This window comes from Aethalodelphis obliquidens, unplaced genomic scaffold (genome assembly GCF_003676395.1).
Source record: "Aethalodelphis obliquidens isolate GAN/ISIS:26980383/991018 unplaced genomic scaffold, ASM367639v1 scaffold2, whole genome shotgun sequence".
NCBI lineage: Eukaryota > Metazoa > Chordata > Mammalia > Artiodactyla > Delphinidae > Aethalodelphis > Aethalodelphis obliquidens.
The window spans coordinates 68444926-69598358 of record NW_020837946.1 but is presented as its reverse complement, the minus strand read 5'-3'; the positions used below and the strand labels follow the sequence as shown (position 1 = coordinate 69598358).

Genomic DNA, 1153433 nt, shown 5'->3' with positions numbered 1-1153433 from the left:
TATAACTGTGCCTGGTACAGAGTGATAAATAACATTATTATTGTTTCAGACTCTAGGGTCTTTCACAGTATCTCTTTTTCTGAGAAACCACCTTTCAAGTTGCTGTTTTCCAGTCTTCCCTCCCTCCCTATCTTTCCTCCTTCTTTCCATAAGCATTTATTGAGTATTTTCTATGCTCTAGGCATTGGATATGAAGGGAAGAAAATTTCCTTTCCCTTGTTTGTTAGGTTGAACAATTTGCTGGTCTAGAAGTCCTCTTGTTTTGAGTTGTTCAGCCATTCCAGAATGAATGAGGCAGGGGTATTGGAATCTTTGATACCCTCAGTTCTTCCTGTCTTTCAAGTTTTGAGCACTTTCTGCTCTTGGCTAGGTTTTATCTTACATCCACCTAATTTACTCCCCTATTAACTTTGCTTTCAGATAATAATCAAGGTCACAAAATTAACTCTATCTGCAAGCATTTCTACAGTCTGGTCCAACCTAATTTCTCTTTCTTAGTTTTGCAAAAATTATCTGTTTATTTCTCTTGAGGTCTCCACACCTCTGCTGACATAGTTCATTTTACTTGAATATAGCGTTTCCTGTAGTCAGAAAATTACATTATCAAGATCCCAGATCAAACCTCACTCTTCCATAAAGCCTTCTCAGATCGCTTTCAGTGTAATTTGTCTTCCTTCCATAAGAGCCTGTTGCTGAGTATCCTTTGGATGCGGGAATCATTTTAATAGTTCTTTGTATGCTTCCTCCCAGCATTTGATACTGAACAGGTACAATAATAATAAATCTTCAGTAAATATCAGTTGATTTCATTTGTTGACACAGGGACAGTTTCTTTGTATTACATATCTTAGTGTTAAGTATAATGTAAATTTAAAAATTGTTTGAAAATAATTGAACTATGTTAAATTTTTTCATAGCAATTCAGAGTTTAGGGAATTTTTAGCTTTTAGGTTATAACCATAATGATAGGTACGGGGCGGGTATGTAGATAGATTAGTATGATCTTTGATCTCAAGGTACTTGCAACTCAGAAAGGGGGAAAAAGCATTCAATCAAGGCAGAAGGAAACAAATTCTTAAGAAGTGGTATTGTGTTTTGCTGGTGTGGGGAAAGGACTATTTAATTTTGATTAGGAGAATGTTTTATCAAGAAAGTTGAACTGAGCTTTGACTCCTGAAAGGAATTTGTTGGAGAATGGGGGTGTGGGCAAACTGTCATGATAGGAAGGTAGGGTACTTGGTGGGATGTGCTGAGAGGTGAGTCTGTTGATGTAGTTGGGAATCAGTTCATTAAGGTCTTGATGGCTTTTTAGAAGTGAAATAGCATGGGCCAAACTGTTTAAGCACGACAGCCCTGGCAGACTCTCTAGAGTTAAATGAGATTTGAATGATTTGAAAAGGGAATTTCAACTTTATTGTAAGAATTTTTCTGCTTTATGCATTTTTAGAAACTTGAGAAGTATCCGAAGAGTGTCTTTCAAAATTTAATGTTGTAAAAAAGCCCGATGTTTCTAATGAGAAATGAAGTAACAAATATCCAACCCCCTTTTTGTTTCAAATTAGAGACTGCAGTCTTTCTGATTAACTGAGTTTTTCCTTTGCCTTATTGATTTTCTGCAACATCTTTTACTTGAGGGGTGTTAGAAATGTGTTAGAAATATGAAAACATTTTATGCTTTTTGTGTATAGATTTTTGTTCTTTCAAGATAAACAAGCAGTTCACAATTTAGAAAAATGAATTGTGGCATTAACAATTGAGGTTATCAGGCATTAACCTCAGGATACAAATTATTGATCTAATTCTCAGTCACTATTAAATCTCAATGCTAAATTATACCAAAGTGCATATCTAATTTTACCCTTCTTTAAGTATAAAGAATGATATAAAGGGATTTCTGACTTTTTTCACTTAATTGTAGTTATTTTGGTTACTTTAAAAATTTGTGTTCAGAGGTACAAGGTAAAAGAAAAACATCTTGGAATGGTGCAGCTCCAGAAATGAGGACAGTTATTTTAGGTCATCAAAAAAAGGGCAAACCACTCTGGAGTTTTCTGAGTCTCAGACCAATGCTTATATCGTCTGGGTATGTTCATGTAGTGTTATCTCATTGGGAAACTGCCTTGGGAAGGGAGCTGAGGAATGAATTGTACACTAACTGATACACTAAACTATCCAGCTAACACTCTTGAAGCAATGGAATAACTAAGAATGGAATTAGCAACATGGAATTAGCCACAGCATTCTTGGATGGATGTTGAAAGCGTCTGAGTATCTGGACTCTTTCCATAACTCACTGTGTGACCCTGAGATTTCAGTTTCCTGACTTTAAAATAAAGCACACCATGCATTGCCTTGATTTCAGTTGGTAATGGATTTATCTTGAGTGTCAGTTTCATCAGGTAAAGGTATTCTTTGAAATGTTTGATAGAAATAACCTAGTGAAATAATCATCACTGTTTCCAATGTTGGTAGTTACTTTAAAAAAGAGAAATTAATATTAATTCTGAATAAACTGCTGGAGTTGGGGGGGGGGAGGAGAAGAAGAACTATTTTTTCAAAATTATCTAAAAGATGCAACCTGGTAAGCTTTTTCCTAAGAGCAATGAGTATGATTTACTTTGACAAACAGATTACACAAATAACACAACCTTTGCTTCTATATTTCATTAAAATGACACATAAAAGTTTTTAAAAAGTTGCCTTGAAACATGAGAACCTTGGGTATAAAGTATTTAGATAGTAATGCACTTTTTGTTAATGAAGATTAGTTCATTGTTCCAGACATATTTGAAAAAATAGAATCTATATTTAAAAGTAGATACATTTCAGCAAGATGTTCACACTTATTATCAGCTGAAATGGTTAAAAAACATTAAATGGATAAATATTTATTAAATGTTTCCTAAGAAGGCAGTGGGGTGTACTGAAATGATGTGGAATGTGGCATTAAGCAGGTTTGAATCTGAAATCCGGATCTAATATTCTTGTGTGTGAGACTAGGAAAATATCTTGACCTCTCCGAACCTTAGTGCTCTTTTAAAAAAAATTTTTTTTTATTTGAAGGATGGTTGATTTACAATGTTGTATTAATTTCTGCTGTACAGCAAAGTGATTCAGTTATACACATATATACATTCTTTTTTATATTCTTTTCCATTATGATTTGTCACAGGATATTGAATATAGTTCCCTGTGCTATACAGTAGGACCTTATTGTTTATCCATTCTATATATACTAGTTTGCATCTACTAACCCCAAACTCCCACTCCATCCCTCCCCCACCTCCTCCCTCTTGGCAACCACAACTCTGTTCTCTATGTCTGTGAGTCTGTTTCTGTTTCGTAGATAAGTTCATTTGCGTCATATTTTAGATTTGACATATAAGTGATAGCATATGGTATTTGTCTTTCTCTTTGTGACTTAGTTCACTTAGTATGATAATCTCTAGGCCCATCCATGCCACTGTAAATGGCCTTATTTCATTCTTTTTTATGGCTGAGTAGTATTCGTTTATATATATATATGTACCACATCTTCTTTATCCATTCATCTGTCGATGGGCATTTAGGTTGCTTCCATGTCTTGGCTATTGTAAACAGTGCTGCAATGAACATTGGGGTGCATGTATCTTTTCAAATTATGGTTCTCTCTGGATATATGCACAGGAGTGGGATTGCTGGATCATATAGCAACTCTGTTTTTAGTTTTTTGAGGAACCTCCATACTGTTCTCCATAGTGGCTACACCAACTTACATTCCTACCAACAGTGTAGGAGAGTTCCCTTTTCTCCACACCCTTCCAACATTTATTATTTGTAGACTTTTCATGATGGCCATTTTGACTGGTGTGATGTGGTATCTCATTGTAGTTTTGATTTGCATTTCTCTAATAATTAGCAATGTTGAGCATCTTTTCAGGTGCCCATTGGCCATCTTATGTCTCTTTTGGAGAAATGTCTATCTAGGTCTTCTGCCCATTTTTCCATTGGGTTAGTTTTTTTGTTGTTGAGTTGTTTGTATATTTTGGAAATTAAGCCCTTGTTGGTCACATCATTTGCAAATATTTCCTCCCATTCCATAGGTTGTCTTTTTGTTTTGTTTATGGTTTCTTTTGCTGTGCAGAAGCTTTTAAGTTTGATTAGGTCCCATTTGTTTATTTTTGCTTTTATTTCTTTTGCCTTGGGAGACTGACTTAAGAAAACGTTGGTACAATTTCTGTCAGAGAATGTTTTGCCTATGTTCTCTTCCAGAAGTTTAATGGTGTCATGTTTTATGTTTAAGTCTTTAGGCCATTTTGAGTTTATTTTTGTGTATGGTTCTAACTTCATTGATTCACATGCATCTGTCCAAGTTTCCCAACACCACTTACTGAAGAGAATTTTTCCCATTGTATATTCTTGCCTCCTTTGTTGAAGATTAATGGACCATAGGTGTGTGGGTTTATTTCTGGGCTCTCTTTTCTGTTCCATTGCTCCTTACAGTCTGTCTCTATGCCAATACCATGCTGTTTTGATTACTGTAGCTTTGTAGTACTGTCTGAAGTCTGGAAAGGTTATGCCTCCTGCTTTTGAACCTTAGTATTGTTACCTGTAAAATGGGATAAAAATTCTTCACAAAATTGTAAGAATTATGAATAGCACATTTAAAGTGCCTAGTACCTGGTAGGTACTAAATGAGTGATGTATTATAGCAGATATTTAATAGATGTTAACTACTATAAATATTTCTTCTACAAATATGTAAATAGTTTTGTTGAGCATGTACTTGACACAAGCTACTGTATTATGTCCTGGGGATATAGCAGTGAACAAGACAAAAATGCCTCCTGCTATTAAAGAGTCTACATTCTAGTGAGACAGACAGACATAAAGAGCTGGGTTTTTTTTGTTAAGTTAACTCAAACATTAAAAAAAATATATTAGAAACCAGACACCTTCAAGCATAACATTTCTCAAAGTGGGCAAGCATCTAGTGCTTGTTTTTCCTTCCAAGTTATAGCAGCTTAATGGGACTTTTAATAAAAAGTTCTTACACAGCAGACCTATCCCATTTCAATAATCTTAAGAAAATAAAATCCATTTCAAGATTAGAATTGTGAAGTTGCAATCGAACCAGCTTACTGTAGCTGTAATTAACTTTGTGTGACAGTGGCCTGTAAGGCCAGAGCCTGTATTACGTGATGAGGGATAACTCCCACTTGGCCACTGACTTAATTGTGCCCTTGAGGCCTTCTTGAAACCTCATGAGTTTCCTCTCATTCTATTTTTGTATTTGATTGCCCTTAACATATGCTAAAGATGACCTTCATCATGGTGAATATCTTTCTGACAGAGGGAGGATAGACCTGAGGCCTACTCACACAGTGTCTGCCCAGCTTAGAGGGCTCTGAATGTCAGCACAAACAGGGCACCCAAGGGTTCAGAGGACCCATGTCTTGCTCTGGTAGCTTTTTTCAAATAATAATTTTTCTAAAAATCAAAAACTCAGCTTCATTGCAGTTTTTTTATTTTGGAAGATAGTTATAGGATTTAAAAGGTTAAGATGTAAAAGTAAAGAAACTATAATATATGCCATACTTGTTAGCTATGTAACTTTAGGCAAGGCTCTTAAGCTCTTTGACTTTCCCTTTTCCTCATCTATAAAATAAAATGACTTGCCTAAATCTTTTCTAAGTGCTTTCCTAACTCCCAAAGAATTCTATACTTTTATAATTCCATGGACTCTTTTTTTCTTATATTTTACATTTCTACATTTTGTCTATTTAAAATAAAATAGTTATTTTTTGCTCCAATTCACATTTACCAAAAAATCATGAAAAATGTGTAAAGCATAAGCTCTTTATTTAAAAATTTGATTTCAAAATAAACACCATATATCTTGGCTTTGCTCTTCTATGGCTATTTTTAAAATTCTTCTGTCACAAGTATTTGAATCCCTCAATGAAATAATGTATCTTTTCTTTTGGGTTTTTATTCAAAATTAGAATTCTGTTTTTGAATTTAAGCAGGCTGGGAAAACACCCTCTATGCTAAACCTCTAGACTAGAACCTGAGGGCCAGAGAACATGGATTCGTTTCAAGGGTTCCATGAATCACTTGAAGTTGTAGGCACAACACTTTGTGGAAGTGCCTTATAAGTGTATGTGAGCAGAAAGCTGTCACCAGATTATCAAAAGAGCCCATAATTCCCCCAAATTTAAGAACTACTTACTGCTTCTACTGCTCTACTCTACTGCTTTGCAGGTAGACCAGCAAAAAGGCGTTATTTTGAGAGAGGGAGGCCTTTTTACTCATCTTCACCAATCTCATTTTCTATCTTGTCTCTCTTTCTCTGTGTATTTTAAAATGTTAACTTTAGACAGATTCATCTTTCCTTATAAACTGACTTCCTTTAGGCCCAACTGAATTTCTTTGAGGACGCAGTCTGGATGATTAGCTTAGATAATGAATCTGAGGGAGTTAGGAAGTGAGTGAATATGAGGTGGGAATACAGCATTGCATTCAAGCTCTGGATACCTCCATAGAGGTGGAGAAAGTGCTTTACCTACTTAAAAACTAGCTCATTTTTGCTTTTTATAGAGAGGAAGTACCATACACATGAAGCCAGATGCTCATCAGTTCCCCTCAGATGTGACCATTTGTATTTATTAATGCCAAAATAAGGGATTCTACAGATATTTAAAATTTTTATTGAATTATAATTTACACAGGATAAAATGCCTAAATCTTAGGCAAGTGAATGTTTGCACATACATACACCTGTGTAACCACCACTCTGATGAAGAGACGCAACTTTTTCAACACCTGAGAATGATCCCTCATGCCCCTTTTCAGTCAGTTCCCTCTCTTACTCAGAGGTAACCATTATTCCAATGTCTATCACCATGGATTAATTTTTCCTGTTCTTTAGCTTCACATGCATTGAAATCATACAGTATGAACTCTTTAGTGTCTGACTTCTTTTGATTATCATTATGTCTGTGAGCTTCATCCATGAACTTGCATGAAGTAATATTTCACTCTTTTTTTAGTGTAGCATTCCATTACATGAATATATACATATATCAATTTATTTTTTACCCATTTTACTATTGATGGATATTGGATTACTTCAATTTTTAGCTATTTTGAATAAAATGGATATAAACATTCTTACATATTTCTTTTTTATAGGCACATGAACTTCTTTCTCCTGGGTATGTAACTATGGGTAAAATTGCTGGGTATGCATACAAAGTGATTTCACATTTCTACTGGTTACGTATGAGAGTTCTAGTTGCTCCACATACTTGCTAGTTCTTGGTATTGTCAGTCTTATGTTTTAGCCATTCTGGAGACTGTTCAGTGACATAGTTCATGCCCAGGGAGGAATTTAAGACTTCTGTGTCTTTTATTTTGTTTTTTAGTTCAACAAATACATATTTATTTCAAGCTTATTGTGTTCACAGTGCTCAAATGTATTTAGTCCAAGCTCATAGTCTAAAGTCACATTTTGCTTAATGGAGCATATAATAATTTATTCATTAAATATTTAGTAATACTTGTTAAGCACTTAGTAGTGTGCTTAGTGCTGAGAAGGATACAAAAAGTAAAAGTAGAAGCCTAGTGCTTGCCCTTAATCACTGTACCGTCTGTGTAGGGAGATAAAAACAATGCATATAAAATGGGAAATCCAAAATGAAATGATGGCATGTAAGTGCTAAGTTGTGTGCGATAGACTGTAAGTAGTATGGGAAGAAGGAATTGACATTGGTGTTCTTTAGGTAACCTCTATAAGCTCACTTCTTTCTCAATTGCCCATATTGAATCAATCACTAAATGCTATCAATTCTGTTTTCTAAATATCTGAAATCTCTTTGCTTCTTTTACTGCAACTTCAGGTCTACATTTTTGATTTGTTTGTTTGTGTGAGTGGTCTCTCTGCCTTCATTTTGAACCCCCTTTTATCCGTATACCCATCAGAATGTTCTTCCTAAAAGCTAGGTCTCATCACTTGAAGTCACTCTTAACTTAACATTCTTCAATTGTTTCCTGTTGTTTTTTGGGCAAAATCAAAACTCTTTACTGTGTTACCTAAGACTTTATCATACTGTAGCCCTGGCCAGTATTTCTAGCCTCATATCTTGCCACCTCTTACAGATATACATATAATTTTCCGTATACCCTGAATTTCTTCCATTTTTCTGAATCTACTATGATATTTCATGCTTTTGCATGTGGTATTTTCCTTTGTGTTTCTCTTCCTTAAAAACTTGGATGAAGGTTTACTTCTTCTAGGAAGCCATTTTTGATTGACCATTTATATCTGGTTTAAATGCTCCTTCTCTGTGCTCCATGTATTCAGAACTCTGTGTGTTCTGCTCGCAGAGTATTGTAATTGTTGGTTCATTTATTCAGTTTCTCTACTAGACTGTGACCTTCTTGAGGGCAAGGCTGCTGTCATTCATACTTAATAGGCAGTCAGTAAATATGTAGATTGGCTGGAATTTTAGCCACTTACTATATAGGATTTTTATAGATGAACAGGATGGGATAAAATATTTTTGAGAGGTGGAACATATAGGAAAGATGGAGGTGGGAATTAACATTGTGTGTATGGGAAATAGGAGAAATAAGTGGAGAGGTGTATGGAAGAGTAGCCTCTACTGGACTAGAATGGATAGTTTATGTTGAGGAATAGAGGAATAGAGACTGAAAAGGTGGGATGAAGTCAGATTATGGAGGCCCTTGAGAGTCTGATAAAGAGGTTTATGCTTGATATGGATAGCAAGAGGAAGTCATTATAGGTTTTTGAATGGGGAATAATGTGATGAAAACAAGTTTTAAGGAATATTATTTTAATAGAAATCTGCAGAATGAACTTTAGAGGAGAGATTAGAGCCAGTGAGATCAAATATAAGGTTTTCAAGGTAAGTTAGGTGAGACGATGAGAATTTAGGTAACAGTAATGGCCCTGTGGATACAGAGGAAGAGATAGATACAAGTAACATTTTAAAGGAGATATTGATATGACTTAGCAATAGACTGGGACATAACTTCATTTCTCTTTAACTCTTTTCAGTTTAGTAAGAGGTCGGGAGTATTGGATTACCCTGTTTTACTTGAATATCAAATTGCAGCACTTTCCCTGCTTCATCTTGTGTGAAGTTGATGCCGCTTACTTCAGATCCTCATTATCGTTTACTATCCACCCAAATCCATTTATGTTCTCTCTCATAGAGAACATAATGGACTCACAATCTAAAAGTTAAAGACTTAATCATCGAATGGCATGAATCCACCTAGAATCAGAGGCTCACAGAATTCTGAAACCAGAAAGGACTGTACAGTTAATATTCATTTTGGAGGTGAGAATCTGAGGCCAGAAATATTACCTGACTTATCTGGTGTAACACAGCTAGTTACTTCTAAATAGTCCAATAAGCTTTTAATTATATCATAATGTATTTTCTAACCCTTAAATTCTTTGTTCCAAAACATGATTAGCTCTTTCTTAGATCAAAAATGTAATCGCTTTACTCCTTTATTCATGTACTAACTGAACAAGCTCCTCACCTTTACCAGGATCCCTGTCTTCAGGAACTACTTTACTCCATTAAACACCTTCTTACTACATATGACTGCTTGTTTGGTCTCTAGGACATTTATAGCTATTTTAATACACTCCTTACTAATATACTAAGCTTTCCTCACATTTTTAATCTTTTGATATCACTGTGGATATTTCTTTCTCTTCTCAACTTTTGTGTTTCTGCTCCTAGAATGCAAAACTAGTTTAGGAAACAAAGAAAAAGACTCATGCAATTATGCTGAGATGAACCACTACAATTTCAGGCTGTTGCTTCTTAATATTGTCGTACCTATCCCTATCTCTACTATGAGCTGATGTTTCTATTTTTCTCTACTTTTTATTAAAGTATAATATACATATAGAAAAATGTGCTTTTGCTTTAGACTTTTGAGAAAATAAAGGCCTTCAGGAGCAATCAGACTTGTCCTCTTTTCTTCTTGACCTTAACATGATGCTTTGTCCTTACTTTGTCCATTTTCCTAAAGTGTGTTTTTAAAAAGCGAGTCCCACCAAATACTTTGTGGAATTCAGAATTCCATGTCAAATATATTTTGAAAATACCCATTTTATATCTCTTTCTTGAATTCAACAGACTCAATAGCAAAGTCTCTAAAAAATCTAATAGTAAAGACAGTGTCATAATTTCATCTAATCCAGTGTTTTTCACTGGATTTATTTTTGTTCTAACATTCATTAATATCCTTCAGTACTAACGTACCATAAAAGGAGTGAATATAGATGATGTTTTTAGACTTCTATACTTGTAAGAACGGTAAGAGGAAACTTGAATGGGAGGACAGATGAATTCAGTTTTCAGTTTTTAAGACTGATAAACATATATGTGGAAATTTACAGGACTTAAGTTCAGTGAGATGCTGTTTTGTTTATCTAATTCTATATGACAAACCACCCCCAAATTTAAAAATCAATCATTTTATTTGCTCATGATCCTGCAGTCTGGACTGGGCTCATATTGATGAGCTGTTCTTGAGGCTTCTCATCTAGAGTTGGCTAGGAGCTGGGCTCAGCTAAGAGTCTGGGTGGCTGGGATTTTTCTCCTGTCCCCATGTAGTCTTAGGACCTCTCCTAATGGTGTCTTCTATAGGGTAGACAGACTTTTTACATGGCAGTTTATGGTTCCCAACAATGCAAAAGTGGAAGCTGCCAGGCTTCCTGAAGGCATTGGCTCAGAATTGGCACAACGTAGTTTATTCTGCATTTTATTGTTTAAAGCAAGTCACAGGCCTAGCTCAGCTTCAAGGTGAGGATTACGGAAGGATGTAGATACAGAGTGGCATGGCTGGGGGCCACCACACAACAGATTACCACAGATGCCAGGTAGCAAATAGAATAGAAAGTAGGTCCATTTGAGAAAAAGGTTTTAAAATTTCCCATCTAGTTGTGTTTCTCACACTAGAACATTGAGGCAACGATTGTATTTGGTTTACTATTGTATTCCTAGCTGTTTGCACAGTGTGAAGTACTTATAAGGAATTCAATAAAATTTTGTTTAATAAATGAATATGTATGAGGAGAAGAGCAGAGGGTTAAGTACTGAAAATATAGAAATGATTCACAGAGTGGGATATATAGGAAGCAGAGAATCCGCCAAAGGGACAGTTTCAAGGGAAAGGATGGTGGATGATAGTGTTCACTGTAGAAGTCAAGGAGAATTAAGGTAGAGAAAAGCCTATAAGCTTTTATTAGCATTCCTTGAAGCAGCAAGTATCATTCCTATTCTGTCTTCCTTTGTCGGTTGGTTGAAATGTTTTTAGAGACTTCTCAAATTTTTAAATCTCTAGTTTAACTAAATTTCATGCTTTTAGGCACTTTAAAGTGTAATGACCCCAGTGAATTTGTATTAAGATAATTAGACTGAAAGAGGAATAATGCTTGATAAGTAACCAAAACATTTTTTTAAATGTTATCATTTTGTAAAATCTTTTTTTTTTTTTTTTTTTTGCTTTACGTGGGCCTCTCACTGTTGTGGCCTCTCCCGCTGCGGAGCACAGGCTCCGGACGCGCAGGCTCAGCGGCCATGGCTCACGGGCCCAGCCGCTCCGCGGCATGTGGGATCTTCCCGGACCGGGGCACGAACCCGTGTCCCTTGCATCGGCAGGCGGACTCTCAACCACTGCGCCACCAGGGAAGCCCTAAAATCTTTAATAATGTGTAGGAAACATAAAAACTCGTAAGATTAGAAAAAGCAATAAACTCTAGAGTTACAATCAGAAGTAGAAATCACATTTAATTTTATTTTGTGGTAAAGTATATATAAGACAAAATTTACCATTTTAACCCTTTTGAATGTACAATTCAGTGGCATTAAGTACATTCACATTGCTGTGCAACCATTATCACTATCCATCTCCAGAACTTTTCTATCACCTCATTCTGAAATTCTGTAGCCATTAAATATGAACTCCCCATTTTTCCCTCTCCCCCTCACAATTCCTGGTAATCATTATTCTACTTTCTTTCTCTATAAATTTGACTACTCTAGATTCCTCATATAAGTGGAATCATACAACATTTCCCCCTTTGTATTTGACTTATTTGACTTAGCATAATGTTTTCAAGGTTCACCTATGTTGAAACATGTATCAGAATTTCATTCCTTTATAAGGCTGAATAATATTCCATTGCATGTATATATTACAGTTTGTTTATCCATTTGCTTGTCAGTAGACATTTGGATTGTTTCCACCTTTTGGTTATTGCGACTGTTTTTTTCTTTTTCTGCATGAGAATAGTAATTTTGCGTTTTTCTTTCCTTGAAGTCTATTTGAATTATCCATATTCCCTTTTTTAGTTCTGCTCACTCAGGAAATTTTCTGGAAAAGTACCCTGGAGAGAACAGTGAAAGACATATTCCAACTGTAGATAGAAAACAGGGCCATACTTCTCTCATGGTTGGAGAAGGGCTTTAACAAGAAGATGATGATTATGTGTGGCGATAGGGTTTTTATAAAAAGAAAGGAAAATAATTTTGCCACTTAGGTAGCTGTGTGATCTTGGATAACATATTTGATCTGTCTGAGCCTTGGTTTCTTCAACTGTAAAATATGGGAATAATATTCATCTCACAGGTTTGTTGCAGGAATTAAATGAAAGTACGTGGCTCATACGAGATTAGTAAATTGAATGAAGTTTCTGCATGGAATTTTTGTTGTTGTTCTGGCATCATGAATGGTGGATTTCACAAACATAAGCCAAATACCTGGGATGATATCACTTAAAATGTGGATTTGTTGCATAATCATTCAGGGGCTGGAGAAAGTGTAGTGAGAAATGGGTAATCATCTTCCAGAGATGCTGATACTGAGGTCCAAAAAGAGACCAGTTAAGGAGTCACATGGTATACATGTTAAGATGCTGTGGGAAGAGAAGATAAGCAACAGGTTTGCATATGGGCCCCATCCCATAGAGAAGCATAAGGGCAGACAGCCTAATTGCAGCTATTGACCTACAGTTGAGTAGCTTATCACCTGGGATACTTAATTTTGCTAGACCCAGGGTGGTTACCAGCAGGGATTTATTTATTCAGTTATGGTTAATGATTCTTCCAAGCAACAGTAGGTAGGTCAGCTAAAAACTAATAATAGCTACCACTTATTGAGTGTTTACTATGTTCTGGACCTTATGTTAAGTGCATTACCTGTGTCATCTCATATAATCCTCACAACATTCTGTGACGTATCTACCATCGCCAATTCCATTTTATAGATGAAGAATCTGAGATTTACAGAGATTAACTAATTTGTCCAAGATTGTATACTAATAAGTGGGAAAGTTGGAATTTGAGCTCAAGCATTTTGTCTTAACTGAGCTTTTAACTACTGCACAAAAATGAATTTTCCCCTTTCTTTTTATATCCTGATAACTATCAACCAAAGTTATTTGACTTAATACCAATTACATTTACACAGAATTTATCTAGAAGATTCTCAATTACTAAGTTATAAAAGAAATAGGAAAGTTAAAATGAGAAAACAATCAGTACTTTACTTAATGTTAATTTTTAACTTCCTACATTTCTACAAAGAGAGTCACTATACATCAAAATGATTCAAGGGCAAAGATGTTGCAGTTAAGCCTGGAGAGGATGTTATGAAGTCACTAAATATGGTCTTTTTCAAGTAATACTTTTATTATTAAGAAGTTCCCTTCTCTGGAAATTGTACCAGAGCAAAGGCCTAATCTTTCATTACATTCACCTGATAAGTATTTATTAAACATCTACCGGAAATTATGTACTTTCCATAAAGCCTTTAAATATAAAGGTTTAGGTTTGCAATATTAAGAAAGGAGTCTTGGGCTTCCCTGGTGGTGCAGTGGTTGAGAGTCCGCCTGCCGATGCAGGGGACACGGGTTCGTGCCCCGGTCCGGGAGGGTCTCACCATGCCGCGGAGCCGCTGAGCCGCTGAGCCGTTGAGCCTGCGCGCCCAGAGCCTGTGCTCCGCAACGGGAGAGGCTACAACAATGAGAGGCCCACGTACCGCAAAAAAAAAAAAAAAAAAAAAAAAGAAAGGAGTCTTGCCTTCATGGAAGTGGTAGTCTGGTGGTGGGAATGGACTAACAAGTACTATAATGAAGTATTGATATAAGCTCCTGGGGGCAGAGAAGTTAGCCCTCAACAAGGAGGTGGAGAAAAGAAAGCTAGAGGAGAGACAATCAAGTGGAAGCTGAGTTGCCTAAAAGTTCAAGGGGAAATTATTAAAAAGAAAAAATAAAACTAAAAACCAAGTGACAAAGTTGGAAAAAGATTTCCAGCATATGTGATACAAAATATGTGATATTTTTAGTATATAAACCACTTTTATAAACAATTTAAAAATCAAACCCCTTAGACAGGGTTTTGAGAGAGGAAGTTAACAAAGCACATTGTCAGTGTCCTTGTGGAAGAATAAAGAGAACAAGAAATTCTCAAAAGAATTACAAATGACCTGAATAGTAATAGGAATGGCAGAATTGAGATCTATTTTTTCAAATATCAACTTATTAAAAATAAAAAGATTGATAATAGCCAGTGTTGATGAGGCAAGGATAAGGGAAAGGGTACTACCATTCTCTTACAGACACAGATTAAATAGTTTCATGCTTCTTAGAGGATCCTTGGGCACCATGTATTGGGAGCATTAATTTCTTCTGTCAGAGAAATTTTACTTCCAGTAATTCCTTTAAAGGAAATAAATAATCAGAATTCTGAGCAAAATTGTGTGTAGGAGCTATATTGCAACATCGTTTACACCAGCAAAATAATTGGAAATCATGTTGGTTAATTGATTAGGTTTGTCTTTGTGACAGATTGATATCCTGCCATTAGCATTGGATTGTAGACTTTTAAAGAAAATAACAAAAAACATGCATAATGAATTCCTAAGTTAAAAAAGGTATATATATATATATATGTATATTTTGATTCTTTGTGTGAATTTAAATATTGGAGGAACATACATCAAAATGTTTGCAGTGGCTCTCTCAATGTGTTAAAACTGCAGGTAGGTTTTTCTTCTTTGTGCTCTTTTTTTCCCCCATGTTTTCTGTAATAAACAAGTATATTTTAGTAATTAAGAAAAAATAAATGGACATAATTTAAAAACAATATCTTGGATTTGTAAATTAGAATGATCATATAAGTCAATTTAGTTAGTGTCAGTTCAGTTATGTAATTAAGTAAATTATAATTTAAAAGTTTAATATAGCTTCTCCTAATTTCACTGATTTTTCTCTCTAATCTATACTTTTTCCAAAGAAAATGTCTTGTAGACATTCGTTAAGCAATGTCTTCATGTTAAGAGACACAGTAAGCTATGTTCATCTTTCTCCCAAAGCAGTTGTTCTTTATTGCTCATAAAAATAACAGTATAATTATATTTCGTTCAGTTATCAAAGTAAAAGTTCTTAATTATAGTAAGAAAATCACTTATAAACGAAGTTTCAAAAAATTTTGTTTTTAAAGTAAGCACTAAATAGTGTTACCAAGGAAAAGCTCTCCATTCTCTATCTTACCTAAAAATAGGAGAGAAGAGGGCTTCCCTGGTGGCGCAGTGGTTGAGAGTCCGCCTGCCGATGCAGGGGACGCGGGTTCGTGCCCCGGTCCGGGAGGATCCCACATGCCGCGGAGCGGCTGGGCCCGTGAGCCGTGGTCGCTGAGCGTGCACGTCCGGAGCCTGTTGCTCCGCAACGGGAGAGGCCACAACAGTGAGAGAACCGCGTACCGCCAAAAAAAAAAAAAAAAAAATTAAATAAAAAAATTTTAAAAAAATAAAAATAGAAGAGTCATCTGCTTTAGAAAGCTTAGGTGTAATCTTTACTGAGGGAGAATCATTTGACTTAATGACCTCTTGCTATTGCGTATAATTTTGTAATTTTATAGTCTTTAAGAAAGAATATTTTCTTCTTTTTTGTATATAGAATAATGAAAAGTATATCCTAGAATAATGATTATAAAGTTACTGAACCAAATAGAGTCTCTATATCTCTTGTGTAAAGTCTGAAATGCATTAGTACTCACTGAGGTTGGGTAGTTAAGACCACAATTGTTACATTATTTCACTCATTATTTCTACAAATTTATTAGGTAAAAACTTTTACAATCAAAGCTATAGTTTGAAAATTGTGCTTTGGAACTATTTCTTTCATGTTAAGGAATATTTTTTTTTTTTTATTAAAGGGTAGGAACTGACACCTTTTTTGGCACTTTTATGTTCTTTAGTCTTCCACTCACAGCTAAATAATAACTTGTATTCACAATGTTGTTAATGTAATTTAGTGGTTGGCTTCATTATTCAAGAAGGAATAAAGGGAAAATTATGAAAGTAAGTAGAGTGCTACCAGAGATTATTGATTTTCTAGTAATTAATATTTAGAATCATAGTCTTTTAAGAGCAAGATCTTTACAGATGTTATAATAAATTTTTTATTAATGCTTCTGGGCTCCAAAGCTTTCTGCTAGTTAAATCAACACTTTGGTGGGCAAGTCAACTATGCAGTAAGTACAGCAGGCTCTTGGCAAAATTGTGAAGTAAAGAAAACACCTCTTTGGACCTTTCACCTCTTCTTTTGGAGCATTTCTATTCAGATTCTTTAGATTCTTTTTGGCTTGCTCTGCCCTGCGTACTCCCATATTCTCAGACTACTGAAAACGTTCTCATTCTCCGAAGAAAGTAGTGGATTCATGACATATACTAATCTTCAAAATGAATTAAAAGTTCCATCTCAGTAACATAATTTCTTTTTTTTTAAAGTGTGCAAGTCATTGGTTTTTAGTATATTCTCAGAGTTGTAATACTATCACCACAATCAAATTTAGAACATCTTTATCACCTGAAAAAGAAACTCGCCTTGGTAGTCACTTCCCATTTCCCCCAAACCCACCTACTTTTTGTCTACTCTGTTTGCCTGTTGTGGACATTTCACATAGATGGAATCATGCAATATATGGCCCTTTGTGTCTGGTTTCTCTCAGTGTGTTTTCAAGGTTCATCCATGTTGTAGCATGTGTCAGTATTTCACTTTTTATTGCTAAATAATATTCCATTACATGGATATACACCATATTTTATTTACCCATTCATTAGTTGGTAAAAAATTGAGTTGTTGCCATTTTTTGGCTGTTATGACTGATGCTATGAATATTGGTTTATGAGTTTTTCTATAGATCTATGTTTTCACTTCCTTTGGGAGTAGAACTGCTTGGCCATATGGTAGCTCTGTGTCTAACCTTTTGAGAAAATGCCAGACTGTTTTCCAAAGTGACTGCACCATTTTACATTACCACCAGCAGTGTATGAGGGTTCCAATTTCTCCACATCTTTGCCAATATTTGTTATTATCTATCTTTTACCTGTAGCCATTCTAGTGGGTGTGAAGTGGTATCTCATTGTGGTTTTGATTTGCATTTCCCTGTTGACTAATGATGTCGAGCAACTTTTCAGGTCTAAGTAACATAATTTCTTAATCCAGTAAAATATGGAATGACAGCTGATGCTGAGAATTTCAGATACTGCTGGCATTTTTCCTGTGTCTTAAATCCCAGTGTGTGAGCCTGCCCAATCCATCTTGGTCTGTTCCCAAATCAACTCATACAGAACCTTGCTTCTTTGTGTCCTTTCATACTATGGCAGGTGCTATTTGTGTACTAAAAGGTCTGGAGTCAGCACCATAGAATGTATTTTCTTATGCTGGAATTTGAAAGAGATGATGATCACATTAATGTAGATGTTAATTTTATTTCTGTGTGAATATACACTATATATACATGTGTGTATAGAGAGAGACTATATAAAATATCTTTTACGTTGTACTTTATTACCTGCAATCAGATATTATACAATGAGATAATAATATAAACTTGCATGGTACATTGAGAAAATAAAAAGTACATTTATGCATATTTAGCCCAATAGTTTATTGCCTTAAAAAAAGAAAGTTTAGAATTTAATTTAAACAATTAGAGACTACGTTTGTACAGATATATAATTAATCTTGTCATCAAGAAAAAATATTACCATGCACTTATTATACACTCAATTCTGTGACTTTAAATAATCATAAAATATGTTTCCTGCCCTAAGGAGGTTTATAATCTCATTGAGGAGATAGCCTTTTCTTCTTTGGTTCAGCAAACATTTATTGAATGTTTATATATATAATTAAAAATCCTTCCTCTGAGGAGTTTACAGGCTAAGGAGATAAAACATGCACATGAATTTTATGAAACAAGTCTTTGAATGGTAAACTGGCATAATAGACATTCAAATAAAATGTTATGGATTTGGGAGGCCACATGCATAAAAAGGAAGATGTCAATGTAAAGTAACATAGTCTAAATGCTAAATGAGTGAGGTTCATAACACAGAGTTTTAAAGGAAAGAGTAGTCACCTAGGTACAGGTAGTTGAAGAAAATTTCACTTATGAGGTAAGACTTAAATTCTCCTTAAAAAAACAAAAAATCCTAAGTAGAGCCTGTGGGGAGAACAGTCCAGAAGGACTTACAAACATGTGGTTCCATTCACTGGAATTCAATCCTTTGCCTTTTCATAAGTTAGCATTTTTCCAAGGCTTTAAAAAATTTTATGTTGGTATGTAGAAATATAAAATTATATTATTATGCAAATAAAAATATATAAGAATAATGAAATATTGTGGTACATTTTCCTGTGGGCTGAAATTTTAAATGTTGAATATATGTGACCCATTTCATTGTGGGAAAATATTCCTTGTCTGCATTATGGTAGAATTTTGCTCCAGCTTGTTGCACCCAAATTATTTGAATACAAGGTAGTGAGTGCCTTATGAGAATTAAACCTTAGAGCCAACACATCATGCATAAAGATATGAAACATTGCTTTAAAGGGACCAAATGACTCCCAAACCTAAAAAAGCTTATTAAAAGCAATTTAAGTATTAACATTACTAAAAACTATTCAATCAGAAGGAAGAATAGTCTGCAGCTAGTAGAACATGGACAAAAGAAGGTCACTGTGGCAAATTCTGATAGTGCCCATGAAGTCAGGGTAGGGAACTGAGTTCTTGACCTATCTTACACCACGAAAGACCTATCTAGATATAGATGGGATGTGTTTAAACAATCAAACAATCAATCTAAGTCATCCAGATTTGATGCTACTCACTAAAATACCTTTTAATTACAATTTGACTTTCCATGGTGATGTACTGGAGAGAGTACCTCTGCAGTCATATACTCTAAACTAATAAATCTTGGTAAACAAACAATATTGTATTTCTTAGAGTGCAAGTTTAAGAGAATTTCTCAAAACTTGACACAGTTGATAACATAATGCTAATCTTTGAGGACTATTAAGAGACTGCTGGCTTTTCTGGGTGACAGCCCCCCCTTTTTTTATTACTCATTTTACTTACATCCTCCATGTATCTAGGACATGTGTGACTTTGAAACACATCATTTATTAAATATGTCCTGGTATCATGGCATCTTAGTGTAAATAAACAAATAAAAATTGTGGGATTGGGGTAACAAGTAGTTTGAGTTTAGAGATTAACCATGAAAAACCTTTGAAGGGTTCAGACCCCTCGACTGCCAGAAAACTTGTATGTACAACTCATATGTTTGCACTATTCTTATCTGTGCACAGTTTTTTCCCACCCAAATATACCTCAAATTGCCTAAGGTCAGAGACCATATTTTACCTCTTATAGACTTCATAGTGTTAAAGCGTCATACCATAAAATGAATGAAATTCAGAAACTACAGCAGGTTGTTAAAAAAATAGAGCCTTCTATTTTTATGTGTACTTTTTTTTATAGAAAGGAATTTATAATAGAAGGAAAAGAAAAAAGCCATGGTAAGTACAAATGCTTTAACGAAAAAATATTGAGGCATAACACATTATTTTGTTTGTGGCTGTGGCCAGAATAATTCAGATTTTTGTTTGATTTATGTTCGGTGAGAGAAGTATGTTTGATAGGAGTTTGCTAGTTCACCTAATTAATTTAAAATAGAGTTAAAAATGTTCTTAACCCAATTTAGAACTTGAGAGGTAACCATCAGTCAACATAAAACAAATTTGCAGAATTTCTCTTCAGAAGGAATATCAACATTTCCTTCTGCAAGTATTTTATGCTTCTAATACAGGTAATTATTTTAGTTTAAAACTACTGCTGGAGGTAGATAATATTGAGATAGATTATTTTAAAAATCTTTGTATGTCAACATTGAATAAATGTTTCTATCTCTGTGTCCTGTAGTCAAAATCATTGCAGCCTTTAGATTAGATTTCAATAATCCATTGAATTCTCCATGTATCTTTACACAAAAAGGATTGAATGTGAAACTGTAACTAAGTAAAAATATTTGTGAATATGAATATGATGTAGCAATTACTTTTTGTTCTTAAAATAATAACAGTAAGATAGCTTGAGTTCAATAAAATGGAGACTGAATAAATATTATAACTTTCGAATACAGAGAAATTAAGAATCCTAGGGTCAATTGAGAAGTGATTGTTTTTCTTACTTTTTTCTGTCCTGTAAAACAGACTGAAATTGATTTTTAGCACACTTATTATCAACATACATTTTGAATATTATTTACAAAATGACTTTTGTTGCTGATGTTTCATTTATACATCTTCGTTTGCTCTTATATACCCAATAGTGGTTGTTCTTGGAGGAAAAGAGATAAGAATAGTGTTGGTGATTCTTAGATTTCATTTTCTTGATGTCTTGTATCTAGTTTCATTTTCATCCTTTAGGAGGTGTGATTTTGGAGACAAGTCTTCCTTGGCCATCCCCTCAATCTAAAATCCCAGTAATGATAACTGTTAGCAATTTAATGTGCTTCCTTGAAGCAATTTAATGTGCTTCCTTGAAGACTTTTACCTACACATTTATAACTGTATTTCACAAAACATTTGTTTACATTTAGAGCTTTTCCAAGCTTTTTTTGCTATTATAAATATTGATATTTTGGATATTAACTCATCAGTCATATCATTTGCAAATATTTTTTCCCATTCAGTAGGTTGTCTTTTTGTTTTGTTGATGGTTTCCTTTGCTGTGCAAAAGCTTTTAAGTTTAATTAGGTCCCATTTGTTTATTTTTGCTTTTATTTCCTTTGCTTTGGGAGACAGATCCAAAAAAATATTGCTACAATTTGTGTAAAAGAGTGTTCTGCCTGTGTTTTCTTCTAGGAGTTTTATGGTTTCTGATCTTACATTTAATCCATTTTGAGTTTATTTTTGTATATGGTGTTAGAGAATGGTCTAGTTTCATTCTTCTACAAGTAGCTGTCCAGTTTTCCCAGCACCACTTATTGAAGAGACTGTCTCTTCTCCAGTGTATAGTCTTGCCTCCTTTGTCATAGCTTAATTGACCATAAGTTTATTTCAAGTCTCTCTATTCTGTTCCATTGATCTATGTGTCTGTTTTTGTGTCAGTACCATGCTGTTTTGATTACTGTAGCTTTGTAGTATGGTCTGAAGCCAGAGACTGTGATTCCTCCTGCTCTGTTCATCTTTCTCAAGATTGTTTTGGCTATTTGTGGTCTTTTGTGTTTCCATACAAATTTTAAGATTATTTGTTCTAATTCTGTGAAAACTGGCATTGATATTTTGATAGGGATTGCATTGAATCTGTAGATTGCCTTGGGTAGTCTGGCCATTTTAACAATATTAATTCTTCCAATCCAAGAACATGGCATATCTTTCCGTCTGTTTGTGTCTTCTTCCATTTCTTTCATCAGTGTCTTATAGTTTTCCAAGTACAGGTCTTTTACCTCCTTAGGTATCTTATTCTTTTTGATGTGCTGGTAAATGGGATTTTTTCCTTAATTTCTCTTTCTGATAGTTCATTTTTAGTGTATTGAAATCCAACAGACTTCTGTATATTCATTTTGTATCCTGCAACCTTACGGAATTCATTGATGAGCTATAGATCTTCTTAATAGATGAATTCCTGCATTCTACAACTATAACACTAAAGAGAATAAGAATTCAACAGAACAAACATTTTGTGACAGCAAATATATTTGCCACCTGACATTAATCATACTTGCCTTATTTGAGTCATCTTTGAAACTGCTCTTCTATTTGCCACCTGACATTAATCATACTTGCCTTATTTGAGTCATCTTTGAAACTGCTCTTCTATTTGCCATAAGAGTACTGGTTTTGAAACAACTGTCCCAGAACAGAAAGGTATATTTTAAGTAGCCTGAAAAGTGACAATTGGATTTCATTTTTTCACTAATCCCATAAATATTTTCAAGTACATATTAAGTTCAGGGAACTATATTAAGTGCAATATGAAAATGATCATACATAGATTTTTGTCTTAAGGAACTTAATAATTGAGAATGAGAGATAACATAAGACCATATTATAACTCTAAAAGAAAGCACAGCTATTTCAGAGAAGCCAGAAAGGGTAACTGAGGATTAAAGAGCTGTGAGAGAGCAAGGTAAGATTAAAGTCTTGTGGTCAGGGAAGGATTCATGGAAATGTGTTATGTTAACCTTCGATGAATAGATAGGATCTAGACCTGTGGAGATGAGGGAGAAAAGCATGCATTCTAACAACAACAGGTGTTAAGCATTTATTACGTTCTGGTAGGCACTGTGTGAATTAAGCACTTTATATTTTTAAACCATCTAATCCTCCAGGAACACTATGTAGATAGGTACTGTTACTATCTCTACTAATAGGGAAACTGAGGCCCATAGATATTTTATAACTTGTAAAATGGTCTGCAGTAATAAATGGCAGCACCAAGATCTGAACCACGATCAACATGTATTAGGATGAGCAAAACTAGAGGTCTAAAGTACAGAATAATTATTGGGAATGGTGAGCTATTGAGTTTAGGTGCAGTATCAGACAACTCAAGGAGGGTACTGTTAATAACATTGGAAAGGTATGTCAAGTCAGTCCATGGAGGTCATCAAGTGCTAGACTAGAATATTTGTAGAGAGTTTCTGACTAGGTAGTGACACAGTAGTTTCCGATAAGTTGAAAATAATAAAGAAAAAATGGTTGCTGGATTTGGTGTCTAGCTGATCGTTAATATATCAACCACATTTATTCAGTGGTTACATTATGCCAGGATTGTGAGGCAAATGATGCCAAAGTTGAGAATAATGAGGGCAGAGATGGCCATTGCATATGGCAAGGAGAAAGAACTGGTCATCTTCCCTTATGTACTTTCCCCCTGTCTTTAGCTTATCAACTTTTTTTTTTTTTTTTTCGGTACGCGGGCCTCTCACTGTTGTGGCCTCTCCCGTTGTGGAGCACAGGCTCTGGACGCGGAGGCTCAGCGGCCATGGCTCACGGGCCCAGCCGCTCCGCGACATGTGGGATCTTCCCGGACCGGGGCACGAACCCGTGTCCCCTGCATCGGCAGGCGGACTCTCAACCACTGCGCCATCAGGGAAGCCCTAGCTTATCAACTTTTAAAATGATCTGTTGATTCTTCTCTTCACTGAACCAATAAACAATAATAATTATTATTATTATTTATTGAGCTTATATATTAGTAGACTGTGCTGATTGCCCTGTGTATATTCTCTTATTTAACCTTCAGGAAAATTTTATGAGATAGATAACATTTATTAAGTGTATTTTACAGATGAAGAAACTGAGGTTAGGACCTTAAGCAACTTGCATATGGTCACTAACTGGTGAATCTAAGATTTAATCAATGTTTGTCTGACTCTAAAACCACTATAGTATAAAGGTTGTGTTATATGCCTGAATTTTTTTTTTTAACATATTCTGCTTAACTAGATCTGAAGGGTCTACATTGCCATCCTCAGATCTTTAAAACTCTACTCAATCATTTATGTACTGCTGGTTGTTTCATAATCTTATTTTACACAGTTGTTTTTTCTTTTTCATTTTTTCGTACTATAACAAGCCTATAACTATAACTATATCTTTCCTGGAATGACAATAGCAAATATTTATTCAGTGATTCCTCTGTGCCAGGCACTGCTTTAACTTGCTTCATATGTATTAATTATATTTAATCCTTACAACAACCCTAGTAGGATTATCATCATTTTACCTATAAGGAAGATCCCAAGGTTATAGAACTAGGATCTGAACTCCACAGCTTCGCCTCCGTAGCCTGTGCTTTTAGCTATAAACCTGTAGGTCCTTTTGACAAATACAGTCTGTTTTGAGGTATTTTTTTTCAGTCTTTTTATTTTGCTGTAAATAAATAAATCGTATTTATTTTTAATCTGTGACCCAGTCTACATTAGAATCAAAAAGGACAAACATGTTTTCAATTTTTCATAATCATCCCTTTAAATACAGTTTTAGTACTCTCAAAATTGCATTTTAATTATAGCTAAATCTATCAGAAAATTCCACACAAAAGATCATTATTTTATTGATATTTTTAATGGCAAAAGCTTTCAAAGATCAAACACACTGTGCGTTTTTAATTGTTTTTCCACCATTTACTTGGCACTGGAATGAATGGTGCTTGGAGAAAATAAACTTACACACACACCATTTTTTTTACACGTGGTATTTTGGGAGGCTTAGTGGCCCTCCTGAGTGGTTCCTTGGTTGAAGTTATATCTGCTATTTGCAAGATTTCCTAAGAGTAAAAACTCTGTCTTTCTGTTTGTATGTTTGTGTGTTTCATATTTTGTATGAGTAAAATAGCATCATGCTGAGTGATGGATTTCCCCTCTGTAGATTGATTTATTCCACACATGTCGCAGAGAAAAAAAAAGACTAAGTTCACATTTATAATTACGTTTGTTTTAAATTAGTCTTTGCCACCGTTTATTAACTTCTATTCAAAAGGTTGTTGTTTTGTTTTACAGTCCTAGGTATATTCCCTAAGGAACAGTGTTTTATCCTTATCCATAAGCATAGAAAGAGGAAAGTTTATTTTTTCTAGGTTTTTGTTGTTGTTGTTAGAAAACTTATAAAGATAACTATTTAGTTTAATTAGTTTAATTTAAGCCTTTGTCTTAATGTATTCTTAGTTTTCCTTTATTTTCATATTAACTTATTGAGACTACTATCGTACATAAAGTCTGTGTGATAATACCTGGTTCTGGCAAGACAGTGAGAAAAGAGGGCTTTTCTTTTGGAGAATGTAAATGGATATAGCTTTTCTGTAGGGTAATTTGGCAACTCTTATGTAAAAGCTCAAAAATGTGCATACTTTTTGATCCAGTAAGTCTATTTATTGGAGTTTATCCTAAGGAAATAGACAGTGTATGTAAGGCTACATGCACAAATATATCATTACACTATTATTTATAGTATTGAAAAATGGAAAAAACTGAAATCTCTAAGAGTAGGGGATTGGATAAACAAAGTGTGGTACCTCTATTTGATAGAGTACCATTAAACATTATTATAGAAAAGTTAATGGCTCAGGGAAATGTTCATAATATAATATTAGGTAGAGATGGATAGTTTAAGATAGTTTTTAATTGTTTATTAACCAAGAACTGGAAGCAAAATATCAATAATATCTGTACTAATTCTCAGTGCTTCCCATTGTCCTGCTGTTCGTAAAAATCAATTTAGATTATACCACAATGACGAGTTAAGACAAATAGTAACACAAAGTCATTCCACATAAATTCTTTCATTTTTTAAATTAACATTGAAACTGGTGTAAGAGCTAATTTGCCAGAAATAGTATATACCAGTGTGAGCCCAATATAAGTAGTGTTAAAACAAACACATGCCTAAATAGTTAATGACATAAAATTATTTTTTTAAGTATAGATAGCCTAATAGAAGTAGATTTGAATATTTTCATTAAATTGGAGTAGAAATATGGGTAAAACGTTAGAAAGACTAAAATTTGAGACGTAATTTTTAGTGGAAAGAAACACATGGGAACAGGAGTATGTGTTCAATTATTAAAACAGTACTCAGAAACTATTTCCTATTTTATAGAAAACCATGAACTCTGCAGGTATACATTTGTAAGATAAGTTATATTGGGGGCCATCTTTTTAAATTCATATTTTGTCTGCTTTTTTCCGTGTATATTTTACATAGCTGAGGTTGTACTACATAAATATATTGGTATTTTTGTTTTTCATTTAATATTCTATTACAATACACATTTTTCTTTGTCATTAACATCTTTCATTCAATGTTTACAAATGCATTCCATTTTTGTTGTCTCATAATTTAATTAACCTTTCTCTTATTATTTCCATTTTTTCCCTTCTAATAATGTAGCACCAAACATCTTTGTGCATAAACCTCAATCTGCCTTATTTCCTTTGTACAGATTCTCCAAACTGGAAATACTAGAAAGGCTTGAATATTTTTAAGAATCTTAATACATTTTGCCAAATTACTTTCAAAGGTGAACTGCTTTACACTTTTTAAAGCAGTATTATATAAAACAGAGTAGATTACTTAGGTTTTCAGAGGTATTCTCTGAAATAAGTTGTTCTTTGGGGAAGGGGGTGGGATCCGAGCCACAGGAGCAGCCGCAGCATGCTGCCCATCCGTGCCTTGGGCGCCTGCAGAGTCGCGTGTGTTTGCTTCGTGCTAATGAGCATGATGTAGAGGATGCTGCCCTGCCACTGGTGGTCCTTGCCCACCATGGCCCTACAAGCCTGTAGCCTGGCTCTGTCTGAAATAAGTTTTTTAATTATATAAGTTTTATTGGTATAGCATTATAATTTGGCATCTGTATACACTACAAAGTGATCACCACCACAAGTCTGGTTACCATCCATCACCATACACCCCCTTCATCTGTTTTGCCCACTCCACCAACCCTTTTCACCCTGGTAACCACTAATCTGTTCTATAGATCTATGAGTTTGATTTTTTGTTTTATTTTATTTGTTTGTTTTGTCTTTCACATATGAGTGAAATCATACAATATTTATCTTTCTGTGTCTTATTTCACTTAGCATAATACCCTCTAGGTTCATCCATGTTGTTGCAAATGATAGGATTTCATCATTTTTTCATGGCTGAGTAGTATTCCATTGTGTATATATACCACATATTCTTTATTCATTCATCCATTGATGGACACTTAGGTTGCTTCCATATCTTGGCTATTGTAAATAATGTTGCAATGAGCAGAGGCGTGCATATATCTTTTCAAATTAGTATTTTCATGTTTTTCACTTAAATACCCAGAAGTGGAATAGCTGGGTCAAGTGATAGTTCTAGTCTTGATTTTTTTGAGAAATCTCCATACTGTTTTACGTAGTGGCTGCAGCAATTTACAGTTCCACCAATAGTGTAAGAGGGTTTCCATTTCTCCACATCCTGTCCAACATTTTTCACTTCTTGTCTTTTTGGTAATAGCCATTCTAACAGGTGTGAGGTGATATCTCATTGTGGTTTGGTTTGCATTTCCCTAATAATGATGTGATACTGAAAATGTTTTCAGTGCTTGTTGGTCATCTGTATGTCTTCTTTGGAAAAATGTCTGTTCAGCTACTCAGCCCATTTTCAAATCAGGTTACTTATTTTCTTTTGTTGTTGATGAGTTGTATGAGGAGTTCTTTATATATTTCAGATATTAACTTATCAGATATATGATTTGCAATTATCTTCTTTCATTCAGTAGGTTGCTTTTCATTTTGTTGATGGTTTCCTTCACTGTGTAGAAGGTTTTTAGTTTGATATAGTCCCATTTGTTTATGTTTGCTTTTGTTTCCCTTGCCTTTGGAGTCAAATCCACAAAAACATTGCTAAGACTTATGTCCATAAGATTACAGCCTAAGTTTTCCTCTAGGAATTTTATGGTTTCAGTTCTTACATTCAAGTCTTTAATTCATTTTGAGTTAATTTTTGTGTATGGTGTCAGATAGTGGTCTAACTTCATTCTTTTGCTTGTGGCTGGCCAGTTTTACCAGCACCATTTATTGAGGAGATTATAGTTTCTACATTGTATGTCCTTTGCTTTTAATCATAAATTAATTGTACATATATGTGTGAGATTTCTATTCTGTTCCGTTGATCTGTGTGTCTATTTCTGTGCCATTACCCATACTGTTTTTGGGGTTTTTTTTAAACATCTTTATTGGAGTATAATTGCTTTACAATTGTGTTAGTTTCTGCTTTATGACAAAGTGAATCAGCTATACATATACATATATCCCCATATCTCTTCCCTCTTGCATCTACCTCCCTCTCACCCTCCCTATCCCACCTCTCTAGGTGGTCACAAAGCACCGAGATGATCTCCCTGTGCTATGTGGCTGCTTCCCACTAGCTATCAGTTTTACATTTGGTAGTGTATATATGTCCATGCCACTCTCTCACTTTGTCCCAGCTTACCCTTCCCTCTCCCTGCGTCGTCAAGTCCATTCTCTAGTAGGTCTGCATCTTTATTCCCGCCCTGGCCCTAGGTTCTTCATGACTATTTTTTTTTCTTTTTAGATTCCATATATATGTGTTAGCGTATGGTATTTGTTTTTCTCCTTCTGACTTACTTCACTCTTATGACAGACTCTAGTGTCCATCTACCTCACTACAAATAACTCAATTTCATTTCTTTTTATGGTTTGATTTGGTTTACTAGTATTTTGTTAAGGTTTTTTGCATCTGTGTTCATCAAGGATATTGGACTGTAGTTTTCCTTTTTTGTTGTGTTATTATCTGGTTTTGGTATCAGGGTAATTCTGGTTTCACAAAATGTGTTTGTAAAGTTTCCTTCCTCTTCAGTTTTTTGGAAGAGCTTGGGAAGTAGAAGTATTAAATCTTTGAATGTTTTGTGGGATTCTCCAGTGAAGCCCTCTGGTCCTGGACTTGTGTTGTTGGGGAGATTTTTGATTACCATTTAAGTTTCCTTATTAGTAATTTGTCTATTCATGTATTTGTTTCTTCATGATTCAGTCTTGGAAGATTGTATGTTTCTAGGAATTTATTAATTTCTTCTAGGGTATCCAACTTATTGGTGTATAATTGTTCATAAAAGTTTCTTATGATCCTTTGTATTTCTGTAGTATCAATTATAAGTTCTCTTCTTTCATTTCTGACTTTATTTATGAAAGTCCTCTACTTCTTTCTCAGTTAGTTAGCTAAAGATTTGTTAATTTTGTTTATCTTTTCAAAGAAACAGCTCTTAGTTTCATTGATTTTGTAAAAAAAAATTTAACTATAGTTGATTTACAATATGGTGTTAGTTTCAGATATACAGCTTCAGATTCTTTTCCCTTTGATCTTTTCTATTCTTTTGTCTCCATTTCATTTATTTACCCTCTGATCTTTGTGTGAGTGTATGTGTCCTTTTTAAAATTATTTATTTATTTATTTAAATTTTTATTTTTATATAATTTTTAAAGGTTACGTTCCACTTACAGTTATTACCAAATATTGGCTGTATGCTCCGTGTTGTACAATACATCCTTAAGCCTATCTTACACCCAATAGTTTATACCTCCACTCCACTACTCTATTGTCCCTCCCACTGGTCATAACTAGTTTGTTCTCTATATCTGTGAGTCAGCTTCTTTTTTGTTAAAATTTATATGGAAACACAAAAGAACCTGAAGAGCTGAAACAATCTTGAGAAAGAAGAACAGAGCTGGAGGAATCATGATCCCTGAATTCAGACTATACTACAAAGCTATAGTAATCAAAACAGTATGGTACTGGCACAAACCAGACACAGATGAATGAAACAGGATAGAGAGCCCAGAAATAAACCCACACACTTATGGTCAGTTAATCTACAGCAAAAGAGGCAGGAATATAGAATGGAGAAAAGACAGTCTCTTCAATAAATGTTGTTAGGAAAACTGGACAGATACATGTAAAGAAGGAAATTAGAACATTCTAACACCATATACAAAAATCAACTTAAAATAGATTAAATACCAAAATCTAAGACCAGATATTATAAAACTCGTGGAGGAAAACACAGGCGGAACACAACATAAATCACAGCAATATTTTTTTGGATCCGCCTTCTAAAGTAAAGGAAACAAAAGCAAAAATAAACAAATGGGACCTAATTAAACTTAAAAACTTTTCACAACAGAGGAAAACATAGACAAAATGAAAAGACAACCTACTGAATGGGAGAATATATTTATGAATGATATGACTGATAATGGGTTTAATATCCAACATATATAAACAGCTCATACAGCTCAACATCAAAGAAACAAACAACCTAATTAGATAATGGGCAGAAGAACTGAATAGATATTTTTCCAAAGAGGAAATGCAGATGGCCAAAAGTCACATTAAAAGATGCTCAACATTGCTAATTATCAGGGAAATGCAAATCAAAACCATGAGGTTTCACCTCATGCCTGTTAGAATGGCTATCATCAAAAAGAACACAGATAACAAATGTTGGTGAGGTTGTGGAGAAAGGAAACTCTCCTAAATTGTTGGCTGGAATGTAAATTGGTGCAGACACTGGGGAAAACAATATGGAGGTTTCTCAAAAAACTAAAAATAGAACTAACATATGACCCAGCAATTCCACTCCTGGGTAGATATACAAAACAAAAACAAAAACAAAAAAAACACTAATTGGAAAAGATACATGTACCCCAACGTTCATAGCAGCATTATATTTTTTTATTTATTTTATTTTTACATCTTTATTGGAGTATAATTGGTTTACAATGGTGTGTTAGTTTCTGCTTTATAACAAAGTGAATCAGTTATACATGTACATATGTTCCCATATCTCTTCCCTCTTGTGTCTCCCTCCCTCCCACCCTCCCTATCCCACCCCTCTAGGTGGTCACAAAGCACCAAGCTGATCTCCCTGTGCTATGCAGCTGCTTCCCACTAGCTATCTATTTTACATTTGGTAGTGTATATATGTCCATGCCACTCTCTCACTTTGTCACGGCTTATGCTTGCCCCTCCCCATATCCTCAAGTCCATTCTCTAGTAGGTCTGTGTCTTTATTCCTGTCTTACCCCTAGGTTCTTCATGACATATTTTTTTCTTAAATTCCATATATATGTGTTAGTACACAGTATATACTTCACTCTGTATGACAGACTCTAGGTCCATCCACCTCATTACAAATAGCTCAATTTCGTTTCTTTTTATGGCTGAGTAATATCCCATTGTATATATGTGCCACATCTTCTTTATCCATTCATCTGATGATGGACACTTAGGTTGTTTCCATCTTCTGGCTATTGTAAATAGAGCTGCAATGAACATTTTGGTACATGACTCTTTTTGAATTATGGTTTTCTCAGGGTATATGCCCAGTAGTGGGATTGCTGGGTCATATGGTAGTTCTATTTGTAGTTTTTTAAGGAACCTCCTTACTGTTCTCCATAGTGGCTGTACCAATTCACATTCCCACCAGCAGTGCAAGAGTATTCCCTTTACTCCACACCCTCTCCAGCATTTATTGTTTCTAGGTTTTTTGATGATGGCCATTCTGACTAGTGTGAGGTGATATCTCATTGTAGTTTTGATTTGCATTTCTCTAATGATTAATGATGTTGAGTATTCTTTCATGTGTTTGTTGGGAGTCTGTATAACTTCTTTGGAGAAATGTCTATTTAGGTCTTCTGCCCATTTTTGGTTTGGGTTGTTTGTTTTTTTGTTATTGAGTTGCATGAGCTGCTTATAAATTTTGCAGATTAATCCTTTGTCAGTTGCTTCATTTGCAAATATTTTCTCCCATTCTGAGGGTTGTCTTTTGGTATTGTTTATGGTTTCCTTTGCTGTGCAGAAGCTTTGAAGTTTCATTAGGTCCCATGTGTTTAGTTTTGTTTTTATTTCCATTTCTCTAGGAGGTGGGGCAAAAAGGATCTTGCTGTGATTTATGTCAGAGTGTTCTGCCTATGTTTTCCTCTAACAGTTTGATACCTTCTGGCCTTTAATGTTTAATGTATCATTTAAAGCTTGTGTTTCCTTATTTATTTTCATTTTGTTATGTTTATTTTTTATTTATTATTATTATTTTTTAACATCTTTATTGGGGTATAATTGCTTTACAATGGTGTGTTAGTTTCTGCTTTATAACAAAGTGAATCAGTTATACATATACACATGTTCCCATATCTCTTCCCTCTTGCGTCTCCGTCCCTCCCACCCTCCCTATCCCACCCCTCTAGGTGGTCACAAAGCACCGAGCTGATATCCCTGTGCTATGCAGCTGCTTCCTACTAGCTATCTACCTTACGTTTGTTAGTGTATATGTGTCCATGCCTCTCTCTCGCTTTGTCACAGCTCACCCTTCCCCCTCCCCATATCCTCAAGTCCGTTCTCCAGTAGGTCTGTGTCTTTATTCCTGTCTTACCCCTAGGTTCTTCATGACATTTTTGCCCTTAAATTCCATATATATATATGTGTTAGCATACGGTATTTGTCTTTCTCTTTCTGACTTACTTCACTCTGTATGACAGACTCTAGATCTATCCACCTCATTACAAATAGCTCAATTTCGTTTCTTTTTATGGCTGAGTAATATTCCATTGTATATATGTGCCACATCTTCTTTATTTATTTTGATTTTGGATAATCTGTCCATTGGTGAAAGTGGGGTGTTAAAGTCCCCTACTATGAATGTGTTACTGTCAATTTCCCCTTTTATTGCTGTTAGTATTTGCCTTATGTATTGAGTTGCTCCTATATTGGGTGCATAAATATTTACAATTGTTATATCTTCTTCTTGGATCGATCCCTTTATCATTATGTAGTGTCCTTCTTTGTCTCTTCTAATAGTCTTTATTTTAAAGTCTATTTTGTCTGATATGAGAATTGCTACTTCAGCTTTCTTTTGGTTTCCATTTGCATGGAATATCTTTTTCCATCCCCTTACTTTCAGTCTGTATGTGTCTCTAGGTCTGAAGTAGGTCTCTTGTAGACAGCATATATATGGGTCTTGATTTTGTATCCATTCATCCAATCTGTATCTTTTGGTGGGAGCATTTAGTCCATTTACATTTAAGGTAATTATCGATATGTATGTTCCTATTCCCATTTTCTTAATTGTTTTGGGTTCGTTATTGTAGGTGTTTTCCTTCTCTTGTGTTTCTTGCCTAGAGAAGTTCCTTTAGCAGTTATTGTAAAGCTGGTTTGGTGGTGCTGAACTCTCTCAGCTTTTGCTTGTCTGTAAAGGTTTTAATTTCTCCATCAAATCTGAATGAGATCCTTGCTGGGTAGAGTAATCTTGGTTGCAGGTTTTTCTCCTTCATCACTTTAAATATGTCCTGCCAGCCCCTTCTGGCTTGCAGAATTTCTGCTGAAAGATCAGCTGTTAACCTTATGGGGATTCCCTTGTGTGTTATTTGTTGTTTTTCCCTTGCTGCTTTTAATATGTTTTCTTTGTATTTAATTTTTGACAGTTTGATTAATATGTGTCTTGGCGTATTTCTCCTTGGATTTATCCTGTATGGGACTCTCTGTGCTTCCTGGACTTGATTAACTATCTCCTTTCCCATATTAAGGAAGTTTTCAACTATAACCTCTTCAAACATCTTGTCAGTCCCTTTCTTTTCCTCTTCTTCTTCTGGAACCCCTATAATTCGAATGTTGGTGCCTTAATGTTGTCCCAGAGGTCTCTGAGACTGTCCTCAGTTCTTTTCATTCTTTTTTCTTTATTCTGCTCTGCAGTAGTTATTTCCACTATTTTATCTTCCAGGTCACTTATCCATTCTTCTGCCTCAGTTATTCTGCTATTGATCCCATCTAGAGTATTTTTAATTTCATTTATTGTGTTTTTCATCATTGCTTGTTTCATCTTTAGTTCTTCTAGGTCCTTGTTAAATGTTTCTTGCATTTTGTCTATTCTATTTCCAAGATTTTGGATCATCTTTACTATCATTATTCTGAATTCTTTTTCAGGTAGACTGCCTATTTCCTCTTCATTTGTTAGGTCTGGTGGGTTTTTATCTTGCTCCTTCATCTGCTGTGTGTTTTTCTGTCTTCTCATTTTGCTTATCTTACTGTGTTTGGGGTCTCCTTTTTGCAGGCTGCAGGTTCATAGTTCCCGTTGTGTAGGCTTTCTGGTGAAGGGGACTAGTGCCTGTGTTCTGGTGGATGAGGCTGAATCTTGTCTTTCTGGTGGGCAGGTCCATGTCTGGTGGTGTGTTTTGGGGTGTCTGTGGGCTTATTATGATTTTAGGCAGCCTTTCTGCTAATGGGTGGGGTTGTGTCCCTGTCTTGCTAGTTGCTTGGCCTAGGGTGTCCAGCATTGTAGCTTGCTGGTCATTGAGTGAAGCTGGGTGTTGGTGTTGAGATGGAGATCTCTGGGAGATTTTCGCCGTTTGATATTATGTGGAGCTGGGAGGTCTCTTGTGGACCAGTGTCCTGAAGTTGGCTCTCCCACCTCAGAGGCACAACACTGACTACTGGCTGCAGCACCAAGAGCCTTTCATCCACACGGCTCAGAATAAAAGGGAGAAAAAGTAGAAAGAAAGAAAGAAAGAAAGAAAGAAAGAAAGAAAGAAAGAAAGAAAGAAAGAAAGAAAGAAAGAAAGAAAGAAGCGAGGGAGGGAGGGATGGAGGGAGGGAGGGAGGAGGGAAGAAGGAAGGAAAGAAAGAAAGAAAGATAAAATAAAATAAAGATAAAATAAATTTATTAAAATAAAAAATAATTATTAAAAAAAAATTTTTTTAAATAAAAATAAAAATAAAAATGGACGGATAGAACCCTAGGACAAATGGTGGAAGCAAAGCTATACAGACAAAATCTCACACAGAAGCATACACATACACACTCACAAAAAGAGGAAAAGGGGGAAAAACTCATAAATCTTGCTCTCAAAGTCCACCTCCTCAATTTGGGCTGATTCGTTGTCTATTCATGTATTCCACAGATGCAGGGTACATCAAGTTGATTGTGGAGCTTTAATCCACTGCATCTGAGGCTGCTGGGAGGGATTTCCCTTTCTCTTCTTTGTTCTCACAGCTCCCGGGTTTCAGCTTTGGATTTGGCCCCGCCTCTGCGTGTAGGTCGCCGGAGGGCGTCTGTTCTTCGCTCAGACAGGACGGGGTTAAAGGAGCAGCTGCTTCGAGGACTCTGGCTCACTCAGGCCGCGGGGAGGGAGGAGTACGGAGTGCAGGGCTAGCCTGCGGTGGCAGAGGCCGGCGTGACGTTGCACCAGCCTGAGGCGCGCTGTGCGTTCTCCCGGGGAAGTTGTCCCTGGATCCCGGGACCCTGGCAGTGGCGGGTTGCACAGGATCCCCAGAAGTGGGGTGTGGATAGTGACCTGTGCTCACACACAGGCTTCTTGGTGGCAGCAGCAGCAGCCTTGGCGTCTCATGCCTGTCTCTGGGGTCTGCGCTTTTAGCCGCGGCTTGCGCCTGTCTCTGGAGCTCCTTTAAGCAGCACTCTTAATCCCCTCTCCTCGCTCACCAGGAAACAAAGAGGGAAGAAAAAGTCTCTTGCCTCTTCGGCACATCCAGACTTTTCCCCCGGACTCCCTCCCAGCTAGCCGTGGTACACTAAACCCCTGCAGGCTGTGTTCACGCCGCCAACCCCAGTCCTCTCCCTGTGCTCTGACGGAAGCCCGAGCCTCAGCTCCCAGCCCCGCCCTCCCCAGCGGGTGAGCAGACAAGCCTCTCCGGCTGGTTAGTGCTGGTTGGCACCAATCCTCTGTGCGGGAATCTCCCTTCTTTGCCCTCCGCATGCCTGTTGCTGTGCTCTCCTCCGCGGCTCCGAAGCTTTCCACCTCCGCCACCCACAGTCTCTGTCTGCGAAGGGGCTTCCTAGTGTGTGGAAACCTTTCCTCCTTCACAGTTCCCTCCTACTGGTGCAGGTCCTGGCCCTATTCTTTTGTCTCTGTTTATTCTTTTTTCTTTTGCCCTACCCAGGTACCTGGGGACTTTCTTGCCTTTTGGGAGGTCTGAGGTCTTTTGCCTGCATTCAGTAGGTGTTCTGTAGGAGTTGTTCCACGTGTAGATGTACTTCTGGTGTATCTGTGGGGAGGAAGGTGATCTCCGCGTCTTACTCTTCCGCCATCGTCCCCAATCTCCACATTATTTATAATAGCCAAGACATGGAAGCAACGTAAGTGTCCATCAGCAGATGAATGGATAAAGAAGATGTATATACGCACAATGGAATACTGCTCAGCCATGAAAAAGAATGAAATTTTGCCATTTGTAGCACCATGGATAGACTTGGAAGGCATTATGCTAAGTGAAACAAGTCAGACAGAGAAGGACAAATACTGTGTGATATCACTTATATGTGGAAACTAAAATATACAACAAACTAGTGAATATAACAAAAATAGAAGCAGACCTCTCCTCTGATCTTTATTATTTCCTTCTTTCTACTAATTTTGGGCTTCATTTGTTGTTTTTCTATTTCCCTTAGGTGTACTTAGATTGTTTATTGGGGATTTTTCTTGTTTTTTTGAGGAAGGCCTATATTGCTATGAACTTCCCTCTTAGAACCACTTTTGCTGCATCCCATAGATTTTGGTATGTCATATTTCTGTTTTCATTTGTCTGTAGGTATTTTTTGATTTCTCCTTTGATTTCTTTGATGACCCAGTGGTTGTTCAGTGGGATGTAATCTAATCTCTATGTAATTTAATCTCCATGTTTTTGTGGGTTTTCCCATTTTTTTCTTTATGATTGATTTCTAGTTTCATACCATTGTGGTCAGAGAAGATGCTTGATATGATTTCAGTCTTCTTGAATTTATTGAGACTTATTTTGTGACCTAATATGTGATCTATCCTGGAGAATAATTCATGTGCACTTGAGAAGAATGTGTTTTGTGCTGCTTTTGGATAGAAAGTCTATTAAGTCTGTTTGGTCTAATGTGTTATTTAAGTCCAATATTTCCTTATTGATTTTCTACCCAGATGACCTATCTATTGATGTAAGTAAGATGTTAGAATTCCCTATTATTATTGTATTGCTTTAAATTTCTCCCTTAAAGTCTGCTAATATTTGCTTTATGTATCTTGGTGCTCCTCCATTGGGTGCATGTATACTTATAAGTGTTATATCTTCTTGCTGGATTGACCCTTTATCATTATGTAATGCTTTTCTTGTCTTTTATTTTTCTGTTTTAAAGTGTATTTTGTCTGATATGAGGATAGCTACTTCAGCTTTCTTTTCATTTCCATTTGCATGAAATATCTTTTTCCATTCCTTCACTTTCAGTCTCTGTTTCTCCTTTCTTCTGAAGTGAGTCTCTTGTAGGCAGTATATAGGTGAATTTTGTTTTTTTATATTCAGCCACTCTATGTGGTGAAGTTTGATTGATGAATTTAATCTATTTACACTTAAAGTAATTATTAATAGGTATGTACTTATTGCCATTTTGTTATTTGTTTTCTGGTTGTTTTGTAGTTCCTCTCTGTTTCCTACTTCTCTTTTTCTTGTCCCTTGTGTTTTGGTGGTTTTCTTTAGTGCTATGTTTAGATTCCTTTTGCAATTTCTTTTGTGTATTTACTATAGGCTTTTCTTTGGTTACTGGGAGGTTCACATATAACATCTTATGTAAATAGTGACCTCTTTTAAGTTGGTAGTAACTTAAATTTGAACACATTCCAAAGCTTTATCTTTTTACTTACTCCTCCACTCAATATTTTATACATTTTTTTTGTTTTGTTTTTTGCGGTACATGGGCCTCTCACTGTTGTGGCCTCTCCCATTGCAAAGCACAGACGCATAGGCTCAGCGGCCATGGCTCACGGGCCCAGCCGCTCCGTGGCACGTAGGATCTTCCTGGACCGGGGCACGAACCCGTGTCCCCTGCATCAGCAGGCGGACTCTCAACCACTGCGCCACCAGGAAGCCCAATATTTTATACTCTTGATGACACATTTTACATCTTTTTTTAATGCATCCTTTGACTAATTATTGTAATTTTAGTTAATTTTAATACTTTTGCCTTTTAACCTTCATACTTGCTTTATACTTGACTCATCCACCACCTTTATTATATATTTACTTTTTCCAGTGGGATTTTTACTTTTATATGTTCTCTTATTATTAATTAATGTAATGCCATTTCTTTTCAGCTTAAAGAAGTCTTTTTTACCATTTCTTATAGAGCTGGTTTAGTGCTGATGAACTCCTTTAGCTTTTGGTTATCGGGAAAATTCTTGGTGTCTCCTTCAATTCTGAATGATAACCTTGCTGGTAGAAATTCTTGTTTGGAAATTCTTTGTTGTGCAGGTGCTGTGGCTACTTCTGCAACAAGGCTTGTGGGCAAGGCTTGTCTCCAGACCGGCTATGGGGCCTGGCCATGTGATATAAGTTATCTTTAAATAAATATGAAAAAAGAATGCTTTATGATAAAAACTTTAATAAACAACTTTTGATTCTTATGGATATTTTTCAGAAATATTTACTATGTTTTTCAATCTAACAAAAACATGAAACTGTTAAAATGAAAGTTATTTAATTACTGAAGAAAAAATATATTATTACAAAGACAATTAAAAGACATAGTGATTTATTAATTTTTCATTAAAAAAATTTTTTGGAGTATAGTTGATTTACAATATTGTGTTAGTTTCAGGTGTACAGAAAAGTGAATCAGTGATACACATACATATATCCATCCTTTTGTAGATTCCTTTGCCATATAGGCCATTACAGAGTACTGAGTAGAGCTTCCTGTGCTATACAGTAGGTCCTTATTAGTTATATATATTTTATACATAGTAGTGTGTATATGTCAATCCCAATATCCCAATTTATCTCTTCCCCACCCCCCACCTTACCCCCTGGCCACCATAAGTTTGGTTTCTACATCTGTAACTCTATTTCTGTTTTGTAGATAAGTTCATTTGTACCCTTTTTAAATTCATTTATTTATTTTTTTTATTGGAGTAGAGTTGCTTTACAATGTTGTGTTAGTTTCTGCTGTGCAGCAAAGTGAATCAGTTATATGTATACATATATCCACTCTTTTTTAGGTTTCTTTCCCAATTAGGTCACCACAAAGCACTGAGTAGAGTTCTCTGTGAGTACCCTTTTTTTAGATTCCACTTGTAGGTGATATCATATATTTGTCTTTCTCTGTCTGACTTACTTCACTCAGTGACATAGTGATTTATATTGGGGAAAACCTTGAAACTAGGAGACAAGAATTTTGAATTCTGGCCTTGGCTCTGCTACTAGCTGGTCTTCGATAAATCATTTAACTTCTCTAAATTTCAGTTACCTCATCTGTAAAATGAGGACATTGGATTGCATAGTCCCTGAGACATAAAAAGTAGGAGCTAAATATGTGATAATTATTATAAAGCTCTTACTGTTTTTAAGATGCTGATCCTTTATTATTCAGGATGGTCTGATGTTCAGCAAATAATTGAATAGACAAAGTTTTTAAATTTATTTGACCCTTTTAGTTATTTCCTCATTCAAACCAAGGGGTTCTTTTGCTGTATTCTGGTTGTTCTTCATTGCTTTTAATCAAACCTTTGTTAGATAGACTTGTTAGGGAAAATGTAGAGGCATTGTGCCTTCCTCTTATGAGAGTACCTTAATAACATTGCTATGTGTAAGCATACTGTATGAATAAATATTTATTTTCATAGAGCAATAATTTTCTAAAAAATAGGTGTCTATTAGTTTTAACTGGTTAGCCCAGGTTAAATTACTATTAATTGTTTTTTATATATATATATATATATATATATTTTTTTTTTTTTTTTTTTTGCGGTACGTGGGCTTCTCACTGTTGTGGCCTCTCCCGTTGCGGAGCACAGGCTCCGAACGTGCAGGCTCAGCGGCTATGGCTCACGGGCCTAGCTGCTCCGCGGCATGTGGGATCTTCCCAGACCGGGACACGAACCTGTGTCCCCTGCATCGGCAGGCGGACTCTCAACCACTGCACCACCAGGGAAGCCCTAATTGTTATATTTAACATATGTTAATCCATTACTTGATTAATGAATTATAAATGAATTTTTTTTTGGTTTAAGTTGATTTTATCAACTAAATGGTAGAGAGATTAAGAGCTTCTTTGTATTCTGGTTTTCATTTTCATATTCTTATTGCAAAGATCAATTAAATGTGTTGGCAAGAAAACACTGAAGAAAACTAGATTGTATATACTAATTAATAATGTCCTGTAACTGATGTAAACAAAGTTTATATCAGTGTTATGACACAATATATGAAAGAAAAGTACAATTTTTAGTTTATTTCTCATTTATTCATTTATAATAACTTTGCTCAAAGTTAAGCACATTATAAGAGGACAAAGAATGAATGTCAGATGGGTCTTCCTTCTCACAATTTTCTGGCTATTTTATAAAAACTAAACATATACACGTGAAATGGATTAATGACAATGCAACGGAGCATGTGATGGAAGTATATTGATTCGTCAAAATGAAATCTATAATAATTTAGGAGGTTATGAATAAACATTGACCCTGACATTTCTCTTTACCTCATTTCTTACATTTAGTCCCCAAATCCCATTCCTTCTAACTAAAAAGTATATCTGGTGTCTATCCATTTCCCTTCATTCCTACCGCCACCACTTTTGTTCAGGCCATCATTATCTCCTACCCCAAATTATATAACTTGTCTCTCTCCAGTTTTATTTTACTTCATTGATTCTCTACCATAGCCAGAATAATCTTAAACTACAAGAATGATTGTGTTGATAGATTACCATTCCCCTGAAGATTAAGTCCATACTCTTTAAATAGCTTCTGAAGAGTCCTGTGATTAGACCTTGGCTTACCCTTTTAGCCTCGTCTCTTCCCTGTGTCCTACTTAAACTTTATGGTCGAACCATGCTGTATTTAGCATTAGTTGAATATGATCTCCTCAGGATCTTCTCAGTTTTAACAGTACTTCCTTAGGAAGATCTTTTCTGATCCCTAGATTAGGGTCAGATGCCCTGCTATCACTCTTATATCACCTCTTAATTTTCTGTCATAGCAAAACATACTTGTTCAATTATCTGCTTTTGTGATGGCATATCTTATGTTGTCACAGATTTTCTAGCACAGTATCTGACACATAGAAGATGTTTAATATTTTCTACATGAAGAAATAAATATAGAAAGGGAGATAGATGTTAAGATAGCTCTTAAAGAATGAGTACCTATTTTGTTTACAAAAAGAGAGTAAATATTGCATATATAAATCATATTTGCCTACATATGATTTTCCATTCAGGTCTGTCATTGTATACATACAGCCAAAATACCAAACCCTTTGAACATGTGCAGTTAGAGGCAATAATTTCTCTAAGAGCATAATGTGGATCAGGCTACTAAATAAGACTAATTTCTTTCTACAAATAAAAATTGGATATATTTAAGGTATAATAATTTTCCCTAGATTTATTGAGATATAATTGACATATAACATTGTGTAAGTTTAAGGTGTACAACATGTTAATTTGATACACTTATATATTGCAAAATAATTACCACCATCGTGTAACTTTTAAGTATATAATACAATATTATTAACTATAATCACTATCCTGTTTAGATCTCTAGAACTTACTCATCTTATAACTGGAAGTTTGTACTTTTGACCAACATCTCCCTTATGCCCCTACCCCTCAGCCTCTTAAAGAAACCCAATTTTTAAGACCCATTTTGACTAGTCTCCATGATAATACAAATTATGCTCATATGCTCATCAAATGTTGTGAGTGGAAATTTATACTGGTTTGTAATTAGTCTACACTTACCTGAAACATTTTCTGTATAGCACTTTAGCTATCATTAAATTTCATTTAGTTTATATCACAGGTATATAAATAAAGCATTCATAGGTATATAAAGAAAATATCCATTAATTCAGGCTATACATAATGTGAAGAGTGTTTTAGGGTAGTATATTGTACTTGGTATCCCAATTTTGCATTCAATTAAATATATTATAATTTTAGTTTTATTTCTAAAACATAATCTTTTATCACATGGTAAAGAGAAAGTATTTACATTTATAATTTTAGAGGATATTGGTTTTCTATTATCAGATTACTTTATTAATCTTTAAATTCCTTGATTCTACTCTTTTGTGGAAAAGAAAGCATTACAAGAACCCTGATGAACACAAATAAGATGCAATGAAAAATCACAATAAAAATGCCAATAATATAGGTTTAATTCCTAGATTTAGATTTGACCATGCAGTTTTGGAATTTGATAATAGTATGTTGTCTTTTACATATTAGACTCTGTAGGAGATATTATACCTTTTATAATAGTGTAAAAGCTATTTTGATTTGAAGCATGTTGTTCTGAAGAATATGAAATATAAATGAAGTTCATGAGAAGTGAATATGCATTTACCTATTTATCTATCTACTGTTATACACAATTATCAAAGATTGCCAGAATAAAAACGCATCATTTTTAGGGACTTCCACTTTTGATGGGTTGGATGAGTGACGATACACATGGTTTGGAGGGAAGAGTCCTTTTTTAGAGTATAATTTTGCTTGTTAAATCATTAAAGCTTAGTTATATATGGAGAAAACTGCCTAATAACTATGAACTAACATGTTAACATGGCATTTGCAACAGATACATTAGACAATTAAATAGAATGTTGCTTATTTTTAAAGGAATGACAAAAAAATCAAACTTTCCTTGACATGTGAAATCTTTATATTATCAGAAGTGGGAAATCTGAAAGACGTGGTTCATTCTCTGTTTGGATGATGCAGAATTGCTCTAAGCAGTAAGCTTACTGTTTTCAGACAGCATTAGCAGCTTCAGCAAATACAACTGTGTCATCCTCCCTTAATACGCAGTGTTTGTAACTGCAAAGGGGAGATGATAAATAGCATATGAGATCTGATATCTTCATGATGACTTAAACAGATACTGATGGGCAGATCTGCTGTTTGATGTTTTCTTCACTAGCCTTGAAGATGCTGAGACATAGAGATGGCTGTGATTATCTTTTGTAAGACAGGAAATGCAATCTTTAGGGGTCTCTGGAAATAGAAAGGTTATGCAGTCTGGAACCTGTGAGCCTTTTCAATCTCTAAGTCATCAGGTATGACGTCATGAATTATGATTATACCATTAGATTGTAGAGTTATTGCTTTTTCTAGCTCTTAGTCATTTACAACATATTAATCAATGTAATTGTTTATTATTAGATTTTCCTTAGGATATTTGAACAAGTAATATTTATAGTACTAGACACCAATTAAACAATATGAATTTTAGAAATGTGTGTGTGTTTAAGTTTGTGTTTACTGTAGCTTTTTATGGGGAAGTGGGAGGTAAGGAAATAGATTCTTTGTATGTGATTAAGGGCAAGGTTTTGGGCTCTACAGATTTTTCCAGATTAAACCTGAATACAGTCAAATTGCATCTTTTATTTCAAATGATGAAAATAGCATAAATTATTCAAACTTATAAGGATACACCATAGCTAGCTGCTTGTATATAGTGACATATTAAAATTTTTTATCTGGGATTACTTAAGCATAGAAATAGATGTTGCTACCATTGTACTGTGCAACCACACAGCAACCCAAGTGTGATGAGCAGAATCATGTTTATCAGCATCTGAGCTGTTTTCCTGAAATTTGTATTTCAGTATCTAAACTGTTTTAGAAGGCATTACTTTTAATCATTTCTCAGATCTATTGAAATAATTATGCTCTTTGTCCTCTTAATGTAGAGATCTTCTAAGGTATTGCTTATAGATTAAAGTAGATGATAAATCTGTTTTTTGTTTTGGTTTGTTTTTTTACACAAATCTGGTGACATATAAGCCTGTTTAATGTTTTTGACCCAGAGATATTCTACATTTGTTTACTTTCATTTTCACAATGAAAAGACTTGACTACATTAAACATGTTAACTACAAAGAGTAAAAAATCATCACAGCAAAGAATTTGGATTTATATATCTATTTTATGCTGAAACTCTGCTATTTATTTTAAACCATTTTTCCCTATCACGTTTAGTTTTGTTTGTTATAGCATGTCCTCAGAATTACATGCTTGGGTAAGAAACTGTGCCTCTGTTTGACATTCAGATTTTGAAGGAAATTTATTGTATTTTTTTATGTTATAATATTTCTGCCTCAGTATTAGGGGACTTGGCAGATTCTTGACAAGGCATTCCATATTAAACGAGCAAAAAGAGAGAAAATGTTGCAGCATTTCTCAGCAGAAAGATAGTTTTGTCTTCGTGATTCCATAGCTTGACTAGAAGTTAATGGCTCATCAGGGTAAAGTGATGTATTAAATATGAATATATTTATCAAAAGACTGAAGTGGAAGTCTGAAACAGTGATTTGATTCAGTTAAGGGGTCAGTTTCTCCTTTTTAATTAAAAGCACACTAAAAATTATACCTACTGATATTGGCTATAATTTATATGTTATTCAGGCTACTTAGTCAGCTTAGATTCTTATTAGCAGGGAAGACTGCCATATTCTTAAGCTTGATTAGTTTTGGAATGATTTGAATATACCTTTTAGTTGCTACAAAACCTGTTTAATCTGTTAGAATTTATTTCCAGTATTTGCATGTATTAGTCACTATGAGTACATTCTGTTTCTTGGCATTGCTTTGGGATTCCTCTAGGTATTGGTTTCACAACATTCTGCTAGATTTTTCACTGTATTTGTGACCTTTCAAGAGAACCAAACCATAAAAATTCTTAGTTACCTTCTTCAGTGGCACTTAAATGAGGATATCTCAATAATTCTGTAAGGTGAAAAAAATTACTGTCTTAGAGTTATTTCTTTTACAAAGTGGAGAAAAATTTCTCCCTGTTGCTATGTCAAAATATATAACATTAAAAAGTTAAGATTGATTAAAATGTCACAGACATTTAATGTAATGTCAACCTTTTTCCTGTGCAGCAAGATGATCTTGACCTTTTGAATGGTGAAATTGATTGTACATCTGCTCAGTAACAATTGGTCATCTTCTTTTTGCAATGGTTGCCTCTATCTGTACCATTTTATACATGCGTTTCATTATATATTGTAGAGGTCTCTGAAGGTAAGCTGTCTGTAAACAACTATTTGAGTAATTTGAGTAATTGTGAAATATGATCATTTGCACAATACTGTATTTGGTGTGAGGAGAATACAGAAAAGAAAGAGTTGTTTCCTGCTTTCAAGATTATGAGAAAATGTACATAATGAGCTATGTTCACAGTTTGAATTGACTTTTCAGAAGTGGTATGCTACAGTCAGTTTTAATTTAATTTATAAATTGGTGAATCTTAGGATGAGTTAGGTATAATTCTTTTTATCCTCACGGAAATCTCTTGATATTAGAGAAATAAAAGATTGGGTCGAACTGTATAATCAAGCATTTTGTAATTTTGATAACTGCATTAACTTCTTTTATAACACATTAATTCTTTTATTAGGGCATTATAAACTGTGAATAAATAAAATAACATTGTACATTTTATAAGCCATAGTTTTCAATTTGAGAGTGAAGGGAGATCTAACCCATTGGCAGGAGGCAGAAGCAGGGACCCCAAGAATCAGCTCAAAACAGGGATGTGACCAATCCAGTATAATTCCAGGCTAGGCGTAGGTCATTATGTATTATGGAAGGGGGTTTTGATTTAGTAGGGAGTAAACTTTGGAAATAAGGAGTAACAAGCTTGGAGTGTTTAATGCTAGGTAGGTCATTTATGGAGTACTTTGAATAAACTGGGGAGGATAGGATTCACCTTAGGCTCTGAGGAAGAAGACTGGGAGGAGCTAGTAGGGAAGTAGACCTTAACCAGCTGGCTGTTAGACATCCAAGCGCTACTCTCTTCTCTTTCGTATCAGTGTGCTGGCTGAAAGTAGCAGGGAGGTGGGTAGAGCAGATGCAGAAACCTTGTTTCCCTAGAATCCTAGACTGGCGCATGCTGCTCAGTAGTGCCTGTTTTCTTGGATTAGAGCAATAGAAAATTGATTTACAAATTCTTCTGGTTTGTATAGTATGTTAGTTAAGCATCCAGACTTCCATGTTCACTAGGTTCAAATCTTAGCTACACCGCTTACCAGCTGTATGATCATGGGCAAGTTATTGAACCTTTCTGGGTGTCAGTTTCCTCAGATGTGATATAGGGATAGTAATGGTGCCTACCTCAAAGAGTTGTGAAGATCAAGCAAGTTAATGTATATAAAGTACCTCTAAGAGCACTGGTATATACTAAGCACATTACTGCCAACATTATTTATTGGCAGACATTATTTTGTACACTCTTAGAGCTAGGATGGGCTATTGGTAATGGTTGTCATGAATCTAATTTTGATCTCTCTTCTTCACTCTTCTTATCAAGTAAGAAATTCAGTCAAAAACACATGGTACACTGAAATAAAGATGGTTATAAAAATGCAAACAAGAAAAACATGCTACATCTGCCTAAATTCTAACATTGACTGACTATAAGAATTGTGACTTGATGAAAAATTTTGTTTAAAGTTTTTTTGCACCTGCTTACTAGCCTGATTTAAACTTCTATTAAGATCCTATGTGTATAGATCCTTTGCTTCCCTCTATTTTACCAACTACTTCATTAGAGGAAAATTACTGGGTCTTTGGGAAAACTTAACGGCAATGTCAGGTCTTCTTTAGTAACAGTTGGAGATTAAAATTAAGGAGTAAAATCAAGGTTTAAATAAAATAAACAAGTTATATAGCTTAGGTTTAATGATCTATTTTTTAAATCATAAAAAATGTCTTTGACAGAAACTTCACTGAAAATTATACTCAGCTTGTTTTAGTAATTTAAAAAATTATTATTTATTTATTTATTTATTTATTTATTTATTTATTTATTTATTTATGGCTGTGTTGGGTCTTCATTGCTGCACGCGGGCTTTTTCTAGTTGCCGTGAGCAGGGGCTACTCTTCATTGCACTGCGCGGGCTTCTCTTGTTGCAGAGCGCGGGCTCTAGAGCGCAGGCTCAGTAGTTGTGGTGCATGGGCTTAGTTGCTCCGTGGCATGTGGGATCTTCCCGGACCAGGGCTCAAATCCGTGTCCCCTGCATTGGCAGGCGGATTCTTAACCACTGTGCCACCGGGAAAGTCCCTAGTAATTTTATTTGTTAATGAAAATTTTTATTCTAGATGAAAGACTAAAATGAAATATGCTATAAATACAATGCTATATATGAATAAGACAATTCAAGTTCCTATTTAATAGAGTATACTATTTTGAAGTGCTGGTGTTATTTAACGTAAAAACATTAATTTGCTTAAAAATTGCCAAGCTCCTAAGTACGTGTGTAATTTGATATTTGGATGAAATCTAAATCTAAATCTTAAATAATCTTAAGTGTTACATTTTGTGACATTTTTGCATTTTAGTTCTCTTCTCTTGAGCAATTTTCTCAATGTGCGGCTACTTCCCCAAATTGGCACACAGTCAATCAAATCTCAGCACAATGCAATTTGTTAAAACAAACAAAAACCCAAACATACAAAACCCTACAGTGTTCCAGTAAGCACAGTACTGGGCAAGGATATAAAGACCAATGGGTCCCTGCCTTCAGGAATTCATAGGTAGAGAATTGTAAGCACTAAATACAAGTAACTATAACGGAATGTGGAAAGCAGTGAGTGCCACAGAGATTCAAAAGAGATATGAATGAAGCATAAATTATTCTGCTCTGAGTTCAGTGGGCAGAATATTTCAAGCTGAGCGGGGAGAGAAGAAGAGAAGCTAGATGGGGAGTTGGGGAAGAATGGTAAGGTAGCATCTGAGTTAGACCTTGAAAAGTGGCCAAGATAGGGAAAAGGCCATTTTGGGCAGAGGAAACAACATGAGTAAAAGTTGGGAGACAGAAAGCAAATAGTATGTTTGAGTAGTACAGAATAGTTCATTTTGGCTTATAACCTGTTGGGGTAATTCAAACTATCACAGGAAAGATTTGTTGGGACCAGATAATGCAGAATCTTGAGTGTTAGATTATGATTAGTAAACTGAGAACATTTCTGTGCTGAACTACTTATTCTTGGGAGAAAATAAAATAAAAAACAAAAGAACAGTACCTATATTTTGCAGTCATTTTCAGAGCTCTAACTCTCTTGAGACTTTGAAAATGAAAATTAAATTCCTGAGTAGATTTAGTAGTTAGTAGACAAGGTAGGGGGTAGAAGCAAAATGAAGGATTTTAATAAAATTCTCTATCAAAGTTGCACGTGAGAGCATTTCTCAGTGTATCCACAACCACTCAAAAGTCCTACATTTCAGATCCTAAGAGACCTCCTGCTTGTCCCTGATGTAAACTCTATTTTATTGGTAGGTAATCAGATTTAGCTTTGGCTTTATTTTTGACATTTCCTAGACCAAGGACAATCCAGAGGGATCATTTTAATACAATGAATATGCATGTCACTATGGTGAATATTTGGATAATAAGGACTTTGTCTTAGGAAAAATTGGAAGGAGAAATTGCTATTTATAACCATGGAAGTTAAAGGGATATTTAAGCTTTGCTCTTTGTTAATATAGCAATGATAAAGTGAACTGTCATTGCTAATACCTTTAATATCACCTTTAAATCTTCCACTCCACACACCAGAATTTAGTCAGTATTGTGTGAGGTTAGTAAAAAAGCTCGGTAACATCCAACAGCAGATTTCCTTTAGGTGTGACATCTGGGACGTGACTTTTGTTATCAGGAGGATGGAAATTGTGCATGGAAATTGTGAAAAAATTGGAACTGAATCCTCTCATTTAGTACATCATCCATATAAAGTGTGTCAGAAATAAACTAATGGAATTCCACAAGTGTGAGTAAAAATGAAACCAGACAGAATTGCTCTTCTGGCCCTTTATTTAGAGCAATAGCAGATCCATATAATTGAGAGTACTGTTTCTTTCTGTAGAAGTCTGCATTATTTGAAAAACCCATTTTTCTAGAAGTTCTTGTGAAGTTGTTTTTATTAATCCTGTGACTTCACATTGCCTGGGAAATAACCATACATATGGTAGGGGCCCAATAAGTTTTCAACACTTACTTTAAAATCATACATCCATTTCTGGGAGAAACTTTGGAGAACATTGGGCTTTGGGTTGCTTTAAAACTTTTAAACACTTTTTACCTTAGAAAACAGATAAAAGACATTTACTGAAATGATCCTTTCCTTATCCCAATCCTTTTTTAAAAATGATAATACAGGAATATAAGTAAGTTAAAAAGGTAATTGAATATTCTTTTATCAAACTTCTCTTTATAAAAGGCAACAGAACCTAGTTTCAATGAAGTACATTGCAAAATGTGCTGCATATAAATGGATACCATCTATTTCTAGCCATTCCTTTCTTTCAAATTTTATTCAAACTCATAATAATTTACTGAGTCTATTGTGTAGTATGGAGGGAGGCAGTAGAGCACAGTAGTTAAGAGCTCAAGTTAATAGAGCTGGATTTGCTTCCTTAGACCCCATATCCTCCACTTACAGACAGTATTTATTTCAGTAGTATTACCTCACCTCTCTTTCTCAATATAGTCATCTGTAAAATGAGGGTACTAATATGGTAATCTCTAGGCTTGTAATGAAAATCAATTGAATTAATGAATTAATGTAAGTAAATTGCTTCAAACAGTGACTATCTTAACAAATATTAGTTATTATAATTACTCCCCACTGGACTAGGTAAATTTGAGGAGAAAGCTACAAAAGATAAACAAGATATAAAACAAATCCACCCCTTCAAGGAATTTATGTTATAGTATATGTAAAGTATCACCTGTATATGTATATAAATATAAAATACATACACACACAAACACATACATATGTAGTACGTATGTATGTATACATACACACACATTATACTTTAATCATATACAGTATGCTAAAAAGAAACTAAACAACTTGCCTAAGATCAAAATTGCCAGCAAAGGATAGGATGATATGGGGTTTAAACCAGGAGGTCTAGCTGTACAGCTCTTTGCTCTTAACCACTGTGTTATACTGCTTAAGGTTATATACATTCAAATTAGATACTAGATAGCCTTGTATAAGTTAGTATATTCTGAATACCAGATTGAGATGAGAGACATCAAGATAAACTGAACGTGCTGTGGAAGACTTCATGTAAGAGGCGTGTTGACTTTCATCTGACACATTCTTTTTGATTTCTCTTCCACTACAAATAACATGTATAAAGTCTTTAGCACAGTTTCTACCATAGGTAATAAATAATAGTTGTTGTTATTATTGTCACAATCTTTCTGATAATTGCTTCTAAATCTCCCCTAATTGGTGCAATGTGCTGTTTGAAAACCATAAATCTAATCTATGCTCATGACTTAAATTACCCATCCGTGATTCTTAATTGTAATTATGCATCAAAATCAAATTTTTAAAAACATTGATGCCCCAGGCTTATTTCAGAAGTACTAAAAAAAGCCTATGGATTTTTAGCCCAGGCTTCTATATTTACAAAAAGCTTTCCAAGTGAATCTGATGGGCTGCCAAAATTGAGAAATGCTGCTTTACATGGTGGTGAATTGCAAATCTACATCTTAACCTCTATCTAGTGTTCCAGGCTGCATCTCTGCTCATTTGTCTCATCAATATCTCAAACTTGGTATGCCCCAAGCAAAACATTATTTTATCTTCCAAACCTCTTTGTCTTTCCTAGCATGATGACCTAGTAATAATTTTCAACTTTTTAATCCAACCATAGGTCCAATTACTCACTAAGTTATGCAGACTCTTTCTTCCAAGTAGTCCAAAATTTACCTTTTCTTTCCATTCCCCATTGTCTTGATCTCAGTGTAAGTTCGCGTTCATTTCTCACCTGGACTACTGTAGTCATTTCTTAATTGGTATTTCTTTTTTCTTCCCATTGCTCATCTCCAAAGCAACCTATTCACTCCTCAGCTACCAGAGTATTCTTTCTAAAATGGAAATCAAGAACAGGCATTTGCCTCCTTAAACTCATGCTAAGGCTCCCCATTACCTTCATGATAATTTTCAGAGTTCATATAATTGAGAACATACAATATTTATCTTTCCCTGTGTGACTTATTTCACTTAGCATAATGTCCTCAAGGTCCATCCATGTTGTTGCAGATGGCAGGATTTCCTTCTTTCTCATGGCTAAATAATATTCCACTACATTTATTTTATTCATTCATCTATTGAAGTACACTTAGGTTGTTCCCTTATTTTGGATATCGTCAATAATATGGCAATGAACATGGGAGTGCAGACATCTCTTTGAGATAGTTATTTTATTTCCTTCAAATACTTACCCAGAAGCGGTATTGCTAGATCATATGGTAGCTCTATTTTTAATTTTTTGAGGAATGAGGAAGTGACATTTAAACTTAGCCATTTTTAGTTAAACTTAGTCTAAATTCTACTAGTTAGAGAGAGACAGCCTCTCTCAAATCTTTTAAAATGCTGTTCTCTTTGCCTATAATGCCTTTGGTCCCTCATTTCTCTTGTTTTTGCCTGGCTGACTCTCTCTTACATCTCAAGATTTATTTAGATTAAGCATTACCTCCTTTTGAAACATCTCCTCATCTCTTCAGAGTGAATTGGGTGTTTTTTCTATATCTTCTTCTGGATCCTAGTATTTACCCGAAATGAAGCACAATACATGCTGTACTGAAGTCATTGATTTTCCTGTCTTGACTGTGAACTGCTTAAAGGCAAAGTTAGTGTCTTTTACTTTTTTCAAGCCAGCACTAATATTGTTCCTGGCACACTGTAACTACTTAATAAATTTTTGTTGAATATCAAAATGGGTAATGAGTATGAAATGTTCATGGAAACATATGGCCTAGGTCACTTTGGACACCATTAGGAATTCATAGTAGCTGAGGTGTATAAGCAGGATTGGACCAGACTTTGAAGTGTTTAAAAGTTAAATTAGGGAATTCTAGATTTTATACTTAACTAATATAATATCGTTGCAGTGTAGCATATTGATTAAGAGTATTGACTTGCCGGGACTTCCCTGGTGACACAGTGGTTAAGAATCGCTTGCCAGTGCAGGGAACATGGGTTCGATCCCTGGTCCGGGAAGATCCCACATGCGGCGGAGCAACTAAGCCCGTGAGCCACAACTACTGAGCCTGTGCTCTGGAGCCCGCAAGCCACCACTACTGAGCTTGTGTGCCACAACTACTGAAGCCCGTGCACCTAGGACCCGTGCTCGGCAACAAGAGAAGCCACGACAATGAGAAGCCCACGCACCACAAAGAAGAGTAGCCCCCGCTCGCCCCAACTAGAGAAAGCCCCTGCGCAGCAATGAAGACCCAGTGCAGCCAAATATAAATAAATAAATAAATATTAAAAATAAAAAAGAGTATTGACCGGCCTTCAAACCCTGCCTCTGCCTCTTAGTAGCTAAGGGTTCCTGGGAAAGTTTCTTAGCCTCTTTAAGTCTCAGAATATTCAACCGTTTTGAAGATTTTTAATGAGTAACAGTATGTAAAATTCTTGCACTGTACCTGGCAGGTTGTAAGCCTTACAATATTACTTATTATTATTATTGCAATTGTATGCAACATTGAGAAAAATCAGACAGCTAAGGGACTAACAGTTTCAGAATGTAGAGTTAAAATTATCCGATGATTGACCATTTAGCTGGCAATCAGAAAACTAGAATTTTAGTTCTAGTTCTATCTCTGCTATTGGCTTACTGTAAAGCTTGAAGGTATCTCAGTTTCCTCATACAAAAAAGTATGTTAATGCTTTTAATGTATGTTAATGCAAAAGTAATAGTGTTAATGCTTTCCTCACCAGGATGTTGTAATCATTTGAGATGTCTAAAGAAAATAAACTGTTAAATTATAAAGAGTGGGAATCTATATTCTTTGAAGTCGTTGATATCATCATGCTTTTGTACAAGCTATGCCATCATTTGCTTGGAATGCTCTTCTTATTCACCTTGATAATCCTGTTTTTCCTTTAAGACCCAGTTTAAGCATTAGTTACTGGGATTAGGTGGTCATTTATATATCCCTTAGAATGCTAAGCCTACTTCTGGTATAACATTTACCATGTATAGCATTTGAAAAAACACCTACTTGTATGTCTTCTCCCATAGAACGTAAAATTCTAGAAGGCAAGTGTGTCTTATAATTCGGTATTCCCACTGCTAGTACAGATTCTGGCACATGTTAAATTATTAGTAAATATTAACTCAAAGAATGGATTATGTTATATAAATTTAAGAATACTGAATTATGTTTTAAAGCAGCAAAAACGTTTCTGAAGCTCATTCGAAGGTTGTTTGCTGTGAACTGGAGATTAGAAAATGTGGTAATAGTTACAATGAACTATAATAATAGCAGAATAAATATTAACAGTAGAACAATAGCAAGAAGAAAATATTACCCTGGTAGATATTTTCTGAAAATATAGCAAAGATGAAGGAAAATCAGGAGACTTTAGGTATAACTACCAGGTAGAATACACCCAGCTACATTTCCTCTCTCCCAAAATCCTATTAAAGAGAAAATTAATGGTATTTCTAACCTTTTCTTTATACCAAAACTAAATTAGGGTGGGGAAAATGGGAGAGGAAAAAAAACAGTGACAAAATTTTGTGAGCAAAAAAGCAGAAGGAAAATGTCAAGTGACTTGGCTAACTGAGAAAACAGAATTGTAAACTAGCATTGGCAAAAGCTGAGAACCAACACAATTTATACTGAAGCATCCTGAAAGGCACCAGATACCTCTCAAAGAGAGAATCAAGCTACTAAAGTAAAAAGTATTGAATTAAAATTCAGTCACATTTCCGGATCATCTTTCTCCTTTACTTCGGTCAACTAGACAAATATCCCACCTCTACTCTAGCAGTAGACTGGAGAGGAGAAACGTCCGGAGCCTGTGCTCCGCAAAGGGAGAGGCCACAACAGTGAGAGGCCCGCGTACGGAGAAAAAAAAAAAAAGAGGCCAATGTTTTTTTGGATTTGATATCAAAAACAAAGGTAACAAAAGCAAAAATAAACAAGTGGAACTACATCAAATTAAAAGGCTGCTTCATAGCAAAGGAAACCATCAACAAAATGAAGAGGCAACCTACTGAATGGGAGAAAATATTTGCATATCATATATCTGATAAGGGGTTAATATCTAAAATATGTAAAGAACTCATACAACTCAATAGCAAAAAGACAATCCTATTAAAAAATGGGCAGAGCACCTGAATAGACATTTTTTCCAAAGAAAATATGTGGACAGCCAACAGGTACATAAAAAGATGCTCATTAATTATCAGGGAAATGCAAATGAAAACCACAATGAGACATCACCTCACACCTGTTAGAATGGCTGTTATCAAAAAGCCAAGAAATGACAAGTGTTTGAGAGGGTGTGGAGAAAAGGGAACCCCTATGCGCTGTTGGTGGGAATGTAAATTGGGGCAGCCACTATTGAGACTCCTCAAAAAGAGAACTACCAAATGATCCAGCAATTACACTTCTGGGTATTTATCCAAAGAAAACAAAAGCACTAACTCAAAAAGATATATATCTATATAGATAAATATATATAGATCTATCTATCTATCTATCTATCTATCTATCTATCTATCTATATATCTCCATCCTAATGTTCATTGCAGTGTTATTTACAATAGCCAAGATATGGAAACAATCTAAGTGTTCATTGACAGATGAACAGATAAAGAAAATGTGGTGTATGTATTGTATAGGCAGTGGAATATTATTCAACCATAAAAAAGAATGAAATGAACTCTTGCCATTTGCAACAACATGGGTGGAACTTGAGGGCATTATGCTAAGTGAAATAAGTCAGACAGAAAGACAAATACCATATGATTCAATAACGAATTAATTTTACATATATAATTATTTTTATTTACAATCCCTATTTTGCATATGAGGCACAAAAAACTTGCGCAAAGTCACATGGCTAAGTAAGTAGTAAGTACCATAACTGGATATGAACTCTGGAGGTCTGGTTTTAGAGATTTCCTTAGGCACCACTCTGCTTCCTCTTATCTTAGTGCCTATTGATAGCATGAATTTAATAAATGAGAGCTGTTTATAGTATAAGACTAGCTATAAATTAGTTTTGGCTGTTTCTTTTAGATACTAAGTAGAGGAGGAGATGAATCAAATATATTTCTTTTTTTTTAAATTGTGATACAACTTTTACATAGTATTTTCAAACTTGCAAAATAATACACCATGTTTTCATGGATATTTACATATGTGGTAAAAGTGTAAAAACATACATGGAGATAACGTGCATACTGGCTATTTTTTATGCATCTTTATTGGAGTATAATTGCTTTACAATGTTGTGTTCATTTCTGCTGTACAACAAAGTGAATCAGCTATATGCATACATATATCCCCACATCCCCTCCCTCTTGAGCCTCCCTCCCACCCTCCCCTCCCTATCCCACCCCTCTAGGGCGTCACAAACACCAGGCTGATCTCCCTGTGCTATGCAGCAGCTTCCCACTATCTATTTTACATTTGGTAGTGTATATATGTCAATGCTACTCTCTCACTATGTCCCAGCCTCCACTTCCTGCCCTGTGTCCTCAAGTCTGTTCTCAACATTGTCATCTTTATTCCTGCCCTACCACTAGGTTCATCAGTACCATTTTTCTAGATTCCATATATATGCGTTAGCATACGGTATTTGTTTTCCTCTTTCTGAATTACTTCACTCTGTATGACAGACTCTAGGTTCATCCACCTCACTACAAATAATTTCGTTCCCTTTTATGGCTGAGTAATATTCCATTGTATACATGTGCCACATCTTCTTTATCCATTCATCTGTCGATGGACATTTAGTTTGTTTCCATGTTCTGGCTATTGAAAATAGTGCTGCAATGAATATTGTGGCAAATGTATTTTTTTGAATTATGGTTTTCTCAGGGTATATGCCTGAGTAGTGGTATTGCTAGGTCATATGGTAGTTCTATTTTTAGTTTTTTAAGGAACCTCCATACTGTTTTCCGTAGTGACTGTATCAATTTACATTCCCATCAACAGTGCAAGAGGGTTCCCTTTTCTTCACACCCTCCAGCATTTTTTTTTTTTTTATTTTTTTTTTTTTTTTTTTTTTTTTTTGTGGTACGCTGACCTCTCACTGTTGTGGTCTCTCCCGTTGTGGAGCACAGGCTCTGGACGCACAGGCTCAACGGCCATGGCTCACGGGCCTAGCCGCTCCACGGCATGTGGGATCTTCCCAGACCGGAGCACGAACCCGTGTCCCCTGCACCGGCAGGCGGACTCTCAATCACTGCACCACCAGGGAAGCCCTGTTTCTAGATTTTTTTGATGGTGGCCATTCTGACCAGTGTGAGGTGATACCTCAGTGTGGTTTTGATTTGTATTTCTCTGATGATTAACATTGTTGAGCATCTTTTCATGTGTTTGTTGGCCATTTGTATGCCTTCTTTGGAGAAATGTCTATTTAGGTCTTCCACAATAAACCTAATGTCTATTTAGGTTTAATAGACATTAAACCTGTCTATTTAGGTCTTCCACAATAAACCTAATGTCTATTTAGGTTTAATAGACATTAAACCTAAATGTCTATTTAGGTTTTTGGATTGGGTTGTTTGATTTTTTGATATTGAGCTGCATGAGCTGCTTGTATATTTTGGAGATTAATCCTTTGTCAGTTGCTTCATTTGCAAATATTTTCTCCCATTCTGGGTGTTGTCTTTTCGTCTTGTTTATGGTTTCCTTTGCTGGGCAAAAGCCTTTAAGTTTCATTAGGTCCCATTTATTTAGTTTTGTTTTTATTTCCATTACTTTAGCAGGTGGGTTAAAAAGGATCTTGCTGTGATTTATGTCATAGAGTGTTCTGCCAATGTTTTCCTCTAAGAGTTTTATAGTGTCTGGCCTTACATTTAGGTCTTTAACCCATATTGGTTTACTTTTGTTTTGTATGGTGTTAGGAAGTGTTCTTTAATCCATACTGAGTTTATTTTTGTTTGTATGGTGTTAGGAAGTGTTCTAATTTCATTCTTTTACATGTAGCTGTCCAGTTTTCTCAGCACCACTTATTGAAGAAGCTGTCTTTTCTCCACTGTATATTGTTGCCTCCTTTATCAAAGATAAGGTGATCATATGTGCATGGGTTTATTTCTGGGCTTTCTATCCTGTTCCATTGATCTATATTTCTATTTTTGTGCCATTACCATACTGTCTTGATTATTGTAGCTTTGTAGTATAGTCTGAAGTCAGGGAGCCTGATACCTCCAGCTCCGTTTTTCTTTCTCAAGATTGCTTTGGCTATTTGGAGTCTTTTGTGTTTCCATACAGATTGTAAAATTTTTTGTTCTAGTTCTGTGAAAAATGCCATTGGTAATTTGATAGGGATTGCATTGAATCTGTAGATTGCTTTGGGGAGCATCATCATTTTCACAATGTTGATTCTTCCAATCAAAGAACATGGTATATCTCTCCATCTGTTTGTATAATCTTTAATTTCTTTCATCAGTGTCTTATAGTTTTCTGCATACAGGTCTTTTGCCTCCTTAGGCAGGTTTATTCCTGGGTAATTTTTCTTTTTGTTGCAATGGTAAATGGGAGTGTTTCCTTAATTTCTCTTTCTGATCTTTTGTTGTTAGTGTATAGGAAAGCAAGAGATTTCTGTGCATTCTTTTTATATCCTGCTGCTTTACCAAATTCATTGATTAGCTCTAGTAGTTTTCTGGTGACATCTTTAGGATTTTCTACATATAGTAAGTACCATGTTATCTGTGAACAGTGATAGTTTTACTTCTTCTTTTCCGATGTGGATTCTTTTTATTTCTTTTTTCTTTGCTGGTTGCCATGGTGAAAACTTCCAAAACTATGTTGAGTAATAGTGGTGAGAATGGGCAACCTTGTCTTGTTCCTGATCTTAGAGGAAATGCTTTCAGTGTTTTACCATTCAGCATGATGTTGGCTGTGGGTTTGTCATATATGGCCTTATGTTGAGGTAGGTTCCCTCCATGCCCACTTTCTGGAGAGTTTTTTTCATAAATATGTGTTAAGTTTTGTCAAAAACTTTTTCTGCGTCTATTGAGATTATCATATGGTTTTTATCCTTCAATTTGTTAATATGGTGTATCACATTGATGGATTTGCATATATTGAAGAATCCTTGCATTCCTGGGGTAAACCCCACTTGATCATGGTGTATGGTCCTTTTAATATGCTGTTGGATTCATTTGCTAGTATTTTTTTCAGGACTTTTGCATCTATGTTCATCAGTGATGTTGGCCTGTAATTTTCTTTTTTGTGACATCTTTGTCTGGTTTTGGTATCAGGGTGATGGTGGCCACATAGAATGAGTCTGGGAGTGTTCCTCCCTCTGCTATATTTTGGAAGAGTTTGAGAAGGATAGGTGTTAGTTCTTCTCTAAATTCCTGTTAAAATTCGCTTGTGAAGCCATCTGGCCCTGCACTTTTGTTTGTTGGAAGATTTTAAATCAGAGCTTCAATTTCAATGCTTCTGATTGGTCTGTTCATATTTTCTGTTTCTTCCTGGTTCGTCTTGGAAGGTTGTACTTTTCTAAGAATTTGTCCATTTCTTCCAGGTTGTCCATTTTATTGTCATATAGTTGCTTGTAGTAGTCTCTCATGATCCTTTGTATTTCTTTGATATCAGTTGTTGCTTCTCCTTTTTCTTTTCTAATTCTGTTGATTTGAGTCTTCTCCCTTTTTTCCTGATGTGTCTGGCCAATGGTTTATCAATTTTGTTTATCTTCTAAAAGAACCAACTTTTAGTTTTTTTGATATTTGCTATTTTTTCCTTCATTTCATTTTCATTTATTTCTCATCTGACCTTTAGGATTTCTTTCCTTCTGCTAACTTTGGGGTGTTTTTTGTTGCTGTTCTTCTTTCTCTAATTGTTTTAGGTGTAAGGTTATGCTGTTTATTTGAGATTTTTCTTATTTCCTGAGGTAGGATTGTATTGCTATAAACTTCCCTCTTTGAACTGCTTTTGCTGCATCCCTTAGGTTTGGGTCTACGTGTTTTCATTGTCATTTGTTTCTAGGTATTTTTTGATTTCCTCTTTGATTTTTTTTAGTGATCTCTTGGTTATTTATTAGTGTGTTGTTTAGCCTTCATGTGTTTGTAGTTTTTACAGTTTTTTTTTTTCTGTAATTGATATCTAGTCTCATAGCATTGTGGTCAGAAAAGATGCTTGATACAATTTCAGTTTACCTAGGCATAGTTTGTGACCCAAGATGTGATCTATCCTGGAGAATGTTCCTCAAGAATGTGCACTTGAGAAGAAAGTGTATTCTGTTGCTTTTGGATGGAACGTCCTATAAATATCAATTAAGTCCATCTGGTCTACTGTGTCATTTAACGCTTGTGTTTCCTTACTTATTTTCTGTTTGGATGTTCTGTCCATTGGTGTAAGTGGGGTGTTAAAGTCTCCTAATATTATTGTGTTACTGTCAATTTCCCCTTTTATTCCTGTTAGCATTTGCCTTAGATATAGTGGTGCTCGTATGTTGGGTGCATAAATATTTACAAGTGTTATATATTCTTCTTGGATTGATCCTTTGATCATTATGTAGTGTCCTTCCTTGTCTCTTATAAGAGTCTTTAATTTAAATTCTATTTTGTCTGATATGAGTATTGCTACTCCAGCTTTCTTTTGATTTCCGTTTGCATGGAGCATCTTTTTCCATCCCCTCACTTTCAGTCTGTATGTGTCCCTAGGTCTGAAGTGGGTCTCTTGTAGATAGCATATATAGGGGTCTTGTTTTTGTATCCATTCAGCCAGTTTGTGTCTTTTGTTTGGAGCATTTAATCCATTCACATTCAAGGTAATTATCAATATGTATGTTCCTGTTACCATTTTTTTAACTGCCTTGGGTTTGTTTTTATAGGTCATTTGTTTGTCTTGTGTTTCCTGCCTAGAGAAGTTCCTTTAGCATTTGTTGTAGAGCTGGTTTCGTGGTGCTGAATTCTCTTAACTTTTGCCTGTCTGTAAAGCTGTTGATTTTTCTGTTGAATCTGAATGAGATCCTTGCTGGGTAGAGTAATCTTTGTTGTAAATTTTTCCCTTTCATCATTTTAAATATATCCTTCCACTCCCTTCTGGCCTGCAGAGTTTCTGCTGAAAAACCAGCTGATAAATTTATGGGCATTCCCTTGTATATTATCTGTTGCTTTTCCCTTGCTGCTTTTAATACTTTTTCTTTGTATTTAATTTTTGATAGTTTGATTAATATGTGCTTCAGTGTGTTTCTCCTTGGGTTTATCCTGTATGGGACTCTCTGCGCTTCCTGGACTTGACTGACTATTTCCTTTCCCATGTTATTGAAGTTTTCAACTATAATCTCGTCAAATATTTTCTCAGACCTTTCTCTTTCTCTTCATCTTCTGGGACCCCTATAATTCAAATGTTGGTGTGTTTAATGTTGTCCCAGAGGTCTCTGAGACTGTCTTCAATTCTTTTCTGTCTTTTTTCTTTATTCTGCTCATTGGCAGTTATTTCCACCATTCTATCTCCCAGGTCATTTGTTCGTTCTTCTGCCTCAGTTATTCTGCTATTGTTTCCTTCTAGAGTATTTTTAATTTCAGTTATTGTGTTGTTCATCACTATTTGTTTGTTCTTTAGTTCTTCTAGGCCCTTGTTAATTGCTTCTTGTATTTTCTCCATTCTATTTCTGAGATTTTGGATCATCTTTACTATCATTACTCTGAATTCTTTTTCAGGTAGACTGCCTATTTTCTCTTCATTTGTTTGGTCTAGTGGGTTTTTACCTTGCTCCTTCATCTGCTGCTTATTTCTCTGTTTTCTCACTTTGTTTAATTACTGTGTTTGGAGTCTCCTTTCTGCAGGCTGCAGGGTCATAGTTCCTCTACTTCTGTTGTCTGTCCCCAGTGGGTGAGGTTGGTGCAGTGGCTTGTGTAGGCTTCCTGGTGGAGGTGACAGATGCCTGTGTGCTGGCAGGTGGATTTGGATCTTGTCCCTCTGATGAGCAGGAATGCATCTGGTGGTGTATTTTGGGGTGTCTGTGAGCTTAGTATGACTTTAGGCAGCCTGTCTGCTAATGGGTGGCATTGTGTTCCTGTCTTGCTAATTGTTTGGCATGAGATGTCCAGCACTGGAGCTTGCTGGCTGCTGGGTGGAGCCAAGTCTTAGTGTTGAGACGAAGACCTCTGGGAGAGCACTCACCAATTAATTTTCCACAGGGCCGGGAGTTCTTTGGTGGCCTGATGTCCTGGACTCAGCTCTCCCACCTTGGAGGCTCAGGCCCAACCCCTGGGCAGAGCTCCAATACCCTGCAAGCCACATGGCACGGAAGAAAAGGAAGCAGGAAAAACAAAACAAAAATCCCAAACAAACGAACAGACAAAACCCCAAGACAAATGGCAAAAGCAAAAATAAACAGACAAAATCACACAAAGAAAGATACACACACACACTCAAAAAAAGAAAAGAAAAAAAAAGAGAGAGAGAGAAAACAAAGAAGAAGAGAGCAACCATACCAATAAACAAACCCCAAAATGAAAACAAACACTAAACTAACAAAAACATAAAACCAGAAATAAATCAAATGCAGAATCACATATATTTCTAATAATTGGCATTTGGTTCTTCTAAGGAGTGGAAAAAATTCTCACATCTCAGTTATACACAAATTTAATTCAGATAATAGATAGCTTTTGGTTTTGTGAAGGAAATAAATAATTGAGGAAATTTCAGAAGTTATCCATCAAAAGTTTTATATATATTTTTACAACTTTTCTTTTTTCCTCATTTCCCATTTCAAATTTAATTCCATATTTTCCATGTTTAAGATTTTTAATTTTCTTTCTCTATGTCCCTTGAATTTTGACATAATTAGAAATTTAAGAGCACAGATTTTTTTTTGGTTTGGTTTTGTCCTTTTTTAGATTTAAAGGGGAAAGTAAATAAAGTGGCGCTTCTCCTTTCCCTCTCCACATTTTTGACATGTGTATAATTAGGAAAATTGCTTTGCGTAGAGTTACTATTAAATGTAATAGAAGTTAATTTTTTTAGTAAATTGCATGACTACTCAGATTTCTATCACTTTACTAATGATATGATAAAATATATCACTAATAAACAATCACTGAGGCTAAAGAAAAAAATTATAGAACTGCTTAGACTTGCTTACTTTACTTTTTACATTATTTAAACACTATACTTTTTGTAGCTTAAGCATATACCTGAAGTATCTATTTTCACTGCTTGTTATCATTGAAGTTCATCTTCTAATGTTTTATTACTTACTCCTCAGAACAATTTTAGTTATGTAAAAATATCGTGAAATTCCCTTGTTTATTTAATCCATAATGCTTTACAAATATCATTTTATTATTCCTACTCTCTGACTTGATTTGTTTGATTTACTTATATTAGAAAACTCCTTTCTTTCTTAAGTTTGCAAATTATTGAATATTCAAGTCCAATTCACCTATAAATCATTAAACTACAGACACTTTGGGCTTATTTCAGTTTAAATAACTCATATAATTGACTATTGTGTATGTAGGCCAACTCAGAACTGTCCTAATTTGTGACGGGAAGGTTAAATACTTGTGCAGTACTCTAATTTTGTAGATTCTTAACAAAGTTGAAAAGAACAAGCATTTATGCACAATGGAAAGGTTAAAAATTGACAATTTTACTTAAAAATGTATCTGTATACTTTTATTCCCTTCCTATAATTGATACTTATGTCTCCTACAAGTCCATAGTATCTCAGTAAAAATATCAGGAATGGAAAAGTGTATTAATATATGGAAGGATTATAAATGTTATTATAATTCATTTTTATAATGTAAGCTGAAGTACAGATAGGTACTTAATACAGACAAAAATGACCCTTACACTGAAGTAGAAAACAATTGAATATAAAAAAATTCAAGTATTGTACAACTGGAAAGGATCTTAGATATCATGAAGTAATGTTTAAATTCATCTTATGTTTATTTTATTTTTATTTTGTTATGTCCTTCAGTTTCTTAGCTCAGGATTCCTTCTTGCATCTCATACATTGTTTCTGGGATCACTCTATTTCTTTCTGAAATATATACTTAGAAGTTCCTTTAGAAATGATGCCTTAGTGATAAATTATCTCAGTTTCTGTTTGTCTGAAGTGCCTTTCTTGAATGATAGCTTAGCTTACCTCTAGATTAAAAATTATTTTTTCTTAGTATCCTGAAGATATTATTTTACTGTCTTCTGGCTTCTATTTTTGTCATTCCTTTGTAGGTGTAATCTCTTTCTTTTTCCTTGCTGCTTTAAAAATGTGCCATTCTGCATTTTCACATGATATGTCTATGTGTGAATTGTCTTTTTTTTGTGTGGTACACGGGCCTCTCACTGTTGTGGCCTCTCCCACTGTGGAACACAGGCTCTGGACGCGCAGGCTCAGCGGCCATGGTTCACGGGCCTAGCCGCTCCACGGCATGTGGGATCTTTCCAGACCAGGGCACGAACCCGTGTCCCCTGCATTGGCAGGCGGACTCTCAACCACTGCGTCACCAGAGAAGCCCCTGAACTGTCTTTTAATTATACTGTTTGTGATTACTGAATCTGAGGATTCATGTCTTCTATCAATTCTGGAAAAATTTTCACCTATTATTTTCAAGCAGTACTTCTCCCTTATTTTCTCTATTCTCATCTTCTAGAACTCCAGTTACATACATGTTAGACTTTATCATATTATCCTTCATTTAAAAATTATCTATTTCATATTTTTCACATTGTTATTCTGTGATATATTCTGTATAATTTTTCAGATATTTTCCCCAGTTCCTTAATTCTTGTCTCTCCAGCCCACTGTTTTACCTGCTCATGGAGTTTTAAATTTTAAGAATATTATCTATATAATTATTATTTCTCCACTTTCTAGAAATTCTAGTTTTTGCACATCAGGATTTTTTATCCTGTCCCAGGTTTTAGGAGACGTTTTCTTTCTAGGCATTTGCATTGTAATGAGAACCAAATTAGTAGTCCTGCTCTCGTTCTACTAATGTCTTTTTCCGTTATTCAGATAAATAGGTTTTTTTCTTGATATTTATGCCCAAACTACCACTTTGTCCCCTTGTCTGCCTTGCAAAGATACATTGGTCTTTTAAAAATCAACTGAAGTGTCTCTTTTAATGGAGTTTTTACTGACTTTCTTGGAGAAAAATAATAATCTTTATGATTGAGTTTCACCTGTATGAATTTCTTTCATGATACCATTGTACCTAACATGAAGCCTATAAACTCTTTGAGGGAAGGAGCTAGGTCTTACTGATTTTTGTGGCTCTGATAGTACAAATAATAATATAAATAACAATGTTATAATTAACATTTATTAAGAACTTAATACATGCTTGGCAAACTCAAGAACTTTACATATGTTAATAAATCACTTGAGATGCAGAGAGATTACATAAAATGGGGAAGTCACACAGCTAGGAATTAATTGAAACAGGACTTAAATCCAGGAGGTATGTGGCCCCACATACGAACCCTCAGTGTTTATCCAATACTGCCTTTATGTTGACCTCCTAAAGGGAGCATCAGCAGCAGAAGGACAGGTTATACCACCAAAACTTGTACTTGAGCTCCAAACAAGATCATGGGGATGTGGCAGATGCTTAGGGAAGGACACAGCAGAACAAATAAGGAAGGCCTACAAAGACAGGTGGAGCCTCGTAGGGCATTTTACATGCAAGCAATATGAACAGAGTAGAGACAACATGAAGCAGCAGTAGGAAATTTAGCAGCAGTTAGCATCATTTTTCTGGGTACAGAATTGGGTTTATCTGCAGAAATGAGGCTGTAAGAGGACTCAACGACAAGGCAGGAGTCAAGTCCAGAATTCAAAACAAACAAATCTGGAGGATCAGGTGGGCAAACAAGGTAGGAACTCAGTTATGAAGGTATCACTGCCCATTAAAATATTTTTGGCTAATTGAAATTGTTCTTAACTTCTCAAACACTTTTTATCCTTAAACCATCAGATGTTAGGTCCCCTAGAAGGCCTGACAGGAGAGACAGTATTCTTTGGATCACAGTGGCAGTAATAAGTACAGTACTATATGTTGTGATGAAATTAATCCTGAGCCAGAAATAGCTTAGCATTGGAAGATTTTCACCACCACTGAGCTTTTCAGCGTTTCAACATTTCAGTATTTCAACCTGACTTTGGAGTACTTCATTTCAACAGATTAACCCACCTGACATAAATGTGTAGCCCCAACAAGTCTTTAATGTTTGTATGGGTGGAGTTTTCCAAGTAAATGATATGAGAAAAATCTTAAAATTTTTACATGATGATTTAGTTTATGCCTTCTTATCCTTAGTCCTATGACAGAGGGTTTTACTCTCCAATTCTTATTCTCAGTTCTATTTTTTCTTGTATGTGTAAAGATGAAATAACACATTTACTTTGCATAAGCAAATGAAACCTAATTGCCACCTCCCCAATTAGACACTTTAGAAGTGGACTCACTTCTTTTTTATTTAAGAAAACACTGGAAAGGAGAAAGAGTGATTTATTGGACTACTTTAAATATGTTTCATATGAGTTAATTAATACAGTGTATAAAATAGATGGATTGAACTTGTATTACCATGAAATGGTATAGTCTATATTTTAAAGTAGATGCAAGATTTTCAATACCTAATTTCAAAATAATATGCTAGTAAAAATATATGGGTTCATTTATTTTATTAAACTATAATATACTAAGTGACACTCAAAGTTAGGTCTGACATACGCTTAGATTTCAGTTCAGCTAGTATGTATTGAACTCCTATGAAATGTTAATCTCTGAGCTGATGCTTTCACATCTATTGCCCTATGTAATACAGCATAATGCAATTACGAGTTAAACAGCTGACCTTTTTATATTTGTAAAATACTTTAGCTTACATGGAAAAATGAAAAAAAATAGGAGGCCTCCAGAATAAATATGGATGCATATGATGAATATTAACATTGAATCCAAGTGTTAATGTTTAATTTTCTTATTTTCATTATTTAAAATAAAAAGTAATGAGGAGATGGGTACAATGAGTTAAAATTCTGCATGTCTTTAATGAAACAGTAGCAACACATTATTAAAGCAAAGTATGAAAATAATGTGGTATGTGAGATGTTACCAGTTATTAACAGCATGTTTTAACATTACTGAAGTGAGTAAAATCAACCTTAATTTTCTGTGAAGTATTTTAACATTAATGAGAATTGACAAGTATGGAGCCCTTGGAAATAAACACTTAAGAAATGAACTCTCAGGTCATGTTTATAAAATACATGTGTCTAAATGTTTCTACTACTTCTTAAATCAATACTGAAAAATGTTTCATTAATGTTAAACAAGATATTAATCCATAGGTTGAGAGAGACCCTGTAAACTGAATAAAAGGTAATTTCTACATGGATCCTCATGGGTAGAAATATATACATATATCCCTTCAGTTACAGGGAACATTCTTCACAAGAGTTTAATACTTATATTTGATTAGTTACTCTTTTTCACTCCCTTATCACACATCCAGAAGTTTACTCTATACTCTACTTTTCATTTCTTTCAGAAATTAAGCATTCTTTTTTTAAAAAATAAATTTATTTTATTCATTTATTTTTGGCTGCGTTGGGACTTCATTGCTGTGTGCGGGCTTTCTCTATTTGTGGTGAGCAGGGGCTACTCATCGTTGCGGTGCACGGGATTCTCGTTGTGGTGGCTTTTCTTGTTGTGGAGCACGGCCTCTAGGCGTGTAGGCTTTAGTAGTTGTGACATGCAGGCTCAGAAGTTGTGGCTCATGGGCTCTAGAGCACAGGCTCAGTAGTTGTGATGCACGGGCTTAGTTGCTCGCGGCATGTGGGATCTTCCTGGACCAGGGCTCGATCCCGTGACCCCTGCATTGACAGGTGGATTGGTAAACTCTGCGCCACCAGGGAAGCCCAGAAATTAAGCATTTTTGAGTTATTTATGCTATTGAGAACTCTTTGATGATTCAGAGTCTCTTCCCCACCATTTTGTCCTCTACTCTTTATTCAACAGTATCTTTTTTTGTTAATCATAACATTTTTGAATTGTATTTTATTCTTACAGATTGTATAGAGACTATATTTGTAAAAATACAGAGGAGGCTGTATTTATTTATTTAGGTGTTTTTTCTTTGCGGAATTATACTTGATTTACAAAGTTATATTAGTTTCAGGTGTACACAATGGTGATTCAACATTTTTATAGATAATATTCCTTTTAAAGTTATAACAAAATAATGGCTACATTTCCCTGTGTTGTATAGTATATCCTTGTTTCTTATCTATTTTACTGAGTGAACATGCTAAGTGTGTTTTTTTTTAATTTTTAGACATCTTTATTGGCCTATAATTGCTTTACAATAGTATGCTACTTTCTGCTTTATTTTTATTTTATTTTTTACATCTTTATTGGAGTATAATTGCTTTACAATGGTGTGTTAGTTTCTGCTTTATAACAAAGTGAATCAGTTATACATATACATATGTTCCCATATCTCTTCCCTCTTGTGTCTCCCTCCCTCCCACCGTCCCTATCCCACCCCTCTAGGTGGTCACAAAGCACCTAGCTGATCTTGTGCTATGCGGCTTCTTCCCACTAGCTATCTATTTTACGTTTGGCAGTGTATATATGTCCATGCCACTCTCTTGCTTTCTCACAGCTTACCCTTCCCCCTCCCCATATCCTCAAGTCCATTGTCTAGTAGGTCTGTGTCTTTATTCCTGTATTACCCCTAGGTTCTTCATGACATTTTTTTTTCTTAAATTCCATATATATGTGTTAGCATACAGTATTTGTCTTTCTCTTTCTGACTTACTTCACTCTGTAAGACAGACTCTAGGTCCATCCACCTCATTACAAATAGCTCAACTTCGTTTCTTTTTATGGCTGAGTAATATTCCACTGTATATATGTGCCACATCTTCTTTATCCATTCATCTGATGATGGACACTTAGGTTGTTTCCACCTCTGGGCTATTGTAAATAGAGCTGCAATGAACATTTTAGTACATGACTCTTTGAATTATGGTTTTCTCAGGGTATACGCCCAGTAGTGGGATTGCTGGGTCATATGGAGTTCTATTTGTAGTTTTTTAAGGAACCTCCATATTGTTCTCCATAGTGGCTGTACCAATTCACATTCCCACCAGCAGTGCAAGAGTGTTCCCTTTTCTCCACTCTCTCTCCAGCATTTGTTGTTTCTAGATTTTTTTTTTTTTTTTTTGCTGTATTTGGGCCTCTCACTGTTGTGGCCTCTCCCGTTGCGGAGCACAAGCTCCGGACGCGCAGGCTCAGCGGCCATGGCTCACGGGCCCAGCCGCTCCGCGGCATGTGGGATCTTCCCGGACCGGGGCACGAACCCATGTCCCCTGCATCGGCAGGCGGATTCTCAACCACTGCACCACCAGGGAAGTCCCTAGATATTTTGATGATGACCATTCTGACTGGTGTGAGATGATATCTCATTGTAGTTTTGATTTGCATTTCTCTAATGATTAATGATGTTGAGCATTCTTTCATGTGTTTGTTGGCAATCTGTATATCTTCTTTGGAGAAATGTCTATTTAGGTCTTCTGCCCATTTTTGGATTGGGTTGTTTGTTTTTCTGTTATTGAGCTGCATGAGCTGGTTTTAAATTTTGGAGATTAATCCTTTGTCAGTTGCTTCATTTGCAAATATTTTCTCCCATTCTGAGGGTTGTCTTTTGGTATTGTTTATGGTTTCCTTTGCTGTGCAAAAGCTTTGAAGTTTCATTAGGTCCCATTTGTTTATTTTTGTTTTTATTTCCATTTCTATAGGGGGTGGGTCAAAAAGGATCTTGCTGTGATTTATGTCATAGAGTCTTCTGCCTATGTTTTCCTCTCAGAGTTTGATAGTTTCAGGCCTTATATTTAGGTCTTTAATCCATTTTGAGCTTATTTTTGTGTATGGTCTTAGGGAGTGATCTAATCACATACTTTTACATGTAGCTGTCCAGTTTTCCCAGCACCACTATTGAAGACGCTGCCCATTTTCCACTGTACATTCCTGCCTCCTTTATGAAAGATAAGATGACCATATGTGCATGGGTTTATCTCTGGGCTTTCTATCCTGTTCCATTGATCTATCTTTCTGTTTTTGTGCCAGTACCATACTGTCTTGATTACTGTAGCTTTATAGTATAGTCTGAAGTCAGGGAGCCTGATTCCTCCAGCTCCATTTTTCGTTCTCAAGATTGCTTTGGCTACTCTGGGTCTTTTGTGTTTCCATACAAACTGTGAAATTTTTTGTTCTAGTTCTGTGAAAAATGCCAGTGGTAGTTTGATAGGGATTGCATTGAATCTGTAGATTGCTTTGGGTAGTAGAGTCATTTTCACAATGTTGATTCTTCCAATCTAAGAACATGGTATATCTCTCCATCTATTTGTATTATCCTTAATTTCTTTCATCAGTGTCTTATAATTTTTTGCATACAGGTCTTTTGTCTCCTTAGGTAGGTTTATTCCTAGATATTTTATTCTTTTTGTTGCAGTGGTAAATGGGAGTGTTTTCTTGATATCACTTTCAGATTTTTCATCATTAGTGTATAGGAATGCCAGAGATTTCTGTGCATTAATTTTGTATCTTGCTACTTTACCAAATTCATTGATTAGCTCTAGTAGTTTTCTGGTAGCATCTTTAGGATTCTCTATGTATAGTATCATGTCATCTGCAGTGACAGCTTTACTTCTTCTTTTCCAATTTGGATTTCTTTTATTTCCTTTTCTTCTCTGATTGCTGTGGCTAAAACTTCCAAGACTATGTTGAAAAAGAGTGGTGAGAGTGGGGAACCTTGTCTTGTTCCTGATCTTAGTGGAAATGCTTTCAGTTTTTCACCATTGAGGATGATGTTGGCTGTGGGTTTGTCATAGGTGGCCTTTATTATGTTGAGGAAAGTTCCCTCTATGCCTACTTTCTGCAGGGTTTTTATCATAAATGGGTGTTGAATTTTGTTGAAAGCCTTCTCTGCTTCTATTGAAATTATCATATGATTTTTCTCCTTCAATTTGTTAATATGGTGTATCACATTAATTGATTTGTGTATATTGAAGATCCTTGCATTCCTGGAATAAACCCCACTTGATCATGGTGTATGATCCTTTTAATGTGCTGTTGGATTCTGTTTGCTACTATTTTGTTGAGGATTTTTGCATCTATGTTCATCAGTGATATTGGCCTGTAGTTTTCTTTCTTTGTGACATCCTAGTCTGGTTTTGGTATCAGGGTGATGGTGGCCTCGTAGAACGAGTTTGGGAGTGTTCCTCCCCCTGCTATATTTTGGAAGAGTTTGAGAAGGATAGGTGTTAGCTCTTCTCTAAATGTTTGATAGAATTTGCCTGTGAAGCCATCTGGTCCTGGGCTTTTGTTTGTTGGAAGATTTTTAATCACAGTCTCAATTTCATTGCCTGTGATTGGTCTGTTTATATTTTCTATTTCTTCCTGATTTAGTCTCAGAAGGTTGTGCTTTTCTTATACTTTATCCATTTCTTCCAGGTTGTCCATTTTATTGGCATAGAGTTGCTTGTAGTAGTCTCTATGATCCTTTGTATTTCTGCAGTGTCAGTTGTTACTTCTCCTTTTTCATTTCTATTTCTATTGATTTGAGTCCTCTCTTTTTTTCTTCATGAGTCTGGCTAATGGTTGATCAATTTGTTTGTCTTCTCAAAGAACCAGCTTTTAGTTTTATTGATTGTTGCTATCATTTCCTTCATTTCTTTTTCATTTATTTATGATCTGATCATTATGATTTCTTTCCTTCTGCTAACTTTGTGGGGGTTTTTTGTTCTTTCTCTAATTGCTTTAGGTGTAAGGTTATATTGTTTATTTGAGATGTTTCTTGTTTCTTGAGGTAGGATTTTATTGCTATAAACTTCCCTCTTAGACTTCTTTTGCTGCATCCCATAGGTTTTGGGTCATTGTGTTTTCACTGTCATTTGTTTCTAGGTATTTTTTGATTTACTCTTTGATCTTCAGTGATCTCTTGGTTATTTAGTAGTGTGTTGTTTAGCCTCCATGTGTTTGTATTTTTTACAGATTTTTTCCTGTAATTTATGTCTAGTCTCATACCATTGTGATCAGAAAAGATACTTGATATGATTTCAATTTTCTTAAATTTACCAAGGCTTGATTTGTGACCTAATATATGGTCTATCCTGGAGAATGTTCCATGAGCACTTGAGAGGAAAGTGTATTCTGTTGTTTTTGGTTGGAATGTCCCACAAGTATCAATTAGGTCTATCTTGTTTAATGTATTATTTAAAGCTTGTGTTTCCTTATTTATTTTCATTTTGGATGATCTTTCCATTGGTGAAAGTGGGGTGTTAAAGTTCCCTACTATGTATGTGTTACTGTCAATTCCCCCTTTTATGGCTGTTAGCATTTGCTTGTTGTATCGTGGTGCTCCTATGTTGTGTGCATAAACATTTACAATTGTTATATCTCTTTCTTGGATTGATCTCGTGATCATTATGTAGTGTTCTTCTTTGTCTATTGTAATAACCTTTATTTTAAAGCCTATTTTGTTTGATATGAGAATTGCTAGTCCAGCTTTCTTTTGATTTCCATTTGCATGGAATATCTTTTTCCATTCCCTCACTTTCAGTCTGTATGTGTCCCTAGATCTGAATCGGGTCTCTTGTAGACAGCATATATACGGGTCTTATCTTTGTATCCATTCAGCCAGTGTGTGTCTTTTGGTTAGAGCATTTAATCCATTTACATTTAAGGTGGTTTCGGATATGTATGTTCCTTAACATTTTTTTAAATTGTTTTAGTTTTGTTATTGTACCTCTTTTCCTTCTCTTGTGTTTCCTGCCTAGAGAAGTTCCTTTAACATTTGTTGTAAAGCTTGTTTGGTGGTGCTGAATTCTCTTAGCTTTTGCTTGTCTATTAAGGTTTTAATTTCTCTGTCGAATCCAAATGAGATCCTTGCTAGGTACAGTAATCTTGGTTGTAGGTTTTTCCCTTTCATCACTCTAAATATGTCTTGCCACTACCTTCTGGCCTGCAGAATTTCTGCTGAAAGATCAGCTGTTAACCTTATGGTGTTTTCCTTGTATATTGTTTGTTGTTTTTCCCTTGCTGCTTTTAATATTTTTTCTTTGTATTTAATTTTGGTAGTTTAATTAATATGTGTCTTGGCTTGTTTCTCCTTGTATTTATCCTGTATGGGTCTCTCTGTGCTTCCTGGACTTGATTGACTATTTCCTTTCCCATATTAGGGAAATTTTCAACTATAATCTCTTCAAATATTTTTTCAGTTCTTTTTTTTTCTCTTCTTCTGGGACCCCTATAATTCGAATATTGGTGCATTTAATGTTGTCCCAGTGGTCTCTGAGACAGTCCTCAATTCTCTTCATTGTTTTTTTTTTATTCAGCTCTGAGGTAGTTTTTTCACTATTTTATCTTTCAGGTCACTTATCCATTCTTCTGCCTCAGTTATTCTGCTATTGATCCTTCTAGAGAATTTTTAATTTCATTTATTGTGTTGTTTATCATTGTTTGATCTTTAATTCTTCTAGGTCCTTGTTAAACGTTCCTTGTATTTTCTCCATTCTATTTCCAAGATTTTGCATCATCTTTACTCTCTTTACTCTGAATTGTTTTTCAGGTAGTCTGCCTATTTCCTCTTCATTTGTTTGGTCTGGTGAGTTTTTACCTTGCTCCTTCATCTGCTGTGTGTGTCTCTCTGTCTTCTTATTTTGCTTAACTTAGTGAATTGGAGTCTCCTTTTTACAGGCTGCAGGTTCGTAGTTCCCATTGGTTTTGATGTCTGCCCCCAGTGGCTAATTATGGTTCAGTTGGTTGTGTAGGCTTCTTGGTGGAGGGGACTGGTGCCTGTGTTCTGGTGGATGAGGCTGGATCATATCTTTCTGGTGGGCAGGACCACGTCCGGTGGTATGTTTTGGGGTTTCTGTGACCTTATTATGATTTTAGGCATCCTCTCTGGTAATGTGTGGGGTTGTGTTCCTGTCTTGCTATTTGTTTGGCACAAGGTGTCTAGCACTGTAGCTTGCTGGTCATTGAGTGAAGCTGGGTCTTAGCTTTGAGATGGAGATATCTGGGAGAGCTTTCACTGTTTGATATTACGTGGAGCGGCGAGGTCTCTGGTGAACCAATGTCCTGAACTTGGCTCTCCCACCTCAGAGGCACAGGCCTGACACCCGGCCAGAGCATGAAGACCCCATCAAGCCACACAGCTCAGAAGGAAAGGAAGGAAAGGAAGGAGAGAAGGAAAAATAGAAAGGAAAGTTATTAAAATAAAAAATAAAAAAAAATTATTAAAAATACAAAAATTATAAAGTATTAAAAAAAAAGAAAGAAATAAGAGAACAACCAAACCAGAAATGAAATCCACCAATAATAACAAGTGCTAAAAACTATAGTAAACAAACAAAAAAACGGACAGACAGAACCCTAGGAGAAATGGTAAAAGCAAAGCTATACAGACAAAATCACACAAAGAAGCATACACATACACACTCACAAAAAGAGAAAAGGAAAAAATATATATATCTTTTGGGAAGTCTGAGGTCTTCTGCCAGCATTCGGTAGGTGTTCTGTAGGAGTTGTTCCACATGTAGATGTGTTTATGATGTATTTATGGGGAGGAAGGTGATCTCCACATCTTATTCCTCCACCATCTTGAATGTCTCCCACTTATCTATTTTATACATAGTATTTTGTATCTTCTTAATTCCATACCCCTATCTTGCCCCTCCCCCTTCCCTCTCCCCACTGGTACCCACTAGTCTGTTTTCTATATCTGTGAGTCTGTTTCTGTTTTGTTTTATGCATTCATTTGTTTTATTTTTTTAGATTTCACATATAAGTGAAAACACAGTATTTGTCTTTCTCTGTCTGATTTATTTCACTAAGCATAATACTCTCTAGGTCCATGCACATCATTGCAAATGGCAGAATTTCATTTTTTTTTATGGCTGAGTAATATTTCTTTATATATATTATATATTATATATGTATATACCTATATATATATACATACCACATGTTTTTTATCTATTCATCTGTTGATGGACACTTGGGTTGCTTCCATATCTTGGCTATTGCAAATAATGCTGCTAAAGCAATCTTGAGAAAAAAGAATAAAGCTGCAGGTATCATTCTCTCTGACTTCAGACTATACTACAAAGCTACAGAAAACAAAACAGCATGGTAGTGGCACAAAAATAAACACATAGATCAATGGATCAGAATAGAGAACCCAGAAGTAAATCCATGTGACTATGGTCAATTAGTCTATGACAAAGGTGGCAAAAAGCAATTGGAGAAAAGACAGTCTCTTCAATAAGTGGTGCTGGGAAAACTGGACAGCTACATGTAAAAGAATGAGATTAGAACATTTTTTCACACCATATACAAAAATAAACTCAAAATAGATTAAAGACCTAAATATAAGACTTGAAACCATAAAACTCCTAAAAGAGAACATAGGCAGAATGCTCTTTCACATAAATGGTAGTAATATTTTCGGAGGGTCTGTCTCCTAAAGGCAAAAGATAAAAACAAAATAAATAATTGTACATAATTAAACATTCAACAGTATTTTTTGATAGATATTTCTTAGTCAAAGTTATGTATATAGGTTACCACTTTGATTATATGTTCATCTCTATGAAACTTGATATCATGGTTTTTAGTCATTGAAATAAATGTGACATGTAAATCAGGGTCATAGCAAGAAAGAGATGGTCACTCAAGAAGGGTGATAAAAAGAATTTAATGAAAGGACTGATTGGGATTGACATATACACACTACTATATACAAAATAGGTAACTAATAAGGACCTACTGTATAGCACAGAGAACTCTACTCAATAACCTGTAATGGCCTATATAGGAAAAGAATTTTAAAAAGAGTGGATGTATGTATATGTATAACTGATTCACTTTGCTGTACAGCAGAAACTAACATAACATTGTAAATCAGCTATACTCCAACAAAATTTTTTTTAAAAAAGTAGGCAGGATAAAGGGTAATCAGCGAGGGTTAGTGAAATCCCAGAAACCTGCAACAGTCAGAAACTGTCACTATTTCTAGGCCTAAAGGAGCAAGGTGGGGGAGCAGTTAATGCAAACCAGCAAGATGTATAGCTGTAGAAGAGTCACGTGACAAGCGCTTTGATGTTTGATAGAAGACCACAGCCATTGCCAAACTATGGCCCCAAATGGGCCATGTTTCTCTCCTCCCAACTCTGTAGTCTTCTGTCATTATCTCTCATTGGCTGAACTCAATAGGAAGCTAAAAGGCAAGGGGCCCTAGCGATGCAGTCTGTAAAGACACAGAGCATGGTGAATAAGAGTGGAAAGTGGATCTGTAAGGGTTAGTGGAGAGTATACAGCACACAATACTATTCTAATATCTAATACCTAAAAAAAAAGGCAGAAAATGTGGTTACTTTTTAAAAATGATATGATAAATAGTTCTAAGGAAGAAAGAATTCTGAATTGAAAATGAACTGCTTTTCCTCTATTCATTTTTAAATGAGATGAGAATTAAAAGGATATGAAAAAGTTTGAATTTTCCTGCTCACAAGGTTACTGTTAGATTTTGGTTTGTAAAACTAGAAAAGTTTATTTCATTGGTGGCTGTGCTCAAGAGCTATGGTAAATCAGAAAAAGGTGATTTTTACATATTCATAGAGCTAATGGTATTTACAAACAAGGCTAGAAGAAATTTCTGTGTGAATTAGTTACTGTTAGTCTGTCCCAGGGCCATAGTCTATACCAATGTTTTTCAAATTGCATGTCACAAGCCATTTTTCGGTCCTGAAATAAATTTAATGGGTAGTGACTAGGACTTCTAAATGAAATAGTATACCCTGGAACAGAAAATATCAGAGTGCATTTTTTATACTAAGAGTAAATACTGGTTTGTGAATTTTTTGTTTTGATTACATATATATGAATATGTGACTGTGTTGGGATATATATTTCTCAATATGGGCAATGCTTTAAATTTGGAGGGAACATGGCCCATATTGAGAAATATATATCCCAACACAATACTATTTACTGGACTCAATCATCTTACAAACGTTTACCCAACAGTGTAGTAAGGGTGAATTGTATTGAAAGGCAATGTAATATATTTGTGTTCTCTCCCTACACAGTGCTAAAATTTGTTCCTAGGTGAGTAAATACATATGGAAATTAAGGTGCATTAATATATTTGATGTTCACCAATTCTAAAGATAGTAACAGTTCAAAATGAAGTGAAAATATCTTATTGCTCTATTACTGCATAGACTGACACCCAGTGCCATAAGTCCCTCTGCATTCCTATCATCACACCTCATATTTACTTGCTCTTGGTAATAAGGGGGAAGGGAAATATTCTGCTAAAACGTCTTGAATAATATTGAAGTGATCTTTTGAGCTATAGCCAAAGTAGAGGAATTTCAGTATATGTATTAACATTAATCTGTATCTTGGGAATTTTCAGCTGAAAATATGGAACATCCAGAGAGTATTTAAAGAGGATAATATGAAACTACAAAATGAGTCACTTACATTGAGTTATATTCATATTCTAGCTTCTAGTTCTTTTTCTTTTAAAGAAAAATTAAAATTAGGTCACTTCTGCTTGTAACCTGCATAGTAATTAAATAATCAGCTATTTCCTATTTAGATTCCATTTCTACTTCTGCTGCAAAATTTCATTTTCTCTCAGTATCTCAACATTAGCGATTCAACAGAATTATCTTTTGTACGTGGACAGTATACATGCTTTATATAAATAAGGGGAAGAAACATTTTGTATAAGCTGAAAATTATTTCAGGTCCTTGAAATCAAAATCAAGTATTTATTGTATAGGGGGAAACATCTTCATGTATTCTATATAGGCTTTCCATTTTGCAGTTGTTTTCAGAGACTGCCATTTTGAGTTATATTGGAATAGTGTTCCTTCTGACCTTTGAACAAGGATGCATGACTTAGTTTTTGGCAATCTTCCTAACAACACCCCAGAGGGCAGAGTTGTATTCTAGTGTGACATATATTTGAAAATGTCTTGCACAGAGGGTAAATTTGATCTGTAAATGTATCAAGAACAGATTCAAAATAGGCTGAAACTTGCATTTATCTGGTTCAGGAAAATTATAAAAGTCTCAACTTTAGTCTTTCTATTGCTATTATTGGTTAAACCAACAGATTTTCTTAAACTTTGCCAAACAGAAGAGCAATGGGTTCTGAAATCTATCTTCATTTTAATTTTTCTCTCATTTTCTCTCATTTATAGGATAAGTTTATCTAACTCTGATTTCAAAGACTTTACCCTGACTTGTGTCAGTACAAGTTGTCAGAAAGACAACAGGACTATAGGCTATAAAACATGTCCTTCTGCTGCATATTGTGCTGCATTTGAAGCATATGAGAGCTGATCGTTTTAGGCTGAAATATGTCTATACTCCTGCAGTTGAAAGTACTGATTTGTCAAACATGGAGGACAAATCTTTATTAAGATTATATTCAGGAATTAAAAAGCTTTCAGAGAAGAAGCAAAAACCTTTTACTTTTCTAATAGTAATAAACTAGAATAGGCTTAGAAATAGATCTTGAAAGGTTTCACTCAACTTTAGTCTACCTTTTCATTTCTCCTTTTGTACTCGATATTCACTTTTAAGGCAATTTTTACCTGGGTGTTCACAGATAAAAGTTGTAAATAATTTGTGTTTCACTTCATTCAGTATTTCATATTTTGTCCATTCCTGCATGGTCAAAATGGATTATGCTCACACCTCCCCCATTATTTTATTGAGTACCAAATCACTGAGTATACTATTTTGAGTTATGTGTACAGTGTTCAGAAGACAAAGCCTATGCCCAGCCCTTCTAAATAGGTAAAAAAATCTATAGAAACTGAATGAAGGTTTAATGCACATGATTGTAATTTACAGTTTAGTTTGAATAAAATGCATTATACTGAAACAAAGTCACTAGAGTTTTAGTTTACCTAGTAATTGATACCAATTGCTTTCAAGAGATTAGCTCCCCCCCAACCCCATTTATAATGGCAGTGGAATTATTTCTCCCTGACATAGCACTAATGATTTTCATATTTTCCTTGTATAGTTCAAAATGTCATCTTGTTAACAAGAATTCTTTATCAGAGATAAAAATACATGTTACTGGGCTTCCCTGGTGGCGCAGTGGTTGAGAATCTGCCTGCCAATGCAGGGGACACGGGTTCGAGCCTTGTTCTGGGAAGATCCCATATGCCGCGTGAGCCACAATTACTGAGCCTGCGCGTCTGGAGCCTGTGCTCTGCAACAAGAGAGGCCGCGATAGTGAGAGGCCTGCGCACCGCGATGAAGAGTGGCCCCCACTTGCTGCAGCTAGAGAAAGCCCTCACACAGAAATGAAGAGCCAACACAGCGATAAATAAATAAATAAATAAAAATTAAAAAAAAATACGTTACTAAATTGACAGGATAACTGTTTGTTTTCTAGTTTTCATCTCACTAATAAATGATGCCAACTGGAATGTTTGACTGCCTTCAATTTCATGGAAAATCAAACGACATTCCTTCTCTGAATGTGTGGTCAAATTAATCTTAGTCTTTTGTAAACTAACACTTGATAATCAAATAGAATATTCAGGTACAAGTAGGTTTATGTTACTGAATTAAACCGCTAAATTATTAGAGCACATTAAAGTTTATTTGCTGAAATTAAGAGAATCTATGTACTATCATTTAGTCTTCTTTCTCTCTGCTCTACAGAGAAATGATGAAGAGGCAGTTGTGGATAGAGGTGGAACTCGTTCTATTCTCAAAACACACTTTGAGAAAGAAGATTTAGAAGGTAAGACTATTTTGGTGGGGGGATACCTATTGGTGTTTCAAAGAGAAATGTGAAATTTGTTGCAATGTGGAGAACTGCAAAAGTTGATATCAGAGTAATAATGGTGGTGGTGGTGGGATGGATATGACTGTTTTGGTGTACCCTGGAGTGCCAATAGTCAGTCCTGCAAACAATGAGAAGCATTAATTCATTCAACAGATGTTTGTTGAACCTCTCCTATATTCCTGTACTGTGTTGTGTGCCAGTCTTTCAATAATCCTTCCTTCAAGGAATTACAATTAATTGGGGAATGAAAAGAAAAAAATTATGTCAGACCAACATATTGGGTGTTATGTGACAGGGGAGGACAGGAGGGGCATCTAATTCACCCTATGTTGTCAGAGTAGGCTGTCACTGGAAGGGAGTTAAGGACAATTGGTATTCTAGTTTTACTGAGATATATATGAGAGAGGGCTGGAGGCATCATTTGTGTGTATTCTCTTCAGTAGGAAGAAGGTCAGGTAATTCAACAGGGAGGTAGTATGGTCTAGCAGCTGGTAAAATATAGAGGCTCTGAAACCAGACTGTACTAGATTCAAATATCACTTCTGTCCCTTATTTGTTATGGAAGCTTTAGCTAATTAGTTAACTTCTATGCACCTGTTTTCTCTGTTGTTAAAATAAGGATAACAGTGGAATGTATTTCCTAAATTTTTATGAGAAATAAGGGAAAAATAGAATAGTACCTGGCCTAAGAGTTACATAAGTATTGACAATTATTATTCCACTGCAATTTAATGTATACACGCCATTAGTTCATCTTAATTTTTTAACAAGAAATTATTACTAGTGAGATACAAGGTATGTGGTGTTTTTCATCTTTTTGTTGAAAAGTGAAACCCAAATCATCTTAAGTAAAACTAATCAGAGATAGCTCCTAATAATCTACAGCAGCTGAAAAGTAAGTGTTCATTCCCCTTAAGAATTATAGCCACTTAAATTATGGTTAAATTCATTATTATTGAGTCTTATATGTAGTTACAACAATTAAATAACAGAAGAGTTAACATACTATTTAGAGACAACTGTCAACAACTATACCCACTCTGTGTTTGACATTTTGCTTGATGCACAGAAAGCACCCAAGGTCTGGAAAGGTTATACTTACTGGGCAGGCGTAGTAATTTGCATGCTATCCATATTCATTACACAAATTGAAGGAAGCAGAAACTTGAAAAATCTAACCCAGTAATGTCTAATATAAAGCAAATTTTTCTTTAGATTTGAAAAGCAGCATAGTTACTGTCCTACTTATGTCATACCATGACTTAAGCTATGCTTATATTCACTAAACTCACACAAGAAAACCTAATAAATCAAGAATTTAGTGTAAAAATATACTCAATTCCAGAGAAACATCATCTTGGGTTTAAAGATTGTGATGATAATCCACACACAGATAATTAACAGTTAACAGTAATTTATAAATAATTACAGTAAAATACTAAATGGTCCCTTTGAATGGAAAATACATAATACAAAAATAAGATTTAATAAAGTTACTTTAATTGTTGTATCAACATGTATTACATACGTTTCTTTTTACTGGGAATACACGTAACAGTGTACAATGCTTCTTAAAAGAGATTTCTTGTTGGCAAAACACAGTTGGATAAATCAGATTTTGTTCTGTTTGCTGATGTCTATAGTGGGTATTTTAATCCCAGAAGTGAATACTGTGACTTAGTCACTGGTGATTGAAATTAACATCATAGAATGCAAAGGCAACATTTTAGAATTTTGAAAGAAAATAAGAAAAACCTTATTTATGTTGACTTTCTTAATATTTGTTCTGCTCCCATATCATATTAAGTAGATAAACATTCCAGTATTTGAGGATGCTGTGGAGGATTCTGTTGTGATGCATACAAAGAATTAATATATCTGTTAGTGGTTCCCAGATTGATTACCCTGAATCAGAAAATAATGCAGGGGCAATGAGATGGATGTCATGGTTCAGGAAAAAATCAACTGGTAGCATATAATATAATATAACGTAAGTGGGAGAGCACCAGAGAGAAAGGTGGCATTACCGAGGATAAGGGTGGTGGTAGCTTCTCCTTCTGTGTAATTAAAGAAAAAGACAAGGGCACCACTGTTTTTTTTTTTTTCTTTCATAATTTCCAAAACTTGAAAGCAACCAAGATGTACTTTAATGGATAAATAAACTATGTAGTATGCCAATGCAATGGAATATTATTCAGTGATAAAAAGATTTGAACTATTGACGTTTCTCTAAGGAAGATATACAAATGGACAGCAGGGTCATGAAAAGATATTCAACATCACTAACTATTAAGGAAATGCAAATCAAATCTGTAATGAGATATCACCTCGAACCCATTAGGATGGTTACTATTTAAAAAAAAAAAAAACAGAAAATAACAAGCGTTGGTGAAGACATGAAGAAATTGGAACCCTTGTGCACTACTGGTGAGAAAGTAAAATAGTGCAACTGCTATGGAAAGCAGTGTGGAAGTTCCTCAAGAAATAAAATTACCATAGGGCACCACTTTTTAAGAGCTTCTTTAGTAACATAGATAAAATATACCAATAGATATTTATTTTAAATGAGCTAGAATTTGGAATTGCTACCCCAGACATTACCTTCAGCTGAAGGGAGCTACCTCTCCTGTGGCATCTGAATTCAATAAGTTATCAGAGAAGGAGTATAAAGGCCCAGAGTCTTGCCTCAATTTGGTACAATTCTGAAAGGCTCTCTCAGCTTCAGAGCCTCCTGTGGAGTCAACTGAGGCCATTATTGCAAATATACCATAATTCAACTTCTACCAAATGCTGCAGCCCACATTTCCTCACAGGTGTTACTGCTGAAAGCTCTCTTCAACAAACTCCCTGAACACAAATTTCTGTCTCAGTGTCTGTTTCCTGAGGAATCTGAACCACTCATTGATCATTTTGCTGTTCCCTGAACCATACCGATAGACCTACTTGGTAATTGATAGGACCATCACATTGGTTTCTTAGCCTGTGGGATTAAGAACTATTGTAGTGGGTGAGAAGGCTCTGAAAGTACTTGCCTTGGCGATGATAGTAAATGAAAATCAGTATTGCATATGACAGGAAATAGCAGAGATTAGTGCCATCTTTATAGATCTAAAGTATGTCCCAGTCTGGCCACTACAGAAACTTGTCAAAGTCTAGACAATGGTGGTGGACTACTGCAGACTCGGCCAAGTGGTAGCATCAATTGCAGCTACTGTTTCAGATGTAGAATCTTTTTAGAGCAGGTTAACATGACCACAGATACATGGTATGCAGCTGTTGATGTGGCAAATGCATTTTTTTTTCTATTACTACCAAGAAGGTGTACCAGAAGTAAACATTCTCTTGGGAAGTACAACAATATACATTTATGGTCTTGCTCCACGGCTGTGTTAACTCTCCTACCCTGTATTATAATAGACTCCAAAGGGATTTGGACTGGGTGGGTGTTCTGCAGAGCATCATTTTGGTTCACTGTGTTGACCAAATGAACATGAAGTGGCAAGTATGCAGAGGCCTTGATAAGACAGATGTATTCCAGAGTCAACTTCTCAGTGAATCTGACTAAAGGATAACATTATAGAGTGTGCAACACTGTACTGAGCCTGAAACTCCAGGGTGGATGGATGGATAGGTGGGGTCAGTTTCCACATGGGCCTAATAAAAATAACCCAGTGCATCTTCAGTTCTTTTTTTTTTTAATTGAGCAGAGTTCCCTGTGCTATACAGTAGGTCCTTGTTGATTATCCATTTTAAATATAGCAGTGTGTACATGTCAATCCCAAACTCCCTTATCACTTATATGCAGGGAATCTAAAAAAATGATACAAATGAACTTATTTACCAAACAGAAACAGACTCACAGACTTAGGGAACGAATTTATGGTTACCAGGGCGAAGGGTGGGGGGCAGGGATAGTTAGGGAGTTCAGTTATTCTTAAACACCTCCATTCTCTCTTCATTGTTCAGCCGTGTTCAGCTTTTCTCAGAATGGATGCCTGAACTTTTAAAAAATTTAATGAATATTTTATTTTTTCAGATATGACGATTGTTATATTTTCTGCAGGCATAAGAGCAAATTAATAAGTTGCTAAAAATAGTATGTCATTAATTAAATGATAACAAAGAGAAGAAAATTCAATAGCTGAAGATGATATGTTATTATTTAGCCGTTTTGACTGAATGGATCGATTTCCAGTCAAAGCAATTCTGCCCAACAACTGGATTGCTTTTTTAAAAAAATTAAAAAAAAATTCTTTTGTGGTAAAAAATTCATAACATAAAATTTATCATCACAGCCAATTCTAAGTGTACAGTTCAATAGTATTAAATATATTTACAATGTTGTATAAGCAGTGTCAGAACTTTTTCATCTTGGAAAACTGAAACTCTTCAACAACATCTCTCCATTTCCTTCTCCCCCTGGCAAACACCATTCTACCTCTGTTTCTATGAATTTGACTATGCTAGGTACCTCACAGAAGTGAAATCATGCAGTGTTTGTCTTTTTGTGACTGATTTATTTCACTTAGCATAATGTCGTGAAGGTGTATCCATGCTGTAGTATTAGAAATTACTTTCCTTTTTAAGGCTGAATGATATCCATTGTATGTATATACTATATTTTGTTTATCCATTCATCTATCGATGGACACGATTGCTTTCATCTTTTGGCTATTGTGAAATAGTGCTGTGCTGTTTAGCTAGTGCTGTTATGAGCATGAGTGTGCAAATATTGCTTCAAGACCCTGCTTTCAATTCTTTTGAGTATATACCCATAAGTGGGATTGCTGGATCATAGGGTCATTCTATTTTTAATTTTTAGAGAAACTGCCATACTGTTTTTCATAGAAGATGCACAATTTTACATTCCTACCAACACCGTGCAAGGGTTCCAATTTCTTCACATCCTCACTAACACTTGCAGTTTTCCAGGTTTTCTTGATAGTAGCCATCCTAATGGGTGTCAGGTTTTGATTTGCATTTTCCTAATAATTAGTGATATTGAACATTTTCTCATATGCATGTTGGCCATTTATGTATCATCTTTGGAGAAATGTCTATTCAAGTCCTTTGTGCATTGTTTAACTGGATTTTTTAATGTGTTGTTCAGTTGTAGGAATTCTTTACGTATTCTAGATATTAACTCCTTATCAGGTATATATGATTTGCAAATATTTTCTCCCATTCTGTAGGTTGCCTTTTTGATCTGTTGACTGCGTTCTTTGATATGCAGAAAATTTTAATTTTTTGATATAGTCCAATTTGTCTAGTATTACTTTTGTTGCCTAAGCTTTTGGTGTTATTTCCAGGAAATTCTTGCCAAATCCAGTGTCATAAAGCCTTTCCCTATGTTTCCTTCTAATTTATAGTTTTGGGTCTTACATTTAGGTCTTTGACCCATTTTGAGTTAATTTCTGTATATGGTGTAGAATGCCTGCAATTTTATCCTTCATATTCCTTTGTTGTCTAACTTTACACTTGTTATAGCTTGCATTACTCCTTACAGGTTAAATTTCCCCCAAAATCACTGATATATAAAGAACTTCTTTAGTGAGAGAGAGACTGTTTGTTTTCCATGCTTTTAGCACATATTTCTAAAATAATACCTGCTAGTTTTCTACAGTCTGAGGACATGGAAGATGCAATAAAACCTCAAGAATATTATTAAAAATTTTGTGTTCAAAACCTTTTTGTTGCTCCATACCAAATTGGTGCCTTCTCATCTTCTCCACAAAGAATAGAATGTCCATTCTGCCCATCCATTAGCATTACCTGATCCCTCCTGGCAGAATAATTATCTTCCTCTTCCAGATCTCTCTTTCTGAATTTACATCATTTCTTATATTATTATTATGTATATATTTCTTATCATTCTTATTTGATTATAAGTTTGTTGAGGGACAAATCTTTGTCTTATACGTATTTGCATTCTACCATGGTATCGGTCCAGCAGTTTTTCTTAAACTAGATAGGTACTAAAAAATGTGTTGCATTGAATCTCATTTATATATAATTCAATAATATATCACTAATCATGTAAGAAGTTAAGTTTATATACTGTAATTAGGTGCATAATTAACACTCATCAAATATTGAATTAGCTTTCAAATATTTAACATATAAATATAGGAGTTTCTGTACTAAGATAAATAAATCTAGTTACATTTTAATCTGATATTCAGGAATTCATAAATTTAAAACTTTAATGGAAAAGTTAAACTAATATTTAAATCTTGGCTATGAATTAAATTAAAAAGACATTTTCTTTATTCTGTATTGCTTTTAGCAGAGTGTAAAATACTTTTAAGTCAGGAATTTAATAGAGAAAATTATACCTCTGTCTTGATATTTTTGCTCATTTTATTTGAGATAAAAAATTTTGGTTTACTAGTTCATTTCTTTTGGGGACCACTTAATATATCGTGGACCTAAAGTCCAGAGATACTGTAAGTAAAATACCTAGCACAAAGCTATCATATAACGTAATTTTATTAATGATAATACCCTCCCACTTTCTTCATTTCACCCAATGCATTCCTGAGCTCTTAAGTTTACTAAAATGCTTTTCTGATCATAATCATTGTAATGTCAAAAGTGTTTTTCACTAAAAAACAGAAGATAGTAAGTGCTGATCCTATAATTATGATGCACTATTTTGAAACCAAAGTAGAAAATAATTTGAAAAAATAAAGAAAAAGCCAAAAATTAGGCTTAGATCTTTTTCTTTCTGATCTTTTATCTCCAAAAATTGCCATTAGAAGGAAAAAGTGAATTCTGCTGAGAGAAACAAAAGTTGGCTTCACAGAGACAGAGATGGGCTTAGAAGGATGAATGAGAGTTCTGAAGGCAAAGAAGGAAGGATCCGTTATATTCTGGGAATGGCAAATATGGTGTAGCTAACACATTGGGATTGTGTGCATGGGGGTAAAGAGTGACTAGAGATGAAGTTTAAACATTTGCATGAGGTAGGTCAAATAATGGAGAATGAATTAATTTTTGAAGTTACTCAGTGAGGTAAGTACTATTATCATCTCCATCTTACAGATAAGGAAACTAAAGCACAAAAGATTGACTTGCCTAGGCTATGACTAGCAAGTGTAAGAGCAGGGATTCAAACCCACAAGGGTCTGGGCTTTTAACAACTATGTTATAGAAGTAAACATAATGTGGAGCCTTGTTTTTAGGTGACTGAATGGGGCAAGATGTTTATTAGCTGGAAGACTGGGGCATATTTACTCACTTAATCATGACTATTTTTAAAAAGTTGAGACTATCCTATGAAGCAATAATGAATTAGATAATTAGTACCCCTATCACAATAGTTTTCCAAATAATTTTGCAAAAATTTGAGATATTTTGCAGTTAGTAAATTCCCATTAGACAGATTCATTTCCACAAAAGGAAAAGCCTGTCCCACTGGAGACTAGTTTTAATAATAACCTCATGTTCTCTTATTTTAAATTCTTGTCTCTGCTGTACCATAGAATGAATAATCTTATTGTTTCCATGTTCCAAATGTCTTTTATTTGAAAAAGAAAAGAACTGTTTTTCCTGCTATTATGGGTTGTTAACTTTTGTGCAATTTACTATTGTTGATACAGGCTCAGTGTCACTTGATATGGCAATTCTAAGTGGTATTTGGTCCATTGGTAATAATTAGTGAAGTTAATTAATTACATAGGATCCATTTAAAATTGTACATTCTGCCTGCCAAACATTTTGGATATATTTGAGGATGGGAATTAGGCAGATAGACTAATACTGAAGATTCCAGAAAAAAATAGCCAGTAGTAAATTTTTTTCCCTAATTGACTATCTTTGCCACCTATGCACATTTCATAATGAGCTGTTCTATTTTTCTCCAGGGTATCCTAAAAATAAGAACCAAATAAGAGAATGTTTTTTAACAGTCTGTAATAATGGAATTACTTTTATTCCTAATTAACTCTCAGGTGAGCTATAGATCATGTTCCATGTTTCTTCATATTAATTGTTTCACATGATTTTTGTACGTAACCCACATCAATTTATTTTGATATATAAATTTTTCATGATATTTTGTCTATTTAAAGTGAGTGGTAATTGCTAGTTATTTACAGTCTGCTTTTAGAGTGTGTTGTAAATTTGAAAGATCTAAAGTATTCTAAATTTGGTTTATTAGACCATTTGCAAGTAGTTATAGACATGTGTTTGAATGAGTATAGTAACAAATATTCTAATGTGTATATGTGGCTAAGAAATCCTGCAATGTATGGTTTCTTAATTTAGGGGTCCTCATTATGTATTTTCCATCCCTAGTTTAGGATGTCTGTTTTTAGGCAGATGATTTTAGAATAAGAGCCCATATTCTTAATCTCCCTCATCGTTCCTTATAAATCTGGCTCTGTTTACTACTACTCTCTACCTATCAAAGGCACAGTACAGTATTTGAGGTATTTGCTATGTAATGTGACCTAAGACATATCCTTTGTGAATAAGGAGAACTGTATATTTGTGTGTGTATATGTAACATTTTCAATCAATTGCTATTTTAGAGATATATTAGAGGAAAAGAAATTCCTTTTCATTACATTAAATATAATCCTATAAATATTAAAAGAGGGTATTTTACAGCAAAGAATTTATTCCTTTAATCCTTCTATATTTTTCTTCGAAAATATTTAATACTTTGAAGACAAACCACAAATGGCCAAAGCTTCTTAATATGTACTCTGTAGGTTTATATTAACACTATACTTTTGTTTTGAGTTTTCCAGACGTCTGAGACTTAAGTGCGTTGATTATTTAGTTAGACAGTTTAATAGTATGGGAATCATACTATGAAGGTGACATTGTGAAGGAGATCAACTTAGTCTACTTGTTGATTAAATTCTTAAATCTCTATTTCAGCTGCTAATCTTTCCCCTAGAGCTATCCTACTTTAAAGCTCCTTGGCTACATGTGATCATAGCCTCCACAGGTTATCTCCTCACAATAGAAGCAGGGGTGGGCTACCAGTCAATTAGGGCTTCTCTTGTGAAGTCATCATCATTCACCAATATTAATTAAGTGCTAATGGTATATAAGCACTGAACAAAATTTGTTTTATATTCTTTATTCTCCGAAGTGGTTTACATACTGGTGCTGCCAATAGGGCACTTGAGTTCTAGACCTCCTTGGGAAAAAATAACAGTGGCCACCCGGCACATAAATGTTTACATTTAAATATCAATTGAGATAAATACTGATAATACTGAACAAGTTTTAAATAGTAGTTGAAAGAGGTGATATTCTTGATTTTCTGGATTACACACACCTATAATTTTATCAGTACTAGCATCACTGGAACCTTAATAGAATTAAGTCGATTTGGTGTACTGGTATTCTGAGGTTACTTTTTGGAATGCTCTCTTTTATACTTTCTCCCGGTGACATCGTTCACTACCCCATTCTATCCTCCCTCTTTTCTGGCTGCCTAGTCATCCCTACTGCTCTTAGTTTGTCAGAACTGCTGAAAGCACAATGAAAAAAATCTACTTCTTTTTCCTTTCTTTCTCTATCTTTTCTACCCCTAATGAGAGCTTCAGGTGGGAAGATAATATAGAAAACCAAAATGATTGAAATAATGATTAAAAGAAAGTAAAATTTTAATTTTCTGCTGGTAGATTAAGCTTTCGTCTTGTCTCTGCAGAAGGAACATTATGAATATCCTTTTCTTATTGAAGTATAGTTGGTTTACAGTATTAGTTTCAGGTGTATAAAACATATTGACTCAATATTTTTATAGATTATACTCCATTTAATGTTACAAAATAGTGGCTATATTTCCCTGGGCTGTACAATGTATCCTTGCTGTTTATCTATTTTATACATAGTGCTTGTATCTCTTAATCCTGTACCCCTATCTTGCCCCTCCCCTCTTCCCTCTCCCTGCTGGTAACCACTAGTTTGTCCTCTATACCTGTGAGTCTGTTTCTGTTTTTTTATATATATTCATTTGTTTTATTTTTTAGATTCCACACATAAGTGATAACATAGTGTTTGTCTTTCCCTCACTTATTTCATTAAGCAAAATGCTCTCTAGTTTCATCCATCCATGTTGCTACAGATGGCAGAGCTTCATTCTTTTTTATGGCTGAGTAATATTTCATTATATATATTATACATTATATATATGTATATACATATATATATATATATACACGCACCATGTGTTCTTTATCCATTCATCTGTTGACATTTAGATTGCTTCCATATCTTGACTATGAATATTCTTTTTTGACTACTTTCAAAGCTCCTTCTAAATTACCTTTGGAGCATCTGTGCAAAAAGTATTACAGGCTTATTAGAAAAAGGATTTCTAATATCTAGCTAAATTATTTACAGTTGTACCTATTTTTTCCTTTGTATAACTCAATTTTTTTCATGTAATGATAAATTGCTGTTTTGTAATTAGATGACAATATGGCAGGAAAGCATTTTATGATATCACAGTGATTAATACAAAAGAATAGTGTCTGCAACACCAATGCACTTAACAGTACTGATCATGAAAATGAAAGTCATGTTTACTAAGTTGAAATACTATTTCTCTCATGCTATCTCACTTTAATATTCTCTTAAGGTTTATTAATATGCATTCTATTTAAAAAGTGCTCTTAATTGCCAAGTATAGTGATCCCCTGTTGTCAGCCCTTTTGAAGTCTCAGTTGCTTTTAAAACTTTTGACTATACCTTTGTTTTTAGATCTTCCTTCTCTTCTCTCATACCCCTCCCTTGGCTTCTCTTCTCAGGTAGTCTTCCTTGGTATTTTTTTCTATTTTATCCACTGGCCCCTCTTACTCTGCCTGACATTTCTATGTTTTTTTCCCAAAATTAAAATTGTTTTATTGTTTAAAACTATTTTAAAACAAAAAATTATTTTGAGTTAGAAAAATCCAAGAAATATAAAAAAGTATAAAATATAAAGAAGGCAAACAAAACAACCCCCAAAACCTACTGTTTAGAAGAAATACAATTAATATTTCTGAACAGAATTACAGAATTAATATTATAGAAGAATATAATTTAATTATATATCATAAACAGATGTAATTATAACTAAATTACATATAAGTAAAATTATGGTACAATTTGTAATCTTTTCAACTACTCTCTTTTCATTAAAAAAATCAACATCATTCCATGTTAATATTGATATTGTCCATTTTAATTATGCTTAGTATTTCATTGCATGATTGTACCGTGCTTTATTTAACCAATTCCTTATCAATGGACATTTTATTTCTCATTTATCTCTTTTAAACAAAGCTGCTATGAATTATTGTATATGTCTTCTTGTGCACTTTACTGATATAATTCTCAGGAGGATTGCTGGGTCAAAAAGTTATACAGTTAAAAATTTTGATCTATGTTTTATACTCCCATTGACATAATATGAGAAGTTCCATCTATTTCTTCAAACCTTTGACAATTCTCATTTATCTTTTAACTGTTGGTTTCTCTCTATATCTATCCTTGATTTTTTTTCCCTCTTATTCTTCATTCTCTCTCTGAATGATTCACTTCCTGGAATGTTATTTCCACCTGTGAGTGTTGTAGGAGTCCATATGGGTGTATCCAAAATGTTCCATATGTGTCTTGTGGACTTTCACACAATGAATAAACCTAAGGTAGACACACTGAAGAAGATGAATATGACTAAAGTAGAGGTCATCCTATACAAATATTAGTTGAGGAAAATGCTAAGGGAATATGTTGAAAGAACATGACTGCTAACTTAAGAGTATATGAAAGATGGTTATATGGAAGATGAAATATACCATCATTTTATGTTACACAGAAATAGGAGAGTTTTGTATGAGGAAAATAAACTAAGATGTTAAAATTTCCCTATTGCGTATGACTACTTAGAAATGTTTAGTTTTAGAAATATTGGGATAACTTCTTCAACTACTGTTTATTTCACATGTGAAAATGAGAGGTCTGAATCAAGTGCTCTCTGAAGAATTTTCCATCTCTAAATTCTGTGATCTTTAAGTGAACTTCCAGAGTATGCTTTAAAATTTAAATTTCTTGTTAACTTTGCTTAATATTTAAATACCTTTAAGTTTTTCAGTTCTCTGACAAGAAAAGTTCATTAGTTTTGAATTTGAAAAGGACTGCTCGCTCTGTATAAATGGTTTAAAAAATGTCCTATTAATGATTCATGCCTCTTGAAAAGCACAGAAACTTATTCTTTACCTTTCATGAGGAAGAAAGAAATTTGAAGTAGAGTAGCTGTGGCAAAAAATATCACCAGATGTAAATTTCTTAATGGAAAGTGTATGTCTGGCTTTATCATCTTGAGATATAAAGTTAGGCCATATTTGGTTAACATTGACAATATAATAACCCAGAGGAACCACCTGCCTGGATATTCTGAAAGTATGACATTTGTCCTGGGGTTCTCCTTCCAAGGTTCCATAGGGTTACTTAGACTAAATGGTTTAATCAGTCCTTAATATCTCTAACCTCTTGCCACCCTCAGTGAGAATTAACGGGACTTCAGATTCCTTCATTCATTCATTCCTCCAACTCTATTTAATGCCTATTATTAAGTGTCAGACACTACTCCAGGTACTAGTAATACTGCAGTGAAAAAAAAAGAGGCAAAAATATGGACCTTACAAACTAGATATGCCCCTCATGGTTGATTTCACCAAGTGTTTAATCCTGGAGAGCTTAGCCTATTAGTCTCAGTATCTTCTACCACCAATTAGAAGTCTGGTGGCATCCACGGAGTTGGGATGATGCAAGTTGCACTGGAGTTTGTGACTACCCACTATCATTTGGTGCAAGGCCCTGTCCATTAAAGCTGTTGATCCTTCCTGGTTTATCTGTACACGTTTATCCAGTCAGCTACACAACCTCCTCCTCCACATACATACCTACCAAAACCTGCCTTGAGCCTTAAGCGTTATACTTCAAGTTTTTTATTTCCCTTATTGTAAGGGCACACATGCATCTCCTTTCCCCATTCAGAGTAAGCTCCTTAGTACCAAAGCGACTTTGTCAAAAAGGCCTTTAGCATAAGTCACAAAATGGGCCATTAAAATCAGACACACACACAGACACACGCAGTAATCTAGTGGCTGCTGTTGAGTTTGGAAAAGGGTCCAGACCCTCCTCCCATCAATGGTGTTTCTTCTTAATGGGGAGTGGAAGTGGGGGGCTGTTATCCATTCCTGCTTGTCTTCATTTAGGGCACTATACTCCTTCAGAAATGATTTAATGATTTTAAATCTCAAAGCAAAGGGATTTGGGTTCAGCTTCCCTTTTTCCTAAGAGGCTCTTAGGATTCTATGTAAATGAGAGGATGAAAATGGATGCCCCTTAATTTCACTTTTCAACATCATCTTAGCTCTGTGGTTTTGCATTGCCCCAAATAATTATTTTATCCTCTTTACTCAGAAGTGGGTACTTACTAAATATCCATGTAATTACAGAACTGCACAAGTGGATCTTTCTAGAAAGTGAAGTCAGCCTTATTAAGGTAAATTGATCAGATTACTTATGGGTATATAAAATTGTCAACAACTTAAAAAACTAGGAAGTTCCATCTTTATGTACCCACCAGGTACCAGGCAGTGGTGTTCTGATAACCCTCCTTCCCTCTCTCCTCCCTGCTGCCTCCATAGTCTTAATTTGTAGCATTTGCCAATTTTCATGGCTGCTTTCACATTGCTGAAGTGTTTTCATCGTACACAGAGTTAGGAAGATATGTGCACAACTAACTGGCGAACTGGTGTAAGCCAGTTCCAGCACACCACTGCTGTCAGGTAAAGTCATTGTCTTCATCTAAAATTTCCTGTAAAATGTAAAAAAAAAAAGAAACGTTGTTTCTATAGCAGTATAAATGCATGTTTATTCATGAGCAATGAATAAAGCATTTAATGAATAAAGCATTCATTAAACAATAGATGTTTAAGGAAATAAAAATTCTGTTTACTTCCCGATAAAAACAAGGTACATATATCTGTGGACGCTCTGTGTGCTTGTGCCTCCCTTCACAAGTCATGCTATCTATTTTTCACTTGCCAGTACAAATCCTATCTTCCTCAAAGTTCTCTCTCCTTCTCTGAGCGAGTTTTTGAATTTTCCAGCCTACTCCAGCATAAAATGAGTAAAAAAGAGTTTGGATTTGTTGTCATTCATTTATTTATTCAACACTTATTGAGCTTTTAATATGCCAGGTACTGGGAATGTGAACATGATTAGACAGACCATATTACTGCCTATAGAGCCTATCATAGGCATTATTACCTGATTATACAATTAGCTATTTAATCAAAATTTTGAAAAATTTTATAAGGAAATGTGAGGTGCTAAGAGAATGTATAATGGCAATTGTATGTGATAAAATTAGATAGATTTGATACATCTGATTACATGGTGGCACGAAAGTCCCGAGAAGCAGTAGAGGGAAGAACCAGGGCACAAGCTCTCTCTAAGTCTTTGTATCACATGTGCTAATGTCCCAAAGATCAAGCCGGGGTTCAAGGATTAGAAGAATAGATTCTACCATTTGATGGGAGAAGCTGCTAAAATATTGTGGCCGTTAAAAAAATCTGCAACACTATTTATTATTTGTAAACATCTATGCAGAAATGCCAAGTATTTTCCATCTTTGCTTTCAGATGTTTTGTTTCATTCCTTCAGTTTCACAGTTGAATTCCATCAACTGTCTTCATGGAAATCTGTTTTTCTCCTCAACAAGTCTTCAGCTTTTCCAAGCAACCCTTCTGTCCTTAATTACCACAGTTCCCAGAATGAGCCACTTTCTATATGTGTCTTTCAGATTAATACAAGGCAAAACTAAATCTGGAAAATTTTACAGTTTTAAAATTTTGCTTATTTTCTACCTATTTCCCTGAAGCAAAGTGGCAGGGCTGTTCAGAAATCATAATTTAATTAAAATGAGGGTTGAGGAGATGGGGGGTACCACGTTGTCTTTTACACTCATTTTTTAAAAGTATCTCAGAACATATGTTGATGTCTTTTCTCCCTCTTCCTTGTAAAAACAGCAAGACATAAATGTTTTAAAATAATAGTGAAATTGCAAGCTTTTGTGATTATAAAAATACATGCTCTATCTCACCGTATTTTTCCCCTGCTCTAACATGCACCTCAGATTATCACCCAAAATTGTTCTTCTGTTTTTGTGCACATTATCTTCTTTTTCTAGATTTCCTACTCCTCTGCTAATCCAAAACCTATTTTGTTTAAGACTCAAGTCCTTCTCCCTGAAACCTTCCTTAATGGCCCAGGTTATCTTTGATTTCACTCTATTTATTAACTCCTACAGCGTTTAATGCCTGATACAACACAAGAACATTAGCTTTAATGCAGATTGTTATTGTTTTCTGCTTCTCATTTGTATCATTTCGTGCTGTTTTCTTTGTTGAACTTGATTTTTGAGCAATTAAATGGCTATCTTAAGTGCAGGGGTCATATCCTATAAGCATTTCTTATTATCCTGTTTCTTGACTAATTTGTATTAGCCTCCCTTTGAGCACTGTAAACATCCAACATGGAGCTGTCTTACAGCCTATAAAAAATGGGGAATTCTCCTGTCTTTTCTTTTTTTTCTTAGAAGATATATATTATTAGGATTCATTTAATCAAGAAATGTTGAGGCTTATTGTGCTCTAAGATGAAAAATAACACTGCTATTGCAAGATACACAGTAATTTAGTTACTATGTTTTGCTCAAGATAGTGTTATAAACTTATAAGAAATAGTATTTTTTAAAATATGCCACAGTATCTTCTAAACTAGTAAATCTCAGAACTATGGTTCCTTTGATGAACAACTTTAGTACTTTTAAGACTTTTATTTTCCGTATAGAATAGTCACAGTCATGTGGCCCTTTGTTTTGTAATAATTAAAAATACGGCCCTAGGGTCAGGTGACTATGACCGCATTGGTGTGACTTTTTTATTCTTTCAGCAAAATAACACAAGAAACAACAGTGCAGTAAGTAGCCTAATAGTATCTCTTGGCAATGCACACATACGCTCACTTACACCCTCTAGGTCTCTTTTCTTTCTCTCCATTGCTGTCCCTCAGCAGAGAATTTCTCTTGGACTTAGAGTTCTTTGATATGTTATGATAAATGATGCCTTGTTGTGTTTTCTGACTCTGTTAGAGTCTCCATGGAATTAAAGATCACATGCTTATTTGGCTTAATGTACTTGACCTTTTCCCATGATTGACATGTCTAAATAAAGGCTGTAGCAACTCAGTAATTATGCACCAGCTGTGTATATTCATTTCACAGAAAAAACACACAGTTCTCTTCAAGAGTAGATAGCTTGACCCCTTCCCTGCCAGCTAAATAAAGGAGAGTAATTACTATTATTATTAATCATAGTAAGATTCCTTTCCATCACCAAATGCATCTCTTTCCTCACTGCATTTTGTAAACAGTATACTATGACCACAGCTACATAAAGTGTTGTTTCAGTACTGGTATTTCTTATACAATAAAAATATTTACAATAATTCTGGACCTGCTCGACAAGATAGTTCCACACAATTTGTGTCAAAAAATCCAGGATTTGTTAGCAAGATTTGTGTTCAGAAAGCAGTATTACCTTTAATGAACCCTTTGTTTTTCTAATGGGGAAATTGTATTTTCCCTCAACTGACATACAGGTAAATTCTGAATAAATTCTAGGGTTCCGTGCTTACTTCAAAAAAATCTTTTCTCTTAACAGCACATTGTTCCATTCTCACTTATTCAAAATATGTTCATATCTAAATTATCTGTATTTTTATTAATTTGGGTTTTAAAAAGTATGATATAAAGTTAATTCTTGTTGACCACTTTGACTAATTAAAGAAATGCTCATTTGAAAAGATTCCTTCTTTAAACTAAATTTTTGGTCTTTATTTACTATAAAATAAAAATTGTTCCCTATATAATCTTGAAAAATAATTCCAGTTAGGTTTAATAATTGTCAATTCATTTCAGAACCATGACATTTATCATTGTTTCTTGAATTCTTTATGTTCTTAAGTGACGTCTATTAAATTTTGGATATAATAGTGTAGGTAAATTTTATAACCTTAACCTGGAAATGTTATTTGTATACTGTTTTCCGCAGGATCTAAGGTGATTCTCTAATTCCTTAGGCCAGGGTTATTATAGTTGGGCTTAGAAAAGTTGGCAATGTATAGAAAAGCAGGAAGACAATGAAATAGGACAGGAAATTTTATTTTGCCTTCATTCTTCTTCAAGCCTCTGAAGGTGAGCAGCTTGAAGGGGGAAGGGAACTAACACAAGCGCAAGTGTCTATCATGTGACAGGCGCCATGTTCAATGTTTTATACCAGTTATATTATCTCATGTAATCTTTGTAGAAAATCTCCTAAACATATTGATAAATTTTTAATACATATATTTATTTAATTTGTCCTAAAAGCAAGGATGAGGTTTCTGGATCAAAGGAGAACTGTTATTATTTCTTACAGCAATAACCACATGCCCCGTTCGTCCCCTTCAGGGTGATGTGATGAGAACTAGGAGGTTATATGCACAGGAAGGGAGCCCCAAAATTATGAATCTGGGAATTTATATAGAAACTGCTATATAGCTGTCTCCTTTCCACCTTGAGAGGCAGGGCAATCTTTCCTCCCTCATGTAAACAAATAGCAGGGAAGACAAGGGGAAGCTCCCCAGTTAAACCCTTTGGAATACAAGCCGGTAGCTCTGGGGCCTTATTATCTTTTTAAAATGTGAACGTATAAATCTGGGTGATAAGTATCTATCTCTTTGAAGGTCTCTATCTATTCAGTCAACCTTTAACTTCCAAAGCTTGTCCTTTAAACCAGGTTCCAGTTTTCTTTGCTTTATAAGTCTCTACCCGTACAGAAACATGAAAATATTTTCTCTGTAGTTTCATAGCCCTAAACTGTGGCAATTTCAGTATTGTTGCTATGAAATTTGTGGCCATTAGCTTTGTTTCCATTCTTAAGTCTCTTAGTGTATTTAGTAGCATAATGCATCATTACATCTATTGTCTATGTATTTTACTTAAAGTATCATCTCTGTGTGAAGATTTATATGCACAATAAAATTTTATTAAGCACCAAGAACTATCAAGCACTGTTCTAGATACTTGGGATACATCAATGAACAAGTTAAAAATCGCTGCTGTTCTGAAATTTTAAAACTTTTGGGAGAAGCTAGAAATTAAACACTAAGCATAATAAGTAAAAAACTTACTATGGTAAGTTCCTGGGTGGCAGTGGGAATGCCAAGGAAGCCAGTATGGCTAGAGTGAAGTGGAGTGATGGGGAGACCAGCAGGAGAGTAGATGGAAGAGATGACAGGAATGAGACATGCAGATCGCAGAGGACCTCATAGAGCATTAGGGAAACCTTGGCCTTTTCTTTGAGTGAAATAGGGTAACATTAGAAGGTTTAGCTGAGGAATGACATAATCTGACTTGTCTTTTCAGAGGGCCACACTGGCTGCTGTGTTTAGGACAGATTGTAGGGGCTAATGTAGACTCAAGAAGACCTGTCTGGAGGCTAATGCACTAATTCAGGTTGGGTGTCATATGGCCCTGACCAGAGCGGTGAAGTGAAATAATAAGCAGACAAATTTTGGATATATTTTGAAAGTTGTTCCAACAGAGTTTCTGATGGATTGGTTGTAGGCTTAAGAGAAAAAGAGAAGTCTAAAGTGATTCCAAGGTTTTTGTTCTGAGTAACTAGAAAAATGTTTTATCATCAATTGAGGTGGACAAGATTGGGAGGGAGCAATTTATTGGAGGGGGTTGGGCTGGGTAAGATTAGGAGTTTAGTCCTGAACTTGTTGATTTTGAGATGTTTTTTAGACATGCAGTGGAGGTGTCAGGTAAGCAGATGGGTATGCGAGTTCGGAGTTTGGGAAAGAGGTTTGAGCTAGAGATAGAAAATTGGGAGCTGCCCACACATAAGTCATATTAGGGACAGATTTAGGCTTTGTGGGGCCTGAAGCTTATGCAATTTTGGGGGTTCTCTAAGAGAAAGAATTCAAAATTTGAATTCAAATTATGTACAAAGGTGAATATTTATTTATTTATTTGCGGTACGCAGGCCTCTCACTGCTGCGGCCTCTTCCGCTGTGGAGCACAGGCTCCGGATGCGCAGGCCCAGCGGCCATGGCTCATGGGCCCAGCCGCTCCGCGGCATGCGGGATCCTCCCGGACCGGGGCACGAACCCGCGTCCACTGCATCGGCAGGCAGACTCTCAACCACTGCGCCACCAGGGAAGCCCAGAATATTTATTTTTAATGAGAAAAATCAAAACAAATACTTATTTGGAAACTGATAAATAGCACAAAATCATAACATTTGGAGAAATAGCATAATATTTTAAATAACTTCCTGACATACCTCTGTAACATAACTTCCTGACATACCTCTGTAATATTTTCCCCCTACATTATCGACCTTTAATGTCAAGGATTTTAAAATATTATTTTCTGTTGAGAATATGAAAAATTAATTCTGTCTTTATCATGATTAATTAAATTTTTTAATTAATTATAGTCTAGAAAGGTTTTTTTCATCTTTACAACTTATTTACAATTTCATGAAAATTTTCAGAGTTGTCTTAAAATTTAAAACTTCTATCAAGCTTCTTGCATATATTACCTGAAGATTTGGAAGAATTTTCCAAAGACTAACTCTGGCCCTATGCAATTGAAACTTTGCTTCTTTTCCACTGTCCACATATTTCCAATACTAGGCAAATTGTGATTCCTTTGCATATTGTCACACCACTTCAGCCCTGAACATTGTCAGGTGACTTTATCACAGTGGGTACTAGACCACTGGAAACTATTTCTACTTTAGGATAGTAAGGATAGCTAACAATAATTTACTCATATATGGAAGTGATTGTGAATCACATAAATATGTTCCTTTAAACCCAACCTAAATATATCTCCAACTCTGTTTCCTCTTAGTTTCCCAGAAATGTTCACAGACACACAAGTGCCCCCACCACCACGAAGGATCTTATATTTACAAATTTTCCTGAAATATATGACCATGAAAACACAGTTTTTTTTTAAATTAAAAGACTTTACTTTTTAGAGCAGTTTTAGGTTTGGGGAGATTGCACAGAAAGTACAGAGTTCCCACATGCTCCTTTTCTCCCCTGCACGTAGTTTCCCTATTATAAACATTTTGCATTAGTGTAGTACATTTGTTACCATTGATGAAACAATATTAATAGATTATTATTACTAAACTCCATAGTTGACATTTGGATTTACTCTTTTTTTTGTATTTCTATGGGTTTTGACAAATGTATAATATTTCATATCTACCATTACAGTATCATACAGCGTAGTGTCACTTCTCTTAAAATGCCCTGTGCTCCACCTATTCATCCCTAACCCCACTCCTTGAACCCTTAGAATCTCCGATATTTTAAATTGTCTCTATAGTTCTACCCTTTCCAGAATGTCATATACTGGTTAACATCTTAGAGTATGTAGCTTTTTCATTGACTTCTTTCACTTATCAATATGCATTTAAGGTTCCTCCATATCTTTTTTCATTGTTGTTTATTAATACTCCATTGTATGGATGTACACAGTTTGTTTATTCATTCACCTATTAAAGGACATCTTGGTTGTTTCCCATTTTTTGACAATTATGAATAAAACTTCTACAAACATTTATGTGCAGGTTTTTGTGTGGGCGTTAGTTTTCAACTCACTGGGACAAATGCCTAGTGAGGAAATTAGTATTTAGATTAGGATCTAGACACAGATCTTACACCTTTCACAAAAATTAACTGAAAGGTAATCATTTACCTAAAGGTAAAACAAAATTATGCAACTTCTAGAAGATAACATAGGAGAAAATCTAGATGACCTTGAGTTTGGTGATGACTTTTTATATACAGCATTATACAGCACAATCCATGAAAGAAAAATTGATAAATTGAACTTCTTTAAAATTAAAACTTCTCCTCTGTGAAAGACACTGTTATAGGATTGAAAAGATAAGCCACAGACTGGGAGAATACTCTTGCAAAATATACCTAATGAAGGGCTGTTATCCAAAATACACAAAAAACTCTTAAAATTCAACAATAAGAAAACAAATAATCCAATTACAAAATAGGAAAAGATCTGAACAGACATCGCAGCAAAGAAGATATACAGGTGGTAAATAAGCAAATGAAAAGATGCTCAACATCATGTGTCATTAGGAAATTGCAAATTAAAACAATGAGATACCATTACACATCTATTAGAATGGCTAAAATCCAAAACATTGACATCACCAAATGTTGGCAAGGATGTGGTACAACAGGAACTCTCATTCTTTGCTCCCAGAATGCAAAATGGTACAGCCACTTTGGAAGATAGTCTGATAGTTTCTAACAAAGGTAAACATAAGCTTACCATATAATCCAGCAATTATACTCATAGTATTTACCCAAATGGGTCTTTACTTTTTAAGCAGCTCTGCAAGATTCTGCCTCAGAAAATTCCTTCAGGCTAGTCTTCCTTGCATTTAATGTTCTCAAGACATGAGTTCAGCTGTGTTGTCTTCGTATCCTCTTCCTATCTGAATATATTTGGATATAGTTTCAGATTGTTTATTTTTACCTTGACTTGGCAACTTCTTAGGATGTTACTTCTGGCAATTGCCCATCAGATTCACATTCCACAAACAAAGGCAATATTCACTACTCCCAAGCAGACCCTCTGGACTTGCCAGCCTGGTGCATGGTGCTCCTTACCTTTGTCTGTCCAGGAATGGTTATCTTAATTAGTAATTGTTAGAAACCTCTGCAATCTTTAAAGTTTAGCTCTAGGATATAGTCACTGTCTAAACTTCCTCAATTTTTATCCATTTCCCTATCCACTGAAACTGATCTCAAGAAAGTTACAGATAAATATTAATTTGTAACTGTAATGGCAAATTTTTAGTATTAATCTTGTTTGACTCCTTTATAGCATATAAACTGCTAACTGAACCCGTCTTAAAACTCTTTTCCTTTGGTTTGTTTAAAAATTTTTTAAATTGTGAAATGAAGCATACATCCAGAAAAGTGCAGAAAGCTTATGTACAAGGTTTAATAAACATTTTTAAAGCAAAAACTTGTATTATGAAACAGAACACTTTTAGCACCCCAGAAGCTCCTCATGTGCCTCTCCCCAGTCACAACGTCTATTCTTCTTTATGCCAGAAATAACAAATATTCTGACTTTTGTATTGAGTGTGCATGCTGTGCATGCATCCTTGAACAATGTATTTTAGTTATTCTATTTTTAAATCTTAAAAAAGGAATTATATATTTTTTGCTCAATATTATGTTTGTGAATATATATATATATATATATATATATATATATATATGTATGTATGTATCACATCTCTAGCCATTCATCTGTTGATGGACATGTAGTTTGCTTCCATATCTTGGCAATTGTAAATAATGCTGGTTATTTTTCTTTCAAGTTTTTCTGTATATATTTTAGATTGTCCAAGTTCTTTTAAAATAATGATGTTGGAAATTTGCAATTTTGTTGAGTATATAGATTAATGCATGTCTGTTTGGGGGGATGGGTTCACATCTTCTCGCTGATTCTAATACATATGTCTAGAGGACACCCAGAGCAATATATCACACTGTGAATGCCACTTTTTACATAAGTTGGAAAGGCTGAAACCTGCTGATTTGTAAGAATAAAATAATGTCTTATTCATATTTGTATCCCTGATACCTAGCACAGTACCACTCAATAAGTTGTTCATTTCAGTAAACATTTGTTAGGCATCTGCTGTATGCCAGGCACTGTGCAAGGTGCTAAAGATACAAAATGACTAACACATGGGCCTTCCCTAAGGAAGATTCATAAGAAAACTACTTGTAAGCAAACAACTACAATCAAGGGTTATTGTGCTTTGGTGTATATGATTAAGCACTAGAGGATCCTAAGCAGGAAGATGGTCAACTGTATTTAGACTGAGGAGGTATGCAAAATTTCATAGATCGCATAATCCTTGAACTGAGACTTGGGAGGTGAGTTAGGTATGCATCAGATGATCAGGAAAGTCAAAGATATTTCATACAGTTGGAAGCATAAGAGCAGCATTAAGTAAAAGAGAGACTTGAGAACACCTGGCAATTCAGGAATGAAAGGGCACACACTGGCTTATAGTATGTGTGGCAGAGTGGATTTAGAAGCCTGCCTGGAGAAATAGGCAGATGTCAGATATTGTTTGGCTTTATAGAGTAAAAAACTTTATCCTATAGGCAACAGAAAGCAATGAATGAGTTTAAAGCAGGGAAGTAATGTAGGCAGATTTGCATTTTGGAAAAAAAAAGCCATCAATATTCAGGATGGATTAAGTGGGACAAGAATGGAATTAGAAAAGATAATGCTAGGGAGAATGTTCTAATAGTCTTGGTGAGACATGAGGGTCCAAATTAAGACAGTAGCACTAGGGATATTGAAGAGAGCATGGATTCAAGAGATGTAAAAGAGGACCTAGTGACAAATTGGATGTGCTTTGAGATGACTGGATAGATGATGCATTTACTGAGATAGATGATAGTTACTTGGGGGACAAATAAAAGGATGAGTTCCATGGACATGTTGACTTTGACATGCCTGTGGGAAGGATGTTTAGGTAAATATGTCTAATAGGTGGATGGATGGATATATAAGTCTGCAGTCTAAGAAAAGGATTTGGTGTCAAGTCCTAGGGATCCCAATCTTGAATGAATAAATAGAAGAAAAGCCAGAAAAGGAAACCAATATGAGAAGAAAAAAAAAAGGAGGAGGAGGAAGACCAAGAGAAATTTAAATCGTAGAGAAAAGAATGGTCAATGGTATCAAGTGCCACAGAAAGGAACAATAGAGCTGAAAAAAACTCCTATGAGATTTGGCATCACTAGGACCTTGGTGAAATCTGTTTTATTAGAGATAGTGATTGTTTCACAGAGTTAACCGTGAAGGGAAGGGAACTGTTGCGATAACTAGTTAGTTGAGTGTAGGGAGAATATAGAACAAAAAAAAAATGTTAATGAAAGAAGTATAATTATAAACTATGGGGAATAGACACAGAGAGATTATTATGATAGCTAATAAATTAATGGTGGTTATAAAATATAGTATAACCAAATAATTAGTATTGTAGGTGTTTATGATAGACCTGTGTACCAAAGTACAATGCCAAGCCCCAAGTGTATCACATTATAAATACTCAAAAACTATTTCCTGAATTGAATTGGATTGGGTTTCCATTAACATGTAAATAATCATCTTCTGTGCCTTAGAATAATTTAGAGTTTAATTTGTGTATTTACTTCTGATGAAGGTCATCGGACACTATTTATTGGAGTTCATGTGCCCCTGGGAGGAAGAAAAAGCCATCGACGTCACAGGCATCGTGGTCATAAACACAGAAAGAGAGACAGAGAGAGAGATTCGGGACTAGAGGATGGCAGGGAGTCACCTTCCTTTGGTAAGAATGTCTCTTTGTTTTAATTAAATTTATGATTGTAATATTATACTTGTTTGTACAATCCATAATTAGCAGTAATACTCATAAAGTTGTTTATACCTTTATAAAAGATTTGGGCAGATACCTCACTCATAAAGTTGTTTATAACTTTATAAAAGATTTGGGCAGATTGGGGAGAAGTGGGAGAGAGAATGTTTAATCTTTATTTTTCTCTTGTGCATCTGCTTTGTGAAGGTGAGGACTGGCTTAGTTTTGTGATGGAGGAAATACACTTAAGTAGTAGAACTTAGTTGTATTAACTCATGATAATTTGTACAAATAATAGTCATTGCTCTAAGTAGTTTGAAAATCCAAGGGGAAATGCCTTTATTAAGTTCCCAGTTACACTATTGTAGATGCTCTCCGAATTTCACTCTTAGGATGTGAACTTTCTACTGTTTTGAATATTCTTCCTTTAAAAGTATACAATTGACCCTTGAACAACACAGGTTTGAGCTGGAACGGTCTACTTATACATGAATTTTTTCAGTAGTAAATACTACAGCACTACATTATCTGTGGTTGGTTGAATCCATGGATGGTGGAACCGGATACAACTGACTATAAATTATACGTGGATTTTCAACTGTGAAGAGGGTCAGTGCCCCTAATCCCCACATTGTTCAAGGGTCAACTATATATAGAATATCAAAGTATAGTGATATGGAAGTTGTTAACAATTCCTGAGTGCCGTGAGAGCCTATGTACATGACATAATTAAGAACCTGACTTTCAGTTTCCTGACCTTCCCACGTCCTATGACCTCCTTCACTGCACCTTGTTCACTTACTCATTCATTTTGCTCTCTGATCACAACTTCACTCCTTACGTGCTTGTTCAACTACTTGACCTCTCTACTTTTTTTTCTATCCATGTTATCTTTATTTCCTGATCCTATTCTGATTTCATACCCTGTAATTTTAGTAGTACTTTTGCTAATATTCTAAATACCTTAATTTCCGTTTTAGTTTTATTCATACCTTTACCCCCATTTTTAAAAACCAGATTTATGTTAGGTTCTTCCATGTCCCTACTTTCTCCCTGCCTTCCCAAGTAGGCATGCTCTGCAGGACATAGTCATTCAACAGGGCAGATTGTAACCATTTAAGTTCATTACTCAAGTAGGAATTCCCTGGCGGTCCAGTGGTTAGGACTTGGCACTTTCACTCCCGGGGCCGGGTTCGATCCCTGGTCAGAGAATTAATATCCCTCAAGCCTCATGTTGTGGCCAAGAAAGAAAAAAAAAAACCCAAAAAGTAAATAAATTAATTCATTACTCAAGTGGACCTTCAACACCTCCTCCCAATTCTACTGAATGTTTTCAATTTTTGAAATAAGTATTTTTCAATCTTCTTCACCATTCTCCAACACCCCCCTTTTCACAGTCACCTAGCAGATGCTTTCTACTTCAAAAGGAAAATATGTCACCAGAAAGAATTCACTCAACTTCCCTCCTGTTAAACATGCAAACATAAACATATGCCTACATCTGCAACTGTTTTTTCCTCATAATGCAATAAGGAAGTTTTCTTTTCAATTATGTTTATCTCCTATTCCCTCCCACCTTGAAATTTATACAATTTATAATCTAGTTTACTTCTTCTCAACTGGATTATTCTCATCATCTATCCTTCCAACTGCCTCAAACACACATTTCCCCATACAGTTGTATTCAGATATAAGGTAAGTTAGCATATGAAGTTTGGGGGAACAATTTTACTTTTAATACTCTATAGACATTGCTTTATTTAATATCTGGTTTTGCTAAGTATTGAAGAGAAATTTGTAGTCTCTCTGTTTTTTCATTTTTTAAGTTTATGTCTTTTAAGCTTGAATGCTTATAGACAATTTTTTGTGTCCCTTTATTTAAGAAAACTTGCTAAGATAGGCCTAATGGTGAGTATGTTAAAAAGCATTTCCAGTCTGCATACACTGATATTTTTCCACTGAGAGAATATTTTCCTGTCTTATCTGATTCTGTTCCACTTACTTTGGTCTCTTCTTTGTGAATTATATCTGCATGTTGGATTTATGATATCTGCTTGTTGTCCTTTTTTTGGTAGCTTAAAGTTAGTCTCTCATTATTCATTTGATTATCTGCAGTATCGATTCTGCATTTTACTACTTCTATTAGGGGTTTTGATTTTGCTGTTGCATCTTTAGTTTTAAGTTTCTTTCTTATCTCATCTGATTTTCTTTACATTTCCTCCTGTCCTTTCCTAATTAGTGTTTGTTTTTCCTGCTTGATAGAGTCTGTGTTTTTAGTCTATTGATGATCCCCAGTAGTTCTGGACATTTTCTTTTGATTCTGAAGTAGATAATTTTCAGAAGTATCATCTTCTTTTGGGCCATAAAGATTATTTTGACTTTCCTTTGATTTATAGTATTTTTACAGGCTGCCAGTTTTTTTCTTTTTACTCACCAAGTAAAAGAAAATACTTCTTTTTACTTTCCAAGGCAAAATATATCCATACTATGTGTGTCCAGCTATATCCTAAGGCGGCTTAGAGAGGCACTGCCATTAGTGTGTTCTTCGTCTCCATCGCTGTGTATAATTATGGGCATCAAACTTCCCCAAATACCATGTACTTCTGCCAGAGGTAGAATGATTGATGGGAGTGTGTAAAGAAAAGTACTCTGGGTATCCTGCACCAGCATGATAGAAGGATGATCATCTCTGAGTCAGTGGGCAGAAGAGGAGGTGTGAAAGTGTCCCCCACATTTTCAGTGTTTTTTGTTTCATGAAGTAGAGTCTGGGAATATAACAAAGAGACAACTGGGTAGATTTCTCTTACTCCAGCTTCATCTGTTTATAGTTAGGGGAGATTCCCTCTTAGACTCTGGGAATGGAATATCTGTTGGAATAAGCTTTAATGGTTACTTTGAGTTTCTTAAATACTTCTAATATTTGAGAAAATAAGTGGCATTCACATGATCTTAGAAATATTTAGTAAACAAACAAAAATAAGCTTGTTCCTTCTGCCTCTGTCATGTTATTCTTTTTTTCCATAGCTGGATACATTATGTCAGTTTTTCTAGAACAGTGGTCCTCAACCTTGGCTACGCCTGGGAGATTTAAAAACATTTTGGTGGCCAAATCCCATACCAGTCAGAATCTCTGTGGGTGGGACCCAAGCATAAGTACTTTAAAAAAATACCCCAGGGCTTCCCTGGTGGGGCAGTAGTTGAGAATCTGCCTGCTAATGCAGGGGACACGGGTTCGAGCCCTGGTCTGGGAGGATCCCACATGCCGCAGAGCAACTATGCCCGTGAGCCACAACTACTGAGCCTGCACATCTGGAGCCTGTGCTCCGCAACAAGAGAGGCCATGACACTGAGAAGCCCGCACAGCACAATGAAGAGTGACCCCCGCTTGCCACAACTAGAGAAAGCCCTCACACAGAAATGAAGACCCAACACAGCAAAAACAAATAAAATAAATTAATAAACTCCTACCCACAACATCTTCTTAAAAAAAAAAATACCCCAGGTGATTCAAATGTGCAACCAAGGTTGAGATCCAGTGTTCTAGAAACTTTGCTATTCAAAGTGTGGACCATCACAATGCTATGAGACTAGGTATCAATTACAGGAAAAAAACTGTAAAAAATACAAACACATAGAGTCTAAACAATATGCTACTAAATAGCCAAGAGATCACTGAAGAAATCACAGAGGAAATCAAAAAAACCTAGAAACAAATGACAATGAAAACACGACGACCCAAAACCTATGGGGTGCAGCAAAAGCAGTTTAAGAGGGAAGTTTATAGCAATACAATCCTACCTCAAGAAACAAGAAACAGCTCAAATAAACAACCTTACTGTGCACCTAAAGCAATTAGAGAAAGAACAACAAAAAACTCTAGAATTAGCAGAAGGAAAGAAATCATAAAGATCAGATCAGAAATAAATGAAAAAGATATGAAGGAAACAATAGCAAAGATCAATAAAACTAAAAGCTGGGTCTTTGAGAAGATAAACAAAATCGATAAACCATTAGCCAGACTCATCAAGAAAAAAAGGGAGAAGACTCAAATCAACAGAATTAGAAATGAAAAAGGAGAAGTAACAACTGACACTGCCGAAATACAAAAGATCATGAGAGATTACTACAAGCAACTCTATGCCAATAAAATGGACAACCTGGAAGAAATGGACAAATTCTTAGAAGTGCACAACTGCCAAGACTGAATCAGGAAGAAATAGAAAATATGAACAGACCAATCACAAGCACTGAAATTGAAACTGTGATTAAAAATCTTCCAACAAACAAAAGCCCAGGACCAGACGGCTTCACAGGCGAATTCTATCAAATATTTACAAAAGAACTAAAACCTATCCTTCACAAACTCTTCCAAAATATAGCAGAGGAAAGAACACTCCCAAACTCATTCTATGAGGCTACCATCACCCTGATACCAAAACCAGACAAAGATGTAACAAAAAAAAGAAAACTACAGGCCAATATCTCTGATGAACATAGATGCAAAAATCCGCAACCAAATACTAGCAAAGAGAATCCAACAGCACATTAAAAGGATCATACACCATGATCAAGTGGGGTTTATTCCAGGAATGCAAGGATTCTTCAATATACGCAAATCAATCAGTGTGATACACCATATTAAGAAATTGAAGGATAAAAACCATATGATAATCTCAATAGATGCAGAAAAAGCTTTCGACAAAATTCAACACCCATTTATGGTAAAAACTCTCCAGGCATAGAGGGAACCTACCTCAACATAATAAAGGCCATATGTGACAAACCCATAGACAACATTGTTCTCTATGGCGAAAAACTGAAACCATTTCCTCTAAGATCAGGAACAAGACAACGTTGCCCACTCTCACCATGATTATTCAACATAGTTTTGGAAGTTTTAGCCACAGCAATCAGAGAAGAAAAAGAAACAAAAGGAATCCAAATCAGAAAAGAAGAAGTAAAGCTGTCACTGTTTGCAGATGACATGATACTCTACATAGAGAATCCTAAAGATGCCACCAGAAAACTACTAGAGCTAATCAACGAATTTGGTAAAGTAGCAGGATACAAAATTGATGCACAGAAATCTCTTGCATTCTTATACACTAATGACAAAAACTCTGAAAGAGAAATTAAGGAAACATTTCCCATTTACCACTACAACAAAAATAATAAAATACCTAGGAATAAACCTACCTAAGGAGGCAAAAGACCTGTATGCAGAAAACTGCGAGACACTGATGAAAGAAATTAAAGGTGATACAAACAGATGGATAGATATACCATGTTCTTGGATTAGAAGAATGAACATTGTGAAAATGACGATACTACCCAAAGCAATCTACAGATTCAATACAATCCCTATCAAACTACCAATGGCATTTTTCACAGAACTAGAACAAAAATTTCACAATTTGTTTGGAAACACAAAAGACCCTGAATAGCCAAAGCAATCTTGAGAAAGAAAAACGGAGCAGGAGGAATCAGGCTCCCTGACTTCAGACTATACTATAAAGCTACAGTAATCAAGACAGTATGTTGATTTTGTGCCAGTAGGCACAAAACAGAAATATAGATCAATGGAACAGGATATAAAGCCCAGAGATAAACCCATGCACATGTGGTCACCTTATCTTTGATAAAGGAGGCAAGAATATACAATGGAGAAAAGACAGCCTCTTCAATAAGTGGTGCTGGAAAAACTGGACAGCTACATGTAAAAGAATGAAATTAGAACACTCCCTAACACCATACAGAAAAATAAACTCAAAATGGATTAAAGACCTAAATGTAAGGCCAGACACTATAAACCTCGTAGAGGAAAACATAGGCTGAACACTCTATGACATAAATCACAGCAAGATCCTTTTTGACCCACTTCTGAGAGAAATGGAAATTAAAACAAAAATAACACATGGGACCTAATGAAACTTAAAAGCCTTTGCACAGCAAAGGAAACCATAAACAAGACGAAAAGACAACCCTCAGAATGGGAGAAAATATTTGGAAACGAAGCAACTGACAAAGGATTAATCTCCAAAATATACAAGCAGCTCATGCAGCTCAATATCAAAAAAACAAACAACCCAATCCCAAAATGGGCAGAAGACCTAAATAGACATTTCTCCAAAGAAGATATACAGATTGCCAACAAACACATAAAAGGATGCTCAACATCACTAATCATTAGAGAAATGCAAATCAAAACTGCAATGAGGTATCATCTCACACTGGTCAGAATGGCCTTCATCAAAAAATCTACAAACAATAAATGCTAGTGAGGGTGTGGGGAAAAGGGAACCCTCTTGCACTGTTGGTGGGAATGTAAATTGATATAGCCACTATGGAGAACAGTATGGAGCTTCCTTAAAAAACTAAAACTAGAACTACCACATGACTCAGCAATCCCACTACTCAGCATATACCCTGTGAAAACCATAATTCAAAAAGAGTCATGTACCACAATGTTCGTTGCAGCTCTATTTACAATAGCCAGGACATGGAAGCAACCTAAGTGTCCATCTACAGATGAATGGATAAAGAAGATGTGCCACATATATACAATGGAATATTACTAAGTCATTAAAAGAAACAAAATTGAGTTATTTGTAGTGAGGTGGATGGACCTAGAGTCTGTCATACAGAGTGAAGTGAAAGAGAAAAACAAATACTGTATGCTAACACATATATACGGATTCTAAAAAAAAAAAAGTGGTTCTGACGAACCTAGGGGCAGGACAGGAATAAAAATGCAGAAGTAGAGAATGGTCTTGAGGGCACGGGGAGGGGTTAGGGTAAGCTGGGATGAAGTGAGAGAATAGCATTGACATATATACACTACTAAATGTAAAATAGATAGCTAGTGGGAAGCAGCCACATAGCACAGGGAGATCAGCTCGGTGCTTTGTGACCACCTAGAGAGGTGGGATAGGGAGTGTGGGAGGGAGACGCAAGAGGGAGGGGATATGGGGATATGTGTATACATATAGCTGATTCACTTTGCTATACAGCAGAAACTAACACAACATTGTAAAGCAATGATACTCCAATAAAGATGTTTAAAAAAATGAAAGACACTGGAGCAGGAATAGCACAAATACCTATTATGGTTGGACTCAATAGCAGAAGTAGGAGAACTGGCTGGACTAAAACAAAAGGGAGTGGTAAGGATATGATGAATGATGGTGCAAACTATGTAATGGCATTCATGGTCAAAAACATTTATACTACTGCTCTTTATAAAGAAAATAGGTCAGAGTCAGCTGAAAGGCTGGGACTCAATAACAAGGGAGTAAGTAGAAGAAAAGAGAATTTTAAAATGTTCTTATCGAATAAAGAATGTTAAATTTTAAAAAGAAAAGAAGTGTGGTCCATGAGCCAGCAATATTAGCATCACATTTGAGCTTGTTAGAAATGCAGAATCCTAGGCCCCATCCCAGACCTCTTGAATCAGAATCTGTGTATTAGCAATAACTTTTGGTAACTTACATGCACATTAAAATTGGACAAACTCTAGAATATTGCTTGTCACATCTTGTTGTATGTTAGACTCATCTGAGGAGCTTTTAAAAAATATTGATGCTCAAAGGCTTTTATTTAATTAATCTTGGGTATTTTCCTAGGTCATGGTATTTTTAAAAAGTATCCCAGGTGATTTAATATCCAGTTAGGATCAAGAGCCATTGATCTATCTTAAGAAAGTCCTGCCTCTTTATTTGGGAAACTTGGCAATAAGCCAGGTAGCCCAGATTCTGCCACTGATGTGTCAGCCACTATTTTTAGATGCCACCTTTTCCTTCCTCCACCAGCCATCTGAGTATCTTTATTGCCATTTAGACCTAAGATCTGTTTTATCAGGGACAAAGCTTTGGCACCCTAGTAGTCGCTAAGCAGTAGAACCTCCTATATTTCACTTTTTAAAGTTTCTTCAGGACTAATAATCTGCCTATGTTCCTATTCCACAGTCAGTTTAAGTGCCTTGATAATCAAGTACTCAGTTACATGCTGAGACTGAAACCATGTTATGAACACCATCCCACTTGATTTGGACTTTGATACTCAGCATAGTGTGAATATATGAGATTACTATGCTGAAGCCTTCGAAGAAAATTTCTGACAACTTAAGAAATACTTATTGTACTTGGAAAGATTTCAAAGAAAATCTTTGGAAGACATTCCTACAGGTGCTTTAAAATTATAAAGAATTCAACTTCAAAGAGGTATGAGATAGAGGAGAATGTAAGGAAGCATCAGGCTCCTCTGCTGGGATCCTGGAGCTTTTATATTGTAAACTGGAGTATGGGATTATGAAGACACGGAATAATTTGGACCCATATTTCTGGAGCAAGGATCAATTTAACAAAAAGATTTTAGTGTAAATATATGAATTTTGGCACTCAAAAATGTCATTCCAATATATGAGAAACATCCACAGAATCCCACTTTATTATATGACCCAATCATGTAAGGCAGTGTTGTTAGGAACCTGGTTGTATCAGTGCTGCATCCAGGGAAAACTGAACAGGCCTTACTGTAGCCAAAGAGATTATGCTCATGTCACAGGCCTGCAATGGCTGGGTCTAGTCCACCAGATCCCGTGGTTGGAATGTGATTTCTAGGTGAGTCCAAAGATAGACTCAGCTTTTTTTTTTTTTTTTTTGCGGTACGCGGGCCTCTCACTGCTGTGGCCTTTCCCGCTGCGGAGCACAGGCTCCGGACACGCAGGCTCAGCGGCCATGGCTCACGGGCCCAGCCACTCCGCACATGCGGGACCCTCCCGGACCAGGGCACGAACCCGCGTCCCCCGCATCGGCAGGCGGACTCTCAACCATTGCGCCACCAGGGAAGCCCAGACCCAGCTTTTTGACTGTGTTGTTATGGTGGTGGTGATACTTCGATTATACAAAACTTTTGATGCCTGCAAATAAGTTCAATCTACTTTTGTTACTGTGCTTAACAAAATTGTTTGTATAAGATTGTGATGATTAATTTTTCTTCCTACTGTAATCAATTCCCTGACAACAGAATACTGCTAAAACTTTGCATCTTGTTATTTTTAATATTGTCTTTCATTCACTTTATATAATTTTAAATTATATTTTCAACCAGGAACATGGTTGAGTTGTTTAAAAATAAGTTTGAAGCATTAGCTTGAAGTCAGTGAAAATATAAAAGATAATAAGAGAAATTCAGAACACTTTAATGTTAATTTGCTCCTCAGCCTCCCAACAAAGAATGTAACAGGAGAGATGACAACAGTATATAAATTATAATTAATCTATAAGCACTAGAAATAAATCTTAAAGACATCTACTTTACTAAATGCTTATTTAAAATATGGTACTCAAAGGTACTGTATAAATTAGCACAACCCTTGAATTAGACCTGGGATTTTTCCATTCTTAGATGATAAATTGTGTACACATTTTAGGAAGAATGAAGCAAATACAGAAAACATAACTTCAAATCTGTTATTGATGGCAGTAGCTTCCTGTTCCTATTTAACTCCCAATTGGCTGATATATAAGAATATCAATGAGTTTTTAAAAAAATTATTTTATGTAATGTATAACACAAGTATTTATGAATGTTAAAACATAGAAACATAAACGTACAACTCAATGACTTATGACAAACATCTGTGTAAATATTGTCTTGGCTAGCACTCCAGAAACCCCCTTTGTCCTCCCTCCCAGTCACTACTCTCTCCCTTCTCCCCAAAAGGATCTCTAGTCTGTCTTCTTACATTGGGTGTTTTGCCTGTTTTTGAACTTTTTATAAACGAAGTCGTACAGGAGGTATTTGTGTCTCTGTTGTTCAACATTGTGTTGTTAGTGGGATTCACCAATGTTTTTAGCTGTAGCTTTGGTTTATTCATTTTCGTTATTGTACAGTGCTCATTTGTTTGTATACACCATGCATTCTACTATTAATGAAAATTTAGGTTATTTAATTTTTGGAGATACTATGAAGAACAGTGCTGTGAACATTTTTGTATATGTCTCTTGGTGTACATATGCATTTCTCATACCTAGGAATGAAATTATTTGTTGCTGAGTCATAAGATATGTGTATTTCAACTTTAGTAGGTAATGCCAAACAGTTTCCAAAATAGGGTACGTATTAACACTTTCACCAGCAAAGTGTGAGAGCATATGTTGTTTTACATTCTACCTACCACTTGACAATTTCATTCTGTTAACATTAACCGTCTAATGAGGGGCATAATGGTATGTCGTTATCTTAATTTGCGTTTCTTGATTACCAGTGAGGTTGTGTAACTTTGCATGTGCTTTTTTGGCCATTTGGATAGCCTCTTCTATGAAGTGCCTGTTCAGGTCTTATGCTTGTTTTTTTTTTTTTTAATTGGATCATTTATTCTTTTTGATTTGTAGAAGTTCTTTATATATTATGGACATGTCTTTTGTTGGTTTTTCATGTTTCAATTATCTCACATTTGTGGCTTATCTTTTTTTTTTTTTTTTGCGGTACACGGGCCTCTCACTGTTATGGGCTCCAGACGTGCAGGCTCAGCAGCCATGGCTCACGGGTAGCCGCTCCACGGCATGTGGGATCTTCCCGGATCGGGGCACGAACCCAAGTCCCCTGCATCGGCAGGCGGACTCCCAACCACTGCGCCACCAGGGAAGCCCTGTGGCTTATCTTTTCACTCTTTTAATGGTGTCTTTTGATGTATCTACAAATTCCAGAAGAGGATACTAAGAGGCTGAGACCCTTATTCCCTAGTGCAGCTTTCTCCATGCTGTAATTTATTTCCATTATATATTTTACTAAATACAGAAACAGAACCTTATCTTAATCTATCATAGTCTTAGCTACAGTTTGTATTACAATGATCTACGTTTTCAGTGGCTATCTTAAAAATAAGTAAAATACCTATCAAAATAGGAGAAATATTTATGCTTAGAAAAATTCTTTCTGATTGTGATATTACTATAATTTACATGATTTTTGTCATACAATTTTAAGCTGCATAGATATTTAAAAAGTCATTGAATAACACATTTTGAATATTTGCTGTATTGAAACATAATCTGAGCCTCTCTTTAAGACATTAAAAGTATGTTGATGGGATGATCATAAAAAGACTTTTGTGAGCATAACCTAATACCTATAAAATCATTTCTACTCTAAAGAATGAAAAGCCAGATACATGGAGGCATATGTTGTTTAAAAACCAAATACAATACCTCTTGTCCATGAATAGATTATCCTACGTTAATAAATTATTATTTCCTGTGCTGTTATCATTGTGTCTTCGAGAAGTCTTTTAAACATATGATGCCCTACCTCAGACTTTCAAATCCTCTTTATTCTTAACTATGAGGGTCTTATTTCCTCATGTTTATTTAATGACTATGTTGTGATGAGTGATCCTCATGCTTTATTAGGGGAAATACTAATAAGTCTTAAATGCAAGCTTCCTGCACATAGTACTTGAGTTTGGGGGGTTGGATGCATGGTAAGTGTTATAGATACCCAGATTACTGATGCAGAGTAAACTGAAATAAGTCATTGAAAACAGTGATGAGAGAAATTGTTTCAAAAGAATGAGAAACACGGGCTTCCCTGGTGGTGCAGTGGTTGAGAGTCCGCCTGCCGATGCAGGGAACGCGGGTTCGTGCCCTGATCCAGGAGGATCCCACGTGCTGCGGAGCGGCTGGGCCCGTGAGCCGTGGCTGCTGGGCCTGCATGTCCGGAGCCTGCGCTCCGCAACGGGAGAGGCCACAACAGTGAGAAGCCCGCGTACTGCAAAAAAAAAAAAAAAAAAAAAAAGAATGAGAAACAATACCAATGTTGAGGCATGGCTACTCTGGGATTTGGTTTCTGAGAAGTGAGTGAGTTGTTAGAATAGGCTGTCATGAAACACAAAACTTCTATGTCTGGTCACACTGGGTAGGTCTAATAGAAAAATTTAATTGATTTCTTAGTGTAACTCTAAAATTACAACTTATGCTCTTTTTTACGGCTGTTTGAAGCATTGACTTTATTTATTTTTTAATTTTTTTTTTTTTTTTTTTTTTTTTGGTCCAGAAGAACCAGCCACAGAGGTAACAGGCTGTCAAGAAGCATTTCTTTTGACTCTGATGTGATTGGGTTTAGTATATATTACTATAATCCAGATAGTATACTTTTAGGAAAAATATAATACTAGCTTCTTATTTCAGATAAATTAAATCATAAATGTATATGCTGCACTGTGATTTCCTTAAGCACATTTGATATTTATGGAAATCCATCAGTCTCATTTCAAAATCAACATTCATGTTACATCTAGGAAATTGGCATATGCTTTTGAAGAGGTTGTTAAGCAGGAGACTTGGCTATTGACTCAATTCTTACTCGTTTTGCTATAAAATTTAGTTTGACAAATTTCTTAAAATATTTGGCAATAAACCATATCTCATATATTAACATTCTTAAAAGGAAATGCTTTACTAATGCCTGCAGCAAATATGCTATATAAAAGTAGTTTCTGTTTCCTTTCTTATAATTTCTTGAATATATGCAATCATATATAAGATATAGTGCTGCACATTGGTGGGAACAATTAAACAATTTAAAAACTGGGATGCCCTGTATTTTAAGACTTTATTTTTTGGCCCAGAGATAAACCCACGCACATGTGGCCACCTTATCTTTGATAAAGGAGGCAAGAATATACAATGGAGAAAAGACAGCCTCTTCAATAAGTGGTGCTGGGAAAACTGGACAGCTACATGTAAAATAATGAAATTAGAACACTCCCTAACACTGTACACAAAAATAAACTCAAAGTGGATTAAAGACCTAAATGTAAGGCCAGACACTATAAACCTTGTAGAGGAAAACATAGGCAGAACCTTCTATGACATAAATCACAGCAAGAGCCTTTTCCACCCACCTCTTAGAGAAATGGAAATAAAAGCAAAAATAAACAAATGGGACCTAATGAAACTTAAAAGCTTTTACACAGCAAAAGAAATCATAAACAGGATGAAAAGACAACCCTCAGAATGGGAGAAAATATTTGCAAATGAAGCGACTGACAAAGGATTAATCTCCAAAATATACAAGCAGTTTATGCAGCTCAATATCTAAAAAACAAACAACCCAATCCCAAAATGGGCAGAAGACCTAAATAGACATTTCTCCAAAGAAGATATACAGATTGCCAACAAACACATGAAAGGATGCTCAACAATAGTACTCATTAGAGAAATGCAAACGAAAACTGCAATGAGGTATTACCTCACACTGGTCAGAATGGCCATCAACAAAAAATCTGCAAACAAGAAATGCTGGTGTTTGAGGGAACCCCCTTGCACTGTTGGTAGGAATGCAAATTGATACAGCCACTATGGAGAACAGTATGGAGGTTCCTTAAAAAACTAAAAATAGAACTACCATATGACCCAGCAATGCCACTACTGGGCATATACCCTGAGAAACCATAATTCAAAAAGAGTCATGTACCACAATGTTCATTGCAACTCTGTTTACAATAGGCAGGCCACGGAAGCAACCTAAGTGTCCATTGACAGATGAATGGATAAAGAAGATGTGGCACATATATTCAATGGAGTATCACTCAGCCATAAAAAGAAATCAAACTGAGTTATTTGTAGTGAGGTGGATGGACCTAGAGTCTGTCATACAGAGTGAAGTGAAAGAGAAAAACAAATACTGTATGCTAACACATATATATGGATTCTAAAAAAAAAAAGTGGTTCTGACGAACCTAGGGGCAGGATAGGAATAAAAATGCAGACGTAGAGAATGGACTTGAGGACACGGGGAGGTGGAAGGGTAAGCTGGGACAAAGTGAGAGAGTGGCATGGACATACATACACTACCAAATGTAAAATAGCTAGCTAGTGGAAAGCAGCTGCATAGCACAGGGAGATCAGCTCAGTGCTTTGTGACCACCTAGAGAGGTGGGATAGGGAGGGTGGGAGAGAGACGCAAGAGGAAGGGGATATGGGGATATATGTATACGTATAGCTGATTCACTTTGTTATACAGCAGAAACTAACACACCATTGTAAAGCAATTATACTCCAATAAAGATGTTAAAAAAAAAGCCTTTAGTTTTTAGAGCAGTTTTAGGTTTACATGAAAATCGACAGGAAGGTACAGAGGTTTCCCATATACTCCTTGGGAGGTACAGCCACCCCCATTATTAACATCACTCAGAATGGTACATTCTTTTACCAAGGATGAACTTACATGGACACATCATAATCATGCACAAAACCATAGTTTACCTTAGGGCTCACTCTTGGTGTTGTATGTTCTGTGGGTTTGGACAAATGTATAATGACATATATCTGTCATTCTAATATCACACAGAGTATTTAAAATCCTTTGTTCTCAGCCTATTCATTCCACTACCACCCCCAGCAACCACTGATCTTTTTACTCTCTCCATAGTTCTCCAGAATTTCATATAGTTGAAATCATACAGTATGTAGCCTTTTCAGATCAGCTCCTTTCACTTACTAATATACATTTAAGATTTCTCCATGTCTTTTCATGGCTTACTGTCTCATTTCTTTTTAGCATTGAATAATATTTTATTGTCTGTGTGAATCATAATAGATTTGTCCATTCACCTACTGAAGGACATTTTGGCTTCTTCCTAGTTTTGGCAACTATGAATAAAGCTGCTATAAACATCTGTGTGCAGGGTCTTTTGGTGGGCATAAGTTTCACCTCCTTTTGGTAAATACCAAGGAGTGCAATGCTCTACCATATAGTAAAAGTATGTTTAGTTTTGTAAGAGACTGCTAAGCTGTCTTCCAAAGGAGTTATACCATTTTGCATTCCCAACAGCAGTGAAAGAGCGTTCCTGTTGTTTCACATCCTTGCCAGCATTTGGTGTGGTTAGTGTTCTGGATTTGGGGCATTTTAATAGGTGCATAATGGTATCTCGTTGTTTTAATCTGCATTTCCCTGGTACTATATGATGTGGAGCATCTTTTCATATGCTTATTTGTCATTTGTATATCTTCTTTGGTGAGTTGCCTGTTAAAATCTTTGGCCCATTTTTTGATCAGGTTGTTAGTTTTGAGTTTGAAGGACTCATTTATGAATATGAAAGAACTATGATCATTTCTAGGATTCTTGTAACTTTTATATTGACTGAGCACTACTTGTGGGATTTAATTATAAAGTAACTCTATTCTGGCTTGTACCATCCCTTTGTAGTTACTCAGTGGATCTAATTGTTATTCTGCTCCTGAATGAAAACTCTGATGGGTTCTCCAGCCTTTCTAGTCACTCGTAGGTAACTTGAAGTCCTCTAATAAGTAATTAAAATATTTAGTCTCATGTAATAGTGAAAACTTTGAATTTGCTTTAACTGTAAGGCCTTTTGCCTCCCTCTCTTGCCCAGGTGTGCTCCAGTTGAGAACAGAGAATGTAGTTGCTTTTTTCCCCTCCTACCTTGAACTTCTTCTCCTTCTTCCAGATGCTCCATCATCTTTCTAACTCTAGTTTCTGATCCATTCAGATCTGGAGCATAGGAAATGAAAAGAACTAAGTGGAATCGGGCAGGAAAGCTGTTACTTAGCTGGTAGTCTTACAAGCTGATGTCATACTCTCTAGGCTTAGCAAGAATTTAAATTGACTCATTTTCTTTTACCTGCACTGTTTTCTGCCTTATTACTTATCCCCGAGATATTCGGCTATAGTGATAGATTCCCCCTGCTAAAGTCTTGTAATTGCTCCATGGCAGCCTCTTGGACAGCATCTAAGATGACCCCACATTCCACATTCTCTCTATCTTGCATATTCTCTCTCTCTCTCTGTCTCTCTGCTTCTCTCCGACTCTCTCTGTCTCATAGGTGCAGCTCAGATATGATTCACAGAAAACATGCACACACTCATTACCCTGGTGAATTCTGGAGTGCATGTTATTCACAGCAGCGATCTCAGCCATCAGCAGCTAGGCAGACTTTGTTTCTCAGGGAGGAATCATACCCCAGTCCACTGCGGGGAGACATATTAAATTCATGATGCCCTAGAGCACTACTCAGTTGTCTTGAGGGAGAGGCAGACAGACTACTCCCCTCCTTTTGTAAGGGATTAAGGAAACTTGGGACTCACATTACAGCTTTCTTTGAAGAAATTCTTTACAGAATGTGTCTGCTATTTTCAACTTATGATCTTTTTATAGCCTTAGCATGGGTAAAGAGTTAGAGTTAAATAACTAGGTTTTTAGGAACATAGTTTGTAAGTTCTACATGTAGTCTCACGTCCCCTTTGGAGAGGAACGCCTGTTGGTTCTTGATGCTGCAGCTGAAATGTTCTTTTTATCAATCCATAACAAAATAAACTAATTGGCATTAATAATAAATATATTATTTCAATTATAAAATGAATTAAAATATAGGAATCCAAACGAATAGATTATATAGGACATTCAAATAACATGAGCAAAATTTTAAAGTTCAAATGAAGATGGAAAATAATACTGCAAAGAGCTGCAAAGAGCCTGGAGACATCAATTTGGAACATTAAACTTGTCATCATTTCATGATTTCAGAAGATAATCTAAATATTGATTTATCTGAAATATAACAAGGATAAAGAAGAAAAGCACCTATAATTCAGAAATGCAAAATGGTAAACATCTAGTGAATCTGCTTTCTTGATCTAAATGTCATTGTGTATGAAGCCTGTGGTTTTCATGACAGTAAGATCATATATGTAAAAGGGAATTTTCCAATTCACTTCTGTCATTATACTTGTTCTGTTGTTATAAGAAGTATATTTCTCAGCATATTTTTGACCATTCTCCAGAAAGGGCCTGAAAAATAGAGAACTTTTGGACAGGGTCTACAGAAAGGAGAGTATTTTCACTGATTATTAGGAAAAACGTATTTAAGACCCTGGTTAATTAATATGTGAGTAATTAAAGCAGTAGGAGTAACATAGCTAACAATGAAAAGATGAAAGTTTGCAAAGGAACTTGCTTATTTCCAGTTATGATTCTATTAGTGGCTTTCCTCAGATAACTTTGTGAGTTTGATTTTAACTAACCATTTGTTGAAAATATGGTCTGTATTCCAAAAGAAATATTGATAGTTTGTTTTTTTCTGATTGTAAAAGTAATATATGGTCTTTGACATTCCAGTGCTATTGAACATTAAGCTGTCCAAATCCTGTCACACCTAGTTCTCCTCATTGATTCTACAGCATCTGACATTATTGACTTCTTACTCTTCTTGAAATCCTTTCCTACCTTGACCACTGTTGTACTACTCTCTCATCAGATGTAAGCTTTATAAGGGCAGAGGGTTTTTTTCTGTTTATATCTGTCTAATTCACCTGACCAATGGAAGGTGCTCATTATATATTTGTTTAATGTATAAATTCTTTTACATATCTACCTAATCCTCTTTTGACTTTTTGGTTTTTTTGCAATACGCGGGCCTCTCACTGTTGTGGCCTCTCCCGTTGCAGAGCACAGGCTCCGGACGCGCAGGCTCAGCGGCCGTGGCTCACGGGCCCAGCCGCTCCGCGGCATGTGGGATCTTCCCGGACCGGGGCACGAACCCGCGTCCCCTGCATCGTCAGGCAGACTCTCAACCACTGCGCCACCAGGGAAGCCCCTCTTCTGATTTTTTTAACTCTTCCTCATCCTAAATCTTAAACCTTATTATTCCCCTGATGCTGAGTCTTCTCTCTCTATTCTTTCATTTTTGAGTCCTCATCCATTGTAATCAAATGACTTCTCTAGTTAAATGCAACCCATGTCTTTACCTCTGACCCTGTCGTCTTTTCCAGAATCAAATATCCACCTTTCCTGTGACCATCTTTATATGTTTGAACCATAATCACCCGAAACTCAGCATATCTAAAAGATGCCTCTTGTGCTCAGCCTACAATAGTGGCTCCTCATTCTGACAAGCCTTTTTTTCCCCGAGTTTTATTGCAAAATAATTGACATACCTCACTGTATAAGTTTAAGGTGTATGGCATGATGGTTTGCTTTACATATGTTGTGAAATGACTGCCATGATAGGTTTAGTTAACATTCATCATCTCATATAGATACAATAAAAAGAAAAGAAAAAAATGTCTCCTTGAGATGAGTACTCTTAGGATCTACTCACAACTTTCCTATATATCATACAGCAGTGTTAACTATAGTCATTATGTTGTACATTACATCCCTAGTACTTACTTATCTTATAACTGGAAGTTTATACCTTTTGACCATTTTCCTCCAGTTCCCCGCCCCCCTCCCCCGCCAAAGCTGGTAAGCACAAATCTGATCCCTTTTTCCATGAGTTCAGTGTTTTTGTTTTGTTTTATTGTTTTGTTTTATCTTGTCTTTTTTTTTTTTTTTTAGATTCCACATGTAAGTGAGGTCATATAGTATTTACCTTTCGCTGTCTTATTTCACTTAGTGCCTTCAAGGCTTACCCATGTTACAACCCTCTTTTAATTAACGGCACTGTTATTTTCTCATTCTCCGCACCTTAATTCTAAACCTCTCTATTTGACAGGCCTATATTTTCATTGTAACCATCCCCACTACCACTAGCATCAGCATCAGTCATCATTAATAATATTTATATAATGCTTTATAATTTGAAAAGTATTTTTGCATGCATAATTTCTTCTTTAGGGACTAGATCCTAATTCCTTCTAAGAGACTAATTCTGGCAGCTGGAAATATTTTCTATTTAAAGTATTTAATTTGTTATTGAACAGTAAATTTTAAATGACAATTGAGGTAAGTATAGCAAGGAGAAGTATAGAGTGCTGTGAGTTAAGATAACAGGTGCCTGACTTAATTATTGCATATGAGTGGGCTTATATGTGTGTTTGTGTTTTATGAGGCTGATTAGGTAGGCTTGCTGAAGCATATTACAGTGAAGTAGATGCTGAAAGATATATGGGAGATCTAGAGGAAACAATATGTGCGATGGTCCTGAAGTGGGAAGGAGCATGGTATTTTTAAAAATCTGAAAGAAGGCTAAGGTACTCAGAATGGAATTGCAAGGGTAAGAGTGGCAGAAGGTAAGGCTAATAACATAGGCAGAGGCTAGGGCCCCATCACAAACATATATTGAACAGAAAGTATGACACTATATTATGTTTTATGTAATATGTATATTTTTCACTTTTGACTTCTGAAATCCTCAGTTGTGACTTAATTATAACCTAACCCTTTAAGTTACTGATTAATTGGTTTATTTTCACAAAGTATTTAATATTATAGATTTCAGTAATCACTGTTGCTTGTTACTGATTTACTCATTCTTTTGTGTTTTAAAAAATGTTTGAAAATACCAAATGTTTTATTGGAATAACATTGAATTTATAAGATGGTTTTCCACTATTGGGCTTTCCCATTAATATAAACTTACTCATTTATTTAGGTCTACTTTTACATCATTCAATAAAGTTTTATAATTTTCATCACAGATGTATTGATTGAATAACACATTTACCAGGTAACCCAGCAATCCTACTCCTAGGTATTTGCCCTAGAGAATAAAAACTTATGTTCACACAAAAACCTGTACAAGAATACTTATAGCACTTCTGTTCATAATTGAAAAAATTGTAAACTAAATACCCTTCAGTAAATGAATGGATAAGAAAACTATGGTACATTCCTGCAATGGACTATTACTCAGCAATAAAAAGAAGGAATTACTGTTACATTCAGTGACACAGATAAATCTCAGAATCTCAAAGGCATTATGATAAGTGAATAACAACAATCTCAAAAAACTATACATTGTATGTTTCCATTTATATGGCATTGTGGAAAAGGCAAAACTATAGCAGTAGGGACCAGATTAGTGGTTGCCAGGGGTTAGGAGAGGGATAAGGTTGTGACTACAAAGAAACATCACAAGGGAGTTCTTTGGTGAATTATATTCAGCACAGTTTTAGTATAAGTGAATTTTATCATAGTCTACTCTTATGAATATTACCATAAAATGTAGCATATGTGATGAAAGAAAATGTGTGTGTGTATAAGAGAGATGTAGAAATAGTTTCCATGATGTTATATGTAATCCAAAATAATCATCACATTTGATTTTATCTTTGATAATATAGATACATTACATATTTACATTTTACATATTTATGATCCCGCATTATACTAGAATTAATATAATGCCAAATTTAGTCTTAATTTCCCAAGTCTACTCTGGCTGCATGCTGCAGTGTGGGGGGCAGGGGAGATGTGAGTTTGGAGTGGTGTTGAAGGCGGTGACCGGGACATTTCAAGCTCCAAGTCATGATAATGCATGTTCATGTCTCTGATTTCCATAGACACCCCATCACAGCGGGTACAGTTTATTCTTGGAACTGAGGATGATGATGAGGAACACATTCCTCATGACCTTTTTACGGAACTGGATGAGATTTGCTGGCGTGAAGGTGAGGATGCTGAATGGCGAGAAACAGCCAGGTGAGGATTTTTTTGTTGAAGGATGAAGGTATACTAAAGAATTTTCATGCTACTAGAAAGAGAGATATCTAATGCCACAATTTTGCAAACATCCATCAGTGCTACTGGTTTCTGAAATTGCTCATCTGGCCTGGGCATATCCTATAATGGGATATGGGTCAGGATGAAACCTGAAGGCTGTAATTATAGTAAACAGTGATGCAGAGCCAGCAGCAGCCGCAGTCTTAAACAGTAGCATAATTTGCGTGTCATCAGGAAAACAGTAGATATCTAACAGTAATTTATTTCTATCTTTTCAACTGCTAGGTTGTGCCCCAACTGGTGATATTATATGGGACTTTTTAAAAGAAAGGGCAAACATCATAAGAGACTTTAGTTGGTGTCCTGAATTTATTTACTATTTGTTGAGGGTAAAAATATTTTGTAATGTGTTTCTAGGATATATATACATTTAAACATAGTGGTTTTTAAAAATAATTTTTAAGAAATTACTTTTTCTGTCATTTGTAATTAATATTTCCATATTGCCATGTAATTGATGAATTGCTGTCATCCTTTCTTGCTTATTTACTCATTTATTTAACAAACATTTATGGTCTATTGTATGCCAGGTGCAATGAATATAGAACAACAACAACAAAAGTCTTAGGGAGTTCCCTGGCAGTCCAGTGGTTAGGACTGTGCTTTCACTGTCGAGAGCCCGAGTTCAATCCCTGGTTGAGGAACTAAGATCCCACAAGCCACACCAAAAACTAGAAAAAAAGAAAAAGAAAAAAACACCTTAGATCTTGCTTTTAACAACCTCACCTCTAATGCGGGATTTAGATAAGTAAACAAAGTTGTAAGTACGGTATAATGAATGCTGTGATACAGGTGTGCACTAGGAACTGTGGGCACACCTAGGGTTGTCTTTTACCTGCTGCTTCCGAAATTTTAATGTGAACGCATATCACCAGGGATCTTGTTGAAATGTAGATTCAGTAGACCTTAGGAATAGAGTCTCAGGTCTAGCATTTAATCCTTGCCTTAACTCTAGCCAGAGGTAGTGTGGAATTAAATGTTCAATCATGATAATATTATAAATAATACTGGCTTGGTTAATTCTCGTTTGATATAATTTAAGTGGTCTTTGTAGCTCTCTTTTATTTAAAATATACTAAAAGTAAATAGAAGAAGATAAAAATGGCTTTCACCTAGCTCATCCCTGTTAACATTAAAAAATTAACTGCTGATATTTAAAATTCAAAAATCATAGAAAGGTAAAAAAGCAAGAACATTGCTCTACTCTTGTTCATAGTACTTCTCCTCAAAGGTAATCACTATTAATTGCTTCTTGTACATCTTTTCATAAAAATTTTAATGCCTAGATCTGCATGTAAATGTATGCCCTTTTTATATTTACATAAGAGGTATTATATACTGCATTCATGCCTTGCTTTTTTCATTTAATATATTTGGATCATTTTCCATATTACCAATACAGATTACTCAATCTTTTTAATCTCTTTAATGACTGCATCACATTTAGTTATGGATGAACTTTCATTTATTTAGCCAGTCTTGATAGGGATTTAGATTGCTTTGTGGTTTTTTTTGCTGTAAACATTGCTGCAATAATCATTTACACATATATTTTGGGATTATTTTGTAGGTATTCATGTAGGGTGAATTTTTAGCAGTGGAATTTATGTGTCAAAGAGAGCAAACTTTTTTTACTTTTATAGATATTGCAAAATTGCCTTCATAAAATGTTTTGGTAATTTATACTTCCCTCAACAATGTACGAGAATGCTTATTTCCCCCAAACCTTTGCCACACAAAATCATCAAACTTGTAAAAATTTCAGCTAATTTTGTAGATGCAAAATAAATCTCAGTGCTTTAATTTGTATTTCTCTAATTATTAGTGAGATTGAACATTTTTTCATACGTTTTTATTTTTTTCCTGAGAACTAACTGTTCATTTCCTTTACCTGTTTTATTTCAAGTCATTCATTTTTTCACTTGTGTTTTTAATGCCTTAAACTGGTGGTATGTTATTCTGGGTGAATTACCTTTTTTAATGAAAAAACTACATAAATTAAATTATTTCTGATGCTATTATAATATTTTAAATATAGAACTAAATTTGAAACAGTTTTTATATGACCTGGCAAATTTTGAGATTAAGAACCATCTACCTAATTTTTTTCTTCCAACTGCATCAAAAACCAAGTATTATTTTCAAGGATATAATATGTGTGCTCATCTTCTTTGATGACAGAAAAACAATATATGATAATATTCTCCACCAATTAGTGTTATACGTTTTGCTCTTTCATGATTAAAGAGTTGTTGATAAGGAATTTGAAGTGCAAACCTCCCTGTTTAAGGCTAGAGGCATCCGTCTTCAGCTGGTTCTAAGAAACAGGTGTTCCTGGCTGACTTGAAGGAAGGAGATCTGGTGGTTATGATGACTATACAGCTCTGGTTAGAATCTCTTTAATCAATTGCTGAGAAGTACTTGTTGGAAGCATTTCTTTTATATTTCTTTCTTCACTCTCATCCCTCAGAATAGAGCTGAGAAGTAAGATTGGAATATGCGTTTTGACAGGAGTAACTCCCTTATTATGAAAATGGTTGGTGATTTTTCACCTTCCAGATCAAATGGTGATCTATTCCTTTTAAGCAGTAACTTCCTTGTAACTTTCCCAATCTCATCAAGCTAGGAGATAGCAGAGCAATGCTAGAATCTAACTCTTTTCTTGTCACAATTGAGCAGGTAGAATTTTATCATGCTCTAATGGATTAACTTGAACAACATGTTTATCCTAAGCCATCAAAATATGTTGCTGTTTATTTATAAAGAATGAGAGAGATGACCCAGTTACTTATTAATATTCTCTAATATTGTTAGATAGGACCTGTGTTCTTAGCCCTGCTTCTGGAACCTTATGCACGGTGCAGGTATTTGAGGCTCGGGAGACATCTGATGAACAATCAAAATAGTAACAGACATTGAAGAGGAGAGTAGATGAATTTTGGCTGAGACACAACACGTCAGGGAAGAACAGAACGTGTTTACTGAGGACTTAGAAATGGAGTAGGGGGCTTCCCTGGTGGCGCCGTGGTTGAGAGTCCGCCTGCCGATGCAGGGGACACGGGTTCGTGCCCCGGTCCGGGAAGATCCCACATGACGCGGAGGGGCTGGGCCCGTGAACCATGACCGCTGAGCCTGCGCGTCCGGAGCCTGTGCTCCGCAACGGGAGAGGCCACAACAGTGAGAGGCCCGCGTACCGAGAAAAAAAAAAAAAAAAGAAATGGAGTAGGTTTTAAAGTGGTGGAAGTAATTTTGTTCTTGATGCCCTAGTTCATCTAACAAAACTAAGTTTAGTTAATTCATGACTCCATCTGATTTTTCAAATACCATTTAATTCTAATAAATCATAACCATTTGAAGTACTTCTTTCTTTTGATTAGTATTCCAGGGGGATTAATAATTTTCTACCCTAATAGTAGAAATAAAAAGGATATTTTATCAGCACATTGCACCTGCCACATATCACATCTTGAATAATTCATGCCCACTGTTGTTGCCAAGTAAAACTTAAGCAAAGTTTTAGGTTTTGAAGCTAAATTTTTGAATAATAATTATTTAATAAATGTTTGTGAAAAACAGCTGTTCCCTTTTAAAAAAAACCCTAGAAGAAGCCATATGACAGAGCTAATGAAATCAACACAATTACAATGTCCTGCTTATAAATAACATATAATGTTATTAATAGAAAAATACCCAAAGATACCACAGCTGTGCAGTTGTGGAGACAACATGCTTAACTCACTGTGGTTGCCCTTTAAAAATGCTTCCCACAAATGAGCTCAGCAGAGGCAAAGAAAGGGATAGCAGTTAGGCTTCTGATACATACTTGGTAATGTGGAAAAAGATTTTTACATCAAAACAATTTTATTGGTGATGTGAAGGTATTTGATATTTAAAATTGGTAAAGGGTCAAGTCATCAGGATTTTTCAGTGCAATGTGAGGTGTGAAAATAATATGAATTAAGAACAGCTAATGTCAATAAACTCTAAGTGTGGATACATTTTAATACCCCTTTCCTCTTGAAATAGGTACTTTATGATTACATATGTTAATCTCCAGCCCCCACTCTAACCATGTTCCCCCTTCACCCTCCATATCCTTAACTCTACCCAAAAAGGATGTTTTCTCTTGAGAATTCATGACTTCCCCCAAGACTGTCATTTTGGATGATATGGTAACTCCTTTACTCCCTTTTTGGGTAGAATCAGAGAATAAAAATTATTAGAAAAGTTAAACTAAATTAGTGAGAATAAAGTAAACAGAAAGTTAAATTCTATAGAAATCATCTATCTCTAATTTGCAGAAGAATTTTATTTTGTAGATTTCTAATATGAGTATTGTAGAGGAGATTATCATCAACTTAATCCTCAAAGAATTCAGGAAACACCTATTTTATGTTGTTGCTGCTTAGTAGAAAGAGATTCCAATGTGTTAATTATGGATGAAAACAGACACAGACATACTGAAGGAAATGAAAATAATCTCAACAGAGTTTAAATCCACCCCTCCCCCATAGAAAATGTCATGCAGTTGGCCTACAATTTCTTTTTTTTTCCATTGTCCGTCACATCTCATTCATGCCTGTGAGACTCTTGTTTGCTTTGGTTTGCTATTCAAACAAATGTCAGCTGAGTTTATTTGAAAACTGGAATAAATTGCAGCACTTTAGGTCATTAACTGCAACCAGGCATTTTGTAACTGACAGTATATTCAGTGACTACAAATCTTAAAACAGGATTTGGTGTGTTCTTAGACCTGCTAATTTCTATCTTTGGAGTATGAAATGGAATGAAAAACAGAAAAGAGAGATATACTTATGTATCTTTAAAATATATTCATTTAAATATCTTTTAAAGCTTTTGGCATCATTCTGGAGTTGGCATAAAACACTGAATCTTGAAATGTTTAGTAACTTGATATTTGTAACTTGTGGGTTCCTTTTTATGGAAAGTATCTTATGTTTCCTCCTGTAATACTCATAAAACCTATGCTTATATCAAACCATCCATGCATATAACTTATATTTGGCCATCCAAACTGCTTGGAACTCACAAGAGTCTCCATTCTTGGTCTAAAAGATCAAGCCCCCAGTTTGAAAGAAATTATTCTAAAGGAAGGAGTTTTTGTCTTTAAAATGTTTTCTCAGATAGACAAGTAGTTCAATGGAACAGAATAGAGAACTAAGAAAAACTAACCCAAGTGCAGCTAACTGATTTTTGACAAAGGTGAAGGAAGAATTGTCTTTTCAACAAATGGTACTGGAACAATTAGAGATCTACCTAGAGGTTAAAAAATATTAACTTCAATCTAAACTTCACAGTGTATACAAAAATTAATTCAAAATTAATCATAAATCTAAAACATAAAGCTATACAACTGTTAGAGAAAACATAAGAGAAAATCTTCAGGACCTAGGGCTAGAAGATGAGTTTTTAGGCATGATACCAAAAGCACAATCTTTTGAATAAAAGAAGAAAAGAAAATATTCTTAAGTTGGACTTCACCAGAATTAAAAACTTTTTGCTGTGAAAAATCCTGTTAGAGGATGAAGACAAACTACAGACAGGGAGAAAATATTCGGAAACCATATATTTGACAAAAATATTATATCTAGAATATGTAAAGAACTCTAAATGTTCAACAGTATGAAAACAAATCAATTGGAAAAATGGGCCAAAAAAAGGCCTTTCAAAGAAGAGATACACATGGCATATAAACACATAAAATGGTGTTCAACATCATTAGTCATTAGGGAAATGTAAATTAAAACCCCTATGAGATACAACTGCACACCTAATAGAATAACTAAAGTAAAAAAAAAGTCATAATAGCAAATGCTGGTGAAGATATAGAGACACTGGATCTCTCAGCTATTGCTGGTGTGAATGTAAAATGGTAGCACTGCTCTAGAAAACAGTTTGATAGTTTCTTATAAAACTAAGCATGCATTAGTAAATATGACTCAGCAATCACAGTCTTGGGCATTTATCCTAGAGAAATGAAAACTTATGTTCACACAAAACCTCTACATGAATGTTCATAGCAGCTTCATTTGTAATCGCAAAAACCTATAAACAACTCAGATATCCTTCAATGGGTGAATGGTTAAATAAACTTTGGTACATCCATACAGTGGAATACTTTTCAACAATAAAAAGGAGCAAACTATTGATATATACAACAACTTGGATGGATCTCAAGGACATTGTGTTTTAGTGAAAAAATGTCTATCTCAAAAAGTTGCAAACTATATGATTCCACTTACATAACATCCTCAAAATGACAAAACTATAGTGATGAAGAACAGATTAATGATTACCTGGGGAAAGAAACAGGGTGAAGATTGGGAATATAAAGGAAGCTCATTTGTGGTGATGGAACAGTTTTGTATCTTGATTATGGTGGTGGTTTTTACACACACAACACACGTACACCGCCCCCCCCATATCTTCTCAAGATTCTTAATCTAAATATTCCCTTTCAAAGGAACCAAGATAAAATGATGTAGATGCTTCTTTACTTATTTAATTATTTTCACTGTTATCTGTAATTAAAATTTAACTATAAATTCCCTTAGAAGAAGGGGTTGGATCATTTTGCGTAGATCAAGAAGCCCATGCATATTTAAAAATGAATTTATTATTAGCGTTATTACAACTTACAAACAATATTATTGTATGGGTCAGTCTATAGATTTATACTTAAGTAATTAAGAAACAATATGGTTTTTTAGTAATGTATCAACACTCTTTTCAGGATTTCTTGAGTGAAAATTTTAAATACAACATTTTAGTAGCAATTCTGTATAGAAAGATGACAGAAAGTACCAGAACTCCAGAAAAGAGAAATCTATAGTCCCCCAAACAAAATTACACCCTTTTATGACCCTAATTCTTCTTTACCACACAACAGACTGGAAACTAGATTTCAAATCTAACAAGTTTCTTCAGTCAAAATAACACCAGCATAAGTGATGCTGTAAAGACTCCCTTCTTTTATTCTTTTTGTCTGAAAAACCACGTCATATGTGAGTAGTATATAAGGTGACAGAAGATTTAATAAAAGTTGTATCCACTCTCTTGGTACACCTTCTGTGGATAACATAAGATGAGAGGGAGAGAACACAGAACATTTTTCAACTTGAGATTTGTTCCAGACAAGAAGGAAAATTAAATGTTAAATCTGTTGTTTTCACTATAGGCTTTAGCATAAGATATCTTAGCTAAAAAAGTCCATAAATCCAACTGAAGTAATTGTATTATGGTAAAAAATGGGCACAGACTCTGGAGAAAAACAAGAACAGTTGGAGTTGATATGGTTTGACAAGGTTAGTGACTAGGTGATCCTGGACAAGTTTTGAATGTGTTGAATTTGTCTCATCATTTTACAGATGAGAAAACTGTGGCCCAGAGAAGTTGAAAGACTTTCCCTTGGTCACACAGCAATTTAGATATAGAGTAGGGCCCCAAACCTAGATTTCTTTTTATTCCCGACTAGTCCAATACACTTTCCACAATACTATCCCATTTCAAAATGTCTGTCAAGAGGTTGATCCTTGGAGATATTGACATTCACAATGTTACCATGTCCTTACTTTTATACCTGGCAAGAAATACTAGATTATTATATTTATCAAAAGTATACTCACTCTCACCATTAATTCTAATTAGGAACTTGATGCTGGTATGAATTGCTAAAATTTGTATCAGTTAGGATAGGGTAAATTATGCTAGAAAAAATACGCTGTAATTTCAAAAGCTTAAAATCACAAAGGTTTATTTATGGTTCATGATACATGTGCATCATGAATCAGTAGAGGCTCTGCACCACTGCACTTGTCGTTACTCAGAGACTCTGGATGATAGAACTGCCTACATCTTGAACATAGCTGGTGGCCACAGAGGGAAAAAGAGCTCCAGAGGGTCTCATCCTAGCAATGAAAAACTCCAGTCTGGAAGTGGCACAGATAATTTCTGCTCACAATTCTTTGTCAACAGTGGCCTCACCCAGTTAAAAGAAAGCCAGGTAGTGATATCCTACTCTTTACTAAGAAGAGGGGGAGAACTAGTTATAGTTGGTGAGCAGTATTAATGACCATCCCATGATCTGTGATGCATTATGGCCCTGTAAAGGGCTGAAAATCATTAAGATTCACTAATATGAAAAAATTCCCAACTGTGTAGACAAAAATACTCTATAAAATTGTCACCATTTGAAGAGATACTGTCAGTGATTTGTGCTTAAATATAAGTTTTTTCAACCTTCAAGCATTCTCTAAACTCATGATAGGCATAAACATATGCCTGTAAATTTTTGGCAGGCATAACTGTTCTTCCCTACTAGTTTCCTTTTTACTTCCTGACGTTTTCGTCCTTGAAGTCTGAGGACAGATCCATAGCTGTCTTTATCGTTCTTGGAACTCTACATACTAATCTTTCTGACTAGCCCTTTTGCTTAGTTTTTTTAGCTGGCCGATACACTGGTTCTTAACTATACAAGATGTCCTCTGTTGGAGTTGGAGTTGGATCATTTGATTACACAAAACAGCAATAAAATATCATATAGATAGGAAATTTGAGTGATATTGCATGGAGAGAGGAAGTTAGCGCAAAAGTGACAAGGAGAGAAAATATGAGGAAAATGGTGGGGGATGGAGAGAGGAGAGGCATTTAGGCTAGGCTTCATTAGAAATGGTGGAATTAATATGGTTATCCACTAAGATTAAAAAGCAAGTCCCTAAAAGAATAAGAGATTTAGTGCTAGTGCCAGAGCAGTAAAATCATCGATTTCTCTTTATCCCTTCCATTTATCTTAGTTAGAAACAATCTCAGATATTACTACTCATTTCACTCCAAGAAGGCAGTGGTCTCCCATTTGGCACCGTGTTATCAAGGTTCTTCTATTCTCTGGCCCTGGCAGGAACACTCAGGGAATGGGGGCTGAGCTCAGTTCTCATAGATTTAGTCCCTGGGAAGTGACTACAATCACTAGATTTCATTCAAACAGGCCTAATAAGTATTTTTCCTACAGAATAGTCCCCAAATCATACTAGCTTCCCTAAAAATCAAAGGGCAAAATTGTCAAGAGATTCAAATATTGTTTTAAGACCTCCCACTAAAAGAAAAATGAGTACTCTTTCATTTTCTGTTGCATTTTTTAACCACCGTTATCTTTCCATGTAGTGTACTCTCTTTATTAGTTCTACAACAGATTCCCTGTGACCACTGACTAAACATTTATATTGATATATTTTTTCAGTGTTAGAAAGATTAATTTAAAAAACTGAGTTTTTGTTTGTTTTAAACATATCTTTCAATGACAGAAAGAATGTTTGTCAAATGGAATTAAAATGAAATAAACCAGATGACTTGGGCTGGCTTTTACATACTTCTGAAATCCTTGAAACCAAGAAGTAATGTGAATAGCTTTATACTTCTACCTTTTATTGTTGGGATAAAGGTTCATTCTTCTACAATGTAATATCAATGTGCTGATAATAATATTTATTTGTAACTTGGGAAAAATTCAAAATTAGGTAATTTAATGCCTGAAGGGAGATCTCTTAAAGTGAATGCAATGCATGTTCTATGGAAATATTTTTGCCATAAATATCACTGTCTTTATGGTAGTAAAATCATTTGTTTTATACTTACGACTAAAATTCACCCCCCCTTTCTTTTTTTTCATCTTGGAATGGCCTTCTTTTAATGTGCTTTGTTTTAAGAATAATTTTATAGCAGGGTAGTAGTGAAATAAAAACGTGTTACAAATTTTAAAAAATTCTAATATTTATTTGTATAGGTGGTTGAAGTTTGAAGAAGATGTGGAAGATGGAGGGGAAAGGTGGAGCAAGCCTTATGTGGCTACTCTATCACTGCACAGCTTGTTTGAGTTGAGGAGTTGTATTCTGAATGGAACTGTGTTGCTGGACATGCACGCCAACACTTTAGAAGAAATTGCAGGTACATCCTTTTTTCTCCTTAGTCTATTTCACACTTATGGGTACAGCTGATTTTTTTAGTTCCCTTTTTCTTATAATTCTATACACGTGTGACCTTTAGGAAATTAATTCTCATGATCAGTGTATGAGGCCTCAAAAATAACTTTGTTTTGCCACCTCATTTAAGATAAAAGAAGTTGAATCTCAAAGAAATATGGTCTAACATGCCAGTGGCAAGTCTAGAACAAGAATCTCTTGGTTTCCATTTAGCATATATTGTTTTTCACCATCATATGTAATTAGACTGTCACCATTAGAAAATGGAAGGAAAAATCCATAAAGCTAGAGACTGATTTTTTTTCAATATTCAAATACATGAAATAGCCAAATGAAAAAGTTTCAGTAATTAGGAAAAATGTTAGCTTAGAATAGAACAGAAAGATATGGCCATTTATTTTAAACTGAATTAACAATCTTGAATTCCAGAGGAGGCCAAGTGATGCAGTTTAGATTGGTTTATAATTGACACTATGGCTTGTGTCTGGGATGAATGATTTGTACTAGAAGTCTATTATGGCTATATCACACAAGCAGTTATATTTAGGAAGCATCTTACTGTTACTCTGCAAATAAAAGCAAAGAACTCCTATATCTTTTCAGCTGGAAGACAAACATTTTAGTAAAAACAAAATAATACAAAAAAAACACGGAAATGAGTTTTGAAAGGGTATAAACGAAATGGTTAATGGAGATTTTTAAAAATAAAAACAAAGCTAGGACTCAGGCAGTTTTAAAAATTCCCTAGTTCAGAAAAACATAAAAGCAGTTCCATGTGGAATTTATTTGTGGAGTAGAAAGACTTCAGAGAGACTTCAGTGTCTTGATTATATTGTAGAGATGGGAAAAAAACCCAAAACACTGTGTGTTTTTGGATCACATAAACGAGAAAATATTGTATTAGAAAAATAATGTATCTAATTTAATCTTCAGAATAACCTCATAAAGTAAGTGCATTCCCATATTTCAATAAGAAAATAGAAATTCTGACACTTTCATGGTTCCAGTTCCATTTAAGGGCCTCTGACTTTAAGCTCCATGTTCCTTCTATTACACTACAACTACTGTCTGAAGAAAGAGATGGCTTGAAATGGTTGTTGTTAATTCCTTTAAAATTATTTATTTGGCTGTTGGTGCTGACAGGCATACATACATTGCAATATGTGTGAAAAAAGAAGTAAGCATGGAGAGATATTTTGGCTCACAATATTAAGCACAAACAAAAATACACACACACAAAAAAACAGGAAAGATGAGCTTTCCTCCCCTCAGTTTCATACAACACTTATAAAGAGATTACCCTTTAAAATACAGAACGAGAGCCTAAACGACGATATAAAGTTAAATACAGTATACTTTTTGGAAGAACACAGGATACAGTAACAGGTCACACTAAATCAACACTTAAAGAAATGACTAACATGGAAATTAGCAAACTTCCTGAGAACGCTGGTATAGTAGCCTTCCAATTCAATTTCCTAGCTTTACATTATGGAGTATTGCTGATACCCAATAAAAATTTTTATGTTTTAATTATGAATGAAATGGCTGGGTTCTTCCTAGTACTTTGCAGTTTAGGAAGCTCTTTTTAGTAATTCTACAACTATCTTTTTGATATTCAAAACAAACTTGGGGCTTACTATTATTATTGTTATCCTTCATAAATGAAGTGACTCAGAAGGTTAAAGGTCTTGCCCAAAATAAGGAGTTTATTTCTGCTACTTATGTCAGTGATGGCATTACCTTTGAAAATGGATTAATTCAAATGAGTTTTGGATTGGCTGTATGTAATGAAGCTGTCAAATTCCTCAACCAGGCAAAATTAGCCTCAGAAAATTCTCTTCATAGTTTTACCAGGCTTTAAATTTCTTAAAACATGTAATTTCTAATGCTTTCTTTAGGAATTTATTTCTACCAGGAAATATTCTCCTGTTATAATTTGACTAAAACTCTGTTGTTTATCACCTTAGCTTGGTTTTGTCGTCTAAACTTATGCTTCCTTTCCCTAAACCTGCCCTCTTCCCCAAGCTCAACTCTGTAGAATATGTAAAGGTTGTTAGCTCTGTTGAATCTAGCTTTTTAAAGCAAATTACATTTTCTAAGTCTATTCTTACAAATGAAAGTAGTTCAGTGGAAGTCTCAATATCCCAAATAGGTTTTTAGTATTCTTTCTTCTCTTCTAATTAGTCTGTATTTTTCTGCCTCCAAAGTAGACCAACTTTTTTAATGTCCCATTTTCAGTGTACAACAGTGTAAACTGCCATTCAGAAAAGGTCAGTAGTTTAGAGTTAACACCATGTAGAAAAATAGGATTACAAGTACCTGAGTTGATCGTTGTTTCCTTAGGTTCCTTTTCAATCATTAATGAGAAGAGATTCTCTCTCTTTGAGTAATTTTAATTTGGTGTATTTAATCCAAAGGTATTTATTTCTGCCCTCAATAAAATCTCATTAATAAATTTTCTCTGATAGCTTGTAATTATTTTTATTGTTTACTTATTGATATTTTTACTTTGTGACAATTTAGCTGTATTACGAAGTTTGTAGTAAACGTTTTACATTTTGAAGACTTCTAACTTTGTATTTTCACATCCATTACTATATTTTATTATCACAGAAACCTTATGAGGTAGGGAAGAGACTATTTCCTACATTTTATAAACAGATAAATAGAAAGTGATACATTACAGGTAACACTTGCAGAGATGGGAATAATTTCTTTTGATTAATCTATAATCATAAATTTTGTTTTTTTCTATTTCATGATAATTTGGGACCATAGTGATTAACTTTAAGATTTGGAACTTTTTCTTCACCTCTTATTTATCATACTTTTCTATATGTTAGGCAGTTGCTAATGTATTAGTCGCTAGTTTCTGTTTTGCAAAAGCTAGATATAATCGTTTATCTTTAAGGGCTCTAAGCCCTAGTCCTTTGCAAATGCACAGGCTCTGCAGCTTAATGTTTTCTAGACATTTCCTAGTAGAGGAATATGACCCAGATATTGTTTTAGAATGGTCAAGGATTTTTATATCAATGTTCTGATATGTTTTTAATAGACTCTTAAATAATTCTTTAAAGAGATTTTTGTAGACTTAGCAGGAGAAAATCCCATTTGTATCTGGCAGGTCTGTCAAGAATTTCTGGTGTAATTAAAGTAGGATTTTCTTTTGGATAAAGTTAATTTAAAAGTGTCTATTTCCTAATGCTTTAAGGAACTCAGAATAAATTTAAACTTCTTCCTTCAAAATATTACTTAACTTTTCAAATCCAAAATTCTCCAGATATATTTTCTTATTCTGATATGGAGATTAATTGTATTAAAAATGCTTCTCAATTATATTCATATAAATTATAGGAAATTTTACGGTTTATGTTAATCTCTTTTAAATTCAGCACTGTAAAGATTAATAATGGAAATATTACCTCTGTAGTGTGTCTACTTTAACCTATTGCTGTCAATGAGGGTAAGATATTAAAACCAAACCAAAGTTAGTACCGTGGACAGATTAACAATCATAGTTCTCAACTCATTAAAACAACTCTTGCTGTTTAAAATCTTTCATCAAAGGAAAAATCCACAGTTTGCTCCACCGAATATAATCTGCAGATTTGGGAGTATGTTAATAGCCATATATATATATTTTAATGCCTATGCTATTACCATCCTTGGTCTGGAAAGTAAGTTTTCTTATGGTAATTTACATTTTTATTACATACACTCCTGTTAGTAGTGTCAACCAAACTGTAAAATTTAGAACCCCCTATTGCCCACTTCTCCCCCAGCATCTTTGAAGACAATGGATTTTTAAGACAAAGCAATTATACGATCATCTTTAAAGAAGCGGAGATTTATATAGAGTCTGTAACATCTCATGGTCTCTAGAGGCTTTCACTCAATAGTCAAATGGATTGATCATGACAAAATAATTGCCTGATTAAGATGAAAAGTATTTTTTCACTTTCTGAGGTTTTTCTACACAAATACTGCTAGTTTTTCTGGAGCCTGTTTCGTGCTAGAAGACTGTGACCAATTTATCCCTTTTCTTCTTGCTTCTTCTCTTATCATCCAGATCCTGGCATTGAGCTTTGGCAGGCTGGACTGTATTATTTAGGCATCATAGCCTACTGAGATTGTTGGTCTTGACTCTGGGCCTAAAGCCATTATGGCCCATTATCCTTTCTTACTTTTCAAGGTTAATACTAATATATATTATAGTGGTGAAGAGCACAATGTAAGTGATTAGTGAATCACACTCGCTTTGATACTTAAATTTCACCTTAGCATAAGTTATATTCTTAAGCAAGTTGATTAACTTTTCCAGTTCATTAAGACATTGCTTGGTCATGTTATACCTTAGAGGAGTTTGCTATGTATTTCCGCGACTAATGAGCAGATGAGTGTTCTTTTCTATTTATCTTATGTAACTGTCTTATGTAAAGACGTTATCTCTGAAACACTTTGAAGCTAGTGACTTATTTTTCGTAGTGCTTAGGCCTGGAAAGATTGTGCTTTGATAAGAATGAAAAACTATAACCATGTGCATGTTTTATTACATGATTAATTTTTATTCTGATTAGAATATTGAACTGGGGATACATATCATGGTTTACAGAGGAAACTGCTGCATGATGGTATCCTTTTGGTGTCTGAATAATCTACAACTCCTATCATGAAGTATATAATGCATATTTTATATACATTTTTCCATCTTAGCAAGGTTGCAGTGTAAAGTCATGTATGTTGACAATTTATCATTTCCTTTATTTCAAATTAATCCAAGGGTTTTATAACTACTGATCTCAAAAAAACTGAGATATAAGTTTAAATATTCTATACTATCATACATTTTCGGAACTGGAAGAGACTTTGGAGGTAATTATAGTGGACATTATGGCTGACTCCCAGACATTCATTCTACCTCTTTCCATTGTAAACAGCCAAGTGATAGAACAAAGTTGGCAAATTATGCTCTATATGCAAATATGGCCACTGCCTGATTTTGTTAGGCATGTGAGCTAAGAATGGTTATTATATTTTATATGACTGAAAAATAATAAAATCAATATTTTGCAACATGAAAATTATATGAAATTCTAATTTTAGTGTCCATAAAAAAGCTTTATTGAAACACAATTATGGTAATTTGTGTACGTGTTGTCTATGGCTACTTTCATGCTATAAAAATGGAGTTGAGTAGTTGTGACAGAGATTGTATGGCCTGCAAAGCCTAAAATATTTATTATCTGGCCCATTACAGAAAAGGTTTGTCTACCTCTGGTTTAGGGAAATGACTCCACAGTGGAGGGCAGTTCTTGATTAGTCTAAGCCAACTGGGGAGCCCATCTTCTTTGTCAGTGATTGGCTCAGCATAGACAGGACTATGTCAGTTGAGCTTAGAATTGTTCCTGGGTAGGGGAAAAAGGACTTTTCCTTCAAGAAAAAGTCACAAAAAGGCAAAGAATCTCTGATATGAACAAAGATGTGTATCTCCTTGTTGCTGCTGGCAGCCACCTCGTGACCATAAGGAAAATAGCCTGAGGTTAAAGCTCACACCTCGAGGAGGGGGAAGCTGACAAAATCACAGAGAAATGGAGTTAAATCCAACCTAACTTTGATTTTTCTGTTATGTAAGCCAGTGAAATTTATTGTTTTAGATAGTTTGATTTGGGTTTTCTGTTATTGATAAATCCAACTTTGCCTCTGCTGGATACACCATTATAAAATACAGATAAATGATTTAAAACCAGCAAAAAATTTAAACCATGAGCCCATAACCTACTTAAAGGAAATCGCAAAGAAAATCTTGTACTGGGAAATATTTACTGAGGGCCTCAATATTCCAATCAGTGCATTAGGTGCCTTATGTCCTGGCAACAATGCTGTTATGAGATAGCTATTACCTCTGTCTTAGAAATAAGGACACTGCGACTCTTCAACTTTACAAGGTCACACAGCTGGAATGTGGGACAGTGATCCAAGTCTGTTTCTCCAGTCGTTTCCTTTTCACACTGAAGGAAAACATTATTTGGAAAGGAGGATTCTGCTAATTTTCAAATCTTCAGTGTACTCAGTGGGGCAGCGGGAGACAATGCATTGTAATCTGTTTTGCATAAGGAGTTAGCACCTCAGAAAATCAAATAGAGTTAATATTTGATCATATGAACGCAGATTAATTACACTGAGGTTTATTGAGGTGATCTTTGTATTACCAAGAACTCATCTACTCATTTTCTAGGCATTTCTGACACATATGGTAAATATCAATCTGCTTAGTTATAGCCTTCTGAAATCTCACCTTTTATTCTTTGTTTTATGGGTATAGAAGGTTTTCTAAAATATAAACACATTATCAAGGAAGGTTTGAGAGGACTGACTTTATATTAATGTGAAAGAATTGTTTACTCTCCAAATGCAACCAGCTGGGTAGTTGCCTAAGCCTCCTTGCATCAGATTTTAACCGATGGACTTAAGGAAGAAACATGGAAATTATTCTCTACTAGAAAAAGGGAGGAAAACCATATTAAAATATATGTATGAGGCTTTTTAATTTTAAACATGCTAATCATATTTATATGACTCCTGATACTATTCCCTCTCGTCAGTGTGAATAATGGAGAACATAAAGCACTTTGTTCTCAATACAACTATTCCTGTTTGAAAAATAAAACTCCATAAGATCATTACATATTTAAAAATGAATGGTTTATTTTCCCAAATCTTTCTTGTGTAGCATTTCTACAAAGAAAGACAAACTTCTGTTTCTAAGACCATACTTAGAGATTTTTTAAAGGAATTCATTCCTATTTTAAGAGGAATAATATTATCTAGGGTATGCATATTTGGACTCAGTGGTTCACTACTGGAACATTACAGGAAAGCTGTGCTCATTTTCTTTCTACCTTCACTCTTCAGATATGGTCCTTGATCAACAAGTGAGCTCAGGTCAGCTCAATGATGATGTACGCCACAGGGTCCACGAGGCACTGATGAAACAGCATCACCACCAGAATCAGAAAAAACTCACCAATAGGATTCCCATTGTTCGTTCCTTTGCTGATATTGGCAAGAAACAATCAGAACCAAATTCCATGGATAAAAATGGTAAATATTTCTTTATTATATTCTTATCATTTATTATAGGTTGTCTGAAATATCAAAGTCCTTTAAAATATGTCTTACTTGAAAATGATCTATTGAAATTCAGATTGTTGTGGTAGAATTGTTTCTTTTCATATTCATGTATTGTTTTATTATCAGGCATCAAACTGTAGAAATTTTATTAACAAAGATTTAAAGTTTCCTGAAAGGCTCATGAAAGAATGCAAGGAAAATTTTATCTAATAAGAAGTTATACACTCAAATGTAGTAAACATAAACTGATGTCAATTGCATCACAAATAAGGCTCTAGTCTTTGTCTCATAGCTTGAGAATGTAATGCAATGCTTTAACGTAAGGTCTTTTAGTTAAAATGAATAATGATCAACATTTAGTGATTGTGGAAAAAAAGATATTGGCTTCATGTTGCTCATGGTCAACAAATCCCTTTCTAGATTACAGTTGAAAAGAGCAGCTAGTGCATTACTTGTGTCTCTACATATATTAAGCCTGATTTCTAGTTCATGGGCTCATCGCTCTTTGCAGTACTACATCATCAATAAGAGCCTCCGCACTTACCATCTTGGCTCACCAACATAGATGAGCCATTATCATTTGATAGTAAACAACCATTGATAGGAATTGATAGAAAACAACCATTGTTTTCTAGCAGTCATTCATGACTTACTCCTTGGCAATCATGAAGCAAAAACAGTGTTTCTAATTGTTTTATCCTTTCTTCTGTATTTTGTTCTCTCTTTGCATCCATTTGACCCTTCATCTTTTACATTAAGGAAGTTGCTTAGAAATCTCTTATCACTCATCCTTTCCATCAGTCTTGTGAAGGAAAATGAAGTTATCATGAGGATGACATGAATTGGTTACACTTCCGCTAGCTATAAAAGTTCCCAGTTTTAAAAGATACAAATTAATGAAAAGTAATTTCAAATGTTTTACTAGAAAGACTCCGATTTCCACAAATAGACTAAGCATGTGTATTGACAGCATGGACTTTATGTAATTTCACTCCTATTTTCAAAAGCTTCAGAGATGCTTTATATACAAATGCATGAAAATGAGGTTTTTTTCAGATTCTGCTTTATATGGGAATTTTTACCAGTTTTCATACTACTGAATCAAATATGCACACGTAGAATAAATACTTTAATAAATAAATAAAGATGGTTAGATGTACTGTTGTCTCAGAACACAGAACTAGTTCTAAATAATTTTTGAAATACTCATTTGATTTTTTAAAAAACCCTTCAATGACTGAATGTGTAAATCATTGTTATATTGAAGACTCTGTAGTTGTGCATATATTAAGTTCAATAAAAGTGTTATGAGTGCTTTATGGTATATACCAACTTGTATTTGTAGATCCCACTGGATATTTTGAGGATTTATAACTTGCTTTGAATTACATCATGTATTTAAAATATATTCATATTCTAAATCACAGTTTGCTTTAAAATATGTTATATATGAAAATGATAAAAGGAAGCTTTTATATTCTGAAACTTATTATAAATATAGTACTTTTATTATGCTTACAATACTAGCATATATTTGATATGATGATATTAAGAAAACAGATTAAGATATTTACGAATTTTGACTATGGACTTATGTCTATGTGATTCTAAAGACCTTATTAAAATATTCTCATTAACTAAATCTCTATGAATGCAAGCACATTTTATAAAAATAAACTTCTGCCTTTATTTCATTTACCTTTACTGGAAATCAGACCATAAAATATATGTCTATGAGAATGTTATGTGTTTATTCAAAGATGCAAGGATTTTGGGTTGTGAACTAGCTGTATATCTCAAACTTCACTGGGGATAACATTTACTATCAAATGGTTTTATTGCATTATGTTTTTGGAGGGAAGAGGGTACTGAATTCACTGGATGAATTGTTTTTTTTAATGTCATGTAGACCTGGACACACTGCTTGTTACAGCTCTAAACTTTCATTAAACATAAGAAGAGGTGACAGAATTATAGCTTTAAATCGTAAAGTCCACATATAGATACATATACATACAGAGTTTTTCTTTTTAATTTATTTATTTAATTTATTTTTGGCCGCACTGGGTCTTCGTTGCTGCACGCAGGCTTTCTCTAGTTGCCATGAGTGGGGGCTACTCTTCCTTGCGGTGCATGTGCTTCTCATTGCGGTGGCTTCTCTTGTTGCAGAGCATGGGCTCTAGGCACGCGGGCCTCAGTAGTCGTGGCACGAGGACTCAGTAGTTGTGGCTTGCGGGCTCTAGAGCGCAGGCTCAGTAGTTGTGGTGCAGGGGCTTAGCTGCTCCGCGGCATGTGGGATCTTCCCGGACCAGGGCTTGAACCCGTGTCCCCAGCATTGGCAGACAGATTCTTAACCACTGCGCTACCAGGGAAGTCCCCAGAGTTTTTCTGAGAGCCTACTTTTTGTCTTATTCAGGCAATTGCTTAGTTTTTCTGAAAACTAGAATATGAGTAGTTCTGAAATGATTCTGTCACCATCTGTACAATCAGCCTTTATCTGAACACATACAGATCCTTTTGAGGCATACATTAAGGTAATAAAAACTTGGAAACATTTCTAATAAGATTCATATATCCAATTAAGTATTGTTGTAGAAGTGGTTTCCTAAGCCTAGGCTTATAACACCTCCTTGTGACTCTGTTTTGCTTCCTCACTTTGCATAATTATGTGTGTTAAGAATTCTGAAAATGTGAATAGACTTCACCAATTTAGAAATAAATCTCCTATCCAGAAGTGAAAAGAAGTGTGAAAGACCTTTATTACTAAGGTTCTCAATCTACTCATTAACTCTAACAACTGATAAACTCTAGATAAACAAACAAATCAAAATTCATAGCTGTAAATATAGATTTGACATTCTGCTTCAAAATATGCAGTAGAGATTTAATCTTTTTGTGCAGTAGTACAGAGAGATACAGAAGGATTTCAATACATCCAAAATGGTAAAAATAATACTCCCATTATTAAAAAAAGAAACTCTTCAGTAGAGTATATCAGGCAAAAACTGACCTGTTTTAAAAATTAAGACTATAGATTAGGAATTAAATAGAGTGAGTATCTTCTAGAGACTTGAAAACAGGAAACATTTTCCTTGCCAAGCATAGGGATGGAAATAAACCCCCTCTTGTTTAATATACCTTTTACTTTAGAAATGAAGCAATTGAAATTCCCTCAGAAAACAAACTGATGCTTATATACAGAACTCTAAAAGAGTCATATAGAATAAAGTTTCTACTTCCTTAGTTGACCTGTTCCTTGAACATGCTACCTTGGTAGTAGTCCCAAGGGTTAAACATTCAGATATTTCAATCTGAAGACCAAATGGGGTTCTTTCCCATTTTATAGATTAGATTTACAAGATAGTGATTTTCTTGCTTCTCTCCTCCATCTGCACTATTTTGTTCGTTACATTTTTAGTGCTTTGTGATAATTTGTCAATCACTCCTCCAAATACGCTAGCTTAACTACTTTGTATAATTTTTTTCTTGGTGTACTGCACATTCTCTTAAGGGCTAAGATGCCGGATGCGATGGATTCACCAGGCATTTTTAATGCCACCATGCTGTGTTTAACTTTCACGTTTCATTAAGCATCAAAACTGTGAGAATTAAGTGTCTGATTCTGAAGTTTCAATAAAAAGTGATAGCTACATTTGGCAAAGGAACAGCAAAAAAATAATAGAAAAATCATATCTTCTTTAACATTAGAACTCTGAAAAGGATGTTGTGGAAACTACTTAAATATATCAAGAATATTTGAATAATTTCTTGAAACTAGAAGGACTTTCTAAAGTAAAAATAAGACTTTTGTTTTTAGTGATCTAGAAAGCAAGATATACCAGTATTTGTATTCATCACTTAGGTCATATATTCAATTGTATTTGAGACTTTGGCTTACAAATCTACTCTAAAATATTATTATACTTTTGATAACCTTTACATTAAAAAAAATAACTTAAGACTCAGTTTCCTTAGGTGTAGGGTGTCTTCATTCCACTGTTTCCTTTAGTAATAATTCTAACTCTATTTCTTTTCCTTCACATATCTTTTCTCTCACCTATTCTGAGTACTTTCCAGTTGTCCCTTTTATTTAGGATCTTAAAAGGAGTTATAGAGCAGAAGGTATCTGACTTACTTTCAAAACTACAGGTTACTGGAGAACATTTAGATTTGGAAGGATGGGATGACTTGACTCTTTAGGCCTGCATAGATTTTAGCCCTTAAAGTAATGTACACTTCTGTATTGTGAATGATTTTTATTTATGGCTTTTGAAAATCAGTTTTATGGCTTTATAATTGTGTCTTTTTACAAATGCGGTACTTTTTTATTTTCAGATGTACAATGTTTTATGTGTGTTTAGATATTTATATGCTGTCTTATTTTTTAAATACTGTGGTCTCATAAATAAGATATCAAGAGTTTAAAAAAGTATTCCTTATAATGTTTTATCTTGAAGAAAATAAAGGTCAAATAATAATTGTTAGAATTACTTGAAAGAAAACATTTAAAAACTCATGTAGATGATAGAATTAAACATTATATAATAAAGGTGTTTTCCATTGTTCCAAAAAGAAATCAGGATGACATTGTTGACACAGCTGGTGGGTCTGTTGAGAGACTGTATTGTCGCTACTGAGTTTTGGAATCTCAAGACTAAGTCTTAACAGCAAAAATATTTCTAGTATGATGTGTTTAAATTGGTTATTTCTTATCTTACATTAATTATTTTCAGGCATACCAGTTTTTCTCCAACTTTAATTGTGTGCATACTTTCATGTTTTTGAAGTATAGCTGACCTAATCAACATTTTCTAAATATTTAGCCTTTCTTTCTTCTTGTTTTCTATTCCCATGAATAAATGTATTGTTACACATGTATGTAACTTTGTCATTCATTTTTATATTTCTTTATTTTGCTCTGTCTTGTGTCTGTCTCTAACAGGCTCATCTCATCTCTGTACCTCCCTCATCTCCTACCCTTTGGGTACTCTAAATGCGTTGAAGGTTTCTGAGGTAGTGTAAACCAGCTTGGTCTCTAGGTTAATAGTAATGTACCTTCATGTCTTCATCCCAGTTTCCTTCTATTACACATGATTTTCAGTGGATTAAGCAGTAGCAAATACTGATATGCTTCAGTGGTATCTTATTCTCCTATTGATTTGAATTTGGCTAAATAGAAATTTAAAAGCTGCTGTTTTATAATACTTATATATGTAATTTATTTAAAGAGGAAGAAAACTGTAAGTAAGGACTTGAATTAATGTAATTTTAATACATTTTTTGAGAACATATTTATGGTTGTCTTTCAATACTGAGATGCTTTAATGATACTGACATACTTAAAGTAGAAAACAGTAATTCTGACATAGTCTCATGCTCTCCCCACAACTTTATGATGAGGGAAATGACTCTGCCAGTTTTGCAGTGGACTTGGTGAAAAATTTTTTGTGTAACAAGCAGAAAAGCAGAGCTTCCATTTTCTAGTTAGAGGTTGCTTGAATTACTCTCAGTTTTCTTCTGTGCTTGCCCAAATCTTTTATGATTTGCCTTGGAAAAGTACATGGCCTATAATAACTTTATATCTAACTTATATATGATCCCTACATGGAGGTCCAGAGGAAAAAATGAATTCATGACTCAAAGGAAAATTAACTCAAGCAGTTGCTGATATGAATACTATATAATATGCACTTTAATTGATAAGATGTATAACAAATATTGGAATTTTGGATTTAAGATGGTGAACTCTTTGAGTTTAAAAGGTTGGAAAAATTAAAATATATGGTAAATATATAAGGATGATGTTAGGTTTCTCAAATGTTTACATTTAAATAGTCATGAACATGTCTCAATTATAATAGTGTCCAATTTTCATTCGTTTTTGAATAATTTACCCTGAATATAATAAAGTTTTAAGTTAATAAATGTCTCTTTTTGGATAATCATCTCAATTTCTCAAAGTTATTTAGATATTAACAGATGTGATTAAAAATTGTGACGACATTTACTTATAGAATATATTAGTACGGACAGTGATGAGTGGGCATAGTGAAGGCAATATAAAGAAATAGGCAAAAATATGTATGTTCAAAAGCATTGTGGCATATGATGAGAAAAATTATCATAAAAAATAGCATTCATAAAACTTCCACACATATATGGGAATTCTAAATCCTAACTTTATACTATTTTGTCTTGGAGGGGGGAAAATCCTAGCAAATTCTTTGTTATCCCTTTAGGACACATATTCACTTTCTGGCTGAATGTAAAGTCCTGTACCTGAAAATTGTCTTCTGTGAACTAGTATTGTTTTAGGTATCAATGAGAAAATAAGAGATGCCCTTTCAAAACCTAAATTTACTGATTCTTCTTATGTAATAGTATTTGAGTTAATGAAAGTCATTTTGAAATCTAAGCCCATCACCTTCTTCTGAAAGGCAGTGATAACTGGACTAAACTAAAGAAATCTAAGTGTTTAGACAGAAAAAGATTATAGTTGATAACAGAATTATAAAAATTATTTAATTTATGAAATTTCCAGTAGTTAGACTATAATTCATGTGCAGGCTTTAGATGGATAGGTAGGTAGGTAGGTAGGTAGGTATATAGGTAGGTAGGTAGATGAAGCAAATAAAATTTTAAGCTTTATTTAAAGGCTTCAAGTTATTCAAAATAACCCAAACCAAACCTCTCAGTTTAATTTTTAAATAATAATACCTATGCATTTTTCAGGTTTTCAGTTACTGCCTTGAAAGTATACACATTTAATGTGTTGTTTCATTTTAACAAATTAACATACACATTGAGAAATAAGATTTGGAGTACTTTTTAAACTTTGATGAGATTAAATGTATTTACTAATATTTAGCTATTATCTCTGAAATAAAAGAGATATCAAACTTGTGGTTTATATTCCTATGTCACAGGCTGGTAGTTTTTACGCTTTTTTCCTGCAGTAGCATACATTCTATGCACATACCTAGAATCTAGAACTAGCAGGGAAATTTCTGTCATCTCATATGTCTCCTGCTAGTTAAATACTCTCCACTAGGTCATTATCCGTATCACTTAAAATAGTCATAGAAAATATTTTTCAAATCCCTTCCTGATTATCAACTTTATGAGGTAATATTTTGTAAAATTTTCAGAACAAGAATAGCATTGAACAATAAATCTCAAATATATTAATACTTACAAGAGGAAATACAAGTGCCAATGTTTTAAACATATCTCATGAGCTGAAGGTAATTTATGAAATATTCTGCTTTTAAAGTATATATGTGAAAACATAGGCTATCCAATTTCTTCAAATCTTAAGTTACAGCATATTTTCTATCCAATGAAATCTCTTCAAAGTTGATGAGTTTGTGCTGGGTTGACTATTTTTGTATGTTTGCTGATTGAGTTAGATAATTGTTCTTCCATGTAGTTTTATATCACATGAAATAAGTTATTATAAGAAAGCAGATATATGTTTATTTAATTTAGCCATGCCTTGAATTTCACTGTTCAATTTTACAGAACATTCAGTAAATTTAGGTTTAAATATATCTAATGTTCTAACTCATGAAAATATGGAGAAATGATGTGAAACTGGTGATTGAAGACATCTGTTAGTAGCACAAATGCATTATGTAAAAGGTTTTTTTAAAACTACAGTTATTATTTTGAGAATGATATTAAATGGCTGCTAATGAACAGTTCACAGTCATAGCTGCACGCTGCAGTTAGAAATGGGAGAATGAAAATAAGTGGTGCAGCTTAAGTCTGTCACTTCTCTAAAGTTAATATATTTTTTTGGAATTCACTGTAATCAGAATTTGTGTTGCAATTATACTCCAATAAAGATGTTAAAAAATTATAACTTTTATATACTTATAAAATTATACTTTATATTGATAGGTGTGTCACTTTGGAAATTGTTTAGGATTGTATTACTCTCAGATTTTTATGTTCTAAATCTATGTCATTTATAGAAGTGTTGTATCATGTAGGGTCAATGATCAATTCTACTGAACTGAACTCCCTCTCATAGTCTAGGGTAAGACACTTCCCCTATAGGTCACAAAAGAGCAGAATATCCTTAAAAAAAAAAAAAAAAAAGAATTTGTGTACATGGTTTAAGGTGAATTTGCTTTTAAAATCATTTGAAAAATCTTCACCAAATGTATTACTTTACTTTGTTTAGTGAAAACAATGAAATATTTAAATTTTAGAAGAATCTTAAGCCCATTACTCTCTGGCAATATAACAAGTTTAAACCATAAAAAAATTGTACCTATTAATAAATGACCCCTGCCTGAGAGGCTTAATCGTTCAAAAAGCCAAATTATAGTAATATTTGAAAGTAAATTATCAGTGTTTTAAGTCACACTTAAATTCTAGTTAACAAAGAATAACCGGATTTCAAGAGAATTTAAAGAATTTAAAGAAGAGGTATTTGTATATACACTAGCAGTTTAGAGAAATTCAGTAATTGGAGAAGATGAAACTAAAGGTAAACTTGGAATAAAGTTGGGATTTAGGCAGGTAGAGGGAAGAGCTAGGCAGAGAGAAGAGTAAATATTCCCATCTAAGACAAATGAGAATAAGAGCAGTATTTTTGAGTCACTGAGTTATGGTTATAAAATATGGTCAAGGCTTCAAAGCTGGGTTGTCATTACTTGTATCACAGTAAAAGTAACAAGTGAGGTTGGAGAGAAGTTAGGGAAAAGAGAGATACATGTGAAATTAAGCAAGCATCGTTAACTGTTATAATTTAATTGCTAAATATGGACAGATTTCATATAAGTTGTGATTGAAAAGACTGTTTCATATTTAGTGAATAATGGAATGTAATTACCCTTGGTTAGCTGTTGTCACATTCTCAGCTGTACTGTCTACTTAACTAATATCATAATCTTTCTTATAATGGAGAAAAGGCTACAAAATAATTAAGTTGCTTGTTAGTGTTAATGGAAAACAAATACAATTCAAATTTATTGATCTCTTGTCATGCAGACCAATATCAGTATGCTTACACAATTGAATAGTGAGAAGCATAATATCATATTCACAGTATTCATAGTATATGAGGTAAAGGTATTTCTAACTAAACCTCTCATATAGAAATCTCTAAAAGTTGTTGCCAAAGAGTTTTTTCTCTTTGGTTTGTTTTTTCAGATGCAGTAGAAGCTATAAATATGCTATGTACTTTTCACATAAATATTCGCCCTTTAAAAAACAACATTACATTTGGGCTTCCCTGGTGGCGCAGTGGTTGAGAGCCCGCCTGCCGATGCAGGGGACACGGGTTCGTGCCCCAGTCTGGGAAGATCCCACGTGCCGCGGAGCGGCTGGGCCCCTGAGCCATGGCTGCTGAGCCTGCGCGTCCGGAGCCTGTGCTCCGCAACGGGAGAGTCCACAACAGTGAGAGGCCTGTGTACCGCAAAAACAAACAAACAAACAAATAAACAACATTACATTTAAAATTCTTCAGTCTGAGCTTAAATCATAAGAGTTGTCTATCTTGTCATATATACACATATGCATATACATATATATCCCAATAGTTTTGGATAAAATTTAGAAATCACTGATGTTTCAAACCCATGATTAGATTAAAATCTTTTTGTAGCTGTTCTTTCTTCATAAAGAATAACTATTTAGTTATAGAGTCTTAATCTGAGAATTAGTTTACATTTTCTTGACTGAATTCTCCCGTTTCTATCTGTAACTGATAAATAAGAATATTTGTATTTATATATATCTATTTATATTGACCCTTCATGCTTACTTCATTAAGAAACCTATGTTGGTTTAGTTTAATTCATATTTCACTCAGCATGTCTAGAATTATGTAAGTAATTGTTTGTGTTCTGTAATAACAATCTCTTTTAGCAGGTCAGGTTGTTTCTCCTCAGTCGGCTCCAGCCTGTGTTGAGAATAAGAATGATGTGAGCAGGGAAAACAGCACTGTTGACTTTAGCAAGGTAAGCTTTTCTCCCTCTCATTTAAGGAAGCATCTGAGTTATTACTAGAAATTATCAACCATTTTAAGAGGTGTTGACACAATTTTTTTTGCATGCACATTTGTTTCGTTTCTTATCCAAAGCTTGATATTGTTACAGCTAATGTTAGCATTTAAGTTCACATGTAATGTTCTGCCTATTCACAAAACCAAACGTGTAAGTTTTATGCATAGTCTTCAGGTTTCAGCCACTTGGTGTGATGCATCTCTTCCAGTAAAAAAGATAACTGGACTTCACAGAGAATTTAACAGAAATTTATTGTTTAAAACTTTTGCTAGTTTTTTTTTTTTCAAAATAATTTTTCCTCTATTTGTGGAAAAGCAAATCATGTAACTTAAGGCTTCACTGTCGTGATTCAGAGAAAGGCATTAGTATTAAGAAACACTAGAACATAGTAAGACTGAGCAGAGTTTTGAATAAAAACATAATAAAGACTGACTGTTGAGGGATCCATCTAATTGGAGACAATTCAGATGAAATCATTTATTTGAATGTATTCTAAGAAAATAATGCATGTGGAAATAATGTGCTTTTCTCAGCAAATTCCTGACATCCTATATGTGCTATTGCAGGCAGTGGCAAGCTAACACTTGATCAGGAAAGAAGAGTTTTAATATTGACCAAAAATAGAGTCAACACCTTTCTTTATCTGAGTGGCTGAAACAGTAATCACTCCCAGTAATTTGTTTTTCACAAGGTCCTTAGCACTCCCAAGGATTGTAACAGTGGGAGGAGGTGGGAATGGGAGGCAGTGTATAGGAAGTTGCCTGCATCAAGCTTCTGAAAAGGTTAATAGCGATCAGCTCCTTGCTGCTGTTTCAGAATCCCTCTGCCAGTGCCAAAACGGTCTAGGTCCAGTCCTGTGCATGCTCTCCCTCTGGTGCCTGGTGGAGTCTCTGTGGGAGCATGGTGTACCAGCTTAAGTCTGTTAATTATGCGTGCAGGGGCTGGGAGGCCAACAAAAGGGGCATGCTAGTCCATGTGGGATGAAACAAAGGCATGAAAAAGGACCTCCACACCAGCAAGAGAGAGAGGTGAGGGCACACTCGGGCTCTGTGTCTACAGTGGTTCAAAGCTCATCTCACTGTATGGAGGCATGTGATTCAAATATTAAGCCAGTTCAAATGTATTCCATTTCCTCTCCAAAAAATATCTTTTTAAAGCATTACATCTTCATTCATCTGCAAGTTGGAATAAAATTGTCGCGAACTGCCATACATTTATTTTCTGATGTTCTTCATTTGAAATAGGATCTTAAAAGCAATGACATAAGAAGTTTCTTACTTATTTGTGCAGGCATTAACAGTATAACAAGAGCACAGTGAACATTCTCAAAAACAGTGATAATAAATCCCATCCTTTCAAATAATTAGCTTTTACCTTTTTTTAAAGGATATAACCCTTTGACACTGAATTTTATATCTCAATATCATTTTGCTTTTAGTTGTCTGACCTAGTTTTGCAGCCTTCAAAAATGCTTCAGTACATTTGAAAGAAAATGAATATAGCCAATTGGAGACAGTAGTCTTATTTTCAGCGCTCCTAGAACAATTTGAACTATAGAAGAGTGAAAAATAGGGCTTCTTTTCTTTAATCCTTTTCTTCCTTATTGCATTTCAAATCACTGGACTGCTCCAGTTTTTAATGAGAAAGTTAAATTTCTACAGCCCTCTACTCAGTGCCAACCATCTATATTTCTTAGTCTCCTGTCCATAGCATGGCACATTGCAAAGAACATGCTTTTGAGAAGGAGCATGGGATCCTAACTCTAGCATTTATAAGCTATCTAATCTTGGAGGAGTTCTCTGACTCCATCTTTCTCATTTGTAAAATAAGAATAATATCTATTTATAATTTTGGGGGGAAGATTAAGTGAGAGAATAGAGAGAGAGAGCCTGGCAGAGTGTTGGGCTTATAGCAGGTGTTCAATAAAATGTGGCTACTATTATTATTGTTGTTGTTGTTGATATCAGTGGGAACAGCAGTGTCAGAAGTAAACACTAGACCAGAATTTAATATGTTTTGGCCCCCACTGGATCTCCAGTGCCTTGAACAGTGTTTGGGATGTACATGTTGAGTGAATCCTATGAGGTTCAATATAATTTAAGCCTTCAACTCTGGACTTTTTGGGGTTTTTTTTGAAAAACAAAGTAATACTTCTTACCTTATAACCTGGAAGGACAGAGTAGTAGGACTTGAAAAGAGCTAATGTAATGCATCATTATGGAAACAAATTTTAGTGGCAGATTTTGCAGGTACATGAGTTAAGGTTTTTGAGCCTAATGATTTCAGTTTGGTAGTAAATTTATCAAAGTGAATCTATCAGTTAGTCTACAGATTACTTTGTTTATTTAAATATTTTAAGTTTTACTATGTAGATTCCAAACCCCAGTAGAATTTTGAGATGTTAAGGGAAAAAAGTCCTTTTTCATTTCATGTGACTTGATCCTATGTTCTGTCTACATTCAAACTATATATTTTTAACCCTTCCAGTGGTTAGGCCCATCAAACTTATTCGTTTAAGGAGTGTTTGAAAACATGATCTGAACTGTCAGGTTTTTTGATTCCTATAATGCTTTTGAAAAGCAGATGTGTTATGTTTTTAAACTGACAGGTAGAAGATGGCTATTTTATTATTTCCCAAATGTTGACAATTCCTTTTATTTCAAATGACTTAAAGAAACTTCCACATTATTTTCTGTGTAGAAGGAACTCTCTTCTGCATCAATCTTTAGTATGTGAAATGTGAAGAGTTGCATTATTAAATCCTAGCATTGTAGGAAACCTTAGAAATCTCATTTAGAAAGTGAGAAAGCTGAATCCCAGATTAAGAGAGCTGCTCAAGATCACTGGTTGGTTAGTGTCACAAGACCATTTCTCCCCAAGGAATTTCTATTACTTTTCTTGTACTTTCTATAATGAGCTTAAGACTTAAGCTTTCTCCCTAAAGACCCATCTGTATTTCTTTCACATCTCACTGTGTAGCTTGTCCAGACACTTGCAGTTCCACCATGATCTTCTGTCTAAACTTGTTCCCTAGAGATATAATTGTTTCTCATCCACAACTTAAGTATCAAATAACCAGAATAAAGCATCTTTTCCTTCTAGCATAAAGGTCTGGAGACCCCAGAAGCATGAGTATAAATCCAGATCCATAAGAGTATAGCTTGATTTCTTCAAGATTCTGTTCAGAGGACCAGAAAAATTTCCTTATGTTTATTCCATATTTGAGTCCACCTGAAGACTGTCTTAAGGCTGTAGGTCAACCTAATTCCTCAGAGCTGTTTTTGATATTTGTAGTTTTATAAAAGGTTAAACTGTGGTCCTTAAATGTGATCTTTTGTTATATTAAAAGTTAGGTTGCCAAATAAGGTTCTTTATGAATCGTATGTTAACACAAATACAAATATACAGGGCTATCCCAGGAATAATATAATATATAATTGTATAATATAATAATATAATTAGATAATATGTTATATAATCTATTACCCCCAAATATATGACTACTCCAAGAATAATATAATGTAATGAGTATAATATAATGACTACTCTAGATATATATTATTTAACTATAATTTATTACATTTTAAATCAAGGTAAATTTGCTAATCCTGAAATTAAATTCAGTATATTTAAAAATGCATTTTTTCAGTAACAGATATCAATCAATGATATATTAGGTATTGTATAATGCAAAAAATAATATGTAAGGACCATGTATTTTCTTTTATAAAATTAAGCTATTTTAGCATACTGGTACTCCTTGATTTAATTAAATTGAATCTTAAAGCAGTCATGTGTATAATTGCCACCTGCCTGAGGTACAGACGCTAATAGTTAAGGCTATGGCATTTGTCAAGAAATAAATGAATTCACAGAAAGTTTTCCAGGTTGAACTTAAACTTCTCATTAGAGTTATGACAAGTGTTACCAATATGACTCACACTGATTATCAATTATATATTTTCTTAATAAGCTATTTTCTCATTTTAAATTTTGTTCCAGTGTATTAACATTGTATAATTGTTATTTCTATTGGGGGGGAAAACTTAATAGTTTACTTTTTTAGACTCTGAGAGACTTATCTCCATAAGTCTTTATTATGTTTTTCTCACAGGGCTAATAGTGTATAGGTATTACGAGCTTACAAATTTGTATTTGGAAGCAAATTTTTAGATTAAAAACTTTGGAATTTATAATCTTTTTCTTTAAATAGAACATTGCTTCTATTTGATATTTTTAGTGAAGTACTGTGGATTATTTTTATATTTAATCCTTTTGATAAAATGTATACTTCATATAATGGGTTTCATGTTTTGTGGCTCCCTTATCTTACAGAAAATTAAGTAGTTATAAACCTTCTAAATAGCTGTGCTGTGGTCTTGATTTCAGAAAACAACAAATTTAACGTAGTCACTAAAGTCTGGCTATGGACATCCTAAGGTATCCCTCCTAAAAGTTTTAATTTTTCTTTCATTTTAAACTGCTGGGAAAAAATATTCTCAAATCATTAAATTTGCAGAAGAAATATCTGACCAAAAAAAAGGTCTTGTTGGCCTCATGGTATTTGCCAGAGCTCTTCTCTCTCTCCCTCTCTCCTCTTCTTCCTCCTGTTAATTTTCCTCTCCCTTCCCCTCCACTTCCTCCTCATCCCCTCAGCCCCCTCTCTCTCCTTCTTTCTCCTTCTCCTTCGTTTCCTTCTCTCTGTCACTGTCTCTCCTCTTCTCACTTTGATCTTTGGTCCCCATTTCATTAACATGAGAGCATAAAAACAATTATTACAGCAGTTAAACTATCATTCTCCCTGCAAACAGGTTTCCATTAAAAGCAACTCAAATGAATTAGAAACAAGAAATAGGCCTTGTAAAATTGACTTTAAAATCACTGCTTGGTTTTCACTGAGGCTCTCTGTATGAAAATTGATATTTATGCTTAAGAATATTTTACATTCATTTTCAGACTTCACCCTTTACTCCAAGCATTTCTTTTTTGTTAATGATACTTTTGTTTTGTGTGCATTCATTTCAGTCACAGACATTTCATATCAGAAATTCAACAATGGCTCTTCAGCAGCTCCAAATGTTAATATTTTTATTCTTGTTTCTTTGCTCTGCCATATCTAAATTCTCTGATGAGAAATTAAAATTGAAGATTGATCAAGCCAAGTAGAGAATGTGAAGGATATAGAACAATGAAGATAAAGTTGAAGACTAAAGTCATAATTTATACTATAAGGAGAATCATGATTATATTTCTTTTGAAATAGGCATATTTTGAATATTAATTCATTGAAATGTATTGTGCACAAAATTAAGATAATGTACTATGCAAATATTTAAATCTATTGACAAATGCTAGTTAAATTAAGATTAAAGTATATTCATTTAATTGAACACATACTCCTTTCTCCCTGAAAATTTCAAAATTACTGATGCTGAAAAAGAATCTTTTCAAAATATTGAATAGAGAAACTAGAGTATTCAACGTATTAATGACAAATTAGAAAAATACGAGGTAAAAGAAAAAAGTTTTTTTTTTAAAGGGCAAGTAAGATGTTTAACTATTTTTAAATTTATTTAAACTATATTTATATAAGCAATATTTATTTAAACTATATTTATTGATGGGTTACCATGTGTGAAATACTGTGCTAGGATATGATTTAACAAATTTTTCCAATTTTGATTTACCTTTTTTTACTTTGTGATGATCTCAGGTTGATCTGCATTTTATGAAGAAGATTCCTCCAGGTGCTGAAGCTTCAAACATCTTAGTTGGGGAATTGGAGTTTTTGGATCGAACTGTAGTTGCGTTTGTCAGGTTGTCTCCAGCTGTACTGCTTCAAGGACTGGCTGAAGTCCCAATCCCAACCAGGTACAAAGTATAAGAGCATCTTTTGCACTTTTCTTAAGCCATTTATTTGTGGGAAAAAAGGTGTAAATATAGTTCCCTCTGAGAGTTTTTTCTAGAAACTAAAGTGTAATCGACAAAACTATTGTTTCTTCTTGTTTGTAGAGGAGGGCAAAAAGTGCTTTAAAAATTATTCAGTCCTTTCCTCCTTCCTCTCAAATTTCTATGTTTTCTTTTAGGCATGCTCCTCATCTCTGACTACCCTGGTCTATATCACCATATAAATCCTTTCTTACAATTTTGGTGAAAAGTGATAAAGTATTAGGCTTTTCTCAAAGATTGCATTAGACTGTGGGATCCTGTATATGAGTGTGATCGTACTTAAAAAGATCAAAGTTTTCAAGGCCTGCCTTATGCTTGACTGAGTAGGCCCTCAGAGTACATGTAAGTGCCGTCATTAGGATACTACCTGCTGTATCTAATGTACTATAAGATTCAATCTTAGGCACAGTATACTTCACATACATAGAGTCTTAAGAATCATTGGTAGTAGCATCATGGTACTGTGGTTGAATCTGAATCAAAAGTACAAATTTAATTTGATTACCTGAACTTGTTTTTCATTCAGCTGTACATAAAAACTAACAACTGTACCACAATACAAACTGAATTTTGTTGTTTATTATTTATCTCTATGTTATAGAGATAAGACTGTCCATGGGCAAATTGAAAAAAGAATATTGTCTACAGAACATTAGGTTCCTAGCAATTCCTCCAGGAGACCTTGTTTTCTTTCCTTCTCCCTCCATCAAATGCAATTCCTATATATAGACAGCCTTTTACTCTGATCCTGTTCCTATAGCAAAACATATCTATGTAGGGCCCCATTTCCTACGTGACTGCTGCCCTTTGTTTGATGCTATAGTTATTTCAGATGCTGTTAATATGCCTCCTCGTCCAAACACTGAATGCCTTAGCCAAGTTAAATTGATGAAAAGTTCAGTGCTGTGGCAACTGGGTTTGTAGAATGTTTCTTCTATGGACCTTTGGCCTTAAAACATAGCAGTTTACATCACTCTGTGTTTTGATTGTGGTTAAGATATTCCAAAAATATGGAATAGTTTAGTCAGGAGAGGCCTCATTTTATTAGAGCTCAGCTGACTGGAAGGGGATTCAGTGTTTGAGTGCCTCTTCCTGAATCTGTGGAAGAACAGATTTGAGGCAGGTAGCTAGTTACCAATTCAGGTTATAGAGAGAAGTGTCTGTTCATCCTGTTGGAGGGCTACTGAGACTTCTGATACATACCAACTTTTATTAAAAAAGGGGAAGGATGAACTGGGCACATTAAGGTGGCCTCTGACTGTATGATCAAGGCTGCATTTTTCTATTTACACCCTGTAATCTATTCAGAGTTTCTGGGAATTTGGGATTCAGATTTAAGATGTGAAACTTACTAACCATAGAGGTATTACTTTAGTAGATTAAAATTCTTTTTCATCTTCCAAGCAGTGCATTCTTGTTCTACCACTTAGGAAGGTATCCGATGAACTCTGAGTAAATGATGGATATTTATGACAATGATAGCTCTTGTGTTTCAAAGGAAAGAAAAGGAAAATTCCCAGGAGTAGAGAAAAGCCATAATGGGGTTATATACCCTCACTTTGAAAACTGTAAGGTTTAGGTGACCTCATTTCATACTGACATAGCAAAATGTGTCTACAGAACAATGGAGGAAAAATTAGGGGCACAGTAGAGTCACTGTATGAGGAGAGATTTAAAAGACTAGACTAGCTTGGAAAGGTGAAAAATAGAAGAAGATTAGTTAGACAAATAAAATAAAGAAAGCCATTCAAGGTTCCTAATTATCCTTTCTTAGGAGGACAAAAGGGCACACCGTGTATATAACAGTAGCACCTAGTAAAAATGTCAGAAAATAATTTTAGGACTTTATAAATAGCCCATGGAATAGAAACCTGAAAAGTAGCAGGATGTACATAGGTTAGGAAGTTTCTTGAAAGTACTATACTTGATAAAGCATCTGCCACCACACTAAATTATTCCTGTTTTAAATGTATAGTAGACATTTCTGTATAGCAGAAGTTGACTTGGATTCAGTAACATCTGACACAAAAAGTTAATGTCACATCCTCTAAGACTGTGTAATATATGCATCATGTAAAAACACGTACAATCTCTAAAGTTTATAACTAAATGAAAGGTAGAATTGTAGTACCTAAAAAGCCATTAGTCTTCACGTTTAAGAGCAAGAACCATTTAACAAATGAATACTGTAGAGTTATATTACAGAATATAGGTCATCTTAAAATTCTCACAATTTCCCTGTAGCATTGACCTTTTCAGAGATAAGACAATTACTGGTCCTCCAAAGTTAAAACACATGTTGACTTCTTCAAAATTCCAGTTGTGATGATGTATTTGCTAGACTTTCAACCTAATTGAGATGGAATGTCACAGTTCAGCTGCTACTTTTATTCCTGCAGCATTGGAATTAATAGTTTTTTTTTTTTATCCTAACTGATCTTTGATTCCCGGCAATCATTTTTTCTATTTAATGTAAATTTACGTACACCTACTGGTTTTTTGACCCTATGTTCTTTCATTGTTTATACTACTGTATTACCTTTTCCCCCTTCTAACTAATTCTACAATTTACATATCAGTGAGTTCTCTTTCTTACAATTCAGAAAGGTTTAATCAGATTTTATTTTTCTCAACTTTCTCCTCTAAGGATTATAGAATCCTAAAAATTCACACTAACAACTGTGTGGGCACGATAGGTAACTAAATGAAGGAAACAGAGCAAAATAACCACGATTCCAATTGCTCAAGGATCTCAAGCATGAGTCATTTTGAAACATCATAAAATATTTGAAAACCTGTAATAATAACCTGTGGAAAAATATGGAACTATTTTACATCGAAATCCCTATCTTCAGTAATTCCTTTGAGATGAGTGATTCTGTACTACTAAAATTATTTTTTATTTCTACCTTGAAACATTTGTGTCTTTTTCTTCTTAATTACAGATTTTTGTTCATTCTTCTGGGACCCCTGGGAAAGGGGCAACAGTACCATGAGATTGGCAGATCAATTGCAACCCTAATGACAGATGAGGTATTTATTCAAGTTCATTGGGAACATTTCCCTTTACTAGGTACACCTAACTTTTGGAGTTCTGTATTCATGACAGTTTGCTGTGAATCAGATTTCTCTGTATTGAATTCCCCTTCTTTTAAATGCTTGTACTATAAAATTTCCTTTGGAAAACTTTGTTGAAAAGGGGTAATAAATTCACACACATGAACATTTTGAAACCTCATACTCTAAAGAAAATTTGTTATTTAGTGACATTTAGAATGTATTTATTAATATCCCCCTTGTAGCATATGTGTTGCCAAAGTGATCACCATTGTAAATATCACTGCGGGTCTTGTTTGGGGCAACATAATTTTAAGGTCTCAAAAAAAACCAAATACAATGTCAGTTTATCTGAATAGTATACATGACACCAAAAGCCATGCAACGTCTATCAACTCTCTTTATAATTGCCTAAATGTAGATGTTTTTAACCTGGGAGTCTTTTAACCATTAGAGGAGCTGAAGATTTCAAGAGGCCTGTGATCGCTGATACAGCCCACAAAGTTTTCTATGTACAAAAATTTGTGTGTAGTTTTCTTGGACTGGAAAAAGCTTTCATCAGCTTCTCAAAGAGATATATGTCTCAGAAATGTAAGATCATAAAAATAAACATAAAAAGTAGTATCATATAACTGGTTTCTTGGATTCTACAACATGTTATGAAAATCTGTTTTTATTATTTTATTGTTTTTATTGTAAAAGAAGAGCATATGCAAAAATCACAGACGGGACATAAATTCAAAAGTCAGTAGTAAATAACAAAGAGATTATACATTTCTAGAATATCATCCAAATAATTTAATAATGTATTTATTGAAATACATGGCTTCTGATACTTGAAATCTTTGAAAAGAGCTAATTAGTATTACATATAACTTTTCCTAGTTTTATGAAATCTGAAAATTTGAACTTGTGTTTGGGGTTCAATATTAATTCTTCTATTATATCTGTTCAAATTATGTTTACTGTTTTATATGAATTAGTTATTGATATTTACACATAGGAAACCAAAAGCTAGAAGAAAAACATTTTTTTCATCTGTTTCAGAAAGAACCAACTTAATGAGTGTATCAGTTTCCTATGCATAAAAAATTACCACAAACTGGGTAATTAAAAAAAAAGTAATTTATTTTTTCATACGTTGGGAGGCCAGAAGTCTGAAGTCAAAATGTCAGCAGGGCTACATTCTCTCTGGAGCCTCTAGGGGAAAGTCTTTCCCTGTCTCTCCAGCTTCTGGTGGCTCCTGTCATTCCATGGCTTGTAGCAGCAAAATTCCAGTCTCTGCCTTTGTCTTCACATGGCCTTCTCCCCTGTGTTTCTGTGTGTCTTCTCCTTTTCTGTCTCTTTATGTTTCTTATAAGGACACATGTCATTAGATGTAGGGCCCACCCTAATCCAGGATGATCTCATCTTGAGATCCTTAATTACATCTGCGAAGACCCTTATTCCAAATAAGATCACTTTCTGAAGTTCAGGTGGACACATATTTTGAGAAGACACTACTTAGCCTACTATAAAGAGTAACATATTCTGTTGAGGAAATCTGGGAGAAGACAGGAGAGTGACAAAAGGGCTTCATGAGTTCCACAAACCTGTTCTAGTAGAACTCTCTATGAGAAGGCACTGACAGTATCTTTACTTTTAGTGTTTCCATATTGATTAATATTTTGCAATTTTTACAGTATTGAAAAATAAATGACACTGTGTCATAATTTAACTACTGTCACTTTCATGCACATATGTTTCATGGTATATTATGTTTGCACATCTAAGACATTAAAATATTACATTGAGATATCTCTGGGGCATGGGACATCTTATGTGGTGAGAGGAGCATATTGTGCATAAATACTCAAGTTATCTCTCTTCCTAATACTTCCTTTCCCCAATTAGGAGTCAAGATTTTCTCAAAAGAAAAGAGTCAATTCCAAAGTTATTGACTAATCAAGTAGACATAGAACAACAGAGAAACATGCATGGTTTTAAAATTTTAGATTTAGAATGAGAGCAGAGAAAGGACTTCCATCTATTTCCTTGGTAAATGAGAACTACCTAATTTGAGAACAAGCATCAGCTCTTGAATGAAGGCTCAAACATGAATCCTTTAGACTTGAAAGTTTAGAGCTTAGCTTTGGGGCAATTTGTTTAACTCTCTGTGAGCAGTGGGATAGAGAAGCAGAAACTCAGCCAGAAAGTTACTCCAAAAATGAGAGCTGTTAATTATAATAGGACATTTAAATTAAATTATGATAGTACATTCATTGAATATTAAAAAAATGTTTAAATACTTTTAAAAGAGAAAAAAAGTTTTTATTGTTCAAAGCCCAGGTGGAGAAATTGTTCTGCTTATATAACTGCTTTGAAATACATTGAACAATTATACTCATTAAGAAAAAAATTCAATATGTTGATTCTGGGCTTCCCTGGTGGCGCAGTGGTTGAGAGTCCGCCTGCTGATGCAGGGGACATGGGTTCGTGCCCCGGTCTGGGAAGATCCCACATGCCGCGGAGCGGCTGGGCCCGTGAGTCATGGCCGCTGAGCCTGCGCGTCCAGAGCCTGTGCTCTGCAACAGGAGAGGCCACAACAGTGAGAGGCCCAAGTACCGCAAAAAAAAAAAAAAAAAGTTGATTCTTACAATTTACTTTAGTTAAGAAAATGGTGAATTGTATTGCCCTATTAAGCTGTAAATTCCATGAGAGCAGTTACCACTTAATATTCATTTTTGTTCCCTGATTTTGTCAGGTGCTCAAATAAATATTTGTTGACTAAGCTCTGTTTGTTCTTTTCCTGTCTGTACCAGGAACTTCTTGTAGGTAGACTGTCTTTTCCTTTTGTATCTTCAAACTTAACGTAGTGTCTGGCCCTCAGTCAGGGTTCAGTAAATTTTTGTTTAAACGAATTAATGACTGAATGTTCTAGTCATCCTAGCAACACCTTATCTTGAGTCAGTGTAATCTATTTTCTTCCTTCCTGTTGAGCATTACTAGAAAGAAATCATATGATTTTGTTTATTGGCGCTACTACCAATTTATTAATCCTTTTATATAGTCTTAAAAATTATTAAGCATTCCAAAGAGCTTTTGTTTATATAGATAAGAATACTGATATTTATCATAAGAGAACTGAAAACTGAGAATTTTAAAATGTATATTTGTGAACTTATTTTAAAATAATAGTAAAGTCATTGTATATTAACATAAATAACATAGTTTTATAAAAACAAAAGCCAAAGCAAAATCAAGGGATTATTTTTCTTTTTCTTGTTTTGGATTTTTGCACCAACAATTTTCTCTATCACCCAGCTCTTAAGTCAACACTGACTTGTTCTGTTCAATTAGCAAACATGCCCAACATATAGTAGCTACTTAAGAAATACATATGAAATAAAAGTCCAGGTTTTTCCCATCCTTAAAATTTCTTACTCCCTAACATAGCATGTACCACTGAAATGTTGAATGAATCTGAATCTCAACAGTTTTGAAAGACTGATCTCTACTTGATCCTGAATATCATAACTTCATTTATCTCAGTGGGTTACAGTATGATTTTTGTCACTACCACTCTACTGAAACTGCTTTCTGTAAGGTCACCATTTATGAAATATACTATCCTGTGTTCAGTACTTATGTCACTTGATCTCTTACCGGCATTTGACATTATTGAACACCTCCTTTTTTTTTTTTCTCTTGAAGAACAGCAAAAATTATGTGCTTTGTTTTGACACTAAATCTTTGAGGTTTGTATTATTGCTTACCCTGAGGTAATAAATATATCCTTCTATATTCTGTCCAATGAGTTTAATACTTTAACTCTCATATTTAAGTTTTTAATACCTAGAATTGCTTTTTGTGTGGGATGTGGGTAAAGATCCAATTTCACTTTTATATAATTACTTGGCTTATTATCATTCATTAAGTCCATCATTTATTCAATGGTTAGCATTAGTTTATGCCACGGTATAAATATTGTTAAAATTTCTAATATATTCTATAAATTTTTATCTCTATTTTAAAGCAAGGGCTTTTTTCAGGAAGTTTGATTTACACATATTTAAACAATGTTTGCCAAACTTGAATCATTAATTCTAGTTTAATGAGCTTCCGTCTATCCTCCTTTCCCTTCTCTCTCTTTTTTTTTTTTTTTTACGGTACGCAGGCCTCTCACTGTTGTGGCCTCTCCCATTGCGGAGCACAGGCTCCGGACGCGCAGGCTCAGCAGCCATGGCTCACGGGCCCAGCTGCTCCGCGGCATGTGGGATCTTCCCGGACCGGGGCACGAACCCGTGTCCCCTGTATCGGCAGGCGGACTCTCAACCACTGCGCCACCAGGGAAGCCCCTCCTTTCCCTTCTCTTACTCTTGCCACCAGAAATTTCAACATTCACCTAGCATTCTAAGAAAAAATAAGTGTGTGCAATCATAGAATAAACTAAGCTATAATATTTTACACTAAAAACTTCTTTAGTTAGAGCTTCTTATTCAAATTGTTATAATCACATATGAGATAACTGGGAGATGAAAACAAAGAACACATTAAGATTTTATAATTGTTTTTTATCTATAAATGATTATTTTCCTTCTTTAGGTATTTCATGATGTTGCTTACAAAGCTAAAGATCGTAACGACTTGGTATCAGGAATTGATGAATTTCTGGATCAGGTTACTGTTCTCCCTCCTGGAGAATGGGATCCAAGCATTCGAATAGAGCCTCCCAAAAATGTTCCTTCCCAGGTATGTATATATGAAAATACTCTTAAGACTACCATCATTTTGTTGTGTTTTTAATATATGTACTAAAATAGTATAACCAATCCAAAGATTCAAATGATTTAAATGATAACTTCTGTGATACTGTGATTTATAATATGAAACATGTATCTGGTCTTTGTCCCTATTTCTGGCAGAGAGCTCCTGAAATGCTTGGAATTTTCTAAGTGATGAAAGCAACAAAGATGTCTTTTGTTATGTTAATGAGGTTACTCCCTGGAGGTTACCTCCAGGGAGGTGAGAGGGGCTAGAGTTTGAGTTCAATCACCAATGGCCATTGGTTTAATCCATCATGTCTGTGTAATGAATCCTCCACAAAACCCCAAAGGGACAGGGTTCAGGGGGCTTCGGGGTTGGCGAACACATAGAGATTGGGAAGATTGGTGTGCCTGGAGAGGGTATGGAAGTTCCTTGACCTTTCCCCATGCCTTGTCCCATGCATCTCTTCCATCTGGCTGTTCCTGAGTTATATCCTTTTATAATAAAACTGGTGATCAAGTAAATAAAATGTTTCTCTGACTTCTATGAGCCACTCTAGCAAATTAGTTGAACCTGAGAAGGGGTTCATGGAAACCCTCAGATTTATAGCCAGTTGATCAGAAGCACCAGCAACAACCTGAAATGGGGTCTGATTGGTGGGCAGTCTTGCAGGACTGAGCCCTTGACCTGTGGAATCTGATGCTATCTCTGGGTAAATAGTGTCAGAAATGAGTTAAATTTCCCACCACATTTGAATTGGTACCAGAACCTAATAAATCTCTAAAAAGGCAGGGATATGAAGTTGTAAGATCTTCCTTCTCCCTATTCAACACAGATTTGGTGTATTGATGATATTCTACTAAATGACAGTCTCATATGCCTAGAAAGATTTTAGACCCACCTTAAAACATACTATACTGGAGGAAAATTGGAATTTTAATAAAAATAGAAAATATGCTTGAGAAAAAGCTCATTACCGTCTTTCCATATTCTGATACATCACTTTGAAATTGGCGAGTGTTAGGAAAATTCAAAGGCATGGTTTAGTCATATTGAATGGAAAACTCCCTGTTTCTGCTAATCACATTTATGATTTGAAGAATTTTTTTAAATAATTCTTTTGTTTCTATTACTTTTGTGTGGGCATATGGTGTGAAAATTGTAAAAATTCTCCCTATAAAAATCGAATGTGCATTTGACTTGTTATACAATGCAGAAAGATAGAAATAAAGACCATTGCTGTTGTTTGGGGTGAGATTCTTATTGCAGGCATGTCTTTGTTGAGAGTGGTGGCCAAATGTCTTAAGCCCACTCATATTGCCATCTCTATTCCTGTTGAATCTGCCTCCTCCAACTCTCTCTGCTGTCATCTACCCAAGCCTTGCCTTTGGCTCTTGTCCCTGTGGAGTTCAGCCGCCTTAGTAGTTGACTGTGCTGCCTTAGTTGAAGCAACAGATGGCCTAATTGACCCAGCTCTAGACATAGAAGATTTTCTGGTTAGCCAGAGGTGGGTAAATGAGCAGGTGTACTACTTAACCATTTCAGTTGATCTACTACTAAAATAAAGTAAGTTGCTTAAAGAGTAATTTTAAGGGTTTAGATGGTCTTATTTTTGTACTTGCATACACCTTTGCACTTACAGTATTAGCAAAGGCAGTATAATGCTTCTTGAAGTAATAAGAAAGAATCTCTTTAATTGATGTTATTTGGAAAAATTTAGTGAAAATACTAATATGTTGAATATGAGACCTTAAAAGTCACTTGTTAACACCAATTTGCTTTTCAAACATTAAAACTAAAGTCAAGCATTTTTTAAAAAATTTATTTATTTTATTTTTGGCTGCGTTGGGTCTTCATTGCTGCGTGCGGGCTTTCTCTAGTTGCGGCAAGCAAGGGCTACTCTTCGTTGCGGTGCGCTGGCTTCTCATTGCGGTGGCTTCTCTTGTTGCAGAGCATGGGCTCTAGACACGCGGACTTCAGTAGTTGTGGCACATGGGCTCAGTAGTTGTGGCTCACAGGCTCAGTAGTTGTGGCACATGGGCTTAGTCGCTCCACGGCATGTGGGATCTTCCCGGACCAGGGCTTGAACCCCTATCCCCTGCATTGGCAGGCAGATTCTTTACCACTGCACCACTACGGAAGCCCTAAAGTCAAGCATTTTTGAAGCACCTTCCCTTTGAGAAATGATGTTTCTGAGGCAAGTGGAGGCATGGGAGCTTTGTATTTTCAAAATTAATTTTATGAGACTTTAAAACCAGGATTAATTGTTGGATTCTGGGTATTGAGAGGCAGTAGTAGAAAGAACATTGAATTAAGAATCAAGGCACCTGGGTTCTGCTATTATCTATTTGTATGATCTTAAACAGATGCCATAACCTTTCTGTACTGGTGTTCTATATCAGTGTGTCCAACAGAACTTTCTGCAATGATAGAAATGTTCTATATCTATGCTATCTAATAAGCCAAGCCACTCCTGAGCACTAGAAATTTGGCTGCTGCAACTGAGGAACTGAATTTTTAATTTTAATTAACTTAAATTTAAATAGCCATGTGTAGTTAGTTACTATAATGCTAGACAACACAATTTTATATAATGAGTTTGAATTAGATACACTCTGTGTTTCTTTACATTAGTATTTTTTAAATGTATGTTGGAATTGAATAATAGATACTATGAAACTATGTTTTCTTTGATTAAAATGAATTGAAATAAATTAAGCACTCTGACTTCTATTCATTCAAATAATATTTTCCTCCATGGGATAACCTCCATGGTTTTTATTCTTCCAGAATGTGCAAGTCACAGTATTTTTAAATACTTTTTACTTGCAGTTAAGAGAAGAATAAACAGTCACCTCAAGGGATACCCTTGAAAATACTGTTAGAACATTGTGTCAGTCATTATAATCACTCCCTTGTGTATACCCTCAACTTCCTTGCTTTTCTCTCATGCCATTTACTTGCTTGTCGAAACCACAACACTGTGTGAGTTCATTTCTGTGGTCTATACCTCCATTGATGCAGCTGAGAGTGGCTGAAGGAAAACATACAACTACATTGACTAATCTCATATAATTCATGACCACATACCTCAGGTAGGCCCTTTATATCACAAGTTCATTATACTCTACTTCCCAAGTTCAATCCATTCTCTACATTATCTCACACCTGTTTTCTCTCCTCAAACCTTCAGCACATGCTTTCTGACTTTCAGATGTTGACTTGCTTCCTACTTCCCTAAGAAAATTAAAATAATCAAAAGAGAACTTCTGTAGATTCCCAAAACCATATTTGTCTACTGCCAGCACCTACATTCTCTGCCTTCCCATATATTACTATTGATGAATTATCCAAAGTCAGCCTTCTATCTGTGCAGTAGATCCCATCTCTTCACACCTACTCAAAAACATTACTCCCCAATCCTCCTCTTTCTCCCCATATCATCAGGTCTTTTGTTCTGTATTATATCATTTTTATTAGCAAACAACATTGTTAATTTGTAAATCTTAAAAAAAGAATTCTCAATGCCACTATCACTGCCAGCTACTCATCCATTTCTTTGTTCCCTTCTATAACCCAATGCAACAGAAGAGTTCTCTGTACTATCTGCCTCCAATTCTCTCATTTTTTAATTGAAATATAGTTGAAGTACAATATTATGTTAGTTTCAGGCATACAACATAGTGATTCGATATTTAAATATGTTACGAAGTGATCACCACAGTAAGTCTAATAACTATCTGTCCCCATATAAAATTATTACAGTGTTATTGAAAACATTCTTATGATGTGTAATACATCCCCATGACCTATTTACTTTCTAACTAGAAGTTTGTACCTCTTAATTCCCTTCACCTATTTCACCCATCCCCACACCTCCTGCCCTCTGGCAACCACCCATTTGTTCTCTGCGTCTATGCCTGTTTTTGTTTTGTTTGTTTGTTTGCTTTGTTTTCTAGATTCCACATATCAATGAGATTGTATGAGTATTTGTCTTTGTGTGACTTATTTCACTTACCATAACATCCTCTAGGTCCATGCCTGTTGTTGCAAATGGCAAGATTTCATTCTTTTTTATCCTTCAATTCTCTCTTGAACCTACCTCCATAGGGCATTTGCCCCCATCACTTTACTAAAATTTACTTACATGAAGGTCGCCAAAGACCTTCACAATGCTAAATTCCAAGGTCAATTTTCAGTCTATATTTTATCTAGCCTATCAATCAGCAGCCTTTGACAGAATTGATGACTCCCTTTTCCTTGATATATTTTCTTTTCTTTGACTCCTGAAACCCCACACTCTTGGTTTTCTTTATACCTCACTGGTGACTCCTCAGTTTCATTTGCTGGTTGCCCCTCTTCTCTCTGATTTCTTTATATTGAAGTGATGCAGGGCTCAGTCCTTAGTGGTCTTCTCTCCTCTACACTCATTCTCTTGGTAATATCATCCAATCTTATAGCTTTAAATCCTCTCCCAAATTTATTTTTCACCTTGCACTTGCAAGTTACTTATCCAAATGCCTATCTTGTGTCTCTACTTGGGTGTCTTTTAGATATCTAAAATTCAACATGCCAAAGTTGGAACTGAATTATAGATTGCATTATTTCTGTACCTATATACATCTTTGCATTTATATTATAAAAGGCAATATAATGTTTCCTGAAGAATATAAGAAACTCTGATCTTTTCTCAAAATCTGTTCCATCTGTACCTTCCCATCTCAATAAGTGTTAACTCCATACTTACAATTGACCAAACCAGAAACTTTTATTCTTCTCTCTTATACCTGACTTCCATTCTGCCAGGAAATACTCTTGGCATTGCCTTCAATATTTATCCAGAATTATACGATTTCTCGCTGTTGCCACTGCCACCCCCCTAGTTCAAGCTACCACCATCTTTCTCCTGGATTACTGAAATAGCCTCCTAACCAGTCTCCTTGTTTCTACCCTTGGCCCCTAGAATCTGTTCTCAACACAGCAGCCAGTGTTAGGTCATGCTACTCCTTTCCTTAAACTCCTGCAAAAGCGCCTCATTTCATTGAGAATAAAAGCCAAATACTTACCATGTTCTACTAAACCTATAGAGTCTGGCTTCCCTTCACCTCTCAGTCGTCTCCTGTCTCTTTCTTACTCACTCCTCTCCTTGGCCTCCCGCCTCCTTGTTCTTCAAACCCTGCAGCCACACTCCTGCCTTAAGTCTATCCCACTGGCTGTTCTTTGCCTGGCTGTTCCCCAGTTATTCTATGGCTAATTCTCTTGACTCCCTCAAGTTTTTCTCAAATGACACTACATTTGTAATTCCCAGTTCCTCCTCCCTATACCTCACACACACCCCCCTTAGTCTGCTCTAAATTTTTACTTTTCCATAGTTTTTATTTCTTTATTTTTTCTTTATTATATATTCTGCATTTGAAAAAAACCATTTGATATCATATCTCTCTATAGAATCTGGCATGTACATAATGCTACATGAATATGGACATCTCAAGGATCTTATTAAATCCACCAAACCTCTCTCAATCCCCAAAAGGAAGAAGCAGATCTGTTCAACGTTTCTTTCTAATAATTCACGTTGGCGATACCAGAAGAAACTTGGAAACAAATTTTATTTATTTATTTACTTATTTATTAAAAAAAATTTTTTAAGACATCTTTTTTAAAAATTTATGTTTTATTTATTTTGGCTGCGTTGGGTCTTTGTTGCTGCACTCAGGCTTTCTCTCGTTGCGGCGAGTGGGGGCTACTCTTCGTTGCAGTGCACAGGCTTCACATTGCGGTGGCTTCTCTTGTTGCGGAGCACGGGCTCTAGGCACGTGGGCTTCAGTAGTTGTGGTTCGCGGGCTCTAGAGCGCAGGCTCAGTAGTTGTGGCGCACGGGCTTAGTTGCTCCGCGGCATATGGGATCTTCCAGGACCAGGGCTCGAAACTGTGTCCCCTGCATTGGCAGGCGGATTCTTAACCACTGCACCACCAGGGCAGCCCTATTTTTAATTTTTATTGAAATATAGTTGATTTCAAACTTGTGTTACTTTCAGATGTATAACAAAGTGATTTAGTTATTTTTATATATATATATATATATATATACATACATATACACACACACACATATATATATATTCTTTTTTAGATTCTTTTCCATTATAGGTTATTACAAGATATTGAGTATAGTTCCCTGTGCTATACACTGGGTCCTTGTTGGTTATCCATTTTATATATAGTAGTGTGTATATTTTAATCCCAAACTCTCCCTGGTTTTTAATCTTTTTAACACACTATAGAATTAATTTACTTACATGTTTACTTGTTTACTGTTTGCCTTTCCCATTAGAACAGGCCTGATTTTTCCCCAGGTGTACAGTGGTGCAGCCTAGAACCTGACACAAATTGCCTCCCAATAAGTGTTTGTTGACTGAATTAATAAATTGTTTAATTTGCCTAGTCAAATATCTACTCACCTATTGATTTTACTTTAAGTGCCTGGGGAATTCCCTAGCAGTACAGTGGTTAGGACTCGGTGCATTCACTGCCATGGCCCAGGTTCGATCCCTGGTCGGTGAACTAAGATCCTTCAGGCTGCGCGGCTTGGCCAAAAAAAAAAAAAAAGTCTGAAAAACAAACAAACAAAAATTTCCTATATTTTCCTCGGAATATTCATTGGTACTATACATACACAATTTTTTTTTCAAAAACCTTTTTGCCTTACTAGAAGATGACCACTCCTTGAGAAAATTGTTACTTTAGAATGGCAAATATCTTTCATGGCTTATTACTTGCCTTATCAGTGTATAGCTCTTCCCACTGTAAAACAATGAATTAATTTATGCAGTCAGAGATAATTCCCCAGAAGAACAAATATCACTTGCCTTCTGAGGCTTGCTAAGAAATCTTTCCCTAGGTGATTATTGGGTATTGAGAGTACTGAGGCCCACTATCACAGCCCTTTACTGTTGTATGATAGTTAATTTACCTGTAAAGGCCGTTCCTTCACCAGTTGACAGACATACTGTCTGTTATCTTTGAACTTCAATTCATTGTATCTATTTATATACCCAGGAAATTGCAAAATATTAAGCAATGAACTTTCCTATATTTTGTGCATTTCAAAATGTATTTTTTGTCATGTTTTAAATCTGTACCATTTTATCTAAATGTCCCATTGTAATAAGATCATTTGATAATTCACACTTGTTCACGTTTACACTAAACACAAAGAACATGTTTACACTATTTTGGAATGGCAGTCAAGTAAAAAGTTTAATTTCACCATTAAAAATTTTTTTATTGTCCTTTAAAGCACTTTTGGGCTTCCCTGGTGGCGCAGTGGTTGAGAGTCCGCCTGCCGATGCAGGGGACACGGGTTCGTGCCCCGGTCCGGGAAGATCCCACATGCCGCGGAGCGGCTGGGCCCGTGAGCCATGGCCACTGAGCCTGCGCGTCCGGAGCCTATTGCTCCGCAACGGGAGAGGCCACAACAGTGAGAGGCCCGTGTACCAAAAAAAAAAAAAAAAAATTTATTGTCCTTTTAAGCACTTTTGAACACATTGGTGTGCTCCAAGATCACCAGTAGGCAGGATTTTCTGATTTTTTAAACTCTCTGTCACTGACAAAAGTGGGCGGAATAGACCTATGGGGAAACAGCACTTACATAACCTCAGTTAATTTGTCATTGGCTCAATTAGAAGCTTCCTTTTGCAATAGTCTTTTGGATCGCTTTGTGTTGGAAAGAAGCTTGGGTAGGAGGATCTGAGCCAGGATCAGAGAGGGAAATATATTTTAAAAATAGCTAATGATAACAGTTAATGCTTATTGAACAGTTGAACTAGGCCAGGGATATAACACCACTAACACCTCTTCACCTCGACCTATGTTAAACCTGGTCTCGCTCTGTCCCCATTTCTTACTTTATTTTCTTTGTATCTCTATCTCTACCTGACATTGTAAGTTTATTGTTTGTCTCCACTAACATAATGCTTTTTCTTGCTCACCTTTACATCTATAGCATCCCATAAAAATGAATGGCACACACTAGGCACTCAATAATTAGTTGAAAGAATGAATTAATGTTCATCACCTTATTTCATTCTCTCAACCACACTGATAGGTACTGTTATTATCACCAGTAAAAGGAGGAGGGAACTTAGGCTTTAGGTGGCTAGATAACTTTCTAGAGGTCATATAACAAACAAGTAACAGAGCCTGGGTTCTTAGCCACTCTGCATATTATTGCCTCAAGGGAAAAAAAATTGTTTTTGTTATTTACAACTAGCACCTGAAATTCAAAAACAAAAACAAAACAAAAAAACTTCCCGCAGGAGAAGAGGAAGATTCCTGCTGTACCAAATGGAACAGCAGCTCATGGGGAAGCCGAGCCCCACGGAGGACATAGTGGACCTGAACTCCAGCGAACTGGAAGGTTAGTGAAAAGCCCTTGTATGGGACTTCAAAGACCGAATGATATATACCTTTTTTGTGTGTCGGGAATTGCTGTTTTGAGAACTAATTTGTTTTTATACTTTGGATACCTACTCTTTGGGGGATGAATATGCCAATTAATTTGATTTCTCTGTAGTTACTAATGATTGTCATTATTATTAAACCAGAACAGTGAATACACCATTCCATTTTAATATACCTAGTCTTTCATATTGCTATGCATTAAAACACATTCACAGATTCTTAGAATGAATAAGAAAACTGTCAGTTGCCCTTTCCAAAAGAGCCTGTTGAAAACTTCAAGCTCAGGATGGAAATGAAAATAAATACCAAGAACTCAGTCTTATAGACCCTGTCTCATTACATGCAAGTAGGATGTATATAATAGTATTTTTTATTTTTACAGTAGTAATTTGAAAGAGTTATATGATTTATTTTTCTAATCACACATCTTTGAAGAGATGAAAGCTTCAATTTATTTCTTAAAATGATTCTTTGTGGTGTTTTGACAGCTTGTCTCTCTCCAAGAAATGTGTGAGCAGAAAATCAGAACCTTTGGGTGGGTCTCTCTTCAGGGAATGTGTGCACACAGCCTCCATTATAATTGAAGGCAATTGCAGAGGCTTTGCAGGATTGGTGCTCCTCTCCCCTCAGGGCCATTTCCTGTACTGCTTTCACTGTGTCCTCTAAGATGACTTTCCAGTTCCTGACAACTCTGTGCATTTTAATTCTCCTGCGTTCTTTCCCTTTATCTATGTTTTGTCTCTGAGGAGATGTCTTCCTCAGGCTCCCGTACCTAATTTGAGATGGTTCAAACAATTTTTTCCTTTTCCCGGTACTAGAAACATTGTTACTCCTTCTGTTTACTTTCATATTTTCAAATGCTGTCTTTTTATTTCTGTTGTTTTTTTTTTCTCTCTCTCTCAGGTGTAACATGCCACATAGCTTAGATTTTTTTCAAAGTTCACTTTTCCTTACTGCTTCCTAAATCCTCCCAGGTCACCAATATCCGGTATCTTCGCTTCTCCAGAGTTCTTCCACAGATTCTGTTGCTGACATGACTTGAAGTATCCATTACTCATCTGCTCTCCTGGAGTTGCTGGTGCACATCTGGGCTGCTCTTGCACTGTTCTCTGCAATGACCTCCCACTTCCGGATTTAGATTTATGCTGCTAAAAGCACGTTTATGACACAGTAATATAACAGCTATTTAGACTAATGTATACCCTAATAAGTAATTAATTAGAAAAGAGTGGTCTAATAGAAAGTACTATCAAACCTATAAATATTAACTACTAAGTAATAGTTCATAACCACCTCAAATTCTTTTGGGGATTAGGTGGGGTATAAATCATAACTGAATGAATAAATAGACTCATAGATTAAATCTGTTCTGAATTGTGACTTTGGCAAGTTAACAAATCATTCAGAAATGATTCCCCAAATAAAAATTATGTATGTGTTTTACTAAACACAGGTAAAGGAACCTAACCTAAGATGATCTTTGCGTGTGTGAATTTCACAGGTTCTTTGCAAGCTTCTCTGAATTTTAAATGTCCTTTTTTTTCAATTGAAATTTCATTCTTCTCAACCTCTCCTACTCCACATCCCTCTGATGGAAACAATCACTAGAAAAACATAATGATTCTATCACTCACATAACAGTAAGATAGTTACTAATATGTTACTATTGTGCCTATATTAGGGCAATTAAAAATAATAGAATTTATTCTGAAGAGGTACATCTTTCAAGGCAAATCAGAATTTATTTCTCAAGAGAACTATCATTTTTGAGGTGATTCTTAGATTGCCAGATTATATTCCTATTTAGAAAATAAATAACAAGACTTTAATATTTTTCCATAAACCAAGTATATTTAGCATACTGGCAGTATGTTGAACATAATAGGTTTTTCTTAACCTCCATGTAGGAACTTAATCACAGCCTTATTCATTTTAATATGACATCTTTATCCCATAGAACACAAAGAGCTTTTGGTAGTCAAATGTTAAATCTGCATATTGTTATTAAATGTTCAAAGAATGAGAATAGCTGTTTAATGCTCTCATTCCTAACAGATTAAAAAGTTCCAGTCCTCAGATTTTAGGCAATATTTCACAATTTAATGCTTCTCTCTTCCCCACCCCCCCAAAAAAAATCATCCTTCAAATGCTTTAATGTGGTTTTTGGATATATTTAGAACATATGCATTTTTCCCAAATAAGGTCATTATTGTCTTGTGAATGATAGATGTTTGAATATGTTTAGACAATAGTGGATCAAAAGTACATTTATGTAGGTTGCTTATTGCAAGGTCCCTGTCTTAGTTTCCTAAAAATGAAAACAACTCTGGAACTTACGTCTCTCTACTAAGTATTGTCATCCATAAGGTCATTTAAGTGCCTGTCTGGAGTATTATTTGGCAAGGGTTTTTTTTCACAAAGAGAGTGGGTAACTGGAGCCATGGTTATATGCCACTTTTTCTCTCTAAGTTGATGTTCACTATTGGACTGTACAAAAATCACTTTACCTTCCCTCCTTCACTCTCTGCTACACTAAATGGAACGTAAACAATTAGAAAATACTGCCAATGATTGAGGATGGTAGGCCTGATTTTAGGAATAGGTTGTTGTAAAATGGCACAGAGATTAGAGTAATCCTTAACTCTCATTATTTGAATTTTGATTGATGAACAGCTGTGAACCTTGTTTGAGAGAACCTAGGATTTTTTTGGCTGTTGACACAATATTTGGTTAGGGATTGAAGTGACATAGTGGTACAAAGCCATTCCTGTAGATCATCATAGGAAAACCTAGCATGTTAATATGGGTCTCATCTCTGCTGATGGAAAACCTGTACTGTGACCTGGCAACAAAGCAAATGAGCATTTTGATTTATGTGATTTTTATATTTGTATGTCACTATTGTGTTTTCCCCCCTGTCTTAGGATTTTTGGGGGACTTATTTTAGATATCAAAAGAAAAGCTCCATACTTCTGGAGTGACTTCAGAGATGCTTTCAGCTTGCAGTGCTTAGCATCTTTTCTGTTTCTCTACTGCGCGTGTATGTCTCCCGTCATCACATTTGGAGGACTGCTAGGAGAAGCGACTGAAGGGCGAATAGTATGTATCATGCTTTTCTCTGAACTTTGAAACTTAATCAGCTTTTACGATTCATAGTTAGATGAGTCTGCATTTAATTTTGGTTTCCTTTATGAGGAGAGATTTGACGTATGGTCTGGCAGACAAAGTTCATACGAATTTCCTAGATGACTAATGGAACTGGTAATCAGGGAGTGGAATATCTCAGAACAACTAATTCTTATCTTACACAAGGTTCTGATCTCATCCCTGGCCCCCCAGTCCTAGGCTAGCTTTAGCCTCTGGTTCTTGCCTCATAAGAGGTCCATTTTCCTATTTATATAGGCCATGCTTCTGCCAGACATTTATTATGAATACATGTAAACTTTTAGTAAGCAAAAGAAAAGTGAGATAAGGAAGGGGGAGAGGACATATCCCTGTCCACTACCATTCACAGTCTGCTGACTGCCTGCCGCCTTTTTTTTAATCCTCCTACCCCACCTCCTGCCCAAGGTTGCTAGGCCCTTCATAGCAAAGGGAAAAAAGACCCATGTATTTTACATATTTTCTCCCCAGTTATAATCGCAGCCTGCACAGCTTAGATAATGGAATCATTTATATCTCTACACAGAGTGCAATCGAATCTCTCTTTGGAGCGTCCATGACTGGGATAGCCTATTCTCTCTTTGGTGGACAGCCTCTTACCATATTAGGCAGTACAGGACCAGTTTTGGTGTTTGAAAAGATTTTGTTTAAATTTTGCAAGTAAGTGTTATATACTTTTGGCCCTCAGCCCCTTTCTATTTCTCTACTGTATTTAATCTTCTTCCAACATCACATTTGGAGATCTGCTGGGAGAGGTAGAAGTTGCTGATTTGATTCAGTTTGCCATTTTTGTCTCTCCATGGAAATAAAGGAACAGTAAAATATTGATGTATATTGTTATGTATTATTTATAAAACATTATATTCAGCTCTAAGCACTGAGAAACCTCTTTGAGTTTTGTACCCTTAGGTGTTCCCTTTAGACAAAGTCTTGAGTTTAGATACTCATGGGATGTGAAGCTTATTTACTTTCACTTCCTGAATTAGACTTACTTCCATCTACTTAAAATGGTGGCAAGCTGTTAAATGACCTTCTTTCCACTGTTCTTTTCCCCCTCCTAGAGAATATGGGCTGTCATACCTATCTTTAAGAGCTAGTATTGGACTTTGGACTGCAACCCTGTGTATCATACTTGTGGCCACTGACGCAAGCTCCCTTGTCTGCTATATCACCCGGTTTACTGAAGAAGCTTTTGCTTCTCTTATTTGCATCATTTTCATTTATGAGGCCCTGGAGAAGTTGTTTGAACTCAGTGAAGCATATCCAATCAACATGCATAATGATTTGGAACTGCTGACACAATATTCGTAAGTACCATTTCCCCTGTTGGCTGTGGGGCTTTTCTTTCTACCAATATTGCTATTGTTATAAGAAATACGAGGAACTTACTCAGCAGATAGAGTTCCTTAAATTGATTCGTGACCTAAATCCCGGTCTCTCAGAGTTGAACAGGATTTTAAGAGTCATCTAATCAGCTGCTCATCTGAATACTTGAGTTTTCATTATAACATCATTGCCAAGAATAACTTTTTGAAGTTTTATTTGTCAAGCATTCCCTATTAAGTAGATAATGAACCAAGATCAATTTTACTATACAGAGAGTTTTTTTTCAAAATATTTTTGATTTTGGTCTTCCTTTAGGACCTTTTCCATGTAATGTAATCCAAAGAACACAGTAGTGAAAGATAAGATTTCAGATTTAAAGCAGTGAGATAAAAGAGACTCATTGGGGCTAAATTGCATAGTTTGATGTTTGAAAATATGATAAAGTCTTAAACAAAATATCACTGAATTGAAATGTATTTTTGCTTTTGGAACCTATGACATTTATGATAAAAGTACTCACATATTGCCTGTTGAGGGTGATATTACAGTTTAGGATTAAAGATGGGATTGTACCTATTACACGTTCTAGTTTAGTATGTCAGCAGTTTGGGATTTCTCTAAGGCTGTATTTGCAGAGTATATGTGAACATTATGTTACTCTTCTTTGATTTAATTTTAGGATTTTTTGGTCGTAATTATATATACATTTTAAACAGTGAATATTTGAAACAGTATGTTCTTTACCAGGCATCAACCTGGCATTATAACCTCTGCATTAACTACCAATGCTCTTCTTATAAACTGCTCAGATAGGCCCTCAAAATCTTCCTTTGAAGATTTATCATCTTTATTTAATATTAGAAGTTGAAGTTGTTGAAATTAGGCCAAAACAGTGCAATATTATAGTCTTGTTAAGAATGATGTAATGATATAGAGTTGAAAATAAGATGACTTTTAGTACTTTGAATTTTTCTCGGTAATTAGAGATATGTTTAACAGTGCATCCCTGTTTTAGAACAAAAAATAATCAGAGTGGGATATAAAATAACTTCCCCAATAAAAGTAAATGGTGAGGGTGTTGTGAACAGGATTCAAGTGCAGATGAAGGAGGTGTCAGGGACACTCAGAAAGCAGGCAGATGGGAAGAACAATTTGATCAGAATGAGATGTAACATTGATACATGCCTTTTCATTTATCTTTAGTTGAAAAGAGAGCAGTGCCACCTAATTTGGGTATCTTTGCGAGGATATGCAATTACCTCTGCTTGAATTTTCAAACCTACTACATGCCAGGCACTGTGCTTGGTGCTAGGGAAATCATGAACAATAGTCTGTTCTCAGTGAGCTTCCAGTTTAGTAGGAAATGTAGACAAACAGACAACACAATGGAATAAGTGCTGTGTTAAAGGATTGGTCCAGAATACTATGGTACTACATCAGAAGAGCACCTAACCCAGATTTCAGGTTCAGAGAAGACTTCCTGGAGGAAGTGACATAGAAGACCAAAAAATCAGTAGGAATTAGGTGCTGAGGAATAGAGATGGAGAGTGGTTTAGATGGAGGGAATGGCACAGACTTGGATGTAAGAAATTTATTAATGCTTTGAAATATTTGTCCAAAGTTATATAGCTAGTGGTGAAACAAGAAATTAGACTCAGGCTTTATGACCCTGATGTAATTCTCAGTAACTGAAGTTACTGCTGTAATTTTAAAATTTCTTTAAAGTACTGTTTCTCAACCACTGATACATATACAATCAGAGAAAAGCAGACAAAGCTTAAATAGGCAGGAGGGTTTTATAATCAAGTATTCATCATAAAGTATTCTTCCAAAAACTCCGCTGGATTTTTATGTCCTTAAAACCCATTATAAATGAAAAAGATGGTGAATAATAAATACATGTAGGTATAATAAATAACTATAGAAAGTGGCGAATGATTGCTCTAGCAACTATCTAGCAATTTCAGTCTCTAAACATCAGTTAAAATAAATTCACTAAGGGACTTCCCTGGTGGTGCAGTGGTTGAGAGTCCGCCTGCCAATGCAGGGAACACGGGTTCGTGCCCCGTGTCCGGGAGGATCCCACATGCCACGGAGTGGCTGGGACCGTGAGCCGTGGCCGCTGAGCCGGCGCGTCCGGAGCCTGTGCTCTGCAACGGGAGAGGCCACAGTGGCGAGAGGCCCGCGTACCGCAAAAAAAAAAAAAAAATAAGTTCACTAAAGTTTTAATTTTTAAAATTAAAATTCTAATTCCAAGGAATATAACAATTTTTCTTTTCATATAACAATTTTTCTTTTCAAAGTCCTTTTATGGTCACTTTAATGAAATCCTATGGAGCAGATAACTTGTTCTATTTTATAGAACAAGTTAATGATTTATAACTTACCAATAATCAAATAAAGCATAATGAAGAGTAGAACCCACTTTTCTTAATGTTATGTTTTCTTTATTAGAGGGTGTGACTTTGTTCTGCCACTCAACTTTATCTCACCTTTTGGGCACATTGCCATGAATTCTTTAGCAGATTAGTGTAATGTCAGTGTTGGCACTTTGTATATGATAATTTGACTCAGAGTATCTGCCACTTCTGTTGGGAAATTTTAAGCAAATTATTCTCGTTCATGTAAACTATTGCTACATTCATTATTCATTCATTCATTTCTACTTTGCTAGGTATTTTAAGTGTCACCACTACATACTTTATAGTATTAGTCATGCTAAATAAATGCTTAAAGACATTGCTGTTAATTTGTTTTGGAGAAAGAAGCACTTCCCTTTAACTATGGAAATTAATATCCTAATTGTTCTGAACACTATTCATCCTAGATATTTGTAGAACTAGTAAAATTCAGTTAGCTTAGCATATTTTTCTATTTATAAATGCAATTCTTGATAATATAAGGTGTTCAGCTTATGCACTTTACATTTATTATTTAACAAATAGGAAAAGATTGAGAAAAGAATATATACAACTCTGGGGAAAGAAGTTTACTTCATAAAACCATTCCTTAGTTAGAGCTCTCAGTTGCAGGCAAAATAGTTTTTATATACCACCCAAAAAACCCCTGTTTTTATAAATAAGTACTGTGCAAATATTATGTGAAGGGTAAGAAAATATGTTCTCATAAGTGAATGCTCATTGCTGGTCTCAGTGAAGTCTGTGTCCAGCTTCCACTCATTCCTCTGTGTAGCTCATCTCTTCTTTACGTGGGTACCTGGGGTCTTTTCGATATATCAAAACTTGCTCTAAAGATGATTAGTAGGAAGCTAATTTTATTTCTTCCAGAATTTTCATTTTGATATCTAAAAGAAGGAAGGCAGAATTTTTTTCAATTATAAAAGCAGGTTTTTAGGGAATAAGAGAGATGGTCCTACTCATTCTGAAATCATATCCCTGGGTGTTGTGGGCTGAATTGTGTTCTTTCAAAATTTCCCACACGCCAGATTTCTGAGCAAATCGAATGGCTCTCCATATAGAATTTGAAAACTTTTTAGCACCCTCTCTACCTCTATAATCTCTTGTCTAAATTATGACAATTGCCCTCCAAATGGTGTCCCTGATTCTACTACCCTTCCCTTCCACAGACTGTTTTCTATGAAGCAACCAGAATTATTCTCTTAAAACCCATCAGATCATGTCACTCTGCTTCTCAAAGCCCACTGATGACTTCCCATTACCTTCAAAGATGTTGTATGAGCTGTTCCTCACTGCCTGTCTTACCTTGTCTTCTACTTCCTCCTCTGCTGCACCCACGCTAATCTCCTTGCCCTTCAGCCTTCATACTTGCTGTTCTTTTTGCCTAGAATGCCCTTCTCCAGATATCTATGTGGCTTGTTCCTTCACTATCTTCAAAATCACCTGCTTGAGGACTTTCCATCTAAAATTTCAACTCTCTTCTCTCTCTTCCTTTTTTTAATCTAAAATATTATATAATTTATTTATCTTTTTAAAAGTAAGATTTATTGAAGTATTATTTACATACAATAAAATATGCCTCTTTTAAGTGTACCCTCAAATGAGTTTCAACAAATGAATAACACTATAATTGGAATATACAATATTTCCCAAAGTATTTCCTCATGGCCCTTCACAATCTCTCTCTCACCCCAACCCCCAACCCCTGACAATCACTGATGTGATTTCTGTCTCTAAAGTTTTGCCTTTTTTAGAATGTCACATAAATGGAATCATAGAGTGTATAGCCTTTGGTGTCTGGCTTCTTTCACTTATCATATGCTTTTAAGATTTACTCATTTTGTTGCATGCATCAATTTATTCCTTTTTATTGTTGGTCAGTGTTCCACTGTATGGATGTAGCACAAATTGTCTATCCAACCACAAGTTGATAGATGTTTGGGTTGTTGCTACTTTGGAGCTATATTGCTTCACATGCAGGTCTTTACTTGGCCTACGTTTTCATTTTCTCTTGGGTAAATACCTAGAAACAGGATTGCTGGGTTATATGAAAAGTCTATATTTTAACTTTATAAGAAAATTCCAACATGGTTGTACCATTTTGCACTCCCACCATCAATGAATGAGTGTTCCTATCGCTCTGCATCCTCATCGGCACATGGTATCGTGCTTATGTAGAGTGATACCTCTATTAGTCTAATTTATTGTGTGTTCCCCTCCTAGAGTGAGTTCATGAGGAAAAGGGATTTAGTCTGTTTTGATCACTGCTTTCCCAGTGTTCAGATCAGTTCCTGGCACAAAATAGATAGGTGTTCAATGAAAATTTGTTGAAAAAATAAATGAATGTTGAATGAATATCACCTCTATTTAGAATTTGTACTAAGGCTCAGAAGGGATTATGGCTTACCCAAGTAGAAGAACTTGAGTTAAAACCCAACACATCTAACATTTAGTCAAACACTTTTGACAGTGTACCACATTATAGGCCACTGGTTTGACCAAATTAATTTCTAGTATTAATATTTAGAATATGAGGGAACTTGGATAAATTTTATTTAAGTCTCTTAGATATTATCTTCAAGCAGTTTAAAATTTATCACAGGAAATTAAAAATATAAAAATAGAGGGATTTAAAACATAAATATTTGAATAATATTAACATATGCAGTAAAATGGATTCTTATTTTAGAGCATAAAAGTGCTTATTTTGATTATAATGATTCCCTGTAAATAGGTATTTGACAAGAAGAGAAAAAAATCTTGGCTGGAGATGAATTTTGTTGTATCACATTGAAGCCCACTTTACCTTATTTTTAAGAAACTTGATAATAATTTGGATTAAAAGATAGGAATCTATACCAATATCCTAGTTAGTTGCTTTGGGTAAGCCCCTAAGAGCAGCCTTCTAGAGACAACATCTTAACCCTCAAAAATACACAGGAAGTACATGTGAAATATGTAGGGAATAAGAGCTCTGGGAGGATACCTACCACACTTATAATACTTTGGGGACAGAAGAAAAAACTGAAAAAAAAAGCCTTGTTCTCTTTGTATATTTTGGAGTGTTCAACTGGCATTGTGTGGATACATTATTTTGTAATTTCTTTCTAAGAATAAGTTTTATGAGAAACAGACCCACGGATACAGAGAACAAACTAGTGGTTACCAGTGGGGAAAGGGAAGGGGGGAGTAGCAATATAGGAGAAAAGGGTAAAAGGGGTTATTATAGGATTATATGAAATCATGTGTGTGAAAACTTTTGAAAACTGTAAAGCACTGTAGAATTTAAACAATCTTTCATTCAATTAAAAAAAAGTTTTATTATGGGAAATTAAAGTCTTTTGACAAACCATAGAATGAGGTAATTAGGGCCAGGTGGTGCTCATCAAATCAGTTCCTGTGTAAACAAATTTATTTTCCATTTCAGGAAAATAGCAACTTACAAAACTCAAAGGAAGGATAGAGCAAAATGTTTAAGGTATAATAAGTAGATTTGCCATTTTGTTCTTAAATTCTCTTATTAGGCTCATTCTTTCAACATCTATTGCTTTTCTCTGAATTGTGTTAACATTGATAGTGTGAAAATGAATATGGTCTCCACTCTAAAGGAGCTCAGTGATTAACAAGAAGAGACTAGAGATGTGCTTTAGCTACGCAGTGGCTGCACAGCTACGCAGTGGCTGCACACAGAGAATTTGTTAAATCAATAAGTGATGAGGGAGCTAGAGGCAATGCATAGTCAAATCATTGCAACCTGGCATGGTTAAGTATTTATACTAGACATATATTTAATGGTCCAGGAGAAGAAGTAAAAAACTACCTTAATTTATCACTCCACCTCTGTTGTACCTGTAACTTGAGTTTCTTATATATGGCGTATCTGTTTTTCTCTCTCTTCATTATCTCTGCATGAGCAGGTCATAATTAGAGTTGAGGGCACCAAGGTAGATAGATGAAATCCTGGGACCAGTTGGCAGAAAGTCTTAAAAATTGTAATGAGTTTTATTGTAAAAGATCATTGGGGGTAATGACAAAGCTCTGGGAATAATTATGTGATAATAGATTAGAAGGTGATCATAGGAAGTGGAGCAAAGAGCAATAACCTTGGTATGGAATGTTTAAGTCCTGATTATTGACTGAGACAATGGTAATGAGAAGAAAATAAACAAACTGGGGAAAAAAAGAAAGAAGAGCAAAAATTAGCAAGGCTTTATTCATTCATTCAACAAGTAATTATGGAATGCCTTATAATTTATATGAGCAATAACAAAAATTTGCATACATGGCTTTATTTAAGCCTCACAATAATCTATGGTATAATTATTACCCCTCAGATGATCAATCTGAGGTTCCAATAAGTTAATTAATTTGCTCAATATCCCAGAACCAATGAATGGTAAATGAGAGTCAAACTCAGGTATACTTTTTTTTATTAAAATGTAGTTGTTTTACAATATTATATTAGTTTCAGGTGTGCAGCATAGTGATGCAATATTCTTATAGATTATACTCTGTTTAAAGTCATTGTAAAATAATGGCTATATTCTCTGGTGCTGTACAACATATACTTGTTGCTTTTTGTTTTCATTTTTGAATTTTATTTTATTTACTTTTTTATACAGCAAGTTCTTATTAGTCATCAATTTTATACACATCAGTGTATATATGTCAATCCCAATCGCCCGATTCATCACATCACCACCTCCACCCCCTGCGGCTTTCCCCCCTTGGTGTCCATACGTTTGTTCTCTACTTCTGTGTCTCAATTTCTGCCCTGCAAACCGGTTCATCTGTAACATTTTTCTAGGTTCCACATATATGCATTAATATACGATACTTGTTTTTCTCGTTCTGACTTACTTCACCCTGTATGACAGTCTCTAGATCCATCCACATCTCAACAAATGACCCAATTTCGCTCCTTTTTATGGCTGAGTAATATTCCATTGTATATATGTGCCACATCTTCTTTATCCATTCATCTGTCGATGGGCATTTAGGTTGCTTCCATGACCTAGCTATTGTAAATAGTGCTGCAATGAACATGGGTGCACGTGTCTTTTTGAATTATGGTTTTCTCTGGGTATATGCCCAGTAGTGGGATTGCTGGATCACATGGTAATTCTATTTTTAGTTTTTTAAGGAACCTCCATACTGTTCTCCAGAGTGGCTGTATCAATTTACATTCCCACCAACAGTGCAAGAGGGTTCCTTTCCTCCACACCCTCTCCAGCATTTGTTGTTTGTAGATTGTCTGATGGTGCCCATTCTAACTGGTGTGACGTGATACCTCATTGTAGTTTTGATTTGCATTTCTCTAATAATTAGTGATGTTGAGCAGCTTTTCATGTGCTTCTTGGCCATCTGTATGTCTTCTTTGGAGAAATGTCTATTTAGGTCTTCTGCCCATTTTTGGATTGGGTTGTTTGTTTTTTTAATATTGAGCTGCATGAGCTGTTTATATATTTTGGAGACTAATCCTTTGTCCATTGATTCATGTGCAAATATTTTCTCCCATTCTGAGGGTTGTCTTTTTGTCTTGTTTATGGTTTCCTTTGCTGTGCAAAAGCTTTCAAGTTTCATTAGGTCCCATTTGTTTATTTTTGTTTTTATTTCCATTACTCTAGGAGGTGGATCAAAAAAGATCTTGCTGTGATTTATGTCAAAGAGTGTTCTTCCTGTGTTTTCTTATAAGAATTTTATAGTGTCCGGTCTTACATTTAGGTCTCTAATCCATTTTGAGTTTCTTTTTGTGTATGGTGTTAGGGAGTGTTCTAATTGCATTCTTTTACATGTAGCTGTCCAGTTTTCCCAGCACCACCTATTGAAGGGACTGTCGTTTCTCCATTATGTATCCTTGCCTTCTTTGTCATAGATTAGTTGACCATTAGGTGCATAGGTTTACCTCTGGGCTTTCTATCTTGTTCCATTGATCTTTGTTTCTGTTTGTGTGTAAGTACCATATTATCTTGATTACTGTAGCTTGATAGTGTAGTCTGAAGTCAGGGAGTCTGATTCCTCCAGCTCCAATTTTTTTCCCTCAAGGCTGCTTTGGCTATTTGGGGGTCTTTTGTGTCTCCATACAAATTTTAAGATTTTTTGTTCTAGTTCCATAAAAAATGCCATTGGTAATTTCATAGGGTTTGCATTGAATCTATAGATTGCTCTGGGTAGTATAGTCATTTTCATAATATTGATTCTTCCAATCCAAGAACATGGTATATCTCTCCATCTGTTGGTATCATCTTTAATTTCTTTCATCAGTGTCTTATAGTTTCTGCATACGGGTCTTTTGTCTCCCTAGGTAAGTTTCTTCCTAGGTATTTTATTCTTTTTGTTGCAATGGTAAATGGGAGTGTTTCCTTAATTTCTCTTTCAGATATTTCATCATTAGTGTATAGGAATGCAAGAGATTTCTGTGCATTAATTTTGTATCCTGCAACTTTACCTAATTCATTGATTAGCTCTAGTAGTTTTCTGGTGGCATCTTTAGGATTCTCTATGTATTGTATCATGTCATCTGCAAACAGTGACAGTTTTACTTCTTCTTTTCCAATTTCTTTCTTTTTATTTCTTTTTCTTCTCTGATTGCCATGGCTAGGACTTCCAAAACTATGTTGAAAAATCGTGGTAAGAGTGGACATCCTTGTCTTCTTCCTGATCTTAGAAGAAATGCTTTCAGTTTTTCACCATTGAGAATGATGTTTGCTGTGGGTTTGTTGTATATGGCCTTTACTATGTTCAGGTAGCTTCCCTCTATGCCCACTATTTGGACAGTTTTTATCATAAATCGGTGTTGAATTTTGTCAAAAGCTTTTTCTGCATCTATTGAGATGATCATATGGTTTTTATTCTTCAATTTGTTAATATGGTATGTCACATTGTTGATTTGTGTATACTGAAGAATCCTTGCATCCCTGGGATAAATCCCACTTGATCATGGCTTATGATCCTTTTAATGTGTTGTTGGATTCTGTTTCCTAGTATTTTGTTGAGGATTTTTACATCTATGTTCATCAGTGATACTGGTCTGTAATTTTCTTTTTCTGTAGCATCCTTGTCTGGTTTTGGTGTCAGGGTGACTGTGGCTTCACAGAATGAGTTTGGGAGTGCTCCTTCCTCCGCAATTTTTTGGAAGAGTTTGAGAAGGATAGGTGTTAGCTCTTCTCTAAATGTTTGATAGAATTCACCTGTGAAGCCCTCTGGTCCTGGACTTTTGCTTGTTGGAAGATTTTTTTTTTTTTTTTTTTTGCGGTACGCGGGCCTCTCACTGTTGTGGCCTCTCCCGTTGCGAAGCACAGGCTCCGGACGCGCAGGCTCAGTGGCCATGGCTCATGGGCCCAGCCACTCCACGTCATGTGGGATTTTCCCAGACTGGGGCACAAACCTGCGTCCCCTGCATCGGCAGGCGGACTCTCAACCACTGCACCACCAGGGAAGCCCTTGTTGGAAGATTTTTAACCACAGTTTCAATTTCATTACTTGTGATTGGTCTGTTCATATTTTCTATTTCTTCCTGGTTCAGTCTTGGAAGGTTATACCTTTCTAAGGATCTGTCCATTTCTTCCAGGTTGTCCATTTTGTTGCCATAGAGTTGCTTGTAGTAGTCTCTTAGGAAGCTTTGTATTTCTGCAATGTCTGTTGTAACTTCTCCTTTATCATTTCTAATTTTATTGATTTGAGTCCTCTCCCTCTTTTTCTTGATGAGTCTGGCTTATGGTTCATCAATTTTGTTTATCTTCTCAAAGAACCAGCTTTTAGTTTTATTGATCTTTGCTATTGTTTTCTTTGTTTCTATTTCATTTATTTCTGCTCTCACCTTTATGATTTCTTTCCTCTGCTAACTTTGGGTTTTGTTTGTTCTTCTTTCTCTAGTTCCTTTAGGTGTAAGGTTAGATTGTTTACTTAAGATTTTTCTTGTTTCTTGAGGTAGGATTGTATAGCTATAAACTTCCCTCTTAGAACTGCTTTTGCTGCATCCCATAGGCTTTGGATCGTCATGTTTTCATTGTCATTTGTCTCTAGGTATTTTTTGATTTCCTCTTTGATTTCTTCAGTGATCTCTTGGTTATTTAGTAACATATTGTTTGGCCTCCATGTGTTTGTGTTTTTTACGTTTTTATTTCCCTGTAATTCATTTCTAATCTCATAGTGTTGTGCTCAGAAAAGATACTTGTATGATTTCGATTTTCTTGAGTTTACTGAGCCTTGATTTGTGACCCAAGATGTGATCTCTCCTGGAGAATGTTCCATGCACACTTGAGAAGAAAGTGTAATCTCCTGTTTTTGGATGGCATGTCTTATAAATATCAATTAAAGCTCTCTGATCTATTGTGTCATTTAAAGCTTCTGTTTCCTTATTTATATTCATTTTGGATGATCTGCCCATTGGTGTAAATGAGGTGTTAAAGTCCCCCACTATAATTGTGTTACTGTCGATTTCCTCTTTTATAGCTGTTAGCAGTTGCCTTATGTATTGAGGTGCTCCTATGTTGGGTGCCTATATGTTTATAATTGTTATATCTTCTTCTTGGATTGATCCCTTGATCATTATGTAATGTCCTTCCTTGTCTCTTGTAACATTCTTTATTTTAAAGTCTATTTTATCTGATAGGAGTATTGCTATACCAGCTTTCTTTTGATTTCCATTTGCGTGGAATATCTTTTTCCATCCCCTCACTTTCAGTCTGAATGTGTCCCTAGGTCTGAAGTGGGTCTCTTGTAGACAGCATATATATGGATCTTGTTTTTGTATCCATTCAGCAAGCCTGTGTCTTTTTGTGGGAGCATTTAATCCATTTACATTTAAGGTAATTATCGATATGTATGTTCCCATTACCATTTTCCTAATTGTTTTGTGTTTGTTCTTGTAGGTCCTTTTCTTCTCTTGTGTTTTGCACTTAGAGAAGTTCCTTTAACATTTGTTGTAGAGCTGGTTTGGTGGTGCTGAATTCTCTGAACTTCTGCTTGTCTGTAAAGATTTTGATTTCTCCATCAAATCTGCATGAGATTCTTGCCGGGTAGAGTAATCTTGGTTGTAGGTTCTTCCCTTTCATCACTTTAAGTATATCATGCCACTCCCTTCTGGCTTGTAGAGTTTCTGCTGAGAAATCAGCTGTTAACCTTATGGGAATTCCCTTGTATGTTATTTGTCATTTTTCCCTTGCTGCTTTCAATACTTTTTCTTTGTCTTTAATTTTTGCCAATTTGATTATTATGTGTCTTGATGGGTTTCTCCTTGGGTTTATCCTGTACGGGACTCGCTGTACTTCCTGGACTTGGGTGGCTACTTCATTTTCCATGTTAGGGAAGTTTTCGACTATAATCTCTTCAAATATTTTCTCGGGTCCTTTCTCTCTCTCCTCTTCTGGGACCCCTATAATGCGAATGTTGCTGCATTTAATGTTGTCCCAGAAGTCTCTCAGGCTGTCTTCATTTCTTTTCATTCTTTTTTCTTTATTCTGCTCCGCAGCAGTGAATTCCACCATTCTGTCTTCCAGGTCACTTATCCTTCTTCTGCCTCAGTTATTATGCTATTGATTCCTTCTAGTGTAGTTTTCATTTCAGTTATTTTATTGTTTATCTCTGTTGTTTGTTCTTTAATTCTTCTAGTTCTTTGTTAAACATTTCTTGTATCTTCTCGATCTTTGCCTCCATTTTTCTTCTGAGGTCCTGGATCATCTTCACTATCATTATTCTGAATTCTTTTTCTGGAAGGTTCCCTATCTCCACTTCATTTAGTTGTTTTTCTGGGGTTTTATCTTGTTCCTTCATCTGGTACATAGCCCTCTGCCTTTTTATCTTTTCTATCTTTCTGTCAATGTGGTTTTTGTTCCACAGGCTGCAGGATTGTAGTCTTGCTTCTGCTGTCTGCCCTCTTGTGCCCTTGTTGCTTACTTATTTTTACATAGTAATTTGTATCTCTTAATCCCCTATGCCTATCTTTCCCCTCCCCACTTCACTCTCCCCACTGGCTAACCACTAGTTTGTTCTCTATATCTGGGAGTCTGTTTCTGTTTTGTTATATTCATTCATTTGTTTTATTTTTTACATTCTACATATAAATGAAAACATAAAGTATTTGTTTTTCTGTGTCTGACTTATTTCATTAAGCATAATACCCTTTAGGTCCATCCATGCTGCTGCAAATGGCAGAATTTCATTCTTTTTTATGGCTAAGTATATATATATATCTATCTCACTTTCTTTATCCATTCCTCTGTTGATGAACACTTAGGTTGCCAATATCTTGGCTACTGTAAAGAATGCTACTATAGATATTGGGTTTGTGTATATTTTCAAATTAGTTGTTTTTTTCAGATATATACCCAGGAGTGTAACTGCTGGATCATATGGTAGTTCTATTTTTAGATTTTTGAGGAACTCCATACCGTTTTCCACAGTGGTTGTACCAATTTACATTCCCACCAACAGTGCAGGAGGGTTCCCTTTTTTCCACACCCATGCTAACATTTGTTATTTGTAGACTTTTTGATGATAGCCATTTTGACAGGTGTGGGTGATATCTCATTAAGGTTTTGATTTGTATTTCTCTGGTAATTAGTGATGTTAAACATCTTTTCGTGTGCCTGTTGGCCATCTGTATATCTTCTTTAGAAAAATGTCTATTCAAGTTTTCTGCCCTTTTTTAATCAGGTTGTGTGTGTGTGTGTGTGTGTGTGTGCGCGCGCGCGCGTGTGCATTTTTTTTTTTTTTTTTTTTTTGCGGTATGCAGGCCTCTCACTGTTGTGGCCTCTCCCGTTGCAGAGCACAGGCTCCGGACACGCAGGTTCAGTGGCCATAGTGCATAGGCCCAGCCACTCCACGGCATGTGGGATCTTCCCGGACCGGGGCATGAACCCGTGTCCCCTGCATCAGCAGGCGGACTCTCAACCACTGTGCCACCAAGGAAGCCCCTGTGTGCATGTTTTTTGATATTGAGTTGTAAATATAAACAGTTGAACTGTTTATATATTTTGGATATTAACCCTTTATCAGTCATATCATTTGCAAATATCTTCTCTCATTCAGTGGGTTGTTTTTTCGTTTTGTAGGTTCATTTGGTTTTAAAGCCCATGAATTTTTTTTCTATGATAAAAAAATAAAAATGATAGTAAAACCTCAATTTTATTATAACTCCTTAAAGGCAGTAACTGTCATATGTGTCTATGTATTCCCCATAGCACCTAGCATAATACTCTGTACAAAATAATTTTAACCTGTTAAATCATTGAACGAACAAAGAAGACTACATGCTATGTTCCAGATACTTGGGTGTAAAAGTAGCACCATAGATGGGTCTCTGCCCCAATGGAGCATATTATCTATTGAAAGACTTAGACATTAAATATTATACAAATAATTACTTAATTATACTTGACATAAATGTTATAAAGGTACAGAATGCCATGAGAGTGAGAAATACTTCCAAAGTTATTTGTATTTGGAGGCCAAGGAGAGCCTATAGCTATTTGAATGGAGATAAAATTCTGATGAGAAAAAGTTTAAGAAAAATTTCATGGAGAAAGTATTTATGTTTTTAGTGTTAGCTAGTAGTGGTGGTGTTTTGCAAAGTTATTTTGCACATTTTTGAAAAGCTATTTTCTTCATAATATATTATAGCTATAAGTTTAAATAATTTATTAGAGAGAAAAGTATTAAGTACTTACAGAATCTCTCCTAAGAATAAAATCTGAAACATGGAAATAGATGTATTCATAGAGACTGTATTATTTAAATAGTCATCTTAATAGAAAGAAATTAAAGGTTTAGTAATAGAAGAATGAGTAAACTATGCCACATCCATTAAAAACGATGCTTATGAAGAGTAATGAGCAAACAGAAAATACTTACATTATAGTTCTATATAAAAGAGATTAGAAATGCTCATGTGCTCATAAAAATGTTGAAAATATACATAAGAATTACTGAATGATATATACCAAAAATTACAGTTATTGGTGGAAAGATTCTGAGAGATTTCTTTTTCATTTTTTATTTTATAAATATTCTGTAGTGTGGTTTTTTTATTTTTGAAATTCAAAATACTTTATGAAAAAGAAAAATGAATAGGTGTAAAAACATGTTTGGCTTCTATAGATACATCATAACTCTCTGATTTTATGCCTAATGTTAATACCTAACTTGCTACACAGCACTCTTAAGGTGATTTAATCAATAAAGAGACTTAAAAAAAAAAAAGAATCACAAATCATTACTGTTCAGCGCTTACAGAAAGGTACTAATAATAACTACAAAGGCAAAAGCAGAGCATCTGCAACCTAGGGACTAAAATTAGTAATAATGTTGAAGGGAGTTCTACCAAATTATGTTTTCTAGAAGGCAGCCATAAGCTCTTCTTGTGTAGAGAAGACTGATCACCTCCATTAGCCTTGAAACAAAAGCAAAGACTTCTGGATGCAGGCATTTAATTATAATGTTTATCTAATCATTCTGTAGCCATTTATATAATTAAGATGGCTTAGAGCATACTTTTCTTTGGGGAGTAAAGGGTACTAGAGGTTGTGTTTGGTGAAGAGTATATTTTAAGCCAAACAATCCAACACTAATTATGGCATTTTATACTGGTGTTTCAAAAAATATAGAAAAAGTGCAGATACTGCCCATTCTTTTGCCTTTGGATTGTTGAACTTTCCAATCTATGAGCTGGTGGTAGCCACAATTGTAATAACCACCACAACAATGATGATACCTAACACCTAATTAATATTTACTTATGCTAGACCCTGTTCTAGGTGCTTTTACCTATATTAACTCATTTTTACCCTCATAATAACCCTATGAGGTTGATTGCTGTCACTATCTCGACTTTAAAAATACTAAAATATAGAGACACTAAGTAACTTGTCTAAGGTCACTCAGTTAAGTGCTTGGATTTGACTGATACAGGAACTCTGGCTGGAGAGTCCAAAGTCCAATGTCATAGGCACCAGGCTATTTTATGCACCTAAAGATTTTCTTTTTTGCATTAATATTTCCATCTTATGGCCAGAGTCACTAAACATTATTTTGGAGATGTAAGTAACAGAAGAGCTTATTCCAAAAGCTTATTGCTTTCTCTAGTTTTTTTTTTTTTTCTTTTCTTTTTTGTAGTTTTAGATGAAAAATATTTGGACTAAGTTCATCAGTATAGGTAAAAAAGAGGAAAGTGGGATTTTTCTCATTTTATCTTGACTTATTTTAGAATATCTGCTTTTGTCATTTTAAGGACATAAAATCTCAGCCAAAGGCCTCTTTGATCTACCAAGGGTTGGTACAGAGATCTTTTTCAAACTTCCCGTACAAGTGTGCAGCCTCTGAGGACTATCTGCTGAGATTTCAAATATTAGAGGTGTGGACTCAGGAAAGAATGGTGATTTGGTTGGCTATACATGATACCTATGACATATAAATCTTTTAGGTAAAAAACATATTTTTCCTCCTTGGAATTGATTTATGGAAGAGGAATATTATTAACCAGAGATAGGCCTGACAAGGAGGCATAGATAACTAATGTCCACTTACAGACCTAACTCTCCAAAAAAAAATGTCTCCCCTATGAGCTTGACATTTTTATCCCAAACTTCTTAATACTTTTGGAAAGTCACTGTTGAAATGTAAATACACTCCCAGGAATGGAGTAACACATTACGCCATTGTCCTCACTAATACAGTGCCAGCACATAGGAAAACAGAGACCATAGCCCTGAGAGAATGGTGCACACAGCAAGCAAAGTGAATGGAGAAGTGATACTAGCCCGGTGGCCAGGTTTACGTGAGGCTATGAGAAAATAGGAATCTGGAAGTTGGGCAGGGGTAGCGGTGTAGTTGTCATGATGTGAAGGCAGGGTTGCAGGATGTTTTGGGAGGAATATCTTAAAGGAGAGGGGTCCTGAAAGGGGAAGCTGAGAAGACCATACATTAATGGTGTATTACTTAATTTATTCTGGAGCCATCTCACTCTTCTGGCTATGCTAATGGAAATGGCACCGTTATATCTAGATGAAGCATATTATAGAGAAAAAAGCAGAAGTTTCAGGGTCAAGAAGACCTGGATTCAAATCTAATCACTATGACCTTGGATGAGTTATCAAACACTCAGTTTCCTCCATCTATAAAATGTAGAAATCAAACTACTAAACTAGAAAACAAAGTGCCTTCTGCCATGCATATGGTAGCTGTATGCATATCTTATCTATATGCATAAATATACAGTAGCTAAGGAAAGCATATATATATATGTATACACACACACATACATTTATACGTAGATGTATTCATGCATCTACTATAGTGTTATCTTTCTCCCTTGTTGTGTTACTTCTGCAAGAAACTTGTCATATAGTCTCTATTTTACATTTTAGTTTCCTTTTATCATATGTAAATTTACTTTCACCTAATTTTCAGAATATTCAAATAATTTTCTATTAAACTATGGTGTTGGGCCTTTTTTTTCTGAGGTAAATTAGCAAAATGACCAACTTGAAGAATTTTTTTAAAAATTTATTTATTTTTGGCTGTGTTGGGTCTTTGTTGCCGTGCATGGGCTTTCTCTAATTGCGGAGAGCAGGGGCTACTCTTTGTTGTGGTGCACGGGCTTCTCATTGCAGTGGCTTCTCTTGTTGCGGAGCATGGGCTCTAGGCACGCGAGCTTCAGTAGTTGCAGTACGTAGGCTCAGTAGTTGTGGTGCCTGGGCTTAGTTGCTCAGCTGCATGTGGGATCTCCCCAGACCAGGGCTCAAACCCGTGTCCCCTGCATTAGCAGGCGGATTCTCAACCACTGCGCCACCAGGGAAGCCCTAACTTGGAGAATTTTAATCATTAGCTACCTGAAAAGTATTGGTGCTTGATACAGCAGATTCAGGCAATATATTACTAATCTACTTTAACAAGAAAGAGACTATTGCTTCTAATGAATGATATTAACTGTTTTCTTTTCGGCAGCATTACTGCCGAATAGCTAACTGTGCTATCTATGGCAATAGCTAACTATGCTATCATTATTTGAATTCATGACAAGGCTGGGTAACGAGTTGAGGCAGTTATTCTGTATGATCAGATGATTTAAGCCTGAGCAGAACATAAATGTATATACCTATGCAAATATCTAAAATAATTATTCTGATCTCTGTAGCAGTTTAAATACTTGTTATGATTCTAAAAAGGGGACTTTAGGGAGCATATGCCAGTTTCAAAAAACAGGCACATGTTCACACGGCTGTAACTTAGGGATCCCTGACCAATGAATTGGACACCGTCTTTCAGCAGGACCTTGAAGTTTTAGCTGGCAGATCTCGGAGCAGCTTTCCAAGCCGTTTGCTGCTTCCTCACTCCCACATGCTTAGTTAGCTGGGATTCCCTGCTGGGAAGCGAAGGCAGGTAGCATTTTGACCCTCCCCTCACCACCTTCAGTATACTTTATTCTCAGAACCATGCCCAGAGATTTAAAAGCATCGGGAATATAAAAAATATCTCTTCCTCACAAGGTTGGAGGCCTTGGACCTTACCTTGAAAAGATTTATTTTTACATTCTTTCAAATTATGACAACTTATGTAGAAAAATATGGCAGATACCTGTTCTTTTTTAAAAAAAATTTTTTTGCAATATTTGTTACATAACAAGAGTGTAAGAATAAAGTGGTTGATATGTATTTGTTTTCTGATTATAATTTGGAACACAGGTATAAATGTCTTGGTTTATGGATTAAATCTGTACCCTGTCATCTCCTAACCTACTAGATCTTTTTTGGAATAATAAAATGCATAACACTGGGGCCAGTATCCACAGTTCTAGAATATTCTTAGCCATCTGGTTCTGTTACAGAGTAAAGTTAGACTGGAAATAAGACAATGTTAGTAAAGGAAGCTTCCTTTGCCCACCCCACCTTCCATGGGCTCCATTTTTTGGTGTGCACAACATAGTGATTTAATGATATATATGTATATTGTGAAATGATCATCACAATAAGTTTAATAATAACATCCATCACCACACATAGTTAATATTTTTCTTGTGATGAGAACTTTTAAGATCTACTCTCTTAGCAACTTTCAAATATACAATTAAGTGTTGTTAACAATAGTCACCATGTGGTCCATTACATCCCCAGAACTTATTTATCTTATAACTAGAAGTTTGTACCTTTTGTTCACCTTCACCCATTTCACCTTTATTCTTGATGAATATTTGACTAGTTATAGAATTCTGGATTGCCAAATGTTTTCTTTTAGCCTGTTAATAACCTCATTCCATTGGTTTCAATTTTAGCTCAGGAGAAGTCATTGTCAATCCTACTGTTGCTCTTTAAAAACAATGTCTTTTTCCCTAGATGTTGTTAAGATTTTCTCTTTATCTTTGGCTTTCTTCGGTTTCAGTATATTTGGGCATATCCTTTTTTTTCTCTTCTAGTTTAATTGAGATATCATTGACATATAGCACTGTTTAAGTTTAAGGTATACAGCATGGTGGTTTGACTTATATACATAATGAAATGATTACCACAATGACTTAGTGAACATTCATCATCCTGTATAGATACCAAATTAAAGAAATAGAACAAAAGTTTTTTTCCTTGTGATGAGAACTCTTAGGATTTACTCTTTTAATTTCATATATGATATACAACAGTGTTAATTATATTTATCATGTTGTACATTAAATCTGTGGTACTTATTTATCTTACAGCTGGAATTTTGTACCTTTTGACTGCCTTCATCATCCCCACCCCCTGCCACTGGTAACCACAAATCTGATCTCTTTTTCATGAGTTTGTTTGTATGTTTTGAAGTATAATTGACCTACAATGCTATATTAGTTCCTGGTACAAAACATAGTGATTCAATATTTCTATACATTTCAAAATGATCACCATGATAATCTAGTTACCATCTGTCTTCATACAAAGATATTATGTAATTATTGACTATATTCCCCACACTGTACATTTCATACCTGTGACTCATTTATTTTGTAACTGAATGTTTGTACCTCTTAATCTCCCTCACCTATTTCTCTCCTCCACTCACTCCTCTCCCTTCTTGGCAACAGCCTGTGTGTTCTCTGTATCTATGACTCTGTTTCTGTTTTGTTATGTTTGTTCATTTGTTTTATTTTTTAGATTCCACACATAAATGAAATCATACAGTATTTGTCTTTCTCTGTCTAACCTATTTCACTTAGCATAATACCCTCTGGGTCCATTCATATTGTCACAAATGGCAAGATTTCATTGTTTTGTATGGTTAATATTCCATTGTGTGTGTGTGGTGTGTGTGTGTGTGTGTGTGTGTATATATGTATACACACACATTATCCATTCATCTATTAATCACCACTTAGGTTGCTTCCATATCTATTCACCTATTAATTGCCACTTAGGTTGCTTCCATATCTTGGCTATTGTAAATAATATTGCAATGAATACAGGGGTGCATTTTTTCCAAATTAGTGTTTTCCTTTTCTTTGAATACATACCCAGAAGTAGAATTGCTGGATCATATTGTAGTTCTATTTTTTTTCCATCTCATTACTTTAATCATTTTGTCAAAATAATCTGAACATGCATAAATACTTGACTTGTTATAAGAATGTGTAGCACAAAAGTCCCTGAGACATATCCAAGAACGACTTGAAATGTATTCAGTGCAATTATTCATCATACTAATTGCCAAGGACTTGGCTCCCTTCCTAGATATTTAAGATATGTGACTAAAAAAAGATATATAATATATATTATATAATATTCATAATTATACATTATATATAGATATATGTATGTTTATTAATGCTAAATCAGAGTCTCCCTCTCCAATGCCTGATTTTTCTGCCAGTTTACTGATGCTGCGTATGAAGTCATTTCCAGACTGTAAGGAATGTACTTACCGAGGTAAATTAGTTCTTTAAGCCCTAGGGTGCCAGTTAGTAGAATGATGGCAGTGGAACTAGAAGGTCCCAAGAGAAGATGTTGTCCGACCCCCTCATTTTGCAGTTCAAGTGACAGAGGCTCAAAAGGTTTGCGACTTGCACAAGCACGGCTGGTTCTGCCACTATTACTGTAACCTTAGGCAAGTCCTTAACTGGGTCTAGACTTCTGCTCCCTCCTCTGTAAAATGGATTGGTGATTGTCACAGCTAACACCTTCCAGGTGCTTCCTGTGTGCCTGACACTGTCCTGAGTACTTTAAGTGTCTTTTCTAATTCTCCCAACACCTCCATAAATTATATATGATTACCTTCAATTAGAGATGAGAATATCAAAGCACAGACATCTTAAATAATTTGCCCGAGATAAGACAATTAGGAAATGTTACAAAGCTGGTCTAGTAACCCAGGAATAACTGCCTCCAAAATTCTCAAATTCCAATTCTTAAATCCCTTCTAAGAAAACCCCGTCAGATAGGTTCTCAAATTCCTTATATCTCTAAAAGTCTAGAGCAGAGTTAACAAGCTATGGCTCATGGGCCAAATCCAGGCACCACCTTTGCTTACAGAAATAGTTCTATTTCTAACTTTTTGAGGAATCTCTCTATTGTTTTCCATAGTGGCTATAGTGGCTGTATTTACATTCCTGTCAATAGAGCATGTGGATTTCCTTTTCTCCACGTTCTCACCAATGCTTGTTATTTGTTGTGTTTTTGATAATAGCCGTTCTGACAGATGTGAGGTGATATCTCACTGTGGTTTTAGTTTGCATTACTCTGGTGATGTTGAGCATCTTTTCATGTGCCTGCTGGCCATCTGTACATCTTCTTTGAAAAAAAATCTATTCATGTGCTCTGCCTATTTTTTAGTTGGGTTGTTTGTTTATTTGATGTTGAGTTGTATGAGTTCCTTGTATATTTTGGATATTAACCCTTTATTGGATATATCATTTTCAAATATCTTTTCCCATTCAGTAGGTGGCCTTTTCATTTTGTTGATAGTTCCTTTGCTGTGCAAAAGTTTTCTTAGCTTGATGTAGTCCCATTTGTTTATTTTTGTTTTTGTTTCCCTTGCCTGAGGAGACAGATCCAAAAAATTTGCTAAGACCAATATCTAAGAGTGTAATACCTAAGTTTTCATCTAGAATTTTTATGGTTTCAGGTCTTACATATAAGTCTTTAATCCATTTTGAGTTATTTTTTTTTTGAGTTTATTTTTTATATGGTGTCAGAAACCAGCTCAATTTGATTCCTTTGTATGTAGCTGTCCAGTTTTCCCAATACCATTATTGAAGAGGCTGTCTTTTCCCCATTGCATATTCTTGCCTCCTTTGTAATAGATTAATATAAATGTGGGTTAATTTCTGGGCTCTCTACTCTGTTCCATTGATCTATGTTTCTGTTTTTGTGCCAGTACCATACCATTTTGATTATTGTAGCTTTGTAGTATAGTTTGAAATCAGGAAGTGTGATAGCTCTAGTTTTGTTGTTCTTTCTTAAGACTGTTTTAGCTATTCAGGGTCTTTTGGGTTTCCATACAAATTTTACAATTATTTGTTCTAGTTCTGTGGGAAATTCCATTGGTATTTTGATAACGATTGCATTAAATCTGTAGATTGCCTTGGGTAGTATGGTCATTTTAAGAGTATTACTTTTTCCAGTCCCTAAACCTGGTACATATTTTCATCTTTTTTGTGTTGTCTTAAATTTCTTTATTCAGTGTCTTATAGTTTTCTGAGCATAGGTCTTTTACCTCCTCAGTTTGATTTATTCCCAGGTATTTTATTTTTTGATGCAATTGTAAATGAGATTACTTTCTTAATTTCTCTTTCTGATAGTTCTCATTGTTAGTTTATAGAAATGCAACGGATTTCTGTATATTAATTTTGTATCCTGCAACTTTCTAAATTCATTGATGAGTTCTAGTAGTTTCTTCATGGTGTCTTTAGAATGTTCTGTGTATAGTATCACGTCATCTGCAAACAGTTACAGTTTAATTTGTTCCTTTCCAATTTGAATTCCTTTTATGTTTTTTCCTGTCTGGTTGCTCTGGCTAGAACTTCTAATACTATGTTGAATGAAAGTGACAAGAGTGGGCAATCTTTTTTTTTTAATTTTGTTGAAGTATAAATGTTGCTTTACAATGTTGTGTTAGTTTCAACTGCACAACAAAGTGAATCAGCTATACGTATACATATATCCCCTCTTTTTGGATTTCCTTCCCATTTAGGTCACCACAGAGCATTGAGTAGAGTTCCCTGTGCTATACAGTAGGTTCTCATTAGTTATCTATTTTATAGTTTGCATAGTATCAATAGTCTATATATGTCAGTCCCAATCTCCCAATTCATCCCATTCCCTCCCTTCCTCCTTGGTATCCATACATTTGTTTTCTACGTCTACGTCTCTATTTCTGCTTTGTAAATAAGATCGTCTATACAATTTTTTTCAGATTCCACATATATGTGTTAATATACGATATTTGTTTTTCTCTTTCTGACTTACTTCAAGGAGTGGGCATTCTTGTTTTATTCCTGATCTTAGAGGAAATGCTTTTAACTTTTCATCATTGAATATGATGTTAGCTGTGGGCTTGTCACATAGTCTTCATTTTGTTAGGGTGTGTTCCCTATGGGCTGCATTTTAAAAAGAGTACAGACCAGAAATCCTATGCCTACTAGAGACTTTCCATGGTACCAGCCTGCCACTGAGCTTTACTTTCTTATTTTTAAATGGGGAGAAAAATACCTGTCCTAGCAGTCATAAGAATGATTTGTAAATTTAATGCGATTATATCAAAGTACTGTATAACTCATAACATAAACTTATATACTGTATTGAGCATCTACTAAATTCTAGGAATAGTACTGGAAACTTTCATATTTTATGGTGCCTCTTTTAAGGCTCAACATGATCCTGCACAATTGTTATAATTACATTTGATGTATAATGAGTTAATAGAAGCTCAAAGAGGTTGTGTGATTTTTCAGAGGTCAAATCGGCCTAAAGGGGCAGAGTCATGTTTCAGCTCAATATTACTTCCAAGTAGAGACTTTACTTTTCCTTGTACTCAGAACTAAAGCAACAGCATTATTTAATGTCCTTAAGGATGGTAGGTGGCATTAAGAAAGGAGGAAAAATCACTGAATAATCTACCCCTTAAGCAAAGCTGGCAAAGAAAACATCCTGATAAAATCAATGCCTATATTTTAGAGCAGACCACCTGAAAACCCCTGGGCTTCAGACATTTTGAAAATAGTTTTTATGTATTTGACTGTAAAGTAAAAAGGGAAAATATAGATGTTTTAGATGCAAAAGGAATATGGTATGCCATCCTAACCAGATTCAAGCTTATATTTTTCATTAGTTTTATTCTGCTCATATTATCAAATCACAAATGATGAAACAGGAAAAACATAAGGGCTTCATTTACTTTTGGATAACAGATGGGAAACAACAGAAAATTCTTTTCAGAAATGAAGAAAAATAATTTTCTTCATAATAGGTAATATGCCTTCTTTAGGCATTAAGATACATTTCTGTTTATAATCTTAAGCCAGCTATATTTTTACTCTTTATAAAAATCAAATCTCCCAATAATAAACAGGGTATTTCTGTACCCTAATCTTTAAATGCCATCATTAAAAATGTAGGTATGCACCCCAGTTTCTAAGCTCTCAGAACGTTTTGCACAATAGGTTTTAGTCATGGTAATGAATAATTGCTCAGGAAAGCAGCACCACTTCAGGCAATATGATTTGGTAGTCAACATTCTTGTTTTCCAATTAAAGGGAAATTTCATGAATAGAAACATTGGGCTCCTTGAGATTTCACCAATGAAGAGATTGTTTCTGAGTAGCTTCTGAGCAAATATCTCTTAACAGGTTGGTCGCAGATCTGGGGTCTTCATTCCTTATAATAGCACTGCCAGACACAATCATGTTAGCCACTGTGTTTGCACAGTTATGGAGAGTGTCATGATCTACACTTCACCATTAACCTCTCTGCCAAAAAACAGAAATTGGACCCTTGACTGATGAAACTTTGGCATCATATCTTGCATAAATTTCTGCCCTCCAAACCCAGGTTCAACTGGTGTAACCAAGGCCATATCTATCTAATTAGCCCATGGTGCCAAATACTCAACTGTCATTCCTAGTTTGATGGCAAGTCCAACCTTTGTCTCATTCTCCCAAATGTCTTTAATTAAGGCCCCTGGGTTCTCATATATATGGATTGACCCCTACTGCAGCCATTGGCTTTACCAACTGTTCCAGCCTAGAAACCATCCTGTGCATTTCAAAGAAAGGATCCCGTCATAGCTGCTTTTGGAGACTCTACCATAGGGTGACCAAAAGTGACACTGTGAACCAAATACCCATCTGTTGTATCCAGATGCAGATATTTGCCCCAGAGACCAGTGTCTAGAAGTACTCAGCCCCTGAATTGGCCAGGTTGCTGTTGAAGATGGATGGGCCAAGCTAACAGCTGGATACCATGGTACTGGTTTCCAAGAGCCAAGTTACATGAGTCCTCCAGCAAGATGAAGGGTTTATCCTGATTTCTTCTTCTTCTTTTTAAAAATGTGTTAGTACTTTAATCTTTGAGCAGTGACTAAATTTTCATTTGAAATAATTATTAATTTTCCCAAGTGTAAATCAAAGTAAAGGCATGAGTTATAGCTTTAAAGAATTTATTTTACAATAAGTTAGGTCTTAAGTTCACTTGCCTTTATCCAGATGAGTCAGAAATAGCAGTTTGCTTGGTTTTTGTTGCTTGAGTGGAGTAAGTTAACAGAAGAGCTGGCTAATTTAGTGATTTTGCTAAAATATGCAGATAAATAACTTCAAATATCCATTGATGTGCCCTTTGTTAGTAATATAAATGGAATCAAATGGCTAATAAATGTTTTTGTTCCCAGCTTTCTTTCAAATAAAGTTCTGTTATTTCAAATAAAATTCTTCCTTTTAAATAATATTCTGTTATAGGTATGCATATATATATTTATGTTAGATGTATGCTTAATGTATACATCTACTATCATGCTAGTTTCCTCTTATTATATTAATCCTGTGAGAAATTTGGCATATTTTCTTTGTTTTGCATTTTAGTTTCCTTTTGTCATCAATACATTTACCAAATTTTCAGAATATAAAAAACTTTTCCCAAATGTTCTCCCTTCAAGCTCCTATGGTGTTAGGCCTTTTTTATTTTATTTTATTTTATTTTTTGAGGTAAAGTAACAGAAAAATTCATTTGGAGGAATTTCCCATCATGGGAATACACTGCCCCTTACTAGTGAACTGCCTTACAGAAAGACGTCGGCAAGTTCATATATATATGAACAGAACAGTAGCAAGACATTTGTAGGCCTACAAGCCTTGCTTTTTCACCTAATCATTTTTCATCTAATCCTGGCACAACTGTAAAATTGGAGCCAGAGATTTGGGACAAGATATTGTAGACACAATGGATCGTTTTTGGAGACTACTGTAGATGTTATCTCTAAGCCTCCATTTAGGGGAGGGTTCAAGATCAGTGTGGATACTTTAAGTCTTACTTTTTTTTTTTTAAACAAATAGTCATCTTACTTCAGACTACAGACATGCTGCCTGGAGCTCTATTGTTAATTTTTTGTCCCTAGACAAGTGTCTGAGTATCTTCGTTAAGTGTGGAAAGGTTATTCATATTAGAATTTGTCCTTGGATCCCAACCTGAATCTCAGAAATCATGTCTTGGAGTGACATGCATGATAACGTAGATTAGGCATCTGTGGTAGCTCACCTGATCTGCCACCTACATTTCCCTTGGTGAATGACAGATCAAGGACCTTTCCTACCACAATTCTCTACTATGTCCACTAACTCTTCTTGCAAGACCTCTCAGTGACCTGAGTACTTTCCTTTAATGTCATTCCTTGAGACCTGGAGCTACAATTGATCTAGATATGCCTAGATCTGATATTTTCAATTAACGAAATGACCTGTAAATGAGGGCTGTGTAACCAACATTAATTACAAAAACCAAAACAACAATGGGATAAAAAAATAATCTTTCCAAAAATCCTTCAAAGGCTTCCTAGTGTTCTCATTTTAACATTCAAAATACTAAGACCCTCAATGCTCAGTCCGCACAGTCTGGGCCTTGCCTATCTCACAGTCCCATCCCCATCTCTTCCCCCCACTCCCCTTCTGTTTCAGCTATGCTAACCTTCCTGTGCATGTCTCCCTGACTCAGGCCTTTCTACCTGCTTTTTACTCTCTCTAGCCCACCACCCACACCACCGTGCCCACATCATCATTTCTTACTAAATTTTGTTCATCTTTTAGATCTCAGCTTAAACCTTGTTTTCTTTAGGCATCCAGACTCAAGGTGTGGCTCCCCTTTTATTTACATTAGTGACCTAGACTTCTTTATGGTACATTTCACAAATGTATTTATATAATTATGTAATTGACTGTGTAGTATTTCTCTTCTGCATTTAAAGAAAGCCACTAGGATCATGTCTCTTATTTAATACTACACTTAGCCTGGTGTCTTGCGTGACACTCGTTAACTTTTTATTGAATTAATTAAGCATCGTGAATAATGCCTTATGACTAAGCGTTCAGTGAATCCTTTTTTCTGTTATCACACATATAGAACAAAACATACTGTATCCTCGGTTCCCCTGAAAGCACAACCTAAGTCAGAGGCTTCCTTGAAGGTAATTGATCTTAAGGAGCAGGAGTAAAGAACAGTGAGGGACTGATTGCTATGGACTGAATTGTGTCCCTTCGAAATTCATATTTTAAAGCCCTAACTTCCATTTTGACTGTATTTGGAGATAGTGTCGCAGGAGGTAATCAAGGTTAAATGAGGTCGTAAGAGTAGGGCCCAAATCTGATCAATTGTGTCCTTGTAAGGAGGGGAGGAGCTCTCTCATCTCTCTCTGCCATGTAAGGACACAGGGAGAGGGTGGCCATCTGCCAGCCAGAAGAGGGTCTTCAGCAGAACTCAACCATGCTGGCACCCTGGTCTGGGACTTGCAGCCTCCAGATCTGTGAGAAAATAAATTTCTATTGTTTAAACCACCCAGTCTATGGCATTTTATTATGGCAGCCTGAATAGACTAAGAGTGATATAGGGAAGGAGATAAAGCCAGTAAGAAACTGTGTTACCTAGTTGGTCAAAAGTATAGGTGACTGATGCTTGATTTGATAGGATCTCTAAGAAGGCTTATGAAATGCGACTCACAAATGTTTGCCCTGGGGATGAAAAGGGGAAGCATATATCCAGCAACCTCTATCACCCATTGTTAAGGATGGCAGCAGTATAAGAGCAGGAAGAAAGATACATGAAGCAGCCTGAAGAAAGGCTTCAAGGGGTTGCACCTGAAAGTGAACAGTTGAAGTCTCTGAAGAACTGATGACTGCAGCAGAGGCTAGAAGAAGAGGTATGGCTGATAGGATTTGAAGTGGTACACAAATTATCTGATACATAGACCACCACAAAAGTATCCTGTATTCAATATCCACAAGTAATTATATTTGTATCATAATTTTTAAGCAATTCATGTTTTTAGTATTTCTACAATGTTTGTTCTACATGGAAAAAGAAAGGAGGCAGTTTTTACAAACTGAAGTGGAAAAAATTATGGCTACAAATAAGTGCTAACTCTGACATTATTATAGTGATCCTTACAAATAAAATCTTGAAACATAAATTTTCAAGGTGCCAAAAGAAATGATAATGACTATTTAAGCATTGTTTATCTCAGAATCTAGACAAGAGGGGTACATTAAGTTAATGACCAAAAAGCAAGTTTAACATGTTTCTTTATCACAGAAGCAGTAAGCTTTGAATTACAGTGAAAATGACATTGAGGAATAACCTGTTTTAAAAGCTACCAGGGACAGATACTGCTAAAGATGATCACTTTTTGAACATTAGATGATGACATAAGTTGAAAACAATCCAAATAACTTGAGCATATAATTCTAATCAAGCAGGGTATGATATGTTTCAGAGAAATACTGGAATGGTTTCCCCATGATTGCAAACTTTTGAATTTTTTAAAGAGAGAAAATTAAAAGACAAAACTAGATACAGGAGGGACTTCAAGATAATTTTTACGCATCGAAATAAGAAAGTAAATTTAGAGCTGCCACAAGGGGAACCAATTCTTTTTTCAAATACATTTTATTGTTATCAAAATAATCCATAAACATCCTGAAAAATGCAAATAGTAAAGAAAGATTATAATTAAAGCACCAGCTCACTGAAAGTGCTTTTATCCTAGATTTGTTTTTATTTTTGGTGGTACCTAAATATCTCTAAATAATATGCTTATGTTACTATTTGTTGGTTTACCAATATTAAATGGGACTGATTTACTTTTGTTCTTATGAATATGGATTTAGCTCACTTTCTACTCCCACCTCCAACCTTTCTTCTTGCTCTATCTCTCCTTCCAAAATAATTATATCATATCCTAAGTTTCATCATTCCAGTAACCTTTGTACATAAATAAACAAATAACCACAAGTAACGTATATAAGCCTCTATTTCTTGTTCCACGAGTTGTAGATAATGCTCTTTACTTTCTACTTTGTGTTGACCTAAAACAAATAGACTGCCAGTTATTTTTCTAGCAAAAATGGGTTTATTCAAGGTCAGTAAAGAATTGCAATTTGGGATCTGCAACCATGGCAAGCCACGTGCAAGCCCCCTGCAAAAATGAGAGAACTCTTTTATAGAGGGGAAAAGGAGATTGGGAGGGCCGTAGTAACCAAATAGTCCATCGTTTTCTATTGGCTGAGTTGTGACAATCTCATTGGATGAGTTCTTGCCAGGAAAGGAGAAGTCTTTCTTCTCCCTATTGGGCTCTGCTATTGTCGTAGGGCATGAGAGCTTCCCCTCCTGACTCTATTTAGTTGAAGTTTCTGTTTATCATTTTTTTACATTTTCCCCTTTTCATCAAGATCTTTCTCTGAAAGCACTGCTGGTCAAGAGTCAGGTTTTCTGGTTTCAGTGGCTTTTTGGAAGCCTTTTGGTCCTCCTTTCAAGGAAGGACCTTACCTGAGTATAGTGTCCCACGTTGGAAGGAAAGTGCACAAACTTGAAACCTACTGAGGTCACATTTGAGTAACAAGGAGATGTAGGAGGAAGAACTCTCAGACACTTTTTATCTAAAGTCCATGTTATCAAGATCACAGACACTGGAGATCATCTGAAGCACATGTCATCATCAAAGGTTTGGTGACAGACATCCAATAGGCCTGGTTTAGATATCTGGGAAAAGATGTCTCATCAGATGTCATCTCCTTCAATTCTGGGAAATCTTTACTTTGAGGTCAACAGATAATGTGCAAGTCCAATTAGATTTGGTGCTTTCTTTAGGTGTGTCACGTGAACTCGAGTCTATTCCCTGGAGTTTGGTGGCACAAGGGTCAGTTAGCAACACCTGATAGGTGTTCAACCTTTCCAGCAAGGTTGAAGAGAGTCCTTCTGGATGTGTCTTTTCCAATAGACAAAATCTTCAGATTGCAAGGTGTGATGCTCAAGGTCTTTGTCTCTTGAGAGTGCACTCTGAAAAGATTGCTCTACGAAAATACTTTTTTATTTTTAATAGAAGTAATTAGGCCTTTGCAGTATTGGAATATCTCTCCTTTTATCAGCTGTAGGTCAAAAGAGTTAGGAGCCACATGCATTGGGCATCCAGTGACTATCTCAAAGAGTGAGAGTTTATGAATTCCCAAAGAGGTGGATCTGAGATTTTAAAAGACCAACAGCAATGCTTTTGGCCAAGGTATTTGGAGAGATTCTACAAGTTTTGCCAACTGAGTCTTAATAATGCCATTCATGCATTCAACTAAACCAGAGGATTGAGGGTGATAAGAACAGTGAAAGTGTTGTAAAACCAGCCAAACAGCACAGACTTGTTGAAGTACCTGACTAGTGAAATGGGATGGCTGTGAAGTTCAAGAGTTCTCTTACTGGGCATAATCTTTTCCAAAAGAACTTTAGTCACAGAGAGGCAGTAGCTCGTCTGCAAGGGAAAGCTTCAGTCCAGTGTGAAAGCATGCAGACTATGACTAAAACATACTTATATCCATGAGACAGAGGAAATTGTGTGACGCCATTTGCCAGACCTCGAATGGTCCATTAGGCAGTTTAAAATGTCCAGGAGCAGTAAAAGCAGGCTTCCCTGGGTTGTATTTCAGACAAGCAGGACAAGTAAAGTAGGCACTTTTTGTGGCTTTGTTAGTGTTTCCCTACCAATATTTATTCATGAAAGCTATCATTTTGTCAGTAGACCAAAGATTTAATGCATGTACAGTGGTGAGGAGTGGGAATTTTAGAGTCTCCAGTAGGGCTAGGTTGTTATTTGGTCCAAACCAGAACTTTCTCTTTTTATCAAACCAACAATTCTTGAATTTCTAATCTTGTTTTTCCTTTTCTGAGGTCAATTGTTGGGCTTCTCTAGCCAGTTTTTCTAAGTTATCATTTGGAGAAATATCCCTTTGGACCGTGAAAAGGGTTGGCTGCTGTTGGTTCCTTTAAGGGCAGCATTCCTTGTGAAAATGTAAGCAAGGTAATTTTCCTTAGCTTTCAGAGAGTCAAGTCTAGAATGACCCAGAATACTGATAATAGCTAAAGTGTCAGATAAAAGTAATGCATCCAATAATCCCTGAACATAGGGGCCATTTTAAACTTTATTTCCACTGGAAGTAAGGAAGCCGTATTGTTCCATAATATTAAAAAATCGTGAGCTACTCTGAAAGCATATCTACCATGTGTATAAATATTGGCAGTTTTGCTCTTGGTTAAAGTACAAGCCTATGTAAGAGTGTATAATTCAGCCTTTTGGACTAAAGTAGCCAGAGGAAAAGATACTCCCTCAGCACTATCAAAGGCAGTTGCAGTAGCATAGCCAGCACAATATTTGCCATTTTTACCTTTAAAATAAGAACCATCAGTGAACCATGCGAGGTCAGCATTACCAAAATGAATTTCCTGCAGATCATCACGAGGAGTCAGGAGGTGATTCACCAGCATTAAGCAGTTTTGAAAGACTTCATCAATGAAAGAGGAGAAAAGAGTAGCAGGGTTAAGGTTATTAGAACATAAAAGAGGAGGAGTTAACAGAAGGACTTCATAGGAGATGAGGTAGCCAACTGAGAAATGTTGAGTGGATTGAGACGTCAGGAGGGCTTCTACTGGATGAGGTACAAAAATTGTTAAAGGGGATCCCACAACATTTTTCTCAGTGGCCTTAACCAAAAGAGTGGTGTTAGTAATGGCTCTAAGGCAAGGGGGGGTTGTCCTCTTGCCACAGGATCCAGTTACTAGCTAAAGTACCCAAGGGGTCAATGGTGGTCCCATTGACCTGTTTTTAGATGAGTACCCTAAAGTCATTCCCTTCCCTTTCACATACACAAAGGAAAAGGGAATCTGAGAATAGGGATGCCCAAGGGCAGGTGGGTTTATCAAACTCTCCTTTAAGTACTAGAATATTGTATCATCTTATTCTTCCCATAAAATTGGGTCAGGGTTGTTATTTATCAAAAAATACAGAGGTTTGGCCATAAGAGAGAAATTGGAATCCAATTTCAGCAGTAACAAGCTAGCCGGAGAAAACCTTGCAGTTGGTGCTTAGTTTTGGGTTTTGGGAAACTTAGGACACCATGAAGCCTATCTAAATTTAAGTGTAACCCTTGTTCTGATATCAGATGCCCCAAATATCAAACCTGGGCTTGGGAAAACTGCAATTTTCCTTGGCAACCTAATGTCCCTTTAAGACTAAAAGCTTTAGCAAATGGATACTGTCTTCCTGTGAGGAGGCTTGAGACAGAGAGCAAAGAAGCAAGTTATCCATATATTACAACAAAGCAGAACCCCCAGGGAACTTTATGTCAACCAGATGAGCCTTCAGAATTTGTGAGAAATAAAAAGGACTCTCAGTAAAACCCTGAGGCATTACCGTCCAGGTGAATTGTTTTTCTTCCCAAGTAAAGGCAAAAAAGTATTGGCTAGCTTCAACTGGAATACCAAAGAATGTACCACATAAATCAATTAGAGTAAAGAATTTATTTCCAATGGGAATGGATGTTAGCATCATATGAGGGTTAGAAATGACAGGTTGTCAAGGGATAACAATATTGTTTATTGCTTTGACATCCTAGACAAACCTCCACCCTTTTTTTTGCGGAGCACAGGCTCCGGACGCACAGGCTCAGCGGCCATGGCTCACGGGCCCAGCCGCTCCGCGGCATGTGGGATCTTCCCGGACCGGGGCACAAACCCGTGTCCCCTGCATCGGCAGGCGGACTCTCAACCACTGCGCCACCCGGGAAGCCCAAACCTCCACCCATTTTACCAAAGGGAGTTATTGTTGTAATTTTGTGTAAAACTTGTCTTTCCCCTTGCCTCAACTCTTTTTTCTTTTGTGAATAAATTAAGCTTGGTTCTTACTTAAGGAATAAACTCTCAACCCCCACCCCCCAAAATAGGAGTATCATAGGACCTAATACAAGGGATAATGCAGCCTTGAGCCTTGTAAGCTTTTATTATGGGCTTTATAACTTGAAGGACTTCTTTACTTATAGGCTATTGATTAATTCCAGGAAGAAGTTTTGAAGGATGTGTTTGAATCTTGATGAAAGTTGTGCTATGAATTTTGCCAATATTAGCTGGAGGTTTTCTCCCTGAGGAGGGTGGTAGCTGATTCAACAGAGAAAAATGATCAGTGTTTCCTGAATTCAACTCTAGTACCATCAGAGACAAAGCAAATAAAAGATGTCAAAGGGTCATTTAATTCACCTGGTTGGCTGCTTTAATGACTACTGTGAAGTCCTAGAATTATTTACTCCTTTCGGGAGAAAGAAATTCTGGCATGATACTTCTCTAAGAAGTCTCAGCCTAACAAATGCTTAGAGGTAGAAGAACTAAGGAGAAAAGGGTGTGTATCTCTCAAAGAGCCTAAACAAAAGGGAATACGTTTAGAGACAGGAACCTCTTGAGGTTCATTAGAGATCCCCACTATTTGGACTGTTTTAGTACACCGAGGCAGGGGCCACTTTGTTGTAGTGGGGCTGAGCACCAAGAGTGTGGCTCTGTTGTCAGTTCGGACTGGAAGAATTTCATCCTCAATCTGGAGAAATGTTTCTCTAAGCCAGTTAAGAAGAAGATTGCGAAGAGCCCCTGTAGTTCTTTGGAGCCATGTCCTTGAGAATTGAGAGGACATTGAAAAGCCATGTCATTGAGAATTGAGAGGACATTGGTTAGAGGGCTGAAGGTACATTTGTACCAATCTCCTTTCTGATGTTCTGGCTCTTTGTAATAATAGCAGAAACTAGGAGGGTTTTGGTTTCATTTAGGGGGCTTAATTTGCTGGAGTTGAAGATTAAGAATTTTAGTGGTCTCCCTTTTAGGTGACTCCTCTAGAGTGTGAGAGAGCTGGTTTGCCAGATTAACTAAATCTAGAGTGAACACAATTTCCCATTGCACCCTATTTAGTGGGCTGATCCAGGTTCACCCCACTAAAAAACATAGAGTTAAAAGCTACCTTGGTGAAACAACATCTGAAGGAAGACCAGAATTTTCTTAAAAAATAATCTGAAGTCGATTGTAATAGTAATGAACAGATTCATCAGAATTTTGTGTATAAGTCTGAATTTTGTTCTAATCAATAGGCTTTGGAAAAGCCCTAGAAATTGCCCTATGAAGACACCTAGCAATTTCCTGAGCCTGATCATATAATAAGTTAGTAGGTGGGTCTCTGGTTGTAATTCTAGAGATCTTTTAAGATTTTCCCAATTAGCATTTTTCATCCAGTGCTGAACCTGGCCTTCACTGACAAGTATATGAACTAGCTGATATGTCAGAGAAACCCAGTTGATAAATTTGACTGACTATATTAAATTCCTCAGCAAATCTGTGAGAATCTTCATTTACTCTGGGAAAATCTTTGACTATGGCTGGCAGTTCTCCTTTAATCCAGGGAGTATAAGAAATTAAGGGTTTAGCCTCTGGATCCTCGAAAGGCTTAATTTTAAGGGACAAGTTCAGAGGAAAAGGGAGTGGGGAGTTTCAGAGAAAAAGGGAACTTCAGTGAGAGAATTAGTATGGTGGAACTGAGGGTATAGAGGAGCTGTATATGGCATAGAAGGAAAGGAGGAAGGTAGCACCAGAGGCAAAGCCTGAGATAAAGAAGCCAAAGAAGAAGAGCATGAGGCTTAGGAAGCCATTTTATCTTTCTTTCTTTGTTTGCCTCAGTAAAACTTAAAGTCCTATTTTGCAGAGAGGCGGTTTTAGGCTCTTGATAACATTTGGAACCCTCAAATTACCAATTGAAATATGCATTCCATTCAGTTTTGGAAATTTTAGAGCTATGGTTGTCCAATTTAGCTTTAAGAAAAGTTAAGTTTGGAGATATAAAAAGTTCCTCATAATCGCCATTGATATTGTAAATTGCCTTTGATTGGGTCAATCCATTTAGTTAGAAATGTGCCTGAGGAAGAATCGTGGTTTTCAAACAAAAATTGGCCAGGGTCCCTGTAAGAGGGGGACCCTCAAAATATTTAGATAACTGGGATTCCATTTCTTGGAGGGTTTCTCTAGAGTAAGAGAATAATTTTCAAGAAGCTCAAATAGCTGAAATAGCTTAAACAGCCCAAATAACCTGCAGGCCTAATACCAGCCAGTTCTAAAGGAACAGTCTAGTCCCAGAGGAGCCAGGCCAAAAGCTGCTCAGCACAGTTCCAATAGAACAGCCCCTATTCGAAATGGAATTGGGCCAAAGGCTGAACTGGCACAGTTCCAATGAAACATCCCCCTGTTCCTGAAGAAATGGGCCAAAAGCTAGCCAGTTCCAGGAGGAACAGCTCCTGTTCCAAAAGGAATGGGCCGAAGGCTAGCCAGTTCCAGCTGGAACAGTCTGATTTCAAAATCATACCAAAGTGCCAAATGAATACTCACATACAGAGCAAGGCCTTAACCAGAAAGGAAGAAACCTTAAAATAGATCCTGAATAAAACCTGGAGAGCTTCAAAATGCAAAGTGGATGGAAGCTCAAATCCAGGAGAAAGACTAACCCTCAAAATCCAGGGTTGATGAAAAAAGCAGTGAGCAACAAGGGCTCAATGTTGGTACCACACCTGTTTGCTCACCAGCCTCAGAGTTGTTGGGGGTTTTCTGGGGATCCTCATAAGGGCCATCAAATTGTTGACCTAAAACAAATAGACTGCCAGTTATTTCTCTAGCAAAACAAAACAAAACAAGGGGGGTTATTATTCAGGATCTGCAAAGAATTTCAATTTGGGATCAGCAAGCATAACAACGTGCAAGCCCCCTGCAAAAATGGAGAGAAGAACTCTTCTAGAGGCGGAAAAGGAGTTGGGAGGGCCATAGTAAGCAAACAGTCCATGGCTTTTCATTGGCTGAATTGTGACAGCCTCTCCCTGGATGAGCTCTTGACAGGAAAGAGGAGGAAGTCTTTCTTCTTCCTACTGAGCTCTAAAATTGTCTTGGGGCATGTGGCTCCCCCATCTGGTCTCCCAACTCTATTTACATGAGGTTTCCGTTTATTAATTGTTTATACTTTAACAAGAGATAAATAATTCTACCTTTCCTTTCAATTCTCTGTTCTTCCTTCTATCTCCCTACCCCTGATTCTATTGTAGTGGTTGTTAACATATCTTTTATTCTCTAACCATAGTTAAGTGTTAAACAATTTGCCTAAAGGTTGATTCTAAAAAACCTTTTTAAAACCACATTTTAAAAACCTTTACATAGTTATAGCTATTTAAATATTTCTCACTCTAGAGTCAAGTAGTGTGCATAGGTTACATTTTCTTCTCTATGGCTCTAGTATCATGACTCCTATGGCATTCAGAAAACAACATTCTTCCAGAATGGTAGCATAAGGAACTCTAAGGACCCTCTCACTGGTGAAACAACTTTACTGGTGAAAATCATTCTAGAAAACAATAATAGAAAGTCTCTGGAAATTGTTTTAAGAGCAGATAGCACTTATATGTGGAATCTAAAAAAAAATGGTACAATGAACATATTTACAAAACAGAAACAGACTCACAGACTTCAAAAACATACTTATGGGAACTTCCCTGGTGGTGCAGTGGTTAAGACTCTGTGCTCCCAGTGCAGGGGGCCTGGGTTTGATCCCTGGTCCAGGAACTAGATCCCACATGCATGCCGCACCTAGGAGTTCGCATGCAGCAACTAAGGAGCTGGTGATCCACAACTAAGGAGCCCATGTGCTGCAACTAAGAAGTCAGTGAGCCGCAACTAAGGAGCCCGCGAGCTGCAACTAAGGAGCCCACCTGCCACAACTAAGACCCAATGCAACAAATTAATTAATTAATTAATTTTAAAAAATCTCCCTGACCTACCTCACACCTGAAGTTCCTTTAATAGGAAACTACATTTAAAAAAAAAGAAGAAGAAAGAAAAGAAAGAAAACAAACTTATGGTTACCAAAGGGAAAGGTGGGGGGGAGGGATAAATTAGGAGTTTGGAATTAACATATACACACTACTGTATTTAAAATAATCAACAAGGACCTATTGTATAGCACAGGGAACTCTACTCAATCCAGTATTCTGTAATAACCTATATGGGAAAAGAATCTGAAAAAGAAGGGAGATATATATATATATATATATATATATATATATATATATAACTAAATCACTTTGCTGTACACCTGAAACTAACACAACATTGTAAATCAACTATACTCCTGTATAAAATAAAAATTAAACTAAATTAAAAAAATAATGGAAGTTCTGGTGAAAAGCAATTAAGAGGAGGTAGGTAGCTTTATGAGAGACACAGGCTAAACAATAGGCCAGCTACTATACCAGAGAGAACCAGGAAAAGAGACAGCTAAGGAGAGTCCTCTTGGGGCCAGAAGAACCTCAAACAATGACCTCAACTGCAAAGGAGCTAGAGTTTAATTGCATCATACCACCAGAGCATTTTATGCCCCAGGTTTCTGTCAAAAACAATAGCACAATCAGCGAGCAATTAATGGAGCCTAATAACTGAATATATGTGGTAAGCTGTACAGCAACCACTAAGAAAATAACTAAAAATATATATAGTGAAGAATAAAAACCCAACAGTGTTCTTAACATCATGGTAAAATGAATCTTCTTTTTCAACATTTCATGAGCTGCTCAAAATCATTATATATTTCAGTTTTCTTCCTCTTTGGAACATGTCTTTCTTGTAAAGCCTTTTATTTTTCCTGGAATTGCTGACTACCTTCTTTTGCTCTGGGCTTCTGTGCTTGAACGTCCTCTAGCTTCCCCAAGAATTCAATAATTCTATCCTGTTAACTCTTTATTAAAAGTTTAAGTGTAGAGTACAGCAGATGTTGCACAGCAGATCTCCAGAACTTTTTCGTAGTGCATAAGTAAAACTCTGTACCCATTGAACAGCAACTCCCCATTTCTCTCTTCCCATCCCTGGAAACCACAATTCTACTTTCTGTTTCTATAAGTTTTACTATTTTAGATACCTCATATAAGTGGAATCATGCAGTATTTGTCCTTCTATTTCACTTTGCACAATATCCTTAATGTTCATCCATGTTGTAGCATATGACAGAATTTCCTTCTTTTTTTTAAATGGCTGCATAATATTCCATTGTATGTATATATTATACTTTTTAAAATCCATTCATCTGTTGATGGACATTTAGATTGTTTCCACTTCTTGGCTCATTACAAACAATACTGAAATGAACGTGGGAATGCAATATCTCTTCAAGATCCAGTTCTCTTTGGATCCAGAAATGGGATTGCTGGATCATGTAGTAGCTCTATTTTTATTTTTTGGTGGAACCTATAGAGTGTTTTCCATAGTGGCTGCATCATTTTACATTTCTAACAACCGTGCACAAGGGTTCCAGTTTCTCCACATTCTCACCAATGCTTCTTATTTTCTGTTGTTTTGTTTTGTTTCATTCATATTGGTCATCCTAACAGGTGTGAGATGATACTTCATTGTAGTTTCAATTTGCATTTCCCTGATGATTAGTGATGTCAAAAATCTTTTCATATACTTATTGACCATTTGTAGATCTTCTTCGGAGAAATGTCTATTTAGGTCATTTGTCCATTTTTATTTTTATTTATTTATATTTTTTATTTTTCTTTGTCCATTTTTAAATTGAGTGATTTGTTTTATTGCTATTGAGTTGTAGCAACTCCTTATATATTTTGGATATTAATGCCTTATCAGATACAGTTTGCATGTATTTCCTCCCATTCCACAGGTTGCCTTTTCATTCTGCTTATTGTTTCCTTGGCTATGTAGAAGCTTTTTAGTTTAATGTAGTCCCACTGTCTATTTTTGCATTTATTACCTGTGTTTTGGTGTCATATCCAAGAAATCATTGCTAAGACCAATGTAATAAAGCTTTCCCCATTTTCTTCTAGAAATTTTATAGATTTAGGTCTAATGTTTAAGTCTTTTATTTATTTTGAATTGATTTCTGTGTATGGTGTCAGATAAGGGTTCAATTTTATTCTTTTGTTTGTGGATATCTGATTTTCCCAGCATGATTTGTTGAAGAGACTTCAGCATTTCCCCATTGTGCAGCTTTGCCATTCTTGTTGAAGGTCTTTTGACTGCATGGGTGAGAGTTTATTTCTGGGCTCTCTATTCTGTTCTATATATCTGTCTTTGTTCTAGTACCATACTGTTTTTATTACTCTAGCTTTGTAATATATTTTGAAATTAGGAAGTGTGAGGCTTCCAACTTCATTCTTTTTTTCTCAAGATTGTTTTGACTATTCAGGATCTTTCATGGTTCCATATGAATTTTAGGATTATTTTTTCTATTTCTATAAAAAATGTCATTGGGATTTTGGTAGCGATTGCACTGAATTTGTAGATCACTTCAGGTAATATGGGTGTTTTTAACAATATTAAGTCTTTCAATTCATGAACACATTTATATCTTTCCATTTATTTGTGTCCTCTAATTTCTTTCAGCAATGTTTTATAGTTTTAAGTGTAAAAGTCTTTCATATCTTTGGTTAAGTTTATTTCTAAGTATTTTATTCTTATTGATGCTATTCTAAGTGGGGTTGTTTCCTTAATTTCCTTTTTAGATTGCATATTGTTGTTTATAGAAACTCAACTGAGTTTTTTAATGTTGATTTTTTTTTTTTTTTTTTTTTTTTTGCGGTACACGGGCCTCTCAACTGTTGTGGCCTCTCCCATTGCAGAGCACAGGCTCCGGACACACAGGCTCAGCAGCCATGGCTCACGGGCCCAGCCACTCCGCGGCACGTGGGATCTTCCTGGACCGGGACATGAACCTGTGTCCCCTGCATTAGCAGGCAGACTCTCAACCACTGTGCCACCAGGGAAGCCCCTTTAATGTTGATTTTTATCCTGCAACTTTGTTGAATTCATCTATTACTTCTAACAATTTTTTTATATATGGAATTTTTAGAGTTTTCTTTGTATTAGATTATGTTATCTGTAAGCAGAGATAATTTTACTTCTTCCTTTCCAATTTGGATGCTGTTTTTTCTTACCTAATTTCTGTAGTAGGACTTCCAGTACTATTTTGAATTGAAATGGCAGGAGTGGGAATCCTTGTCTTGTTCTTTATCTTAGAGGAAAAGCTTCTGGTTTTTCCCCAGTGATTCTGATGTTAGCTGTGGGCTTGTCATATATGACTTTTACCATGTTGAGATAATTCCCTTCTATTCCTAGTGTGATGAGTGTTTTTATCATGAAAGGGTGTTGAATTTGTCAAATGCTTATTGTGCATCTATTGAGTTGATCATGTGATTGTATCCTTTGTTGCATTAATGTCATGTATCACAATGATTGATATTTGTTTGTTGAACCGTTCTTGTGTTCCACGGATAAATCCTACTTGGTTATGATGTATGATCCTTTCAATATATTGTTGAATTTAGTTTGTTATTATTTTGTTGAGGATTTTTGAATCTATATTCATTAAGAATATTGTTTTTTAGTTTTCTTTTGATGTCTTTTTCTGGTTTTGGTATCAGGGTAATTCTGGCTTCATAAAATGAGTTTGGAAGTGTTCCCTCCTCTTCAGTTTTTTGGAAGAGTTTTAGAAGGATTGGCATCAGTTCTTTAAATGTGTGGTAGAATTAGCCAGTGAAACCATCTGGTCATGGGCTTTTCTTTGTTGGGAAGTTTTTGATTACTGATTCAAACTCCTTACTAGCTATAGGTCTGTTCAGAATTTCTATTTCTTCATGATTCATTCTTGATAAATTGCATGTTTCTAGGAATTTATCCATTTCTTCCAGGCTATGCCATTTGTTGGCTTGGAATTGCTCATAGTAATCTCTTATAATCCTTTTAATCTCTGTGACATTAGTTGTAACATCTCCTCTTTCATTTATAATTTTGAGTCTTTATTTTTTTTCTTAGTCTAGCTAAAAGTTTGTCAATTTGTTGGTTTTTTAAAAAAACCAACTCAGTTTCATTGATCTCTACTGTTGTTTTTCTAGTCTCTATTTCACTTATTTATGCTCTGATGATTATTATTTCCTTCCTTCTGCTAACTTTGGCCTTTGTTTTTCTTCTTCTAGTTCTTTGTGCTTTAAAGTTAGGTTGTTTATTTGAGAATTTTCATCTTTTTAATATAGGCAATTATTGCTATAAACTTCCCTCTTAGTACTGCTTTTGCTGCATCCTATAAGTTTTAGTATGTTGTTTTTGTTTTCATTTGTCTTAAGATATTTTCTAATTTCTCTTTTGATATCTTCTTTGGTCCATTGGTTGTTCAAGGATATGTTGCTTAATTTCCATGCATTTGTGAATTTTTTAGTTTTCCTTCTGTTATTGATTTCTAGTTTCATTGCACTGTGGTTGGAAAGTATACTTAGTATGATTTCAGTCTTCTTACATCTGTTGAGACTAGTTTTGTGACCTAACATGTGATCTCTTGTGGAGAATGTTTTGTGTGTGTTCGAGAACTCTGTGTATTCTGCTGCTGGTGGGTGAAATGTTCTATATATGCTATTAGGTTCATTTGGTCTATACTGTTGTTCAAGTCCTCTGTTTCCTTATTCATCTTCTATTTGGATCTATCCATTATTTAAAGTGAGGTATTGAAATATCCTAATACAATTGTGTTACTATCTATCTTTCTCTTCACTTCTGTCAATGTTTCCTTCATATATTTGGGTGCTCTGCTGTTAGGTGCGTATATCTTTTTAATTTTTGTATCTTCCTGGTTAATTGACTCTTTTAGCCTTATATAATGTCCTTCCTTGTCTCTTTTGACAGTTTTTGACTTAAAGTCTATTTGTCTGATATGATTATGACCCACCCTGACACCTGCTCTCTTTTGGTTACCATTTGCATATAATATTGTTTTCTATACTTTAACTTTCACTCTATGTGTGTTCCTAAATCAAAAGTCTCTTCTAGACAGCATATAGTTAGATCTTTTTTTTATCCATTTAGTCATTCTATGTCTTTTGATTGGGGAGTAAAATCCACTTACATTTAAGTACTTATTTATAAAGAAGAACTTACTATTGCCATTTTATTAGTTGTTTTCTGTCTTGTAACATTTTTGTCACCTGCCCCCTTTCCTCTCTTTTTTACTTCCTTTGTGTTTTGTTGATTTTTTTTTTTTTTTAGTAGTGATATGTTTTGATTCCTTTCTTATTTTCTTTTGTGGATGTTCTACACAAAAAGGTATTTTCTTTTTGGTTACCATGGGGCTTACATAAAACATCTTATATTTACAACAATCTATTTTAAGCTGATAAAATTAACTTCAATTGCATACAAATACTCTTCACTTTTACTCCCCCCTTGTTACACTTTTTATGTTATCGATGTCAAAAATTACATCCTTTCATATTGTGTATCCATTAACATATTTTTGTAGTAATAGTGTCTAAAAATACTTTTGTCCTTCAACTTCTATACCAGAATTAAAAGTGATTTATGTACCACCATTACAGTATTTTGTATTTGTCTATATACTTACCTTTATTAGCAAGCTTTATACTATCATATGTTTTTGTGTTGCTGTTCAGCGTCCTTTTGTTTGAACTTGAAGGATTCCCTTTAGCATTTCTTATAAGGCAGATACAGTGGTGATGAACTCCTTCAGCTTTATTTTTGAAACCTGGGAAGGTTTTATTTCTCCTTCATTTTTGAAGTCCCCCATTTTTTACCAGATATAGTATTCTTGGTTGGAAGTTTTCCCTTTTAGCGCTTTGAATATGTCATACCACTGCCTTCTGGTCTGTAGAGTTCAGACTGAAAAATCCACTGGTAGTATTATGGAACTTCTCTTGCACATGGTGGTTAGCTTTTCGCTTGCTGCTGTTGAAATTTTCTCTGTATTTGACTTTTAACAGTTTGATTATAATGTGTCTTAGTATGGATTTCTTTGGATTCACAATGGTTGGAATTCATTGGGTTTCTTAAATATGGATGTCATTTCCTTCCCCATTTTTGGGAAGTTTTGGGGCACTATTTCTTTAAATAAGCTTTCTGTCCCTTATTCTCTTTCTTCTTCTTCTGGGGCTCCCATGATGCATATATTGATTTGCTTATGATATCCCATGTGTTCCTCAGTCTTTCTTCACTCTTTTTCATTCTTTTTTCATTTTGTTCTTCTGACTGAATAATTTCAAGTGACCCGTCCTCAAGTTCACTGATTCTTTCTTCTGCTTAATTGAGTCTGATGTTGAACTCCTCTACTGAATTTTTTAGTTCAATTATTGTGTTCTTTAGCTCCAAAATTTCTATTTTGTTCTTTTTAAATATTTTCTATCTTTTTGTTGATATTTTCATTTTGTTTATGCATCATTTTCTTGATCTCATAGAGTATCATTATAATGGTTATTTTAATTCTGTCAGGTAATTTATATACCTCTATTTCTTTAAGGTAAGTTTCTGATTTATTTTATTCCTTTGTATGGACCATGTTGCCCTGTTTCTTCATGTGTCCCATAACTTTGTTTTAGGATTGGCACATTTGAAATAACAGCCACCTTTCATAGCCTTTAGGAACTTGCTCTTTGTGCAGAAGACTCTTATTAATCAGCTTGACTAGAGATTCTGGGGGCCTCTCTAACCCTTTCTTGGAGGGAAGGGGATGCACATTCTCTGAGCCTCGTGTGTGCAATTTCTCAATTAGTATTGCTGGTTTCTTTTTCCAGGGGCTCATAATATTTTGCTCCCTCTGAGAACAAGGGATAGCAGAGAATCTTGCTACTGTAAAACCATAGAACTTACAGTAGCAAGATTCTCTGCTATCTCTTGTTCTCAGAGGCCTCCAGATATCTACCATATGATGAGTCCCCATCAGCATCCCAGGTTAGGTGAGACAGTTGCCATTTTATGACATTTTATGACAAGACAGATACCAGTCCCTCAGTAGCCCTCTGAAGAGCTGGAATGTCAGATGCAGCCTCTATTTTCTCTTCACCCCCAGTGTAAAAAGTGTAAGCCAGGGTATTCTCTACCACTGCTGAGCTGTGCCAGCTTAGAGGAGGGGCCGATGCAGTTAAAGTGAAATTGCTCTTCTTACCTGTTTGAATGTGGCTGTTCACAGCTTTGCACTCAGGTACTGCAACATCTTAACTGGATTCTGGAATTCTCGTCACAATATTTTGGTTCATATATTGTTGTTAATTGAAGTTTCTATGGGGGAAGGAGCACTGGGACTTTCCATTCAGCCATCTTGTGATTTCACTTCTTCCCTGGTTCACTCTTGGGCTCTCATTCTGAGAGTTCTTTCACTGCTTTCTTAGGTTCGAAAACACTCTTTCCTTCATCCCAACATCTTCTCTTAGTTCAGACCCTTTTTGGGATTCTACTTGGCAGGCCAGGTCCTTCCCTTACTGCAGTTGGAAGGATATATATATATCCTATATAAATTTATAAATTTTATATGTATATATATTTATGTTTCTATGTAAATATTTCTATTTTTTTAAGTTAGTCATTAGGAGCAGACTGCCTAGGTTTAAATTCTGGCTCTGATGTTTCTAGCTGTGTAACCTTGGCCACATCACTCGTGCCTTGATATTTTCATGTGATTAATACTACCTATTTTAAGGATTAAACATAAAAGTACTATTATTGTTAGTATTACTCTTCTGTTCTGCTTTTACAAACATCCTGCTTTCATATGCTTTTCATATTCCATTTGTTTACATCTCTCTTTTGTTGATATTTCTCCTCATGTTTCTTTTTATATTATTTCTTTGGTTAATGAATTCTAGGTAATGAGAAAATAAACATGTGTGTTCAGTCCTCTTTCTTAAGCTAGAAGCCAAACCTGATTTTTAATTTTAGAAAATATTCAGTGATTTAATGGTTTTAGTGTTATTTTTTAATAATTTAAGATATTTTTAAATGAAATTATTCTCTCTCTCTTCATATATTATCTTTACCGTATTTGCCTAGTGATCTAATGACCTAGAGTCAAAATTAAACAGGAATTTTCTTTCTTTTGATAGATTCTCAGTGATAGTAGCAAAACTGTTTTAATGCTGGTCAGAATTTAATTCTCTTTAAAGCACTGGAAGCAAAATAAAGAGTATCAGCATGTTAGAGAAAAGCCTAGTGTTTTTTTTGTATTACATTAATTGAAAGTTAACAGTTTTATTACATCTTATGAAAAACTGAAAAATGAACCAGAAAATAATGATGAGAACCATGATGATGATGGCAGCTACAATTTCAAAACTGCATAAATGTATACCAGGCACTTAATATATATCATGTTACTTATTCTTCATAATAGCTCTACAAGGTAAGCATTTCAGTCTGCATTTTATTTATGAGGAAACCAAGATTTAGAGTGCTTAAGTAATTTGCCCCTGGCCACACAGCCAGTAAAGGACAAAGGCCTTTCTGACACATAATCCTGTGTTCTGGGATTATGTACAACTAATCTGGGACTTGAGAACCTATAGATTTGAATAAATTGCATTAATGAATGACTATTACTGCATCTCAGGGGACTGTTTCCCTTTTGCTGTGTTTCCTCCCTCTGATACCATGGTGGTCACTGTAGCTGCTCATAGTAGCTAATACTGCCATGTCTCATTCCCTTAAAATCCTCATCAACAACTTTCTCATTGGAATCCTCTGTTTTTTTAGAGGCCCAGCCCCATGTGAGCCCAGGTGGGGAATACTCTAACATCTCTTAGTGAGAGCAGGAACATACCTGTCTGTATTGCCCAAGTTAAGGAGAGTTTCTTGTAATAATAGACACTCAGTACACTTTGAAAAATGAATGAGTGGTGGTAAAAAAAAGAACAGACTAAAATTCCTGACGTAAGAGACAGAAGAGAGGGCTTCCCTGGTGTCGCAGTGGTTGAGAGTCTGCCTGCCGATGCAGGGGACACGGGTTCGTGCCCTGGTCTGGGAAGATCCCACATGCCACGGAGCAGCTAGGCCCGTGAGCCATGGCCGCTGAGCCTGCGTGTCCGGAGCCTGTGCTCCGCAACGGGAGAGGCCACAACAGTGAGAGGCCTGCGTACCGAAAAAAAATAAAGAAGAAGAGAGACTGTTGCTTAGGCAGAGGAATTTATCAAGTAGAGACTGTAATATATTTGCCTACAGAAATAATGGCAGTTGGGTTCTACAGTTCAATTAATATCACTAAAACAGCAATCCAACTAATATACAAGTTATGTAGTATATATGTGGCTTAATCTGAGAGCCCAACCACTATTTTTATAAAATGCTTCTATAAGAAAATGCTCTCTGAAGGGCAAATAATAGACTTATGAATGAATTTTTCAGACAATTTGTAAATTGAAGTTAACATCTAAGACAATTAACTTATTGATAATCTTTGCTTTTGTCTTCTCATTTACTTACAAAGTTATAAAGAACATGAGATCAAAAGCTGTTTTTTATTACATAACAGTACCACTTTGCCCAGCTTTTTCCTATTCTCTCTGCTCTTACCCCACCCAGCGTTCATCATGTTACTTTATATGTAGTAGCTATTCAAAAATCTTTTGCATACTGATTGTTTGATTTTTAATAGAACTATCCCTCATCACAAAGAAAGTATATCCTGAGATACCTAGGGTTCTTGCTTCAACCTAGCTTTAATTTTAAATTACATTGCAAAATTCTAAATGATCTCTAAAATATGAATTATAAACTCCAATTTTAATTGATATAGTTATACAGTATTAATAAAAATAAGTAATTATAATAATACATTTGAATGTTTATAATTTTTTCCCACTTGACTTATAATTTAGAGGCAAATGGTTGTTGTAAGGTCTAGAAAGCATCTTGGTTTAAAAGGCCTCAAAAGCCCTGTGTTCTAACCTACACTTTAAAAAATTTCCTCTGATGGGGACAGAGAGGGAATGCCTCTCATTCCAGGAAACATTAGAAGTGATCTAATCCTAGCAATATATCTGTCCTCTGTCTGAAAATAGTGTGTTTTGGAGTTTAGGATGACCTACCTACTTATCTCTCAGATGGAGGAAGGCTGTGACTGGGGAAGAAGGACCCATCACACATTTGTTTTAAGTATGGTGACAAAAAGATACTTCACAAAAGACACTGTTTTGCCTTTGCAGGTGTAACTGTGTGGAACCACATAATCCTAGCAATGATACTTTGAAGGAATGGAGGGAGTCCAATATTTCTGCCTCTGACATAATTTGGGAGAACCTAACTGTGTCGGTAAGTGAAACATTGAAAAATAAGTCATGGACTTCCCTGGTGGCACAGTGGTTAAGAATCCGCCTGCCAATGCAGGGGACATGGGTTTGAGCACTGGTCCGGGAAGATCCCACATTCCACGGAACAACTAAGCCCATGTGCTACAACTACTGAGCCTGCGCTCTAGAGCTCACAAGCCACAACTACTGAGCCCGTGCACATAGAGTCCATGCTCTACAACAAGAGAAGCCACTGCAGTGAAAAACCCGCACACCACAACCCGCTCGCCGCAACTAGAGAAAGCCCGCATGCAGCAACAAAGACCCAACACAGCCATAAATTAATTAATTAATTTTTAAAAAAGAAAAATGGGTCATACCTTGAATCTTACTACTATAAGGGCTTTTATTGACTTTTTGAATGAATTATTGCCACTAAGTTAAGTGTTTTAAACAAATACTATTATAAAAGTGATGGTTTTGATTTCATTCATTTCAAGTATGCATAAGTTTACTGGGGTTTTCTTTCATTATTAAGTTTTTCCAGTAGTTATTAGGCCTGAGTTACTCTGAAAGCACACATATATGGCATAATGTGACTAGATTAACTGAAAGCACATTAAATAAGAGTAGTGTTGACCTAAATGAAACCGTATGGCAGAACTAAGTCAGCCTTCTGTGTAAAGAACCCAGAATGCTTTTACTTTACTCTGTAATACTGCTCCAGCTGTTCAGAGTATGTTAAGGGGGAGGGGATGTTTGTTAATATTTTAGTGTAAATATTGAACTTTTTGGAAAAACAAAAGTCACTTTTCTTAATAAAATTCTGGCACCTCCCTCAGGAAGATTTTCTTACTTCCATTTTCTCTTTATCCTCCATTCAAGAAATAGAATGGCAACATATTTTTCACCTATCAAAGTTAAATCTTATACCTTTAAAAATATTTTTGGCTTTCCTCTTTTTTGTGGTATCTTTTTTCCCCCCTCATAGCTGAATTTCTCAGTTCTTCTTAATCTCTTGCAATATTTGTGCACCTCCTTTTCCATCTACATTTGCATCCTTTACTTCTGGTCAATCAAATCTCATAATTGGAAAAATCAAAAGTGTTCTGGTTTTAATAAGTATTAAAATCTGAGTCATTCTAGTTTCTTCTCTATTCTTCCCAGTTACAAACATTACAATCCAAAGCTTCTGCCACTTTATCTACCCATATAAGCTCAAATCCCATTATAACCATGGGCATAAAACTATATAAATTCTAGTTCATTTTATGAAAAACATATCATTTAGTAAGTGAACCAGTTAGTGACACATAGAAATCTTTTTTGTTGTACAAATGTTATAAAACTTTAAACATGATTCTTGTAAGAGCACTTGACCTATTGCCTATTTTATCAATTTTCCTCATTAAATATTTTCTTTCAGAATCAAAATCAAATTACTTACCTTCTGTTTAGAATTCTATCTTGACCTATATTTTACTACTTTTCCTCTTATGCTAGTTATTTGCTCTAAAATAAGCCTTCACTTCTGTTGTTTTCTTCTGTTATGGTTAACATTTATTCTGTCCTATTTTTTCTTAGAAAAAATAACATTACCAAACTGTTTCCTTTCAGAGAGCCATTTAAATCGATCAGTAAAAGAAATGATGAGCTGAACAAGAAAGAATGCTACAGTTATTCAGAATTTAGACATGGGATTGTGGTTGGTCCATTCAGCTGTGCATCTTCCATTTATATTTCCCTTTTGTAAACTATAAAGATATTATGTCTTGAGTCCCTTGCTTTTGTCCCTCATCTTGGTGTCCCCTACAATACAGTAACCCAGTAATCTCATCTCTAAATTATTTAACATGATAATTTACTCTGTGTTTTATAGTCTTGAATAATTTAATATTAAATAATAATATTCATTCCACGTAGTAGCAAACCCTGAATCATAACTTTCAAAGAGGCTCATAGCACAATTGATCTAGCTAGCCATGAGTTAATTTTAAATATTAGAAGTTTTAGGGTCAAGCAGAGTACGGTGAAAAATATTTTGCAATCAAAGCAAATCTAGCACTGTGGTTTTTTTCTTAAAGTTCTGTACTAGGAGTTAACATTCTGGCAGAAATTTTCATATTATTTTTCATTAGTTAAAAGCAGTTTTTGCAATAGGTAATTGCTAATCTTGACCAGAAATAGCATTTATCACCAAAGGGAATGCTACGTAATGAAAAAATCTTACAATTTTTAAGTCAATGAGGGCCATAAAATTGTTTTGTCTTAATTGTTATTCTGGGATTTCTTTCCTCAGCATAACCATTAGTATCATCAAAAACATTGTATTAATAAAGCACTGTGCTAATGGCTATTATAACTAGTTTTGTAAAAATAGTCATGTAATATCTACTTTGTATATTATTCATGTGATGATTTTTAATTGAATTGTTACATATCTCATTAATTGTAATTTATACCTTGCTAACTCAGCAAGGGCAAAGAACTTTAGCTTTCTTTGATTCTCCCAAACAGCTGTATGCATAATAAGTGTTCAATAAATATTTAATGATCGTTTTGAAAAATAGTCTCAAATCACAAATTTACTATTTAATGTAAATATCTTGTTTTGGTTTATTTTGTTTTCCAGCTTTATTGAGGTATAATTGACAAATAAAAATTTTGTATATTTAAGGTATACAATATGATGTTTCGATATATGTATATGACGTGAATGATTACCGCAATCAAGCTAATTAACATATCCATCACCTCAAATAGTTACCTTTTTTTTTTTGGTGAAAACAATTAAGATCTACTCTCTCAGCAAATTTCAATTATTTAAAGCAATATTATTAACCATAGTCACCATGTTATACATTAGATCTTCATAATTTATCCTGCATAACTGAAAGTTTGTACCCTTCGGCCAATATTTCCCCATGTTTCCCTGTCCCCAGCCATTAGTAACCATCATTCTACTCTCTGCTTCTGAGTTTGACATTTTTAGATTCCACATGTAAGTTAAATCATATAGTGTTTGTCTTTCTGTGTCTGGCTTATATCAGTCAGCATAATGTCCTCCAGATTCATCCATGTTGTTGCAATGGCAGGATTTCCTTCCTTTTTAAGGGAATGATATTCTGTTATATATTTATACTACATTTTCTTAATCCATTCATCCATTGACAGACATCTAGGTTATTTCCATATCTTGGCTATTGTGAATAATGCCTAATTCAAGTGTTTTATAGCAAGCTAGAACACTTAGGTTTCTATGTTTATATATATTTTTAGCAGTATCTCAAAATCTGTCATTATAAAGGAATTCCTAGGCGAGGTTTAAAATATTCACAAGCAATTAACTAGCAATTGGTTAAGAATCGTTTTAGTGCCAGAATTACATATTTAGCTTATATATAAGTAAGGGGCAGGACACTAATGCCAACTTTAATTTCTTATTTTATCAAACTTAATTTTTACCAACTTATAACACTGCTGAAACTTAGAACGTGTTGAAGAATAATTAGTAGAAATGAGTTTGTCAACAAGCAGTTTTTCATTTTTGTAAGTGAAACCATATGTGAGACTCAAAATAAGAGAACAGGATTTGGATTTAGTTTTCTCTTCCAAATCTCAGTACTTGTTTTATGTGTGTGTGTGTGTGTGTGTGTGTGTGTGTGTGTGTGTGTGTGTGTGTGTGTGTGTGTGTGTTAAAGGTACAGTTAGTATAAACCAGAAAATAAATGTAGAATTTAGTAGTTCACAATTTTTCCTTTTTAAATAGCATATTGTCCCCCTAAAAGGAAGAAAAAATAAATACGCTTTTCGAATTTGCTTTGAATTAAAGTAACTAGGCAAGCTATTGGCAATGTATTATAGATTATGAGACAGTTAAATGATCCTTTAAATGGTTTCTATGTTCCTAAGATTTGAGAACAAGACCCAGCCAAGTCCAAGACTTGGAGGATTTTTATATCTGCACAAAAGACTGATCACAAATATTTAGATAATGTGTTTACAACAGAGCTTCTAGCTCCTCTTTGTATTTATCCATTCTTCTTAACCATTACTTTGCTTAGTAATTGCTATACTAGTATCTCTGGACAAGGGGCAAGAGACGGGACTAAAAAATTCAAGGATTCATTTTTGCTACTTTATCTATTTTAACAGAGTTTTGAGAGAAGGAAAATTAAAGCTATAATTAAGGCCTGGGGGATTTTTCTTTGGTTTTTCAATTAGCCAAGTCATTGTGCTCTATATTAAAATAGATAATTGGAATTCAACTTTAGCTAGCAAAGAATGTAGCATTTGCAGTTAGATTAGAAAAGGGAATGGAATTGTGTTAGATAATTATAAAGTATACAAACAATATTTCTCAAGAATCCTAGCCTTAGGGGTATCTGCCCCAAGTAGATTTTACTAGTTTGTTTTTGGATAACCGTGTAACAATCTGTGATTTAGTCTAGAATCTTTTGAAGGTATTTGTTTTCTGCTATACAAGGACTCCAGGGCCTGAAACTTTGTTCATTGGACAGTCTCTGTTGGTGATCAGTCCGTCAGTCCATATTTTTCTCTAAGATCTTTAAGTATATGGCACAATTCAGTTTCTGTTCAGGTCCAGATATCTCAAGTACTAACAAGGTCACTGGATCACTTAAACCATTCTTTTCTCTGTTTTGAAATAAAAAATTAAAATTTAGTGTTCTAATCTTTAAATTAAAATAGTAAAAAGCAAAACATTTTTAAAAAGTTTTAATTTCAAAATATTAATGTTTAAAATGCTCAGTTTTTTTCCTCCAAGAAAGGAAATTTTTTTGACTTTGCTGCCACCTCATGGCTAAGGCAGCAATTAGAAATTATCCTTCAGAGGCTTATAAAATATATACCAGGAAAAAACAAAGACCATGAAGAAGTCATAGTAAATATGAACGTTGCATTGCTTCTATACTAACTTTTTCTCTTTTGTCCTATAATTTAAATTTGAGCCCCATCTTTGACTTTCAGTTTCACTCCAGTAATAATGTATCATAGTTTTTTGTTGCTTTTCTCACCTTTCTTGGGAGCTTTTGGACTAGATAATTCTACAAAACCATTGTTCTTCTTTAGTAATATTCCCACCAAAGGAATATCATGTTTGTATCACAACTCAGCTGCCACCCAGCAGCGGTGAGCCCATAGCCAATTACTTAACTTTTCTACACCTCAGTTTCCTCAGACATGAAATAGAAATAATAACAACTACCTATTTTATAGGGTTGATGTGAAAATTCATTAAGATGGTGATTGATAAATCAGTTAGTTTCATAGATTTAAACTTAATTTGAAAAGGCAAGAATTTTAGAAGTGGTTCATATTGCTCACTACCTATGCAACTAGGAGCCATAACTGAATAACTTCAGCAACTCAACTGCAAGCGATCTTAAGATGTTAGTTTTCTGAAAGAAACGTGTCCACCTTTTCTGCTTAATAGCTCCATTTGTTTTACTTCCTCTGGCAGGAATGCAAATCATTGCATGGAGAGTATGTTGGACGAGCTTGTGGCCACGAGCACCCATATGTTCCAGATGTTCTATTTTGGTCAGTGATCCTGTTCTTTTCCACAGTTACTCTGTCAGCCACACTGAAGCAGTTCAAGACTAGCCGCTATTTTCCAACCAAGGTACTTAGACTACAATTTTTCTGATCAAAACGTGAACCAATATAAAGCATGTTATGGAGTCATGTGTGTTTTAGGACAAAAGAAAGAGCTGTTGCTGTCGTTAAAGGAGCCACGAAAAGGTTTTTGTGTGATTGAGCTGCCAGTTTAGGAGTGGGCATGGTGAGGGAGGTAAGAGAAAGCATTCTGTGATACAGTGCTAGGAGTACACATTCCCTCCAGGCTTATCTCCTAACTTCAAATCCCAGAGATAAACTCCCACTTTCCCACTTTCATTTTTGGAACTCAAAAGCACACACTGCATTACTGATTGTCACTTTCTTGCCCAGTGAACAGTGGGAACTATTCCAGCCTGACAGACACCTCATAGGAGCCACTGTTACATTCTGTAATTGGGAAAGCCCCTGCAAGACTCATTGGAACACTATCCTCTTTTTCATTTTTAAAGTGTCAGTCCCTCCGCCTAACCCACCACGTTTGCATCTGCATATTTGGAAAGGAAAGTAAACAGAGAAACAGCTTAGTTCAATATTTAACACTGCAAAGTAACACCTATAAGGTCTGACTCAGCCAAAAAAGAAGGAAGGAAGGAAGGGAGGGAGGGAGGGAAGGAGGAAGGAAGGAAGGAGAAAAGAAAAAGAAAGAAAAGAAACAAGAAAACAAGGTTTTTAGGGATGAGCTAAAAATTGTGATGAAAATTCTACTCTGGGAAAATGTTTTAAGAACTGCTGTTTGAGAGAAACTTCTGTTTTTCTTACCTCTGCCTTCCGTAACGTGGAAGATTCATTTCTTTCCCCCCAAAGCTTAATTTGATTAATATAGAATTTTTTTTTTGTATCAAACTCCTGCATTTTGTATGTGTTTGTGTGTGCATCATAAAGGCAGCCTAATAAAAGGCAGATCTTGTTGATTATTGTTTAAGAATTTTTCTCAATGAAGGCTCTATAAAAGAGAAATGGCTTTAAAAACTGGCTTACATAGAATAACTTTTAAATTTGCTTACTCTGTTGTGCAAATTACCTGCTGCCATACTTGTAGCTCAGATAAACTAACTAAAATATTATGCTTCTTCAATAAAAATAGATAATTTTATTTTATGGTATTTCAGGTTTATCATATTAAAATGTTACCTACGTGAGAAAGAGTACTAAAATATAGCAAAATTCTAGCCATGCAAACTTATTCTGTGAAATAAATATTCACATGCTGGAATTCATAATAAACTTAGATTTTAAATGAAAACAGCACAATCACCATTGTAGCTATTCCATAATGCCTCATTTTTAAAATGTTGAGTGTGTATTCATCCTAATGACAGAGACACATAAATATAAATATGACAAGAGTTAGTAGTAATATTATAGTCTGCGTAAAATATAATATTATGATATTATGTCATAAAGTGTTTATAAAGTGTGATTCTAGATTATGTTCCTGAGTATTCTTCACTATTTTTAGTTCCTTCAAGTGACAAGTGTTTTCATTATGTTTAGGTGCGATCCATAGTGAGCGACTTTGCTGTCTTTCTTACGATTCTGTGTATGGTTTTAATTGACTATGCCATTGGGATCCCATCTCCAAAACTACAAGTACCAAGTGTTTTCAAGGTGAAGTTATCATAGGATTTACTATCATCTCTCCATCTCTGTAGGTCTAATTTTTATTCAGATGATGGCTATAACCCTAGTACTTGGGATTTTCATGAAAATATAAAGAATATAGATTAATATAACAGTAAATAAAATGCCCACAGCATGACTAAAATTTTGGCCTAATATTAAAAAAATAGAAATCACAGAAATGGAAACCTAGAGGCAGCTTGAAAAACTTTTCTGTCAATTATTCCAGTGGGAATATCTATATTCTTAAAAGATAAGGAAGCATTTTGAAAGTAAGGGTAACGCACAGTGGATAGGTCTTGAAAACAGATAAAATTAGGTCTGGAATAGAGTTCAGACCATGTTACTAACTATGCAACCTTGGGCCAGTTACTTTACCTCTCTGAACCTGTTTCCTCACCTATCAAAAAGAGCGAGGGGGCTTCCCTGGTGGCGCAGTGGTTGAGGGTCCGCCTGCCGATGCAGGGGACGCGGGTTCGTGCCCCGGTCCAGGAGGATCCCACGTGCCGCGGAGCGGCTGGGCCCCTGGGCCATGGCCGCAGGGCCTGCGCGTCTGGAGCCTGTGCTCCGCGGCGGGAGAGGCCACAGCAGTGAGAGGCCCGCGTACTGCAAAAAGCTAGGGACTTCCTCAAAGAATTGTCAAAATGATTTCCTTTGGGACTCGTCTCAGGCACCAGCCATGTTTGAACCTTTCCCTGAGCCCATGATGTGACCAAACGTCTTTTTGACATTTTTACATAGTGACCTGGATACACATCTAAAATAAGAGTTATACACAGTGGTCAATGTGATATTTGTAAATGTAAATAAATTTGCCAATCATAAATGATAAATATTAATATGATTTTATTTAATATAGGTATTGATTGAGAACACAAATTTGTGAGTCAGTTTGTCAGAGCTGAAATCCTATCTCCACCACTTACTAGCTTTGGGACCTTGAAAAATTTACTGAACCTCTCTATGTCTCAGTTTCCTTATCTGTATCTTCTTTAGACTGTTGTGAAGAAAAAAATGAGTTAAAATATTTAAAGCACTTAGAATAGTGTCTGGTACCTTATAAATGCTTTGTGAATATTATTATTATTAAATATATAATTCACTTGGCATATCAGTTTATAACTAGGGTTTTCCTGGTATTATCTGTAAGACAATTTGATTAGGTATTCATTAATCCAGTTAATAACTGTGCATTCTTTAATTTTTCACAGCCCACAAGAGATGATCGTGGCTGGTTTATTACACCTTTAGGCCCAAATCCATGGTGGACAGTAATAGCTGCTGTTATTCCAGCTTTACTTTGTACTATTCTAATTTTTATGGACCAACAGATTACAGCCGTCATCATCAACAGAAAAGAGCATAAGCTAAAGGTATATTTTAACCTCCATTTTAATGTAAATCATTGTGATTCAACGGATGTCAATTATACTTTATACTGATGTTTATTATATTTTGTATTCTATAGTCATTTGCATAGTGAAATATTAAAATATTTTCAGATTCATAATTTTATTTTCTATATTCATGGTACTTTGTCTTACGATAAGTTTAAAATTAATTTATTAATTATCAATTAATTAATTTAATTATAGCACTTGGCTGAGCTCTGAACTCTGGAACCCTACCTCCAGGACTTAAACTTCAAAAACATTGCCAAAGTTCTAGCTTTCTTTACCATGTTTAACACACTGTAATGAAATAATCTATTTTGGTGAAGTGTAGCTTTACCAATTTGTCTTACGTCTGGGGTTCTTCTATTTCTCTATTTGACCTTAAGTATATCTATTAGATTGCATTCATTTTGGAACAAATTACATCTTCAAATAATTCTCGTTTTCTTTAGTCGTTCCTCCATCTATAATGTCTATGACATTAAAACCAGTCATAAATGTTATAGTTTGTGACATCTTTGTTGAATTTTAGTGCAGATTCTAATGACTTTCTTTTACAAAAAGAATAAATATGAATGTATCTTATCTTATATTCTGACCCTGCCATTTTGCAACTGTGAAAAATTAGCTGTCCACTGGTGTGCAGTTTGTCTGAGATGTGTAATGTGAGCACTATCATTTATAGGAATATGTTAAATAAAATCAAAAAAATCATTGAATGGTTAAAAGTACTCTGAATCAAACCTTACAAAAACAGAACAGGCACAATCTTGTTTTTTCTGGTATCATGGGATAATTGCCAGCTATCTTCACATACTCTTTAAACTCTAGGAAAAGTTTCATTGTCAGAGCAACAGAAATCATACTTTATAGAATTTTTAAGTATGTTTGTTAGAAAGATTTAAAAATCAGATTGCTTGAAGTATTTGATGGGAAGTAGTAATGACATAAGTATAAGAAAGCACAGTTATTTGTAATAAATCTTACTGAAAAGGAATTTTGTCTATTATATTGGGGAGAGTGTGTGTCTCTCTTAAAATAAAGAGTATTCTTTATTCTCTTTGTAGAAAGTAACTTAAACGTGCTCAAAAACCTTTTTTAAAATGAGTTCATATTCACTTCTTGTTTTGGTCAAAAAATTTTTTGATTATTAAAGATGTATTCTACCAAAATATCACATGAAGTCTTAGGAACTAGACCAGTGATGTGCTGGTACATGTTTAACAACCAGTCCTCTGTGTATAAAAAGAAATACCCTGATTTATAATGTTTGCCGATTTTCATGATGTCAATATTCCCATCGTGGCCCATTTCAAGCTAAAAGAGTGACATCAAAAAATTGGCAGGAAAATATTTGAAAATTAAACAATTGGTTCTTATAAGTCTGTATGAGCTGGCTCCAAAATACTGCTGAACTACATTATTCAATATTAGAAACTTTAAATCATTTACAGCTCTCAAAACAAGAAATTCAGATTTCCAAATTAGTAGTCAACTTATTTAATATCAATCATTCAAAAATATTATTTGCTTTTAAAATATCAGCCTTCTGCAAAAGCAAATACCACCACAACTTAATTATTAAAGTTATGTAGTTGATTAAGTAGATCTGTAAAACCAGTGTTAAGAACTTAATGTTGAATGCTGTTAGTCTGCTACTCTCTAAGGAGTAGGAAAACATTTTTCCTAGACACCAGTTTATTTTTTTAAACTGAAAACATCTCTATTTTTCCCATTTCTGTTTTAATTATACACCAAAATTTGTATTTTCATACTACATATGTTGCTTGTTGTTTTTACATAAGAGCATTATAATGGCAATTATCCGATGCCAACAATATAAATATAAATCTGCATTATCATTTTTAATGGCAGTATATATATTTCCTTGTATGGCACATGTTTTAAAATGAACTAAAAGACTCCTGTTTTAGAAAGAAAGTAAGCTATGTAGTCATTGTTTCCCTTTCAAAGGAAGTTGGGTTTTTTTTGGCTTTTATAATTAGACAGAAATATCACTGAGTTAACTGAGAAATTTTCCTTGTAAAATTTTTTTCTAAATATTAGTGGAATCATTAAAACAGAATGTGGAAGTAAGTGAAGAATTGCCCAAGGTGATGTTACCTTTTTGGCTGTCCTGTATGCTTGCTGTTTCCAGATCTCTCCACCTTATAAATCACATATTGCTTGCTCCTTGTTCTTCATGAGCCCATGGTAGGCCCTTGACATTCACAGACTTTCCAAAGCTCCACATCAACAAATATACTATATTTACCTCCCCTTTACATATCGTATAGAATAGCTAAAATATAATAAAGCATTCTTTAAGTGGTCCTTTCAAGTATCTGCATTTATAAAATTAAATGTAGAACTAAAGCATTTAATATTTTTGTCACTGAGACAAACTTGAGACTATATTATTAAACTATATTACATTATTTGTACATTACTTTTTATTGTACAAATGACTATGTAATCAAAAGATTCATATTTTACCCCTTAATAGCCTGGATTTAGTAAACAGCAAATCTGGCTTAATCATAAATTTGCTACATTGCCGCAAGCAGAAGAGTTAGACTTTTCTTGGCCACTGTGAGTCTGAACACCCCATTCTCCTCCTTGGATATGGATATTTGCAAAGTAAGTTCCTTCCAGTGAAGACATATTTTATCTACACCGAACACTTTTTTTTTTTTTTTTGGCCTTTAACCCTTGTCTTCTCTAAGCTTCACTACAGTGTGGTCTGCTGCTACTGATTTTCCTGTTAATAACAGCAAAAAATCACTTTCTCAGAATGTTCTTTACTCAGAGTAATGGTTTGTTCCATAGCCGCTCTCCCGCCTGTTGCTTCCCTGAAGTGTTTGCACAGTCTCTGGCTTTAACTTGAACCACATTGTCACAAAAAGACACATGTTTCTTGAATATATCCCCAGACCACAAGTTAACCACATTTTCAGCTTTTACTTATTTTTTTTTTCTCCCTTGAAAACCCATTTTTGCCTTGGTTGGAGCATTCCCTGAGATAGTTTAATGAATGATGATTTCTAGCTTCTGTATCAAGCACCTGGTAGAGGCCACATCATGTATCTAAGTCTACATCACATATCCGAGTCACCTAGAAATTCATCATTTCATTCTTTATCTCTCTCAAACTTATATTTTAGATCTTTTCACTTTTTCTTCACTTCCATTACCAAATCCAGTAGTTGGTTTTCTTTTAGAGGATTTTTTCCTGCCAGTAAAAATCTCTTTATCGTTTTGTGAGTGTTACTGTATACGTAATAAAGCTGTGTTGAGATGAGGAGTCTAGCCCCAACTCACAGGCTAAGTGACTAACTCCTCCCTCAGAACGAAGAATTTCAAGATTAGCAAAACTCTAACTCACTGCACCTCATGATCCTTTGGGTCATTCAAACGTATCAGAAGTTGCAAATGTAAACACTTGAGAATGCAGATTTCATCTATATTGTATATAGACGTCAATTCATACTCTCTCTAGCATTTCTCATTTGTTTGTTTCTTCCCTAGAGAAGTGGAATAAGCATTGGTTAACTGAATCCCTTTGAAAAGGGTTAAAAATATCCACTTTTTTTAAAAAAAGTACATTCTCTAAAAGTGGATAGTTAGATATTATCTTTCAGAAAAGAAAGTTTCTGTTAAGATACAACCGTGGGCTTTTCTACATGTTTCTGTAGACAGTTCAGCCTTCTTTTGACATCATTTTTAATAAACAGCAATACAATTCCAGATCACTTGAGTAAATGGATGCATTTGCAACAGTCATTTGGCACTACATTCTCTTGATGATTATGGCATTTGATATGTTCTTTTTTGCCCTCTTTGTCAGCCTGGTTCTTCATGTCAATCTATAGTCTTTTATGTGGTTAACTTGACAGATGCAGGAAGTTGCTGCCAAGCTTTGAGACGAATTTTTTCAGCAGTGGCATCTGGGTATCAGATGGTCCTCTTGGCTGGCCTCTTGTCTTGCTGCATGTTGGTTTTAGTGGGGTCTGGTGCAGCATCACCTGTTGCTATGCTCCCTTTTCCTCCCATATGTCCATTTCCCGTGATTCATGGATGAATGTGAGAATAGAAGCTCTGGTTCTGTCTTTATTTCAGAAAAAAAATCTACAGAAATATGTTAGAAGGTGCACAGTTCTCTCTCTGACAAAGGGATACTTCCCTTTGGCTGGCATGCCTATCAGCTAATAATATGGTTACAAAGACCATGTTTTTAAAGACATTTTAAATGAAAGGCAAGAAGAAGGATAATGACTAATTAGTGGAAGTGCCAGAACTGCTTTATTTCCTTTGATTCACATTAAATTAAGATGCTCCCATTGTTGTATAACATAATCGGGGGAAATTGTATTTTTGTTTTTATTATCTACTTGGACTTTACAAAGCTTGCTTTCTAAGTTTAAAAAGGAAATTATTCCCTCGGAAAGCATTATTTTGTCTGCTTCCTGCAATCTAGAATCCCACTGTTTACATTTGTATCATATTTTTAAAACACTAAGACAAGAGCTGTAGGAAATCACTCTCATGAAGGCCTTCCTCATATTATTAAGCCACAGGGAGCATGGACCCTGGGGGAGTCCAGGGTGTGCTAAAAGCACAAGCCTGACTCTCAAGGCCCCGGGTCCTTTGCCCTCCTCCCTCCTCTAATGTTTACCTCTCAGCTACTAGCACCTCTTCCATTCTCTCTTAGCAGTACCACAACTTCGCAAAACTGCCCAGGGGGCACCATTCACATTGTATTGCCTCAGCGATGGAGGCTTAAGGGTCAGGTCCTTTGCTGTTCTATATTCTTCACACTCCAGAGGTCCCAGGACAAGACACTCCTCTAACTGGTTAAGATGTGGTCCTTTAATGGGACTAAAATTTGAGTTCTACGCAACTACATTTTCCAAAATGTTCTGCAAAAGGGCCAGGGGACCAGAGTATGGCCCTAGTGAAGCTGGTTACACCTTTTTGGTCATGCTGACACCAGGGTGTTTCTCTTCCCACCCTCCATCTCTTAATAATGAAAACCTCTCCTGAGTTACTAGCAAAAAAAGGTTTCTAGAGTCATATTCACAAGGGAAATTGAGGTTAGGCATTTGGGTGAACTGGAGCATTGCCCCAGCTCAGCTGACCCAAGGAGGGGTGCCACGGAATTGGTGACAATGCAGGAGGAAAAGGTCCTTACGTGGCATCTCTCATTTTCTCCTCGCTGTCATCTCCTACACTTTTATAATTTGTCAGGGATAAGCAGAAAGGGAAGGAAGTACAACCGATTTTAAGGGTGTTTTTCTTAATAAAACAACAAAATAAAATAGCAGAAAGAAAACACTGCCATGACAAATACATGTCAGATACTCGGTATGTTTCACCCTCCAGGCTCTAATAGCTTTCAGATTAGCTGGAAACTGCTTGCAGCTTGGTAAAACTGCCTGTAAGAAAAGCCAAAATTATTCCTCTAGAATAATTGGTAAATTTTGCTCGTGTTCATAATACTAATTTTAGCAGCTATATTTATTTTAAAATTATACCTGTTTGATTCTAAAAACTGTTTCAATAATGCATATTTCCTTTTAAAAAAGTCAATCTGTAACTTTATGGTTGCTTATTGTACGTCAATGATTGCACTAAAAACTGAGATATACTGAGAAATTGTATGACAAGTTTACCTGCCCTTAAGAAACATTTATATATTTTTATTGAGGATCCTTGAAACAAGTGAGTACAAAAGAAAAATGTATTGTTCAACTGCTAGAATATAATAGCCCCTAACATTTACTGGGTACTTACTAATATATCAGACATTGTTCTAAATGATGTGCAAAATCATTTGCAAATTAGTTAATTCTCACAACAACCCAGCAAGATGTCTCCTGTTATCATCACCATTTTTCAGACAGGGAAACAGAGGCACAAGAAGTTAAATGATTTGCCCAAGATCATTGGTTGAGCCAGCATTTGATTCCAGGCCACCTGTCTCCAGAACTTACACCCTTAAGCATTTTATTACACCACCTCTCATGAAGTAGCCATTAAGAGTTGGAACGGTAAAGTACCATTTGCTGCCTCTGAGGCTTTACACTGTCAATTTCCTACGGGGGATGGAGGAAGAGGGTAACTCGGTTCTTCTCCATTCTTCAATTTGTCTCCTCAGAGAACTCTTAGCTAATCACCCTCTGCTAGGGAGCAGGCTCCAGGTCCCCACACCTCCACATGTCCCTTGCACCCATTTTTCCTCATTTACATTTCCTGCCTGGTTCAAGAAAGCCTCTGGAGGCCAGTGATAGCACAGGAGGATCATAGAGGAGATAGAAAACACAAAAACTATCACTTTAAGGAGAGGCCAAATTTTTCCAGTGCTGAAACTGAAACAGATGAGAACAAGATGCAGTAGTAATATATTAAGATAAAAATGAGTATATATGGAAGTTTAGGTTCTATGATATTATTTTTCCCAGTAAAAGTCAGCCATTGAGACAAAACAGGGCAATTGGAAACTGAGGGTTTAAGAGTTTTTCTTTAGGAGATATTAGCAGAAAGCCTTCTTTGGTATTGTCAGGAAGTGGTTTCTAGTCACAACCAAGCCATTCTTAGCTCTGCTGTGGACACAGCCCATACTTTGTTTTCTCAGCCTGATGCCTGGTATATAATTGATGCTCAATATTTTTCGTATGAATTAATGATGAAAGACTAGACATATGAATTGCAAATTAACCTGCCCATTTAAGGAACCAAAGTGAAGTGATTGTATTTGATAATGACTTTACCTATTCAGTAGAAGTAGAATGGAAACTAATGTACCATTAAGCCAGAATTACATTAAACCTATTAAAATATGTAGAAGCCACTATAATCATAATTGCAGTAGAAACACCTGCAACTTTAAGTGGATTATATATTTTGAGACTGTTATATTTTTAATTCATTTTGCATTTTTAGAATCAGTTATACAAGATTCAAGATAGTATCTCTTTTCTATTCTTTACTATTCCATGGTGGTGGTGTCATTGGTCTCTATGCCAAATTCAGGTAGTATGAGAATCCTCTTTTCTTTCTCTTAACAGAAAGGTTGTGGGTACCATCTGGATCTATTAATGGTGGCTGTCATGCTTGGTGTGTGCTCCATCATGGGCCTGCCGTGGTTTGTGGCTGCCACTGTCCTCTCCATCACTCATGTCAACAGCCTAAAACTGGAATCAGAATGTTCAGCTCCAGGAGAACAACCCAAATTTCTTGGCATTCGGGAGCAAAGGGTTACTGGGCTTATGATTTTTATTCTTATGGGTTCATCAGTCTTTATGACCAGTATTCTGAAGGTAATGAAATCTGCCTTTATGAATTTGAGAGAAGGAAGAATATATTTATTATTGTTTAAGAAATTTCATTTGAATCTAAGCCATCAATTTGTAAATATTGTACGGCATGTGATGAAAGTGATGAATTTTTACCATGTTTATATAGCTTCTTAACAAGGGGAATTATGTGCTATATTTTAGAATCCTTAAATACATAAAAAAATTCAATCTGGCAGAGTAAAATTTGTGGAAATTATTATTGTAATTTTGAAATGAAAATCAGGTTATGGGAAAGAGTCACTCATCTCTGACTGACCTGTGACCTGAGTTTACTGTAGGCCTACACAAAATACAGTTTCTATTTTCTTGTCAGTGGACAGATATATTTGCAATTAATATTACTTAATATAAGGTGGAGGTACAGAGATAAGCAATGTCATGGTCACGGCCACATATGCAGTTTTGTATTTTAAATGTTTCATAAAACTACTACATGAACATCATTATTATACATACTTATTTTTTATGTTTCAAGTAGTTGAATCCTGAACTTTCTGAATGTATTTGGGTTTATTAAACCCCATCATAATTTTACTAACAGCTATTTTTCTGTGTATAAAATTAATCTCAATTTATGAAATAAAGTATGTCTCACTTCTATCCTTAAAAAAATAAAATAAAATAAAATAAAATAGTTGAATCCATTTTAAAGAGCATTAAAGAGTAATTGTTTTGTCATATAATTTTGACAGGTACTTCAAAGGTGTGTTCATTGTATTTTAAATTATAACTCATTTTAGTTGTCCATACTTCGAAAATTCTAATTGAATTATTTAATAATTTATACAAGTTTACCTTTATTTAATAATTTACACAATTTGCAAGAACTAATTTCTATGTTATATAAGTAATTATAGAGAAAAAAATGATGCTGAGGTATTCCAATAAAAAGAGAAAAATTGAACGGTCCACACGTTTACAAGTATCTGGTAAAGTGTAGGAACGATGTCTAAATGTTAGCTCCATCCTTCACCTTTAATCTAAATATCTTACCATTGTGAAACAAAACTCAAATTTCCCTAAAGCAGCATAATAATAATAGTTAATATTTATTGTTTATTACGTATCATATGTGTTTTTATTGGTTTTGACCTATTAAATACTTATAACAGACCTATTATTATCCCTTTTTAGATATTGGGAAACTAAGGCACAGAGAGCTTAGGTAACTTACCTAAGGTAATGCAGCTAAAAAGTGCTTAGAGCTGGGATTTTAACCCATGTCTTCTGGCTCTGCCCTATACTGCTTCTAAAATATTTATTTATTTTTCTGTGTTTTTCTTTGGAAGTGCAGAATATATTGACCACATTATATTTGAAAATAACTTGTGCCTTTTTTCTAATTGTTCTTTTACAGTTTATTCCTATGCCAGTGCTATATGGAGTGTTCCTTTATATGGGTGCTTCATCGCTAAAAGGAATTCAGGTAAATTACAGTAATACAAGCACATCTGTGATGACTTATCTTAAGGTCTGTTGATGCTAAGTCATGTGGTAGCTAAAAAAATGCCATTATCTGAGGAGCAGCTTTCAGACTACAATTAAATTTCTTCAAACTGGTTCATAATCTGAGGATACTTTTGTTTACTATGAGTATATTAAAACTGTAAAAGGTTTAGACTTTATAATCCTTTTAGAAAAAGATAGCAGTACATTTAAAAATATATCCAAATACTTTTGATCTTTGATACTGTGATCATGTATGTGGACACCTATCTATGAAAACAGAAAAAAAATTTTGCACAAAGATGTTCCTTGTAACACATATTATCAAAATATTGGAAACAACCCAATTATTCAACAGCAGTAAAATAATTAAGCTACCTAAGGAACATTAGTTTAAAATTGATAAATATGATGACTATAAAAATAACACAGTAAAGATGCTTATGACAAAGTGAAATGCAAAGTGAAAAAGTGGAAAAATGAGTTGTAGCTATGATAGGTTTATAAAAGTGTGGGTGGATTAAGAAGGAAGGTAGAGAAATAAAGACAATTTATTAAGGTAATGAGCTCCTGGGTGATATTTTTTCCTTTTATGTTTGTTTTCCTGTTGTTATTACAATTGTCTTTATAGAATTATTTTGTAAATTAATAAGGAAAACCTTATTAATTGTTTAAGTATTGGTTAAATAAATATAGTTTTTGTATTAATTTCCCATTGCTACATTACAAATTGCTATAAAACTTAGTGGCTTAAAACAGTAAACATTTATTATCTCACACTTTCTGTGGGTCATGAATTTGGGAACTTACTAGCTGGGTGATTCTGGCTCAAGATGTCTCACGTGGTTGCTATCAAGATGTGGACAAGAGCTGCAGTCATTTGAAGACTTGAATAGGACTAGAAGGTGTATGTCCAAGATGGCTTATCACATAGCTGAGGGCAAGAGACATTAGTTCCTCTCTGGCTATTGGTAGGAGGCCTCTCCATCAGACACTTAAATGTCCTCACACTAGAGAAGCTAACTTCCATCCCAGTGAACAATACGAGAGAGAATGAGGGCAAAGTCACTGTGCCTATTGACAATCTCCAAAGTCACGCACGGTCACTTCCACTTTTCTTCTATTTGTTAGAAGCAAGTCATTGTGTCCAGTTTGCACGCACAGGGAGGGAAATTAGAGTCCATCTCGTGAAGAGAATAATACCAAAGAATCTGTGGACATATTTCAAAAGTACCACAAGATTATTCTAAATTTTTATGGAGGCTGTTGACAAATTTTTCCTGCTTATGTTACTGTAGTGGGTCGAATAGTGCCTCTTTCCCCCATTCATATCCACCTGGAATCTCACAATGTGACCTTATTTGGAAATAGAGTCTTTGCAGATGTAATTAGTTATGGATTTCAAAATGAGCTCACCCTGGATTTAGGGTGAACCCTAAATCCAATGACTGGGGTGCTTATAAGAAGAGGAGAGGAGAGAACACAGAGAGACATAGGGAAGAAAGCCACATAAAGGTGGAGGCAGAGATTGGAATTTTGCCACCACAAGCCAAGGTACATCAGGAACCAACAGAAGCTGGAAGAGGCAAGGAAATTTTCTTCCCTACTGCCTTCAGAGGGAGCATGGCCCACCAACACTCTGATTTTGGAATTCTGGCCTCCACACTGTGAGAAAATAAATTTCTATTGTTTAAGCCACCAAGTTGTAATTTGTCACAGCAGCACTAGGGAACTAACACAGGTTTCGACTTAAATTTGCCTTTGAATCATCTTGTTTTATAACACCATTATTGTTCCAAAACACTTAAATTTTCTTGAGAAAGAGACTACTTTTGAGGATTATTTATTGTGAAGTATAATTTGTTTTTGTTGGCTAAAAGTCAATATAAAGTACCACGTTTTCTTTGACAAGCCAGACTCACTGCCATTCAGAGACCTACAGAGGAAAAGTCATCTGAATAAGTGCTATGAATTTGTCAAATTAACACTTTTTAAGTGGAGCACAGGGTGCTGGATGGTGAACTGCGGTTCAACAACAGACCACAAGAGAAACTGAAATAGAGAAGTTTATCACTCACAGGTCTACACAGGAAGTACCTGGCCTTGAGGGGCCGCATGGGGAGGTCCAGACAAAGTGAAGACAGAGAGAGGGAGACAGGACTTGGGACACATGCTTTTATTAGGGTCAGTGGGTGGAGTGCTTTGGGGTTCCTGGGCTAAGGCCGAATTGGACTCTTCAAATCGAAAGAGCAGGGTTTTGGTAAGCTTTGTGGGAGTCTTATCTAAGGGGTGTATAAGGAGAAGGCAGTGGGGGGCAGGGGAGGTTGCTGATCACAAGGGCCGTTGGAGAAGCTACATCAGGAACTTATATCTATTTGCGACCCTACAGGCAGCTGTCTAAGGCGTACACTTGCATGAGGGGTTAGGGTAGTTTAAGGTCACCTCAGGCTGCTTGATCAAACAAAGTGGATGATAAGGCAGCAACACTATGGAATAGCTTAGCTAAACTCTCAACACTGAGGGACAGGCAGCACAGGAACTCTTTTCCTGAATAAACAACTAACCAGCTTCTGCCTTTGGGAGAAGGAAGACCACTTGAGCCTTAGGATACTACTGAATGTCAGAACCGAGGCAAAACTTTAATATGAAGTTACTGTAAGATCACTGAACACCCAAAGTACATAGCATGACTCTGTTCATCCTGCCACTGGGTAAAATTAACTTGGGAGAAGGAGATGGTTGAGAAGTGTTATGCATTTAATTTTACTCAAACTACATTTAATTTGCTCAGCTGTAACTTCATGTATGAAAAGTATATTTTAAAAGAATTGGTTTAGTAAGGCAGATAGGGAAGAGTATTGAAAAGATTTTGTTTATTTGTTTTGCTGGGTTTTTTTAGGTGTTTTTTGCCTTTGGCAGAGGTTCCATGAGTACTAATTTCAACCGTAAGTGAAAAGTATTTATTCTTAGGCCTCGGGCTCACATCAATACAGCAGCAGAAGTTTAAGAAACAAAGTAAAAACATTTTGATAGGCTGCAACAGGTTTTTCCCCCTAATTCCACTCACGTGATTTTATACCCGTGAGGTTTGGAACTAAACAAGAATGTCAAATTTTGGAATTATTTGGGGTGTGAATCTTTCAAATGAAAATTGAGGAAAACATTATCAAAGTCCCATGAGAAAAGTACAATGAGTTCTAAATAGCACCAATGAAACAGCAAATAGGGTTTCACACTGAGAAACAGAGTTAGTGAAAATTTAAGTGAGCCCCAAACTCAGGGAGTTGAAATTCCTATTTGGTATTTTGTGGTTAACTGGATGGGGAAACGGGATACTGATATTAGGACAAGATCAAAGGCAAATGCAAAACTCAGAATACGTTTAGCATGATTATCATTACTTGAGTAATAATAATTAAAAATGTGCCGAATATCAACCGTTCAAGAAGCATGTCAATTTGTTACCCTGTTTGTTGGAGGGCTCTATGTGTTACCTGTTCAGTAATATTAGGAAACTTATCTAGGCTTCTCACTGTGCAACATGGCAGGAAAAACAGATTCGTGTTCTCATGAATGCTGCTTCTGTACTCTGATATATAACCACATTTATATTCACTCCAGCACTTCAGGAATCCAAAGTAAAGCAAATGTGCCATTTAAGCAATAACAAGTGAAGCACTCACACACTGAAGTACATTTATGCAATAACATAACTTCACAAATGGAGAAATGGTGGCTGGGAAAAATTAGTTCTATAGAAATTGAAACATTCGGTTATAACCCCAAGGATTTTACTTTATTTCTTCCCTATTGCCACCTCCACCGCACAGAGTTTTATTTATTTAATGACATGTAATTTTAAGAGATATTTAGGAGGTAGAAATAAAAAGACCCAGTGAAATATTTGTGAACAATATAGAGATGGATAAACCAGAAACTAATTCAGCACTTAGTACTCTGCATAGAAGGTTTTCAACAAATTTTTTGGAATGTATAAATGAATATGAATGAATAAATGAACAGTGGATGGGCTAAACTATGTATGATTCTGGTTTAGAAGCCTGAGGGAAGGTCATGCTGCACACAGGGCACACAGAAGGAAAGATGGGTTTATGTTGAATTGGGGATATGAGGAGGCTTTGGTAAAACATGATTTTTTTTTTTTAACATCTTTATTGGACAAACATGATGTTTTGCCACTAACACTTACTTGACTTCATGGGCATTTGTTCCTTGGCATATTAGAGTAATTTTGGAATATTTGATGAGAATTGCTTACAATTTTCTTATATAAAGTAGCTAAGGACTAAATCTGATATTACTCTTAAAATGCATAGGAGATATTCCTGTAGAAATGGTATGATATAGAACTGACTGATTGAAACTGTCATTTTCTAAATCATCGCTTCTTGTTGGAAATATTGAAAACTGCAAAATTTGGCCTGAGAAAAATTAAACAAAATGATCCACATAAAATAAAGCTAACATGCGGTACAGTTTGTTAATAAGTAAAATGTGATTGAAGATCAAATTTGATCAAGAAATTAAACGGAGTTAAAATTTGCTCTGAAAAATACTTTATTAACAATAATTCATCTAGGTTAAATCTTTATGGCCAAGATGTTTGTATTTTTAGAAACAGCACCAAAACCTTGTTGGGGATCAAAGTGGCAAGGCCAAAACAGCAGAGTCAAACTAAGGAGGTCAGAACATCCTACTCAGCAGCTGGATGTGGGTCGAGAGCTCAAGACAGACAGAGCTGAAGTGGAGTTGAGGTCTGAGAGTCTTTAGCAAGTATGTGAAAGTTGAAACAATGGATACGGATGAGCTATTCAGGAAAGAAGAGTCCAGGAAACCCTAGTGCTTAAGGGGCAGGTAAAAGAAGAAATTGTGATGTGATGATGAAGAGGATGATGATAATGTTTTCTTCCAAGGCTGTACTCTCTGAGGGAGCAACATTTAGCATTGGCTTTAATGTTATTAAACTCTTTTAAATTATAACATGTGTCCATATTCAAGAAAATGTGGGATATTATAAAACTGAAACTGTATTATTTCAGAGTGTACGCTTAACAATAGTATTGTCCTGATGTCAACTTAAATGTGATCTACCATATATTGGACCATATTATACATTTACTTATCCTACTTCTATTGCTGTCTGTAAAAAGCAATTTAGTCTGTTTATCTTCTAGTTCTTCGATAGAATAAAGCTCTTCTGGATGCCTGCAAAACATCAACCAGATTTTATATATCTAAGGCATGTACCACTTCGAAAAGTCCATCTCTTCACAGTTATTCAGATGAGTTGCCTTGGCCTTTTGTGGATAATAAAAGTTTCAAGAGCTGCTATTGTCTTTCCCATGATGGTATGAAACTTCTAACTCAACTCTTTTTCTCCTCCTCTGATTTTCTGCTCTCTTTGAAAATCCATGAACAAACTGGATCAATAGAATAATTCTGAACAATTTTTGGAAATCTTGGTATAAACTTTAGCCACTAAAACTAGTAACTAAGATTGGGTTTCAGATTATATATGAATTTCAGTGATTCATACTAGCTTCATCTCTATCATTCTGAATATTAGCAGTAGTTTGAATTAATTGAAGTTGGGTGGAAGACATAAACTTTCAAAATTTAACTTTACAGATATACAAGCAAATTTGAAAATGTAAGGGGATTTTTGAAATTAAATTTTTTTAACATCTTTATTGGAGTATATAAAACCAAATTTTATTAACTATTTTAAACCAGTTTCAAATACTTCAAAAATAAAGTGAACTTGAATTACTATAAGTAATTTAAACTATCATCAGCATAGGTAATAATGGTTTAATGTTCATTTAAAATAATGTAAACTATTAACTATGTGTATTTAAGGAAACAGTCAAATATATAGTTTTTTTCATTGCTTCTTTAAACGACTTGTATAATGGGTAAAATGATAGCCATTATTCTGGAGATGTGGTAAGAAAAGGAAGTGAAGGAAGCAAAAGTACACTCAATATCTTTTATACGCACATATCTTCAGATTTCACTTTAATGTCAGCCCTAATTGAAGTTGACTTGTTTGTACCAAAAAACAAACAAATCTAAACCTTCCATTTATATTTTAAACTGCTTTATTATTTACTTCAGGTGTTAGCTCTGGTATTTGTAAGAAAGTTGATGGACTTGCTGTTTACCAAACGGGAACTCAGCTGGTTGGATGATTTAATGCCTGAGAGTAAGAAAAAGAAACTAGAAGATGCTGAAAAAGAAGTAAGTCAGAGCAAAATCAGTATCTTATAAAGAAAAGAAAAAAGAACACTTGCACAGTAATAGCTCTTTGCAAAGCTAAATTTTTGTGTTTAGCTTTAGATAGTGACTACTAACAAACACAGGTGGACTATTTTGGAAGATTGATGTTTAGAATCATCAAGCTGGAACTTGAACAGAGAGAGGACAAATCTTACATGAGTAAACCAAACCCTAATGAAATATGCAAATACCTTGTCCTTCACTATCCTTATAACTGCAAAGTTTATTTTTCTGATTCCTCCCTTCAGGATTTCAGAAACTTATTGATGCTTAAATTTTTCCAAATTATAGTCATGCAATGATTGCTTTTTGGTTGAATATGTGAGAAGAAAAAAAAAAGACATTATTACTGTTGGTATTTTCCTAGGGAGCAAAGTTTTAATAAAAAGATTCTAATTCTAATTAAAAGATTAAATTAGTTATTCTTGAAATAGATGAAATAAGAGGAAAACACGTCGATCTGATTTGCTTTCAAAGTGCTTTGAGTAAATGTTGTTAGAGAAATTTTGGGTATTTAATTACTTTCACAGACTGCTGATTTATCCTATTCTGTTTCATATGTTAAAACAATTGGTTTTAAGTTTTATGACTTATTTAAATTCGTGTATAAGCCTGGGTCTATTTTGAAGGCTAGTAATCATAATATTTTTAAAGTATGTAAAAACTAAAAAGAGTAAAAATGAAAATAATGACGAGTTCATCATTTAGCAGAATGGTCGGGTCCATAGATTGTAAAATATAAGAATAAAATTTTCATGTAACTGGAAATGAATATGAAAGAAAATACTTGGTGAGACTTACGCATTATTCTTTCCATTTTTTCTTCTCCTATACGGCAGTCAGTAAATGTATTCAGTTTCCTACCTGTGGTGTATTTTCTCAAACCATAGGTATATTCCTCTTTCCTTTGGGGAATTTGTTTGCAAACATTTCAGTGGTCTTAGGTTTTACTTAGCCATTAGATGAGTCCAGATTAGGCCACAGAGTCTAATGGATTACAGATAAGTCTACATAATATGTGACTGTCTGGCATTTCTTCACTTTTCCATGTTGTCCTATTACCGACGACGGATTCCACATTTAAAGATTGATCGTAATGGTGTATCTTAATTCTATATGACTATTTCAATTTTCCCAAATGTTGTAGAAGTCATACTTAGTATCATACTTCTAGCAATACTTACATAATGTTAAAAATGTCGTTATAAAATTATCGTGTTTCTTTATTTTTGTAAGTTTGATATATTCTTAAGTATGAGAATTTTTTTAAAATAGTGCTTTAACTATTTTTCCAAGTTGATATATTCTCATTTAAGTATGAGAGCTTTTTTTTTAATAGTGCTTTAACTAAGATATTTGGATAATTTGTTTGTTTTTAGGGCTTTAGTAAAGGTTTGCTCTCATCCTCAGGTACTGTTCAAGAAGAATATGACAGAATTTGGTGTAAGATAAATGTAAATAAATAGACACAAGAATATAGAAACACTAAAGCCTTAAAGTATCCATGTTTGACATAATTAAAATTTATTCAGGTTGAAAACAATTTCTAAGAAGGTTTAAATTCCAAGGAAGACAACTTTGAATACAAAACTCATTGACCACAAGCTTCCGCATAGTCTTTCTGATAATGAGAATGAATGTTAAGTATTCTGATGCAGTAACTTACAAATGTAATTTTGCTTTATTTTCCTGCTTTGACTTCCTGTCAAATATCTCGACTAATTCTGTAGGAATAAGCTAGCAACACCCCCAGGCATACAATCATTCCTTTTGCAGCATTCTCCTTAGGCCATATCCATACCGTGGAACATTCTTGCCCTTCTAAAACTTTGTAAAAAGAAAAATAATATGTATATATAATATATTATGCTTAATATTCTTCCCTTTTTTCATTCAAAGAAAATTTCAGATTCTTCCTTTATATGTCTGTGAAATAGGAGAGAACAAATTTGACAGTAATCATAAATGTATTAGAATCTGCCATTTCCATTGCCCAGAACCATTCACATAGCTACATATGTATGGTACTTATATGTATGTGTGCCATATGTCCATTTTGGAATTTATTAACTTCAGATAGGCAGAGATGCTATGTAATGAGCTTCTAACCTTTTTATATTATAAACCCATTGCACGCCAATGGGGTGTTGACTGTTTTCTGATTGTTATAATGATTTTAGAAGTAATTAAATATTACCAAAATTCCTAGAACTCAAGTTTTCTAAAAGGATTCAAAAAGAGATTAAAGATTTATTGAGGCAAAGTTACAGCTGTATCCTTCGGTTCGGAGTATGAGAAAAAGTAAGGGAAAATGCCTTGTAATACATTGATCAGGCAGGTTTACAGACCTTTTAATTCTCAAATAGATTAATATGATGATACTTTAATGTGATCCTCAGTACATGGAAAGAAACAAGTAAACAAATAATACAGTCAAGAAATAATCCATAACTGAACATTAAAATATAGTCTGACCAGTGCAAAGAAAGATAATTCTCCATCTGAGAAGTGGAGAGAGAAAAGTTAAATTAAAGATATTAACTTTCTAACTTGGAATTAGTATTAAAAGAATATGATCAGTATAGAGAGTTGGAAGATTTAAGAAGGATTACACTAAAACTTGAATTCTGGTTGAATTTTTACTTGGTCACCCAGATCTCGGTATTCCATTTGCTTGAGGCTATGGTCTCCACCGAAGGATGTGATCTTCTTACTTGGCATCTTATACCAAGGCTCAGTCTTCCAAGAGATTGTACATTAACATGGTAAATGAACAAGTTCTTCAAAAAGTGTTGCATTTCTGCAATTACTCAAATTAATTGCATAACTTTGATTGTGATCTGGAAAGATGGTAAAGAGCAGAAATGTCTCAGCTCCCTGAGACTTGAATTTAAAATAGTCTCACCTCTTGTCCTTTTGATGATAGTTTACAAGCTTGTACCTTTATCATCCAGGGTTTTACTATCAGTAGCCCACTTCTGGTCTTATGGCACTGAGAAAACATTAGTTTGACCTTAAAATTCAATAATGAGTTAAGCAGAATAAATAGCTACACAGGCCAGTCCAAGGTCGCAGAGCTTCTGTTCCAAATTTTCATGTACTTCATGCATATGTATATGCATATGCTTCAGTTTTTAGAAAGAAAGGATTATAATCAGGATAGAAATGAATATTGGAACCCTGACATTTTGCACATTGCTCTGTGTAAAGGGAAGACTGCAGAATCAAATTCTGGATGTCCAAATGTGCTCAGAGTACCAACACGCTTTCCTTCCTACTTCAGTATTCTCTAGGACATTGTACACATTTGACAAAAGAGCTGCTGTTAAAGCAGTAAGCCCCAGCAGAATGTTTGCTCCTCGGTGAGGGAGAAGGAGGTTAACGTTAGATAAATCCTGGAAATTCAACTCTGTACAGTGATCATGATATTGACACCTCTTGGTTTGTGGGAGGTTCACTCTAACATATATGCTGTAGGGAAAAAAAGGAGGGGGGGGGGCGAGTGGGACTTGTGATCTGTATGAAGCAGTCTCATGAGCAAGGCCAAGAAGATGGAAAAGCAATCTAAAAACAAGTGCAATTAAACAAATTAGAGAGTGTGTCTTACTGCTCAGAAAGATCAGAATTGGTTGTGGATTTGGGAAGCGTGGCCTAATTATTGCACAGGCAAATGTTATTTCTAATTGAATCTTAGAGCAAGGCAAGCATATTCTTCTTCCTCAAGCAGTGGTTTTCAAAGTGTAGTCCCATGACCTCTGCTGTATCAGCCAACACCTGTCAACTTGTTACAATCTGAATTCTAAACCTACTGAGTCAAAACTCTGGAGATAGGGCCAGATTCTGTGTTAACAAGACCTCCAGGTGATTCTGAGGTGTGTTAAAATTTAAGGCAAGACCTTTCCTAAACCCACAGACTTTACCTCACCAGAATATAGTCTTCTAAATCCAAGAATTATTGTATTTTATAGTAATTTAGATAAGTCAATTAGAGAAACTGAATCAAATATTCTGATGAGAAAACATGTTGCATCCATGAATTCTGTATAGACTACTTCTCCTCCCTATTTTTTCTTTTCAGTTTTCATTGTTAAAGTGAGTTGTCGTATGTATTGGCTCTTCTACATATTGGAAGTTTTAAGGAATACCTCTTATAACATTTTATGGTTTACAAATTATTATAAGTGTGTATGTATGTGTGTGTGTGTGTGTGTGTGTGTGTGTGTGTGTGTGTGTGTGATGCTTGTAGCATTATCTATTCTATTAGTAATTGGGGAAGGAAATGATCAAACACTTCTTAGGTTCTGTAGGCCCTGTTGTCTTCTTGGGTAAAAATAAAGGGGTTAAACTTGATTTCTGAAGTCCCTTCCGTTTTTTAAGATCTATGAATTCTAAAACTGCTGAATGTTTTCTCTCTCTAATACGATAGACATCTTTATGAACATTGGCTCTGTGCTGCTCTTGTTTGTACTTTGAGCTATTTGAGGGCTCCTACACAGATACAGACTTTACATGAGAAATGGATACAGTAAGAGATGTTACCTATTTCATTAGGTAGAGCATTTGTTAGGTATCATAATATATGAGTTGTATCTTTTACACTGTCACAAACTATAATTCAGATTCATGATGTAATTTTATATATAAGATCGTATTCATCAAAACACACCACGATTTAACCCTGATTTTATTTTCCTTTTCCACTCAGCACAGGCCTTTGGCCCCAACCAGGCTAGTTGTTCATTGTCGTGCAAACATGTCCTATTTATTCCTACCTTTTATCCTTGACCCATATTGTATCTTCCCACCTAAATTTCTTCCTTTCTATTACCAAACTGATCAGATAAGACTGGCCCAGATACCACTGCCTCTGGTCCTATCCTTCTCATCCTCTGCGAGTAGAGTTTATGGCTTTCTTTTCATTGTTGTATACCCAGTACCTAGCAGATTACCTGTCTTGAAGATCATGCTTAATACGTATTTGCTGAATGGATTCATGAATAGCTCCTGGATTATTCTTTTTATTCACTGTGTGCCTAGCACATAATACATGCTCAGTAAATATTTGAGTGCTATTGAATAGATTTGTTTTTAAGCCTCTATTTTTCTGCCTTTTACTGGATATAGCATTAACTGTCCTTCACTTATGTAGTATCCGAACAATGCTTTGGCCCTCTCAGTTAAAAGATGGTGTTCAAATCAGAATATGGACATTCCTCTAGTCAAATTGGCAAAACCCCTCAGGTGCTCTTGGGAAAATTTTGATCATCATCCTTTGTAAAATCTCCATGTTGTAGAGCTCAGCATATTTTTTGATGGACACTGTGTAAATGAAATGCTGAATGGAACTCATTTTAGGATACTTCAGACTTATAAAGTGAAGGATACCCAGTAAGCTTTTTTGCTTTCTCTCTCTTTTCCTGTATGATTGAGATAAACTAGGTTGTGATTGTCATGACGGCTGGTGCCTGGTTTGACTGCTCCTCCCCAGAAAGTCTCAATTTTTGGCTTCCTCACAGTGCTGCCTAGGATGCAGCCGGCCCTCTATCCCCGAGCTCTGGGGCCCACCCAGCTTCCTTCTGGCACTGAAGGCAGCGGCTGCTCTGCCACCCTTCTCTTCAGATAAGCATGGCTTGGAAATGCTATCTTTAGAGGTGATGAGTTTTTGTTTGGATAGAATTATGACTAGTATAAAGCCCACACATGCTAACAAGCCACAGAGTGCAAAATAATTATTGAAAGCAATTTGAGAGAAAAGTGGAAAATCATCTGAGGAAAAAACCAAAATTGTTCCCAAAGCTTTGGTCCAATTTTTTGCTGTTAGATTGAATCTCGAGCCTTAGTTTTCTGCTGCCAGGTAACCTAAGCACTGATGGCTTTTTTAGAATTTTACTCTTTATTAAACCTTTTCTACCTGACTTCTTGACATTTTATTCCAAGTTGGTCAGAAAAGATACTACATACCAAGCTTACCTTTCAGTGGACAACCAAGGAAAGAATTACATTTTGTTTGTATTTGGTTTTACTTAAATAGTGTTTGGGGTTGCTGAATATTTTCTCTTTATGTTCCTCCATGTGCATTAAGATAACCTTTTCTTCCTGAAAGGATACATATGTTCTGCCCATGGCCTCAATGATGTGCATATAAATTAATATGGCACATGTATTATTTCCATATATAGAGACTAACCCATTTGCAAGGCATGCATCATTTTAGGCTCTGCTCTAATGCTTAATTTCAAACTAATGATACTGTCTACTCACCATGAATTAGTACTAATGGTATCTCCAAATAACATGGGGAATAGGCATAATACATAAGAAATAATGTACATCTGAGAGGTCTTAAAAGAAAAATTTTCCTTGAAAAGTAATAGGGAAAGAGAATAGAATGAATTCCTGTAATGCAAAGGGGTAACAGACACATGCCCATAGCACTGGAGTATAAATATAACACTGTGTTTGGGCGGGGGGTTGTAGTTTATAAGCAGAGAAGTGGCAGATCTCATACAGTCCCCTGGCCTCTCCATTATTCACAGCATAGGCTGAGCATAGATTTTCTGTATGCAGCATGGCTAAGGTCCCAGCAGAGGGGAGCCTGCCTTAGTCACAGGTTGGATGTGTAGGGAGAGCACTTCAAGAGTAAAAACGAGACCTGCCCACACATTACGTAATATATTCATAGGTTAGCTGAAGAGACTGTAGAAAACACTGTTTCTTTAAGTAACAAGAAATATGGCAATGGTTCTTTAGACTAGGCAGCATGCAAGTTGAGGACCCTAGGAACAGTCTTGCATGCCAGGAATAATGACATCAGCCAAAGGTCATGTGTTTCTGGAACCTGCTTTAGACCAGCCAAGCTACTGCTAAGCTACTGAAAGAGGGAAAGCAATGAGGCTCCAGGGCCTTCCCTGTTTTCTGTCTTCAGTTCCCATTTGGTCAGGAAAGTCACCTAGCTCTTCATCTCTACACAACTTAAAATTCCAGTTCTGGAACTAGAGCCAATAATTCTAACATTTTTAAATGGCCCCAAATAGTTCTCTAAACTTGAACATTCCTAATTGACCCACTTGAAAATAAATGCATTAAATAGGAGCTATAATCTGGAGATAACTATGTTTATTTTTTGGTACATGGAAAAAGGTTAACTATAACATTATTGAAAACGAAACCAGGACATTTCAGTGCTACATAAGATTATCTTCATCCCAAAGATATACTCTTAAAACATTATATATGAAGAAATGAATGTATGAAGCATTACCATCCTTTGGGGAAGGGGGGAATATTGTCATTGTAAGAAGAAATCTGAGGCCTAAAACAAAAGCTTACGATGAGTCTAAGTGGAAAGCACTCCTGTGTTTTGGTCCATAGAGAAAGATACCTTCTACTGTCTATTTCCAAGTCTCAAAGTATTGTCTTCGGACCAGCATAATCAGCATCACCTGGAAACTTGTTAGATGTGTTACTTGGGCCCTGCTCCAAACTGACAGAATCAGACTCTGGAGGTGCGGCCCAGTAATCTGTATTTTTAATAACCCCTCCAGGTGATTCTGATATAAACTAAAGTTTGAAAACCACTGCCTTAAATACATCTCTCATTCCTTTCTAACAGAGCATTCTGGGAATGTAATTTCAACAATGAAAACGATTACATTACCCATATGTTTGTCCTTGTAAAATTTAGATTATTTAAAAAAAAAATCTTCTTGGAAAATAACCATGTTTTACATTGAGTGACATGAGGGAGGTTATTGTTAGCATTTAAATTACTTTGTGGTGTAAGACTCATTAATTACTTATGTTCTCGGTAGCTGATGCTTTATTGAAAAGACCTGTGCTAGCATTAATACATGCAAACAAAGTGGAAGGTTCTGAGGTTAATGAGATAGTGAACCATTAATCTCTGTTTCTTCTTTAATGTAAAGTGGAGACTCATCAGGTTCACTTTGTATATTTTACACTTGTCTTGCCAGGAAGAACAAAGTATGCTGGCTATGGAAGATGAGGGCACAGTACAACTCCCATTGGAGGGGCACTATAGGTAAGATATAAATGTAAGAACACACCAATATGAGTACTGGAATGTGTTGTTATACACTCTACTGAAGAATTTCGTATGTGTGGGTTACTATAGAGGCTTGTTGACGTTATGTTAGAGTAGAAAGAACTGAAACTAGGTGTTAGATTACCCTGTCCCGGTACTAAGTTCTGCCACTAGATGCTGACTATAGCCAAGTTGCTTAAAATGAAGCGAGGCAGGGAGCTGTTGTCTGAAGTCTTCTCCTATTTTATAATGAATACGAAAGCTCTCTTTCATATTCTGTGAAAGTAGTACCTGAAGACAGGTCAAGATTTAATTCTGGGATAAATGAGCTAGGTATTTATTGAATTCATCACATGTAAATGAACTCGGGGGAAAAACAGCGTTGACCCCTTCAAAAAGACACTTCCAAAGAGATAAGCCATTTCCTGAATTGAAGGATTCAGGGATACCAGCCGTTTTAGGAAATATTTATGTCACTCTCCATAAAGAAGATTGTGCTAATCTTCTTTATGCACAAAGACAGAGAAAAAAGAGAAAAAAAGCAGACTCCTCTAAGTTATAATAAAACTTTTGAAAGTATTGGGCAAAAAATTATGTATATGATCTCAAAGTGCTTAAGGATAATATAGGGCCATACCAGTAAAAAAGCATAGAAGACGTTTGTCTGAGGAGATTTTTCATAGAGTTAAAAAATAGGAGTGGATCTTCAGGGTCTGACTGTAAGACCATATTCCCTAGATTTAAAAAATATAATTATCATCTACCACTTAAGAGTGAGCACAAGTCTAGAAGGCATTTTTCCTTTCTTTCTCTCTCTCTTTCTTGTTGTTTTTTTTTTACAATATTTAAATTTTAAAATCCTGTTGATTGTTTAGTTGAATCAGCATATTCCCAACTGTATTCTATAGAAATCTACCTAGTCTCTTGTGGTACCCCTCTTAAAAGGATTTTGTGGTTTAATTAGTCTGAAAAATGTTCCATACCACATTTTAATTTAGATTCATAATGCACGTTGGCACGTTAAAGACTCTAGTACTGGCATTAAAAAAAAAAAGTTTAACTTTGTTGTATCCAGCATTTTCTAAACTCTTTTGCTCACAAGAGTCTTTTTCACATAATATCATGAAAAACTTATATTCTACATGACGCTCTTTTGGAAACTAGTTGATTTCATGCTTTGAGTTACCAAGGGCTGGATGAATTAGAGGTATTAAAGAACACATGTCCAGATTGGGCAAGGAAAGAGCCTGTGAGACCTGTTTTGCTTCAGACTCTCAGTGTTCCTCTTAAAAATTGAATTTGTTGCCCTCTTGTGAATGTCCACAATGAGCGGCATGTGAGGTCAGCTTAGAATTTCTGTAGAACATGACTTTTTCCACAGCAGAGAATCTTTTTTTACGTGTGGTAAGAAGAGCGCTGATTTCTCACCCAATGAAACTTTCTTTGACTCGGCCTGTGTTTTATCTCTGTTGATATTTGGTTGCCTTTCTAGCCCTGGGAATGTTTTAGAGAGTTCTAAATGGCACCTATAATTGGTGCAGTTTTAATATGTAAAAACTGCATGCAGCATAGTACAGGCCCTGATATTACAGGCTCCCCCAGTCACTTGGAAAAACCTCTGTCAAGTACACAGGCTACCTTCATTTATTCAATGAATATTTATTGAGTGGATACCAAGTGCCAGGCTCTGTCTAGGTCGTGGGGGAACAGCAGTGGACCAATGGGCAAGAATCCTTGTTCTCATGAAGTTTATATTCAAGTAGAGTAGAGGTGGGGGGAGACAGGAAATAAACAAATGAACAAGTCATGTAATACAGTATTTCAAATGGTGAAAAGTGCAACAAAATCTTAAAGCAAAAAAGAGGGATGAGGTTGCTATGAGACGATGGAAACAGAAATTTTAAATGGAGCAGTCAGCAAAGGCCTATCTGAGCAGGTGACATTTGAACTAAGGAAGGAAAGGGTTATACCACGTAAAGGAACGTTATAGGCAGAGGGAAGAGCAAGTACAAGGCCCTGAGGGAGCAGAAAGCCTGTAGTGTCCCAGGACAGTCAGGAGGCCATTGCATTGTGGCTGGAGAGGAAGGAGCCAGGGGTGTAATAGCAGAAGGTGAAGTTAGAGGGTAAGGGTAGGGACAGGGCCTTACAGCCCATCCACTGGGCTTTTACTTTGAGTGGGTGGGAGCCACTGTCGAGTCTGAGCAGAGGGGTGAAGAGCTCTGCTGGGCTATGAATGTAGAGGCAAGAGGCCCAGCAATGAACATGCAGAACCTAAACTCTGTCATTTGAAATGGATTAGGAAAACTGTACCCCAAACCAGTTTCTATATAACTAGAATCTTTCATTTAGATTTTTATTCTTCATAATTTTTTGGGAGAGAACTATTTAATACTTAATTTTTAATTATCAAAAATACTGTACAGAGGCATAAGACTGTCCTATATTTAGTGTCTATCGCTAGATAACTGCAGTTTCTTATTTAATGTTTATTGTTTCATTTTGGGTAAACTCCTATCTAGAGATGATCCATCTGTGATCAATATTTCTGATGAAATGTCAAAGACTGCCTTGTGGAGGAACCTTCTGATTACTGCCGATAACTCAAAAGATAAGGAGTCAAGCTTTCCTTCTAAAAGGTTTGAATTCTAAAATAATGTGAATTTATAATGATCCCAGTCATTTAATGACATGAATCCGTTAAAAGAATAGCATTGGTTTCCATTGAACTTAGAACTAAAATCTTTCAGAAAATTCTTTTAAAAAGTGGATAGAAATCGCAATTATCACATTTGTTGGTATGTTTTCAACATCTCCCTTTCAAATTAAAAGCTCACTCCAAAACTATGACAGTGGGGAGAAATGGTGCTATAAATGAGTCCCAATGCAGGACATTTTTGGACATTCATTTTAGCATACCCTTTTGCAGTAGGATTTTAGTGTATTCCCTCATCACCCACTTCTCAGGACCCCCTTAGATGTCTGACCACGTTTTTCATTCTCCTGTTGTCCTTTGTAAAACCCATATGGCACATGCAATGGTAATTTTGTATTTAGATTATTTCCAGTCCTTTATTCCAACCCCCTGAAAAACCTTCCCTAACCTTTTTACCCCAAAACTTTCAGTTCCAGAAAGTTTTATCCACTTTTTCTTCTCTGTATGCAAACATTACAAACAACTCCTGCAGTTGTGGATGATAGTTTTAAATGCATGAGGTGGGAAGAGTGTGTCCTTAAATATCAAGAGTCATCGCAGGATTTCCAACTGCATTTTCCAGAATTTATAAATAAGAGTTCAAACCATCCAGTCTTCTTAGATGTTGATCTGAAGAAAATCTCTGTATTATGCCGATATTTCTTCTTTTTAAAGAGTGATTGAGGGATTTGGGACGGTGTTTAATTATTAATTTCCTTTATTTTCATGACCTTAAATTAACTTTTTCTACTTAATTTTTATATTACATTTTTGTCATAAGCTCCCCTTCCTAATCACTCTAGAAGCTGATTCCCCAAAGGTAAGACCCTTTCCCTCAAACCTATTCCTTGGTTGCATTTCCTTTTGTTAAATGGTGTCTTCTAGAAACCTGGTCAGCCTATGTTCTTTGTGTGAGTTTTGGGGAGGCAAAAGGCGTGGAGAGTCTTGGGTTTAGATCCAGTGTCACATTGAGTGTTTACAGTGTTCCTATAACCACTCAGCTCTTTAAGAGGGTTTGAAACTTGAGTAAACATTTTTCCCCACATGACTTATACAAATGCATCATATATAAATCAACAAACCTCTTAGAACTGTATTTAATAATAACATCAAATTTCTATATTTGATAAAGAAAATTTATCCCTTGAATTAAGAAATTGCAAAGCTGGGAACTTCCATTTACGCACCAGCATGCTTCCAAAACTGCAAGCTTTATCTTCATGAGAACTATCTGGAAACATGGGTTAGGAAAAGAGGCGATATTAGACAAGGATATCTCTTATTGATGGATTTTGTCACCCCAAAATGGCATGCTGCTTCCGTGTCATATCTATCTTAAACAGCATAAACAACACCAGCAGTGGATGTGCAGAGAGTCTAGGAGTCTTCACCCCATAAAGCTGGGGGATTACTTCATGTTCTCTCTCTCTTTCTCTCCTTCTCCCTCTTCTCCCCCTCTCCCTCTCTTTCTCTCCTTCGAATACCTCCACCACTTGCTCCAAAAGGAGGTTAATGTAAGTTACTCAACAGGCTCTCTCAAAGACTTTTGGTTGATATTTTCTGTCTTTTAACAAGGCTTTAAAATCTTCATGTATTTCTTTGCTTGGCTCAAGCAGAAGTAATATTTTATTCTAAAACGTGCTTTATCTTCTTTTCCCAAAGATCCCTGCCACAGTCTGATAGAGTCATCCTCACAGTAGCTCTGATTTGCTAGACGTCTTGGAAGAAAATCAGTCATGAGAAGGGCAGTTTCTCAAACCTATTGAAATATATGCTTGTGGACCCTTTCTCATTAAAAATATGGCATTTCTCTGATTTTTAAAAATGTGAACTCTAGGTTTACGAGCTCAAATTAAAATGCCAGCCATGGGAATATGTGTAGAATTTGAGACAATCAGACTTAGAGATTGCTTTTCTTCCTGTACTCTACAGATCCATAGTGAAAACTCTTTCTCTATTTTTCTTTGGTTCAAGCAACAGTTTTATGTCATGATATTTTAGGTACTCCTTAAAGTAAATAAGTCAAGTGATGCTTTTCACCAGAAAAACTCAATTGTTTAAAATATGTGTCAGATTACTTCTCACAGTAGACTAATTCTAGTGAACAATGTAGTGTGCCTAAAAGCAGATGCAATTTTAAATAGATCACCCTTTATATTTTCATATAACCACCTTTTTCTTATTCTTTGAACCTATGTTCCCACTAACATGAGATTCAAAACTATTGTGGAATGAAAGTTTACCCAGTTTTCTTTACTTTTAAGTGTGATAAAATCTGTAGCTTTCCACGTGAAAAATATCTCTCGGTTAGTCTTTCTTCTTCATGACAGAGGAAACTGGCAGAAAGAATGTGGCTTCCAGAAATCCTAAAACCACCAATACTAACAACAGCAATACTCTCCCCAAGCCACCGCTTTCTCTTGGTATCTGTTGAAGGCATTGAAGTGTGATGACCAGGAACTGTAAAAATGCTATACCTGCTAGCGTGTCCATTGGCAAAAAACGCCCTAAAGACCAGGTTCTCAGGGTCTCTCTCTCGAGACCTCAGCTGGTTTCCCAGCAGTCTCTGACACCCCACCCCTAGGTGTTTTCATCCTATCCCCCACTATAGGCCCTAATGCCTATCAGAGAAGCCTAGATACCTTTTCTGAGTGGAATTTGGAATAACAGTTATATTTTCTCCATTATTTCATTCGCTTTATGTTGTCCAAAAAAATTTACCCAGCTTAGGGCTTCCCTGGTGGCGCAGTGGTTGGGGGTCCGCCTGCCGATGCAGGGGACATGGGTTCGTGCCCAGGTCCGGGAGGATCCCACATGCCACGGAGTGTCTGGGCCCGTGAGCCATGGCCTCTGAGCCTGTGTGTCCGGAGCCTGTGCTCCACAACGGGAGAGGCCACAGCAGTGAGAGGCCTGCGTACCGCAAAGAAAAAAATAAAAAATAAAAAATTTACCCAGCTTAACTGAAAGAAGGATCTAAGAACTGACTGCAGGCTTTACCACATCTGCAGGATGTCTAATTTGATCCTAGTTCAACAGCACTATACATGCATGGGACAAGCTCCTCCACAGCTTATTTAAATGAATTGACAGAAATAGGTCACATTAAAAACCACATCGCATCAGAATAGGTGAGCAACTGCTGTGATACGCTGACACCCAAGACCAGCATTTCTTGGGCAGGTACCTGGCAGCACTTGGCTTTGCCTTGGTGGCAGAGGCTAGGGTCTAGGGACACTGCCCCTGCTCTCCTGTCCCCACACCCCCACCCCATCCCATGCTGGATGCTTCTTTGCTCTAATTTCCTAGGCCTCAGCCCTCTCATGACCGCTTGGTAAATGTTGTGTATATCAACTACTATGGTGTCATTGACAAATAACAGTTTCATAGAGTGCCTGGCAGCATGAAGGTAGTGGGTCACATTTTGCCCTCTCTTGAAATATTACTTCCTTATGTTTTGTCTCATCCATCTTGTGTCCCTTGGTCCTTACAAAGTACCTGGTGTATCATAGATATGCAATATTTGTTTATTGTAGTAGCATGTAATAGATATGATATACATTTAAGAAATATATATTGATATAATATATTGATTACAATGGAAGTTTAGAATTGATTGGCATCCTGAAAATGAATGTAACAGGGAATAAAGAGAGTAATAGCCATGCACTGAGAAGATTCAAGTCAGTAATTTTTTTCATAGACGTCTTGAGCTGGTTATAAAATTTCTGCTTCACTGCTGCAATCTGACCTGATACCAGAACCACTGGTTTTAAAGAGGGGGGGAAAAAAGCCCAATCATTTAATTGGTTATTGTTTTGGAACTAAACAACCAGTATGACCAAAGTAGGACATCAGGAGGAAGCATGTCTGTGAATGATACTGACTTCCTGAATCGCTTTTTTTTTTCTCTGCCTGGTGGCTAATAGTGTCACTGGGAATTTGCTCACTCATGGAAAGGTTATGGAGCACTGTGCACACAGGAACTGTGCATGTGTAGAGACCAGTATGTCTCCGTCCCCACAGTCTCCTACAGATAGAATGTGCTTTTCTATCTTTCAAAAGTTAGAGCTCATTGGAATTGAGACTACCAGCCTCAGAAATCTGACATTCAAGCTACAAGAAAATTTAGAGGCCATTTAGTCCAAAACTAATGTACAGATGAGGAAACCAAGCCCCAGAGAAATTAAACAACTAGTCCAGGGTCACACAGCTCCTTCTTAGCTTCCTGAAGCTGAATGTCATCTTCCGACTCCAAGCCCAGGGCTTCCTCCACCTGCCGCCGCTGCCTTTTCTCATTGGCTTTGTTTGGCAGAAGACACGGGGAGCCAGGTAGCACCCAGGGAAAAAATTTGGAAAGTAGCGTAGCAGACACTTGTCATCTGAAAGGAACTTAAAGTAGAAGAAAGTGAGTCATGCAGCTAGAGGAGTTAAAAATACAGTTAAGCCTCTCAACACATCATGTGCACACTGTCATCTCTTCTCATGGAAGGAGAACAGAAAAGAGGAAAAGTCGCTTTGCTCTGACCTGTAAGTACTGTGTGCTGAGAAGTGTGGCAGGCACAAACCCGGGTGCCGTCGACACCCGCTCACACCAGCTCTCAGTGCTGGCGGCGCGCCAGAGATGGCAGAAGCTGCGGCGCTTCTTACCTGATGGCGCCGGGTGGTGGTGACAACTGAGAAGGGCTGTTTCTAGCTTGAATCGGAGGAAAAACAATTTAAAAAACACACTCTTAGAATGTGTCTAAGTTATTGACCACTACGAAAGCTGCACAGGAGGTCCTGTAGGAAAAAGGGGGCTTTAACTGTCCCTTTCCTATTTGGAGAAGAGTTACATAAAACCAAGGGTTTCCCCACCATCAACTATTTCATAGTTATATTAAGAGCCAAAGTTAACAGTAAAAATGTGTGGGTTCTTGCAGCTCAGGGCCCCAGCGACCGGGTGTGGGTCGCCCTCGAGTCGGCAGCAGCAGGGGCCCGGGAGGGGCCTCAGCGTTCGTCTTGACCCGCCAGACGTGGCCGGGAGGGAGCAGAGCTGCCCCTCGGGAGCATGCATGTACTCTTGGTGTGAGCTTCACGCGTGTCAGCGCATTATTTGAATTTCGCGTGAAAATTGTCAACTTGAGAGTAGGAAAAGTGAACATCGGAAAAATTTTTTTAAAAAAATGATAGAGTCACATTACCAGTTTGCCCATTGATAAAGTTAATTGGAGAACAGTTAAAACAGAAGCCACTTGGGAATGAGTTTATTCTGGAAGGAGTGGGGTGAAACATGCTTCCTCTGATGGACAGGAGGAGGGTTTGTCTGTGAAGAGACGGCACAGGTGTTTGGAGGGCAGTGTGCGGGGTGACCGGGTCCTCCCGACCAGCAGAGGCGTGTCTGTCCTCTGGACGACAACGCAGTTCTCACCAAAGATCAGAATCCAGTCTGTGCGCAAAGGATGCGCCACTTGCAGCCGGGCCCGGAAATACCTACTGCGACATCCATCTTGTTTATGTCATTCATAGTGTCAGTGCTATCTTAAGACAGGGGCATGAATGGCATTTTCAACAATCATCAGTGATTCATTTGCACAAATGAGGACCATGGTATTAATCTTGCATGCTTTGGGTACAGTTTTTAAAATGTCTGGTTTTTGTTTTTTAGTTTCTGTTTCTTGAATTTCCCTTTTTCTGCAGTTCTTGGTTTCTGTCTCACTGAGTGCAGAGGATTTTAATTGCTGCTATCTATCTATGCTTTGCAGCATGAAAGAGCAATGCCTAAGGGCCCTTGTGGTGCTTTGGGGTTGATGGGTTTTGTGTCTGAACCAGCAGACCTCCCAGTAGCCATGCTGGATTGAAATAATGCATTTCTCCTTTTTCCCCTGTAGCATTGAAAGCCGAAATGAGAAGAAAGCTGACTCAGGGAAAGGTGTTGACAGGGAGACTTGTCTATGACTTGATCTTCAATTTATTTTTTACATATATATGAGAGGAGTGCCACAATTATTCAGAAAACTGCTTTGATCATGTATTATAAATTCTGTCTTTCATCCCAAATCCACCTTCATACTGTAAGTAGTGCAATACTCGTTTCATTTCTGTGTTTGAACTTCTGAACGGTGAGACACCCTTGTGAGCATATACAATAGCTAATGCAAGAATCTCTGTTCCTTGCTGTATTTTAGACATTTGTAAACACTAGATTCTCATTGTCAGTTTTACGAGAGCAATAGCTTTCTTAAAGAGATAAGTCATATTACCTAGTTTGTATTTTCCTACTTAGAGACCTGAAGATACCTGATAATTTCATTTAGAAGAATTTTGAAAGGTAGTCTTACTTCTTTTTATTTTTTATAGCTTAGCATTAGTGACTTATTTCAAAAGACCCAAATCGAAAAGTTAGTTTGAAAGCATTTTTAATAATTGTATTTATGCATTTCCTTGATTTAATATGATACATTTAATACTTAAGAATTTGTATGTAACTAAAACTTAAAGTCATTTTGAAAAATATATATGGAAACCTATTCACAACTTGTTTAAACGAATCAGATACTAATGCAAAGAGTCAAGTAGTATTTGCTTAATATTCAGGTTGTGATTACATGATCAAATACTAGGCTTGTATGAAATGCTTTAGAAAAACTTCGTAGGTTTTGTGAGATTTTCAATATAAACCTTTACCAGAAATATGCTGTTAAATTTACCTCCCATTGACAACAAGTGTTTTCCAAATAAACCTATCATATACATACTTGTGGAATGCCACATGGTGAGTTATTGTACATGAAATTCCACTCCTGTACAGTTATTCCACTGCTAAAGGTCATGAACTGCTTAATGCTGCTTCTGAATCATGTTCTAATGTTAGACTGATAGGTCTCCAATTGTCATTTTTTCTTCTGCAGAGCTCTTTTCCACATTTTAATTAAATGCATGCTGTAGAAAAATAATCTTTTAAATGAAAATTTCAGATTCTGTTTGAGAAGCTTCTGTAGATATTTCAGTCTATATGAAATAATCCATCTTTACTAAGTTTATACAAGAGGAAGGAAAGTTAAGAATTTTTGAGCATTACTAAAAATACAGTATTTTATTTCACTTCAAGTGAATGTGAATTAATAAAGATGAAATCTCATAGTGCTCTTGTTTCCTAAGAATTACCAATGATCGTCAGCCTTATAATCGTCAGTGTCCAGTTTTACAATAATTCAGAGCCCTGTGGCTTTTCCAAACTATGAATTAATATTCTGAGTATAAGTGTACATGAAAAGTGAAAAAAAAAACCAAAACAAATCCTCTTGTGATTAAGCTTATGAAGGAAATAAACAACAAAGCCTCCACTGGGTTCAACATTTTGATGCCTTCTGTAAAATTCCCCCTCACAATCTTTCAAGGAGCCATTTCATTTATGGAACATAAGCGTAAAAAATATAAGAAGAGTTTGTAGTTAATGAAGTCTGTGTTTATAAATGCCAAGGAAAAATACAGAAACTTTACATGCCAAATGCATTGCCTTTGTGTATTTTATAATACAGATACTACATGTAACCATTCCCATTGTTTTATGACTTAGACTAGCTGTACATGCCAGTCAGTCCCAAAAGCAGCCTCCTAGTGTTTTAATATATTAATAATTGTTCTGTTTAATATGATCATAGTGAATTAAAATCTTCACATGATCACCTGTTTGAATAAGCACTCATATCCAATGAAATTCTGTATTTCTGAGTATTTTTATAGGCATTTTGTTCTTGTGTGAATTTTAATGCTATCCCTATGTTAATCTTAATATTTTGAAATCATATAAAATATAAGAAAAATGTAGTGTTATATATTTCCTCCTAATTTCAGATTCCTGGTCAAAATTACTGAATATCTTGAATGTAATTTATTGCAAAGTTTAAGTAATGTGTAAATGTGACTAGGATATTGTGTTTTTCACAACTAAGAAATGTTATGTGGAAATAAATATTTATCCTAACTAATTTCCTTGCAAATTTTAAATTGTGATGCAAAGTGTTTTGTCTTTTTTTCCTTATCAATGTAGAACGTTTTGATTGAACGTAATATTTAAATTTAGACACACCCCGATGCTAAGCAAACTTGGTGATGTAGACGTTTCAAGAGTATTCAAACAATTTGAACTTTATGAACAAACTATGATGAGAGCTATATTAGGACGTACCTCTTCAGTTTCCCGGAGAACAGTGACTTAGATACAGATGACATTGTACCCATGACTAGTAAAAGCTTCTAAGATCCTTAGTAGGATTTCCCATTATTAGAACTCCTTAGGCTTCGGTTTTCTAAAATTTGTCTCCTCCCTGTTTGTTACAGTAGATCAGACGGGACCAGTATTCTTTTGTAGCCATCTAGCAATATGTTATGGAGGTAACTGCATTCAGAACTGTAATGTACTGGTTAGTATTCTCCTCTTGACTCATGAGTTTACTTTGTAATTGCTATCACTTAACAGCCTTCAATATTGGGAAGTTTCTCCTAAATATAATTTGAGTATCTCCTTGGTGTCGTTTAGCCTTATAGAAACTCTCCACTGATGATTCACTAGCAACTTGTATTTCAATACAACCCCTAAATCTTTTAGGATTTTTCTTGGCTTTTAAAAGTGTGGCTCATTATTTTTTTAACCTACACTGATCTACCTCTGTTTCTACTGAAATTTAGCCTCTTTGCTTCTAGGTGTGGGACTATTTTACTATAATTGCAATATTGCTCTCCAAATTTTCCAATATATCTCTCTTGTATATTCATACAATGAAATGAGATTACAACCAGTTGAACATTTTATGAGAGTAATTTGGGTAACATGATGATTCTCTAACTATCTACTTTGAAAGTCTGCTTGTAATGAGTCCCTTCGGAGAAGCCCAATATTCAAGGCTTACTCGTAATACTTTTAGAGAGCTCTTTCGGTGTTTTCCTTAGAAAACTGTAGCTCACGAACACAGCTGTCACTTCATTACAGTTTCTATTGGTGTAATGGCCACTACTTTTTGTGCTGGAACTTTGAAAATAGGACTGTGAGCCTCGCTTCTAAGGGCAGGGTAGACACATACCTGTAACATAATGTGATGTGTACTGAGTTGATTGTATCATGAAAGTGAGTAACTCAAGGATGGAATTTTGAGCAGGGCTAAGTTTGAAGAAAATGTTATATAAGAGGTAGCGTATGAATTAGGATGGATATGGGGAAGGAAACCTACTCCAAGAACTGCAAAGATCTCAAACATGTCAGTATTGAAAAAATAAAATAGAAAGTAAATATATGTGGTATAACAGGAGCCTGACGTATGTGATGTATGACATATTTGAAATCCAGCAGACAGCCCAATATGGTGGAGTGTTAGGAGTGTGGTCGGGACCTGTATGAAAAGGTAGGAATACAAGTTGGAGACATTATAAATGATGTTAAATTTTATGTTAGGGTATTTCAACTTTACCCATTAAGAGTTTTGAGTAATGGAGAGGCATGCATTTTGGGAAACATTAGTCTGGCAGCATGGTAGAAAACATAGTGGGGGAAAAGTGAAATTATTTCCTTAGGGATCCTGTACTCAGGATGACTCTCAGAGACTCAAACCAAGCTCTCATTGAGTGGTCTATAAACTTTTATTATGATTGAAACAAAACAGGCTCAAGCATATTCTGTAGGTACTTAATAAGTAACTACAGGCACAAGAACTTTATGATAAATCCTTTCACATAGAGCATTCTTTTATATAATGTTTTGGGTTGTATTTTTCAAAAATGTTCAGAAAAACATGGTATCAGCAGTAATCCTGAGATGATTAAAGAAATCTAAGTGTAATACAAAATTCAGCCAATGGCTGGCTCATATAAGTCCAGAAACCACCCTCCCCCTGCTCACCTTTTCATCCCACTTATCTCATCCGTACAATAGACTTAGCTTTAGAGCTAGGTACTTTTACCTTCAAGCGTGTGTAGAGTCATAGATTTCTTCCATTTGTTTATAAGCTCCTTAAAGGTAAGGATAGTGTTTTATCCCTTCTTTGTAACTCTCCGGAGCCTAGTTCTTTCTGTGCTTTGCTGTTTATTCAGCCAGCAAAGGCTGTAGACAGAATCGTAAGTAAAATATATCGAAGATGTGACCTCTCAGTTTATCAAGAATCATTAAGGATCCAGAAAGGATTCTCACTGACATGGCAACATCGGAACAAAAGCAAAAGCTTACTGAGCACCTTCATATGCCCAAAACCCGTGGACGCAAGACGCCTAAGGGGAGAACTGGTGTAACCCATGGAATCATCAAACCAGGCATGGTGTATAAACCTCCACAGCAATGCAACAGGTATGGGAGGTAGGTGTTTTGGTATCTCTTTCGAATTAAGTAACTGGGGTTCAAAGAGGCTAAGCAATGTTCTTTAAAACGTTCCTCACTGTGAGTGTCAATGCTGAGATTCTAACCCATGTCCGCCTAGCCTCGGCTGGAGTGCACTTACTGTCCAGCAGGAGGCAAGATGTGGCCGCCTTCCTCCTTGACCAGGCAGTCATTCTGGCTCATGCAACCAGAATTGGGTTGAGTAATATTTCTTCTCAGTATGTTACATTTTCTTTGTCACTCATCCTTCTGTGATTAACACTAGAAACCAAACCTACTCAATGAAATAGTATTTTTGTTCACAAGTCACAAATATCATGACTTTGGATAGGAGAAACTAATTGGAACAATGAGAGTTTTCGTTGTTTGATGGGTCACACTTTTCACCATACATGTGTTTTAAATACACTGACAAACTTGGGGTGACTGCTCAGATGAAAGATTATTTAGAATAAGAATTTTGACTGAGTTTGCTGGAGTTCAATTCCAGAAAAGACACCCTTCTCAATTTGGCAGTAAGAAAATTATCTTTCTTTTTATTAATTCAAAGCCTTGAGTTTAAATGTTAATATTGTCACAGAAAGGTGACATTCAGAGAGATGATACATTTCTACTGAGCATGACATTGGTCTTATTAATCCCATGCTCTGAGCTTTTCTTAATGGTAGTGACATTATGCTTTATTACCCACATTCATCTCTCATTCTCAACCATCCGTGTCCCTCAGACATCCTGAATACACACTCCAGATCTTTCCGGATGTATGTAATACTGTTCTCGGACACTGCTGTCACAAAGTTGGAAGAACAAAATTCTCTTACTTTACTCTGAAAAAAACCTTCTTCTGTTTTGGTGTTGTTTTTCATTTAGAGCTTATTGAATCTTAAATATTGTACAAATCTAATAGTTTTATAAATTGGAATTCTCACATCAACTTAGAGCAAAAGCAACAAATGCCAAGTGGTGAAACTACTAGCCTCAGTGACCACCTGTGAATAGAAAACACTCAGAATGACATACAGCCTGATGTGATCATTGATCTTCATGGTGGTGGCCTTGAGTCATCACGATGCATTGAATTATGGTCTATGCCGGTTATTTAAGAAAGCATGGAGATATGTGATCATTTCTGGCAAGATTTCCAATTTTAAAAAGTTCAAAAATAATTTATAAAGTGATTTTCTAAAAATCTTGATCAAAACTTTAAAAAGAAACACTGTATCCATAGAAGGGATGTGACAATTTCTCCTTTCCTTTGGCGCCTGTGTTCCTGGGCACCGGTGCACTCTAACAGGTTGTTTACGAAAGGATCTTAGCATCCAGGTGCCTGGTGAAGCTGAGACAGTCAAAGGCAGGCAAGTCTGCACATCTTACTGGTATGACTAGTTCCTGTGTGTTTCAAACCTACCCTCAGACTAAGTCTATCTCAAATTTGTCAATTTAACTTCCTTCCTCAATAAACTAATTTAAAACTCTTACTGGAGAGTAAAACTTGTCCTATGAGGGTCAGATGAAATTTACTTTAACTTCAGTCACATCATCACCATTTGCAACCCTCATTATGTGAAACATACGTGCTGGGATTTTTTAATTACCTCTGGGCTCCAGAGACAACATTTTGAAACTAAAGAAACAATAAATTCATACAGTTTTGACATTGTACAATAGTTGTACAGTATCAGATATTATATAATCCTCTTAATATCTGTATAGTATCTGATATTGTACATCTCCTGTTGTAAAATTGTCTTATTAATATCTGAACAATACCTGATATTGCACAGTGTCTGGTTTCAATTAAGATAAAAGGAGAATTTTTACTTAATTTCCTTTATGATTACTAATTCAATCCAGGATGTGAACATATGACCTATGATTACTCTTTCTGGATATAGAACTCCGCAAAGATTGGTCCAGGTACTCACAATGATTGCACTCTATTATTAGAATTATGACAAGAGCCCTATAGGGTTTGAAGGTTGGCTTATGGTTCCAATGAATGAATGCTATTTGAGACTTAATTAAGACTTATGGCTCCAATGAATGAATGATATTTTGAGACTCAATTACTCAATGCCATGCGCTGAAAATACAGTTGAAACAATTTCACAATCTTCTGTTCATTCCTGTGCATGACTCACCAGTCTCATGTTGAATTGATAGATTTTTTTCCAATTCTTCCATTTTTAGATTTTTATGCTGTAACGCATTGTGTCTGGGACAACTTTTTCCAGCTATGTTTGAAACTATGTTTGCGTTCCTAAAATCAATTTTTAAAAATAAGGCCATTTTGCAAATAATTGAACAAAAATATTATGTGTCCTCAGTTATCTCAGCATCTTAAATGCATGGTTTCATTAATATAGTTATGTCAACCAAAAATAATTAAACACTTAAGTTGTTGACTTTTTTTTTTTTTAACTTCTACTGAGCCATCTGGGCTACCAAGATGATACTGTCGAGATTATCTGATATTATGAGCCTCATCGTAGTTCCCCGGAATAAAATGATATAGTATGTATTATATAAATAACCCAAACTATTTTGAGTTGATTTTTCGAAAGCTTATATATATGTATGATAACAGTAATTGTATATGTATTAGATAAAATCGCTATGAATTGCTTAATTTAACACATTTCTATGTATCTATTTCTTACAAAAACTGAACCCTCTCCATGTTTACGAGGCAGTTTGGGATAACAAGCAAAATAAACAAGAGCCTTTCTGAGTAAGCGTGTCCATATGCCAATGCAGTTTAGGTCTGATTCAAGACACAGAACTCGTTACCTCTGAAAAAATGAAGGCACATTTACTACTGACCAGGAGAAATTCCACCGTATGTAGAATGGGAATCACGTCACACACATTTGTAGCTAATTTTCAGTTTTTAAAAACAAGTCCAAGGAAGTTAAAATATTCTTTTAATTAGATGCTCAAAGAAATGAAATCAGAAAAACTGATGCAAAGACTCCTTCAAGTTAGGATTTGCAATACAAATATTTTCATCTCTTAACAGGGCAAGCTGATGTGTTCACATCTCCGTTCCAAGCTGCCTCTCTCACTAGGAAACATCAGTATTTTTAAAGCACATTTACAATGCTTTCCCATCACCCTTGCTGTGTTTTTGTAGCACCTATAGCCATAACTGGCACCTGGGGGCCCTGCATTGTTGGCAGTTTCTCTCTCATTTCTTTGGAGTCTATTCAACTGCTGTGGTTTTATTCAGAAGTCAGTGCTTTTGCATATATGATTTCCTGAGACTGTTTGAATAGTCTTTCTCAGAAAACTGTGCCAGTCTGGCTGTGAACAGCTCTTCGAGGAGCTGATAGCAGCCTGGTTGGGTCAGCAGGCTTGGACTGGGGTTCACAGCCTCGCCCTGCCAGCTTCTCTCCCTACCCCCTCTTTTCTTACCCCTGCCTCAGTGATATCACGGCCCACATCCTGCCATTCCTTCCAAGAAGAGAACAAGTCTAGTCCAGTTAGAAAAAAAGGCTGCCCAGGGAACCTCTGCAAAGCTCCCATAAAAACAATTCTTATTTGTTGTTTCACTAACTGAGATGGAAGTGATTTTAAATAATAAACAAAACCAGACTGAATAATTCAAACTTCCGTAAGGTTGCAAAGACAGAAGTCCCTACCTCGGGTTATAGATATGAAATTTGGGAACAAAGGTAACCTTACATTTCTTGATTTGAGGGTACTTTTTTAACATCGTCATCTTGATGGTGCAGTTTTGAGATAATGAGAGCAAAAGTGGCTTTTCAGAAGCTTTAGATGGCATGCTGTTCCAAGGTGCTAAGGTAGCGAGAAGCATTGCTTTAGGAAGTGGCTCATGTGGGTGTAGATGTGTTGGTGTGCTGTGCTGCTGGCGATCCCATGGTCTTCATCTGTATACCACTGGAGAGACAAGAAGAAAGGTCAGAATTAGGAAGTCAGTTGTCTTTTTTTTTTTTTTTTTTAAACCCAAGTGAGTTCTCATTAGCATACATGGAACAACACAGGATGTTTTAATTCTTCAATCAGTTTATAAACTGAAATGTGATCAAAGAGGGTTTCTCATTTCCTCCCAGAGCTTTTCCAGGGCATGTAGATCTGTCCTGCGGGAGTCTCTGATCGTCCTTTGCAGGTGCTGAGACAACTCACTGTGAATTTGGCTTCACTGCACAGTGCTTTAAGGATATGTACAGTTAAAATATCCAAGTCCGTTTTCAAATTTGACTCAAAGGACACTTAGAAACACATCATGCATAGGAGGGAATGTTTATCCTGTAAAGCCCACTTTAATTAAGTGTTATCAACTGTTAAATTTCTCCTACACTGCAGTAAGATAAACTATTAAAATAAATGAGTTTTTAGAAAGCAATTTTTCCTAATATATATCAATAAGGCACTAGAAAAAAATCTATTTCAGTATTCCATATATATTTTTAGCATAACATATGAAGTCAAAAGTCAAATGTATTATTTGCAAACACTTTTTCACTGGAATTTCACTGGAATCTCTTATCTGCATGTCTGACATTTATGTAGGATGAGTTGATGACCTGAGGCAAAAATTTATCAACTCATCCCACCACGTGAAACAAGTGGGAAGTCACTGCCAGGCAAACATATATTATGGAGACATAAATTAACTTTCAAAAAGGGCTTAATGTATCACGTCTTTTCTTTGAACAGTGGAAGGATACACCCCAACCTCATAAGAATCTAACCCCCAAAATATATGCCAGGTTTTGTGGTTATCAAATGACTGTCCCAGTTTTACACAGTAGGCGCTGTTTGAACTGAGCACGGAGCAAAATGTGTATGTTAAAAGAGAGTGAGGGAGAGCAGGCTTTTTAAGCTAATACAGACAAGAAAGGACTTAACACAAAAATATCTAGTGCAACACACACACATATATAATCTTTGTTTCTTCTTACTCTGAAAAGGTCTAGTGCATAAAATGAATTTGACTTAATACCTAGAAACATCCTCTGAATAGGCAACAACAGCTCTAGCCATTTCCGACTTTATAAAACCAGCCTAATTGTTCATAACCTGTGGTGTTCAACAGAAGATAACACGGAAGTTGCAAAAACTGAAGCGCACTGATTACTGATACCCCACTGTTGTTAGAAGGGCTAGTAACACATAATATAGATGGATTTGCATATTTGACCTGAGCTATTATCGTGCTGGTTTCACTTTAGAATTACTCTGCCACACATTCACTGGCTAAGTGATTACTTTTTAATCAAAATAGGGAGAGACGGGACAATCACAGGACTAGGGTTTTGACCCTCTCAGGATATGCAATATTGTGCTTCTCAACCCCCAACTGTATGATATTGAACATGACTCTCTTTATGACTCAAGGATATCACTTCTTCAACTTCTCATTGGAAAAATGACTCCTTTTGCTTCCGTCCCCCGTCTCCTGGAACCTCTGTGAGGAGAAGTAGTTCCAAGAGGGGAACCAGACCCCACCAGGAAGTTCCCTCCCCTTGCAGGAAGTTTTGCTATACCATTGACTGGAAATCCACTCCAGCATCCACCAGGGCTTTGGAGATCTGAGCTGACTGCTGAAAGTGAACGTTATCTGCAGGGAGAGGAAGGAAACATAAAGTAACTAAAAGCCCGCTCCACTTTTCTGGTAGGAAGGGTGGGAAAGGCACAAGAAGAAAGGGACTGTTTGAAGTTCTAGGATTCAGCATCCCATTTAGGCCAAGACAAGTGAGTTGTGGAAAAGCAACACTGTTTTATTGAAGTAAATGTAACAGTCTTGCCCCTCATGCTTTTGTTTTGTCAGTAGTGAAATTGCAAACCTGTCTGTGATACTAAAAAGTCTAATTAACTGAAACTCACCATCTGCTGTTCCATGAATAAGGAGGTACTCAACTTGTTTAAAATTTTCAGCTCTGCTCATGACTGTTGAATTCTGGAATTGGGAAAAAGAATGTCATTATTCAAAAAAAGATCTGCCATAAACTGATTTTTCACTTCAGTTTACAAAATAAAATGTTTTCAGCTGGGGCCCCCTTTGATACAAAATATAGCAAACCGATATTCAAGCAAATGCTGTCTCCATGCATGGCAGAATGTACAGCATGCCCTGTCCCTGTGAGACAGGACCGGAAAGGGAGGATGCCACATCTTCCCTGTACATGCAGAAGAGGGCATCTGCCCCCCCCCCCCCAGGCTGCATGCGAAACCCCTTGAGTCCCAGATCCCAGATTGGCTGTGTCCTATGCATTAGCACAGGGCAGAGTCTCATATTAGCAATGTATGTTCCATGGGCTTATGCTGTAGTTCAGCCAAAAAGTGTATTGCCATGGCAACCATGTGTCACATGGTGCCGTACATGCTACATTTCAAAGAGCCTGTACATAGCATTTGCAACTAAACATACTCTGCAATATGTCATTTGAACTTTGGTCTACATTGCTAGGCTCTGAATGGGAAGCAAGTATTACCTTGTTTGGAACAGATGTTTAAAACCTAGGCAAATGTAACATACGGGAGGGGAAAGGGGTGAAAAAGATCAAGTATGGCCTTAGAAAAATCAGTGGGTGTTGTTGTCTGCCGCATTCTGCATTGGGGAAAGTGCTGCTTTTGGATTAAGCCAGGGAATTAGAAAAAACTGGGAGGTCAGCTTTTTGAAGGCTGTTTCATGACCTTGGACAGATAGGACTTCTAGAATGAAGGTGGAGTCCTTGGTGGAAAAGCTTTGAAAGTATAGAACTAGTCATCTGGTCTTAATTTGGAGATGTTTGCAGAGTTGGGATGAAGGTAAGAATGTCATAGACATTGTAGCAACTTTGGGAAGGGGTGAGCGGGACTCTGCTTCTGTTGTTGGGCAGAGGAAGGGCCGGTAGACTCCCTATGGGTTTAAAATCAGCCGGCTTATCCTGCAGCATCTTGGTGAATCAAAGTCAACTTTATGAGAGGCAAGGTTTGTGTTTTACAGATATCTTTGTAGCTAACATCAGCTTAATACTTTGATGGGAACCCTGAAGGTCTGGCTGGAAGGGGATGGGGCTAAGGTCCGAACGTTTGTATTCTAGCCCCAGCTTCAACATCAGAGAGCTGTGCACCTAGAGACATGCTGCTGAGTGTTGTTTTCTTTGAAATGGGAGGAAGATGAACTCTTCTTGCTCTCACTGAGATAGAAATCAAGAGACATGGCTTTTTTTAAGGTTAAATTATGGTGATGTGAGGATGGTGTGACACAGTGTTTCTGGAAAAAAGACATTCTGTCTACAACTTTCAGGACAAAGTCACCCAACATATTTGTGTTGACTGAGGCGATCAAGGTGATCTTCTCCTGGAAAGCTTAGAGCAAAGGCCCTCCCACTCCTGTGCAGGCTGGGTCCCACTTGTCCTGACCATGTGGCATTTCTGACCCAAATTGAGAATTTACCCACGAACTTTCAGAATAAACACCCAGGACTCATTAAAAGTCGCACTTCTGTTTTACTTTAAGAAACGTGTTATCCGGTGAGATGTCCCAGATGAATCCATCCATCCATCCCAACATTATACTCCGTTCATTCTTCCATCCATTCATTCATTCTTTCAAGTCGATCAATATTTATTTGTCATATACCCAACTAAACAATAAGATCCACGAGAAGAGGAATTTATATTGTTCATTACTCTATCCTGAGCATTTAACAGAGAGCTAAATATCAATTAAAGGAATAAACCAAAGAAATGTAGGCAATTATATTGTACTCTTCACTACATTCAGTCCTAGTTTTGCAGAGGCAAGTGGGAACAGCTAGGGGAGGTGGAATAAAATATTCTCATTCTGAAATTTACCAAGATATGTTTTGCCCACTCTCAATCCATACACCATGCCATTAGTAATAAGAGCCGATACTTATTGTGTACTCCGTGCCGGTCACTCTGCTAAGCATCTTAAAGGACTTATAAAAGCACTGTTCTATTTCATCCTCATGACATTCCTGCAAGATAGGTCTATAGCAACCCCACTTCTACAGAGACAATAAAGTACACCAGGTTACATCTGGAAGAAGTCAGAGCTCTGATGGCAGAACCTCTTTTACCTCCTATGCTGTACTGAGTCTCCACTAAACTTCCAAGCTGCTCACGATGTGGTCTTCCAGGAAAGATACAGGAAGAAAGAAATTGTTACTGAACTGTTCTGGGATTTGCAGTACACAAACACACTGGGTGTTCTTTGCCCCCTGCGTTCTCATGCCTTCTTAGAGTGAATTCATTGGAAGAGAGCTGGCTCGCACAGACCTTCGAGACTTGTGAGGCGTTTTGGACTGTGTGGTTGATGTAGAGCCTAATGAAGCAACAGAACCCTGAGCGATGTCCTGCCCTGGAGAGAGGAAAGGGTCAAAATCAATCTCCCAAAAGGCCAGTGCAGGATTCAAAGCTGGCGACAGCAGAGGCTGGGGCTGAGCCACCAACGGTGAACGTTGCCAGTCTGAGCCCCAGACCCAGCGCCCTCATCCGGGTCCTCCTGCACCATCCTTTCTGCGGCTACACGGCTGTCTCCTCCACCTTGTTTCTCCCCACAAGAAACCCAGCTCTTCGCGTGCCAAAGATAGTCAACTTTAGCACCTAGACGTGGCCCAAATATCCAGCTGTGTCACCTCCCTTCCCCTCCAAAAGCCTCTCGGGCCTTCCTTGCGTGGCAGAGTGCACAGCCAAAGCTGCTCCACGACCTCCCTGAGCCATGAGACTGAGAAATGTCGCTGAAACATAGAGTAATAGTTAGGAGACATATAAATACGCAGGACAGTTAGCAAGGAATGTGATAACTACTGGAGTTTGGACCAAAACAGTTTCTGGCTGCCTTTTTTTTCTTAAATGGAGTGAATACAGGCTGAAAGAAGACAATTTTTATAAACAAGTAAAACCCTGAGCCTAAGATAAATGTTGTGATGTACACACTGTAGCTGTGATGAACTAGACATGGTGAGAAATGCAACATACTGAGAAAAAGACGAAAACTGTGATAAAAGTGTCATGATGCAAATTGTTTTACATTAACAATATTACACTACAAAGAAAGAAAGACAAATACTTTAATGCAGCAAGGGAAAAATAAAACAAAAGCTTCCCCTGCAACCACAAGATAAGTGTGTCATTTCCAATGCACACGTCCCCCTGCTCGCTGGGAGTTGCGTCAAGAGGGACCTCGCAGTGCACAGGAGCCAGGCAGCCTCAGGCACGCACCCATCTCAGGGCTCGCAGGCTCCTGAGAACATTCTGCCCTCCTAGAAAGATGCAGCTGTGTCACCTTGCCTCTGGAACCACCGATCATTCCCTACTAGACTGAACATCCTGGCTTCTCAATCGAGAGAGACTCTTGACAGTCCGGCACACTTTAACCCATGAAAGACAGCCAAAGTCAGTGAAAGAAATGCATGCACTACGTTAAGGGAGAATTAATGACCAGAAATAATTCAATTGTGCTATTTCAACCCACCAAAACAGGATAATCCCCATTTGCCTATCGATGGAAACAGAAATAAAAAAGGAAATGGATGACTAAGTTAGAAGCCGAATAGTCTGTCACCAGCTCCTAAAAAGGAAGTTTAGAGTGATAAATGGGCAAGGATGCAATGGTGGTGCAGTTGGCACTCTCCCGAGGCTAGAAACTTCCGGAGAGCCCCGCTGCCAGCAACAGCCTGGCAAAGTGAAGTGGGAAGGATGGGTCCAGTGGCAGCGCTGATCCACGGCATCTCTGCGAGGAGCTTTTCCTTCAAGCCCCAAGAAGAACCATCTGTAGCTGCTCATTGGATCGTGCTGGTTCCTCAGTTACCTTCCAGCAAATAAATCTTTGTATTTTTGAAATAAAAGAGAGAGCTGATAAGAGTGGGGAAGGACTGTGAGAAACAGAAGGTCTGACAATTTCTAAGCTACCCCTTGCGCCATCCAGGAACCATACGGACAATTTGCTTCCTGAGAATAATGGTGGCAGCCTCCATGTTTTTGTAAGCTTATTTCATGGCAGGCATAGGTGTCTCGTTTAATCCTTTCAATAATCCCATGAGGTAGCTCTGATTCTCCCCATTACTCAGATGAGGAAACAGAGGTTCAGAGAGGTTTAGTAGCCTCTCCAGCTAATAGGTGGTGGAAACAGAATTTTAGCACAGGTCAAACTCAAAAGTCCGTGCCTCTTAACGTCATATTCTAGTGTCCCTTCACTTCGCAGCCAAACAACGCATTGTCATTTCCAAGCTCTGGTAGAGAAAGCAAACAGCCACAGGTGTAATGGACACCCTATTACTTCAGTGAGACAGTACCCCGAGTGTACGGACTCACTCTGTGCATTCTTCCACTTGTGACCGAAGCCTCGTAAGTAATATTAAGTGAGGCTGTTTGGGGAAGCACCATTAATGCCACAACAGAGGCCACAGGAAATGTTTAAGGAAAAATTAATTCAACCCACCCCATCAGATGTTTTACTTGTCCGTATCCATCAAACAACTGTACAGGTGAGATGCCAAGGAAAGAGCTCCCATCCGCCTACAGGGGGCCCTACCTCAGGCCTCACCCAGCAACACTGGCTTCTTTAAAGATCACACAGCAGTCAACATTTTATCAGCACTCAACAAACAAGTTAAGGTTTGGCTTAAATCTGAAGGTCTCTCTCCCTTTGGCATATTCTAGGATAATAGAACAAATGTCAAATCAGTACAAGATGGCATATTTACAAAATTGCACCCTGTTTTGCATAACCTAACGATGCAGCAGTTCTTAAGGATTGAACATTTCAAATCTGCTAGCAGAAGACTGCCAAATCTATGACTGTTTCATACACTTGCCAAAAGCCTATCAAATTCTGAGCAAAATGCAAAATAAATCTCCTCTACAAGTTAAATCAGTCCCTTCTGTGTGTTCCAGGCTGCCCTCTTCTCCTGGCAACGAGGCTCAGGACTTGGGCCCTGTTTCTCTTGCCCTTGATCTGACGCTGCTCTCTGGAAGTCCATTCCCTCCCTGGTCTCCCATCCTGCCTTATTAGCCACCACGTGGCCTGCTCCTCCCACATCCCTGCTCTGTGTCATCCCTCGGTTCACCCAACCTGCTTCACAGACCCCCAGAAAACCAGCTCTGCTTGCTGCCACTCGTGTGTCTACTGTGCTCCCCTGCCTTGTCGGTCCCTCTGGCAGCCTGTGGAGAGCACCTACGCTATTCCGCTGCATCTCCCAGAAGTCTTCCTTAACTGGCTCCAGATAAGTGCCCTCTCCCTTTCCTACCCCTCAGTAGCTACATCTTATATAACTTTTTGTGCCTCCGTTTCTGGGTCAATAAAATGGAGATAATTAGAGCACTTATCTCAGAGAATCTGAGGGAGAACTGAACCTAATAACCCATGGAAAGAGCTTAGAACAGTGTCTGGCCATAGAAGCAACCACTTACTAAGTGAATTAAAAAAATGAATGAAATAAATGAAACCAGATCCCCCCCCTGGTTGAGAGGAGTTGGGGGAGGTGAAACCCTAACTTCTCAGCCACTTCCCTTCCCTCCCTACATGCTCAGAAGGCACAGAATTCCTGGGGCTCCAGAGTCACAATTTGGAACTACTAGTCTTTTCCATACATACTGGGCACTTTGTCATGTTCAAGTTCATGCTTTATTACTACTCTCTTTTGTTTTTTTAAAAAATTTATTTATTATTATTAATTTTTTGGCTGTGTTCGGTCTTCGTTTCTGTGCGAGGGCTTTCTCTAGTTGCGGCAAGTGGGGGCCACTCTTCATCGCGGTGTGCGGGCCTCTCACTGTTGTGGCCTCTCTTGCGGAGCACAGGCTCCAGACGCGCAGGCTCAGTAGTTGTGGCTCACGGGCCCAGTTGCTCCGCGGCATGTGGGATCTTCCCAGAGCAGGGCTCGAACCCATGTCCCCTGCATTGGCAGGCAGATTCTCAACCACTGCGCCACCAGGGAAACCCTATTACTACTCTTTTATTTCTCTTCAAAAATTTTGCCTGTATGTTTTGTCTCACCAACAAGGTAATCAACTTCTGAACAACTAAAACACCAGGCACCTTGAATGGGTGAATGAAAGCCTACCAGGTGTTAATACTTTTTTTACAGGTTTGACTAAAAGACCTGTGATTGACCATAGAGAGACCATTCATCAATGTTAGTCAGGAACCCACTCCTCAAGGTGGGACCACGGTTGCTATCTGCTTATCGCTATTGGGGGTGAGGGTTGTCTCATTGTCCATCTGATTCTTTTGCTCAAATCTGTCGCCATTTCTGTCGGCTGTGGACTGAGACTCATGGCACTGAGTCTGCTTATACTGCTTATTAGCTACACTGTCATCCCTCCACCCTGCCTGCCTACTTAGAGCTTCTGGGACCAGCTTCTCAGAGTTTCAGGGAGATGAACAGCTTCCTTCCTCTTTGAGTCCCTGGTATCCTTTAAACGTGCTCCTGCCCTGCCACTCGGCAGTGGGTAGGTGACTATCTACAAACAGGGTCGTATGGAATCACTGTTTGTGTCATTGCATTGTGTCCAAGCCTTAGTCCCAGGGTCTCCTAACTTATATGGCAGCTTTGTGAGAATAAGAAAAGGCACTCCCTCCGGTTGGATGCGGCCCCAGAGGTGCACGCCTTAGAGAACGAAGCATAGACTAGCTTCCAGCAGTGCACAAGCTGAACAACTATACATGACATCCCTGCCTGTTCCATTTGCATATATAAATGGTTCCTTCAACTTCCTTTCCTAAATGGTAAGTAGGACCTTTATTTCACAAAATGTGCTTCTCTTGGTGTGCTTGTCTAAATTCTTTCAAATCTGGGTCATCAATGACTTAAAAATGAATCCTCTCCTCATTTGAATTTTATTAAAAATTACGTTCTCTTCCAAAGGCTGTAATTCTGGCTACTGATAATGATTCTATAGCTGAAAAGGTGTACAACGATCACAGGACCTTGCTTATTACACACTTCGATCATTCCTATTCTGGATGTGCTGAAGAAAGTCAATAGTCTAGACTACCTGGGACTCATTTTCAAACTATTTCCTCCTGACCTACGGAAATGCACAGAGCAGCGAAAGCCAGTAAGGAATTGTCTCCTTTGTCTTTTCCAAGAGGGCAGAAGGAGGGAGGGAGAGAAGGAGAGAGAACGGGAGGAAATAAAAACAACCTGGGAAAGAGAAGTAAAAGAAGACAGGGGTCCAGAGGGGCAGCTGGGGCCTTGGAGGAAAATAGAATCTTTGAATGTGTTCCTGCCAGAGACAAAAGCACAGGCTCATTTAAAAAACAAAGGAAGGCAGCTTTCTTCTAAAGCCTGCTGTGCACCAAATATAGGTACTTAGATTCAGTTCTCCACTTTGAGGATGCAACTTACAGGGCAGAAACAATACAGTGAACGCATTTGCCTTACTTTCTCCTACCCACCTTAACTGTCGCCCACCCAAATAATTCCTCTGAGTAACACATTGGGAACCTTTAGCTCTCTGGTACTGGCAGTTTTAATGTGTCCATTGCCAGCAATGAATTTTGTGCCAAAAAAACCCGACTTCTGGCGTGGAAGGATTAAACAGTCCCCGGGTGCCATCTGTGCAGTGAAGTGAGACAGTGACTTTGTGCTCCCAGCGTTCGTGTATTGCCATCGGTAGGAGGAAGAGACTTCTATTTACATGACTACCTCAGGCAGAGACCATCTAAGGGGAGAGATGAAGATGGCCACCGCAGTGGTGGGTAGAGCTGGAGAAGAGGGGGATGGGTGTGGGAAGGAAAAGCCTATGGGAAAATCTGGAGAAAGATACAGGTTGACATGGCAGATTAAAACGAATTATCCTCTAGGGGGAGGGCTGGTTGCAGAGGAAACACCCTGTTGGCTGATGTCCTTGAAGTGCAGTAGGGTAGGTGCTACGGACTTCCTTGGATGTCAAGGTTTAGACTTGACCCTGTACTTCTAGGTTCAAAGGCTTTCAAAATGGAATTTTTAAAATGAACTTTTGACTCATCATCCACCAGGTTCTAGAGTCAGGATGAGGGTCCCGGGCAGTACACCTCTGATGTTTTTGGGAGTTTTTAGTACTTTAGGATATTTGAGAACACCCTTTAGCCATGCCCCAAATATGGCTCACCACAGGAGGGATCCTGTTCGGGTCACTGGCAAGAAAATTCCAGCCGTAAAATGAGAGAAATGATGGAGACATATAATTTTTATAACAATGTTTCCCTTCAAAAAGTTTTAAAATTAACTCAAAAAAGGTTTTAAGATTTCTATTTCACACTGGGTGATCCAAAGAATACAATGTTGAGCAAAGCCTTGAATGACTAATAATACTGCAGAGGAGAAAAAGGAGTACAAACTAACAATGGGTCCAAGATGGATAAATTGAGGATGAAAGATATACAAGGGGGGGCTTCCCTGGTGGCGCAGTGGTTGAGGGTCCGCCTGCCGATGCAGGGGACACGGGTTCGTGCCCCGGTCCGGGAGGATCCCACATGCCACGGAGCGGCTGGGGCCGTGAGCCACGGCCACTGAGCCTGTGCGTCCGGAGCCTGTGCTCCGCAACGGGAGAGGCCACACAGTGAGAGGCCCGCGTACCGCAAAAAAAAAAAAAAAAAGATATACAAGGAAAATGTCATGGGAGTCAAGAGAGAATGCTAGTCCTCTGGATGAGCAGGACAAGTTTCCTAGTGGATGAAGACAGAGGAGGAATGACATTCCAGGTCGAGGAACAGAGGACAAAGGCACAAAAGGGAAAGGCCCAGAAATATTCAGTGAACATTCCAGGTAGACTGGGCCATTCTAAGAAAGGTGTTGAACACCTGGGTAAAGAATGAGGGCTGGACTAGTTGAGTGCACAGGAAAAGTCCATGAAAGTGTTACGGGTGAGGCTTAACCTCACACCTCTGTGTGGTACAGGCTGGAGTGTAGAAAGATAAGCTAAGGGGGGACCCATGGGGTTACTGTTGTAGAAGGAGGTAGTCATGTGACAGCAGCAATGTGGTTATGGAGCAGGGAAAGGATGTCTAAAGCAGCTTATTGGATGTGGAGGAGAAAGAATGGGAAAAACTGAGTCCAAAGTATCAGGTGGGACACTCAGCAGAAATAAGGACAACCTGATTACGGGACTGCTTTGTAGTGGAAGATGATTGGTACGTCACACTTTACAGGTCGTTACTTTTCTATCTTGACTGAAAAACAGAGATGAAAACACGCACACACCCAGGCACAAACACACGCATACACCTCCCCGCCCCTCCCCCACAAGCCTTGCTAAATAAAACTGAAAGGAAGAGGTAAAACTAAACTGTCTGTACATATCTCGCAAAATTAGACATTTTATTTGCATTTTCTTGTGCTTTGATCAAATGGCTTCAGAACCAACAATAATGATGACATCTTACAAAAATGTACAAATATGGCTCAGAGCGATGTATGAATAGGAGGCCCAGGCATTGAGAGCTGTGGCGCAGATGAGGAGAAATTGTGGTCTTAAATTGTATGGGTTATTGTTTTTTTTTTTTTATCCTGGGAGGAGTTTTGAATATCCTGCGGAGAATGTAAACATCAGATGATTGACCTTGTCATCTGTAAGTTTCAGGGTTTTCAATTTACATGACAGAATCAGGAAAGTTGTGTTTTTTTCTGGTTGGGGGGCAATGTGTTGGAAGGATCCCTAGTACTTTGGCTGACACTTCCAGCTGCAGCAGGCTGCCACCAAAGAGAGGACCCTGGCTTTGCGGTGGCACCCACACTAGCACACGGGGGCCGCCAATGATGGCTACACACAGACCATATTTCAGATGCTGTAGCCCATCTGCACAGCAACCTGCCCACTGACTCTTCCATCAGGCAACCAGCCCGTGGATGCTATTCAGTAATTTGGGTTCAAGGGCTTTTCAGAGTATTACCCTCCTGTACCTACACCTCACCTGCTTTACTCAAATCTTGTGTGAAAAAAACTGTACATATTTGGCTATGAATAAGAAAATTATAGGCTTGTCCATACAACTTAATTATGATAATACCATGAGAAATTTTAATATGTAGTTAAAGGTTTAGAGAGTCTTCTGGGCTCTAAAGGAATACGTTGAATTTGACATGTTTTCTGAACTGAAATTTTTATAATTAAAGTAATTATCTGGTGTTGCTTTGTATTTCCAAATGAACGCATATTGTGACCTATATAGCGTACGATAAGGGCTGTAATTATGCAGAATATAGTACGGGAAGCTATTGGAGTATCTCTAAACCACCTGTGTTATTTCTTTTTAACAAGAATTTCATTGGAAATAAAAAAATATATATTTTCTGGAATAGATCCACTTAAAAATGTTCTTATACCACTTATAAATAGGTTATAAAATGGATCTAGTTCACCATCTCTTACCCTGTAATGGTCAAGGTTGTCTTCTGGAATTGGAAGACCCATGTAACGTTCTGTGTACACTGAGTCTGTGATGGAGAAAAGAAAAAAACTTAATTCATACAATAAAAACTTTTTTCCCTTTTTGGGAGGTTACTTTATATGCTTTCATATTCTTTACTTGTGCAAAGGTCTATAGTGTTACCCTCAGAATATCTCCTCCAGATGATCTCTACTTGGCTTTTTAAAGCAGCCAGACTCCTGCCTTTCCATACTCAGCCCTATAGTCCATTCCCTTTAGCCCTTCCTGTGAGGGCAGAGGGAGACCAAACCAGGTGATCTAAAACCCAATCAACAACCCACCTGCAGAAAAGTCAAATGGGAAGTGCTAAGTGATAAGGACTCTACCTTATCTTCTGACCCTCTCAAAGATCTTGATTAGCAAGTCAGGTAATGTCTCAATTGTCTTGAATTTCTTGGTCCTGACATCAGTCAGTATATGCTCTACTTTAGGATACTCTCTTTCCTACTGGAAACTCCTCATAATTTTCAATTACTAGTTGCTTACTTAAATCATATATTGTTTCTGGTGGGGGGGGGGACACAGATCAAAAGGAAAGAAATCAGTTATCATTTATTTGCTGTAAAACCCTATAACGTCTCAGCTACTCCATCATAATGCAAGTTAAACATCTGTTTTCTCTCATTTTGTGGAGAGGCCTCAATTCTGATGTTATAACTATTGAGTATTGAGAAACAGACTACATTAGTATCTGTGCTGAAGTGACATAAGCTGTTTTATCTATAGATATGGCAGAAAAACATATGCATTGTTGGTTTGGTTATTTAAACATATTTTTGACCTAATTTAAAAAAATTAAATCATGTATCAAATGTATGTGTGTGTGTATATATATATGTGTGTGTGTGTGTGTGTGTGTGTGTGTGTGTGTGTGTATTTCCTAAAATATCAGTGAGAAAATTTACTGTGGCTGAATTCCAATATAACTTTAAAAATCTGAAATAACTGTTTTTGAAACATGACCAGGTTACAGTAAATAAATAAGTATAAAATATTTCCATTGTGCTACATAGGTTAATGGCTTGAATTTCACTATAATTGTACCGGTATTTCAATATTGATTTAATTAATTATTTAGAAAAATATATCATCAAAATAACAAGCTTAAACAACATCCTAACCTTTTGTGAATGACTGGAATTGGAGATTAAAAACTACATTGATAACTAATGTTAGTTGTTCCATGTGTATTGCTCATGCTTTTCCTATGGAAATCAAAATATTTTCCTCCAAAATGAGTAACAGCAATATTTTATCATTTTGATTAAAGTGAATACAGACTACAAGCAATTTTACATATCTAGAGGACACTAATATATAAAATATAGTATCTTAAAGTACACTTTTAAAGTATAAGATTTTCCTAAAATGCTCATCTTTTAACATTTAAATATGAATAACTTAGGTTATACATTTAACGGAGGGGGTGGGGGAATAGCTTTTAAGGGCAAAATAAAAATTTCCCCAAACAGCTACAATTCTTCTTGTCCTAGAACATAATACCCCTTTCTTATTATGCTAACCAGGTTTACATGTGTAAGAAGGTCTCAAATTTTAAAAATACTATTTAAAAAATGCTTAGTGTTGTGGTTGTAAACTTTTAGAAGTACGTCTTGCAATACCACTTATGTACTCCTTCAATTTGATTTTTGAGTAATATTGTTCAAATTTGCACATATATAAGAATTCTAGAAAGTTCCCAAGTGTTAGGTTGGTCCATATATGTTTAATAACATTCTCTTCTTACCATTATGTAGTTCCAGACTCACAAACGTTGTTTCTATTTTATTGACCACCAGAGGTCTCCAAAAACAAGCCTTCCAATAGAACAATTAATATTAAGCAGGAAAGAATTACCTGAAAGCAAATCTATTGTGAGGATCAATCCTAACTATGTTCTCCAGTTTTTTTTGGAACTAAAAGACGGTGTTGTCTCTTTTATACACTGGCTTCTCTTGACTTGGAGAGGCTTTAAAGAAGAGTTTTCCACAGGACTGGTACTGCGATATATTAGGACATTAAATATTTAATGAGCATATTCATTATGAATGATTCTATCCTTATACTGAATAAAGGACTTGGGATGGGGTAGGAAAAGATACAGGAAAATAATTCACCTTCTCACCACCTCTGGCTCTTCCCCCCTACCTAGTGTTTCACTGCTTACCTGCTCTCACTTGGGAATTATACCTTACATGTGTATGATAGAACAATACTTTCTCAGCAGTGAACAGGATATTCTAGAGTGGCTTTCACCTACTCAGAGACAGTGCAAACAAAACCCCCAGGAATTCCCCTGCCCTAGTCTCTTCTTTCCACCCAAAGTCCTACTTATATTTGACTTTTACCTGAAGGGAAAGAGATACATACTTCTCTTATTGTTCTAATATGCGAAGCTTCAAAATCAAGTTAGAATAAAAAGAAGGAAGGGTTTATCTCAAGAACTGTAGCATTGGGGATGTTTTAAAATGTGGAAAACTGAATTTGTTGATAAGACATTTAGAAAACAAAACTGGTTGGTAACTAAACGTGTAGATAGCATTTACTACCGTCTAACATTTCACAATGGCAGAATAAGTGAGACTGTTTCATTTCAGGTATCCATAAAGTACTTCTAAGATGAATCCGTTTATTTACTGTAGAAACACTGAAACTCAAAAAGGAATGGTTTTGTCATTGGAATGTGAAGGTTCACACTCAGTAACTCTGTACCTGTAAGTGCTCACTTACCATAGTACTCCCACTTTGACACGGGCGCCACGGCTATTCCACACTTGAACACGCCACTTCCTGCTCCCAGGACCATTGAGGTTACATACCCTCCATATGACTAAGAAATGGAAACAGTTATTTTTATGGAGGTAAAGGAATTAAGGACATATGGTAAGCAAGTCGCAGTTTCCACATTTCTCACATCTTTATATACTGTGCCTCTTTTGAGATAGAAAGCATGGTAGAGAAGGTTTAAATTTGCCTTAGTTGGGTAGTAGCTAAAGACTACACTTTCAGAGCCCTGGTCCCTCTTCTTGGCAGGTGTAAGGGGGAAAGTATTGAAAATTTGCTGGGTAGTACTAATTGAAGACAAAAAACGAACCAAAACCAAAACCAAAATAAAACCTCCCAAAACCAAAAAAGCAATAAACACTAAATCTTTACTGACTTGGACTCATGAGAAAAAGTCTCCCTCCTTCCCTCTCTCCTTCCATCCTTCTTTTCCTTTATCCTTCTTTCTCTCCTTTATTCTTTTTCTCCCTTCCTCACCTCCCTATCCCATTGTAATAAACAAAAGCGTAAGCCTGGGGGGACTCATCGCCCAGAAATCTAAGACATTGGACCTTCTTAGATTGAAATGATTGACATGATTTTCACCTCCAAATATGTACAAACAACAGTAAATGATCCTGCTCTGGGTTATATTCACTAAGGAAGGTGTACAGATTCATCAGCCAAACTACTCACCCAGCCCCAAATTGCAATCCGTTTGTCATCCACAAATCCCATTTTTGAAAATTGTCTAAAATACATGGAACAAGTCCACGAATTAGTATCACACTGTGTATAGAAAACTAAGATAACTGCACAAATGTGAGAAACCCTGCCATTTGTTCTCTATTTCATTCTATCAGGAACAAAGATTCATTGCTGCCAGCAATCACATAAACACCTGAGATTGATGTCTATCATTTTTAACTTGAGCCAGATGAACAAGGTTTACTTGTGTTGGAGTCCATAAAAAAATGTGTGTGTGTGTGTGTGTGTGTGTGTGTGTGTGTGTGTGTGTGTTTCACAGAAAACAAATCCTGGCTGTTTTTTTCACAGCTTTATATAAAAACTTGCAGCCCAGATGCACTTTTCTTTACATAATTGAATTTAAATCTCTCCAGATGTTTTACAGCTGTCCCTGCAATGGAGAAGTATAGAGGTGTGTAGAACATCTGGGTAGGGCTTAGAAATGTCTCTGGGCCCCCTACCTGAGAACTTAAACATCATTCTCTAAATACATCCCTTCTTATGATGGGTGTTGATTAGTTAGCTCAGCACTATTAAATAAGAAGCAATTTTTCCTTGATGGATTAAGAAGTCTTTTTGTCATTAAATTGTGTTCAGGATTGGAATCCAGGTAAAGAAAGGAGAAAAAGGTTCTTTGCGTCTATTTCTTTTTCTTTTTTTTTTTTTTTTTGCGTCTATTTCTTAATCTTAGCCTTACATCAAAAGGTAATTTGTTTACTTTAAAAAAAACTCTAGCAAATGGGGCCCTTAACTTTGCAGCGTCAAGGGAGGAAGGGGACCCTTGCATTGACTTATATGTGACTTTAAAAAGCTTTGTTTTCAATTGATGATATATGTCTTAGACTGCCCTGAGTTAAGCAATATTAGAAAAAAATCAATGTAAATAGTTTTCAACTCATTATCCTCTCCACGCAAACCTTTTAAACTTAGAACACATATGTACAGAAACGTGCACCAAATCATGCCTGTACAAGCTGGTAAACCTTACAGAGTGAGCATACCTTGAACCAAAATACAGGGCATTACTATCACCCAGAAGCCTCTGTGTCATTTCTCTCTTTGAAAAAAGAAAAAAAGAAATGTCTTCCTTTTATTGGATTCCATAAAAATTTCACCTGCATTTGTACCAATATAAACTGGGCCGTGCAGGATATACACTTTTGTTCCTGGCTTCTTTCACTCAACAGTCTGCGAGATTCATCTGTGTTGTTGTGTATAGTTCCTTTTAGTTGCTGAAAAGCAGCTACTCATTACTTTTTAAATGGAGTTGTAGATTGTGGATAACACAATTCTATCATTTTAGACTTGAGAAGACCTGGAAATCATGCCCTCTCTCACAGAGGACCAATCTGAATAAATAAAAATGTGTTTGTAAAATATCAAAGCCTCACTCCTGAACCAATTTATCCTCTCTCTTATCTAACCTTTTTTTTTTTTTTTACTTTCAAGGATAATAGCTAATCATTAACTTTGATGTAACAGACTTAGGGATACTTAATACATTGTCATCTTCTCTCCTCTTTGGTTGTTCCTCTTTTTAAAGGCATTTTCCTCCGTCCATTTAATCATTCACAATTTTTCTCCATTTCCTAGCTTATGGTTTCACAACATTATTTAAAATCACGAATTTACTTTGCTTTCCAGACATCTATGCAGTTGGTTATAGAAACTCAAAGACTACATTTCCCATTTGCCAGTTGAATGCAATTGAATGTAAGTTGGAGGGAGACCTAGTTTCAAATCCTGACCAGTCTTGGCAAATTACCTAACCTAAGAGCCTCCATTTCTTTACCTGAAGTGTAAGGTATGAACAACCATCTCTCAGGGTTGCTGTGCAGCTTCAATGAGAATGCAGGTAAAACACTGCATGTTACATGTGCATTCCAGGGTAACCATCATTCATGACTAAAACCTTTCTTAAGCCATATCACATCTATTTATAGTCTCATAACTGATGTCATTCATCCTTAACAAAGCCCTTATAATTGTGAGCGACAATGGTCGTGTTCCACAATTTTCCCAAATTGAGGGAGTAACCCTCACTCAGCAGAATGTGGGAGTCACTCCTAGGACTTCATAGCTCTCACCCTCCTCCAAGGTAAATGTACACCAAACTCCTCTACTTATCCTTGACTACAGGGTTGGCTTGCTTGTTTAGTTAGATGTTTACTCCGGGGTACATTTATTCCTCGGTTTGTCCATGTGTTTGATGAATTCTGAGTCCCAATTCCTAGAAGGTGGTAGCACATAGGTCAACTCTCTTTCTAAGTCTAAACATAATCTCTTCACTAAAAATCCAGCCCAAGAATGAAAGATTCATCCCAGGACACTTTAAATTCTTTACACTTCACAACTTTAAAATATAAATGGAGGGAGAAAGAAATCAAATGACGTTTGAATTCATCTCCTAGTCACTCACCTGGTTGCTTCAATTTGATCTTCAACTTCAAATGTTCCCAGTCTTCTGTTGACTGCGTGCATGATCTTATCTCCTTGGTAACCACTTCCTCTGCCATCAAAGCTAGCTACTATAATGTTTTCTGTGCTTGCAAGGTAAGTAGCCCAGTTGAGTCTGAAGACAGCATCTGCTTTTTGACTACAGGGGCCTGCATATCTGTGAAAAATCCCAAACTGTTAGCCTTTATGGTTTTCCTGAATCAAATGAGGAGTGCTTGCATTTCTATCCCCTGTGGACAGGAAGTGTACATCTTCCTGTTCATGAGCCTGAAATCGTGCCAGCCACCGGGGGTGTCCACAATGGGTCCTCTAAAACTTGGCAACATGACTATAATGGCTGTGTGTTTCCTCCAAAGAGGCCCATCAGTTTTATCTTTGAAAACTGTTATCAAACACAGACTTCACAGGCCAACGGTTTCTAAGTCGTATATATCTTGGAGATCAAAGAAGTAAATATTCTAATAATTGGTATAGGGGAGCTGTGTTATGAGAAAACAATGAGGATGACAATAAATACAGCTTTGAATATATCTTTCTGACTGAGCTTACAAACATTCCTAGACTACAAGTTTCCTTGGTTGGAACTTCCTTAAGGACTTTGACTGCTGTGGGATATGCGCCGCATGTGCCTCAGTGCCCAGGACGGTGCTGCTCACTAAGGCTCCACAAGGCACTGCGAATGGGCCAAAGTATGAATGAACACCATTCCTTAAAACTTCAGAGGAGAAACAAAGAGACTATATTGGAAGATGGGTATACTGTTTGGCATTCTATCCATTAACAAGTTTAACTCCCTCGTAGCTGCATTCTTCATATAGGCTATAACTTATCCATACACAGCTGTGTGTACAATCTCCATCAAGCCGTCTCATTTTCATTTGTTAATCAAGAGACACTCCCTACAGCTCATTGGATCTCATGTAAATACGTCTTCTTTGCACCATCTACAGGACTCCTGGACCCAGATCTTCTCCAATAAGTCTTCCCTCCCCAGATTGTCTCTCCTATTCATCTGCTCACTCTTCCCTCCACAGGACTGGACAAGTCCTGCTTGGACCACTTTGCTAACATTTTCCTCCCTTTCCTTAGGGATGGCAGTCAAAAGAACTTTAGTTTTAAACAAAATATTATATGACTTTAATATTACATTAGATTTTGCAACATTCTATCTTTAAAAAGAAGAAGGAATTCATGAATTTCTTGGGCAAGTAAACATTTTTTAACATGTGAAATGCCTTGGTCCTTTCAATGGTCTTATATTTGGTAGAGTAATAGCTTCCCTTAATATTAACTATGTATCAAGTTACCTAACCCTGTAAGATTAAACAACGTCATTTTTAAAAATAGAAAACAAAGATTTAGACATATATGAAAATGAAGAGGAAAGTCACTGAAAAGAATGGGCACCAAAGTTACCATATTTTTTTAACTTTCCTAATGAAGGGGAGATCTAGTCATTACTTACTGGGGAGTCCAAGAATATAAAAATATCACTTTTTTGTTTTTTAACAAACGCTTGTGTCAAAATATCACTCTTTTTTAAAGGTAAAGGATCCTTGTTGTTTAGTATTGGGGCTAAGGCCCAAAGCAAGTGAATGCTACTGTAGTCAATATTTGACTAAATTAGGTGTAATGAGAATCAAATAGCATATCTGGAAGTTTAAAATACCTCTTTCTCTTTCTTTGAGCTTTTATGTTTGGTTTACATGGAACTGTAAACACAGCGGAACAAGGCCGTGTCTGATGCTAGTATCTGTATCCCTTCTTTTTTTTTTTTTTTGCTAGTAGCAACAGGAAGGTATCTCTGAGTTTTCAGTTTTCCTTTCTGTATAATGGGCCCAACAGAACTTACCACATCGGCTTGCTGTGTGGACAAAATAAGGCAAATTACCTGGCATGCAGCAGGCACCCAGAACTTTTATTGGTTTGTTTCATTTTGAATAAAGGAAATGAGGCAAGTTGGGACAGGAAGAGTGGCATTGTGGCATTCTGTGTGAGGTCAGGGCAATTTTGGAAATATTGAAGTAAAATATGTTCCTAGTAATTATCAAAAATATTTTACAAAGACGCCATATTTAGACCTCACATGAGCTCTTATTTACTGCTCAAAGACTTTTGATTTCAGAACTTTCTCTAGGACTTGGAGAAGTTTGAATTATAATGAATACTTTCCTGTATCACATCTTCTCTTCACCAAAAAAGGGAATGGAAAATACCAGGCATATTTCAGGGACTAAAGAAAGAGAAACCTGACATTGGAATGAATTAAAGGCTACCAATGGGAGATGTTTGGGCAAATTTGGAGATAAGGAAACTGTGAAGACTGTTAATACCCATCTATTGCTTGTTAAAATGTCCATGAGGTAAGGAAGAACATGGGGACTTGAGAATCTCTTTGGAATTCCCTTGGAGTTCAGGGGGGAAAAAAAATCAAAACAAACTCCATATGCCATTATGATAGAAGAAGAGTGTCTACCTTCTCCATTAGAAAGATGGTAGAAAACAACACAGGTTTGGATTTGCAATTGCAGAATGGAAGAAGAAATATTAAAACTGCTCTACAATGATTCAGGAAGAGAGAAAGGATGCATTTGGCTCTATTTTTCAGTAAGCTGCACCGGGCAAAAGATGTACAATGGTTAACTTCTAAATTATTCCCTTATCTTGAATACTTACACATCTATTAGCAGAGGATATTTCTTGGATTTATCAAAATGAGGAGGCAAGATCATCTGATACCAGAATTCTAAACAAACAGAAAGGTTAATTAGTGAATTAAGAACACTTATTAGCACATGATTTCGGTTCCTTATCTTTGTCAGTGATAAATAACATGTAGAGTTTAGCAGTTTGTTAAATTAGAATAGAAAAAGAAAATGAACCGATTTGATTCAGCATGTTTTTCAGATATAAACATATTCTCTTTCAGGTTAAAATACTAGTTTAAGGTTAAAACAATAAGGTTGTTTCTAATGGATCTATTAAATACATTGGTGCCTTGTAAAATAAAAGGGCATCTTGGAATTGCTGATGTTTCATTTTTTCGTTTCTGTTCTTTGGCATCTGATCTACTCATCTAGTTTGTTTATGGCTTATGTTTTAAGTTTTCCTCAAAATGTTTTCCTCTTCTTGAATTTCTTTGAAGATGTTTAGGATTTTTAGTTGGCCTTAACTCTATCTTAAAATTCTGATTTAATAACATTTTTGTAATTCTTATTGCCATCCCAGACCGTAAAGCTGAGTTCCCATTTTCAGCTCTGTGTTTCACAGAATGAGATCAGGTTTATGTGGGGCAAACTGTTCTGTACGATCTTGTGCAGGTCTGTTTAATTCTCTGTGCTTGATTTAACTTTAACATCAGTTTAATAAAATTTGTTCCTAAATAATAAATCGGTTACCTTTGCTCCCAAATTCAGGCTAATTAGTTAGACTAATCTTTTTTTTTTTTTTTAAAGAGAGCGAGGGAGAGAGAAAGAGAAAGGTTGTTTCATATTTTAATAAGATTATTTCCAGCTTCAGTAGATTTAACCTGTATGGAAAAAAATCCTTATCTCTAGAGCTGTTCTTCCTTATGTTTATCTTTCTTTTGTTTTTTGTTTATTATAATTATTTTAGTTGAGGAAAAATTAAAAGTTTAAGAGTAAAATCTTTATATAGATAGATTTTTCTTCAATTTGTATTTTGCTGGTTATTTTATGCCTTCTGACTAAATGTGCTTATGAGAACAAAAGTTTTAATCTTTATTATATTTGAGTAGAATGTCAAACTATCAGTTGATAATGATGTTTTTAATAAATATGCCAAAGTCAACACTTGATCTCCCCTTTGTTTGAATCAGCACTGGTTGATTGGAAGTGTTTTACTTCCTATCTTTTGGAAGATGCACCGTCTCTCCTTTGGCGGGGGGTGTCACATCCTAATATTTAATAGGTCACATCTTAAGATTCAACCCCTTCTGTACCAGACGGTCCAGATAGCTCTCCAGGACTGTCTCCAGAACTCTAAGCCCTTGCCGGCTAAGCCAGATTCAAGGTCCAGCAGCACTGGCATCACATAGGAGCTTATTACAAACTTAGAATCCTGGGCCTACCCTGACTTGCTGGCTCCAAATATGCACGTTAATAAGGTCCCAGGTGATCCACAAGCACCTGCAGTTTCAGTAGCACTGCTCTAAGCTCATCTTCAAAAGTACCCTCTACTCTCCGTGCTTTGCCTGCCATTTAAAATTGGATGACCTGAGTTTCTTCCATTATTATCCTATATTTTAAAAAGAATCTAAAATAAATCAGTCTTGATGGATTCCCCCTCCCCTATGAGTTGTGAGCCCTTAATAGAAAAGACGAGCAAGCAAATAAAAACGACAACAACAAAATTACAAGATTTCCTACTCAAAGAAACCCCTTGTTCTTAGTCGTCCCTGAACGTAATCCATGATCAGGCCACCAGGCCAGGGCCTGTCACGGGGAGGAGGTTAGCGAAAATTCAAGACTTCTGTCCTGAGACTGAAGTTTCAACATTTTATAGCCAACCCTATTTTTTTTTATACAAGTTATTTTAAATCTATTTGGGTTAAAGGTAAAATATATTAGGATATCATTAAGTTAAAAACACAATTAATACTTAATAGTAGAATAGTTACTAATGGGATGAGACTGAACTAGCAATAATGCATTTTCTCCAAGTATTTTCCTCTTAGAATAATATGTTACATAGAGTGGTACTGTATTTTTTAATTAAAAGAAAAGTAAAACTAGTGGTTCTTGTGACAGAGCATTTCATGGAAAAATAACCTTACATCAGATTTACGTATAAAATAAAATACATATTGTCAGATAAACTTATATTTAGTTATATTTTTACTGGTGTTTCCATGAAAAGTTATGTTCCAACAGAAATTTAACTTACTTGTTTTGTGCAAATAAATGAAGTCCAGTTTTTTTGAGGGCATCTGGACATCCTGCAGCATTTTATCCAAAGCTGAATTGTCTTCCAGGACTCTCAGTTCTAAACAAATAATTGAGACAGCAGTCATTTGTTACAACATGAAGAATATGGATTGTGCAAAGCAATAACAAACAAGTGGGCGATTCACTGATGGGACTACACGTACTTCAGGTTATAAGCCTTGTTTTCAAGTCATTGTTAAGACACTCTAAAGCCAAAGAAAATCCCATTGTGCTAAGTACATGTTGCTTCTATTCACACACGCTTTCCTGAAAAGCAAACGAGGGTGAAATAAGAGAAAGTACCTTTATCATTGCTGTTGCTATGCAGAGTATAGAGGGGCAGACCAGGGCCTGTTAACATAATCGGGGAAAGGTATATTTTAGAGTTTTGTTTTTTTTTGAAGAAGATAACATACTTTTCAAAAATAGCGTTTGTTACCATTTAACTTTGATATAATTTTGACACCATTTAGCTTTGATAGAATGAATATCACAGTGGATAAGAAGCTTACTAAGTGTTAGCTGATTTTCCTTTTCCTTAAAATGAACGCAATTTGAGTGTAAGAAGTATTACCGGAGAGGCACAGGGCTCTGGAGAATGAAACAGAAAATGCACCTCTGACCCTGCTGGGCGCCTTGCGCACATTACTATGCCTGAGTCCAATTTCCTCATCTGTGGACTAAGCCATCCAGACCCAACGACAGCCGCTATCCTTCCCAACTCTTAACGCCGAGGTCCAGCGAGTACCACAACCTCTCTCAGGCCCCGCCCCCTTAGGGTGGAGCTCCAGAGCCAGGTTCCCCGGCCCCCAAATGGCAGATATCCCCCCCCCGCTGCTGCCCCCACTGCGGAGTCCTGGACCAGGCGGCACATCTGCACTGTGCCTGACTTGGATAAGCAATTCCTTCCTGGCATGAGAAAAGTGTTTTTTCGCACACACTCAGATCTTCACTATTTATCCCAACTGTGGTAGTTGCAGAGTGGAAGGTAATGTATAGAAAAAGCTATCTCGTGAGCTATTTAATTTTGATACATTTGGATCATGATATTAATTTTTACATTTGATCAGAACCACAGTGGAGGCATTATAGGGACCTGGGTTTGAATCCCTGGCTTTCCTGCTTTGTGACGTAAGACAGCATATTTATGCTTCAATCTCCTCACATGTAAAATGAGGATAATAATATCTGCATTATAGAGTTTTCTTTCTAAAGGATCAACAAGATCATGAATACAAAACTTGAGCACAGTGCCTAGTATATATAAAACAGGTGCCCAAGAAATGGTGACTGGAAACAGCCATAGTAAAGAACTACAAAGAAAATATATTAAAGAAAATGTGCCAGTAAAAAAAAGGTTCAGATAAATGGTTTGAAGACCTCTTTTTGGCGATTCACAGTTCTTTTTCAGAATATCCAGACTTTTTCTCTCATTTTGAGAAGTAATCTGTCTTAGTGTTAATAGCAGAGGCCTGTGTTTGAATCCCATTGGGCCTCTTATTAGCTGCATGACCTGTGAAATCACATTGTCTCTCCTTGTCCAGATTTCTTCACTTATATTAAAGAAAACAATAATAACAATAGCAACAGAAGATGAAGCTGTGAGCAGGTTGAGTCACAGGCACCACCTACATACATTTTTCTCATTTCAAGGGGCAAGTGCATAAAATTATAATTTGGGTTAAAAAATGCACAACATGTATGTGTATAACGATGAAGTGCCTCTGTCGTACATAAGCTCTGGGATGTGCTTTCAGTCTAAAGCAAGGCTCTTGGTTAGAAGAGGAAGGAGAGATGGTTAGCTCACCACTTATACGGGAGTGAAGGGAATAGGACTTATATGATATCAAGAACTCAGATTCAATAGGAGAGAACTGAGCAGGGCAGAAACTGGGCACTGAAGGGAAGCCTTCAGGGATGGAGACACTGAGCCAGGAGGGTGGTAAGAAGGTTGTCCAGAGAGGGTAGGGGATGCAGGGAGCTACTCAAGAGGAATTTTGGGGGTAGCCCCTGCTCTCCCTCCCTGTCCTTCGTTCATACTTACCAGAACATCTCAGCTGATAGTACTTCGCCTCTTTACTAAATGATACAGAGTAGTACTGACACCTTTCTGGATTCAGCTCACAACTAAGGCACGTCACTTTTGTGGGGTAATTAAGTTGGATTCTGTAAAACCAATGGTGGAAGTTAAGTACTTGATGAAAGGAAAAATGAAAGAAGGAATTGAATAATGCCGTATTCTAGTTTCAAAGATATCAGAATGCCAAAGCAATACTCAGAAACTTTTAAAATGTGAAAAAAATGCATGGATTAATTCATAATAACCTCAAACCTCCCGTTGTCTGGAAATATCACAAAGCATCTAATAAAGTCATGCTCTTTTGTTGACATGTGGGTTGGTTTATCAAGGAATAAAAGCATTCGATAGTAGTTCCAATTTAATATATTAGGACTAGGCAAAAAATAAAATAAAAACACAAGAGCCAGAAATTGTTCATTAGCTAAAAGGTCAAGTCAACAACTCGATAAAACTCTTACTTATAAAGATTTCTTCCACCTGGCATTCCTTTATGTTCATTACTAATGTAGTATCTGGGAAGAAAACAAATGAAATATATTAATTCTGTTTTGAAGCAAAAGTCAAGTACACTCCATTTAACTCAACACCAAGCACTAGCGTTCACACAAGTGCATGTGCATTAGTGCTTGCCCTTCCTTTATCATTCTTCCCTGCCCCCTCATCCTCAGAAACCATTTGTCCCCCATCATCTCTAAATAGGGGATTCTTTTTTTAACAGACTAAAATATCTGAATATGGGGATTACTCCCTTAATTAGAGTGACAAGGAAAAACTCAAAGAAAGTCTTCTTTCAGAATAATATGACTGGACAACTAGTCTAAAGTTGACACCCCATTTATTTACACTGTTTTCCATATTTTCTGTTTCATAACACAGACCACTCGGTGGCAGGAGCCCCATCCTCCTAAGAGTGGCAGAGCCACTTCTAAACAGGACCTTCAAAAACTGCTTTGAGCAATGGTAAAACTCCTCCGTGGTGAAACCAATAAAGAATTATAAAAAGTGCCTAAGATTCTAATGAAAAACAACACTCCCTATCCCATCAATTCATGCGTGGTAGCTGACAGCCTCTGAAAAGCTTTCCATTCGCCAAAGAGTAAGGCCGAGACATGGACAAATACAATAGCCTCTCCAAGCCTTCCAAAAATCCAGTATCAGTTGAAATTTAACAAAATGCCCCTGAACGCTAGTTCAGTGTTCCAAGACGTTTAAGAAAAAGAGGCTCCAGCTCTTCTAATGCAAAGCAGGTAAGAGCAAGAGGTAGAGCTGCTTGGTGGCATGGTATCAAGTCTGCTGAGCATATGTGAAAATCATTAAGGCTTCCGTATGTTAAAAAGAAAAAAGTCCTGAACACATTCCAAATAGACTACTCTTTATTTGTAGAAGATTTTTCCTTATTTCTGGGCAACGAATGGCATGATTATGACAAATATATTGATATACTACTGATTATTAGAATACTTACAGGTAATCACTGGTAAGAGCTTCTATCCCAATGACCTCCCAGGCTCCTTTTGTAATAAATGTGCAATTCTGATGGGATTTTTTAAAAAAAGAGGTTTATTAGACTCTCTCTCTGATCAAAGTTAAGGAGAGGATTAAATCATTTACATCAGGAATTGGGATAATCTCGGTTCTTTTCCCCATCCTACCTTACTGCAGAGACCACTGGGGTATGTGAATTAGTCCGATTATTGGTACATAGTGATCGACTTTACCAAATGATTTCCACTTCAAGTTAGTTTCAAAAAAAGGAGATCAACCCGAAATAAATTATTTAAAAATACTCACTCTCTTATCTGTTTGGAAGTGACAAATGTGTTTGTAGCCCTCTTCGTTGCTGATGATTTTGTAGAAGCTATTCCCGTCAGAGGTAAAATGAGGTTCTGCAGGTCTAAACTAGAGAATAATAGGAAACACGAAACACGTTAAAGCACATTAGCCTCATCTCAGTACAACTTTAGCTTCAGAAAGTCCTCCCAACACCTATGCTCAAAACCCATATTTCATTTACTTGCCGATTGCAATCAGAGGGTCTCAATAGAAAATTCTCCTCCTAGAAAATGCAGACAAAAGATCTAACTCCTAGGGAATTTTTGATGGGGAGTAAATGAAAGAATAAACATGAAGAGGCTTACACAGGACACTCAACACATAGCAGTGGTTATTGTTACCCTTAGGCATCTTCTGTCTATGGAGGATAACGCTGTGGTGTCTTGATATGTGTGAGAAAATTAGCATTAGCCTTTCAGTTCTAAGAAGTCAATTTCCTCGATGTCACAATGTGCTTTCTTGAAACAGACTAATATTATTTTTGACTGTTTCTAGTTGGAGGTGGTTTGTAATTTGAGGGATTTCCCCCTCCCCCCTGTTTCTTATACATAATTTTTTTGAAAGTCAGACTTAGAAACTCTTTAATCATTTCTGGACTAGATACCATAAGGAATGTCTGTCGTATATTTCATACGGAAACATTCATATAGTTATCATCTCTATTATAAGCCTTTCCATTTTGCTAAATAGGATCAACAATTTACCCAAAAAAAATAGTTGTATGGAAATATAGAACAAAATTTCCATTTTTTACAGTTCGATAAAAGATAGTTCTCAGAACATAATGTCGTTTAAGCAGAAGAGGATCTATCCCAGCCTGAAAGGAATATATCTCTTTACGACTTCGATTTCCTTACTACATTCGAGAGCAGGTAGGAGATGGTCTTTTAAAACTGTTGGTTCACTTCACTCTCGCTGTTTCCTCGCTCATCAGCTCCCATTTTGGGAAGAAAAATGCTTCCCTCTTCTATTTAGTGATTCAAAACGAATGCATTTACGGAGCAAGCCGAGGCGTGCAGTACACTTGGTGTTCTCATTACAGAGCTCGGAAACACATTCCCCTCTCTAGACCTGTGTTCACAGCCTTATCTTTTTAATACATTTCCCTGTTTCCCCTGGATGGAGTTGTGCCTAGTAGAAATGTGTGAAAAGTGGCATCTGTCTGGTTAAATACAGAGAGGAAAAAACATATTTTTTTCAAAGAGTCGTGAGGAAGTGTAGCATGTCTCTTGCCATGGAGGAAACCACTTTTCATGTTGGCAAACCTCTCCCCTCTGCCCAATCAATGCCTGAACAAAAAGGACGTGTGAATGCTAGGGGGCTCCGAGCCCAGCTGGAAGGGGTCGCATTTCTGGTCCAGGGGGCTGCACCTCTGTGTTCTGGGAGACGAGAAATCCTTACGTTTTTTTATGTCACTTTGTTTCCCTCTTAAAGGGGATTAATAGAAGTGGTCATACAAATTAGGGGCGATTCATTCTTCCTCTTTCACACGAGGTGCCATGATGGCTGCAGTGCCTTCGTCGGTTTGCTTCACCCCACGGGCTTGTAGCAACGTGGCTGGTATAAGTCTGCACAAGGTGTAGCGTGAGGCATGGGAAGTCACGGAGGGTCACGTGCTTCCTTGGAGAAAGTTCTGCATCCAGGGTATAGTAAAGTGTGAACCCACGTGTGTATGATTCCTCCAGAGAGAGGTGCATAGCGGGTGTGGTGTGAGTGCCACTGCGTCCCTGCCGGGGGAAGTCCTGTCCCCTGCGTTTGTGCAGAGGCTGAGGGCGGAAACCATGTTTTCTGCCGCCTAAGCGCCTAACTTCGAACGTGAGGTCAACGAAGACAACTGGTATCTTGGCTGCCTTTCAGCAACGGTTGCTTTTCAACTTTCCAGGAGCTAGAATTTGCCTAGAATATGTCTTTTGTTTTATCTGCTCTTCTCTTGAATTTTCACTTGTCCTTTTACTTTTTCCAACCAAGCATGTTGTATATTCTCTATAAAAAGACATCTCTACCGGGGACATTAAAATATTACGTTAAAAAAGGTCAACTGCTGTCTCTATTAATAGCAAATAACATAGGGGCCTCGTTTGGTATATCTGCATATTAAATAGCTCTGACTATCTGATCCATACGACAGAGAACCCCATAACTCTTACAACTTACTCTTCCAACCCAGCCAGTGGTACTTATTTCAGTGTGCTGCTGTTCCTAGGGAGGGAAAAATACAGAGAGAAATGAGATACGAATTCTACGCTTTAGCTGCAGTTTGTGGCAATGTAAGCAAGACTGTACTTGTAATAAAATAAAGGAAAGCTATCTCCATTCACATATTTGTATGTATGACAGTACCTTTTACATAGCTACATTAGAACATTTGCCTCTCTTGCCTAGAGCTCTGTCCTGGATGTGTATCTCGTAAGCCGTCCTGCAGGCTCCTCCACATTTTCAATTCAGCAAGTACAGAAGTATCTTTCCCTTATCCCCACCAGCTTGTTCTTACTCCTTCGTTCTTCTCTGGGTTAGTGGCACCATTCACCCAAGCCAGAGACCTGGGAATCACTCCAGACCCCTGCTCTTCTCACACTAACCCCCTCAGCCCCTGTCTTCTAGTCCTTTGACTTCTCTTGTTCTTCTCCACCATTATTGCCTTAGTTTGTGTCCTGTCGGGTTTCCCAGGTCCATGGCCCTGACCTCCTGGTTGGAGACGCTGCTGCTCTGCTCTCCTTCCAGTCTGCCCTCCACCCTGCTCAACCCACAGCTGACCCACAGCAACAGATAGTTCTATCTCATTATATTTCTTTCCTACTTAAAACCTTGAAATAGCTCTGAGTGTCTTACAAGGTAAGGTCAAACTCCTCAGAATGGTGCCTGAGCCGTAGCATATATCTCAAACCTCAGCTCTCATCATCGTGCCTCCGCCTCAACCCCTAGTCCTGTGTACCCCCGAACCCTGCAGGCTCCAAGCTCTTCACCCCAGATGCCTTTGCACAGCCTCTGCTCATAGGGTCCACTTGCCTTCATGCTGCCCCGAATATGACAACTTACCCCAGGCTGCTCTAGTCTCCTCCATGTCATCTCCCATCCCCTTCTGCCTCCCCCCAGGCAGGTTGATTATCTTCTTTCGCCCTACATTTCCTTGGTACCTTGCTTATACACTTTTAGAGCACATTATGGTGCTATTGAGATGATTTAATTGGCAGGAAGCAAAGAGCTCGGTGTTTTGCTTTGGATTCTGGCTGTCACTGTGAGCTAAGCAAGCTCCTTGACCCTACTGAGCCTACCTCCACAGTGTCTGGCTATTGTGAGTGTTCAAGAAATGGTAACTATTATTATTGATTTTCATAACAGTCTTCCCCACTAGAAAATAAACATTTTAGGGACAGGCATGCTGCCTAATTTTTTTTTTTTTTTCCCTCCAGAGCTATGCACAGAACTTGGAACAAAATAGGTATTCGATGATTGCTATATAAGTAATGAATGAGTGCATCAAGATACAGGGGCAGGCGGCGGAGGGAAGGATTTCTGAGGCAAGAATCTGCCGTGTGCCCAACCAGGGTGGAGCAGGGAGAAGAGGCGTGTGGCCACAGAGCTCATTACCAGAAAAGGGCTTGTAGAGCTGTCCTTGCCATATGCCAGCAAGCCTCCCCCAGGCTCTACCCCTCCTGAGGCTGTTGGTCCCAATGGGGCTTTAATTTTGATCCACGACCTATACCTTGAGGTCTCTGGGCTGGAAACGCCCCCAGCACTTCAAGGTTGGATTAACACTTGCTTTTGCCTTAATGTTGCCACCCTCTCAGCCTGGAAGTTATCTATTTACTTTCTAAAGCTGTTTACTGCTGAAAGATAGTCACAGTGTGGTAATAGATTTGTGGCCTCTAGATATTTATTTTGCTACTCAGCGAGTCACTCCCCATTTCCTGAAACACCCTTCCTTGACCTTGCAGCCCCTGGTTTTCTCGGACTTTGTGAATTTTGACATCAAATTCTATTTTCTGGCTTTCCAATCACCACCACCCTTTTCCCAAGTGATAGTCTCCATAACTAAAACAGTATGACTAGTGAGAGCAGATGAACTAGACGTACCACCGGGTAATATCAAGTTATCTAAAAGTCACTCAAGATTTACTCACTGCCTCAGGGTCAGACACAGAGAAAGAATAGAAATTCAAGCTGTATTTCCTGATAACACTCTCCCTGTTTTCCTACAGCCCTCAGATCACATGTAGCTTTGGAAACAGAACATCCTGATTCAACTTTACCGCTGAGGAAATCCATCTTCCGGTGGTCTCATTGTAGTCACAGATATCCATCACTGAATAGTTCTGAATCCTCCGGATCCACTGCAAAGAAATCCTTTCTTCGGTCACCCATGTCACATCACACAAGTAGTAATCCCTGAAAGAAGGGAGGGAAGGAAGGATGGAGGGATGGAGGGAGGGGAGGCAAGGAGGAAAGGGAGGGAGGGGAGAAGGAGAATAACTATTTCCAGACCTTGGTACAAATAGACATTCTGCTCAATGCAATCAATCTTAATAGGAATACAATTGTAAATAGTTGTTGAAGCCATTTAACACCATAGTATTTTACCCTTTCTTAAAGCTTAAAGTGTAATTTAATTTTGAATGGAAATGCAAATATATCTGACAGGAAGAACAACAGCTAACATCCCACAGAGGTGTAACATACATGCCTCATGCCTCACACCATGCCTCACCATGGCTTTGCAAGTCCACAACTGGCCTTTGGTGGTGCCAGGGTGTCAGGGGTGATATTTTCCCATCTCTTTTCTGCTGTCTAGAGGGACCATGACAGGGAATCCAGGGACACTGGTTGAGATTTTATTCTTTTCTGGTAATTTGATACGTTTCTCTAAAACATCCTTCCTACCAGGGAGAAACTACAGTTGACCCTTTTCTCAACTTCATTTTCAAAGGGGAAAAAATGGACTCACATCTCTGCAAAGTTTGAAAACCAAATAATTATATCCTACAAATCTTTTCTCAAGTGTCAAAATATAAATCGTGTGAAGAAATTAAGGAAACTTTTGGTATTTTAACATATATTTATATAAATAGAGATATCTCGAGCAGTACAGCCTCCTCCAACAAAAACCTTTAACAGTGTTTGGAACTGCATTTTGAGAGATGAGTGAGATGCATGGAATTCCTAATTTACCTTTCTACTAGCCTCCCTAAATATTTGCTATGGATAATTTATTTTATTTTATTTGCTCCCCACACCCTAGTGCGATTTTTGTATGACTCTTCTTAAATCATTCCTGTCCAGTGTGTGATCAAAACCTTGCTCCCTTTGGTCAGAAGAATTCCAAAGGAAATTTTTCGTTCCACCCCTTCCCATCTGACCCTATCCGTTCACCCTAACATGCTCCTTCGCTCTTTCATTCACGGGCCGTGCCCACCCCTCCTCTTGTCAATGCTCTCCTTCTTGACTGCAAACTCTCTGAGGCTGGGCCACAGCTGTCTGGTTCACAGGGTATCTCCAGGGCCTAGCAGACTACCTGGCACAAAGCAGGTGCTCACGAAAATTCTGTGGAATGTAGCACTGAACAGAAGGGGAAGTCCTGTCCCATCCTCGGGACCTAAGTAGCTCTGTCCTTCCTCAGAATTCACAGATCCCTCCCTGTCCCCCTCCCTTCACAGACACTAAATGAAACAACAAATATTTCTTGAGCGCTTAGGATGGATCAGGTGCTGGATAAAGCACTTTAAGCCCCTCACCACTTCACTATCTCCCTTTGCGGGGCAGGACAGTTACTGTGTTAATACGCCCAGGGGTACCCGGGCCTCCAGGCTGTCTCCGCTACAGGCACTGAAAGAAGACCAAAACCCCTCACCGAGCAGCAAAGCACCACCTTCACACAAACAGGGACTCCTCTCCATTTCAGTCCTTTCTCTTGCTTATTAAGAACTGTACACTGTCCAGTCTGCACGACTGGTGTCCCCTGAACACCCTATGAGGTTTTCCACATGCCTCCCTTTGTCAACCTGCCCTTCCGTCTGAAATGACTGTCATGCTTTAACTTCTTCAGGATTTACTCAAATATCCCCCGCCCGTGAGGCTTTCTTGAAGACCCCCTCCTTCTACACCGCTATCACGGGTCCCATGGTGCTTTTCACGAACCGCCAGGCTGCGGAGTCTGAGAGGGTGAATGCTGCTTCACCGGCCCAGGAGCAAGGGCGCCTCATCTAGTCTAACTGCCCGATACTGAGCCCAAGGCAGAGGCGTTAAGTGAGAAAATGGAAAGGCAAACCAGTCATCCCGGGGGGTAGGGGATAAATACTTGCAAAGGGAATGGAAGAATGAAACGCAAGATAGAAAACAAAAGGTTTTGAAATGAACTCTCTAGACCTGGGGTCAGAACAATTTTTCAGAAGAGGGCCAGCCAGTAAATAGTTCCAGCTTTGCGGGCTACATGCTCTCTGTCGCAGCTACTCGACTGCCTTGGCAGCACCAAAGCAGCCAGAGACAGTGCGTAACGTATGAGTGTGACTGCGTGCCAACGAGATGCTGAGATTTGAAGTTCATGTAAATTTCACCTGTCATGCAGTATTATTCTTCTGATGATTCTTCTTCCCAACCATGCACAAAGGTCAAAACCGTTCTTACCTGGGGGACCATCTAAAAATAGGTGGGGGCAGGATTTGGCCGGCAGGCCCAGGGGTGCTAAGCCCTGTTCTATACCAGTAGTTCTTATTGTTTTATGTACCTGTCTCTAGGGGGAAAAAGGGTAGCATGGAGTCTGCGGCCAGCGTCGGCAGGATGCCCTCTTCCCTGGGTGGTTCATTGAATTAATCACTCCACCGTATGCAGTTGCTCTTAGTAGTGGTTTTCTTTCCAGGTAGTAATAGGTACCTTATTTTAAGTATCTTTAATATACCCAAAGAAACATTTACACAAATTAGGGGAATTAATATCACACAACAGGCCTTTATTACATGCCTACTCTTTGCAAGGCAGCAGCCAGTTTACAAAGGGATACCCTGTGTCATATGACTCTCAAGCACAAGTCTCTCCCAGCGCATTCAAATATGATTTGCTTTATAAAATTCAGTTATTCCATCTATATGCACTCTCGAGGAATAAATAGATTTCACAGAGTGAGGAGCTTTATCCTGAAAAGAATTAAGAGGGTGAAGCTAACCAGGAATGTTTACCGGAGGGATGGGTGGAGGTTCTACAGAGGGAACGACTGGGAGGAGGAAATCTGAAGCCAACTGCTTATTTTGAATCCTGATTCCAACCCTGTCCAGTGTGTGACCTTGAACGAGTCACCTAACCTCTCTACACTTCTGTTTACTTGTCTGCAAAACACGAACTCTAACATTCTTCCCGCATAAGGTGATCATGAGCTTTATGTCAGCACTTAGATGAGTTCCTGGCCCAGAGCAGACTCCACATGGTGTGAACTCTCCTTATGTAGAGAAATTACTTCATTGCTTTAGTATTAAAATCAATCGTATTCCTCTTGGACTAATCCTGTTCCAGAAGTTAGAAGAGCTTGTTGAATCACTGTGCCTAACCTGGGAAAGGCAGTCAGTGGCTCAAGGGAAGGCCAGGCTGCCTCGTATGGTCCCTGGTTCCTCTTCCACCCCTCCCCCAACCACTCTAACCAGTCTATTCAGTATGTGCCTCTCTGTTTTTACAGAATAAAATTGGCATGTTGTGGAAAGTATACTTGACGATCCTGCTTGTTGGATTTTTCTGGTCTTAAGTGGGGACTTAAAACTTCCAGTAAAAACTACAATTAAGCTCTTGGTTTCCTTATATCTTTTTCATGACTCACTGACATCCTGGCCTGGTGTGATCGCAGCTCCAGGCTGGGTTATGCCCTCTCATTCTGTCTCCCCTCAATTCCAAATCGTAAAGAGAAACTGATTGAAGAGGAGCGTGTTTATATAAGAATTCAAAATTTAGAGCCCGCTCCACTGGTGAACCGCCTTTATGGAGCCCTCACAGGGTGCAGAGTACACCTCGGGCTGTGGAGAGTGACAAAGGTAGTGGAGGATGCAGGTTCATGAACCTTTGATCTAGAAATGGGCAGGGAAGATGCCAGATGCATGTGAGTTTCCTGGCAGACTTCCCAAATTCCATCGCTCAATGTTTTCAAATGGGGAAAAGTAGATAAAGTTATTTAGTACCAGGAGACCCACTAATCATGTTAAAGGGTTTTCTTCCCACCTCACCTGCCCCTTTCCACTAGGTTCCTTTGAAAAGAAGAAGGCTATTTGGAGTCCACTTTCCTAAAACAACCCTTGGAAAACGTGTGCATGTGTGGGGAGAGCCTCATCTTCCTGTAGGATTTCAGCTGCTGGATGCTCTGTGATGAAAGGATGAGGCCTAAGGAGGAAATTAGTGATGGGTGCGCGGGCAGAGGAAGGCCTGGCTCCAGGAGCGAGTGAATTACTACGGGACGGAGCAGAAGGTGCTGGGCAGCTGAAGAGGCATAACTTGCCCGCATTAACTTGGCCCTGCTGATCTCTGCATGAGGCTAGAAAACGAAGCACCACCGTGTACGAGAACATTTTTCTCCAGAGGGGCCCTCAGGCCTGGTTTTAGCAAAGCTGCAGCTGTACTGGTGCTAACAGAGACCAGAGCTGGGTTTGCAGTTTCATACACAGCACATTCCTGTAGCATTTCCAGAAATGCTTCTTTGGTGAAATACGTTCCCCAGAAAATACCCACAGTGAGTAAGGCAACCCTCATCATGAGTGTGGCGTAAAGAACTGCAAAGAACAAAGACTTAAGGATTCATTCATATAGGGGGAAAAATAAGTCCTTAAACTGCTTAAGTTTCCTGAGCTCCGAAATTCACAACTGTGCCTTGGAAAGTGATTTCTAAGTGGGAAAGATGCCATCTCTTCATCTGTGAAATGGCCGTGAAAATGACACCATAGGCAGCATGTGGGTAATAAATGAGACAACGTGAGCAGAGCACCAGGCACAGTCCCCAACATAGGAAGCACCCAATACACTTTAATTCGACTATTCTATTACTCTGGCCCGGCAAGTGTGGGCCTCTGTCCTACTCCCAAGCTCCCATGCTAAGTTGCTGTGTGATCTTAAGCAAATGGGTCTACTTCTCTGAGCCTCAGATCTCTCATCTGTGTCTCACAGAGGTGTTCTCAGTGTGCTCCGGAACCCCGGTAGGTTCTGTCGATTGTGAGACGCCTGGGGGAAGGAGAAGGCACAGGGGCTGGGCCTAGAACCTGAGCAGCCATCTGCCATTGGCTTACTGGCACCCCACCTCTGTTGTATCTCACTTGCCCAAAGGTTTCTCGCTCCTTAAAAACATTTGTAAGGTCCAAAGCCCCTTCCAGATCTAAAATCTTTCAGCGTGGGAGCTCACGGCTCATCCTCCCTTCGGACAGATGTTGGGCGTATACCAAGAGGGCACGCAGGGCTTGCTTCTCTTCCCTGGGCAGCCCCGAGCTTGTGCACACTCGGTGATCCTTCCACTGCAGTCCTCCCCCCACCCCCCGCCCCACCGTGCCCTGTCCAATTCACTCATCCTCCGGGATGCTTTCTTTGATCCCTGGGGTCACAGAAAACCCATCTCCCCCTCCTCAGAATGCCTCCAGCCTTTTGTTTATGCCTCTGTCATAGGCGCTTTGGGAGTCATTTATTGACACGTTTTATATCCCCCACCCCATCATAAGTGCCAGAAGGGAGACTCAGCCCTACAGGACATCTATGAGTGTAAATAGCGGGTGCTTAATCAATGTTGATGGAAGAGATGGCTGGACGGGACCAAAGAGCAGATTTTAGAACCTAAAGAAATACTTTTTAGTTGACTGATAATTAATTTTCCCTAGGAATAAACAGTTTAATATAGATACTTCTGAGAAAGTAAATGAATTAATAACCACAGAGCAAAGCCTCCAGCATGCCTGATGTAGTAAATGCAACACTGAGAAGGAAAATGCTTCCATATGGCTCTGATGATAACTTCAGGCATCTGAGGGCACCAGCTGAATTCACACAGAGGGAGAGAGAGGCACCTCGAAGAAGAGTGCTTACGAGCTCCTTCTTTCAAGTCAGAAAGATTTGAATACAGCCCCCTACCGGGTCATTTTCTTAACCTCTAGGCCTCATTTTCTTATCTGTAAAAGAGCCATATAATAATAGTTGCTGGAAAGAGTTACTTAAAGGCTAATAAGATAAAGCACGTGATGCCGTGTGTCTGGCACACAGAGAGTGCTCAATAGAGGCTAGTCATCATTTAGAAGCAATGATAAAACCAACACAAGTAATGGAAAAGAAGAGAGAGCAACCTGATGGCCAAAAGTTTCATGTAGTTTGGTGTTTACAGGAAGATAAAGGAGGGGCTGAGAGTTTCAAACCACCAAGGATCATGCAAGCAAAGGACGTCTGGAGGTACATCGGTGTCGCGGGGGTGCCTAAAATTAGTCCACGGTTTCCCTGAATTACTCTAGGTCTTACCAGGCCCCGCAAAGCCCCGTGTGATCTGACCTTCCTCCCATCACTCCCCTCTCCACTCAGACGCTCCAGACTCTGTGGCCTCCTCGCAGGGCCTCCACTGCACCAAGCACGCTCCCTCTGCAGGGGCTTTGCACCCGCTCTTCCTCTGCCCGGATACTGCTCCCCCAGCTCTCCATGTGACTAGATCTTCCCCTCTTCCTTCATGTCACTGCTCACAGGCCTCTTATTAGAGAGACTTTCCCTGGCCTCCCCCCAACCATCAGCATCACGGCTGCCCTCCTTTGATCGTCTTCACAACATCTCACGTAACTTTATTTGTTTACCTGGTGGTTGTCTGCCTCCCCTACTTGAGTGGAGGCTCCAGGACACCAGAGGCTCTGGCTGCTCTATTCATTCTGCAACCTCACCCCTGGAACCATGCCCGGCATGAAGGCATGAAGTTGGAACTCAGCAGAGTGTGTATGGTCAGGCCCCCCAAGATGGCTGTTCTCTTGCTCTCTGTATATCCCCTGCTCCCCTGAGTAACCTTCCTACATACTTGCCCCAGGCTCCAGCCAGTGACTATTCTTAACAAAGGGGAGGTGAGGGGCATGCCTCTCCGCTGGTTTCCTTGGTAAATAATGAGCCAACCTGATGTAATCCTCCCTGTAACTGGCAATCTCCTCTTCCCCCTGGGAGCGAAGCCTGCTGCCTTGTCCTGCCCACCGTCCACAGCAGCACGCTGTGCGGTGTCGCTCCAGGACCTTGCTTCAGATGTGTAAGCTCCCGCACCCATTAAACCACTGATGTCTTTGTTGCTGACTCCGGGTTCTTTCTCTGGTCTTAAAGCTGGGCAAGTGCAGCCCAACAGAGTGGTTGAATGGAAGAATGAATGACGGGCAGGGCCAGGTGACACCATGAGATACTGCCATTGATTCTGCCATTCATTTTGAAAGTGTTCTCCCTGGGAGCTGTGGAACTGTTTACAACACAAGCATTTGGGTCAAGAGTCTTACCCTATTAACACAGAAGCAGGAGGAATGATTTGTTGGGAAGTTGCATTGATGTCTGGGCTGAGAGTGTTGGTATTTACAACAAAGAAATTTACAGTTGGGTTCACAGCTCCTGCCTAGGAAAAAAACAATCACAGAATTGGTATTGACAAAAGATATATACATAACAACATCACACAAGTTTAGAGCTGTACAAAAATGTCTGTATTATGGCCATAAAATTATAAACAATCAGACACTTTCAAACAATTTAATACAGATAAAATGAACATAAGGGAGAGTCATGAAATGCAACCTTCTCATGTTCAGGCAGAAATATATATATGACTCCCGTTTAAGTAATGAATGCTCATAATTTATGCACTTTGAGCAAAAAAGGATAAACTTGTTAAAATCAATTCTTTTAATTTGTAAATATACCCTGACTCCCGAAGACAAGAAGACTGATGGCTGACCACTAGGAAGAATACCCTGGGTTCAGGCAAAGACACAATCCCCCAGGAAAATTAGTTTACCTGAGCCGAGAGCCAAAATGCTAATTAGGAAGCCTTCACTTCCACTCCAAATTCAGGTTCAGTACTTTGGAGTTTTACAATCAATATTATGACAGAAATCTATAAAATCGTTTTATATATACACATAGATTTTCAATTGACAAATTAGTTAGAAATAATATGATATTTTTAGTGAGAACACTCTATGGTATTTCTTTGCCAGTTGCACTCTTCAAAAAATAACATTCCACTGAAAATACATCTCCATATTTAGTCTCTGATTTTTTTTTCTTTTAACTTCCTCTGTCTCCCTAAAATGGCAGCTCTTCATAAAGCAAATTGAGGGAGTCGGTAAAAATAAAAATCCCTTCTCCCAAATTGCTTACAGCAAAAACACTTTGCTATTAGATTTTCCTATAGATGATACTGTGGCCATTGTTATTATGACACTAGTGAAGTGAAGAGTCCTGGTTCCCTCCTAAACTTCCCTCTTCCTTGGCTTATACAGCTTAATAAGGCTCTTCAGTGTTCATAAACATGCATCCCAGAGGGGGAAACAGTCTTGAAAACCAAGACATGACACTATTATTCCAAATGTAGGACGGGTGAAATTTACATTAGTGCCAAATCTATAATAGAACTACTAAAACTCGTCATGTATCAGTTAGTAATACAACCTGGTATATAACCCCGCTCTTCAACATTATCTAGGGCACAATCCAACGTCTACAAATCAGATGAGCTTGTCATTCAATCACAGCCTCTCTTTTCCTCCTTTCAAACATTTTCATTCCCCCTACTTCTTTCAAAAGCATTTTCCCCATCTTTTTCGGCTTGTCATTCTTCAAAGTTTTTGGAGAAATTACAAAACCTTAAATCACACTCTTTCCTGGGATAATAAAAATACTTTAAAATTGCCACATGCTGTTGACTTCAGCAAGAGTAATCACACAAGCTGTTGAAGAGAGACTGACAATATTTTCATTAGCAGGAAAGGATTAAATGAAACCATTCTCTTCCCATCAAATCACGGAACCACTATGTAAACGGAGCACAGACCTTTGGATAAGGAATCTGCATGGTCTTTGGGTACTGCAGTGACTCATCAGAGTAGAAGGAGTATTCAATCAGTGGGACTTCTGTATCGTTAAATTGGGCATATGCTAAAAAAGTGCCGTTTGGAGACCACCACAGAGCGGAGTAAGTACTGAAGACTTCCTCTGAAAAAAGACAGAAATTGTTCTGTTACAAGAAGTAGCTGATAAATTGGCTTTGGCATTCAAAATATTGTTCTCATTAGCTTTAGTAATTACAGTAGAGTTCAACTAATGAACCACTTTGCATTTGCTGGGCTTCCAAAATCAGAGTAATACAAACGAATAAAAATAAAATCCTCAAGGATAGAGCTGGATTGTAAAAATAAGTAACCCGTTGGACCATTTTTGAATATCTTAGCACACAATATTTAATATAAACTCTACATTTTTTTCCTTATCTTATAATCCTCTAAATTTATGCCACAAAACATACTAAAAGTAAATTTCACACAAGGGGCTGATTCTCCTTTCTAATTTTTCAAACAGTCACCATGCCAGCATATGCTCCCCAAGTGGGCTCAGTTTGTACTGAGCCCGCAGGGTACTGGTGGGTGGTGGGTGGCTCCAGGCTATCAAACCAATATGGTGCCCAGAGTTTACTACTCTTGGCACAAAAGCCTTGAGAATGATGGATTTTGAATGGAAGGGAGCTCCATGAGACCCCTACCAAGAAACATCTCCTTTGCCTAGTCTAGAAACTGAAGACTCCCTTAGATTAACACCCTCCTCTGGTCTATCAGCTGATGGGTGAGGGAAGACGGTAAGATGGAAGCAAAAGGAAAGGAAAGGGTTTTCTTTCTTGAACAATGTTGCACTTGTTCCCAATTTCTGGCAAAGGTAGCTCCTTCCTATGTTTATTATGGAGTCCATTCATGGGACTTCCCATCTCTGCCTCTTAAAATGCCAAAACCTCTTTCACCAACTGGGAATAGAGGATTCAAGTAGACTTGGTGGAGCCTCCTAATCCCTTACACAGAGTTAATCCACACATTTCATGCTGTGCTGCGAGAGGAAAGGTAAAAGCAAAAGCATAAAAACGTGAATATTAGAGTTAGGAAATCATTTATCCAATCACTTTTCTGATTCTTATGGCTTCTTGACAAGTTTCTTCCAAATGCTTGCTTTCAGTTATGACAATGGTAATGGTAGTAGGAGTAACAGTAATAAAAATAACAACAATAATAAAATATAATAATTATAATGATGAGCAGCTGCCATTTAATGCCTGCTGACCCTACACGGATAAGTAACTGACATCTATTATCTCGGTTAATCCTCACAGTAACTCCTTGTGCAGATGAGCAAAGGGGCAGGCAGGCTTAAAGAGAGTCAGCAATTCACTCAGGAGCACGTGACCAATAGCTGCTAAAGTCAAGAATGAGTCCAGATTTGTCTGGTTGGAGTCCATCTTCTACTGTTCCTTCCTGCCTATTTCAGCACTTCTAGTAACAGAAAACCTTCTACTTGATCAGGCAGCCTGCTCCCCCTTTGACTGCTTTATACCTATGTCACTGAGTTACATTTATGCAGCAATTTAGAATTTACAAAACACTTACCTAATTGAACCCTGGGTGAGTCTATTCATAGGCTATTTTACAGAGAGGACAACTAAGGTTTAGAGCGATAGAGTGAATTGACAGAGACAAGAAGGCAGGCCTTGTGATTCTAAGCCAAGGAGGTTTCTCACTAAGAACTTCTTCATATACTGAGTTCATGTCTCATTCCTTATAGCTTCTACCCATTGGTTCTAATCTAAGATCAAGATGCAATTACATAAAATGAATACAATGACAGCAAGGTAATGCTTTGTAAAATCACTTTTAAGTACAGGTGGCAGGTAGGAGTCTATGTTTTGGATTAGTAGTTACTTAGAATACTGAACACTTTATCTATCTATCTATTTACTTATTTATTTTTCTTTTCCATTATGGTTTATCACAGGAGATTGAATATAATTCCCTGTGCTATACAGTAAGACCTTGTTGTTTATCCATTCTATTTATAATAGTTTGTATCTGCTAACCCCAAACTCCCAATCCATCCCTCAACCTTGGTGACCACAATCCATCCCCCAACCTTGGTGACCACAAGTCTGTTCTCTATGTCTGTGAGTCTGTTTATGTTTCATAGCTAAGTTCATTTGTATCATATTTTAGATTTCACATATAAGTGATAGCATATGGTATCTGTCTTTCTCTTTCTGCCTTACTAGAATACCGACCACATTTTTCCATATCAATGATGTGTCAAAACCATTATTATAAAACTACACTGGTCAAACTCAAAGTCCTAAGAATGAAGGGATCATGGGTAAGGATAAAGAACAAAGAAAGAAGGAAAAGATATCCAGTCCTTCCTGAAGTTGGCTATGAACACAATGGGTGTCTATGGCACTCCCACCACCATCCTGTGATAACTCCCATCCTGCCAGTCACTCTGAATTTCCTTAGGTACCCCTGGGACCTAGTTTCCTCCCCCTAATAGGATACTTAATTCACTCCATGACAGTTTTTGTTGGCTTCTTTGTCTCTCTCTGGGCTGAATTCCCTGAGAGCAACAGTTGGGTAGCATTTGTCTCTGTGTCTCCAGCACCTGGCACAGCACCTTGTAGGTGGTTGGCACTCAATGTGAATTGCACTGAATTAATCACAACCCCCACCCCCACCCCTGCCACTGTCAACACTACTGCCTCAGGGGGGTAAGGAATGCTCCATCTCCCTAAATTATTTCCTTCTCTATCCCCTCTCATCTCATCAAAATTCGCATTTTTCAGCTCTGGGTTAGGTAAACTACATTCATACTCAAAAGTGACTGTAACGTAATTAACTTCATCCTAGGAGATAAAGTATTATCCTTTTTTTTTGGAAAAAGAAAACACTTATTAACTAAAGTAAAATAATAATCAATTAGAAAATCATAAAATAAAGTGAAAACAGAAAACTTGAGAGAGAAAGCTATTTGGGGACCCAGGGTGGGGTGGCAGCCCAAGTCCCAGAATATAGGCTCCTCTGTGAGTGTCCCTCCTCAGTGTGGCATGTGGCCCTGTTTAGACCTTGCAGCTTTGTTTGTCCATTTACTTATGAACCTACAGATTCTCAAAATGTACTCTCTTTTGATCCCAACAGGTCTTCATGGCTACAGTGGAGAGGGTGGCTCCAATAGGAAGGTGACCCCATATATGGAGAAGCAGGTGTGCCCTTTTCTAAGTATGGAGCACTTGTAAATGTACAAAACCAATTGTAGGAATTTCCCTGTAGGGACTTAAGTCCCGTTTTTAGAGACAGGCCCACATTGGAACTGTGAAGCCATTCTTCTGCTTGTGAATGGCTTAGTCATGAACAGGCAAAATGAGATCCCTCCAGCTATTATCTACCTTAGAAAGAACCTTAGTGTCGGAGTGTTTTTATCTTAGAGCTGCCCAGCTGTTCCAAGGAAGGGTCAGTCACAGCTTTGGGAAGAGGCTTTATCTAGCTCACGTTGGGGATCCTGGAGGTTGTGCTGTGCTGTCCAACAAGCGTTAAAGATGTTTTTCAATATCTAAGTGACAAGTGATAGTAAATTTCATTGTAAGTTTTCATCAAACACTTGTTTCTGGGCCATGGGAATTTATCTTTCTTTTAAAGTGTTTCCTGTTCTTATAATGTTATCCACTTAACTGAACTCGATTTGAACTAGTAAGAACCGAAATTGTCATGAAGAAAAACCTTTTTTTAATAAGTATGAAGAAGAAATAACAGGATAAAATAAGGATGAGTCTTTAATAAGCATGAGACAATCTTATGAAGGGTTTGGAATAGCCTCAAAATGCTTTTTACCTTGGCAACTACAGACATGAATAATGTTTTCCTAATATTTTCTAAAACTCTTTATCCTTAAAGAGAGAATCATTCTTTTTAACTTTTTCAGTTCTGTTTTTTGAACCCAGTTTTTCCTAAGTCTTTCTAATTATTTTTTTCTTCTTTAGAAACAGGAAATGCTAATTTGTTCAAGTTCCAATGAACACAAATCCTCTATAAAAAAAAAGGCATTTTCTTACCCTTGACTCCCCAATCTCCAGACAATAGTTTGTCATCTTTTGGAATGTTCTGGGAGTATTTCGTTTTCTTTAGTAACTTCTGGGTTAGGTAGGCCCGGTTCAAGAAACATCTGATATCAATCTGGAGGCTTTTATGCCCCAGTAAAGCAGAAAAGCTACCTACACAGAAAGGCCCTTTTGTAGCAGTAGAGCAAAGACAATAGGAGCATTGACGAGACAGTGAGGATGTAGCAGCAGTAGCCACTGTGAAGAGATTCTTGGTCTATGAGATACCTAGTGTTATGAGTGCTAAAGGAGATTTGATGACATTTTTAAGATGCAACTTATTTTGAATGCCATTGAATTTCCCCCCATTTTAACTGTTTTTGAAAACGTACAGATTTTCTGATTTGAAAAAGCTTTAACGTCTCTACCTTCATAAACCCAGTCAGTTATTCCATTATAGATTACATCTTCTTTCCCAGTCCATGTGACCCTCTGACTTGGCAAATTTGGTTCATTTTTGACATAAATATCATTTTTCCAAACGTACGCCTAGAAAGATTGGAAAAAAAATATTGATACATAATATATTTTATTCTGGATTTTAAAAAACTTACCAATTATTTTATCCTCAAAAAATATTGGTATGCAAGTGTAATGATTACCTAAGCGTATTCCATTGATCAGGAGGAAGAGTCATTTACTCCCTCCTCTCACATTCTTAAACTGTAAGTATAGATACAGAAGCCCAAGAAGCAGCTCACAACCACGCTATTTGGATACCAAAGTGTATGCGAAGCCTGGGAAGACTGACCACTTCTATAGCATGATGTGTGCTATGCATTTCTCTCCAGGGAAGGTGAGTAGATGTAGGGCAGCTGCACGCCCAGAGGGTGAAGTCAACTACAGATAAACAGTCTGTCTTTCTGTTTAGATTCTTCTGGACTTCTGACATTCTCCTAAGACTATAGCACATGAAGGTATATCTATAGTGACAACATAGAGAAAGTCACAGAACTATCAGAAAGCAGGAATGCCTCAACAAAACAAAACAAAACCCAAAGTGCAACAGAATTAGAATTCAAGACTTTAATGAACATTTTCCCAGTAAATAAACAATTCCCTAACAGTAGTTCAGAAACTTTCAGGAATTGTATTTACTCTGTTAGACTAATAAAATATTATTTTAGGCAATAAAACTCTGTTTGATAGTGATGTACTGGCTTCCTAAGTATCTGCTCTGTATCATGGTTAGCAGCTTCTGCATATGAGAGATTTGAGCCATTATTTTTCTGACAAGGGGAGAGACTCACTAACCAATTTATGACCCACTGGTGACCATGTGACCCACTGTGTGTTGTTTGGGATTCTCTCTTCTGTAATTAGCTGCCTGGAAAAAGATAAAGAGAAACATTTCCAAGTGAATAAATCACAGTGGAATTTCTTTTCTTTTTAAATTATTATTATACTAGAAAAGCATAACAGATTTTGGGAGGAAGTCGCTGACCTTTTATTTAAGTCATAAATGTCATACGAAGCTGTGTAGGAATGCCTCCATTGCTGCAAAAGAAAACAAACATTTCAGCCTTCTGTGATTCTTGGTAGTTTGACCACTTGCTATAGGAGCCCAGCTGAGAGATAAAGCCGTATAACATTGTATAATTCTCAAATTTTATATCTTATAATTCCCTATCTAGATTCTTAAAATTTTGGAATTAGAAAATATCTCAGAAATCATCTAGTACAAACTCCTCTGGATTTTACCTATAACTTTTCTCTGGCCTCATCTCTGCAAAGGAGACTTCCCAGGACCACAGTGGGCTGAGGTGCCGTTTCCTGTGGCAAACATTATTCTCAGCACTTACCACAGTAATGTTAAGTTCAGCTGTTTAAGAAAATGCAAATTTTCCCTTTTCAACCACCTTATTGGCAAAATATCTTAAAGAACTCTAATTCTATTGCTGGTAGTGATGGGGAGAGATGTTTACTTTCCTACACTGATCATGAAAATATAAAGTGTTACAGATTTTTTGAAAGCCACCTGGCAATATGTTTTAAAATTGAAATACATATACCATCAATATTTTAAATAACCATCTCAAGAATCTAAAACATGAAAAGCAACCAAATCCAAAGAAATTAGAAGAAAAGAAGTAATAAAGGTCAAAGCAGTAATCAAATAGAAAAAAATACAATAGAGAAAAATCCAACAAAGCTAAAAACTGGTTCTTTGAAAAGACTAATAAAATTACTAACACAGAGTAAGAAAAAGAGTATGAATGAATAATATCAGAAATGAAAAATGGGATACCACAATGGGCTCTACAGACATTAAAAGATTATAAGACCTTATTTTAAATGTTTTTTACCTATAAATTTTAAAAGTTAGAAAAAAGGACAAATTCCTTTAAAAGCAAGTTATCAAAAGTGAGACGAAAGAGTGAATTCTGAATAGTTTTACATCTAATATAAAACTGAATCCATAAAAAACCTCTGTACAAAGAAAACTCCCAGCTCAAATAATTTTACCAGCAAACTCCTTGTCATTTATCCAAATGAGCTGAAAACTTATACCCACACGAAAAACCTACACACAAATGTTTACAGCAGCTTTATTCATGTTTGCCAAAACTTGGACATAACCAAGATGTCCTTCAACAGGTGAATGTATAAACAAACCACGGTCCAGGCAGACTATGGAATATTATTCAGTGATAAAAAGAAATGACCTACCAAGCCATGAAAAGAAATAGAGGAAGCTTAAATGCATATTGCCAAGTGAGAGAAGCCAATCTGAAAAGGCAACATACTGTATGATTCCAACCACATGACATTCCGGAAAAGACAAAATTACAGACACAGTAAAGATCAGTGGTTGCTAGGGGTTTGGGTGAAAGGAGGGACGAACAGGTGGAGCACAGGGGATTTTTAGGAAAAGTGAAAATATTCTGCATGACACTATAATGACAGATAAAAGTCATTATACACTCTGCATTTGTCAAAACCCATAAAATGTACAACACAGAGAGTGAACCCCAATGTAAACTATGAACTTTAGTTAATAATAATGCGTCAATATTGGCTCATCAATTGTAACAAATGTACTACACTAATGCAAAATGTTAATAATAGGGAAAATAACAGGGGTCGAGGTGAGGCAGGGGGGGTGGTGAGGAAGTATATGGGAACCCCCTGTACTTTCCACTCATTTTCTGTAAACCTAAAGCTGCTCTAAAAAATAAAGTCTATTAATTCAAAAATAAATGAGCTAGAGCCATAGCAGATGACTTGGAAGAAGTTCCACATGGTACCACTGAGTGAGAAATGCAATTTACAGAAAAGTATGGAAAATAGGATTCTATTTTTATAAAATAAACAATAACTAAAAAGAATCTCTATCTTCCTAGAATTATATGAATAAAGAAACAAATATAAAATATGGATATGGGTATACAATAGATTCTCAACATGGGATACCTGGGGAAAAGGCAGAGGGGTGAGGAGTAGGGAGTCAAGAAAAAATGGTAAAAAAATAAGACTGAAGATTTTTTAAATATATGATCATAGATTTGCATTTATGAAATATTATGTTTATATGTGGATACATACATAAATTAAAGATTTTTTTTTCAAAATTACTTGTCTGTATGTCTGTTTTCCCTACCATACTCCTAGAGATAAGAAATTGTGTCTTATTCATCTTTAAATACCTGGAGTCTGGTCTAGTACAAGCCACATAGTATATATTCAAGAAACAGACCAAACTAAAATAATCAAAGTTTACCTATGAGGCTGAAATAGATGAAATAGGTAGCCCAAGACCCCCAGCTGTATTAGCAGAGCTAAGACCTGTCAGGTCCCTAATCTTGAAAACTATTTCCCACTTATCATTCATCACCCTCCTGTCCTCTCATGTCAACAAATATTTATTGTCTCCTCTTCTTTGCAAGTCATACATTCTTTTTTGAATCCTGAATTATTCTGACACACTCCATGCTTGTTTCTGGAAAACCTCTGAGTATAATACTCACTAGAGCCAAAAGTTGTGGTACAGGCTAAAAATATTAAGAGATTTAAGAAGTTTTGAGATCATTTCAGGGTGACAGATCTATCATGGGTTGTAAAGGGAAATCCAAGATGTTTGTATATTCACTTAATCTTCCGAAACAGACTCATCAGTCTATTTAGGCTATAAACATTGGCACCTATCCTCTTGATTAGGCATTACTGGATAAGACAGGCTCCCTCTTTTTGAGGAGCTCATAGTTGAATGGGGGATATGGAGACATAAACTACAAGAAAAGAATCACAGAGCATGCAATGGAGGTGGGTGGGGAAAGGCAGGAATCATAAATTAGGAATTGGGGAGGGAGAGAGGCTTATGGAAAAGGTGACTCTTGGACTGAGTCTCAGTGGCAGAGGACTGCCACACAGAGAAGGAAAAAAAGCATCATAGCAGAAAGAGGTTCAAGCACGAACATAGGAAAGATCATGTTTAAGAGCACAAACTTTGGAGTCTTCTAACCTGGATTCAAGTCTTGCTCTAGACTGAATATTTGTATTCCCCCCTTACCCTCAATTCATATGTTGAAATCCTAGCCCCCAACGTGATGGTATTCTGGAGATGGGATCCCTGGGGAGTGACTAAGTCACGAGGGGGAAAGCTCTCATGAATGGGATTAGTTTCCTTATAAAAGAGACTCCAGAGAAATCCCTTGACCCTTCTACCATGTGAGGACACACGGAGAAGACGGTCAACTATGATCCAGGAAGTGAGACCTTGACAGATACTGAATCTGCTGCCACCTTGATCTTGGACTTCTCAGCCTCCAGAACTCTGAGAAATAAATTTCTGTTGTTAAGCCACCCAGTCTATGAGGTTTATAGCAACCCAAATGGACGAAGGCAAGTCTCCAATATGTAATATCAGGCAAGTTTCTTTCTAGACTTCAATTTTCTCTTTAGGAAGATGAGGATAGTGACAGAAACAATCTCAGGGGCACAAGAATGAACGTGAAGTATTTAGCAGGACTCCTGGACATTGTCAACAAGTCACAGACGATGCAACTATTATCATCGGTACAGCATTAAGCGATGAGGCAAGATGCTATGAGAACATCCATACTAGGCTGTATGGTCCTTACTTATTTATGTTTTCTTTTTTTTTAATTAATTAATTTTTAAAAAATTATTTGGTTTTGTTCACTGACTCACTTACCTTTTTTTGTAGCTACACCTTAAAATTAAGAATTGATCTTTCTGAATGCACTAGCTCAGTCATGGAGAAACCATGCAGTAGGATCTAAAGAGCACTGGCAGTAGACCTCCAGGGAAATTGAATAAAAGTAGACTTTTCTTTGTTCTTGATGTGTGTCTTGAGAGTTGATTAGTCAACACATTTACGCTGTATAGAAAATTCTGCTGGATACTCCGGGAAGTAAAATAGAATATAGAGTTCTCTATTTCAGTAATCTTTTGATTTAATGCTCGGCAATAAAACGTATGAAGAAAGTAAGCTAATGTGATAGAGAGTGAATGTTGGGGGGGACAGAGTAGCATCAACAAAGCCTGGACCTGAATTACTAAAAAGGGAGAGCATATGATGAGCAGGGGAAGAAGGTGCCAGGATGAAGCAATAGCAAGTGCTTTGGCCCTTAGATGGGAATGAAAGTGATGCTTGAGAAATATGAAGAGCTTTGCACTTAAAGGTTCTTAACTTTGGATCACTGAATCACTTGGGAGTCCTTAACACTACCCACGCCTGGACCCCATCCATAGCTATGCTGAGTTAGTTGGTGTGCAGTAGGCTGTAGGCATCTGTATTTTATTATTTATTTATATTTTTTTGCGGTACGCGGGCCTGTCACTGTTGCGGCCTCTCCCGTTGCGGAACACAGGCTCCGGACGCGCAGGCTCAGCGGCCATGGCTCACGGGCCCAGCCGCTCCGCGGCATGTAGAATCTTCCCGGACCGGGGCACGAACCCGCGTCCCCTGCATCGGCAGGAGGACTCTCAACGGCTGCGCCACCAGGGAAGCCCCTAGGCATCTGTATTTAAAAAAAAACTTCCCCAGGTGATTGATCCTAAGGAGCAGGCAGGGGTGGGAAGCACTGGCCAAGCTTGGTGAGTGCAGAGAGGGAGGTGCGAGGTGGGTTCAGAAAGGCAGAGTGGCAGGATGAAGGGGACAGAATGAAAACAGCAGAAGCAGTTAAACGCACATGAAAACTCCCGTGATACAACAGATACAAATTACCAATGATGGTTGTCCAGCTAAGGTCTACCAGTGAAATACATCCGTTAGTACACACAATATGGCACTTGTTGAACTTGGCTAAATAGCAAATTGAGCTGGTATTTACCTTGCTGTTTCTACCTTAACCTCATAGTCTTTATATGTTTGTCTTTAACTTGGGAAATTGTTAATCTGTGGTTCTCAACCCTGGCTGCTCATTAAAATACTCTACGTATTAAAAAAACAAAAACAAAAAAAGAAAACTGATGACAGCTTCACCCCAGAGACTTCAATTTATTGATCTGGGGATTGGACCTGGACACTAGGAATTTTTAAAAGCTCCTTAAATGATTTTAATCCGTAGACAGCAATAAGAACCACTGAATTAAACAAACACTAATTCATTAACTGGGAACAGATGTGTTAAAGTTGGTTTAGGCTTCTGATTCCTTCCTGGTGGATTGGTTTAGCAGAATATAGTCAGCAAGGCTTCATGTCCAGGAAATGGAGCCCAGCACAATGAATCAGGGCAAATATTACGAGCGGGAGTTACCATCCCAAAATGGGAAACGGAGTACGGGCTGGTCGGCATGGCCTGAATACAGGAGCGCTGGTGTGTGGGATAAGGTCACTCAGTATTTACTATTTATTCTAGAGAAAAAAGGCAGAGGTAGGGATCCCCAGCTTTGTATTTTGTTTTCAAGCAGAATCTCTCTACAGGTTTTTAATCTTTCCGGTATGTCTCAAAACTGCCTATACACAACAACCGTTGTCAAATCCATGAATAATCAAAAAGCTGCAGTGAAAGTCACTGGCGATCGGCAGCCACCCTAAACATGAGAAGGATGTGTGATTAGGCTGTAACCTTTCCCCAATGTGTGAGAATTTGATGTTGGGCTGGGCAACTGGAGGAAGCTGAGCGCTCCCTGCAGGGCACTGGTGACCGGTGCCGAGGCTGCCCCTTTGGAACGGTTTGTATATGGTGGGACCTGGGGGCTGGGAGGTGGACCGTGCAGAGTCTCTTCTAGAGGATGAGAAGTTTAACTGTTTTTAAAGCAAATGCTTGAGAGTTTTAATATATGTCGAACTGAGACAAAGGAAATAAAGAGTTCTATTACTGGATGTACAAGTCAGACATGTACACATACTTTTAAATTATAAGTTCTATTTTATTAACTTATGTTTTTAGTATCTATGTATAATATTACTTTAGCTTTTTAGTATTTGAAAACCCTGAAAATGAGTTTCTTTTAAAACATTCGTTAGACTTATCTTTTATGAATGAGAATGACCATTTCTCCTTCTGATACCAAATTAATGAGTTTTTAGCGCCTACTGTTTTACTTAGGTATCAATCCTAAATAGTCACAGACTTGAAATCAGTTATAAAATAACATACTCATAGGATTCTTTAAATGTCACAGTAAAAAAGCATTTCTTTTACCTTCACATAGTTGTGTTCGAAGAGAACATATTGTCTATCAGGAGATACTGAATAATCATTCATAGAAAATCCAAATTCATCCTGTCAATCAAGTAGAAAATAGAACAATTGAACAATTCCATTTAACTGCCGTTATTGAGTACTTACTGTGTAGAGGGTACGGTTCTAGACTTGTGGCTGGTAGCTTGAGAGGTTCCGGTCTAGAAGAGGGGGCACACTCCCTCACACAAATGACCGTGAGGCAAGGTGGGTGGTGATCAGGGTTAGAGAATCAGGGAGGGAAGGATTTATTTTAATGAAGGAGAGATGGCTATGTGGGTGGGGATCAGGAACAGAGAGAGAACTTCCTCAGGAGGGGAAACAGCAGGAGTAAAAACCCAGATGCAGAAAGGGCATGCATATTTAGAGACTGCCTAAAGGTTAGTTGTAACCTGAATACAGTATAGGGTGTGTCAGACAAAGAGAAGACATAAAATTAGAAAAATAGCCAAGGCCTAGATATAAGAAATAGACCTATGAACTACTTTTTTTTTTTTTGGCAGTACGCGGGCCTCTCACTATTGTGGCGTCTCCCGTTGCAAAGCACAGGCTCCGGACGTGCAGGCTCAGCGGCCATGGCTCACGGGCCCAGCCGCTCCGCGGCATGTGGGATCCTCCCGGACCGGGGCACGAACCCGCGTCCCCTGCATTGGCAGGCGAACTCTCAACCACTGCGCCACCAGGGAAGCCCTGAACTACTTTTTGCACATGGATGTGATAGAATCTTATCTGGCTTTTACAAAGATGCTCTGGTGACCCAGTGGCTGAGATGAGATGAGAGGGGAGGGGTTACAGTAGCCCTGGACTTGGGCAATACCGTGGTCTGATTTACAGAACGGAGAGATTAATCAAGGCTTCGAACCAGGACTATACCGTGGAAATGGAAATCCGAGAGACACTTGACGTTGCAAGGGAGGACTGATAGGTTTTGTTGAGTAGCTAAATAAGGGGAATGCCAGAGGAATCAAGGATTCTGAGGTTTCTAGCTTAAGTGACTTTGAAGAGGGCGCTATTTACCTAGATTGGGAACTCAGGAAGAGGACTAGTATGCCTTCCGTTTGCTAGGAGAGGGAAGGGGAAATAACTAGTTTAGCTTGGGACACTGAGTTTAAAATGACTGCAGGCCATCCATGTGCCAGAACCGGCAAGCTGTTGGAAACAGAGGTCTAGATCTTGGGAGGAGGTTAGTATTACAGGCATGTATTTGAGAAGCACCTGTGCTGTGGAAGTGCATGGGATTCGCTGAAGGAGAGCATGCAAAGTGAGGAGGGAGGGTAGCAGTGAAGACACGGCCCTGCGGAGCACTTACACGTAAGAGTATGAGCAGAGGAGGAGGAATCGTCAAAGGAGACTAAAAAGTAGCCAAGGCAGGGAGCATTCCAAGAAGAAGAGAAAGATCCACTTTGCCATATGCTGCAGAGAGAGTCCAACAGGATGAGAAACGATAGTACTCATGATTTGAAAGGTTATGAAAAAGAAAATCCCCAGAATTCCCTTAAAGCATGAATTAATTATGTGATTAAACATACAAGTGTACTGTTCTCCAAGAACATGGAGCTGTTTCCATATTCAGCATTGAATAGCAAGATATTATTTTCTTGTTTGTAGAGATATTCATGATCTAAAGAGAGAAAACGGCCAGATCAGTATTTCAAGTTGCTTTTAAACATCTTCATAAGCTAAAAAACCATGCAATAAAAATTTAAGACAAATTCACACAAGTACTAAAAAGGCATTTCTAAGTTGGAAAAACATGAACTGATGAATATTACACTAGTATGCCTTCATTTTTCCATCATTATTGTAAAGGGCTCAATTTACATTTAACTTTTTGTAGTACATATCAAAGAAATACTCAAGTTTCTTTCTGTCTTATCCCCCTTTCCACCCTTAGGTAGAAAAAAAATACTTTCCCATACGGTTAAAAAAAAATAAGAATATTTTCTCAGTGCCATAAAAGTGCCCCACAACCTAACCAGAATGAAAATAACCATAAAAATCAGCCCCCTCTCCGCCAAAAATCCTTACCTGAAATCCATCGCAAGGTGTAGAACTTCACTCTAAAAGTATTTTTTAAATAATCGGTTAGAGTGTAGGTTCTGCGACTATCAGCTATAGCATCACCTGCTGGTGGGAAAAAAGAGCCAAATGTTCAGTAAGTCGGGATAACCTGTTTCACATAAAAAAAAAAATAAAAAAAAAGGATATCTACAATATACACTAGTCACAAAATACAGAAATACACTGACAAAATGCAAAACACATTTTGAAAGAGTTCGGACTGAGAAAAAGGGTAAAAATGCATTTAGCTGTTAAAGTGTTTGCGAGAGTGTGTTTTTCACGGTGCTACATTAGTGAGCTTCATTTCGAAGGTCTAGATCAACAATGTCCAAGGGAAATATAGTGTGAGTACACTTTCTAGTAGCCATATTTAAAAATTTTTAAGGTGAAATTAATTCTAATTGCATATTTTATTTAGCCAGTATATCAAATATTTTATCATTTCAGTGTGTAATCGGTTTTTATATGTTATTAATAGATCTTTCACATTATTTCTTTTCATACTGTCTTTAAAATCTGATATGTAATTGATGATTACAGTATATCTCAATTTGAATGGGCACCTTCCGAGTCAATGCAATCATGTAGTGGATGGCACGAGGCTAGATTATCCTTTCGGAGGGCCTGAGGTCCACTTCGAAGCCCTCTTGCTCTGCAAAGACCTTTAAGATATACTGATCACCCAGTTCAGAGGTCTTCGTTTCTATCATCATTTTTCCTTGAATTTGATTAAAGTTTACATGAAACCTTTCCCTTGGATTCTGTGACAGCCTCAGTCCTCCTCCTAACTCTCTGACCATTATTTTTCCATCTCCTACTTTGACTCTATTTTTCTCCACTGACCTGTAAGGCAGAAATGCTTTGATATTAGTCTTCAGCTTTCTCCTCCTCTCTCTCTACAGTTTTCCTTCCAGGGAACTCCAGAGAATGTGAGTGCCAGGGCTTCAGGCATACTTACCATTTAGATGAATGACAATATCTGCTCTCACTACCTTAGCCTACCGCACCCACGCTTACATTTCCAGTGCTTCTTAGTTGACTTGCCCCACTCTAACCCTATACAGACCCTGTCTAAAATAATTGTCTTCCTTCCAAAACTAGATTTCCACAGGAAATTTGTGTGGTTTTATATTCTGTTACTGAAGACGCCAATTCAAAGGCTGAAGATCATTTTGATGTCTCCCTCTTTTTTACCATCCCCTACAACCAGTCAACCCTATTGACTCTTCCTACGAAATCTCTTCTCCAGATATCCCTGCCATCAGGTTCTCCCAATCCAATTCCTGCCCTGCACCATCACCGGAACGATCTTTCTAAAATGCCACTTTCATTCTGGTGATCTCTTCCTCAAAAGCTTCCAATGAGTCCCCACGGTCTACAGGGAGATTCAGACTGCTTAGCCTGGCAGTTGCAGCCCCACAGTCTGATGTGAGACCTTTCCAGGCTTATTGTCACTCTCTCCCTGCAAGAACCTTCTAACCTAGTCGCACTGATCTGCCTACTGAACCCAGCAGATCTTCTTAGGCTTGTCTGACTCTACTCCTTGTCCTAAGCCACTTCCTGGCATGTCCTCAACTGCTTCCCCATCTGTCACAAGCCTCCCTCCTCCATTTCCCACCTCTGTCATGAAGACCTCAATTCGGCCTCTGACTTTTGCCCCCATGCTACTCATTGGGCTCCTGTCACTTACTAACTTGTGTTGATAACTATTTTTCCATTCGGCCTCTGACTTTTGCCCCCATGCTACTCATTGGGCTCCTGTCACTTACTAACTTGTGTTGATAACTATTTTTCCATGCCTGCCTGTGTAATCTACTCAGCTGGGCCATGTATTCTTTTGAAGACAGGGCTTTGGGTTTTTGTTCATTGGTTTGGGGTTTTTGTTTTCGTTTTTCATCAACCTTAGCATCTAGCACAGTTGTATGGCATAAAAGACACACAGAAAAAAAGTTTCTGTTGATTGGAGTAGGGCATCATCTTATAAGCACAGTCAAGCCAGTGTGATTCCTCTTCCTCAATCCCAGAGCCTCCACTGATGACAAATACCTTAAAGTCTTTTTCCAAACTCTCTACATTTTCCACGTACGTGTAAACATACACTCACAAGATCAGCCACTACCATAACATTCCTATAACTGCAGCTCTTTTCAGGGATTTCAAAGCCAGCAGTATCTTCTCGTGTTAATTTTTTACAGCCTGTGGAGAAGTAGATCTCGTACAGGAAATGCTCTTTCAAAAAGTGTTCTTGGGTTTCCCTGGTGGCGCAGTGGTTGAGAGTCTGCCTGCCGATGCAGGGGACGCGGGTTCGTGCCCCGATCCGGGAGGATCCCACGTGCCGCGGAGCGGCTGGGCCCGTGAGCCATGGCCGCTGAGCGTGCGCGTCCGGAGCCTGTGCTCTGCAACGGGAGAGGCCACACCAGTGAGAGGCCCGCGCACCGCAAAAAAAAAAAAAGTGTTCTTAAGGTTTTATTTCTTTGGATTTGATCTGATAACATAGTTTTGTTTCTGCCTATAAAACCTTCAGCTTCGATAGATAAAGTTGCTACCCTTTATTTTATTATTTTATTGATTTTGTTTAAGCCTAGTTTGTTAAGTAAAATATTCTTTTAAAAACTTTTGTTTTTCAATTCAATCCTGCATTTCTCCCCTGAAAGTTAATAAGATATTTGTGTTTGTTAGCAAAAATATAGCAAGTGAGTAAAGCCAGTCCTTGAGTTTAACCTTTAAATAAGAAGTAAAGCCTTGTGCTACAGAAAATAATATTTGACACTCATGTTGGACTACAAAATTACAAATCTGGATTTGTTCATTAAACACCCTCAGTTGTTTGTATTCATCCAATCATCCTATTATATAAAAATAGTTATAAAGCGAGTATCATTGTTGAGGATAAATACCCTGCTATCAAGAGCTATTAGTCTAAAATGAACATAAAACACATCCCCAAATTAGTACAAATCAAGGTATCAGTGGTAAGAGACATTCACAATCCTAATATTATCTGCTGATGTAGATGTTTAGATAGATCTGTAAATAGAAATAGATCAATTTATACACACACGCATATATTACAACCAACTGAATGTCTGTGTCCCCTCAAAATTCACATGTTGAAATCGTAACCGCCATATGATGGTATTAGGAGGGGGAGCCCTTGGTAGGTAATTCGATCATGAGTACTAATCCTCATGAGTGGGTTTAGTTTCCTTTAGAAAGTGACTCCAGAAAGCTCTCTCCCCACTTCTGCTATGTGAGGACACAGGAAACGGGTCCTCACCAGACACTAAACACCGAATCTGCTGGCATCTTGATCTTAGACTTCTAGCTTCCAGAACCGTGAGAAATAAATGTTTGTTGTTTAAGTCACCCAGTCTCTGCTGTCTTTATAACAGCATCCACACATACTAAGACATACATATCTATAACAAGACAGACATATCAACATAAAGTGTCTATCACTGACTCTTGATTTTGTGAGAATGAACTGCATACCTACAATATAGATCAGATACAGTGTTATCTCACATGAGGGTATTTGCCCAGGTTTTAAAGGACAACACACTTCAATCTGGAATAATAAAATAACGGAGACAAAAATCCCCTGTGAGGTCACCTGCTGCCCTGCATGCCGCTCTTCCTTGCTGGGCACTTACTTCTCCTGCCTCTTCGCCTCAGATGTCACTGGGCTCATCCTCTCATCAGGCCTCAGCCTTTCTAAACCCATCATCTCTGCCAGATTCAGACTCCCTTCTGCTCATAATGGGCTCAGCGTGATTTCGATCCATCTGCTGATGTTCAGATATCCATACTGATGCCAGGCCGTGTTCTTGCTATGGCCCAGGACATGGGTGCAAGGCCCGGGCCACCCTTGGCTTGTGTTACCCTCTCTCAGCTCCTTTACAACGACCTTCAAGCCGGGTTCCCTATCCTGGCTCCCCAGACCCCAAACACCACTGCAAAACTGGAACAAGCAGAGCAACAAATGTTCCTTGTTTTTTGCCTTGTCATTTGAAAAGCAGCGCAAACTGGAAGATGCTTTCGAAACATCTAGATAAGCGAGTTCTGTGAGACGTGAGTGCCAAGTCCAGGTTTTGACCTTTAGCAAGTTCATAGTTTACTGCCAAGTTACAACCTATTCTGTCAAACACCAGAGGACACGCCCATATTTCCCTTTCCTTGTCTGATTGCTCCCTGACAGGGCACCCGTGCAACAACAGATGAAGGTCTTGGGCTGCTAGTGTGGTCTTCCTGGTGGGCCTGGGACATATCGTTTATTTGACTTATCAGTTTAAAGCATTATGCTAGCCAAGCAGAGCAGCTAATCATATGTTACCCATCAGTTTCCACAGAAACTCCTAGATTCATGTCTCCTTGAATTTAAAAATCAAAAAACGGTTAACAGCTTTATACTTTACTGTTTTGCTGACACCAACTATTAGGTTGAACCCTATGAAAATGCCATTTTTATCAATCAAAAATGGCAGAATAACAGCTTTTAAAATGGTTCAACTTAACAATAATTTCTCATCAAAGTGTATGGTATCTTAATGAGCCCTGGTTGTAGGATCAAACTCTTTTCTGAATAAAAGGAATTCCAGAATTCTAAGTAAGAGAGTGGTGTCGTTCCACAGAATAGTCTTGTTTTAACCGATGGTTATTTTATGATTACAGGATATTTTGAATTTTTTTATATTCATTAATAATAACCTTTTTTGGTCTGTATGAAACTGTGATATAAAATATTTCTACCTCAGAAAGAGAAACTGTTTGGAGAAATAAATGGCTAATGAAATGCAACTAAAAGGAGAAGTGCTGTTTATAGCTCATAAACTCATAAAGTTGTTAAACATGGGGAATAGAGATCTGGTTATAGAGTTCTTGTGTTCCATATGCTAATCAGTTAATATTTTATATTGATGCTAAGGAAATAAAATGAGTGTTACTTTACAATTTGCTCTAGCAAAATAGCAGCCTTGACATTGGGACAGAGGAAGAGAAATCAAGAAGGCAGAAGAAGAAATTGACTGGAAAGCTGCTCACATCCTTTATCCTCCAGCAGCACACGCGGGCTGCTACCCATCACCGATGATTCAACAAATACCAATAAGGGGTTGGGTCCCTGGTGGCTTTGAAATCAGAGAGCCTGAATTTGAACCCAGGCCTAATTCTTGCACGGGAGCCTTAGGAAAGTTACTGAATCTTTCAAAACCTCAACTTTGTAATCTATAAAATGATAATAATAGCACTATCTAGCCCCTAGGGATCTGCCATGATGAAATGAGATAATGTATGCAAAGTTCTTAGCTCAGGATTTAAAATGTAGGAAGCCCTCCAGATAGGTCAAACTATTTATTATTATTTTGTTCCAAGCATGTGCTAGGCAATCAGGATACAAAGATGAAAGAGTCTCTCCCTTGGAGTACCTAGCAGTGCTGCTGAGATGAGGAATTTCACTGCAATAAAATAATAGCTAATTAACTTTCACTGTGTTCAAATCCCAAACGATCCTAACAAGAAAGCATAAGAGCATCACGTTGAGAAAGCATCTAGGATAAGTACAATTGAATCATTTGCTAAGTACTGACGAGCATCACTTCCTCCTTCGACAAGTTTAATACCATCCACAGCGTTCACATGGAGGGAACATGTTGGACTTGAGAGGAATTGGAGGAATTGTGAAAAGTGATACTTCTCTGATTACTATACACAGGAGACATTAAAATATAATCACTATCACCAGATTTCCCTTCTCAATAAGAGAAACATCTCAGGGACATCAAGTGCATCTGATAAATGCATTGCCATTGAGCTGGAGCCCTTGAACCTGGGGCTGTGTGCTCTAAGCATTTACTCAAAGATCAGAGTGTCAGATGACCAAACTTTTGTTAGGGATGTAATCGCTATATTTTCAAAGGTCTACTCTGAAAGGCCAACCAACTGGTACCATGCACATTTTCCGGAACAGCAAACATTTGGAAAAAAGGAAACAACGAGGGGTTGTCTGTGTCGTGACTCCGCCCTCCTTCTCCTCTTTTCCCTCCACTCCATCTGCTCTGGCCTCCCCGCTCTTCCTCAGACACACTGGGCCCACTTCTGCCTCAGAGACTTTGAATTTGCTACACCCTCTGCCTGGAATATTCTTCCCCTCCGATGTGCCCAAAGCTTGTTCCCTACCTCCTTTAGGTCTTTCTTTAAATGTCACCTTCCTTTCCTGGACTAACATTTACAACCCCATGGTTAAGAAATTCTCTTTGTATCGCCCTTCCCGGCTTGACATTTTTTTTCCTCAGCAGTGATGCCGTCTAACGTACTCTAGTTTTTACTTGTTTATCATCTGCCTCTCTGGACTGTCTGTGAGCTCCAGGAGGATTGTGTTTTGTTACGTTTTGTTTGCTAGTTATCTCAGCACGGCCTAGATGGTGCCTGGCTGTAGAAGGTATAAATATTTGTCAGATGAAAAGATAAAAGCCAGACAACATAAACAGGAGAGCACAAACACGGGAACACAGCTCTAGATGTGAGCGTCGTGAACTCCAAGAGACTGGTAAGTAGGAAAGCAGTGCACTGGGCCAGCTGGGTCTAAATAGAGTGAGGACAGGAGCCTCAGGCTCCAGCCTTCCACTCGCTGTCACCAGGCATGCTCACTTCTCTACGCCTGTGACCGTAATTTACCTGTTGTCTATCAGCTCAAACACACACTTCTATCCTTTGCTCAGTAGTGCTGGGAAGGGGGTCTACAGCTGTGTTTCCCAGACCCCTTCCTCTGTAGGCTTCCTGTTAGGTCCTGCCGATAGGGAAACACAGAGGAGTGTAGTCAGTAGGACAGGAGGAGGGACTCCCTTTATCTTGCTGTCCTGTCAGCAGGTGCCCCGAGGGAGCACCTGTCCCAGCCTCCTGCTTTTCTTTTTATACCTGAACCTGTTGCATCCTGCCTCTCAGTTGCATGCCTCACACATCTTGGAGCTTAGAGCCCAGAACTTCTATGTCCCTCTTCTCCTTTTTCCCAAGCCCTAGAGATAGCTTCTTCCTACAGCTCCTGTCTCTCACTTACCTCATATTTTTTTCTTTTGCTCTTTAATTTGTGTAATCAATTTTTATATCAAATTTCTCTGCTGAAACATCTAGTGCGATTTCAATGTTCATCACGTCTCTGTGAGGATTTACACAACTTACCTGTAAAATAAGAAGGTCTCTTTCGGCCGTAAGATAACAATATCTAGACCTGGGGTTGGCAAACTTTTTCTTATAGGGCCAGATGGTAAATATTTTAGCTTTGCAACTCCTAAAGTCGGCCATTGTAGCCTGAAAACAGCCACAGACAACATCTAAATGAATAGAAAAGGCTGTATTCCGAATAAAACTTAATTTACAAAATTAAGCAGCCAGCCCTGACTGTAGCTTGACGACCCCATCTAGACATTCCTCAGAATGGTCAGCAACACGAAAACAAAAAGCTCCCAAGACCAGTTTGAAAGACAGATGCTGAGACTGAAATTCTAACTGCCTTGAAACAATATGAATATCAACATAAGATTCCAAGATATACGGCAGAGAAGTGAAAGTGGGCAGAATATTCATGTCTCAAACTTCAGGTCAAGATGAAGATGTCTACGGCCACTGGTGAAGAAATGCAAGGCCAAAGGGACTGCCTGAACTAAATCCAGTTCACCCTGCCCTCACCCCAGTGAAGAGCCAGGAGGTTCAGCGCATATAGGAAGCCAGCACTAAACAGGGCATCAGGATGGCTTTATTCCTTTTTGAAATGGAAATTGCCCTATTTTTTTTTTTTTCCGGTACACGGGCCTCTCACTGTTGTGGCCTCTCCCGTTGCGGAGCACAGGCTCCAGACGCGCAGGCTCAGCGGCCATGGCTCACGGGCCCAGCCGCTCCGCGGCATGTGGGATCTTCCCGGACCGGGGCACGAACCCGCGTCCCCTGCATCGGCAGGCGGACTTTCAACCACTGCGCCACCAGGGAAGCCCTGCTCTATTTTTTTATTCTGATTATAGTTACTCCCTCACCCCTCGTTAGGACTCTTCTGGGAATAATCAGGACTGGGTAACAGGGGCCATAATTACTATTGACAAGGCTTTTACACCCCACTGTGTCCACTGACATTAAGCCAGTGTAATCCAACGGGATGAGAAACAGCGGAAAGGTGGAAACGTCTTAACTGTATAAATAAATGACCCACAGGCCCGTGAAACAAGCAACTATTTTAGCAAAGGGCTGGTTTTGAGCAGCAGTAGTTGTCGTGAGACATCACTGGGAGGTCACAGTGAAAGCTAGAAATGATTAGTTTGGAGAGAAAACTGATTAGAGAACATCAGCATTTGGGGAAGCTGAAAGCTCTAATACCAAGTCACTGAAGAACTTTCCAGAAAGATTTACAGGCATTATCAACAAGGCTACTCTCTGTGACAACTGTTTGTCTGCCAGGAGGTGAGGAAAACGATCACTGGAAAACAAAACTGCCATAGAAATTGCCCTTTCCAGCATTCACCCAGCAGAACTTTCAGGAGTGTGAAACAAGTATTATTATAATGCCTGTCTCTGGGACTGTTAACAAAATGTTTTTTAATTAAAAATATATAAAAAGTAGTCATGACAGATACTTATAGAGACCTTCCAATGTGCTGGGCTATTCTAGGCATTGTACACTTATTAACTTATTTTCATCCCAATTTTACAGGTAAGGAAACTGAGATGCAGATAGTAACCAGACTCAAGTCTCATGACTAGTAAGCCCTAGGCCATAGGGTTCTGAAGCCTGCGGTTATAACCACTGCTCTGAACAACCTAAGTATGCAGCAGAGTGAGGTACATGGTAAATGCTTGTTGGCAGTTTTTGTGAGTTAGCATAGATGGATTAGACTTTCTGGAAGTGTCTGGATTCAATCTTGGCAAATAATCTAAACAGGCAGCTTGGTAGTATCATTTGGACCTGGGACAGTTGGTAGGTTACATTAGAACATAATTTGTTCTAGTGTTCCGAAGTCAGAGGGGCATCAATTCTTTCTGAAAACCCTAGAATTTTCTCTCTGGAGTGTTATTAAGGATGGCAACTCTGTGACACTTTCTGAGAAAGAAGGTTGTACTCCCCTCCTCCTCTCTTCCATGGTACAACTGGTAACTCTCATCATCTTTTCCCTACACTCATAAAAAGTAGCCATGCAAGCTTTATAATAGGTTTCTTTTCTCCCCCCACACCTTTTTTTTTTTCATGTTTCCTAGATCTTAAACATAAAATCTTGAATAACTCAGGCCCTGCAGTACACATTTTCAAAAGAGTGGGAACTTGTCCGATGAAAAGATTCAGCGATTCCTCCTTTAGAGCCACCACAGGGGCTTGTTTGTTACTCTGCTTTCCACTCCTGTCTGTCCCTTCCTCCACTCTCTAACCCTTCCCTCAGCACTCGGTGGCAGAAGCGGACCTGCCCCGGGCCTCAGATCCTGGCCCTCTTGATTTCTTAGGGGCTCTGTTTCATCTCTTCTCCCTCCATCTCCATCTCTTCTCAGTATCTTCATTTCGTCCATAAGCATGCACAGGGTGTACCCATATCAAATAAATACTTACTGACCCTGTGGGCTCCGGCAGCCATCTTCCCATTTCTCTTCTTGTATTTATCAGCCTACTTCTCAAATAAACAATCCGCATCTGTGGCCTTCAGTTTTTCATGGTCCCTCCTCATGCCTCTGGAACTACCCCTCACTCCGTACACTACACTTTGCTACAACAACATCTTCTTCAATGCTTATTTTCTATACCATATAGTTTGCCAATTAATCAAGTAATCTTCTATCATTAGGTAAATATTTAATCTGAACAGTCATGTCTCCACTGGTCTGTAAGTAAGCTGAAAGGATGAATTTATTTTATCAAACAGCTGCTGGCACTATACTCTACAAATAAGTATGCGTGATCTAGTAGTGGATGACTTGACCCCATAGTTAGGAATATAAGAATTTTAATCAGAATTAAAGTAACATTAAAAAATGTTCATCAAAAATATGTTTTTACATGAGCTCTAAGATAATTTCTTTAATTCACCAAATGTTTGTCAAGCTGTACTGGGTTGAATAGTTTCCCCACCCCCCAAAATTCATGTCCACTGGGAACCTCAGAAAGTGACCTTATTTGGAAATAGGGGTTTTGTAGATGTAATTAGTTAAGATGAGGTCGTACGGGATTAGGGAGCGTCCTTATAAGAAGGTCATGCAAAGATATGCTTTTGCTGACTTGGAAAATGAAGAGGACCATGTGGAGACAGAAGGGGAAGAAGGCTATGTGACAATGAAAGGAGAAATTGGAGTCATAAAGCTACAAGTCAAGGTGGTTGCCAGTAACCACCAGAAGCTGGAGGAAGCAAAGAAGGATTCTTTCCTGGAGCCTTCAGAGGGAGCGTGGCCCTGACGACACCTTGATTTTGGACTTCTGGGCTTCATAACTGTGGAAGAATAAATTTTTGTTGTTTTAAGCCACTCAGTGTATGGTATTTGTTACGACAGCTCTAGGAAAGCACCCACTCTGTTCTTCAATGTTCTGAGCACTAGAGATATGAGTGAACAAAACATAAAAAATTCTTGCCCTCATGAAGCTTACATTCTAATGGGGGGGAGACATAGGAGCAAACAGTAAATAAATAATGCCTTATGTTAGGAGGTTAAGTGTCACGGTTAAGTGCTAGAGAAACTCTGCTTTTTAAGGGCTCATGTGATTAGATCAGGCTCACCCAGGTCATCTTCCTTTCTTAAAGCTGATTATGCCATCATATAATGTCACCTAACCACCAGGATAAAATCCATTATATCCACAATCTCAGAGATTAGGTAGAGATTAGCACACGGGGCAGGGAGGAAATCTGGGGAATCAGTTTAGAATTCTGTCTATCACAGTTATCTTGCCAGCTGTATTGAGAATACACTGCAGGGAGTAAGAAGAGAAATAGGGAGATTTTGCAATAATGCAGGTGAAAGGTGATGGCGTCTTGGACTAGGGTGGTAGTAGTGGAGGTGCTGAGATACGGCCAAATTCTGAAAGAACATGAAGGTAGAAGTGATAGGATTTGCTGACCGATTGGATGTTGAGTGTGAACAAGGGAGAGGAGTTGAGAACTGCATGCATTTTGGCCTCAGTAACTGAAAAACAAATGAATTGCTATTTGCTGAGACCAGATGTATTAAGGGAGGAATAAGTTTGAGGGGATTAAAAAGTTTTGGGAGATGTTACTTTGAGATGCTAATAGCATCAAAATGGAGATGTCCACTTAATAGTTGCACGTATGCATATAGAGTTCAGGAAAGAGGTCTGGTCTGGAGATATAAATTTGGGTGTTGTTGTCAGGTTATAGATGGTGTTTAAGGCCATGGGAGTAGATGAGATCACCTGGGGGAAAGAAGGAAGAGGTTCTAGGATGAAGCCTTGGAGTCCAAGGTCAGAAGTCAGACATGACACGGGAAGGGGGAAGGGTAAGCTGGGACGAAGTAAGAGAGTGGCATGGACATATATACACTACCAAATGTAAAATAGATAGCTAGTGGGAAGCAACTGCATAGCACAGGGAGATCAGGTCAGTGCTTTGTGACCCCCTAGAGGGGTGGGAGGGAGATGCAAGAGGGAGGAGATATGGGGATATATGTATATGTATAGCTGATTCACTTTGTTATAAAGCAGAAACTAACACACCATTGTAAAGCAACTATACTCCAATAAAGATGTTAAAAATAGAAGTCAGACAGGAGTAGGAGCCCCTACAGAGAATGGGAGGGAGCATGTGGAGGTGCAGAAGGAAAAATCTAGGAGAGAGTGGAAACACAGAGGAGGGGAGAAGAAGCATGATCAACTGACAGGGAATGGGAGACTCAGAGGGAGAACTGAGCCCTGGACTCAGCAACACAGAGGTTAGGGACTTTGACGCGAGCAGAGCCAAACATTTTAGTGACGGGTGAGGATAAACCTCATGCCAGTGAGTTTAAGAGGGAGCGGGAGAGGAACAGCAGACAAAGAAAATAGAAAACTCTTCCAGGAGTTTTTTGGTAAAGGGAGCAGGGCAAGGGACTGGGAGGTGGGCAGGTATGTGGGGTACAGAGAGGATCTTCCTCTCTCCCTCCTTCCCTCCCTCCCTCCTTCCCTCCCTCCCTCCTTCCCTCCCTCCCTTTCTTTCAGGATGTGAGAGATTTACAGCTTATTTATATAGAGAGGGGGAAATGACAGTGCAGTGGGCAGAGGAAATAGCTGCAGCCACACCTCTTAGTAAGTGAAAGAGGATGAGGTCAGTGTACAAAGAAGGGTTTGGCCTTGGGCAGGTGCTGAGAGGGGGCTGGTGGGAATTGAGGACCTTCTCTCCTAATAGCCTTAGTTTTCTCCTTAAAATAGAAAGCAAGGTTGGCTGTAAGCTGAGAATGACCGTGGGGAGGTGCTGGAGGTCTGGGGAGAGGAGACACATGAGTACGCGAGGGAGCAGCGGGGGAGCACGGGGTAGGGGTCGGGGCGTGGGGATCACCAGCTAGTACGAAGGGGCTGCTTGATTTTTGTGGAGTTCAGGATTTTCTTTTCAGTCCAGTCAAACCATTTTAATCTTAATGAAATGATTACCATGTAGATTATTTCAAATGCTACTTTCCTGGGTCAATTTTTACAGGTCTAACTTTTACCATGTATTTTTAAACTTCTTTACGTTGACTGTTTTGTTTTATGTTAACTGTTTCTGCCACATTTTCCCATTATGAACTGGATAAAATACAACAGTTTATATGAGAAAATTGAGAGTAGTTTCCCTCAGATGTTTCTGACCCCCTCCATTTTCTCAGATTTGTATCTTAAATGTTGCAAACTCAATTCTTCCCTATTCTCAATCATTTTGGATAACAACAGAAAGCAAGTGCTGGGCTCAAAATGCCTTCAGGACCAAAAAGGCAGCGTCAAAACACCCTGCTTTACAATAAACTCATTTGGTTAGGAAGGAAAGTGAGAAGAGAGAGAGAGAGTTATATGATTGGATTCTTTGGAGATCAGAGCTGGCTTGACATCTATTTTCTTTTGTTAGTAAATTAAATTTTTCCAATGTAATGAAAAATGAGCAATCATAAACTATCTGATACACTTGCATAGACCTCCCATCTCTTCCTTTTAGAATCTCCAGTTCAACTTAGGTAATTCCCTTTCCCCTTCCAAGGGCTGAGGAAGGAGCTCCCTCCTGGTCCCAGAAAGGTGAGTCTTGGTTAATCTAGTCCAAGCTTGGTAATCCTTTCCCCTTGCCAGAGATGGGTTTAGAATAGACAAATGACCCAGATCTGGCCAAGGAGACACGAGGGAAAGCCTGCCTTGGGCCAGGGAACTTGTGGAAGTAGTTTTCCTCCCTGACAGAACAGACTATGAATGAGGAACAGCATCCTCCCTGCCTTGTGAAATGGCTGTGTGACAAATGAGGCATTGCAGCAGCAGTCATGCTCGACCCGAGAGGACAAGCTTGAGAACGAAAGTAACAGTGTGAGACCAGCAGAGCTGAAAGACGCAGAGACTCTGGGCGCTGGAGGAAGCTGTGGGACCACTGCGTTAACAAACTCTAGAACTGCCCTACCTCTGCACTTCCAATTACGGATGTTAACAATAAGAGTCTATAGTTTAAACAACTTTGGGCCAGGTATTCTGTTACGTGCAGCCAAAAGTATTCTCTCTGACGTAAACTGCATACAGAATCGGGGGTCGGGGCTGTCGGAAAGGTTGTATTCAGGCCCGTTAATTATTAACCCTTTAAGCTTGGTTGGTTTCCATATATGAACTTCCCTGGGCAGCATTTATCATGTTCTCTTTACAGCTTCCACAGCACTTTGATCATTTACTAGAAGGACACTTAGCTCTTTTTATTATAGTTCATGTTTATGTTTCCTTTAAGATTAAGAATTATTTGAGGACAAGGGCCATGTGTATTATTTTTATATTTCCAGGGACCAACAAAGTGCCTAACGTAGAAAATGTTCAATAAATATTTGCTGAATTAGAGAATTACCTTCTGCTGACATGCTGGGTGCATGATGTAGAAGGTCCTCCCCGAGACCTGCCTTGGAAAGAGGAAGTGTATCCAGTACGATGAGGGAACTGGAGGGACCACTGCAGATTAGCTCTTCTGGGAAGGATAGAGCCATGAGGGCAAGAAAAATGTCTCCACTTGGGCTAGCCAGCCGACTGTTCAAGGAGTCATCCTTATCTCTGCTCCTTCCCGTGCTAACACCCTGTCCAAGCTGGCATCATCTCTCACCTGGATAATCCACTTCCCACCCTCCACCATTATCTATACCAGAGTCAGAGGCATTTTAGAAAGAGAAACAAGATCATGCCACACTCATGCTTGAAACAGAGAAACTCCCTCTTGTGTCCCTCCATCCTCTTGACCACACTTTATTTTTGTCCTAGCCTGTATCACTGTCTGAAAGTACTCAGACAGTACTCAGCTTGCCTACTATCTGCCCGCCCCATGACTGTAAAGGCCCATGGGAGCAGGCTCTTTGCCTCTACTGTTCAGAGCCTCATCCCTTGTACCTGCAACAACAGCTGCCATGCAGTAAGCATTCAGTACACACAGGAAAGTTCACAAATATCGCCTCTGGCCTTAGCCCTTCAAAGGCTTTAAATCTCATACAACAAGAGTTTCCTGCCTGGAATAAAAGAATAAAGGAAAATAATAGGGAAATGGGAGCCATCCATGATATTCATGGACCTGAGCAGGTCTGGCTTTAAAACAACTGAGGAGAATAAGAAGATGGGGTCCCAGCCCCACAGAGACGGTGTTAAGGATGCAGGGGCCACCCAGCCAGCTGGGCGGGACCCACAGTTAAGTCAGGGAAGGGGTGGGTGGTGTTACCCACTTAATATTCACCCCCCTTGCCCTTCTTTCTCTGTTGCACATCCTAAGCCACCTTGGCCCTCAGGTTGCTGGGAACAAAGTCCCTGCTGGCTTTGGCTCTGCCTTAAATTACCTTGGCTTCCTGGGCCTTAGATGCTGAAACACGTGACCTAAGCTCATGGGTCTACTTGCTTCCCCAGTGGACCAAATAATGAAGAAATGTGCTCATTAATGTGGACAGTTAACGAAAGCAAATGGTTTATCATTAAGTTTGAAGAAATCTCCTAGGAAGTTATAATTTTGAAGTACCATACAAAACTGCAAAACTAAAACAGCTAACACAGAAGTGCTAATTTTGTGGTTTCAGTTTGCTCTCTGAGAGACACGCCCTTTTGGGGAAGTCATAATGGACCTGTGAAGACTAAAGGTGAAAATATTTACAAGATAATTGATTTACAATAATGCAAGGGTTAGCATCAAGCCATAAAGCAGTGATTAATCTTTTTTTTAATAGGTTCCTTTTTTTTTTTTATAAGATGTTGGGGGTAGGAGTTTATTAATTAATTTATTTATTTTTGCTGTGTTGGGTCTTCGTTTCTGCGAGAGGGCTTTCTCTAGTTGTGGCAAGCGGGGGCCACTCTTCATCGCGGTGCGCGGGCCTCTCACTATCGCAGCCTCTCTTGTTGAGGAGCACAGGCTCCAGACACGCAGGCTCAGTAGTTGTGGCTCACAGGCCTAGTGGCTCCGCGGCATGTGGGATCCTTCCAGACCAGGGCTCAAACCCATGTTCCCTGCATTAGCAGGCAGATTCTCAACCACTGCGCCACCAGGGAAGCCTGATTAATCTTTAAGTTACAAAAGTTTCCACCAAAACATTTCTCTAAAACAGTTATTCATGGAAACCAGCAGACTCAGGGAAGGCTAGAAGTTACAAGATTTGAATTCCCAAGTTCTAGTACTTCCTCACAAAGCACTAAACTTTTATACCTCAGTTTCTTAAGGGTAACAAGTCAGGAAATTAATACCTCCTCTGACGTGGATTGTTTTGTGAGGATCAGATGAAATAACACGGTATACACTGGAAACAAAACAAGTGTAATCCAGTGCAAGTACTCAATCTGCATCTGCTACTGCCACTGAAAACACTTAATAAGACCAGTCAAAAGAGTGGGATGTCAGTCCTGGGCTGGAAGTTGTTGCTCCTCTACAGCTCTGTGTAGGAATAGAGGCAGCAGCAGGCACTTTTTCCCAGAACACTGGCACCCAGGGATTAGCAGTCATGAAATTAAATATAGGCATATAAATAGGAAGTTGTAACATTTATGCTAATATGGCCACATTAACTTTATACCTGATCACAAAGTACCAGCTCTAGAGGCACGGTGCCTTAGCGTGAAACGCCAACTCTGTGAAACTTTGAGCAAGTTCCTTAACTTTGGTAGCCAGCCTCCAAGATGGCCCCAATGATCTCCACCCCAATATTCATGCCCTTGTGTAACGCCCTCTCACTTTGTATCAGGGTTGCTTTGTGTGACCAATAGAATACGGCAGAAGTGATAGCACATCACCTCTGAGGCTAGGTCAAAAAAGCTCTGAGGCTCCCTACTCAGTTGCTGTCTTATATCCTTCATTCTAAGGGAAGACAGCTGCCCTGGCACCCTTTGGAAAAACCCATCCTTTACGGGGGACTGAGGCCTCTGGCTAACAGCCACGTGAGAGAGCTTGGAAGGAGATCCCCCAGCCCTAGTCAAGCCTTCAGATGATATCTTGACTGAAGCAGCATGAGGGACCTTCAGCCAGAAACAGCCAGCTAAGGCTCTGACAGATTCCTGACCCATAGAGACTGTGAGATAACACATATTTGTTGTTTTAAGTCTGAGAACAATTCATTATGCAGTAATAAATAACTAAAGCACCCTCTCAAGGTTTCTGTAAATCTTCTGTAAAAGTGGAGACAATAACCTCTCTCAAAGGGTTGCTATAAGGATCAAAGGAGAAGTGTATTGAAAGCCCTCAGCCCAATACCTGGCACAGAGTGAATCCGTGTTGGTTATTATTACATCTTTGTGCCTTCTCTTCCTCAAGGAAGGGGGTCCTGCAGGTACTTACAGTTACATTCCTTAGGCTCAGCACTTTGTTAAGTCTTAAAATTTCAAGTACACTGATCCAGCTCTAGCCAGTCTCTTGATGTCATTTTTCTCTAAGCATCAGTTGGGCAAAGAGTCTTCCCTTTTTCTCTCTGATCGCTTTTAAGATGAGAGGCAAGATGCCTAAGATAGAGAAATTTAAGGATATGCTATAGCTGGGACACCAAAAGCCAAAATAGCTGGCCTGAAAAAGATCAACCCACTGACCTCAGGAGCACTCGGCAAAGCTTGATAACTGAGCGAGCTGGAGTCAACTCGAGCTTTTACAGGGCTCTCTGTTTAGAACCTGGCCTCTGAAATATACAAAGCTTTCATTCAGGCTCATTTCTGTGCTTTTAAACCTGGAATAGATCCTGGACTTCCTCAGGCAAACTTCATAGATGTTATCTTTTCTTTCTCTGATTATTCCTGTCTCCTTCACATTTGGGTTTTCTTTTATTACTGGTGGATGGCTAAGCAGTCAAATTTCCTATGTGCTGAAAGAAGGTATTGAGGAAATTTACTGCTACAGCAGTGGAAAGAACACAAGAAGAACAGATATGTCTCTGTCCCATAACAAAACCCAATAAGAAAACTCTCTTGACAAATGACAAAACTCAATAATGAAACTATTTGACAGTTATTTTAAAAACTCTGCCTAGGGCTTCCCTGGTGGCGCAGTGGTTGAGAGTCTGCCTGCCGATACAGGGGACACGGGTTCGTGCCCCGGCCTGGGAAGATCCCACATGCCGCAGAGCGGCTGGGCCCGTGAGCCATGGCCGCTGAGCGTGCGCGTCCGGAGCCTGTGCTCTGCAACGGGAGAGGCCACAGCGGTGAGAGGCCCGCGAACCACAAAAAACAAACAAACAAACAAAAAACTCAGCCTATAATATGATGTAAAGAGGGAATTAAAGGGATCACAAATGCTGACTGAGAAGGTTTTATTGCCTCTAGGCCAAGAAGATTTCTACAATTCCAATGTGAGTAAATTATTTTTATACATTTTATTGCTGATTCTCTGAGAAACTGAATGTCCAAATACGCAATATCCTTCTCTACTAGGATACTTGAGGGATTTAAAACAAAATACGATCCTTTATCATATATACAGAAGGAGATGAACTTTTAATTTTGCTTTGTGAAATGCATAATTCCTGACCTCGAGGAGTTTTTATTCTAAAACAATTCATTAACAGTATTAAGCTTACACCTCCATCTCTCTCTGTCTCGGTCTCTCTCTCTCTACTCCGGGTGTGTCCAGAGTCCTGCTAAAGTCAGCTTTTCATACGGAAACACTTAACCTTTAAACCAACCTCTCAAGGGATGAACCTGGGTTTGCTCATTTCTTCCTCTTTTTTTCTTAGCTCTTTATTTCTTTGCTTTCCACACAATCTAAGACTTTGTTTTGTTGTTCTATCAAAATCTTTCTTCCTTTCCTCCTTCCTTCTTTCTCTTCTTCCCCCCCCTTTCCTTTCCTTTCCATTTATATTTCCTCCCACCTCCCTTCCTCTCTTCCTTTCTGGTTTTGATTGACTTGAAAACCTAGATCGACAATATGAAGGACACTTCTTGGGTGATGGCTCTGGATCCTTTGTAAAAAGACTGTCCCTCATTGTGGCACAGCCCAGGAATGGTATTGCTGATTTAGCAAAAATACTGCATTCCTAAGCTTTTATCTTTGTTCCTTATGATAAGGCTGGAGTTGAAGCAAGATAATTTCCCTTTTCTCCTCAAATATACATACATTCCTATTAAGAAATGCAAGAAGAGAAATAACTTATTGTGTAAGTGTAAATAAAACACACAGTGAAACCACATCTCCACCCAGTATTCCAAGAGGCCTTCTTAGCCACCCTACCCCCTTACTCCCTATGTTTCCAATTACGGAAGTCTATAGCTTCCAAATGCTGCTCTGTGCCATCAGTCTCCTGGGATACTTCCCTTGCTTCCTCTCCAGCCTTGCCCCATGTCAGCCCACCTTCCCACTGTCATGCCCCACAGTTCAGGCATGCTAGAGTTATCCATCATCTACAGGTTAAAGCCCTGCTGCTCACACTTCTCTCTTGCTAGGAGTCCTCTTATGTTCCCAGATAGAGGATGTGATCTTGTGTCTCTATGATGACTCATAATTCATTCACGTTTTCTGGAAAAACTTATCTCCAGGAACTGATACTAACTTTTCAGGCCTCCCCACACACAAAAAAAATCTCTTGTGAGAAGTCTTCCCACACTTTCCCAGAAGTGATCCTTTTAACCCCTGAGAAAGTTTGCTTAAGCCTCCCTAAATTTTCTCACTGAATCATAGTAATAGTTAGACCTAGACATGTGAACCTCTCTGGAAGTCCCTGTCAAGAGAATGTCCTTGAAATCTTTGTTCAAATTTCATTTGGAGAAGAGGCTAAGTATGGTTTAAGGGAAATGGTAAGATAACCCCTCCCAAGTCTGTATGCCCCACCCAGCCAAACTAAATCCCTGTAGTTAACTTAACCAAACCCCACGGAAGGCAGATAGATGACCCAGGCCCCTAACCAATTACATTGCCATCTTCAGTGGCTTATTTATCCAAGTTTAGTGTTCCTTTCAACTTTCCGAAGGGAAGTTCTGATAATTACACTTTTACCCTTTCTTCCAAGGATGCCTCAGCAATATATTAGAGATGAATGGATTATCCAGGTTACTTTGATTTGTTTGTGTATCTGTTTCCCACTAGATTATAAACTTCCTGAGGTCGGGGCTCTCTTTATTTATAAAATTTAATCTTTGGATTTGCAGCAACTAGCACAGTTCCTGGAACATAATGTAGGTCATGTGAATATTTACTGATTGTATGGGTGACCCGTCCTTTTTCCACAGGAAGGCTTTGTGTGTGTGGTTGTTTAAATATACAAAGTACCACTTTATGAAAGCAGTTATATTTTAACAATTCACAACAAAGAGTCAAAAGAGTGGACAGATGCCTGCCATTTAATAGTCTAAACTGGCGGTAACCATGGCTGTCTTAAGTAACTGAAAATCATTATCAATAGGTCAACACACTCAGTTATTTAACCTCTGGCACCTTTGCCCTGGCCCTGAAATTGCCGGCCAAACATGATTTTTGATGGTTCTACAAACTAATTCTGAATGGTCACCTGAAATCTAGATAAGACCCCTCAGTATATAAGCACTGTCTACACATTTCCTGGTTGACTAGACCATCAGAGAACATACCTCAGTTGGTTGACTAGAATGTGAATACTTACATGAAAGTTGCTACTTAAAAGGAAAGTAGGGCCAGTGGAGACCCAAACTAGTTATTCTCACTTGTTTGCATCCAATAGTGTGTATTTCATTATATGAATGTTTTATATTAAGAGCTAGGACTAAACTGGAACAGTGAGGCAAGCTAAAAGGAACCAAGGTGGATTTAAATGAAAGAATCCACCAAACATCATTGATCCCACCTCCTCTGAATATTACCATGGATACCAGCTTTATGATTTAACTCTGAAATACTTACTTCTATAAGTGGTCAAATAGTTATTTTCCGGCATCCCAACTCTCCAACTGATGGATTTCCATCATCCCTGAAGGAAAACCCCCTGGGCTCCCCAAGCACTATCTTTTCTCAAAACTGTATTTGGGGACTTGCTTTCTTATTTTTTTTCCCTCCCCTTATGACATCCTTACTGCTGTTTGGGATTTTTGAACACTGCCTTTTTTCCTTTGAAAATCACAACCACGAAAGTTTTTTTTTTTTTTTTTTTAATTTACATTCAAAAGGTACTAAATTCAAATTTAACATAAAGAAATCTTAAAACTTCCCTCTATTTTCAGGAAGTATGTATTTGCCATACACAAGACGTGGCAGGTGCAAGGTTCTCGTAGCCTAAACACTGGAGACCAACGAAGCGAATCTAGCGGCGACCACGCCAGCAAAGCCTCAGCGACGACCTGGCACACCGATCCCACCCAGTCCCCAGCAAAATCCCTAGGTCTCCTTGGTGTGGTAAAATAGAACCTGATCCCGGTCTCCAACTGTCTTATCTTTTTCAAATGTTTTAAACTTACTGCCTTTGTTCAGCAGAACCAGAGGCACGGTGATGACGGTGACGAGCGCAGCGATCCCCAGCAGTCCCAGGAGCACCTTCCACGGTGTCTGCAAGCCGGGCAGATCACGTCCAGTTAGAGCCAGCCGCTTGGCCCCGGTCTGGGTAAGAGGGTCGGGGCCTGGGCTGCACCCGAGGCAGCGGGGTTTGCCGACGGGCGCGCACTGGGAGAGAGGCACCGCGGGATGGGAGGGTTTGGAACGCGCGAGTCGGAGCTTGCAAGAGCTGTCTCCCTTGAACTTTTGGCCTCTGGACACTTTAATTGTTTGCTTCTCTAGGCCTACAACTCAGAAGCCAAGTGAGGGTTCAGGCGTGCGATTTGCGGGTGGCCCTCCAGGTTCTCCAAGGCTCGGTGCCTGGGTTCTAGCAGAAAGCCCGCGGGCCCGAGAGCCAGGCGAGAGCCCTGGGGCGTCCCTTCACCTGTCAGAGCGTGGCCCTGAAGCTTCCGCCTAATGAGAGCCCCTGGTTTCGACCCGGAAGCTTTGGGGGCAATCTGGGGAGAGTTTGGTGAAAAGGCACCTACAACTCGCCCCTGGGGCTGTTGGGACGGGTGGGTGGGGGGAGGCCAGCTACTCACTCACCTTCATGGTCGGCGTCTCCTCAGAGCTAAGCTTTCGGAGCGGGAGCGCAGGCAGAAGTCAGGCGAGCCTCCCGGACGCGCGTGCGGCTCCGCAGCTCCGGGCGCGCAGTCACTCGGCGCTCCCAAGTTTGAACCCCGAGTTAAACATTAGTGAGCGCCGGTCCGGCTGGGTATAAAGGGCCGCGGGCAGGCTGCGAGCGAAGGCGCGCCGGGCCCCGGCAGTGGCGTCCCGGCCGGGGGACGCCCGAGAGGCACCTCCCTACGGGCGCGCCGGGCACGGGATGTGTGCTGGGCGCGCAGGAGGGGTGTGACCGCCCGAGCAGCGTCTAGCCAGCGCCTGGCATCCGATGCCGAGCCCTGAGGCTGCAGACCTGCTGCCGCCCGGCGGGAGACCATGGTCGGCCTTAACTGAAAGGGACCTCTGCTCTCAGTTCCCGCAACCTCGCGTGAGCAGGCAAGGGGACCTAGCCCAGAGAGGGCACGGGGTTCTGCAAACACACAGCTCACTGCTGGCAGCTGAAGCTAAAACCCAGGCCTCAGTCCTTTGCCAGTGAATGATATGCTGGGGAGTTCTGGGGTGTTTAAAGCTTCTAGAAGGCCAAGAGAGAGAAAAAGTGATTGATCACTTGTGGGTGGCACTTAGAGGCTGTGTCTGGATTCATTCTCCGCAGGGGATTTCTGGCTTGTCTTGCAGGCTTACCTTCCCATCAAGATGCCAAAAATAATAACACTAACACTTATGTGGAACTTAACTTTTTCCCAGGAGCTGCTCTAAGCATTTATGTGTTTATTTTACAGGGAGGAAGCCTAGGCACAGGAGGTTAAGTCACTTGGCCAAGTCCAGGCAGCTAGGAAGTCGTGGAGCCTGAATTCAGAGTCCATGTTCTTAACCACTACTCCACAGGGCCTTTCATCTTTCAGTCCTGCAAAGAGGATTTTTGGGAAAAGGGAAAAGGTCAGGTGTGGCTTCTTCCTCCCTTCCTCCAGGATGCCCTGTAGGTTCCTTCACTCCTTCCTTTTTTTCTTCATTCACTCATCCCCACACCCTCCTATTTATTTCACCCATTCCACAAATATCTGAGTGGATACAAAGTGTCAGAGTCTCATCTAGATGCTGGTGATAGAGAAGGGGGACCAAGATAGATGATATTTGTGCACTTGGCACTCTCAGTCTGAAAACCACAGGTGAACCTTTGCAGTTAGGTTCTTCCTCTATGCTTACTTCCTCTCCTGTGGATTAAGTACTCCCTAAAAGGCCTCTTCTGTTTGCTCACTCAGCTGCAAAACCTCTCTGTCCAAAGTTAGAGGTAAAAGGTTAAAAGTGCAAAGTCCTATGGAACATTAACACATGATTATGAATAAATTCCAGTTTCCATCCTTCATATCCAACCCAGACATTGCTTCTGAGCTCAGGGATCTTTTCCCCTCTGGCTACTAGTTGCTTATGACACACACCCTCATTAACACCGAGCTCCAGAGGCTGGAACTGAGCTCTTTCTCCTTTCCATCAGCCTCACCCCTTCTCTGATCATCTCTGTCTTCATTATATGGGGATATATGTATATGTATAGCTGATTCACTTTGTTATAAAGCAGAAACTAGCACACCATTGTAGAGCAATTATACTCCAATAAAGATGTTAAAAAAATAATAGAATAAAAATAAAAACACAGCTCAAAAAAAAAAAAAAGTGACCCCATTCACCAGTTACAAAAACTAAAGGCTTGAGTCATCTCAGTTTCTCTTCTCCACTCTCCTGCTACATTCACATGACCATCAATTCCTCTCTTCTGCCTTCAAAAGTATTTCTCAAATCCATTTCCTCCTCCCTCTTACAGTTGCTGGGGAGGTGAGTCAATAGTGTTATTGTAGCATGTGAGCTGGGAAGAGAGGCTGTCCGACAAGGACAACAGGGAATTGTGCCATTGGGGGCTCAGTGTTGGTCTCTGCTTTCACCAGTTTCTATACTCAGCAAAATGCAGGAGGCAAGTCAGTACAGTTGAGTGCATGCTTGACCTCCATACCTACACCGTTGACACTATACTTTCCGCAAGCCCCCAGGAAGCTGGGGGAAGATGGCTGGCATCCATGGGGGCAGATCATCTTGTTCTCTGGAAAGTATTCCACAAAACACAACTGCCAACTTCAAGAGATTCTTTCCTAAATCCAACCCCCACCGCCCCCGACCTCTTTGTCACTAGTCTTTCAATCTTGTTTTCTTCAAGTCCCTAAGGTACCAGCTGGCCAACACATTAGCCGCCACCTATGAGTCAGTGTAAATCCTATATTAGGCCATCTCTTGTTTCATGAAAAATGGAAAACAGATGTACTACTCCAAGTTCTGTCTGTCAGGATGATTTCTCTTTCTACTAGATTTCGGAGCATGCCTGAGAGGGGCTGTAAGGTAGCAGCCATCGCTTTTGACAGGTGCCAGCTTACTTTGCATAAGGCTGCCTCTTCCCTCCTCTGTTGCCTGGCTGTGGCGAACTCTTATGTAGCTATAGGTGTGTGTTGAGGGAGAGACACCGAACAATGGGAGAAGCACCATGGAGTCTAAGTTCACTGCTCATGGGATTTTTTTTTAACTTTTTATTTTATATTGAAGTGTAGTTGGCTAACAACATGTATCTATTCTTTTTCAAATTCCTTTCCCATTTAGGTTGTCACAGAATACTGAGCAGAGTTCCCTGCGCTATACAGTAGGTCCTTGTTGGTTATCCAATTTTTTTTTTTTTTTTTTGGTATGCGGGCCTCTCGCTGTTGTGGCCTCTCCCGTTGCAGAGCACAGGCTCCGGACGCGCAGGCTCAGCGGCCATGGCTCACGGGCCCAGCCGCTCCGTGGCATGTGGGATCTTCCCAGACCGGGGCACGAACCCGTGTCCCCTGTATCGGCAGGCGGACTCTCAACCACTGCGCCACCAGGGAAGCCCCCATTTATTCTTTTATCTTTCTCTTCCATCCTTCTCTCTCTAGTGCCTAGTAAAATGCCTGGAACACATCAGTAGTCAATAAGTGTTGGTGGAATAAATGCAAAAATTAAATCAAATGAAGAAAAAGTAACATAAGATCTTTTCCTTCTTGTCTGCTGGAACTGGAGGCGAGGGGAAAATGGAATCTTGCTGCGTGTGGAAAGAAAGGAGAGAGGGAGGACGGTAGGGCTGGGGGGTTGGGACGAAGCTGAACAGATCTTACTCTTTGCCCTCAGCTCTGCAGGATAAGTAAAGGAAGTACAAAGGTATTTATTCTTTTGCTTAGCGCCCTCCTTGCTCTCCACCTACTCAGGGAAATCTGCCCACCTGTGTGGAAATGACTTTTTTTAGCACGTCCTTTGGAGTCCAGATCAAAAGTCACTTCTTTCAGATTACCTTCAGAAATAGCTCCGTCTGTTTCCATTCCATTTTCTGCTTTCCCTACCAACCAGTTTTTGCAAGATTATTCTGCTTGTGTTATTTACAACAAAATTAATTTCTACCACATGATACAGAGATGATAGACAGATAATTCTATGGATTTAGACATATGGAAAGAAGAAATTTCAGACCAAAGAAATAGCTACACGAAGTCTGACAAAGCTGGAGATCTTTAGGGAAAATCTATTAGTTTAGTTTCACCAGGAAATAGGGTTGGTCTTGGACATATCCTTCAGTCTTAAATTCAGTATTCAGTATGTACTAGGGAGCCACTTAAAATTTTTTCCAGAGAAAGGAACACAATCAGACTGAACTTTAGATATAAGAAGCAGGCAATAGCATAGGCTGGATAGCTGAGAAATGAAAGAACTAGAAATAGGATGAGAATCATAAACTTTATGTTGCAAAATTAATTGGGCAGGTGCTTCTCTGTGTGGAGCTTGTCAGAAAAGAATTTAAATCATGTTGATTTGTATGTGTTTACATACAGATCTCTAAAAACTGTTTTCCAGCTGTAGTTTGGGGTGTTTTCCTTGCCCCAGTGATCAGTAATACCAAGTAAGGGGCTCTTCTTACACTCAATACCCAATAAAGTTCTCTTGCTACCTGTTAGAACAGACATTAGCCAAAGAGAGAGGAGACTTTTGTGCTCTCCTTTGATTAGCGTCCTTTGGCTACTCTGTGGGTTTTTAAAAATTTCAATGATTTACTTGATTTACATATATTAGCTCCTGACTTAAGAAATAATTGTACGACTCTATGAGAAAATGTGTTTAAGATCCTGGGAGCCAGATTCTCACAAAATGGCTGTGGCTACGATGACATCTCCTTTTTAGTGTTTTCCAAGCTGTAAATGTGAGGTGATGTGATGGTGGTGGTGTATGTGTATGAGGTTGGAGTAGTGGAGTAGTGGAGAGGCTGTACAGTGGTTACTCTAATTTAAGGAAAGAAGGAGCAAGGACCGGTAGAACAAGGCTAGGGACCTCTAACTAAACTGAGAGATCTAATTTGCCATGGGGGGGGACAACCTATTCTCTTTAGAATGGTAGATCACAGAATCAGAAAGTTATATGTGGAAGGGCCTTCAGATTCGTTGGATGCTGTTTTATTAAGAACAATAATAAGGGGGAAAAAAGGTTCATGCTTGGCATTGGACTAGAGTGAAAAATAAGGCTGTCATTTTTTAAAATTGTGGTAAAATATACATACTATAAAATTTACCACCTTGGGACTGCCCTGGTGGCGCAGTGGTTAAGAATACGCCTGCCAATGCAGGGGACACGGGTTCGAGCCCTGGTCCGGGAAGATCTCACATGTCTCGGAGCAACTAAGCCCGTGCACAACAACTACTGAGCCTGCGCTCTGGAACCTGCAAACCACAACTACTGAGCCCGTGTGCCACAACTACTGAAGCCCGCGCGCCTAGAGCCTGCACTCGGCAACAAGAGAGGCCACCAAAATGAGAAGCGCGTGCACCGCAATAGCCCCCGCTCGCCACAACTAGAGAAAGCCTGCATGCAGCAAAGAAGATCCAACACAGCCAAAAGTAAATAAATAAATTTATTTTAAAAAATTAACATCTTAACCATTTTAAAGTATACAGTCATTTCTTTTTTATCTAGAATAGTCCAAAGTTTGTAATGTAATTTTAGCAGATTAAACATACAGCTTAAAATTATTTATGTAGGATTCTCCTTTTTCTTGACGAGATGGTGGAATAAAACTTGACTACTCTCATAGTATATTTTTTTAGATTAGCATCTGTTTACTGGGGCTTGATTTTCTCTTCTTAAAGGCGATATAGGATGGAAAAGAAGGACTACATGGGAATTGGATCTTTTTAGTGATACTACATGGGAGTCTTTGCTATGGGTGTACACAGAGACCTTTATTCTGGTGATATTCCTCGTGCTTTAAGAGAAGGGACAGTAGTTGTAGTATTTCAAACAGAAACTAAAACAACTAGGGAGAACTTTGAAAAGCCAGAAATTACAAGCTAAATGCAGTCCAAGAGGGATGGTCCAATGCTATTTAACTCCCTGGCTGAAAAGCACAGTTTTAGGTAGAAGTATTTCCCTAGGCTCTACAGCTTGTTTCTCAAATGCTTTATTTCCTTATTCTCTACGTTCCCCCACCCTCACTTCTATTTAGATATTTTTTTCCTAACCAACACCCACATTCAACTCAAATACCACAGATATACTGTACATCTGTTTATGTATTATATGTTCTATATAAATCTGTGCTTTATACATCAGAAAAATATTTTTTTTTGCCCCCAAGAACCACTCCCTAGGGGGAGATATTGCCCTCATTGAGAGTGCAGTCTCTGTAGTTGCACTGGTTCCAACATGAAGGTGGCAATTACTCAGCAGAATATAACTACTCTTTTCTTTTACTTTATTTTTTTGAATTTTATTTTTTTTTATAGAAGGTTCTTATTAGTCATAGATTTTATACGCATCAGTGTATACATGTCAATCCCAATCTCCCAATTCATCCCACCACCACCACCACCACCACCACCACCACCCGCCACTTCCCCCCTTGGTGTCCGTATGTTTGTTCTCTGTATCTGTGTCTCAATTTCTGCCCTGCAAACCAGTTCATCTGTACCATTTTTCTAGGTTCCACATATATGCGTTAATATATGATATTTATTTTTCTCTTTCTGACTTACTTCACTCTGTATGACAGTCTCTAGATCCAACCACGTCTCTACAAATAACTCAATTTCATTCCTTTGTATGGCTGAGTAATATTCCACTGTATATATGTACCACATCTTCCTTATCCATTCATCTCTCGATGGGCATTTAGGTTGCTTGCATGTCCTGGCTATTGTAAATAGTGCTTCAATGAACATTGGTGTATGTGTCTTTTTGAATTATGGTTTTCTCTGGGTATATGATCAGTAGTGGGATTGCTGGGTCATATGGTAATCTATTTTTAGCTTTTAAAGGAACCTCCATACTGTTCTCCAGAGTGGCTGTAGCAATTTACATTCCCACCAACAGTGCAAGAGGGTTCCCTTTTCTCCACACCCTCTCCAGCATTTGTTGTTTGTAGATTTTCTGATGATGCCCATTCTAACTGGTGTGAGGTGATACCTCATTGTAGTTTTGATTTGCATTTCTCTAATAATTAGTGATGTTGAGCAGCTTTCATGTGCTTCTTGGCCATCTGTATATATTCTTTGGAGAAATGTCTATTTAGATCTTCTGCCCAGTTTTTGATTAGGTTGTTGTTTTCTTAATATTGAACTGCATGAGCTGTTCATATATTTTGGAGATTAATCCTTTGTCCATTGATTCATTTGTAAATATTTTCTCCCATTCTGAGGGTTGTCTTTTGGTCTTGTTTATGGTTTCCTTTACTGTGCAAAATGTTTTAAGTTTCATTAGGTCCCATTTGTTTATTTTTGGTTTTTTTCCTATTTTTCTAGGAGGTGGATCAAAAAAGATCTTGCTGTGATTTATGTCAAAGAGTGTTCTTCCTATCTTTTCCTCTAAGTTTTATAGTGTCTGGTCTTAAATTTAGGTCTCTAATCCATTTTCAGTTTATTTTTGTATATGGTGTTAAGGAGCGTTCTACTTTCATTCATTTACATGTAGCTGTCCAGTTCTCCCAGCACCACTTATTGAAGAGACTGTCCTTTCTCCATTGTATGTCTTTGCCTCCTTGGTCACAGATTAGTTGACCATAGTTGCGTGGGTTTATCTCTGGGCTTTCTATCCTGTTCCATTGATGCATATTTCTGTTTCTGTGTCAGTACCATATTGTCTTGATTACTGTTGCTTTGCAGTATAGTCTGAAGTTAGGGAGTCTGATTCCTCCAGCTCCGTTTTTTTCCCTCAAGACTGCTTTGGCTATTTGGGATCTTTTGTGTCTCCATACAAATTTTAATATTGTTTGTTCTAGTTCTGTAAAAAATGCCATTGGTAATTTGATAGGGATTGCATTGAATCTGTGGATTGCTTTTGGTAGTATAGTCATTTTCACAATATTGATTGTTCCAATCCAAGAACATGGTATATCTCTCCATCTGTTTTATCTTTAATTTCTTTCATCAGTGTCTTATAGTTTTCTGCATACAGGTCTTTTGTCTCCCTAGCTAGGTTTATTCCTAGGTATTTTATTCTTTTTGTTGCAATGGTAAATGAGAGTTTCCTTAATTTCTCTTTCAGATTTTTCATCATTAGTGTATAGGAATGCAAGAGATTTCTGTGCATTAATTTTGTATCCTGCAACTTTGCTAAATTCATTGATTATCTCTAGTAGTTTTCTGGTGGCATCTTTAGGACTCTCTATGTATAGTATCATGTCATCTGCAAACAGTGACCGTTTTACTGCTTCCTTTCCAATTTGTATTCCTTTTATTTCTTTTTCTTCTCTGGTTGCCTTGGCTAGGACATCCAAAGTTATGTTGAATAACAGTGGTGAGAGTGGACATACTTGTCTTGTTCCTGATCTTAGAGAAAATGCTTTCCATTTTTCACCATTGAGAATGATGTTTGCTGTAGGTTTGTCGTATACGCCCTTTATGATGTTAAGTTAGGTTCCCTCTATGCCCACTTTCTGGAGAGTTTTTATCATAAATGGATGTTGAATTTTGTCAAAAACTTTTTCTGCATCTCCTGAGATGATCATAAGGTTTTTCTTCTTCAATTTGTTGATATGGTGTATCACATTGATTGACTTGCCTATATTGAAGAATGGTTGCTTCCCTGGGATAAATCCCACTTGATGATGGTGCATGATACTTTTAATGTGTTGTTGGATTCGGTTTCCTGTTGAGGATTTTTGCATCTATATTCATGAGTGATATTGGTTTGTAATTTTCTTTTTCTGTAGTATCCCTGTCTGGTTTTGTGATCAGGATGATGGTGGTCTCATAGCATGAGTTTGGGAGTGTTCCTTCCTCTACAATTTTTTGGAAGAGTTTGAGAAAGATGGGTGTTAGCTCTTCTCTAAATGTTTGATAGAATTCACCTGTGAAGCCATCTGGTCCTGGACTTTTGCTTGTTGGAAGAAATTTAATCACAGTTTCAATTTCATTACTTGTGATTGGTCTGTGCATATTTTCTATTTCTTCCTGGTTCAGTCTTGGAAGGGTATAGCTTTCTAAGAATTTGTCCATTTCTTCCAGGTTGTCCAATTTTTTGGCATAGATTTGCTTGTAGTAGTCTCTTAGGATGCTTTGTATTTCTGCGGTGTCTGTTGTAACTTCTCCTTTTTCATTTCTAATTTTATTGATTTGAGTCCTCTCCCTCTTTTTCTTGATGAGTCTGGCTAATGGTTTATCAATTTGTTTATCTTCTCAAAGAACCAGCTTTTAGTTTTATTGATCTTTGCTATTGTTTTCTTTGTTTCTATCTCATTTATTTCTGCTCTGATCTTTATGATTTCTTTCCTTCTACTAACTTTGGGTTTTGTTTGTCCTTCTTTCTCTGGTTCTTTTAGGTATAAGGTTATATTGTTTATTTGAGATGTTTGTTGTTTCTTAAGGTAGGATTTTATTGCTATAAAATTCTGTCTTAGAACTGCTTTTGCTGCATCCCATAGGTTTTGGATCATCGTGTTCTCATTGTCATTTGTCTCTAGGTATTTTTTGATTTCCTCTATGATTTCTTCAGTGATCTCTTGGTTATTTAGTAACGTATTTTTTACCTTCCATGTGTTTGTGTTTTTACGTTTTTTTCTCTGCAATTGACTTCTAATCTCATAATGCTGTAGTCAGAAAAGATGCTTGATATGATTTCAATTTTCTTAAATTTACTGAGGTTTGATTTGTGACCCAGGATGTGATCTATCCTGGAGAATGTTCTGTGCTAACTTGAGAATAAAGTGTAATCTGCTGTTTTGGATAGAATGTCCTATAAATATCAATTAAATCTCTCTGGTCTATTGTGTCATTGAAAGCTTGTGTTTCCTTATTAATGTTCTGTTTGGATGATCTGTCCATTGGTGTAAGTGAGGTGTTAAAGTCCCCCAGTATTACTGTGTTACTGTTGATACCTCTTCTATAGCTGTTAGCAGTTGCCTTATGTATTGAGGTGCTCCTATGTTGGGTGCATACATATTTATAGTTGTTATATCCACTTCTTGGATTGATTCCTCGATCATTATGTAGTGTCCTTCCTTGTCTTTTGTAACATTTTTTATTTTAAAGTCTATTTTATCTGATATGAGTATTGCCACTCCAGCTTTCTTTTGATTTCCATTTGCATGGAATATCCTTTTCCAACCCCTCACTTTCAGTATATATGTGTCCCTCGATCTGAAGTGGGTCTCTTGTAGACAGCATATGTATGGGTCTTGTTTTTGTATCCATTCAACAAGGCTGTGTCTTTTGTTTGGAGCATTTAATCCATTCACATTTAAGGTAATTATCGATATGTAAGTTCCTGTTACCATTTTCTTAATTGTTTTGGGTTTGTTTTTGTAGGTCCTTTTCTTCTCTTGTGTTTCCCATTTAGAGAAGTTCCTTCAGCATGTGTTGTAGAGCTGGTTTGTTGGTGTTGAATTCTCTTAGCTTTTGCTTGTCTGTAAAGCTTTTGATTTCTCCATCAAATCTGAATGAGATCCTTGCTGGGTAGAGTAATCTTGGTTGTAGGTTCTTCCCTTTCATCACTTTAAGTATATCATGCCACTCCCTTGTGACTTGTAGAGTTTCTGCTGAGAAATCAAAATCAGCTGTTAACCTTATGGAATTTCTGTTGTATGTTATTTGTCATTTTTCCCTTGCTGCTTTCAATACTTTTTCTTTGTCTTTAATTTTTGCCAGTTTGATTACTGTGTGTCTTGGCATGTTTCTCCTTGTATTTATCCTGTATGGGACTCTCTGTGCTTCCTGGACTTCGGTGGCTATTTCCTTTCCCATGTTAGCGGAGTTTTCGACTATAATCTCTTCAAATATTTTCTGGGTTGTTTTCTCTCCCTCTTCTCCTTCTGGGACCCATAAAATGTGTATATTGTTGCATTTAATGTTGTCCCATAAGTCTCTTAGGCTGTCTTCATTTGTTTTCATTCTTTTTTCTTTATTCTGTTCCACAGCAGTGAATTCCAGTCTGTCTTCCAGGCCACTTATCCATTCTTCTGCCTCAGTTATTCTGCTACTGATTCCTTCTAGTGTATTTTTCATTTCAGTTATTGTATTGTTCATCTCTGTTTGTTTGTTCTTTAATTCTTTTAAGTCTTTGATAAATATTTCTTGCATGTTCTCGATCTTTGCCTCCTTCTTTTTCCGAGGTCCTGGATCATCTTCACTATCATTATTCTGAATTCTTTTTCTGGAAGGTTGCCTATCTCCACTCATTTAGTTGTTTTTCTGGGGTTTTATCTTGTTTATTCATCTGGTACATAGCCCTTTACCTTTTCATCTTGTCTATCTTTCTGTGAATGTGGTTTTTTTGCCACAGGCTGCAGGATTGTAGTTTTTCTTGCTTCTGAAAGAAGGTATTTTCAATTCAATGCATATGGAACTTGTGCTAGTGATGGAGGGTCACTTGCAGAGGCGGGGGACAGCTGTGGCTCACTACAGGGACAAGGGCACTGGCAGCAGAAGTTGTGGGAAGTACTCCTTGGTGTGAACCCTCCCAGAGTCTGCCATTAGCCCCACCAAAGGGCCTGTAGTCCATAACTACTCTTTTAGAACACTGGTTCCAGCATAGGATAGAAATATTGAGTTCACTCTGGGAAAGCTAACCTCTGTAATCTTAATGCTGAGAGACTGAACATGCAAAGAGACAATGGCCAGACAGTTGGATTCTCACTCACAACCTCTACAACAATCTGCCCAAAGTGATCAGGACTTGGTCAATGATTGCCAGCTTTGCTATTTTTGCCCTTTCTTCCAACACAGAACCACTCAGAAAAAGATGAATATGCTCCGTAATTCAATCTTATAAGATGCTCCACTTCTAGTTAGCCTGCCTGCTGTTTTCCCATACCAATAATCTCCAATTTGAGCATACTGGAAGCCCCACTTCTTTTCACTGTAAAGCATTTCCACTCCCCTGCCAGCCTTTGAGTCCAAATGTCAACCTATGGTGGCTGACTCCCTTGCTATATTAAGCTCTGAAACAATAGCCTTTGCTTGTTCTCATTTGGATAATCTTTGTTTATTTCCATAATATGGAATGAAGATTGCAGCCATGGAAGACCTTACATGCTTAAAAAGACACCATAGATAATAACCACTTCTCCATTCCAGTGTTTGAGTAGCATGAATGGCTCATCCATTGGTCTCTGTTTTCTTCAACCACCCCAAAAGCTGTTATAACATTCTTTATCTTGTCCTTTATCAGCACACTATTTAAATAATTCAAGTTTTTTTTTTTTTGGCCATTTGGCTACAGCAGTGATAACATTCAAAGATGTCTGGAACTGCAGGCAGGTGCCAAAAGAATTAAATAAGTCACTCAATAGGAGTCTTATACATACAAAGACTCTATTACTTAGTTTCTTGAATAGTTATGTGTTAACTTGGATTTTGAAAAAATCCAAGACTCAGTGTTCAAGTGACTATTTCCTGAAGATTTTATAACAAATGTTTTCTCTTTAGAGTTAAGACTTTCTGTCACATCCACCAGTATATTAGCATTAATATGTTGCCAGATAAACTAAAAAAGATTTCAGCAGTAACAGAAAGATGAATTGTGAATGTTTAGAAGATTGATTTGAAATCAGGTCATGTGGTTCTGAATAACAATGCAAAGACCACCCAAAGTCTTTTAGATAGAAACTAGGTGATGGCCATGAATATTGAGAAGAAAACTTTATCAAAGTCTCCTCAATGGGTAACTTATGAGTCTGGCTTCTACTAATGGAACACCAAAAAATTTCAATATGCCAATTCTGTTATGTAAAATACAATATATATTTTAGATTTTTATTTCATTACTTATTTACTTAGTTTTTTCATATTTTTGTTGACTTCTAATTTAATTTCGTTATGATCAGAAAACAGTTTTTAAGACTTATTTTATGGCCAAGCATGTGGTCTATTTTAGTGAATATATAATAGGAACTTCAAAGAAATTGGGTATTTTCTAGTTAGTCAATATATTGTTCTAAAAATGTCACCTAAATCAAAGATTTGCTAAACTTGTTCAGATCTTTTAGACTTATTTTTTGTAATTTTATTTCATTAATTGGATGCTAAACTATTCTATTACAGATTTTTAAAAAATTATTTTGAGTGTAACTAATTATTTACATTTAGCTTTAATTCAATCAAGGTTCATACTTCTTGAGATGCTACTTTGCCAGGCAGTGTACTGAGAACATCACAGTCAGGTCCAATGGGGGATCACTGTGTTTACAAACAAGTTGATCATTGCGAATCCATCCAAGCTTGCTACCAAAACTAAGACCAAATGTCAGAGATGATTAAGCTTTATTGGCCCTCAAAAAGCATTCTGGTGGGGAGGTGGGGGAGATTAGACCTCCCAGGGGCCACGTGAATGCCCTGGGCTATGGATCTGATGTTTGGAGTTTGGTAGTCAGTCCTCTTGGCTCCTTCCTGTAAGTACCCTTCTTTCAGTTTCCCTCCCAGGTCTTGCTGTCTCTTCTTTTCCACTGTCTGTCTCTTCTATGTCACGGTATCCCCTTCAGGAATATCTCTTTCAAACCAGTCCCCAGAGGTGAAGTCCCCGCCTCCCCACCTCTTTCTCCTCTCTCAAATTCCACCTATTCTGTAAACAGCTTTGACCAGAGGTTGACAGGATAGCTATATGCATTTTATCAGGACTTTTGAGGCCAGAAGCCTTTACTTGATTCTTAAAAGTTTTGCCAAATACACCTGGTGCATACCTTTGTCATTCCTCTTACCATGGATGAAATAAAAATTCACATTCTAAGGCAAGTTAAGGAAAATTTAAGCATAATAGTTTTCTCAGTCCTTTGGTCACTTCTCTCCCCTCTACTGTGCACTGTACACCTGCATATGCATCAACCACAGTTCCCCATCCCCAGAAAATACCTGCTCAACCATAAAGAGCAACAATTTTCTAACATCAGTAAGATAACTCCCTAGGAGATAACCTTCTTAATCTTGTAAGGGACCGTGATGACCCATGACCCACTACTCACTTTGTACTTGCATATCTGGATTGTGCAAACTGTCGACATTTAATGTATAGCCCTCTATCTCAAAAAGCAATACAACTGTGCTTTGACCTCTAATGGGAGGAACAGTTCTCGGAGCTTTCTGAGAGGCTGTTCCTGGTTTATAACCCTCAATTTAGCTCGAGTAAAATTCTCTATTTCTTTCTTAGATCAACTAACTAATGTTTTTTCATCGACACCATATTACATTGAAATGATCTCTTGACTTTCTGTCTCTCTTACGCTGCTTTGACTGTGGCAGACATGTGTTATTAATATTTGTATTTCCAGAAACTACAACAGTGTTGGACTTGGGTGAACTCAGCAAAGTACCAAAGCTATAAACAGAAACACCAGCTTCTTCCAGCCAATCAACATACGACCTGGAAGGCAGCGTGGAGAAGAGAAATGAGCAAATATTTTAAAGTCTGACAAGCCTGGGTCTGTCATCCAATTACTATATGCCCTGGGTCTTTTTTTCTTTAAAGCTACTTCAGAGAGTTGTGGAGATTTAATGAGATAATAACTGAGTAATCTTGGCTACTCCCTGAAGCTTTCAGATTTATCTACATGCTGGTGTATCTCTTCAGTTGGGATCTCTATGCTGGATTCTGAGCCACCTGGAAGTCATCGCCTGGATGACTCAGAGGCCTATCAAATGTAATTTAGCCAAGAGTAAGTTAATTATTAATTATTGCTGGCGCTACCCCAGCTCATCCCTGACCCCTTCCACAAAGTTCCATCCTTTCCCTCATGTCCCATTTCAGTGAGAGGTATCGACACCATATTGCCCAAGTCAGAAACCTAGGGGTCCTCCTTGATGTCTACTCACTCCTTACCCCACACAGCGACCTCTTTAGCATCTGTTTTATTTGTCCACATCCCTCTAAGCTCACTCCACCTTTTTTTAGGCTTTCCTCTCTTCTGGTTCAGACCACCCTACCAGCATCCACTGAACGGCCTCTTGTAATTTCACTCCAGTGCAGCCTCTATTACTTTCTTGTTTCAAATTAGTGGCTTCTCCTGCTGCAGGATAAAGTACAAATTCCTTACTGTGAGCTGGTCTCTGCTTCACCTTCCTTCTTACCTCACCTTCCCAAACTCCCACCTTCACCAAGAGACTTGCATTTCTAAGCATTGCCCTTCTCTCCTTTGCTTCCAGATCTTCAAATACAATACTCCCTCTGCCTAGTATTCCATTCCCCATGTTTTTCATCTGGCTAAATTCCAATCAACCTTCCAGACTCCAGTGTCATTTCTTCTAAGAAGCCTTGTCTACCACCTGTCCAAGTGAGTTGCTTTGCCTCTGTGCTCCTAGAGAGGCTTGTGTCTCACTTCTTTTTAACAAAACACTTGTCACTCTATAATGTAATTATCTAATGTAATAATAGCTAAGATTTATGGACCCTATGTTATGTGCTGGATGTTCTTTTAAGTACTTTACTTGTATTAGCTCATTTAATCTCATGATAATCCTATGCAGTAAGTGCTGTTATCATCCTCACTTTGCAGATGAGGACATGGAAGCACAGAGAAGTAAATATTTCTCTCAGTATCACACAGCCAGCATTTGAACCCAAGAGGTCTGACTCCAGAGTCCCTATGATTATCCACTCTGGATTTTTGTATCCAATAATCTCTGAGGATTTTGTCTATGTTGTTTACTGAGGTAATTCCAGGGCTAAGAATAAAGTCTGGCATGTAATAGCTGCTCACAAAGTGTTTACAGACTCACTGAATAAGTAAATACTAATTCATTTGTGTCTCTTCCTTCTGAAGGGCCGGGGACTAGGTTTCATTCTGTGTATTCCCAACAGCTAGCCTGGTACCTCGTACATAAGAAAATCAGTAAGCTTGTCTCTGTGCATAGGTTCACTGCCACTCAGAGTTCCAAGATTCCACTTCTTTGTGCTTTTTTGAGACCTTGCATCCACCCTGCCACGCCATAGCACACTTTGCTGCATGTCAATTTTCAGTGTGTAGAAAAAAATCTGGTCAGCTGCTGCTTGACAGCTGGAAAAACAGAGCTACACTGGAGCCAAACAATTTTGTATCTAAGGGAAGCAGGCGGGGAGAACCTCCTACCTTGTGTGGGTATGTGGGTGGAGGGCTGAATCACTGAGTTCTTTGAATTCCTTGGAAAAAGATAACTCAAAGGAATATTACACGACATGGAGAAATAGGAAAGAATAAGCAGAAACATAAAAAGGATTTAAATGTTGAAAAATATGATCTGCAAGCTAAAAATAGTTGCAATCAAATTTGGAGAGAAGAAAGCTGGCGTCAGCATTCCAGTGCCCTGAGGGGCCATGCATGACTGAGAGCTCCAATTTGAAAGCTGCTGAGCAGATGTTCCCAGACCTTGCGGAGGAGAGGACTGTGCAACAGGCCTAGACTGACCTTGAGAGGCTGAGACAGGGGGAAAGGAACAACTTTGCCAGGGGAACGACAGCCTGAGCTTCTGCAAAACATTATAAAAGAATATCCTCGAGTTCTTTGTGACCCTACCCAGAAGGAAGGGAGGTGACAAGTAATGATGGTATTTCCTGGGTAGTAGGTGTATTTTGCACTTTTCCCCCTAAATGAGCACTTTAAGATTCCAATTGATTTTTTACATGCATTGCAGAATTTCTCTAGAAACTTTGAAAACTTTGGGTGGAATAGGGGTGGGGAGCAGGTCAGACTTTCATGGTCATGCCACCAAAAACCCCCAACAATTTTCATGTCTTATCTCCGGCTCATTTGGTAGTTATTATATGAGAGACAAGTTGGGATAGTGAGAGAATGGGCAAGGGCTTACTCAGGATATGCCTCTTTGTCTTTTTTTTTTTTTTAATTTCTTTTGTTTTGGCCTTACCACGTGGCATGTGGGATCTTAGTTTCCGGACCAGCGATGGAATCCGCACCCCCTACATTGGGAGCGCAGAGTCTTAACCACAGGACCACCAGGGAAGCCCCTCTTTGTCTTCTTTTGAGCAGCACTTTGCAAGCTGTATTGTAAGGATGATTAAAGAGGTATCGAAAATGAGTAACACACTTAAGAAAGGGCAAGTGGTAGGCTCCACAAATGGGAGTGTGTTTATCATTAGTATTATTTTTGACTAGCATTATTTTCTTAATTTTCCAGCTAAGGTTTCTGAGGTATTGCCTCACCATGAGGAAAATTGAGTAAGGTAGATCAGAGGAGCTTATGATTAGAATGAAGACACTGAATTCGTTTCCCAGGTGGGCTCACTGGCTAAAAGGGGATTGTGAGAAGTGTGTTTTTCAAGTTTGTTCCACAGCCAGTGTTTGGGCTCTTGAGAAGGGAGGTACCATAAGTGTATTGTAATAATTAATGCCCTAAGGGAGGAAGGGAATTGTATGAGAAGATGTATTCTCTAATTCTTTTGAGTACAGTTCATCTTTTCTGCCCAAGAAGAATGGACACACTTTATGGGCAGGGACAATGTCTTCTAATTTGTATTTATAACCTTTCTTTTTCTGTCTCAGAGATTTCAGGAACTAAGAAGGGACTTACTGATAAGCCAAATCCAGAAATTCAAGTTACTTGTGTTGCTAAACATGTGTAGAATTTCATATAAATGTAATTCATAAAATTATGTTTGACAAGAATTTGATATAATTGTCAAGAGTTTCTTTCTGTCCAATAATTTTGTGCAACACCTGGTATACCACGCATGGTGGCAAAATATAACAACCCTCAGCCCTCAGAGACCTCTACCCTGCAGATGGAATCTCCTTCCTGGATCTCAGAGTTTCAAGGATGCAGTGTGCCTGCCGCTCTACCCCTGAGGTCCTGCTATCCTCTTCAAACCTTATAGCTGCTTTGAGAGAGGTGTGGCCAAGGCATTCTCACTTTTGAAGGGAGTGAAATAAATCAACCTGGAAAAAACAGGTTCTCTGATTAAAGTCCATGTTTTCCCAAGAAGAGCCTCTGTTTTTCCCTGCACTACTCTGTTGAAGGCATTGCTGGTGGACAACTTTCAGTATCTTTCTCCTCTCTTTTGTTTTGAAAGGCGCTGTAAGAGATCACTAGTAAGAGATCGTTTATGTTTAGCAATTGCCCTTTGAAGTTTCAGTCAAACACAGAATTTACTATAAAACAAATTCGTCTTTATTATTTTAGTGAAAATCATAAACTTAACTCAAACATACACAGAATCGGATTTCTGGATCTCTCATCCACCCAGTTTTCCCTGTGGGAACTCTTATGGATGAGTGAACTACTTTTAGCAAGTGGTTAATGAGCTACGTGCTGTATAGATATGACTTTCTTTGAGCATTCACTTAATGATTGGGTGACTATTGCTAATTCCTCCGATAATGAAAAGGGGTTAGAAAACAGGTATGGAAAGATTAGATTTGAACCATATGATATTGCTGATCCTTGACCATTTTTGACCCACGTTATTCTGATTTTACATAATATAACTTAATATGTCCAGGGCTTATTCACGAAACAATACATTCTATACTATGTCCAATGTAAAACTGACATTCTAATAGTAATAGAGTACACTTCAAAAAAATTCAAAAGTTCAAAAATTGTTCTAAATACAGCTGCAAAATAGGAACATGATACCATATTCCATATGATAATAAACCAGTAGCAGATGAAAGAAGATACAATTATGTCATTTTATACCCAGTAATTAAAAATGAACCTTATAATTATGAAAAATATATTAGTTTACTATAAACCCTTAAGTCAATAACATTTCGTGAAAAAACTCTTTATTGTGTTCTTTGAGTCAGAGGTTAATTGTGTTGAGGACGTTTGGGAAATCTTCCTTTATCTCACTAAAGACTGTGTTTTTTTCAAAATGCTTCAGTTTTTTTAACTACTCTGTACTGAATACAATGTGCTAACACGTAACATTAATCAAATATGATTGATAATTTTGATGAATTATAATAATGGGAATTTCAAGAAATAGATGAAACATTTTGGGGTTGAAAAGTTCTGACTAATGTTCAAAAGTAAATCCCCTCCTTTATATTTTGGTCCCAGTACAATGAGAATTCGCAACTCTGAATTATACAAAAGAGCTAATGCTCTTCTTCTGTTTGTGTGCATCGAATAGACAGTCTTAACCAAGGAGATAATGAGTATCTGAGGGCATGGTGCAGTGTAAACAGAAGGAGGAAAAACTAACAGGCTCACTAATCGTGGAGTAAATCTTTTTATACGGAAAGCAAGAAAATGTTTCAAAATCATAGAAAGACTGCATCTTGACTAGAGAGGGAAGAATTGCTCCTTTCCTAATATAGGAAGTTAGATTAAGGCCTCTAGGCCCTTCAAAGATAAACACCTTAAAATTCTTGAGTCTTTCATTATTAGAGATATTCCCTCTGGATGCTGCAGTTTAAGGTTTTTAAAGGAAGAGTTACACTTTAGAGCTCCTGAGAAGTCTCCACTTTCATCCATGGGGAGTGTTCTTTTATAATTGTGTCCTATGGAGTTCCATGTGAGGGGAGTTGACCAGATTAATTGTTTTTGTTCTTTCCTGTCAATATTCCTGAGAAATTTAACAAACCTTCATGGACAGCCCACGAGGTCCTCTCCCTACCTCCCCACGAGTCCTCAGACTCCAGCCTTCTCACTTTCCAGTACCCAGAACCACTTCAGAGTGCAGGCCACCACCACTTCTCCTGGCAGCCCCCCATCCCCCTCCTCTCCACCAGCTGTCTAAACTCAGCTCAGGGAGATTGTCCTCAAATGCAAGACTGGTCCTTTCGCTTCCAGTCCTTTGAACATTGCCTATAAATTCCTTTGTAACACCACTTCCCTTCCCCTTCATTCCTGCCACCTTCTCAGTGTGGCCCTGTTTTTCATTCCAGGCCTTTGGTCTTTCAGTACCCATTTCCGGGCACTCTCTCCGCAGCAGCATCTTCCATTTCCTGCACCTGGGTAATCCCTGCTTGTTTGTGAAGTCTCTGCTTAGACGCTGCTTCCTCCAAGTTGCCTTCCCAGATCCCCCAAATGTGAATCCCCCTCGCATGTCTGCTCCCCGCCCCCTGTAGCAGTGACCACACTATATCACCATTGCCTTTCTGCTTTTCTGAACCCTCTATAGTCTGCAAGCTCCTTAAGGGCAGGACCCCTTGTCTGTCTTGTTCACCATTGTATTCCCAGGGCCTAGCACAGTACCTGGCTTAGAGTAGACACTGAATGTATGCTTATTGAATAAATGAAGGAAGCAGACAGACTGAGAGATCCACAGTGGTGCTTTGTGCAGAGCTCCTGTCTTTGAAGAGCTTGTAGTCTGTAGTATTTCTGTACATTGAAAGACTATGTGGAATAACAAAAAGAACACACTTTTAATGAGATCTGGATTTATATCCCAGCATTACAATTTACCAGCTCTGTGAATTTGGATAACTTACTCAACCTTCTTGAGACTTAACACATGAATCAGTATAGTGATAAAAGAGGTCTACTTCATGGGGTTCTTGTAAGTAATAAAATAAGAGACATTAAACATGTACCATAATTGGTACTGGATAATGTTGGCTTCCCTTTTCTCCCAACACACAGCTGTGCTTCCATTTAACATAAATCTCTGCTCACCTTTCCAGTGGACTCAGGATGCTCCTCCCTCACGTGTATGAGCACAAGCTCACACGATTAAAAAAATCATATTGAGAAGAGGGTAAGAGAGTTTACATTTATTACAAAACATTCATAAGTATAACACATTAAGAGAATATGTATATATCGAGGATTTATAAACGTTTTAAAGCACTGTGTGTCAGATATCCTATCCTACTGTATAGGATAAGTAAATTTAAAATTAGATTTTAATGGGCAGAGCTCAGTTTTGGTGTGAGCCTCAAATTTTAGCCTGCTATTCAATTTTACAGTGCATTATTTTAAATATTGTTTGTAACTGAATAAACTCCTAAAATTTAAAATTTTGAATGTAAATTTTAAAAGACAATAGAATTGTATTTTTATACTTGGTAATAGTGACATAAATTTTAGATCAAAATTCTTCTCTAAATAATAGTATTTATTCATTTTACTTGACTGTGTAATGATTTAAGAGATATGCAGAGATTTTTGAACTCCTTCACTGTTATTATTTTTTCAGTGAAAGCATATAACCTAAACTAGTTCACAACAGAATATGCTGAGATAACCTTATTTCCACAAAATTTACAACCCAAGGGCTAGTTTTATATGTTTTCTTTGCCGGCTGGATTGTGGCTAATCATGGCCAAGTGTTTTGATGCTGTTGGTTTGGCTCTTAAATGAAACTGGATCCTGACAGCAAAGTTCAAGAATTATTGTCAGCTTCTCTGCATAACTTAGAAGCATCTTCAAAGGCATATGTACTATTGCCCTGGCAGACATATATACACGAGTACGGTATAACACCTCCATCCTCCATGCTTGGCAAGTTAACGTGGATGTTCATTTTTATAGCCGCTAACTTATTAGCTGTGGATTACGTTGTCACTCTGTGTGTTACATTTCCAAGCATAAGAAGTGTGAGTGAGATCTAAGACATGTGAAATGAAGGATCAACTCGCAAAAGCTGGTCTTGAAGGCATCAGAGAGTAGGGATAAAGACTTCATCATGCGGTTCATAGAGCTTGCCAATTCCTTGATTGACAGCTCTCTGTATGGCAAGTCTTGAGGGATTGGGTATTTAAATCTTAATTACAAAAAAGTGTTACAGAATACTAAAAACCAGTCAAGGAAACTGGAAGGCGTGTAATGTAGCATTCTTCTATTAATCTCTTATACAGAATAAATTTGATTGACAAGATCATACAAATAGTGTAAAGGAACTTAGGAAATCAGTACAAAACTGAAGGGAAATTTTTAAACCATGTGCCATAAATGTGTCCTGTTTTATAAATTAAAATTGCTCCACAATCATATACACAAAAATAAAGCAGATTAAAATGGGCTTTATTATAAGATACAATCCTAACTGGCTTAAAGAACTAAAATCTCACTAACAAGATTCAAACAAACAAAAATACAATACACATAGCTGCTTTACTTAGGAAAAAAAAAATCACAAGAGCTTATTTTAGGAAAAAAAAAATGGATTCCAAAAGATGGAAATAAAACAACAACTGTAGAGAAAAAAATTTTAAATAAAAATTGAGGTATATTCAAGAACACCAGTAATGCTCTTAGTGTTCTCATCTATGTCATTCCCTTATTAATTCATCAATTCAATAAATACTTATTAAGAGATTACTGCGGTCCAAATCTTTTGGCAAGCGAAGAGAATATGGAGATATTAATGGCAGGGTCAGAGTCCAGTGGGAAAGCACTCATGAAAACAGGTCATAGCAATGGAATGTCATTCAAGTATAAATAAAAAACCTGGATATCTTCTGTTCCCTCACCCCCATATTCCTTCTCTGCTTTGCATTTTTCCCTGGAGAGGCTGATCTGAATGGACTATATCAATGGGTTTCTTTGCCCTTTGGCTTCTGGTTAAGCTCAGCCAGTGGGGACCCCAGCAGCAGATCAGAGGAAGGGATAAGCATGAGGTGAGGTTTTGAATCCCGCTGCTCCTTCCACATGGGGTTTCCTGCATCTGTGGGCCGGTCACAGCTCCTTTCAGGAAATGTCCTCAAATTATTCTTTTTACTGTGCCATCTGTTTCCCGCCAGGCCCTACTGATACACTGTGGGAACACAGAGGAGAGAATTCTTTGGGGAATCCAGATAGACTTCACAGAAGAAATGGCATTTAAGATGGGTCTTTGAGGAAGAGGAGGAGTTCCTGAAGAGATGGGGGAGAACTTCAAGGTGGCTAGAACATGGGGCAAATGGATAAAGGGAAGAAAGAAATCAAGATACTTTTGGGATGGATTGTGAAGGACCTCGCGTTTCCTATAGAGGTGTTTGGACTTAACCCAAAGGCAACAGGTGACAGGTTATTTTGGTGGGTTGCTAAGTAGAAGGCAGTGTTTCTCAAATCTGATTATTACAGGCATCCTTTTAATAGAAATAGTTTGTGAGGACTTTTTCAGGATTGACTTACCTATTTTTATTATGATATGTACCCTATTATCAGCTTTAACTATATATAAATTCCTTTTGCTTATAATTTTTATACAACTAAAGAACAAAAATTGATTTATATAAGAAATAAAAACAAAACCATATGAATTCTAAAATTCAAATTATCATTAATTTAATGTGAAGGATTATGGTTTGCTAAAATTAATTCAGGAAAAAATGAATTTCTTTCATCATAAGAGAGTTCAACATGCCTATAATAACTCACGTTTTAAGATAATTCGATTCTTCCACTTCTTTCTGTTGCTCAAACTATTGTGCATATTTCATCTGTACCAAATGCTGTGAAGTCATTTGACTTTCATTTGATATAAGTTTCCCTCAAAACTTAGCTGTGTAAACAGCCATTTTATTATGCTGATAGATTCTGTGAGTCAGGAATTCAGACTGGGCTGGGAATGGCTTCTCTTTTTTCCAGGATATCTGGAGCTCAGCTGAAAAGACCCAAGGGCTGGAGAAAACTCGACATCTTCACTTGGCTATGCTAACTCATAGCGTGGCCTCAGCTGAGTGGTTGACTGGAGTTTCAACACATGACTTTCCAGGCAGCCTTGGCTTCCGCATAGCACGGAACCCTCAGGGCAGTCAGCTTTCTTACATGGCAGCTCAGAGCTCCCAAGTGTCCCACATCACAAAGTAGAGATTGCCTCACATTTTCTGACCTAGCTTCAGAAGTCATACAAGGTCATTTCCACTGTATTCTATTGTACAGTGAGGTCATAAGTCTACCCAGAATCAGGGGGACTGATTAGACTTCGTGTCTTAATGGGAGGAATGTCAAAGAAGTTTCAGCCACATTTGAAAACTACCACAGGCTATGAGAATAACACAAAAACAAACATGGGACACTAAAAAAGTATCTTTTGTTATATATACGGTGATCATCTGGATAATCCAGGATATGCTTATTCATAGAATAATAACCAAGTTTTTTTCCTTAGGCTCTAAAATTAGCAGTTAAGTTCCAAATCTGAGGACAAATGGGTGGTGTCTCTCATTTTGGAGGGCTTACTGTTAGGCATTAGATACACCACTTAAGACTAAGGAAATGGCCAAAAGCCATTGTTTTCTCCTTTCTCATGGAAAACAGAGTGCCATGAGGTCCCCATGGAGAAACATATAGCACTTGTTACTCTGCCACCAAATTGAACACTGAGCACGGCCAAGGTGACACTCTGTTTTCTGGACATCTACCTGTCTACTTCACCAGCCAGTTGCAAACTATCCATCCTGGACAAAGTGCCAATATTGAGCGCCATTCACATTTTCATAGCAAATATTAATATCAGATTTGTTAAGGGAAAAAAATGCCTTTTAGATGATTTGTAATTTCAGCTGTTGGAAATATTTGATTAGTTGCAAATAAATGATTTTACATTTCTTATATACTTAGGAGATTTAAGCTTTTGTTGATGTCAAATCCCAAGAATGTGAAGAGATAATCATTTCAAAATCTTATTCCGGGCTGGGGAGGAATGAGGAAGAATAGGGCGTGACTGCTGATGAGTATGGGGTTTCTTTGCGGGCTGATGAAAATGTCTTAAAATTAGATTATGGTTGCACAATTCATCAGTATTTTAAAAGCCATTGAGTTGCACAATTTAAGCGGTTAAATTATAAGGCATGTGAATTATATCTCAATAAAGATGTTATCCAGGCATAACTAATCTATGAGGTTAGAAGTCAGGATGACAGGAGGAGGTACAGCGCAGGCTCTGATGTTGGATTTCTATTTGACTGCTGGCAGCATGGATGTTACACTTTATGAAAATCTATCAGGCACTTACAATTTGTGTGCTCTTCCGTATGTATGTTATACTTCAATAAATTTTACTTTCAAAAAATCACACAAAAGAGCCAAAATGGTATTATGTGGCAAGAGGCTGTGGGGTAGACCATTGAGAAGAGGAGATGAAAGCTGTGGACATTCTAGTAAATACTAATAAATGTATAACAAATGTCTCTCCAAAAGAAAAGAAGAATAAAAAAAAACAGAACTGGTTGGTAGTTTTTGCCAATTTCTATATCGTGAATTCTCCCACCATGGCTGATCTCAAGCTACCATTTGGTTCTGGGAATAAGACATCTGATCCAACTCAACTTATTCCAATCCCTTTATCCAGTTGTCTGCTGGAGCCAGCTCATACTGGCCAATTGTTAAATTTTCAGAAATTTTGTGAGCTGGTTGTTAATCCATTGCTCGACCCATGGCCTGAAACCTGTAGGACACAAGAGGACCTTTGGTCCTCACCTTTCCCTGATTATCTCTTGTTCTCTGGGAAGCATGGGTGAGTGGGGGAATAGGAGTTATGGAAAGGGATGACTGGGTCCTATTTGAGGATGCTGTTGTGGTTCTCTCTTGACTACACTGGTTACTTATCCACTCCCTCAATATGGCAGGAATCCAGTTGATGCGTCTTTAGGGGGACAAAGTGAAGTTCACTTCAGGTCACATGGGTCAAGCAGTATGAGCTAGGAGTGTGAGGAAGGGAGCTCTATGAGAATAGGGTTTTAGCTGGATTAAAATGGACTGAACTGGAAATTATCTGAAAGTAAGTGGAAAGGAGAGTTTATCCTAGTACAAATGAACGTGGCAATTGGAGAAATAAACTGTTTCTGGTATAAACTCCTATCAAGTGCAAACTATTTGATAAATCAATTATGCTCATTATGAAATAATTTGAAGTTTATCATTGAAATAAAAACCAAAAAATTAATCTTCTATAGATCTCACAGAAAGATACTCTATGAATAGACTGAAATGGGGAGATGAGTTAGGAAATTATTAAATGTCAGAATTCAAAGTTGAAGATCTGATCTAAGGATGCAGTAGATTGATGGAAGATGGTAGATGGATGGATGGAACTTGGATGCCAGATTCAAGAGGCAAAGTTACATGATTACGTGACCAGTTTTTTATGGTGGGTAAGAGACAAAAGGTGTCAAGATTGATTCTTATTTTCCATCTTGGAAGGCTAAATATAGTTTCATGGTTTTTTTGTTTTTGTTTTTGTGTTTTACGGTACGCGGGCCTCTCACTGTTGTGGCTTCTCCCGTTGCGGAGCACAGGTTCCGGACGCTCAGGCTCAGCGGCCATGACTCACGGGCCCAGCCACTCCACGGCATGTGGGATCTTCCCAGACCGGGACACGAACCCGTTTCCCTTGCATCGGCAGGCGGACTCTCAACCACTGCGCCACCAGGGAAGCCCCAGTTTCATGGTTTTGAAACTAAGAGTTTTAAAAATTGGCATGAATTTAGAAGACGTTATTTTACATGTATGCTGAAGTTGGAAGAGTCCTCTCTGAATAATAAACTAAGATAAAGATGATGAATATGTCTCATAGTGTTACCATTTATTAAGATTCATGCTAATAACCTTGTTTTGCTTGTTTTAGAGCTTTATATAAATGGTATCATATTCAGTTTGGTGCTCTGGGACTTAATTATTCTACTCATTATGTTTCTAAGATTTCTCCACGTTCAGTTGTGTGCTGCTGTAGTTCATTCAATCCCACAGACGAGTATTCTATGGAGTGAATATTTCATAATTCAGTTATCTACTCTTTGTTTGATGGGTATTTGTGTTATTTTCAGTTCTGTGTTGTAATTATGTGTGCTACGATACACATTCTCCTGGCACACATATCAGGGATACAATGAGAAAGAGGACAGGATATTCAAAATGTTTCAATTCTTAAGCTGTGGTGAAATTTTATTAACATGATTTATCATTTACATATATATGTATATTGTTTTGCATCAAATATTACATTTTAAAAGAATAAAATAGGACTATGGAGAAAATAAGTGGAAAGAAGGAATAGGGAATATTGGTTTGGAGAGGAAAGGGCTGCAATTTTAAGTGGGGAGGCCAGAGAAGGCTCATTGGAAGGGGCCATCTGGACAAGACTGGAGGGAGGTGAGAAAGAGGCGATCTGGGGAAAGAGTGTTAAAATACAGACATTATGTCAAAAAGTGAAAAAGAAGACTAACAGCTAGTAAAAGGAATCTTTGGGGAGGAGTGAGGGGCATAGTATCAGTTATAATGGCTGTTTCCATCTTTCCTTTTGAGTTTCTCCCCAGTTGTCCAGTTGGAGCAGCTGCTGCCAATGGGATTTTACAGCATCTAGAAACAGATCTGTTCCCTCGCTTCACCACAGTGAGAAAAATCCCCTTTCCTCTTAGTGTTTGAGAAACACACACACACACACACACACACACACACACACACACACACACACACACACACACGGCTTTACTGGACCCTTAAACATAAAAACGGATCCAGTTACAAAGCACAGTTAATTTGTCCTGGCCTCGGTATCACTTCTGTACTGCACGTCAAACCTGTTTGGCAAACTGTACAAGTTCCTCTTTTGAATCGTCTCCTGTTCTAATTTCTATTCCTCCTCCTTTTCCTTCAGGCTTCACCCTCTTCAGGGCTAGGGCAAATAACTAAATTGTGGGCCCACTGCTTAGATAAACAGGTGCTTAGTGAGTTTACAGAGACCTTTCTGAAGAAGGTATCTTTGACCACAAAAACATCAGAAATGTATCTTGGCTTTTCCTCCACATCTCCCCACATCACCTGCCTTGGTAAAGATATTTTTTCCAACCAGTTAACTTAAAAGATTGATACTTTAGGGTTTTCAATAAGCCTTACAGGAGATGAGATTTTAAAATAAACTTTAAAGGGGTTACTAAAATCATAATGGCTCCAAGAAAAAAAAGAAAGAAAAGCCAAAGGGTAAGTAATTTTCCATAAAACTGTAAGTGATACAGTTTTGTTTCCTTATAGATGTTAAAAATGTCCTCATTATTCTCTTATAGCAACAGTGCTTCTGTTGATAATAAGATAAGGTAAAACGCATGCAGCTCAAAGTCATAATAAGGAGCTCATGCATTTGTTGTTGGTGGAAAACTACTTTTGGCAAGAAACCACCTGCTATGGCAAATATAATCAGTGTATTAAGTGAATAAAATGTAAACTGTATGTAATGTTTCTCAGGCCACACCAGCCTTGGAGAGGATGACCAAGTTGTATCCCACCCAGTGGGATTTCTGAGACCCTCAAGCTCCTGTCTCCCAGCTCCCAAGCTGACTCTTATCTTTGCCATGAAATCTGGGGAACTCAGGATTTCCTCAGCAGCCATGGCAGCCACAGTTGATGTCCTGGTACAGTTCATGACAACAAAGGACTTTGAATATTACTTAAACTCAGCTGATAAAGCAGCAGTAGAGTTTAAGAGGATTGACTCCTATTTTGAAAGAAGTTCTACTGTGGGTAAAATGCTATCAGACAAGATTGCATGCGACTGAGAAATCGTTCGTAAAAGGAAGAGTCAATCAATGTGGCAATTTTCATTGTTGTTTTACCTTTAGCAATGGCCACAGTCGCCCCACCCCTCATCAACTACCACCCTGATCAGTCAGCGGCCATCAACATCGAGGCAAGACCCTCCACCAGCAAAAAGATGACTACTTGCTGAAGGCTCAGATGATGGTTAGCATTTTTTAGCAATAATGTATTTTTTAAATTAAGGCATTACATTGTTTTTTATACATAATGCTATTGCACACTTAATAGACTACAGTATAGGGTAAGCATAACTTATATGAGCTGGGAATCCAAAAAATGCACGTGTCTCACTTTATTGTGATATTCACTTGACCGCAATGGTCTGGAACAAAACAAGCAGTATCTCCAAGGTCTGCCTGTAGACTGGGGAACTCCCAACTATGGGAGAGGGAGGATGAGATTGGGAGTGGAGAGCTGCCTACAACTCCTTCGCTTTTTGGGGCCTGCTGGAATGCCCAGAGGTGCTAAACAAATGCTGCCTTAAATGGGATGGGTGATCTTTCAGCCCCGGGATTTTCACTCACTTACTTCGTGCATCAGTCACCTTAGTCTAAATTATGTGACAGCAAGAAATGACCCACAAATAAACATGGAAACATAAACATGTTTCTGCCACAAAGAAACATAAACATGTTTCTTGCTCAGGTTACATGTTCATTGTGCTTTGGCTGTGGCTCAACTCCACACATTTGATCAATGATTCAGCAGCTACCTGGGACATGCAGGTCTATGGCAGTGAAAAGAGGGTAGAAGAATTGCTTTAAAGTTTGCATTAAGAATTGGCACCTCGGGGGCTTCCCTGGTGGTGCAGTTGTTGAGAATCTGCCTGCTAATGCAGAGGACATGGGTTCAAGCCCTGGTCTGGGAGGATCCCACATGCCGCGGAACAACTAGGCCCGTGAACCACAACTACTGAGCCTGCGTGTCTGGAGCCTGTGCTCCACAACAAGAGAGGCCACGATAGTGAGAGGCCCACGCACCGCGATGAAGAGTGGCCCCTGCTCGCCACAACTAGAGAAAGCCCTCGCACAGAAACGAAGACCCAACACAGCCAAAAATAAATTAATTAATTAATAAACTCCTACCCCCAACATCTTAAAAAAAAAAAAAAAAAGAATTGGCATCTGGCCCTCTACTCACATTTCATTGGCCCAAGCAGGTCACAGCGTCAAGGCTGATGTCCAAGATGTGACAAGATCGAATCCTACCATGGTGTGGGGCAGCCAATACTGGAGAACAATAATACAGCTTGATATATTACATGAACTTGAGCAAGGCATTTTACCTCTCTGAGCCTCAGCTTTGTCTCATGTATAGGGGATGACAATAGCATTTACCCCTCAGGGTTTTTTTAGAAGGTAAAATGAAGTAATGCATTCAAATGCCATGTAAGTGTGAGAGCAAAAAGGATTTAATTGCTACCCCAAGATTGCTCTTTCTCAGATAGTATCATCTCAAAAAGCTGTGCAATTTTTCCCTCTTTAATTTTTTATTCACTACAGAAAATAATCGTAAAAATATACATTCTTCAAAAAAGTTATCTGCACATGTAAAAAGGTGTCTTGTCAATATTGACATTTTTCCTTGTTTTACTTTCAAAACAGTTGTGTGATTTAGCAATTAATGTATGAGTCTTCCTACATCTTTTTCCCCCATTCCCTTCCTCCTATAGAAGAGGTTCAGCTGGGATTGCTTGTTGTCTTCTCTTCCTGTTGCCCACCAGGCATGTGGAATGTGGGTTGCAGAATTTGAGACAATTTCTCAAATGAGGACAGGCAGGTAGAGCCTCAGGGTCAGGAGGAAAGGAGAGGGTGGAATGATGAGAACCTTCCTTGTCATCAGAAAGGTAAGATGTTTTTCTCTTGGGAAAGGAAAGAAAAGCCTCTGGGGGCTGGGATTCTGGAGTCTACATGTAGGGAGGAGTTTTTTCCTGGGGATTTTAGGAAAGGAAAATACAGAGATGTGGAACGTAAGGGATCGGAATTACTTAAGATTATGTTTGGCTGCAAGCAAAGAAAAAACTCTGAATAACAGTAGCTTACATAAAATAGAAGATTGTTCCTCGATCACTTTAAAAAGTCCAAATGTAGGTAGTTCTTCACCTTCATGGAAGTTCAAGGACTTGGGATCCTTTTCCTGTGCCATCAGCCTTAGTGTGCTCTTCCATGGTTTAAAATAGGTGTTTCATTTCCAGCCAAATCATCTGTATGATTGCCCGCATAAAGGAGGAGGGAACACAAAAGGCCTGCCGACATTGTTCAAGGAAATTTCCCAGGAGTTATACCCAACATTTGTACTTAGTCACATGGCCACACCTGGGAAACATTTGATTTTATTCTAGGTGTCCAGCCCAATCAGGAGTTCCACTTCTAATGAAGAAGAGGAAAATGCATAGTGGGAGGGAAGAGTAGCAGCCATCCCGTAGAGAAAGGAAAGAGAATTTTAAGGTGGTGTTGTGGATTGTGTATTTCAATATTTTTAACAGTCCTTGAGATATGAAGTGAAGAATATGAGTTATTTTGAAATAAAGTCTTAGTTTCTGTATTGTATGTCATTGTCTGCGACCTAGATTTGAGGTTGAACCACATGAGCTATGGCTCAGTGCTCACTTGGCCACGATAGTCACCACTAAGTTTGTGATTCCGGTTACCATGAATGGGCTCCTCCCACTGAAATGCCTTCTTGTTCCCATCTATATAACCATCTGAGACAGGAAAGGACTTTTACACCATCATTATTCCAATTTATTGGAATCCCCAATGGACGGTCTTGCTGTCTTGTTCTTACACACTGTGGAGTCATATGTATATATCATATTTACTCTTTCACTTTCTTTTATTCTTACACTCCTTTTTGCAAACATGGGACAAACTCTCTTGGAACTAGTTCAAACGGTATCACACAAGTATCATGGTCAAAGCATTTCTCTCCTAAGGACTTCAGAGTTCCAGGACAAAGCCAGGGACCTTTGGACTCTTTCCTTTGTCGAGATGTGGTTTCTGCCTCTAAGAGAATTTGGGAAATATCCTGTGGCTTTACTGCTCTTACATAAGACTGTGAACACTGAAGTCCTGGGAACTACACCCCTGGCCACCTTGTAGTCTTCATTTTCATTTTTTGCCAAGTACTACATTAGGATTTTTATGCTAATTTGCCATCCTCTACGGTGGTTTTGGAAAGCCCAAGTCCCAGAAATAAGTATACAGATTAACTGTTCACTTTCCTTTTCTCTCAGCATGTCAGTTATAAACGTATTATAATTTTTATTATTAAAACAATACAGGCTCATTGTAGAAAATTTGTAAAAGTATAAAGAAGGGAAAAAAAACCCACTCATAATCTAACCACCTTAACCATGTTCACTGGACTCTTCCTGTTTCTATGAGTTTATATGTGTACACGTGTGTGTGTGTTTTAAGCAAAATTGAAAATATTCTACAAACTTACGTTGCTTATGTGTTCTGTTTTCCAGTGAACTCGAGCACTTTCCATCCATAAATATTCTTTGAAGGTATGGTTTTTAATCGCTGCATAGAACTTAGTTGTATATACCATGAAAAATTCACTTCAGTAGGGATTTCAGTGAAGTTTTTTGTTGTTTACTTTTTAAAGGTGAAATGGCTTTGACACTAACATGGCAAAGCCAAAATTAGTAGTCAGAACTACAACTCTTATTTCAGAGTGTATTTATTTATTTTTAATATTTTTTGAAGTTTATTTATTTATTTATTTTTAATTTATTTTTGGCTGTGTTAGGTCTTCGTTGCTGTACGCAGGCTTTCTCTAGTTGCAGAGAGCAGGGGCTACTCTTCATTGTGGTGCACGGGCCTCTCATTGCAGTGGCTTCTCTTGTTGTGGAGCACAGGCTCTAGGCACATAGGCTTCAGTAGTTGTGGCTTGTGGGCTCTAGAGCACAGGCTCAGTAGTTGTGGCGCACGGGCTTAGTTGTTCTGAGGCATGTGGGATCTTCCTGGACCAGGGCTCGAACTTGTGTCCCCTGCATTGGCAGGTGGATTCTTAACCACTGCGCCACCAGAGAAGTCCTCGGAGTGTATTTAATGACTATAAGCTTCTGGAGGTTAGGGACCATGCTTGTTTACCTTAGCTGGTCTCTAAAGAGCGCCCCCAACAAACCATACCTTCCTGCCTTCAGCATCTTGGTAGTGAATCCAAGCTTGTCCTGTGTAGCCAATAAAATTCAGTGAAAGTGACTCTGTATAACTTCTGAGGCTAGGTCACAAGAAGCCTTGCAGTGTCTACCTTGGTCTTTTTGTGCTCTGGAGGAAATTTATGTCTGACTACATGGGGCTGCCTGGCTGTAAGGAAGCCCAGCTTGGCTACATGCATAGGCCACATGGTGAGAAAGACAGAGATTTTGAGAGAGAAACAGACAGACAGACATACAGGTAGACAGACAGACTTGGCCAGTTCCAGCTGTTCCAGGCATCCAAGGTGTGAGCGAACAAATACCTTGTACTGGTCTGGTATGTCCAGACCAGTAAAGCCTTCATGTGACTTCAGCTCCAACCACCATCTGATTGAAACTATGTGAAAGACCTGCCTGACAACTGCCCAGCTGAGCCCAGTCAACCCACTGAACTATGAGACATAGTAATGAATTATAGTATTAAGGTGTTAAGTTTGGGGGTGGTTTGTTATACAGTAATAGATAATCAAAACGCTGTTATATTAGCTACTATATCTTCAGCCCCTAGCAGGAGCTGGCATACTTGGTATACTCTAGATAATTGGAAAATACTTGCTAAGTAAGTAAATAAACTTACAAGATTACTTGCACACAAATTCACACACACACGTTTGTGTGTGCATAATTGCGAGATTTCCTTATAATTAGAATGCTAAAAAAATGAGTCCCTTTTTATTTTATTTTTTCAGCCCCATTTCTCACTGGACTGGCTCAGTGAAGATTGATTTGCTATTTGTAAAACAGAGTAAAGGCAAATGTCATAAATGGCTGATTGAAAATTTCCTTTCAGAATCACTTGTTTATGTGGTTTGGGAAACTTGTTTTTTAATAAGTACAATTTGGTTTTGCTTTGAAACTCCAAAATTAAAAAGAATTGAACATCCACATGGTGTGGAGACGGTGTCGTGTCTTTGCTCGTGTTTCTGTCACAGCTCAGGGAGGACGGGTGAGGTGGGACAGCAGAGGTCTCATGAAGCCTGTGCAACTATGGCAGGTGCTTAGACAGGGACATTGAACACGGGAAAAGGTGTGGTTTTTGGTGGTTTCTGGAACCTGAAGGAAGAAGGACAGAACTAGAATTGTTTTTAAATATTCTTTGCCCAACCCTACTCTTTACCCTCCTGTGGCCAAAGATGGGTTTTAGAAAAAGAGCCAAGAAAAGAAGGGTGGAGGAGGAGAGATGTAGAGAGATGAGAACAGGACGCTCTCTTGCAGCTTGTAGTTGCTCCAAGGAAGAAACCATTGCAGGCATCACACGACAAGCCAAGCACTGGTTCCTCTTTTCTCGCACTCCTCCCCTCCCCCATCACCAAAGTACAGGATCCACTCCTCGTGAGGATGGGCAGAATAAGGCAGGACATTAGCCTTCCCACGAGTTGTAGAAAAGAACCAGGACTCTGGATGAGGGACAGGACTGTGTTTCTGCTGTGTCCTGAGCCAGGTGTCATAGGGACAAATTTGCAGGTGTGGCAATCAGGGTTTTGGTATTTCTGAAATGTGAAGAGGCAAACACAGAGCAAATACTCAACAAATCTTTTTTCCCTCTTGTTAGCGTTCAGAGTGTGGCACCCAAGAGCCTTGGCATGCAAGTAGTCAAACCCCACAATGTCCAGGGAGGTGATCTGCAAGTATGAAGTATTGAAAATAAGGAGCATCCTGTGCTATCGGATATCAAAGGCCCTCTGGATGTTTGAATGGGCCCTGTCATGTTGTAGAGGGCATCCCTTCCACCTTGAACTTGTGCTATCTCGCTCCAAACACTTAAAAACATGCCAAGAATAAACCAACCTTAGAACTCCTACAACGTATTCCCAGGACTGCAAATTTTATCTGAAGGAAAATCTTAGTGGAAATTACCAGCACCCCCTTGAGACTTCTGTATGTGTTTCGACATGAAACACACTGAAAAAGTGAACCTACTGAGGTTGCTGCCAAGTTTCTAATTCACAAAGGGACGTGCTTTTCTCAAGATTCTCGTGGAGGCCTGGCTGCTTGCTGTGTACAATTGGAGATACCTCGAGAGGTTTCTTCTCACTTTAAATGTTTTCTAACCAACCTCATTCTGACGTTTGCTTTGATCAGATTATCTACTCTGCTCAGATTATTTACTTTAAACAGACAACTCTCTTCTCTCTTCTCCAGGGAAATGTGGGTGCTGAGTGGCTTTCTGTGGTATGTGCTACTTGGTCTCACCTGGGAGCAGAGACGATTTTGCCTTCTGCACCTCCAAAAAACTTCTTTGATAAGGTGATTTCAGTTTCTTACTTAAATAGTGAACCATCCAGCTTATTATCACTTCTAGTTTGTTTTTAAATAAATATATTTTTTTATCACACCCACTAAATTCATCCAAAGAATGTCCAATTTCTCCTTAAGCAAATTAGAAAAGCTACCCAGAGTATTAGCTCCAGGAAGGCTGAGAATTGTGGTCAGATGCAATGATACCACACCCGTTCAGGGGTCTTGTACCTTAGTCCCACAAGGTCAGAATAGTCAGCTATGAGGCAACCTGCGGAGTCTTATTGCATAAATGAGCCAGATCATGTCCAGCTAATTCTGAAAGATCAAACTCAGCAGGCTCATGGGTGAAACAGTGAACCAACTTAAACAAATTATTTACAATGAATGAAGTGCTAGGTCAAACCACAGGGCAGCTGCTACTAATTGGGATATTCCATCATCCACAGGATATTTATTGATATTAAGCCAAATATTAGTGTTCCTTCAAGCATAGCTTGAGAAGTGCTGAATTAGACAATGTGGATTGAAACGGTTTCACTGGATTATCTCTACTTCAGGATTCAGACATGTATCACCTCCTCCAGGGAGCCCTGCCTGACTCCACAACCGTTTGCCTCTATTGTACCACTCACTCTGGAATGCATTATTCAAGTTCCCTGTCTGCTCCCCGCGGGACTATGTGCTCTTCAAATGTATTAACCACAAGTCTGGCTTTGAGGAGTTAATGAATGAGTAAATGGATGGATGAGTGCAGTGTCCAATGGCTGTCATGTTAGAATAGTGTTGTACACAACGAGTAGCTGTAGAACACAGGACTTTCCTCCAGTAACAGTGATAGTATCATCCATCTCGCATGGTTGTAGAGGACACAAAAAATGAGATAAGCAATATGATTTTATTTAACAAGCTTATAACTGAGTTCCACTTGGAGCTAAACACTGGAAAAACATTCCAAGTCCTTAAGAAAATGATATTGTTTCCATTTATATCATAACAGAATTTGGTTGGCCACTGGCTCTAACTGTACAGACACCACTAGGCAGGGCATGTTTTCACTGTTCTCAAAAATCCTGTTTTTGGATTTTCCAGCAAGGACTTCACATTTCCTCATAGTTTACTGCTACTTCTACTTTGTAGTGCTATAGCGATATGGATGGTCCCTTAGGGAATCTGAACTGTAAGCGTTTTGATACACAACTTTATGATCCTGCTTGGTTTAATTTGGACATGGTCCAGGAAAAAGAAAACAGAAAAAAAAAAAGCTTCACAGATTTGTTTTTTAATAGTGAAATATAATCCCTTAAGGATACAATGCCATTTAATTTTAATTCTTATTTTTATTATGCTTGGTGTGTTCCAAATAATCAGAGTGTACTTTGGGTGTGGAAAACAAGTTTGATAAAAATCTGAATTTATGTTTGCTTGGCAACTGGATACCAAAGAGAAATGTAAGAAATCTTTTCAAGATTGGAGACTATTTAGATTTTTTTAAAGTATGTTTTATGTAAGTTGATGTTTACATGGCTTTGAAATGGTACATGCACTAATATATGACTGACAGGAAAAGTCAGGGGATAAAAGGCATCTTCACTAAGGAATGGCTAAATTTGGGAATTATCAAGAGTAGGGCAGATAGATAATTCACTAAGTTGTTGTATGGAATAAACTTACTATAGTAAAAACCCCATCTACTTTGAGAACATTCTTATATTTTTCAAAATAAGTCATGACATCATTTTGTACAATGGATGAGTTTTTTTTCTGTGGTCATGGTTCCATAATTTGTAAAATCTAAAAAATATTTAACCTTCCAGTTGGAATCTTTGTTTTTGTAGTTCTTTTCTAGAGTGCAATAACATTAAATTGCTTTGGATTGAGTGTTTTAAATTCCAAGAGATATGGCTCCCAAAGGCACTCAGATAAACAGGCAGAATGACAGAGACATAGTCCTCCGACAGCTATTTAAGTCAAATAATGGATTGTATGTGATTACAGACTGGATTGTGGTTTTTAACTAACGAAAAAGTTGGGTTTCAAAAACTTTGAGGTTGGGACTTCCCTGGTGGCACAGTGGTTAAGAATCTGCCTGCCAATGCAAGGGACACAGATTTGAACCCTGGTCCGGGAAGATCCCACATGCCGCAGAGCAACTAAGCCCATGCACAACAACTACTGAGCCTGAGTTCTAGAGCCCACATGCCACAACTACTGAGCCTCTGTGCTGCAACTACTGAAGCCTGCACGCCTAGAGCCCATGCTCCGCAACAAGAGAAGCCCCCGCTTCCCGCAACTAGAGAAAGCCCGCGAGCAGCAATGAAGACCCAACGCAGCCAAAAAATTAAAAACAAAAAACTTTGAGGTTTAGGTCTCAGACCCTCATTTTCATAGAAACTCTGATATAAATATAAATAAAAGCCCCTGGTATAAGTTCTGAAGCCACTCCATTGGGCCAGTTTAATATACATGGTTGCTGGAAGGGTAACCCCAAATCTGCAGTTGGGGAGTTTGTCTCATTGGTGAGTGTATTTTACTAAAATTACTATTATTATTTTTTTGTTTTGAATCGTATTTATTTTTTCATACAGCAGGCTCTTATTAGTTATCTATTTTATACATATTAGTGTATACATGTCAATCCCAATCTCCCAATTCATCACACCATCACCCCCCCACCACCACTTTCCCCCCTTGGTGTCCATACATTTCTTGTCTGCATCTGTGTCTCAATTTCTACCCTGCAAACTGGTTCACCTCTACCATTTTTCTAGATTCCACATATATGTGTTAATATATGATATTTATTTTTCTCTTTCTGACTTACTTCACACTGTATGAAGGTCTCTAGATCCATCCACGTCTCTACAAATGACCCAATTTCGCTCCTTTTTATGGTTGAGTAATATTCCATTGTATATATGTACCACATCTTCATTATCCATTCATCTCTCGATGGGCATTTAGGTTGCTTCCATGAACTGGCTATTGTGAATAGTGCTTCAATGAACATAAGTGCATGTGTCTTTTTGAATTATGGTTTTCTCTGGATATATGACCAGTAGTGGGATTGCTGGGTCATATGGTAATTCTATTTTTAGTTTTCAAAGGAACCTCCATACTGTTCTCCAGAGTGGCTGTAGCAATTTACATTCCCACCAACAGTGCAAGAGGGTTCCCTTTTCTCCACACCCTCTCCAGCATTTGTTGTTTGTAGATTTTCTGATGATGCCCATTCTAACTGGTGTGAGGTGATACCTCATTGTAGTTTTGATTTGCATTTCTCTAATAATTAGTGATGTTGAGCAGCTTTCATGTGCTTCTTGGCCATCTGTATATAATCTTTGGAGAAATGTCTATTTAGATCTTCTGCCCAGTTTTTGATTAGGTTGTTGTTTTCTTAATATTGAACTGCATGAGCTGTTCATATATTTTGGAGATTAATCCTTTGTCCATTGATTCATTTGTAAATATTTTCTCCCATTCTGAGGGTTGTCTTTTGGTCTTGTTTATGGTTTCCTTTGCTGTGCAAAATGTTTTAAGTTTCATTAGGTCCCATTTGTTTATTTTTGGTTTTATTTCCATTACTCTAGGAGGTGGATCAAAAAAGATCTTGCTGTGATTTTTGTCAAGGAGTGTTCTTCCTATGTTTTCCTCTAAGAATTTTATAGAGTCCGGTCTTACATTTAGGTCTCTAATCCATTTTGAGTTTATTCTTGTGTATGGTGTTAGGGAGTGCTCTAATTTCATTCTTTTACATGTAGCTGTCCAGTTTTCCCAGCACCATTTATTGAAGAGACTGTCTTCTCTCCATTATATATCCTTGCCTCCTTTGTCATAGATTAGCTGACCATAGGTGCATGGGTTTGTCTCTGGCCTTTCTATCCTGTTGCATTGATCTATATTTCTGTTTTTGTGCCAGTACCATATTGTCTTGATTACTGTTGCTCTGTAGTATAGTCTGAAGTCAGGGAGTCTGATTCCTCCAGCTCCGTTTTTTTTCCCTCAAGACTGCTTTGGCTATTTGGGTCTTTTGTGTCTCCATACAAATTTTAATATTTTTTGTTCTGCATACAGGTCTTTTGTCTCCCTAGCTAGGTTTATTCCTAGGTATTTTATTCTTTTTGTTGCAATGGTAGATGGGGTGTTTCCTTAATTTCTCTTTCAGATTTTTTATTATTAGTGTATAGAGATGCAAGAGATTTCTGTGCATTAATTTTGTATCCTGCAACTTTGCTAAATTCATTGATTATCTCTAGTAGTTTTCTAGTGGCATCTTTAGGATTCTCTATGTATAGTATCATGTCATCTGCAAATAGTGACAGTTTTACTGCTTCTTTTCCAATTTGTATTCCTTTAATTTCTTTTTCTTCTCTGATTGCCGTGGCTTGGACTTCCAAAACTATGTTGAATAATAGTGGTAAGAGTGGACATCCTTGTCTTTTTCCTGATCTTAGAGGAAATGCTTTCTGTTTTCCACCATTGAGAATGATGTTTTCTGTGGGTTTGTTGTATATGCCCTTTATGGTGTTGAGGCATGTTCCTTCTATGCCCACTTTCTGGAGAGTTTTTATCATAAATGGGTGTTGAATTTTGTCAAAAGCTTTTTCTGCATCTCCTGAGATGATCATATGGTTTTTCTTCTTCAATTTGTTGATACGGTGTATCGCATTGATTGATTTGCATATATTGAAGAATGGATGCATCCTTGGGATAAATCCCACTTGGTCATGGTGTATGATACCTTTAATGTGTTGTTGGATTATGTTTCCTAGTATTTTTTTGAGGATTTTTGTGTCTATATTCATGAGTGATATTGGTCTGTAATTTTCTTTTTTTGTAGTATCTCTGTCTGTTTTTGGTATCAGGGTGATGGTGGCCTCATAGTATGAGTTTGGGAGTGTTCCTTCCTCTACAATTTTTTGGAAGAGTTTGAGAAGGATGGGTGTTAGCTCTTCTCTAAATGTTTGATAGAATTCACCTGTGAAGCCATCTGGTCCTGGACTTTTGCTTGTTGGAAGTTTTTTTTTTTTTTTGCGGTACGCGGGCCTCTCACTGTTGTGGCCTCTCCCGTTGCAGAGCACAGGCTCTGGACGTGCAGGCTCAGTGGCCATGGCTCACAGGCCCAGCCGCTTCGCAGCATGTGGGATCTCCCCAGACCGGGGCACGAACCCGTGTCCCTTGCATCAGCAGGCGGACTCTCAACCACTGCACCACCAGGGAAGCCCTGTTGGAAGATTTTTAATCACAGTTTCAATTTCATCAATTTCATTACTTGTGATTGGTCTGTGCATATTTTCTATTTCTTCCTGTTTCAGTCTTAGATGGTTATACCTTTCTAAGAATTTGTCCATTTCTTCTAGGTTGTCCATTTTGTTGGCATAGAGTTGCTTGTAGTAGTCTCTTAGGATGCTTTGTATTTCTGCGGTGTCTGTTGTAACTTCTCTTTTTCATTCTAATTTTATTGACTTGATGAGTCTGGCTAAAGGTTTATCAATTTTCTTTATTTTCTTAAAGAACCAACTTTTAGTTTTATTGATCTTTGCTATTGTTTTCTTTGTTTCTATGTCATTTATTTCTGCTCTGATCTTTATGATTTCTTTCCTTCTACTAACTTTGGGTTTTGTTTGTCCTTCTTTCTCTGGTTCTTTTAGGTATAAGATTAGATTGTTTATTTGAGATGTTTGTTGTTTCTTGAGGTAGGATTTTATTGCTATAAACTTCCCTCTTAGAACTGCTTTTGCTGCATCCCATAGGTTTTGGATCATCATGTTTTCATTGTTATTTGTCTTTAGGTTTTTTTGAGTTCCTCTTTGATTTCTTCAGTGGTCTCTAGATTAGTTAGTAACGTATTGTTTAGCCTCCATGTGTTTGTGTTTTTTATGTTTTTTTCTCTGTAATTGATTCTAATCTCATAATGTTGTGGTCAGAAAAGATGCTTGATATGGTTTCGATTTTCTTAAATTTACTGAGGCTTGATTTATGACCCAAGATGTGATTTATCCTGGAGAATGTTCCATGCACACTTGAGAAGAAAGTGTAATCTGATGTTTTTGGATGGAATGTCCTATAAATATTGTTTAAATCTATCTGGTCTATTGTGTCATTGAAAGCTTGTGTTTCCTTATTCATGTTCCGTTTGGATGATCTGTCCATTGGTGTAAGTGAGGTGTTAAAGTCCCCCACTATTATTGTGTTACTGTCGATTTCCTCTGTTATAGCTGTTAGCAGTTGCCTTATGTATTGAGGTGCTCCTATGTTGGGTGCATACATATTTATAATTTTTGTATCTTCTTCTTGGATTGATCCCTTGATCATTATGTAGTGTCCTTCCTTGTCTCTTGCAACATTCTTTATTTTAAAGTCTATTTTATCTGATATGAGTATTGCCATGCCAGTTTTCTTTTGATTTCCATTTGCATGGAATATCTTTTTCCATCCCCTCACTTTCAGTCTGTATGTGTCCCTCGATCTGAAGTGGGTCTCTTGTAGACAGCCTATGGGTCTTGTTCTTGTATCCATTCAGCAAGCCTGTGTCCTTTGGTTGGAGCATTTCATCCATTCACGTTTAAGGTAATTATGGATATGTATGTTTCCATTACCATTTTCTTAATTGTTTTGGGTTTGTTTTTGTAGGTCCTTTTCTTCTCTTGTGTTTCCCACTTAGAGAAGTTCCTTTAGCATGTGTTGTAGAGCTGGTTTGTTGGTGTTGAATTCTCTTAGCTTTTGCTTGTCTGTAAAGCTTTTGATTTCTCCATCAAATCTGAATGAGATCCTTGCTGGGTAGAGTAATCTTGGTTGTAGGTTCTTCCCTTTCATCACTTTAAATATGTCATGCCACTCCCTTCTGGCTTGTAGAGTTTCTGCTGAGAAATCAGCTGTGAACCTTTTGGGACTTCCCTTGTACGTTATTTGTAGTTTTTCCCTTGCTGTTTTCAATACTTTTTCTTTGTCTTTAATTTTTGCCAATTTGATTATTATGTGTCTCGGCATGTTTCTCCCTGGGTTTATCCTGTATGAGACTCTCTGCACTTCCTGGACTTAGGTGGCTATTTCCTTTCCCATGTTAAGGGAGTTTTCGACTATAATCTCTTCAATATTTTCTGGGTTGTTTTCTCTCCCTCTTCTCCTTCTGGGACCCATATAATGCAAAATGGTTGTGTTTAATGTTGTCCCAGAGGTCTCTTAGGCTGTCTTCATTTCTTTTCATTCTTTTTTCTTTATTCTGTTCTGCAGCAGAGAATTCCACCATTCTGTCTTCCAGGTCATTTATCCATTCTTCTGCCTCAGTTATTCTGCTACTGATTCTTTCTAGTGTATTTTTCATTTCAGTTATTGTATTGTTTACCTCTGTTTGTTCTTTAATTCTTCTTGGTCTTTGTCAAACATTTCTTGCATCTTCTCTATCAGGTTTTCTTGTTTTTTTATTCCACCACGGAGTAAACAAGTAGGTGTCCCTCAGGCAGGATTATTTATGGGCTCACCCTACACTTCATAAAGTTTACGTGCAGACTCAACCACATGTGTGAGGAACATGTATCTTCTCAAGAAGTGCAAACTGGACACCACTTGAAGCCCCTTGGCCATCACCAAACCCTCTCAGAGGCCTTGGGAAGGAATTTGTTCCAACGGGACCAGGACACACTTGATTCCTTCCAGGGAAAGGGAGGGGAGGTGAAGAGAGCTACTTTTGGAGATGACCACTGCAAATATTTGGATTCAGGCAGGATGGAGGGCTTATGTCTCAACATTTCAAAGGAGCCAAAGAATATTTTCTGTGGACCAGAGAAGTGAGTCACTTGGGTGGGTGAGTCAATGTGAGTTTATCACTGGCTCTGTCTAATAAGGTCCTAAAGGAGTGAAGGACTAGAAGCCAGGTGTTGGAGTTGATACCAGAATAATGAAGGGCTACAGAGCACCCACGACTAGGGTGATCCACCATCCTTGTTTTTTTCCAGAACTGAGGGGTTTCCCAGGACATGGGCCTTTCAGTGCTGAAACAAGGACACTACCTAACAAACTGGAATGGTTGGTCACCCTACACTTGACAACCCATAATAAGATGTATCTGCTCAACTGAGACAAAGGAATCCCAGGGGAGGCATCCAAGGAGAGACCCTACAGGAGACCTATGAAGGTGTCCCTGAAAGAAAGATTCACTTATAAACATTTTAAATATTTAAACAAAGCCAGTTCATGAAGGACATTTCCTAGTCCTTTTTCATTTCTCTCTCTTCTGGCTGTTGCTGTAAACCAGAAACTGGCTGGCAAGCTGTGGGGAGAGCACCAGGAGGGAGGAAAGAAAGCACAAGGTGGAGACATGGAGAATAAGCCACCCACAGAGAAGCAGCCCAAGCAAGGGAGCAGGAAAAGGTTTAGTGCTAAATCAGTTCTAGTTTCTGATTATGTAAGATATTCACATTACTGAATTTAACTCTGTTTGTTACTGAAGTGACTGCAGGATGTTCTTGTCCTGATATAGATGCCTGAGAATGTCTAGGAAAGTCGTGGGGTGTGCCTGAGTATGACAGGCACTTCCCTTTCAGGGACAAGGGAAGGTCAACTCCACTGAACACATGTGTAGTGGGAGTGGATCATAAAAACAGAGGTGCTGTGATTTCATCATGGATCATATTTGTTCAATATCTGTTACACTTGAAATTACATGACAAATTGAATGTCAAAGAAATAATTTGTCAATTCTCTGTTTGACTGTTCTCCCTAACCCAATCTCCTAATGACTACAGATACCAATGCAATTCCATTTCAACCAAAACTCTTCTCCCTTCTGCACTTACAGCAGTTCTACAGAGGAAAAACCAGGAGAACAAAGTATTCTAGAAGCCAGGTGAAAAAATCTGTAGGAAGGAAAGAGTGAACAATCCTATCAAATGCAGATAATCAAGGAAGATGAAGACTGAGAATGAATCATTGGATTTAGTAACATGTAAGTTACTGGTGAGCTTGATAAGAACAAATTTGGGGGAGTAATGTTTACAAAATCTCAATTAGAGTAGGTTCAACAGAGAACAGAAGGAGCTCAATTGGAGGCAGCAAGTATAGACAGCTCTTTCAAGTTTTGTTGTTGTTGTTGTTAAGGGAAGGAGAAGAATGGGAAATAGCTAGAGAGAGAAATAGGATGAAGAGAGTTTTTAATCAGTGAATATAGAAATAAAAGTTTGTAGGATGATTCCAGTAGAGAGGAAGAAATGGATGAGACAGGAGAGAGAGGAAGAATTGCTGGAGCAATGGCTTGAGTAAGTAGGTTAGAGGGGATGGGTTCTAGCACATCATTGGAGGGGTTGGTCTTTAGGAACATGGAAGGCTCAACTGTACTGCAAGAAACAAAGTGAAGCACAAGCACCCATTCAGTTGTGTGGGTAGATGTGAAGGGGCTCTTCTGCTTGCTATAGTTTTCTTAGTTACATAGGAGGCAAAGTCACCATCTGAGAATGAGGGTGGAGGAGGTATTGGAGTTTGAGGAGAGAGAAGGTAAACATAGTCACTTAGGAGAGTAGAAGAGTAAGTGATCCAGGGAAATGCAATATAATTGCTGGATAGTTTAATCACCCACATAATATTGGTGATCATGAATCTAGATTGATGTCATCAGTGGATTTTTCTCTAGGCCTGTTCATCTGTGTGTGTGTGTGTAGGCACAGAGGAGTCAGAATGTTGAATTTAACCAGGACAGGGCTTTATCCTAGAGAGTGTGATGAAGCAAGAGCAAGGCAAAGATGTTGGGGACAGATTTACAGGGTGATTATAATAAATGACCATGGAAGGGAAAGTGAGTGAGGATACAAGGAGAACCAGTAAAAGTTGTAGGATCAATGGATTGGAGGCGTTTGTGGAGTTGAGAGATTGTTGGAATTGGGATATAGGAAGTGAACTGGAGGAAAAAAGGGTAGTTATTGTCCAGAAAGTAAGCTGTTTAGAACTGAGATTGTGGAGGGTTTGTAGTTATTGATATAAATTCAAGGCTACATCCCTGGGAATGAGTGGCCAGGGTGAAGGGGAGGACAAGATCATTGAAAGAAGGGAGGGCAAGGAATTGAGAGGACAGACATGGAAAGGCATCACCTATTGGATATTGAACTCATTGAGAAGTATGAGAGGAGTAAAATTAGAAAGAGTGAATCTTAAACTATCTTCAAAGAATAACAAGGGGTAACCAAGTAATGGTGTGGGGCAGTGGTGGGGTAGGGCTTGGGTAGATGACTTCAAAGAACCCAGTCAACTCTAGAATGACACACAGGTCTAGCTTAAAATGTTCTCCTAGTTGTTCCATGTAGTCAAGTGGACAATGAGGGAACATGTTTTATGCTAGTATTCTTACTCTCATCATCATTTTTCTGTTTCAGCTGAGTACATGAGTATTATAACAGAGAGAGGAAAGAATTTGGAGTAATGATAATTCCGTTGCTTTAATACAGCTAATTAATGAATTTCAAAGTGTGGGCTGGAATTCCTCAAGAACTTTTTCAAGTCATAACTTTTCGCTTAATGATACTAAGATGTCACTTGCCGTTTTCCCTTTTTGTCTCATGAATGTACAGTGGAGTTTTCCAGAGACTATGTGATGTATGAGAGCACCATAGATTGAGTTCAGAAGCAGACATGAGAATCCAATTGTCCTCTATTAAGCTAGAAATTAAAGAAATTTCAAAAAATGTAAGACAACACCATTTTGGGGACTATTTTTTTTTGTTTTGGAAAATTTAGGATTTTTTCTCCATAAAAATTGTTATTTATGTTAACCTGTAACGGGCTTTTTATTTTCATTTTATTTATTTAAAAATTCACCAATTTATTAAACAGATTTACTGATTATCTACTGTATAATACATGTTGAACATCCTGAGATAATTTGTACAGCTCATTGGCTGATAGAGAAAACAGACACAGAAACAAATAAAGCTCAAAGTTATAATACTATGATAACTCTATGTGTATAACTACATTTCCCACTTTCTGTTTCTGCTTGCCAGAATGCTCCTCACCTCCATCTTCTCATAGCTGATTCTTTATCATTTGAGGTCTCAGAGAAAATATCCCCTCCTCAGGAAGAATTTTCCCCATTTTATCAGATAAATTATTTGAAGTATCCTACAGCCAGCCCCCTCCATAAACATATCTGAAGACACTAACCAATAGAATATGCCAAACGTGTAGGATATAGATGATTGTGTGATTCTCTTACATAAGACTGCAGTGCTCATTTTTCTGGAGGTGCTTGCTGTCTCCTTTGCTGGCTTTGAGGAAGCAAGTGGCCATGCTGGAGAACCCCATGTGGCGAGAAACTACAGGTGCCTCAAGGAGCTGAGGGTGGCCCTCAACCCACAGCCAGCAAGAAACTGTGTTCTGCCAACAACCTGAGTGAGTTCGGAAGCATATCCTTCCCCAGCAGAACCTCAGATGAGGCTGAAGTCTCAGACAGAATCTTTTGTTTTTTTGTTTTTCAGCTTTCTTGAGGTATAATTGACAAATAAAATTGTAAGTCTACAATGTGAATATTTGATATATGTGAACATTGTAAAAGGATTCCCTCATCAAATTAATTAGCACATCCATAACCTCACATATTTATCTTTTTTGCTGAGAATATTTAAGTTCTACTCTCTTAGCAAATTTCAATTATACAATTACAGTGTCAACAACTAGAGTCACCAAGTTATACATTAGATTCTCAGATCGTATTCATCTTATAACTGAAACTTTGTACCATTTTACCAACTTCTCCTTATTCTGCTCACACTCCAGCCCATGGCAACGATTTCTCTACTCTCTGTTTCTATGACTTTGTCCTTTTTTTTTTTAATTCCACATATAAGTGATAACATGCAGTATTTGTCTTTATGTGTCTTGTTTATTTCATATAACATCCTCCAGGTTCATACATGTCACAAATGACAGGAATTCCTTCTGTATTAAGGCTGAATAATATACATATACGTATACACACACATATATATATATTTTTTTTTTAATAAATTTATTTATTTATTTATTTTTGGCTGCCTTGGGTCTTTGTTGCTGTGTGTGGGCTTTCTCTAGTTGCAGAGACAAAGGGCTACTCTTTGCTGCAGTGTGGGAGCTTCTCACCACAGTGGCTTCTCCTGTTGCGGAGCTCAGGCTCTAAGCACATGGGCTCAGTAGTGGCTCACGGGCTCTAGGGCGCAGGCTCGGTTGTTGTGGTGCATGGGCTAGTTGCCCCATGGCATGTGGGAACTTCCTGGACCAGGGCTTGAACCCATGTCCCCTGCATTGGCAGGCGGATTCTTAACCACTGTGTCACCAGGGAAGTCCTATTTTTTTTTTCTTTATTGATTCATCCCTTGACAGACATTTAGGTTGTGTCCATATCTTGGCTATTGTGACTAATGATTCAGTGAACTTGGGAGTACACATATCTCTTTGAGATATGATTTTGTTTACTTTGGATGTATAACCAGAAGTTCAATTTTCATATCATATGGTAGTTCTATTTTTAATTTTTTGAGGAAACTTCATAGTGCTTTCCATAGTAGTTTGTATTCCCACCAACAGTGTAAAAGTGTTCTCTTTTCTTTGTGTCCTTGACAACATTTGTGATTTCTTTTCTTTTTAATAAAAGCCATCCTAACATATTTAAGGTGATAGATCACTGTGATCTTCATTTGCATTTCCCTGATGATTAGGGATGTTGAGCATCTCTTCATGTACCCTGTTGGCCATTTGTGTGTCTTCTTTGGAAAACTGTCTGTCCAGGTCTATTGCCCCTTTTTAAATTGGGTTATTTGATTTGTTGCTATTAAGTTGTATGAGTTCCAATATATTTTGGATATTAACCTCTTATTGGATATGTAGTTTTAAAATATTTTTATTTTGCTGATGGTTCCCCTTGCTGAGCAGAAGCTTTTAAGTTTGATGTAGCTCCACTTGTTTATTTTGGCTTTTAGTGTCAAACCCCCAAAATCATGGTCAAGACCAATGTCAAGAAGCTTACCATCTATATTTTTTTCCAAGTGTTTTACTGTTTCAGGTCTTACATTCAAGTCTTCAATCTATTTTGAGTTGATTTTTTTGTATGGTGCAAGACAGGGGTCCAGTTTCACTCTTTTGCATGTGACAATGCAGTTTCTTCAACACCATTTATTGCAGAGACTGCCCTTTCTCCATTGTATGTATTTGGTTCCTTTGTCAAAAATTAATTGACCATATATGCATGGGTTTATTTCTGGGCTCTCTAGTCTGTTCCATTGATCTATGTGTCTGTTTTTATGCCAATACCATACTGTTTTGATTACTATAGCTTTGTAATATAGTTTAAAATCAGGTCGTGTGATGCCTCCAGTTTTATTCCTCTTTCTCAAGATTGCATTAACTATTTGAGGTCTTTTGTGGCTCCAAACAAATTTTAGGATTGCTTTTTCTATTTCTGTGAAAAATGCTATTGTCATTTTTATAGGGATTGCATTGCATGTGTAGATCACTTTGAGAAGCATAGAAATTTTAACAGTATTAATTCTTCTAATCTATGAGCACAGAATATCTTTCAGTTTATCTGTGTTTTCTTCAATTTCTTTCATCAATAACTTAAAGTTTCAGTGCATAGATCTTTAACCTCATTTATTAAATTTATTCTTAAGTATTTTATTCTTTTTCATGCTATAGTAAATGGGATTGTTTTCTTAATTCCTTTTTCTATGGCTTGTTGTTAGTGTATAGAAATGCAACTGATTTTGTATATTTATTTTCATATACTGCAATTTTACTAAACTTGTTTATTAGTTCTAAGAGTTTTTTGGTTGAGTCTTTAGGATTTTCTATATATAATATTATGTCTTCTGCAAATAGAGACAATTTTACTTCTTTCTTTCCAATTTGAATGACTTTTATTTCTTTTTCTTGCATAATTGCTCTGGCTAGGACTTCCAATATGATGTTGAATAAAAGTAGTGAGAGTGTGCATCCTCCAGGGATGATCACAAACATTTCCTAGATGTATATTAAATTAGAAGGCTGACTCTCAGGCAGCTGCTTTCAAAGTCTGCCGGTGGAGCCCTTTTACAGAAAGACTTGGAAATGGGCATTTTTCCTTGCTCCCTCTGTGCTGAGCCCTGGGGAGATAGCTGCAGTGAGTGCTGGCCTGTCCCTTAAGAACTGTTTCTTTGTTTGCTGTAGTCTTGAGGGTCTCAAGGATGCAAGCCTCATTGGCTTTCAGAGCTAGGTGTTTGGGGACCCATCTCTTGGGTGGGAGTCTTAAAAACTGGAGCACTAGATGTGGGGTCTAAATCATTCACTCCTTAGGGAGAATCTGGGAGTTGGGAGTGCCCTCAGGATTGTATACGCTGTACCAGGGGTGAGGTTTATGGCGAGAGTGTGCCTCAGCCTTTCCTACCCAATTCAATGTTGGTACATGTCATTCACTTGATGTGTAGGGTTTCTGGAGTTCTTTCAGAGGTAATTTCTCTGTGTGTAGCTATACTTTCTGCATGTCCATGGGAGGAGGGCAGTTCAGGAGCCTCCTATGTCATCATCTTGGTCGACCTCTTCCTTATTCTTTTATTTTAAATGAATTAAAATAAATATGTAGAAATTTCTGTTTTAATTTTGAATATGTTGAATATTAATAGATATAACCTAAATAAACAAAATCTCTTTGGCATAGTCAATCATTTTTAAAAGAGTAAAGGGGCCTTGACACCAGAAAGTTTGAGACCCACTAATTTTTAACACTTACTAGAAGATGAAGACCTGCTCCCAGGGAAAGGTTGAAAGGTTGGACCTGTGCAAAAGAAGTTGAGGTGGAGAAGCTTTCTGGAGACTGTGACCTACAACTTGAGACAATGTCTCCACAGGAATAGCAGGGAACATATGGAGAAAAAGTATCACAAAGTAACTTTTTGAGCTGTAGGAGGCTTCTTTGAATACTGCAAGAATATTTCTATGAAAAATTGGTTAATAAATAAATCTGTATGTATAGATATAAAGAAAATGATATATCTTTGCAATCTCCATGAAATCTATTTGTTTTAAAGATTTAGAAGATTTTTTTTCTGATTATGAAAGCAATACACATTCACTGTAGAAAATACAGAAAATTCTGAAAAGTGTTAATAAAATATGAATTAGTTGCAATTCTACCTCTTAGAATGAGTTAGCATATATTCTATTTACTTCTGTCTCTATTTTTAAATTGTTATATGTATAATTTCATATCTACTATATTTACTTAACCTTCTATTATGAGCATTTTCTCATTTGACAATCATTTGAAATCACTATATGTAGTGGAGCAAAATATTCCATTGAGATAATACAATAATTTATTTAGCCCATCTGCTAAAGTTGTACATGAGGAGTTATTTTTCTCCTTTTATAAATAATATTTGAATGTGTCCCTCTCTATGTAATCATTTATTCTGTACACACACACACACACACACACACACACACACTTGCATAGGCCAAGAACTCTGCATATGTTCTTATCTACATCACTGGTTCAAAAGCATTTGTTATACTTAATGGAATAAATATTGCAAAGATGTAACCTCCTCCAAAATTAACTTCTAAATTTACTGTCAAAATTATTGTTAACTCCAATAAAAGTGCCAGTAATTTTTTAAAGACAATGAAATGATTCCAAATTTCATGTGGATAAATTAAAGGATTAAAAAGATTTGGAGGGCTTCCCTGGTGGCGCAGTGCTTGAGAGTCCACCTGCCGATGCAGGAGACATGGGTTTGTGCCCTGGTCTGGGAGGCTACCACATGCCGCCGAGCTGCTGGGCCCGTGAGCCATGGCTGCTGAGCCTGTGCATCTGGAGCCTGTGCTCTGCAACGGGCGAAGCCACAACAGTGAGAGGCCTGCGTACCGCAAAAAAAAAAAAAAAAGATTTTGAAATTGAAGACACAGTTGAGGAGTAATGGTGGTGATAAAAGATATTAAAATGTATTGTAAAACTAAAGTAGTTAAAACAGCATGGTGTTGTAATAAGAATTGACAGGTAAAATAATAAAATTGTCTGGAAACATATGTAGCACATATAGAAATTTAGTATATGATTAAAAATAGTATTACAAATGAGTAATGACACAATGAACATTCAATAAATGGTACCAAAAGACTATTAACTCTTTGAAAAACAATAGACAAAAACAAAAAGGAAATCCCATTTCTAAAAAGCTACTTTGAGATCAAATTAGAAGGAAAGATGTAGAATGCCATCTAGTGGTGAAATAGGTAACTGCATACATATTGCTTAACATAGCATCTATTGGCAGAAATTTAAAACAAATGCAGACTTGAGGGAGGTAAATTATTCATTAATAAAAAGGCTTATACCTCATACTTCACAAATTTAAAGGAAGTTTTCTCAAAACTGATAAGATGATTTTACTGTTTCGGAGAATATTATAAATGATAACCTATATAGTGATCCTAAGTTAACATATAAGAAATTACAGTGGCAGACATTCACATAAACAAGCATGCCAACCTGTCATACTTTTTTTTAGTAACACGATGAAACAAAAGAACAATTTGAGTAAAAGTGTGCTGTTCGGAAATTCACATATGAGAGTGGAACCTGCCAGTAATTATAGTTTTGAATAAGAACACATTCCCAGAACCTGTTCTCTGGATTGTGATGCTTGATGGAGGTCCGGAGCTTGCTCTGAGCTTGTGCCTCATGTGGCTGCATAGTTCCTGGAATTAACGGAGGCTTCATTTCCTCTCATTGACCCCAGATACAAGCTCCACATATGCAACAATGTCCATACTGGCTCTGCCTCCAGGTTTGCAATCAGTCCATCTAAGTTGTAGTAAGGAAACTCGGGGAAAATCTGCAAAGCAGCCCCTGCGGTTCTGGGAACAAGCCCTCCTTCCCCATCCAAGTGGCTGCAGCACAGCTGCCCTGTTGTGATGTATCTCTGCTCCCTGGCACGGCTCTTTGGTCAAGAGATGAGCTCCTAGATTAAAGATGAGCCTGGAAGTCCCCTCCATTGGCATTTAGGATTTAGACATGGAAGCACTGGACCAGTCTGAAAGCTTAAAATTCAGGAGCTTTTGGAGACCATTAATGAAACTGGAGGAACAGAAAAAGCAAGTGGAAGGGATGAAGCTCAAAGAAACAACAATAGGAGATAAATGAAGCGCCACTTTGCTCCCACTCCTGGCTCCGTAGCTCCCAACAAACATTTCTGCCCTTCGCTCAGCTTGGACGTTCAGTTCCTACTTGGATTCCTTATATTCCTAATATCCTTCAGAGAAACACTTCCTTTTGCTAAAACAAATGTCAGTATGTTTTTCTGTCCCTTGGATTTAAAACTGTACCATATGGGACATCCCTGGTGGTTCCTGTGGGTAAGACCCCGTGCTCCCAATGCAGGGGGCCCGGGTTCGCTCCCTGCTCGGGGAACTAGAACCCACAGGTGTGCCGCAACTAAGACCCAGCACAAGCAAAAAAAAAAAAAAAAAACACAGCAAGAACAAAAACTGTACCATAATAATGCTTTCGAAAGGACACACCTGATCTATATCTTTCAAGGGTGGCTCATTACCATTGCATAAAAGTCCAAATCCTTTAGCATGGTTATGAGGCCTCTCATGATCCCTCAAGCCTCATCACTGACTTTCTCTTGTTCTCTCCTTCTTCCCATCCACCGTTCACCCTCCTCTGCTGCCCTCCAAGCTCCAGCCATACGCTAAGACTCTCGTCTCCCATACCACGGCATTCTAGCCGCCTCTTGGCCAGGCTCTTCCCTCTCCATGAAATACTCTCCACCACCCTCTCCCCCAGCAGCTCCCATTTATCCTTCAGATCCCAGCTTAGGCATCATTCCCTCCTGAAACCCTCGTAGGTCCCCTCAAACTGGGTTGGTTACTCCTCCTAAGTTTGCATCATGTCCCTAACCCCATTATAACTTTTATCCCTTTACAGCAAAATGGCCCATTTATTTGTCTCCCCCAGGTGACTCTAAGTTCCATGAGGGAAGGACAGAGTCTGCCTCACCGTTGCATCCTAATGCCTTGGACATAACCTGGAATACAGTCAGCACTCAAATATTTGTTCGATGAACAAATGAACATACATAGAGAACTGTATCCGTTACTTAAGTGCGAAACACTGAGGCCCAAGTGAGCCATGAATCTTTTCAGAGCACAGTGTCCAATTGGTCTAATTTCTGCTCTGATGAGGTTCTGTACATTTTTCATAACATTTTAAAGAGCTACCACTTCAGATTTCAAAACCAGACAAATACTTCTAACATATGCAACTTTCTCTTATGTTAAATGAAAGCTGAATGCACGTGAATCAATGTAAGGATTATCTGTAATTTTGTGGACATGGGTGGTCCAGACACCCATGAGGAGATAAATAAATGTTTGAGGTGGGGCCTTCAATGATTTTTACACACAATGCCAATTTGGCAAGCTTGACCGGGCCCTACCAGTATGAGGAACCATGATTTTGGTATGATGTTGGGGAATTTGTGGCTTCCATCTGCTGGTTATCTCACAAAATGTGGAGCTGAGAAAAATCACATACTGATTAAATCATAGAATCCCACACTTGGAAGGGACTTCATGAGATGATCTGGGCCCGCCTCCTGAAGGTCAATGCATAAATCATCTTGTGCAGATGGCTGTTTATACTATTTTTAAAGCTCTTTAAGGATGGAGATTACACAGCTTCCCTTGGTAGTCTGATCTTCATGGTCAAGAACTTCCTTTTTTAAAAGCCCAGCTTCTCACTGCGGTTTGGCCCATTTCCTCTTTTTCTCAGCTCTCTGTGAATATGGAGAGTACAAGATCAACCTTTCCTGCTAAGTATCTCGGGCTCACACTCCATACACCCACAATTAATTATTAAGATTTATGCTACCCCCCCCAAGCCACACAGTTGCAATTCGTTTAGTTTTCAGAAGACTTACTTTTTTCCCTCTACAATGATTTTTGTGATTAAGATTTTTCTCCTTAAAGCCTATTCTATACCTCACTATATAAAACTGGTAATGGCATTTCTTCTCAAATCCAAATCAGCTGTAGATAAACAGCAAAATTTTCTTCTTATCTTACCCCAGCATCGTATTTGCTGTTTAAATTACAGCATTTCCTTTTTGTTTCTGGCATAGATTATGGTCCACGATAAATCTCAAGCCTTTTACTGTCAAACTGCTGTTTTTTATATGTCATATCTGTATAATTTGTCTTGGGTTTTGTGGTAGGCTAACGAATGTCCCCGCAAAGATGTCCGAATACTGATCCCCAGAACCTGTGATTATGTTACCTTACGTGGAAAAGGGGACTTTGCAGATGCTATTAAATTAAAGATCTTGAAAGGCAGAGGTTATCCTGGATTATCCAGGTGGACCCAATATAATCACAAGCGTGCTTATAAAAGGGAGATAGGAGGATAAGGCGACTAAAAAGATATGACGGGAGCACAGATTGGAGAGAGACACTTTGAAGACAGAGGAAGAGTCAGGAATGCAGAGGAATGCAGGCAGCCTTTAAGAAGTTGGAAGAAGCGAGGGAACAGAGTTTTCCCTAGAGCCCCTGGAAGGAGTGTGGCCCTGCCAATACCTTGATTTCAGCCTATTGAAACCCATTTTGGGCTTCTGAACTGCAGAAGTGTAAGATAATAAATTCATGTTGCAATGAGCAACTAAGCTTGAGGTAGTTTGTTACAGCAGCAATAAGAAACTAATACAGCTTTATTCATGAAAATATCTGTGCTTGTCTTGAACTTCATGGTTTTACTTAACAGACCACTTTTGGATTCATAATGGTTATTTAGTATTATGTTCCCATCACCCAAAGCCACAACAAAACTAGTGGGTATTTACTAGACTATTGATAACCTTAACTTCTTATCAACTGTTTTAAAATAATTTATGTAATAGAAGATTCCATTTATTGAAAGGGTTCTATTTGCCAGGGACTACAGCGTGAGCTTGGAATGTGCTGTCTCACTTAATGAGGTAGGAGTTATTATCCTCATTTCATTCACCGATAGAACTGACATTCAAGCCTCAGTATGCCTCATTTTAAAGCCCATCTTCTCTCAACTCCACCACGTTGACCTGCCACTGCCTTCTGCTCCATTTCTCTAGCTGGGGTATAAAATTGTTAAGAATGTGAAGCACCATGAAGTTTCAAGGAAGATGTGTTACTCTAAATGTAACCTTCTTGAAAAAAAAAAAAGAGAGAAAGCTAGTTCCCTAGAAATGCCATGCGTTTGTTCCAGACGTCAGATAGAAATGATTTCAAACATCAAATGAAATGATAATTATTGGAAAAGTGGGAGGGATCCCTCAAAAACATTAGGGGGGAAGGCAAGAACTCTCTCTGTCTTGGCAGGGACATGTGATTTCCCTGGGGAAATAGCATTTGTAAAGAGAAAAACTTCAGAACTAGTTTCAAGCAAAGTTATTGTTTAAACTCATATTCTGCCCTATGAAAGTCTCTGAACTCGTGTTGTCCTTCAGTCGTTGTTTTTGGTTACCTACATAATTTGACATGTTAGGCAATGAAGGGTGGTATTTTATCTCTGTGCGCTGTTCCTTCTCTTACTTCTCTCTGTTTGAAAGAGAAGAGAGTGCAATTTCATTTGAATAGCAACCTTCCCCAATTCTGCTTTCCATGTGGTCTGCCCAGGCTGGGAGGGAGGAGATACAAATTTCTTCTCAAGTCATCTCATCTTAACAAACCAACCAACAAATATTCAATCAACAAACAACCTCTCCTTAGTTCTACTAACCATCCCTCTCTCTCCTCCTTTTTCCATCTGAACAACTGGTAAGTTTTCTCCATTCTATATAAAACATTATGCAAAGATAGCATCAAATCCCACCCGTCTTCCAACCATACTGTTCCTATGTCCTTCTTACGTATAAACATTACAGCTGTTCCTATCCTTTTCCTTTCGGGCAAAACTCGAAAGACCACAGTGGTTTATACTTGGCTGCACCCCTCATTTTCTTGTCTCTTCTTAATCCACTATAATTCTGTTGCTCCATTACTCTTTGGTGGGACAAGTTTCAGTGGGTTCTCACGGGGTAGGAGTGGGTGTAGAATTCAGCTGGATATCTTTTATATGTTCCAACTAAACCCACTGTTTTCTCTCCAGTTTCTAAAACCTGCCCCTCAGCCAGTATGTACTCTTTAGTGAAGGACACTACCTAGATGCCAAACCAGAAATCTAGAATGCAACTCTATTCTGTCTTCTTATATTCATGCCACCTCCTTAAGATTTTGCCTACATCTTCCTTTCTATTCACTATCAGTTCTTCAATTCAAGTCTTCATCATTTTTCAACTGAATTACTGAAATTCTCTTCAACCTGCTGCTTCCCTCTAATCTCTAAAGTTGTTTTATGAGATTCCAGTTCATTCCTGATAAAAGAAGAAAACAGAGGGCATTGCTAATGTGTAGGAAACATAGATATCTGTGTCAAAAGCCAAAGACATCCAGAGCAATAAGATGGCCAAAGGAAGAAAATAAGGAAAGAAATTGAAATTAGACAGAAGATGTGGGCTAAAATGTGAGGGTCACAGTGACTGCTCTAAAATACATGTGAGCTAGTGTGCTCTTAAACACGCCTGTGTCTTGGAATATTATGTCTAATTGGGCATGAGTAGATGAAATATAGTCTATGTATGCATATATTATGCAGTGAGAGTTGTTAAGGTGATGAGAGGAGCTCAGTTTATAGAAGTGTAATCAAAATCACCAGCCATGGCTACAAAATAATAGATTATTGTTATTATTATTTATTTTTATCATTATTTTGTCTTTATGGGTATTTTATTGAGAAGTTAGAACACAATAGCCTTTCCTTCTCATTCTCTTTCCTTATCATCATTTCCTCTATAATTTATTGTGACACTTTTAAGACATTTAAGAAAATATGAAGGCTAATGAACACCAATATACTCACCACCAACCCTAAAATATAAACTTCCAAATTCCATAAAAATTGAAGTACTATGCTCAATCTCTGCTTCTTTCCCTTGACTCTTAACCAGAGGTAACCCACTCTTCTAAAATTAGTATTCTTTCATTCCCACGTGTATTCACTTTTAATCCCCAAATTACAATGGCTCTCACTCACTTGATGTAGCATCTCAGCCACACCACCCAATCGCTGAAGATAAAAATTGAGGAGTAATCCTTCATTCATCACTTTTTCTCATCTTGTGGAATGATGCTCTGGGCTCGTACACTGGGGAGTAACAATAGTGCACATTTCTTCCCAAATCCATGTTCAGTGTGAGATTGGCCATAGTGGGGATACTCACACCATGAACACTGGCAATAACTACAAATCAAGTGTTTCCTCCTCATTCCCCTCCCACCCCCTAAGAATGGGCCATTAAACATTTACCAACACGTTACTGCTCATCTCAGAGGTGGCAATTTTGGGTGTGAAGGAGATGCCAGTGAGGGTGGAAGGAATAACAGGGGAACAGGGTCTCTCATGGATGCATCAGGAGGGAAGAAAGGCTGTAATCTAGGACACTGAGCAGGGAACACAGCAGCCAGAAGTCCCTGACCTTGGGATCTAAGCAGGTCAAGCTAGGGGTGTTTTGAGGAAGCACCTTATTATGGCTAGTATGGTTTCGAATACATTGTTTGGCTTGACATTGAGGTGAATGATGTTTAGTGCTGCCAGGCAGTTGGCAGGAGACTTACGGTTTTGCAAGTGTTTTGATAGACACATGGTTCTCGGGGCAAGCAGTTAGTTATTTCAGAACAATAGTATTCTACAGGGTCCTCTAAACTGACCAATTGGAATCCTAATGTCTAGTGAGATTGAGGTGTGTTGACTGAGGTGCTGTCATCTCCAATGGTGACCTCTTGGGCTGGGGTGACATCCTCTGAAGCGCTGGTGTCTTGGGGGTGGTGAAGGCCAACTTGGGGGAAGGTGACTTTTCTGGGTGGGACACATGAAGGAGTGGCTGGCTGCCGTCAAGTTCTAAGTATGAATGCTAGAGGCCTATCTCAGGATGAAATTACAAGTACAGGATCGACTGCTAGTTGAGCAGATCTCAGTGAGCTCTGTAGGATCCTCAGGGGCTCCTTGCAAAGGAGTGTGTGATGTCTATGATGGAGGTTTGTGCGGACTCCATCCATGACGCACGTAGCTTCTGGGCATATTGATGGGCTAATTGTAGGAACGTTTTGTGGATGGCAGCTTTAAAATCCAGAGATCGCCCTGTTAAGACTATATAGTAGAACCATTAGGGCACAAACCTGCCAGCCAGATGGGTCTGATTTGATTACACTGGGAGGCCATTCTGCCTGGGATATAATTTGAAGCATGGTATAAGGTGGGAGCAGCTCATTTAAGTAGGGCTTCCATTGGAGACATTTAATATAGAAGGAAGTGAGCTCTGAGTCAGAATCCACTCCTGGTGGCACGCTGGCCAAAGCCCTTCCAACAGGCCCTGTCACTCAGTCATCCTCCTGTGCAGCTGTTCACCTGGCTGGTATTCCCACACATCTCCTGGGACAGGATTAGGCCTGCAGGGTCCACTAGCAACTCTATCATCCAGGCTGTACACAATTAAGAGCAATAACCATAATAAAGGAGAGTATTTGCATTGGACTAACTTGCTGGGGCCTCCTTCAGAGCAAGTAATCTGGATGCTGATCAAAGGTAGAGTTGCTTTGGATCAGCAGGTTGTTTCCTCCTCCCCCAAGGTGCTGTAGTGACCTGGATTCCAGGGTTCCTTTATGGACTTCACTTCCTAATGTGACTGGCATCCATTAGGCAGAGGGCCTGTGTTCTTCTCTCTGAGACCCACACAGTTATTCACTAGTGGCTTCTGGAGCTATAATTTCCATCTCTTGTAAACTTTTTGATGAATTTGGTTTAATTAACCAACTTTTATTACCTGAATAGTGAGGCAGAGCCAGTGGCCTGAACTTCATGTCTGGTACTGGGCCATCATCTGGGCCAATGATATCTGTATAATCATGATTTCTAAACAATTTTGTTCCCTTGGTTTCTCTGTTATAAGAGGGTCATATTGCACAATCCACCCTCACTTGGGTTGCCAGTATGTGGAAGATGGCGAGATTATTGAAAAGTCAAAATGACAAGGGAAGCATTTATCTGTAAGCAGACTTAAATGACCTCCTCTCTGCTATGGAGGGAGTGAGAGTTCCCTGTAAGTACCAGTAGGGAAGTCTTTGGAGAAGACTGTCAGTGATGTGAGGGGTTTGGAGACTTGGAGTCCAGGAGTTAAGGAGTATGAGAGCTTGGGGTAAAAATTTTGTCTATTTGGGTGGTCATTTATTGTTTAAAAGCTTGAGGAACATGTCTTTGAGTAGGCCATTGTCCTTCTCTATAAGTCTGGTCACTTGGGGTCAGTAAGCTAGGTGGAAATTCCATAAGATTCCATGTTCTGGATGGATCTTAGCTAGATGTAGGGCATGATTGAACAGCTTGGGAAAGTGAAATGGTACCTTGATCTGACTCTACAATATCTGGTGGGCCAAAGTGAATGAGTACCTGCTTAAGAAGGAGATTACACAATGGGAAGCAGCATTTCAGGAGGAAACAGCCATTAGGAGTCTGTCCCCTAATAGTGTCCCCTAATACTATGTTGCTTGTCCAACATATGGACCAGGGAGTTACAGCAACTTTCGAGTAATATTATTTATGTCACACTTTCCTCAGGCAGTAAAGGCGAGTGATGAATCAAGAACAACCTTGTGACAATTTTGGAAGGACTATAACATCTACAAGGCCATAAAAAACCTTGACTTTGCTTGGAGTGAGCTTACGGCAGTCACCATGAATGGGGTTTGGAAGAACCTTTGCCTGCAGTTTGTTCATGATTTTCTTGGATATAGGAAGGTGGATGACGAGTCCAAAGAGGTCTTCAGCAACTTAGTGACCCTCAGCAAGAAGCTGGAGCTAGATCTGCAAGAGGACGACTTCACTGAAATCTTTACTGTGCAAGATGAGGAGCTTACTAATGAAGACCTGGTGGAATTGGAGGCCCAGAGAAAGGACGAAGAGAGAAAAGAGGAAGAAGAAGTAATTGAAGAACTGAAGAGATTCACGATGCAGGAAATGGTGAAGGGATTTTGTTTATTTGATGAGGCACTGTTAGTTCTTGAGGCACAGGACCCAAATGTAGAACAGTACATGAAGGTTGCAGTAGTCATTCAGAATGCAATCCAGTGCTACCGTGTCATCTATGATGAGGAAAAAAGAGCTACAACCCAGACATCACTGGATCATATTTTCAGGAGGGCAGATAGGATTGAATCCAGCAAGGAACCAGACCCTGTGCCATCAACGTTCAGGCCTGAGTGAAAGTGCAGGGTGCCCTCCATCTCCTATTGCTGAAGACCCTTCAGCTCTACCATTCCCCACCTCCTCTCCCTCATCCAGTCAGTAACTCTTCTTGCCTGTTCACTCGATGCCAGCCCCTCTATGCCAGCTGTTGTACTGTACTACTGTACTTTTCAAGGTACTGTACTGTAAGATTTAAAATGTTTTCTTTATTTTTTGTTTGTTTATTTTTTATGTATTATTTGGGTGAAAAGCATTATAAACCTATTACAGTACAGTACTATATAGCCGATTGTGTTAGTTGGGTACCTAGGCTAGTTTTGTTGGACTACGAACAAATTGGAGTTACGAACACACTCTCGGAACAGAACTCGTTCGTATGTAGGGGACTTACTGTATCCACAATGGTGGTTTCATACCTACTAGCTCCAGGAGAGGGCGGTGGCCGTCAAATAAATTCATTTGCCAGGCTTCCCTGGTGGCGCAGTGGTTGAGAGTCTGCCTGCCGATGCAGGGGACATGGGTTCGTGCCCCGGTCCGGGAAGATCCCACATGCTGCGGAGTGGCTGGGGCCGTGAGCCATGGCCGCTGAGCCTGTGCGTCCGGAGCCTGTGCTCGGTAACGGGAGAGGCCACAACAGTGAGAGGACCGCGTACCGCAAAAAAAAAAAAAAAAAAAAAAAAAAATCATTTGCCATAGCAGTAGGGTCTATTGCCCCAGGGAACACGCCCCCACCTGGGAGCCTCCCAGAGTTTTGTTTGGGAGCAAAGGGGGCAATTATCTGCCACCATTTTGTCTGGAGCCGGAGTGAAGAAGATGCTGTGCCTATTTTCCCAGTCAGTCACTACCTGATGTCTTGATGTGATGTGGTCCCATTCTGCTAGTGGGTATGGCATCTCTGGAGGAATAGTTGTTTCCGGGGCTATGTCTGGTACTCTGGGGTGCGGCTCATGTGGGGCCTTGGAACAGGTGTGTAACTTGGATAAAGAGTCTGCAATGCTATTATAATGTGCTTTTGGTGTTTGTTTATGTGTGTGTGTGTGTGTGTGTGTGTGTGTGTGTGTGTGCGCGCGCGTGTGCGCAGAGATACATAAGTGACCACAATCGACATGTGTGAGCTGCCTATCTCCAGATGGAGGCATCCCCGAGAGGCTTTCCTTGAATCATAAAATTACCCTTTTGCCAGTGTCCAGGCCAGGCTGTGACAGGCCTCCCCAAGATGTGCTAGTTTGGCATGTGGATTATTTTGAGCTAAAGGCAGTGGAGACCCTATAGGCTCAAGAAAAACTACTGTCCCTCCCTTAACTACCTAGAAGAATTTAGATTGGAGATTTTCCCCAGTAAAACAGTTATTACCAAGAATCTCTCATGTATGTGGGGTTCCTGCATGTATGAAATGAAATTTGATTTTCTCCTGTTAATCTAATGTTAACTTAATTTTAGACCAGCCAGAAGAAACTAGAAGAGCAAAGGAAAATTTTTTTCTTCCCCAACAATTACACTAATACTACTGGAAACAAACCCATCTTTATGAACGGAAACTCATTCTTCTTCTTTTTTAATGGGTATACAGTTCCCTATTTCATGAATGTATCTTGATTCATTCAACTAGTATCATATGGGTATTCAGGTTATTTCTAATTTTTTACAATGAATAACCAATATCCACAAACAGTAACTTTGTACGTAAGTAGGTTTTTATTTTTTTTAATTTTATTTATTTATTTTTAAAGTAAATTTATTTATTTATTTTTGGCTGTGTTGGGTTTTTGTTGCTGTGCATGGGCTTTCTCTAGCTGCCATGAGCGGGGGCTACTCTTCGTTGCGGTGCGCGGGCTTCTCATTGTTGTGGATTCTCTTATTGCGGAGCACGAGCTCTAGCCGCGCAGGTTTCAGTAGTTGTGGCAAGTGGGCTCAGTAGTTGTGGCTTGTGGGCTCTAGAGCGCAGGCTCAGTAGTTGTGGCACATGGGCTTAGTTGCTCCATGGCATGTGGGATCTTCCCCAGCCAGGGCATGAACCTGTATCCCTTGCATTGGCAGGCAGATTCTTAACCACTGTGCCACCAGGGAAGCCCTAGATTTTTATTTTTTAGTGTGTATCTTTAGGGTAAATTTCTAGAACTGGGGCTGTTGAGGAAAAGGGCAAACGTCTAAGTAGTTCTGGTATATTGTCAAATACTCCTCCAGAAGGGGTAATGACATTTTGTATGCTCATCTGCAACGTTTGAAAGGTTCTGTGTACCCACATCCTTGTCAACAGAGTGTATTGCCAAGCTTTTGAGTTAGAACTAATATCTTAATATAGTTTTATTCATATAGATTTTGCATATTTAAATTTATTTATTAAGGCACAATTTATACACAGTGAACTGCATAGATCTTAAGCACACATTTTGCCAAGGTCTGATAAATGTGCATTTCCATGTAACCCACATCTTAATCAAGAAATAGAACATTTCTGTCATTTTCATTTTCTAGGAAGCTCTCTGGTGTCCATTCTACTCAGAACTCCACACCTCCCTCCCCAGAGGCAGCCATTAAGCTATTCTACCACCATTGCTTAGTCTGTGCTGCTCTTAAGCTTCTTATAATAGAATCAAGTAGTATGTTCTATTTTGTCTTTGGCTACTTTTGTGTAACATATTATTTGTGAGATTAATTGTCTTGTTGCGTGTATCATCATAATAATTTGTCCTTTTTATTGCTGTGTAATATTTCATTGTATGAATATACCAATTTTTCTGTCCATTCTTCTGTTGATGGACATTTGGGTTTCCAATATTTCGGCTATTAGGAAAGTTACTAGAACATCGTTGTTCAAATCATATACATACAAATACACATTTTTTTAATGGCTATGCAGTTTGTCCATTTTGTCGAAGTAACTTGATTCCTTCAACCAGTATCCCATGGATAGATGTATGAGTATTTAAGTTGTTTATAATAATGTTTCTTTTGGTAATATATATAGGGTACATATGTGTTTAACTTTATAACAAATTGCCAAACAGCTTTCCTGTGTGCTCATCTCATTTTATACTATCATCCAGAATATATGAGACTTCCAGTGCCATATCTTTGCCACCATTTTGGCTGTTGGCTTTTACAGATTTGATATAAATGTGTAATGCATTAATTCCATTTTATATGCAGCATGTGTGGAGATAATGATAATTTTTTTTCTTTTTAGATCTCTTAATATGGTACATTATATTGACAGATTTTCTAATATGGAACCCCCTTGATAATTTTGGAATCAATTACATTTAATCATAGTGTATTAATATTTTTAATATGCTGTTGAATTCTATTTGCTGGGATTTTTAGGATTTTTGTGTGTGTGTGTGGTATGCAGGCCTCTCACTGCCGTAGCCTCTCCCATTGCGGAGCACAGACTCCGGACGCGCAGGATCAGCGGCCCTGGCTCACGGGCCCAGCCGCTCCGTGGCATGTGGGATCTTCCCAGACCAGGACACGAACCCGTGTCCCCTGCATCAGCAGGTGGACTCTCAATCACCAGGGAAGCCTGATTTTTAGGATTTTAAAATCAACTTCATAAATGAAATTAGCTCACAATTTTCTGGGATTTTTCCTTTTATCTTTATCAAACTTAAGTATCAATGTTACACTCACTTTATAAAAAGAATTAGAACATTGGTCTTCTCCTTTTCTCCCCTTAGCCTCTGAAATAAGTTATGAAGTATCTTAATTACCAACTTCTTTGAAAGTTTGATAGAAGATCCATGCAAAACCATCTGGACTCGGTGACTTTTTAAAAAAATAAATTTATTTATTTTATTTATTTATTATTTTTGGCTGTGTTGGGTCTGTTGTTGCGTGTGGGCCTTCTCTAGTTGCAGCAATTGGGGGCTACTTTTCATTGCAGCGTGCAGGTTTCTCACTGCGGTGGCTTCTCTTGTTGAGAAGCATGGGCTCTAGGCACACGGCTTCAGTAGTTGCAGCACGTGGGCTCAGTAGTTGTAGCTCATGGGCTCTAGAGTGCAGGCTCAGTAGTTGTGGTGCATGAGCTTAGTTGCTCCGTGTCATGTGGGATCTTCCCAGACCAGGGATTGAACCCGTATCCCCTGCATTGGCAGGTGGGTTCTTAACCATTGCACCACCAGGGAAGCCCCTAGACCTGGTGACTTTTTATGAGATGATTCTTTGATATTTTTGTCCATTTCTTCTATGGAAATTGGTTTATTTAAGCTTTTTTAATCTCTACTAATGTCAACTTTTAAAATTACATTTTCTTTCAAATTTCATCTCTCTCTTCTAGGTTTTCAAATACATTTTATTCTAATAAATCATAGACATTTTCAATAGTCTCATATTTGTTTTAATTTCATTCGCTTCAGTGGTTGTTTTCAAATTCATTTTATTTTATATATTGTTGTTTCTTCTTATTCTTTGTTTGTTCTGTAATATTTCTTTTATATATTGCTAGATTTGATTCATCAATGTCTTATATAGGATTTTTTTACCTATGTTCAGTCAGATTGATCTATTGTGTTCCTTTTCTGTAAAATCTTTGTCAGATTTTTGTATCAAGGTTACCCTGGTCTCATAAAATGAGGTGGGAAATGTTTATTACCCTTATTTTGAAGAATTTATATAATATTGGTGGGTTTTTTTCCTTAGATGTTTAGAAGAATTCACCTGTTAAGCCATCTGGGCCTGGAGCTCTTTTCTGGAAAAGTTTTTAAAATAACAGATTCAATTTCCATAATAGACAGAGGACTATTAAGATTTTCCTATTATTTGTGTCTATTTAAGTAACATTTTAAAAAAGAATTTGTCCACTTTAACTAATTGTCAAATTTACCAGGCATAGAATTTTATGTACTATATACTTATTATCATGATATTGTCTGTAAGATCTTTAGAGATGTCCCCTTTTATTATAGGTATTGGTCATTTTTCCTCTTTTTGTCCTTGCCTAGTCTTGCTAGGGATTTATTAATTTTATTAATCTACCCAAAGCACTAACTTTTGCCTTTGTTAATTTTTAGTACTAATTTTTATCTATTTCATTATTTTCTTCTAGTTTTTTAAAATTTCCTTTCTTTTACTTTCTGAAATTTGCTGTCCTTTTTCCCCCAGCTTTTAGAGGTAAAAGCTTAAGCTATTGATTTCCAAACTTTCTTCTTTCCTAACAAATACATTTAAAGCTATGTTTTATTCTTAAATACAGCTTTAGTTGTATCTTTCATTGTATTTATCTTATTTTCATTATAGTACAGTTCAAAAGTATTTTTTGATTTCCTTTACGATGTCTTTGACTGATGGGTTATTTAGAAGTGATTGCCTAGTTTCAAGCAGTTGTGAATTTTTAAGCTATCTTTTGTTTTTGATTTTTAACTTGATTCCACTATGGTCTGAATGATTCCAATCTTCAAAATTTGTACAATTATTTGTATAATTAAGGTTTTCTTTGTGGCCAACAATGTGGTCAATTTTTGTGACTTTTCCATTCCATTTTGAAGAACATGTATCCTCTTTCATCAGAATTCATAGTTCAATTTAGATCTATAAGATCTACCTTATTGATTATGCTGTTTAGGTATCTGTATCCTAATATTTTCTTCCCTGACTCTATCTTGAGTTAAGAGAGGAGAGTTTAGATTTCTTTTTACCAGTGTATTTCTGACTATTGCTTCTTGAATCTCATGTAGTTTCTGCTTTATGAAAGTGATTGATGTGTTATTGGGTGCATAAATATTAACAGCTGTTATAGATCTTCATTAAGATTCAGAACACTCAGCATTTTAAAGTGTCCTTCTTTTCCTTAATATTTTTTTGCTGGAGTTTTAACTTTTGGTGCCAATAGTTCAACCCCTGCTTTCTTTTATATTTATATCTGCCTGGTTCATTCAACATGACTGCTTTATAGTCTTATCCTCATTATTTAATCTTAGTTCTATAATTAAAGATATAAAATGCTTGTATGAGTCTTATCTAAATGTTCTACAGTAATCTTTGTTGGATGTTTTACTTTTATCACATTGAATTCAGAGGGAGTCCAGGGTTTGGCAAACCTGCTTGGACTTAGGCCAATGAAACTTCAAACTACAAAGGTGGCACTCAGTAAAATGTGGCTTGGGCATCTCAACCCTGACTGTGGCAATGCACCACTTGATTCTAATTTCATACATATATTCATTCTCTTACCTTTCCTTACTAATATAATCCTGTTTTGTATGGGCTACAACATATTCATCTGAAAGACAAAATTCCCTAGCCTTCCTTGTAGCCAGGATAAGGTCATGCGACACATTTCTGGCCAAAAAAAAAAAAAAAAAAAAAAATCAAAATTCTTCTGAAGATTCCTGGGAATGTTTTGCTTTTTCAAAATTTGTGCATTCCGGGCTTCCCTGGTGGCGCAGTGGCTGAGAGTCCACCTGCCAATGCAGGGGACGCGGGTTCGTGCCCCAGTCTGGGAAGATCCCACATGCCGTGGAGCGGCTGGGCCCGTGAGCCATGGCCGCTGAGCCTGCGCGTCCGGAGCCTGTGCTCTGCGACGGGAGAGGCCACAGCAGTGAGAGGCCCGCGTACCGCCAAAGAAGAAAAAAATAATAATTTGTGCATTCCCTTCCTGATTGTCAGTTCTCCTTTTAGATACTTATTCTCATTTTCCTCCTCTTCTTCTTCCTCTTTATCTTCCTACCCATCCTTTTTTCCTCTGTATCTTCCCTAAAAAATGGACAGGAAACTGGGAGATGGATCAGTCCTTTTTCAAATTTGAGGTGACTGTGAGAGGAAAGCCATTTGCTAATGATGGCAAAGCAGAAGAATAAAGAGCAGGTGTTATTGCTGATATGCTTACTTTTGGACTTCCTGCTTCTGGACTTCTTGTTTTGTAAAAAATATATATCCTCCTATTTAGTTGAGTCTCTGTGATTGGGTTTGTATTACACACAGGTAAACATAATATGTAACTAATATATTCAACTTCATTTCTAGACTTGCAGTCCCCATCCTTAGCTTTTTTTCCCACTGTCGTTCCTTAGTTTGCTTTTTAAACCTAAGGGAAGATTAATCTCTGATTTTGACCTTTGGCATTATTTTGGACTTGACTCACATTTGCTGTTTTATGCTTCCCTTTTCCATTCACTCCAGCTAGGTGTCAATTTCCTTAGCTGCCTACCTCCTCTCCTTTGTATCCCTGGTTCTGAAGGCTGCTGCTTAACTGGAGTGGGCATGGAGGTGTTCTCAAGCTTTTGACTTGGTGTCACAAGAACACATATCTGTTTAGTTTCTAAACCAAACGTCAGTTCCAAATGGAGCCTGTTATGTCACCTGTGATACATTGGTATCAGAATAAAGGCAACAATTTGCATAAAAGAAACCATGGTGGACATTGTAGAACAACCTTTTTTTTTTTAAAATAAATTTATTTACTTATTTATTTTTGGCTGCATTGTGTATTTGTTGCGGCATGCAGGCTTTCTCTAGTTGTGGTAAGCAGGGGCTACTCTTCGTTGCGGTGAGAGGGCTTCTCATTGCGGTGGCTTCTCTTGTTGTGGAGCACGGGCTCTAGGCATGCGAGCTTCTGTAGTTGCAGCATGTGGGCTCAGTAGTTGTGGCTCGTGGGCTCTAGAGCACAGGCTCAGTAGTTGTGGTGCACGGGTTTAGTTGCTCCGCGGCATGTGGGATCTTCCTGGATCAGGGATCCAATCCGTGTCCCCTGCACTGGCAGGCAGATTCTTAACCACTGCGTCAGCAGGGAAGTCCCATAGAATAGCCTTGAGCTTGTTAGCTCAGAACTGTGAAAAATACAGTACATTGAACTTATCAGTTGAATGCCTTAACAATCCACAAAGCCATCCCCTACCTAAAACATCAAGCAAATATACGAACAACAACGCTACTCAGAAAGAACTTGTGCAACCTATGAGCCTTCCCCTTTCAGATGCTTTGGAGGAAAACATGTTAGTTTTGGTTCTGGAGAAGCTGAGTGACATAATCTTGATACATACAAAGGTAACTTCTCCCCTGAGTAGCTCCATAATAATGATCTTAAGATGTATACTTCAGGATCCTATTATTACTGAGAACTCATTGTAAGACAAATACAGAGTTATAAACAAAGACTTCTGAAAGATATGGTGGTGATTAGGCACTTTTAATCTAATTTTTTCTCACAAGGAATTTAGGCCCAGGCAGCTTAAATTACCTGCTCAGGCTCCCACAGCTGGCACTAAACCTACTTAGATAATGCTAATCTTAAATTTTCTATCCAGATCAGGAAAAGCTTGTCATTATGTAAATGGGTGAGAGGATTATTACAGATATTACTCCTTTTGGTCAAAGTATATAAGTAATTTATAAACTTTGGAAACTTATTGGTGGGTAATTGGGAAATTCTGGCTTACAGGCACTTTAGAGATAGAGAAAGAGGATCCAACTCAAATTGATGTCGGCATCATTTTGGCATAATACATTCCTCCTTTCTGTCCCCTTTTTAACAACCAAAAACCAGCATCCATTTATGAACAAAAGTATGTCTATAGAGTTGTGGGATCAAGCACCATATGTCAAGGGACCTGGAAGGAGTCTCTCCCAACTGTGCATCTGGCAAAAGGAAGACAGACCTTTGTGCAGTCTGCGAACCAGCAGGAGCTGGTGAACCTGCCCCAACACCCCTTGCCGGCAGTTGAGGAAAACCTGGAGAGTGCTGACTTGGGCAGCCATCCAAGATAAGAGAGACTTTGTAGAGGTCTAGCCTTCCTGAGGGGCTATTCCAACACTCCATTGGAGCAAAAACAAAAACAAAAAACAAAACCAAATTTGGGTGCTTTGGAGAGGGTGAGAGGAACCACCCAGCTCTGTCCCTCCCCCAAGGTGACACAGCGCAAGGCTGAACTAACTGGTGGCAAGCTCTCTTGGGGAAGAAAAGGTGAGTGGTGAACGAGTGCCAGGCTACCCCAGCTGTATGGGAAGCTACTGGAGAAACCCATTTCTCTCCAGCTATACCCACAGTACTGAAGCGAGGACATCCATGACTGGAGGATGAGAGGAGATGAGGAGAGAGGCAGATAAGAATATCAAAGGGCATTAGAGAATCCTGCTGACTGTTTTCAGGACTCCACAGGAAGCCCACCTGCGAGAATCCCCCCCATCAGAACTGCAGGCATCCTCAATGCCCCAATTAGTAAATGCACACCTCGCCCCACTCTTCTGCTGGCTCCTTGTGTGGGCTCCCAAGTGTGGCAAATGGAGTGTGCTCAGAAAATCAGACCGAAGTCTGTGGGCAAGGAAGAAATCACAAACTTGAGCTGTGGCACTACTTTTTGGAAAAAAGAGATAGGTTTCCAGCAGCTCACCTGGTGAGTAGTAAGAACCAGAGAAGGCATAAAAGCTTAAGAATTCTGCCACAAAGGGGGGCAAGAAGTGTGGAGTTGGTGTATCCATAGAAGGTCAGAGAAACCCCAGATATAATAGGACAAAGGATCAATGTATCTCACCTGACAGGAACTAGTAAAGATTTGTGGGTGATTCTGCTACTTCAAATGTGAAATCATCAATGCAGAACTCCAAAAACATGAAGAATCAAGGAAATTTGTCATCATCAGAATAAAACAATAATCTCCAATTACCAAACTCAAAGACATGGAATTTTGCAATTTACTCGATAAAGAATTCAAAATAGCTCAATGAGCTACAAGAAAACACAGTAAGACAATTTAACAAAATCAGGAAAACAATACATGAACAAAATGAGAAATTTAACAGAGATAGAAATCATAAAAAAGAACCAAACAGAAATTCTGGAGCTGAAGAATCTAATGAATGAAATGGAAAATGCAATAGAAAGCATCTATAGCAGAGTAGCTACCATAATTTGTTAACAAACACATAATATAAAAAGACATAGCTTGTGATATAAAAAATATAAAAGTCGGGGAGTAGAAGTGTAGAGTTTTCATATGTGATTGAAGTTAAGTGGCTATCATATTAAAATGAACTTTTTCCATAAGACGTTTTATGTAAACTTCCTGGCAACCAGAAAACTAAAACCTAGAGTAGATTTACAAAAGATAAAGAAAAGGGAATCAGAGTGGAAAATCAAGAAAAACAGTCAGAATAGAAAAAGAGACTGAGTCTTGCTTAATCCAGAATGACTACTCTGATCTTTGCTATTAAGGAAAATGGAGAACCAGGCATCCATGTGGCTTCTAAGGAGAGACTGAAGCTGGGGTCTAGGACTTCAGTCAAAGTCTTAGATGGGAGATCTTGGGTTTCAACATCACACGTTTGCAAAATGTTTGATTTTCCAACAGCCTTACCTAAAGCCACCAGAAAGTCTTTAGGAACTGTGAACAGAGCTACAAAAAAAGTCAGTAAAGACTAATAGATGCCTCAGAGACAAACTTCTCTGCCAAAAAGATGACCAAAAGCACTGTTAAAGAAAAAACTCTGTTCCTGCCTCAAATGATACCTATCCAGAAATAGAGACACATTTTCCCTTCAATCCTCTAGATTTTGAGGGTTTTGACCTGCCTTAAAAGCACCAAATTAGACACCTCCCCTTGAATGGAGTGTCTCTCGATTCTCAGTGAGGAGAGGAAACTTGAAAAGTTGTTATACCTTGGCCCCTCTTCACCTTTGAAGATTCCCTCTTCATCAGGGGGAATTTAATCTGTTGCAGTTTCTTTCAAGCAATTTGTCAACTCTGGATGTTGAATTGCCACCTGTTTGCTCTGACTTAGATATTTAAATTTCTTATCACTTTATACTTTGTGTGTGCTTTTGTATTAATAAGCAATTTTTTTGTTTAACAAGAAGAAAATGGAAAATCACTAATTTAAAATGGTAAGCAGATACAGAGGAAAAAAGAAACAACGGAACTACAAAACACCTAAAAAACAACTAATAAATGACATTAATTAGGCCTAACATATCAATAATTACTCTAAATGTAAATGGAATAAATTCACCAACCAAAAGTCACAGAGTGTATAAAGGGATAAAAAAACAAGACCTAACCATATGCTGCCTATAGGAGGCTCACTTCAGCTTTAAGAATATACATAGGCTCAAAATGAAAGGATGGAAAAAGATAATCCTTGCAATTGGAAACCAAAATAAAGTGGGGGTGGCTATACTTATAATAGACTTTAAGCCAATACAGTAACAAGAGAAAAAGAAGGTCATTATATAATAATTAAGGGGTCAATTTATCAAAAAGATATAACAATCATAAAAATATAGATACATAACAATGGAGCAGCTGACTATATTAAGCAAATACTAACATATCTGAAGGGAGAAATAGACAACAATATCATGATAGCAGGGGATTTCAATATCCTACTTTCAGCAATGGATAGATCATCTAGACAGAAAATCAAGAAGGAAATGTTAGACTTGAACTATATATTAGACTAAAAGGATCTAACAGATATTTATAGAACATTCCATCCAACAGCAGCAAAATACACATTCTTCTCAAGTGCACATAGAACCTTCTCAAGGATAGGTCATATGACAGGTAACAGAATAAGTCTTAGTAGATTTAAGAAGATTGAAATCATACCAACTATCTTTTCTGATAACAATGATATGAAATTAGAAATCAACAACAAGAGGAAAGCTGGAATGTTTATGAGCATGTGGAAACTAAACAACACACTCTTGAACAAACAATGGTTATCAGGACCTAGCGGGTGGGGAAGTTGTTATTAAAGGTTACACCTTTGCAACTAGAAGATGAGTGAGTTCTGGAGATCTAATGGGCAGTATAGTGATTATAGTCAATAATACAGTATTACATACTTCAAAATTGCTAGGAGACTAGATCTTAAATGTTCTCACTACAGAAAAGAAATAATTGTGTGACCTGACAGAGGAGTTAGCTAAAGCTCTGGTGGTAATCATATGGCAATATATAAATGTAAATTGACATGTTCACCATAAACAAACACAATGTTATGTCTTTATCATATCTCAATAATAAAAGAGAGAAAGAGAGTTGGCAATGCTGTCTGTATACAGCAAAGAAATGTCTCTGGCATGGCAATGAGCATCAGACTGGCCCAAGATACTGGACACTGCAGGACAGGGAGATAAGAGTACAGGGTATGATAGACAAATTTAAATGTCTGCAGGTGCCAGACAAGTAAGATGTATAAATAAAGTGGACTGGGGAAAGTGGCTACCTGTGTACATTATCTGGTTGTGAATGTATAACATGCACAGGTGTGTGTGTGTGTGTGTGTGTGTGTGTGTGTGTGTGTGTGTGTGTGTAGGGGGCACAATAGTGAGCTGAAAAGCATGTGACCATTCAGAAGAAGGCAGCTGGTTCTCAGCTTCAGAAGAGATTTGTTTTGTGGGTCTAATATTTCCTGAGGACCTAATTTTTCAAGAAATCAACACTTTAATGTAAAATACCTTGATTTTTCAATGTTGGCCAAAAACGTTAAAGCACTGTGTAACAACTTAAAACGTGAAACCACGGCTGGGCATCGAATTGGCTTATGGGCTACCAGCTTAGGAAGCAGGGGTATTTGGAAGGAGTAGGAGCACAAAGAAGAGAGAAAACAGACCATGGTGAAGAAGCTTGAAATTTTTATTCAGTCTATCTTTTATATATTGAAAGCTGAGCATTTTTATGACAAAAGTTTTAAGAAGAAAGTTCACTTTCAGTTTCACAACTGTGGCTACCAGTCCTTCCCTTATCCTATTATTATAACACAGATATGTTGTGATTGGAGTAATTTATATATACAAACTATATCATAGAACAACAATTTCATTGCTAAGTGTAAGCAGGTTAGGGTACTTCATCCAAAATAAGAAAAAAATAAGAGAATTCTGCATTTTTTTTATTTTAAATCTGACATTTTAGCACTATTTTGACAATGGTTTATTTACTCATGATCTTTTGGTTACAAAATATTAAAAGGAAATTTATTTATTGGCATGCAAAGCAATATGGCTTTAGAATACACCTCTTAAATTTACAGAACTTAAAATTTCAAACATCCCACATGGCTGGCAGGTGATATTGTGACGATGAACTTGAGCAATGACACACTTACTTCCTGGAGATTTAAAAAAAAGAGAAAATGACTTAACATAGTATAATACACAGATGATATAGTTAACTTATCCAGGAAATATTTCAATGATTTATTTTGATCAAAGTTATTTATGTCTTTTCATCTTATATATGCCTTTGTCTTTTGGAGTTTTCAAATATTTACATTTGAAGATGGCTTACCCTAAATTGTCCCTATCAAGATATATAAAATGTATGAATAATTATAAAAAAGGCAATTACAACCTACCAAGATAAGTGGTTACTTTTGGCATTTAAATTTTTACTGCTACGTTTATTACATTAAGTATTTAATACCATATATACTGGCATTTTACTTTGTGCTAAAATTTCAACATACACAGCAATTTGCAATGTGTTCCGAATGCCTTGTCCCTTATTGACACTCAGGAAATGTGTTTGGAATAAATGAGTGAATGGATAAAATTGTAATGACAGAAAACAAATATAATAATGTACTCTTGAATGATTATAATTTTGATTATATATCAAGAGAGTAAAGACTCTCTCCCCACATAGGAACAACCTGTAGCAGTACGATAATATTTATGAAAATGTTGATGGTTTTCAGAATAAACTAAAATAAATCACCTGTCAGTAATTTTTGTCTGAAGCAACCAGTTTATAAAGTCTCGAGTGGCAAGATTATCGAGAACTGTGTTCATCTCATCAGAGAAAGAGCCATCGGCGTGTCTGCGGTGGAGTTCTTCAACAATGGTGACTTCTTCTGGGAAACTGAGAAAAAGAGAGGTGAAATCAGTACTTGGTTAAACGTTTCAAATAAATGCTTATTGGTTGCCTATCACTGGTAACATGTGTAAGCATCGCTGAGAAAACCATATGTTTCTATTTACAGAGGGCCTATCACGAAAAGCCTCATAGAAACTTGCATATCAGAAAGGGATTAGGTAGAATAGCGCAGAGCTGGGACCTGAAACTAAGGCCTTTTCCATATTCCAGCTGCTTCAAAGATTTTAGGGTATTGCCAACACAGAAGTTATTATTGAGACCTTTAATTTGTTTATAATTCATAAAAATATATTCTAGCCTATAAAACTAGTGATTATCAAAACAGCCTTGCCAAGTGCAGTATTAAGGGATTAAACCTTAGTCTGTATCAGATTTTTCTCTTCGATTGATTTATTTAGCAGAATTTTTGGTATGCCTTTAAAACACTATAAAATAGCGTCAAGTGTAAGTGACTATTTTCCCACTGATTTTGTAAATTTGATTGTGTGACTATTTTCCCATTGATTTTGTAAATTTGATTGTTAATGTTTTAAAAATCAGCAACAATACTAGTTCCCTTTTGCCTCGAGAGCTCTTTAAAGTCTCACTAAAAATAAAAATAGAGTGGAACATGAATTTCCTGCTTCTCATAATTCAAATGTCAATCAAAATGGTCACAAGAAAACAGGATGGTTCAGGGGTCTGATTGGTTGTGGTAAGACCCAAGAAAGTACCTAAAGTTCTTGGGCGTATTTTCAGCTGTGATAATTTAATGGTTATCTTTATGACAGTCCCTAAAAAATGGGCACATCGTTAAATATATGGGTGTTGCCACATATCTGTATTTTGAATGTCATTTCATTAAACGTCTTAAGTTTAATTCCTTTCAGTCTTTATCACATTTTTACCTCAATACTTACTAACACATAAATTATGTAAATATTTAAAGTGAAACTAAGTTTTCTGCATTATTTCTTCTTTTCCTTTATCCCTAGTTTTCCTGGACAGTCCTAGTTTAAGCTTATTTTCCTGGTGTAGTTATCAAAAGCACTCTGATTATTCTCAAAAGTGTCCTGGATTGACAAATTAATACCTTAATTATAATACAACTATAATGGGGGATAAAAAGTAACCTGTTTGACTCTATTAATACTTGCTAACAGAGATAAAACAGATGAGACTTTTGTAAATTGTCTCCCACCAACAGGAGTTATTTCTTTACTCTGTCAGACTATACTAATGGCTTCTGTAAGGCAGATCCATATATAGATAACCGTATTCTAAGTTTTTCACATCAAGCAAAAAAAAAAAAGAAAGAAAAGTTGAATAAGAATGTACAGACTTACTCTCGCCTTCCTCGGCCTTTCACCAGCCAAGCAATGAATTCCTTGGCGGCTTGGCCTTCCAGATAAGAACTTACATCACTGGTAAAGGTCCCTTCAGCATGTCTCTCAAATTCATCGTGACGTTTGGCAATGTTATTCCTGAAAGAAATGTGAAAGTTAAATTGAAGATCTGTCTCTTTAGAAATATGATTCTCACCTATAAGCAAGCAGTGGCAGCTTTGGGTTCGGGATTCTGTGTGGTTTTGAGAGATGAGGGTGGGTAGAGGACTTGTCTGGAAGCTACATTAATTATCTGGAGTGAAGGTTGATGGGGGGCTAATAAAAATTATGGGGAGCTAAGCTCCCTCACTCCACCTAGTGACCCATTTTCACCTGCCCTGCTTATCTGTGCCATTGACTATTAAAGCAGCATTTTCTTCCATCTCAATGTATGGGGGCTATCCACTGTGCTATGCTACCTGCAAACAAAGCAGCAGCTTGTCATTAGTACATATGGGGTCAGAGTTAGTTAACTGAATCAAGGGAAAGCAAAGGTGCATCTCAAAATGTCATCAAAAGACCACATGATATTGGATTAAAGGAAATGTGTGATGGGCTAGCAGTGAGGAAAGCTAAGAAGATGACCCCGTATCACCCTCAAATGTGTACTGTGCTCTGTGGAGGTGGTTGACCAGATAGACGGTCAGTTGCTCCATCATATATTAGCCCTGGAAGGTTTCATCTTAAACACAACAGAAACTGCCTGGGAGCTAGGATTGTTTTACATTAGTTTACCAAGTCATGGCATTCTCTTTCTAGAAATGAACATAGTTGTTTGCATTTTTTCAAATATGTGATTTCTCCCATTTCACCAGTGGCTTCATTTGTAATCCTTAACGAGGACTTCTCGCAGTGTCTTCTCTGACCATGACTACCATCTTTCCTGTACTCTCCAGTTTAAGGATTTTTGGTCAACAGCTCTTTTTTATTCTTCTTGCTGGCTCGTCTCACTCTGTCCCCCTTCTCCATTCTATCTGGACAAATTTATTCCCTTTTCCTGATTTTTAGATTCCTTCAGCTACTTTGTGTGTATAACTCCCTTCCTCTTGTGGATCACCCTCCAAAGTAATTGTGAAATTCCACCATCCCTGTGAAACTCTTGCAGCTGATTTCGTCCAGTAGCCTGGATGCAGCAAAAAATAAACAAAAAAACCCCCCGAAACTGTCAAAGGAAATCCAGCATTAAAATGTATGCCTTGCGATAGGCTTGTGTTCTTATATACCTTCTTCTCTCTTTATGCTGTGCAGCTAGACTGTAATTTTAAATGTGTATCTTGGATTGTATTCTACAAGAAAAAGACTGCATCTGTTTCCACTCCTTACCGTGACTAACTTGGCTAGAGGATACTTTGTGATCATAGTCATGAGTTTGAATCCTACAAGGGAATGTTGAATTTGCTCTTATCTTTTGGTCAGGATTAGATTTCTAATCTTGCAGGTCCACAAAAGTCAGCTTTCAATTTTAAAGGAAAATGGGCATGAAGTGAATATTGCTAAGACCACACTTGGGAAAATTTAAATTCTCTGTCCCATTGGAGGGTGGGTAAGAGTTATGGAGGGATGAGGGGTGGGACATTCAGAGGCACATTATGAAGGATAGCATCACCAACCTTGAAAATCATCAAAATTGAAAGAGCTGATGGGCACTATTTGATAGGCACGATAACTTAAGAAAGTCAGGAGGAATTTTAGACGTATTTAAGTAATACATTTGTGTGCAAATTTCTGATCAGGTTCAGACTCTTACTTATTCCTCTTGGTGTTCATCAACCACTGTACAAAATCCTGGGCGCGCCTGGAGTCCAGATACTTGCTGTAGTCACTGGTGAACGTGCCCTGCGAGTGGCGCTTGTCTTCACTCATCTGATCTGGATCATTGAGCGGGTCGGTCTGGGGAGCTGGAAATGATCTGTGAAGAAGAGTGACTGGTGCAATTAAATCTCTCCTCAAGAGTAGATTCACTTGAGAAGCAGCTTCTCTACAAAACACAGAACCACATGAAGTTGGAAGGCAGGTTCCTTGAGTATTTCAGTTGGCAGTTCAGAAAGACCTTAATGTGCCATGGGAATCCCATGGTTTTACCAGAGTTGAATACACTCCGATTTGGAATTCTAGCAATTGATTTTTCAACTGGCTTCTTTTTTCTGAAATAAGATTAAATAAATCTTTTTTTAACAATTTCATCTACTCGTAATTATGTTAATAATGCCAGAAGAGAGCAACGCCTTGAATATTTTAAAAGAGTGAAGAATACCAAACCGTTTTTTGGGGGGCAGCAGATTTATGTTCCGAATTCTGTTTCGCATATATTAATATAAAAAAGTAGCTCCGTTACCTGGCTATGTGGTAGCTAATGGTGAAGGAAAAACAATTAAAAATTCGAAGAAAGGCAAGAAAAAGCCCACTTGCTAATTTGAAACTGTGTAGTGGATAATCCACATGCCAGTAATCAACAGTTGGTTGGCACGGCTATGTGGGGAAATATTCAATATGATTAAAACTCAAAAATAGAAATGAGATACTATTTTTACCTATCAAATTAGCAAGGATTAAATACCGAGGAGGATATTATGAGAGGAGTATTTCTATAATGCTGATGGGAGTGTGCATGTGTATGACTTTTCTGGAAAGCAAGTTGGCAAGATAAAACATTTAAACTCATTCAGATCCTTTGACATGATTATTTTACTAGAAATAAATACTAGAAATAAATCCTCAGAAAAATAGTAAGAAATGTAGGGAGAAATGTTACTTGCAGCATTCTTTGTGGGAAAATTTGAAGAACCCTTACGTATTCAATAGAGCAGGAGTAGCTAAATAAATATTGTATATTTATGAGGTGGAATAGTATGTAGCCATTAAATACCATACACTTAATAGATATTTGTAATGATATAATAAAAATAAGCTAACAATACAATGCTAAGAGACAGAACATAATACAAAGCTGTAACTCATCGGGATATATTTATATACAGTACATGCATATTTTTATAATGAGCACGTATGACTTTTACAATTAGTAAGAAACAATGTTATTTTCTAGAAAAGAGTAAAAGAGGAAAAGTTGGTGTGAATAATTAAAATGACCTACTCTGCAGTGTGAGTAATGAATGAATGGGGAGTATTAGCTGAAGATTTCAAAGAGCTATAATTTCCCACGTAACATATTTTTCAACATTGCCTAGCCCTTCGGTTATGAAACGACATACTCTGATCTGTTCTCTAGAAAAGCCTTTATCACAATGATACTTTACACATTTGAAAATTGTGCAGAGTATTTACTCCAAATTACTGAGACCTATTTACTAATCACAGTTATCTCAGGCTGTATTCTAACCATAGTGCTATATTAGTTCAAGTCTAACGATTTAATACCTGGATTTCTCCTCTGTGTCCTGAAGGGAACGTTGCCAGCTGCCTTGGACCAGCATTACAAGCAATCCAGCCACAAAGTAAATGCTTTTCATTTTTGCTGCCTGTTGGAACAGAGAGTCAAGGGAAAGATAGAGACCCTCAACCATATTTAAACCAGTCAGACTAAATTAGTTCAATTTTGACTAAGTAAATATTACAAATAGAACAAAAAGCTAGTCATCAATTTTATTCTGATTATATTTTGAGTAATTTCAAATATGAGATTATATTTTTCCTGCAGTTCTTTTTTATTTTTTTTGGTGGCTAAAAAGAATACAAAAGATGTGTAGCACTATGAAGCTTTTTCATTAGTGTAGGACACTTCTGTTAATGATTAGAAGGCTCATTTCCAGAATTGAAATTAAAAATGTCCACGATAAACATTGAAAATACCCACTGTAGATGATATGCTACATATGGTTAGCCTGAATGGCGCCTTATCCGTAATGCCACCCTCTTCACTATCAGTCTGGCTTTCAATTAATAGTCCTTCACTTCCAAGCATTTACATTATACTGCATTTCAACCATCTTAAAGCAGCCTCAGGCTACAACTTGGCATACCAGCTGTCGGTTCAGATGTATTATTCATTTATATTTTAAATAGTGTAACTTGGTCTAGACTTTGTAATTATAAAGCGGCCAACAGATTTGAGGTATTTTAGGGTGCTTTGACCTGTTCTAAATTAAAGGAAAAAAAATCATTTTAAAGACAAGCAATTTGCAACAAGAACTAATGCTTCTGGCAACTTGAACAATCACAACTAAGAAACTAAGAGATCACTGTCATAAAGAAAATTAATGCTTGCTTCTGAAGTCTTGGAAGTCCCCTGGTTGTTTTATAATTGGACTGAGTCCAGGACGTGTCATTCACTGCTAGTGACACCCTAGACCAGGTTGTAGAATACCTCGCATCACAAGCAGATGCCTCATGAAGCCATGGGATGCCAAGGACATCATGATGCAGTGTGGATGGGCGGGGTGGGACCAACATGAATGTGGCCAGAATGTCCCCACAGGACAAGCACCCCTATTTTCTGAATGAAAACCTCAAGTCCAGTGTTTGTCATGAACTTCCCTCTGCTACTTTCAACCGATCGTGTTTACTTTGAGAAGTGGGGATTTCAATCCAAGTTTGATCATGCTTATCCATAAAATATTTGAATGAGTATTTTTAGCAAATGGCATTTGGTTTGAAATAAGTATTTTATAAATATTATCATTTTAAACTATCAGTCTTTTCTTTAACATCTTAGCCACACTTACTATCGGTCTTTGGCACTAAAACATGGAGACTGTAATACCTGCATGATATTTTTTTTCCTTTGAAAGATTAACTCTTTTTAGATTAAGAGGTCAGTTAGACAAAGCCACACAATAGGCATTACATATTCATCCTTCTTCATTCATCAACATTCAATTACTAATATGGCATTTTGCTGTGCTTCAGTTTATCTGGTTGGCAAACTTTGGAAACCTTGCCAAATATATAGGCAGGGTCTTCTGATTATAATTTTTAATGATAAATTTATGCTTTCAGAAACTTGAAAATTAAAGCAAGCATTTCTCTTTAAGATTACTAAAGAGTCATTGTTGGAAAGTCAATTGAGAACTGTAATTCCTTCCACACAATGTCCCTAACGGTTTTACAGTATCTTCTATGACGTCCTCTGGAGGCAGATATGGAGCAGGTGGTTTTCTGCCCCTGAGAGAGCTGGTAGAAGAAACAACCATACAGAAGAGAATGTTCGAAGTCCTCTCCAGGCAGCAGAATGAGCTCTACTGAAAGAAGTAACTGATTTTTAAAATTGTATTTATTCATTGTGTAAAAGTCAACAGAACTGTGAAAAATTTAAGAATAAGGTTGTTTGAATACCACGACTTGAGAAAGCAAATATTTGCGTTATTTTGGTATCAAAATCTTATTCAATAAGAGAAGACTTTCCAATTACTTCCTACCCCTGCTTTAGTCAGCCTACAGAAAGAATCTGCAGTTTTACAAGAACCTTACATTTCCACTCAAATTTAAAAGGAGATATGGTACCAATAGTATTTCCTGAATAGAAAGTCTTTTAGAAAGATTAATCTTTGACCTAGACAAGGTGACATACAGTATATCCCTAAATATATTGGTGCTTTAGGCCAAATGCTTTTAAAACTGGCTAGATCATTTCCTCTCACAGGTGTTAATTAGTATGTGTGGAAAAGAAACCATACCACGTAATCATTTACCCATTGAGGATCTTCATAAAAGTGTTCTTTATCCTTAAGAGCTTAAGTAGGTACTTTAGGACATCTGATTGTTTTTTCTAATGGTATTTACTATAATTTCATTTTGACATGTAAACATTTTAGATATTTTATTTATTACTATTGGTCCTCAATACATAGTAAGTAATTATTAATCTATGCGTTTACTCAGCTCCATCCACAGAATTCCCAGTAATCGATGATATTTGTTCTCTGCACAAAATATGCTATGTCTTATTTACAAAGAGCTGATTTCATGGACTTTGATTTTTTGATAGCCTTATCAGCCTTATTTGAATATTTGAATGATGATGTTGATTCTGCGCTTTTGGAAAACCATACGTTTTCATTGGTAAGGAGCCATTGCTGTTATAACCTCTCTAATGGACACATTTCTGCTGAATTTAAAAGGCTCCTTCTGTTCACAATAGTATACACATTTATCAAATCCAAAGAAAAATATTTGTTTTTCAAAATGTTACCACTCATTTTTAAAATGCAGTTCTCATAACAGTTAAATCTTGTAGTAAGTGCATTGATTTGAATCTTTGTGTTTCTTTCTATTTTGTATCTTTGCACTTTGTTTTTCTTTCATTTTGTATCTTTGCATTGAATTATTTCTTCAACTCACTTTGCGGCTACAGTATGTTGAAGTTTATGTAAATGCATTTTATATCACTTTTTCATCTCAACTCTGCCCTGTGTATTATAGTAATAAAGTATAAGATGAAAAAACAGCACTATAATTCATAATACTTTGCCCCCTTATGAAAACTGTACCCCAAACAGGATTTTCAGTCTTACAATCTGTCAGTATTAATCTTACCTTCTGACACCAGGAGGTGGAACAGAGCAGGTAGAGAGAAAGAGAGCCCTCTTTTTGGGACTCTGGTGTGCAGTGTCCTGAGCTCTGTAGTTCTGCACCAAAGCGCACTGCTTTTATATCCTCTCCAGCGTTGTTTAGCCTCACAGATATTACGCTGACAATATAAATTTTTCATCTGTGAATAATGGGTTTTTGTTACAAACAATTTCACTCGCTCACTCACTTGGCTCGTCTGCATTCTACGTTTATATTGGGTGGGAAGTCAGAGACCAGGAAACTTTTTATTTACTCTTGTCTTTTTTTTTTTTGCTGAGAATGATGGAAAGGGCAGCTTGGAGATTCACTTTTCAGTCTTGGTCAGGCATGAAAATCACTTAAGTACTCTAAAGTGAATTTTTATGCTGCAGACAAAAGAACGTGAAATTACATAGTCCGTGGCCAACCCACTTTGAGCATAGCCTTATTCGAGGGTCTGATAAGCCCCTCTTTGCTATTTAGTTACGATTAATTTATCTTAGTATAATAATCTATTCATCCTTTCATCTACCCAAATAATAAATCACTCACTCAAAACATACTTATTAAGAATCTTCTCATCTGCACTATATGAAATTAATTTGTATTAATTACTGTATTTCTTACTGTATTATTTGGGTGGGGAAGTTTAAAGAATATCAATTAAGACCTAATGTGTCCTGTTGTTAAAAATGGGATTCAGGAAGAAAGGGTAGAGCAAAGTGAGGATTAAACACCCAAGATAGGTGATGCTAATAAGACAGGGTCTAGTATTTCTTTTTCCTTCTAATGGATATTTAAAGGCTAACTCTGCTGATAAGAGAGTTGGACACTAATTTACAAAAGAATGAGTTACTATGTATACTGTCATATTTACTGAGCTTTGTGACCTGCCACTTAGGACTTCAGTGACCTATGGGATTTAGCAGATATGAGTCTGGTCACCTTAGAGAAAGAGAAAAAAGGGAAATGATCTGGACAGACAGCATGAGGACAGTGTTGGTGTAATTAGATTTTAGTTTGGCTGCTATAAACAAGCTGTGTGGCCTCCGTCAAGTCACATACTCTCTTTACGCCTCAGCTTCCTGTTTGGAAATGAGAGTGTTGGTTAAATGACTCTTCTAAAATAAAAATTTGTTTTCATTTGACCAAATCATTGCAACATGTGTTAACTAGATTCCAATATTCTAATATAATCGACTGCATGGTGAAACTGGTACAGAAGTAAATCATTGAGATAACTGTAGAAACAGTCCCAATGAATTTAAATTGTTCACTTTGTGGATTGGACCCACTGTTGGATGTAGAGCTATTTAAAGGCCATAGAGATCAGTTCTCTGTGAAGCTGGGGGACCTCAGGAAGAAGTGTTTGTGCTGGTGATTACTGACGGTATATCATTAATGTTAGCCTTGCTAATCAAAGTGTGGTCCAAGGACCAACACCACTTGGGAGTTTGCCAGAAATGCAGACTCTCAGGCCCAAGCCCAGACTTAGTAAGTAATTTGCATTTTACCAAGATTCCCAGGCAATTCCTATGCATATTAAAGTTTGAGAAGCACAACTGTGTAAAATACATATCTCATTTTCCTCACCTTCTCCCGGTGCTTGCTCGTGTTTCGACCTGAGGATGGCTTTCACCAGCAGAGGGGGTGAAAGAGCAGAGAACTGTGGCACACCTCAGGGCTGTCTGGATTAACACTTAACACATGCTGTAATGATTTGAGAGTGTGGATAAGTTTACTATATGATCAAATTGTTCTTCCCTCTGGCCTCAATCCTCATGAGTATATTGGATATATTTTTATTAAATTGTTTGGCATTCAGTTCTATTTTTTTCCCTTTGCCTATTTGAGTAGATGTTTCTTCCTCTCTTTCTCTGGCTCTGTCAGTCTCTCCTTCCTTTGCAGATGCTACTTGTTTGTGGGAGCAGCCTGAAGAAGGGGGCTCTGCAATGACGTATATAAGGGCATTAACATGGCACCTGGCATCTCAGTAAATGCCCTCTCCCAATATATCACGAAAAAACTTCTTTTTTTCCCTCCACTCCACTTGCTTTCTATTATTTCAGAAGTGACTATTTCGAGATTTTTCAGGAAATTTCCTCTAGCGTCATCTCCAGCCCAACAACACTGATTCCTGGGGGTCCCCAATACCATTAATGATAAGCGTTCTGAGAGTGCAGAAACACTAAGAGTGCCACTGAAAAAGGCACTGCTCTCCTCCCTTGGAAGGGGAAATCAGGCTCCCTAACAGACATTGTATCGTCAGAAATCAAGACAAACAACAAGTGCAACTTGGACTAGTGGATCTTCTTGCAATGACTGTCCCAACGTCAACATCCACTCGGCCTTCAGTTCCCATCATCACAGTTATTCAGTTATTTAGACGTGAGGCAGGGAAAGTGGTGGCCCTGCATTTATATAACTAGGGAAGAGATATGGGAACATACGTATATGTATAACTGATTCACTTTGTTATAAAGCAGAAGATAACACACCATTGTAAAGCAATTATACTCCAATAAAGATGTAAAAAAAAAAAAAAAAAAAAGCTTGTCTGGGAGCAGGGAAGTTCTGGGAGAAGTCATCTAGAGTTCTCCCATCAGGCTGTGTAGTGGCACCTGAGGTATGGCCACGTGATAGCTATGATATGCCTTCCTGAAAGGTCAATTTGACTTGATAAGGGTAATTTAAAACATGACTATTATATGGAGTGGAGTGCAACAACGTACATCACATTTTAAGGTAAAATAAGTTCCTCCTCAAAGCTCTCTTACTTTCTTTACAGGGCCGCATGCTTGCCTTAATGTTCTACTCTCACCATCTTGAAATTCTTAATAATTTTTGAACAGGGACTCCACATTTTTGTTTTTTACTTGGCCGCACAAATTAAGTAGCAGATTCTGCTTAGGACCTCACCACACAAAATCATAGGGTGCCGGGGTTTTGCACGTTTATTTTCCTCAGCTGTTCAGGAAACTTGAGTTGAAATGCTTGAGAATGGCAAAGATCCAGGTTCACAGTGCACTCTGGTAGCAAGACTATGGTTGAGGGGAACGCTCATGCATTGCTGATGGGATTACAGCATGTCACAGCACGTTTGGGGCACAATTTGGCAACATTAACAAAATTACAAATACCTATCACCCTTGGCCTCGTAAGGCTAAAGCACCATTCTGGACATTTATCCCATCTATATTCCTACATATATATGTAATGATGTAGGTAAAAGTTTCTTCATTGCAGCCTATGTATAGTAGTAACAGGTTGGAACCAATCCAAGGGGCCATGGATAGAGCAGTTTTTATAAAAAGAATGAGGAACCTATTTATTCACCAATATGGAAAGTCTCTAAAATATGTTGTTAGGTGAAAATAAGAAGGTGTATTATGGCTATATAGTAGGTTACCTTTTGTGTTAGAAGAGGGAAGGGGACAAATGTATGTTTATTTACTCATCACTGTGTTTAAAAAAATTGGAAGAATGCACAAGAGGTTAATAAAAGTGCTTACGTAGGAGGCAGTGTGGAGCAGTGGGCTAGACAGGAACAGAGTACAAAGAATACTTCTTAATATATATTTGTTATGCCGTCTGGAATTTTTTACCATTTTATTTAATTATTTATTCAAAATGCTTAAAAATGCAATTTAAAAAGGGATGAAAGTTTAAGCTTTAAAGCTAACTGTACAGCTACACTTTGACCTAGTAATTCCACTTCTAGGTGTTTTACCCAAAAGAAATGAAAACGTATATCCATGAAAAGACATGTATAAAAATATTCACAACAGCTAAAAACTGGGAAGAATCAAACTATCCATCAACAAAAGAAAAAATAGACAAATTGTGGTATGGAATTCATATAATGGAATCCTACTGAACAATAACAGATACTGGCAGCAATATGGATGAATTTCACAGATATGATGCTGAGTGAAAGAAGGTGGACACAAAAAACTGCATACAGGGGCTTCCCTGGTGGCGCAGTGGTTGAGAGTCCGCCTGCCGATGCAGGGGACACGGGTTCCTGCCCCGGTCCGGGAGGATCCCACATGCCGCGGAGCGGCTGGGCCCGTGAGCCACGGCCGCTGAGCCTGCGCGTCCGGAGCCTGTGCTCCGCAACGGGAGAGGCCACAGCGGTGAGAGGCCCACGTACCGCAAAACAAACAAACAAAAAACTGCATACAGTATGAATCCATTCATAGAAGTTGCAGAAGCAAAACTAAGGTTAAATAAAACGCAGAACTGTGGTTGTCTCTTGGAAGAGGAGTATAGTCTGGGGGTAACTTTCTGGGGAGATGGAAATATTCCATATCGTGAAAGGGGTGTGTTTTACCAAGGCGTGTCCAGTTGTCAAAATAGTGCAGCTAAGATTTGTGATTTCAATTTATGTAAATTTTAACTAAAAGAAAAAAATAGTAAAATTAAAAGTGGTGTGGAGAAGCATGGCAGAGTATTGATAATCGTTGAAATTGACTGATGAGTTATTACAAGGAGGTTTTATTATGTGATTCTACTTACTTTAGACACGTCTGAAATTTTCCAAACTAAAAAGTTAAATTAAAGCTATAATAAAATTAATGTGTGGGTGGGCCATTAGCACCAATTAATCAGTTACTCTGGAAGCTAAAGAGTTTGACCCTTCAGTTACCAAGGATGAGCTAGGTAAGGTAAATGAAGTTCAGAGACACATGGGGGCAACAAAGCTTGGAGGTAAATTGGTAGCACAGGGCCAGGCCTGGGTAATGGAAAAACAACTTCAAGAAGGCAGGGTGTGAGAACCACCATTCAGAGGTAGTGGAATAGTGATCACAGCTCCTTCTCCATCATTTTCAAGGCCTGTCCCTAGGGTACGCCTCCGCCCTCACGTAAGACTTAATAGTGACCACTAACACTTTCCCGATGAGTTTGAGGTCCATTTTGGTTTCTTGGAGGTAATCCTCTCCATATGCATGCTATTCCTCTTCTCCATAACAAGGGTCTTCTGAAAATAACCCACGAGCCTGCAAAAGATCACCCCTCCCCACCCCAAAAAATTGTCTATAGCATGCAAGAGAAAAGTTTACATTAACTCAGGTTTGTTTTTTATTTTAACTTGGAAGAAAAAAAGTACCGAGTGATTTAACGAAACCCTTTGAAACTGTAAAACTCAAGTACATAAAACGTAATGATCAGATGCCTTTCACATCTCCTGAGTGTCATGATGAACGCAGGGGTCCAGAGGCAATAAAAGAAGAACTTCCAAGGCGAGTTCTGAGTTTGCCAGAGGATGTGAGATAGATTTTTACTGAGAGATATTTAAGAAACAGGTCATGACCCTTTCATCTGGAATGATTCCAAAGAAGCCTGCTGGGTGAGGGGAAATTCCGTAATAAGATCAGCGGACAGTTTTCCCACCCTGAGGCTCTGAGACCCTGTAGACAGCGCAGCTCACAAGTCTGAGGAGGGGACCGTGCGGCATCATGGCTTTGCATATGTTGATTTTATCTCTTGCTAGATCCCTGGTATAATGAGATGTTTAAAATTGTTCTAAGTTTCAGTTGTTATTTTTATTCATAAAGGGAACAAGAAAGAGAAAGAAAACAAAATCACATTGATACAAAATAATCGTATCTCATAATTTATAATCAGAATATATATTTATATGTATAAATACATATATATCATTGAATACATGTGTTATGCTTCTATTTTTCGCATATTGTGACTATAAAAAACAAACCATATGTCATTACATTTATCCAACCTCTTGCTCATCTGGAAAGACTTTTTTTCCCTCAAGCTTCTAAGAGTCTTTAATGTGAACAATTAAAACATTGCAATTTCTCAAAGGCTTCTGTAAAAAGAAGTAACCTCAGCCATTAGAATATTTAAAATTTGAAATCTGTATCCTAAAAAATGTTGAAAATGCAAAATGGAGTTATGAACACTTTTTTTTATTCATGATGTCTTATAATCAGTCTTGCCCTCTGCCTGAAGCTTGCTCAGGACTGGTGCTACCACATCATATTTTATCAGATGTATTGCAGAGATATGCCCAGTTTTTTTGGTGATATTGAAATGATATAATCATAGACCGAAGTCTAATTTATAAAGCCCTCTAGGCTATTATCATATTTTTAAGTAGAATTTTATCTAATTTAAAACAATCCATTGGTTGACTATTTTATTCTTCAAACATAGAGAATTAATTTCTACAATTTCATTTTGTAATAAATTACCTCAAATAATTTCTCTCTGAACTCAGAAACAGTTCTATGGCCTCAGTAGTGAGTTCTAATCCTGACTCCTTCTGACCGAAAAGTAAATTGTTTCTTTGTTGGAACGCTGTCAGAGGAAGTAAAGACTGATTTTTCACTTCCCTTTTAATAAAAATCTTTTTATCCTCATAGAGCACACCAGAGTATTAACTGTGAGCCCTGTCTAATGCTGAAGAAAGGTAGATTCTCCCTTTCTTTCTCATAAATCTAGTGCATGGTCAGCAACATCCTCCTCCATAAACACTGATCAGCGAACTCTAGAAGTCAAAGTCTGGATATTAGACCTTTTTCTCCACTGCTTCCTCTCAACACTAGGCATAATGCATAGCAAAAAAGGCAATTCACTGAATATCTTAAATTTGGCTTTGATTTATTAAGCAGCAATTTGCATCTAATGTTTTTCTGGACAGTTGTCCTACATAAATGTATCATTTAGGACAGTTGACATTAATGAAAACAATCGAGTATAAATTATAATTTCAGGGCAACGTTTGACTTAGCACATGGATGAAAGCGTAAAGTCATTCGTTTCAGTGGGTAGCACGTTATACCAACCCCCTGATTAGGTGATTGCTTTTTTTACATTTTCACCTGTGATTCATATATTGGCTTAGTTATAGGCAACCAATGTAGAAAATATTTGAGGAGCAAGTGCTCTAAGATAATTGATATAGTTACCATTTATCATTGCCTACTAAAAGCAAAACTCTCTGAATATATGATTGTTTCATCCTCATAATATACAGTGAGTTAAATATTTTTTCCTCCATTTTACAAATAACGAAGCAAGGGCTTAGAGCAGGTAACCAAGTTGCTTAAAGCCGCATCTGGATCTGAATCCAGATCCTACTGCCTTTCTAGAGGAAGGCTCTACAAAGCAGTGGTGGGAATCCCGGCAGAATCTCCTAACCTCCTCAGAATCTGCCTTGACTTCTGTCTGAATCCATGCACAGCCACCAGATGGCTAAGATAGCAAGAGGACTAAAAAATAAACAATTGGCAATTCCAGGTATTTTATAGTTTAGCTTTTAAAAGTGTATGATTTTTGGTTTATTAACAATGTTGTATAACCATCACCACTGTCTACTTCCAGAACCTTTTCATTACTCTCAAAAGAAACCCTGTACCATTAGCAGTTATTCCCCACTGCCCCTTTCACAGCTCTTGACAACCACTGAAGTACTTTCTCTCTGTATATTTGCCTATTCTGTGCACATATCATATAAATGGAATTGCTCAATACATGCATGTAACTTCTTTTACTTAGCATAATATTTTCAAAGTTCATCAATGTTGTAGCATGAATCAGTACATCATTGCGTTTTATGATTGCATAATATTCCATTATATGTATACATAACATTTTTGTTTAACTATTCATCAATTGATGAACACTTGGTTTGTTTCCACTTTTGAGCTACTGTGAATAATGCTGCTCTAAATAATTGTCTGGACTATGCTTTAAATTCCTTTAGGTAAAGTAGAATTCTAGAAGAATTCTAAAGAAGAATTCTAGAAGTAGAATTGATGGGTTATGTTTAACTTATCAAGAGACTACCAGAGTGCTTTCTAAAGTGACTGTGGAGATTCCATTTTTGAAGAATCAGATCCATGAGTTTTGGAGATGTCACCCAATTGACTTTTCACCCTTTCCAACAGCTACAGATTTCACTTTCTGATGAAGAAGCTGGAACATTGAAAGAACATAGGATTGAGAGCAGAGTAAGGGAATAAGACAGGTCTTGGCAGAGAGTTTGTTCTTATAGTTTTCTCTAGATTGATGTGAAAACAGAATGCAAGGAGCAAAAAAGGAGGCAGCCTGAGGTTGGGTATTGGAAAGAGTCATTTTGGAAGAACTGCTATACTGAGTGCGGTTGAGCAGGAAGTTGGAAGAACAGAATTTAAGAGGCAGACAAACGAATATCTGGTATTTGAAAAGTCTGTTATGAATGCTCATGAGGTGTCAGGTATGACTCAGGGGGTGAATTCTATGGGTTTTCTCTCGTCCACATCCAGAGGTGTGATGGTGTGAATGACAACTGGTTAAATAAGTATAACAAATTTTAATTTTTTCTTTAATTGAGAATAAAAATATTCCTTTTATTGGCAATGAAGATGGATCAAAATAAATATTTATAAAGCACCCAAGAGCCTAATTTCCTCAAATATACCTTTCTTTTAGATTAAAAACTTGAGTCTACTGATTCTAGAAGGGTGCCGTAATTATCATAGATTACTTATGCTAAAAATATTTACAAATAGAGTTTTTAAAACTAGATTTTAAAAAAAATTATTAAGATTAAATTCACATAACAAAACCAAACTGTTTACAGTGAAAAACTCAGTGGTATTTAGTACATTCACAATGTTGTGTAACCACCAACTCCATCTAGTACCAAAACATTTCAATCACTGCAAGAGAAAATATGCCTTCTCCATTAAGCAGTTTCTTCTCATCCTCAGGAAACTACCAATCTGTATTCTGTCTTGTGGACTTACTTATTCTGGATATTTCAAATAAATGGAATCATACAGTAGCCTTTTGTGTCTGGGCTTCTTTCACTTAGCTTGTTTTCGAGCATCTATCACATTGTAGCATCTATCAGTACTTCTTTTTATGGCTGAATAATATTCTTTATGTGTATATACCACAATTTGTTCATCCATTCACCCACTGATGGACGTTTGTGCTGTTTCCACCCTTTTGACTATTGTGAATCAGTGCTGCTATGAACATATATGCCTATACATGTATTTGTTTGAGAACCTGTTTTCAGTTCTTTCAGGTTACAACTAGAAGTGAATTGCTGGGTTGTATAGTAATTCTATGTTTAACTTTTAGAAGAGCTACTAAACTGTTTTCCACAGCAGCTGAGCCATTTTACATTCCTGCCAGCAGTATATGAGGCCTCCAATTTATCCATATCTTTGTCAATACTTTTCTTTTCTTTCCTTTTCTTTTCCTTTCTTTTCTTTTCTTTTCTTTTCAATAACCATCTTTGTAGGTGTAAAGTGGTACTTCATTGTGGTTTTGATCTACACTATTTCTGATGACTAAGGATGTTGAACATCTTTTCATGTGCTTGTTGGTCATTTGTATAACTTCTTTGGAAAAATGTTTATTCATGTTCTTTACCCATTTTTTAATTGTGTTGTTGAATTGTAAGATACACAAGGCCACACTTAGCTGTATCAGTTGGATCCTGGAAAGTTCAATTCACCCATTTTGAATGGTCACCTAGAAAAATATGATCTTAACTGTACAACTTTTGGAAGATATATTTCACTGGCTTATTTTTGATAACTCCAAGTTTACAATCTGAATTTAAAAAAACCAACCAATCAAACATTCAGGGTTTGAACTTATGATCTATCTGATCAGGAGATAGAAATAGTGTAAAGCATGAGTATCCTTGTTTTACAATGTGAAAGAAACCTCTAGTACTTGAAATATATTAATTAAGTGAAATATATTTTTAAAAATACTTTTAAAAAAAATGAAAGATGCTAAAATAATCAATAGCATTCCAGAGACTTATCTGACTGTTTTCAGTCTCAACATTTTGTGCTAAACTTACCCAGTCCGCGAAGTCATCTAGGGGCAGTGAGAATCAGGGGTAGGTCCGTGCAGTAGGCTGGTTTCTATTTCCTAACCCAAATTATTTTTTGTTCCAAAGACCAACTTCTTTTTTTTTTTTTTAAGGTACATTCTCAGAGATTACTTCTTTTTTTACTACTTTTTTTAAAAAATAAATTTATTTATTTATTTTTGGCTGCGTTGAGTCTTCATTGCTGTGCGTGGGCTTTCTCTAGTTGCAGGCAGCGGAGGCTACTCTTTGTTGTGGTGCGTGGGCTTCTCATTGCGGTGTCTTCTGTTGTTGCAGAGCACGGGCTCTAGGCACATGGGCTTCAGCAGTTGTGGTTCGCAGGCTCTAGAGTGCAGGCTCAGTAGTTGTGGCGCACAGGCTTAGGTGCTCCACGGCATGTGGGATCTTCCCAGACCAGGGCTTGAACCCGTATCCCCTACATTGGCAGGTGGATTCTTAACCACTGCGCCACCAGAGAAGTCCCAAAGACCAACTTCTTAGACCTGTGGCTAAGATTCATGTCTTCCCTAACCCCATTCTCCTGACTGTGGATCACCTGCTGCTCAGGGATTTTCTTCTTTCTCTTCGCTTTGAAGGGGAAAAGGCAAGTTTCTATTACATACTCATTTCCAGAAAGGGTGAGATCTGTTTCCACTGTGAAATCACACATAAGGATTCCAGTTTCATAGGCCTTCCTATTGGCAAAATGTGGGAATACATTCAGCAAATGTTTATCAGCTTCTTCTACCTTATTCCAAAGTCTATCAAGGCCCTGGGTGCAGAGAGGTGAAAAGACAGATAGGGTCACTCCTTATAGAGAGCTTATATTTGAGTGGGAGAACTAAGTACCAAGAACATATCTAAATAAACATGCTTTACAGTGCTATCGAGTTATAAGCTGGTTATAAGTGCTGTTAAGCAAACAAAATTAGATATTGTGGTTGGAAGTCTCTGCCTGTGGAAGAAGCAACAGTAAATCCAGTGACCATTAAAGCTAGAGAAGTTCTCTCTAAAGTGCTGACACCTGGGCTGAGACCTCGATGGGCAAGGACACAGCCGAATGAAAACGTGAGAAATCCACATTTGAGGCCCTGAAACAGAAATAAGCTTGGTCTGCACAAAAAACCAGGAAGGAGACGAGTGGGGCTGGAGGTTGGAGGGCAGTGGGTGGAGACAGAGCCAGAGCAGAAGGACCCGTGTGGTGCTTTGTAGGTTGTTTTGTGAAGCTGGGTGAGGGAACTGTCCATGTCCTTCAAGCACACATTTCCTTGGTGGTCTGTCTTCCCCCAGGGTGTTTCCACTACTACTGTCAAATATTGACAATATTACTATTGTCAAATGATTCATTCAGGGTCGATGAGTTTCCTCATCGTCCTGGTTCTTCTTAAAAGGCCACATTGTTTCAGAAAAAGAGATTCTTTTTTTTTTTTTTTGAAGATGTTGGGGATAGGAGTTTATTAATTAATTAATTAATTTTTGTTGTGTTGGGTCTTCATTTCTGTGCAAGGGCTTTCTCTAGTTGTGGCAAGTGGGGGCCTCTCTTCATTGCTGTGCGTGGGCCTCTCACTGTCGCGGCCTCTCTTGTTGCGGAGCACAGGCTCCAGACACGCAGGCTCAGTAGTTGTGGCTCTCGAGCCTAGTTGCTCAGCGGCATGTGGGATCTTCCCAGACCAGGGCTCGAACCCGTGTCCCCCGCATTAGCAGGCAGATTCTCAACCACTGCGCCACCAGGGAAGCCCTCAGAGATTCATTTTTAAGTGACGGATGATTCTCATACTTCTACTAAACTCACTGATATGGGAAAGAAATGATTGGCTTCAGATTAAACTATTAATTTCTTGAGAATTAATTTACTGAAAATGCCAATTAAAAAGTTGGTTTAGTTTATGTATCTAGGCAGACCCCTGCAAAATACTTACTATATGCCAGACACTATGAACTCTATGAATAACAACTAATTTCAACCTCCAAATCATGCTATGGGATAGGAACTATTATTATTCCCCATTTCACATATAAGAAAACCGAAGCAGAAAGAATGTATGAACACTCACCAAAGTTACACAGCTAGTACGTTGCTGAGCTGGGGTTGAAACCACGTAGTCTAACTTTAGCATCTGTGCCCTTACCTGTTACAGTCCACTGCCTTTAAAATAAGTTATAATGAACATATTATATTTAAAAGAATTGGCACGTGAGCTATCTTGTATTTCATTTGAAAGGGAGGCATTTGCAATATTGCAAAGTATTGCTTTAATCTTCTAAAGAAAATGAGAGAGCAGCGTTGTCTCCTGTCGGTATATAAAAGTACTTGCGTATAGTAAAGCATCATCTCTTACAGCTGGAAATTTAGCCAAGAGTCAGTGTGTTACAAACAAATTTTATGACCTACCTAGAATTTTCTATTATGTCCATGAATATCTGAAAGGATGTTTCAATAACAAATGGAATCATGAGTGAATGAATAGTAGCTTTTTAGCAAATAAATAACATTTATATCCTTTTAAATGATTTGTTAAGACATTTATTTCAAAAATTCACTTTCTGTAACAATGAGAAAAATTCCTACCCCCAATAAATCATGGCTAGCAAAGATGCTCCTGCCTTTGCTTGTCAATGACCAGTAATTATGAAAGTAGGAACATGAGTTGTCAAACCATGGCAGCATGATTACCCCCATGGCTTGATTACCCCTCCCTCTTATGAATGTGATATGGACTCTGTATAACCACAGAGCAAAGGCTGTACCACTGCACCAACGATTATGTGTTAAATCATGTATTGTCAAAGCCATTTTTAAAGTGAGTACAGTAAGTAATGGGGTATTAACTAGAGGCCAATAGAATGAAATCATACTGCTCTAGCTTGCCAACGACATACCTGTGTGTCAAAAAGAAGTGTCTGTGACCAGCACGCTAGTATTGCATGCCAATAATCTGAGCAGGTGGTCAGTAGAGACTTTTGCCAGGAGCCAGATCTTTTTCCCCATGAATAGTTTGGTAAGGTCCAGGCACTCATTTCTCCCTGAATTAGAAATTATTTCACTTCAGATTGCTAGGGTACCTGTTCATAAAGCCAAGGAAGTGTTTTTAGCAGTTCTTTCACAAGCAGAGAATGACTTACTGTGTTCAGAATTTTAAAATCTGTTTTATTAGATAAACTCAAAATATCTACTTTACTGGATACATCTAAAATATCTGTTAGGTGCCTTCTTTCTTCTTTACAAACAGGATAATTGAAAATGTTGTTTTGGTGGAATCTTCTCAGAAGACCACAAAATCACCGTTTAAATTAGCCCTACTTCATTTCACATTTGCTTATTTTACTGTTGTTTCCCAGAACTGTATTTTTTTTTACAATTAGAACATCTGAATTTTAATTACATTACCATCAAGAAGCTCATTAAAGTCACTTAATTGGCAACATTTCAAAAAAAAACCTTAGCTGGGTTTAATATATTTTAAAGAGTTACTGTCAAAGTATAATTTCACCATTACAAACAGCTTGGCAACAACATTTGCATAAAGATCTGTCAGTTTCTGAAAAATGCTTAAATGTTGGGAAAATCAGATTCGTTAAGTTGCCTTTACTGAAACAGTCTAGAAATGGAGAACCTGTCACATACATTCATCTTTGTAACCCCTGCAGTACCCAGAATACTTCCATGCACAGTATAGGTTCTCAAAAAATGTTTCTTGAAGGAAATAAATCATACATTTTATACTTTGGAGAAGATTTTTTAAAAATTTAAACCTCAATCAAAATTCCCTCATTTGTATTAAATTTAACAAGATACCCATTTTTTTGCTGTTTTTTCTCATTCACTCTGACAAATATTTGATGATCATTTAGAATTTTGAAACCTTTAAAAATAGCTCTAAGGCCAGCATTGCAGGGTTGACATTTGAGGTTATTTTGAAATGGCATCATTTCTTATGGTTTTCCTCTTACACCTACTAGAATCTCACCCCCAGAGTACTGATGTCATTTGAACTTGCATTGTAGTTACTCACGTTCATATCTCATCTTTACAAACCTTAAGCTCTGCCCACAGATATGCATACTGTTTAACATACATGTCATCTGCGGGGGAGGGTCACCTATAGTACCTGAGTCAGTGGCTTGCAATTGCATTTGTTGAATGAATGCGTGAAAATCCCTAGTTTGCGATATGTGAAGGATGATTCTACCCTGCAGCATGAATTAGGATGTTGGAACAACCTCCTCCTCAAATTACATATGAAAGAATAAAATGTGGCAAATGATAGTTATTATTATAATTCACTTCCTACAAATGGAAAAGGTAAGACGTTTAATCATCCCTTTTAATTTCGTATTTTCTACTAAAATCTTTGTACTTTATGTACCTCTTATTTTCCAAGCCAAAAGAAAAATCTAGTAAAGCTGTACAAAATGTGAATGTTAAAAAAAAAATTAAAAAACAACCCTGCCACTCTAGTTGCTGCCTTACTCTGCACTATGTCCTCAAAGCCTTGTCAGGTATACAGACAGCCTCAATAAATGGTTGTTGAATGGATGAATAAGTATATAAACACACACTGATAGTCCTGAGGCGCGCCTGAGGGGTCAGGGGAGGCTGCCTCAACGGTGATGTAGAAAACCCGAGTCTTCCATGTAGACAGAGTCGTTCAATCATTCACTGGTTGGCGAGCTTCTACCCTATGCTATGTTCCAAGATATGGTCTGTGAAGATTCCTCTAGGATAGCACCATCGAATAGCACTTTCTGTGATGATGAAAATGTTCTACATAGAATATCTACAATGTTATTTTACAGACCATGGAGAATCCCTGGAGGTTTCTACTTGAGAAAATGACGCGGTTAGATCTGTCTTGTAGAAGTTGCCTCTGTGGCAGTGGGAGCCAAGGCCTGAGGCTGGAAACCACTTCTTACACATTGATATTAAACACCAGGTTTGCATATTCCACAAAGGCGGAAGAGAAGCTGGGGTAACAAGACTTCCTCATTATACAAATAATAATTACAAAATTGCCCTGCTGTCTCCCTTAACAGAGTGTTAGAAAAGGGCTGTTGGCTCGTCTCCCCTTCCTAGCTGGAGAGAGTGAATGGGGAGAAAACCATGCAGAAATCTCTTGGGCTTGCTTCACAGGCTGCTCCATGTGGCACAGAAAAGGAGAGTAGTAGCTTCCCTCTGACCCTGAGGGCATCACCCGTTGTATGGATGTGCAGAGGAGGGGCTGTGGCCAGTCCTGAATCTGTGAGGGTATTGCCCTGACCTCCACCAAGTACCCTTCCTGACAGGTGAGGTGGGTGGGACTCTGTGGCCTGAATGGGAGCATGATTTCAGAAAGTCATAGGAGAAAGAGTGCTGGACTGAGAAAGGTCTGAAAACTCTAGAAGAGTCTGTGGTGTATGACCTTTGAGGTCCCTGCCTGCTGTACGTTTCCATGCCTGGACTGGCTCTTCTAGTTATACAGCATGACGGAAGGTGTGAGGGTCTTCTACCTGACACTGGGAAGAATCAAACCAAGGATGGGGAAAAATCATCCAGGGCAATTGAATGCTGGGAACCGCGTCAATGGAAAGTCCTCTCGGCAGCGGCTTCATGATACTTTCAGCATTCATTTAAGACATCTTCTGGTGACATGTTGTGGATCTTTTTAATTCCGTGGCCATCACAGAGATGGCGTACTGCCTGTGTTTCTAATTGATGGGGACAGTTGTTGACAGAGCATTGCCTTTGGGATTGCTGGCATTATGGCTCTTTTTTTTTTTTCTTTTCCAAAATAAACCCTGTAACATAGAACTAAAACCCCAGAATAAGCTCCAGATGTAACATTTTCCTTCTCCAGCTGTTGAAGTCCATTTTATCTGATTTTTTGTTTTATTTAGTTTGGTGTGGCTTAGCAATCAGAAAACAGTTAACCATTACTCATTCTAAAAAGGGATCCAAAATAGGAACATTTCCAAATTTGAAGCATTTCTTAAAAGGAGCCTGGATCCAAAATTCTGACTTTATCTTTATCAGATGCTTTTGGCAATGTTGAAGAAATCTTCTGGGAGAAATTTAATAAACATTTCTTGGAGGGACAGCACAGAGTGCAAACGTCAGGGTGCCTCTACAAAATGCATTGCCAACCTGATTTCTGAACAATGCTTTTGCACACTCTGAGCTGTGTGTTCCAGCATTTGGAGTTCTAATTACAAAAATCCAAAACTGCTTCTAGATTCTTCTCCTTCGTGACCACCCTAATATTATTCAAGCACTTGCCTAACATAAGCATTTCTTCTCTGATAGAAACAGGAACCTGAAATTAATGCACACTGAGATCATAGCATTTTAACTTCTGACTTTATTCTTTTTCCCCTCAAACGAACAGGTGATAAAACACTGTCTGTGTACAAAGCAAAAGGTATGGCCTCCTCTTCTCTTCTTTCACAGAGTGCCAGAAAATGTAAACAATATTTAGGTTGAACTTCTGAGTCCTCTGAATTCTCTGTCAGCCTTCAGAACAACATTCGTTTGTTTGTTTACACCAACATTTAACAGCATAAAGAGTAAAACAAGCAAACAGTCTGAGGCATTTATAGGAAGTGTTCAGATTGTGATACAGTCTTGTATCTGCATCGTTTTTACTCTGACAAAGAAAAACATTGCTTTAGGAAGTGGGTCATGTGGGTGTATAAGTGCTTCGTGGACAGGCCGGATATGCCATGGTTCTGGTCTGAGTACCACTGAAACACAAAGGGAAGAAACCTGTTTTATTCCTGCAGACACACAATGCATCCAGCTTTGGCTTTTTGTCCTCTCAGGACCTGATAATTTTTCTAATATTATGGCTGGAATTCTACCTAAGAACACTTGCATAAATAAAATAGGTTACAGGTAAACATTTAGAACAGGAAGATTTAAAGCCTTTTTATTAACCTTCACTACTGTTTCATATTTTTCAAACTTCTATTTTGAGATCTCGGTGGCTGAACTTCCACGGCGGCCAGCATCCTGGGTTCCAGAGCTGGGGCGTTAGGTCCGTTACTTTGCTGCTCTGGAGCTTGGTTTCCTCATTTGAAAAATGAGGGGGTTGGCTTTGATTTTCTCTAAGGCTCTTTCTAGCTCAAAAATTCCATGAATCTAATTCCTATCTGTTGCAGAAAATTCACAATACGTGTAACTGTAAACACCCTCCATAGGAGATGGTATTACAAATTGAAACTTTATTGCTGGAGAGTTGCCAGTAAGATTATTGCTTTCATTGAATAAAGGTGGCTAGTGGTTATTGATGTAATGCTATGTACTTATGAGTTGAATTTACTTTGGGAATCACAATTTCAAAAATGGGTGAATGGGGTAAAAAAAAGATCAGAAAAATCTCACCTCACCCTCTTTAAATTATTTTAAGAAACCAAATTTCCAAAAGATGGGGGTTTCCTTTTGTAGGTGCTTGGGCAACATAAGCAAGTGAGGGAGAATTTATGTTCCCTGAAGAGGGGGAACAATAGCCACCAGGGATTGTGTCCCTTGCTTTGGCTTTTGCCTTATTTTCCTCTCTGTTTCCATTTCCCATTCTTCATGCAACCGGATTTCACAGCTAGCTCATTTATTCATTTACTCAGTAAAAGTATGACCTTCTGTGATGGGCCGACCACACGCCAGGCACTGAGAACACAGAGCTGGAAGGATTCTCTAACTCTGTGGAACCACCTGATTTCAGGGAGCCTCTGAGGTCTCATAACATTCTGCGATTGCTTCTTACTGAATAAACAGAATCTTCTAGCTTCTTTGAGCCTCTCAGATTTTACAGGGACTCTAAGCACATAGCTACACTTAATACGTAGGACCACAGAACTATTGGATGTTTGAGCTAGAAGATCCTCTAAGCTTGTGGATGCCTTTATTTTATATATGACTCAACTGGGATCAACAGAGGTGACATGGTTGGACTAGTGTCCTTCAGGGAGTTCATGAAAAATCCAAGAGTCATTTGCTAATGTTCTGTCTACTCTACCTTAACAGCCTCCTTGTCAGGTTTTAGTGTAAAAAAAAAAAAAAAGAAGGGTCCTCCTTTTAGCTTAGGGGTCTAAGGCCATGAACATGAGTGAAACAAAATTATGTACCATTGCCTGGAAATCCACTTGTGCATTAACCAGAGCTTTAGCAATCTGTGCTGAGTTTTGAAAGTGCACATTATCTGCAACAAAGAGAGAGAGTTAAAGTGCTGTTAAATACCAGAAAGCACAGAGTGACAATGTACCGCCTGGAAATGAACACCAACAATTATCTAGTCATGCAGTTGACATTGTCAGCAGTGAGTAATCACACTCGCTTATGGAAATGTCCCTGACTCTTAGGTATTGACCCTGAGCACAGGCATAGGAGGATGCTTAATGTTTCTTAAACAAAGTGATGCTGGCTCAGTATTTTTATGTGTAAGAGTCTTGCTTAAACCTCACCATCTGCTGTTCCGTGGATGAGAAGATAGTCTACATTTCTGAAATATTCTGCTCTTGCCATCACAGTTGAATTCTGGAAAAGGGGAAAAATTAACATTTTAGTTGCTGCAAGTTCTAATAGAAAACTAGCTAAATCATTGTGCAATGGACTTAGCACCAATACTGAAATTATGTATTGCTTTGGTTGATAAATATTTAAGAGTCAGAGCAACACATTTTCATCATCATTTGCATTACTTCCATCTGATTCTTAGTTTGAAAAACTGAAAGTTTATGTGTCATATGTTACATATGAGTGAGACCTTAGGCATAAATGATGCCCGCTCAAGCTGTGTAGGAGTAGGGGCTGGGGAGGGGGATGAAGAAAAGGGAAGTTAGGGAAGGAGGATGGGGAAAGAAAAAATAGAATCCAAAAGGAGTCAATTCCTTTTTAATGAGGTGTTTTGCAGCTGACAAAAGATCATCATACTTGCTTTGGGGACCCAGCAAAACTGTAAACTCTGAACGACGGCTTTCCAATTATTTAGCACATTTGAAATCAATTAATGACCTAAATCAAACAGAAAATGCTTACTTTATAATGCTCGAGATTATCATCCTTTGTTGGGAGGCCCATGAATCGCTCTGTGTAGATAGATGCTGTAAAACATATGAGTATATGAGTGTGTTGTTTGCATGTGATATGTGTCATTTCATTAACCAACCAGAACCCCCCACCCCCGAGTTTGATAACTGCTCATCAATCTCCCAGGTGGAGCTGCCGAGGAAGGTCCTTGCTGCCCTTTACTGTAACGCTCCACCCAAGTCATTGGCTCTGCAAGTTGCCTCAGTAGGGCTGGAGAAGCAATGCAGGAGAAGACTGTGGAAACAGGAGCAGCTAACGATAGAAAGGGCTGCTCTTAAACTTCTTCACTTCTACCCAAAGTTCTTCAGTGGGGGGAATGTTGAGCTAGGAATGACCTCATTATATTTTAAAAGAAATCACAAATGCAGCCACCTCTAGTACCTTTATTGGTGTCTTAATTAATTTGGGATGGAACTTTGTCCCCCAAGTCCTCCCCCAAAACACACACACACACACACACACACACATTTTTCTCTGAATGGAGATTCCCTACAAGTCACAACTGTCCCATTTCCACCACAATACAGGGAAGAGGATTTGATGAAAGCTAATTTTCGTGCATTTATTAGAGTTATTTACAAATAATCGTCCTGCCTTGATGTTCATCATAAAAATAGGCACACACGGAAGGTGTACTTCTTGAACAAATTTTTGTTTCTTTGATTTCTAGAGCAATGTAACAGGCAGCTGCAAACGGTGGCATGGCGGTGATTTGCTTGGTCACGTCCTGACTTTCCCTAAGATGTGCTTGAAAGCTAGTTCAGCTGCACCTGTGTGTGTCTGTGAAAACAGGGTTAACTCTGATTTTAAAGATTTGGTTCATCAGGGGGCACACGGTTTCTGGAAGAGAATAACTTACGTTGGGTTTTGGAAGAGTCCTTCCTCGTCTTAAAATTGCTGAGATTATTGCAACATGATTATAATGAATCATATAAACAACCTCATTTATAGATTATATTTTTCCCAGTGATGCTGGGGTGAATTTTACTGCATAATTTGTTTTCCTAGCAACCTTAAATATAGAGTAATTATGTGTTAAATGTTTTCGCAGCAACATTTATGCAATGTTTCCATACCGTAATATTCCCAGCTGGAGACTGGAGCCACTGCTATTCCACATTTGAAAAGACCACTTCCTGAAGCAAGGGCCAGCGATGAAACATACCCTCCGTAGGACTATAGAGACATTGTTACAAGTCAGTCCCAGATTGACTCTCATAAACTCTCTAAGGTATTTGTATAGCAATTCTACCCACAATAAGTACTGATGGGAGCTGGGGAATATGGATAGGGTAGATTAAATGTCTATCTTGCACTCTTGGTAGAAAACTCCACCAGACATGACAACAATTTCAGCTTAGTCAATTACAAATACTTGGTGTGCTGATCCAAACATGGTGTGGGCAGTTTAAGAGATACTATAATTGCAATTTTTCTGCAAAATTCTTTTTTTCCCCCTCTATGTTTTTCCAACCAGGACCTTGCTATGGCAAAAACAGGATTTTTACTTTAAAAAAATACACAAAAAAGAAGATCATTCCCCAAAAGTAAAAGCAAGATACTTCCCACAACGTGCAAAAAACTCCTGTGAGGCAGCACTTATATCTGTATATTTACTCATTTATTTTCATAACAGAACAGCAAGGGAAGGACACAAGAACCTTTTGAGTAGTTTAAGACATGGCCAGAGTCTGTGTATAAGGTAGTGTTACGTATTCTGTTTTGAGGATTTCTGGCATAGCAGCGCAAAGGAGGAAAAGCCACTGGTGTCTTAAAAAATCTTACATGCCCCCCTCCCCAACTTAATGGAAAAATAAAGTAATACAAAAGGGGATACAAATTGCAGAGTCTGGAGTAGGTTTAGCACTCATCAATTTTCTTCCCCAGGGAATTGGTAGGTGATTCAGAAATGTGACCCTCATAACAGAAGGAGATGTGTGCCTGTGTCACTTGAAAATTTGAACCTTTTCCTAAAAATGAAGAAATGAACAGAGTGTCACGGTAAAGCTCATCTCTCCCTGGAAGGCAAATTTTGTCTGTATTAACCTGCTGGGGGAGAGATGCTTCCTCTAGGAGCTTCCTCTAGGAGACCCTCCTCCCCCCTCCCCCCTCCCCGCCACCCCAAATGTGTGTGCTAGATTAGGAAGTGACTCTCAGGGCTTATTCTTGCCCCAACACAGGAACATCCTTACAAATCAAAAGAGGACAGTGTGACTCTCTAACTAAGGGTGTGCCTTGCTTTTAGGACTTTATTGCCACAAACTTCTGGGAATCATTTGCCCTCCGGTCTGGAGAGATCCTATCATCCTTTGCTACAGAAAAGTCAGTCTTGAGAGAGGGTGAAAGAGAGAGTGGGAGTGAGAGCCCTACAGAGCAAGGGAGAGACAGGAGACAGACGTGGTGAAATCAGGCAGCAGGTCAGTGGCCTGGGTCTAGTCTTAAACCGTGAAATACATGGCCTGAGGGAATAAACTAAACCATCTTGCTGAATTCAATTGTTAGAGAAAGAATGCTAACTAACTAGTTTACAGTCTTATGTTTCCAACTCTGGGGAATCTTATTGAGGACCCTTGGCTACAAAACACAGACTAAAAGTGGCAGCTCCAATTATACCGTGGCCTCCTTTCATTATACTTGGAGGAGAACTAAAATGTGTTTTAATAGAGGAAAAATATATTTTAAAATAGAAGGAACATGTGGGTTTAAAAATCATTTTGATAAGTGAAAATTCTCTATCAGGATCAAACTTTCACTTAAAACATAAGAATAATCTGTTTTGATCAGCAGGTTAGCAACAACTATTACTGAAACAAAAGATTTCTTCTTCCTTCTTAATTTTTGGTTTAAATGAAAGTAGAGTAAGCCTGAGTCCTTTAGAAATATGATTACTGTTTATGGTTTTATTGGAAAAGTGTGATCACTGCAAATTATAATACTGGGTTCTGCTTCTCCCCTCCTATGCCCCAGAACAGAAAATAGCATGGAGTGACATTTGAAATTAAAGCATTTGCATATAGTAAAAAGGGTTTTGAACATTTCTGTCCAAAATCTTAGGAATTATAAAAATATTAACTTGTATCTATTCAGTGATTAGATAATAGGGCAGTATGTAAATAAAATTGTCATGCTTTCAACATGAATACAAATTGCCTCTAGGAATTTGTAAAAGCAAACGAGTGTAGCAGCAGCACAATAAAAGAAGGTGTACTTGAAATTCTCAGGCAGCTTAGAAAAGCTGTTTCTATTGTAGAAAAAAAGAGAAAAAAAACCACCCGAGCTGACTTTTTTCTGCTCTCCCATGGGTGGGGCTCCAAGGCAGAGTGGGTGGCTGCAGAAAGAAAAGAACCCACGGAGCAGATTGGCCATGAGAATTCTAGAATTTTGTCCTTTGCACTTAGATGCCTTGCCATTTTGTTTAAATGAAGGATATCTTTAAAAACATTCTTAGAAGGGCACAGAATTTTGAGGGATTTATGGAATAGTACTCTGATGGGAGCTATAATGCAGATTGGAACATTTCACCTACAGACAATAATAATAACTAGCTAATGTTTGTATGGACAAGGTCATTGCAACAGTCTTTGTGGTCCCACAGGCTCTGTGTCCTTTCTCTCCCCCCTCCCACCTCCTCTTGCTCACTGGCTCTCTTGATGTTCTTTTTTTTTTTTTTTTTTGCGGTAGGCGGGCCTCTCACTGTTGTGGCCTCTCCCGTTGCGGAGCACAGGATTCGGATGCGCAGGCTCAGCGGCCATGGCTCACGGGCCCAGCCGCTCCGCGGCACGTGGGATCTTCCCGGACTGGGGCACGAACCCGTGTCCCCTGCATCGGCAGGCGGACTCTCAACCACTGTGCCACCAGGGAAGCCCTCTTGTTCTTTGAACTCTCCAAGCGTGATCTAGCCCCAGGACTTCTGCAAGTGCTGCCACCCTCTGCCTGGAATTCTCTATCCCCAGAAATTGGCATGGTTCACTCCCTCCCATTTGAAGTCTTAACTCAAAAAAAAAATGTCTCACCTGTCCTTCTAATCTAAAATTGCACCAATCCTGTATGATGCTCCTTGTTCCTTTCTTGCTTGGTTTTGCTTTTCTCCATCGCACTGATCATTGTTTAACATCCTGTATATGTTACTTATTTATCTTGCTTATTGCCTTTCTCCCCAACCATTCCCAACTCGATAAAGGTAGAGATTTTTGTCTGTCTGGTTAATGAATGTCTCCCTAGCACTGACAATACAATCTGAAACACAGTGGGAATAGAATAAATATTTGTTTAATATATGACTTTCCTATTAACTCATCTAACTCTCACACTGACTTGATGAGGAAATTATTGTTGCATTTCGTGATGAGGAAACTGAGGCTCCGAATAAATTTAGAGTAAGCGGTGGAGTTGAGACTCAACTGCAGGATGCCTGACGACAAGCCACTTCCTCTATATCCCTACATTAGGGCAACCTCTTTGGGAAGTTTTAAGTTCAGAGTCTAACATAGTTTCATTAGAGGTGCATTTGTCCTACTTTTACATCGTTGATCACACATAGCAATTCAAATTGCTTATAATTAGTCACTGGAAGAGAAGGGAGCTAAGATTAAATCACGAACTAATGCTTATTCAACACCACCTGGCTAGGTCTATAGTAACAAAGCAAAGCCCATAAATGAGGTTGTTATTCTAATAATTTAGGCAAAACCCCTGCTGCTCTTCAATTGTCAGAATAATTGCTTCAATTTTTCTTCATATAAATTAGGGTTGTTCAACCTCAGCACTATTGACTTTTTGGGTTGGATAATTCTTTTTTGTTGGGTGCTGTCCTGTGCATTGTGGGATATTTAACAGCATCTCTGGCCTCTACCCACTAGACGCTAGTAGCACTCCCCTAGTTCTGACAACCAACGACGTCTCCAGACATTGCCAAATGTCCCCTAAGGGACAAAATTGCCCAGGTCAGAACGGCTGTCATAACAGACACTTCCTAGGCATAATGCTGTGTGCATAGTGGATGTCTAAGAGGAAGCTAAAAAACAGGCTACTGGACTTTAATTTGGTGCCAGAAAAATGAAAGTGTAAGATAAAAAGATAAAAATGCCTTCTCTCCCCTTCTTAATCTGGATAATGGAGGGAAATGTAAGATTTGCAACTTATTGACCAATTGACCAAAGAAAAAAATTGCGTGGCTAGCTTTCGAGTATTTCTCAGACCACTAAGGTAGCTAATACTTCGTAGAAACAGGTACTTATGGAACACAGTGATAGCTAAACAAGCCCACATGGTCATTCTCAACGTCTTTCTCTTTCCCTTCTCCAATTTCCCATAGGTCTCTGCTTATTATACTATAAAAGAGCACTCAGAGCTATGACCTATTCCTGTCCCCTTCTTCACTGCCTAAATTCAGGCCCTTGGTATTTGTTGCCCGTATTACTGCTCTCTTAGCCCTTTGGACCACTCTCTCCCCCAACATCAGGCTGCTCTTCATTCTGCAGCCAAGAGCATCTTTCTAAGGCTCCAATTCCACTTCCTACTGACTTCAAGACCACTACTAAAAGAGGCACCCATGGAATCAAATACTTTTGGGTAATACTGTATTAAACAAAATTTAACAGGATTCTTTACTATAGGGGCTATATACACTATTATACAGACTTCATAGTTTACCAAACTATTAGACCAGAGAACATTTCCCCCAAATTTCCTGATACTAACATGACACCTTTGGGGGAACATTGACTTACAGGATTAAATTCATTTTAAACAGCATCATAGATACGTGAGATGGACAATATTGCGCTAAATATTTGAGAAACAAAGTTGAAGAAAGACAAAGTCCATTCCTTGATTCTTGTGAGAGCAAGCAATGCACAAACAAGATAAAGCATGGCAGTTCCTATAAAAGTAGTATAAAGAGCTATTGGAGCACAAAAATTCATATCTGAGTTGGGTCTTAAAGAACAAGTAGGAATTTTGTGTTTTGGAGAGAGGAAGACATGGGGAATGGGAGAAGAGGATGGGCATTGCGGGTGTAGGGAACAGGACTGATCAACACGTGGGAAAAAGGAAGCACAGACATCAAACAAATTATTCATAAAGAGTGGGGAGGGTTTCCCTGGTGGCACAGTGGTTGAGAGTCCGCCTGCTGATGCAGGGGACATGGGTTCGTGCCCCGGTCTGGGAAGATCCCACGTGCCACGGAGCGGCTGGGCCCATGAGCCATGGCCGCTGAGCCTGTGCGTCCGGAGCCTGTGCTCTGCAACGGGAGAGGCCACAACAGTGAGGGGCCCACGTACCGCAAAAAAAAAAAAAAAAAAAAAAAAAGAGTGGGGAGAAGTGGAGGGAGAGAGACTGGAAAAGTAGGATGCAACCAGATTGCCAAGGGCCTTGCATGCAAGGAAATGTGTTTGGGCACTAGGCTGAGGTCAACATGTAGCCCTAGAAAATATGTAAGCAAAAAGGCAACATGGCAAGAATTGTGTTTTGGAACAATAACTTCATTAGCAACATTGGAGTTTGTGAGACCAAAGCAAGGAGGCTAGTTAAGAAGTAACTGGAATAGTTAAACCTGTACCACCCAATCTATGGTCCATGTAAGTGGACCCTCAGACTCCACACTGGAGTACTGGTCGGGGGGGTTGCCTGGAAACTGTTTTAACACGTTCTCCAGGTGATGCTTATGCAAGCTAAAGTTTGAGGAGCTCTGATTCAGATTACATATAAAGAAACTTGAACTAAAGCAACGTCAGTGGGGATGATGAGAATAGACTCAAATGTTTGAAGGCAGAATTGATAGAATTTACTAATCAACAGAGTATTGGAGTCAGGGAGCAGGGGAAGCTGAAAATAGCTCTGAACTTACTAATTTGGATGACTAGGTGTGTGGTGAGGTCCTTATTAAAGATGAAGCCTTGTTTTAAAGTAGACTGTAATACGTTTAACTTGGGCAAGTTAAGCTTGAGGCCTCTGTAAGACATTTGGGAAATATGATCAGTAGCCATTTGAAATGTGGAGCTCAGAAGAGAGAGGAGGGGGCTGGTGGCAGGCATCTGGCAGTCATCATCATCTTTGAAACCACATGGGTTTCCCCAAGGAAGTGAAGAACAACAAGAATGAAGACCAGACCCAGAAAAACACTGACATTTAAGGAATGGAGTGTAATGATCACAGAAACATAGAAAAATAAGAAGAGAAACATGTTACAGAACCATGGATAAAGCTCACTCTCCTTCATGTGATGAGTGGATTTCTTAAATCATCCCACACACATGGTTCTCTACCAAACCACTTATACCTAGAATGTTCTAGAAGTGAAGTTAAAAGGTAGCTTTCAGTTATTTCAAAGACTGAAGTAAAAGCAAAGTGAAACTCTAAGAGAAATGTTAATATTATATGTAAGTGTTCAGTTCGAAATGTGAATCTTTCAAGGATTTACTTTAGGAAATTTCATAAAAATGGATGGTAAGAAAGGTCTTATCTGAAATATTTCACTATAAAAATATTTCATTTATTTCCACCCATTTGAATTCCATTCTGTTTAGATACTTAACATTTGATAGTTTTAAGAAGGACCAAATGGCTTGAAGTAACAACTTTCCACAAATTCATAACAGCTCTTCATCTGGTCACTGAGCTGAGAGATGAGTGGAATCCTGCAGATTCCCTTCAATATTGGGTTTCATTCCCTCCATCTTGTGCAGGCCGCGCTCCGAGAAAACAGCCAAGAAAAACAACCCAAGCACAAATGGCTGCAAATTGACTTGCAAATGTACAAACTCAGACCAAAAAGTGAAACAGGAAATCTTCTTTGAAGGGTAATTATCATAATTTATAATGGGCAAATCTAAACTCTTTCCCATATTTCTCTAAACTTTCCAGTGACTTCATTGCCCATGACTGATAAATGTTGCCACTTCCTTTTAATGTGTGTTTAAAAAAACCTGTGTAGCTCTTCAAACGTGGGAAATTATCTCCATGATCTATAACTAGCAATAAATAATTATTTCTCTCCAGTTAGCACAAATTAACGTTAGGTCTGGTAAAAGAATTTGATTGCAAGAAAAAAAAAAAAAGAATCAAAACAGCCAAGATGTATAATTTCAAACTTTATCTTAGCTTTTCATGAAAATGAAATGATGACATATAAAAGAAAAGGAATATATTAACCCTAAAATAACAAAGGAAATTAAAGTTCTGATGAATATGGTTCAGTTCAGTATACTCTAATACCAGAAATTAAGTGAAAATGTGTCAATTATGAGTTAATTTGCTATACAGGGAAGAAACTAAATGATTGAAAAAAAGGAACAAACACTTAAAGCCACCACTTTGAAGCCCAGATTATCCAAATTGACTGTTTCCATTGACAGATTAAATTATGTTGCAACATTAACATTTCATGAGAAACCTTATAAGCGAACACTTTAGAAAATGATGAACCAAATAACAGGCATAAAACATACAAAACAACTCACCCAGCCCCATATGGCTATTCTTTTTTCATCAATGAAACCCATTTCTATGAATTTTCTAAAGGAAAAGAAACAAATTTTTAGAATTTTAAGTGTGTACACATGACATTTACTTCATTACACAAGCATATTTAATCCAAAGATTTAATAGAAACGCTACATTTTCTTTGTTTAAACACTTGCATAATCAGGCTGCATTTACAAATAGTTAAAAGAACATTATCATGCTTACTGCAAGGGGTAAAAGGATCCTTTAGACTCTATGGTACATCTATTGAGTAATACTTTCAGGGCTGTAAGGCCTCCTACCCTAACTGTGCTGGTGAGTTACTTGGGACTCAGGTTAAGAGACAGGCTCATACTCAGCAAATGAGAATAGACTGAAAGGGGAAAATGTTTTTTAATGCAGTGAACAAACAAATGGTTAACTCAGGTTCTAACACTATAGCCACATGTTTTTGAATTTACTATTAAATGCACTTAAGATATTTTAAAGAAAAAAAAAGAGAGACTGGCTCATAGTAACACCAGAAGTAATAGCACCATGACTAGGACCAAATTTCCAAATCTCCAGCTTTTGGAAAAAAGGGTTTCATTATTGCTGTTTTAAAATTTATTAATTCTTATGATTTTGTTTGCTTAGATGTTAATGTAAAAGAATTTCAACCTAAAATGGGACTGAAGAATATAAATGAAAAATTGCACACATGTGCCCTCAGGAGTGAGAGACTGATTTCCATATATGCCTGATTTCCATAAAACTGGTCATATTGAAATTTTCTTAAATGATAGAGAGTTAGTCAAGGGTTGCCTCATATCAACCTTGGGAAGTTTTGCTTATGGTTTCCAGAGGCGTGAACAAGAAATGACCCAAGTTGGGTTGGTTTCTCAAAATATGCTGAATTGAGCTTTGTTTGTAGGATGGGATTGGTTTTGTCTGCCCAGGGAGTAGTCAAAGCTGGTCTCTGTTTGTTTCGATTTTAATAGACTCTCACTGAACTCTCCCCTCTTTCATTCCCTCCCTATAAATACAGCCTTCCCCAAACCCTCAATGGATGGGCCCATAGCTTGCTACAGTTTGTGAGTCCAGAATTTCAATTCCTCTGCTATTCCTGAATAAACTCATTTTTTTGACAATTTTGAGCTTGCCTTGTTTTAACCTTTTATTTAGGTTGACATGCATTATAATCACTGTCTCATTTTTGGTCACATCCATCCATGGAAACACATCCGTCCCTCTCCCATTTCACACTTAGGTACCCTCAGTTCATCATGGTTTGGACAATTGTATGCATCTTTCAGGATATGAACATTATTCATTCAATTTCCCTCACAGAAATTGAGGGAAATCCATTTAAAAATGAATTTGAAAATAAATCTATCCTTAGGAGCAAGGGACCATGCTGAAAGACAACCTTCAAAAAAGTCCTGGGAAGCCCTCAGAAATCTAACTACGTCATTGGTACAAAAAGAGAGTGTTTTAGGCTAATTTATTCCATGCTTCCTTGATGGCTCGTGTTCTAGAGCAATTGTGATTTATTTGGGGAGCGTTTTAATAAAAACTCAAGAAACTCTTAGAGAAGCAGAAGCAGTGGAAGAAAAAAGCAAAGTGGATGAGCCATTATAGAGGCCTGGATGGGACAGTGAAGGAAAAGAGGGGAAGAGCCAAAAGTGACACTCATGACCCCAGAAAAATACTATTTTTTTGGTTGCCTTAAGTGACGTTAATGCCCTTTCTCATTCTTCTCTGGAACTAGGACCGAGTGATTTGCATTAGTTAAATAATGGAATTTCTTAAAGGGATTTCACAGCAACCATTTTGCTCGTTGCATGGATTGAAAATGCATGTTTCTGATGCATAGAGGAGTTGGGCAGATGCCCGGCACAAACAGATGGGAAGAAGCCCCGTCAGTCACAGCTTACTCGACACTGATTCTGAGGGACACTGAGGGGTCTACAGGGGAGAAACGCAGTAGCAAACAGAAAGTTGCTACCTGTGTTGACGCTTGGTCACGGTAAAGTAGAGACAACGGGCAGCAAATTGCGGCATTTCGGCAATTCTCCCACAAACTTCAAAAGCCAAGTGAAAGAAAAGAAGGTTCACTTTCTTTGTCAAAAAAATGATCTTGCTGCTAGTGCTTGAAGCCAGTTCTGAGCCATAAAATCAATCGTGATTTTATGATCTCCCAGAAGCTAGCAATCATATTGCCTTGCATTTGGGGTAAAAGCAAATAACAGGTGATACACGGGAACAGGAAATTCTTAACAACTCCCTTCCTAGGTTTATTCCGAAAGGATGACATTTACAGGAAATGATAGTGCAATAGTTAACATGGAAATGAAACATTAACACTTACTGTGGAAGGACTAGGTTAAAGGTTAGCTAGATAATCTGAGACCAACAAGCCTCTATAAAATTTACCTCCAAATTCTGAAGAGCTTCCAGGAGGGTTATCAGAGATACTGTTGACAATGTGGTTAAATCAACAAAATGTTAATAGCAAGTGAAAAAGCATTTTTTCTAATTTTGGAGGCTGGACTGGACTTTACAACTTTTTTCTCATAAAAATACCCTAAATCTAAGGTCAGTTCGAAACCTTAGTAATCAATTACTATTATTCTATTTTGGAAATGTTCTTATTGATACCATGTATAACAGTATGATATATTTTTTTTCTCATATAATCCTTCTTTACTGCTAACCCTGAAGTTATATAAAATTTCAAAATTGTGGGAATGTCAAAAATGCCAAACCTACCCCAAATGAGCATATTTGATCCTATAACTACTGAAATTTTAAGGGTCTCACATATGAACCACTTGCAGAGGAGCCTGAAGAAAGCAGGTCTCAGTTTTCCTTAAGCTTTGACCTCACAAGCGTATCCTTTGGGGCTTTCTCTTATGTATAGTCAAAATTTGTGCGGTTGTAGGTCCTCTCTTTTTTTCCTGCTTTGCTTTGCTTGACTCTGTTTCTTGACCCTGACTAGTATTTACTGTTGTTTCCAAATATGTACTTATGATATTTTTTGGTATATAAAAAATTTAGCCAGCTTGCATTTCATAAGAGATTCCAGGGAAAAATTTCACTCTTTGAGGGGAGGTAATTTGAGGACTACCATAGAGGAATTGCAATCCCAATTCCTCAAGTCAGACGTTCAGTGTCTGATTACTAAAACACTTCTCAGGAAGATATGTGATTGAATTATTTCTAGAATTATCACTATAAGTCTATTCTTTTAGCTTTTGTTTTCTCAAAGCATAGGGTTTCAAGGCTTCCCTTTCCCTTTTGCAGGATAATGGTTTCAAGCAAAGCCAAGGCCAGTCCCAACTGGCATCTCCACTGCTGTATACGTGCTTTGCCATACAGCTGCCCCTGTTCACTAAGGTGAATACAAAAAGTTCCATCTAATAACCATGTTCCCTTGAGTGCATGTGGTTTATTCACTCTTCAAAAACTGTAAGTGCACTGAATGTTGAGATTGTAAATTGCACAATTTTATACAGAGTATTGTAATAGCATATACTAATATTTCATCTGTTCTTGAATGGCTGAGTCAATTAGCGAACATATGCCTGATCTATAGTAGGAAGACATTCTTCAGGTTCCATCCTAAAAATGGCTCAGAGAAGGTAAACGTAGCCAATTACCGCCTCTGGTCCATCTTCCTTTCAATTCTAAATGCCAAACACATTTATATTATTGTGAAAATCAATAGAATTTGTGGCTTCGTGTCCTATATGTTGGACACCAGAAATAACAATTTTTGTTACGGTCTATACATGGGTTTCATGTTTAAATTTTCATTTCATCCAAGGAAAAACATTAAGAAGCTATCAGTTCTATCTGTTCTGTTTCTTAAGGTATCCCTCTTAAATTTGAATGCTGCATTTTTGGTGGTAAATAAATGCACAAAAATATAATGATGTATGATGTTAATGATGATTGTTTTTTAACCAGTGCCAAAACAAACCATTTTTAGCTCTACCAACTTTGGAAAGTTGAATTACAAACCATAATTTACATCTCTGTCTTTTGATGTTGTCCCAGGATTACATGCCCTTGGTGTTTATTGCACGGTTTAAATACAAATAAATGTGACCCGACCCACAATGCCAAAAACAATACCGTAAAGAATTAAGTCTATAATGCTGACAATTGTGTTAATGTTCTTAAGGCGTACCACAGTCTTTACATGAACGATTGAATCTCAGAGTTTTTCTTTGAACTATCTTTTCTATGACTCTCTATCAGGCCGAAGACTCCCTCAAGAATGTTAAAATAGTGGAAAGGCCAAAAATCTGGATCAGTAAGAAAGATGGAGCCTCCTAGAAGTTAGGTGTGAATGATGCCTACAGATTGTATAGTGTTATTTAATAACTTATTTATCAATTTTTCAGATTTAACTCAAATCGACTTTGTTTTTCATTGAATGTTTTAGGTGTAAGTGTGTGTATATTACTGTTCACAGAATGAAAGAAAAATTTGAAAACATATGGGTTATGATTACTTTTCTATTTAAAAAAAATAATTACTTGTGAGTCAAAATTCTTCTGCTTTGATTAGAGACAAAAAAATACAGAAAAGTGTTGTCTGGGCCTGGCTCCTAGTTGTTAAATATAATCTGTGTTGTGTGTGCTGCATTGAAATCAATAACTGCTGATGATATTAAGATGATAAAAGAAACATACTAATTAATTTTCTAAATTGCTCTTTGCTGTGAAACAGTGTTTGACCTTTAGACATCACTCATGCACATATATCCATGACTAAGAGTACAGTCAGCCTGTGTTAGCTTTTACATTTACAAACTAGTATTCCCCAACTTCACCTACTCACATCATAATAACAGAAACCCAACAACTATACAGAAATATCCAGAAGAATCCTGCACAGTGTTTCCAAATTAGGAACAATTTTGGTGACTCTATTCTTTTTGTTTCAGGAAGAGATGATTGAGCCATAAATTGTGGTTGAGAATGTAGTTGGGAAGAAGAACTCAGATTATAAATCTGTCTTTCCCCTACATGTTTTGGTAGATTTCTGTTATGTAAAAGAAATTTTTTGTCGAATGAAAATAGGAAAACACATTCTTGCTAAAATAGCTAGTTTAATTACAAAAGAATGCTAATATCTATAAGTATATAGTGCTGATGAAATCTTGAGCCATTTCTAAATTTATGAGGTAGAATCCACAAGGCTTGAGCAAATTCAGATGTCTGGTTTCCTACAGACCATCCCTAGAGTTATACAAAGTTTTCCGCTAATTGTGAGCCATGGTAATGAAAGTCTGTTAGAATGACTGAAACGTGGAAAGAGAGTATTTATCATCTTTCACCATAAATCCTTTTTCTTCTCTCTTCCGTGAATAATTTTTTCTTATATTGGGTAAAAATATCACTTTAAGGTTAATGATAGCTTTAGATGAAGTTAGGAAAATGGACAAAAAATATTTAAGACATTAAGGATGGGGAAACCCGAGAATGACTGCATGACTTTTGCTGACATCAGTTTCTGTTTGAATGAGAAGGCGCTCACCTGACAGCTGTGATCTGGTCCTCAACTTCATAAACACCCAGCTTTCGATACACTGCATACAGAAGTTTGTCACCTTGGAAAGCTGTTCCTCGACCATCCACCAAGGCAATGACTATCCCTTCCTTACTTGCAAGATAAGATATCCAACTAATAGAGAATACAGACCTTACACTCTGACTGCAGGGACCACCATACCTACAGAAAAAAAGAAAAAGATAGAATCTCTGATTCCTTTGTGAAACTCAACTTCCCATCATGGCCAAGAATTGCCTTTAGTATTTCCCAGTACATTTGTATGATAAAATTTCAATAACAGTGGCATTAGAACTGGCTCAAAATCAAGAGAGGACCAGGCTTTTCCCAGAGGTTTGCTACAAGGAAGTTGTTTTGGGACACAGCCTCTCCTATTCCCCAAAACGGATACATCTAGGGTTGGCATTTCAAGGAATATGTGTGGGTTTTTCGTCATTTCTGCCACCTGCCACTTGCTAAAAGCAGGCATAAGATATACTAAAAAAAATGCATGGTGTTTTAAGCAAATTGTGTGTAGGTCAGCACTGATTTTGGGTGTGATTCCACAAAATGTATTCCATTCCCTTATTTCATTTCTAACTCAATTACATAAGATGTTAAGATGATTTACAATATTTTTTGGCTGCAATTTCTCTATCTCAAAGGTATTCTGACACATTAGGCAATTTGCCATACAAAGGAAATTCAAAACAGTAAATGCAAGCAAGTCCATCTAAAAATCTCAAAACTTTCTCAGGCTATTTTAAATAGCCATATTTTATTTACTCTGATTAGTTGGGGAATATATAAAAACAGCATCAATAGGAACTGTTACAGAGGAGAATGGTTCATTCTATCTCACAAATGTGTATTTAATCCAACATATTTTCAGTAAATAGTTTTTAAACCAAAGAAAATATTACATACACTTGAATTAGCAAAGGATACTTCTTTGATCTGTCAAACCGAGGAGGAAGAATCATCTTGTACCATAAAGCTTGAAAAACAAAAATAGAGAAAAATCTTCATTCCACTATACTCATAGCATTATTTATTTTCTTTAATAACAACATATAACATAAAATCAATTTATAACTAGTAAATTGTTAAGAACAAAGACTATGTTTTACTTGATTTTTATTACATATTTTTGTCCAGTTTACAAATTGCTAGAAATGTTGAACTGTTATTTTTCTAGAAGCACACATTTTAAAATGAGATAAACTCTTTTTAAAAGTATCAGTGTTGAAATGGAGCTATAGTAAAGTATAAGATCAACCTATTCACAAACATATGAAAGATATTTCATAAAAATTTAATGTGACAGTAAGATTTTTAAAATTAAGATCCTGTAATATTGTAGAGATTGGATTATAATATTTACCTTACAATTTTGTTTTAAAAAAGCAAAAGCTGATAAGTGTTCAGCTTCATATCTATTCATGAGAAATTTTTAAAAGGTCTTACTAATATCATCCACTTCAAGTTTCTTAATTTCCTCTTTAGGCAGCTGGATATTTTTCAAAGCATTTTCCAATTCCTTGTTTTCTTCCAGGATTTTAATTTCTTAAAAAAAAATAAAATGTTCATTTTTAATTAATAGAAATTCCATAGGAAAATTCTTTCTTAAAATGTCTTTGGCTTTACTATGGATGAAACTGAAACTGTATAAGGTTTGCTTAAGGAGTTTCATATTGACAAGGATATTTTTAATCCAGCCTTTAAAGCAGGGATGAGCTTATGAAGGACATCAGTCATTGTCTCTTAAACAGACCCTGATGGCATCAAAATACATTCTGAGCAGAATCACAGAAGTAACAATGTTTATTCAGCCACATTTTCCCGTTTCTAACTTTTCTTTTACAACATGAAGCCATGACCTGAGTAGGTGACATTTAAAAAAATATATTTTTACTGAAAAAGTGGTAGAAGCAAAATCTATATTGCTGAAACCTCAAATTTAAAATAATTAAGTATGTATTATAGTTACAAAGTTTGTTTTAAAATCTTCAATGTGTAAGGTCAAATATTAATTCTGTGATTTTTTTATATCTATTTCTTTCTTAAACTTTTCCTGCTGTACTTGCTTAATATAGGATCTTCTTCCTCTTTTTTTTCTTTTTGTGATATTCTTCCTTTTTTTTTTCTTTTTGTAATTGAATTACTGTGCATCCTATTCCTTCAAATCCTTTCTTTCAAGGTAGTTATATATCTTAAAAGAACAACAGTATATACACACTATGATTTCTGTCTTTCACCTTAAAAGATCTCCTAAAAAAACTGTTGTTTATCTTTGAGCTTAGTTATGTTTCACACTTTAATTTTTGTAACTGAACAAATATATTGATCTCCTGATGCTGAAGATGAGTGATACATTCGAATGGGTTTCTAGCAGTAGAGGACTTTTTGTAAGCTTTGTTTTGACCTGGATAGATATTAGGTATCGTCTAGAGAGAAGTTAGATTTTTGTATAATAAGTGGATTTTGTGGCTTTATTTTTTTATTTTTTGCGATACGCAGGCCTCTCTCTGCTGTGGCCTCTCCCGTTGCGGAGCACAGACTCCAGAAGCGCAGGCTCAGCGGCCATGGCTCACGGGCCCAGCCGCTCCGCGGCATGTGGGATCTTCCCGGACCGGGGCACGAACCCGTGTCCCCTGCATCGGCAGGTGGACTCTCAACCACTGCGCCACCAGGGAAGCCCATGTGGCTTTATTTTTTAAAAGAGGGTCTGGATGACTTCTGAGATATGCCAGTCCCGTGGTCTCCTTGTTTTTGTGCCTTTTTAAAAAAGTGGTCCTTGAAGATGGGGAGCTGGGGGGAGTACTTGTAACTACACTAAGTTTGCCAAACCACTTCCCTTGTAACTCTCAGCTTTCATATACTCATGGCATTTTGCTCCAAAGTGTTATATTTAATCTTAGAACAAGTATAGATGTTTTAGTATGAGTTGTATAAGATACATAATACATTTCATTTTAACTTTGGACAATCTATCAGGAAAGAGATACTTGTGGCAACTTAAAAGTTACAACTAGAAAAAGGGATAGCAGGGGGCGGGGAGAAGGATAAATTAGGAGTTTGGGATTAACATATACACACAACTATATATAAAATAGATAAACAACAAGGACCCTACTGTGTAACCCAGAGAACTATATTCAATATATTATAATAACCTATGATGGAAAAGAATCTGAAAAAGAACATGTATATATGTATAACTGAGTCACTTTGCTGTACACCTGAAACTAACACAACATTGTAAATTAACTATAATTCAATTTTAAAAGTTAAAACTAAAAAAGAAAATAAAATGTATACTCAATTATAACCACAATGCAGCCAGCTCTTCCTTCTTGTGTGGGTTCTCAGTGTGGAACTGTCAAGGATAAAGGGAATCTATGTGGAGTAAGCACAAAGAATGGCTGCAATATTTATTTATGTAGACCATGTTTATCAGTCTGTAGACGGATACTGGAAGTCAGAGACAACACGCAGATGTTGCCTGGTTGGGTTGACCTTGATTCCTTTTCTATTCTATTCCTAGCTACTGAAATTTTCTGATTCATGACTTACTGAAATGACGAGTTGAATGGAAAATCTTATTAAAGCTTCTACAGTCCAGGGTTGCATTTTTATGGATAGTAAATGTGCAATTTTCCCACCCCTTGGAGGCAATATGGAACTTCGTAGGTCTGTGAGGAGAGGGAGGGGTGGCAATGGGACTTCTCTATGTGGCTGTGCATTAGCAATGCATAATGTGGCAAGGAGTGCTACAGCCCAGACTGTACCTTTCACCTTCTTTCACTCATCATTGTATACTCAGCACTCAGCATGCTCAGTACCAAGGGCATGATATGTAGTATGTGCTCTCCAAATGTTTGAAGACTCTTCATTACAATGAAATCAAGTGGTAAGAATGATGAATCGTATGTGAGATTTTTGTTTAAATCATATTAACTATGACATATTGTTCATTGATTAAATTATGTGAAGAATCTGCAGAAAATCTGATGAATAAAGTTATTCAATCAGTTAGGTAATTTTAATGAAGATCTGCTCTGCCCGAAGCAACTAAGCCTCAACTGGGCCCTCCATGTCAAGTGTCAACTCTTCTGGGTTTTTATAGCATCTGGTTCAAGTACTATCTGTTATTTTCCATTGACTTTACCCCACTTCGCAGAGAAAGCAAAAAACGTTATGTAGAGAAAGTAATTTCCTCATTCTCTCTCATCTCAATGCTGGAGATTAATGTCCTCACCTGTCTCTGGACTCCACTTTGCCCACTTTCTCAGCGACCTCCCTCCTTTATGCCTTCAACCTCTTTTGGTCTCCAAATTTCTTCCATCAGCATTCAACCATGCTCAAATGTTTATCAGCTTTCAAAAACTAGCTTAAACCTCTATCAGTCTCTTCCAGTCATTATCCCACCTCTTTGCTCATCAGTCAGACCTACTGAAAATAGTTTCTTTTTATTTATTTACCTGCTATGCAGACCTAAATTTGCTTCAGTCTGGCCTCTACCTCCACTGCTCCAATGAAACTGCTCTGACCAAGCTAATGCTCATCCTTATTTCGCTAAGCTCATTGATTTAGAGCAGGTCTTGCTTCACTCTCTGAAGCACTTGACACAGATAAGCACTCTCTTTTTCTTGAGACCCTCTCTTCCCCTGCCTTTCATGACTCCATATACTCTCAAGGTTGTCCTCCTTCTTGTTCCCCCTTGGTCTCCTTTACAGGTTCATTTTTCGCTTTGCATTTCTTGTGTTGGTTTTCTGCACAGTTTTACTCTAGGCTCACTTTCCACTACCCCTGCCCACCCTCATTTTCCCCACTCTGCTGCGTCATCCATTTCCATGGACTTAGTAACCATGTATTCCATAAATGAATGACTTCATGATCATTCTCTTCAGTTCAAACAATCCTCCAACATCCAGTTCCAAAACTATGTCACTCCAGGACAGCTCTTCTTAGTTATATGCCATCAGTACCTCAAACTCAACATTGAAAACAAAATTCATCCTCTCTCCAAAATGTTCTCTGCACTGTGAATCCCATCTTTCAGTAGAGTATCAATACCAATCCACTTGAGCAAGCTAGACATCCAAACAGCATCAATCCCTCCTTTATATTTGAGTCTTAAAGTCGATGTAGCTATCATTAGAAAACATTTCCTAAGCCCCCTACCCCAGATGAGATGCCCTGCTTATATGTTTTTATGCTATCTCTATTTCCCCTATCTTAATACCTTACCCCACTGTGTTGTAACTGCCCATTCACACGTTTGCATTCCCCACTGATCTATAATCTCCTTGAGGACAGGGACCATATCTAACCCAGTATCTGTTCATTTTAAGGATCTAGTATCTAGTACAGCGTCTGTTTTAATGTAATAGTGCTTAATAAATATCTATTGAATGAAAATTGGGGCACCAAATGCAATGGAAAATGGCTGAGAAAACTAGAAATAAATAGAAGAAATATCATCTGCTCTAAAAAGCAACTCCAAGACTTATTTAGGGATTTATTAAAAATACAGATTCCCTAGCCCATTATAAGTCCTACTGAACTGGAATTTCTGGGGACAGCCTGAGAATCTGTATTTATAATAAACCTCTCTGGAGAATTTCATCATGAGGCTAGTTTGCAGAACTGTGCTGTAAAAGACTTTGCATTATGTTTTGAGAGTTAGAAAACATATAAATACATATGACATATATGAGACTGACATGAACACTGTCCCTGTTTTGTAAGTATTGGGTGAAGTAACAAGGCTTTGCAAGCAGTACAGAAATTTGTATCTGGCAAGAATATGAGAAGGATAGTAAGAAAGTAGAAACTCATTAAAAAAAGGAAGCTGACCTTTATTTTGCGGTCATGATAAAATGAGAATTATACATTTATGGTGACTTCCATTAAAACAAAACCTTACAAATTCCAAACTATTCTTGCTTTAAAATTTCTCTCACTGCAGGTTGCAATGAGAAATACAATCTATTATTCTTAAAAGTATTTCATTATTAGACACAAGGTTAAAAAAAAACGCAAAACTTCAAACTGAAACTAAATCCACAGTGTCATTATTACAAAGCCTGTCCTGTCCTGAGCTCCTGAATCTACTGTGTTTTTCCTCATTTTCTTATCTTCACCTATACTTAGGCCATTGGGCTGGCAGTCAAACCAATTCCAAAGCAGAGTACTGAAGTCCCTCACTGTCCCTGGACTCCATCAACTTCAACCCTATAATGTTTAATAGTAAATCAAAAGATAACAGAGAACCGCAGGAAGAGTCTCAGGGCAGTTATACACTTCGGTATCTCCGTTGAGAGCAAAAACGGTCATCTTTGAGCTGTGAACTATTTTGAACCAATATCTCAAATCGGGATGGAGGAGTTCTGTCTTGATAGAAATTGAAAATGGAAAGAGCCTCCAAATTTCAGGGCTCTCATACGTGGCAACAGTGTGATGTAGCTGTTAAAACAAAAAAGCTAGCGTGATAGTCACCCTCTGCTTCGAACTGGAGTTATATCTGGAACTCTTCTCCAGTTTGGGATGTTACCAAAAAAACAGGTCTTCTTATTTGGGAGGGAGATTGTACTAAAAATCTTAAGTTTCCTTCCAATTCTAAGCTTCTGTGTTTTTGATAAGGGTGATTGGGGAAGACAGGATTAATCCCTCTTATATATTTGCATTATGCCAGGTTCTTACTGCAAATAATTATTAAATTTCATATGATCAGGTTTGACTCAAAGAATAGGCTGATCTATATAATCATAAGCTCTACAATAAGAGAATCCAGCACTGTTCCCCTTGTTGGTGTGGGGAAACTGTCTTGCTTCCTCTAGTGTCATAAGAGTCCAGGATTTCTTAAGACAAGATAACAGCATGAGAGAGAGAGTACCTTGATCAGTGTGGCCGTCATGAAGGGTGGAAATTGGGAGGCCTGGGCCTGTGCATAGGATGAAAACAAAAACATGGGTTAGTTTTAAAATAACATTTCGTTTTCAACAAGAACTTCTGGTAGTATTTGTGATTACTGTCAAGCTCAATTACCTCTTTTAATTCTGCAACTATTTTTTTTCTCCCCATAGAGAAGTAAACATCACCTTTTAAGTTACATTGAAAGAACACATGAGACCAGAGCCCAATCAAAGGACAGACATAAGAGAAGAGTTGCCTGTGCACTTTTCCAAGAGTGATCCTAAATAGTTAAGATCTAATTACACAAATGGGTCCCAGAAGCTGCAGTGATAAACGGCCTTCTGGGAAGATATGCTGTATGGGCCAGTTTTAGCTGTGTTTTCATTATCAAATAACCTTCTCCAGTACCTAGAATGTATTTTCAATCTGGCTTCTTGGTTTGATGTTCAGTTTATTTTGGTAGGTAGAACCCAGCATCTTTTTTTCTTTCATTTAATTACTATATGCAGAAATAAATTTATATAGAAAATATTTCCTGTTCAAATATGCTGTGATGGGTCACATTCCCCACGAAACAGACCCAGAAGGAATTTTGTGCACCAAGAGTTCATCTGGGGTGTGGTGTTGACCTCAGCCAACCCCACTGGGAGCTCTGGAGATGTATGACCTGCAGAGTTGTCTTGAATGGGGCCAACTGAGCTGGCTTTTATACCCCAGAATGAAGTGGTAATCAGCTGTGGCCTGGGATGAGAGCAATCTCTGGGGTGGGAGTGGGGGTCCCAGCTGGGAGGTGTCTGCCACCAGCCCTCTCAGCAGCTAGAGAAATGAGTGATTCAGACCTGAAGATGGGATGTCTGGGTGGCAAACCACTGTCCACCATATATTCCAACATGAAATTCAGGTTCTCTGTGCAGAAATTGGCCCTTTTAACAAAATCTACAAATATTAAACACTATCACTTACTGGAGCTATAGAATAAATAATACTTGGAAATACATTTTTAAAGGGTAAATTTGCTCAGGCAGCCAAGGAGTTAAAAGCAACAAACACGGAGGTTGGGAGATGTTCATTTGCACTCCTGATGCTTCCTCCTCTGTGGCAGGAGTGCCATTAGAGCATCCTTGGTCCCAAGCAAGGAGAGGGGGAATGACCTATGTGGTAAGTTCTGAGAAAACCGGAGTATGAGAAGCTCCTTCTTCTACCTTGTTCCTGGCATCTTTCAGCCTGCAGAGAACAGGACTGTTTTGATCTGTTCCGGTGCTGTAGGTGTGACAGTGGCCAGCCCCATGGGCGAAGCCGGTGGCTGTCTAGTTGTACCCATATTTGTGTGAGTAATTGTAATTCTGGGGTGCGGTATTAGGAAGCTTCACACCTTAGCCACATTTTCCAATTAACCTTTACAGGTAATAAAGCTAATATTGGTTTCCTTCCTGACTCTTCAGTCTAACCTGAGAGCAAGGAGAAGCAATATCGTTTATAAGACTCCCTCAAAAACCAGCAGTCCTTTACTGTGTGGAGTCTCATAATTTTACAGAATTTAATTTCAGAGATTTTCATTTTGGTTAGCTTTCCTTCAACGTTATTAAAAGGGACAAATACACATTATATTTTTTGTTAGAATGTAAGGCAGTGAGACATGAATCTGAATTTCTAGACTTTAGTCAATCAACATTGACCTTATGGAATTTTCATGGGTGTGCAGTTCCAATAGAGACAACTGGCATATATATCTCTTTTGCCCAAACTATGAGACAAACTAATGACTGACCGCCCTTGACACAAGTGGTCTGAGGGTGTGGTCCTAGTGGCATAAGCATCCTTTGCATTGCTTTTGTTCCATCAGCATCATCAGTATGACTTTACCTATTTCAAAATCCTATTATCTGGGATTTACTCACCATCCCTTTTGGAGAGTTTGAAGTTACATAATGAAGCTTTACTCTTAGTCCTAAAGGGAAAGATTTCAAGGTTTTTCCTATGATGGTGCAGTGACTCATTTTACTGGAGCTTCAAAAACACCAGACGATGTGATGCTTCCCACACAGTATATTTTTTGCTAAATGGGAAATTACCATACTGCCGAGGAAGAGTGAGTGTGGAAAAGTCAGGCGATTCAAGTTCTAGAAAGGAGTCTTTCACCAACTTTTGATGAGAGCTTAGTCCTTGATTCCTTACTCTTCAGGGGGCACTTAGGCTCAAGTAGATCTCAGGAAAACAAAGTGATATAAAAAGTGGTATAGCGCTTTCAAAAAGCATTAAAGCACTGTACAAATGCAGAATGCATATAAATATAAATGCCTGTTTCTATGTGTAGGGTCACTGATGTCGTTATCAGTAAGTATATCAGCATAAAAATGAGGTTTTGGGTACACTCTGCAAAAGGCAGCAATGTTTTGATCTTCCCTAGAACCTATGTTCATTCTGCAAACCTTCAATGTCTATTATGCACTCATCATTCTTTTTGGCCTTATGAATATAAAGATGAAAGGAAAGCAGATTCTGCCTTCAGAAGAGAAAATAGACCAGATGACTCAGGACAGTTAGTTCAATGATACTATGTGCCTGGCATGTAAGCTTTCAATATATGCTGCATAAACACATAGCTTGGGATGAAAAATGTTGCACATAACTTGAGAGGGACATTTAATGTATACCTTGAAATGCCATAACCACAATCAGCACATATGGTCATGAAAAACAATCTTCTGACTTTTCAGAGATGCCACTGACCAAACCTTTTGTGAAAATGTTGTATTAAACTGACATCTTGTGCCATCTTGAAGGGAGCGTTTGGATTAAAATGCTTACTCATTTCGACGGCTGGGGCTGAGGTTCTGGGCCCAGGTGATTGGACTGAGGAAGTGGCATGTCAGGGTGGTCTTCCATCTGGGAAGTAAAGAAGACCTCAGGGTCCTCTACAACTGAGCAGGGATCTCAATCAGTCAAAGATTCTATTTATTCTCTGAGCTGCCCACCTGAATATGGGGAGTTAATACCAGAAACAGGAGAGTGGCATATGTTTGGTAATAACTCCCTTTGTTTTCTGTCCCCCCTCAACTCCCATGGAAACTCAGGGATTAATGGGGGTAGGGAGGTGGTGTCAGGACAGAGAATGGAGGGGTAGATATTTTACAGGTCAGTTTTCCTAATCCCCATGATGACTACCAAGGTCCTAATGTATCTCATTGATCTACTGATGGCCTAACCCAACTTTACTACGTGTCCAAGATAGAGATGAAAGGTTACACATAAAATGAAATTATCTGGATAGAAAGTATTTGCTAAATGGACATATAGCCTAAACATCCAGGAAATGTCTAGTATATTTTATTACTTGTTTATTTTATACTTGAATGAATTGCTTATCATGTTTCCCAAATTTAGAAAGAACGTACTAGGTGACAAAAGCTCATTTTCCATCTGCATTGAAGCTATAGTTCAAAGAATTGCTGGCCTCCAAGGCAAAGAGCTCAGGTTTCTTTCCCTGGCTATAGGAGATTGACATTTCTGCAGGTAAATGGGGCTGAAGTCCAGCAACCATTTTATCAGAGGACACTTCTTTTTATGATATTGTTTTGGCAATACAACATCATGGTGCTGTGGCACTTGGTGGTAAGAGGTTGGGATTTACAGCCAAAGGACTCTTGCTCCCATCTGGCTCTCACGCTTACCAGCAGTGTGGACCTTTAACAGAAGGTCTGTTTCCTCAACTGCAAAAAATGGAGATAATAATCCCTTCTTATCCTCCTTATATTTTTCCCCATAAGCATTAGATAAGATAACCTAGATCAGTTCCTCACATATAACAGGTGCTCAGTAACCTGTAGCTAAGGATTGATCAGATAGTGATGACGAGGACAAAGAAAGTGGCAGAGGAGGGTAAAGAATGCGTTAGGTCCGTTACCTACCGTAGCAGACGAGTGCGTAGTACTTGGCATAGTCGCTGAAACTTGCTGTGTAATATTGGCACCTTTTTCTCCTTAGATGGCAAGTAATGCACTTCTTGCTTGGAGGATAGCTTCCAATGCTAATTCTAGAGGAAAATGAAAATAAAACTAAGCTGAAATTTTGAGATTGTATTTATCAAAATGTACTACTCCATGTAAAATGACTAATTTACATATTGACATCAAACTCACTCTATTTTTCTGTTGCCAATATCGTTTAAAGTAAAGGGGGAATCACAGGATCTTGATTTGTCTGATTTTCAGTCCATCTTTGCCTGAATAGGCACAGACTTTGAGAGAGAAGCCCTCTGTGGTTTTCCTGCGGTGTGAGAAATATCTAACACCTCGAATGGGAGCCAAGTAGTCACTTCTCCTAACCATCACTTTCTTACACTTTACAAAGTGGTTGAGAATGCATAGTTCTTCCACGTCCCATCTTTCTTCCTGTGTTCCCACGGCAAAAGATACAATGAAGATCTGACAGTATCACCAAAAACAGGGGTCCCTGTCCTTATCATATATCTAGAAGGGGAAATTAGTAATAAGCCAATTGCAAATAAGAAACACGGTTCTAAGTAGCTCCTGTGGCTTTCATTTTATTTGGCAGGAAATTTGGGCTCATGGAAGCTCTTCCTGGAAATGTTCCCTCCACACATTCCTACACAAGCCAACCTGTACCTACCAAGTTTGGGCCCACTCTCTGGGTGACTGGCTTTAACAAACAGCCTCCCAGACTTTACCCCAAACGCTCAGAGTCTCATTTGGGGATGACCAGGTGGAATTATGCCAGGATGGAAGCACAGTTGGAGTCCTGCTGTGGCTAGTAAGGTTACCTGTGGCCACTGCAGTGTTCCTTCTGCTGCTGCCCCTGACCTTGCCTTGGGCATGTTAGAAGGTGGCCAGAGCTATTGCTATCATCAGAGAGGGAGTCTTCTCAACAGATGAGAAGCCATGATCCAGGAGGGAACAGAGGAATGCAGCAGAGGGAAAAATTTCTTATTTTCTCAGCTACAGTTAGTAGTATTCATGTTCATATTTTGGTGTGACCTTGGAAAACATTAGGTAGGCAGTTAACGTAAGGAGTTAAGGTCAGCATGCCCAAGTATAAATTTTGGCTCCAACAATACCACCAACCTCATAGAGTTGTTGTGGGGATTAAATGAAATTACATATGTAAAGCAGATAAAAATGTGCCTATAGCAGACCACCAGCCCATGGTAGCTATTGTTTTTGTTTCCACATCCAGAAGGGGCTTTAAAGGGCACCATTCCAGCCACCATGGGGGCCAGTGGACTAACTTAAACACTAATTTAGGAACAGAGGTGAATTCTTTCCAATCATAATAGGTTTATGACAAAGCAAGTCACATTAAAAGAAAGCACACATTATGGGAATAAATACAATGCCTGGTACACAGTAGGAAAATGAATTTCCTCAATTACCTCTAAATTTAGTTGAAATGTTTAGTACCATGTTTATATCAGCATTAAAATTTCTTGATTTTTTCTTTTTGAAAACAAACATTTTGAGTCAGCTAATATGTTGGGGGGGTGTATATTTTTATACTGATGTGGTGTACAACAGTCTTAATATTTTATTTTAATTCACAAATTAATTTTATTACATTTCAGCCTTTTAAAAATATTCTATACATTCTGAGGACTCTGACAGATTTTTATTTAAATTTCAATATATAAAAATACTAGAATAAATTGATATAAATTACCTATAGATATTTCGTCTTCCAGGGTAGCCTTCAAATTCATTGCTAGAATAAAACCTGAAAATATATTCAGAAGTTAGTAAATAAGTATTGATGACTAAATGGTGATAGAATTGTTAATACTAGTACTAATACAGTAAACAATATAGTCCAATGTTCATTTATGAAACAATTAATTGGCACTTATGTACACAAATCCCTGCTGTTCATACCTCTGAATTTTGTGTTCTTACTCTGACTTTATAAATTATAATTCATATATAAATATATTTATAGCTACATAAAATATTCTTATAAATATGTTTATAAATTATAGGAGAAAAATTATGTTGAGTACTCTTTTTTCTTATATGTATATTATACTCTGAGGCATTAGTTATGAGTCACACAAAATAAACTAGGATGTTTGATCAATATCACCCCTTTCATTTCCATAATTAACAGCCTACTGATTTTTTATGCTACACTATTTAATTTTGCCTATGATTCCAAACATCTTTAGAACTTAGTTTACAGAAGCACTGACAGTAGATAACTTTTCTATAAATCAGGAAACTCGTCCACCCAGGGATACCACACAAAGGGCCATGTGAATTTACCCAGGAGCAGAACAAGTCACAAGAGAACACACTTGTTACTTAAGTATCTGGGTCCCAGTTTTAACCTGTTTTACTATAGCCACGAAGTGGGAAATCCAATTTAGTGGCATAATTTTTCCTCCTCTGTGAGTTCATCTGAATATCACAAAGTAACTGACTTTTAATTTTTTATTTTTATTTTTAGGATGAGCTCTATTATTAGAGTGTTAAAAGTTTGGAATAACCTAGGTTTGGTTAATTTTTAATTATTTTTAATTTTTTTTAATTTTTAATTCTCAGAACTTTTTATTAACCCAGGTACTTGTATATCCTCACTGAAATAAAAACCTTGTTATCCCCAGTAAAAGGAAAAAGCAACAGAATACACCCTACTTCTAGTATTAATTTTACCTTTTAAACCAGCATCCTTCTAAATGCCTTTACTGACTTCACGGGACTCCAAACATCACTTATACTTGCCTTTCCCACATCACCTCAAACTACCTGTGAATAAACTATTCAGTAGCTTTTCCAAACAGCCTCCTGCAGTTTTCTTGCCATGTCAAAGTTTTCACAGTTGTCTTTATCTCTAACACTTAGAACAGAGTCTACTTTCTCTTTCTCCTTTTCCTTTTCCCTCACAGCCATTGACCCACCAGTGCTGTTCAGCCTCTCTCTTCACTGTCTGTCTACTCTTCCTTTCATTCATTTGACAGTAGTGTGCCAGGCACTATATGCCAAGTTCCAAAGATGCAAAAAAAAGGAGGCATAGTTTTCCCTTGGAGTCCAGGTTTCATGGCCACTTTTCTAGTTCAGTCCTCTGTCACCTCAGGCCTAGATTATGACCATACCTGGGTCTTCCTGCTTTCAGTTTTCCCCTACCTCCTAAACATATTATTTCTGAACTGTCCCATTTGTTTTTATCTTGTCACTCCTCTTACACGCGCGGTTTTAACGGCTGCCCCATGTAATGTCCAAACTCCTTTGCCGACAGTTCAAAGAATTCCATGGATTAGCAGTAGGTTTCTAAAGAGTTTTTATCCAGTGAGGTTGGACTAATGATCCTTCTCTTTTGCTCTTAGAACTCCAGCTAATGGCAGGCAGGTTACAAGAGAGTGCCCTGGATTTGGACTTTATTAAAAATAAGGGGAAGGAACTGCACATTCTTGATTAGAGATGTTTGCTCGTAAATGCTTATTTTAAGAAGATTTATTTAGACAGTACGCAGGATGGACTGAAAAGGAAAGACCTGGAAGGAAGAAGCCCCATGTTGAGGTTAATAATAAGAACCTTAGATTTAATGTGTTTTAGGTTTAAATCCTAGTTCTGCCACTATGTAGCCTTGGCCAAGTTAATTAAATTTCCAAGTATCAGTTTTCTCGTCTGTAAAACTGGGATCATCATTTCTACTTTACAGTACGTTGTACACAACAATCGCTCAATAAATAATAGCTGTTATAGATAATAATCTTAAACTTATATAACAGTGAATCACTACAGTAACATTTCTATATCAAGGGGCTGTCATCATGGACTTCTGAATCTTGCTTATTGCTTCAAGTGCTAGGGGGGAAATCTATCTTTAGAACCAGTTACTATTTTAAAATTTTTATACTTTTAATGTAATTATATACCAAGTGCCAGAAGAGAAATAACTACCTACTAAATCTTCTTTCCAAAAGGAAATCATGTTGACTAGTTATTAAAGAATATGCAATCTTAAAGAAACCACAGCTGTCTGAACTAAACTATAGAATAAGTAACAAAAATGCTCTTAACTGAAAGAAGTGGTGCTGTATCCTTTGTATGTCCATCAGTGCCAATTAAAACCTGAATGGTGCATCAAGCTTCATGCAATACTTACAGTGAATCCTGTGTTACTCTGAATATATTTATGGCCTCCCACTTGCCACTTGTAATTTGAATAGCATTTTCCTATAAAAAGACAAACATTATGTTGTGTGAAGCTGAGCGTTATTTGAGCAACCTCAAGTGAATGATCTTTGAGGAGATAAATCTTGGAAGGAACATACCACAGTGTCTTTGATATAGTGAATATGTTTGTAGCCATTCTTGTCGCTAAATATTTTGTAGTATGAAATGGCATCATAGCTGAAAACTGGTGTTGAAACAAAGAACTGAAAGAAATGAACAGAGGTTATGTTCAGAAGACAAACCAAACTATAGATTCTTTTAAAACCATGTGTAGTTATAATTATCGGGACCAGAATGCCTTTCTTCCCCTCCTTCCGTCACTCACACCTGAAATTCCATTCTTTCAGATGGACAGCTTTTCTGGTGCTTCTAACAAGCACTTACATATTCCAACTACTACTTAATTGCTACTACATACCCGTGGGTTTATATGTTTAGTTTGATTGAATTTCTATGTTCTGAGATTATGTGATTTGAAATTGAGTTAAACGAATCACAAATGAATGTTGATGTTTAACCAAGTCAATCCTCAAAATGTGGCTTTTGGCCAAAGTGACTCTTCTGAAGCTCTTTTAACTCTTGATTTGTCTGATGCCAAGCACCTAATGCTAATGCTACAATAAAGACATTTTAAAGATTAAAATATCATGACCTGCTAGCCACAGTTTTTAATGGCAAGAAGAGACTTCTGGACTTGAGAGAAAAATGTAACGCACGGCAAGCCAACAGGAGGATTACTCCTTGAACTCAGGGAGCAGAGCAGACCTCATTGCTCATCTCTGACCTCTTCCCAGGGCCTATGCTCTCCACCTGCTGGGAATTTCGGATGACCTAAGGAGTCCCTGCCACAGGTCTAGTGTGACCTGAACAGAGCAAGCCACACCTCAGCATCCTGAAAGGTACAGATAACCAAAGTCCTGCAAATGTCCTCACACCAAATTTTAGCTAGTAATTTCTCCCTTAAAAAAAGAGACTCATTTTACATCTGCTGGTTTCCTTTTTTTCCCGGTCATTGGGTTGGGGAAGGATGGTAATGTGATGAAAGTGTCCCATGAGGAAAGAGCTATTCCACATCACTCAGAGCAGAGCAGAGTAGATATTCCTACAAGTTATCCCAAAGCAGCTCTCTTAGCTGGAGTGCTTCCACATGACAGCAAACCAAGACTTTCAGATTCTTTAAAACTGCCCAAGCAACAAAAACCAAAAAAGACTACTGGTATCTTTCAGCTACAAATACCTATTTTGCTGATACCATCTTGCTGGGACCCACTTCTGAGCAAAAAGAAAGCAAAGGAAGTAGCTGTAGGCCTCTTTAATGATGGTCCTACCTGTGATTTGATACTTGATGCTTTTTGATAAAAGTCATGATTAGAATTTCATGATATTAAAATGCAACTTATTTGATGTGGTGTTGGTGGGGTCTAAATAGTGCTCCCCTAAATTCTTTTCAACCCAACCTCAGAAGATAACTGTTGTGGACTGAATGTTTGTGTGCCCCCAAAATTCATGTGTTGAAACCCAACCCCCCAAAAGGATGGTATTTGGTATTAGGAGGTGGGGCCCTTGGGAGGTAATTAGGATTAGATGAAGTCATAAGGTAGAGCCCTCACGAATGGGATTAGTGCACTTACAAGAGTCACCAGAGAGAGGGCTCTCTCCGCTCTGCTCTCCGCCATTGAGGATACAACAAGAAGTTGATGGTTTGCAACCCAGAAGAGAGCTCTCACCAGAACCTGACCATGCTGGCCTACTCATCTCAGACTTCCAGGCTCCAGAAATGTGAGAAATAATTTTCTGTTGTTTATAAGCCACTCAGTCTATGGTATGTTGTTATAGCTGCTCAAATGGCCTAAGACAATTCCCCTATCTGAAAATAGGGTCTTCACAGATGTAATCAAGGTAAGAACTGAGATGCAATCATAGTGGATTAGACTGGGCCCTATATCCAATGGCTGGTGTCCTCATAAGAAGAGATGTGGACTCAAAGAGACCCAGGGAAGAAGGCCATATGAAGATGGAAGCAGGGATTGGAGCTGGTGGAGCTCTAGCCAAGGAAGTCCAAGGATTGCCAGGGGCCAGCAGAAGCTGAAAGAGGTGAGGAAGGATTCTTCCCTGGAGACTTCAAAGTATGGCCCTGCTAACCCCTTGACTTTGGACTTCTAGCCTCCAGAATGATGAATTTTTGTTGTTTTAAGCCAAATTGGTGGTAATTTGTTACAGCAACTCTAGAGAACCAATATAGTGTCCTAAGTCTTATCTATTTGGCATAGAATTGATGTTTTTAACAAAATGTAAAATGGAATAATGAGAAACTGCTGTCTCCTTACGTGATTCCTTTATTAGTTTCATTAATAATAAGACCAGCCCTGGTAGGATTTTGTGTATTGATACTCAGTGAGATTGAGAGCCAAGAGGCCCTGGAATAGGAAATTCTGATTTGCAGTTTTGCTGATGGAATTTCACTAGCATAGGTCTGACAAATCACTCTTTCATCTTAGAATGAGGCTTTACCCTCTTAGCCAAATGATTACTTACTAGTAACCACTTTACAGTGTCTCCCTCTCCCCCCCCCCAAGATGAAAGACAAAAACTGGCTCCCCATTGTCTTAACCACTACAATGGAACTGGAGTCACAAAATATTATAAGGTGCCCTCGTAAAAAAAAATACTCTCTTTACATCTGCAGTTAGTTAGGGAACTCTAAAAAAAAGATTTAGTTCTAGATTAAAACTGAAAACTTCATTTTCATTGAAAATAAAAAATAAGAGGGCAGAGTGTTATGTTTTAAGATATTAGAATTGGGCAAACAGGAAGAATATTTTGCTAGGCAAAGACTGTTATCTTCTCCCCTTTTATTGCAGACATCCAAGACAGCTGCTTTAGATGAGCAGGTAACTTGGGTGAGGTAAAGAGAGTGTGAAATATTTCCGCCTTCACTTTGCCAGAGTGAGGTCCATAATGCATCCTGAGTTAAGTCCCTCTCGAGGCAGGTCACGCCTGAGCCCTAGATAAGCTCATGTCACTAGGTGGGCCTCAGTTTTAACAAGTCCTCTTCACAGGTCCCTTTATCATGCTTAGATGTGCTGGTAAATTCCTCACCTTTACGTGCAAAGCCACTTAAAATATTTTTCTTGGAAGGTAAGGTTATTTACCACCAGTTAATTTCTTGCCACAGTTGGTAAATAGCCTGAGGAACTACTAATCTAAGGCTTGTGCCTAAACTGAGTCCACATGCAGTTAAAAGCACAGACTTTCAAGCATCAAGTAGAACATCCATTTTTCTGAGCCAAAGGATTTTGCCAACCGCCTAAAGGAAGTGTGGTGTGTTGCTTAATTACTTTAAAATAATTTAAATGTGGCTTTGCAATCTAAGCATTATGTTTTCAGTGTTTCTTCTTCACATTTTAGTAATTAAATATTAGATTCTTTGATTAAATCTTCCTTTTTGCCTGTTCTCCACAGGGTAAAAAATATATACGTATTCAAAGTGAATTTGTTGCTGTTATTTTTCTAATCAAATACCAAAGAAGAAGTTATGGTACTTCCCCCAAATTAAGACACAATATCTCATGCAGGAGGAAAGGAAAGTGACAAGTAAAGTTCTTAAGAAACTACTTGCTAGTTCTGTGCCTGAAACTAACATGTTAACTACTTTTAGCAAGTCATTTAATCTCACATTTCTAATTCATAGGTGATCTCCAAAGGTCTTTTTCAATTTAAATCTCTTTGATAAATACTAAAGGAACAACTCCTCTAAAATTGCTCTTTAAATTTATATTAATATGACTAGCCTGTACACTTTATCCAAAACCCTCATAAATATTATTTGAACAAATGTCTGAAAGACAAACATTTCTAGGTTATTTCTGGGCACTTTTATTAAGCCACTGGTTTGATTATAGGTCAAAGGAAACTATGCAGCATATTACCACACATGAGTTATAACTAAATAAAGTCATGAGTTCAAAAGATGTGTCAGAACTTATAAAATCTAACTACTGACCTCTTGAAAGCAGTTGCCTTGGGGAAGTGTGAACTTACTCTTGAAAGCTATCACTTCAAAAAAAATTTGACAGTTCCTCTTCTGATATTCAGAAAGTTTACTGACTATTGGATACATTTGAAGAGATTGAGATTAGTACACAAGAAAAATAATTTTCCCAATAGAATTCTAAAGCTACAGATATTAAAATGATCTAGTGCAAAATCATATGTTGCAGATACACGTTTCACTTATTCACTAGATTTATGTTGGCATGGCTTTTGATTTAATGTAGAGACATCATCTTCCCTCAAAGGACACATATGTGCTTCCACTGAGGGTATTTAAAACAATATTCTAAAGCTTTAGAAGGCAATTCATTCATTCACTCATCCATTCATCCAGCTACTGTTTGCTGAGATTGCAAGGCTGGTGCTATACAAACTATAAAACTTGATAAGATACAATTGTTTTCCTCAAGATGCTTATACATAGGAGATTTCAAAAGATGCATTCTAAAATAGTTCAGTGTGTTTTGAATGGTGGCACTATTTTCAGAATAAATGTGTATGGATTCTTAGATCATGTCTTTGATAAGGTTGTTGGTATCGTTATCTATTTGTAAAATCACATCATTCATGTTACTTTATAGAAACTCTAGTTATACTATCTTCGTGGAGAACACAGCTAAAGGACATATTCAAGTGTTCTTTCTTCCCTCATTCTTTACAGGAAATCTCTATAATGGCAGTAAACTCATAAATTAATTTTTTCCCTTTCCTCAAGTTTTCAAATGCTGATCTAGGAATTATCTTTCTGGAAGGTGAGCTTCTGATTGACCAAGAATCCAAAAAAATTATAAAATCCTGTTCTTTCACTGACTGCTTCTCATGTTTCCTGTGTTATTTAGTACAGCGTTGAAGAGTGAATTAAAATAGGATTTTCAAGACTTCCCTGGTGGTCCAGTGGTTAAGACTCTGTGCTCTCAATGCAGGGGGCCCAGGTTGCATGCTGCAACTAAGAGCCCGCCTACTGCAGTGAAAAAGATCCCATGTGCCACAATTAAGTCCCAGTGCAGCCAAATAAATAAATAAATATTAAAAATAAAATAAAATAGGATTTTCCTTTTTTTCTGAATTACACACTTATCCTTGTTACCTTATTTTAGAATGTAATGTACATTTACTTATACAATTAATAAAGTAATAACTATTCTCTAGTTAATGAATAAAACGGAAGTATCTTTAACTGAAGACAGAAAGTAAATATATGTAAGCTAAAATTGCTGAATCCAGGAAAGTATACAGAAAAGAATTTTGAATATCTGAAGATTTTTACTTCACTTCACATCCCATCTTAATTTAAAGTTTTACAAGACATCATCTTAGAATTGATTTCTGAATTCTTTATCGTCCCTTGTCTTGGGTTAATGTGTTAAACTAGTTCTTAAGAATTTCTTTTTTCTTTGCATGTGTCCAAATTTCAGAAGCAGCAGCCTTTTTTTCCCACCCAAATGCTAGCTGAAATCAACCACATGTGTGTGGTAAATGGACCATCCACACAGCATTCACGTATTATCTGTCCTATTTTGTATTCTCCATATAGGATATAAGATACAATTGATATTTTCCTAAAACATGATTTATTTTTACACAAAAAATCCTTATAAATCACTGAATAAAACTATTCCAAAAAAATCCAGATATATGTGATCACAAACCATAACAAAACACACACTTCCCTATTTGATACCACTTTACTTAAAAACTAGAATGAATATGCATATATATGAAATACATCTAATCATTTTAATTTATATAAAATTTAATAAGCAGTAGGTTGTCTCTAAACCGAGGATACCCAATGTAATTATTTTCCTTGGATTCAAATGGCTAATAATTATTCAGATTATTTTAAGCAATTCGGGGATTGTATTCTCTTTTGAAAACTGATCTTTATTGTATTTTTAAAGAGGTAATATTAATTATGGATATCAGAGAGTTGATTGAAAAAGTTAAGTTTGGAACATGAGGTATATGATTTATTCTTAATAGAATTCTAAATATATATACATTAAAAATTGTCTGGGGCTTCCCTGGTGGCGCAGTGGTTGAGAGTCCGCCTGCCGATGCAAGGGACACGGGTTCGTGCCCCGGTCCGGGAAGATCCCACATGCCGCGGAGCGGCTGGGCCCGTGAGCCATGGCCGCTGAGCCTGCACGTCCGGAGCCTGTGCTCCGCAATGGGAGAGGCCGTAGCAGTGAGAGGCCCGCGTACCGCAAAAAAAAAAAAAAAAAAAAAAATTGTCTGGCACAAAATTACTGAAGGGATCACTACCTTTGTGTTTTTTACCTTGATATTTTTCTATAAAAGCAAGTAGTGCCAGTTTGGATACATTTCAAATAGTCCTTTGATAGCTGAGAATTTCATTAAAAGATAAGGAAAAGATAGCAATCATACTCCACCAGCCCATCCAGTTCTGCTTTCTTCTATATGTTCCTGGGTCTAAAAGAAAAAAAAGATCAAATAAAGCATAGTATTAGGAGGACAGTTTTCCCTAAATATAATCTGGACATTTGAACAAGTTAAGCTGCCTGGTCGGAGTATATTATTGCTAGTCAACTAACTTCACACTTGAGTTTAAGATGACTATATTCAAAATCTAATACAACACCACCATTGCGTACACAAGGATGATCTAAGGGCTGTATCTTATTGCAAACCATTCATAATTCTGGTTAAATTTTCCATAAGGCAGTGACTGGAATTATGACAATATCTATGGAGGCCTAGCACAAGCCAAACCCTTGGTGTCATGTAGGTAAAAAGGCATTTCACAGAGGAGTTTAGGTTAAATTTTTTCTTTTCTCAATCTTATGAAGCAGCTAGAAATCTTAAAATTTGCACTGAATCTTATTTTGGTATATATTTTAGCATAGTACAATCAATCATTTACTGAACAAATATTTAATAAGCCCTAAAAAATGAATAGACTTTTCTAGACAATTAGAGGATAAACATTCTAGATAGAATGAAAAGCATAGAGACAAGGCCAGCTTAGAAAACCACAGGTGGCTCAGTATGGCTGAATGGAGGGTGACTGTGGGAAAGAGAAGATGAGAAAATGTATAGGGATCAGCAAGATTGTAGAGAAAATTTTATTCCACCCTAGGAAATTTGGATTTCTCCTGTAGGTAAGTCCTTTGAAAGACTTCAGAATCACAATTTAAAAAATATAATTGGGAACATGATACAGAGAATGGATTAAGTGGGTAAGATAGAGGGAAGCACAAAGAGCCATTAGAAGGCTACTGCAATGTTGGAAAAAGGATGCTGAAGACTCAAATCTACGTGCGGTAGTGAGGGTGGAGCAGAGAAGATGTAGCCAGAGATACATAAAAGTTCAAATCCTCAGAATGAACTTGTAGGGCAAGTGGTAATTGAAAACCTCTAGTATTAGATAAAAATCACCTAGGAGAATAATAGAGTTGTGACAGAGACTGTAGGATAATTAGTAACCATTTCCTGTTTTTGCTAGGACTTCAGGTAGGCTACATTTTCCAGGCCCCCTTCCAGTTGGATGTGGTCATGTGGTAAGTTCTAACCCGGAATATGTGAGCGGAAGTGACCCGTGCTGTTTCTGCACTTAATCTGTAAGATCCTCTCACATGATCCTCCATTCTTTTTCCACCCCGCCCCCCCCCCCGCCCCGTGAATGTTGATGACCAGGTTTGAATAACCTTGACTATCCTTAGAAGCCACTAGATGAAGATAGCAGAAATGTTATCAACCTGTGTTCCTGAATGCCTCTGTTAAGCAGGGGACCCCATCCCATACCCTCACCATTCCCCACTTACCTGGACTCACTATTAGATGGTTACATGAATGTGCAAAAACTTCCTATTGTATTAACCCACTGAAATTTTGGAGGGGTTTTGTTGTTGTAATTGTTATAGCAGTTAGCCTATCTTGCAAATACATTAACTTGGAAAATAATAAGATTTCTAGAGAAGTCAGAAGAGGAAGAGCTGGAAAGGAAAAGAACAGTCAGTAAAGTAGAAAGAACCACGAGAGAGTACTGTCAAAAAAAGCAAGGGAATAATAAATTTTAAAAACACAGTTTGGATTTTCTCTTACAAGGATAGGCCAGTGTCTCAGAGAGAACAAGTTAAGACAAGACTTAATAAAGCAAAACTTTTTTGATTCATTATTTCTAGTTATTAAGATAAAATTAATTTTAATTCCCTTTTCAGAGAAGAAAGAATACTATGATGTCTCTCCCCCAAACTACAAATTTCTTAATAAATCTTATTAATATAGTTATATTAAGCAATTATTGTCAGTTTCCTTTGCCTCTTTGTTTTGGGTATGACTCCCAACATGAATAAAGTGTAGCCGTCACTTAACCTTAAATGTTATTTGTTTTCAAAACAAAACACACACACACACACATACACACACACACACACACACACACACACACACACACACCAGTCATGAGTATGGTTACTGGAAAATTCAACCCTGTTTTTCTTAAATCTGAAAATATGTTCCATGAACTTACCAGACTATTTTGAAACAGAGGTTGTTTTGAAATTCTAAGGTTATTCAAACCTGGTATTCTAAACTTAATCATTGATTTTGGCCATAAAACTAAAGCTTATATTCCAGGGAATTCCACATCTCATTGAATGAGCATCTTATATGTTCTGTCAGTTTGGATTAAGTTGTCTCAGATTTGATAAATTAGAATTTCAAATTCCAAAGCAATCACAGTTTTAAATGCCTAGTTTTAAGAGCTAAAAATTGTATCTAAATGACCAATCTTATAGTTTTAAACTAGTAAAATTAAAGCAATAATTCCTAGTATCTAGCTTCAATGAAAACATTAAAGTTATATTCACCCAAAGCTGACTAATCAGACTGATGGCTTTTAATTAACTAGAACAATCAAGTTTATTCTTTTTTTTTTTTTGCCTATGATACTGCATTAAAGCCAAAAAAATCTTTCTGCTTTGTATATCAAACTATAAATAAGATAAAAATCAGCTCTAACATATTCCATCAAAATTAGTCAAGCTTCTTATAGACACAGTAGTGATTTAAAAATATTTTTAGCCTGAGTAATGTTGACTATTATAGTCCTGATATACTTCCAAACAGATTCATATGACTTTTTTCTTGCAAAACATAATGTCCTAATTTCTAGATGGAATTTAGTGTTTTACTTTGATTGCTTTGTGCTTTTTTTCTTACTTTATAAAATAGGTTTATTCTATATTTGGTTTAATGAAACATTTCTTCATAATTAGATGTCTCATGAAATGTACCCATAAAATTTCCTATTTAAAGAAAACATTTTGTGTTTCTTAGTCTCTAATATGAGTACTTATGAACAGACTTATTTTGAAGATTTTTCTATTGGTGAAGTAGTTTTCTGACTCATTAATTCAACAGATTATGTTTGGATTTGAGCAATAAAAACAATTAAAACTCAACAATAAATCCGTGCCTAGTTTTTAAGTTTTTTCTCCCTAAAATTAGCACAGTATTGAGCACTCTTCTAAGATAACAGGATAGCAAGATAATTTGATCTGTTTCATGTCATTCTTAGTTATCTACGTTTGATTTTCAAATGGGAGTATTTGGCTTTCCTTTGATAATATTTGTTTACTCTGGAGTTTTTATTTTTCAGTTTTGACATTGAATAGAACATGTTACCATTTGCTAATTCTTTTGAATAGAACACATCTATTTCCTTAATGGACCCATCTTATCTTTTCATCTTCATTATTTTGCTTTTTTTGACTGCCAATCTTATAATCTTAAAAGGATGGATTTCCATCCTAATGGAAATTTCCATCCTACTGATTTTCCCAGTATTACATTGTTTCATTTAGTCTTTTTCTCTATTCAGTTTCAATGCTAAAATCTTTCAAGAAAGCAAAAGGTATCTTATTTATTTAATAAAAATAATGAAACTTTGAATAGAGAGGTTTTTTTGCAATTGAGAGTTGAGTGCAGTAATTCTGCTTTATAATATAAAATGTTAGCTATAAATAAGTCACCACTCTTGTACTTTCATCTTCAGAAACACACCTCTATGGTTTTAATACAACTTACCTTTGGACAGCTCCATGTCTTCCAGTCTTCCCTGAAATCACATATAGATAAGACTGAAACATTCTGGATTCTTTTCAGCCACTGCAAACATATTCGCTCATCAGTAACCCATGTAAGCCAACTGAAATAATAATCACTGCAAACAAATCAAAACAGACAGTCACAACCATAAACCAAGATCACATTCAAATAATTTCTTAATTTGTGCTTTCTAAAGGATGTATTTTATCATCTGAAATATTTATTCCATAGATAAGGAAGGCAAAACATTCCTTTCTCTGCAGAGAAAGTTTAAATATACCTGCTGACTTTTAAAGAATATCTATAAGAGAGTTCATTCATCTAATAGAATGAGTTTACACTTGAGTTTTCTCCCAGTTGGGATTTTTATATCTCAGGAAAAAATTTAAGACGGAAGGCCAAAGCTACTGGTCAATCTAGAGGAGAAAAAGCATTAAACTGGCTATTTTCCCGTAGCTAAACTCAAATTTTCGCTTCTTAACTAGTTGAAAGAGAGCTAAGTGGGTAAAAGATAGGCAGGCTTGTGTTGGAAGCCGAGTTTTAGCTGTGACCATGGTCAGGGGTTGAAATTCAGGTTAATAAAATGGAGATGATGTATGCAAAGTAACTCAAACAATGCTTGGCACAAAGTGGATGTCAATGAAAGGCAGCAATGGTTACTTGGCTCTGAGGGTGAACTTGTAGTTAAGAGAACAGCAATATAAATGAACCACAGAAAGTTGGACATTAATATAAAAGGAATCACAGAGCTAGAAGGGGTCTCTGGCTCAGATTCTGGCTTTATCTCCTACTAGTTATACTACCTTAGGCTAATTACTTAACATACCCAAGGCTCTGTTTCTATATAAAATGGGAATAATAATAGTACCAGTTTTAAAGCTTTCTGTAAAAATCTACTGAGAACGCTTAAAGTGCTTACAGACTATGCTCACTACATAGTGAGTGCTCAAAAAATGTTAGCTATTACTATTGTATTGTTAGTATTTTACAGATGCTTAAACAAGCCTCATGACTCCATACATGATGCTCTTCCTATCATTCTGCTTGCCTCCTAAGGAGAATGACACATAAAAAACCAGATGTATTCAGTCAAGTTTTCATCAACTAGATTAGGGTGGGGAATAATGGATAATTTAAAAAAGCCATTTTTGATTATCAGAGAGGGGATTCATCTTGGCAAAGCCCAGCAGAGGTCTCTGATGAGGTTTTTTTTCCTATTAGTGATCAATCAACTGGCCCCGGTGGGATAGGGTGTGGGAAGGGGTAAGGAGGGCCACCAGGCAGGGCTTGCGGACCCCTCCCCTTTACCCACTTCAACCTGAATGACCAGGACTAATCAGACAAGATGTACATAGGGCACCATGCTGGGGAAGTGAGAATGCTTCTGTCCCTGTCTGCCTGCAGTTAATTCCAAAACAGATAATTCTACAACCAGACCGTTTCAAATAGACTGCATCCTAGTGAAAAACGCTAATATTTGGAGAGAGTTGGCGTATCTTCTCCTGTTTGCCATACACATGTGATAAGCATGATCTACAAACCCTGGGAGAAAGTAGGTCAGACTTGGAAGAAGCCAGGATGAGGATATATATGAATTTTACTATCTCTCTGTTTGTCTCTAGCTTACACTCACACATCCAGAAGTAGCACTTAGACTGAGCACCATGGTCATCTTTACATGTGTGAAAAGGGCTAATATTTTCAAATCAATTTAAGAAAATTATTTGTGAATTTCGATTTTGCTATATATTTAGCTGGGCATGCTAATTTTATTTATTTATTTATTTTTGCTGTAGCATATACATCATAAACTCATTAGAAAAGAAATGTAAACCTTGATGAAGAAATTTCAGTGTTAAATTCAGTTTGAAAAGTGGGAAGCAACAGAGATGACTATACCTTGAGGCTATCATTGCTGGAACTGGCGCTTCTCTGGGACCTACATGCTCAGGGTAAGTGGCATCAACAATAAAGATCCGAACAATGGGATTCTTAGCTCCAGCCTGTGAAGAAAATGGAGATATATAAGCTCATAAAATTCTAATTATCACCAACTTTTTAAAGACAGTTTAGGAATTTAGGCATATTTTTATAAGCTAACTATGTTAGGTATATTATTGTTGAAAACATTCTAATTATAACATGACCACGAATTTCACTGCAGTACAATTACAAATCTTGTGCAACCAGAGTGAAAACACATATTCTAAGTGATTAATGAGGGAGCCTTGATTCATAGGGAAAAATATTTGGGCTATAAAAATGCAGTTCCGTAAGTGATATTCTCTTTTCTGACTTTTAAGACAGATATTTCCCATTATAATTGTTATTAGGATAATTAATCATAATAATATTTCTTCACGTGCCAAGGGGAGTGCCGAGGGGGATTGATTTGGGGAAGAGAGGGTAAAGAATAGATAATGAAAGATACCTTTTTCTTTTACCCTGTAATTTGGTCTAGGACAATTATCAGACAGTCTACTAGCTGGTTACATTATTACTGCTATCAATACTCCCAAATTAGGAAAATTCCACCTCAAAATAAAGTGTCATGGGATTTACGCTGTTCTTGCTTTGTGCTTTACGTGCTAGTATATGCCCTAGATTTACATGACAGTATAGTTCATGCCCAGACATCTTCTTAGAGTTCTGTTACTTTACCACAGAAAAGAGAATCTTATAATTGTCAAACAATTTAAATCCACAAAATTTAGATATATAGCCATAAATGGCTCCATGCTATTTGGCTTTATCTAAGAAATTGTCCAGGCTCTCCTCACACCTTCCTGTTTCACTCTGAGGTTTAGGTGGGACTTTCTGCTTCTTTCAAGTTGTCTCACTTCTCAGTTCAATGTCAGATGTTTCAGCAACTTCAGCCTTCAAAGAAACATGAGAATTTGGGTCCTGACTTCTCTGTCCATGTGAGTTTCTCCTCAGTTCTAGATTTCTTCATCTCTTTCTGCACCCTACCACCTTCTAAAGACCCAAGTCCTTTTACATCTTTTGGGTTCCAAGTATCATACCTCTCACTTCCAAACATCTTAGCTTTCAGACTTTATATACAACCCTGAGGGGTCTCTTACCTAAACACTCATCTCCTACCCATTGCCTTTTCTCAAAAGACTTTTAACATAAATTTTAGACTATCTGGAATTTCTATTTCTCTCGCTATGGTCACTTTGAATTGCTTTGGAATCCACTTGTGTGTATGCATATCCATCCCGTCTTTGTCACATATAGGGACCCATTGGCTCCATCTATGACAGTGTTCCCCTTGGCAAGGGAAAACAATCACGACTTAAGAACAAAGAGCTAAATCCTAAAATCACTTCCACTCCTTGTGCAAGAGGAGAATTTATGATTTGATTCCCTTTCAGATTTCTTGTCTAAATTAAATTAGGATACGACGTTTCTCCACCGTGACCTGGCCATTCTTCTTTTGCATACAGGTTGACTGTCTTGAGACATGGGACTGCATGTGAAGTATGTAAGCTAAGGATTCTAGAATGTTTATACGAGAAACTGAGGGCTTACACCATGTCTAATTCCCTCAAAGAAGAGCCTAGGCTTATAAACTTAACCTACCATGTATGTCCAGAAAAGACCATAACTCAGGCTTACTTCGACCTGACAGGAGCACCACATTCAACATTTTAATTTCCCATTCTACTTTGAATTTACATGAGAATTCAAGAGGGAATTGCAAAACAGAACTTTACCCGAATTTGGAGCATGAAATATGAAAAAAATTAAAATTAAGTTAAGCTTGTTTTTCCTCCATGATCTAGACCATATGTTTTTCAAAGACTCTGCAATGGTTTTTGCAAAGACTACTTCATCCAGCCCAACCAGATGTCCAAAGCAACAGATGTCCACATAAATAATAGAGCACAGTACAATGTTTGCCTTACAATGCACCAGGATAAGAAGCTCTCCAAACTTGTTGATCCCACCTCTATTCATGGTATTGGTTGCTCATTTTGACACCAGGGAAATGGAAGCATCTGCTAAAAGTATTCCACATACCTTTGGGTATGGAATATTTATTGTTCTAGGATATTGTTCATCACCATAATAGGAATAGGCAATAACTGGTATCTCTGTATCATTAAATTCTGCATATGCCAAAAATTTTCCATTAGGAGACCACCAGAGAGCATATTTTGTAGCAAGCATTTCCTCTGAAAAATAAATACTACCATATTAATTACTATGACAGTGTACTGTTAAAATCATCATAAATACTTCAAAGTACATTGTATATAGCCATTTATTAACTGAAATAATATATTTAATGTGGATATGACATATGCCATGCTTTGGTTATCAAAAGATAAATGATCTAGGTTTAGAGGAATAGTTTAACTTAATACCCCATATCAAACATCAATTAGTCTTCTGGGGAATTGACATTAATCAGAAATGTAATTTTTAAAATAAATAGTAAACATTTCAACAATAATTAATTTTCCCTTTGGGGGCCGCTTCTGATTTTTACAGTCATCTAAATTAGCCAAAACAAGGAGAACTGTACTTATACTACAGAGTGACATTAACTTGAAAGTTGACTTTCTCTCCTGGGAATATTTTTTAAAAAACAGTTAATTCAGTTATATACATTTTTAATAAAGGCAAGGACTAGAAGACCTTTTAAAGTCCAGTTAATTCCTAGATACTACATGACCCAGAAAGAGGACAAAATTCATGAGAGCACCAAGAGCCGAGAATATTTTCCTGCAAAATAATACAGACAGTTGTCTAGTTTTGGAAAAAAGGTTTATTTTGCAAGAAAAAAAAAACCCGAGAAAATGTACTAATACAGCATCTAAGGACCATATACTTCTTGGAATATAAATTATTGCTACCACTTTATAATGCTCATGAAAATAAATTCTGCAAGTCAGATAACAAGATTTTGTTCTTTCAGAATTTGCACGTCCTGTTCATAACCTGATAACAGCTTTCAGAAATGCCACCATTCATCTCAGTAACATACCACTCATCTAAACGTTACTAAACGTGTGCGATTATTTTCAATTAAAAGCCTAACGGCAGCAGTAAAAAAAGAATACACGTACCTTCATAAACCCAGTCTGGGATTCCATTAAATATTTTATTTTCTTTTCCATTATATGTTATTTGAAAAGGTGGGTCTTCTGGTCTTTGTTTCAGATAGATATTGTTTTGATAGACATATGCCTAGAAGTGGTGGTAAGTTAGTTAACAAGGAGAAATTTCATAAGAAATACAATAAAGCCTGCATGTTTGTGTTAATCGTTCACCTAATACTTTTAAAAAGAGTGATAATCCAGATGCAAAAAGGCTCACAACTAAGATATCATTTTAATAGGTCAAGAAACCCCAACCAACTTATACTAACATTATGATTTTTAACATAACATAAAAATTATGATTTTAAAGTCTATATATTAAATAGAGATTAAAGTCTGCTATTATATTCATTGCCTTTATTACCTAAATAAATAATTGTGTATATTGACAGAAAGTCAAATAAATCTCTGAATATTAATAGCTAGCCAGATCTAATCTTTATTTAGAGTCCTTAAATAAGAGCTTGGACAAAATTTCATGTTGTCTGAAGCTAGTCTGGGAAACTTGTGAAAACCATATTTTTCCTGAGCTTTCTGGCACAACGCATTCTGGCTGAGTATAAGGATAAAGTTTTTGACTGCGATATTTAAAGAAGTCTATCCATGAGCTTGAGATTTTACGGAATTCTCAGATGGGTTTCAATTTATCAAAACTCTTCCCGTTTTTAACCACTTAAAATAGTCATAAATGTATTTTTTTTTCTTTCAGGCATGGAAATTTAACAAAGGCCAAAATCAAATGGCTCCTCTTTTATTTGAATGATTAAACACTTCTATAATTTAAACATTTACTAATTTACTCCCAACAGGCGACCAGCATAAATATTGAATTGGACGAGGAAGCTCATTTCTTCTTATAAACTCTCTAGAAGAAAAGAAAGAAAATAAATAAATAAACTTTGCTGTTCAATGCAAATAACAGGTATAAAAAGAAAAAAATAAACAAACAATAAACATAAAGCATCATCGTTTCTGCTTCTTCAAACCTAATGGAAAAAATGTGACAACATGGGACAGAGGACATGGGGTAGTAGTTGGAATTCTTCACTAGTTACTTACAGGTCGTTTAACTTCTGACCTTTTATATTGAGGTGAGTGGATTAAAGGGTTATAGACTGAGAAAGTGGGAATACCTCCAGAAATTACCTAATGGAACCCCCCTCATCTTATAGAAAATAAACTTGAGGTTAGAGAAATGATATGACTTTTTAAACATCATATCACTAGCTCTTGGAAGACCCCTCATTAAACTCAAGACTTTTAACCCTCAGGACTGTAAAATGTGTACACACCAGGCTGAGATGGTTGCTGAAGCCTTCCAGCTCTGAAATTCTATAATTGTGCTGAAGTTTAATATGTACTCTTCCACATTTTCATTCACAACCGCCATCTCTGTGAATGCATATGCATTTCAAATTTTTGAAAATAAGATGCCATTTGACAATCTCCCCAGGGATCTGACTTGAAATCAGAAAAGGAAAGGAACATCTGATCTCAAGCTAAACTGAAAAAACAGATCATATACTGGGCAGTATGCCTTAAGCTTGAAAGTCCTCCACTCCACCCATGGGAAAATTTCAAATACATTATTGACCAAAAATCTCACTTTGATGCTTAGAGTCGCCCTGCAAATACTCAATTGACTGACTTGCACTGTGGAGTTTCTACAGTTCTTCAGCAAGAATGTGTTCAGAGTTTTATAAGTGTTAAAGACTTGTAGGATGCTGTGCTTAAGTTTTGACTATTATCTTCTTGAAGACTGTATGAATAGTTTCATCAAGAATGCTTTTGTGGAGATGCAAAACAAGACCTGCCTCCAAAGTATAATGTGAAGAGCTTGAAGGAAGACTCCTTGTCTGCCCCCTCCAAAAAAAATCTCTCCAACCTGGACCTAAACATATGCTTGATATTTCTACTTTTCCCATTCTTTTAAATTTTGGACACCTGTGAAGATGTGCAGCACACGTCACCTTGATTTAACTTATTAGGTCATGAAGTATGAGGCCTAGCGACCAATGAGGGAACATGGCACTAGACAGATCAGCTTTGACTGGAGAAAGAGTGATGTCCCCGGAGGAAGGAGACTATTGGTGCTGCAGTGGGAATCCTGATTGCTGGAGGGCAGTTTATGAGCACCAGGCCCCTGGGAAGTCTGGAACAGATCAACATATGAGGGCACAGGCAAAAGAACGTCCCAGAAGAGAAGACATTCATCCCTCGTTTACAATTCTCTCTCAAACCAGTGTCCATGTTACCTTTGACATTGTAACACTGCCTTAGGTTTCCATATACCATGGAATCACCTATGCAAGCATGCAGACAGCACCAAGCTGAAAATCTCAGTGCATAGTTTCTTCATGGCAGGCGGGTCACCACAGCTGCCATTGTCTGTGTTTTACAGTATGAGAGAAAGTGGAGGAGCGTGCTTTACAAAGGCTGTCATCTCCTCCGTCATCCTTCCCTTGCTTGAAATCAGAACTATCTTCATTTTCTCTATGGTAGATTTTTTTATAAACCTTTTGGAGGCACATAGAAGACTTGGAATGAGTGATATTCCATCTTGCCTTGAATCTCAACAAATTTGTCATTCTTCACTCCTTAAATTATGGTATATTTACCTGACAAAAAACCAATCTGGCAAATTAGATGGTTGTGCAAGAAAAAAACAAACAAAATAGTGGTTTGATTAAATTCACTGCACAAAAGCTAAATATTTAAAATGATTCTAGGCCATAAAGCTTATACAAACCATGATTGAAATATTAGTGTTGTCATCTTCTTTTGGAGTGCTGTTTAATTTGGTGAACCTCAACATAGGTAGGACGTGGAGAATTTCAAAATGATTAAAAGAAAAACAAGGAAATTCTACTGAAAGAGTAAGGTTTCCACTTCACTAGTCTAAAGGTTTCTTGAGAATAGGGTTGGTGCCTCAAGCTCATTTGTGTCTCCCCACATATGCTTTTCACATAGTAAGTGCTCAATAAACACTTCTTGAATTTGGTAACAATGTGGATACAGAGAAAAAGACTCAGAGTGCATTAGATGGATTTAGAGTCTACGTTACATTGCAGTTCCTATTTCTTGATTTGACAGTTTAAGAAGATCAGAGTTATTCTTTTCTGGACATTTAAAAGAAGTAGAAACATAAAGTTCAAAAAAATTTTTGTGTTCTTACTAGACAAAAGGGGAAATAGACCATAAGATTTTTCAGTGCCTCTTCAAGCCATACAATTATTTTCACTTTTATATAACAGCAAATAGGATATCACATTAAGATGAGTAATTTAACCAATTCATTGTCCATACTTAGAAAGATTTTTCTAAAGTGCAAATCTGATCATGTCATTTCCCATCTAAAACTGTTCAGTGATTCCCTATTGTCATCAGAATGAGATCCAAACTGTTCTTAATGGTTTCCTCATTATTATTTGGTCCATGATTTCTGGCCTCAACTCCTTCCTAAACTTACACCACCTCCTACTAGTAAGCATGCCCTCCTCCAATTTCAACTCAACTGACCTACTTTTGAGTTTCCCCAACACTCCGTGCTTTCATTTCCTTTTGGGCCTTTACATGTTGTTCTTTCTGCCAGGAATTCTCTCCCTCAGTCCTTTGCCTACCTACTCATTCATTTAATTTTTTTTCTTTTAAGCTGTAAATATTTCAAATAATTAAACATAAAGATAAAAAAATAATATAATAGATGACAATTTAACATCTAAATTTAAAAGATATTAACATTTTACATTTTAAAAAACAATTCGTTTAAAATCAATTAAATTTAAATTTAATGCTGCATCTCCCTCCCTTCTGCTTCCTTCCAGTGAAGGAGCCCCCTCTCCCCAACATTTTGTATCATTCCCATGCATTTTTGGTACTTTTATAAATATGTGTACTTTTATAAATTATATATTTATAATTTGGTGTTCAAAAGTAGGAAAAGTAAAACTATAGAGTATATAAAAATGTAAGATATTAGTCAAATAAAAAGAGGTGAATATTCCAAAGGAGTATTTCTTTGAATTTCTTAAGTTGTATAGGTATACATATATTGTAAAGAAGTAAGAAATTAAGACCAGAAACAAGGGAACGCAGTCTTAATCTCAAATCAGAGTCTGGAGTGAAAAAGTCTCTATATGAGACTTAAGTAGTGTTAATAAAAAGACATGAAGTTTTACCCATTTGTAAGGTGGTAGATGTGATACGTTGCTGTGTAAGAGTATCTCCAAAGCTGTCAGGAAGAAGAGGCAAAGACAAATCATGATTCTTAAAAAGCTCAGGGCAATAACGTATAATCATAGGTCACTCAATTCAAGGTTCAGAATTATAAAAGGACTATTTTCACAAAGCACTAGGAAAGACATGTTTCAATTCTAAATGAGTCTCATTTAAAGAGTTTTACTGTGGACTTTTGTGCTGTTCATCCAAATTCCAGAACTAATCTCAGCAGTGATTCAACCCTCACTCCATAAAAAGCATATCCAAAGACATTTCTTAATATAAAAAGCATTTCTCTGACACACTCTACCCTACAAAATGTTCCCCTTATGCTTTACCTTGATTGAAGTAAAACCACTATAATTTTCAAGTCCCATAAAGATTACCCTGCACCTGGGTAATTATTATGATAATAACCCTTTAAAATTGGGTGAAGAGAAGTTATTCAACATATAGTTTTGTTGCAAAATGCTTGCTTTTCTTTGAGCATAGTTTTTTAAAATAGTAGAGACTGAAAAAATAAATAAGAGATATATAGCATATAATTCCTCCAGAAAAAAAGACTGCTCGGTTCTCATTAAGTTTATTTGTGCTGTGGTTAGGGAATAAAGCAAGTATTATTCTGGATTTTGTTTCCTAAAGGGCTTTCAAACTTTTGGCAAGGAAGCTCCAGTGGATTGAAACATATCTTTCTGAAGATTGCAGGTGACCAAGACCTGGTCCACTGGAAAATAATCAGCTGTCTGAACAATGCGGGAGGGGCAAGCTTGACTTTTCATTCTGTGTATTAAGGGAGTTTTGCATCTCAAGTAGAATATGAAAAATGGCAGTTAAAACAAAAGGTTCTTGATCTAAGAGTAACTATTAGAAGTTGAATTTGATAGTAAATTCTTCTTTCCTTTTACCAGCATAAGTAGAAAAAATAAGGTGATTATCTTCCATCCACAACTTCATTCAGGAGGGGGAACTTAAGTAAGGCCTAATAGTCCAGCTATGTGGGATTCTCCTACACTAGGCTTTCGAAGACACAGATTTAAACCCCTGGTCTACCAGGGTTAATTTATATATATATATACTGACTGTGGAGAAAAGGGAACCATTTTGCACTGTTGGTGGGCATGTAAATTGAAACAGCCACTATGGAGAACAGTATGGGGGTTCCTTAAAAAGCAAGTGAATTAAATAAGGTATATCTTGATTTTTCCATTTTCAATAATAATAAATATCAACAAGGTTAAAATATGTGAGAATTGACTAATGATTCATGATACCAAATAACTTTTTTCTGATGAATATCAGTGCCCCCAAAATAAGTTTTTCCCTTAAGATGAAAGTAGTTTCTACTACTTGATGATAACCAGACAAGAATGCCAAATTCTGAATGATTTGTATATGTTTCTGTTATGCTTTGGGGGCTCAGCTAGAACTGCATCAATTTCTTGAATATTTAGAGATAAAGATAGACTCTTGCTTCCTCTTACTTTTATAAACCAATCTGTGAGCTAGTAGGAGATACAATCAGATAAACCCAAATTAAATAGTCAATACCTTTGAATAATCACTTTCTAGATATGCAAATTGCCGATCAGGTGATAAACCATAATTTGAAGCATTCACACTTTTCTGAAATTATGAAGAAGTTGATTAGAATACAGAAAAAGTAACAGAGCCATATAAATTTGTAGTTCTAAAAGAACATTATATCATCCATATCCTCCAACATATACATTCAAAGCAATTTTTTTAAAGTTTAAGTAGTACCTACTGTATACAAAGAAATTTACTACACATTAGGGGATGAGGATGTGATAAATAGGATATACTTTGTGATTTCAAGAAGCTTATAATAGTAAACTTCTAAATAAATAACATTACAATTTAGAAAATTTTATAAAAGAGATATAACATTGCAAAAGTGTTAAACAGGAAGTGATTGAATGCAAATGATAAGATGGTTTGTTGCACAGAGGAGAAATAGCTGAGCTTGACTCTAAAAGATTACTAGGCTCTTGAAGGTAGAGAAAGTAGGAGGTCTGAGAGTCCAGGAGGACAGAATAACATGTTCCTATGTATCATAGGACCAGCCACTGAGCCTTTATTAGGTACTATCTAAGCACTTTCAAATGATACTTCATTTAATTCTTATACTAACCCAAAGAGGTATTATTATTCCTACTTTACAGAGGAAGAACCTGAGGCATGATGAGGATGGAATAATGTGGAATCTTACCCAAGGCTCCATAACTAGTAAATGACAGAGCCAGGATTTGAACCTCAGTTTGCCTGACTACAAGAACTGAGTTTGTACATTTTATCTCATAGGATACCTGTTCCACAGAGGAAGGAAAATGCTAGGTGATTTGAGCGGGCAAGGGCAATAATCTAGTGTGACTAGAAGAGAGAATGGGAGGATAACTGTGGTGGGGGATGGAGCTGAGAAGGCAGGTTGGGTCCAGATCAGGTGCTCAGTTGTTTGGACTCTGTTCTTTGGTCAGTGAAGAGCTGACAGAGGTTTTTGAGGAGGAAGATAATGGAGGATACATACCATGGTGGTATTACTCAAAATAGTATATGATTCTCCTGTTTCAATATTATAAAATACTATATTATTATCTGTAGATTGATGAAGATATTCTTGTCCTTTAAACAAGAAGGAAAACAAAACTTGAAATGATCTCCCTTAACAGGAAATACATTTATAACAAAGAGAAACCTCTCTTATTTCACATACTGACTTTCTTTTTCCTCTCTGTCTGGTACATATTGCCTTGTCAAATTTCAAATATGATAGTAAGTTGATGGTGGAAGGGAGGAAAGGGTTGTTTTTCTACATTACACAAAAATGCCATATTTACTAGTAGGAGCCTTATTCTAACCAGTTCAGGGTGCTTAGGAGTAAATTTGGACTTTTTCTGTGTTACAAAGAGAATAAACCAGTTTAAAATTGTATGTTTCTTCTGCAATAAAAAAATATATATTCCATTTAGGCTGTGTTTGACTTAGTTAAAAACCTATTTTATATGGTTATTATTTTCTAAAGAGAAAATGAAAATATTCTATTGTGTTTAGTGGCACTTTAGATATAAATTATATATAATATAAACAATTTAGTTGCTCTTACCGCTTGTTTGATTAGACTCTTTTGACAACATACTATTTTGAAAAACTATACGTAAATATCAATTTTATGGACCTTAATGGATTTGTCTTCAAGTTAGGATTTGTTCATTTCTCAGGTTATCTAGGTTAACAATGGAATTTTTCTTTTGGTAAAATTCTCATGACCTCTTCTAAATAGGTGCTTATTTCCCATTCTGAAAAGCTCTATCATATGATCAGTTTTTTCTAACAGTGCACTCTCAGATTTTACTGTTCTGCTAAAGCTACTACTGTATTGGCCTCATTACTATTGGACAAACCCTGTCTAAATAGTTCTGTGAAAAAATGTTTTGTTGGCCACTTGACTTATCTAAATAATTGCTGTTTTTATCCATTTCAACTAAGATGGCTTATGTTACCATAGAGAATTGTTGGCAATAAAAATAAAAACCAAAAATCATACATTTAAAGAAAAACAAAAGGTAAAGAAATAATTCACTTACCTGAAATCCAGTTTGGAAAAAATGTTTTATAAGAAAATGTCCCATTTAAAATATCCTTCAGTGTGAGTGCTCTTGTTGTCCTTCCTTCAGAGTTATGAACTTTGGGGGAGGAGGAAACATATTATTACTTAAAAGAAGATGAATAACTCAAACGTCTCTCATCTGTTATTCCTCATATAATGAAAAGATCTGCCATTGCTAAATCCTTGTTTAACTCTTGTCTTAATAGCTCTGAGTAGTATTTCCTTTTTGATAGACAAGCTAATGAGGCTTAGAGAAGTAGTCTGACTGCCTGGAAAGGGACACTGGTGGGAAAATTTGAGGAGTGTGACGGGGACCACACTGAGAAGCAGGGACATTATTCTTCAGACAGTGAAGAATTTTCAGAGATTTTTAAGAAGAAAGATGAGATGAGGTTCCGATAACTCTAGGTCTTGCAAAGCTGGGATTGCAGACCATGCAGGTTTCACTAAAAACTTTGCCTTTTAAGCAGTTCATTGTAGTTCCTCACATATGCTTGCCTTGGATTTCTACTGATTTATCAGTGATATAGTTCAGCATCCCAGTTGATCAGATGACATCATCCAGAATCCTTACCTTCAGACATCTCAAGAGAGGCATTAATGAAGGTAGATAATTTCTTATCCTGGCTAGGGGTTTTTATAAAGAGAAAATGGACCAGAAGAAAAGAAAACCACATCATCTATACAAATGATCTTGGAAATTCCAAGAGTAGAGGTTTTCCATATAAAAACTAACCTAAAGTAGCTCACAAACCACAAGCAAATTTCTCCTGTATTTGAGCCCTCCAAAACAATTTTATGTTTCAAACGTGATTTCCATTATCAGAACAAATTCATTATAGAGCCCTGAAACAGTCAGATATACCAGAAACTGTGGCAACCAACTTCCAAACCTTCTTCAATCCATATTCCTGTTCTCCATCCCTCCCACCTTACCCCTTCTCCAGGCCATCACTTACAGAATCAAAACTTAGAAAAGTGTCCTATACCTTGAATAGCATATATGAATCTGGTATTTGTTCATGTAAAAATAAAACTGTCAAAGATGAGCTATACATTTATATCTTCCTGCTAAACTCTTCCACAGCTTTCTATGACTCTTAAGATAAAGACCAAAAATGTTAGTCTGGACTATAGGCCCTAGCTGGTCTGGAATGGTCTACCTCTCCAGCCCCTTCTTGCCCCACTCTCACTACTTTGTAGACTCCAAACATGCTGGGCTTTCTGTTTCTCAAATACTGATTTCTTTCTCCAGGGCTACTGAACCTCTTCCCACCCTCTCCCTTCTCCTTATAACTTCTCTTCAGCCTTTAGTGCTTAATATAAGTGCCACTTTCTCTGGAAAGCCCTTCCTGATCCCCTGGTTTAGGTCTGGTTCCCTTCTTATATATTACCATAGGCCAGGTTCCCTTTTTTAAGAACATTTGTCTTGGTTTGTAATCTTGTATGTATTTGAGTGATTATTTTATTCATATTTCTTCACCTCCCACTGTATTCTCAAAACAGTCACCATAGGCCAGAGACCATGTCTAAGTTTTGCTCACCGCCACATCCCTAGTGTCTAGCACATAATAGGCATTTAATAAATACTTGTTGAATGAATGAATTCATGAAATGAAGGATTGATGGGTGGATGGATGAGATTTGTGTCCTCTTCTTTACACAATGGTTCTACTACTAATTTCCTATATGACTTAAGTAAGTTAATCTCTGGCATCACAGCTTGCTCATCTATAATACAAAGGACTGGACTAGAAAATGCTGATAATACCTTCCAATTTTACCACATTAGGTTTTGAAATTTGAGACACAACATGCTCTATTAACCTTATAGTCACATAAATGCACTGCCATGTGATAAGGTCGAACTGACCAACTGGATAATAGCATCTTCTGCAGTTTTAACTGATTCACACTGATGTATGTATGCTCCATACTTTTGATTAGGACCATGAGTTATTTTCTCAATTTACTAAAACTTATCCTGTAGCTATAAGAACATAAGTGGCTGATGAACCCCTAGGCAACCAGGCACTAAATACTTAATAACATTAGATTATTCTAATAATCATCTTTGTACAGGTTCTTTGCATCCTAAGTAAGGTTGTACATGCCATACAATTATTCATAATGAAAGTGCTTCTATTTAATTAAATGGTCTTGTGCAAAATTCATACCACTGATTTTATAATTCCCATTCTATGAATAAAATACTACCATTTTACTGCAACAGCATTAGTATAATTGCTAAGTATTTTAATTCAATTTTATTTAACTCTTTTCAGAGCAAATTGTAATCTGTTTCTATATACAAGGGGAAATTCTAACACTATTTACAATGGAAATTATTTTCCTTTTGAGATATATTTAATTTGTGTCCTCACAACCCTGAACATATAGATGAAAAAAATTTTAATTTAGAGAATTCCTGTATTGTGAATACCAAAAAACTAGGTAACTGTTTTTCTTTAAACTTTTTTCAATATTAATTCAATAAATGAATATAGTCTTGGTGATATCTTTTTTTGTCTAGCATAAATAATGGTTTGATTATGGATAATGACTTATATAATAGATTTTCCTATTTAAGTATCCTTGCATATAATTTTCCTTACTTGCAATTATGTTTAATTGAGAAATTCTTAGCTATAATTAATCTTCATTTTTATAGAAGGTTAAATTAAGTGAGCTAATTCAAATGAAACGTTTAGCTCTATGCTTGGCAGTCAATAAATGTTAGCTTTTGTTATTGTCATAGCTTATCAGTAGTCTTCAAATAAATATATATTTTTTTAAACAAATATTTTTGATCATTGTTTCTCAAACTAATTTGACCACTGGGATTTTTGTTTTAATATCTACTAAAATCACAGTATGGGAAATGCAGTTTCAGATTAAGCTATTAGTATATGTAATTAAGGTTAACTTTTATTCTAATATAATGGAATTCATCAGTTATACTTAGAACATCTTGGTCATCCTAGGGCTCTGTAAGTGAAATAGTCCAATTATGATCATAAATAGGGTTAGTACTAATATCCCACAAATGAATAAATAAAATTGATAAAAAAAACAAGAGTTTCAAATTATTTAAAAAATTCCTACTCATTTTCCTTTTTTAACATTAATGATCATGCTGATCCTTATCAGATTTCCCAAAAAGATTTCAAGGGTTAGTTATTTACTCTTTTTAACCTCTAATTTAGATTATCCTCAAAAGTTACATGAGATTATATTTCATATTACTTCCCAGTTAGTCATTTATTTTAAATGGGTGCATAGTAGCTATAAATACCAATGATCTATATAGAGAACTTAACATATGTCATATTATAACTCAATATCTATAAAGCAGTTTAAATATATATTAATTGTACTACTAATTACTGTCATGATAATAAGCCCCACCAGCGCCAATGAAGTGATAAGGGGATATACAGAACACATCCAGAGGAGCCAGCTGTGTTTATGTGGAAATAGGCTTGTGGCACAGATTTGGGGTAGGTGATTACTCCTAACCTCACATGGGCTCAGAAGGTGTGATTATCCTGGCATCAGGCTGGGCTCAGAGTGATACCAAATCAAATGGGTAGAATTTAAATTAGGCATTCTTTTCTTCCTGCGAAAATGATCACGTGTTCATAAATGCAATAGAGTAATGTATCTACTCTAAGACAATGCTTTAGGTCACATATTAAGAGTTATAAGACATGTACTTAGAATTTCCAATCCAAGTTCTGGTTCTTTGTACCAGCTAGGACAGTGCTCGGCATACAGTGGAAGCATGATAAATATTTGTTGAATGAAAAAATAAATCAACTGGACAGATTTTATTTTAGTTTGTTTTCAGTAATTCTCCCCCAAAGATACACCTGCCCTTACTCTTTATCCTCCTGTCCATGTTGTAAATTTCATGTATAATTCTACCTGGACATGCCATCCTTTAAATATGTATCAAAATTTTGTCCTTCAAGTTAGCTGGAGTACTTGTTTGAAAAGCAAGTTTCCCAGTCCTTATCTCAAATCTACTGATTCAGAATCTCTGGGGATAAGGCCCTGATTTTCAGTTTTTACCAAGCCCCACAGGTGATTCTTCTGCAAAGAATCCAAATTCAGTGATTTCACTGAATCTATTGTACTTGGTTCGATGTTCTCCTGTGCCTGTCGGTGGAATTGCTCCTTGCTTATAAACCCCTGGTAGGTGGATGGGTCTGGCCTGCGTAGCAATTCACACTTCATGGACAGACTCCCCACAGCTAATGTTAATCATGGCTTTCAAGGAATGTTAACGGTCGCCTGTAATGTTTATGTCCCTATTCAGTCCTCTTGCTCATTGTCCAGATAGACTCTTCCTTAGGTACATTCCCTCCGCTGATCCTTGAGCAGTGGAGAAAGGGCAAAGGGAGTGATTCTGCCCCAGATTAGATTTAAACAAGATAACAGGGAAAGCACTGGTAGGGGAAGGGGTCATTGTTTTCTAGTGTTTTGAATGTGTGTATGTGTGTGTGTGTTTCTGTGTAAGTCAGTATAAAATGCATCTCTATGGCATCAATCACACTAAACAAGTTCTAGTCACCTGAAAAATATTCCACTAATAATTACTTTTTCCAAATAATGTTTTAATGTTGAATTATGATCATTTGATTATTTTGGAAGTTTAGTTTTGGCATCTATAATTTTTAAACTCTAAGTAGCTGAGCAGAAGTAGAAAAGAATTCTGAGAGCATATCTCTCTTCTATACGTAACTGACACCACTTAACACTTAATTCTTGATAGAGCCCCTATAGTCAATTTGGCCCATCTTTAGCACAGTTATTTATACACTGCAAAACACTCCAATTTACTATAGTTTAATTATTTGCATTTTCAACTTTTTAAAGCACAGCTGGAAATTATTTCAATTATGAATCCAAGAAATGACAATTCACAGAAATGATTCCCAAGTAAATAATGATTCACTATTCTCCTAATTCTTTCTTAAAACTTTGTATTTATTCTTTATTAGGGTTCTATTTCTATTTCTGCCATTTAATTTTCTAGTCCTAAAAAATTACAAATAAGTATCAGAACAGAGACATCTGATGTCAGCTCTAATATTCATCATAAATTAAATGAGAAAATATGGTTTATTAAGTTAGCACACGAATGGCTGGTAGGTCTTTTTGTTCTCACTTTCATACTTGTTTTGGAACTGATGCTTATGAGGCCACTCCAATGAAAGTGACGTGGGCTCCCAGGCACACTGCACCTGTCTCTCTGCTGGCTCTGCAAAGATGTTGTCCTCAGATAGGCAATGTCTCCAGCCATTGCATCAACTCATGTTTGTTTTTGGAGTGAGCACCACAGGGGCAAATGTTGGAGATATTTGGTTGGGAAATAAACTATTTAAAACTAATATTATATTTGGGCAAAGACTGACAACTTTGAAAAACATGGAAGTGAGGTAGCTTTAGACCAGTAATAAGTGTTATAATTTACTAAGTTCTAATAAGTACCAAGCACTCTGCATGCGTGGTCCTGTGAAACACTCACAGCAACTCTCTAAGTATTATTATTAACACCATTTTACAGATTAGGAAATGGATATTAGAGAGTTAAAGTAACTTGCCTAATACATAACAGAGCTGGGGTTTAAATCCAGCTCCATCTAATTTTAGAGACTGGACACTTTACTACTACCTTTTGATTTAAAGTGAAAGCATACGTGTGATATAACAAGACAAAACAAACACAAAAATAAGGTCAAGAACCAAGCAACACACAAGGGGGGTTGAATAATTATACCTCAAAATGAACGTTAAGAGAAAATGAGACCATTTGAGTTTTGTCAAAACAAAGAGTTCGCTATAAGCTTTCAATGTCTCACTGAAGAATGTAGTAGCTCTCAGTTCTGAAAGAATTTCCCATGGTTCTCTCTACAGGTAGCACTGATCAACATATGTTATTCAAAGTTACTGTCAGGTTTAAGTTCATTTTGTGTATTATGTTATTGTTGTGCTATGTTAATTAGGGCTATTTTTTTCGTGATCTCTGAAGCGGTAAAGGTCATAGGGTATGGTCAACATAATGCACAAGAACATGGTGGTAAATGCCAAATATTTTGGTGACCCTGAAGATGAAAATAAACCTCGTCTATATCTGAAGGCCCACTCAGTCTGCTTTGCCAGCTCATCTTCCTATAATCTCTGCTTTAAGTTGTGGTGTGGCTTATATTCGTTTTACTTGGGACCTCAGAAAGAGTCACCTTCCTCAACCATTTAATTCTCCCAGGGTTTCTATCACATCTTCTTAGCTGGCTCACACCCACCCCCACTGCCACCCCTCACCCCTCACTGGATTCCTTCTCTGAGATCCAGACGATATATTAAACTTCCTCTTTAACACCTCCACCTGCATATCTCACAGGCACTTCAAAATCAGTATGTCTAATAGGTAACTAATGAGAACCTACTGTATAGCACAGGGAATTCTACTCAGTGCTCTGTGGTGACCTAAATGGAAGGAAATCTGAAAAAGAGTGGATAGATGTATATGTATAACTGATTCACTTTGCTGAACAGCAAAACTAACACAACATTGTAAAGCAACTGTACTCCGATAAAAATTAATTTTAAAAAATCAGTATGTCTAAAGCTAAGAAAAAAGGAATTCCAGGCTGTCCCTCCAGATTTCTGCAAGTCAATGCAACTGTCGTCCATGTAGTTCCTCAATTCAAATACTTGGGAGTTATTCTTAAGCTCACTCTTCTTTTACTGCTTTTGTCCAGCACCCAGGTTTGACAATTCTATCTCCAAAATCTCTCTCAACTCCCTGCACTTCTACTGAACCTCCAAGGCCAAGCCATTTCTCACTAGGCAGGCTGTAATGGATACCTATTTGCTACACCTGTAATTTCATTCCTAGTATTTCATTGTGGTTTTGATTTACATTTTCCTAATGACTAATAATGTTGAGTCTCTTTTCATGAGCTTATTGGTCACTTTTATATCTTTTGGGAGGTAAATGTCTATCCTTTGTCTATTTTTTGAATTTGGTTATTTGCCTTTTATTATTGATTTGTAAGAGTTTTTAAAAAATATATTCTGGATGCAAGTTGCATATCAGATGTATGTATGTGCAAACATTTCCCCCCCATTTTGTGGGTAGTCTTTTCACTTCCTTGATGATAGCTTTTGCAACCAAAGTGTTAAATTTCAAAGAAGTCCAATTTATGTACTTTTTCCTTTGTTGCTTGTGCATTGGGTCGTATCTAAGAAACCACTGCCTAATCCAAGGACAAGAAGATTTATCCCTAGGTTTTGTTTTTAAGTGTTTTATAGTTTTAGCTCTTACATATACGTCTTTGATCCATTTTGAGTTAACTTTTATGTATGGTGTGAGGAAGTGGGTCCAACATTTTTTACATGTTGATATCCAGTTGTCCAATTGTTGAAAAGACTTTCTCCATTAAATTGCTATGGCATCCTTATTGAAAATCAATTAACCATAAATGTAAGGCTTTTACACTTATTTCTGGGCTCTCAGTTCTATTTGATTGATCTATGTGTCTATCTTTTTTTTTTATTTATTTATTTTTGGCTGCGTTGGGTTTTTGTTGCTACGCTCAGACTTTCTCTAGTTGCGGTGAGTGGGGGCTTCTCTTGTTGCAGAGCACAGGCTCTAGGCGCATGCGTTTCAGTAGTTGTGATACGCGAGCTCAGTAGTTGTGGCTCGCGGGCTCTGGAGCTCAGGCTCAGTAGTTGTGGCGCACGGGCTTAGCTGCTCCATGGCATGTGGGATCTTCCCAGACCAGGGCTCAAACCTGTGTTCCCTTCACTGGCAGGTGGATTCTTAACCACTGCGCCACCAGGGAAGTCCCTATATGTCTATCCTTATGCCAGTATCACATGGTCTTGATTATGTAAGCTTTGTAGTAAGTTTTGAAATAAGGAAGTGTGATTCCTCCAACTTTGTTCTTCATTTTCAATATAGCTATTATGGATCGCTTGCATTTCCATATGAATTTTGGAATCAGCTTGTCAATTTCTGCAAAAGAAAAAGTCATCTGGGATTTGGATAGGGATTGCATGTGCAGATAATGTGCAGATAAATTTGGGGAGTATTGCCATCTTAAACATATTGTTTTCTGATCTATAAATATAGGATCTCTTTCCATTTATTTATATATTTTTTGTATTGTTTATTGGTAATGTATAGAAATCCAAATGATTTTTTATATATTGGTCTTGTGTTTTGCAAATTTTCTCAACTTGTTTATTAGTCCCAATATTTTTTGGTGAATTCCTTAGGATTTTCTATAAACAATGTCATCTGCAAATAGAGATAGTTTTACTTTTTCCTTTCCAGTCTGGATACTTTTTATTTCTTTTCCTTATCTAATTGCCCTGGTTACAACCACCAATAAAATATTAAACACAAGTAAGAGCAGACATGCTGTCTTGCTCTTGATCTTAGGGGAAGAGCACTGAATCTTTCACCCGTGTGCTGTTAGCTGTGAGGTTTTTGTGGATGCCCTTTATCAGATAGAGGAAATTCCTCCTATTTCTAGTCTGCTGAGTGTTTTTACAATGAGAGGCTGCTGTGTTTTGTTAAATACTTTTGCTGTGTCTATTGAAATGACCATGTCATTTTTGTCCTTTTTTCTATTAATATAGCTTATTATAGTAATTGATTTTTGGATATTAAACCTTGCATTCTTGGGATAAATCTCACTTGGTCTTGGTGAATAGTCCTTTTTATACATTGCTGGATTTGACTTGCTAGTATTATGTTCAGTGTTTTTCCATTTATATTCATAATAAATATTGGTCTGTAACTACTATTGGTCTGTAACTTCTTTTCTTGTAATGTTTTTGAATATTTTTTGTATCACAGCAATACTGGCCTTACAGCGTGAGTTGAGACGTGTTCTCCTTTATTTTTTGGAAGAGTTTGTGAAGGATTGGTAATAATTCTTAAAAAGTTCGGTAGAGTTTACCAGTGAAGCCAGCTGGGCTTGGGGTTTTCTTTGCAGGAAGTTAAAAATCACTAAATCAACTTCTTCAGTTGTTATAGTTCTATTCAGGTTTTCTATTTATTCTTGAGTGAATTGTGGTAGTTTGTATCTTTCTAGAAATTTGTTCTTTTCTTCTAAGTTATCTGATTTTTTGACAGTCTTTCTATCCTGTTCCTTTAAGGAGTCCTATCATATCAGTTTTTCTACCGAGTATAAAAACCATAATCAGTTTGAAAAAATTTTAATTTAGATACTAAGCAACCCTATTTTTTTTATTATTAACAGGAATAAAGGTTAATAAAGATTGTAAATGATTCTGTTTTTACTACATAATTGTGGTTAATTCACAAGGATACTAAAATGAAAAATAAATTCTTTGCTCTATATATAATAACCAATAAGTAAGTAAAAGACTGATTAGTATTGATTATCCCATTGAAATATTATTTTAATTTATGCCTAACATGTTGCTAGATTTTAAGGCTCAGTTTGACTGTCTCTGGTTCTTAAGAACCTTTAGCCTTGATTCCACCTCCCCTATTTGAACTTTAGAACATGTTTTTCTCAAGGACTATATGTGACTAGATATTCTTGTGTAAGTTGTAACAATTCGCTTTGGAAATCAGAGACAGGTAAACTCCTCTGCATAATAGGAGTCATCCAAAGACTTGGATTATTTTCTAAATTATTTAGAATTTGACAAAACTCAAAGAATTTTCCAAGATTCGTCTTCTGTGATTTTAAAATCCAAGTGCAAAGTAGAGAAATATAATCTGCAAGGTTGATGTGTTTACACTCAACTCAAAAGCTCTGTTATGTCCATGAACTTTCTGAAACTTTTCCTCAGCACTTTAGACTTCCCCATATTTCCTCCAAAAGAACAGTGAATAAATAAGCTTAAAACTCTTAAGATATTTGAGGGAATCTGTTTCACAGTTCTGAATGTTGATACTGGGAAAATTTTAAGCCTTAAAAACATATTCACATCTCCTTTGATGATAATTTGGTCTCACAAATATCTTATTTTATAAAAAGTGGTTGTTGAGGTTATAATAGTAGTAATAGTAACAATAATGATAATAGTAACAATGGTTTTCTGCCCAAAATATAGACATTCTAAATGATATTTATTCTTATAAAATATTGATTTATATTCTGTCTAAATCATCTGTGACTTCAGATATATTCTGAAATAAATTATATAAGGTATTACTTACCTAAGTAAGCAATCACTATAAATTTTACATATGTGTGTACAGTCATAAGTACATATGTATATATGTATTTTCCTGTGTTCGTTTGTTTACATAATTTTGGCCTCACAGCTATCACTTTCCTTTTGATTCCTTGAACTTCCCAAATATACTTTCCTGCTTCAGAGCCTTTGTATCTGCTTTTCCCTCTGCATTGAGGGTCTAGACCCCAGCTTGCGTCCTTCCGTCCTTAAGGTCTTGGCTCAAATATAATCTCAGAGAAGCCTTCCTTAACCACTTCTGTTATGAACTGAATTGTGTCCCCCCAAAATACATAAATTGAAACTCTAACCCTCAATGGAACTGTATTTGTAGATAAATCCTTTAACAAGGTAATTAAGATTATGTAAGACCATAATGGTGGAGCCCTAATCTGATAGAACTGGTGGTGCCCTTATTGGAAGAGGAAGAGACACCAGGAGTGCACATGCACAGAGGAAAAGCCATATGAGGACAAAACAAGAAGGCAGCCATCTACAAGCCAAGGAGAGAAGCCTCCAGAAAAACTAAACCTGACTATACCTTGATCATGGACTTCCAGCCTCCAGAACTGTGAGAATATAAATTTCTGTTGTTTAAGCCACCCAGTCTGTGATATTTTGTCATGGCAGCCCTAGATGTCTAACACAGCCTCCACTCCAGTTGCTTTCTGTAGCACTTTTACGAATTTGAAATACTCTATTAATTCACTTATTTACTTGTTTATTATCAGATTGTCCTTTCCTAAGGCCAGAGACCTTGTCATTCATGCCTTATACCTGTGCTTGGTAGTTAGAAGGTGCTCAATAAATAATTCGTTGAACAAATAACCAAAGTATCCAGGAGCACAGTGGACTGGGTATTGTGGATAATGGATAACTATGGATGCTAATCTCTGTTTTTTCATATTCAGTAGATTGCTATTTTCAATCTCAGGAAGAATACTACAGCTTCTTCAGTCCAAAGGTTAAAAATCCAAGTGTTTATAGGAGTCAAGCAGATGTTGTAAGTGAATATGGTACCTTGTGTAAATAAAATAGAAAATATTTTCTATTTTCTATTGGGGTACGTAGCAAACTGGAGAATTCACTGTCAATCTAAAGACAACTGCTTCTCAGTCAACTATTACCTTGGGCCCAATGTTGCCAGATCTAATATTTAAAAAGAAGCCAAAAATGTACATTTCTATGTGAAATCTTCTGATTTTAAAAAGTTGACAACTAATACAAACTTGTATAAAACACTGCAGGCCAAAACCACCACCACCAACAACAACAACAATAAAAGAAAAAGTGTGCAAAGGTAGACAGGAGGACTTCAGGGAGATCTGAGGCTAGGCTAATGATGGTTCTCCTTTCACAGCAGATACTAGAGGTCCTCCCTGCCCAGGAGAACCTGGATTTCTCCACACTACATAATCTCCCTCTTCTTTCTCTCTCACTCAGTCTTATTCTGCATCCTCACCCACCTCAGCTTCCTTTATCATATCTCTTCCTTTTTTCAATCTTGCTTTTGCCTCAGAGCTGCCAATGTCCTTTATGAGGGCCTTGCACACAAAATTTCTGAAAAAATATTTGTTTTTGATCCAAGGAGGTGGGGGATAGGAACAGGGATGCTGCCCAGGGATAAGTACTCCCTACTCTCAGACTTAAGAAGAGCATTATTGAAATCAAAATACATCACACAGAAGGTCTAGTTGCCATCTTTGTGTGCTATGATGGAGAGCACAATAAAATGGTAGCTACCATTTATTAAGCTGCTACAAAATGTTAGAAATCTTAGAAAAAATAGTTAGTGTTTATTGAGTGTTTGCTTATCACCATGTAGGGAACTCTATGCTTGACAGAAATCAAGAAAAGTGCAGATAGCTCCCACAATTCCTTTCGCAGAGGTCCAGGAATTCAGAAACTATTAATCATGAAGCAAGGCCATATAGAATTTACTTGCAAAATTCTGTAGCTTCTGTTACTTTCCAATTCTAGCTTTTTGTGTGTTTGGTTTTTGTCTTGTCACCTCTGTATATCTCTTGAAACAAAAAGTTCTGTATTTATCCTTGGGGTTGGCGAAAACGAGGAAAAGGCGAGGAGCTTAGTTTCCACTCTTGGTTTGGTTGCATCTTTACACAGGAAGAGGAGTGATGCTTGGGAAGAAGAATCTCAAGAGAAAAAATAGAGACAGGAGAAGAGAAAGGGAATCGGTTGAAGGAGTAGGCTGAGGCCAAGGAGGACGGCCTGGGTCTAAGGGGTGGAAACTCATATGTGTTTCCCATTCAGTGAAAATAAAAAAAGGAAAACTTGGCAGTCCCCAAAAAAGTTGTCTGTTATTTTTATGATTATGTGAGTGAGCTAAACGAATCTTTCTCATTTCACCATTCCGTTGCCCTATTTGTTCCTAAAATCCTGCCTGATTCCTCCAAAGCTCTTTTAATCCTGAGATTGGTGTTCCTGGGACCTGCTCCCTCCTTGGAAAAGCCCCTCTCTCTTCTTCTTTCACTTACACTCAGTGGTTTAAGTGAGCCAGTGGTCTAAGTGAACTCCTGATCTCATATTCGTGGTGACAACTGAGCATCCAGACTGGGCGCTTACCGTGCTTTCAGAGGAAAGTCTAAATCGCAGTATCTTTGTTTCCCCAACTAGCACAATGATGGGCAGGTGGAACTCAATTCATTGAGCGGGACTAACTAGTGGGACTTCATTTGTTATTATATAAATAAATGAATGAGTGTTTCATAATGGGGTCCTTAAGTTTCTCAAAGGAAGACTGTTCTTAATGCTGGTGCATAAATCCTGGGTTAGGAATACGAGGGCGCTTAAGGCAAATGTGAGGTAATCGGATTTCTGATGAAGTGTGAAAAGAAGGCTAAAGAGAAGCTTGTTTGGCTCTGAATTTTCCATTCTTCCTTCCCCTTTCTCCTTCCCTTCTCCTGCCTTGCCACCTCAGATCCTCCCTCACCAGCCGCTGGGCAGATGTGAGACTGAGAACTGGACCTGAAGTTCCACACTGGGGATGGCTGAGGAGCAGGGTGTGAGGAGAAAAGAGGGAAGTCATCAGGGCACACTTCACATCAGGGCTGCCTGGACCACTGACTCAAGGCAAGAAGAGTCTCAACCCCGGTCCTGCTCAGGAAAGTAGATAAATGAACTGTCCCCTGTACAATTTACTTAACATTCTGACAAGTTCTGACATTCTGATAAGTTCTTCAGCAAACTTAGAATAGAAAAAGAATGGTATTATGGAAAAAAATAGTTCTCAGCTTTTTTATGATTTTCTGTTGCTGAAAGAGTACTAAAATTTCATCTGGGACTTCCCTGGCGGTGCAGTGGTTAAGAATCCGCCTGCCAATTCAGGGGACACGGGTTCGAGCCCTGGTCCGGAAAGATCCCACATACCGTGGAGCAACTAAGCCCATGCACCACAACTACTGAGCCCGCGTGCCACAACTACCGAGCCCACATGCCACAACTACTGAAGCCTGTGTGCCTAGAGCCCGTGCTCTGCAACAAGAGAAACCACCGCAATGAGAAGCCTGTGCACCGCAACGAAGAGTAGCCCCCGCTCACCAAAACTAGAGAAAGCCCACGCGCAGCAAAGAAAATAAATAATGCAGCCCAAAATAAATAAATAAATAAAATATTAAATTACTTCCAAAAAACTTATAATAAATAAATAAATAAAATTTCATCTGAAGCTTAAACTGATTATTTCACTCTATCTGAAAATTACTTTGCTCTGAGAATCTCCTGTTGGTTGAAACAGAAAATTAGCTTATAAAGAACATAGGACTTTTATAATATATGTAGATTATAACATATATCTATGTTAAACTTGGGGAGAGGGTAAGGATTGGGATTATATATAATTAGACAAATATCTATGAATGTGTATAGTTATATACTATAACTGTAGTGTATTTCTTATTAGAAATTATGACTCTATAATTCCAAAGTGCAAATGCAACCCATCCTTGCCTGTAGACAAGGTGCAGGCTCACCATAAAATCCACACACTTTTGTTCTCAGAACATTTGTTTCTGATGGAGCAAAGTGTCCATTTCAAGGATTGGGGAGTTTTTTTTTAAATTCAGGAACTAATTTTGAATGTATTAACATCCAAAGGGCCAATAGGAACTAATTTACTACCTGACAATTGCTGGTGTGAGGAAAATATGGCCCCCAAACGAGGAAAGACACCGGTCTGAAAATAATTTTAACTTGAAAAAATATAAAAAATGTGAACTCAGGCTATCTCAACAGCCTCAGAATAATCTTGTGCTAGCAGAGAGGAATGAGGACTGAAAATCAACACTGAAAATACAGGAACATTGCCTTCGTTTTATTGGTTAACCTCTTCATTTTGTAATTCTGTGAAAATCCCATGAGCATTTTGAATTTTTCAAAATATTTTTCTATATTTCATTTTTTAAAGCAACAAATCATTCAGGACTCATACTTGCTTTAGCTAAAGGCTTGTCATTGATCTTCCTTTACTGTCAGTTAGCTTTTAACCAAAGATATTTTCCACTTTAGCTATCATAAGATTTTAATATTTGCTGATACAAACTTTTTTCCTTTCCCTGGACCCCAAGGCAGAAGACCTGTACATTTTTCCTGTTTAGAACTTGAGCTTCTTTTCAGAGTTTCATAAAAATCTATTTCTCTAATATCACTGAAATATTTACAGACAGGGTCTTAATTTAAATCCAAACTAGCCCCCAACATCAGTCTCCCAAGTTTTAGCAAAGTGAGATCAATCTTAATCTAAGCTTTTCTAAAAAGGATAAATTTATAACTAAACATAACGCTTGCTTAATAATATTTAGTCTTCTAACTTGATTTTCTTGGCTACTGCATCTAGAACAACAATTTCACTTTTTCTATGCAGCTATTCTCGAGATCTCTATTCTTGACTGCCTCCCTAAATTTTTGGAAAGACTCATAATAAAAATTTCCATAGGTTCTGTTTTAACTTTTCCATTCTTACTCATCTTTACTTTCCATGAGGCAATCCAATAACGAAAGCAATGTTAGTTAAAAATATTGTCTCTAAAGGCCTGTCAAAGCTTGGAATTTAGCACATACTTTGCAGAGATGTAGGGGTGATATAGAAGAGCACTCAGGTTTTTCTATTGCTGAAATAATGCTGGAAACCTCTTCCTACCCATGCCTTAAATTCCTCAGTATTTCTGGTTGCTCAACAACATATCTGGGAGCTTATAAGTCTTCTTAGAAATAACAGATTTACTTTGGAAAATAAGCACTTAGGAAATGTTCGATCACTTGTGACCAAGCACTAGTGCATTTTCCGAAGTATTCTAGGCAGACAGAGCAAATTAGAGAAAATTCTTACCTCTTGAAGGACGTAAGACAATGCACATCACCAATAAGGCAAGCACAGCAGAAGTGGCAACTCCAAGTACAATTTTTAACCATGTCTACATAAAATAAAGAAAATTAGACATATAAATGGTTTCTGCTAAATAGTAGAATTGGCAAGCTTTTGTTTACACCTAAATCCTCTTTCTCCCTCCCCATAAAGCTTTTGATTGTCTTCCACTGATCTGGCTATAATTGCTGGAATTCTTCCAGCTCTGCAAGGAGAAATGTTTCTACAGTATATTTAGAACAAATTTCCCAATCCCAACCCACTCCAGGAAGTACATACTTATGTACAAATCCTCACCTTCTAAACGATAGAAAACTCTGATTGCGCTCAATTCAGCCAGCCCCCATGCTTTAGCAAGTATCTGAGGCTGCATATACTAACCTTCATTTTTTCCAGATGTTTTTGAAAGTTAGCTAATTCTGACTTCAGAGCGTGGGTCACCGGATCTGTGAAAACCGTTGAAAGAAGTAAGTCTGTCTTCGTAGTTGGAAGCCGAAGCTAGGGCAAGGGTTTTTTTTTCTTTCCACAGACTTTTGAATACCGTGCCAAATTTCAAAAGATTTCTGTAAAATCAGAAACAGATTTTGGGGGCGTTCTTGGCCTTGAAATGAACTGTGAGTGGCTCAAGGGAGGTTTTATAGCATTCTCATCCTTGTAAATTCTACACCAACATCTGCTTACGTTGCCACACAGAAGTTTTTTTTTTAATTATTTTTTACAAGTTTAGGTTTCTGTTTCATTTTCTTCTAGAAATCACTTACAGATCACATTGGCAAGTCATTGGGTTTTGGATAACCTTTCTATCTGCAACCAAAAGAAGAATTTAAAATAATATAAATTCCAGGTGTGTACAGTACACATATATCTCATTTTTAGCAGAGGGAGAAAATTAAAGTCACATAAGATTTTGTGAGAAAGACACCACATTACTGCAATTTCTTTTCTTCCTCTGGGAGATTATGAGGTACTGCAGACAGAAATGTTTTTCTTTCAGCACAATTTCTTTGTCCATATAGCACCATATGCACTTTCAGTAAATACAGAAGTTTAAAAATTCAACTGTCTAAACCCACGACTGCTTTACTTTAAAGAAATAAAATGCCATCTGGTGAAATTTAGGATGGGTTAGGTGTGTATGCACAGGCCAGAAAGATGGAAAGATCAGTAAGAATAATTTACCAGCAGACCTTTGAAAGAATGAAAATGGCTTTGCAAAAGTGATATTTTTGCTTCCCTCTCAGAATAGCTTCTGAGAGAGGAGAACAGTTAGTAATTATAAAGCCTTTAAAATAAATAAAAAAGCATTTGAGAAGAGAAGTAAGTTGTATGTACAATTTCATTTTGGATAAATTTACATAAATCCAAGGCAATTGGTCAACTTGACATCAGTAAAATGGTAGTCTGAATTAAAACACACACATACACACGCACACACACACACACACACACACACACACACACCAGTTTCTTGGAGTATATCGGCTGGTTCAATGCAATTCATTTGGATAGATTCTGTTGTTCCACATAAATACGGTTGTTAACCTACTGTCTTTTAGTTCTTCCACTAATGGTTTTCTTCTTCGGACATTTGTACTGGTCTCAACCTGACTAAAACAAACTTCATGGTGAGCTTTCATGGATTTTTCATGAAAAGTAATGAGGAAATGTTCCTGAAATCTTTTGCTGTTTGCTTTATTCAACTGGTCTGATTACCATGGGAGGCTTTCTCCAGCAAAGAGCAGGACGGTGGCTTATGAACTTCCTCTTAGACATTCTCCAGACATCCCTCTCTGAATTCCAGCCTTATGAAAATTCTGTTGAGGAAAATGAGTCATTAAGCACTTACTGGCAGAGAGATGCAACCACCCTGAGTTAGAGAGGAGCCCCTCCTTCCTTTCCAGTTGATGGGGTCAGCTCTTTACAAACTGAAGCTAGCATCCAAGTCATGCTATATGCTTGTGGGCATCTCCGTGTGATTGTGAGATCCTCAAATGCAAGATAAAAGCCACCAGCCAGGTCCCAAATGGACTGCTCCCATGTGGGTCCTCTGGGACTGATTGCCTTCTTTGGAAAATTCATACAACGTGTTCTCAGAAGTTCTGTCCCAGCCTGCCAAAGCCTCAAAGTCCGCAAGTACTTTTTAGTGAGTTATTCCCATGACTTTACATCCTGAAGAGAAACTGACTATAATAAATGATTAGGGCATGATTAAAATGGTTACTCTTGGCTTTAGCAATTAAAAATGCACTGATGTGTGTGACTGGTATGAGTACCACTTAGGACTGCAGTCAAGTGTGGGTGTCTGCAAGAAAATCATTTTGACAGGATCTAAGGAGAAATCAGGGTGCTTTAAGAGGGAGAAATTTAAATTGAAACTGTTAGTGAGAAGGAAAATTATAGGCTAAAACACATTTCTTTTGTTTGCTTTTTCCTTGGATGGTTGGGTGATTCAAACTGCAACTTCTGGAAAATTCTGACTGGTTTGAATGGTTGCAAGAAAAATGAGACTGACTGCAGAAATAAAGATGTCAAGATTTTTTCCATCTGATTCCATGAGTTAGGGATACATTGCTTATAACAGAACTGTAAATGTCCATCTCTTTGAGATAATGTGTAAATGCTCTAATTTTCATCCAAACAAGTACTCCCACAAAAAAATTTAGATTCTTTTAATTTTATAACATCTTCACTGACTTTTTCTTCTTCTAGAGTCAAAATGAAAATGCTTATACTAACATTTTTTTAAACATTGAGGAAACTGACTAGTATTCTTATTTTAGACAGTTAGTTAATATCTAATCAACATTTTTGTTGGGAAAACAAATATGAATAAGCCACAGTGTGCATCTTCAGGAAGCTTGCATTCTTCTACAAGCTTGGCAAGTAAGTCCTTACATATTTGTTTCTTTTCCCTCTCTGGAGCTCTTGCTGAGAATGAGCCTGAATCTAAGTTTGTGCTTAGTAGAAAAGAACCTACTTTTCTGGGTTTGTTGACTGCTGCACGGACTCAGAAGGAGAGACAGAAAGTAAACATGGCTCATGTTTGTGATTCTTAATTCAAGTCCTATTTTTGCCAAGACTGGGACTTTTCTCAGAAAGCAACTCTGGATCTATTCATTGCTCCAGAAATAGAAAGTATGACTTTGGCCTGTAAACAATTAAGAGCAAGAATTAGGATAGTAGTGGGCTTCCCTGGTGGCACAGTGGTTGAGAGTCCGCCTGCCGATGCAGGGGACACGGGTTCGTGCCCTGGTCCGGAAGATCCCACGTGCCCTGGAGCGGCTGGGCCCGTAAGCCATGGCCGCTGAGCCTGCGCGTCTGGAGCCTGTGCTCCGCAACGAGAGAGGCCACAACAGTGAGAGGCTCGCGTATCGCAAAAAAAAAAAAAAAAAAAAAGAATTAGGATAGTAGAGGCTCAAGTGAGCTTTTTCCAGAGATGGACCGTATAAGGCTTAATTTAGAATATGACTGCATTTTAGTAAGCCCACTGGATAAGTTAACTATAACATAAATCCTTAGCTTGCTAAGAGAGCTTTCTAGAACTATTTAGTAATAGCCACTGTGTGTCTGCCAAAAATGATTTTGATTTAGATGTTTTCCGAGAAAACACATTCAGCTATATATTCCTACAGTGTGAAGGTTAAGATGACGCTGAAAGCATAAATAAGGATGTTGTGTTTTTAGTTGGGGGTAGGGAGATAAAGAGACATGCATTCATTAACCAAAAGCTAAAATAGATTAATTAAGGTTGAGTGATACTCTAAAATAAAAATTTGCTCCAAAGAAGGCCATGCCTGCCCATTTGATTCCTCAGATTTGGTAAAAATTTCCTGTCAACGGTTTTATACAAAGTGTTTTAATACATTTCATTTAACTCATACCAAAACTCATTTTAATGATTAGGAAACGGAGCCCTGAAAAATTAGGTAACTTGCCCAAGATTCCAACAGGAACCAATGTTACTATGTTATATTGCTTCTTTATGATAATTCCTGAAGCTGATTCCAAAGTAATAAATATGTTTTTAAAAATAAATAAATAAAATTTTTAATTAACATCTCATTGATTTTCTTTTGAAACACATCTTAAGGGGGTGATGGTAAAATAATCACAGCTAAAATATGCGTAATCCTCACATCTTCAGAGGACATTGTTACACATGACTCAAAAGACCACAGTCTTACTCTGCAGGGACTGTGTCCAAAATGTTAACTTGGTTAGAGTTTTGTTAGAATTGAGGTCTGATAATCAGAGCAGTAGTTATATAGTACCTGGGGTTAGAAGGTCTTCCTCCAGGGACTTGTTTAAATTAAGGGATTCATCAGAATACCCAACATCAAAGATATTTGAGACCTAAGTCAAGAAAAGCTAAGATTGGGACTTCCCTGGTGGCACAGTGGTTAAGAATCTGCCTCCCAATGCAGGGGATGCTGGTTCAATCCCTGGTCAGGGAACTAGATCCCACATGCCTGCTGCAACTAAGAGTTCGCATGCCACACTGAGGACCGCACAACCCACAACTAACACCTGGTACAACCTAAATAAATAAATAACTACTACTAATAATAATAAAAAGAAGAGCTAAGATTGTCAAAGCTCATAGTAACTATCCCATAGTTATTGATCTGGAAGACGTGACATAACAGCATCAATGAAAAATGATACAGCTTAAACTACTTTTGAATCTGATTTATTTTCTAAAACCCCAGTTGTTACAAGAGGGAGAATATGAAGCAACATGCCTCCTAGTTTGTAATTGATACCTACTTTCTTAATAGATGTTATAATTAGATGCCAGTGGTTTATTATCCTCTAATAATTAGGGCAAGGTCTCCTTAGTGGCCCAGAGAGTTAACAGTCAAGTTGGATTAGAAAAGAAACAGTACGGAAACAACCTGTTTCTTTGGGTGTTTTGATGTAGTTTAAAAATGCAAATATTGGACTTCCCTGGTGGCTCACTTGTTAAGAATCTGCCTGCCAATGCAGGGGACATGGGTTCGAGACCAGGTCCAGGAAGATCCCACAAGCCGTGGAACAACTAAGCCCGTGTGCCACAACTACTGAGCCTGCGCTCTAGAGCCCACAAGCCGCAACTACTGAGTCCGTGTGCTGCAACTACTGAAGCCTGCGTGCCTAGAGCCTGTGCTCCACAACAAGAGAAGCAACCACAATAAGAAGCCAGTGCACCACAACGAAGAGTAGCCCCCCTTCACCGCAACTAGAGAAAGCCTGCATGCAGCAATGAAGACCCAACACAGCCAAAAATAAATAAAATAAAATAAATAAATTTAAAAAAATAAAAATGCAAATATTACATTTCCTTAGAAGTAGTTAATCAATAGACTTGATCATATTAGTTTAAATTGAATGTGTAAGCGTTTTATATACTTTGATAAAACTTATTAAAGACACTGCTACTTCGCTAGTATTTTAGAGTAGAGAATATTACTACTAATAGCTAATGCTTACTGAACACTTTTATTAATCCTGACATTTTTCTAAGCACGGTACCTGTACTCTCTCATTTCATCTTCAGAACATTAGTACCATTATGATCTTCATTTGAAACATAAGGACATGGATGCACAGAAAATTTAAGTAACTCCCTCACAGTCATATAGCTTATGACTATGTGTTCATGAGCAATGTGGGCAGTAGCAATGGCACATGAACCCAAACAGTCTTATTCTATAACACGATTTGATTGGTCCATGTTTAAGTTACTGCCAAGAGGGTATATATAGGTATAGTGATGGGATGTGTAATCGAGACTGGATCTAGGAGGAGGTAAAGCAGAAGGAAGATATTAGATGGGCTAATAAGCTGGATATCTTGATGAGGCCAGTGATAAAATAGGAAGTAAAGAAGTTGTTACCAGAAAGGAGCAGGTTTCAGTTTAAGATTTCAGTTCAAAGTGCTGACAAGGTCTAGGTGTGGATCCAGAAGTAGTGACTGAGGAAGAGGAAAGAAGGGAAGGTACCTAGAGATATAAATAGTTGTCAAAACAGTGAGAGGCAAGGGATCATTTGAGATGTATATCTGGGAACTTAATTTACCTCAAATTATGGCAATACTTGTGGAGGGGGAAGAAATACACTGACTCACATTCTAAGCTCTTTATAAAAGATTTGGAGAGATTCCCAGATCAAACTGGTAGAATGAACATGTACATCAATTTCTTTGCCTTCTGAAACACCATTAAACTGATTGCAAAAGGAAGAAAAGGATAAGGCATGTAACAATGGAGAGATGGAGAGAGTATTACCAGTGGATAAAGCAGAGCAGAAATAGCAACTGCCTGGGACACATCTAGAAAGAAACTTGCATGGAACAGTTCCAGAATTGAAATGGCATTTACCACTGAGGGCAAGAGAGAGAAATGGTGCCGGAAAAAAGGAGGCTAGTTAGACATCCGTATACAGACTCTTCATCGCTGGATGCAAAACAGTCTGCAGCTGAGCATTTACCCCAGGCAAAAAACAAAAGATTAAATTTTAAGAGATATTAAACTACTGTTGTGGAATACCAGAGGAGCCAGCTGGGAGTCAGTGCAACAAAGTAAATTCAGTCCTCCAGCTCAAGGGCTTCCTGACCTCTTATCCTTAAACAAAACCCACCAGCTTACAAGCCCCACCTGCATAACAGGGTCTCTCCATTCTTCACTCATTCTTATGTCTGCTACAAAAACCAAGCATCAGTAGACAAGGATAATATTTTTTTAAAAAAAAAGAAGAATCCAAACCTTAAAACATGAAAGAAAAGTAAAGACACTAAGAAGGACAAATAGGAAAAAAAAAAAAAGACACTCAAGAAAAATAGAAAAAAAATGACCAGGAAGATAATTATGAGAACAGAAGACAACCTTTAAAAAAGCTTGAATTTAGCAATCCCACTTCTGGCTCATATCCAAAGGAAATGAAGACGGGATATCAAAGAGATATCTGCACTCCCATGTTCATTGCAGCATTATTCACAATAGCCAAAATATGGAAACAACCTAAGTGTCCATCAACAGGTGAGTGGATAAGGAATTCTGGTATACATATACAATGGAATATTATTCAACCATGAGAAAGAAGGGATCCTGTCATTTGTAACAAGATGGATGGATCTGGGAGGCATTATGCAAGGTGAAATAAACTAGACAAAGAAAGACAAATATGTCATGTTAACATTTACACATAAAATCTTTAAAAAAATGTCAAACTCATAAACACAGAGTAGAAAAGTGGCTGCTGGGGAAATAGGGAGAGCTTGGTAAAGGGTACAAACTTTCAGCTATAAGCTGAATAAGGTCTGCGGATCTAATGTAAAGCATGGTGATTACAGGTGATAACACTGTATTGTACAAACAAAAGTTGCTAAGAGAGAAGAACTTAAATATTCTTACAAAAAATGTGAGGTGATGCATGTATTAATTAACTCAAGGGGGGTTCCTTTCATAATGTATATGTATATCAAATCACCACGATTTACACCTTAAATATCTTGCAATTTTACTTGTCAGTTATACCCCAATAAAGCTAAAATTTAAAAAAAATTTAAAAGCTTGAATTAGCATCCTCACTGTGATTCAATAAGATATTGCCACAATTTAGACAACAGGTTATGAAAAAGTAATATTAAAAAAGCTCTTACATATTGAAAATAACGATTGCCAAATTTTTAAAAATCGATATAGGTTTTGGGAAATGAAATTGAAGAAATCTCTCAGAACAGAAAGACGAAGATGGATAATATGATGAAAAAGGTAAGACCCATAGAATATGAACTCAGAAAGTCCAACATCCAATTAGTTGGAGTTTGAGAAAGAAATGTCAAAGAAAGCAGAGGGAAAGTATTATTATAGAATGAAGGCAAGAGAATTTCCCAAAGATGAAGAAGAAAATACATCTTCTGGGCCTACAAAATGCCCAGGGCAAAATATGAGAAAAAACTCATACAAAGACATATAACTGTGAACTTCTAAAATATTAATTACAAAGAGGAAATTCTAAATTCTTCCAGAGAGAAAAAATTGCCTACAAAAGGAGCAAGAATTAGACTGACAACAAATTTACCATCTGCCAACTAGATGCTGCAGAACAAAGGTGGAATGTTTTTAAGGTTCTGAGAGAAAATGCTTGTCACGCTAGAATCTACTTAGTCAAGATAGGAGTCAAATATGAGGACAAAATGAAGATAGTTTCAGATGTATGAAAACTCAGAAAGCTTACACCCAAGATATCCTTTCTTAGGAAGGAACTTGAGGGTGTATTTCAGCAAAATGAGGCATGAAAGTACTGAAGTCATCATTCAGGGGAGAGAAAAGCTGAGCCAAGAAAGAAAGAATCTGGTCTTTGAAAACCCGATGCTAGCATTTTGGGAACCCCCGTCTCCAGTCTTTTCTAAAGACAGATCTATTCCTTTGCATAACTAATTTTTTCTAAGTTTGAATTGTTTTTCATGCCACTTGTAAAGAAGAGTCCCAGTAGTCACACAACTGATGGAAGTAATTGATGGTATTGATGTAAAGTAGGTAAGTAATTGATGGTATGTAAAAGTAGGATCTTACAAACATTCTCTACTAAGCAGCATGAGAAGTTCTGTTAGACCCACAGAGAAAGAAATGTAATCCTGCTAAACCGTTTAGCTCAAAAGCAATACTTACCTAGTCACAATAGTTTGAGTGTTTATTGGTTTTACATTTTTACAATTCATGTAGACAAATCACAAAAGACTATTTTGTAGTCAGAAATTACTGATCAAAATTATTTATTTATTATTTATATGTTAATAAAATTAAATGTATAGCTAACAAAGTTGGAAAGTGGAAGGGGGGTGAAGAAACACAGATAGATGGACAAGAAAACACATGCCCTCATCTCCCAAAGCAGGCAGTCAAGAGATCTCATCCATGATGAACAGAGTAAGAATTGGAAGCACACATAACTGTCCCTGCCATGTCATCTCCAAATGGTGTTGAGGGCACAGTGTAGGAAGGGAATATTTACCTTAGTAGAAATATAGAACCATGTGATTTTTCATATTGTTTCAGAAAGTTTAAAAGATAAATCTGAAAATTCATATGATGAATTAGCAGGTCTTCTTCACTAAGTAGTCTCATACAGTAGGTGACATTTGTGGATTTGCCTGGGTAAACTGCCTGTTTCTACCATTTACCTATTTTTTTCTATTGTGCTATGGAGCAAATGTGTCTGGCAGACGGTGTAGGGAAAGATGATGATAGCAAAGTAAGATTTATGGATGAGAAAATAGGAAAGACATTACCAACATGGGCTCAAGTTTTTGCTTGTGTCACCTTCTCAATGGGGCTCCATCACTCCCTTAAAATTCACCCCCCTCCACCTCCAGTTTTTCTTAGCTTACTCTTCTTTTTTTCCATAGATTTTGCCACTTCCCAATATCCTGGAATATATATGTATGTATTATTTTTATTGCTTATTCCTCTTTACCTCACATACTATCTCCATTTTTGGCTTGTTTCACTCATATAGCCCAAGGACATAGGAACAATTCTTGGTGTAAAGTAAGTGCTTAATAAATATTGTTATCTGAATGAATGCATGAAGAAGAATATAGAGGATTTGGTGCTCGCTGGCTGCTCACTGTGGACCCAAGCTAGATATGGCTCAAAGAGAGCACCTCCAGGTGTGACCAGTGAAGGGCCAAGCTCACGATTATTAAACAATCAGATATTAACAATTGTTGTCTTAACAATTATCACTTAATCCTTGTGTTACTGTTTCAGGGTGCCTTTCAACATGAATTGCAGTTTAGTTCATTATAACATGGAGAATTAGTAATAGGAGATTTTACTGCAGATATTCAGTTATTTTTTTCCTGAGAACTGAGGAAAGATTACCAACTATGTATGAGAAGTATCTGTTTTATGGATTAGTAAAGTGAGAATTAGTTGAACTTCATGTCTACTTCCCTTGACATTCTAATTAGTGAAATTTCAATTAATACAGAATCTAATCAATTCTGTGCTCCACTCTGATAATTTTTCTAATGTTGACCTGAAATAAATAGACTGCCAGATATTTCTCCAGCAAAGAGGGGTTTATTCGGGATCAGCAGAGAATTGCTTTTTGGGGTCCATGACCATGATGAGCCAAGTGCAAGTTCCCCTGCACAGCAAGCAAAGGAGAATGCTTTATAGGGAGGAAAAGGAAGTTGAGAGGGCTGTAGTAAACAAAGAGCCCATAGCTTTTCATTGGCTGTGTCCTCGCCAGGAAAGAAGAGTACTTTTTCTTCTTCCTGTTGGGCCCTGCTATCCTTGAAGGGCGTGAGAGCTCCCTCTTCTGGTCTCCCAATTGTATTGATGTTTCTGGCTATTAATATTTTACATCTCCCCCTTTTGATCAAGATCTTTCTCTGAGGGACTCCCCTAGCAGTCCAGTGGTTAGGACTCCGAGCTTCCACTGCAGGGAGCACAGGTTCTATCCCTGATCAGGGATATGTCGCATGGCACAGCCAAAAAAAAATCTCTGAATGCATTGCTTATCAACATTTAGGTTTTCTGGTTTCAGTGACCTTTTATCTTTTACTGTCAGGAAGGACCTTTCCTAGGTATAATATCTTATATATCATACCTAGTGTCCAGATTAGAAAAATATTAAGGTCACATTAGAGAAACAAGGAGGAGTAGGAAGGAGAACTCCCAGGCATTTTTTATCTCAAGTCCATATGCTATCAAGATCATAGACACTGGAGATCATCTGAAGCATAATGTCATCATCAAAGTTTTGGCAACAAACTTCCAACATGCCTAGTCTGGATATTTTAGGAAAGCTGTCTTATTGATGTCATCTACTTCAATTCTCTGAAATCTTTACTTTTAGGTCACCAGATGATGATCTAGTCAATGTTTGGTGCTTTCTTTAGGTGTGTCTTGTGAATCCAAGAGTCTATTCCTTGGAGTTTGACAGCACAAAGGTTGGTTAGTAGTACCTGATAGGGGCCTTTTGAGAAAGGTTGAAGAGAGGTATTCTGGAAGTGCCTTTTCCAGTAGATGAACCTCCAGGTTGCAAGGTATGATGCTTAAGGTCTTCATCTCCCAAGGGCACACTGTGAAATTATTGCTCTACCAAAGCATGATTATTTTTATTAGAAGCAATTAGGCCTTTGCAATATTGGAATATATCTCCTTTTCACAGTCGTGTGTCAAAAAAAGCAGGAGCCAAGTTCACTGGGCATCCCATGACTGTCTCAAAGGGTGAGAATTTGTGAGTTCCAAAAGGGGTGGATCTGAGACTTAGAAGGACCAATGGCAATGCTTTTGGCCAAGGTATTTGGGGGGCCTTGACCAATTCTGCCAATTGAGATTTTTTAATAATGTCATTAATGCATTCAGCTAAACCAGAGGATTGGGGCTAGAAAGCGCAGGGAAAGTTTTCCAGATCAGACTTCAGGATTTGTGAGGAATTAGGACTCTCAGTTAAAGCCCAAGGCATTACTGTGCAGGTGAATTATTTTTCTTCTCAAGTGAAGGCAAAAATGTATTGGTTAGCTTCACCAACTGCAATACTAGAGAATGCACTGCATAAATCAGTTACAGTAAAGAATTTACTTCTGGTGGGAATGGATGTTAGTAATGTATGAGAGTTAGAAAAACAGCATGTCAAGGGATAGCACTGTTTATTGCTTGGAGGTCCTGGACAAACCTCCACCTTTGGCCCTTAGTTTTTCTCACAGGTGAGAAAATGGGGCTAGTATGAGGGTTAATGAGGCCTTGAGCCTTGTAATAATTTGTTATGGGCTTTCTGCATTATAGGATTTCTTTACTTATAGGGTATTGATAATTTTGGGAAGAGGTCTTGAGGATTCTATTTGGAACTTGTTGGGAGGTGCACTGTGAATTTTGCCAACTTCATTTGGAGATTTTGCTCATAAGGAAAGTGGTAGCTTATTCAATAGGGACAAAAGATCAGTGTTTTCAGAAACAGCTCTAGTATCTTCAGGGACTGGACAAATAAATAATTCAAAGGGCTATTTAATTCACCTGGTTGATTATTTTGAGGACTACTGTCAAATCTCAGAATTATTTTCCACTTTTGGGAGGAAGAAATACCAGCATGATATTTCTCTAAGAAGTCTCAGCCTAATAAATGAATAAGGGTGGAGGAACAAAGGAGGAAAGGGGGTGTATCTCTCAAAGGGTCTAAACACAAGGGAATAAGTTCAGAAACAGGAACTTCTTAAGGTTCATTAGAGATCCCCACTATTTTGACTCTTTTAGTACTCCAAGACAGGGGCTGCTTTGTTGTAGTGGGGCTGAGCACCAAGAGTGTGGTTCTGATGTTATTTAGGACTGGAAGAGAGTCATCCTCAGTCTAGAGAAATGTTTCTCCAAGCCAGTGAAGAAGCTTGAGAAGAGCCCCTGTAGGTCCTCGGAGCCATGTCATTGAGAATCAGGAGGATATTGGAAAAGCTGGTTAGAAGACTGAAGGCGCCTAAAGTGCTTAAATTTGCAATAATCTCTTTTTCAATGTTCTGGCTCTTTGTAACAGTAAAAGAAACTAGGAAGGTTTTGTTTTGTTTAGGACACTTCATTTGCTGGAGTTGAAGAATTTTGGCCGTATTTTTTTGAGGTGACTCATCTGGAGTTTGAGAGAGCTGGTTTGCCAGATTAGCTAAATCTGGAATAAGCATAGTTTCCCATTCCATTCTGGTCCTTTTTACTAGAAGGGAAAGGTCACGGTTCAGCTCATTAATAAGCATAAAGTTAAAAGCTACTTAGGTAGAATCAGCATCTGAAAAAAAAAAGCCAGAATTTTCTTTAAAAATAATCTGAAGTCGATTGTAAGAATCATGAACAGGTTCATCAGATTCTATGTGCAAACTTGAATTTTGTTCCAACTAACAGGCTTTGGAAAAGCCCTAAGAATGACTCCATGAAGTTGCCTGGTGATTGCTTGAGCCTGATCAAATAATAAGTTAGGGGGCTGGTCTCCAATTTGTAATTTTAGAGATCTTTCAGGATTTTCCCAGTTAGTGGTTTTCATCCAATGCTGGGCTTGACCTTCACTGACAAATATATGAACTAGATGATATAAGTCAGAGAAACCAGGTCAACGAGTTTGAATGACTATATTAAATTCCTCAGCAAATCTGTGAGGATCTTCAGTTACTCTGGAAAAATCTTTGGCTGTGGCTCGCAGTTCAGCTTTGCTTCAGGGGATATAAGAAATTAAAGGTTTAGCCTCTGAATCCACAGAAGGCTTAATTTAAAAAGGACAATTTCTGACAAGTTCAGAGGAAAAGGGAGTGGGTAGAGTTTCAGAAAAGGGGAAGTCTGGCAAGAGAATGAGTATAAGGGAACTGAGGGTATAGAGGAGACGTGGGTGGTGTAGAAGGAAAGGAGGAAGATGGTGCTGGTGACTGGTGCCTCAGTTAATCTTAAAAATCTTATTTTGCAGAGAAGCAATTTTAGACTCCTGATAATGTTGAGAAGCCTTAAAATACCAATTGAAATAAGCATTCCACTAAGCTCTGGAAATTTTTGAGCTATTGCAGTCCAATTCAGCTTTAAGGAAATTAAATTTAGAGATTCCGAAAGTTCTCCTTAATGGCCATTGATATTCTAAATTGCCTTTGGTCAGGTGGGTCCATTTTTTTGGAAATGAACATGAGGAAAAAGCACAGCTTTTAAACATAAAATTGACCAGAGACCTTGTAGGGGGACACCCTCAAAATATTTAGATAACTGGGATCCTATTCTCAGAGGTTTTTCTCTCGAGTAGAGAACAATTTTCAAACAGCTTAAACAGCTTATAGCACAAACAGCTCAATTCAAACAGCTTGCAAGCAGTACCAGCCAATTCTAAGGAAACAGCTTGGTCCCAGAAGAGTGAGGCCAAAGGCTTTTTCAGCCAGTTTCCAGAGAATAGCCCCTTCCAAAGGAATAGGCCAAAGGCTGAAAACCAGCAGTTTCAGAGAAGCAGACCCTGTTCCCAAAGGAATTAGCCGAAGGCTTTTTTAGCCAGCTTCAGTTGAAACAGACTGATCTCAAAATCAAACCAAAATGCCAAAAAGGTACTCATATACAGAACAAGGCTTTAACCGGAAAGACAAAACCTTAAAATAGATTTCAAATAAATCCTGGAGAGCTTCAAATGCAAAGAGGATGTGAGTTCTGATCCAGGAGAAAGAAGTGCTTTCAAACTCCAGGGTTGGCAAGAAAGCAGTGAGTGACAATGGGCTCTATTGTGGATACTGCACCTGTTTGCTAACCAACCCCAGAGCTATTGGAGGTCTTCTCTGGTCCCAGTACAGGTCAACATTTTGGTAGCTGGAAATATTTATTTGGAAATAAATAGATTGCCAGATATTTCTATAGCAAAGATAGGTTCATTCAGGATCAGTAGACAACTGTAATTCAGGATCTGCAACAATGTGAGCCACATGCAAGTCCCCGCACAGCAAAAGAAGAACTCTTTTACAGAGGGGAAAAGGAAGTTGGGAGGGCTATAGTAAACAAAGAGTCCATGGCTTTTCATTGGCCGAATCCTTGCCGGGAAAGAAGAGGAGGCTTTCTTCTTCCAGTTGGGCTCTGCCATCCTCCAGGGCATGAGAGCTCCCCCTTGTGGCTCCCAAACTGTATTTAATTGAGGTTTCTGTTTATTAATTTTTTACACCAGCAACTTGTAGTTTAAAATATATACATATAATAGTATCAGAATATTATAATTAATTATAAGAGCAATCATTTGATCAAATTCTAGAGAGAGAGAAAATAGTCTGTGGAGTTCATGTGCCACATTTGTGGGACTTTAAAAACTTTTTATTGAGGTATAGTTGATGTACAATATTATATAAGTTTCAGGTGTATGACATAGTGATTCACAATTTTTAAAGGTTATACTCCATTTATAGTTATCATAAAATATTGGCTACATTCCCTGTGCTGTTCCATGCTCATGGTGGATGACTTGGTGTAACAATCAGTTTGAATGGCAAGGCTTAGCTAATGTGGTCAAGGAGTCGTATGGGAGCCTGTGGGATCCAAAAAGACTGTGGGCTGTCTGGACCATCTGGTGGCTAAGGGATTGTGCTTTTCCTCTAATTAGCACCGACTCTGATGCAGCAAGTTCTCCCTTTCATGCTGCCTCCTCAGAGCTCATACTGATGAACTGTCACAGGGGAGGAAGTTGTGAAGAAGGATAAAGGAAACAGCAGGCAGGAGAGAGGAAAAGCAGATGGTGGACTCTGTGGAAACACGCAGTCTGGTCAGGCATGAATTTGTTGTCCTATAATGTGATGCCACAACTGGTTACACTGAGGCATGAGTGCAAACCCACAATTTCTCTCTTGGCGAACACTGAAGGTCAGAGAAATTACTTTTGTTGTGATACAGAGGCATGGCCTTTTATTCTGTTGTTACCCTGTTCCTACTGTAACAGGAAAAAGGAACAACAACATTGCCTTCTCCCATATAAACTCCCATTTCCTGATGGAAGGTAAAAGAAGAAAATCCCCTTTGTTGAAAACAGGAGGGACCATGCTTGACTGCATGAGGACTTGCTCTAGTTTTGCTTTTATTCAAATAAAATATCCAATGTGCATTACTCGATATTTTCAAACGTAATCTTACAGCCCGAAGTACTATTTATGCCAGGATCTCCTTATCTGTATGATGCACACAATTTGTCCTTCGCTAAATGTAGGGTCCCTCCTTTGAAAAATCCATAGCCACTGACCTCTGGGTGCCATTACAGTATCAGCCTAGTGGTAAGCCTAATATTTCATAGAAGCACAGAGACTTCTATGGTTTCAGTATTTCTAACATGGTCATATCTTAGTTATAGACGAGTTAAAAATACCCAGAAAAAAATATTTTTTCATAATACTTCAGGAAAACATCCACTTGCTCTAAAATTCTTTTCTACCACCCCTCTGAATGTTTCCAGGACCAAAGAGGCAGCAAGGTTTTTGAGGAAAAGACACACTGTCGACCTTGTGTAAGATTTTATCCAATCTTGAATTTGTGGGCTAGAAAAGATTTGCAGGACACAAAACACTTTTAATCATTATTTTGCTACACTCTATTTAACAATTAGGTAATAGAATACTCCAGACATTAAACCAGTCACAAAAGCTTTGGTAAGAGAAAAAAATCAGATGGAGAACCAAGAACTAAGTACCTCATCTTATTTAGAGGACTTGAGGTATAGGGGCGGGGAGGGGAAAATGATGGGAATGATGCCTTCCTTCTTCCATTTCCCTAGATCATAATGGTCTTCTCTGTAACAATAATCAATTGATTATGACTTGGTGAGATCTGGAAGAAAGCCATCCGAAGTGCTGTGCAGAACAAACTGTCATTAACCTGGACGAGTGTGTGTGTGTATGTGTGTGTAAGACAGAGATATGAAGTCATCCAAGAGGGCTAAAGGTGGAATAGTAACAGCCAACAATCTCCAGGAGAATAAAATCAGATGTTTGCGAGTCACAGATCTGTGTGGCAGACAAGCCCACGTTTTAAGACAAGGGGGACCTTGATTTCCCCTTCAACAGGATTGATTTCCCCTTTCTCATGCTTTGACCCAGTGCTGATTCATCCCAGTTTTGACCATACCCTTTACTCAGTTGTCACTTTGGCCTTTGGGAGACAAAAGATACAGGAAAAAAAAATAAAGATAATGGGAGTGAACAGACATATAGAGAGGAAGGGTCAGAGAGGGCTCTGGCCTTGTTCACCTGAAGGTTAAGTCTAGTTTAGGACCCGGATGTCAATCAAAGCGTGCCTCCTGCTTTTTCCTCACTTCACTTCAAACAGTGCCTATAATCTTGCTTTTGTAGAATAAAGATGACTTTATCTTCTCTCTTTACCTGGGTTCCCTGGAAACAGATTCTGAGATGGAGAGATGCAAGCAAGGTTTGTTTTGGGGGTGAGATCGAGAGCAGAAAGATCTCTCAGCAGATCCACCAGTAGGCAAGTGAAGAGGGCAGGATGGGGCAGTGAAAGATGCTGACCAGCAGTACGATTGCAAAGGAAGCCTCATTATATGGGGACCTCAGGAACTTGGATGGCCCTTCAGAGTGTTCCCAAATGAAGTAAGGGAGGAGAGGCTTGTGTTTCCTCATTCATCAGTCATTGGGTTCAGGCCACCCCAAAAGGGCATAACCTTAGGGGAGAATGTTCCCAGGGCCTAGGGTAGTACCAAGTGAGGGAGGCAGCTGTGGGCTCTTGGGAGCCATATTCCCAGGGCTGGGCCTGGGGGTATCCCCGTCCTGAACATGGGATCTGAGCAGAGAACTATGGTGTCTATTATGTTCTCTCACAAGTAATTGTTTTACCAGATTAAAAAAATATGCAAAACCAGGAAGATAAGACTTTGGAGAAAATAAGAGAATTCAAAGTTGGATAGTAACTTGCAAGGAGAAGGTTGGAACTTCACATTTAAGCTGAGTTTTATCTATGTCCTTCTTAAAATATAAAATGTCTAAAATGACACTATCCGCTATAATGACAACTAGCCACATGTGTCGATTGAGCCCTTGAAATACGGCAAGTCCAAATTGAGATGTATTGGAAGTGTAAAATGCACGCATTTGGGAGAAAAATAGGAAATAGTAGGAAAAAATAGTAGGAAAAAAATAATGTGAAATATGTTATTAATAATTTTTACATTGTTAACATCAATATAATATTTCTGTTGTAGTGAGTTAAATAAAATGTTATTAAAATTAATCTCACCTGTGTAACTTTTTCAATGCAGCTATTGGCAAATTTTAAATTAATTATGTGTATCATATGTGTATTGGACAGAGCTGGTCCAGAATAATCTTAAATCTTGACAAAGTGTCATGATCTCAAGCCATAGCCTAAGATAGAGCAGCACTGAAAGGGCCACAGAATGGGGAGTGCAGAAACCATCTCCCCCGCTTACCAGAAATTCACTTCCCGCAGCCGCATAGCACAGGGAGATGAGCTCGGTGCTTCGTGACCACGTAGAGGGGTGGGATAGGGAGGATGGGAGGGAGACGCAAGAGGGAGGGGATATGGGGATATATGTATATGTATAGCTGATTCACTATGTTATAAAGCAGAAACTAACACAACATTGTAAAGCAATTATACTCCAATAAATATGTTAAAAAAATAGATAGATAAATAAATAAAACAAATTCATTTCCCTGGCCTTACTAACACGGGAACTCCAAAGCGCCTTATTTAGCTCTTGAGAGACCAAGATAGCACCTGGGTCGTACAACCAGTTGGGCCTCATTTGTAGAGTGGGAGTGGATGGATGGAAGTAAGCAAGATTCATTGTGCCATCCTCCTTGGGAACCAGAGCCTCTGGCAAGTAAAAGGTTTTGCTTTATTCACAAATCAACAGATTCTGACTCATTTCAAACCTTTTCCTCAGGACAAAGGAATTGTATCTGCCACAGCTCAGTGATCAGTTTGGGTGGACCAGGGAACAGCTGGAGCCCAGTGAGCAAGCTCTTGGACGTAGTGAAACAATTACTCCATATGCCAGGAACATGACCACATGCGGCACTAGATGACGACCAAACAGAACTGAGTCACACTGAGAGCAAAAATAAGGTAATGTAAAGAAGTGACTTGTATTTGTTTCTATCACCAACTGTGCAGCAGTCCTTTTGTACTGATTTTGTTGATTGCCATCAATTCTATGCCAGCCGTGTTTTCCCCAGCTCGTGATTTTATTTCAACATCATCCAGAACCACTCATTTCTCTCGCTCTCACTGCCAAAGACCGAGTCCAGATTTTCATCACCTCAGCCCGAATGACTGCAACCAGCTCCTTCCTTAATCTTTTTCCTTCCAAGTTTTCTCTCTTCAGTATGATTTAGCTTGTTAACTCCTTGTAGACCATCTTTTCTAAAACGCGTCACTCCACTGCGCAAAAAACTAGAATGACTTCATTTGTATTGGTCACCCAGTCAAACCCAAGCTCGGTCTGGCATTCCAATAGATGTGCAAAGCACATTCATTTCTCTTCTTCCTTCTTCCTCATTACCTCCGTTTGTAATGTATTTCCTACTCTTTCCCTTTTAAGATTATTTTAAAGAACTATGAACATCTATTATACACAAGGTATTATTCAAATTCCTTATTTACTCTAATTCAGAAGCTTTTCTCAATCCCTGGCTTTTCAGAACTCTACAATACCTATACCACAAAATTATTGTACACTCATATTTTTCCTGATAATTTTGTGCCTATAATCTTTGAACTCTCAACCTATTTAACTCCCCAAGGTCAGAGATTACTCCTTATACTTCAATTCAGGAAAGGAAATTAATATTTATTGAATGCCTTCTTTGTGTCAGTCACTGTAAAATGTGTCCAACATTTGTTATCTGCAATTTCTCTGTATCCACTTTTCCTTGTATGTGTGCTTTCCCTTCATTGTTTCCGTATTTCCCTGCCAGACTGCCCCAGTGCCTGATGCCAAATAACACCGACTCAAGTAAGAAGCAGATTTACTTGTGTTTTGGGACAACGATGGTAGAATTTCCACCGGTAATTTCTACTTGGGCTGCAGCCTCCTGCCTTGCTTCTGGGATTCCCTCTCTCTTCGACATTTTCTCCCTTCCTCTTTAGCCCCTTCTAAATAATTCTGTTTTATGCAAAACATTTAAGCTATTTCTTTGACTCATTACCAATGCCGTAAAAAGGTCTCATCTTCAAAAATAAGCACACACATTAGTGGGGGCATTCTAAAACCAAGGTATTTCTCTCTCTCAGAGTTATTCTGCGAGTTTTAGTTATTTAAAAATATGTATATATCATACACACATTTTCTTGTTTCATCCTCTCAACAACTCATTTCATGGTCTTTCATGTAAGATAGGAATTTGGGGTTCAGTTACTGGTATTATAAACCTGATTTTTTGGATTCAGAAAATGAAATTATTTAGTGATAAAATACATTCTGTCCTTTTTCTAAATTTTTTGGTTAGAGAATTGGTCAGATGCATTTGAATCATTTCCTATGTGAAATTCAATGCTTATACACAAGAGAACATAGTTGGATATTTGAAAATTATAACTTCTTATGACTAATTCTCATATTCTTTTAGATATTACTGTATGAGTCTGAGTTCAATCTAGTTGGAGAAACCACAGAGTAATTTGAACAAGTAAATTTTAATATAAATAATTATTAACTACGATGGGATTGGAGTAACAGAGCATTAGCTAAGAAGAAGTAAAAAGAACCCTAAAGAATATCGAAATAGCAGACATAGGAAGCAGCCACTTCCCTTGTGGCTGAGATAGGGCACCCAAGGCCGATTCAGACCTTATTGGATAGGGCAACTGCAGGTTACTGGAAGCAAGGAAGTTGCCATGGTGCCACCAGAACTTGCCGGAAGTCTGTCTACCTTTTGGAGCATGCTAGAAATGTGCTCTCTAGGGACCAGGGAAAGCTGTTCAAGGGGAGGTGTCTTACTGGAGGTGCTCTACACAAAACTGCCTGGGAATATGCGGTTGCTGGTCACTGAGTGCTGTGGGCTGCCATTCAAGACCCTGGTGCTGGAGAAAGCCATGTGTACTGCAGGAGCTGGATGCTAGAGAAGCCACTCAGGCTGCCGCTGCCGAAGCCTGAACCAGGAAACAAAACCGTTTCTTTCTGCACTGCCTCTCCAGCACCCTCTACAGGCAAACTTTAATGTCATGCCCACAGGCAAAGCAAAAATGTTTAAAGGGCCCAGATGCATCTTTAGGGAGCAGATAAAAAGGTTGAATTTGGAGATCAAAAGCAATAAATTGATAATTGTCACTGTTATTTTCTGATATTCCAGGGACTAAAAATGTTAGTATGGATATTCACAAAAATACCCCACCTCCCAGTGCACACTTCCAAGGTGGAAAAACCCTTTGTGGTTCAGGCATCCATCAAGCCTAGGATAATGAAGGGAGAAAAAGAAATGAACACAGTAAAACAATACTAATTTACATTAAAAGGAAGAGACTGGGAGAAGGAGTAGGGAAGATAAAAAGTAATACAGGATGATATAGGGAGGTAATTTTGAGGAGTTTTGAAAAGAGAAAAAGAGGTGGTGAAGTAGTTCTCATGCATAATGTTTTTGTTCTCATGTATAATGTATAATGTTCTCATGTATAATGTGTTTCTTTGGGAAACAGAGTTTAAAAGATTTGAAGATATTTTTATAATATGCAATTTCCATTTGGATTTTTTTTTGCATGCCAGAAAAAATATTTAAATTAATTTTTAATTAGTCTGGCTGTTGATGTTAGGTTTCTTGTAATACAACTTCATGCTGAGAGAAGCTATAAACAGAGCCAGCTATATTTGGGTTACACTGACCATAACATTTTAAAGCCTTGTGAGTCCATCAGATTTTTAAACATTCAGATTTTTTTCCTTTTACACACCAAGAATAAACATAACAGAACTTAGTGTAATATCCTGCACATAAATATTTATTAAAGTATTATTTCTACATTTATTATTTCCAGTTAGGTTAGTCCTGATACTGTGTGGCAATCTTTTTCTCTGTTTCTAATTAGTCAGTTTGCCTTCATCAAAGCATGTTTAAAAATCTTTACTACTTTCTTTATGTCCCCAATGTCCATCCTCAAATCCCAAACCCAACTCAGCAGATAGCCTAGTGATTGATGCCAGTAGAATAATTCCATCAGCCTCCTACTTCTGTACCTTTAAGCTGTATCTTTTATTCATATTTATGTTTCTCCTGCTTTAGAAGCAGCAGCAACTATCCTTCCACCAAACTTAGTCTTTCCTGTGCTCTTGGTTTCATCCTCTTTCTTCTCCCCCACATTTTGTTTCAACAATTATGTCCTCATCTCTCCCTCTTGAATCTTGACTCTCTCCTTGTTTCTTGACTCTAACTCCTTGGCCTGTACACAGGCTTGAAACTTTGGATTCCCTTTCAAAATTTTTCCCCCATCTCTTTCCTTCTTTTGATTTATTTTTTTACAATTCCCATTTAAAGATCATGTATGCTTATTACATCCATTTCTTCACCTCCCCAAATTCACTCTCTGTTGAAGAATATCTACCAAGCTCACTTGGTATAGGTCAGTTTTCCTTAGCCCAAACACATAGTGCAGTCAAATTAAGCACTCATTTCAAAGCTTTCTAAAGAACATTTTTTAAGTATCCTAATCATTGGATATTGTGATTAAAGATGTACACAGCATCAACTATCCATCCCTCCATCCACCACCTTGGTTCCAGAGCAAACTATGATTGTCTAGGCATTCTTTTCTTCACACTGTTTATGAGGTAATGACCTTACCTGGGCCAGAAGATGACTCTTCTGGGCCAGTTGCTAAGGCCTTTGTCTTGCAGAATGTTGGAAAAATAGGATTGTGTCTCAAGTCATCTTTTGAACAGGATGGATATGATCAGAGCACAGGCATCTTACAATTTTCCTGCTGTGTCTAGCTTCATTCAGAGAAGTCCTGACCTCTCCCCATGACTGTTACATCAAAAGTTGACATCTTCTTTCATCAGTCTAGTCCTTTTTCAAACCGTTACAGAGGAGTTGAATCTTTTTAATACTATTTTATAATTACTTAGGTAGATAAAATGATGTTTTTAAATTAAATGTTATGTTATCTACAAAACTCTCATCATTTGTTCTGGTCATTTTAGCGTGATAAAAATCCTTACATCTTAGTGAATTAAGATCATTTCCATGCCTGTTAAGAGATTCAGAATGAAAGAACTAACAATCCAACAATCCATTCATCCTATGTGTGTACAATAAAATACAAGCACTCATTAAAACAAGCAGAAGGCAGAGTTTGAAGGAAATATTTAAGCTGAAAAAATGCTCATCTTTGGTTCATTATTATTTTATATATATATATAACTGAATTAAACATTTAAATTTCTTTCATAAATGTCAAAATAATGTCCAGTTTTTAAATTAGTATGTAAAAATTAATATATTTCATCAAATATATTCAACTTAAATAGTGGTTCAAATGTATTCTAACAACTGCATGGTTAAATATTACTTCCTATAAACAGTCTGTTCCTCTTCTCACCTAGAATGTGGCCTTTAATTTGGATTTTAACTTATAAACTAATAGGGCTCAGCACTATCTAATGTCATCCTCAAATGAGATGCTTATGAGATGATTAATTTCCTGTAAAGAGGGACTTGGTAATACTCTGTGTAGAAAATATCTAAAAATTTTAAAGAATATCTGCAATGCTTTGCTTTCCATATATATTTCATATTTTATAACCTATGATCTGAAAAAAAAAGTTTAGAGATTTAGAAACAAATAAAAAACCACCACCATTTGTACTGGACATAAATTACTGTTTATATGCTACAGTGGAATCTGTCTCTCTCTCTCTCTCTCTTATCATGCAATTGCTGGCCTGCTCAGTATAACATTATTATATTATTATTTTTTAAATTTGTATACAATTTTAAAGGTTTTCTATTTACAGTTATTACAAAATATTGGCTATATTCCCCGTGTTGTACAATACATCCTTAAGCCCCTCTTACACCCAATAGTTTGTACCTCCCACTCCCCCACCCCTATATTCCACCCCCATCTGCTGCTGGTAACCAGTAGTTTGTTCTCTATAGCTGTGAGTCTGCTTCTTTTTTGTTATATGCACTAGTTTGTTGTATTTTTTGTATTCCACATATAAGTGATATCATAGTGTATTTGTCATTCTCTGTCTGACTTATTTCATTTAGCATAATGCCCTCCAAGTCCATCCATATTGCTGCAAATGGCAAAATTTCATTCTTTTTTATAGCTGAGTAGTATTCCATAGTATATATATATACACCACATCTTCTTTATCCATTCCTCTGTTGATGGACACTTAGGTTGCTTCCATTATTATATTCTTCTTGAAGATGAAGACAGACTCTAATTAAAATTGTATCTACATGACAGACCTACTTAAGTCCTATAGCCACTTAATAAAAAAGTGTTGATCTTTCTATTTATATTGATACCTATCTTTGTATTGCACCTATAGAAGATCTGAACATTAAATTCTTCCTCTAGCTACACTGCATAGCATATTCATAGCAATCATGTTTCACCACAGCTACTACTTACTTCTTGAGATAAGCCCTCTGGGCTAAACATTGAGTGTTTATAATACTCATAATCAAACATAGGTCTAAAATTTACTATTATTAAGCTATACCCACAGCTGTGCTTCTAATACTGCTTCTGCTTTTCTGGAAACTCTTACTAATATATTCTATACATATATTATATTGGGAAATTACGCAAGAAACCAAATGCATTTGACAACTACTGGGTGTGTTTCATGCAGTATCCAAAGTCTCATGACAGTTCCTCAAGGCTGTTATTAACTTCCTATAGTCTCAGAGAGATTAAATAACTCAAGTCACAAAGCTGGTGGGGATCCAAACCCAAGTTTGTCTCACTTCATGCTCTCCCCATAAAAACAAAGATATAAAATTGTATATCTAGTACGACGAATTAAGGAGAAATTCACAAACTGAAAAAAGACAAGCATTCACTTCAAATTAACTTCATAACTCTTAGAAGAAAATAAAATAATTTTCTTGTTTTTTCTTTATTGCTATGATCCATGTAGTTGTTTACCAGATTTTGGAAATGAGCACTTTGTTATGCTCAGGGTGCGTGAACATTACTTTCCAGGGATGTGCTCTCCGTTCTAGTTCTGAAAACATGAACTATGCTAGATGCTGGGAAGTGACACATGGATTTTGTCTTTGAAAAACAAAGGATGTCTGCTGAAGAGGTGGTAAAGAAGGACTTATACCTCTGTGGAAAGGCATCAGGGTGAGAAAGGATCAGGGTGACCAGAAAATTCTGTAGCAAGAATATTTGGTAGGAAATATCAGTAACACCCAATAAGCAATTTACTTTGGGGCTGAACATTGCTAATTTTCTCACTTCCTGTAGTTCTTTCCCATTAGCACCTAAAAGTGTTCAAGTCTCTCACAGCTTAAAAGCAATGACAACAAGAAACACCAAATCAATCCTCTTTGGCTTTGGGTTCAACCAATTGAAAACAATGCCAGAAGCCTTCCTTTCCCTAAGCCTTCCTTTTCTGCTCTGATATAGAGACTATTAAATTGCAGGGAGGAAAATATTCACCTCTCTTATAGCGTTTTTCACTTTCAGCAATTGCTTGTGACTTGCACTGATCATCCTGTGGAAAACCATTTCTTACCCATTTTTGTGTTGCCTCAATGCCTTATATTCAAAATATCTGTATAAACTATAAGTTACTGTATCTTAATTTCATATGGTCTGAAATGATTTCAGATTTTTGGTAGTAAGCCTTTACATTTCTTATGCCCAAGGTTGGCCAATGATCTATTGGCTTGGAAATGCTTGTTGTTGTAAAATTTCCTGACCCCTTTGGGCCTTTCAAACCTGCCTTAAGGCGCATGACTCCAGCCAGTGTACTTGTTCTGTGAGACCCCTGCAATGCCCTTCAGCAAATAGGAGCTACCTTCAAATGTGTAATGTATTCAGTAGATATTTAGCCCACAGCTGGTATTACCACAAATCACTAAACAGGGTCTCCATATGAAAGGAGCCAGGGAGCCAGAAGCATGAACTATGAGAATGCTGGCGTTGTAAGGAAACTTTGATACCATTTAATACATCTCTGATTTTCCAGGAAAGCAAACACAAGCCCTGTGAAGTGAGGTTGCTCAGTCACCCAACTAATAGAAGGTTTTGTGGGTACTGAAACTCAGGCATCTAACAGGGTGTCTACCTGTCATGAGCATATTCTGTTAAATGACCTTAAAATGTCATGAGTATTAAACTGTTCATTAACAATCAAAACGTTAGAATGATTACAATTGTTTTTGAATGCATCGTAGTTTGAGTTCTCAAGTACAATTGCATATTAAGTTTTATGCTACTTGAAACATGTATTTCAAACCTTTTCAGTAGAAATAATACCTCTTTATTGAAAAAAATTACTAGAAAACATAGATGAAAAAACCCTGATATTTGCTGACACCTTAAAAACAGTCTACATATGTTACGGTAATATATTTAGCTATTTTATGCATTTGGTTTCTTGCATAATTTCCAAAATGTTCTAGAAGACAGCAATACTTTAAATGGAGTCAGCTGGAGTTTTAAAAAGTATTTTAAGAAAACCACAATCATCTGTCCTCTTGACAGAATGTTCTAGAAGACAGCAATACTTTAAATGGAGTCAGCTGGATTTTTAAAAAGTATTTTAAGGAAACCACAATCATCTTCTGTCCTGTTGCATTCTGAAGAGCTCTGACTGGTTAATATTCATCTTTGCTTAGGTCTTAATCAAAAGATTCAAATCTACTGTTAGATTGAATTTAATTAATCCAAAAACCACAGAAGAATTTACTTTTCACTCCCTCCAACATTTTGTTTCTCCTTAGTCATAGGAGGTAACTTTCTCTGGAGCAGATCATCTGTGAGACGGGGTAAGTGTGGGTTAAAATGGTCAGCTGTGGTTCTGTCTTTATCATGTGGTTCTTCCATGACAAAAGAGGCTGTTTATTTGCTGGGAGAATGTTCTGTTGTACTGGGCCCTGTGTCTATCTCCAAATGATCACACTTAGTTCAGGAATGCTGACAACGTCCCAGACACAGAGAGGTTACTCTTCTGCTTAGGACTAGGGAGTGGTAGAGGTAGGCATTTTCTATTTATTCTCTAATGATCCAGCATCTGCTGCCTGCTCAACCCTGTATGAACCCTGGACATCTCCACTGACACAGGAAATCTTCTGTGTATTCATAACTAGTCTGGATTTAGCCTCCATTCTTGTTAGGTAATTTTTGAGCATAGTGTTATGTTCATGGGGGGAAAGCTGTGGAAGTAAGCCTTGACCTGCCTGATGGCTGCTTCTCAATAATACCTTGCCTTTCATGGTGCTTCATATTTTTCAAAGTGCTTTCATATATACACACATATGACTTAATCACAAAAACTGGGAAGCAGAATTCTAAGAAGGCCTCTAAGATCTCCGCCTGCAGTGTATATTCCCTGAAAATTCCCCCGACCTTGAGTGTGGGCGGGACCTGTGAGTATGATGGGATTACAGTTAAGACTGCCTTAGCGAAGTTGAGAGAGTCTCCTGCTGGCCGTGAAGAAGCAAAGAGCTGTGAGAGGCCCCGTGAGCAGGCCACGTGGTGAGGGTGCCCGTGGAGCTTAGAATGATCCCCAGTAGACAGCTAGCAAGAAAACAGGAATCCTAGTCTTCAGCTGCAAGGAGGTGACAGCCAGCAAACTGAAAGAGCTTGGAAGTGATTCTTCCCCCAGTGTATCTGGATGAGAACATCATCTGGCTGACGCCCTGATTTCGGCCTTCTGAGACACTGAGCAGAGGACCCCGCCTTGACCTCTGGCCTACAGAACATGTGCAATAATAAACGGGTGTTGTTTTAAGCCACTAAATTTGTGGTAATTTGTTATGAAGCAATAGAAAGCTAATAAAAGCAAAGGCAGATAATACCATAACCATTTCACCAACAAGGAGACTAATTCAGAAAGATGAACGGATTTGCTTAATTTTATTCTTAAAATTAGTGACAGGACTGAGATTAGTACCCCAGATCCACATTTATACCCGAGCATTCTTTCCACTGTACTATAATGCTCCACACTAATGAGTTTTACTGGTAGCTTTTCTTTACCTCTGCCCACTAACAAGGTAGAAATTGAAAGTATAATATATTGTCGTCTTGCATACAGCTCAACACAGAGTAAAGCAATGATTTTTATTAATTCTCACATCAGTTCTGTAGTATAATGAAAACAATCATCAAAATCATGTTAAATGTTAAGTTGATAATATTTTAAAAGAATCTTGAATCAAATGTCAATCTTCATCACTAAACAAACAATATTCTGAATAGTTAAGATCGGGAAATGTTATTGGCAATTCTACCCACTTTTTGTATTGTTTCTTAGGTAAATTATTTTTGAAAACGACTACAAAGTTCTTTATTTTGAGACAAGGCAAATCTAGGCCTTTGTGCACCATCATCGTTCCCCAAGCCTGGAAAACAAGAGAGAGAGAGCAAGAGGAAAAATTAAATGCACATTCATGGACTCCCCTGGTGGCACAGTGGTTAAGAATCCACCTACCAATGCAGGACACACAGGTTCGATCCCTGGTCTCAGAAGATCCCACATGCCCTGTGAGCCAACTACTGAGCCTGCGAGCCACAACTACTGAAGCCCGCGCACCTAGAGCCTGTGCTCCGCAACAAGAGAAGCCACCGCAATGAGAAGCCCGCACACTGCAACGAAGAGTAGCCCTCCCCCGTGCACAGCAAAGAAGACCAAATGCAGCCAAAGATAAATATATAATTTTTTTTTAAGAAAAGCACATTCAGTTAAGAATTCCTTTCGGCCAAAGTAAAATTAAGCCCACAGCAATTTACTTACTTGGCCACATTCTTTGCAGATTATCTCTCCATTTGTTTGATAGTCAGCAAACTTTGTTTGCAGTGCTTTGTTTCCTCTCACAATGTACAGTTTCCTAAAATTATCAAGGAATCAGAATCACCCCTGAGAATTCACACAGGACCAGTATGCAGCACATGGTACGCATTGCTGGGCTTGCCACTTGTCCACATGCGTGCACCAGCCAGCACCTCATCCCTTCTTCCAGATCAGCAGGCACCTCTCAAGGGGTATGTGGCCTTTTGTAGCTTCTTTCAAGTCTGCTGATTACTTTAACTAGACTTAAGTTGTTCAAGAAGTTGAGAACAAATATGAGCATTCACAAACTGATGTGCCTTGGATGAAAGTGGCTTTCACTTCTCCTTTCCTGCCCCAGTGCATATATTTGAAAACTGTACACGAACTAGGGTTTATAATTTGGGGGCTGAGAAAGGAAAGTTCTGAAAAATAATGAATCTCATTTGTACTATTTTGGAAGAACATTTACAATACAACCTGCTTCATCCCTTATAAAGAAATTTAAAATTAAGTCTTCCTGGACTTACTTGAACTCTGGTGTCATATTGACATGGTGCATCTTTTCAATTACGTGGATATCTTCTCCAGAGCAGGCTAGCACACTACAGTTTTTACAAAGAAAACTTATTAATGATGGGTTGTCCTTGAATTGCTTTGCAATACTTCTCTTGATTTTCATTTTCTTTTCCAATATACTTTGCATCTGTAATTCCAAAATCTGCATCAAGAAAAGAATATTCAATGTGGTCTTTTTCATAGTTTCACTGAAGTAAGTCTCCTGGAATTCAGAGATCTTAGACAGTTATGAAAATGTACACTTGACTCATGAAATTCTATACTTGGTCTAGAAATAGAAGTAATGAGGTGATGGCCCCCAAAGAACTTAGTATAGAATCTTCTCCTGTAATCACAGAAATATGGAATCCTCAGGTGTTCAGAACACAGCCCATTCCATTTTAGAAAAGTTCTGTTGTGAGAAAGTCTTTGGCAATATTAAAAAAAAAAAAATCATCCCTCTAAGCCCCACCTCCGTTAGTTTTAATTCTGTCTCATAAAATAAGTCTAATTTTTCTTCCACATGGAGTCTCTTTAAAGAACTAAACACTGTTACTTCATCACCCTTAGTCGTTTCTTATCCATGATAAGCCCCCGGTTTCTTTCATTTTCCTTCATATGTTGTAATTTCCAGACTCTTAGCTATCTTTATCTCCTCTATACATTTGTGACAGAAAATACTAGTTTCCCACTCAGCAGCCATTCTTCATAGGAACAGAACTATAATTTTATTCTGAGTGGAAATATGCCAGCTAAATGAGGACATTTCCAAGCCAGTGGCCTTTGAGACATAAGAAGATGTTGAGTGAAATTTCCAGGAAAGTTCCTTAAGTATCAGATAGTTGGCATGGGCACTGTTGCCTTTTCCATCCTCCTCTTCCTTCCTTCTTAGAGTGAACATGCAGCAGCTGAAATTCTAAAAGCTTTGACCTTGAGAATGGAAGCCAAATAATAAAAGGGCAGAGAAGAGAGAGAGAGGAGTTTTGGCTTCCTCATGACGTCATGGAGCGATTGTATGGGTCTAGATTGCCCACTGCCCACATTCTTTATATGAGAGAATAAGTCCTTAAATTTTTCTATCCCCCATTCTGTGGCTAGTAGAGAAACTTATCAATATTTCATAACAGAGAAAATATAGGTTGTGAGAGATATAAAACCTGAGGTAGGGACTGGCCATTTCTCATACCTATACAATTTCACAATAGAAAACCTAGTTCTTAAATAATTTACCTCCAAACTAAACCTCTCAGAGATGACAAATTTATATTAAGTTGTGGAGGAAGCCATTGTTTTCCTTAAGATCAAAGGAAAGTTTTCAGTAAAAGTAAACTACCAGTGCTGAGGAGCAAAGCTGAATGGCCCATCTCTTTGGCTCTCGCCTCTGTGTTTTAGACCTTGATTTGAGGCAGCCATATTTAGCACAGAAAAGAGAACAAAACCTTGCAAGTGAGCCTGCAGGCTATGACATAGTTTAATCAGACAAGTATGAAGACTAATTTCCCATGTAAATTATAACAATGTAATGAATTGAAGTATTCGGTTCTTTAAAAGTTTAATTAGGTTGTTCTTGCAGGCTATTTACAGGTCAGGGAGCTGGTGCAAAGATGATTTGGCATACAGGAACAGATACATGTGGGCAATTAAGAAACAACTATGAGCTTGACAGAAAAAAAGGCAGCAAAACCGAGGTCAGTGTTTGGAAATGTAATCAGGACACCGGAAACCAAAAGAGTAGCTCTAAACTAGTAAAGAATATGAAATAATTAGAGGGGCAAAAAGAGAAAATAAATCATAACAAATATATGGGAGGCACAGCTATGATCAAAGCCCAAATAAAATGTAAAAATGTGGCAAATGTTGTTGGGTGAAGGCCAGGGAACATGTTTAACACCTTCAACTTGCTCCCAGAAGTCTGATTTGATTGAAGAAGCTTTTGGTTATGTATAAACTCAGTATAGGACATGGAAAATAAACCTCCCCTTATGTGTCAACTCTCACCATTGATTAGTGGTTGCCTGAAAGTTGTGTTGAGGAAGTTCTTAAATCAGAAGAAAGGAGTGCTTTGACCTGGTGGCAATGGGTGCTGGGGGCTTTGTACAGAGTAGTGGTGGCATATACCCCACGCCCTTGCCATCCCTTCTCTGGGGTTGTCTACCTGGAGTAGTTTCAGGAGAGTAGGTCTCTTAGCCAAAGGAGACCTAAAAATATAGTCCATTCCAGGGCCCCCAAAGGGACTGGGTCTTTCTCTAGAGATTATCTGGAAAAATGTGACTCATAAACTCCAGAGATGGTTCTAGAGTTTATACAGAACAACAGGTCTTGAAATATCAACCTTTGAAAACATCCCACTTGACTGATTTATTTAGGACTTTAAATGTAAAACAATAACTTTCCAGGGGTATTATATGGCCACAAATGTTTGATCTGACGCCACAAAATGTTTGGTTTGCCTTATATTTAAAGGGGTTTTAAAATATAAATTCATGTAGAAACCTGGCCAGGAAACCTTGGAGTTGGTTATAGCAATGCACACCAATTTGAAAGCATCCCTTTTGTGAAACTCTATTTAGGGTAGAGCCAATTCCAATGTTAAGAAACTAACATTCACACCCATATGCAAGGGTGTGAATTTTCTTCTAAATGGATTGTTTGCTATTATAGTAGTTACAGTCTTTAATTCAGTGGTATGGGGGATTTCCTGAAATATTGTAGAACTACATTCTTCCTTCACTGCATTCCTCTCACAACTCAAATGACTCCATGTTAGTAAACTGAGATGCAGCTAGATGATATATGATGTATTTTCTTATCATTCAGGGCTAGCCTCAATGTCTCTCCCTCTAAGAAGCCTTTCCCAAACACCAAACCTAAAGTGCTCATCTAGAAGCTTGTTTCACATTGTCCTGTTCTAATTCTCCAGCTCTTCTTTCCATTCGATGTATAAGTTGCCTTATTTCTGTTTATTGTTTCCCCTCCTCAAATCTCACCATGTACGTACTCGAATATAAGTTTCATGCAGCAGGGGTCTATCTGCGTTGCTTGCCGCTATGTTCTGTTTCTACAATGTTGCCTGACACACAGTAGGCAGTTCACAGATATTTCTGGAATGAAAAAATTGTGCCTGTATCAATTAGACTCGACCAAAATGACCAGGTGTGGTTGAACGAGTGAGTTGCACTAGTCTTTCTGGATTAGGGACAACCTAAATTTATATTATCAAAGTTTATAGAACGGCTCCCTGACAATTTCTGCCCACCATGGATCTTGATTCTTTGTATGTGAATCTGGACTCAGCACAGCTCATCAAACTGGAATTTATAATTCAGCACAGTTTCTGTCTGGAGACTTAGCCACAGAGATATTAATGGTAACCACAGGCAGCCATTTTCAAGGGAAAACCAAAATTCAGAGCTGGCCCAAAACAATACCTTACGAGCATACTCCTCTGGTTTCATATTTTGAACACGGTCTATAGCTTTATACATCATTTTCTCTCGGAAATCATTAACTGTCTCACGTTCAATAACTCCTGAGCCTCTTTGGGCAACCAGGACGTAGGTGCTCTCGTCAGCTCTGGCTCGACCACGACTCTGAGAACAGAAAGAAATCAAGTCAATGAAGGACTATGCCTTGCTGTGAATGCTCCCATTTTTGTCCTGGAATGATATTCACTGCTCAGTCTCCCAGTCCTCCAATGATCCCTCTATTCTCTGTAAAGTTAATTATTTTTCAGTCTTTATTAGTCGGCTATTTCAAACTCAAAATGCACCTTAATGCAGAAAAAATGTTCTAGAATGAGGGTGGTTAAGTCCCCACACCAGCCCTCAAAAGCCTCAATAACACAAGACTGTCCTGTCCCGCCTTTCTGTTCCCCGGGGCACCCCTCTCAAACCCTGTGAACCATCATCAGTGGTTTGGGCTGGGGAAGTCCCACTGCCCCCCACCTCGTAGGAGGGATGAATGGGGAGAAGGGCATCTCTGACCTTGCCACCAGACCTGTGGAGAATGCTGCTCTGTTCCTGGCATCCTACCTTCAACGTTGAGCATGTATTTCCATGAAAACATGCTCAACATGGTGATACATTTCTATAGTCTTCTGTATAAAGTGATAATATTTAGGTACATTTTCAGTAAAAGAAAATGTTATGGCCTTGCCCAGGAACCTCACTATCAACTCTAATATCACCCTCATGAAAAATGCATTCTGAGTAGTGAGGCACTGAATAACATATGGACCCCTGAAATCCAAGTATTTCTTAATTTGGTGGCTGTCTGGTTATCTGGTTGATTTCTATTTTCGTAGGAAAACATATATTTTTAAAACTATGTGTGCTGTTTTACTAAAAGAAAACAAAACAAGAACACAAAATCAAAAATTAACATAATTGAGGTATCTGAATGTACCTGGACCATGGCTATTTCGTTAGTGACGAGACCATAACGGATAACGATATTACATTCTTTAATATCCAGACCTTCTTCTGCCACTGTGGTAGCGATAAGCAGATTTATTTTTCCCGTGCGAAATTTACTAATGACTTCTTTTTGTTCATTCTGAAGAAACATTTTAGTAAATTAAATGTTGTAACACTAAACACATTAAAATCTTCTAATTAGGAAAAGAAATATTAAATTGCAACTGGTCAGTGTAAATTAAAGGATTAAATCATACACGGATTTGCTGCCATCTGTTTTTGGCATTGAACAAAGACATGATGGTGAGACAACATTTGATTTCCAATCTGGGATTACTATACAATGACAAAAATATTTCCATCCTCCAGTCTGGAGGTGGGAAGGCCATCATTTATGCCAAGGAAATAAATTGATGGGTGACTTGGGAGGAAGAAAGGAGATGCTTTCAGTTGAGAAGAGGATACAGCAATGAGAAACTAAAATAGGCTTTGCTTTTTACTATTGATACATTAATTTCAGACTCTTTAACAGAGGATAAGATGCAGTGACAGTTTTAAAGATATAGCTGGATTTTGAGTCACAGAGAAAATACACACGGTATACTGCATTTGGTCATTTTAAGAGACATTCAAGCAAAAAAAAAAAAAAAGAAAGAAAGAAACATTCCTGGAAGAAACTGAAAACATTGGCTGCCTCCAGTGAGGGGAGCTGGGAGACTGGAGGACAGTGGTACATCCTGTACCTTATTAATTTTGAAAGAGGTAAATATTGTACCTTATTAATTTTGAAAGAGGTAAATATATTATCTGTTCAAAAGGATAAAAATAAAAATGAAAGATGTTATTAAAAACATAATTAAAACAGCTATATTTGTGGAAAAATCTGAATTTTGAAAGTTAATGTAGGTAAAGAAATCAAATATGCACTCTGGCCCTTGCATAGGAGGAATGATTGAGCATAATTCTAGCTCAACGTGGCCAGTAGAGTTTTATTTTCATAACCATTCTTATCAAAGCTGTTGGTCCAGTGGCCTTTGGTGCACATTCACCCTATCTTTTGCCCCCAAACATTAACCAAAAATACACCTGTCAGACAAACGTATGTTCTCCTATTCCCATCCCTTTCTTTTCAGAGGCAGCATGTCAGGTGTCTTTATTTGACTCCTAACTGCTGGAGAATCCTGCAGAAAGATCGCTCTCCAGTCTTCTCTGATAATTTCTCCTTCTTGCACTCATATCCACTGATAAAAACGTACATGTTTTTGGATTTTAGCAGATGTTTTTGCCTTCATTCACAGGAGTAACTTTAAAAAGGAAAATTTCAGACACAGTGTCAGACCCTCAAATCATATCACATAGATGCTTAACTCCTCTTCCAATGAGTCCAGCTCAGTTACAGGTGAGGATGTGGGGAGTGAGGAAGGGGGCATGTTCTAAATTTTGGCATGCAGCCACCAAGTCTGAAATGGATAAGGAGCAAAAACTAGCTTTGAATGCATACCTTCCATTTGTACCCCATCTCTTTTCAAAGAGGAGCTGAGGCCACATAAAATCAAAGTCTTAACACTAAAGCTAACAGAATAAAAACTTAAAAACAGGACCAAAAATGAAAGAGTATAGGTATATTACTTGCAAGGATTAACACATAGGCTGAGAAAATGAACTTCAATTTTGCCTGTGAGTTTCCTGGAAGCTAGGGCAAAAAGGGAAACATATTAAGTAAACCAGCTCTCATCACAAAAAAGGATGTAAACTCCTTACCCAACAAGGAGTTTGTTTTTTGAAAGAAAACAGTGCATTCTCTGGCATAAACTTTAGAGGCAACTTTAACATGAGTACATGTAGAGAGTATACTGAGAGTTATGGTGAACAATTTCAAGAATGACTATTTTTCAGCAAACATTAAAACAGATTTAATTTGCTCCAGTGGACCAAATGATGATGAGCATAACAGAACTGAAGTGTCCCCTTGTCCAGCAAGACTGAGGACCAATATGACTTCAGAACATTTTACTCTAACAAGCTATCCTGGTTTCACCCATGCTTATAATCTCTATGACTGTCTTTTTTCTCTCCCAAGTGTTTTTTTAATACTGTGCACAAAAGTAGTATAATGAATTGAAAACAAAACAAAACAAATCTTAAAAAGGAAAAGAAAATCTCTCATAGTCCCAAATCTCTAACACATCAAATGTCTTAATTTTTCCAAATTCCCTTAAAGATCTCATTCTATGCAAACATATTTTACATAATTCTAATTATAATGCACACATTTTTGTGGGAATTTGATTTTTCCACTTGATATTATATTGCAATTGTTTTCCCATTTTGTTACTAAGTTTAAATGTCAATCATTTTTTGCAAAGGAAACTCAATCTAGAAAGTTCCTCCAAGACGGTGGAAAAAATGATTCCTAGAACAATGGTTAGCCTATCAAATACCACAGATTGATTGCTATTAAACAATCTTCTTTCAAGAACAAGTGTTTCATTCCATTAAAGTATTGGTGGGTTGGTGGGAAGATTGATGAACAAAAGACTACAACTAAACTGGGAAGGGAAATAACAGCATAAGGAAAAAAAATCCAAAAGGATGTTTTCACCTGTGTCATGGGCTTGAACTCACTGCTGTGTCCAGCTCCAATCAGATGGTGGGCTTTGACTCCTACTTCTGCAAATTTTTCATTTTCAGTAATCCACTGGGAAAGGGCGTATGCACTTTGTCGTGTTTTTGTGAAAATTATTCCTCGTGCTGATTCCTCGGCCCTTGTATATTGTTCCATTATGGTGTTTCTCAATTTGGTCAGCTTTTCATTTTCATGTTCTGGGTTTACAGCCAGCTTTTTCAACATTTTCTTATTTTCTTTAAGAAATAATTAGTTAATTTATTTTCTTTTTTATTGAAGTATACTTGATTTACAATGTTGTGTTAGTTTCAGGTGTACAGTAAAGTGATTCAGTTATATATACATAAGTATTATATATATTCTTTTTCAGATTCTTTTCCATTATGGTTTATTACAAGATATTGAATACGATATTACAAGATATTGAATATAGTTCCCTGTGCTACACTGTAGGACCTTGTCACTCATCTATTTTATAAATAGTAGTTTGTATCTGCTCATCCCAAACTCCCAATTTATCCCTCTCCCACTACCTTTCCCCTTTGGTAACCATAAGTTTGTTTTCTATGTCTGTGAGTCTGTTTCTGTTTTATAAATAAGTTCCTTTGTATCATATTTGAGATTCCACATATAAGTGGTATCACATAATTATTTGTCTTTCTGTCTGACTTACTTCACTTAGTATGATAATCTCTAGGTCCATCCATGTTGCTGCAAATGGCATTTTTTTCATTCTTTTTTATGGCTGAGTAGTATTCCATTATCTATATATATCTATATCTATCTATCTATCTATCTATACCACATCTTTTGTATCCATTCATCTATTGATGGACTTTTAGGTTTCCTCCATGTCTTGGCTATTATAAATAGTGCTGCTATGATTGCAGTGTTTGCATCTTTCAGAATTAGAGTTTTCTCTGGATATATGCCCAGGAGTGGGATTGCTGGATCATATAGTAACTCTATTTTTAGATTTTTGAGGAGCTTCCATATTGTTCTCCATAGTGGCTGCACCAATTTACATTTCCACCAGCAGTGTAGGAGGACTCTCTTTTCTCCACACCCTCTCCAGCATTTACTATTTGTAGACTTTTTAATGATGGCCATTCTGACTGCGTGAGGTGATACCTCATTACAGTTTTGATTTGCAAGAAATAATTAGTTTAAATTAGTAAAATATGTGAATAACTGGAAGATTTTATATAATGAAGTACTAAGATGTTCAACTACGGTTAGTCTTGTGCCATATCTAATAATTAGGCTAGTCTTTAATATAAATTTATTGCAGTCATCTTGACAATAAAACCAGATGACCAAAAGATTAATTATGATCATACAGCTCATGGCTACTTAATCCCATCAATCAGAAATAGCCCCAATATGAGGGGGATTTCTTCTTTCACAATGAAAGATTATTTTAAGAGGGACTTTTGGAGAGCTCTTGAGAAGCAGTGGGTTCATGCTAAAGAGGTAAATGCATAAGACCAGGCAAAAATGTTACACTGATTCTTACCCCAAAATAAAGTCATGAGAAATCCATCTGTCTCATCCAGCTTCAAAGGTTTCTTTTCATCACCTGCATCTTCATCATCATCACCATCATCATCACTCTCATCACTGTCATCTCCTAGGACTGCAAACTTCTTTTCTTTCTCATCATTGTAGAAAGTTTCAAGGTGATTATATGCATCAATCATTCGGATTGTATCATTAATTTGTAGGGCCTCATTGTACTTCCTCAGATGTTCTGCACAAACACGATCTTTGCGATTTCCTTCTCTTGCAGCTATGAAAAATATGTTATGTGGAGTGAAATAATGATAGAACACCCCCTCAACTGTGCTGTGGACTTGAATATGTTTATGATACTGACTCGAAAATAGGCTTCACCATGTTTTTGAAATGAGCAAATTAAGGCTCAAAACGTGCCATGAGCACTAAAAGGGGGCAAGTTTTTTGACTCCTAGACTTGCTACTTGTATTCTGCATCAGCAAGAAAACATACTTGACTCATGCTGACTCAGAGGAATGGCATGAAAAACATATTGTTTGCGTTTGCGTTTGGAAACAGAGATACTAATATTTATCTTAATATTTTAAATATACAATAAGTGAAAGACTCTGGAGATAAAGAGAAAATGAATTGGTGCCTCTTTCCTTAGATAAGGAATTAGAACGTGTTTATCCCTGTCCTACTCAGAACACAGAAATTCCATTGCCTATTACACTTACTTTTGGTTTGCTTGGGAATATGTGATCTGGAATCATGGCATAAGCATGGGATAAATTGTGTTATGTCAAAACCCAAATTACCTTGTTTTTCCATTTGAATGAGCCATTGTTCATAGGGTTGAGTTCCAAAATCTGACATTGGACTAATTTGGCAAAAACTTTGAATCTTTGTCATTATTTCTAGAAGTTTATCTTTAAATGGATCCTAAAAACAAATTATACACTTATTCTTACATGTTTATATTGCTGAATGAATAACATTATCTTTGTTAAAATAATCTCCATGTTATAACAAATTTGATTCAGAATCTTTGTCTAGACAAAGTAACAAGTCACTCTGATCACCTCTTTGTACACTGATTTTTTTATCAGCTTCTCTTCTACTTCCAGCCTCGAGCCACACCACACCAATACCAGGTATCCCTGCTGGAATTTCCAATTTAAAAGTTTACAAAAATAAAATTAATGAATGATATACACTTTGAATGCTAATAGTAATTTTAAAAATATATATTAAAGTAATGCACCAATTATTTAGAAAGCTTGTAATTTAATTTAGAAAGCATTCCTTTTTTGAAGAACTGGTTTCAGTATTATTTCTACCAAAATAAAAAGTTAAAAGGTAGAGTTTTGAAAAAAGCCAGACACAGAAGAGTACATACTATAGGATTTCAATTATATAAAGTGCAAAAGCAGTCAAAAGCCATCTTTGGTGTTAGAAGTCAGGACAGTAGTTATCCCACGGGGGGTGGGTGACTGGAGGGGAGAATGCGAAGTTTTGAGGGTTGTGGCAGTGTTCTGTCTCTTGATCTGGATTTTTCTTTTTTTGGCCGCACTGCGCAGCATGTGGGATCTTAGTTCTCCAGGAATCGAACCGGAGCCCCCCTGTATTGGAAGGGCAGAGTCTTAACTACTGGACCACCAGGGAAGTCCCTTGATCTGGATTTTGGTTATACAGGTGTGTTCAGTTTATGAAAATACAGCAATCTGTACACTTACGAGTTTGAACTTTTCTGTACGTGTGTTATGCTTCAATAAAAAGTATAACCAAAGTTAATTAAGTTAAAAGGTAAGATGGCAAATTCTTTTAAAATATACCCTGAGGGGACTTCCCTGGTGGTTCAGTAGGTAAGACTCTGTACTCCCAATGCAGGGGCCCCGGGTCTGATCCCTGATCGGGGAACTAGATCCCACATGCATCCCTCATGCATGCCGCAACTAAGAGTCCGCATGCTGCAACTAGGAAGTCCGCATGCCGCAAACAAGAAGTCTGCGTGCCACCACTGGGAGCTGGCACAGCCAAAATAAATAAATTAATTAATTAATTAAAAAATAAATAAATAAAATAAAATATACTCAGAGGATGTTGTGGATTTTTTTTTTAGACTGAAGGTCAAATATATTCATTATCACATACATATAAATGAGATAAACATACCAATTAAAAGGTAAAATGCTGTGAGATTTAAAACTCAGGTATGTCCTACATACAAGAATCAAACATTTATAACATTCTCAAAATGAAAAAATTATATACGAGATAAATTATATAGGAGAACAGATTAATAACTATTACTTTGCTCTTTTATTGAGATATAATTGACATATGACGCTATATTAGTTTTTTTTTTACATCACTTTTTTTTTCACACACGCACACTGTATTTTATTTTTACAAGAGATAAATAAACTGACACCAAGCATTGTAAATGGATGACCACAGATGTTGTGGATTTTTTTTAATGATTATGATTAGAAACATGCATTTAAACTTATCACATAAAACTGAATAAGTAACAAAAAGTGAAGAAAAATAAAGTACATTAAAATGTGCTACTTCAGCTGGAATAGATAGTGCTGTTTTTCAGAATTTCCAAAAAAGAATGACCTATGGCAATTGGTTGCTAACGTTAGTTCAGTTCCTACATTTCAAACACAATGTTATCTGTTATGCATAATTCAACATCCTTATGAGGTAGATTTGCAAAGATTACACTTATTATCAAGTACACACAGCTAAAATTTATGATGCTTTTTATATTTTACAAAAGAAAGTACTGACATAATGTACTGGTTATAATGTTCAAACTGACTCTCAGTTGGTTTTTATAATCAGTGAAGGTGTTCATCACAAAAATACCATTAAATTAAATATTTCACTGCTTTACTGTAAGTATTTTCATAAGAAAGTAAATGTGTCAGGTAGGTAGATTCCCATTATCATTGCCAACTGTAATCTGTTACCTCTCTTCAATGTCAGGAAATCAATTCTGGAATTCATCAAGAAAGTAAAAAGAATAAGAGCAACTATGGTGATCCCTCTAGTTTAGCCTTACAACCCTCCTCATCCCCTCCGCCACCCCTACCCCATCGTGGCTCATATGCAGTCAACCAACTACTGAGCTACTCTTCATATAAACTAGAAAACTGAACGAAGAATTGAAGAGAGACTTCACAGCAGTGCTTTGTTGCCCAATATCAATAAAAAAGGAATAACACTGTAACTTTTTTGCTAAAAATTTAAAATAACATTCTTCACAGGGTCAGTATAAATAATCTTTGCATCGTTCAGTTGTGAACTATCAAATGAATATAAAAATTTAAGCACATACTTCTTTGGTGTCATCTGCGATTACGAACTTTTTACATGGCTCCTTTATTTGGTCTTTAAGTTGATCCGTATTTTCTTTCACGGTTTTAATGGTAAATGCATCAAGATTGGCACATATCTGAAAAAGAGACATTTTTCAATATTCAAATACTTTTCCCTTTCAATTGATTCAATGTAGAATTCTTTCTCATGTAAGAAGTAAGTAGCATGATTTGCTAAACATAGCATTTTAGTATTGCTTTACTGTGGATCTGACTAACCAAAAACATTTATTCTGATAGATTAAAAAAAGAACTTCTAAATCAAGTTGGTGAAAAATTCCAGAAAAAAAAAGTATTTATTTTCATTCCTTACATTCCATTTTCCAGCTGGAAAAATTGACATGGAGAGAGTACAGAAAATTGCAGAGATGGGAAGAGAATGGTTATGAGCTAACCATATTACATGAGGCATTTTAAGGGTCATCTTGACATCCATGGATCATATTACCACTTTCTTCTACATATAAAAGCAGGCAGTGCAAAGACAGGAGCAGCCAGAGCCCATGTGCCTGGATGTGGATTGGAGTTAGTCCTTAATGCTAGTAATAAATTATTGTTGGAACCAATAATTGTGCTCTTGTCTACTCTATGATTTTTACTGACCTCAACTTAAAGGGACTTAACATACAAATGCAATGCCTTGGTGCCAACATACTTTGTGAGTTACTCTGAATTCATTCAATGCTTGAGATCAACAATAGTACTTTATGTGTTGTTACCATTTGGGGGCAGCTGACAAGAAATACACCTTTAATTAAAGGTTCTCATATCTCCATTTTCCTAGTTAATTTGAATTGCCCAGAATCTGAGTATCACACAGAACAAAAAAAGGCACAGAAGAAAATATACAATTTAGAAACTCAGGGAATGTGTATAAAAATTAGAAACTTTCATAGTTTATGCATATTTCTATATCAAGTAGATCATTAAGTTTAACAATAGGGGTAGATATTTAAAAGAAGGTATTTCATTTGTCCCAATTTTTCACTAATTACGTTTGCTTTCCACAATTTTTGTGATATTGTCCTGTGTCATAGTTGTTTATTAAGGTACTTACTGTTTTGTAGAAGATTGAGTGTATTTACTTTGAAGTGTATAGATTTCACTTAAGTGATGATCATGGAATACCATCTTTCATGCACGCCATGGCACTTGGACTTAATCTTACCCAAGAAGCACTGGCATTTCCTTTAACTTTGGTTTTCTTGGTTATGCATAAAGTTAATGATTTACTTACTTTTAAAATGTGTTCTTCAGCTTTGGCTTGCTTTCTGGCCCCTCCAACACCTGGCGATGCTGTCAGTCCCAGTATCTGAGGTAAGGGAATCACTGGTTTGTCTTCTTTCTCAAGTCTGTTGTTTTTCAACTTCTGGTTCAAATAACGCCTCATGATGTTATTATAGACTTCTTCTTTGTTGGTGTGATGGCATTCATCAATAATGATGAGAGAAAAGTCTTAAAAGAAAATTCAAATGGTTCATTTGTCCATCTTGGCAAGGTACAGTGTAAAAGTACCTTTAAGCTAGGAAACTGAGCAGCCAAGCACCTTTCACCTTTCAAGGGGAAATGTAACTATCCTAGCCACCTGTATATACAGATGTTTGTGTATATTAATCATGAAACTATCCCTGTTAGACACTATCCCCACTTAATAGATGAGTTTTGGAAAATTTATAGATCTAAAAAGTGTTACGGGATGGACTTCAAACCCTGGCTTATTCCTCAAAACTCTCAGGATTACATTTTTGTTCTTTAAAAAATATTTAATTTTAAGTTGGTGAATTTTATTTTCATTCTATCAAATGAAAAACATGATTTAAAAAGGAGTAATTTTACCTTGTTTTAACATTGCATTTAATTATTATGATTATATATACGTCTTTCCTTACCTCTCTCCTACCTTTTCTTCCCATCCCCCACAAAATAGAAAGGATTGTATTTATTCTATGGAGAAGAAGGCATATCTTACAGGATCCACTAATATGTAAAAAGAACTTGTTGGTAATTAAAAATACGGAGTGAATGAAAAGTCCAGTAAGTGTTTGATTTAATAATTATATTCTTATGCAGAATAAAGTGATCTAATTAAAAACTTACCCAACTTTTTGTTTGCTTCCCTAAGGAAGAAGGGTTTGAATGAAAACTTAAGCAATGGAAGACAATCTAAATCAAAATTATCGAGTGGGAGGTTAGGGTTAGCAGATGTAAGCTTTTATAGCTAGAATGGATAAACAACAAGATCCTACTGTACAGCACAGAGAACTATATTCAATAACCTACGATAAACGATAATGGAAAAGAATATAAAAATGAATGTATTATATGTAGAAATGAATCATTTTGTTGTACAGCAGAAATTAATACATTGTAAATCAAGTATACATCAATTAAAAATTGACAAAAAATAATAAATCAAAATTAATCAACATTTTAAAAACTATGTAACTAATACAGCCTCTGTTACTACCTTTAGTATTACTAATTCTTTTTACAAAAATAAACATTTCAACCAACCTGACAACTGTACACCATCATCTTCGCCTTCTTCTAAGTTTAAAAGGGAGTTTTCAAGGATTTGAGCTGTACTGATAATAACATCATGAGACTTGACAACTTTTGGAAATGTTATTTTCAATTGGGTATCACCACTTAATCGAGTAACATGATACCATTTCTTCAAAAATGGTTCGAACTCTTTGCGGAAGAGCTGTTCAACTAATGGTACCTTTAAAAATGCCAAAGTTAAAAAGAGAGAAAGAGCATTGTCAAACAAAAGGAGTATTGCTCAAAGGCCTACTATGTGTCGAGCATTAACAGAGGTGTTTGCGTTATCAGTTAATTAGGTGTAACAACCTATCCATCATTCCATTCATTCACGTGTCAATAAGTATTTATTGAATGTCTATTAGGTGTAGACATTGTGTCTGGGACACAAAGATGTTTAAATTATGGTTCACAACTGTCAGGAACTCATTCTAGCTGAGCACATGGACCAAGAATCAACAAAACAAAACAAATTATCACAACACAATGTGATCATTCTCCCATGGAAACACATAGAAAGTGACAGCAAAATGGAAGAAGCAACTGACCCCTCAAAAGAGGGGTTTAGGAGGAATTTTAATCTTGTAAACCGTGGGTCAGTGAAGAGATAAACTGAAACTAAGGCTGAATAAGAAATAAATTTTGAGATTGTAAAACAGGGTCAAGCTATAAAGGGCTGTGAACATCAAGCAGAGTACTTTAAATTTTGTATAACAGTTCATAGGACCCTTATGAATTGTTCTGTAGAGTTATTTTTTGGGAATCAGGCCAGAGGCAACCTGCCTAAGGAATTGGAGGAAGCAGAAAACCAAAGGTGAAGAGGCAAGACATTGCCTAAGGGAAAGGATGGCAGTGAAAGGATGGACTGCTGGACTAGCTTTGGTGGCTGAGAAAGAACAAAATAGCAGGTTCCTTAAAAAATAAAAATTCAGTAACCATATGATTCAGCAATCCCACTCCTGGGTGTATATCTGGAAAAGATGAAAACCCTAATTTGAAAAGACACATGCACCCCAGTGTTCATAGCAGCATTATTTACAATAGCCAAGACATGGAAGCAACCTAAATGTCAATCAGCAGAGGAATGGATAAAAAAGATTCGGTATATATACACAATGGAATATTACTCAGCCATAAAAGAGAATTAAATAACGCCACTTGCAGCAACATGGATGGACCTGGAGATTATCCTACTAAGTGAAGTAAGTCAGACAGAGAAAGACAAATAATGATATGATATCACTTATATGAGGAATCTTTAAAAATGATACAAATGAACTTATTTACAAAATAGAAATAGACTCACAGACATAGAAAACAAACTTATGGGAGTTCCCTAGTGACCTAGTGGTTAGGATTCCGGCCTTTCACTGCCATGGTCCAGGTTCAATCCCTGGTCGGGGAACTGAGATCCCACAAGCTGCGTGGTGCAGTCAAAAAGAAAAAAGAAAAGAAAAGAAAAGAAAAACAAACTTATGATTACCAAAGGGGAAAGGCGGGGGAGGCATAAATTGGGAATTTGGGATTAACAGATACACACTACTATATATAAAATAGATAACTAATAAGGACCTACTGTATAGAACAGGGAACTATGTTCAATATCTTGTAATAACCTATAGTGGAAAAGAATCTGAAAAAGAGTATATATAATATATATATATATATATATAAATTGAAGCACTGTGTTGTACACCTGAAACACTGTAAATCAATTATACTTCAATTAAAAAACAAAACAAAAACACCAAATCAGTGAAAACTCTTTCAGAGAGGCTGTCCAGTGAGTGCGTTGGCACTGAGGTGACTCCACCTGATTGCTGACTCACAGTATTTTCACATTTGCTAACAGGTCAAAGTGCAAATCTCCATGAAGACCCTGACCTGCAGGACCATCACCCTGGAGGAGGAACCCAGTGATTTCATGGAGGATATAAGTGAAAGCTAAAATCCAGAATAAAGAAGGCATCCCCACTGGCCAGCAGATCTCCTCTCTACAGGCAAGCAGATGGAAGATAGCCCCACTCTATCTGACTACAACTTCCAGAAAACATTGCCCTTGCACCTGCTCCTCTGTTGGAGGGGTGGCTGTCAATTCTTCAGTCTTTCATTCACAATGCCCAAATGATGGCATTACTCTTTGTTCTACCCCAATTTACACTTAGAAGTTACCAGCTTCGGTAATAGCTGAACCTGTTCAAAGTGTTAATAAAGGTTTTGTTGCATGCAGAGAAAGAAAGAGCTGACTCTCTGTATGTTGTAGTGCCTGCTGAAGGTGGCTGAGTTGACACCTCAAGGCTACACATCACTAGTCATTCAGAATAGCTCCTATACTGGGGAGAGGAATAACCAGGCCATCTTGAAGGTCATATCCTAGGAGAATTTGTACAATGGAAGCCCAGGAGTGTACAGTGTGGCAAATAGAGTTGGCAGGAAGAGTTTCAAGGCCAAACATCAAAGAATGTGCATATACTCCTCATAATTTAATTACCTGATAATGTGATCAGTGGTTATCTTTCTGCAAGGTATGCATTATTCTTTTTTTTTTTTTTTTTTTTTTTTACCTGAGATGAACTCCACTTATGTGAAAAATAAGGGCTGGCTGATCCTCCTGGCTGGAGAGAACCGTGTAGGAAGAACACATCTTTGTATTATTATTTAGTAGAAATGTTGAGGGCTTCTAAGTGAATGTGGAGGCGAGGAGGGGTTAAATGGAATCCATGAATTCCAAGGAAACAAAGTGAATCAATAACCAAGTTTGGTAAGTGAAAGAGCATAACACAGGGTAGAAAGAGAAATTTTCAGTTAGTGGTTCCCGCCTACCCACCCACCTCCAACCCCAAAGTGAAGTCTCTTGTCTACTTGCCACAAAATCAATTCAGAGATTTGGAAAATACAGACTCCTGAGCCCCACCCAAGAACTACTTAATCTAGGGACCGACCATCTCTGGGGACTGAGTCTTAAAGCTTGTGCTTCTTTTTTTTTTTTTAATTTATTTATTTATTTATTTATTTTTGGCTGCATTAGGTCTTTGTTGCTGCGCATGGGCTTTCTCTAGTTGCCGCGAGCAGGGGCTGCTCTTCGTTGCGGTGCGCAGGCTTCTCATTGCGGTGGCTTCTCTTGTTGCAGAGCACGGTCTCTAGGCGCGCGGGCTTCAGCAGTTGTGGCTTGGGGGCTCTAGAGCACAGGCTCAGTAGTTGTGGAGCATGGCTTAGTTGCTCCGTGGCATGTGGGCTTTTCCTGGACCAGGACTCGAACCCGTGTCCCCTGCATTGGCAGGTGGATTCTTAACCACTGAGCCACCAGGGAAGCGGAAGTTTGCCCTTTTATGAAGCTTCCAATATGACATTTAGTTCTTTTTAAAATTTGAGACCACAGCTCTTATCTTTCTTCCACAAAGTCATTTCCAATTCACTTTTCTAGAACTATTCTTTTCCTTCTACTTATACAAGAAAGAGGAAATAATCTAAGAAGGAAGTCAGCAAAAAAGATTCTGGGGAAGAGAAGGAAAATTAAATTTAGTGGAGATAGTATGCTCCAGAGGAGAGAAAGTGAGCTCTGAAAACAACTGCTCCAGCTACTTGCTTATTGTGTGACCTGGGACAAGGCTCTCAATCATCTCGATTTCCACATTAATAAAGTCAGGAAAATATTAACCTGTGGTGGAATTGGTATGAAAATTAAATGAAATAGAGTCTGACATATTGCCAGTACTCAGAAAACTTCCCTGGTATTTCACCATCCTTTTATTCTAGCAGTGGAGAATGACAGAAGGGAGGACCAGTTCACTTCAGAAGAAAAGCATTCAAGTCTCAGCTCTGCTGTAATTGGCTGGATGACCCCTGACAGGCCAATCAAAGCCTCAAAGCCTCTATTTCCTGATTGGTAAAATGGAGATAATTATGGTTACTTCAAAGAATAGCTGTGTGGTTTTAATGAGATAATATAAAGTGTAATACAATATTTATTATTATATTAATACATATCTCTCATTTCCTAGACTGTAGATTCCTTGAGGGCAGGATCTGCATTTGATTTGTCTTTAAATACTCTCATGTTGTTCAATGATTTAAGAATCTCTATACTATGGAGTGGCATAAAAACCTGAGGTTCTGCCCACAAAGGGTGGGCCGAGATCTTCCAAAAAAGCCGCATCTTCTGGTCTACAGAACAAAAAGACAGTGTCACGGGTGGTAGCAGGTGTTGGAAATCCTGAGACTCACTTTGGGTGGTGTTGACTCCCTACTGAAGGACACAGAGAGAGCCAGATGCAAGCCTGACATGGCTAACTGGGAGGCATGTGGGCCTCTTGGAGCCTTTCCCTGAGGTGTGACAGAGTGCCTGCCAAGACTAATCAAACCCAACTGCTACCCACTTCTGCTGAATCATATGGGGCTGCATTATAGCATCTGAAGGAACCTGGGACTTCTCTCTCATGATGTTGAAGCCCTAGATAGGAAATAGAAAGTCTGGGAACACAGGTGGTGTTTTCATCTTTCTCTGCCTGTAAAGGTGATAGCTTTGGAAAGGATGGAGGGTGATAAAAGTAAATGGTGTTAGGAACAGGATTTCTTCTTCCTAGATCAAGGGTTATAGTACCTTGCCATTGGGCCAAATACAGAATGCAGGTTATATTGACTTATTGGGTCTGAGATTACCTGACTCAATCAAAAAGAATTAAAGCTGAAATTTAAAATTTTAAGCTGAAGTTTAAAATTCAAAGAAATGGGATAATAGAGTAAACGATTATGACATAGATGGAAGATCTAGTGGAGGGATTTCTAATAATTCTTAGGGAAAAACAACAGGGAAACAGATCAGGAATTAGACCCATGTCCTTAAATGTCTACACAACAATGCAATGAATATGAGTAACTAATGAGGATAATTTAACATTTAAACATGGCTGCAAATGTGCATTTGTAAGTATCACCTTGATCCAATGGGACGAAAGATTCGCAACCAGAATACAGCACTGAGAGGATAAGGAGTTATACAAAAAGGAAGGTGCGTGAGATGCATACAAAAACATGAGACCTGAAAAGATCAATCAAGATGAATAATATGAAAAAAATAAATGTAAGTATTTGCATTTAGGCTCAAAATTAACGGCAAAAAAATAAGAAGAGAGGCCTAGTTTCACAGATTTTCAAATGAAAAGGAGCTGAGGATTCTTAGGTTATAGAAAACTCCAGATGAATCTGTGGTGCCAGAACTGGTGACAAAGACAAACCCAGTCACGGATCAAATGTCACATCTCATCTCTCCTATACTCTGCACTGAGACTATATCTATAGTATTTTGTCCAGCCCTAGACACTGTGTTTTAACAGGGTTTTAGATAATGTCTGGAAAAGTATGAGCTCTCAGGATGATGAAAAGTCTGGAAACCATGTTATATGAAGAACATATAAAGTAACTGGAAGTATTTATCCCAGGAAACTAAGAGAAAAATCACTTTAGGGTCACATGATGCAAGCCTTCCTTCTCTATGTGAAGGGCTGTCATAAGGCAGAAGAATTAAGGCTCAGCTTACTCTGTATAATCACAGAGGAACGAATGCTAACAAATCAGTGTGTATTCCAGAGAAACAGATTTTGATGAATGCAGGTAGGGCTTTCCAGCAGTGACAGTTGTTCAAAGAATGGATTGAGCTGTCTTGTTAGAAGGAGGACCTCCTTGATATGAGAAGTTACTCAGCAGAGGTGAGAGAACCACTCAGCAATGGATAAAAACTGGATCTCGAAGGAGTCTTTCAACTCTAATAGTCGATGATGCGGTGACCCGATGAGGGAAGAAAAGGAAGGTGATGAATCAAAAATAATTCATAGGTTTTGAGGCTATGTGCTTCGGAGGAGGTAATATAACGGACAGAGAGACAGGCAAGTAGGGAAGGAGAGCTCTTTGGGAGAGTAGATGAAGGGAATGAGTTTGAGGAAATGGCAGAATGTTCAAATGGTATCAAGAGCATCAGCTTAAGTGGTTTCAAATCCAATTAACTTTGTTCTCTTCTCTGGACCTGGCACTTAAGGCCCTGCTCACTGGTTAAGGAATTCCACTTTATTAGTTATAAAGGAAGAAGGGATGGAAGAAAGAACTAATATTTACTGAGTCACTCTTAGGCTTTAGATAGATTATCTAATTTAAACTTCCAACCCTGTATAGGGTAGTATTCTTTTATTCACTTTACAGATGAGGAAACTAAAGTAAGAGAAGTTAGTGATTTGCCCGAGATCAAATTACTGGTAGGTAGAAATTGTATTAACACCTGGATTTCTTTTATTCCAAAAGATAATATCCTTAATAAAGGAAATACATGAAAAGCTATGGAAAAAAATTCTAACGTATCACCATTACCACACACACACACACACACATACACAAAAACTGTTCTAATAGTGAGCATGTAAGAATAAAGGAGCAATCTTTAGGCTTAGCATGTACATACAAAGTACATTTGGAGCTACATGACATAAATCATTAAGATAGTGGATTCTGAGTATGTTTCTTTAGTACTGAAAAGCAGGTTGCAACTAAAACTTTCAGCATAATAGAAATCCAAAAAATAGAGGAAAGTTACATACATAGTCTATTACTATAATTTCTGTAAAGGAGTAAATGAGAATCTAGTTACCATAAGTAATGGGAAAAAAGACTGTTTCTGGTCATGGAAAAGTGTACTCAATTTTACTCCATAAAATGGCAAAGATTAATATCCCCAATTTGCAAATTTATAAATTAATAAACTCTGATGTATCTGAATAAAGCTCAGGTAACTAGATTTTGTTTAAAATGAAGGAGACCTATACCTGTTTATGAAGATAGGCTTCAAAAATCCTAAGATATAAACACTAAAGAAAATCTCAGTTGCATTGAACGATACATGTATATATTTACATATACAAAATATCTGAAAATTATTTATCGATTTAATTTGATATAAATCAGCCAAATATTCACTTAATTTTCTCTTCATCTTCAAACCAAATTGCATATATTCTGAATAAAGAGACTTGCCACTTTTGACTAAGGGTCAGTGGTTAAAGAGACTCTAGAACACAATGTTTAACCCTAGATTCCAGGGATATTTTGAGGTCATTTATGTTCATATGCAGTGATAAATTAGTACCAGTTCACCTTAAGGAAAATCTGGGTAAAATACTCTTTATACCTCAGTTACAGCCATTTAACTTAATGTTCTGTCTTAAGAGAAAAAAAATCGACTTTAACAGCTAATAACTGAGATATTACACATAGCTGGAAAAGCAAAGATTTAAAATAAATTACTTATTTTGACATTTTTCCTAATTAAACTAAATGTGTGATCCATTGTTACAAATGTCACTATACAAAAGCTTCAGAAAAATAAAATGAAAATAAACCATGTTCTATTTTTGTGCTGTTTGAATACCTTATTGACAAGGACTATAACTTTTCCAAGTTCAGATGCTTTTTTCTTCTTGTCCAAGTGATCCTTGGCAATGTAAACGGCCACTCTGGTTTTCCCACTCCCTGTAGGGAGGCATATAATGATATTCTTCCCCTCCAAGGCTGGCTGGGCCACTTCCAGTTGGTAAGGCCTGAGATGCATTTCTGGCTCAGGGGATGCTCTTGGTACCGCATTCTCTTCATCTGAAGGAGGTGAAAAGGAAGAAAAATAAGGAAATAGGCAACAAAATAACTAAGGCTAGGAGGCCTGAAACTGAACACAAATATTGTGGCTTAAATTCCCTTTCACGTGTGGTCCAAACCAAATTTCTATTTCCTGTACCAAATGCGTGTCAGCTCTCTGCAACTGCAGGATACAACCCAAGCGCTATGGAAGTGGCCTGGGGAGATGGGGGAACAGAGGGAATGAATTAACAGGATGGAGGCCTAGGAAGGGGCAACACAGAAGAGTCTTTTCACAGAGTGGGCAAAGCCAAGTGGAAATGACTGTGGTGCAGACTTGGCAGTTTATGGTTCTTAATGCATCAGACTTGCCATTTCTCTGTGGAACCATTCTGCCCCACTTTTTTCTCTTATCCTTTCCACCAACAGATCAAGAGGAACTGGGAAAGTAGGACTCATTAGTCCTCCTTGTTCTGTATTTCCCTTCACTTTTTATTGCAGAGAAGTATTAGAGCTGATGCTACTTTCCTTCATTTGAAAAACTTTACCTGACAAACCAAATACCAAAGAGCACTTCTATCTATCTATCTATCTATCTATCATCTATCTCAAATACCTAAAAATGGTCTCCCCCAAATCCCATTTTTGCCATTTAAGACAAACAGATTAAACAGAAGCAATATTTAGGGAAAAGGAAAACCTCCCGTGCTAGCCTTTAATTTTTATGTTTTCACTGAAAGATGAAAAACGATTTTGTTGGTTTTAACTGAATTGTAACTAATTTTGCCATTTGGTTTTGAATGTGATTTTTATCACTTCTTTATAAGTATGTCTCCACGTATTCATATTTTCCTGAAACTCAAAGCACAATATATTAAAAATATTTCCAATTAACATAGATTTCTAAATTTAAAATACTGACAAAATAAGTACTAACATACATTAATTTTATAAACATTAGAATCAAATCATTATAATATATCTTGGTTTAAATATATTTTGTTTAGAAGTGACCCTATTTATCTAATCAGTCAGGGGAAAAGATCTAAAAATGTATAACTTACCATGTGGAATGCAGTAAAATAAATATTACATCAATTTAAAAGCCCATCTTATGCTTTACGTAATTACAGAAAAAATGAAAGGACAGCACTTATCAGTATTTCATTACACGTGAAGTAAGCGTTCTTTCTCTTATCAATGATTGCAATAAAACTAAACTAACATAATCCCATTAACTTCAAAAAAGTTGCTGATTGTTCCGTTTCAGGAACTGGATGATTCTATTTAACTGGGTTTTAACTTGTTGTTATAGCACTATCTGAACAGGTAGGAAAATTCACACCAAACACCACTTAGTAAGGGTCATCTACTAACCTGGCAGGAAATTTGTCTTCTGTATGGATGAGTAAACACATGCAATACATTTACGTTATCATTGGCTCATCTGCTGATTCATTTCCTATGACTGTCAGGAAAAACTCATTCAAGATCACCAGCTTTTAAAAACATACATTGACAAGTTTTCTTTCCATGCTTGTTTTGAACTCTATAGCAATTATAATTCATCTTTATTATATTTATGTAAGATTCAAGTTGATTTAAGAATATCATTATTTCTCTAAGTGGCTTTTATAGATTATCAAAATTCTAATATTCCACCTATATTTTGAGCATTTGCCACCTAACTTTTACCAAAGAGCCAGTATGTTTGCAAAGGAAGATGTACTTTAAATTGTGTTTTAACACCAAGATCCAGGAATTTACTTTTGCTAAATTGCCATTTGAGGCAGGAAATTTATTAAAAGATATTAGCAAATTCTCCCTATTTAATTTCACTCTAGGTACATCTTTTCATAGATTTAAGAAAATAATAAAATTCAGCTACCCTCAAAATAGTTGCATGTACTTTTTTAATAATCATTTTCCCCTTTTCTTTTTCATGCTTACTACTATATCCTTGGGTAACAAAAATTAAAAAGAGAAACTGAGACCAATTTTCTAAGTCTCTTTTCCAGGAATCTAAAATGATGTCAAATGAGTAAGACATCAATATCCCTCATGTATATTAGATATTTGTTGTACTAATACGCTTAAGAAGAGTTAAGAGCTATCGTGCTCAAAATTTAATTCTTGAACCAAATGCATGACGTTTACTGTTACTTATCTAGTCATGTACCACTAATTCATTCCGAAGTAAACATTTACTGGGTGCCTACTAAATGCCAGGCACTCCCAAGAACACAGTCCTTGTTTTCAAGGACTTCAGAGGCTAGGGCACTGCACTACTGCCATTGAAAATATCTGGCTAGTGGACAGCTCAATATCTTTCATATTTTTTTGAGTCAAGTCCAGGAACCTTGATGGGTGCCCCCAAGTTTAAAAGAGAGGCACAGAGTGAATATGGAAAAATTAGAGCTGGATTCATTGTGAGGATAGCATCCAAAGAAAAAGAGCTGGCTGAGTGCTGAATATTCAGCCTGATTCTTGCCTTATCACATCCTCTGACATAGGGATGGAAGAATGTATCCACATAAGCAACGAAAAGAGAATTTTCTCTTCTCTGCCACCAGAAGGAGAGAATTGGGCTGGTATCAAGAAGCCAGGAGCCAATTTCCTTTATAAAAAAAAAAAAATGTTTGGGTTTTGTTTGTTTGTTGTTTTTGGCTCTCTTTGAAAAGCAAAATCAATTAAATGCAACAACGAAAATGGTATTTAAAATATGCACAGTCTTTGAATAACATTGTGCCCATCCTCTACGACAAATATTAATCAAAGATCTTAAAGTTATACTATACCATACAAATGGTCAAAAAATAAAATCAAATAGGGCTTAAATAATAACATTCTATTGGAACTACACCATGTGGCAAATTTCATTCTCACATTGATTTTGACAGCTGAGTTATTCTTGGAGAGAAAAGGTCTGTCACTGCATGTGTTTGAAATCGACAAAGTATTCCTTTACCTATAGTATGTAACCCCAGAAAAATACACCATTCCAGCTGGAGAAATATTAACAGATATTACCTCGAAATAGTAAGGAAACACTTTTTATATATCAGGCCAATGTGCACTGCCAAAAATATTGCCACTTTGAGAGAAGCAGTACATCTCTCTGAGAATGAGAAACAGAAAAACAAAAAAGCCTCCCATAGTATAATTAGAATATTTAAACTTTAAAAGTGCCACTAATTATGCTTTACTAGGGCATAATAATATTTCTAAGAAGGAACTTAATGTCACGTCCATGATCCTTATGGCCCATCATGTAACCTCTGAAGGTGGACAAAGGGCATGTGGAATAGGGTCCGTTTGATGTCAACCTCAGAAGGTAAAACGTAATCCCAAACACTGCAATGCTTTCAGTGATTCAATATGTGTTTAATAGTTCACAGTTTACATAAACCTGTTTTTGAATTGATTTCCACTTCAGCCTATATCATGCACCTGAGGGAAAGGAATTTCAGAATTTTATAATTTCAGAATTTTGCTACCCACTATGCAATTTTATACCCACTAGTCTTTGTTCCTAAACACTGACCATCCAGAGCTTCAATGAGTGCCCTTTAAAAATGTGTTTGTCTTCAAATGTATTTGCCTTTGAAAATGTATTTGCTTTTTAAAAGTAGGCTGCATTCAGATTTATCATGTCTTTCATGCCACATTGAAGACTGAAAATCAGTAAATAGTTACATTTGCTAACAGCTCTAAACTGACAAAATTCCCGGCACATAGAGAATATCCATTAAATATTTATTAAATGAATGAATATTGTTGAAAAGCCCTTACTTAGACAAACAAAAATTAGGATGAGGTTCAGAAGCTTAAAGCAACCATAAAGATGTTAAATATTAGCTAGAGTATATTTTGAGTTCTAGCATCAACAGCATTTAATAAAAATGTTAAATATTAAATTTAACAGTTGTATAACAAGCATAGAAAAAACAAATACAATCTACAGAAATATGCACATGGCAAGAACTTAATAAACACTGACTAAATTGAACAGAAAATTAATTAACCCTTTTTAATTAACATTAAAGTTATGACTGACATTTGGTGAATTGTGTTTCCTCAAACCAACTTGTTCTAAGAGATTCAGTGGTGTTACTAAGAGAAAAGGGCATTTAAATAAAAGAGGTGATACATTCCAATTGGGAAAGCTTTTAGGGCAGATGGCCATCTTTATGTAAACTGTTTTGCCCCTTTAGGCCTATTGTAGATGTAAATTTCTAGAATCCTTCTGACAATGCAGGATAATCTAAAGTACACAATATTTTCTCCATGTTTTCTACAACTCAATCACAGAACGAATGAAGAATGAAGTAATTTGTTCTTAATTTGCCATTTTGCTGCTGCCTCTTAGCTGGTCACATTGCAAAACATTGTTTTTTGTTTGTGCTAATTTGTTAAGTTTAATTATAAAATATTTCAAACATATAGCCAAATATTAGAAAGTTGTGTAACAGACATCCAAGGACCCATCATCCATTCTTAAAAGATGTTAACATTTTACCTCAGTAATAATAATGGAAGTGCACATTCAAAGAACAGAAAGAAGAGATTTGAAATCGATCAGACGGACAAAAGTTGGGGAGTCTGATAACAGGAAGTCTTGTTAAAGTGTGGGGATTGGGAAGAGGCACTCTTATTTATTGCTGGCGGGATATTCAACTGATATGAGGAACAATTTGGGAAATACCTAGTAAATTTCTCATTTAGTGATGAAAATATTTTGCAAACTCAATTAAAGAGGTGTTCATACAAATTGAAATTCTTTTAACTATATGTGTAAATTCTAGCTCTTATTTTAAGAAGGACTCATTATATGCCATTAACTACAGTCATACTCATCTTATTGATAGTATTTTTTATTTATAATGTATTTTAATTTTTAAAAATTAGGGGTTGGAAATAAATGTACAAAATTGAGTACATAATTTGAAAGCAGTCAGATTAATTGAAACAGATCACATAAATAACATAGATTACATGATTCTATGGAACGTGGCATATGCCAGACCAATAAGCTATGTGCTGGATCAAAATTAGAGAGCTTGATTCTAAGACTTTTGTAAGTTGTACTTTTAAAGAAAGTGAATGGCAAAGTTCCAAAACTACTTCAACTGTAGAAAAGAATTGCTTTAATTGCATAAATACATTAGGGAGGGTATGAACAGCCCCCATGCTTTCCACTATATGGTGTCTTATTTCACACTTTTTAAGGTTTACACAACAGTTAGGCAGTACCTGAATCATTTCCCATGGTGCCTGAATCACTGCCCATGTTGCTGTTATGTCCAAGACTTTCATCTAAGCAGCTGACACTTCCTTCTGCCAAACTTGTGTCTGATTCTGCAAAGGAAAACATTTTAAAATATTTTAAAAATATTTCTGAGAATAAACGTATTTTAACTGCACACCTCTACAGCACACAGTACATACAGTTCAATGCAAGTGGAGAAGGCACACCCAGACGACTACGAATAAAAGGTAAGAGTTTCTGGCAAGCGACGTTTAAAAACTCCACCATGGATGAGCAGCTGTCGGGGACTGAATCAAATACATATATCTACCTACTTAGAGCACCATTCATCCAATATGAGAGGTCATGCAAATTTGTAAGGGTTTATGACTTTTGTCGTCCCCCTATGTGTACATTTTGTCCAAAAAAAGAAGATCTAGGCCTGATAATGTCATTTAAACAAAAGTACTATATAGAAACCATTGAGTCATTTTCATGTAAAATGGTAGAGAATTAATAAATTATAGAAAAAAATTAATGAATTAATGAAGTACATGGTTCTACTGATAGGTTATGAAAACAGCAGTTCAGTGATACACATAAAATCTCACAAAGAATTTACTCAGGAAGAATATCATGAAAGCCTGGCATTGCAGTGGCACTAGGAGCTTACGTGAAGTTGGAAATAATTTTTTTTCTTTACTGTACGTAAACTAAGCTTCCATCAAAGAATTACAATTAATATGAGGGTCAAGGGTACGTCTTTCACCTATTAATCCTGATTTTTTCTTTTCAGTACTCAGTATCAATTCCTTTTGAAAACCTTCCTTCCGTCAAGGGAAAACTTCCCTCCTTACAGTTTATTTCCAAGGATTTATGCAATCCCACCCGCAAGGATCAGAACTATTGCTAAACTGGTAAAAATAAATGAAGGATGGTTACAGATGTTGGTTTTGGAATTAGAAAGACTTGTGAAATTTTCTGTTGGCAATGCTGTGAGCCTAACTTCCTTCCCCTTATTTAAAATGGGGCCAGTAGAGGCACAGGCTATTATAAAATAGCTTATTACAAAATAAGCTACAGGATGTATTGTACAACACAGGGAATAGAGCCAATAGTTTACAATAACTATAAACAGTATAACCTTTAAAAATTGTGTACTCCTGTAACCTATATAAATATTGTGCATCAACTATACTTCAATAAAATAACTATAAATGAATAAAAGAAAAACTAAAATGGAGCTAGCACAATTTATCTCACAGGATTTGACAGCCATGGAGTAATATTAGGTACAACAAGCTCTTTGCAGTTTAATTACTGGTGATTGGAAAATGAAATTAAATTCAAGTAGTTGGTGGATTACTAGGGCAAGATGTCATTTAAAAATCTCTTGGGAATTCCCTGGCTGTCCAGTGGTTAGGACTCCGTGCTTTCACTGCTGGGGCCTGGGTTCAGTCCCTGGTTGGGGAACTAAGATCCTGCAAGCCATGCGGTACAGCTTAAATAAATAAATATATATATATATAAAATATCTTTACAATTAATAATATTTCATAATATTTATATGTGTTAGATAATTATTATTTTATGCTAAAGCTTCAAAATGCACTAAATAAATTAAAGAAGGCTTAAGCTTAAATAAATAAAAGAAGGCTTAAGCTCTGTAAAACTAGTCTGAGTGTCATATATTTAAACTGGAAATAGAAACGGGTGAAAAACAGACAGATAGTATGTTATCAATAAAATGTCTCTGGAAAGGGACAACATACAACTCCTTAAAACTACAAGTATCTTCTTTTTCTTTAACTGGTTATTTCATTTTTTAAGTCAGGTATGTTGAGGTATAATTTCCACACTGTAAAATAATCACTCTTTTTAGGTGGATAGTTTGATGAGTTGACAAATGTATAGTTTTGTAACCACCATCACCATCAAGATTTTCCCGTCACCTCAAAATCCCCTCAAGCCCCTTTGTTGTCACTGCCCTCCTGCGGTCCCCTGGCAATCACTGACTTGGTTTCTGTTCCTAGAGTTTTGCCTTTTCCAGAATATCATATTAATGAATTCAGGCAATATGTAGCCTTTCTGTTTGGCTTTGTTAACTTAGCATAAGACATTCAAGATGCATCCACATTGCTGTTTATATCAGTAATTTGTTCCTTTTTATTGCCGACTACTATTCCATTGAGCATCTGTGACGTGTGTCTGTGACATCTCCCTTCCAACTTGGATAAGCCCATTTAGCTTGGGAAATATAATGGAATTACAGCCAATGCCAATTAAATATGTAAGATAGCTTTCTTAAAAGTTAAAAGAAAGCTTATAAGAAATTTGTAAAAAAAAATTGTCAATGGACTTACATACTGTTTAAATATATTAGCACAACACAAATATACTCATGTGAAAATACTGTGCTTACCAGTTGTCGTAGATTAGCTTTGAAACTCAGATTTGAGGAATCCCTTATGATCACACGGGAAAGCCTGTATATCTCACTGAGAGATTTTAAATATGGCACGTTGCAATTCCCAGAGGTATGCCTTGTTAGGAACTCAGAGGCGAGTGTGGGATAGAACTGTCAAGTAGGAGAGCATTTTGGGCAGATGTACTGATGAAAAGAGAATATGAGTTGTAAGGAAAAGGCAAGGTGTAAAATGAGATGGGGAAAATGTCACTGCAAGGATAATTCTAGATCTAGAAAGAGAGACCAAGATTTTTAAGGCAAAAAAAGTGAATTTTGACATGCTTTTCACTTGTTTTAAATGTGGTATTGAGAACTGAAGACAATGCCAAAAACACTGAAAAACACTAACAAATATTATCTAAAACTGAACACTATATCTTTAAGTTTTCCACTAAGTATAATCCACATGGAAATTACACTTGATTTTCATTTCATTTTCTAATCACTAGCAGTTAAACCACTATCTTAGAACTCCTCCGTGTATATGTAAAGTCAGGATTTTCCCCAAGCTTTGTTCCAACATACATAAGGTTTGGGAGAGCTGCTTAATGCAATGTGCGTGAATAATTTATGAATATTAAAGAAAGTTACTACCAAAATAGGGTATTATTAATTAAGTTTATTATCTGGATTATTCTGATTTAGCAGACAAATCTGCAATGTGTCAGAGGACACTGAGCTCAGTGCTTCCACAGATGTAATGCAAGTGATATTTTAAGCTCTCAACATCCTATGTGGTAGATACCTATTATCACCTCAGTTTCATAGGTGAGAAACCAAGTCTCAGAGAGGTTAAATGATTTATCCAGATCACACAGCTAGAATGGAGCAGAGCTGGGAGTCTCATTCTGAATCCAAGTCTACCATTCCACTGTTTTTTTTTTTCTAAGCAACTTAATAAAGTTTATTTTCAAAGTAACAAATGAAAACTTTTCATGGTTAAGATGAGCAACTCCAGTTTTTCTCTTCCTGTGACTTCTGAGGTTTGTTTTTTTAAATAGATGTTTATTGGAGTATAATTGCTTCACAATACTGTGTTAGTTTATGTTGCACAATAAGGCGAATCAGCCATATGCGTACACGTGTCCCCATATCCCCTCCCTCTTGAGCCTCCCTCCCACCCTCCCCATTCCACCCCTCTAGGTCATCACAAAAGCACCAAACCAATCTCCCTGTGCTGTGCTGCTGCTTCCCACCAGCCAACTATTTTACATTCGGTACTGTATATATGTCGATGCTACTCTCACTTTGCCCCAGCTTCACCCTCCCACCCCACGTCATCAAGTCCATTCTCTATGCCTACCTCTTTATTCCTGCCCTGCGACTAGAGGCCAAGAGGCACATGAAACGATGCTCAACATCACTAATCATTAGAGAAATGCAAATCAAAACTACAATGAGGTATCACCTCATGCCAGTTAGAATGGCCATTATCAAAAAATCTGGAAACAATAAATGCTGGAAAGGATGTGGTGAAAAGGGAACCCTCCTGCACTGTTGGTGGGAATGTAAGTTGATACAACCACTATGGAAAACAGTATGGAGTTTCCTTAAAAAACTAAAAATAGAACTACCATACGACCCAGCAATCCCACTACTGGGCGTATACCCTGAGAAAACCATAATTCAAAAAGAGTCACGTACCACAATGTTCATTGCAGCACTATTTACAATAGCCAGGACATGGAAGCAACCTAAGTGTCCATCAACAGATGAATGGATAAAGAAGATGTGGCACATATATATGATGGAATATTACTCGGCCATAAAAAGAAATGAAATTCCAGTGCTTTTTGCCCAATGCATAGCATGGCTGATGATCATTGTAAAGCTTTGTAAACAAGAAAACAGTACTGTATCCATAGTGTTAAGTGAAATGAAAGGGTTTTTTTTTTAAGTTTTCACTGTAATGTCAAGCTTTCTATCAATCTTGAAGTAGCTTATCTTTCCAGGAAAAAAGTTAGAGATTATTTTATTTTGCTAACTAACATCTCTGATTTCACCCACAAACTTTCATTTACTTTACTTTTAAACATCCACACTGTTTTTTTATAATTTTTATTTTATATTGGAGTATAGTTGATTAAACATCTGCACTAAGTTTTAAACATTTTCTGCACACAAATAAAAGAAGAGCATTTCTATCCTTCTTAAAAATTAAAATTAATTGCAATAATTCGGCTAGAGATCATTATGAAAATGAAAGTGAACATATAGAGGTCTATTTCTTTGTCATTTTAAGGGTATATAAGTCTCCAGTTTCTCAACACAAAAATAATTTTGTTTCCTTGGCAGCAAATTCTTATTCATTTGATATTTTTTTGATTTCATAGAAATAGAAGTACTAAAGGAAATAACTCTAATAATTAAAGAAAATATATTCTCTCCCATAACATTGAGAATACCTTTCCCAGAGATTTTCTTCCTGCATTCACCTAAAGAAATCATGTTACACACACACACACACACACACACACACACACACACACACACACACCAAAAAGCCAGATCAAAAATGTGTTATGTGGGGCTTCCCTGGTGGCGCAGTGGTTGAGGGTCCACCTGTCGATGCGCGGGGCGCGGGTTCGTGCCCCGGTCCGGGAGGATCCCACGTGCCACGGAGCGGCTAGGCCTGCATGTTCGGAGCCTGTGCTCCGCAGCGGGAGAGGCCGCAACAGTGAGAGGCCCGCGTACCGCAAAAAAAAAAAAAAAAAAAAAAATGTGTTATGTGATGACAAAATTAAACCAACCTATTGAGTTTATAAGCCAAGAATTCCTACAATTGATTATATAGGATTATCATGTTTCATTCTTTGTATCAATATTTTTCACAGTATCGATCTGGACTTATGTCCTAATGAATAGTCATGTGTCTATGATTTTAAAATAGATCAGATAAATAGTCAATTGGAGACTGGGTGTTCCCATGAAAAGAACATGTGCTGTGGAGTCAAACAGATCAGTCTCCAGATCTGAGCTCAGCCACTGCTGACACGTGACTTAATCTTTAAAATTTTTAAAAATATCGATAGCAGTTTCTACTTTCTCCTTTATCTTGAGAATGATTCTGTTAGATCAAGGAAATAAATCTTTAAGAGAAACAAATCTTAAATTCTCATGAAGTTGCTATTTAAATGAGCTTTGAATATTAGAGTTAGATTATATAATAAGTTTAGTTAACTTTTAGATAGGTGTCATTTCCTCTAGGAAAAATATCAAAGCTAGCTATGAAACAGGTTAGAAAACACTGGTGATTCCTGTTAAAGAAAAGCTGTTATTCCTATCAAAATCTATTGGAATGAAGAAAAACAATTCTCATCCAGTTAAAAGATAGGATTTCTAGAATAATTTTGTAAACAACACAATACAGAACAGCTTTGCTTACAATAATAGTGTCTAAGACCAGTCCATAAGCCATGGAAAAAAACTGCCTCATTTTATAATCACATCTTGAATAGCTTACTAATATGGAAGAAATATTAACTTGAATCTGAGAAATTTTATATTTAACATCTTCTGGAACTTTAAATACTTTAAAATATTTTTAAACCATTTAGAAGCCAAAGAAAATTGAAATTAAAAAATTTCAATTGAAAAAAACCTCTTCCTTGAAAGCCTTTTTAGATCTATTCTAATGTAAAGTATGCCCTCTGCTGGAGAAATGCTATTATAACAATTAGTTGATAAGTATACTGTTTATTCAGCCCAAGAACTGAGTGAGTTTCACTAGATAAGATATAGATTGGTTCTTCTACCCCTACCAGGTAGTGTCCCTCCTATTTTCAGCCTAAGATGCATGTCTAACTCCACAAAAGATTTCTCCTCTTACCCCTCGCCTCAGGCTCTCAGTCCCTTTGCTGGAAAATCGTTTTGCATTACATTAGGAAGGGGGCCAAGCCTCTGTGCTACTGAGAAAGAGGAAGGGCACCAACAGATCCATTCTCCTGAGAGGTAGTGCTTACAGGGTCTGCAAATAGTCTACTTTCACTTACTAGATAATGGTATATTTATTCTAGTTCTGACCTCGTGACGCACATCAGCTTCACTCCTTCAATTATCCCCACCTTCCCTCCAGTTGCATAATCTCCACAGTCTGGAACAGCAAAGACCACCCCTAAAGCTTCAAACACATGTGCATGTATGGGCACATACACAGACTCATGAGCTTCTTAAGTGTGCTTACTGTCATACTAATAATACCTAATTCCTTTCCTTTTGAAATAATCTTTTTTGAGAGGAGATAGAGGACTTTTATTTTCAGCTCTATGTATATGGATTTGTGTGTGTGCGCGCACACACACACACACGCTAACATTTTGGTCTGTCAGACTCTGCTCTCTGTGCTGGGGAACATGTGTTCCCACAGAATGGAGAGAAGCCACCTCCACCCACCTTGCATATTCTCTCCTGGATCCAAGCTTCTAGGAAATGAGTTCCCCAAAGAGAAAAAAAAAAAAATCTCCTAGAGCCAGAGGCCCACGTCGCTATCCATGGAGCTCCTGTGCTCCTGTTTATAGAATTCACACTGCTGAAATGTTTCAGCCAGAATTAAATTGGAATTGTGTATATTGATGTTGGCTGAAATGTATCATCCATGCCCTTTAGCCTTTGGACTTGGGTCTCAAAGGGAAAGATGATGATTCAAGTACAGGGTTGTGGGGATAACCATACCCACTAGAGTGACCCATTCATTCATTGCTAGTCAGCAGCAGAGGCAAAAAGTCCAAGAGCAGAGTCAGTTAAGAGTGATAAGCCTGATGACCACATGGGAAGTAAGTCTTGGCAATCCAAGGTGGCAAGATAGAAGATCATGAACTGGAAACCTCTTTGGCTGGCAGGCACCCTTAAGGAAGAGCTATTCAAGTTAAGTAGACCTGAGGAAAGTATGGGGAGAGATTTGTTTAAAGGTATCCTGGTAAATATTCAATAGCAGCTCTTGGGGAGAAAAAAGCGACAATTTTAAAGTGTTTGCCAATATTGCTGGTATTCATATTCCCACCATGGCTGATTTCAAGCTACCAGCATGACATCACCAAGTGGAACTGGGAAGACACTTGCACACTGGGCTCCTGCAAGCTGGAAGGAGCCCATTCCAGCACCCTGATGGATACATCCCTCTAACTAAGGACTTTCCCACAAACGCCATCTGAAATAATCACACATGCTTTGGGCTAATATTCCATAATTGTCCAAACAACGAATGATAAACATTTAAGTATTGTTTTGCCTTAGGACAAGGCTTTGTAAAAATCATAGTAAGAGAAACCCACTAATTCTCATTGATCCTAGAAGCCTTATCTCCAGCCACCCTCCTCCATAAATGTTCCCCTCTAATCCAACTGTTTCCCTACCCACACTTTTTATAAAACTTTGCTATGTTTATTACAGCTGGATTTTGATGTGTTTATTATAGCTGGATGAATTTTTTATAGATTTTCTTTCCTAGAATTTTAGTTTTGCAGCAAAATTGAGTGGAAGGTAGAGAGATTACCCATATCCCCCCACTCCCACATAGGGATAGCCTCCTCCATTATCAATATCCCCTCAACACACACACACACACACACACACACACACACACACACACACACATACAACACATTTTGAACTTCCCTATACCTGCACTTTTGCTCATGGTGTCCGTGTAACGGGAAGTGTTGGCTACCACTTCTGTTTACAGGTCCAACACAGGACCTTCAAGGTGCAGATGAACTGCCTCACATTCCTCCTCTCTGGTAAGCTTTCTCTAAGTCTTCCTTCTTTCACCAAGCTTCTCCCCTCATCCTTTAATACCTTCTCTTTTGCTAGAGATAGATTACTGTCTCTCTTTGAGGACATGAAACTTGTTTTCTTGAACGGGATTATAAACTCTCTGAGGGTGAGGACAATATCCCAGTGCTTGGTTTTCTCAATAATATGACCTGACCAACTCATTCTTAGCTTCTAGTTCTCATTCATATGCCAAAATAGAGAAGGTAAGGTCTAATGATCAAATTAAAACCACTGCTTTTGTTAAAACTCTGCTAAAAAAGCTTTAGGCTTGTAGTCATAAAAAGATGTCATGAAAATAAATCCAACATGTATTAGCTGTGCAGTAAAGAGGTTTCTCTCCATCAAAATACTTACATTCTCACTCCTGAGATATGAACAGTCACCCTCCTAGACCTATTATGCAATTGGAGGTCATATAACTAACCTAGACGGCTCTTGGTGGGTTTCATATAAAATACAAACCTATATTATCCTTTAACAAACACCAATATCAGCATCTGTAACAGCATCTCTTCCCCCCTCTCCCTCTCTCTCTCTCTCTCTCTCTCTCTCTCTCTTTCTCAGCTCATAATAATATTTGCCTTTTGGATTGCTGTAGTAGTATTTCTACTTCCCAATAATTAATGTAACTAAATTTAGAAAAAATATAGATGTAAAGGAGGGCTATCTTAATTCAGAGCAATCCTGTAACAGTATGGGTGATCTCCCACAGTATTATTGCAGACCACTACATCAATTATCTTTCCCACTAAGCTCTCAAGGTCTATGTGGTATGTATTTCTAGAGATTCTAAAAATCTCTAAATTTCTAGAGGTTAGTATTATAGAACATTATTCTGGTCCTCAAGTGCAAGGATAAATTTTGTGGCATTTTTACAGAGATTACTATAGACCAAATCTAAGATTGGACTTCGGTCTATAAAAAGGGAAAACAAAACAACAACAAAAAAAGTGCACTAACAGATTGGGCCAGAAAGAAGGAGGCTGTTTTATAAAGGTCAATTTTTAAACCCCTCCTACAGAAGATGATCTATGCAAAATATATCCACAATATATTCCAAAGCATAATGTCACCGGATAAACCTAAGGAGTGGAACATATGGGGGAATATGAAAAAGAAGGTACTAAAGTCTGAAAACAAGCAGGTTGGTAAGCTCATTAGCTTGGGTGGAATTTTAAAATCTTCACGTGAACGAATATATAAATCAAAATATACACATGCACTCACAGTCATGCGCACTGTGTATTCACACATGGCACACTCACCCTGTACGTTATAATCGTCCACCCTGGAACAGTGACATTCCATTCTCTTTATAAATGTCAAAGCGCCCTCTGCTGGCCAACCTGCGGTACTTGCATTTTCTAGTTTCATAACAGGGAGATCAACAAAGGATGATAAAAGAAATTTGGGGGATTTTCTGTGGAACTCTGCATAAAAGTAAGTTCATTCCAAATACAGTAAATTTTATTATTTCGTTTTGCTTTATTTTTTATTTTATATATGTCATTAATTCCTAAAATAGTATATTAAAAAAGTCAATGTAAAATAACCACTCACTTATTTTAACAAAGCAACAGTAGCAGACAATTAAAAATGATTGCATAACCAATTTTACTGTAAGCCTATAGGATTAACATAAACCAGATAACTGTGTATTTTCTATAATTAAAATATTTTTAATAGAAGAAAATGAATGTGGGCATTGTGCCCCTCTGATGTTTTCTAGGGAAGTGTGGTCTAGAGAAACACCAAAATTTTCCAATAATTTCTTGTTAGAAAATGACCAGTGACCTCAGAAAGCAGAATTATTACATCCAGCAGTAAAATTCTATGAATAGTCTGAGAACTATTCAAATATCCTTTATAAATGGTTGTATTCGTGTGGAAAAAGCAAATTTTAAAAAATGGGGTATATCTTAATTATTAACCACTTTTTAATGGGAAGAAGTTGAAAGGAGAAAGGAAGAAGAAATACCAGCCTCCGATGTGGAGGCATGACAAAATCCCTGTCCAGAACTGTCCACTAGGGAATTCTCATCTATCACCCCAGGCTGAAGGAGAGATTAAATTTGGTGATTAAATCACTGATTTAATCACTGAAGGAGTGATTAAAATTGGTTTCAGGGTGGGCCACTATTACTAATACTAGTGTGTCTTACCTGTCAGGTGTGTTAAGGAGTAAAAAAGGCTAAAAACAATATATAAAGAATCTTTGCATTAAAACTATAAATAATTAACATTTGTATCCACAAAGACTATTATGCACTGAAAAACAATATTTTAGAAACTGATGTGGAAATAAAAATTAGAGAAGTCTTAATTTAAAATCAGAAATAATTCAAGTCACATTTTTTTGCCTCTGAAAATTCATATTTATAGAATGTGTGTAGCTTAAGTAATAAGTTTCTTTCAATGCTACCTTGGTAACTGTATTTGAAATCTAAACGCAATGTACCGAAATTCAAAATAAAGATTATATATTGTAAATATCATTAAGATACACAAAAAAATTATGCAAATAAATATTACAGATTATTGAATATTACCTTATTTATTTTGATGGTTAATCCTGTAAAAGAATGTCAACGTAGGCAAAATCCTTCTACAGTTAATTTTGCAACAAAAACTTCAGTCCAAAGAACTACAATAACTTCTTTGGGTTAATGATACTTTACAAGTCATTTACATCAGTAATTCTTAGTTCTGAAGAGCAGCAAGAAAAGAAATGAATACCTGGAATGATCCTCAACATCTATCAGAAGAAGAGGCAAAGGCCTAAAGCAGAAGCACTCCATTTTCATAAATCAGATACCCTTTCTTACTGCTCTGGAAAGGACCAGAATGCATTGGACGAACCTGTTCCCAAATCCACATGAGAAGTCCAGACACCACAAGAACCTTACAGACTAGAAGACTGTTAAAGTCTGTGAATTGGATGGAGTCCTCAGATTACTGTACAGTTTGTTGTACTCTCACGTGTTCTCAGACTAGCACACATTTTAATAGTCTGTACTTTTCTTTCACAGCACTTACTGTGCAGCTATATAGTGACTACCGTTTGACATGCCCATCATTTGAAAGCTCCATGGGAGCAGAAGCCACATCTGGTTTGCTCCACCACAATATTTACAGTGCTGAACACTGAACAGTGCATGCCTGGCACATGATAGGAGTTTAATAAGATTCGTTAAATGAAAGAAGTGAAAGGAAGGGAGGGAGGGGACCCGAAGAGGGAAAAACAAACCCCTTTCTGTCCCTTAAAGCCATTATTAAGATCCAGATTTTTTTCACTTGATGCAGCTTTAAGTTTTATATTAAATAGTAAGAAAACGGATTTTTTAAAAAAGGTTTTGTCTTTAATTTTGTCCTTGTTGAGACTCAGAATGCTCCACAGATAAATAAACTACAGGCTGACAAGATGCATTAGGTTGGCAACCTTGGATGAAAAACCTTCATTTGAGATGCAGGATCAATTCCCAGCCTCAGTTCTGGCTTCAATTCTTTCCAGTGCGAATTTAGAAAATAGCCAGTAACCCACAGAGATGTCAGGTAGCCTACCAAGGAAGTTTATTAAAACGTGAAAAACCCACATTCAGGTAGTGGTTTTGGCATTCCTGCGCAATCATGATTTCTGAAAGAAAGCGCAGCTGCTCAAATGAAAAAAAAAAAAAAAAGGTCCTCTAGAATTCAGGGTTAAAAGCTTTGCTATTCTGCACAGTAAACCTTGCTACTTAAAGTGTAGTCCAAGACCAGCAGCAGCAGCATCACCTGGGAGCAAGTGAGAAAGGCAGAATCTCAGACTCCATACAGAAGCTACAGAATCAAAACCTGCATATCAGTGAGACCTCCACTTCCAGGGGACACATAAGCACACTAACGCTTCAGAAGTATTCCGCTAAAAGAACACCTTAAACAAGGCTAAATAGCAGGCAAACCATAAAAGATCTTGACACTATTTTATGGCAAAAGATTGCTATCCTATATATTTAGCTAGTTCACATAAGCCAGCAAGAAGAATATAAAATACCCTAATAGAAAAATAGGCAATTAGCAACAACAAAAAGAATGAACTTGTAAAAACATTTTTCGTTAGAAAATAATTCAAATTCAAGTAGTAAAATACCAAATTGGCAAAGTTTAAAAATAATATTACCCACTCTTATAGAATAGACTTCAGGGCAGTAAGTACTCTCCTGTACTGTTAGAGCACATGTAATTTGGTACAAGTTCCTGGAGTGAAATATAACATTAAGTATCAAATGTCTTAAAACTGTAGAAATCATTGATCCAGAAATTTCGATTATGTGATATGTTTTTAAGAATTAAACTGGGTGGGGTAGGAATGGATTGGGAGTTTGGGGTTAGCAGATGCAAACTAATGTATAGAGGATGAATAAACAACAAGGTCCTACTGTGTAGCACAAAGAACTATAGTCAATATCCTGTTATAAACCATAATGTGAAGAAGCATGTATATATATAACTGAATTACTTTGCTGTACAGCAGAAATTAACACAACATTGTACATCAACTATACTTCAATAAAATAAATTTTAAAAATTAAAAATAAATATAAAAAGAATTAAACTGAGACATAAATATGAAGACAGTTATGCAGCATTATTCATGATGTAGAAATTTGGAAACATCCTACATGTTCAACAGTTGGTTAATTCATCATAAAGCATCCAATGGATAGAATTATTATTCAATTGTTAAAAACCATGCTGTAGAAGAACATCTAATGAATTCAGGAGAAATGCCATTATATATAAACATCCAGGTATGTAAACACAACGGGATACCCAAATGTGAAGAGTAATATATCTTACTGTAAAAGTGTGCACGACTTTTCCTTTGTAGGTTTCTATGTTTTCCAAATCTCCTGCAATGCAGCTATATTACTTTTCTGAGACGAAAATAGTATACTTTGTAATAGTGTGATGGAGTCAGCTCATACAGCACAAGAACAATTGTTAAAGTTTCTAGAATTTCATGAGCCAGTTGTTAATGTTAAGCGCAGGTAATTTTAAAAATTAAATTATATGGACTTACTAAAAAAATTATATTAAAACAAAGGTAAGGAATACTTAAAACTCATCAATTTCTAATCATTTTACTAGATTTTACAATCATCAATGATGTTGAGGCTATTTAAGCCTATTGTTTCCATATAATGGAAATGGCGAATAGTGGTGCGCTACTGCACATCTCTTCCTGACTTAGTGTTTGGTGACATTATGTGGGCACTTGAAAGTAGCCTTAGTGGGAGTATTTACACCATGAAGATTGGCATATGCTACAAATCAGGGCTTTTTTCTTTTCCTCCGAGAGCCACTTGGTAAACATTTACCAGCACACCAGACTTCAACCTGACTATTTCTAGTGAAAAATGAATGTGGCCATTTGGGGGACAGAGGGAAGGAGAGAAGGATTCTCCTATTATGAGCAAATTAGGGAGGGGAAATAATTAAATTAGTTTGATTCTTCCAGGGCTGTTTCATATCTAAAAGGCGGACATGGTGGATCTAGTACCCACACCAATTAGTTACTGAAATTCAAACCAACTCCTGTTTAGCACTCATTCATCTTCTTTTCTAAAGCCTTGGTTTTGATCTCTATAACCCAGTTGAACCTCTCTGTGACACGCCAGTCTGTAAAAAGGGGAAAACGTAATGGCCTCATTTAATTCTCAGAAATTTGAATGAGTCAAACTAATTCATGGGGACTACCCTGGTGGTCCAGTGAGTAAGACTCCATGCTCTCAATGCAGGGGCCTGGGTTCGATCTCTGGTCGGGGAACTAGATCCCGCATGCTGCAACTAAGAGTTCACATGTTGCAACTAAGAAGCCCACATGCCACAACTAAGAAGTCGCATGCCACAACTAAAAGATCCCACGTGCTGTAACGAAGATCCCGCGTGCCACAGCTAAGACCCGGTACAGCCAAAATAGATAAATAAATAAATAAATCTTTTTTTAAAAAAAACCCACTAATTCATGTATTTGAAAGTACTTCGAAAATCATGAAATGCAGGACTTGCTTATGATATTTACCACATGACAAGGACCGTGGATATCTTATAAAATAAAATTAGAACCCAGTGTGCTCATGTTCGTAACATATTAATATTGCATTAGTTTTAAAACATTTTTAGACACAAAGAGCAATTATTTTCATTTAATCTCCTCCAGAAATATTATTTTAACATAAATATTCACAAAACCCCAAAGCCCCAAATTTCTCCCTCTGTTTAATAAATCCTAATGTCATCAATGCAGCAACTGATTTTTCCAGAAGTAGTTAATTAGTGGATGTAAAAGTATGTGTGTGTCCCAAGTACCTGAAGCTACAGAAGAATCTGCAAAAGACGATTCCAATGAATTATTCTCTATGTCCCAGGCCTCCAGACTGGGCTGATCTGTGGCTAAAAGGAGGGGCTCCTTGACCTCAGGACCATCTTCTGGTGATAGATTCTCAGACTCTGTGAATAAAAGTATTAGAATATAAACAATAGTGCCATGCAAGTTTTTATACAATATACATAACTGTCATTGTTATTTTGAAAACAGAATAGGGGTTCCTAATAGAGATTAACCTGAATATACTTAAATACTTTGAAATTCTAAACAGAATGTAAATTGTATTGCAATGCAAGTTTTTATACAATATAAAGAACTGTTATTTTTATTTTGAAAACCAAGTGGGGTCCCTAGTAGAGATCTGCCTAAATATACTACAATACTTCGACATTTTGTAAGGCTTGGAACATGTTTTTATGTTGTGACAAAGTATTTTTATTTTTTTATATGAACACAGTGAGTAAGTCTTTTGTGATGACTAAATTTTATCTAAAAAGCCAATATAATAAGTATTATGCTAATCATAAGTGTGACGATTTCCTATCTGACCATCAACTTTAGGAAGTAAGCCCCTTGTTCAGTGATACAAAGTCACATGTAAGGCTGCATTAATGAAAATGCAAACTTGGTGGTAGTTTTTCTTCAGCTTGTGCTCTAGCCTTTTTGTTCTCTCACTGCGTGTTCTACACGAGATGTACATATGCTTTAATGTCAGCCTACATTCATGTATTCTGAATTTCTGGAGATTTTTTTTAGAAATTTAATGAAATATTCTGAATCCTTCCTTTTTCCTTCCCACCATTTCTTCCACCTAACCTTTTTTTTTCTTCAGCCAACATGTATTGAGTGTTTTCTTAAGACTTTTGAAAGAAAGTTACAAAGAAAGGCAAGAGTTTCTGCCCTTCTGAAGTACAATGTGTCAGAGACTGATGCCATAAAGAAAATTTCTTAAAGTATCATTTTCGATTAACCCATCTTAAAGAATAAAGAGAAAATGTGTGCTGTGTATGGAGAATTTCCTGAAGAAAACTGTTCTGACTTTGGAGTTTGTCTTTAGACAAGATGATTTTATAATATTTGTAGGTACATATTAAGTATGTTTGGGGTTTATAATAATAATAGACAATTTATTTTGTGCTTTACAAATGTTAAATCTTTTAACCCTCAAAATAATCCTGGGTAATCAGTAATATTATTTCACAGAGGAGTAAACTGAGGCACAGAGAGGGCAAGTACCCGGTGAAAGTCACACATCCAGGGACATGAAGGAGCCAGGACTCATAAGTGTCAGGATCCAGAGCCCAGGCCCCTGTGTTAGTCAGCATGGGCCAACATGATAAAGTACCATAGATTGAGTGACTTAAGTCACAGAAAAGTATTTTCTCACAGTTCTAGAAATAGGAAGTCCACGGTCAATGTGCCAGCAGGTTGGTGTCTGGTGAGAGCATGTTCCTGAGGTTGCAGAATGTCACCTTCTCACTGTGAACTCACATGGTGGGGAGAGAGAAAGAGACAGAGATCTCTCTTCCTCTTCGTATAAGGCCTCAGTCCTATCAGATTGGGACCCAACCTCTGGATCTCATTTAACCTTAATTACCTCCTAAAGACCTAGCTCCAGATACAGTCACATTGGGGGTTAAGGCTTCAATATATGAATTTGGTGGCAGGGGGGCTCGATTCCATCCACAGCAGCTCCTACCACAGCTAACTTTGAATAATGACAGCTAACTTTGTTCTGGGCATCAAGACCTGCTAGAAAAATGGTTAGATTCCCTTAATAATATGTACAGGTTAGCAAACAATATTTAAATTCCTGACTCCCTTGATTGGATTTTCAGTGGAGGACATGAGAAGTAAGCCCTACTTATTTGGAATGAGTTGGTCAGAAGCACCCTGACTGCTGGTAGGGGTAGTGAGAGTGTAAGGGTGCTGAGTCCCAGAAGGGGATTGCATCTTCCATCCAACCTTCAAAAGAAGCTTAGAAATCCCTTTCTACTGGGCTCCCTGTCTTTGTAAGAGCCCACATATCTGGGGTAACAGCCATCATCACCCACTTTGGTTGAAAGAAGGAAAAGCCCCAAATGTAAGAGGATCCTGTCAGGGGACCAGGGAGGGCGAAAAGGATGATGGATAATTGGTGCCACTTTTTTCTTTTCAGGAGGGCTTTATTCCTTTTATAAAGTGTTTGGCCTTGGCCAGCCGACATTATGTGCACAGGCTAGGAGAGTTTGGATAAACTAGTCCCCAAGCCATTCTGAAACAGACATGTAAAGACTTAATCATAATACGAAGTTATGGCATATTATAAGGAAAGTAAAGAGGAAGGCATGTGAACATTAGATGAGGTATATGATGAGGTGTGTTATTATACAGGTATTATGTGTATATATACTTTACCTAGGATTGCTATCGTTCAAAGCATTAGAATTTGAAAAATCGCATTAGCGTCCAACAAGGCACCTTGTAAAGTGGAACTTAAAAATATCTTAGAAAGAAATATGTTGTATGTAACTTGTTGCTCCGCTCCCCCCCAACAAAAAAAAGACAGAAATATGGCGAGACGTTGTCTATGTCAGGAGAAGCTAGAAGACACTTAGAGTTGATCTTTTAGACTTTTTCCTAAACTAGTACACAACTGTAAAATGGGTAAGTACCCTCTACTTTGGGGGATGGATGTAACAAGGTCTTTTGTGATCTGCAAGGCTGCTCTTTCTAATATCCCTCCATACACTGAGGCCAAAATTTCCCAGGGAACAAAAAAATTGAGACTGCAGTCATTTCCCTTTGAAGTTCAAGTCCTAGGGTGTTTGTCATGGATGGAAATGGTCGCACAAGGTCTTGAAAGGGAACTCATCATGAGAAGGTGTGATCTGCACTGGGGTCCAGCTCATCCTTGAGGTATGTAGGAGAAATCTGGCCCCATTATTGTATGTAAGTTTGGCCTGAAGTCCCTTTAGAATTAGCAAACTGGCATTAGAGTTACATTGTGGGAATAATAGCTGGGCCATAATATATAAACGCAAAAGAACCCATAATCTTGATGTTGCAAGCAAGTGGCACCACTGAGCCCATTCCAGAGAACTGAAGCAAAATCAAGGTGCTTCTACTGAGAGGGATTTTTTTTTAAATACAGTTACACTTTGCTGTGGAAATAGAAACAATGACAGTAGAAACTGGGGGACCTGCTAGTGGACAGATCATGGAATTACTGCTTGGCTTTTGAAAGCTGGATTAACCACATTTGGCTGAATAAATCCCCCTCAAATCCCTAGATAATCTCAAAAAGGGGAGCCTCTTGAGCTTTTCACTTTGTGGCCATCCCAAACATATGACACCATACCGCATTTGCTTTGGGCTGAAGCAAGAAGACCTTCCCTAAACATGGATTACACTTCACTCCCCATGATTCATTTACACACAGGTCCATTAATACTATTTCGTAATTCTTCTGGGCTTTTCAATATTTCATAGTAAAAATATTTGTGTGTGTTTATGTTTGTCTCTCTCGCTATATATACATATACACACACATACGTACACACTGTTGTGTGTATGTATATATATACACTAGATATATATACACACCGATATATATGTGTATATATATATTGTGTGTATTTCTAACCACTGAGCAAAATTAAGCTATTTCATAAATAATACAGCATAAAATCATAATATGCTGTTTACTCTACTAATTTAGTAACTATCTGTTTTTCTTTTGCATGAGTAACTTAGAAAAATGTTCGCTGTGTTTTTTATTCCATTAGGAAGTGTAGTTTATGGGAATGGGGACTTTGTATCTCTCATTTAAATCCATATCCCCAGCACCTAGAACAGTGTCTGGTACTCATTACATGTTGATTGAATGACTGACTGAATAAAAGAAGTGAAGTAAGCTTGAAATGATTATAATCATTTAAATTATATATAATTGTGAATAAATTATACCAATTATAAGTTGGTAATCATTCATTACCAATTAAACTTCAATTTGTCTTACATATGATATTTTTTAAAGCACAGGAAATATACTCTGTAAAGAAAAATAAGATGGCAGATTATATTAGATTTACAAATGGTATATGTGAAAGAGCTCTAAAATGTTATTTCTATTATTATAATTGAATACTTTTAAAAACTCACAGAAAGGAACACTGTGATATGTTAGCAATTACAGACCTTTTATCAAATGTTTAATAAATTCCTTAAAAATTTATATAAATGTCCAGAAGACTATGCAGCAGTTGTAATAATCACTAAAATATTTTCTTCCAATTTATTTGTCTAGGCAATGTTAAAATTATCTTGATAAAAATCTCAGACAATCACTTTGTTTCCAAAATAAGATGGGAAATGGAAAACATGTTGGACAAGGAGTCAGCTGCCAATATTCCAGCCCAGCTTGCTGAGTGCTGTGGTCTTTGGAAGGTTCATCTTTTCCCAAGCAGCAGTTTCCTCATTTGTAAAACAAAGAAAACATACCTCTCAAAATCGCTTGAAATTTTGATTCTAAATACCCTAGTATTTGGCACTGTGTCTACAGGTTTCATTAAACTCTCAGTCACTAGGCGAAACGCAAAAACCCTTCCTTTGCGGAATTAGCAATACCTGCATTGCTTTCATAGCAATCGGTGCCTGTTAACTCCTGGGCAAGCGCATCGTTTCCTGTTTCCCTCAGCACAGTCACAAACGTAGAAAACCAGTTTTCTTTCTGCACGATCCTTTTCAGTAGCTCTCTTACCCCTGCTTCATTTCCATTATTTTCTGCAGCAGAAACCTGTTTTAAGAGAAAAGTAGAATTAAAGAAGTCCAACTATCTTATGAATAAATTTAAACAGGAACTAGCCTTTAGAAAAATTGCACAATTAAGCATATGTATAAAGGTTCATATTCAAATACTAAAGAAAACAGCAATACCACTTACAGAAATTTTGGATTCTAGGGGGAAAAAAATCCCTGGGCCAATCCCCCTTTTAAATATACACTATTTTTTTAAGCTATTGAGATATTCAAAGCTGACACTTAGGAAACATGTTTTACCTCCGCCATTCTGAATAAGGGGTGCAAAAGAAGGCGTCTTTAATTTCTAGCCATGTTATGTCTATTTGCATCAATTTCTTTCTGTATATCTAGGGCTTGCTATATCTTTTCAACTCATGGAGTCTATAAACAGGAAATCAAACATTTCTTATCCGACCTCTCTTTCTTCACTATTACCACTATGGAATAAGTAATTACTATCAAACATTTATATTCTTTAATATTTGTATTATTTATTACTGCTATAATATAATTTTTTAAAAATTTGTGTTTACTTAACATTATAAGACATTTATTTCTATATTCCTTTTTTTAAGTATTGGGCAGAAGCATTTCTATATCCATTCATTACTATTTTTAACCTTCATTTAATTTCTCCTTTACATTAATCTAGTAAATCTTTTTAAATGTGAATCATTTGTGTAATCCTTATTACAGTGCATCTCCCCAGTTCTTAATACAGCACCAAACATTTGGAGAAAAGATCACATTTAGACCAGAAAGAAATTAGGCAGGACACCATCAACTTGCTGGGCCATTAGTCAAGCCACTTCCTCTCCAGACCTCAGTTTCTACATGTGTAAAATGAAGCAACTGAAATAAAATTACAGCATTTGTCCATCCTAGCTGCATGTTAGAATCACCTGAGGAGCTTTAGAAAATACTGATGTCTGAAATCTACCCCCAGAGATTCTGATTTGTCCATGGGGGGAAACCAGAAACTTTTTTCAAAAGCACCTCTTGATTCTAATCAGCAGCTTAGGTAAGAAGTACTAACTTACATACTCTCAGAGGTCTTTCTCAACATTTGCCCATCTTCTACATGTATAATATGGACTATTCAGCTAGATTAATTGTTTCCTACAAATTTGTGTATTTTCTAGTCCTATAAATATATCCAATAACCATTTAATTTCAGGAATTCACATTTTTGGAACAATGTCTGGTACAAATTCAGTGTTTATTATTATGATGACTGGGAAAAGCATCTATCTTTACAAGCATTTCACCAGCAGACACTACTTCGTACAAGATTATACCACATGATTTCTACCCAAAGAATATGTTCGTTTCATCAGCTAATAGATAATGTTATTATACATGTTTTGCATATATCAACCCAACAACTCTGAAGAAGATACCAATATTAACCCATTTTACAGATCAGAAATCCAAGGCTCAGAGAAGCCCAGTTACCTCCCTAAGGCCACAAAGCTAGTAAATGGCAGAGGTAGAATTAGATCCCAGGCATTGGCTTCAGAGGCTGAATACTGCCTTACTGAGCTGTAATTATAGCTGGTAATTGTCTCCAATTTTAAGTTCATTTTCTGACAAGAAGTGGTTAAAATGACTACTTGACTTAGTAAAATTTAGGCGATTTCAGTCCATCTCCCCCACAGCATTTCTAAGCAGATTCTTGCTCCTTTCCTACTTTTCTTTAATTTTGTTAATTTTCTAATGGAAATTCTTTGTCTTCTCTGATGTTTGTAACATCTCTATTTATTACCTGCTAATTTAAGCAGCAGTCTCTAAAGATGCTAAATGAGACTGGTTTGAGCACCTTACTTTAACTCAACCATTTCCATTTTTAATTATCTCAGCCTTTTATCAGCTTTAAACTCATTCCACAGAAGTAGTAATCAGAAAGCATTTCTCTAAAATGAACAAGTGAAGCACTGTAATAAAGACTTATACTTAAAAACCTAAGCATATTATATCCACTAAATTTTCTTTGACAATTAACCAGTTAGTCGATATTTACTGTAGAATTGTATTTGTCAAGCTTGCTTTGTCCTTACTGAGTTCAGGCATTTGAGAATCATTATGCCATTATTTCCTGCAAGTATTTTTATTATTTGAATGTGGAACTACATATATAATACCCGTGCAATTTTAGCAGGGTCATCAAGATTCTGAATTTTTAAGAAATCTTCCTAGTTCCTTCCTGCTAGAAAGTACATCAATTCCCTTTAAAGCAATCACACAATGTTTTTTACTTAAATTTGTTCTCCTATATATAAGATCGCAATAGGGCTTCCCTGGTGGCGCAGTGGTTGAGAGTCTGCCTGCCCATGCAGGGGACGCGGGTTCGTGCCCCGGTCCGGGAAGATCCCATATGCCGCGGAGCGGCTGGGCCCGTGAGCCATGGCCGCTGAGCCTGCGCGTCCGGAGCCTGTGCTCCGCGACGGGAGAGGCCACAACAGTGAGAGGCCCGTGTACCTCAAAAAAAAAAAAAAAAAAAAAATCCCAATATATACACTTGATTACTGAAATTCTTGGGAAATGAATATTTAGACTTGAGCCTGAAACAGGACATATAATGATTCCCACTCATGTTCCTTCCCCACTGAATGTATTCTCTGAATATGAAGTTAAAAATGTCTATGGATACATTGTTAACTAATTTATAGAGTGTAAAATAAATATGAGTTTGTGGGTAATACAGTTCAATGCTTTCATATCCTGAATTCTTTTTTTTTTTTTTTTTTTTTTGCGGTACGCGGGCGTCTCACTGCTGTGGCCTCTCGCGTTGCGGAGCACAGGCTCCGGACGCGCAGGCTCAGCGGCCATGGCTCACGGGCTCAGCCGCTCCGCGGCATGTAGGATCTTCATGGACTGGGGAACGAACCCATGTCCCCTGCATTGGCAGGCGGACTCTCAACCACTGCGCCACCAGGGAAGCTCCCTGAATTCTTTGATCTATGTTTTTTCTAACAGAAATCAGTAGAGAAACCAAAGATATTTCGTTTAAGCACTGGCTTGCCAACACAATTGTAAAGTTAGATAAAAATGCTTTCTTCCCCCTCAGAACAACCGTAGATAGCTATTTAAATATAATGGTGACCTTTTAATATAGCAGAGCTCAACCCTCAGTACCAGTAAATCAGGAAGCAAAACTCTTACGTTAAAAACAAAGAATTTTTAAAGAACAAGTTCCCTCCAAAAGTTAATGTCTTTCTGAATGACTATGTATTGTCACAATGACATAACTAATTTCTTATTTGTACTTTTTGTTGCTAATAAAATTCTTACCCATCCTAATTTACCTGACATTACAATGAGCTAGAAGAAGATTAACTCTAATACTCAACTTCATGTAGATGGAACTGGAGGGTTTCTAGTTGGACTGGTGATATTATCTGCTGTTCTACTGTGTAAATGAAAGGTACAGAGTGTCTTCTAGGACTATAGATGTTTGATGCTTTGAACTGGGCAGGGCTGAAACATGCAGCTTACTTAATCTGTTCAAATTGATATTAAGACAGTGTGGAGGGGCTTCCCTGGTGGTGCAGTGGTTAAGAATCCGTCTGCCAATGCAAGGGACACGGGTTCGAGCCCTGGTCCAGGAAGATCCCACGTGCCGCAGAGCAACTAACACCATGTGCCACAACTACTGAGCCTGGGCTCTAGAGCCCGTGAGCCACAACTACTGAGCTTGTGTGCCACAACTACTGAAGCCGGCGTACCTAGAGCCCTTGCTCTGCAACAAAAAGAGAAGCCACTGCAGTGAGATGCCCGCGCACCACAATGAAGAGTAGGTCCCGCCTGAGGCAACTAGAGAATGCCTGCACAGCAACGAAGACCCAACACAGCCAAAAGTAAATAAATGAATAAACAAATTAATTAATTTTTTTAAAAAACACTATAGAAATGTTTACATGATCCACAGTTCATGGCTGTCTAAGTCATGGATGTGCTACGATGTCACTTAGCATCCTAAATAGAAGCAGGCCAGTACAGGGACACCCCCTTGCTGTTAGGGAGCATCTATTATAATGATCTATAAAGTGATTCTTGTATTTATTGCTGAGTCCTCAGTGTTTGCAATAGTGCCTCACATATACTAGACATTCTTTAATTATTTGTTAGAAGAATGAACACTGATCAACACCGCATAGTAAACTCCGTGAAAGCACAGACAGTATTTGTGTTATTCTCCAATCATTTCAGCACTAGCATGGTGTCTGATGCAAGGTGCCGCTCCATAAATTTAAACCGAATGAATGAATAATCAGTGGATTAAATAAATTTCTTTGGGTACCTGCTGGTCACAAAACTAAATCTAGGATCATGTTTTTAGAAGTGCTTACCTAAGAGGGGCAGGGATTGGGAGGTGGAGGTGAGAATCCAGGACCAAGTAGAAAGTGTCAACCGGAAAACAGGAAAAGCATTAAAATAAAATGTTTTTTAGAAGTTCTGATTTCTTAGTTAAATGCTATTTTAAGGTGTCAAAAAAGCAGATTTGGAGATCTTATATTCGTCATCCACCCATCCATTCCCCAATGCCTGGCAAGGCAATTCATTACTCCAAGTGTTTTCATTTCTTATTCCAGACAATTCCTTGGAAATAAATCCAATCAATCAACACTTATTAAGCACCAATATTATACTTAGTCCTAACTGGGTTCTGGTTTCATCCTTAGATGAAAAACATTGTTTCTCCCTCAAATCACAGTTTAATCCAGGGACTTTAGGAGGCAGATCTCAATTTCAACATGGGGTATTTACCTAAATCCCTGAAACTTTAAATTCACAAGGAAATGTGACCAAATAAATAATAGAAGTCACATCATAACCAAACAGCTCTTTCTTATTTATAAAGCCTTTTCATAAACACTATTTCTCACTCATGTTCAATAAAATACTGTGAATGAGACAGGAAATTATTATTATGTCCATTTTCATGGGTACACTTAGGATCAGGAAACAAATAATGTAGTCCAAAGTAACGCAGATGGTAAGAAACAGAGATAGATCTCAAATCCAGGTCTTGCCATTCCAAATTCCCATGCTTTCCCCACTACACTTTGCTGTTATACGATAAACATTCCTCAAGGACCCCATATCAACATGCTGGGGATTCTTCTAAACCTAGTGGTGCCTTTCCATCATCCGCCATTGATTCCTTTTGAGACTGATGGGACCTGTAAAATGACGTGTACAAAAACTATTCCAAAGTTTCACGCAGACACTATTGCTCCTTTGAAAGCCTCAGATACATAGCTCCTCTAGCTTTCAGGGCCTCCTTTGAAATACGACTCTGAGGGAGAATTTGGGTTGCTTTGGCCTTAGCTGCTACCACTACACAAATGTCCCTTTACTCTATATCTTCTTTGTGTCAAATCCCTTGCATTCCTGCTAGCTGCCTCCAAGCTTGCCAGAATCAAGAACTTGGATAAAAACTAGCTGGCAGAAATTCAATCCAGGCAAGACAAAAGTGATGCTGATAGGCAGACATATTTAGAGTAAATAAGGAGAAGTGCTGTTTCGCTGGCAATCGGGACATCGTACCCACTAAACATAAACAGCTTTGTGGTGTTACTGGACTCTGTTGCTTCTGGACTTCCTAACAGCTACTGTGGCTGGAAATGCCATCTTCCATCTCCAGCTGGCTTGAAGGCTGCATACTGTCTTCCAAATTAAGTTTCTGCCACAGTGATGTACACATTTGTCATATCCAGCTGGACTACTATAATGCGTTCTAGCTGGTTCTCAATACACAAAACTACATAAACGTTACCGACAACAGTGTAATGTAATTTACTAGTTGGGAAAACCAGTCCTCAGAATTAGATGCATGCTTGGGTCTTTGGACAGGCCCTATGGCTGTCAAGTGGACGAAGGAGTATTAACTTCAGTCACTAAAGACCAAGTCACATCATAGGCTGATACGAGTCCCGTGCCCAGAACTTTGTAACAAGGATACAAACAGTTGATGAATTAAAAAGAAAGAGAGAAAGAAAGTGTCAAAAATCATAGCATGTTAGACTTTGACCCTCAAAATGGGTTTATTTGCCTACATGCCTTTCAAAATAAGACTTTTGACGCACACCCTGAGTAAGTCAGATTTAAATAGGTGAGCATTTCTATACTCCACAGGACATCCTCACTCATTGAAAAACAATGAACAATAAAACATTAAGTGTAAAGTCACCTGTAAAATCCATCCTGTCAAAATGCCACGTAAAAAGTCCACTATTCTTTTATTAATATGAAAAACTGCAACTAGCAACATATTTTTTCAGTTAATTGTCTCCAATTTTTGATTCCCAGAGAGTTGAAACTTTGAGTAAAGAAAAAAAAAGTGTGTGTGTCTGTGTGTGTGTACTATGTAGTTTCCCCATTTGGACCAAAATTAAATGGTATAGTGCATAATATAGGCCAGAGATTGGCAAATGTTTTGTTTAAAGCCCAGATAATAAATATTTTAGGCTTTGTGGGCTATACGTCTCCGTACAAATGCTCTTAAAGCGCAAGAGCAATCATAGCATGTAAATGAATGAGCACTGGCTGTGTTCCAAGAAAACTTTCTTTATGAACTGAAAATTTACAAATTTAAACACCATTCTTAGCTTTCGGGCTGGATTTAGCCCATGGATCATAGTTTGCTGATCCCTGTTCTATGGAACTTTATAAAATAAGACATAAAATTTCACACCATCAGGAACTAAATCCCTAGCTCTGCTAATGTCTTCCTGGGAGAACTTCGGCAAGTTATTTAAACTGCCTCAGTTTTCTCATCTGTAAAACGGCACAGTTAATAACATAAAAAAAACCTCAATAGATTATTGCGAGCATGAACTCTGATAATACATTTTGCAAATGAAACTAATTGCACACAGTAAGTGTTTAATAAATGTTGTCTATTAGCATACATTATTATTCTAAAGTTAACTCCTCTTTAGTTTATTTCAGTGAAAGAATTAGAAAAGTAGCCGTTTTCAAAATTATGTTTTCAAAAGCCTAGATATTCTCTTCTCAAGGAGGGATCCAAATTTACCAAAAGATATCAAAGAACATTTGGAATGGGGCAAATGGAGGAACAACCCCGAGTTGCAATACCTGTATCTGCCTACAAGTCCAGCTCCATTTGAACTGACACCTACCCGATTTCTGTCTTCAACTGTCAACAGCTCTTCCATCACACATCTATCCAAGACATCTGTAACCAGAAGCTTGTCCACCAGTGTGGGCTGAAGGAGGTTCAGCAATTGGAGACACTCATCGTGAGCATTCTCAAAGGATGGAGAGGGCAAGTCTGTGAGCTCAGGGTTCACGTAGCGGGCGGCTAAGGGGTTGCCTGCTAGCCGGAGGGCGTCCACAAACATCCTAGTCCAGCCGAGGGGCCAGGCCCCCTTCTCCAAGGTGTTCAGAAGCAGATCAGCTGCCTGCATGTTCCCGGTGGTGGCGGCCGTCCTCTGAATCTGCTCTTTCACCTCTGCAGGTAGAAAGGTCAGGTAGTCCAGTACTGGCTCCACCTGGATGTACATTTTCACTCGGGCCCTGAAACACGAAATGAGATAGCAGAAATTCTTGTCTGCGGAATACCCATCCGACGACATCTTTCCTTCTCAGAGGTCGGAGAAGATTCTCCCCAATAGACGGACAAGTTGCTGTTCTCAGCTCAGCGGATGAGATGTGTGGCCCGCTGCTTTGGAGCGGCAGGGTCTGCAGCGATGCTCCTGGCAACGACGGGGTTGCCTGCACGACGCCCAGGTGGGCGCGCGAGGGCGCGGTCGCACCTGGGCAGGTAGGCAGGACGCGGCGGCGGCGGCGGCGGCGGCGGGCGCTCGCAGGGGCTGGGGACCGGTGCGCCTCGTCTGCGCACTGGGGTGGAAGCTTCTGGGCCAGCTTTCCGCCAGGCAGTTTTATAGTTTGCCTGATTACGGTTTCTGTTTCGATTCTCTTCTTCAGGACTTTCCACACGTAATCCGCCGGGCGGGGAGTGTCTGGTCTGGGAGGAGCCACCCTTTGGTCGGTTCCGGTATGCACAGTCCTTCGGTCAAGGGCCCTGTGGGAAAAAGAAAAAGAAAGGGAATTCTCTCTTCCAGCGAGTAAGACAGCAGCGCTCCAGCAATGCCAGCGGGTATTTCGTCTACCTTGCAGGGTTCGGCCTTAAAATTCAGACTTCTTTCCCAGGGCGGTCTCACATCACCCCTCGTCAGCTAAGATGTGGAGGGGGTGCAAGCGCGTGACTGGGGGCTTCCCAGGCCAGAGGGGAAGAGAAACTGCCACAGACCCTGATGTCAGCAGCAAGGTGTTAGCCTTGGCTGGTGAATGCAGGCAGCCCCTGGCCGCGCCTGAGTGGTAAGATTACAGGGGACAGGCAGAGAGATGAAGCTAAGAAGACATCTTTTCAGAGATGTGTTAAGCCCAGAACCCCAGGATGAAGTGACCGCTGTACCCTTTCCAGAACAAACCTGCCCTTCTGTGGGTCCCCAAGAAGTAACTCTTTGGGAATTTGTGGGTGGGTATGCAAAAGAGCAAGTAATGATAAGCAATTAACTGTATCGCCTCATGCATAGATAGTAGTATTTATTTGGCTTTGACCAAGGCCTGGTGACAGATGCTGAAGGACTTGAACCGACAACTCAGCTTAGGAGGAAGCCAAGACTGAGGGTTTCCCATCACCCAGTATGTAAGTTCCCCATATTCTTTAATATACAACTTTCCTTTAATAAAACAAAACAAAATCCCCAACAACTTATTTTTGATGTAGCTGCCATTCTTTTCTTGGATTCAATACAGCAAGTTTTGGCTGAAGCAGCTAGGAACTTAATTAGCAACTAATGTACCAACTTGTAGTAAACATCAACATTTGTCTATGTCACGAGGGAAGAGACACCCACACTGAGAAGTGGCAGCTTTGGTTCGGTACAGAAGCCACATAAATGTGAGTCCTTCACGTGGCTACTCATTCAGGTGTTCTGCAACCCTGGATGACTGTGGGTGGTAGCTTATCTGCTTCATAATGAGAACCTCATGGTCCAGAATTATATGGAGGAGGAAGGGGTCATTTAGGCTGTCAAAAAGATATATTTAGGAAAAGGAATCTGCTAGCAATGCACATTCAATGAAGTTTGGATAGGCCAGGGAAGCTTGGTGGAGTTTGGGACTGGATAAGTGAAACACAGAATCTTTGTATTTACCGGAGGCATAGAAAATACCCAATTGAGTACTTTATAGCTGTCGTCTTATATTATTTGCTAATTATATTATGTAGCTAAGCCTTTTTTCTTCCCCAAGGATTGTAAGCTGCTTGAAGAAAGGACATATTTACACAGGACCAGTACAATACTCTACAAATAGTAGGCCCTTGCTGATTTTCCCCCTGAATGGGAATTTTATTTGCCTTGACCCGGCAGCTGGCTTAATGTCAAACACACAGTGAAAGTTGTTGAAGTGAAATAGAACCTTGGCCTTGCAGGTGAGCCTGATTTATGCTATTCTTTGCTGTTTCTTCATAAAATATTACCATATCTTTATTTACTTTGGAGACTTTATCTTGTAGGTAGAAGATAACCACATTAGACATTTCTACAGAAGTATTCAAATTATCAATTTTAGTTATGTGTCTACAAAGATATCTGTTAGGGCTATTAAAGTCCCCCTCACCCCCTCAGGTGCTGGCAGGTTTTATTCAGTATGTTAAAGCAAAAACAAACAAACCAAAAAATATTCTGTCCCCTGTTACTCATCCATCCGTCCTTTAGTTTCAAACATTGGGGAATAAAAAGGGGTTGCTTATTAAATATGGGGAAATAATGACATCTTCTTAACACCACAGAATTGCTGTTCTGGTGAAAGAGGGTCAAAAGTGGAAGTTTAAATGTTTGGTATTTAGATTATATCATTCATTCAATCACTTAAAAAATTGTTATTAAGAACCTACTATGTGGGGCTTCCCTGGTGGCACTTAAGAATCCGCCTGCCAATGCAGGAGACATGGGTTCGAGCCCTGGTCCGGGAAGATCCCACATGCCGCGGAGCAACTAAGCCTAAGCCCATGTGCCACAACTACTGAGCCTGTGTGCCACAACTACTGAAGCCTGCGCACCTAGAGCCCATGCTCCACAGCAAGAGAAGCCACCGCAATGAGAAGCCCTCGCACTGCCAACGAAGAGTAGTCCCCGCTCACTGCAACTAGAGAAAGCCCGCGCACAGCAACGAAGACCCAAAGCAGCCAAAAAATAAATTAACTAAGTAAATCTATTTTTTTTTTTAAAAAAAGAACCTACTATGTGACCAGTGTTGCTCTAGGAGCAGTTTATAAAACTAAACAAAGTTCCTACTTTTATGGGTCTGACATTCTAATGGGAGTGGGAAGACAGAAAATAAATAATAACTAGAAAATATACAGTGTGCCAGGTGAGGATAAGTGCTATGAGGACTCTGGTAAGATCTAGCTAATAATGCACATTGCAATTTCACTGGTTGATTTTTCATATAGATGCCCTCTCCTGACCCTCACCGTTAGCATCACATAATACCCATCAATAAAAATTATCAATACATATTTACTTTCAGGTAAGAGTCACTTTGCTGCATGAAGATTGAGTGATGAGGACTGATCCTGCGGGAAAATATAAACCTCTTTATTTTCAGGAATCTACCATAGTCTTTTTTTTTTTTTTTTTTTGTGGTACGCGGGCCTCTCACTGTTGTGGCCTCTCCTGTTGAGGAGCACAGGCACCGGACGCATAGGCTCAGCGGCCATGGCTCACGGGCCCAGCCTCTCCGCGGCATGTGGGATCCTCCCGGACCGGGGCACGAACCCGCGTCCCCTGCATCAACAGGCGGACTCTCAACCACTGCGCCACCAGGAAAGCCCTACCATAGTCTTGATAGAGCCACTGCTGGAGGAAAGAAGTTGAGGAAAAAGAAAGCCAATCTCTCAAAATGTATCCTTTTTCTTCATCTATATTTTTGCACCATGGTTTAGTTTAGTTTAGTTTTTGTTTTAATAGGGGTTTCCTCTGTCACATTTCTTCATATAACTTTTATTATCATCCTCCTTATTGTTTCTAAACATAAGTTTCTGTTTCCTTTCTCCTTTGAGGTAGGAAGTCATACTGTACTGTGTCTTTTCCTTTTTTCTAGAGCTGCCTTTTCTTTTTAAACCCAAAAGAAGTATTTCAGTCTCCATCAGTTTTAAAAGTCACCTTTTAGCATTTTGTTTTTTAAATTGTAGTTCAGGAAGATGCTAGATAACAGATTCTTGCTGTTATCCAACTTACCATTTGAGTTTTCTACAGCTAAGAAGTAGTAAAAATCATAACTGCCACTTCTTTGACAAACTAGAACTATAATTTAATGGCCACACATGGCATTAATGCCTTTTCCAAAGAAAATGACAATAAATTTAATTTGATGAGGAAATGCTTCTAGAATTGATGCTCTGTTTTTTTCACTTGTTTACTAAATTGTATCAATAAAGAGCCTATTCTGTGTAATTTACAGTTAGATGCCCTTTGACTAGCAGAATAGAGCTGTGATTAAGCTTAGAGACTGTGAGCTCAGGATATCAGGATTCACATCTCAGCACTGCCTCTTAATTGCTGTGTGATCTTAGGAAAATAACCTCAAATTTCTCAGTTGTAAAACGAGAATGATAATGATACCAGTACTATGTCATAAGGTTGTTGGAAGCACTTAGCACTAGTCCTGGCATGTTATACATGCCCTATACATGACTGCCAGCATTTTTATACAAACGATGAGTAAGAGATGTTGCTCGCCCTCAACGAATGTACAGTTGATAGAGGAAATAACTTAGTTATACACATAAACATTATATAATAACTAGCCATCTAACTGATACTTACACAGGATCCCTTTTTGCAAGAAACAAAAGCTGATAGGCTGATTTAGCAGAAAAGTTTATTGAAAGGATACCGTTTATATGTCAATGCTACTCTCTCCCTTCGTCCCAGCTTACCCTTCCCCTTCCCCATGTCCTCAGGTCCATTCTCAAATAGGTAGCTAGTGGGAAGCAGCCGCATAGTGCACGGAGGTCAGCTGGGTGCTTTGTGACCACCTAGAGGGATGGGATAGGGAGGGTGGCAGGGAGGCACAAGAGGGAGGGGATATGGGGATATATGTATATGTATAACTGATTCACTTTGCTGCACAGCAGAAACTAACACAACTCTGTAAAGCAAGTATATGCCAATAAAGATGTTAAAAAAAGGATATTGTTTATATTTCAAAAACATAAATAGGTCCAAAATAGAAAAAAATTCTAAGTTTACTAGATCATGATACCCATTTCTTAATTACTTCCAAAAATTCAGTTATAAACTTTTGGTTTTAAGTGTGCACATGTGAAAGCTTTTCAACATAATGAAAAGTTTTGGCAAAAAAATCAGGTGTCAGTGAAACATTTTCCAAACATCCATTTTTCTAAATACTTCCTCCATAGCTTAATTCCTTTTAAAAGCAGTTACTTGCATATTTTCATACCTTTAAAACAACACCTTTACCTCAAAGGCATAAATTGGCTGAGCTTTTCTTTTTCTTTTACCTTATTTTACAATAAATGCTCAAGAACAAACTACAGTCAACTGTAGGTAGAGTGCCATTGTCTTTTCCTTGAAATCCTGGTTGACATTTAGCTGGTGAGCAGTGTGTGGTTAGATGTCTCGGCCTGTGTCCATTCTGATTGAGGAGTGGCTGCCCTAGTTGCTTAATACCCACCCCATATACTTAGTTAAATATTTTCATTTCACCTCTGCTCCTATATAGCTGACAAAGTCTTGAAGTAGGATTAGGAGACAGAAGTTATTGCTGTAGGATGAGTTATTGAAATCAAATATTGAGATAAATTGAACCAAACTTTTGAGCTGCTAAATCACATGGTTACACTAAGATTTCAAAAAAAAAAATAAAGCATTGTCAATTACAAACTATTTTTATTATTAATACAGTAGATTATATCAGTTGCATTTTAAAATCTTATTTCACTTTTGTCTGATCACTTACTTTTTTTTTCTTTGAGGTACGCGGGCCTCTCAGGGAAGGAAGCCCTGATCCCTTACTTTTAAGTTTGTATTGTTGTTTGTATTTTAGGATATGTCATTATATTTGTACACGTAAAGATTTTCTAAATATATATATATATATATATAGGGGTCCGTGTTCAAATATTTTAACTGATAGGGATCAAGAACAAAGTACTTGGGGCTTCCCTGGTGGCGAAGTGGTTGAGAATCTGCCTGCCAGTGCAGGGGATACGGGTTCGAGCCCTGGTCTGGGAAGATCCCACATGCCGCGGAGCAACTGGGCCCGTGAGCCACAACTACTGAGCCTGCGCGTCTGGAGCCTGTGCTCCGCAACAAGAGAAGCCACGATAGTGAGAGGCCCACGCACCACGATGAAGAGTGGCCCCCGCTTGCCACAACTAGAGAAAGCCCTCGCACAGAAACAAAGACCCAACGCAGCAAAAAAATAAATACATTTATAAAAAATAAAAGAACAAAGTACTTGGAGACTACAGCTCTAGAGAGCTTCCCAAGGGCTAGAGATTGTGTTAAATTTGAAGAGCAGTATTAATAAGAATGAAGGGGGAAGGTGTGGAGGTGAAAGGAGAGAAAGCTCCGGGAGGAAAAGAAATTCAACGTTTAGATTGTAGAAGTAGAATATTCCAAGTTGCTAGCGTTATTATTGCTTTGTGACAAATGTTGGTATATTAAGTTAATACACGGAACTTGAATATATTTCATAGCCTATTGCCAGACATGCTGCCCAGCAGATTTGTTCCAGAATTGGACCCTTTTTAAAAAATTAATTTTTATTTAAAAAATAGTTTATATTCACTGTAGAAATTTCAGGGGGAAAATCACATCATATTGAAGAAGATTATATGAATTACTTATAATCCTATCACCCAGAGATAGGCATTATTAATATTTCAAATGCATTTCCTACCAATATTTAATTGCACAAATATATGTGTAAATGCATGTGTGTGCACATACCTATACACACTCAACATCTGTTCATCAGAGAGTGAGCTGAGGTGACCTCAACTGTGAGGAAGAGATCTCCAAGGAAGAGATCTCCATAGGTAGATTGTATTGACATTCCAAGGGGAGAAAGAATCTGTGAGAGATTCCCTGCGGCAGGGGTGGCCAGGATATAATAAGTTCATTCCTGAGTTGCCTTTGCTGTACTGACTCTTCTTAGTCCCAGGTCTTCCATGAAAGGCTGCCACATGTAATGGGTTTGTGTTGTGGTGCTTTGGTTAATAAAGGAGAGGCAGTGGCCCCATGTGGTGGAGCAGAGCTACACAGAGAGAAAAGTGTATCTGTAGAAAGTGAGACAGGGAGCATAGATTGAGAATTCCATCCAAGAGAGACAATGAGAGCATAAGCCCTCTAGGGATTGTCAGACATCTTAGGAATGTGCCAGACTTACCATGCTCTACAGGATACGAAGGGCCATCTCAGTAGGCATACTTTCAGCTGCCAGGTAAAGACGATGCCTGAGTAGGTGTGGCCCAGCAACAGGAATTGATTTTTCTCACATAACAAGAAGAGCCAATGACTCATTGAGGTCAGAACTCTGGGATGTGTCCTGTAACCTTCTGGGCTTTTCTCTCATGGTTGCAAAATGGCTACTACAGCTCTGAACATCATTTCTTCCTACAACTCCAGTTAAAAGTAGGTTGTAGCAGCATGGAACATAGAGCTTCTCCCACTTGCCTTCTCCACAGTGAAGGAAAACAAAAGTGTCCCTGGAGTCTCACAGCAGAATTTTTTTTATATGTCTCATTGGCTAGAACTGGGCTGTGACACCGCCCCTAAAATAAAGTGATACCTGCTCAAAATACTAAAAAATTCTGATTTCTAATAGTAAGACACTGTTTGTCACAGGAGCTCAAGCCATTTTATTTGACCATTAAAATACAAAAATAACCCAGAGAAAGCTAGAAAAATTTGTTTTCTAGATGCTTTTCTTACCTGAGCACACACATTGCCCTTGAAGAGCATCCCCAATAGGAAGTACCAAAGCAGCCATTCAATTCTTTGTTGTGGTGGCAAAGTGAGCTAGAAAGTTGTTCTCAAGCCTAGTTGTATATTTGCCTCACAGGGAGACATATATACAATTATTTATTGCATCAGAATCTCCACAATTGGAACTTTATTGTCAATTATTTCTCCTTTCAATTCCACCTGTGATTCCACTCTCCAGCCAGAGTCGAGAACTAGAGATGAGGGCCTCTGCTAGCCTAGGGTCAACAGAGAGTACAGTGGAGTCTCGTTACTCGCTATAAACTCACCCTGAATTAGCAAATATGGAACGACTTCTCCTGGGGAAGTATTAGGTTCCTGAGAGCCTAATTCACAACATTTTTAAAACCAATCAATGCATAACCTTGCTTTGTGTGTGTTTCTATTTAAAGACCCCTTATTTAATATATATTGTTAATCCACTGACATTATACTCAGGGTCAACAACACTGTAACTCACACCTGAATAAGCTTATCTAACACATATTTCTCTTTGAGGCACATCACAGCCTTCCAGTGCTTGGATACACTAGCTAACACTTCAGGACTATGCTTGGGGCCATTTAAAACAGTGAAATCACCAACAAAAAGCACAAAAATATAAAAAATTAGCACTAAACATATGATGAAAAGGACACTGGTTTGCAAGGTGAAAACTGAAACAAGTAGTAGAGCATCCGCTTGTTCAACCTCAGCTAGGAAAATTAAATTTTATAATATTTAAAACTATTTAAAATAAAATATTTCCTGATATACACCTAAGAGAATTTAATTTTTCTCCTCCGAATTCCTAATTAGAACGTGTGTATCCGTGTGTTGCATTTGTGTGTCTATATGCATATTTGTGTTGAGGGTATAAAGATTCAACAGCTCTAGGGGAGCTTGCATGGTCCTTCCCACCCCTCAGAAGTGGTACACAATTTTAGAACTTAATTAGCACAGAGGGTTTCATTTCATTGACTCTTTCTCCCTCAAATGCAATTAAAAACCTCAAGAGGGACGTATCGTACTATGTGGGAGATTTTTAAAATTTTAATGATAGCGTGGTCCAAATTATTTTGTTACTACAAATGATCTCTTTTAAAATACTTTAAGATGAAGGATTTATGATTTTAACAGATGGATGACTGTAAATAAGACTGCAAGCTTGGACTGTAAGTGATGTTTTACATGTCAGAAATATTTTGTTTTTCAGGAATAGACTGCTTATGTGCACATAAATGTGCTGTGTGTTGTTAATTAGGGATTAAGAATAATAGTAACATACAGTATTAGTAGAACATCACAATGAACTGTAGAGAAAACCTGAACTTCCTCACAAAATGAATTCTAAAAGCTGGCCCAGAATCTCAGGTGAGGCCAAGCACTGCCTGTGGCTTAGTAAGTTCCCTGGACCCTAGATGACCCAGCAGACCCAGAGCAGCACAGGCCAAGTCCTAGACATTCAGGTGTATGCACGCCCTTCCCAGAAAGGCACTTGCCTTGATTCCTTCCTTCCTTAGGCTCCTCTGTAGAGCTGCTGGCTGCTGATGGTGTTGCCTCTGCCGCCACCTTGTGGGGTTTTAACTAACAAATCTTAATTGTGTCAGCACTGGTTTGGCTGGTCTCAAGTAAATGAAACTGTAACTAGGTACAATTATAGATTTTTTTTTTTTTTGCCAGATAACAGAAAAGGGATATAATCTACATTTCCCAATGGGAAGATAATTTAGTATAAAGTATTATATCTTATAAAAACAGAGAACAGAAAGAGGATTAATTTATCTGCTAGTAGGGAATTTCCCCATTTTGCAAAGGTGCACTGAGATTCATAGAAGTTGTATTATTCTGCCCAACGTCACACAGCCAATAGATGAACTTGGAGTCAATTATCAATCTCTAAAATATTTATTGCATAGTTCCTTCAAGAGTTAAAATAGACAATAATGACTAGAACCAATTGTTTTAAAATGAAGGTTTTATTGTTATTCCAGTATGATGAGGACAACAGATCAGGAGGCGATTGCCATTGAAAAAACAGTTTGTTAGGGGCTTCCCTGGTGGCGCAGTGGTTGAGAGTTCGCCTGCCGATGCAGGGGACACAGGTTCGTGCCCCGGTCCGGGAAGATCCCACATGCCACGGAACGACTGGGCCCGTGAGCCATGACCGCTGAGCCTGCGCGTCCGGAGCCTGTGCTCCGCAACGCGAGAGGCCACAACAGTGAGAGGCCCGAATACCGCAAAAAAACCCCACAAAAAACAACAGTTTGTTACAGTTTCCAAGAGGAGGGGGCACACCAGACCATGCAGGACCACATAGGGAAGCACCAGGGTCAGTCAGGAGGTAGAAGGAGTAAGGGGAAAGCCTGGGGTGGGAGCCTTTATTTTGGTTTCCATGGGAATGACCAGGCAGGGCAGGGTAAGCAGGGTTAGAATTGGCTGGTTTGAATAATTTTAGCAGGCTCTGGGGCAGAGAAGCTGTTTCTTCTAGGTGCCTGGTATCTGGCCCCAGGAAGATTAGTGCAGAGGATACTGCCTCTTGACAAGTAAGAGCCAGCGAGAGGAGATAGTTCAGAGTTTGTGCTCTGGACTGGCTAGTTTGCGATGAAAGGCACACTCCCTGTTCAGTCTTTTGCTACCTCTAAGAAGTGGTTATTCCTGGGAGGGACAGTCAGTGAGGACCCAGATCCCAGAACATTAAAAATACAGAAAATAAGAAAATGTAGTTAGTGTACCAATTAACATATTCTCTTGAAGTCAGAGAGTGTGTCTGAATGAATGAAATCAGTAAATAAAGGGAAATTGTTCTGTTATAGGTATTATTATCTGCATGATATGGTTAGCTGATAGTTTTCTACATGAATGTTTCTCAGATATCAATCAGGAGGAAATATCAAAATTGATCTAAATATCAACTATTTTTTTCATTCTTGAATAACTATCATAGGGTCATAAGCTTGAAGATACATGTTTGCTTAGTTAATACTTTAAGGTGGAGACTATAATCATTTAATTTTTCCAATTTATACTGAAAACCCTCTATTTTAGGCACGTGCATTTTCCAATAGAAATCAGTTCTGTTTCCTTCCAAACAGTTTTTTACTTTATGTGTACATGTATTTAAAATACTGTACAGAAAGACATTTTGCACAGGAATTTTAATTTTTAAAAATATTTGATCTTTCTTACTCATATACCTAGATATTTGCTATGTCCTCACTCACACCTTTTTGGTACTTTCTCCTGATTTAATTACGTTTTCTGATATCACTAACTTCCATTTTGAAAATTTATGAGCAAACTGCGGCCCAAAGATTCTGTTGCTAGGTTACATCCTCCTTTCTCCTCCCTGCACCACCCCACCTCCTCTTCTGGGCTGGTTGCCACAGTGCTTCTTGTAATGGGTGGCTCGAGTCTGTACTGGAATCATGGTGGCTGAATAAAAACCTGGATTCTCTTTCATTCTCCCTCTCTCATCTCCATAGCCTAGTTGCTCAATCAAGCATTTGGATTTAATTAAAGAGAGATTCACCATTTGATATAATTATTCTATAAATACTAACTTTAGGCAACTTATCTGGATTTTTGCCTTACAGAAAAATTATGTAAGTTGAGTCTCTAATTGAAGAGTCATTAAACTTTGGCAGGATTATAAATGTAAGTTACGAGAGTTATTTTTGTTCACTGTGTTTGATCTTTTCCACTTGCCTCTAACGATCCATGCTCCACCCTCCTCTACATTGAACTGTTCCCTGGGAGGCTGACCTTTATGAATTGTGTCCTTGAATTCTCTTTTTTCTGATTGGGATCAGCCAGTGGAAGCATTGAAAGGAAATCGGAGGCAGGGAAGAGAGTGAGGCTGTGGTATTTGTTCCTCAGTTCCCTTCCATCCAGTTCATTGTGCCTCCCTCTACTGAAGGTCACGTCAGGTGGCCCACTCCACACAGCTACTACCTCCAGGTTTCAGTGGCTGCTTCCTTGCCTTGCCCCCTCAGTCTAAGGGTGGTAACAGATTCTCACTGTTGCTTGCACTGAGATGCTATATCATCACTCTTTTTTTTTTTTTTTTTTTTTGAGGTACGCGGGCCTCTCACTGTGTGGCGTCTCCCATTGCGGAGCACAGGCTCCGGATGCGCAGGCTCAGCGGCCATGGCTCACGGGCCCAGCCGCTCTGCGGCATGTGGGATCTTCCCGGACCGGGGCACGAACCCGTGTCCCCTGCATCAGCAGACGGACTCTCAACCACTGCACCACCAGGGAAGCCCTTTTCATGTGTTTTTGGCAATCTGTATATCTTCTTTGGAGAAACGTCTATTTAGGTCTTCTGCCCATTTTTGCATTGGGATGTTTGTTTTTTTGATACTGAGCTGCAAAGAGCTGCTTGTATAGTTTGGAGATTAATCCTTTGTCAGTTGCTTCATTTGCAAATATTTTCTCCCATTCTGAGGGTTGTCTTTTCATCTTGTTTATAGTTTCCTTTGTTGTGCAAAAGCTTTTAAGTTTCATTAGGTCCCATTTGTTTATTTTTATTTCCATTTCTCTAGGAGGTGGGTCAAAAAGGATCTTGCTGTGATTTATGTCATAGAGTGCTCTGCCTATGTTTTCTTCTAAGACTTTTATAGTGTATGGCCTTACATTTAGGTCTTTAATCCTTTTTTTTTTTTTTTTTTTTTTTTTTGCGGTACGCGGGCCTCTCACTGTTGTGGCCTCTCCCGTTGCAGAGCACAGGTTCTGGAGGCGCAGGCTCAGAGGCCATGGCTCACGGGCCCAGCTGCTCCATGGCATGTGGGATCTTCCCGGACCAGGGCATGAACCCGTGTCCCCTGCATCGGCAGGTGGACTCTTAACCACTGCGCCACCAGGGAAGCCCTTTTAATCCATTTCGAGTTTATTTTTGTTTGTGGTGTTAGGAAGTGTTCTAACTGCATTATTTTACATGTAGCTGTCCAGTTTTCCCAGCACCACTTATTGAAGAGGCTGTCTTTTCTCCATTGTATACTCTTGTCTCCTGTATCAAAGATAAGGTGACCACATGTGCGTGGGTTTATCTCTGGGCTTTCTATCCTGATCCATTGGTCTATACTTCTGATTTTGTGCCAGTACCATACTGTCTTGATTACTGTAGCTTTGTAGTATAGTCTGAAGTCTGGGAGCCTGATTCCTCCAGCTCCATTTTTCTTTCTCAAGGTTGTTTTGGCTATTCAGCATCTTTTGTGTTTCCATACACATTGTAAAATTTTTTGTTCTAATTCTGTGAAAAATGCCATTTGTGGTTTGATAAGTATTGCATTGAATCTGTAGATGCTTTGGGGTAGTATAATCATTTTCACAATGTTGATTCTTCCAATCCAAGAACATAGTATATCTCTCCATCTGTTTGTATCATCTTTAATTTCTTTCAACAGTGTCTTATAGTTTCCTGCATACAGGTCTTTTGTATCCTTAGGTAGGTTTATTCCTAGGTATTTTATTCTTTTTGTTGCAATGGTAAATGGGAGTGTTTCCTTAATTTCTCTTTCAGGTTTTTCATCATTAGTGTATAGGAATGCAAGAGATTTCTGTGCATTAATTTTGTATCCTGCTACTTTACCAAATTCATTGATTAGCTCTAGGAGTTTTCTGGTAGCATCTTTAGGATTCTCTATGTATATTATCATGTCATCAGCAAACAGTGACAGTTTTACTTCTTTTCCAATTTGGATTCCTTTTATTTCTTTTTCATCTCTGATTGCTGTGGCTAAAACTTCCAAAACTATGTTGAATAATAGTGGTGAGAATGGGCAACCTTGTCTTTTTCCTGATCTTAGAGGAAATGCTTTCAGTTTTTCACCATTGAGAATGATGCTGGCTGTGGGTTTTTCATATATGGACTTTATTATGTTGGGGTAAGTTCCCTCTATGCCTACTTTCTGGAGAGTTTTTAATCATAAATGGGTGTTGAATTTTCTCAAAAGCTTTTTCTGCATCTATTGAGATTATCATATGGTTTTTATCCTTCAATTTGTTAATATGGTGTATCACATTGATTGATTTGCATATGTTGAAGAATTCTTGCATTCCTGGGGTAAACCCCATTTGATCATGGTGTATAATCCTTTTAATGTGCTATTGGATTCTGTTTGCTAGTATTTTGTTGAGGATTTTTGCATCTATGTTCATCAGAGATATTGGCCTATAGTTTTCTTTTTTTGTGACATCTTTGTCTGGTTTTGTTATCAGGGTGATGGTGGCCTCGTAGAATGAGTTTGGGAGTGTTCTTCCCTCTGCTATACTTTGGAAGAGTTTGAGAAGGATAGGTGTCAGCTCTTCTCTAAATGTTTGATAGAGTTTGCCTGTGAAGCCATCTGGCACTGGGCTTTTGTTTGTTGGAAGATTGTTAATCACAGTTTCAATTTCAGCTCTTGTGATTGGTCTGTTCATATTTTCTATTTCTTCCTGGTTCAGTCTCAGAAGGTTGTGATTTTCTAAGAATTTGTCCATTTCTTCCAGGTTGTCCATTTTTTTGGCATATAGTTGCTTGTAGTAATCTCTTATGATCCTTTGTATTTCTGCAGTGTCAGTTGTTACTTCTCCTTTTTCATTTCTAATTCTTTTGATTTGAGTCATCTCCCTTTTTTTCTTGATGAGTCTGGCTAATGGTTTATCAATTTTGTTTATCTTCCCAAAGAACCAGCTTTTAGGTTTATTGATCTTTGCTATTGTTTCCTCACTTCTTCTTCATTTATTTCTGATCTTATCTTTATGATTTCTTTCCTTCTGCTAACTTTGCAGGGTTTTTTTGTTCTTCTTTCTCTAATTGCTTTAGATGTAAGGTTAGGTTGTTTATTTGAGATGTTTCTTGAGGCAGGATTGTATTGCTATAAACTTTCCTCTTAGAAGTGCTTTTGCTGCATCCCATAGGTTTTGAGTCATCGTGTTTTCATTGTCATTTGTTTCTAGGTATTTTTTTATTTCCTCTTTGATTTCTTCAGTGATCTCTTGGTTATTTAGTAGCATATTGTTTAGCCTTCATATGTTTGTATTTTTTAGTTTTTTTTCCTGTAATTGATGTCTAGTCTCATAGCGTTGTGGTCAGAAAAGATACTTGATATGATTTCAATTTTCTTAAATTTACCAAAGCTTGATTTGTGACCCAGGATATAGCCTATCCTGAAGAATGTTCCATGAGCACTTGAGAATAAAGTGTATTCTGTTGTTTTTGGGTGAAAATGTCCTATAAATATCAATTCAGTTCATCTTGTTTAATGTGTCATTTAAAGCTTGTGTTTCCTTATTTATTTTCATTTTGGATGATCTGTCCCTTGGTGAAAGTGGGGTGTTAAAGTCCCCTACTATGATTGTGTTACTGTTGATTTCTCCTTTTATGGCTGTTAGCATTTGCCTTATGTTTTGAGGTGCTCCTATGTTGGGTGCATAAATATTTACAATTGTTATATCTTCTTCTTGGATTGATCCCTTGATCATTATGTAGTGTCCTTCTTTGTCTCTTATAACAGTCTTTATCTTAAAGTATATTTTGTATGATATGAGAATTGCTACTCCAGCTTTCTTCTGATTTCCATTTGCATGGAATATCCTTTTCCAACTCCTCATTTTCAGTCTGTATTTGTCCCTAGGTCTGACGTGGGTCTCTTGTAGACAGCATATGTACCAGTCTTGTTTTTGTATCCATTCAGCCAGTCCATGTCTTTTGGTTGGAGCATTTAATCCATTTACATTTAAGGTAATTATCAATATGTATGTTCCTATTACCATGTTCTTAATTGGTTTGTGTTTGTGTTTGTAGGTGTTTTCCTTGTCTTGTGTTTCCTGCCTAGAGAAGATCCCTTAGCATTTGTTGTAAAGCTGGTTTGGTGGTGCTGAATTCTCTTAACTTTTGCTTATCTGTAAACGTTTTAATTTCTCCATCGAATCTGAATGAGATCCTTGCTAGGTAGAGTAATCTTGGGTGTGGGTTTTTCCATTTCATCACTTTAAATATGTCCTTCCATGTCCTTCTGGCTTGCAGAGTTTCTGCTGAAAAATCAGTTGTTAACCTTATGGGGATTTCCTTGTATGTTATTTGTTGCTTTTTCCTTGCTGCTTTTAATACTTTTTCTTTGTATTCAATTTTTGATAGTTTGATTAATACGTGTCTAAGCATGTTTGACTTTGGGTTTATTCTGTATGGTACTCTCCGTGCTTCCTGGACTTGTTCACTATTTCACTTCCCATATTAGGGAAGTTTTTGACTGTAATGTCTTCAAATATTTTCTCAGACCCTTTCCTCTTTTCTTCTCCTTCTGGGACCCCTATAATTTGATTGTTGCTGCATTTAATGTTTTCCCAGAGGTCTCTGAGACTGTCCTCAGTGCTTTTCATTCTTTTTTCTTTATTCTGCTCTGCAGTAGTTATTTCCACTATTTTATCTTCCAGGTCACTTATCCGTTCTTCTACCTCAGTTATTCTGCTATAGATTCCTTCTCGAGTATTTTTAATTTCAGCAACTGTGTTGTTCATAACTGCTTGTGTGCTCTTTAGTTCTTCTAGATCCTTGTTAAATGTTTCTTGTATTTTCTCCATTCTGTTTCCAATATTTTCGATTTGATAGTAAAATGATTTACTATCATTTCTCTGAATTCTTTTTCAGGTAGGTTGCCTATCTCATCTACATTTATTTGATCTTGTAAGCTTTTACCTTGCTCCATCATCTGTAACTTTTTTTTTTTTTTTTTTTTTTTTTTTTTTATGGGAGGTGCTGTACTCCTGTCTTATTGGTTGTTTGACTTGAGATGTCCAGCACTGGAATTTGCAGGCAGTTGGATAGAGCTGGGTCTTGGTGCTGAGATGAGGACTTCTGGGAGGCCTCACTCTGATTGATATTCCCTGGGGTCTGAGGTTCTCTGTTAGTCCAGCGGTTTGGACTTGGAGCTCCCAGCACAGGAGCTTGGGCCCGACCTCCGGCCTGGGAACCAAAATCCCACAAGCTTCATGGCACATTAAAAAAAAAAAAAAAGGAAGAAAGAAAGAAAAAAAGGAGGAGTACAATATCAAAGAATAAAAAACAAAATAAAATTAGAAAGATAAAAAATATATTAGGAAAAATAAAAGTATAATTGAAACGACTGCCACAAGGAAAAAGGTTGCGGGGGGCAGGGACGGGGCAACAAGCCAAAAGGAGAGATCACTAACAAAGTATAAGGAATAAAATAAAATTAGAAAAATAAAAGATTTATTAGGAAAAATAAAAATATAAAAGAATCAACAACAATGAATCAACAAGGTAAAACAGAGCCCCAATCTAAAGGAGGAAAAAGTAAAGGAAAAAAAATAAAGAAAAAGCCTTGGCAATGGGTACGGAGTTTAGCTGGGGGTGGGGTGGATCTCAGGCAGGGGTGGGGTTTAGGCTGGGGTGGGACCTTCGCGGGTGGGGAGTTGACGTTTGAGCGTGGGGCGGGGCCTCTGCTAGGACCTGCTGAAGAAGGTAGAGGCAGCACACTGAAATGAGGGCCTCCAGAGGGTGGAGTTCTGGAGTTTGCAGGTAGGGCCCTGAGTGAGGGTGTGTGGGTGGGGTGTAAGCCCAGTTCGTTGGAGGGGGTCTCCGAGTGTAGAGGTGGGGCCCTGGGTGGGGGTGTAGGGGCGGGGCTTGTGTTCTGCACAGCAGGAGGGAGGCTCCGAGGGCAGAGGATTAGTCCCGGGAGCCCAACAGGCTTCCCCGTGCCTGAGTGAACAGGGAAAGCACTGGCTCCGTTCCCTTCTGTTCCTTTACGCCCTGCCGTACCGTCTCCCCCAGTGTCTCCCCCGTCGCTGCTGGACCCCTAACCGTGGGTGGGTCCCACTGGGTGTAGGAACTCCTCCCCTCCCCCAGCTTCCCCTCAGGGGTCCCGGAGGTCCAGCCTTTACTTTTGCTCCCCCTTCCCTCCCTCAGGACCTGCACAGCTGGAGGGAGCCTAGGTGGGCAGAGGATCAGGCCCCGGATCTCAACAGGTTCCTGGGGGTCCGAGTGGGCAGGGGAAACCTGGCCACACTCCCTTTTGATCCTCTGCCCTCCCAGTTGTTCCCTAATTTCCCCCTTCGGGCGTGGGATCCCTTCCCCTCCCCCAGCTGCCCCTCAGGGGCGCCTGTCCCGTCCCGCCTCCACTTCTCCTCCCCCTTCACCCCCCCCATGCCCCACGTCCTACCCGGTCGCTGGGGGTTCCTCCCATCCCCTTAGGTGTCCGTGGTCCCCCACCGGTGCCTGGTAGGTGCCCTAGTTGTGAGGAGACGTGAATACCACATCCTCCTAATATGCCATCTTGATTCCGCCCCTAAAATTATTTTTTATACATTACATTTTCATAAGATGATATTGTTCATTCAATGCTCACTGAATCATGGAGCAAATTTTCATTACTATTACTGCTGGGCTGCACTAAGCAGCCCTGCAAGCCCTGTACTTAACCAGTTCCAAGACCGAAGAAAGAGCCCGGAGTCAGCAACAGAGACATCAGTGGTTTATTGGATGGGGGAGCTTAGACATCTGAAGCAAGGTCCTGGAGCGACACCCCTCCATGTGTGGGGGACAGTGGGAGGACATGGGGCAGTCTTTGCTCCGGGGACAGTGGGTTACCAATTAGAGGGGGAATTGACATCAGGTTCGCTCATTGGTTACCAGGAAAACCAGCAGAGGAGCACGCCTCTCACTGCCCCTTTGATAAGCTATCACTGTGGCTAAAGTACCAGCGATTAGCTAAGGCCTGGGGCAAGTATGTGGGGAGGTTAGTCAGGTGAGTAGGGTGTAGGTGAAGCAGGCCGGGTCAAGCAGGGGATGTACAGAGACCAAGAGAACAGCCATGTTGGGTGGCTTGAACATACAGTTACTTTAAAAAAATACTCTTTATTGACTTATTGTAAGTTCCTATACTAGAAAATTTATAATATGAAATACTAGGTTTAGAGACAGAGATAAAGCAGACTATAGTGTAGAAAATCCTTTCTGTATCTCACATGATAGTGTATGGGAGGTAAAGTCAATTTCCCTTTACCCTTCTGAGTTCTTGGCTGAGATCTCTACGACAAAAAACAGATGAACAAGAGAAAAAAAAGCCCAGAGGTTTATTAACACGAATCCTCATGTATGCATAGGAGATACCCAGAGAAAAATGAATAATTCTCAGAGGTGTCTTAGAACTTCAGCTTAAATACCATCTCCAGCTAAAGAGAAAAGAAAGGTGTGGGGAAACTAGCTACGGGGAGGTTACCAGGAAAAGAAAGATAAACAAACATAAGATTTGTTATGCAGATTTAAGTCCCTGCCTTCTTTATTGATAAGGGACTAAACTTGTCTCAGAGTATTCACTTCTGTCCTTGGTAGAGAGGGGAAGAGGGACCCTTTGGTCCTGTTGTTAGGCAACTGGCGAGTAGAGAGCTTTTCTTGTATCTGTTTCTTCTCAGTTGCCTTCAGTTTAAAATAATCCTTATGCCAAAGTGGCATATTTTGGGGTAGCATATTCTGCTACCCTTCAGTAGGAACTTCCCTGCGTAGTTCTTTCTCTAAGAAAGAGACACATTGCCTAGAACATCAAAGGATCAGATATTTTATCCTACTTGCAAGCTAACAAGTAGCCTGCCACAATTTCATAGAAGTTGACAGAAGGCATGAGATTCCTCTGTCAGAGACAAAGAACTTTGTTACTAACAGCACAGGCAGCATGAGCTTCAGGTTCTCATGCATTCCTTTTGCTCCCAAGTTCCACTGAGTGAAATGGTGATGCAGAAGCAGTGGGTTTGAATCAGCATGAAGGAACTCTAAGCTTAGGAAAGTCCTGCTAGCAAACCTAAGCAAAGTTTGCCCTGGAAGGAGAAATTAGCTTTGCTATCTTGCAGCAAATCTTCTCTCTGCCCTTGAGGAAAATACAATCCCTATCTTGAAACCACATGTGTAGAAATGCAAGGAACCCATGGAGTTTTGAAAAAAATGTAATGCATTGGTAAGGCTAGTATGATGAAAAGAAGATGCACAAAAATTCTGACCAGAGATTTAGACTAAGATTGTAAATGTAAAACACTTGATCCTCTCTGAGTATTTCTTTGAATACGCAGTTAAATCAATTAGAATAAAACTTCGCAATGATTTGTTTTGCTTTGTAATGCTTTATCACTTGATGCTTTAATGAGTCAAATGTTCTTTCCTCTTATCAAATTGGTTTTACCATCCCCCTTTATTTATTTATGCCAATAATTTAACCTCACGGGCTAAAGTATTTCTTATTGTGTTAGGGGAACCAATGCACATTTTGTCAAGAGTGGCTTGTACCTTAGCAATCTTCCTTTCTATCTCTTCCTGAGAAAATTAGGTTTCACAAAGTTCAACAGGTTCCTCCTCTGTAATATAACTGACCAACAGTTACTCAGCTTTGCAAGGTTGATTTCCTCTGCTAATAGATGACATTTTCTTCCACATTCTTATTTTTAAGAAACATTTTAGTAGTTGTCTTATTCTTCAGAGATAACTCAAAATAATATCATTGTGGTCTTTTTGTTTGTTTTTAAACTAAGTCTACAGCTGTCTGGTCACTGTGTGTGTCCTGTCCTTTTCAAGCTGGAGCTACAAAATTCATTTGAGCTCCAGAGAAAAGCAGAACTGTCAATGAGTATTACTTAATAAATCAAAGTAATTGAGCATTTAACTTTGCACCAAGTGATTAAAAACCAAGCTGTTCCTCGGTGGATATTGTGAGGCCAACTGGCCCGAGGCAGGGGAACACAATCAGATTCACAGATTGCATCAGACCGAAATCTCCGGACCACCCAGTTCCAGAAACTGCCCTGGAGACATTCCGGACCACCCAGTTCCAGGAACTGACCTGGGGACTTTGAACCCAGACCAGCCTTCCCGCCTTTTGAGGGGCGGGACTAACGGTCCCCCAGGATACCCAAAAAGACCACCAAATAAGGAATACCCTGCGCCCTCCCAGATTCACCACACCCTTTTCCCTTCTTCCCCTATAAAATCTTGCCTAACCCTCGCCCGGGTGCGACTTCTCTGGCCCCTTTCTCTCGTACCAGTGAACCTCGCCCGCGAGCGCTCCCTAATAAAGCTCACTTGAAGCTTTCCTCTGTTTCGCGGTGCCGTTTGTTAAGATCCGACCTTACAGATATAATTAGGAGGCACAACTTAAAGAGTTTGCCCAAATGTTGAGTCATTTGTCGGGTTGCCAGATAATATATAGGATGCCTTGTATATTATCAGCGTGTAAACAGCGAATAATTTTTTTGGTATAAGTATGATCCATGCAATGTTTGGGACATACTCATATTTTAAAATTTTCATTTTTTTTTTTAGAATAAAATTTAACTAGGGCTTCCCTGGTGGTGCAGTGGTTGAGAGTCCACCTGCCGATGCAGGGGACACGGGTTCGTGCCCCGATTCGGGAGGATCCCACATGCCGCAGAGTTTCTGGGTGCGTGAGCCATGGCCGCTGGACCTGCGCGTCCGGAGCCTGTGCTCCACGGCGGGAGAGGCCACAGCAGTGAGAGGCCCGCGTACCGCAAAAAAAAAAAAAAAAAAAAAAAAAAAAATTTAACTGGACATCTGTATTTTTATTTGCTAAATCTGGCAACTTCTGGTCACCATTTATGTAACAAACTATAATAACCTTTTGGTAAAACTTGGTGTCAAGAGAGTTTTAGCCCAGAAGCACTACCTTTGGAGTAGAGGTCAAGGTTTCATAGGTTTGATGATGTGACATCAACGCTACGGAAAAATAGATGTTAGTAACTCTTCAAGTTTTGAAATTCATAGATAAGTATTCGGTAGCCCAGCTTCAAAAGAGTGGAGGTTAAAAGAAGTCATGCACTTGCTGGTCTGGGTTTCTAAGGAGAAAAGAAACCGACCTACAGAGCCTTTCCAAAGAGGGTGGAAGTTACTGTTGCAAAGGATTCTCTGTTTAGCGAGGAGAGAGCGCAAGACCCGAGCGAGTCAATAAAAGAGGAGTAGGAAAAGGCTGGCCGCGTGAAGCCAATCAGAGACGAGACGGATGGGACTAGCCTCGGGGAAGGGGCGGGCTTAGGTACTATAGGCTCCGAAGGGCCGGTCTCAGCCAATCCAAGCTGAGTAGGGCAGAGCTGGACTCCGGGGGGGTTGGTCTCGAGGAAGTGAACGGCGCGGCCAGCGAGTCCGTCAACCTCACCTTCACCTGCAGCTGTACCTCCGCTTTTCTCCCAGCCTGGCGGACGCTGACTCGGAGGGTGACGGTTGACGTTCGCAAGATTGTCATGGCCTACCCGCGATACGGAGGAGGGGTGAGTCCTGGCCGCTTCGGCGCGGCCTCTGCCTCCGCGGGGTGTGGCGCTCCGGCGGGCGGTGCCAACGTGCCGGATCCGCCTTCGGTCGGTCCCTGCTAACTTCGCCCGCCTCTGGTACCCGGCGGCGCCGGGACTTCGCACCGTGTAGGAAGCCGGGGCTGGGGCTGAGCGGGGAGCCGCAGGTGTTCTGGTCCCTGAGGAACCCTTAGACGAGTCCTTGTGGAGCCAAGGGTGTGGAGTGTTTTTAGAAATTTCTTCCCTGGAATGGAGGAACAAAGCATCCTTTTTCTTGTTCCAGTAATCTTTTGTGGTCCGCCCTCCGTCCAATCCTCCTTACCCCCCCCTCCCCGGTTTTGCTAGACATCCTTTTCCTGAATTTTTTGACCACTTCTTTTCTGTTCTCTATGTTGCTTATGAATAAATTAAGGTATGCTAAATGTCTCCTAATGTTTACTATTCTACCAAGGACAGTGTTCTTCTAGAATTTTGGGGCGGGGATGGGGGAGTGGAGAGGTGGAGAAGATTATACTTTCTTACGTAACTGTTTATCCTGCATCACTTTTGGGAGTTGGGAGTTGTGACTGTAGTATCATTATGGTAACAGGAAATAAAACAAAATTTAAAATTTCAGTTTACATACATATTTTTATTTTAGGTGTTATAGTGTGATCAGTATTTTCAAGCATAATGATACATTTTAAGCATAGAAAGCTTATACAGATGAGGAAGAAATAGAAAAAATAAGTTCCAAGAATAAAAGGAAAAAGGTAAAATTTCTGAGTGTTCCAGAAGAGCCTTTTCATTTCTCTTAAAAAAAAAAAAAAGGGTAGGAGCAAGTATCAGGTCATTATAGTATGTAGATAGCAACGGATACTTTCCAAAGAGTGATATAAGACATCATTTGTGAATGTCAAGATTTACAGTGTATTAGGCATTGCTTAATGCCTAATACATTTGACTTAAGAACGTCAAATGTCAACATAAACTGTGGGGAAAAGTATATAACTTTTCAACATTGTTTTAGGGATAGGGAAGCAAATGTTTGAAGAACACTGACATAAGGTACAGCTGGTATCCTGAGGTATGAAGTGGAGTTCTATGCAGCCTGTTGTGACTTATTACACAGTTTATATGTGCAGAATTCTCCAGGGTTACAGATTATATGATCTAGTTTATCCAAAGTAACCCTCACAAAATGGACAAGTTGTTGAAAATTTCTGGGACGAAACTAGGGATCAAAGATAATACTAAAGATTCAAAAGTGTGCAAAACTACATGAAAATGACATTGCTGACACAAGTCCAAGGTTTTCTTCAGTCGCATTACCAGGTCATGACAATGATGACCTAATGGTCAGTTTTGATTCATTTGAAACTATTGGGAAGACAACTTGAAATATGAATTTATTATAAACTACTTTTCAGGGTTTACTTTGTAGGCTAGGGGTCTGAGTTTCCCTCCATGTGGGCCCTTCCACATGGGTCTTGAGCTTCTTCATGCTGGCCATGTTCTAAGAGAGAAACTAAAGCTGTGTGTCCTCTTAAAGTCTTAAGCCTGGAATGCATGTGGTGCAGTTTCTACCAGATAAAGCTGAAACAGGCCCAGCCCAGATTCAAGGGAGTAGAGAAAGTCTTTGCCTTTGCAGGGGAAAGGTTGCAAAGAATTTGCAACCATCTTTAATCTGGCCTCCACCAGGCTCTGACATTTTTGGATTTTGGAGAAGTTAATATTGCGAGACAGGAAGGAAAGGTAGATAGAAGGTTATTCCTAAGGCCAGGTTCTTCATATAATACTGCTTGCCTGACTTTGATTAAAAAACAAGTATGCTGAACCCTCCAGGCACACATGGAGATGCCACAGTAGAGGGTCTATAGCCAGTCTCCTGGCACCACCTCAACATGAGCTTTTCGCTAATAGGCTTATATTTAGTTTGGCCTCTCTTCTTAGAAAAAAGTTTTTTCAGTTTTCCTTCTGTGAAGCTTAAGGTATGAGGGTCTCCAGTAAGCCTTAATTTCTTGGATATGCCCCAGGCCTTGATTGCCCTCCACGTCCTTGGAGGCCTTGGAACCAAAGTCTAGGTGTTTGTTTTTTGCCTCAGAGCAAAAGCTGCTTTGGGAATTTTGCTAATCCTTTTACCTCTGGGTCTAGACTTGTCCCCCAATATTGGCCTGGAAGTTTCCCCGTATGAGTGAGGAAATTTTACCTTTTTCCTTTAATATTAAAAAATAATATTTTATGAAAATTTTTTTTGTGTGTGTGAAGATTGATCTTATCCTAGTTACCCTTATTAGAAATAGGAAGTTTTTTTTTCCTTGAATCAATATTTGTAATTTATAGAATTTAGATACTTTTAGAAGGCCCATTTCATTTACATTTTAAAAAAATTTTTCAACTTTATTTTATTTATTTTATTTTTGGCTGTGTTGGGTCTTCATTGCTGCACACAGGCTTTCTCTAGTTGGGGAGAGCCGGGGCTACTCTTCATTGCGTGCGTGGGCTTCTCACTGCGGTGGCTTCTCTTGTTGTGGAGCATGGGCTCTAGGCACGCGGGCTTCAGTAGTTGTGGCTCGTGGCTCGCAGACTCTAAAGTGCAGGCTCAGTAGTTGTGACACATGGGCTTAGTTGCTCTGTGGCATGTGGGATCTTCCCGGACCAGGGCTCGAACCCATGGCCCTTGCATTGGCAGGCGGATTCTTAACCACTGCGCCACGAGGGAAGCCCCTACATTTTCAAATGTATTGGTAAAGAGGTGTTCATAAGCATTTGTTAATATGTATTTTTTAATTTGAATTCTCTTTGTGGTTATATACACTTCTCTTTTTTATTCCAGAAATTGGCCTCTCCTTTGACAGTCTGTCTCTTTGCAAAGAATAACTTTTAAAGTTACTTTTTTTTCAAATTCATTATATTGTTTTAATGTTTATTGTTCCCTTTCTTATACTTCATTGCTTCATAATCTAGTTTTTGATCCTTGAACACATTTCCTGGAGCTCCCATACTTTCTGCATACCTTTTGCCTTTACCATATCCCATGCTGCAGCTTTTCAAACTGCCACTAAAGGCTCCTACCTTTTGCCTTTTTCCCCCTCTTAGAATTCTTTTCTCTTTTTGCCCTTCAATTTCTGCTTATTCTTCAAAGATGCAGATCAAGATTTTTGTTCCAAATGGAATAATGAACAATCTTGATACTTATTCCTCCTCCAGACTCATTAAAAACAGTGAGCAAAATATCTTTCTAAGATATAAAAAAATGTATACCAAGTTCCAAAGTGAAAAGAAGACAGTAACCAGAGCCATAGCAGGAAACAAACAGTATGTAGTCTCTGGGGTCAGCTTTATATTTGAATCATGATCTATTTCTTACTAGCCATTTGACCTTAACTAATTCAGGAAACCTCTTGAAGTTTCACGTTCTCAACTGAAAAAAGGATAGTACTTTCATATCTCACTGAGTTGTTGGGAAATCAAATCACATGGTAGATGGAAAGTAGTTAGAACAGTACCTGCAATATAAAAAGCTCTCAATAAACATTAGCTGAGTATTATTATTGTTGGTATTCTCGTTGTTGTTTTTCTTATTCTTATCAGTTTTGAAGAGGACTATTGTTGGAATTATCACCTTATTGTTCTATTCATTGATATCTTGCTTTTTAAAAAATAAATATTTTCTAGTGGAGGGGATGTTTCAGCCCTATGCATCTTCCCATGATTCATTCACAGTTTTGTTGTATTGTATTTACCATGTATTCTATGTATTTGTCTTTAGGTATACTACTTCTTAGTTTTACTCTAGGTGAAATTTTCTTGTATTTTTTACTTTTTTAAAGTGTGCCTCATTCTTAGAGGCTAGAGACTTCTTTTTTCTTTAACACTTTAAAACATGTTGGATAACATTTGTTGATGAGCTGAATTAAGTAATGCAGGGCATCTCGCAGTTTGTAGCGAACAGCTTTTGTGATAATTTGGGAGCTTTCAGTAACTCGAGTTTTGCTTTTCAATGGACTTCTCGTAAGTATTTTCTTTTAAACCATCTTCAGTGGATAATGGGTAATATTTGTATTAATAACCTTCTCCTTTTTCACTCTTATAGCTTGGAAATTTTAGCAATCAGATGCAAATGGGACAGCCAATGCCAGGAACAGGGCCAGCTGTGCTCCCTGGTGGATACCCTGCATACCCAGCTTATCCGGACAGTTATTCCTCAGCGGGAGACCCCATGTGGACATACTTCACTGCTGTTGCTGACCAGGTAAAATCCTAAATATATAGCACAAATATCAGTTTTAAAAACTGATTGCAACTTAAAACAAATGTCAGCTCTTTCATTTAGTGTGTCATTTTAAATGTATATGAAACTTGCATTTTAAACTTATCTAGACTCATTTTCTTCTTGAGCTCAGAGATGAGGGTAGTCATAATTATCTCATTAAAAAGTCTGTTAGTTTGATGTCTGACACGTTAGAAGTAACCAGGGTGGTGCGTGGAGACTGAGCCAGATAGGATCTGGGAAAAAGAGATCTGTATGTAAACCTCCTTGAGGAAGCTGGGGCAGAGTATCACAAAGGAGACTTGTAAATTGTGGATGTTTCCGGGAGAGGCTTGAGGATGGTAAAGCAAATCAGGAAAAGATAAAGGAAACAAGGCAGAACGAAGGGACAAATACCAGACTAATGAGCAGAGACAGAGATTCATACTTGGGTCTCAGTCACAGTCCATGTCTCTTTTCTTTTATAGTGGTCAAGAATGATTTATTGAGTGCATAGAATTTCATAGAAGTTTCATAACATTTTCCATTCATTATTCAATCACTTAAATGTTCACTAGGTCCCATATGCCTTTCTAGAAATAGAGGATATGCACAGAATTATTACATGTGGCAGACACTTTGTTTTGGCTACCCGAATTCCATTCAAAACCTCCTTTTCCCTTTTCACGTGTGGTAGCGGTTGGAAAGCCCTAATACCATCTCAGACACCTTTCTATAAAGGTAACCATGTGCCATAAGACTGGCCATTGAGATGTAGGTGTAATTTCTTTGGGATGCTTTCCTTTTCCAAATGAGGAAAGCTTTCCTGGAACTAGTGTTGGCCCTTTCTCTGCCTTCATCCTACTGCCTGGAAAGGGGACTTGCAGTATGGAGGTGCTGCAGCCACATTGTGACCTTGAGGCAACAAGCTTGAGATAAAGGCCTATGGATGGGGAATGTGGAAACATGGAAAGAGACTGATGGCCTCATTAAGTTGCCACAGAGTCTTGTTCTGCATAGCCCCAGACTTCTTGTATAAAAACAATAAACATTGATTTGTTTAAGCCCCTTTTATAACATTTTCTAATTGTTTTGTAGTTAAATGCAATCCTAACTGTTGCATTATGCCACTCTTATCTGCAAGGAACTCTTAAGTATAATACTGGGAATAAGTATGTTATCTATAGCTGACTATATAATAAATCCATTTTATAAAATTACAACTTAAAACGTAAGAACCAGACATATATATTTAGAGACTTTTTTTGACTTAAGAACTATTTCATTGTAACAGTTGTCAACAATAATTTGCTATGATTGTACTATTTGATACTTTCCTTAAATTTTTCAGTCTTGTGCTTTTGAATAATTAAATTCCATAAGGACGTGGCCCTTGTCATATTGTCTCTTACCCAGGAGGCACTAGGATTATATTAGTCATTGAATGGATGCATAAACTATCTCATTTTCAATTTTTCATCCAAATATTTAGACAGTTCTCTTATATGATGAATTTTGTCTGGCTTTAAGGGTTCAAGTGTAGTATCAGATTTATACATTATGATCCTAGAACCTAGTTACCAAACTCACCTCTGCAGCTATATTCTTTTTTGATAGGCCTCATAATTAAAGATACTCTGAGAAATGTCCAATTAAAAGTTTCTGCAGTGTCCCTTTTTATAGGAGGATGTTTTCCTAACAGTAATGATTCAATCATCAATTGATTCAGGGAAATTCTGGTTAGTACGTTCATAAATACACACAGGCACACACACGTATACACACAGAAGTATCTTGATAATACCAACAACTTCAACTTTAATGTGCACACTGCTTGCATTTTTCCACACAGCAGCTCTGTGAGGTAGGTCAGATGGATGTGCTCTTTTATTATAGATGAGTAAGTAGAGATTAAGATTGATTAGCCTAACAAACAGGACTTGAACTTGAATATCATTTCAAAATCTTGCTGCCTATCAGTTAACCTAACCAAGGGCAATTGATTTTTTGTTAATTATCTATCTAAAGCTCTTAATATTTAATTAGAAAATGCAGTTTTCTACCCCTGATGATAGGTAATTTAGTTGAGGGTTTAGATAGTTGATCACAATCCTCAGCTCAAACTGCCTGTAAAGAGATCCAAAACGATCACTTGGATTTTCTCCTTATAATTTAGGAAGACACTGCTTGTTAGTTAATTAAGATAACATGTTTTTATAAAATGTATGAAATACGAGTATGAAGTAGTGTACCAGGATAATGCTTTCTGATAGTGATAAATAACTTTCAGCAAAGCTATTCAGGTTATTAGAAAAACTCCAAAATTCTATAAAAACACATGCAAAATAGAATTTCATTCGTTAATTGGGTTTTAGACTTTTAAATTTAATCCATACTTGAATGAGAAATTGTAATAGTTTCAACCTTTTGAAATAGTAAATGAATATGGCTACAAACTGTCAGAAATGACTACAGTTTAGTGAAGAACCAAAGGAATTATCTACATTCTACCAAACAGCTAACTTGCTTTGTACTAGATACTGGGCTAGGGTCTGGGGATGAAAGGTAAATGAAACTCAGATACTGACCTAGACGATCTCTGTCTAGTCAGGGAGATAGACCTGTGGGAAACGATAACGGTACAGGGAGAGGCATGCTCAAGGTGAGTGAGTGAAGATGATAGCAACACCAAGAACATCCTCCGACCCTTATACTTGTTCTCTTTGCCTAGAACTGCACTGTCCAAATTAAATAGAGTGTGAGCCACAAACGCAAGCCACATGTGTAGTTCTCAAGCCTCCAAGTAGTGCATTTTAAGGAGTAAAAAGAAATAGGTGAAATTAATTTTAATACAATATTTTATCTAACCCAGTGTATCAAAAAAGATTAACATTTCAACATGTAATCATGTAAAACTTATTAATAAGATATTTTACTCTATGTCGTGGTTACTAAGTCTTGGAAATCTGGTGTGTATTTTACACTAACAGAACATCTCTGTTCAGACTAGGCACATTTAAGTGCTCGGTGGAATGTGGGGCTAGTGGCTTCTGTTTTGGACAACTCGGGCCTAGAGCACTCTCCCTCAGATGTCTGCATAGCTCGCTCCTTCACTTTCTTCAAATCTCTCTCAAAATTCGCCTGCTTTACCAAAAGGCTCTGCTTTACCATCTATGTAAAATACCATTGGCCTCCTCGCCGTACTCCACAACACTCCTTCTTAGCACCTTTACTCTGCTGTATTTTTTCCCTCAGCACTTACTACCATCAGATGTAATTTCTGCTTTACCGCCTGTCTCCCACCACTAAAATGTAACCTCTATGAAGGCGAGGAATTTGTTTTGGACACGGCTTGGTACTTAGTCCATTTAATGGTGCTTGAACATGTTAGGTTGTTCAATAGATATATGTTAAATGGATGAATTTCTTATTCTTTCTAAATGGAACATATTTGTTCATTTATTTCTCTGCATTTTCTTAGCATACTTGTTTTAATGATTGCTCTATAAAATTCTTTCATCCTGTATGAATTTGTTCTGAAATGGTTCATTCTTGTGGACTGTCTTTCTGAACATTAGATTTTTCCACATACTTTGGAATATTGGTTCCTTAAACTTACAGTGAGTGAAGTTTTTGTTTATTCTCCTCACCCCTCCCCTAACCTTTAGTCCCCTTCCACGTTTCCCTTCCTCTCTCCGTGTCACCCTTCCGTACCTAGTGGTTTTGTGATTTTCCCCACCTAGATTGTGTCCAGAATCAGACTTCACTGAAATATAAAATCCTTTCCCTTGAGTTAAGTTGTTCTAATAAATACTTGGGTTTATTTTCCAGAAACAAGCAGACTAAAATACAATAAATAAACCAGTACATACTTTAATATCTTAAAAATGTAAAACCGTCAGGTAAATCTAACAGGCTTGATAGACCTAAACAGGGTCAAAATCAAGAGACAAATGAAGTGAATGATGCAAGCACAGGGTCAGATCCTTTGTTTAAAAACTGGATATTTATTCACAGAATTTTTGCGTTAATTTTTTTAATATCGCATTAAAACATAACTGTGACTACTGAGTTTTCTTAAACTTCCTTATATTTAAAGGTTAGTCTCTCACTTGCCTGATAATGTTTATAATACTCCTTAGAAGTGTCTATAATACTTCTTAGAAGTAGTTTGTAAAAGTTTTGTTTTTTTCTTGGGTTCTTACAAATTACGTGTTTTAAATTTGCCTCCTTAATCCTTTCTCAGAGCTGTTGTTTTGAATTTGTGACAGTGTATGTGATGCTTCCAAGTAAATTACTCTTTATTTTTGTAGAAAATAGGATGAGGTACTGAAACATAATGAGAGTATTCAACCTGTTTCACTTCCATTGTGGTTACTTGTGATAAAAAAAATTTTTTTCCCATAGGAAGGTCAAACAAGAATATTTGGACAAAAAATCAGAGGGGACTCTAAAACTTTGCTGAGGTTAATGCTGTGGAGGAAAAAGATATTTTCTCTTCCCAGTTCAAGATTCAGTATCCTTTAGAAATAATCTCCTCTCAAAATGGGCATGAAAGGAAAGTGTTTGAGACTTCTCTGAACGCATTTTAGCATTTTAGGCATTTTTCTAACTATTTTAAGTAGAGGTATAATGATTCTCACAAGGTATTACTTTGCACTATTATAGGACAGAGTGATTATGCTATTTTTCAGAAGTAGAGAATACAACTTATATTTGAAATACCTGAATAATTTAATAGAATAAAATTCGATTGTGAAAAAAGTATTCATGTTGTGTGATGTTCTCTAATGTGCCTTTGCCGTCAATAATTATCTCTATAATTTTGTAGTTGATAATAGAGTAGTATTTTGAAGATTGCATATTTATTGATCAGCCTAGAACAGTTAGTTAGCATTTTAGTATGCTTTTATACAGCTGATTTTATTAATCAGGTTATAATTATTTTGTAACAGGATGGTGAAGTGGATGCTGAAGAACTTCAGAAATGTTTAACACAGTCTGGAATTAGTGGAACTTTTTCTCGTGAGATCTTTTTTTTTCTCTGTTAAAATTGGACTAGGAAATTCATTTTCTAACTTTTTTGTTTCTATACTTAAAATATTAAAAAAAATTTTTATCACATATACATGCACATAGTTCAAAGAACCAAATAATTCTGCAAGCTTGTTATGAAAATACTGTTCAGCATGCATTCCTCCCTCCCCAATGTTAACCACTCGCAGAGAAAATCTCTTTAAAGTTCTTCAGCTAATTCTTTTGAAATTTGCCTCCATATCTCAAAATAGCATGCCTTTATCACTATGGATTTTCACTTTTAATGATCATCAGTTATTATGTCCTGCCGTGGGTGATGAGGATGTAACCCTCTCACCTGTGTCCCTGTACTCTACACAGGAGCTCCCTCATCCATTTGCTGTTAAGTAATTTTCATTAGCTCACTAATCAATATTTGCCTTATTGTTACTATCTAAATGCTCTTCCTGAGTCTTGTAATAATATATGATTACTTTTTCTTTTAATGTAACTTTTTGCTTTCTCTGAAATTAATCTTCATCCAGGAGCTTTCTGTTGTGCTTCGTTTTCTGTGCATAGCTGTCATGCTTGCACTCCTGGAGCCCTTTCTTCTCTCTCTTGAGTTGGATCTCCCCTTCATTCCATCCCTTGTTGTCATTTTAAATTTGATAAAATATATTGAATTAGCTTCTTAATAAAAGTGCATGGGAGGTAAATTTTTTGAGACTTTCTCTGAAAATGCTTTCATTCTATCCTCAGAATTAAGTGATTGGCCAGGTATAGAACTCCAGATTACAAATCATTTTGACTTAGAATTTTAAAGGTATTGCTCCATTGTTTCCAGCTTCCATTGTTGCTTTATCTTTTTGTTTCCTGCCTGTATGTCGTTTATTATTACTGTGTGGAGGCTTGTGAGATCTTCTTTGTCCCTAGTCTGAAATGTCACAGTGCTGTGCCTGGTTGTGTGGGGAATGCAGTGGGCACTCCTAATCTGGAGACTCATTTGCATTAGTTCAGCGCTGTTTTCTCCATTTTCTCTTTCTGGAATGTGTCTTTGGACTGGGTCACTTTTCTTACCTTTTCTCTCCTACCTCTTATTTTCCTCTACTTTTGGGGAAATTTCCTCAACTTTATTTTCTTTTTCTTTTTTAACTATGGGACGCTTCACAGAACAAACTTGCGTGTCATCCTTGTGCAAGGGCCATGCTACTTTCTGTATTGTTCCAATTTTAGTATATGTACTGCTGAAGCGAGCACTCATCTTTATTTTCGAAACCTTCCATTGAGTCTTTCATTTCTCCTATCATGTTTTTAAAATCCAAGAGCCTTTGTTCTTTTTTCATGAATGCGATGTCTTCCCTTATCTCTGAGATTGTTAATGTATTTTTTTTTAAGCTTTTTTCTTCCTACATAACCTACTTCCTCCAGTTTTTTTCCCCACGTTGTTTGTTTGGCTGTCTTTCATGTTAGGTGCTTTTCTCAGGTGTCTGATGATCCTAGCTTGCTCATATTTAACTAAAATGCCAGTTAGAAGCCCTGAGAGCCAGGCTGGGTGTTGACTGTAGACTTCAGAGTCTGGTGGTTTGGCTGGGCAGTGTGTCCTCCAGCACTGGGTATCAGGATCTTTCGGGATTTCCTTTGGGGCTGGTTGTCCACTTGATCTTCTGTCTGGAGCGGAGGAGGGAGGACTCATCAGGGTTCTCAGTCTTTTGTAAATTGTCATTGAATTTCCTTGTCTTAGTAGATAGTCCTGTCCTCATCTGTGCCTGGTTTCCTGCAGTGCACAGCCCTCTCCAGAGAATAAAACCCCAGATGTCTACCGGCGTGGGAGTAGCCATCCATGTAGCTGAAGCAAGGAGGGGAATTTGGGGCTCTAAAGGCTCCTTAGATAGACATTCAGTCAGTCCTTCGGTTTTTGTCTCTACATTCACACCCATTTTCAGACGTACTGCCAGTCCTTAAACGTTTGAAGTCTCCTCCAGGATAACCAGGCTGCTTCTCAGGTTGTCTTATTGCAAGTTCAGGAAGCCACTTTCTCAGATCTAGGTTGTCAACTTAGGTCCACCTACTTTTCCAACTTGCAAAATTTTATTCCTTTGTTTTCTCTCTCATTCTCTTCTTCTCTAAAGGATTACAACTTTTAGAAATTCAGTTTAATTCTGCCCATTCTAATGGGGTGTGGGAAGAAAGGGAAAATCTGTCAACTTTCCTAAAAATTCTCTCCCTCCATTCTTCATCAGAGATATTTAATCTTACATATACTTGGTCCTATTTTGAGATTGATTGAAGGTCTGCTTATTTGATGACTCAATTTTTGTCATTTATTATCATCAATTCAGATTCTCCCACTTAATGAATGTGTGCCATGTTAACTTTAAGGCAAAACAGATGTCATTTACTTGACAAAATGATGGAATGCCATTCCAGAGATTTCTCCCCCTCCTTGCCTGAGTAGTTTTTGTATGAAGGAGCACTGGGCTCCAATCCTGACTCTTCCACCTATTAGCTAGTGAACGTGGGAAACTTTATCTTTCTGGGCCACAGTTGCTTTATTTGTAAAATTGGGGCTAGGATAGGTTTGGCATGTTTATGTGAAATCACAAAACACACACTACCTGGCTCATAGTAAATGCTATTCACTGTCAGTTGAATTGTCAGTCTGAAAATACTGTAACCACCTATTCTAACATTGACACCATATGAAACATTCAAAGAAAGCTCTTTTAACTTTTGGATTGTTTTATAATTTTCTTTAATGGGTCTAAAATTTAGCTGAAATAGTTTTTTTCTTTATAAAAATTTCAAAATATTTTATCAAATAGCATAAAGTAAAATAATTTTAAGCATTTTTATTTATTCATTCATTTATTTTAATGAGCTACTAGTAAGAACTTTGTAAACTTGACTGTACTGACATATCTCCTTTATCAGGACTATGTGTAATTAGTCTTGAGATAAATCAGCATGCTAGTTGAATGTAATTGTGATAAGGTTTAGAAAAATTAAATTCTGCCTAGTGAGTCCTCAGTTATAGTTCTTTAAATATGAAAGTGTTAATATTTCTAATAATCCCTGATTTTAAGATAGCAAACTATCTTGTTATCTTTATTTCTTCTTCCTTTCTTTTCCCGTCCCCCGAGAAAAAACAGTTGCTTTCAGTTCTGAAGCTCATCTTTTTCTTACTTGGTTGATGGCAGTAAACTACCAGATGGTTTACCTACATCCAGATCCATCTTACTTTACTCTCTAGTATGTTCTTCGTCAATTACTGTTTCTGAAATGGAAATTTTAGAATTGCCCCTCTGTTCCTTAAAATCCTTTAGTAACTTCCATTGGTCTAAAACTTTAGGGTGGCATTCAAGACTTTCGTGACCTGGTCCTCATCTGGCTTTCTGAAGTCATTATATGCATATGCCTCTCCTTCCCATATACCCCAAGCTTTAACCAAATCTCTAACACTTTCAAGTTATGTGATCTCAGTGTATGACAACTTCTACTTAAACCTGACTTGGCATTTGTGTTAGGAAGACTGAAGCCCTCCTTTTCACTTGTTTAATTTTCAGTATTTTATAATTGCTTATTTAATTACCCAAATCCCCTTACTAGATGTGAGTAGTATGAAGGTAGTAACTTTTATTTTAGTCTCTTTTTTTTTTTTTTTTTTTTTTACTATGCATGCCTAACATTCAAAGTTTGTTCATTGGGTGATTGTGTATGTTTGGCAATGTGGAAATGTTTTGTTTTGAAAACAGAAATTGTTGTAATTTTATATAAATAAAATCGGGCAGAATTTAATTCAAATAATAAATATGTTTTATAGCCTTCAGTTTGGAAACCTGCAGAATTATGATTGCCATGTTGGATGTATCCTTGACTAAAAATAGAAAATATTGGAATAGAGAATATTAAGGCAATTGTTAGATATAAATGATCATAGTAAACTAGAGAGTTTAACAATACTTTGTAACATCCTGTTTGAATTCCATTCTTTTCCATTTTTACACAGAAATCTATTTATATGCTAAATTTGGCTAACTCTTGCAGAAGTGAACTTAACAATATTTTAGTCAATTATTTGGAGTTTGGGGTCCGGGTAGATTCTTTGGTATCAAAATTTATTTTTGTTAATAAAACTATCAGAGAGATTACACAGGAAAAATGGGATTTAATGAATTCAAAGAACTTTGGGCAGCTCTTAATGCCTGGAAGCAAAATTTCATAACTGTTGATAAAGACGGAAGTGGCACAGTAGAGCGTCATGAATTGAATCAAGCCATTGCTGCTATGGGTAAGAATATTAAATTCTTTAGAGTCGATCCAGGTCATCTTTGTTCAGATGAATATTAATTGTTTAAATTTGCTAAGTAATAAAAGGGTATATTATTTCACCAGCTGTTGTCCAATTTGATTTCAAGGTTATAGATACATTCTGATTTAAGACCTTTAACAAAACCATTTTATTTCTGAGTTTTCCAAAGATGATCTTTCATACACTCTGGTTGATAAAACAATTTCTGAATTTCCTTTGTTGAGTATACTTAAATTTATTCTAATTGTTTGTACTCACTTACCATTTATATTGTATTCTTTTGTAACTTGGTAAGATCTCTAATTTGACAGCAAAGCCTTATCTCAATTACAGGTCTCCATACATAGTCTAGCTTTCTAGCAGTAAAACCTGTTTTTTTGGTTTTTCTTCTTTTTTTTATGTAGTGTAGAACACACAGCAGACACCGGAAGACCTCAAAATGGGAAGTCTACATTTTAGAATATCTTAAAAGACTGTAAATTTATTTTTAGCATATCTCTGATAAGCTGAGGTTCTCAGTCTATTTTCTTTCAAAAAGTGATAATATAAATGGTGTTTAACTCGTTTACAGTTAATGCAATTTTAAGTAGTTTTCTTAATTGTATTTACTTTCGTGATTTTATTTACACTCATTTTTAAACAAAATTCTTTTGTAACAGAACTCACTTTTTGAAAGATTTTATTTAACTTTCAGAAATCTGAACCAAGTGCAAATTACCTCAAATTCCAATTTAAAGTCAAAGCCATGATTAGTTTCGTTGTATCAATAGATGTTTTAATAGATGGTCATTTTAGGGACAGTCCTGGCCATATAAACATGTATAGTTCAACTATAGAGTCTTAATTCCTAATGAATTAAACTTGGTTCTTAATTCAGCACAGTGTTGGAAAATTAATATAACCAATTGCAAAAAAGAAAACCACCGAAGAGTTCACATAGGCAGTTGAGTGTAACAAAGAGGTATTCTGTATTTTTCAAATTTAAGGTCTTCAGATATATTTTAAGATATTCAAATTATTTTTACTGAGAATGCTGTGGAAAATCTTATGAATTTTATCAGTCCCACATCCAGATCATAATTCTCTAATAGAAAGCTCAGGGCTTATTTGCATATAATTACATTAGTTTGCATATATGACTTCTATTAATTTATACCTTTCATTTACTTTTAGCAAGTTTCCTGGATTGTATTTCATTATAGCTATGCATAGAATTATCTTCTGTTGCATTTGTTTTTATTATTTTTCCCTTTGACTGGATTAATGTCTTTTGTCTAAATCTACTAATCCATTAATATATAAAGACAATAATTCTAGGCAGCATTCTTCACAGTAAAGTGTACACATTCATTAAATACATAAATCTCTAGGGGTGCAACAAGTGGAATATATTAATTTATATTTTTAATTACTTTTATTCCATTCTTTTTAAATTTTAGTTTTATATATACTTTAAAATGTAAATAATCAAATAGTAATTCATGTATAGAATTTAAAACTAAATGAATACACATATAATGGGAGTGAGTGATCCAAAACTTTTTACTCATAGAAGTACACATTCAAAAACTTTTGGAGTCCACTGGGCTAGACAATAAAGAACCAAGGAAATAGCAAGAAGACTGTGGTTAAGATGAAAATCTGTGAAGAAACAGAATAAGGGTTATAGGACAAAATGGAATAACATTTTCCTATTTCTCCCCCCTCTGAGTAACCATGTTGATTCTCAAATTTTCTTTGACTATAAAAGACACTTGTAAGCAATATAGTCAATGGGAAATATAGGTTTGAATGATAGCAAAGATCACTAATAACCTTTGCTTTGATTTTCTTTTTTTTAATAGGTTTGTTTTATTTATTTATTTATTTATGGCTGTGTTAGGTCTTTGTTGCTGTGCACGGGCTTTCTCTAGTTGCAGCGAGCGGGGGTGCTCTTCATTGCAGTGTGCAAGCTTCTCATTGTGGTGGCTTCCCTTGTTGTGGAGCACGGGCTCTAGGCATGTGGGCTTCAGTAGTTGTGGCTCACGGGCTCTAGAGCGCAGGCTCAGTAGTTGTGGCGCACAGGCTTAGTTGCTCTATGACATGTGAGATCTTCCTGGACCAGGGCTTGAACCTGTGTCCCCTGCACTGGCAGGCAGATTCTTAACCACTGCACCATCAGGGAAGCCCTCAATTTCATTCCCTTTTATGGCTGAGTAATATTCCATTGTATATATATATATATATATATACCACATTTTCTGTATCCATTCATCTGTTGATGGACAATTAGGCTGCTTACATGACATGGCTATCGTAAATAGTGCTGCAGTGAACACTGGGGTATCATTCCTTTTTCTGGCTGAGTAATATTCCATTGTATATATGTACCACATTTTCTGTGTCCAGTCATCTATCGTTGGACGTGTAGGTTGTTTACACGTCCTGACTATTGTAAATAGTGCTGCATTGCATATTGGGGTACATGTGTCCTTTGAGTTATGGTTTTCTCAGGATATAGTAGTGGGACTGCTGGGTCATGTAGTAGTTCTATTTTTAGTTTTTTAGTGAATCTCCATACTGTTCTCCATAGTGGCTGTATCAATTTACATTACCACCAACAGTGCAAGAGGGTTCCCTTTTCACCACACCCTCTCCAGCATTTATTGTTTGTAGATTTTTTGATGATTGCCATTCCAAAGCAATCTACAGATTCAGTGCAGTCCCTATCAAATTACCAATGGCATTCTTCACAGAATTAGAACAAAAAATTTTACAATTTGTATGGAAACACAAAAGGCCCCGAATAGCCAAAGCAATCTTGACAAAGAAAAATGGAGCTGGAGGAATCAGGCTCCCCGACTTTAAACTATACTACAAAGCTACAGTAATCAAGACAGTATGGTACTGGCACAAAAACAGAAATATAGTTCAATGGTACAGGATAGAAAGCCCAGAGATAAACCCACACACATATGGTCACCTAATTTATGACAAAGGAGGCAAGAACATACAATGGAGAAAAGAGAGCCTCTTTAATAAGTGGTGCTGGGAAAACTGGACAGCTACCTCCAGTCCTCCCAGAAACACCCAGAGCTCTGATATTCTTTAAAGAACTATAAAATTACAGGGTTGAAATATTGATGCATTAAAAAAACCTGTGACATACACTAGACCTTATTTCAAAATCAAAATATATTTTAAAAACACAAAAGATATTTTTTTTCCTAGCTATCACTTTTTTACAAAGCTAGAATTGTGAGAATTATGTACCACTTCACTATTAGTAATGAAACCTTTGATCAATTTCAATTGGAATGTGTTTTGTTTCTAATGTATATTTTTATGTAATGAATTTTGAATGTTAATTTGTTTTATGACTTTATTAACAAGAATGCATTGTTTGTTGTGTTCTTTTGATGTTTAGTTTTGGAAGTTTTAATCTAGCAATCCCTTTTTCTAGGTTATAGGTTGAGTCCTCAGACATTAACTACTATTGTTAAACGTTATAGCAAGAATGGCAGAATTTTCTTTGATGATTATGTTGCTTGCTGTGTGAAGCTTCGAGCATTGACAGGTATGGACCATTTATGGGTACAGTATCATGTAGCTTTTTTCTTGAATGGTGTCCCTCACTTTCTTCAGCAAGTTGATGGTATTATGTATTTTCCCCCTTTATTCACTATTAAATCTAATCAGAGCTTTAAGGCTTTAAAAATTTAGGATTATAAATAGTGAAAAATTGTTATAGCTCAGTTTTGGAAAGTTTTCTTCATATCTCAGTTGCCTGGGACATAAAATCACTTAAGATTTACTTGATTATAAAATTATTCATTTTTTAGTACCTGGGGACACCAAGTATTTAAAACTATAGATTTTAAATTATAACAGAAAAAGTAATTTTTTTGTTTAAAGATTTCTTTAGGAGAAGAGACCACTTGCGACAAGGGGTTGTGAGTTTCATATATGATGATGTAAGTATCCTGTATTACACTTTTGATATTTATACTGTGTTTTGTATATGTTTACAGTTGTCAAAAAATTTAAGTGATCTCTGGTTTCAGTACTGGAAATAATATATTTTAGAGACCATATTCTTTATGTTTTTCAGCTTAACGCAAATGTAAGATTCAATCGTGGTAGAAATACCAATTTGACTTTATAGTAAACATAAAAATACTTTTAAATTTTATGACAGACTTTTGGCAGTTTATGTTCCAAATCATTTTTAAGGGCAAAACTACCATTGCTTTTATAAAGAGTAATTTACTTGTGATGGTCTTTCTTCTAAGAGAGATAGGAAATTTTCATCTATGATAGGTAATGGAACTGTTCATTTCTCATTTCAGATGGTTGCTGTTAACCTGATTCCAAGTTTGTTTTGTTTTTAACTGAAGGAGAGGTTATATTTCACATGTTCTTTAGTGTTTCAAGGTTTTGTTTTATTTTCGTTATGTAGGAATTATAGGGTCAACTTTACCCTACTAGTATAATACTGGTTTGAGTTACAAGCCTTAGAAACTCAAAATTTCTCCTTTTGTGAAAATGCTTCTGTAGAATATAATTAATCAAAACCAAAACCATTTTGTTGTTACCAGCTGGTGATTTTGCTTATGTATTAGTTTTTGCAGGGCACTATGACAATTTGATAGTCTAGAATTTGAAGGCTGAAGAAATACTGTGAATTTCTCTGCTTGGAAGAAATGAACTGAACTACTTTGAATTAAAGCTTTTGGGGCTTTTCCATGTTCCTGTCTGTTAAATCTCTTCTCTTTCTATGTGTTTTTACTTTAGCTCACCATGCAAAGCAGTAAAAGAGATGTTTTTGTATTTGTAATATTTATATAAATTTATAACTTTAGGGGTATCTGCATAATAAATATTGGTATATGATTAAGTGATATAAATACCTCTTAGTTTTAATTTTCTTTCTTACTTACAAGATAGATTATATAAGAAACCAAATGATGAAAGCCTAGATAAAACTAATTTATACTTACCTGAAGGTTATAAATTATACTTGGAAATTTTGTTTGTAGTTGTTGGTATTTGAGGGTGAGCCAGAAGGGGAAGCCTAGATTTTGCGCCATCTTTGTAATAGGGTTTGTTCTTTGATCACATAATCAGAGAACAGAAACTCATGAGTCTTTGCCTGTGAAAAAGAAAATTGTACTTCCTAAAATTTTATCTTAAATCACCTTAGGTGAACCATAAATTAAACTATGGTGAAATAAAACTACAGGAGGCATTGTTTTTCCTTTTTAAATTTTTTGCAGTATATATTTTTCTTCAATATGTTTTATTGTCTCCTGTGGAAAAAAATTCTTAATAAACATAACTTTTTTCTCTGCACTTTATAGGTAACCTAAAATGGCGTCTTTTTCTAAATCTAGATTTTCTGGAAATGACGTATTTTTAATGAAATGTCAATATTTAAATTTGTCCTTTTAAACTAAATTGTTTATACATAATGCTATTAACTGTTTAGAAAGTTTAAAAAACTCCAGTAATCTACCACTTTGTTTAAATGTTCAGAAATTATAAGTTTGACTTTCTTGACAACATTAGCCAGTGATTTTGGCATTAGTAAACCAGTAAGTCTTTACCACTAGGTGTAATGTGGGTCCTAAGCATGGTAGGCATTGTGGAAGCATTTTTGAGTGGTGTTACTAACAAAAATTGCAAAGTGGAGTCACCAGGTCCTTAGCATTTAAGATTCCTGGTATAAGCTGCTGCAATTAATCCAGTCCCTTTCTGGGCAAACACCCCAAAGTCTTTCTTAATGAAGTTTTAATAAACCACATATTTTTTCTTACACTTTAACTGACTATCTTCCAGCTTAAAGGTGCAAATGTCATAATCTTAATATGGCTCGTGACCAAATTAATAGTTTTTCATTTAAAAATTTTTCATTAAAAATGGAGGATGAATGGTAGCATCTTGAACAAAAACCTTTTATAAACTTTCACTTTAAAAAAATCCTAGAAAGGAAGTAATGTATATTCATGTTGATATTGATAATTTTATATAATTACCTGTCGAATTCATTTGGTCAGCTTTATAAAAATGTGTGAATAAATAATCCATGTAATTTTGTCCTCTGGCTGTTAATTTTTTTTTCATGAACATATATTTGATAATGTGAGAGCATGTTAACTGAGTCATAAAAGATATCGAATTCTAATTAGAAGTGTTGTAGGAAAAAGCTAATGTAAACACACTATATCATTCATGTTGAATAAGGGTGATACTATGACTCAGTAGCATGGAATTTTAACATCTGATTTATACAGGTGGTTGTTACTGTCCTATTCTGAGGTCATTTATAATTTTCCTTATTTGGATGCTCATAGTTGAGGTAAAACTTTTAAAATGGCTTGACATGACTCATATAAGTTTTGCCAAATGACACTTTGTGTTAGAACTTCTTCACACAATTCTCTAAGTCATCCTTTTCCAAAGGTGTTCCTATGACTTTTGGTCATAGGAGGTCTGTGAAGAAGGAGTTTCCATGACCAAACGTATTTGGGAAAGTCTCACCTTCCTCAGGGAGCTTAAAAAAGCCTAAGGTACAGAAAATCTCATTTAATTTTATTTGACCCAGTTTTTTCCAAACTTTTTTTTTTTTTAACCACAGAACCCTTCCTCTTAGCAAAACTAATGTTCCATGCCAATCCACCCCAGTTGTCAGACAGTTCTTTTGCACTTTACATTAGATAGATAATTACATAAACATTAGCCTTAAAGAATATATTACTAGGATTTTTTGCTGAAATGCAATTCACATTTTTGATGCTTTAAAATAATTAATGTAAACAGACATCCTTTACTAAGGTAAAAATTAAATAGTTTTACAGGGAGTATGACTGGAATATGAATATAGTTTGGTAGTTTGTACTGGTTAACTCATGCCCCAGTTTTCTTATGATGATGTAAATTATTGAATAATGTACACTCTTAATGTCTAAGTGCTTTTATTTATCCAATAAACATGTTTCCATGTCATTTTGAGAATTTTTTTAATAAACATTCAAATAGCTTGCTGTAAAGTTTTGCATCATACAAAATCTGTTACATATATATTATGAGATGCTTCAGTTCAAATAACAGTGCAGTAATTCACCTATGCCTAAAAGACTGCCAAATGATTAAAGGTCAGGAATTACACTTCTATTTCGAGTGGCAGTTTACACATTTTAAATTACATCAAGGGGAGATTAACACTATTGGAATCTTAATTTGGTCCACTTTAAATGTTATTTCAAGGACTGCGCTCAATTGATCTATCAAGCATGAATTCAGAAACAAAAAGTAATAAAAAAAAGTCAAGTGATATGTTTATTTCCAGAAAAGGCATTTACCCTGGAAGAAAGTAAAATTTATCAATGTAGTTAAAATCTGTGTAATTAACATAAAAAAATTAATTTGTGATGATTTCTTTAAATATACAAATCACGTTCACCTGTTATGGCATTACTAAATGACAAACAAAAGAAATACTATTTGTCAGAAGTGTGTTTTTCTTTGTCCTTTTATGTTCGACAGACTCATAAATGATATGTTTTCTTTGTAGCAGTTTTCTGAGAAATTAATAGGAATAGATTTGTCAAAATCTGGTAAATTAAATCTAGTGAGTAAAATTCAATACATTTTTCAGGTTAGCATATTTTTCTTTTAAACTTTAAAATGCAACCATGGGTGTTTGATTACTTTGAAACTTGTATTAAAAGATCACATTTTTGTTGGTCTTAATCAAATCATTTTCATAGCAAATTAAGCATTTTGAAATAAATGTACAATGCTAAGTTATCATCTAAGAGTATATCTTGACTTCATAATAATATTAGATGATACAAAGAAAAAATAAATATTTAGAACTTCTGTTATTATAGTGATGAATGCAGGCAGGATTTTAAATGACTACTGTTCAGATAATTTGTAGTCTAGAATAAGATCATAACATCACATATGTCCATATTGAATTCAAATTGTCCTGTAACTTAGGATTCTGAGCACAAAACTACTCGCCAGAAAACTGGGAAAGTTATGAAAAATTTCTCTGTCTCACTATCAGCTCAGTATTTGAATGCTGGGAAACCTGCGTTTTTGTTTCTTGCCATGTCTTTTTCTACTTATTTTAAAAAACATATAGTAAAGAAAAGAGCCTTAGATTACTTAACATTCGTTTTACCCATGTAGCTTGGTAATATGCAGCTTTGTGTATTACATTTTGAGCATTCAAAGCTCAGATGTGCTTCTATATCTGAATATATAGTAAGTAGACCTTGGTGGCACTTCTGTGCTGCTATGATGTACCACAGAGGGAATGAGTAGGCTCCTTGCCTATGTGCTACTTACGTTTTTAGGTGTGCCCCTTCTGCAACATCAGAGATGGTGGCAATTTGGAAATCTTACAGGGAGTGAGAAGAATTGGTCTAGGTCATTTAATACCTATATTCAGAGACAAGTATGCCAGGAATTAGTACCCCTTCTGATACTGTGTGTGTGTGGGTGTGGGTGCAACCTTTTCCCATAAGCGTAAAAATATGAATATGTACTTTACAGATATACACATATAGTCATTTGCATTTTAGTTGACTGTATTTAATCACGTTTTATCTTGTTATGATTACTGAAATTGCAAAGGATAACCTGAACATTGCTAGTATGGATGTTCTAGAAACATACTAATTAAAGATCCATATTCTTTTGAAAATTATAGGCCATTTAAAAATGATTTTCTGATTAATTGAACTTGTGGATACATATTTAATTGCCCAAAGCTATCTAAATGCATTACCCCCAATTTATCTTAAGGCAAGAGACTAAGTTTTTAAATATTTTGCTTTTTCATACTTTGATACTTATTTTCTAATCAGCTTCACTTGTAGATATCAATGCAGTGCTTTCTGCTACTCTGATTTCATTTTTAATTTATCAAGTAGGGAATGTTCTCTTGGTTTTTTAAACGTTAAAAATGAATGGTAGGTATTCTCAACCTTAAACAGACTAAACAGCCCTTAGCTTAAAACATGCCATATTATGATTAACCAATTTTATTTAAAAGTTTTCTTTGAAGATAGTTTGATGTTTTAAAAAGTAATAGATAAATGATTCCAGGGGAAGAATTAAGAATGTATGAAACTTAGGCAAATGAAAATAATATCCCAGTGTTTTCATTCTAGATGAAAAATATGTATCAAGCATACATTATGAAAAACTTTGTCTCACATGTAAATTAAAGCCTGATTAGCCATCAAAAATTTTAAATAATCAAACAATAAATGTTTTAGTAAGTTACTGTTGTGTTCTCAAGAGGCAAAAAGTGCAGTGTTTTTATGTTTCTTTAATTTGAGATTTAATGCTTTTTACCACTCAGTCCAGCTTACTAGCGCCTCAGTGGAACTCAGTAAAACTGTAGCACTGTTACAATTATGTGATTTTGTGAAATACATCAGCACCACCATGCCTGTATCTATCACTGTACCTAGCAAAATGTTGGAAAGAGTTGGCTTCTCTAATAAAAGTATCCTAAGTAGCTAATGAGATTTACTTTCTTTTTCCCCAAAATAATTTCTTTTACAAATTCTTGAATTTTCATGTATAAATAGATCAGAAATTATATGCTTCATTCTTAAATTATGTATATATACTATATTTTCAATACAACTTGTACACTTTTAGCTACCAAAAATTTGCAACCATTTTTACATGAAATTTACAGTTTTCTTATTTACAGTTATTTGTGGAAGGTTATTGCAAAACTAGTTGTGCAAGTAGATTACACTGTCAATATCACATACCAATCTTTGAAGAAAATATTTGCTAAAAAATAAATATTTCTGCACAGAGTATTTCAAAAGCATCATGATTTCATGCTACGCTATGTGCATAAAGACTAGGAAATATACGTGTTTTGGTAGATTGTTTCATTATGTTTAAAGCATTCCAAAGTACTACTACTTAACCAATGTGAGCGAGCTTCTTTATATCAGATGACTGACGTTTTCAAGTAATTACACACATTACTGTTTGAAATGTATTATTTTTTAACTGGCAAACATTCTGGTATACATATTCCTAACAAAAGTATAGAACACAAATTTCAGCTAAAAATAGGTAATATGCCTTTAATTAAAATTGGCAGGTGCCTAGGAGATTAAAAACTAGGGATCCCCCAATATTTTTATCCTATTTCCTTAATATTTGGAAAAAGTACCATATTATTTCAGTGCTATTGTAATTACAGGGCCATTTTGATGAGGCTCTTTGGAGGAGTTAATTATAAGATTACTGATCTTTGAATTTTACACCTAAATAACATAAGAATGATGGAATTGTGTGGAATTTTCTCAAATACTCAAACAATATATTGTCAGTATTAAAAAATACAGTTTAAATGTTAACAGTTGTGATTATTTGATTATTTTCAACTTAAAAACACCATTAATATACAGACAGTGGAAGTACAAAGAACATAGGTAAGACATATAGTACTTTAAAACCACAGCTGTGCTAAATTATTTTGTGTCTCTCAAAATATAAATGAATGAATGTAAGTCACAGATGTCATGACTGCAATTCAGTAATTCATCTGGGTTTTGATACTAGCTTTTCAAAAATAACCATGTTAATATTGCCACTTCTCAAAATAAAAATATTCTATTGGGAGCATTTCTGTATTAATTCTTGGTATTCTCACTTAAAAGTTGGATTATGATTGGAAGAACAATGCAATTGGTCAGTTTTATGGTTCTGTGTTCTTAACATTGCATTCCTCGAGATGTGTTATTCTATTCATAGTAATAATGTGTCAGTTTTAAATAAATTTTAGACATCTCTCTCAACCCCCATTTAATAGTTTACATAAGCCTTGTAATAATTTCTTTTATGCTGTCAATTATTAATAGTTATTAATAATTCATGTCTTTTGTGTATTGCATATTCTTAAAGGGTATTTGTACCACAAGAGCATGTAATGAATTATTGTAAGCTTGGGCACTGATCACTCACAATACCTAATGCTTTATAAAGCATTTAAAAACACAATCCATTTAGTTTTTAAAAGGTTGACATCACTGCATAGTAAGTTAACGAGAACCACAAGAAAAACACCTTTAAATGAAAACAGGTGAGAGGGAGAAGGGGACGCTATTGCATACCTAGAAAACAATTGCAATGTAAATGTAATTTTATGGATCTTGGACAAATGTAATATTTGACAAATATTGGGGTGCTATGGCAGAGGAAGCTTCCCTAATGCTGGCATTCTCCTCTGACCAGATGCATCTTTGAGAGTTGTGTGAGAAACACCTTATAGATTTTTGTCATAAAGGTTAAATGCAGGCAGTGTCAGGCAGGGGAAAGAGCACTGAAAGGTTTTTAGAAGACAAGTAGTGCTACTGCACTGGTACCACAAGACCACCACCTTTGTGATGATGCATAAGTCACACGATGATCTTATAGTTTTACGGTGCCTTGTGGTTTACAAAGCACTTCTGCAAATATATTTCAGAGACCCCTCAACACCCCTTCAAGATATTTAAGATGTTGTCTCATTTTTATAGTTTTGGATACTGGGGCTCACTGAGGGTCTGTCTTGACAGTGAGTAGAGGAGGTAGGATCTGAATTCAGGCTTACCACACTGAGTCTCTTGCCGTTGCTACCACTGCACGCTAGAGCTTAGGCAGGCTACGTCTGTGTAATGTAATGTCTGTGCCATGAGGGAGTGGGCCTAGATGCCTGAAAAGAGCCATTACAACTGTGAAATTCTATTTTCTGAAAAAACACTATTTTCTTCCAAAATTGTACTTTGAAAATTATTTTTAAATATCCATTTGGGAACTATCATGGATGTAAAGAGCCTTCCTTAGTGAGCCAGTCTTCACGGAATACATTCTAGTTATACTGAATTCAGCAGATCATCTTTGCCCACTTGGCATTTAACATCACTCAGAGTAGAGATGTTTGTAAAGATGAGATTCATAGTCTCACAATTATTATTGTGAATAGTATTACTTTAAAGCTATAAACCTAATAGTGCAAAATACAATTAGGAGAGAGACACCAATAGCTACACTTGAGTTTTTCTGAATCGAAAACTTTAGTCTCGGTAACAGCTATTTAGTTGGAGACATTGCACGTTGGGCAAAAGCTAAATTGTGGAAAATTGTTTGTTTTCCTGATTGAACATAATGTTATGTTCCTGGATGAGAGCCAAAGAATCTAGCATTTTTGAGCACCTACCATGTGCCAGGCACTTTCCTATATGTTATCTCATTTCCTCCTCAGGTGTCTTCAGGGCAGGTACCATTATCTCTGGAAAAAGACTCAGGGAGGTTAATTAACTTGCTCAGGGTCACACAGCTATTAATGGAAGAACTCATGCTGAGACCCAAGTTGGTCTGACCACAGAACCCTGCATGGGTGATTCTCAAAGTGTTCACGTGCATCAGAATCAGAATCGTATGGAGAAGGGCTTGTTATAATGTGATTACTGGCCCCACCCCCAAAGCTTCTGATTTAATAGGTATGGGTGACGCCCAAAAATATGTTTCTAACAAGTTCCCAGGTAGTTGGAGCTAGTGCAGCTAATTCGAGGGCCGCCCTTAAGGATATCATCATCCTGTCTTTCAGGTGCCTCTTTGAACTCACATGATAGACACATTTGTTTTACTGCAAAAAATGTGATTAGAAATCGAATAACATTTAAATTTTTTTTGTAATTTATAAACATTTTAATTTACAGTTAGAAATCCACTTAAATAATTGATCTACTTTTGGTTTTAACCATGGATAACCCATTTGAAAAACTCCAATTCACTTTTAGTAACTAGTTCTACCAGATTCCTTTTTTTAACCATGAAAGGCATTCAGAGGAAAGATACTATTGTTAATAATTCTTATTTTAGATAGGCAGATCAGGTGATCAATTTTTTCCTTAGATAATATATGATGGGATTTTAAAATAACATTTGTATTAGGACTTTGTTCTTTTAAGTATTTGAGAACCACTGCTAAAGATCAACCTCCAAAAGGACCTTGTGAGTAACATACATTAAACCCTCATATACACATTAAACCTGACACCAAATTCTACTATGGCCTGATTCGGTTTCCTTACGTTCTGACTAGAAGAGTCAGAAAGTTCAACTCTGATGACCAACCCATTATAATAGACTTAAGAAACTGTACTGTCCCAGATGTGCCCCTACCTTCCCACGTTTGTTGAATGAGTGATTATTTAAAAACCCTACAAGGACATTGCTTCAGCGTTTTTCATTCCTGGTTTTCTCAACTAATTAAGAGTATGGGACTCCTCTATAGGAGGATAAGATCTGATAAGTCTTTCAGATCTCTGCCTAGCAAATAATACCATCAGAAAACATCTAACCCAAATAAACTTTAGATATTAGATGTCATTTTATTTAGGCCTGGAGACCTAAATATTAATATTATATATTATTTTAAATATAAATATTTATATTAATATAAATATTAAGATTATTTTTAGGTGGAAGGCAAAAAGAATTATGTTAGTGCTTTTAATTACCTAGAAGGAGAGCGGTTGCTATACTGCTGTTAAACCTACAGCAGTGAAACCTGGCTCTCAGCAGGGTCCCAAGATGGAGGGCTCAGACTGTTTTTGCTACCGCCCATGGGGAAAGTGACAGTGACTTCAGGCATTAGATAGATATTCGGCTAGGACAAGAGGATGAATCTTGTAAATTAAGATAATTCCTTTGGTTTAAGTCATTGTAGCTACTAAGTCTTCTGACTTTTATGCCTGACTCACCACATCTTTATACTGCTTGGGCTCTTTTAAAGCTAATATCCTGTAGGAATGGGCCTTCCTAATCCTGTCCAACTCTCTGAGATTCTATCAAGCAATTCTTTTATGTTGAGGAATTAAGAACAAAAAAGGTTTATGTTATACTAGAATTTAAAAATCTGGATGCTTGCACACCCGTCCCCATCTTCCTATTTCTTCGTGCTTAGTTTTTATAAAGAAGTATAGAGACTATGTGTGGAAGGCTGAATTTTATGCATGTCATACCAAATGTTGCAGCTGAAGCGTTCACTAATCAAACAATCAGATCTAAATTCCTCACCTGCCAAATCCTCTCCTTCTACAAATGAACATCCTCTGGTGAATTCATTCTGAATTTCTCTGGAGCGTGGACTGACAATCCTTACGAAACTTGTTGCAGCTGCAAAGATCTGCCTAAATATGGAAGTAAAATCCCTAAGTTGGCCTCTGAATCAGAGGCAGCCATTTCTCTCTTCCCTGCTAGGTACCCATAAAAGTTTGTTGAATGAGGAAAAGAAAGCATTGGTTAGTCCCTAAATTTCTATCTGCATAACACCAAATGGTTGGGAAAGCTGGTTAGGGTTATTATACTTCTATTGAATTGACTGGTCATTCTGTCATGTGTACTTGATCGTTAATGTTTTTGTCTGCACAAATTTAGCAGGGATAAGAACATGCCTGTGCCTACAGATCGCATCCCCCTACAGATTAGCAATTTATGGAACCATTAAAAAACATATATGGAGTAATTTAAGGTCGCTTTAATCATATTTTAAGTAGTGCAAAGTTTTTTGTAAATTTAAATAAATTGCTTGTATCTGAAACTAATATTCTAGTGTCAAAGGTAAAAGTAAGTCAATAGATTATATTTCTATCCTGGAGGGATAGATATTAATCCATTTAATAATGTATACAGATATAATGTCTCTTTAAAAATATATGTGAGTATAAAAATTAGTAAAGGATAAAGAAACTTTGAAGGATTTTCACAATTTTGTTCAGAAGGAGAGGATACAATGGGCCAGTCCATAATAAGTTAAAAATTGTATTCAAATGAATTGAAAAATAAAATTTCTCAACTAGAATTTGACTAATCAGAATCTTAAATTAGCTTGCAATTTTTCTGTACCCTGATTTTATGAGAGGCATATACCACCACTCCCCCAAAATAATCTAACAGTCGAATATATTAAAATATATTCCATGGTATATTCTGATATTCTGGAGTCCAATCCATACAGGATAGATTTTCATTTAATCTTTGATTAGCAAATGTATTTGAGTAACCAAATAAAATTAAATTTTTCTGCTGGTTTGTGCATTTTCTTTATATGTAGGTAAATGCACGTTGTTCTTTTACAGCGGGATTAGAAAGCCATAGCACGGCATATACTTCATGGAAGCTAGTTTCGCCACACAAATCCACTAAAATTGTACGTTTTGGGGGGAAGAAAACAATGTGCGTCAATAAACTCTTTTGATCAAATTCAGGATTGCCCTAAAATATAAGTCAGAAGAAAGCTGTGGATATCAGTTTGCGTCTGTAGCACTTTAGCAGTTCTGAAGAAGAATCCCTCCCACCCCACCCCCGCCACCAAAGAAAAAGAAAAATTAGAGAAACTTGTTTCTGAGCATTCAAGGAAACATGCCAGTGGAAAATATTTTAGGGAGTTTGTGAATTCAGTTAGAGACAGAATTTTAAATAGAAAGGCCTTTTTGTCCTCATTAAAGCTGGCCTATATTCATGTATTTGGAGACGGTTTCCTCTACTGTCAGAGATTTATAACTCTAAAACTATATATTTTTTAGCGTGCGGGAATGAATGTAATTTACTATAAACATCTCAATCCAGAAGGGTATCTGTCCTCAAAAGTGACAAGGTTCCCTATCTCCCCCTTGAACTTCCATGAGTTGAGGATCATCTGAGTTGCATCCATGAACAATTTTATCCTTTGCTTTCTTATTCGCTTGGAAGGCATTTTCATAACAAAGTATGGGTTTAGTAAAAGCAGTAACTAGGAGTCTCCATGCAAGAGAAATTGGAGTTTCCTAACATGCACGTGATTTAAAAAATAAAAATAAAAAATGAGGTGCCTTGAGATGCTGGCAGTTTTAACATTTGGAACGAAAGAGTTCATAGATATATTTACATCCTAACTGCTCAATTTTACCTTACAAGCTTCAATTTAGGAAAATATACAGTACTTTTGCATATAATGGTAACTTGTGAGCCCCTGAGTCAAGTAGAGAGGATTTAAATACAAAAAAGGAAATCAGCCATTAAAAGCACTTACATTGTATGTGGAATAAATAGTACAAAATGATTATTTCCCCGGAAGACCAGGATCAGAAACATGCCTATGAAGACCCAAGATTCCTACAGTGCTTAGGGATGAATCTGTCAAAGAAGGATGCCTAATTGGATGAAGGCAAGTTTTTCTTTGCCTCGGGGGGTGAAGCTCTAAAGAGAGATCACTGTCTTGTTTTAAAAGTGAAGTCAAGTTGTCTTCCGAAGCTGTGTTCAGATGCACCCCACTTGAGAGGGGTTCTTTGGATTTAAGTTTAGATTTTTCAAGGTCTAGAAATTCAGGACACTGATAGAAAGAAAAGAGAAGAAAACATGCTTTTATAATTCATTTGGATGTACTTCTAAAATGACACTCATGAAATCTAAACATGTTTTCTTTTTCCATAAATCTGTATTTGATTAGTGGTATTAACCAATCTTTCCCTCTCAAAGGTGGGTCAAGATACTGAAGGTCAGGTATCAGTTTAGATAATCCTATATAACCATTCCAAGATCTTTAATTTTACTTCGAAGCCATATCAGATTATTATTATTATTATTTTAAACACAATATTTCACATTGAGTTTTCCAGATGCGTTTTAATTCAAAATTCCCAACAAAACTGGGATCAAAAATGTGGGTCATTGGGTGAGTACATTTGGAGAACAAGGAGAAAGAAAAAAGAAAGGAAGGAAAATCACCCATCCCTTGGCAGAAAATATTATCTAAATCCACTGAAAGCAAAAAACAAAGTACATGGTTTTGCATGTTTCCCAGCCATTCAAAACTCGAGATAAATTATGCTTTCATATTTTAGAAAAATTGCATTATTTTCCTTCAGTCACATTACCTCGTGCTATTAATATAGTTTCATTCCCCAGAGCATTTTGCACTCAATTCCCAAACTTCTAAAAAAGTTTTTACAAGATAGTTCTGTAAATTCTTGTTTAAATCATTGTTCTTAGGTCCAGTTTGGCCACAGTGTTTAAGTAATTAAGAATGATTCCCAAAATAGAATTCCAAAGGAGTTGGACTTTTCATATTAACATAATTCAAAGGGTTCGTCACAGGACTTCAGAGGAAAGATAAGGACACTAACATTCCTCTTACCATCACCAAGGTGAGAAAAGTTTAGAGCTCACTGGTGATGGGTGGGGCACAGATGTGGTTACTAGTCTGATTACACTTGGATCTCAGGTCTTGCTATTGCTTGTTATTGCTGCTATTTCTCTGCCCCTTCCTTCCTGAGACCCTGCTCAAGGGTGCCTCTTGTCACTAGAGCAAATTACAAACCTTTATTTGAAGCATTTTTTGGACCCAGGGCTAATACTTAGCTTTCAAAGCTCTACCACTTATAAACTTAAGTAGATTGATATTTGAAAAAAAAGCTTTTTCTTTAAAAAAAAAATACTAGTATTTTAAGATCATTCTTCTAGGTCCATTGTTCCCAAAGTTTAAATGAGCAAAAGAATCAAGGGTGAAGGTCGGGGTTGGGGAGCTTGTTTAAGATGGAGATTACAGGGCTCATTCCCAGATGTTCTAGTTGAGAAAAAACAGAGATGGGGATGAGAATCTGTATTTTCCACTGCAGCCCAGGTGATTCTGATTCAGGTGGTCCCTGGAAACACACTTGGAGAGACACTCTTGGTTATATGCTATCTGTACTCACTTGTGAGGAAGGACTGAAACTTCGATCCGTCTTGATGGATGCTACCGGATGACTGGTTCTCATCAGGCGGATGACGGGTCTCTGATACTCTGTTCCTGTAGTTACCATACTGTAGGCTGGGGGGACCACAGTGGTTTGTTTCTGCAGCAGCTGTAAGATGGTCTGGACGTCTGCAGTCATTTGGGATTCAAGTCTGCAGGACAGACAGAAATGGGGGAAGACAGTCCTAAAACTGTCCAGGATTGCAAAGCATTTGAGAAAATTGCAGCAACACCAAAGAACAGAATTACGGCCCTGCTTTAAACAAGAAGGACAGGAGAGGGAGCACGGAGATGCTCACTTTCTATATCCCACTAATGGCTCTGATAAAGACCATTGCTTTCCTGTTCGTTGATCTTAACAAAGAAACAGCTGACTGAAGTGGCTACATTTTCACAGTGTACATTGTATTGCATTTTTACAATTAAGCTTTATAGATTTCAAAATGTAAAACGCATTCAGAATCCATTTTTAATCAGTCATTCTCTGTGCTTTTTATCAGGTTTTGGTCAGTTTCTTGTGAATATTTTATTTACTGTTTAAAAAGATTTCATAGCACATTTCTCTTATAGCTGCAACAAGTGGATAATTTCTTATGTGTTCCAAATTTATATTATCTATATTTTACTTTACCTCTCTCCTATAAACAGCAAATATTGTATATCATTCATTGTATTCTTTCCTTAATGTTAAGTACTGTCAAATGCTAAATTCCTTTCCCATCTACAGTTTGGAGCCTTTGGTAATTAAGAAACAGACCAAACGTAAAAGTTCACTTGCTTCTGTAACCCATCTGGCTTGCAAAATACCAGTCTGATCATTTTTTATCCCTAAAGCTCACAAGTAGCCTACTGGCCTGTTAATTTCATTCTCATTTTAAATTAAAATTCAAGGGAAAGATAGCAAAATACAATGGATCTGATTCCCCTCCTTTGCATGTGTTAACAGTATTAAAAAAGGATTTTGTGGGTATAAGAACAGAAAATTTGGACCATATGCCTCTTTAGAAAACTTTTCTTTTAACTCTTTACTTATTTGTGCTTACTATTTTGTTTCAATGAAAAATACAAGGAAAAGGTAAATCTTACCAAAAATTTAAAATCATAGACTAATTTTGCTCAGTTACATACATGCTGCATCTGTGAAATTCAAAGTGGAGAGAACTTAGCCTTTGATTTGAGAGAGAAGAGAATAAACCTGGACAACATGAGAAAAAATCATTTTTTTCCTTTTAGTTTTTAACATTGACACTACAAAACTTCCTTCTGAGAATCATGATAACACAAGATTTGTGCAGGTTTTCTATATTTGGTATATATAGCCATATAGCTTAGCGTCTTCTAAACAAATAGCTATAAATTATACATGATTGTGCCTTGCAAATGTCAAAACCACACACTGAAAAAGAAAATTTGAATTAGCAACTAGTTTATGTATCTATTTGTTACCCATTGTTCCGATCTAATATTTTTATGGTGCCAGCTAAACAGAGGAGACTCGTTATTTTATTATGCATCAATTTTTTCTTTCACACTTCAAGGTACAGCACAAATTTTTATCTGCACCCCCAAATCTTCCCTTATTCAGAATTAATTTCTCTCTCCTCTGAGCCCCCAAGGAAAATTCTACATCCATTGTAAATATTTCTGTATGAATTTATCCCATCATTAACAGCATTGAATATTTAGGGAGTGGCTTACACATTACATGTAAAAGGCTTTGGGCGTGGGGAGTGGAATAATGAAAGCTTCATCAACAAATGGGATTCAAGACCCAATAGAGAGTCAAAAATTATGATAACGATTTTGAGTCCTCACAAAACCTTTGTCAAACAGCAGGGGTCTCCAAGAAACAGGATCTCTGTCTCATAGATTCTATCTATTTGAATAGTGTCGATGAGGGAAAAACCTATTGGAAGTGTGTAATAGCAACATGCTACCATGAGTGGGATTCCCAAACACAAGACCATCACATGCTGGTGCAGGGTGAGAACAAGACTGTGTCAACATGACTTAGCTAAGACAGCAGACCACCTCTGTCAACATGACTTAGTTGTTCCAGGAAAACTCTGCCTGGGAAAAATAAGTCTAAGGGAATAAATAACTTTACTCCTTCAGGAAATTTCTATAGATTAACTCACTGGAGACAGCAATCTGCTCTTTTGAACAAATAAACTTGCTTAATCAAACAAATTTTATTTATCCATACTTGCTTCAAGGTCCTCATTTCACTGTGTCCATCAATTCTGAACTATTATATTATGAACTCTGCCCAGATCCACTCAGTTTCCCACCTTGAAAGGCCCAGGCTCCAAAATCCTATAAATATCCTACTTCTGACTTCCCCTTCTGAGATAACACTTCAGACTCTGTCTAGGTGGTGGTCTCTCTTCCTGCAGTGACTTTGAAACAAACCTTAGTTTGGTTTTATTAACCAGTAATCTGATATTTTGGGTAGTTCAATGCAATGGATTCAATGTTTATGTTGAAATGCTAATGGTGAAATCCTAACCCCCCATGTGATGGTATTAAGAGGTGTGGCCTGTGGGATTTAATTAGGTCATGAGGGTAGAGCCCTCATGAATGGCATTAGTGCCTCATAAACCAGAGCCCCAAAGAGCTCCCTTCCTTCTTCTACCATGTGAGGACAGAGTGAGAAGTCAGCCGTCTATGAACCAGGAAGCTGGCTCTCAGTAGATACTAAATCTCCCAGCAGTTTGATCTTGAACTTTCCAGTCTGCAGAACTGAGAAATAAATATCTGTTGTTTATAAACCACCCAGTCTATTGTATTCTTGTTATAGCAGCCCAAAAAGACCAAAACATTCAACAAAAAAGAGCTTTCGTGAGGAATTTCTTTACCATGCTTAGGTTGTATTTTCATGTTTCATGGCTAGGGTCTATCAGCTTAATTGGAATGGACTCTTGTAATGACACAAGTAATCTACTCTGGAAGAATTACAGAGAATTTAGAAAAAGTCCAGCTTTGTCTTTAAAACAGAAAAGAATAACTCAATTTTATAACTTTTTTGTCAGTGAAGGCATATGCCACTCCAAAACAAGCCACTTTGGCATATTGATTCTTTTGAGCTGTAGCCACTTGGAGAACAGCAAGTGTGGGGAAAAGCTTTCTCTGAACTTCCCTTATCTGCCTAAAGGCAGATCTTCCAGAAGGAACTCAGTTGTCATAAATCCCCTCCCTGGGAGTTTCAACAACCAGGGAAGATCGACTTTTGTCACAGAAGAGGCATCACACTGAGACAAACTTTGTCACAAACTGTCATACCTCCCATCTATTCTTCTAAGGACCCATTCACCTTCCTAATGATCATTCATTCTCCTCTAAGAGACCTACATCCCCCAGCCCCTTTCCCTGTTAAGATGGTATTTAATCTTCAGTTCTAAGGCACCTCAGGGAGTTACTAATTTTCCCTTGAGTATCTCCCATGTGTACGTGAGGTACACATGTTAATAAATTTATCTTTTTTTTTCTTATTAATCTGTCTTTTATTATAGGGGTTTCAGCCAAGAACGCAGAAAGGTAGAGGAAAATTTATTTTTCTTCCCCTACATCAGCATAGCTATACAGCTGTGTAAAATGAATGTGTTCATTCACTTATGCAAAGACCCACAGTGTACCAGGCACAGAGTTCTGCAAGGGATGGAATCCTCACTGAAAGCTTTTACATCCTCTAGGGCCTCGCTATGCAAAGCATGGTCAAATCTGGGAGCTTGTTAGAATGTGGAATCTCTGCCGATTCCAGACCTAGACTTAGAATCTACCTTTTAACAAGATCCCCAGGTGATTCGAAAGCACATTAAAGTTTGAGAAGCACTGCTTTAGGATCAACAATTAGTGATTTCCTGATATAGGTATATCTGTAGGCATAATACATAAATATGTAAGAACATTTCTTAGGTAAACTTTTAACCCTGCATATAGTTTAATTGGCCATTAAAGCAGAAAAGCAGCAGCGGCCAGGACGATTCAAGATGGACCATTTATATTTGTTTTTATTGCACTGTGTACTTAATATGTGTATTTGGGCGAAACAAATGGGATAGAATTCACAGTTCTACTACATTTGAACAGACTACTGAGGCTAAACAGAGTAGACCCAACTCTAGAAAGAGTCCCAGGATTCTTACCCTGCAAAGTTGAAGTCTAAATTGAGCTCCCCTTTTCAAACTTGTTTTCTATACTTTTGCCTTCTAGAGTAAACTGGAGGTAAGAGGTTCTTGGAGATGGCAGCGCAGTAAAAATGCAATGTTTTGGATTTTAAACCCAAAAGAGGCTAAGGTGAGTCAGGCAATAAAATGTTTGTGACAATTTCAGAGCTAAATAGGAAGAAGTTAGTCAAAGAAAATAATTATGTTAAAAAACATACAGATGCTAGGACATGTCAAAAAAGATTTAGTTGCAGTTTGGCTGTGAAAAAAAGTATCATAAAAAATTCATTCTAAAACTAATGTAATAAAGTAATAAGAATTATTAGTATTAAAGTATGGTTACTAGCCAAATGGGTCCTGGATGTATATGCCCTTAAAAGTTTACACTTTCAGCCCCAGGACACATTAAAGGCAAGTATTTTCAGTAATCTTTGATTTACACTAGCAGCAATGATTGGTATCCATGATGAGGCAACAAGGGAACCTTAAAAATCTCAATTTTCATCCAGAAGAAAGGTCCAAATCAGGAAACACAGAAACATATGAAAAGCAAGAGAACATACTCAGACAAACATCAATAATAGAAGTTAAGTTCATTGTTAATCATACTTTACTGGGGCTTCCCTGGTGGTCCAGTGGTAAAGAATCCGCCTTCCAATGCAGGGGACATGGGTTCGATCCCTGGTCGGGCGATTAAGATCCCACATGCTGCGGTGCAAGTAAGCCCATGCGCCACAACTACTGAGCCCACACGCCCTGGAGCCCTCATGCCACAACTAGAGAGAGAAAACCCACATGCCACAACTAGAGAGAAGCCCGTGCACTGAATCGAAGACCAGATGCAGCCAGAAAAAATAATCATATTTTACCTAATTACAGCACTTTCTATTTTGTAGCATATACACTCTCCACACGTATTACCTTAGTCTTTACAACAGTAATGCAGGTCAGTATAGGTCAAAGAAAGAAACTGAGGCTGGAGAAATTTAAATGACCTGACCTAGTCATCCTATTAGTAGTTAAGTAGAAGAGTTACGACTTTATCTAGGCTAACCAATTGCAAGTGCTGTGCGAGTATCATGCTGAAGAAATCACTGCTGTCCCTGTCATTAATGCATTCATTCAGTAATTTTCCCATTTACTCCAGGAATTGAATGCATACCATATGTTTCACAATAAAGGAATGGGCAGGAATCAAGGAAGTTAAAGTTCAGAGATCACCCTTTTATCAATTCTTTTGTGTGTACAGTGTATATTTTGACATATGTTATGGCTAAAAGATCAATGTAGCTTGGTATAAATAGCAGGGAGAGATAGTAAATGTACTAATTAACTAAATATGCTTCTCTGAGCAATAAGTATGATCGTGTCAAGTTCTTAAACCTTAATTAGGAATTACTGACTCTAAGTAAATGATAGTTTGTTTTAATTTTCTCAGATAAGTTTCAATTTTACAAGACTTTCATTTGGCACTTGAGAATGGGATATAGACCTCAGTTTTTTAACTTTTAAACTTTGATTAAATTGCATGAGAACAAAAAATACAAAATTAAATCTTTAATTCATATAGTATTGTCATACTTCTGTTTGAATTAAGGCATACAAATTTATTTCAATTTACAAATTTGTAGGTTTTCTGATTCCTTTTGTCTGCTTTAATTGCTAATTCATCTTTCATGGTAATGTATGTGTGTGTGCATACATGTTTATGTTTACTGTATTGTCTGACACTGTTCAATTCGGGCATAAAGATTTAAAAAAGCGATAAAACTACAAGCAGCATTGATGAAACACAGAAGAAAAATTAAGCATAGATAGCTAGCTTATGTAGTATAAACAAAACTCATAGAATGTGGTAAGTATAGAGAACAAGAAAGCCAGTAGCTTGTTACACATTGGCAGAATTCATAAGATGCATTAAATACACACAGCATGGTAGCAACCTGCAAGACATCCCAAAGATAGAATCGAAATATGATGTAACAAACCAGAGCATGGCTTATACATGGAAAGAGATGGAAAGAACAAATTATTCTCCTGTCACCTCTGGGTAGATGACTGCCACCCCCAAGTTTGGTCACCCACTGGTGACACACACACAGTATAATCTCCTTCTGACGCCTCACGTTTTTTACCTATAAAGACCAATAAAACACATGGCTGTTCGGCAGGCTAACTGAAATGCCACAGCTGTGGCCAGGTGTACTTGGCCTTACATGTCTGTGATAGAGCAAGTGTGTCATTGGCACTGGGGAATTATTTTTATCTGTGGACCCCTTTTGTGCAAACCTAAACTCTGGTCCTCATAACCACACCTTCAGCCTGGAAGGCTGATGAGGTATATATATATATATATATAATTGCATAAATCAGGATACAGGTTGTATGGTTCTTTTACCAGGATTGCACTTATTAGAAATGTGTTAATTACCCCATCTGGAGCCCCTCATCACTCACTGCGTGTTTTAAATGGATTTAGTAAATCCTGTGATTTGAACATTTTAGTTTAATCCATGCAGTTTTCGGTCTGTGACTACTGGAATACCTTGCCCAGTGATGTCCTGGAAACTACCTTGAATCGAGGTCACTTTCCACATGTAACACAACTAAAGCAATATCATGCTTATACATCTATTTTTTTTTCCCTGAATGTCATTGATCAGTTTAATTTTAAGGAATCCATGTAGATTTCAGTTAAGGGGTTCCATCCTTCCTAAAACCAAAATTTATTCTTTATCTTAAAAGGTTAGAGATCAAAGATGGAGGGAAAATGGAGAGGATCTGGGTTCTTAACTCAATCACATTTTTGACAAGTTGGCTGAAAAACTAAATGTTTAAATCATTTTGTCAATATTCTTAAAAAAATACCATACCACATAACTAAGTTACCATGAACAGCCAAAAAGTGCAAAAGGAGGATTGAAAGAGGAAGGGTGTTAGTCAACAAACTAAATATGAATTATTTTGAGGGGAAAGAAAAGGTTTCTTAGGCAGCCAATGCTGATGATATATACTAATTTTATGACAAGTAAAGAAAAAATAGGATTCATGCTGCCAAAAGTGTGAAGCGTTCTAAGTAAATGCTCTTTGAAAAACAGATTAATAATTCTGTCAACTTGTAGTCTTCTTTTAAATAAGTAAGTGTATAAAGAAGTGTATATGCCATCTATGGTAGGACGAATTTGCTATTTACAAAGAGTAAGGCTAGACACAGCTAAGGGCTTGGATTATGTTTTCCCTTTGCCTAGCTATTGCTTATACCTGTTAAGCTGTTCTTGGAGCAGATCTAATCTTTGCTCCACTTCTCCGTAGGCGAGGTCACTTTCGGTTTCAGAGATGCCCCAGGCAGCTCGCGGAAGCGCTGAGGGACTAGACTCATCAGCCTGAGTTCCGGCAGTTTCTCTTTCCCAGCTTCTGGTGTCAGCGATATCTGTGGGAAACGGCAAGATGGATGTCAACTTCTTTGGGTGCCCATTTGTAGCTCCAGAGACATCCGCAATACAAGCAGGAAGGGATCTTGGAGTTTAACGGGAAGACAGAGAACCAGAGTGACTCAGGGACCTGTCCAGGGGCCACAACCAGTTGGTAGCTGAATCTCATCCACCCCGATCCTGTCTGCCACTTCCCACACCCATATGCATACGAATAAAAACATACAGCCAGTTATGAGTCTTGAATACAATTTTGTCTTCTTTCTATTTTGTGCTAAGAGGAAAACATGGATGGTCAACCCCGAGCTCCGGTTAGAGAGCAATGACGTTGTGCTTTTACATTTGGGAAGAAACAGCACCATTTGTATGTACTGCCGCACCTCAGGTTGAAGATGTTAGGGCTCTTTCACCCAGAATAATGTGCATACTTCATGATTCAGAGGGGGCTCAAGAAGAGACAGCCATGGGGAAGTGAGGATGTTCAGAGGGATTCCCTTAGGCCAACCCAACTCAAAGTAGAGCCAAGGAACCATGAGCCATTAAAGATGGGAAGAGTCCTAAAGTCTCTAGTCCTATGACATTATTTCATGTTTTTATGTTTCCTTGTATCTCCTTCTGCACTGTCCTTTAACGTATTCTGTCCATTAATTTCCAATATTTTTTCTGGGGACTCTTCTATTTAGAATATTTTTAGGCTGCTATACTTTAAAACATATTGTTTATCTGTTCAAGTCCACTTTTCAGATGGTCCTCATGTCTGTTATGTTCCAGACACTCTGCTAAACGTGGGGGAGTTAGAGATGAAGAAAACATAGGCCCTGCCCTTGAAGAATTCAGTCTAGCAAGGTTTTAATCATTTTCCTCACGGAGATTCATTTTCTGAGCCTCATTTAATTTACCGTTTCTCCTACAATCTGTATTTGCAAGTTGTCAATATTTGAGGGCAAATATAATATCTTACTTTCCCTCTCAGTCCTGCCATAAACGTTTGATGGCTTTTGCTACGCTTTCTTCCCCTCTACATTTCACGCATATAGAGAAGTACTTAGAATGATTAAAAGGCTGGGAAATAAAACCCAGGAAAAAATACCAGTGGAGTTGGGAGTTTATTTCAGAGATAAAGAAGGAGCATCTTTTCCTCACTGGGAGGGCTGGTGGGAGGAAAATACTGTCTAGAACTGGTCTTCATTTTTACGTGGAAATAGACTTGAATAACAAAAAATGATTTTGCTTTGATAGAAAGCCTTTTTTTTCCCCCTTTGGACAAGTAGTTATGATTCAACACTGACAAAAGTATGTAAAATTAAGGAATTTATATCCTTGGCTATTTTAAAAATTGGATAGAAAGTAACTGATTTGGGGAGGGTTAGCTATGATTCTAGAAACAAGGAACAGGATTTGTAGGACTTCTTTCCTACGGTTTCTCCAAAAGTACAGTCAGATAGCTCAAAAGCACCTCCTATCCTCCAGCAGCAGACACAATTTCTATATCTTTTCTTCATGGTTTTTCTATCACTATACTTTTATCACTGAATACACAGACATATCTACTGAGGTGCCTACAATTTCGGCTTCAGATGGGTGAAGCTCTAACAAAGGGATTAGCATATCCAAAGACAGTATTAGAAAAATATAAGGTCAGGGTTCCCTGTACTATTGAAATGGCTAACAGACCTCAGAGAGCTTGCTATGAATTCCAGAACAGTTCTTTGTGATTAAGGCTTCCTTAGACTATGGAAGGCTGGTGTTTTTTTCTTTTTAAAGTGACAATATATAATTACCCTTGATACTTAATCAAACACAACAAATGAAAATGAACATCAAAAAATGATAATGCTGAACTTTTAAGTGCAGTAATACATCAGCAGATTTTCACTGAAAAGTATGATTTATTATTCACAGACATGTGACTCTATTTAAAAGGCAAAACAATAATATGATGTCTTAGTACACTAGGTTTTCAATTTTGGAGAATTAATGCCAAACAAATATTCAGAACACACATACTAATGGTCAGATGATGCCAGTGTTTCTCCCTGTCTAGCCTCTTGCTAGACAATAAAACAAAAACAGTAAAAACTGATAGGATGGAAGTTACATATTATGCTCAGAAGTTTTGTGCTGAGAAAGCTTAGAGAATTTCCACTTATGCCTAATAGCTCTCATTCTCAAATCATATATAATAAACTGATTTTTAAATAACAGTGGTGAATCACATGCAATAAATTATGTAGGATTCTATTTTTTCTTCAGTGCTCAAGAACAAAACCTGATAATCTTCTCTTAACAAAAAAGAATAACTGTAAACTATTGGGTAAAGTCTTCCTTGATGATAACTTACTCTTTTATTAAAATCAGTAATGTGTGATTAGCTTATTTTAACAGCAATATGAAAGAAAAAAGGAGTTCAAAGGGGAAATCCTGCTTAGTAGTCTTAATCAAAATGAACATCCTTGTAGATACTTTCTAAATATAGCTCAGAAAAAATCTGCACTTGGTTGCCTTGGAAAATGTTGCTATAGTTGCAAGACACATTTCTAGAAATGGATGAACAGAAAGTAAACTTTCACTTTGCTCTGGGTACACAATTTTCCTACCGTCAACTTTTGACCTCAATCTAAGTAGGATCAGAGTCCATTTAGTTTAATTTTTTCTTTTCAGTTTTGTCTAAAGGTGCTCCTCTGTTGGATTCAGCATGACAAATGCTAGAAATGTAAGTGGCATTTCCATTGATGATAAAACTAAAATTTGTGGGGATTTAGGAGCTCAAGCTGCAGCAGTTCCAGCTACACCCTACATCTTATTCAAACCCTTTAACATTGCACAGTATCTCACCTTAGAAAATCACTAGGGAATGAAATTTGCAGTGAATAAAGTTTTAGAATTCTCCATCGGTTGATCGTATTGATTATCCAGGTTAACCATGTGTCACACTGATAGACTCTATAACAACATCAATCATGCTTATTCAATTGACATGAGTATTTAACTATGAATTGTAAAGGTAATTATTTATTTGAATAGGGATCGCATTGTAAACTTTTGAAAATTAAAATTTTAGATAGGTAGATATTAAAATGATCTGTTAGAATACTGTCTTTTATTGTGCATGTAGAATAGCTAATTAAAAATAATTGGAAGAAGTGGCAAAGCAAAATATAAGATGAAGGGCATGAGAATTCACCATCAGCGAGAGTCATTATAAAGTCAAATCAAATCCCCAAAATGTATCATTAACGACTTGTCACTTGAGACTTTAAAACGCAAGAGGAAAACAACAAAAAGTATTTTGAAAAATGTCAGGCCCACGTTATGCTGACTCTTGGAAATAGTAGGATGGTTCAGCAAGTTCTTCAGAACTTCTGCCTTCCATGATACAACCTGTTTCAATTTTTAGTACTTCCCAGAATCCGTTTTCATAAATAACTAAAACGGGACGTTTGGTAATCACATCTAATATTCCATTCTTCCACTGTGATAAATGAGGTACTATTTTCATCCACTTCATCAAGATTTTAGATTGTCCAGAGAAAATCTGCATATATTCTTAGCTTACTTCAACTTGGGGTCATGGCAAAAGCTGATTTGATAATATAGGGAAAGTAACTCAGGAAAAATGTAAAGCCTAAACATCCTAGATTCAATAAAACTTTTGTTGTCAGATATAGTCACTTCGAATAATGGTGACAATGACAGGTAATATTTACTTACTCTGTGTCATAATTTTGTATCCTGCCAGGTCAAGAACATCCTATTTTTCCTTCATTTCTGTTATATTCTTTTGATTTTTTTGCTACACCTTCTTCATCTCTACATTTTTATATATCTAGGAATATGTTCAATGATTAAAGGGTTAGAAAAGAAAAACTGTGAGAAAATACTAAGCAGAGTTGGGGATTTTATCTCAGAGAAAGTAATTTATGCATGTTCTCTTGTTTAGTAATCACAACAGACCAGTTGGTTAGAAGATATTATTCCTATTCTGAAGATGTGCAAACTGAGTCTTAGTGGGGTCTGTCAAATCACTTACTGAAAGACATAAAGGGAGTAAGTCACAGAGTTGAACTTGGAACCCAAGCAGCCTGCCTGTACCTGTTCTTGCACCCACTTAGCAAGATTTAACAAGATCCGTATATCTAGCTCCTGATGAGAAGTTAATTGTTCTTTCATGTGACAGTCCTCAAGTTTTCCTGAGTTTTCCACCCTGTAGCATCTAATCTGGATATACTGATTAAGCACAATTACCCAGTTATGCATATTTTCTACAACAAAACCCATATATTTGGGTATCCCTTTTAAACAAATGTGTTCAACTGAGTTGGATCTAAAAGCATACTTTATTTAGGAGCATTTCTCCCCATTTTCTCATAATTCTCAGTAAACTGAAATTCTTTTTGGTATTTATTGCATTTTTATTGCATTGGTCTTTCATGCTATAAAAAAAACAGGTTTGGGGGTGAGGAATGGATACAGAAGATACATACAAGATTCAATGGGTTTGCTCTCTTCACTCATCGATCCCCTCTCCCCACGGAGTCACTACAACAGACATTCCTACAATGTCCTATGTGGCATTATGTTAAGTCTGCCTGGCCACACAGACCCTCCTATGCTATAATTGGGAATAATGACCACTATTCCAGAACCCTGAAAACACTTCGTAGATGATCTAAGGTTTGATCTTTGCAAATATATCACAAAATTGCAGATTAGATTAATGTGCGGTATGGTTCTTCATTTGTGCGAAGTCACCATTTTGTGATTAGTCCTGAGGAAAGACAACGAGATTCTGGAGAAACTTGATTACCTTTGCAAGAGTGACTTCTTTTATCTATGGGAATTCTTCCTGAGGTGGGTACTGTTTCTTCAAGATCAAGTCCAGTTACTTTCCCTATTCCTGGAGGAGAATCTACAATTCCTGAGAAGAGAGGCTTTTGTTCATCGTCAATAGAGGAGATGAAAGATGAAGATCTGCTTTTTTTCTCTTCAAAGTGTTTCTTGGACCTCTGATAATGTCTTATGGTATCTACAGAGTCTTCGGGATCATTTGTAGTGCTTCCTTTGCCAAAATCTATCAAAGAAAAGTTATTTTATAGAAGAGAATCAAATGTGAGACTCTATGCCTACTGCACTATCTAGTGCTACATAAACTACCTTTGTCATAGTGATTTTTTTTTGGAATAACTTTAACATAGATTTTTTTTTAAACTGCCAGAAAAGTTGTTCTTTCTCTTTTTCCTACTGAGAATGGAACTACTTAAGAAGACTTTTTTTTTTCATAATTCACAGGACATTAGATTATCTTAATGAGATACGCTATTCGTTCCAAAATTAAAAGAATATCTGTGGTAGTAATAGCATTTATATCTCTGAAAAAAAAACTTTAGGATAACTTAAACCTTATTTATACATGCTCAACAGTCATTTGTATTCTTAAAATATGGTGTACTATTTCTTGAAGGAAATGAAAAAGTGAAGAAAAATGTGTCCCAATTCTAAAATGTCACCGCTATGCAGCTTACTGTTTGTTTTTAACCTTCATGCCCTCTCATCTGTGGTGGTCATTCCACATTGTGAAGGTCAAAACCGGAAGCCTCCTTGTGGTACAGGCTGGCAGGCTGTACTTCAACCCTAGTTCAATGCATGTAATGGCCTTGACATTCCAGGCAGTTTGGTTGTGCAGGATATTGCAAAGAATATAAAGCTTAAATACAGTAATTAAGGTAGGTTTACCTAATTACATTAAAGCCAGTAGTGCATATTAGCTGCTTTATACTGAAATGTCAGGATAATTTCAGCCTTGCAGGTTGTGTTAGAACATATTTCAGCAGGAAAAACTCCAAGAGACAAAACCCAGAACTTGTTCCCATTAGTGTCCTGGGGAGACAGTATAATTCTCCATCTGGTTACTGCTAATAACTAACCCACATACTCCAGAAGGTATATCATTTTCTAGAGAAATGTTTAAGACGGTGTCTCCATCTATTCTCCGCCTGGTTGTGCTTACTTTGTTATTTATAGAAGGCCAAATGAACTGATTTAAGGCCACTCCAGAGAAACTTCCAACTGTTTTTTAAAATTCCCATATGGCACAGAAATTAAACAGAGATCTTTTTCTTTTATTTAAAAAAATCATAATTTAAAATATGAGAAGCTAGAAAGCAGCCCAAGGTAAAAATGGATAGAGTTTAAAAACCAGTTCATGGGGCTTCCCTGGTGGCGCAGTGGTTGAGAGTCCGCCTGCCGATGCAGGGGACAGGGGTTCGTGCCCCGGTCCGGGAAGATCCCACATGCCGCGGAGCGGCTGGGCCCGTGAGCCATGGCCACTGAGCCTGCGCATCCGGAGCCTCTGCTCCGCAACGTGAGAGGCCACAACAGTGAAAGGCCCGCATACCACAAAAAAAAAAAAAAAAAAAAAAAAAAAAAACCAGTTCATGTGAAATGGTTATTCAGTTAGTTTACACCTTGCCAATTAAAGTTCAATGTAGTGCAAGCAGATTGCTTAATTTATTTTCTTTAAGATTCCCCACTTGCTCAGTGATTTCATCATTACTGAGAAGACCACAGACCTTTCCAGTCTCAAGCATTGTTGACATCATTGATTACTCAGTATCACTTATATTTCTCTGCTCAACCACTAGTCTAGTTGCCTGTAAATCTCCAGATCAACTCTTCTTACACAAGCCCTTTCTCTCCAGTGTCACGGACACAGCCTTCCTTCATTCTTGTCATCTCTTCCTCTGTTTCCTTTGATTTTAACTTCTCCCCTCCTGAAAATCTGATCAACATTTCCCCACTTTATAAACATATCGTTTCATTCCTCAAAAAATAATAGTTTCCGATTTTATGCTAGTAAATGTGAAAAAAATTAGACACTTCACTTCTCTAAATTATACTCATACCTGCTTTGTGAATTGCATCAGTTTGTTGCTCCTAAGTAAATTTTTGTGCAGTTTGGGCACCAATGGAATTTGAACCAACAAAGGCTTCTCATCTTCCCCAAAATGCTTTTCTTTTAAACACTTTCGTGGAATCTTTTCCAGCAGAATCAAATGTAAACTGAATTAACATCGAACTCATATGTCTCTGATATAAGTAAGGATAATGCTAACATGGATATTTGTAATGAATGGACATCACACATCATTAAATCACTTCGCCTGTTTGGCTTGAAAGACCTTGGGAGTTCTCTGTAGATTTGTAAATCCTCATACATAGTAAAATGTTCTGTCCCACCTACCACATGGGCCTTGGTCTTAGTTTACCAAATTATGGCTTGATTTTGGATGCTTAGGCCCAAATTCATCAGTCAACGTATATTGTTAAACTGAATTATAACCTGTTGATTTCAACTCGGGACATGTGTTCACAAAATGTGGTGAATGAGGGATTATTATTTAGTTCTCTAGTGAACCGGAGCAAATTATTTCATACACATGGCATCTAAATCCTTTAGCAAGAATTTCAGGTAAAAGTAGGATCATGAAAGAAGACGACGTTTGATATCCTTGAATTTTTTCTAATACAGAGGGGAAATGACTCCACATTTACTTCTGTGTTCATTGCCACTGGATCATCAGCCAGCTGCGTTTTGGAACTCAGGCCATGTGAACGGTTTCTCTGATGCAGCCCAACTGCAACATTTTTCTATTCCATACTAGGTAAATCAAAGCTTCAAATCTGATCATTTAAAATGACAGTTGAAATGACAATCTATTTGTGGATTAAAAATGGAAACTGCTCAGGCTTAGGCTGGAGGTTGGCTAATGGAATACATGATACTGGGCTGAAATGCATTATAATTGGCTTCCAGGTACCTCTAGATTTTGATGGCTTGTTCCATTTCTGGTTAAACTGGATTAGTTAATAGACATTAAGTAGCATTAGGTACTATTTTCCTTAATGTTATTCTTAATGCTATTTTATTTTATTTTATTTATTTATTTGCGGTATGCGGGCCTCTCACTGCTGTGGCCTCTCCCGTTGCGGAGCACAGGCTCCGGACGCGCAAGCTCAGCGGCCATGGCTCACGGGCCCAGCCGCTCTGCGGCATGTGGGATCTTCCTGGACCGGGGCACGAACCCGTGTCCCCTGCATCGGCAGGCAGACTCTCAACCACTGCGCCACAAGGGAAGCCCTGCTATTTTATTATTATTATTTCTTAATGTTGTTTTCTTAAATGCTATGTAGAAATAGTATTCCGAATAGTAATCTGAGTAGTTTTTACATTTTCCCTTTTGCTAGAAATGAGACTGTATAATCATTCCTGTTACCATCGTTTTACAAAGAAAAAAACCCCTGCCTATTTAATTAAGCCTCGAATTTTTCTCATTTAGATGACTGAAAACTTTTTTAAAAATCCCTTGTTTCTGTAGGCTGACAGTTCACCTCCTCCCCTTTCCTCACAGGATCCAATTCTAAAGCAGTTGTGAATTGTCTTGTAGGTGTCTCTCTGTGTTCAGGATGGATTGAAGAGCACGGAACGAATGTCCTGATGGAGTGGTTGACCCATCCATCTTAAGAATGATTATATAAAATTCTTACATTTCAAACAATCTGGGAACAAATGCTTGTGCTCTCTGCATTATTTATGGAGTCTTTCTCTCAGGTGATTTATCATTTTTATTTGTCAGACCCAACAGGTGGACCCAACTTTTGGTAAAAGAGAGGCATTTAATGTACTCTCTCAGCATTCGCGTTTAAGATTTCCTACTGGTAACGATTTTGAGATGAGTTGAGCATTTTCCAGCCGAATGCATTAAAAAACATTTATTTCATTGGAAAATTGGAGTCCAAAATAAATTTCTTCATTTGATCTCAAGTACTTTAGTTCTTCTCTAGCATCGAAGAAAGTTGAAAGTGGATTAGAGTCATTTTTCTATATAAATAAAGTTAAAGAATTTATCTTAAAAATTAAAATAAAGATACATTTATGTATTACTGAAATGGATAACAAAAGCTAATCATTATTTATTATTGGAGAAGATATTCCAAAGAGATGCCAAAGTATAATAGCAATATATTTATAAACTTAATAAAGTTAGAATTTGACCCACCTATATTCTGTAAAAACAAGTTTAACAGTGTATATATTTACTCCTAACTTCAATAACTTTCACAGAAGTTATTTATTTTGCAGAAACACTTTCAAAACTTTACTGACTTTTGGATGGCAATGTGAAATCACTAAACCAACATTACAAGGAGATAAGCTTTATTGCTATTCTTTGAAACACAGGTATGATGAGTTCAAGACCTCTTTCCACTCATTTTCTGGAACACTAGATTTTACCAGTTGATATATATAGAAGTGCCTATTTCAATAAAAATTACATGGGTAGGGAAATGAGAAAATTGCTCTTAGGATGTGTATATCTCTTAAAATGGGTTCCTGTTTTTTAATGAAATGTGTGGCACTATCTAAATCCAAAGTAAAGAAGATGCTGAACATTTTTCCACCTTAATTTCCATCCCTTTGGTTGGTACAGTCATGGCTTTAGCACATTTTAATTTTTTTTCTGTTTTCTGTGGAGGCCTGTTAATTGCTGTTCTCATTGCATTATTCTCTCTCAAAAGGTCACTGTCTCCCTAAGTCAACCATTAGTAGCTACTTTGATATTGCATTTTCCGTTCATAGAAAAAGGTGAGCAGAATATTCCAAATATTTGGTCACAAAAGTGCTATCAGTAAAAAATATATATATGCTTGTGTGTGTATCTCATGTGCCATTTTACATGCTATTGTACTAAAATTTATGTATATTATAAAATATACACAACATAAAATTTTATTTTATTTTATTTTGGCTGTGCCGCACAGCTTGTGGGATCTTAGCTCCACATCACAAAATTTTAAAAGAAGTATTCCCATAACCCAATAAACCACACTGACACACTCTGAAGTAAGTACAATCCAACTCTGAAGACCAGTTAGAGACTATTTTTCAACATGTTCCAAACGGTTATACCACATTTATTTCTATTCTGTCCAGCTATTTTGCCAATGCTTGTGTTCACTAAGGAAGTCATTGAAGATACATTTTTATTCTTCACTTTCTGTAAAAATAACATTTTACTTCCCTCTCAGGAACTATAACATCTCCCCCTACAATGATCATAGTCAGTTCGGGGAGGTCCTGGGTACCTCCATGCCAGAATTTTAGGAAGGAAAGAGAACTTCTTGAATATATCTTCAAAAAAATACAAGGTGTCCTCAAATTTGAACCTGAACTGACAACTCTTACTTGTCAGGAACTGAGTTTATATTCTTAAAAGAAATGTGCAGCCTATGAGGACAAACCACTTTCATCTACAAATGCATTTTAGGAGAGAAGTGATCCGATACGTTAAGCTTCTATTTAGTTCCAACTTGCAGAGGTTCTATATATATCTTTTCATTTTTAATATCTCTTTTTGAATGGAAGCTCCTTAGCACCACGTGGTAGACATGATGGGGGGCGCTGTGCAGGTGAGAGTTGAAGCCTGAAGACTTCCAGTGTTGTATTGAGTAGGTCGTGAGTGGTAATTGTAAGACTCAACCTCTGTCTGTCTCCAATGGCTAACCACGTGTTCTTACCTCTGGTTCTTGATGCCTCTGCTGATTAATTCACAGTCATCAGCACTTTTGGATATCTGCCCTCAAGGTATTGTTTCAAATGAGCAGTAAACCAACTCTAAAGTAATCAATACATTTCATGGGCAGCTTTTAGTTTATGTACCCTCCATATCATTTAGTATCAATTATCTTCTGAAAGTTCTCTGCTCTTTATACTTACTTATATGCATTTTCCTCCCAGATATTGATTCTATATCAAGAAATATAGAATGAGCGGCCCTTTCAGACCTTTAGATTGGGGTGATTGGGATTAAATTGCTTTCAGCAAATTTTAAACTTGCCTATTGCACCATGGAGTCCTGAAGACTGGAATAGGCTCTCAGGCTCTGGATAACTGGAGTTAACTGTGTTTTCATGTTGACCAAAAAGTGCTTACTCACTGACACACCAGGAAACTTCAAAGAGCTACAGGCAAGCAAATCCCTTACCATCAACACTTTATATAAAATGGGTCTTATAGACTAAGCCTGTGATTAAAGGAAAAGTTTTCAGAATCAATAGAAATATCTATGTGCATGAGCATAATATAAATTGTGACGCACTCAGGGCCTTGTCAGGAGATAAAAACGTTAAGTTATTTAGCTTGAGAATGAAGAAACTAAACAAGATTGAAAGGAGATTTAATAAATCTTCAACTGTATGGGGGACATTATTATATAGACAATATCGTCAAGCTGTTCTTCATTTCTAGTGAGATCAAAATATGAGATTAACTTCAGGATAAGGGATTTAGATTAAGGTGACAGAAGAACAGCTTGACTGTTATGGTTCTGATTTTAGAAAAAGTCACTAGGAGAATAATGAAGGATATTGCAGTAATAAATTATCACCTATCTGTGAATGGTTTATTGTTCTGCAATCAGCCAGAGGAGTCAACAGTTAGCCCAATTCAACAGATATTTATCAACCATGATTTGCTAAAAGAATCTGCAGTTTGATAGAGAAAAAAGACAAATGTACCAATAACCACTGTACAGTGCAGATTTTGAAAATAAAGATCTTCCTTGATTTACAATGGGGTTACAGCCCAATAAACCCATTGTAAGTTGAAAATATCATAAGTTGAAAATGCATTTAATACATCTAACATACTGAACAACATAGCTTAGCCTAATCTACCTTAAACATGCTCAGAACACTTACATTCGTCTATGGTTGGGCAAAGTCATCTAACAAAAGCTTATTTTACAATAAACTGTTGAATATCTCATGTAATTTATTGAATACTGCACTGAAAGTGAAAAACAAAATGGTTGTAAGTGTATTGGCTGTTTCCCTCTTGACCATGTGGCTGACTGGGAGTGGCGCTGCCCAGCATCACAAGGGAGCGTCACAGCGTATTGCTAGCTGGGAAAAGATCAAAATTCAAAATTTGAAGTATGGTTTCTTCTAAATTGTTTCCACACTATTGTAAAGTGAAAAAATCACAAATTGTTTCATCGTAAGTCAAGGACCATCCGTATAACAACGGGGAGTGGCTTAGGAATTCAGGAAAGAAAGAAAACCTATATTTTTGAGGAAATCAAGAAAGAGTTCACACTGAATATCACTGAAGATTAACCTTGATAAAAAAATGTAATTTAACGGATGAAAAAGTGGTGTGGTATAGTTGTGTGTGAGTGTGTGTGTGTGTTTGAGGATAGGGAAGTAAATTCCAATTAAGGAAAGGATATAAGCAAAAACACAAAAATGATGTACGTGAAAGAGAGGGTAGCTGAGTTCATTTGAAATATAGGGCAAGTTAAAGCTAGTAGATGCTCTCCCCTTGGGAGAGAATCCAGAGGGAAGAGGGCCAAGAAAGAACTTGGATTAAGAAGGCAAAAGGAGGAAAAGAATCATATGGAAAATGCTCAAATGCTAGTTCATTAACTCAGTCATTCTTTCAACAAATATTTGTTGAAGACCTGCTGTGAGGCAAGCACTGAAGCTTCAGGTGACTAAATATTTCCCATGGGGCTTGTGATCTACAGGCAGATATCACTGATTAAATGATGATACAAATCATATGGAAGTACAGCTGGAATAAATGCTGCAAAAGAGAGGAGCTGATGGGGAAGGCCAGGTTAGGGTAGTGAAGGAAAGGATGGTATGAGATAAGACTGAAGAGGTAGGCATAAACCTACCCTATGGAGAATTTAGGGAATGGGAAGTCTTTAGAGGGCTTTAAATATGTGGGTGACATAAACATACCTGCATTTAGAAAAAAAAAAAAAATCACCAGTGGTCCAGTGTGGAGAATAGATGACAGAGGGCAAGTTGGGAAGGTGCGTTGAAATGTGTTTCAGTATTATGGTAGCTTGGTCCAGAGTTGCGGCTCTGAAGATGGAGAAAAGTGAAACAATAGAGACCTAATTTGAAGAGTAAATGGATGTGTTGCAGGTGTCACTAACAAGACTTGTTACCAGGGTGGATGAAGAGGTTGAGAGACGGTTGGTTCCTAGATAGATCTGTTTTGTGCAGTTTATAGAATGGTGATGCCATTTAGAGACACGGCAATTGATGGAGAGATAGGTTTCCAGCAGGACATCATGATTTCAATTTAAGAAATGTTGAGTTTGAGCTGCCCTTGCGATTTCAAGTAGATGGCTTAATAGGCATTTGGATATATGAGACTGAAGCTCAGATGATCTGGAATTAAGATATAAATATGTACATCTCCTATGTGAAAATATAATTAAACTATGGGTATAAATGAGATTACTCGGGGAAAGAGTATGACATAGAATAAGAAAAGAAGAGGGCCTAGGATCAGGTCTTGAGAAACACTGTTGAGAGCTATCAATCAGAAACCATATCATTAGCTACTGAAAAAAGCAAAGGATTTGCCTTCTTAAAATCTGAATAAAGTTTATCCTTGAAATCAGAAGTATAATGAGCATTTAAGTAAGAAGAACTGATAACAACATGTTCTGCATTTAAATTTTAGAAAAGAATGAATTACCTTTCTCTCCTTCACTATCAAATGACAATCTCCTTCTGCGTAGTTTACAGTTGTCTCCTTCAGAATCATTCATGGACTGGGATTGTAATAAGAGATCAGCCTTTGTTAATGGAACGTGAAGATAAAATGGAAGATTATTCAATTTGAACACAATGTATCATCAGTAAACTCTTTACTATTTCATATTATTTCAACCACTTTGAGACTTAATTATTAGATTGCAGGCAGATAGCTACAATACTTTGCTTAATGGTTTTCTCTAAATTATAAAATAGTCTGCTAGAATAATCCTAGTAGTTTCTCCACCTAATGGGGAAATCAGAGTTGTAGAAGTTATTTATCAGAAATGTTTGGGGATGATGTTGTCAACATTTAGAGACAACATATTCCTTCATGTGGAATATATTTTATGTAACTTGGTAAAGTTAAAATAAAAATAATAATAATTTTAAAAATTGCAGAATCTGCATTACTGCAGAGAAAAAAGTGTAAACTAATTATAATTAGCTATGATGTTTAAATTACATGGTAATGATGGCAAGGTTAAATTTCACAAGAATAAATGTAAGGTTGAATTCAATAAACACTATGCTCTGAACCCTTGATTATTTTGTTCCCCATTCCTCCTTCCTCCCTCTCTTGTAAACAAAACTGGAAGTTTCCAAATATTTTTTTGGTTGCTGCCTAAACTTTTTATGTAAATAAGTTATCTGAGGTAGATGCCTGTTGTTTTTAAAAGCAAAGTAAGAATGAGGTTGGTGATCTCAAACTGCAATTTGATAGAATTCTGAATTAAAATCATTATAAAAAGAATATACTCTTGGTAACGAACCTCTTACCACCTAATTATTTTTCAACTTTTCAGCTTTTTGAAAAGAAGTAACTATCTGAGCTGGTGCTTCAGGTTATCGAATGGTACTCTTGTGACCTTAAAATCTTTGTCTCTCACAGCACCCTGGGAATGACTGTAACTCCAGGGAGAATGAAATATACCACGTTTTACCTAACTCTTGACTTAAGGATCTTTTATTTGTTAGCATTAAAATACACTGGCAAGTGTCAAAACATTTGGTTTCTGACAAAAAAGTATTTAGAATTGGAGTTGGGGTTATGAGGTGTGGGGGGAAGGGGATGGAGGAATAACCTAGTAATAAATTGTGGGCTGCAAGATAAAGTCTATATTCTTAGAATACTCGTAGGTCATAAGGAAACATTTTCATAGTGGAAGAGGGTGAGGGATATAAGGGTTACACTCTCAAAATTCATCCTAGGTGAAATCATATGTAGAATTATTTAAAATATTATTTCTAGTAGAGTAAATGTTCTTCATTCTGTAGCATTAATTTTGACTCAGGTATAAGCCTGATTAATTTATACTTTTGCAATTTAGAAATTGTGTTAAATATGGGCCTAAATTTTAAGAGTTTAACTTCTTCATAATTATTGAAAAGATATCGGTAAACAGTTTATGGTGTAAATAATAGCTGAGAGAATATTTTAACCTCTTTATAAGATAAACTCTTCTAGGCAATTTTCAATAGACTAGAATCACCCATTTATTACAAATAATTGTCACACTTAATATAAACCAAGGCTATTATAAATCAAATATGTCACCCAAGAGTTCCTAAAAGGTCAAATTTAATTGAACTACCTAAAATTATTCAATATACTTGAAAGAAATTAGACTGAATTCCTTCTCTATAATTGAGAAATTCCAATATTAAGTTAGCTTTTCCTTTCAAATATTCACAATTGCTTAAGTTTTTCTACACTATTCCACTTGATCTTTCAGAGGTATTTGGGCAATCCAAGAATAAAATAAAATGTCAGAGTACAAAAGTAAGCAGGCAACATATACCTTTGCACTTTCATGCCTTAGGTTGAAAGTCAACTCTAGGTTTGTGAGAAAGTGATCAGAAAACTCAGGATACATGTCCAAAACCTCTAGCAAGTCTTCTCTCTGGATCTTATGCAAGTCACAGTACGTGAGAGCTCTTACATCTGCATTAGACTTTCCAGGTTTGGCATAAAGATGAACCATTTCTCCAAATATATCATTTTTTCCTAAAAAAGATAAAAGGAGAAAAGGAAAAAAAGGAAATAAAAGGAATCTGAACTTAATGTTTTCCTTCTGAAAGTAGAAGGGGACCACTGACCAATCCCTGAACCAAAAATTTCATATGTAAGACCCTACAGCCAACAGACACTTGGGCAGCAAAATTCCAGTACCTCGTACTGGCTGCCCCAGTCATGTTTGTTCACTGACCGGAATTTTGTCTCTTAGAGCACTGTTCCTGGTATAATCCCCATTACTTCCTTGCTTTGATTCTTTGGCTAAGCATCTGGAATGCAGCAAACACGGCTCTAGTCTGCTATGCCACACATTGCTAGAAAAGAGTCTTGCCAATAGTAGGTGTGGTCTAATTTTGTCAACCTAGGAATATGGGAAAGGCTGTGGAGAGTCAAATTTTAAAACTTTCTATCTCAGGATGGTCTCGGGAGGTGATGCCAAACATGGGGTTTTGGTGGAACTCTTTTAACACTTAGAGGACTAGGGGTAAAATTTGAACATACCCTGTTTCCTTTAGTAACCACTTTTGGATTTGCCCTTAATAAAGTTGCCCAACTGTTTAATAAATCTAGTTACATTTTCTCAAAAAAAAAATACAGTCATGCTTTTTTACTATATGGCCTTATGGCCTTTCTTCTAAAAGTGTGCCCTTCCTGCTTTTTTGCCAAACCTGGGGTTATTTCACTGTCTGGCTTCTGATGGGCACCCTCCGCATCCCCTCTGCCTAGCCACGTGTCACCTCTTTCCTAGGTGCCCTTCAGTGATGAGGATGATAATGACAGCAACAACAAACGCTGAGGACTAAGTAGGCGTCAGGCACTGTGTCAAATGCTTAGGTGTATTATCTCACTTGATCCCCAAAATAACCTCATGAAAAAATTACTAATTACTATCCAAATTTTATGAATATGGAAAGAAGATTAAAGAGAGTAAACGGATTAGGTCAAGGTCACCTTCTTAGTTGGGTGAAGTAAAGGGAGGGAGAGAGTGGCCATGACTAAAGCCCATGCATTCTGACTCCAGTCATAATCTTTGCACCCTTGATATATTTCATCTTCTCCCAATATTTTCCCTGAAAGTCATGGCCACTTAGATTTTTCTGTCTCTGAATGTCAAGGCACTTAAAAATCATACCTATGGAATACATGCGTAATAACTACTGATGGATTATTGATTACATAACTTTTAAAGGTAGTCAATGGCAGCGTAAAATGTACCTTCTTACGTATATCCTGAAGCTTCTTTTCAGATTTAGAAAAAACTCCCTGGATCTGTTACTGTAGTTTTTGGTAGACAAGTTCATATATACCCGACTATGGAAACTACCAAGACTTTTAAACAATAATGTTCATGTAAAAGAAAAATGCTGTACTGTTCTTATTCTAAATGTGAATATAATGGGGAGAAATCAGATGCCATATCTTTATAAGAAAAATTAACATTGGAGAGAATACATTAACTGTAGTTTAAATAAATACTTAGCTTTTCAAAAATAGAATAAATAATCACTATTTCTGAGGATTTTAAGTGCAGATTTACATGGAAATGGAGACAGAAAAGGAGAATCTCTTGATATTCTTTATAGTTTTGATACTTCAGTATAGATATTATCAGAGAAAAGCTCTGAACTAAATTCAGCATGAGCTCCGTATTTTAATTAGCTACGTGACTGTAAATGAGCAAAGGGTAAGCCAGTCACTGTGTACAGCTTAACTACACTCTAAAATTATTATTTTATAAAGCAACAAGGCTTGTTACCTTCCTGTAGAAGTTAGGGATGGCTGATTTGAAGATCAGGAATGCAATGATGTGTGCTCCTTCCCTGGCAACATACTAGAGCAAACTGTCAAAGCCAAATCTGGTGAAAATCCCACTTTATTGTTTAACTGCTAAGTGATTTAGAATATGTTTTTAGCCTGCTTATTGGATTGTAAACCAAATTGTGCATCTGGTCAATTTTGAAAAAATTTTCAAAAGGCTCTCATAATAAAATAATCAAAATAAATAGGAATCTCTCAAACATCTTCATTCATGTATTGGGTCCTGTGCTATGCCCATTTTGGTTCTGCGTAGCAGTGAAGAAAACAGACAATATCCTTGTCCTTTTGGATGTTAACATCAAGAGTCAAGTGAAAGGAAATCACTGACTTATGTGCTTGTTATTTAAATAGAACCAGATTTAATCTGCAGGAAAAAAGAAGTGCACATGTTCACAATCATTGGGGGTGGGTATTCTCATGGGGAGACGGAGGCTTAAACATACTGGCTAGGGGATAGGAGAGGACAACAACTGATCTAGTTTCTCTCTGCTCCCTTGTTCTTCCCCATTGTTCTAATATTCTAAAGAAATCTTACAAGTTCGCAATGACTAAATTTATTTTTGAAGAGGCAGATTGGACAGATGGACTTTCTTTTGCACCCAAACCAGTTTAACTTATTACTAATTTTCATCTCCTCACCACTTTTATCCCTAGGTGTTAAGTTTATAGCCCTATATTACCCAGGTAAGGACTCATATACTTCTGTTTGATGGGACACAGCAGGTAAAGTGCACAGCAAGTAGATGAAATTCATCAACATATAAACCCACTTCATGACAGGGCATTGGCCCATGCTAGCAAGTATGCTTACTACGTATATATTTTATTTAAGGTGATAAGATCTCAGCATGAATCCAAGATCCTCTAACATGAAAAGGAAAATGCTGACTATTTTCATACATCTGGCCTCAAAAGCTTAAGTAGGTGCCAAGATGGAAGCATTTACACACCAGAGAAAAAGTGAGACAGTCAAGAAAACATATTTTCTGCAAGGTTAATTTGATTTGAATTGAATTTTAAATAAAGCTTTAAAATTACTCATCAGTCTTAGTACTCATAAATAAATAGGAAAGCCCTCTTTTCTATCATTTTAAACTATGCATTGCACTAGCTAATAACTGAATTTGTGACTATCCAATTCTAAAACACTCACCCAGAATAGCTACCACAATGTCATCTTTGAGGATTTCAATGGAGCCTCTGGATAAGAAATAAAGTGCAGTGAGGACGTCCCCACAGTGAACCAGGGTATCTCCTGGAGGTGCATGGGTGGTCTTGAACTTCATTGCCAAAGCTCTAAGGCAACCTTTACTTGCCCCTCGAAAGGCTTTGCAGTTTTGCAGCAAAGTCTGGTTGAGATGTAGACAAATGTCAGCTTGTAAACATTCTGGGAAACCCTTTAGGACCTGAAGAAAAAAAAAGAAAGAGTTTCATACTACCGGCGCACAGGGTTACCTCCACCTGAAATAAAGTATATTTCACGTTCACAGAACCGCAGGTGTAGTAAATGTCACAAAGGAGTTCTTACAATGCTTCTACCTCGCCTGCTTTAATGAATACTTGCTTTGCCGAACATGTCAGAATTTTAACTCAAATACTTGTTCTCTGAATTAACTGCAGGCATTCAGACGCAACACAAATGCTGTCTCATTAAAATGTAATGCCTACAACGTTTCACACTGCTTCTCATTTCCTGCATTGTTATGTAGCACCATACTGTGCACAGATATAATGCAATGTGACAATTAATAAGACATAACTAATGAAAGGTGGTACAACTAGAAAGACAACCTTTAGAAGGAATCTCAAGTCAATTTGGACTACTATCTCTGGTACACATCTTCGCTATAATTAGGAAAAATAATGATCCTGAAATAGCCACGGTATTTGTGTCATATACCAGAAAGTGTCATATACCATACTGTTAGACCTTAGCTAACAATACTTGGAATATTTATGTTTCATATGCACATTATTAGTACTAAATATTTTGATAAGCACTGAAAATAGAGAAAGGGAAGGAGAACAGCAAACGTACTTTAAAACTGTAGTTCAGTTTTCAGAAATGGAAATTGTGCCAGAAGTTACGATGCATACATAAACCTCCTAACAGCTCTACTGTTTTGACAACCTATTCAGTGACTAAATTAAAACTTGTAAAAAAAGATTAAACAATAGCTTGTGATGAGTGCTACTCGATTTAAATTGAATAAAATTTTATGTTATTAAAAAAATGTCCAGTATACAATGGGTCAAGGATACTCAACTCTTCTGTATGTGTCTTAGCTATTTTGGGTGGCATATAGAAATTTTAATTCTCAGGTTGACTTTCTTCTGTCAGTAAAAATGGATCCATTTAAATATGCTTTGGAGTAGAGGGAGAAGGCCTTATATAGTGCCTAAAAATGTAATTTTAGGATTTCCTACCTTTTTGGGTCAACCTTCTTATTGCTGTCCACTATAGCTAAAAGTAATAATAAATTATTTGTGCAGATAATTCAAATGCATGTGGCCCGTAGAGAAACTTCAAATTAGATCATATTTGAGTTAACTCACAATTTTTACTATGTTAAAGATTAAAGTAACTACAGGGGTCCTGTGTCTGCAGGACCACTGTGTGATGCAATTGGTCAGACTGATTGTGATGAGATACAAAAGGATCAATGAGAGACCTGAAACATGACAGCCACTGTTTCCAGTCTTATTTCCTTCATTGTAGAGTCACCCACAGAAATGGGTCAAGGGTGTTTCAGAAGAAAAGCCACAGAATATAAATTCTGGTCATGAATTTGCCACAGGCTGATGCTTGTGCAAGTCACTTGATCCATCTGTGTTTCTTTGCCAGAGAATAAGAGCCTTTGCAACATTGGAATTTGTCGTAAGTTACCAATAGATAGTGTGTTGATTGTAGGACCCTGCTCATCCACCTCCAAACAGCCATAGAAACTCAGACTTTTATCTTAAAGTTCCTGTATTACCTGGCTCAGACTCCCAAAAAAGGAGCTCTCCTCTGTCTGAGTTCCTAGGCACTCCTCTGAAACCTCTCCCCTTAACTGTAACCTTCAGGCTTCACCTCCATGACTGGACACCGGTCCGATTGCCTGCTTAGACTGGAGACCTCTCCAGAATGATAACTTGTCTTTGCCCATTTCTGCCTTTGGAGTTGGAGACTCTTTTCCCACGCTTTGCTGGGATCACAAACAACCCAGCTCCTCTCATGGAAGCAACCCTCTAGTTTGCTGGTCCTTCTACCTGTCTGAACTAATCACATTCAATTCTTTGGCACGTGATGCTAGACTAGAGTTAAGCTAGGTTTGGACACTGTCTTCTGAAATGGGGCCACTTTATTTGGAGGTGCTATGTTAGGAACAAACCCCAGTTCACTGGCTTCTCTGCATATGATTTACTTTTCCTGCCTGAAGCCCACTATTGTGGTCTCAGTGTAACTCTCAGATGTCCCCATACAGATAAAAACATAAAGAACATTAGCCCAAGTAACAGATATGCCTATTTTTCTCTTAGGGTTTATCTATAAAGGCATTTTATATTTCACATAAATGGAGATATTGCTACCGTTATAGTAGTTGGAATGAGAATACTGAGCTTACAGCTGTTCTTTCTGTCATTTTCCTGAAGTTTCTCAATTATACTTTCTGAATATAGCCTGGTTATAGAAGGAAAAATTGTGCACATGTGCGTGTGTGTGTATGCATGCTTTGAATTGGAAGATGCAGATGAGATGATGAGATAGAGGTAGGGGTTATTCACTTCTCTGGGTGCGATATGAGCTATGGAATCAGATAGGCATGAGCTCAAGTCCTAGTTCCATCCCTTACTAGCTGTGACTTTTGTCAAGTCAATTAAATTTTCTTGAGATTCCGTTTCCTTTATTGTAAAAATAATATCTACCTCACAGGGTTGTGCCCACAATTAAATGTCATAATGAATGTAAATCATCCTGTGCATTGTAGATGTTCAGTGAAAAGTGTACTTCTAGCTTTTTCTGCTTCTTTTTTTCTCACACATATTTATTGTTCCTAAATAACTGTTGCATTCTCTTTGCTAGAAATTGAGAGATACATGCCCAATGTGTTCTTTTCGTTGGTCTCTTTGGTGAGTAGGAAATTCACCACTAAATTTTGTGTTCCATTGCCTCAAGAGAGTTTAAGAATTCTTCTTCCTTTCATCTCTCTAACTTTTGTTTCCTGTTTCTGACTTGTGTTAAATATTTTGGTTTACTTTCACTTAGGTTTTCACTGTGAATTGTCTTAAATCCTTTTTGAGAGTGGTCAGTTACTAAATCAATGTACAAATATGTTCTTGGAATTCCAGTATTCTTAGAATCATCCACAAGTGCTTAAGAGCACTTGAGAAAGTTTTTCAACATCATTCTCAAGTGTCTTTACTATATGTTGTCAGCCCCTAACACTCAACCTATTAGGAGTGGCAATCACTGGAGAGAATGACCTCTAATAGGAGGTACCATAGAGTTCCACGGAGAGGACTTTGTTTGCATGGGGGGAAGATACACAGATCTTAGCATGAAGGAGTTGTCTAGATTAAGTAATTCTCCTGTGCTAGCCCTTAACTGACTTTCTTAATTTTCTTAAGTGAGTTACATAGATCATTCAGGTAAAACTCAATAGAAGTTAAGATTTAATAATTGAATCTCTTCCTAGCCCAGAGGTTTGGATGTCTAAAATAAGTTAGCAGCATCGGAATCTGGCTATGCCTAAGTAAAGGGATTTTAAAGTGGGAGTTATAAGAGAGGGAGCTGTATTGGAACAGAGGTAGAAGAAGATTGAAAAGAGTGGGAAGAAGGGTAAGTTTAAGTGGATATTTATCCAAGGCACCGCTTTCCATTGGGCCCAGCCATTTTACCTTTCTTGCTTCCAATGGATAATCCTTTTTTGTCAGGTTTGGTTCCTCTGCTAAATTACCTAACTTGGAACTTCCTCATTCAGCACTCAGAGAGTGGCATTTTACCAGGCCTAGCAGATCTGGCTAAAAGACTATCTATGCCAAGTACACAAGTACAAACCAGGACACAAGCTGGTTTAATGATTATTATAGTCATGTTGCTACCCTCTATACAACCTTCTAGTTTGTCAAGCTCTGGAGCTGCTGTGAGGGTACTTAGCACCTTTCACTGTGCATCTGGAGCCATTGTTTTATGGAGTTAGCCTGTTTTCAAAGACTAAGGAGCATCACCCAGAATTAGTTTCATGGCCTGCAGCTTGGAAAAGCAGTCCTCATTCTTTTAGCAAATATTTATTAAGTATCTACTGTATACCGAGCAGTATGCTAAGCATGAGAGCATAGCAATGAATAAAACATGTTCTGAAAATACCCCTGGTCCTCAAGCCTCTAAATGCTCAGATTAAAAAAAATTATAGGGTTAATCAGAATTTCCCACATTTTCAGCCAAATCTGGACATCTATAATGCACATTTACAATACTAATTGTTGTTCAAAGGAACCCTCAAGGGAACAGTTAATTTAAGGTGAGTAAAAAGCTGTAATTTCACTTTTCTAAAGTTCCTGAACTTTTTTTTCAAGGCTGATAAAAATTCCATATCTTAATTATGATATAAAGTCACTTGAATATTTTATAAATGTAAGATTAACTTCCCTTTACTTGAATTTAGGTAGACAAAACTCTGTGGAACTCTCAAATTATGTAAGACAAATGAGACATTTGTTCTTTTAAGTGAGTATGGAGTGCTTTTTGTGATTATTAAAAGAAATCAATCCCATAACTTAGCATTAGAGAGCCCAAAGTTTAGGGACATTCAAACAAGAAGCACCCAACAACCACAAAACAAGACAGAAGTATTAAATCAAAGTAAAACTGAAGAAATTATACAAAGAGAGAGCAAAAATAGAAATAACTGTGCCATAGAAAACATCTATCAAACCCTATTATTCCTTCCTCAAATTTAAGATACCAGATTCAGTGTTTGCTGTTTCTTAGCCTGGATCGCAAAACACTCTCTTTTGGTGGTATGTACACTTTCTAGGTTATGCTGGAAGAGCATCAACAATTGAGTTTTTACCAAAAAAACACCCTCTTCCATAGTGTTTTGAAGTTTTGTATTTGCTTTTGAAAAAAATCAAAATATATTCTTTAATAGATGCCCCTTATCTAGATAGTATTGGAAAGTTGACCATGGTGAAATGAATGGTTTCTGGTTTGTTTCACTTAGCACAGCTGCGGAGAAGGACATTCCTAAAGAGACGCTAAAAAGGGCACATTGAGAAAGACGATCTGAGTGTGGCAAATGGTTCCCCTAAATAGCAAATTAATCATAGAAACAGCTTTGGTAACTGTTATAACTGACATTAGGAAATTTTCTGGGGAAATTCATTGGGTCATTAAATACATGTAAATCTTGACAAATTAAAATTAATCAAAACACAAATTAACGTTCCTTATGAAACACTAAACCTCAAGCATGATTATTAAGTAGATTATGCAAGAAATATCTCAAATCTTAAATTTCTGCCCTAGAGTACAACCTTAATATTTTATAGCATTTTTGATTCTAATAGAATTATTGCTTGCTATGTGAGCACTCTAGGCTTGATAAATCTTCAGCACTTAAAATACACTGAACCTTGCTTTTTGTTGTTTCTAGAAGTTAATATTCTTCTTTAATGGATTCCATAATTTTGAGGTCATCCCAGATTATATTATTTCTATGATTATGGTTTATCATTAAGTGATAAGAAGCAGATATTTTCCATATTTCCTCGGCAATTACACATTTAACCACTAATCAAGGTAGGTAGATTCTTCTAGTAGTTTTAAACATATAAATATATATAGCTCTAGTCTGAAGCTCAAATTGCTTTTTCATCTACTTTCTTATTTTACTTTCATGTGGCTTATTATTTTATTGCGTAGGGCCATCGTACCTGGCCAGATTGCTGGCAAAGCAGGGCACTGTAGAATCCATGACTAAGGGCTTTTATAAGCCTTGGGAAAATTAATTAATTTTCTACATGCAACTTTTCAATATATATCATATGGTTACATCATTTAGGAAAACAACATATGAGCAGAACAAAATCTTACTGCACACAGACACGGAAAACAATGTCATAAATCCTGAACAAGTTCTGGTGCAAGTAAAGGTTCCTTGAAAAATGAAACAGAGTCCTCCCTCCTGCGTCTTCCCCTCCCCTCTCCTGCAGTTCCCATCCCCAGTTAACAGCATAACTATGAGATGTTCCTTTGCTTTCAGAAGGACACAGTCGGGGCCTAGGATGAGTTGGAGTGTGGGTGATGATGTGTAGACAGAGGGGATTTATTACTTTTGCATACATATTCTTGCTACTCCAACTCTGGAGCCTTCTGCTAAATCAGCAAAAACGTGACTTAAAAGGATGCGTTAGGATTTCTGAAATACGGCCTCAGGGGAAAACCTTGGAACTCACTAGGGTTTCTAAAGGTAACAGGAGGGATCAGCATCCTGAGAAGCAATTTGAGGACCTTCCCCTCAACTGCCCAATTACTTGAGAGAGGGAATGAAGGAGGGGATGGACAGAATTTAACCACAGTGGATGAATGGACATTTCTGCAAATACTTTTTTACAAGTGGATTGATTGTAGACGATCTGCGCTTGCTTACAAAGTAAGGAAAAGGGAGGTGCAATCTGCCAGGTGATGAAAAGAGTGATTTAAGTACCACTTCACACTTGATATAACATTTTGAACTTGGATCTAGTTTTGTATTTCAGAAAAAATTTCTCATGTATAATATTTTAAAATCAAATCTTCTTTTGATTTATCAACTTTATATAAGGAATATAGAATGGTGATTTCCCCATTTTTCATGTGAAAGCTGAAGTATAAGTACATTAAGGGATTTTATTTGTGGAAGAATTAAGACTCCAAACTTACTCCAGGATTCTTCCAACTATTGTGACTTGCCATAGCTGTTCATCAGATTGGATTTCAAAAGTTGCTACTAGTATGGTGAAATACAAAATGTTTCCCACTCATTTTATTTATTGGTTTATCAGTAAGTAAGAAAGAATAAAAATGTAGCATAAATGCCATTTTCTTTTTGTACCAGTTAGGGAATTTGTTCCTCAGAAAGATTAAGGCTAGACAGCAATTCAATTGCTTTCTAAGGAAACTGATGGTTGTATCAGCAATTATATAACTTTTGCAAAATAGCAGAAGCTCTCAAAATAGTAGAAGTTCTCTTCCTCCACCTATTAGATTCCGCTTCTGTAAACTATGTTGATTCTCGTTACCCAACGCTCTGAATGTTACATATTGTTGTGTCCCTACACATTTCTACTTCTACCAGTTGAGTTACAAACCAGCAGTGTATGTTCTGAAACCTATTTATGTCAGTTGTACTTGTTCAAGAAATTATGTAATTCAATCGTACTACACATAAAAGAATGAAATAAGTACGTGTAAAGAAAGAGAGCAGGGTTGCCCCATCCCCACGAAAATAAAGCTAAATGTTTTGGAAAACCTTTATAAAGGTGAGTCATTTTAAACAAATGCAACCATAGATAATTTTTGCACTACATGTGAGTGCTTAAATATTTATAATAGTAGAAAAGTTTATACAGTCCCTTAACTCTGACTGTAATCCAAAAAACAAGAAAAAAAAAATTATTAAAATGCGACTAAAAAAATCAGAAGTATGTGAAAATTAAGAACCACACTCTATGATAACCTTTGGATCCAAAAAGAAATAATTTACAAAGCAACAGAAGGAGAACATTTCATGTCAAAACCCATGGAACCACAGAAAAACTTGCATTGAAAGGAAAATATATAGTCTTAATGTCTTAGATATTATAGAAGGAAAGACTCAAACAATAAAAAACCTTAAAACAACTGTTAAGAATAATAGGACAATACAAAGAAATAAAAAAGAGGGTAATGAAGGCAAATTCTGAAAATGAAAAGAATAGTAGCAAGAATAAATTAATCCAAAGGCTAATTCCTTGAAAAAGATCCAGTGAAATCAATGAATCTTTCAAAGGCCTGCTACAGGAAAGAACAAAAATATACAAATTTAGCAATGATAAGGCAGATGTACCTACTTATACAGAAAAGACTGAATAAATGAATTAAAAGAGAATCCTACAAGCAATATTGTAACAACTTTGAAAACCTAGATGAAATGGATGAATTTTTCACAAAATATGAATCACCAATATTGACTAAGAAAGAAATGTAATAAATAATTACTGTAGTAGAGTTAGTGATTAAAGAACTACCATTAAAACCACCAGGACCACATGGCTTAACAGATGATTTCTTTCTAACATTTAAAGAGCGTATAGGGAGACCTTCAAGATGGCAGAAGAGTAAGACGTGGAGATCACCTTCCTCCCCACAAATACATCAGAAGTACATCTAATACGACCCAGCAATCCTACTACTGGGCATATACCCTGAGAAAACCATAATTCAAAAAGAGTCATGTACCACAATGTTCATTGTAGCACTATTTACAATAGCCAGGACATGGAAGCAACCTAAGTGTCCATTGACAGATGAATGGATAAAGAAGATGTGGCACATATATACAATGGACTATTACTCAGCCATAAAAAGAAACGAAATTGAGCTATTTGTAGTGAGGTGGAAGGACTTAGAGTCTGTCATACAGAGTGAAGTAAGTCAGAAAGAGAAAAACAAATACCATATGCTAACACATATATATGGAATTAAAAAAAGAAAAAGGTTCTGAAGAACCTAGGGGCAGGAATAAGGACACAGATGTAGAGAATGGACTTGAGGACACAAGGATGGGGAAGGGTAAGCTCGGACGAAGTGAGAGAGTGGCATGGACATATACACACTACCAAATGTAAAACAGATAGCTAGTGGGAAGCAGCCGCATAGCACAGGGTGATCAGCTCGGTGCTTTGTGACCACCTAGAGGGGTGGGATAGGGAGTGTGGGAGGCAGACACAAGAAGGAGGGGATATGGCGATATATGTATACGTATAGCTGATTCACTTTGTTATAAAGCAGAAACTAACACACCACTGTAAAGAAATTATACTCCAATAAAGATGTTAAGAAAAAGGGAAAAGTAAATAACAATAAAGTGGATTTAAATAATAAAAAAGAGCTTATAATTATAGATCAATATCACTATAAAATAGTTGCAAAATTCTAAATAATTTACTAGCTGATAAACTCAACAAAGTATCAAAAAAATCTATGACCAAGTAGGATTTATTTGAGGAATGCAAGGAGATTTTTAAAGTATTAGTGTTAATGGTGAAGCTATTTTCATAAAGTCAGCTATTACTATTCAAAATTATTTTGGAGAATCTAATGAACTAATAAAGAAAATAAATAGTATTTTTTAAAAAAGAGAATGAATTTATCTCTTTTTGTTGCTGATATAATTGCATACCTAGAACATCCAAGAGTTAATCGAACAAACAAAAAAAGAATGAGGCAAATAATTTGTTAAGGTGGCTATAAGGAAGATAAATAGTTTATATATTATTTATAAGCAGGTAAAAATGGAAATGTGTAATATATTTCATTTGTTTGACTAAGCTATATAAATTTAAGAATAAATTTAATAACAAAGGTAAGAATTTCTAAGAACATTATAAAATCTTGTTGAAGGAGATGTAATTTTTTAGGATCTAAATCAGTGGCTCTCAATCCTGGCTACATGTTAGAATAGAAATATAAAAATACTGATGCTCTGACTTAGCTATAAGCAATTCTGGTTTAATTGTTGTAGGGTGGGTCTGAAGCACTAAAATTTGTTTAACATATTTCAGATGATTTTAACGTGGGGCAAAGATGAGAATTTAATATTGAAATTTCAAAATTATGTAAAAATTAATATAAAATTCATAGAAAGGAAAGTGTTAGCAACAGGAATACAGTCCATTCTCTATCCTTGCTGAGGAATACCGGGAAAGAAAAGTGACCAGCTAATGACAAAGATTAGTGACCTGCTCCTGGCAAGCACACTAAGGGTGTGGGGCAGCTCCTATCTATGGAGTGTTTTTGGCAGGACGTGTCTAGTTTAAATTGCTTATGATAAACAAAACTTTCATCAGTAGATTTTGTTGTTTTTTTTACCTTCACCTTAGATCATTTTATTTCACATTATTTAAACCCTGTGTTTGATTAGGATAGTGAACAAGCTGTGACAAAATTCAGTGTATGTTAGATTAACTAAAAGTAATGTTGCATAGAAGTTTTGCAAAAGAAATGTTGTCTGGTTTTAACATATACTATCGACAGGGAAATGCAGCATGACCTGGCTGTGAATGGTGTTAATAACCTGTTCAGGTAGAAGTAGGTGTGATAAAGATCCTGCTGCCCAACTTTAAAGAATGAGCAGCCTTTTATCTATCTTCTACCCAGAACTAGACTTTTCTCTACTGTTTCTTCACAGATGATACAGAAGTTGGGAAGTATTCAGTCACATCCATCCACTCATCCACCAACAATTTCCCATTAAAGTGAATCCCTGTGTTCATTCCTCACTCATAAGAAATAAATTTCAAAGGCAGCTTGTACTGGAATAAACTGATCTGAAGGCTTGCAAAGCACTTGGTATCTTCTTAAGATCTTGGAGTCTTTAAATTATAGCTCACATTAATTTTACTATTATTGTTATTTTACTTTATTAATAACTGTTAGGCTAATGTTCTTTCAAAAGCAGATTTGTTTTAATGTCATCAATAGACCTATAGGACATGACTTTCTGGAAAATGTCATGTAAGCTATGTAACTTCCAGACTATAAAATGTGAATGTTTAATGACCAAAAATGTTACATTCTGCTTAAGTGTTATGTCATTGCATACACAGTTTAGGGACCTCCCATGTTAAATCTGAGTCAGAACACATACTAATATGCAAAGAAGGATCTCTATGCTTTGCTTATGCCTTATGATTACATATATTCTTGAAATTATTAGTAAACTTTAATATTGGTTACAAGTTCTGATTTTTGTGTGCCAGATTTGACAACCTGATCTTTGGGTTGTCTCAAAAGCCCAACATGGAGTTTGTTGTAAATGAGTTAAAATAGTCATATATTTTATATGGAAGAATAAATACTCTCAAATGCCCCCCAAAATAAGAAAAACAAGATTAGTAAGAGTGGACCTATCTTGTCAGAAATTGAAGTATGGTATAAAGCCACTAAGTATAAATCTTTATTATATTGCCATAGGAATGGACAAATAGAGCCAATTTGGGAGTAAAGATAAGTATTCCAATTATACCTAATAATTTAATGTGTAAATCAGGTGGTATTTAAAATCAACAGAAAAAGTACTATCTTCTATTCATGTGAAGAAAATTTACAGAACTACATGTCAAACATATTCAGAATTTCTTCCAAATCATATAACAAAACTTAAAACCTAGGAAACTACTTGTACAATCCATAGGTTTAGTGAGACCTTTGTAAAACAGGACAGGATCTCTGAACTGTACAAGAAAAGTTGACTAATTGGATGATATTAAAAAACAAAAAAACTTTACAATTCAAAAGATACCCTAAACAAAACCAGCATATTGAAAAGAGATTAGGAACAAATTGCAATATAGATGACAGATAAAGTGTCAATGAACTCTTTGTCTATAAATTATAAAGAGTTCTTAAAAAATGAGAAGAAGGGCTTCCCTGGTGGCTCAGTGGTTGAGAACCCGCCTGCCAATGCAGGGGACACGGGTTCGATCCCTGGTCCGGGAAGATCCCACATGCCGAGGAGCAACTAAGCCCGTGCGCCACAACTACTGAGCTTGCGCTCTAAAGCCCGCAAGCCACAACTACTGAGCCTGCGTGCCACAACTACTGAAGCCCGTGCGCGTAGAGCCTGTGCTCCGCAACAAGAGAAGCCTCCACAATGAGAAGCCCGCGCTCGCCACAACTAGAGAAAGCCCGCGCGCAGCAACGAAGACCCAATGCAGCCAAAAATAAACAAGTAAATTAATTAATTAATTATTTTTAAAAATGAGAAGAAAAAAGTAACCAAAAACTATGCAAAAATGTTATAAGTAATTCATAGAAAAGAACATCTTGATTAACTACTCTTTATTATAATGCTCTGACCTCATTGCTGGTGTTACCTACTGTTAAATATTAAGCACAGCTCATAGATAATGCAGGTAAAATCAGAGTTAGAATCTGGGCCAAAGAGCCCATCTTAGAAAACACTACTAAGGCCCGATTTTCCCAGCGTCCACATATTGTGACTCACAGTCAAAACTAGATAATGGCTCGACATGGACCTCTATGATTCAAGTACAATAATTACACCTGTGTGGACTGAGTCTTTGGTTTTCCCTCCCACTATGGTAGGTGTTTCTAACTACTGATTTGTTTCAGTTTCGTGTGTATTGTAGAGCACTCTGATCTAAGGAGATGACCAGTAGAGTGGGAAAAATTATCTACAGCACATATGTAAATGATTTAGCATCGCTCCAGAGCATTAAAATGCACTATATGAGGCGCTGGACCCCAAGTGAGGAAGATTCTTATCAGATAGTCCCTAAGATGAATGTAGAGTTCTGCTGGGGGTAGCCCACTTGACTAATAGGAGCCCAAGATGCAAACTAAAATAGGTTCTTTAGGAATATCTGGCACGAAAGAGGCATGATTATATATTTTTTTCCATCCACATTCAACTCCATGGATAGCAATATGTCTAAACCAAGAAAAACAATTAAAATATATGTACTTTTCCTGAGTCTGATGCCTTAAGCCTATATAATCAATTGGATTAGATGAACTACTTGTGCTTATTTTCACCTTTAAAAAATGATTTAAAATATCTGGTATATTGGGTGGAACTTTACATATCCATTTTCAATATAAATCCTCAGGCTATTGGTAATGTCTCAGAAAATTCTTTAACTAAAGTAAATATTGGACTTTTATTTTGGGAGAAATTGTGAATGGTTTGATTTTATTAGGTTTGATAAGTGCTGAGCTCCTCTAATATTTTAATTTAATGGACTTAAATTCATATTTCCAAAGAATATTTTTAAAGTGAACTTTGATGTCTCTATTTTTTGTTATTGGCTAAACCTGTGTTGAGTATTAACTGATCCTAAACTGAATTGAGCTTGAATTACTCCTGTGCTTCTACTACTCCAAAGAAAGTATTTGGCAACACATCACACTCTTCAGCATAAGAAATTGCACTCAAGTCCTGTTTGAATAGTACCATAATTTTTAAAAGTTGAAAAACAACTTGAGATATCATTTCCACCATCCTACTGCTGTGAGAGGAACATTATTAACAAATGGAGACACTGAAGCATAGAAGTGTGTTCATCACCTCAGCATGGTATTTCTGCAATGACTCTTTTTCATGTGTAAAGCCCCAGACCATGCTGTCATTATTTTTCTTGACTCAGAAATGGCTAAAGATCAGATCCCACTGTTGATGAACTTGCTTTGCATTAAAACAGCACGGTGTCAGATGTAAATAAGTCTTTCTTGTTGATGGTTGGAGACCAGGCTGAAGTGACCATCATCATTTGTGAAACATGATTGAGCATATACAATTTGTAACCTGAAAATACCAGATGCTTGTCTTAAGCTTGATATTGTTCATGTCAGGGGGCTCCAGATGGTATTTGTTGTGTTCTGTGGCATTTTTGAGACTTTAGGATAAATAGCCTTGGGGAAAAATAGGAAGGACATGTGACTTGCCCTTTCTTAAGCACCTGTGGTTCAGGTACTGGCTACAGTTGGTAAGTATGTGTGTTAATAGTAGATTTCTTGTGAGTGCAAAATTTTACTACCTATCCAGTTTTTACAGAGCCAGGGAATTCCTATCAACTAATCAGCATGGAGATGAAAACATCTTTTAAGGTGCATTGTAAACAGCATTACTTTAATTCCACTCCTAAGTAGTAACTAAGTATTTCGTTACAGAAAACTAAAAGATGTCACCAATCCTCGGGGTCATTATCTTTTAAATGCAGGTTTTTGCCAATCTCCATGCTCCCTTTTTAAATGGGTGGATTTACTTGTTAGGCCATTTGGACCTAAGTGTAGAGAAGAAGCGTACGTCTTTCAAATTAGGCAATATTTGTAAAGCTTTCTGTACCTTGACTGCTAATTTTGAACCGATGCTTTCTTGTTAAACTATTACTGGTCAAATAAAAAATATCAATCTAAATTGTAGGCTCACCTATGCAAAAATTGTATTATGCTGTTTATATCTTTAAACATGAGTGATTTTATTTTCTGAAGACTTCTTGAAAACAGGGTCCCCATTGGAGGGGTGGTCAGACGTGAAGGGCATCATATTTGTAGTCATTTTATTTTAGCTCTATGATGAACTAGTCAAAGGTTTTTTATTGTATTTATCAACTTCAGTATATAAGGGTCATTAGAAAAAGGTAAAGGGGGATAAAAATATTATGGTAGAGACAAGCCATGCTATTTTATAAATTTTGCTTTCCTATGGGGTTTAATGTCACAAGGATTATTTTATTTGAGTTGCTTAATTGGACATACTGAAAGAGCTTGAAATTACATTTCACTATGGTGTATCAAAACAGGACATGAGTGGAGTGTATTTGAATGTGAAGGTCTGGCACAGATGAAGTTATTTAAATCAGTATAGAGAATGGATGCAACAAAATTTTTGATGGAGTAGAGTTAGATTGTAGATGCAGATTAATATTAGTAGTTACTAGTTAAATAGATAGTAGTTAGTAGTAGTAGTAGTAAGCAGTTAGTAGTAGTAGTTATGGTCAGTAGTCAGAGTTAGCAGATAACAGAGGAGCAGGAAAAGAGTCATGGAAGGAAATGAAATCAGACTGTTATTAAAATGCTCCTTAGAAATAACATCAGCCTTATGAAGTAGGAATTTCTATTAAACAATATGTCATTCTTCATTACTTTCCTTTCCATTTTGATTGGCTTTGCTTGTTGGGTCCATGATAAGTGTATGTTTTGTCACTCCGAGTCCTACTGGGATTCTAAGCAATTTTAGCCGACTAGGTTGACTCTTGATTGAAATCTCTAAAAATTCTCCCTTGTTCAACTCTTCTCCTATCCTACACCTTCTCCTTTCTGAGGAATTCATTTAGTCTCTGCTTGATCAAGGAGACTGGACCATGTAGTACAAGTACCATTGGGTCTTCCCCTTTATTCCTCAAAACCAATGCCATCACCATTTTTCTTTTCTCCCCTGCTTATCTTTAAGGAAACCTCACCAATCTGCCTTGCTGAAGAATTTATTTCTCTTTCTAGGTTCTTATTCCAACTCCTTTCTACAACTGTTTCCCAAATTTTTCTCCATTAATGTCCCAGACTAAAAAAATACTCAATTGTTCCCCTTTCTTCCTAAAATAAATTAAACAAAATTGTTTCTGGATTACCTGCCTTAATTCTGCCCTGGATGTCACAAATATGTGCCTCTATTCCTGTCCTTGTCTTTACCTGAAATGATCCCCTTGGGTTCTCTGCCTTCCACAGTTCTACCACTCACTTAGTTCTGTGGTTTTTGAATAATATTCGAAGCAGCATAAAATGTTCCATGAAGGAGACTCAGAGGGAACAAGAGAGTAGGCAGCAGGCAGATGAGACTCTACATCCTCAAGCAGAAAAACTCCCATGATAATTGTTTTACACATTTAGCAAATGCAGTTTTGGCGCTTTAAAACTATTTGAAAATGACATGTTGAATGAAATTGCTGAGAGGTTAAGTGACTTGTCCAAGAAAAGTGGCATATTGAGAACTAGTACTTGGGTCTTCTGAATTTTTATTCTGTATTTTTTTCTATTATTCAGGCATTACTAGGGAGGCATTTTTAGGTAAGGAATAACATTTTTCATTGAATGTTCATAAAGGCTTTTCTTCCATGCAAATATAACTTAAAATTATGGAGTGGTTTCTGTCATAAGTGATTTATTTCTCTCCATCCAGAATGATGGATAGACCATGGTTATTGGTGCCTTTATTCATTCAAGCCATGCTCCTCTGTGTGCATGGCTCAATTCTACAATGACATGGAAGGTGATTTTCTGTGTTTGGCAATGTTGTAACTAAAATCACTGTTGGATAATGTCTGAAAGTTTCAGTTTGGGTTATAAGAAAGCTTTAACTTGGAGAAATTCGTTGAGATGCTTTCAGTCCTAATCTGAGAAAGTATTGCAGAAGGGAAAGGATTTTCCGGACTTGACCTAGGGACATTTTTGAGCTAATTTTTACTACTCCCAAGCCTGACATAATATGCAAAAGAACACCTTCCTTTCACTAGCTTCATTATTCTGACCCCTTTCCTTTTGCAACCTGAACCATTTGGTTCACCTGAAAGGAAGCCCATAAGTGTTCCCAGAATGCGTTTGGTTCTGGAACATTCTGGTAATAGCTGTTTCACAAAAAGCAAAAGATGCAGGGAATAAGAAATATGGGTACATATTCTTTCTTATGGAGTAAGGAATATGGCTACAATTCTTTCTTATGTTTTGTGATCTACCAAGGAATCAAATATTTTGGGTTATGAAAAATAATTTTAGGTCAATTAATAGAGTGTGACTGAACATCTTATACTTCATTTGGACATGGTTAAACAGCAAAAATGACCTGAAATGTTTCATGAGAAATTATGTTTAAGGTTATACTTAAATGAAATAACATGGAATGCTGATGTAAAATACAAGAGTTTGATGTACTTTTATGTATCACAATACATAAAGTTAAATCACTTTAAATTGTTATTAAATTACAATTTAGTTAACAATAAACTAACAAGACAGGGATTTAACGATGTGCTGTTAGAGGTAAAAAATCCACTTAGATTTTTTTTTTAACCTCTCAATAGTCTAAGAGTACAGTTGCTTTATTCTAATCAACTTTCTTTTGCACATTGTTCTTAATTAGCAAGCATCTTCCATTTGCTGAGTTTTCAGAGTTATGTTGCACTTTGATTTTTTACTCACATTGCAGTCACAAGATGAGAAATGTAGACACTGTGAACAAACAAGAAGTTCGTGCAAAGTCAAGCTCTCAAAACCACATGCAAGACTTAGTGGCACATGGTTTAGAGCTCACACACTCCAGGATCATGTGAGACAGGCATGCAGATGAGAGGAAAGAAAAGCACCTACATCATGAAAATAGAGGATGATGAAAGAGAATGACATTTTCTTTATGACAGTTATCTAATGCAAACCGTATACCCATAACCTTTACCAGAGTGAAGGAAGGGGCAGATAAGTGACTTTTTGTGGGGAGGGGGAAACTTTATATAAACGTTATTAGAGGTCAAGTTGTTGTTAAAGTTAAGGATTTCTATTCTGTCCTTGGCCTCTTCCAAGTTATCTTTCCCAGTTTCTTGCTTTGTATTTCCTCTGCTACATCATGCAAAAAAAATCAGAACTAACATTGGAAATCATTTAACAAGCTCTAAACCTGACAGATAACAAGGGTGATCTCCACAATTTACACGAGAATTAAATTGGATATAAATACCTCCTGTTCTTACCGGTGGGTGTTGTGATTCCATGTATTAAGGTGTGAAGCAGACAGGAAAGAGATAAATCTTTCATAAGTACATTGTAAATAGGCAAGTGGTATATAAACCATATTCATAGGTAATAGAGTCAAACAATGAAAGGTAAATAGTTTTCACAAAATAGACTTTATCACACAAAAAAATGGCCACGAAACTAGAGTTATATGGAGAGGGGAAGTAAAATAAATAATTGTTTTACTCCGGTTATTGAAATAATCTGGCAGTATGGAACAACAAAATTGAGCGACATGTGTTTTGATTAAAAATTCTTGACACTGCTTCAGCCAACCCAGCATTAGAGAATCCCCAATAGTTTCTGAATGCTGATATCTTCATTAAGCAATAATATGGATGGAAGTACATAAAAGTGACCAATTTGTAGGTAATTTCTTATGAGATTAAAGTGTTACCTTGGTGAGATCAATTTATCAAATGAATTTTCACAAGTAACTTTGGGATAATCAGAAATAACTCATGGGATTCAGTTATGGCTTTGTATGAAATGTGCTGATTGATTAGCTCTTGAAATTAAAAATTTTATGATGGCATGCCCTTACTTCTCCATCAAATAAATCATGCACAGCTATGATAAACATCATATAAAAATATATCTTTCAAACTGGGCAATATTTGCAATGCGTTCTGTACCTTAACTGCTAATTTTGAACCTTTTCTTTTTTTGTTAGGATATTGCTGATCAAATTTTAAGAAGTCAATCTAAATTGCATAGGCTCACTTATGCAAAAATTGTATCATGCTGTTGATGTCGTTAAATTTTAAAGATTCCATTTTCTGAAGAATTTTTAGAAACAGGATCCTTGCCCAATGGAGAAGTAGCTAGATGGGAAGGTACTATAATTCTAATTTTTTTTAATAGGTCTATGATATGCTATATAGCTTGTATTTATCATATATCTTTAGTAATCAATCTCTATAGCCAAATAGCTAGGTCAAAAAGATGTATGCAATTCTCCTAATAATAAAAGAAGCTCTTTGGATCAATTAATCTTATTAGTTGTATTGATTTTTGAGCACTGATAAAGGAGGGAAGGGTTATGAAAAGTGATTGTTGATGTTGAATTTGCTTGAGTTATGAAGGAATCCATATTTCCCCCTTGAAAGGAAAGATGCATTAAACCAGGTACAGTAAAAGGGCACATAGTTAATTGATTAAAATATAGAAAAATTGTCCTTAACAGAAACATGAAACTTCCTATTATAAAATGTTTATGGTATACTTAAGCTCCTTAACCTCTCCCACAAATCCTCAAAATGTCCTATTTTTAAAAAATATTTCTGTTTGGGGGCATTATAGTTATTATTGTTTACTTGTAATGTCTTAATGCACATGGGTCCACCTATTTTTTGGGGTGCTTGGCAGCTAAGCCAAGTGGTGAAAGCCCAAGTCCCAACTTAGCAATGCTCTCCCTAACCAGAAGTGGGAGCTCTAATACACACAGTTATATCAGTTTGCATCATGTTATAATGCCTTTGCCACACAGTGTAACTAGATATAGCACCATGCAATGCCATGAATTGAGAATGAAAGACTATCTCCAGGGGAGAAAATAAACATCCGAGAGAGGGAAACAAAAGCAAGGGGTTCAAAGCTGGTGAGACTGGCTTATCCATTTTGGCTGTAGCTATAACGCCTGAGGGGCTCCAGTTTTGGAAAACAGAAATACGTACCATGTTCATGTCAATGCCATTGGTGTAAGTCCATGCATGCTGGAAATATTCTTCAAGCCGTTGCCTCAGAGGGTTGGGTATTTGGTGAAAGCGAATGAACTCTTTTACTCGCAGCATCTGCATGTGGTACCTGGCAGTTCCGGAGTATAGTCTTTGGATAATTGCTGATACGTTCCCAAAAATGCTTGCATACATTAGTGCTGGATTGGATAAAAAACAAAGTTATGGGGGAACGACTGCACTTGGGGATATTATATCTTGTCAGAATCTCAAATATGTAGATTTTTATTATCTCAATCCGTTTGTGAGGGTTTACCACTGGCCCTAGGGGAACAAAGAAGTCAAGTCAAAACTATTGTAAAATTTATAATTTTGATGGTAAATTTGGAGAGGAAAAATATACAAATTCCCCATGGATTCTCTACATATTCAAGTAGAAACTCAGACTGTTTACAATATCAACCTGTAACCAACCTAGACTATTGACTAGAGATAAAATGTGTTTAAAATAAACATTTCATTTGTAATGTAATAAGAAGGTATGTCATGGGGTTACCACACAGATCTGTTTTCTGGAAGTGGAGTAAAAATGATAATTTTTAAATTGTGACAACTCCACCTTAGCCTCAAAGCTAACCTTGCAATATTATAAACCTATTATAAATTTTAAGATTATTCAGAAGATTTTGGATTTCCTAAGGAATAATAAATTGTTTTAAGGAACTCATAGTTTCCTTAGAATGTTTATTTATATGGAATTTTTAATCTATTAAAATTCATTTTTACAGTATTTCTATATGAGAAACAGATATCTTTGGCTTAGACTGTGAGAATATAGTTTTATTTTTTTTAAGAGAAAAATAGAATACCTCTTTGTTCTTTCATCTATGGGAAGAAAAAAACTAATCAATACTTAGAATGCCCTTTTTAAAGCTTCCAGGGCTAAATATTTATGATTTAACATAAGCTTTTTAAGCATCTTGTCTTTCATTTAAAATTTGTATTTAGTTTCTAATAATCGTAAGAAAAATACTATATACTGTACAGAAAGTCACATGATGATACAAGCCCTATGTCTTGACCTTTGGACATGTGTCAGACACTTACAGAGGAGGTAACACACATTTAAGGCACTGGAACTGCAAGGTACCAAGTAGGTGGGGAAAAAAACCCAACAACTCCTTGAAGTGTTTATTTCAACAATATCCAACCAACATATTTTTTTCCCCAACACGTCTTACAAATCACTACCTATGTAAAACACTTCATCATTTTTAAAGTAGATGTTGGCCAGATTCAGTCTGTGTTTTAAAATGACTTATCTTCTTGGTCATTTGTTTGCTTTTCCATCTTATTTTTGTCTCTTGGTTAGCATGGTCCTTGTTTACCATAGAAGTCCCAGGTAAGAGAATGTCCCAGACGAAGAGGCAGCCCTTTATTTTTAATCTATTTAAAGGGATAAAAATTGGGGAGATCTATAGGGAGGCTGAACTGGGATTTGTGAAAGACAGTAATTCTCATTAAGGTAGAAAAGCTGTTTAGGTAGTATCTTCCACAGGGGGGCGGAAAAACAAAACCTGGGCCTAATTTGAGTAAATGCATAGTTGATTAAGAAGGGAGTTAGCAATACTTGTCTGAAATGGATTTCTGCGATTCAAGGAGATTCATGTGAGAAATACATCCTACTCTGCCTAATTTTAGTGTTGGAAATATTTATGCCTGTTGTTAGGTGTCCAAAGTACCTATCATGTTCTCAGGAAATAGTTTAGTTAGTACAGATTTTCACTTGATTTAATTAGAAGGCACATAATCAGTGCTAGTTATTTTACTTAAACCACATAATTATGCAAAGAAGAGTCAGGGAAAACATTCTTATTTTGTTTTTAATAAATACTGTGGTTTTAACTCCATACTGCCATAAAAATGAACCAAACATTAGTCTGGATCATAAACACGTATTTCCACTCATTGATAGGATAGCAAAAATCTAGATTATAAGTACATAGTTGAATACATGAATAGTGTATATTTTTCTAAGGAAATTCTATGCTAATGGATTTTTAAATTATAATAAAGGCATACTTTTTTTTTCTATTTTTTAGGAAGCAAACGGAGCTAAAGTCTGTAAGCCAGAGAGAAGCACAAAATGATTATATTCTGTATACGTTAATTAGTTAATGCCCATCGACTGGCATAAAATACGACTCAAAAGCAAGTTGGCAGACTATATAGGCATTTCTTTCAACTCAATATTTTGTTTAGCTTTCCTTAATAGAAAATTCTTCCTTCACCAGAATGGTTTGTTTTACGTTGCAGTATTATAAAAATAAAACAGGTATAATTTAAAACGTCAGCACACCACACTCAAAATCTGAGATGCTCACCAAACTAATGAATTTAGGGTCACTGGGTAATAGCTGAAACATGCTGATAGAACAAATACACTTGCTTTTCTATCTAGTACACAAACTTAAAAAAAATTTTAACTTAAATAAATTTTAGTGATGTGTAATTTAGATATAACAAAATGAATCTGTTTTAAATGTATAGCTCAGTTAGTTGACAAATGTATACATCTCTGTTAGCACAATCAAGATATAGAACATTTTCAACATCCCCAAAAGATTCCTCTGTGTCCCTTGGCTGTCTGCCCACTGGTTTCTAGGTTGACCCTAGACAACCACTGAGTTCCTTTATGTCATCACAGATTAATTAGCATTTCTTAGAAGTTCATGTAAATAGAATCATAATGTACATATTCATTTGTGTCTGACTTCTTTTTGCTCGGCATATTGTTTTTGAAATTCATTGTTTTGTATTTATCAGTGGTTTGTTCTTTTTTTTTTTTTTTTTTGCAGTATGCGGGCCTCTCACTGCTGTGGCCTCTCCCGCCGCGGAGCACAGGCTCCCGACGCGCAGGCTCAGCGGCCGTGACTCACGGGCCCAGCCGCTCCGCAGCACGTGGGATCCTCCCGCACCGGGGCACGAACCCGCGTCCCCTGCATCGGCAGGCGGACTCTCAACCACTGCGCCACCAGGGAAGCCCTGTTCTTTTTTTAATTGATGAGTAGATTTGCATCACATGGCTCTACCACAGTCCATTTATCTCTTCTGTTGATGAAATCTCACTGCTTCTAGTTTTTGGCTATTATGAATAAAACTGCTATTAACATTTGTGTACAAGTCTTTGTGTGGGCATATATTTTCGTTTCCCTTTGAAACATTTGGGAATAGGACTGCTGATCTGTGTGGTATGTTTAACTTTATAAGGAACTGCCAAACGATTTCCCAAAGATGGTGTGATTTTTACATTCCCACCAGCGATATTTGAGAATATCAGTTGTTCCTCAACCTTTCCAACATTTGGTATTATCTTATTTTAACCATCACAGAGTTTTAATTGCATTTCCCTGATGACTAATAACATCTTTTCATGTATTTATTGGCCATTAATATATCTTGTTTTGTGAAATGTCTGTTTAAAATCTTGCTCATTTTTAAATTGTCTTATTATGGAGTTGTAAGAATTCTTGATATATGCTGAATAAAGGTCCTTTTTTAGATCTAACGATTGAGAATATTTTCTTCCAGTCTATCATTTTCCTGTTCCCTTTCAAAGTGTCCTTTGAAAAGTTGAAGTTACTAATTTTGATGAAATCCAAATGCCTGTATATTTTGTTCAGTTTTCTGTTATTTAAAAAAAAAATTATAGGGGTATGGTAAGGTTTCAGTTACTCCATCATGGTTAAAAGCAGATATGCAATAACTTTTTTTTACATGTTATAAAAAGATGTTTGTCAAGCAGGTCAGAGATGAAATACATTTGTCTTTGGATACTGATTTATGTGTTTTTAAATTTAAATGTATATATTATATTTATAATATTTGAATAAAGATATAAACATATATTAGAACACATAGATATAAATATGTGAGCATAGCTTGTATTCCTATTTATTTAATGGCCGCTTACATTTTTCTTTATTTTTCGTCTTGAATTGTGTATATGTGTATATTTTTAAAAAGAATTCTCTGGTTACTGTTCTCTGTACACATTCAGCGGCACAACTGGTGACTGTCTTTGCAAATAGATGCTTTTAAAAATGTATCTATAGGTATTTGTGTTATTTGAATTTAATTAGATGATAGCTTTAATGTTTAATTTTTAGTTTCCTTGAATTATATTGTTGTAAGACGGATTGTACATTGCATTGCTTTCTACAACTTTGCTTCAAACTTTTATTTTAGAATGAAGATTAGTTTTAAAGAAGCTTAGGGATAATGACAGTTCAACTTGATAACTAGACTATATCAACTTTAACGTGCAGTAGTATATATACAAAATTTTACATTATATTTTGGATATTTTATTTTTAGGTTTAAATCAAGTCAGTCATGTAACTGAGGCGTATGTACTTAGTATAAAAATATAATCAAATACAGAAAACCAAATCATTTTCTAATACAGTTGGATCTAAATGGAAATATCATGTGTAGATATACACATATACATCAAATGGCTAAGAAAATTTCAAGGCATGCTATTATTGCTAAGTTTCTAGTCTTATTTTACCTTTTATGGCATAATAGCTCATGATAGAATTCTCTAGGAATATCTATAAACTTTTTCCTATGTGACACTAAGCTTTACATAATCCCATTTTGATTAAGTTTTGTACAAGCAAGTCTATTCATATAAAAGATATTATGTGGAATATGGATGTATCTTAGTCTACTCAATTAACAAGAGTGTTTTCTCTTTTCTTAAAAGATAGAATTCATCTGCAGGAAACAAATATTCTTCCTAAAGAATCAACAGAAACAGGCTAGTGCCACTTTTAAAAAAAGAAGGCAGAAACACAGAAAGGAAGGAAAGAAGGAAGGAAGGAAGGGAGGGAGGAAGGGAGGGAGGGAGGGAGGAAGGAAGGAAGGAAGGAAAGAAGGAAGGAAAAAGACAGGAATAAAGGAAGAATAAAAACTGCCAATAATTTCCTGATTTAAGGATTAGAGATTGGGTATAGAGCAAGTAAAGAACTGAGTTCTCTTTAGTTTAAAATAATTCACATGATAAACAGTACTATGTATTTCACTTAATCCTCACAAGCGGTAAGGATTCCTAAGTGGTGAACACGTTAAACTTCAATGCACTTAAAAAATTCTTCCTTGCAAATTCTAAGTTTCAAGATGCAAGTTCTGTTTTCTTTAAAAAGAGTATACATACATATATATATATATTTTTTTCTATACGGGTGTATAAATAATTGAAAACAGACATTTTCTTTTCTTTTTTTTGTTACCAATGCCACTGAAATTGATAACCACTATAAAGTATTAACTAGCAGTTTCAATCACAGAGTGGGACTGTGTTTGTTCTGAAAGATTCAGTCTCTCTGGAATGAATTTTTCTATTTTTTCAAGTGGGCCTCACTTCCATTTCCTTCTGAGTGCAATTCTACTTTTGTGTTTGTGGCAAGATTTGGTCTGAATTTGCAGAATATCTTGAGTTATTTAAATAGAATGTTATCTGCCTATACAATCTTACTAAAATAAAAACACCATGACACATATATGAAAAGTAAATTTTAAATACAGTGAACAGTAAACTGGGTGAATCTACTTAAGTTTCATAAATAAAGCTTATCTAAGCACATTTTATTAGACAACATGTTAACATTTAAAAATTAACTCTCTGGATCTACTTTCTAATTTGTATGCAATGTAGGATGATGCTCTTTTTCAAGCTTTAAAAATCCATCATGCTTTTGTCAACTGCTGTCTGCTATCAGCAAGGTTATCTTTAGTGGTTCCACAGTGTGATTTTTTAAAAAATACATTAATATTAAAGTATCTTTAGTTTTACACAGAATTTTTTTCTTATTCCAAAGACTATACCTTATAAATGATGCTCATGTCATTACCCATTGTAGGGTAAAGGGCAGTCACTTAGGTCCCTGACATAATGTCACAGGGAAAGGAATTTTTAGTCAATGACAGGGGGAAAAATATATATATATCTGTATGTATGTGCATATGTATGAAAGGTTATCTTACATTATAATTAGTAGGGTGATATTTATATATCTATATCTATAGATACGTAAATGTAAGCTAGTCTTTCCCATTCTAATCTGGCCTCAGCTTGAAACAGAAAATAACCACTAGTAGTAAATTACAGACATGTTTTTACATCAGTAAACGTAAACTGCAAGTCTCAGTTCCTGAATCCCAAGATCCATGTCATTCCAGTTTTATGCTCCTGAGGTCACGAAAGACCTTTGGTGTCTCCCCTTCACAGAGAGAATCAGATCTGATAGAATACAATACCCGTATATTTAATCCTATTATTTCTACAACTTTCTATAATTTTTTTCTTTGCCTTATTCTGAATGTTCTAGAGATATCAATTTTCTGATATTATTTTATCCTAATAGATAACAAAAGAGAAATCTACTTACAGCCAATCAACATGACACAAATTGAAAAGATTTTCTCCGAATTGGTGTTAGGCGACACATTCCCAAATCCTACACTCGTTAAACTGCTGAAGGTAAAATAAAGTGCTGTGACATATTTGTCTTTAATGGATGGCCCAGAACTTGAGTCACTGTCATTGTAACGTTTCCCAATTTGTTGTCCTAAGGAATCCAACCATCCGATTTTGTCAGTCAGGTAGGGCCTTTCTACGTTCCCAATCGCATACCAAATGCAAGCCAGCCAGTGAGCAATCAGGGCAAATATGCACATTAAGAGCATTAGAACAGCAGCCCCATATTCTGAATATCGATCAAGTTTTCGGGCCACTCTCACAAGACGAAGGAGTCGAGCTGTCTTCAAAAGACCAATTAATGTTGTTGTCTGTGGAAATAAATGTGCATGGTCAGAAACAGTTGGTAAACAATTCAGTGTATGTTCCTGTGAAGCAAAGTAAGTAGAAACAGGTTACAACAATATGGTAGGACTGAAGATGACTATGTATTTGAATTAAGTATTAAGGTTAGTTGTTTTTTTTTTTTTTAATTTTACACCTGCTTTGGAAAGTACCTTGAAAGTTTGTAGTACATTAATTCAGTATCTTGGCATGTAAGACTTATGGGACAGAGGCTCTATCTGCTTGGTTTCATGCTCTAACCACATGCCTGGCACATAATGAATACTCAGTAAATCATTCATTCACCGACAAACATTCCAGAGTGCTACTGGTGGGCCTACCAAGGGCCACACACTGGGATTATAGTATTGAACAAACAGTCATGGTTACTTTTATAATAGAAAAAGACATTTATTTACTAGACAAAGTGTCTTATGAAGTGAAACAAGGGCTACTGTCTGTTGGGGAGAGATATATATTTTTAAAATAAACATATAATATCATTTCAGAGAGTGAAAAGTGTGATGATGATAGTAAAACAGAGTGATATGATAGAGGATGTTCAGAGGCTTGGGTTGGGATGGGGACCACTTTAGAAAGGAAGACCAAAGAGAATCTTGCTGGGGGGCTGACGTTAGAGTTTAGAAGGGTTTGAATAATGCGAAGGAGCTAGTCAAGAAGGCAACTGGGAAACATATTGGATGACTGCATGCATGCGTGAAGTACTATATTTAAATTCATTTTTTCTTCCTAAATGTGTTGAATGGATAAATTGTTTCTTGATATCCCAGTGATATTATGTGTTTTGCTTTGGGGTATGATATGTGTAACTAACTGCACGATTATTACTGACCAGGTATCTAATGATACGACACGTCTATATAATAACAGGATACTTAACTGGTTGTTTGGATTTGAAATCTGATAAGTACAAATTACAAGTTCATTTCTTGGATTTCCTAAATAATGTCAACTATAAGTACTATATAATTCACAGGGCATATAATTATTCCATAGTTACATGGTGTTTACTGATCAACTATTGAGTCATTTTATGTGTTTATTGTTGTTGTTTATTTCTCAAAGTACATCCATCTATGTTAAGAACACATATTTTAATTACAGAAATAACATGTGGTATAACTATCACCCTATATCTTCATATTGACTTGGTGGAAAAAGAGCTCTAAATATCAAGAAAATATTTTCATTAACATTCTATAATAAGTGTTATAGTTTTTTTTTTCTTGAGCCAGAGTGGACACAAGGGAAGGGAAGATTTCTCAGCCTCCCCTGACTTCTTTTCAGTTAGTATTCAAATCCTCTACAGATGAGAGGAGCTTGTGTAGTTGAGATGCTCTTATCACAATTGGATTCTGGTCTTTGCTCATTTAGGGATGGGTGGAGAGGTGAGTCTTCTCTGTTTCCAAAGCTGAGTTATTATTTTTCAGGGTGCAATAAGGGAAACAGTGTTTTCTTCATCACAAATTTAAAATTATATCTCTTCAAAGAATGAATGGTGAGTTTAAGTGAGTATGAGGTGTTTTCCTGGGAGAGATGTCAACTTTCCACTACTTGTATTGTCAGTGTTTCAGCTTAGCAGTTATAAGTTAGAACTTCAGAACAAACTTAGGTCTGAAATTCTGCTTCCATACCAGTGTGTCACCTTGGACAAGTTATTTACTTAATCTCTAAGTGTCAATTTTTTCATCTGTAAATGGTCATAATAATAACTCCTTCTAGGGTTGTAGGTAATACCCAGTAAATTCTAACTGTGTTTTTATTTGAATATCCCACACACTTTCGCTTCCATCACTAAGCAGGAACTTTATATTGTAAAATGGGTTGACAGAGCTACATGTTTTCCAAACGTGTTACTTTGATAGCTAGAATTTCAAATGGACGTTTTTGGACACTGGTCATTCAGCTCCCTATGGAAATTGCAGGGATTTTTAAAGACAAGAACGTCATCTATATTCATTGACTACTCAGACTCTGGTAACAGAAATCACCCTGGTTCAGCGTAACTCCATTTCTACATTTCACAGCTTAAGTTTGCATGTTTATTTTTCCTCCTAGCTTGGTTATCTATTTACTTGTGTTGAGAAATCAGAAATATTTGAGGGTTATTATTATTTGATTTATTTTCAAAACTGCCTTTCGTTGGAACAATATTTCTGAACCTCAAAATAAATCACATATAATGACATTTCTATAGGTATTTGGTTAACGAAGAGAAATGCTTCAAAACAAATGAGCTGTTTTAATAACATATTGTGATAAAAAGTACTAATGACTCTTCTGGCTGTAAAGATGGTAGAGTAAAATGACGTTATGAAGAGAAAAGGAATCAAATCTGCTGTATATGCCACTTCCCTTCTTTTTGCCTTCCCCCCAAAGAAACCTCTGGTGTTTCTTCTAGAGTTATGTCAGAATGAGGTGAAACCTAGACGAAAGTTAAGATAAATAAGTATAATATATAATAATACACAAATGACCTCTTTTCTGGACCAAAAAAGTTTAAGAAATAAGGTACATGTTGAAGTCTCAAGCCAGCTGACACAAAATAACTGCAGAAGGAGGGGGAGATAGAAAAGAAAAGGGAGAGGGAGATGTAAGGGTCGGGGAGAGAGATTACTTTCAGCTGCATCATAAGGATGAATGAATATTGACCTCGACAGTCAAAGCCATTCTCTTGTGATTCTGTAACGTGTACCCAAGCATAACTACATATGCTAGTTTGACAATGTAACAAATGACTTGGGCTTTTTTCTGTTGTTATCAAGATGCTGCTAACATACCTGGGCATTCTTCCTTAGCTACAGTTGTGTACAGCACATCTTGTAGATGACACTTAGGCTTGCAATAACTCTTTCTTCTTCTTCTTTAAATGTCTCTTTAAACATTTAAGGCATTTTGCCCCAGATTACACAACAGAGAGAAGTGATTGCACCAAAATCTCAGAAAATGTAGACTAAAAAATGATCCATCTCCTCTTTCAGATTTGTTGGAGACTGTTAGTCTCCATAGTTTAGTTCAACGAGCTACTATCTTTGTATTATCTGCAAGTCAAAAATGGGACCAACAACTACCTTATAATTGTAGTTGTTGGCTGATTAGAATATCTTCAGAATGCATGGTTATCTCACAGTATATCTAATTTCATGTAATACCCAGACATATGAAAATCTACCTTCGTTTTTTTTTTTCATTTTTTGAAAATAGAAATAAAACTACCCTTAAACTAATGACAACAACTTTTAAATTGTAGAGGTAAAGAAGTTTCTCTTAGGTGGTATTTATTGAACTTTTCACTGGTAGACAAATATTGTCTTTATTGTTACTTTTGGTAGAGATTGAAAAGGCATAAAAGCTCACTGGAGGCAAATGAAATCATTATTATAAAATATAAAGACATCATGATAATAAATAAGATCTAGAAAACGGTTAACTATTTTGCAGTAGATTGAAACAAGGTCAACTGTTTTCCAGTCCTGCCCATGAATATATAGCAAAGGAGATAATAATAAACTCTAATAGGTCAACTCTCCACCTCATCAGTGCCCATGTCATCTCAAAATTCAACTCCTTCACTGTGATTGAATAACATTTCAAACTCTTTTTTCCTGAATGCCACAGTAAAGGCGGCCTACTTGACTTTCATTTTGTCAGAATTTTCAAAAAATGTAAAATGATTCTTCCTCTGAAAATTTAATTATTCAAATTTCTGAGTAGCTGATGAATATCATCGAATTTCAATTTTTAAAAAATGTACCCACATCCATAGTTCATTAAAGCCCTAGGTACTTTTTTTTTATATTGAGGTAAAAGTTAGTTTCCTTTATTAAGTATGACTTTCTTAACTGAACTTTAATTAAAAATATATACTCTAAACAACTACAATTTTGTCACTATGTTAGATACTAGACCCAGACTCAAGAAAACTATGTGATTTTTTTTTTTTACTAGACAATTCATAATAGTTCAGGCATTCTCTCTTAATGTAAGTGGAATTCTTTCTGAAGAGCTAAAATTAGAATAGGTGATTTCTTATCAGTATTAAACAACTCTCTACTTAAGAATAAGTTTGGTTACAGTTAAACTGAGAAAGCATCATCAATAAGAGAAAATCTCATGCTCAAGAATTTTTCAAAATAATTTTGAAAAATAATTCTTTCTTTTTAGTAAGCATTTTCAAATACCTTACATTTAAAATGCTTTATTTCAGAGGTTTACTCTCTAAAATCTTTGCCTATAGTAAGTGGATAGAATTATTCTTTTATAAATGAGGAAATATAAGTATGTGATCTTTGGTTTTGCCTACAGGTTGTTAGGATGAATTGTCATTGAAACTTTCTACTTAATCCATCATTCTGTCCTCTTTGTCAAGTAATATTTGGGTACAAATGGGGAAAAGGGAACACTTAGTGAGTAATACATTTCATAACTCCACACTCACGTTTTATTTTAGATTTCATTTCTATTCCCTCTAAGTTCTGGTACTTGTATTCATCATTCAATAAATTGCCCAATAAAACTCAATAGTATTGAAACTAGTTTCTATTTGTTTTGTTCAGCTTGAGTCACACTATTTCAATATTTCTAAAACACATTCACTACTACAATCAAAGAGCTATATTTTGAGTGTGTAAAAAACCTTGCGGGGGGGACACGTAGCTTAGGCTTTCTTAGTCCGTACCAAACCTCACAAATTCCTCCAAAAATGGGCTTTTAAAAAGAAGATTTTAGGGACTTCCTTGGTGGTCCAGTGGTTAAGAATCCACCTTCCAATGCAGGGACGTGGGTTCGATCCCTGGCAGGGGAACTAAGATCCCACGTGCCACAGGGCAGCTAAGCCCACACAACAGCTGAGCCCGCGAGCTCTAGAGCCCGCGCGCCAAAACAAAAAGATCCTGCATGCCGCTACAAAGACCTAAGACCTGATGCAGCCAAATAAATAAATATTTTAAAAATAATAAATAAAAAGATTTTACAACCTCCATTATTTAATAGCTTTTACTGTCAAGACACTTTTATTTTTATTTTGTTTTGTAATTAACATTCTATTTTGCTGCAATTTGACTTCTTTCTCTTTAGTTATTGTAACATGGAAAACTGGTTATCAAATGATTCTAAATAGTATTAGGCAAATGTTACAGTCAATAAACAATTATGAATGTTATGTTATATTTTTAAAATTGGAATTTGACTTGTTCTGGAAACATTTAACCAAAAATTGTATCTTATGCCATCTTTAGCAAAATTTATCAGTGGATCACATGTAAATAATGGATAAGTGATGAACTTAATGCAAAATTTTTTGATGGAATACACTTATATTTCCTTAGTTCAAAAATTATTCCATTGTGGATCCTGTGTGTCTTTACTTTCATGGCACAGATTTTTGGAGACATGACCAGTAGCCTCAAATACAAGCCAATGGAAACTTCTGCCTTAATTCCCAAGAACTATCTAATAAGAGACTTTATGTGTAGACACATATATGCATGCAGGTCTTCAAAATGTTTTTTGTCACTTAACTTTGAACATGAGTATGTCTAATGTTTTAGAAATTCATTTCCAACAAACTAATGACAACTATTGTAGAGATCAGGTTCGGAAAGAATCCTGACAAGATGATCAGAGTTTCTATACAGAGGCCTGCTACGTTGTTCCTTGTATCCATTCCATGATTCATCTATCAGACTAATGAAGCAAACATATCAATGTGAACTGAAACTCCTCTTTTCTATGAACTTTCTGTCAAAGGCCTTGCCTGCATTCAGAATTCATAAAAAATAGCAGTGAAGTGTGGAAGGAGAGAGGTCAACAACGCAAGTAATTAATACTACTAATTTTCAGGGGAGGAAGAGTTTAATGAAGCATGTAACTAAACAGGGAGCTCTAGATTCTAACTACTAATATCTCTGAAAGTAAAATTTGCCACAGAGAAGCAAACTATGGAAAAATTTGAGGCAGATAATGAAAAGTTGACTTTCTGGAGACTGAACCAATAATATTGTTCCTTCACATCAATGATATTGAGGTAATTTGCTATGGATGGCACGATGCTTGATGATGCAAAAATTAAGAAATAGAGAATCTTTTCCTTGGTCTGTCCAGATGGCATTAGCATCAGGAAGATATTAGTATTAATGACATAGGCAAGCCCAGTTACTGCTACTATTCATTTTCAATGACAACAGGTCTTGTGGTATTTGTATACTATATGGTATACAGCACAGCTATATCAGTAAACATTTGTAGTTATCACAGTCACAGTATTTCTAGCTATCTAAATATTAATATATGCATATAAACATATCTATCTGTATAAATGCATGTACACACATATATATCAATACATTTATAAGTGCACACATTCTACGCAACCCTTTATTAAAATGCAACTGTAAAGAAAACTAACAATATCCCATTTAATATTGAATTTATTGTTTAAATATGGACTTTCTCATTATCAGTAGGTACAAGCATCTGATAACTTCATTATATCTTTTTATGCAGACATGCCTGAAGCATTTACATATTCTACTAGGTATTTTATTATGAACATCTCTTTTGTTTTTCCTTTATATTAAGGGTGAGCATTATATATTATATTTGTGAAATTATGTATGTAAGAAAGCTATATTATCTATGACTTTTATTTAACAATACTAGAAAGGGGCATTATAAAATATTTGTTATCTTAGCTCTGGTAGGGCTGGAAACCAACACTTTATAGCTCCATGCCTCTAATGGGCATGACCTTTCTACCCTTTCTACCTGGAAAACTTCCACTGGTAATCAGAAACTTCCCCTTCCATGCTCACATGTCCCCTTGAATATAGTACTATTAAAGCTGTTATCAGATAGTACTCTACCTGCTCATCCGCTGCTCTCCCAGTCTAGGATGCAAGCTCTCAGGCAGTGGGGTCCTCGTCTCACTCTTTTCTATAAACTCAGAGTCTAGTGCATTGGCACTTAGGACTTTTCCAATAAATGCTAATTGAATGAATGAACCTACTTGAGAAGGGAGTTCCCATAACCTTTTCTAGAAATCGCAAAATGAATTAGGTCAATTCTTGTTAAAACTATTGAAAATTTACTTGAAACTCTAATCAGTAAAGCAGATAAAATCAAGCTACTCTTTGTATAGTGGAGATGGATGGTTCTGAGTCTTATCAGCCTGTCTTCTGTCAACCTTTGAGGGCCTCTGAGACTCTCCGGCACCTCCATGAAACCCCAGTTTGAAAAACCCTGGACTAGATTACCCCTCATCAGAGTGACCTCTAGCTTAATGATTTTAGAATTTGTCACTTAATTTGGGGGCCAAAATCCAAAGAGGTTTTTTTTTCATATTCATACGATGAAACTTTCCAAATTAGTCCATTTGAATGTAAGATCTCTTTTCTCTGGAAGCATTTCTTTTCTTTTTTTCTCAGAAACAAAAATGAATGCTGAATAGTTTTTATACTCTTGTAATATGGTATATTATATACTTTTGGGGAAATTTTATTCCGAAATATCATTACATCCTGAAAATCCTGATTATAGTTATGGTTTGTATGTAAAAGGAGTATCTTCATTGTCACTCTTGAAAAATGTATGAAGTAATCCAATCCGTCACTGGTCTTGTTACCCTTCATAGTTGATTCTTTTTTGTTGTTGTTGTTATCCATGGGTACTTTTTTTATTAGAGAAGAAATTAACCATGCACACTAGAGGCTACAGAAGGAAATTAGCTTAATTTTGCAGTTCTAGAACAACCTTCACAATAAGGGATTCTGAAGTTTTCAGAGTGAAGAGGGGAAAAGGAGAGAGAGAAAATCATTTAGAACAGTGTTTCCCAAATTTGGCTACTTTCACAGACATATTCTTGGGGGAGGGGGATACAAGTTTTCTATGATAACATTTAAAATTTTATGTTTTACTTTTGTTTATAATCTAAACAAATTAATACACACTTGCTAAGGATCCCTGGACAGCCATCTTACATAACAGAGTGTTGCTGCGTGATCGCAGCATCTGCTCTTGTACCTCTGATCCCTGTGGCACCAACTGAGGACCTCACTTGTCATGTGACGTCTCTCAAATTGGGTGCTCAGACCCTTTGCAGAATTGAACATTTCCTGTGAGATCTGTGAGTTGTCAAGTTTCAAAACACCATTAAAGTAGGATAGGGTGGGGTGGGGATGGTGGCTAGGGAGACACTCTTTGACAATACACATTCAAAATACCTACTGATTTCATAATGCAAATTCTATAAAGTTAAACTCAACAAAACGTTTCAGACAGTAGCAGAAAACCAACTATAGATTCATCCTAGGGTGCCTGTGATACACTTGGTTGAGAAACACTGATGTAGAGGTGGAAGAGTCCCAGCACATAGAGAACAGTTGGTAAGAAATGTGTGCCAAAGAGAAGGAACATCCTTTGGGTCAGTGAGTGAATCCTAAGCCATAACGTTTCATGGTCTTTTGGAGCCCTAAGCGCCAATCCACAAGAAACCCAAGACATCCATCAAACTTCTCAGACCTGTCATTTTGGGCAGGTTGGTCCACTTTTAATACTGAGTCAAAGGAAGAAAAAGCTCTTTTTGCCCCCCAACCTGCCCCCCTCCCCCTTTATTTGGGTTAACATATTTTAGAATTTTAAGTAAACAGTTGCTGTAGTTTGGTAAAAGTAGCCCCAGGTCCATCCACCAGGAAGTTTCATCTCTGATTCTTTATGCTCCTTCCAGACCCACCCCTCCACTTCCTATCCTTGATGCAGACCTACTTCTCCCTACCACATACCCCAAATTCCTGTGCTTTGCAAGACAATAACTGTCCTCAAAACATTTCCTTTCTGTCTCTTTCTTCAGGATTCCTAGCTGCAACTAGCTAATCTAATAACTACTATACGATAGTCTATCAATAAATCTCAATAAATCTACTCAGTAAATCTTGTTGAATAATTTAGATATTTATGGATTAATGTGGTAACATGTACGTTTTTAAAGGGAGACTTCATTAAGAAACAGGGACTTTAATCCAACGGGATGGGAAGAAGAAAAGAAGCAACCTTTGGTAAGCAAGTACTACCTACCTGCTACTGGTCTAGTCTCTTCAAATATGCTGCTTTATTTTTAGAAATCACAAGAACCTACCTCTCACCATTTTACAGAAAAGAAATAAAGTCCTAAATGAATTAAATATCTTGCTTAAATACAGCAAGTAAGAGGCACAAAGGTGAATCAAACCCAGGTGTGTCTGACTCCAAAGCCAGGATCCTTCCCATATCACATCACATTTCAAAAGAGAGAGGAGCAGCTTTGGAAACAGGGAGGAATCCGGGAAATTATACAAATCAGAGTGAAGAATTGGAATTGCTTTACTTGAGGCAGACTTCATCTTTTCCTTTATGCTACATGAGAAAGATGATCCAGACACCATTTTTTTCCAAGACTATTTCATCCTATATTAATGTGAATCACATAAATTTTCTCTTGTTTCAGCTCACTTGAAGTTCTGTCTGAAACAGTGATTACTTGAATTACATACTTTAATAAACTTTTATTTTCAAGTGATGATATAGTAATTGAAATTAAACTGATCAAGTGCTGCATCTTAGAATAATTAGCATATTCTAATACTCACTTGTTTGATTGCTATTGATTAAATATCATTGGTAAATCAACTTCCCCTAACAATCTTGTCTGCCTATTTACTGTTTACCCATTCTTTCATTTCACTAAGCTGAAATTTAATTTGCTGTTGGTGTATATATTTTAAAATTTGAAAGTGAGGTTTTACTCTATTTATCAATAAGAACTTATTTGGTGTAATTACATGGACTCACCCATTGTAAGAAAATCATAAAGATAAATATTATTTATTTATTTATTTAAAGTATTTCACTTTCTTGCCTTTTAATTAAAAACCAAAGTTAGGAATATCTAACATTAAGAGTTCAACTAGTTTAACAGCAGCTGATTTTTTTTGAGTATTTTGCTAGAGTTTTACATATATTATCTCATTAGAGTCTCAAATTAAGAAAAAAAACTTAAGCAGGGAAAGTAATATTATCATCCTTATAGATGCAGAAAGTCAAGTTTGAGACTTTGTCTAAGGTTTGTAGAATCCAGGAAGAATATATTGTTTCATTACCCTGCTCTTAATTCATCCACAGTTAGATGGGCATGCTCTGTGGGAGAGAATTTACTTCTAAACCTATTGTTTCCCGGCTGAGGAGAATTCTCTTGTCCTCAAGTGCTAATTGGTTAGGGAGCAACCATCTGCAGAGGGCATTTATGATATTTGATCTCCTCTTGAAAAAATACCAAAACGATGGTGAGGCACTGACTGATTCTTAGGTAGAAAAGGACGCTGAATTTTAGTTCTTCCTTTTTTTTTGGCCACGCTGCGTGGTTTGTGGGATCTCAGTTCCTGACCAAGGATTGAACCCAGGACCAGGGCAGTGAAAGCACAGAGTCCTAACCACTGGACCACCAGGGAAATCCTGACCCTGAATTTCAAAATTCAACACACCCAGGTTATCTTTCTCAATCTAATCCCTTAGATCTACTTTCACACCTTCTGTAAAACTTTGTTATAGAATCCAGGAAATTTATTTACAAAAAATTAGTGCAATTAATTGGACGAGATTTTAGGAGAACATAACTTGTTTTAGATCAAAGAACACTTTGAGAAGAATCTGATTAAAAATATGGACTTTCTATCCAGAATCTGCACATCCACTTGTCAGATTTCCTTAAAATTTCCAACTTTAGGGGACTTCCCTGGTGGTCCAGTGGCTAAAACTCTGCGCTCCCAATGCAGGGGGCCCAGGTTCAATCCCTGGTTAGGGAACTAGATCCCACACCCCGTGACTTAGAGTTCACATGCCACAACTAAGATTCCGTGTGTGGCAACGAATATCCCTCATGCTGCAACTAAGACCTGGCACAGACAAATAAATAAGTAAATATTTAAAACAAAAAATAATAGGGTGAAATAATATTTTTAAGAAATTTCCAACTTTATAAGATAGTGGGGACACAAGAAATATTTTCCAACCTAGGTATTATTATGATTATTATTATTATTATTTTTTTTTTTTGCAGTACGCGGGCCTCTCACTGTTGTGGCCTCTCCCATTGCGGAGCACAGGCTCCGGACGCGCAGGCTCAGAGGCCATGGCTCACGGGCCCAGCCGCTCCGCGGCATGTGGGATCCTCCCGGACTGGGGCACGAACCCGTGTCCGCTGCATCGGCAGGCGGACTCTCAACCACTGCGCCACCAGGGAAGCCCCCAACCTAGGTATTATTTAAGAGAGAGTTTTGAATAAAACATTTCAGAAGATGCCTCTTACACATAATTTGAACATAAAACAAGTCCCTGCTCTTGCAAACCACAATTATGAGTTAAGAAAGAAAGAGGCATCTTCATGTTTGACAGTTTTATATCCATAAAGTTAATATGTAGAAATTATACATTCTGGGAATGTGCTATGTGCTATGAAACACTTGTCTCAAAGTTTAATTTGTTGTTTAAAAGATAGTCTTTACTATTTCTTAGCAAAAATGGAAAGAATTGTGAATTATTTGCAATGGCAAAAATGTTCCATTTCATTTTATAGCATTTCCAATTGAAAATGAATTTTATCTGTGTGATATAGAAAGTTTGTAAAGCAACCGCTGTTTTTGCAGTTAAAATAGCTTCATTTTTATAACTTCAATCTTTCAGAAAATAAGATTCTTAAGCAGCTCTTACCTCATCAGAACCAGATCCAAAAATCAGCAAGTCAAAAGGAATTGCTGCAACCATGTCAATCAGGAACCAGCCTTTGAAGTAGTGTATTGCTATTTTGGCTGGATCACTTACCACTTCTTCATTTTGATTTACATATGTTGTTCTGAAGTTTATTAGAATATCTATGATAAACATAATATCCACAATCAAGTCTACCACATTCAAAGGGCTACAGGAATAGCCACATTCTCGTCTTTTCTGTTCTTCTCTGTCATTGAGGAGAAAGGCTGCAGAGTAGGGAGTGAATATAGCAGTGTATATGACCAACAGCAGAATAAGCCAATCCCAGACGGCCTTGAAAGGACTGTAGTGCAATATTGTAAACTTGTTGATGCGTGGTGTCTGCAGTTTATATTCTGGTAGGACGTCTGCTCCTAAAGAGAGAACCTGAATACAGAAAAGAGAATCATACACTACATAAAAATGTGATTATTTAATCTCCAAATCTATAAAAATATTAAGGCAATTATACAGCAAAATCTTCTAGAAAAAAATCATGGAATTGTGAAGTATGTACATTTAAAGGAACCCATATAAGCCCCTACCATCCAGTATATTTGACCCCAGAAAACCTCATTGGTGTTTCTTGATAAATATAATTTTCACTAAAAAATAGTGAATATTGTCACTGAGATACTAAGGAATGGGTTACTGGTTCCTTTGGAACACACTACTACTCAGAAATAAAAATACACAGCCGTTTTTAGAAAATCATAAAATCAGTTTAATACATGAATAATTGTTTTCAAACTTAAGAAAGGATTGGCTGTAATGATTAGAAACAGTCTACTTGGATTCATGGTCATATTTAATTTACATATATTTAATTTATAATTAAACTTTGATAAATTAAACTCAACTCATTCAAATCTTTAATTAAAATTTCCCACCTGCAAATCTGTTTTTAACATTAGAAAAAAAGGGACATGGGATTAAAATAAACACAAAGGAGACTTTTTCCTAAAAGGTTGGATTATTTTATATTCTGGGACAAATATACTTTCACCTGAACTCCTTCATCACATTTAAAGAACCATGTGGAAAGAATGGTGCAAGGAGATATTCAGAATATTGACCTGGAGAGGCTGCAAGATTCTTAGCCATCAAGGGGTACTTAAACTCTAAGATTCATTCTACTTAATAAAGCATTGGGTAGACTAAACTAATTCACCTTTTAGAGTCTTAGTTTATCTGAAAAAATAAGAGCTAAACTCGAAGTGTGACACTACCCAGTAGAAAATTTCCATGTAGATTTTAACTTGTTTCTAATAATAAATTATCGCGGCAAATTTCAATTTTAAGTCTCATTTTCATTGTCATATACCATACGTTTTTTCACATACGAGTTACTGTTCTTATCTTAAAAAGAACTTGAGAAGTTAAATAACCCCAAATGAAGTGAAACATGATTTTTAAATATAACCTTAGTTCAGTTAAAATAGACAAAGCTGTTTTTAGGTAACAGCTAAACTGATTTAATTAGCTTTGAAAAACATAATAAAGAATTGAGAGTAAAGCCCAGAGTAAATTTGAACTACAATTGTATGGTGGAAAAGGAATATTATTTTAAGTTGTGAGAAATGACAGGAATTATTAGTCAAAGAGAACTCTGGAAAATAAGTGACTTCACTGTTTATGAAATACTAAAAATCCTTAGAATCCAAGATCTATATCTATATCTGTATCTATATCTAACTTCCAATATCCAAATAAGAATAATGTTTGGATAATCTATCAATTGATAAGTGCAGACTGATAGAACTCTATCCTGTTATGCTTAATATAGAAACCAATGTATGATATTTTGGTTTGGAAGAAATGGATCATCTTATAAGATGTCATTATGTAACGTTCCTTTCTCAAAAACCGGGGACTACTCAGTATGTACAAAGTAAAATCCGAAACCTTATTTTGGCTCTCAAAGTCATCTAAAATATGGATACATTCTATCTTTCAGTTCCCTCTCCTATTCTCTGTGCACTCAGTTTACTCTGGCAACATGACTACATTTTTGAGATCTTCCCAAATCCCTGAAGTCACAAATTTCTCTCATTAAAAAAAAAAAAGAGTATATAATCATCCAAAGAGAACAAAAAAAATTATTTCTAAATATGGGGATATTGTCTGAGCTTGCTTCCTGATTAAGTTTCATACTTCTGATACCTATCTCCCAGACGGGACTATTTGAATACTTGTTTTAGCAGAAGTATAAGTTAGAATACATCCAGCACCTTGGAGTTACCCTTGAGAACTAAAAACTGTGGGTGGAACTCTTTCCATCCCACATATGCAAACATTCATTTAACAGTTAGAAGACTGTTGTGCTAAGAGTGGAGACTGAAAAGCTGGGAAGACACTGTCCCTGAAATCACAGTTTATTGTCGATTGGTAGAGAGACGAGGAAGAAAATGAGAGCCTTGCTGAGGTTCACTCAGCTCCTGGGGTTGGTGGTGGCGCTGTGGGGCGTCATCATAGGGGACTTTTAGGCGAAGATGGCACTTGAACTGAGACTTCGGGTAGGAAGTGGTAGGGGTGATGAAGTTGGAATGGGAAGGCCATTACAGGCAGAGGAAACAGAATGAACAAAGGTGGGGATGCATAAAACAATGCATTGTGTGTTCAGGAATTATAAGCTGCCTTATGTTGCTGATGGATTAAATGCAAGGGAGTGGTGGTGAAGGATGGCAGCAAAAGACCTAATGTGACATGATAGAGATCTCAGGCTTTCTCCTTAGGTTAGCGTTGCTCACGTTTGAATAAAATACAGACTCCTTTTGAAGGGAAAGATACGTAGGGTAGAACTCCAATGACGATTATATTATTCTTATTTATAGTGGTAGGTAAATATGTACAAAAATAAAACTAGGTTGAAACTTTTCAAGCTTACACCTCTTACTATGACTCTTGTGGGCTGAATTGTGGACCCCAAAGATACGTTGAGGTCCTAATCCCTGTGAATGTGACTTTATTTGGAAATAGCACCTTTGTAGATGTCATCAAATAAAAATGAGGTTCTAGTGGCTTGGGGTGGGCCCTGATGCAATAACTGAAGTCCTTATAAAAAAAAGGGAAATTTGGATACAGAGACACGAAGACGCACAGGGAGAATGCTACAAAGACAAACAGAGAGAATGAAGGCAGACAGAGATGCAAGCCAAGGAACACTAAGGATTGCTGGCAGCCCCCAGAACCTAGAAGAGAAGCATGAAACAAATTTTCCCCCGGTAACTCCAGAAGGAACCAGCCTTGCCAATACCGTGACTTTGGACTCCTGGGCTCCAGCACTGTGAGAGAATAAGCTTTCATTGTTTTAAGCCACCCATTTTGTGGTATTTTGTTACGGTAGCCCTAGTGAACTAATACAAGGACAAATAATGAAAACAAATGATTTACAAAAATATTTACAAAACCAGTGAATTCATACTACCATCACTAATTCAATATTTGACATATCTGTAGGTCAAAAATGGTTGAACTTTGGCTATTATGTGTGGTTTGATCTAATAGGTAAAATAATTTTCCCTCTTCTAACCTCAATGCTTTTTTTGCAAAAAGTATGTAGTCAAAATAGAATTACAAACTTCAAAGATTTTATTGCTGTATTAGGATAATCTAATCTAACCTTTAATTCAAATTATGCTCCTACTAGGCTTTGAAAGCCCATTTAAATGGTGCTACTTAATACTCTAAATGTTTTTTATTTACTTGGAGTTGACTTTAACTTTGAGGCATTATTGAATTCTATATTAAGTAATAAATCAAATTATCTCTGGAACTGGGATCAGAAATGTAGTTCATTTGTTAACTTCCAACATACCTATCAATACTGAACCACTGAAATTTGGTACATACAACAATGGAGTGCGTTTTGACGATGCATTTTTAGTAACTGGTATGGTAACAAACCTTATGATATAGGTTCTTAAGCTTCTTCATGGCTATACCTGTGTTATATGATCACTCAATTCTGTCACAAATTTTATTAGCCAAATGACTTCAAAAACTTATTTATACAGCATGCTTTGGTATCATGAACTCTCGTAAATCCACATGCCATCATAGGCACTGAAATCAGGTAGATGGCAGTACTCTGTTATGAAGTGATTATCTTATTGATTCAGAAGATTATTGTACTGTTTTAGGTCTTACCAAGAGAGACGAATTTTTAAGATTTTCCAGGAGCACTCATGGACAATTGAGAATATTCCTTTCTGTGGTTGTTGGCTTGAGAATTGTTAGTTTACTAGGCAAGGAGGTTGAGGTGGCCAAGTTTAGTTGCAAATAAATGCATCTGGCAGTGGAATGGAGGAGAAAGCAAAGAGGAGTAGAGAGGCTTAGAGATCACTTAAGACTTCGGTATTAAGAAACACAGGTAAATGAGGAGAGATCAGGAAATCCTGTACTAGGAACCAGGTGTCAGAGACAGAGAGGAAGGACACATTTCAGAAATAAATTCATCTCCGGGTGTAAGAATGAGGAGTGGAGAAGCATTTGTTTCTTTATGGTTCCAATAATGAGTCTTATTAGAGCCAATCATGGTAATTACAATCTTTGAAGGCTCAACCAGGTTTGGAATAAGGGAAAGAGCCCTAAATTTTAAATTTGAAAAGCTGGGTTTAAATTCTGGATACAATTTTTCTGGTAAATCATTTAATCTCTTCGGATCTTTTTCTTATCATCTGTGTGATGGGGACAGTAATCTTTGCTCAAATAACCTATCCATACAGAGCTACCATATCACATCAGATACTTTCTATAGAAGTAGCTGATAAAATGGGAAATATTTACATAAGGTAATTTCATTATTTTTTAGTGTTCTTGAGTTACTTGTTTAAATCTTGAATCTAACGAACCAAATATAACCAAAACATATATGAACCAATTGGAGAAAGTTGAACACTGCCTGGATGTTGATAATATTAAGGTATTGTTTCAGTTATCTTCTCCTTAGAATAAATTAGCTAACACATGGTGGCTTAAAACAATAGTTATTTTATTATTCATGATTATATGGATGAAAAGTTTAGGCAGGGCTTGGCTGGGCCATTCTTCTGTTCCACACAGTGTCAATTGGGGTTTCTCAGTCATAATCAGTTGGTGGCTGAGCTTGTGTGGAGTATCCAGGAAGGATTCTCTCACATGTCCAGTACCTTGGTGTGAACAGTTCGAAGGCATGGTTCACTCAAGATGCTGGAACAAATGGGTCTCTCTCTATATATAATGTAATATAATATAATATAATATAATATAATGTAATATAATATAAATAATATAATAATCATATTTACATATATATGGTTTCTCCATATGGTCTTTCCTTTCCTTGGAGCTTCTCCACACGGTTTTTTTTTTTAGCTAACAGGGTAGTAAGATGTCTTATGTGGATGTTTAGTACTCCCAAGAGAGAAGTAGAAATATCTAATCCTCTTAAAGTCAAGGAGTAGAAGTAGTATAGCATTACTCCTGTCATATACTACTGGCCAAAACAGTCATAGCCTAGCATAGATTCAAAAAAGTAGAGAATTAGTCTTTACATTTTGATAGGGGAATGGCATGCGTGTGGAAAGAAGGAATTAACTGTGGCCATCTTGGAGACAAGCTATTGCAGAAATTGTTGACGAGTATTGTTTTTAGATGTGACAATGATGTTGTGCTTATGTTTTAAAAATTGTCTTAACCTTTTAGAGATACATAAATATTTGTGGATGAAATGCTATAATATTTGAGGTGGGCTCCAATAAAATCCAGAGTGAGGGAAGGGAAAGGTGAGAGAAAGTCTGGTTATATGCAGTGTTAGATGTATGTTGATTTTTATTGAAACTGGGTGATGGGTATATACTATTCTCTCTATTTTTACAATATGTCTAAATTGTTCAAAATAAAAACTTTTAAAAAAAGAATTATAGAATCTCAGTTAGAAAGGTCTAAGATATTGAGGATGGGTCTACACATATCACCACGGGGGCTTGCTCCTATCAGAATTGAGTTGCTTCCTTGTTAGGCAAGTTAGGATTCCTTTTTCTACAACAGAATGTTTACTTTACTCTCTGCATATCTAATTCATATTATGTTTATCTCCATTCAGTCCACGCAGACTGCACACAATCCCAACTTTGCCCAGACTTGAACTGTTTCTCCTTAAATTTGTGTCACATTGGTGGCTGGGACAAATCACATTATAAGAAGATAATTGGATGTGCTAAGTCTGTAGATGTCCATTCCTCTGAGTATCTTTAGCCATATTGCTCATCAAGTTAGATTAAAATAAGCCACTTTTCAAGATCCATCAGGTTAGGCCTCTTATTAAAATATTTTTACTTCATTAGCATTTCAGATTCAAGCGTTAAGCTTTCATTCTGGATTGATATAAGAAGCATGTTTTTGCATTCTTTCCTCATAAAACTAAATGCAATGTTTATGTTGTTTAGTGTCATTTTTTTGCAAATATTTGCATGATATATACATACTTATAATTCATTTCTAGAAAAAAATGGATCTCTCTTGAGAAATCAAAAGGTTTCATATCTTTTTTGTTTCAAAAGTGACAGTTATTTCATTACTTATAGTTACTTTTTTTAATCTTACAAAAAGCTGTATGAGTTTAGAATTTCAGTACCATTATTTCTCTTTCCCTTTATATTGTTTTAATCACCTTATTTCCATTTTAATGTTCTAAATGCATATATCTTTTATAATGCCACCTCATACTTACTTTGGAATTGGATAAATGAATGAATCGTTAAGTCCCCCAAAAGTTAAAATTAATTATGACAGTGCCTGGTAGTCATTCTGTTGGAAACAAAATATTAGATAGGTAACTAATTGTTCCAAAAGATGTAAATAGGATTCTAAGGGGCCAATGATTGAAAAGAAAAAGTGTGCTATACAGTCTGTTACATTTTGCTGAGAGCCAGCTTCTCCCACGCATTTGAGTAATAACACACTTTAGAAAGATAAAACATGATTAATTGAACTATTATAAGGATTTTCTTTTAAGAGAGAAAGAAAAGCGGGGAAGAAACCTCACTGTATAAAAAAGGGGAACTTCATGGTCTCCAGAAAGACACTTCTATTTTCTTTCCTCAGAACCACCACTTAAATGTACAGTTTAATACAGCCGAAAATGTGGTTTTCTTTACCAAGTACAGTTTTTCTCTTTGCTAGCACATTACTATTTGTTTAACCTCGAACAGTTAAGTGTTACATAAAACCAAAATCTTTACAGGAAACAGCATTATTTATTCAATGAAGATCTACTGTGAAAATTTTGTGTGAACACCAGGATTAATAACTACTCTTCTCTTTTGAAAAGTGCAATAGGGAACCATTAAGCCTTCCAAAAGATTATATAGTACTTTGGGCAGCTGTTAAACGCCATGCTGAGGTGTTGGTAGAGACTGCTCATGTGTTATTTATCCTTTTCTTGGGACTTGCAGTTAACTAATAGGCTAGCTGTATTTTTATCTATCAAAAGAGTAGTCAGTAACAAAATGAATCAGATAGATTATACAGCATCAGAAAAGATTGAAACTCCCCTGGCTTTTAAGCATCTGATTTGAGAAATAAAGTAAAACCTGAGTAATTTTCATTGAAACAGGCAGCTCCACTGATGGTTACCCAGATATTTAAATTAAAAGATGAAAAATAGTCACACAAATAAATCAGATCTGTACCATAGGAAATTTTTTTAAATAAATAAAATACTAAAATTAGGTAGTAGAATCACTGCAGCATTCTGTATTCAAATAACTTTCTAAGGCTTAAAGTAGACATTTAGTCATTTGTGTGTATGTGTGCACACACGTGTGTGTATTTGTGTGTGAGTGTTGGGTTGAGCCGTGAAGATTGTATGAATTTGTGAAAATAAGAGTCATCTAGCTAAATGTCAGGTTTAGTGTTTTGTTTTTGTATGTTCTGTGTATGTTAATATGAAAAATATCTGCTTCTTGGGCTTCCCTGGTGGCGCAGTGGTTAAGAATCCGCTTGCCAATGCAGGGGACACAGGTTTGATCCCTGGTCCGGGAAGATCCCACATGCCGTGGAGCAACTAAACGTGTGTGCCACACTACTGAGCCTGTGCTCTAGAGCCCGCAAGCCACAACTACTGAGCCTGCGTGCTGCAACTACTAAAGCCCGTGCGCCTAGAGCCCGTGCTCCGCAACAAGAGAAGCCACCACTGTAAGACGCTGCTCACCGCAACTAAGAGTAGCCCCCGCTCGGTGCAACTACAGAAAGCCCTAGTGCAGCAATGAAGACCCAACGCAGCCCAAAATAAATAAATACAATAAATAAAGTTAAAAAAAATAAAAGAAAAATATCTGCTCCTCAAAATACGTGTGACTCTCAGAATATGAAAGAAATAGGTTAAATAATATCTTAAACATTTATAATACTCTTGTATTACTTCAAATATATGCATATTAAAAATGACAGTTTCTTCCAGAACCATAAACTCCTCTTAACTTCCACACCGATGGCCAGCTGGACAGTGGCCCTCGGTTCCGGCTCTGTATTCAAATAATTTTGAATCAGCGCCACCCCTATGCCAGGCTGATCTGAGAAGCTTGGGGTATCACCTTGTTGCTGATACCAGATACTTTCTGGCCTAATGTTTGCTTTCTTGCCTGCCTCTTCTCTCCTCTTTCCTTTCTCATGGAAACTATACACATGCACTCTTCTCTCCATTTTCTTCATATTTGTTTTTAAATGGACATAATTTAAGGAAAAATGGAAATCAGGAAAAGGAGCACTTGGCACAGCAGTTCAAATGCACGGAGGAATGAGGAACAGCCTTAAAGATCAGAGAGAAGTACAGGGTTTAGATAGGACAGTTTGAGATCGATGTGCCAGATACCAATTCAAGGAGTTGCCTGATAGATGGAAGGTCTGGGATTGGGCTCCTGAGGGGGTAGGAGCCTGATATTTCATCCTGCAGAGGCAGTGGCTCAAGTTCTGGAAACTAGACTCATTTGCCAGGAGGCTGTAAAGAAAGAGGGAATCCACTGGAAATAACTACAATGTGGGATGGAGAAAAAAGCAAGGGAATATTCCCAGGACTTAGCACCTTACCTGAATATACATAGCAAGTGCTCAAAATAGTTGAACGGGCATATTTGTAGCTTAAGAAAAAGAGACAATGAAAGTGGCAAGAAAGAAGATTCACGAGAGAAAGGATTGATAGAAATAGCTGCTGTCACCAAAATTTGTTGTTCTCCCTTCCATGGAGTAGAGTTGTTGCTAGAATGTGTCTGTCTGTCCAGCCAAGAACACATTACTCAGCCTCATCTGCATCTAGCTATGGTCATGTGTCATGAATAGTTCTTCTTGGCCAAAGCCTTCAAGAAGCAGGTGTGTGATTCCCTATTCTCTCTTTTTCCTCCCATGGCATAAGTCAGATGCTTCCAAGGCTTCAGGTCTGTAAGTCCTATGGGATAGGGGAGCCCCCAGAGGTAGGAAACCTTGGTCACTGAATTACCAAGAGGAGGAAATTATTCACTGCACAGAAATACAGTTTCTGGTATTGCTTGAGCATGAAATATAATATTGGGATAAGCCTCAATGTTATGGGGGTTTATTAGTTCCAGTGCTAGCATTACCCTAACTAATACTTGGATATTTAATAAGACAAAGTCCTCAAACAGGCAGGAGAGAAACATCAAGTTCATGGTGTATCCCATCTCTTCCCTCTGCTCTCCCTTGAGGTTTAGTTTAATAGAGTCACATCACCGGTGTTAACAACTTGTAAAAGACCAAGAGAGCCACATCTAAATCCAGCTAAGTCACATGAACCAGCACACTCATTATTCTGGTGACTTTTTCAAGGGTGGGGTGAATAAGGGGTAAAAAACCACAAAGGAATAGTTATGTTCATGCTCACTTCACTCAGTCAGACTCTTTCTGCCCAGGTGTCCCCAGAATCACTATCACGGAAAGGAGGAAAATGGGGAATGATTGATACTAAGTGCTTTCTCCAACACCTTCTTCCTTAGGCAGGGGAAGACCGAACTCATGGCCGCAGCTGCCACCACCGCTACCTGGGAAAGGAGCGGAGCTGCCCTGCTCAATGTCTTCTGTCAACCTATTTTGACCCTTGCTCTTTTCTCCTTGAAATATGGTGTATTTGATGACACTGGACTCCTGAGAGAGTTCCTGCTCACCTCATCAATGCTATCTCTTGGAGAAAGAGGAGAGTTAACCCTGAGTTACCACGGCCAGTATTGAATTATGACATTCAATTCTCTCAACAGCTCTTTGAAATAAACATTATTATCTCCACTTTTTATAGAAAAGGAAACTGACTCAAGAGAGGCTGAATAATTTATCTGAGGTCTCAGAGCCAACTATAGTATTATCAGTCATAACATCCCTTAACTTTATTGAGTGCCTATTTACTGAAGGCTTGACAGGCACTCTCACATTTAAATATTACAATTTTACATCAGAGGTGCTTGCTATGAGTTCAATTGTGTCCCCCCCCAAAGATGTGCTCTACTTCTAACCCCCAGTACCTGTGAATGAGACCTTATTTGGAAGTAGGGTCTTTGCAGATGTCATCAAGGTAAGATGAGGTCATACTGGATTGAGGGGGGCTCTAATCCAATGTGACTGGTGTCCTTAGTAGAAGAGGAGAAGAGATGCAGAGACAGACACACAGGAAGAATGCCATGTGATGACGGAGACAGAGATTGGAGAGATGCATCTACAAGCCATGGAACACCAAGATTTCCAGCAACAAAGGAGATGAGAGAAAGGCATGGAATAGATTTTCCCCTGAACCTTCAAAGAGAGAAGTGGCTCTGCTAACACCTGGATTTGAGACTTTCAGCTTCCAGAACTGTAAGAGAATAAACATAGGTTGTTTTAAGCCACCTAGTTTGTGGTAAGATAAGATAAGATATCTTATCTGTGTAAGATAACCCAGGAAATTAAGACAATGCTATTGTTTATTCCACTCTACAGATTCAAAAACTGAAGCTAGAGGCTAACTTCCCAAAGTTGTCTGGTTCCATAGGCCTGTGTTCTTATTTACAGCAGCATATCAGTATTCAATTCATTTTGTCTTGGAGACAAAGCCTGTGGTTCTGTTTTTTTTTTAACTATACATGTTTCCAGAAGAAGAAATTATTTTGCAAGGGTATGTATATTTTCATAGTTGTCAAAATGCCTTTAATAAAATCCTAATCACCTTTGCCAAAACAGTGAATAAAGAGAATTACGTACAACCCCTTCTTGCCAAGAGCCTAAATGCCACTCGTTTGGACAAACACACGTGTATAGGATACAGGAAGAACAAAATAGAAATGTTAGATGGCCATGATGGGCACCAAAAATAATAATAAAGACAATTTTAATTAGCAACCCATAATCTGTCAAATATTGCAGAATAAGCCAGACTCCTGACTGAGACAGCCCTGTTACATATTCCAGCTTGGCCATTTCAAAAAATGTCCCTGAGTATCAGATTTCTTAACAGCAAAATGAGGACAGCAATCGCTACCTCATAGGCATCTGTAAACTAAGTAAGACAACAAACATAAAGTTCGACATATAACTCCTGTTTGGTTCACTATAAACATCCAATAAGTGGGTATTACTATTATGATTTTAGGCATATTTAACTTGAACAGCTCAAAATTAAACGATAAATAACATTCAATGTCAATTATAATTACTGACTGAAGCCAGTTCTTTGATGTGACCTTTGGAGCAAGTCAATTATGCAAAGATAGAGACAGCAGAAGACAGATGGTTAGGCCTCTTGGTTATGTGTGCTTGCTGGTAAGATAAAATTTTTTCTTTGTTTTTGAACATCTGTTACGCTATATTGGCCTGTGGGCCATGCATAGAGTGGTAATTTAGAGAATCAACTATTTTTTGAAAGCCCTCAAACACTTTGAAAGGACCCAGTTTAAGCAAGAAATAGGAGATTTCCTCATAAAGCATATGTCGTGGAACTAGGGAACATTCAGTGGCCTGCTTGGAGTGCCTATTGTAAAGGAAACTGAACATCTGATGGGTGGTTGGAGAAAATGACTCTTGGGTATCTTCAGAGAGTATATGAATTTCTCTATTTTGCTGTAAGTAAGGGTACTTCTTTTAAATGAATTCAGTAAGTATTTGTGGAGTCCCTGTCAGTTTTAAATCTTGAGTGTACTTTCTAAGGATCCTGTAGAAATTATACATGTAACAAAATCAGTATAGCTGATCTCTGAGATTCTGCAGTTCTCCTATCTCTCTTATCTCACACTGGTTGTTTACTCAGTTACACTATATCAGTGTGGTTTCACTGTGTTTGCTGTATTATCTATGGGTTAAGGCTTAATGTATTTTAAGGAAAAAAATCAGAAACAGTCTCCATAAAAATTCCAGGATAAAGTTCTCATCACAGGAGATTTTTTTTTCTTTTTATTGTATCTATAGGAGATGATGGATGTTGACTGAACCTTTTGTGATACTCATTTCACAGTATGTGTAAATTAAACCATCATGCTGTACATCTTAAACTTACATAGTCATGTATGTCAATTATTTTTCAATAAAATGAAAAATATTCCAGGATGATGGGGAAATGTAAATGTGTATATATGTATATGAACAATCACATGATTATCTAACACAGTGTATTATTCCGGGATATATGGGTGGGTTTTTGTGAACTTCCTGAAATTATTTTTAAAAAAATTTAAGAAGTATGGTGGTATTTTTTTTAGGGAAAATGTGTTCATGTTCTTTTTTTGGATTCTCAAAGTCATCCAAGACCTACTACAGTTAAAAATCCTAACTTATGACGTGAACTTCTATGGGTCTCTGAATTCCATAGAACCACAACACATGTATAATCATCAAGTGAGAGGAAATGATAGAGAAGGAGAGGCAAAAGAGTAAGAATAGGAAATGTTTAGAGAGAAAATGAAGCATAAATTAATGGAGGTGGGCACTAGCAGGAAATGTGCTCAAAATTAGAGTGAACTCAAAGATGGCATCTTGACTGAAGCACAGGTGAGCTCTTTCTCCATTACTGACTGATATTTTCTGAGTACAGTTGGGCCTTGAACAATGCAGGGGTTAGGGGCACCAACCCTGCTCCCAGTTGAAAATCCATGTATAACTTATAGTTGACGCTCTGTATCCATGGTTCCTCTGTATCCAAGGTCCCAAGCAATGGCAGATCATGTAGTACTGCAGTATTTACTATTGAAAAAAATCTGTGAATAAATGAACCCACACAGGTCAAACCTGTGTTGTCCAAGGGTCCAACTGTATCTACAAGATGAACGGTCTACTAATTCTAGGGCCTATGTTTTGCTTTTAAATAACTTGGGTTCAGAGATGGTTTCTCATTCCTGTTAACTTCCCAAATGAGAAATGCCCTCCTGTCAAGTTTGAGAATATCCAGTTACTAAGTAGCCTTAGCAACTGTGACCTTCCTACCAAATTTGCAGTTGACAAGTCTTCCTCGGTTGGGCCAGGTCTGATGATAGTTAGTAAAACTTGACTCTAATTGCGGGAATCCACTCAAGTGGTTTACTTTAGTAACAAGTTCTTGGAAGGCCACCATTTGCCTCCTGGATTTGTTCTTTTTGGAGGTCTGACAAGTTTCATTAGGGACCCAGGAGAGCAATAAATAGAAAATGCCAGACTATCTATAGATCAACTCAATACAACTATAAGAAGTAAAACAAGATGGCTTCTACAGAATCAGGTGTTAAATCATCAATTTTTCTTTGTTTTTCCTTTCTCCCATCCCCCTATCTTCTTTCTCCCTTCTTCCCTCCCCTCCCTCCCTCCCTCCCTTCCTTCCTTCCTCCCCTCCCTTCCTTCCTCCCTTCCAAAATGAAAAGGTTTAACAGAAGTCAAACTTCTGCAAAGAGGAATTATGAATTAGTTCATAAAATTGTTTACTAGATTCTAAACTCCCTGATGGACTTAACCACGTTTGCTATTTTTTTGCACTTCAAACCACCCCATATCCATTGCTGCTGACACAGTTATTCAATACATATTTTTCACTGGATGACTAACCTGCAACACAAGTGGTCAAAAATACACAAGAAGAAAGTTGGTTATGTGACAAATTATTTTCCTGTTGTTTTAAATTCAAAAGGCTTATGAAAAATGTCTTACTAGGACTCAGAAATAGCCCCTAAATATGGTATGGTCAGCCCAATTACTAAAACTCTGAATGTTTTCTCCATGTTCAAACAATGGCAAAAACAAACCAAAAAATACCAAAAAACAAAAAAAAACCCCTACAAACAGCAACAACAAAAAAGGTAAAAAAAAAAAAAAAAAAAAAGCATTCTATATTCTAAAAATTACTGAATATACCTGCACAACAAAAGAAAATTTGAAAACGATATTAGATTTTAATCATGATGTATTATCTGCCCTTCTAAGAGAGAAAATAAGCCAAATGTTTTACTGAAAGCCGTCACAAATCTTGGAATTAAATCTGAGACTGATTCTACCATAGCTAAGAAAGAGTTATACCTAAATGCTGGCTAGAAGTGGCAATGAGATAACTGTTTTTGAGAGCCTACTATCAATCAAAGTTGCTCTTTCAAAGTCATACAGAGGAATCTTTGGTAGTTCATTCAAGAAAATCACATTTGATCTTTTAAGTACATAACTTTAAAGCAATGGGTATATGAATTATCTGAAATAAGTAAAAAGAAATAAATATGGCATTCTTGATTATTTAGAAGACTTGATGTGGAAGCATAATTTTGTAGCAGAGATCCATTAGCTTCCTGCTTTTGTGCATCACCTCGCAGGAGTAACTTCCTAGGAGGTAATTTATCTTGATTCTAAATGGTCCTGAATTCCATTTTGCCTGATATTATTCTTAACATCTCACTAGACATTTTTTGTACCTTGACATTCTTTGAAAAAAACCTACTAAGATATTTGACTCCTATCCATGTCTCCTGGGGTGAGGTATGAATCTGCAAATGCCTATCTGAAACAAAAAGGATTATGCAAGTGACACAGAAGAAATGAAAATCAAGCCAGTTTGTGCCTTCTGATGACAAGTATCGCTTTCTCCATAACCTTTATCCTAATAACTGTGTAATAATATGATTATGTTCATGCTTCAATCTCCTTGATTTCTTTGTTCTTGCAGTTTTTAAGTCTTACTGATAGATAAAATACGCCAGTTTTTTCAAATACAGCTAAAAACTGTTACAGTTTCTCTTTTGTCAGAGACACATATGAAGATCCAAAGACATATTATTGCCTTTGAGACCTTTTGCCACATTTTACATGGTAAACAGGAGCAACGTCCTTTAACATAGCTCATTGCATAAATAACCCTTCTTACTAATTTTGCTTTATGATAAATTTGTGTGTCTCATATATTAAAGAGTCAATGGAAGAAATTTTATATTGGCATCTAAATCAGTGGTTCCCCAAGTCTTGGATTTCACAGTTTGGTTAAATTAAAAAGAAATGGGGTATATCACAGGGTTGTCAGGGTTTTATTTAATCAATTACAAATGTCAGGGGAAGCAAGTATCTTTTTCTATCATCATCATTTAATAAGATATGTTAATATAAAAAATATAAGGAAGGACAAACTCTTAGAATAAAAGGCAATAATTTTAAATAAGTATATTTAGTTTTATGAAAACCCTACTATACCGCTTTATTTTTCTCATTTTGTTATGGACAGTACAAAAGGTGTTATCAGAAAGTACTGCTCTGCAGACCAGGGTTTGGAAAAATTGTTATATTAATTATGTTAATTATAAAATACTTGGGTTCAGTTAAGTGACCTCTAAAATCTCTTCCAGCCCTAATATACTCTAAGTTTCTGACTGTTAACTGCATTTTTTGTACTGTAATTTACTCTGCTAGTCAAGAGTGGTTACTGTGTTGCCGATACTGAATTCAAGCTCTATTAGGAGAGGGAAGATTTCCTAAATATAAATGTAGCTTTTTTAATGCATAAGGATGTATCCTATATACTTATTGGATAGGCATTTGCCTTGGTAGAGCAGGACTTAATATCAGCAGGCCACTGAGTACAAAGATTTCTGCCCAAATATATTTCATGTTTAATCCCACTGTCCTAGAGTGAAAGCTGCCTCAGATCAATAACTTTGGTCACAAAGATATTATTCTGTGTAGGGACAATTCAGTGAGGTATGCTGAGTAATGATGTGCACCGTATTCTTGTTGAGGGTATAAGCAGGACCTGACAATAGTTAACTGTATATTAATGTCATACATTTACCCCAAATCCATTTAGTATCACGTAAATGTGCATACTGCCATATAGTCATGCATCTCTTTATCCCATTTTTATCTTTTCCTCTATGCACTTTTAAGTAGCAATGGATCCAGAAAAGGCATCTATTTCCTAGAAAATAGACTGTTTACTGTTCAATTATTTTTCAAATCCACCTTTAATATTTCTTTTTATAGAGTGTTCCTTTGAGCTAAACTCAACCTCTGAAGTAGTCAGAATTTACTCAGCATTGCACAGTCAAACTTACATATTGTTAGTGTGCTGTCTTATTTCCCTTTGTTTAATCGAATGCATCTACTTTGCCACTATAAGCTGGGTGGTTAGGGCCTAAACTTATAACTGTGTTGAGAATGTGTGTGTGCATATAATGTGTGTGTGTGTGTGCTTAATCGATGTTGGTATGTTGCCTAGAGTCTGAAAATAGCAAGAGAGACACTACATTTTTAATGTGCTAGGGAACTCTTGCTTGGCAATGTTGTGTCATGAAAGAAACTTAGATGTCAAAAACACATTTCTGTAATTCACTGTACATGTTGTAGATTAGGAATGATTAATTCTCTTATAAAGCAAGTGGCAGCTCAGGCTGCCATCTTGACTAGTATTACTTCCCTAGTAACTAGTTTTGGTTCCTCATTCAATTTGAGGACTGGTAATGGGTTTTATGTAATTGCCACTCAGCAAATACTCAAAATTATCTAATTGCTGGTAAATTTTGGAACAATTTAACTGGGCACTAACATTATAAATAAGTTGTGGAATGAGGACAGGTAATTCTAATATATTAAATATCAAATAGAGTAATAATGAATAATAATAGAGTAAAGGGAAAAATCTCTCACAAATGAAGAAATGCATTGTTTTATCAATCTTTGCTTATATCTGCTCTTGAGGGGAAGAGGTAGATTACCCCATAACCAGCATGTCATTTCCAAATAATTCTGTTTGACTTCAGGATGGATTTTAGTTCTTTCCTATGACAGTGGAAGGCTTTGTTTGGGGAATTCACAAGATATTAAAAGAGAAACCATGCAGCCTAAAGGATCCCACACTGACTGTGGGCTTGGAAGGCTATGTAAATTGTCTGCCTTTCAGGGAGAGTTTAGTCAGCAGAAGTTATCATGTCACAGAGTAGCTGGAAGTGACTCTTTCACCAAAGTTTGTGAAATCAATGTCAACTGAATTCTAAGTGTAATCCAACATGTCCGATCAGCCGGTGACCTTGCACATTTACGTGCCAGCAGCAGACGTTGTCAGCTGCTCAGGTGTTTTGATGCTACGTCTCTTGGTCCTCTCCAACTTGAGAGTAGCCACCTTGGCAGTGGTGGACTCAGCAGTGACCCCATTTAAAATGCATTTGGTTATGAACCTTGGCAATTGTTTTTCTTAAGTTGGAGGAATCTGATTACTGGCTACTTAATACACTCCAAGTTCCAGTTAGAGAAGAAAACTTCAGTAGCAATCTTAAAGCATTAAAATAATTGGGCCACCAAAATATAAATAAAAATACAAACACATTCTGACCTTATGCCTTTGTACTAAGGAATATAAAACTGTTAAGTCAACACACCTGAAATTTGTACATTACCTAGCTTGCAGTTAGCTATTCCAAATTATGCAAGATTATTGACAAAATATCTTGGCAGAATAATTTAATATCCTACTTCTATATCTTGGACAAGCTATTTATTCTTTTTTATAATGTATTTGAAAAGTTAAAGTGGTATGTAGTAGCTAAACACTGTTACGATATTCTTATTTTGTATAGAAAAAGTTGTCTTATAGACTCATACAAGATAACACATTTGAGAGCAAAAATAGACTTCAACGTAATGGCTAAAATTGCAGGAAATACGAACTGAGCAATGACGATTTTTGACCTTGTGCCAGAAGTGCTGTCAGAGGTGGTCCCTGCACTCAAGTTGCTCTTGAACTAACCCGGGGAATGAATGCGCAAACTAATAATTTTCATAAAACGTGCCAAGGGCCAGCCAAGCAAGGTCCATCAGTTGCTGTGAGGCCATCTAGGGATGCTTGACAAGGGTGCTGAGTAAATCCTGAAATCTTTTTTTTTTCTTTTTCAGTTGGAAATGACATGCTTTTCATGAAGAAGCCACGACAGTAGTAAAGTTTGGAGACATGCTCACCAAGATCATTTAGTGGGACAAGGGCTCTGGTCTTTAAGGCTTTCTATGAATAAGAACTATCTAGAAAGCTTGCCAAAGGCTGATTTCCTCCCCTTTGCCCTCTGAGTCTAGGTGAGACTCAGAAATCTGAATTTTAACAAGCATCTAGAGTAAATCCAAAGCAGTGAGTCTCCTGGTATATAGCTGTGTGTTGGTAGATGTGTGTATGTATGCTGTGTGTGTGTTTAGTACATGTGTGTATGTCTGTGTGTGTATGTATTTGAGAATGGGCAAAGGAAGATTGGGGGTGTGGAGATGGTGTGGATAAAGAGATCTGTGGGGAGCAGACTGTGTGAAGTTTTAAATGCCCATCTAAGGAGTTTGGCTTGTGAAGCAACGCAGTTATTATGAAGTTGTAGACTTCAAAATCCTAAATAACCGGAAGTCAGTGGAAGAAATACACTTGTGCCAAGAGTTGCACAAGGATTATTTTATTTAATTCTCACAATAATTCTATAAAATAAGTATCATTACTGTTTCAAGTTTCAATGAGGAAATTAAAATGATGTTAATAAACCTGCCCAAGGGTATAAAACTGATAAATTGTGGAGCCAGGATTAGAACCCAGGCAGCCTAGCTTTAAATGAACTTAGAGACCATTTAATATTGTCTTTATGCTCTGTGTATAAAGGGTCTTATATGTCCCATTAAGAAGCTTAGACACGTTCCTAAGGACGATTAGCAGATTTTAGCTGACATATCAAGATTTGCAGTTTTTTTTTTTTTTTGCGGTACGCAGACCTCTCACTGCTGTGGCCTCTCCCGCTGCGAAGCACAGGCTCCGGACGCGCAGGCCCAGCGGCCATGGCTCACGGGCCCAGCCGCTCTGCGGCACGTGGCACCCTCCCGGACCGAGGCACGAACCCGTGTCCCCTGCATCGGCAGGTGGACTCTCAACCACTGCTCCACCAGGGAAGCCCAAGATTTGCAGTTTTTAAAGACCACTTTGCCATAGCAAGGATAGTTTGATTAGAAGAGATCAAAATCAGGCCCTAAGACTAATTAGAGGTAGTAGCTATAATTCCAGAGAGAAATGCTGAGGCCCTGAATTAATTCCCTCAGTGTGGTAGGCAGCCTCTATGATGACCCCCATTGATTTCTGTCTCCTGAGAATTAAGGTCTTTATATAATCCCTTTCCCTCGAGTGTAGGGTGGACATATTTGCTTGTTTCTAATGGATAGAATACAGCAGATGTGATGGGCTGCCGCTCTCAATATTAGGTCATAAAAAGACTGTGGCTTCAGTCTTGTGTGTGCTCTCCCACCCTCTCTTGGGCCGCTTCTCTGGAGGAAGCCAGCTACCACCGTGTGAAGTAGCCCTGTGGGGAGGCCACATGGTGCCCTCAGAAGAGAATCTTCCGAGGCCAGTTAAAAGCCTTGTGAGTGAGCTTGGAAGCAGAGTCCTCTCTAGTCTAGCTTTGAGATGACTGCAGCCATGACTGTCACCTGACTGCAGCCTTGTGAAAGACCCTAAGCAGAACTACCTACCTAAGCGTCTCCTTGATTCCTGACCCACAGAAACGGTGAGATAATAAATTCTTGTTATTTTCAGTCACTAAGATTTTGTAATCTGTTTCTCGGCAAAAGATCACTAATACATTGAGAACTCTCATCCTAATCATCATATATTCCACAGAGCCCTGGAGACACTTGGTATATACGTGGCAGGCTGACACTGTTTAATGATGTCATTTGTGTACAGAATACTATGTAGGAGGATTTTTTCAAGACGATATTCCTGCCTCTAATTGACAGTAAAGGTCTGACGAGTTCAAATTGCCTTATAATAAACTGGTTTTGTCTACTTTTCTAACAAAATATATTTTTGGTATTTCCAGTATAATTTTGGAAGACCTGATAGCGAACACTTCTGCCGGCTAGCACGGCATGAGGCCAGAGAATGGAGCTTGCATTCCCAGCCTCCGCCCAAGACTGCCCCTCACCCTGGATATTAAGCCAGCTCTTTATGCCATATTTATGTAACAGGTGTTCCAGTATAGCTGTTATTGTAACACATACAGTACAGCCAAGTGACTGTTGAGATATACAGCACATGTTTTTGATAAAGGTGAGATTATTATATACTCCTATAGCTGAATTTCACAAGTATATAGGATATTTATAACCCTTAAATAACTGCCTTTCATTATGTATTCTCCCCCAAACAGCTGACGAAGAGGGCAAAGTGGAGTCCTTGAAGGTCCCCGCCCACCTGCAGCGTGTATTTCTCAGTCCCATGAGTCATGGGCTATGTGCATACAGTTGGCTCAGATGAGCTGGCACCCTTGAAACTGCAGCAGTTGCACTAAACAATTACCAGGCTCTGACTGAGAAAATTTCCCAGGGGGGACAAAGAGCCAGCTGGGCATTGCTGGTGCTTGTCTGGTGGACGTTTGTTCGTTTGTATGAACACTGAAATTCCTAAGGCAGCAATCAGTGGGTGAGATAATTCAGCCCAAAATACATTAACGCAGAAAACTGCAACTGGAGAAGACCCTTTTGTGGGGGGAACTCTTTGCCTTCAGCAAAGCAAATTGGCAAGCCTTGTCCTGAACATTTAGAACCTGGATGAAGCCTCTGAAGCTTGGCATCTCATTAAAGGAGCCTGGCGCCCATTAATGAAATTCCATCTATCAATCCTCAGCTTTCTCATTGTAACCTGCTAAAATAATGTCCTTAAACTTTCTGGTCAAAATTACACTGGAATTTTATACACAGAGCGAACTTCTAGTGCTAATCTTCCAAGACATATTCATTACATCACAGGCTGTATCAAAATATTAATATTCACCTGGATTACTGTCAGATAATACCTCAGAGCACCTTTAATACATTCAGTAATTCAGAAAAACTCATTATCTTGAAACTATCATTTACTTTGTTATGAAGACAGGTGTTAAATGAGGTGATTTTTATAACAGATTTTATATCTTTAATGTAATATATATTTAAAATAAAAGTTATAAATCTTAAATTAATGAAGGATTTCTTACCAGTTCATTTTAAATTATTTCCATTTTGCCAAGCTATATATCACTTGCTCTGCATCTTTAAAATTATAGCTTCATCAGTGCATTTTATCAATACATTTAAAAACATCTTTAAACACAACTAATCTTGAGATAATCAATGGAACAGAGGTTAATGCCTATGCTCTCTGTAGTAAATAATAATGGCAGAAAACATTATGCGTCATTTCCTTATGAGTTGAAGAAAGAATACCTTTCCAGAGAATATTTGCCAATTTGAAGCTTCAAAAAATAAGATCCAGGGGCTTCCCTGGTGGCGCAGTGGTTGGGGGTCCGCCTGCCGATGCTGGGGACGCGGGTTCGTGCCCCGGTCCGGGAGGGTCCCACATGCCGCGGAGCAGCTGGGCCCGTGAGCCATGGCCGCTGAGCCTGCGCGTCTGGAGCCTGTGCTCCGCAACGGGAGAGGCCACAACAGTGAGAGGCCCACGTAACGCAAAAAAAATAAATAAATAAAATAAGATCCAGTTGTTACCTCTAGTAGAAACATAGCCTCTCAGATTTTAAAAGTGGTTATGCATATGATTAAGTCTCATATACAAGCTTTTATTACAGCAATAAAAATGTGCATTGGTCAGAAGCAGGAGATGCACGGCTGAATCTCATTTACCTCGGGTGTTAGGGAATAGGACATGTAAGGCTCAGGCCAGCCACATGAACCTTGTCGCTCACTAGCATCTATTAAAACTGAGATTTAAAGAAAAATTTTCTAACTGCAAGGAGAAGAAAAAGAAGAGTGAAAGGGGGGCATAAAATGCCTGCCTGGGACTTGGTAACAATTAAGGGCAGTATCTTGAAAGTTCAGGGGTTTATGCTCATTCTTGACATTCTGCAGATTTTCCTGCCATGACACTTCTTCAGGGTTGGGAGTGCTCACCTCCTAGCGTGGACTCACTCAGCAGGAGACGAAAGCCCTGCAAGCATCACAAGCATTCAGAGCTTAAGGAGCCTTTGGAGAGTAAAGGAGCAGGGGGTGCAAGAGGCAAAGCCAAGACCCAGGGTTTGTGGAGTACAAAGGTGCCTGGCAGCCTCACCAGCCACGTTCTTTTCTTTTGACTCTTTCTCCAGTTCCAGTTCTATCTTCCCCGACAAGCAGACTTGAGAAAAAAAGTCAACAGGGTCTTCCCTGTAGGCTTCAGTGATAGGGTAGGAAAGGAAAGATTTTAAATGGAAGAAGCTTTACTTATTTTATTTTTGTGCAGTTGGCAAGCCCTAAAAAAATCAGCCTGCGGGCTTCCTGGTGGTGCAGGTTGAGAGTCCGCCTGCCAATGCAGAAGACACGGGTTCGTGCCCCGGTCCGGGAAGATCCCACATGCCGTGGAGCGGCTGGGCCCATGAGCCATGGCCGCTGGGCCTGCGCGTCCAGAGCCTGTGCTCCGCAACGGGAGAGGCCACAACAGTGAGAGGCCCGCGTACCGCAAAAAAAAAAAAAAAAAAAATCAGGCTGCCATTTCTGTCTTCACAAGGAATAATACTGACACATACATATATGAAGCAAAAGTACTATAAACTCTACAAGATATATTGTTCTAATGCTTCCTTATTTTCAGTCTCTTTATATTACTGAGTGAAATGTTCAGCTCTTAAAAGCCAAATACCGTAATAGATTTAAGAGGGAACTTGGTAGAAATCTGGCTCCACCTTGCCCCCTCAAATATATGCCTACTCTTCCTATATAGCCATCTATCCATCCATCCATCCATCCATCCACCCATCCATCCACCCAACATTTACTGAGCACCTACAATGTATCAGATACTGGGAAAGCCATGGAAAACAAAAAAAATGCAGTTCTGTCTTCATTGAGCTTACATACTAGTGGGGGAAGGCAGGCATAACACAAATAACTACACAAAGATTTGACTACAATTGTGCTATGTATGATAAGTGATAAGAAGAAGGTGCCATGAGGGTGTAAAACTGGATGAATTTAACTTAGTCTGGTGGGGTGGTGGTTTAGGAGAGCAGCCTGAGGAAATGGTATTTCAGCTGAAATGGGTTAGATATATGGTGGCACATAGGGTGAGACTACAGACAGGTCAGGATCACACACCTGGAATAACTGCCTTGAGGCTCCCAATCACTTGCTGGACCAAGGAATCTAGGCTTCTCCTGTAAGAAGCTCTCTCCATCTCCCATTAATACCTCACCTCTTCCCACTTAGTTGTTCTTTACAGCTTTGGGAGCTTCACTGGTTTTCCCATGTGGATTGTAGAATTACAGATTTTTAGAGATGCAAGTGGGCTAATAGTTTGTCCTGCATGCAACCGTGACCTGCTTAAGGGCACAGAACATCATGTGTTACCTTGGTGGGGAACATCTTGTAGATTTCATCTACTTGTTTGGCATAAAAATTTTAAGTTTAATAAGAATTATTTGTAATTAGCACATTCATTCTGTGACTCTTCTGAAGTAATCCTTGAATGTATATTTTGGTCTCTACTCTCATAGGCTAAACATTTCCTTAACCCATTGTGCAAATTCTCCTCTCCACCTCACCTCGACCCACGTTAGAGAATGCACAAAACTATTTCGAACCAGGTCGTCTTCTGAATTAATTCAAATTCAAAACTGCATAAGTCTGAATGAATTCAGTTTTTAAGCCTTCAGTATTGTACATTATAGCTCTTCATCTTCCAGACCAACGTGAAGCCACCGAATCATAAGCCATTGCAATTTATGGTGCTAATTTAACTTCAAACCTGCTTACCTTTGGTCTAAGTTAGGCCCATGGGCAGGTTAAGCTCCTGACCTACTTCAGAGTTTCTTTTATGCTCTGGAATTCAGCACATTTTATAGAGCAGGTAAACTCTAGAACAGGTCATTAATCATTGTAGCTCCCTGGGCTAGCTTGGTGCTTTTAAGAAGGAAGCAGAACTGATACAAATAAAACATGGGGAATCTTTATTTTGAAAGCTTCAGATTTGTTCACAGAAATCACCAGGGAGGGGAGAGAGGTAGTATACCGTAAATTTAGGTAAATGGAGATGACTCAATTACTGGAAAGCGTTAACTTCCTCTAACAGGAATGGGGAAGATGAGGATTTAAAAGTCTTCTTTTAAATTACATGAAAGGTCATTCAATATCTTGAACTTATATCTAATATTTACTGGTAAATTGAATATACATTATTTATCTTTTAAAACAAATTCCAAGGAAGCATATTTATTATTAATGAGAGCAAATGATCTGTACCCTACCAAAATTCGGCTGAATGAGCAATCAGCTTTCACAGTCTAAGCGTAAATTAAGTAATAATACATATTTTGATCCTTGTTCAATTTTTATAGATTAGATAACATTTATATGTACAGTCATAGGACAAATAAGCACTCCAGGGGCACTACCTGAGGAAACTGAAGGACCTAAGATAATTTGGTATGGAAATTAAAAAGTAGGAGGTCATAATGACAACTATAATGAGAACAGAGCATTGTTCTGGATGCTGTCTTCTCAGTTCCACCGCTGGTCCTTGGCCCAGCTCATCCTCATATCTATAGCACCCTCTCCACTATTCCAAATGCTGCTCATCATTCACGGGCCAGAACAAGTCCTCTGTTTTCCATGCAGTTTCTCCCAACCATGTTGATAAAACCTTCATCTGAATGCTAACTTCAAATATAGTCTGGCCCATACATGTTACTCTTTAATTATAGACAGCTCTGTAATGTATTTTCTGATTATGTCATGTATTGTAGTCTCCCTACCTAGACTTATCAGAGGAAGTCTCTGTGGAACGCTGCTTGTGAATAGCAAGTAGACAGTGTCTTGTGTCACAGGTACACAATAAATGATGTCTCCCAAGGTCAGAGGCAGCAGAATTAAACTCAAAATAAGGAATCGTGTGTGTGTATGTGTGTGCTGTGAAAATTGTTCCTACTTGTATGATGACTGAAGTATAGACTGGAACCAGAACTCCAGAGCTGTATAAAATATTTTTACTACTTGGAGATGCTTTTGGAGAGGTCTTGATATAATCCCTACTAATGCCTTTTTAAAGTTCTATTAGTTCCTGACTTTTCATCATTCTTAGAATGGAAATACGTGCAGGCTGATCCTCAAGATAGAGGGATGGAATTTCTTTTAATTTCTACCTCATGACAATGTCATTTTAGATTTTATTTGAAGATATTGCAAATGTAACCTGATATTCTGTGAAGAATGATTTTGCCAAGGAGACCATGATTTCTTGAGGGTTTAATGAAGCTATTTCAAGACTTAAGGAGAGGAAGGAAAATCTCTAGTTGAAGGCAGCCTTTAGATTAAGCTATGAAAAATGGAGTTCTGATTCATTCATGTAAGAATTTTGTTTTTTTTTTTTTAAATCTAGGTTATGGAAATGCTACTATTTTAAATAGCCACCTGTGGTGTATGCATTTTTCTTGCTTTTCCTGACCAGTTACTATATTGCAAATGGTCCAGTCTATGGTAAACACAGGAAGCCCACCACATTTATAATTTATTTTGAATCACTGATGCCCATATTTCAGGAGAAGCCTGTTTTACTTGAACCCCTAACTCCTTCTGAGGGTAAAGAAAGGGGGATAATTATGGCAAAGGGGATTGGGTATTACCTGAGGAAGGTGGAGTGGTAGGGAATTTGGGAGGATACAGATAGAACCAGAACACCTGCTTTTTAAAAGTATCTTTTCTTTCACCTGTCATCTCTTCAGCTCCTTCGCCCATGTTTCCATCAATAAAAGATTCATTTGAGTTAATGAGTTTCTCCTTCAAGATACAAATATATCCCAGAGAGAATAAAATTCCATTTTTCATGCAGCTATTTATTTATTTATTTATTTGGCTGTGCTGTGTGACTTGCGGGATCTAGTTCCCTGACCAGGGATCGAACCTGCACCCTTGGCAGTGAAAGCGCTGTGTTCTAACCACTGGGCAGCCAGGGAATTCCCTCATGCCGTTTTTTATATGAAATACTCTAATCAAATTAGCAACATCCAGAAAACATGGATTTTTTTATTACAAGAGAAGAACTGAGGGAATTTATTTTTAAACAAACTCTGTTTATAATTTTGTACATTACTTTAGAGCGTGTGGGTAGTCTATCAGATAGTCATCCATGATACGGAAGGAGCATTATGGAGTGGAATATAGACCAGGTAGAAGCGCCTACCTTATAGAGCCAGAAGTTATGAGCTTTAAAAATCTCTGCACTGGAATAAAGATGCAGATGTAGAGAATGGACTTGAGGACGCGGGTGTGGGGTGGGAGGGTAAGCTGGGACGAAGTGAGAGAGTGGCATGGACATATATACACTACCAAATGTAAAATAGCTAGTGGGAAGCAGCCACATAGCACAGGGAGATCTGCTCGGTGCTTTGTGACCACCTAGAGGTGTGGGATAGGGAGGGTGGGAGGGAGACGCAAGAGGGAGGAGATATGGGGTTATATGTATACATATAGTTAATTCACTTTGTTATACAGCAGAAACTAACACAACATTGTAAAGCATTATATTCCAATAAAGATGTTAAAAAAAAATCTCTGCACTAATGTTTGTGTGTGTCTTATGCCCTCACTGCCCATGTCTCTAGCTGGCTACCATCCTTTAACTTCTCGCCTCTTTCATGTTGCAATGTAGGCATTACCTCCCCTGCCTCCTCCAGGCTAGGTATGATGTCCCTTCTCTGCTCACAGATAACCCCTTTCTCCACAGTAGAACCTTTATCACACTTTGTTATGGGTTCTGTTAATCTTTCTATTTTTGCCCACTTGATGGGAAGGCAGGGACATGTCACCATTGTAACCAGACTTTCTAACACAGCGTCCTATCAGAGTAAGCACTCCACATGTATCTGGAGAATGCCTTGGACCTGACACTAAACATTAATGAGTGCCTACAACAAGAAAGATATTATCCCTACTTAGATGCTAATTAAGGATCCAAGACAAAGAAGGATCAAACAATGTAGCCTAGAACATTGGCACTGTTAGGTGATGGGGGCTAGATGCTAATTAAGGATCCAAGACAAAGAAGGATCAAACAATGTAGCCTAGAACATTGGCACTGTTAGGTGATGGGGGCTGGTATTTGAATTCAGGTAACATTCTCTTATCTCCACTCAGAAACTAATGGTATCAGAGTCTCAACCTCTTACAGTTAAGCCCAGACTGGTCCACCTCAAGGTGTGCTGTCCGGCACACCGACTCCCTATCATTTCCTGCCTCTTTCCTCATTGGTAAAAAAGACAGAGTATATAAAAGGAGGAATACAGTTAACTTTCATGTGTCTTATTTGACCTGCCTGGAACTTATAAGGAACTCAATAATGTTAAATGAATGGACATATGAGGTCCTTATTCCTTCTTACCAAAAAAGCATTATCAGAAGTTAGAATCTTCTCTTGTGCATATGAAGAATGTACCATATAAATGACATTTTATCTAGTCTAGTCTGATTACCAAATGATCAGTGTGCTAGGTTCTTTGGGGTATATTTTTAAAAGATGTGATAAATTCTATTTCTCAAGGTATAGTTAAGAAGATGAAAGAAACTCATAAACTCATGCATATACACAAATATCTATATATCTATCAATCTATCATTTATCCATTTACCAAGAAATACAAAGCATCGTGGAAATAAATCATTTGGTTGTGTGAAAATAAACCAAGTATTCTTAGATTAAAGATGGGAGAGGTCAATGCAAGCTGGGAAGCCTGACAAATTTACCTGGAGATGATATGGATCTCAGAAATGGGTAGGATTTGATATACAGAGAAAAGGATGGTAATATTGTAAGTCTAAGGATCACTGCAAACAAACCTCCAGGTCTTGTCATAAGCAGGGCAAGTGGAACTTAAAGGAGACTGTTTGCCCAGAGCAGACAGTATGTGCTTGCAGGAAAGTGGGAAAGCACACATAGTGTTAGAGGGCTTTCGGGAGAGGGAATATTCAAATGTCTTCTACAGAGTGTGTGTGTGTGTGTGTGTGTGTGTGTGTGTGTGTGTGTGTGTGTGTTTGCTTTCCAGGAAGATGAGAAAAGTTGATTCCAAAGTATATATGAAAGTTAGTTCATGTGGGTTCTAGTACAAAAAAGGAATTTACCCATTAAAGTTTTCTAAGACAGTGTTGGGAATAACTGTTTCAAACAATTCCAGTACTTGTAAATAAATACATTAAGTTCACAGGTTGAACCAGAATCAAGGTGTGCAGCAGGTCACTAAGGTTAAGCATTAACAAAGCAAGAGAAGAGAATGATGTTATTGGTCTGTTACTTTGTGCAGCTACAGAACCTTGGGAAATTAAAAATGCTGCAGAAGCAGGTTCTCCTGGGCTTTATACAGATTAATCAGGAATCTTTCCTTCCTCTACTGGATAACTACACTAAAATAAATACTTCCCTGCAAACTTCAAAGTCTGTTCTTAATGTTTTCTGGAACACAAACTGAATACCAAGTGCCAGTTGAATATAATTATATCGCAACTACTAGCAGGTTAATTTTCACATGTTGTAACTTAAAATTCCTAAAACTGTCATGTGCTAATAATTGTGCTCTGAGTTTATTCTCAAGAGTTGGGGATGAGGATTAATTCCTATTAACAAGGAATTAACTCTCCATCAGCTGTGGAAATAAAAATAGAATTCAGAACAAATAACAAAGTATATTTCTGATCTTAGTATGTTTTCAAATTTCATTCTTGAATTTTATAGATTTTAAAATAGATAATTTAATATTCCATATGGGTGGGAACGAGAGATGTGTGTGTGTTAACTACATCAAAAATATTTTAACAAAAGTCTTCCATTACAACCAATAATTTCAAAACTTTACACTGTAACCTCTTCAAATACTGTGGACAATGGGCCATGCTGCCTAAGTCAAGTTTCAGGTTATTTCCTCCATCCATGAGGCATATATTTCTGTGTTTTGCTATGGTCTTTTGATATGAGCTTCAATTTTACATACAATGAAAGAGGTTCTGCAATATGAATTACTGTTCTTGATAACATTTAGGAATTCTTTCTTTCAATGATAAAATCAATTTCTTAAGAAACAGAAGTTCACCACTTTCTTTGTTGCTTTTTTATGTTCTTGTATATTGTGTCTCTTCTCAACAATTAATATAAATTTTACATTTGAACCTGCTGGCACAAAAATAGCATTAGATTCTTTTTTTCTGAGAATATTCTCAGAACGAAAGAGTAATATCAGTTTAAATTTCAGTGACTGTGTTAAAAAAGTTGTTCGCTTCCCCACAAAGATAATTTTCTGTCCTATACCCGAGGCAGATAATAGACTATTGGAACAATCTCATTGACAATTTTTATTTTATAAAGGAGGTTTCCTTCAAGGCAGCACTACAGTATTTCTCTCTATTACATTCTATGTTTTCTTTATTGCCGAGTCAGAAACATGGCAAAGAAACCAGAAGACCACACTGTTAGGATGAACCCTAATTTATCCAACGTGCGATAATTCTTTTCTTGGCAGTTTGATATGCCAGAGAAGATCACTGCATGGAAAAGAAATAGGAACTAAGGAACCTGTGTCTCTGTTGTTTTCCCTGAACTTAAAAAAAGGGAGTTTCACGATTCAGGATGGAACAAAACTGCCTTCAAAGCGAGACTCCTTCAACCTCCCTGCACACTGATCGTTTTCCCCTCTCTACCTGAGTAATTCTAAAGGAGTAGTTTGGATTCAAAATGCAGACAAATTTGGGGTAATCTGTGTAAGAAACATATTCAGAATCTTAAAATGGCTAATCAGAAGACTAAGCTGAGGGGTTCTTCTAATTTATTATAAAAACAATATAAAACAATTCTAAAATGCAAAAATACGGTAATGAACTCTCTCTTTTTAAATATCCAGCAGTTCATACCTTAGTTTTTACTCACTTTAAGTAATAGATTGTGTAGAGTGGACAGTAATACTTATTCTTTGGAAAATACTTTTGTTTTAAAGTTAACCTTATACTGAAATCTCATGCTTGCAGTTGTTCATTTACTAGCATTAAAGTTCTCTGTTCATCAGAATTTTTTCATTCATTCCTAAGGCAGAAAGCCTAGGAAAAGGAAAGAAGTCTTTCTTCACTGGAAACAAAAAGTAGGCTGGTAGGATCAGACAGTGGTAGAAAAAGAATGAAAGGGCCTGACAGGTAATAGAGTAGTCAATTTTGGAAGTAATTCAGGTGCCTGCAGGTAGGAACACTTGGGCGCCTGAAATCATTCTTTGCCAATACCAACCCATGAATAATGAATACAGCTATGGGCATAATTTACAAATGACAGCTTATCACCTGAAACAGGATTGTACAGCTCAACTGACAGCTGCCATTCAACCAAGAAACAGCACCAGAATATTCCTCTCTACTATCAATACATTCTTTTTCCCTTTTGGCTTGCGTTGCTCAGTCTCACCTACTGTTGTTGCCGTGACCTGAAAATTAAGCCTGTGTTCCTCACAATGGTATAGGGATTTCTCAGCTTGACTCTTCACTTCAAATGAAAGAAGGATCAACAGGCACCAGAAACTAGATCTGCCTGCAGATCCTTTTTTAATATGTTCTGCCACATCTGAAAAGGAGAACTGAGACACCAATAGGAAATAAAGGAGCCAAGGAAGTACGGAAAGTAGCATGATTATGTGCCCTGGTTCTCACACCACAGACCACCTTGTCTCTGTTCCCACCATTACAGTAACATCCTTAGTGCCACCAACCTCAGGACACTGGAACAAGGGGCAGAAAGAGAGGTTTTTCCATTCTCAGCCTATGGCCAGCTTTAGCTTGCTACTCTCAGAAGAAAGAATTAGACACTTTTTATGTATGACCCTGCATCCCACATTTTTCCATTTCTACCTAATTGAATCTAAAAGAGTAGGCTTCAAAATACAGGTATACTTATAACGAATATTTAAAACAGAAAAGGAAATAAACATGGTATTTAGAACAGAGAAGGAAATATATACGGTATTTTTTCCAGCTCTTCTGTACTGAGTTCTATATTTGGTACATTGTTAGGAAAAAAACCTGAGTGGACTTCACTAAAACAAGGAAGAAAAATGTACTTCCTATTATGTACTACCTCCTTCCCACCAGTATTACCTCATGCTTGTCCTAACCCTCCTTCTTTTAAAAATTAAAAAAATTTCTAACACATCCATGTTTGAGTTGAACATATAGTGCTCACAGTTATCTGTGAAAAAACATTTTGTCTAGGCTAGTATTTCCTAAAAAATCTTTCCTCGGGCTTCCCTGGTGGTGCAGTGGTTGAGAGTCCGCCTGCCGATGCAGGGGATGCGGGTTCGTGCCCCGGTCTGGGAAGATCCCACATGCCGCGGAGCGGCTGGGTCCGTGAGCCATGGCCTCTGAGCCTGCGCGTCCGGAGCCTGTGCTCCGCAACGGGAGAGGCCACAACAGTGAGAGGCCCGCGTACCGCAAAAAAAAAAAAAAAAAAAAAAATCTTTCCTCAAATACGAATTCACGATATCAATAGATGTTATATAAAGAAAAAGGCAAATTAAAAATGAATTCTGTCATCAAAAATGTTTGAGACGTGTTGGGTAAAATTTTTTTTCAGATTTCTTTAATTTAGGACTTCACAGAACTTTTGTGTTAATTTGCCATGTTAATTTCTTGGGGGAGCAGGTATTACTTGACTAAGAAAAGCTTCTTCTAGGAAACAATTGTGAGACCCATGTTTTGAGGAAGACACTTGAAGCACTCTGGCCTAGGCAAACTCTTAAATGGACATTGTTTCTTAGAGGGTTTACACGAGAAATCAATATGGCAGTAAGCCTGTTTCTCCAATATGAGTTGTGTAAGTAAGCTTGAACATGTTTTTATTTCAAAAACAAATACACTGTAATTAAAACATCATAAGAATATATAACTGAACCAGTTACCTCATTGAGAAATCTACAGAAAGAGTGATAATGTACAATAACAATGAGGAAATACAAACGCTAGGTCTCTACTGGGTTCTTTTTTCAGCTTTAACTTTACAGGCAGAATGGAAAGATTGGGCTACACCCATGTTTCCCAAATTTGCCTGATCTTAATAATGTGGGAGTAGAGGCTGCAAATAGAATGAGAATTGTTAAAAAGTCACAATCCTCAGGTTCCATTGAAAATTACTGAATTTCCAGGGGGTGGGAGGACACAGAGAGAGAGAGAGAGAGAGAGAGAGAGAGAGAGAGAGAGAGAGATTTAGTTCCAGATGATTCCATTGATCAAAGAGTTTAAAAAAATAAACCAAAAACCTGGGCAAGATGACATTTAAGTGTCCTTTAAATTTTAAAATTCTGTGAAGATTAACTGCTTTTTAATGAACTCTTTCGGAGCAATTGAGTTTCAGTGGGTTTATATCTAACTACATATTTTCCATTATAAATGAGATTAGCACAATACAGACAAGTAGAGCTAAAGAGAAAAATATATTACTCACAATTTCACCACCAAGATAACCAATGAGACCTTTTATTTTATTTTACTTTCTTATTTGGGATTTCCTTCAAATTAGATTCCATGGTTGAATTCACTTCCTAACTCAAGGAACAGTCCACAGCTACTTAACATTACAAGACCTTGGGTTGCTTGGGTATGTGAAAATGCCATGTCTGCTCTGAATTTCCATACCTGATAAAAATAATTAATTCTCATCCTATGAAACATGAAAAATTACTGCTTCTGCCCACTCTCAGTAGGCAACCCACCTTGAATTTTGTTTGTCCCAACCCCTAGGCCATGAGGGCAAAAGAACAAAGGAACTCTCTGTCCAGTGCTTCCTTTCTGCTCCAGAGTTTGACTTTAACCCAAGGCTTATACTGACTGGGGGGATACAAACTGAACCACCTTGGCAACAGATAGCTGCAATCTTTGTCTTGGTTGCCATAGCAACCAGGCGATTGCTATGTATGCTAAGCAAAATTATTTTTACCTGTCTATTCTGACCACTGGTATTTTACTTCTTTATTTCAAGCATCTATTTTCAATCTGGTTTCTTTGGCTGACAGAACTTTTAAAGGAAAGGGGTATTTTTCCTCCTTTCATTTAAAAATGTCTGATGAATGTACAAAACCAAACAGGTGCTTTTTAAAAGCAATTTGTACATAAATGATTGCTTTACAAGCTATGGCTCTTAGTCAGCGGCTACCAGGGATGTTATTCCTTCATCATTTAGAATATAGAGAAGTATAACTTTTGAGCTAATTAAGATTTTTAAAACTGGAAAGAAACTTTATTTATTTATTTTATTTTTATTATTATTATTATTTTTGGCAGGCCTCTCACTGTTGTGGCCTCTCCCATTGTGGAGCACAGGCTCGTGGCGCGCAGGCTCAGCGGCCATGGCTCACAGGCCCAGCTGCTCCGCGACATGTGGGATCCTCCCGGACCGGGGCACGAACCCGTGTCCCCTGCATCGGCAGGCGGACTCTCGACCACTGCGCCACCAGGGAAGCCCAAGAAACTTTATTTTAATTTCAAATATGTCAGCAAGTGATGAATTTTGATGTGCATATAGTAATTAGTGAAAATAGAAAATTAATCTTTTACTTTTTAAAATTACACACGTGTTTTCAAAATAGCATCCTTATTTTACGTTTAATATCTATATAGCACACAACATGTTTGCAGTAGTCAATTGCTACTTACATGTCTATAGTTTTTATCTTTTCCTCATCATTCCCTAGATTATATATTTATTTGCCCAGAGAGAACTAGACGACATAATCCAGGATCTCAAAGATCAAAGCTTTGCATTCAATCAAAGGCCACCAAAGGCAAGGACGTTGACTTATACATTTTTGTATCACCATTGTACATAAGACTTTGACTTACATTTAGTAAGCACTCACAAAGATTGAATCAATAATTATCCTGATGAATGTGCTTTACTCCTACTTGCAGTACCCACATATATTGTTTTTCATTTCAATTTGCATGTATAGACACAGACCAAATCCAGAATAGGAGGAAAATATTGGATGGTGATTTCTGTTTTGCTGAACCAAGTTTGATGGTATTCTATAAATAACAGTAAGATAATAGATGCAAAATTAATGTCACATTAAATTGGAAGTGTTCAGAGGCAATTTGGGACTCCTGCACTGCATTTCAAATTTAATTTGGAATTTTGTGTTTGTTACTATTTCTGGCAGTTCAAGATGATCTGTACAGTTTTATTGAGGTTTGCAGGATACTTAGTTTAGGCAAACAATGAGGTTTAGGAAAACATTTAAATCATACTGTAGAAGTATTGTGAATGTTGTTTTTTGTAATTTCAAGAGTGAAGAATCAATGAGGCTTTATAAAAATAACTGTTGAAAAAATAGACTTTTCAATTAAGTGTTATTTTTATTTTTTTTGTGGTACGCGGGCCTCTCCCATTGCGGAGCACAGGCTCCGGACGCGCAGGCTCAGCGGCCATGGCTCATGGGCCCAGCGGCTCCGCGGCATGTGGGATCCTCCCGGACTGGGGCACGAACCCGTGTCCCCTGCATCGGCAGGCAGACTCTCAACCACTGCGCCACCAGGGAAGTCCTAAGTGTTATTTTTAATTCATGACTGTGATATTGCGATTTATAATGAGAAATATATATTTGGTCTTAGTCCTCATTCCTGGCACAGAACTCTTAAATCTTTGGAATTTCCTACATGCTGAGAGAGATAAGTTGTCATTTGTTATGTCAGTGAGATGACTTTTGGAAAGCTTCTAAGTCAGCTAAGGATGGGGGTTGGTCAACAGTGGAATCAACCTCTTGATTAAACGGTTGGAACTGTCAGTCCCACTCCTGATCTCCAGGGTGGGGAGAAGGGCTGGAGGTTGAATACATAGACAATAGCCAATGAATTAATTAATCATGCCCATGTAATGAAGCCTCAATAAAAACCCTAAAAGGAGGAGGTTCTGAGAGCTTCCAGGCTGGTGAAACAGAAGTCTTCCTTGTGCCATCATGCTGGGCCCAAGCACCACAGGGACATAAGCTCCTTCATTCAGGATCTCACCCTATGTATCTCTTCATCTGGCTGTTGATTTGTATCCTTTAATATCTTTTGTAATACATGGTAATCTAGTGAGTAAACAGGTTTCCTGAATTCTGTGAGTCTCTAGCAAGTTAATCTAACTGACGGAGGGGGTCATGGGAGCCTTCAGTTTAAAGCCAGTTGGTCAGAAGCACAGGTGATACTTGTATTGCAATTGACATCTGAAGTGGGGGACAGTCTTGGGGGACAGTCTTGAGGTACTGAGCCTTTAATCTGTGGCCTCTGATGCTATCTCTGGGTAGATAGTGTCAGAATTGAGTTGAATTGTGTAGAACACCCAGCTGGTGTCAGAGTCTGAATTGGAATCATAATTAAAATGACATTATTATTGAAAAGTATTTTTAATTTGTAGTTGCATCTAGAAGATATTTTTTAATACTGTCAAAGAAGAAAATTTAGGAATAAGTTTATCTAGTTTGAGGGAAACTACAGAAAGCATTAAGAAAGTTTGTACTATTTACCTGAGATGATATATATTTTCTTTAGCTTTACTGAAGTATAATTGATATACACAAATTACACACATTTATAATTTTAAACATTAGCAAATAATATGAAATCAATGCTATCTCTCCATTACAAATCAATCTCCATTTCTAAAGAAGTACTGAATTACAAATATTGTTTTGGATTTCTGTCAAAAGTAAGTATAAATTGAGAACACTGAATCATGAAGAGATAATGAGCATATTTACAATGGACAAAATTCAGTGAAAAGTGAAAAGCTAATACTTAGAGCTCTTTATGTCAGCAATATCAGTGTAATTTTGCTTTTCCTGCATCCAAGTGGCATGCCACCAATAAAAAAAAAATTTCATCATAATCAAAAATTAGCTTAAGAAAAATGGGATATGGGGAGACCTTCAAGATGGTGGAGAAATAAGACGAAGAGATCACCTTCCTCCCCACAAATACATCAGAAATACATCTACATGTGGAACAACTCCTACAGAACACCTACTGAATGCTGCAGAAGACCTCAGACTTCCCAAAAGGCAAAAAACTGCCCACGTACCTGGCCATGTGGCTGACAGGGTATTTGTGCTCTGGCTGGGTGTCAGGCCTGTGCCTCTGATGTGGGAGAGCCAATTTCAGGACATTGGTCCACCAGAGACCTACCAGCTCCACGTAATATCAAATGGTGAAAGCTCTGCCTGACATTTCCATCTCAACGCTAAGACCCACCTCCACTCAACGAACGCAAGCTACAGTGCTGGCCACCTACTGCCAAACAACTAGCAAGACAGGAACACAACCCCACACATTAGCAGAGAGGCTGCCTAAAATCATAATAAGGTCACAGACACCCCAAAACACACCACGGGGTATGGTCCTGCCCATCAGAAAGACAAGATCCAGCCTCATCCACCAGAACACACGCACCAGTCCCCTCCACCAGGAAGTCTATACAACCAACTGAAACAACCTTAGACACTCGGGGGAGACACCAGAAACAACGGGAACTGTGAACCTGGAGCCTGCAAAAAGGAGACCCCAAACACAGTAAGTTAAGCAAAATGAGAAGACAGAGAAACACACAGCAGATGAAGGATCAAGGTAAAAACCCACCAGACCAAACAAATGAAGAAGAAATAGGCAGTCTACCTGAAAAAGAATTCAGAGTAATGATAGTAAAGAGCATCCAAAATCTTGGAAATAGAATGGAGAAAATGCAAGAAACGTTTAACAAGGACCTAGAAGAACTAAAGAGCAAACATACAATGATGAACAACACAATCAATGAAATAAAAAATTCTCTAGAAGGAAACAATAACAGAATAACTGAGGCAGAAGAAAGGATAAGTGACTTGGAAGATAAAATAGTGGAAATAACTCCCGCAGAGCAGAATAAAGAAAAAAGAAGGAAAAGAACTGAGGACCACCTCAGAGACCTGGGACAACATTAAATGCACCAACATTTGAATTATAGGGGTCCCAGAAGAAGAAGAGAAGAAAAGGGACTGAGAAAATATTTGAAGAGATTATAGTTGAAAACTTCCCTAATATGGGAAAGGAAATTGTCAGTCAAGTCCAGGAAGCACAGAGAGTCCCATACAGGATAAATTCAAGGAGAAACACGCAAAGACACATATTAATCAAACTATCAAAAATTAAATACAAAGAAAAATAATTAAAAGCAGCAAGGGAAAAACAACAAATAATATACAAGGGAATCCACATAAGGTTAACAGCTAATCTTTCAGCAGAAACTCTGCAAGCCAAAGGGGCGTGGCAGGACATATTTAAAGTGATGAAAGGGAAAAACCTACAATCAAGATTACTCTACCCAGCAAGGATCTCATTCATATTCGACGGAGAAATTAAAACCTTTACAGAAAAGCAAAAGCTAAGAGAATTCAGCACCACCAAACCAGCTTTACAACAAATGCTAAATAAACTTCTCTAGGCAAGAAACACAAAAGAAGGAAAAGGCCTACAATAACAAACCAAAATCAGTTAAGAAAATGGTAATAGGAACATACATATCAATAACTACCTTAAATGTAAATGGATTAAACGCTCCATCAAAAGATATAGACTGGCTGAATGGATACAAAAACAAGACCCGTATATATGCTGTCTACAAGAGACCCACTTCAGACCTAGGGACACATACAGACTGAAAGTGAGGGGGTGGAATAAGATATTCCATGCAAATGGAAATCAAAAGAAAGCTGGAGTAGCAATTCTCATATCGTACATAATAGACTTTAAAATAAAGACTATCAGAAGAGACAAAGAAGGACACTACATAATGATCAAGGGATTGATCGAAGAAGAAGATATAACAATTGTAAATATTTATGCACCCAACATAGGAGCACCTCAATACATAAGACAGATGCTAACAGCCATAAAAGGGGAAATTGACAGTAACACAATCAAAGTAGGGGAATTTAACACCTCACTTTCACCAATGGACAGAACATCCAAAATGAAAATAAATAAGGAAACACAAGCTTTAAATGATACATTAAACAAGATCGATTTAATTGATATTTATAGGACATTCCATTCCAAAACAACAGAATACACTTTCTTCTCAAGTGCTCATGGAACATTTTCCAGGATATATCATATCCTGGGTCACAAATCAAGCCTTTAAGAAATTTAAGAAATTTAAGAAAATTTAAGAAAATTGAAATTTAAGAAAATTGAAATCATATCCACTATCTTTTCTGACCACAATGCTGTAAGACTAGATAACAATTAAAGGAAAAAAAAAACTGTAAAAAATACAAACACATGGAGGCTAAACAATACACTACTAAATAACCAAGAGATCACTGAAGAAATCAAAGAGGAAATCAAAAAATACCTAGAAACAAATGACAATGAAAACACGATGACCCAAAACTTATGGGATGCAGCAAAAGCAGTTCTGGGAGGGAAATTTATAGCAATACAATCCTACCTCAAGAAACAAGAAACACCTCAAATAAACAACCTAACTTTACACCTAAAGCAATCAGAGAAAGAAGAACAAAAAAATCACAAAGTTAGCAGAAGGAAAAAAATCATAAAAATCAGAGCAGAAATAAATGAAAAAGAAATGAAGGAAACAACAGCAAAGATCAATAAAACTAAAACCTGGTTCTTTGAGAAGATAAACAAAGTTGATAAACCATTACTAGACTAATCACGAAGAAAAGGGAGAAGACTCAAATCAATAGAATTAGAAATGAAAAAGGAGAAGTAACAACTGACACTGCAGAAATACAAAGGATCATAAGAGATTACTACAAGCAACTATATGCCAATAAAATAGACAACCTGGAAGAAATGGACAAATTCTTAGAAAACCACAACTTTCCAAGACTGAACCAGGAAGAAATAGAAAACATGAACAGACAATCAAAAGCACTGAAATTGAGACTGTGATTAAAAATCTTCCAACAAACAAAAGCCCAGGACCAGATGGCTTCACAGGTGAATTCTATCAAACATTTAGAGAAGAGCTAACACCTATCCTTCTCAAACTCTTTCAAAATAAAGCAGAGGGAGAAACACTCCCAAACTCATTCTACGAGGTCACCATCACCCTGATACCAAAACCAGACAAAGATGTCACCATGAAAGAAAACTAGAGGCCAATATCACTGATGAACATAGATGCAAAAATCCTCAACAAAATATTAGCAAACAGAATCCAACAGCACATTGAAAGGAGCATATACCATGATCAAGTGGAGTTTACCCCAGGAATGAAAGGATTCTTCAATATATTCAAATCAATCAATGTGATAGACCATACAACAAACTGAAGGATAAAAACCATATGATCATCTTAATAGATGCAGAAAAAGCTTTCGACAAAATTGAACACCCATTTATGATAAAAATCCTCCACAAAGTAGGCATAGAGGGTATTTACCTCAACATAATAAAGGCCATATATGACAAACCCACAGTCAACATTGTTCCCAATGGTGAAAAACTGAAACCATTTCCTCCAAGATCAGGAACAAGACAAGGTTGTCCACTCTCACCACTATTGTTCAATATAGTTTTGGAAGTTTTAGCCACAGCAATCAGAGATGAAAAAGAAATAAAAGCAATCCAAATTGGAAAAGAAGAAGTAAAGCTGTCAGTGCAGATGAGATGATACTATACATAGAGTATCCTAAAGATGCTACCAGAAAACTACTAGAGCTAATCAATGAATGTGGTAAAGTAGCAGGATACAAAATTAATGCACAGAAATCTCTTGCATTCCTGTACACTAATGATGAAAAATCTGAAAGAGAAATTAAGGAAATGCTCCCATTTATCATTGCAGCAAAAAGAATAAATACCTAGGAATACACCTACCTAAGGAGACAAAAGACCTGTATGCAGAAAACTATAAGCCATGATGAAAGAAATTAAAGATGGCACAAAGAGATGGAGAGATATACCATGGTGTTGGATAGGACGAATCCACATTGTGAAAATGACTATTGTACCCAAAGCAATCTACAGATTCATTGCAATCCCTATCAAACTACCAATGGCATTTTTCACAGAACTAGAACAGAAAATTTCACTTTGTATGGAAACACAAAAGACCCTGAATAGCCAAAGCAATCTGGTGAAAGAAAAACAGAGCTGGAGGAATCAGGCTCCAGGACTTCTGACTATACTACAAAGCTACAGTAATCAAGACAGTATGGTACTGGCACAAAAACAGAAATACAAATCAATGGAACAGTATAGAAAGCCCAGAGATAAACCCACACACCTATGGTCACCTTATTTTTGAAAAAGGAAGGAAGAATATACAATGGAGAAAAGACAGCCTCTTCAATAAGTGGTGCTGGGAAATCTGGACAGCTACATGTAAAAGAATGAAATCAGAACACTCCCTAACACCATACACAAAAATAAACCAAAATGGATTAAAGACCTAAATGTAAGGCCAGACCTTATAAAACTCTGAGAGCAAAACATAGGCAGAACACTCTATGACATTAATCACAGCAGCAAGATCCTTTTTGACCCACCTCATAGAGAAATGGAAATAAAAACAAAAATAAAGAAATGGGACCTAATGAAACTTAAAAGCTTTTGCACAGCAAAGGAAACCATAAACAAGATGAAAAGACAACCCTCAGAATGGGAGTAAATATTTGCAAACGAAGCAACGGACAAAGGATTAATCTCCAAAATTTATAAGCAGCACATGCAGCTCAATATCAAAAAAACAAACAACCCAATCCAAAAATGGGCAGAAGACCTAAATAAACATTTCTCCAAAGATATACAGATTACCAACAAACACATGAAAGGATGCTCAACATCACTAATCATTAGAGAAATGCAAATCAGAACTACAGTGAGGTATCACCTCACGCCAGTCAGAATGGTCATCATAAAAAATCTACAAACAATAAATGCTGGAGAGGGTGTGGAGAAAAGAGAACCCTCTTGCACTGTTGGTGGGAATGTAAATTGATATAGCCACTATGGAGAACAGTACGGAGGTTCCTTAAAAAACTAAAAATAGAACTACCATACGACCCAGCAATCTCACTACTGGGCATATACCCTGAGAAAATCATAATTCAAAAAGAGTCATGTACCACAATGTTCACTGATCTCTATTTACAGTAGCCAGGACATGGAAGCAACCTAAGTGTCCATCAACAGATAAATGCGTAAAGAAGACGTAGCACATATATACAATGGAATATTAGCCATAAAAAGAAACGATATTGAGTTATTTGGGGTGAGGTGGATGGACCTAGAGTCTGTCATACAGAGTGAAGTAAGTCAGAAAAAGAAAAACACATACCGTATGCTAACACACATATATGGAATCTAAAAAAAAAAAAAGTTTCTGAAGAACCTAGGGGCAGGACAGGAATAAAGATGCAGACGTAGAGAATGGACACGGGGAGGGGGAAAGGTAAGCTGGGACGAAGTGAGAGAGTGGCATGGATTTATATACACTACCAAATGTCAAATAGATAGCTAGTGTAAAGCACAGCTGCATAGTACAGGGAGATCAGCTCGGTGCTTTGTGACCACCTAGTGATGTGTTATAAGGAGGGTGGGAGGGAGACACAAGAGGGAGGAGATATGAGGATATATGTATATGTATAGCTGATTCACTTTGTCATAAAGCAGAAACTAACACACCATTGTAAAGAAATTATACCCCAATAAAGATGTTAAACAAAAAAAAAAGAAAAATGGGATATGAACTTAAACAAGAGATAATGCATCCTGAATGATGGTTTTATTCAACTGCTTTTTGCAGAGTTTGAGGAGTTTTAGAGAAAATATACCACATTCTCTTCCTTATTTCTGTAGACTCACTTCTCTAATCAGTTACTAGTAAACATTTAGATTAGGATATTTTGCCATACAGCCAAATGTTACAGGTATTTCCCAATGCCATGCTAACTTCTGAGTAGATTTAGGGGACAGATAAGAAAACAAAACAGAATTAAAGAGGATGTACTTTAGAGATTAAGATCTTCACTCTTCGAGTCAGATGATCTCGGTCTGAAGCCCACTTTCACCATCTATTGTGTGACCTAGGTAAGTTGCTTCCTTCTTCCTAAGCTTGATTCCTCTTCTATGAACTAGAGATGATAATGATAGTACCAACTCACAGGAGTGTTATGTGGATTAAAACTGATAATCTGTTAAACCACTTAGCATAGAGCCTGGCATAGAGTAAATGCTCAATCAGTGTCACCTGTTATTAAATCTATCATAATTCTATTTTCACGCCAATAATATACTTAAATAAAACCCAGATAATGGGAATTTATTTTAGGTTTAAGGTTCTATGTAGATTTCAAAATTATATGGCCTTTTAAACATTCAGAAATTTCTCTCTTGTGACCTAAGTCTCTTAGTGATTACTCCTGAAACTAATTATTTTGAGTATTCTCCTTAGTAAAGCTATAAGAAAACTATAGTTGTGGACTAGTAGTAATTCTTTTCTTCATCATATGTCTTTCTGATGACCACAATATGGGTTTCTATTAAGTTCACTAGACATTTCTTTTAAGTAGTAAAATAATAAGTTGCGGAACTATTTGCTCATAATTTGGCCAGTACTGTATATAAAGGACACTCAAACTACCTTTAGTTTCATAATATGATCTTGTAGTACTTATTATGTTAGCATTTGCAAATGCTATTATTATATGTTGCTGTAATATTTTTCTCCAAGTAGTTTATAACCCCTTGAGTACTGGTACTAGGTTTTATACTTCTGTGTCTCTAGAGCCTACCCAGCATATAATGTGCATTTATTTTGTGTGTGTGTGTGTGTGAGATGCTGTTAGTCTGAATTCTTATCTTCATCTACACAATGGGCCACTGTTGTTTTGTTTTCTTTCCTTAGAGCCCTTCCTTCCCCGCTGCTTTTTTCTGGTGTGGTCCGCAGTCAAGGGCTATACTTCTTCCACCACAAGGCTGAGCACAGGACTCAGGTTGGCCAATCAGAGTCCACTATCTCGGGAATTGATATGGACACTGGTGGAGAGAAAGCCTTTCCCATCAGATCACCAACTGTGAGTATTAGCTAAGACAGAAGAGTCTAAGGACCTTGCTTCCATCAGATGTAGCATGAAGTCAATACAGAAGAAAGCAAGGCTGAGAGGAGAGAATGTCATCAGCTGTTCAAACAATGAATGTAGCTGTGGCCCAAAGCAGATCTGCCCCTGCACTTTTCGGTTATGTGACCCTATAAGCTGACCCTCCTCCTTTCATTTTTTGCTTAAAGTGGTTTCACTCAGGCTTCTATTACTTGCATTCTGTTACAGCACTGACTGATAGAGCCTTATGTGACTGGCCAATAAAGATTTGAAACCCACAATGCCATCTTCTTAAACCTTCTGACATTCTTATGCCTGTCTAGGGAGAGTGATCTAGTACAAAATTTGTAAGAGCTGAATGTGACAACAAAATGATACATTTTATCCTAAAGCTCAGCACAACATCTGAACTAGAACTAGCCTCAAAAATAATGAAATGATATGAGAGTGTAAAAGTTTGGTTTACTTTTATTTAAAAGGGGGCAGATACAGCCAAGAATTTGATCCTTTACTGAGAAATGCAATCGCACGGTGAAAGCAGATCTTTGCTCTTCACCCACACATTTCTTCCAATTCATTGTTTTCTCTCCATCACTCCACTGGAATTTGGTAGTAATTATCCAACCAAGGCCCCACTTCCCCAAAGTGGACTCTACTACACATTTGCCTGTACCAGGTGGATTGTAGTTAAGGAAGAAAAAACCCACATCCTCTGAGAGTTATTTTCTACTTCCTTCAATGAATAGAGAAGGTCAGACGGAATATGACATAAAGAGCTGATGCACGCAGAAGTTTGGCCTCTCAGACCAGCCACTAAAAGGAATCTTTGGACCTAAAACAACAGCAAGAACGAGAATCTTGCTTGAGGGAAGAGTTTGGAAGGCAAGCATTTGCCTTGGGAATTTTTTACCCACAGATTTACTCTTGCTTAATTCTCTCCAACACCTTTGGTGGTGCATTTCTGAATTTTTTAAGATTCTTAGGTGCTGTGTCTTACGTTAGGCTCTAGTAATACAAACACCTCATGCTTCATTCATCCATTGGTATTCACAGTTTCCCAAATGTGCCCCACTCCAGATTCTAACACACAATCTCAGATGTGCCCCACTCCAGATTCTAACACACAATCTCAGAAAATTCTCAAGTTTCAAAACTCATCTAAGAGTTTATATTTCCCAATCACCACCCCAACCTCCCAATATAGGCAATGTTTCCTCTCCCAGCACTCTCTGCTCTCTGAGTTTACCTATAGTGTAATACTTCACATTGCATTACAATGCCTATGTACCGAACTTGTCTGTCTCCATCACTTCTTGAAGGCAGAGAATTTGCCTTTTAATATGAATTCCCGGAACCTAACACTGTACATGCTAGCTCTCAATAAATGCTTGTTGAGTGAATAAAAAAATGCACAGATGCATGAATGAATGAATAGATGAATGGATAGCAACATGGTCCCTGCTCAATAAACTCAATCTAGCTGGGGAGGCAAACAACTAACTGGCTAATTAATAATTAGCCAAAGTACAATAGAGATAAGATCCAAATGGTGAGAGAGTATAACAATGAACAGAGATGAATTGTTTCTTTCATTTATGCCTTTTTTTTTTCTTGATGTCTGCTCTATTGTTTGTGCTCAGAGGAGTGTTTAAAAATCCTTATTGAATGACTGATGAACAAAGCCCTGATATCTTTTGAAAAAAGGATTACCATACAAGTCCATCAAGGGAATAAAACATATTAGAACATTAGATAACGGAATACTGCTGGCTGCCTACAGCAAATATGTTGAGAATATCTTGACAAGGAGGATTTCCATGTAGTCCTAACAAAGGTAATAGTAAAATTTCTGAGTCACTACAAAATTATTTCTAGAGACTAGGAGGCAAGTGATACTATATGTTGTGAATATGGGGATTCCAGAGATAGCTACAATCAGGAAACTTCACAAACACTAAATGAGAAAATAGTTATAGGCTCGCTCTGCTTTCAAGTGCTTAAAAAAATTTCCAGAGTCTACGTTTGCAGGAGGAATGTCTCAGTATTTGATCTCCACCTTGTTTGGTTTGACATGTTGACAACTGGAAGGTTTGCTACTAAGAGCTAAAGGGGGCCTAAAAAGAAGATAGAGCGAGCCTACATATCCCCTTCTTTCTAGTTTTCAGTCTCAATATTTTTCCAGTCCCTCATCATTTCTGACCAGAACCACAGCTACTTAAGTGTTCTGTCTCCAGAATCTCCTTCCTATCACTGTATCTTTTACATTGTTAAAAAAAAAGTGGGAAAAAAAAAAAGTGTTGTGGCCTCTCCCGTTGCGGAGCACAGGCTCCGGACGCGCAGGCTTCGCGGCCATGGCTCACGGGCCCAGCCGCTCCGCGGCATGTGGGATCTTCCCAGACCGGGGCAGGAACCCGTGTCCCCTGCATCGGCATGCGGACTCTCAACCGCTGCGCCACCAGGAAAGCCCACCTTTGAAAGGTTTTTTGCCTGCTCCTCAGCCTGGGGTAGTTCGGAGGCTGTGGGGAGGGGCACTCCATGATGATTTGGGTGAAGTATAAGAAACTGTAGGAAAACTATGGGGTTTTGTTGTGGGCCTCAGTGTCCCTCAGTGCTAAGTAACAGTTTTAAACATTTTTTTAAATGTTAAAACAAGTATTGTAATGTTATGGAGCTAAATATGAAAGTCACAGGATTTTAAAGAGAAAGCATGAGACCTTAAAAGAATGCTCACCTTTTGATGGCAGCTGTTGCATTTTACTCAAACCCCCAAGGCACTTGAGGAGAAAGGTATTGAAGAACCATCTAGAGGGGAAAGTTCCAGCAGCTCCCCAATCTGTAACAAGCCCCTGCCCAGCCTAGCAACTCCCTGGCTCAAGAACCTACTTGTTAGGAGAAGGCACTTGGACTTCTGTGCCTCTACAACTTTGTTCTTGCTGTTTCCTCTACCTGGGATTCTCACCCCTTCCCTTGTCTGCTTGGTCAACTTCTCTTGCCTTCCTTCCTTCAGTGAACGTTCATGAACTCTACTCTGCCAGGTGTTTTACTAGGTCGTGGCAGGGTGTAGATAAAAGGATCCTGCAGCGATAGTGCAGAGGGCCAGGAGAAGTCATACGAGAACATTAATAAACAGAATAATGGTTGATGTTGCTTGCCATGTACATAGCACCTTGATGAACACTTTCCACACATCATTCTATTTAATTCTTATATCAACACTGAGAAATAAGTTTTGTCATCACTAAAACTTGCCTCAATGTCACAATAAATGACTTAGCCAGAATTAAAGCACAAGAGCATGCGACTCTGAGTTATGCTTTTAAACATCACTCACTACCCAGTTTGATAAGTAACCTTCTGGATCCATCTTAAATGTCCCATCTCATCTGTTTTTCTTCTCTGAAATTTCCTCCCTTAAAGTATAATTACTTTCCCTCGACCTGTGTTCCTATATTCTTTAACACCACGATTTCATTAGCGCTATTGGTATAAATGTTTCCTCTCACCAGGCTCAGAAAGTCCCAGTAGAGGTGCCACCTCCGATCCATGTGTACATTCATCTCCTCCTGGCACAGTGGACCTGCTGAAGGTGGCAGGATAAGGTAGGCCCTGTAGTGAACCAAGCTCATGAAAACTTTGTAAAGATCAAACTTGGCTGCCCACAGGCCTTAGGTATGTTTTGTTTGGCCTATAAAAGCATTTTGAATTAGTTTGCCAACTTTTAGAAATAAAGAGTTTATCTTAAATTCTGGATTTCTAGATTCTTTTTAAAATTGGAAGATTTGAAAACATTGGTCATGCATTCTTGCATGACCACAGTTAGCTGGAGATGAGTGGCAGCCATCTGCTCAGGAGGGACTCTGGGCTCTGTAAGTCCCTGTAGCCCCTACCATGCCTGCTGTGCTACCATGACTACTTTACTCACTTACGCTACTGGCAGGACCCTGACCCTAATATCTGCAACCAGCCTACTGCTCAATTTCTAAAATCTCTTTCTATATATCCATATGATGATTATGGTCTACAAATAATATATTTTTTGAGTTAATTGCAAGTAAAATTCAAAGCTATCAAAACGGTGTCAGTACAACACAAATAACAGTAGACTATTCATTTATCACTGTTGGGCCCAGTTTACTAAGTATAAGTTGAGAAAAACAAAATGCCAAGGGTAGAAAGCCTAATTACTACATAAATATCAAAATATATATTTGAGTATGGCATGTATAATCTCTCATCTCAAATAAATAGAGACTACTCAGGTCTATTTACAACTGACTCATGGTCTTTACATAGCTATTTTAGCTCACATTTAAGACATTATTTACAAACTACTATAGTGTTGTTTGTAGTGATTACAATTACAAAAAACTATATTAATGTAAAATCTTAAATGCTTGGGATAGAGATTGGGGTCAAGTTTATCTTTATATTGTGACTGTTTATAAAAAGATTTGCTAAGCAAATATACTAGGTTAAATTGTTTGTAAAAAAACAAAAACTGTTTACTTGGCACAAATTTTAGACTCATGAATTCCCAACAATGTAAGTGCATTGTAAGCAAAAGCTGGGTACTGCTTAGGTTGGTATTTTGATATAATAAATACAAATCATTTTTCTTTATTCTTTAAAACAGGACTCTTGCTAGACAGTACCTTTTTACCTTAGTTCAACTTGCAATATTTTTTTTAAAAAACAATAAAATATTGTTCCTGTGAAATATATTGTTTCACTCTGACTTTTCATCAACTCAGACAGTTCTTTTCCCCAATTCCACTGACTTATACCTGACTCTACTTAGTAGTGTAAGTGCAAAAAGAGGGCCACAGTTAAGAGTAAATCCCAATTAGTTGCCTAAACCTTCGATAGACACATCCATTATATGAAAAAAAAACACATGCTTTAATAATGCAAGAGTTGGCAGCAAAACAATAAATGCCCAAACATGATGAATAGCTGGTTAACCACTTCTGCAACAAAAGGAACAAGAAAACCAAGCCAGCCCATTTTTGCTTAGTCTTGCAATAGATAAAATCATAGTCTGTAGTTTTATTTATCTATTACATTAGAGGGTCACCCAACTTCTGAGAAATTGGAGTGCAAATAAATGGCTTACCTCTCTTAATATTCATTCATAGGAAAAGGAATGAGTTTTATGGTGCAGAAAATAACTTTAAAAACAGTTAAAATTGATAGTAAAATCGTGTCCTACCTGGGTAACTTTCTCTGTCACATTGTGTGTTCGATCTTTAACTTTGGGTGCAATAATGGTTTTATCTGAAGAAGGAGGGGATGTGTTCTTTTTTTCAGTTTTGACATCTGAAAAATTCAGAGTGAGCTGTGGAATCTTGTTAATGGTGCTGTATTTGTTGAGGTTTGAATCCGACGTGGATCCCAGGAGGCTTGACTTGATATGATTAAAAGGCCCTAAAAAATTGGAAAGTATTTGTAAAAGCAATATCAGGAAAAATTAAGAAAGAGATGGTCTTGAATGACCTGTTAGTAATCCATGACCGTTGTGACCCTGATTCAGATGTGACTAAATGCAGCTGGCTGATACCTGTTCACCATCTGACATATGGAGAGGCATGTGAGTATCCAAGGATAAGATGGTGCCCTAGGTGTGCACCCAGAGAGCAGATGACAGCTTTAGCTGTTAACTGGCTTCTTTCATTAAAGGCTGGAATAAAAGAACGAACTCTACTCCCTATTATTGGCTAAATTCTACTTTCAAAGTTTCTCAAGAATTTCTTTTTTTATAATTTAAGAATTATTCACGGAAGGACTTTTATAATTTAGGAATTATTCAAGGAAGGTTAAAATCATGTTGGCCATGAAACTTCTGAATGGCTGTCTAGCCTGCTCCAATTCGTATTACTCCCTTCTCTGTGCCATAACAAGTGACAAGCCAGTTGTGTTCTTCATATGCTTCTATTACATGTATGAGATGCTTCCCAGAGATTCTGAGAGTTAAGTCCAGACAGGAATTTCAGGTAACAATGAGAAGGACAAATGTCATTTATGTGTATGGGTGTGTGTGTGTGTGTGTGTGTGTGTGTGTGTGTGTGTGTGTGTGTGTGTGTGTGTGTGTTACGTGGACTATATTGAAAAATTTGGCTCCTATGGGAGAGTTTTAAATCTTTCCTTTCTTTTCTTTTTTTCCCTTTTATTTAGATTTAAGGCTGACCACTTTTTGAGGGGGAAAAAAAACATAGCAGAAGAATGCTTTGGCAAACATAACTTAAAACTGAAGTGACCATAGTTGGGTAAATAAGACTTGTCTGGGGTTGGCAGCACCTGGTTACATCTTTTTTTTTTTTTAACCATGCTATACATTAGATACCCAGATCTTATTCCTGGAAATTTGGACTCTTTGACCAACGCTAGTCACTTCTCACATTCCTTTCTTACGAAGACAATCTGGCACTGTGCCAAGACCCTGGGCCCCTTAGTTGAGGATAAGTACACTGACCAGCTACATATTCTTTTGAGATGAACCTATTGTCTGTTGCTTATAGAGAGTCAAGAAATGCTCCAAAGAGTTTCTCCTTTCTTGTATCATTCTATGGCTACATTCCCAGCCTATATCTTAATATTTAAATTTGTAAAATATTCTAGGACTTCAGATTTCTTAGATATTGTCTTTTTCCCAACTCTAATGTCATATTTTCACTGCTTAGGTGACTTTACTGCACACAGGGATATTGACATGAAATTATATAACACTGAGCTCAGGTATATACTTAAATTGTATTTCAAACCCTTAAGCATACTTTTCACACTGTAACAGTACTTCACCCTAGAGGCATCTGTGGGGGAATTTTTGTTTGTTACAGTGATGGGAGGTGTCTATTCTCTCACCATGAAAAATTGACCCAGATGTCCCAACGGGCATTCATGTAGGTGAAAAGCCTATTTATAATGATCTGAGCCTTGAACTTGTTTCACATATTTTAATATACACTGAAACTTTCAGAGCTACAACTGCCATATAGAATGAAGATTTTTACTTTTTTTTGTTCATAACTTTACCAAAAGTTGTTCACCATTTTGGAAAACCAAATCACTTGGAGATACACTACTTGTGTTATTTGAGTTGCCAGTACAAAATTTCAGACTTCAGGTTACAGTCTGTGTTTGTAGCTGTCACATGCAAACATATAAATGAAGATATTTGAATCTTTTTAAAACAATGTTGGAACAAAATATTATTAAATTTGCAGACAATTATAGGAATCACACCTCAAATCATTAATAAAATTTCTGCTAAAATATTTTATATTATTGATCTCCTATATATGTAAAATGATGTATGATACAACAAAAAGAAGCCTATGTTAATTTTTAGGTAAAAAATAAACACCTGGAATGATTTAAGAACTCCCTAGAGATCTGCCACAATGTCTCCATAATGTCTTTTTTATTGAAGTATAGTCAGTTTACAATACTAGATTAGTTTCAGGTATGCAACATAGTGATTCAATATTTTTATAAATTATACTCCATACTACAAAATAATGGCTCTATTTCCCTTTGCTGCACAATATATCCTTGTTGCTTATTTATTTTATACAAAGTAGTTTGTATCGCTTAATCCCATACCCCTATCGTGCCCCTTCCCCCTTTCCTTTTGCCCACTGGTAACCACTAGTTTGTTCTTTATGTCTGTGTTCTCTATAATGTCTTGATTGCCATTTCTTCTTCTAATCCATCTTCTAGTTCCCATTGCTTCTGAAGGCGTATGGTCTGCAAGGTCTTTTTTAAGCATTGGAGGATAAATATACATCCTGATGTTTAGTGGGATTTCTTTCTCCTGTGCAATGCATTACTATTGCATTGCATGTTATCCCATAGGGAATCATTTTGACATTAAACTTAAAACCAAGGGCCAGTTCATTTTTGTGGATATCATACTTTCTCACTTTCTCCCCAGTTGATTCTGGCTTTATTCCTAATTTAATTTTGATTATTTACTATTTTAAAAATTTATATATAAATAAGTCCGATCTGTCATTATTTATTCCAATAGTGGTTTTTACTTGGTTATCCCTCAGTACTCCTGCTCTATCATTTTAGCCAGTACTTATGTGGATTGTTTTATATGTCTTTAATGTTCTTAAAACCAAATTTTTTTCTTATTTCTGATAATCACATTATGTCTTCTAGTACAGTTATATTTGAACATTAACATATTGAGAGAAATATTTTATTATAAACTACTTTCCTTTTAACTCCTCCTTTAAATTAAAGTTAAGGAATAATGTTGAACTTTTAGAAATAGGTTAAATCATCTCTGAACGTCATTTCAGGATAGTAAAATGAGTATAACAAAAAGTTGAAACGAGGGGACATTAGTCTGATAGGGCTGAGAAACCAGTGGCCAATACACATCACACTAAGATTTGGCCTCAGAATATTACTTTATTGCAATCTGTGTTTTAGCTTCTCTTACTTACTAGTGGAAAACCTTTCTAAACTGTTACTCTATTCTGTTTTTTTTTAATGTTAAATCTAGGCATTTAAAGAATTCAGCAGAACTTAAAATACTGCTTAAAATAATTCATGCATGCTTAGATAAGGCATTCAAAATCTATTTCATCTTGTATAATAAAAATCATTATGCTATTTTCCACTGATTTTGAAGCAGATGTTTACATGCTGGGGTCTGTTAGTGTCTGCAAGATAATCAGTGTCAGCTTAGGTTTCTCTGAAATCTGTCTAAACTCTAATCAAAATAATTTCCTACACTTTAATTAAGAAACGTATTAGTAATATCCTCATTTTACCAGTTGTAAGCCCAAGCAGACACAATAGGAGGCCAAAATGGAATAAGAATCAAGGACCAGAAATTAGAATGCAGGGTTTCCTATCTCCTAGGTCTATATTCAGAAAGGCCTTGGTTGAGGACTTAAAGGTGAAAGGCAGCCTCCCTGAGTGTGATCATAAACAGATGGCATTTAAAATTCTAAAGAAAGAAAGGAAGATAACCTGAAAAACAAAGTAAATGAATTTAAAGAAAATAAATGGGCAGAAATAAAGGGAAATAGTAGATTCAATAGAAAAGAATGTAAAGCTCAAAAGTATTCAGGAGGACTTGATATTCTTCAGAGAAACATTTGCAGAATGGATGACCAAATTAAATTTTCTAATATACTAGTAGGAGATGGAAAACAGGTGACCAAGAAGACTAAACCAACAGCTGGATAAAGCTCTAATATATTACAAGTGTCTGAGTAAATATAAAATAAGCCAGGTTCTAGCTACAAAGAAATATACTGCATTTAAAGATCAAGCTAGAGGCTAAAGCAACATCTAGGAAGAATTTTAGATTAAACGTATTTAAAATTTTTATGATAAGGTTATTTCAATTTATCATGAGTTACAAGATGCTAAAGGAGAATATATTCTCCTTAAGATGGTGCTGGAAATATAGCTAAGGACATCTGATAAATTTTAAAAAATAATAATGTTAAAAAAAATAAATAAATAAAGATTATTGCTCTTGAGAGCCAAATGGGACGGGAGGGAAAGAAACCAAAAAGATTAAGGTTGCTTTCAAATCATCAGGTCTTTATACAATATACCTTACAGCATGAGTTTATCTGGCTAAAGTTTAGTAAAACCTAAATTGCTGAAGTGGCTTAACATCAAAGAAAATGCGAATGCAGTGTTCATTAATTGGATTTTATAAAAGATCACTGTCAATAAGCATAAGGTAACCAGTTTAACATTAAAAAATATATAAGAATTAGTCACCAAATTATTTATACTCAATATCCATATTGTTTGTTTCAGTGCATAACATATACTTTATAGAAGAAAACTGTCATGACTGAAGGTCAATGTGCAAATTCTTATAAGATCACAAATACTTGGTATGGCCAATGCAGCATATGAGATACAAGTTGTATCAGATCTGTTGATTTCCTTTGTGTGTCTGATAGGTTTTGTAGCTAGAGAAATCTTGGGGGTAGTTTTGTTTCTGACTCATATGCCAGATTCACAGACAAGTTGGAAACTGAACATATCATTGTCAGTGGGATACAGAGTTACTTGGGATAATGAAGAGGTGGATGCAATAGAAGGGTAAAATTATTTTAATGACTGACTTACTAATAAGGGTAAGTGGGGTTAATTTTTATGATGACTTGGAAGGCAGAATAAACAGAAAAACCACTAGGATTAAGTTTGCCTCCCACATGTTAGAGAAATTGTTTAAAAAGTGATGCACACACTCACACATACATATAAATAGCATATGCAATTTATCTGAATTAACTTTTTCACTCTTTGATAATGGGTTACAATTTTGGAACTCTGAAGTCTTATTTTAAAGAGTCAGAGTGCTAAGGGAATTATTAAAGGAAAACAAAATTGATCTTAAGAAAGGAGGTAAAATGGAAATTGTTCCATTTTAGCAGAAAAGCTTGAGTACCAATTTGCTGTTTTTATACTGTGATGTTACATCAAGAATAGAAGTAACTGGCTAGTATCTCTGTCCACTCAGGATAGATGAAGGGGAAAACAATTACATTTCAGCAAGAAGGATTTGAGTTAGCTCTTTGTATAATAGGCAGTAAAATAGATTTTCCAAGAAAGTTAAAGAATGGAATCCTCTAGAGATAAAGATGCTTCTACCACCTGTGCAAGAGATTTAGCCAATACTCTTGCCTGAGGGGAATAAACTGCAGTAGATGATATTAAAGACCTTCCAAGCGCATTTCTAAATCATTTATTTTATTTTGTTAAAGAAATTATTTTTGGTTGAGTTAGATATTGAAAAAACTGTAATTATGTATTTGCATACAAAGAAGTGTAGAAATTTGTTTATTATTATTATTATTGTGTTACGCAGGCCTCTCACTGTTGTGAGGGGACGTGCAGGCTCAGCGGCCATGGCCCACGGGCCCAGCCGCTCCGCGGCATGTGGGATCCTCCCGGACTGGGGCACGAACCCGTGTCCCCCGCATCGGCAGGCGGACTCTCAACCACTGCGCCACCAGGGAAGCCCCTGTTTTTTATTTTTTAAAATTTTTATTTAAATGTGGTTTAGTAACAAGGTCACAAAAATTTAAAAAGCATACTAATTCATTGTTCTATATCTAATTAGCATATTAACTGCTCTGTGAAAATCTCAAAGAGCCAGACACTTAAATATTTTTTAAAGTTTTCAAAATCAGAGCCTGAACACATAATAAGGACATTGGAGGGCGCATTTACATTAAATTTTTATTAAATTGCACATGTTTTATCTAATTTAGGAGTTTAACTTTATAAATATTAATATGTGAAAACTTTCTGCAATGGGTTAGAATTTCCTAATTCCAAATTCTGACTTTTATGATTCATTTTTATTCAAGGACTATTGCTATTAAAAAATGGAGGATTATGCCCATCGACAGACGAATGGATAGAGAAGATGTAGTATATATGTACAATGGAATATATTACTCAGCCATAAAAAGGAACAAAATTGGGTCATTTGTAGAGACGTGGATGGACCTAGAGACTGTCAAACAGAGTGAAGTAAGTCAGAAAGAGAAAAACAAATATCGTATATTAACGCATATATGTGGAATCTAGAAAAATGGTACAGATGAACCGGTGTGCAAGGCAGAAATAGAGACACAGATGTAGAGAACAAACGTATGGACGACAAGGGGGGAAAGTGGCAGGGGGCGGGTGGTGGTGGTGGGATGAGTTGGGAGATTGGGATTGACATGTATACACTAATATGTATAAAACAGATAACTAATAAGAACCTGCTGTTTAAAAATAAATAAAATTCAAAAAAAAAATGGAGGATTGAGGAAAAAAGGGTTGGAGATTAAATGGATTAGTTTGCAAGAAAAAAATGAAATTAATGTAGTTTGAAAGACAACTATGTGAACTACTAGTTTGGAAGATTAGCAAGCTCAATTTTCTATTTATTGAGAAAAATTAGATTTATTTCTCACTGCATTTAAAGATCACTGGAAAATTAATGTCTAATAATTTATTGCTAATTGTTAAATGCTAAAGCCAGTCATATTTCACACAGACCAGTTGTCAAGAGCTGTCTGTATTCTGTTTCTTGAGGTTATGTTCTGAATTATATCAATTCAAATCACTACCCACAGCTGACACTAATTTGCTCCCTTTTAGAAATCTGAGTGGACAGGCCAAGGATAGAATAATCATGTGTATGAAATTCCATCCTGCAATTGGAGGTCCTCTGCATAGACCCTTTTTGAAGGGCTTACAAAATAAAGTTAGGCTGGGGAGAAGCTGCCACGATTTCTCTTATTTTCAAATTACCCTGTGCTGCTGACCAGAAGAGATCTTTAGCTTCTAGTGGTCTTAATTCATAATCATCACCAGCTCTGAGTTAGTTAGGGAAGCACTTGAGAAATCAATATACAAAACTTCACAGTGATCGGAGCAGCAGTGACATACAGAAGAGGCCAAAGCAGTGAATTCTAAGTAATGATGGTTACTGGTGGAGACGTGTCCATGCAACACACATGCACAAATGAGTCATTGTCATCATATGCACACCGACAGCAGCATGCGTAGCCTATGTTAAAGGACTAAGCTCCAAAAGTTTTCAACTGGATGAAAATATGTTATATTTTGTGATTATTTGCATCTACTATAATAGAGTAGAAAAACTGAAGTGAATTTCCAATTTTTAGTCAAATCCAGATTTATCCAGAGGTATTGCCCAGTTAAACATTACCCTACAGTAGCTGTAGGTCATGCTAGTGATTTCAGACTTATATAGGACACAGTTAAAATGACTGAAATGTAATATAGAAAAATAGAAAATGACTATCATGCATATACAGTTTACTACTACAGTAAGCTTAAAACCATACCCCCTGCCATCCAGGAACGTGAAACTAGTTTTAAGGAAACAAAAGAGGAACAAGTGAAGTGATGCTGTCATGTAGCACTTTGCTTATTTTATTTATTCTTGTACTCAAAAAGGCTTTTTTCTTTTTGGCTGAAATAGGCTTATGTGCCTCTTTTATACCGGAATATATTTAGCTTAATATTTGCTTCTTTCCAAATTATTCAAATATTTAGGAAGTCTTCAATGTCAACCTAGGCTTATACTTCTTGCAGGAAAAAGGAGTTCATAGTCATATTGGTGGCACAGCTGAGAAAGTAACAATGTCTCCAGCAAAATCAAGCCATGATGTCTCCACCAGGCACCTGGGCTCACTAAGGGCAGCATGATGTTGCATTGAACACGGCATACAGCAGGCAAGTTAACATGCCGAGTAAAGGGGCAATCTAAGCATCAGATGATGAAATTTGAGTTCATACGTTACCTTTAACGTTGCGACCATTGTCTGTTTTGAGCACATAAGGAAAAAAAGAGAGAAATATAAAAAGCAGACTAAAATTATGTTACATGCACTGAATAACTTCTGTAACAACAGTCAGAGAAAACAGGATGTAATGATTGAAAATTTATCTTTGAAATTAACATTTTGTACTATTCAACCAAGTAAGATGCATATGCTAAAAATATCTGCCATAATAAGCATCTGTGTTCAAATATGTGAAACATTTATCTCACTTAATTTAAATGGATTCCAAGATCCAGATTTGGAGAAAGCCATACCCACATGCCTGCAATTGTGACAAAAACTTTCAAACTTGTCAGAAGTCAATTTTAGTGTTACTTCAGCCATCACTTACAAAGAAAAACTACACAGCATTTTGCATGTTAAGTAACGTTTTTCATATTTAACCTAGTGTGTTAATAGAAAAATGCTTCTAAGACAATGGTTTACTTTAACAAACCAACTTGCATCATTAATCACAATTTTATGAACCGTTCTTCCCACAAGTGTTCTTCAATGTACATTTTGAAAATACCAAATAGTACTCAAAGAGCCATTCTTAGGCAAAAGTAATTATAAGAAATCAGTGAAAGATTTGACTATTTAAAGGTAATGTGAGCTTTAAAAATTTATGTTGTCCACAATGCACTCAGTGTAATACCTAGAAAATTCAGGAAATTTGTTTATATTATAATGGATTTGTTGTCAAATCTCAGAATGGAGTGTTTGCAGATTCATTCTGAGATTAGCATTCTGACTCTTTGTTGCATATATGCTACTAAAAAAATATTCATTACTAGTTTTGAAACAAACAAGCTTAATGTAAATGAAGTCATGTTAAAATCATTTAAATATATCCAAAATTTGAAAAATCTGTTCCACATTTGTTGACATTTATGCTAATGCTGTTCATATTTAAAATCTTGGGATATATAATAATTGTTTCAAATCTTACAACTGAAGCAATTTCAATAATGCAGTATATTGAATGGCTAGCATAGACACTACCTCACATAGAGATGCACAAATAAAGTTGTGACCTTACATGTCAATGCTCTGCTCTCTTTGAGGGACCATAACAAACAAATAGCGTTAATGGAAGAGACCTCGATTACATAGAGTTAATTATCTCCATCAGAAGCTAGGCCAACAATCATTAGTAAAGTAATAACTGCTTGCAAGCAAGTAGTTAAATATTATAATTCTATTCATCAACCTGGAAATTACATATAAAGAGTTGCAGTTTCCAAAAAACCAAATGCCCCAAAGTTACATTATATAGTTAATGCTGCTTTGACCTTCTGAGGCAGGGCATGTGGTCTGTGTGCTGGTGCTAGCTGAGATCTGCTTGTTGACACTGTAAGTGCAGAAATTGACACTGTATGTGCAGAAATTAGAGTAAGCACTAAGAGTGCTTGACACTGTAAGTGCAGAAATTACACTGTAAGTGCTGACATTAGAGTAAGCAGTAAGAGTCTTGTAGCAGTTTGACAGAGTAATTTTACGTCTGTTCAATTTAATAATACAACAATTGGTGTTTATATTTTGTATGTCTATTTTTTAAAATTTCATTTTCTTGTAGTGCAATTTTACTGTATTTACAAATATGTTGGTATGTGATGGATAAGAAAAAAATACTCTGGTCCTTCACCACAAATGATTTGAGAACTATGGTTCTAAGGTATTTGATAATCTAGATTAAATGAAAAGATAATGTAAAATATTATGCACTGATATATTTGCAAATTACTTAAAGTTCCATAAAGATAGCCTATAGAGGAGGGAATTTTTCTTCTTGAGTGAAGAGACAACAATCTGAATTCAAAATCTGGTGCATGTGGGATTTAACCTATTAAAGAGCTACATGAATTCATAAAATTAAAATCAGGTTTAAAAGTTTTCCATCTTGCCTTATCAGTGGCTCAGTTTCTAAAGTCTATTAATTTATAAAGCTTTAGGACTTATAGGTTCGCCTATGCTAATCAATGACTTTGTAGCTAAAATTGAAGTACAAAATACCCTCTGAATTTATCCGTTGGTAGTCAGACATTGACATCAGCGTCTGCAAGCAAGTGATACAGTTTTTTGAAAATAACATAGCTTGGGTGGGAGAAGAAAATTGAGGATGATCTCAACACTGAGTGTCCCTGAATAGGACCTGTACCGAGAAGCCCAAAATATTAACACATCCTCTTCCATAATTGTATCAGTAACTGTGTGCTAAATGGAGACCATATAAAATTGAAAACAATGAAGTTAAATCGTGAAATCTGATCTAACCTACTCAGCACCACTGTCAAAACACAGGCTAAAAGTCTGTACCATGCACTGAATATGTATCATTTAATATTGTTTCTGAACGTTATTACACTGTAACTCAGGTTCTAGGCAATAAGGCCAAGCTCTGAAAAGTCAGTATGCTTCCTAAAGATGACTACACAAATTGGACTAACAAACAAAAATATATGCTGGTCATTTGAATTATCATATTGGATTTACTGTTGTTCAGCCTTAGGATCTATTGCTCAAAGATCAAATTTCAGAGATTTCATTTAGTCAGGAGAGAGTGAGCATGCTGTGACTAGATGCTGTAGAGCCTTACACAATGATCCAGTTTGGAAATTGTCCTTGATTTTATTTTCCTTTTCCCTTTGACTTTCTTTGGACTAGAGATTAAAGTGGATTTGCTAATTGCTCTTGTACCACATCAAATCTATCTCACAGAAAACTGTTCTTTTTGTTTCTTTGACATTGATTTGTCTCTCTTTGAAGTTTTTCCTGCCAACTCATTTTCTTTCACCTCTTCTGCCTTCTCTACTTCACTGCACCCTTTAAATAAAGATCCCCGCATGATTCAATCCTAAAACTGGTTTAAATTTCAGAGTACTACGGAACAGATAACTCATTATTTCCTGATGGTGTAGTTCTGGAACATAATTCATGAGCACGATCCTCTCAATGTCACACCAAGGCTTATTGAGTTCCTTCCATGAAACAGGCAACTGTGCTGGAGACCAAGGCCATGGAGCCAACTATGCCAGAACTCCTGTGCTAGAGAAGCTCTCAGCGACATCATTATTTGTTTGTATATCTAATAGGAACGCAAGACATATAATGTGGAATAAATGTAGAATGTAAGAAATGCTATAATATATGTAAACACTGCCTTGCACACTCAGGTGTGAAACCATTTAATTCTTCGGGTTTGGAAAGGAGAAACGGGTCCTTATGGCTATGAGTAGTAGTGTGAGGAGGGACAAAGTGAGGAAGAGTATTCCCAGCAGAACAAAGAAATGAAGCACAAAAATGCATGATATATTTTTGGGAAAGGCAATTATTTTTGTGCAGGTTTAGAATTGAGTATATAGTAGCGGAGGAAATCTTGCAGGGGCTAGAAATGAGGCTTGAAAACTAACTGTGGAGAGTTGGAAAATTGTCTAGTACCCTACACTAAGGAGCCCCGTGATCAGATACATGTTTTAAAAAGAAAACTAGTGGCAGCACGGATGATGATGGGATCTCGAAGGAATAAATACCACAGAAAGGACAGTGGGCCTCTCAAGAACCCAAATCTGTAGAAAAGTGAGACTAATGTATGCATGCAATGGGTACCCTGAATCTGGACCTCCCCAGAGAAGATTCAATGACTCAACAGACCCTTGCAGCAAAGTTTCATAGAGCAGGAGCGAAGGAAGAAAAGCTTTGCATGGATAGATTGTGGATTCTGGAGACCAGACCTGGGTTTGAGGGCCAGCTCTGACATTCTATAACCTTGGACCAATTATTTATTTAACATATCTAAGCCTTAGTTTCCTCATCTATAAAATGGGCTTAATAATAGATCCTAACTCATAGGGTTGTTGTTATGAGAATTATAAGAGAATCAATGTGTGTCAAGCACTTACATTGCCTCACTCATGTAAATATCCAACAAATGTTATCCATCATGTTCATGATGGATTGCTTTTAGCATTGCCTTTTAAGCATCCCTACTTTCACTACTGGCTAATACATGAATGTGACCTTGAAGCGGGCAGAGAGAAATAAATGAATTTTGACTTTGCACGTCAAGTTGTTTTTGGTTGAGCCCCTTCCCCCTACCTATCCTTTCCCTGCTCCCAATTAGTGTATAGATTTCTGATCACTCAGTATATCACATTTCATACACCTCTTCCTTTAGAGAGAGTTGGTCGATAAAATAGTCCTGTGACAGCACACTACTCTTTTTTGCCCAGGTCTTGACTATTTACTAAATGTAGCACAATTAATTATGCTTGAGATGATAGTGTCATCACCTAAACAGGTCTTATATTAAGCATTAGTTAATTAACACTCCATAAAGTAAGCAGATAATAGTCATCATTCTATCTCAGAAAAGGACGAAGAAGCCGGGAGAAACCAAATTATTCACTAGGGCTCAAAGAGGAAATCAGTAACAACTCTGAATGTAGAACTCATATTTTTAATAGACTCTACTCACATTTCTTCTCCAAAGGTATAAAGATTAATGTCAAAATTAAACACAATAAGAAATACCTTTCTTTACCCCGTAACATATGTTTCCATATTTTAAAAATACAAACATACCTTCACTGGCATGTCGGTCTCTAAATATGTTCTTGGGGTGGACACTGAATCCTTCTATATCCTGAACCGATGAAGCCCTCCGTATACTACAAATGCTTTCCTTTGATCTGGAATGAGTCAGCTGGGAGCTTGACTGCAGCATGTCGGGATAGAGTCGGTCCCATTGCCTTTTGGGAGAGGAATGGTCAAGAGGTCCGGATATATTCACCAAGGGGGAACATTTGCTGGGCTGTATCAAGGCTTTTGTATCATCTGCTTCCGAGGGGCTGCAGCTTTCTTTAGTAGGAGACTTAAAGTGCTTCATGGCTACGGAATCATCGCTGTGCTTAGATGAATCGATCACTACCACATCGGGATCTTCTTGTGGTAAAGACTGCTTTCTGTAAGTGAGAACTCTCAGACCAGGGAACTTGAACCCAAAAAGTTTCCCTACAAATACAAACAGGAAAGAACACTGTTACAAGACAAAGGATATAGCGCCTAAAACAAACAAATGAACCTTGTTGACTCATATTTAAATACTGTGTAAAAAATTATTAATACTTAAGTCATTTTACAGTCAGAATGAGGTATATTGTAGAAAACTTCTCTGGGACCAATGTGAATTATCATATAAGTTGTAAGAAAATAGTGAAATAATTTTACCATGTTTCTGATGGTTAGATATACTCCAGCTAAATAAAATCATTATTTGGATGACGCAAGGTTTTTTTTTAATAAACTGAAAAAAAAATCACTATCCATCCATTTTTTTAAAGGGAAACTGAAGGTTGGAGCACAGTTTAGAAAGGAATGGATACTTTGTATAAAAGGGCCAGCTACAGGAAAGATTATATTATATTATATTGTATTATATTATGTTGGAGTGGAGGTAGAGGGGGATGTAATTGCATTGGAAGTGGAGGAAAGGGAATGGCGGGGGGGTAAGGCGTTGGCCTGACATACCTAGAAGGTTTGTATTGGATAATATTGCTAGTCAAGTGTGGATGGGAAAAGTGGGGTCAATTACATATGTCCTCATTCTGTTTGGGATTCTTTTTTGTTTGTTTGTTTGGGATTCTTGAAAAGCTTTTGGTTTCAGAGAGAGATGTACACATAAGAATTTCTTTTTCCTGATTATTTTTTGTTCCAGTGTCAAAGAATATGGCATGGAATGTTAAACATATCTCAGGTTGATGCTTAGAAGTGCAACTAAATATAAACATTAAAAGGTAGATATTAAAAATGAAAATATTAGCTAATAAATTTACTGGTAGTAAAAAATGCAAATTAAGACAAGATAATATCATTTTCCACTCTTCAATTTAGCAGTAAATGAAGAAAAGAAACATAACATCTGGTGCTGGCAAAGAAAGCTGACGAGCATTCTGACGCTTTGCTGGTAGAAATGCAAATCGTTACAAATTCTTTGGAAAGTCATCCTACGATATCTATTAAAGTGAAAAATACACTTTTCACTTGACTCAGCAATCTCATCTATAGGATATTACTGTACAAAGGCACAAAAACTAGATACAATCTTTTTTTTTTTGCGGTATGCGGGCCTCTCACTGTTGTGGCCTCCCCCGTTGCGGAGCACAGGCTCCAGACGCGCAGGCTCAGCGGCCATGGCTCACGGACTTAGTTGCTCCGCGGCATGTGGGATCTTCCCGGACCGGGGCACGAACTCGTATCCCCTGCATCGGCAGGTGGACTCTCAACCACTGCGCCACCAGGGAAGCCCTAGATACAATCTTAATATCCACTAGAAGGAGAATAGTTGAATAAATGTGGCATTTTTATACTTTGGAATCTTATGATGTTCTTTAAAAAACAATAATATGTTTTGATTAGGTTATTCAAATACAGTTTTATGTGAAAAGGCAAGTTTCAGCTTAATGTGCTTATAGTGATATTATTTCATTAAAAATAATAAAACCTTATATTTGCCCATATAAGTTGCATGGCAGTAGAGAAAGATGTGGAAGAACATATTCCACAGTTTTAATGTCGACTGGCTCAGTATAATGTATGCATTCCTCTTTATATATCTTTATTGTTTGTTTCATTGAGCATGCATTCTTTTATAAATTAAAAAAAATAAAAAGGTAAAACTTCTACCCCTAGAAGAAATGAAAAGATAAGAGAAAGCATTCAAAAACTACTGCATAATTCAAAGCTTTTCTAAGTATTGTCTACAAGAAAATGCCAATTCTAATTTTTGTTTCTGTTCTACAGTAGCCTAGGTCCACATCGCCCCATGGCTTTACAATCACATGTTGCCCTTCGAGTCAGTCAGCTGGTGTATCTGGGCTACAATATTATCTACCTCCTTATATTCTTTAAATGTCATAGGCACCATTTTCTTTAATATATTTACTATGAACTTTTTCTCAATGCATTGAGGATTGTTTTAAAACATGGAAGAACACTCTCAAAACTTATGAAATTTTCTGCATTATATTTGAGTATACTCTTCCAGCAGATGGTCTTATCTACACACATATTTTCAATTCCATCTTTAGCCCAAAGACTCATAAATCTATAACTCAAGCCTAGACTTATTCTCTTAGCTCCAAACCTGCATTTTTTTAAATGCCAAACATTATTCTTTTTTTTAAGACAACAAGCGTTTATTTATTTTTTTAACATCTTCATTGGAGTATAATTGCCCCACAATGGCGTGTTAGCCCCTGCCCCACAACAAAATGACTCAGCCACATATATACACATGTTCCCACATCTCCTCCTTCCTGCACCTCCCTCCTTCCCACCCTCCCCATCCCACCCCTCCAGGCCGTCACAAAGCACGGAGCTGACCTCCCCGTGCTATGTGGCTGCCTCCCACCAGCCATCTACCTTACGTTTGCCAGTGTATATATGTCCATGCCTCTCTCTCGCTTTGTCACAGCTTACCCTCCCCCCTCCCCATATCCTCAAGTCCATTCTCTAGTAGGTCTGTGTCTTTATTCCTGTCTTACCCCTAGGTTCTTCATGATATTTTTTTTTCTTAAATTCCATATATATGTGTTAGCATACGGTATTTGTCTTTTTCTTTCTGACTTACTTCACTCTGTATGACAGACTCTAGGTCTATCCACCTCATTACAAATAGCTCAATTTCGTTTCTTTTTATGGCTGAGTAATATTCCATTGTATATATGTGCCACATATTCTTTATCCATTAATCCGATGATGGACACTTAGGTTGTTTCCATCTCCGGGCTATTATAAATAGAGCTGCAATGAACATTTTGGTGGCTTCATCAACATCTTCTCTTAGAAGTCTTAAAGACACCTCAAAATCCTGTAGCAAATCCGATCTCATAATCTACCCCTCAAAGTCCAGCCCTTTTTTTCAGTGAATGGCATCACAGTCCCTCTAGTTGTATAAGCCTGAGACTTGCTGGCTATTCTAGTAGTTACTCTTCTCTCTCACCTTCATCCCCTGAATCCAATTAACCCACTAATTGTGTTCATTTCACCTCCTGAATATCTTTTTAGTGTTTTCACTTCTCTTATCTCCACTGCTCTCACTTTCTGGAGATAAGAAATCACAGTTCACCTGATTTCTTGCGATAAGATGCTAATCATTTTCCACATTTGAATCATATTGTCTGTCCTTTAAAAAATACTAACTTCTGATCACGTTAGCTATTATTTAACCTTTTATTACTCCCAGTAACTTCCTGCTTTGGGCATGAAGATATCACTAGCCCCACTATCTGCAGCTTAATTTTTCCTCGTGGCTCTCTAGAATCCAGCCATATGAACTTTTTTTTGCGGTACGCGGGCCTCTCACTGTTGTGGCCTCTCCCATTGCAGAGCACAGGCTCCAGACGCGCAGGCTCAGCGGCCATGGCTCACGGGCCCAGCCGCTCCACGGCATGTGGGATCTTCCCTGACTGGGGCACGAACCCATATCCCCTGCATCGGCAGGCGGACTCTCAACCACTGCGCCACCAGGGACGCCCCCATATGAACTTTTTAATTCCTCCAGAGGCCTGTGCTTCTTACAGATTCAGGGCTTCCTTGTGTTTGATAATTTTTACTCTTCCTACTTAGTACATCCTTTAGGGTTTTTTTGTTTTGTTTTGTTTTACGGAAATCTGTTGCATTTCTTTTTTAAAAAATTTTTACTTTATATTGGAGTATAGTAGATTAATAACGTTGTGTTAGTTTCAGGTGTACAGCAGAGTGATTCAGTTATATATACTCTATAAGAACATCCTTTAGGTTTTAGCTCCAAAGTCATTTCCCATGGGAAGCTTTTCCTTCCCTCTGAACTAGATTAGCATTCCCTTCATAATTTTCATAACAGCTCATAGTTATACACTTGTTGACTTTCTGATTAACATTTCTCTCCCCTAGTGGACTGTAGGAAGAGCCCCTATTTTGCTCACCAAATCCCAGTTCTAACAGAATGTCTGAGCACTGTAAATGAATTTCCACTAGCAGATTCTAAACTGATAATATCCTTCAATTTTGACTGTGGAAAAACTAATATTTAATTGCTCTGACCAACTTAACCAGAGAATCTTAGTCTCCTGGGATTGTGTTTACTCATATTTACCAAAAATGATTAATTGAGTAGAACCCAGTAGCTGGTGGAAATGGTAAACTTTATACCATGCCCTATATACTTGATACAACACAGTTAATTTTCACCTTTTTTCCGAGGTTATTAATTGTTACCATTTTGATTCTAGAGCATACACAAAAGTGTTTTCAAACTCCTCAACATCTAGTGAATTTTATGTAAAATACCTATTACAGAAAATTTTAGAATTAAGCAGGCTAAGTTCTTACTCTAAGCTTTCATTTGTGTGCTAGTAGTTAACAGTGGTAAATATAATTGAAATAGAATTTATTGTTCTGATAAAAGACATGACACAGTGCACAAACTCCAAGTACGTTCAGCATTAAACTCTGGATTAATTAGTAGATGAGAGTAACCACTGTATGCATATACAATTAAATAATGGTGCATCACAGTATCTATTTTGCAAGCATTCTTACATAATTCTACTAACAACTTTTATATGCTCAAGTAAATTGCCAAGTTAAAAATCAGTGAACCGCATCAAAGTCATTTGATTAGTTTTTAATGCACTAGGAATTGAGTTATAAAGCAGTTTACAAATAATTCTGCAAGCTTATTACAATTCACTGAGGTCAATGCCTACTCTTATTCATTTTTCATCAGTTATTACCCTCCTCCTTTAAAAATAATTCACTGCCTTTCTTAAATTAATGACTGCACAAGGCATTTAGTTTGCTCCTACAGTTTAGTCATATCCAAGGTGGTACAGATGGTCTTTTCTGCATCACTAGGTTAATACGACCATGTTATATTGCATTACAGATTTAGTTGTCGAACCGCAGTTCATCCGGAAAGAATACACATTGAGAATTTTGCTCAACGTTAGCACTTTCAGGCATGAAGTATAAAACTTAGATGAGTATAATCCTGTTATGATTCTTAACATAAAAAAAACACTCTTGTAAGTTGTCTCCATATTTTAGTATATTTGCTTTCTAACTTGAATAACTAAAAGAGATTCTACTTAGCCTATTAGCTACTAAAATGTTCAATAAATCTGAAATAATAACAACAGAATCAGGGGTGCTTTGCACATTTTTTAACACATTCCCCAAAATAATTATAAGTGTTGATAAACTACTTACATAAAAGCATAGTTTTGTTTAAATGCACCATTTTTCACTTGAGAGAAGTGAAACTTATAATGAACTTATAATTAACTACCACTACAATGTCTTTCTCAGGACATGTCACTTCTGTGAAGCTGCTGAAAATAAATTTGGAAGCTGCATCTTCATACACGCTGTGTTACATTTAACTAAGAGCTTTTTACATCTCAACCAAGAAGGCACAAAGATATTCCCAGTGTCTTTCTCTTTAGAAAGCCTGTAATTATGACTTCAATCTATATATGAATAAATGTTAAATACTTGGCCCAAGGTCAAATAGGAAATCAAGGCAAAATCAAAATAAAACAGCAATTTCCTTGATTTAATTTCAGTTTTACCCCAAACTTGGTGTTTTCTTGGTCCTTAAATATCCACAAGAGAATCTAATGAGAATCCTAACTCTCTCCTCTAAATAATGCAGATAAATGCATACACACTTTTTTTTTATGATCTCAGAGGTCGAATAACAAAATCCTTCTCCTCCAACCAAAAACCCCTCCATTAACCTCCCCTAGGATTCCCTAGGATTAGTTGACTCTTAATATTCCTTCCAGTTTTGAGTTTCTTTGCATGTATATTTATACTAATCACAGTTCACAAAAAATTATAATGATCACAACTACATTTCTACCCTTATGTCCTGTGGGAATGGGACTTTAGAAAATGGTTTTACCAGCTTTTCTAAATTAAGAAAACCTCATCAATCTGAATTATTTCTCTGTCTTTCTCTGTCTCTGTCTCTCTCCCTCTCTCTTTCCTCTGGGAGCTGATTCTTAACTCCTAGAGTTTGGAAGAAAACTATTATGCTAATCTTGACATGAAACAATTTTCTAACTTAAGAATATACCTAGGGATAGTAGAAACAGTAATATTTTTTGCAGAAAACCAACTATATCTGAAAAGTTCTCCATATATTCCCAATCACTTAATTTCCTCACAATTACAAATTCCCAATCATTCCCTTGGTTTAATTTCTCATCATTTCTACAAACTCTTAGAACTTTGACTACTTAATAATTTTACTATTAAAATCCAGTTAAATATAAATTAGAGCATCTTACTCTTGCTTGGTTCTGCTTAGCTGAATTATAAACTGAAAAGCAGAGAAAAATTTTAGTTCCAGCAGTCATTCAAATCAGAGAATAGAGTGGGGTAAGGAGAGGACATATGTGCGTGTATTTGGGTGGGGGGAAGTTGTGAAGGCTACGAGCAGAGATATTTCCCCTCACAAAGGATTAGGGGTGCTGGGAGGTATCTTGATTGGATCCCTGAAAACAGACTGTGCAAAAGGGTTTTGGGGAAGTGTTTTCAGGAGATATGCCTATAAGGAAAAGAGGAAGGAAGGATTGATAAGAGCAAGTAAAACTGATATGAAAATGTAGCTAAAGCTTCAGTCAGTTCTCCTGGGAGCTGTGGAGCTGGGGTAGCCCTTCAGAGTTATGCCAAAATGAAGTTAGTGTATCTGGTTTTTATCTCCCTGTTGCAGCCAGTCACTGGCTACAGCTACCCCATGGGAAGGGCCATGACCTTGGGTAAGGCAGTTCCTCGCCTTTGACTACAGCTTCCAATGAGGGGTGGAGCTGTGTCCTGAAGTGGCCAATTTCTAGCAGCTGTCCCCTCCCCCCCCGAGGAAGGTGTCTGAGGCACAGTGCCTATGGTACAGATGGGGAATGATAGCCAGTTTGGGGTCTGAAAAAAAATTATGATCTGAATAAGTCTACTATCAGCTACTATCAGGCAAAATAAGAATTCATGAATTAACATCAATGTACCTTTCTATAATTAGGGTATTCACAAGTCTGACATTTAAATTGGAAGCCTTAAAACCACTGTGGGACTTTTCTCCAACCAAATAGCTCTGGATGTGCAGAGAAATAAAACTTTAATCTCTGAGTCAGAGAGAGCAGCAGATCAAATTTCATTGGAGAAACAGGGAAGATAATTGACATATCTGACTTTTCTCTTTAGGAAGAAATTTCCACAGAGACACCCAGCAAGGAGATGTCTTTCTTACTAATGTGTTAGGAGTATATGATGATGCCCATGGGCTGCTAGAGCAACCCGTAATATTGTCAAAGAAGGCAGTACTTAGCTGTTAGACTGGGGAAAAAATATAATTCAGTGTGAACTCAGTACTGACCTGGCTAACCTGATTAGTGGGTGACACATGGGGCAGTGCAGACAGTGCAGTCCTGGTGTTAGTGACAACAAAAGGTCACCAGGGAGTCCAACGACCTGGTAAACCTGCAGCTAAATTTGGGACCCTTTAATGGAGCAGATGTGGTCAGTAAGGCCTTGAAAGACTAAGACTCCTTGGACATTTCCTAGGGCGAGAGATACCAAAGAAAAAGCAACATCTTACAATAAAGCAGTAAGTATAAGACCAAATAGGAATCTTGAAGCCATGTGAGTCCTGATCCAGTAGTGCAGGACACATGTGTGGAGATCAGGAGAAGTCACTGCTGTAGCAGGAGTGAGAGTACTCATAGGAGCTGTAGCAGCAGCAGAGATCTTCTGGAACAAGTTCACAAATGTTGATGATATCTGAGAGACACTGCTTCCAACCTAGCTGGGTCATCATGAGAGCAAAGAAGCAGAAAACACAGGTTTAGAATAAAGGAGATAGGGCAGAAAATAGGACGGGCTGGTGGACTGCTTTTGCCACCCAAGGTTAAAATCTGTCCACGAGGAGGCACTGGAAATTAAAGCAAACACATCAGTATTATATATACCTAATTAGTTTCCATTTCTATGTGATAACAGCTTAATAAATCAATGTATGATTTACCATACTGCTATTTTGCTTCTGTTTTATAGAATTCTTTCTTTTCCAAATGCCAAGTTAAAGAGTCCACTCATGTTGTGTGAAAGTAGTAACATCTTTTACCTAGATTGACCCAAGATGGCCATGTAGTCATTACGTTGACAGGGACTCTTTTGATGGAGTGTTCCAAACACAAATGGTACAGAAGCCAGTTACCCACATGCTGTAAGAATAGGGACTGTCCCTGATTTGGGTGTTGCTAGGTAACAAATTCTTCCAAATGGTATGCACACCGGGTCTCTGATGTGGACATGCTGATTTAGGCCATCATTAACATTCATTGCTAACGAAAGGATAAAGCATATTTTTTCAACTGTGAGTAATTTTCTTGATCTTAGAAATACGTATTTTGCTCACATCCTAGGGAGGAAACGGTATAAAGTTGACTGCAACTTATGACTGAACTTTTCTCGGATTTCTTTTAGCAACCATGTCACGGTTCCTTTTTCTACAGCAAATTTAATCTTTAAAAAGAGGAAACTTCCAAACACATGATAATAGTAAACATTAGTTATGTTGTAAAACCTTTAATTAAATTCATCTGAATAATAGATTGTTTCTATAGTAATGCTTGCTGAGTGGGAAACTCTGTATTACTACCGTAGCTCTTCATCTTTAAAGAATGACTTTCAGCTCCAATGGAGAATAGCAAAAACATTGTGAATGCCCTTTTATAAACCAGCTACACAGAAAATTTCTTTGTTCCTTAGCTTGAGGTCTGAACACTGAAATACAAATTTGAAGGAGCAAGGTAGCTATACAGGCAAATATATTTTTTATGTGTCAATTATTCAAAATATTGAGTCCAAAGCATATGAATGCATTTTTAATGGCTTCAATTAGCTAGATAGTTGCCTAAATGACCAACTGTATTTTTGTGTATAGACTTTGCTTCAGTTGAAGCTTTTAGAGTAATTCAAACTTTTATTTTAGTAAGCATAAAGATAAAAATTCTCTTTTGATTTGGAGAGTATAATTTTAATCATTTCAAAGATAATGGAATCTCCTTTATAATACCTTAATGAAATGAAATGAACAAGTACACTTTTGAAAATAACTGTGAGAATAAGATGCTATAGAAATTTAACTTTATTTTACTATATTTTTACTTTTAGCTTCACTTAAAATTTATCTTTATGGTTTTATCTAACCATTAAGTAACTTAGACTAGTAGTTCTCAAACTTCAATGTGGATCAGAATGACCTGAAGGGCTTGTCAAAACACAGGTTGCTGAATTTCTGTGTTTTTTTTTTTTTGCGGTACGCGAGCCTCTCACTGTTGTGGCCTCTCCCGTTGCGGAGCACAGGCTCCGGACGCGCAGGCTCAGCGGCCATGGCTCACGGGCCCAGCCGCTCCGCGGCATGTGGGATCTTCCCGGACCGGGGCACGAATCCGTGTCCCCCGCGTCGGCAGGTGGACTCTCAACCACTGCACCACCAGGGAAGCCCTGAATTCCTGTGTTTCTGAATCAGTTGTTCTGGTGTAAGGCCCAAGGACTTGCACTTCAAACATGCTACAAGATGATGCTGACGGTCTTACTCTTGGAGAATCACTGACTAATATGCATTCAGTAGGGAAAAAACCCTTAATTACTCAATATAACAATAACATTCATAAATTTATACATTCTACAAGTATGTATTGGGTACTCACTATTTGCCAGATATTGGGGATACGGAAGAAAACACAACAGCCCTCCTATGAACTGGAGCTTAAGTGTTCCTGGCTACTTTAAACAAGGTAGGCTTCCTTAGTTTTCCACAGCTCTCACCTCTCTTGCTCTCTATTTTTATTCCTGGCCTTATTTAGTCATTTATGTTTCTTGTCTACTAGGCAAACGGATGTGCCAGTGTGGTAGTAGAGACACGTATGAGGTATCATCATGTCACAGGGTTAAGAACAGGAAAATCTATCTGGGTGAATTAGGAACTCCCCACAGGTAAAGGGTCCTTTGGAGAAGGTATGCTAGAGAAAGGAAGGCAGTCTAGTAGAGAGGGCACTATGCTATAAAAACAAGGTGGTATAAAATGTATGTGGTTTCAAAAAACCACCACTGAAATATGGGGTATGACGGCGATGGCTTGGGGGGCGCTGTGATGGGAGATGAGGCTACGGAGGTATCTGAGGCCACAACGTGTGTCTTTTGCTTAATGCACAGGGTTTCGGAGTTTTCTAATCTTAGGCAATAGAGAACCATTATAAAGAATATAAACAGTGGAGTATTATGATCTGATGCACAGTAGTGGGACATGTGGTCCTGAGGAAAAGAAGCTGAAAGCAGAGATACCAATTTTGAGATCACTGCAGCAGATGTGTTGAGGGCCTGAGTAGGTAATTACAGTGGGCTGTATGAGAGAGATATTCAGGAGGTGTGCTTGAGAGAATTTGATCACTCTTCGGTTGGGAAAAGAGAGGATTAGAGAGAAGGAGAAGTTTAGCATGATGCCCAGGTTTCTGGCTTGGGTGGCTGGGATGATGACACCATTCACAACGTATGAGGAGCAAGAGTTTTTGACGGAATAGAGTAGATGGTAATTGGGACGGAAAGGCAAGTCTTAGCTTGAAAATGCTAAATTTCCAGAAATGCTAAAATCTTCCAGAAAAAGATGTCCAGTGGGCAGTTGGATATATGAAGTTATAAGTAATTGGAAAAGTCTAGAGACAGGTGTGGTCTGGAGATACTGATTTGAAAGGGAGCCTTTATCCTGTAGGTCACAGATAAGTTTGCCCAAGCAGGGTGTACAGAGAAGATGACTAAGAAGAGAAGAATACTAAGAGCAGCTTCTGGGGGATAAACAGTGTTTAAGAGTTTCTTGTTTAAGAGGAACAAGAAAATGGTACTAAAATAGCTGTCACAGAGATCAAAAGAAGCAAAGGAGCGTGGTGTCATGAAACATAAAAGAACCGAGAGAAGGGAATCGAATTTAGCACAGTACCTTCAACCTAGAGGATAACATTGAGAGCACAACGTAGAAAGCTCATTACAGTGGGCAGAGGAAGAAAGGAAATAGGGGAGACGATGAGTAGGTGTGGAAAATCCAAATGCCTGTAAGAAGAGTCAGGGGACAAAAGTAAAGAAAGCCAGGTATGAACAGCAACAAGGAGAGTTGAGGACTGTGGCAAACTGGGGAGTACATACCGTCTAAAGGTGCGGTCAGTATTCTCTTCCAGCTTATTGCAAATGTGTGGCCACATACTCATCTTTTTCCAAAATAAGCTAGATATGTTGTTTTGGCTGTGCCGTGCGACTGCAGGATCTTAGTTTCCCAACCCGGGATCGAACCCGGGCTCACGGCAGTGAAAGTCCAGAGTCCTAACCACTGGATGGCCAGGGAATTCCCCAGACATCGTAATTTTAGGTGTAATCTTCCAATTTTTAAATGTTGGCAACACATTTAACTAATTGAAACTCTGAGAAAATATTATTTGATGTAAACAGAATGTATCTATTGAAGTATAGGCTATTCTCAGCAGCATGAGCAAAAGGGAAAGCGCCGGTAGAAAACATAGCTGACAGAGGGGCATTGGAAAGGACAGATTTGGAAGGAATGGCAGAGGGAATGGGTTTCAAGTGGAGATGTGGACCCCAGTTAAGATTTGCCTCCAGGGGTTGAGATATATTTGTTGAGGGTGGGCTGATTAAGGGACTTCTTGCCCAAGCCCTCCCCTTGCTCGGAGGTGTGGAAGGGGAGGTGATTTGTCTGACATAGGAGGTGGATTTGACATGAGAGTCATGACGAGCCTGGTGAAGTTCTGAAATACTTGCTAAGGGAAAGAGATGAAAAGTACCTAAAAAATTAGGATCTCATGTATAATTTTGACTTGTAGTGTAATCATTTATAAATTAATAAATGATAAAATTCAGTATTTTTCTGTGACTAAAAAGACTTAACTTGGGCCTGCTTTCTTGTTGGGATATGTTTCAAGTTTAGTAAAATGAGAAAATTTCATGGATTTTTTTGACCGTGATGGAAACAGTAAATTAAGTAGACTTAAACAAAAACCTATTTTAAAATGATAAGAGGAGTGAATGTTATTAGTTAAAATTTATTTGGGGATATGAGCTTAAGGTCAACATTTATAGTGGCTCAACTGACTCTTTGGTTTTCAGACAGGATAAGAATATAGAATGCATTAATTTTCTGTTGGTTGTATATTGTTAAATCAGGATTTTTTTGTTTAATTCAGGTTCCCCCCAATCCCCTTAAAGAAATTTTTAACAAATGAAAATGTGTATGTGTGTCTGTGTTAACCAGACTGGCGATCCTAGATTTCTGCTATAAAATAGAAGAAATATAAGACTTAAATATATTTGTAAGTAATGTAAAATAAAACTTTAAAATATTTTATTTAAAATAATGAAAACAAAAGCCTCACACTTGACAATTAACTTTGAAATTAATAGTGTAAGCAAGGACACATAATTTGGTTATCTTTCATGTTGTGCAAATATTTCATAGAAACAGATATTAGAGCAGAAAAAAAGAGAACACATCTTCCCATTGCTCTTAGTTCCTTTAGATGTGGCCCCCTTTTAGTTGGTAGTAAAAGTAGAATTTTCTCTTCTACTCAGTATCATTTCCACTTTTCAGATTGCAGAGTTTAAACCATCAGTGAGAAAATGTTTAATTATATCTTTTATTTGGTATTTATATTTATTATGTAGTAATTAATCAACTCCGTTGTGCAGTATATATCAATTTGATAGACCTATCAGAATAATACTCTCTCCTGTACTTGCTTCATTCCAGGGGACTTAAGACATCTATTTGTGGCTGGTCCTGTATCTTCGACAGAGATTAAGTTTGTGAAAAATGAGTTCTTCCCAGAGAAAGTTGCTCACTTTTGCTGTGCTGTGTTCCTGACCCAGAAACTAGATATTTGTACTGAGAATTGATCCACCTTTTTATTCAATACAAGTCTCTAGGTTTCCAGAATTTACTCAGCCAATTGATCATAGTGCCTTTTCATGATGCATCTTTTCTACTGTGTACTTAGCTCCTTTTCTATTACTTAATATTCTCAATTTAATACTTCATTTCTTTTTCGTCTAAGTTTCTTATAGCTCCTTCACATTTTTTCCCTTATTTTGTTTACATTTCAGGAGAGGCAGTTGAATATATAGAAACCCACATCATCTCAAACAAACAGTAGCCTCTCCCCATTACTTTCACTTAAATTCCAACACAAGGGCATGCCTACCCCCGCAGACACACACACACTTACACACTCCTTATTTAGATAAGAAATTAAACTTTTTGAAAGTTGAGATGTTTCTGCAAAAAAGGGTGTATCAAAATTTGATTTGCTTTTATTTCCTTATTGAGTTATTTGTTTTAGAGGCTACCGATGGAGCAACAATGTTTGAAATAGCCAACATGTTATTTCACACAGGTAATAAAATTATACTTTAAGGAAAAAAAGGAGTTTTCCAAAGATCAGAAATGATACAAAGTAGAAACTGGATAGTATCAGAAGCTACCAAATATAATTTGTCTCTCTTTCTGCTTGATTTAACAATCAACTCCTCAAAAACTGACACCAAGAGAAATTTAAAGCATATAATGACAGGAGGTATAATCGAAACCAATATAATGGTTGTAAATAATAGGTCTTTGTTATGCTCTGGAAACAATTTTATCTGCATATTTGTACTCTCTCCAAGATTCCCTATATGAGTGACAGCTGCAGTGTAGGGAAACCATTCATGTTCACATAATAAGAAACAAACTACTGAATTTGCTATATGACTTGCACAAGAGATGCCATTTTAATCCTAGTATAAAGTTGCATAGATTATGTATAATACCTGGGAGGCTACTGTATAGATAGTCTTCCATTCAAGATATCAAAGTTTCAAGTCTCCATTTGTATTTCAGTTTGAAATGAATACGTTTTTTTTTAAATCCCCTTTTTTGTCATAGGGCTGATACACTACTCCCTTTTTTACTCCCATCCAACTTGATGGACCATGAAAAACAGCTATTTTGGGAGGAAAATGAAGACTTTTTGAAGACAATAAAGAAACAAAACTAGGCTTCCCCCAGAAAAATTATCTCATTGACATTCACTACCAAAATACAGGCTGACATTACCTAAGGTATACTCTCAGGAACCATTCAGTAATGACTAAGTTGGTTAGTAGAAAATATAAAGATATCAAAAACAGTCATCAACTTAAAGGAACAAGTCTTTAGTATTACAATAGTTTTTTATAGTAATTCAGTTTTGTTCTAAACATGTCACCTGGGAGACTGACAGATTGGTGGTTTTAATAGAGAGTTTTTCCCAAGTGTGATATTGCTCAGAATAAAATATTCAAAATATTGGAATTGTATTACACTAATATATTTGTCCCAATATTGCCTTAACAGGATACTGTACTGTCATTTAGACGTACCTAAGGCAGTAACTGACTATGAGAAATTTTCAGCTGGAGTACATTTGATTTAGTATTAATTCAGTTTACAACATAGGCTTTTGGGACTGTGTTTTATATTTTACATATATTTTGCTATCTGATTTACATATAATATAACAATTTCTTTATGCAAATACTACAGTTTTGTGACAAGGCTTCCAGCTTCCCACAGACAATGACAGTAACTTAAATTTTCATTTGCTCATAGATCCTCCTAAAAACCACAGAGATCAATAAGGGAGGCAAATAAAAATACCCATAAACTATGCCTAAAGAGTAATTAGAGAAAGAGACATTACAAACTTTAATTTATATGTAGTCAGGGAAATAAATGCCGAAGACCAGCAGAATTGGCTAAGAAGAGTACACGGCAATAGTCAGGCAGAAGCTAAGTGGAAAAAGTGGTGGGGCGGGAGTTCAGAAGTCTCCTTAGAGTAATGGAACACATATCAAATAGGGTTTAACCTTGGGAGAAGAGGTTTAACACTGAGTGAGAAATACTGAGAGAAGTTCTGTGACCTTAATGGACAAAGCATTGCTTACTAGAGAAACAATAGAAAGTGGCTAGAAAAGTGCACAAGACTCCAGATATCAGCCTTGGAAAAGCACTACATCTTGGAGAGGGGGAGGGATATTCAAAGGTGCAATTGTCCCTTGGAGCCTGGGAAATAAGGAAGCAGATAAACATAAGGTCCCCTTATTAATATAAGAGGGGACAGAATATTCAGAAGACAAAAACAAGCAAACAACAAAAACAGGCAGTGCCATATATTTTAAAGAACAAGTAACCCCCCTACCCACAAACCCTCCAAATTTACAAACTCCTTGCTATATATGAATGAGACTTGGAACTGAAAAATTTTTAAAGGCATGCAAACAAGACCTATTCCCTTTGCCCCCCCTCAGATTTCTTGCTAGTGATGGTCCAGGAAAGACCTTCATGAATAGCTATAAACAAGAATACTCTAATATTCATACAAAAATATCATAAAAGAAAAACAGGAAATGGGAACATACTTTGCAGAGGAAAGTGTGCTAAATATCTGGTTATGAAACAGGATAGATATATAACATCCCAAAATAAATTTAAAAAATTCAAACCAGTAATTAGAGATATGAAATAAGATTATAAATTAGGAACTCAAAAACATAGAATAAAAACTGGACAAATAAGAAAATGCAAAGCAAGAACTGAAAGAATACAGGTACTAAATTCAGGAAAGAAAAAGACAAAGTCATCTAAAAAATTAAGACACATTACAAGCAAATCACAAGAATAGAGGCTAGAAATGAGAGAAGCTAAGAAAATAAAATAGAATAAAGAGAGAAAAAAGGACCAGAGGAAAGTGATGGATATGAAAGACAGTCAAAGAAGGTGCAACATCCATATTATTTGAGTTCCTGAGGAAGACAAACCAAAAGAAATAAAATATTAAAAATTATAATTCAATAAAATTTCCTGAACTATAACATGAATTGAATGTACGTATTGAAAGGGCCCACCATGTATCCAGGAATATTGACTTAGAACGTCAAATCCAGACATACGCAAGCAATAGTTTTGGACTTTAAAAGTCTGTCTTGGTTTGAAATAGGAGTATTAAAATCTACCATTATTAATTTATTTCTGAAATTTTCTGGGACTTGGAAAATTAACAAAATCCCTTACAAAGGGCAGACAAGTGGATTGGCATCAGATTCCTCATTAGCAACATTTGATGCAAGAAGAGTGGAACACTATCTACCAGGTTCACAGGGCAAAAAGTGTGGGCCAAATATCTTATATGTACCCAGGCTGTCCTCCAAGTGTGAAGGCTATAGAAAAATAGTGTTGATTTACTCATGAACATTTACTGAAGAGGTGAACTTTATCCAAGAAGTTATGTTTGCGGAAACTTTGACAAAAAGACAAGTAGTGAGCATTGAATACATTTCACTAGAAGTTTAAGGCCAAAACAAAAGTGAGAAGTATGTAAATTACATCCTCTGAGAAGCTAGAAGTATCACAACCAAACAAAATGGAAGGAGAAGGAAATATAAAATAAGTTCATTGAGTGCCTTGTTGGTAAAAACTGGGAGTGAAATGATATGATTTGACAAACTGAACGGTAGAAGACTAAGCATACTTAGGCGTGCAAAGACACTGATACTAGTTGAGCTGGATAATCTGAATAGTCCAGTCTCTGGAGAAAATAATTGTGAAAAAGCTACTCCACAAATAAGTACCAGGTTTAGATGATTTTACAGGGGAATTGTACTTAACTTTTAAAGTCCAGATCATCCCCAAACTCTTTAAATGGTTATGTAGAGCATAAAATAGAGAAGAAACTCCAAATTATTTTCCTAAGTAATTCTAACATTGATAATAATACCTAACGAAATTGCATATACATATTCAAAAATTAGAGAGCAATTTCCCTGATGAGGATCGATGCAAAATCCTAAATTAATTTTAGATGAAAAGAATTCAGTATTACAAGATGAAATACATCATGTCCAAATGTGGTTCCTTTCAGGAATGTAAGAATAGTTCCATGTTAGTAACTCTATTAATAAAATTTACCATAAAAATAAGGAAACAGAATAGCACACTCATTTCCACAGATGATGAAAAGGCAATTTACAAATTTTAACACCCATTCTTAATAAATACAAGTCAATGGAAACTTCTATAAAATTATAAAACACATTCCACTCAACCACATGCCATCATTTGAATTAATGGGAATCACTGGTGGCGTTCACACAAAATTCAGGAACAATTGATGTTCACTATCAGTTTCTTTTTAATGATATGTTGGAGGTAATACCCAGCACAATTAGACAAGAGAAAACTATTAGATGTATAAGAATTGGAAAGGAAAATGTAAAGTAATCTTTATTTGATATTATAGAACATCTGAAAACCTCAGAACAATGTATAAGCCACTGCAAACTAAGAAAACTCACTAAGATAGACCATAAAATTAACATACTCAGAAAAAATCAGTAGCCTTAAAAATTATTAGAAGATAATAATTAAAGAGAAGATCCTATTTATAATAGCAGCAAGAACAAAACATGTTAAATGTCAAGTAGCAAAGTAAACAATAAGGAAAAATTTTAATCACTCTTGAAAGACACAAAAATTAGATTTAAAAATGAAAATACATATACATATTCCTGTATAGAATGACTCAACATCATAAAAATGTTACTTTTCCTCCAATTAATTTATAAAATTAATCTGAATCCAATAAAAATACCATAGGGAATTTTTTTTTTATCCAGACAAGTTGTTTCTAATGTTCATGTGGAATATGCAACAAGAAATAACCTTAAACCCTGAAAATTAATATTAAAGAGAGTATGTCATATAAGAGGTTAACCGTATATTGAAAACAGTGTGATTCTCAATGACACAGATCAAGAGAACAGAATAGAAAGACCAGAATATACTCATGCACGTAAGAAAGTTTAGTATGTGATAAAAGTGATATCTCAAATTACTGGTGAAAGACAGACTTTCTAATAAATGATGTTAGAACAACTGGAAAACCATTGATAAAATGACAAATTAAATTTATAACTTGCACTATAAACCAAGCTAAACTTAAAATGGATTAGAGATCCTAAAACATAAGTCTAGAAAAAAATATGAGTTTATTTACAACCTTGGAATGGAGAAAGCTTTTCTAATTATGACTCAAAAATTCAGAATCGACAAAAGAAAAGGTTGATAAATTTAGCCACATTACAAAAAAATAAAGGCTTCGTGTGACAAAAATTAGGAAAAAGATAAAAGACAATTTGCTGGGGAAGCGATTTGCCATTTATTCCACAATTTAAAAGAAAAAGACAAAAAAGCTGAACATGTATACAAGTAATGGACAATTGACAGAAAAAGAAATGTCCACAGTGCTCAAATATGTGAACCTCACTCATAATAAGAGAAATGTAAACTAAACTAATTGAGGTATTGCTTCTCACTTATCATGACAAAAATCGAGAAGACTGACACACTCTGTTAGCAAGGCTTTGGAGGAAAGATATAATACATTGTATTTTATACATTGTATATACAATATTATATACAATGTATATACAGTACATTGTATTGTATTATATAATACATTGGTATTAGTGTAAAATGGTTCAAACATAAGGAGAGGAGTTTGGCAGTATCTAAAAAGATTACATATTCATTTACCCTTTGACCCAGGAATACCGCTTATAGAACCTTACTCTGAAGATAATTTTGTCCAAGAATGTACATATACACATGAAAATACATATGCACAATTCATTCTGCCATTATTACAATAGTCAAAATTTGGAAACAACCTAAATGCCCATCAGTAGGGGACTGGCTAAATAAGTTTGGTATAACCAAGTCAAATGGCTTTGAAAGCAGCTGATCACTTCTGTTAGGCACTGATGGGTAATGTCAGCTATGGCTTTTTTATATACAAATTATTTTACATAAAATGCAAACATATTTTGAGAACTGAATCAAAATGAAGCATGTATTAAAATTACTACAGTAGCAGAGTATCAAGAGCATTACGTTGTCTTTTACTTACGGTTTACAGTTTTGACTGGTAATATTGTATTTAGCCTCTCTGGGGAAGCAGAATTTTCTTCATCTGTCACATATTCAAAATTAATGATGAACATCATAGCCACGCCCTCTTGGTTTTTCACTGGAATGATGTGAGTGTTACAAATGAAAGTAGAACCTAAGGAGATTAAAAAAAAATGAGTGTAAGGTCAAAAATATGCCTTCATTTTGGAGTGTCAGTAACATTAAAATTCTAACAAAGCCCTCAATGACCACTGAAATTCAATTAAAATTTGATTTTTTTATTTCATATTTTATTGCACATATATTTACGTAAAAATGCACAAATTTCCCAGAAAGATTTTACAGGCAAATTCAAGTACTACATTATGGAAAAATGGAATCAAATCTTATTTGTTTTTATACTCACCACTTTAATAATAATAAAAAAAGACATATTCTTTAACTTTATAGAAATAACTGTCAGCCTTTTCTTATATATTTTAATTCTGAATCTATATAAAATATAGCTCTATAAATAATTAAGATAACTCATTTTTTCGCATCCTGAAATAATCTCAAATTATTTCCTTTTTCTTCTTTAATTTCTTAGACATCAAATAAAAAATGACTGACTCTGTCTTAAACATGTCCTAATAATTCTTTCCTTTTCTGTGTAAAATTCACAATGCCCAAATCACAATGATTTTGTTCGGTTTGTATTCTGTTAGAAAATAAGAACAAAACTTTTGTCTATATTATTGTGTTAATTTGATCTTTTTAACTGGGAAGGTGATATTCTTTTAAAAGCACAATTATAGGGCTAATAAGATACATTTTATTAGAATCTCCTGGAAATGAAATGAACAAAGGGATGACTCAGTTTACAACTAACCACTGACATCCATCCTTGAACAGAAAACCCAAGACCCAAGATTTAGAGAAGACAGTCAAGAAGCTGACTTCTTTTAAATCAACTGACTTCTGGGGTCTGACTTCTAAAGCTGAGTATTCCCTCAGAGCAGTTTCCTCACACATGGACCCTCTGAATATTTTCTTTAGTCGTGGTGATGGAAATCTCACAGGTTAGGGATTTATTTGGGTTCAAAAAATATTGTATTTTTTAAAATGCAAAAACTTCAGGAAGAGTTCAATCATTTAGGCAATAGAGAGTATTTTGATTGCTTTCTCTCTCTCTCTCTTTTTTTTTTTCTAAACAATTAGCTGGGACCCTTTTGCATCTTGAGGAGAAGGACGGTTCAATGTAGAGGCAGGATCAGGGTGGGAGCAAGATCTGTCTGGCGTGAAACTCCGAAGGGAGATGTGCAAAAGTGAGAGTGTCACTGGCAAAGCCCATTGGGTCCCCAGGAAGAATAAGATGGAATCTAGGTGATAAGATAAGGTCTAACTTCTTCTTTTGTGCTTAGTCTAGCTTCACTTGCTCATAGGGTGCCTCGGGCAGCAGCCTTGCACCCAGCACTTCAGACCAGAGTTCCTAGTGCAAAATGGCTGCGCCCGAAACCCCAACTCAGTGGGCCGCGTGCAGAGTTGCTGCGCCCTTGGCACTGCAATCTGGAGCCTAGAGGAGCCTTAGTTCCACCCCACTCACCAGAACTCCACCCCGCTTCCCCACAGTTGGAGCACTATAAAGCAGCCCCGCCCACAGCCTTTGGGGGCCGGGTAGGCGGGCGTGGGTGGAGGGAGAGCGTGGACTCTAGAGCAGGAGCTCACACCTCCTCTCCATGCTTTGATCAAAGAATAAACTTTCCTTTGCTTCTGAACCGCACTCAGTCTTCTTCTATTGGCTCGAATGACATTGGGCAGGAGGACCCTCGTTGAGGACCAACTCAGGAGGGTCGGTAATAAGGGGACCTCAAGAGGCTAGAGACAGGGTCATCGAGAGCTCCAACATCTACTGTGGACGCTCGTATTCCGAAATGGTGTTCCATGTATGCTCTCGCTATTAAAAACAAAGTAGGAGAAAACTCTTTCCTTTCTTCTCATCCCTGTGAATTGGCTCCTGCTGCCAGAGCTGAGAACAAAGGCTACTGCTAATATTGCTATAGATTGAGACATCACAGGTCGCAGGGCTTTTGAGGGTGGCCCTGGAGACCTAATTATTATTTATGAAATTGTTTCTATGGGTTAATGTGTTCCAATTTCCAAGGAACTGATTTACAAATACACTTTTAGAACATAGACTCTCTGTAAGTTGGGGATGCCTACGTGCTAGTTTTGATTCAGATTTTCAAATGTGGGTAAGCCTCGCCAGTTTGAAATGTAGACGACCTTATTCATAATTAATTTCATTTTTTTCTATAGATATGGCCATAGTTTTGCAGCTATTGGAAAGGACGTTTTAAGAATGATGTGCTGCACCTTCACAGTCTTCAGCTACATCTTCAATTCATTTAATAAAATAGTTAGCTAAAGCAGTTGTCAGTTTCCATGGTAACAAACAGGATGACTTTAGTAAACAGAAAATAAGCAATTTAGGGCTATTCCATTAGCACTAAAAATAGAATTGCTTCAGGCCAGGCATCACAATACAAAATGATTAAACAGAGAGTCTGAGGAGATGCTAGAAATAGCCATTATGTATTTTGCTAATGAACCAAAATACATATTGATTTTACCACTTAAAATGACATTTCCTGGATCATTTAGAATACCATTGTGAATTCACAGATTTGTTACTTCACAGTTTCAAATCTTTCAACGTTTGAGGTTTACTGCTGATTGTACAATAAAACGTAAAGCACAGTTTTTTGAGAGATCAATAAATAGAAGATGTAGGGATAGAGATCTAATAGGTTTGTAATAGGGCAGAGTAATTTTGCTTTCAGTAATAAGGGACAAAAATCCTGTTTTTCAATACTAAGGCTGGTACATTTACTGTCCAGTGCAAAAAATCATACAATTATAGTGCTTTATAAAAAAGTTTGGCCATATGCATTGGTTCCATAAACATACTGAGTAAGTGTAATTAATCTAGGATTACTCCCCACTATCATTGTTCCCTGCATGTTTCTATTGAGCAATATATCTCCTTTAAAGTCAACTGAAGACTCACATTTACATTTTTTTCTCTTTTAGTTTTTGGATTTAATGTCTCCATCAATCTTGCATAGACTCCTGGAAAGCAGATACTGAAAGGAGATATATGGAATTTATAAGAGGAGAAGAATCTAATACATTTTACAGTGCAAAAACAGTTTAGCTTGCATAATGCTACGAACTCCAAGTTCTGTTAAGATACTACTTTTGTAAAGTAACATTACTCTAAAAAGTCATTATTGTGTGTTCCTAAATACTTTTCTTATTGCAACAGTGGGAGCAAGAGAAATGGAAGCATAACCCAGCAAATACTAATCTAGCAATGAAGACAAAAATAGACACTTTCAATAATGTATAAATAAGAGAACTAAAAAAAAAAAAATCTGGAAATAAAAAGTTCAGGCCTTGGTGAAATAAACCTTGTATTCAAATGAAATTAATAATGTTTTTTTAAGAAGCAGCTTATTTACAATAACATTATCCAATGATTATAAAATTATACATGCAATTATACTAATATTAGTTAGACTCAGGTTCATTTCCATGTTTTGTCTCCTGAGTGAAAACACTGTCAAAGTGGGAAAGGCTGCTTAGAAGGAACAGTGCGAATTTTAATAAAATGTTTAGAATGTTAATTTTTAACTGTAGCCACAGAGCAAGCAAACTCGTGGTAATCTGAATAGTTACTCCTTTATTAATTAACTCCTAGGGGCATTTTTAAATAAAATACCAAGACTCTTCCTTCTGAGCTGCTTGAAAGATGTTTTATTCTACTTTTGTACTCATAGGGTATCCTTACTCTGAAATCAAAAAATGTCTACTGAGCGCCTAATATTGGGTCAGGCACTGGTCTGAGTTCTCAGATGGTAATGAGAAGAACAGCAGTGAGAAAACACATCAAGGTCTTGAACTTGTAAAACTTATATCCTACTGGGGGGACATAATTAATAAACACATATATCAAGTAAAAATAAGTACAATGATGAAGAAGAATGCAGAACAAGGTGGTAGATGACGACAGTGGTAAGGAAATGCTTCTCATGCAGAATGGCATGTAAGCAAAGACATTTAGGAAATGGGGAGGGGGGCTATGTAGCTCTGTCAGTGCAAAATCCTTTAGGTGGAAGCATGGCTGTGAGCTCAAGGAACAGTACGGAAGCCAGCGTGGCGGTTGTGGTGTAGGACGGGCTTGGACAGTAGGTAAAGTTAAAGGGGAAGTAGGGAGCCATACCTTGTAGATTGTGGGGAAAGGATAAAGGGTAGGAGGTTGAAGCTGGCTTCCCATTGCCTCTGACCTGAAGCTGGTTGGGAACTGTAATTTTAGAAGTTAGACCGTTTGCGTAACAGAAAGTAACCAGAAGGCTTTATTATCTGGGAATGACCTAATAAGGGAAGGATCTGCCAAACATCATCCAAAGTAAGTGGGGAGTTACTCTGGGGAATAAAGTTTAATGGGACGATGAAAAATAGAAGTTAGCTGCATTTTGTTCATAGTCTGAGCTTTGCACTGTTCAGTAGAACTCATACGGGTGTAAAGCTCTTAGAACAGTACCTGACATGGAGCAAAACTTAACAATGTGAGCTATGCCTCTTGTTGGAGGGTCTCCAGAGGGGCAAGTTAACTCTCAAGTCTATGTAATTTCCTCCAAGCTTTTACCATTCTTGGAACCACAAGCTACACTGTTTGCTTGTATTTCTGGGCACCAAGTGGAGATTATTCTTCTCTGAGCTGATAGGTTTAGTGAATGCCTCAGAGTTTTAAATTCCTTTCTTTCTAGTAGATTGGGGGGGGGGGAGGTGCTCTTTGAAGATTAAAAAAATATCATTGGAGACCTGTCCTAGAAGAAAAACTAAACATAGCAAACTTGGGATACAAAGGCCTTATCAAAGAGGCAGCATTGTTTTTTAAATTGAAGAGCCTATTAGAAAAGCAAAAAAGGACTGTTATACCTCTTAGAAGGAGAAAGCTACCCAGTCACAAATGACTTAAGATATAGCCAAGTGGAGACACAAGAGAGAAACAAGACAAATTTGTACTTGACTTTTCAGTATGTAATGTTTCCTTTTATTTCATTTTTTTAGAACCTCTTCCATCTTCTTCTGCTCTCTCCAAGCCTTCAAGATGAAATATTATGCCTATCAATGAGGTGCATCATTAGATATATTAATTTCTCATAGAATATTGATGACATAATGGATTACCACTTTCTGGATACTTTTTTTAAGGGGAGTAGTGAAAAACAACAATCATCACAAGGTGAGCTCTAATGTGGCCTCTATATAGAAGAAATATTTTGGTTGTGTGGATAAGACCTTTCAGATATCCCTCAGTTCACACCATGTAAGTCATTGCTTGCAGATATCAATATCACTTTTGGACAATTTACGACCTAAAGAACGGGAGAGGACCATCATGGAATCCTGGAACAAGATTCACCCCGATGTGACTATACTCGGAGGTAAGGCCTACAAGGAGGTAATTAAGGCTAAATGAGGACATAAGGGTGGGGCCCTAATCTAATAGGACTAGCATTCTTATAAGAAGAAGAAAAGATATCAGGAGTCTGCACACACAGAAGAAAGGCCATGTGAGGACCCAGTGAGAAGGCAGCCATCTGCAAGCCAAGAAGAGAGTTCCTACCAGAAACTAATGCTGCTAGCACCTTGACCTTGGACTTTGTGCCTCCAGACTATGAGAAAATAATTTTCTGTTATTTAAGCCACTCAGTCTGTGGTGCTTTGTTATGGCAGCCTGATCTGACTAAGATGCCCTGAGGTGGAGCTTGTCAGGGCAGGCAGCCAGTGTTGCTAAAACAGATTAAGCTGAGAGGAAAGTGGTAAGAGATCCAGGTCAGAGAGATAATAGAGCAGGGGAGTGGGGTGGGAGTGGAGGGTGGCTGAGGAAGCAGCGCTTTGTGGACATTGCAATGACTTGGGCTAACCATGTGAAGCCGTTGGGTGGATTGAGAAAGGCAAGTGGTAGGCTCTGGCTGCTGGAAAGACATGGACACATGAAACATTTTTTGTTAGTTTGTCAAGTAATTTGGTTTACATAGACTAACTGTATACTAGAGCACAGAGTGTGAACTGGGAAGTGATGGACAAGGCTTGAGCCATAGAAGGTCATGTCCTGACGGCCTTCTATGTTCTTGAAATTCACCTTTTGGTCTTGGGGATGCAGTGATTGTTTCAAGTATGAGAGTATCTTCAGAGGAAGTATTTTAGTGTACAGACTGAGGACATGGCTCTTTCAGGTCCTAGTGATGTGTTAGAGAAGTAATTTCAAAAGGTAGAGGAGCTATTTGAAGAGACAGAAGGCACATTTAGAAAGACTATTAATAACTCATACAATATCATATCAACAAGAATAAATGGAATAGGTAATTCCAATGAGCCCATATAGTCTGTTTGGACTTGTGGACTGGGTCAAACTTGACTGCTTGTGGGAGGCAAGTCTTCTAAGATTCGCCCATTCTCTTACTTTACCAGTCACCTGCTTAAACCTAAAGGAGTCTAGTGAGAGCACAAGAGGAGGAACTATGTGAGCTAACAAAAACACTTTATACAAAAAACATTATTAACAAAAGAACTGAGCTGCGCCTCTGACGATGCATTAGGTCTAAAGAAACAAGCTTAACGTAATAGTCACCAACATACACAGATTTAACGTAACAATCACCAACATGATTAAGTTGAACAACTGTGAACGTATTTAGATAGTTTAGGTATCTGATGGAGTAACATGGGACTAGAAGTACCCTTTCCAAATTTCCAGGAGAGATTATATATATGCCTTTTATTTGCAAAATGAAGAACTAGCCTAATTTACACAAGCCTGGTTGTCACGCTCATACCCTGTGCGGTAGTGTTAGCACTGAAATGTCAACAGCATGAATTATTTATTTTTAATTACGTCTTATTTAAAACAATTTTAAACATTCAGAAAGTGCTGAGGCAATGCCAGTGAGTAGTAAATTCCTTGGATATGTAGCTCTGTGTAGTCCCTGGAATTGGACAGACATGGCTCTGCTATTATTTGCTGAGTGACCTTGGGCAGGTTACTTAATCTCTCCAAGACTTAGATTCCTCATCTGAAAAGTGAGGAAAGGAAGAGAGAGTACCCCACTTCACAGTACTGTTGGGAAGGTGAAATTAGGCAATACATTGAAAGTACTTAGCATGGAGTCTGGTATGTAGAAAGTAAGCAATAAACAAGTTTTATTGTTATTAAATGGAGTAGGAAAACCACTTTCTCAACCATTGAAATGGTGGTTCAATTTCCTTCAAAGGTTTGATGATGAAATTGAGTCATTCAGCTCTTAAGGAACTTCAGAGATAAATCCATCAGCTTAATCCCCTTGTCTTCAGAGGAGAAAGTACATCAAACAGCAATTTGAACAGAATGAGAGCTTAGTAGATGGAAGATTCTTTTATCTTCTAGTGTCTTAAAATGTGTCTCCTTAACTTTGTAGTGACGGGGCCCTTAGTTTGATTCCCATATTTTTCCTGTCCCTGTGGACTGTCCTATTGTCTGTAAAAAGTATACTATATACCAGGTAACTTTTGTGATAACAGAACTCTGTCTCTTTTGGCAAGCTCCATAGTGCAAAGAATTTGGTATGTAGTAGAAATGTATGAAGCAATCTTTATTTCTGGATTTGCTCGAGAAGTACCATGATCAGTAATGAAAGCACATTTTAGAAAGAAAGGTAATAATAATAGCGAACGTCTATTGGGTGCCAGCCACTGTTCTAATGGCTTTATGTGCCTTAATACATTTGCACCTTCACAAAAGCTTGATGATGGTACCATTATCATTCCTATTTGCAGATGAAAAGTAAGCCATGCACAGTCTCTCCTTGCCCTTGATTTTGGGGCATTTCTTCCCCTTTCCATGACTGGGTAGAATACTTGGTTCCAATTCCTTCTTTATGCCAAGACCCTGAGTTCCATGATTTTTAAATCAGGTAAGTTCTAAGAGGTTTTTATCTTTTATAAGCAATGGCCTGAGAACTAAAATGCTTTCCACTTCTTTCTCTCAGTCTTGCACTGTCCTCCTGGCTTAGGCAGAATTCCCTTCTGCTACTTGGGAGGCAGGAAGGCATCATCTATCTGTCCAGGCTTGCCCAGCCCCACATTCCATTTGAATCCATCCAGTCACACATTGCCCCATGACCACTTTCCATCTCTCCTTCTTTTTATCAGCTCTGGGCTTTCTGAGAATAAAGGTGCTCCACTCTGCTCCCTCAGTCCCTGTATACTATCTTTACTACTACTATTAACAACTATATAATTAAATCATGGCTACTATTTTCTGAATGTCTTCTATGTGCCACATGTTTCTCATGAGAAAACTTTATCTCAAAGAAGTTTCTCAAGTAAGTAGTAGAACCAGGCTTTGAACTCAGACTTTTACAGTTTTCGCTCTTTCTCTCACATCAGTGTTTCCCAAACAGTGAGATGTTAATCGATGCTACTGGAAAGGGCTTTCTGTTAATGATCCAGTTTGGGAAATGTTCTCCTCTAGAAGATGCTCAATGCACATCATTGTATTAGAGGTTTAGAGAAGTTCTGTAAAAACAAGTATATATCTACTTTGTTTAATGCAGCACTTCCCAAATCAACTTGACTCTGAAATACTATTTTAGAGAAGTTTGCAATAACATCCAGCTCCTTGGAATGTCATTGGAAAACAGTGAATTGGGTTAGCTCCCTCCCTGCTTTAAAGACATCCTTCTGAGAGGGAGGAAAATAAATATCATGGGTCACCTAGATGCTTAAGTGACAGGGAACAAGGGGCTGAAGCAGGAGGGGAAAGAGAATGGCAAAGGCCAGTGTTACCTATGCAATACATTTTGCTTGGTGTTGGTCCTGATCTAAGCTCTCAGAAATCCAACTAAAATAGCATTGGCATATTTGATCACATATTTTGCAGCAATGGTTTTCCCATAAGCTAGAAGGTTACCACTAAACGAAATATGATAGAGCACTCCACAGACTAGGTCTAGTTCATACCATTTGACAGAGATCAGGTTTTAAAGCACAGAAGCCCTCATTCAATATCCATTACTATTCTGCATCAGATATTGCATGAGAAAACTCTGACATCTGCAAGGAAATATTTTCAATCTGTTTTCTCAGGAAGTCTTTCCTCTTCATTTTCAAAATGTGAACATATGTGAACTTACAATTATTTGTTGACTCTCACTCCTTTCCACTGATGCTTCCTCTGTTAACATTAATGTTCAGGTGTTAGGTTCTCATCATACTTGTAAACTTGATGTTTGAAAAAAGCAAGTTTAATTGTCTTTCTAAACTTGATAAACCACTAAGAAATTATTTGGGAATTGAAATAAGGAAGAAAAACTCTTACACCTTGTCTGATTCATAAATTAGACTGTCTCTGTAGATGTACTATTATGATTACCCACTTCCTAGCCCTGGTTCCCATTTAATTTTTGAGATTTTTGGATTGAATTAGTGTATTGGGACATATAAGTGTTAGAACAAGCTGAGGCTGATTTATAGGCAAACCAAGTCTACGTTTGTAATCAGGAACTTTGGGGGCATGTTTATGACAATTTTTTAATGCTTTGTGGTTTTTACACCAAGTAAATGTTTGTTATTTGGTTCAAAATTTTTTTCATAAGACATACTCATGTTACCAAGCCTCTGATATACCTCAAGCAAGTCCATCCCACCCAACTGCCATTTACCCAGTAAAACTGCATTAACACTGAACCAACTGGACTGACTCAACATAAGAGCAAATCTGCACTTCACCCTGGTATGTACACATTACTGTCAAGGTCAAACACAAGTAGAATCCTGAGGCCAGGCACCGCCACGCGGATGTTGCTGCTGATGAAGGCTGTGCACGGCCATATGCCTGGTGTGCTGTGTGCACGGTGTATTCTTGGTTGTTGGTTTGCTCTCACTGTGTTTGCACAGAACTTGATGGGGTTAAAATTAGGCTCTGTAGGCCTGTCTGGGACAAAAGTGATAGAAGCAGAAAAAGGTGAAATTGAAGATATTTCTCTAGGTAACTTAACCCTCCTCTCTTTTCACAAAATTTCCTATCCCGTTTGACCATTATAACTTAGGATTTTCGTTTTTATTTTTTAAATGCCTAGGCTATTTTTACAAAATAGCAGAAGGAGCAGAAAGGATGTCCTGTCCTGGAAACTAGTGAAAGCAGGGCTTTTTCTCCCATTGGCAGTGTTAGTGGGGAACTGCTGGGCTTTGACACCAGGCTTTGGGGCATGTGGCTACTACAGATGTTCTCTATTCCCGAAGGCTGCCAGAGGCATGGACCTGCCGCAGACGCCTTATGGAGGGATTGCTTTGCAGTGGTTCATCTTGCCCTGCATATATTTTTCCAGAAACGGTTGCACAGCTACACAGAGAGATGTTCTATTTAAAATTCACCCAGACCACACTTCTTGTTGCTTTTGCGTTTTACCCATACCAGGATTCACGACCAAGCCTAGTGCCTTTTCAAGGTAGCAGAGTAGTGACTGCCGTGGTCCAGCTACACACTGAGACCATAGAGAAAGATGTGGGGTGGGATGATCTGATTGATGCACACAGCAACATGTTAATCTGAGGGGCAAGATGTACTTTCTGTATCCGCGAGAGAATGTACAGTGTAATGGTTAAGCATAGAGCCTCTGCATCAGAATGTCAGGGGCTAATTCCTGGATCTGCCACTTGGCAGTGTTTGATATTAGAATAAGTGACTTAAATGCTCTGAGACTCAGTTTTTTCCTATCTGTAATATCAGGATGATGATGTTACCCATTTCATGGAGTTATTGTGAGGATGAAATGAGCCAATATCTGCGAAAGTTTAAAACCTTGCCTTGTATATGGAAAGAAGTGTCTCATCGTAAAGAGATGATCAAAGCATGATTTTGAGTTCTGTAGCCAATCATATCTTTAAGTTGGGGAGAGGGGACAAAATGTGCTTGTAATATACCCATTTCCCTTGCAAGCATCTAACTGCCTATGCACACTCCGTATTTCCAGTCCTATTGGCCTCTAACTTTATAATTTCCTCCCCAGACCTTGCCTCTGATGTGCCCTTAGCCCTAAACTTCTCCTGTCCTATCTTTTATGAAAATTTACCAGTCCATATATTTAACCAAAGGTCTTCCCTAAGCACTTGCTGACAGAGATACCTGGGGCTTAATTTTCAGATAAATCTCAGCTCTAGTATTTGAGATTTTTTGCAGATAAACCCTCTGCTCTTTGGTTTTACCCATGACTAGAAATAGGCTGGACATGTGCATTGGGAGGAGGCTGAGGTCTGTGAAAGCCAACCACATGCTCCTGCCTTGTACCTCCAATGGGTTTTATTATTTTTTTTAATTAATGAAAATATGTAATATTAATAGTTATTATTTACTGGTGCAGATGGCTGACATTTTCCCCTAGTTTCCTCACTTTATGGAAGAGTTAGAAAAGAACATTTTTAAAACCAGAGGACAAAAGGGGTTAATGTTACTTTAAAATTACATTCTCTCTCTATATAAATATATATTAAAATACCAAGTTTTTTCTCTGGATGCAAAGATGTTCATTCTTTTAAAAATGTCTAAAAAAAAAAGGAAAAACATCCCCTTTCCTCCCCTCAAGTCAACTTTTGTGCTCCAGAAAATCTTCTATTCCATAAGTCTGATCGTAAAAACTTCAAGTATTAAAGTAATTTGTACATGTAGAGAGAAAAATGACTTTTTCAAAATATACAGGGGCAGCTGCCAAATTGATGTATTATATATTGTGGTTCTGTTTCTTGAAAGAATTTTTTCGTTATTTTTACATCTAACAAAGGAAAAAATTGAAAAGAGGGTAAGAAACGATTCCAGTGGGATGATTTTAACATGCAAAATGCCCCTGGGGTTTCTTCTTTGCTTGCTTTCTTCCTCCTTACCTGCCCACCCACCCCCTCCAACACACACACACACTTTCTGTAAAACCTGAAAATAGAAAGCAAAAACCCTCAACTTGTAAATCATGGGATTAAAGTTGGTTACTTACAAATATGAACTTTGGATCACTGTATAGACTGTTAAGTTTGATTTCTTACTACCTATTGTTAAATAAACTGAGACAGGAAAAAAAAAAAAAAGCCAGGGTTAATTCCATCAGCTGAAGGTTAAGCCTTTAGCTTCTCTAAATGGGAACCTCCATCTGAATGTCAATGACTCTTTCTTTTTGCCTGATGACTTTGAAGCTGATTAGTGATTCTGTATGTCAACATGTTACCTCTCTTAGTTAATCTAAACCCACTTGATAGGAACTTCCTGGAGATAAAGTCCTATATCAGAGAAGTTTCTCTAAAGATGGGAATTTCAGGCACTATGGTGAGCCAATGGTAGAGATGTTTGATGGCAATGGAGACTTTTATCACCCCTCAAACGGTAAAGAAGAACTGAAAAAAATATTAGATAGAACACACTGGTGAGATTTCAGTAGACATTATAAAACCACGAGCAAGGTTGATCTATCATGTATTACATTTGAGAAGAAAGAGATTCAGAGTTTTAAGATGAAAAGACTATTTCTTAGATTCCTTTCCTTTACTGTCATTGTAAATTTCTAGGGACAAAGAAAACAGACAATATTATTACGATTAGTGCTAACAAGAACAGGAAACGAGTCAACATTGAGTCATCTAGTAACATCACTGGAAAGCACAGTAAGAAGGCCCTATTCCAAAATTTTGATTGACCAGAAGAGATTGGATTGATGCCATTAATGTTCTTTAAAATGCTGCTCCTTCTAAGAACTGCACTTGAGACACAATCATGAATTTCAAAGTGTCTTCGTGTGGACTTTATGGAAAGCTTCCCAGAAAGGTGACAACAAGTTGCATCTTAATTAAGAATGCGTTAAGTATTTCCAAGCTCATCTCAGAAGCCATGGTGATAGGGAATGCTTGACAAAATGTATGGACAGTGAATGGTATTTGAGAGCCCAGTTGGAGGGAGAAAAATTGAACAATGGCATATGCTGCTCCAAAGCCACATCCTCTCTAACAAGGCATTGAGATTGGGGTATAAGCATTGTTGGTGTTTCTGCTGGATTTCTTCAGTTTCCCTTCCAGGCTCACTCTGCATCCTTCTTTTCCTGCTCAGAATGAAGAGAAGATGCTGAAAGGACTCTGTTATCCTCTGAATTCCAGTTGGGTTTTAGCCAGTGGGGATTTCCGGTAGGAAATCAAAGGAAGGGAGGAAAGTGATGGAGTATTTTTTCCTTACACTCTAGTCCTACTGGGTTGCAGAGAGTTGGATGCATCCATCACTAAATTTCAGTTTCTGGCAGCCCTCATATAGCCTCAGGGTTCCAGTAATTATCACTCCCTCTGCCTGCCTCTTCGAATGGCTCTTCACTGTTACTCAGCCTGGAACACTGCACCATTCCTTATTGTGCTTTTATATGTTATTCTTTTATTAACTCTCTTCAAATTACTCGATTTGAGCATTCAAAAAATATTTGAATATTGATTCATCCAAGATAAAAATACTACAAAACAAGGGAAGTAAGTGGAAACTTGATAAGCAGACATTCCATATTTAAGGAATAAAGATGTAGCAAAATACTGGGACAATGAGAATAAATCATACATGTTAAACAAGACAAAGAGAACCAAAAAAATTAAGCCAGATAGAAGTACTAAGGCAGCACATTTGTCCCCATATAGATTGGCAGAAATCGTAACCATGACAAAATGTGGGTGTCAGGTATTTGGATATGATAAATGACTTTTTGAGATAAAATTCCTTTAGAATTTCAAGGAAGCTGAAATGTAATAGGTTTAGCTCTGAGCAGTGGTCAGAAGAGTGGTAATTATTAAGTGGTAATAGCATGATCAAATTCAACATTTTAATAAAAGTGAGGGGAACCAAAAATATCCATTGGAAGGAGGGTGCCTAATGATAGAAAACAAAGAAACAGCCAAACTGACAGAATATTTAAAACATTTTTAAAAAACTACTCATTAATATCCCAGGGGAAACCTTTAAGTCATTTAAAAGCACCACAATGTATTTCGAAGAAAGTAACTTGACCAGAAGTCCTGCATGATTAAGTGATAAAACTACACACCTGAATGAAGAAAAAAAAAAAATTAAGACTTTTTTCCCGAAGTGAAGAAATTATGAAAAAAGAATCAGGGAACCTAGTAAGAGTCAAATGTCAAGTGTAAAAAATTAAGCAAAAACTAATTTGAGGGACACTTGCAAATAATTTCTAAGTGGTTAATTAAGTTAACTAAGTTATTGGATGATTAAAAAAAACAAAGGCAATGAACTGGGGAACAAATTTGATCCCTGTAGAAAAGGAAACTCAGCTAAGAATTCTATTAGACGTGGAGTAGTTCCAGAACCGCATTATATAAGTGGAACGCATTAAATGTGTTGTACAAAACCAATATAAATAAATCACCTCCCATGATCAATATTTAAAGTACTCAAGGTGTGGTGCTGGCGCCCAAAGTATGTAATTTATTATTTTGATGATCAATATGCTGGTCAGCGTGATTCCCATGATAAGCATTTTAAGAGGGATCAACAAATTAGAGCTCTTCCATACCAGGCAAGGTGTTGGCAATGGTAATAAATTGTAGAATACTGTAACCCTGTTGAGAATAATGTGTTGGTGGAACGGTAACATTTTTCTGTAAGGCAAAATCTGGTCTATTTGATCTATTGCAGATTTCTGAGTTTAAATAAAAACCAAGCAGAACCAAAATGAAAAGATAAATAAAATGAAGGAAAAGGAGAGAAACTGTTAGCTGGCTACTCTGAACCTAGCATTGTGGTAAGAATTTTAACACACCCATTAAATACTGACAGCACTCCAGAGGTGGGAATTACTGTCTCCATCTTATAGAGGGAAACAGACTGAAAGGGTTCCATAACTACATCACTAAACTGGCTGAGGTCGAGTCACCATGAAGAAGGAGAATCCAGACCCTTGCTCAGGTTTGGCGGGTTCTAAGTACCCTGTTTATTTAAGTAATTCATTTAGACTTAAAAAAAATTTTTAACAGATATTTACCAGAGATTTTAAAAATTGAATGACAGTCTCATTTGGACAGTGTTTTGCAAAGATAAGGAGCTGATTCAAAAATAAGAAAGAAAAAAGGAGAGAAATAATCAGGCATTTCTATGCCTAGGACTTGTTAACAGTGTTTGGTACGTAGAATTCTAAGATGGTCCCCAAGATCTTCTGTCTCTGGTGTACACATCCTGCATAATCCTAGCCACAGTGAATATGATGGGTTTAACTCTCACAATTCATTTACATCATATGGCACAGTTGACTTTAAGAAAGGGAGATTATCCAGGGGAACCTAATGTAATCATCTGGGACATTTGAAGGCAGAAATTTTTCTCTGGCTGGTCACAGGAGGGGAAGTCTTTGCTGGTCTGGAAGAAAGCAAACACCCTATTTTGAACAGCTGAGATCAGGAGCCCCTAGAAGCTGAATGTGGCACCCAACTAAGAGTTAACAGGAAAGCAGGGACACAGACCTACAACCACAGAATATGAATTCTGCCATCAACCAGTACACCTGAAGAAGACCTGAGCTCAGGTGAGAACCACAGCCTGGGATGATAGCTTGATTTCAACCTGGTAAGACCCTGAGCAGAGAACCCAGCCACACCGTGCCCAGACTTCTGACCTCCAGAACCATGAGCTAATATATGGGCATGGTTTTTAGCTGCTAATTTGTAGTATTTTATGAGGCATCTGTAAGAAACTACTACACAGCAAAAATTACTTCTGGAACTTGTCTTATCTGACATTTTTACAAAAGTTCAGTAAAATCACAGGGAGCTTGTGCATGTCGTATAATTTTGACCTATGGGGAATACACTGAATAGAGATTTAGTTATGTTGACTGTGTGGAATGGCAGAAAAAGTTTCAGTGTGGGTTTGAAGGCAAGGCATTTTAGGAGTAATTAATCCAGATGATATGTGCAAGATGATGGACTGGTCTCAACCAGCAATTATGAGTCATTAGAAAGCTACAGTGAGCATTTTCATTGCTGCCCATAGACATAGGCTCAGCATGCTCCTGTTGAGTAGACCAACAACATTTCTGAGCACATCCTTAGGAAAGGTATTGGAAACTCACTAGAAACAAAAGGTCTGTAAAAAGTATAGGGTTAATCCATTCCCAGGATAATATAAAGAGTTACCCTTCTTAACTAGACATCAGGAAGTGCATGAGTGATAGACAAGTTCCCCAGATATGCAATTAAAACGAGCAACAGGCCAAACTTTCTTAGGAAGTATACATCTTACAGATATACCCCTTATCTGGAAAATTAAAGATTAAGGGACTATTCTCAAGGCTTATAAAAATAGATAAACAGAAGGACTGCATATTAGGTGTATTGGAAAGAATCTGTGAGTCCAGTTAGTGGGGAAATGCTGCTTCTTTTCTTTCCAGATGTTTCCTTTCATGTCCAGAAAGCTAGATTCGCATAATACTCCCGACCCCTCTCCATCCCTTTGGTCACTTTGCCCTTGGGAAGGTAGTGTGATTTATCTGGTTGGCAGAATTGGGACAGTATGTTGGGAATGTTTGACTCAGCTCTTCTTTTTACCTCTTAAGAATAAGCCTGACCAAAGGGAGCACATTTTCTTCTCTCATGTCTCTAACTGAGCAGATAAGGCTGTTGTATTCTGGGGTTTAATATTAGGGAGTCTAAACCTCCCAAAAATATAACCAGAAAATGCTATTCGAGACATTTTTTTGAGTAGTAAAGGTGAAGTTTTGTTCCAGGAATTGCACGCTTTTATCATATTTTTCCACTAGTTTAATGTTTGGTGTGTGGTAGGGAAGGAGGTGCTATTTATTGGGTCTCCTCAAAGGTCTTAATTAGAACAAGAGAGTTCCTCCTAATGTTACAAAAAGGAATTCTTAAAATTGAAACTAAAACAAAGCATAGTTTTATTCATAATTATTAGTGTATTTAAGAAATTTGTTACTTCAAGATGTACAGGATGAAATTACAAAGGACATCAAGAAGGGTTTAATGAATCTAATTATGATACATTTAAAAGGATTGATCCCCTTATTTCTGAGATGACATAACTGGGTTATTATATCATTTTGTATAGTATCCTTGGTATGTTTTAGTTCCTTTGCTCATTATTCATGCAATAATCTAAACCTTTGTGGCATTTTTAACATTTGAAAAAATTTCCAGCATTGGAAAGATTCCTTATGTCAACATATAAAGACTAAAACTCACCTTTAAGCCTCAACACGGAAGGTTGGCAATCCTCGTTCTCCTGAGTATTTTTCTTTATTCACTACCACTTTACAGCTTGGGTTTTTAATTACTAAATTCTTGGTACAGAATGTGAATTTTACATTTCATAATTATTCTAAGAGTTGTTATGAGCACTATGGAACCAATGGAAAAGTATGACAAAGAGTAATTAACCTTTTAAATACAAATCTTCCTAACAAGACAAAAAAAGTGACAAAGTCTAAAATGAAGACACTAACTGGCCATGTTAGATACCTCATTCTCATAGCTCCTTGGACCCAGCAGTGAGAAAGATACATGTTGCCTTCATCTAAAAAACACAATTTAAGAATCGTAGCTTTTCTCTTCTCTTTGCAGGAATCTAGGGAGTCAAGGGCAATGTAACAGACAATCCAAAGGGCTCCAGTTACCTTTTAATCTGAATCTCCTCAGCACTTTTAAAAGGATTCTGTACTTTATTATTCCAGCGTACACTGATAGTCTATTTCACAGGATTCTCTTGTGTTATTCCTGTATAAGTTAACTTCCCGATTTGAGTATAAAATGAAATTATGCCACTCTTGGCTTGTTTATGTTTATTAAAACCACATAACCCTTCTGCACAAAGGTTTTGATTCAAGTTTAATGAATAAATAAACTTCCAATAGTAGGTTCTACCAGAAACTGCATGGCTATAACTCATAGTAGAGCTGGATCTGAAGTAACTATGTTAGTTGCATTTGCTTACACACCCCAGGTGTACTTCTTTATAAGATTTAGGGAATATTGGGTTATCAGTGACTTAGGGATCCTAACTTCAAGAAACAAGTCACTTCATCCTTGGCATAGCTACAGGGATAGTTCAAAATCATTGTGACAAAAAGCAGTAGAAGTAAGATGTAGTTTACTCCATACCCTTTTGTGTCATTTTGGAAGGATACAACTAGAATGAACTTATGCGTGAACACTGCGGGAAATGAGTGAGGATTACAAAGAGAGGTATAAAATATAACCACGCTTGTGTTCTTATCAGAATTCAGCACGTGAATATTTCTATGACAAGTGTCTCTAGCTAGTCATACTCTTCTTAAACTTTACATATTTGGCTACTTTACTGTGAAGAAATGAGCTATGCAATTCTTTGTCGTGACATACCTCACTGGGAGTGTATTAGTTTCCTATTGCTGCTACAACAAATTATTACAAACCTAGTAAGCTAAAACAATATGAAATTATTTTACAGTTCTGGAGGTCAGAAATCCAAAATGGGCTGGCAGGGCTGCATTCTGGAGGCTCTAGGGATGAATACGTTTTTTTGTTTTTTACAGCTTCTAGAGGTCACCTGCATTCCTTGGTTCATAACCCCTTCCTCCATTTTCAAGCAATTAATGTCACATCTTCTAATCGTCTTCATACTCTCTTCCTTCCCTCTGCTTCTGGGGTCACATCACCTTCACTGACTGTGACATTCCTGCCCCAATTTTATAAAGACCCTTGTGATGACATTGGGCCCACATGGAAAATCCAGAAGAATCTACCCATCTCAAGATCCTTAACCTAATCATATCTGCAGAGTCCCTTTTGCAGTGTAAAGTAATATATTCACAGGTTCTGGGGTTTAGGGCATAGACCTCTTTCCAGGGCCATCATTCCGTGTACCATAGGGGATATACTTTGTTTATGCATGTATTTGTCTACAACACTTCTAGAAAAAGAAGACTTCATATGAATCTAAGAAGCCAAAAGCTTCTGGTAAAACATTTCATACATGCGTCCACATGACTCCATGTAAAAGATTTATTATGTGAAAGTTGCCCAAACATCTAGCAGTCAGTGGGGCATCCAGAATTGTCAAACGAGAGGAACTTGGTTAGAAGGCGAGGAATAGGAAACTGGTCAGAGCTGTGTTTTCATAGCAAGCTTGATGTTTCTACAGGGATCTTACATGTATTTGTAGGAGGATTGAGATCAGGGGCTAATGAAACTATTGGAGTCAAATTCTTCCCTTCCTCTCCTCCATCAAGCCAAACCTCTTGGCTCTATCACTGTTAGTGTTTGAATATCCTGCTTAAAGGAGCAGAGAAGAAGAGATAAGACGGGCAGGTTGGTCCCGCTGTGTGAAATTTACTTGGGGTTAATACCAATTAAATAACTCACTCTCTGACATTTTGTATTAATCTTTATGTCAGTTCAATGTTAGCATGCTAATACCTCAGTTTCATTCAATGTGTCAGTATCTATGGCTGATATTCTTTACCCAAATTCTGTCTTCAGATATTCACATATGTTTGGAACTTACTTAGTCTTTGATTCGAATTTTACATGACATAATGAAATAAAGGTTCTCTTCATGACATGCTGAACATAATACAGGCACCCAAAGTCCTTAACTAAACTTGATTATTTATGGAGCCTGATAATATTATGGGGAGTTTAGGTTTTTGATTTTTCTAGTTTTTGCGGTCCTACATATTGGTTTTATTAGAATTTTATCTGCATGTAGATGAGCAGACTCATGGTTTCTATAAGGGTTTAGAGTTAATAAAGCATGTGTCATATGATCATAAAATATTCTGATCTATTTGAGTAAAAAGTTCCATATATTTTAAGATACTATTTTTTCTGGTTTTCTTGTTTATAGAATCCTATGTGTGAGATACTTTTTAAAATAAGAATGTTCATTGCAGTGTTTTATATAATAGCTCAAATTGTAAAAAAAGAAAAAAATAATTAAAATAGAACTCTGGGTATATTTTACATATGTTTTTGTAAATTAGAATACAATGTGGTTATAAGGAGGAATGAGGCATATTTCTATGTATTGTTGTAAAACTATATCCCTATGATATAGTGAAGAGTTAAAAAAATTAGCTTGAAAACTAAGCATTTATGATTCCACAAAGTTTTGCTAAAAATGTATACATGTAATTATGCACGCTTAGAATAGAAATCTGGAAGGAAACACACTTATACATCAAACTGTTACTAATTAAAACTAACACTGAATACTTATTTTATTCCAGACTCTGTTATATGTATTCTGCATGTATCATTTTATGTAGTTCCACAGAAAGCCTAAGAATTATTATTATTTTGATTTTGTAGATGAAATTGAATCACAGAGAGATGAAATAACTTGCCAAAGACACTTGATTATCTAACACTATCTTTGGGATGTGAATATTAAAATGACTCTTACCTCTACTTTTTTTTACACTCTATGCTGGAATTCTCAATAATGAGCATGTATTACTTTTATAATTATAAAAAAGAAGAAAGGTATTTTTCATTTGGGGAAAAAACAGATCCCCACAAAAGAGGAAATCAGTGGGAAACACCTGGTTGCAATTTACCAGCTATGATACATTATTTAAAATGCAAGAAAACTGATACTTGAAAACCTGTCTTACTGAGTCTTCAAAATCCATTATTTTTAAAATAAATTCAGTTTAGATCCCCAAATCCCCACGCAAATAACTGAATAAAAATTCAATATGTTTTGTCTTCGCATGCTAGTTCCATCTCTTCCTAAAAATTTTTACAGTAAGCTTCAAAACGTGAAATAATGTCTTCATTTTAAAGTTAGTTTATAGAATTTTAAAAACACATAGCATCAATACAATGAAATCACTAAATGATTTTAAAAATCATGTTGGTTTTAGTTAAATTGTATTAATGGATTTATAGAATGAAACAAAGGACAATCACGTCTGGAAAATCATGCAGTAGATAGTGTTCCGGTAGCTATTGCTATGTAGCAAACCACCCCAACAAATAAATAATTTTTTATTATTTTGCATCGTTCTGTAGGTTAAGTTCTGAGCTGACTTGTTCAAGCTTAGTTTCCTTCATGTTTCAGTGAGATTTCGGTTGTCGTTGCAGTCATCTGAAGGCTGGACTGGACTGGCTATCCAAGATGGTGCACTTTACATGGCTGGCAGTTGAAGCTGGCTGATGGCTGGGAGCTTAAGTAGAGCTACTGACTGGAATGCTTACACGGACCTTCAAGTAGCTTGGGCTTCTCAGAGAATCGTGCCTTAGTTTCTAGAGGAAGCATCCCAAGAATGAGTGTTCAGTTGTGAGCTTTACAGGAGGTAGAAAGGGGAAGCTGCCAGGCCAATGAAAGCCTAAGCCTGGAACTAGGATAGCATTATTTCTTTCATGTTCTATTGGTCAAAGAGGCCACAGGGTCCACCTATATTTAAAGGAATAAAGAAATAGGCTCTCTCTTTTGATAGGACAGTGGCAAGAGATGAGAGATAGGGGAGATATTGGTACAGCTGTCTTTGGAAAATGCAACCTGCTGCAGTCGCTTAAAAAGCAACCTTTGCCTAATCTTTGCAAAATATATCTGATATAAAAAAGTTATTATGTCATTGACAAGGAAAGGTTAAATTCCTGGATATATGAGCTTGGTTACCACAGGCTATCTCTTCCTAACTGATAGTGACTATTATAAATAAAGCTGCCTAGGCCTCTTTACATTTCTGACGGTCTATTTTTCTGTCTCAGTTTGTTTTTTTCTTTTGATCACTGATGACTGGGAAATGGAGTAGGCAGAGTGGGGAAAAAAAGGTTGGCAGTAAAGAGTGAATCCACAGAGGGGATATTTCTGGTCAAACCATGAGAAGTCTGTGGATAATTGCTGTTGACCTACAAAGTTAATGATCAAAAGAGGGAAGATCATTCTTTCTATATAACTGTGACAATATCATACATCTTTGTACCTCATAATTTATAAAGACCTTTCATGTGTATTTCTTGTTTTGAGCCTGCATCAAACTCATTTTATGGATCAGTAACCTGAGTGATAAGTAAGTTAAGTGATGCCCTTAAACTCACATAGCTAGTAATGGAGAAACAGGTCTTCTGTCTTCAGAACCCTTTCCTTTGTATCACAGTACCTTTACAGACTTTTACTGCCAAAACTGTTTGAAAAGCAGGTAAGAAACAAGAATGAGGAGTGGGTAAGAGTGAAGACAGACGTGATTTTGGGCAAATAACTTAATTTTTTTAACCTAGAAAAGAAAAATGCCTTCCATGTATAAGTGTTGGGAAGATGAAGTATGAAAGTGTAATAAAGTCAAAGAGTGTGTCTGATAGATGTCATCTCATAGTCCTATTACAGCAATTATCATTAGTATTACATTAAAGGGAATTTGGTACAGTAGATAAATCATGGAGTCAGACAGATCTAGTTTTTATTTTTCAATGTAATCAGTAGAAATTTCTACATTTTTTAAGGCAGAAAGTCACTTTGTGAGAATAATTTTCTGACATTAAAATTACCTGGGAAACTATTGTTGAACTTTGTCCATGTATATTAGTCATATTTCGAAGACTACACTGTGGATAAAGCAAGTTTCCAAATCTCAGTAACCTACTCAAAAAATGCCTTAGTTTTTGCTCCTACTAATATAGACTAAGGTAGCTGTGGGTTGTCATTGGCTCTGTTCCTAGATCCTTCTTTATTCCAGGATCCAGGATAAAGGGGCTGTCACTATTTGGGGCACATTGTTCTCATGGCAGAGGAAAATTCAATGACTGAACCACGCAATGCCTTTTAAAACTTTTGTTCAAATGCAACATATATCACTTACACTCATATTTCATTAGCCTAAAACATACGGTTAAACTCAACATCAATGTGACAAGCATACTTAATTCTTCTACAGGAAGATGATTAAATAATTAGAAACAATAAAAGTCTATTTTAATCCAAGATAGGAATCATGTGACTGCTAAACTTAAAGTTCCTGGAGGCAAAAAGAAACATTTGAAATATTTTTAAGTACTCGTTTCTCAGTGCCTAGCACACAACTTCGTACACTGTAGGTGCTCATTAAATATTAATAGGTGAATGCATGATATAGGCAAAGGTTAACATGTAGCAAACCCTTACACTGTGACCCTTCGTCTCTCCATGCTCCAAACTGAAGAAGCAATGATTAAAATTTAAATTTCTATTGTTAGCCTAGATGCGTATTCAAATATACTCAGAAAATGAATAAAACACCCTTTATATAACTGCAATCATAATGAAGGAGAGCAAGCTATTACATGCCATTAGGTGGAGTTAGAGTAGTTAGTTCATTCATTCAGTAAACAGGTTATTAGATCTTTCTATTTGCCAGGCACTGTCACAAAGATGTATTTAAAGATGAGTAAGGACTTCCCTGGTGGTGCAGTGGTTAAGAATCCACCTGCCAATGCAGGGGACACAGGTTTGAGCCCTGGTCCGGGAAGATCCCACATGCCGCCGAGCAATTAAGCCCGTGTACAACAACTACTGAGCTTGCACCCTACAGCCCACACGCTGTAACTACTGAGCCCACACGCCGCAACTACTGAGCCCACATGCTGCAACTACTGAAGCCCGCATGCTCTAGGGCCTGTGTGCCACAACTGCTGAGTCCGCGCGCCTAGAGCCCGTGCTCGGCAACAAGAGAAGCCACTGCAATGAAAAGCCCGCCCACAGCAATGAGGAGCAGCCCGGCTTGCTGCAGCTAGAGAAAGCGCGCGCACAGCAACAAAGACCAAACGGAGCCCCCCCCCCAAAAAAAAATTTAATAAAAAAAAAAATGAGTAAGACTCAGGTGCAGCCCTTGCCCTTAATGAGCTGTAGTGACACCTTAGCAGGTTCATAGTAAGTTTGATGGTGAAAAGTTTTGCAGATTAATTTGTTGTTTTGATTTTAAATTCCCAAACTAGAGTGGGGGAAGTATGTCTGTGTGGGGATATATAATTATTTTAATAAATCCATTTTCTTTGAATAATAGTCCACCTAATCTAAAGAATATGGTAATTTATTTTGAATATCCTTAAAAGTAGGAGGAAACATTGCATAGACAGATGTCTCAAAGATGCCTCAAATCATGAGCAAAATTATCTTTATATTATGGGAAGCAACTATTTAGAAGTGTATGCATTGTACAAAGTATTAGATTTCAACCTTCAAACTCTGTATCATCTTGTGAAAAGAATTTTAAATTATTTTGATAAGACATATATATGTGCAGAAAAAATAATACGGAGTGCTTTAATTGACACTTTCTTCTGCAAAGACACCATATTCAAGAATTTTGCACTTCCTTTTTTTTTTAACATAACAAGACATATCTCAGCTACATACCCAAGAGATATCTAGAGACTAATTAGGGTGTAGAGTGAATACTGGTGGAAACAAAAGGAACATTTCCTAACGTAACTTAAGCATTAAGAGCCAGAGAATTTAAGGAACTAGATTCCAGAGTAATAGACAATTTCTAAAGAACTCAGTTACAAGACCACAATTAAAGAGCTCTATATTAAAGAATCCTAATGAATCATTTGAAGGAAAATCAATGTAAAGAGTCAGCTGTCAATTGAATATAAGTTGATAAATAAAATTACATCTTCCAAGATCTCTTCCTAATTATCAATCTATTACAGAAAACAGGTGGGTTTTTTGATATTCAAATAGCTTCATAAGTTATTAAAAATTACAAAGGACATATTAATTCCCTAGCAAAACAGTTTTACATTAAAAAGCATTCTGAAAATTGGCTTATTGCCTTAACTGTGGGATCTGTTTCTGTGGTTAATTAACATGACATTTGATTCTTTTTTTTTTTTTTCCATCAAAAAATTTATTGCTAGAGCTCTAGAAATTACAAAACCTGTGACAACACGCATGTTTGGAAAAACTCTACATTACCATTCTAGCTGACTGGAAAAAAACACTCTGCTTTTCCAGACTAAAAAGCAGGGGCACCAGGACCAACGATCACCAGCTGCCCAGATACCAAAAAATTATACTTCTGAGATCTCTCGATGTTTATTCCAGACGAAGAGCAAATGAGCTACCTTACGTGTGCCACTCTCGACAGAAGCCCTTTTTGACATTTGATTTTTACTAATAAAAAATAACTCACACAATGCTTTTTAAGATTATTATAATTTGAGGTTATTTACTTAGGTTCATATAGACATCATTTTAGGGACATTTATAAGAAGTGTCTTTAAAATAAATTTTTTCCCCTCATATACTACAAAATAATTTTGGAAATAAATATAAAGAAGAGTCAAAATTAAGTTATTCATCCTCCTGCATGCCCACAACCAAGTGAGGTCTGTGATGGGGGCAGTGATCAAGGGACACTTCTAGTGTATGTGCCACCCAGGTACTCTGCTCCACAGCAGCTGCGCTGTGACTGTTTTTTCCCCTCGCAGTACTTGAGCTGGGTTTTACTCTTTCCAGTTGGTTCTCCCATCTCTCTACCAATACGGCAGTGCTCTTGATCTGAATCACTTGCCTACATTCTGTGAATTTCTGCAAAGGCTTTAACTCTCTCCTTTCTTCTGCCTCTCTGTCCACCTCCTCCAGAACTACAGTGAAACCCAGTTCAGGTGACAATCAGAAGAATCCCACTTTCTCCCTCAAGTTGCAATTACCCCTTGCAGCATAATGCATTAGGTATTCCACCTACTATGGGCTATGGTACAAATGTATGCTTTGAGTCCAAAATCAAAAATCTGAAAAAAACAAAAAAACATGTCAAACTATATTAATTAGAGAGTAAACTGATCACAAATTGCAATGTGGAAGGTATGGTTAAAAATAAAATATGCCTTTTTAAAAATTTTACTCAAACTTGAGTACCATTTTATGTGCCCCACTTTTATGTGTCCTACTCAAATCTGGTGTTTTTAAAAAAATAAAGTTCACTTTGAAATTCTTATATCCAAAGCTCTGTTAAAGGAACCATTTTTATAGATGTTGTGAGGTCTTGTGAGTTATTTTAGATAAATTTTAGTCTGTACACAGCCTAAAATAAATAAGTGAAAGAAGTAAATAGTGTTGGGGTAGGAAATTTACAAATAAGAATAAAAATAGTTATGCAGAGATGCATTTTGGGGGAATTCATACCCAGCCCTAAACTTTTTCTTTTTGCTTTGATCCACTAAAGGGAGGTGCAAGGGAATAAGAATAAAGTGCATCAAGTTCTGATATAAACCTAAAATACAAAATAGAGCCTTTTCTTAAAAGAGTTGTACCAGTGTAAAAGAATAAACAGATGGTCTACCAGTGGGAAAGGCGTAAAAACCTTTTGATGTCAAATGGTTTAGAAGTCATGGAACGATAGCATTTTAGAACTCATCAGATTCAGGCTCTTCAGTTAACAGATGAGGGATCTGAGCCAGAACATTGAAGGAACGAGACTCCAGAGTAATGAACAATTTGTAAAGAACTCAATTATAAGACCACACTTAAAGAGTTCCATATTAAAGAAGAGTAATGAATCGTTTGGAGAAAAATCAATGAGTCAGCTGTGATTAGTAATGGCAGAATTAGTAATAAAAGTGATGAATTACGCCAGAAGCTGCATAAAATGTTCTTAATATTTACCATTAATCCCAGTACCAATATTGTTATTTGCAAAGATATTATATTTTAGAATGTTTAAAAGCAAGGATATAAAAAACAAAAGCTCATCTCTCTCTTAGTTTACCATTTCTATGACTTCACACTTCACTACGAAGAAACCCATAATCATTATTTCCAAGTTGTCCAACTGTTTCTTTTGTGTCATTGCCACTGTCAGTCTTTGGTGTAACTGTTTTAAAATCGAAGCTTCATTGAATGCACCATGCATGAAACAAATGGGCCCAATGAAATGATGATGATATTTATATTGATGGGGTAAGGTAGCCCTCCAAAATGTGACTGCATAAACTGTATAGCTGAGTTATGGCTGTTTCTATGTGGATAATGGCAGGCAAAGGGTGTGAGTGGGTGTGTAACTGAAGTACATTTGTCTCAGTGATATTTAATAGATGGAGTTCTGAATTATGTGAACACAATTTATAATGTAGAGCTGTAGCACAGAAATGTATTGGTTAACGAAACAGGATAGACTTGTTCTCATCTTTAACAATGGACACCCACTGTGGGCATTAGTTACAGCTTTCTGAAATATTGACTTTCTGACATATAAACTTGACCTATATGTTTGTCTGTGATGAAGTTGATTCTCTTTGGGGGTAACTTCCAAAAAATGGTGAGGATGCCAAGTATAAGAATAATCCTTGTGTGGCAAGTAGCCAGAACATTGTGTTCCCCAAGTTCAGTAAAGTCAATGCCAAATTTCATTGCCACAAAATTTATGAATCGGGGAAACAAGTTTTTCTCTGTGTTTGGAAGTTTACATTTCTGAAGCATTTCTCTGCCATTTCAACATTTCCTATGAATGTATCTGGTCTTAGAGGTATCTGTGCTGGAAAGTTTTTTTCACCGCCCTGCAAGTAACTACCTTGTAACTACCACATCAGAAGAGGAACAGAAGTAGCATGCCATTCTGGCCTCCAGGAGAATTCAGGGCAGAGCAGAAGCCCTAGGTCCGAAGGGAAGGCTGTTCCCACTTAGCCAGGCTGGGAACACCTGGGAATCATCATATAGCTGGGTGACCAGCAACCAGGATTAAAAAGGGGACAGAGGGAGAGAAGAGAATATGTCCCCCATAAACAGTCACACCCAAGCTCTGACTGTTTAACCTTTGTGTATAAAAGGATACCTGCAATATTCAAGGTTAGAAGTGTTATGCCTTTGAAGCAGTCAAGTATGAAAAACTTGTGTTTTTCATATGAACACACAGTTTTAATGTCAGTATCATACTTCCAATACGGAAACTGAAGGATAAAACAGATAAAGCTATCTTGATTTCGTGAGCTGTTTGTTCTAAATACAAATTTTATTTTACAAGTAGTTGTGATTTAAACATATTGCAAAGTTACAGAAAATTAAAGCGGCTGTAATCAGACTTCTTAAAAGGTGACTCTTCAGGCAATGGCTCATTCTCTGATTCACCTTCTTGAAATAACTAAGTATGAGGCCATTTTTCCAAAATGTGAGTTTCTGCAAAGATGTCTGCTGTTAAAACGGAATGATTCTTATATAAAACCAAGGCAATCGGCCAGCTTCATACTTAAAATATAGAATTGGAATAACATTTCTCTTTTCTTTCTACAATTTGGAAATATCATTTCCACTGACTATTGAATGTTATAGGCTCAAATATTTTTGCTCAGTAGGAGATTTCTCTCAGATCAGTAATTTTTATTTACATTCTACCCAGGCCATCCTTATGCATCTAATTTATATTAAAAACCCATGACGTATAATAGGTATGCTTCCCTCTTCTTTTCCCTTGAAGCACTTTCCTTTCCTTTTATTTATTTATATTTTTGTTGTAGCTGTTGTTTTTGTTGTGAAGTAGTAGCTGTCGTTGTTGAAAAAAACAGCATCTCATTTTCTTTAAAACAATTTTAAGTGAAAATGAAAACTTTGCCTTTGCATTGTGATTACAAAATTTTAATTAAAATGTATTATTGATTCACGGTGTGGGTAATTTTATGAAAATATTGCTCAGGTATGTAATTAAAGTTAGGTAATTGAGACAGGCTTTAGCTGTAAGGGTGTGGGTTTCATAGGGTAACAGACAGCTCCTTCAGTATGTAACATGCTGTTGCATGAACACTGAGCCTATCTCTTACTGGAGCGTGGGTGTCCTGGGTAGTGTTCTGAACTGGCTCAGCCGTGGCGCTGGGGTGATTCTGTGCTGCTGTGCGAAGGCAAAGTATAAAGTAGTGGATATTTCTGGTGTTAGCTACTCAGAGAAGAGAGGCCCGCCCTTAGCTCAGATGTCAGAATATGGGAGGCAGACTTGTCTCTTTGTGGGCCCTTCTCACTTGGGGCCGGGCTTTGAGAAAGCCGAGAGTATCGCCAGGTGGTCAGGGAAGGGTGACCTCTGCCGGGGAGAAGCAACTTGCTGGAGAATGGCAAATGGAACGGGATCTTCCAAACTGGCTCTCCAGTGTCTATGTTACTTTCTTTGTCTTGCCCATGTTGCTATTCCTGGGCCCTCAGTAAAGTCTGATTTAAATATTCTAGCATAAACTCAGCCCTTCTAGAATCCATCTTCTGGTTGGGTGTCCACACTGGTGCCACCACAGCCCAGTGGGACCGTGGTAATAGAAAAGAATGCTTGTCCTTGTGGAGATCCTACTGCTATTGCTAACATTTGAGATAAGGATAGAGCTTTGGTCTTTCTTCCAGCTATCACTTATCTGACTCAGAAACACAAGGTCACTTTCCATAGCATAACTATTTTAGACGCTTGTAATTTAAATGACTGCCACTAAATGAAAGGTGGCATATTCACTGAGTTTAAATGTGCAAGTTATAAGCACCTCCCAGGCAAGGACAACTGACAAGGGTTTGAGCTGGGTCTCTGCCATGTATTATCTGAGGAAACTTGCTTACTTTATCTGAGAACTCAGTTAATACTCCCTTGCGGCTGGTTTTCAGCATGAAATCATATAATGACTTACATGAAAGTGCTAGACACATAAATAGTACCATTTAGTAAGCAGCAACTGATAACAGCTCTAAGGTATGTAGGCATTTACGTTTTAATTATACCACCTCATACTGTACTTTTTGGTATGGAAATTTACACACACCCTTCTCAGTGATGGTTTTATTTGCATGGCTTAGAACACAAGGTGGTTATGCTTTTTCTAACTAATGGTAAAGCTAGGATGAAATGGCTTAAGTCTAACAGATAAAAAAATGCCTTTGCAAAGAGTCAACAGCTTCCTGTGTTGTGCCCTTGAATTTCCAGATATGACTGCTTACCTACTATTCTTTAAAAAAAAAAGAAGTAAAAACTGAGTTCAAAGTTTATAAAGTGCAAACTAGAAAAACTAACCCAGCATGTTGACTGTTGGATGAAAGCATATAATTAGAGTTCTGCAAATGAGATCCTTTTGGATATTAAGAGGTGACTTCATGGCATTGTCTCTTTATGGTTATAGACAGTGTCTGAATCTAACAATCTGTCAAGTTAAAAAAAAAAAAATTAGGGCTTCCCTGGTGGTGCAGTGGTTGAGAGTCCACCTGCCGATGCAGGGGACGCAGGTTCGTGCCCCAGTCCGGGAAGATCCCACATGCCGCGGAGCGGCTGGGCCTGTGAGCCATGGCTGCTGGGCCTGCGCGTCCGGAGCCTGTGCTCCGCAATGGGAGAGGCCACAACAGTGAGAGGCCCGCGTACCGCAAAAAAAAAAAATCCTAGTTCTCTCCTTTTCCCTTATCATTCTCTTGTGCCTGGTGTTTACAACAATGATTTATTGTGTGATTATTTAAGGAATATATTTTCCCAATAAAACTAACAGTTATTCTTATCAGAGGCTTAAAAATTTAAAGTTTTCATTTGTTAATAGCAATAAACTATTAAAGTTCAAAATTACTTTCTTTCAAAACTTAAAACTGATGTATTACATTTTCTTCTTCTATATCCTCCTCTCCACATAAAATTCATTTTAAAACAATTATCACGCCATATATGTTGCTTCTTTGATACTGTTTTTCCACCTTCATTTTTACCTTTTTTTTTTTTTTTTAACCTCTTTTCCAGAATCTCTGTGTAGCATGGTTAGGACTTGTATTTTTCCTACCTGGTTTACAGATATGACCCAGAGAGTTTAAATGACATGACCAAAGTTAAGGAACAAGGCAGAAATTTCACAGATGCCGAGTCCAGTTAAAAGCATTAGCGCAGACCTTGAAACAGAATGTTATATTTGCAGAATTCTTAATGAATTTTTTTAGCTCTGCCAACATGAAGCAGGCCATGCACCCCTGAGGAAACTGAGGTCCAGAAAGGTAGAAGGTAATTCATTAACCCCTAAAATTGCTTATACAATTAATCTGTTCTGCTTTCTTTCTTGGAAAACCTTGGGAAGACCCTTTGTGGTAAATCTAAAGAGAAATTTATCCAGGTTATTTTTCTTTATTATATATTGCAGAATATTTTATAAGTGACCTTGACCACTAATTCTTTGTAACATTAAGGATGAGAAGGATTATTGGTTTAGGATTAAGGAAGTACAACATAGTATTTTTGCATCCATAAAATTACTTCATGATTCTACTTCTGAGGGTCATTAAGGGCTAGATCTCCACTCTCTTTATTTTTAGCATCCCCAGATCAATATATCATCTTCTGTATCGAACTTCTTATTCCATATTTGATGAGTTCAGAAAATTTATAATAGCTTTCTACAGTCTCTCCAAAACCCCACCTGGTTAAAATAAGTTTAGCATTAGGTTAAACATGTTATTGGGAGCGATTTTTATTTTTGAAGGCTAATTCAGCTCAGCGATGGATTAGTGATAGCATATCCCCTTAACCTCCAAAGTAATTTGTTTTTATGTTCTCAGCTTGGAATCATGTCCTCATATTAATATTTCATACCAACAAGCAGGGGCCTCAATGTGTCCATCTGTTATACTGGCATAATGCCTGCCACCCATATCTGAATATTGCCCTTAGGAATGAGTAATAATTTTCAGCCTTCTTCAGTTATGTTTTTGGTTTTTGGGTGTTTTTTTTTTTTTTTTTTGCATTTGGTCTTTTCTAAATGATGCTTAGACTAGAGTAACATACGATATATTTCTTTCCTGATCATCACTCATTAAAATAACATGTGCAAATAAATTACTTTGTTCAGAAAAAAATAACTAGCCCTAAGAAACATCTCCATTACATGAGTTAGACAACATAGGCAATCTAAATAGATTTTAATTATTTAGTATATTCCTCCACTGGGATATGTTTTACATATAAATGTCGGGAAAATTAGCAGCATACAAAATATCTTGATAAGAAGTACCAAACGGTGACAATTTTTACTGAATGGTAAAATAAGATGGAAAGGAAAAAAAGGCAGCATTATGTTTCTGTATGAAAGATCTCAACATGTCCTGTTAAATAGTCACCAGTCGAATGGTGGTTCAGTTACCCTGATGCTGTAGAGCAGAGACTCGTTCCCGTGATTCTAAACACATACAAGAACAATGCAAATCTAAAGTCAGTCCTTGGTCCTCCAAGATCACTGCAAGGGATGTGAAACTGTATTTTAAAAATTTCATCATCTGAAGAGTTTTCTTGCTATATTTTAAGTTTGGGAGCAGAATAGTGGGTAGGAATGTACTGACACCTTGGATTCAACTATTAGCTTTTTTATTCTGAGGTATCTGACCTTGGACAAATTACCAGACTTTTTGTGCCTCTGTTTCCTCATCTATAAAATACAAGGATAATAAAGGGTTTTGTGGGGATAAATATAATAATGGCTATAAAGTGCCTAGTATACTAAATAATAAATATTAGCTTATTATTTATTGCTTTAAGATACTATAAGTCACTTTCATCTATCTGGGAACCATGCCCTGCCCAGTTAATGCTCACAGTGGAGAAGAGAATGTCTTTGAAAGACGTTAACCTAAAAGGCCACTGCCTTCTGCGGAGTCTACCACCACCAACCCTTTCCTTCTCAAAAGAGGTATCTGTTGTTTGTTACTCTGCGTTTTCCTTTCCATCATATTTCAAGGAGTTCACCAACCTCATAGTCAGAACAGTTACCTGGATTTATTATGTTTTCTAAATCTATTTTTATGTAAAGCATGGTCACTTTGTCCTAGTCCAATTTTATTTAGGGATAGCATAAAATTTTGAAACTTTCAGGTGCTCAATAAAATCTTCATAGGTATTTTCAGCTCATTTATTTATACTAAGATGAGAATGAGGTTTCCTCAGACTTAGTCCCCTATGGCCTAGCCTGTGGGCAAAAACGACCTGCCTAAATTGAACTAGTTGTCTTGAAATATATAATCATTAAGTACAGGAAGGGAAAATAAGAGATTGTCAATTTACTACCTTATGTAAACGACATTTATTCATTAACTCATTATTCATTTAATCAGGAAACATTTATTAAGTACCTAGTAAAGACCAGGTACTTTTTACTAGAAGCTGCAAAGACAAGACAGTTAATTGCCATTGAAGGGTTTTCAGTCTGGTGAGCAAAGGTGAGGGTTAGGATTGGGGAGCCTAGTCTTAAAAGATGAGCAGGATTTGATCAGCTGAAGGGGGATGGGGGAATTCAGGTATTCAAAGGATATGGTCTAATGATGACCTGTGAGTAGTGTGAGTTTTCACTGAACAAAGACAGAACTATTACTATTGATATAGCTGTTTATGACATGAACTCAATACATACTACAAGAAAACAAGATAACTGAAAAATATGACCATTCCTTAGGAGGAAGATGATAATTACAAAATTATCAGTTCAGCTATATATCATACTCCAAAATAACTCTCCACACTCTGAAGTCAAATCTTTTTCTAATAAAATTGGAATTTACAAAGGGTTCAGCACAAATAAGACACCTCCTTTTAACTCTCCTTCCTTCCTTCCTTTCTGAATAATTCAGTCCAAAGGCCATTAGGTGAGGTTAAATAAGGTCGGCATCTATGTAAAACTGGGAGCTGGAATTGAGTAAAAGTGAGAACATGTATCACTATCATACATGTTAATTGTCTGAACCCTCCATGAGGGCAAGTTTTTTTCAGGCTTCTTCCTTCTCATCCACCTCCCTACCCCCAAGCTAAAAGCAAGTATGGCTCATGGGAAGCATCTGAATGATTACGGTAGGAAATGCTGTAAGTCACACCTACTGTAAGTTTTACTTATTTATTTTTATTGTTGACCTCTTTTCTCTAGAATGTAAGTTTTATAGGGTAAGTATTTTTACTATTCTTCTCACTGGCTACCACAGAGCCTGGCACACAGCAAGATCTCAATAAATAATTTTCAAATTTAAAAAGTGAAAAGAATGATTTGCACAATACAAATGCATATGAAACATTGTCATTTATTTTAACATCTTTAAGGCATTAAATTAAATACTTTGTATAATCTCTATTTCTAGTTGATTAAATAATTGAAGCATTATAATGAAGCAAAGGTTAGTGACATTTTAATAAGCATTTTTTTCTGTGTTTGGAATTTATTGCTGAGTTGCATGGTGAGCAGACTCAGTGTTTTAGGTATATATGTGTTGAAGAATGAAGTTAAAGCTATTAGACAGTATAAAAAAAAAGAAAATCTAAAGGTATATAAGAAATATGTAAAGGAAGGAAGTCTAGCCAGAGATAGTGAGAAGAATGTAAAATTTGGGGGGATTTTATGAAAGTTATTTTAAATAAAATCAAATGTAAATAGAGCGCAAATAGCATAAGAGAGATTTATCTTATCTTTTTTTAAAAATACATTTTTGGCTTCTTATAGTATCTTTACAGTTTTTCTCAGATATTGCACATATGACATAAATACAACTGTAATTTTAAAAGAAGTCATAAATTTTGGTTCTGAAAATAATTTTCATGAAAAAACAAATATAGCCTAATAATTTTCAGACGGTGTCTGAAACTAATCCCTTCAAAAAATATTGTGAAATGGTGGGGGAAAAAAACCTATATAAATTAAATATCTTAAATTGTATAGTACCTAGCAAAGTCAAAAGGGAAATTGTATTAGGAGATGGAAGAATTCTGAAATCAAGCCATGATTGAGGGAGAGACCCTTAAGGCTGAGAGTAATAGCTCATTCCTGTTTATTGTGGCCTTATCTAGCCCCCAATGCCTGAAAAAGAGGAGGTAAATAAATATTTCTGGAAGAAATAAATAAAAAATGAATGAAAGTTTCCATTTAACAAAGGCACTATTAATAACAATTAAATTATAATTAAAAATAGATGTAGAGATTCAAGGTGAAAAACCATAGAAAACACCAAGCTAATATAATTACTTTGCTTGGGAATTTAGAAAAATTTTATTTATTAATTACATGTTCTCAGAATTGTTATAAAATGTTTATTATTTTAATATGTCTCCAGAGAAGATTATTTCCTTCAGTCCACTAGATAGGTACAAATATATCTGCTACCTTTTATTTTGTGTTTACATTGTATAAATCTAAGTTAGAATTAGACAAATTATTCTAGGTCCTAGTTTGGAAGAATTATTCAACGTGTTACGTTCAATAAGGTTACTCAACTATTTTACAGATATATTGCTATATATTTAATTAGCAGGAAATTTTTGTTCTAACTTTTAAGGAAAATGTAAAGAGATATTTGTATCATAGTTTAATACATATGCAAGTACTTTGTTGTATATATTTACCAGGAAAAAATGCCTGTGAGAATGGGTTGCTATATAAAGTATGAATGTTATAAAAAGGGCAGAATAAGCATATTTGTGAATCACAATTTGTCATTTGTTCAAATTATCAAACCTCTTACTCTCAAGTGGGTAACTTTTTATGAATTTGAAATTTGTCTTAAGTTTTGGTATTTAATCACCTTCAGTTACATAATTCACCGACTATCCATTGAACAAGTCTATAAAACACAGGTGTATTTGCATCTCTATGGCATAGATATTTATATTTCTCATTGGACATCACAAACTATATACACTAAAGATCAATAAACATGAATGTTTAATACGGTGCAAATGTTACTGCTTGAGAGAGCTTGGGCTGTACGTACTAACTTTTCATTAGTCATTCTTCAATTTGACAGAAGAGCCTGTCTCAGCTCATTATTTCTGGGTTTTAATGGTCTCTTTTTAACTCTAGCACAGTTTTTTTTTTTTTTTTTAGTCTTAATATCTTCTCTTTGTTAAAAAAAAAAGAAGGAATAAAAACTCAATCATATACCTGTTAAAAAGTTGGCTCAATAGAAATGTAATATTCCTTTATTATGGTCTCTTAATACAGTTATATAAATGCACTTGAAGTGTAGGCTATTTACCTAATAGATAATAGGTAATAGATTGTAATGACTTTCTGAAGCAACTGAGGGCAAAGCCCTTTTTTTTGGTTTTTCATTTAAAAAAATTTTTTTTTCATTTGTTTTTCATTTGAGCATTCAATGTTATGAATGCCACGTGAACTGTCTAGAAGAGAAATCCCCAAATACTTTAGTAGTGTTTATCCCTTTGACTTCCGGAACGAAAATATAGAAAGCTGGGGCTGAAAGGAAACTGAGCTCATCCTGCAAGTATGAACATGACAAGAACAAAACTGGGTGGTGGCTGTGATACCACAGCCAGCCCCTGCAGGTCCAGAAAGCCTACTCCTTGCAGACTCAGTTCCATATTTTTTTCTCTATTATAGTATTACCAAGATAGGTTTACAAAAGTAGACCATTAACTGTTGTTTCTTGTCATGATCAAATAGTTTTCAGGTAGAATACTAAACGCTTGGGTAGATGACAATAGTAAATATTGCATGAGTTTACCTTGGCATAGAACATTAAATGCCAGTAGAAGTGTTGGGCACGGGAGACTTCCACTCTCCCGATTTTCCAGTTACTGTGGTAAAACTATAGTGCTCATTCCAGGCATGGCCTCAGGACAGCCCCAGGCCCCTCCTCTCTAGCTAAGTCAGTTGGCTGGCAGGCTTAGCCCACCATCCAGAGCTGGGAATCTAAATCTGGGAGGTTTAGAGCTGTAAAGCCTTCTATTCGGGGACACAGGATCAAATCACATCTGCTGCTGGTTTGCTCCTGACCTTGAAGATCAAGTGGACTAACTGGCCTTCTGCCTTATTCTTCAACCCTGTGTCCCTTTCCACACTTACCCTACTCCTGCCTTCGTGTCTGAATGCCAGCCTTTGTAACCTGCTTTGCTCTCTACTCCTCTAGGCTAGTCTCCCATGGGAGATTTCTGCCTCTATCTATTGTCTGGGCCTCTGCTACATGCAGACAAACTGCTCACCTGCCTGCCTGGAGTTCCTGACACTGTGCTTTACTGCCTGTCCAGTCACCATCTTAACTTCAGTTGGATCTCCTCATGCCAAATGACGTCCAGGATGACCACCTTGGCTTCCAACCAACCATGTTTCCTGCATGTTTTGTTCTATTATGGTGCTTCTCCCAGCACCAGAAGCTGCATCTCACACCCTAGAGACTGACATTCCCAGGGAATAGATACAATTTCAGGTCTGGCCACTATTGTCTGCCCCTTTCTTCTGCATGTAACTACATTGCCTGGCTACATCCTAATGGCATTTTCAAATACTTTCTTATGCCTTTAAAAAACAAATAGCATTTATTTGTGAATTCACTAGGAGTATAATATTTTACTTTGAAACTAAGAAGATTATGCTTAAGTGATTTGAAATGGGAGAAATAACTAAAAAAAAAATTGCTTAACCAAATCACTACTTTAGTTAAAAAAAATCCAAAACTAGCTCACAGAGATATTTCAATTTCCCAGTTAGCCATAGAACTGTAAAATTAATTTAAGCCAAACAATTATTTTTGCAGTGCTTGAAGCATTATGAATGATGTTACAGATAGTTGACTCACTTACAGGAAATGGGGTTTTGCCATGCATAAACAGTTTTGAGAACCACATAATTTGGGCTGGATTTAAAATAGAACCCATCAGTTTTGAAAGAGGTATGAATTTGGCAAAGTGCGTTTTTCGAATAGCAACATTCATTCTTCGCATAAAGAGAAATCATGGCTGCACACCAAGTAACTGTTTTTTTTTTTCTTCTTCTTAATTGATGTAAAGAATTCAAATTCTCTCATGGAATTTTCCCTGTGACTTTACTAACTGTTGGTTTGTTAAACTTTTTTCTCTAACACTATTTGAGGGTAAGAATGAGGAGTTCTTGAGGCAAAAGACAAGAAAAATTGCTGCTCCTTTAAGTTCTCTGCAACTTTGCTTGAGTTACATACCCGCTCTGGCTTTCCTTTTCTTTTTCTGTAAAATCAGGGGCTTGAGGATAGTGAGAAGGAAGGAGAGGAAATATCTGCCAAGTCTAACATCAAGATTTAGGAGTCAGGGAACTTGAAATGGAACCGATTCCTTACTGAGCTCTGTTCCTTAAAGGCAGAAAACAAAACAACCTGGAACTGTTATTAAAATCAGCCACCCCTTCTTTTTATCTAGTCTTAATGTTTCCCTATCTTTCTCTTAAATCTGTTTTTCCTCAACAATGTACCTCATTCCACTTCCCCTCAGAATTCCATCACAGCCACAAAAATATTTGTCGTTTTCTTCCCTTTTGGCAAGAGAAGTATCAAGGAAAAAAGTGGTGAATCATAGATTTTTAGAGCTAGCAGGGACTGTGAGGACGACCAAAAAAGTATTGTAAACAAGAGATAAGACATGAAAAAGAGAAAGGAAAGTTTGAACTGGATCTGGTAGGACTGGGAAGAACAGAGGCTCTTTCCACCAGAATAATGTATTGTAAGCTCTTCCTGCAATTTCTGTTCTCCCTCTACCTCACTTAATGCCACATCAAATTATATTAATATCTTTAATTTCAGAGACAGGGAAGAAAGCAGGAGCAGTCACATAATGAGAAACCAAAAGAGGTTTCAAAGTTTGCTGCTCTGGAAACTTCTCTGGAAGCTGGCCTAATATGGGGGAAAAAAATTGGTGAGCCTTAGGTCAAAAGCCTTGAAATTTGGACTTTGGACTCTGGACTCTGGACCCAGCTTGGCCATTTGTATGAGTTTTCCTGAAACTTTAGCCAAGGCACTTAACCTAATTTCAGTTATTTCTATAAAATAGAGGAATATAACCTGTTCTTTTCCTCACAGAGTTCTATTAACTTAGATGAGAAAGATTTCTAGGGAGAGAATTTTATAAACTACAAAACACTCTTGCATAAAGTACTTCAATTATTTATTTTTCCTGGGGTGGACTTGCCCAGTCCTCACTCAGGTAGCATGATTTTATTTAAAAGACAGTCTTTTCTAGAATTTTCTGCAAGTTCCTGATTAAATGAATGAAAAAAATAACTTCATATATTTATATTACCAGTGTCAGGTTCTTACCACATAGAAGTTGCTACTTTCATTTCACAATTGAAGCAATAGCACCTAACAAGGTTAAGTCACCTGTCCAAGGTCATAGAGCTCCTAAGTGGCTAAGATATGATTCCAATCTGCCTAATTCCAAAGTCTATGATTCTTCCACTAGAATGCTGTGCGCTATGGGTCCAAGGAATACTGAGACAAATCCCTATGCTGCAATACATACACAGGTCAAATGTGCTTTAGTGATTTGCGACATTTTCCACAGAAAGTTTTTCTATAGCATCTCTAGAGCACGACACTCATTGGATATTCTCTTCTCCCATCATTTTTACTGATTTATTTGGTGCTGACTCAGATCCTCTATAAGCACTGAGTGGAATCAAATTTGGGAACTGACCAGAACAAAAGGCAGAGACATTTTTTAAAAGATGGGGTAGATTTGAGCAAAATTGTCAAGAAGGTGAGCATGTGTTTACTCTTGCCCAGGGCTCAGTCTGCATCTTTTCTTTCTTTTAGTCATTTTTCCCTTTTGATCGTTCTGTCAGAACTAATTCTCAGGAGGCATCTGTTTTTAATTGTTTATATCTTAGTGGGAAGAAATGTGGTTGTTAAGCAGCCCTGCCCTGGGAATATTCATTATAATTCATTATCTATAATCTAGTGAAATAATTTGTTTCTGGATAGAAGAATATCATGAATCAAAGAAGTGGGAGAGGGCTTTGGAGTGGTGTGTGTGTGTGTGTGTGTGTGTGTGTGTGTGTGTGTGTGTGTGTGTGTGTGTGTGTGTGTGTGTTTATTTATTTATTGATTTGCTCATTCAATGAGTGCCTTCAAAATGCCAGGTCCTGACAAGACAAAGATGAACAAAATAAACATACTCCTGGTCTTCATAGAGCTTAAAGTCAAGTAAGGAAGGCAATAAATAATCGATTACAAATAAAATGTAATGAATGCTATGACGGAATGTCATGAGAAAATACTGACCTTGCAAATCTACTGTGTGTCTGTGTGTCTATGTGTGATTTTTGGAAAAGAGTGAGCCCTTCAATAGTAGCTTAGGCAATAGCAAAGGGGGAGAGATGAAAGTAACATTTACCGAACAGTAACTTTATTTGGCAAACAAGTATCTATTTATCCAGGCATTCAATATAAGTTATTTCAAGGTGTTTAAATAGTTGTATTTATTTTGTGCTTTAAGCTCTCAAGTGTGTTCCACATACATATTGTCTGTCTTCATTATAGCCCTGTAAAGTAGGTATTATCATTCCCAATTCACAGATGTTAATGACGTGTCTAATAAATGACAAACCAGTTAGTGATACAACCAAGGCTTCTGATCCCCAGGTTTGGGCCCTTGCCAGTGTCTGAAGGTCAATTCAGTGCCCAAGTATGGCAGACAAGGTAGGGCACTGCACCTAGGACCTCAGGGAGACGGGGCTGAAGCTTAGATGACAGTGAAAGAAGAAATTGGAGTACTTTGCTTACATCAGGGTTTTTCCTTGGGCTGACTCTGAAGGTGGCACCCAGAGAGATCATGCTGTCTCATTCATGGCATAGGAACTGAGGGTTGGAATATATCTATTTACATATGGAAAAAAGAATAATTCCTGGTTGTGGAAGTGAGACCTACTTCTTTTAATAAGCATCCTTTGCTATCATCTGGGAAAATAAATAGAGTTCCTATGAGGACAGTCCTACCAAATTACTATTATTTTCAGTTCTACTAAAAACAAAAATTAAGTTTTCATTCAGGTTTACGAGATTTTTACCTAGCAAGGTAATCAATTTTACATTATATCTGCCTGTCTACTGAGATACCTACATTTGGACTGATTGGGTAATAAAATAATTCTATTTATTATTGAAATCCAGCCATAGCATTGAGAAAAACATATGTCAGGTTTATTTTTTTTTTCTCTAGGGTCATTTATGAGGCTTATGGGGGCTGTGTGAATCCTTAAAAGAGTGATATAAATTATTTGAGCAGAGAGCAAAGGCATTTCTCATTTGTGCTGACTGAGGGGGAATGAGGCTGAAGGGAGATTTCACTGCTTCTGACTATGAAGCTTATCAGTCCCCAAGAACCAGTATCACAAACAACTGGTCACATGGCTCCTTTGTGGACTTGAGTCACCCTTTACCCCTTCCTGGGCAATAGAAGGAGAATAGGAGCCTAAGTGTGGGTTTATTCAACTTACTTCCTGTAGAGGGAGATGCAGTATTTCTTGGCTGATGGAAGTTTTTGGAAAGAACAAGTGCAATCACATTTCCAAGGAGGGAATGTTCACCCTGTTCCTCTGCTATGTCAGCGTGAAAATTTGGTTTTCCCCAGTTTCAGTGAGCAACTTGGAGACCCTTTAATCTCCCTCGTGTCTGACTTATCAATTGCAGCAGAGAAACCTGTAAGGTTTCTCATCGTTGGTGGGGTGAAACAGTTGAAGGGTAAGTTCAGGGATGTTGACAGATAAACTGCCCCTGCTTATTAGCTCACCCCTCACATGATGTGCACATCTGAAACATGCACAGACTTCCTGAAAGTCTATATAATGACCATAGAGGTGGTCATTTAATGAGGAGCCCTACCCACAGTAGATACATAGTGGATAGAATAGTTAATCATAGATAGAAAACTTTTTTTCCAGAAAGGTTAGCAACTGTAACTGTGAAAAAGAAAAAAGGTACAAAGAGACAATGATTTCTTACTTGTGAAATATCCTGGTAATGATTTTTAAATGAGTCTTTATGGAAAAGTAAAATTTGCTTTCTGTAGATGAAAACAAAAAGATAACACCCTCATGAGTAGCTGCTGCCACTTCATGTAGTAGTTCTCCTTCATTCAAAGTGGACTTGACTACAGGTCAGGACACATGAACTCTAGGCTATTTTCTTCAAAGTGTTCAGATAATGCAACACTGTGACCTTCCTGGCTTGTGCTATAGGCACTATAGCTCAAAGCCAGGAAAGTCTTTCTAAGTTGTAAATGAACTCTTGTTCTCTGACAGGGCTGACATGTTTACATTATTTATGGTTCGCTGTCCACACCCATCACTTAGAAATGGTATAAGTTGGGTTTTCAAACAAACAAACAAAAAGTTGCCAAATGCCTACAAGGAATGAATAAGACCTAGTTCCCCTCCTTCAGGAAGATATAATATTTCATAATAGTGATTTTTTTAAAATTACAATGGGTGTAAATAAGGAGCTATCAGCCCAAAAAGTGAACCTTGGGATCGCTACAAGAGTACAAACAGGGGAGGCTTCAAAGAGGAGGGGGTCTAGCACCAAGGTATCCCATTCCAGTCTCTCCCATCATAGTCCGATCCATTCCATTGCATTCAAGTCAATTTAATTCACTTCATTTTTATTTGATGCAACTCAACCCAACAATCTTTAATTCTAAGAGCTTTCATGTATTTCTATAAAAAGGAGGTTCCCTCTGTGAATATGATATCTTGGAAGACCAATGAATGACTTGGGTGAGAAAAAGAGGACCTGCGAGAAGCGATCCAACCATTCCACCAACAGCGATGACATCGGAGAACCTCTTTTAGCAGAATAGCACCAGGGAGAATAAGAGGGCTTGGTTTGGGGTAGAAAGCAGAGAGCACAGCTTCAAGCAAAGTATCCTATGGGCATTGAGGAGGATGTAGGAGAAGCCTTTAAGATTCCTATATAGACATGATCCCAGGATGCCAAGAGGCCTGCCTGATATTCTTACAGAGAAAGGAGAGAGCGAGACTAACAGAGCTTTTTTTAAAGGGTGTAATTTTCTATACTGGCTGTGCACATTGAGAGTCCTGGAGTGTTCACTGATACTGTTTTACTATAATTTAAAGCTCAGGGAGAAAAAGCATATACAGCAACATGATTTTCCCAAGTTTTGAAGAATGTGGAGTGATTATGATGGGTAATGATGGGAAACTTCATGTAAGTGAAATTGGGTAAATCCCTGAATTTTTACAAGCAGAAGAACTTCCATTTTGATTTCAAATAATAAAGTTGTGTCCTTATTTATGACACATTCAAGTCAATAGGCAAAATAAACTCAAACTTTAAAACCTGTTTTGTTTTTTAAATTCCAATCCAAGTATGGCATACTGCACAACTTACTTTGCTAATTGCACTTTTGTATTCTTAAGTGACGGAAGAGACTTCGATATATCAAACAACAATGGATAGCTAACTTCAGAACTGCATGGAATATATGAATGACTGAACAATACAACAATCTTCTATAACAGCTTAGCAAAAACAGAATCATTGTTTTATTATATCCTTTAACAAGGTATTTGGTTCACATTCTTTTGGAGGTGAGAGTTTATTCTCTACTTTGTTATAAGAAGTGGCATTGTAGGTCATAGACCTTGCTTGTGTCCTTTCTGGACATGGAAAATTACCATTTGTTTTATTACAATTCTTTTATGTTTTTTTAAAAAGTATATTTAAATTCAGATTTTTTTCTCAAGACACAAACTTTGTTCTACACAATGGTATCTTATTAGATCACTAGACTGATTGAAAATTAATATTTATTTTGTTGAATAATATTTACAGTTATTGGGAAAAAATATAATATCAAATGCCAGGAGCAAAACCACAATGTAATGTCATATATCTCAACTGATTGGAATTTGGTTTGATTTATAATTAAGAAAACTCCAATAATCCAGAAAGATGCTCAAACCTTTTTTACTGCAAAGGGACCCACCTGACTTGAGAAATAAAAAGCAGTGATGAGATGAGACACTCATTGTTAAAGAATAAACTGCTGTGTTGGAATCTTATTCGTTCCCCTCAGGCTTCTCATTTGAAGATGATAAGCACACAGCATCTGATGAAAGGACTGGGGAGATCTCCATGTACAAGCCAGCTTGCAAAGCAAAATGGGCTGGATAAACTGAAGGGCCGTTTAGACAGGGCTGGATAAGCATGGCTGCACAATACTGTCGTTCACAATTTGAGATTTATGAGAAAGGTGATTCTAAAAGGTCAAGATTATCTCTGCTGGGATAGGACGTAAGACCCCATCTGGCCTTGCACGTAGTTGGCCACCTAAGTGGTTGGTTTGGTGGATGTTAGGCTGAGATGTGCTGCCCTAAACAACCTGTCATTCTTTTTTTAGGACTGAAGAAGGTCTTCTGGAATCCCTTATTAAAATTTAACATAATAAACCTGAGAAGCATTACACTGAACTCTCTTGTATGATGTGATACATTAGCATCTCACCCTTTAGTAAGGATTAGCAGGGATAAAATATTAGGACTGGTGGGAAGCCTCCTTAGAGAAACTCCTCTATTTCATGATTTGGTTGGGGCTTTCTGTCCTTTCACATATGGGTTAAGGCCAGGAACGCACAGTGCCTTTACTCTGCAATCTAATTTTCAGTGACTCAGCTTCGAAGCCAGCCCTGCTGAAGGGGGTCTGGCTGAGTCACGCTCTTTGTTCCTGGACTCAACTACTGCTTTGTCACTTGGGGACAATTTATCTTCAAGCTTTGGGACAGATAAGGTCACTTCCTTCTTAGATTTAAAGCATGGCATTTCAAATAACAAAACTTCAACCATTTGGACTCAAATTGAGGGGACTTGACTCTGACACTAATTAGCTGCACGACCACACACAATCTATGAAGCCTCTCAAAACCTCATTTTCTTCCTCAGATCAAAGGGACCAAAGAGATTGCTCTAGGATCACTGCCTTGGATATTATGTGACACCTGTATCTAGAAAGTAAAACCAGCAACAACTCAATGTGCGTTTGCTATAATTGCTTGCTTATAAATCTTCCCACACTGAGTAGCATTTTAAATGTTACATTTTAGTTGCTTAGTAAGACTGAGATATTTATTATCTATTTTTGGCAGAGACAATGGAGACAACTTCTGCAGTAAATGCTAAATTTTAAAATTGCATCCCTGTTTGTATTTTTGAAGTTTTAAAGCATCCCAACCATTGAAACAAGACTGATTGACTAATAGCTATAAATTGTTTGTAGTTAGTTACTATATATTTAGAGAAATTTTCATTTCCCAGAATCTAAAGATGCTTCAGGTAGGTGACCAGATGGTTAGTAGCAAAGATAGGCTGGATATTTGTTTGTTGCAAAGAGAAGATACAGATTTCCTACAGCAAAGGGACTGGGATTTTCCTATAATAAAGAGACTACATGTAAAGTATAGATATATTTTCATGATCATGTTACAAGTAGTAAAAAGTGTTTTCCCTGATACATAGAAAAATATCACAGTCATATTTTAGGCTATAGCTACATTTTCCCTAGAGTAATTTTGTCAGTACACAAGGCTTTAAAAGGTTGAAAATCACTCCAAACTACTACCTTGTTATCCTTGTTCTAGTTGCTAAGTATAATGTTAATAGGATTAATATGCCTGTGTTTAAACAAGCAAAGAAAAATACCTAGTGAACCTTTCAGTGCTGACCTAAAATACTTTTATTATAATAATATAGAAAACATCTAAAGACATAAAATTCAGGATTAATTTCAAATGTCCACAATTCTTAACACACTTGCAACCAAAATGCATTTATAAGTTTAATATAAACAAAACAAAACAAAAAACCCACACAATCAAAATCAATATCAGTAACTAATTATGATGGTTGGTGTTGCCTTGCTGAAAAACACCAGCAATGAAAATAGGGCACTAATGTCTCAATAAAGCTGTCATTAAAAGTAAAGACTAGCACACTGTCCACCTGATGCAGATTCCTTTGCAGTATCACACACATACAGGTGCACAACCTGTCCTTTGAAACCACTGGGTCAAGATCTATTTTAGAATTCAAAGTATTTCAGATTTTAGAAAGAGACAGTACCCAATAATCAAGCATATTACCATCTCTGCATAATAATGTATGAATACATACATATTCACAGTAAAAGATATAAATAAAAATTATAAGTGACCTCATGTCTATACAGGTCAAGTTTGCTAACAAATGAGTCAAAAGCACTTATTTAATTTTTTTTTTTTTTTTGGCTTTCAGAATTTACTGTATTTAGAATTGTGGAAACATGTCTATAGGCCTCTACTATGCTGTGTGATGATTTACTTTACATTCTGTAAAACCTTCCTTCACAAAGCACAATGTGAAATTTCTTGGTTTTCATGGGATGAAAACATCATACATGTATTAAGTCAATTTCCATTGTTTTTATATTAGCACGTTCAATAAGGTCAAAATAATTCTTGCAGAGTATCTGCTTATCCTCAAGAATGTGTCCTTGAACTTCCAAGAGACTTAGACCCTAGTTTGAGAAATGAACGAAGATCTAATACACTTGAGAGCCAAGAATTTGTACCTCAGATACCACCCAAAGTGGTTTAGCTCTTGAAATAACCAAAAAGGGCTTGTTATAAAACGGTGAGAGTTGGTCTTGTGACCTAAATCCTAGAGCTATGGTAAGAATGGAGGTATTTAGAAACTACCACATGCTAGAACCCATCCTTTGGTTTTTACATACATTACCTCATGAGGAAACTATGATAGCTGAGGAATCTAGATCTTATGGTCACATAGTATGATACCTCAGAGCCACTACATTTTGCAGTGTTTGTGAACTAACACATGCTATTGAAAAATTAAGCTTTTACCCACCAATACTGCTTCCAATTTGCTCCATATAGAAAGACAAAAGCAATGGGATGAGCACAGGGCCTAGGTTTTGCCCTAATTTATGTCATTTTAATTTTTTTTTTTGCGGTACGCAGGCCTCTCACTGCTGTGGCCTCTCCTGTTGCGGAGCACAGGCTCCGGATGCGCAGGCTCAGCGGCCATGGCTCACGGGCCCAGCCACTCCGCGGCATGTGGGATCTTCCTGGACTGGGGCACGAACCCGTGTCCCCTGCATCGGCAGGCAGACTCTCAACCACTGTGCCACCAGGGAAGCCCCATTTTAATTTTTTGTTTAGCTCTGGGCAAGTTACTTTCCCTAATTCATCTCCAGCTGCTTAATCTGTTAAACAAGGGATCTAACTGTCTCACTGAGTGTTGTAGAATTTACTGAGAATACGGATGTCAATGAAAGTGTTTGTGGAAAAAAAGACGTGAGAATCTGAGAGAATACTTATCAACCACCACACTTCTGGGCACCAGCAAAGACTAGGCTGGCCTGTGCTGTAGTGCTCCAGACGGTGACTTTTAGGTGTTGGGAGCGGGCTTTTTCCTCGTTCTTTCCCTTCTCAATTTACTCCTCTCAACCAGCAGATTTAAAAGTGACCAATTTGGAAACATAAATGTGATAACTTTGAAGTCTGTATGTTTCTTGATTTCTATTTTCTGAACATGTTTGCATTGGTTTTGTGCTTATATCTTACCATTGGTAGATTGTAAACTCTTTCGGTCAGGATCTGTTGACTCTGTTGTTTTTTTTTAATTTAACATCTTTATTGGAGCATAATTGCTTTACAATGGTGTGTTAATTTCTGCTGTATAACAAAGTGAATCAGCTATACGTACACATATATCCCTATATCCCCTCCCTATCCCACCCCTCTAGGTGGTCACAAAGCACCGAGCTGATCTCCCTGTGCTAACCCACTGCTATCTATTTTACATTTGGTAGTGCGTATATGTCAATGCCACTCTCTCACTTCATCCCAGTTTACCCTTCCCCCTCCCTGTGTCCTCAAGCCCATTCTCTATGTCTGCATCTTTATTCCTGTCCTGCCCCTAGGTTCATCAGAACCGTTTTGTTTTTTGTTTTTTTTTTAGATTCCATATAGGATCTGTTTATTCTTAACTATATCTCTCACAGTCTCACTCCTGACCCATGAGTAGCAAATTTCTTTTCATAAAGCAACAGTTGAGGAATTGTCTCTGTTTAATAAAATGTAAGAAAATGTAGCATATAAAACATTTAAAAGTGTAGTATATCTAAAAACCCACTTTTTCCAAACTTGGATACATCTAATCACGTTTAGATTTTTATTCTAATAATTCAGATTTGGGGAGAAAATGAAATTTGAATTCAGTTTTTGATAATGGTTAGTAATTTCTAAAATATCCTCTAATATATGACTGAATAATAGTCTTTAGTGTAAATGGGCACAACTGGATAATGACTACATAAAAAAGAAGTGGGTGGGCTTCCCTGGTGGCGCAGTGGTTGAGAGTCTGCCTGCCAATGCAGGGGACATGGGTTCGTGCCCCAGTCCGGGAAGATCCCACATGTCGTGGAGCGGCTGGGCCTGTGAGCCATGGCCGCGGAGCCTGTGCGTCCGGAGCCTGTGCTCCGCAACGGGAGAGGCCACAGCAGTGAGAGGCCCGTGTACCGCAAAAAAAAAAAAAAAAAAAAAAAAGAACTGGGTAAAAGATTAAATATTGCACAGTTTGCTGTGACATATCTTGTTGATCCAAATTTAGAGCAAGAATTTTCAGGAACACTGTTAGATTAGTATTAAACAGGTTAGAAATGTGTTGGAATTGATCATGTTGGCAAGTCTTATGTATACTTTTTTTTTTAAAGGAAGGAATTGTATGTATTATAGAGAAATGCAACAAGTGTGTGACTTCATAAAGCCATAGAAAGATTTTTCCAGAATCTCAGAATATTTAAAACAGTTTATCAGATGTAAAATAGACTTTTACACAATAAAAGTCTTTTATTTAAATAAAAATTTAAACTCACAGGATTTTCTTCCTATGTATTCATGTTTGGGTTACTATTAATATACCAAAGTATTGTTCCTTTTTTAAATTTGATGATTGTGATAGATTGCAAAATATGACCCTAAATTCCTCCTGTCCTTATTACAAGGTGATGCTCCGCTCACGAAAGGGTAGAGTCCCTTTCCTACCTCACCCCCTTGGATCAACTTGCTTTAATAGAATGTGGAGGAGTTGACACTGTGCACATTTTGAGATGAGACCTCAAAAGGCCTCATAGCTTCTCTTCTGTCCTGGAACTCTCAGAGCACCAGGCTCTGAAGAAGCTTGGAAGAGGAGCCACATGGAAAGAAAGAGCCAGCGCCCCCAGCCATTCTACCATCTCACCACAGGCCTCAAACCTAAAGCCATGCTAGACGTCCCACCCCCAGTCAACTGATCTGATCGTGAGCAATGCCTTGTGAGTAATGCCAGGCAAGTCCAGCCAAAAAACTGCCCAGCTAAGCTGATTTCAAATTGCAGAATTATGAGCAAACAAATGATTTTTCCTTTAAGCCACTAAATTTGAGATGGTTTGAAATGCCTAAATAACTGATGAAGTGAATAGCTAATGTATTGATAATGGTATCTTCTCTGTTTTCATTTTCCTCCTAAAAATAGAAAGTTGGGTTTTGAAATCAATATGAGTTGTAAGTTAATTTGAAATTAGAAATAGAATGATGTATATGGATTTCTTAATACAAATAATTTTCACCATGTCATAAAATCCTATTAAAATTTAAAAATGAAAATAATAAACAGTTGTATCAACTTCACTTATCGCCATCTATATTATACCTAGATGACTTTATAAATGAAGTTGATACAAATGTATTTGTATTTGCACATATTCCCATCATTATGATGAGCAAAATTTAGTCCAATTTAAAACCTGATTAATACATTATACATACACTTTTTTTCTTTCCCATGGAAAGAATAGCTTCATGTCCTTTCATCTCGAATTCTACTGCTTAAATGTTACTCGTAAGCAAAGCTTTTGGTTGGTGTTAAATGAATCCATGTACATGAATCCTGTCATGGTGTGGCTGAAATTTTTTTGCCTATAATCTATGCATTTAATTTTATGCTTGTTTATTACGCTATTTACTTCATATTTATGAGTGATCTGCCAGTCCCATTAGGGAAACTTGCATAAGCTTCATCAAACACTTGGACTACATTTGGTTTCCAGTTGGAAAATATTTTAAGGTCCAGATTTTTTTCTGGGAAACTGTCATTGAGATGTTAGACACAAACAAAACTTTTAGAATACAGTGTAATAAGTTTTTCTTTAAAGTAAGTGTTTACCTCCTGCATTCTGTATGACATGCACTCAAAATAACTTCTCCCATCTATCACAAGCTTGTGGTGAAAGAACAAATACAGAATCAATTTTATTGTGGAGACTTTGTCTTTATAGCATTTAGACATTTTTTTTTTAAATGTAAGATAGCAGAAGCAGCAGCAATACACTTTTATTTTTAGTTAAACACATATATGCTGGGTCATCCATACACTCTGTGTGTTCTTGTGACTCTATTTTGGTTTATATAGTTTCTTTTTCCAGCTTTGTTCAGAGAAGACATTATCATGTCTTTGCTGATAAACAGCAAATAAAAAAGTATATCCCTTTTTGCACTGTAGTGATTGGCAATAACTTTGGAGTGTTCAAACATTTGCTTCTTACAACAATATATGTTACCTTTCATTTGCCTTGCCTTTGTTATCCATAAGATGCCAAATTCATTTAGCTATGTCTTTGTTTTTTCATACCCTAAGAACACATGATGAGTCAGTACACATAGCTATATAGGCTAGTACAGCAGAGATACACAGAAGTTCTGCTGAATCTACCAAAAAGAACATTTTCCAGGAAGCAGCTTTACATCTGTAATTGCTGCCAAGACAAGGAAACCAGTCCTACTACTGAATAGCAACAAAGGTGCCACTGGCAAACCATCCCTTCTCCCTCCCACTGCTACTGCTCTGAACGAGCTATTAAAAGACCATGGAATATAGACAAGGGAAGCACTGTCACATAAGTAACACATGAAAAGAAGCATCGGTAATGACGACCCAATTCCTCACATTCTCACTTCTGAATATTACCCAAATTATGACACCTGGAAAAGTTAGGAAAAAATTAAGAAACAGCACAAATCTAAATTTAGCCATTTTCCTGAAATCAAAGACAATATATTTTTATGGTATCTTTACCCAGTAAGAAACCTCTATTTGTTATAGATCCTGGTAGCTTCCTTGTCATATTTAATGTGAAGCAGATCTAAGTATTTATGAATTTGTTACTATTCACTGACTGAATAATTAATATGTTATTAGTAGTAGTGTGTTACTATTACTATGGTCTTTTCCATACATCCCCCCCACCAAAAGCAAAAGTTGGGTATTTGTCACATTGAGATATATGTAATAAAATTATGAACCTCTTGTTGAAGTCAAAGTTGGCTTTCTTAATTCATTATTTATTTGAAACATTCTAGATTCATTTATCCAAGAATGATGATGCATCGTCGGTTAACCTGTTTATCCTCTTGCCTCTCCTTTCATGGGATCAATGGCAAGTATAGTCCCAAACCTGCACTGCTATAGTCAGAAACTAAAACTTGCCTAACCAGGACCCACGGAATAGGCCTTGCGATTTTTCTGAAACCCTCTCTCACCCCAACCACATTTTCATGAGTAGATAATATGGAGAGTTAATTTGCCTCTGTAAATGTGGTCTGAGTTCTTCACATTTGAACCTGTACTAAAGATTTCATCCCTGTTTACCTCACAAGGCTGATGTAGAAATAACTGAAACAAGACTTCTGGGTGGAGAGTAGCAACGTAGCCATCGTGCCCTCGAACCTTCTGGGCTAAACAACCCCCAGTGGAGGCCATAAACTACATGAATCAGGAGAGCAGTGGGGAGGGTCCAAAAAGCTGGCCTCGTTATTTATAGAACAAAACTCCACTTCTGAAGAAGGTGGTCTTTTCGATGTTTATCAAGAGAATAGAATATTCTTCTTAGTAGCATGATCTTAGGATTCAGAGAGGTGAGTGTGTGTGTATATGTGTGTGTGTGCACGCACACGCTTGTGACATGCATCATCAGGATTAGTGAATTTCAGTCATACAAGTAGAACAAGTAGGAAAGTTCCAAATCTGACATTTTAAAGAAGCAGATTCAGAATAATGTTTTTAGCACTGAGGTTTCAAATTGCACTTTGTCGAGCATGAAATTTCCTATGGATATATGTCTCAAGCATAATCACAGGGTATGTAGAGGAGACCTAAAGCATGGCTCATCTTCATTTTCCAGCAGAGCAGCTCTCCTCTTATGTATTTTACATACTGGGAGCTGGGGTCCCACATAGGATTCTGTGTGAGGAATGATTCCAGTGATAAAATAAGTTTTAAAACCATGGATTTAACATAAGAGGAAACTATTTTCAGATTTCATATGTGGGTGGCTTTTGATACAAAAGATAACTATAAAGATGATTTATGAAGTACCATTACTGTTACTACCTCTAGTATTTACTGTGGTATATCCATGGGCACACATAATCCATTAAACATGCAGTATGTTATTAAAGTATTTGTACGTGTAGGTAAGAACTGATACATTGAGGAACGAATGAAGGGAAAAAATGCAAAATAAAGAAGAAAACCACGCATGTGATGTGGAAAACTAGATTAACTTATTCAATGCAGAAGACATTAGTTAAGTGATAAAATCTAAATATGTAGCTTTGGATGGAACTTGAGAGTAGAGGAGGGAAAGGAGACATTCAATTATGAAACACCAATGCAACTGGAGAAAATGGACTTTAGAGTCTTTTATGTAGAAATACACTTGAAGATAGTTTTGTCCTGCTAAAATGAAAGCAACTTTGGAAGTTCCCAACCACAGCATGCCAGGAAAGAAGATGTCTTGTACTAGGCATTTATCCTACTGCATTTCAGTGGGTGGAGAGCTGCACCTCCTGAAGTTCTGGCAAATGCAACAGCTGGGGAGAGGAAAGAGTGAGTGCAAATATTTTTAAAGCTGCAATGGGAGACAAAAACAGAAAAAGCCTTTGAGATTCACATTTTAGCTCCAACATAGGGAAGAGACTAGAGTTATTGGAATCTTAATGAATCAATGCCTAATCTGAAGTGGACTGGAAGATTGACAAGGAAGGGGACTTAGGTCCAGGAAAATAGCAAAGGAAGACAAGTGAAAGGCTATGTTCTCTAGTCTTCCTCATGCTCAAGGCAAACACTAAGTGTCTATTCTTTTCCTATCACCCAAATTACCAGCACAAAGGTCTCTGTCCAGTCTATCAGCAGCAAGTCTTTAGGTTATATTACCAAAATATGTACTAAATTCATCAATCTCCATTTCAACCATCACTACTCTAGTGACTACCTCTGTAGCCTGGATGACTATGTAGCCCCACTTCTACTCTTCCTTCCGTTAGCCTACTTTCCTTGCACATCTGCCAGAATAATTTTTAAAGTATGTACTTTAGAGCATGTCTTTAAAGTCCTCCAACGGCTTCCCAATAAACCAAGAATCAAATTCCAAGTCCTGACCCCAGCCCATAAGGACCACGATCTGGCCCTTGCCTACTATCTGACCTCATCTTAACCACTCTCATCGCCACTCACTATTTTAGCCACAATCAACTTTCTGTTCCTGGAACATGTCCAACCTCAATTTCCACCAAGGGACATTTACTGGTCCCTCTCCTTTGAATGCATTTCCTCAGCTCTTCAATAGCCGGCTCCATCTCCACCTTCAAAGCTCGGTTAGACTTACACCTTCTCAGGAAGATCTTTTTGAACAACCAACCCACCTTCCTCAACAAGGTTATTTTCTTTGTACATTATCCAATTTATTATCCACATCACATTATCTGAAATTATGCATTTCTTTTATTATTATTTATGGTCTGTATCTCACAACAGAATGTAATTTCCCCACAGCAAGGATTCTCTTTCACACGTGTCTCTGCAGACCATATATCTGTGTCCAGCATATTACAAGCATATAACAAGAGCTCAATAATTATTTATTTTAAAAAATAATCTCTAGTCACTTCTGTTTCTATTTCAGAATTCCACCTTTACAAAAGTGATTTTTCTCCAGAATTAAACAGCTACATATATATTGTGGAAGACATAGAAAGCAAAATAAAAACCACATATGGCATGAAAAGAAATGGCCAGTCTTCATAGTGGCTGCAATTAACGCGCAGGTTAGCTTTCATAAGCGGCTGAACAACTAAATCTCAGTATGTCATCAACTGACTTAGGTCACATAGTTTTGTCATGCCACTGTGTCAAAAATGGGTAACTGTAGGTATCTGACTGTTATATAAAGTCTATAGAATATTTTTCTATCGTTAAAATTTAAATTGTGGTTGGAACATTTTTTCATATTACAGAAGTGGTGAAGAATTTTTCTTTTCTTTTTTTTTTTTTTTAATGGGCTGGGGCCACCCTCAGTGAGCCCCTACAGGGGAGAGACCTCTCTTCTGAGTGGATGCCGCACCTCTCCTGCTGCTGCCTGAGTGGGGAAGGCACGCATGCGGCACAGAAGATGAGCATCAGAATTTCTCTCTGGTAAATATGAGCGTCAAGTCCTCCCAATTTTAAGGCTCAAGTATGAAGCGTGAGGTAGCAGAGTGGCAGTGGAGAGACAGGACCTGGGATCATGTGGACCTGGATTGGAGTCCTGGCTCCATGCCTTGTGACCTGGGTGTGACCCTGACAAATCACTTCCTCTCTCATTCTGCATTTCCGATTTGTAAAATGGGAAGGAGTGGGGAGGCTCATGTTATATCTCTAAGTATGGTGCAAAAAAGGAACACAGTTTTGGATACAGAAGACATCATTCTTTTTTTTTTTCTTATTAGTCATCAGTTTAATACATATCAGTGTATACATGTCAATCCCAATCGCCCAATTCATCACCCCCCACCCCCACCCCCCCGGCCACTTTCCCCCCTGGTGTCCATACATTTGTTCTCTACATCTGTGTCTCAATTTCTGCCCTGCAAACCGGTTCACCTGTACCATTTTTCTAGGTTCCACATACATGCATTAATATACGATATTTGTTTTTCTCGTTCTGACTTACTTCACTCTGTATGACAGTCTCTAGATCCATCCACGTCTCAACAAATGACCCAATTTCGCTCCTTTTTATGGCTGAGTAATATTCCATTGTATATATATGTACCACATCTTCTTTATCCATTCGTCTGTCAATGGGCATTAAGGTTGCTTCCATGACCTGGCTATTGTAAAGAGTGCTGCAATGAACATTGGGGTGCATGTGTCTTTCTGAATTATGGTTTTCTCTGGGTATATGCCCAGTAGTGGGATTGCTGGATCATGTGGTAATTCTATTTTTAGATTTTTAAGGAACCTCCATACTGTTCTCCATAGTGGCTGTATCAATTTACATTGCCACCAACAGTGCAAGAGGGTTCCCTTTTCTCCACACCCTCTCCAGCATTTATTGTTTGTAGATCTTCTGATGATGCCCATTGTAACTGGTGTGAGGCGATACCTCATTGTAGTTTTGATTTGCATTTCTGTAATAATTAGTGATGTTGAGCAGCTTTTCATGTGCTTCTTGGCCATCTGTATTTCTTCTTTGGAGAAATGTCTGTTTAAGTCTTCTGCCTATTTTTGGATTGGGTTGTTTGTTTTTTTAATATCGAGCTGCATGAACTGTTTATATATTTTGGAGATTAATCCTTTGTCCATTGATTCATTTGCAAATATTTTCTCCCATTCTGAGGGTTGTCTTTTCATCTTGTTTATGGTTTCCTTTGCTGTGCAAAAGCTTTGAAGTTTCATTAGGTCCCATTTGTTTATTTTTGTTTTTCTTTCCATTACTTTAGGAGGTGGATCAAAAAAGATCTTGCTGTGATTTATGTCAAAGAGTGTTCTTCCTATGCTTTCCTCTAAGAGCTTTATAGTGTCCGGTCTTACATTTAGGTCTCTAATCCATTTTGAGTTTATTTTTGTGTATGGTGTTAGGGAGTGTTCTAATTGCATTCTTTTACATGTAGCTGTCCAGTTTTCCCAGCACCACTTATGGAAGAGGCTGTCTTTTCTCCATTGTATATCCTTGCCTCCTTTGTCATAGATTAGCTGACCATAGGTGCGTAGGTTTATCTCTGGGCTTTCTATCTGTTCCATTGATCAATGTTTCTGTTTTTGTGCCAGTACCATATTGTCTTGATTACTGGAGCTTTGTAGTATAGTCTGAAGTCAGGGAGTCTGATTCCTCCAGCTCCGTTTTTTTCCCTCAAAACTGCTTTGGCTATTTGGGGACTTTTGTGTCTCCATACAAATTTTAAGATTTTTTGTTCTAGTTCTGTAAAAAATGCCATTGGTAATTTGATAGGGATTGCATTGAATCTGTAGATTGCTTTGGGTAGTATAATCATTTTCACAATATTGATACTTCCAATCCAAGAACGTGGTATATCTCTCCATCTGTTGGTATCATCTTAAATTTCTTTCATCAGTATCTTATAGTTTTCTGCATACAGGTCTTTTGTCTCCCTAGGTAGGTTTATTACTAGGTATTTTCTTCTTTTTGTTGCAATGGTAAATGGGAGTGTTTTCATAATCTTTCTTACAGATTTCCCATCATTAGTGTATAGGAATGCAAGAGGTTTCTGTGCATTAATTTTGTATCCTGCAACTTTACCAAATTCATTGATTAGCTCTAGTAGTTTTCTGGTGGCATCTTTAGGATTCTTTATGTATAGTATCATGTCATCTGCAAACAGTGACAGTTTTACTTCTTCTTTTCCAATTTGTATTCCTTTTATTTCTTTTTCTTCTCTGATTGCCGAGGATAGGACTTCCAAAACTATGTTGAATAACAGTGGTGAGCGTGGACATCCTTGTCTTGTTCCTGATCTGAGAGGAAATGCTTTCAGTTTTTCACCAGTTAGAATGATGTTTGCTGTGGGTTTGTCATATATGGCCTTTATTATGTTTAGGTAGGTTCCCTCTGTGCCCACTTTCTAGAGAGTTTTTTATCATAAACGGGTGTTGAATTTTGTCAAAAGCTTTTTCTGCATCTCCTGAGATGATCATGTGGTTTTTATTCTTCAATTTGTTAATATGGTGTATCACATTGATTGATTTGCGTATATTGAAGAATCCTTGCATCCCTGGGATAAATCCCACTTGATCATGGTGTATGATCATTTTAATGTGTTGTGGGATTCTGTCTGCTAGTATTTTGTTGAGGATTTTTGCATCTATATTCATCAGTGATATTGGTCTGCAATTTTCTTTTTTTGTAGTAGCTTTGTCTGGTTTTGGTATCAGGGTGATGGTGGCCTCATAGAATGAGTTTGGGAGTGTTCCTTCCTCTGCAATTTTTTGGAAGAGTTTGAGAAGGATGGGTGTTAGCTCTTCTCTAAATGTTTGATAGAATTCACCTGTGAAGCCATCTGGTCCTGGAGTTTTGTTTGTTGGAAGATTTTTAATCACAGGTTCAATTTCATTACTTGTGAATGTTCTGTTCATATTTTCTCTTTCTTCCTGGTTCAGTCTTGGAAGGTTATACCTTTCTAAGAATTTGTCCATTTCTTCCAGGTTGTCCATTTTATTGGCATACAGTTGCTTGTAGTAGTGTCTTAGGATGCTTTGTATTTTTGCAGTGTCTGTTGTAACTTCTCCTTTTTCATTTCTAATTTTATTGATTTGAGTCTTCTCCCTCTTTTTCTTGATGAGTCTGGCTAATGGTTTGTCAATTTTGTTTATCTTCTCAAAGAACCAGGTTTTAGTTTTATTGATCTTTGCTATCATTTTTCTTGTTTCTATTTCATTTATTTCTGCTCTGATCTTTATGATTTCTTTCCTTCTGCTAACTTTGGGTTTGTTCTTCTTTCTCTAGTTCCCTTAGGTGTAAGGTTAGATTGTTTATTTGAGATTTTTCTTGTTTCTTGAGGCAGGCTTGTATAGCTATAAACTTCCGTCTTAGAACTGCTTTTGCTGCATCCCATAGGTTTTGGATCATCATGTTTTCATTGTTATTTGTCTCTAGGTATTTTTTGATTTGATTTCTTCAGTGATCTCTTGGTTATTTAGTAACGTATTGTTTAGCCTCCATGTATTTGTTTTTTTTACGTTTTTCCCCCTGTAATTCACTTCTAATCTCATAGCGTTGTGGTCAGAAAAGATGCTTGATATGATTTCGTTTTCTTAAATTTACTGAGGCTTGATTTGTGACCCAAGATGTGATCTATCCTGGAGAATGTTCCATGCACACTTGAGAAGAAAGTGTAATCTACTGTTTTTGGATGGAATATCCTATAAATATCAATTAAATCTATCTGGTCTATTGTGTCATTTAAAGCTTCTGTTTCCTTATTTATTTTCATTTTGGATGATCTGTCCATTGGTGTAAGTGAGGTGTTAAAGTCCCCCACTATGACTGTGTTACTGTTGATTTCCTCTTTTATAGCTGTTAGCAGTTGCCTTATGGATTGAGGTGCTCCTATGTTGGGTACATATATATTTATAATTGTTATATTTTCTTCTTGGATTGATCCCTTGATCATTATGTAGTGTCCTTCCTTGTCTCTTGTAACATTCTTTCTTTTAGAGTCTATTTTATCTGATATGAGTATTGCTACTCCAGCTTTCTTTTGATTTCCATTTGCATGGAATATCTTTTTCCATTCCCTCACTTTCAGTGTGTATGTGTCCCTAGGTCTGAAGTGGGTCTCTTTTAGACAGCATATATGTGGGTCTTGTTTTTGTATCCATTCAGCAAGCCTGTGTCTTTTGGTTGGAGTATTTAATCCATTCACATTTAAGGTAATTATCAATATGTATGTTCCTATGACCATTTTCTTAATTGTTTTGGTTTTGTTTTTGTAGGTCCTCTTCTTCTCTTTTCTTCTCTTCACTTAGAGAAGTTCCTTTAGCATTTGTTGTAGAGCTGGTTTGGTGGTGCTGAATTCTCTTAGCTTTTGCTTGTCTGTAAAGCTTTTGATTTTTCCATCGAATCTGAATGAGATCCTTGCCGGGTAGATTAATCTTGGTTGTAGGTTCTTCGCTTTCATCACTTTAAGTATATCATGCCACTCCCTTCTGACTTGTAGAGTTTCTGCTGAGAAATCATCTTTTAACCTTATGGGAGTTCCCTTGTATGTTATTTGTCGTTTCTTCCTTGCTGCTTTCAATAATTTTTCTTTGTCTTTAATTTTTGCCAATTTGATTACTATGTGTCTTGGCGTGTTTCTCCTTGGGTTTATCCTGTATGGGACCCACTGTGATTCTTGGACTTGGGTGGCTATTTCCTTTCCCATGTTAGGGAAGTTTTCGACTATAATCTCTTCAAATATTTTCTCGGGTCCTTTCTCTCTCTCTTCTCCTTCTGGGACCCCTATAATGCGAATGTTGTTGCATTTAGTGTTGTCCCAGAGGTCTCTCAGGCTGTCTTCATTTCTTTTCATTCTTTTTTCTTTATTCTGTTCCACAGCAGTTAATTCCACCATTCTGTCTCCCAGGTCACTTATCCGTTCTTCTGCCTCAGTTATTCTGCTATTGATTCCTTCTAGTGTAGTTTCTATTTCAGTTATTGTATTAACTGTATTTCATTCAGTTATTGTATTCATCTCTGTTTGTTTGTTCTTTAATTCTTCTAGGTCTTTGTTAAACATTTCTTGCATCTTCTCGATCTTTGCCTCCATTCTTTTTCCGAGGTCCTGGATCATTCAGAATTCTGAATTCTTTTTCTGGAAGGTTGCCTATCTCCACTTCGTTTAGTTGTTTTTCTGGGGTTTTATCTTGTTCCTTCATCTGGTACATAGCCCTCTGCCTTTTCATCTTGTCTATCTTTCTGTGAATGTGGTTTTTGTCCCACAGGCTGCAGGATTGTAGTTCTTCTTGCTTCTGCTGTCTGCTCTCTGGTGGATGAGGCTATCTAAGAGGCTTGTGCAAGTTTCCTGATGCGAGGGACTGGTGGTGGGTAGAGCTGACTGTTATTTTCATTTTTGAAATTTAAACCCTCAGTTTTAATAGTTTCTTTTTTCCTCAGTTGTGAATCAACACACCTGTTATGACTGTTAGTGCTCCTTTCTCTTCCTTTCACAGATTACATTCCTAGTTTCATGTTCTAAGGGAGCTGTTTACATACAACAGTTAATACACTTTTTGAGAAACCCATTGAAGACTTGTGAATGTTGAGGTAATGGGGAAAGTCCCATGCAGAATCAATGGATTTTAGTCCATTTTCAGTTTTTCCTTATAGTAGACTGATGGAAAGAGAGAGAAAAAGAGAGAGAGAGAGAGAGAGAGAGAGAGAGAGAGAGAGAGAAGGCATCGTAATCCTTTTCCCTTTAACAAAAACACTGACAAAGAAACGGTTAAGAAGAGTGTGTGAGGTTGGTGGGGTGATTCAAGTCTCCCACAGCTGAAAGGTTACTTAATTCAGAGCTGTGCTGAGTTTCCTGATCTATTCCTAGTCTCCTGATAGACAAAGGTTTCACCCACAATCTGCAGTCAGCACTACAGTTATATTAAGGTGAAGAGGTTAATGCGTTCGTAAGTACATCAGCAAGGAAAGCAGTAGAAACCATCAGAGGCAGAGAGGACATCATTAAGTATTGGAGAGTCCAGCCTAATAAATATAGTCCCCAGGCATGTGTGTGGGGAGAATGGAAAAAACAGTGAGCATCCTCATTTTATCAGGTTTTCCCTGTGACCCTTCTTTCCACAAAAATCTAGTGTGCTTTGGGAAAATGGCCTCTTGGCTAAAGACAATGGGCAGGCTTAGAAATTTAACAGCCAGAACAGATATCAAGACTTAGATGATCTGGTTCAACAGAGCCAGATGAAAGTTGCAAAAGTTGGCTGCAGCTAATGCTTACAATCTCTCCCTGCAGTGACCCTCAGAGCCTTTATTTACTTATGGGAGAATTTAACACGACTTTATTTGTATATCTCTGTTACTATAATGATATTTATATATGTATATATATATATAATTATATATATATATATATATATATAATTTTTATTTTGTTACTCCTATTAATTGACCTTACTGGCAAAGATTTTTTGTCAATTTTTTTATCTTCTGTTGAGCCAGCCAAGTTTACAAATGGAAAAACTTCTTTCTTCTTGATTTCAAAATATCGCCGTGTTTTTGACATCGCATCAACTAATTCTACATCAGAAGCATATCACAGCATTTTGGAAATTAAATGAGTATCTGTATTCCATTTCTATTTTCTAGGTTTAAATATATTCCATTTTATCCAAATCATTTAATTTACTAATAATCAACCACTTCAGTTACTTTTAAAGGAACTATACTATTAATAACCCTGTAAAAGGCCGAACAGTAAATATTCTAAGTTTTGTGGGCCACCTAAGATCTCTGTCACTGCATAATCTTCTTATGAAATAATCCTTTAAAAACGTAAAAATCATTCTTAGTTCTAGGGTCATGTAGAAAAGAGGCTGCAGACTGAATTTGGCCCATGGACCTTAATTTGCTGACCCTTGACATAATTAATGGAAATTATATTTTAAAATTTGCTTTGCTATAACCAAATAGCTTTGCTTTTCCTCCACAGTATAATGGGGATAATAATGTAGGCAGACAGAATTGATAGGTATTCTGTAATATGGGAGAGATGGCTCACTTTGAGAGTAGGGTTGTTAAACATTTCTAAATGCTCACAGTAATGTAGTCAATCTTAGTCTAGCCTAGTAAAATCTTAGAAAAAATGTGACCCAATTCAGCACTGGTAGCAAAGTTTTTTTTGTTTCCAGAAAAGGCACCTATGTAATTCTGAAATGTCATCTTCAATACTGTTCTTCGTTGAAGTTGGAGTAGGTTGGGCAGGTATAAGACTTGTCGCTTCTCACCTGTGATACTATGATTTTCCACTCTTTTTTCCTGATTTCTAGCCAAATCTTCATTCTTGATAACTAACAACAACAGTAATAGGGCTGTGTGCCTATTTGACGTTTTTCAGTTTGCAGAGTTCTCATTTCTAAATGAAAATAAAGCTGATTTCTCTGTGTTTTTTCATTTCTAATAATACTTGTCAAAGATTCAATCTCATAACCAAGGAGAGATAGCTGAATCAAATTATCTTCAATACATGCCAATGTATGTGTTTATTGACTCAAAATATCCAAGGACAAGCACCCGGATATTGCGCATTTTCATTCAAATATTGCGTACACTCATTCTAGTGTTATCTTTCCTGTCTTGCACTTTCACTGGCTAATCTTACCTATGAAGGATGAGGAAAGGACTATGGCCTTAGCAGAATCATGTTGAGCAGGAGTCTTGTCTTCCATGACCTTTTGGAATCTGGTCTTCTCTCATTTGGTGGCAGTTTTCTCTGGTTGTAGAGCATTCATCTACTTTATCATATTCCAAATTAGACTTGTAATTTGCGAAAGCCTTGAGAATTCAGGGTGGGAGGGAGCACATCCCTATCATTGTCTTTCAGAAGGTTCTAGCTTAACTCACAGATATGCTAGTTAATAACCAGTGAATAGTCCTCTCGGAACCACAGGCTTCATGCAGTTGCTTCAGCCACATTTAATCTTTGTCAATCTCTCTCTCTCATACCCCATTCCTTCTCAACCCAAGCAAGGTTTCTCACTGAGGGTGGACACTGAAATGGGGACAAGGGAAAGGGAATGTAGCCCAACCAAATCAACATTTTAGAAAATCCATTTTTTCCTATTATTGGAAATGGAAATATTTTCAGATATTCCTTGAATCAGATATGTAAATTGTGATGAAATCTAAGTTAGAATTCTGTTTGGGCACTATTTCCCAGAAAAAATTTCAACTCCTGAGTCCCAGTATTTCCAACCAATCTCCAACCTCTTTGTCACCCTGTACCAGTATTCATGCTTCTCTTACTCTCTCTTCTTACTCAGATGGCATGGCCACAGCCAGTGCTACAGATGCCAACATTTCTCCCATGGTAAGGAAGCTGCTGAAACATTGTACACACAAGTTAAACTGTTCAGGATCTAGCTGTGTGCTAAAGAGGAATTTGGGTAGTTCCTTTAGAACACCTATGAGGTTAATGTGGAAGTTACCATATAGTTTTTCTTTGTTTATAAGCTGAGGTTGCAACAACAGAGGTGGAATCTTGCAAAAAGTAACATTTTGCAGCAAATTAAGAACACAGTGAGAAAAATCCCTTTAATTATACAAAGGCTCATCTGAAGGATGTTAAATGCAAATATAAGCTCTTCATATCCAAATGCATAAATAGTCTTTTAAACTGCTAAAATTCAGTGCCACATGTCACAAAAAAATCCCTCTAGCTATGTAAGAAATGCAGTATTTAAAAAATATATAGCTATATATTTTATGTGCATTTAAACAAATTTAAAGTTTCCTTTACTGAGTGATTTGGTCAATTAAAAAATGTTACTGCACACTGAAGAGGACTGTGTGGTTCTCATTTCAGGTATTTATAATTATTAAAGGTGTTGTTACATTAACTTTGCCAAATGAGAGGATTGATGGGATTAGGTCAAAAGTCTTTTCTAGCATTTAAGTTTCGCGGATAATATAGAAGATTTCACACCGGTTTTTCTTGCTTTACATAACAGAGATATGATACGGTATCAGCATTGCTAAGGAATGTCACATATTCTTTGTGATGTTCTATATCAAATAGTATTAAAGATTTTATAAAAGTTTTAAAAGAATTTTGTAATTTCTCAATAGCTGAAATAATAATTTTGTAATCACTTATTATGAAAGGTTATGCAACTCAATCTATTCTTATAAATTAGCATTTCTTCAGAGAGATAAATTAAAAATCCACATAAACACTACTCCCTTAAGAGATCACAGAATCCTAGTTCTTTTGCACTGGTGAATTCAGGCAAAGCTGTAAATTAACAGCCTAGATTGACATCATCTCTAGGAAATAACATTCCAAAATCAAGTCAGAGTTTATAACATTCAAGATCTCTTATTTATAGCCTAAATCCTTTATGATCTTATTTAACATATTGTCTCTTCATTTCTCTTTGGACAGTGAGCAGCTTTGCACTATCATCATTTCCAAATTCTTTTGTTAATATTTCCTAACTTTTCTATTTTGCTTGTAATTATTTTCATCCTAGGCCTCTGATTCTTTTTCAGGGTTTCCAAGCCTATCTTAATTTAGATACCTCATAAATTAATTTAGAAATGTCACAATGGTTAATCTACATTAGTTCATGAACAAAATTATACACTATATTTAATCAAATATTTGATAGTACATCTCACTAACTTTCTAGTCAGCAGAACAAAGTTGACCAAAGTATAGCTTACAACTCACTAGGTAACAACCAGCAATTTCTCAGCTCACCCACTTCAAGCTTGATTTGTGCAGCCTGGGGTGTGTTAAGTATGTTGCTGCACAGTTGATTTTAGGGAACTCAATTTCATTTGCTTGTAATCATTTTTCGAACTGTGAAGGTCATTTTTAATTCTAATCCTGTCTTTCAAGGTGCTCACTCATCCTGACGATGTGATGTACTTGGCAAATTTAATGACCACTCTCTCCAGCTCGTAATCAATCACATACAGAGATGTTAAATGTACGCAGGACTGCTCTCTGCAAAACATCACCTGTTAAGGGCTTAGGGGCAATGGTTCTACACTGTGTTATTTTTAAATTCTCATGATTGCCTTATTCTCCACACTGAACCTCAGAGAAAGAAAACTACAAGTATCGCTGAATTAAATGAGACCAAATAGATACAGGAATGAGATCACCCTTGGGTGGCATCTTCCTTCAGGGCACTTTGTAATCATGGCACCCTACCTTGACATTATTTCATGGACAAACCAGATAATTTGAGGGTGGGATATTTTTGCCTCTGCCAAATTTACTGTTCTTCTGATTTGCAAGACAAGCAACATGTTGCCCAGTATTTAGGAAAACTTTATTTTGTCCACATGAAAAGAATTAGTTTCAGTGACAACGCCTTAAATGCTCTATTATTTTTGCGTAGAGTAAAAATGATAAAGTGAGCCTTTCAAGTTGTCAGCTCTGTACCAAACAGATCTACCTTCTATATGTTTTGCTTCAGGAACCGGAGCAAAGAAGATTAAAGTTTTATTTCCTGTGTAGACCAATTTGCTTTCAAGATTATAGACTGAATCTCCAACACAGTTGCAAATGAGTTCTGGGTCTCTGTTTCCTTAACTGTAAAATGGAAATTTGGACTAGATCAGGTGCAGCAGGTGGTTTTTACCTGCAGTACCAATTGACTTGAAGTGGCTACCCTTAAGCTCTCTACTGCGAATTGTGAACTGGATTCTGTTTCACGGGAAAGAATGCTCTATGGAGTAGTGATGTCTCCCATGAGGAGATAAAAAGAGGAAAAAGATACTATGTATGTTATTTATTACCCCTGAACTAAATGATTTTTAAAGCCCTCTTTTGCTCTAAGATTGAATGAGAACTTATCCAAAAGGAAAAAAAAGAAGAAAGAAAAAGTAACTCATATTATTCACATGAACACTCCCGAGAGAATATTACCTAGTTGGAGTTCTGTTCCACCAGCTGGTTGGAGAAGAGAACCTGTGTTCAAAATGATCAAGTAAAGGTTTGTGACCCACTGGTGGCCAGTGGTTTGCAGATAAAGGGGCAAATGATGTTAGTTGACCAGAGAAGCTTTTATTTAAGATGAGCGTGTGAGTCCACCCTTCTGTGTTCTGGGCATTTGACTCTAACTTCTTATACTCAATCATTTGTGTACACTGCATCTTTCTGACTTCCCAATTAAAAAATACTTCTTATTTTTTTTGGTGTTTTTAACATTTCTCAGGCTAAATATCTAAATCAGGGCACAAGTGACCTTTCATGATCTTGCCATTCATTATTCAATTTATACGTCAATGTCACATTCCCTAACAAACCATACTATTAATCTCTTTAACTTTTGTTTGGCCTATGAGTGGTAAAATTTATTCTAACTTGTCTTCTTTGAAGGTTAATAATTCATATAATTATCTGTGTAATGAAGGATGCACTCAGTCACAGCTGATCAACTTTAAGTGTTGGACTTTATCTTATCAAGATATATGAACTATTGTAAACACTCAGGTGTGTGCAGGCTCCCTTTCATGTGTTAAATATGGATTGCACTCTTTTCCCTAATAACCTTTTCATGACATGACCACTTTAACTTTTATCAGGAATGAACGGTTTGTAGCATTTTATGAATTCATGTTCACTGACAAGTAGATTAATGCAGAATTTAGGAAGCAAAGTGAGAATAGTTTTGTTGTGAGTTTAAAAAAAACACATTCTATTCCAAAATATTATAAACCAGCCATGAAAAAATTAAATGCTCCTAGATCTGACTGGGAAAGGAACTAGAACTGGAAATGTCCACCAGGATGTGAGGGTTGTTGCAGAGGAGGGGACTGAGGTGACAGTGGCGCAGGGCACACATGGGAGAATCCATTACGATATTTTGGAATAAATTGCAATTTCATTTTCTTTTACTCCCTATTTCCAAGTGGGTGAGGAACAAGGTCCAGTAATCTGAACAGAGATAATAAGTATGAGGCCCAGAAAGAAGTTTGCAACAGGAGCCTCCGAGTAAGAGCTAAAACCCTGCAGGTGGAGGGTTTAGACAGATTGCAAAAAGATAATATATGACAATAAAATAGAACACGGTCATTTTACTCTTTATTGCTTTAAAAAAATCTATACTCTCTGGAAGCATTGACAATGCTTCCAAATTCTCACTTTGTTCTTAGATTTGTTGTATTTCTGGAAGATTGAGTTTTGTTTCTATGTAGATACCATACTTTTGTTATTTATATGGCTAAGTATTTCTTTCTATTGTATATTTTCAAATATTTAATGAAAGATGCAAAGTGGCGGTGAAATATTATTTTCACTATGTTCAAGAAAAATAACAATTATAGAGTTTTGACATCCACGTACTTCCATTTAAGAAATAAACTATGAGCCTTCAGAAAATGTCTGTCTACTCTGAATCACTTCTTTTTTCCTATTCTCTATGTGTTTTATGTTTAAACCATGTCTTTAGTCTGGTCTTCTCCTAGAATTTAAAGATTTAGTCCCCAAATTGATTAACTTATTATCCCTTAATATTTTAGTACTGTGTTTAAAAATATATATATAAAACAAACATGCAGTGCTGCTTGTACTTCTCATAGGTAGCAGTAAAATATTAACAGTTAAAATATACACCTTAAAATAAAATCTCAATCCATAAAATAATTTAAATTATCTAAGAAGCTTGATTTTTTGATTCTTCTTTCATTGACATGAAAATATGGGAGTGGCAAATACATTTATAAGGGAGAATTTACCTCCTTAGCTAGAGGAAGTTGTGTTTTATACTAGGCATTCTCTTTCAAATTTGATTCAGGAAGAAGGCTCATATTTTCCCAAATTATGGCTATTGGCCTCCTTATCTCTTTTAAGAATTTAATAAATTTATGTTGTTCATGATTGATGAACAAAAAATATAGTAAGGAGAAGATATGAACATTCCAGAAAACCTACCCTTTGGTTCAAAAATGGATTATTCATTGGCCCTAAAATTTTAAAAAATGTAATATTTTCCATTGAGATAATAGGCATCGATTTATAAACTACTGACATTCTACTGCGCTGCTCCAACTCAGTCCTATGGATTCATGACCTTTCAGGTGTTGAGGATTCCTAGATCTATTATTGTTTGTAAGCCCAGACCTCTCTCAAGCACCCACCTGCATAACAGACTGCCTATTCCACACATACTCTGTAAACAATATGCCCAAAGTTGAACTCTTTGTTTTCTCTTCTAATTTCTTCCTCATTCTGTATTTCCTATCTTTACAAAAGATGCCTTCAGCTGCCCAGTGTCTAAACCAGAAGTAGGGGAGTTATTCTGGAAGTATTCCTCTTCTTCACCTTTGCCTCACCTCAAATCTTTTCGACCTTTTGATTTTACTTTCTCCAAATCCTTCACATCCATCCTCTCTCTTTTCAAGCTAAGGTATTACTTGAGATATTTTTACCTTAGGAGAAAGGAAAATAACAATCAACTTGACCTGTAAAGCAGGAAAGGACCCCCTCTCCCTAATTTTTGATATTAAGAGCTGGGTTTTAGGATTAGTATATCAGAATTCAGTTCTGATGAACAGCTAAAAATATTGTTTTTATCTATCTGTACTCAAAAATAGTAGTACATAGGGGAAAACAACCTCAAATATTTATTAGTTAATAAATTAGTCCTAAAGTATCATCAACTTATTATCAATGTTTTTACAAGCTACCATAGAGGTTCCCAATTAATTCTCTTTTTCCTACCAGAAAACAGAAAAGTATCTGATTTCACATGAAAGAATTGTAAAGAGGAAATGCCTATCAGAAGCTTCATTTTCTTGGGAGAAATAAAAAGTGTGTAAACATGCCAATCTCTCTTCATCCTGTGTGGTTGAAATGAAACTCAACAGGTTTTCCACATACCTAAATTATTACTGTTTCTTGGGCTGAGCACAGAAAGAAGGCTAAAGCAGCATTAATTACTGTCACAGACTACATGATAGGCTAGAGTTCACCTTTACAGAGGCATATTAATTATGCTTTTCAATTTAGTCTGCTCTATAGCTATGACAAGATAAATCATTTCAGAGAAGGTTTGTTAAATCTGATTAGGATTCCTGTTTTAGCAGCTATCAAACTTATAATGGCCCAGTGGTCAGCAGTAAACAGACACCCAGAGGGTAACAACTAGAAATTTTTGGGAAAGAAATACAGAATGCATTTTTATTTTTCAAATCTCCGAGAAAATGTAAAACCTCCACTCTTTTGAAAGAATTTCCTTGCTGTGATTTCCAGATGCCTAGTAGGTAATAGATGTGAGCGCCAGAATTCCACTTTCATGTGAATTCCACAACAATCATTTCTCTAATGGAAAATATTCTAAATGGAAAAAGACATTCTGTTTGTTTAAAGTGTCAGTTTTCAGCTTTGACCCTTCTCCCTTGAAAGCTTGCACCATCCATGCTACTGAGCTTGATAATTTGCTTTCCTCATTATTAAAATAGACCCTTGACAAAGTCAGTGAGAAAAATTTCTCAAAAATCTGGGGTTCCACTTATAGCATATACACAACTAGGGTTCTGAATAATTATTTAAAATTTACTCCAATTTATCAAGACTTTTTGGACTTCTCTATTAGTATATAAGGTGGGCATAGTGCATGCCTTCTTGGTAAATTCCACGCATAGTATTTTCTTTATTTTGGTTGTGCTAGAAAGATTAATATTCTGTTCAGGTAAGATTTTATAAGTGACGGCTGACTACACAGTAGAAGATCCCTTTGTGTATAAATAAATCTCTCTCACTACCTTTCAATTCTATTGTTAAAGATTTATTTCTCTGATCCATGAATTTTTTTTCAGATCCTTTTTGGCTGCTACTCAGTAATAAGTTTGAGTGTGTGGGATGGGATATGTGGCCTGGAAGAAAAGGCATGAAGTAAGTGAAAGAAAACTGTAACAATGTACAAATCCTCAGTGAGAAATTTGATTTAGGATTTCAAAAGTAAAAGTCAAGCCTTAAAAAAACCCTAAAACCAAATTGAGTAAAAAACTGTTGTGTTAATTAAAATCCTCATTGAGTTAACTGAGAGTAAATTAAAAGTTGAATGATTTTTAAGTATTCATTTAATTACAAGGTGACATTTACTGTTACCATTTTTTAAATTATTTTTTAACTCAGTGTTTTAAATCCTAAGTTCTATTCAATTCATCAGAAAGAGACAGAAGTATAACAGATGATATGAACAGTTAATAGAAGCAGTACAAATGGCTTATAAATATGAAAAATGTTCCACCTCACTGTTACCACATCAATATAAATTTCAGCAGGCGACCATTATCTGCCTATCATCATAACCAAGATAAATACACAGTGCTGTTGAGGATTTCAGGCTCATACACCAGAGAATAAATTGGTTTTAAAAAAATAAACCTTCCCAAGAAGGCGATAAGATAACCTTTAAAGTTCACATATTTTGATTAATTCACCTAGAAATCTATCTTATTAAAATAATCAGAATCTTAAATAAGATATGTAAACAAAGATATCCATTAAAAATATTACTTTTGGGCTTCCCTGGTGGCGCAGTGGTTGACAGTCCGCCTGCCGATGCAGGGGACACGGGTTCGTGCCCCGGTCCGGGAAGATCCCACATGCCGCGGAGCGGCTGGGCCCGTGAGCCATGGCCGCTGAGTCTGTGCGTCCGGAGCCTGTGCTCCGCAACGGGAGAGGCCACAAAAGTGAGAGCTCCCCCGAGTAAGAAAAAAAAAAAAAAAAAATATATATATATATATATATATACATATATATATATATTACTTTTAATAAGAAAAAAGCTGAAAACAGCCCGATACTATTAAAATTGGTAGTTTTTAAGAGCACATACTGACTTGGAATAATGTTCAAAAAAGATAATACAGAAAAGGTTGATACAACATGCATATATAATGACCTCAATTTTTTTAAATACATATATAGATTAGAAATAAGACTAGAAATGAATATATCAAACTATAAGTAGTAATTATTTGTAGGTGATGAGATTACAAATTATGTTTTCTTCATGTCTTTATTTGCCTAAGAACACATTAATTTTACAATTAGGAAAATAAAAGTTTTTGAAAATTAATAGAAAAGTGGCTTGTATATTATCAGAAAGGAAGTTGACTGAAGTTGCTAAATTTTGAGAGTGAAAACATGTTTGGAATAAGAGAAAAAGCCTTGAATTATTACCTAGTTTTTAATTTGCATCAAATAGACATTAATAAATAATAATACAAGGTGTGTGACATTATCTTCATTAACAATATTTCAATGCCCTTAACTATATAATTAAGTTGAATGAAAATTCTGAATACGTTATAGTTTATACAAATTATTTCCCGAACATATAATAGTTAATATTTTACATTTCACATATCTTTGAATGAAAACAGAAAAGTTTAAAGTACTAGATTTTACCCCCCAAAAAACATTTTGCTCTCCTCCCAGTCTAACAGATTCAGCCAGCTTGATGATATGAATATATTACAGTGGTCTGAAAATATAGACTCTGCTGCCTTACAAGATTTCTTAATTTATAAAATCTGACTTACTCCTTTAGCTGTCTGTAAACCTAATAAATATTCCATACTTATATTTCTTAGGTTCATTCTGCTGTGTTAGGTCCCAAATCTAGTAAGTATTTGGGGTTGTACTTGGCTGTGGTGTTTACAAAAGGAGCCATATTTTAAAGACAGAATGTGACTTCCGTTCATTGACCATATCTACACACAGGAAACAAAAACAAATAGCTCAGCTTGTGGGACGCTGCTTCGGCACTGAGCAGATACAGATTCTGCGTGAGAGGTTGACGGTATGATTAGCTGATGAGAAACAAGCAGCTGGCAGAATTAGGTACTCTCAAATGAAATCTGTTTCAATAGTGTTGACGTTTATACTACAGGCTATAACCAGGGCACTTCTAGTATGGACTGTAGCTGGGCATAAGGTGGCCACAGTTCTGTGCTGAGTAGAAGCCAGTTCACTCTGATTTTCTAAATTAGTGCAATTTCCCCTCCCTCCCAGTGCACAAGGGGGATTCTTTGGAGCTATCGAAATTCTGCTTTTTATTCAGCAATAGGAGGAAGGCATATTTCGAGGTGGCAACTTTTGCCTAGAGAATTCCTATTCATACCCTGACTTTTGTCAGATGGGCCTGCCTACACTTCACTGAAAATTTCATGCATTCTTCTGACTGCCTTTGTTCATACTGTTAACTCTACTAGAAATTACTTATCATCGTACCTTCCCCACACGTGTAACTGTAGCTAATTTCAAGTTAACACCCGTTAATCAACTTCTGAAGTTATAGCATTTTATTTACCTCACACAACTGGCAATTCACTTGTTATTTTCTATGATAGTGTCTGCCTTGTACATGAGTGTAAGGTTTTATACTGCTGTTTAAATGTTTTCCAGTCAGACTAAACTACTATTAGTTTCCTGAAGAAGAGTTGTCCTTACTCTAATTTCTGGACCTTTACAAGTGCGATTCCCTTTGCTCATATCATTGTCCTGCTCTGATTCAATTTAATCATGGCTCCACTACACACGTGCGTGCACACACACACTTATGCAGAGTCTTCAAATCTTAGCTGAGACAACACTTTTTTCCAAGAAGACAATTCTACCTTCCCATCTGGGAGGTGGCTGGGTACTCTTCCTACATGAACCCAAATATCCTCTACTTTCCCTATTGTTGTTCCTTGTAATTGCAATTGCATACTTTATCATCTTCAATAAAGACCCAGAAGACTGTGAGTTCTTTCCTCATTCATGAATAAATGAATGAATAAATGAATGGACTTCTCAAATAGTATTTAACTTTTCTTGCATGTAGGTCTTCTATGCTTAATAATGAGGTTATAATAACTAGGGAATGTACCCCCTTTTTTTTTTTGAGTCTTCTATCACTCAGCATTTCACAAATAATGGATTTTCAAAACTTACAGAATTTTTTTTGAGGACTGAAGTGGATTTCTGAATTGGATTTTTCCTGTGTATTTTTGTCCTCATATGAAGTCATAGAACTCTTCTCTAGAAGGGCCCTTAGAGATCACTTAGTCCAACCTTTTCATTGATATTTCTTTTGGATTTTACTGTGAGGGTATTTTAGGTAATTTGGCCCAGAGGCAAGATGAGTTAGTTAAGGGAGAAAGTGCTAAGAGTGCATAAATGAAGTTAAGGCAAACTTTTTACTGCTTTTTCCTCCTTTTGAAGGGAGATTTGGCAGAAAGGAAAGGAAAGGGAGGGGAGAATTGTGGAGTGGAGTAACAACAATTGAAAGAGATGCAGACTCTAATGGTGACTCTGGAAGAATCAAGGGTTCAAATGAGTGGAGGGTCAGAGGGAGATGACACAGCACAAGACAATGGGGGCTGGCTTGGGCTGGGGGTGAACCGGCCAGAAAGTTATAGCCTGGAAGAGTCTGAATCTATATCTAATTCAGTCTAGTTCAGGCTCAAAGCAGATCATCCCTAGGAGCTTGAGATTCTAAACTCTCCTTAGGAGAATGGGGAGCTTGGGGATGATTACACTCACTGTGCGTCTCTTTCTCTCACCAGCATTTTTATAGAAGAAGGACACATTAAACTGAACAACAGAATGAACTTGGAAACGAAAACAGGAACATTTCACCCAAAAGTTGGAAATAAGGTCAAGAGTGCGACATATCCTTCCAATATCATATTGGAGCACTGTTCTTAACTGTTGGAAAAGTATCTTGTAGCAATATAACTTGAGAGGTTAGAAAGCCCAGGCAAGGAAGCCTCAACTGATTGCCTAGGAAGACATTTATGTTTTTATTTTATGTATCACAGCTCCTTTAGGAACAGCTAAATGAGTTCTTCTTCCCACTTAGATCTGGCTACCCACAACATTTTTAAGAAGCACTGCCTCTGTGGAGTTCTGTTCTCTCAAAGCCTAGATGCTGGGAGATCAACTCAAGTCACTACATGCTATGGCTATTTGGTCATCGAGCCAGAAAATAAAAGTAGGTAGAGAATTGTTTATATATGTGTATTTCTGGAGACAACAGAGTCCTAATTTTATTAACTTACATGTGACCCACAATTTATTAAAATATCTTTCAATTTCCTAGTCCCAGGTTTTTGATAATATCATGCAAACGAAGCAAAGATTACTGATTTAGCAATTTTTATCTTCATTCATCTTGTCTCTGACAAGGTATTCATATAATATTTGGGTTAACATTCTGAAAATTATTAATATCTTTTCTCTTTTGCCTTTCTGAGTACTAGGCCCTCACCCTGCTTGCCTCAAGGTAAAGAGTGAGAAATGTGGTAAAAATTAGGATTTGTTATAGAAGGTATTAAATGGCATGCAAAAAAGAGACTGTTCTGCGAGACTATGGGTTTGAAAGCCAGGTTCAGTAAAAACATAATATTGGCCCAAACGGGAAGGTGTGTTAGATAACTGAGGCAAAGGAGGACTCCAGGTCCTACTCCCTTTAGGGACCATGAAAAGAAGCCACACTATTTTTCATCAGTCAAGGTACAGAATAAGAAAGTAAACTTGATGGCCCTGAAGTTTAGCTTTTCCAGCCATCTTCAGTCCCACTTGGCATGGGTGCAAATCAGAGAGCCAAGGGGCCCACCATGGGGCTCACTGTGGTGGCACTGGGGTGAACCATCAGGCAGAGGGGCAAATAAAGTTTGTAGCAGAGTCAAAAGTGGTTCCAGACCAGAGTCAAAAGAGATAAGATCTTGAGTTACATAGGCCTTATTCATTATCTAAGAGTTCTAGCAGGGCAAGCTCTAACCAAGTGAACAAGAGATCTAGCCCCACGACATGAGTAGCTAGATAGCATCACACCTCTAGACTTTGACTTTTGCTCTCTGATACAAGGTTCTATAAGATACACTCTGCTCTCTAATACTCTGATGCCATTCTAGGGTAGAAGTGAGAAAGGGATAATGAGCTAAGAGATATGAGATATTAAGAGATCTTTTTCTAGAGAGAGTAAACATTATTTAAAGGGACTAACTAAAACAGCAGAGTTGAAAAAGAATGGAATGGATTAGGCATTAAGTTAATGTTCTAAGGCTATGATGTACTTGAGGTTAGGGGAAAAGACAGCCCTAGTAATGGGATTAAAAAAAAAGAGTTGTATTTTCTTTGCACATTTAAGTATAGTAATTTTACCTCACAGCACGGTACCAGATACATCCTGAGGAAGAGTAGCACCCATTTCCTCTCCCAAGACACTTAAAATTGAGTAGAAATCTAGATAATATTATTGCTTCACTGGTGTCTGACTCATATCCCATGTTGTGAGGTTCACTTAAAGGTGGGATCATCAAGGAACACTTCAGAATGGAGGCAGAAGTTGAGTTGAGTCTTAATTTATGCCTAGGGCTTAGGAAAATGGAGAAAGTCACTGTAGGAAGAGTGGATGTTTGGAACAAAGCTGTGGAGTCAGGAACATATATAGTGTGGCTAATAGAAAGGATAGAATTTCACTTCCATTTTTGGCGTTATGGCATATTTGATAATTTGAAAAACTCTGTGGATACAAAATATCTAGAAATGTTGGATAAAATGTAGCAAACATTCATTTTAGACTCAGAACTGAGCTTCCAAGAGATGAAGGGAAATAACAAGAATCAAGAGTGAAAAGTATGCTAAAATCCAGAATGGAAGATGATATACACAGCATGGTTGCTTTGGAAGGGTTTCCCAGTCTTAGTAACTAAGTATTAATTGTTATGCAAGCTTAGAGCAGAGATCACCACCCAAAGCCAGGATCCATGAAAGACTAGACCCTTGGTGAAAGGTGGACTTGAAAAAAACAACAAGTAAACTCATCTATCTTGACCTGAGCTTGAGTGGGAAAAAAGTCTCCTCTTGAAAATCTGTCATCACTAGCCTACATTCACATGGGTTTAAAGCTCAAATCTGCACTCTGTAGGTGGTCTCAGAGACCCTAAATTAAAAATTACCACCAGTAATTGGTATTTATTGATTGGTATTGTACCAGGACATCTGGCAGAAGGAAAAGGAACATCTCAGGGTTCCCAGAGATAAAGCTCAGCCAAACATAAACCCAAAGTCCACAACTACAAAACACATGAGGAAGAATCAGCAAAGTGCTCAATTAAAATCAGACTTACAAGTACAACAAATAATTTAGTTATTAAATATATAATATAAATACATATATTTAAAATGCTTAGAGAAAAATAGGTTGAAACATGGGAAAGAAAAATGTCTTTTTCAAAGACAGTCATAATATAAAAAGAACTTATAAGATATATACATACTAGGGATGTAATGTACAACATGGTTAATATAACTGACACTGCCCTATGTTATATATGAAAGTTGTTAAGAGAGGAAATTCTAAGAGTTCTTATCACAAGGAAAAAATTTTTTTCCTTTTTCTTTTATTTTGTATCTGTATATGATATGATGAATGTTCACTAAACTCATGGAAATCATTTCATGATGTATGTAAGTGAAATTATTATGCTGTACACCTTAAACTTATACAGTGCTGTCTTTCAATTATAGCTCAATAAAAATGGAAGAAATAAGAACTTAAAGAAGTAAAGAATATTAATAAATTAAAATTTAAAACTCAATGAAAGGCTTAAATAACAGGTTACTCCACACAACAGCTGAAGGGATAACTAATAAATAAATAATATGTATTAAAAGAAGTATCGGGCTTCCCTGGTGGCGCAGTGGTTGAGAGTCCGCCTGCCGATGCAGGGGACACGGGTTCGTGCCCCGGTCTGGGAGGATCCCACATGCCGCGGAGCGGCTGGGCCCGTGAGCCATGGCCGCTGAGCCTGCGCGTCCGGAGCCTGTGCTCCGCAACGGGAGAGGCCACAACAGTGAGAGGCCCGCATACGGCAGAAAAAAAAAAAGAAGTATCCATATATGTATAGCTGATTCACTTTGTTATACAGCAGAAACTAACACACCTAATTAAAAAAAGATAAAAATAAAAGAAGTACCCAGAAATTATCACAGAGACACAAGATGAAAAATATGACAGTGTTTAAGGGACTTGGAGGACTGAATGAGAGTCTAACTGGGCTTCTGGTAAAAGGATTCTATATAATGAGAAAAGGTAAGAGAGGAGAAACCACAGATGTTTTGTAGAATTTAAAAACATGCATCTTCAGACTGCGGGAAGCTAATAAATCTCAAGTAAATAAAAAAGAATCCATAGCTAGACATATAATGTCACAGTGAAACTACAGAACACTAAATACAACAAGTATTTCAAAAACAGCCTGAATTTCCTCCGAAGGACTATAATTAGAGTGACTGCAAACATCTCAGTAGCATCATTAAAAATCAGGAGACATTAGTCCAATTCTATATGCTAAGAGAAAATGCTGTCATGCAGAATTTTATTCAAGGGAAGAATATGTTTTAGTCAAAACAGCACTAAGAATTTGCCATCAAGAGACTTTCAGTGAATGAAAAAATTCTAAAGCACTAAAACTTCTCAGTTACTAAGAATAAAATTATTCTAGAAAAAACAATAAGACGCTCAAAACGTATTGAGGCAAAAAATGGTTAAAATTTAGGTGATCCAAACAATCACTGATGGTATAAAACAATAATAACTATTAATTTGAATGGTAAAAAAATGAGATGGAAAAATATACTAGATAAAAATAACAAGGAAGAGGGGAGAGAATGATTGTAGATAAGTACACACATGAAATATTTGACGGTTCATCACTAAAAGAACAGAAATAGAGTGTTTAAATTCTACAGTAGAGGGGAAATGAAATAGAAACTGAATAATCTCTATGCCAAAAGAAAGTTTTAAAAATAAGCATAGAAAAAGCAGAGTATCTACAGCACAGAGGAAAAAAGATTCTTCCACACTTCTAGTGCGAATCTAAATCAGCACAACCTTCCTGAAGAACAACTGGCAATATTTTAAAGATTAAGTAATGCACACTCCATGACAACACAATTCTATCCCAAGGTATATAGACTACAGCAATACTTCTTAAGCTATCTATGGTTTAAAACAACTTTTTAAGTGCATAATCCACTGCAGAACAATAATTTTGCAAAATACAAAATCACATGCACAGATGTTGTAGCAATGTCAAATTTCTATAACAGTTTTCACTTGCTTACTCTCAGTGGCTGTACCTACCTCATCATAGATAACTAGTAATTCATTGATACTGATTCATACTATATTTTGAGTAGCACTGCTCTATACAAAGTCTTAAACACACCCATAGGGAGAAACATACCAGAGTAATCTACTACTTCTGGATGGTGGGAAAGAAAGAAAAACCTACTGGAGAGGGTTCATGAACTCTGTATTGTTATACTTTAGTTGAGTAGCAGTTTCAAGTGTGTTCATTATACTACTCATTATATCTTTTTGTATGTCTGAAGCATTTCATAGTTAAAAAAAGGAAGAAGATACATTGATAAAAGTATTTCTTAAATTGAGAGTAAAAATCATAGTCATAGGGTTTAAATGTCAGCAATCATTCAGATCTGCCATTCTTTAAAATACTTGAAGAGTTGTTTTTCACAGTTTACAGAACTCCAAATTGTGTTCAGTTAATATCTCAAGCTAGCATAACACCTGTGGCTTCTGGTCACTAATACTCCATGGTTGAGTCCTACTTCTACACAGAGCAAGCGTTTGTAGGCACCAGTGTACAGGCAGCTTCCAGGGAGATTCTAATAAGCAAAGAAAAGTGCTATGCCTTCCACATTGGGATTCAAGCTTAACTACTATACTCTTTTCATTTTCTTATTCAGCACTTTAAACATTGTCTACAAACATTTAATTGTAAATAAATAGGCAATTGCTTTACTCTGCTGACTGTTTACATAAAAGACATTAAAAATATATCACTCAAGGGACTCAATTAACAACTGAACACTAGCTAGGACTTGCCTCAGTGGTCAGGGTGACTTGTGCATTCTTTGTTAGATTCTCCTGAGGCTTAAAAAATGTATTAAGGTTCTCAAATGTCAGGTGACAAGGCAAAGTCATAATCTTACCTTTAAGAATCATATTACCACTCTGCACACACAGAAAGTATTATCTATCAATTGTTCCTCTTAATTACAATTATTACTTATTATTTATGCAGCAGTCTCAATACAGAGTAATTGAGCCATTTTATTTATTGTTAAGGTAGCAAAACAATGAGGTTATTAAACTCTCCCATTGCTTTACTCCATTTTTGTTCTTTTTAAAAGATTGTGATCAGCAAAAAGTCCTAGCTCTGGGAGACTGTTTATGAATGTAATTATAATTATGAATGCACATGCAAAAATGTACAAATGAGCCATACTTTAAATACACCAGCAAAAAAAGTACAACTTTTTTCCTGGATTGCTTATAAGTCAGTTTTCAAGTAATTAACAAAATGATTTCCTATTTCACACTAAATTAGAAGTTACCAAATTAGAGGTAGGAAAATTGCTGAGATGAGTTTCTAATACTATGGTTTTCTAAACTGCCTTCAAATCCAAAGTATTCCTAGAGTGGAACTCAGGCATATTTCAAAAAAAAAAAAAAAGCCAAAGATTCTGCTTGTGTGCTGGCTATGGCACAAATTCACTTTGAAGTTTTCCACGTTAGTCTGATCTAAAGTTCGGTTTCTGACACACGGGACAAAAGAGTGAAATTCAACTCCACCTAACTCATATAGATTACATAAACCCTGTGTTCTTCACATGCTAACCTATGTGGAGGCTGAAAATGCAGTGGATGACATTGTCTTCCTCATCAGGATTCTTGAAGGCTTTGCAGGAGACAAGACTTGGCAATGTTAAATCTTTTGAGTGAAAAAATAATCACACAATGATGCGTCATATCTGGTGGAGAAGAGAAGGAACATGACTTTAAGGAAACTTGTATTATTGTCCTCCTGGGTCACTAACTAGTTGTATAACTTTGGTCAAATACCACTTTTAGCCTCCCTGGGTCTTCGTTTCCTCATCTGTAAAATAAGCAGATCAGATTACATGCTATTTCAATTCCCTCCCAGTCTTCCTATGCCATCAATTGTCCTGGCCTCTTTGTCCTTACATAGGGTTTGCCATTGGCCTCAGCTTCACCTTCTTCACCGGGTTGGTGTGGGTGGAAGAATGAAAAAAACAGCAGCAAAGAAATGCAAATTCTGTCAAAGTCATTAAAGATGACTCTTGTCCTTAGGGTTTCTCTTTAACACAGGGAAAACATAAAATGATAGAAAGCACTTGTACAATTTATATTACAAAGAAAATGTATTTCTACTTAGAAAAGTATTCTATTTTTTTTTTTTTTTCCAAAATGCCACTTACTTTTTGGCTTAAAAGTATGTACTCATTCTAGGATTTTCATTCTAAAGAGGAAAATTCGGTAATCCTATCTATGCCTGCTGTGTGGCTTTCAGTTTCTGTATGGTTGTGTTCTTCTTATTTTTGTAAACATGTTTCTCAGGCTCCACATATATTGTCACAGTCCTGAAAAGGTGAAGTTTAAGGTCGGGGAACACTGGGATTGAGAACCAGGGAGTCCGTTACCAGTGGCATTGGAGAAACTGGGGGAGAGAGAAGCAAAGCAGAGACCCATGTTTCGGCTTTAGAAGTTAGACAAACCAAAGCCACAAGCCTCCAACAGAGGTTTCACTGGGGCAGATGATAGAGGAATGAAGGGCAAGACAGAAAAACACAAAAACAAAGTCATAAATATAAAGCTGAGCTGAGTGAGGATTTTCAGAGCATTAACTCTAGTCTCAACTCATGTACAGACTGTGTTTGGAGAACACTTGCCCCACAACCAATATGAGTGTAACCTTTCTAATGGATTAAGTGGGTTATTCATGTACAAAACAAAAAAAACTGTTTGAAACTCAATGTGGATTAGTTCCAAATAAAATAACTGTAAAAATAACTAGGCAATTCAATTTATAAATAAGGTGAAAAACCTTTTGCGTTCATTGAAATGATACATCATTTAAAATATTTTTTCTAATTTCTTTTTTCTCTTTAATGGTCTTATATAAATCACAGAAGTAAGCATTTATAATTTGAGCTTTCTTAATTCTGATAATCACCAGCCTAAAATTTAGGGAAAATTTTAATACTTTATTTTTATACTAAAAAATGAAATAAGAAATTAATGTTAGTATTTCCAGGTAAACCTAGCTTTAGTAAAGAAATATCTATTATTAATTTATCCTATCAAGCAGGATAATGAAGGAAAACAGATTGATTATATTTTTCTAAGTAAATGCTGCGTAATAACAGTCAAATAATTGTAAGGTCATCTAATCATAGATTACTGCAGCCGCAAGAGCTTTATCTACCTCTTTCCCCCATCATTTAGTCTCAGGCTACTTTATTTTGTACATGAGAAATGCCCTGTTAGTAGCTCTTGGAGGTAGCATGGCCAGGAAGGATAAAACCAGAGCATATTCCTGACCTCTGATGCGGTTCAGGACAGGCTACCCCCAAATATGGTATTTTGGCATACTATCTCAAGTTGAAGGAATGTGGAAAGTGGCAGGTGCAGGGAGGACTTTCTGACTTTCACCTGAAGCAGGTCATAAGGGTCTCATGTGAGAGGTGCCTTCCCTACACCCAGAGGAAAGGAGCATCCTTGCCTCTGAAGACACAGTGATGCACAGGGGAGTCTGAATGACAGGCCTTAGTAAGTTCCCTCCAGTTTACTACACTTAACCCTTTGTCCTATCACATCTCTTGACTGTTCATCAAATCTAGCATAAAAACACACTGATTTAACCATTTCTTCTGGTCTTCATTTCCTTATGAAGCCTCCTGTGTCATGTAAAACGTCTATTTTATACATTTGTATGTACGTTTTTCTCCTGTTAACCTGTCTTTGTCAGTCTAATTTTCAGATTCAGCCAGGGGCTAAGAGGGTCAAGGAAACCTTTTTCCTCCCCTTCATTTCTAGTACTGACTGTTACAACATAGATCCTACAACATCATTAAATGAGATTATTATAAAATCTGCACCTTAAAGATCATTTTAGAGGGCCCACACATGTACACACACAAGCTTACACAGAATTTTAGCTTAAATGTATACAAAGAAATCATTAGTTAAAAAAATTCAAATGCTAATTTGGAAATAAAACTATATCCAATTTTATTTTTCAAACTCCAATCTTTTATAAACTGCCACATTTGGTTTAAACATTCTTTTGTACTTTGTATCTTATTACTTGTGATCTGTAAAAATCTATGAATATATGGTCTTAGGTGTAAATGGGTTCATGGATCAATAGAATTTTCTCTCAAATGAACTGATTTAGCTTAATAAATGTCTCTGATTCTCTTCTACGTGCACTAGAGGAGGTGTGGAAAACTGTTTGCTGTCCAATCAGCAAACTGATTTTTAAGTTACATTATTATATAGACTAATTAAGTGGGAATGCAAAAGAGTAGAGTAGCTAGCTTAGGAAACACTAGGTCAGGCAGTGCTGCTATAGCTCATTAGCATATTCAGATCTTCTAGGCACTGTTAGGGCTAGGGAGACGAAAAGGAAAATGTTCCCGTCCTTTAGGATACTATAATCTTGTCCAGCTTTTGTTGAATATTCAGCTTATCTCTCTATCCATTCACTCATTTATTCATTCATTCAATTACGCTTCATCAGTTATTGTGTGTCAAGAACTATGCTAGGCTATTCACTCACTAAGCATGGAAAGTACAAATTTACTAATCTAAAAAATTACCCACCTTAATAAATATGATATACTCTATTAAGCTATATCTAAAATAACAAAGCCTAAAAAGATATTGCTAAGAGAATGAGGACAAAGTAAGAAAATACCAAATTTCATTAACTAGGTATATCCTATGGGCAGTCAGGACAAAAGACCAAGGGTGATATTGAAAAGCTCCTTGAGGAAAATTAATTAAATCTTTTATAATTCTCCCTAAAATGGAACAACAAGCAGAATTAACCTTTGGTCCAGGATACTCAATTCTTTCTGTAAAACCGATCCCTTTCCCTAATCTCCCTCTAGAAAACCTTCCAAAAATCGATGTTAGATGACAGCCAATCTATTAATGTTTTCCTCTGTGACAATACAAACTGAAAACAAACTAGAAGGCATTTATGTCCTTCCCCCAAAGGGATTCTTTTAATAGATAAGCCAATGTATATCCCTATCATTGATGAAATAATTCTTTTAGCGCAAGTATTTGCTGACAACTAAAGACTTTGCTGACAATTGCAAATTAATCTCCAGATCCTGGAAGATGCGTCACAGAAATTAAACTTATGTCCCAGAGATCTGGTCCCAAACTATATAGCTTGGCAGTCTCATTTGTTATTATTTGTTATTCAACTTTTATCTTTATACCTTACTTTTAAAAGGACACGAGGAATTTGCATAAATATGTAAATTAAATATAATACTCCTCAACCTTTAAGCTTTTGGAATTTCACCAGGACTTGTTCTGTGGAAGCAGATAAATTATAATGGATCACTGGGTTCAAAATACTGGGAGATCTGTGGTCAGTCCTCAGATCCACTGCTTTGTAGTCAGCGGATCCTACATGGAATTATTACATATTCCTTCGATTGATCAACTGATCCATAGATAGACAGAGATGTCTATGTAGAGATATATAGACATAGATATTGGACTCCAAGTTGGACACTGTCCATGAAGATGTTGGATTCCAAGATCTCTACATTCCCTTTTAGGGATTTAAATGTCAACTTGGTCCAGAAATTTTAAGATCTTTGTTAAATCACTTATGTGCTAATGGTTTCAAAGGTGTATTTCCTGTTTCTTTAGATTCCTACTTGTTGATTATTCTAGGATGATACAACTTCCTTGGCTTGCCATTTTTGACCCCAGAAAATGATATTTTAGATAGTGAGCTCCTTATTTTCTCTTTAGAATATTTTTTTCCAACATTTAATCCCTGTTATTGACAATGTCATTTACCAAGTACCCTAGATTCACAACTTATATCTACTTTTGAGATCCTTTACCCATCATAATTATTTTAAATCATTTAAAAATTCTGTATGTTACCCCTTTATGAGGTCTTATGGATCCTCCTCGTTATTTGTGTCTTAATCACTAAGAGTCAACTCATGTATAGACAAATGGAAAAACCTCTCAGTTTTTCCTGCCTCCCTTTGTTCCAGGTGCCAAGAAATCACAGAATAATCTTACTGTCACAGATCCTCTGTCTCATAATTCCTTTGCTCAGTAATATACAGAACACCTCTAATACCTAGCATTAGCATGATGTATTATTCAAAATGGATATTATGCTGGAACAAAAGGCATGAACTGGGAATGCTCCAGTCAGCTGGGGACATATGGTCACTTTAAATGGAAGTGACCCAAAACATCTTTTTCTGACTTCCAAATATCTTCACCAGTTAACTTATCCCATACTATCTTCCATTTCACACATATTGTGTGTGTGTGTGTGTGTGTGTGTGTGTGTGTGTGTGTGTGTGTGTGAGTTGTTCTGGTTAAACAATTTTTTTTAGTTACCCCCATTAGAACATTGCTAACTTTTAATTTTATAGCTTCTATAGAGGCCATTCTATAATTTTATTTTGTGATTTCTGGTTTTTCCTCTGCTTCAAATTCTGGGTAAAATCATTGCTAAAGTCAGAGAATACACATAAGGGTGGTCCATGGCATGGGGGACATTAAATGTGTGTCCCTGCTGGCAATAATCTTCTAACTAATAAAGAGCCAGAGCATATAGACACCCCTCTCAACTGAGGACGCTCCTCTGCTCTGCCACACTTAGGAACTTAACGAATTTATCTCACTTTGTGTTCTAAAGTAGGAAAGAAGGCTGGAACCTTTTTCCAGGTGCTGTACCCCTATACATGTTTCTCTGGGATTTTGAAAATAATTTGTGCTTAATACATTTGTCTTGACAACTGATTATACACTCTTAACCATGCGGCTGGATAAAATCACACAGAATATTATATATATGTATGTAATACATGATATATATGTATAAAATATGTGAAATATATCACAGATTTCAAATAAATTCCATAAGTACACATTCAATACCTACTGTGTGCTGGGGGTGTATGTGTAGAAAAAGCAAAAGGATTAAATATTATTTGCTTGTTAAATTTCACCAGAGGCTGAAATTTTACATAAAATCTTGTTTTACAGAAGAGGTTCAATACACAAAGCATGCTGTTTTCACAAAATAGAAGTAGCTTATTTAGTTATATACGTTAAAGAATTAGTTTGCATTATTCTCTGATCATCATTCGTTATATGCACAGCACAAGTATTTCTTTTATGAGGAATGCTACCAAAACACCACAAGATAAAATTGCTATTAAAGGGTATTTTCCTCTTGCCACTTCTCTTGTGAGTCTTTTTAAAGAATATTCAGTCTAATTTCTTTCTTGATATATAGTTTGCTATTCTATTTCTGCAAAATGAGAACATTCTGTTCTTTTCATTCTCCCACTACTTTTAGAAACTGCAGAAAGGCTTAAATTAAACTCCTAAAGAAATTAACTGCCATTCTTATGCACAGTTATCAAATATACAACACTCCTGTGTCGGCTGTTCATAGGAGTTGTGCCATGCTGTGAGAGTGAGCAGCTCTGCATTCATATAAAACATCACGTGAAGGAGTACCAAAAGTGGGTCAGTACCATCTCATCATGTACTGATATTCAGGCTACACTTGTGGGAGACAGCGAGGGAAAAGGGAAAGGGTACTGACCACCCGCTCACAATGGGAAAGAAAGAATGGTTTCTTTGGCTTTAACATAACTACATTGCTCCTTATTTCACTGCAAATCGATAACAAGCATTATCAAACTGGTCTTTCAAGGCTGGTAGAGGCAAAGTGAAGTTAAATTAGTTTTAATACAGATGGTTATAGTTAAATACCTATGTGCCAAAGGAAGCTTTAGTGCCTCCCTTGGTTTCAATTTCATACTTTATTGGAGATGGGGTGAAAGATGGGATTGATCTTTCAGTTTTCTTCTAGGTCTAAAATTTTGTTTTTTTAATGCCTAGACTTCTGGAATGCAATAGTAAATTCTCCAATTTGTATTTATGTATGTGCCACTAAGAACCCAGTTGTAACTGGTCATAAAACATGATCACAGGGGCTTCCCTGGTGGCGCAGTGGTGGAGAGTCCACCTGCCGATGCAGGGGACACGGGTTCGTGCCCGGGTCCGGGAAGATCCCACATGCCGCGGAGCGGCTGGACCCGTGAGCCATGGCCGCTGAGCCTGCGCGTCCGGAGCCTGTGCTCGGCAACGGGAGAGGCCACAACAGTCAGAGGCCTGCGTACCGCAAAAAAACACAAAAACAAAACAAAACAAAAAAACATGATCATAGATTTCCTAAGAATAAAAAGTCCTGATTATAGATGATCAGAGAAGCAAAAGCTATCAGGGGATGTGATTAGGAAACAAATACAGAAGACTGGTATGGGATTTGTCCTTTGAGTCTTGGCTTTGCCTCTCATACGTTTTGTCTCGCAGATTTTTTGTTGTTGTTAATGATCCATAGATTTCTATTCTGTAAAACAAAGGGGCACTGGGAGAGTATTGTACGTTTTTATCCTATGATCTTCATCATTAGTGAGAAGCATTATTAGCCCAAAGATGGAAAAGGGCAAGCAGTTTCTACTTCAGAGAAATTCCTGCATTATTTATGGCTGAGATGGGTGGGCCACATAACAGAGTTAGAGTTTGGGGGCTTGAAAACTTCCTTCACATTGTAAATTGTAAGGCTATTTGTAAAAACCTCATGGATTATCTAGCTTTGTATTCTGTATTTCATAAGGGATGATTTGTACTAGGGAATAGTGATTTTCCACAACGTTAACCTATACAAGTTGAAGATGTCTTCCCGTATCTCTCGTTTCTATTAGAAGCAAGTATTTGTCAATCACTTACAGCTCACTACGTTAGAGTTTTCTAAAATGCTTGTATGTCACTGAACCATTTGCTCAGAGATACTGTATATCATAACCTCTCTCTTGTTGCCAGTTTTGTAAGTATAAAATCGTTGACTATTAGCGATTTCATATAATTTAACCTATGATGATAATTTAAATGTAAGATTTATATGATACATATTCTTATTAAAGGATCCGATATGTTGACAAAAATAAACTGGTTTGACTACAGAACTGTTTTTTTATGCGTGGCCTATTAATACTGTAGATACACACTAAAAAACACTGATCTAATTAAAATTTCTCTTACCATGGTTTAGTATGGCGGTTAAGCATGCGGATGGAAAAGCTAGACTACTTGGGTTCAAAACCCAGCTCTGTGAATCAGTCATATCACCTTGAGCAAATTATATAGCCTCCCTGTACCTCAGTTTCCTGTAAAATGGAGATAATAATACCTAATGGGGCTGTGGTAAATATTAAATGAGCTAATATTTATACAATGTTTTGAATAGTCAATGTACCTAGTTCATACGATGTATGTGTTAGCTAATATCATTATCTTTTGACCCGATAATTTGAGGAGTCTTTGAGAGGCAGAAGAACACATAGATTAGGAGGAAGGGCTGAAAGATCAGAGAAATGAACATTTGAATCCTTAATCCTTTCAATTTGTTTCCCCATTTGAAAAATAGGAAGCAATAATGCTTATAAATGCAGTGTAAAACTGGATCTGATATCATTTGCTGTGTTCCAGATGATTAGAGGCAAATAAGCTTTATAAGGTACATACATAGTTTGGGGTGTTAAAAGTCCAGAGCTTAACTCACAAAAAGTGAATTCTCTACCTTTTAGGTGAGTGGGGGAAATCAACCTGCTCATTTTTTAGAAGAAACACAAACCAGTGTCATGATTCCCCTTGACAGATTCCACCCTCCTCCCCTTTTAATCTGCAAATGTCCCCCCTAAGATGCAGATAAGTCCTTATTTATTTTAATAATATCGTTTGTGATTTTATGGACTGCCATCACACACATGTTCCCAGAATAAGGAATTTTTAGTAACTCCTTACGTGTTAACTTTGCCTATTTCTAAAACTTTTCTCCTAATCTTCTCTAATTCCAATGTTGGTTACATAATGATTAATTTCATTGTACCAAAGCAAGTTTCAGATAGTATTAAGTAGCATCCTGGTTAAATGTTTAACTCCCTGGGTTCCATTCCTGGCTCTATCACTTACTAGTCCAATGCCATGGACAATTTACTTAACCCCTTGGGGCCTTCATTTTCTGACCTATAAAAGAAGGGAAAAAAGAGCACCTGCCTCCTAGCAGTGTTGTGAAGATTAAATGAGTAAATGCAGGTAGAGCACTTAGAACTTGACCTGGCCCATGGTAAGTATTCAACAAATGTTGCCTAAGTCTTCTCACTTCATGTAAATAGGAGCTAGAGGCGGGTGAGGGGAATGGTGAGGAATAAAGAGTTTTAGAGACAAAGCTGCTTTAGGCAGAATCAGGGCCCAGGCAGCAAGATCCTCTTTAAAAAAAAAAAAATGCTCTATAGTTATTACATAATTAAAAACTATAATTGCATAACCAGAAAAAAAAATTAATGAACCTTCACAACACAACCCTTCCCCACAGGGTTTTGTTATTCAGCTTTCTAGTACTCTGTGGAAGAGCTGCAGACTTAAGGATTACACTGGATAGTTTACCCTGGAAAGAGGAAAAGCTATAACAACAAAAAACAGAGTTTAACAAGAAAGGCAGGGATAGGAGCTGGAATAAAAAGGCATCGACTAAGTTGTGGGTGAGGAGAGCAAGGAGGAGAGTCTTGGTCACCTGGGGGAAAAAGGCTTCTAAAAAGTCTTACTGTGGGAATCTTAGTACACATCTGAAATCAAAAAAAAAAAAAACAATTCTTGATCAAGTGAAGTTCATTTGAATGTGATCCTGCCACAGAGCTGGGACTCTAGGGCAGTCTAGTTATAGTCTGGTTAAACTTTTTGTAGAGTGGCATGCTACGGATATGGAGAGATTTTATTTCTATTAACATGTGATTGTTTAGCTCAATTTTCAATAAAAATATACTATCCATATGGTATGCAATTTCAGTTACATTTCCAAATACAAAATTTTAATTGTGGGAAAAATGAGCAAAAATGTAAGCAAACACAGCCATCTGTTAAGATAATAAATATTTAGAGACACAGAGTACCCACAGAAAGCTTTGACATATTTGCATTAAGGCCTTATATAAACATTTAGTTTTATACCCTTTGTAGTACATTCCCAATGTCTCATAAAACAATTATATACTATTAATATTCATAAAGCAAATTTAAAAAATGGAAGACACTGCTATTTGGAAGAACAGAGTAGTTAATGAGAGAAAACTGGAATTTTGAATGTCATTAAGTAGACCGATATATTTTCTGTGATTAAAAATCCAAAGTTTCTTTTACCTACAAAAATAAGTGATGGAATCTTGCCACTTGTGACAACATGGATGGCCCTAGAGGGTATTATGCTGATTGAAATAAGTCAGACAGAGAAAGACAAATACTTTATGATTTCACGTATATGTGGAATCTATGAAACAAAAAAATTGAACAGACACAACAAAACAGAAGAAGTCATATATGCAGAGAACAAACAGGTGGTTGCCAGATAAGAAGGGGTTGGTGGAAGAGAGAAATAGGTGAGGGAGACTGAGGCATAAACTTCCAGTTACAAAATAAATGAGCCACAGATATGAAGTGTACAGTGTGGGGAACACAGTCAATAATTACATAACACCTTTGTATAGTGGACAGATGGTAACTAGACTTGTGGTGATCATGTTGAAATGTATAGAAATATCAAATCACTATGTTGTGCACCAGGAACTAACACAGTGTTGTAAGTCAGTTATACTTCAAAAATAAACAAACATAGAAAAAGAGATCAGATCTGTGGTTCTCAGAGGCAGGGTGTGGGAGGAGGGGGAATTGGATGAAGGTAGTCAAAAGGTACAAAATTCCAGTTATAAGGTAAATAAGTACTATGGATATATTGTACAACATGATGAATATAATTAACACCGCTGTACATTATATATGAAAGTTGTTAAGAGAATAAATCCTAAGAGAGTAAATCATCACAAGAAAAAAATTTTTTTTCCTATTTCTTTTATTTTGTATCTATATGAGATGATGGACACTCACTAAACTTACTGTGGTAATCATTTTGTGATGTATCAATACGTAAGTCAAATCATTGTTCTGTACAAAAAAAGTGACTGGCATATGTGTAGAGGGCAACCTAAATTCAGTATGAGGAGTAATGGACCCTGTGACATAACAAATTCAGTCATAACACCTGAGCTGAGATTAATTTACTGATTTTTCTGAATTGTAGGCTAGCAGCACCATCACGAGGGGATTAGATACTACCTACTGCTGCACAGACAAATCAATCTATACTGATTATAGATCACTATTAAAGATTTACGTAGCTACAGAATTAGCAACTTAATTCTCAGTAATACCAGTTGTAGACATAAAGGCAATTAGTTGAAAAGTCAATTATCAATATAGGAAATACAGGGGAAATAAACTGACGGAACTTCAGTATGTTATGCTTCATTATTTCTCTAAAACCTTAAGAGTGACTGTGTTTTTCACTTCATGCTCTAACCATCAGAGAAGAATTTTTAAAATATATTGCCTTTGACTTCCTGCATTGCGGCAACTTAAATGATCATGCTCATAGAATGCACTCAAATAAAAATATTTGTTGAATTAGTGAGTGAATTCCTTCATAGTCCTGAGAGAGGCTTCTCAACCATATGCATTCCTTTACATCTATGTGGAAATTAAAGTCTATCCTCTCACGTCTGCCAGAGGCATTCAGCCTGGGGATTTGATTTCTCCTGCATCTGAGACTTTTGAGAGTGCACTACAATCTAGATTCACTCAGGGCTCTCAGATTCAGGCAACTGCAGTTACTGTAGAGGTCCATGATTGGTGGCCAATTTCACCATCTGTCTGTATTGTAACTGGTGTCACAGACAAGGTGAGACAGTGAATAAAATAACATTACCTTATGTCATAGTTAAATATATGAAAAATATAAAATCCAAGTACAGGAAGCTAAATTAATACGCATTTCCTTGTATAAACTGTCTTCCTAAATACAGTTTTGAAACAAAACCGTATTTAAAAAATACAGTTTTGAAACAAAACCGTATTTAAAAAATACAGTTTTGAAACAAAACCGTATTTCAAAAATGCAGTTTTTTGAAACAAAAAATTTGAGATACCTGAAAACTTTAACTTGTTTCTGAGTAATAAGTACTTACATAATACATAGTCTATAGAAATGATTTTAAATTCATGGCTAAATACATTTTACTGAAGTAAAAACTGAAGGGTATGAGACTACCAGTGATTTTCTTTTTTTTTAAATCATCTTTATTGGAGTATAATTGCTTTACAATGGTGTGCTAGATTCTACTGTATCACAGAGTGAATCAGCTATACGTATACATATATCCCCATAGCCCCTCCCTCTTGTGTCTCCCTCCCACCCTCCCTATCCCACCCCTCTAGGTGGTCACAAAGCACCGAGCTGATCTCCCTGGGCTATGCGGTCGCTTCCAACTAGCTTTGTAGTTTACATTTGGTAGTGTATACATGTCCATGCCATTCTCTCACTTCGTCCTAGCTTACCCTTCCCCCTCCCCGTGTCCCATGTCCTCAAGTCCATTCTCTACGTCTGCATCTTTATTCCTGTCCTGCCCCTACGTTCTTCAGAATCATGTTTTTCAGATTCCATATATATGTGTTAGCAAACGGTATTTTTCTCTTTCTCACTTACTTCACTCTGTATGATAGACAATGGGTCCATCCACCTCACTACACGTAACTCAATTTTGTTTCTTTTTATGGCTGAGTAATATTCCATTGTATATATGTGCCACATCTTCTTTATCCATTCATCTGTCAATGGACACTTAGGTTGCTTCCATGTCTGGCTATTGTAAATAGAGCTGCAATGAACATTGTGGTACATGACTCTTTTTGAATTATTGTTTTCTCATGGTATGTGCCCAGTAGTGGGATTGCTGGGTCATATGGTAGTCCTGTTTTTACTTTTTAGGAACCTTCATACTGTTCTCGATAGTGCCTGTATCAATTGACATTCCCACCAACAGTGCAAGAGGGTTCCCTTTTCTCCACACCCTCCCTAGCATTTATTGTTTCTAGACTTTTTGATGATGGCCACCGTGACCAGTATGAGGTGATACCTCATTGTTGTTTTGATTTGCATTTCTCTAATGATTGTGATGTTGAGCATCTTTTCATGTGTTTTTAGCAATCTGTATACCTTCTTTGGAGAAATGTCTGTTTAGGTCTTCAGCCCAGTTTTGGGATTGGGTTGTTTGGGTTTTTTTGGATATTGAGCTGCATGAGCTGCTTGTATATTTTGGAGATTAACTCTTTGTCATTTGCTTCATTTCCAAATATTTTCTCCCATTCTGAGGGTTGCCTTTTCATCTTGTTTATGGTTTCCTTTGCTGTGAAAAAGCTTTGAAGTTTCATTAGGTCCCATTTGTTTATTTTTATTTCCATTTCTCTAGGAGGTGGGTCAAAAAGGATCTGGCGGTGATTTATGTCATACAGTGTTCTGCCCATGTTTTCCTCTAAGAGTTTCATAATGTCTGGCCTTACACTTAGGTCTCTAATCCATTTTGAGTTTATTTTTGTGTATGGTGTTAGGAAGTGTTCTAATTTCATTCTTTTACATGTAGCTGTCCAGTTTTCCCAGCACTACTTATTGAAGAGGCTGTCTTTTCTCCATTGTATATTCTTGCCTCCTTTATCAAAGATAAGGTGACCATAGGTGTGTGGGTTTATCTCTGGGCTTTCTATCCTGTTCCATTGATCAATATTTCTGTTTTTGTGCCAGTACCATACTGTCTTGATTACTGTAGCTTTGTAGTATAGTCTGAAGTCCAGGAGCCTGATTCCTCCAGTTCTGTTTTTTTCCCTCAAGATTGCTTTGGCAATTTGGGGTCTTTTGTGTTTCCATACAAATTGTGAAATTTTTTGATCTAGTTCTGTGAAAAAAGCCATGGGTAGTTTGATAGGGATTGCATTGAATCTGTAGATTGCTTTGGGTAGTATAGTCATTTTCACAATGTTGATTCTTCCAATCCAAGAACATGGTATATCTCTCCATCTGTTTGTATCATCTTTAACTTCCTTCATCAGTGTCTTATAGTTTTCTGCATACAGGTCTTTTGTCTCCTTAGGTAGGATTATTCCTAGGCACTTTATTCTTTATGTTGCAGTGGTAAACGGGAGTGTTTCTTCAATTTCTCTTCCAGATTTTTAATCATTAGTGTATAGGAATGCCAGAGATTTCTATGCATTAATTTTGTATCCTGCTACTTTACCAAATTCATTGATTAGCTCTAGCAGTTTTCTGGTAGCATCTTTAGGATTGTCTATGTATAGTACCATGCCATCTGCAAACAGTGACAGTTTTACTTCTTTTTCTGATTTGGATTCCTTTTATTTCTTTTTCTTCTCGGATTGCTGTGGCTAAAACTCCCAAAACTATCTTGAATAATAGTGGTGAGGGTGGGCAACCTTGTCTTGTTCCTGATCCTAGTGGAAATGGCTTCAGTTTTTCACCACTGAGAATGATGTTGGCTGTGGGGTTGTCATAATTGGCCTTTATTATGTTAAGTTCCCTCTTTGCCTACTTTCTGGAGGTTTTTTTTTTATAATAAATGGGTGCAGAATTTTGTTGAAAGCTTTTCCTGCATCTATTGAGATGATCATATGGTTTTTTATCCTTCAATTTGTTAATATGGTGTTTCACATTGATTGATTTGCGTATATTGACAAATCCTTGCATTCCTGGGATAAAACCCATTTGATCATGGTGTATTATCCTTTTAATGTGCTGTTAGAGTCTGACTGATAGTATTTTGTTCAAGATTTCTGCATCTCTGTTCATCAGTGATATTGGCCTGTAGTTTTCTTTCTTTGTGACATCTTTGTCTGGTTTTGGTATCAGGGTGACCGTGGCCTCATAGAATGAGTTTCGGAGTGTTCCTCCCTTTGCTATATTTTGGAAGAGTTTGAAAGGATAGGTGTTAGCTCTTCTCTAAATGTTTGATAGAATTCACCTGTGAAGCCATCTGGTCCTGGGCTTTTGTTTGTGGGAAGATTTTTAATCACATTTGCATTTCGGTGCTTGTGATTGGTCTATTTATATTTTCTATTTTGTCCTGGTTCAGTCTCAGATGTTTGTGCTTTTCTAAGAATTTGTCCATTTCTTCCAGGTGGTACATTTTATTGGCATATAGTTGCTTGTAGTAATCTCTCGTGATCCTTTGTATTTCTGCAGTGTCAGTTGTTACTTCTCCTTTTTCATTTCTAATTCTGTTGATTTGAGTCTTTCCCTTTTTTTCTTGATGAGTCTGGCTAATGGTTTATCAATTTTACCTTCTCAAAGAATCAGCTTTTAGTTTTACTGATCTTTGCTATCGTTTCCATCATTTCTTTTTCATTTATTTCTGATCTGATCTTTATGATATCTTTCCTTCTACTAACTTTGGGGTTTTTTTTGTTCTTCTTTCTGTAATTGCTTTAGGTGTAAGGTTAGGTTGTTAATTTGAGATTTTTCTTGTTTCTTGAGGTAGGATTTTATTGCTATAAACTTCCCTCTTAGACTTCTTTTGCTGCATCCCATAGGTTTTGGGTAGTTGTATTTTCATTGTCATTTTTTCTAGGCATTTTTTGATTTCCTCTTTGATTTCTTCAGTGATCTCTTGGTTATTTAGTAGTGTATTGTTTAGCCTCCATTTGTTTGTACTTTTTACAATATTTTTCCTGTGATTCATATGTAGTCTTACAGCGTTGTGGTCAGAAAAGATACTGATACGATTTCAATTTTCTTAAATTTACCAAGGCTTCATTTTTGACCCAGGATATGATCTATCCCGGAGAATGGTCCATGAGCACTTGAGAAGAAAGCATATTCTTTTGTTTTTGGATGCAATGTCCTGTAAATATCAATTAAGTCCATCTTGTTTAATGTATCATTTAAAGCTTCTGTTTCCTTATTTATTTTCATTCGGGATGATCTGTCCATTGGTGAAAGTGGGGTGTTAACGTCCCCTACTATGATTGTGTTACTGTTGATCTCCCCTTTTATGGCCCTCAGCATTTGCCTTATGTACTGAGGTGTTCCTATGTTGGGTGTATAAGTATTTACAATTGTTATATCTTCTTGGTTGATCCCTTGATCATTATGTAGTGTCCTTCTTTGTCTCTTGTAATAGTCTTTATTTTAAAGTCTATTTTGTCTGATATGAGAATTGCTACTCCAGCTTTCTTTTGATTTCCATTTGCATGGAATAAATTTTTCCATCCCCTCACTTTCAGTCCATAGGTGTCCCTAGGTCTGAAGTGGGCCTCTTATAGAGAGCATATATACAGTCTTGTTTTTGTATCCATTCAGCCAGTCCATGTCTTTTGGTTGAAGCAATTAATCCACTTACATTTAAGGTAGTTATCGATATGTATGTTCCTCTTACCATTTTCTTAATTTTGGGGGGTTTGTTATAGTAGGTCTTTTCCTTCTCTTGTGTTTCCTGCCTAGAGAAGTTCCCTTAGCATTTGTTGTATAGCTGGTTTGGTGGTGCTGAATTCTCTTAGCTTTTGCTTGTCTGTAAAGGTTTTAATTTCTCCATCAAATCTGAATGAGATCCTTGCTGGGTAGAGTAATCTTGGTTGTAGTTTTTTCCCTTACATCACTTTAAATATGTCCTGCCACTCCCTTCTGGCTTGCAGAGTTTCGGCTGAAAGAGCAGCTGTTAACTTTATGGGGTTAACCTTGTATGTTATTTGTTGCTTTTCCCTTGCTGTTTTTAATACTTTTTCCTTGTATTTAATTTTTGAAAGTTTGATTAATATGTTTCTTGTTGTGTTTCTCCTTGGAGTTATCCTGTATGGGACTTTCTGTACTTCCTGGACTTGATTGACTATTTCCTTTTCTATATTAGGGTAGTTTTCAACTATAATCTCTTCAAATATTTTCTCAGTCCCTTTCTTTTTCTCTTCTTTTTCTGGTACCCCTATAATTCGAATATTGGTCTATTTAATGTTGTCCCAGAGGTCTCTGAGGCTGTCCTCACTTCTTTTCATTCTTTTTTCTTTATCCTGTTCTGTGGTAGTTATTTCCACTATTTTATCTTCCAGGTCACTTATCCGTTCTTCCGCCTCAGTTATTCTGTTATTGATTCCTTCTAGAGAATTTAATTTCATTTATTGTGTTGTTTATCATTGTTTGTTTGCTCTTTAGTTCTTCCAGGTCCTTGTTAAACGTTTGTGTTTTCTCCATTCTATTTCCAAGATTTTGCATCATCTTTACTATCATTGCTCTGAATTCTTTTTCAGGTAGGCTGCCTATTTCCTCTTCATTTGTTTGGTCTGGTGATTTTTTACCTTGCTCCTTAATCTGCTGCGTTTTTCTCTGTCTTCTTGTTTTGCTTAAGTTACTGTGTTTGGGGTCTCCTTTTCGCAGGCTGCACGTTCACAGTTCCTGTTGTTTTTGGTGTCTGCCCACGGTGGGTAAGTTTGGTTCAGTGGGTTGTGTAGGCTTCCTGGTGGAGGGGACCGGTGCCTGTGTTCTGTTGGGTGAGGCTGGATGTTGTCTTTCTGGTGGGCAGGACCGCATCCGGTGGTGTCTTCTGAGGTGTCTGTGACCTCATTATGATTTTAGGCAGCCTCTCTGCTAATGTGTGGTGTTGTGTTCCTGTCTTGCCAGTTGTTTGGCATGGGGTGTCCAGCACTGGAGCTTGCTGGTTGTTGAGTGGAGTTGGGTCTTAGAGTTGAGATGGAGATCTCTGGGAGAGCTCTCACCGATATTACAAGGGGCCAGGAGGTCTCTGGTGAACCAATGTCCTGAACTCAGCTCTCCTACCTCAGGGGCTCAGGCCTGACACCCGGCCTGAGCACCAAGACCCTGTCAGCCACACAGCTGTCCTCAGTGAGGTGTCTGCAGATGGCTGGCCTGCCACTATGCCAATCTGTGGTTGTGGATCAAGATCTTGGGTTACAACAGCAGCTGCACTGGCCTTCTTCCCTGGAAGAAGTTGTTTAACCCCAAATCTGCTGCTGCCCCTGACCAACTCCAGTGCCTACCAGTGATTTTCATATCTCATTGTTTGTATAATGAAATTTTAATGTGTGACATAGAACTACTAAGAAACTTGAGGTGGCTTAGTGGCTGGCCTGGACTGTGGAGTAATCTGACCATAACATCTGTCTCTTCACTGACTGCCAGGATAGGTCTGGATAATTGAACGATTAACATGGGCAATGTTTAAATTTTCCTAGTGAACAAAATCCTTGAAAGCAGAAATTGTATCTTTTTTTTCCTCTTTAGTTTCAGAGTACAGTAGTGACTTGTGCTTATGGATACTTAGAAATTGTTAATCAAAAGAATGATTGATTTATTGACTATATGATTTAAGGAAGTCACATATGTATACTACCTTTGCAGTTTCTATTGAAAACATCAAATTGCATAAAAATAAAAAATGATGAATTAGAATTATTAAAAAATCAAGACACACATCTGTGTATACACATATTCCTCTATGATTCCAAATTTTAGATGATAGATGGATAATCTTTTTATGAGTGTATTGGCATTACGAGGAAAATGCATTTCTTTCTTTCTTGTGGTACTAGAGAAAACAAACTTCCCTCCCTTTTTGAAGCATACCCTACCAGGATCATATGGAACAAAAACACTAGATTACTGATGTCACAGAAAAGCAGGTTTTTCATCCTTCCCTTGCTCCAGGCAGAGATGTAATATTAACCAGAAACAGGGAAAGGGTCTTAGGCCAAAGAATTTTTATGATTCTTTAGTTTCTGATGCTTTACGCATTCTTTCCACACAGTCTCCTTCCTCTGTGTAGAGTAGGGAACACTCATTCGCTTTCCTTATAAGGAATCTTTATTCCTGGAGAGACTCTTCACAGCAGTTTGTAGGTATTTCTGAACATGGGGCCCAGTATGCACTGCAGGTGCCACTGTGTTACTAGCTCTGTGCATTTACATTAAGTTTTTGTTTCTGTACATTGGAAAACTTGTACTTTTTTTCATGTGTCTCTGGGTATCTATCAAACCACATCTCTCCATGATAACTGTGTATTACAGAGTAGTTAAGATATGGTGTGTTCATTTCAGAAGCTGGTGTAACAAAAGTGCAAAAAAATAAGGAAACAAAAATAGCCTTTCAAAATAATCTGGAGAAAAATCTCATCAGAATGTTTCTTACGAATGGATATGTTTGATATCTAACTCCTAAGTAAGAGTGAAGTTGAAGTAAGTTTATAATATATTACTTTAAAATTTTAATTTATAATATTTTGTTTAAAATATTAAATTCTCTATAGGAAAACGTGCAAAGGAAAAAAAGTTTATTTTTAAGTCATGGAATAACATGACTTCACTTCAGCTTCATATAAATTGGTAAATGTAGCTATAGTACTCCCAAAGTATGTGAAACATCAGAAAAAAAAGGAACTGTAAAAAAAACCAAAACACTAGATGGCAAAGAATTAAAGAAAGAACAAAATTAACAGCCCATTGAGAGGAAGAAGTTGAAGTCAGAAAGAGTGGAAAAACTAACAGAGTATTAAGAAAAATGTAAATGCAGTTTGAAAAGAGAAATATAAAATTAAAGCACTGCAAGGAATTTTGCTTCCAAATGTCATTAATTAATTAAAATAATTAGAACAATAAAGTGTTCCTTTAAATTTTTTCCTTTTTCTTGTAAAAACATTGAATAGAGTTTTTCTCTCTATTTTACACTATCTTGCTCCACTCATTTTTCAGGCATCTATCTCCCAGGAAAAAACTCTAATATCTCTTTCACCAATTGAATGGCCCCCAGGATGGGGAGTAGTTTGAAAAGGGGAGGAAAAAACCCTTCCTAACCCCAATGAGGATTATCTACTGGAAATAAAAAATATTATACTTGTGGTTAAATATTGGAAACATTCCTATTAATAAATATTAGGGACAATAATACTATTTAACATCATACATAGGCCCTCTTCATTTAAAGAAAAAGAAAGATAAGTAAAGGAAGGTATAAATGTTGTAAAGGAAGATACAAAGCTTTTAATATGTGATGATGATAAGATTATCTAACAGAAAATCCATGTGAATCAACTGAAAATTTCTCTAAAGCAGGAATACCCAATCAGAAAATTTAGTGGGGAAAAGAATATCATTTGTAATAGCGACAACAATAAACAAAAAACATAAAATACTTGAGAATAAATTGAAAAAAGGAATCTATGTGGCTATATGAAGAAAATTGCAAGTTTATTGAAAACGTGATGTTAAAAATAACTCAATAATAAGAGAAATATATCAAAGGCCAGAATTTAAAAACTTAGTTTTTTAGAATGTCAATTTTTAACTAATTAATCTATAAATTTATAGCAATTCCAATCAAAACCTCAACATTATATTTATAGAACCTGTTATTCCAAAATTCATATAAAAATCCAATAATAGAAACTTTTAATAAATAACACTGTCCTAAAAGAGATCAAAACATAAAGGCATAGTAATTAAAATAAGGGGTTTGTTTGAGGAGTAGATGAATAAATCAGTGGAAAAAAATAGAGTCCAGAAAAAATACCTATAAATAAATAGTAACATAGCTTGAATAAATGGCATTTAAAACTTTTGGAAAGGATAGACTATTCAAGAAATAGTGTTGTGAGAATCTGTTAATCGTTTAAAATTAAAGTAGACCATCTACAGTGCCTTACCTTAACAAATAAATTTTATATGGATTTAAAATCAAAACACTAGATAAAAATAGAGGAGAATATTTTTGCAATCATGTCAAGGAAGTTGAAAAGGTGAAAACTTTCTAAATAAAATGGAAAACGCAGAGACATGAAGGAAAAATCTGATAGAATTGACTAAATAAAAATTTAAAAATTCTCTCTTACAAAAGACAGGAAAAATAAAAGTGAAACCAAATAACTATCTTGGAAAAATGAAAGACCCATATGAGAAAAAGAGTAATATATATTAATATTCATAATCTATAAAACCACATAGCAAGGATAGTAACCCTTTGTTATTTTTAGGTCACCATTTATTGAGTATTTTAACTATGTTTTAGGTAATTCACTGATGGGTTGTTTTTTTTTCCAGTTTTATTTATTTATTTATTTTAAAACTTTTATATTGGAGTATAGTTGATTTACAATGTTGTGTTATTTTCAGGTGTACAGCAAAGTGATTCAATTATACATATGCACATATCTATTATTTTTCAAATTCTTTTCCCATTTACGTTATTACAGAGTATTGAGTAGAGTTCCCTGTGCTATACAGTAGGTCCTTGTTGATTATCTATAATTCACTGATGCTTTAAACATTTTAAAATTTGTCATGTTAACCCAATGAAGTATTTTATTTCAAAGTTTCATTTTAAGGAAATGAAAGAAGAAGAAAACAAACATTTGGGTGAAATAATTTGCCTAAGGTTGCATCATTATGGGACCCTGCCAACATTTGAACCAAGGGCTTTAGTTGAAGAATTCCTAACTGCAGTACTCTATGAACTTCCCTTTCATCGTGAATATAAAACTTTTTTTCAGTTTCTGGTTTATAATTAATTTTTTTCATATGTTTATGATGATAAAAAGTTGAAAGATTCTATAGACATACAACCATTAATTGTTAACTGCATGATTTACTTTCTTTGATGTTTAGTATGCCTTCCCCACAACAGACAGGTTTTCTTCTTGTTTCTCGTAATTTCATATAACCCCTTAATCCATCTAGAATTTATTAGAATAGAATACTATTCACCATACCACTACATAGCATGAAGTGATATGCTGAATGGATCTTTTTTCCCATGTAGGTGACCCTTTTCCTATGTTAAACTCTTATTTTCTCTAGAGGTCATTTTGAATTCATCTGTTTAATTCCACTTATTATATGTCTATTCTTGTACCTATATTGTCCTGGCTTACTTACTGAAGCCCTGTAATTTGTTTTAATACTTGATAAGGTAAGTTTATTTTTCAAAACTTTCTGGAAATCCACAAACCATTGATTTTGAAAGGTATTATGTTTCTCTACAACATTTAATCTTCCTATCCAAGAACAAGGTACATCTTTGCATTAACTAGAGTCTTTATATATATTTGATAATTTATATAAATATATATAAATTTACTAATTTTATTCCCATGGATCTTTCACATTAATTGTTAACTATTTGCCTAGATTACTTATTTACCATGTGCGTGTGATGGAGTTGTGTGTAACATGAATATTACTATAGTTAATGGGATGTTTTCTGTTCTATTTCATTTTCTATTTGTAGCTATCACTGGTTGCTGTGATTATAAAGACATTGTTTGTTTGTTTTCCTTTAGTAGCAGCAGTGAAGACTGTATTTTTATATTGTTCAAATTCAATAATCATTTTTAAGCACTGACTAAGTACCAGGTTCTATTCTAGGAGTATGAAGATATAGATAAGACAGGAATCTCTTCCTCAAAGCATGCAGGGCCTGATAGAAATGCCTGTAATCTTTGTATCAGGGGCTAGGATTAATGACGTATTGATAAGGGACAGAAAAATCTATTGGTATTTACGTAGAATAAATGAATGTTTTAGGAAATCATTCTAAAAAGTCAAGGGCTATACTGTATCCTTCAACATCCTCATGGCACTTAGCACATCATTTTACCCTTGAGGCCAACTGCAGTAGTAACAGCTACCATTTACTATCTCTTAGGTTTCAAGCACTGTAGAAACTAAGAATAATTTCACTAATCCTCCCAACAGTTTACCATGTGGGTGTTCTAATCCCCATGAAACTGATGAGAGAACTGAGACTCAGAGAACTTAAGGAACATACCCACAGACTCTCTACAAGTACTTGGCAGACTTAGGATTCAAACAGGTCTGTGTGCCTGGTATTCCTCCATGATGCTCTGCTGTAGACACAGAGTTCATGATTATGAGATGGACAAGTGATGTTTACTCATTGCAAATAAACAATGAAAACACTAGTCACTTTTTTTACTGGATTTTTTTAAGGCTGTTGAAATTTGTCCTTTATTTTTTTAATACAGTTTTTAAAGGTTACTTTCCATTTACAATTATTACAAAATATTGTCTATATTCCCCATGTTGACAATACATGCTTGAGTCTGTTTTACACCTAATAGTTTATGCCTTCCACTCCTCCACCCCTAAGACTAGTCACTTTTTAAAAATATTTTAATTTTATTGGAGTATAGTTGATTTACAATGTTGTGTTAGTTTCAGATGTACAGCAAAGTGATTCAGTTTACATATGTATATATGTATTCTTTTTCAGATTCTCTTCCCATTTAGGTTATCACAGAGTATTGAGCAGAGTTCCCGGTGCTATACAGTAGGTCCTTGTTGCTTACATGTAGTAGTGTGTGTGTGTGTTCATCCCAAGCTCCTGATTTATCCCTCCCCTGCCACATTTCCCCCTAGATAACCATAAGTTTGTTTTCGATATCTGTAAGTCTGCTTCTGTTTTGGAAATAAGTTCATTTGTATCTTTTTAAAAATTAGATTCCACACATGAGTGATATCATGGGATATTTGTCTTTCTCTGTCTGATTTACTTCACTTAGTATGATAATCTTTAGGTCCATCCATGTTGCTGCAAATGGCATTAGTTCATTCTTTTGTTTTGTTTTGTTTTGTTTTTTTTGGCGGTACGCAGGCCTCTCACTGTTGTGGCCTCTCCCGTCGCGGAGCACAGGCTCCGGACGCGCAGGCTCAGCGGCCATGGCTTGTGGGCCCAGCCGCTCCGCGGCATGTGGGATCTTCCCGGACCGGGGCACGAACCCGTGTCCCCTGCATCAGCAGGCTGACTCTCAACAACTGCACCACCAGGGAAGCCCTAGTTCATTCTTTTTTACGGCTGAATAATATTCCATTGTATATATGTACCACATCTTCTTTATCCATTCCTCTGTTGATGGACATTTAGGTTGCTTCCATGTCTTGACTATTGTAAATAGTGCAGCAATGAACATTGGGGTACATGTATCCTTTTGGATTATGGTTTTCTCCAGATATATGCCCAGGAGTGGGACTGCTGGATCATAAGGTAGTTCTATTTTAAGTTTCTTAAAGAACTTCCATACTGTTCTCCATAGTGGTTGTACTAATTTACATTCCCACCAACAGTGTAGGAGGGTTCCCTTTTTCCCACACCCTCTCCAGCATTTATTGTTTGTAGATTTTTAAAAAAATTTTGTTTATTGGAGTATAGTTGATTTACAATGTTATATCAGTTTCAGGTGTACAGCAAAGTGAATCAGTTATATATCCACTCTTCTAGATTCTTTTCTCATATAAGCCATTACAGAGTATTGAGTAGAGTTTCCTGTGCCATACAGTAGGTCCTTATTAGTTATATATTTTATATATAGTACTGTGTATATGTCAATCCCAATCTTCCAATTTATCCCTCCTTCCCTTACACCTTAGTAACCATAAGTTTGTTTTCTACATCTGTAACTATATTTCTGTTTTGTTGATAAATTCATTTGCACCCTTTTTTTAGATTCCACATATAAGTGATATCATATGTAGACTTTCTGATGGTGGCCATTCTGACAAGTGTGAGGTGATACCTCATTGTAGTTTTGATTTGCATTTCTCTGATAATTAGTGATGTTGAGCATCTTTTCATGTACTTTTTGGCCATTTTTTATGTCTAGCTATATGCCAATAAAAAGGACAACCTAGAAGAAATGGACAAATTCTGAGAAAGATACAAACTTCCAAGACACAGCCAGGAAGAAATAGAAAATATGAACAGACCAATCACAAGTACTGAAATTGACATAGTGATTAAAAAAACTTCCAACAAACAAAAATCCAGGACCAGATGGCTTCACAGGTGAATTCTATCAAGCATTTAGAGAAGAGCTAACTTCTATCCTTCTCAAACTCTTCCAAAAAAATTGCAGAGGAAGGAATGCCCCAAAGCTCATTCTATGAGGCCACCATCACCCTGATACCCAAACCAGACAAAGATACCACAAAAAAAGAAAATTACAGGCTAATATCACTGATGAACATAGACACAAAAATACTCAACAAAATACTAGCAAACTGGATCCAACAACACATTAAAAGGATCGTACACCATGATCAAGTGGGATTTATCCCAGGAATGCAAGGATTCTTCAATATCTGTAAATCAATTAATGTGATATACCACATTAAGAAACTAAAGAATAAAAACCATATGATCATCTCAATAGATGCAGAAAAAGCTTCTGACAAATTCAACACCGATATATGAGAAAAGCTCTCCAGAAAGTGGAAATAGAGGGAGCTTACCTCAACATAATAAAGGCCATATATGACAAACCCACAGCTAACATCATTCTCAACAGTGAAAACCTGAAAGCATTCCCTCTAAGACCAGGAACAAGGCACGGATGTCGATAGTCACTTTTAACTAACCTGAAATATGGGACTATATTTTCTCTTGGGATTTCTTACTTGATGAAAGATGATAAATTGGGAGGAGGGGAGATGGATGATAGTCGAATAGTATTAAAATAGCAGGATATGAAACCAATAACTTCTGTTCCCTTTGCTCTTTTGCAAAATTAGCACTACACTGTCCAACATGTGGCTACTAAATTTTATGTTTAAATTATTTAAAATTAAATAAAATTAATAATGCAGTTCCTCAGTTGCATTAGCCACATTTCAAGTTCCTAATAGCTACACTTGGCTGCAGCTATCAAATTTGGGCAGTGCCAAAAATTTCCATCATCACAGAAATCTCTATTGAACAGTGTTGATTTAGCCCATCTGACCCAGACTTCATATTCTGGAGTTGGTTTGTAATTTCATTTCCTCCATGAATATTTTACATGCACTATGTGCCAGGACATGAGCTAGGCACTGGGATACAAAAACACGTAAGACACAGTCTCCTTCTGGGGGTTTCTCAGTATGCAGTGGGAAACAAATGCAATGAAATTGCTCTTCTTGGGAATAATAATAATAATAATCATAATAGTTTCCTAAAAGATTACTGTACTTTTTCTGGACTCTTTCCCTGCACCAGTGTATAATTTTTGACTATTTCAGACTGATCTGCGGTACTCTGAATTATCTATTGCCCTAAAATTTTATGAGTTTAGTTCTGATTTTTGGCCTTAGAGTTTTGCAAATCTTAGTGTTGATTTTTACACCCACCCACACAGTCCCAGAACTGCTGCCTTTGCAGCATACATCTGAATCACAATTTCTGCTAATTCTTTTTAGATAATAACTGTGTCGGGAGTGATCTATTCACAGGTTCTTTGTTTATGTTACCTAATGAAAAATAGAAAATCTTGACCTAGAATTCCCCCATTTCATCTTGCACAAAATAACTAATGATGAAATTATCAGCAAAACAGTTTGATTCTTTACTGTGAAGCATTTGAAATTTCTCACTTGTCTGCTGGAAAACCCTGTTCTCTCCCTGTGTGAGAGAAAGCTTGTCTTCCCTATGAGTTTTCATCTACAAGCCAGACTGGCTTCTGAAAACATCTTGCTGCCAGTTAAAAGCTATCAAATATGACCCCAATGGGGGCTCTCTCTTCACCCACAGTTAGTAAGAGTAATTCTGTTTCTCACTTTAAAAAATACAATAAAAACTCACTTCACCTTTGCTGGAAAAGCCATCTCCATTTCATCAGGGCCTCATTTTTGCACCTACTTTGATTTGGGGTATTTTAGATCCTATGCACAAAATGTCTCCTTTCCAAATTGATGTTTACTAGCATTTATTTAGCACATTTTTAAAAATTTGGCACAAGAATATTTTATGGGGCATTATTTCATGAAAACAGCCTAAAATTAACACTATCAAATAAGGGGTAAATCAGAATCTCAGCCAGTGTCCAGAAATGGAGAAGAAATGATTAAATGTGTCTAAACATTCATCTTCCTCTGAGGAAAGATTTGCCACTGAATGTTGCTCAGCTTTTACCTGAATCATTCTGCCTGTCTGTAGGACATCCATTACAGCTGTTGCCAGGTGCTGCAAACCAGAGGGCCAACGTCATGTTGACTGCTGCTTTCTGCTACTGTTGGACCCTCATTGTGTGTTTCATGCAAAATCAGTCTTGGAAGCTTTCTCACACTTTATTTTTCTCACTGTCTAGATAAAATTTTCCCTTTTGTTTCCAGCCCTGCAAGATTCAGGGCTCCAGTGTTTTAATTCCAAACAAATGACTGAATAAATGAAAGCTCAATGACATGACATAATCATCACATACTACATATGTCGCATCACAGAGTGCATGTTTTAAATAAACTGACCATGATCAGTTGCTTTTAAGGTATTTATTTTCTTTCATATAAATGGAAGCAATATATCTCATTGACATTAATGGAAGCAAATAATCCCACTGGGTTAACCTATAAATTCGTCGAGGGCAAGAAACAAAGACTTCCCCAGGTGGGAAGGGGGAGCAGGACGAATTGGGAGATTGGGATTGACATATATAGAGTATTGATACTATGTATGAAATAGATAACTAATGAGAACCTACTGTATAGCACAGGAAACTCTACTCAGTGCTATGTGCTGACCTAAATGGGAAGGAAATCCAAAAAAGAGGGGATATATGTATATGTAAACTGATTCACTTTGCTGTACAACAGAAACTAACACATTGTAAAGCAACTATACTCCAATAAAACTTTTTAAAAAAGAATGAACAACAAAAAAGAAACAAAGCTACTCATTCTATTTTTCTCCAATGCCCAAGTCTTGCACTGTGATTTGCAAGGCCAGCCTGATACATACCACTGAGTAACAGGGCTTGTCTTTGTCATTTGCAGTTTAACTCTCATTTAACCTTCCTCCAATCTATTCCTCACCTAATCCAGGGCCACCAGGCTGTCCTTCTCTTCCTCCTCTTACCTCCATTCTTCTCAATGATAGAATCTTACATGAGGGGCCCACTTTTAGGGAATTCATTAGGGCCTCAATCAAGAGGACTCAACATTGGGACTGTCTTCTTTATTCTTTACAACCCCCCATCATTTTACCTCCACGAAAATGCATCTCCTTTGTGCCTTCTGTTTTCTCGTCTCTGACAGTTGATCATGCTATTTTCCATGTTACGGGCCAGGGGAACCCTCATCCTTATGTTTCCCGCATTTATGGCTTCTATCTACATCATTTAAGCCCTCATGGTCTTCTTGTCTCCTTGGGCAGGACCTATATGTTGAGGCAGGGATTTCCCCTTGCAGCTTGCCAGGTAAGTATCTGCTTTTGTAGACTATCCCTTGGATCATTTTGCATTAGCGGAAGAAACATATCAGATACACCTAAGACTCCAAATATCTAAAACTTACCCTCTAATCCATATGACTAGCTAGAACGCTGATGGGTTAATCCCCATCTGATTTTGAATTGGAAAAAAATTGTAATTTCTTTGTCCCTTTAGATTCAAACATTAATATGTTAGCTTGTATGCAAGCTGATGAAAAACTTTAGTACATTTCCTCTCTTGGTGCTTATACCGGTATTATCTTTTGACAGTCCCTTGTGAGAAACACAATGTTTTAACTCAGAAGGTTTACTGTGATGACAGGAATTTAGGCTCAGCGGCACCTGTAGGAGAGCATTTTTGGAACACGATGCACCCCTCAAAGCTTATCCTTTAAAGAAAAGCACACTCTAGCTATAGGTATAATGATTGAGAATAAAGTTCTTGACTAGTTTATTTCTGATACTGAGGTGATATTTTCAACATGACCTAGAGGTAATCCTGAACATTTCTATTTCCACCTTCAGAGACCAGGGGTTATGCTGTAAAAGTGCTTGTGATCAGTAGAAAATCTCACAGCAGGCAAAAACAGTCACCAAAGGTATTTGAATTCAGATTCTGCTTCAGATTGGTTTCCTTGGAAAAGAATTTGTACTCAATCATCAGTTGAATTTTTCTACTGATTTTGAGTCAGTTTTTCAAATGTTGATTTTAATATCAATGTGAATTCATATTATATACATTGCTGTTTAGGGTGTTTCTAACAGAAAATATTAATGACGAGCATACACTGAAAGCATTTTGAAAGGAAAAGAGCAATTTTCTAGCACGGCTACTGAATTCTATTGGTAGACAAGGTGTCACATCATTAATTCTTAGAAGTTGCTAAAATAGGCATAAAGAAAAGCATAAATTTTAAAAGTAACCAGAGTTAAAGACCAAAGAAGCAAAGTCAAAGGAAGAGTTATTAAACATATTTAATGACTATCAGCCATGTGTACTAGCAAAGTGGAATTGCTCCCAGAGAATATACAGTCCCTGCATGCAAACATTCGCTCTCTGGCTAGTGAACCAATTCAGATCCAGGAGTATAAATTAATATATTATTGAAAGGGTGACAGACCAAGGGCAGTTCTGAATTTGAGGTGGCCAATCAAAGAAGGGATCCTGGAGAATGGGTTTAGGCCAAGGGTTAAAGGGGAGCATGGGGATTCACTGGTAAACTATAAGTGATTTTTAACATATTCACACATAGAAATCTATCATCCATCTAAATCAGGTTTTCTTAACCTTGGTACCATGGATATTTGGGGCTGGATAATCCTTCATTAGGAAGGGCTGTCTTATGCATTGTAGGATGCTTAGCAACATCCTTGATACCTACTAGATACCAAGAACACATCCTTCCCCTGGTTGTGGCAGCCAAAAATGTCTCCAGACATTTCCTAATGTCCCTTGCGTTGGGGATAAGATCATTCCTCTTGCCCCGAGAACCACTGATTAACTGCATTGTTACAGGTAAATCTTTCATTTGATAGTCATGGTCAAATAATAATAGTGATACTAAAGTTTAAATTCTTACCTTAGGCTACGTATTTTGCCAGCATTATGTTATTCAATTCTCACAACTCTGTGAGATAAGCAGGCACTTTTATTATCAAGTTTTTTAAACACTGAATTTAAATTTATTGAATGAATAAGTGCATTGTATCATTTAGCAGTTGAAGAAGCTGAGGCTTAGAGGGGTTATGAAACTTGCCCTAGGTAACATTGCTAGGAGGAGATAGAGCATGGAATCACACCTACTTCTGACTAAACCCAAAGCAGAGGCATGTAAGCAGTACATTACAAGGTCTTTCAGTACAATCTTTCCTTGACCTATTATGAAAGCAAACAAAAAAATGTTAAAAACTGACATACAATCTAATCATAATGCTAAGATTTTGGAAAGGAAGCAATAAAACTGCCCCTATTTGTAGATAACATGATTAGTTATATAGGAAACTTCAAGGAATCTGTCAAAAACTCCTGAGCTGATAAGTGAGTTCAAACGGTCACAGGATATGAGATAAGCATACAAAAATCAATTTTATCTCTCTATATTAGCAATGAACCAAATTTTTAAAATGTCCAATTGTCCACAAATTGAAATACTTAAGGGTAAATCTAACAAACGTGTACAGAACATGTATGCCGGAAACTATACAATGCTGATGAAAGAAATCAAAGAAGATTTATAAATATATAATACATATTTATAAATATTTATAAAAATTATAAAAATTATAAAAATATAAATATTTATAAATAAAAGGAGTAACCTATTTGTTCATGGATTCGAAGACTCAATAGTAAATATTTCAATTTCCCCCAAATTAGTATAAAGGTTTAACAATATCCCTATCAAAATACCAGCAAGGTTTTTTAAAGTGGATATAGGCATGATTATTCAAAAATTTATATGGAAAAGACAAAGGAAGTAGAATAGTAAAAACAATTTTGAAAAAGGAAAATGAAGTAGAAAGGATTTCAAAACTTATTACATAGCTACAATTACGAAGACTATGATATTAGTGGAGGCATAAATGCAAAGATCGTTGGAACAGAACAGGGAACCCAGAAATAGATCCACACAAATATGCCCTACTAATTTTTTACAAAGATGCAAAAGCAATTCAAGGAAGAAAGATAACATTTTCGACAAATGGAGATGGAGTAATTGGACCTTCCATCCACAGGCAAAAAGGAAAATGAACCTCAACCTAAGTCTCACACCTTGTACAAAAATTAACTTATACTCAAATTTAAATCTACAAAAAATTTAGAAAAAACGTAGAAGAATATCCTCAGCATCTAGATTAGGCAAAGATAATTTGGACTTCATCAAAACTAAAAAAAAAAAAAAAAAAAAAAGATAAAACAGACAAGGTACAGGGCAAGAGAAAATATTTGCAAACCACATATTCAACGAAAGACTAGTATCTACTACACATAAAGAACTCTCAAGGCTCAACAGTAAAAGGAACAAACAACCTAATTAGAAAGTGAACAAAACGCATGAAAAGATGATTCACTAAGATATACAGGTGGCAAATAATCACATGAAAAGATATTCAGTCCTACTGGTCATTAGGAAAATGAAAATTAAAACCACAATGAGATATCACTACACATCTGTCAAAATGACTAAAAAAAGAAAAAGAAAAAGTACTAACACCACCAAAAGCTAGTGAAGATTTAGAGATACTGGATCATTTACACACTGCTGGTGAGAATGTAAAATGGTACAGCCACTCTGCAAAATAGTTTGGCAATTTCTTAAAAACTAAACATGTAACTACCACGTGATCAAGCAATTGCTTTCCTGGAGACTCCCCCCTGAGAAGTGTAGAGTATGTTCACACAAAACCTGTACATGAATGTTTATAGCAGCTTAATTCATAATAGCCAAAACCCAGAAATAACACAGATACACTTTAACAAATGAATGACTAAACAAACTATGGTACATCCATACCTCGGAATACTATTCAGCAATAAAATGAACTACTGATACATGCAAAACCCTGAATGAATATTCAAGGAATTATGCTGTGAAAAAGCTAATACCAAAGGGTTTCATACTGTATGATTCTACTTACATAACATTCTTGAAATGACAAAATTACAGGCATGACTCAGAGATACTGCAGGTTCAGTTCCAGACTACCACAATAAAGCAAATACTGCAATAAAGTGAGTCATATGAATTTTTGGTTTCCAACTGCATATAAAACTTATGTTTACACTATACTGTTTTCTATCACTAGTACAATAGCATTATGTCTAAAAAACAATGTTAAAACCTTAATTAAAAAATAACGTATTACTAAAAAATGCTAACCGTCCTCTGAGCCTTCAGCAAGTCGTAATCTTTTTGCAATAATGACATCAAAGATCTCTGATCACAGATCACCCTAACAAATATAATAATAGGGAAAGTTTGAAATATTGTGAGAATTACCAAAATGTGACACAGAGACATGAAGTGAGCACATGCTTTTGGAAAAATGGCACCATCAAATTGCTCGAAGCAAGGTTATCACAAACCTTCAATTTGTAAAAAACACAGTATCTGCAAAGTACAATAAAATGAGGTTATGTCTGTATAAAAATGGAGAATGGACTGGGGGTTATCAGGAATTAACAAAGGGGTGGGAGACAGGTAGCAGCAAACATAAGGGCGACCTAAGGGATTCTAGTTGTGATGAAAATGTTTTTGACCTTGACTGCATCAATGGTAATATCCTGGTTGTTATCTTGTAGTATAGTTTTGCAAGATGCTACTATTGGGGGAAACTAGGTAAAGTGTATGTGGAATCTCTCTGTATTATTTCTTATATATGCATTTCTTACAATTATCTCAGAATAAAAAGTATAATTAAAAAATATGCCATAGAAAAAAATCAGAGAGTCTGGGACATCTAGATAAGTTTAACAATTGGAATACCTTAAACATATTTTTTAATCATTCCAGTTTCAGTGAAGCCCAACTGGTCATTTTCTTTTATTTGCTCATAAAGAAGAAGGACAATGATGTAGCCATGCAGAGTACCTCTTTCAAGTGGAACTAAAGACTCCTGAACCCAATAAGTTCCAGTAGGTAGGTATAAAGTATGGGGAGTTTTGCCTTGATTAAATTCACTGTGTCAGGACTTCCCTGGCAGTCCAGTGGTTAGGACTTCGCCCTCCAATACAGGGGGTGCACATCTGATCCCTGGTCAGGGAGCTAAGATCCCACATGTCTTGTGGCCAAAAAACCAAAACATAAAAAAAATAGAAGCAATATTGTAACAAATTCAATAAAGACTTTAAAAATGGTCCATATCAAATAAATAAATAATAAATAAATAAATTCACTGTCTCAAGCCCTACCCATCCTTAACACAACAATCCAGTTCAAATTTCCTGAAGTTTCCACAGAGATGGCTCCTGTCTGGACTCATAAAGCACTCAGGGGTATATTAATCGTGACAACTAATATGTATTGACTATCCCCCATATGTAAGACACTGAGCTAGAACACAGTACCTTTTGCATCGTTAGCTTGTCATTTGATTTTTATGCTATTTAATTTTCATTTGCACATCATTTTTTTTTTAACAAATAGACTGTAAGATCCTTAAAGTTAATTATTGTTTCTTAATCTTGTCTGTGTATCCGTCATGATTCTGTTGCAATGTCTTATGTGCAGTAGGCATACAGCATGTATTTTTGAATTATGTGATTAACTGAAAGATTTCCAATTTAGCTCTGTACAGTACTTTCCCAAGAAAAGGCATAGCATACATTTCAGGCTCTTAAAAAGGGTGTATTGTTGTCAATATTTGAATGATTCAGGCAGGGTCATTTCTGCTGCTAGACCGCTTTTTTTGTTTGCATCACTTTGGTGATTCCTGGGAGCAAGAGAGCCCCTGGCAACAGAAATACCTGCACATTTCTGATGGAAGTCACAGATGTGCTTTAGGGTTGCAGTGACATTTGCTTAACTTAAAATCCACGTCAGCATGCAGCTGTTTTCTTGCTATTCTTATAGAAGGGAGAGTAGATAAACAGGAAGCCGGAGCAGCACTAAGTAACCAGAAAATTAGCGTGTAAAGTGCCAGAGATTTTAATATGTTTGCTGTTATGCTAAAACAGTTTAACAAGGCAAAGCACAGTGGTCAAATTATGGGCATTTGTGGAAGTGTAAGATGAAAGAATGCTTATGGTTTGAGAATTTAAAAAATACTTGTGGAGTGCAATGAAGAGAAAATAGAAATATTTATGCAATTAAAATTTGAAACTGTTCACAGCTCAAGCTGTTACTGAGAGAAAACCTCTGAGTTAATGGAATTTCTTCCTTTGAAATATTATTTTAATGACTCTAAGAACTGCCCTCCCAGTGATTTTATGGTGATTTTTATCAAATAATACTAAGCCAGCTTACCTTCCAAATTTATTGTTTCAAATCAGCAGCCGGCTGGCTCAGAGCATCCCTAATTGATGATCATTCAGACTATTGATTTTGTTTTAGACACCATAATGAACAATTTGTCAGAACCTATTTGCAAAAATTGTCCCAGAATATATTCTTTCACCCTAATTGCACAGTAAATGTAGGTGTAAATTTTAGGGAAAGTATATGCGAAATTTTATAGTCAAAATAAATTTGCATTTACATTATGGAAAACAATGAAATGGATTTAATTATTTAAAGAAGAATGCTTAACAAAGAAGATTGATACACTATTTGATAATATTTGTCTGGACCTTTAAAAATAGTGGCTCTGACTCTCAGAGGATTAGGGAGACATAATAATGGATGGCTGTAACTAGTGGGCAGGTAGTATGGTTCCTCAGTGTATGACCTTGAAGCCATCACTGTACTGCTCTCTTTCTACGTACTACTTTTTTTACTGTATGTTTTTTTTCTTTTCTGCATCTCCCTGCCCTACGTCATCTGTCCAGTATTTAAGAAAGTCCTTGTGTGTAACTTCAGGAAAAATAGGCTTGAGAAAATGTACAGCATCTGTGCTATTTACAATGACTCATTCAGTATCAACAGTCTTTTGCCCCAAAAGGAAACCTTAGCAAGTAAGAAGTCATTTATATGAGAGGAAATTGGTGGTGGTATATCCCTTTAGTGTGTTAAAGCATTATTTTTTTACGTAAAGTTGTAAAAGATTAACAGTGACTGATGATTCCAGAACAATATCCAATAGCTTTATATATTGGATCTACTTGTTTTTATCAGCCACAAAATGGTAATTTCCTTGATTTCTATGACAATATATCAGAATTCTTTCTTGCCAAAACAGTGAGCTAAGCCAGGCTGTCCTACTATGCACAAAAAGGCAGCTCAATGGTTTGAAATCTGAACCACATTAACACTGTTAATGAGCAACAACATCTGAACAACAACATAAACTCTAAAACATTTAGAGTTTTTCCAAAGCAGAAATATAGGATTTTATCTATCAATATCTCTATAAAAGAAAGATAATAGGTATTCATTTTTATTATTAGTTATAGTTAAGCGAAGTCACAATTTAGAATAAGTTGTGGGGTTTTTTTGGTACTAATGTGTCATATATCTAGGAAGAAGGAACCGCCCTGCTTTTGCTATTCTAAATAAACTGACACCAACTGCTTTCTTTAACAGTCCTATTTCTTCTTTAATTATTTTATTTTTCTTCTCTGAAAACCCTTAAACACGCTTACAGCAAATACAGACTACACTCAATGCATTGCTTTATTAAAGCTCAGATACTGCTAAATATAATGTCTGTTTGATGGGGATTTCTTGACTATAGAAGTTAATAATCTTATAAATTCAGTTGATATATATATATATTTAATTTCTAAAAATTAATTTCTAAAAATTCATAATCTTATAAATTCAGTTGATATATATATATTTAATTTCTAAAAATTACCACTTTGTTTATTCATATATAACTTTTGACCTGTACAATTAGTAAAACGTTTCTGCTCTGCTTTAGCAAGACCAATCTCTTTCAGAAGATTTAAAAAAAAAAAAAAAAAGAATCCCTATGGCGTTACTGTTGTATTGCCTCGGCTTGATTGAGCTTATATTTACTGAAGCATTTTTATAATCTGTATTTTTTTCATTTCACCATGTAAGAGGGAAACAAGTCTCTGTAGCCAAGGTTGTTTGCAATTTTCATGAGCATATGCTGCACTCTACCACCTCTATGACCATGAAACTTAAAGAGGATATTGCTCTTTTCAGGCATGTGAAATCTTAGAAAAACTGTATCTCGATTTTCTGAGACTATAGCCACACACATTTCATATCTGCTTTCCTGGGGAGTGACTTCCCTTGCAAAAGAGGCTAAGTCAATTTGTAAATTTTCATTATGCATTGAGTATGGGTGGAATGTGCAGCAGTATTTCATTGCTTCAAGCTCTCTGTTCTCTCTTCCAAATGAGGTCACACTGAGAATTTCTGGTGACACCTAGAGAATGTATATTTTCCTGAGAAAGTTTTTTACATTGATACACTGAGAGAATTTGAATTTCTTATATGACACATCTTTCAACGTACATGAATCATCTCTTTTTCCCAGGTTGATAAGCCAATGACAGTTATTTGCCCATCTAATTCTAGAAAGACATAAATGACTGGTTTCTAAACACCAGGAAAATTCAAGAGGTTTAATAAAAAGATATGCAATCTGTGTGGTCAAAGTATACAAGGTTTTGTCAACTCAATGCATATAGCAAAACATGCCACAGTTTGATGTTCAAACCATTAAAAGAAGAGTCCCATAAGCTCTCTGTATTTGCAAATCTACATATTTGTTTTATCCTCATAGTAGGTGAATGAGAATTTCTGTGTAGGAGAGAGTAAAAGGTTTTACTAAAATTCAACATGATCACATCTGCTTCTCGTATATCTGTATCATCCGTGACACTATCACAAAGAAGGATGAATTTAGCTGATGTAGTATGCACTTCATGGAGCCCCAACATGTAACCCATAGTACTCACTCTTCTTCCTTTTTGATTATTCTCTTACCACTTTGTTTTTGCTAGTCTCCATTTGTCCCCACCCCACTCTATAGCATGGTAGACAGAATTTCTACAATGGTGCCTCACCACAAAGAAGTCATGTTCTCATCCTCAAAACCTGGAGTACGATGACGTATCACTCCAGTGATCATGTTATGTTAAACAGCACAGTTGACCTTAAAGAGTTTATCCAAGTGGCTGGTTGGTCAAATCACAGGAGTCCTTAAAAGCAGAGTGCTTCCTCTAACTGGTGGCAGAAGGGGAAAGCAGAAAGATGCAAAGCGTAAGAAGGACTTGATGGTTTGGAGATGCAGGAGGCTGTGAAAGAAGGAATAAGAGTGAACTCTAGGAGCAGAGAGCAGCCCCCAGCTGACAGCCTCCAGGGAAAGAGGAACCTCAGACTTTCAACCACTAGGGACTGGATTTTGCCAACAACTTGATGAGACTGTAAGAGGATTTTCCCTCAAAACCTCCAGATAAAAGCCCACCTGGGGTGACATCTTGATTTCAGTTTTTGAGACCTTAAGCAGAGAACCCAACAGAGTCCATCCAGATTTCTAACCGACAGAGCTGTGAGATAATAAATGAATTTTTGTAACCTGCTAAGTTAGTGGTAATTTGTTACTTAGCAACAGAAATATGGCCTTCGTCTAAAGTCTGTCAGTAGCATTAATAAATACAGAAGGGCTTCAATAGTGTTTTCTCAGAGTCAAGAGGCTGGTTGTTCTAAGCGAAACAGAGATGGAGAGCCTCAACTATGTGTCTATATGATAGCACCGGGGGCCATATGTGGATAAGTTAAGTTGTTCCTGGCCCAAGCTGCTGAAAGAATTTCAGTTCCCTGACTTTGCTCCAGTCTCCTAAACTCCCTTCTCAACCAGGACTCTGACAAGTGTGTGTTTGTGTGTTTGCACATGTGTGTATTTGAGTGTGTTTTGGAGGTATAGTTATAAGTAATGCATATAGTAGCTACTCTTATTACATAGTCTTTTGCAGAATATTTGATGATTTTTGGAAGCCGATAAGGGGTCATTCTTAAATTTGTGTGGCCACAATTTACAAATTCCTCATATTGATATCCTTTATTATGGTTTATGATACATAAGACTGTAAATACCTAAGGAATAAGAACTATGCTATATGTATTCTCATACTCTTAATTAGCCTATAGTAAGCATAAAACAAAGATTGCTGAATCAATGTTGGTCACAAGAAGCAATAAATCATAGAGGTTAGAATATAAGATTTGGAGTCAAACTTCAGAGAGCATATTATTGGCCCACACTAAGTGTTCAATAAATGCCACTAATAAATGACCTATTATAAACCTGCAGTGGTTCCCATTAACTAAACTTTAACACATCACATTATACCCTCCATGATCTGGCTTCTAATATATTTCCAGATATACTTCCTCCTATGCCTTTTCACATTCAAAGAACACACAACTCTGTGCTTTTGCTTATGCTTTTTCTCAGCCCAGAAAATCTTAGTCATTCTTTAAGTCAGGGGTCAACAAACTATGCCCTGCAGCCAAATGCAGCCCTTCACCTGTTTTTTGTCCAGACCACAAGCTAAGAATGGCTTTTACATTTTTAAATAGTTGCATTTTTGATGGTCACATAAGTACCTACCTAATATCCTCAGTTTTGCCTCTTGGCCCACAGAACCTTAACTATTTACTATCTGGCCCTTCATAGGAAAAGTTTGCTCACCTCTGCTTTAAGTCCAATTCAAATGCCACCTTCTTCATGAAACCCACCTAAATTCTTCCAAGTGGGAAAAAAGTCTTCTTTTAAATCTCTTCAGTAGATTGTTTTCAACTTTATTAAGCAGTTATTTCACATTGCTTTACTTTTTACTACATATAAAATACTCAGGCATGTTTCTCCAGGTTTTATCTGTTACATGCCATTCCTGTCAATGAATGAACCATTAAACATACAGAAACCACTTGAATAGCATAACTTCTAATTTACAAATGTTATTGGTAGGTGACAGGTAATGAGTGAGTGTTTATAAAATCTCTCTTCATAGCTGACATTTATTGGGTTGGCCAAAAAGTTCGTTTGGTTTTACGTAAAAATAAAAGACACATTTTTCATTTTCACCAAGACAACGTTTTCATTAACCGAATGAACTTTTTGGCCAGCCCAATGTTTATTCAGTATTGCTAAAACTCGGCCTGAAATTTCATACACGCTATTAATAGGTTTTGCATATTTTGCACGAAATATTTGTATTTGTGAGTGTTTATTGAATGATTTTTATATATTGTTGAGGATATATACATTTTTAATTTAAAAGCTTTTTAAAAGAGAAAAATAGCTGAACCATGTAAAACAACTTTGAGAAAGCACATAAGAAATGCTAACAGTATGTTAAAAGGAATCCAAATCCAAATTGCAATGACCTTGAGATGCCACGATAGGATGGTGAAGATGGATAAGAACACAGAAAAAAAATGTAAGCAAGTTGAATCCGAGTAATAACAGTGAAACTCCTTAATATTGATCAAATCAAAGTACTGGATATCAATAATCAACAAGTTGTGGTCAGCATGGAAGGCTGTAGTATGGAAAATAATGCTACAGCTAAGAGATGGTGGGTCCTAGTGTTGAACACATCAAATAAATATATGAAATGCTATAATGATAGAAAGGTTTGGATTGGCCTGCTGTCTCAGACATCTACTCTCCTATATAAAGATGCTTATAGGAGATACACTCACAGCAAAACCTCAAAGAGAACCTAAATTAGAGAGCAACTGAGAAGTGGCATTTACATTCATGGCATCAATACGCATTCACGGCCTGGAAATGGCCCGTGTGAGTTTCAAATACAAGGCTAGATAAAGAGATTGTTAATACTTTATTAATAACTATTAAGGCTTATTACAACAGCATTTATTACGAGAGGGTTGGTAAGTATTAGAATTATTTGCTAGGCTGTCTCCCTGCTATGATTTTGAGCTTTTCTTGGACAGACAGTATGTATTATCTATGTCCATATCCTATCTGTATCATTTTTGCATAAAATAAGTATTAAATAAGTACTTTTTAAATGAATGAAAGTGTGAAAATTGAATTAATGAATTTTAAATGAACCTCTTACCACCCTTACTCTCAAACTAAGGGATGCATGTTGTATGGGTACATGAAGTTAACTAGGGCATAAAAGGTTCCTTGGCACTTCTCAAAGCTTCAATTTTGTTAAAAAATTTTGGATAAAAAACACATATAAATAGAATAATTATGTATTACTCAGTAAAGTATAAAACTTGCATTAATTTTTAAGTTGAGAAACAAAACTTCCAAGAAGAGCATGTTCATTGTTATGCATGAGTGTATTCTGAAATCAAAAGAAATGTATAGCCTATGCAAGGGACTGTTTTTCAATTACATTGCAAAGATACATTTTCACTAATCTCTGCCATTAGGAATATTTTGATGAGAAAGTTTAAGGTGCTTTAACCTAAGTGATGGGAGAGAAGAGAAATAGAGACCAAACTCTCTCTGAATTCCAAAATATGAAGTCCAAATAGAGCTAAGAGTGATACGCAGATTAGAACTCTGGTGTCTCATCTTTGCCATAGCAGTGTCAAAAGAGATGTTGGTCTTGAGATCAGCAGTTCAGAGTCCTTGCATGTTAGTTAAGATCCAGCACTTACTAGTTCTATTTACATCTCTGAGCCTTGTCAACACTAGGGGCAAGTTTATTTTAATTAATTAAGTAGTGGGTGGATGACGCAAAGTAGTTAACACCTTGGGTGTCAGACACACCTGGTCAAGTCCTGTTTTTGTTACCAACTAGAATTATGATCTTTGGCAAATTAGTTTCTAGAAACCTTATTTTTACTCATCTGTAAAATGGGCTTAATAATAATATATTGTTAAAAATATTATAATACATAGAAGAAATAATACATGTAGAAGATTTAGCATGGTGCCTGGCATAAATTAATCACTCAATTAATTTTATATACTAGCATTAAAGAAAATTCCCTGAGGAGGAAAGAGTAGTCATTCCTAAATAATCTCCTAGGAAATACTGGCATCTTCTTCAGAAATGTATAGCTTCCTTACAGCACCAGTAATGCTAATGAGTGCTTAACAGCCTTCAAGGTGCTTCCAGCTAATGTCTGACCTACTTATTAGGAAGGAAGCTCCAAAAATCTGGCCCTTACAAAGGTTCTGTTTTCCTGGATGGAGGAGATTGCATAATTGCTACTTTATATATACATTGCTATAGAATGATTTCAATTATATTAAAGTACTACAATCCTCAAAGTAATGAATTGGTTACAGTTCCTAAATTTATCCTTTTTAGCTCATTATAAATGTCTCACATCCCCAGAAAAAAATACAATAAATGAAAATTTTATAAAATGTGCTCGTAATGTGGATATTATCATTAAAAATCATACTCTAGAGTAGTTAAGATGAGCTTTAAAGAAATGTTACAAACACGATACTAAAATAATATAATTTTACATTAATTACATACTTATGATATGTATATAATAATTAATTATATATAATATAAATTTTAGTAGCCACACTAAGAATAGCCTCTCTGAACTCTATAGTATCCAGTGAGATGAAAATCAGATTATTATAGTCTTCTATTCTTCATATCACGTTTTGAAAGGGGAATTGATAGAATAAAATCCTAAGGGAAAGAGGTAACAAAAGATTTAAATTTGGAAGGAAAGTCCATATGAGGAATGCGTGAAAGGATTAAGAAGGGGGAGGAGAGAAGTTCCCCAAAGGGCCATGAGAGCTGCAATCAGAGATGAAAGACAATTATGGAAGAGAAAGAAGAATTACTGTGATTACAGATGGAAGAACGGGGACCAATAAATAAAAGTTACAAATAGCATTGTTCAAAAGTGAAATGGACAATTTAGGAGCAGTTTGGGGCTCCCAATCCTTGGGCATTCCAGCAGATAGCAGATATTGTTACTTCCTCAGGATGATGAGGTGCTAAGGACACTCTTCATTTATAGTCTCTGATTTGGTGATTCTAGAACATTAGTCAATTGAAGTTCATTTCTTTCTGGACTTGAGGAGCTTCAGATTTATAAAATAAAAAGTGTCAGAGTGGGAGTGGCCCTAATATTGATATTTGATGATTCTTTCCAAATGTAATGATTCAACGAATGATTATTTTGCGAACTTTATTTAATGTAAGTGAAAATGAATCCACTTTCAAAGTGGCGGTTTTGAATTTAGGTGACTCCCCAGAACACCTGCAAAAATAATCTGTTTTAATGAAATATTACCATTAATAATATCCAGTCTCTGAAAAACAAATACTCATTTAAATTAAAATGTGTTGAGCAAGAACACACACTTCTATCATGAGAACTGTCTCTTCACCACTGCTTGATTGGTATTATTTGAGATTAATGGAGAGAGATTAGTGCTTGAAAAAAGTTTCCACTGCATGTACTTTATATTGCTAATAAGGGTTGCAGCTCACCTATGTCAGGTAACTACACACATCAGTATTAGGTGACAATAAAAAGTAATAAATACAGAGTTCATGTTTCAGGAAGATGGAAATTTCATTAAGACTCTATTTCCACTATCAATTATTAAATAAATTCACCTGAGTGTTTTCTTCTCCTAACCAATTCAAGACAAAACCTTCTCAGAGGAAGATCATGTTCATTGTTATGCATGAGTGTATTTTTAAATAAAAGGTACTAAAGCCGTTTTTGAATGCTAAAGATTTCTTAGAGGTTAATAATTATGCCACAAGGCTTTTTGTTTCTAGAAAAGGTCAAATCTATACAAATGGTAAGTTGTTAGAGAATAAAAGTATGCCAGAAAAATCTGAAAATGATTTTTACCTTTAGCTTTATAATAACAACCACAACCATCTGGTACTATTTTGCATTCAATGAATTTTTAAATATTCTCTTATTATTATTTTGAAGTCGTTTGAATATTCACTCTCTCGAGAAGTCACATTGCCTATGCCTAGTAGTACAGCGTGTGTTTTCTTGTTCTGGGCACTGGCACAGAGGAGATGCCTCATGAGAACTCAGTGAGACAATAGCAGAACCTGAGAACAAATCCTGGGTCTTAATTTCCCATTTCTGCATGAAAGACTTCTTTGTTGATATATTGCCACTGAACACTCATATCAAAAAAATAAAAGGTGGAATTTTCAGAGGTTATTCACAACCCAGAATATTTAATTCAAGTTAAAAGGGATTCTGCTATCTATCATTGTTGGGTCAGTAACAGAGCATAATTAAACATCACTGCATTTACATTCAACTATACAATTATACAGAAATGATAATATATCCTTATGTTAACTACAGAGTTGGTTGACAGCATGTTTACTCATATAATTAATTCATTCCTAATATATTGAGCCTTTAGGTAAAGCCAAACAATGCAGTGAAGAGTAAAGGAAAGAAGTAATTGCTCCCACCTTTATGTTTTTATGGCACTTTAAGTTAAAGAGTTTGACCCTTGGCATAATTAGATGATATTTCACTCATTGCTCATCTTTGGTTGGATTATGGTCTCTCAGAGCACAGGGGCCTTATCTTACATTTCTTTGAATCTCTAACATCTAGCACAACTCCTGGCAAATTGTGGTAATTTGTGAGGTCTTTAATGAACTCACACAGCTAAAGCTTGTGCACATTTCTCCACAATCATAGGGCATAGAGTATAGTTACCTCACATGTCAATGGAAATGCTCCATTAAGTACTTCTATGATAGGATGGTAAAAAATCCTTTTGTGTATGTAAAGATATGTATGAAACAAAGACTTTTGTATGATTTAAACAATTAATTTATAATTCTTTAGTGGGTCTTTTTCATAATTCAGAACCCACATGTTCAGTTATACTCTTGAGGGCTATGTTTTAATATTTGATATCAATGAAAGAAGAACACAAGTATGAAAGAAGCTAACAAGAAGCCTTGGCATATGCTGCTACTATAAGGGGAACTTTTTTCTTCTCTCTTCACTTGGTCAATGCTTATGCATTCCTCAGACCCAGGTTTAAATGTCACCTCTTCAGCAAGGTCTTCTCCAACCCTCCTGACAAGGTTAAATTTTCTTGTCAAGTACCTTCACACACAGTACCATTTATCTCTTCTTTGTGGAACTTATCTCTGCTGCCAATTTTCATCTTTTCAGTGTGATTATTGATGTGATATATGTGTCCCCTACTAGGCTTTCAGCCACACCAGACTAGGGGCCATTTATGCTTTTGTATTCACTCTCTTAGCAAAATACCCGGCATGTAGGAGGCCTTCCATCAAAATTCAGTGAATAAGGGAATAAATAAACAGAGGAACCTGTGATGATTCAACTAAGACTCTCACTTAGCAGGTAGGTATATGTAACTAAAGCCATACCCTCCCCCAAAACATTCTGAAAAGAATCACACCATGAATAGTATTCAAAGACAGCATACTAAAAAATATAAATAATTATATAAATAATTGCTTCTTATTTTGAAAAAATGCATACTTTCATACTGAAGAAGGACTGCTAAGTTTTGGAAACTTTTGGAGGAATAACATTGCCCAAATGTATATTGACCATTTTTTATTCATTAAAAAGTAAACTATGGCCTTTTTTCCCCTGTATGCTCAAGATCAATTCTGCAATATGAATACGTACAATGTGGGACAGAAATAGCTTAGAGCATGATTTTGTTTATAGTGTCTTAAGCAAAAGAAAATGTTTGTTTCCTAACACTTCATAGTTATCTCCAGTTTAATTAGGAAAACTCAAAAGCAGTACACTTTAAGCTTTTGATGCGGTGGAAAGAGCAGAGACTATGATCTATCTGGATGGGTTGAAAACCACACACTCGTTGCATATTCATGGAAAAATCTAAATTTCTAAGCCTTTAACTTCTCATTCTCAAAATGGAAATAATAATACCATTTAGCAGGAGTGTCATGAGATTAAATAATATTTTTTGAATAAAATATCATATTCTGTAGGTATTTTATAAAGACTAGTTCCAATTTCAATACTTTTATAACAATAAGCATTATTCAGCAGTTGCTTTTCTCTACACAACAAACACTTTAAGTCCCTGAAAATACATAGACTATTTGAAGAGAGGTAGACATCAAGGAATCTGGATCCAGGTAGCACCTTTCAATTTGTCTTTGGAATTAACATGGCTGCAGATACCATTGAGTGATTCCTATGTGCCAGGGCTTTACTTTATCTCATTTAATCCCCCAAAACCCCAGAATTATAATTCCATTTCATTCGGAAGAAACTGAGGCATAAGGGACAAGTCTGACTCCAATGTCACAGACCTTAACCTTGTTTTAGTAGATTTTAGACAAGTAAAATGCCTAAAGCTCTGGGTTTAGAATGCAGCATGTTGGCACTAGAAAAGCTATGCAACCTAAGTATGTGCTTGCTTTTTGTACATTGACACAGGTACTCTGTTGAACCTAACAGAAGTTATTGATGGAATTTTAATATTTTTAAAGCACTAGGGTTCAAAGTCTTAGGTACTGTAGAGTATGATTATTAATGATAATATATACATTATGAAAATATTTTATAAAGTTTTCATTTATTATATTTTTTCTGGGGATTTGAGACATTTATAATGAGATAAAAAGGATAAATTTATACATATACATATATGTATACATGTACATATACTCATATATATATATAGATTTGAAATACTCAGCGTATGAGGAGTGAACATTCAGGTGGGGGTCTCTTGAATCCAGCTCTCTTCTTTCTGCTTGGTTGCCCTTTGCCTTCCTATCCATCATTTTTATGAGAAAATAAATCATAGACTGAAAGTATACAGGGCATACGTAGAAGACTGAAAAGGCATTACTTTAGTGATAATTATTTGGAAAGAAAGACAAGCATAAGGGCCACAAATCATCTCTTCTCCTTTCTATTCCTCTGACAGTATGTATACCCAGGACACTGCATTTTGACTGGCACATTTGGTAATATGGCAGAAAACCAATAAGTGAGCAGATTGCATCAATGGTGAAGCGTGTGAGATGTTCCTTATGGAGAATCAAAAAAGAGGGAAGAAAAATAAACAGGAAAAATGCAATGATTTGTTCAGCTACATTCAGCTTAAAAGAAATACTGAATATTAGAGATGATTAATCATCAAGCTCAAGGGTTGCAAGTTTAAATAATTACAGATGAGAAAAAGAAGAAACAAGCTAGGAAGGACTATGGCAATTTGGACAGCATGCCCTCTCTAAAGGTGTTAGGTAGCTATAACAGGTTGCTGCTAGAAAAAGGGATACTTACTTGTGTGAAACTTCCAATTTTTTAAAATAAACTTTTTTAAAGCAGTTTTAGGTTCACAGAAAAATTGAGCAGAAAGTTCTCATATACCGCCTGCCCCCACTGTTTTGTTCCATGTATTGTCTTTGCTCCTTTGTCAAAGATCAACTGACTGTATCTATGTAGGTCTAATTCCAGGCTCTCTATTCTGTTTCATTGATGCATTTGTCTATTCTCTTACCAGTATTACGTTTTCTTGATTACAGTAGCTTTATAGTAAGTCTTAATGTTGTCAGTCCTGGAACTTTGTTCTTTTCTATTGTTTTGGCTATCCTGGGTCTTTTGCCTGTCCATATAAACTTTAGAATCAGCTTGTTGATATCCACAAAATAACCTGGTGAATTCTATTGGGATTTTGTTGAATCTATAGATTGAGTTGGAAAGCCTTCCTATCTATAACATTGGAATAACTCTCCATTTAGTTAGTTGTTCTTTGATTTCTTTCATCAGATTTCTAACACTATAAAGTTTTCCTCATATAGATCTTATACATATTTTGTTATATTTATACCTAAGTATTTCATTTTGAGGGGTGCCAATATAAATGACATTGTGTTTTTAATTTCAAATTCCTATTGTTCATTGCTGGTATACAGGAAAATAATTGACTTTTTAATGCTAATATTGTATCTCATAACCTTACTATTATCACTAATTAGTTACAGGAGGTTTTTTGCCAACTCTTCTGAATTTTTTACATGGACAGTCATGTTATCTGCAAACAAACACAGTTTTATTTTTCCTTTCCAATCTGCATCTTTTGTTTATTATTTTTGTCTTGTTGCATTAGCTAGGACTTCCCATATGATGTTAAAAAGAAGTATTGACAGGGAACACCTTTGCCAATTCTGATCTTAGCAGGAAAGCCTCAAGCTTCTCACCACTAAGTATGATGTTAGCTGTAGATTTTTGTGTACATACTTTATCAAGTTGAAGAAGTTATTATCTAATTCCTAGTAAGATGAGAGTTTTTATCACAAATGGTGTTGGATTTTGTCAAATACTTTCCCTATATCTATTGATATGGACATGTGACTTTTTCCTCTTCAGCCTGTTAATGTGATGGATTCTATTAATTGATTTTTGAACTACACTTGCATGCCTGAAAAAATTCCAGCTGGTTGTTGTATAATTCTCTCTACATATTGTCAGATTCAGTTTTACAGTATTTTGTTGAAGATTTTTGAATCTGTGTTCATGAGAGATATTGGTCTCTAGTTTGCTTTTCCTGCAATGTCTTTGTCTTGTTTGATATTAGGGTAATGTTAACATCAAAAAATGTTTGGAAGCATTCCCTCTGCTTCTATCTTCTGGAAGAGATTATACAGAATTGGTATAAGTTCTTCATTAAATATTTGGTAGAATTCAATAGTAAACCCATCTGGGTCTAGTGCTTCCTGTTTTGGAAGGTTATTAATTATTGATTCAATTTCTTTAATAACTACAGGTCTATTTTCCATTTCTCCTTGTGTGAATTTTGGTTGATTGCGTCTTTTAAGGATTAGCTACATTTCATCTAGGTTATCACATTTGTAAGCATAGAGTTGTTCATAATATCCCTTTACTATCCTTTTAACGTGCATAGTATTTGCAGTGATGTCTCCTCTTTCATTTCTGCTGTTAGTAATTTGTATCTTCTCTCTCTTTTTTTCCTCAGTTAACTTGACTAAAGTCTTATCAATTTTATTTCTCTTTTCAAAGAACCAGCTTTTGGTTTTGTTAATATTCTCTATTGATTTACTTTTTTAAAAATTTCATTGATATCTGCTCTAATTTTTATTACTTTTTTCTTCTTCTTACTTTGAATTTGATTTCTTTTCCTTTTCTAGTTTCCTAAAGTTGAAGCTTAGATGGATTTTGGATTGTTCTTCTTATTTAATAAAAGCATTCAATGCTATAAATTTCCTACCACACAGTTTTCCTAAATCCCCCAAATTTTGAGGAGTTATATTTTCATTTAGTTCAAACTTTTTTATTTCTTTTGAGATATCTTCTTTGACCTATGAGTTATTTAGTCTTGAAGTATTTGGGGATTTTCTAGCTCTCTTTCTGCTGCTGATTTCTAGTTTAATTCCATGGTGGTTTAAGAGCAGACACTGTATAATTCCTATTCTTTAAAATTTTTAAATGTGTGTTCTATGGCCTAGAATGTGGCTTGGTGAATGTTCCATGCAAGCTTGAGAAGAATGTGTGTTCTGCTATTGTTGGATGAAATATTCTGTAAATATCAATTATATCTGACTGATTGATAGTGCGGTTGAGTTGAACTATGTCCTTCCTGATTTTCTGTCTTCTAGATCCATCCAAAAACACCCAATTTTTAACTTCATAAATTAATTTGATATTTTGTATGTGATGGCAAGCCAAAAACACACATGTTGTGAAACACTGCAGTTTGAATTTCAATCCAGTACAACTTTTCAAATTGGGTATGTAGATATTAAGACCAAGAAAAGGTAAAAATATGTATGTCCTGTAGCTATTCAATGGTGAGACTGAGACAAGGACTTAGTTCATTAGATACCAGCAGACTCAAATTTTATGTTCACTGTGATTGACTGCCTGATAATTCTCAACAAAAAGTTATGTTTAATAATAAAGTACTTTTCTTTGGCAAAGGGATTTATCTTAGAGAATTTTTAAGAAAATTTTATTTATTAATATTTTGAAGAACTATGACAAATTAAAATAATTCTCAACATGCTCTGAAGAAAGGCATTTTCCACAGGCAAGATTGAATGTGACAATACTATGATCCCAATGTCCCAAGAATACAGTGTTCCAGTACAGTCACTACCTCCTGCCTGCACCAGTTCAAATGGAGAAATGCTCTCTCAATATAAACACTGTGGATCTACACTTGTGCAAAAGCAAAATCAATTCTTACCCCCACAGTTGCAGAAGGTTACCAAAATGCTAAAAGTTGCTCTTCGAGATATGAAGTTGGAGAGGTAGAGAATTTAGAGTTGGAGGAAAGACAGTAAAAAAAAAAGAAAGTTTATAAAAGATCAACCAAATGTTAAACAGAAACTGGAATACGGCATCTTTAACAAAATTCAATGCAGAAATGAATATAGTTGGGAATATTTAATTTTTTCAGATAATATTATTTTTATTCAAGAATATAAAAGGTCATTGTATATAACAGAATATTGTTTCTTTGAGAATCTAAACATCTCCACTCATCCAAATCATAAATTTCCAAGTAAGCTATGTGTGTCAATTGTTGATATTACAGAGGTCCATTCTCTGCGATAAGGAAAAGGAACTGTGAACTGTAATAGACAGATCAAAATGACTCTGTAAGAAGATATTTCAGATAATGAAAATTTCATAAATTTTATAGCATAAAGGTTATGTACTACTGAGGAGACAGTCCAGATTTAGAAAGGATATGAGAGGCAAAAGTTATCTAATGACACCGAAAGATGTTTCCAATGAGCTTTTTCATCGTATCTCCTTTGGTGTCTGCATACCTTGTTACAAAAGGTCTGAATGCTAATTGGTTGGTTCTAGGTAAGTAACAATTTAAAAAATTTTATATTATAGTTGCATGCTTTTTTTTTACAACATTATAGAAAACTTAATGTGCATTAAAATTCTCATTTTTCATGTAAAAATTTATTGCTGAGTAAAATGTATTCATTGTATACCCTCACACCTACACACTATGGAATATATACATATATATAGTGTGTTTTATACATATTTGTGTGTATATATATATATATTCTTCAGCAGACTTATTTTCAGGTAAATTGATGGTTGATACTGGATATACTAATCAATTTATGTCAGCTCTTTATTTGATAGGCACATTTCATCCTCTGTGCAAAAAAAAAAGTCTTTGCTTGACCACTGTGTTTATTCGGAGTTAATAAATCTAGTCTCTTTCTTATCTCAGAGCCTTTGCACATGCTCTTCCATCCGGCTAGAACATACTTTCTCTTTTCATAGCTGATTCCTATAGAGGTCCTCTCTCATCACCTTCTTTCTTTACTCTCAATAAGTTACTTTTTCTCTATAGTTCTTGTTTGTTTGCTTGTGTAAAATCTGTTTCCCATAATAGTTTATAAACTATTGGAATAAGGGCCATGACTGTTATGTTCACCATGATTTTAGATATAGCATTTAACAAAATGTCTGGCAAATATAAGGTACACAATAAATACTTGTTCTGAGAATAAATAAATGAATAAATATGACACAGTAGAAAGAGCATTGAATCTGAGGTCAAGAGATGTGGGTTCTTCTTACTTCTATGACACCTTTCTATCTATATACATAGGCAAGTTATTTAACTTGTCTTGGCCTTAGTTGTCATTTATAAACATGAATAATAGCAGTAAGACTCCTCTTACATTGTGGTGAGGATTTGAGGCAATAGATAAAAATTACTAACACCTGTTAGGCACTTGGTAAATAGAAATCACGATTGTGTAGCCTTGGGTAAGTCATAACTTTCAAAGCTGCCATTTATTCATCTATAAAATCAGGAAATGAGTTATTGTGAAATTAAAATATGATTCCTGTAAGCTTTGTGCTTGGCACAGAGTAGACATGCAGTAGATGTTTGCTGAATATGCATTTTCAGAAAGTACATTCTCTAATACTGATCCTAGGATTTCTCATATAGCTTCATTTTATATTTTTAAGAAAAAATTAACATTTGAAGAAATTTTGCTTATTATGGTTTCATCATTTTCTGTTTTCTTTCCATTTTCAGTCTTATCCTAAGATATGTTTTGATGACAATTTTGATAATTTATTAATAACAATGAACTCAAGTAGAATTTCTCTTATTTACTTTCCTCTCTTTTGATTATCACTAAATTTTCCTTTTTAATAGAGAGCTGATTAGTTTGCTCTTCCAGAAAACCATCGTTAACTTTTTTTGTCCACTCTTAAAATGTTCAAGAGAATCAAATTATCAACTGTCAGAGAGAACAGAAACTGAAATGCAAATCTAAACATTTAATCTGTGTATGAAAGAGCTCTCTGAATAAGCTACATCAAACTCTAATATCAGTTTTTGAGGATAAGTAACATCAGACAAATGATAGTATAACGGTGATGAAATAGCTTAGATGTCTCAAAATGGGGTAGAATTACCAATATACAACACATAATACAATACGCTGAACTATGTAAATGGTTCTGAGTAACAAGGAAAGATAAAACAGAAGCAATGTGAAATATAATAGCTTCCCAGGAATCTGTGAAGAGTCGCTGCCCTTACTGCAGCCCCCATTACAAAGCTGCAATGTTTTCTACCTGGCTGTGTTAATTCTGTGTGACTTCATCTACTCATTTCTGCCAACTCTACCTTCTCTTCAAGACCATAGCAACGCTATAGTCTCCTTTCACTGTGAATTCTCCACATTAGTTTCCCTGTTTCAAGTCATGAGTCCCTGTTTAGTTGCTGTCCTTATTCCCTGGTTCTTCATTTGTTTCTCTTTCCATGCCATTCCTTCTCCTCTTTTTGCCAACTTTTCTTCAATCACTTCTTCTTCTTAAGTATTTTCAATTCAAAACATCCTTTAAGAATCTTACAGATGCTGTGGACCCTCTCCCCAGAGGAGTGTGTATGCAGATACAACCTGTTTTACTTGCAATTTTAGGGAATTATTGGATTGGACATTCTAAGGAGTAACATGGATAACGTGTTCTCCAGGTGAAGAACACGTGCTTTAGCAATCTTCTTCCAATTCTCAGAACAGTAGCAGTAGTTACCATGTAATTGTCATGCACCCAATGCTGTCTTCTATTCTTTGTCTCTAAACCTCGTGAGCCCCATTTCACAGAAGATGAAGTTGAATGGAAAAGAAGTTTAACAATTTATCCAAAATTACAATCAGTTTATAGTGGAATTGGGTTGTGAAGCCAAGTCTAATTCTAAATACATACTTTTCCCACTGTACCTCACCAAGTGGTGAGAAGGAAAATGAGACAGAGAAGAAAGACAATTGAAATACCACAGACTTACAGGTAATAAATTGGAGCTTGTGTAGTTATCCTATATACAGTATATAGCATCTGTATAATTATCCATATATGATATCCACATAACTATGGAATATGGATAGCTACTCCATATACAGAGGATAGCACCTACCTGAATAAAGATGTTAGGTGGTGATGGACAATATTGTTTTGTAGCTAGTATGCAGTAGAATATACATACTGGTTGTTAAATTATGAAAACACTATTTACCAGTAAGAAAATTTTCAGCTTTAAGTTCCCTAAACACTCTTCTGGATGATCCAGTTTCCCAGCCTCTCTCAAAGGACACCCAGCAATTGAGGAATTAAGACTTGTCACAGCAGGGCCCCAGCTATGACCAGTTCAGATTTGTAGATGTCAAATATTTTGAATATCCCTCTTGGTTACAGAAGAACATAAAAAGTTGCCCAATTCTTCCTCCTGAAGTTTCTCCACTTCTTTTTTTCAGGTCACACTCAACTCACATTTTTTATCACCTATGATAACATTTGAAGGTGTACTTTTATTTCTAGAAAAGCATTATTAAAAAAAATGGAAAAAAGCCTTTGGATTTTGCTCACAATTTTGATATTTATTCCAATTTCCTAAATTTCTCATTTCTTAAATTCTGTAAGAACTTAATTGATTTGAAATAGTCTTGAAAAAATCTTGCCAAAGTCATGCCAAATTATAATTGTGTTCTTTGATTTTCTTATCTCTATTGAATGTAAAAATCAAACAAACAAAATCCTCATTTTCACTATAGGTATACTGAAAAAAATCCAAAGTTACATTTAAGTGTTTGGTTTATGTACAATTAGAAAAAGAGTTTATCTACAACCAAGAATTTAAAAACTCACTTAGACTTTAAATAAGAACAAAATTTTAAATACAGCTCACTGATTTTTTTATTATTCATGTATTTTGATAAAAGATATGTCTAACTGGCTCTAAATAAAGTGAAATTATGGCAAAAACTAAACTTGCTCTTTTAAAAAAGAACCCTTTTTCTAATATCTGTCTTTAAAAAATAATGAAAGAAAAATATTCAAAATGCTCACGGAAGCTGTTGCAAGCTAAAAAGATGGAGCTGTTTCTAACCTGCTGTTTTATCTAGAATCAACTCATTTATGAGCTGTTATTAAAAAAAAAGTTTAATCCGTTTTCCCCTCTACTTCCTATCTTCCAAAGATTCAAGTGTTTTGCTATTTGGATTCCATATCCTGATTAATTTCCTTTATTCTGATTCAATTCAAATGTATCTTTCAGGCAGATTTCTTTACTTGTTTACATACATTTCTCTGATTTTAATTGGCCTCCTTATTCTTCCTTAATCTTATGGAATTTGCTGCCTGAAAACTTTCATGAACATGAAAAGGTAAGTGGAAATCAGTATGTCTCAAAATATGGTATATATATAACATGGTATGTATATAAATGTTATGTACATACGTGGAAAGAACATTTTTCATTTTCATAATTTTATCTTTATTTTAGTGTAGATTAGATAGAACAAAACAAACAAACACAAAACCCCTGAAGAACTATCACATCAGGCATTTCCCTTTCATGGAAACCCTTGTTTAGAATCAACTTATGATGACCACCCTCCCTAAGATCTTCCAGTGCCTTGTGCTCCAGGGGACAGCTAGACTGAAGCCAAGTAGGAGGTGAGCTACCCTGGGTTTTCAATCACTGGAGCGTGCTCCAACTTCCAGCACTAATGCCATCATGCCTCACGCTTCCGTTTATCTCTAACAGCATCAGGAACCCAATCTTCCCATATTCTCACACATCTTACTGATGATCATCTTCCAAATCTTCTGAGTGATCCGTACAATCCTAATAAGTCCTGTCCTTCACCTCTCCTCACCACTACTTTCATAAATCATTCCACCATGTCTTTCAGAATTCCACCATGTCTTTCAGAATTCTCATTGTGTCTTTCCTCCTGCTTCAAAATTTTCTATGATGTCCTTCATCTCTACTTTCAGTGAAACCTCACTCTATCCTCAGCCAGGTTTTTCCCCCCCTTTCCTCCCATACCTTATGTGCCTTAGGTTCCAAAGCTATAGTGAGGGTCCTCCTTGCTCTCTACAGCTGCATTCTGTCTCCACTCCCTCCTCCTTCAAAAATCTCAACTCCTTTAAGCCACATCATCAAACTTTACCATCCTTTATCTCTCTTCTTTATTGTCCTCTACTAATCGTCTGGTCATTTTATATCATTCACTGATAACGTCAGCAGCTAGCTTTTGACTTCTCCAATGTTCTTGGAGATTTCTACTACCTTAAACATTCATCCCAAACGAGGCCTCTCAGTTCCTCTAGTTCTTGAAAATAATCATCTTTTCTTTGGTCATTAGTCATTGCCATATCCTCTGACTTTCAGGTTGAATCCCAGCATGTCTCAATTCCCCATTCACCTCCAACACCTCAGCACCTCAGCCACCCCACTCTTTTGGTAGAACCATACCCTAGATCTTGTCATCACTCCAATACATGCACCTCCTGCAATATATTGGCTTTGATATCCACCTCACTGGCAAGCATCTGTTCTCCTTCCAGTCCTTCTTCTCTAGCACATCCAATCCAATTCTCTGAGTGCAATAAATCTGTGATCCTGCTTCCTACAAGTGCTTCCTTATCTAGGCTAGATTTCATGATCCAGTACTATAATTACTTTTTTTGCAAACATCATAACTGCCTAATCCCTTTCTACTGCTATCAAAATTGCCTAATAAAATGCCAACCCTGATTAATCCAAGTACCTGCAGCTGAAAGTTGCTAGTGAAATTATGCAACTGGATTGACTGGACTCATTTTAATTTCATGGACACTTATCTGAAAAGTACACCCCCCACCCGGTTTTCTTCTTCATTTTCATTTGCTGGTATGTTCCTCTCTACTACGCCAATAATTGCTGAATTACTCCTATTCTTTGTCCTTAGTTCTTTCCTTCCCTAGGAAAGATTCTGTCTTTTAAGGTTTTGGAAACAACAGTGGATCCTATCAAGTAATCAGTAATCACTCTTCCTCTATGTAAGAAACCTCAGCTAATTCAAGGGCTTAAAATAATACAAAACTTTGATGATGCTCAATTTTTTTCTCTATCTTAGACTTTTAACTAGTTACAGACTATGCAACTACCTTCTTAATATATCTAATTGGATATCTAATAGACATCTCAAACTTAAAATGTTAACAAAATAACTGTTGTGTTTCAAAAACTGTTTTCCTATCAACTTTCCCTATTTCAGTAAATACCATTCTTGGAGTCAGCCTTTATTCCTCTCTTCCTCATACCTTTAATTTATTAGTTATACTTACACATGTATCCCAAGACAACCTTTCTTACTATCACCTCTTCTCCAACCCTAATGCAAGCTTTTCTATGACCTTGTGTGGATGACAAAAACATTCTTACCAGTCTACTTTTGTCCTTGCATCCTCCAGTACATTCTTTATACAGCAGCCCGGGCTACCTTTCAGAAGTGTAAATTAGAACGTCACTCGCACGCAAAAAGCTTTACAATGGTTCCACATTCCACTTACTAAAATATCCAAATCCCTCACCATGGCCTACATGTTTTATTATTTGCCATGTGCCTTTATCTCTCTCTCTACTCATCTCCTCATCTTCTGTACTTAGTTAGAACAGCCATCTTTCCTCAAACTCTCAAGCTATGCATCTCAGGACCTCTGCAATTTCTTCTGTTTGGAACACCCTTCGCCTTTGAATGAGTATCTAGTTCTCATCATTCAGACCTCAACTAATATTTCACTTCCTCAGAGTTACTGGTTCCAACTGCTAGATAAATCAGGCTCCTTATCCCAGATAACTCTATCACATCATCCTATCTTATTTTCTTTATAGCACTCACTGGTGTCCAAAGTGATTCTCTTTATGTATTTGTTTTGTGTTAATTATCTTTTACCCCCACTAGAATGTAATAATTTATTATCTTCTAATAATTATTCATTTACAGAAAGAAGGCATGGATTCTGTCTTTTAAGGTTTTGAAAACAACAGTGGAATCTATCATGTAACAGTAAGAAATCTCATTGAAGGCACCTCCAAATCTGTTAGACTTAAATAGAAAGCAATCTTACAAGTAAAATGGATTTATTTCACATTCTTATTCAGTTATGAAATAATTATAAATTTCTGAGTCACTAGGATATAGGACTTAGGAAACCATCCAAGAGAAGAGCCAAATGTTCCATTTCCTCTGTTCCTATTGACAAAGTTGCATAAGACAATATCCAACAAAAAAGAGATGAAACAGAAGAAAAAAATTAAACTTTCACTAGCAAGCAAGTCAGTTCCAATTTCTATTTCTATGTCTAGGAGATGTTCAACTGCCACAAAGGACATTCCCTGGAGCTTTTGAAGTAATTTTAAAAGAAATCCAGAACTAAATGGTGCAAACAGAAGTACCCTTGGAGAGCTCCAATAGTTACTACTATCATGGGTTTTAAATTTGAAATAATAATGAAGTCTTCCAAAGTAACTTCACAGAAAACTCTTCCTGTTCTGTACTACCACATAAGCCTTCCTTTGTGATAGAATACTCACTCTCTCATTTCATTTGTCTGATGTTTCCCTGAGAAAAATCACCCATGCTTAGAGAATTTGCAAGGTTATCATTTATGAAAAAACAAAAACAAACAAATAAGAAATCCTTTGGCACCATTGCTTAAAGATAGGAAACATTTTTTAATCAAAATGTAGAAAATTTTCTAAAATATTACTCTATAGCACAAACTCATTATTTTAATCCAGTAATTTGTTTAATTGTGCCAAACAAGTTGGTTAACTGAATGTAAAAATATTTACATATTTATATGAAATGAATTGGTTCTTGTGAATTTTGGCAGATTATGTAGCATAAAGTATAGAGGTCTGGAAATACATACTCTGAAAATGTTTACTTATTTGGTCATTAACTAATTAATATTTATTTTGGAAATGTCATCATGTTATTTTTAACATTATATTGAAATATATAACACAGAAGAGTGAGAAAAGTATAAGTACACAACCTAATGAATTTTTACAAACTGAACATACCCATTTTACCAACACTCAGATTAAGAAACTGACTCCCTGACCTCAGATTACAAAGCTATGGTAATCAAAACAGTATAGTACAGGCACAAAAACAGACATACAGATCAATGGAATAGGAGAAAAAACCCAGAAATAAATCCATGCATTTATGGTCAATTAATCTATGACAAAGGAGGCAAGAATATACAACAGAGAAAAGAGAGTTTCTACAATAAGTGGTGCTGGGAAAACTGGACAGCTACATGTAAAAGACTGAAATTAGGACATTCTCAAACACCATATACAAAAATAAACTCAAAATGGATTAAGACCTAAATGTAAGAACACATACTATAAAACTCCTAGAGGAAAACACAGGCAGAACAATCTTTGACATAAATTGCAGTGATATTTTTTTTGGATCAGTCTCCTAGACTAATGGAAATAAAAACAAAAATAAATAAATGGGACCTAGTTAAACTTAAAAGCTTTTGCACAGCAAAGGAAATCATAAAACGAAAAGGCAACCTCTGGACTAGGAGAAAAGGGATTAATCTCCGAAATATACAAACAGCTCATACAACTCAACAACAAAAAACAAACAACCCAATTGAAAAATGGGCAGAAGACCTAAATAGACATTTCTCCAAAGAAGACATACAGATGGCCATCAGGCACATGCAAAGATGCTCAACATCACTAATTATTAGAGAAATGCAAATCAAAACTATAATGAGGTACTGCCTCACACCAGTCAGAATGGCCATCATTAAAATGTCTACCAATAACAAATGCTAGAGAGGGTGTGGAGAAAAGGGAATCCTCCTACACTGCTGGTGGGAATGTAAGTTGGTGCAGTCACTATGGAAAAAGTATGGATGTTCCTCAAAAAACTAAAAATAGAGTTGCACAAATGGACTTATCTACAAAACAGAAACGGATTCACAGACATAGAGAACAGGCCTGTGGTTGCCAAGCGTGGAGGTGGGAGAGGGATGACGTGGGAGTTTGGGGTTAACGGATGCAAACTCTTATATATAGAATGAATAAAAACAAGGTCCTACAGTATAGCACTACATAGGGAACTATATTCAATATGCTGTGATAAACCATAATGGAAAAGGATACGTATAAAAAAAGAATGTTTACATATGTATAACTGAATCACTTTGCTGTACAGCAGAAATTAACACAACATTGTAATTTGTAATGTCAATAAAATTGTAATTTATATGTCAATAAAAAATAAATTTCATAAATGCTCCCATTAAGCATTGAGAACATTGTTAAGGAATGATGGTACCCCTGAATGAGACTGACCTCAATATCCAAACAAACCAAGGAAAAACTCGTAGTTGATTAAACGTTTTCATCAACAATGAAGACCTGTTTCTAATAAGAATCTCTTCATGTAACTGCACACACTGGGGAGAAAGAACAGTGTGTGACGTTTGCCAATAACTTTAGAATGCTCTGGGAAGGATGGCAGCCTGAGGACTATAGCTCCATCAGCCTTGTTACACAACATGTCAAACTCAAATAAGTATATTCTGGAGGCTTTGTCTGTGGGGATTTTACTTTAGACCCTTGGAGAGTAAGAAACTTCTTTAACTCTTAATGCTAACAGACTTTGGAGACCCATGTTTAGGCTGGGTAACCTAACAACCTAGTGATCACAGTCAAGGAACTCTTTCAAAGTTCTTGGGGTAGGGCATATTTTCCTAGCATATTGGACATATTTAAGGGAGGGGGGTAATATCAGACTTATGTAGGATATTTATCCAAATACAGAGTGAGAAAAATCTGGAACACTGAGATTGATTGAAAAGATGATGATTACACATACACTCAAAAATTAACCTAAGAGTATGAAGCAAATATGATAGCAGATGCTTTTGAGGAGTCTCAGAGTTTTATATTCCAAAGTGGACTTTAGGAAGTATAAATATATGCTGGGGTTAAATGTGAAATAACAGGTCACGGGTGTGAAATTGGAAACAACAGCAGCATATAGATTATTCTGGAGTGCAAGTTTTCAGAAACAGAGCGGCTCTTTTTAGACAAATTGATAATAAGCTCTTGAGATACAAAGGGAAGGGAAGAGCCCCATACAATAGGGTTGGCAAACAGCAGTTTCCCAGGATATCAGTCTTGCTAGTGCAGTTCTCAAAACAAAGAATTGCTATCATGTAGCCATACTTTTAAGTCATCTCAGAGTAACGTTCAACAAGTAATATTGCAACATTTTCAGGATTACATGTGTAAACTAATGTGTGAGTATTTAATATATTAAAGTGGATTGGTAGATGATTGAGATATATTGTTTTAATTTAAATTATTTGCATGTTATGCTTTGGGGAAGGCAGATTACTAAAGCTTAAAAAACTCCTAGACTGGGCTACCCTGGTGGCACAGTGGTTGAGAGTCCGCCTGCTGATGCAGGGGACACAGGTTCGTGCCCCAGTCCAGGAAGATCCCACATGCCGCGGAGCGGCGAGGCCCATGAGCCATGGCCGCTGAGCCTGCGCGTCGGAGCCTGTGCTCCACAGCGGGAGAGGCCACGGCAGTGAGAGGCCCACGTACCACCAAAAAAAAGAAAAAAACTCCCAGACTTAAGACCATCATTCTATATTAATGCATCCCTGATGTGCTAATTACTGAAACACTCTGAGCAGTTGTTTACAATGTAAGAGCAATTTAGAGAGTTAAATACAGAACAACAACATCAAACTATGCATTTTCTTGCTATTATGTTATGAGTTTCACATTCAACTTTGCCTTTATGTCATTATCTTCACTTCTCATCCATTCACTAACCCAGGAGTCATATGAAAAATACTTCACAGTGTTGTTTTTAATTATCTTTCTTTGAAAACCAAGGCATGGTTCAGCTTTGTGTTAATTAATGTATTGTGCCTTATTTACGTCTGCACCCCTAATTTCTCAATTTTAATGACGTTCTGAAATATCTCTCTGAATTTGATTCAATTTGCTTTTAAAATTTCATTTAAAAAACTTCTTTGAGAACATTTAAAGTCTGTGGTATCCTTAGAATTTACATAATTTAAGAACACTGAAAATTAAAATTTTCTTTACAGAAGTAGAAAATATGCCATATTTAAACCTACTGCAGAAACAAAATAAATAAAGAATAGAGCATTAGGACTTCCCTGGTGGCGCAGTGGTTAAGAATCTGCCTGCCACCTGGGGTAGCTATGCCACCTGCTGGGGCTGAGCTGTGGAGCACCAATCCCAAGTCAGCCACCATTGAAGGGCCAGAAACCAGATTACTTTCTGACTTGCCCATCCTCCACCTGTGTGGCTGACCGGCTCTTGGTGCTCCAGCCAGGTATCAGGCCTGAGCCTCTGAGATGGGAGAGCTGATTCAGGACATTGGACCAACAGTGACCTACCAGCCCCATGGAATATCAATGGGCAAAAGCTCTCCCACAGCTCCCCATCTCAACGCTAAGACCCAGCTCCACTCAACAACCAGCAAGCTACAGTGCTGGACGCCCCATGCCAAATAACTAACAAGACAGGAACACAACCCCACCCATTAGCAGAGAGGCTGCCTAAAATCATTATAAGGTCACAGACACCTCAGAACACACCACCAGACACTGTCCTATCCACCAGAAAGACAACATCCAGCCTCATCCACCAGAACACAGGCACAAGTCCCCTCCACCAGGAAGCCGACACAACCCACTGAGCCAACCTTACCCACTGGGGGCAGACAACAAAAACAACGGGAACTATGAACCAACAGCCTGTGAAAAGGAGACCCCAAACACAGTAAGTTAAGCAAAGTGAGAAGACAGGGAAATAGGCAGCAGACTAAAGAGCAAGGTAAAAACCCACCAGACCAAACAACTGAAGAGGAAATAGGCAGTCTACCAGAAAAAGAATTCAGAGTAAGGATAGTAAAGATGATCCAAAATCTTGGAAATAGAATGGAGAAAATGCAAGAAACGTTTAACAAGGACCTAGAAGAACTAAAGAGTAAACATACAATGATGAACAACACAATAAATGAAATTAAAAATTCTCTAGAAGGAATCAATAGCAGAATAACTAAGGCAGAAGAATGGATAAGTGACCTGGAAGATAAAATAGTGGAAATAACTCCTGCAGAGGACAATAAAGAAAAAAGAAAGAAAATAATTGAGGACAGTCTCAGAGACCTCTGGGACAACATTAAACACACCAACATTCGAATTATAGGGGTCCCAGAAGAAGAAGAGAAAAAGAAAGGGACTGAGAAAACATTTGAAGAGATTATAGTTGAAAACTTCCCTAATATGGAAAAGGAAATAGTCAATCAAGTCCAGGAAGTACAGAGAGTCCCATACAGGATAAATCCAAGGAGAAACATGTCAAGACACATATTAATCAAACTTTCAAAAATTAAATACTAAGAAAAAATATTAAAAGCAGCAAGGGAAAAACAACAGATAACATACAAGGGAATACCCATAAGGTTAACAGTTGCTCTTTCAGCAGAAACTCTGCAAGCCAGAAGGGAGTGGCAGGACATATTTAAAGTGATGAAAGGGAAAAACCTACAACCAAGATTACTCTACCCAGCAAGGACCTCATTCAGATTTGGCAGAGAAATTAAAGCCTTTACAGACAAGCAAAAACTAAGAGAATTCAGCACCACCAAACCAGCTTTACAACAAATGCTAAATAAACTTCTCTAGGCAAGAAACACAAAAGAAGGAAAAGGCCTACAATAGCACACACGAAACAATTAAGAAAATGGTAATAGGAACATACATATCGATAATTACCTTAAATGTAAATGGATTAAATGCTCCAAACAAAAGACACAGACTGGCTGAATGGATACAAAAAAAAGACCCATACATATGCTGTCTGCAAGAGACCCACTTCAGACCTAGGGAGACCTATGGACTGAAAGTGAGGGGATGGAAAAGGACAATCCATGCAAATGGAAACTGAAAGAAAGCTGGAGTAGCAATTCTCATATCAGACAAAAAAAACTTTAAAATAAAGACTATTACAACAGAAAAAGAAGTACACTACATAATGACCAAGGGATCAATCCAAGAAGATATAACAATTGTAAATATTTATGCATCCAACAATGAAACACCACAATACATATGGCAAATGCTAACAGCCATAAAAGGGGGAATCAACAGTAACACAATCATAGTAGGGGACTTTAAAACCCCACTTTCACCAATGGGCAGATGATACAAAATGAAATTAAATAAGCAAACACAAGCTTTAAATGACACATTAAACAACATGGACTTAACTGATATTTATAGAACATTGCATCCAAAAATAACAGAATACACTTTCTTCTCAAGTGCTCATGGAACATTCTCCAGGATAGATCATATCTTGGGCCAAAAATCAAGCCTTCATAAATTTAAGAAAATTGAAACCATATCAATTATCTTTTCCGACCACAATGCTGTAAGACTAGATATCAATTAAAGGAAAAAAAAACTGTAAAAAATACAAACACATGGAGGCTAAACAATACACTACTAAATAACCAAGAGATCACTGAAGAAATCAAAGAGGAAATCAAAAAATACCTAGAAACAAATGACAATGAAAATACGACGACCCAAAGCCTATGAGAAACAGCAAAAGTAGTTCTAAGAGGGAAGTTTATAGCAACACAATCCTACCTCAAGAAACAAGAAAAATTTCAAATGAACAACCTAACCTTATACCCAACGCAATTAGAGAAAGAAGAACAAAAAACCCCACAAAGTTAGCAGAAGGAAAGAAATCATAAAGATCAGATCAGAAATAAATGAAAAAGAAATGAGCTAAATGATAACAAAGATCAGTAAAACTAAAAGCTGGTTCTATGAGAAGATAAAATTGATAAAGCATTAGCCAGACTCATCAAGAAAAAAAGGGAAAAGACTCAAATCAACAGAATTAGAAATGAAAAAGGAGAAGTAACAACTGACACTGCAGAAATACAAAGGATCATAAGAGATTACTGCAAGCAACTAAATGCCAATAAAATGGACAACCTGGAAGAAATGGACAAATTCTTAGAATAGCAAGACCTTCCAAGACCGAACCAGGAAGAAATAGAAAATATAAACAAACAAATCACAAGCACTGAAATTGATACTGTGAAACAAACAAAAGCCCAGGACCAGATGGCTTCACAAATTCTATCAAAAATTTAGAGAAGAGCTAACACCTATCCTTCTCAAACTCTTCCAAACTATAGAAGAGGGAGGAACACTCTCAAACTCATTTTACAAGGCCACCATCACTCTGATACCAAAAGCAGACAAAGATGTCACAAAGAAAGAAAACTACAGGCCAATATCACTAATGAACATAGATGCAAAAATCCTCAACAAAATACTAGCAAACAGAATCCAACAGCACATTAAAAGGATCATACACCTAGATCAAGTGGGGTTTATCCCAGGAATTCAAGGATTCTTCAATATATGCAAATCAATCCATGTGATACACCGTATTAACAAACTGAAGGATAAAAACTATAGGATCATCTCAATAGATGCAGGAAAAGCTTTCAACAAAATTCAGCACACATTTATGACAAAAACCCTCCAGAAAGTAGTCATAGAGGGAACTTATCTCAACATAATAAACACCATATATGACAACCCCCTAGCCAATATCATTCTCAATGGTGAAAAACTGAAACTATTTCCACTAAGACCAGGAACAAGACAAGGTTGTCCACTCTCACCAATATTATTCAACATAGTTTTGGAAGTTTTAGCCACAGCAATCAGAGAAGAAAAAGAAATAAAAGGAATTCAAATCAGAAAAAGAAGAAGTAAAATTCTCACTGTTTGCAGATGACATGATACTATACATAGAGAATCCTAAGGATGCTACCAGAAAACTACTAGAGCTAATCTATGAATTTGGTAAAGTAGCAGGATACAAAAGTAATGCACACACATCTCTTTCATTCCTATACACTAATGAAGAAAAATATGGAAGAGAAATTAAGGAAACACTCCCATTTACCATTGCAACAAAAAGAATAAAATGCCTAGGAACAAACCTACCCAAGGAGAAAAAAGAACTGTATGCAGAAGACTATAAGACACTGATGAAAGAAATTAAAGATGATACAAACAGATGGAGAGATATACCATGTTCTTGGGTTGGAAGAATCAACGTTGTGAAAATGACTATATTACCCAAAGCAATCTACAGATTCAATGCAATCCTTCTCAAACTACCAATGGCATTTTTCACAGAACTAGAACAGAAAATTTCACAGTTTGTATGGAAACACAAAATACCCTGAATAGCCAAAGCAATCCTGAGAAAGAGAAACAGAGCTGGAGGAATCAGGCTCCCTGACTTCAGACTATACTACAAAGCTACAGTAATCAAGACAGTATGGTACTGGCACAAAAACAGAAATATATGTCAATGGAACAGGATAGAAATCCCAGAGATAAACCCACACACCTACGGTCACCTTATCTTTGAGAAAGGAGGCAAGAATATACAATGGAAAAAAGACATCCTCGTCAATAAGTGGTGCTGGGAAAACTGGACAGCTACATGTAAAAGAATAAAATTAGAACACTCCCTAACACCATACACAAAAATAAACTCAAAATGGATTAAAGACCTAAATGTAAGGTCAGACACTATAAAACTCTTAGAGGAAACACAGGCAGAACACTCTATGACATAATCACAGCAAGATCCTTTTTGAACCACCTCCTAGAGAAATGGAAATAAAAACAGAAATAAACATATAGGATCTAATGAAACTTCAAAGCTTTTGCACAGCAAAGGAAACCATAAACAAGAGGAAAAGACAACCCTCAGAATGGGACAAAATATTTCAAATGAAGCAACTGACAAAGGATTAATCTCCAAAATATACAAGCAGCTCATTCAGTTCAATATCAAAAAAACAAATAACCCAATCCAAAAATGGGCAGAAGACCTAAATAGACATTTCTCCAAAGAAGATATACAGATTGCCAACAAATACATGAAAAGATGCTCAACATCACTAATCATTAGAGAAATGCAAATCCAAACTACAATGAGGTATCACCCCTCCGGTCAGAATGGCCATCATCAAAAAATCAAACAATAAATGCTGGAGAGGGTGTGGAGAAAAGGGATCCCTCTTGCACTGTTGGTGGGAATGTAAATTGATACAGCCACTATGGAGAACAGTATGGAGTTTCTTAAAAAACTAAAAATAGGGGCTTCCCTGGTGGTTCAGTGGTTGGGAGTCCGCCTGCCGATGTTGGGACGTGGGTTTGTGCCCCGGTCTGGGAGGATCCCACATGACGCGGAGCGGCTGGGCCCGTGAGCCATGGCCACTAAGCCTGCGCGTCCGGAGCCTGTGCTCCGCAACGGGAGAGGCCACAATGGTGAGAGGCCCGCGTACCGCAAAAAAAAAAAAAAAAAAAAAAAAAAAAAAAAAAAAAAAAAAAAAAAACTAAAAATAGAACTAACATGCAACCCAGCAATCCCACTACTGGGCATATACCCTGAGAAAACCATAATTCAAAAAGAGTCCTGTACCACAATGTTCACTGCAGCTCTATTTACAATAGCTAGGTCATGGAAGCAACCGAAATGTCCATGGACAGATGAATGGATAAAGAAGATGTGGCACATATATACAATGGAATATTACTCAGCCATAAAAAGAAATGAAATTGAGTTATTTGGAGTGAGGTGGATGGACGTAGAGTCTGTCATACAGAGTGAAGTAAATCAGAAAGGGAAAACAAATACCATATGCTAACACATATATATATGGAATCTAAAAAAAAAAAAAAGTGATTCTGAAGAATATAGGGGCAGGAGAGGAATAAAGACACAGACGTAGAGAATGGACTTGAAGACACGGGGTGGGGGAAGGATAAGCTGGGATGAAGTGAAAGAGTGGCATTGACATATATGCAGTGCCAAATGTAAAATAGCTAGCGGGAAGCAGCTGCATCCCACAGGGAGTTCAGCTCGGTGATTTTGACAGAGAAGGGGTGGAATAGGGACTGTGAGAGGGATATGCAAGAGGGAGGAGATATGGGGATATATGTATACATATAGCTGATTCACTTTGTTATACAGCAGAAACTAACACAACATTGTAAAGCAATTATACTCCAATAAAGATGTTAAAAAAAAAGAATTTGCCTGCCATCCTGGGGACACGGGTTTGATCCCTGGTCTGGGAAGATCCCACATGCCACGGAGCAACTAAGCCCGTGAGCCACAACTACTGAAGCCTGCATACCTAGAGCCTGTGGTCCGCAACAAGAGAAGCCACCACAATGAGAAGCCCGCACACCGCAGTGAAGAGTAGCCTGCTCGCCATGACGCCCACGCTCAGCAATGAAGGCCCAACACAGCCAAAAATAAATAAATTTTTAAAAATATAATAAATAAATAAAAAGAATATAGCATCTTTCTAGATAAATAATGGCAATATATAGCAAACTGACATTCTGCAATTTTAATGGCTTATTGGTATTCGACATTACAGTCTCAGTATTTTGTGCTGATTCACTTTTAAGGATCAAAACTGAAAAGGAAGCAATTTTTCCTAGAACTGTACCAAAATTATTCCCAGAGAAGAGGGGAAGGCAGGGTGGTGATCACATAGTGGGCCACCTCCCTCTAACAATATTTTCATTCAAGTAAAAGCAGTCTAGCAGTTTTGAGGAGGAAGAGAAGGCAGAGAGGACATGATGAAAGAAGCAACTTACAATCAAAGAAATGTGAGAAAACGGAAACAGAAGACACAGTTGCTGTACAGGCTGCTCATTGGTGGAATGAGTAGAACTTGGGGAGGAATGCAAGGAGTTAGATTTACACAGGGTCTATGTATACAATGTGGGAGAAACAAGTCTTTTCTATTTTTTCCATACACCAGCTGGATGTCTATGAAATTGGTAAACATATAAATAAATATTCAGCCTCCACTCCATCCACCCATCCATTCAGTAGATATATAGCGGCATACCTTGGAGACATGGAGGGTTTAGTTCCATACCACTACAATAAAGTGGATATCACAATAAAGTGAGTCATACAATTTTCTTGATTTCCCAGTGCAAATATTGAATAAGTTATGTTTACACTATACTGTAGTTTATTAAGTGTGCAATAACATTATGTCTAAAAAATGTACACCCCTTAATTAAAAAATACCGTATTGTTAAAAAATGCTACCCATCATCTGAGCCTTCAACAAGTCATAATGTTTTTTGCTGGTGGAGCATCTTGCCTCCATGTTGATGGCTGCTAACTGATCAGGGGGATGGTTGCTGAAGGTTAGGGTGACTGGGGCAATTTCATAAAATAAGACAGTGAATTTAGCTTATTTTATTAATTTTATTAATGGACTCTTCCTTTCACAGAGGATTTTTCTGTAGCATGGAATGCTGTTTGATAGCATTTTACCCACAGTGGAACTTTTAAAATTGTAGTCAGTCCTCTCAAAACCTGCCACTGCCTTATCAACTAAGTTTGTGTAATATTCTAAATGTTTTGTTGTCATTTCAACAATTTTCACAGCATCATCACCTGGAGTAGTTTCCATTTCAAGAAACCACTTTCTTTGCTCATCCATAAGAAGCAACTCCTCATTCATTAAAGTTTCATTATGAGATTGTAGCAATACAGTCACATCTTCAGGCTCCACTTCCAGTTCTATTTCTCTTGCTATTTCCACCACAACTGCAGTCACTTCCTCCACTGAAGCCTTGAACCCCTCCAAGTCATCCATGACATTTGGAGTCAACTTCTTCCCAACATGTTCTTAATGGCATCTAGAATGATAAATCCTTTCCAGAAGGTTTTCAATTTACTTTGCCCAGATCCATCAGAGGAATCATCATCTATGATAGCCAGAGTCTTATGAAATGTATTTCCTAAATAATAAGACGTGAAAGTCAAAACCATTCCTTGATCCATGGGCTGCAAAATGGATGCTGTGTTAGCAGGCATGAAAACAACATGAATCTCATACATCTCCACAGTGGTCTTGGGTGACCAGGTGCTTTGTCAATGAACAGTAAGATTTTGAAAGAATCTTTTTTTCAGAGCAGTAGGGTCTCAACTATAGGCTTAAAATAATCAGTAACCCACATTATAAACAGATGTGCTATCATTCAGGCTTTGTTGTTCCATTCATAGATCACAGGCAGAGTAGGTTTAGCATAATTCTTAAAGGCCCTAGGATTTTCAGGATGGTAAGTGTGCATTGGCTTCAATTTCAAGTTATCAGCTGCATTAGCCCCTAACAAGAGAGTCAGCCTGTCTTTTGAAGCTTTGAAGCCAGGCATTGACTTCTCTTCTCTAGCTATGAAAGTCCTAGATGGCATCTTCTTCCAATAGAAGGCTGTTTCGTCTAAGGCTGTTTCTTCTGAAAATCTGTTGTTTAGCATAGCCACCTTCATTCATTATTTTATCTAGATCTTCTAGATAATTTGCTGCAGCTTCTACATCAGCACTTGCTGATTCACCTTGCACTTTTTGTTATGGAGACGGCTTCTTTCCTTCAACCTCACGAACCAACTTTTGCTAGCTTCAGACTTTACTTTTGTAGCATCCTCATCTCGTTCAGCCTTCACAGAATTGAAGAGAGCTAGCCTTGTTCTGGATAAGGCTTTGGCTTAAGGAAATGTTGTGGCTGGTTTGATCATCTGTCCAGACCACTAAAATGTTCTCCATATCAGCAATAAGGGGCTTTTGCTTTCTTATCATTCGTGTGTTCACTGAAGTAGCACTTTTAATTTCCTTCAAGAACTTTTCCTTTGCATTCACAACTTGGCTAACCATTGGGTGCAAGAGGCCTAGCTTTCAGCCTATCTCAGTTTTCAACATGCCTTCCTCACTAAGTTTGATCATTTTTATCTTTTGATTTAAAGTGAGAGATGTGCAACTCTTCCTTTCACTTGAGCACTTAGGGGCCATTGTAGGGTTATTAACTGAGCTAATTTCAATATTGTGGTATCACAAGGAAGAAGGAGGCCCAAAGAGAGGGAGAGAGATGGGGAATGTGGTTGGCGGAGCAGTCAGAACACACAATATCCATTAAGTTCTCTGACTTATAAGGGTATGGTTCATGGCACCCCAAAACAATTACAGGAGTGACATCAAAGTTCACTGATTGCAGATCACAATAATAAATATAATAATAATGAAAAAGTTTGAAATATTGGGAGAATTACCAAAATGTGACACAGAGACATGAATTGAGCAAATGTTGTTGGAAAAATGGTACCTATAGACTTGCTCCACACAGGGTTGCTACAGACTTTCAATTTGTAAAAAAAAATGCAATATCTGCAAAGTGCAAAGAGCTAAGCACAATTAAATGAGGTGTGCCTGTATTAAGCTTCAGTAATTACTGAATTACTGGGGATTACAATGATGTATAAGATACATATGTGTTCTACCTTCACGGAGCTTACAAGACAGCGGGAGAATGCCAATATGTGAATAGGCTACAAATAATTATGTAATTATAGTCATGATCCTTCCATAAAGGTGAAGTTCTAGGTGCCATGACAGCATTTATCAGATCTCAAATCTGGTATGGGAGTCCAGGAAAAACAGTGTGGAATAGTGGCTAAGAACTTGAACTCTGGAATCAAGAGTCCTCGGTTTGGTTCACTTACTGGCTATGTGGATCTTGGTTTTTAAACGTTCTAACCCTTCATGTACTCACTTTTAAATGACTGTAGTACTAGTAGCTACTTTACAGAATTTCTGTAAAAAGTAAAGAGGCAACACTCTGAAGAAGGGGAGATGGGAGATGCGATTGGCCCATGGAAATTTCGGTTGGTAATGCTATGTTTCCTAGGTTGCTAGTAGATCACACCTCATGGCTATCATGCTGATATATCACATATATTCTTTTGTGTTTATCAAATTCTTTACATATGATCTTTAAAAACAATTTCTAGAAAAGCTAAAGAAAGTAAGATATCTGAAGTCTTTTACATGTTATCGCTGTAGTGTAGGATTCTGGGGACTTTTACCTTATTATTCATTTCTGGATAGTTTTAATTTCTAAAAATAAAACTAAAATATCCGTTTAAAACATGACACAGAGATGAAAGAAAAATAAATAAGAGGATACTAAGTGTAAAATGCTCATCTCCAGGTAGTCAAATGAAGAGCCTAAGCAAGGGGGCTTGGACCATGTAGGAAATTCGAAAGGTTAGGGTGTAGCTGAAGATTAGGAACACAAGAAAAGTGGCCAACCCTGGGGCTACAAAGTGGAGAAGGAAGGTCATGATGGCTTTGGCCAAGTCAAGTTCAGATGAGGTAGTGTCTCAAGAAGAGAACAGATAGATGTGAATAAGTGCTAAATTGATTAGAATTAACTGGCTGATAAGTACTGTCCAGAGAAGAGGTTCAGATCTATTAAAATTTGTATAAACTCAATGGTTCTTTAAGTTTTTTTGATGAAAGAACCCACTGGACATCACTTTTTAAAACTTTTAAACACCATGCTTTTTGAGTAAACTATGACGTCTTCATGTACTTAAAATGAACAAACTCTAGGAATAATTTTGCCAAAGGGAGGAAGAAAAACAAACTTACTTTAAATCAATATAAAGGTAACAACAAAGAGGAAATCTGAGTGCTACTTTATGGGGTGACCCTAGCACCATCACATCATGTGATGCTCTGGGGAGCATCTTAGGGTTCTCTCCCCACACATCCATCATTTCACCTCTAAAAGCATACATGAGAACCACAGCGGTTAGCCAAAGGACAGAGCTCAAATTGATCCAGGGAGAGGGGGCTGTGAGAACCCAGCTGAAGATACCAATAGGGACAGAGGCAGAGACTGGATGAGTTAGTAATTTTCATTAAAAAGAGGAGCAGATTGTGCTTCTCAAAATACCCTATTCGGGTCTACTTTGCATTTCTCAGTGACTTTCTAAGGTCACTCATTGAAACTTTGCTCATTCGTAATACATTATAGAAGCAATCTTTGTAAAGCATAGATCATGTTTGACAAAAGAAATAGCCAATAATACTTGAAATTCACTTTATGTCCAGTAGGTACAGCATGTCTAATATCATTCAACAATTATAAAATAATATTGAGTGATAACAGGCAGTATCTGTCTTTAGTTGCTCATTTCTTTTACTGATAGTTGGTGAGTCTCTCTGTAGTGGGCAAGGTATAGAGATGATTATTCTATGTGATTATGCTCTGGTCAATTGCCATTTATAAGAAAAGATTTGTTTCTCATTCCTTATACTCAGTTTTTCTTGGACAGGAGTCACACACATTTGTTTAGATATAGGGGAGGAAGAGCTTCCAAAATTTCTGTATGAGAAATCCTAAAACTGACTTTAAATTTCCGTGATAATCTAAAAAATTAAAACAGTTCTATATTTGCTCATGTGGATTACTACCTTATAACTGGTACTGCCGGGTGATGCCCATGTCTCTGTGTATTTTTGAGTTTTTCGTGAAGCTGGTGCCACATGATACTTTTGAAAATGTTTAAATTTAAAAATTTTAAGGGCTTCCCTGGTGGCACAGTGGTTGAGAGTCCGCCTGCCGATGCGGGGGACACGGGTTCGTGCCCCGGTCTGGGAAGATCCCGCATGCCGCAGAGCGGCTGGGCCCGTGAGCCATGGCCGCTGAGCCTGCGCGTCCGGAGCCTGTGCTCTGCAACGGGAGAGGCCACAACAGTGAGAGGCCCGCATACCGCAAAGAAAAAAAAAAAAAATTTTAAGAGGGCATTGCAGGGTAGGTAATTAAAGGCATAGAAACGAGCTGAACCATTTGGGCTTGAATCTTGGAACACTAACATATATGCTGTATGACCATGGGCAGGTTATTTACCCTCTCTGTGCCTCAGTTTCCTCATCTGTAAAATGAGAATAATAATAATATCTGCTTTGTAGTCTTATCTGAAGACTAAACAAGTTCATTCCATGTTAAGCATTTAGTGTCCAGCACATAGTAAGCACACAATAAATGCTAGCTATCATTCCTAGTGGGAAAAATGTGGACCTAACACATAAATAATGAATTTGTGTCAAAATAAAAAGGCAAATGGTATCAGTGAGTGCTACAAAAACAAAGGCTTCATAATAGTTTAGGAAGAGAAGAGAGTAGAAGTGGAGTAGTTCGAAGAATGCAGTAGTGGAAACATGTCACATACACAAACTAGTGCTGGGTGGTCTTTAGGAAGGAGAGTGGACGTAGAGACTGGATGGGACACAAGGGAGGTGTGTGAGTTGATGGTAATATTCTACTTCTTGATCTGGGCTATTATGTGGGTATGTTCATTTTGTGATCATTCAGAAACTCTATGTTTATGATTTGTGCACTTTTATTTATGTCTATTTTAATAAATAATTTAAGTGAAAATAAAGAAGAAGGTGTGGACTTCTCCCTCTTGTCCTCCCCCAAAACGGATGCCTTGGTAGTCAGCCCCATATTAATGCTCTTCATGCTATGAAAATGGTTTAGTTTGTACAAAAAAAATCACCCCATCAGTGTTGCTGATCGAAATGTTACTAGTTTTGTAATTCTGTTTGGAGTTAATATAAATTTAGATTTCGTAATTATAGGTGTGCTAAAAGCATAACAGGAGTTTGCAACTAGTTTTAAGTGTATACACCTTTAAGTGTAACATAAAGATAGTTCAGTTCAGGACTGTGATTTTTTTCCCTTTAAAAGGAGTCCCGATTTATTTAATTTGCTTTGGTGCATTTGGGAGAATAAAGGTTTAAAAACAAAATGCACAAGAGATAAAGAAAGTTCTGGAAGTCTTAACTCTTTAGCACTTGTCACTTGCTTCCTGTTACTGAAAATTGTTTTCCTTCTCCTCCTTTTTTCTTTTTTTTCAAAACTAACTTTTTTTTTTTTTTTTTTTTTTTTTTTTTTTCCGGTACACGGTCCTCTCACTGTTGCCTCTCCCATTGAGGAGCGCAGGCTCAGTGGCCATGGCTCACGGGCCCAGCCGCTCCGCGGCATGTGGGATCCTCCCGGACCGGGGCACGAACCCGTGTCCCCTGCATCGGCAGGCGGACCCTCAACCACTGCACCACCAGGGAAGCCCCTAACTGTATTCTTATAGGTGCCAGGTACTAGTCCAAGCAATGGAGACTCAGGAATGGTAATACATGTATGTAGTATACATAGCAATAGAAAGAAATCTGTTACTCAGGAACCATTTTTAGAAACATAAAGCCTGCTGTTGCTATTACCCACTTCCTGCCAATTCTAAGAACTGATTTATTAACAAGTCAAGTTGTTCTGAGAGGGAGAGAAGGGCTATAAGAATTTGGGAAAATTTATAACAAAATACTTAGATCTAATATACCATGGTCACAGTTCAGTCAATCTGTATTTCAGGGTTTGTAGAAACATCTATAGGTTGATAAAGTGACATCTATTTATTTTTCAAAAGACACAGATATTATAAAAAAATACTGGAAGAATATTCAACAAAATGTTATCCATGGTTAATTCTGTGTGGTGGGGTTATATATGATTTTACTTTCTTCTTTGTTCTTTCTGTAATTTACAATTTTAAATAAAGAGACATTGTTTTTGTAATCAGAGAGAAGTAGTAAATTTTAAATTGTAGACCTTGAAACTAAGTTTAAAAATGTACTAATAGACCTGCTTGTGTCTATAGTGATCAATATCACAACATTTAGACAGAACCACAGAGAACCATCATTTCTTGATGGTTCATTCTGGAAAAACCCAGACAATAAGTAATTTGTCAATCAATGCATTTCAGTTGAAGAAAACCTTTCTTACGTAGTGCCTTGCACAAATTTGCCTTGCTTAATATATGAAAGTATAGATTTTTTTCACATTCCTCTTCTCAAGGACATGGATCAAAAAATAGGCACAGAAGAAAGATGATATTGAAATAGGAAATGTTGAAGCACACAGTTAAAACTTTAAGCATTGTGGGTAGGAGAACGTATGATACAGAAATGGTTTTCCTGCTGAATGAACCAGAACTCTCTATTGAAGGGCATGACAAGGTGATGGTGTCTTTATTTACAGAGAGACACATTATTTTAGTATTTAGACATTTACATCCCTCTAGGAAGTAAATCAGAATGTCAGGTTTCTTAAATGTACATCTATCACTCGATAGTCAAACAAAGCATATAATTCCTTATTCAGATCATGCAGATATTGAAAGAATTAATTTAATATCTTTAGATCTCCAAGTCAAAAGTTCCTCATTTATAAAAATTTCTCACTTAGAAATTAGGGTATATTAGAGCTGAAAATAGTCTTTGGATTCATCAACTATAATTTCCTCATTTTTGAGATGAAGGCATTGATGATAGAGAAATTAGATGGTTCATTCAAAGTCATCTAAACGGTAAAAAAGCAGAACACACTTTTGAACCTTGTTCTTCTATTTCTCACCTGGTATCTTTCTGTTAATCTTGTCTAAAATGATTCTTACTTATTCAACCAACCTCTTCTAATATACCATTTCGACAGCTTACTCTTTGCAAGTATTTTTCCCCTTTGATTTTCTGTTTATTTATTTATACATCTAAAGTCATCCTTAACACGACCTCATTTGATTCACTAAAAGCAACTCAAGATAAGATTTCAAGTAAACTACCCCAGTAAGTATCTTAGAATTCACAAATGCGAGACACAGTGAAGACATTTCTAATCTGAGACATGAGGTCACATTAGGAAACTGCCTAATTCCCTAGTATAAAAGGATCTTTCCTGCTCATCTAAATTTATTTAGATATAATATTTCTCTAACTAAATCAGAATACTTTCTGGTATCAACAAGCAATTTTTTAGTACCAGTTGGGTACCTCAAAAATGATTAGTCAGTAAGAGCAATATAAAAATATTTTTGGATCATACCTTCAGGGAAGCTAGCATGTTATTAAGAGATAAAATGTGCAATTAGAAAATAAGTATAGTACAAGATAATATAAAACAAAAGGCCACATGAATGTGTTCTAGTGACAGAATGTACAGTAAGAAGACGCCTTGTTATGGATGGTCAGAAGGAAATGCTGGAATTATTGAGAATGCTTCTATGATTAAGCTGGAACTGAGATGGTGCAGAGAGACTGGAAGATATTCAAGGTGGAAATATATTAGCAAGAAAACAGAAGCAACGTCTGGGGGGCAGTGACAGAAATGCCTGGTGACAGGGGCTATTTCAGATGTATTAGGACCAGTAAAATGAGGCCAGAGTGGGAAGTTAGAGATGTGTATGAGAGGCTCATTGAAGTCATGTGGGGAGGACTGTGCCAGGGCCTGGCCCACAGAACTGAAAAGAAAGGGACAACACTAAAAATCAGGAGAAAGGGAAATTAAGAGAGGAAATAAAAACAGATGGATTTACTCAAACCTTAATAATGATTTATTGTCACTCATCCAGTCAGGGAAAATAAAACAAAGCAGAACAAAGCAATAAAACAGATGTCTCATGCTAAAACAAGAATCAGCTCACTGAATCTTAGCCCTTTCTTTTCCTAATCAGGTGACTGATAATCTAACTACAGAGGAACAAAAAACAGTTTAGCCGTTGTTCTCTGACGTTACTGCCCACATTAGAAACTAGTTGTTTTTTGTTACATCTTTACTGGAGTATAATTGCTTTACAATGGTGTGTTAGTTTCTGCTTTACAACAAAGTGAATCAGTTATACATATACATATGTACCCATATCTCTTCCCTCTTGCGTCTCCCTCCCTCCCACCCCTCTAGGTGGTCACAAAGCACCAAGCTGATCTCCCTGTGCTATGCGGCTGCCAACCAGGTCAAGGAGACTGAGACAGAAAACAGGAAAGTGCATTCATCTGGATAGCAGGAAAAGTTTAGTGTATGATGGGGCAATGACTTTGCCTTCCAATGGGCGTAAAAATGATCTTAAAGGATTTTCTGTCATTCTATATACTCCTCTTTTATAGCAGAGGAGTTAAGCACTAAAATGATAAAAGCAATCTCCAAATGTCAAAACCTAAACTGAAACACATGTTGGCTTTCTTCTTTAGCTTGGGGTTAAAAAGCCAAACAATCCAAGGTTAACTTCTCTGCCAATCAGAGGAGCGAATATACCAGTCAATTTTGAATCCTGAGTTTTTGCTAATATCACCAAAATAATAAATTTGATTAGCCAGGATTAGCCAGTGCAAACTATCCTCTATTTCAGTGCCAGAGATAATATTATCAACCTTGGCTAGTCATGTTATAAATGTGTGTCATGGTTTGGTCATAAAAGACCAAATCATGTACTCAGAGAGACATTGTGGATCACATTTTTCAAATCTCACTCTACAAGAGATGCACATCAGTTTAGGCCTTAGGAGAGGTCTGGAAGGGGTTCATCTAAAAATCTGAACAGTTTCACGTCTTAAAAGAATGATCTCTACTTTTCTCCCTTGAAATATCTCCTGAAGTCCCTTCCGCAATTCTATATTTTCTTCCGTATTCCAACCTTTCTTAAATGTGCCGGTCCCTTATAGGTCCAAATCAGTTTCACAGACTGCCTAGGTCAGTACAAATTCTCGAAGGTCATCAGCCTGCCTGGCATACAGACTATCTCAGATGAAGTTTCAACCCCTGCTTCACTAGAGATGAACAATTTTCTATTCATCAGAATCTCCAGATCTCCAGTAAAGCCCATTTTCAGTATGGGAAAGTTTGTTTTTTCAGAAGAAAGTATTTTTATCAGAGTAGTTTGGCTATTAGCTGTCTCCAGAATTCCTTGACTAGATTTATCAAGGTCATCATGAGTAGGGAGAAACCAAAAAATGTAGTGTCCAGCTATCTTTCCCCCAAAATCAAAATGCCCATTAGGAAGAATATGGATGATAACAACCTCAGCCTTGAAATTCACCCTGATTGCTTAACTTTGGACCATTTTCCAGTCAGTACTGCCTTCATGCCCTACTCCCTCATTTTCAAAACCTTGATGCTTCGCACTGCTATGTAGTTACGGAGGAAAAAGATGTGCTTAGTACCAGCTGGGGCTGCTCATACTGCCCATTCTAGCTCACAGTGACTCCCAAGAAGGGATTGGTACATTTTCAGGATGATTGTGAGACAGCAGCTAAACATAGCTATTACTAAAATTAAATTACATAAATTTACAATTGAATAAACTATATTAAAAGCAAAGGTAACAATTATGCAGAACACTCACTTCCTAATTATTTTATAACATTTTATTATTATCTATACTCTTGAGGTTAGTTATGTTACTGTATCTATATAGTAGAAATACTCCATAAGGTGTATTACTGTGCATTTCTTCACAACTCTGAGTTCAGTGATGTCACATTGGTAGATTGAGATCAGCCACGTTGAAAGTATTTACCACAAAAACTGGCAAACACTACAAATCAGAGCTCCCTTCCTCGCCAGAAAACCAGTTGTTAAACATTTACTATCATACTAATAGTAAGAATCCACTATTTTGAGGGCTGAGCAATGGGGCAGAATAAAGACTATGTTATTTAAAATTCACCTTTCTCATGCATAATAATCACCAGACTGATTTTCTCTTAGAAGTGTACATTTAAAAGATGGGTTTCTGAGTAAAATGGCCCAAGGGCCTTTCAAGTAAATAAAAACTACATGTGTGCAATCTGAGTTACTTTTATCAAGCGTTTCATCAAGAAATTTTCTTTGCTTTTTTGATTATCTGTGAGAATTGGAATAAACAAGCAACTTAATAATATAAATAAAAGTTTAGGGAAATCATTAATAAACAGTAAAAGACAAGATTGTTTCCAAATATTTTGGCATATATTAATGTATCATTAATTTATGGGATTAGAAATCAGTTTCAATTTATTGTTAAAACACATCCTTCATCAAGAAATTTTTAATTAAAGCATATTTCATTGCACAGGGGAATAATTAAATAGCAAATTTACTAGTGATGGTTTATAATACATAGGACTAATATTTAAATCTTGAAAATGAAATAAAAACTCATTAAGCAATTAGGAGTTTCATAGCTCCTACTAAGCTATTTCATTGCATTAGGTAGGAGTATAGGGCTAACTCTCTTTAGGACACTCAATTTAAAGTGAACGCACATTTTTTCAATGGAGCTATGACTTATCAAGCAATCCAGTGAGACACATCCTTTTGCTGTTATGAATTTTGAACATGGTACAAGAATTCTTCAGGTAATTCTCTGTTTCTATATCTTTATCTCTCTAAGTACTAACCTCTCCTGCTCCAACTCTTTTCCTTTTTGGTCTCTGCTTTCTACATTGCAATTTAATAACATGTTGTGTTTCATTGTTATTCAACAGGTATGTGTAGGTGCCTTATTTCCCAGAGTTTTATAAACTGCTATAGTGCAAAGAGCCCAGAGGTAGAGTAAGAAAGATCTGGAATGAATTCATTCTCTGCCACTTAATAGCCGTGTAACTTTTGAGCCTCAATTTTCGTGTCTATAAAATGGGCATATCACCCGCTATCTTGCCAGAGGTGTTGTAAACCTGAGTAATAATGCAATAATGGTCACCAATTTCCCAAGTCAATAGCTGGCACATAGTTCATTTTACATAAAGAGTATTTATTACTATAGTCCTGTGATACTAAATACTGAAGACAATACTTAATTATTGTATTAGCTTTAATAATTATGGTTATTTAGGCTTTTCTCTTATTCAGTAGCACAGAAATCTTAAAAAAAATTGCTCTGAAAAGACAAACCTGATGCCTAGTATAAGTAAATTCAATTCAAGAACTACAATATTTAGGGCTTCCCTGGTGGTGCAGTGGTTGAGAGTCCGCCTGCCGATGCAGGGGACACGAGTTCGTGTCCTGGTCTGGGAAGATCCCACATGCCGCAGAGCGGCTGGGCCCGTGAGCCATGGCCGCTGAGCCTGCGCATCCGGAGCCTGTGCTCCGCAACAGGAGAGGCCACAACAGTGAGAGGCCCGCGTACCGCAAAAAAAAAAAAAAAAAAAAAAACCTACAATATTCAAGGTTCAGTTAAATCTGCTTGTACTGTTTCCAATTAAAATGTATTTAGTGCCTTTTAGAACCTTATTGACTCAAGGAAACAGTGGTGCTTATCTATCATGTGCTTCTCTAGGATTGTGGCATGAACTATTTAATCTAAAACTAAGTAGTTTCTAGAGCTTCTATATTATAGAGGAAATGTATGAACATTTCAATATGCCTTTCAGATAAAAATATCTGAGGAGGATGAGAATGGCTACCTTATTTTATTTTTTTTGCGGTACGCGGGCCTCCCACTGCTGCGGCCTCTCCCGTTGGCACAGGCTCCGGATGCGCAGGCTCAGTGGCCATGGCTCACGGGCCCAGCCGCTCCGCGGCATGTGGGATCCTCCCGGACCGGGGCACGAACCCGCGCCCCCTGCATCGGCAGGCGGACTCTCAACCACTGTGCCACCAGGGAAGCCCTGGCTACCTTATTTATAGGCAGTGGCTCTAAGAACAATCTGCCGTCTATGGGCATGCTAGGACTCATTTTTACACAGTCCAGTAGGGTAAGTGCAGGAAAGAGAAATGTCTGTCTTTAAACAGTAGAATTTGGTCTATTGGGTTGCCCAAAACGTTCGTTCGAGCTTTTCCATAAGATGTTATGGAAAAACCCAAATGAACTTTTTGGCCAACCCCATATATTACTGTCTCGAATAATTGACATTTTAATCACACTTTTATTTAGGGAGAGGAAACTTTCACAGGAAAAGTTCACTTTTTATTTCTGCAGAGGAAGTCGATTGCCTATCCCATTTTCAGCACTACTCATTTGCTGCAATTTCGTGGTTGGTTGTCTGCACTCCTTACTTAGGCAGATATCAGGTCAATTTCAATTATTGCTTCTCCTGATTCTCATTGTTAATGGAGATATAGAGGGATTTGCTGGCTTCCTGGCCCCAGATTTCACTCGGTAGTGTTATTTCCATCCATGAATGATAGAGATGGACTACTAAATCAAAACAACAACAGATTCTAAATCTCTCTAAATATCAAACTTGAGATTAAATGAAAATACATCTTAACTATGATAGAAATCATGCTGATATGTCAAAATCCATAGAGAAAGTGAAGTGGAGGTTTCCTCTGGATTATTTTGAATTATTTTCTTTTCCTCGGACCATTGTTAGCAATTGCTTTTCTACACCATTGTTGTTTATTTTTTAAGTTTTATATGCTGTCTGTTGTCACTCTAGGCCAGTAGTTAATTTTTTTCTAACCTATGAAGACCTTAGTTTGAATGATTTACCTCTAATCTTATTTTGGAAACAGGCCCCATTTCTGTTGAGATTTTATATGCATGGCTCTCAATAACTCAGTTATTCTCCCATGAAAATTTCTCAGTAGCAAACTATTAAAAATTATGTTATGCAGAAAATAATAAATATTTTATACGTAACTCTTTATAACTCAAGTAAGTCCACTATAGCAAGTTTGGGAATAATCTGATTGGTTAGATCATAGTTACATGTGGAAACAAGAGACTAGGAGGTTATATTTTCCACATATGTACGAGGTCCATTCTAAAATTCCACTGTAATAAGGCTGAAAACCATACCTTGGTCCTACATTTTCTTCACCCACCTTCAGTTAAATAGCAAACCAAGACTACTGGTAAAATTTGACAATTGCCTCCAAAAAATACCTTTTATTTTAACAGATAACCTCACATTATTTTTTCAAGTCAAATATTACTATTCTATGACTTTTAAAAAACCAATTAATTAAAAATTGATACCAGTTATTTGAAAGCATGTGAAACAATTCTATCCTTTGAGGAAGACATCAAACACCAATGTTCCTGAGATTGTTAGGATTGGATAATAATCTCTTGACAGCTTCAAAGCAAAACCTTACCTTTTTCCCCCTGTGATTTCTACTTCTGCTGATCTATTAGAATCATGGCAATTGTGTTTAGTTTTGAAAATATGATAGCTTGCATCTACTTATTATTAACACCATGACATTGGTATTATCTAAGGGAAGTTAATCTTGATGTGAATAACATTAGATTTCATAATCAAAGTTACATCATGACCACAATGAATCGTGGATCTCCGAATCCATGTAAGACTTCTCTAAACAAAATCCCCTAGTGAACACATACACACTCACGTGTACACCCAACACACACACACATTTTTGTATCTGAAACATCAGTTAAAGTGTTTGAGCACTTTAATAAAAATATAGTATACCAAATTTTGAAAAAGACTATGTGACAGCAGGGAACAAGACCGTTTACTACTTCATTGTTTTACTGAAAAATCCAATAGGTACAAGGGAATCTCCAGATAATTTGATGTTTTCCTCTACTGATGTTTTAGAGTATATGCTGGCACAACACTGTTAAGGATAAAAGCAGTACTTGAAGTGAGCTGGTAAATGTTGAGAGAAGTTCATATTTGTGCTTTATTTTCAATCATTGGAAAAGAAAACAAATATTGGTGTTCAAGAATTAGGGGTCACATGGGAGAATTTGGAAGCCACTTCAAAAATAAATGTAATCCAATAAAAGTGAATATTGTAAAGCCCTCAGCATGCTGCAAGTAATCCAGCAAAAGAATGTGTGAAAGAGAAAGAGAGATATTGATAAGGAAGAGAGTGCTAAAGTTCCACAGAAAACTTTTAAATATTCCAGAGAGAAGAACAAAAGAAGTAAATGAAAGAAAAACTGCATGGTCTTTTATTTTGTTTAATTTGTAAAAAGGTAAATGGTCAGATTTAAATTACGGCTACATGGGTAAGAATGTCAAATAGTTCGCATACAAGTATGCTGAGTAAGTGAGGAAAAGATGTTTTTGGAGGAAGGGACTCTAAATAGTTTATCTACGTGGACTATTTGATAAGGACTTTTTACTCATTAAAAATTGTCCGTTGAAAACCACATCCCAGAGCCCCTTAGCTTAACTTGATTCTTCATTTCAAAGGAGCTCTTGAGCACACTGAACACCAAAAAATGACCACATTCAGCACATATGCATCTGTAACACCAAGAAATAACTTAAAGATAAAAAGTTATAAAGGAAAGAAGTGGCTACATTTTCAAGGGGGATATGGTGAGTAAGGTTAAATCGGTAATTTTCAACTCTAGCATGAGATTTGTGTTTTCTCCAGATCAGTTCTAACCAGACTTCAGCAGAATGCTATATATTCAGGAAGTATTAAAAATGAGTAAGGTAACACTGCAGAATTATTCCATGTCTAAACAGCATCAGGTCAGTGGAAGGTCATTTTCAATGTTCAGTGTGTTATGACATGAGAACATACAACCAACTGCAAATTAGAACAGTTAAGGAAGAGAAAAAAAAACACTGATGGCAAGAGACAGAAGGCTGCACGATGCTGGGGACGTACTGGCGATATGATGCCTCTTAGGAAAAAAGCTGGCTGAGGGACGAGACACTGCTGATCAGGTGGGTGAGAAAATGACACAAAGACCTTATAAAAAAAAGATGACATTTCTGATTTAATGAGTGAAAAGAATAAGGACAATTTCCAAATCTATGAAACATATGTGGCAATAAAAGCTGAACACGAACATTAAACCTTTCTCATGTTAACAAATATAGAAAGAAGAAAAGACTAGCTGTTATCTTAGAGGAGATTACAGATAATAAGGAGTCAATTAAGATATCATGGGTAGAAACTGTACCCTATAGAAACTGTATTCTATTGTTGCCAATTTTGAATGGTGCAGTGATTTCATAATTTAATAAATAAAGCTTGTGAGGATTAATGAGCTACTGTTTTCAAAGTCCCTTAGAGAAAGGTGTTATACAAGCATAAAGTCTAGCTATTAAAAGTATCTACATATTTTAACAATACCTACTCTCATTTTGAAAACATTGGAGGAACTATAGTTAATCACCTCCACTTTAACGCACACATCTTTCAGTATACATAGTGTATTATTAAGAACTCTCATCAACACATCTGAACTCGAGAAATAGTGAACAGACTTCTACTATAGTTTGGAGGCTGGGCTTTTACAACAAATATAAAAAAAGGCATCTGATATCATTAAGGAAGGTAACTACAATAGGTCATTGTTATATTAACTACTGGATAAGAAAACTACTGGATGAGAATCAAAACTGGACTGCTTGTTAACAAAAGGAATTAAGGAGAGAGAAGGTCCATGTAAAAGCAGGTGAGGGAAACAGCTCCAGGAAATCTTGGAAAGCAAGCCACCATAGTTTTTGGATTACTACAAGAAAACAACCAAAAGAGAATCTGTGTAATTAGAAAAGATACTTGGTCCCTACCTCTTCCTAAAAATTCAGAAACACAAATTGCATATAAAGGCATATTGTTCGCATAAGCTCTTCTTGATGAATCTACCAAATAATGATCTTCAAACAAGTCCAATGACTAAAGGAGGAAAAGAAATGAGGATGGAGGTGATCATTAAGTATATGGTTACTTGTAGAACTAAGACTAAGTGACAGTTACAAAGGAGAGAAAAGGCTACATATTTAGGCAATGAAGATATAATATTGCTTAAAAAAGAAGGGTAAAAATAATATGTTAAAACATTTTATAAATGTTTTTAGGAATTATAATTATAGTAACAATGTATTTAGAAAGTATATATACATGTAGTACTATTATCTATCATCCATCTATCATCCCCTGAGTCCTTCACTACTAGAATTTTTAATGTGGAAGATACAGAAGAAGTTAAATAATACATCATAATAATAAATCCTAGCGTTCTGATGTGAATGAGAAGTGTCCATAGAAATTCATGAAACATTTTAGTTTTACAGATATATTTTCTAGTACTGTCTATTGAAGAGGTCTGGAAACAATGATCAATGCACCAGCAATAAGCATCTCTTGCACCCAACTTGTGGCCTTGAAATACCCTTTCCAACAAAAAGGAACCAGGACTTCTTGAAGAAGTGGCTGATTCCAGGTCTGAGGCAGGAACTGTATAAATGATCCTGAGAAATCTTGTCATATCAGATATCAAAGAAGTTAGCAACATTTCAAAAAGACAAGGCTCATTTCTAAAGGACTCAGGAGTCAAAGTAAAGATGCTTCCTTTACCAAAAGTGGGACTATTTGAGCTTCCAAAAAATAATAATTGCAATTGACTGTAATCCTTCAAATATGTTTAAATTCATAGCTGATCACAATATTTGAAAAATCAAATTGGCTTTTGTAAAGTGATAGGAAGCCAATTCATTTTATCTTGACAACTGGTAAATAAATGGAAAGGATCAAGCATCTAGTCTTGGTTCTTTCCACTTAGCTAGTCTTTTCTTTATGAACCCCTGCTAACTAAATAAAAGATGGGGCAAGTACCTCTTTATAAAACTATTTCAAGTAATAAATGAAAAAGAAATGCCAAAAGTTTGTAATAGCCAATAAATAAATGGATCTAGGCACTGAACGCCGATGACTGTTAGCATTCCAAAAAGAGAGGCAATCAGATATTATGTGCCACCTGAGAAAAGAATATACCGCTACCCACAGTCTTGCCAAAGTGACGGAAATGAGTCAGATCCAGTCTCTGAATCCATCTGCTAACTTGTAGGAAATACAGAGGACAGAGAATCATGTTGCACTATACCATGAATATGCAATCAGCAAAATGCAGATTATGGGAATGCTACAGGTCAAATGACATGGGTGCTAGTAAAAATAAACTAAAAGAAAAATCAAGGGCTGGAGGGAGAAACTGTAGCTTGAAACACACTAAGTTGAAAAAGAGTGGGCAACACTAAATAAACTATGTTTTCTATGGCTACACATGGGTGATAAATCTAAAAAGAAATTCTAGGAATTAATGAATATTAAGGGCAGAGTAATGGTTATTTGGGGGGAGGAAAAGGAGAGGTTGATACTGGTAAGGAGTAGGAAAGAGCTTCTGGGGTAGGTGATTATAGTTATATTTCTTGACCTAGGTGGGGGTAGAAGAATATCTATCTTATAATAACTCATAACGCTATGCATTTGTTTTGTGTGGTTTTCTGTATCTTCACTTTATTTTATAATAAAGTGTTAAAAATAAAAATAATAATAACCAGTTGTCAATCTATTGCTGAGAAGACTTAATGAGTGGACAACTAGCTTTGGTTTACCTCAGCTGCCTCGCCTTATATTCCTGTTGTTTCTACTTTTAATCTCTTACCTCTGATTTTCTATCTAAGAAAAATAACTTCATATTATTTGAGTCTCAATTTCTGGCCATGAAAACTAAGAATATTAATTTTCCTACAGTAGATTGTTAACAGTTTGAGTGTAAGATTTTAGGCTTCCTAAAATTAACGCCACCCTATTACCCTCCTAGTATTCAATAGCACTTACAAATTAGATTCAAAGCTCAGATACTTGGGATAGGTAAACTGAAAATCAGAGCCTTTAGCTCATTTTGTCTCTAATTCCCTCCCCTCACTGTTAAGCCTGTTACTCTTCTGTTTTTATTTCAGATCCATAAAACATTTAATTCCTACAAGAAGATGATATTTCACATATATGAATGGAATACTACAGATATCAATGAGAGAAAGAGTATTTTATCCTGTTAAATTAATGCCTCTGTCTGGAAATGATATGTACTCTAGCACTTAAGATTATGGATAGAAAGCCATGACAACTTGTAAGCAATAAATCTTACTTTTAATTATTCCTCCTGACTGTGATTCTTTTCTCTGGGTCAGTGAAGATAAGTTTTCATTTCATAGGATAACTGCAATCTACCTCTTTTTTTATTTTCATTGCATAAATTAATCTTTCCAAGTCTTATTAATATGCTATATTTTCTCAGAAAAGCTTTTCTACTTCATATGACTCTCATTCCTTTTTATAACTGTTCAAAATTAGAGGCTCCTAAGAACCAATTGTATGTGAGCAAAACTCAAATAACTGGATGTCAGAAAGAGCACCAGCTTTGAGTTAAACAGACCTGTATTTTATTCTTAGGCTCTGCACTACTTAGAGGGGAAATTATTCCATGAGCTTCAGTTTCTTCATCTACAAAATGGAGACCATAAGATCAACATCACAAGGTTGCTGTTAAGTGAGAAAATGCATCTAAAATATTTGGATTCATAGAACTAATATTGTTAAAGTGACCACACTACCCAAATCAATCTACACATTCAATGCAATCCCTATCAAAATACCAATGGCATTTTTTCACAGAACTTGAAAAAGTAATTTTAAAATTTGTATGGAAACACAAAAGACCCTGAATAGCCAAAACAGTCTTGAGAAAGAAGAACAGAGCTGGACGAGTCATGCTCCCTGACTTCAGACTATACTACAAAGCTATAGTAATCAAAACAGTATGGTACTAGCACAAAAACAGACACATAGATCAATGGAACAGAATAGACAGCCCAGAAATAAACCTATATACTTATGGTCAATTAATCTATAATGAAGGAGGCAAGACTATACAATGGAGAAAGAAAAACAGTCTCTTCAATAACAACTGGAAAAACTGGACAGCTGAGAAAACTGGATAGCTAACATGAAAAGAATGAGCTAGAACATTCTCTAACATATAAAAATAAACTCAAAATAGATTAAAGACCTAAATGTAAGACCAGAAATCATAAAACTCCTAGAGGAAAGCATAGTCAGAACACTCTTTGACATAAATCATAGCATTTTTTAAAATCTGTCTCCTAAAGCAAAGGAAATAAAAGTGAAAATAAACAAATGGGACCTAATTAAACTTAAAAGCTTTTGCACAGCAAAGGAAACCATTGACAAAACAAAAAGACAACCTACTGAATGGGAGAAAATATTTGCGAATGATATGACCGATAAGTGGTTAATATCTAACATATATAAATAGCTCATACAACTCAACATCAGAAAAAATAAAACAAAATAAAAAACGGGCAGAACTATATAAATATTTTTCCAAAGAAAAAATGCATATGGCCAACAGCACATGAAAAGATGCTCAACATAGCTAACCATCAGTGAAATGCAAATCAAAACCACTATGAGATATCACCTCATACCTGTCAGAATGGCTATCATCAAAAAGAACATTAACAAGTGTTGGTAAGGATGTGGAGAAAAGAGAATCCTCTACACTGTTGGTGGGAACGTAGGTTGGTGTAGCCACTGTGGAAAACAGTATGGAGGCTTCTCAAAAAACTGAAAATAGAACTACCATATGACTCAGCAATTCCACTCCCGGGTATATATCTGAAAAAAACAAAGACACTAATTTGGAAAGATACACGCATCCCGATGTTCATAGCAGCATTATTCACAATTGCCAAGATATGGAAGCAACCTAAGTGTTCATCAATAGAAGAATAAATAAAGAAGATGTGGTATATATGTACAATGGAATACTATTCAGCCATAAAATAAATGAAACTTTTCCATTTGCAGCAACATGAACAGACTTGGAGGGCATTATGCTAAGTGAAATAAGTCAGAAGAGAAAGACGAATACTGTATGATATCACTTATATGCGGAATGTAAAAAATACAACAAACTAGTGAATATAACAGAAAAGAAGCAGACTCACAGATATAGAGAACAAACTAGTGGTTATCAGTGGTGAGAAGGGCAAAATAGGAGTAGGGAGTAAGAGGTAGAGACTATTACGTACAAACTAAGCTGCAACGATATATTGTACAACATGGGGAATGTAGCCAATATTTTATAATAACTATAAATATAGTATAACCTTTAATAACTGTGAATCACTATATTGTACACCTGTAACATATAATATTGTACATCAACGATACTTCAATTAAAATAAATAAATTAAATATTTGGTGCATTTCAGATATCCTCTAAATGATGATTATGTTCTGTTACCTGTTAAGTATTATATTCTCAAGTTTGTTTTATGCTAGAGTAGAGTTAATTCTGAAACAGTTACTGATCAGAAAGATATTTTCTTTGGCCAGGCATATTTGTAGTTTTAAACCTCTTCCTACCCTCATTCTCAAATTTTTTGATTAAAAAGATATAGTAGAACTGTATCAGGTGTGCATTCAGTAGTCTACAACTGACTTCTCTAAGTGATGGAATCTTTTCTTAGTTCAGATTATATCTTTCTTCAAACATTCATATTTTTAAACTTACGACATTTGTGATCTGCTTGAAATTTGATAGCCTCTTTTTAACTTGCTTTTACCTTAGTAAGGGCTGACAAACAGCCAATAATCACTTCTAACAACTTAAAAAAATGGTCTTTCCTGTTTCTGGTGAGCACAGTTTTCTCTCTCATAAATGCTCAAAATAAAAGATTTTCCTTTGAACAGCAGAGAAAGAAACATTCAATTCTACAGCTCTAAGCCTGTGTCCCTCTTTCCACTGCCCATTTTCTGAAGGAGTATGTAAGTGAAAGGGTAAGGAAAGAAACAAACAACATGACCTAGGAAACCAAGAAAAGATAAATATATATACATACTTCCATTAAAAGCAGCAGTGATACCTTATAGCTTTGACCAGTCTTTCAAGTTGGCATCTGCCTCTGTAGTATGATACTAGGGGTGGTGGAAATAACCCCAAACTTGATAAATCTTCATGTATTTCCTTTCTTTTTCAAAAAAAATTTTTGAGAGTTCCCAATGAATATGTAAATATATCAAAGGTTGAGACTGACTATCCCCTGGCTGCAGCGAGTGCTATGATGGTGGAGTGGGAAGTGCTGAGTTTTGGGAACAGAGGCATGGTGGGGTACACCATCTCCCAGGGCCTCAGCCAAGAGGAAGAGAAGAGAAAAGACATTTTAAATATCACTCTAGGAAAAGACCAAAAACAAACAGTTTCATCCATTTACAGTTTTGCTGTGGAGCCATGAGATGTTATTCCAAATCCCTGCTTGTGCTGCAAACTGACCACCCTTGTAAGTAGAAAGTCAGAGAGAGAGCTCCATGGGTCAGCTTCTCTGCTTTCCTTTCAGGGGGAAAGTTTCTACTCTGTAAGGCTCATAATGTGAAATACACACTTTTGGTGTGCATGGGAAAGGAAAAAGGGCTGAATTAAATGTGTCGGAACTGCCAGCCCTTACTCTACTAGACAGCCACTCCAGAAATCTACATGTAAAAATGTAAATGTTTGCAAGAAGACATTGCAAGAATGTTCTCTTCTTTTAAAAAATCCATTACTTTCTGACTGTCAGCATATTTGAAAAATAAAGGTCCTTTCCAACTTCTTTGAAGCTAACATAATCTGTTTCTTAGTGATTGTGTCAGAGGTTTCAAAACTGTTGCTCTCAGTTTTTTCCTTAACATTTAAGAATCTGTTTCTTTTTTGAGTCTGTCAAAGACTTTTTAAGAAATTGGAAGATTGTTGCTCTTTCAGTTAGATTTTTTTTTTTCCTGGATGAACATGATACAACAAATCTGTTTTGGTGTCTTTAAAATCAGAGTTTTGTCTTATTAAAATAGTTAAATATTGGTTGCTCTCTTTAAGGTTTTGGGGTTGTTCTTTTGAAACTGAATTATCTTGTGTTTGCCCTCTGTGCCAGGGCATTGGTTTTATAACTAACTGGACCAACAGTTTTTTCCATAATCAGATGCTCAATTAGTAAGAAATGACAAGCATATTGTACTTCCGGCTCTTTCAGAACTATCACAATACAGTCAATGTATTGTTACTAAGGACACTGTCAAAATATAATGGTTTTAAGGACTCATCAGGGAACAACAAAAAAAAGAAAGACATTTTGAATATTATCAGGTATAAATAATTAGGACACATTCATTCTTGTGGTTTAGATTTTATTGATAGTTAATCTAGTGTAAACAACTGAAAAATTTTTTTCTATGGAACATGAATAATAAAAATTTTGCTAGTGAGGTTATCATTGATGAGTTACCTGGAGAATTATTATATTTAGCAAATATATCAATATATCTATTTTTCATAATAATCTATTTTATATCCTAGAAATGCTTAATAAATGCTTACAGACCATTTCTAAAAACTTACCCTGATTAAAATCTATTTACATAGTATTTTAGTCTCTTCAAAGTAATTTTACTTACTATTTTCAGCACCAAAATGTCCAGAAAAAGATGACATTGACAGAAGAAGCCAGATATGCTAGTTTCAGATAGGAATAACTATTTTTTGGGCACACATAACATTGTCTTCAAAATTATCATCTCAAAACCCCTCAAAATACCTCTAAAAGCCAGTACCTAGACAATTTAAAATGAAACTTAAGGGTTAGAGTTTAATCTCATAAACATGTAAGATCAAATTAAAGCTTCTATCTAGGTGCTCATCAGCATTGTATAATTCAACCAATTTCAATTTCTAAAGGGCATTACAAGGAGATAAAATATGATTGTTAAAATGTTAAGTTCTTTTAGAAATAAAAGGAATCCAAATCAGAGAAGAAGTAAAACTGTCACTGCTCACAGATGACATGATACTATACATAGAGAATCCTAAGGATGCTACCAGAAAAATACTAGAGCTAATCTATGAATTTGGTAAAGTAGCAGGATATAGAATTAATGCACAGAAATCTCTTGCATTCCTATACACTAATGATGAAAAATCTGAAAGAGAAATTAAGGAAACACTCCCATTTACCATTGCAACAAAGAGAATAAAATACCTAGGAATAAACCTACCTATGGAGAAAAAAGACCTGTATGCAGAAAACTATAAGATACTGATGAAAGAAATTAAAGCTGATACAAACAGATGGAGAGATATACCATGTTCATGGATTGGAAGAATCAACAATGTGAAAATGACTATACTACCCAAAGCAATCTACAGATTCAATGCAATCCCTATCAAACTACCAATGGCATTTTTCACAGAACTAGAACAAAATATTTCACAATTTGTATGGAAACACAAAAGACCCCGAATAGCCAAAGCAATCCTGAGAAAGAAAAACAGAGCTGGAGGAATCAGGCTCCCTGACTTCAGACTATACTACAAAGCTACAGTAATCAAGACAGTATGGCACTGGCACAAAAACAGAAATATTGATCAATGGAACAGAATAGAAATCCCAGAGATAAACCCACGCACCTATGGTCACCTTATCTTTGATAAAGGAGGCAAGAATATAGAATGGAGAAAAGACAGCCTCTTCAATAAGTGGTGCTGGGAAAACTGGACAGCTACATGTAAAAGAATGAAATTAGAACACTTCCTAACACCATACACAAAAATAAACTCAAAATGGATTAGAGACCTAAGTGTAAGGCCAGACATTATGAAACTCTTAGAAGAAAACATAGGCAGAACACTGTACGACATAAATCACAGCAAGATCCTTTTTGACCCACCTCCTAGAGAAATGGAAATAAAAACAAAAATAAACAAATGGGACCTAATGAAACTTAAACGCTTTTGCACAGCAAAGGAAACCATAAACTAGACGAAAAAACAACCCTCAGAATGGGAGGAAATATTTGCAAATGAAGCAACAGACAAAGGATTAATCTCCAAAATTTACAAGCAGCTCATGCAGCTCAATATCAAAAAAACAAACAACCCAATCCAAAAATGGGCAGAAGACCTTCATTTCTCCAAAGAAGATATACAGATTGCCAACAAACACATGAAAGAATGTTCAACATCACTAATCATTAGAGAAATGCCAATCAAAACTACAATGAGGTATCACCTCACACCAGTCAGAATGGCCATCATCAAAAAATCTACAAACAATGAATGCTGGAGAGGGTGTGGAGAAAAGGAAACCCTCTTGCATTGTTGGTGGGAACGTAAATTGATACAGCCACCACGGAGAACAGTATGGAGGTTCCTCAAATAACTAAAAATAGAACTACCATACAACCCAGCAATCCCACTACTGGGAAAACCATAATTTCCCACCCTGAGAAAACCATAATTCAAAAAGAGTCATGTACCACAATGTTCATTGCAGCTCTATTTACAGTAGCCAGAACATGGAAGCAACCTAAGTGTCCATCGACAGATGAATGGATAAAGAAGATGTGGCACATATATACAATGAAATATTACTCAACCATAAAAAGAAATGAAACTGAGTTATTTGCAGTGAGGTGGATGGACCTAGAGTCTGTTATACAGAGTGAAGTAAGTCAGAAAGAGAAAAACAAATACCATATGCTAACACATATATATGGAATCTTAAAAAAAAAAAAAAAAAAGTGGTTCTGAAGAGCCTAGTGGCAGGACAGGAATAAAGACGCAGACATAGAAAATGGACTTGAGGACATGGGGAGGGGGAAGGGTAAACTGGGACAAAGTGGGAGAGTGGCATGGATTTATATATGCTACCAAATGTAAAACAGATAGCTAGTGGGAAGCAGCTGCTTAGCACAGGTGACCGGCTCGGTGCTTTGTGACCACCTAGAGGGGTGGAATAGGGAGGGTGGGAGGGAGACACAGAGGGAGGAGATATGGGGATATATGTACATGTATAGCTGATTCACTTTGTTATAAAGCTGAAACTAACACATCATTGTAAAGCAATTATACTCTAATAAAGATGTTAAAAAAAAAGAAGATGTAATAGCTGAAAACTTCCCAAATTTAGCAAAAGACATAAAGCTACAGAATCAGGAAGCTGTGTGAAATCCAGATAGAATAAGCTCAAAGAAGTCCACAACAAGACACATGATGAAACTTTTGAAAACTAAAGGCAAAGAAAAAAATCTTGAAAATAGCAAAATAACACTTTGCCTATAGGGGAATAATAATTTCAGTGAGGATGAACTTCTTATTAGAAAACATGAAAGTCACAGGAGGTAGCACAAGATTTTCCCAGAATTCTATATCCAGCAAATGTATAATGCAGGGTTTTAGATATATTTAAGAAACATTCAATTATATTGAGGTGAGTCCACTTAATCCTACAATTTAAAGGATTATTCCCAAGATAGACTTTTAAATTGTCAAGCTATATAACACATTTAGTTTAATTCTCAAACTTCTTTGTCTCAGGGTTTGTTTTATGATCTTAAGAAGTATTCAGAATCCCCAAAGTCCTGTGTTTATGTGAGCTATTCCTACCCATATTTCCTGTATTAGAAATTAGAGCTGAGGTATTTTAAAAATATTTATTTATCTTGTTTTAAAGTAACAGTAATAAACTCATTACATGTTAACATAAATATCATATTTATAAATATAATTTTTCAAAACAAAAATTACTCATGAGAAGGTTGGCATTGTTATACATTTTGCAAATCACTTCAATGCCTGGCTTAATCTCAAAAAAAAAATGTTTAGTCCTCGTAAAGACAAACAAGAAGAGTGAGAAATATCAGCCAGTATGAATCATAAACAGCATTGAATATATTATCATCATCATTGTTATTACTGATTGTGATAAGCACAATATTCATTTTGGAAATCTGACAGAGCAACACCTCTATCCAGTATCTCCCTCCTTCCTGCCAGAGTATTGAATTCTGAGGCCATTACACTATATTATGCATAGATTAGCCACAGTAGTAAAATAAGTTGTATGATATCAATTTGTTCTGTCAAATAAATGACTCACCAGCAGGGAGAGACATCTGGTTCCAACCTTGAATATAATGTGTTACTACTTTAGTGAAATCAATGAAATGCTGTGCCTCAAATGATATTACTCATCATTTACTGGAATTGCTTAAAAATAGTCTAAAATTAATTGCAACAATTACCCCATGATAATCTGTCAAATAGTTAATACTCTGTAGACGTGACAGGAAAGAATGCAAGACGTGTTCTAATAGTTGAACAAAAAGAAGTCAAATTCTAAGTTAAATTGTTATTCATACAGCGAAAGCACTGCATTACTAATTCTTCTTTCTCTTAGCACTCTGTCCCTTAGAACAAGCTGATGTCTTTGTCTGGAGTACCCTCTCTTAACTGTTACTTTTACCAGGTTAGTTTTTTTTTTTTTTAATCCTCTTTAGTCATATTAATTGTAAATCTCTGTCAAATTTTTTTCTTCCTAATCAGCCTGCATACTTCTTGAGGAAGCATGTTTGATTCATTTTTGGAAATCCAGAGTTCCTAAAATACTAGATCTTTGTAGGACCTCAATAAATGTTTGTGTAAAGATGTATATATAGAGAGATAGATATATAGATATATATCTGTATATATGTATATATTGTAGTAGTTCAGGAGGGCATCAAGGACCTAGACTACCATCAGGGTGGTATGAATGATTTAAAAAATGCTGGATTTGATAAATATTACAAAGGATCAGTTTTGATATCTAATTATGTATAGTAGTTGGAGGTAAATAACAATAATAGATAAAAATAGTTGGTAGTAGACATGACTATACACCATGCATTATGCAATATCTCATTTGATCCTCACAACAACCCATGAAGTGGCTAGCATTATCTTTACTTTATATATGAGATACCTCAATTACAGAGAGCTTAAGCATCTATACTTGATAGAATACGAGTGGCAGAAGTATGAAATATCAGAGAATGAAATAGTTTGGATGAATATATAATATCTCATCATATATGGCAAAATTTCAAAAGACACATCTGTATTTAAACACAGATAATGTTAAACTTATATATAACATCTACATGATAGCAATCTCTTTTTAAGGAGCAGGTATTTTTTTAAATGATGAAACAAATAAAGAAACATACAACTTAAATTTAACTACTTCACAATTTGGCCAAAGACTAACATTGACTTTTTCTAGACAGGCATTACCTGTCACCACAGTCACAATGGCACTAGAAGGGTAACAGAAGTCACTTGAAATGGTGATTCAATTATCTCATAGCTAGAACTTCTAGCACTTCTGAGGTGTCATATATGATCTTAAGAAAGTGACAGAAACAGAAGGTACCCTAATCAAGTAATCAATCTGCCAACTGCTCAAAAATCGTATGTGAATTTCTCAGAAAAGGGCAGAGAAAAGAATTGTAGAATGCTTTTCATTCACATGGAAAATATATAAAGGTGCAAAACATCAGTTTATAGTAATACTATGACTTCTGCTACTCAAATATATTAAAGGGTTACCATCAAAACTATATTAGCAAATAACTATGTATGTGACCTTTTTGATAATATTTTCCAGAGTAGAAATATCATTTTAGATGTCCTATCTCCCTAGCCACTGAAATTATGTTTGACCTTGACTAAATCACATAATATTTCCTGTACTTTAGTTTCCCCAGAGAAATGTGCCTGTTTGCAGGGTAGGTGGGTGTTGATAGATTTGAAAATTAAAAGGTGCAAAATAATGGCAAAGCATTATTTTTACTTTACTGTGTCCAATGAAAAAAATAAAGTCAATTAGGGAAGCAATCAAATTATTGAAATCTCAGAGAAAGACATTACGGATATTATCTTTTCTCCCATGAGTTTAAACTGATTTGAAATGCAACACTTGGTTGTACAGAAATTATAGCCTATATTTTATGCATTAGTTTGTCTTGGTTTAGGGTGAAAGTAAGGGTCAAATTTTCAGAGCAGCTTTTGTCTTTGGAAGAGTTATTATTTTTTTAACATCTTTATTGGGGTATAATTGCTTTACAATGGTTTGTTAGTTTCTGCTTTATAACACAGTGAATCAGTTATACATATACATATGTTCCCATATCTCTTCCCTCTTGTGTCTCCCTCCCTCCCACCCTCCCTATCCCACCCCTCTAGGTGGCCACAAAGCACCGAGCTGATATCCCTGTGCTATACGGCTGCTTCCCACTAGCTATCTACCTTACGTTTGGTAGTGTATATATGTCCATGCCCCTCTCTCGCTTTGAAGAGTTATTATTTTTAAATACATGATTCAAAGAAAAATCCACAGCCTCATCCAGCTAGAGTTTCCTCTTTCCAGCTCCATAAGACAGGAAAAGAACCCTACTGGGCAATGCGAGAGACAATTTCTTTCCATCCCCCTCCCTGTTTCCCTGCTGTTTTGAGCCTGAGTATTAGCCAGCTGTCTCCGAAATCCCAAACCCCATTTGGCATCTCTAGGTGATTAAAGTCAAAATGACTTTATGGCCAGGCAGAGTATACAAAGATACCAGAAACCTAAATGAGTATTTGTTTTTATCTGCTCTCTTAATTAAAGTCTGATTTGAAGTAGAGTTGAAGGAAAGGAAGAAGAAATTCAAAGAAAAAAACCTTACAGCGAGAAAGATTCTCATATTTTTGAAAATCTGTGTTTTGGCAAAATTAAAATGGGTAAAACTTAAAATAAATGAGTTAATTTCTTAACACTTCTAAATAGTTTGTCATTATGGATTTTTTCTTTTGTAAATCACAATTCATTTCTATTACCATGCATTCTATTCACAAACTCAAAGCTATATGGAACTCATTAAATCATACTAGAATCAAGAGAAAAGCTGATAAAAACTTTTCATAATAGTTAGGAAATTTATCCCAAAATAATCTAATAACTAAAATGGATATATATCCTATAGAATTTACATGCAAATCACACAGCATATTCAGTAACAGGGTTGTATTGGAACCACAGGCACATGCTCTATGCCTGTTTCTTGACATAGAACTAGAGATAATAGCTATTTAAAGTGAAACAAGGTATTGGGTGGCATATTTTTTAAGTATTTAAAGAACAGAAATTTTGAGTAGCCGAAGGGTGTAGTGGCAATTTTATTATCACTAGGGTCCTGCTCAAACAGATAAGATTTATAAATCTTGAACTACCCTCCTCACTTATGGGAAGACTGTAACATTACATAACATTTGCCTTTTCAGAGCATTGAAACAATAAGGTGGATTCAAGTTGCTTGCCACATGCCTCAAAGGGAAAAATTATGTCTGGACATAACTCTTTTGTGTCTTGCCTGGTATATTAGTAAAAACAGTGTAAACTGTAAAAATGTTCTACATTGGTGTTTAGAGATTTGTCCAATTAACGATACCCATTGTTATCCTTGGGCTGCTAAAATGGACTATGTCGTATTATAAGTGACCAGGAAGACCCAAGTCAAGTAATTTCAGACTTTACATTAGCCTTTGCCCATTTAAACCTTGATGTGAGCATCCAGCAAAAAGTTGGTATTTAATAATAAAGCCAGTGAATCTTTTCCTTATCAATGAATTTTGGGGAATGAATTGGAAAAATCCTTAAAATGCATTTAAAATTAAGTTAAAACACTCTAAACCAACTGTCAGCCAGTGCTTCCAGTTGGAGCATTCATAATGCAATAAAATTAGAACGTTGGGAAGAAAACACAGTCTACACAAACATACTTGATTTAAAAGTCAGATTTCACATTTCAAAGTTCCTGATATTTCTGCTGAGCTTCTGCTGTGCATGCCCACAGAGGTACACTTTGAGTCACGGAAGAGTGCCCTGCTAAATGTAAAATCTTTTGTGCTCCATTACCCAAAGACAGAAGTGCTTAGGGAGCTTTGCTGGAGACCATGGTGCTTTGTTGCAGTTAAGATGACTTACCCAACATGGTAAACCCTGGAAATATTTAAAGTTCACCTTTTAATCTACAAAAACATTAAGAAACCAAGAACCTTTCCAAAAATAAAAAACTGGTGGAGGGGTAACTATAATCTCCTAAAAAATGGCTTTAGTAATTTTGTAGATGACCTTGATAATAATATGAATGATGGTGATAATAGGAACATTTCTCATATACTGAATGTTCGCTACACACTTCATGTCCACTATTCGATCCTTATAAAAGCTCTAGGGAAGGCACCCCTGGTATCTCCATTTTACAGAGGCAAATACTGAAGTACAGAGATGACAGGTAACCTGACAAGGTCACAGAAAGCATATGGCTGATCCCAGTCAGGAGCTCAGACAGGCCCTCCTACAAAGTTTTTTACCTTTGATCATCCTACCATTTCACATAATCAAGGGTGTTCAGACTCCTTCTAAAAAATATACTATCTGGGGCTTCCCTGGTGGCGCAGTGGTTGAGAGTCCGCCTGCCAATGCAGGGGAGACGAATTCGTGCCCCGGTCCGGGAAGATCCCACATGCCGCGGAGCAACTAGGCCCGTGAGCCGTGGCCGCTGAGCCTGCGTGTCCGGAGCCTGTGCTCCGCAACGGGAGAGGCCACAACAGTGAGAGGCCCGCGTACTGCAAAAACAAAACAAAACAAAAACAAAACAAAACAAATATACTATCTGGTACCTCTGCAACATATTTTTATTTCAGAAGCTTGCAGAGCTCTTGATAAACTATTTTCCTCTAATTGCCTCCATACACAGGGAAGTGACTCTGAAATGCAGCTGACTGGAGGAGGGAAGAGGCTTGGAATCATGCTTGTCCACACAGGAAATAAAAACTGCTTTAAACTGTATCTCACACTTAAAAAGGTAATAACCACAGTTAGAGGTTGGTCGGTCGTTTAAACCAACACTTTATTCTTTACAATGTTTGTTACGGAGAACTTTAACGAGCACAGTTGGAGTGGGGAAGTTTTACATTTCTGAAAGCCACAGAACATCTCCAGATTCTTGGTGTTCCCTCACAGCACATTAGAACATGCATCCACTTAAGCCCAAGGACACAACTTATTAACACACCTTTTGACAGTCCATAATTTTTCCCCTAAGAGGTTTCACATTTAGAGAATGTTATTTCTTCTCCTTGCCTTTGGAAATCAAAGGAAGAGAATCCAAATCATGGGACTATAAAACATCTAATGGATTCCATTTCTGTTTAGTTCTTTTTAATCTTGGCTAGAAATTTGAGGTTACATTTGGAAACTCATTCAATACTCCTTTAGATTTAAAAAATCAAGTGCAGAATTCATGAATTCAAAAAAGGTAAAAAGCACTAGGCTCATAAACCTTTAAGGAGAAGGTTTTAACATCAGTAGATAATGGCCAAATTTAGATATCATTCTGCTTAAGGCTGCAGTACATGAATTATACAGTTTTTATTATATACTATGTAGTTAGCACCCAATGTCATCCGAAAAAATTTAAAGAAATAATTTTAAATATGTTTAAAAAGAAATGCTTCATTTTTAAAGTCATAATTTATTTCATTTATTTCCAAGCACATCTATCGTATCGTAAAAACAAAAGTAGGGGCTGTGAGGGATGCAACAACGAACAAGATCACACCCTACTGTAAAGAAAATGATGTTCAATGGAGATGGGGCATGTGTGTAAATAGCTTTGACATAAAGATATAACAAGTACCCAAAACAGGTAAAAGATGGGGTGGGATAGAGCAGAAGCAAAGTGACATCATCTGACATCATCTCTTCCTGCCACTCTCCCTCTCAGTTGGCTCTGGGCAGACTAACCTCCTTCTAGTTTTGTTGAATAACCAGGATCTCTTCAACCTTGAGGCCTTAGCACTTGCTGTCTTCTCTGCCCAGATATCAATTTCATTTAAATGCTCCTCCAATGTTGTTTCTCAGTGACCCCTTCCCTTACTGCCCCATTTTAAATGATAGCCCACCATCACCCTTGCCTACTTATTTAACTTCTTGGCTCTTATTAATGTTAAAACATAGTATAATATTGTCTTATAAAGTATACTGTTGTTTCCTTCCTACCATATAATAGCCACAGGGACAGAGACTTTTATTCCAAGCTCATTCACTAGAGTTTGGAATAGTTTTTAGCATATAGCAGGCACTCAACAGTTATTTGTTTATTAAATAAGTAACGTATTGACTAGCTTTAGGGGGATCCTTAGGAAAAAACAATTAAACAACTACAACTAGGATAGTAGCTAGAGTATTATCAGGGTCCAGAAAGAGTCTGGGTTTACTAAAAGTAAGGTAGGTTTAAACATATTTGTATGCCAAGGAATAGGAGGTAGGGACTAGAGAAAGAAAAAAAAATTAAGAAAAATGAAACTATTGAGAATCAAAATCCTGAAAAAAAAATCAAAGGACACAGGCTTAGAGGCATAAGTAGAGCAATTAGCTTCCTCTCTAGGGGAAGACCTCATCGTTTAAGACAGGATAAAAGTAGGGGAGAGAGATAGGTGAGGATAAAGAGGAACTTGTAAACCTTAAAACAGCGAAGCTAAGGAAGCTCATTTTCTCCATGGCCATTTACTAAGAATGACGAGTGTAGGACAGAAACTGGGAACTTCTGGGAGGGTAAAAGACTGGAATAGCTGTCCAACAAAGTGCAAAAGAGAAATACTAGGAATAAGTAGAATGGCTTTTAAGGGTAGTAAGTATTTGAGTGAAAGTATATGATATGCACCTAAAAGGCGTCAATCAGCCACCTTCTATATACTCCCTATCATCCTGGATAAAGACCAAAGAAAGAATATTGTGGGTGTCATCCAGGCCTAGAGACAGGGAAGATCAGAGTGACAGAATGCCAGATGGGACAGCTATGAAATAGAAAAAGTGAGTATATTTTTAGAATCACCTAATATTAGTTTCAACATATAGTGTGGAAACACATGGTAGGCACCTAATAAATGATCTTATGTTGTTGTTGCTACATTTAAAGAATCACACAGATGAAAGAATCAAGGTTAGATTCAGTGTTATTAGTGGGGCAGTAAAGCTTGTCAGTGTAGTCTTAATCATCCACAAATTTCCAAATATGCCTCAACTTTATCATCTATAAAACTGATAATATAAAACCTATTAAACCTATGAGATGGTTTTAGGTTTACTGTGGTGATTAAATGGAATTCATTCTAATCCTTGAGAAAAAAAATGATTAAAAACTAATATAAGTTTAAGATAAAGTATCTAAAACAGTGTCTGGCTTTAAGTAAGCACTATATAAGTGTTGGCTTTTAAAAAAAAGAAATAACACATGATGGTGAAGTGTTGAGAATCCCTGGACCCAGGTGTTTGTTCCTTGGTGGTGGTGATTGTCTGAGCAAAATCCTGAAAACCAAACCTCTCAATCCAGTGCTATTGGCATTTTCTCCATTCCTTAAAACAACTGAGTGATAAGATGGGCAACCATCTGTAACATTGATTCCTTAGAGCAGAGGTTCTTAACTGCTCATGTAGAAGGTGCAGTGGGGATGTCAGAACACTTCAGTATGGCTGAAGACAAGACAGCATGGATGGTGTGTGTGTGTGTGTGTGTGTGTGTCTGCATATATGTATGTGTTTGATGTAGAGCTATAAGTAGCAGCTTTGTATTTTTAATAACACCCTAAATAGTCTTCCTGTGTTTTGCTTGTTTCTTCTATGATTAATTCTACATTTTGATCTCTTAATTCATGTTTGTATTTTTAGCACTTAGAACAGTGTGCGTGGTATATAACACGTACTTAGTACATATTTATTGAATGAAGAAACTCTTTTTCCCCATTAGCTGCATGAAAGCTATGTCATCACCCCCTGGTCTGAGTCTTCTGTGACTATTTCTTATCTATACAGAATACACTTTGAGCTCCTAAGCTTGGAACCGAAGGCCCCCAGTTTCTCTTGCAAACCTTTACTCCACCGACAGATCTGTTCATACTTCTTCCGACATCTCAAGCTCCCTATCTCTAAGCCTTTGTTTTTCTCACTGTATGTGTTTGGAATACCTTTGCCTGGCTTATTAGTCATCATTCCCTCTGCTAATGCTCTACTCAAGCTGTTCCTAAGCACTTCTGTGTTTGCCCCAACCGTTAGAAATACCTTTCCCTGCTGAATGTTTGTTGAACTCAAAATCTGTACCCATACAGGCTGCCCAATATATACTCAAAAGATGTGCATTGCCACTAAAATTATGAAGGCTTACAGCTTGGTCATTAAACAGTGGACGTTGAAGGAATGAAACTTGTTCATTTAAGAGTGAATTTTGAAGGGAACTCATCCTTCTGTACATGCATGATTAGCCAACAAGAAAGATAATGAGAAAAGAATGAGTAGGAATACACTAGTTTCAAAGAGTGACAGCCAAGGAGTCACCAATCATAGAGCAGAGATGGTCAAATGTTAAACAGCTTAGCTTCATAGTTACATGAAATGAATCTGACATCCAAAATTACCTCCAAGATTCAAAAGGAGCTTTGAAATCCAGTTGCTCAGAATTAGCCCAGTAAATCCTTTATAGACTCTAAAGCACTAAAATGACTATGGGAACCACCATAGTAATTTGAAACAACAATGTTAACCCAGAAAATACAAAAAACATGCATGTATGATAAAGTTAGATTAGTATATTTCTAGATATTTTTGATCAAGATTCTGGGTTAGTTTAAAACTTTCTGTTTTTGTTTCTTTCTGATTTTCTGATGACCCAGGCCTATTGTCAGTTTTTGGTACTGATGCTATGGAAAGCTGAGAGCACCAGGCGATAGAACTGCACAAACTCTCATCATAAACCAGTGTTCACGTACACACACTCAGAAAGTGCCAACATGTTAGCTCTATTATCCATTAATATTTGGAAGAAGACACACTCCAGTTTTAATATTTTAGTGGAACAAGGATCACACAGTCAAAGTCTGGAGAGCAGGTGACATGCATGAATGCAGTGAAAGGAGTGTAGGTACATAATACATGCACTGTCTAAGGACATGGACTGGCGTCAGGGATTCTGGCAAACACTGGCCAGAGCTGCCATTTAGGAGCTGCTGTTACCTAGCTCAAGGTCAATTTTGTCATTTGAGAATACAGGCCTACTGTCTTCTAAGAAGTCTTCCAAGTTTTCAGGAGAAGCTGGAAACCTCTACTTTTTCAAGTGAAATTTAAAGAATTTAAAAGTTGGCTCAAATTTTTCTAAAATATTATAGATCAAACTGAACTCATCTGTGGTCCAGATATGGCCTGCAAACCCCCATTTTGCAATTTTGCTTTGGATTCCTACGGTGACCCTCTTCAGTGTCACTTCAATAACCACATAAAAAACTTACCTATCAGATGTTTAAAATAACCATTACACTTTCTGTAATACGTTTCCACACAGCTGAAAAAAAATCCTTATCTAAAAATAACAGGAAAGGCTTTGAAATGATATGTGGAAACCAAGTGGCAAGGGGCAGACATTTTTAAGGGGAAATGTAGATTGCACGATATTCCTGCCCCTGTTTCATTCAGTGTATGCCCTCTGGGATGAATATTTTCCTAAAGCAATATCCAGATATCATTTCTGAGCCTTCTGTATCAGCAGAGATTTTGAAAGGTACCATATTTTTAGAACTCTTTCACTGAGGCTGCTATTGCTACCATTTATCTATTAGTCTCTGCCTTTGCCAGGAACGTACCAAGAAAATAGTCTCTGAAGAGCAATACCTTGATAAAATTTAAATGGGTAAAACAGGGAAACAGGTTATATGCGTAAAAGGCTTTTGCAAACTGTGTTGCACAGTGAAAGTCACAAAACATTGCCACTCCTCCACCTACATCCTGCATTTTCAGTGAGAGATTTCAGCAGGAATTTAGTTTATGTTCTTTTCATTAAAAGAACAACTCTGGAGCTATTGCGTGCCCATACAACCGGGCAGAACCTTTTCCTAGTGACCAAAAGTCCTGTTTCTCTTCAGCAGTTAACATAACTCAAAAATTGGGAAGGGTAAAATATGCTCTCAACTTGGAAGTCGGACCTCCAGAGTAAGTTCTGAATGCTTCACACAGTAAGGGTGCTTTTGTTCCCATAAAAGAAGGAACACTCGGCAGAAGCCTCAGTTCCTGCAGTGAAGCAGCTTTACAGTAGTTATTACCTTCAAAAGGAGAGGGGAGAAAAAGGACCAAAACAAACACCCAAACAAACGCTTGCTATAGGCAATAAATCTGAAAGGGTAAAGAGTGAGAAGAAGACAAAAGGAGAGCAGTTTCCTCACCCTCTCTTCCCATCTGTCTTTGTCCCTTTTTCATTGTTATGTGTTTAGGATGTTGCATTTTCTCTTCAAAGCTTCACAACAGGACCTGAATACTTTGATGCAAGGGCGCTTTGCCCTCTTGTACAAGACTTTTCACTCGGCACTTTAATTGGTTATATTTTTTACTCAAGGCTTTTCCCCTCATATTTTTAGCCAGTGAATTTTTGGCATCTTTCGAATTTAAAAAACAAAGTGAACAATTTTAATGTCAGCTGAACAAAAGTAGATTTTGAGGATCACAGAAAAATGCTTCAATGCTGCACACCCTCCGCAGTTCTCAGCACACGTCGGTGTTCTTTGTGAGAATGTTTCCCGTTTTACTTGATTATCATCTCCAAGTCCCACCTCCACCCCACTCAGTAAAGCAGCTCTCCAGCACTGGCAGAGGGCTCTGCAAGAGTCCTTCTCCACAGCCCCTCCGCTATTCTCTCCTCTCGCTTTCCATGAACAAGCAACTGTCTCTTTGCTGCATAAGGGAAAAGTGGTTGAGATAAAATTACTCATCTACACTCCGAGTGGTCTAAAATAACAAGAATTTGAAATAGACAACTATCAGAGTGATTTTCAAACCAAGGAGAATGAAAGATTAAGTGAACAAACCGTTCTCCAAACGTTCTTGAAACAGGTTAATTCATCCTTTTTAAAACATCTATGTTGGTATTTTATGGTACATGAAAGCCTCAATACGACTCTTTTCCCTACTTGTTTGCTATGAGTTTTTTGCCAAGCGTCACGTGGGATCTTTAGTTCCCTGACCAGGGAGCGAACCTGGGCCCCGGCAGTGAAAGTGCTGAGTCCTAACCACCGGACCTCCAGGGAATTCCCTCAACACGTCTGGTAACTTTAGATACCTTTTTAATAACTTTTAGATAACTTTTTAAAAAGTATTTGAAGCTAATTTAAACTTTTACATTTTAAACATCACTTATTAGAGCAATTCCCTGAACTTTACTAGGAAGAAGATATTTGCTACATTATTTAAACAAGTAAAGGGGCACCTATTCATTCACATTTGATTGTGAAATGCCAGCTGAATGACGTTGTTGCAAGATGTAGCTACCTGGCTCTAATCTCCCTCTTCTTCAGTATGTGGAAGGAAAGAGGTGTATGGAGTTCAAATAACTGATTCAGGATGTTGGAACAATTCCTTATAATTGGAGAAACTAGTCATAGATAAGTCATTCACTGTCAAGAGAAGGAATCAGATGGAAAATTCTTGCTTTACCAGTTGAGACAGAGTGACTGGGAAGACAAAGAAATGATAAGAAAACTGCCGTCTGAGCCAGAAAATCTGATAGGCAGAGGACCTGCCTTGTGGCTAGTAGCTGTGGGCAAAATTGATGGTATTTTGATCCCCAAATACACTGAACACCTCGAACCTGATGTTAGCATTGAGGGCAGGCTAATTCCAAAGTAAGAAATGGAGGTGAGTTACGAAGGAACTTTATACAAGGTCGAGGATAAAAACAGAACTATATAAAATTATTCATGCTAGTTTAGTGACTATTCATAACATCAAATATATAGATAAATGAAAGCACTCCAAATTGAAAGTCAGTAAATATAAGCATAATGTTATGCTCGAATGTAGGGTTTTAATTCTGATGTGTAATTATCTAACAAAACGTTATATATTCGATTTCTTGAATAAGGAGGAAGTGGAAAGCGTTAAGTGTGAGCTAAACATCTAATGAACTATGCCTATACGATGATATAGCACTATTCTCATAAATACAGTCAGAATATCTGAGTTCTGCACCAGGCTATTTCTTTTACTAACTATCCACTTATTTCTGAGTAGTTCTCTACTTGGAGCCTAAGTGTTAGGGCAGAGCCAGCAGGCTACAGCTGGGGGATTATAGTTCTTGCTGCCTCTGATAGATGGGGAGTATTGGTGGGGTGCTTCCAGAACTGGACTTCTCCTTGAGATGAACTTCACAGGGAACAACTGGTCACTGAGACTCACATCAGTCAATTGTCCAAACCTGAGCTGGAAGGACACTGCAGAGGGATAGCCAGCTAGTGTGAAGTTGAAAGACTAAATAAAGCAAAAGAGCACTGAGGGGAAAGAATAAGGTAGGAGTTTAGCTGACAAAGCAGGTACATTATCAGTACTGCTAGTTAAAAGTCATATAACTCCTGACCCTTCCAAATATATTCACTGAAGGATTTTAGAGGAATGACCCATATAACTGTGCTAGACTTATTTAGAAATGTCTGCTTAAAACTCTAAGATCCATATAAGTATTCTACAACAGAGGGTCAGCAAACGTTTTCTGTAAAGAGCCAAATAGTAAATATTTTAGCTGCTGTGGTCCACGTGATTTCTGTGGCTATTATTCAACTCTGCCACTCACCGTAGCATAGAAGTAGCTATACTCAATATGTAAACTATTGAGCATGGCTGTGTCCCAATAAAACCTTCTTTATAGACACTGATATTTGGATCTCATATAATTTTAACATGATACAAAATATTATCATTAAAATTTAATTTTTTCAACCACTGAAAAATGTAAACCCATTATTAGCTTGAAGGCTGTGTAAACAGAAGCAATAGGACAAATGGGGCCCAGGAACCAAAGTTTGATGACCCCTGTTCTAAATTTATGTCAGTCAAGGCAGATTTATTTTAAATGTCATGTTAATAATGAGAATGTCTATAAAAACACAATGGGCAAAATATAATTTACAAAGGGCTTTAAAGTATATTATTTCATCTTCACAATAACCCTATGTAATAAGTTAGTGTGGTTGATTGATCACATAATGGCCCCCGTTCTTCAGCTTTCTCTGTATCCATGCCCACTGCCAGGACTTTGTTACTTTTTACAGCAAAAATTTGTAGTATATTCCACTACCCCTTATTCTGAGTTCAGCCATGCTATTTGCTTTGGCCAATAGTATGTTATCAATTGTGACACAAGCAGAAATTTGAAAAGTGCTTGAATGTTTCCACTTAGTGCTTACCCCTCAGTGTTAGAGAACATGCTGGAGGTAGCCTGCTGAAGGGTAAAAAAAACACATAGAGTTGATGAACAAAATCAAAGAATAACTATATAAATGGAGAGATATTTTATGTTCATGGATAATGGATAGAAAGACTCAGTGTTGTCAAGATGTCAGTTCTTTCAAACTTAATCTATAGGTTAAATGCAATTCCCATCAAAATCCCAGTAAGTTATTTTGTGGACAATGACACACTGATTCTAAAGTTTATATGAAGAAACAAAAGACCCAGAATGGCCAATATAATACTGAAGGAGAAGAACAAAGCTGGAGGACTAACACTACTTGACGTTAAGGCTTACTATAAAGCTACAATAATTCAAGACAGTGCGGTATCAGTGAAAGAATACACAAATAGATCAGTAGAACAGAATAGAGAGCCCAGAAATAGACCCACATACATATAGTCAACTAATCTTTGACAAAAGAGCAAAGACAATACATGGAACAAAACCAGTCTTTTCAATAAATGGTGATAAAACAGCTGGACATCCACATGCAAAAAAATGAATCTAGACACAGACCTTACACCCTTCACAAAAATTAACACAAAATTGATAGCAGACCTATAAGCAAAATGCAAAACTATAATACTCCTAGAAGATGACATAGGAGAAAATCTAGATGACTTTGGATATGGTGATGACTTTTTAGATATGAGTACTACCCAAGAAGTATTGATAAGCTAGACTTCACTAATATGAAAAATTTCTGCTTTGTGAAAGGCAATGTTAAGAGAATAAAAAGACAAGCCACAAACTGGGAGAAAATATTTGCAAAAGACATATCAAATAAAGAACTCTTATCCAAAACATATATAGAGCTCTTAGAAGTCAACAATAAGCTCATTAAAACAACAAACAAGCTCATTAAAAACGGGCTGAAGACCTTAACAGACACCTCACCAAAGAAGATATACGATGGCAAATGGGTTTATGAAAAGATGCTCCACATCATATGTCATCAGGGAAATGCAAATTAAAACAACAATGAGATACTACTACACATCTATTAGAATGGCCAAAATCTGGAATACTGACAACACCAAATGCAGGTGATGATATGGAGCAACAGGAACTCTCATTCATCACTGGTAGGAATGCAAAATGGTTTAGTCACTTTGGAAGACAATTTAGTAGTTTCTTATAAAACTAAACGTACTCATATATGATCCAGTGATTGTGCTCCTTGGTATTTACCCTGAGGAGCTGAAAACTTATGTCCCTCAAAATGCTGCAGATAGATGCTTATAGTCAAAGCATGAATTAATTGCCAAAACTTATTATCAACCAAAGTGTCCTTCCATATGTGAATGGATAAATAGTGGTACACCTAGACAATGAAATATTATTCAGTGCTAAAAATAAATGAGCTACCAAGCCATGAAAAAATGTGGAGGAATCTTAAATGCATATTACTAAGTGAAAAAAACCAATCTCAGAGGCTACATACTATATGATTCCAACTGTATGACATTCTAGAAAAGGCAAAACTACCGAGACAGTAAAAATATCAGAGGTTCCCGGCGTGGGGGTGAGGAGAAAGATGAATAGGCAGAGTACAGAGAATTTTTAGGGCAGTGCAAACACTCTGTATAATATAAAGATAGATATATGTCATTACACATTTGTCCAAATTCAGAGAATGTACAACACCAAGAGTGAAACTTTAGATAAACCATTGTCTTTAGGTGATTATGATGTGTCAATGTGGGTTCATCTTTGGTAAAATCTGTGAGTGAGGTTGATAATAGGGGAGGCTCAGCATGTGGGGGGCAGTAGCCAGTATATGGGAAATCTCTGTACCTTCCTCTTAATTTTGCTGTGAACCTAGAACTGCTCTAAAAATATAAAGTCTCAAAACATGTACACAAAATCAGAACTTTAAAGAGATTTATTTTTGACACTAGATAAGATAATATAGAAAAAAGACTTAACATGTAGAAATCCAGCTTTTTTAGACCTATTTTATCTAGGTCAATATTCTACTTGGAAACTTCTAGAGCAAGAAGCACAGAAGTGGAGGAAAAATGTTAAGGAATAATAAAATCTCTTTAAATCTGTTTTAAAAATTGCTAGGATTTGTTAAAGGAACATACACACACACACTGAGAAAGACACGCCCCTAGATGAAAAGATTTATACTGTAAAAATGTCAGATCACTACAAACTTATTTATTAATTTAACAGAATTTCAATCAAAATTAATTCCAAGAATACATTTTAAAATTTCTTCTCATGTATTTACTTTTATTCTTAAATATATTTTTTTATTTTGAGATAACTGTAGTTTCAAAGCAGTTGTAAAAAATAATACAGAGAAATCCTATATAGGCTTTACCTAATTTCCCCTAAAGGTAACAACTTGTAAAACTATAGTACATTATCACAGCCAGAATATTGACAGTGACACAGTCAAGACACACACTTCCATCATCACAGGATCACTCATCCTGTCCCTTTTAGCCACATTTACTTACTTCTACCCACACCCCATCCTTAATCCCTAGCAAACACTAATCTGATCTATATTTCTATAATTTTGTCATTTCAAGAATATTATATAAATGGAATCATGTGGTATGTAACCGTTTGGGATAGACTTTTTTCACTCAACATAATTCTCTGGAGCTTCATCCAAGTTGTTGCATGTATCAATAAATAGTTCATTCTTTTCATTGCAGAGTAATGTTCCATGTTATAGGTAAACCTCAATCTGTTTAATCACTCATCTGTTGATGAACAACTGAGGTGTTTCCAGTTTTTAGCTATAATGAATAAAGCTGCTATGAAATTCCTGTACAGGTTTTTGTGTGAACATAAGTTTTCATTTCTCCGGGAAAAAAGCCCAGGAATGCAATTACCAGGTCATATGGTAGTTTCATGTTAGTTTTTAAAAGAAACTAGCAAACTGTTTTCCAGAGTGGCTGTACCATTTTGCATTCGCACCAGCAGTTTATGAGTGATCCAGTTTCTCAGCATCCTTGCCAACATTTCAGAGTGTTACTTTTTGTTTTTTTAATTAGCCTTTCTGATATCAGTATAGTAACAAATCCCTGGGGTTTTAATTTGCATTTTCCTATAATAGCTAATGATACTGAAGTGGAGGAAGAAAGGTGAGGAATAAAGAACTTCTTTTAAATTTGAGATTCAGTAAAACACACACACACACACACACACTCACAGAGAAAGACATGAATATTCCCAGATGAAAAGATTTATCATGTAAAAATGTCAGATCTTCCAAATTCACATATAAATTTAACACAATTCCAATAAAAACCCTCAAAATGCTTTTTTTAGTTTGATAAAATAATGTAAACTTTATCTGGAAATGTAATAGATGATAAGTAGACAAAGTTATGTTGATAAGCGATAATGCATAATAAAATTTCCTACAATATATTTAAAGTTTATAATATTACTATATATTGCATATATTTACTTCTAATGTCAAATCATTAAACTAATGTCATACAGGCTCAGGAAAAGACAGCTGAAGGAAACAACAAAAGACCAAAACATACACAACCAATTTTTATACATTTAGTGTTTGAGAGAGACTGTTCTTCAATTTAGGAATGAACTATATTTTGCCTTTAAAAAAAAAATTAGTTAGGGCCCCTGTGTACCATACAGTAAAATAAAATTGATATGTAAAAATAAAGTCATGAAATATGATCAAATATTTACTACAATATTGAATCACTGGAAATGGTTCAATTTACTAATATTTACATGATTTACGGTTATGTGGAAAGATATTCTCTGATTACAACAATGATGGATATTATATTCTTATATTTATATTTCTGTGCTTTGAAAAACTTTTCCTTTAACAAACATGTAATACTTCTGTGTTTATGAAAAAAGGCATAAAAGAGTTACTAAAGTTGTGTTTTTATAAAGATCTTGCATTAAAGGAGCTAAACCAAAAAGCAAATAATGGCAGCTGATGCAGGAGGTGTTGAAAGAAATAACTGCATGGAAACTGCGAATCGTTAGCTTGATCTAGAAAGTTAATTTTTTTAAGGTTTTCCCTTTCAATAGGTGAACAGATATTTAACTCTTTTTTGGAAAGACACAACCTCATGTCTCTACTCTCTCTTCCTTCATCGGATACTTCATCACTGATGGTGCTATGTGTCCAGTGCTGTGTTCTCTTCTTTAATTGCCACGCCTATGAGATGGTGCTGCTGTTATTTGTATTTGGAGCAGCTGGGGATTTGAGACCTGGAAAGGTAAACTGCACACAGATAATGATTGATGGAGCTAATACGTAGGCCCAGGGCATTAACTGCTTTCCTATATACCACTCTGAGATTGGGGCTCTTACTACCAGCCCCTCCTCACTCCTCTTCAGCCTCACTGGCACCTGATTGTTCTTCAAGGTCCTCAGGACCTTTGCACTTGTTCTCTCTGGTAGGAAAACATTCCAACTGTGAGCATTCAGATAGGTGATCATTTGTCAACCACTCAAAGAGGACTTTCTGATCACACTGCCTGAAATCGTGTCCCCAGTACACCCTTACCTTTCTTAATTTTTCCTCATAGCTATTCTCACCACCTGACCTTGTATTATACATTTGGGTGTTTATTGCCAGCTTCTTCCACTAGAAGGTAAGCATCTGTTTTCTTTCAGCTATATTCCTAGCATCTAAATGAATAGATGAATGAGATAGTAGCTGTTTGTGGAAAATGAATTCAGCAGTACCTGAAAAGGACAACAATTTTAAAGATGATCCCTAAAGAATGAAATTCCTTAACTTACATCTAAAAGAAGCTCTAGAAACTCCGGACGCCGCTATTTGATTTTAAAACCCTATGTCACATTTAATTTAACAAAATCTACCATGTTCCTGAGAAGCAATGTGACTTGTTAAATGAAACATACCAGGTCATACACTTCTAAGTAATGCTTTCACCTCAAAATCATCCCCTTGGTAGGCAGTGCCCTGACCCCAGTGATTCTAGCATTGTTCAGACATGTTTCTTAACAACTCTTAGCCAGTACCTTCAGAACTTGTGAAAATTTAGCTTTAATATACTCAATAATGGATATTTGTATCCACTGAGAGTAGGTATGGTCTCAGAAATAGCCAGAAGTCATTTAAAGCCCACTGTGGGAAACATGATATGGACAAAGCAGGTCTTATGAATTTTTCATCAAAAAAGTGATGTGACTAGAACATAAGGAGACTCCGTTTTTCACTGATTGCTCATAAGGTGGCTCTGGAAGAACTTGCAAAACTGGATTGTGAGACTCCTTTTGAATGTTGTAGTATAACAGGAACCATGGTACTCGCTCCCCGAATTGCTACTTTCGTTGGAACAATGCTCATTTTGATGTTTGAATTATAGTATGTTTGATTTATGTTAAAAAATGGCAGTCTATTTTATAGTTAATATGTACAGAGTTTAGAATAAATATTTTTTCCTCCAGTCTATATGTCTCCTTTAATTTCAAATGTCTCTGATTCTGCATATAGATACATTTTTAGCTACTCTCTATAAAGTCATATTAACTAGGTAGGTGGATAACTTCATTTTGTCCAGTGGATATGTTTCTGGCATGCTGCATAGCAACCCAATTTTAACAGTCAGAATGGCATAAAACTCTAAATACAGAAAAGAAATTGGTTTTGGAAAAGGAAAAACTATGGCGACAAAAAAAAGATTAGTAGTTGCCAGAAGTTGGGGTGGGACTGGGGAAAGGATGAACAGGCGGAGCATGGAGGATTTTTAGGGCAGTGAACTACTCTTCATGATACTATAACGTTGGATACAAGGCATTACACATTTGTACAAACTCATAGAATATACAACACCAAGAGTGAACCCTAATGTAAACTACGGACTTTGGGTGATTATGACATGTCAGTGTAGATTCTACAGTTGTAACAAATGTACCACTCTACTAGGGGATGTTGATAACGTGGGTGGCTATACATGTATGGGGGCAGGGGGTACAGGAAAAATCTCTGTACTGTCCCCACAATTGTTCTGTGAACCTAAAACTGCTCTAAAAATATAGTATTAATCTTAAAAATTAACCTAAAGGACACCTAAGAAAATATAGTTACTCTAAAGAGTAGGGCTGGGAGCTGAGATTGTTTAAAGGTCAAATTTCATATTTTAGTGTATTCCTTTCCATACTGTTCAAATTGTACGTTCATGGTTTTCTCTTATATAAGACCTGTAGGGAATGTCACACACTTGCTAATGTTTAATTTTCTACCAGTTTTATACAGGACAAATTTTAATATTTAACAATTATATTTATAATGTTGTTTTAGAAGGACTGAAATTACTTAAGTGCTTTCTAAATCATTTAAAAAGATTAAATTAAGTTCAGTATAACTTTATGCCAAGAATATTTTATGTTCTAATTCTTTGTAAATGTATTATATATAATAAATATATAATACATATAATAGCTGGTAACTCAATTAACCTGAACACTCCCTTCTCCAAATAGTTAGAATAAATATAAATATTCAAAATTTTTAAAGAATGAAGAGAATTTGGTCTATCACCTCCCACCTGTCTTCCAACTCAGTGGTAATATCACTTTCTCTGAAAAGAAGGGATATCAGGAGATACAAGTTCTTGTGCCAAATTGGAAACAGAGTAGCTGTAGATCTCATAGAAGATACCTAACTGTTCTGGGCCTCAGTTTCTACTGTGTCGATGTGAATGCAGGACTAATCATCACAGTTCCTTCCAGTCCTAGATATTCTTTTATCCAGTGCATTAGTGGGAGCTTGCTATTTCAAAAAACCTTACTGTAAAATATCTTGTAATGTTAATATCTATTCTTACTTTATCCTCTTTAAGAAAATGTAGTAAGTGTGCATGAAACATGGTAAAATAACATAGTTTATTTTCAGTACATACAATTAAATGTGTAAGCTATGGAGATTTTTGTTTTTTCTTGATGCATGAGATATTAAAAATCCAAACATGCATTCTAAAAGGCTGACATGTCAAAATGCTACATAACCAGGGATACTTATGAGAGGATTTTTTTTTAAGTGAACTGAGTTGTAGACTATTCTTTTCTAATATACAGAAAATATCTCTAATTTCTCAGGAATAAAGGTTTCATCACGTTTTAGCAAGAAGCATTTTATGATATTAAAAAAGAACACCCTGACTATGCAAATACCAGTTTTAAACAGATGGAGTGAAAACCCTAATTTTTGCAACCTTGTTTTTAAATAGGAATATGTGGGCTAGATACTAAATACAGATGCATGCCTTCAACCTACTCACTATCCCAAATTGCTTTCTATTTTCAATCAACATCCTCAAGTCCAAGAGTAAACAAACAAAAAGCTCCCAAGACAGAAAAAGTCTACCTGAATTTGTCATTCAACTTACCATACCCTTTCTCTTGTATTAACAATCTTTGTTTAAATGGTTCAGGTGTACAGCATTATACATCTGCATACGCTATAAAGTGATCACTACCATAAGTCTAGTTGCCATCCATCACCATACAATCGATCCCCTTCACCCCTTCCCTCCCAACCACCTTCCCTTCTGGTAACCACTAATCTGTTCTCTGTATCTATGAGTTTGTTTTTCTTTTGTTTTGTTTTGTTAGTTGGTTTTTTTGTTTGTTTATTTGTTTTTTAGATTTCACGTATGAGTGAAATAATATGGTATTTGTCTTTTTATGTAATTGTAAGGAGGAAACAAACAAAATTCTCTTTACTACATATGCAGGAAGAGACTCTGTATAGATTTAAAAACCCAAACGTAAGAGGTAAAAGGTATAATTATGAAGAGATAATGTCCTGTGACCCAGGACTTCTTAAAAGAAGTATAGAGCACATAAGAGAACATTAATATCTTAGTTCTGATGCTAGAATCATGAAGGCTACAATCATAAGTAAGGACCAATTCACACAGTTCAACTACAAGTCCTTATCAAGTTTTACTGGAAAGATGTTGTATTTGATAAAGATTCGGTTATAAAAAGTTAGAATTAAAAGTTTTCTAATAACTCTAAGTTTGAATTTGGAAAATGTGATAAAACAAATCAACAACTTTGGAGTAATAGGTAATGTTGAAGCATAATAAATTCTGCCTGTCTAATATCTTTCTTGCTGAGAAAAATAGTTAATTTGCTAGATCTATTATTAACATACTTAAATCTACGCCGTGTGTGTGTTTGTGTGAGTGGGTACCACATAGCATTAAAAATCAATATATCGAAATACATATAATGGCAACTGATTGCATCAAAGGAAAGGGTTACTTCTTTCAAATCTCATGCAACATCCCTGGAAAATACTTTTTTTTTTCCATGACTCAGTGAAAGTGTGTTTTATTTTTAGAATGTCTTCTGAAAAGCTAAGGTCACATTAGCCAACAGCTTGCTGATGAACATTTCTGTAATGTGGAAAAGAAAGCTTATAACCCTAATTCTAGCCATATCTGTGGTTTTCTCAATTTAATTACATTTTGATTAAAAGGACATTTCAAATGTTTTTGATACCATGATAAGATTTAGATATGACTTTAATAATGCAAATGCAGATTTGTTATTTGTAATATTAATTTCTATATGTTACATCACACTGATTATTTCTTCCTACTGCAACAGTTTAATATATAGCAAAAGTGAAATCACATTGATATAAAAGTCTACCTTAACATTTTTCCAAATTATCTTTAAATTTAGGAAAAAACACATTTATTACCATCTTGGCTTACATTTTTATAATGAATATTCTTTAGGGCAGGATTTCTCTTTAAAAAATTATTATAAACAAAGATCCTTAATCTTAGGGTAACCACAAACACTCTGGAAGATACGTTCAGAATGTGTTCATACATTCATGCAGTCTTTTTACAAAAGGTACTCAATATTATCTGAGGCTTAATTGCCTTGTCCTACTTCATCTCATGTCACTATACTAAAATAATTGGAGCATTCAGAGGTTATTCGGGAACAAGACCATCAAAAGGAAGAAGGCAAGATTTTCCTTCTTTTCTTTTTCTTTAATCACATTTAGATCTTGTCTGTTTTTTTTTTTTTTCCCCCACACTGAGTATATAGGGCACAAGTGATTTTATTCCCAGGTGGACATTTTAAAACTTTTTAAAATTTTTTAAATTTCTAATAACATTCACAATTAGAGATAGTGGGGTAAAACCATCTGATGCAATCAATATTCAGCTTACATAATTATCAATTCATGAGTAATGTTTCATTTATATCCATATCCCCGAAGCATCAGATTATTTTGTAGCAAATTTCAGACATCATATCATCTTCACATATTTCCATACCTATTTCTAAAAGAATATTTTCTTTAAAAAATATATAACTACAATGCTATTATGATGTTTTAAAAACTAGCAATATCCTCTTAATTTTATTAGATATCCCATCAATATACAAATTTTCCTGATTTTTAAAAGTTTGAATTGAGGTACAATAAAGTCTACTCATTACACTTAGTAGGTACAATATATATCTTATCTCTTTTGATCTACAGGCTTTAAACTATAAATTTTAATTAATAGATTTAGAACGCTCTATTTTTATCCCTTTTTATATGTTTTAAACCTGTATCATTTGTTCTTAGAATTTTCCACAGATTGGGCATGGTCATGTTTCTCGTGCTTCTTTGTCATATATATTTTCTGTTAATTGATGATTAGACCATGAGATTCAGAGACTGATTGGTTTCAGGTTCTAGTTTTTTGTACTTCTACTTCTTAGGTACTGTTGGGTACTTTAATCAGGAGATATGGGATATCTGCTCATCTCCTTTTCTTATGATATAAGCAACAGTTGATAATCATTGATGGCATCCATCATTTCAACAGAGGTTGCAAAAAGGTGTGATTCTATTTCTATAATTCATTTTTTTATTTATTATCTGAAATGTTTCTTTTAAAAAATTCCCTCATCAATTACTGGGTCACTGAAGGTAACCAAAGGTACAATTTGTACAGAAAAGCAGGATAAGTGTTCAAGTATTTCCTTTGTCTTCCAGTTTTCAAAACAATGAGTTGGTTTTCTCAAATGGTGATGAGTGAGGGTTTTTTTTTTTTAAGTATTATTTTAAACTCATATTTCAACATGTTTCAATCTATGGAGGTTATTATTCTTTTTCTTGTTCAGGTTATACCATCTTTGGCTAGTGGAAGCCTCTTCAACCGGTTCCATTGTCTTTTTGATATGTCCTTAGTGGCTTTAATAGTTTCCTTAGCCTCTGACATGACTTTCTGAGCTCATACATACATTTCCCACTCTAGACCTGAGAGAAGTCAACCATTCCCCAAGGAATGCTGGTTCGTTTTACTAGGAAATTATACTTAGGGGTTATAAATATCAGGGAAGAGGCTTATCACTGCTGGGCCAGTCCTTATTTTTAGGGTTTGCTTTTTAGTGGACAAAGCCTGATATTTTTTTTTAAAAGATAAAAACACAATGAGTTTATGCAGATACTTCAATTCAAATTTAGTACTACCGAGTTTTACTTAAATGTATCTATCTTGTTTCTCCCAAGAATCTTGGCTTCCAAAGATAACATAATTACTTCTATATTGTATGCTAGAGTTCATCTATATAACTCTTAGAATAATAATACTAACACTACAAACAAAAATATGATGAAAGAGTTTAAGATCTTTTTTGTTAAGGTTTTGTTTTGGTTTGAATTTTTTTGTCTGAGGGCATAGCCTAACAGAGATATATAACAAAATTATTTGGGTTTTTAAGATCTTCTTTTTTAAGTATAATTGGCATGCAATAATATTAACAATTTTAAATGTATAGTTTTGACAAAGGTATGGACTCCACCATAATCAATAAAGGACCACTTCCATCATCACAAAATTTTCCTGTGTTCCTTTATAGTCAATCTCCCCCTTGTCCACCCATGGCCCCAGACATTGATGTAGTTTCTATTATTATAATTTAACCTTTTTAAGAATTTGACATATTGTTTTTGAGATTCATCCATTTGTTAGTATCTCCTTGTAGTAGCTGAATATTATTCCATTTTATGGATATATTACTGTTTGTTTATCCATCCTCTTATTGATAGACATCTGGGCAGTTTCCAAGTTTGAGGCTATTATTAATAAATCCATAACATTCATGTACAAATTTCTGTGAGTACATATGCTTTCATTTCTCTTGTGAAAATACCCAGGAGAGGTATTTCTGGGTTATACAGTAAGTGAATGCTTACTATTATTTAAAAAAAAAAAAAAACTGCTCAAGCTGTTTTCCGTTCACATCAGCAATAAATGAGAGGTCTAGTTGATAAACTTTCTAATACTAAGACTTATCATTTTTTTTTAATTTAGACATTTAAAATAATATGCAGTGGTGGGCTTCCCTGGTGGCACAGTGGTTAAGAATCCGCCTGCCAATGCAGGGGACACGGGTTCGAGCCCTGGTCCGCAAAGATCCCACATGCCGTGGAGCAACTAAGCCCATGCGCCACAACTACTGAGCCTGTGCTCTAGAGCCTGCAAGCCACAACTACTGAGCCCACGTGCCACAACTGCTTCAGTCCGCATGCCTAGAGCCCGTGCTCTAGAGCCCATGCTCCGCAACTAGAGAAGCCACCACAATGAGAAGCCTGCACACCGCAACAACGACCCAACGCAGACAAAAATAAATAAATAAAAAATATGCAGTGGTATCTCATTGTGGTTTTAAGTTGCATTTGCTTAATGACTAATGATCTTGCTAAATTTTTTATGTGCTGTTTTACCATTTGTATATTATTTGTGGTGAAATGCCTGTACAAAGATTTTGCCTCTTTTGAAATAAATTTGTTTGAGTTGCAAGTATTCTTTATCTTTTCTGGGTCAAAATATTTTATCAGAAATACATTTTCTACAGCAGGTGGCTTGCCTCTTTATTTTCCTCACAGTGTCTTTCAAAGAACAAAAGTTTAACGTTTTGGTGGAGCTCAATTTATCACATTTCTATTTTATGGTTCATTTTTTTTGTTCCCATCTTAAAATTTTTTGCTTAATCCAAAGTTATGAAGATTTTATCCTAAGATTTCTTTTAAGAGTTTTTTTGGTTTATCTCTTATATGTAGGTCAGTGATCTATTTAGAGTTAATTTTTTAATATGGTGTGAAGTAAGGTTTAAGGTTTTGCTTTGTTTTTTTCTTTGTTCTCATATGACTATCTAATCATTACAACACTGTTTAAAAGACTATTCTTCCCCATTGAATTACTTTGGCATATTTGTCCAAAATCAATTGACCATATATACTAAGTGAAGTAAGTCAGAAAGAGAAAGACAAATACCATATGATATTACCTATATGGGGAATCTAAAATATGACACAAATGAACTTATTTACAAAACAGAAACAGACTCACAGATACACAAAACAAACTTAAGGTTACCAAAGGGGAAAGGGGGTGGGGGAGGGATAAATCAGGAGTTTGGGATTAGCAGATACACACTACTATATATAAAACAGATAAACAACAAGGTCTTACTGTATAGCACAGGGAACTATATTTAATATCCTGTAACAAACCATAATAAAAAAGAATATGAAAAAGAATATATATTTCTGAATCATTTTGCTGTACACCAGAAACACAACATTTTAAATTAACTATATTTCAATAAAGTAAGTTTTTTAAGATGCCCTAAAGTTTGAGAAAATACTATTTTATTGGTAGATTTGTATCCTGGGTGGGTGTTGAATTATTTTGTGAAATGTTTTTCTGCGTTTAGTGAGATGATCATATGGTTTTATTTTTAGCAATAAAATCAAGTCTATAAAATAAGTAGATTTAAATGTATTACATATAGAAAAAGGAATTGAAAATATAGAAAAAAGCAAGACAATCTGAACATGAAAAGGCTGATTTTAAAAAAAAATGAAATACAATTTGTGGAAATTGTATTACACTTCCTAAAATAAGAAACTTAAAGTGTGATATAAACATCTTACTAGACACAGCTGAATTAGGAAACTGGAAGATTTTAAATGAAAGGAGAGAGAAAATATAAAAAAGAAATTAAGAATCATGGATCCAAATGATTCTAATATTTCTAGAAAGAATAGCGAATGGAGAATGAATCAAGATTGATAATTATTACAGTTGACTTTTCCAGATATTATTCTACAAAATTTTATTCACTAAACAGGGATTAAAGAATGATACATGCACATTAGGAAGTGAGAAAATGGATAAAAAGAAACAACAATAAAAAACTCAAGATAGTTGAAATTAATCCAAATATGTGAGAAATCATAATACATGTATATAAGATAAGCTTACCTTTATAAACAACACCACAACAAAGCTTATCTTATATCCACACAACTGTATAATTGCTATGTGCTATTTACAAAAGGCACTAAAAATCTCAAGAATATGTAAAAATCAAAAGTAAATGAATGGAAAAATATAGATTGGGCATATACTAATAAAAAGTAACTAGTGGTTTTAGCAACAGTAACATCAGACAAAATTTGTTTTAAAGCAAAAGATAATAGGGTGAAAGAGGGTCAATAATAATGTCAAGAAAATAATTGCCAAAATCATAAGTCTAAATTTAGATACAACTAATATGTATTAGAGCCTCAAAATGTATAAAGCTAACATTGCAGAAAAAAATAGAAATCAGCAACCATTGTTTCTAAAAAAGTTATTAATGTGTTAAAAATTATTTATTTGCAAAAAATTGACTAAAACAGCTTATTTGCAAAAAATTACTACAGAAAAATCTCATAGCTAAAGAATTGATATCAAACAAGTTGCATTCATTAACTACATGTAATTAAACTGAAAATAATAGTAGAAAATTAACTAGAAAAAATACATTTGGAAATTTTACAAAATAAAACTGCTTCTAAATAGCTCATAGATGAAAACAGAAGTCATATCCAAAGTTAGAAAATTAAAATATATACAAATCTTTACAAAATTAAATATTATAAAATAAATTTGTGGAATTAAATCTTGTAGAATATAACTGAGGTCGAGAAGAAAATGTGTAGCTATAAATTCTTGCATTAGAAAATCATAAACTGTAAATTAACTATGCTTGCAACTTAAAAACTGGGAAAAACAGAAAACCTGATGAAATTTCTAAAAATGAACTAGGCAATTACAGTAAAGAGAATAAAGAACTAGAATGTCAACAAACAATTAATAAAACCAATGGCTGATTCTTTAAAAAAAAAAAGTAATAAAATAGACAACTCTGACCATATGTTAAGGAAACCAAAGAAGGCACAAGTAAACAATATTAGAAATGAAAGGCTCAAAACTAAAGACATAGTGGTTTAATAAATCATAAGAGAACACTCAATAAATTTCTACATTTACCTCTGAATATGACTGACATGAGAATAAACTAAAAACCTGACTTACTAATGACAATTCAAACAACTGAAGCAATAGTTGAAAACTGTTCATTTCTCCCCAAATAGCCTTCCCTCAAAAGTTGCCAACAATGCTACATGGTTTTACAGGTAATCTCTACCAATCTTACATAAATTATGGCAAAAACTAGAAATAAAGAGAGAAACTCTGTAATTCATTTAACCAGCTAGTAAAAACCTGATATCAAAACCTGACAAAGACAGTAGGAGAAAGGAAAATACATTCCAATATTGTTTGTGAACACAGATACAAAAATTCTAAACAAAATTAAAGGTGTTGGAACAACTGGTTATCAAAATAAGAAAGGAAGGGAAGCTAAACAAAAAAATATGTTTATTCTTATACTATACACAAAATTAAATTGCAGTAAGTTATTGACCTAATGTGAAAATTAAAGTGCGTAATAAATAAGAGAAAAATCTTTATTTACTCAGAATGAAAGGATTTCTTAAATAAGAAGCAAAATATAAAACAAACAAATGCTAGAAATTCATAGCATTAGAATTAGAAACTTCTCTCTCAGAAAAAGAAAAAAAATTAAAGCCTGAGAAGACTATTGGTAACTCATATAAACTCTTAAAGAATTTATGTCCTGCATATATAAAGAGCCCCTTGAAATCAATAAAAGAGATTACCTTCCCAAATTGCACAAAGGTATGAATAAACAATTCACTACAGAGGAAGCCTAAATGGGAAATAAACATAAGATGTTCAAACTCACTAATGGGATATAATTGTGCATCCAACACAGTGAACAAACTAAGAAGTCTGATAATTACTGAGATTGTGAAACACTGTGCTATTTCACACACTGTTGGGAGAAAGTTACATCTATAGCATCCATTTGGAGAGTAATTTGGCAATACTTAGTAAAGTTGAAGGTATGTATATTTTTAATACAGCAATTCTAATTCACGTACATTAGAAAATTCTTGCATATGTGCACAAGAAGCTGCTCCTGTAACTTTTTTTGAAATATGAGCTAAAAGAAGAAAAGGAAAAAAAGAAAAAAAAAAAGAAAAAAAAACCCTAAATGTCCATAAACAGAATATTGACAAATAGTCTCTTGTATATTCATTCTACTGAATCCTATGCAATGATTTAAAATAAATGTGTGCTATGTGTATCAATATGGATAAACAGTACTGAACAAAAAGTATGCATGTAGAAAATAAACATTTGATAATATTTTATAAAACATGCAGAGCAATGCCTATTTTTATTAATATAAGCTATGAATAAAAGTACATAAATATCTATGGAAATGATCTATACAAAATTCAGGATAGAAGATTACCTCTGGGAAGGTTATGGAGGGGAGTGAAATACAATTTGGGAGAGTTTTTGTTTAGGGGTTCTTTTTTAACTGAAATAATTGTGGCAAAAGTTAAATTTGGTAAAGCTTGATTGTGGGTATAGGGATGTCAAATATATTATTTTTATTTTGTCTATATCTGAAATATTTCTTAATTATAAAAATATAAATATGAAAAGAAGTCTGTTGGTTTAGAAACCTGAATGGCTGACAGCTGGCAAATAAAGTTGGTAGAAGTAAGGCACTTGCATTTCCTGCTAAATGACAGAGTAAGCTAAAGCTAATAGCTACAGACACTACACAGATGCTGAGCGGGGTGGCCCCTGCTCTCCTCTGCAGCCATGGAAACATCACTGCCACCATGGTGGTGGAGGCAAGATGCCCCGGGAGTGGGCAGATTCTACAGCCATTGAGAGGGACTGTGTGTGAGGAAGACGTAGACTTTCTTTTTCTGTTTCAGTAGGAAGCTGTTCTCCTGAGTTCATGTTGGAAGTTAAAGGGACATTTGACTGACTATGTGACAGTCTCTGAAGCAAGCTATAGCTGGGAATGCCAAAAATGATCCAAGATCTTTGAAACCAATAGAATCTATATAGAAAAAAGGAAACCTGATATATACAGATACTCTATTTGCTTATATCTTTCTTGAAAGGATATACTCCCTTGGAGTTTATATGTTCATGTGGATAAGCAATGCTTCACATTTATTTGGTTACTGGTTAAAGAGTGTATGCTTATAAAATCAAGTATCAGGGATCCAGTAGGTAGAACTAAACTGAATGCAAGCTATAATGGAAGGAAAATAGAAGTAGGGATCTTTTGACCTGCATTTTCAATTACAAGATATGTTTACCTCAGCCAGTGACTTTGTTTCTTTGAACTTTAATATCCCCATTTATAACTGTAAAATTAAAATTGTTAATATCTACCTCAAAGAATTACTATGAGATATGGAAAAGATGATGGGATATGGGAAAAAACTGTATAGGCATCTGTTACTTTAATTATGCCTATTACACATAAGGATACAGACAGACAGGTAGACAGGCAGATAAATAAAATAATAGATAGACAGATGATAGATAGATAGGTAGGTAGACCTAAAATCCTTCTCTAAAGGATGTGGCTAAAATCCTTCTAAGTAATCCAGTCATTCATTCAGGCCAAGTGATTCAAATATAATAATGATAAAGTAAAATAAACTTGCATTCCTGTTCTCCAGGATCTATGTTGCTAAATAATTAGCATATTAAATGGGGGGTCAATTGTTTTGATAGAAATATCTATATTATCCTGAATATTAATTCATTTAATAGGATATTGAGCACCTGTTTTTGTGTCACAGTCTGCTAGGTGATGAAGATACAAAGATAGATAGAATGCCGTATCTTCCCTTTACCTAAATGTTCATACGCCTTTAATGTGGCCTTTGGGGTCCTAATTCTAGGTGACAGCAAGTACTAGGATATCTAATGGAAAGATATGGAGGAGGGGAGGTCTTGACCTCCATGTGCTTAAGACACAAAATGCAAATTCTTTTTAGATATAAAAGGAAAAATGAAGTTCAATTAGCTGATTTTAATTTACTGTGAGTGATTTCTTATTATGGCTATGAGTCTCTGTTTAATGTCAATTGTCTGATAGCATGAGTTTTACGTCCAGTTAATATATCTTTCTGCCATGATTTTTATGGTACATTAAATATAAAATTGCAGTAATAATGATGCCAGCCATCTTTTTAATTTCAAAATTGTAAAGATTTCCGTTGTATTATGGCTTTATGAACACTTACAAATTCAAATTTAGAAATAACTTAAAACACCAGTTGACCATTGTTCATTTTTATTAATTCTATCACTTTAAATGTTTTGTGTGGTGAAACAAATCCTTCACTTTCTACCTAAACACTCTAGACATGTCAGTCACACAAAAATGAGGTCCCTAGAAGCTGGCATTCCCGGACAATGGAAAAAGAGAACGGCCTACTCATTTATCATGTAGCAACCTGACACCTTGTTTGATTACCCCCTCTCAGAAGCTGCCGATTCAGGACAGTGGAGGGATCCCAAGCTACAGCACCATCATTATTCAGAAACTGTGGTCAGTGAGCCAGATTTTGCAAAAACCATGTTTTGTGAGTCTGGCATTGTGTTTTTAAAATACTTGAATCTACTGATGATAGATAGGATATAAAGCTTTTACATAAAATTCCAGATCCCCAGCCTGTCTTGAAAATTTGGTGTGTTTAGCAACAGTGAGTATCCATTCCTTCCAGCCCTGGCATATACTTATTACACCTGGTATTAGAGCTCTAGGGGGCCTGGACTCGTCCAGGAGCTGGATTTGGCTCAGAGAACTATGAATAGACAAAAGTCCCCAGTCCTCAGCTTTTTTTGGAAAACTATACCTGACAACACTGGGTCCACAATCCTGCATGGCAGCAAATAAACTGGAGCTGAGTAGATAGCTATCAGTACTGCCCACCGTTCTCTATTGTTTATATCTTGTCTTCTTTACATGCATTTACTTGTGCCCACTTTGGTAGACTGTGTTACTGATCACCATATTTGTTACCTCCCCCTACTGCAGGATTTTTTTCTTCCCAACCCAATGACATCAGGCTTGGCTACGTAACTTACTGTGGCCAATGAATTGGGGCATATGCCACTTCCAAGCAGAAGTTTTAAGAGCCATCATGTAGCTCTGCCTTCTGCATTTTTCCCCCAGCCAAGAGATCAGGATTCCCCAGATGGTGGCTGCTTCTTTGGTCCCAGAAAGAAGATGATAAGAACTGAAGCAAACTCATGATGTGCATGTAGCATGAGCAAAAATAAGAGACTGGGGTGTCATATCCTATCACAGAAGAGCTTAGCCTAAGCTAAACCATACATCCCTCTAGTTCCTCTAGCCATGCTATTCTCTCCAACATCAGCAACTATCTCTTGCTTGCCTAAAAAAGAAGATGTATTTGATCCAGTGATCTAAACCTGAATGTTTTGAGAAAGGGGAGTATATAGAGCACGGTAAAAATGTCCAGTTGTTATATAAAATGACATATATATTTCCTCCATTGGTTTATAATTTAGAGTGAAATGGATGTAAATTAATATTAACCGAAGTTTTACCGTGTGCTGGGTGTTTTTCATGCTTTACCTCATTTTAAAAGATCAATATTACTTAAATGTAGAGTTAGTATTCTTCCGAGTTTTCAAACAAGTAAATTGAGGCTCAGAAACTTGGACGAACGCCTGTATTCAAATATGTGTTTATTTTTTAGTCCAAAGCTTATGTTCTTTTTTTCTAAGCCCACTCAATTCTTAAAAGTGCAGATTCTAGGAAGTCTTCTTCAAAAAACTCTACTCAATAATATGCCAGCATTTAAGTTTTACCTGACTTTTGAATAGAGACAGCGATTCCTTCATGGGTCTGTGACATCCCATGATAAAGTTGCATTCCACCCCTCTGGATGTGGATAAATGATATAAATAGGAAAATATGGCACTTTTTTCCTCCCAAAATGTTCCATGTCACCCATAAAGAAAGAACTGTCATTTATTTTTAGTTATGACCTTTCTGTGTTTTTATAACAAAATGTGTTTTTCTGTGAGAAATGATAATGGCCATAGATGTTGATTTTATGGAATGTCTTTATCTGGAAACACGAAGTCACCATGATGTAGTCCTCACTTTCTGCAATTGTCCTGCCCTTGTGTGCTGGGATGTGTTTTGAAACATGAAAAAACTGTGCTGTTTTTCTCCCCCTGTAATCCTTTTTAACGTGAAAACCCTCCTCACCATGAAAACTAGACATCAGGCACTTTTTGCCTCAGGGGAAGATCATTTAAACAGAAATGAAGTGTTTTGAGTTTTGAAATGGACTTTTAAAACTCACAGCATGGATAATTTAAAAGAAATCTTTTTTAACCTCAAAATCTTGGCTTTAAATATTAAACGCTACTGCTCAGTAGAATGCAAGACGTAAAGCTTATGTCATAAGCCATGGTCATAGAAAAATCTATGATTGGTTTGAATCAATTTTTCTCACAATCTTTCTTAAATTAACAAATATGAATAGGGACAGGAGACAGATATTAAAGAAAAGGAGTCACTGTGGTTGCCAAGGGGGCAGGAGGGTGGGAGAGGGATGAATTGGGAGTTTGGGGTCAGCAGATGCAAACCATTATATATAGAATGGATAAACAACAAGGTCCTCCTGTATAGCACAGGGAAATGTATTCAATATGCCGTGAGAAACCATAAAGGAATAGAATTTTTAAAAGAATATATATATATATGTATAAGTGAATCACTTTGCTGTACAGCAGAAATTAATACGACATTGTATATTAACTATAGATTAATTTAAAAATTAAATAAACAAAAAAGGAGTCACAAGCAAAAGTAGGAGATTTAGATGTTGATGTGAGCCTTTGAAAAGGAGCTTTGGATCCTGTTCCTTGTACTACTTTGCCTCCAAGCCTGGTATTTGGGGATCTTAAAGCCAACAGAATCAGTGCCTCCATCTCTGGGAGATGCCAAGCCTTACAGTCAGTCTCACGTGGTATGAAACAGCAGGAAACGGCTGTGACGTGTCTAGACAAGCAAGGCTTGACAGAGCGCCCACCAATCATTTCACAGCCTACAGAACTTTCCTTGACCAAAGATTGGAGTTAGTGAGAAAAAGTCAGTAGATCTGAAGGGCCTGTGATCAGGGTAAGGACGCTAAGTGACTTGTATGGGCCAATGACTTAAGCATGGAAAGAATGGACCTTTTGGATGGATGTCTGTTGGGATTGATGCTGATGACAAAACAAACAAACAGAAAGAAAGTGCAAACTCTGTTAACTGATACCAGCCTGGGCTGAGGATGAAGACTCTTGACCGGGTTTCCTGACATGGCCTCGGGAGAAAGGAGGTAACCTCGCACTGACTAAAAATCCTAACTGGACCAAGGAAACCCTGTTAATTGAGTAAAATGCAGGTCCATAATCAAAATTAATTTCTGTTATTAAAAAAAAAGCAAAGTTACTTTTTGCATGTATCATTGTAAGAAATCCAAACTTTTTGCCCGTTACACATAAACCCCCAACATCTGCAGTCTTACAGCTGTTGATGCCTGTTTCATTGTGGTCCCTATTAGATATGATTTACACCAAAATAGAGGCTTTTATGGGATAGTGTTCTGTATAATAAATGACACAAGGTGACTGCCCTTATAAAGCAAATGTGAGAGGTTATAGAATGAAAAGGGAGTTGCCAACTGGAAGTTACTCAGAAGGTAAATGACCCATTTATGGTTAAGGGATATTTAAACAGCTCATCCATCATAGATGATGTGCTGTTCTCCAATAACAGGAAATCACAGAAGCAGCAATGGGTGTGTTGGACAGTGGTGGATAATAAGAGGAAGGTAGGAAGCAACAAGAAGTACCTTCAGAATTTAAAGAATGACAGCAAGAGGCACTGGGGCTTCCTAAAGAAAAGGGGCACAGGATAAGGGCTATTGCTAAAAGACTTTGTAGGAGTTCTGTTATTTTCTCACATATCACTATTTTTATTGTGTTTTCTCACACTGAATGGCAATTAGACACTTTCTTTAAAAGATTCATATTCTCATTCTGAGGACTCAGCAACTAAAGCCCCTTTGCTGGGAAAGTATAGCCTTTTTATGACCCAATTATATTCATAGGTTCAGACAACTAAAACAAACAAACAAACAAAAAAAACAGTGTTATAGTTCTGGAAAGAAGATGCCCCAAACTCTGTAGCTTGGAGAGAAAGAAAGAATCTCACCGAAAACCAGTTGTGGACCTAGAATTTGATCTCTAGTTAACAGTAAGATGACAATGTATACAAATTCCTAGTGAAGCATAAAGCCCATTTCCACCTTCCTATGGATTTATACCTTGACACAGAGTGCAGAGAGATGAAACTTTGAAATCCTTTCAGAGGAAAACTGTCCTTACAGTTTCTAGTGAGAAAAATACAGTGTTTTGGAGAAAATGGGTTTTGTTTGGGGCCACCAAAATTTGAACAGCAAATACCCTCACATTATTTGTGGCATGACTGGTATTTGGTGAAGTGAGCTAAAGACATATACTTCAATCTGGGCTCTTATGTCTTTTTTGAATCCATCAAAGGCATCTGGGAAGGAAAAGGTAATCAATCCCAAGCGTGGTTGGGCTAGAGATTGTCTTTCTGTTCTGCAGGAGGTGGCTTTCTCTGTCTGAGCGACATGGGAACCCAGAGCAGTAGGTGAGGGCTTGTGAGCCCCAAGAGAAGCAGCTGCTAACAGATTTGAAGAGGACCCTATTCACGGTCCAGGATCAGAACAGTAGAAGAGCACTGCCTGTGACCAGCACAAAGGCCACCATCGGAGCAGGAAGGAGGCAATGAGTCGTGGCCACAAGGGCACTGTGGAAGTCTGAGTGCCCAGGGATTCTCTGAAATATCTGACAGAGGTGTCAAGGTTCTGTGTCACACAGGTGAGAGAGAAAATATAGACCTTTGGGCTATGTATATTATTTAAGATCCCTCATGGGGAAAATATGTACAGAGACTAAATAGAGTAACACTTGAAAATAATGCTTTGAAAATCACATACAGTATTTAAAGAAAGTGATACTAATGACGGATAGAAACTACAACATCAGAGACAAGAAAAATAATACTCAAAGTCAATCACAAACACACTCTGCAACTTTACTGCCTGAGTCTAAAACATTTTGCCGACTTCACCATTACTGCACTTTCCTGCTGTAAAGTCAGGGGGGTTGAACACAGGATTATATTGCTCAGCTTTTGAAAAGAGTTGTAAAAAGTGAATAGCTCTACTTGGTCCCTGCTACTATGTGGTAGACTATTTCTACAATAAGTTCCTTTTTAAAATTATTTTTATTTTATTCATCAGAAGTTTAATATTCTCTTTTTGGGATATATATATTTTTTACATCTTTATTGGAGTATAATTGCTTTACAATGGTGTGTTAGTTTCTGCTTTATTACAAAGTGAATCAGTTACACATATACACATGTTCCCATATCTCCTCCCTCTTGCATCTCCCTCCCACCCTCCCTATCCCATCCCTCTAGGTGGTCACAAAGCACCGAGCTGATCTCCCTGTGCTATGCGGCTGCTTCCCACTAGCTATCTATTTTACATTTGGTAGTGTATATATGTCCATGCCACTCTCTTCATCCCAGCTTCCCCTTCCCCCTCCCCATGTCCTCAAGTCCATTCTCTGCGTCTGCATCTTTATTCCTGTCCTGCCCCCTAGGTTCTTCAGAACCATTTTTTATTTTGTTATATTCCATATATATCTGTCAGCATACAGTATTTATTTTTCTCTTTCTGACTTACTTCACTCTGTATGACAGACTCTAGGTCCACCTTAAAAGCTAGTAGCCAAGCCATTGGTCAGATCTGTTCATATGTGTTTGTATGTGTGCATGTGTGTGTGTGTGTGTGTGTGCGTATCTATACACATATACACATAAAAATGTGCTGTTGGTCCTCATTTGCAAAGGCCCTCCTCCCTGTGTGTGTGACCCCTTGCTGAGTGAGGTCTTAGTGACCCTCCCTTATTGACAACCAAGCGGTCTGTCCCCACAGTGTTCTTCAGCACAGAGAAGCACCCCTTTTATATGTTAAGATGATCACTGTCCTAATTTGACATTTTTCAAAGGATGACCTCGCCTTGGTAGCTTTCATTTAATCAGGGTTCCGCAGAACTTGCGACAAAGGCTTTCTGACTCAGTCAGGAGGCCTCTGAACGCCATAGCTTCATGCAGAATGCTACCTAATTTGACCCAGTTCTTCCTGGCGAACAAGAATCCTTTTAAAGGAAACACTGGAATGGAGTCAGTGCCAACACAGCACACTGGACAGATGTTCAAAAATAAAGCTCGGAGCCCCATTTGCCCTGTTTTCTGATATTTGTCTGGCTGTTAAGGAATTTAGTCTTACTGAGACTAATCCAGAAAATGAGGGAAACATTTACCTCATGCAGGCTCCAAGGAGGATGAGAGAAATAATAAATAAAAAGCAACATCTAATGCATCTTAATTGTCGTCCCTCTCTTGTTGAGATCCGGATAATCAAGTTGTCTACCTGCCTTCACCCCATCTCTGCTGAACTCCATCACAACATAAATTTGGTAAAAGCAGAACACGGCTTTCATCAGGTCTAAGACAGGCCCACCCTAATCCCTGGTCCAAAATCACTTCTCACCAGATTCCCACCCTGAGAGACCTAGTTCTGTCTCTGCTTCTGGATATGAACTCACACCTGCACATGAGCTCAACTTCCCCTGAGCTCCCCATGCCTGCTGGCATCAGGCCCCTCTGAAATACAGATGCCCATTGTCTTTGGGAGCCTGAGACTTTCTCTGCCCTGTGTGCTCCAGTTCTTAGAAATGCACTTCTGCCCTGACGCCTTTTTTCAATTCCTCTCTCCAAACCTCCTCCGTACGCCTGCCCTCTCTTGGCTCTAACTTTCCTTCTCACTACTCTCACCCCACTTCCTGACTCAAAGGCTGTGAACCATGCTTCAAATTCCTGCTAACTGGCTAAGACCCACCTTCCAGCTGATTCATCCCCAAACCAACTGTCTACTGCCTTTTCTGAGTACTCTCACCATAGATCCTCATATGCCTCATCACCATCACACTTCTACTTTGTCTCAAACATCTGGATTGCCAGCCACACGCACCTAGATGCTCTCTATTTTTGCCTTACTACCTGAGGAAGCATGTTTATTTTTTTCTAGTTGCTAGTTTAAAATTTTTTTTTAACCATTTATGCCACTGCATCATTGAGGACCATCCTGTGCTATTACGGGCGACTGAGATATTGTATGGTAGATCCTGCATAAGATTTCTCTAAGTAAGTCTTTTCTTTGGAGGCACTGAGGGCACTACAGGCCTAGCTGTCCTATGTAAGGCCTGGGCATTGGGAGCAGCTCCTCAATGTTTTTCTGTGTAACTTGGTCTGGCTCCAGGGAGTGGCCAGAATTCCAGATTCCAGACTACTTCTTCCTGCCCCATGTTACTACAAGTAATCTGAAGTCAGTATGATCATATATATATCATATATCACATATGATCACTCAAACACAATAAGAATAGACACCACTGTGAGGTATGGAATATTAGGGTGGCAGTGCATGGGTGAGGAAGGCTGGGGGTTGAGTTGAGTCCTAGAAGTGCCTATTCACTAAAGCACTACACATGCAGAGAACTAACTGGATATCAAAAACTAATCTAGACATTACCTGGGGTGAAAAGTGGGTGATTCCAGTTCAGTAGATGGTGCATAAAAGCAGTGACAACTCAGTGACAGACAATATCAAGTCATCATTGCTCATAGGGATCTACCCTTTGTGTCAGGCCCCCAGTCAAAAGTTGGACAGCAGATGTTTGTGACTCAAAGAGAAAGTAAGAGCTAAATACTCAGAGGAGGAAAAGACTTACTACAAAAATCAATTTGGAGCAACATAGCAGTCTTACGTGTGACATTAGGCACCTAACGGAGTAGATGTACAGGAGTTAGAAAGCATTAAGAGTGAAAGGCCAAGGTGATCCCAGGGCTCTTTCCAGCATATCAGGCACTGACAAGGTTAGTAGCACAGCCAGCATCAGATGGAGAGAGTAGGGACACTGACCTTCCTTTCTGACTGGAGGGAAATAAGTTTGGGTCTGCAAGTGAAATTCATGACTACATCCAATTAAAGAGAAAAGCACGGGATACAGGAAAAATTATTATAGTTACACCATTGCTCAATGACTTTGATGATGCCTCAAAAAGGATCGAATTTGAATCCTCAAACTGTTACCTACAGCCTGTCAATCATATGGCAGGTTCCAGTCCTTTCACTTCCTGGCCAGATCTTTAGTAGTGAGCTTCCAGTTCTACATCATGGCATCGAGTACAGCTCCTCAAACTTTCTGCTGTTTCTGCCTCTGTGACTTTGCTCTAGTGCCTCATCTGCAATTTGCTTTTCTCTTTCTGTTACCTTCCCAAGGCCTGACAAGTCATCAGAAATGCTCTAGCTCTTGTGGTCACTGTGTATCCATAAAGCACTTTTCTGAGCTTTGAACTGTTAGTTTGCTGTATGTGAGGGTTTGAAATCATCTCAGGGACATGAATTCTTTGGAATTCTTTCTGAATCTTAATTCAAAACCTTGCATATGATAGAGACTTCAGAAATATCTGATGATTGATGAATTAGGCATGCATACCCAGACACAAGTTAACTGAGTATTCTCAAGGTAAAAGTCAAGCAATGTTTCAAAGGAAGGGTGTTGGTATTACCCAATGGCATACTGGTATGCTTGCACTATACATACTATCTATGTTCATGTTAAGTTAAAAAATAAAAATTAAAAGCAAAATCATTTTGTAATTGTTATGTATTTTATATTATGTATTAAATAGGGTTATTATATATATTGTTATATAATGTTATATACCATATGTTCTATGTTATATATTATTTATTAGATGTTATATATTATATATTTTATCCATATATCACTACTGTTTTACCAATATGCCCGTGACTAATTGTAATTGCATGGTAGTCAACGGTCTTAATGGATTTCAGGTTTTAAGTATGAAAATCTCAACTTTCATCATCTCTGTTGTGACCTTCTGGAGAAATATGGATAGCCATCAGTACATACCATAAAAATACTGGTGTTTACATTTATATAAGCTTTACAAAACACTTTACATTTCTCAAGGCTCTTTCATACCTTAGCTCCATTTATAAAATATCCTCCCATTTTTTTGAAGCAATGTGGGATATGTATAAAATTCTAAAACTCAGTCTACAGGTTAAAAAGTCTTGTTTTCTTGCAGTTAAGATAATTTATTTTCTTTGAAGCAATCATATTGCCTGTGAATAGATTTATGGATGCAGAGGATCGTTGGATTTAACTTTAGGCTTTGTTTTGAAAATATATTTATTTTATCACTTGTGATGGGATAATCAAGGTTCAAAGTGATTCTATGGAGAATTCCAAATGTTGTCTTTAAGACCAGGAGGGAACTTCAAAGGTCCAAATTATGACAGAAGCTCTGGGCCTAAAAGCCACATCTCCAGATATTTGTGTTGCCGAGACACAATGTCAAAGAATGAAAGAACCCAGAATGAGGAGTGGTATGAATAATTACGATCAAGGTGACCTGAAAATGGTCCAGAGCAATGTGTGTGATAACAGTGACAGAGGGAATTGGTTTTTCTTTGAACTTTAATCCTGTATTTGTTAATAGAATAGTAGTAAAATGGGCTTCCTCTCACTTCATTTCTATATTTTTACAGATTATGTGTTTTTCCTCTTGTTTCTTTATTGACTATAAAATTTCTTTAAAATCTTTTTCTTGTTTCTAGAAGTTAAATGTTAACTTGAATCTGTCTATTGATTACATCAATATATTTTGCACATTTTATCCTTTTTGTTATCTATACTACTTTGCACACTGTACCTTTCATATTTCATTCCTTGGTAAGAATGAAATGCTTTTACTTTTTTCTTCTTTCCTTTTTCCTCTTGAGAACTAAATTTTTTAAAAATATTTCTTCAGAGAGAACAAAGTAACATTTTAAACAAATTATCTGCAATTCAACTAAGTGTATGATTAACACAGTACAGATGTTTTCATTTTAGGCCTCCTTCTTTGCATTACACTTTCCTCTGGCATTAACTTGCTACTACAGAAGAGAAGAACAGAGACTGACAGAACTCCCTGTGGTTGATGGTACACTTGAAACTTCGCAAAGACACATCTCGTGTTTGTGACATATCTTAACAGCTTATGCAACAAAAATTAGAGCTATGTCCAGTTACCTCAGGTAGCCGAAGTTTATTGTCAGGACACAAAACACAGGAGTGAGAAATATCTCAGAAGTAACACATTCAGGTTTTCGGTGAATTGGTATGCTATCCTTCACTTGTGGTAATCTGCCACAGATTCTGTTCTGATGGCCCAGCAGAAATTCTAGTTGTCTGCATGTTGGGGTCTAACTTTTCCTTCTGTGATTTTCTCACTAGTTGCTGCTTCCTCCTGTTTCATTGATTTCTCCTGTCAACTTCTGTGATTTACATTTCTCCCTCCCCCCTGTCCCCTTTATTCCTTAGGACATCACTCTATTTGATAGAGTCTATCATCTGCATGTCTCTCTCTTACTGGTCACAGGTGGCAACTTCCGGCAAGTGGAAGTCAACGGTTAGAGACCAGAGGTGAGAGCATTTTTTATAGTTTTTAGCATGCCTTGTGTATTTATTTTTACTGATCTCCTTTTTGACATTCAAGGAGCCAAAGTGTTCGAAGATATTTTATCTCTGGAAGACATTAAAACATTGAAATTTGAGATTATCCCTTGTACAACTCCTTGACTTCGTGTGACCTTGACTAGTAGAGCTTTTAGCCATTTTATAGACAGAGGTGACATATAGGGGTCTTGTCAACGATCATGAAATATGAAGCATTTGACTTAGTCATTTGTCAGTTCAATCTCAACTCTGTTTTTAAGCTTCTTTTACCTTAATGAGGTTCACCCGCCTCTATTCAACCACTGTATTTGACCCACCTTTTATAACTGGAGCTTGACAAAATCAAAGTGTTACTATCTAAAACCTTTTTTTTAACTAAAGAGCCCATTATGAATGGCCAAGAATATTAGACAAGATATCTAGGAAGTGCTATAGGTTAAACTCCCTAATTGAGCTTTTCCTTTAGTTTGAAAAATAAGAGTCTTACCAGGTTATTTCAATAAAAATTCTCCTTAAACAAGAAATAGTAAGTATATTATTTCTTAAAAGAATATTCCCTGAAAAAGTAACATTTCCCACAGAAGATATTTCCTAAAGGAACTAACTGAATATTAAACATAGTAGAATAAAATCATACATAACAGTATGTCATTTCCTACTTCTAAACTGTGTTTGTTTAATCACAGTTCAAAAAGACCAAAACAAATAGAAAATGGTAATAAATATTTTTATTCTAAGCATGCACTAGATAAAACTTCTTTCCAATTGCCTTTTTCTTAGTTTATTTCCTCTTAAAAAAAAGCTTTCTGCTTTTATGTCATGTCTTTATTTATAAAAAAGGTATTAAAGAACACTTAAGTGTCTTATAGTTGTTTCCTCGTAAATCAGACTGCTGCCTCCCAGTTAACACATTGATACTTGAAGCTGATGTAACTTTATAAAGACTATTGTTTTTATGTGTGTATAATTTGCAAAACAAAACTCATGAGCTTGCTGTATTTTAAGTTAAAGGGCTGTTGTTCTAATTCCTACAACTGCACGTCTTTTAAAACAAGTACATAACTTATTTCCTTTCAATCTCCCTTTCCTATGATATTTCGGTTTTCAGATTTTCGAGCTAGAAGTGCAATATAAATATAGGAATTAATATTGCCAGAAAAATGGGTTTAATAATTGCAAAACTCTCGCTGACTTTGCATTTCAGCCAAATCATTCTCAATAATGCTACAGCAAAATTTATGGTTTTCAAGTAGTAATTTGTCATCTTAGCCTGTAAAAAGATGACTGATTTGGACAGTAATGTTATGAGTGTTAATATCTAAAAAGGAATTTGAGTTAGAGGTCAGAAAGTATTTTTATCTTGAAAATATTTATAGTGAATGTGGCTTCAGTTCCTGTGGGTTCCTATCCCTTGAGGATTTCTTTGAGATCCAGGTTTAAATGAACCAGAAAACTTAAACTCAAAACTCATCTCACACTGCCAAACTACATGGTTTCTGCCTGAAATAATAAATCAAACTTGAAATTCAGCCCAGATTTGTTCAAAACTCCAATTTCATGAAATCACCAAGGTCCTTCAACTTTAATAAAACCTGCTGTAAACCTAAGCAAGTATGTAAATCAGAAATCAGGTAAAATACTAATAAATCCACACACTCAATATGGATCAATTTATTAGTAAATAATCTTTGCTCATCATGATTTCTGCAGATTCTATATGGGGACCCTATAGATAATTAACATAGGAAATTTAAAAGGCAACATATTAAACATTAAAAAATTGAAGTTATGATGAAGCTTCTCAAAATAGCACAGAAAAAGAAATGAAAACAAGGGAAGACTCTCTTCTTCATCTTTCCTGGATTACCATGAAGTTCCAAATCATCCTGTCCTCAACCATTAATAATAATTCTGCCCATACGGAAGTGAAAATGACGGCAAAGTAGCAAAAAAAGGAAAAGAAATATGAAAATTCTGAATCATTTTATTGGATAAAGATATAAAACTGCCTATAAAGTATTCTTAATGCCTTCATTTTCAGAGTTTTAAACTTTAACTTCACAGTGTCACTGACTTGAGTATTCCATTGCATGGAGGAGGAGAGAGATGAAGTGATAAGAAAAAAGTTTTAAACATAAGGTAGCAAAAAAGCCATCTGGTGGGAACAGCAACTGAATGAGTAAGAAAACTGTGAATCTTCGAAAGAAGTTTTATCTAAATGTGAGTTAGATTCTGAGGGTTTAACAGTGATGAAAGTTAAAAAAAAATTTTAATTAAAATAAAAACATTAAGAACTTTGATCTGTTAGCATTGATAAACACAAGAAGCCAGTATCTTAGCTCCTGGGAATTATTCCCAAGAGTTTTCAAAAGCAAGTACATATTCTCTACTTTTCATGGCTGAGAACAAAATGCTTGTGTTTTCATTGCTTTTTGTTGACGTATTTTAAAAGTATTGTTTGTACATTCTAGTTGGGTGTGGGTTGAGCAGCTGGGATTTTGTGGAGTGACAGCAAATATGTGGGCAGAACTGAACTCAATATCCCAACCAATTGGCTACTTCAAGATGGTAGCGTGGCTTGCTAACTGAAGTCACCCTACCAGTTGAACTGAATTTAAAGACTTCTCAGAAAATGGAGCCCACTGAGATGATGGAAAGCTACCAAAACTAACCAGGTTTAATGTTTATAACTGCCAGTGTAGAACTGGATTCTTGATATTCAAATGCACTCACTATTCATATAATCATTTTTTGAAAGGGGCAATGCGTTATATCATAACCTAGTGACTCTTAAGAACTACTTAGAGTACTTCCTACATTGGCTCAATAAAAGGATGGAGTGATTATATTATGAGTCTATCTCCCCTATGAACAAACACTCGTTCTGATTTTTCATTCTTACCTTTCTTGAGAGCTTTTCTGTAGTTTAGAGAGTGTGGTTGGTGTGGCTGCCTGGGAGTCAAAGCATATAGTAAACCTTGAATTGATAACCTCTGGATATCTATGGCATCATTTTATTGTGAAAAGTCTTCAAAAGACACCAAACACGGTATGTATAGACTTGCACAAAGGAAATGCAAATGCCCGTGTGGCCTTAGTATTTCATGGCCCTCAGGGAAATCCTCTGGGACAACAATGCTCAGAACACATTATAAGGTTCCTCATACCATAGAGTTTTGATATGGCTCCTGTGAAATGTGTCTTAAGTGCCATCAGTGTAGTTTTTAAATTCCATGTGCTACCTAGTGATATCCATATTGGATTTTTCAGCTAGAACAATAATTCTTTTGCTGAGATGAGATATACTACATTTTTATGCCTTTCCCCAGATTCAACTCCTCATTTTTCAGCCTAGTCAAGCTGTTTAATGAACCATTATATTATGTGTATGTGAAATACTGAATACCTATGCCAATGCATTGATGATAAAAGGAAAATTGTAGATTCTTTATGCATGAGGGTTGTCTAAATGTAATACATAGTCCCAGTGACTTAGCTGATATGGCTGTTAGACAGGCATCCCCTTTCTCTCCCTCTCATAATTCTGTTTTCCTTCCCAAATTTGATCTTGACAGACAAAATAGAATCGCTCTCTGATAGTAGTATACAAGTGGCTATTCGCTTTTTGCAATAACTTTCAAAAAAACTATTAAAAATTATGAAGATGTGACTGTGAACCAAAGAGATAAGACACTAACAAAGCAAGACTTAAAGTCAAAAGGCATCACTTTTCTTTTCTTTTCCTTTCTTTCTCCCCTTTCCTATCACCTGCCCCCCTCCTCTTCTCCTCCTCCTTCTTCTGTGACTGTATATCTATCCAATTTAAATTTTGACCACCTTTTTGGAAACACACTGCACTAAGTACTAAGGAACATGACAACAGGACACAATGCAGAAGACTGATATTATTCATTCATTCAACAACTATTTCTGGAGCACATACTATATATTCAGTACTATTCTAGGTTCATAGAATATACTGGTGAACAAAATAACAAAAATCTCTGTCCTTGTGGGAGTTATCTTCTAGTGATAAAGTCAGACCATAGACAACAACATAATAAATATATAAGCAAACTTTACAATATGTGTTGTGGGATGTGACAAGTCAAGTGTAAAACATTCAGCAGGCCAAGGGGTTCAGGAATGTGGAGGTGACAAGCATGAGAAGAGAGGTGGGTAGCAAATAACATTTGAAATAGTAAGCCTTTTGAAACAGCTGACATTTGAGCAACGATTTGAAGGAGTTAGCCAACCCTCAAGTTAGACAACCTCCAAGACACTCAAAGTTATGGGCAAGAAGTACATAGATAGACTAAACATGACAGAAAACACCAAAAAGCAACATATCTACCAAAGAACAAATTGGTAGAATTTGTGGTAGAATATAGTGGGTCTCTGTGGGTGCTGAAGAAATGCATAGCACAGAAATGATTAGAATTTACGATGATAATAAGTATTGAATGAAGGAAAGAGAACATTCCTGCTGAGAGCTGAGTAGGGTTTAAAGGTGGAAAGAAAGAAATGCTGTGATATGAATGAGTAAATCTTTTTAATGAGTCAACTTAATTTTATCCTACTGATGACCTGGAAAGACCTTCAAACTGGAGCTTCTCTGCTTTCAATCATGAAACTTACACTGGGGATTTATGTGAGCCTAGGAAGGTTAATCAGATTAATTAAAAGGAATGACAAATCTGGATTCAACCTATTAACATAGAGGAGATAGGATGAAAACTTTAAAATTATTAATGATGGTAAATCAAGCTTTGCAAAGCCAGGGAGTCAACAGAATACCCTGCGGCATGAACTTCGAGGTAATGGTGCCACAGGAAGAAGGTGACAGTGGGATGGGATACAGAGAGAACCACAAGCCTTGCTGTGTTCTGAATGGAAATACAAAGATGGCACAGAGAATGTCTTGGAACTGAACTTTTAATCTCACAAAGGAAAAAAAAAATCATGTCGACTTCCCTGGTGGTGCAGTAGTTAAGAATCCGCCTGCCAAAGCAGGGGACATGGGTTCGAGCCCTGCTCCGGGAAGATCCCACATGCTGCGGAGCAACTAAGCCTGTGTGCCACGGCTGAGACTGCGCTCTAGAGCCCACGAGCCACAACTACTGAGCCCACGTGCCGCAACTACCGAAGCCTGTGCGCCTGGAGTCCGTGCTCCGCAACAAGAGAAGCCACCGCAATGAGAAGCCCGCGCACCGCAACGAAGAATGGCCCCCCACAACTAGAGAAAGCCTGCACAGCAACAAAGACCCAACGCAGCCAAAAATAAATAAATAAAAATAAAAATAAATTTATTTAAAAAAAATCATGTGAGCAAACAAATACTGGAAAAACTTTAGTTTATGTAGTAAACTAGTTTAGTTTATGTAGTAAAAGAAATTATAAGACAGCAATTTTAGATAAGCTGAAAATTGAATAAAATGTTACTAGTATTGGATAAACTTTATGCTAAAATGGATAAAATGGTTATAGAATTCAGAGAAGTAATATAACTCAAAGTGTATGCAAGATAATTAATATAGTTTATAAAATATTTTCCAAGTTAAGGTTATATTTAATGAATGAATTTGTATGAATATCTGTAACAGAGATAATTTAAAGGTACAAGAAGTACATTAAGCCATTTATAAAAGTTAAAAGGCAAGTTAATAGATATATTTAACATTGTAGAACAGTTTGCTTTATATAATTTTCATCAGCATTTACATTTTGTTTGACTTAGGTTTTGTGGGTGTATGGAAGAATGTGTCACCTTGGAATTATTTTTGCTCAAGTTCTCACGCATGGGATCAAGAAGGAAAGAAAGTTATGCCTCCCAATATTTTTATGGAAAACGGGCCAAATCTGAAAGAATCTCATGAAAATCTGTACCCCTTTCTATTATACTTAATAAATAATTTTTTTTTTTTTTTTTGCGGTACGTGGGCCTCTCACTGTTGTGGCCTCTCCCGTTGCGGAGCACAGGCTCCGGACTCGCAGGCTCAGCGGCCATGGCTCACGGGCCCAGCCGCTCCGCGGCATGTGGGATCCTCCCGGACCGGGGCACGAACCCGTGTCCCCTGCATCGGCAGGCGGACTCTCAACCACTGCACCACCAGGGAAGCCCAATAAATACATATTTTTAAATATCCTTTAAAAAAATGTAACTGGCTTAGTTTTTTTTTTCTTTGAATTTGCCAAGACTTAGTTCACTTATATTTAACTTCTAGGACAAATTAAAACAAATTAAAATCAAGACCACAACATCATCAACAACCAGTTATTTCCTGAGCACATGATTCTACCCCCAAGTTTCTTTTACTACCAGCATAATACGGTCTCAGAACAGGTGTCCATTGGTGTGATACTCTGGCCCTTCTGATTTCTGAATGTCTTGGATTTCTTATCCTATGTAACATTATATTTAACCTTTCTTGTAAGAGGAAAGCATTCATGCTTCCCAAAGAATGAATTAAAATGGAAATGGAAATTCATGATACTCATTATACAGCTAAACTACTTTTCCCCAAAGTATTGTATTTTCATTTAATGTTCTACTAGAAGAATGATGTGTAAAAGAGATAAGCAAAATAAATTAGAGAAGCAATTTAGGTTTTCCTGTTTATATTAAATTCCACGTGAGCATTTCTTCTGTTGTTTCTTTCTTGCCATAATTTATATTTTCTACAGTATAAGTCAATAAAACTTATTGATATAATCATCAGGTAACTGATGATTATATTTACCTAAGATGGAGACCAGTCATGAAATAATCCATTACATAAAATATTTCCTCAAAAGTATTAAAAAGAAAATACTTTTATAACCAGCTGCATTTTTAGCAGAAACTAATAACGTATTTTACTGCTGAAACAAAACCAAAAAATCTCTCTAAGGACACCAACCAATGTCTAACTACCCAAGACCACGGAGAATACAGAGAAAGATTTTCAAGACGAAAATAAGACACGTTTGTTTTTTCAAGTATGTTTGCTTTCTAGGATACAATTTCCACCTTTTAAAAAACAAAATCATCTAAAGTCCTCCTTATGTTTGTCTAATTATTTCCTCTTGTCAACTTTTTAACAAGTTACTTTTCAGCTGAAAACATCAGGTTAGAATAACTAAGCAGAAATCACCTAAGTAACTTCTCTGTGCTCAAGCAGGATCATACTTTGAAGTTATTCGAGGCCAGGGATTTTTACCTGTGATTCAGGAAGTCCATGAAGTTGGAGGGGAAAATTTCACCACAATGCCATTAAAAAGTTTTTCAACTTTGTTACCAATAGAAGGTAAAGATAGTTTCATATCAACTATAATGTTGTAAATATCCCAAGCTATGATTTATACTCATCACCTTTGGTCTTCTTACTTAATGGGTTATTGAAGAAACATATATTTATATATTGTAAATTTCGTATTTTTAAAGCGATTTAAATGGTTTTATAAGAAGGGATAGGGAGGGTATGAAAAGTAAAAAGAAATTAAGATTGCTAGCAAAAGTGAAATTAATGCATGGACAAGAAAAATGTTGGGGAGAAAATGATGAAAACAATTAGTGTATTTTAAACATCAAGAGAGGTTGAGGTGGGGGTAAGCTTTCCATGTGGAGACATCCAAGAGATCAGGCCTGGGTCTGTAAATTTATAAATTACATAACAGATGTAATTATTGAAATAATAAGACCAGAAGAGTTAGTCCAGGGACAGAATCTTGGGGAATTTATAATTACTTTTAAGAGATTAGGAGATTTAAGAGATAGGTAGAGGAAGAGCAGCTGGAAAAGAAGAAGATACTCAGAAGAGTCAAACCCAGAGAATATAATTCTTTCCTACACAAATAAATAAAATGCAAAGAAAAAAATGAAGCTATGAAGAAACCATTGGATTCAACACACAGCAAACTTTTGGACACTTAAGAAAGCAGCTTTGGTAGAGTACAGAGAACAGGAGTCACTCTGCAAGGACCTCATTTTGGCCCAAATTATACATATGAATTACCTGGCCACTAAGGTCCACATTGGGTGGGAAATCTACTCCACTCTCCATCCAATGACTGCCACATAGCTGTCTGCACAGAAAGGAGAAGTTTCATACTTTACAGCATTCTTCCTGTTTATCTATGTTTAGCGTTCTCAGTCATTATTTTCTCTAGAAAAATAGCAACAAAAATTAAACTCTTTCCAAAAGAATCAATTTTCTTTTGAACAAAGGATATTTTCTATACAGTTGATGTTTAAATACTACATATTTATTACGTAATAAAGACCCCCAATTTTATCAATCTGCTTCACTTAATGTAATTTAATATAGTTTTCCTCAGGAGTGTTTAGTTAGAATCCTCACATGATACTGTGTGACTGGAGATTTGAATGTTAAGATGATCAGAGTGAACAGTTCCCAGCAAGACACATGTTGGAAGAGGTACAGTATATCTACCTTAAGATGTAATGACAAAAATTTCAATCCACTTGCAGACATATCCAAACAGATATTATCACTTCATTACTGACTTATGAAAATCTTTACCACACTATTTATGTTATGACATGAAATACTAATTATGAGGCATATACTTGGTAAATCTAAACGGCAGTTTTAAAGAAATCGGAAAGTAGTGTGTACTACAACCAGAACAGTCCTATTTATAACCGCTTTATTGTTGTTAAGTAGATTGAGATCTTAATCTCAACAAAATACTATGTTAAGAGAAGTAGTCAAGAGAAGCAAGTGACATTTTTAAATTCATTGTTTCATATTTTATTTTAAGGCCTATGTTCTATTCTAATTATGTTAACTAAAAGAATTCTATTTTGAGTTTTCATAAATTAATCATCATAAATGAGTTCTAAAATACACACAAAAAATATTAGTTTGATTATTCAATAGACTTCAAAAGACTGACAGAATTTTATATATCTTCCTTTCAAAATAAATAAAAATTTCAAGAGTATAAACTTAACGGGACACCAGTCTTATTTAACAAAATAGCCACAAGAAGTAGAATGAAGTACCAAGTTTCCAATTTTAGTAAAGTCATAGGTTTGAATGTAAACTATGTGAGAGCAAAGACCTAGCCCATTTGTTTGCTGCTGTACCCAGAATCTAGGACAAATCCCGGCATATATTAGACTCTCAATAAATACTTGTTGTTGAAGCACTTCTCCCACTTCAGGCTCCTTTCTATTACATCTAAGGAAAAAATCTCATCTCTGTTGCTTTCAGTTGAAACTGTTAACTAAACTAAATAAAAACCTTTAGAGGACTTGTTTTAAAGAACAATTTAATTTAATTTGTATATAGGATGTTTCTAAAGTGGGATTTGATCTTAGATAATGCAAATTCAAAAAAAAAAAACCGGCTTATCCTTTAGCTAAATAATCCTAAAATTTAAATGAATAGGGCCTGAATCTATATCATTTTTTAAAAGAAAGTCCAAGTTAGTCAGCAAAACATACCAGTGGTTAAATTAGGTCCTGTTTACATTTCACTGTGGAATTTATTTTCCACCATTTGGGAGAGTATGAGGGGAAAAAAATCTCTTAGTTTAAGAATATTTTCTATGTTTTATTTTAGTTCTGTATTTTTCATTTTTAGGTTATTATTTTTTATTTGAATCTGTAAAGCTGTTAGAAAATGTGGAATAAATTACTGAGGTAATCATCTGCTGTTTTACCATTTCCTTCTGGTGCCAGTTAAAATTAAAACAGGAATATCAGTGTTTAGAGATTTAAATGTTAGGCAGGATTGAAATAGTATCATTTGAAAGAAAGGCTCCCAGACAAATCTCTCAACATGTATTGAAAAGGCAGCTGATTTTAATGACTACTCTTCAGGTTCCTCAATTAGTCTACTTAATGCATTTTTGCCTTTCTAAAAGTGTGGTCTTGATCAGACTACTGATGAAATTGTATAGCTTTATTTCTAGAATTTAAATCTGGTAAGGAGTAAAAAATAAAATCTCTCCAAAATGAGAGTTAGCCACCCTTTTCCTCCCAAAATGTATATTTCTAGAAGCTTTTGACCACAAAGGTATCTAAGTTACCAGGTTTCTAAATAAAGGAACTGCAGTGCAGAGATTATTATTTCTTCTGAGCTAACAAACATGCTACAAAGACTGAGGTAAAAGGATTATCCTCCCCCGACCCTGCCCCTGTGTTCTGGAATCAGACCCTAGATTTCTCACAAGATGGTAACCAGGGAATCTATTTCTAGTACAAGTAAATAGCAGCTGAAGACCCTGTTTCTTGGGACAAGTGTCAAGTTATACAATTTCTCCAATAATTTTGCACTTATCAGACACACTGCCATTGAGTGCTATATTTTCATGGACTCAACCATGTGAGTTTGTACCATGCACTATTGAGATGTCCTTATTCTCAATGAGCTCACTGTACCTGGGCAGGACCAAAGCCTGAGTCACTACAATGAGAAAGACTACAATGAGAAAGGATATATGCAAATCTTGCCTGTTAACACCAGGAGAAAAGGGGCAATAATCTATCCTTTGTCTGTTACTTCCCTGAGACCCATTGTGCCTGAAACATAGTAAGACCTGAGTAAATATTTGAATAAACAAATGGAGCTTTAATGGTTTGTTCTAGGAAACACGGGACATACACCTTGAGATAAGGGAAAGTCAGGAAAATCAGGCAAATTCTTGCCAGATTTGAATTCTAACAATAAAGCCATATCACTTCATCAGTAATCTGATCAAGACTACATTTTTATCCCTGGAGGGTGTGACAGCCTGAGCTCATGGACAGACATTAAAGATTGAGCAGGGGGCTTCCCTGGTGGCGCAGTGGTTGAGAGTCTGCCTGTTGATGCAGGGGCCACGGGTTCGTGCCCCGGTCCGGGAAGATCCCACATGCGGAGCGGCTGGGCCTGTGAGCCATGGCCGCTGAGCCTGCGCGTCTGGAGCATGTGCTCTGCAACGGGAGAGGCCACAACAGTGAGAGGCCCGCGTACAGCAAAAAAAAAAAAAAGATTGAGCAGGATCTAGTGTAAGCAGCAAGGCTATATTGGCATTGGAGGATATATTGTTTAATCAAACTGAAACAAACGAACAAAAAATTTATTTTTGATGTAACCAGCAAGCCAAAAAATGTTGAAAAACTTCTTAGCTTTAGGTAGTAACTTAATTTTAGTTGCTTTTAAAATAATGTTTCTATAATTGTGTCAATCATGTAGACACCAAAATATATGCAAGTGACTTTGATAAAGCATTCAATTCAGAAGGAATTTTTCCTATACTAAAGGCTTTAACATTGAATCCCCTTTTAGACTCATCCTGTATACTTAAATGTGAATCAATTTACAGAACTTTCAACAAAAGCTGAACACAAACAAGCAATAACTCTATTGCCTTTTAGCTAAACTTTGAACTCTCATGATTTGCTATGCACAGGAGGAAACTCAAGGGTACCATATGAATTCATTTTGAGGCCAAAGAAATATAAAGGAAAAATGTAATTATTTAAGGAAGCAAAGGATGACACAAAGCATATTCAAATACTGATCCAATAAAAAGTCCCTGTTGAATGACCTAAGAAATTTTGGTCTCTTCAAGAAAGAAGGACAGGTATTTTGCCACCCTTTCCCAGATCTGTAGGTAAGGATTGGGTCTGAGCTTCTTCTGCCTCCAGAAGCAGTCGTCCTTTATGTTTGAAAAGGTAGCTCTTTGAAGAGATTATTCAACTGTTTTTGCCTGTGTAAGGAAGTGACTGACTAGAGCCTTGGGGCTCCTGGATAGAAAGGGAAGTTACCCAAGACAGAGAAGTGAAATAGAGTATCTTTTCTGTTAATGGTGAAGACCTGCAACCCAGTCTCACACACAGGTCCTACGAAGTGGGACACCCCCTGAGGAGGGGTAGCTGATGAATGTTGTTAGAATCTGGGGAGAACTGCCCAGCATGGCACTGAGAGAGTGAACATGACAGCAGAAATGCCATCTTTTAAGTTGATCCCCCAGATAAGTCAAGGTGCGTCTTCAGTGGTGACCATAATAGATCAGCCAATCAAGTCTTCTCAATCCACTTTCTTGGACTATGTAAACCCTAGGGTCTCTACAACCCAAGAAGAGTGAGGGTGAATTAAAATGATTGCTCTTTCACCTATCTCGGCATGGGCTAGGAAAAAGTTGCAAGCCAGGTTTGATTGGATTAAGGACCAAACATAAGGAAGAAGGAAGAAAGGAAGAAAGGGAGAGAGGGAGAAGGGTCAAAGGAAGGAGGGAAGAGGGAACAAGGGGAGACGAGAAAAGAAAAAAGAAAAAAAGTGGAGAAAAGAAAACTTTTAGAAGTCTTAAAACCAGAGACTCAAAATAATTTAAACCTGTTACAGATATATCAGTAATTACGTTCCAGGTGATAATGGGTATTTGTTTCCATTAATTGTTCTCAACTTTGCTACTAACATTGCCAAATTAGGCTTCAGAGGAGGAGTGCCCACTCCGAAACCATTCAAAAGAGGCAAAGCCCTCAAAAGTCAATATGTGGTAACTTTGTGTACAGTGTGTTTACTGAAAACAGGAGATAATCAAGTAGCTTAAGTGGAAAGTGCTTTAGTATTTTCATAGTATTAACTGTGTGGCACGCAGCAGATAATTTCTTAATGCTATACATTAATATAGCTAATGATGCTAGACAGAATATTTATCTTCACACAGTTTAGAAATAGAAAATGACCCCAAATCATTGTTCAGTAATTAATTTACATTTTATCAGTCTCAACATCTTCTCCTTATATTAGAAAAAATTCATATGTATGCAAAACGTTTTTTTTTTTCCAATCTTCAGATAATGCTCATTTCTCATGGAATTTATGATAATTCCACATCCCTTTAAGGTCTGTGATACACAGGTTGGCAAAGCATAATCACTTTGTTACTTTTAAAAGTGCAAAAGATTGTAAATTTGGCTTTGGGACTAAGTGATATTAATTTAAGATTCCTCCTTTGGTTCCCTAAATGGTATCTTCTGGTCATATACTAATATTCTTAGTGTGATCAAAAGTAGTGAATCACTTGTCTTTAAAAACTAATTACAACAGAAATGTTGTTTCTGGTATGCATACAAATAAGCTCAGCTTCAATATTTTATTTCATTGCAGCGTTTACCCATGATTTCCTTTTTAAGTATATACTTTATTGAATGTGTAAACATGGTTTTTTTGAACAGCATACTTAAAATGTCTTTGGATGTTTGAGCAATAAAACTTCCTGAGAAAGATCAACAGAGTATTATTCTTTCAATTATGAACAATACATTATTTACATGTAGAACAGCAGCTAATTATCATTTAGATATCATTCTAGTTGCCTGGCAGTGACTTCTAAGTTTATGAATGCATTCTAAAAGTTCTCTATATAAGAATCAGATTGATACATTACATTAAAAATACACTTATTTTTTATTCTATAAAAACAGACAAAATGCCTATCTTTTGACCATGCAATATTTATCTAATCTATGTCTCTGGTTCTCTTCATTTACTTTTATACCTATATTTACATCAATATCTGTATCAGGCATTCATTTAGAGACCTACTCAAGCAAGCTTAATTGAAGGGAGATTTTGTGTAGACTTAGGATAAATATTGTGGATATTTATCTGTGGTGAGCATCCATTGCTTGATCAGCTCCACGTCCCTCCCATCTCTTTTTCTGGAAATATCCCTCCTCTTCTGACTTCAAACTTGCAGTTCCAAAGTCCCTGTATCCTTACAGCCTGAACATGTGACCATACCTAGGATAGCTGGTGACTTTCTCAAGTTGTTTTCAACCTAGAACCTAAGAAAAAGAGACTGTCTCTCTCAGGCAACAGCACTGTGAGAAGTGAGTTCCCAAATCCAAAATATCTGTTTCAATAACAACAACAGTTGATATCAAACACTCTGCTAAACACTTAAAATGTTTTGCGACAACCCTATCATTAGTCACCACATTATACAGGTATGGAAACTATAGGTTAAGAGTTGTTACTCAAGTCTCAGCGCAAATGAGTGGTGGTCTCATGTTTGAAGTCAGGCAGTCTGATCTTAATCTGGCCACTTTTCATAGTACACCCCTCTCCTACCAGCGGGATGAAACCCAGTGAGAATGTGATGCACATCACACAGGAATTAGACAAGACTGCCTGGTTGTATTTGAGTCTGTGATTCCAGTTGCTTCTGAGTTATGGCTATAGCAGCTGTCCAGCCTCTGCTCTTCCTACTGTTTGCTTAAAAACTCCTTTAATTCTGACAGAATCTCAAATTCTTCCAATAAATCTCACTTTTTTTTTCCCTTAAGCTAGTTTGAGTTGGGTTGCTCATATTCCAAGGAAAGGAAGCATAGTAAAGGTGAGTCCCTTAGAGATGGATAGAGGATTTGGGAGGCCAGATCCAGTGGTTCTCTGCCCCCTCCAAGGGCAGCAAGGCCTCTTTCTTTCTGCATCCTTCTGTCTTCTTTAGATCTTTCTCTCTCTCTCTCTCCCCCACTGGTTTCCCCCATCTAGACATTCTACTTTCCAGGGCTAAGACCTTCCTCACTTCCTAGGGTCTTTGTTTTTGTTTTCCCCTATATAGTATACAATTTCTTTTAAACAGATCATGAATCAATATATACATGAATAAGTCCTTGTTATAATACCTGAGCAGTAAATTACTTGAGTTAATAAAGATCTTGTTGGAGGAGAAGGAAGCCTAGGATAGGGGGTAGGGCTGGGAGGTGTATGGGGGGACGGGTTATACCTTTTGGAGGAGTGAGGTGAAAGGGAGTGGTTTTTAAGGTTCACTCTGGTCTAATCAGCAGAGGAATCAACAAAGCCCATCCCATGGTACAAATTGAAAGATATCCTCTCAATACTCGATGTACTGTACATATAGTTCATTTAGAACTTATTCTGATGTCTCAGGTGTTTGTGTTTTTACATCCTTTTGAAAGTTTGGGCTCCTTTCAGGGAGTCAGAAGAAAGCTTGCCAGGGCCATGAGAATTGGATTTTAGTCGTATTATCTCTGTGCCTCACACTCATTGTTTCCACAATAAGTATACTAACTCCTGGACTGTCCACTTTATAAAATTGTGAGATGTAAAATTACATAATTAATATGAATATACTAAGGAAACTGTAAAGAGTTAAGATGGGAGGTATGATTCTTAACCTGTGTTTTATCCAGAATAAGTACTCAATATATTCTATGCATTTAAGAAACTATTATTTCAGCAGTTTTTTCGACTTGACTGAGAGGAAAGGAGGACATTCAGCTACTAAAATAACAGATTTATAATGACACCTTGAAAGCATTTTATTATATGTTCGATAGAATAGAGATGACAAGATCCATCACTGCTACTGTAATTCTTTCTTCTGTCCAATTTTTTATCCACCCTTCTAAGTGTGGTTCAGGAACCATGTCCCAAGATCCCCTTTAATTGACACATTTCTTTAAACTTCTATAACTTTGTCTGAATTATACAAATTGACTTTTATAAGACAATGCATACGCCTTTAAGACAGCAACCAGAGTTCACTGAGCACCAATCTGAGTACTCAATAGACACTAATATTTTTATTTCTGAGTCATTTTTAAACACTCAATTGGTCACTATTTTTTTAAAAAAGTCTTGCATCTAAATTTATTCTTATATCAATTATCACTCTGCCAATTTTCCTTCCCATGTATAAGCCAAGTAGATATAATTTGTTCACTGCAAATAGCATCTATACACTACTGAATTTTATTATTTAAAACTGCAAGTTACTCACTGCAATTTACACAGTATGCTTCTTTCTAGTTTCTATCACCATGCTCATATTTTAAATAATCAGAAAAAAATCCAAAATTGGTAGGAAATAGGGTGGTCAGTGCTTGATGACTCAGCAGATAGTAAATGTTCAACTTAATTAGACAGGAGAAAGAAAGGAGGTATTAGGAACTGGTTAAAAGAGATGAATGACCAGGGATATCAGAGGGCTGGTAATTTTGCCTGTGTTAGGTTGATCATCTGGTGGAAAATGAACCTGAAGGAAAGCATTTGCAGCAGGAGTGCTGTACACTACTTGTGCTTGCTGGTTCCTTCATTCATTGAATATTTATTCAGTACCTACTGTGTGTCAACTACTATAGTAGTCTCTGGAGATAAAATTTAGCTTTTTTGTCTTTAATCAGACTGATGTGCGGAAAATGTGACAAATACTCTAGTGGATCAAGGAGAGGATAATAAAGATGCCTTAGGGTTTAGGTGTGTATGTGTTATGGGGTAAGGGAGTGTCTCTACCTTAAGGAAAGATTTTATACCAGTAGACAGTCTTTGTAAACTTCTTTCTTTCTAGTGTTTTCCTTCCAGATACTTGTCTTTTCCTATGCTATAGTTTCCCTATCAGAAGTGGGTAAATATTATTCAATAATATATTACATGACTATAAAATTCCCGAAAGTTTCATGTAAATCTCAAGTCAGACAACTGTAAGTCAGGAACTGGAAGATCTACAGTCAGTACGGTGTCTCAGAAAGTTTCATTTTATAAAAGAAAAATATCAACATCTACAAGAACCAGTGATCCTTTGATTTTATGGCTGGTGTGACTATAAAAATTTAAGCTACAAGACTAATATTTGATATCAGTATTAAGAAGAAAATCCTTTCCAAGGGAATATTTTTCTCCACTTAGCTTCCTTTATACTGTCTTACAATTAGCACATTGTATGTTCTTCCCCAAATATCTAAACATTGATAAAGTTGATTAAATCTAGTACAAACCAGCAAGATTATTCTAAGTTATCATTAGGAACTGCTAAAAATGCAAACTGATACATAAACACTTCTTAAAAAAATGGTCAAAGAGACTGATTGTTCCACTTGAATGATGCCCAGGCATAAATAATCACTCCCTCTACAAATTACTATGAGTACAACAGCTAGAACAGAACTGACAGGGGATAAACAATGTAGGCTTGGATACAGATATTTTAAAAATCAATTTATGAATTACTTTTCAAAAACTAAATGCACTTATCCAATGTAAACATAAATATCTCTAAGTAGATGCAGTTTCAACTTTAAATTTATTTTCCCAAATTCATGATATTTTACCATGTTATGAAGCATCATATGTTTACTCCAGTCAAAATAAATTTAGGCAACATATTTTGGCTAGTTAACATAATTTTTTAAAGCTGTTTTATTTTTTAATGGTTACACATATATAACCATATAAGCATCAAACAGAACTGTAAAAAGAAATTCAAAAAATATTAAAATGTCATGATGCTGACATGAATATTTACACTGACTTTATTTTGTTTGATGTTACTAGGAAAAGGATATAGAAGGAGGAAAAGAATACAGGCGAGCAAAAAATAGAAGACCAGTCTGCTACTAACACCAACATTCAATGATACACTTACTCTTCAGAGGGCAAGGGGGAAGAAGAGAAAAAAAGCCTAAACAGACCTGAATTCAACATGCAGGAAGAGAAAAATTAATAGAAGATATGTCAAAATGCCTTTAATATGTGATACTTGAATCCTGGTATGTGTACCAGTCCAAAAACTACATACACATGTAACTTCTTGTCTATCTAAATATTTAAATACCCATCAGCTTACTCCTGACATTATGTTGAAGAATGAGTCCTAAGATTGTAAAGGCTGAGCGTGCATACCTTATACCTCACTCTGTTACAATTTTTCTTAATGGGTTTCAATTTTTTCAATTCTGCAGGGCTTCTAATACATGATAGGTCCTTTGCTATGTACTCAAGTGTCCTCTTCACAGAGCCTGGAGGTGATAGGTCCTACTTTGCTGACACCACACTGTTTTCCTAACAGTTGGTGTTTGTAAGGATAAGGAAAAATGTTTATTGACTATAATGGAAGGTATGCTTAGTACAATTGGGGAGTGGTCACATTACTGTCTTTCACAGAGCTGGTCCAATTGATAATGAAAGTGAATATATAACACAAATGTAATAAATGAATAAATTTCACATAAGTGAAATTCACCTGATGACAAAGTTCTCCATTTTTTCTTTTACAACAGATGTTCTGCTTTTCACATGATTTTCCTCCTTTCCTCCACTTTAACTACTTAAAAAATCTTAATATTTCATTTACTTTCCTTTATCCTTCTTTTTCTTTTTAAAGAATGTGTGTGTGTGTGTGTGTGTGACACAAAAAGCCATTACTGATGCCCCTTATTGACTGGGAAATTCCACTTCCAGCACCAAAGTTGCTCACATTTTGCACATGTACCTTAACATGAAACAAAAATTTATGTAAAATTAAACAAAACAAAAATCCAAATAGAAAAAAGAGACTGTAAATTTGTGAAAGTCCTGATTATTAGTAAAAAGGAAGGTCTTGAACAGGGAAACGAAATCCCTTTTGCTAAATTTCCAAATCTGTCTAGCACCTCTTTGTTGTCAAAATATTTTCTCATAAGTCCACATTCCACAATTGATTAAAAAATCAATGAGTTCTTCAACAATGAAACAAAAAAGCTTGGTCAGTAGAGACCTGATTTTCAGCTTGGCTCCTATCTATATATTTCAGTCAGTTTTGTTATTCTTCACATCTATGATATTATAGAGTTATTTTTGTTTTAAAAAAATATTACCTGGCTAACTGTGCATATTAATCTCATCTAAGGGAAATAGTTTCCAAAAGAAGGGTTATTTCTAGAAAGCACCAAAAAAATTTCATGACACTTAATGATATACTATGGTTGATCCTGTATCTCGTAACTCTATTTTTTTAAAGCAATATTTCCTCATTTATTTAATTTACTTTAAATATTAATTCAGGAATACATTACACTCATTATGCAGTGCTATAAAAAAGAAACCCTTCTGTCTCCATAGAAACTTGGTTATCAGTCAGAAAATTAAGTATGTAAGAATGTGAAATAATGAATCAAAACTCATATACTATGCTTTCAAATAACTACAATTCTTTTTCGGTCCATATAAGCTGGAATCTAAACATTTAAAAAAAAACAAATAAGAAATACTACTAAGTAACTGATAATGCAATTAGAATAAATATTGGCAAAACAGATTGAGGTACACCATTTCTGAAAATGCTAAATAATTCTGAAAGTGCCATTTCGTTAAATCAAGACAACTTATGCTTAACTCTACAAAATATTCAATTACTTTTTAAATTTAATGGGTTTGAAGTGTGTATAAATCATGTAGGAAGCTATCACTCCAATTTTTTAAAAAGTCAGATGATTGAGATACATTTATGGAAACTAGAAATTATTTAGTCCAAACATGTTCTAGCAACTCTTGTCAAAGAGATTTTAGAACAGGCATTTTGTACAGGTTCCCATCAAGAAGGTTAATGTTTGAACTTATAAAACAAATGACCAGAGAATCCTACTATACGATTTCAATTCTACTCTACTTAAAAATAATGTTCATGGCTGTCAAACTTTCTTTTTATTTATTCAGTTTTTCCCATTTTATTGAGATATAATTGACATGCATCACTGTATAAGTTTAAGGTGTACAGTATAATGGTTTGACTTACATATATTGCTAATCTGTTCTGCTTTTTAAAAATATTTTTATTGGAGTATAGTTGATTTACAATGTTGTGTTAGTTCCAGGTGTACAGCAAAGTAAATCAGTTATACATATACCTATATCCCCTCTTTTTTAGATTCTTTTCCCATATAAAGATTTTAACTTTCACATAAACAAATTTTAACAGAGTTAGCCCCAGTGAGAAGGCCTACTTCAAGGTGTTACTGGGTATTAAGGTCTTTTTATAAAAGGCCATGCTATACATTTAAAAGAAGACTAGTACCCTACAACATTTCCTTGCCAAGACAGAATATTTAAGTGACATGAAGGATAAATAGATCTGTCTTAGCAATATAGCCATGATCTGTGTTAGCAGGATAGTTAACAGATAGTATCCACATCAAAATATGTTCCAAGTTTTAAATTACTGATTTAAAAAACAATTTTAAGTAGCTAAATTATTGATTTCAAAACTAATTTGGGAATACAAGCACTCAGTGAAATGAAGGCTGACCAGCAAAAGAGATACAGAATTAAAGGTATTTTTGATAGGCTAATCAAAACCAAACTTTGTGGGACATTAAAACTGAGATGAAATGACTTGAATTTTAATTATTTGAGACAGGTTTGCTGAAGCTGAGTTCATCTTGCTAAACTATGCCTGCATTTTCTACCATTTGGAGAAACACAACGATAACGCTGAGTGTGTGGCACCACCCATTTACCTCTGAAGTCAAAACTGTCCTAACTTTAGCACAATTCAGTAGCAACCGTGGAATCAGCAGTCACAGATTGCTTGCAGCCATGTTGTGTTTGGCTCGTAGGCATGGACATGGGCTAGGGAAGAAAACTGAAACAAAAAGCAGAGGTGCAAGAGACATCATTGCTTCATCAAGTGGGAATGAGAGATGCCAGCAGTATTTTTAAGGAGGATAAAGAAAAGTTAGGGAATCAAGCAAGCGGGTGGCCCAGTATGAATTTCTGCAGCCTTTTCATAAGTTTTGGCCAGGAGCAAGTCTTCCAGCTCCTGCAAAGTATAAATGCAAACTGCAGTGTTCACGCTGCCCCACCCCCTCAGGTGCAGTCAAATCACCATCATCGTTTCTGTCCAAGGGCAGTCTACACTGGTGCACAAAAGGAAAAGAGGGAGGGGTGAAACGGAGGAATTGGCTAGTGTTAAAGGAGAGCTTTTTCCACAGAGTTCTCTGGTTGCTATAGTAACAGCTTCTTTTGTTTTTCCATATTCAGAACAGCTGCTTCTTTTGGGCTTCTGGTGGCTGGGATATTATGGAGGTAACTGAGAGGGAAAGAAGCACCACTCTGACCATGGAAAACAGTTTTCCATAGTCAGATCATTCTTGTTTAAATGGGTTTAATTTCATACTAGGGTTAAACGTGGGTTTTGAATGTTGGGAACAAGAACTTTTAAAGATGAATTCCACCAAGGAAAGACCTAGGTGTGCTGTGATCTCAAGATGTCTTCAGCTCACTTGAACAACAGACCTCCACTCCCTTGTGCCCTTAGGACTTGAAACCCTCCATTCTCTTTCTACCTGTTGTATAGGCAAACTGTAGTTCAATCTCCCCAGCGAGGTATCTTTCTCAACAGGAAATAGCAGTCTTTCCAAATGCTCACAAATCCCTGTTCACCTTTCCAAGTCCTAATTAATTCCTTTAATTAGAGCTTTTTCTGGCTGCAACCATTTACAAAGTTGAATGGCTGCTCAAAACAAATTAATGAATATTCATAAACTAATAACGTTCGCTGAATTAACAGTCCTGTTGCCCACCCACTGTCCTTATAACAAGCCTAATACCCCTTCTATAGACCTTAGTAAAGACGGGGCATCCCCAAGGGAAAGGTAGAGACAAATGTGGTTTCATTCTAAGGAACAAAGGCCCTATCCGTCTATCTATCTATGTAAAAGTATGGTTTTAGTTTTTAAGAAACAAGTGCCTCACCAACATATCTCTCTCTATATATATATAGATAGATATACACATATATACATACATACCCATATATACATATATATACACCCATACATATATACATATATCTGTAAGTACATGGCATAATGTACTTACAGGGGTTAAATATAAATAATATAATATATACAATATATAAATAATATCTATATTATTATATATATATATATAAATAATATTACAATATATAAATAATATATATTGTAAACCCAAGGGGTTAAAAATAATGAAGCAAAACATTAAAAATGGCACCTGCTGGTTGAGTAGTCAAATTCTGTAAATATACAAACTTAAGATGTAAATAAGCAAAGCAGAAGGCACAGGTGTCCTTATAAACAAATTGATATTGAACAGGGTGTACTATCGTATTTCTAACCCTTTGGGATTTTGGAAAAGTGCAATATGAAAGCAAAGTGATGCTCTTGTTTTTTCATTAAAATTTATTCACAAACTGCCCAGTGAAGGGTTTTAAACTTTGAATTTTAGTAAAATCCATGAAATATTTGGTTGGTTTAATTTGCCAACTGCAGGTATTCCCAGGTGCAACATCCTAAGCCTCAGTTCATGGCAACTTGATTACATATTTGCCTGAGAATTCTCACAACAACCCACTCATTTTATCCTGATATCACATTGAATCTGAATGAACTAACTTCGATTGATTCAAATCTGAAGCAAACAGTAAAGATGTTTAGATTATTTCATTAAATATAGAAATTCTGCATTAGTATTGGATCTCATATGTATATATGTTTATTTCACTTATTTAATAATAATATTTTTGAACCCCAAGATTCTGTATTAACTTCAGTTAATTATAAATTAGTAAAGGTGAAATGCTGAGTCCTAAAATAAGCACAAGTATTCCAATTTCTGTGCCTTCTGACTGCTTGACTTGGGGCAAACTGTCTAAGCTCTTTGGGCATCAGTCTCACAAACTGTAAAACAATGATACTAACACCTTTGGGATACGTTTCTGAGAGAATCAGTTAAGACAAGACATAAATTCATGCAGAAACTGTAAATATCATACGATGCGATTACAATAATATATATTATTAAGAGAAAGTAACCAGTTTTTATTGTTTTTTCATCTCATTAAGTGTTTTGATTTCACTTTTATCCTCTGCTTATATTCTTATTATTATCAATATGGTGATGACATCAAAATCTCTAAACTTAGTCCAATTTTCTCCCAAATTCCAGATCTGGATTTTCCAAATGTTTGCCACTGAAGTCCCTTTTGATAGCTCAAATGCCTTGGCCCCAAATCTGAACAACTCATTTCATCTTCCAAATCTCTTCTCCTTCTACCATATTTCTGTTAAAGGCATTACCTTTCTTCCAGTTCCCAAGGCTTAAAAATCTCAGTTATCTTTTCCTTATGCCCAGACTATTAAGTGTTATACCTTCACAACTTGGAGCTGTCTCATCGATTTGAGCTCTCACTTTCATTCCTATTCAACTCTGGATGAAATAACATGAATTTGCTGGAACTACTGCAGACAGTCTCCAGAGTTCCAGGTTCCCCAACGTACTGCAGACCAACTCTTTTTGCCAAACATGTTTGTCTTCCTCAAGTATTCGATGGTTTCTGGCTTCCAACTATACAGCTGAAACTTCTCAGCCTGACCCAGGGAATTCCAGGATCAAAATCCAGCGTAAACGTTATTGCTATTTTCATTGTAAAATAAAATTTCTCATGATCTCCTAACATTATTCATGCCTTTACAACTCTGCACTTTGCAAGTCTTTGCTTTCTCTGTTTCCCTTGCATGTGTAGCCTTCCTCTAGCCCAACTTTTTGAAATCAAGTGCCACTTTATGAAGTTTTTCTTAATTCCCACTCTCGTATTAAGGTAGACCTTGTCGGTCCTTCCTCTGCCACTTATATTTGACTTTGTGTCACTCTTATTTTTGTATATTTCTGATTGCCTTGAGAGATTTTTAGATATATTATTTATTCAATTTAGAGTTCATTATAGCAACTATTATAATACACTTTAATATGAAACGTATTTTAAATGAATAAATTTCTACATACCTAAACAGTTTACACATGACTCCATAGAAATTACTATCTATCAATAAAGTAAGTCTCAGAGTGAAACTCAGATTTTTTTCCAACCTTTTATCTGATTTCATACTGTTTAATCTTCAGAATATTTCTTTTGGAATACTTCATGAATAGCTTCAAAACTATTAGTATAATGCTATATAGTTTACAAATAAAATTATTGCTGAGATATACCTAATGAGTGGCCACTGCTTTTACAGAAAAATGAGCAAGAAAGACAACTCTTTTTCCTCCTGTAGACAGATGATGCCTAAGACTGAGGTATCTACCTGGGGACCCTCAAAGTGGCCAGCTTAAGAGGATACGCCTAGAGGCTGAGGTAGAGATACATAAAAATAAGAACAACCTGGGTCCATGACTACATAGCTGAGCTACTGAGTTACCAACTCCGGATATGTTCTACCTCCAAACTTTTTGTTAAATAAATTAACAAATCCTTTGTTGTATAGCCCCCTTGTAAGAAGATTTTGTTACTCCGGGCCCAAAACAAAAAGAATGGCACAGGAATTCAGAGAAATGAGTTGATGATAGACACAAGATCTCAGGGAGAGAAAGGGGCAGATAAAGAGAATAGAGTCATAGTGACTTTCAAATTTTATGAGCTAGGCTATACTTCTTTTGATTAATGGATTAGCCACTAATTTCCTTCTCTCTCTTTAAAATATATTTCTATTTTATTTGAGTTAGGAAATGGATTTCAGGTTCTTGAATCCAAATGTGTCCTAAAAAGGAAAACATATATTATCACATTCAATTAATCATGACAATAACTATGTAAGTAAAATATTAGTATTCCCTCCATTTTAGAGATGAGAAAACTGAGGGTTGCAAAGGTCATAGTCAGTAACCTAAGGAAATTTTGAACTTGAACCCAGATTTTCTGACTAAAAAGCTGTTCTTTTTCACCATACTATGTCCTTCCCATTGCATTCATTTCATTGCCTCATCATAGTCTTTTTTTTTTTTTTTTTTTTTGCGGTACGTGTGCCTCACTGCTGTGGCCTCTCCCGTTGCAGAGCACAGGCTCCAGACGCGCAGGCTCAGCGGCCATGGCCCACGGGCCCAGCTGCTCTGCGGCATGTGGGACCCTCCCGGACCGGGACACGAACCCGTGTCCCCTGCATCGGCAGGCGGACTCTCAACCACTGAGTCACCAGGGAAGCCCCATCATAGTCTTTTATTTCCAACTTCTCCAGTAATGTCAATTATATCACCTCTTTGGCTTCACAGCAATGAAATTGTTTTCTAGCCCATTATATATTTTGTGTCCCAATTCATTCAGTATAGTATAGTTTTTCATCTTGGAGTATTTATTAAAGCTGCCTTCCTTTTCCCCACTGTTCATCAGCCACACGTATTGTTAAAGTCAAGCAAGTACAGAGCAGCCAGCTCAGATACAGCTGGAAACACATCACTCTGTTTCAAACTTAAGATCCTCAAAGCCCATAGAATCAATAGTGGAGGCCAATTAGGAGTATGATTAAACTAAATATGATCTTTTTAAAAAATTTTATTTACTTAATTAATTTATTTATTTTTAGCTGGTCTTCATTGTGGTGCACGGGCTTCTCATTGCGGTGGCTTCTCTTGTTGTGGAGCACGGGCTCTAGGCACGCGGGCTTCAGTAGTTGTGGGTCACAGGCTTAGTTGCTCCATGGCATATGGGTTCTTCCCAGACCAGGGTTCAAACCCATGCCCCCTGCATTGGCAGACGGATTCTTAACCACTGCACCACCAGGGAAGCCCAAACTAAATATGATCTTAACTTTGACATCTCCACACATTTTGCCTCTCCCTACTTTCTCCTACTTCAATAAATTCAATGCATTAACCATTTATTTAGTGTGTGCCAAAGTGAAGGTTACCATCCTTGTCTTTGAGAAGCTTATACAGTGGAGGAAAGAGACACATAGACAACTCAGAGAAGAAAAGCAAAGAGCACCACTTTCCACTATTTCCACAAACAGGAAAAATTGATCCCTACACGTGGCTAGCCTAATCACTCTCCTTGAAGCTTTGAACTATCTTTTTCCAAGTGACTGTTATCAAGTGTCACCTCAGATTGGATCAGTTCACCTCAATCATTATAGTGACCTTTTATATACATTTATATACAACTGTACCTGGTTAATTTTCCTCCCATGTCAGAAGTTTTCCAAAAGCAAAACATGACTATGTTTTCTTAAATTAAATGATAATTTGTAACAGTCAAATGGTAGAAACTGTCTGTCCTCAAGTATCAAAGTCAAAGGAAGAGAGTCATTGAAAGAAGATGAACAACAGATCTTGTTAAAAATAAAAATGTATCTCAAATCAGTATTTTCCATGTCTTAAACTGGGAATTTCTGAGATTATAATACTCACAAATTTGACAAAAACCCATCAACATGTCTCCCTGGAATTTCATTAATTTATTCAATATACATTTATTAAATAGGCATTGTGGATATAAAGACAAATAAGAAATGAGTATTAGGCTTCTAGGAATTTATGAACTTGCAGAACAAATAACTCCTTTCATATCAAGTGAAGATTTCTTATTTTTTTTGTGTGTGGTAGGCGGGCCTCTCACTGCTGTGGCCTCTCCCGTTGCGGAGCACAGGCTCCGGACGCGCAGGCTCAGCGGCCATGGCTCACGGGCCCAGCCGCTCTGCAGCACGTGGGATCTTCCCAGACCGGGGCACGAACCCATGTCCCCTGCATCGGCAGGTGGACTCTCAACCACTGCGCCACCAGGGAAGCTCCTCAAATGAAGATTTCTAAATAAACTCTTTGGTGGACACTTTAGCTACTATTTTCTCTGGGTCTCATTATTAGTAACTGACAAGGGCAAGTTTAAATTGACGTAACAGTTTTCAATTGTCAAAAAAGTACATATAATAAAGAAGATTACAGGCTATACTTCAGTTGATATCAAACTAAAAGCCCTTTGAATATTGCAGTCACAAAAAAGTATCACTCTAAATAATTCCATTATGTCTTTATAAGGAGCAACAATATTTTTAAGAACCTGTATCTTGTCAACTTGAACTGAAGGTGTTGGCAATGACAATTCAAAGAAAAAGGAGTAAGAATTGTGTTAATTTATGACTCACAAGTAAAATGAAACAGAAAGCACACTGAGGAACAAAAATAAATAAAAACCTCTTAAAGCAAAAACAAAAAAAAAAGTAGAAGTCAATCTTTTTATACCTATAAAATAACACTTCATTTTGTAGCTAGAATCAAACTTTAGTTTACCAAAATCAGTGTCATCACAAAACAATACTTAAACCAGTTCTGAAGAGTATCCGTATTTTATAAATGTTTAAAATCTGATTATCATCCATTATGTTTTTAATAATAATTAAATGATGTGATAAGCAGTGGACTTTTTTTAAAAAAAATACAAATGCAAAAAATGTTTATCACTGCTTTCACAAACGCTAATAATTTATTTTCAAAACAAACTGAAAAATTTCTAAGAATTTTTTTATGTTTATAAATCATTTTCATTAAAGAAATAATTTGAGGTACTATTTTGATTGAACTTCATAGTTCCTACGTCATGGTTTTAGTGATTTCATTTTTTGAGAGTAAATTCAGGGAATTTATCATGAAACACAAATCTAAGAAAAAAATAATATGTACAGCCTTACAGATAAAGAGGAGAAACTCCTAACCCTTCTTTTAATTTCCTCATTTTAAATCATTATTTAAAATATTTTCTTATTTCATATTCATTTTGTACTTTAAGCTTAAACTTGTATAAATTTTTGTTCTCTCTTCTCTTATATTGCACTAATTTTATCACTTGCTTTTATAATCATCAGCAAAACAAGGATCAGAAATGGAGAGATCTCTTGTCCTCAACAGGGAATGGGCAGAGGGAAAGAGTTGGATGAAAACACTTATCTCTATGCTGCTGTGAGATAATAGAAATATATATTGGTCTCTGTCCCCGGTCCCTGACACAGGGCTCCTAAACCCTTATAAATTCCTAAATAAGAGTACTAGGAGCATCTTTTGCTCTAATGAGGCACTACTGGGTAGGCTCCTGGATAACTCCTGGATGGGGCTGGTCCCCAGAAAGACCAAGCCATGATTAAATGATTGGAATTTTCAGCCCAACCTCTCATTCTCCAGAGATAGGGGAGGGGCTAGAAACTGAGTTCATAATTGATCACACTGACATGAGGAAGGCTGCATAAAATCCCAATTGTAAGGGGTTCAAAGAGCTTCCAGTTGGGTGAACACTTCCTGTGGTAAGTGCTAGGAAAACAGCTGATACCTTCTTAATTAGCCTGCTCATATAGCCTCTGGAGGTGGGGCTTAACTTACACATGAGCACACTCTCAAGTATGCTCAAGCTCATACCTAGGAAGGCCAATCCATTGGCTAGTACAAATGATCTGTGCCAAACCTGCTCCTCTTTGGGAAGTGTAGTTACAGTAGTGAAATACTGAGCCAATTATTCTTGGGTGATGAGATAAAAGGATATATTGATTTAAAGACTGCGTGTTGAACCAACTACAAGTGGAAAATACTGGGGTGGGGGGGAGAGAGAGAGGAGGAGGAAAGAGAGAGGGAGAGAGAGAGAGAGAAAAGGCAGAGGTGAGATAAAGGAGAGAAAGGGGTTGAGAGAAAAGAGAGAAGGGGAGAGAGGGGTTTCAGAGGGTGGTTTTGGAGAGAGAAGAGAAAGGATAAGAAAGGACAGAAGATGGAAACCATGTAGCCTCAGAAAGAGAGAGAGTAGCTCAGTGTAGGACTTAGCAATTCCCTATTTCCTTTTCCATGGGGTATGACTGTACTTCGTAATCTTGCATGACAGTGGCATTTACTCTCATATCCTTATAGTATCTGCTACTATTCCACTCTCATTTTTACTTGAGATGTCAAGGTGTGGTTTTGTTTCTCATTCCTCAGAGAGTTTTAACTAAGGCCATACACAGCAGATGAATATGAAGTAACTTCCTGGCTTGGGTAGAGTATAGGCATGGGGCCAGCTCTTCGACAAGAAGTTTCCTATATAAATCCTCCAGTGACTATTTTCTCTCTCTCTATCCCTGTTCTCAGTCCTCTGTTGTTGGAGTTGGTACTTGGAGCCCAGGGTCCACTCACCATTTCAGGATCCATACATATAGGCTGAGTAATTTATCTTACAATGGGGTCCTGCAATCTTTATTATCATTCGTTGTTCACTAAACAAGTATCACATCTTTTACTGGCATTAAAAATAGGAGAGTAAATATTGAAGTTGAGGAGACTAGTACATGTTGAGCATGTCTTATATAAGTTAAGCACTATACTAAGTACTTTATATATACTAATTATATTACCTCATTTTACTTTCCAGCAACCTTGTGAGCTTTGTACCATCCTCAAAAAGAAGAAAACTGACAGTCTCAGTAAAATGAAGCAACTTACCAATGGCCTTAAGGACACTTGCAGAGCCAAGATTTTAACCAGAATTAAAATACATGGCTCTGAGTAAATTCACAACAGCATGCCATAGAGAAGACCTACCAGGTACTTTATTTGGCGCCTTGTGTGAAACAAGGTAAACTCGTGACATAAATTAACACTGATGCATTATCACACTGAATATAATACTAAGTTGAAACAGATTTTAAAACACAGGTATCATTTTTCTAAGATTAGGTATTGTTATTTGTTAAAATTTTTTAAAAATGATTGTAACTTTGGCCTATGTAATGATAAAGAATCATTAAATACAAACCCAATGTGTGCACTAAGAAAGATTTGAAATTAACAGAGTTCAGCAGTAAGCTTAAACTCACTGCCAATTGCTTAAAAAGATGAGCCATCGGAGTACCACCCATCAAGGTGAAATCACACAAAAAGTGAAACCATGACTGCATGAGGGATAAAAGATTAGCAATAAAATAAATACCAATGTCAGTGGTGTGATAGAACATCAGAATCAGGACAACTGAAAATACTTGACGCATAAGAGGATACATGTCAGAGGAGACAGATGAAGGAAGGTTAAAAAAATAAGATTTTTGAGGGAAACTTTACAAAATGGTTTGAGATAAACACTGCAGTTCTGTTGCTTCAGAATAACCTGGGGGCATGTAGCTTTCTACTCCTGTGCTCACATATGTCTAAAGGTAAGAAAGAGTTCTAAGAATAAACTGATATCCTGGGTAAACACTTACTCCCTTACTCTTAATGTTTCCATGCAGAGAAACTTTTGTTAGACTAACACTCTCGGCCTTTCACCTCTCTCTTAAGTGGAAATGCTTAAGGTTCAATTTAACTGGAAGTGTTATAAGGTCTATTTACTTGCATCTAAGCCAAAGCTAGTTTTCATCAGTAATAAAATTGACCCAGCTGTTTGACCACTGCAACTAATTCTCAATTTGTTTCTAAATCAGGTAGGAAAAAAAAGGTATTCTTTTTTTACTTCTTAAAAGTTTAATAGCTAAGACTGATTATATGGGGGAGGGGTGTGTGTGTATAATACCTTATAAGCCTTTACACTGTACATATGACCATTTATGTATGTATAAGACCTCTTTATTGACATTTACGTTAGAAAGGAGTTGTTTTGCTATACTTAATTTTGATTTCACTACTTGATTCATGGGTAATATTGTAACAAACATAGAATGATCAGTGAGGAGTAGAACGGCAAAGAGAAGAAAAAAATTCATCTGGAGGAATTCTTGGGTGACTAGGCAGGTAGCTATACCAGACTAATTATGCCCCGGGAGAGCTGTAGAAAGAAAAATGGTGAGGTTGAAGCATTTATTAAAAATAAAAATAAATGTGAAGTGGGAATACTAAAGTTTCAGAAGAGAATAATCTGATCACATCCTATAATTCCATTAAAATTATACCAATTACAACAAATAATTCCGTAATGCTAATGAATCATTTTAATTTATTCTTCAATGCCAAAGAAATTCACATTACACTAGAAAGTTTCCTACTTGGGCATGTACATGACAAATTATCTAGCTGTCTATTAAGAAAGAAAGTATAAAGAGAGATGATTGAATAAGAAGAAGAAATAGGCCACAGTCAAGCTAGAGGTTCACTTTTGACACAAATGAAAATGAAATCTCCTTTACTGTAATGTAATACTTGTAATGATGGCTTAATTTGAATAGCATTTTGAAATATAACAACTTGCTTATTATCGCTACAATTAACTAATATGTCCCAAGCACAATGCTAGTAAGTACATGGCATCTCATTTTGACCTCCCCAAAAGCCTCCAGAGCAGGCACCGTTATCCTCATGTTACAGATAAGGAAACAGCCTGAAAAGGTTATTTTCCCCATGTCACATGTGTACAAGTGGAAAAGTGGGGACTCGAATGCAGGTCTCAGACCTGAAGTCTATGCTCTTCCCACTCTGCCACATTTAATGCATTACACGTATCTAAAATAAATGTCTCCGCCTTCCTCTATACTGTTTCCTTTTTCGACTTTCTTATTTCTGCACTCATTCACCCAGGTTCTTTGGATCAGCCTTTGATGTTCCCCCTCAACTCCTGCATTCCATCAGTTCCCAAGGTCACTCCTATCCTTTCCTCCTTAGTCCCACCTAGGCGAGGTTCCCATCACTTCGTTCCTGCAATAGTGGCATAATTCCCTACAAATTCATCCTGCGAGAACAACCATGTTAACTTGCCTATATATATGTGTGTGTATATATATATATACACACACATATATATAATTTGCCATTTTATATGTTCCACATAATCCTTTTCATTTGCTAACAACTTTCAACAGCTCTATTTTTTCCCTGTAAGATAGGAGTAGGCAAAGTTTTTTCTGGAAAGGACCAGATAGAAACTATTTTAGGCTGTGTGGGGCTCCACGGTCTCTCCATCAATATGGTGCAAAAGTCGCCGTAGATAATATGTAAATGTGAGCCACAGACTCACATGAGGGAATGCGTCATATTCCAATAAAACTTTACTTAAAGAAAACAGAGGGCAGGCTGGATTTGGCCCACAGACTGTAGTTTATCAACGTCTGGTATAGGATGAAATAAAACTAAGAACTTCTACTTGTTCTTCAACACTCTTTATAAATGAATAAATAAAATACAAATATTATTAATGAAACATTTAATTCAGCAAGTCAGGTAACTCATTGCCCCTACTCCCTAGCTTTTCTTTCAGGGTCAAGTTTCAAGAAAGAATTGTGTACGCAAAGCATGCATCTTCTCTCTACCCAAATCCCCACTCCTCCACGCCACATTCTGCAATCTTGCTTCCTTCGCTGCCAATCGTGTTGGAGACACTGAGAGTTTCATAGTGAGGCAGATCTGGGTTCTTATACCAGCTTATTTGCTATCTGACCTTGGGTAATATATTTAACATCTCTGCTTCTAGGTCTTTTCATCTGTAAAATGAGTATAGTAATATTATTGCTATTGTGAAGATTAAACAGTTACATAAACTGTAAAATAACATAGTTACAAATACATTGCAAGTGATAATAAATACTAGCTCACCCTCTTCTCTCTTCTTCCTAAATCCACCAATCAATAAATCTAACTGATAGCCTATGGGCTTTTTCAGACTTGATTTATCTGATTCGAGAATTCTGACCACTTTTTCTTTGGACTCTTTCCTTCCTCCTCTTAGACAGCAAAACTGAACTCCTTTCCCTTCTATAACTCTGACTACTCCTTCTCAGTCCTTTTGACCAGCTCTCTTTTCTGCTCGCCCCTATATATCCTTCTGCCCAAAGCAGGTTTTCTCTTGATTTTCTCAGGTCCAGCTTCTTGTTGCCACATAGACATCAGCCATCATCTCCCAGAGATCACCTAATCCAAGTGATCCCTAAGTTACTCTCTCTCATATCAACCTGTTTCAACCCTCTGCATAATCAGTAACTGATATATTCTTCTGGTTCTTATGTGCTTCTTTGTTTATTATCTCCCTCCACCAGGATACAAACTTCAAGCATCCAATCACCACTATTTCTCCAGCACTTGGAACAGTACCTGGCCCACAGCAGGTAAATGCTCAATAAGCATTTATATAATTAAATTGTATCGGCATCTTGATAGTCCCTTGGCTTCTTCCCTTAGCCCACATCTTCTCTTATTATACAGATGTCCCTGAGCAAAATTATCTACTCCCAGAACGTTGTCAACAAAAACTATTCTAAGTGTGAGCTGCCAGTCTTTGCCCCCTCCAGAAGCCTAACTTCTTTCCTGCCTCCCTTCTTTTCTCCCTAGACTTTAACTGGTGACATAGTTATTTTTCTAAGCCTTAAATCTGAACTCCTAACATCTTAGATTAAACCCCTTCAGTGGTTCCTCACTGCTTATAGAAGAGAGTTTAGACTCCTTAGTTTATCAGACAAGTTCTGTCCCTTGTCTAACTTTCCAGTGTTATTTCTTACCACATCTTCAGATAAAAATAATAACAGTTTGATAAACTTTCATTGAGTTCCTATGGTGAACACAAAGACAGGAAAGACAGAGACCCTCCCTTCCCACAGAAGGAGGCTTTGTAGAAAAAAATATCTAAAGGCCCATAAACCAAAGGAGAAGAGAACTGCTCTTTATTGGGAGCCAATTTGTTTCTAGAACTGATCCCAGTACTCTATATTTTTTCATTCAATCTTTATTGCAATGAGATTGTTATTATTATGTTTTTTATCTGATGGAGAAGCTGATATGTAAGCTCCTTAAGGACAAGGATTTTTTATCTGTTTTATTCACTCACTCACATTTGCCCATCACCTTAAACTGTAGTGGGCACATGGGAGATCCTTCATAAATATTTTTTGAATACATGGAGAATTATTTAGAGAAGCTAATTACTTTGTCAGCATTACAAGGTTAACAAACAACATGTTGGGATATCAGTCAGGTCTAACTCCCAATACTTTACTTTTTCATAATCATACACCATGAGCATCGGGACTGTGTACATTTTTTCATCATCTTTTTTTCAGTGTATGCACAGAGCTTGGCACAGAGTAGGTAACCAGGAATATTCTTGAATAAATAATTTCACAAGATTCCTTTCTACATAAAACAGATATCAAAAATATATTTTAGGACATGGTCTTTTAAAATTATTAAATCACGTAAATGGAGTTGATAGAAAATAAATGGATATAATTCATATTTATTTACTTCATGTAAAACTGATATTTTAGATATTCATATTTCAAACTAATATATTTGCTATCAGACATCACTGCCTAAGATGGTATTCTGAAATAGGCATGACCCATGTGTCTACTATACAAAATTTATCCACTGGGTTATGTGCATTTACTACTCAGTCAGTTATTGATCGAATGAGTCTGACACCTTTTTGGAGAGAAGCCCAATATTTTTTTCTTTTTCTGAAGGGTTCAACTTCCTAGGTTATTCAACTCAAATATTAGTGCAACTCAAAACCTCTGTTGCCATCTTCTTTACTTACATCAACTGCTTTAATATATAAAACAGTTCACTTTGTTTGATTTTTCTGACAAAATTTATGGAGAAAAATATTTTTCAAAGCCATAATATGAATTCTAACATTAAGGAAAATGATAGTTTTTAAGCAAACCTTAAACAACAGTTTTATACACACACACATAATATGATTTTTTCATAAGAAGCACTATCCGTGTAAGAACTGAGTTGTTACGTGTTTCTTCTGAATAATTGTTACATATGTATTTCTTCTGAAACATATGTGTTTCTTCTCATACACTGCTTTCCACTTCCTAATCTGAAAGCCATTTCATTTTTACCCTCCCTCTAACCTGTAGTACGTAACCCATAGCATCCAAACTGTCTTGGGTTGATGATGCCACCTGGTGGCAGAAAACAGTCTGAACCAATTATGTTCCCCCAGGGTTTCTTCTCCCTTCTCAAAGAAATTCTGCACAATCTAGTGTCACTTTTCTTCCTTTCTACATCTGAATTAATGGCACCGTAAATAATTTCTCCTTGTACTCATACGTCCTGTTAAGCCCTCTTCCTCTCAACAGCCTTCATTTCCTCTAGGTGTACACCTGTTTTCTTCTTCCTTCTCTTGCAATTGTGAATTTAAATAAAAACCTTCTTTCTGGTGTATGGCTGATTAGTATAGCAAGAGTGCTACCCATATAAATGTATCCAAGGAGATGGAAAAAAATTTTAAACTGTGTCTTATGAATTCATTTTGATAAGGAGCAGCAAAAATAAGTCTCCCTCTCCACCTTCCTTGTTTCTAGAAAAGCAATTCCCTCCCTTAGAGATAATAACAGTTAGTAATACTCCACATACATAACCATAGCAATATTTTCTTCAACAAAAGTCATAGCTTATAAGTCAGACCTTTCTGTGCCTTGTTTCATTTCCACAATAACATATTTTAGTGATGTTTTCATTTAAGTACACAAAGAGCTGCCTTATCCTTTTTAAGGGCTGTATAGTATTTCACTGTACAGTTGTGCCTTGTTTATGTAACAAATTCTCCACTGAAGGATTTTCAGGGTTTTTTTTTTCCCTAATCTTTTGCTACTATAAAAAAATGACGCATTGTGCTACTGCTAGGGTAGTTGTACATTGAACACCTAGAAAGAGTCACTGAGTCTTAAGGGTAAGGGCGGAAAATAGTAACATGTTGAGATGAAATAAAAATAAAACACTAGTACCCTCAGTTTTGTGACAATATCCAAACACAACTTTCAGACTCTGTAAAACCCCTATCCTAATTTTTATCTACACCCTTATCCTAATTGAACTCACTTTTTCCCAAGCATGGAAAACACGGCTTCTTTTCTAAACTTATGCCCTTATAAAAGGTTTTAGAGTTCCAAACTTACAAATTTGAGGACAGAATGTGTTTCTAAGAATGGTATTTCCTGCAGAAGACATTATTTCAACTAGTTATTAAACATAAATACACAATTTGAAAAGTGCACTGCCTTGAATTAATATGATTTGATTCCTTCTCAAGAGAAATAGCTGTTAGAACAGCTAATTGTCATATATAATGACTGTAATAAACTGATGTGATGATTTATATGTTCCATTACCGTCACTGTCTAATTGATTTAAGAGAAATTCAATAGAGATTATGTCATATGTTTATACATCCAAACATGCCCATTTATACACATAATCTATAATTTTGAAATATTGATAATTCAATATTGATAATTTGAACATTGATGGTAACATGGATTTAATGTGTGCTATGTCTTCAGCATTGTGCTAAATGTCTTATGTGTATTCACTCATCTAATCCTCATAAAGATAGAATCTATTATTATCTATTGTTATTTAAACAGATGAGACTCAGAGAAATAAAAAGTTTTCAGAATGTTAAGCTGCAGTAAATGGTAAAGCAAGAAAGTGAATTTGGGTTGTTAATTCTTATTCACATATTATTAAGTCCTTTTATTAACTAAACCCATATGTTAATTGATTAACTCTTAACGTTATTTATGCATATGCTCATGACTAGGAAAATGGAAGCAACTAAATGTGGCAGAAGAGAATGAGGAAGATAAAAATTGGATTGAAAGTAGAAAAAATGAAAGAAGTAGTGGAAGCGATGAGAGCAGTGGCATAATAAGTAAAGGTGTTTCTGGATTTAGTTATATAATTTTTTCAAAAGCTCTCTTTGATCATGGTTTCCCTAACAATTAGTCAAATGTGGGAAATCTAGACAGTTGGTTTTGAATTGTCCTTCCCTTAAGTCTCTAAGCTCAAGTCTTTTAGATTTCAGGGGGATCACTTAGAAAAGTGACTAATTCAGGGCTTTGAGAGGAAAGCAAACTTCTTACCAGGGCTGAGAAAATCCTTTTGTGATTTGCTGTCACAAAGGTAGAAATTTAGATAGGTAGGTAAATTCAACAAATATTCCTTCATGTTGCAAGTCTCATCATCAGTGGAATAAAAAGTCAGAATGAAAAACTAACTGGAATTTAGATATTTCCAGTGTAAGTAATTTTGAAATATGGCATTTAAAATTACCCCTTGCATTCAAAACACAAAGCCCCTCACAATCCTTATGAACAGACCAAACAATTTTGTGACTCTAATTATTTCACTGAATATATTCAACAAATACTTGTGGGGTTCCTACTGATTTATCTGCTCATCAAGTGCCAAGCGCAGCAGTAAAGAAAACAGACACAAATTTCTGCCCTCATGGAGCTTACATTCTTGCGCGGGTGAAAAGATAGCGCACGAAATACATACGGAATATAAATAGTCTGTTAAATAATGAAAAGGACAGAGGAAAAAAATAGACCAGGAAAGATAAATAGGGAGTTAGGGGTACAGTTTTAAATAAAATAGTCATGAAAAGCTTTTCTGAGAAGTTGATATTTGAAGAAAGACCAGAAAGAGGTGATGGAATGAGTCATGTGGCTATTTTGTAGAAAAGCATTTCAGGAACAGCAAGTGCACAGGCACTAAAGCAGGAGAAGGTCTGACATTTTCAAGGAAACATGAGGGGGCCAGGGTGGCTGGAATGAGGGAGGGGACAGAGAAGCCTGGGGGATAAGGTCAGAGAGGACATGGGGAGTCCAAGCTTCAAAAGCTTTTAGGTCATTTTAAGGTCTTTAGATTAACCACTGAGGAAGAAACAGAAAGCCACTGGAGAGGTTAAATGAAGAAAACATCCAAGCAGAAAATCAATGGTTCCAAGGGTTTCTGCTGCATCATTCTGAGAACAGAATGAAGTCAAACAGCTTCAAAAGGAAACTAAATGTCCCTCACCAAAGCCAGCAATGGAATGGGCATCCATAGCGTGGATTCCGGAGCATGTCATGGTTTGTACTGTGTATATCGTTAAGCTAGAAACCGTGTTTCCCAAAGCCCCTCTCTGTATGTGACACCTGGAAGGCGGAAGTGGAGCAGTCCAGCAGTCATTACTCTGTGAGGGTCGTCATCGTCAGATGCCATGATAGACAGGTGCAGAGATACCAGGCAGGTTTCAGCCTGTCCTAACTCTCCTCCACTCCCCATCTAGCATCTTCTTGGTCGCTGATCCTGTTATCCAGCAGTGGTCAGGGCCACCACCGAGCCCTTCACTGTGAAGCCACAGAGGTGGTAACTTACCAGAGGTAAGAAGTGCCTACAAACTCCTTCCCCAGCTTGCCCCTGGCAGTCCAACGTGGTAGCTGGAAGTACATGTTTTCTCAGACTGATTGTTTCTCTGATGATCCAACTATCCTTTCTGACCTTCACTTCCACAGTTCCTTCTACAATTGTGGACGGCCTAATTTTTACGATAAATTCTTTATCCCATAACAGTCATTAGTGACTCTGCTCCCTTGCCTGGACTTGCCCCAATCCGGTCCATCTACAGAAAACTGTCCATTTGTTCGACATCTCATTAATTTAGCTAATATCAGCAAGTTTGGGAAAATCTGTAAAGTAAACTTAAGTACTTTGCAGGACATGTTTGGCTCAGGCCAACAATGTTGTGAGATGTTTTCAGAAAGGCTTTTCTGCAGCAGACAGAATGCGGTTTTATAGCCTGATCCAAGGTTTAAGAATAACATCTAATCCCAAATTCTGCTCCCGAATGCTGTCAGTTTGGAAAATGAAAGCAGATGTTGACAGAGATGTATTTGCCAATGTGATGCCTCAGCAAACACTCTGAAGGGAAGACAATGTGAGACTAGATTGGATAAATATCCTCTTTTAAATTTATTTTACAAACCCTCTTAGCTGTATCCCCTAAAGGTGACATCTCTAAGATGATGAATACAAAAGGGTGTTGTCATTAAAACTCAGCGAAGTTTTTATACTTTAATACCACAGCTCCGAACATCAGATACCCACACTAACGAGAATCTTTCTGCATGTTTCAGTTTGCAGTGTAAACGAATGTCTGATGTATTCATCAGTGAATCCAGACTTCAGAGTTTATCCTTTCTAAACGTATTGAGTGCATTCAAGTTGCAGCTCAAAGAGCTAATAACTGGTAAGTCTGAGTAAACGATGTGTAGGTACACTTTGAAAAAAAATACAAGTTGTGAGGAATTCCCTTGATTTTTTTTCAAGCAAAATTCCCATTTAATCTGAATTTACATTGTTTCTACAATCCAGTGTTTGGATTTTGAGAAATGCAGAATGTCTGTATAAGAATGGAAGTCTTCAACAAATTAAAGATTAAAAAAAAAAAAGACATGTTACTTGATACTATTGATCCAAAGCCAACAATGATTTACTGAGTTAATATATGTCACAGATTCTCTATTACGCTGTTTTCTTAATCCTCCTAATCATCCTGTGGTCTAGCTTTACAGAATATGGACGTTCCGAGAGTAAGTAATTTGCACATATTCTTAGCGCCAGTGAGTGGCAGAACTACTACGTGGGCCCTGGCATATTGACTACAAATTAGCGTTCCTTCCTTCAATCTCTGTAATGTTAGGTGTGGAAATAACACTACTGACCCCAATATTTATTTATTTCTCACTTAACCCTTACCAGAGATGTGTTAATTCTCCTCTCATCAATTATATAGACACTGACTGGAGAGTAAAGAATTGACTTCTAGTTGAGTGGTTTTGTGCTAAATTGTATTTAAGTTTCCTTTCTAATTCCATTAAGGAGTGGAAAGAACTTAAGCCAGAGGACTCCACATCCACCCCTTGGAAACTTGGCAACACTGGGCAAACGACTCTCTGAGCTTCTCTGTCCTCATCCACAAAAACAGCAGCCAGATCACCTTACCCCCAGGACTGCAGTGAGGATCGAATGCAGTCAGACAGTCAATAAGCATTAGTTCACTTCCTTTCCTAAAGATTTCAGAAAGTAGTACTAGTTGGGATACATTACTGTTTTGGAAAATTTCAGCAAATACTTAAAGGAAAAAAAACATCTTTGATAAAGTTGCTCCATGTAACCCACAGTAATATTTCAGAAGTTTTTCATTTAGAATAAAGTCTGGACCCGTGGGGTATAATGCTTTGTAACTTGTGGTTAATCTCCACAGTGTTAACCAGCTCTCAAGGGGAGGAATGGGGCAGGGAGAAAGCTGGTGTGTTTGTTTAAAAGAGAGTCATTGTCTCCTACATCTCTTCCAACTGGTGCTCACGATTTGTCAGTAAGAGTTGACATGGGCCCAATAAGGACAGCCCTGCTATGCAAAGAGTCTGTACTATTTCCTGATTTTTTAAATGAGCCTCAAATATTGTCATTTATACATATATTTCACTTTTGAAAGAAAATATTAGCTTGTCATGAAACAGCATAAACCAAGAAAGTCAGTCTTTTTAACAGCCATGAATCACATTTAGCTGGAGATAAATATACCAGTTGGCAATGTCCCTTCTTAAGATTAATGGTCTTAAATGTAATACTTTAATAAAACCCTTTCTCTTCTATTAAATTCTTATTCTATCATTATTGCTCTTGCTTAATATAGTTATTTTTAGTATATCACCACCACTTAGTAATTTATATCAAAAGTTTTTCAACATTTCACTGACTTATTGACTTATGATCATAATATGCTTTAGTTAGATATCCTGACATTCTTCTTTGGAGTTTTTTGCAGTCACTTAAATTTAATTTGCTTTAAAAGGAAACCATCAACAAAACAAAAAGGCTATGGAATGGGAGAAAATGTTTGAGAACGATGTAACTGACAAGGAGTTAATTTCCAAAATGTACAAACAGCTCTTACAACTCAATATCAAAAAAACAAACAACTCAATCAAAAAATGGGCAGAAGACCTAAATAGACATTTCTCCAAAGAAGACATACAGATGGCCAACAGGCACATGGGAAGATGCACAACATCACTAACTATTAGAGAAACACAAATCAAAACCACAATGAGGTATCACCTCACACCAGTCAGAATGGCTATCATCAAAAGTCTACAAATAATAAATGTTGGAGAGGGTGCAGAGAAAAGGGAACCCTCCTACACTGTTGGTGGGAACGTAAATTGGTGAAACCACTATGGAAAACAGTATGAAGGTTCCTTAAAAAACTAAAAACAGAGCTACCATACGATCCAGAAACCCCATTCCAGGATTTATCCAGAAAAGGCCATATAACTGGAAAAGATGAAAACTCTAATTCAAAAAGATACATGTACCCCAGTGTTCACTGCAGCACTATTTACAATAGCCAGGACATGGAAACAACTCGAGTGCCCATCAACAGATGATTGGTTTAAAAAGATGTGGTATAGATACAATGGAATATTACTCAGCCATAAAAAAATAGTGAAATATTGCCATTTGCAGCAACATGGATGGACCTAGAGAATACCATACTAAGTGAAGTGAGTCAGACAAAGACAAATATTATACAATATCATTTATATATGGAATGTAAAAAACAGTACAAATGAATCTATATACAAAATAGAAACAGACTCACAGACATAGAAAACGAACTTATGGTTACCAAAGAGGAAAGGGAAGAGGGGAGCAATAAATTAGGAGTATAGGAGTCACAGGTACAAACTACATAAAAGAGATAAGCAACAAGGATTTGCTGTATAGCACAGGGAATAATATTCAATATCTTGTAATAACCTATAATGGAAAATAATCTGAAAAAAACATATATATAGGGCTTCCCTGGTGGCGCAGTGGTTGAGAGTCCGCCTGCCAATGCAGCGGACACGGGTTCGTGCCCCGGTCTGGGAGGGTCCCACATGCCGCGGAGCGGCTGGGCCCGTGAGCCATGGCCGCTGAGCCTGCGCGTCGGAGCCCGTGCTCCGCAACGAGAGAGGCCACAACGGTGAGAGGCCCGCGTACCGCAAAAAAAAAAAAAACAAAAAAATATATATAACTGAATCACTTTGCTGTACACCTGAAACTAACACAATATTGTAAATCAACTAACTACACTTCAACTAAAAAAAGTAAAACCGATCTAGCTTGCTTTAGACATTCAAGCGAGTGGGGTAAAAAGGAAACCTTTTCTGCATTTTGGATTTTCATTTCTTCTGATTTTTATTACTACTCTCTACTGAGGGTGTATGGGGAGTTTTCTGTTTTTGTTTTGGTTTTGTGGGAGTTGGGGAGTAGGTAGGACTTCTGTTTTCATTGTTGCTTTTGCTTGTTCATTGTTTGGGTTGTTCCGGTATTTTGGGACAACTTTTTCAGGAAAGAATCTGAAACCAGTGCTGCTTAGAACCCCCTGAGAGTGGGCACTGAATTGTGACTGCACCACACTTATTGGGCTATTAATTTTCCAATTATTTAATGAACTTCCATTTTTAATGGTTCTGAAAACCTCTATTGAGACAAGTAATATGAGCCAACACTCACAGAGTATATTATTTGCCAGGCACTGTGTTTTGACCTTGACACATATCAACTCTTCCTTACTATACGACGCCAGCAGGTAGGTACTACTACCCCATTCTATACACAAGGAAATAGGCACAGAGCTAAGTAACCTGCCCAGGGGCACATGAGGAAGAAGCCACAGAGCCAGGATTTGAACCCTAGGAGTGTGGCTTCAGAGCTCTCATGCGTCTATTAAAAACAAAACAAGTTCAAAAACCTACATGGTTTTATAGATTATTTGAATAAATAAATATTATATGACGTCTTTGAAAATACGTTCAAAAATTTAAGTATATTTAAAATAAAGTATTTTTGAACAATGTTCTCATTTTAAGCAAACATTCTGAATATAAGCTACTGTCCAACATAAGTGCACTTGAATTTACCAAGCATGAACTGTAACTTTGAGTATTATCTAGATGTTCAACTTTTTAAGCTGAATTATTAAAACAAAATTTACTTGTTTCTCATCTCAGAATTTTTCAGGCATACTTTTGGAAATTTAGAAGTGTTTAGTTTTCATATCAGATGGAAATTCTATGGTAAAATAAAGAAGTAAAGATAGATGGATGGATAGCTATCTAGCTAGCTAGTAGAAAGAAGGAAAGGAAGAAAGAGAGAGAGAAAGGAAGGAAAGAAGGAAGAATTTGACCACCTATGCACCAGCGACTAACTCAGATGAATCATGTACCTGGTATCAGTGCATGTAAAATCACTCCCTGTTCTTGCCCATAAAGAACAGGTACACTGCAGATAGTATCACATTTCCCCTCCTCAAACACAACTCCACTCAGTGCCGGGCTGGAAAAAGATCTGAGAGACACTGGAGAAAAGATTAGAGCTGTGGTTCTATACACTCACTGTGGTACTCATATCTTAACTGCCAGAATAACCTCCACAAGTATTTAACAAACACCGTCCTGTTATGTTTACTGTCTTTTTCTCTCATACATATGTTCTTTAGTACACATGTACTCTTAAGCCTACTTCTATTGCCCATATGGGAAAACAGAGTCTCAGAGAGATTTCACTGGAGTGAATTGCCCAAAGTCACCCTACTAATTAGGCTTAGCAAACCAATTTTTATTGTACCATTTATATGTTCCTATTATTAATACATAATAATGCCTTCCAAAAAGGAAGCCTAACTTCAAACTATAATATGGTTTAGGTCCTAGAAGAATCTGACATTGAAAAAATGACCTTATTAATATGTATAAAACACATTAATTTTATTTCTTGATATCCTGCAGTTCTAATAGTTTTAAAAGTTCTGATTCATGACCTTGAGTAAAAAACATATCAGAGTTAGTGAAATTACACTGTTTTTTTTTTCTTTTTAAGCTATTCATCACACTCAACTATTTTGCCCAGTTAGTTAAGAACGTGCTTTAGTTTGTTTTGGTTTTTTTACCTTTAGTTTTTGGTTTTTTTTTTAAACGCACACCGTGAGAGCTGTGAGTTTCGGGGGGTTTTTTTGTTTGTTTTGTTCTTTTAATTTACTCATTTATTTATTTTTGGCTGTGTTGGGTCTTCGTTTCTGTGCGAGGGCTTTCTCCAGTTGCAGCGAGCGGGGCCCACTCTTCATCGCGGTGCGCGGGCCTCTCACTGTCGCGGCCTCTCTTGTTGCGGAGCACAGGCTCCAGACGTGCAGGCTCAGTAATTGCGGCTCACAGGCCCAGTTGCTCCGCGGCATGTGGGATCCTCCCAGACCAGGGCTCGAACCCATGTCCCCTGCATTGGCAGGCAGATTCTCAACCACTGCGCCACCAGGGAAGCCCTAGTTTTTGTTTTTAATTATTTATTTATTTTTGGCTGCCTTGCCTCTTCATTGATGCGTGCGGGCTTTCTCTAGTTGCGGTGAGCAGCGGCTACTCTTAGTTGTGGTGCATGGGCTTCTCATTGCAGTGGCTTCTCTTGTTGCAGAGCAGAGGGCTCTAGGCGGGCGGGCTTCAGTAGTTGTGGCACGTGGGCTTAGTTGCTCCACAGCATGTGGGATCTTCCCGGACCAGGGCTTGAACCCATGTCCCCTGCATTGGCAGGTGGATTCCTAACCACTGAGCCACCAGGGAAGCCCCGTGCTTTAGTTTTTAATATCATTAAAGTGAATAAGTAACCACAAAATCTATATTCTCAGTTAACTCATTTCATAGATATAAAGGGGCTCATTAATATAGTTGTAGATTAAGGTTTGCCTTGCATATTGTCAATGATTTAATGTTATATGATTCAGTAATTCAATAAGATAATCACATTCTATTAAAATCTTTTTCATCATTACAGAATTTAGTGGGTAAATTGGAAGGAAAGTGGTTAAAACTTTATACTTGTGGGAGAGTCTGGTGGTGAAGGGGGAGAGAGAAGATAGAGAAAGAGGAGGCAGCAACAATTATGAGGAATCTAGACTACACCAGTGTGGTTCAGATTTCTTTTTTTTGTTCCAGGGACACTCTTGTTTTCAAAGGACATCGCCCTCAGATGGAGCTCCTCTGGTTAAAGCAGGGTGAAGTCTGTCCTGAGGACAAGCCCTCACTACTGGCTCCTTACAGCCCTTGAGTTCTGTCTTCAGGATCCACACTTTGATATCCACTGACTATTAGCTCTGAAAATTTACGAGTGCAAATCTAGTACATGAGAAGAACAGCAAGGAAGCAGTGAAGGAGGTCCTTGTCTCCATTAAGATTCTGACACTGAGGGCTCTTCTAGTCATACTGAGAAACATCACGAAACCTCCTCTGTAGAACAGGGACCATTTCTCTTTATCTTATCTTGAGACATGCCCAGAATAGGAGTGTACGTCTGTGGGATTCATAAACAATTTATGACAATAATTGTGGACACCTTGTTCTGACCGCTTCCATTTTTACAGTGAGAGAGGAAAGCATCCTGGGTCCCTCCTACGAGCAAGTCTAAGAGCACAGGGTCATGCACGTGCTCTGTGCACAGAATCACAGGCAGATATTGGCTGTTTTACTTCTGTGAAGTGAAAGGACGACTGAGTAAAAAGAAGAAACAACGAAGAGTAAGAATGCTGCCTCAGAAAATAAATCTGAAGACAAGCACAGTCAGGCCCAAGGAACAAACAAACAGGAAATTTGAAATTCTACAATAAGTTTGTTCATACCAATAGCATCTATGTGTTGCTTAAATGAAAAGTTGTTTATGTACACCACGAATGACAACAAAGAGCGAGCATGGGCACTGGAATCAGAGAAGCCTGAGTCTGAATCTCATAACTACACTGATCAGCTTCATGACACTGGGAAAACTATTTAATCTTTCGAAACCTTAGTTTTCTCATCTGTAATATGGGTACAACAATATGAATCTGAAAGGGTTCTTGAGAGGACTGAATGTGATAACGTACACAGGGTGCCAGGAAGGAGCACAGCACATAACAGGCTGCAAGCCAACACTGACAAGAATTGCCCGCTGATACAGAGTGAACCAGAGCCCACTGGAATGCCAACAGTTTGTCCAGTGAGATGCTCAAACATCTACCCCAGTGAGCTAAGTGGGCTCAAGACTTCCTAATGATAGCAAATTTAGAGGTCTTCTCCTCATGTAATCCAGGTAATACAACTGATCTGTGGTCATACACTACCCAGTTTGTCTTAGATAATGTAAAATACGTGATAGTATTTCACATCTCTTATTATCAGAAAAATGTTTCCGAGGACAGGTACTACTTGTGGTTCCTAGGCAGTGGCAGGTACATATACCATATTCTGTATTGTGCTTAGTATAATGCATATGTGAACATTTAACAAGCCATAGTTCCTATGCACTAGCAACTGCAGGGCATCTGGAAGAGAGCTGTAGCTTCAATAAAATAAGCTGTGTTCATGTTTGATAGTCAATACTCAGAATTTTTTTAAGAATGTTTTTTGCTTAATACTGTTTTATTTTTAAATTTGGAATCCCTTTGTAGGTAAAGTTGCAGCAGGAGATAGAGGGTCAAGAAACATCTCCTCCTCTGACCTAGCTTAATTTCATTCCAATTATATAGGTAGCTTTCCATGCGTAAAGCTCTAAGATGGGTGCCACAAGGATACTTAGATAATCTGGTTGCATACACACCTAGTGGGTTACAATCTCGTTGAAGAATGGTGGGGCAATATGGTAAGTACATAATTATAAAGCATAATAAGGTAAATTCTCATCTACTGGAACTATAAAAGTTGATAAACCCTAATCTCCAACAGTCTGTGGCCACCAATAACTATAGTCTCTCACTACACTTGGATTTGGTCTCAGAAATCTTGCCACCACGATGCTCTGTCAAGCCAACAACCTTGATCAGGGTAAATAATCTATTTAGTATCCCTAGATTATGACATTGGTGATTCCTGCTGGAAACACACAAACTACCTAAGAGAACTGATCCATTCATTAGTAGTTACTGGAATATTTACATTTCTTATTTGGACAGAGAAGTCTAACTTTACTCAGGAGAAAACAAGAGCTTTCATAGGGATGAAGAGCTAACATATCTTCAGGGTCCAAATGATTATTATCAATGTGTGTAATGGGTTGGAACTGAAAACAGAAACTGGTTGGACTGAGGTTATAGCAAAATAGACACAAAGGCATTCAAACAAAACAGCATCAAGAACAGAAGGAAAGCAAACTGAGGGATTCTTACACATGGGCCATTGTTTGCAAACCCCTGATCTGTGACCTAAATGTTAAAGGTATAGGAACGAAATTGTCAATGCAGATCTTTAAATGTGATAGCACAGTTGGCAGCTCTGGCCCACAGGAAGTCCTTAGCAGAGTCCTGAGCACAAGAAGTAAGTTCGCCATTTTGCCTGAGGCAGGGCCTAACTACACTAAGGCTAGTAACTAGATGTACAGGCCAAGTTATAGCTCTGGAAATCCAGCAAAGGTTAGAGGGAGATAATATGAACATATGCAAATTAATCAAGTGTATAACATTATGGAACTGGAAGTTTCAATTGTCTCAGTAGCTGTCTATAGCAAGCCATTTCTGAATTAAATGGGAGACTAATTTTGATCTTTTTTCCTACTTGATAGAATAAAGAATAGTGTGAATAGTGACAAGAATAATAATACCATTTATAATGTGCCTTCAAGCAAACTTTAAAAATATATAAATTTACCTTCCTTCAGTAAATGAAAAAGGTAAAAAAGCTTTGTTCCCTTGTGCCCCTACATACACTATATATAGATATAGGTATAGTTTATAGCACTTTTCCATTTTCCTTACTAGAAACTTCCTTTCTAGAAACAGTATTTTAACCAGAAAATGAAAGTGGTTGGCCCTATGGCTTTTTAAATTTTACTTTTTATTCCCCTGCAGATTTGCTATCCCAGAGAATTGCTGGAGTATTGCAGAGCTAACACCTTCGAAAAAAAATATTCGAACAAGCTAATTTTTGCCAAAGCTTGCATTTGCATTGTAATTGGTATTAGTACGGTAAGATTCTCAAAGAGACACATGAATTTTAGAAAATTATACATGGATATTTCCAAGGCTTCATTGCACATTCTACATGCTGTGTGATAAAATCTTGAATAAACTTCTAGGATTTATTTTCTAAGAATTTTTTGTTTCTCTGGTATAGGAATATAATGACAGATCTACTCCAAATGCATAATAGTTGAAATCTGGGCTCAAATCAAAATAATCAACAATATACATTGAACCCCTCATGTCCATATTTAATTCTGTCACGTCCTTAAAAAATAGGCAATATGAATAAATCCTTTTTTTTTAAATGTTGTCTTAATATAATTTTTAAGATTCAAAAATAGAAAAATGTCCCATAGAATGTGCTGATGGAAGAGCTATAACAATCTTCGTATTCTTTTTTTTCTTATCAAGTGCTTAATATGGGCTAGGCACTGCACTGTGAATGAAAAGTGGTTCCCACCCACAAGGAGCTCGAGATTCAACAACGGAGATAGAAATGTAAACAGTAATTACAGAGTTGCTGTGGGAGAACAGACATCATGTTTCATCTAACAGGCCATGTGTCTTGGATCTGCTACTCAATGGTGCAACACTTGTAGACAAACTCTGAATGGTTATTTAGGATTAATACTGATACACTCTTTTTTTTAATTGTAGTAAAAATATTTAATATGAAATCTATCCTCAAAAATGTTAAGTGCAGTACAGCAGAAACTAACACAACACTGTAAAGTAACTATACTCCAATTTAAAAAAGAAGAAAAATCCGTGAGATAAAAAAAAAAAAGTTAAGTGCACAACACAGTACTGCTAGCTATAGGCGCGATGCTGTACAGTGGATCTCTAGAACTTACTCACCTTGCATAACTGAAACTTTACACCCCTCGAATAGCAACTCCCCATTTCCCTCTCCCTGCCCAGCCCTTGGTAACCACCATTCTACTCTCTGTTTCTATGAGTTTGACTATTTAAGACATCTAGGTGGAATCACACAGTATTTGTCTTTCTCTGACTGGCTTATTTCACTTAGCATTATTTCCTCAAGCTCAGTTCATGTTGTTACATAATGCAGGATTTCCTTCTTTTTAAAGGCTGAATAATAGCCCATTGTATGTATATACTACATTTTTCTTTATCCATTCGTCTGTTGATGGACATTTAGGGTTTTCCATATCTTGGCTATAGTGAATGATGCTGCAATGAACATGGGAATGTGAATGTCTTTTCGAGTTCTTGATTTCAATGATTTTTAGATGAATACCTAGAAGTGGGATTACTGGATCACATGTAGTTATATTTTTAGTTTTTTGAGGAACCTCCATACTGTTTTCCATAGGGGCTGCACCATTTTATATTCCCACCAACAGTGCACAAGGGTTCCAATTTCTCCACGTCATTGAAAACACTTGTAATCTTTTAGTTTTTCAATAATAGTCGATATTCTTCATTTGCTTTTCTTATCTAAAAAAAAAATCTGATTCTTACATGACAGAGGATTCGGTATCTCAAATTACGGCAGATAAAAGAATTTTAGGGCTTCCCTGGTGGCACAGTGGTTGAGAGTCCGCCTGGCGATGCAGGGGACATGGGTTCGTGCCCCAGTCCGGGAGGATCCCACATGCCGCGGAGCGGCTGGGCCCGTGAGCCATGGCCGCTGAGCCTGCGCGTCCGGAGCCTGTGCTCCGCAACGGGAGAGGCCACAACAGTGAGAGGCCCGCGTACCGCAAAAAAAAAAAAGAATTTTAAATTGACTCTAATTCAGCAAAAATAAAACGGAAAGAAATGGGAATAACAGAAGATTCTGAAAGATATTCTTGCTAGAAATTCTCAGTTTTGTCCTTGAAATAAAACAAGTTGACTGTTAATGCACTGTTGATGATTTTCATCCATGGACCCTAAAAGAAATGAGCTCTTTCACCAGGTTTGCTGTTGGGTGGTATCTGAGCAAAGTTAGTTATATATCTATTACCAAAGACCCTCTGGGTGAAAACCCACTGAGGAAATATCTTTTATTTTTTAAGTAATAGAGAGAGCTTTGCTTCCCTGAGAAACAGATGTTTTCTCCTTTTTAACTGGCCCTTTCTACATTTTCCTTAAGCCGTCAAGAAATTCAGTGCCAAAATCTGTGCTCAAATATAGCAGTTGAGGGGTCTGAATGGTCTATATATTATTATTTTCTCCATAAATTTTCCATTTAATTTTTGGAAAAAAGTGAGTTCCTGTTTTCATTTTTGGAAAAAAATATTTTATTATTGAACTACATACATTTTTGCTAAAGTGGTTATATATTCCTTGTGGAATGACATGCAGCATGTCATAATCAATGAATTAGTATTTTTTTAAAGATTAGGTAAACACCAATATCATCAATCATTATAACCCAGATCTTAAATATTTAGAAGACTGGTTTTTGTTTTTTTTTTTTTGGCGGTACGCGGGCCTCTCACTGTTGTGGCCTCTCCCGTTGCGGAGCACAGGCTCCGGACGCGCAGGCTCAGCGGCCATGGCTCACGGGCCCAGCCACTCTGCGGCATGTAGGATCTTCCCGGACCGGGGCACGAGCCTGTGTCCCCTGCATCAGCAGGCGGACTCTCAACCACTGCGCCACCAGGGAAGCCCCTAGAAGACTGTTTTGTGTGTCATTGTAAATAGTTTTAAGTAATCTTTCTTATTTTATCAAATAGTCCTATTCAAAAAAAATTATATTCATAAAATTAAAATTCATTTCAAATCAGATGTAAGAGTACATAAATGGGCAAGTCCCTTATTATCCCTAGAATACTTATACATTTTGAGGCTAAAAGTATGCCAAGAGCCAAATTTCAACCAATTTGTGAATCACAGCAAAGCACAGATGCAGCTGGAACAAACTGCCGCCATACAAGAGGATATTTTCATTTTTGGTAAAACAATTTTGCGTGTCTGGTTTTCATTTCAAAGCCTTAGAAAGTCTAGGGCATCATCAATTATACATTTGCCTTTTCTGTATTTCTGTACTACCAGTGTTTATCTACGTGTAAGAGAAGGGGCTTTGTATTATAAACATAAAATACTTTGTTTCACACGTGTGTATATACACACACACATATCTATATGCATGTGTACAAATACACTATAAATAACTACTCAGAATGGAGGGAACCAACTCAAAGCCTTCAAATGCAAGAAAATATAAATCTACATATTTTATCTTTTATGAGAGAAACAGATCTCTTACCCACCCATCACCATAACATACAATGGCAAGAGCCTGGGGCCATACACTGAACCCTCTGAATAGATGAAAGAAGGACTGTTGGTGGAAGAACTTAAACAAGTTTAGAAAAATGACCAGGTGCAGCACTGTAGAAAATGAAAGTAAACAGCTTGCCTAGGGCTTTGCCAGATCATTTTACTGAAAGTCACGTATAGCATTAGTGTTTTTTAAATTTTTACTGGACATGCTATTATCACCCATGTTAATTAGTTTGTTTGTTTTTACCCATCATCTTCAAAACTCTGATTAAAACAGTTTGACACCAGGATACCTCAAGCCCTGATTCCAAACACTCCATTAAGTGCCCTTTGAAGCATTTAAGCCCACCTGCCATGGTAAAGAATAGTATTTCTCTTTTACCCACTCAAAATGGACTAGAGCATGGACTAGAGCACTGGACTTCTCAAAAATGGACTACATTTTTGAGAAGGCATTAGTCATGCACATGAACAAGAATAGCCCTTGTTAACACTAATGAAGACAAAAGCTCCAACGGCTTTTATTACTGCTATGCTTTAGATTATAAAATACAACAGTCAGCAATGTTAACATGGATGTTGCTTGCCAAAGTGCTAGGCCTTTGATACCTTCACGATGGTTAAAACTCTTTGAAGAATGCCTAGCTTTAGAGTGGTGAAAGTAATCCTGTGTCCTTGTATGCTTGTCCTGTTTATTTAAAAATTTTGTCTTATGTGTTTAGGGTAGTGTTTGGAAAAGGAGGCTTTAGGGTTGACAACAGTTAACAGAGCTTTCTTGCTGGATTTTCTCTCTTTGTAACAAAGGGAAAATGTACTCAAGTAGTACATGCATATATTGACTTTTTATTTTACAATTTAATGTAAAATTCATGTTTTATTTCTTTAAGTCCATATTTAGGTTTATGTGGGGATTGAGAAAAAGGTTGTCCATTTTTAAAAGAAGGAAAAATTCATTTTGATATATTTGGAACTAACTTGAAAGGGGTAGATATGTTTAGAAAACAGGTGCACAATATTCTACAGACTTGAATAAAACCATCCAAAAAAGTAAATGAACAATAAAGGAGAAAGTGCATTATTGGGAATGTAGAATACAAAATAGATAAGCTTTCCCTTCTTAAGTATTTAAATGTAAAAATCGAAAGTGCTAAAATTAACAGCAGGGATGGCAAAAAAAGTAATTCTTTTTAATTTTAATTTACACAAGCAAAACTGGAATAAAAAATTAGTCAGATTCTGAAGTAATTTCTTGAAGCACCCTTTTTTCCTTACCAAGAATGTCACATCCAAAATAATTTAGCACCATAAAAGTTACATAATCATTCTGACATTTTCAAAAAGCAACACAATCGCTTTTCATCAAAATGGAAGCATACTGGAGTGCCTTAGTGCCTTCAAACTAGCCTATTATCCCATTCAGCAGTTCTTCTGTGTACACTATAAAAGCAAAAGCATTGTGGTCGATTAGACTCACTTACATCACAATAAACCAGGAGTTGTTTGAGAAATGCTAAGCAGTAAAATCCATTAAGGCAACTGATAATTAAATAGTAAACCAGGAAAATCCCTATCCAGAGGTCTTCCTGAAGACTAATGATTTAATACAAGAAGCTGTTGGAAGAGGGAGACATGATTGTACTTTCATGAGTTCTTTACAGCCTCAGTGCTTAATTATGGCCTTTTAGTTAGTTATTCACTAAATACCTGTTGACTTACTGATATCTCAGCCTACTTTAGTGAATTTTATTCATCAGTTAGCAAGAATATTATATTCCAATACAAGAATATTATATTCCAGGGGTTCACAATCTTAGTGCACCAGAATCATCTGAGGGGCTTACTTCAGAGATTTCTGATCCCCATTCCCCGAGTTTCTGATTCAGCAGATCTGGAGTGGGACTGGAGAATTTGTATTTGTAGTAAGATTGCCAGCTGACGCTGATGATGTTGGTTCTAGCACTGTGAGAATTACTCTTCTGGTTTAATAAATTTCCAGTTTCTTTTCCAAAGAATGAGAGATACAGTATCATCAAAAGTTTCCCAATACTCAAGTGAATTGGGAAAACCTAAGCTATTACAGGTTAGGTAAAGCTGTCAGTAGCACTCTAGCTAAAAGACAGTTTTATACACTAGCTGCTAAGACAACTCTACAGTGAAGTAGAATCTGTAAGAGCAGACAACTTTTTTTTTTTTTTTTTTTGCAGACAACTTTTGTTCCTTTCTGCCACAAGCTACCCTTGCTCTCCCAGGTCACATTCTAAGCCTGATTTGACTTATCTGAGGCTTGCATTTACTTCTCAGTGTTGGATTTTTTATTCAGCCGTCTCTCTATACCAGCATTGTCTAACAGAAATGGAATGAATGCCATAAGTTTCATTTTAAATTTTCTAGTGGCTACAGAAAACAAAGAAAGAAAAAAGGTGAAATAAATTTTAACAGTATATTTTACTTAACCCAATATATCAAAAATATTATCATTGCAACATGTAATAATATACAAAAATTGTTAATGTGATATTTTACTGTTTGGCATTAAATCTTTGAAAATTTGGTATCCATTTTATACTTAGAGTACATTTCAATTCACATGCTAAACTTTCAGTGGTTTAAATTAAAATGTAGTTTCACAAAGATAACAGTTTTGCTTAACAGAAAAGTATTTAACTTCAAGTTTACTTAAATCTAATTTAATAAAAAAACAGAAAATAAAAAATTCAGTTTCTCAGTCATACTAATCTGATATTCATTTCAAGTTCCTGCTCACTACATATGGCTAAGTGGCTACCATAAAGGACAACACAATTTTATATGTTTAACAACCACATACCCCATAAATTCTACTGAATGTAGCAGAGGAAGAACTGAGCAACTTGAACAGAAGCAAATCTCTGTGATGTGATGTCACCAAGCCAGAAGAAGAAGGACTCTATCCTCATTGAAAATGCCTTTTGTTTAAATAATAAAGCACAGCTGAGAGTATAAAATTCAATGATCCAATTTACTACTCTATTGTATTTATTACTCTTAATTTCTCCCAAATTTTTATTTTGAAAACTAAATACTATTCTAACTTGAATATGAATAATTTTACAATTCAAACATTACTAGTGAGATAGCCAATTTATTTACAACGAAAATTCTAAACTTCTCTACAGACTTCTTCAGAAGGAATAGTTCAACAATTTAAAATATTTCAATTTTAGACCAATTTCCCTTAGAAATTTACTTCAATTAACATAATTTTAGAAGTAGACAAAAGGGAAGAGTAGGAATTTAAAAATACTTCTGAAATAGCTGCCATTGACAATATGTTTCTAATAAACATAAGGCGTTTTTATTGACATACTTTAATTATAACATTGGACTTAACTTTCCACTCATAGAGGGTTACCATCCCTGTTTTAAGTGATACTTAGAGTATGTGATTTTCAAAAGGACACACAGCTAGTAAATAAAACTTTTCTGCCTATGGAGAAGCTTAAATTCTTTCTACTGTAAGACTCTGGTACCACGAGATAATATACAATTTCACTTTGTGAAGACATTATTCACAGGCCAATAATCTGAGAACTAAAATTATTGACATATATTTCATTCTAATCAGAGAACTACCTCTGGAATCCTAGTGCCTGAAGAGAACAGTTTTTACTTTGGTATATAATTCACAGAGTAATATTTAGAGCAATAAAAGAACAAAAGAATTTATTGGAATGTGGACCTAAGCTGAAGCTGCACTTCAAATCACGGGTGTTATTTCCTTGTGTTCCCTTGTCTTCATTCCTTAGTTACAGGACCTGTGAGCAATGGCACATTTGGTAGACATATTAAGGTATCTCCAATTATCTCCGAAAAAACAAGGACTGTTCCTCCAAAAATATTTTAGAATCAAAGTAACTTCATTTCATTTTCATCTCCCTTGGCATCAATTATAGTATTTCTGGGAATACCTAAGTTCACAGATAAGAAATCTTCTAATATCACTGCCTAAAAAAATTATGCAAATTTATAAAACCACTCTAAACTAACTCTAAGCTTAGGTAACTCAATCCTAGGAATAACAGCTTGTTTCTCCATACTCCATCTTGAATAGAAAGGCTTTTGGATGAAGATAATAAAATGCTATTTATAACTCACAACTTATTGAGTTCTTACTATGTGCTCTGGTCTGTGATACCAGAAAATAGCAAAGTGCCTTTCAGTTGTAACTAACACAAATTGTTACTGTAGTTTACAGATTTCCTTATCTCAGTAATTCATGGGTAGACAGCAGGCAGTTACCAATAGCTGTCATTACTGTCAATAAAAAGTTCATTATTTGGCTTTCTAGTCCTCAAATGTAGCTCTTCAGTATTACAATTTACACTGTGCTTAGGGCATTCTCTTAAAGTTATCAATGGAAGAAATATTAGTAATCTGAGATAATATAAGTTGTCCTGATAAATACCTTGTATTCCATTAGGCATTCACACCACTGGCAATACTAGATGTTTGAATGGAATTTGTGGTTTCAGTAAAATTGAAGTTGTTTGTGGGAACAAGGAGTATTATTTTTTAATGAGGTCAAAACACGGAATGAATAAATAATTATTAGTAACAAGATTAACTCTTAAAACAAACTGGAAGTACTCCTTAAACTATTTGATATTGACCATAATATAGATCGCTATATCACCTATGTGTTTAAAGATATTATATAGAAAATCACTAAAATAAGAAACTATTATAGCATTAGAAACAGAAATTATAGCAAAGAAATAGAGAGTATAATAATAGAATTAGAATTGTATAGAAATAGAACATAGGAAACTGTAGTAATATAAATGCAATAGGTGAATAATAAACGCTCTCATGGAAGAAAAGTAAAAAACAACAACAAAACAAAAAACCTGTAAAATATTCATCTCTAAGTGTTCATTTTAAGCATCTTTTTTTTTTTTTTTTTTTTGCGGTACTGGGGCCTCTCACTGTTGCGGCCTCTCCCGTTGCGGAGCACAGGCTCCGGACGCGCAGGCTCAGCGGTCATGGCTCACGGGCCCAGCCGCTCCGCGGCATGTGGGATCTTCCCGGACCGGGGCACGAACCCGTGTCCCCTGCATCGGCAGGCGGACTCTCAACCGCTGCGCCACCAGGGAAGCCCTAAGTGTTCATTTTAATAGTAAGTAGAGATTCGAAAAACAATCTTGGGGTTCATTTGCATGTGTAAAACCTAAAGTCTAACATCCCTCTGCAAGTTGAAAATAAAGAGGACATGAAGTAGAAAAGTTATTTTCAATAGATTATATATTATAGACCTTGAAACCATTTATATTCTTTGCATTCATTCATTCTTTATCCTCATTTATTTATTTATTTAAGTAAACTTTATTTTTTAGAGCAACTTTAGGTTCACAGCAAAACTGAGGGGAAGATACAGAGATTTCTCATTATTTCCCCTGCTCCCACACATGCATCCCCTACCCCATCATCAATATCACCAACTGACAGACCTACACTGATACATCATTATCACTCAGAGTCCATAGTTTACTTTAAGGTTTGCTCTTGGTATTGCACATTCTATGGCTTTGGACAAATGTATGATACATATCCACCATTATAGTATCATAAAGAGTATTTTCACTGTCCTAAAATTCCTCTATCCCCTGCCTATTTATCCTTCCTTCCCCCTTAACCTCTGGCAACCGCAAATCTTTTTACTGTCTCCATAATTTTGTCTTTTCCAGAATGTCATATAGTTAGAATCACAGAATATAGTAGCCTTCATAGATTGGAGTCTTTCACTTAGTAATAAGCAGTTATGGTCCTTCCATGTCTTTTCGTGGTTTGATAACTCATTTCTTTCTAACACTGAATAATATTCCATTGTATGGATGTACCACAGTATATTTATCATTCATCCAGTGAAAGACATCTTGATTGCTTCTAATTTTTGGTAACTATGAGTAAGCTGCTATAAACATCCATGTGCAGGTTTTTCTGTGGACATATGTTTTCAACTCCTTTGGGCAAATACCAAAGAGCATGATTTCTGGATTACGTATAAGAGTACATTTAGATTTGTAAGAAATTGCCAAACTGTCTTCCAAAGTGGCTGTATGATTTTGATTTCCCATCAGCAACAAATGAGAATTCTTGTTGCTCCACATCCTCACCAGCATTTAGTATTGTCTGTGTTCCAGATTTTGGCCATTCTAATAGGTGTGTAGTGGTATTTCAATGTTGTTTTAATTTGCATTTCCCTTATTTGCCATCTGTATATCTTCTTTGGTAAGGTGTTTTTTAAGGTCTTTGGCCATTTTTTTTTATATTGTTTTGTTCATGATCTTATTGTCGAGTTTTAAGAGTTCTTTACATATTTTGGAAAAGAGTCTCTTATCAGATGTGCTTTTTGAAAATGTTTTCTCCCAGTCTGTGGTTTGTTTTTTCATTCTCTTTACTGTGTCTTTCACAGAACAGAAATTTTTTATTTTAATGAAGTCCAGCTTATCAATTCTTTTTTTTCTTGGATCATATGTTTGGTGTTACATAAAAAGTCAATGCCTAATCTAAGGTCATCTAGCTTTTCTCTTATAGTATCTTCTAGAAGTTTTATAGTTTTTTGTTTTACATTTAGGTCTGTGATTCAATTTGCAATAGTTTTTGTGAGGGGTGTAAGGTCTGTGTCTAGATGCTTCTTTTTTTTTTTTTTCCCACATGTGGATGTCCAGTTGTTTCAGCACCACTTGTTGAAAAGACTTTGTTCCATTGAATCATCTTTGCTCTTTTGTCAAAGGTCCAGTAACTATATTTATGTGAGTCTATTTCTGGGCTTTCTATTCTGTCCCATTTATCTATTTGTTTATTCTTTTGCCAATACCACATTGCCTTGATTATGGTAGCTTTATAATAAGTCATGAGGTCACATAGTGTCAGTCCTCCAGCTTTGTTCTTCTCCTTCAAACTTGCATTAGCTATTCTGGGTCTTTTAACTCTCCATATAAACTTTAGAAAAGTTTTTTTGGTATCTACAGAATAACTTGCTGGAATTTTTATTGGGATTACATTAAATCTATAGATCAGGTATGAAAGAATTGACATCTTGACAATATTGAGTTTTCTTATCCATGAACATGAAATATCTCTCCATTTATTTTAGTTCTTCTTTGACATCCATTCTATTTTTTTTCAATAAATATTCAGTGAATGCCTAGTATTTGCCAGATGCTGTGTGAGGCTCTGGATCCATGGTGATAGTCATTTCAAAGGAAGATAAGTAAGACTCTCACTTTTTACTTTTTACTGTATAGTCAGCTTGAACTTCTTTTTTAACTAAATTTTTATTATTAAAAATATTTTTTTGTTTGTTTGTTTGCGGTACGCGGGCCTCTCACTGTTGTGGCCTCTCCCGTTGAGGAGCACAGGCTCCAGACGCGCAGGCTCAGCGGCCATGGTTCACGGGCCCAGCCGCTCCACGGCATGTGGGATCTTCCCGGACCGGGGCACGAACCCGTGTCCCCTGCATCAGCAGGCGGACTCTCAACCACTGCGCCACCAGGGAAGCCCTATTAAAAATATTTTTATTTTTTAACTTAGAAACTGTCAATCCCCATGTGAAGATCAGGTCAAGAAGAAATATAACAATGGAGTACAAATGTTAACAGATTTTGAAAATGTGAGCCACTATCTTATAACCTCTTTCTCCAATTTACTTCCATTTTGAAGTGCGCCATATATACGCACGCACACACATACGTACATGCATAATGTGCATATTTATATGTGTGTATGTATATACATACATAAATAAAATAATCCTAATTATATTTTTCATATAGTAATTTTGAAATTAGTTTCCAGTCCCTAAATACAAGCAGCTGCACAACAGAAAACAACAGGAAGAAGGGTTCTGGGTAATGAGATAACAGCAGCTGGTAGTTGGATTTTGCTCAAGATAAGCCATCATGCTAGGCCTAATGTAGACAGTCTAGTGTTTGCTCTGCAAGGCTCAGTGCTTGGAGCGTGAGGGCTGTCTGTACACATTAGTGATCAGCCAGAATCTCCAAATAGATTTTTCTAATCCACTAATAATTGAATTCTGCAGACAAATCTGAGTCATGATTTAGATGGAGTCACTTTTGAGATCCATCAGCCAAGACCTAGTTTAACTTAAGGATGATTATCATTATTGACTATATAGTGATATGAAACTAAATTATTTTATGAAGCCATTGTTACAAAAGAAAATTCAAAGAAAAAATTTACCTGGCTACTGTTTCCACCCTTTTCTTGAGGCAATCTGAATAAGAAATTTTAAAATTTGTATTTTGTACTTATAACATTTATGTCATATGTCTTTTGACATTCTTTACCTTCTTGTTTCTTATATGAATTTATTAAGAACCAGATTTTTTCAGAAGATGCTATTCCTTTAACTTACAATACTAAAAATTATTGGAATGACATTTTAGAAATTCTTTTTCTGCCTCTTCCTAGAATAAGGTCAATGCTTTTTATTGATATGTAACTCAACCTCATTGAAGGTAAAGCTTTATTCAGTAATTATGACTCCTATAATAACTATCATTGCTCATTTTACTAAGAAACAAATGTCAGACTTGTATATCAGAAGTGAATTTTGCTGAAAATATTTTAGGGAGCATAATAAGACCATTGGATCTTATAAGAATTAAAGCCTTATAAAAGTATCTTTCTTTTAGGATACTCAAGATAACCCAGGTCTAACTAGTCCATGTCACAAAAACATTTCTAGACATCCTTAGATTAGTAAATATATAAGCAAAAGATAATTTTCAAATTGTCCATACTAATTGACAGGAGCAGAGATAATCTGGAACTAGAATAACATTAACTGGTATATTTGAGTCGATAAAAGTTTTTATAATTTTTTGATTGATATACATTCAAATATTTCAGAATTCTTTTGTAGATCATCCATTCTTATTATAATATACATCAACAATCTAATAATAATGTTTATAATAAACCTATATTATAATATTCATATTATAGTTGAATAAACTGAGACCAACAGAGGTTATGCTTTTAACAGGTTGATACAAAATAAGTTTAAAATGTTAAGAACACACCCTTCAAATGGGGAGAAAAGTGAGTAAGGAAAGCAAGATAGGAAGTGGGTGTCAGCAGAAAGTCCGTCAGAAATATGTCATCACACCAAAAGTTACATGTTTAACACATATAATAAAAATCAAATGAAACAGAAAAGAAAAAATATTTTATATTGAATTTAATTTGAGGGTAGAGGTCAACTAATAATAGGAAAGTCATGTTTATATTCATGTTTGCTTATCTCACCCCCATCTTTAGCCTTTATGTCTGCTTTCAGTCTCTACTGCTTATGCCATCTAACTGATTCTAGATAATTTATGCCAGCAAGTTCCATTCTTGGGAGACTTGGTGAGTAAAAAAACTATTTTTTAAATTTAAAATGCTTAACAGACATGATTTTATGTGTGTCACTTTCCTTTTAATCTGCATATATCATTGCACAGAAAGTTGAAAATGAATTTAAATTTAGTTCTAAAATCTGATGCAATATGTGCCTCTAAAACTTAGTGTCCTAGTTTATCTTAAAATACAAAAACCTTCCTTTCACAAATTTAAAATAAAACAGCATCTCATAATTGGTCAAATAACTAGTTATCCTAAAGGCCAAACCACCACCTTTCCAAAAATAATGGGGAATTAGCTCAAAACATTTGCTTTTTTATTTCAGAAACTTTTAAAATTTTTAAGTAAAACATTTAATTTGGAATAATGAACCTTCAGATTTGGAGGTAGCAAATCTTATGATGAAAGACTCTCCTCCAAAGGACACATGATTTAGAAGTTGGTTGTACCTCTTTAGAGAGTCAGGTATTGCGTACTACAGAGGGAGACAAGGACCTGAAGACATCCATAATTTTCCCATTTATTGTTTGTTAGACTTTGTCTCGAGCATAAAATTTAGAAAAATATGTCTAGTAGGTAATTGGCATAATCAGAAAAGAGTAACAGGAAAACTAGAGAAAGGATTATATTTGAAAATATTATAAACAAATAGGAAGAAAACCAAGAAAGAAATGTGATAAAATGGTTATGTGCCAGGACAGGATATTTAACAACAAATATTCACTGTGCATTTAGTATACACCAGGGGTTTTCACAAACCTTCTCATTTTATCTTTTTGGCAATTTTCTGAGATGTTAAGAATTTTGCCCAAGATCATGTCTTGCAAATAGTAGAGCTAAGATTTGTATTTAGACTCCTGAAAGTAAGTTCTTTTCACATCATCATATAGATCCAGCAGTTTGAAAAATGAATTAATTACTATCTTATTGTCCTATCAACTTAAAAAGTACTTAATATCTTTGTTTTGACCACTTAGAGTGCTATGGGGAACACGGTGCTATTCAAGGATGGAGAGGGTAGTGTTGAAATGCAGAGAGAAGGTAGGAAGAAGAAATCTAAGAATTCTTAGGTGGAAAGAAAGGGACAAAAATCAGAGAGTAACCAACAGGAAGATAACAGATCTCCTCTACCCGTCTTCTAAAATTTAGGCAATGTCTTTGAATGTTCAGAGTCAGACAAGACAAACTACAGAAACAGGGGATTGGAAATGTTGAAGTTGAGAAGGTAAATCAGAAAATGTGGCCTGTGTAGCTAACACTAGATACCTTTTCTCCCCAGAACCCAAGCAGGCCCAGGCATTATTGACACATGCTCAACTTCAATTCAAAGAAAGGTAAAATAACCATGGATGAAAATTAAAGCCAAATTTGCACTCTTCTCCTCTGCCAGAACAGTCTCCTCATCAGGGGCACTTTTTGTATACACAATAGTGTCACGAACAGTAGCAAAATATTAGGTTGATTGGTGAGGCTTGCTAAAACCTGGTGAAACTCCTAACACCTTTAAATCAGCACTTCATGTCTATCATTCACTCTTTCTCAATTTTTAGTGGGAAAAGCTATTCAGGCACTGAGAGACTGAATTATTTACAAATATAACAAATATTTGTAATTATTTACAAATACAACAATTCACCTGAATTTCTCTTAAGTCTGCCATTAGGAAAATTTGATTTTAATATTTGCATTCTTTTTCACAGTTTTACACACCAAACATGACAGAAACACTTAATAAGCCATGCCTTAGCATTATCTAGATCTCTGGAAGAAATCAGACTTACGTGAATGGTGTTATCAGTGATATCATCTATCTCTTTCAAGACAGTTCTTATAACTTCCAAATTTCATTTACTAAGAAACCTCTAAGCAGACATGATAAAGTAATTTACAAAAATTCCTCAGCTTTTTTCTTTGAATAGCTGTTATTGAGACAAATTCAGGTGTGTTATAACAATTCAGCTACAGTAAAAGAAATTGTGAATCATTTCATCAATACATTCTTGATAAAAAAGAATTTTAAATATAAAAACCTATTATTACATACATGAATGGTACAATCTTCCACATTCCCCCCCAATAAGTAACTCCCCTCCTCAATATGACTCTAGTGAATTTTCTATAGTAGAGAAAGAAATTTACCGCACCAAGCTTTCCTAATGGATACTTGCATTCAAGAATGAAAATCACTTAACACTATGTAGCCACTAGTAGTCCACATTTCAAGGAATTTTGAAACCCTGGTATAATTAGAATTCTAATGAATATTAAGAGATAATGTTGGACTTAGCTGATAAATAATAGTTTCCTCTCATTCTAGACTTAAACCAAGCAAGCAACCTAGTTACACTGTTTATACTGAGGAAAAAATCCATATGTGTAATAAATAGAATATAATAATAAGGCATAATAAGAAAGGGGGAAGGGCAAGATAGGGGTAGGGGATTAACTATTCAGTATAATAGTTTGTACTATTATGTGTGAAATAAATAAGCTATGAGAATATATTGTACAATACAGGGACTACAGCCAATATTTTATAATAACTATAAATGGAGTATAACCTTTAAAAATTGTGAATTACTATGTTGTATACCTGTAACTTATATAATATTAGACATCAACTATATCTCAATAAAAAATATTAAGGCATAAATAATATATGTATATGATCAATACATATATGATAATTTGGTAATTACACTCAGTATAGCCATTCCTGTTAATAAAATTCTGAAGTACTTCTGCATATTTTGGCAAACAGCCACTAATCACGGCCCTTTGAATGTTGCCCACACTACTTTGGCTGCACCAGACCCCATAAATTACCACATGATCCAGTAACTACAGGTTTATTCCTGGCACATCAGAGGCCTCCAGGGACCTGCTCCATCCTACTCTGGCTGGCTCTCTACCTTTCTGGGAAGTAGTCTTCTGACTGGCGGTCTAAGCCCATGTCTTACAGATTGATTAATATTTCATCTGTCTTCTCACGTAAGTAAAAAAGCCAGCCATATCATTTTTATGATTCCCAACTTTAGAATCCTTTATCTTCTTAAATACTATACTGCATTTTAGCGGCAGTTATACTGTTATAATTAGTTTCTAATGAAAGTTAGTAATAAGATTTGTATCAAAAGCTGCTTCGATAATGATCCCCTCCTATGTTTAGACTTCTCAGATACCTTGTACTACAACATAATAGTAAATGAGAAAAAGATATATTATTGCAATATTATATTATAAAAGTTTCTTTCCCTAATTACCATTTAGGAATTAAATTAAAAAATGATTTGTAAAAATAACCAAGCCACAGACACATACATCTTTGAATAAAATAGAAAATATGACTCTCACTCAACACTATTTTTTTTTTAAAGATTTGAGGCATAAATACCTTAACAACACACATACACAATAAAATGTCAGGGCAACAAAGACATTATCTACCAAATGAAGGTAGCGGCAAATGGAACTGTATATTTTCAAAACTCTAACCAAACACCCTCTCAAGAGACGGACTTTAAAAAAATTGAATGTTTCATTATTTTCCACAATTGAGCAAATTAAAATTACAGTCAGCAGGACAGATCATACAGAAGGAAAATATCACTAACTGGGGTTTCTGTAATTGTCCTACCACCAGTGTCCTCTTAGATACAACTGGGAGCCAAAAGGGCACTGGATAAAAATAGTTTGCAGGATGGAGGTACTTCAGATAGGGAGTAATCTTTAAGAATTGTATTCAATTTCTGAAACCGTACTCAGAAAAACACAAACACTCCAAAAATCTAGCTATAACTAGAATGTACTGTCCTCCTTTGATTATTTTCCTCCACAGTGAACATGAACTGTCTTCATGACAAAGATAAGCCTGGATGATATTAACATTTCTTATGGACACAAATACTAACATTCTCTAAAACTATCTGCAACAGCTCATTACCCAAAACTACCTGCAGGAGCTCATAAAACAGAATAAATCAGATTCACCAACTCAAACAGATCAGCATTCTGTTTCATTTCTAATGCCCCTGTAGATACTCCGTGACATATAAGCTCCCCTCTTAGGATATTGCAGTATCATTTTTATGGCAAATAGTGATGCCTTACTATTTTAATATACAGTACAAATAGCACCATCCCTTCTCAAGTGGCTTAAATCAATTTATAGATTTGTACACTTCATGTATTATAATTGGGAGAAAAAAAGTGTCATGAAAGGTTGTTTAAAAACACCAAAAGAGGAAATGAAATGCTCACTGAGGAAATAAAAAGCTATACGATTACTCAAACTCAGCAAGAAATGCTGCTTTGAAATTCAGGCAGAGTGTTCCTCATCATCAAGAAAAGGAAACTAAATCTTCATTTATACTTATAAGAATACTGCTTGTTTGCGAGCATGAGCAAGAAGACAAGGCTTTCACCATATAATGGGAAATTCAGCCCTGTTTTAGAAACTGTAACATGTGGGCCCTGGTCCTGCTGCCAAGTGAGCTTGGACTAGTCGCTTGGCCTTGGTTTCTTCATTTGTAAAATAAAGGTCGTTGAAGGAAAGAAGAAAGGGAAGGAGGTCGGGAGGGAGGAAAAAAGAAAGGGAGGAAAAGAGGCAGGGAGGCAGGCAAGCAGGGAGCTGGTTAGTTAGCATTTGGCGGGCAGCTACTCTGCGTCACTTCCCAAGAAAGCATTACAGATGATCCAGTTTTTCACCATCCTAAAATTCTGTGATTCTGCAGCATTTCATCTCTAGATAGCATTGTTCTAAATTGACTCAAGGGCGAAAATGCCACTATCATTACTATCTTGTTTTCCATGAAGCTCAATTTAGTTACTTCACCAATGAGGTGTGGCAGGCAAAATGTGCCCCCAAGTATCAGCTTCTACTTCTAGAAAAGTAAATCTCTTGTTTGGAACAAAGACCTGTTATCTATAGAGGGGAAGTTCTTTCATCTGTGTAACTGTCAATATATGGTTCTCACACAATAAGATATAATGAAGTCCAGCCTTTGTTACACAAACAATTAGGGTATCCTGTTATCCATTATTCATCACTCTTGCCTCAGCTCCAAATAGAACAGTAAACAGATCTAAGGAATAAATATTCTTCACACTGAAGAATTCATCCTTCTAGGACCATGGTGTCTAGTCTCAGATAACCCTCTTGAACTTGTGCTTGTCTGAGACTTCACTGGCATGTTTTCTTTTGAGGGAAGGAAGCAGCAGTCTATTTTTTTTTTAATTCTTTCTATTATTCCCTCATTGCCTTGAAGCAGTTTTCCTATCTTATTCACTCTCTACTACAGGCTTATATATTTGTTTTCTTTCCACTTAACAGATTTGTTTTCCTGCATTTGAATCTTCCCTCCTTTTCTTTCTTTCTTTTTTAATTTTTTTTTTTTTTTGCTTTTCCACTTCTGTTTTAGCCCCTTCTAATTTCTAAGTAGCAAATACAAACTTTTATATACTCTGAAAGTAATATTTTATCACAGAAAGTAATCTCCCCAAATATTTCAAGTTTAAAGAACATACATCTCAATTTAATGTTTACTACAATTAAAGAAGAAGTTATATCTCATCCTCCTACTTATTCTAAACATGCTAGTTCAGTTTATAATTAGAGGAATGGTATCAAAATAAAGCCTCTGTTTTAAACAAGTGAAGTTTTAAATATTCCAAACTGATAGAAGTAATCAGAATAAAGTAAAATGAGACACATGATTTTTCCCTACTACATATAAATATGTATTCAATTATCTTTAGTGGCCTATCACATGACAAAAAATTAGAATATAGTTCAACTCTCATTATGATAAATGTGAGAAAATATTCTGCCATTAGAAAACTCTTATGAAGTAATGCAATTGCATATGCACTGGGTTAAGGTGTGGTTCTGAGTTGATTTTAAGCCATTGAACATAAAGAAGAATAAAAGAAAATGAGAAATACAAAACTTGGGTCAGAATGCCCTGATGCATTATGTATATTGAAAAGCAAAGTGGGCACAGAGGGATGGCCACTGAGGAAAACTGGTTGCCCTTCACGTTAATGTCAAAGTCAATAAAATGTTAAGTTTGCATCTCTAACTGGTCTATCTCAACTCTGGCAACACAAATAAACTTTCCATTTAAGACATATTTATAAATTCAACCAATATCATCTCTTGGGGGCAGTCATATTAATCCCAATATAACTATACACTTAAACATGATTTCTTTCAGTCTTCAAGGAAAGCTCCGTCGTTCTAGATTTCAGTATTCTGGTGAAGAAGTTATGCATCTGGCCACATGAGTAGCATGCATGTATCTTTTGAATTACACAATTAATTTTCTCATAACTTTTATCCTTCCTACCAGTCTTGCTTCCTTTCTTCACTGACCCATGTTTTTAGTAGCACTCTTTGGATTGGCATCTAAGAAAAAATGACTCTCATTAAAATGGTCATTTCTGCCTTTCCCATAATATAATCTTGAAAACTACAAGCAGAAATCAATGGAGAGCACCCTACCCTGAAGGGTTCACAGATTACTGAAGATCCACTTTCCACTTAAAAATAAAAATACTGCCCTTAAATAAAACTAAGATACCATTGACTAATGGAGGAAAGAATTGAACGCCATTGGTTTAGACATAGTTTTAAGAGGATGAAATATTGAATTTAAAATTATAAATTACCACTTTTACAAGGGGGGAAAGTGAATAGAAATAGGTCAACTTATAATAAACAACAGATTTAGTTCCTTTGAGGCATTGCTAAAATCTGAGAGGCCACTGAGGAAAACAAACAAAACTAGTTGCTAATCAAATATGTAAACCTTTTTTCCTAAATCATGAAAATAAATCCTGGTTGGTAATCAGGACATTACGAATGTCTTTCAACTTTGAAAAAAAAGAAAATGAGTTATGGACTGTGATTTTTATTGTTATGATGAAAATCCAATCAGTGGAATATTCAATATAATGCTAATTCCCCTATATGTTGAAGTAAATGCCCAGAATTTAAAGAATTTAAAGAATACATGCCTTGATGCATTTATTTAAGTCTTACTGAAGTCTGTGTAAAGATTGTTTGGTTATAGAAAAAATAGTCTGACTCTGAAAGTAAACAGTGACATTATTAAATTAAGGGAAAATTTATGTACAGTGAAATGCAAATTGAGGTATACAATTTGTTGAATTTGGACCAATATAGAGACTCAATACCCCAGTCAAGAGAGAGAATATGTCTACCACTCCCAAAAGTTCCCATGAGCCCCCTTCCAGTCAATTCCTACTCCCCCCCACTCCACAGGCAACCTGTTTTGACTTTTATCACCATAGATTAGGTTTTTTCCTAAACTTGAAGTTTATATAAATGGAATTGTGCGGTGTTTATTCTTTTATCTGTGGCTTTTTCCCCCCCAACATGTTTCTGAGAGCCACTCATGACATTTTTTTGTATCAATAGTTTCTTATTGTTTATTACTAACTGGTGTACTGTCGATGGCTATACCACAATTTATTTAGCTGTCTGCCTGCTGATGAACATTTGGGTTGTTTCCCAATTTGGGCTATTATAAATAAAGCTGTTGTAAACAATTTAAACAAATCATTTTATAGACATGTATTTTAATTTCTCTTGGAGAAAGACCTAGAAGAGGAATTGCTAGACCATAAAGTAGGTGTGTGTTTAATTTTATAATGAAACACTAAACAGTTCTTCAGTGTTTACACTATTTTGCAATCCTACTGGCAGTGGATGAGAGGTTCAGTCACTCCACATCCTCACCAACATTTGATGTTGTCAGTCTTTAATTTTATCTATTCTGGTGGGTATGAAATGGTACCTTCCTTTGGTTTTAAATTACATTTCCCTTTTTTTTTTTTTTTTTTGCGGTACGCGGGCCTCTCACTGTTGTGGCCTCTCCAGTTGCGGAGCACAGGCTCCGGACGCGCAGGCCCAGCGGCCATGGCTCACAGGCCTAGCCGCTCTGCGGCATGTGGGATCTTCCCAGACCGGGGCACAAACCTGTGTCTCCTGCATCAGCAGGCAGACTCTCAACCACTGTGCCACCAGGGAAGCCCTTACATTTCCCTTTTCATGTGCTGAATGGTCACTGTGTATCTTTTTTTATGAAATATCTATACAAGTCTTTTGCCCATCATTTTTATTTGGATCATTTATCTTTTTATTACTGATTTATAGACACATACATATATTTGTTATACATTATATCTACACACATATATAGAAAATAATTCCTTAGTCAAATAAATGCATTGATAATATTTTCTCCCAGTCTGTCAATTTTCATGTCCTTTATGGAATTTTTGAAGTACTACATAAGTTTTTAATTTTGATGATTGTCCAATTCGTCATTTTCATTCTTATGGGTAGTGCCTTTTGTATACTTTCTTAGAAATCTTTGCCCAGTGAAAGTTACAAAGATTTGGGGGGAGGGTATTTCTAGAAAATTTATAATTTTAACTTTTATGTTTAGGTCTACAAACCATATCAAATTAATTTTTGTGCAAAGTATAATGTAAGAGTCAAGGTCCACTTATTCCCATATATTTTTGCAGTTAATTTAGCTCATTTGTTGAAATGACTCATCTTTCCCCAACTGAAGTGCCTGTGCCTTTATCAAAAATCAGTTAACTATATATGTGAGGATCTATTTATGAACTATTCTGTTCCATCGATCTATTTATCTATATGTATGCCAATTCCCCTTGTCATGATTACTGTAGCTTTACAGTAATTCCTAAAATCAGGTGGTTAGAGTTCTCCAACTTTGTTCTTTACTGTGATTTTTTTTTTTTTGGCTGTCTATATCCTTTGCATTTTCATATAAATTTCTGAATCAGCCTGTTACTTTACATTAAAAAATCTGCTATAATTTTGGTTAGGATTGCAGGTCAACTTGGGAAGCCTGGACATCTTTACAATATTGAGACTTTCAATTAATGAACATGGAACATCTCTCCATTTACTTATTTGCTCCATAACTTCTCTTAATAATATGTGTGATTATTTTCCTATAGATGTCTTGAAAATTTTTGTTAAATTTATTCTATCAATGCTGATCTTAAGGGTATTTTTAAATTTCATTTTCCAATTTTTGATCAAACCATGTGAAAAAATGGCATGACAATTGATCAAAGTTAACATCACCAATAATAGGACAAACTGACATTAGGTGTTTCTGGTAATTTTGAAAAGGATATAGCATAACTTATGTGTTATATATGACAAAAATCTACAACTTGAATCAAGTTATGAGGATTCAACAAACAAACCCAAACTAAACATTCTGCAAAACAGTGAGCTTGTACCTTTAAAGAATATAAATATGATAAAGACAAGAAAGGCTGAGGAAGTGATTCAAATTAAAGGCGACTAAAGATGGAGTGGGAGGGCTTCCCTGGTGGCTCAGTGGTTGAGAGTCCGCCTGCCGATGCAGGGGACATGGGTTCGTGACCCGGTCCGGGAAGGTCCCACATGCCGCGGAGCGGCTAGGCCCGTGAGCCATGGCCGCTGGGCCTGCGCGTCTGGAGCCTGTGCTCTGCAACGGGAGAGGCCGCAGCAGTGAGAGGCCCGCGTAGCGCAAAAAAAAAAAAAAAAAAAAAAAAAAAGATGGAGTGGGAGGTTAGGGTTAGCAGATGTAAGCTATTATATATAGAATGGATAAACAACAACGTCCTACTGTACAGCACAGAGAACTATACTCAATATCCTATGATGAACCATAATGGAAAAGGATATTAAAAATGTTTATACATATATGTATATGTGTGACTGAATCACTTTGCTGTACAGCAGAAATTAACACAACATTGTAAATCAACTACACTTCAAAAAAGTAATTTTAAAAAAAGGAGACTAAAGAGACCTTACAACAAACTGCAATGTATGATACTGGTTTAAATCCTGAAATGTTAAAAACTAATTAGCTAAAGGACAATATTGGGACAACTGGCAAAATATGAAGATAGGGTGTTTAGATAATAGTACTGGATCAATGTAAAATTTCCTGAATTTGATAATTAAGCTGTAGCTATAATACATAAATGAGTTTCCTTATTATTAATAAAACATTGAAGTACTTAAGGATGAAGGGTCGTGAACTGTGCAAATAATTTTCAAATGGCTTAGCAAAATAAGTAAATAGACGTAAAATAACAATGTGTATATATATTATGCAGAAAATATATACAGAGATAAAGCAAATGTGGCAACTTGTAAAATAGGTTAGTCTATATCAAGGTAGTGTGAGAGTTCATTATAACATTTCTGCAGGCTTCCCCGGTGGCACAGTGGTTAAGAATCTGCCTGCCAATGCAGAGAACACGGGTTCAAGCCCTGGTCCGGGAAGATCCCACATGCTGCAGAGCAACTAAGCCCATGCGCCACAACTACCGAGCCTGCGCTCTAGAGCCCGTGAGCCACAACTACTGAGCCCGCGTGCCTAGAGCCCATGCTCCGCAACAAGAGAAGCCACCACAATGAGAAGCCTGTGCACCGCAATGAAGAGTAGCCCCCTCTCGCCGCAACTAGAGAAAGCCCGCACGCAGCAACGAAGACCCAATGCAGCCAAAAATAAATAAATTTATAAAAAAAGAATGAATATTTTTGCAATTCTTCTGTAGGTCTGAATATTTTTCAAAATAAAACTTGATTAAAGTGATAATAGTAGACTTAGACATATGGATCAATCTTTCCTGTAAATTTGCAAGAATAATGCTAATTTTGTTGTACTTGAAAGACAGTAGTTAATTTTGAGCTTTTGAACTGCCAAAGATTTCTACCCTGTCTAGTTCATTATTCTTTGTTTGGAGGCAGGGCAATGTTTCTCTAGAATAAGGAGTTGAGGAATAATGCAGGGTAAGGGACTAGAAGAAATCATTCCTTAACTAAGAGTATCATATGCTGCTCTTTTCTATAACTAACTTTTCATTAAGGTCAAATTGACAATAATACTGATTGACAGCCTGTGGTTTTTTTCCCATACTAGTTCATTAAAAGGGGAGGGACACATTTTCAGTGAAAAAACATAACCACCCACTATAATACAACTTCTATTTCCACATATCATATAAGTTCTTCAATATGTTTATTCAGGTACTTCTTTATTCTATGAACTTTTATTTAGCAGTTATAAAATGAATGGGACACCATAAGTCAAAAGGAAAAGAGACAGCTGAGTGTGGAGGGTATAATTTCTCATGCCTCCATATTTTTCCCACACCCTTCTGGTGATGTTTTATCATGGGCAATGATCTCAACAACCAGTGGTAATTTAAAAGGAATAATTAGTTGGATCTAGAAGGGAAGAAGGATTTTTATGATTACTGTTATTCATAGGCTTTTTATTCTTTTCTAATTGTAGCACTGCAAAAGCTAAATTTGTTTACAAACTCAATTTTAACAGACAAAGATGATTTCCTTTATGTTTGTACTGGATCTGGAAAAAATACAAACAATATAAGAATACCAGCTGTACCACTTTCATCTAACTTTCCTCTGAAAAAAAATTTCTCACTCCTTAATTTTGATTTTCTGATACTTGCACTTTCTCCTCAAATTCGGAGAGATCAATTTTCATTTAAATTCATGAGAATGAATAAGTTCACTTCATATTGAAAATCTGAATTAACTAATTACCTTTTAAATTGTTTTTATTAGAATGTTGATAACTCTAAGCTTAATGCTGTCTGTCCCAACTTTTCTGGAGTTGTCCTTCCTACTTAATCCTCTAGACAATTAATTTTACCCCCAAAGCAAGGCTAATTTCACCACGGGATTACAAATAGACAAACACATATGACTAAAGCCTAACAGAGAAGCTGGAAAAAAAGATGGCTGTGCACACGCCCTGTGCACACACATGCTTTAACAGATTCAAAGATAAAGATTCTTTATAAGATCTTTGAGAGTCAAAGATATCCTATAAAGAACTGTTGGCATTCAACAAGGAACTCAGTCTCTTTACCTTTAGTCCATTCTGCTCTCATGACTCACTGTGGCTCACAAAGTGGTTAAGGTTAATTCCTTTGCTAAGAAACTTCAACATGGTATTTATAGAGAGAGTCATTTGTAGTCTTAGTTCAAAGAGGTCAGCAGGTGCAATATATTCTTTAGAAGAATCCTGACTCATTTCTCCAGATTGCAAGATACTGCCTTTGTCTACACAGTAAGCATTTTAGGCATCACAGGAATGAGTGGCTACATTTTTAAACTCACTAGTTTCAGGAACCTAAAAATTGTTAAAGATAAATCTGTACTATAGAATGGATTACGTTTTGAAGACTCTGATACACAGGGCCAAATATAGGTTGTATTTACAGTATTCATACATTCGATTTGTCTAGACAGTCCTGGATTTTTCTGTTCTCCTGTCATAATTATTAATAACTTTCCCTTTTATGTTAAAAAGAATCCTTCTTTGGATTACAAATGATATGGTCACTTTAGCTATGGTGCCTATATTTGAATATTTATATCTACATATTTTCTCCAAGTCAATAGGTTTCAATTAATTCCACATCTTTGTTTTAAACAAGATTTATCTTGATTCCCAGTATATCCTGGGAGGAAGAGGGGTAAACTGAGCTTACACCTCCCTGTGACTTGAGGAACTATTGCTTTCAAAATACACTGGTTTCTGGAATACCATTCTGGAACTGGTGCAGTGTAGCTGAAAGATAGCTGTGCAGAGAAAAACTGTAAAAGCCCAAGTTGCTCAGACTGCTGACATTTTCAGGGCAACCACACCTAAAACAAAACGAGTTTCAGCATTTCAAAATAGGTCTAAAAATAAATTAAATTATACAGAATTTGATTGAGGCCATAATCACCCCCGGAATTTCACCTTTTAAATTTTCAAGAAATACTGCTGATACATTCTTTTACCTACTGACGTCAAAATTTGGTCCACATTTTTTACTCAGTCACACATGCAGCTCCAAATTTCCTTTTGAGCACAACACTCAGTAAGAATATCAACTTAATATGTATTTTTAACCCAATTCCTTTTCACATTTTTTAAATGTTCATATCATTTTATTTGTTAACACTTACATTGCATTTACGAGGTACCAAGAGCTTTTGTAAGTGCTTTTACAAATATAGACACTTTTAGTCCTCATAAATCCCTCTAAGATAGGTCCTATTATTATCATAGTCCCCATTTCACTGATGATGAAGTTGAGGACAGGGCAATTAGGTAACTTGCAGATCACACGATGAATATTTCAGGATTTAGACCCAAGCACCTGACTACAGAGTCCATGGCCTTAGCCACTATGCTATGCTCCTTCTTTACCACCTGTTTCAAATAGGCAAGAGACAACTTCCACATTATTGAAGAAGTAACCGACAGATCAAATGTTCAGACAGTTTGCCCCAAGTTTAATTTATTCGTTTATTTATTTAAAGAAATTATTTGTTGAGTAGCTACTTTAGGCAATGGGGAAAGAGAGGTGAATTTAAAGTATTTCTGAAACACCAGAAGTGTTTGTCTAAATGCATTTGAGAGAAGATTAGGAGCCTCCAAATTTAAAACATTTAAATGTTTAAAATCCATAAACAATTTACATTTTTCTATCAAGATGGAAGGTGACTCTATGTCAAATATGGGTGCACTATGTTTTAGAGACCCTACATGGACAGGAGGGGTTTGAGGTGGTACAGAAGAGTTCCGAGGGCTCAGGCTCTGAAAGAAGACAACCTACACTTAAATCACAGCTTTGTTATATGCTACCTGTGTAGCCTTGAGAAAGCTTATTGACTTCAGCTTTTCAATCTGGAAAATGGGAATAATCAAATACAAAACCTACTTCATAAGATGTCGTGAGGATTAGGAAAAACTGAGATTTCAGAAGAGTACTGGCACACTGTAAGTGCTCAGGGAATGATAGTTACTATTAATATCAGTTGAAGTGTTCATACCACACTCTACTACTTCATTCATCCCAGTTATAGAATAACATATAAGTTACCATAGATAATTTTGCAAGCCCAGTCTTTGAACTCATTAGCAAGATACCAGTGTACACAGACTAAAATCAAGAAAAAGAAAAAATTCCAGGATCTGATTTTTCACTTGAGTTAGATAAACTGGGTGTAGGGATAGGGAGGGAGTGATTATTCCAATTCTGGAACAATGCAATTGGGAGCAAGAAGGTCCTGCCTGGTTATATTATAATCTCATTACTTCAGAAAAAGTTTTCTGCTTTTTTTAGTGCATATTTCTTGGAATCTTTAACAGAAGTTAGCACGTATTACTTCTGCTGGAATGAAAAGAAAATGCCTGGAATTTCTTGTTTGTTTTTTCTGGGTATTTCAACATTCAGCTAAAATAATTAGAAGGTCGGCTTCACCTTCATTTTTTATATTTTAACATTTTAATTCTATAACCTCAGATATTCTAGCTAAAATTTGTAAGCCCTCTCTTCTGAAAAAAAAAATTTTATTGTTACTAGTCATTTTTCAAATGCCACATAGGAAGTACTTATGAAATTACTCTTGCCTATTTGTTTACACTCGAGAGTAATTTTCATTTCTATAGCTGAACTGTAGTTCAACCAGACATTTAGCTCTAGTTTCTATTACTGAAGAAAAAGCAAGAATATTATAAAATTCTTACTTGGTAAAGATTTAGAGAACACAATCACTATCCCTCACATTTTCAAAAAATTTAGATTAATAATAAAAAGTACTAACAGAACTCTTTTAAATTAATTATGCTCCAGAGGGGAATTCATCATTGAAGTTATTGGCATCCTCAAAGGAGCCAATAATTAAAACAAATGTTGTGTAACTTGCACTATACTCACATTGTTCTGAATATATTTAAAATAATGAATGTTAGGGGGTGTGAAATTTCAGTAGGACACCTTCTGCTCAACTCTAGAAACATGAACTGTGCAAAGATACAAGTCCTGCAATTACAGAATGAGAACTGAATAGAAACCAACGCACAGGACAGTTGGGGCTGTGCATGATTAGTGGCATTTTTGTGTAGTGCTTCATTCGGGGAGCAAATTCTGAGAATAGCAGTTTAGGAATCTATATATCCTACTGAGTCTTGGTTAAGTGATATTCATTACGAAGAACACCTGGAGGGAAGACCCGAGAACTGGGTCACAGCTAGAAAGATGAGATTACCTGAGCTCTGCATGTCTTGATTAAGTTCCTCTGCAACCTAGGAAGAGAGCGATCTTTCTCTGCAGTCACTTCGGTAGTATTATACTGGGATAGAGTTAGCCGCTTATCTAATACTATGCTGAGTTTCTGTTGCTTGTATATTTCCTCACACATTATTGTGTAATTTTGAGTAACTGATACCACTTATGATTATAAGTATATTTCATTTCTGTTACATGGTATCTTAGCTGAAAGTTTATTTACTATGGATTTATTACCTTTCATGCCTATCACTTGAATCTAAACAAAACTACAAAAATGTGAATATATTTATGTATATGTAGATATATTCATATGCGAGTTATTGAATAAAAACTTTTCACTAATCAAGCTTTTCATCGTAATTTTCACAGATAATAAGCAATACCGAAAATAACTTAAAATCCAACTCATTCTAAATAGAAAGGAGAAAAAATTCAAGGAACACTGTTAAATAGTCAAAAATTGGTATTAGTTTCTGAATCCAAGACTTGGAAAACTGCCAGCAAATTACTGAACTGAAAATATGAATGTGAAAAGCAGTTTTTGGAAGACGGACCCTGGTGTGGGGAGGGGCATCTAGACAGGACAGTCCCATAGCTCCATAGGTTCAGCAATATTGAGCACTGTTAGCTCTAAGTATTTTCTACACATTTTTCAATAACGATTTGGGGTTAAATTCAGTGATCAGACAATAAGATACTATTTTTACTGGTCAACAAAAATTAAAAAGAATACCAATTTTATTATATACAGAAAATGTGCAATTAAGTGGAATATAATTTGACAGGAGGTACCAAAGGTTTTTAGGTACACATACTGTTTTACCCAGCAATTATACTTCTAGTAGTATATACTAAGGAAAAATTAGTATGTTTTTACAATTGTGAAGAGTTGGAAATGGTAGTGTTCAATAATAGGGTATTGTTGGTAGTATGTTCTTTCCTTCAATGCAATACTTTGTGAATATTAAAATAATTTATGGACTGGACATGTTATAAAGATTATACAATCATTAAAATATATACACATTCAGGATAAAGTTTTCAGTGAGGAAAACAGGCTAGAGTTTGGTATATATAATGCTCTCCTGATCATATAAAACAAAAGTGGGTGTGTGTGCATATGTGAGTGTATGTGTCTTTGGTAGAAAAATTATACACAATACATGCCATCATTTTAACAGTGGCTATCTCTTAGGTTCAAGATTATAGGTTTTTTTTTTTTCTATCTATTCTCTTATTTTCTAATTTTTTGACAGTCAAGTTACACCACATTGACAGAGAGTAGACGTGAAGTCCTTGCTGAGGTGGTGAAATCCTGTATCAGGATGTGACTGATGAAGTGTCTGCTGATACCATACAGGCCTTACGATCTCAATCCATGACTCAGAGTTGGGGCAAAAGAATTAAATGTGTTTGGAGACACATGGAAGTTCGAGACTGTATTCAGTGTGTGGAGAAACACAGCAGAAAAAGACATCAGAATAATTGCAAAGTTTTATGAGTATTTGATCACGCGTATTCAACTAAGAAGATCCAGGGACAGCTAGGATGGCTTGCAAATTTGCATACATTATTATAAGAACATGTAGACATATTCTCCCTTTTATTGACCTGTGTTTGCCCCACCAGAATCAGCTGACTGTATAGACATTAAGGATCTATCTGGACTGGCCTAACCATTCACGTCTCTCCTTCTAGGTGAACTGAAGAAGGCTGATTAGTTGTTATGTCTTTTTAGAAAAAGCTACAGGTTATTGAGTACTAGAACAAACTGCTTCATAAGATACAAGCCACATGGCAGCAAGTTAAATTACTCAACTAATAAACAACATAAGTTGTTAATTTTTACAACTCCCATATCTAGGCACAGGATGTTGAATGAGTGAGACTTCTCTAGAACGTGCTACCTGACATTTTCATCAGTCAACAGGTGTATTCCTGGGTTCTTTTAAATTAATTTTTTGCTATCCTTCCATTTCCTCCCTTTTCAAAATAAGTGCATTGATAAGTCCCTTCAGAGAGTTTAACTTTGAGTGGAAGAGACAGACATAGAAACAAATTATTACAAGAAAATTTCATAGGTGTTCTTGTAGAGACAAGGGGAAAAAACGTTAGGAACTGTGGACAAGGTTGCCTGAGAAATTTAGATATCATGTAAAGGAGAGAACAGCAGGCTCTGGGAGGAGCTGGAAGGCACAAGATCGTAGGGTGTGTAGCAGGAACTGAGTCTGACATTTGGCCCAAGATGAAAAAAGCTGGAGATGTTTTAAATAAACCAAACCCTCTTCATACCAGTAAATTAGATTTCCCTTTTAAATACTTTGGTGACTTTTGTTAAATCACATAATTTTGCCAGGAAATAAAACCTTGTTGTAGGAAGGAGAGAGGATAAGAATACATTAGGGCTTCTGCTCCTGAATCACACTACCCCATGCATTTTCTTCTGGATTTCCTGGATAAGGAAACAGACACATAGTAGCTGAGGGGGCCTTAAGTAAAAATGTCCCCCAAACCTAAGCTGACAGTCCAAAACAGAGACACATTCAAGAATAAAAAGGAGTTCCATTAATAATAATGCAAACATTACAGGCACACACCACCTATAATCAACCTACTGAAATCGAACATCCTGCCAAACAGAGATTCATTTTGAATGATCGTCCTGTTTAAAATACAAAATACCTAGGATAAAGCTTGCTTCATTCATTCACCCTTTGGTGCAAATTAAATTAATCAGATTCACACCTCAAACAATCAATAAGAATCTATGATTAATAACTAGAATTGGGACAGATAGGATGGGGTAGAGTAAGGTTTAAAAAGTGTATCATTTGGAGGCAACAAAGTTTGTAACCATAGACAAATCTAGATTTTAAACCGCATCTCCACTTTGCCCTGTGATCATCAGCACTTTACTCTGAGCTTCATGTTAATCTGTAAAGTGGGATAATGTCTACTCCCAAAGCTGTCATGAAAATCAGATAAAGTAATTTATATAAAGAGCCTGTACAGAATTGAAACTCAATTAACATTAATCCTTTGGGAAAAGATCTATATTGGGTGGAGGACTATGGTCCATGAACTACAACCAGAAGAATTAAAACCCAGAGTGCACAACCATGTATATAAAAGACCTAAATAAATGTGTAGCTAAACATTAACTGATTAACACGATTAAAGAAAATGGATGGTGTACATGGAAATTTTTAGCAAAACCGGAAGAAAATTTAACTAATTTAGCTAAGAGAAGTAAATGGGAATGTATTTAAAAATTAGTCACACAACATATAATGTTGCATGTTGCATTTACTGAATTTTTTTTTTTTTTTTTTTTGCGGTACGCAGGCCTCTCACTGTTGTGGCCTCTCCCGTTGCGAGGCACAGGCTCCGGATGCGCAGGCTCAGCGGGCATGGCTCACAGGCCTAGCCGCTCCGCGGCATGTGGGATCTTCCCGGACCGGGGCACGAACCTGTGTCCCCTGCCTCGGCAGGCGGACTCTCAACCACTGCACCACCAGGGAAGACCGCATTTACTGAATTAATGCAGTCTTAATTAGTATATTCAAAGCCCTTAGGGCTGTGATTTCAATAGGTGATCTTTTCTAACACAAATAGTTTTTTTTTTTTTACATATAAATACCTTATTTAGTTTTTCCTAGATTTTGTTCTTTACTTGATCTTTGAGAAATTGATTATGAAACCACCACCAATTTTGTACTTTAATTTTTGTCATCACATCCATCATCTTGAGTAATTAATACAGATTTCACTGAATAGAATTAAGAAGGGTGTTTGGAACACAGAGGTCAGTATGAGAAGAGACAGTCATTTTAAGTTGTCTTGAACCCATGCAGTTATTACATGTTTCTCAAAACCGATATTTCAAACAACATGCAAGAATTAATGTCCTATCAAAACAGTGAAGGACAATAGAAACACTCCTAATGATTCTCAGGAAAGAAGGAAAAAAGGAGACAACAAAACCAGTAATGGTGAGATTCCACCTGCTGTAACAACGTCTTCTGACTGGTTGTCCTGGAGGAAAAAGCCAGGTGAACCAAAGCAGCATGGCTCCGACAGCCCTGCCCACCAGTGCAGTCCAGTTTGAGGTTATTTTAGAAACTGAGTGGGACTAAGGTCCAAAATACACCCCAGTCCTCTCTCACTCCTTCTCCCCAATTCTTATCCACCAAGCACCAGCTAAGGCTATTTTACCCTTTTTAGAAGTAAAAAGTAGTGCGAGACACTCCACAAAACAGTGGAAACCACAAAAAGGAGAGCTTGTACACACACAGATCCACTTAACTGAGCAAAGGGCGTGGGACTGCCTCAACAACAATTTAACTGTCTACAGAAAGACTACTTTGATTTTCTTAATTAGATATTTCATACAAATTAAAGAAGCAAGAGGAAGATATGAAATGCTCAGTCATGGTGACAGAAGCCTGGTGCTCGGTTTTCTTGTAACGCATCTGTGACAAGTGGTAATTTGACCTTCCTAATCGTTCAGTTAACAGGACCAATTTCCTCACTATGGTGATTAATGCCTTACTACTGCCTGATTCCATTGCTTCTTGGTAGTTCTATAATTTTGCTAAATGTAGACGGCACAGTAAAGAGAGAGAAAACGTTCATTTGACAATAATAATTATTATTATTTGTATTGTTTTTAATAAGCTAACTTTATTACTGTAGATTTAACACTCATTATTGAGTGACCCTAAGATCAAGCTTCACTACCAATTAAGAATTCTCAAGGGAAACAGAGAGGGATGAGATGTTCTACAAGATATAAAATGCCAATACTGCGTAACTTGTATAGTCGGTGGGGTAACTGTGTCAAACATAGCAATGAATTCAAGTCTCAAGAGAACTTTGTGTCTGGCTATTACACAGAGATTATTGGAGACACTAGTGAGAGACATTTTGATTTGGTGGCAAGTGAATACGGGTAACGGCTTAATAGTTCCTAGTTACCAACTCTTCTCTTTATTAAATATTTTTCTAGTTATCTACATAGTTATAGGCTATGAAGATTATTTAATACCTTAGTTTATTAAGCAAAGAAATAGGTCCGTTAATAAAATTAAGGTGAAAATTGTTTCTAAGAACAGGCCAACATCATTGATGAACACTGATGCAAAAATCCTCAACAAAATACTAGCAAACAGAATCCAACAGCACATTAAAAGGATCATACACCATGATCAAGTGGGGTTTATCCCAGGAATGCAAGGATTCTTCAATATACGTAAATCAATCAATGTGATACACCATATTAACAAAGAGGGATAAAAACCATATGATAATCTCAATAGATGCAGAAAAAGCTTTCAACAAAATTCAACACCCATTTATGATAAAAACTCTCCAGAAAATAGGCATAGAGGGAACATACCTCAACATAATAAAGGCCATATATGACAAACCCACAGCCAACATCATTCTCAATGGTGAAAAACTGAAACCATTTCCTCTAAGATCAGGAACAAGGCAAGGTGTCCCACTCTCACCACTATTATTCAACATAGTTTTGGAAATTTTAGCCACAGCAAACAGAGAAGAAAAAGAAATAAAAGGAATCCAAATTGGAAAAGAAGTAAAACTGTCACTGTTTGCAGATGACATGATACTATACATAGAGAATCCTCAAGATGCTACCAGAAAACTACTAGAGGTAATCAATGAATGTGGTAGAGTAGCAGGATACAAAATTAATGCATAGAAATCTCTTGTATTCCTATACACTAATGATGAAAAATCTGAAAGAGAAATGAAGGAAGCACTCCCATTTACGGTTGCAACAAAAAGAATAAAATACCTAGGAATAAACCTACCTAAGGAGACAAAAGACCTCTATGCAGAAAACTATAAGACACTGACGAAAGAAATTAAACACGATACAAATAGATGGAGAGATATACCATGTTCTTGGATTGGAAGAATTAACATTGTGAAAATGCTATACTACCAAAGCAATATACAGATTCAATGCAATCCCTATCAAACTACCAATGGCATTTTTCACAGAACTAGAACAAAAGATTGCACAATTTGTATGGAAACACAAAAGATCCCCAATAGCCAAAGCAATCTTGAGAAAGAAAAACGGAGCTGGAGGAATCAGGCTCCCTGACTTCAGACTATACTACAAAGCTACAGTAATCAAAACAGTGTGGTACTGGCATAAAAACAGAAAGATAGATCAATGGAACAGGATAGAAAGCCCAGAGATAAACCCACGCACCTATGGTCACCTTATCTTTGATAAAGGAGGCAAGAATATACAATGGAGAAAAGACAGTCTCTTCAATAAGTGGTGCTGGGAAAACTGGACAGCTACATGTAAAAGAATGAAATTAGAACACTCCCTAACACCATACACAAAAATAAACTACAAATGGATTAAAGACCTAAATGTAAGGCCAGATGCTATAAAACTCTTAGAGGAAAACATAGGCAGAACACTGTATGACATAAGTCACAGCAAGATCCTTCTTGACCCACCTCCTAGAGAAATGGAAATAAAAACAAAAATAAACAAATGGGACCTAATGAAACTTCAAAGCTTTTGTACAGCAAAGGAAACCATAAACAAGACAAAAAGACAACCCTCGGAATGGGAGAAAATATTGCAAATGAAGCAACTGACAAAGGATTAATCTCCAAAATATATAAGCAGCTCATGCAGCTCAATATCAAAAAAACAAACAACCTAATCCAAAAATGGGCAGAAGACCTAAATAGACATTTCTCGAAAGAAGACATACAGATTGCCAGCAATCATATGAAAGGATGCTCGACATCACTAATCATTAGAGAAATGCAAATCAAAACTACAATGAGGTATCTCATCACACCAGTCAGAATGGCCATCATCAAAAAATCTACAAATAATAAATGCTGGAGAGGGTGTGGAGAAAATGGAACCCTCTTGCACTGTTGGTGGGAATGTAAATTGATACAGCCACCCTAGAGAACAGTATGGAGGTTCCTTAAAAACTAAAAATAGAACTAACATACAACCCAGCAATCCCACTCCTGGGCATGTACCCTGAGAAAACCATAATTCAAAAAGAGTCATGTACCACAATGTTCCCTGCAGCATTATTTACAATAGCCAGGACATGGAAGCAACCTAAGTGTCCATCAACAGATGAATGGGTAAAGAAGATGTGGCACATATATACAATGGAATATTACTCAGCCATAGAAAGAAACGAAATTGAGTTATTTGTAGTGAGGCAGATGGACCTAGAGTCTGTCATACAGAGTGAAGTAAGTCAGAAAGAGAAAAACAAATACCGTATGCTAACACATATATATGGAATCTAAAAAAAAAAAAAAGTGGTTCTGAAGAACCTAGGGGCAGGATAGGAATAAAGACACAGACTTAGAGAATGGACTTGAGGACACGGTGAGGAGTAAGGGTAAGCTGGGACGAAGTGAGAGAGTGGCGTGGACATATATACACTACCAAATGTAAAACAGATAGCTCTTGGGAAGCAGCTGCCTAGCACAGGGAGATCAGCTCGGTGCTTTGTGACCACCTAGAGGGGTGGGATAGAGAGGGTGGGAGGCAGACACAAGAAGGCGGGGATATGGGGATATATGTATACGTATAGCTGATTCACTTTGTTATACAGCAGAAACTAACATACCGTTGTAAAGCAATTATACTCCAATAAAGATGTTAAAAAAAAAGAAGAAAAATGAAAACATCACACTTTCCCTATAACACACTTTGCACATCTCCTGATGTTAATCTGTTTTTTGTTTCCCCAGCTCTATGGTTCCATTTCTTATCTTCTCTGTGTTCTTTGTGTGAATGCTAATTGAGCACGTAGTTCATACCAGGCAGTCTTCCATACATTCTGGACACAGAAATTAATATGACTTGGTATTTCCTTTGGATGAGCTCAAAATTAACTACAATAACATATAATGACACGTAGCACACCCCAGGGGTGCTACCCTGGAGTCGAGAACCAAGGGTTGTAGAGATACAGAGGAATGTTAATGTTCAGGAACAGGCAGTGGGGGCGTCAGGAAGAACATCACAGAGATTTGTTTTGATCTGTCTTTGGAAGGATGATAATGCTTTCTTTAGGGTGAGAAGCTGAGGGAAATGCAATTCCGTCACAGAGACTTTGCGGTGTTTATCATAGGTAAAGGAAGACTTCTGAAGGGTGAACAAAGCCTTGGTGAAATAAAAGCGCATGGCTTCTTTGAGAAACTCTGAGCAGTCCAGTATTATGGGAACATAAGATTTGTAGGAGATGTGGAGTTGCAAGATATTCAACTAATTGATATTTATCAAACACTTATTATAGGCAAGAAACCATACTATAAATAATGCTATGTACTTTGTTCTATATAAAACATTCAATCAGCCTAACAAAGTAGATGTTATTCTCCAAATATATATCAGAAAAGGAAACTGAGGCACCAAGAAGGTAAACTTGATCAAGTTCACCTAGTTACTGTCAGAGCTGGGGGTCCAGCTAGTTCCTCTAAACACATCCTACTTAAAAACCCAAGTGAATTCAACTCTGAAGGCACCAAGTATCATACTAAAGAGTCCAGAACTTTATCAGTGAGAGTTTTAAGGAGTTAAGATAGCTTTTTAAGCCAAGGCATGACCTAAGTACTTTGAGCAGAAAATATGGAAAAGTTTTTAAGGGCTTGGGCATCACCACTTAAGTGTGATTTGGCGAGTTCATCTCTCTCAGGTGCAGGGTTCTCCTCATAAAATAAGGATAAGAAGAGCATGTATCTTATGGGATTGCTGTACTCATTATTTAGTACATGAAATTCATTTACAATGACTTTTGGCTCTGATAAGTCATCCGTGGTATGCGATTTTTATTTCAGAAATAGCTCTCTGATGGTATTGTAGAGAATGAATTGTAAAGGGAGGGAAGCTTCAGTCCTCAATCCTCCAGAAGAAGGATGAAGAGGGCTTCAACAGAGCACTTGGCAATGATGGAAACGTGGGGTTGGCATTAGGAGATATTTCAGATGTAAATATTGAAAGGAATTGGTGACCAACTGGGTTTAGGGAGAACAGAGAGCAAACAACTAAAAATGACCCTGAGGTTTCTAGACTAGATGGCCAGATGAATGTTGATGCCTTAACATTTTATACTCCAACTGCTACTTCCCTGCGAATGAATTATCCTAGGACTCTCTCTGCCGCCACCAGTAATTGATTTAGTGACTATTTATAGCCAAAAAATAAAAATAAAAACAACATTGGAAGCCAGTAGAAGCCAGAGAAGTCGGTTCCTCCCACTAAGTCTAGCCTATGCCTATAGCCCTAAGCTGACCGTGTTCTCAAGCCCCTTGGGTGAGAAAGTAACTGAGTAGTTATTCCACAAGCTGGCAGACAAGACAGCTTCTTTTCAGCACCAACCCTGTTTAGAGGTATGGTGCTGGTGGTGGGGAAAAGGGCTGATGAACAGAGCCCACCCACAGTTTTAGGACATTTTGTTTTCACTTGGGACAATACTGAAATAAAATTTTCAAACTGTGAGGAGGAGTGTTTCTTGAGAATTCTTATTTTATCAACAAATACAATTGATCAAATCTGAATTCTATACAATAACTGGAGTCCATGAAATGTTATGAAGTTTAGGTATGTAAAATGTAGTTTATGTTACTGTTGTTACTATATACTACTGGACGGAGCATGAAAATGTATAAACTGAAAGTTTAAATGAACACCGAAACACATTCTAGGCAAGCTCCTCCCTGGAAAACTTTCTTGTTGCTTGAATTACATGCACACAAAATATATTTCTAGTTTTCTCTAAAGACTACCATCTTTATCTCTACTTATACAATTCAGGAATTGAGAGGGCTGAATATTTGCATGCCATATAACATATAAAGCTATTATAAAATTTATTTTGGAGCTATTAAAATTTTAACTAAACTACACTGCCTCTTTAATAAGTTTGTATTATGTATAGTGACAAAAGGTGAGAGGAAATAGACAAGTTTATTTTAGATTTGGGGAACAAAGGAAGAGTGGTAATTAACCCGAAATTCTGGTCTCCATTTATATAAAAGCTTCTTCAATTCATAGTCTATATAGTGTTTTTCTTTAAAAATAATTTCAAGAAAACATCTTGGGGTTTAGAAGATGGAAATGCACATTAGTCACTCTATGATTCAAACATCCTGAAAGCAGAGATAAGGTTGGATACTCCTTTGCATCTCCTCCTACTGTTTCTCTAGTGCCTAAGACCTTACCTGAGAGAGAGGTGGCACTCGGTATGCATCTTCACCTATACTCCTAACAACACAGCATTTTCTATAAGGCCTTTCCTCATAATTCTTAGAGATGGTAGACTCAATCTTACCAAACCAAAACCTCTTTTGAGTTGAGTTGAATCAAACAATACCTCTGGAACTTTGTACTGGTCTCAGCATGACTGGTGCCCTGTCTGGATCTGGTCTCTGACTGGATCAGAAAAGGACTTCCCTCAGTCCCTTCTCATCCTTTAGTTCTTTAAAAGCAACACAAAGATAGGGACATTTCTGATTTGCTAAAAAAAAAAAAAAAAAAAAAAGTTGCCATTGCACTATGTCTGAAAGCATAGTGGCAAAAATACAGAAACACTCTGACCTCTAAAAATAATGCATTTTAAGTCCTGTTTTCCTACTGAGTTAAGACCTTTATTTCTCTTGGAGAAATTTACTTTGATTTTTCCAAATGTTTAGAGTGGCTTGATAATTTAAGGTAAAAGTCACATATCTAGATGTGATGGAAGCAGTTTAGCCCTTCAACTAGCTAGCTCTGTTGCACGACACACCCCAAACCAGATGAGCAATAAATTAAAGGATGACCAACTAAATGGTTCTTCTGTTACCTTACTATTAACATCATCTCCAAACTATGAGCTAGTTAATAGCTGAAGTGTTTGCTATTTCTCAATCACTATTGCTTAAAAAAGGTGTTTTTAAAGTACATGTATTATGCTATTAAAATACATGCCCATCCTTATATAAGCTTCAGCGTAATTATAGTTTTGTATAATTAGAGTTTTATGTCAAAAGATTTACAGCTTTATCACCTCAAGCAATATTTCACAGCTGCCAAGAATGATTTATGCAATAATGACTTAAGCCGTAAAATAGAATCCTCAAAGGAAGGGCTGTCAAATATTCCTACTGCAAATAACTAGGTTTTAAAAAATTGATTTTCTGGTAAACAGCAAGCCCAACTGGACCTGGTAAAATCACATAAAGGAATATTGTAGGAAGCATCGCTTCACAGTGGTGATCATGCAGCTCACCATACACCACGTCAATGTGAACTCCTTGCATAGATCAAAAGTTTAAACTGCTTATAAAGCCTCTGGGTCACTTTGGAAAACAAGCTTTCAGAAATAATGCCATGGGCATGTTTTTGTTACTCCAGTGGGAGTGAATGGAAAAAGTGGAAACAGTATATCTCAGCTTTTTGTTAATTTGCTCATTGTGCTTATTGCATCACGATTCATATTACAATGAAATGCTAAATAAAGCATAAATAAAGGAAGCATTTACTGCATATACTTACGAAACCAAGAACCTCTCAAAAGTAAATGACCTCAATTTTAAAGGATTAAGGAAACTTTGGGAAACAAACCAATGAAAATGCTGGCGATCTTGTCCTTTCCTGCTTTTATAAATGTAGAGTGGCTGGCAGGGAAGACTTTCAAAGCATTTGAACTTCACAAGCTCTGACTGATTTTGCAGTTGCCATGTGAATAAAACTAATACACTCAGAAGATTCTATTCAAGGTATCTGAACTAGTAGCAAAAACACAAGTTTATTACATTCAGAGCAAATAAGTCTAACTGTGTCTTCTCAATCTACAAAGGTCATTCAAATTAATATTTTTCTCTGGAAAAAAAGAAAAAGCTGGCCCATCACCTCATTTTCCCCATTATCAATAAAAGCAAAATAGGCAGCATTTGTCATTGACTCTGAGGATACTCAAGCCCTTGTAGATTGAGTCACAACTGAAAATGAAGGCAACAGAATCAAAATTATCACCAAAGGTTGATATTTATATACCTAAACAAGCTCCCAAATAAAGATTCCTTGTCTAAAACAAGGAGGTTTTAATTCATATAACCAAGCAAATCACTGATGGTATGATTTGCATTAGTCAATGAACCAGCACTTTTACTGTAGAAATTTTCATATCCATGTTTGTGACTCCACATTAAATTGGTTTTTAAAGGTGTTTTGAGATCATTTTACACAGTCACATTGTACAAGTTAAACTAGGCTTCCAAACATCACCATTTTACTTGCAGTTTAATAAATAACACTCTTTTCTATCTGAAAATATGGTCTGAAAAATATAGTTAGTATCTAAGTGATCCATACAGTCCAGATTCATTTTCTACTTAAATTCTACAAGTTGAAAAAATTCTTAAATGTACCAGAAAACATTAGGACCAACACACCCTACAGTAACCACAATACAGACTATGGGACATCGTGATAGATACTCATATGGGAAAAAATGTCAGACATTCAACTGTTGGCATCAGATACACACACAAAAAAGATGAACTGCATTTGAGTAGTGAGAGCCTCTGTCCAAGAAATGCTTTCAAGACAACAGAGCAATTAAGCTATTTCTAGTATGCCAACCCTACTGATTGAAAAGTAGGGGGAAAATGAGAACTTTAAACCCTATCTCTATTTTGACTGGTAATGATATAACTGATTTCATTCCAGATTAATCCAAAGTTATACAAACCTGTTCCAGTCACTTTGTTATTCATACCCACTTAAGATGATGTTAAGGAAAATCCAGTAATTAAGAGTTGTACATTTTCTATCATGAAATATTTAATTATAAGAAAATAAGAAGAAGAGCTAAAGCTTTTCCCTGTTAGAATGTATTTTACCAAATGATGAGTCATTATATGAGATAAGCTATAACATATCACTCATTTACTCGTTTATAAATCTTAAGAGTTACCTAAAAATCTGACCAGATACCCCTCTGCCTCACTGATTTCTATCAATGGAATTTAAAAAATGATAAGCAATATCAACAAAACAAACTATAACATGCATTTTTAATTGATTTATCTTTAAGTTCTAAATTGTCAGATATCATTAAGCGTTCACATTTGAGAATGTATATACTTTAAAATGGGTATATCTGAATATTCGTACATGTGAGTTAATATACATACATTATGTATATAATGAATGCATGCCCGTTTCTTTGAGAACTATTACAGGTCTAACATGCTTACGCTCCCATAGCAAGACTAAAAGGAGGAGGAGTGCCCTTGAAGTTGAGGTATGACCTTAAGTTTCAGATGCCAGTTTTGCTGCAGCTATAAAAATGAATACTAATAATTCTACATATCATATTTCCTTTTCTCCATTTCTTACTTTAGGAAAAATCTTGAATACATGAACAGCCTTTATTATTTGAATATACATAGGTTTACTAGACCAATTTTATAAGTTCCTATATATCATCCTTAATCTTATATAAAAAGGATCAAAAGAAACAAGAGGCATTGCCTACCAAATAAAGCCGAAGAGCCAAGAGACATCTATAACTGTAACAGTCTTAGTTCCAGATATACATTTTTCTACAAGACTGTGAAATATTTTCAAGTTCAAGCAAATAAAACCTTATTTCTCTCCTACTAAATGCGTATCAACGCAACCAGGAAATTATTGGCTTTTAAGTTATTCCTTAGGGAAGACAGTGAGATTGATTTGTGGCATTTTGTCCTCAGTGACATTAAGTTACTGAACTTTTGAAGAGTACAGAGTACCCTTATTCAAAAGAGAAATTGTCCCTACTAGTCCACTAATGAGAGTCTCCACATTTCTTGAATCCTGCAACACTACAAGCAAATCATATATCTCCAATTGAATATTAGGGGTTTCTCTCACTATGAACTTTCAGTAATCAATTGTCAAAATTTCATTTTAATGGAATAAAACATAAGGAATCCTAAATGGATAAACTTTACCATTTTTGTGATAGTAGGTGACCTCCACTTTCCTCTCCTCTGACCCCAGCAACGCCTGGGCAATTTGGGCAATATCATGCCTCTTGGTCTCGGGCCCATGGAGGAAGTCGCAGGTGCATGGCTTTTGCATGACATCTGGCCTGGAGAAACCAGTCATCTCGCAGAACCCATCGTTGCAGTAGATGATGGCACAGTTCTGCACTCTGGCATTTGCAATGATAAATTTTTTATCTGTAATAAAAAGATAGTAAGGCACCTTTTAAAAAGCTTCCTCAAGATTCTCATAAACACTGGAACAATTTGTTGCATAACAGGAGATCTGAAATGCAGGTGCTTCCCAAATTGCTAACTGCCCAGATTTTAAAAGGAAAAAAGAACTCTAAATAAGAAATTAATGGTCCTAAGTAGATTTAACAAAAAGTATTAAGAAGCTTTTCTTCAAATTTTGAGAATATCGTTTCCCAAATAGTCTACTTCTCAAGCCCTGTAACTCTCAAGGGTCCTAATGCACACTCAGATAAGCAGCTGGCCCATTGATAGTTCCAGAATGCCATTTAATTGTAAGGTATTTTCGATGTCAAAACAGTGAAGCATCCTGTAGTTGTCAGGTTCCTCATTTCAACCTTGGCCCTTAGAGTACAACTTTCTTAAAGTAGTTATTATTCCTGGATTTGGCTTTTCTCTATCTCTCTAAGGCATACTACACACATCATGTTAAAAAAAAAAACAAAACCTGAAACTATTAGCAATGAAATTATTTCACATTAATTAGTAGTTTAATAACGCAAAGGTTCACCTTTTCATAATATATATTATCCAGAAGACAAAAATATTTACACACACACACACAGTAAATATCATGTTATCACCTTTTCACATTTACTTTGGGGGACCCTGCATTTCTGTATGGTAGTAGGGATTTTAGTACAAAGGGCTTATTAATTCTGATCACAAATTATATTTACTATTCCCAAATAAAATATGAAACAGGATACACAAGTTTATTTTGAACACAAAGTACTATATCCTCCCATCACTAAATGCAGTGCCAAAATAACTGCATAATGCACAAAATAAATGTGTTAATGTAGTTTTAAGGAAATGTCAAATATAAATGAACAAGTATAGGATCTAAAATTAATGTATTTATATAACAATTATTTATTCCTCATAATTAGTTCATATGAGAATATTACATTTCTCTGCATTCAGTCTTTGTGCGATTTACTTATTACACTTCAATTTTTAAATTTCTAGTGGAAATTTAAGGCGATAATGAAGGGACAAAAATATTCTTTAAATAATGAACTGTTTGCCTTGGGAATCAACACGGATCAGATATTACTTTTCCCAAATTATCCAGCTTGGGATTTGCATTGATTCAATGCAAAGTTCAGCTTCTATAAACTAGCAAAAGCAAGCATCCCTGTCATACCACAGCCTTGCAATTTAACCAAGGTAATAAAATACAGTTTGCATAGCCATTTACATCGCTGCTACCATTAACATTCTCTTGTTCCAATAATATGCTCTGCCCTGCTCCTGACTTTCTGGAAGTCTACAATAAAACGGCCACAAAATATAAACCCATGTTACACTAGTTCGTTCCCTGTAAGATAGTAGAAGAGTAGGGCATTAAGTAGCAAGGCAGATAATGGAGCAGTGGGAGAGGAGGATCAAATTGCCTCCTATAATGGAGACCATAATCTAAAATGTAAATCAAAATTAATATCACAGGCAGAACACTCGAGCTGCCATTCGAACCTCCTGACTCGGTTTCACAGCCTCTGAACTTGACAGAGCCCCGGAGTTGCCGTCTCCTCAGCTTGGAAGCGGCGGACGCCAAGTGCACTATCAAAGCAGAAAGCGAGGGAGAGAGAAGAGAACAAATGAACTTACTTTGCCCTTCAAATTTCCGTATGATTGTCCCCAAAAATGTGTTTTGTGGTGCCACATGCCCCCTGCGAACAGGCATGTTGACCCCGGTCTTCCGAGGAGCGCTCCCCGCGAGCTCCGGAGTTCTCCCGGGATCTCTCCTCGGCTAGAGCCCAGGCCAGCGCGCGAGCCGCTCTTTGTGGCAGAGCATCCTCTTTTGAAACCAGAAATCTCTTCCCATTAGCACCACTTCTAGACACCCGCTTTCCCCACCGGAGTCCAATCCATTCCCCTCACCTTCCGGAGGGGGCCTCGCACTGGACTGCCGCGGCGGAGAGGCTTTGGGGGTGGGGAGCGGGAAGGAGGCGGGGTGAGGGGAGCTGGCGGGGGACGGAAGGAGGGAGGGAGCGGTGGGGGGCGGGGTGCGGTGGGGAGGGGGCGGGGAGTCACAAGGGCAATCGATCTGTTTCTCTTCTCCTAAACAGCGTCGATTTCCCAGCGCAAATGGGCTTAACCTGGCGGTGGCCCAGAGCTGTGAGGATGGCTAAGGGGGGGGGGGGGGGGGGGGGGGGAGGGAAGACGGGGGCGGCTTTTGCAGGAAAGAGAGAAAGAATAGGAGGCTGGGGGGTGGGGGGTGGTTGACGTTTCTATCCCCGCCCTCTCCCCCTACACACACACACACACACACACACACACACACACACACACGCACGCACGCACGCGCGCGCTGCCTTTATCCCGGGAGCTTGGGCGCCGCCACAGCTCGGATTACTCAAGCGTGCTTTAGCGGAAGCCAGCCAAGAAATCTCCAAAACTCAGTGACAAACAGCTACTCTGGGAAGGTGATCTCCATGGCCACCAGCTCCAGGGCCCCATTCCTGAGCTCCTCACGCCGCGGTAGCTAAAACACCCTTAGCTGCAAAGAAAAGACAGGTGGGAAAACGGTCCCTCAGTGAAGACTATTTCTAAGCCCTGGTGGCTCAGGAGGTTGAAGATTGAGGATGAACCACTGAAGGCTGCAGGTTTCGCCTCAGGGCGCAGCTCGGAAGCCTGGGCTCAGCGGAGGTGGGTGCTGAAGCCTGGGCTCAATTGGCACTCTGTCCCAGCCCGGCGCTGAGCCGCGCCTCGCAAAGACCGGAGGCTGCTGGCGCCGCGCTGAGCATGCCCGCTTTCACTGCTTGAACCCCTGAGGAGTTGCAAGGTTGGGGGTGATAAGGTCTCTCCGCGCTGAAGGTTGCGAGAAAGATAAGAAGGCCAAAGACTGTGTAAGCAACTGGTACAAAGCAAGGAAGGAGTTTGAAATGGGCGAGGCTGGGCAAGAGGGGGCAGGAACAAAAGGTGGGTGGGGCTAAGAGTTACCAGCCTTGGTGTGACCTCCCATGCCACTCATCTCCTGAACACACTAGGGACACCATTCTGCTTTCTTCTACCATTTCTAAGAAATCACCTCGTATATGATAGGAAAGGGTTCAAGGGAGAGAATAGTCCTCTCTGCTCTTGCTTCTCAGAGCCTGCCAACACGGCAATCTCATGTATACATACACTTCTGCCCAAATAGTCCTCCTGGAGACTTAGGAAATCATATGTGACAAGCCATGCCAGGGGAGGGTGTTTTCTAAGTTGTTTCTCTAGTTTTTCATGCTCCTTTCCCTTCATTTATGTCATCTCCTCCCTTAACCAAGTAGTCAGCCCTTTCCACGCCCCTTTCTCTAAATGGAATTTGCCACCACTACAACCTACAGAACAAGAAGACGGACAAATCTCTTATTTCTGCTGGCGATAAGGGTCCTATCAAAACACCTAGTTACATGATGGAGTTTTGGGTGTTCTCGCAGTCCATTAACCTGCTTTGCCTGTGCCTTGAGTAACTCGGGTTCATAATTTTTCAGTTACAACCTCGAAGTCTGATGTGAAAAAAATGAGAATGGAACTGCAAAGGGCTAAGAAGAAGTGAGTCATGTGGATTGTAATAAATAATGAGGAAATAAACATAACTTTTATTTATGTTCCAGAAAACTCAAGCCAAGGGGAAAAAAAGAAAAAAAGAAACAAGAACCTAAGCAATTCTCAATCTTTCCTATCAGAAAAACGAAAATAAATCAGGAACATTGCCTGGGAATGTTGAATTTTCCGGTTAGATTTACTTAAAAAGAAGAAATCTATGACAACCTTTAGGCTCTTATGGTAGCTTCAGCTTTCCTGAATCCGTGAAGTTCCCTCTCTCGGAATATAAAAAGGCACGCTCCTCCAATGTACGGCTTTATTTTCTCCCCGTTTTCAGTAAAAGTAGATCTTTCTGTTTGCTGACTGCAGCTGGGCTTGTGAAACGACAAGAGTTCGTCTCCCAGGTACTAAACGTGTGGAGCTATCCATGGTGCTGACTCTGACTATGCCGTTAGCAACTGCTCTCTGTCTACATCCAGCCACAGACAATAGAACTGCAAACTCAGGCAAGTGTCCCTGATATGTTCACATAGACTACTTGTCTTCACTGGATGTCCGAAGAAACACAGAACTCTACTTGCATCCCATTTCTAAAATACCTTCTTTTTCTACTTAGCTTCTCAGCTGAACCCAAGCTCAAATGTATTCCTCCCAAAATGCATCAAGGACTCCAGAAAAAAATGAACAAACCACACATTGTGTGCATTGTAATTAAGGTTTCATGTACACTATAAAGGCATAATAACACAACACTAAGCTATGGAAAGGTTGTATGGCAAAATTTTGTTTTCAAATCACATGTAAATTCAGTGAATGAATATCGCTTTAAAGAGAAACGGGCATTTCCAAATGCACACATTGGAAACACAGTTATCTGTCATATGACAAGATGCATTGGCATGCAGAAGGTAACAGTGCATAATGTCTCTAGTTATGAGTCTGATACAAACTTTCACAGATTATTGAGTCTGGAAACCCTTGAAATTCCACCTTAAGGGAGGGAAAGTGGCTTCTTCAAGAGGAAAAGCGACTTTTTGTTCCCCAAAGTATTCTTTCTTTCCCTACCACCTTCAGTGTGGTCTCTGTTCATTGGTTCTGGGTAATTACACAATATAATGGTTAAAGTTCCATTGTCTGTGTTCATATGAGCAATCACTGTGGGCTTCACATTTTTTCCAAGTTCATTTAGCTCTAAGATTAGTTCTATTAAGGATTCAGTGTAAGATCATAGGACATTCTATAACCTATATATCGTAATTGATTGATCTGAGCAGAAGATTAAAGGCATCCTGTTTCTAAATTACCCCAGTAATCGTGTTCATGCATTATACAGTGGTACAGTGGAGACAAGTACATCAATCCATATTCAGCCAATAATAGAATCAAACGAGAAGATGGCAATCATGGCTGCTTGCTGGCTGGAAAATCACCCCTCCCTTCAGTCCCCTTCTATAAAAATGAACTTTAGGTTTTGTGTTGAAGCCAGGTTTCATAAGTTTTTAGCAATTTGGGACTTTTTTTGGGAAGTCCCAATACTGAACAAAGCACATAAGTTCCACTGCTGAAATCCTATCAAGTGTACAGATTAACACTGAACACAGGACACTTATGGGTGAGGATAGAGAATAGATTCAGATGTATTCTTAAAATTACTTGTCTCTGTTACTTTAAAATTAAGTAGTTTAGGATTTACAGTATGTTAAAACTTTTTAACAACGCCTACCACATAGTAAGTACTCCATAAATTTCATACACACAAAATTATGTTTTGCAAGTATGCAAGTCCACAGAATTAATGGAGCCCTGCTTAAGAATCCTACGTTAGAAATTATTTAAGTATCATACATTAATGCTTGAATCTTTAAGGAAACAGTAGCAACCATTATGGGATATTTAAGTGGCATTCTTATACTGACAGAGAATGAAAACTTTTTGGATCAAATAAACAATATAATTTGTTTCATATTTTTCAATAGCATAGAATAGAAATCAATGGAATTAATGTGAAGTTTTATGAATTTGGCAAAAATAGTTTAATGATCTAATGACCACAATGCAGCATTACAAACGCTGTTTTAATGTGGCCTTCTATGGTAATCCTGGGTATTATCGTAGTAACTGGGTCACATTAAACCTAAGAAACATCTGACTTTACAAGTTAGGCAAATTTTGGCCTGTATTATCATATGTAGCTCTACAATATCTTAAGAGGCAGAAATGTTGAGGGCATCCATTAAAATAATAATATTTCTCTGCAGCATGGATTAGTGAAAAAGGCAGGAAAAAAACTGGGCTCTAACCTGAAATTGCCATTTACAGCAGAAACCAATAAAAATAGTTAAGCCCTCTTGTTCGAGCTTCATTTCTAAAATCAGTATAATCCCAATTTTCAGTTTTGTGTAACGAATAACCAGGAAACAGATATAAAATGCTTAGTATAAACTCTGACAGGTAGTGAACATTTAAGTAACAGCTGTTCTACAATCTAAAATTAGTAAACCAACAATATTGACATTAACATATAGGACTTAACTAATTTATATTAAGGCCATGCTAGTTGTGCGTGGTGGGGTGAGGGGCATGAAAAGTAAGAATGGGTAGGTGAACTGTACTCATACTCATTAGTCTAAGTGATTGGGACTGATACCAGTGACTGTTCCTAACATATTACGTTAGAAACTTGAATATTCCTTCAGAAAATTTAGATGCTTTTCTGATAATGTGTTTTATATATTAGTTTTAATCCAAATGGCTATTGTTCATTTCACCTGAGATACTTTTGTGATAACATACTCCACATTATAGTTTTTATCCAAATGGCTAATATTTGGCTTATCTCATTGATTACATGTAAGTCTTACTGTATGTTTAGACGTCTCCTCTGTGAGGAATAAGGTGTTGGTAGACACTTCCCTAAAACATGACACCTATTTCTGCAAAAGAGAATCTTTTCATATGTGTAGTGTTAATACATTCGTCAATAACTGACATTTAAAATAGCTAGTGACCAAACTGAGCTCTTACAATTTATGAAAAAATAAACCTAGAAATTTAAGTTTGTTGAAAAAAAAATATATATATACATATATATGTACATATAGAGATTTGACTGGGTACCTGGGTAAGGTGGTTTTAGAGAATAATTTCTTGACACAATTTAATAAATAATTTAGCACATTGGTGTAAAAATGAGCCAGCTGTTACACATTACAGTTTTTTGAAGACTAAGATAGTGTATGAAATTTCTTTTATATCAGTAGATGTTTAAATTGTTTCTTAGTTGACAAATGCACTTGTATCATTACCCAGATTATTTCTTATATTCATTAAGCCTAATTTTAATTGATCCTTGAACTTTGTGGAAATATTTTTTTCATAGAATTACACTAGGTTGGATTGCTTCTTTTCTGGAAGAAGTTTGCTTTAGTTATTTTTAAAAAGTGTCTCTACATCTGTGGACATATTTATTCTACTACAGAAATTCTATAATATTTTAGCAAATCTGTATACTATGAACCAGCTTTTTCCTAAACTTAAATAGTGTGAAAGCTATCACTTGGGCTTTCACATCTATTTATTATAGACTAATGGGGTAAGGATTAACTTCTCACTTTTAACAACTATATAATTGCACAAAATATAGAAAACAACAGTGTTCAGACATTGGACAACAAGGAGTGCAGGAGACTGTTCTCCAAAAGAAGAGCCAAAACCAGGTGAGCTCTGTTATCGCCCTGGCTTACCAGCTAAGAATTTCCAGGTCACAATGCATGAAGTGGGAACCCCATCAGAGCCCAATGGATTAAACTGAAGAAATAAAGTTTGGAGTCCAGGGAAATCAAGGCAGCTTGAATTTACAGAGCAGAATCATGGAGAGGAGGAAGTTGCACAGAAAGAGAAGTCCACATATCTGCATAGGTGTCAACTCAAGTTTTTGTCTGCCTACTGATTTTCACAAGTGTGTAAGGAAACTACCCAAGACCAAAGGGAGAAACTAAGGAAAGTACTGCACAGAACAATTACCAAAGCTTATATGGGAATGGGAATAGTTGCTATGCTACCATCTAAAGTGAAAAACCTACCATTGCATGGAACACTGGTCAGTCTTCATAAACTTATTGTGTTTATAAAGGGGTGAAATTAAACCTTAAGGAGAGACTGATCTACTAAGCTCAGAAGCAAGTCTCAAAGGGATTATATTGATATACTAATTATTTCCCAGAATAAAACCCAGATATATTTAAATGACTACAACAAAATCCAATACCACAAGACACAAAATTAACAATGTCCAGCATCCAAGCAAATACTATCAGGCATGTAAAAAAGCAGGAGAGAAATCAATCACTAGATGCAACCAGAAAGGAAATGGATGATTGAATTGGCATACAGAGACATTACACAGTTATTGTAAATATACCACCTATGTCCAAAAAGGTAGAGGAAAACAGGAACTTGATGAAGAAAGAAATGGAAGATATAAAAAAGATCCAAATCAAACTGTAGATATGTAAATATAACATCTAAAATTTTTTTTAAAATACACTAGATGAGATTAAAAGCAATTCAACGTTACCAAAAAAAAAAAAATCAGTGAAATTGAGGACACAGCAATGGAAACACTCCAAAAATCAAGTGATCTAATGTACATATAACTACATATAATTAGAGTCAGCAGGGGAGAGGAGTCAGGATAAGAAAATTATTTCAAAAGTAATGGCTAAATATTACTTAAAATTTTTGAATCCAGAGATACACAAACTTCAATAAAGTCCAACAGAAGAAAAATAAAGAAAACCACACCAAGACAGACATTGTAATCAAATTAATAATAACATTTGATACAGATTTATTTTTACTCTTAGAATCAGTGGTAAGAAAAAATGTATTCCATACAAGGGAGAATTTTCATCAGAATCTATGCTAGTAGATATATAATATAGCAATATTCATCAACTACTTAAAAAAATAACAACAAAATAAAACCCCCCAAAAAAGCTGTCAATTTAAGATTCACTATACAGTAAAAGTTTAATAAGTTAAGGCAAAATAGAGACTTTTCAGGCACAGCCAAGAGAATTCATTACCAGCAGACTTGTAGTAAGATTAGTGTTAAAAGAATATCTTCCAGAAGGAGAAATCCTATCAGAAGAAAAATTGCATTGGTACAAAATAATGAACATCACAAGAAATGGTAAAACTGTGGGCAAAATAACTTTCCCCACAATTTTTAAAAACTTTTTTTAAAAAGATAACTGAATGTTTATTGGGGGTGTTTTGTGTTTCCATACAAATTTTAAACTTTTTTGTTCTAGTTCTTTGAAAAATGCCATTGGTAATTTGATAGGAATTGCACTGAATCTGTAGATTGTAAATAAGAAATGCTGGAGAAGGAGTGGAGAAAAAGGAACCCTCCTACACTGTTGGTAGGAATGTAGATTGGTCTAGCCACTATGAAGAACAGTATGGAGGTTCCTTAAAAAACTAAAAAGAGAGTTACCATATGATCTTTCAATCCCACTCCTGGGCATGTATCCAGAGAAAACTATAATTCGAAAAGATACATGCACCCCAATGTTCATTGCAGCACTATTTACAATAGCCAACACATGGAAGCAACCTAAATGTGCACTGACAGATGAAAGGATAAAGAAGATACACCATATATATATATATATGTGTATATACACACACACACACACACACACACACACACACAATGGACTATCACTCAGCCATAAAAAAGAATGGAACAATGCCATTTGCAGCAACTTGGATAGGCCTAGAGATTATCATATTAACTGAAGTAAACCAAACAGAGAAAGGCAAATATCATATGATATCGCTTATATGTGGAATCTAAACAAGAAAATAAAGATACAAATGAACTTATTTACAAAACAGAAATAGACTCACAGACATAGAAAACAAACTTACAGTTACCAAAGGGGGAAGGATATATTAGGAGTTTGATTTACATATACACACTACTATATATAAAATAGATAACCAACAAGGACCTACTGTATAGCACAGGGAACTATACTCAATATTTTATAAAAACCTATAAGAGAAAAGAATCTGAAAAAGAATAGATATATGTATGCATGACTGAATCACTGTGCTGTACACCTGAAACTAACACAACACTGCAAATCAACTATACTTCAATAAAAAAAGAAATAAATAAAATAACCCCCCCATCAACCAGGTAATCTTTAAAATAAAGATAATCATAGGATTAACATGAAAAAAAAGATAACTGAATATTTAAAATAAGACCAATAACAATCAATTTTGAGGTTTATAACAATATAGAATTAAATAATATTACAAATAACAAAACAAAGGACAAGGGGGGAAATGAAAACATATTTTTTAAAGTTTCTTATAATACTTGTGAGACAGTATATTATTTTAACTTAGATTGTAATAAACTAAAAGTACATATTGCAAACCCTAGAGCAACCAGTATAAAAACAATAAAGATGTATAGCTAATCATTCAAGAACAAAGATAAAGTAGAATCATAAAAAAACATTCCAAACAAATACAAAAGAAGAGGAGAAAAGAAATCAAGAACAGATAGGACCAAAAAAATAGATATGTAATAGACTTAACCCAGTCATGCCAATAATTATTTAAATGTAACTCATCTAAACATTCCATTTAAAAGGCAGAGTTTGTCAACCTGCCTTTGACAAACTAACTGTTGTTGACTACAACAAATCCACTTTAAATATAAAGATGCAAATAGACGCAAAATCAAAGAATAGCAAAATATAGAGCATACAAACTAGTTTCAACAGGTGGAATTACTATACAGTAAGTCCCCTACATAGGAACCTTCAAGTTGCTAACTTTCAAAGATGCAAACGTGTGTTCCATCAACGTCAGGTGTGAGTGAAATGTCAGGTTGCCCTCCATCCCCTATTGCTGACAATCATTCAGCTCTATCATCTCCCACCTCCTCTCCCTCTTCCGGTCAGTAACTCTTCTTGCCTGTTCACTTGATTGCCAGACCCTGTATGCCAGCTGTTGTACTGCACCACTGTACCTTTCAAGGTACTGTAGTGTAAGATTAAAAATGTTTTCTTTTTTGTGTGTTTGTTTGCTTTTATGTATTATTTGTGTGAAAAGCATTATAAACCTATTACTGTACAGTACTATATAGTCGATTGTGTTAGTTGGGTACCTAGGCTAGCTTTGTTAGACTTAACGAACAAATTGGATGTACAAACACGCTCTCAAAATGGAACTCGTTTGTATGTAGGGGACTTGTTGTATTATCAGACAAAGTGAATTTCAGAACAAGAACTATTACCAGAGATAATGAAGGACACTTCATAATGACAGACATTAATTCATTGAGAGAATATAACAATCTTATTCACTTATAACAAGTTTTAACATATATGAATCAATACTGAATAGAAGTGATATATTCATACAATGGATACTAGTAGGCCATAAAAAGAATGAAATACTGATATATATACTACAATGTGAATGAACATTGAAACTATTATGGTGAGTGCAAGAAGCCAGGCACATAAAGCTACTTAGTGTATGATTCCATTTAGGTGACATGTCCAGAATAGACAAGTCGCTAGAGTTATGAATTAGACTTGTGGTTGCCAGGGACTAGTGGAGGGAGGAATGGAGAGTAATCTCCAATGAGTATAAGGTTTATTTTTGGAGTGATAAAAATGTTCTAAAATTAGATTTGGTGATTGTTGCACAACTCTGTGAATATAATAATAAAAAACACTGAATTGTACACCTTAAAAGGATAAATCTTATGGTGTATGAATTATATCTCATTAAAACTGTTATTACAAAATTTTTAATCAAATAAATTGATAGAAGGAAAAGAAGAAATAGACTAGTCTGTTATTATAGTTAGAAATGTCAACATTCTTCTTATAATAAAAGATAGAAAAAGTATACAAAAATTCAGTAAGGATATAGAAGACTTGAACAAACTTATCAACAAATTTAGCTATTTGACATTTGTTGAACACTCCACCGGAGAGTAAGAGAAATCACACTTGTTTCAAGCACTCAAGGAAAAATCACCGAGATAAACAATCGCCAAGATAAGCTCTATAAATGTAAAAATATTTAAACCATACAAAGTATGTTCTCTGACTAAATGGAGTTAAACTACAGTGCAAAAAGAAAGATATATAAACAGTCCCCAAATATTTAGAAATTTAAAAGTTTACTTCCATACAATTATTGGGTCAATGTGATGGTCAGCTTATGTGTCAACCTGGCTACACTACAGTTCCCAATTATTCAATAAAACACTAATTGAGGGTTGCTGTGGAGGCATTTTATAGACGTAATTAAAGTTTATAATCAGTACTTACTTTAAGTAAGGAAGATTACACTATACAACAAGAGTGAGCCTGATTCAATCAGTTAAAAGGCTCTAAAACCAGAACTTAGGTTTCCCTAAAGATGACTGAATTCTGCCTGTGGACTGCTGCTTTAGGGCATGCCCAAGAGTTCCAGCTTGCCCTTCCTTGATGGCCTGCCCTACAAATGTAGGAACTGCCTAGCCAGTCACACAATCACTAAGCCAATTATTTTCCCTTGCACTAAATCTGCTTTATATCCATCTATCTATCTATCTATCTATCCATATGTTTATCTGGTGGAACCACACTGATACAGTCAAGAAGAAATCACAAGTAAAATTAGAATATAATTCAAACTGATTGAAAAAAGAAAAATGACATATCAATCTTTGTGAGATTCAACTAACGCAGAGCTGAAAGGGAAATTTATAGAATTAAATGCTCATTAACCATTATCAAATCAAAAATCTAAGCTTCTCACCTAAGAAATGAAAAAATCAAAACAACAGCTAAAAACTGTACCAAACAAAACCCCTATGAAATGTGCATAAAGGAGGAAAATAAAACATAAAAGCAGAAATAATAAAACAGAAAATGGAAAACCATAGAGAAAATCAATGAAAATAATAACTGACTCATTGAAAACAGCAATAAAATTGGTAAACTTTTAGCCAGATAGGTTAGGAATAAAGAAAAAGAAACACAAACTACCAATATCATGAATTAAAGAGGAATCAATGCTTCAGATCCTATAGACATTTAATTTTTTAAATTATTAAAAAAACTTTATGCCAACAAATTTACCAAATAAGCTGAAATACACACAACCTTGAATGACATAAATTAAGAAAACTCGCTCAAAAAGAAATAGAAAACCTGAATATCTCCTTAAAACTTTCCTAAAAGAAGTTTATTTCAGTTGGCTTCATTGGTGAATTCTACCAAACATTTAAGGAAGGGATAATAGCAATTCTAAAGAAACTTTTACAGAAAGAAGAGGGAAAGTCCCCAGATCATGAAAACAGCAATCAGGTACTGCAACCAGATAAAGAAATTACAAGAAATCTTAGAGAAATATCTCTCATGAACACAGATGCAAACCTTCCCTCACCCAAATTTTAGAGAACTGATTAGAGTTTCTCCTAAGAATTTAAAGTTAAAAAAAAAAAAAAGAATTTAAAGTTGGTGTGATATTTAAAAATCAATCAGTATAATTTACTATATTGACATTAAAAAGAGAAAATGGTGTTCTCAATAGATGCAGAAAATTGACAAGATCAAATATCAACTTGTCATTAAAAAAAAAAAAAACCTCTCATTAAGTTAGAAATACCAGGGAATTTCCTCAACATGACAAAACGCATCTGTGAAAAGCCTCTTTCAAATATTATACTTAATGGTGACAAACTATTTTCCCCACTAAGATCAGGAACCAGGGAAAAGTGTTCACTCAGAACTTTTACTCAACATTCCATTGAAGGTTGTGGTCACTGAAGAAAAGGCAGAAAAAATAAATAAAAATCATACAGCCTGCAAAGGAAAAAGTAAAACTATCTTCATTCACAGACTAAATGATTGTTTTGTCAGGAAATCCTAAGTAATTTACCAAAAAAGCTTTGTAGCTAATCATTGAGTATATCAAGCTTGCAATATAGAGGCAGAGTTTTAAAAATCAGTTGCATTTTTATATGATAGCAATGAATATTTAGAAATTCAAATTAAGATATAACACAACTTAAAATAGCTTAAAGATTACAGAATACATAGGGACATATTTAAAAATTATAAATAAAGCTTATCAACCAAAAACTACTGAACATCACTGAGAGAAATTAAAGAAGACATAAATAAATGCTAAGATATACAATGTTTATAGCCCAAAAGACTTAGAATTGTTAAAATGTTAATTCTCCTTAATCTCTAGATTCAATAAAATCAAAATAAAACTCCCAAAGGAATTTTATGGAAATTAACAAGTCAATTCTAAAATTTATATGAAACTCCCAATGCCTAAAATAGTCAAAACAATTTTAAAAGTGAAGAACTCAGTGGGAGGATTTACATTATCTGATTTCACTATTCACATTATCTGATTTCAGTCATACATTAATGAAGACAGAGTGGCATTGTGTAAAAATAGACACAGATAAATGGAACCAAAGGGAGAATTCAGAAATTGACTCAAACGTATATGACTAATTGGTTTTCACCAAATGGGTCTAGATAATTCAAGGGAGTAAGGATAGTCTTTTCAATAATTGGAAGCCATATGGAAAAAACAAAAAAAATACTTGAACCCTTCCATCACACCTTACACATAAATTAGCTCAAAACAGATCATAGGTCTAACTATAAAAGCTAAATCCATAAAATTTATAGAAGAAAACAGTAAAAAAAAATCCTAGTGATTTTGGCTTAGGCAAAGATTTCTTAAACAGGACACACACAAAAAAGGCTACATTATAAAAGAAAAAATGATAAATTGGAATTCAACAAAATTATAAACTTTTGTTCTTCTAAAAAATGAAAGGGAAATTCAAAGATTGGGGAAAACTGTAAGGCACATATCCAATAAAGTACCAGTATCCAGAATATATAAAGTCTTCTTAAAAGTCAGTAATGAAAGGACAAAAATCAATAAAAAAATGGGCAATTGTTAGTGAGTAATGAGCAGACACTATAATAAAGAAGATACAAAGATAGCAATAAATACTTGAAAATACGGTAAACAATTTTTTTTTTTTTTTTTTTTTTGTGGTACGTGGGCCTCTCACTGCCGTGGCCTCTCCCGCTGCGGAGCACAGGCTCCGGACGCGCAGGCTCAGTGGCCATGGCTCACGGGCCCAGCCGCTCCGCGGCACGTGGGATCCTCCCAGATCGAGGCAAGAACCCCCGTCCCGTGCATCAGCAGGCGCACTCTCAACCACTGCGCCACCAGGGAAGCCCATGGTCAACATTTTTAATCATTAACAAAACATAGATCAAAACCCAAAACTACTACTACTTCACCCCCAATAAAATGGCTAAAATTTAAAAAGAAATGTTTGACAATACCAAGTATTGATGAGGATGTTGAACAGCTGAAATTCTCTTTGATGGTAGCAATAAAACATGGTATAACCACTACTGAAATGTTTCTTACAAGTTATAAAGTTTCTTATAAAGACTTTCCTATAAAAGTAAGCATATATACATTTTATCATGTGACCGAACATAAGTCCAAACAAGGTCTTGCATGTAAATATTTACAAGCAGCTTTATTCATAATAGACCCAAATTGGAAATTACCCAAATGTCCAATAACTAGTGAATGGATAAAAGAATTGTGGTTGTGGTTTCTTCACACAACTGAACTCAGGAAAAAATGTAATACTCTATACTGATACACTAAACAATATGTATGCATTTCTAAAGCATTATGCTAAATGAAAGAAGCCAGTCACAAAAGCATACAAACTGTGCGATTCCATTTAAATAAAATTCCTCTAAAAAGGCAAGACTATACTAATAGAAATAGGTGAGTGGTTGTCAAAAGCTAGAAGTGAAGAGGAGGATTGAATGCACAGGGACCAGAGGAAAATTTGGGGGGATGATGGAAGTGTTTTATGTCAGGAATGTGGTGGTTATAATTATTCAGTTGCGGAAATTAAAATGAAAATAGGAGACTCAAACTTTACAACTCTCAAAATATTATCTTATAAATAAAAGAGTATATCTTAACCATACCTCATACAGAATGTAGTGGATAGACCCAATTATTTGTTGAATGAACGAGTAGTCTGAAGATCATTGTGCAATAAATTTGGTAAAAAATTAACAGTGTATATTTGATGCGTTGTTACTGATGAGTCATTCATTCATCTACTGAGAAGAAAACCCTAAATTCCCATTGAAAGGAAATTATGATATGTGTAATAGTTATAGACTATTTTTCAATTTATTTATTTATTTATTTATATTTTTGGCTGCATTGGGTCTTCTTTGCTGTGCATGGGCTTTCTCTAGTTGCAGTGAACGGGGGGCTACTCTTCGTTGTGGTGCACGGGCTTCTCATTGTGGTGGCTTCTCTTGTTGCGGAGCATGGGCTTCAGTAGTTGTGGCTCACGGGCTCTAGAGCACAGGTTCAGTAGTTGTGGCGCACGGGCTTAGCTGCTCTGCCGCATGTGGGATCTTCCCAGACCAGGGCTCGAACCCGTGTCCCCTGCATTGGCAGGCGGATTCTTAACCACTGTGCCACCAGGGAAGTCCCAGTTATAGACTATTAATTAACCATTAAGCCAACATATATTCTCTTTATTAAAGCCAACATATATCCTCACACAGATCACATTGTTACCATTCATTAATGCATTAGATTAAATTATCATAATAAAATAAAATGGTATATTTAGTTTATTTTCCTTCATTCTATTTCTTGGCTCCATATTTCAAGATTTCAGACTTTTATCACTTTATTTCTAGATCATAAAGTAATCTCCTAAATTGTTTCCTTGCTCTCAGACTATTATAATTTCAAACCATTCTACTAATTAATATCACATTCATATTCTTTGAAACATCGAATTTTTATTGTGCCCATACTACAGGTTTTAATAGCCTTATATTACTTCTTGGATAAAAAAATCTAAGTTCTATTTACTATGTAAAGTTCTCTACAATTGTACACTTTATCTATCTATCCTCATCTTCTACCATAGCCCTATAGATTCACTATCATTTCTAGCCCAATGACAAACATCTTCCCTTGCATCTAGTGTTTAATGTTTCCTTCACTATCTCCACCTAATTTCTCTACAGGTTACTCAACTCCCACCATCGTTATAATTCCCTGACCACTTGAATCATTGTTTTACTCTTCTTTTCTGATGCCCAAGATGTATTTACCCCTTGCTACCCATTGGGGCACTTTCTTTGCATTGTTATATAATATTTTGAAACTCAATTCTTATAACTTATGAGGTAAATACTCTTACTTTCACCATTTTACAGTTGAGAAAACTAAATTTCAAAGACATTAAGAAACATACCAAGATCACATAGGTAGCAAGTAGCAGAGCTATGATAATGCCCATGAAGATATGGATCTTTTTAATTTGTTAGCTTTAGCAACTCCTGACACAACATTAGCCTCAAATAAGAATTCAATAAATATATTTGAATTGATTGAGTAGGGTTATTAAATTTGCCTTTATTTTGAAGGAGGGATTTCAGTTTGCGTCTAACTGGTTTTATAGCATGTTCGAGTACCTCTGGAAGAAAGATGAGGCTGTCCTACAAAAGCTTATTTGTGAGAGGGATTGAGGAGCCTCTTGGGAAAACATTCAACCTAAGTGAAAAAGCATGAATAGTTGATCTAGTAATAGCAACCAACGTCAAGAGAATGCATCAGCATTTCTGGCTACTATAATATATGAAGGACAAGAAATAGAACTTTGTAATAAAGCAATTTAGAACTTTTTTTTTTCTATCTGAACCCCTTACTGATAGAAGTAGCCTGTGTTTCTAGTTCTTAGAATATTTGTGTCAGTATCCAGAAATTTTAAAATCTACTTTTTTGAGATATAATTCATGGAAAATAAAATGCACCATTCTGAACTCTGCATGGAATTCTGAGGGGTTTTTTTTAAGTTTCATTTTGAGATCATTGTACATGCAGATTCACATATGGTTATAAGAAACAAAACATAGTGATCCCATATACCTTCACCCAGTTGCTCCCAATGGTATCATATTACCTAACTATAGGACAATGTGTGGTCTGTAGAGAGTGCAGAATGGAGCAGGTACCTCTTGGCATGTTAGGGATCCCCAAGACCACCCTCAGGCTTAATGATTGACTAGAAGGACTCAGGATTCAAAGAAGTTGTTATACTCATTGTTATAGTTCATTACAGTGAAAGGATACAGATTAAAATTAGCAAAGGAAAAAGGTACATGGGGTGAAATCCAGAAGAACCAGGTGCAAGATCCCAGGTGTCCCCTCCCAGTGGAAAACCCATGTGAGGACATGTGAAGTGCTGTCAACCAGACAAGTTCACCCAAGACTTGGTATCCAAGGTTTTTATTGAAGATTTGTCACATAGGCATGCAGTGCTCATGCAACTGACCTCAGCTACTCAGTCTCCAGTCCACCACCACCACCACAGATGTCAAACCACAGCATGGCCCAAGCCCTCAAGCATACAAGCACAATTCTTATCAGGCAGGATATTTCAAGAACTCAGAGGTCAAATTCCCAGGAGTCTAACCAAGGGCAAGTCCTGAAGACAGGCCATTCTTAGGAATGTGCAGGATTGGAGAAGCCCAGGTGGGCTGTCTTTGGTGCCTGACTAACCCAAGGTCTCTTCAGAATGAACTTATGATAATATAACGGGCTACTGAAAGAAAGAACTGAGATCTGAAGAGAGGGCAATTCCTAATTGTGATAACGACTAACACAGTGTATGGTAGCAGGGATGGGATGCTTACTGGCTACACCAGATATCTTCAAGTGGTCTCTGAAAGTAGAGATGGGTGATAGAAATGGAGCATTGTGCACAAGCCTCATTGTTCCAACCCATACCACTTTCTCCATAGTTTTTTATATTATTTTACTAATAAGCTTTAAATTTTTCGTTCCTCCTTGTGGACACACATTCATCACCTTGAAGACCATGTGCTATTTATTTCAGGATTCCTAATATTTGGCATGCCATCTGGCACATAGTAAGTACCCAATGAATGTTTGTCATAAGAGAGAAAAAAGGAAAGCATATAGTATAAATGGATGAATGGATGGATGGATGGAAGGGAGGCAGGATGCATGAAAGGAAGGAAAAGAAGTAAGCAGGATCAATGGTTGGAACTGAGTCAGGACAGATAGGAAAGACAGGAGGAAATGAGGATAGGAAGGAGAGAATATTAAAAGGTAACAGGAAGAAAGAAAGAGAAGGAAGGGATGGGGGAAGCAAGGAAAGGATAAAGAAGCAGATGAAGGAAGAGAAGTAGGTTATATACAAGGAAAAAGAAAGAGAAAGGAAAATTGAAGGAAGGGTAAAAGGAAGGAAGCAGGGGTGGAAGGAAATTTTAAAAAAAGAAAGAAAAGAAGAATGAAGGAATTAAGGTAATCATGAGCCCACCATACCCTTCTGGAAGATGGCCATCACTGTTACTACACAATCCAACAACCATTTAAAACAGCACCTGCAAAACCCCACACCAACTGTTTCACCCCAATAACATGAAAGAACAGTCTTATTTCCTAAGTATCAATAAGATTCTATTTCTAAACAAATATAGACGTGTTTCATTCAGGTTGACATACAATTGTGCCATATGCTTGGTATTATAAAGGTACCTAGAAATAATTTACTGCAAACTTGACATCCATTTTAATGACATTATAAGGAAGAATAAGCATGTGCATACAATAAAGTAAACTAATTATTGGCAATATAAAATCCATCCCACCTTGAAACTGCTAAATGGAAATATATATTTGCAATTAATAGCTGTGCTTGACTATAAATCAAAGATAATCATAGTTGCAAGTGGCTGTTACTATAGCAGTAAAATCTAGGGTTTATACAAACAACTTCATGTACATTCACGTTTGGTCTGAGTCCCCTTTCCTCTTCAACCTTCTCTACACTGACTCTGAAGGGAACTTCCTGCCCATGGAATGAGGCAGGTGAGGGAACAAGGACTATCATCTCTCTCAGCTCACTTTTACCCCTAAGAAAACTGAGATGGAGAGATCTGCTTTAGGTCACAAAGTGAGTTCAGCTCAGTTCATTTCCCAGCTTTGTAACTAATATGTGAATCTCATGCCCTTACTAACTGCTAAAACAGCCTCCCTCTTCCAAATCTGTTAAATTTCTAAATTTGATAACTAATTTGAATGTTTCTTTTTAACCAACACCGCATATCCAAGCCATACTGCACATTCATGCACAGTTTAGTAAGGTTTTACAGAACTTTGGATCTGGAAATTCTCTGAGATGCTTTTACCCAATGTGAACATATTTAATCTTTTCAAAGACAAATTTTCATTTCTCTTTCTCTAAGTTGTCCTAAATGAATATTCTGTCTTTTTGAGCAAAATATAATTATGAAACTTATGACACTAATATTTTATTTCAAGCCTTCTACATTAAGTTCTTTTGCTGAATACTGTTAATGCATTATATACAGGGAGTTAATCTAAACAGCAAAACTGGCGTTCCATTGAATTAGTCATGAACATTGTTAGCCCTGGATAAAATTAAGCATTGGAAATAATTCTCATCTACTACTTACATTCTTCCTAGTGTATTTTTAAAGATTTACTTTCTTACCATTTTTTAATCTGAATTATTATTTCATAGCATAATACAACATAGTAGCAAATAATACTGGATCATTTTCTCTGGCAGATCGTTTTTCACTGTCATTTCTCATTATGCTATCAACCATAATCTAAAGAATACATTCAGGTCAAGAAATCCCTGCTTCAATTCTTCTTACTTTTGTTTCCTGATATTTTGTCATGTACCATTGTGGATCAAAACAGAGTTTCTTATACCTTATTCTGGCAGGCACTACATCACAAAACACGCTAAAAATAAAACTAGGGGAAAAAGGACATCAAAATGGGAATTTTTCGCTCTAAATGATTGCTTAAATAGTCCATGAAAGAAACCACATTGGGTATTATTTTGTTCATGTGTAGTATTTTCTGTGTTGAATATGTTTTCATAATAACACTTCAGGATAGTCCTAGAATCGTTCACCTTTACAAAGACTTTCTAACATTAGTGTCGATATTAAGCGATGTGACATTGGCATTCTCCTGGGGGATTTCAGGATATCTCATCAACTTTGGCATTGCAACAAGACTAGCATAGCAAGTGATGGAGGGGGCAGTTCTCTGCATTGTGTGATTGAGAGTGTATCTGTTAGAACTGCAGTTGGCTGCAAGCAACAGAAAACTCTAAACTAATGTTCTTGACTCAGAAGTCTGTCAGTGTTAGCCCATAAAAAGCCCTTTTTAGGAAGTCCTGGGAAGGACAGCTCAAGTCTATGCCATTAAAGGTACAGCGTTATCACATCTTATACTTTTCTATTTTTCTCATGTTTGTTTCTTTATGGTTGCAAAATAGCCTCTAATTAGTATTCCAGGCACGATGAGTTAGGGAAAAAAGAAGAAAAGAGGCAAAAAGGGCATAAAAGGGCACACCCACCTGAATTTGCCCTCTCTTTAAAAAAACGAAAGTCTTAGAGATTCCACCTAGCAAACTATCCATTATCAGAACTATGCATCATGGCCACCCTCAACTGGAAGGTGACTAGAAAGATTGTTAAACAAGTTGTGCTTGATGTCTGAAATTTTTACCACAGTTTCATTCCTCTCCATCAAATGCAAAGGCCCCAGGAAAAAATACACATGCTCAGGCTATGCAACACCTATACTCTTCTTTACCTAATTCCCAAAAGAAGATGTTCTGGCAAACACATTTTTCTAAGATGCTTAGTGACCCAATACATTTCAGAAGCCCTTAGAATTTCAATATTTAAATCAAAAACTCAATTGCTAGTAGCAAAGTCTAAAAAATATACTGCGAAATCATTTGGAGAAAATCCTATTTTTCAAATGTCCCACAAATCTTGTTACCTTAAGGCTCATCAAATCACATTAATAAGACATAAACACACACACAAAACTACTCTTACCTAGATTATGATTTCCAAACAGTTTCACTTTCTTTCATTCTGTCTGTTATACCAGGGTAGCATAATGATTTCTTACTATTCTCACCAAAACTCAATATCAAAAATTAATCAGCCACAAGGATCAACCACATGGTAACTCAACTGATATGACCAGTATTTTTTGCTGCTTTGTCAACCTTGCTACGAACTGAACATGGTTGTATATAGCCCATTATTTGCTAACCAGGAGACAATAACTGTAACTTGGGAAATGCAGAATACAATATATCTGCTGATGCAAATGTTTTGATTATCTGTAATTGTTCATAAACCTCTTTGGTTGTTAAGCTGTATCACTTTAAGAGCCATTACTTTTGCAGTGAATGAAAATTCAATTAAGGTCATAAAACATGTTTGTAAGTCCCTACAGAAAGTTTCTGGGAGAGAATAAATGGGTTAATTTAAGTTATAATTTTTGCAAAACTGTATGTTCTAACAAATAGTTTTCACTACTTCTGCCTCTTTGTTTTTATAATTAATTTAGTAAAGTCATTAACTGTCAACTTCCTCTTAACTCTGTTACTTGAAAAAGTAGTTCATAAATGTGCAACACTTATTCATGGGAGACATTCTTGCACTTAGGACATTTGACATGAACCAGTAGATTTCAAAATATAAATAAAATTTTAACTAATTTATCATTTATATTTTCTCAAGTGTTTGAGAAAGGCTACATTAAAAATAGAGTAATGGTGTTAAAGTATGTAGTACATACAAGTACATATCTTAACATCAGCTTACAAATATACACTTAAATAAAAAGAAAAACAAATACACCCAATTATTTACTTAATGTATTTCCTATGATTGAATAACAAAGTTAGCTTTTTGCTTTTAGTCATTAAAGGGGAAAAGGCAAATGGGACCTGTTATGCAATTTTTATTGATTGATAAATAATTCAATATTTTAAGGTAAACCAATATTAATTGGGTATAAATTCTAAAATTAATATATGTTGCAGAAAGTCATTGAGACAACATGACTGCCGTTGACCATTGAGCTGGATCGGGCAATCAGAGACTCCTTACTCCCTTCCCTGTCCCTGGAATGTTGGTTCTGCCTATTGTCGCCATACTAGGAGCTGCTTCAAGGATGCAGTTTCTTGAGAGTAACGTTGTTGAGATCATCTGCACTGTGTATGTGTCTAGACCCCATTAAGGCCTCTATATAAACTCTTAAAATTCTGGAGGGCAGATGTAGAGACCTACTCATCTTGTGGCCACCCAAGAGGAGCCTCATATGTAAGTTCCTTTGCTTGTTAAAACCTCTTACCTACCCATCTGGAGCGGCCTGCCTCTTTCTTTGGTCTTTCCTTGCCCTCCTGGTAGGGAGGTCAATTTCAACTTTCACCTCAGGAACTCTCGAGGTTGCTAACCAACGATATATCATATGGTTATTTGTCTCGGAAACTCACACAAATGGATATAGAAACACAAAATGAGAGAGAAATTCTGGTCTGAGGATAGAGAAATAAGTCCTTAAAGGAATTACAGAATTTTTGATGAATAGAAGGGGGGGGAGGTTTTTACAATTGATTAAATAGCTAACTGACATTTCATATATCAGCAGATTCTTTAGCAATTATATTTACTTGTTTCAAATCACTGATCTTGTAATGTATGATCTCCTTTTAAGAAGAAGCAACAGAATGCAATTATTCTGACTGCAAATAATATAAACACCTCCAGTTGCAGTGAGAATAAAGTGGTCTTGGAAATGGTCTTCTTCATAGTTGGACAAAACCGAACAGATTTATTTGTCCAACCAAAACACTTGGGTGAGCAAAAGCTCCCATACTTTCTAATATCTGCTCTTCTGTTATGTCATTTTCTCTTCCTGAAATGTTATCTTCTCCCATCTTAGACAACACAAACAAAGTAAACAACCAAACAAAACTTCATTCTGCAGGAATTAGATCAAATGTTTGTTTTTCCCCTGAAGCTTTACTTGCTTATGTACAGTTGGTATCTTCTTAAATTCCAGTGTGTAGGGACTTTGAGTAATAGTTCTCTTTTCCCCCATATTTCCTCTAGAACTAGGTCAGAAACTTCTTAAGGATGTTGTCTAGTCCCTACATACCTCTTTCCCCCAGAGTATTTAACATAGTGTTTTTCCGTACTTGGTATACAATAATATAATAATTAGGTTGACTGTCTGAAAATAATTGATGATGAATGTGTCTAAGACCCTGTCATTGAAGATTCATTCTAAGTTCTTCAGTCTTTTTGTTCTGAATGTTGGACATTTTGATTAATAAATATCTACTGACCTTGAATATTTTAATAAAGAGGCTTTTGGGAAACTTACAGGGAAATGGTGAGCTAACTGGGCTTGATGAAAGGGGCCAACAGACATTCATAAGCGCACCAAAAATCAATGCTTTGAAATGGTAACTAAATTAGTGCAATTCTCATATTAACATTTGAATAAATTTTACAACTCCTCTTGGATTCATTGGTTTTTCATGGAACAACATAAGGAGACTATGCTGAGCATTAAAATTAGGGACTTAATGCCTAATTTTCCCAGCAAAAGTATCTTCATCGGGCTTCCCTGGTGGCGCAGTGGTTGAGAGTCCGCCTGCCAATGCAGGGGACGCGGGTTCGTGCCCCGGTCTGGCAGGACCCCATGTGCTGTGGAGTGGCTGGGAGGCCCACACACCGCCAAAAAAAAAAAAAAAGTATCTTCATCAAAGAGGTAATGTATGGAGCTAAACTAAGCTGGAGTTTGGCTGGAGTTTAGCTGAAAGCTGAAGCACTCTGCATCAGTAGAATTTATTTGTATCAAAGTACACTCACGTGCACTTGAGTTTTAAGGTTGAGGCTCTAATCTACAGATACAAATCTGTACATGCTCATCTAGTATTAAGCAAACACTATGGGGATTTATATAAAATTAGTGACATTTTTAAAATAAACAATATTCTATTATTTTTATCATTAAATTAAAAAATTTTCCACATATACATTTTTAATAAATCTATCTACTATGTCGTACTTTGTCGCATAGGTGACCTTTTGTAAATCAATAAACTATTTAGGTGAAGGTTTTGGTTATGAAATTTGAAATCTATTTGAGTGCATCTTTGGCATATACCAAAGTATTTTATAGCTCTATCGTACACACTCTGTATATGACATGTGTAATCTCCAGTAAGCAAGGGTTTTTTTGGCTTTCTGTTATGGTTACCACTATATCCTCGACTTGAGGAAGTGTGCCTATCACATGGCAAGTATTTCAAAAATATTTATTTCATGAAACAACAATCACATAATACATACTATATTAAACACATAATTGTTTTAAACTAATTACAATTAACAAGTACTTATAAAGTATATATGTATGTAATATTCCTATAGTTCTGCCAGGACCTATGAAGGCTTCGGATGATACCGAAGTCCTTATTCTACTTGCCTCCACTAATCTATTCTCCAATATTTTCCACCCTGTTCTTTGCCCCTTGGGGTAGAACTACATGGACTACGTTAACAGGACTCCTGTCAATAAGAGCACCAACCAGAGTGAGACCAAGGTATTTATTCCCTCGCAAGGTCTCTTGCAAGGCTGACTGTCTCTCTCAAACAACAATCACCGCTCCTCTCAAGACAGCTGACTACAAAATATTGTCTTTCCTTCTGAGCTCTGGTATCTACTCTTTCCCTTTTATGTCTTCTTGCCTAGGGATGGTATTAACTTGCTCACAGTATCCCCAGGTTGCTTATGCTTCATCCTCACACACACATCTTATGCTTCATCTTCACACACACATCTTTGTAAATTACACTTTTTGTAAACAAACTCACTCAACTGATCCTACTTTGTGTGTGCCATCTGTTTCTGGTTGAGACTGAATGTATAGCTTAAAATCTACTTGAGAAAACAAGCTTATCAGCATATAGTAATCAACAGTATATAATGTAAAAACTATATGAATGTATCAGAATATTGATATAGACTAGTAATATTACATTTCATTTGAGAAGGGGACATTTGATCAGGACTAACGTGACCAGGAAAGGCTTTTTTGAAAGAGGATGGATTTGAACTACGTTTGAAGAAAGGGTAAAATTTGGATAGGGAAACTATCCAAGCTCCAGGCAAAAAGGCCAACAGGAGCAAAGGTATAGGAGGGATTTAAGTATAAAATTATTTTCCATGGGGCAATGAAAAAAAATCACTGGGCTAAAATCACTAGGTGTTGGCAGGGCTGGTTTCCTCCTCACAGCTCTGAAGGAGAGTTCTTTTCTCTGCCTTTTCCAGCTTCTAGAGGCCACCTGCATTTTTTGACTCATAGTTCCATTCCTTCATCTCCAAAGCCATCACAGTAAGGCAGATTCCTTCTCATGCTACCATTTCTGGTTCTCTTTCTTCTGCCACCCTCTTCCAAATTTAAGGATCCCTGTGATGATACTGGGCTCTACTGGATAACCCAGAATGATCTCCCTATCTCAAGATCAGCTAAGTAGCAACCTTGATTCCATCTACAATTTTAATTCTTCTTGGCTATGTATATTAGTTTTCTATGGCTGCCATAACAAATTACCATAAACTGGGTAGCTTAAACCACAGAAATATGTCTTCTTACAGTTTAGGAGGCCAAAGGCCTGAAATCAAGGTGTTTGCAGGGTTGAGTCCTTCTGAAGGCTCTGGGAGAGAAATCATTCCAGGTTTCCCTCCTAGCTTCTGGTGGTTGTTGGCAATCCTTGGTGTTCTTTGGCTTGAGATGTATCACCCCAATCTCTGTCTCCATCTTGATATCACCTTCTTCTCTGCGTGACTTCTGTCTCTTATAAGGACACTTTCATTGGACTCAGGGCCCACCCTAAGCCAATATTATCTCACCTCAATCCTTAAGTACCTAAGCAAGGATTTTATTTCCATATAAGGTCACAGTTTGAGGTTCCTGGTAGACATGAATTTTTTTAGGGGATACTATGCAACCCACTCTATCACATAACATAATATATTCAACCTAATATATTTCTGAGGATTAAAATGAGAATATCTTTGGGGGTCCATTACTCCATCTACCACACTCATCATCTCTCCTTTTGGAGACCATGGATGTGAGCTAAGAGACAGATTCTGGTGCAACAGTGATGTATGGCATGACAGTCTAGATTACCTGGCCATGAAACATGTGTGCTCTGCCCTGCTTCTTTCTGACTCAAAGTGAACCACTTTCATCTTATGATGGATTGCTAATGGGTCGACCTGATTTTATGGCTTGATGGGTCTGATGGAACTCAGCTCAAGATGAGTTGCATGGTTGTCTGATGGCCCCTAATCAGGCACTCCGTCTCTACCAAGGCCCAGAATCACTCCAGAGACTATTTTTCAATTGGTATTTACTTTTCTGCTTTGTCCAGAACCCCAGGAGCATGTGTTGTAATTCTTTTACCGGGGCTTGCCATAAACTCTACACAGCATCTTTTCTCATCACAGGTAACTCCTATATTGGAGAGTCTGCTGGGTCATATGTCCACAGTGGCAGAAGTTCATATGTTGTACCATAGTCTCCAATGTATTTGTCACTTCTTATTCATTTGATCTGATTAATTGATGTCATTAATATGGTGGATCAAATATCATGTGGAATGTCCAATTGTTTCAGGGCCCTTTGGACTATATTATGACAGAGATTGAGGGAATTAACATAGCACTTGTGCAAGATAATAAATATATACTTTATCCATCCAGAGAAATGTGAACTATTTTTGGTTCCCCTTCCCCATGGACTTGAAAAAGCATGCATTTGCCAGATCATTGGCTGTATTCCTGAGATTATTTTAATCTACTCCAGCTAAGCTGTTACATATGGCACCTCAGGTATAAATAAGCTTTTAATTGGTCAAGTTTGAGGTAATCTATTGTATCACCCTGGATCAGTCGGGCTCCTGTAGGAGTAAGACAGGTACATTAAATGGGTATGTGATGGGGATATTAAGCTTGCATACTTTAGATATTTAAAGATGACACTAATCTCTATCATCCTCTCTGGGATGGAAAATGTTTTTATTCATTATTTTGGCAGAGGAGGGAGTTGGCAGTTTTAGCAGCTTCCATTTTGAATTCCCCACTGATGATAGGTCTTACCTCATAGGCCAAGGAACCAATGTTATGGTTTTGCCAACTAACATGTGATGTGCTTTACAATTATACACCAAGAAACACAGAAATGATCACCAGTTCAGTCTATGGACCCAGATAAACCACTGTGAATGGAGTCTGGGTCAGGACACAATTTATTACCTGCTCCCACATAAACCTCTACATAATCAGCAGGCCATGGTGATGCTTCAGGTCCCTGGGTAAAAATGTCAACTTCTACGTGTGTCCCTAAGTCCTCAAAATGTTTGGGCATGCCTCTTTTTTGCCTGAGTAAACTTATATGTCACTTTGAAAAAGGACTCAGAGAATTATTACTGTATACACTTGCCATGGTATTATTGTGTCCTATCTCATGAGGACACAGATGTTTCGCCAGTCAATGATTTGGGGTCTGAGGTGCAGAAACTGGGCAAGAAATTGTAACTTCTTATTGGTAGGTGATAGAGTTTTTCTCAGTCTTGTGGACATTCATCCTTCTATATATTAAGCAATACTCTTGTTAGCTGCCTATCGGTTAATCATCTACAGAGCTCCCTGCATGTCAAGCTTCTCAACTGTGACACTAATCCCTGTTGGATGCTCTAAAAGACACATACAAGAATGTTCATAGGAGTCTTACTTATCATATCCTCAAAGTGAATACAATCTAATGTATATTAAAGGTAAAATGGATAAATAAATTGTGGCACACTAACGCAATGGGGTAACACATGGCATTAATATTAACTGAACTACAACATAGGAAATCATATGAATGAATCTCACAAACATGCAGATGGAAAGAGGATGCACCCAAATGAAACACATGTTTTATAGTTTTACTTATATAAAATTTACATACATTTATATAAATTATAAATGCATATATGAATTTATAAGTCAGACAGACCTAATTCTAGTGTTTATGGATACATATTTAATTAGTAAATCTATAAAGAAAAGTAAAGAAAGATTTGCCATAAAATTCAGAACAGTGGTTACCTTTTGCAGGTGGGAAGGGTAAGGATTGAGAAGTGACAGGAGGGGGCTCTGAATGCTGACAATGTTCTATTTTCTCGACCTGTGAAGGTGTTAACATGGATGTTTCTCTGTTATAAATAACCTCTTTTAATGCACTTTCTATGACTATTCCCCCCAAAAAGGTAAAAATGTATTTACAACCGAGTCCAAGGAATACCACCTTAGACCTCTTCAAATGAAAATGTTTGTGTTCAATTTCCAAATTCCATTTTCTATTATCAAAGCTGAACCATTCCAAACCCTGTTTGACATCAGCAATTGAGTATGCACAATGCTTTCTTTTAAACCCTAGATCATAATATCCACTTAGTGCAAGAGATAATATGCTTTCTGTGTATTTTAAAACCAACCTCCAGGCATAAGAATTGGATTTTTACTTGTTACAAGCTGTAATTTTTTAGCAGGTTCAATTTTGAAGGAGATGGAGCAGTGGTTTGATACATGATTTTCTCATAGAAAATGGATATTAAGAAATATAAAGTGGTTTTAAAAAGCAGAATATCATCCCTTCATTTTGTATGGTTTTATTTCATCTTGTAACTTGTTAAAAGGCAGTTTCCAGTGTGCAAAGAAAAAAGTAATTTCTTTTTTTCTTTGTTCCCCTATCTGCCCTTCAGTTTAGGGTGAAAAAAACATAGAGAGCTTAATTCTAGAGGTAAGAAAAGCAGTAGTCTGGGAGTCAAGGCAATCTGGGCTAAAAAATGCCAAAGAAATCCATTCTGACACCAAGCCATTCGACGATCTCCTCTTTTCAACTGTTACTGATGGTTCATATCCAGTTTTTTTTAATTAAGTAACAAATCCCTCTTTTATTTTAGAATGACCAATGATTGACAGAGAGAGAAGAATATCAGAAGAGAAGAATATGATGCAAAAATAAAGAAATCTTGTGATGACTTTGATTAACATCCAGACAACCCAGAGAGCTACATTTGCTCACTCCCTCCACTGGGAGCCAGGCTCCCAGTTTCTCACAACTAGCAAATCGTAGGGAAAGTGCCTGTCCTGACTACTGGTTAAAGCAGTGGTTCTCAAACCTTGCTGTGAAATGTAATCAACTATAATGTTTAGGCTGCCCCTCACAATAATTAAATCAGAATCTCTCGAAATGATACCCAAGCATCTATAGGTTTTAAAATACCATTAGTGATGCCAGATTTCACATCTAGTGGTTGAAAGAAAGTAACTGTATTTGGATTTAAAAGACTAAATTTTGGACTTCCCTGGTGGCGCAGTGGTTGAGGGTCCGCCTGCCAATGCAGGGGACGCGGGTTCGTGCCCCGGTCCGGGAAGATCCCACATGCCGCGGAGCGGCTGGGCCCGTGAGCCATGGCCGTTGAGCCTGCGCGTCCGGAGCCTGTGCTCCGCAACGGGAGAGGCCACAACAGTGAGAGGCCCATGTACCGCAAAAAAAAAAAAAAAAAAAAGACTAAATTTTATAACATTTTGGTGCCAGAGGAAACCATTTTTTAAATATTAATTTGTGTGTTTAATATTGTATTTAATACAACACACACAAAAAATAATCAAATATATATTTCACTTAGCCAGGTATCCTAGCCTCTCAAAGAGGAGAGTTTAAAGATCATTAGAATAATTTCCTTGCATAATAGGAGTGCTAATTGAAGACACCCTCAGATCTAATAATAATAATAATCACAAAGATTATAACTGTCCTCATGATTACAGCAACGTATCCATCATACAGGCAGTGTGTATGGTGATTTACATGCATTACCTCTGATTCAAAACACAATCTCACAAGGTGTATATTATTGTTACCATATTACAAAAAAACGCCTTGACAATTTTTGAACTTTAAAAAGAGCTAAGTATGAGTGAATACTGAAACAGCGCAAATTATTATCAAATAAACTTTGGGAGAGCATCTCGGAATTAAAATGGGCCATGTATTAACTAGAAATGTGGCAGAAAACCTGAGATAAGAGTGGAGTCGACAAGATAAAATTTTATTTTTCTCTCCTGAATTGAAGTTCTACTGAAGGCAGTCTGAAATTATGTGACAGTTCCTCTGTTTCAGGGACCGAGACTTCCACAGGAAGGTCCCCAACTCATGATGGTTCCACTTAGGAGTTTTCAACTTTATGTTGGTGTGCAAGCAATATGCATTCAGTAGAAACTATACTTTAAATTGTGAATTTTGATCTTTTCTCGAGCTGGCGATATGCAGCACATCACCCCCTCCTGATGCTGGGCAGCGGCAGTGAGCCGAGCTCCCAGTCAGGAGGATAACTACCAATTCACTTACAGCTATTCTGTTTTTTACTTTCAGTACAGTATTCAATAAATTACACGAGATGCTCAACACTTTAGTATAAAATAGGCTTTGTGTTAGATTATTTTGTCCAACTGTAGACTAATGTAAGTATCCTGAGTACATTTAAGGTAGGCCAGGCTAAGCTATGATGCTCGTTAAGTTAGGGGTATTAAATGCATTTTTCACTTATATTTTCAACTTAGGATGGGTTTAGTGGGATGTGATTCCATAGTAAGTTGAGGAAGATCTGTGGTTTGTTTCTTCCTCTATTTTTAGTGAATTGCCTCAGGTTGGCTGCCAGACCTCCAACCATTACGGCCAAACTTCAGGCAGCAGGAAGCAAAAAAAGTACTGAATAAGAGTAAGGCCTTTCTTTAATGGCACTTTTTGAAAATTTTACATAGCACTCCCACTCATATCTTATTGGCCAACATCTATTCACATATTCTCACTGGCCACACTCAGAATTTTTTTATCTGTATAGCAACGTGCCCAAATAAATATCAGTAGTTAATATTAATATATAAATAACATCAGTGTTCTTATTAAGGTGGCATAGCCAAAGGGATACTGGGAAGCAATTAACACTCTTTGTCACAGACTAAGAAAAGAGAATTCTTACAGCAAGACATACAGAAGGTGACAAGACAGAAGTGTGCTGGCATCATCGAGCCATGTGAATTATTTTCAGAGACATTTTAAGTTGAAACATTTGTTATAGTGTGCTACTATGTTTATTTTTATGAGACTGGATAAGAAAAATAGCCTAGGAAAGTGGTTCCCAGTGAGGGAGATTTCCTCATTCCTCCTCCTTCTGCCCCCCTCCCCAGATCCCTAAAATAGTTGATAATGTCTAGAGTCATTTTTGGTTGTCACAACTACAGGGGTTGCTCCTGGTATCTAGTGAGTAGAGGCCTGAGAGGCCAATATGTATCTTTTAAAGCACAGGACTACCAGCCAAATAAAGAATTATCCAGCACAAAATATCAATATGTAGGTGAAGGCCTAGATATTTTTTTCTTTTTTTGTCAAGAAGAAGGCAATATCCAAAATGTCATCAATTACACCAAGAACAGCAGTAGCAGCAGCAACAAAACAATACTGTTGAGAGTTGTATTAAAGAAAATATACAATTTGAAATAAAGTAAGGTGTCACAAACTCAAAGCCTTACAGGGACCAAAGATGTAATATGAATAAGAGAAACAGGCTAAGTGTAAGATGATAAATGGCAATTGACACTTAGCTTTGGTGACCCATAAACTATAGGGGGTGACAGGGACTATCCTTAACTCCTTCAACGGAAGATCACAAGCCCCATCTAAAGGGGGCAACCTTTGTTCATTCCTAGCCCACTGCTGCTGTATTAGTATGCTAGGGCTGCATAAGGAAGTACCACAAGCTGGGTGGCTTAAAACAATAGAAATTTGTTGTCTCACCATTCTGGAGTTTACAAGTCTGAATAAAGGTATTGGAAAGGCCATGTTTTCTCTGAAGCCTCTATGGGAAGAAGACCTTTGTTGTCCCCTCCTAGCCAGCAATCTTTGGCATTCCTTGGTTGTAGATGCATCAGTCCAACTCTGCCACAGTGATGTTCTCCCTGTGTCTGTTCATATGGTATTCTCCTCTTCGTGTTTCTGTGTCTGTGTCCAAATTTGTCTTTTTTAAAAAGGACACCAGTCATTGGATTAAGGCCCACCTTGATCCAGTATTACCTCATCTTAATTTGCTTACATCTGCGAAGTCTGTTTCCAAGTAAGATACGTTCATAAGTACCAGGAATTAGGACTTCATCCATCTTTTGGGGAGATGCAATTCAAACTGCAACAGTTACCATGCAAGAACTTGGGCTCTAGGTTTGTCGGAAATTATTTTTCAAGAGAAGTTCGAAACTTAGCTTTTACGTTAAATCCTCAAATTGTCATAATTTGGCTTTTGAAAAATATGTCTGTGGGCTGGATACAGTTTTTGGCTTTGTTAACTTGCCACCTCTGTGTTGGTGGGTAAAGAGAGTATGGAGTATAACTTGCTTTTCTCCAGGAGCTGGTACCACAGAAAACTAAGAAAGGTAATGGTGGGAATAACCACTGTGGAGATGGAAATATGGAATTCCCAGGATATCTCAGAGGAAGAATTTTATGACTGATTAAAAGAAAAAAAGAGTCAAAAATAGCTGTCATGAACAACAAGAGAATATCAACATATAAGTTAAACATAAAGATATTCTAGGCAAAAGTTCAGTAAGTTTTACAAACAGTGTATAAACTTGCATCCAAGGACTCCTTTACATGGATAATTGACTTTATACATCATTGAAAGTAATGAGCTCATTCACAGATTAGACTTTTGGGAATACCACCTGCTGGGTATTTAGCAGACATCTTAGCTTTGTTGATATGTATGCTAAAGGTATATACAATTTCACTTTCAGTCTGACATATTTTTGGAAAACATACACCAAATCTTTTCTATTTCTGAAATATTTGAGATTTCAAAGCTTCTACATTCAGAATTGGCAGACAAAGTTAATACTTAACATTTTCAAAATCCATATGTCCACCCTTGAAGCCAAGTATGGAATTAACTCCCCCGAATCACCTGGATGAGGAATAGAGGAGGGTGATTTCTAAGGAAACTACTACCAGAAAGATGGCTGAATGGATGAATGAATGCTCAGCTGGCATAATAGCACATCTCTCCCTCCCTTCCTCCCTCTCTTTTTCTCTTCCTTCCTTCCTGCCTGCCTGTCTTTCTGCCTTCCTTCCTTTCTCCTTCTTCCCTTCCTTTCCTCCTCTCTTATGTCTTTGCATTCTTATAACTATCAAGTGACTAGTATCTGGCTCTATTCTAAATACTAGGAATACATCAATTTAAAAAACAGTAAAACAAACAAACAAAAAAAACAGTCCATTACTAGAAGGAGACGAGTCTACTAGCAGGAGACAGCCCATTACAAAACAGGATAATAAGTAACTACAGAGGCATGTACCAGTTGCAAAGGAAGCAATGAAGAAGGATATTGGGCTGTTTGCATATGGTGTCTGGGTTGATTTCCCAGGGAGATATGATTTGCAATATGTCATGAAATATGGGTAGGAGTTAGCCAGGTGAAAAAGTGGAATAAGGACTTTACTAAAAGAATGAATAGAATGTTTAAGCTATGATGAGGAGAATGAAGCAGTCAGGTCACTTGCAAACAATTTGATATGGTTTCCTGTTTATACATGAGTGTCCAGTGAAGCTGAGAAGCAGTTACCAGAACATATGCAGGACATGATAAGAAGTTTGGGTTTGAACCTAATAACCGGTGCAGGATTTTAATAAGGCAAGGGATAAGAAATGAGTGCTGTTACAAGACTATAGCAGAGGCAGCAAGAAGAAAGAAGGACTGAAAATTCAGCAAACCAGTGGAAGGATACTAACTGGGAGAGTTTTGAAGTCATATTGATAAAAAAAGATAAGGTGCCACACTGAGGTCACAACAGTAGGGATGAAAAAAGAGAATGGATTTGATGCAGTAAGAGGAGATCACAGAGGCTGAAGAATATTAATGAGGCAGCAAATATGGCTAGAATTTAAATAAGAAAGGAGTATAAAATGTTAGTGGTTCAGAGAGTTAGAGTAATGACAAATATGTGCATCGAAGGAGAGATGTTTCCATTTAACGGAATGCTGGGGATAAATGAGAAAAGCTGCAGTGAACTGAGAGGCACGGATGGGAAGTGAGCGAGTGATTTTCAAAGCCACAGTAATAAACGTAAGAAGAGACATAACACAATAGCAGAAGGGGGGCTTGAGGTGACCTAAGGACTTTTTTTTTTTTTAAGAGAGAAGGAATTATAGCATGTAAATGTACCTAGGGAAAAGAGGCGATATATTGAGAGGTTAAAAAACAATAAGCCCGATGAATAGGAACAAGAAAGAAAGGAGTCTTGATTTTAAGCTCTTTCACGGTTTACACGCTCCGCCCCCTTCCCCCCATCCCCCACCCCCACCCCGCACTCCTCTCATTGCACTTGAAACCACAGCCTTGTAGCTAAAAAAGAAATTCTCTGGATATTTTCAGGGACGTGCTATTAAGAAAAGCAATTTCTTCCCAGTTTTATTCTTCATCCACTGCATGAACTTTTGCCTCAGAAGGGAAACACTTGTCACAGGACTCCCAACTTGCAATTAGTTTCCTTTCTTTTCTTTCTTCCCGTTTTAAGAAAAACTCTTCTGTACTCCAGAATGAGGAGAAATGGCTCACTGAAACTACGGCCCCCTGTTCCTAAGGTAACTGATAAAACATTAACATAATATGTGGAGGTGGCATTATGGGCATAAGGTTATATTTTGGTAGTGGAGTCATCCAGGTATAACTTAGTAGTAGAGCCGGTCACAAATATCCTTCCTCGTCTAACAGTCACCATGGCAAAGGCAAATGTAAGTAACACCGGGAGATGGAACTACATATTTTGTGTGATTCGATTTTTCTTTAATTTCTTTACGGGAAATGTAATTTGATAGCAACTGGTGCTATGAAGGTGCAGATGGTGAACGTCAGGCAGATCTTATTACCTGCAACGACGGAGTCCAGCTTGCCTTCGACAGCTGTAATTGGCCTCCTCCACTTCTTTGGAGTTGGGGTAAAAACATTACCTCTGAGTCTCTGGGGTTTTTAGCAAGAAGAATGGAATGGTCTATTTTTCATTTATTACTTGTGACAGGAAACTAAAAGAGGAAGAGCTGGCCTGAATTCAGGAGAGACAGTAATTCTGGATGAAAGCCTTAACTCGCAGGAGAACAAACAGCCATAAAGGTGTGCATAATTCAGAGATCATTCTGTAGTTATGTCAACCATTTGGCAGGAGTCAAATGACAAAATTCTTTTAATTGGTCAGTTAAATATCCACACCAGCTGCAATTATTTCAAATGGTTCCGTGAATATAGAGCAACTCCCTGAACACATGGCACCCCCAAAGCCTGCTTGCCCTCAAAGCCTTCTTTCCTGGCATGGGGACTTAATTAAAATTGAATGCACGGCCGGTTCATTGCCTATTAAGGCTTGTGGGCAGTCCTTGCTATCTGATCTGAAAGTTCCTTCTGACAGCTTTCCACTGATGATGCTAGATGCTCAAATAAGATGTGCACAAGTAAGAATGTCTCAGATTTTCTTCCCTTCACTCACACATTGCTAAATAAAACCCTGAAACAGTCATTTTTATGCAAATATAAAAGGTTAAGTTTCATTTTCAGGTTCCTCCCCCCCCACCTGGATTCTACGGAAGAATACATGAAAAGTACTGTTTCATGAAGGAGATATTATTCTTTTTCAGTTTTTGTCTGGTTGGAGAGAATCCCTCACTGACAGCCCTTGACAGAACTCAAAATTCAGCACTTAAATCCCAAGAGTTAGTGCACATTTCTGTGGGGAAACATTTGTGTTCTTACATCAGAGAATTTACTACAGCTTTTTCTCTTTCAAAGTTAAAAGCTTTAATTGCCCAAAGTCTTTCCTGTAATTGTATGTATAAGCTTTAAAGTATAAAACCTCAGCCACCAAATGACGACTTTGATCATTTTAATTTTCTGGAATCAGTTTAATGTTTAATTCCTTTAATATCTGCTTAATATTTAATGAAGGACGCAGTAGGGTACATGGCACTTTTATAAACCTCCCACCCCAGTGAATATACAAATATGGATCAAATCATGAGAATAAATAGATCTCAGCAGAAGACACAAAACAGATTCGTTATTTATTTAAACAAGGCCTCTCCCATGCCCTCACCTACCCATCTAGCACCATTAGTAGAAATCTGGAGTGGAAGGTTTAAGCCTGTGAAAAGAAAAAGAAACCTAAAACTATGAATCCTTCAATAACTCAGGCATCTTGAGGTGTTATTCCAATTTAATTTGGTTTACTTAGATTAAATAAAGTTATTCAATATCTATCATATATTAGGTAGGAACTGTGCTACGGTGCTGTAGATCTAAATGCTAGCAAGTATATCCAACTGAGATGGATACCAAATACACCTCTCTGGAGGGGCAGTTTAACTCATTAAAACCCAACTATATATTACTTACTAGTCAGCCAACAACCTACCAAAGCTTTAGATTTACAAAGTCCAAGTAGAGAATGCTGCACAAGTACCAGCTTAAAATGCCTTTCTATGGCGCTGAAAAAACTCCTACCTGAAGAGCTGCTAAAGACAGGAAAAATACACCTAAGTGGCATAGGGACACCAGTAGTCACAGCTACTCTCTAGGCATAAAAGCTAGGAAGATCCTAGGAATGAATGCCCCAAGGGTATGGGTCATGTCCTGTTTATCCGTATTTCCAAATTCTAATACGTAATATGCATTTCAAACATGATTGCTGAATAAATGAATGAGTGAAAAAATAATTGCATGAGTGTACAGATTTGGTAATAGTAGATTGTAACCTGCTGAAATCAATTAATCATTTTTTTTCTCCTTTCCAATCCCTATACTTGAGCAAGTTATTTAACCTCTTTCAAGCATCAGTTTGCTCATGTAAGTGGGAATAAAAACCATACCAAACCCATAGCATTTTTGTGAGGATTAATAAGAGAATATTAATCAGTTATATGACACAGTACCTGACGCATATAGACTGAATTAGTGTTAATTATTGTGGATGTTGGTAATTGTTAGCCGGGACTACACCATATTGTCAACTGGAGAACTTTTTTAAAATGCCCAGGTTCCACCTCCAGAGATTCAATTTAATTATTTTAGAGTGAGGCACAAGCATGTGTCTTTTTTAAAAGCTCTACAGTTTATCCAGACTATATGTGAAGCCAGCGTAGAAAATTGCAGTTGCAGGAGAAACATACACCTACCCACAACCCCTCAGCACTCACACATATTTTCTTCTTAAAAAATAAGCCATTCATTAAAGCCAGACATACATTTTATGAGTTAATTTTCACTTGTACATCCATCATTCTCCACATATTTCTGGGTTGAGTTACAATTTGGTGCCCTTTTCTCTCACAGATTTGTTCACTTCTTGTTCGAGTTTTTTGTTCACTATAACTAGACAATAGAGATCTCCATTCAATCTTCTGGTGGTTTATTTTTCTCTAAAGATCAATTTTGAGTAAGAACTGAGTACTCCTGTCTCTGTATTACGGAATTAGAGAAGAATCATAGTTCAACAATTCAACATTTGATGACTCAGGTTCCTAAAGACTGAATCTTTTAACTTTTTTCATTCTTCTATCAGCCTAGAGATATACGATAGTCTCTTTTTAGTAAGGCAGTTTCCTTGTCTAACTTGTAGACCATCTATTAAAATGGTTGAATTTCTATGATACCACGATCTGAGTATGCAGTTTTATTTTATTATACTTCTCATGCCTGAGACTATGGCAGACTTTTCAACCACAGTTGTTTATAAATCACTGTCTTTTGAAAATTAAACTTGAATTCACAAGTGGAACTTACTTTGTAAAGAAAATGCTCAATGTTTGTTTTATTAAAAAATCAATTCTCTTCAAATTTATTTTTTGTAATTTCTATATTATATAATGTAGTCAATTAAAGACAGTTACACCTGTTTATGAGTAGAGTTATAAATAAATATACTGAATAAAATATGCACCACTTCAGTATTTGCATAGAAGTATGAAGTTTGTTTTCATTACATTAACCATTTCCTGGACTTTCAAAATTGCTTTTTTCCATTTTATCAGATTCTCTCACATCTATTACATAAATGCTCCCTTTTTACTCTGAATTTCTTCTTCTAAAACATTAGCTCCTAGCATAGATTTTTTTTTCCCACAGGTCCCTTTTCTATATTTTTTGCATGTCCCTGCTATTTTGAGAATGTTTTAGCCTCTGCAGGCTACTGTAAAGTGGTTACTAGGTGACACTTTCTGTTTTTCTCCCCAGGCCATTTATTGCCCTCTCTAACTTTCTTTTCTTAGATACTGAGTTGGTTAGACTCTCTTGGCACCTGGCAATGTCTTCTCAGTTCTGAGTCCTGGCCAAAACCCACTCACTTTTCTTGCCTACAAGCAATATGTGTTACATAGCTTGATTTTGCTTATGTGATCAGGCATGAATACTGTTTCATGAAAACACGTACACATGCATGCATACACACACACACACACACACACACACATGCAACATATACAGGAAAGATCATATATTTATAAGACGGAGCTTTTATTTGTTGTTTTCTGCAATTCCTTCTCTCCTATAATAGCTGGATATATTCAGTTTGGTATTGTTCTGAGTTTTGTTTGCTTTTATTTTATTACAACTCTCATGCAAACACTGCTAGGAATAAGATAGGCCCTCATGTACTGGTTGGATGGAACGAAACTAACTGTAACTATATGTAGCTTTAAATTAGGGAATTAGATTTACAAACACTAGTAACACATATTCTTCCCAATCAGTGTTAATATTGCAGCAATAAAGTCATTGCTAGGCACCAAATAGGAAATGGGGTAGCTTTGAAATTCAGAAGTAATATCTGGCAGTACATGTTAGGTAATCCACTGTCAATTCAGTTTATCTTAGAGGACCTACCTTCTGTACAAGTCTGATGACCTGCAAGAATCTTGTGAGCTTCATGTTTTTTTCTTAATAATAGCTGTTTGTAATAACTACTATCTGACAGCATTGTGCTGGGAGCTTTGCATAAATTAACACTAATCCTCTTATGAAACAAGAGGAATGTGTTTTATTTCTAATTTTTCATCTGAGGCCATGCCATACACCTAGCAAAACTCAATGCAATGTTCTTTCCCTCTTTCACACTTCCTCTGGGTGTCTACAGGAGCATGCCAAATTCCCTGAGCCATGTTAGATTTCAGTGGACCTTCAAAAAGCAAGGAAGAATTGTCCCATCATTTGTTGTGATGTATTGAAACAAGTTCTGGAGTTGGAACTAGAATTCCTAGGTTCAATAATTTCCCAATCGGCCAATTATGTTTCTATTTTCTTATTTATGAAATAGGGTTAATTAGTCCTATTTCCCCCTTTCTTTCCCTCCCATGAGTTTTTTGAGAACCAGATGCAGCAGAACATATACAGAAAATTGGTAAAAGTAGGAAAGTTGCTGTGAGAGTACAGTTTTAATGTTCTTACTGTAACAACCATAACAAAATGCTAATTATGTGACATGAAGAATGTGTTAACTAGTCTTATTGTGGGAAACATTTTGCAATGATTTGTAGCAAATCATTACTTTGTACACCTTAAACTTACACAATGTTATATGTCAATTATATCTCAATAAAGCTATAAAAATATAAAGCACTAATTTGATGTTGAATGTACACACACGTGGACTCAATTAACTCCAATATAGAAATACGTTATTGTACATATGATAACTTAAATAGGATATCTATGTTACACAGACACATAAAAAATAATTACGACAAATGTTGAAGCCTGAACCGAAAAATTCCTCAAACAGAAAGAGTAGGCCATAGAAGTCAATCCTCATAATCTGTAAGATTTCATTAAAAGCATAATGAATTAGAAAAATTTGAACAGCAAGAGTCAAAATGACATTCAGCATGATTATTTTCTTAAATACATATTATTTCAAAGGATATAATGAAATTCCTAGACACTGAGAAATACCATCAACACTTGGCTCCATCATGATGTAAAGAATAAAATTAGAGTAGCTAGCAATGAAGACTAGACACTAAAGCTAAAAGGACTTAAATGAGGACTTAAATCCTCATGATTTAAGTCATGAGGATTTCAGTTTGAAAATGACTTAAGCCACAAAGGGAAGTCTGGAACTATATCTACTTGATTTCAAAAATTTATTTATTACTGTATATTTTCAAATATTAGGATACTTGATTTCCTTTATTTACAAAGAGTGAAGCCATGCAAAATTAAAAACTTTCAACAAAGTTAATCCTTGAAATTTGAACATTACTTAAAGAAAGCATTTCCGAAGTTGTATGTTAATAATTAAAGTAGATTTTTTAAATCTTAGCATTTTCAATTTTTTTTTCAATAAAGATAATCATAGACAATTTCATTCCTTGTGACTTCTTAGGGCTATGTGTACAGTTCATTAAAAGAACCAAGTATTGGATATGGAAAATGCTTCTACTAGGAGTCTTTGAAAAAAGTTGGAGAACATGTGATTTTTAGGCTATGGGAAATGACTTTCCATCTGGTCAGTCATCCATCTTTCTTTTGCTGTCTTTTCTATACTCTTGCCACCAGGTGGCAGTGAGAAAACACATAAGGCTACCATGCAATTTCTCACATTTTAGTATGAAATGGTAGGGAAAAAAAAAATAGGATGGAGGATAACACTGAATTACTTAATCACCAAGGACCAGGTTGTTCATATAAGGATACTCAGAAGATACAGGTAATGCCAATTAATAGGTTATCCATACAATGACACATGCAGAAACATACAGAATAATTTACTTCTATTTAGACAGTAGAACCATTGTCAATGAATATAAATGCAATGATTACAGATACAGTATACAAGAGAATAAACTAATCTTGAAATTACAAGGAAACAGATATAGCCAGAAATCCATGGCTATCAAAACTATTGCAACAGTATTCATAGCTAAAAAGAGTCTCAAAGATCAAATATCCAGAACTGTAAAGGTCCCCAGATACTCAGAAGAAGAGATGCAGATGCCCATTCCATTCATTGTCTAAACATGGACACTTCTGAGAATGAAAGGGACACTATTAATTACATATTACAACTATAACCAAGACTACTCTGAGCAACTGAGAACAATGCCAACCTACAGACACAGTATTAACCCAAGGTTTATTCATTGCTTCTTGACACTTATATATATGTAGAAAGGAATAAGAATACTACGTGAAAGATTTCAATTTCAAAATCCTTCTAACCATTGAACATTCATATAAGAATTTGCTTCTGGTGAAATATGTTCCCTCTCTCCTTTACCTGTGTAACTCCCCCTGCTCCCTGCCCTGCTCTTTTTTTTTTTCTATATCTCAGCCTGATTACTACTTTCTTTTTAAAAGAAAGACTTCCCTACCTTCTTAGATTAGGTCAAATCTTGTTATAAGCTCTCCTCAAAGCACCACTGAATAACTCCTTAAATCCAGTTATTATTTTAATGAGCTTTTGATTAATATCTATCTCTATCATTACATTTCAAACTCCATGTGACAGAAAGTATTTCTAGTTTTGATCAGCATTTATTCCCCAGCATATCTAGTTTGGCTTCAGCATCGGCATGTATACACACACAGACACACAAAAACACAGGCACACACACTCGTATGTATCTATTTAATAAATGAATGAACATTCCAACCTGCAAGTACAAATAGGTGTTTTTTTGTTTGTTTGTTTGCAATAAATGTATCTGACTAAAGTAACTGGTTTTCCCAGTTACAGGATTGCAGTGAAAAACTGCAATTTCCTCTTCATTTCTATTTGCTGGAATTTTACAGAATTTCTTTGTAAAGGTAAAAAATATCATTTTAACAGAAAACCAGATCTGTCTTTAAACGTAAACTATTCTATATAATTTCTACAGGAAAGCATTTGGCTTCAGTTATGACCTTGTATGCAGAGAAATTCACACCCTACACAGCAGCAGTTTCATTTCTATGTGGTCTTAATTTCAAGGTAGATTCTTAACCCAGAGTCCAAGGGTGGATTTCAGTGCTTTGCTGCTCACTCTGAAATTATAAGAGAGTTCCACGTATGTTTATGTGTACATGTGTAGATGTGTGCTTTTTTACTAAAGTGTAATTTTCACTAATTATTAAATAACTTGGCTATAGAAGCATACATTAGGATCATAATTAAAGGAGAAAATGTTACCATAAGTCCCTATTTAATTAAACCACCCTAAAGTAAAACTGATGTTTCTGTGAGCAGTATATATGGCTGTACAGCTCATTCTGTTGTGAATGTTATTTTTTAAAGTATCTATCTGGTGAAAGACTGGAGATAACACAGGAAAAGTAATACATTTTTCAAATATCAAGGTAATCTGAAATATTTTATGGCCATAATAAAGCTCTTACACTCTGGCAAACTTCATCTATGAAGAAAATTTACCTTAGTTTTAGAACCAAATGCAAAAACACATTTATAGAGACTTTAATAACTTTGAAACTTTGATAAGTTTTTAAAAGACTCAGATGATATTCAGTGGACTTTTTTTCCAAATGTAGTTATTTCATAATTTATTTTGATTTATCTATGGTATTATATTTAAAACACATCTCTTATAGATTATACATAGTTTTAATCTTCCTTTTTTTCTCCCTAGTCTGATAATCTCTACCTTTTACTTAGAGTGCATGGTTCATTTACATTTAATGTAATTATTGATATTATTATGTTTGTCTACCATATTGTTGAGGTTGAAGATGCCCCTTCTATTCCTAGTTGACTGTGGGTTTCTTTGTATATGTGTGTGTGTGTCTGTGCGTGTGTGTGTATGTATGTTTTTAATATCATGAGTAGCTTTTGAACTTTGTCATATGCTTTTCCTGTATCTGTTGATAAAATCATATGGTTTTTGTCCTTTATTCTATTGATATAGTGTATTGCATTAATTGATTTTCACATATTTAACCAGCTTGCACTATTGGGATGCCACTTAGCCACAGTGTAAAATTATTTTTTTGTATATTGCTAGATTCAATTTACTAGTATATTTTTTTTGAGGATTTTTACATTTCTATGCATAAAAGATATTGGCCTGTAGGGTTTTTTTGTTTGTTTTTGTTTTGTTGTGATGTCTTCATCCAGTTTTGAAATCAGGATAATACTGAAATACTCAAAATGATACTGGCCCAACTTGAATGTGTTTTTATATCAGGGAAATTCTCTCTTCATAGAAAGTAAATGTTTTCTCTTCTTCTATATTTTGGATGAGTGTGTGAAGAATTTGCTTTTATTCCTCTTTAAAAGTCTGCTTGAATTCACCAGTGGAGCCCTCTAGATTTAGGCTTTTCTTTGTGCATAGTTTGCTTGTTTGTTTTTAATTACTCGTTCATCCTCTGTGTTTGATATGGAGCTATTCAAATTTTCTACTTCTTCTAAGTCAGTTGTGACAGTTTGTGTCTTTCTAGGAATTTGTCCATTTAATCCAAGTTATCTAATTCATCGGCATGCAGATATTTATAGTATTCCTTTATAATCCTTTTAATTTCTGTAATATCAGTAGTAATTCTCCCTCTATCATTCCCAATTTTAGTATTTTGAGTCTCCTTTCTTTTATCTTAGTCAGTCTAGCTAAAGTTTGGTCAATTTGATGATCTTTCCAAAGAACCAATTTTTGATTTTATTGATTTTCTCTACTATTTATCTATTCTACTTTTCATTAATTTACACTCTAATCTTTATTATTTTCTTTTTTTCTGCTTGTTTCCAGTTAGTTTGCTTTTTTTTTAGTCTTAAGGTGAGATATTAAGTGGTTATTTGAGATTTTCTTTTTTTTAAATATAGGCTTTTACAGCTATAAATTTCCCTCTACAAAATGCATTAGCTACATCCTATAAATTTGTTATTTTGTATTTTAATTTTCATTCATTTCAAAGTGTTTCATAATCTCCACTGTGATTTCTTCTTAGACCCTCTGTTTATTTAGCTGTGTGTTGTTTAATGTCCACATATTTCTGAAATTTCCAAATTTCTCTTATTGATTTCTAATTTTATTCCATTGTCCGCAAATACATACTTTGTATGATTTCAATCTTTCAAAAATTTTGAGGCTTCTTTTATGGTCTAGTATATGATCTATCCTGAAGAATTATCCATGTGTACTTAATAAGACTGTATATGCCGCTATTGTTAGGTGGAGTGTTCTATAGATACTTGTTAGGTCTTATTGGTTTATAATCCCTTTAAAATCTTCTGTTTCCTTGTTCATCATATGTTTAGTTGTTCTATCCATTTTTGAAAGTGGAGTATTGAAGTTTCCAACTATCATTGTTGAATTGTCTATTTTTTCCTTTAACTCTGTTGGTTTTTGTTTTATGTATTTGGGGGCTCAGTTGTAAGGTGCAAATTGTAATTGTTATATATTCCTAATGGGTTGACCATTTATATTTATTTTATTTCCAGTAACATTTTTTTTTGTGTTTTAAAATCTATTTTGTCTCGATGTTCATATAGCCACTCCAGCTATCTTATGGTTATTGTTTGATGTAACTTTTTGCATCCTTTTACTTTCCACCTTTTGTATCTTTGAATCTAAGATGTGTTTCTGGAAGATATCATTTTATTTTTTATCATTCAAAATATGACGTTATTTTTTAATATAGGCTGTCAGTGTCTACATTTTGGTTGTATTATTTAATCCTCTTATATTTAATATTATTTTTCATATATCTGGATCTGTGTTTGTAATTTCACTTGTGTTTTATATGTGTCTCATGTCTGTTTGTTCCCATTCTTCCTTTACTGCTATCTTATATTAAGTGAATATTTTCTGGTGTAACATTTTAATTCCTTTCATTATTTTTTGCTATATTTAAAAATTAGCTTCTTAGAGCTTACCATATACATCTTAACTGATTAGAATCTACCTCAGATTTATAATAATTTATATCCAGCAAGATATAGAAATGTTACTCCTATATTTCTCTATTTCCTTCATCCATATTACATCATACATATTATATCTATATATGATATAACCCTTACAATGCATTGTTATGATCATTACTTTATATAATTATATATCTCTTAAAGAAGTTGAGATAGAAAAAGAAACCTGTATATATTTTAAAGTTTGTTACAGTTTACATTCTTATTTAAGATTTCTGATTTTCCTACTTTGTTTCTATTGATTCAAGTTACCATCTGATGTCATTTCTTCACTCTAATACAGCTTTGCCCCCACCTCCTCCTTCATGCATGTATTATCAAATGTATTTCATTTCTATATTTTATAGGTCCAACAATTCAATTATATGTATATAGTTTTATACAATTGCTTTTAAAATTAGTTAAGAGAATACAGGAAAAGAAATCTATATTTTTATTGTGCAGTCATCATGGGATGACAGTGGTTTTAGTTGGCTATCTCTGAGTATCTTTTTTTCTGATTTCTCTGTTAAACTGTCTGCTTCTGTTGGTATCACACTAGTCATTAGGCTCCACTAATTTCCAGCTGATTGTCCTATTGTTTTCAGTAATGCCCTGGAACACAAATTGCTCCACAGTTTGATCGAATTAAACCCAGGCTGCTTTGCAGAAGTAGGTTCTAGGCTAGCCAATGAGGCTTTTTTCTTACCCTAGTAGGGCTCTTCTTAACTGGCTTTTTTCCTACCCTAGTAGGGCTCTTCTTAACTGTCTTTTTTCCAGATTCTCTCTGGTAAACTAGCTAGTCTACAGTTTAGCTCTTATGGAGCTACTAGCCTCTTCTTAATTGCTTACCACCAAAATCTTCATTATTTTTAGGAGTGCCCTTAGGTTTGAACTTTCCCACACTCTGTTTCAAATGCAGTAGGTTTCTTTGGGGAGTACTTTGGATCACTCTGTTCTTATGGCCTGCCTCTCCCCCTAGGAAAAATCTCTGCAGTGGGTGTGGACACAGTGGTCTGCTTCTCTAGGAGCGACACCCTTAGGTTATAAGCAGTATATTGTGTTAGGGTAACTGGTTTTATTGGCTTGCCTTTCCCAACAGGGAACCTCCACCCTATGAGAAAGCTTGGGTAAGGGTAATTAGGGCACCAGTATCCCCAGCCTGGCATCCATCCTATGAGTGGAGACAGGTTGGAAAAAAAGGAATCACCAGCCTTTTGGCTACATTTACCAGGAAGTTAGCCTTTGCAACTCAAGGCTGGCAGTGGGGTATGAGAAATGCTGGAGACATATTTCTCGTCCTGATGAGATGCAATATCCCTTGACTAGGAGCTGGGAGAAGAAAGGGATCCCTTGCTCCCATCTTCTTGGCCACATTCAAACATAGGAGAGCTTCAGTCACACTGACATGGGATCAGGTAGGGAGCAAGTTGTGGTTCAAGTTCCAAAGACTCTGACTGTTATTCCCAAGATTTAGTAGATTTTCTTGAAAAAAAAAAAAGTATCTTCATTTTCTGTGTACCCTTGGGAGAATTTCCAGAGATTTTAAATGGTTTGTTTTCTTAAAAATATATTTTTCACTTGTTGTTTAGCTAGGGAGTGAGTCCATGGAGTTCCACAGAAGCCATTCCAGAGGTAAAATTATCTTTCTCTGTGTTTTTCATTTTAAACAATTTCCATGATTTGTTTTCAAGTTCACTGATCATTGTTTTTTGTTTGTAGTACCTAATTTTTTCATGAGTCCATCCACTGGATTTTTCTTTTCCAAAATTGTGGTTTTTAACTATAAAATTTTCTTTTTAAAAAAATAATTTCCACTTCTCTTCTAAGAGTACTTATCTTTTCACTGGATCTGGCTTTTTTCCTTTACATCCTTGAACACGTATAAATAACTATTATGAATTTCTTGTCTGGATTCTAACATATGGGTCATCCCTCAGTCTCAATTGCCTTTTTTTAAAAAAAATTGAAGTGTAGTTAATTTACAATGTTTCAGGTATACAGCAAAGAGATCATTTTATATATATATGTATATATGCATATATATGTATATATGCACACACAAGATATTGAATATAGTTCCCTGTCCTATACAGGAGGTCCTTGTTGTTTCTCTATTTTATATATAGTAGTGTGTATCTGTTAATACCAAACCCCTACTACTTTATCCCCCCCTTCCCCTTTGGTAACCATAAGTTTGTTTTCTATGTCTGCGAGTCTATTTCTTTTTTATAAATAAGTTTCTTTGTATCATTTTTTAGATTTCACGTATAACTGATATCATATGATATTTGTATTTCTCTGCCTGACTTACTTCACTTAGTATGATAATCTCTAGGTCCATCCAGGTTGCTGAAAATGGCATTATTTCATTTTTTTTATGGCTGAGTAATATTACATTGTATCTATGTACCACATCTTTATCCATTCATCTGTCAATGGACATTTAGCTGTTTCTATGTCTTGGCTATTGTAAACAGTGCTGCTATGAACACTGGGGTGCATTTATCTTTTTGAATTGGAGTTTTCATCTCTTCTGGATATATGCCCAGGATATATGTCTATTGCCTTCTTAAAATTATTTGTTACATTATCTTGCTTCTTCACACATTTAGTAATTTTTTTAATTTATTGCTGGAGATTGTAGGTGATGCATTAATGGGCAGTCCGAGTACTGTATTCTTCCTAGAAAAGGCATTGTGTTTTGTTCTAACATGTAGATAAATTATGTGAGATGCTCTTGAAACTGCCAGTTTTCCTTTTGTTTGGGGGCCATTTCAGTTTTGTCCTCAGTCCTAAGGTATCACTTTTACTCTAGGGTGGGGTCTTTAATCCTAAAGTCTAATCTTTCTAGGGTCTCATTTGAATGCCCAATGTACTTAGTGAGGTTTCTCCACTTTGGATGAGCCAGCATTTCAGCAGCTTCAGCAATGTGTGATCTCTGATATTTACATTCAAGTTTCAGTTGTACAGCATCTACTCTCTGTTAAGCCTCAATGAGTTTTGTCCTGCTCTTGCACAACCCAACACTCATCTAGGACCATGCGAAAACCAGAGTGTTTCTACACTCATCCCTGCACTGCTTCCTTCTCTCCATTGTCCTGTTGCACAAAGTCTAGACACTTCAGTGAGTCCAAACTCAGATCTCTGACTACTCAACTTACTAGTACTTCTGTTCTCTCCTTGGACACATCTTCCCTGTCTAGAAAATTCTTCCAGGCAGAACATTGGAAACAGTTGCAGCTCATTTTGTATTTCTCCTCTCTGAAGGGTCACAGAACCACACTGCTTGGTATTCAATGGCTCAAACAGTATTGTAGGTTCTTACATGTAGGTTCTTACATTTTGTCCAATTTTGTATTATTTATGGCAGGAAGGTAAGTCTGGTACCTATTACTCCATCGCGATACGAAGCAGAAGTCTCAGCAATTAGATATTTTAAAAGATTATGTTTGAATTCTTAGAAGATACCTGCATATAGTTAATACTAAGTCATAGTTTTTAAATAAATGTCCTCTCTTTTTACTACTTTTTATATTGGAGAAATAAGCCTAGGAAACAAAGTGGGATTGAGATTTAGAATTATAACAAAACCCAGAAGCTCCAAATTGTAGCTCTGTGAGCTTAGAAAAATGTATTGGGTGCTCTAAGCTTCACTTTCTTTATCAGGAAAAAAAAAAAAAAGGAATTACAATACTTTCCTTCAAGAGTAGCTATGATTCTTAATTAAGGTTGCGTTGTGTGTGTGTGTGTGCATGCACCTGTGTGTCTGTGTGGGTGTGCTTCTGTGTAAATACACAAATATATGTTATATAAAATGGTAGACTTTTAGGTATTTATTAGGAAAGTATCAACAAGGAAAAACTATTTCATGTGGGGGTTAAGAATGTAAAATATGAAGAATGACAAGCCTGTGTTTGATTGCAGATCCACTCTTCCTCATTCTGTGACCTTGAGTTACTTAACCTCCCTGAATAGTGGTGTTGCATATAGCAAATGAGCTAAAGGTACTATATACCTTAGATAAAAAGCAGGTATAAACCACTTAGTTCAGTGGTTGGCATAGAATAAGATCTCGATAAATTATAACTATTATTCTAATAGTTAATTCCTCTCAGAGAGCATATTTGACTACTACTTTTAAAATCTGTCTTGTCAGTCCACTTTTTATCCAAATAATAGCATTTCTAAAGCCAAGTCCCAGGGAAAAGGAAACCTGTTAGTATATCATATCCCTCAGTAGGAGAAATGCCATAGTTACTGGAGGTAAAGAGTAACCACGGCATAGGGGCTGCATATGGGCTCTGGCTGTCATATTGTCAGGGATGCCTAAAGGGATTAAGCTGAGTTGTGTGGAACCCACACTTGATAACACGTTCTAAAGTTTCACCAAGATGCTGAAGAAAGTGATGAGAGACTCCCACATTCCCTGAGTAATAAATATGAAATCCAAATATTTCCAGACTAGTTTTGGTCAATCTTTGTTTGAGAGTCCATCTTCCTGGTTGATTATCAAGAGTCAATAGGGACTATATCTTCCTCTCCAATTTTCCCCATTAAAAAAAAAAAAAAAGTCTCTGCTATTCAGCCAATGGCTTAAAGCAAAACCATGAGTCATTCTTGATTTTTTTCCTTTACTGACTTCCTGCTCCAAACCACCAGTTCATGCTGCTGACTCCACCTCCAAATGTATCCTAGATCCATCTATGCTTTCTGTATCTATTGTTATTTCCCAATACACCATCATCTTACATGGATGACTACATGATTTCCTAGTGGCCCTTGGCACTTCCGCTCTTGTTTCCTACAATCCACTTACCACACGGCAGTCAGACTAATGCTTTTAAAATATAAATCATATCATGTCATACTCTGATTTAAAGGCTTCCGGTGTCTTTGAATTTCATTTAGAACAAACCCAAGCTCTCTACCAAGATCAATAAAGCCTGAGTCCTGTCCCGTCTACCTCCCTGATTTTGTCTCCTGTTACTCTCCCCCTCATTCATTACTCTTCAGTTATACTGAACTTTTGATTGTTTGGGTTTTTTCTCTAATTATAGTTCCTACTCTGGGACCTCTACATTTGCTGTTGGCTCTAACTAGAATGCTCTTCTCTCAAATTTAACTTTTTTACAAAGCAAGTTGCTATGGTCTGAACGTTTGCACCCCCCCCCCCCAAATTCGTATGTTGAAAACAGATCCTCAGTGTGATGGTATTAGGAGGTGGGGCTTTAGGGGTGCTTAGGCAATGAGGGTGGAGCCATCTTGAATGAGATTAGTGCTTTTACCAAACAGACCTGACCAAGCTCCCTAACCCTGTCCACCTGTGAAGATACAGGAAGAAGTCAGTAGTTTGTGACTCAGAAATAGGACCCTCGCTCAAACACACTGAGAGCCTGATCTCAGACTTCCAGCCTCTAGACTGTGAAAACTAAATTTCTGTTGTCTATAACTACCTAGTCTGTAGTATTCTGTTATAGCAACCTGAATGGACAAAGGCACTAGATGTGTGTTTTCTATCATTGCCATAACAAATTAACACAGACTAAGTACTTTAAAACAACACAAACTTATTAGCTTACAGCTCCATAGGTCAGAAGTCTGGTATAGGTTTCACTGGAATAAAATCAAAGATATCAGCAGGCTGCATTTCTTTCTGGAGGTTCCAAGGGAGAATCTGTTTCCTGGTCATTTGGGTTGTTGACAAAATTCAGTTCTCTACATCTGTATAACTGAGGTCCCCATTTTCTTGCAGCCTGTGAGCTGAGGGCTGTTCTCAGCTTCTAGGGACTGCTGCATTGCTCGGCTCCCACCCTCTTTCTCCATCTTCGTCAGCAAGAGCAGATCAACTCCTTGTCTGGTCTCATCTCTCTGACCCACACTCCTGCCTTCCTCTTCTGTTTTTAGGACTCACATGATTAGATTGGGTCCTTCCAGGATAATCTCCCTATCTCAGAGTCCTTCAATTTAATCACATCTGCAAATTCTATTTTACCACGTACAGTAACATATTCACAGGTTTTGAGGATTGAGCCATGGACACCGCCTACCACACTGGTTTATTCCCATTAGTTGGATCTCAGCAAAATGTGACCTCCATAATGAAATCATCTCACCCACATCAACATTCTCTACTACATCCCCGTAGTATATTTCTTTCAAATCATGTCTTTCTCTGAAAGATCTTGCATCATTTATCTGCTCACTTATTGTTATCTCACCCCACTGGGATGGAATTTTTATGAGGACAGATATGTTTTCTACTTGTTCACTTTCTTATCCCCAGCAACCAAAAGAGTACTAGGCATACAGAAGATCTCAGCAACTCATTCTGAGTTGACTGAGTGAATGAATGAATGAATGAATGGTTTTAATTGTTATTGTTCAAAACTCCATGGTTACTTTGGTGGAAACAGTTCTGTTAACTCTTGATGGGGTATATTATTAAACTCACTACCCAGTTATTTCCTGATCTATTCAAAGCCATTTTTAATTCCTTCTAACTGAATTTCTGCATTTCTCCTATTTGACTCCTACTACCCAAAACAGAACTGGAAAATGTTACATTTTCAATTTGCTTACTGAAACAGTAAGATATAATGCCTTTCTTATCAAACCATTTAAAATCTGCTTTCCTGGTCATAACTTTCCATTAAGTTTCTAAAATGATTTCAAGTTCTT

The 1153433-nt window shown here is 36.7% G+C and overlaps 7 protein-coding genes, 2 non-coding genes and 3 pseudogenes across 35 annotated transcripts in view; 4 read left to right on the top strand and 8 right to left on the bottom strand.

The window, feature by feature from the left end:
- Positions 1-267193, top strand: part of SLC4A10 (solute carrier family 4 member 10) — a 309415-nt gene extending 42222 nt beyond the window's left edge. The window contains exons 2-28 of one of the 15 annotated variants that reach the window (XM_027129909.1): positions 42832-42967; positions 78655-78736; positions 103147-103293; positions 123628-123766; positions 133647-133807; positions 140758-140946; positions 150856-150947; positions 151931-152020; positions 156706-156863; positions 159887-159974; positions 164583-164729; positions 173062-173162; positions 176131-176305; positions 176895-177028; positions 177430-177675; positions 224624-224729; positions 230190-230351; positions 231842-231955; positions 233179-233340; positions 240429-240680; positions 242077-242145; positions 247361-247534; positions 248304-248426; positions 256439-256506; positions 259029-259145; positions 260005-260021; positions 265069-267180. In XM_027129909.1, the coding sequence (XP_026985710.1) occupies positions 42887-42967; positions 78655-78736; positions 103147-103293; positions 123628-123766; positions 133647-133807; positions 140758-140946; positions 150856-150947; positions 151931-152020; positions 156706-156863; positions 159887-159974; positions 164583-164729; positions 173062-173162; positions 176131-176305; positions 176895-177028; positions 177430-177675; positions 224624-224729; positions 230190-230351; positions 231842-231955; positions 233179-233340; positions 240429-240680; positions 242077-242145; positions 247361-247534; positions 248304-248426; positions 256439-256506; positions 259029-259145; positions 260005-260011 (3384 nt within the window). In that variant the 5' untranslated portion in view covers positions 42832-42886 and the 3' untranslated portion in view covers positions 260012-260021; positions 265069-267180. Of the gene's footprint in view, positions 1-42831; positions 42968-78654; positions 78737-103146; positions 103294-123627; positions 123767-133646; positions 133808-140757; positions 140947-150855; positions 150948-151930; positions 152021-156705; positions 156864-159886; positions 159975-164582; positions 164730-173061; positions 173163-176130; positions 176306-176894; positions 177029-177429; positions 177676-224623; positions 224730-230189; positions 230352-231841; positions 231956-233178; positions 233341-240428; positions 240681-242076; positions 242146-247360; positions 247535-248303; positions 248427-256438; positions 256507-259028; positions 259146-259982; positions 260022-265068 lie in introns of those variants that run through there. The other 14 variants (XM_027129900.1, XM_027129959.1, XM_027129950.1 and 11 more) reach the window with 14 other exon arrangements.
- Positions 201860-202528, bottom strand: LOC113625099 (ribulose-phosphate 3-epimerase-like; annotated as a pseudogene).
- Positions 267194-272334: 5141 nt separating the features above from the next.
- Positions 272335-349525, bottom strand: DPP4 (dipeptidyl peptidase 4). 6 transcript variants are annotated; one of them, XM_027129857.1, is made up of 26 exons: positions 349224-349525; positions 348605-348692; positions 327553-327648; positions 327054-327145; positions 325486-325566; positions 319317-319369; positions 319127-319199; positions 318241-318361; positions 313754-313914; positions 312204-312316; positions 305007-305142; positions 302911-302955; positions 300715-300822; positions 300389-300456; positions 299382-299435; positions 298888-299009; positions 297147-297194; positions 296803-296901; positions 294574-294643; positions 291860-292054; positions 289390-289444; positions 288661-288760; positions 285873-285937; positions 275394-275466; positions 275054-275127; positions 272335-273443 (listed from the first exon to the last, which is right to left on the bottom strand). In XM_027129857.1, exons 1-26 carry the CDS (start codon positions 349227-349229, stop codon positions 273342-273344), a joined length of 2298 nt encoding a protein of 765 aa, XP_026985658.1. In that variant the 5' UTR covers positions 349230-349525; the 3' UTR covers positions 272335-273341. The 6 variants fall into 6 exon arrangements, with proteins under 6 accessions (XP_026985658.1, XP_026985627.1, XP_026985638.1 ...); XM_027129826.1 differs by having other exon boundaries at positions 327553-327651; positions 348605-348806; positions 349224-349518; XM_027129837.1 differs by having other exon boundaries at positions 348605-348806; positions 349224-349518.
- A 2805-nt stretch (positions 349526-352330) lies between these two features.
- LOC113605164 (eukaryotic translation initiation factor 3 subunit E-like) lies at positions 352331-361289 on the top strand (annotated as a pseudogene).
- Positions 361290-419023: 57734 nt separating this feature from the next.
- On the top strand, positions 419024-419623 carry LOC113624940 (securin-like; annotated as a pseudogene).
- A 1833-nt stretch (positions 419624-421456) lies between these two features.
- On the bottom strand, positions 421457-427550 carry GCG (glucagon). Its single transcript, XM_027078254.1, has 5 exons — positions 427459-427550; positions 425828-425989; positions 424042-424179; positions 422558-422701; positions 421457-421949 (listed from the first exon to the last, which is right to left on the bottom strand). Exons 1-5 carry the CDS (start codon positions 427548-427550, stop codon positions 421943-421945), a joined length of 543 nt encoding a protein of 180 aa, XP_026934055.1. The 3' UTR covers positions 421457-421942.
- Positions 427551-446746: 19196 nt separating this feature from the next.
- FAP (fibroblast activation protein alpha) lies at positions 446747-518998 on the bottom strand. Of its 6 annotated transcripts, none has more exons than XM_027129773.1 (27): positions 518833-518989; positions 517668-517732; positions 517251-517335; positions 501654-501752; positions 500597-500691; positions 499600-499674; positions 498012-498064; positions 494626-494698; positions 493801-493921; positions 492749-492903; positions 490622-490725; positions 488702-488837; positions 485039-485083; positions 478696-478800; positions 478527-478597; positions 476088-476141; positions 474323-474447; positions 470395-470442; positions 464961-465059; positions 464421-464490; positions 463482-463676; positions 457949-458003; positions 450566-450665; positions 449439-449503; positions 448865-448937; positions 448529-448602; positions 446747-447148 (listed from the first exon to the last, which is right to left on the bottom strand). In XM_027129773.1, the coding sequence occupies exons 1-27, from the start codon at positions 518921-518923 to the stop codon at positions 447047-447049; spliced, it is 2433 nt and encodes an 810-aa protein (XP_026985574.1). In that variant the 5' UTR covers positions 518924-518989; the 3' UTR covers positions 446747-447046. The 6 variants fall into 6 exon arrangements, with proteins under 6 accessions (XP_026985574.1, XP_026985592.1, XP_026985601.1 ...); XM_027129791.1 differs by having other exon boundaries at positions 517668-517849; positions 518748-518855; XM_027129800.1 differs by having other exon boundaries at positions 517668-517849; positions 518833-518850.
- Positions 518999-544801: 25803 nt separating this feature from the next.
- Positions 544802-600959, bottom strand: IFIH1 (interferon induced with helicase C domain 1). Of its 2 annotated transcripts, XM_027129756.1 has the most exons (17): positions 600154-600946; positions 592835-593003; positions 588208-588348; positions 583125-583223; positions 573626-573730; positions 568173-568393; positions 560732-560942; positions 559455-559672; positions 558178-558294; positions 555647-555770; positions 554847-555119; positions 553307-553566; positions 550694-550843; positions 549718-549879; positions 546262-546452; positions 545699-545792; positions 544802-545306 (listed from the first exon to the last, which is right to left on the bottom strand). In XM_027129756.1, exons 1-17 carry the CDS (start codon positions 600607-600609, stop codon positions 545127-545129), a joined length of 3171 nt encoding a protein of 1056 aa, XP_026985557.1. In that variant the 5' UTR covers positions 600610-600946; the 3' UTR covers positions 544802-545126. The 2 variants fall into 2 exon arrangements, with proteins under 2 accessions (XP_026985557.1, XP_026985563.1); XM_027129762.1 differs by lacking the exon at positions 583125-583223 and having other exon boundaries at positions 545007-545306; positions 600154-600959.
- A 21189-nt stretch (positions 600960-622148) lies between these two features.
- GCA (grancalcin) lies at positions 622149-642857 on the top strand. Of its 2 annotated transcripts, none has more exons than XM_027129746.1 (8): positions 622149-622299; positions 626393-626551; positions 631504-631573; positions 635385-635428; positions 635705-635852; positions 639316-639429; positions 639768-639826; positions 640475-642857. In XM_027129746.1, the coding sequence occupies exons 1-8, from the start codon at positions 622273-622275 to the stop codon at positions 640499-640501; spliced, it is 648 nt and encodes a 215-aa protein (XP_026985547.1). In that variant the 5' UTR covers positions 622149-622272; the 3' UTR covers positions 640502-642857. The 2 variants fall into 2 exon arrangements, with proteins under 2 accessions (XP_026985547.1, XP_026985540.1); XM_027129739.1 differs by having other exon boundaries at positions 640202-642857.
- Positions 632713-632821, bottom strand: LOC113605517 (U6 spliceosomal RNA). Its single transcript, XR_003427259.1, has one exon. It is a non-coding gene; the product is annotated as a U6 spliceosomal RNA (small nuclear RNA).
- An 8486-nt stretch (positions 642858-651343) lies between the features above and the next one.
- On the bottom strand, positions 651344-1103070 carry KCNH7 (potassium voltage-gated channel subfamily H member 7). The gene is made up of 16 exons (XM_027129726.1): positions 1102766-1103070; positions 1100867-1101097; positions 798496-798651; positions 778997-779425; positions 774392-774412; positions 766288-766502; positions 717535-717960; positions 705365-705764; positions 698910-699109; positions 679861-680113; positions 676675-676880; positions 674814-674913; positions 666066-666317; positions 661089-661257; positions 653621-653813; positions 651344-652257 (listed from the first exon to the last, which is right to left on the bottom strand). The coding sequence occupies exons 1-16, from the start codon at positions 1102839-1102841 to the stop codon at positions 651988-651990; spliced, it is 3597 nt and encodes a 1198-aa protein (XP_026985527.1). The 5' UTR covers positions 1102842-1103070; the 3' UTR covers positions 651344-651987.
- Positions 823547-823680, bottom strand: LOC113605294 (U11 spliceosomal RNA). Its single transcript, XR_003427143.1, has one exon. It is a non-coding gene; the product is annotated as a U11 spliceosomal RNA (small nuclear RNA).
- Positions 1103071-1153433: the final 50363 nt, after the last annotated feature.

Coding starts and splice junctions, on each gene's coding strand:
- FAP (XM_027129773.1), bottom strand. CDS start 518,923: ATGAAAGCTCACCATGAAGTTTGTTTTAGTCAGGTTGAGACCAGTACA. Junction 485,084..488,701: donor AGACATGGAGCTGTCCAAAG/GTAAGTTGTATT, acceptor TTTTTCTTTTAG/ACCCAGGAACATATAGAAGA. Junction 476,142..478,526: donor AGAGTAACACAGGATTCACT/GTAAGTATTGCA, acceptor ATATATTTTCAG/GTTTTATTCTAGCAATGAAT.
- GCA (XM_027129739.1), top strand. CDS start 622,273: ATGGCCTACCCGCGATACGGAGGAGGG. Junction 635,429..635,704: donor TTATGATTGCCATGTTGGAT/GTATCCTTGACT, acceptor TAAAACTATCAG/AGAGATTACACAGGAAAAAT. Junction 639,827..640,201: donor TGAGTTTCATATATGATGAT/GTAAGTATCCTG, acceptor TTCTCATTTCAG/ATGGTTGCTGTTAACCTGAT.
- DPP4 (XM_027129826.1), bottom strand. Junction 327,652..348,604: donor GGTTCTGCTGAACAAAGGCA/GTAAGTTTAAAA, acceptor TTTTCCCACCAG/CAGGTGATGCTATAGCTGAT. Junction 273,444..275,053: donor GAGTGGATTTCCAGTCAATG/GTATAGCAAAAC, acceptor TTGTCTCTCCAG/TGGTATACAGATGAAGACCA.
- GCG (XM_027078254.1), bottom strand. CDS start 427,550: ATGAAAAGCATTTACTTTGTGGCTGGATTGCTTGTAATGCTGGTCCAA. Junction 425,990..427,458: donor GACACAGAGGAGAAATCCAG/GTATTAAATCGT, acceptor TCTTCTTCACAG/ATCATTTCCAGCTCCCCAGA. Junction 424,180..425,827: donor ATGAACACCAAGAGGAATAA/GTAAGAGTCTGA, acceptor CATTTCTTTCAG/GAATAACATTGCCAAACGTC.
- IFIH1 (XM_027129756.1), bottom strand. CDS start 600,609: ATGTCGTCGGATGGGTATTCCGCAGACAAGAATTTCTGCTATCTCATT. Junction 583,224..588,207: donor AGATTCTTCTGTAGCTTCAG/GTACTTGGGACA, acceptor TTATGAAACTAG/AAAATGCAAGTACCGCAGGT. Junction 549,880..550,693: donor ACGAAATAGCCATGGTCCAG/GTACATTCAGAT, acceptor TTCTGTTCTCAG/AGTCGTGGTCGAGCCAGAGC.
- KCNH7 (XM_027129726.1), bottom strand. CDS start 1,102,841: ATGCCTGTTCGCAGGGGGCATGTGGCACCACAAAACACATTTTTGGGG. Junction 774,413..778,996: donor AGACCGACATGCCAGTGAAG/GTATGTTTGTAT, acceptor TGCTCAAAACAG/ACAATGGTCGCAACGTTAAA. Junction 674,914..676,674: donor TAAGGCATGAAAGTGCAAAG/GTATATGTTGCC, acceptor CCATTAACAAAG/GCTGATCTCTTATTACAATC.